The sequence below is a fragment of the Natrix helvetica genome (genome assembly GCF_964273705.1).
Source record: "Natrix helvetica genome assembly, chromosome: 6".
NCBI classification, from domain to species: Eukaryota; Metazoa; Chordata; class Lepidosauria; order Squamata; family Natricidae; genus Natrix; species Natrix helvetica.
Genome location: NC_138553.1, coordinates 43,255,933 through 44,365,361, shown reverse-complemented (window position 1 = coordinate 44,365,361; position 1,109,429 = coordinate 43,255,933). Strand labels below are relative to the sequence as shown.

The window sequence follows — 1,109,429 nt, the reverse complement described above, 5'->3', positions numbered from 1 at the left end:
ATAAGCCAAAGGTGCACAGAATACTATTACCTTCCCACAAAAGTGGTACCAAAGTGGCCTGCTTTCAAACTGCTAGGTGGGCAGGAGCTGAGGCAAGGAATGGGAGCTCACTCCCATCCCTTCAGCACAGCGCTAAAGTCTCATAATTAGCTAAATTTATATAACCTACAAAACATTATAAACTCTAGTAGCTAGGTTTACAAAATGAACAAATCCAAACTAAAAATAACAATAAATTAGGTTCACATATTTTCCTGAACATGGTTTTTCTTTCAGCATTTGTTTTATTCAACACTTGATTAGATTCAAATATGCTAAGCCAAACAGCATATTTAGCTAGAAATTTTTTAGCAACAAAGCAGTGACACCCACATTTGTGAGGCTGAACAGAAATTCTTTTCTTTTTTCTTTCTTTCTTTTCTTTCTTTCTTTCCTATATCCTACAAATTCTCCCCCCCCCCCAGCCACATTTTTAAATAATTATTATCTTTGAATTACATTGATGTTACATCAAAGTACCCTACTTTGGTTATTTTGTTAGTACTTATAGAACGATAGTAAGAAAGCCACTAGACATTTCACAGTAACCCTACCTCTGTGCCAAAAATGTCAAATAAATCATTTCTTTTTTATTGCAGTGATTATCAGATGTCTCTGTTGCTAGAAAATAACCTGCAGAATTGTATTTATATAGCAACAGGAAGAGCAAAATAAGCTGGAAGCGAATAGTCAAGTTGGTAAATATCAGAGTTATAATTCATCATTATTTGCAGGTATTTTTTCATAATAGATTTAAATCAAGAATATTCTGCCTTTTGAAATCATATAAAAATATGTTGAAGAATTTATACATCCATATACAAAATTAGTCCACTTGAAATTAAGATTAATTTTAATAACTATTTCCTTTATTCCCAATAGCTTTTGTGTTTATGTGTCTGTCTGTGCCTTTGATTCAGCTTTGTGATAATTGGTGACTGCTTAGCTTTAACTGGATAACCTGCAGGCTTTTTGGCAAAATTTTGGAAGTGGTACCTAGCTAGCTTAATGCTTAATGTGGGACTAAAATTCGTGGTATCCTGGTTTCTAAATTTAGAACTTTCTTTAACCACTACACCCAACTGCTCTTCCCTTTAGCACACATGTAGGACATATTTTTTTAAAGGCAAGAATAGTGTTACAATATGATTCACTCTGTGGATTGATATTGAAATTCTGTTATTGTCATCTGATGCAATCCTTAGACAGTGATTGAAATTCTGTATAACTAGGCATGTAGGTAGAGGGTATGACTTAAAAGAACTTCCAAAACGTTGGATCGGATAAAGGAAAGGCACACAAGGCTAAAAGGCAACAACAGCTCTTTATTGAAGTACAACAAGTAAGAACAATCCAGCGAAGGTTGAGTCTGACAGCAGTCCTTTTATAGGGAGCTGTCAGACCCTTCGACCAATAGGATTAAACCTCTGTTCCCACCGGAACAGAGGGCCTTGGTGGAAACCACTGTAGTAGATACCAGTATCTAACACCCCTCCCCTCTTGGATGGAACAATTTGACTCGTTATGTAGTCACGCAGGTAGGCGGGCTTTTGGGTAACGCTGCCAGACCTGCGCAGTTCAGTCAGTGGGTGTTCTTTGGACAGGTCGGATGGACCTGTTTGCTCTGCAGCTCCGCTTGGTGGAAGCTCCTGGAACCTTTCACAGGCCGCAGCTAGAGCTTCTAGAGCCGGTTCGCTCGGAGCTCGCTGCGGGCCTGCAACATAACCAGGTAGGTTTCCCAGTACCCTCGGGCTTGAGCTGGCTGTGGAAGGAGTGAGTGTTTGCTCCATTTGGGTAGGGCTTTGGCTAACTCGTGCAGTAGTTACCTCTGGTTGTCTAAGAGTGGAGTTGGAGAGGCGGCCACGGAGTTGGTCAATGTGCCTTTTCCAATTCCAACCGTCCTCGAGCTTTATAAGATAAGAGCGAGGCCCAGTGATGCCTATCACTGTGGCAGGAATCCACAGAGTTCCCCCGGCGTAGTTGTGGGCGTAAACTGAATCCCCTACACTAAAGTTCTGAATCTTGCTTGTGGAGTCAGGGGGCGATGCAGCAGAATAGTTTGGGTGTAGCAGGTCTAAGTAGGACCTTAGCCAGCGGCCCATGAGAAGCTCGGAGGGGCTTCTCCCTGTAGTGGCACTGGGTGTGATGTGCTGAATTAGCAAATAGTGGTCAGCCCGTATTTGCCAATCTCCTGGGCCCGTCCTAATGGGGGCCTCTTTTGCAGATTTCACCATTCTCTCCGCCTGACCATTGGAGGCCGGATGGAATGGCGCGACCAGGGCATGCCTGATTCGCTAGGAAGGTCTCAAATTGCATGGCTGTAGATTGGGGCCCATTGTCAGAGACCAGGATGTCGGGCAGGCACTGCGTGGAGAAAAGTCTCCGTAGTACCTTAATGACCACTTCTGCCATAGTGGAGGTCTTCAGGACTACCTCTAGCCATTTCGAATAGGCGTCCACAACTACGAGAAATGTCTGGCCATGAACTGGGCCAGCAAAGTCAATGTCCACCCTAGACCACGGTGCTCCCACTCCTTAGCGGGCGCCTCTGGGGGAGCTGGTCTGGACTCCTGGCACAGTGTGCAGGTAGCCACCCATTCTTCGATCTCCCTGTCCATGTTAGGCCACCACATGTAACTCCTAGCCAAAGACTTCATCCTGACAATTTCAAGATGACCCACGTGTAAAGCCTCTAATACTGCAATGCACAGTTTGGGTGGAACAACTACCTGGTCCCCCCAACAGTAAGCAGCCATTTACAACACATAACTCATCACGTTTGCTAAAATACATTTTGAAATCAGCCCCAACAGGCCCCTTGAGCCACCCCCTCTACACCCAGCTCAAAATCTGTTTGATGGTGGAGTATTTTGCAGAGTGACGGGCAACATCACTAGACGAGACAGGATCAGTCTCAAGGCAGTCAATGAGGAGGACTGGTGTAGGGTCAGCAAGAAGTTCAGGCAGCGGGCAGTGGCTCAAAGCGTCGGCGTGCCCCAAAGTGGCACCTGGTCGGTGAATGATGCAGTAGGAGTTGGCAGCTAGAAAGATGGTCTATCTGGTCATCCACAGTAATAACGACACTGGGGTAGGTTGGTCCCCAGCCAGCAAACCCAGTAGCGGCTTGTGGTCCGTAATTAGCTCAAAATCATGGCCATATAGGTACTCATGGAACCTCTTTACTCCGGCCACTGCAGCCAAAGCCTCACTGTCCAGCTGGCTGTAGTTCCGCTCGGAACAAGGTCTCGACAAGGTCCTAGAGTAAAAGACTATGGGAGCCTCGGTTCTGTTGGGCATGCGGTGGCTGAGGACAGTGCCGACGTTGAACGGAGAAGCGTCGCAGGTCAGCACCAACGGCAGGGTCTGGCTGTATTGTACTAGAAAAGTGTCTTTTTACCATGGCAAATGCGGCAGGTTCAGTTCTGCCTCAGGACCACTTTGCGTTCTTTGCCAGGAGACGGTATAAGGGCTCAGCAATGGTGGCTTTCTGTTTAAGAAAGACGCTGTAGAAATTAAGGAGCCTGAGGAATGCCTGCAGCTCGGTTTGATTGCGAGGTGTAGGGGCGTCTTGTATTGCTTGAATTTTTTGGGTGGTTGGGTGAATCCCAGAGCCGTCGATTAGGTACCCTAAGAATTCAACCCTTGGTACATTAATTTGGCATTTTTCTTTTTTGAGATGGAGGCCTTTGTCTCTAATTCTAGTCAAAACTATTCGCAAACGTTTGAAAAGTTGCGCCTCATTTGCAGCCGATACCAAGATGTCGTTGAAATAGGGGACAACTCCTGAAATCCCCTGCAAAAGCCATTCCATGGTGCTTTGGAACAGTCCTGGGGCGATACTAACACCGAATTGCAGGTGGTGACATTTGAATGCACCTTTGTGCATCACAATGGTTTGGGCCTCCGCCGTAGCGCCATCTACAGGCAATTGTGTCACTATAGGGGTCTCCCAGCGTGCATGATCAACCAGCTTTAGGATTCCCTAGCCTACGAGCTTGTCAATTTTCCTATCAATTTTGGGGCGGAGAGCAAAAGGTACTCTCCTGGATTTTAGCCTTATGGGGCTATATTGGGGTCCAAATTAAAGGAGATTGGAGTCCCCACATACTTTCCCAGACAGGTGCCGAAGACGTCCTCAAACTCCTTAAAATGGCTTCGTCACCATCATCTTTCAAGGCGTTGATACCGGTCACTTCTAGGCCCAGGGCTTCGAACCAGTCAAGCCCTAGGAGACTCTGCAGGTTGCTGCTGACCATCATCCCTGGGAGTTGGCCACTGAAATGCTTGAATTTCACCCAGAAGGTGTCTTGGCCCACGATGGGGACCCGGTTTCCCTGGTAATTGCGTAGGCAGATGTCAGGGGTGCGTAGATGTTATTTCTTCAGGCTAGCGATATCTGCTTGAGGGTAGACCATGGCATGATGGTCAGTGATGACCTGGTGTCGATCTCCATCTTGCATGGAGAGTCCTCAATGAGGACTGTGACCTTCAGCTTTTTTGGCCGCCTAGTGCGGACTTGGCTGATTGATGTATGGTAGGTGACTCTGCTGTCACCCTCAGAGCGCCGTGGTGGCTTCTGCCAGGCCCCTTGGTTGGGCCTCTGCTGGCGGTTTGGTGTGCTTCTTGGCTTCCAGGTAGTAGTAGGGAATTCGCTCTGGCACACTTTGGCGATGTGCCCCTTTCGCTCGCAGCGCTGGCAGGTTGCATTGCGGAAATGGCAAGCCGATCTGGCATGGTCTCCTCCACAGCTAGCGCAAGGCAGGAGACACGGTTTGAATTTGTGCACCGGCTGGACGCGGCTACTGCGCATGCAGCAGCTGTCATCTTTCTCGCCTTCTGAGCTCTTGGCTCTGCAGCCTCACGATGTACATGTGTACTCCTTTGTGCATTTTGTGGAGTGCTTTGGTGCTGCAGTTTCAGTGGATTTGACGGCCGATTCTGGCGCCCTGGCTTCGTCCAAGACAATCTGCAGAGTAAGTTAGATTTAGCGAGTAACCTCCTCTGTAAGTTAATGTCCCGCACGCTGCAAATTATGCGGTTAAGAATGAGTTCGTCCAGATCTCGGAACTCGCAGTACGCTGCGGCTTTTCATAGCGCTGCAACATACTCGTTGATCAATTCGCCATCCTTCTGGTTTCTAATGCTAAACTTATGCCAGCGAACGTGCTTGGATGGCTTGCAGTGTAGTGTGTCCTCAGCGTCTGCTGGAGCACGGACCAAGCAACCGATTGTAGTGGTGTTCATTCAGAGAGGTCTTTCACCATTTTGAACACTTCCCGGCCACAGTATCTGAAGAACATGTTCTTCTTGCGGCCTTCTGAAAGGCCCATGAGGTCGTTGGCCTCGAGGAAACAGTCAAACCATAGCATATATGAGTCCCAGTGCTCGGTGATTGGGTCATACAGAGTTGGTGGGGCGTACATGGCCATTTTGTGTTCTGAGGGCATTTTGAGTTTGCCGCTCAAAAATGGCTGCTCGAAGCCACGCTGAGCTCCAGGCTGGATGTACTTGCTGGATTGCTATGCTCTTTTTGGTTTGCCTAGTTGCCTTCCAATCCCACCCTAATCGCCATTGTTGGATCGGGTAATGAAAAGGCACACAAGGCTAAAAGGCAACAACAGCTCTTTATTGAAGGACAACAAGTAAGAACAATCCAGCGAAGGCTGAGTCTGATAGCAGCTCTTTTATAGGGAGCTGTCAGACCCTTCGACCAATAGGATTAAACCTCTGTTCCCGCCGGAACAGAGGATCTTGGTGGAAAGCACTGTAGTAGATTCCAGTATCTAACACTAAACATTTATTCAGTAGAGCTGAAGCAGCTATATAATTAAGATACCCCAAAACAAAATAAAAATAGATATAGAATAACAAGGAAAGTTAAAAAAAAGTTATATGAAATAAGATTGCACAGGATGAATAATCCAAAGTAATATCATCTATAATCTTTATATGCCAGAGTCACAACAAGGAAATTTGGTGAGAATGTAGATAATCAACTTGATATTTATCACCCTTCAAGACCACTGTTATGGAGGTCTCATCAAAGGAAATTAAAAATGCAAAAAAGTATGATCTACCTCTGCAAATTATTTCTTTAAGAAAATTAAATATTAAATATAAAACAACTGACCTTTTTTAACTTCAAAACATTCAAGTCAAAAAAAATTCTAAAGGTTTTTCAGCAACCAGGGATAAACAAAACATTATTGGAAAAAGAAAATAGTTTATCCCATTTGGTTTGCTGCGAAACAAACTTTGATACATACCAGTAGATTTTTTGTTGTTGAACCATTTTGGAAGCAAATCTTGAAAAATCATTACCTTTATACTCCATTCCAAAGATCCTACTTATCAAGATACATACAGAATATGATGCTACTTTGTATATCTTTAAAATCTTATCACAATAAGACTACATTTCTGCCCTGAATGGAAATAAAAACCCATGCTACACACAGTTTTGATTTCCAGCTTCTATTCTGGCTGCAGTGACAAGTCTTAATTTATAAATTTCTTTATAAAGACTGTTGTAGATTGTTTTTCTTAGTACTGTAAGGAGTAATTAAAGTAATTATTCCCATGAAGTAAACTTTGTGTATAGATCACTTAACTTTGAATATATACTTGCTTTCAACACTACTGCTTTCTACATCTGTGACACCCTGTTTATGTTGAGCTGGATGATTATTTGTGTGATTCAATCATGCACAGGGTGAAATTTGAATGAAAATAGTAGATAAAATAATTGCTAAGGAAAAGTGCTAGTAAACATCTTCAGTGCATAATTATCACATAAACATCTAATAATAAAATATATATCAAATTTTAACCAAAATGAGTGAATTTTTGGAATTCAGAGTGGTCCTTTTAACGTGGAGTCAAAGATAGCTGCATTACTCCAAAGTTACTGAGCCATGGAAATAACAGGCATATTGGCATAGTTTTGAGCCTGAATAAGAAATAATTATATTCTAATTTTATCAAGTATGTTTCAGCAGAATATTGGTATTTGAAATGACTGCTTGGCATGTTTGCAAAATGTCTCTATACTCATTGGGAGTGAGTGTGAGAAAGAAAAAAACATATATAATGTAACAGAAACTACCAGATTTTTGTTATGAATTATTCAGCTAAACACTTGAGAAATTAGTGTACATGATATTTATAATGAATTTTATGGGGAAACCAAATTCACATTTACTCTTATTAGAATTATTCTGTTAAATTTCCAAACAATCCTTAGACATAGGAAATTGCAAGATGGAAGTTCTTTTCCATTGTCAGAATTATGCAAAATTATTAGATATAAATCTTGCTTTTATCTCCTTGAAAATACATTACTATGGAAGTCAGTACAGATGACAATTCCATTTCTAAATGTTGAGGCTGAAAGATCTTGATAGACCATTGTTATGGATGTAATTCCGCCTGCAGCATTTTTCAGCAGCCACATCCTCTGTGGGGCTTTTGTTCTAAATTTGGAAAAGCTTTTATGGTAGAGAAAGACCAGCATTACTCTACAGATACTGGTACTATTTCTACATTTGATGGCAAGCAATACGGTGGACTAATGGTTCTCTGCATTTAAGAAATTAGATCTTATTCCTTCCTTTTTTTGCTCAAATGTAAATTCATAGTCTGTCTGTACAAGCGCATTCTCTGCTGAATTTGTGTGTGTGCGGATGTGTGAGTTAGTTTCAATCTGTTTTTGTTTATGTGCTCTTCTGCAGTGAATCAATAGTTTACTCTTGATATTCACTAAAGTAAAGCTATGGTGAGAATTTCCTCAAGCTGTTATTTTCTACTTTTGTTTTGTCAGAGCAATAGAAGGGAATTCTTCTTAATATTACAGAAAACTACTTTTTCCAGATATATATTTATTTTGGGTGTCAGCAATTTCAGCAGTTCAATGTTAGTCTTAATTGTTTTAAAAGGTATAAACACCAAGTCAAAGGATGATTGTCTCTTAAAAGAGGGGCCTCAACAATTTCTGGAGAGCAAGAACAAACAGCTTGCCCTGTATTCTCCCTGCAGTTACCCAAATGCAAGCCACCAGTCATAGTTCTTTTCTTTGAAGTGGTAATTTTGCACTTATTCATGTATTATCTTATTTTCTCTAAGCGAATCCTTGCAACTTGGCTATTTTGCAGAGTGAGGAATGGCTCTCCACTGCATGCTCTCTGCTTCTTCTGAATAACAACTGCTTTAAACTTTTCTATAGGACAACAGAGCTTCCTTATTAGCACAATGGTTACAACACTTGCCAAACATGCAGAATGTCCTTGACTCAAAATGCAGCAGGATTTCTTTTTCAATCATTATTTTTCTTTCCCCAAAGTATTGCTTACTCTTTTCCGGTGTATTTTGTTTGGTTTTGTATTGAAGAAGCCTCCTGAGGATATTGTGGATAGCCAAGAAAACAAAAACTAGATCATTGAACAAATCAGCTCAGAGTTCTTACTTGAGGTGCAAATAACCAGGCTCAAATTATCTGTCTTTGGATATATTATATGGAAAGACCCAATCCTCTGGAGAAGGCTCTAATCCTGGGAAAGGTGGGAATAAAGAAAAGAGGATGACCAGCAGCAAGGTAGATGGAATCGGTTACTGTGGTAATAGGCACTGGAAGACCTGAATTCTGATGCTTTAGTATCTTTGGATATTGACCCTTACTGCCTTGCAGGAAATTAGACTAGATAAGTTTAGATTATGTCAGATGCAGGGTGTGTCAAATTGCTAAATTGGCTCTTTGCTGCAGACTCTACACAGGAATCATTTTTCTGCTAGGTCAGACAAATGAAGCTAATCCAATTTCGTTTATCTTGCTGAAAATTTTCCTTCATTCTCAGGATCAACAAGGTGACAAAATAGTATACCTTGACATGAAATCATAGGAATATGACACATTAATTTACACTGCTTGATAGTTGAAGAAATGCAGTACATTCAAAATTGCTGTCAGACTAATGCACAATCAATGCAAACATTCAAATGGCGAGATGAAAAATATCTTTGTCAGCAAATCTGTCAGTAGCATCTGTTCACTGAGCATTCAGAAATGTTCACAAAAGAGCAAAACAAACAATTATGCTCTTTCCTTAATATATTAAAAGCAATATTTTATAATGAAGAGTTTACACTAGTGTCAGAAGCACTGAGGCACTTCAAGGTTGAAAGGATTATCTTGTGACATCACTGTTGTCCTGAGGATGCCCAATTGAGGACTCCTTCGTAGGAGCTGGAGTGAAGGGCAAGAACTCAACCCTGCCCCATGGCAGCTCTCGGGTCTCAAATACAGGCTTGCTAACCTCCAGTGCTTCAGCACCTCAAGCCATTGTGCTCCTATAATGAAGAGTAAGCCATAGTTAACTATTTGGAGAAGTATAATGTTACACTGGTTTCATTCTTAAAGTTTACACTAACTAAGTAGCACTAGGTGGCCACTGGAGTAAGTTCCATGGTTCTCCTCATGATTTTTAATATTTATATACAATGCAAGTAGAAGTCTGAGTTGATACATCAGTGATAAACAGAACGTATATAGTTCTAGCAGTCCTATCAATTACAAGTAGTGTAGAGGCTATGAAAGACTTAAATAGGTGTTACAAAGCAGTTTGGATATGGATGAGAGGGACTAGGCTAAAAAGAATAGTTGAAGTAAATAACTATAAGTAGAATGATCTGCAAACCTGAGTGCAAGTTATTCATAAGGTCTGAGCATGCAGTTGGGTGTGCAGTGTGTGCATAGCAGGAGGTGGTAGTTTCAAGATCTGATTGCAGGAAATACCCTGCTGATGGCTATAGATCATAATTAATATGGAGAGAGGAAATTAACAGTCACAGCATGTGGAGATAGGTTGCAAACTGGGCAAGACCCAAATGTTTCATGCTTAGCTAGGTCAAAATTACCTATTCATTTTCTCCTGTTGGAGAAGTTAAAAGATGTTTTTTCTAATAAGTATATTTTCTGGCTTAGAACATACAGCTCCTGTTTGAAAATGTAAGAAAATATACCTCTGAGCAATTAGGAAATGTAAAGAGTAAATAAATGAACAAACACATACATACAGTACATACATACCAGTGGTGGGTTCCTCCCGGATCGCACCGGATCGCACGCGCTCCCTTTCAGCGCTCCACCTGGCTTGCGCGCTCCCTTTCAGCGCTCCACCTGGCTTGCGCGCTCCCTTTCAGCGCTCCACCTGGCTCTCGCGCTCCCTTCCGGCGCTGAAACCGGAAGTACAGTTTTGCCCGGCCCTGGCGAAGCAACGACGCCTGTCTGCGCTCCACCAGCTCGGCTGGGAACGGAGATGTTTCCTCAGCGGAGCGGAGCGCCTGAAAAGTCGCTCCGCTCCGCTGAGGAAACATCTCCGTTCCCAGCCGAGCTGGTGGAGCGCAGGCAGGCGTCGTTGCTTCGCCAGGGGCGGGGCAAGACTGTACTTCCGGTTTCAGCGCCGGAAGGGAGCGCGAGAGCCAGGTGGAGCGCTGAAAGGGAGCGCGCAAGCCAGGTGGAGCGCTGAAAGGGAGTGCGCAAGCCAGGTGGAGCGCTGAAAGGGAGCGCGCGCGATCCGGTGCGATCCAGCAGGAACCCACCACTGATACATACATACAATAAGTGTACTAATAAGTATATTTTTCTGGGTTAGAACATACAGCTCCTGTTTGAAAATATAAGAAAATATACCTCTAAGCATTTAGGAAACCTGAAGAGTAAATAAATGAACAAACACATACATACTATATGCATGCATACAGTACATACATACGTACATACATACCTCTGATTGTCTACAACAGAGACTCAGGTGGACTTTGGAGGCCCAAATGAGGTAAAAAGTAAGTACATAGCTTGTTGCACATGGAGGCTAATGCTGAGAAAATATGATACCTAATCAGCATCAAGTACATTGAATGTGACTTTCCAGTTCCAATTCAAAGTGCCAGTGTCCTCGTTTAAAGGCTTAAAGGCTTATTGCTTATATTGCTAGAAATCACTTTTCATAAATGAATCTCTCTGAGCCTCATGATTGTTTATGAAAGCTTTACTCACAGTTTTGAATAAAATCTGTCAGGATTTAAACATGAGAGACAGGTTGTCATATGTGAGAATTAAACTGAGAATCAATGATTCCCAAGACAGAGAAGTAAGTTACATAAACAGTCAACAAACCACTCACTCAACTTCAAGGCCATGAAATATAGAACAAAGAGTCTGTTGAAGTATGGCAAAAAAGGAGGGGTGGATTTGAATGGTTGTGGGTATCAGAGGGAATGTGTAACCTCACTCAAATGTAAGACAATCAACTCTTTATCTGGCTTCCTTCTACTGGGCAATGAAGATTCTTACCTTCTGTGCCATGTTGTGTGTCTAAGAAATGTAGCTGAGTTTAAGCCTAGAAGCCAAAACAAGCTGTACCAAATGTCTGGAAATTTCTACCAAGGTTTGCCAAGAAACCATTCCTTGCCTCATCAGAATATGTAAAGTGTTGTTGTGCTGGGCCAAAGGCTTAACTAGCACAGCAATCTGTTCTTAGGATCTATATAGTTTCCTGCTCATGTTCCCAAATAAACTGTAAGACATTTTGCTCTTTATATTGGAGAGTTGGCATTACAAATAGTGGCTATTCATAATTTCATCTTCCATTATTTGATCCTGTACAATGTATCTGTTGTGGCTGTGTTTTATGCCCTGTAAGAGATTGAAAGTGTTTTTAAATACAGTAATGAAGACTGATTGGTAACTGAACCATAGTAGGCCTGTTGTGGCCCAGCAGGAGCCGTTGCCGCTGCCACCAGGCTCCGAGAGTGAGGGTCCCTATGAGTCGGCTCAGGAGGATGTGGAGGACCCTCGACAGGGATCGGAGAGTCTGGTCGGCCACCAGGAGGCACCTGAGGCATGGAGCAGCGGTGAGAGCCAGAGGAGGGGGGCTCCTGATGTCATGCCTTGGAGCAGTGGGGAGGAGTCACGAGACAGTGAGTCAGAGATTAACAGGGAGTTCCTGGACGCCCGTTATCGCCGCGCCCATAGACGCAAGGAGCGTGGGCGTAATTATCGGCGGTAAGAGCTCTCAGCTGTTGATCAGGAGACTCCTCTTCAGGCTATAAAAGGATTGACTGTGGATACGCCCTTTGCAGCAGTCAACAAAGAACTCCTGCAAGAAGTTTTGGTCTGGAAAACGTAGCAAGCTGGATAGCTGCTTTCGGGTCTTGTCATTGTGAGCTTTGTCATGGTGGTTTACTGCCACGGAACGTTCTGTCTGTCTGTGAAATAAACCTTGTTCATTTGTATTGTTCCGGAGCGTGTCCTGTGTGGGCGAAGGAGGAAGGGGAGTCAGAACATAGGCCCATGCCCTGTGTCCTGCTTCTACCTCAGCGCCGAACGGTCTGTGCCCCCACCTACAAACATGCAACCCAGCAGTAGCAGCCGAGCAAGGGAAGGAGAGGGGCTGGAAAATGAAGCAGGCGTGGCGCACCCAGAGCTGCCATATGCAACAGCCACGGATGGTTGCTCAGGAGTGATGCCAGTGAGGAAGGCAGCCAGGGCAGAGGGAGGCATAGCCTGAATGCTGGGCAGGAGCCACAGGAGGAGGAGGATGGAGGCTCTTCTTCTTTGCCACTGCTTGGAGAAGGATCCTCCTGGCGCAAGGAGACTGAGAGAGGGATGTTCAAGGTGGCTTTCCACCCTAACCTAGAGGTGGCCGTGGGTTGCTTTCACCCTCGGGTAACAGCTCTACCTCCCCCCCTTGCCTGAGAAAAATAGAAGAGAGTTTAAGGCTAACTTGGAAAGGTGGTGGGCTGCTTCTTCTGGCTCAGGGAAAGGCAGCTCAGCCGAGCTGGTCTCTCTCTCTCTCTCTCTCTCTTTCCTTGGGTGGATCTGATGGGAGGGCGGGAGGAATGGGCTTCCTTGCCAGGCTTGAGGAGGGGTGGGAGGCAGAGCTGTTGTCCGAGGGTGAGAGCAATCCCTGACCTCCTTTGGGTTAGGTTAGAGAGCCACCATGAGCCTCCCTCTCTCAGTCTCCTTGTGCCGGGAGCATCCTTTTCCAAACAGGGGTGAAGAAGAGCCACTGCCCTCCTCCTCCTGCAGCTCCTGCCCAGCGCTCCCTCTTCTCTCTCCCCTTCACCTCTCCACACTTGTTTACACGTCCCAGAGAGCTCGGGCTACACCTCCCTCTGCCCCAGCCACCTTCCTTGCCAACATCGCACCTGAGCAAACTCTTCCATCCTCGGCTGTTGCAAACGGTGGCTCTGCACCACACCTGCTTCATTCTCTTGAAAGTCGCTTTGCACCTTGTTTGCAAAGCAGCTCTCAAAGAGAACAAAGTGGGTGCTTCTTCACAACAGCTGAGGACCTCTTCTGCTTGGAGCTCCAGGTGGAGGCGGCGGGGTGAGCTCTCAGCACTTTTTCCACTGGTGAAAAAAAATGCTGAGTGGGATCCCCACATACCTTTCGCTCACTGCTTGGAACTTACCGCTGCCAGCCCCCCTGCCGCCGCTTGGAGTTCCAGGCAGCTGATGAAAGGTGAGCGAGGATCCACCTCAGCATTTTTTTCTACCAGTGGAAAAAGTGCTGAGAGCTCACCCTCGCTGCCCCTCCCGCTGCTTGGAGCTTGCCACCCCTTGCCACTGCCCCCCCTCACTCGCCACCTGGAGTTCCAAGAAGCAGGGGGGCTGCAACACTGGTGGCTTCAGGAGATGCTGGCTGGTGGGAAGTGGGGGCTAGTCTGGCGCCAATGCTTACTGTGTGCAGACAGGAGGAGGCAGTTCTGTGGATCCACGTGGTGAGCATCCAAGCTGGCCAGTTCAGGGGTGTAGCCAGGTAGCCATCACTACCGGTTTGGCAACTCACGCCCAATTACCACTACTGATTCGCTCGAACCAGTGTGAACTGGTAGCAACCCACCTCTGATTCTGATCTTATATCTTTGTCATTGTTTAGGGGTTTTTTAATTGCCTTAGCTACCTATTAAGGATATATATGAATGAGGGCTGCATCAATTAGTAGAGTGCAAAAGTGACTGCATATTCATCCATATTTTTATCAAAGATTTTAGGGTGAGATGCATAATATTCCAGTATCCAATAGAGAACATCACAATGTCCTGACACAAAAATGAAACTATACTAAGTTATATATAAAGTTAAAAGTATACAGCAATTTCTCACAGTATTGCTCCAAATTCACTTCTTTTGGCTACCTGCACAAAGTATTTTTTGTTTTATTTCTTTAATTTTGTTACTATTTAAGCACCTATGGTCCACCAGCCATCATTGGTCAACTGCATAACAAGTGGCCGGTGACTCGGTTCTTTGTGTAGTTTTGACCACAGGTGCTGAAAATCAGTTGTGATTTTATCTTGAGGTAAGCAATATTTAAAAATTGCGATACAAATTTCTAATTTACAGTTAAGAAAGAATAAAACATTTCAAATTGCCCTATACCAGTGATGGCGAACCTATGGCACACGTGCCACAGGTGGCATGCAGAGCCATTTGTCAGGGCACGCGAGGCGCTGCCCTGTCAGCTGGCCAGCACGCATGTGCGCGCTGGCCAGCTGAGTTCACCATTTTTAAAAGCCCTTTTTTTGCCCTCCCCAGGCTCCAGAGGCTTTATAGGAGCCTGGGGAGGGCGAAAAGAGCCTTCCCCGCTCCCCCGGAGGCCCTCCGGAGGCTTCAGGGACCGTCTGGAGGCTTCCCTGAAGCCTTCGGAATGCTTAAAACCACCCTCCGAGCAAACTGGAAGTGACTTCCGGTTTGCACGGAGTGCCATTTTGAGCACTCCGAAGGCGTCAGAGAAATCTCCGGACCGTCCCTGAAGCCTTCGGAACGCTTAAAACGACCCTCTGAGCAAACAGGAAGTCACTTCCGGTTTGCTCGGAGGGTCGGTTTGAGCGCTCCGAAGGCGTCAGGGAAGCCTCCGGACGGTCCCTGAAGCCTTCGGAACACTTAAAACGACCCTCCGAGCAAACCGGAAGTGACTTCCAGTTTGCTCGGAGGGTCGTTTTAAGCGTTCCGAAGGCTTCAGGGAAGCCTCCGGACGGTCCCTGAAGCCTCTGGGGGGCCTCTGGGGGGGGAGGCTCTATTTGCCCTCCCCAGGCTCCTATAAAGCCTTTGGAGCCTGGGGAGGGTGAAAAAACCATGTAAAAATGGGGGGGTAGCGCCTGTTGTGCACGCATGCGCACTGGGGGTCGTGCATTGCATTATGGGTGTGGCACACCCGCACACAACCCCCCTGTGCTCCCCTCACTTGTGGCATGCGAGCCAATAAAGGTTCGCCATCGCTGCCCTATACCTTGCCAATTATAGCCTACAGCCCTTTCCTCCTTAAGTACTAACAAAAACTTTAGTAGAAGTTTTCTACTTAGACTTCCTATCATCTCTAAGTACAGTATTGGCTCTTTGCTTGAGTCTGTTGGGAATTGGAGTCTACTGATTTTGTCAAGACCACATTCACTATCCATCTTTTTTGTCTTTCTTATCAACACTGTTACTGGGGTGTAATGTGGCAGGTATCTGTCTGTTTGAAATCTGACGTATCAGAGCACTTTAGCATCTTCATTTTCTGTTACTTTCTCTGTTTTACGGTCCAATGAGTTCTTGCTCTCAAATGGTATTTCATTGCTTTGTCATGCCATTTTTTGTAGTCAGTCTGTTCAGCGTTCTTGAAACAATTAACCAGTTTGTCCACTGTTTCTTCAGTTTCTTTGCAGAAGTGGCACTTGTGTCTATGTGTCTTCTCAGTTCTGCCTTTGTATACATTTGTTCTTAGGGTTTGGTCTTATGCAGTCAGAATTAGCCACTGTCTCTTTCTTCAACTTTCCAGCTCTTAACCATTTCCAGGTCTTGTTATTATCTGCTTTGTCTGCTATTTTAATGTACTGGCCTCATAATACTTTATCTTCCCATATCTCTTTTCTATTCTTCATTTGGTCTTTCTTGCAGGCCAGTGTGGTCTCTTTAGTATTCAGTAGGCCTTCCTAGTCTAATAGTTTTAGTGCATCTTCTTTACTATCCTTCAAATATTCTTCCAATACTCCCTTTTCTACTTCAATTGTCTGGTATACTTACAACATTCCACCACACCTATTTTCCTTGGTAAGTAGAGATTTTCAACATAGCTGCAAGGATAAAGGACATGATTCATTGTCTTTTTTTTCTGATCTTCCTATCCAGGGCTTCCAATCCAGTCCAGTATTCCAGCTGTGTATTTAATGACTGGAATTTCCAGGTGTTAATTGCCTTTATGCATTTCCGCCACTGAGTTCGGACTTTAAAATCTTCACTCTCTTGATGTATTCACTTCTAACCTTTTATCTTGACCGGTATACTTGATGTTGTCAGCTTGAAAGTTGCCCAGGTATTTGTAGTGATTGTCTTCATCCAGACTTTTGATGTTATTACCATAGGGCATTTTGATTCCTTCAGTTTTTCCCCATTTTCCCCTGTTTTCTTTATAGAAGTTTCCATATTTTCAGTATCTTCCTTCATCTCCTGTCTGAACTTTATAAATCTTTCATCCATTTTTCCCCAAAAGCTTCCCATTTATTTTCATCTGTTCAAGTAATATCTGAAGAATATCTGATGTAAATATTTTTCTAGAGGCTGCTTTAGTGCCACACACACCCTTTCTTGGCTTTAGCTTTTTTTTTTTTTTTTTAGTAACTCTCCATAACTTCAAGCCATAGCACACAAAATATCCCCATGGCAATGAAACATTCATTACCATATCTTTTGTTATGTAAAGCCCATCAATTAGGTGCATCTATAACAGTAAACAGCAAGCATTCCCATGAAGGACTGGTCTCTTTAATTGCTTTAGTGCAAATTTAAACCAAAGCATTTTCGTTAAAAGAAAAATGATAAATATAAAAAATAAAAATAAGACCGTCGTATCTATTTTAAAACTTTTTAAAATCTTCTTTCTTAAAAAGATTCTTGAATCTTTAAATCGGTGTTTCTTTTTTGTTTTTTAAATTCTTTGCAAGGAATCTTATCTTTGCTGCAAAGGAAATGTCTCTATCTGTAAATTAATTACTTCCCAAAGTGATTAAAATAGGAAAATGGGAGGCTTAATATCTATACAGGTTAGATCATAGTTAGGAATGTAGATGGTATCTCAGGATCACTGGCAGCTCGACTCCTGAAATGACTGCAAAACTCCTGTTTCGGCAGTTTATCACAAGGCACCACTGTCTGGAGTGCAAGTAGTAGTACTATTACCTTTGATCCAAGAAGATTATACCTGCCTGAATCTGCCTTTCAGCCAGTATTCTCCTTTGGATACATCATCCTGCTAGAATTCCCCATTAAAAGCTCAATTTGCAGGAGTTTTTGCATAAAATTAATGTTTATGATTTTTCTATTATGTGGGTTTATTGTTAAAAATATTGAGATTATAATAATGGACAAAGAAAACACAGAATCTAATATTTCAGTTCACTATATTGTATTGTATTATCTCTACCAGAGAGCATTTTTCTTTCTTTCTGTGATTTAATGCAATACTGTTTAGCTAAATGCTGCCTCATACATTAATTAAGCAATATAAAATCAGATGAGGCTGGATGATTTACAGAAGCATTCCCCTGGAATTTGTTTTTCTGATCCAATTATTAGCATTTCAAAGCTCCCAATTCGCTTTTCGCTCCATAGGAGTTTTCTCTGTATTCTTGGTCACTGTGCACCTGCCTTGTTCATCAGCTGGCAACAGTGGTGATGCTTCCTAAACTAGGAATGGAAAACATGTTTGCTGTTTCAAGAGCTTGTGAACCTGGCTTGCAGCATGTGTATTTGTGATGGCTCATTGAATCTGAGATTAGTATAAATATCATTTTCCAATGCATTGTGGACGTGTTTTTTCATCTTATAACTGAACTTCATCCTAGCCATTCTAATATTTAGGTTGAAGTTTGTTGCAGTAAGATGTTATAAAAAGGCACTACTAACTCAGTGTTATACATGGGGGGGGGGTATGATTTTTACTCAAAAAAGCCTAAATAATTCAATAGAAAGATATTGTGTTGTTGATGGAAACTTGCCTCACTTTTCTATTTTAACATACAGCTGTACAACATACAAAGTGACAGTAGAATACCCCAACCTGGTGCCCTTATACTATATATATTTGTGCTGCAGCTCCCATATTTGCTATTCAGAATGGGCATTGGTTCTTACCTGATATGCTCATTTTCTGGTAGAGACAGAAGCCAGACTGGGTATGCTCCGTCCATTAACCAATTGGACTGAGTCTACACTTATGATGTCATCAGACCCTTGTGGCTCCTCCCCAGTTTCAGATGAAGGAAAACTGTAGACTCAAGTGAGAATTCAAGGAATTCCCTCTCGTGACCCATACCAGGGTGGGGGCTGGCTGCTGTCTCTACTCTACCAGAAAATGAGTGTATCAGGTAAGAACCAATGTCCATTTTCCTGTTATCGTAGAGACAGCAGCCAGACTGGGACGTACCAAAGACTGGGCTGTCCACTAGGGTGGGAAATTGTAAAAAAGGTCCATTAGGGCACAAGCACTTGTTGTAGCACCCTGCGCCCAAAAGCCGCATCAGCTGACATGTACTTGTCCAATTTGTAATGACGTATGAAGACTGTGGGAGATTCCCCGGTGGCCACCCGGCACACTTCTTCTAAGGTGGCTTGAGTGGACCAAGCTGCAGATGTTGCAGCGCTGCATGTAGAGTGAGCTGTAATGTTTGCAGGGACCTGTATGGATTGAAGTTCATAAGACAGTTTAATACAGGCTCTTATCCAGCACCCCAGTCTAGACGATGAAGCCTTGGTACCCAAGAGGCTTGGCAAAAGGAGATGAAGATAGTTTCCGAGTGGCGGAACGAGGCGGTGTGGTTGATGTAGATCTTGAGGGCTTGACGTACGTCAAGAATGTGCCACTTGTGCTCCCTCTCGTGACGGGGAGACAGACAGAAATCAAGTAAGGTCAACTCCTGACCTCGGTGAAAACAGCTATTGATCTTCGGTATGAATGTTGGGTGCAGTCTTAAGACAACTCGGTCTGGATGGAACACACACAAGTCATGCCTGAGGGAAAGAGCAGCCAAATCAGAAATACATCTGGCTGAGGTTACAGCCACCAAAAACAGTGTTTTAAAGGACAACAGTTTCAAAGAAGTGGATCTCATAGGTTCAAAGGGCATGGAAGCCAAACCCTCTAGGACATGAGGCAAGTCCCAAGTTGGATATCTATGTATGGCAGGGGGACGCAGGTTGGACGCTCCACGGAGAAATCTCTGGATCAAGGGATGAGAAGGCAGATGTTTGGATGCCAGGCCATCCAGAACAGAGGCCAGAGCGGCCACCTGTCAGCGTAGCGTGTTAGTGGTAGGTCCCTGATCAAGCCCCCTCTGCAGGAAGTCCAATATCTACGGAATGGATGTCCTAAGTGGGTCAACAATCTGGTTGGAACACCACAGCGCAAAGGTCCACCACGTGGCATTATAAATGCAGTTAGTAGAGCTTCTGCGTGATGCCTGAATGGTAGCAATGACATAGAGGGAGATGTTATCAGCTGTTAAGGCTTGCCACTCAATTGCCATGAGGTTAACTGCAGCCACTGGGGTTCGGGATGACAAACTGACCCTTGGTGTAGAGACAGGAGAAACCGTGGGATGCGCCATGGGGTGGATATTGACAGAGTCACTAGGTCGGCATACAAAGGCCGGCGTGGCCAATTCGGTGCTAGCAGCAACAGTTCTGCCTCCTGCTCCAGCATTTTTTGAATTATCCTCTGAATGAGGGGAAGCGGAGGAAATGCTTACAGGACACCCCTGGGCCACTGGCACCTGAGAGCACCTACTCCTTCTGCGATGGGGTCCATGAACCTCAAGTAATACCTGGGTACCTAGTTGTTGTCTGCCATCACGAACAGGTCTAGGACTGGGAGGCTGAACCGTAGTGTCAGTCGATGGAAGAGGCTCGGATGGATGGTCAACTCCGCCTGATCTATCGTTGTCTGGCTCAGCCAGTCTGCCTGGATATTGGAGACCCCTGAGATGTATTCTGCCCTGAGAGATGACAGGTGAGATTATGCCCACTGGCACAACAGGTTGGATTCCTGCATCAGGGACCAGGAACGAGTTCTCCCCTGTCTGTTTACGTGTGCCTTGGTCGTGGTATTGTCCATGAGGACTAACATGTGATGGGCCTGTGGTGAAAGTGTCTGAGGGCGAGGCGAACCGCCTGCAATTCTAGCCAATTTATACTGTTTTGGCTCTCTTCGAGGGACCACTGACCCTGAGCCACTAGGTCCTGCATGTGTGCCCCCCATCCTGGCAGACTTACGTCTGTCATAAGTGTGAGACGGCATGGCTCTCTGAATAAGGTCCCTTGCAAAATCGCCGGGGACTGCCACCATTTGAGAGTGTAATACCTGTCTGGGAAGGGGGGCCCTGAGGGAAGAACTGCTCCTGTCGGCCTTTTGATGTGGAAGCATGAACCATTGAAGGCTCCTGCTGTGAAATCTGGCCCACGGGACAATCCCGAAGCAGAATACCATCTTGCCCAAGACTTGGGAGAGAAGAAGAAGGGATGCCTTGCATAGACGTAGCACCTTCCTGACAAGCTCTCTCAGACTGAGAATGCGGACGTTGGATAGGAACACCCTCTCCGCCATGGTGTCTATCAAGACCCCGAGGTGGAGAAGGAGAGTACTGGAAACGAGGTGACTCTTTATGAGATTCACCCCGAACCCGTGATTCTGCAAGGTGTGAATGGTGAGGGCGAGATCTCTTTCTGCCTGAACGGGAGACCTGGACAACAAGAGGATGTCATCCAGGTAACAGAGAATCCGAACTGGGGATGACCTGATGTGGGCGGCTAGTGCTGCCAGTACCTTTGTGAATACCCTGGGGGTAGAAGATAGACTGAACGGAAGAGTTCGGTACTGGAAGTGTCTCCCCCCATAAGAGAAGCAGAGATATTTTCGGTGGTCTATGAAGATGGGGATATGAAGGTAAGCTTCGGTCAAGTCTATCGACGTGAGGAAGTCGCCTTTCCTGACCCCCTGGAGGATGGTGTGCAGAGAAGGCATTTTGAACCGCTGATAGACAATGTGACAGTTCAATGTTTTTAGATCTAAAATTGCTCTCCATCCCCTGTAATTCTTCGGTACCACAACAGGCGGCAATAAAAACCCTGCCCTTCCTGATGGGGAGGAACAAGTTGGGTGGCCCGGATCTCCAACAGTGCTGAATGGCCTGTTCCATCAGTGCCCTCTTGCGAGGACACCGAGAGACCGGGCATGGCACAAAGTGTTCCTGGGGGATGGAGAGGAATTCTAGCATGAGACCAAATTTGACAGTTTTGAGTACCCAATTGTCTGTTGTGGTTTCCTCCGAGCAGTGGGCAAAGAACGCAAGGCGGCCTCCAATCGGAAGAGCGTCCAGATAGTCATTTCCTACGTGAAAAATGTTGCCGATCGAAAGGGCGACCTCCTATAGAAGGGAGCAGGCCGATTGTCCTGTTTCTTGTAGATGGATGAAAGGACCTTGCGCTTGTCTTTAGATTCCGTGAGATATGGGTCTTAGGGATTACCAAATAATCGGGTGCCACTGAATGGGGAGGCTGCTAGGCGCCACTTGGTACAGACATCCGCCTGCCATGGCTTGAGCCAAAGCAGACGCCTGGCCGTGACCGAAGTGACCATGGCTTTAGAAGTGAATCTAGCAGCATTAAGGAAAGAATCAGCTGCAAATTTAACCGCTGCCCTGATCTTGTTGAGATCCCTATGTGATCTAGTGTCAATAGGAGCGATGCGCTCCTGAAGTTGTTCAATCCAAACCAAGGCTGCCCTTGAGAAAAAGGAAGTGGCCATAGAAGCCCTCCCAGGCTCCAGCCTGATAGTTTTTTACTAAGGTTTGATCTGATCTTTTCTCCTCTGGCTTGAGAACCTCCTCAGGGGCTCCAGAGACCACAGTAGGTGAAGACATGGCTGCAACCAGTGCATCCACTGGGGGAGTCTTGAAAAACTTGGTGAGGTCTGGTGCAACGTTGTAGAGACGTTTGTCAAGGTTGGTCGGCTGTGGGCCCGTGCCTGGAGACTCCCACTGCTTCTGGATGACGTTCAGGAATATCTTGGGAACAGGGATCACCTCTTTTTCTACCGTGGGTTCAGTGAATGGGGTTTATCCTGTGAAGTAGAAGCTGAAGCAGAAGATGGTAAGTTAGCAGCTTTAATGGCCTTAAGTAGAAGGAACTTGAAACGATCAGTTTTAAATAATCCGGTAAAGGCAGGGGTATCTAGGGTGACCACTCGTCATTAGACAGGTCTGAGTCCCGCAGGTTATCTTGCTCCCCGCCAATTGAGGCCTGAGAAGTAGAGGCAGAGGGATCAGGTTGCTGAGCCGCAGCAGAAGATTTATGCTTATGACCATGTGATGGAGCAGGTTGGGGTTGCTGTTATAGGCCAGCAGCCATGACCTATTTAATGGTTTCAGCAATAATGGTTGCCATATCAGCAGGAGAGGTATACATGGTGTGGGCCCCCCCAGAGCCATGTGTAACCAGGAGGGAAGCCTGTTCAAAGGTACGCTCCCTATTGAGAGGGACATCAAAGAAATTGCCTCTGTTGTCAGGTTCCATCGAAGACGAGGACTCCGAAGACGACAATTCCCCTTCTGAATAGCCAAGAAGGGGTCCAGGCGCATAGGAGGCTGGGGTTTACTCCTGAGGAAGGGGCCTCTTTTGCTTGCCTCTTCCTGCTGCTCTTTGCCCAACGGCCCTGCCTCCTCTAATCCTGCATTCATATCCATAGCTGGATCAGCCATTTCCCCAAACATAAATCAACACCCCAATAAGATAGGCAACTGTCTCACCCGTTTGCTGGCCAGGCGCTCCTGATCCAGTCCACCTGGGGTGATCCCACATTGCTTGGCACTCCAAACGACTGCTGTAGAGTTCGCACCTTTTAAAAAATGGCTGACTTTTTTTCTCTGAGGCTTTTCCGAGCATCAAAATGGCCACCGCTATCTTCGCAGGCTTTTCCAACCCGCAAAATGGCCACCGATACTAAGTGTGGCCAGGCAATCTGCAGAATGGCCACCGGACTCGCCTGGAACTGCTGCGTACAAAACAGCCAGTCACGCGTCCCTCCGAGTGCCCAGAATCAAGGAGCGACACGGGAAAACAGCCATGGAGCCGTAGCTCGTGAGCTGGCCGATCTGATTGCAAGGCAGGCTTCCTGAGCGAACTCATGGCCGCAGGCAATCAGACGGCTGAGGAGAGGCATCCAGATATCAGTTTCGAATTTCCCTCCAATTTGTAAAATACAGGATTATTTAAGGAACCAATTTAAAGGAACAACAAAATGTTTTGGAAAAATTCACCAATTAAAGATATAATTAAATAATTTGGAGGAGAGATCAATTCTCACGGCCAGTCCAGGTTGGACTGAGTCTGAAACTGGGGAGGAGCCACAAGGGCCCGATGACATCATAAGTGTAGACTCAATCCGATTGGTTAATGGACGGAACATACCCAGTCTGGCTGCTGTCTCTACGAAAACAGTAAAATGTGGCGTAGGAATTATGACTGATTATAAATATCTGGTTGGAGAAAGGTAAATTTCAGAGGAAGGAAGGAAGGAAGACATAATCTCAAAGTGCAGAAAAAGGTTTGCCTGGTTCATACACATAGTAAACCAGAATGTGAATTTAACAATCCCTCTAAGGCAGGGGTGGGCAATTAATTTTCCAAAGGCCACAGAAGAAACTGGGATTATTGTGAAGGGCTGCTGCTGTCCTGCCCCCACTGTTGCACAGATGATTTCATAATATTAAAAGACATAAAATGCTAATGCCGTAATACTTTTAAAGTAGCGTCTTTTATCTTTGCTGATAATTACTGTATCTGCTAAGTGCTTTGTTGTTTTATTGATTAACTAGAATTTATTTTCCCAAATTGTCCATAAATTATTATTTGTATTATATGGTACAAATATGTTAAAATGGACCCTGACCTATAGATCAGCAATGGCCAACCGTAGCCCCCAGCCACAGTATCCCTGAACCCACTTTTTTCATCCCTTAAGTCAGTTTTATCGAACTTCATAAAATATGAAACTATAAATCTAGCTAGTCCAATGGTATTGATCTAGGGATTGTAATACTTCAATACAAAGGGATTTTATCCTTTTGATCTTGCTTTATATTCACATTATTGTGCTGCATGCATTCAACTCATAAAACTATTATTTATAATGAAGTGGGGTTTTTTTTTGTTTTTGTTTTAAACAAGGAATCTGGGGCTTTGTTTTCATTCCTCATTTTGTACCAGTGACAATAGGTTCAAGGGCAATTGTTTGTATTTCAAAAGAAATCTGAATGAAATAATAACTATGGGGAGTATTCCTCCTAAGTGCCTGTTTGTGCCAAATATGTCATCACTGCTTGTTCTGAACGGCCTAGATTTACAAAAGTAAAGTAACAAATAAGATGCTACAGGAAAGAGCGCTGTGCATATTCCTCTGATACACTCAGGCAGGGGAAGAAAGAAATGATAAATGATAGTTGATAACAGAAAAAAAAGGTTACTTGCTAAGAATATTTGAAGGTCAATGGAAAATTAATGCAAGGAAATTGCCTTTTTGAATCTTTCTAAAGAAAGGAATACATGGCATGTGAAAATGCTAGATGCTATATCAGAATATTTCAATACTTTTCAGTTTGCTTTAAGGCATTTTATTTATGAAGTCTAGAATCTCTCATCCTGTTAACAGGAGGCATTCGCATTAGTCAGTGTCTTGATCTTAGCTTTGTAGTTAATATAATATTGTTTTTCTGCTTTTAGCAACTGAACAGTGTGAATAAAAGGTACTAACAGGATTGTATTGTTCTGTGTTCCTTTGTAAGAATTTCAACAAAGAATGAATATGGTAGAGAGCTTCCAGATTGAGGAATCTTGCCTCCAATTCAAAAGGCAGGTTATTTATATTTCCTTCTAACAAGTCAATCTGATACAGGAAAAAAAGGTGGAATAAAGGGTGGGAAAATGAGATTACAAATGCAATATACTGCTGTCTCACTAGCTTTGATATTTTTAATTGAAGAAATGGTACTCCCTTGATCACCTTTCATTTTAAATAGAGGATGAATTTTCAGCCTTCCTTCAGGTGTATGGATATAGTGGCTGGGTATTCTGAAAGTTCCAGCCTCATCACATTTGGAGCACCCCAGATGAGGACGAATTTTAAGAAATTTTATAAACAGCCACTTTTAAATTAGATGCAAAGGGGAAATTAATTATAAAATGTGTATTACAAGCTCAAGATCTATTCTTGTCTTTGATCTTTAGATTGTAACCCCTCTGAAGTAATTTTAAGACTATGAAGCCATGTAGTGGTATTTAGAAACGGCTTCTGTACCATTTTCTCTGTTGTTGATTTTTAAAAACTGGGCTTCTGAGTTTGCTGCATGTTTTCTGTTACATTACATATATATTTAAATTCTATTAATTTTTAATTTAAAAAGTAAACATTCTCTTGAATTTACTCGACAATATGATGGAATTAGTTTTTGTTGCTTTCTTTCAGGGTGTTTTTTAAAAACTTCAAAATCTATCTTATATATCAAAATCTATCTTATATAACCATGTAATTTTCTGGTGTTGTCATCTCCAGTATCAATTGAATCTGACTTCTTTAGCTTTTCCAAAAATCAAGACAATTTGACTAGGTGATAGAAGATAGGAATTAATGTCTGGAAGGGCTGTGCATATTCAGGTGGTGTTCAATCTATTTATCTACTAATAGAGTCTCCAAACAAATCTGTTTTCTATCTTATGCAGGGAGGCTATAGATTTGGATTGAACAGAATAACATGGTGTCGCTTGTGTTGCTTAAATAAGCCTGTTTCAGTCTTTCCAAAATGACCTTCTTTTATGAAATTCAGTGATTATGCTAAACAGAAGCAGACTGTTTTTTTATATCTTCATTACATTCCCTCCAGCAGTACTGCATTATCAAAAAATTGTACTTAAAGTTTTACAAGTAAAGTTCAAACACAATGTACTATTATTGATTACAGCTTTTTATTCTATAATTATACAAAACTACTGACCAGTGGTAGAACTTTGAATTTACAAATGTATTTCTAAACAAGTTTTTGAACTCAGCTATATAATTTTGCATGAAATACACAAATTCAGCACGTTCAAAGGAAATAATTTCCTTCATCACACTGCATGCAGCATGATTTGCAAATAGAAAAGTGCAGTAATAATGGTATTTTACATGATAGGCAAAAATAGGAAACTTACAGAAATAGGAGTTTCCTACATACATACACGAGTAAATATTTTCACATTTTTTCATTACATGTATTATATGCATTGGACTAAACACTGGTCCTTAACATACAACAGCCTACTTTTAGTTAAAAAACGTGTAGCAGTATAAAAATCCAAACAGAGTGTTAAAATAAAAAGGGCAAGAGAATTAAAAATGCTAACAAGTTTATTCCAGAAACTAGAAAAAACAACAACAAAGATTTCAAGAAGAGTGGAAGGCTATTCATTTAAATAGCCAAGATTTACATCCATTACACAAGTGGATAATTAATCTGCACAAGGAAATATTAGAACAGGTCTTTTCCATTGAAATATTGTACATATTTTATTTTCATCAATCATTTTGCTCAGAAATCCACTTTGTTAAAACAATAAAATGAAGCTGGTTGTCAGTGGTTCGAATTTTATTATGGCTATTTTTTAGTATCAACAAACAACATTGCAGTTTCAATGTACAATAATATGTTCTCCAATATTGGGTCCTTCATAGTTATCAAAAGAAATAAATGATGTATTTTTCTGTAATTATATATCCTTTTATACTTTCCCCAAATTAATATTGAAAGTAACAGATACCACAACATTGTTGAATAGATATGGTACAACCTTGAAAATATACTTATATATACATACCTCATTGCTATGCGAACCATCAAGGCACTGTTACAAAACTCAAGTATCTGATCACCCACTCTCAAAATATGCCAAAAAATTGAGGTAAGAGAAGAAACACAGTAATCACTTAGTTCACAGTTAGGTGTCATATGCAGTATATATATACTCTGTGTGTGTGTGTGTGTGTGTGTGTGTGTGTGTATATGTATATGTATATATATATGTATGTATGTGTGTATACACACACACACACACACACACATACACACACACACATATATATATATATATATATGCATGCTGGTCTTGTTGTATTCGGGTCTTTTCCCGTGTAAGATTGAGATTGTCTTGGCAACATTGGCGAGTGAGACCTTGCTGAAACGTTGCCAAGACAATCTCAATCTTGCACAGGAAAAGACCCGAATACCACAAGACCAGTATACCTACACCCGTGAAAATCTACAAAAACTAATACATCATGGTGACTAAAACAATTTTAACTCTCATCCCATTTCATTAATGTTGAGTTGGCAAAATCTTCCTGAAGGCACAGGAGGGTAGTGAGCTGTAAAATAATTTGATATATTTTACAGATTAGTTGTCAAAATCAACTTTTTAATGAAAAATGAGTATGTTGTACTCTTAAGTGATAACTAAAAGTTAAAAAGCAGCCCAACATAGGATACAAGAATTATATATTGCAAGAAGTCTACTTGCTATTTTACACAACACATTTCATTGTAGTTATATTGATGATTACATGGTGTATTGAAGGCTTATAGTGCATTTCTTTTAAACAAACATATAAACAAGTTAACACACAATTCTAATTATTTTCTACCTTTAAGTACTAAACATTATAGGGAAACTACTGCCCTTAGATCTCTACAAATTGTCAGGTCACAGCTTCCTTATTAGTATACGGAGAAAAAAAATCTAAATGAAAGAATGTAGAATCGTATTCATAAAATTAAATATCATATAAACAATGTGTTGACTGGGCTCCTAACTAGACATATCATACAAAAAGTAGTTAGGCAACAGATTCCTCAGTTCGCACAAGGAACTTACTTGAAGATGAAACAAAAATGTTTTATCTTTTGAGCTGTGCTTGACACAGGAGTGCTTTAGACTCCATTAATACAAATAATGTAACTGAAAATGCAACTGGTTTGGGAGTTTAGAAGGAATAGAAATGTTTAAAAGAAAGCATCTGAATAATAATTCTGCTATAACTGAAGACCTACCAGCAGACAGAAATATGGTATTTATATTAGGAGACATTGTCAAAACAATGAAAACCAAATAAATTCGACAATCACTGAACATTTATGTACAGATAGGTAGTTGCTCCAAATGCATATAAATAAATGTAAGTCAGAACATATGTATTTACACTTTATTTATGCTATTCCTTTATAAAATCATACACATCAGTAACTCAATTTCAATCAATTTATAAAACATCTGAATTATGGCTGCATTCAACCAATTTACTCCAATGGTAATACATTTCTCATTCTAAACTGAAGCACTTTTAAAACATAATAATTTAAGGCAGGCAACTGTAACTGTTGGCTACAGCTACCTTTTTCATTCTGGTATTATCAGAAGATGCTGGGAAAGTAATTCCCAGGTATTATAAAACTCCATTTTGTATTTCAACATCTTTAAAATAGTTAGGTTTGGGATGGGAGTACTAGAATCCTGAATTGACCAAATGTAAATTATGTACCTCTAATTGAAAATGTTATATTTGCTATAAAATATATAAATCATGTAAGATATATGCTTCTTGCTGTTCTGTAAATTGACTATAAGTCTTCAATAAATATTATGTAAATATAAAAACAGCAGAAAAGCAGGAATAATGTAGCTGTAATTTGATTTCTTTTTAAATTTAATGAAGTCCAATCCAGATTTGCTGAGTTTACTTAGACTCAGTAAAACAGCTCAATATTTTAACATAAAGAAAGTCAAGATAAATGTGCTACATTCTGAGGCATATTTCTTAAACAGAAACTGAGTAGCAGATGAACCTTCCAGAGTTACTCTTGGAACTAGAATGTTGCTACCCAATTTTTTTTTACAGTATAAATATTCAGATGCAGTTATGTTCAAATTGTGTAACCTGAAATGACAAAACCAATGTTAACATATTTTTAAAATACAGATAGGATCTCACAGGTCAATCAATAAGAATTTTATGATTAACTTAAAATAGCTTTCTTTTTTATATTGCCTAAATAGTGCACTTTCTATTCCTCTGCATCTCATTATTAGCATCCCCAAAGTTAAATAAACTGTAACAGTCAGCAAGAGTTTTAATTTGGGAAGGAATCAAAATACTGCTTGGCACAAAAGTGGTTTACTTCTCTGGATAGTTGAAATGTTTTTTCTCTCACTGACTAATACTATTAACAACGATCCATTATTAAAAACTAAGGGGGGAAACCCCCTTTAACTATCCCTGAAAATTGATGCAGTTAATACAATGTTGATGATTAATAGTTCACATGTTCTTAATGACCATGAACAGCTGAGTAGTTTCATTTTGCTGCAATTATTGAATTTTCTGAATTAATATCCCTCGGCATTATTTTCATATTGAAGTAAGGTTGATTAAACTAAGGAAGAAAAGTCTTAGGTCAAAATTTACTTCTTTTGCTAGCATGTCCAATAGGGATTGGATGTAACAAAATAGGCTCTTCAAATTCCAAACTGATATATTCTATATTGATATTTATAATAGTTTATGACACCTTAGAACATGCAAGGCAGTTATCCAGCATTTGGAAGATATGAAGAAGTAGTACTGGCACGTAAGCATTGTCCATGTCATCTGGCTAGGATGGAATAACAAACTATTTCATATGAGCCCAATCTTTTGAGTCAAAGGTCTGAATCTTCTGGGTCCTGTAGATAATATTGCCTCATTTGAAACCAAACCAAGCTTTAAAGATGGTCCCATGAAGACCGTAATAATTCCATTTCATAGATATTCTTCTGTCCAGATAATCTATTTGAATAAGTAATTGATTATAAGTTGCAGGAGAACCATCAGCAAAATGAAGACATAGTGCTTGAATTGAAAGAAGTTATTATCTGGCGTTGGCAAACTTGAAGTCATTCGTGTTCTTAATGCTGTAATATCCCTATTTAAAAAAAATGAATTTAGTTTAATCTACACATTTCCAATTCTTAAGTAAGCATTATAGACCCATCAAAAATTTGAAAAAAATATTCGACAGACAACTATAATTTTATAACAATGATTTCCCAAACAGGGTAATTAATATACTGGAATCTTAAAATTATGACTTTCAAGTTAATTGGACTTTGCAATAATATGGGTCCCAAATGTATCAGCTTCTAAATTAAAATAGTACAAATTATTCTAGCAATATATGCTATGTAATTGATATGGATATATGTAAAGTAAGAAGAGGATGACTGGATAGTGGAAAACTGAAAAAAAGTTGTTGAAGCATTGGTGCTATACATTTCAAAACGATTGTGTGTGGGGGAAAAACCCACACTGGAATGATAGCTTCTTTAGAAAGCTAGGCAGTCTATTCCATCTTTTAATTGTAGCATTTACTACATTTTAAAAACATATTCATGCAATTCTTCTCTCCATATATTCAGCAATTTTTAACACTATATCTGAATTAATTTTTAACCCATGACTTATTTTCCTTCGAATTATTTATGTTTTACTATCGTACATATACTGTACAGTCAGATATTTATTAATTATGACATGAATAGGTGATAGTGCATATCTTGACCCCCATTTCCAAGTGGCTTAAAAGGGTTTGACATATAGAGGATCAAATTTTAAATATGTAATTATATAAATATTAAATATATTAAAGGTAACATAGAAATAAACGTAGCCAATAAATTGCTATGGGATTCCTAAAAATCCACAAATTCATTAAACCCTTACCGATCAGCATCACAATTGTTGAGGGTATAATGAATGGAGATTCACTTCACTTTATCAGAAAATCCAATAAGCATTCTGGAAGTCTTCCTGGTCTGGATTACAGAAATAACCCCCTATACTTCATATCACTACAAGTATAGTCCATTCTGACTTGGCTCCCAGGTCAGAAGCAAATTCAGATTAAAAAATAATAATCTTTTTCCTATTAGATAACATTATAAATTTAAATATCTACATTGTTATTGTTGTTGGTTTTTTCATTAGAGCATGATATAAAAATTTCAAGTACATAAACCATTTTGAAGAGATTAAATATTCCAATTGTCAGAGAAGATACTGAATACTGATTCAGTGTATTATTGAATAAAGACTTGACATACCAATGATTTCTCCTGGGGAATGTATCAAATAAGCCAAGATAGCATAGCAGTAGTGTGATCAAACTCCTGCTCCTTTGTACACATCGTAACATACAAACGAAGAAGAGCTTGTATCAAAAACCCCAATTTTCCTTCCTAATGTAGGCACCACTGCAGTACAGTATTTGATTGTTTAACAAGGATCTTTTTATGTATTAACAGGATTTTAGTGAAGTTTAGATCATAGTGTAGGTCACAGTATTGCAAGATTATGGGTAGTTCTTAGAAGGTTCAGAAGCTATCTTAATGTTGTAATTATGTTTTACGTCTATTGTAAGCGTATTTAAAGAACCAAATTCATACTGTTATTCATTAAGACAGTACAAAGCATTTGGATCTACTTCTGAAGTTAACAAAGCACAATCTTTGGCAGAAAAAGTACTCATTACAAGCTCAGCTTCCAGATGATATCATGTCCCACAAAGTTTCTGAATGCTTTACTGAATCTGAAAGTTCAAAGGTTCAACTCTTAAATTTATATGGCTATTAACTCTTGCTTTAAAAAAAAAGATATATGCATTTAGGAAAATGTGCATCTTTTTCTGTTAATTTCTATTAAAATAATTGGGAATCCTAGAACATCTCACTGTGTCATGAGAAACTTATATAAAGCCATGAAGGACAGAATATGGCAAACAGACAGTTCTAGGTCAGCAAAAGATAAGAAGACTGGCTATTCTTCCTTTATTTATTCAATTATATGCTGACTATATGTTGGGAGAAGCTGCATGGCAAGAAGATGAGAATTGTTTTAAAACTTGAGGAAGAAAAATAAATGACCTGTGTTTTGCTGATAACACTTATTCTGATAGTTGAAAGTGCGAAGGATCTGGAAGCTATAGTAAAGAAAGACAAGGAACATGATGAAAAAATGGGTCTAATGTTAAATAAAATTGTAAAGACATCAGGTATAGCGACCAGTTTTGTAAGTGACGTAAAGATATTGAAGAATAGCTTTTTCCTGTAGCACCAACAGTAAAGGAACAGCAGTCAACAAATATGCTGTAGACTAACACTTTCTAGAGTAGCAGTGAAGGCCTTGGAAAAAGTTGGGATGTATCTTTGCGTACAAAGATCAGAATAATATATGGTATTTGGAAGCAACATTTGAATTTTGAAGAAACAGATAGAAAGAGTATTTTGAAATTTAGTGTTGTAAAATAATTCTGTGAATTCCATGGTTAGCCAAATGAACAAACAAATGGATCATTAAAGAAATCAATCTATAATTCTCACTTGAGGGACAAATGAGCAGGCTTATAATATCATACTTTGGACACCTTATGCAAAGGCCTAGCTATCTTAAGAAGTCTACAATGCTGAGAAAAGTGGAAGAAAAGAGAAGACAACTAGCAGCAACATCAATGGACTCATTTAAGGCATGATCAACTAAAAGGCAAGTTATGTTTCTTTGTGCTCTCTGAACTTGATTATTTTCCTGCAGATGTTTCACTATCTAACCAGGTAACATCTTTAGTGTTATCATCAATTTGGAAGAAAAAGAAATTGACCTCAAAATATGAAAGTAAAATCTCCATAAAGGGTCCTTATTAGATGGTGCAAATACATATGCATGAAATTAAACAAGAAGCAGCATGAAGTATTTGTGATATTATATAGGATTAAGGGAATAGAATACAGATGCTGCAAAGTAAGGACCTTCAAGGAATATAAATATATGAATATATATCAACTGCATTTGGAGGCAAAGATAAAGGTAAAGGTTCCCTTCACACATAAGGGCTAGTCGTTCCTGACTCTTGGGGGTGGTGCTCATCTCCGTTTCAAAGCCGAAGAGCCAGCACTGTCTGAAGATATTTTTGTGGACATGTGGCCGGCATGACTAAATGCCGAAGGCACATGGAATGCTGTTATCTTCCCACCAAAGGTGGTTCCTATTTTTCTACTTGCATTTTTTAATGTGCTTTCAAACTACTAGGTTGGCAGAAGCTGGGACAAGTAACGGGAACTCTCTCCGTTACATGGCGCTAGGGATTTGAACCGGCAAACTGCCAACCTTTCTGATCAACAAGCTCAGCGTCTTAGCCACTGATCCACCGCGTCAAGTGTATCTACCACCTAATCCATCTATGCTAAATCTTCTTTCCCTTCACTCCGCACATTTTGTTTTGCACTATACTGAATAATAAAGGGAAAATCTTGGAAAAGTCTTTGCTTTCACACCAAGATATTAATATTTATGTCCCCATATATTCTTTTATTAAAATGTTACCTTTTTGGCATTGATCTCTGATTTTCAGTAGTTTTGCATTTTGGAACTGAAAGGCATGATAGAAATGTTTTAAGCAGTAACTTAAAAATTATCATGAAAATGTGTATTAGTCATATCTTAAACTGACTAGGAGAACATAACTTCAGCATTATCTCTCACCAGAATTTCTTTAGTTATCTAGACATTTAAAGGGTCAAGGTTTGCTCTAAATCCCAGATCTCTAAATTGGCATCTTTAGATTTTTAGTTAGTTACATTTATATACATTTATGTAAATGTGCACTTAGTTACATTTCCCCCTTAAAGCCCACAAGATTTCCTCCCCCACCTAATTTTATTTCATATAAATAAGGAGGCAGTCATGCAGCAGAGCAACAGTGTCAAGTACAATCTCTGTTTTCAATAATATCTCTGGAGCTGATGTAGAATCCAGAGATGTATGCTTTAAGTATAATATGGTAGATGAGTGTAGCCTAGTGCTTTTTTTGAATGTGTGCCCAAAAGCTCCAACAGAAGTTACGCTGAGGTAGTAGAGAGCATTTTGGGAATTTAGAGAGTGCAGCATGCAGCAACATCAATAGTCCTGTTATGGAATGTGATTTAAAAAAAATACTACAAACATACCTCCGAATATCTTCCTGTGTTAACTTTATAGATTCAATGGCACTTTGCAGTTCAGCAAGATCTACTGTTTTCTTTCGGATTCTTGTGTTATGTTTGAGTTGTGCTTCAGAAGTAATTCAAAATTAGTCAACAGGTAAAATATATAAATCATATAGAAACCAAATTATTTTAGTTTACCAGATATGAACTAAAGCTCTTTTTTTTTCATTTAAAAAATGATTTTACAAGCCAGGACAGAAAATGACATTAAATACTAAATAAATTTAACATGGAAACCCAGTTTAGTATAGCCGTTTAAGGCATTGGGTTAGAAAACTGGAGCCTGAGAGTCTATTTCTGCCTTGGACATGAAACTAGCTGGGTGATTTCAGCCAGTCCATGTCTCTGAGCCCTAGGAAGAACGCAATAGCAAACCACCCCGAAAAATCTTATCATGAAACTTTCAGTGGCTAAACCAGGTAATTGCCAGGAATCAACAATGGTTTGAAGGCACCAAAACAAAAACAGTATATTTAGTTTACAGATAATGAAATTTAGGCATGTTTGTACTTTATTCATCATAGTTTTAGAAAGAAGGGCACAGTAAACCAATGTAGCATTTACCTTCACTTCCTGATGAGTCTGGATTATCAGGCTCTGGTGAGGAGAAGCCAAATTCTTCTTTCTTAGATTTAGCAGACCGTTTTATTTTTGCAACAGTAACCTGTAATACACATTTTTATCAGCTTTATTGCTCAGAAACAAAAAGATAGTTATGCTTAGCAGCCTTCTGCTGGTTGCAAGAAACGAGTGGTTTGTTTACACTATCTTCTTGCAACTCCACTTCAGTTGCCATACTGGAGGACAATAGGTAACATTGAGAGGAATACAATTCCTTGAGACAATAAACATTCTGGCTATTTCAACATAAAGAATTTGATTATCTTCTGGTTCCAGAAAAGCAAATATAGATCCAATTCTATACAGTAAGGATGGGCAGGGCTTGCAAATCATTTTTTTAATTATTCATTTATAAATTATTAATCCATCTTTCATAGTTATAATGAATCCCAAAATAGTATTATTGGTGGCCCTGTTTAATTTTAATAGTGCAGTTTACAACAGAAAATCAGCAACAAAACTTTCCTCTATTTTTAGTTGGAAAAAGGAAACTTTTGGTGGGGAATTATGGTGGGCTGAAAGAGAGCAGCTGAGAACTCTGGCTGGAAGGCAGATGTCATAATCTCCCTGGATCAAAGGGAAATCCTAAAATATCCCATGTGGACTCTAAACCACAGCTCTTTTTTGTGTAAAAATGTATAGATAAAGAAAGTTTTTGCAATTGGCTCAGGATCTGACCAGCTGGGAGTCCTGGGATTCCTTCCACAGTAGCAACTGCAATATAGCCCATGTAGACAAAGTAATAGCCAAAAGCCAACATGGATTTGTCAAAAACAGATCATGCCAGACTAATCTTATTGCATTCTTTGATAATGTGACAAAATTAGTGGACCAGAGGAATGCCGTTGATATAGTTTACTTGGACTTCAGTAAGGCTTTTGATAAGGTAGACCATAACCTACTACTAGATAAAGTAGAAGAATGTGGGTTAGACAGCATCACCACCAGATGGATTGGTAACTGGCTGACCAACCGCACTCAACGTGTAGTTCTCAATGGAACTGCATCTACATGGAGGGAAGTATGCAGTGGAGTACCCCAAGGCTCTGTTTTAGGCCCAGTACTCTTCAACATCTTCATCAATGATTTGGATGAGGGAATAAATGGGGAACTCATCAAATTTGCAGATGATACCAAGCTGGCAGGAATAGCCAACACTCCAGAAGATAGGCTTAAGATACAGAAGGATCTTGACAAACTTGAACATTGGGCACTATCTAATAAAATGAAATTCAATGGTGAAAAGAGTAAGGTTCTACATTTAGGCAACAAAAACGGAATGCACAGGTACAGTATAGGTGATACCTTACTCAGTAGTAGTAACTGTGAAAGGGATCTTGGAGTCCTAGTGGACAACCATTTAAATATGAGCCAGCAGTGTGCAGCAGCTGCCAAAAAAGCCAACACAGTTCTAGGCTGCATCAACAGAGGGATAGAATCAAGATCACGTGAAGTGTTAATACCACTTTATAATGCCTTGGTAAGGCCACACTTGGAATACTGCATTCAGTTCTGGTCGCCACGATGTAAAAAAGATGTGGAGACTCTAGAAAGAGTGCAGAGAAGAGCAACAAAGATGATTAGGGGACTGGAGACTAAAACATATGAAGAACGGTTGCAGGAACTGGGTATGTTTAGCTTAAGAGAAAGAAGGACTAGGGGAGACATGATAGCATTATTCCAATATCTCAGAGGTTGCCACAAAGAAGAGGGAGTCAAACTATTCTCCAAAGCACCTGAGGGTAGAACAAGAAGCAATGGGTGGAAACTAATCAAGGAGAGAAGCAACTTAGAACTGAGGAGAAATTTCCTGACAGTGAGAACAATTAATCAGTGGAACAGCTTGCCTCCAGAAGTTGTGAATGCCCCAACACTGGAAGTCTTTAAGAAGATGTTGGATAGCTATTTGTCTGAAACGGTATAGGGTTTCCTGCCTAGGCAGGGGGTTGGACTAGAAGACCTCCAAGGTCCCTTCCAACTCTACTATTGTATTGTATTATAGACATTAAGTTCTGTCTTCCTCATTTCATAGACATATTGGGAAGTAATTAATCTATAAATAGAGATTTCCTCTGCAGCAAAATTAATATGCATTGCAACATTCTTCTGCTTATTTCTAAAGCTCACAATACTATTGCAGTGATGGTGCAAATGACAGAAGCCTAATAAAGTAGCAAGATATTAACTGCTTCAAATAGAAGATGCCAATACATGAAAATGTGGTTATCCATCCATTAAAGGAACATCAATACCATATTTGTACTCAACCATTAAATATTTAAATATGTGCATACTGAAATATATAGCTCAATTAGTAACATTAGACATACATTCAATAAATACAGAGGTTTCTTTAGATATGGATAGATGAGAGTCATTAAACCTCAACATTTGAGGAAAGGTGAATATCTAAAAAGAATATTTTTTCCAAATTAATTTATATTCTGGGAGGTATTTCTGTTCAAATAACTGGAAAATATTTGCGAGAGGAATCTTTACCTTTACATGAAACAGCAAAAACAGAAAAAATGAACTTTTGATTTGTTATGATTATAAAAATACGCATTAGATAAAAAGTGTTTTTATAACCACAGATTAAGAGATGTGCATATGTGTGATTTGTAATCATATCTATGTTTGCTGCAAAGGAAATCAGATGCTTCTATTTCTTTTGGTACTTTTTGCCTTTTTCCTTTTTTCCCCTCCTTTACCTTGTATTAGTTTTAAATTCTTTAAAAAAATTTTTAACAAAACATTTACATCATATTTTTAGTTGGAAGACACACTAAAAGTCTTGTGCAAGCTATTGAATAAATAGGATTGACAGATTCCCTTCCCCAATATCCCATCAAAATCAGAAAAAAAAGAAGAACCCATGCATGTGATATGGTCCTCCCCATTTCATGGCATTCTCCCATTTTCTTAGCATTGTCACATGCTGTTCAGTATATGCCTTGCATTCTCTCATAAGCGTGAACCGCAGACCCAGATCACCCAAAATTAACACTATCATAAAGGGTGTGCCGTTCAACTTTGTTTTAAAAGCTAAATATGAAATAAGTAAGTCCTATAGGTTTTTGGATAAATCTATGCTGCTTTAGAATACATCTAGTGTCATGTGGTTTTCTTAATCTGTTATATTCAAGATGGACAACTTTTTGATGGAGCTCAGAATGTTATTTAAAGAGAAAAAGGTTATATAAGGAAAAAAACAGGCATAGCTAGGAAAAAATTGTTATATCTAAATCAGGTAAAATTATAATTAACAAATTATTTCTTTGTCATTCCCAGTGCAACTGTCTAAAGTGCGTATAGCATAATACACGTTTTACAAATATAAAGCACAGAGCTCAGAAAAAAAGGTCCATTAAGAAAAACAAATAGGCATAAGCTTTAAAATAACTGCTGCAAGCAGGCCAGAGATTGAACTCCTCATAACAGTATACTTCACTTGTCAGAGAAATGAAGGCAGAATGTGGCTATTTCAAGGGAAATCCCTGTCCCTAGAGAAATCTCAATTTAATAATGTAGTAATAAAAAAGGCAAAGAACATACCATTGGTGTACGATGTCTTACTTTGGTTTGAATAATGCCATCTTTTTCAAACTGTATCATGTCATTCAGTGGATCCCATGGTCTTGTACTATACACAAAAAATGTGTACATACTTTAGATAAAGTGAGATGATTAACGTCACACTCATTACTTTCAGCAAAGCAGTATTTATAGTATTTTAAAAATGTATACCATTAGCATCTTATATAAGTACCCAGCTGTTGCTACATGTTGTTGGTCAGTCTGTAATAAACCTTTCCTCATCCATGACTTGTGAATGAGGCAGTCAACCTTGTTGCATTACTGAAGCATATGCATATGTACATCTTCACAGGGATGCACCAAGCTGGCTTCCATATGTAGCTCAAGCACAAACCCACAGTTGGGGCAAAGATGTAGCTATGTTATTTGAGAAGTTTTGATGTCTTCCAGGGGGTGCTTTTCTGCAAATAACAAGTTGTGAGGTTTGTTTGTGAAGTTGGGCTGTAGGGATCAGAAGAGATTGTTGCTAGAAGCCTTCCTGCCTTAGCTGCCTGAATCTGTAGCAAGATTGCCAGTTACCAACCTCCTTGCTGCAAAGAAATCTCCCTACTTGAACTATTTCAACCTGTGGCACAAGTTATGGTACTTGAGGACATCAATCTCCTTTTCATGCATATGGAATGGAGAGCAGTTCAAGAATTCATAGCCACAAGCCAACTCAGACTAAAGGGTTTCTTTTTTCTTTTTTTTACTTGTCTACTTTGGTCCTTTTCCAATGCAATTTTTATCTTTCTCCTTCCTTCCCACCCACCCCACTCGCCTTTTTTCTTTTTCTTCTTTCCTTTGCCGTTTTGCAAGGAAGTGTGGTTTACCATTGTGGAATAAATTTTGGGGCCTTTTTCTTTTTTCTTTGAGCTGAGAGCCTTTTCAGCAACCTCGTTTTTCTTCTTCTTCTTTCTTTTGTTTTTAACCACATGTTGGCACTACAAAGCGAACAGATTAAGGTAGCAAGAAGCTGAAGACTGGATCCAAGAACAGGGGTCAGGGGTTGCTTTTTTTTTTTTTTTTTTTTGAAGGCTGGTGTTTGAGCTGCTATGGGCAATTCCAGGATTACAATTAATTTACCAATTTACCTTTTGGATTATAAAATCGGATTATAACTCAAACACAACAATGTCAGAATCAAACACCAAGATGAAGAAAATAACATCATATGCATCTGCAACAGCGACATCGCCCGGTCCAGCAACACAGAAAGTAACAAGTATACCAATGCAACAAGATAAAGCTACCTCAGAGCTGAAAAGTATGTTGTAAGCTATACACACGGATCTTAAGGACCTCAAGAAGCAAATAAACCAAGTAGAAGAGAATGTGGGCAAGGTAGAAGATGAATTGAAAGAAGCTAAGGAAATGATGGGGGGAAATGAGCAGAGATTGCAAAAGGTGGAAGAAAGAGCAAAGAGAAAAAAGTGGAGGAGATGGATTATATATTGATAACAATTGATAAAAAGCAAGATGAACCCTCCATATTCTGGGAAATGGGAAGATCCAAATTCTACTTAAGATTCCAGAACACTGAAGAGGAGAAAGGAGACAATTTAGCAGAGAAGATTGCAGAAATCCTCTCAGGGGTCACAGAAAGGAGTAAGGAACACATTTTAGGTGGAATGGATGAGACATTTAGAGTACATACAAGATATGCAATAAGAAATAACTTGCCCAGAGAGATACACGTAAGATTTATTTTAAAAACTCTAAAAAATGAAATACTGCAAGCAACAGGAAGTACTAGAATCAAATACAAGTCTAGAGAGATAGTAGTATTGAAGCAAATTCCAAGGAAGGTTAGAGAAATAAGAAAAGAATACAACTTCCTGACCAAGAGTCTGATTAAGAAAGGGGGGAGTTTTAGATGGCTGGTTCCAGAAGGAATTTTGGTAAATTGGCAAGAATAAAGGCACAGATTATATACACTAGAGAAAGCAGAATTATTTTATGAACAACATATAGTAGCACAGTAAAGAATGTTGGTAAAAGAAGAGGGAAGAACTAAATCTCAGGAAACTAGGGGGAAAGATCAAGAGCAAGGGACAAAGGGACAAAGGAAAGAGGGAGCTGAGAACGATTAGATCAATTAAACTATAAACCAATAATATGGAGGAAGAAATAAAAGTAATCTCAATTAATATAAATGGACTAAACTTGGAAATAAAAAGAAGAACATTCAATAAACTAGAGAAACTGAAATTGGACATTATATACTTATAGGAAGTACATATTAGAAACACAGAAAAATTTTGGAACAGGTAAAACTAGGTAATTTATACACAACTGGCTATCCAAAGTAAAAAGGGAATAGCATTATATATCAGAAAGACAATCCAATCAAATATAATTTTTGAAGATGGGGAGGGGAGAATACTGATGGTGGAGATAACGATGAATCTGAGAAAGATATTATTAGTGGCAATATATACCCCAAATGATAAACAGGAAGATTTTTTGGGGGAAAGTACATAAAAAATAATAGAATATGAATACGAAGATATATGTATACTAGGAGACTTTAATGCAATTGTAAATAATGGAATAGACTATAAATCCACAAAGATGAACAAGAAGCCAAGAAAAACCCTACTCAAAACATTTTTCACAATGACGAAAAAATTAAATTTGCAAGACGTTTGAAGAATAAGACACCCGAAAGAAAGACAATATACCCTCTACTCAAACAGACACTTATCTTGGTCAAGAATAGATATGATGTGGATGTCAACAGAGTTAATACTCAAAACAATCAAAATAGACATAGACATAAGCACATGGGCTGATCATAATCCAATAATAATGACTTGGAAGGGACAGAGGAAAAAGGGGAGATGGACTTTAAACTTAAGAATATTAAATGAAAAAAGTTTCCAGCAATATATAGAAAAGGAACTGACTTATTTCTTCCAGGAAAATAGAAAGGAAGACACATCATTACAGAATGTATAGCACCCTGTAAAGCATATATCAGAGTCCCGCAATGACCTACTTATGGAAAAAGAATAGGCAGAATAGACAAACTCAAAAGAAGTTGTAATTAGAATACAAAAGTTTGGAGATGGAGCTGCAGAGAAACCCACAAAGCAAAAAAGTTAAAAATATGTTGGAAGTGCAAAAACACAAACTGAACCTGATAGAAAATGAAGATTTGGCAAACAAAATAAAATTGGCAAAACAAAACTTTTTTGAAAATGCAAATAAACCAGAACGTTGGCTGGCCTACAAGTTGAAAAAGGAAAGAGAAAAAAAAACTGATAAACCAACTGATAGATGAAGAAGGGAATTTACAACATTCAAATGGAGAAAAGAAAATAATAATTGAGAACTACTATAACAAGCTATATCAACATGAGAGGGTACCAGAAGGGAAAATAAGACAATTCTTAGAGAAAACCAAAATAACTAAGATGCCAGAAAAATTTAAGAAGGCACTAGAAGAAAGAATTAAAATGATGGAGGTAATAGAAGGCATTAAAAGGGAAAAGAAAGGGAAAACACCAGGACCAGATGGATTACCGGCAGAACTGAACCAAACATTACAAGAAGTATTAAGCAATGTAATGTTAGAACTATTTAATGACTTACTAAGGGAAGCAAAGATACCAGAAACATGGATGGAAGCATATATAACACTGATACAAAAGACGACTCAGACCTACAACAAGTAAAGAATTACAGACCTATTTCATTACAAAATGTAAATTATAAAATTTTTGTGTCAATAATGGCAGAAAGAATGAAGAGACTCTTAAACGAATTTATACACACAGACCAAAATGGATTTCTCCCTAAGAGACAGACCAGAGACAATATGCAAATTGTATTAAATACGGTAGAATACTACGAAGCCCACTCAGAGAAGCAAATGGCATTGCTATTTTTGGACGCACAAAAGGCCTTTGATAATGTGAACTGGCAATTTATGATAATGCAATTTCAAATGATGGGATTTGGTGAGGGATTTATAAATATGATCAAAACAATATACAATAACCAATCGGCAAAGGTAATGGTAAATGGTGAGATGACAGGAAAGATAGAGATCACGACGGGAACTAGACAAAGTTGTCCACTATCGCCATTGTTATTTATACTGACACTAGAGATTTTGAACAGAGAAATATGACAAAATAAAGAGGTAAAAGGGATGAGGGTTAAGAAAGAAGAATATAAGCTAGAAACAGGGCCAAAACTAGTTGAAATAATAGAAGAATATGGAGAAGTAGCGGGCTTGAAGATCAATAAAGATAAAACAAAATTTTTGGTGAAAAATCTGACAGAAAAACAGAAAAGAGAGTTGATGGGGAAACTGGATATAGATGTGGTGAAAAAAGTGAAACACTAAAGGAGGATAACTATTATAAGGTGAGAAAACAAATAGAAATAGATTTGGAAAGATGGAAAAACCTACAATTATCATTGATGGGAAGAATAGCAGTAAAGATGAATATACTACCAAGATTGCCATACCTATTCCAAACAATACCAATGAAATTGGAGAAAAAATTCTTTGAAACTATGAACAAAATAGTGGGGAAATATATATGGCAGGGGAAAAAAGCAAGAATTAACATTAAAATGTTGCAAGATGCAAAAATTCGAAGTGGATTTGGATTACCAAATTGGGAATTGTATTATCAAGCAGCGGGATTAGCTTGGATGAAAGAATGGATTCTACTGAGTAATACAAGATTATTGACATTGGAAGGTCAGGATTTGCAACTAGGTTGGCATGCTTTTTTGTGGTATGGTAAAAATAAGGTACATGGCTATTTTCAAAGACATTATGTAAGGAATGGATTGTTAACAATCTGTGCGACCAATCCGCTCGCACAGAGAGGGCCTCCTCCAGGTGCCGTCCACTAGACAGTGTCGGGGGGCGGCGCCTAGGAGTAGAGCCTTCTCTGTGGCGGGCCCAGCCCTGTGGAATGACCTCCCTCCGGATATTAGGAATACCTCTGACCTCCGCTCCTTTCGTATTAAGCTTAAGACCCACCTATTCCAAGTAGCTGGCCTGGCTCAACTTTGATCTAACCATATCGCTCCTGATGGGTTTTTAATTGGGTATTTTAATTATATTTAATTATTTAGGGGTTTTTTAATCACTGTATTCTAATTGTTTTTTATTCATCAGCCGACCTCCTCCTTGTGTATGTCTCGGTATATGTCTCTGTTATATGTTTGTTTTGTCCACATATTTATTTCATATGTTTCATTGTACGCCGCCCCGAGTCCTTCGGGAGAGGGTGCGGCTAAGAAATAAATATTTATTTATTATTTATAACAATATGTGAAATGGAAATACTATTTAGAAATACCAATGTGGCTTTCAACAATGGAAGCATTGACACATCCAAATAAGCTACCAACAGAGGAAAAGGGAGATGTAAAGGGGAGGAAAATATAGCTAGGATAGATTAGCGAAGGTAAGGGAATAAGAAATGATATCAAATTATATTTGCATCTGCAAAAATACCATCCCAAGGAAATATAAACTGAAGCCGGAAAGAGACACCTACAATAATAGAAAAGAAAGGGAGAAAGGAGGAGAACATGAAAGGAAGATGAGGGAAAGAAGGAAGAGGCGAGGCAAGGAGGATGGGAGGGAGAGGAAGAGAAGGAGAGAGTGTAGGAAGGGGAAGAGGAAGAGGAGTGGGAGAAAGGCAAGGGAAGAAGGAAGGGGAAGGAGAGGAAGAAGGAAGAAAGTAGAGAAGGAAGGGAGGGAGAAAAGAAAGGGAAAATGAGGTGGTGTTACAACAGGAAGAAGGGATGGTAAAGCAATCCAAATTATATATTATAACCTATTAAATGAAATAACAAATGTATAAGAATGATAAATATATAGAAGAATAACAATTATGTGAATGTATACTTAAAATGCTATGTAAGAGAATAAAAAATAAAAAAAATTCTGGGGAAAAAAAGAATTCATGCCCACCATGGTGAACATGGACCTGATTCAATTTATCTCTGGCCCAACTCAGTTGAGGTCACACACTGGATCTAGGCAATGGTGACACAATCTGGAATTGGGGAACATTACCATCAATTATGGACAGATTACTCTGTGTTGTCCTTAGAGTTCTCTGTGGCTACACACACTGCAGGGAGACAAGGCTCAATTTACTGTTTTTCTCCGAGATACAGCTTGGAGTTGTTTAGTTGACAGCTTGGAAGGCGTGGTACTTTTTGAGTTTGTTTGCTTGGAAGCATTTCACCAATGCATTGATGATGCTATCAAGTTGGGTAATGAAACCAGCAAGCAAATATCCAAGCAAATTGGATCAGGGAGCACCAAGGATTCCAGAGTTCCAACCTGAACTACTTGGATTCTTTTCAGCTAGAACTGTGGAAATGGAAACCTGCTACACCTACACTGGTAAAATTTCTTGAAGGGGTAACAGCTACTCCTCTCTAAACCACAAATTATACACTTGGTTTATACTATATTAAGAAGGAACATTCTAATCACAATATAGAGCTATAGCTTGGCTTTTTGACTAATGATACAGGTGCAATAAATATTACAGAAATATGTGACGGAAGATATGTATGAGCCAAGTGGTAATGTGTGTGTGTGTAATCAAACACACACTCACACACACACTTGTTATTATTTGCAGAAAAGGGGGAAAAAATCTCTCCTCCTCCAAGACTTACTCTGCATATCTGTAATTCCATTCTCCTGTAAGTGGATCTGGTTCAAATAGTCTGCAGACCCACACTTCATTCAGCGCCTTCCTTTCCTTGGCAGCTTTCCTTTGTGCTTCTTCCAGAATATATTTTTCTTGAGTTGCTTCTGTTTGGTCTTTATGATTTATAGCTCGAGTCACGTGTTGCCAAAGTCTAACCAGTAAGAATAACAGCAGTAAAAAGGTCAGATACCGGGGAGAAGAGCTTTGCTGAAAATTTCTTTTGTTATATCATTAGAATAAAAATCTAATGTAACTATTATATTTCTCCATTAGCATCAGGGTGAAATTTAGCAGGTTCTGGAGAACTGGTAGCAGAAATTTTGAGTAGTTTGGACAACCGGCAAATACCACCTCTGGAGGGCTCCAGAGTGGGGTGGTAATGGAGATTTTGCAGTATCCTTCCCCTGCCTCGCCCACCAAGCCATGCCCACAGAACAGGTAGTAAACAAAATTGAATTTCATCACTGATTAGCATCTTACTTCCTTGGAATTTTTTTCCAGTTAATACTCATCAATACAATCCTAGGGCAGATATACAAAGGTATCAACCAAATTATGCAACCAAATAAACATAAAAAGCCCCAAACTAAAAACAACAAACGAAGAATGCTATAAAAATTAATTAAACTTAAAATAAGGATTCTTTCTTCAAAGGATAAGCTAGGCTATGGCTTCCAAATTTATCCTTTTTGCTTTACTCTTTAACCTGATAAACAGCATCTTAGGAGCCTAGAGGGAATAGAATGGAACACCACCTTTGTTCAAATGACTGTCACAGGAGCCATTTTTATGAGGGCACCCATAAAGTGCTCTCAACTTGCTAAATGTGCCCAGGAAAAGCTTAAAGACCTCTGCATAATCAATCAGAAAAAAAGTTTTAGAATGAACTTACTTCTCTGATTCAAAGTCACCTTGTTCCTCAAACTTCACTGTGTATCTTCTTAATCTGTGCTGCCTGATCTCAGGTGTTGGATTCCAGAATGTCTCTGTAGCATCTGTCTTCTTATCCCTAATAATAACTTCACTGTCCTATAATGTATAATGTCCTATATTAGATTACTTGAGTAGGCAAAGCATTTTTCGAAGTCAGGAAAAACAAGAGTTCCTTCAGAAAGTCACTTTTCACAATTAAAAAGATTTGTACTAGTTTGGCAAAAATACTCAGGGACAGCTGAAAGTCATACTTGATATTCCATTTCCTTACTTTAGCTCCAATCATTTGATTTAAAGTAATGCATTTATTCATTCTCAGTAACGCTTTGTGTTTTAATTACTTTTTTCCAGTGAAATTTGTTTTAATTGCATGTGAATTTCAACACACTTCTTCAAATTTATTGGGCTACAATGAAACATATGAATGTATGCAAAATTACTATACATTAAACATATAGTTTAAGCTTTGTAAAAATTATATTTCAATCAACTGTGTTCTACAAAATATAGCAAGACTTTGCCAGTCTTGGCTGATCTTAGAAAGCTAAACAGAATGAGATCTGATTAGTAATTGGATGGGAGAACACCAAGGAATATCAGGGCTGTATACTTTTTTTAAAAGCTAATGAAAAAAAACATTTTTGTCTTATTGCAAAGACAATTATATAAATTCAGACTGGAATTATCACATTCTGGAGTAATAATTCTGAACTGAAGCATTGTCTAAATAGAAATTTTAAGAAAATCTGTTCCTTAACTGATGTAGTGCAAATAACATAATATAAGGTAACATAAATCAAAGCCCATCAGTCAGCTACTACCTAGCAATTAATACTAATAATAATCAGAATGATTTATCACTTCAAAATGCGACAAATTAAAAATTATTAGTGCTTCACCACATGCTCTTGTTCTGTTCCCATATTAAAATGAATTTTTTTCAGAATCTTCCATGTTCTTCAGAACATCCTTTTTATCGCATCTGCTTGCCCTCACATAGCTAGATTTTCACTCTATTTTCCTGTCTATTTTTTTTTCCAACTGAAATTTGGTTTAGCAAGAATCCAGTTATACAAAAAAAAAAAAGTGTGATGTCAATAATTATTTATTTGCTTTAGTTTTACAATAACAACAACTTTAGCTGGTTTGAAGAATAGAATTATGTATTTCAAGTTAACAGGTCTGCCAATGGCAATTCATGTCAAGTTTCCACTCTCTCCTGGGTTCATATTTAATGTAAACTGCCCAGAGGGCTATGATGAACTATGAGGCGGTATATAAGTGCTATTGCTATTTACTGTTTGTCCAATGTCAATCCATTGTACTCTTATCAGTATTATGTTTCTTTACTTGATATTATATTAGCCTTATTGCAAGGTAAAGTCAAGAAAGCTAGGAAGCATTTCCATTTATTTATCCATATGGCAGATCTATAGTAAATGTGTAAATATGACTTTGGAAGTTTAGTGCTAGTTTGGTCAGATTTCTGATAAAAATATAGCAAAAGATGCATATGTCCTAATCAGTAACAATGTATATCAAACAATTCAGATATAAAAATACTGTATATACCAAAATACAGTGGTATCTCAGTACTCGTCAGTAATTGGTTCCAGGAGGCATGACAGTACTAAAAATGACAAATACCAATGAAACCATATGACTATCGTGTCACCCTTTGTTTTGGCATTGGCAAGAAAGGGTAGGAAGTCACAAGGGAGCTGGCAATGACAAGTTCTAGCTTTGTGCATTGAGTACTAAAAAACAGGTACTGGGACAAAATTTTCATGTCAAAATGCATCAATTGCCAAATTCAATGAGTTTCAAAGCAGAGAAGTACCAAGGTACCACTGTGTACCCAACATTTAGAAAATGAAACAAAACCAAACTTATTTTACTTACCCAATGGCCTTCTAGAGTGGCTAGAACTTCTTTCCCCAGTTTAATTTTTCCCATTATTTGATTAACATTTTCATTGTTCCCCAAAAATGGCTATGAAAACAAAGTGAGATTTTTTTTAAAAAAATGTAGTGTAATAGTCAAGGAACTTAAAATTAATAATTTCCCAACATTCCTTTTATAAAAAGAACAAGGAAACAATTTTAATTATTAGAAGTTCATAAACTACTGCATTGAAGCTCCATGATATTAAAGTAGAAAGAACAACATTTTATTGAATTACTCCTCCCTTCACAGGTATTCCACAAGTTTGTGAGACAATCCAGAGAGGCCATGAAAGGAGGAATTGGTGAAAACATCTTTTCTGGAAATCGTCTGGCAGTTTTCTGGAAATCAGTTCTTTGAATCAGATCAGTGCTATTAGAATGTCCAGGGGTCCTCCAAAGGGAGGTTTTGGACTGAGTACTGCAAACATTGTAAAAAAAAAAAATTGGCAATATTTTTATTGATTTATTTTGTATTGTTTTAATCAATAAAACCTTAGGTTTTTACTAAATACTTCAAAAAGTAATAGTGTTCATATTATACATAGTAACACAAAGCAAAAAGAATTCAAAGAACAAAACTTTTGAACAGTAAGCATCTGTTCATTTTTTATTTTTAAAACCTCTAATGCATCTGAAAAGATTCTACTAACCTTTAGCTTGAATTCAAGGACTGCACTGTATCCAGTTTTCTCACATGTGATGCTAACAGTTCCCCCAAGCTCCAAAGTCATCGTGCCGTATAGAATCCCTATAAGATAAGTTGTTGTTTTTTTATTTTGTTGGAAAGTGTTCTTATGTTAGGTATTTCTTTTCTACAAATAAATGACTATGATATACCAAAATCCCAAACTATTAATTACTATGGAAGAAGACATAATTAATTGCAGGTAACATTACTATATAAAGTTTGTCAACATAGTACCAACTTATCCTTTCTCTTTGAAAATATCTGAAATGGTAATAAAACCAGGACATTCTACTAAAGAAATAAAGATGAAATAAGACATTCACAAAAGTGCCATGATTTGAAAATTTCAAATAATGATTTTTTTTCAGGTAAAGTCCATTAGTAAAACCAATTAATTCAAAAACTTGAAATATGAAATTCCTTTTCAGTAATAAAATTAAATATTCACAGTTCAAAAACCTAGAATTCAAAATTAACAATTCTGCATTTAAAGACAATAGAAAAGTAAAAGTATTTTTCAAATCACATAAGTTAAACAATCACTTAACTCTAATCTGTTTGAGAGGAATAATCTCAGACAATGCAAAAATAGTTCACTCAACTTGTTGAATGTCATTGAGAAGAGAAGTTATGGGAAATACATTTAGCTTTTAGAACTGTATGAACAACATGTAGAAATGAAAAATGTGTTCATTTGCCACTAAAAAAATGTTTTCTAAGCAATACAAATTTATTTTTTATTTAGTAAATTTATATAGCTGCCTCTCTCACATATGTGATTCTTTGGAAACTTTTTGGCACACAGGAGTGGAACCACAGCAAAGTTCCCAGGTTCTTAAAAATGTCCCATGGTCTAGAACAGGGGTGTCAAAGTGGCCGCCAGATGCGTCACACACAGGCCACGCCCACCCATTCTATGAAGGGGAAAAACAACGCAAAACACCACCTGATGCTGCAAATTTGACACCCGTGGTTTAGAAGAACGCCTTGGTGAATGGTAACAAAGATTATTTGTTGATTATTTTGTCCAACTATGGTAGGATCAGAATCTGTTTTATCAGAATGTCGAAAAATATTTTTGGCTTTTTGTCAGAATGATGAAAGCAGTGTTGTATTGCAGTGCAAACTCCATTTCTTTTGGGCATGCATCAACATGGTGCCACATGTAGAAAATAGCTGGAATTTATGTCATGATGCTGAACATCATGTTCATCATCTTCTTTGCCTCCGCTGTGGATACTCCTGGGCCTCCAATTGTGTATGGCTCAAGAAGGACTCCTTAAGTAGTAATCTTATAAATCCCTCTTTAAAGAGAAAGAAATGTTGCCTCTGTGAATTTGCCAAGGTAGTTCTCTGAATCTCCCTCAGGGGTCAAAAGGAGAGCTGTTGATCATATTTGACCAAGCATTCTATCCATATCCTCAGGAATTTTCAACTCAAACCAATCCTTTATATTAACGTATGAGGACACTCAATTTCTAACTGAATCTACAGTTATCCAAGTCACCTCAAACCTGACAGATTTTACCAGCAAACAACTAGTTGAAAGCACCACAGGAGTTTAATATTTTTGCTCTAATTCTGACTAAGGGACAGCTATTAAATTTCTTACAGCTCTAACTGAATAACTGCAGATGCAGTGAGTGAGAAAATGCATGTTTTTTCTGTATATACTGACTCAGTGTGGCTCTATTCTGTACCTTATCAGAGTGAAGACAAATCTTCTGCAAGGAGATTCTAGCAATTTTTCTGCTTCCATAGCCCATACAGCATTTAGGGATAAATTGGGATTGTCACAATCATTTGTAGAATCAACACTAAACCTCTAAAAATCTCTTCAGAAATCCATAATATTTAGTAATTTTTAGCTTACAAGTCGCTGCCCAAATGAACAACAAATAAGTTATTCTTTTGAATGAACTGGTCCTCTACCTCTAAGGAGCTAAGGGGTGATTGTAAATCTAACCTTAACCAGATAGTGTTCAGTCCATACAAAGGAATCAGAATTCTCCCATTTTGCCAGAGCAAAAGGCCAAATCAAATGTGTGATCAACAACATATGCTGACTCTGAAATCAATTTGGATAGCCTAAATTTGCCATTGTCGAAGATTTTGCAGGACACTGAAGTACTCACTAGACAAGTAAAATCCATCCATTATTCTTAACCCAAGATTATATTACCCTCAGTATAGGCCAGATCTGTATTCAGAATTCAGGTAAATGCAATGTAGTTATATCTATTCCTCTCTACTCTGTTCCACAACTGAATACACGGTTGGGAAAATCTGGGCCCATTTTGAGCCTAGAGTTTAATCCAATCAGGTCTATTATACAATCCAGGTCAGCTCTCACATGCATGATTGATGTGTTTGATTTCAACTTTGAAAGGTTAGTGGTGAAAACCATCAGGGATCTGCAGTTAGACCCCTTGCAATTTACCTACAGAGCAAATAGATGACAGTTGATGTTGTTAATATGACTCTGCACAACACCCTACAACATCTTGAATCTCCAAAGACATGTGCAAGGGTCCTCTTTGTAGCCTTCAGCTCAGCATTCAATACCATCATTCCAGATATTCTTCTAACTAAACTAAATCAGCTAGCTGTACCTGATCATACTTGTAAATGGATCATAAGCTTCTTAACATATCGGAAGCAGCAGGTGAAGCTAGGTAAAATCACATCAGATACCTGTACAATTAGCACAGGAGCCCCCCCCAGAGCTGTGTGCTCTCTCCACTTCTCTTCTCTCTATATACCAATGACTGCGTCTCAAAAGATCCCTCTGTTAAAGTACTGAAGTTTGCAGATGATACAACAGTTATTGGTTTCATTCAGGACAACAACGAATCTGCATACAGACAGAAGGTTGAGCAACTAGCCTTGTGATGCAACAGAAACAATATTGAACTAAACACACTCAAAACTGTAGAAATGGTGGTAGACTTTAAGATAAACCCTCCCATACTGCCACCTCTTACAATACTAAACAACACAGTATCAACCATAGAGACCTTCAAGTTTCTAGGTTCCATCATCTCAAGACTTAAAATGGACACCTAACATCAAAAACGTCATAAAAAAGCACAACAAAGAATGTTCTTTCTGCGCCAACTCAGAAAGCTCAAACTGCCCAAGGAGCTGCTGATTCAGTTCTACAGAGGAATTATTGAGTCTGTCATCTGCACCTCTATAACTGTCTGGTTTGGCTCTGCAACCAAACAACACAGAAACAAACTTTAACGGATAATTAGAACTGCAGAAAAAACAATTGCTACCAACCTGCTTTCCATTGAGCACCTGTATACTGCACAACTCAAAAGGAGGACTGTGAAAATATCTACAGACCCCTCACATCCTGGAAATAAATGGTTTATTTATAACGAAAAGGTATAGCACACCTGAACAACTAGACACAAGGACAGTTTCCCCCCTCGAATGCTATCAGTCTGCTAAACAACTAATTCCCACAACATTGTCAAACTATTTACTAAGTTTGTATTACTATTATTCTCATCCTATTACCTATCTCCTCCCACTTATGACTATAATCATGTTGCTTTTATCTTTATAATTTATATTGTTCTCCTTAGCGCTGCTTGGAGAGTCCAAGCATGGGTTAAATTCTGCCTTCTGCCCAAGGACTGAATTGAATTTCTTTGGCCACGCCTTCTGGTACTTGATCTAGTCAGTTTTTCAATTCAGTCTAATGCCCAGTAGACGTAGTCAAAGAAGCTCCAGCAGTTCTTCACAAATAAAGTTGGACTCTCTTTCCTTTCCCGCTCACTTTTTTTTCTTCTTTACTGTTTCTATAATCTATTTTACTGTTAATTGTTGCTTTAAGACAATTTAAATCCCTTTTTGAGTGGTTTTTTCCCCCGAGGCAGGTGGGGAGGTCCTTTTAAAACTTTTTTTCTCTCTCCCTTCGCTCCGTGGCGTTCCGGGTGCGCTCAGACAATGCGGAGCCCAGCAAGTGCAGCCGGATTTCCTGTTTTTATGTGAGGTGATCAGTTTCAGTGGCTCCCTCCTCCCTCTTGCCGCGATCGCTGTAATTAGCCTCAGCGTTGTAGCGGCGGCCATTTTGGGTGTGAAAATTATGCATCCATTTTTCCTGTCGGGTGTTAGCATTGCTGATCACCGCTGCGTCTTCTCCTGTCCGACCCAAATCGGTGAGGCTGCTTTGCGCAAAGCAGATTCAGGTGTCCTGGCTATCACGGTCACCCTCCAGGCTTAGATCTGCCCGGTGCTGAGAGTGTTTTTCTTTCTTGCTCGCGCTTTGAAAGCTCGCACCATTTTTTGCTTGTGCCAACGCCCGATTTCTTGGCAACAGCCACACTTGCAGCTTTTGGTGAGTGACAAGGGCCTGAAGGGTGCAGGCGGGCACTGGTCTTCATTGCTCCACATCCAGACCAGACAAGAATCTTTTATTTCTTTTCACTTATTTTTTGCTTCCTTCTTCCAACATGGATTCCAGGAAGCACAGCCAGGCCCATCCACCAGACAGGCCGGAAGAGGGCAAATGAGACCTTGGGTGCAGAGTTCCAATGCAGGGGCAAGAGGCAGAACAAGGGGTCAAACAAGCTTGACCTTCGGAGGCAAAAGGCACTGGAGAAGCAATTTGCTAAAGCCCAACGACAGGCTGCAACTACTTCCTGCCAGTCTACTCCTCCAAGTTCCCCCTCAAGGCAAGGTCGTCCCGGATCTGTGATCCCCATATCTGAAAGCGAGGATGGGGTCCCAGAATTGTGCCCAGATGATGCCTCAGGCTTCCCTGACTCACCTGGGCCTTCCCTGCAAAGGGTTGGGGATCTATTTGCCTATTTTCCCCTAGACCAGACAGGGCAGATGGAAACATCACTATCGGAGGCCCTTGATTCTCCTGAGGCTCTCCTGTGCCAACATCTCGCGCGGTTGAGGACCAAGGATCCCTGCTCTTGGTGAGATGCAGGTGATCATCGCCAAGGCCATTTCGCAGGCCCAGGGGCTCCAGCAGGAAAGGCGCACATGTCGCCAGCCCAGGTTGGCCCCACAATCTCCCACTGTTCAGGAGGAGGCGTAGGAGCAGCGCCCTCCTCCTCCACATACCTCCATGGCCAGTGAGGGTTTAGTGTCAGTTGGGGATGATCTTGACGATCAGGCTCTGTCCGCAGACAAAGGGCCCACGATTGAGACCCCTTCATTTCAAGGACTCTTTAAACTGACTCTTTTCAAATCCATTTTATCCAAGGCAAAAGCCTCCACCAAGGTGGGGTGTCTGCAGGTCCTGATTCGGCTGCTAAAGTATCCCAGGATCCCAGTGAGGAACTCTTTGATGAGCAAATTCCCATACAGGAAGTCGTCCCTACTCCGCCCTGTTTCGGGGTGTGGTCCAGAGGCAATGGGCTCAGCCAGGCACCTCTGCGACCCCAAGCGGAGCTGACAAGAGGTTGTATACAGTAGATTCAGGCTTGGAGGAGCTCCTCAAACTACCCCAGGTAGACGCCCCAGTGGCCTCTCTCACCCCTTCTTCCATCCTTCCGTCTGACCTCCTGGAGGGACTTAAGGCTGAGGACAAGAGGTCAGAGAAGGCCTGCCAATAAGGCGCATCAGGCCATAGCATGGGCCATCAAGGCTGCCCTTCTTCAACAGATCATCCATCCTCTGGCTTCACAAACTCCAAGCCCCCCCCCCCATGAAGCAAAATTATAGCAGCGGTGGAGTATTCGGCGAACACCACACTCAATGTCCAGAGCCATGGCCTCAAACATGACACTCATCGCTTCCTGTGGCTCTGCCACTGGAACGCGGACATGAGATCGAAATGGAAGTTGGCAGCTTCCCCCTTCAAGGGTGGGAAACTGTTTGGGGATTCCTTGGACCCGGTCCTTATAGAGAACAAGGACAAAAGGAAGGTCCTCCCCTCTATTCTCAAGAAAGGGGATCGCAGGTGATCCAGCAGGCACCAGATCCAGCACCATCAACTTCCTCCTTCCATCGCCCCTATTCCTAGGGCTCCGACTGGCCTCAGTACCGGCAGCCATTTCGAGATAGGAACAGGCAGAACAATTTTTCTAGGAGGCTATTTCGAGGAGGGTCCAATTCCAGACCCTTTCGTTGCAACAAGTGACGGCCAATCGATTCCTCCCATAGGAGAACGGCTGCAGCTGTTTGCCACCCGGTGGGAGTCAATAACAACCAACCAGTGGATTCTGCAGACGGTGAGGAAGGGACTCACCCTAGACTTTCTCTCCCTTCTCCCCCAACGCTTCCTCCCTTGCCTCAACCCCTCTTGCCCGACAAAGAAGGGCCTCATGGAAAGCGAGATTCATCATCTTCTCGACATAAGGGCCATAGAGCAGGTTCCTGTAGATCAGGCGGCCAAGGGGTTCTACTCCATCCTGTTCCTAGTTCACAAGAGCTCGGGGGGTGGGGGTGGAGAGCGATATTGGACTTGAAGCAGCTAAACATACATCTAGCCTACAAGCACTTAAAAATTTTGGGCTACATTAGGCAGGGAGCTCTCCTCACGTCCATAGATCTGAGGGAAGCATACCTGCACGTCCCAATCTGACAGTCACAAAGAAGGTTCCTGAGGTTCTGCTTCGCAGGGCTTCATTATCAGTTCCGATCCCTGCCATATGGCCTGTCATCGGCCCCCAGGACCTTCACCAAGTTGCTGTTGGAAGTAGCAGCGTCTCTTTGATCACACCCCATCAGACTCCTTTGCTACCTCGACGACATCTTGATTCTGTCGTCCTCCCATCAGCAGGCTCTACACAATCTCTCCATCACAATGTGCACCCTTCAGACCTATGGCTTCTCCATCAACCAGGAGAAGAGTCACCTGTCTCCCACCATCAGACTGCTCCATCTGGGGATGGTGATAGACACCCAGTCTTGCCAGGTGTTCCTATCAGAAGATCGCATAAACAGCATCAGCTCGCTAGTTCAGCAAGTCCTAACCTCACATCAAGTGACAGTCATTCTTCTGTCACAATTACTTGGTAAGATGATCTCCTGGCTCAACATAGTACTTTGGGCATGTCTGCACTCAAGAGAACTTCAATGGTTCCTGTTTCCACTACAAAGGGCCAATGCCAGCAACTCCATTGCCAGAGTTCAGATACCATGCAGGGTCCTCCAGTCTCTTTGTTGGTGGCAGTCTCTGGCCATGACGAAGGGCACCCTTTTCAAGAAGCTGACCCGTCTCACCATCATGACAAATGCCAGCCTGTTTGGGTGGAGCGCTCACCAGATAGCTCAAGGCAGATGATCCACGCAGGAGGTCATTTTCCCGGACTTTTGCCCAAAGCAGCCTCATTCAGGAGATCCAAAGCACTCTTCATCTCCTTCCAGCCAGCTTCGATGGGCTGCAAAGTCACCTCTTCAACTATTGGACGCTGGCTTAGAGCTTGTATTACCCTCACCTACACTCACCAGGCCACGCCATCGCCAGGCAGAATAACGGCTCACTCCACGAGAAGCGCAGCTACCACCGCTGCCTGGGTGACCCAAGCTTCAATCGAGGAGATCTGCAGGGTAGCCACTTGGGCCTCACCCTCTCTCTTCATATGCAATTATAAACTAGACAAGTTTGCATCTGGTGATGCAGAGTTTGGGAGACGAGTGTTGCAAAGAGTTCACTCCAGCATGGAGCCCCCAAGCACGTCTCTTTCCCACCCTAGGGACAATTAGCTTGGGTATGTCCCATGCTTGGACTCTCCAAGCAGTGCTCAGGAGAATGATCATTGGCTTGTCTGAATGATCGTTCTCTGGGCGCTGCAGGAGAGTCCAAACCCTCCCTAGGGTCTCCAGCTGTCATGAACAGTTCCTATAGGATGCAAATGACATTGACTATCATCTCGACTGAACCACGCCTTAGTTGAAAAACTGACTAGATCGAGCACCAGAGAGCGTGGCCAAAGAAATTCAATTCAGAAGGCAGAATTTAACCCATGCTTGGAGTCTCCGAAGCGCCCAGAGAACAATCGTTCAGGTAAGCCAACAATCATTTTATTTGTTTCCTAGGATGATTTGATTACTTATTAGTAACCTATGACTATCACTAAGTCTTGTATCTTATGATTCTTGATGAATGTATTTTTTTTCTTTTTATGTACATTGACAGCATATGCACCAAAGACAAATTCCTTGGGTGTCCAATCATACTTGGCCAATAAAGAATTCAATTCAAATTCAAATTATATTCTACTTATTATTTGCTTATCCGGCACTGAAAAGAAAACTTATTTCTTCTGCTTGTTATAATAAACCACTTCGCAAGAACACTTTATCTTTTTTAAGTCACTAATGTTTATCAGGTAGGAAATTGGTCCCAAGTATAATCAGAGGCCTGATTGATAAGTCAAATAGGTATTTAAAAACACTTGATAAAATTAAATACCTTTACAGTGTGCATATGGCATGGTCATTACATAGTCTTCTCCTCTGTTTAGGAACATTAGTCGCCCTTCACCATCCAGAATGGCAGATAATGAATTTCCTGAAATACAAAAATGAAAAACTCAAAAAACTATATCCTAGAAAATGAAGAAACTTGCTAGACTAATTGTCATCCCATCACAAATTATGTAATCACTTAAATTATTAATCAATTAAAAACAGAAATACCCCCTATTTTAGTAGTGAAAAAAAATCAATTGCATTCATCACAAATCTTCATAAATAACTTATTTTTGTATTTCTTGAATATAATGAAAGCTTTTAAGCACTTACCATAAAACTTGGATTTGGCCAAAATATTAACACTAAGGCAAAATCCATCTTTTCGATTGCTTACATAGAAGGCAGATATTGGAGGATGATGAGATACCTATTAAAATAATGTAAGTGACCTACTGTGAAATTAAGTAGAAATAAGCAAAAGACATAAATTCTATAATAATTCAACAAATATTCATTTAGGTCAATGAAACACATGTCTCCAAAATATTGATGAAAGCTACTTTGTTTAAAACACTTTCCTTGTCTGCAGGTAAGTTAGTTGTGATTCTCACATACCTAATTATGCTCTGCATTTCAGGCATTACTTAACTGTTTGCTATGGCCTTCAATTAAATCACCAACTAACATCTGTATTTATTCATGCACTTCAATAAACAAACTGTTTTTCACAGTTTAAACTGAATGTTCAACATAGTTTACAATTTAAAACAAAACAAAGTACAAATACAGAATCAAGTAAATACAAATCCTTAAAACACTATGCCGACTAAACAGAAATATCTACAGATTTTCTGAATGCAAATAAACTGATGCCTAAAAGCAGTTTTCAAATGAGTCTTATATCACAACACATGAAGGCAGAATCTGTCTTAAATATCCTGTATAAATATTGCCTGTGCACATCAGCCCTGATATATACCTAAGATGATAATAGTTTCCTGCTCTTCTCTGTGAGCTAAAAGCTTTTATAGGCTTGTTATTTTGGGGTATCTCGTCTTCTTGTACACAATATTTATACTATTCCCATGCTGGGTCTCCTACTTCTGATTGGTTCCTTTTGCTTTTTTATGATCCTGTACAAATCTGATCCTGCACTTGGAAAAGGTGTGATCATGCTTCTCTGTTTTTACCATCCAGATCTGCATGGCTCCCCTCATATAATATCCAGAAATCTGATGTCTGCTCAAGCAGATCTTGATAACTTTTCTATTATTTTATTTTTGACTCTTCCCCATTGTTGCTTTCTAATATTCATCATGACCTTACTGGGTTTTTTGTTGTTGTTAGGAAACCTTTAATAGCATTGTCATTATTTCTTACAATGTTGAGACAGTGTTTTGTTGCTATCCTTTGTTATTGGCATTGACAGTCTCTGTCTGGCCTTGAGATTATGTTGTATCTTATCTGTACTAAGCCTTGCTCTCATTTTTACCATCTGTGGTTTGAGGTTCTTTCTCCAGTTTTTCATGTACATACTAAAATAGCTACATAGAAATCCACAGACCATTCCAGTCACATGTCCTAATGCCAACTAAATACAAAATCACATCAGAAAGACTCATAAAATAATATTTTGTCAAAACCAAAGGGTATGCTTTTGTTTATATATTAACTGACTGAACAAATTTGAAATGTTACATGCAATACTTAGGTTTCAGTGGTCCTCCTGTCTCTTCATAACTTTCACTTGCCTAAGTAATCTAGAGACTAATTTGGGTGTGGGCAGAATGCATCAAAAACAACAGGATGAACTTTTCAGCTATCTTTGCATGTTACAGATCACTGTGTTTCAAATGGCACTGTCAGCAGATGATATGGGAAAACTCACAAGTGCATTCAAAGAATGCTAAATCTATTCCAGTAGCTATCCATGCATTTACACTGATCTTATACCAGATAACATTCCAAATCTTTTCTAGATTAGCTGAGACGGCTGTGGCTCATTTTCAACTATATAAACATCATCAGCACGGCAAAATCTGCTCATCTTCATTACCATTTGCCCCTATGTGATTATAATAAAACAATTGGTTGAGACAAAGACAGGAGGGGATGTGAGGTCACACTGGTGACTGCTGAAATAATCACAGTGATTGGCAGGCATCTTTCTGTTATTCTGTGTGTAAAACACCAATAGCAGAATAATGAGTTTATGTGGCTAACTAATCCCATGATAAAACAGCACTAGTCTTTGAAAACAAGTATATTCTCTTCTACACATATCCAGTCAGTAATGTTATATACAAGAATATTTTGAACAGAAAGAAGTAAAATCCTTGAAGAGATATCTTTGGACACATCTATGTGGAAAATTATTTTATCTTTCCAGATCATCCTTGTGTACCAAGTTCACTAACTTCTGGAGGCTTTGGTGGCTATCCCAGAAAAGCCATCTTTATGGTCAGAAAATACAGAGAAAAAGTAGCCATGTGTTCAAAAGGTTTTGCTGAGAGTGGGATAAGTACTACTAAGAAATTTCAAGACAGCTTGAGTAAAGAGATTAATTCTTATAGAAAGGAAGAATCCAGTTAAAGAATGCAAATATCTACAAAGAGATAGGAAGGATTCCCTTTCGCCCTATGGGAATATTATTAACTTTTGAAAAAGTATTATATATTTCTGGAATAAGTGGGAGGCAGTGATCTCAACAGTGAGACTAATCAGCCTGAGACGAAGTAACAGAAGGCTCCAGTATATTTTGGGGTGGAGAACCTGGCCACAAAGAAGAGATAACTTAAATCTTAAAGATAGTTGAGGCAGTTATCATGAATCCCTGATTTAAAGGGCAAAATAAAAATAAAAAATCTTGTATACACAAGCAGATACAAGTCAAGTGAAATCAGCCTTCCTCATAAGATCTACTCAGTCCTCCTGATGCAGGGGCAGTCCTCTCCATGGCACTATATATAATATATACTTTTGCTATACTTATTATATACAATATGAGGTATATATAGTGAGGTGTAGGAGGTGTGTGTGAGTGTATAATTCCTACACCCTGTTAGCCCTCTGCATAGCGTGTATATGTAACATTTGGAGCTTAAGGTATAAGGTACAGGAAGGAACAGCATACATGAATGGCACAATCAAGTAGCTGACATTGTGTACAGGAACCTCTGTATAAAATATGAGTTAGATCCTCCTAAGTTCAACAAAAGATTGTGAGGAATAAGAAAGCTAAGATCACATGGGACATCCAGATCCAGACAGATGGGCAGGCAGGCACTGGCCAATGAACCAGACATTGTTGTAGTAGACAAGACCAGAAGGCAGTGGAGGTGACAGATGTAGCAATGCCAACTGGCAGCAACATCAGGAAAGAGTATGAGAAACTGGAGAGGATCTGGAAAGTAAAGGTCAAAGTGGTAGGAGTGGTAGTGGTAGCACGGGGTGGTGGTGGTGGGGGGCTGTGACTCTTAAGCTGGGAGAATGAATCCAATATATCCCAGAATGACATCAGACCTCTTTGTCCAGAAAAATTCAGTACTAGGAACAGCTATGATCCTCCACAGAACCCTCAAACTATCAAGCCTCTGGTAGAGGACCCAAGACACAGACTACCCATATGGGTGATAAGGGATTCTTTAAAAATCTGGTATATATATATGCCATCCCCATGGTGACATGATCAAAATTCAGGCACTTTGCAACCAGCAGGTATTTACAACATTTGCAGCATCCCAGTGTCATGTCATTATCATCTGCAACCCAGCTGGTTTCTGATAAGTAAAGTCAACAGGGAAACCAGATTTGCTTAATGACTGCATGATTTACTTAACAACTGCAGTAATTCTCTTAACAGCCATGGCAAAAAGGTCATAAAATTGGGCATGACTCACTTAACAATTGCTTTACTTAGCAATGGAAATTCTGATCCCAATTGTGATTATAAGTTGAGGACCACCTGTACTTGGAATCAAAGTGAATTCCTTGCCTTTTTTATAATTCTAGTAACGAAAATGCAGCATACCTAAAATAATGGTTATTCTAATCTAATTAATAATTTTAGAGCAGGGCAGGAACAAAGTTTTTTTAAAATCATTATAGTATTATTTCTGAGTTAATGTAATCAACTGTAAATGTTGAAAAATGCTGATATAGATTTTCACATATATTTCACAGATTTTTATTACATTTTTACAGTACCTGTTCAGCAATATAAAAAGTCTTGCTGTTTGTTTTTGGATGAATCCATAAACAACGAAAAGTCTCACCAAGTATAGGATTGTAAGGTTTTTTAAGTCCCTGAAACATAGACAATATTGGTAAATATATAGGAAATCTATTCCAATTCCAAAAAAGTTTAATAAGCAAAAGACGCTTTAATAAGCAAAAACATTTTGAAGACTCTGTAATGAAATGCTTACAATTATTGTAGCTACTTAATGGGAAATTGCCTCTAGAACCCACTGATTTTAAACTGAATGGAAGCATTTTACAAATATGAATAGAAACTAAGGACTAAATAAAGAGTAGCAAATTATTACTTTTGGTTTTTTGTAGAATCCTGATAAGTACCACTTCACAACTTTTTTCATTCGAGTGTAAGCGTTCTCTTCAAGGGCAGCTCTAGAAAAAAAATTACACAGACTTATAATCAAAATATATTAAATTTTATTCACATCAATGTAACAAACCATGTAAGAGTTTCATTTTCAAACACAGTGATAAGAAACGTATACACCATAGAACATAGAACATAAAATAATAGAGTTGGAGTGGACTTTGCAGGTCTGTTAGACAACTCTCTGCTCAAGCAGGAAACTATATCATTTCAGTTAAAACTTATTTGAGAAGGAATAGTATTCTTAATCCCTCTAAAAAGAAGTAACTGTTGGGGGGGGGAGGGGAAGTTTCAAGAATTACTACAATCTATCAAAGACTGTTTAAAGTATGGTTACACATGTGGGAATCCAAACAGTGTGAGAAGCAAAAAACCCCAAAGTACCCTAATAAAATGTACAAATCGGATGGATACTGAAATAACTGTTTCTAACAGATGTAGCTATGATTACTTTAAAAAAACACTTGAAAAGTGGCTGTAATAATAAGAGCTTTGCAAGCTGAATTATGCTTACCTCTCTTTCACTTCATCTCAGTTAATCAGGGATAAGCCTACCTGAGTCCCTTTCAAATAGTTGTTTCCCACTTGGACTTAAGGAATGTTTCAGTCCTCTTTGCTTATACAATGGTTGTTGCCTATATTTCCCCGATTCTCTATAAGCAATGCTGAAATCTAGTCAGCTTGATTCTGAGTTTATTTCTGCAGTCGTACTCTTTGTCTTATTTTGCAGTTTGAGAAATGATATCAAGTGTGGTTGAACTACCCATTTTATAAAAAGTGTGAAGGTTGTGTTCCCACAGAGAAACTCAAAGATGAGTAAGTAGTTCCTAAATAACTGCCTTATAAGAACATTTGACAATGAATGCCTTAAGAAACTACTTTTTGACTGTTACTTGTTTCAGATTCAGGAACTAATGTGTCCATCAGATAGGAACCATTACATCCAAATTAAAATATTTCTAAAACAAACAGTGTGCTGTACTAAAAACATACAATAAAATAAAAGGAAAAAGAAACTGATAAAAATAAAACTGGGTAAGAGAACATTAACTAATTCAAAAGTTATATAACACTATTAAAATATTATAAACTGCTAATATAGAAGCAAAACAATTGCATCTCATTCTGAAACTTGAATGGGAAATGTACTTTCCTCTACAAGAGGGAAAAAGATAAGAGCAACATTTGTGATGTTACTTTTCACAGTCAACCTCATGTGTGTATTGGAGAAGAGACTGCTCTTCACTTAGAAAAACAAGTCAAAGTACTGAAACTAAGGCCATGCCAGATTTTCGTGGTGGGCAAAAATATAAACCCTCCCCCTAAAATAAGCCCTAGTGAAGGGGTGGGTTTAGCAGAACAGGGGGCAGCCCTTCCCTTCCCCGGTCTCCTCAGGGCTTCTTGGCCCCTTAATCGGATCAGTTGGGCCGCTCCGTTCACAAAACAGCTGATTCGCGGGTGCCGCTCAGGCCTCTGCCTACAGCAAATGCCGGTCACTTTTGCAGCCAATCGCTGCTGCAAAAGTATCCGGAGCCCAAGCAACACAACCCAAATGCCTCATGCCCTCCTTGCCTAACGGTGACAGTCACAACTCGCAATTCCGTCCACGGAACAGGAAAAGGCGGCATTAAAATCCATACTCTTGGGACATCGGAAGAAGCCCTGCGAGGAGACACTGCTGCCGAAGTGCAGGAAATCCCCCCCAAACCTACAAATCGTCCTTTCAAAGAGGAGTTTCACCAGGATGAAGGTGACACAAATGCCGCCTTCAGCCACCTCTTCATCCTGGTGAAACTCCTCTTTGAAATGACGATATGCAGGTTGGGGGGGGGAGAGATTTCCTGCACTTCGGCAGCAGCGTCTCCTCGCAGGGCTTCTTCCAATGTCCCAAGAGTATGGATTTTAATGCCTACAGGAGGTAGGAGCTTCTCACCTGCATATTCACATTGAAGGCTTGAAATGGGGTGTTTTTGCAAACGGCTTGAAAATGGGGAGGGAGGTATTCCTGCCTCTCCCCCTGTTCTGAAGGTCAGCACAGACTGAGAACAGGATACGTAAGAGACGAAATTTCCCCTCCCCATTTTCAAGAGGTTTGAAAAACGCCACATTCCAAGCCTTCACATTATCCAGGATTGCAGGATTGAAGGCATGCGGGAGGGAAGATTTTGTCAGTCTGTGACCTTCAGAACAGGGGAAAAGGCAGGAATATCCCCCTCCATATTTTCAAATGGTTTGCAAAAACGTTCCATTTTGAGCCTTCAGCATATTGCAGGATTGAAGGCTCGGAATGAGGCATTTTTGTGAACGGCTTGAAAATGGGGAGGGGAGATTTTCCTTCCTCTTACCCTGTTCTGAAGCTCAGCACATAGGATAAGAGGCAAAATCCCCCCCACCCCTTTTCCTGGCAATCGTTCTTTCCTTGGGATTTCAGCGCAGACGCACATCCCCCAAATGCTCTATCTGAAGCCTTCTCTGTGTCTGTGCAGAGCTCCCAAGGAAAGGATGGTGTGTGGGTGTGTGTGAGAGAGATCCCTAACCACCCTGCCCCCGTAAGGCAGCCACATCCCTCCACTAACCTGCTTTCCTGCTCCATTCTCCACTGCCAAGTGCAGGGCAAGAAAAGTAGTTTGTTAGTTTACTTCCAACTTCGCGAGATCTTTTTTTTTTTTTGCAAGAACTTGGAAGGTATTTTCTGGTGTTTTTTTTACCATAGGCACACAGTCTACTTTTCTTGTCCTGCACATGGAATGGAGAATGGAGCTGGAAAGCAAGTTAGTGAAGGGATGTGCCTGCCTTTGAGGGGGAAGGTGTGTGTGTGTGTGTGTTCGTTCGTTCTTCCAGGAAGAGCCCCCCCCCACGAGGCCAGAGCAGCAGAGTCAGCTGTTCCGCAGCCAGCAAACAGGGCAGGCGAAGTCCAGAATCCAAGGAGAAGTTGGGTCATTGTGGCCGCAGGCAAGCAAATGGTGGGACGGAGAGGGTGGGGCTGGTGGGCTTGCTGCTTCCTGCACCTGAAAAATAATAAGCTCTCCCTCTCTAATAAGCCCAAGGCCATATTTCGTGGGTCAAAAAAATATAAGACCCTATCATATTTTCGGGGAAACACGGTAGATGGGTTGCCAATCGTTCTATTTGAATATCAGAAGCAACATTTTCTTTGAAAAATCAAACATATCAGTGAAATAGAAAAATAGCTGTGTAGGAATGATCCCCCCCGCCTTTAATCTCCTATGGAAATCATCAAATTCTTGCAAAACCCTAAGGTTCCAAGGAACACAGTTTTAAAGTCCCATTTATGGTGTGAGGCATTATTTTATCTAAGAAACCTGAACTAAAAAAAATCAGATCTGCTACTATTATATCACTGAACTCCTCTTGAAAATGATTTTGAAATAATGACATGATGCATCAAGATAGTTCTTACTGCAGCTAAATAAAAACAACTCACTCAGATAAGAAGTCTGCATGATAGTAGTAATCAGAGAGTTTGTCCAAGAAAGAACGTGTTTCCAATATAAATGTAGGTAGTACCACTTTGGAGAGATCCATTCCAGGGCGTACTTGTTTCAACAATGTCCAGATCAAACTCTTGTTCTCTTCTGAAACTATTTCTGTTTGAGAAGCTTCTCCTGCCTTCAAAATGCAAGTAGAATGAAGTAAGAGCATATATTAAAATATATTAATGCGCTTAAATAAATTGCAAAACATTTTTGTTTTGATATATAAACATTTGCCATGCCACTCTAATATGGAATTCATATTTTTCCAATGGTTTGTATTACCCACCCATTTTCTAAACACAGGACTTCAGATGAAAAAGAAGAGATAATATGCAAATCCATGTGACTTTAATATTGAAGAAACAAATAAAGTGGGTCACCATAGAGCACTCTGGCCTTATAGTTGATTGTGGTTAATATGTAGCATGTGAAACAATGCATAGCAAGAAAACATGGGATGTAACAGCCATATCATAACATTTATTATTTATTTCCTGCCTTTATTATTTTGAGAGAGAGAGAGAGAGATAGGTTAGCTTTCATAATATTGAAATAGAAATTCTATATAGATAAAACCAAATTTTGGATGTGATATCAACCCACAGGGTAATATAACAATGATAAAACATCTATTACTATCTCTTTATATTTATTATTTATTATTTAATTCTATCAGCATTACAAGAAGTTCTAAAATGGACATACCACGCGACAATAATGGATAAAAAAACAAAAAGGAAACAAGCCATTTTATGATTCAAATATTGTGAAGTAAAAATATAATTTGTTACCTCCCCCAGTTCTTCACTGTCTTCTTCTACGTAAATTGTTTCCTTTACGTGATCTGGTTCAGGATCAATATATGAATCATCCTGTCTCTCTGATGTATCTGTGTCACTTTCTGCCAAACCATCATTATCTGACTCATCACGATCCTGGTCATTTTCTCTATCTGATTTATCAGAGTACATATCTGAATCTTTAAAATGATGTCTTTCAATTTCACTGTCATTTAACCTATTAAAAAGATATGTGTTAATGTTTTATATAGTAAAGAACAGTACATTTAGTTAATTTGTTACCTTACTGAATTTTTGTTTACTGAAAAATCATTTACTGAACTATTTGTTCAGTAAATATCATTGAATGTCAATGAAATTAAGTATAAGCATTTTCATTCAAATTAATTTTATTGGGAAAATTTAAGCACAATATAATCACTAAGATTTACAATTCAATTGAATGTATTCAATTTAATTACAAGAATCCCTGAACTTAAGTCATATTATTTCCTATTTTCATTTATATCTTTATCACTATTTTAAACAGCATCTTACAGCATTCTATTTAGTTGAACATATAAATATACTAAAGAATGCAAGAACTACTGCCTAAATGCAATCAAATATGATTTCTTTCTTAGAAATTCACCGTTCCTTATTTCACAGAGTGAATCTTTCCAGGATTTAGGAAACCAATCTATACTCAGTTTCAGATGTTAAAAACACATTTACATTTTATCTGAAGTATATACAGGTAATTTACCTAGAGATGCCCCTAGTTTAACAATTAGTGAACAAAATAATTTCTTCCTAAATACAGTAATATTAGTGAACATACAAGTATTTATACAGAAATAACAGGGTATTTAAAGAAACCATTGTGATAATTTCTCTTTTAACTGAATGATACAAGCAGATGAAATGACTGGAAAGTACTTGCATTGTGACACAAAAGTTAACTTAACCAATCATCACTGTCCAGATTGAAATAAAGAGCTGAGAGTGCATGAATATAGGCTAGGTTTGTTTACCTTTGACACTTAATTGCAAAACAATAATGAATCATTTATATACCCTGAGTCATATTTATTCACCTTAATTTCTGAAGTGTTTATTATAGTTTTACTCTACCCTTCATTTTCATTCCAAGTTATCAAAATAAATTAAAAAGAAAAGAAACAAGAAAAAATAACTTTAAGCTAAACAAAAAATGTAATAAACATGAAGCCTGTTAACCTAAGTCAGTACAGGGGATGCTATAAGACAAATTCCTAGAATTATTTTCTGGAATGTATAGGGAACAATTAAATTACTTTACAATGCCTCCAGTTCTAACCATTGCACTACCATGGAAAGATACCATAGCATCAAAAATGGTAGTCTTAGTTTAGATTATAACTGTGCAACATTTTGATGGCCAAGGCTGTATACTATTCATTCATTCATTTTTATGTCCTCTGTTTGCAATATTCTATGCCAATTATTATAGAACTACAATCAGAATCCTAACTAAAAACCTACCATTATTTTTCATTTAATAGGGCTCTTCATATCAAAGACATCAAGCAGCACCATTTTAATAGGGGGCAAGCTGCTGCAGCTGCTACTGAGAATGTCATCGTCCAGGCCCCTGTCCCTTGATTCCTCTGTTTAGGAACCTGTAGTTCTCCCTCTAAGCTGACAAGTAGTTATCAGACAAATGTCAACTAAAGAAGATGGTCCTGAAGGTAGCAAGGATCCAAACTATACAGGCTTTATATACTTTGAGATGGAAGTGAAAACCTAGTGGCCATCAACACAATTCCTTAGCATAGATATTACTCTGCTAAATTGGTTAGCATCAGTCAACATTTAGGGAGCCATATTCCATTTCAGCTGCAGCTTCCAAATTATCTTCAAAGAAAGCCCCTTATAGATTCAATTGCAATTGTCTGTTGAGTTACTGTCTACAAAGCTTTCTTGTCCAACAGATCACAATGGCAGATAAGTTTTGACAGCCACATTACCTGTTATTTTAGCAAGAGCCTAGAGCCCAGCAGAATTTTCTCATATATCACTGGTCTTTCAGGTAATCTATCAAGATCACAGATGGAACATTAATGGTGAATGTGCCATTTTACTAAAAGCCATTATGTTTTGTTGAGATTCAGTCTTTTTGTTCTACCTCATCCAAGTCTCTAGAAAACACACAAAGACTGAAGAAAAATAGGGAAGCAAGCTGAATTCTGGAGTACTCCACACTGAAGTACCAAAGGGTACTATTTCTCCTTCCCCACCTCAAGCCTCATAGATTCTCCAAAAATTACCAGTCTATGCTACTAAATGCAAGTAACCATGCTTTTATTTCCTCTGTATTCCAGAACTTAACTAAGCGTCTAATGTAGATAATCACTTGACTGCAGGGAAACTCCTCAATTTAATCTTAAGGCATCTACCATACCGAGATTAATAGAAGGTGAGTATGAGTGATCTGACTGTGACAAAGGAATGATATTGTCTTCTACTTCAGATCATACATTAATTGCATGGAGGCCAAAAACAGATCTAAGACACTGTCCTTCGTATGTTTCAAATACATGTTGGCTTGGAGTAAGAGCATGTTTGTCAATTCCCAATCTATTCAGACTACACGCCCAAGGAATGGAGATCCTTCAGCATAGAGAATCTGCAGCTTGTTGGAGGTGATAGGTGAGCTACCTCACTAGTACACTGAGTTGGTTCACAGAACCCAACATAAAATACTGCACCTTACTTCTGGCTACCTATGGAACAATTTATTTGGCTATCATCAAATTTTCATACAATATCATTGCCAGGCCTTTTCCTTGATCTTGGTGTTAAGGCTACTTCAAATTCCCCAAGAGCCACATGGATGAATTTCAGATAGAGGACCTTATTCTCATTCAGTCAGCTTTTGGTGCCTATTCTATTCTCTCTTCCATCATGGAAGAAGAGGATATTATTAGATATGTACTTGACACAATGCAAGTGACCGAGTTAGGACTTCCTGGGAAGGATAAAGAAATTAGTATAGCATAAAAAGCTATAGCTATACTACAGAATAAGTATAAAAGTATAGGTTATCAGCATATGATAGAAAATAAAATATTGCTTAGGAATTAGCAGTGGTATAAATTAAATATCTACTTATACTGAAAACCACTACTGTTTTTATTCTTATTTGAGACTCATCAAATATTATTTGGATGAGTCCTAAATAAGGCAAAACTGATCACATATTACCTCTTGTTGGTCAATATAAGTAAAAATATTCCACAGGATTTAAACTGACTAAAAATAATACCCCACCTCCAGCTCTGGACTGGGGGATAGAGAAGTCATATAAACCTCATATATGAGAACATGATTTAATGTAATATCAATATTTCTCTACTATCACAATTTAAGAAAAGGTGCACTAACCATACCATTCTAAAATATGGATTCTATATATTAAGCATAGTAGATAAGAATAGCACAATAGAAAATATTAGGACATAGAAACAGATGAAAAATTACCCTTGGTGTAAGGCTAAAATGCTTTCGTGAATGATTTTTATAACAAAAATCTAATTTGGAAATTGAAGCAAAAAAACAATACACAACCTCTACCCTTAAAAGATAATTCCTATGAATTGTGAAGGGCAAGCTATGGTTTAATAAACAAACAAACATTATGGACTTACGGGAAACTTTCAGTGCTGTGAACGTTGTTTGCACGCAGCAGGCCATAGAATGAAACATGTGTACTATCTGCTAAATTCAGTTCATGTTCTTTACCTTCTCTAATCATTGTACGTTTGAGCAAACTTGAACACTTTAAAGCTAGCTCCAATGCATCCATCCAACATCTACCTAAAGATAAATATGTTTTAGGGTATAATATTCAAAACAGGGAAAGCACAACAGGGGAAATTGCATTTCAAGTATTTGTCAGTTTAATGTGTAACAGAGGTCCCGAACCTGTGTGCCATGGACCACTACAGGGTGGTGGCCTATTTGCAACCAGACTGCATGAATGGCGGGTTGGCGTGCGTGCACACAGCCCCATTTGCGTGAGTGGTAGACATGCATGCCTGCTCCTCACACAACTAAAACTGTGTGAGCACGTATGCAAGCATGCCTGCCCCTCACACAAAACCATCCCCTCTTCCCCCTTGCACCAGGCCGCCAACCTGAAAAGTTTGGGGAACACTGTGATGTAGAATATTGAGCAAAGCTTTTTAATACTAGAAACTATTTTTTGTTTTCTCGAATTATATACAAATTTGAGTTAGACTGAATCCGTAATATAACTCATTCTTAACTCTGCCTGTTTTACAAAAATTAGAGCATAATTGTATATGCACATTAGATTTCACAAGCACAGAAATTTTTCCACTAAGCTAAAAATAAAAAGGAACATATGCAAAAATTGGTGTTGTTTCATTTTTTATTGTTTGTTATTTAAAATATATCTTAAATTAAAATATATTAATATTGAGATTATAGTCAAAGCAAAAAACAGAGATTTGATATATCAATAAAATGATAAATCGGGGGGGGGGGGGGGAGAAACACCAAGGCTATTTACCAGCAAATAATTACTACTGCAGAAAGGCTACAGAAAAGAATCAAGGATCAACTTGCAAGAAAAGCTAAAAGCAACAAAAAGTGCTTTTTCTGACCATGTCAGCAGTAAAATGAAGGAAAATGTGAAGGTGGGCTTACTTCTTGGAGAGCATAAGATGACAGTAATATGTGACAAAGAGAGGACAGAATAACTCCTACTTTGCTTTAGTATTCTTCATAAAATGAACCTAAGCAGAACATGCATCTAACGTCAATGATCCCTCATCAAGTTGGAGAAGTGTCAAGTAACTCTATTCTATACCCTATGCAATTCAAAATATGTACAAATGATTAAAATTGTTAGAAAGTAGAATTATCAAGTTTGCAGACAGCAGAAACATAGGCTGACTGAAATCACTTTGGAACATAGAGCAAAAACCAGGAAACTGAATTTCAACAGAGACAAATGCATGATCCTAGGGAAACATCAAAGCCATGAGTATAGTATTCATGGGGGCCAGGGAGAAGGAATATATGCCAATATATCTGATTGTCTTGATGGATCATGAGTTGCTTATGAACCAATTCTGAAATACATCTTAAAACAACCAAAAAGCAATCCTGGACTGTATTAACTGAAGTATAATAATGTCAAGTGGGGAGAAAATCATACATCTTTTCTATTATGATTGGACAGAATCAACTTTGTTTCTAATTCCAGTTCCACATTTTAGTAAGACTACTAACAAAATGGAGTAAATCAAGATGCTAATAGACTTTGAAGTAAAAATGTAATGAGGAATTGCCGGAAGTGTTGGCTTTAACCTATAGAAGAAAAGACCGGAGGGAGATATATTAGTCTTCAAGTATCTGAAGGGCTATCAGGTAGAAGATGGGTAGAACTGGTCTAAAAGAGGGAAAAGAAACATTGGGTTTAAATGAGAAGGAAGCAGACTTTGGCTGGATATTAGAAAAAGATCCTAATAAGAAGAACTGTTCAATACAGAGGCATACCTCAGAGATATTACCACTGCTGTTCCAGACCACCACAATAATGCCAATATTGCAATAAAGTGAGTCATAAAATTGTTTATGGTTTTCCAGTGCATATAACAGTTATATAATACACTATACTGAAGTCTATTAAGTGTGCTATAATATTATGTCTAAAAATATACATACCTTAATTAAAAAGCTACTTTATTGTAAAAAGTGCTATTCATAAAACGAATCTTCAGTGAGTCATCATTTTTTGCTGGTGGAGGTTCTTTATATATATGGCAGGGTCCGCTTGCCCTTTGTAGATAATATACAGTATATTATCTACAAAGGGCAAGCGGACCCTGTCATAATGCAGGAAAAATGCTAGGAAGAAGTAGTACCAGCAAAGCACAATAAAGTGAAGTGCAATAAAACAAGGTATGGCTATAAAATTGCTTCAGGAAAATAAAACCATATATATCCAATTGCCTAACAATGAGTTGTGCTTATGTGCTATATAATTAGCTTATACTGCAAAACATGGATACAAATACTGATTTGATATGCTACCTTTATCATCCCTCAATCCTAGTAATTTGTTGGAATTTAAAAAATGGTTCATTTGCTTCTCCATTTGAAGTAAAACATATGACTTAAGAAAACTTAAAACAATATTATATATATATATATATATATATATATATATATATATATATATATATATATATATATATATATATTGTTGTAATTGTACTGATAAATAAATAAAGGGAGACTAGGATAGATCTATTTCGAGCTAATTAGCTCTCATCAGCTAGCCATACCCTTACTGGGATTAGAACCCGGGCTGTATATATCTTAGGCAGGAGTCTTAACCACTAAGCCACGGTTTCTCTTCCTTATCAGTTGAGCCATATATATATATATATTTCAAAACTTTAAAATTCCATTCTTAATGGCAACCTCGATTAAAAAATTTAGCATGAAAGACAAAATAAATGCTTACCATCTGATTCTGAAGCTGCTCGAATGATTAAGTAACTACCGGGTAATGGCTGTGTTATAGAGCCAACAGCTTCACCTTTAGGGCCCTTAAAATACAAAACAATATTAATTTGATTGTATTTTAGATCAGCTTGCATTCAATTTATTCATAAATTATCTGCTTTTTAAAAAAATGATTTTACCAGCAAGTAATAGCTAGTGAAGACATAATCTTTCACTGGGTCTTATAAGTGCCCTTTTCCTAGTTCACCAGATGGCAGTACAAACCAACCTTGGATGTTATTCAATGCTAAACGAATTATATTCAGATTAAAAACTGCATAAATGAACCACTTGTAACTGCTGGCTAGACAGGGAAAATAACAAAATATGATAAACTGCAGCATTTATTCTATATTGCTAAAAAAAAACCCAGATATAGTCATCAAGACTTGAGATCAATTTGTGAGTATTTTGTCTTTACTTTCCCATTCACTGCATCCAGAGGTGGTATTCAGCAGGTTCTGACCAGTTCTGGAGAACTGGTAGCAGAAATTTTGAGTAGTCCGGAGAACTGGTAAATACCACCTCTGACTGGCCCCGCCCCCATCTATTCTCTGCCTCCCGAGTCCCAGCTGATCAGGAGGAAATGGGGATTTTGCAGTATCCTTCCCCTGGAGTGGGGAGGGAATGGAAATTTTACAGTATGCTTCCCCTGGAGTGGGGAGAGAATGTAGATTTTACAGTATCCTTTCCCTGCCATGCCCACCAAGCCACGCCCACAGAACCGGTAGTAGAAAAATTTTGAATCCCACCACTGACTGTACCCACAAAAGCAAATGTAAACATTTTAAAAATATCTTCCATCTTAACATAGTGGCTTTAAGAAACTCTACATGGCCCATTCAGTTTTGGATGAAAAATAAGCAAAATATATTAGCAATAATACTTTTAAATAAACAAAGTGATGGAAAGAACCGCAAGAACAACTTCATCTGAATACTTATTTCCCCATACAAATTGAGAAGCAGCTCAACCATAACAGAATTAGCAAAAGTGAATTTGCATTTACAGATACTTGCACCCAAATAAATATGGATGCATAGAAAGGAATCCATAGATGCCAAAGGCAATTCTATTTATTGTCCAATAAGCAGAAAGAGGCGAGTTTGTTTTTAAAAATCAGATACAATGTAATATAAGCAACTTGTCTGATGGAAATTTAATAAAGCAAACAGTTTAGCATTAGAAGTCTTGCACTGTTAAAATCTTATGATTTGCCATAATTGGAATCATAGGTTAATAGAAATAAGAAATGCTAACAACTGTCTGCCTGCCATCCATAGTAAAAAGTCAGATCTTCCTATTCAATCTTCATTAACTTTCCAAAGCAATTGAACGGCTGAAATTTAGAGTTTTAGGCTAATCAGACAACCTTATAAAATAAATATTCTTTTGGACCAATCTATGACAACTGAAAAGCATTTTGAATTCATTAATGATGCAGAGAGTTTTAATGTGACATAATATTTTGTTGGCACGAACTCCATTAAGAATACAAGTTCACTTACCTTAACAGCCCAGATAGACTGTTCCAAAGGATGGAAAAGTTTGAAACAGAATCCATCCTTTTTTGAAGGCCGCTCAATGAGTTCACAAGCATTCAGAAGTACTGTTCCCACCCACTGGCCATTTTTAGGTGTTTTATAAATTAGCAATACTCCTGGTTTCAACACACACCAAAGTTTGGTCCAACTTTTCAATGTACCACGAATCTTCCCAGAAAAAAAAAGTGGGAGAAAGAAAAATATATCTAATTATTATTTCTAGTATTTTTCAATCTCTTACTCCCAGACAAAAACATGATTTTACAAAATTTGTAACAAGTTCAGAATTATAAATTTTTTTTAAATTCTAGTGGAGGAGCAATGCTCATAAAGCTACCCTCAGCTACTACATTATATTAAATACATATAGTAAGTGTAAGTATTTGGGTAACTCAAATGTCTGAAAAGAGGGAAAATTGATACCAGTTCAGGCCAGGCAATCAATAGAAGAGTAAATGTGAATTCTGATTTAATTTCAGGATTACCAGATGTCAAGCAAAAGGAGGACATACTGTATCATCCTTTTTGTCCTCAGTTTTTACATCTAGTCTGGCTTTTAAAATATCTAACTGAGCAGCTTTTCTTTATGGAGCTTCCTAATAAGTGCTAACTGCAAGTTAACAAACTCTTCCTGAAATTAAGAATTAAGTAACAAGTTGAAGGCATTTGCTTCATAATTGGCTGATGACTCACAGCTATGAGGACAGCAGCACATTCCTCTCAATGTGTATTTACCATTGGGTGTCTGTTTACTTATTTGTACTCCCTTCCTCTCCAATGAATGTAAATATAAACATATATGTCCTTCATTTCCCTCCCATTTACTCTGCTTTGCAATTGTCCATGTCTTCCTTTCCTTGTTCAGATATCTGGTAACTCTTGAATGATTGCCCTGAGCAAATCTCTCTCTCTAACTCTAATTCTAAGTACTGCTGTAGAAATAAAATGGTGCCTTGAGTGATCTGAATAAAGAGTGGCGTAGAAATGTAAATGCTTTGTGATTTTAATATATGTAGAAAATTATATTTTGAATAGTAACATCCGTTACATACTGTATGTCATTGACCAGTTACTTAATATTTTTATGATATAAAAAAACATTAATACTAAATAGCTTGGTGTCAGAGTTCCAAGAAACACCCCCAACGAAAGATTATCTGATCCCCATATTCCATTTACAATCTTCTCTTATTTATTCATACCATCTGTCATGTTTGTCCTGACTTGAGCATTTAGAAAATAAAGACCCTTGACTCCATTTTTGAATTTAAAAGTTTACTTCTTTCAAAGTCAAGTGGTTACAGCATAAGCAAAGCTGGATCTGAATATTCCCACACAAAGCCTGCATTTTACCCTTTCCCTGGCCTTCCTGCCTTGGCCAGTCAGTCAGAATCCAATGATATTTGAATTAGATGATTTGGGAATGGCCTTGCGATTTAGCACCTTTTTGGTGGTTTCACATTCCGTTCTCACAGCTCCACTCTTGATTAGCCGGTCTATTTTGGATTGACACTTCTGATTCCTATTACCCTGTCATTCCCCCATCCTAACTCCCCAATATTTTCTCTCCCCCCCTCCCATATTTTATGGCATGATGTCAGCAAAGCAGAGTATGCTGAAGATGGCAGATCTGACAGCATCACTGATTTTTACACAGTGAAAATCATAACATTTTATACCATCACACGTAAAAAAGAAAATGTGCAATAAGGAAACTATTTTTTAAATTTCAGTACATCAGTGATATTTCAGATGCTTGTTATTAAGGAGAATATCTTTCTGTAAATATCATATTTAACATAGGGAGATTATCAACACAATAACTGTAGATTTGCTGTAACTATGGCAACCATGTTAAAGCAAACTAAATCTCTCCCTGGGTTTCTACGTATTGAATATTAAACCTCTGGGATACAATTAATATCTTCCCTGCTAGTAGTAAACAGTAGCAGTTAAATACAATTTTAATTATTTTGTTTTCTTATATATTAAACATTCAGCAATTACAGCTTTTCATTTATCTCAATTTCTCACCTTAAGCCAATCAGCCATAACAATGACTGATGGGTCTGTGATAGTGCTAAGTAATTCTTTTGTAGCTCTTTTCTTTTCTTCCCTGTAATTTTTCTTTTGAACCTGTAAAGAATGAATGAGAAATGAGAAAAGAAAGCAAATAAATGGAAAGAAGTTAGTGAATCCAGTCAATTTGAAATAAAAATAAATGTCCAGGTGAAAATTGTTAAAATACAGAAAAAATCATTTTAAAAAAAGTCTAATGAAAGAACTTCCTAGAAATTCTTTGTCAGGCAATTTCATATAAAAGAATACATGGCTTTAATTTTCAGCTATGTTTATAATTTATCAAGAATACAAAAGTCCATTTACATGGACTCTAAAATATAGTTAATCCAAGGTGAGAAATCTATATGCTTTCAAATTGTTTATATAAACACATAAATTTACCTAGATTACACATTTATCAGGAATCTATAAGCACATACAACTTAAGTATAGTTGAATTTAACAGAATTTGTCTGCAGAACTTCTGTAAGTTTGAGGATCAACCCTTGAATAGCCTCTACCACCAGTTTACTGCTGGTTCCACTTAACTGTGTGCTTATCCCTCTTACTTCCTCTTTTTAATCAGGGGATATCCCTTTGTGAATTATGAAATCTAACCTCAAAGATGATTCTAGCAATTTGATTACAAAAGAAAGCACTCTAAAATATTTCTAAAAATCCTTTCAAATTTAAAGAAGTTCAAAGGAAAACAATAGTCCTCAACTGTATGTATGTGATTGTTCTATACAAAGCAAGAAACTTATAACATTTAAGGATGAATTGTTTTATATTCTTAATACATCATAGTCTATTCATCTGTGGTGTTAATATTATCTATGAGTGAAAATGGAATGTTTTCATAAATTTGGTCCCTTTAAAACTATGGGTTTCTAGGGCTAAATTAGTTAGGGTTTTTTTCTGTCTTAAGAGAGAATGAATAAGATCAACTTTGTTTGTGGCCCTTCTGAGGTGAAAAAGTCGCATCTGATATTACTTCAGACAGCAGATCTCACAAGTTTAATCTAATGAATAAAACTGGTACATATCCTATCTGCAGGCTTATAAATCTATTTCATATACTACCAGGTTTCCATACCCTCACCCTCAAAAATAGGGGATTGAAGTATCACCTGGCTAGCTGCTCTATGCAAGTGACGCAGTAATTCTCTCCAGAACACCTGTAGGTCTTAAAAGAGCCTTATGAACCCTTTTTCAATTTTGTAATAATGACAAACCTTATATTTTTTTTCTGTCTTAACTACCAGAAAACCAGGTTATGGACTTTGCCAAATATAGGATACTATGTTCCTGCTACAATGAAGCTTTTCCAGGCCAATTCACTAGCACAGCTTCTTTACAGACCTGCTCAGACCCCAGCTTCCAGATTTACACCTTTAGAAAGAGTTCAATCCAAATTTATTATAGCAATTCTCCAGATGCCTTAAAGAATTGTGCTTTAAATGCACAACTATACCTGGAGAACAGAATTGATAAAGGTTGGATCTGTATAGCTTCTTTAAATATTTGGCTAAAACTTAATTTCTTTCCTTAAAGCCTTGTACCATTAATCCTCCAAGATAAATTTTCCTTTTCAAGAATTAAGGCTGTTGAGTTCAATCTTGCTAAACTAGATTTTCTCCATTCTCAATTGGACTATAACCAGGCAAAACAAAACCTGAGACAAAGGATAGAGGATATAGTGAGGCAAGCGGACAGAGAATGCTCCACTGTTTCTGACTCCAGATTATATTAGATATACTGTCACCCCTGACAGTTATCTTAGCTAGTTAGAGAGAGTGAATCATCGGAAAGTCTTTTTGCTTGCATGATGTCATATATTCCCCTCAACTGTCTCCGAAGGCAAATATAAAAGATTCTGTCCCAATGATTGTGGAGAGATGGAAACCTCTGGATATGTCCTTCTTCACTGCTCTTTTTATAGAGACATTTGAACAAAATGTATTTTCCCTATAATTAATAGGTATTCCGGGCTGTTCCGATACCATTGATCTTCAGCAGTTGCTTAAAGACGAATGGATTGTAATCACAGTACAGGTAGCTAGATTCTGCACAGCAGCACTAAAGATTCATCAGAACTTGATGAATAATCCATCAAAACCATTTTATATAATTAATAATGCATCATTTTTTTGATATTATCACCTTGTTGTATTTTAGTAACTAATAACTATAGGCGTTCACAATTTAAGGATTAATATTGCATTATAGTTTAGGCCATATTCCTGTTTATGTGCAACTGAGAGATAGGCTGCCTAATTATGATTTTAACATAGATTTTATTTGTTATTATTTTATTCTAACATTTTAAATTACATACTCTTAAATATTTTTAATTCTATTGGCCCTTGACTTAATAAATATTTGATATGATACAGCTTTCTATAATGAAAAAAAAGTGGTTAAAATATGTAGCATAACTTTTATATTCCATAATTATGTGAGAACCAGTTTGGCTTAGTGGTTAAGGCACCAGGCTGGAAAGCAGGAAAACATGAGTTTAAGTCCTGCCTTAGCCATGAAAACCATCTGGGCAACTGGACAAGTCATTTTCTTTCAGCCCAGCTCATCTCACAGGATGGTTGCTGTAAGGCATATAGGAGGAAGAAAGTGTGTTCGATATGCTTGCTGCCTTGAGTTAAAAATAATAAAGGCGAGATACAAACAAACAAATAATATTTGCTGAAGCATCATATTACAGTTTCCAAATCTACCACTAATTGTGTTATGGGCAGATGTAATATGAAGATTTGGGTATTCTAATACTGAAAATAACTCACCTTAAGGGACTCCTTCTTTGTGAGTTTGGTAGTGGGAGACGAAGCAGGGATGTCCTTTTCTGATCCATTATATATCTTAGATTCTGACTGAAAATACAAATTACACAAGAAAATTATGAAAATGCTTTATTTCACCATTAACATAAAATCTTCTATAAATTTATCAAGTTTCGTATTTTTAAAATAAAAGAAGAGATCATGGTGAATTCAATAACTCAATTCCAAAACTTTCAGTTTCCGCTTGATTAATTTTGTGTGAAAAAGGGACACATTTCAGATAAGAAACCCACCATTATTTACTTCAGAGAAGCTAATTACAATTTATTAAAGAAAAATTAGTACTTCTCAACACTGCTTAGCAGTCTGTAGCAAATAACTTTCATATTTGTCTTTGAATAATTGTACAAATGTACCAATAAACCTTCTCTGCTAAAACCTAAACCCAGAGATAATTCAACTTATTATTTAACAAAACTACTTGTGATATGCAGGATACTTAACTTACTGTTGGTTAATGGAATGAAAAATGTTAATTTTCAATACAAGGCAGTGTACAAATAATTCAAAATAAATATAAATATTGATTTCTTTTGTATCCTATATCTGCCTTTTTTTACCATTGAGTGAAGACAAAGACAGATAAATGTGTAGACAAGTAATTGTGTCACATAACTTTTGAAAAAAAATTAAACTCAACTGAATGGAATAATTAAATGCAGCAGTCTAAACCATGTTTAAGATTAAGCTACTACTGAAAGCTTCCATAAATAGTTGCCTTCCCATTACCTTTAACTGAATAGAAGCAGATACTAGTAAAAATGAGAATAAGTAGGAAATCAAGACAAGTAGGAGCAAGTAGTTACCAAAGAAGGAAAAGAAAGAAAGAGTCAGCCCTGGAGGCCATCTTTTTCTTTGGATCTTCAAGGCTGCCACACTTAGTGCTGTGGGAAACTGGGGGGGGGGGGGTGTTGCATGGAGTTGCGGGGATATCTAGCCATAATAATATTTCTTTCTCTGAGAGCCAAGGACATTAGGCCTACACCTGCAGTGGCGTGACTGGGAGGCATCTCCAGCTGGGACAATGCATTGATTGGACCATGTGATGGACATGTGGATGCAGGGGAAGGGACTTGGCCTTTCTGTTGAGTGGGGAAAACCTGGAAGCTTTCAGATTCAGGTTTTCCCAGATGTGCCAATATGACATTTCTAATAAAATGGAACTTTGAGGAATGTCTAGCCTTGTAGTCTTCTTGTGTTGGGGGCGTTACTTGGAACCCTGACATTAAGAATAGGAGGAGAGTCATTTATCCTCACTTCTGCCTTACTATGATTCTAGAAAAATGCATAAGAGTACATGTATTTTTCTAATCATTACTATAAGAATCAGAAATAATACACTGGTACCTTGGTACTTAATTGCTTCAAAAATTGTCGAAGGGTGGACAAGAAGTTGGCCACGCTGGGAAGGTTGCTAACATAGGAAAAGGGACAGATAGGAAGTTCTTCCCAGCCAAAACAAAGTGTTATGTGGCACATCACCATTTTGTTTGCTACTTGTCCTTTTCAGTACTTATCACAGCTCCCGGAACCAATTAGTATCAAGGTCTCACTGTATCAAGGTCCCACTGTAGTACCAAATCTCCCTCCCCCCGGTCTTCCAGCAAATACCCTCTACACATGAAAAGAAATGAAAAAGGGCTAATATTATTGTCTGAATAGGAATATGCTATTTCTCAATTTAATAATTATATTGTCTTTTTCCTTTTAATTCTTTTCCTATTTAAGACACAACACCCCTTCCACTTTTTTCATCATGTTTTCCTCCAACCCTTTCTTTCTCCCTTTATCCAGTACTGTTATTTCTTCCATTTGTTCCATAAACATCTTGTTTACATCTTCTTTGCTCTTTCTACTCAGGAGGGATCTACTGTATATAATGGCATACTTGGTATGCCTTTGTATATGACAGAGAACAGTTTCTTTGTGTAAATGAAAACAGAGAACCCATTGATTTTACAAATGGGAAATCTTTTTAATCAATAAATTCCCACATGATTTCAGTACAACGCAGTGTACTGCCTTAATAAATTATCATATGATTTCAATACAAGGCAGTGTACAAATAATTCAAAATAAATATAAATATTGATTTCTTTTGTATCCTGTATCTGCCTTTTTTTACCATTGAGTGAAGACAAAGACAGATAAATGTGTAGACAAGTAATTGTGTCACATGCTGTAACTAAGGCCATTTTTTCCCCAGAAGGAATCAATACATCTAATTGGTAGGGTAAAGATACATACAGTAATTGTACTTACCTTACTTTTTGACATTGATTGTGAAGAATCATCTTTATTCTGTGAAGCATCATCTTTCCCTCTATCAAAACCTTTAAAAAAACAAATGAGCTTACAAAAATTTCTACACAATAAAATTATAATTACCAAGTATACTTTCTTTAAAGACAAAGCCATTAAATTCTGACTAAGCATATTAGAAATAACATTCAAATACCCCAATGGTAGCATAACAATTTTAAACCTCTAAAATATTGTTTAGCAATAAACACTGTGTGAGTCAACACCTACCCAAAAGGTATTGTTTTTATTTGTTAATATTGCACCTAGTAATGCATCCTACTTTTGTGACAATATAAAAAAATAGAAAACAAACCTTGAAAGACGGGTGAGAGTTCACTGCATCCTCCAAATGAAGCATTCCGGACAAGCTTTCGGCTATCAGTTCGTGGAGGAAGTGAAACCCCAGCACTTAGAGAAAACCTACGCCTCATAGGACCTTCTTCCTTTATGAGTTAGATGCTTTATATAATTATTCTTGTCATTCAAAAGGCTGGTAGTAATGAGAATGTTGCAGAGAAAGCAGTTGCAATCATTAGCAACCCGCAAGTAAGAGAGTCATGTATGTATTTGAAAAAGGAAGATAGTATTTAAGGAAGTTGGTAATAATGTTGAGTTGTTGCCATTTCTCTATCAGTAATATTTCCTATTTTAGTTAGTATGTTCTAATACAAGCTTTACTCTACACTGTTTTGAAGTTACAGAGAATTGGCATGATCAAGTACCTCAACTGACCAAAATAATCTTCCACTCCCTAATCATTCAAATATTTTAAAGCACACCGCAAGCTATGATGGGTATATTACCAACATTGTGAAAGAAAGCGGAGAATTAGTTTCTAAATAAAATGAATTTCTCAATAAAAGAAAGTCTTGTATTTGTAGCACTTCATCTTAATAAAACAAACCAAATAGCAAACCAAAATGTCTAAGAATACTAGATCACAAAAAAGCTTGCTGGAAAAATGTCCATTGCCTCTCAAAATAATATTACACAAATATTAATAATGCACATTGAAATTTATATTTTAGAAAACAAGTGCTTTATTATTAAAATAATTATCATTCAATAATAGAGGACCTTGCTAAACTAATTTCAAATAAAAAGACATGGCTTTTATATGAAGATTTCAGATTGGAATAATTAGCCTGAAGAAAATACAGAATCTTTCAACTTTAGGAGGTTCCCCCCCCCCCATTAAATAGTTTGATATATTTTCAACATGCAGGTAATCACTAAAAGTAAACTATATTATTTGTTCAATAAATACAAATCAACTATATTTAAACAGAAATGTAACAACAGCACTACAGGTAGTCCTTGACTTACAACAGTTTATTTAGTGACCATTCAAAATTACAACGGCACCGAAAAAAGTCACTTACAATCATTTTTCAGTTAAGATCTTTCAGCATCCCCATTACCATGTGATCAAAATTCAGATGCTTAGCAATTGGTTTATATTTATGACCATTGCTATGTCTCAGGGTCATGTGATCACCTTTTGTGACCTTCTGACAAGCAAAGTCAATGAGAAAGTCAGATTCACTTACATAACAACCAGATCACAAATTTATCAACTGCATTAATTCACTTAACTCTGGCGAGAAAGATTCTAAAATGGGGCAAAACACACTTAACAAATGTCTTATTTAACAACAGAATTTTTCCTCCATTATGGTCTTAAGTCAGGGATTACCTGTATATAGGCATAATTTCTTAGTGAAAGTTTAAATATCTGTTAATTTAACTGATTTAGATGCTGATCGTCTACATTGCTTATTTAAGTGGCAAAGATGTATACAGTACTGAAGAATGTTTAAAAATGTAAGAATGCGGGCTGACTAGAAACAACTGAAGCTTTGCCACCTTTTAATATGTGTTGGGTAGTCAATTTTACCGCTTTTCATGCAAAACATGACATTTTCAAGGATCAGCTGAATAAATATCATCTGTATATTACTAAAACTGTCCTGTTTGGGTGCAACCTTTCATTGGCAAAATAGTGTATCATAGAGCCAAGATCCATGACTGCCATTGAATTGAAGCTTGTAAAAGTTATAAAACATTTTATGAAATATGAAATATGAAGAATAAATAAATAAATGATATAAAAATAACCATAAAAGCATTTTATCACATAATGCAAAATGTCATTAAACATTTCTTGTTGTCCCACCTGATGTTATGCTATACAGTTCAACATGGACTATTTTCGATACATCCCTGAATGTCTCCCTAAATTTTTATGCACTTTTGCAACGAAGGCAGCAAATTAAAAGCGTTGCAATTGTTGAAGACATTGAGGAATCTGGTAAGCAAATATTTCAAAAAATGATGCAATACATTGTCTGGAATTTTTAAAAGCTCTGTCTTCCATAACCACTGTTTTTTTCTGCCAGAGATTTTGGACAAAGGCAAATTCTTAATATTCTGAGATTAGATGGTTTAAAACAGGGGCGTCAAACTGGTGGCCCAATGGCTGGATGCGTCACATGCAGGCCATGCCTACCTGAACTCCGCAAAGGGAAAAAAAGTCACGATACGACATGTGACTGTGTGACACCGCGAGTTTGACACCCTTGGTTTAAAAGAATGAACACACACATACACTCACACATTGTCTGTATGCTCAAAATAAAAGTCAGCAAAATTTCTAAAACGTTGTCCAAGATAAAACTGAGCTAGTAGAGTTTTTTTCTAATCAATTATTTCATAATTCAATCAAAATCTTGCTTTTATTTTTTAAACTTTATTAATCACCATAATACATAGTATTACTTCAGTAGTGAAGTTCACAATTAGTATTAAGACTTAGATTTCAATATCACTGCTTTTCTTATATGTTGATATATTCCATTTATTAGAAGTGAACAATTGTTTTAAAACAATAAGGAACATAATTCACATTTTCTGGCATCACGAAAACGTATCATAATTTCAAATTACAAAGGAAGGCCAACCAAATTCAGCCTCTCCCCTTCCGTCCATAACGGCAATATAAAAAGGATACAGGACAGTGCTAAGAATTCCCCATCAAAACCTGCTTTTATTCCTGTTTTACACTTAATTTCTCATATTATTTCTATAAACTGTGGATAGAGCTTACAGCACTATAAACACTAACTGGAGCTATGGTAAATTTCATTTCTTTTGCATGTAACTTTCATACCATGTTCTCAGGGATGGTCTGTAATGGGAAAAAGTACTATCTGAGAAAGTTCACAAATCGCAGCTTTGTCATTATTATGACGACACACATTTATAATACAAAGAGAACCTGTTTTCTAGAATAGGAATCTAAGGGTTGTGCTAGATGTTACAATGGAAACAATGGTTTCCCTAGTAACACTGAAGCAGGGTGGGTGAATAACTTCAGAAAAGAATCTGTGAGTAGTATTGGAGCAGTAACACTTAATATACTCTTTATACCCCTCCATTTCATTCTGATTCTTCTGGCAAACATACTTAAACACACTTTGATAATGTGATCAACCATTCAAAAGGACATGTTCAGCAAATAACAAAATCAGCTATCTACAAAAGGCATTGGTTGAAGGCACAGCACTAGAATAAATTACATACTACCAACCAATAAGTATAAAATTTTTACTTTTGTAAGCAATACTAGTATTTTCTACAATCGCCAAACCAAATCTTTACTATGGTCAGAGACTGCCATATCTGCATTATAGATGATATATCTATAAAGAGTATAAATCTCCATTATCGTAATATTTCTTTAGCATGTTATGTAATAGGACTACATTGTATAATCCTCCTCACTTTACAGTCAGAAATTGTACAGCTTAGACTTCCAGTGATGTGAGGAGAACCAATTTTTTTTCTGAAACAGCTTATGGGCGCTTTTGGCAGTTGGATGAGAGAAGGGAAGTTATCTGAATTGAGCAGTTATTCCTTTGCAATATTTATGGTGTAATGGATTCATTTTTGATATGTAAATAAGGAGTTATTATTTCTGGTAATGCTTAATAGTTTTAATTTTCTTTTTACAATGTTTAACTGTTAAGAGAGAGATAAGGGGAATTTAGACTAAATGGAAAGAGGGATAGTATTCTTATGTTATTAAGTATTCTTGTTTATTTTTGGATTAATGAGAACAGAAGATTTAGAGGTGAGTTTATAGAAAATGGAGTGAAGTGTGGAATGAAGAGGTATTTGGATGTATTTTAAAAGACAGTGATAAACTATTCTCGGTAGGATTTTTTTAACCAGCAACCATGGCAACTTATAAAATCTATATATAACATTCAGAGGGTTCCCTCCTCTCAAAATCTAATCTAGTGTTTCTCTTTTAAAAAATGCTGTCATTGGAAAAGCATAGGAAATGCTTTTCCAAACCGCATTCAATTTTTTTCAGTTATGCAAACCCTGCAAGTTAGAACTGCCTCTGTCCTTTTGGCTTTCCGGAAGGGTATTAAAACTGGCTTTCCCTATTGGCCTGATGTCCTGAGGGAGGGAGGGAGCTCACTACTGGAGGTAGCTGATGGAGTAAGATGACCTCATCACTGTCCATTCATCTCAAAGCTCTCTTAATTTAGGTTTTAATACAGTTTTAATAATATTTTAATCTAGTTTTCATATTTTAATTATTTTTAATTGTTTTATAACTTAAAAGCTGCCCAGAGTCACCTTGTAAGGGAGATGGCTAGCATAGCATAAAAAATTAATAAATAAAAATAAACACACATTTTTGAAGTGTTTCTAAGAGGACATGTACACATGCAGAAGGCCTTCTAGGCACTGTATGTATGTATGTATGTATGTATGTATGTATGTATTTATTTATTTATTTATTTATTTATTTTTTATTTTCAAAACAAACACAACACAAAGAATCCTCCTTCTTTACATACTGTAGAAAGTGTATCAGTTGGTTACAAAAGACTTTCGTGCATCTCTTCCACAGTCATCAACCATAATTCATATTAACTCAAGTATTTTAACTCAGATATATTTATACATATTACCATCATCATATCTCCATTTTCATTTGACTATAATTGTTTAAACGTCCTTCATCATAAAATATACCAAGACTTAAAACATAACCACATACTGGCATTTCATTTGCTATTTCTAATATCCTCCAATAACACTGAATCCTTATGGCCTATTCTGGCTAAACATCCATAATATTTAGTAACAAAAAATTCTAATCCTCCTTTCCAAATCACTGTTTACAATTTACATCCAATTCCCTTATGTTGTACTCATACATATATATATATACGTTGTTATCATTATCCCTCCTTTGTTTGACTGTATCCTTTATCATAACATTTTTCCCTTAATAATCAAAACATAACTAAATTTAACTTAGTTCTTTTTTATTGAGGTACCATTCAATATTCATATCCAATTATTACTTACCATAGCAATACATATGTATACATTATTATCATTATCAATTATTTAACTATATCTATTGTCACTAAATTTCACTAAGTTTAACTACTTTTAGATTATACACTTTCATCTATCAACCTGTGTCTTTCCAGTAACAAAACAATATCATGTCTTCTGCCATTTGTGGTATCAGTCCTCTAATCATTTCCTTAATCAAATTTGTATGGACTCCTCTTTGCAATTCATTGCTTATTAAGTCTCTCATGCAATTTCGATGCCCTTTTTCTGTTTCCTTGATCAGCTTATCTTTAATTGTCAGTGGTGTTATCAATAATGTTGCTAATAAAGTTTCTCTCTTTAAATCCATACATTCTTTTATTTTCTTCTTCTTCTGTATCTTGCCATCTGGAGTAGAGTTCCCCTCCATTTAATTCCTCTTTCCGTATTCCACTCTTTCCATTTCCAGACACAAACCAATCACCATAGATATCAGCAGATTTGGTTTCTTTGTGGTCATTTTTCTCTTCGGTTTTTAGAACTCTAACCTCCATTTTTTCAACTTGATAAACATCTCCAACTTCTTCATCATATTTTACTGTTAGATGCTCTAGATTTTCCAACTTCTTCTCTGTCCTCTTAAATGTATTTGATAATTTCTGAATTTCTAACAATATCTTTTGCAAACTTAGTTTCTTTCTGTTGAGATTGTGCCATTATCTCCAGCTGACAAACACTGCTGCTCTGGCTTGGAAGGTTTTTACAAGATTAAGCATAAATTCTCAATAAGGTCTCATTTTCACTTTTCTCTGGTTAAAGAAATACTTCAAAGGGACATCTGTATGCTTTTCTTCTTATCACTCTCTATAAACAAAACAGTGAGACCTAGAAGTGCCAAGCCAGAATAATCGGTGAGGAAAGTAAAAGTGTTTTGTTTCCAATGCACAAACTTTCAGCTTCCAACTAGCAGTGTTGTCTTTCCCTCTATTGTTGTAATTTTCTTTGTTTCCTTTTGTACCTCTGAATGCACTTAAAGCAGCCAAGCCTTCAGGAAGATGAGGCTGTCTGGACAATTCAATGTTTGGCTTCAGATGGCTTATCAGTTGCAACACCATAAATAAAATGCTTCTCCAAATTATTTGCAGAAACCTGTTAATGTTCAATTATGCCAAAGAATTCCAAATTAACTTGAATTAATTGGATATGATAAACTTAGGAGACAAAATTTCCATTTGGGAAAAAAAAATATTCAGTATTTTGCACATACTGAAACCAAGTTTATGACTTAATGAGACTAACTTCCTTCAGTGTATAACAGACTAATTTGCCCTACAGCAGGCTGTGAGGAGATTTAATACATTTATATTTTCTAATCAGTCAGTTTTATATAATATAACCTTTAGATTGTTCTGTATTGAAATAAGCTGTTTATAAATGATTACCAATGTGGATTCAGACAATATGACAAGTCATATTTAATCATACATAAAAGCGAAGCTTCTGAAGTCTTTCTTGTGTGCATATTGGAGTGGATGAGACAAGGCTGAGTTTAGTAAGGTATGATTTAATTGACATCTAAATTCAACTCTTAGTAATACTTTTTGTTCATTTATTGAATATCCTACTTGCTTAGGAATTATGTATCTTGTGATATCTCCTCAGAAGTAACAAATGGAATGTAATTTTGTAATAACAGTCTTAAAGGTACAACATATCTATTTCCTAGTTCAACCACTATATTTCCACCTCTCCATGAAATACATATATGAAGTACATGGAAGCCCACTGATGACTATCAAAGGCAGCTTAATGAACTGATACAATATATGAAAAAGACCACATATTCAGCATTTTCCCATCTCCTTCATTACACAATTAAAGTAAGACAACTTTAACCCCTTTTTTTTTCAAGTCAGAGAAATACCTGTGCTGATTTCTGGGCAAGATATAAAACTAAGTTACGGTTTATAGAACATAAAACCAATTCTCTTGAACTGGTCAAGTGCTGTAGAGTATTTTATTTGATAGTATATTCAACAAAATGGCTCTTACCCTGGCCTTGGCCTGGACTGAAAGAAAGTTGGTGTAATTCTTTGGTTGGAGTAAGATACTCTTCTTTCCCGTGACGCTGACTCATCTTTCCTGGAGTAGAAGTATGAGATTCATCACTGCTTGTTAGTGCAGCTGTAAAATAAACATAAAAAATGATGAGTTACAACATTTCACTGAATATAGTAGAAATTGTCTCCGCCCTAAGGAGCTTACGTGGTAAAATGCAACACAGAAAAAGGAAGGAAATGAAGGCTAGAAGTAGAAAGGCAAATAATATGTGATTCCCTCAGCTATATATTGTAAAACTCATTTGTAATAAGGCATATTGAGGAAAAAGTTTCACTGTAAAATATCGTTTAAAAATCATAGTTTAAGCAGGATTTGAGAATGTATAATTTACTTAGAAAGGGTGAATAAAGAAGTAGTAAACTGTTAAAATGGTGCTTTAGCTCCATCAAGAAATGTATAAATAGAAAGAAGGGAGAACATACTTTTAGAGTGTTTTGAAAATAAGACATTGATTTATGTTCAACAATGGTAAAAAAGTTACATAGAAATAATATCCATTATTATCCACTCAGAAAGTTTAGAAAGTCGAATGGTTTTAAATATTTAAAGTAGAAAAGTGAGATAATTTTAAATTATTTGATTGAAAAATGTTCAACATAATGGCTACATGCTTTGCTTCTAAATTCAGCTTTCCCTTCCTTTTAAATCATTGTTACAAACGTATGATCAACGGGACATGATATACACTATATTGCCAAAAATATTTGCTCACCCATCCACATAATCAGAATCAGTTGTGAGCGAATACTTTTGGCAATATAGTGTATTTGGACTAAGGAAAGTATGAAAGAGGAGTAACATGGGATAACATGAAGTAATTGTAACATGATTTCTTTTCATATTATAGTGGTAACTTTTCCATGATCAGCAGGTCCATTTTAAATCATTGTAAAAATAGCATTTTAATCTTGCTTCATATCATTATTTTCTGATATCTTTAAAACTGTTTTTTGCTAAAACTAAATTTCTGAAAATTATCAAGCTGTATGTATAGTTGTCATGCATACTCCTTTCTGATCACAAATTCCAAACACAAATTTACTTAAGCAATGTGTTTGAGATTCTAAAATAAAAGATATAGATTATATAGATTTATCAATCCAAAATCTAATTCCCAAACACATATTTATTTTTGATTTTTTTTAGAGGTTAATCTTTTTCTGTCAATGTAATTCATTGATAATTTTTCCTTCTTTTGATATTTTACAGTCACAGTGCCCTCTAGAGATATTGTTTAAAAATGTAAGCTTTCTAAATTCTCAATTACTACATTGGACTCCACAGATGGAAAATCTCACAGCTCTTGAAGCTGTCATGCCTAATAATCCAGGAGCCCTATTTATAACAATGACTAGCAAATTAAATAGTAGAGGGGAAAATGTATTTGCAGACAAAGTAACATGCTATCAGTCTACTTTGCATAGCCTCTCCTCTTTCTTTTCAGTCTCATAATTGCACTGCACTGTCAATGCAAAGTAGTCAAAATAGAGTATTTATACGATTTTGGGAGTCTATGAAACAGATTATTCCAGGGAAATAATGATTAAAGAAAAGGACTAAGCAGTCCACTTTATTCTTCATTCTTACATTCTCCTAAAATTATCTTGACATGTTGCTCTTTGTAGTTCACATTACCAGAAAAATTTTAAGTTTTGAAATGTTAGCATTTGCACAGATCTAAAGTGTATATGATTTATATTTCTTTTTACAAATGGACAAAATGATAAAGTTAAGAGTAATGCACAATGTGATGGTAGGTGAGGCTCTGGAGCGAGTCAATCAGGGAAGTCATCTCTTTTACAAACAGGGAAGTAATCTCTTTTATTACTTAAATAAGTTTAAATAAAGCACCAGCAAATATCTATATACTGTCATATGTATAAAATATGTGGACAATACATGAGATAAAATATTACATTTTAAAACCATAATAAAATCATTATAATATGGTGCCATAGAGTCACAATAGGATAGATGTCATAATTCAATATCTAAAGATATTAACCATCTAACTGCTTCTGGTGTGGCTGCAATAAGATCATACTAGGTGTGATGTCAATCTTTTATTACAAATCGGCTCAGGATTTAAGAGTTATGCTTATAGTTGCATAACAAAGCTGTGTCTGCAGGCACATTTTCTTAAAGTTAATAAAAAAATAACATTTGCTGATTCTTTGGACATGCCATATGTGCTTGAGGAAAGCATATATTTGTCACAATAGGTTTTACAATTATTGTTTTTTAATTACTACTTTTATTATCACTATTTAATCCTACCTTTTATACCACTCAAAGTAGCATACTTAATATTCCTGTCTCTAATTTTATGTATTTTATTCCTTTGTTTCTGAGTTTATTGAATACTCAGAATTTGCTAATAATATGAAATGAAGGTATGGTCCTATGAAAAAAATAGTTCTTTCAATGTTCTTGCAGAAACTATTTACTTACTTGAAGCTCCCTGCCATTCTTTGATCTCACCGTGATGCTGCAACTGAGTACGGAGAATGGCAAACAAAAGTATCCAGGCGAAAATGAAAAGAGAAGGAGGAGGAACACAGCAGATATAACAAAAAGAAAAGAACAAGAAAAATAGAAGGTTAGTTTAAAACTAAAAAAACAACATGCATATCAAATTTGTAGTTTTTTTAAAAACAAAAATACTTAGCTTCAAAATGGAGGAATTAATTTTTTTTTAAAAAAGCAGAAGCAAGTATATTTAGCAATACTACAGTAATTATTAGCTTATTGTTGTAATGGTAAGACAAATACTATTTGGAAATTCATATTTTTCCTAAAGTTCTTAATTTATTCATCATAAGTGTTACCTGTCACAGGACATTAGGAATGAAGCATGGCTATACTTATTTTTAGAAATTTGAAAGAACTTACTTCATCAAGGGATGGATTTAAAAGTACATCCAATATATATTAAAGATGAATGAATTAATGAATATAAGCACTTTGCCTTCAATTTAACAAGTCACTGTTGCTACTTGTATATATTTTAATGTTGCACCTAATTCAGCAAATGAAGATGGAAATATTTTAGACTGAATAATTAAACTGGAAAGACAGAGACCACTAAATGGAAGCAAAACACAAGCCATTAAACACAAATTTTCCAAACATGCAAGCCCTATAATCCTATGTATGGAGAAAGAACGTTGGTCTTACCTGAACGTGTCTTTTCTGGGGGGGGAGAGGGAGTGGTCACGTGTGGGTATTCTCAAAGCCTGATTGGTCCAAAGACTGAGAGTAAACTTCTTAAATACTCCTTCCTTCCATTCCTTCCCAGTGTCCTCGAAGGCGAATAATCCAATTGGAAACAAAAACACACAAAACAACACCCGCCACGGGAAAAACTCCTGGCCCTCCCCTTGGCCCCCCACCATGATTAGGGTGGGTCGTGACCACTCCCTCTTCCCCCCAGAAAAGACACGTTCAGGTAAGACCAACGTTCTTTTTCCAGTGGGGGAGAGGGAGTGGTCACGTGTGGGACATACCCAAGCTCAGTCCCAGGGAGGGGAAAACAAAACAAAACAAGAACTACGTCCAAGGGGAGAATCCGCTACAACCTTCTGCAGGACCCTCTGACCAAACGACACCTCTGCCGAAGCAAACGAGTCCAGCCTGTAATGCTGGATGAAGGCGGTCGGAGACGCCCAAGTCGCTGCCTGACAAATGTCCTCAAAAGGAGCCCTAGTGGTCCATGCTGCCATGGTCGCGGCACTCCTAGTGGAATGGGCTGTTATCCCCGAGGGAACGAGATGACCCGCCGCCCCATAGGCCTCCACGATGGCCTGTCCCCACCTTGGTGGTCTTCCTCGCCTTGTTCAGGAGAACTTTGAACATGGCTGGAGGAAAGAGACCCGAAGAAGAAGGAGGCTCGGGTAGGGTCGCATCCTCGTCTTCCGAGAACCTCATATCCTGGAGATTCTCTTCCCCCATGGCAGAAGCCTCGCTAACCATGGAAAGAGACGATGCCCTATACTGGTGACGGTCCGATCCCCCCTGAGACCTAGCTGAGTGTGAGCTCCTGCCTCATTGGACAATGCCCCTTGAGATGGCTGCAGAAATAAGTCTCTTAATGCCCTCAGGGAGATGTTCTAAATCCTCCATGTCCCTATAAGAATCACCAGAATCCTGAGGTGCCAACCTGTGTGAGGTATAATGTCCCCTAGATGTCGCTTCCAAAGGGTCCACCTGACCCGTCCTAGCCAAACCTGGAGAGACCGAAGGGGAGGGGGAGGGAGACCCCCTTCGCCTGGGGAAGCTGCGGGACCTGGCAGGAGAGACTGAAGGGGAGGAAGGGCTGAATCGAGGATTGCTCAGAAGGTGGCCTGATGGGAGATCTTGACCTGCTGGCAGAATCAGGCCTTGTAGACCAGGCCTGCCTCTCGGCCCTGGCAAAAGTCTTCTCCAGGGCCTTATGCCTCCTGGCCTCCTCCCTGTGCCACCAATGGCCTTACTGGGGGATCCCCGGGTCGAAACCCCTGCCCCCGGTCCTCTTCTCCCCTCATCGGGCCCTCTGCCTGGCCCTGGGGGATCTCCGAGCCCTCCTCCATAGCCCCACTCATGTGTCCTGACGCGTGGAGGCAGAAGAAAACAGGCCACTGTAAGCCCTTTCGGAACCTGGGTTTCAAGACAGGCACTGTTCGCAGGCAGGTTAGGCCGAAAGCCTCGGCCTGGGCCTCTCAAATGGCCCCGCAGGCCGACCAAGCCCGCGTGCACGTGGCGCTAAACAAAATGGCCGCCAGGGCTGCGCAAGGCCAAAAAGAGGCCAAATTCGCGCACTCCGGCTCTCCTGGCCTCTTGCGGAAAGTAAAAAACGGCCTGGTGATTCTGGGGGCCGCGTGGCAGGCCTGCGCGCACTCCCCCCTTCGCGCTGCTCCACCAACGGCAATTTAAAAGCGCAGTGTGCAGCCGCCGCCCGAATCAAGCGGCGGCTTCTCCGGCGGCTTTTAAGTATCTCGTGGTACCGACATTGCCTTTCCTGGCGTCCAGAAGTGACCACCGAGCCTGCAGCTGCCTAGGAGCTGGCACCCCTGCGATCGGGCTAAGGCTCCGCGCCCACGGGGGGAAGGATTGATGCCCCACAGGGCCCTCTCCACCTGCCCCGAGGCAGAAGAACTGTCCCCTGGGCCGCAGCTGCAAATTTAGAATTTAGTATATTTTAAATTGTTCAATTAGCCAAATCCGAAACCAGATTGAATAAAAAGAACAAGTTATTTCCAATTATTTCTTACCTACACTCAATTATTATTATTATTATTATTATTATTATTATTATTATTATTATTATTATTATTATTATTATTATTATTATTATTATTATTCATGCTTCTAGACCGCCCACTCTCCCAAAAAGGGACTCGGGGCGGTGTACAGTCCATGCCAAATATATCAAAATACAATAAAAATTGAATATGTACAGTTGGAATGGAGGAGGTTAAAAATGGAATTAAAAGAACTGTACAAAGCAATATATATAAATATAGGATTTTGAACCCCTAAAACACACACACACAAATTCTCAAGTGATTGGACCAAGAGACTGAGAGGAAACTGGGAAGGAATGGAAGGAAGGAGTATTTAAGAAGTTTACTCTCAGTCTTTGGACCAATCAGGCTTTGAGAATACCCACATGTGACCACTCCCTCTCCCCCACTGGAAAAATAGACACTTTTCAGTTAACACCAACCGCAAAATACAAACCCCCAAAACCCGAAAAGGAATTTCTTTGTGAATTTCCAATATACACTATATGTTGAGTGGGAAGTCAAAGGGTAAAGAAAGAGAAACTGATAACTGAAGGAAAAGATAACCAACCTTGCTAAATTTCAAATAACTTATTTTAAGCACTCTATAAAGAGGAAATAGGATTTGGTAACATGCTTTATAAATCAAAAGAAAATAATCCTCCTTGCAAACAGGGCTACCTGGAAACTGGATAAAATGAGGCAGCTTACCTTACAGTTAATGCTGAGCAGTATGAAGATGTATGTACCACATGACTCAATTTCCACTCCAAACTATCCTATCCTTCAGGTGCCTTAGAGAATATTGTCAGTAGAACTAAGATTCTATTGCTTATATATTCAATTTTAAATGAAAATAGGAGATTGAAATAGAATAAGGAGGACATAGAATTTATAATAGAGATGGATAGCTGGATGGATAGATGAAGTAAAGCCAAGAGGCAAAAACATAGTTATGGAATACAGTGAACCAATAGGCTAAGGTGGTGAACTAAAGTTAGAATACAGGTAGTCCTCGCTTAATGACCAGTCACTTAACAATTGCCATGTTCACTTAACAGCAAAAAAGATTCTTTTGCGTTTTTCTCACAAGGGGAGAAAATCAGCTGGCGAGGTGGGGGGTGAGGGCAGCAAGAGGGACAAGGAGTAGAAATAGGAAACACTGTACTGAATTAATTTTTTTAACAGCTTATGTTTCAATGATGTTGATAACAAGAATAATGTAGAGTTACTACATAACCTGAATTTTCTATACAGAATGTTCAAGTTCTGAATATGTAAGCCTTGTGTTTTTTATTCTGTTCAATGATTTTTGTTACTTGCAGAGCCTTTGCATTTTCAGCTATTAGAGTACAGCAGTTTGCTGAAGTTCCTTTCTCCAGTTTTAAAACAATGCTCACTTTCTTCCAGCTTCCTTATATACAGTCATGTGAAAAAGAAAGAATACCCTCTTTGAATTCTATGGTTTGTTTATGAAGACATAGTAAAAATAATCTGGTCCTTAGCAGTTCTTAAAAAAAGGTAAATACAACTTCAAGCAAACAACATATGATACATTACACCATGTCATCATTTATTTTACGAAAAGAAAGCCAACAGAGAAGCCATTTTTTCACATCTGTATAGTCAGTATACATACGTAAATAATAAATAATCTATAAAACTGCCTTCAAATATTTATTTTAGCCTAATAGGTCTTTTAGTTACAGCTAATTTTATTAACTCCACTGATTATATGAGGTTCCACATAAGAAATGCTCTATTTTATTAGTAAAAGACTCATTTCTATAAGAAAATCTTTACTTCCCATGTTGGTGTCTTGAATAACTTTTCAGACATGATAACACACGATACATCTTTAAACCTTTTCTACATTTGAGATATGACTGTCATCATTTAAGGAAAAGTAAAAAAAAATCTTTTCACTAAACTTTTCCCAACAATTTCCATTCCTAGCCACCTTATAAATCTCCCATAAAAACTATGAGTATTGAAGGAAAGCCATTGTGGATTGCCTTCATATTTAATAGTATATGGTATTAAGAAAGAAACATTATTTATAAATATTGAAGCTGTAAAAAGATTGTTTGATTTATTCAAGGGGATTCCAATTAAAATATACTCAAATTCTAAATAATTTAAGATTTTTAAAAAAGAATTTTGCAAGTTTGAATTCCAAGTACATAGTTTGAAATTTCTTGAGTCAAATTTCAAGTGATACTATTTTTTAGAGACTTTTATCCTCACTGACAAAAGCTATAATTTATCACTATAGTTCACACGCAGATTTAATTTTAGTCTAAACTACTGAAAACACATTCTACACAACACAGTACTGGAAAACAGATCAGGAAATGCTAAGCTTAAGGGAGATAGGTAATTAGAGCATATAACAGTGATCTGATACCAGGTACAATGGATACTAGTATATCTTCTGAGCAAAGTTTAAAAAACAGGATATCCATCTTAAAAATGCAAACTACTGTTCTATAGAGTATTTGAAGGATCCCATTTTCCTGAATGAATATCTGACTTCAGGATCAGCCATAGAGGTCTTATCTATCTATCATTAAAATCTGTTTGGATCTTTAGTGAAATTGTCTCATTGAAATTGTCTCTTATCATGGTAAATAGGTATGATTTAAAGGAAATATTAAAGCTTTCAACTTAATATTTGCTATTCTCATCAACAATTTCCCATCTATTATAGTAAGATGTTAAGTGGAGTGCAAAATGGGGCACTATGGACTCTTGCATTCCTAAACATAGCTTACTAATGGATGAAAAGATGGAGAAAATGCTTAACAAATCTGTAAAACACAAACTAGCTGAGCAGCCCGCTTCCTCCCCCCCCCCCCCCCCAGTCCAGGCACCAAACTGCAAAGATTGAGGATCACTGGCTATTCGGAACTGGGCCACATGAGCGATGGGGCTGGTGCATGTGCTCAAGCTTACACATCTAAACTTGCACAAGACAAGCTGCGCGCATGCACACACGCACATCAGCCCGCTGCTCACACAGCCCAGTTCCCCTCTGTTCCCCAAGCTAGGCCACCAAACCACAAAGGTTGGGGACCACTGACTTAGAGAACATAGGAATAAAATTCAAGATGATCTTAATTGGTTAGAAAAATGATCTTTAAAAATTAGTAAATGTAATTTAACAAAGATGAATGTAAAATTCTTTATAAAAGAATTTTATAAATGCAATTCAGCATTAAAAGTGTTCTATGTCCCTGATGGTCACTACCTGCCAATATGAGTGCTGCCACATTTTGCACAAAATGTAGTCTTCCAGGGGTCTTTAAAAGCAGCTTTATGTAGTAGACACTGCAGTAGTGATGCAAGTACATCACCTACAAGATGATAAAAGCACAACACACTCTTGCAAGTTTATTCTGCTGTATGTAAGGCTACTATTGGCACATTAGCACAAGGCACATTAACTGAAGCTGAGCAAAAGATTTCCTGTTCATGGCCTATACTCAGCCAACAGTAATTATGAATACAGGACAATCTCTTATTTTCAGACTTCCTCTCTTAGTTGTAGTGCCTCCTCTAAGAGACATAACAATGGATCCACCTGAGAATCATAATGGACAAATGGAAAGACCATTTAGAATGGGTTCAACTTCAGTTGGTTTACTCAGTGAACATACTTATAGGCTCCAGATTGATTTGCGAAATAGTGTTGCAATAATTATATTTGGAATTCACAGGGAATTCTTTTACAACCAATAGTTCAGGCTTTGCTAGAAGTTCTCCAAAAGGAATTTTTGGAATCAAGTTGAGTTCATTGCCAAAAATAAATCCAGTACCATTTGAGAAGATCCAGTTAAATACTTCTCCCCTTTACTTGTTGTATAAAATCAACAATTTTATGAGATACATGAATTTGCTTTGAATGGAAGAATCTTAAGACAGCTGTGGAACTATTTTGGACAGCAACATAGAATGCTTATCTAAAAGTAGACCTTGGTTAAAATTAATTATGGAAAGGAATATAGTTTTGTACACATGATATATTTTAGGAAATTCCTTCTGTATGGATGTATTATTTGCTAACTACTTTGTATAAAATTACTCACCGAAGCTCTATCAGAGTCCCCCTCAAATGAAGCAATTTCCATCCTGTGGGCACAGCTTTCCTTTCCATTAAAGTACTTTCATTCTTCAGTCTATCAAAAAAAAAAGAGGGAGGGAATAACTGTGAAGTATTTGATAGAGAAAGTGAAGCTTCTTTGAATGATAATGGTGTAAGAGATCCCACCTAAAAAAGATACAGATGTATAATAAGATTTCCTTCAAAAAGGCAATGATACGACAATGCAAATAACATTTATTTTCTAATTGGGAAGACAATTAATATGCTTTTGTAAAAATTTTCATTGCTAGAGCTTGCTGATTCTGTTGATGGGTCCAATTAGATTAATTAAATGGATTACCTGCATATCACCAAAGTTTATTGTCAAAACTGCAAACAATTCATGCAGGAAGCAGGTGGTTGCCTTTCCATCACCACTACTTAAATTTTCTCTTTTCTGTCTTCCCACACGCACATATACAACCTCCAATTTCCTGCCTACCTCTAAACTATAACAAACATGTTCCAAGGCATTAAGTAGAAAATGCTATTTTAAAGGGCATGTGAGAAAGTTAAAAGGGACTATTGCTTTTGGATGGTGAGGAACTCTAATCCTAATCTCAGAGAGAGATCTTAAAATCCAGTGAGTTTCTGATTTACTTGGCAGCATAAAATCAATCAGGGTGAGTCCCTTTTTCCTGATTTAAATCTTATTACACTTTATCCTAAAAGAAGTAAAAAGAGAAAGGATGATTTTTAAAAAGGTTAAGAGCCCAAGAACTACACATTCCTGGAAGCAATGTATCTCTTTTTATGTTGCAGACCCATTTCTGGGTATTTATGAGTATGTCGCCAATTGGTCAGTTTATTTAAGGCAGTATCCTGTAAAAATTTACTTAGGATTAAGTCCACTTAGCTATAAAGGAATTAATACTGAAACGTAGGATTCAACTGTCTAACTGCAGTGTATATGTGCTTCAAATCCTATAGTAGTGAGATTTCCTCCAGAATAGACATACGTATATCAAAACTGTATTTGCAAAGAGGAAGAGGATGAGTGCTTAAGTGGCCTCAGCAAAGCCGTTATAGTGTGGGGAAAAATCCAATTTAATTTAACTATATGAATCCATTATTTCTGATTCTGATGCATGTAATGTTTATGCATGACATGCTATTAGCATTTCTAAGTAAAAGCTTTCTAAGTGACATCACCAATGATGATTCTGCTGCATAATTTTCAACTTCATAATATTAAACTGTCATCCTCATCCTCCGCATATGCATATTTTAGCTTGTTTTTTGATTAGGCCTAATACATATTTATGTCATTATAACATTTTAAAGATATGGATCATCATTTATAAGCTACTAATTGCAGACAGTACAGCAACAGGTGAAAAAAAGAGAAACGAATTCTAGTGCTATAATTGGGGCATCCATTTCTGTAAAATTTAAATAATTTTAATATATAAATTTATATAAATAAAGTAAGCAAAAGTTTCATTTTATTACCATACTAGTATTCTATTGCTAAGTGTTTTGTCTCTTAAATAGGGGTTCTGGAATTTGTTTAAGGACATGTCGGCTAAATGTTGGAAATGTCATTAGATAACCTGGTTCATATCATCATATGTGGTGATGCCCAAAAGCAAAAATATATTGGACAAAAATACATACATGGTTGAAAAAACTGATAAAGCAACATATAGATTGAAAATCAAAAATATTTTTGTTGGGCATTTTACCTGATAAGTATAACAAGGGGAATATATATTTGATTTTACATGTCTTAACTGCAGCTAGAATTGTATTTGCACAACAATGGAAAAGTAAAGAGATCCCTACAGATGAAAATGTGATTAAAAATACCAGAATGTGCCAAAATGGATACACTAACACTTACAATTAAGGAAAAGAAAGAAAGAAACTGAATACTTTTTGACATGGGACTTATTTTATCAATGGTTAGCTAATAAAAACAGATGTTAGAAACATGTAAATATAAAAAAAGGACTAATGATACAAGGGTGATAGTTGCTTGGTTCTGTGTCCTTTTCTGGATCTTTCATTATCAAATATGTTCAACCAGCTGTTAACCATTCTTTGCTTGCTGCATTTTGAAGTATTTCATCAAATTGAATGGCCATGCGATGATGGAGGCTGGTAGGTGTTTTAGCCAGTATCCATGCAGTTCATCCAGGCCAGGTGGATTTCAGTTCTTGACCTTCTTTGCTGTTTCGCAACCATGTCAGTTGTTATTACAATATTTGCCATTTTGTTTTGTGTTGTTTGTTGTCGAATATCTTTGATCCAGGAGGCAGTTTTGTTGTATTCCACTGGGTTTTTCACAGAGGACACTTTCACAATATTGTTTTATTTGTCCTTCATATCCTTCTATTTTCTTTGCTGTTACTATTACACACTGTTTTAGTTCTTCCATGATTTCCGTTATTGTTTTTCTCTCCAGGTTATATTTTTTGCATAAACTATTTTTCAGCTTTTCATTCTTTAGTTTTCCTTCTTGCAAGTATTTCAAATTGCTGACATCTCCTCGTAGTTTTCTTATTTTATTTTCAAATCCAATTTTCCACTTTGGTGTTTCAGTGGGTTTCTTTTTTGGCATTTTATAACCGAATTCTACAGTTATAATGGTGGCTGTGCTGTACATTAGTTGATTTGTTTCACATAGAGTGCTGGATGGGATGGAAGTTGAAATGTTGTTCATGGCAGTTACCATATTTTTCGGAGTATAAGATGCACCTTAGTTTTTGGGGAGGAAAATGAAAAGAAAAAAAATTATGCCTCTGCCTACCAGCATCCATGGTATTCAGCTGGCTAGCTTCCTGTCAGTGTGTGAGAGTTCATGACTTGGAATACATGGTAACAAGGCCAGCCAATTAATAGGCATAGCAACTAAATCAGCCAATGAGGCCTATTTGGACTCTGAAACAGTATTTGCTGTGTGAGCAACAAGGAGACAGGAAGGAGCCTGGTTTAGCTGAGAGCTGAAAGTGAAACTGCTTGCGCTTTGCTTGTATTTACTGCTACCTTGGAAAACCTGTTTTTGGTATCCTATTGTAAATTATTATTATTTTGAATCCTGCTGAATCAGTTGCTTGTGCATGCTTTCTGAATGTGATTGCTGCTGCAAACTCTGACCAGCAAGGTCAGCATTAGCACTTATTGCAGCCTGATTCAGCACAGCTGATTGGTGGGTGGATCAGACTGCCGGAATACCCCCTATCAGCTGATCCAGGCTGCAGGGATTGCCACAGACCATCTCTGCCTCCATGCCTCATGTTTTTGGCCTCTGGTGAGGGTGGATACATTCAGTGTATAAGACACACCCAAATTTTCACCCTCTTTTTTGGGGGAAAAAGGTGTGTCTTCCGGAAAATACGGTAGATCTTTCACTCATTTCCTATGCACTTCATGAATGGCCAGCAGTCTTTCTGTGTTTTCTTTGAAGTGGTTTTCAATTTTTTCTTTCAGTATTTTCACTAGATCATTTAGCTCTACACTTTTGAGTTGCTGCACAGGAGGAACTTCATCCTGTTTGTTGGTTTCTTCTGCTGGTTGGCCAGTTCAGGTGTTGGAACAATTTCTTGAGCTTGTTCATCATTCCTTGTTGTTTTCTTTTTAGCCAATGTTTCTAAATGTTGCATTTCCACATCTGTAAAAACTTTATTATGGGTGATGAAACATCTTTGATCCATTAATCGTTGTTCAGTTATGTCATTTTTCAGGTGTTTTTCCTTCCACAGTTGCATCATTCTGGCTGTTGGTTCTGCCTGGTTGTTGGTTCTGCCTGGTTGTTGGTTCTGCCTGGTAGTAACATTTGATGATTTTGCAATTTTGTTCAGTTGTTCAGGTTTTGCGCTTTTGTTTCAGTCACTTTGCAATTGCATGCCCTGGTTCCTCAGTAGTAACAAGTGAGTCCTATAGTCCAATTTTCAACAGATGACCAGGAGTCATATCATGTGATGCAGCCCTTATTGACCAGGCAACTACTGATCCGGTGTAGAATTTTGTTGTTTTCTTCTCATTGGTGATCGGTGGTGGCTAAGCTACTACCGATCCAAAGACGGTAATGCCATAACCAAAGGGACATAGCCATCCAAGCCCAGCCATGGCAGTTCAGCTGCCCTTTGGTGACAGGAAGGTAGGGTCAAGTGTGTGTGTGGGGGGGGAGAAAAGCAGCCCAAATGCCCTCTGGTGGTAGTGGTGGTAGTAGTTATTATTATTATAGAACTAATACCAATGTAATGAACACTGTTGTAAACACTTTGATTATTATTTCCTAAAACTATTTGTATGCAGAAAACACATTGTTTAACACACTGTTTAACTGAAAACGGAATTTTTATATGTTATAACATTTAATTTTTTTAAAAAAAAACCTTGTTCTAAATCTAGAACAATGCCTTCATCTTCAGCAATTTAAAATGTGTGGATTTCATGTTGGTTGGAAAATTCTGGGAGTTGAGGTTCATACATCTTAAAGTTGTTGAGGATGAAAAATATTGTTCTGGAATATTAACAGTAAATGCAACAATTATCAGAAGGGAAGTAAGGACACAAAGAAACCAGAAAATCTCCTGCAGTAATCCATCTACCTTGCATATACCGTATTTTTTCGGCGTATAAGACACACCAGAGTATAAGACACACCAAGATTTTGAAGAGGCAATTCTTTTAAAAAAGGTTTTGCACTCTGTAGACCTTCCAAAAACAGGTAGTTTTTCACGAAAATGGGCCTGTTTTCTTTTTTTAAAAAAGGGCATGGATAGCCTTTAGGAGGCTTGTAGAGTGCTCCTGGAGGGGCGGGGGGGGCAAAAACGAGCAAAAAGTGGCCCGTTTTTTGTGAAAAGGGGGCAATTTTTGAAAAAAAAAACCCTGAATGTGCTCCTGTAGGCTGAGAAATTTTTGCAAAAAATGGCCTGTTTTTCGCTCATTTCTGCCCCCCCCCCCGCCCAGGAGCACTCTATAAGCCTCCTAAAGGCTCTGCACTGCCATTTTGGTGAAGAGGGCGGGGTTTCAGGAGGCAAAAAATACTGTATTCAGTGTATGACGCACCCAGATTTTCAGCCTCTTTTTTGTGGGAAAAAGGTGCGTCTTATACTCAGAAAAATATTGGGATTCTTTTCACGCAACATTACAATTAAACTTAGTAAAACATGATTTATAGCTACCCAGATAATTAATTATAAAAAGGAAAAGGAATAAATGAAGCAAGTTTGTTTTTCTGTAATAAGAATATTTATTTCTACCATGTTCTTCCCAACTCTTGTTATATTAATACTAGGAATTATTTCTGTGGTATAACGGAATAAAATAAATGCCTCCATAGCACATAATGCAACAACAAACTTGAGCAAAAAGTGGTTCAGTAACACTTCCTTTGTTAACTTGCTATTTCAATTTTGAGCATCCTGTTTACTGACTTCAAATGTTGACTGCTATCTGCAGCCATAGGAAACTGAAACGTATGACATTCTCTGTATCAAACAATGGTAATACCAAAGAGCATTTAATATACTACACTATCAACATATTTTGCATGAATCATATGTTGATAATATTTAGTACTACAGTACATTTTATTCCAAACTTTCTACAACAATATCCAAAGACATTATCTTACATAATCTGTTTCATCATGGCAATCATGGTGAAAAGACAGATCACAGCAGGAAATCACTGCATGGCAAATGAACAAAAACTTGCTTATGACCATCTGAGTAGATTAAAAACAGACTACAGTAATACATTTCTTAGGAGCAGATCAATAAAGATGCAACTATGCATCTTTTTCATAGGTGGTTCCCTTCCCAACTAAAAGTAACTACTGCAATTACAATTGAGATGTCAGCCTTTTAATCCAATACAGCAGTAAAATGAAGAGAAAATATTTTCTCTTGTCTTTTGAATATCTGGCCATATAAATTTGCTGATATAAAATCACAGCACTAGGTGCTATCTTCTGTTCAAGTCATTTCTGTAAGTTCTCCACTATATCAACTATCGCATAGTTGATATAGTGCTTATATTTCCTACTTCGTGCTTATATTTCCTACTTCTTAACAAAACTAAATTATACTATAAAGGGGCAGATAATTCAAAATGCACACTGTATCCCATTTTGGAGGAAAAACACAAATTAACAAATTATCAGTCATTAAACTAATAATTTATCAGTTTAATGATTGATGAATAAACCACAGCTTTAAACATTTAGTGATTTGTTTAGGTAAAAAATTGCTAATACTGTATTCATTGATTAAATGGGAAAAATCATGTATATAGTTTCCTGAAAAAAAATCACTTTGTGTGGGAGCAAGGATTTATATTACCTCTGTGACATATCTAAAACAAATAATCCTATTTATGAAAGTAGGCATTCCAAATGTTCCATGCAACATTGCAGTGACGTGCGGTGAGGTTTATGACTGGTGAGGCACTGACACAGTGCTGGGTTTCAAATATTTTTAGACTTGTGGACTTCAACTCCCAGAATTCCACAGCCAGGCATGCTCAGTTCCAATTTAAAGCAACAGCATTTGTTTTTCTCCTTTGCTCCTTCTTTCTTTTTCTTTTTCTTCTCCTTCCCCTCCTTCCTCCCTCTCTCCCTTCCTCCCCCTCTCTCAAACACACACACACACACACACACACACACACAAGTTGGATTGGACTATCTCTCCTACCCCTTCCCTCTCTCACTCACTCTCAAACAAACCCCCCCACACACAAAAGTTGGATTGGATATCTTTTCCAGTGGCTTGAAAGCAGCTCCTCTGCCATCCCCCCCCCCCCATTCCCCTGCTGCCTTTCCCAAACACCTCCACCATTGCAAATGCAGCCTGCTGTCTGGGTGGGAAATGCCTGGAACACAATAAAGCCCACCCACCACCTCCTGCTGGCAGGCTGGGGTGAGAGGAGAGGCAGAGAAGCCGGAGGGGAGCCGAGCTGAGCCTTCCAAAAGAAAGAGGCTGGGGGGAAGTGTGTGTACTACAGCATGGCTCTTTGCCTGGCTTCCTGCCTCCTCCTGTGGTCTCCTCAGTGCTCGCTTGTGCTCTCCCTCCCCAAGTGTAGTTTGATTGCAGGTGGAGCCACGTAGCCTTTTCAAACTTGTAATCAGTGAAGCTGGGCTAGATTTTTATATAGTTTTCTCCAGCTGTGTGTGTGTGAGAGAGAAATGAATGGGGGCCTGGGGAGGAAGTCACTACACTTGGGGAGGGAGAGCACCAGTGAGGTTAAGCAGAGTCATCCACGGTGAGGCAGCAACTAGCTCAGCTTTTTCCTTTTACTTTTTTTTTTCATGATGAGAGTGGTGAGGCTATGCCTCACTTGCCTCACCTGACTGCACGTCACTGCAACATTGTATATGGCAGGGGTATCAAACTCAAGCCCAGGGGCTGGATCCGGCCTGCGGGGTGCTTAGATTTGGCCCATGGGGCCGCCTGGAAACAGCAAAGGATTGGCTCGCAGTGCCTCTGCCAGTGAAAACGGAGCTCAGGAGGGTCACATGCGGGTCGTCCTGAGCTCCATTTTCGCTGGCAGAGGGTTGCAGGAGACAGTTGCAGCTCTAAATGGAGCTTAGGAGTCCATTTTCTCTTGTAGAGCACTTGGGCCACCACAGGCGCCCCAACATGAGTGACGTCAAGCTGTCCATGCCCCTATGCCCACCATCCATACTCACTCCGCCCCCACCAAGATCAAACCCAACCCTGATGTGGCCCTCAATGAAATTGAGTTTGACACCCTTGGTGTATGGGCAGCTCTGCTCCATGTGAATTGAATAATAATTGTCTTCATTATGGAGCCTACCTTGCTTATGTAAGCTCTTTTCTTTATCATGAAGACCACTTATCATTTTCCATAGAAATCACTGATATTTTTTAAAAGCAACTCTAGTTATCATTCCTATTTAAGAAAAAGTTATGATTTTTTATAATAGTACAGGAAATATAAATCAATTCTCTGATTGAAAAAATGAACTGGGAAATTACTATGAACAAGCTTAAAGCAAATATTAGAATCATTAACACTTTTTGTTCTAAATAACTTGTTAAATTGTTAAAAATGGTATAGTGGGAATTCATTTATAACACAAAATAAAACTGTTGTAGAATAATTTTTCTGGGAAAAATAGAGATTTGTCAGTCCTCTTGAAATTAGCAAGAAAATTTGGTTTTTTCTTTAATTTACATCAAGTCCTCCCGATTTTGTTTATCTTCTAAAGAAATGGACTATGGGAAATGTGAACTTAGGAAAGGAAAAGTTTTTCTTAAGGGAAAATTTACTAAATTGTATCTTAGATACAACTTTGCAAAATTTGCAAAAATCTGTTTAAAGCAGGAAGAAAAAAGAATCAGAAATCAAAAATTTTATAGACTGCTATCTTATGATACTAAGCATTGTAATCTAAAAAAGAATAAAGTCTTAAAAGGCCAAATACAATTGATAAAATTAATATGAGAAATATGCAAATACATATGATAAATAAATTACAAAATCTATTAAAATCTATCTGCATATGCAGAATTCCCAATTCAAATAGTAATTCTAGAAGCTTGACTACCCAATCAATATTCAGAGACAAGTTGAATATTCTATTAGTGATCATCACATCACAAGTTAAAAGAAGTATCTCTTAATAAATTATATTAGTAGTCACTACATCATGTTAAGAGTAGTATCTTGAGAATTCATATGGATTGATAGATGTTTTACAAGGGAAAAACTGTCCTTTTATAATACGACACATTACTAGTATCAAGAAACTGAGAGGTCAGAAAATATCTATAATTACTACAAACTAGTTGCTAACCAAATCATTTATTGGCTAACAATACCTAATCAGAAAACAACAGTTTCAAGTCCATTTTTTATAACTGTCAGCAGCATAGCAAAATACATCAACTCCCCTAGTAAACAGCTATAGTTTATGCAATCTCATTACAACAGGTTACCATATTGCTTACATTAAACACAAACAATTCTCTAAAATCTGATGTATGACACATACTCTATGCTTGGAACAAATAAACTTAATTTTAAGATTAGTAATGTACATTACAAGTTTTCTGAATATATAGATTCCTCTTTCTTAGAAATCTTGAGATTCTCTTAGAACAAGCCTTTCCTGTGTTTTTAATTTAAAAAATGAACTAAATTATCAGGTATAACAAAATCACAGGACATAGTGACAATCACTTTTCTTAAATTCTGGTTAATGTTGCATAAGGTCTCCAAAGCCCTGTTTTACTGAAAACATGCTCATTCTGTTTTCTAATTTAAAAATTATCATGCAAGCCAATTTAGTGTTGCCAACTACCCACCAGCTAGGTAGTTAGGTAACCCTAACTTAAGTGATAACATTGTAGCAACATATTCAAGGTACTCTGGATCTCTGTTTCTGATTCTGTGCATATGTGATATTAATAACTTTATAATTTTACCGTGTTTCCCCAAAAATAAGACAGGGGCTTATTTTCTTTTGCCCCACGAAATATGGCCTTGGGCTTATTATAGGGGGAGGGCTTATTGTTTTGGGTTGCTGGGCAGCTGCTCTCTTGCGAACTGGCTCCTAAAGAGCCGGGCACAGCCTCAGGGGTGAAGTAGCCATGAGGTGACCACGCTCACAAGCAACTGCCCGGCAACCCCCCTCTCCAGCCGGGAAGAGCACCATTCACTGACCTAGGGGGTATCCCTAAGACGCCAAGGCACGTGGCGCTCTGCCCGCTCCCCAGTTCCCGCGGCTTGGCACATTCAGGATACCCCCTAGGTCAGTGCACGGAGCTGTGCCTGGCTGGAGAGGGGGGTTGCGCAAGTGCCTGTTCCACCCCTGCCACGCTCCGAGCATAACTTCTCCAGCTTCCAAACTCCAAAACTCGGCTGCTGAGTCTTCCAGCAGCGGCCGCTCTATGGTTGTGGGCTGGGTGCCGGACAGAGAGTCTTCCGGACAGAGAGTCTTCCAGCAGCCAACCCACAACCATAGAGCGCACTCCTAGAGCGGCTGCTGCTGGAAGACTCGACAATGATTGAGTGATTCACGAATCTAAGAATAAATAAGAATATTAATAGATTCAGATCTGTTTAGTAAAAGGTTTCTTTGAATATCTAATTTAAATATAAATCTACACATATACATTGCAAAGAAATGAATGTAACAGCATAACTGATTTGACTGTTTTATGAAAGCTAGATAATTAATGAAGGATATGAGGGGAGTACGAAGTTCGGAATATGGGCAGACCATTATTTGGTAATGATAGAGTATGTAGGAAAGAATAAACATTAAAAAATATTTCTGAAAGAATGAATGTCAGAAAAGAAAGTATGAGTCCAGAATGAAAAACATTAATTTGTTTCCCTAGAAGAAATGAGAAAGTTGATTTAAAGAAAGATATGGAAACTTCTTGGAATAAAGTGAAAATATTGCAAAGTACCACACAAAAGTGTGGAGTCATATTTTTAAAAAAGTGTTTGATGGCTCTATGAAGTGAAAAGATGATGTGGGTGAAAAAAAAAGTATTATTTCCGCAAAAGATCAGTATTAAAAATTTGTATATAGAGAAAAACCAGAATCAAAGTTGTTTGAAAGGAGGTTAAAAGGGCTATACAAGGAGCAAAGAAAATGACAGGATTTTGGATGAAACTGAAATGAGAGAATGGCAGATGGACTATTTTATAGAGATTTTGTATGGGAATGATGGTGATATGTTGAAGAATAACCATATTCCTAGCTCAATATTTTTTTATATATATTTTATACATGTGGCCTTAATGTTTTTCAACATTCTCATAGTACTTGAAAACTACATCTTTGCCAGAAAACAGAAAGCTATTATCATTGTTTTCTTATACAGGTAATCCTCAATTTATAATCACTTATTTAGTGATCATTCAAAGTTAGAATAGCACTGAAAAAAGTGACTTACAACCTATGACCATAACAGCATCTCCACAGGCATATTATCAAAATTTGGGCATCTGACAACCAGCATGTATTTTCCATCTGACTTCCAAAAAGCAAAGCCAGTGGAAAAAGCTAGATTCACTTAATGACCATGATTCATTTAACTGCAGTGATTTGCTTAATAATCATAGCAAAAAAGTTGTAAAATTAGGCATGACTCACTTAACAACTGACTTGCTTAGCAACAGAAATTCTGGTCCCAATTGTCCCCAAAGTTGAGAACTACTCGTACAAATGGAAAGCTAACAAGAGTATGAAACATACAGGGGAATTAATTAGTTTGCTCACTGTACTTTGGAAGTTCTCTGGTAAACTCCTCCTTTCATAATTTTTCATTAGCAAATATTGAGAAGTACTGTGCAACTTCATATTCTAGTAAATAAATCATAGTATGTGCCTCCCTCTTACAACTGTTCAATTGTAGAACAACTACAATAAGGGTACTATGCTAAAAGCATTAAGGGAATTAAATACAAATATGTCTTGTGCAATCATTAATACCACAGAAGAAACAAAGAAAATATTGTCAATCGACAGAAAAAAAAATGCAATTCGTTTTAATAGTGTAACTAATTTTCTCTGGAATTTTCTCTTTTTCTCTTTCATTTTTGAAGTTCTATTTAATCAGAAAAATAAAATAAAAATAACAATAGTCTGATTTAACATTGTAAGGACACTCTAGAAAACCAAAGAATAACCAATGTTCAGCATGCTGTTATGAGAAATCCTATAATTCTCAGTGCAAATCCTTAAACAGAAAAATACACACACGCACACACACACATACACACACACACACCTATTTTCCACTAGGCAAGATTATTAACGTAACAAAGCATATGTATTCAATAAGAAAAAAAAGTAATTTTATCTAACTATTGTACAGAAGACATGGCATTTCTAGAATTATTCTATAAATAAAACAGATAATTTACATTCCATTAAAATATATGTAAAACTTCCAGAAATGATTTTAGTTGTATGGACCCTTTTGTACATTTTTAATAATTGGATAGTAAACACAAAACAATGTTTCTAAGAACACTTTTCATATACTGCATAGAACCATGCAGTTTAAAGCCATACATGTGGAAGATGCTAAACATCTGTTAGATTCTGAAACAACTATATGGTCTTTGAAATTACAAAACATAATACAATGGGAGTAATATCCTTTGCTGAATGTATTTATATTGTTATGCAATTATTCCACTTCAGTTAAATCAAATTGTGAAGCAAAAATTGAAATATCTAACATTTGAAATATATAAAAATAAAGCACTTCCAAATATGAGATTTCTTAATCACTTCAGCATGATCTTGTTTATAATCCATTTAACTACAGTTTCTGATCTAAGTTAAGAATGTCTTTCATTTAAAAAAATCACCAGAGATTGCACTTATTCTCAGGGTAAGTGAAAGAGAATTAATAATAAATGGGGGAAATCCAGTGCTTGTGTCTTGCTAACACGGCAAGCTCTAAAGACTGTCACTTCTATTTTTACTTTTTCTCATTCTTGTAAGACTCAATTTCATTTTCTTCTTTCATCTATTACACTTCTCTTTACATTTTTAAATCTGACTATCATTACATGCAGAACTCAAGACTTACAATAAGTCTTTAATATTACTGTATTACAATTTTCTCTAGGGGAGGCGGAATCTGACTAAGTTAGAAATTGTACCATTTGTAATAACCCACACACATAATGTTCAATCGTCATGGCAAAGAACAATTAAGTACAAGTGTATATTGCTCTTCTAGTCCAATATCTAGATCCGTAATAAAGCTATTTCATGTTACATTTGCAGATAATACAATAACGACACTTAGCCTAATGGCTAAATATGGGCCTCTTGGTGGCCTCCTTCAACCCACTCTAGCCAGAGGAGAAAAACAGGGGACATGCAAGATTCAGGGTTTCCTTGTATTCCAAACTAGTAGACAGGATGTGAGCAGATTGCTGCTTCAGAAAAAGAGATAGGAGGCAGCATCTTGACCAAGTCTTCAAGAACTTGACTGTGAGGGGATGTATGATTCCTTGCATGAAGGAGGGCAGAATGCCACCCTCGCCCAAATAGCAGGAACAAAGATGCACTCCTGGTACAGCTTCTGCAAGCCCCAAAATGCTGTTAGGAACTGCAAAATTATCACTTCAAGGCTCACTTAACACTCGGGAACTATGCTCAGATAGAGTCCCTAAGCACAACACTGCCCTCTCTCTTTTCTGATACTAAATTACCACTTCCCCCTATAAATTCCAAAGGGTTTGGTCCCAGTTTCTATTCTAGAATGGTCACTTCCCAGAGATGACAGACCTCTCAGAGGACTAGGATTCTAATTTTAAACTTGATAGCCTCCCCTCCAAACTAACACACATCCTTGTTAATTATTACCGAAAAACACCAAAGCCATTGCTGTTTCCCCCTGTGCACTATATTTTATTAGTATTCTTTTAGTCTGAATTTTATTTAAAGCAATCAAAAAGTGAGCTGGATTTCCCTCCTCTTATTAGAAGGTGACAAGTAAGAATAAACACAAAATCTTTTTTTCTTTGTAAATTCTGAATATCATTTTTATTTTTTGATGGAACTAGATATAATATTCAGGCCGTGCTGTTTCTCTTCAGGGGATAAATGCTGCCACTTTACATGATTACATTCAAGTTTTTAATGTTTTCCAACCACAATCATACTGAACATTGGTCTTGTGGCTAACGAAAAAAACACAGCTAGACAAGTGGTCAAAGTGAAACAACGAAAATGTAGATCTGTTTAACAATCAGTGTTCTTTTAAAAGCCTATTTAATGAATTTATCTTTATTTAATAGTATAGTGTGATACACTTCATCTTTGATTCAGGAGACATTCTTATCATTAAAAGGCTTCATTGTTGCCTTTAAGCTAATGAGCAATTTGAGTTTCAGATCCTTTATTTAGTTTACATTATACCTTCAAATTTTCCTGTGCTTATAAATGCTATAAAAATGTGCTTTAAATTATGGCAAAAATGGAAACAAGCAGCACAAAAACAAAAGCATTTGCTTCTGTGTACATTACTATGCAATCAACAGTTACATGTATTCATAATGATTTACAAATATTGCAATGTATCTTGGAAGAATAAGCTATTTGTAGTGAGGCAGGACTGGGCACTGATTAATAAAAAAGTAGAAGTACTGTAAGTCAAATTATATGACTGACATTTATATCTGGTATTGGCAACAATAGCAACATGGTGTGCTGCTTTTGTGCAATTAATTGCACAATATACCTGCCTGCCTAGTTCACTTACTCAAGGCTCTTGCAGCAAATTAATGTACAGCCATTTCTGAATTATACAGTTTGGTTAAATTGAAATGCCCATTATGGCTTTAAAAGGCAGAAAGCTGATCTCACATCTTTAATAACTAATTAAACACTAGTTTAATAGTCGGGAACGATTAGCACATATGTGCGAGGGGAACCTTTACCTTTACCAAACCCTACCCTTTCTATAGGTATCAAAACACCGGGGCGAAAATGGGGACACCTTTGTTGTCACAACCAAACATTATTCAAAAGAAACCAATCTAAACGAAGGGGAAGGAGAGCTGTGACATGAAAACTCTCGTTCACATCCCAAGCCGTCACAACTTGAATCATCGTCACCATCACAAATATTCTTCGCTTTGATAGCGATCAGAGCCGCCAGAACCAAGAGACGTGCCCAAGGTCATGCAACACGGCACACGCGCCAGGAAGACTACCGCAAAAGCTCCGCTAAGGGACGATTCTACCTCGCCGCCCACGCCCACGCCGCCTCCCCACAAGACCGGGCTGCGACGCAGTTCGGTGGGGCAGTGCAGTTCTCCTTCTGAGTAGCGACACGAGATTGGTGCTACGCTTCCCTCAGTCCCGCCCCCTTACCTCTCTTTCTAGGGGTCCAGAGGCAAGAGGGAGGAGTGATCCACCGGTTCCGGACCCTCCGGCTCCGGAAAGGGGCAGGGCCACAGCGCCCAGATGCTTGATAATAGGGCAAGCTTTTGTAAGTCGGGAGGATCCCGTTCGCGCGTCTCTGGGATGCTTGTTCTTTGTCCCTTGCGGGTGGGAAACCACGCACGCGTCCCCTCGTCTGCCTGGCGCGCACGCAGTTCTTCTCGCCTTCTCTCTCGCTCGCTGCCGTTACTGCTCAGGACGTCGCCGCTTGATTCTCTCATCAACGGCCGCCACAACTCTCCCTCGCCTCCCGCTCGCGGACACCGCGAGTTCAGTGCTGGGAAAGGGTGGGCTTTCGTACCCAACCACGCCCTTCTCGAAAGTCATGTGATTGGGCATCCTAAGCTGAGGTAACAGCTGGGAGGCACCGCCCTCCTGAGCGGAAGGCCTTCCTCGCCTCGCTCAGCTGTAAAGAGCTTAGTCTGTCGGGCGGTTTTGCATTTTTTCCCCTAAGTCATCGGTTATTTTGTTTTTAGATGAACTTAAGTGTTTCAGGAGAGGTTGATTTACAACAATAGTGCAGTGGCACCGCCAAAAAAAAAAAGTCAATAGCAATAGCACTTAGACTGCTTTACAAGTGCTTTAAACCACTTCACAGTGCTTTACAGCCCTCTCTAAGCAGTTTACAGAATCAGCCTATATGCCCCCAACAAAACGTTGCTGAGGTCTTTTTATCATACGGTAATAACGAAACTACCGTCGGACAAGTATGAACTCTGAAACATTGATTAGACAAATAATATTCAATCAATTTTATGTTATTTGAATGTGGAATACGCTAATATACAGTCACGTTTTACCTTGCTGGTGCATATACGGCTGTAGCCTCACCCCAAGACTTTGAAACTCATTTGGAACCTTAAATTATTACAGAAAGTTTATAAAAAGTAGAACATTTAATTAGTTGAAATAAAAGTACCTCAGATTAGCTAATTGCTGACTGTGTTCTATGTCTCTAAATGTACTTCCTGGAAATATCAAGATGCTTGATATTTATTCCTTTGCTGCATTCACTCGTGTTAGCTATAAATCTATTTTTTAACTCTTTTATGTAGCTGAACAACTAAGCTAAAAAGTTTTTTTATATATTTTTTATTTTCAAATATACAAATACAAAAAACTTAGACATAGACTTACATTTATACAATACATCGGAACATCGTGTTCCTGCTTATAGCAGTTTCAAATCGGTACAATTCTCTTTATGCTATTCCCCTTCTAATATGTTTCACTTAAGTTTCACCGTTTTTAACCCTCTTTATTTCATTATCTTTTATTTATCTAATATATTGGCTGAGTACCTCTGATAGTATAAAGAAGCATTATTAAAAGTCCCATGGGGTTTGTTTTTTAGTTTTATAATGGCAGAAGGAACATATATTTCTATTGACATAATGGGATTTTTGGAGATGTGAAATTTTGCATTTTGTATGTTACCTTAATGCTTCTCTGTTTATACCTTTTAAGATAGCTTCAACAGGCTATTGTACAGAAATAAAAAGAGCCTTTTTTAGGCCTTAAAAGAAAAATATGTTGCATCTGAGAAGCCAAGTATCTTCCAATTACTTCTCATGTTAGCGTAATTTTTTTAAAAAATTAGTTTTGTAATATAGTAAAGTCTTTCCAATTAGCATTTTTGTTGCTATAGTTATCTGTTACTGCCATTTTGGACAATAGAACGTGTTTTGTCGTCCTTTTCATTGTAAAAAAGTTGGTCACCTTATTACTGCTAATAATATTTTTAAATTTTCAAGATCAGCAATAATGTATTCAGAAACTGCATTCTAATAGTAGTATGTCAAAATACTTTTACAGTGCTTATTGACCTTGCCCAACAAACCGCAGTTCATGTTTAAATCTGCTAATACAGCTAAGTAAAACTTATACACAAAAGAATTCTACTGAAAAACTAAATATGTAGCAAATATAAGATTCCCTCTCTAAGAAATATGAAAAGATTTGAATCTAATCATCTCATAATCATAATAAATAGCATATCTGCTATTTCCCTTTATTTAAGAAGCTGTTAACCATGGGTTCTTAGAGAATTATCAATTCTGACACAGCATTTGCTGACGCAATTCAATATTTTCCCTTTACTATCTTTCATATATAGAACTGGAAGATGAGATTCCTTGGCTGCCAGAACTATTTTCTACCACTTGTACATGACTATATCATCTATGCTATGGTTTCATTTTTGCTGTGCATTTATGGTAAAATTATATCAGCTATTACCTTGATTTGTATATTTCAGGAAACTGTAGCTGGTATAAATAATATTTTCTTGATAATTAGTTGATTTGTATAACATACTTAACCATAAATAATTTTGTTCACATAAAATGTTAAGCCAGTGATGGCGAACCTATGGCACGCGTGCCACAGGTGGCATGTGGAGCCATTTGTCAGGGTACGCGAGGCACTGCCCTGTCAGCTGGCCAACGCGTATGCGCGCGCTGGCCAGCTGAGTTCACCCTTTTTTAAAACCATTTTTCGCCCTCCCCAGGCTTCAGAGGCTTTATAGGAGCCTAGGGAGGGCGAAAAGAGCCTCCCCCGCACCCCGGAGGCCCTCCGGAGGCTTCAGGGACCATCCGGAGGCTTCCCTGACGCCTTCGGAACACTTAAAACAACCCTCTGAGCAAACCGGAAGTGATTTCCGGTTTGCTCGGAGGGTTGTTTTGAGCGTTCCGAAGGCTTCAGGGAAGCCTCCAGACAGTACCTGAAGCCTCCGGAGGGCATCTGGTGGGGGAGGCTCTTTTCGCCCTCCCCAGGCTCCTATAAAGCATCTGGAGCCTGGGGAGGGCGAAAAAAGCATGTAAAAATGGGGGGTCGCGCCTGTACTGCGTGCATGCACACTGGGGGGGTCGCATATTGCATTATGGGTGTGGCACGCTCGCACACAACCCCCCTGCGCTTCCCCCACTTGTGGCACGCGAGCCAAAAAAGGTTCATCGCTGTGTTAAGCCATCGCAAACCATGTTCTTGGGGGCCGAATTGATTACCCTATTAGCAATCTGTTAGGGGCTCTTATAAGTGAGACATGAATTAGCTTCAGCCAGAACTGTTCCATCTTAATAATTTAATGTATGTTCATGTACATCCGTCCTGCCGCGCCCGGGAGCTGCAGAGGCAGAAATGTCGGCGCTCCCGGATGACGAAGCCACGAAAGAGACTGGGGAACGACGAGAACCTTCCCCCAGTCGCTTTCGTGGCCTCATCATCCGGGAGCGGTGACAACATTTCTGCCTCCGCAGCGCCTGGGCGCGGCCGGGCAGATGTATATTATATTATATTATTATATTATATTATATTATATTAATTATATTATATTAATTATATTAATTATATTAATTATATTGTATTATATTATATTATATTATATTATTATATTATTATTATATTATATTATTATTATATTATATTATAATATATATTTATTATATAATATTATTTCATGAAGAGAGGTGAGGCTCTGCCTCCCTTGCCTCCTCTGACCGCACGTCCCTGCATACATAAGTGTCAGTCTCTAGCTGAAGATTGTGGTAATCTTGCTAAGAAACTTTAAGTGGCCTATTACTAGAAAAAAGATAAAGTAACATTTAGCTGTAATCAACATTGTCTGGACAGAAGTCCAAAGATAAAGCAGAGTTTAGCATGTTAGGAAGCAATGAGAGGTGGAAAGATTAACTAATTAAGTGCACCCCATTACGGATAGTACATTTTACTGTGTATGCTTAGGTAAAAATAGGAATTAATCATATAGTGGCTTTCAGGGGTGGGAATTCAAAAAAATTTACTACTGGTTCTGTGGGCGTGGCTTGGTGGGTGTGGCAGGGGAAAGATACTGTAAAATCTCCATTCTCACCCCACGCCAGGGGAAGGTTACTGCAAAATCCCCATTCCCTCCCGATCAGCTGGGATTCGGGAGGCAGAGAATAGATGGGGGTGGGGCCAGTCAAAGGTGGTATTTACTGGTTCTCCAAAGTACTCAAAATTTCTGCTACCGGTTCTCCAGAACTGGTCAGAACCTGCTGGATACCACCTCTGCTGTTTTTCTTATAAAAGATGCTGATTTTCCTGACTTGGGGCTGTTTGATTTTGAACTTGGGTCCTGAGCGTACTTCTTTGCTTCTGCACAGAAATAACGTGTTAAATTCCACTTGCCTTGCCTTGACTTCTTGCACCAGGTAAAAAACCCATGGGGATATGTCATGGGCCAACATTCTTGTTAGTACAGTATGCGAACTAATCAGTAATGTAGCAAAATAATGTATGGTTTAATTTGATGTGCAAATTCTGTATATTATGCATATACATTTCTCTAGCATGAAAGTTCTGCTTTATTTTGCATTTTTGCTGATGCAGTGGTAATCTTCTAATTATAAATAATATTTACAACCTAAATATTTAAACTACCTAATAATAGAATTGTGCCAAAAGCAATGCATTACAAGCATAGATGCGAACTCACAGAGACAGGTACACACCCAACATCACAAAACAAAATACAAGTTGATGCAAGAACAAATGGAATCCATCAGCCTCCAATTGTAGTTGGAACCAACTACTATTTTGCTCTTGCCCATCTCCAGGCATCTTACCCAAGAAAGCTTTAATCTTATGTGCTTTGCAATCATCATTTTGAAATGGAACACACACAGGGAGAAAAAAAAACCCCTCATATAATGCAACATCTGCATAACACCCACATATGAAACTATAATAAAAAGTATCATTGTTAGGGTGTAGTCATCCATAGAAGGATTAAAGGTTACATTAAAAGTGTGTATGTACACTAAGGTGTGGATGGAAACCACATCAACTCTCTTCCAGTCCTCTGGTAGTTCTCCAGTGCTCCAATACCTTTGAAAGGTATAGTTCAGTGGTTTCAAGGTCACATCCTCCAGCTCCTTCAGAACTCTGAGATGAAATCGAACTGGTCTTGGAGATTTGAACTTTAGAATGGATAGGTGGTGTCTTATCATTTTCTTCCTTATTTTAACTTTTTTTAAAAAACTATTTTATTTTGCTTATTTCGACTCTAGTGTCATCAACATTCCCTTTGTTTTCTAACTGCACTAATTTTTATGTGAAGTGTTTAGTTTGGGGAAGGGTTGTTTCCACTCCTACATAATTCATTTTAAAGTTTTAATAGTAATAATTATTACCACTTTGGTGAAGGATATGTTTATTAGGCCTTGTGACATACAACATATAACAGCAGGCCATCATCTACAGAGACCAAGTTCCCAGAAATCAAATGTACCTCTTGACATCTTCATAGACAATAATTTACTTGGATTTACTTGGATCTTTCCATTTCTGTTCCTTTTCACAGACAAGATGGATGATAACATTACCCATGCCCAGGGGAACTGAGCTTCCTTCCTGGAGCTTAATATTTCATGGTGGAAGGTCGTACAGTTCTTTGCACATATATTAGCCAGAATTATTAAATGAATTTGATAAATCTATGAAATTGTTCAATCAAATTTCTATCCGTTTGTGATAGGCAATACATTTAATGAGCTGATGAGTACAATCAGCACATATTTATTTTGGTTCCTTGTAAGAGTCATCATTTATTACAAGTTTATGTTTCTTTTTTGCTATTCAGTTTTCAAGCAGTGTCTCTTTTGCTATATTAGTTCCTGATTATTACAATTTTATATATATGTTTTCTGAGGTTTTCGCGGGTGTTTGTATGTATGTCTTTGGTTGTTCGGGTTTTCTCCCGCATAGAATTGGAAGTATCTTCACGACGTTTCGATGAAGTCTCATTCAACAAGAAGCAATGGGTGGAAACTAATCAAGGAGAGAAGCAACTTAGAACTGAGGAGAAATTTCCTGACAGTGAGAACAATTAATCAGTGGAACAGCTTGCCTCCAGAAGTTGTGAATGCCCCAACACTGGAAGTCTTTAAGAAGATGTTGGATAGCTATTTGTCTGAAACGGTATAGGGTTTCCTGCCTAGGCAGGGGGTTGGACTAGAAGACCTCCAAGGTCCCTTCCAACTCTACTATTGTATTGTATTGTATTATCATCTTCAGGCTGGTGCTTCCGGCTTGGTGCTTCCGGCTTGGTGCTTCCAGGAGCAATGTGAGATCTCAGCCGGTTCCTCTTTTTAACTGCCAGTGGGGGTTTGTGCTGACTGGGTGGGAGCTTGGCTGCATTCTGATTGGGTGGAGGTGTATTCTGATTGGTAGGGGGCTTGGCTGTGCTCTGATTGGATGGGGGTTTGGCTGTGCTCTGATTGGATGGGGGCGTGTTCTGTTTGGGTGGGGGCCTGGTTGTGCTTGTGTTAGTCTGAGTTGCAGAGGGATTTGAGCTGGTAAGCTGCGTTACTGTTGTTTGGCTTCGCGTTTGTGGTCTGTATATGTAACACTACAGAAATATATATATATTTCTGTAGTGTTACATATACAGAACTTCCGAAAGCTGAAAATAAAATAATCATATTTATTAAGAATTCCACAATGCTGGCAAAGAGAGTGAGAAAAACTAAAGCTTGGATTTGGATGTGAATATATTTGAATTTTAAATTTGAATTAATAGTGGTAAATTGCTTTTCTACGTTGCTAGAACTTTTTGGTTTGGAAAATTTGTTAAAACTGATTTTATACCACAAGGAATCTCCGCAGGTCATTGCAGTCATTAGTGCAATTTGCAAAAGATTGCAACTTGGTGCATACTACTTCAGTCAATATTATGCAGTGTAGAAAGGATTATATAGACTCCGAAGAGAATATTAGAAAAGTCAAAACTGGATGCCTCTGATTTTTATTGAGGGCTTTGGCCATTTGGAAATACTCCTGTTTTGGACATCACCAATACAATTATTAATGGGTAAATATTTGCAATTATCTGGTATTTTGTGAAAGTCATAAGATGATCAAGGAGGTGTTTATAAAAGACTGAAGGAAAAACAAGAAAAGGAAAGTTGTTATAACTGAGGAGATACCATAGAACCATTTTGGTAAAGGTGATAATGTATTTGTTAGACATAGGAGAATATGGAGACTGACCCAAATTATTAAAAAAAAAGCAGTGTCAGATCTTACTTTGTAGAAACGGTTGAAAAAATTTAAGAAAGATGAAAGACCATATGCTGAGTGTAATAACATGCAGAAGGAAGACGTAACTACACTTAGTGATACAATTGTGAAAAGACACAGATCTAGTTTCCTTAAAGATACAACCAATGTGACATCAGGGATGAAATGTTTTTGGAAATCAATACAATGTGGGAATTTTAAAAAGAAAAGAACCTTGAAAAAATATATTATTAGATATATTGCACTCTATTGTATTACTTGTGAAAAGTATAAGAAATAGATAAAAATTAATATGTAAATTTTAGCCTTTTTTTAAACTCTGTTTTTATGCTTTTAGTTATGTTTTTATATTATAATGTTTGTAATCTGTTCAGGGTTACTTAGGAAAGATGGACTATGTAAAATTTTGATAAATAAAATAAAATAAATTACCTATATGTATGTAAATGTGTACCTCTCTACTTCTGATGTAACTTGCAATTATTAGTAGAATCTATCTGTTTATTGGATTTGTTTTGTTTTATGTATTGTGGTAACAAATGTAACAAGGCAAACATAACATAATCCAATAGTTTATGGATGAAGGGGGGAAATGCTTTTATCCTTTTCTAGAAAAGGACACACCATATCTTTATGCAAGACTGCAATCTTGTGAGCTGGGTCAAACATAAATACATTTATAAAAATCTGTTAAGAGATTCATGTTCTCATCTACATCTTTAACATCAGGAAGGTTTATTTTTTGCTATGGTTGAAATGTGCAAAATGCAGTAGTAGTTCTCTCTGTACTGAACACATGCATGTGCACATGCACGCATGCACACACACAACTGATGCAATATTATGCTAATATTATTGCTGCTTTTAGGCAAGTTTAGACTTTCTTTCTGTTCTACATGGGGCTGCACTTAAAAAGACTATTCAGAAACTGTAACTGCTCCAGAATGCAATACCCCACATACTTGCTGCCTTCAAGGGATGGGAGTACATAACAGATTCTGCAGAACCTGAACTAGTTGCCATTAGGTTTCTGGATAGAATTAAGATTCTGATATTGACTTATAAAGCTCTTCATGGATTAATGCCTGGGTATCTGCAGCACCACTTGCTCCAGTCAGAATCACATATCCCTTAGAACTTGCTGATAATAGCACACTTTTGGCAAGTGGTGGGGAGCGCACAAAGTTAAAATGCACTAATTTTCTGCAGTAAAAGTGGTTCTGTCCTTTTTATTCTTCATTTTTAAGATAATTACATTGTTCTTAAAGAACATTAAAGAACATAGTGTTCTTAAAAAAAAACAATGTTAAAAACATTAAGTTCTTAAGGTGTTCTTACTCCTTTTAATCATACTGTGGATCTTTTAATTTTTGTATATTGTATACCCTGTAAACTGCTGAGATTACAATGGGGATTGAACTACATTTAGGTAATTTATTTTATTTAAGTATAGTTTTAAAATAAACTTATACCCAATTGCAATCTAATCAAAATAAAATGTTAGAATTTGGAAAGAAGTCATGTCCTTTGTCAAATAATTTCCAGAAGGCCTGGCATCTACAATTCTTTATATAGCTATTTTCCATGTTCCCTTCCAACCCAGATAGGCTACTATTACTGTCTATGGATGTATTTTCAAAGAGCACAATAGTCCAATTTCCTCCTCAGTGTTGTGGCCGGAATAAATAAGTTTTTGTGAATACTGATTATATCTTTCCATTCTTTTTGTTTATTCAGAAAAATGTTCTGTCAATGGCCTGATGGAATAGCTCCAGGACAGAAAAAACTTATACCCTTTTATGTATGATCCTGAAGAAACAGAAATTGAAGTGGAACTGACAAATTCAGTAAGGGAATCTAAGTTTTTCTGCAATATGCATTCTGTGTAGCTGGAATTAATATTAATTCTGATTCCCCTTTAGTATTTTGGGGTAATTATTTTTATTCATTTAATGTCCCTTCTCTCAGTGATAAAAACAAGCAACCCCATCTTACTTTTACTAGCTTCTTCTGTATTTAGTTCACAGTGAATTCTGATTCTGCATTTTAAAAATAGTAATTACTATATTCAGAATTAGACAAATTGTAACTTATTACTTCCAATGTTTTCTGAATTCTAGTGAAATTATTTCACATGCTCTTCCTTATATTTTCAAAAGGACTTAAAGGTCCCTTCATATGAGTTGAAAAAAACATTATTTCACTGTATTTTGTGAATGTGCTTAGCATCCTATTATCTATCCTCTTACTCAGTACATGTCCAATTTATAAATTAAATATTTTTTTTTCTTTCTGTTCTAGTTTTGCCTGGCTTTATTTTCATTGTCACAACTAAATCTTAGAGCAGAATTCCATGTTCTAATTCTGATAGAAACTGAAGGACAGTACATAAATTTCCAACAAGAGTTCTCTAGTAAAAGATCATAATTGTAATAGTGATAAGTTGAATCTCCTGGCACACACCAGCTTGTCCAACTGGGTAGTTGACAGCTTTTGTACAAAGAATTTCAACCTTGTTTTTAGAAAAATAGAAATAAAATCACCAGAGATATTTCTGCCAATGCCCTGATATAAAATGGGGGGGGGGGGAACCCAGATGTGAACACCCTAAGAACACAATGGATAGCTGTGCAACTGTAAAAAGTTATACCTCAGTAAGATTTCATGAAAGGTTCTGTCTTTTTACAATGAAACCAAATCTAAATAGAAGTTCATTGAAAAAACTATGCTTTAAAATTTTAAATAATTTTTAGCACACAACATTATCTTCTCAATTTAAGATCTCAACAGTAAGTTCACATATCATGCCAAGAGGATGGTTAAGAGGAATGAGCTGGGCTTTATGCTTGGATGCTGTTAGACAGGCTCTTGCTTCTGATGCCAACGAAGATCTCCCCTTATTATAATGTATCCTCAATTTTAAATTAGGATTACTTCCCTGATAGACCACTATTTATCTGCCCACATTTTTTTAATGATCCTCTAATTCAAGATTTCTTCGGGAGAGAAGCAGACAGAATTTGGGGTTGTAAAGAACCTTTTACTTGTACATTGTTACAATAAATCCTTTTCCAAGCTTTTCTTGTATTGTTTTCCTCGTTCATTTGTGTTCATTTTGGTATTTAGATTTTTAGGCGAGTTGAGTACATTAAGATTACATTAATGAGAGAAGTGGGTTTTGAAGTGGAAGAAATTGAAATTAGTAATTTTTTCCAGTGTTCTGTTCCCACTTCCTAGGAGGCAGAAACAGGAGTATCACATCTAACTGCTACTTAGAACATTTCTTCCTGAGTTGTTGTTCTTTTTATCATGTATATTCTCCTCTCCCAGCTAACAATATACATCTATTTTTTTCTCAGAATAACAACCTCATATGAAAGCAGATATTATTGGTTTTTAAGATGCCCCGGTCTCCTGGTTGGCCACTCCCTTGGAAACAACACCTTTTACAATTATGGACTCTATCTAAAGTTTCTGTCTCGCTCGAAAACAACTGCGTCTATTGTATGCTCATCTCTTAGGCTTATTTTCAATATATCTGATAATAGATGCAAAGGTGTTCTTGCAAATATTGAAGCATTTGCTTTTGTAATGTTAAAAATAACAATGTGAACGTTGTTATATCCACACTACCCATGAGTTACAGCTGATTTAAAAATCATTTGTATGACTATATTCCATTTTCAGTTTTAAAATTACTGAAATTTACAACTGCTTTGTAAAAAATTAGAACATGTTATTGGTTCCACTTTTGAAAGTGTCCTTGATATTCTGTAGATAGCTTTGTTTCAGAGGTTAAATCTATCAATAACACATTTTTGTTTATACAATTGGCATAGTCACTAGAGAGAAGTGAGACAATTAGGATTAGCACATGTTTTCATGTGTGCTTGGAAGTTTTACAATATACATTGCACACTTTTATTGATTAAATAATTTGTCCAAGTTGAAGGAATTATTTGAATTTCAAAGATTATTTAACTAATATCACTTTGTTAGGGCTCATGTTATTAAGATGGAGATATACTTTTTTTAAAGAACAGAAATCTTAGTTGTTACATAAAAGGGATGAGATCAACAAAGGCTTCAGGGAGGTATTTGATAATTCCTACTATCTGGTTGTTAAAACAAGCCACTTTTTAGATCTTAATCTCCTCAAATCTGAAAAAAAAAACCAACAAAAAATTGTGGCACTTTATTTGCTAATATAATTTTCTTCTGTACAGGTTTTACGTTACTAAAACTGCTTTCTGGAAAAATAATATTTTGGGGCAGGGAAAGTAATATAAAGAGAGATGAATGGAAGAAGTACTGGAGATGCAAACTTCCTAGAAATAATGACCATTCACAAAACAGTCATTTGGTATAAGACACAGACTGGGTTCTAAGGTTATCTATTTTTTTATGACAAACCATCTGTGTGTTATGAATCAGTCAATTATGACTTGTAACCCTAATCCAATGGGCTCAAAGATGACTGATTCCTAATGAAAGGCATGTAAGATTTTTGCCAAATGTATGGAAGAATAAAAATAAATGAATCAGATTTTGAAATATTTGTAAACAATTTTAAAAAGAGAATAAGTAGTAAAAACAAAAAATCAGAACAGATGACAAAGCTGAATTCTAGTTTCTCATTGTCTTTCTTTCTGATTGATCTCACACAATCCTTAACTGTCTTATTCCCACTTCATTCATTGTTTCTTCTGACATATTTAGTACTCTATCACAGACAAGTGGGCAGCTGCATGCTGTCAGAAATCTCTTGATAAGTTGGACTAGAAACAGGCGTTCAAGAACACAGAACTCTCATAAGCATCTTTATTATACAAAAGGCAGTGAAGCCATTGTGAAAGAATTCCAGTAACCGCAATGTGTCAAATGTAGACACTGTTTATACTATACTGCTAATCTGACAATTAAAAATTAGTTACATAATTTCCTACTATTTTAAGAAAACATGCCAAAATTGTATGACTGCTTAAAAATAGGATTAATACTTTTATTAATTTTATTAATAAAGAGGAGAGAGAACAATACCAATTCCATGATACATGCAGATACCATTACACAGCTATTTTTAACAGAAGTATTATGAGGATAGTTTATCTGAACACCACCTGGGATTGGTTGCTGAGCTGCTGTCCAGATGTCTCACACACAGCTATGCACCGAGGGAATCTCCTCCCACCCCCAGCCTGGTTTCAAATTTATCTTTCTTTTGCCCCTCAAATATTCCCATTCCTATTTTAATAGCTATCTTGCTACAGACAGCCATACAGAGACTGGTTCTCCTTTAAAAATACTGCTCTCCTTTTATTAATAAATAAAATTGATTTCCCACAACCTGTTTGGTTGGAAAGAATAATAAGATAGGGAAAGCACACAGAGCTCAGACACTGGAATTCTTTCCAATCCTTAATAATAGCATTACTGTTAGCCACATAACAAGGAAGCAAAACGAAGCATACAACAGAACAATAACATTCTGTGCTGCTGCTCGGGTGCCTCTCTCACACCTATGAGGCAGGAGTGGATTTTTTGCAGCATCTGGTTAAATGGACTGAATTATTTTACATTTCTCTCTAATAATTAATTGGAGTGAAAACACAGAATGTATCGTCGTCCCCCAAACCACTTTACATTTGGACAATTAGACAACCTTTTATCTGGGATGGTATAAAGAACTCCTGCCTTGGGGAGGGGGGTTAGCCTAAAAGATATCCAAGGTCCCTTCCAACCCTATGATTCTATGAATATTATAACCCTTTCCCATTACAGAACCAGGAAGAGAGATGGAATTTAGAATGGATTAGTTAGAGGCATTTCAAGCTATTTCCCAACACTCTCCTATAGCAATGATGGTGAACCTTTTTCTTATGGTGTGCCAAAATTGTATGCGTGCAATAGCATGTGCCCACAACTTTCCTGAAGCCTGGGAAGGGTGAAAACAGCTTCCTCCGGAAGCCCTCTGGAAGCCGGAAATGGATTGTTTCTGAACTTCCGGTTGGGCCATTGGGGCCGTTTTCCACCCTCCTCAGCCTCTGGAGGTTTTCCTGAAGCCTTGCGTGGGCAAAAATGGCCTCCCCCAGCCCTCCGGATGGGCGAAAAATCAGGTGGCAGAACTGACAGTTGGCATGCCAGCAAATATGGCTCTGCATGCCACCTGTGGCACATGTGCCATAGGTTGACCATCCTGGTCCTATAGGATGCTTTGGGAGATTTTGTTCTAAAATGCTCTTCTTTGTTGTTCCCCACTGGACCTGGCTCATTTTTTAACTTAATCTTTTGTTGTCTTCTCACACTGCAGTACACCAAATATGATCCCATACTGTATCAGAAGACAATCAAAATATACCAAGCTCCCTTTACATCAGGGCTGTCAAACTCCTGGCCTGCAGATCACCCCCATGCCCAGTTTAGTGAAGGGGAAAAAAGTCCCGATATGTCACATGATGCCACCATGACAACGTGAGTTTGACACCCCTGCTTTACATAATTTGTATGCAATTTTATAGTGGGTTGGAGAAGAACTGCAACTATAGGACTATTTCTAACATCTAAAAACAGGAACTTAACCTGCCTTACTTTCTTCCGCAGCATAGTCAGTTATATAACAGTATACCTACAATCTGTCAATACTTGCCCTCCATATGTCCTGGACATATTTATAATTCTGTCTCTAACATCTTTTCCAAGTCGAGGACTCTCTGAGCTACATTCAGGCTTCTCAATTCTCCCCTCCCTTTTGACTATAAATTGGGAGGAGGCATCCTCCATGACCTTGCTTTGATTAGCAGTTCCATTACTAAATCATCAAAGCTTAATATCAGCATTGGGGTAATATATGTGATTTATTACATATTATTGACTAGATTTTAAGAAACCTTCTGAAAATTTGTCATATTGAAAATTAACAAATTATTAATGTTGGAGCAGTGCTTTCCCTAGCCTTACATAAATTATATTCTAAATCCAGATTCCATCCCACCAGCAATGTACAAAAAGAACAAAACAATGTAAAACTAGATTAAAATGTGGAGTCCTAATTCTGCATTCAAGAGGCTTTTGCGCCACACGTTAAGTTAACTTAAGCTTGTTGCTTGTTCATAACAAGTTGTGTGCATCCAGAAAACATAGTTTGTCAAGTATGGTTTATGGCTTCATTTATAATGCAAACCCTATGAATTTTGGCTTTCACAATTCATATTGGGTTATGGGAACACAGCCAGAGTATGACTTTGGGTCGCTTGCATCTGAAGCATCCTAACTCACTTTTTAGCAATACCCATCTCGAATCCGCCAGTCTCCTGCACACTGAGAGGAGTTGGGGAAAACGGCCCGATCTGATAGATAGGGAAGGATAACCCGAGTTCTGCCCGGATGATCATCTATCTCTTTCTTTCTTCCCCAACTTCCTTGCAGTCGATCAGTTGGGATCAAGATAAAAGCATTGATGTGCGCAAATAGGTCGATCCCGTACGCTCCGCAGAAGCGGCCTGGGAATTTTGTGACGGCTGCAAGGGGCTCCGATTTCAGTCGCTCATCCAATCCGCGGCTCGCCTTCCTCCCCCCACCCACTTCCAGCCGGGCTGGCGCTGCCCACCCCAACCCCTCCCCTCCCCTCGCGCACTGAGAGAGAGAGAGAGAGAGAGAGAGAGAGAAAGGAGAGAGGAGAGAGAGAGAGGTCGTGAGGGAGCGCGTTACCCGGCATGCAGCAGGCAATGCGTTCGCACCAAGATGGCGGCGCCTCTAAATGAGTACGAAAAAGAAGCAGGCTGCGTTCCTATTTTGCACTCGGAGGTGAGGCCCTGTGGGTTTTCGGCTGTTTTGCAGCTCCAGTTGAGAAAGAAGGATCCGGTCGAGCGAAGGACGGGGGTGGAGCAGACACTGGTGGCTGCCGTCGCCTTCCTTGACACTCCCTTCTCTGGCGGGGGCGGAGGATGGCCCTGAGGCACAGGAGGAATTGTCAGGGAGAGAGCGAGAGAAGCGGGCGGGATCCCTGCTGGGTTGAGATAAAAGGAAGTGGGTGTAGAAACCGTTGTTCCATGTAGACAGGTTGAGGAGAGGGGTTTTGTTTGTTCCCCTTATAATTCCATGTAGAAGTGAAAGGAAGTTGGTTGAGGTGGCTATTCTAAGCTTGCGTTCCTCCGGAGTTACCTTTTCCTTCAGTGTCCGAAAGTGTGAAAGCACCTCTATTCTCCCAAAGGTGTATATAGGGCACTGTTGATGAGGTTGTGCTGTATTTGTTGTGCTTTTGGAGGCTTTCAGATTCTGAAACACTCATCTTTACTAGCAGTACCTACAGTTATATGCTCTGTATATTGTTTGTTTAGTTTATTGCCTAGAAAAAGACTTCAACTTTTCTGATCGTTCTAGCAGGGACTTACACAATTTACCACATCCTGAGGGTTTCACAGTTTTAATTTCTGTGTCTGAAAAATGCAAAAGTTCTACTTTAAAAAACATCTGATTTCATAGTATTATTGATCTACTTTTTTATAATGTTACACATACAGATGAGCCTGGTGGTGTTATGTCTTGATTCATGTTATTTATAAGTATAATTTAAAGTATATAGCAATAAATATTCTTTGATGGATCTTTATATAGGAATTAGACAAACTTACTTGTTTCTCCAAAATCAGCTACTGGGAAACAGTGACCATTTTATCCAGTATATTTTTGGTTAGATGCAATGAACACCTAATCCTAATGGATGATATTTTACGTTACCTGTATTTGTTACACTAGTTGCCTGCAGATACGCTTCAAATAATAAAAACCTCAGAAAATTATTTTTATTTTTCTTCCAGAAGATCATATGTCATATACACAATTAAAATATCTGCTCTTCAATGGGTCATAAAAGTTAGCCCCATTCCTTCCAATATTGAAACCTATGGCTTGTGCTAACAAAATATTTTAATAGTTTTCACATTAGTATTGAAGAATCATCACTATTAAGTTATTCTGAAACTTGAGTTTAGCTCTCAGAGATTCTTTATGATTCTAGCAGTTGCACATACAATATGGTAAATGTCTGGAAGACTTTTTTGTTGTTCTTTTTAGCCCCCCCTCCCCTGCTATGAAGAAGAACATGCTTCTGCCATTAAAATGATTTTCTGTCACTGTGCCAAATATCAAGGAGTATTTATGGAATATGTATCTATTTCTTCATCAATAGCTTCAGGTTTCATTCAAGACAATTTAAATTTGGAAATCTTATTTTGCAACTTGCAATTTTCTTACCATGAATAAGTCTTTAGGACTTTATGCACTTACTTCTGAGAATGCTTATACAAAATTGTATTGTCCGTCAGTGAATATAGTGCAGTTAAATAGACAATGGACACACTTTAATCATACTATAATGACAATATACACAATAATTTCATAATTATAACAAGTTAAAAAACTGTAAGTTATAGTTTATATTATTAGAATATAGCAGTTCTGCTAAGTAATATACAGGAATTGTGGAATAGAAAAGATTGTCTTGAATACTTAGTTCAGGTGTTGTGAAAATGTGGAGAGATTTGTAGTATGGTAGGAATATTATTTTTTTCCACAAATCAGAAATTTTTAGAATTGTGTCCAATGCCACCCAGATCCAGAAGGAGACAACTCATTTAACATTGAGACATATTGTCCAGCACACATGTCTACATCACATTCATAGTATTCTGCATTCTGTAAGTTTAGTGACATTATGAGTAATTGCTTGTTACAATGAGCCTTCGGGAGTCAATTTCCATATGCTAGAGATGGCTACAGTTGGGAGACCTAATTTACAAAGGGAAGAAAAATAATGTAATTCAATGGGCAGAAGGATTATAAAGAGGCTATAAACCGATCACAAATATTTCTATGAAATTTATGCCTGATTTGGAGTTTATGAATGCTATGCTAGATAACATAAGTTGATAAATTACCACTTATGAACAATCTATTGTTAAAATTTTTATTAATTACTTGGAACTAGATAACTGTTATTTCAATAAGCATGCTAGATGTTACATGTCACACACACACACACATGTTCACGCTCCCACACACACAGTGGTACCTTTGTTCTCATAGTTAATTGGTTCTGGGAAGTGCATTGAGTACCAAAAATGGTGAGTTCCAAATAATTTCCCCCCCTAAGGAATAATGTAGTGAGTCACAAGGCAGCCAACACCAACAAATTCTAGCTTGTGCATTGAGTACCAAACAAACAATGAGTACCAGGACCAAAATTCTGTGTCACAATGTTTTGAGTACAAATTCGATGAGTTTCAAAGCAGTTGAGTACCAACGTACCACTGTATAGTGGTCTGTTTTCATTTTTATATAATTTATATCATGAATATTGATATTTACATTCTGCAGTATGAATTTGTATGGACACGTTGATTCTTCAGGCTAAATATAGTGTTTGGATAAAAGATTGGTCATATAACTATTCACCTTATTGCTGTATAAAAATTGTATAATAATGGCAAATAAGAAAGATTAATACATGAGTTAAAAGTTATACTGAATAAGTTAGTTATGTTAATTAGTTTTCAGTGTCTTAAAACATAAATATTTGTTAATTCAAAAATGTTTGCAGTTAGGCTTTAATAAACATATTTCAACAGTTGTTTATCCCAGTTTCTGCAGTTGTTTTTTTACAATTCTTTCTCTTTAAAAGAAGTAACAGCTGATCTCAAATACAGAATAGTTTGATTTACAAATTATACATATACTCCACTTACTTTGACTCCATTTTACTGGATAGATATTCCTTGACCACAATTGAGCCTGGAATTTGGGTTGTCATTGTAGTAGTTAAGCTAAATGCCCACGGGACCACTTTGTTTAGTGACCACAATCCGAGTTCCCTCATTGTAGTTCTTCAGTTACTGCATGGGGATGCCTCAGAGTGGGAGGCCCAGTACCCATGGTATGTGGAAACCTGCTGCGGGGCAGTAGGCCTACCAATGCATGATACACCACTCCATGTGGGTTCACTTATTTTCTCTTACATTCTGCTGCTAAGAAGCATTACCTGTAGTGTGGAAATTTAGCCAACAAAATGTTTCTGAAAGTAGAAAGAGTTTCCAAACATCATAAAATTGGCACTTGTTTTGTATTTTTGAGGCTCGCTCTTTAAAAAAAATTGTTATTAATTTTTTTTATTTACAAACATGCAAAATACACACACAGAGAATTTAGATGTACACTACATTTACACAGTACATTGGAACTTCCTGTTTCTTCTAATAGGAGTTTCAAATCGGTACAATTTTCCTTATGTTATTTTGAGGCTCTTTTTACATCTGGGCAGAAGGGAATTGCAGCCTGGGCTGGAGAAAAGAAGCTCAAATCTTTGAGATCCCAGCTTTTCTCCAGCTCAGCACTGGAGTTTTCCTCTCCTCTGTGCATAGAATGACTGCACATGGTTGGATTTAGAAACAAAATCAATCTCAAAGGCAGCCATACCACTCTCTAAGGTGATGGCTGAAAAAGTCCATGGTGAAATCCAAGTTGGATTTTAATGTGGAGCACTTGCAGTACTGATTCCAAATGCCCCATGCTTCAATCATCCCATGGTAAAATCCCTCTTGGCTTTCGCCATAAACTTTTCAGCCAGCATCTTTGAGAGCAACAGGGCTGCTTGGTGTAGGTATTCCATCCTGAGTTGGGTAAAATTAATCTGGAAGCAGCCCTTCTGTTCTCAAAGAGGCTGGCTTAAAAAGGTCCTTTCCAAAATGAGTTCCAATGGACCTTTTTCAGTCAGCCCCCAGAAACCAGGCGGCAGTGACTTGCAACCTCCTCTGCCAGTTTCTTCATTGACTTTCTGAGGAAACATAATCATGGGGCACTTGGAAGCCTGTTATAAGTGTGAACATGTTTCCTAGAGTCCAGATCTCAGTCAAGTGACTATTGGGGAGCAGGGAAAGGCTGCAATTGCCATAATGTTGTGCACCAGTTGTATAACCCTTTGTTCAGCATTATAATTATTTTGAGCAGTCACTGAATGAATGGTTGTTAAGCAAGGCCTACCTATAAAGGCTTTTGGAGAGGCTTCTTCCAAAACTGGTTTTTGAGAGAAATATTAGTAACATATTCATTTTGTCATTCTTCCTTCTTTGCTTTTAGGTGCCTGGAAACTTATATATAAGAAAATGTTAAACATCTACCCATAATTTAAGTACAAGACCATAATTATATATATATTTATTCATAGGGGAAATTAATTATTCAGATTTCTGGCAATTTCTTTCCAATCCTGGTTGATTCCAAAAAGCTAAGAAGTGTAAAACCTAGTTTATAATTTGGATCAAGCCAAGAACTGTAGGCCACTTTGCACAGTTTTAAAAAAAACCTTGCAGAAGTCAAGGACGATCTGCTTTTTTATTGCTACTAAAAATCCCTGCATGTAGATGACTTTGAAGTCACCAGGAATTGAACTTAATACAGTGGAGATTACCTTACAGAAATTAAAATCATTTAAGTTAGGATGTGGTTGCCTCCCTAAGAGAAAAGAATTTTTTAGGTTCAGCTGACATCTAATCGTAAACAGTGCAAAAGTAATGATTTTCACAATTCATATTTTCTTTGACCAAACAAGAGCCAGAGTTTTCTGATTGAGATATGAATGTTTCATGGAATGTGACAAAATGACTAGGCAGCTAGTTGGAGATTTAATTGATAATTTAGATTGGTTAATTGCTGGATTTTAGTAAAAAGCCTAAATTGAAAAATGCCTGAAGGCTTCACTGGATTGCATTTGAAACATAGTTTTAGCTTTGAAAAGCTTGATGTTGGCAGGTATAGGTAGTTAGTTTTTGGGTTACCACAGCAATTGGGATTGGAGTTTACACTGCTAAGTGATACAGTCATGCAGTGCAATTTCATGTGACCACATCACTTAGTAATGGCAGACCCTTTCGCCACCTTTAAGTGAGCATCTCAAGTCATTAAATGAGGGGATCACATAACCATGACTTGCAGATTTCCATAAGCAAAGTCTCTTGGGATGCCAACAGGAAGTCTTGGTTGTTTCTCTGGCAGGTGCTATGGAGGGCAGCTGGGCAGTGGGGTATTGCAGCAGCGTGAGAGTGCAACCAGGCAGGGAAGGGGGTGTTGTGGCACTGTGCAGGTGCAATTTAGTGACAGAGGAGCGCTGCACAAGTATGGTCAGGCATATTCTATGAAGTACAGGTGGGATGCTACGAGCAGGTGTGCACTATGGTCTACAACTGTGATGGTGGCACACGGAGCCATCTGTGATGGCACGCGATCCGTTGCCCGAGGTCAGCTGCAGTGTGCATGCCAGCCAGATGATTCTTGGGCTCCAGAGGGCTGGGGGAGGCCATTTTTGCCCGCCCCCTGCCTTCAGGGAAGCCTGGGGAGGGCGAAAAATGGGCCTACCAGAAGTTCAGAAACAGGCCATTTCCAGCTTCCAGAGGGCCTCTGGGGAGCTGTGGGAGGCTGTTTTCGCACTCCCCAGGCTTCAGGAAAGCCTCTCAAGCTTACTGGACCTACCGGAAGTTCAGAAATGGGCCGTTTCTGGCCACCGGGGAGGAGGGGGCTGGGGGAGGTCATTTTTACCCTCCCCAGGCTTCCGGAGCATGGGAGAGTCATGCACACACATGGGAGAGAGGCAACAGGGTCATTTATGCATGCACGGGGGGATGGAATTATGGGTGTGGGCCAGTGGTGGGTTTCAAATTTTTTTGGAACCTACTCTGGGTATGGCCTCCTTTGTGGGTGTGGCTTGCCGGCCATGTGACCTGGTGGGAGTGGCTTGCCGACCATGTGACCGGGTGGGAGTGGCTTGCCGACCATGTGACCGGGTGGGCATGGCTTGGCAGTCATGTGACCGGGTGGGCATGGCTAACTTGGAAAATGTGGTGAAACTCACTTAACGACGCTCTTGCTTAGCACCCAAAATTTTGGGCTCAATTGTGGTCATAAGTTCTCTTTCTTTTTCTTTCTTTCTTTCATCTCTCTCCCACTTTCTTTTTTTCTTTTTCTTTCTCTCTCTCTCTCTCTCTCTCTGGCTCTTTGTCTCTCTCTCCCTCCCCCCCTCTCTGTCTCCCTCTGTCATTTTCTCTGTGTGTCTGTCTGTCTGTCTCTCTCTCTCTCTCTCTCTCTCTGTATCTCTGTCTCTCTCTCCTCCCTCCCCCATCTCTGTCACTCTGTGTCTGTGTGTGTCTGTCTGTCTGTCTGTCTCTCACTCTCTCTGTGTGTGTCTGTCTGTCTCTCCCTCTCTCTCTCCCCCCTCCCTTCCTCTCTCTGTCACTCTGTGTGTGTATGTGTGTCTCTCACTCATTCACTTAATCACTCACTCTGTGTGTCTCTCTGTGTCTCTCTCTCTGTCTGTATCTCCCTCCCTCCCTCTCTCTGTCACTCTGTGTGTGTATGTGGGTGTGTCTGTCTCTCACTCATTCACTTAATCACTCACTCTGTGTGTGTCTCTCTCTCTGTCTGTCTATCTTTCTCTCCCTCCCTCCCTCTGTCTCTCTCTGTGTGTGTGTGTGTCTGTCAGTCTCTCTCTGATTCCCTCCCTCACTCTGTTCCTCTGTCTGTCTGTCTTTCTCACTCACACACACACACACAGTGGTCACCTTGTTGAGTGTTCCAATCACATTTGAAACACTCAACAACTGACCTGCATTTATGGTATTTTGCAGCATTCTGCAGTCATAGGACCAAAATATATGGTTAAAAGTACCTGGTAGCGGCGTTTTTCCTTGGGGGGCTCCTCAGAACATCCCAAGACTTCGGAGGGAAGCTTACAGCCCGGAGCAGGAGCAAAGCCCCTTTTCCAACTGGCCTTTCCTCGCTTGGAGGGCTTCGGAGGGAAGCTTCTGCAGAAGCCCGGGCGAGTGACAAGAAGTTCCCGCCGTTACGAAGTCTCCGATGCTGTAATTTTCTGAGCTGTGCGCGGGAGCTTGTTTTCCATGGCGTGGAGCAGCAGCGAGGCTCTGCGCGGCCGGCGATTCCGGAGGCCATCAGTGGGGGGCAGGGTCCCCCCTCGCGTTACTCGTCTTCCCAGATGGCCCCCGGAATCATCGCCGGCCGCGCAGAGCCTCGCTGCTGCTCCACGCCGTGGAAAACAGGCGCGCGTGTACAGCTCAGAAAATTACAGCCTCCGAGACGTAACGGCGGGAACTTGTTGTCACTCGCTCGGGCTTCTGCAGAAGCTTCCCTCCGAAGCCTTCCGAGGGAGGAAGGGCCAGTTGGGAAAGGGGCTTTGCTCCTGCTCCGGGCTGTAATTGCGCCTATGTTTTCCACGGAGTGGGGCCACGGCCAGAAGACAAGGAACATGACGTAGCGCAGCGGTGGCGGCGGGGAGTCAGCCCCGATGCAAAAACCGCCAAGGGGGCGGGGCAGGAAATTACTTCCGGGTTCATTGGCCAACTGGATCGCGCGATCCGGTGCGATCTGGCAGAAACCCACCACTGGTGTGGGCACATGCGCTATCACACATGCGCAATTTTAGCACTCAAGCCAAAAAAGGTTAGCCATCACTGGTCTACAATATTGCTAGAATCTCGTAATTTGTAATGGCTCCTTGGGAGAAAAAGCAGCAGGAGCAATTTAGATGAGTCACTTGTGACTTTTTCTGCTGGCTTCCCATTCACTTGGTAGAAGCTGGCAGGAAAGATTGCAAATGGTGATAACCTGACTGCAGTGTGCTGCAACTGTCATAAGAGTGAGCTAGTTGAGATCACTTCCGGTTCCTGCAGGAGACGGATGCGCTGTCCACCGCTTGTCTCCTCGGTGGGCTCCATAAGGAGCACAGGGGGCCTTGGAGGGGTCTCCTGCCGCAGGACGGCTCACTGGAACCCCCAGACTCGGCGGCAGCCGGCGGGGGTGCTTTTCAGCCTCGCCCCAGGAGCTGGGGAGCGGAGGGGGGGGCATGGTACAGCTTCGGGCTCTCCACCCTTTCGCCGAATGGGCTCCGGGAGGAAGGAATTAATCCAAGAAAGAGCAGCTGAATGCTGCTGGTGGGGGAGCCATCCTGATCTCCTTAATCGTCGTTAAAGGATAAGCAGCAGACTATTGTAAGTTCGTGTTCAATTTATTTGAAACTGAAGATTAGAGGGGGGTGTTTCTTCTCTTTACCCCCCCCTCGGATTAAGCGGCACTTGAATTAGCTCTCTATATTGGAATGGAGAGAGAATAAACTAACTTGAACTAACTATGTGAGAAAGATTGCTATCACAATTGCAAGAGATGATTGCTGAGCTGTTCTTTTTAAAAAACTTTATGCACTTACAAATGAAGTCTGCCTTTTGAAACTACCTTCGGGGGAAAAAATCCCTCTGGTATTGTTTTATTACCTTCTCTGAGGGAAACCTGGACCTCTCCTGTTACGTGGTCTTCCTGGACTTTGATTATTTGACTTTCCCTTTTCTGATGTGCCTCGGTGCCTTGGAACTGTGAAGGAGAATTAACTTTTCCCGTTTGGATTTGCCTGCCTCCTTGGATCGGCACAGCTGCGCACTCTGCTGATGCCATTTTCTTTGTAAAAGACTTAGACCATCTCTGAACTCAGACAAATGGGGCCTAAGAAACCACCAACGGGCAAGTCATTTTCGGCTCCTGCGTCTGCCACCTCCAGTCCAAGCATGCAGCAAACGAAAATTACTTCATTGCTACAAGAAGAAAAGTCTGGAGAGAGCTCAAAAGAACTATCTGTTACCCAAATGTTTCAAGAAATAATGAGGGGTCAAAATGAAAAAAGAGGTGACAGATCTTAAAGATGAACTCAGAGGTGTTAAACATATTTCAGAAAACAAACAGAGAATTGTGGTGTTGCGGAGGGGGCAGCTGGGCTGGAGGAGGAGGTTAAGGCAGTCCGGAAGGGAAATGTAGACTTGGAAAACTTTATGGCAAAAATAGAATGTGAAAGAATGTCCTTTTTTCTCAGATTCCAGAACCTACCAGAGACAGAAAATGAAGACCTTAAGGATATTATGAGTGCAATTCTAGCAGAATACATTAAGAAAAATAAAGAGCAGTTGTGGTGGGATATGGATCTGGTTTACAGGATTAATTCAGCATATGCTAGAAGTCATAATGTCCCAAGGAAGGTACATGTTAAATTTCTCAGGAAGACCACAAGGGATGAGGTGCTAGGGGCCCAAAGGGAGGGACCACTAAAATATAAAGATGAAGAAATTACCATTCTTAAGCAAATTCTGAAAAAGATAAGAGAAAGAAGGAGGAAGTATTCCTCTTTATCAAAGAAATTATACAATAAAGGAGTTTGGTTTAGATGGTTATTGCTAGAGGGAATGTTGATTTTTGGGGAGGGAAATAGAATTAGAATTAATACAGTGCAGGAGGCTGAAGCCTTCATTAAAAAGCATTTTTCTCTCCTAGAGGACGAACATAGGGAAGGTAGTGAAAAGGGTAGCAAGGTACAAGATATGAAGGAGGGGGGGCTGTGGCTCCATCTGGGGACAGGGAGGAAGGAGCAATATCGAAAAGGCTCAGGTCACAAAAATAAAAGTATTTGAAATATTTGTAATTGTTGATATACTAGAAAGTGACAAAGGAAAAGATGATTGAACACATGATTGATACAATGTAGAATAAGATTCTGTTTTTTGCTTATCTTTTACATGTTTTTAATATTGTAAAAATTGTGAGATTTGGAGGGATTTCTACCACTAGCGTGGGAGCTGCCAAAATTTTCTATCTACCCTCTTACCTTTCCCCAAAAATGTTTAAAAACCAATAAAATTCTTTTTTTTAAAAAAGAGTGAGCTAGTTGACAAATCCCTGAATTATGATCAGTGTCTGTGTGGGTTTTGCAATGGACAGAACTTTGAGGACTGGTCATAACTGTCACATGTTCAGTGCCATCAGTACTTCAAATGTTGCTGAAAGAATGGTCATTAACCGAGGACTCTATATGTATCTGCCTCCTTTAGTATAAACCAATTTTTATTATTTCCAGTGCACTATTGATGTTTGTGATAACTAGATTTTCTGAGAAAACTATAATTTTGGTCTTAGAGCAGTTGATTGTAAAATCTTCCTTCTTACAGAATTGCATTCAGGCCTTCAGACTTTTTCTGAGGTCCACCTATGCAGGTGAAATAATTGCTGCATCATCAGCATAAACAATATTGCCAAATACCTGTCACAGAGTTCAGGAGGATAGAATTCCTTTTTGGTTTAATTCAACTATCATTGAATTCAAATAAGCCCAGGGGAGCTAGAATACCGCTTTTTTGCTCCTTGATAGATTGGAATGTCTGCAAGTAGGTGGCCAGCTCTTTCTAACTTGGATGACTGTATTTTTTTATTTTTTATTTATTTTTATTTTTTGAATAGACACAAACAAACAAGACACAACAAACACCATAAAAACATATTCCATTACAAATTATAAAAAGTGTGTCAGTTAGTTACAAAGAACTTTCGTTCATCCCTTCCACAGACATCATCTATAATCCATATCAAATTATATATTTTACATCAAAAATATTTATATTTTTATAACAAATATTCCAAAATTCAAAGCAAAACCACATAATGGCATTCCATTGTCTATTTTCAATATCATCCAACAATATTCTATCTTTGTGAAATGTTCTAAATAAAAATTAATTATGTTTGATAACAAAGTTTCTAAACGTCTTTTCTTAATCACTGTTTACAATTTATATCCAATTTCAATATTATAGGCTTTCATATATAACTAAGTTTCAAAACTTCCTTTCATGGTCACCATTTAAAATTTATACCAAATTTCCTCTTGTCGAACCAATATATATGTATACATTATATCATTATCAATTATCTATCTAGCTATATCCATGATCAATCCAATTTCAATATTATAGGCTTTCATACATAACTAAGTTTCTGAACTTCCTTTCATGGTCATCATTTAAAAAATTATACCAAATTTTCTCTTGTCAAACCAATACATATGTATACATTATATCATTATCAATTATCCATCTAGCTATATCCATTATCACTTCATTTTTAACATAATGCTCTAATTTTAACTATTTAGCTAGTATTTTGTTAATAGTTTTCATGTCTCAACCTGTGTCTTTCCAGTAGTAGTACAGTCATTTCTTTTGCCTTATGTGGGATTAATCTTCTGGTTATTTCCTTAATCAACTTTGTGTGGACCTCTTCGTACCTTTTTGCTTGTTGCATGTCTTATAAATTCTCGAAACCCTCCATCAGCTCCTTTAATCAGCTTATCTTTGGTTATCAGTAATGCTTTTGTCAAAGTTCCTCTCCTTAAATCCATCAATTCTTCTCTTTTTTCCATAGTGAGGGGGAGGAGTATCCAGACTGGGTCAACATGGTCCTCTCATTGATTGGACTGAGTCAGATAAGCTCTTTGGGCATGCCCACTGGTCACCAGGTACTACCCAGTTATTGACTCAGTCCACTCACTGGACGGTTGACCATTATGGATTTCCAGATTTTTTTTTTACAAAAATCAAAGGAAAAGTTTTGGACCCACGGATTTTGCCTCCCAGTACTGTGCTATAGCCTCTGATCACCAGCAAGGACTGCCACAAGCCCCCTGGGGCGGCACGCTGCCCTGGCCACTGAGTGAGACCAGAGTCACTCAGTGAGGGCCGTTGCCGGGCAAGCAGGAAAAGAGGGCACAAGCCTCCTGGAGGCAAGCCCTGCAGCGGAGGCTATCCAAGTGCAGGAGCGCTCCACCGCTCCCCTCAGGGAGCGCCTGTGCTTCCTCCACATGGCCAGAAGACCGCAGAGGAGCCGAAGAGGGAATCCCTGGCCACAATGGCACCAGAAAGAGGCAGGAGGCTTGGATTCAAGCGGCAAGGGCGCACGGCAGCTCTGGAAAGCCCCAGTGGCTAGGTGAGCACTTTTAAAAGTCGCACCCTTTCTTCCAAGCCGTGTGGCGCCATTTTGAAGCCGGGAGGACCCACGTGGTCCAACATGGCAGCGCCCAGGAGCTCCGAGGAGGAAGGAAACCAGACAGCTGCAAGCCCGGCCAGCAGCCCCACCGGAGGAGCAGAGGAACATTCACCCAGGTCAGTGGCCCTCCCTGAGACTGCCCATAGGAGGGGGGGAGGAAAGGCTAAATCCAAACAGAAGCACCTCTCCCCCAGGGCAGACCCAAAGGAGGGAGGGGTCAGAAGCCTTCCAAGCCTCCTTCCAAATACGAGATGCGAAGGCATAAGACCTTGGAAAGGCTCTGCAAGAAGGCAAGCGGCCACAAGAGCACCCCAGGCATGGGCACAGAGGGGAAGACTCCAGGGACTCCCTCCCCCATTGGAACCATAGAAGGGAATCCAGCCATGCAAGCTAGGATCCCTATAGACACCTCTGGCCTTTGGGGCTCTGCTCAGGGGGGGCAAGCCCCCTCCCTTTCTGCAGTGGGAGCAGCCCTGCCCACAGGACCTCCAGGCCTGGGCATTCCTTCAGCACAGGGAGGCATGGGCCATCCCCCTCCCATAGGGGCACCCAACTTCCAAGAGATGATGATGAGGGCTTTTCAGCAATGCATGGCAGCGGCATTCCAACAGCCACAGCCACAGCTCCCCCCTTCCCCTCCCAGGGCTCCTGACTACCTGGATGTCCAGGAGGAAGACCTTCCCAGCTCCTCAGCCTCATCCGAGGAGGACAGCGACCTGGAAAGTGAGGCAGGAGAGATCAAAGAGAACAAGCTGTCTGATGATGAAGGCATACCGCCTCCCAAGCCTACATTCACCGGGTTGTTCCAACCTTCGCTGTTCAAATCTCTGCTCTTCAAGGCCAAGATAGCAGCCAAGCTTAGCAACAAAGCTACAGAGGTTCCACCTCAACGCCAGGGCTTCTCAGCGGAGAACATTTTTGATGAGCAGGCCATTGAGGCTGACACAATACCTACGCCCAAGGCCTTCCTCGATATGGTCAAGCGCCAGTGGGCATCCCCCACTTCGGGGCCTTCACCTTTATCCACAGACAAGGTCTTCTTAAACGTGGACCAGGAGATGGCACAGACGCTGGCACAACCCTCCATTGACGCTCCGGTCGTGGCCCTGCACACGACTACCAGGGGAACCAGAGGATGCTCTAAAGTTGGAGGACAGGAAGGCGGACCTCACCTTACAGAGGGGTCATCAGGCGGACGCTTGGGCGGTGAAAGCAGCCACCACAGCCTCCTTCATCAACCGATCATCCTTGCTGTGGCTGCAGGAACTACAGCAACGCACCCCCATAACAGATGTCCAATCCCATCAGGACATCAACAAACTGGTGGCGGCCATCCAGTTCTTGTCAGATGCCACCTTAGCTGCAGCCAGGTTTGCTTCCAGGGCGATCGCTTCTTCAGTGGCTTCCCGCAGACTGCTGTGGCTACGACATTGGCAGGCAGACATCCGTCACAAGTGGCGACTGGCATCAGCTCCCTTCACAGGGGACGCCCTCTTCGGACCAGCACTGGAGCCGTTCCTGATCGAGAATAAGGACAAGAGGAAGGTCCTTCCCACCCACCCACCCCGAAGAAGGGCAGCTTCAGGACGGCACCGTACCCCAGACGCTCCTTCTCCTGGGGTCAAGACTCTGGATCCTTCTTTTGGGGTCAGGACTCCTTTAGGGGATCAGAGGCGGGGTACTCAGGGAACAGGCAGTTCTAGGGAGGATTCTCTGCCAGGCAGAGATACCCAGACAAGCAACAGAGAGGCAGGCAGCAGAAGCGGCCCTTTCAAGGGGGCGGAGGAGGCAGAGGGGGGCGCTCCTTCCGCAAAAACTAAGTCTAGGTCCAACTCTCCCCCTACGGGAGGCGCTTGGCGTACTTCGCCGACCGATGGGACCTCTCCTCCTCCGATAAGTGGGTGCAGAACACCATCAGGCATGGCCTTTCGCTAGAGTTTCTTTCCAACCCCCTGAGCTTCTTCTGGATATGTCCAATCTCTAACAACCCGACCTGGAGGCTGCTGATGCAGGAGGCCATCCAACACCTGCTGGAGATTAGGGCCATCCAGCCCGTGCCTCCAGAGCAGCAGGGCCGGGGGCACTACTCCATCCTATTTGTCATTCCCAAGGCCTCGGGGGGCTGGAGAGCGATCCTGGATCTAAAGCGCCTGAACCGCTCTATTCGATACAGGAGGTTCAAAATGCACTCTCTGCACTCTATATTGGAAGGGATTAAGCAGGGGGACTTCTAACATCCATAGACCTCACGGAGGCCTACCTGCACATCCCCATTGCCAGGGAGCATCGTAGATATCTCAGGTTCTGCTACCTGGGGCACCACTTTCAGTACCGGGCCCTGCCCTTTGGGCTGTCTTCGGCATCGAGGGTATTCACTAAGGTCATGGTGGCTCTGGCAGCACGCCTGAGGCAGGTGCTGGTACGCATTCAATGTTACCTAGATGACCTGTTACTACAGTCATCTTCCTTTGAGGGTGCCCTAAGGGACTTAGATATCACCATGGCAGTCCTGAGAGACCACGGGTTCTCGGTGAACATGGCCAAGAGCCACCTCCACCCCTCTACTAACCTGATCCACCTAGGCGCCCTAATAGATACCCAGGCGGGCACGGTCTATCTGTCGCCAGAAAGACAGATAGCCCTCAGGCAGCTAGCCACCTTGGTAGCCAGGGAGCGCAGGGTTTCCTTAGCCATTCTTTCCAAACTGCTGGGTACCATGGTCTCAGCCATCGGCATCGTCCCGTGGGCTCACCTCCATACCAAAATCCTCCAATGGTTCGTTTTGCCTTTCCAGCGGAGGCGCATGAGCTGCTCTCAGTCCAAGGTACTTTTTCCAGGAGAAGTCACCCGATCCCTGTCTTGGTGGAAGTCCCCGGCGATCACAAAGGGCGAGACCTTTTGGACACCAGACCAAGTAACAGTAACTACGGACGCCAGCCTGAGTGGGTGGGGCGCACATCTGTAGGCTCAGATGGCACAAGGACAGTGGTCTCAGGCAGAGGGGACTCACGGCATCAACTGGCTGGAGCTCAGGGCGGTCCGCCTGGCCCTGTTACATTTCCATTGCTCAGTCAGGGGCTGCCACATTTTAGTCCTCACAGACAATATCACAACCAAGGCCCACATAAACAGACAGGGCGGGGGGACCAGATCGAGGGTTCTCATGCAGGAAGCAAGACAGTTGGGGCTGTGGGCGAAAGGAACCTCCAGTCTCTGAGGGCAGAGCACATAGCGGGGGTGGACAACACCAGAGCCGACTGGCTCAGCCGGGCCGAAGTGGACAACGCGGAATGGAGGCTGCAGCCAGCGATCTTTGAAGAGGTGGTGGAGCGCTTCGGACGCCCGGAGGTCGACCTCTTCGCCACTCCTCTCAACCACCAGCTCCTGAGGTTCTTCTCCAGGTACCAGACATAGGGGTCGGAAGGGGCGGACGCTCTCCAGTGCCCCTGGCCCAGGGGTCTACTGTATGCCTTCCCGCCTTTACCCCTGATTCCCAAGGTCATACGGAAGGTCCTGCAGGAGGGGGCAGAAGTGGTTCTGTTGGCCCCTCACTGGCCCCACAGGCCGTGGTTTGCAGATCTCCAGTCTCTGTCAATGGAGAGGTCCTGGAGAATTCCCCAGGAGAAGGTATCCCTCAGCCAGGGGTCTCTGGAGCACCCAGATCCTCAATGGCTCCAGCTGACTGCCTGGCGCTTGAGCGGAGCATCCTGAGGAAAGACCGCTTCTCCCCCAGGGTGATACAAACCATCCAGGCCGCCCGCAGACCCTCCACGGAGCGCATCTACGGCGCCACATGGCATACGTTCTTTTCATGGTGCAGCTCCTGGGGGCACGATCCCATTCAGACCACGGTGCCACAGGTCTTGGAATTTCTCCAGGTGGGCCTGGACAGGGGGCTGGCTCCCAACATGATCAGGAGGTAGGTTTCAGCCATTTCATCAATTCTCCTGTGTGGCAGGAACCAGAGCTTGACTCACCACCCCATGGTCAAGCAATTCCTTAAGGGGGCTTCTAATCTCAAACCGCCCACGGTACACAGGTACCCATCCTGGGATTTACACAGGGTACTGGATGCTCTGACAGGCGCTCCGTTTGAGCCTTTAAGCACTGTTTCCCTTAAGTTCCTGATCCTTAAGGTGGCCTTCCTGGTGGCTATCACCTCCGCCAGAAGGATATCCGAAATGCAAGCGCTGTCCACCAGGGAGGATCTCTGCGTGTTCACCAGGACAGAGTGGTGTTGTGGTTGGATCCGTCCTTCATCCCCTACTTCCATCGAACACAGGAACTGATCTTGCCCAACTTCTGTCCAAACCCTTCTCACCCATTACAGAAGAAGTGGCATACTCTGGACGTAAAAAGGGCTCTGAGAATTTACCTCAGGAGAGCCAGGCCAAGCAGGAAATCCGAAGCCCTGTTTGTTTCCTTCCAGCCGAGGACTCTGGGGAAAAAAGGTGACCTCCACTACCATAGACAGGTGGTTGCGAACCTGTATTGCCACTGCATATCAGGGCCTGTCCACGCCAGGCCGCATCACTGCTCATTCCACGCGGAGCGCAGCCACTTCTACGGCCTGTGCCACGTAGGCTTCCCTGACCAAAATGTGCAGTCACAGGGGCTGCCTACGCCAGGTCGCATCACAGCTCACTCTACACGGAGTGCAGCCACTTCCACGCAGGCTTCCTTGGCCGAAATCTGCAGGGCAGCCACGTGTGCTTTCCCTCACCTTTCGTAAGGAACTATAAACTGGACTCCTTTGCTTCGGCAGAGGCCTCTTTCGGCCACAGGGTGTTGCAAGCGGTCCATAGGGCTGGGACCACACCTGACCAGGCATTAGTTGGGGGGGGGCATGTGCCTCAGGGGTCTCCCTCCCTAGGGATGTGTAGGCTTTGGTACGTCCCAGTCTGGATACTCCTCCCCCTCACTATGGAGAAAGGGCATTGGTACTTACCTGATGCGCCTCTTCTCATAGTGGGGGAGGAGTATTCAGCCCCTCCCTGACAATGTTATGCTGATAAAGTGTTATGTTGATGGTTTATAAGATTATGTTGTTGTTTGAAACAATAAAAGATAATATATGGAATAAGAAGTCTGGAGTGAATGGTGCAACGAGTCGGATAGAGTTCTTCGCCGATAACTGGGTAGTACCTGGTGACCAGTGGGCGTGCCCAAAGAGCTTATCTGACTCAGTCCAATCAATGAGAGGACAAGGTTAACCCAGTCTGGATACTCCTCCCCCACTATGAGAAGAGGCGTATCAGGTAAGTACCAATGCCCTTTTTCGCCTTCTATACCTTGAAATCTCGGGTAGAGCTCCTTTCCATCACTCTTCCCTTTCCATGTTCCATTCTTTCCATTTCCAACCACGCACAGATCACTGTCAATATCCACAGCTATTTGCCTCTTTGTTCATTTTTCCCTTGGGTTTTTGAGACTCTAACCTCCACTTTTTCCATTAGCTGGCTATCTTCAATTTCATCAAATTTTGCTATATTACCATCTATATTTTCCAATTTCTTCTCAATTCTCTCTGATGTTTCTAATAATTTTTGAATTTCAAACAATCTGTTGTAATGTTATGGTTTCTTCTTGGTATTGTGTCATTGTCCAATTTATAAACACTGCCACTCTAGTTGGAAAACAAAGCTTTGTTTTTCACTTCTCTCTCACTGCCAAAGAGACATCCAAAGGGCACCTGCATAACAACCCATCTTATCTCTTTGCAAGCTAAAACCTTTGAAGTGCAAGGTCAAAATGATCAAAGAAAAAAGTGAGAAAAATATTTCCAGAACTCAGCCTCCAACCTCCAAGTGGCAGTGTAACTTCTTTTCCCTCTGATGTTACTGCTCTCTTTATATTCCTTTTGTATCCTTTTTATATTCCAAGCTTAAAAGAAACAAGGCTCTTAAATAGAACAAAATAAAAAGAAAAAAAAACCATCCAAGCCAGTATTGTGAAAATAAAAAAAAAGATTTAATCCATAGGTTAAAAAAAAAGTAGAAGAAGAAAAGCCAATACTTTTACTTTAAAAAGTAGGAAGTGTTTGCAAAAGTTCCATTCATAGGAGACAATTAAAGAAAAGGATAACACACTGTCCAAAATAGCTTAAATTCACCACTTCTTTTCTTTTCTTTTCTTTACAAGTTTGATTTGGTTTTAATCTTTTTTGGGCAGTCTCTTTTGTAAAAATAAAATTTCCTCACCAGATGGACACACTTTCTCTTTCCGCTTTCCTCCAGTTGCGGAGCTGTCCCGACTTCAGCAGCTTGGGGCTGCGCTTCTATCGCCGGCTAGAAGAGATTCTCTTGGATCAATCAGGGACTTTGCGATGTCCCTGAGATCAGCAAGACGTACTCTTCCCTGTGGATGACTATTTTCATACAGAGAAGGAAAGCTTCCACCACCAAAGCTTCCGTTCCCAAAGAAATAGGAATGGTTATTGATCAGATCTAGTGACCTGGTATTTGTTATTTTGTGTTGCTGTCAGGGAAAAAGAATCACAACTGGGGACTTTCTCACTTCAGTCAATTAATTAGTTTATGAGTCTTTGACTAGGGAGCCTGGGGCCCAAGCAGGGGTGCTATGCTGTGTTGTCAGTGGAGTCTAGCAAAAGCAGCTAGTCCTCAACTTATGAGTAGTCACTTAGCAGCTGTTAAAAATTTCATCAGGACCCCCTCCTCCCAAAGCCATTTATGACCTGGTCCCAAAGTTGACATTTACCATTACAGCTGACTTATAGGGATGCTACAGCTGACTATAGAGATATTCCATCTATTTATCCCCCATCCTCCCCACCCCATCTCCATAGGTATTGGGTTTACTTCCCACCCCATCAAGCCCCACACTCTCCTCCTCACTTACTTTTAAAGATTTCTAGAGTTTGGATTACAGAAATGTTGAAGTGTAGATGCTTGAAAAATGGTGGCTATTGGAAAATAATAATTTTATTGAAAATTATAATTAAAAAGAAAAAAATAAGAATATAATAAAAAAGAAAATTCATATATAAAGAAATGGTTTCCCCTGCATCACAATCATTTTGTAATTTACTACCTTCCCTTAAAATGTACCCTTGTCATTCAATCCTAATCAGCGAAAGATCAGCAGATTACTTCTCTATTTTAACCTTGATCAAATAAACCAAATTTATTTTTCTTCCTTTTATATTTAGGAATCTTGATCTAGTCCCTTCTAATGCCACAGAATTTGATTTCTTTTCAATATTTTTTTGGCACTTCTCATAAAATTCTTCAACAAGTCTGCTTTGTAAATCCAATATGAAGTTTTCCAGGTTACTTTTTGGTTTGTTATTTGTATGTCAGTGTAGCATCTTTTTCTGTATCATTCTTGTAGCCTGTCTTTTCAAAATTTACTTTCAGCGCAGTCCCAAACTTTTCTAGTAAAATTTGCTCATCCTCTATAACATATGCATTTTAAACATAATCTGCAGAGGGAAACACTTTTAAAATCAACTTATGGATGAATTGTTCAAAAATATTCTTCAATATGCCCAGTGTTAAAATATTTTGCTCCATCTGTTACTATGAAGTCAAATTTAAGTGTTCATCTCCTTTATTTGTAATCTTCAGTTCCTTCTGGTTGCCTTCTGGCATCCAATGTTCAAAATCTAATCCTGTCATTGTTTTTAAAGATTTCAAAACAAAGCATTTTACCATGGGAAGGATTCTTATAGTCAGTTCTAAAATCTTATTTCAAATCCATCTGGAATCTTACTCTGCTTGCAACTTTCCAAAATCCAAGTTCTGAGCATCCCTTGACTGCTTATTCCAAACTATTATTTAAGTCCTTAAACTTTTATTTAAAACTTTTATTGCTAAGTATTGAAGAAACACACCAGTTGTTTTCAGACTTGTCAATCCAAAAATTGCCTAATAGCTGAAAAGCAGTTCAAAGATAATTTCCGCAAGTGATTAGAAAAGGAAGTATATGATCCTAGTGTCCTTTTGAAGGTGCCAACCTGGGTTTGAGCAAAAAGATGACTATTCCTTTTTCTGCCGTAACTCTAAATTTGCCAGATACCACTGCCTTATAATTTCTTTTCAAAGAGCAACTGTATGGAGCATTTGTTTTTGATCTCAAGTCCTTTCGTTGTGCAAAGAGGAATTAAGAGCCTGCCTACTCCTTGGTTCTTCATTCCACTACAGTCATCAGCTTTTTAAAAACCTTTTCTTTTCTGGAGGGCTGTCAGGGCAACTGAGTTAAATTCTATATAAATAATAAGCTATATATAATAAAATTATTTTTTCTTTTCTTCATCTAAAAATGTGCAATCTAAACCATTGCCTTCTATGGTCTAATAGAGTTCAAACATGAAAAATAGACATTTTATAGTTGATTTAATACATCTTTGATTCTGATAGGTTTTACAGTTGTAAACACGTTGGGGGAATCTCCCTTCTCTATCAGGAATGCACCTGGGATTGAAGTTGTTTATTTGTTAAAAAAAAGTAGCTATTTTAAGCACACTGACTTGAACACATAATTATTCCAAAATATATCCCGGTCAATTACTTGGCAACACAATACTTCTTTGCACGTTAATCAGATATTTCCAACTATCAATATTTAATAGTATGTTAATTTGGGGATGTTGTAACTGTACTGGTTTTTTTGGTTTGAATTCTCTTTTTTCTATAGATTATTTCAATTTGCTTCCATTTTTTACTAACTTGCTACCAAGAGTTTTGTGTCAGTATATCCTTTGGAACTCTTTCCAAAGTTACTATACTATAAATTGGTTACTATATTTTACAGTTCTCATTTTGAAGGATTCATTCATCTGTATTGGCTTTTTAAGCTGGGATTTTCTTGTTAAGTTTTTGAATTTGAAAGCATTCAGAGTGAGTAACTAAAACTGGATTATAAAAGTATTCCCACTTTAAATGAGGTACCGTATTTTTTGGAGGATAAGACGCACCGGAGGATAAGACGCACCAAGGTTTTGAAGAGGCAATTTTTTTAAAAAAGTAGGTAGGTAGATAGAGGGATAGAGAGGGAGAGAAAGAGAGAAAAATACAGTAGGTAGGTAGGGAGAGGAAGAGTGTGTGGGTAGGTAGGTAGGCAAAGGAATAGAGAGAGAAACAGAGATAGAGAAAGAGAAATACAGTAGATAGGTAGGGAGAGAGAGAGAGTAGGTAGGTAGAGGGATAGAGAGAGAGAAATAGAGAGAGAGAGAGAAATACAGTAGATAGGGGAGAGAGAGAGAGTAGGTAGGTACGTAGGTAGATGGGGGGAGAGAGAGAGAAATATAGTAGGTAGGGAGAGAGAGAGAGAGAGAGTGAGAGAGAGAGAGTAGGTGGGTAGGTAGATCTTTCCAGGTGTATTTATCCATGTGCTGGAGGAGGAAATAGCTGACAATCTGCAGCACCTAAGACTTTGTTTCTGCTGGCATAGCACTTGATCAATGTAATTCTCATCAATCAGTTAGAGCTTTCCAAAAGGAAAAAAAAAGTTTTTGCACTCTGCAAACCTCCCCCAAACAGCCAGTTTTTCACGAAAACAAGTCCGGTTTTTTTCAAAAAAGAAAAGAAAAGGCACGAATAGTCTTGGGGGGGCTTGCAGAGTGCTCCTGCGGGGGGTCAAAAATGAGCAAAAAACGGCCTGTTTTTCACCAAAAAAATTGCATGCATAGCCTTATGGAGGCTTATAGAGTGCTGCAGGGAGTGGGGGCAAAAAACAGCCCATTTGTTGCTCATTTCTTCGCTCCCCCGCCCCCAGAAGCTCTCTGAAAGCCTCCATAAGGGTATACATGACCATTTTGGTGAAGGGGGCCGGGCTTTGGGAGGCAAAAAATGCTATATTCGATGTATAAGATGCACCCAGATTTTCAGCCTCTTTTTTGAGGAAAAAGGTGCGTCTTATACTCCGAAAAATACGGTACATTGGGGAAGTTTGTAAATAATGAACAGGTTTACTGAAGAGTTATGCAAAAATTTGGAAATTTGAAAATCTTTGGCCCAGTTTAAAGGAGAATCAACATGATGTAATGGTTACATTGTTGAACTACAAGGAAAGGAGTTCAAACTCTAATCTGCTCTCAACCATGAAAGTTTACAAGGTGACTGAGGTCAGTCATTCTCTCTTAGCCCAATCTACCTTACAGGAATATTGCTTTGAGGAAAAAAAATAAGAAAAGCGGGACCAATCTGTAGGCCCCTTGAATTCTTGACTGAAATGCTGTGTATATGTCTAATAATATTAAGCAAAAGAATTATGTATCTTTTCATCTCTTTTTTATGATCACATTTTAAAGTATTTATTTTAATTGTACATCTATTTGTATACATACATACATACAACAGTGGTTACATCAAAATAAGCTACACTGAAACTAATGTGCAATTTTTGCTGAATTGTTGATGTAAGTGCTTCCTGGCTTTGAGGGAAATCTTGCATTAGCCATACGGAAACCCCAGATTTAGCAGCAGTGTGCTTGAATATCATTTGGGGATTAATAGTGAAAGAGGATTGCTACTCTCATCCAGTTTGTAATCTGTCTAGAAGAAGGGGGTAATCGGTGCCCCACAAACTACATGTAGCCTCGCAGATCTCAATTTATGGCATCTATGGCATCATGAGATTATATAATTTCAGCAGTTTGTTTGTTTTTAAAATAGAAGTCAGAATGGGACCAAGATGCTCTCAGAAAGAAAATGACTTCTATCTCAACTATTTAAATTACCCTCAAATCAGTCCAAAATCATGCATATATGGCCACATTTATGATGTATCATTTCAGGCGGTTTTAGGGAGAGGGAGATCTTAAGGATGGCAATGGGAGCAATGTGTTTATTCCCACTTTTATTAATCTTTTAAAAACAGAGAAAACAAATGGGCTGTTTTTGAGGCCTTCTTTAGTCCTCTAGAAGTCTGGAAACTTGAATTGCAAAAATTGCACATACTTGATCTAGAGATATGAGCTATAGTGGAAAAGAGTACATTGAGCTGAATGGATCAGCAGTCTGATTTAATGGAACTGATACTTTTCTGTTTTAGACATTTTAATATATTTTAAATAGTTTAATAAAACTGCTTCTTTTCAGGAAATCAAATCTCAAGGTCACTATAACCACGGATACAATGAAACTCTTGGGCGCAAAAGCCACATTGATGATTACAGCACATGGGATATTGTCAAAGCCACACAGTAAGTGTACTTTTTAGTCAGCATATAGGTATTTGTTTCATTTGGAAATCAACACTTAAAGTATTAATTTTGTATTATTATGTACCATAATTATGAATGAATGTGACAGAAGCAAAGATTGTTTAGCTCTTTTGACTCTTTGGATCCTAAACAATCTTTGCTACAATAAAAAATTAATATTTTAAGTGTTAATTTCCACATGAAACAAATATATAAATATAGTGCATGACATTGGTGATTCAGTTGTTTTACTTTTTCTCTAATGATTTTGCTTATTAGTTTCTGATTCCTTTTTAATGCTTTGAATAATGATGTTTACTATGAAAGGGAATGATGGGGAAGTTTCACCCTCTAGCTGTTACTATAGGCTACACAATCCCACACTAGTCTGCTGCTGGTCAATTTCAGTAGGCTTCAATTACGGCACTGCTTAGCGCCTAGGACTTTTTGGCAGTCACTCACCAAGCCTCTTCTACCCTTCACTTCCGAAACTGGCAGCAAGCCTTTTCAAGCCATGCTCCTGGTGAACTGTCCTAAGTCTTTTTACTCTAGTTTCCATTAGACATCTTCATAACTGAAGCTTTTGCTTTCTCTCTATCTTATAACTTCCTGGCTTGTAACACAATTCTGCTTTTCCTCAAAGATTTTCAGCTCTCTTAATTCTCTTCTGCTAGCTTGAACTGCAGGAGATTGGGGAGTGGGTGGGGGGAGCTGATTCTCCATTCTCTTTGAGCTCTAAATTCCATTCTTTTATCTTACTTCTGCTAATAGCATAGGCAGGAGGAACTATTTAAAAGGAGCAGACAAAGGGTGTTTCTTCCCCTGTGTTTCACAACTTGTTTTTCCACAGGTGGTATAAACTGAGTCAATGAAATTGCACATGTTGAGAGTTCACTTTTTAAATCAGGATTGCCAAACTCTGTGTTTTCATTCTGAATGTATTAGAAATTTAGAAAATCTTATAAATAATGCATTGATGAAGGGCGGAGAAGGAATAGAGGAAAGTAAGGGTGATGAATAGTTATCTCCATGATTTACAGATAGTCCTCAAGCTGTGACCCTAATGGAGCCTTCCCATTAGGGAAGGATCGTAAGTCAAAACTTTGTAAAATGAATTGGACTCATTTTTATGACATTTTTGAAATATGCTCATTAAGCGAATCAACTGGGTCTCTAAATGATTGAAGATTGGGCTTACTGCTTGCTTTGATTCATTAAATGACCTCTGCCATCTTTAAGTAAACTGAGAGGCTAGGGAATTTGTCAGGTTCCCCAGCTGGAGCCTCCAGAGGGGATGCTGCCGCCTGCCCATCACCTTTTCTGGCAATGCCAGGCGGTCCTTTACTTGTGAACTGCAGCACCTCTAGGTGAGTTCCCAGACTTAAATTGTGAGGGTGGTAAATTTGCAGGGCTCCAGGTCGAGCCTCCCGAAAAAACTGCCCACTCATCAGCTTCTATAAGCAATCTATAGTATTTCATACTAATCCTCAAAGCAAACAAATGCAGTACAATTGACTGCAACGTATCTTTCTGCCAGCAATCTAAACTGTGTGCAAACGAACAGTACAGTTGTTAGGCAGCCGTTTGTACCTCAAGGACTACTTGTAATTATCTAGTTGCCTCACTACAAAAGACTAACACCCACACACATTTTATGAAAATTAGTTATTGCTTCCTTGTCCTCAAGTAAATATTGTATTAACAATGAACAGGCATATGGCAGCTTCATAAAACAAAATGACTTTTGTGATAATTTTGATTACTAGCCTAAACACATTTTTCTTGTAAAAATGCAACTACGGTAGCAATAGCACTTAGACTTATATACTGCTTCATGGTGCTTTACAGCCCTCTCTAAGCAGTTTTACATAGTCAGCATATTGCTCCCAGCAATCTAGATTCTCATTTTATTGACCTTGGAAGGCTGAGTCAACCTTGAGCCGGTGAGGATTGAACCCCTGGCAATCGGCAAAATTAGCCTGCAATACAACATTCTAACCTCTGCACCACCATGGCTCTTAATTCTTAAATCTAATCTTGGTTTACATAATAAAAGTATATAAAGTGTTTACTGATATGTAATATTGATTGTGCAGGGCAGAAACAATAAAATTTCACCTTGGAAGAATAGGAAAATATGTGCATTGTATTTTAAATGTAGAAGGCATTTGGAAAAAGAAAATGAGTCTCCTTTTTTCTGTATTCTGTCCAGTGTTGTTCAAATTCAAATATTAAGTTTGATTAATTCCGAATTACTGACTATTTATACTTTTCTTCAAGGTATGGAATATATGATCGTTGTTGTGAGTTGGTAGAAGCAGGCTATGATGTACGGCAACCTGATAAAGAAAATGTTACGCTTCTCCATTGGGCTGCAATCAATAACAGATTGGATTTAGTGAAGTAAGTGCTACTTTTCTGTCAAAATCAGTTTTTAATTTTCTTAATAGGACTTTAACTCCATATTTCTATCATAGTTAGATTAGGCATAAATAGATTGTGTAGTCATATATATTAAATAGTAATTAATTGATTGACCAATGGCTGTAAGAAAAGTTAGTTAGTTAGTTCATTCATTCATTCATTCAAATGGTGGCTATTCTTTTTTATAGTGTTTTTCCTCTACAGAACTATTTCCTCAATAAATAATTGATCATAGCAATTGATAAAAATATCAATTTATAGTTGTCTATAGATTTTGATAACCATTTTTCAAATACTTATTTTGTAATGCTCAAACTATAGGTTTCTAACAGTTACATTTCTATCATTTTAGATTAATAAACTAAAAAAATAGAGTAGCTGTTCCATTTCCTCACTAATAAATGCTATAATTTCCATTTTCACTTTAGTCATTACTGAAACAATATGTAGTGCCTTGAAAAAGCTTAATTTGTTTCGTTTGAAATCTAAGGAAAGCTATATTTAAAGAACAAATAAAGTTAATTTATGTTCATTAAAATAAATACTTAGTATGGAAAATGAAGCCAAACTGATTAGAGACATTTGTAGATAATTGTGCCTTTGCAGGCTAATGGCATGCATTATTTTTATGAGATATTTGAATTATTTGGTATTGTCATCTTGAGGATTATAGTCATAAAGTTTAAATAAGAATAGAACAGAAAATACAAATATAATATTTAATATATTTATATACACACATTATATACAGTATAAATATAAATATTAACAGTTTTGGAATTCATACATAATTCATAAAACCTTTTCTTATAAAAGTAACCACATTTAAATGTTTTAATATATTTAAAATCTCTCCAGTCCAGTTTACTTGGCATCACTACAAAATTTCAATCTACTGCTTTTAAATACTATAATTGATGTTCTTTTGTCAGCTGACACCACATGCAGTCTGCAGTAGATGAAATGGTATATAAGGGATTGGAGAGAAGCCTGCCAGCTACTGTAACTGCTTATGTAGCAATGAAATGATGAAGACTATTTTTCAACTTTTTAATAGTCAAGGAGTTCATAAAGAAGTAGGATTGCTATGCACGTTGCTTGGAGGAACCTTTTTTGTTTTATGAATCTGTATGGTGCTTTTCATTCTAAGATTGCTAGATAATTTATAATATTAAAATGTAGCAAAAACAACTAAAATGTCAATTGTTTAAAAAAGAAGAGAAACAAAAAGATTTTAAAAGCTTAAAAGTCATTGGCACTGAAAAGGTGACAAATTAGGCAAATGGGTCACCACAAATGAAATTCTTTCCTGGTCATTATCTCCTTTCACAGTAGGATATGATGCAGAGAAGAACATTGGAGATAAAGTCAATTTATGTGGATTATATATATGTACATTACCTTTCAAATGTTTAATTTTTCTTGAGCAGTGATTCTGCAAATTACTGTTTGGCCTCCCCACAGTGAATATGGAGTTTATTTAAACTTATTGGTCCCCCAACTTCAGTGAAGGTCTGCAGTTGAGTTGCTTATCTTAGTCTTTGCTTTTTTAAAAATCTGATAAAAACTAATGGTAACAGCATGAATGAACACACATTTAAAATATTTTTATCAGTTAATTTCTGTATATAGTTATGTAAGTAACAGTTTTACTTTAAAAGTCAGTTTTCTGATTAGTCATTGTTTTTTGAGAACTGTATTCACCATAAATGCACTTTGATTCCCTTAATCTTTTACTATTTAAAAGAAGTATATCATTTACTGATTAATCCAAAAATATAATGAATATAAAATACTATTTTTTTAGGTTTATAAAACGTATCCTGCATTTCTTGATAAAAGTGTTATCACTTTCTGTCTTCCCATTATTAGATTTATACTTATTTTTTGTCTACAGGTACTACATATCAAAAGGTGCTATTGTTGACCAGCTAGGAGGTGACCTGAACTCCACACCACTCCATTGGGCAACTAGGTGGGAAAAATTGGGTGTTTTCTCATAATTTCATTATTAATTAATGTTTATAAAACAGTTTTGCAACACTGTACTGCAAATTAAATCCAGAAAGAAAGAGTTGCTGATTGACATTGAGTGTCTTTATCATCTCTGTCAGACACTGAGGAAGCAGATTTGCAACTTGGACTCACAGCTACTGCTTGCTGGACAGATATAGGCTGTAGATGGGGCAGCATTTGCTCCAGTGTTGTTGGGGTTTTTTGTGGGTGGTGGTATATGGTAAATCAACTGTGCTCCTATCTAGCAGAAAGACATACCTAGAATAATTCATATCAACACCACTCATTTGTACTAGTGCAATGTTTAGTGCAGGGGCTGCTTTTGAAGAACATCTGGAATTCATAGTTGATTGGAAACCTGCCTGTTAGGTTGTAGAGCACACATTGCCAGGAGCATATTTTACTGAACCCCTGCATGAGCTTTCAATAAGGATGGATGCATTTCAAAATGTTGGTTTCCATTTCTAAAGCCCTGCATAGCTTGGCACCGAGCATTCTCTTGAACCATATTCTGCAATTGGAACTGACCTGACTGACTCAGTTGTCCCAGAGAAGATGTATCCCATTTCCATAAAGGGGGGGGGGAGTGATGCACAGAGCTGCTGCTTTTGTAGTAGTACTGGCTTTTTGGACAACATCCTGGTTGACATCTTCAGTGTACAAGTAGTGCTCAACTTATAACCATTCTTTTAGTGACCACTTGAAGGTATAAGAACACTGAAAAAGTGACTTATGAACAGGTTTCACTTGTTCGTTGAAGCATCCCCATAGCCATGTGATCAAAATTCAGGCGCTTTGCAACTTGCATGTATTTATGACAGTTGCATTGTCCCAGGGTCATGTGATCATCATTTGTAACCTTCCCTGCTAGCCATCAAGCAAAGTCAACGGTGGAAGCCAGATTTGTTTAATGATTGCATAATTCACTTAGCTCTAGTGATTCATTTAACTCTGGCAAAAAGGTCATAAAATGGGACAAAACACACTTAACGGCTGCCTGATTAGCAACAGAAATTTTGGACTTTCTTGTAGCTGTAAGTCCTTCTATTTATTTTACACTGAAAGTAGATGCTCCAAAGAATAAGTAGCTGCCAATTGGGTTCTTCTGTTATTGCTGAGTTTGTTTTGGCTTTTGTTTGGGACGTTGACATTTATGTGTTATTTTATGCATATTTACCATGGTTTTTAAAAATTATGTACTGTATATTTAATTATTGTTAGTCTTAGCAAATCACAGTGGATTATCAGTCAGTTCAATGAATCAAGAGTTTGTTATTTGCTGATTAGTGATTTTGAAAGGACTTATCTGTATATTCACTAATACACTAATTTTTGAGAACCAATTTTTCAGAAAACATAGCAAAATATCTAGTATGCTTGCTAAACTGCATGACTGATTAATGTAAAGCCTGAAAAGGTTCTTTGTGCTCATGGAATATTTCCATGTTTTAATTATTGTGTCAAAACTCTTGGTACATAAATCAGATTTCCCTCAAATTTGTGCCACCTAAATGCGTTACATTGTAATTCTTATCATCTAAAAATGTAATGGCTCATATGAAAATGTCAAGGTGCAATTTTTAGTGGCTCTTGTTTTATCAGGAGTGCAGACCAGGTGGCTTTCTGTCTTATCTGTAGATCTAGAGAAATTTAGATTGACAGGACTGAAGAAACTATGGATTTTTCATTATCCCACATATTAAGGACTTGGAATAGCATAAAAATTATTCAGTCAAGTTGTTCATCTGGCTAAATAAAGGTAAAATTATCACTTTCAAAAAATATGACATAAGCAACATTTTTTAAATTGTTACCTAGGATGATTTTGAGAACAAATGGTCTTGTAGATAGATAAATAGATTCGTATTTCTTCTCTAGGTGAAATAATTTACAAATAAAGCAAAAGCTACATTACAAAATTTAATACTGTTTTTATTGTTTTAGACAGGGTCATTTATCAATGGTTGTACAGCTTATGAAATATGGTGCAGATCCATCATTAATTGATGGAGAAGGATGTAGTTGTATTCATTTAGCAGCCCAGTTTGGACATACATCTATTGTTGCTTACCTAATAGCCAAGGGACAGGTATGTGCATTTATTTCATAACTTTAGGAGAGACAATTACATATTCACATGTTTTTTATAATTGCATTTCTGAGATTAACATATGCAGTACTATGCATAACGTCCTGGGTATAACTCTTTGAAGTCAACAGACCTTACCACTGAATAGTTGAATATAGTACTAGTAAATTGTTTTATATTATCTAAATGGACTCAATTGCAAATAGAGAAATTAATTGGTTTAATTGGAGATAATGCTTTGTAGCCTATAGTTATTCACCCTTACAACCCACTACAGGGTCGCTGCAGCACCCTCCCGACACTCTCCCCCATCCTATCTCGCTGGAATCCTGCAAAGCTTGGGCCTCCATCCCACATGGCCATCACATCTCACACTTACCTTCTGAAACTTTCCAGACCTTCCAGGTTGTGGAAGTAGGCAGACCATGTATACTTCGGCTGTGCAGCAACGATCCAAATGTGGCCACTATTTTGTCCCATCCATTTGTGGGCAGGACAAAATGGATGCCAGAATTTGCTGCATTTTGCTATCCTAGAGAAATCTGCACAGTTCTGCAGAACGTTTCTGCAACAGTTGGTAAGACAGTAGAACACAGTAGTTTGTCCCCAGGATGTATGGCAGCGACCCAAATGCAGCCATCTTTTTGTTCCCGCTCACAAATGCACACATTTCACTTAACGATGGCCACAACATGCAACCCTAATGGGCTGGCTCCGTTATAGTCATATCTCGAGGACTACCTGTGTAAATTCAAGTATTCCTCAACTTATAACAGTTCATTTAGTGACTGTTCAAAGTTATAATGGCACTGAAAAATGTTACTTATGGGCATTTTTCACACGACCATTGCAGCGTCCCCACGGTCATGTGATCAAAATTCAGGTGCTTGACAACTGACGCATATTTATGTCAGTTGCACTGTCCCAGGGTCACCTGATTACTGTTTGTGACTTTATGACAAGCAAAGTCAATGGAGAAACCAGATTCACTTTAACAACTGTATTACTAACTTAATAGCTGCAGTGATTCATTTAACAACTGTGGCAAAAAAGGTTGTAAAATGGACCAAAATTCACTTAACAAATGTTTTACTTAGTAACAGAAATTTTGGATTCAATTGTGGTCGTAAGTTGAGGATTACCTGTAATTTCAATTGCAGAAATGACTAACTTAAAACAGTAGATGGTGCTCTTACACCTACAACAAACTGTGATCAAATGCATGCACACAAAAATATAAAACCTTCAGTCAACACCTAAAATGCTTCATAATAGCACAGTATTATACTGTCTTAAGTTTCCTTAAGAGGAGGTATCCGGATGTTTTCCCTTGGTATTTTTCTTTTTATATGTGATTATTTCTTTTTTCACCAGGATGTTGATATGATGGATCAAAATGGAATGACACCTTTAATGTGGGCAGCTTATAGAACACACAGGTAATTTGCTCATTTAAACCTGTGGGCCATTATTTTTAACATTCCAGTAGCATACATACGTCAAATACGTTAAAATTTTGTATTCCTAAATATTATTTGAAAGAAATGGTTTATACCTCTCAGCACTCTTCTACTGTCCATTAAGGTAGTTCAACAAAACTAGCAAACTCAGGGGAAAAAAGCCACTTTAGTTTCCAGAAAAATATTGCCAATAGGGTAACATAACAAAATTTGAAAGCCTGTCAAAGCAGTTCTCGTGCTTAACTTAGCATAATTAAGGTGAATTTTTTTTCTTATACCTGCCCATGCTACCTCTAGTCTCTCTGAGCTGATAAGTATATTTTTCATCATTTTTGTTTTTTCTTGTGCGGACTCTTGGTCTGTTTGATATTCTATCACATTTTTAGAGTAGCAGGATATTTTTTCAAGTTTTCATTGAAACCTGAAAAAGTAATTCTGCTTCAATGAATAGCTGAGAAATACATAAGGATTGACACACTACTTTCAAATTATTTTGAAACTATGCACAGTTCTATTGTTCATAGTATTATAAACTATAAGTATAGTTTATAAGTATCTACTGCATGTCATTCGCATTATTATATTGATAATACTTAGCTCTTGCCCCTTGTTATCCAGTTCCAAGGAAATATTCAATAGCTTGGACATCATTGAACTGTAATGACTAAGCAAGGAAGAGAACATGAAATTAAATCCAGACGACATGATAAATACGAAAATAGACTGTGGGACTGAGGAAATGAAGAATTAATATCACTGAATAGTCCAGATTTGGCAGTATACAGTGATGATCAGACCAATGAAAAACTGCATTTCTCCACTGTAATTGTATTCTAAGGACAGCTAGGAAAACTGACTGCTTGCCCCTGAATCGTGTTTGGAAGACTCTTCACAGATAAAATTCCTGACATTTGATCCAGATTCAACAGCTTTTGGACAGTCTAGTGCACAGGTGTCAAACTTGTGGCGTCACGTTGCCATCATGTGACGTTTCATGATGTTTTTTCCCTTTTCAGAGCTGGGGTGGGCATGGCCTGTGCGTGACTCATCCAGCCCGTGGGCCGCCAGTTTAACACCCCTAGTCTAGTGCCATGACTAGAGTAATATTTTGTAAGATCATTTGAGACTCTTTTGAATTAGTGAAGTCTGAGAAAAAGGATAAAACTCCCAATGATATGAGGTTAGCTTTCATTAAAATGGATCCATGCCCAGCTTGGATCTTTCAAGAAATTCATTGGGGTGTGTATAGCTTGATCCAAGAAGAGATAAATACCTCCTTTGTGAAGGATGCTACATAGTTATTCTCAAAGTGTCCAGTGTGCACGTCTGTTTAAAAATCCATCTCTGACATAGTCTTCTTCAATACAATACAATACAAAAGCAGAGTTGGAAGGGACCTTGGAGGTCTTCTAGTCCAACCCCCTGCCTAGGCAGGAAACCCTATAACGTTTCAGACAAATGGCTATCCAACATAATCTTAAAGACTTCCAGTGTTGGGGTATTCACAACTTCTGGATGCCCAACACTGGAAGTCTTTGACAATTTCCATTCAATTTGTAGTCTCCCCTTATTAGGGAAGTTTGTAAAGAAGATGATAGGACGTCAGTTACAACAAATCGTCAGATGGCCATGATATTTTTCAAGACTGTTTCTGAGGGTTGCGTTCTGCTTTGATAGTTCTGCTTCTTCATGCATGGGTGGTTCCAGTGAACAGAGGCTGTTGTGGTTGCCACTAGTAATAAATCACTCATTTGTATTTTAATTAATTCAGAAATCAACCTGACCCAGTCTAAAAGAATACATACTCTTTCGCCAAGGAAATGAACATTTGTTTTTGTCTTTGTTTATATAATGTTTTTGTTAATTTTCCAGTGTGGATCCTACTCGGTTGCTGCTTACTTTTAATGTTTCAGTGAATTTGGGAGACAAGTATCATAAGAATACAGCATTACACTGGGCAGTTCTAGCAGGAAATACTACAGTGATTAGTCTACTGTTAGAGGCTGGAGCTAATGTTGATGCCCAAAATATCAAGGTAAGTCTGTCCTCATGTAGTAAAAAATTCACATTTTGTTAGTTATTTTTTAATAAGAACAAGATTCAGTTCCAACACATACATTCAGTAAAAACTCTCTTGTACATTACAGATATGTTTGGCTCTTTCCCCATATCCAATGCCTGTTGTTCATTTTGCTTTTCAGCTGTTTAACTCTTCATGGATATTCCCTCCATCCCTTTGTTGTGGTCACAGATTTACTATTTACTTGTTTTTTTTTCTTTGAGTTACCTTGTCTCTTGTATTATACAAACATAGTCCCATATCTTCTAGGACCGCTTTCATCTTCTGTCACTGTCTGCCTTATATTTAATACCATTGCTTTATCTGTGGCATGATTTCCAAACTTATGAAATCAGTGCTAAACAGTATATAAATGTTTCATTAAAATCTCCTTTGACTTAACATTTTCTACTGCCCATTCCTCGAATATTATTTTTTGAAATATTCAGAGATCCTCAATATTTTGGGGGTGGTTAACATATTTGGAATTTTGAGAGCATGTCTTGATATTGTCACAGAATTGCTACCATGATGGGTATGGCCAGTCACAAAACACTTTTTACACAAGGCAAACTAGTGTGGCTGCTTTCCTTTGCCCAGAGATCTCATCTTAACATTTCAGTTTAATTTAGCTGTTTTTTCTGGATAGATGGGTATTCTTTCAAACCAAGCACTGAACTGCAAACAGTAATCATTTCATTCTCTTAAGAATATTTTTTGGAAATACTGTAACTACAAACACACTGTTTGGATCCATGAAAATAAAGTATTCATATATTTATTAAAGAAAAAGCAAAGTGCCCTGTAACATCTTGAAAACTTCTTAATGTTGTTATTAATGTAAACTTTTGTGGAACAATATTTACTTCATTAGATTGTTTTTTCATCAGACCTTGTAACATCATTCTGATTAATCTTTAAGGTCCGTGAAACATTAGTTTTGTTGTTAATTTTGATAATTGAAAAAGCCTAATATAGACATGGATAGATTTATCTAAAAATAGCTTCCATAGTCTGGAACATCTTTGCTTTCTCTTCATTAAATGGCAAGCAGCAGTTGGCCATGAACTATTTACATGCTTTGTTTTTTGAAAACTGCAAAGTAACGAATAGATAGAAAATCCTATAAAGAATTTTGTGGAACTTAAAAAAGAATACTGATACTATAACCTATATTTTCATCAATTGTTTTTAGCGAAGTGAATGTGAGGCACAGAAGCTTGGGATTTAACAAATTAATCTTTACTAAGCACAGTTTTTCTTGTGCTTTTGCTGCAGCAGGCTGACAAATCAAGGTATATAGTTATTTGTTTTATAATTTATGGAAGAGAGAGAAGATAACTCAGAAAGGCCTGCAATGTCTGGACAGTGGCAATTCCAGAGGAAAAAACAGAGTTAATTTTTGTTCAATGTGTATCTATAAAAAGAAAAGGGCATAAAAATATTATTTAGCAATTTGAGCTGAATACTCTCAAATGAGATGTTATAAAAAAATTTGAAAGATATTTTTCAGAGTTTTCAGAAGTATCCCTTCAAAGGCATATTGGATACTTGCTTTCTTTATAGCTGAAAGTTAAATATTTGTCTCCCTTCCAGTCAGTAAAATAAAAGAAATTACGTTTCTGTGTCTTGTGCTGACTCAGGTTGAAAACCCAGAAACACTTTGTGCTTTCTGTGGTTGAAATATTCAAGCACATATTCCAAACTCATATGCATTCCTTATTTTTTTCTGTTTTTTCCTCCCTATTTTCTTTAATTAACCCAGGGAAATGGGGAATGAGTAATGGAAGATGACTTATTACATATTCTACACTGTAATCTGGCATGATGGATGGTTTACTTTCAGCCACCTGTGTTTGTGTTTTAATACTAGGAACTGTCTTTTAGAATGCTGGTTTTGAGCCATGTAAGTATCTTATATAAGAGTGTTAGATGAAAAACTTAGATTCAGATGTGTCCTCTATCATGGAAGTTTACTGGATTCTTTGGCTCAGTCACTGTCAGCCCGGCGTACCCCATAAGTTTAGTTTAGTTTATTGTCATTGCACATCGTACAATGAAATTAAATGCCATCTTCAGTGTACATTATACATAAGAAGTAAAACAAAAGCATGCATCCTTCACTTCCTATACAATTGAATTAAACCCCCTAATATTGCATTAATATTGCACTGTACAGTAGAATTCAATATACTTACTGCTCTGGGGTAGAAGCTGTTTTTCAGCTATTTGTCCTTGTTTTTATTATTCTGTACCAACTGCCAGATGGTAATAGTTCAAAAAGCGTGCCCATGATGAGATATTGTACGTTGCCTTATTGGACCTCCAAAGAATATGGAATAAAATAAATAATGTTTAATTATGTATCTTATTACCCTCAGATCTTATGGTGTTAAAAGAATCTGTTCTTTCACCATTCTAAAGAATCCAGATAATGATGGCCAACTTTAAAGCTCTTCTGAGGTTCTGGTGTAGCAAGTAGGAATTCATTTGGCATCACCAAGAGTGTTTATTTGTGTTAGGGGGAAGGTTGATAATTGAAAATGATCCACTATTCAATATCTATGGGCAAAGCATATAATTTAGAAACATAATATTCTAGATAACCCCTAAACATGTTTCTTCATGCCTTTCTGGTTATTTGGGAGATTAGTCTTCTGGGAATATATCTTCTAGAATTGGAGGTATGTTGTAGTACTGCATATGTTCTGTCTAAATGGACAGGTAGACTTCATTTGAAAGAAAAATGGCACCAAGTTTAGATCTGCTGGTATTTGAAATAATTAGTTTTTTATATTAACTTTTTTAAAGTTAACTTTTGTCTTATCCAATTTAATGAGAGATGTGGGTTTACTGTTTTTATTTTTTAAAAGGAGAAAATGGTTTAGAACAGTTTATCTAATATTGAGAGGGAAATGGATATAAAGGACAGCTTTGAGTCCTATAAAATTAGTATATTATACCTTTCCAGGGTTTTTTTCCCCCAGATTTGAAATTACCCACTTTGAAGCTCTGATCAAAAGATCAATTAGAAATCCTACATGAGGACAGTGAGTGGGAAACTACTGCTATACTCAGGAATACTGCAAGTAGATACATTGTGGTGTATTAAATAAGTAGTAGATTCATCATCTTGGTCAATTCATCTAGACTTATCTGATTCTGATGCAATATCACTTGGTTCAGATACTAGAGCAAGTCACTGACCAGTTGATCATTCCGTAGAGTTACAGGATGATTGAAAGCTATGTTCTTTGTCGGTTTGAAAATAGGAGTAGACTTTTTCTGTCATGCTTTTTGATTGATTATGTGCCATCAGGGCATTTTCGACTTTAATGATCGCATTGATAGATTTTCTTCATTATGATCTGTCTCATATCCACTGAGTCCATCCACCTTGCTGCTGGTTGTCTGTTTTCTTTCCTCCCATCTTTCCCAGCATTAAAGCTTTTTTCTAGGAAGCTAGGTCTTCACATAACTTGGCTGAAGTAAGATAATTTGAGCCTGGTCATTTGTACCTTGAGTGAGAACTCTGCATTGATTTGTTTGCCGATACATTTTTTTGTTTTCTTGGCTGTCTCCAGTATTCTCAGGAGTCTTCTTCAGCACCAGAGTTAAAAAGCATCAATACTCTTCGTATCCTGCTTCTTCAAAGTCCAACTTTCACTTCCATTGGGTTTTACAAGGAATTTCATGGTTTGTATGATTCTGATCTTTGTAGGCAGAGCAACATCAAGAATATCTTTGCCAGGAGAAGGAGGAGCCAACGTTGCGACGATACAACGTGTGGTCTCGACACTCCGAGACCACTGTTGATACTTTTGCCGCTGGACAGTCCATTTGGACCTAAACCGTCCTGCAGAGACGGTGATCAGGAAGACGAAGTCTTGCTGGTCTCAGGGACACCGCAAAGTCCTTGATTGACCCAAGGGAAGCTCTTCAAGCCGGCGGTAAACAGGCAGCCCCAGGCTGTTGGGACGGTTCTGGAAGGAAGGAAGTGAAAAGAGAAAGTGAATCCATCTGGTGAGGTATTTTTTCTATTTTGAGAGACTGCCCAAAGAAACTTTTTTTTAAAGCCAAATTAAATCCTTAAGCAAAAGAATTAAGCGGCGAAATTAACCTATATTGGATTGCTCTGGAAAGCTTTTTTTTTCTTTGTAACTAGACTTTGTGGATTGAAGTGCTCGCAACATTTTTTGTTTCTCCTCTTAAAGTGAACGGATTAATTTTTCTTCTTCTGTTTTTTGTTACTTTATTTTTTGATTTTTGGATTAAAACTTCCTTTTTATTATAACAATTCTTCCTATTACTTGTTATTAAATTTCAATAAAGAACTTTGTTTCCTATAAGCCAGAGATAAATATTAGAAAGTGAAAGGTAGCAACACAGCCACTCGGTCAGAGGCTGGAGTTTTTGAAACAACATATTTCTTCTCTTTTCCTCTTTGATCTTACTGACTTTGTAGCTGAAAGGTTTGCGACTTGTTTACACAAACTGATAAAGAGCCAAGGGCACGAATTGTTTTCGCAGGTGCTCTTTGAGAACTATTTTGGCAGGGGAGAGAAAGGAAAAAAAAAACAGAACCCTTCTCCTTGAAGAGCATAAAAGGACTTGTGTTTAAGTCAATCTAAAATAAAAAAATAAAAGAGGCCTGGAAGGCTAGAGCGGAAGTGGTTATTAGTTTTTCTTTTTCCTCCTTCTTTTTTGGAAACATGGATCAATACTCAGATGAGGAAACGTTAAAATTCCAAAATATCTTGGCTGGAATTCAAAATTTACTGGAAGGATATGGGAGAATTGAGAAGAAGTTGGAAAAAACTAGTGTTCCTCACAGCAAAAGATGAAGGGGTTGGAGCCCCAAAAATTAAAGGAGAGAATGAAGACATAGAAGATAAAGACAAGACAATAGATTATTTTATTAATGGAGCAAATGTGGGTGAAAGTGGAAAGAAGGGAATATGGAAAAGGGAATTCGACGAACTGGAGCTCTACCTCAGATTCCAAGATACAGAAGAAGAAAAAAGAGAAATGATGATGGATTTAAGAAGAGAAGTCTTTTCAGAAGCCCGATCAACAACCAAAGACAAGCTAATTTTAATAGCAGATGAAGGGCAACGAGATTACCTGAGAGATCCTTCAAGCAACAAAGTGCGGAGAGAAGTTTATGAAAACCTTATAAAGGAGATAAAAAGAAGACTGACACCACAATTGGCAAGACAGATAAGACTGCTTTGTTACTGGAAAGATACAGGTTGACAATGAAAGTTGACAATAAAAAAATAATTAATTTTGGTGATCAATAAGTAGGGATTTAGTAATTTTTAGATTGTTTTAGATTGTTATTAAATGTTTATTCATTAACAATTAATTATAATAACAATAATGAAATGATAATGGATACATGTACTGGCAAACTAGTAAATAGTAAATGATTTTTAGCTCACTATAATGACAACAAGGAAATGTCAATGGATATTGTTTAATAATATATATATGCTCTGGTTTCGGCAAAATAAACTTGGATACAAACTCCAAAGAGTGAGTTGGAAAAAAAAAGAAAAAAAGTTTAGAAACTTTATTAATTGACTTTTACTTAGAACATGTCACAAAGGTGTAATGTTATTGGAGGATTTTTGAAATAGCTAATGAACGCCATTATGTGGTTGTGTCTTTAAGTATGAATTATTTGAGGTAAAAGCACGTTCAAATAATTGTAGTCAAATGAGAATTGTACATTGATAGTAAGATATACAAAGATTTTTGATTTAAAGTGTATAATCTAATATGAACTATAAGTAATGACTGTGGAAGAAATGCATAAAAGTTATCTGTAACCAATCGACACGCTTTCTACAAGATGTAATGAAGGATGATTCTTTTTTTGTGTTTTTGTTTAATTAAAATAAAAAAACTTTTTAAAAAATATTTTCCAAGGCGTACATAGTTACTCCATCTAACGCCAGTCTGCAGTGTATTTTTAAGCGCTTGTTCCTTTACTGTTGAAAGTTGATCCTAAAAGGCAAAAGCCATCTACCATATTGTTATTATTAATTCTAAGACTAGTTATTCTACCCGTTGTCATTTGTTTAGTCTTCTTTATATTTATTTATTTATTTTACTTTGCTCCTTAACATTTATCACTAAAGCTTGCAAATTCTTTGTATTTTTCATTACCAGAATAGTGCCATCAGTGTAATGCAGGTTATTGATATTACTCCTTTACCAACTTGGAGCCAATCTGTTTCACTATGTTCTGTTCATGCTGTGGTTTCCTGACCCGTATATAGTTTTCTAATGAGGGCAATGAGGAGTTCTGAGATGCACATATTTTCTAATCATGTTCCATAGCATGATGTGATGGTCACAGTCAAAAGCATTTCTATAACCAACAGTGACTTCTTTTGGATATTCCTTGATTTCTCAATTATTCTACAGTACATGCATCAACTACAATTTCTCATATACCCTGGCCTTTCTAAAGTCAGCTTGAACATCTGGCATCTCTTTTTCCACAAAGGGCTCTAATCTCCTTTGGATGATCCTAAGTATTATTTTGCTTTATCCAAATGATACATTAACTAGAAGGTTCACATATAAATCAAAGGGCACATTTCTTAGTAAGCTATTAATTAGAAATAAAGTAATTCTTGCAAAAGGATATTTATATAGCTTACCAGGTTTTCCATCTTACATTTCTTTCTCATAGTAAAGATCTGAAAGCCACTTGCAAATCAGATGAAATCTTTATTATGATCATAGACCAGCATGGAATGCCATTTGTTTCTTTGCAGAAGGATTGATTGTGTTCACAGTTATTAAACTGCAGGGGTGTCAAAATCACAACGATGCATGGTCATATGATGTATCGCAACTTTTTTCCTCTTTGCTAAATTGGTGGTGGGCCTGGCCAGCACGTGAAGCATCTGGCCTGTAGGCCGCCACTTTGACACCCCTGTTGTACCAGATTAGTCAAATTTCAAGCCTTTTGATTTGATCTTGCATATTCTAGTAATTGCTGCATTTCTATTTCCTGTTAAACAGGTCAGGACTGTTAAAACTAACACTGGCTTTGGTCTATTAATCCTACTTGTTGAGCTAACTGATTTATCATCTGGTTGATTATCATCTATTATCATCATTTGATTCTGTTAAAAAAAGTAGTCTTTAAGTTACAAGTTTTCAAAGTTACATCATTGCTGAAAAAATGGACTTATGACTGACCTTTGAAGTTCTGGCCATCTCAACGTCCCTGTGGTCATTGATTGAGATCGAGGTTTACAGCTCACAATTATGATATTGGAGTCAGCTGTTTCACATGATTGTTAGCAAAGAAGGTTGGAAGTCATTCTAATAAGTCACTCCTGCTGCTTTTTTTCCTCAAAGAGCCCCCTGCTGCCAACCCATATTCTGTCCTCTTTGCCTGGCCATTGCTTTCCACTTAACAGCCATGTGGGTCCTGGGGTTACAATGGCATCCAGGATTGCCATCACTAACTGATGTGGTTATGTGGCTTCACACTTTATGATGATATAGCATATTGATGGCAATCCCAGTCCCAATTGCTATCATAACATGTGGACTACCATATTGAAACAAGGCATTGGTAACTTGCTTGATAGTGGGGGTAACTGTAACCATCATGGTAATCCTCAGCTCATAGGGTAACAACTCTTTGCTCATAGCACTGAGAACAATCAAGCATCTAGACTCAACAGTATATTACAGTATATCAGCTCTAGCCTAGCGTCTCAGACATTAGATACTTAGAGTTGTATTTTCATTGTAGATATCAGTGAAGAATGAGGTCTCATAAAAAGTAATTAATTGTCTACTGCAACACAGAGAGCTTATAGATCTATATCCTCTAAATTATAAACTCTTGCCATTTCAATTTAACAGATATTTACTTGGTCTCTTCGTAGCCTCAAGTAGTTGAGACACATTATATATCTTTCTGGAACCATTGGCTCCAGTCCTGCCAGCCTCAATCATTATGAAAGTCTGATTCCCAGATTATTCCAGTTAATGGAGAAGGGGCTCTGATTGATCAAGATATGGATGTCACTGCTAAATATTATTTCATTTAAAGCTGTATGTTTGCTTTGTGATACTGTGCCTTTTTTTCTTTTTGTAAAGCTACAGGTTTCCATTTTTAGGGAAAGAGCCATAGGGCAAAAGTTATTTATCTTACACTATAGAAAGTGAAAGGAAAACAAGGACTAAAATAATTCATGTTATGGCAGAGATGCCTCTGTGTGAGCATAAGGTAGTTGTTATTGTCTTGTTTATGGTTACCACTAATCTTTCTTTCATTTTCTCAGTTTCTCAGTTCTGAATAATTAATAATTCTATTATAATTGATAATGTTTTACACAACCCAACATTCTTACTACTTATTTTCCTGATATCTGAACATCCTGGCATAAAAATAAGACTGAGTTATAACTTCATATTACAAAATCTTGAATCCATTCTTTCTTTTGTTTTTAAAAACCAAATGTTTGCATATAGGTAGCCAATTCACAGAGACAATTCTTTGGGCAGTCAGATTCAGTCTGTAAATTATTCTTTATTTTACATGAAATTTAAATCAGATTTTCGTCTATGTCTTTGCATGGCAGAGTTTTTCCACCTGAGAAACATAGTACTGTATCTTAGCTTCTGGTCAGAATGCTCAAATATACAAAATCTTTGCTCTTTCCACGTAAGTGATTTTAATTTACCCCCAACTATACCAAGAGACAGTTTGGTCTAGTGTTTAAGGCACCAGACTAGGAAGCAGGAAACCGCGAATTCAAGTCCTGCCTTAGTCATGAAAGCCAGTTGGATGAACTTGGGCCAATCACTCTCTCTCAGTCAGCTCACCACATAAGGTGGTTGTTATGGGAAAAATAGGAGGAGAAAGGTCTGTTGAATATATTCAGCACTTTGAGTTATTTGTAAACATAATAAAGGCAGGATACAAATAAATAAATAGATACTTACTTTTAACTGGATAGGTGAGAAAGATAAATTATTTTAACCCTTCCGTAATGTATTTGTGATTCAGATTAAGAGTTCTGCCTGGAAACTGGGACTTTATGCTTTCTTTTTCCTACTTAACCTGGCTCTATTCACATGCTTCCAAATGCATGGTTCTGATATTAAAACTGAGGTAGAAAAGAAAAACTACAATTCAGACTGTTGCATTTTAGTACATAAAAAAGAGTACTGGTATTTCCTGCTGCTCTAGAAGTTCATAGATTATTTCTGCTTCTTTCTCTAACATTTTCTCTAACTAAAATAAAGTAGCAAGACATTGAACTGTCCTTTCTATATTCTGTACTTTCTAGTAGGCTAGTTAGGAATCATCTACCACATTTGTATAAAACTTCATCCTCCAGTGAACAGATTTTGGGGCTAAGTTGTTGCAGTGTTCTAGTTTGTCTTCAGGGACCAAAGCAATTAAGCAGTCTTAAATTATTATTATATTTGAATGGTCTGAAATTGTATTAGGTAGAACTACAATGAAAAGGTGAACCAGAGGGAGTTTGGCTTTGTCCAACCTGTCATATCCAGATTATATAGGTATTGATTTCCTTGAAGCATGTGATGTTTCAAGGGAGGGGTAAACTCCCAATATCTTGGAAGTTTGCTGAAGTACTTTTTTAAATGAATAGTGGAAATGCAAGGAAACTCTTCCTAAGAACTATAAAATACTGTGAGCTGATTTTTATTTCTGTTGCTGTCTCTCATGATGATTTGTTGACTAAGATTTTGATACCAGTACCCAGAGCTTTTGTGTTCAAATCCTACCAATAGAAATTAACTACCTACTTCGCTGTATATCTAGTTTCTATTGATGCTGGAGTACATATGTGTAATCCTTGCAATTTTTACTTTGTTTCTAAGGATTTATACCTTTTCGGGGTAAATTTCAGTTTCTGGTACCTGTTTCATTTTTTTTTAGGCGGGGGCCAAACGATAGAGGATTCAACCATTTTTCAAGCTTCCATGAATATTTGTTTAGGAGGGAGTTACCTTCAGTAGAAGAGAGGAGGAGTGCAAAACTGGAGCTGAAGGTACCTTCAGTTGGTTGTCCTTTGCCTCCTCTGTTCCATAAGAACCTTTCTTTCTTTAGGTGTAAATGAGGTCTACTGATTTGTCCCAAGTCTCTGACAGAAAATTGTATTGCAGGTTTATTTTAATTTTCTAGGCCTTGGAAGGATTTTTGTATTTCATGATGAATTATATAAAGAGATTGCCACAATCTCAAAACATTTTGTTACATTGTGCAAAATTTATGAGACTTGCAGATTAAAGTGATCAGGACCTATTATGCAGTATCTCAGAAGAAGGATGAAAATTATTCATTATTAATTTTATTTCTTAGATCTGTTATAGCAATGATTTTGAAAGCTAAAACATTTCTTATAGTTTAAGTTTTATACTAATAGTAGCAGGTAGTCTTTAATTTACAAGTGGTCATTTAGGGACTCTTCAAAGCTACAACAGATCCCCCAAAGCTACTTACAACATGTTATGATAGCTGCAAGCCCCATCCTCTGCTGTCATGTGATTGTATTTTGGGTGCTTGACAACTGGCTCACCTTTACAGCAGTTTGCTGTTCTGTGGTCCAATGGCCAGAATTTATAAGTGTTTTTTCATGTTTCCGGCATTTCTAATCTCTGGCAAAAAGCTCCTTGAATAAAATTGATTTGCTTACTGTTTGCGGCATTTATTTAACCACTGCATTCGCTTAATGACTGCCGCAAAAAATGTAAAAAAAAATCAGGTCCAGTCATGTGATGCCTTGATTTACAACTTCAACAAATTACAACCATAATTCTAAACTCAATTAGAGTTGTAAGTCAAGAACTATCTGTAAATAATGAAAAACTCCCAACTGCTCAGTTGTTGGATTAATCTTTATAAAATGCCCATAGAGAGAGAAATCTGTAATTTTTATGCATGAAAAATACATAGAACCTGCTGATAGAATCTAGGTGTGCAAAAGCATATATATGCACTAGCACATATATTTAGTGAAAAATGTGAACATTTGGTGGGAGCAAATTGATGGGTAGAATGTTATTACATCCCTTATAATGATGCTTAAAACATACGTTAATCTCCAATTGGTTTGCAGTCAATCTATTGGAGGTGTCAAACTCAAGGCCCAGGGGCAGGATCCGACCCACGGGTTTCTTAGATCTGGCCCGCAGGGCTGTCCTAGAAACAGCAAAGGGCTCGCCTGTGGTGCCTCTGCCAATAAAAATGGAGCTTGGGAGGACTGCGCACAGTCCTCCCAGGTTCTGTTTTTGGCTGCGACAGTCTCCTGCCTCCCTCTGCCAGCAAAAAGGGAGCCCACGCCCCCCCGAGCTCTGTTTTTACTGGCAGAGGGCAGCAGGAGGCTGTCACAGTTGAAAATGGAGCTCGGGAGCCTGTTTTCACTGGCAGAGCACTCAGACCACCACAGAAGCCCCCGAAACAAGAAACATCAAGCTGGCCACAACCACACTGGCCCCTGAGGTCAAATACAACTCTAATACGGTCCTCAATGAAATCAAGTTTGACACCGCTGATCTAATGTATAGAGTAAACATTTACATGAGATATTGATAATACACAAACGTGTTAGATAAATCCTGTTAGCTGATGAAATTGACTTTTTCTTTGCCTCTGCTGCTTGTTAATATGTGGAAGAGAGCCTCGTGTTCCAGACTAGTGAACTACATAATATAATGACCTGATTTAATATTTATAACACTTTTAAATAATATTTTAAATGAAATTGTTACATATTTTCCACTTTTAATCTAACATTATTTTAAATCTTTTTATATTTTAATAGGGAGAATCACCACTTGATTTAGCAAAGCAAAGAAAAAATGTTTGGATGATAAATCATCTACAGGAGGCAAGGCAAGCAAAAGGTTATGACAATCCATCTTTTCTCAGGAAGCTGAGGGCTGATAAGGTGAGAACTATATTTAAAAATTGATAAACTTTGGTTTTGTTGACATGCAATTTCTTGAGATGATGTCAAGAGGTACTTGAAATCTTGTGCTTTTGCATCTTTTAAATTGACTTTCTAAAAAATAACTTTTCCTACTGGGGAGAAGTGACTGACCATGCCTCATATATTTCACTGAACATAGTTCTTCTTTGATCTTTTAAAATTAAAGTTACTGTGAAATAGAGTGAAAATTATATTTTTGCAGTGCTTCATTAAAAAAAATAGAATAATTAATATTTACTATTTTTTGTAGGAATTTCGTCAGAAGGTGATGCTAGGAACACCATTCCTAGTTATTTGGCTGGTCGGATTTATAGCAGATCTTGATATTGATTCTTGGCTAATCAAAGGACTAATGTATGGTGGTGTTTGGGCTATGGTTCAGTTTCTTTCCAAGTAGGTACCCTCAAAAGTTGATTTGCTTATTATGTAATATCCTGTCAAATACATTAAATGCTAGTTTAATTCTTTCTTTATACATTAATATTAAGCACAGATAATGAAACATGGAAAATATTAAATGTCTCTGTAAGGAAATGTGCTGTTATGTTCTTATATCCTAATGTCATATTTGCTCATCGTCAATGCTACAACTGGCATTCATAATGTAGCTTTCAGTGGGAGTTTTACCAGTTCAATCAATGTATCAATCATTATTCCATCTTGCAGTATGACTATGAAGAAATTAATCAAAAGTGATTCCTTATTCACAATTTTGGTTTGATTGTCTGTTAGCCATAAACGTTGATTTCTCTTTATTAATGAATTAAAACACTTTTCTTGTAGTAGTGAAAATATTTTTTGTAATATATGAAGAACTTCTTTGTTTCCCTGTCCAGTTCTCCAAAGTTGGTGGAGACAGCAGCCATGCATGGGTTAACTCTGTCATTATCCAATAGGACTAAGTGTACAATCGTGACGTCATTGCACCTGAGGTAGCTTCTCCTGCTTTTTAGACTCAGTCGGTCTTGGACTGGCTGTGCTAATTGTTCTCTCTTCCAACTTTAAACAAAATTAATTCGAATTAAATTGGAAAAATCTACTAAATTATATTCTAGTGATCTCCTGCCTTTAATTGGACTTCGAGAAGGCAGGGGTGGAAATGTTACAGGCGGGGCGCGAGCGCTCTCTTCGGCAGCTTCACTGCAGGAGGCAGTCCCACGAAGTAACTCTGTAGCTTCTGCCTCTTGCCAGCTCATCAGCCTACCAGCTCCACTTGCATTGCAGGAGGCTTCAGACCAGTGCCTTCGCCTTTCAGCCACCGCCCTAGGCAACGGCCATTTGAGGCCACTGCCACGCTTGGCCCTAGAACCGCCGCTGCCACTGCACTGCGATCACCATCACTAGCCCCCAACGCTCCGCGGACCTCGCATTTGCCGCCAGCTGCTCTTGCAGGTGTAGGAACGCCGCAGCTGCTTGCCGCCAACATTCGGAGAGGCCTCACTGTCCTGCTTGGCCCCAAGAGGCTCATATTACCTCAGGGGTCATTTTGTTTGGGCAGCAAAACGTGTGGCAGCCATTTGGGGGCATCAACGGTCCGTAAGTATAGGCCATGACTTCTGTTTCTAGCCAGGATCCCCCTGTGCCCTCAGTTTCTCCTATGTCTCCAAGCCCCATAGCAGGCCCATCCGGCACCAGGCCTCTAAGAGAAAGGCAGCCCCAGAGATATCTCCCACCGGGTGCCCTGCCAAGGCTCCAAAATTGATCCCACTCGCAAGACCTCATCTGGGGAAGCTAATAAGATCTCCCCACCAAGGAAGGCCAAGGAGAAATCCAAGCACATGGCGTCCCCTCACCTTTCCCAGTCTCAAAGGGTCTCTGAGACTAGTCCCCCAGCTGAATTGTCATCAGATTCTGAGGAGAAATTGTTACCTGCTGCTTCCCCTGAGGATACTAGGGGCCTGGGGGAGCTAAACCTCAGTGAGGAGGGGTCTGGGGATGATAGGAGTCTTACTCCTGAACTAGACCTCTTGTCTCAAGACTCTGGAAGCCCTCCATTCCTATCTCACCCCTGTACCCCGGATATGGCAACCATTATTTCAGATGCCATTGAACGGGGCATTGCAGCAGGCCTCCAACATAAATCATCTTCCCATTCTACTCCACGTAGGACTTCCTCTGGTTCCAGCAGGCAACACAGAGACAGAGAGAGTTCTGCATCTTCGTCATGCAAGGTTCCTGGCTCGTCTACCCAGCCATCTGTGTTTGGAGAGAAGGAATGTCCTATTAGAGATTTGGATCTGTCAGAAGATGAGGGTCTGCCTCCAAACCCACCTACCTTTGTGAGCTTATTTAAACCTGCTGTTTTTCGCTCTCTCGTCTTTAAGACTAAGAAGATAGTGGGTATCCCGGCTCCCAAGTCATCCCAGGGAGCTGATCCTGACAGGATGGACACCACGGACCCCCTCTTTGCCCAACCCAAGGTAGAGAAGGATGTGATACCCTCACCCAAGCTATTCCTTGATGTGGTCCAGCACCAGTGGGTATCTCCAGGTACAGTCCTTCTTCCAAATACCCTGGACAAATGTCTCTACAATGTGGGACCAGAGCTCTCCAAGGCGTTCAAGATACCTTCTATTGATCTCCCAGTGGTGAGTTTGTCTTCCCCAAATGCGGCTCCTGCTGCCCCTGAGGATGCACTTCGTCCTGAGGACAAAAGGCTCAAGCAAACACTCGTTAAAGGGCATCAAGCTTCGGCATGGGCTTCCGTGCTTCGAACTCGGCCTCATTCTTCAGCAGGGCCGCTCTCCTTTGGTTGAGGCAGCTCCAGGAGAGAATATTCCCCAGGGATTCCAGGGCTCGCAGAGACATCAATAAATTGAAAGCAGCCTTGGAGTATGCAGCAGATGCGGCCCTAGATGCGGCCCACTTTGCATCTAAGTCCATTGCATCCTCAATTACCACGCAACATCTCCTGTGGCTAAAACAATGGCAGGCGGATGCGAGGTCTGCCTCCTCAGCATATTCCACTAATCTGTTATGTGACCCTCAGTTAGAACCTCTGCTAGTCAAATCTAAGGATAAACGGAAAGTCAATCTGCCTCAAAAAAGCTGGATGGGCGGGCTCAGTCATTTTATCGCAAGCCACTCTTTCAAGGACAGGACGGGGTTTATGCAAACTCCCGTCCACAACATCAGGCCGCTCCTAGACAGGGACCCTCCTTCTCAGACAGATCAGGAAGAAGTGGACAACGAGTCCCCCCTAGGAAATCGTTCTGAGGGAACTTCAATTGCCCCTTCAAGAGACAGAAATGACTGCCTAGAGTGTCTGCCCATAGGGGGACATCTAGCGGCCTTGGCAGATCTTTGGGACGACATCACCAATGACGCGTGGGTCAGGTCCACCATCAGATTTGGCCTATCCCTGGACCTGCTCTCCAGTCCCCGGAACCACTTTGTCACATGCCCGGTGTTCAGGGACTCTCTCAAGTGCCACCTAGTGGAGCAGAATATTCAGCACCTGTTCCACATTCAACCTGTGCCTCCAGGCTAGGCAGGACAAGGGTTTTACTCTCATCTCTTTATCGTGACAAAGTCTTCGGGGGCATGGAGAGCGATCCTCGACCTCAGATTTCTCAACTGTTTCATTAGATACAGGAAGTTCAAAGTGCATTCTCTTCTGTCCATCTTGGAGAGTGTTCACAAAAACGACCTCCTCACCTCAGTGGACCTTACAGAGGCTTACCTCCACGTCCCCATCCACAAGAATTACAGATGGTTCCTGCGGTTTATTTACGAAGGCAACCATTTTCAATACAGGGCCCTCCCCTTCGGGCTGTCATCTGCCCAAAGAGTATACACCAAACTGCTAGCAATAGTAGCAGCCCACCTTCGAGCCAGACCCATAAGGATCTTGTGCTATCTAGACGACATATTGTTGCTGTCCAGATCACACAATCAGGCTCTCCAGGACCTCCACACCACTATTCTAGTGCTTCAGGACAGGGCTTCTCTATAAATCGAGACAAAAGTCATCTAGTGCCCACCTCCCATCTTGTACACCTGGGAGCCCTGATAGATTCTGTCCAAGAGAGAGTTTTCCTCTCTCTGGAATGGCAACCCAGCCTCTGGGACCTGGCCAACGCAGTGAAGAGCAAGCAACAGGTTCCATTGATCCAACTTTCTCAGTTACTGGGGAAGATGGTCTCATGTTTCACCATCGTTCCATGGGCACGTCTCCACAGTTGCTGCCTCCAGTGGTTCCTGTTACCATATCAGAAGACCAACAGCAGCTGCTTCTCTGTAAAAGTAAGGACTCCAGAAGTGGTCAAATCGCTGGAGTAGTGGGTGTCCCTGGCCATTGCCCAAGGGTCTCTCTTCAGGGAACCCCAGCGTCTCACTCTCATGACCGACGCCAATCTGAGCGGGTGGGGTTCTCACCTCAACTCTCAGGTGGCCCAGGGTCTGTGATTCCATTCTGACCAAACTCACAGCATAAATTGGCTGGAGTTGAGGGCAATCCATCTCGCCCTCCTTCACTTTCGGTCCTCCATGCGCAATACCCAGGTACTGATTCTCACAGACAATATGACCACGAAGGCGCGTGTCAATTACCAAGGGGGGGCGAAGGCCATCTCCCTCATGGAGTCAGCCTTTCACCTGGGGCTTTGGGCAGAAATCAACCTGTTCTCCCTCCACGCAGAAATATTTCAGGCATATAGAACACGCGGACGGACTGGTTGAGTCGCACACTGATCGACCCAGTGGAATGGAGCCTGAACCATCGCATCTTCACGCAGCTGACCAGAAGGTATGGAGTTCCAGTACTAGACCTCTTTGCCACACAGTCCAACAATCAGCTGTCACATTTACATGACACCAGGGTCAGAAGGGACAGATGCATTCAGTGCCATGGCTCCCCGGGCTCCTATATGCCTTCCCTCCCTTCCCATTGATCCAGAAGGTCATACGCAAGATGTTAGAGGAGGAGGCGGAACTTGCCCACCAATCGCCGCGCCGGCCATGGTTCACGGACTTGGTGAACTTATCAGTGGGCTCATCATGGCGACTTCCCATGTCAAAATCACTTCTCCATCAAGGGTCAATCCCTCACCCTGAACTTCAATGGATGCGGCTAACCACCTGGAGATTCAGCAGGTGACCTTAATAGCTGCAAACCTCTCCAGCAAGGTTATTCGGACAATCCAGGCATCTCGATGTCCCTCCACTAATAGGATTTACAACACCACTTGGCTGACCTTTGTCACCTGGTGCAATCAACGGGACATTATTCCTCTCAGAGCATCCATCACCAACGTCCTAGAATTCTTACAACTTCTCACCAAACATCCCTTTGAACCCTTGAGGTCCATCTCGTTACAGCATCTCACGCTGAAGGTGGCCTTTCTGGTCATCGTCACCTCAGCGACGTATGTTTCGGAATTGGCGGCACTTTCCATCAGGGACGATCTGTGTGTGTTTCACTCAGATAGGGTCATTCTCCAGCTGCACCCCACATTCGTCCCCAAGGTAAACTCGGCTTTCCATAGATCACAAGAATTGATTCTGCCTAATTTTTGCCCCAATCCAACTCACAGACTCGAATGAAAGTGGCATACCCAGGACGTGTGCCGTGCCCTTAGGGTTTATATCAACAGGACTGCTGAATTCTGACAAGGCCCTTTTTGTTTCCTTTCACACGACTAATAAGGCCTCATCTTCAGTCATAGGGCTCTGGATCAGATCCTTCATCGCCAAAGCAAAGCAACTCATCACTTGGCTCCACCATAAAACATAACAGCTCACTCAACACCCAGCAGCTTGGGCAACACAGGCCTCGGTAGAAGAAATCTGCAGGGCAGCCACATAGACTACACCATTTCCATTCATCCGCCACTACAAGCTAGACAAGTATGCATTAGCGGACACAGCCTTTGGAAGACGAGTCCTACAACAAGTCCTTCCCACACAGGACACTTAGGTGTACGCACGGTCCCACCCATGGACAGGCCAAGTTTTGGTATGTTCCATGTATGGCTACTATCTCTACCAACTTTGGAGAATGGGCTTTGTTGCTTACCTGATACGCCCTTTCTCAGGACGGTGGAGACAGCAGCCATCCCCACCCTAATGTTTTGTGTGGACCTAATTCTATATGTGGTCAATAGGAGAGATGAGCATACAATATCAATCACATACAGCACAGCAATCTACTACTCAACTTCGTCAAAAGCGAGAGGAGCTACCTCAGGTGCTATGATGTCACTATTTGTAGACTCAGTCGTATTGGATACTGACAGAGTTAACCCATGCATGGCTGCTGTCTCCACCATCCTGAGAAAGGGTGTATCAGGTAAGCACCAACACCCATTCTCTCTTCTTAGTATTATTCTTTCTCTTACTTTTTCGTTGATCATTTTAGAAAGAGAGAATGTGTGCAATTTTTGAGTGTGCAAATTGACATAACATTTGTAAGCTTTACTGGACAAATGTTTCAAAATTCATCCAGATGGTTGCTGGTGTTGATATATTTGCTGGACAAATTAATCATAACACTGTTAATTCCGAGCATCAGTCATGGTAGATTCTAGTTTTGAAATTGGCTTAATTGATACATCATGTGAAGATCGCAGGCTGAACAGATGCAATTTCTGAATCAATCAGTTGTGAACCTGGCAAGCATTTATCAATTTGTGTGTGTGTGTGTGTGTGTGTGTATACATATATACATATATGTGTTGTATTTGTACTGATAAATAAATAAATAAATAAATGTATACATACATACATACATACATACATACACACACACACACACATATATACATGCTGGTCTTGTTGTATTCGGGTCTTTTCCCGTGATTACACAGATTACACAGGAATCTTACACGGGAAAAGACCCGAATACAACATGACCAGCATACCTACACCCATGAAAATCTATGAAAACATACATACATACAAAACATACATACATACATATATTCATTCATTCCAGGGAAACAATCTTTATTTTAGTCTACATGACCTTTTAAACAGATTCAACTATTTTCCAGCAAGCAAGAATATGGAGCATGTGTCTTCTTGTGCCATATCCGTCATTGTACGTTGGCAATCATGTTGGCGATCCTATTTTTATCAACAGCCGCACAAAAAAGTGCTGCTGAGTTTTGTCCAAACCAATCCCTTAGATTTTGAAGACCTGATGTTCTTCTTCTGCCTGGACCTCATTTGCCTTCAATTTTTCCCTTGAGGATTAAGTGAAGTATGCCGTATTTTTCTGGGTGCCGCATCACATGTCAAAAATATTTGAACTTTTGCTTTTTTAGGTTTTGATAATTTTCCTTGGCTTTGCCAGGCAGCTTATCACCACCTTATTTCTGGTTTTGTCGACCCAGCTTATAAGTAACAGTTGTCTGTAATTCCACATTTCAAATGCTTCTAGACTCTTCAAGTAGCTTTCTGTCAGAGACCAACTTTCTACTCCATAGAGCAGGATAGAAAAGATATATCATCTGACCAGCCTAATTTTCAATCTTAATGTAGCATGTATACTAATCCATTATGTGATATTTCTCTGTCCTACAGATCATTCTTTGATCACTCCATGCATAGTGCTCTGCCTCTTGGAATCTACCTAGCAACAAAATTTTGGATGTATGTGACGTGGTTTTTCTGGTTTTGGAATGATATCCTTTCTCTTGATCTCAGCAATTATGCCAGAAAGACTGTTTAAGTGTGTAGGAGGGAATAGTGCAGATTTTCCTTGATAATACACAACAGAAATAAGAATGGTTTAAAAAAAAACTATAAAATCATTGGTTTAAATTATTCCAGGCACAACACTAGGCAACATTTACCTGGCAAAATGAAATTTGTCCAAAGTGGTTTATAAAATTCTTGGACCTCTCCTTTTAGTATCTTCCTTTTCCTAGATTCCATAGGTTTTCTCCCTTTTTCATTGATTATCACATTTGGTAGAGATTTTTTGGGTAAACTTGAGTAAGAGCTGAAAACAGTAGAGCATTGGCAACCCAATTTTATATGGGAATTTTTTCCAGTTTCCCATCTTCCCTTCTTAGGGAAAGTGATAAAAAGGTGGTGCTTGGCAGGTTCAGAGGGTCCAGATTATCTAGATCAGGAGTCCACAATGCTCGGGTCATGGACTTGTACTGGTGCACAGCCTGTTGGGAACTGGACTGTACAAGTGGCAAGCAAGTGTGTGAAACTTCATTGCATGTGCATGGGAGCTAGGTTATGCACACGAACATCGCCACTGCTGCTGCTGCTCCATGGATCCAGGAAAGTTGGGGACCACTGATCTAGACCTCTTCCAGTCAGGATTCAGGCCTGGTTATGAGACGGTTTCCTGTATCAGGAACACTCTTTGGTATCTACAGTACTGGTAAATTAAATTAATTTAAAAACTTTGCTTTGAAAGACACTGTGATATTTTTAAAATAAAACTTACATTAATTTGAACATATATTTACATTCCTTAATGATTGTACATCTCAGTTTTCTTTTTATCCACCTTCCATTTCTTGCTAATAGTGTTGCACTTTTCTATAATTTTGGAAAGTCCTGGAAATCAGATCCAGGAATGATTAAAGCCACAGAAGAACAAAAGAAAAAGGTAACAAGATTTGTATTTGTTAATAAATAGTGAAATGTAGTTTCTTGATTGTATAGTTCCTTTCTTGATTGAAGGTTCTTTCTTGATTGAATATAGTATAATTTCAGCCTTATATCACAAGTTTGATGTCTTCTCAGTTTCCTCCCATCCCTTGTCTTGGAGATTATGGGCCGAGTTCTTTAACCTTTATCTTTTTGTCTCTAAATGCATTTGTCAGAGAAGCTTTGGTACTTGGTTATTGTCTCTTTCCACATTACAGAAGTCCTTTTATATATAAAGTTAAACAACAGCAATATTAGCAAAGGACACTGAATCAGCTATAATGTTGGCAGAATTGTTATTTAGGGGTTACGTTTCTGGTATTAAATGTATTTTACCTGAATATCTATTCGCTTTCTTGAACATTTTTATAATGCATTGCCATGATTAATAGCAGTGATTGTAGGTTTCCTGTAGGTGATATGTGTTTATTTTTGTTCCTGTCCAGTTTGTCACCTTTTATTTCCTTGTTCTTGTATTTGTTACATTATTCTATTCCTTTTAATGTTGGTTATATGTGAAATTTTCAGAGTTGTTGGGTAGAACACAGAAGTTTAATTATAATAATATTCAATACTAATATAAAAGCTAACAGCAAGTAATAAAAAAAATTGACATTGTTACATTTACAGTTTAAAATCCATAGTGACATCACCCAATATGTTAAAATGAATGGTAAATAACCAATTTTTTTGAGTGTAAAACAACAGTAATGTTGCTCATAATTATGAGACCCACTAAAAAAATTGTGACCTTATGAACCTTAACAATATTGTGTTAATTGAAATTTAAATGTTTAAAAGACTCATAGAATTGCAGACAGTCTTTCTAGTGACTGATACAAAACATATAGAACTGAATAATAACAATCCTTTCATTGGGCTCAATCTAGCAACAAACACAGCTGATTAGAATCAATGTTAACATGCTTTAATAGCTTGGCATCCAAGCAGCAGAAATTACACAATTTGATTTACTTATCTGGTACTCAGATGATCTATATGCTAATATGTCTATTTATAAAAATGTACATAATAGGTATAAAGTCAGTTCTTAAAAGATTTAATATGTTTTTTGTTTTATTTTTCTACAGACAATAGTGGAACTTGCAGAGACAGGAAGCTTGGATCTCAGTATATTCTGCAGTACCTGCTTGGTAATATACTTTTTCCCTAATACATATAGACACAACTTATTTGAATTTAAACAAAACATTTTAATGTTGAATGTTTTAAAAAATGTATACTTTAGGATTGCAAGAGGATATATTCACATAGAATATAAGTCATTTTTTTGTTCATTTAGAATTCAGACATATAAAAACCATAAAGAGCGGTATCAGTATTCTTGTTGATATGAGACTTAAAGTAGGATATCAAGATTCCTCACTGGAGTCTTCATACTGATGAAGCTGCAACATCTGAAAAATAGTTTGGGTGACTCTTGTTAGAAATTTGAATTTAAATATATGTAACATTTTGTAATGAACCATATTAAATTAGCTAGATAAATTCTGGCAGATGGCTCTACCAGAAGTTCAAAGTTTTTCAAGACAAAAAGCTCTATAGAGAAATCCATATGAAACTACAGGATTAGGGTTAGATTTATTTATTTAGCTTTGAATACTTTTCTTAGTCACTAGGATTGGAACTAGGATGAAAAAATAATATAAGCAATATTTAAAAAGAGATTGATTTTTCACCTTTTCTAGATTGTCAGGCTAGAATGGGCAGAATCATGCTTGGTAAAGTGATCTCAGAAATTTCTGTGCCATTCCATATAGGGTTTTATAGATACTAACTAGCATTTCAAATAAAATTTTGTACTGGCTTGTGTAGCCAGTGGAACAGCCTAAGGATATGTGTAATTCTCACATAGCAAGTTTCCCCAGCTAATAAGCTGCTTTCTCAGCACCAGTTCAGAACTAGCACCATTGAATGCCTTGCAGTAATGCATTCAAGCAATAATCTGGGACTGAGACACCATTGCAAGAGCATCCCATTTAAGGTTGGTCCCTCGGGCCATAGCTTCCATTTTTGCAAGAACCATAAGTCAGAAGGATTCTGATCACAAAGCAGCTCTTTCACGGAAACTGTCCCATCGGGAGCAAACACATGGCTATTATTGTTGGATGTTTGATAGCACTCAGTCATGGTTCCCACTTTAACAACAGATGGGGGCTGTGGCCATGAGGATCTTTGTACCATTTCATTTCATGCTCGATTTGTGGCTTTTCCTGGATCTGGAGGATTTCTCAGTCATTCATGCCCTTGCCACCAATTTATTGCACGTGCAATGTGTTGTACATAGGGCTGCCTGCTATATGGTCTAACATGCAGCAGGTGGATAGTTATAGGTGCATCAAGATTTGCCCATGCAGTAATGCTACAATTAGAGCTACACTGGCTACCAGCTAGCTTCTGGGTACATTTCAAGTGCTCTTTGCCACTACCTGGCACAGAACCTTGGTATCACTGAAACTGCCTTCTCCAAGTTGAATTGAACTGCCCAATAAGATTTAGGAGAGAAGACTTGACTTGTTCAGGATTCTATCACTGAGAGATCCCATTTTAGGGATTCCCGATTCAAGTCTTATTGATAGCTCCTATCATTTGAAATAGCTCGTCCTCAAATATCTGAATCATCTTTTTGTTGAAAAGCCAAAGCAAAAACAAAACATGGCTCTTACGAAATGCATACTCTGAATGGTGGCACGTTGAACTCAATGGTTATAATTGTATTTTTGTTTTTAATTTTATGGTATTGCTGCAAACCACTCAGTGTCCCTTGAAATGGAGTAGCATATAAATTGTAATAAATATTCAGTTCAATTCAGTTACTGTTGCAGACTTTCCTGTTACTTTTGTGGATAATTTAACATTTTTAGTCCACCTGTTAAATTATTGGCCTCATTCTACTTCCATATTGTCAATGTAACTACAATACCTTTATGATTACGTATAGCATATTTCATATTGGGTCTCAGATAATGGTTAGACTGCATCATACATTTTCTGTCTTAAGCCTGCTTCTTTCATTTTTCCTTTAGATCAAGGGAACTTTCAGACTATTACAAGGGTTCGTTGATATGTAGATATTCCCTTTCTGCAGCTTATTTTCTCTCCTAATGTTCAGTATGCATAGTCTAAATGTGAACTATTAACCATGAACTATGAATATATTTCTATCAGCAAATACAGATGAAGTTTACAGCTTTATTATAGTTCAGTAAATCATATGCACTATGCTTTTTGTGTGGAGTTTAGTTATGCAGCATATGAGTTTAAGATTAATCTGAACCATCAACTAAAGCAGAAAAAGCACAATCATGATGTATCAGATTTGGATGCTTTTTGAGTGATTGAGTATATAGGACTATTGCAGAAACTCCTACAATTTCTGCAAAATATACTTCTATTTAGGAACTAAAAAGTAAGTATGGCACTGCAGGTGGAAGAATGTTAATCTTGACAGTTTTGAGACACTTTATATAATTTTTAGTTTAAGAAATTAAGGCTTAATTTTGTACTTCCTACAATAATATTTTACTTCATTCGTATGTATGATATAAATTTGTTTTGAGGAAATATGCTCATGCGTAATATTGAAAATATTGAATTTTTTTCCCTTGTAGCTTAACATTTATTATTCATGGGCAATTAGTTGATCTTTAGGTAACAATAAATTTTCTTAAGATTTCATTATTAATTAGTAAAATAGATTATTATTAAAGTTGTCTTTTTTCCACAAGCCTGTCACAACATTGGGCTTCTGTTTTTTACAGCTTAAAGAAAGAACTAGTGAAGAGGGACAGAAGTCCAGTTTATGTTTGTCTATTTCTTATCCAGATATCAGTTTCAAATTATCTTTATTCTTTTAAAGAAACTTTAAAAAGAAACTCTGATTTAAATTAATATTCTCATTATCTTTATCTCTGTCTCATACATAGCTACATAGCGAAATAGGCTTAAAATCTAAAAATCAAATCTACAATTCTTGGTAACCCTGCATATTTAAAACTTCATATATATTTGTGAAGCTTTTCTTATATACTATGCATATTAAAATCTGTCAAACAGATACGGAAGCCAGTGAGATCCAAACATTGTGGTGTATGCAATCGATGTATAGCGAAGTTTGATCATCACTGTCCATGGGTGGGTAACTGTGTAGGTAAGTATTGTTTAGAGCTACTGACCGGTGTGTTTATTTTATCAAATATGCTTTTTATTTTAAACAAACATTGTACTTCAGTTTTTATATACCTAGCAATGCATTTTTAATTCTAGACAAATAAGTGAGCATAGCCAATCTGATGCCTGTGCATTTGGTATATATATATATATAAGTCCAGAATGTTCCATTTCAACTCCAGGTCATGCTAATCTGGCTGTACCAGGTATGATCCAATAATTTTCAAGACTGCTTTCTTTCAACAGAAACCAGGAGTCTAGGAGGACAACCAAGTCCCATACCTGCTTTTTTTGAGAGGAGGAGATAATACAATCCATCCATAGTATAATTATTGGACCTGCAGTGCATGTTCATGGATAAACAACAAGTCCATCCTAGAAACATTCACCTCAAGAAGACTATTGTACCTCCCTACAATAGCTTGATCTATGTTCTCCAGAACATTTTATCCCTGAAATGGAACATTTTGCATATATCTACCATGTAGACTCTGTCAGACTTAATGTGAATAAGCAATAAAATGGATGTGCAGCTATTTTGCACCTATTTCCATTATTGAAATAATGTAGAAAAATATATAAGAAAATATTTATGGGAATGATGTACCACAGACATTTATATACTATTCCAAAAATGTATTTTTAGCTGTTGTAGAAAATCACTTATACATGTAAATCATTCCACTTTTTAAATTATTTCTGTTTATGAGAGTCTTGGAAAACAGTTGTATCATCTTCAGATTACTCAAAAAGTTTGGCAAGCATTTTTGTTCATAATACACTCATTTCCTTAAAAAGTAGTCATGTAATACCGTGTTTCCCCGAAAATACAACCTGTCCTGAAACTAAAACCTTGCGACATTTTTCGCCTGCGCAAAAATATAAGCCCACCCTCGAAAATAAACCTTCTGGACAATCCCCCCCCCTCCGACCAGGCAGAGCACCGCTCGCTGACCTAGCGGTATCCCGAAGGCACCAAGCCACGGGAATGAGGTGGGGGCAAAGGCGCTTGCGTTGCTTGGTGCTTTCGGGGTACCGCTAGGTCAGTCAGCGGCGCTGTGCCCAGCTGAAGAGGGGGAGGGGTTGCTGGGCAGCTGCTCTCTTGCGAGCAGGCTCCCGAAGAGCCGGGCACAGCCTCAGGGTCGAATGGCTGTGTTGCGCTGTCGCAGCAGCAACGCAGCAGCCATGAGGTGACCAAGCTTATGAGCAGCCGCCCGGCAACCCCCCTTTCCAGCCGTGTATAGTGCCGCTGACCAACCTAGCAGTACCCGGAAGGCACCAAGCAACGCGAGCGCCTGTTCGCCGCCCTCCGCCTCCCGCGGCTCGGTGCCTTCGGAATGCCCCTAGGTGAGTGAATGGGGCTCTGCATGGCTGGAGAGGGGAGTTTTGCAGCGGCTTTTCCGCTCCCCGCTCGCGCGAAGGGCATCTACGCTGCTGGCGCCGTCCGCCGCTTGGGGTTTTTTTCAAAGCACGGAGGATGGATGCCGCTCTGGAAGTACGCTCTATGGTTGTACAATCTGCAGCCCACAACCATAGAGGGTACTTCCAGAGCGGCATCCATCCTCCGTGCTTTGAAAAAAAAAACCAAGCGGCGGACGGCGCCAGCAGCGCAGATGCCCTTCGCGCGAGCGGGGAGAGGAAAAGCCGCTGCAAAACTCCCCTCTCCAGCCATGCAGAGCCCCATTCACTCACCTAGGGGCATTCCGAAGGCACCGAGCCGCGGGAGGCGGAGGGCGGCGAACAGGCGCTCGCGTTGATTGGTGCCTTCCGGGTACTGCTAGGTCGGCCAGCGGCACTATACACGGCTGGAAAGGGGGGTTGCCGGGCGGCTGCTCATAAGCTTGGTCACCTCATGGCTGCTGCATTGCTGCTGCGACAGCGCAACACAGCCATTCGACCCTGAGGCTATGCCCGGCTCTTCGGGAACCCAGTCACAAGGGAGCAGCCGCCCGGCAACCCAAAAATAATAAGCCCTCCCCTTTAATAAGCCCAAGGCCATATTTCGTGGGTCAAAAAAATATAAGCCCCTGGCGTATTTTCGGGGAAACACGGTACATGACAGTTGGACAAGATTATGAATAATCCTCAATTTACAGCCATTTGTTTAGTGCCCATTCAAAGTTACAATGCACTGAAAAAAGGGATGTATGACAATTTTTCACACTAATGACTGTTGCAAAATCCCTGTGGTCACATGATCCAAATTCAGATGTTTGACAACTGGTTCATATTTTTGACAGTTGCAATGTCCTGAGGTCACATGATCACTTTTGCATTCTTCTGATGAGTAAAGTTTATGAGAAAGCCAGATTCACTTTACAACCATACTACTAACTTAACAGCTGCAGTGATTCACTTAACAACTATGTCAAAAAGGTCATAAAATGAGACAAATTTTACTTAACAGTCTTGCTTAGCAACAGAAATGTTGGGCTTAATTGTGATTGTAAGTCAAGGACTATCTGTACTTCAGGAATAGTTAGAGGCCACAATTCTTTCTGTTCTAAGTTCAGGGATGCTATAAAAGTAATACATAACTCTACATCGATTTCTCCTTTTCTAGAGAGCAGTTATGATGATGTGCTAGATTAATGTTGCAAAATATTAGAGGGGTAAATTTGAGCCATTAATAAATACAGCCATACCGTATTCTGAATATTAATGTAGATAGAAGCTGATTGTAAAATCTTAAAAGTGTCAATTTTGTAAACTTAGAAATAGTTAACCTCCAGTTTTTATCTGATATGAAAATGAAGTATGAATTTGGTGGAAACTTAAAGTGAAACATTTGAGAAAAACAACAAAATCCACTAATTATCTGCTAAATAGTTAGAGTAGAGTTAGATTTGGGGCAAGAAAAATATAATCTGTAAACAGTATGTTTTCTAAAATACTGGTAACTTAAAATATAATCTTAGGAATCAGCATGTCTCTAACAGTTAGGAAGGATCCATCTGTTCTCCTAGGTGCTGCTTGGAGTGTCCAAGCATGGGTTAACTTCAGCTTGCTGCCCAAGGACTGAGTTCAAAGTTTGTGTAGCCACCCCTCTTGCTCCCCTCAGAGGCTCAGTTTAAAAAACTCAGTTGCCCTAAAAGGATGTATCTTGGGGAGATCCAGTCCTTGTGAACTGAACTCTCCAATTCAGTGCAATGTAGCCTTTGTTATTTTTGTACATAGTTTAGTTAGGTTTCTTTAGCTCTTAATTGTTTCCTCTTAACTGTCAGAAGTGTGGATTGCCTGGCTTGAATTCTTTTTTTTTTTAAACAAAATTTTATTGATTTTTAGGGAATAAAAAGGGAAGGGGTAATGGAAAAGGTTACAAATTTTGGCAGTTGCAGTGTGCGGCAGGTGTTCCCTCCCCCCATACTCATAGTATACATTTAGACAAAATTCAATACAAAATAGCAATATTTAGTCAGCATATAAATTCAGGTAATAATTTCAATCACTTTATATCAAGCAGATTTTCTTGCTCATTTCTGTGATCTGAGTTTTCTTGGTATTGCCCCTTCTCCCCCCGCTGGCAGAGCTCCGGCCCCTCCCATGTCCTGTATGTCTAGTGCAAGATCATCTGGTTTATCTAGGAGTGCTTTATTTTTTTCCATAAAGGCCTGTGCCTCTATGATTGTGTTAATTCTAATTCTTGTATCCTCCCAGAATATTAGCATACCTTCAGGCATCAGCCATCTGAACCACACCCCCTTCTGGTAAAGTTTCTTCGCTAGTTGCGAATAGTTTTTCCTTTTCTCCCTCACTTTCTTGGGGATCTGTTTCAGAATGGTTATTTCCCTATCTTGGTATTTCAGAACTTGCCCCCTTTGTGCACTCAGGATTTCATCTCTTGTGGTCTTTCTAAGAAATTTAATGTGTACCTCCCTGGGTACATTGTGTGTTCTAGCATATGCAGAATTTACTCTATAAACCAGATCTAGTTCCCACCCCATCTGTTGCTTCTCTTTGTGAATGTATTCAGCTAAAATGCTTGTCATAATGTCCCTTATATCTTCATCATCTGTCTCAACCACATTTTGAAATCTAAGGTAAAAGGACATTCTTTCAAATTCTATTTTCATCTGTTGGATCTCAAGCTCTTTGTTCCCCTTTTGCACCCCTTCCATCCCCCCCCCTCATCTCAGCCGTCCCCCCCTCCAAAAGATCCAGTCTCTGTGAGTTTTTACTGGTCTGGTCCTGGTTCTCTTTAAGTTCTTCTTTCATCTCTTTTAATTGCCTTTTTATCTCCTCTTGTCCCTCTAGGATTTGTTGAAACATTTGTTGAAAATCAGTCTCAGTAGTTTTAGGCTGCATCAAAGATGTTATCATTGGTTGTGTACTGGGACTAGATGTTGTAGATGTCGGGGCAGAGGCAGCAAAGCCGGGCTTCCCAGGTGGTGGTGTTTTACGTGACATTTTATGAACAATAAAGAGTTCAGAGTCAATACAGAGAAAGATCAGTCAGAGGGGTAGAACCGCCAAGAGAGTTCAGGAGACTAAAGGTCCAGGCAGAAGGAGATTTTTCTGGTCACACTTTCTGGCAATGGAGTAATAAGTCTTTCACTCCAGGGAATCCAAAAAATCCAAATCAACAAGAGATTTGTCTGAGTAGCACGGAGACAAAGACCGGAAGCCTGAAGTTCTAAAGACAACGGAAGTGTGCCATCTTGCCCTGCCAGCTTCGGGGTTAGGAGGCATAATAAAAAGTTTTCAAAGTTTCCAAAGTTTTCAGATCATCATTTCATTTATAGGGTTACAGTCCGAAATTCACCTTTGCTATGAGCGTGGCGTCATTAGTTGGCTCTCCCCCTGCCTCCTCCCCTAGGGCTGAGAGCGAAAAGAGTTTACAGCCGCCTGTCCGAGGGGGGGGAAATCCCCCTCCCTCCAGCCACGCTTCTCCAAACCAAGTTGAAAGAGAGTTTTAATTAGCTGGCAATTTCTTTACAAGCAGGCAAAGGGAATGGAGAGAAGTTTCCACCGCACCGCAGCCGCGTCCTTCTGATCGCTCATTCTTCCAGCTGCCTCCTCACGAAGACGCCGGAGCGCCTCCCCATCATGCTTCCTGATGCCTAGGGCGATGCGGGGGGGGGCCCTGGCTGCCGCCGACTCAGGGGATCCCTCGCGGTGCCGCCCCTTCGGCAGGAGCATCTAGGGGGCGTCCTGTGCCCCCCAAGGGGTGAGGGGCCCACCAGGAGAGCGCGGGGCGAGCAGAGCCTGCCCGTCGCGATCAGCAGCGGAAACGGAAGTGCCTGGCTTGAATTCTGACGCGCGGAACAGGCTGCCTGGAGTGTGGGTGGCTTCCGCGCTGCCGCAATTGCAGCTACATGGTGGGAGGGCTCCTTAGCGGCTGCTGACTAGCCTCGGGGGCAGGTAGACAGCTAGAAACCCCCTAAAACACTGTCGGAGGACTTTTTGATAGCCGGAGGCTCTCCTGAGCCTTCGAAAAGCCGACAGCTTCCTCGGTGCCGCTCCAGGCATGAGGCGGCCATTTTGGACAGGAAAAAAGTTTGCATGCTTTATTCTGAGCCGTTTCAAGCCGCTGATGCCTGTTCCTTTGAAGATCGCCGCCGGGAGGGGCTCTAATTATTTGGCCTTGCTCCAGGTCTCCAGACAGGCCTCCCCCTCCCTAGGACTTCCAAATGGGTGACTGCAGGGATTTTGGCTATTGCTTGGCCATCCCCTGATATTCAATCTAGCATGGATCTGCGAGCGCCTTGGGCACATTCTGATCGGCGCCATTTTGTCCTTGTCTTTATCTCTTGGGGCATTGACTGTTTCTCAGGACATTTAGCTCCCATTTTCTCTGTCACCTGGGACATTGACTGTTTTCTGAGGCCATTCAGTTCCCATATTCTGTCCTGAAGTCTTGTTTCTTCTGCTCAACAAGCCAGTTCTACCTCAGTGCCTGATACCATGGCTAACACCACGGAGGCCGATTCCAACTCCCAGGTGGGACCGACCACCAGTAAGCGCATCAGGCTCAACCCTGCTACTAAGGGTGAGGGGGCTGGGGGCCCATCCAAGGAGAAGCAGCCCAAGCCCAAGAAGGTGTCCAGGTCTGCAGAGAAGATGGCTGAGAGACGCCAAAGGGTCCCTGAAAAGCAATTCCAAAGAGCTCAATCGGCCCAGAGACCTGTAAGGGATCCCTCTCCACCCATGGAGGAGATTGCAGGCCCTTCCCTTCCCACTCCCCAGCGGGATAGGTCCCCATCCCTGGCAGGGGAAGACGACTTTGGGTTTTCGCCCAATCCCTCTAGAGCATCTCTTGGGTCTCCCTGCACTTCTCTGGCTGAGGAGTCCATTAATGAGGCCTGCTCCATTATGGAGGAGGAATCCTTGCCTCCATCTGGGGCTGGTCCAAACCCACCTAGGGATCAAGAGCCTCAGCTGTCCAGGGAAATGCAGGAGGTAGTTGCTCTTGTGATTTCCCAGGGGATTGTGGATGGCATCCAGCAGTTAGGCATCAAATTGCCCATTTAGACCAATAATCCCAGCAGGGCGCGCGCTGCTGGGCCTAAGAATCCACCGGCCACAGCCTCCTCCCGGGCCCCTTCGGGGGTGAGCGAAGTGTCCGAGGCGGAGGAAGGGGAGCAGGACGCTCCTGATCTCTCAGAGGATGAAAATCCTCTCCCTGATACGCCCACCTTCTCAGGTTTATTCAAGCCCTTTATGTTTAGGGCTATCTTCACCAAGGCCAGGGCTTCCGCCCCCCCCAAATGGGGCTACCAACTCAGACAGACAAGCCTTCCACTGACCAGGGCAATAAGGATACTATTGGGCCCCAGGATCCTGGTGCAGGGCTCTTCAAGGAGGCCACTCCCCTCTCAGGATCTGGTCCCAGCCCTCCAACTGTTCCTGGATGTTATCCAGCGCCAATGGGCCCAACCGGGTTAGATGGCTAGTCCCAGTGGGGTAGATAAGAAGCTGTATACCATGGAGAGTAGCTTTGAGGATCTCTTAAAACTTCCTCAGGTGGATGATCCCATTGTAGCATTAACTTCTAATTCAGTGCTTCCAGCAGGTCTGCTGGAAGGCTTAAAGGCTGAGGACAAGCGGGCAGAAAGGGCCTCTCATAAAACTCACCTGGTCACTGCATGGGCCGTGAGAGCATCTTTTTCTTCTTCTTACTTTAGCAGGGTTCTGGCTCCGCAAACTGCTGTCCATGCTACCGGCGGGGGACACCAGAGCACGCCAGGATGTGAATAAAATCATAGCGGATGTCGAGTACTCTGCCGACACGTCGGTCAATGTCACAAAATTTTCTTCTGGAGCCCTCGCCTCCAATGTCACCTTGCGCCGTCTGCTGTGGCTTTGCCACTGGCAGGCAGACATCAAGGCAAAGTGGAAGCTCGCCTCCGCTCCCTTTAAAGGGAGAAAGCTTTTCGGGGAGGTCTTGGATTCGGTCCTCATTGAATCCAAGGATAAATGTAAGATCCTGCCAGCGGTCACCAAAAAACCAGACTGCAAGGGTCAGTCCTTTTTCCCTAGGCAGCCCTTTCGGAACGCAGATCCCCCCAGCCTCCTCTGGGGAATTCAATCGGTCATACGCCCCCTCTCAGGATCAGGCACAAGACAGGTCATCTTTCAGGGACAAGAATAGGCAACAGGGTAACCGCAAGTCTTTCCGAGTGGGGTATTCCAACCATTCCTTTCAGAAGTCAAAGTGACCATCAACTGTCATCTTCCATTGGCGGACGTCTCCAGCTTTATGCCTTTCAGTGGGAGGAGACTACGACGGACGCTTGGATTCTGAATACAGTCCGTCACGGCTTGACCCTGGACTTCCTCTCGATCCCTCCATGGACCTTTGTCCGTTGCCCCATTCCCAAATCTGTCCACAAGTGCCAGCTAATGCAGGCGGAGATAGGACATTTGCTGGAGATAGCAGCCATCGAGAAGGTTCCCAGGGGTCAGGAGGGCAAGGGATTCTACTTGATCCTCTTCCTGGTCCCAAAGTCCTCAGGGGTGGAGGGTAAGGGCAATACTGGTCCTCAAGAAACTCAACATCCATCTAGTGTACAAGCGCTTCAAGATGCAGTCACTTCAAACCATACTGGGTTGCATCAGTCAGGACGACTTCCTAACTTCCATCGACTTGAAGGAGGCATAACTGCATGTTCCCATCCATCCAGCGCATCGCACGTTCCTGAGGTTCCAGTTTGCCAACCAGCACTATTAATACAAGGCCCTTCCCTTCAGCCTCTCGTCGGCCCCAAGGACATTTACCAAGCTCCTGGACGCCATCACAGCGTATCTCCAATCTCTCCCGGTGCACCTCGAATGCTACCTGGACGACATTCTCATTCACTTGTTGTCCAGGGGGCAGGCCCAGAGAGATCTTGATGTCACCATCCACGTTCTCCATGCCATGGGTTCTCCATCAATCTTGACAAGAGCCACCGGACTCCAGAATTCAGAATCCAGCATCTCGGCACGGTGATCGACTCCAGGAGCTGCAAGGTTTTTCTCACACTGGAGCGAGTGGAGAGCATCAGATCTCTGGTGAGACGCATCCAAACGACCGGGTTAGCGTCCATCGTCTCTCTCTCTCCCAGTTGTTGGGAAAACTAATCTCATGCATCGCAGTGGTTCCTTGGGCATGCACGGGAGCTCCAATGGTTCCTCCTACCGATCCAGAGACGGAAAGCCAGCAACTCCAGGAGAACGGTTCGCCTCCCTCCAAAGGTACTTCGGTCCCTAAAATGGTGGCAGTCGGAGGCCCTGCTAAGGGGATCCTCCTTCAAGGAGCTGGAGCGCCTGGTCATAACAATGGACGCCAGCCTATACAGTTGGGGCGCTTATCTCCAGACTCACGTAATACAGGGCAAATGGTTGCAGGCGGAGCTCGCCCACAACATAAATTGGCTGGAGCTCCGGGCCGCCAGACTTGTTCTGCGTCATTTTCACCATCACATCAGGGGCCACGATGTCCTAATACTTACCAACAACATTGCCAGAAAGGCATATATAAACCACCAGGGCGGCATTCAATCACAAGCCCTGATGACAGAGGCGGAAACACTGGGCCGATGGGTAGAGTGTCACCTGACATCATTGCGGGTGGACCACATCTCGGGGGAGGACAACGTGGCTGTGGACTGGCTGAGCAGGATTATCATCAAGAACTCGGAATGGCGGCTCCATTCATTGCTATTCCGTCAACTGTCACAGAGGTTCGGCCTTCCGAGGATCGACCTGTTCGTCACCCCGGCCAACACGCATCTCCCCCGGTTCTTCACCAGGTTTCAGTGTCCCCGGCGTGGAAGGTATAGACGCTCTACAATGTTGCTGGCCTCCTGGCCTCCTTTATGCATTTCCTCCTCTTCCTTTGATACCCCTGCTGATCAGGAAGATTTTGTCGGAAGGAGTGGAAGTGTTGCTCGTAGCACCATACTGGCTGAGGAGGTCCTGGTTCGCCGACCTAGTCAGCCTTTTGGTGACCAAGCGCTGGCGCATACTTCAGGAGCTGCTCTCCGTCAGCCAAGGGCCATTCAACATCCGGACCCTCAGTGGCTGCAACTAGCCGTTTGGCACTTGAGAGGGACCTCCTGAGGCTAAGCAGATTTTCAGACAAGGTCATCCATACCGTCCAGGCGCCCCGCCACAATCAGAATTTATGAAGCAACTTGATCTGCCTTTTCGACTTGCAATGTTCCCTCTAATTTTTTTTCAATGTGAACAGAAAAGTATAGTGTTTGAGCGGCACATTTTCATGCCTGAGCACCTGAATTTTTTTCACAGATGTCACCTAAGATAACAACGAAATCAGTATTATTTGAAACTCAAAGTTATGTTTCTTCAAGGTACCCGCTTAATTAAAAGTGTTATATAATATCAGTATCACTTAACAACGCTCCTGCTTAGCAACCAAAATGTTGGCTCAGGAACTCTGGCATTTGAGGCACGCAAGTCTTAAAGCTGTCAAGTTACAAGACCCTTGCACCCCTAACACTTTAGGGAAAAAAAACAGGGGTCTTCAAATCTGACAGCTTTAAGACTTGTGGACTTCAACTCCCAGAATTCCTCCTCCAGTCATGTTGGCTCAGGAACTCTGGCATTGAAGTGTGCAAATCTTAAAGCTGTCAAGTTACAAGACCCTTGCACCCCTAACACTTTAGGGGAAAAAAACGCAGGGGTTTTCAAACCTGACAGCTTTAAGACTTGTGGACTTCAACTCCCAGAATTCCTCCTCCAGTCATGTTGCAACGACGTCATCTGCGTGGATCTGCTCCATCTTCGGTTTTTTTCACCGGGGGCAGGGCTGCCGCTGAAGATGCCGACGAGCCCCCGCGGCCACCAGAATAACTGCTGCCACCTCCTTCTCCTCCTCCTCCAACAGCAGCACCACATTTGCTGCCCGGCGCTGCGGCTGAGGTGAAGCCGGCAAAGTTCCCGCTGGCGCCTCCCCCTCCACTCGGAGCACCTGAGCTGGGCTCCACGTTACCCCTGCCCCCTCCTCCTCCTCTCCCGGTGCTTTTGAGAAGCCATGAGGTCTTTTTTTCCCCTGCTCTCACCCCCCCCCCGCCGCCTTCCTACTGGCTCCTGCAGCCTCATGGCTCCTCAAAAGCATGGTGGAGGAGGAGGGGGCAGGGGTGACGCGGGGCTCAGCTCAGGTGCTCCGAGCGGAGCGGGAGGCGCCGTTGCCACGCGCAGGGATGCCGGCTGGAGCTTTGGCAGCTTCACCTCAGCCGCAGTGCCGGGCAGCAAATCCAGCAATGCTGTTAGAGGAGGAGGAGGTGGCAGCAGTTATTCCGGTGGCGGCGGGGGCTTTGGGGCTTCACAACTATCCTCAGTCGTGCTCATCAAGACAAGTCTGGAGAGGTCCTTTTCGGGCGGCCAGTTCTAGCTGCCTGCAAAGAACCTCCCCAGCTTCCGGAGCCTGTGGCAATAGAAATCACTGCGCGGCAGTTGAAAACTGCTGCACGGTGTTTTCTTGCCACGTGCGCGGCCACACAGCCGCACACCTTAGAGGGAACATTGTCGACTTAGTGCCAGTCTCATCACATTGTCGCCACTTCCGCAACTTCTGGATTTTCTCCAGGAGGGCTTGGACAAGGGTCTCGCGCCCAACACTCTCCATTGGCAGACGGCAGCCTTGGCCACCATTCGGTTCACGGACTCATCTCTGCCTCTTGGTAGACATCCTCAGGTTCGTAGTTTCCTCAAGGGGGCTGCCAACCTCACCCCTCCTACAATTCACTGATACCTGACCTGGGATTTGTCCGTCGTCCTACAGACTCTGAACGCAGCTCCATTCGAATCGCTTCGATCCATTGGTTTGCGTCACCTGTCTCTCATAACGGCCTTTCTTATAGCGGTCACCTCAGCCCGGAGGATTTCCGATCTAGCCGCTCTTTCAGTCAGAGAGGACCTTTGCATTGTGCATCCGGACAGGGTCGTTCTCAGACTGGACCCAGCGTTTGTGCCGAAAGTCAACAATGTCTTCCACAAGACACAAGAGGTGATACTCCCTGATTTTTGTCCACGATGCAGATATCCGAGGGAGCAGGGTTGGACACTCCAAGCAGCACCTAGGAGAATGACCATTGGCTTACCTAAATGGTCGTTCTCTAGGTGCTGCGGGAGTGTCCAACCCTGTTCTGGGGTCGCCTGCGGGTGCGTGTGTTACCAACCTTGAGGACATGAAACATTCATGGATTTTCTCCTTTTGGGACTTATTCTTCGTTTTTTAAACTGAGCCTCTGAGGGGAGCAAGAGGGGTGGCTACACAAACTTTGAGCTCAGTCCTTGGGCAGCAAGCTGAAGTTAACCCATGCTTGGACACTCCCGCAGCACCTAGAGAATGACCATTCAGGTAAGCCAACGGTCATTCAGTTTTCCAGGAGAAAATCCTGAGGCTATACAAGACTTGAGAAATAGTCTTTATCAGCAGCTGAAACATCTTGAATGAAGTTCCTGTGTAGGATTATTCTCATAGATAGAGTCAAAATGTAGAGTACAACCCACAATTTTAAAGTTTGCATTCAAATAATTTCCAGTACTTATTTTTGTATTATGTTGTCATCTTAGGAGATAATTAAAAGCCATTGGACAAAACATCTGGCTTTATATTTCATGTTTATGTTCATTAGTATTTTTATTACTTTTAGTACATCCATCTTCATTGGTTCCTTGAGAGACTTGTGATTTATTTTCAAAGTGCACCTGATGAGGTGTATTTTCCAGTTGAAACACAATTATTTTAAATATTATAGCAGAAAAATTAGGCATGCACATTATCTTCGTTGTACTGTTAATGTAGTGTAAAACAATGTTTTATTGCAATACTTTGTTTTTTCCTCAGGAGCAGGCAATCACCGTTATTTCATGGGATATTTATTCTTTTTACTCTTCATGATTTGCTGGATGATTTATGGCTGTATCTCTTGTAAGTTTCGTTTGTTTCACATATGTCTAATTGCCTAGCTTTTTCAATGTATCTGATCTGTGCTCTGCATCAGTTTCGTAAGTTTTTATTCATATTGATTAATCTGTTTTATCTGATTTTTTTTATCGCTAAATACTTTCATTTTGAAACTGTTTTCATACAGTTTACTCTTGGAGCAAAAAAAATATCCATTTAAATGCTGTAAGGAAAATAGTATGAAGCTATTTTGTAAAATTCTGATATATATACATATATATTTATTTCAGACTGGGGAATCCACTGTCACACAAGTTATACAACAGATGGATTTTGGACGTACATTACACAAATTGCCACTTGTTCACCTTGGATGTTCTGGATGTTTATGAACAGTGTGTTTCACTTCATGTGGGTTGCTGTACTACTAATGTGTCAAATGTATCAGGTAAGAAAAAACAACTTACTAGATATATAGAGGAATCTTCTATGGAATATATGCACTGTATCTCAGCATAGAAAATAAGTTAATGCCTGGGGAAATGATAGGCAGACAGATAGACATTCTTTCCTATCTATTTTTCTGTTCAATATAAATTACCAAATTTTAAATGAGTTGATTTCACAAGTTTGGATGACGCCAAATTTGACACTATTTCTGTAGGATGTGGTTAGTTTGGTAGATCAAATAATGAGAGACAAATTATGATTTTCAATCTGTTCTCATGGACCTTTTGTTATAAACTATCCTAAGTGGAAGAGACAAGTAAAAGGCTAAAGAAGACTTAAAGAAGTACATACTGGATGCAACTGTTTTATTTGTGAAAGATAATGCCAGTAAAATTTTGCTCCCAAAATGTCTGAGAACATGAACTGAAACAAGGATCCTAAAACGCAGGTCTGGAATCTGCTCTTGGAAGTATCCCTTTTTTGTAAGAGTCATTAATTTGGTCAAGCTCTGTCTGAGTAATATTTTAGTAGTTGATTTCTGAATTTGGGGGTTTGTTCGTGTGTGTGTGTGTGTGTGTGTGTGTGTGTGTATTGCTGATCCTTGAAAGTTCAGCTGAATGTTTAAAAAAAACCTGGCGTTTTTGTTTGTACGATTTCATTTTAAGTAGTATTTTAATTTATTCTTCTTCTTAATTGCCACTTACATTTAGTAAAAAGCAAAATACAGCTAGATGAAGAGATTTTTTTTAATGAAAAGGGAATAATTTAATGCTAAATAAATGTTATCACAACCCCACAGATATTAGGACTGGACAATGTTTTGCGTGCCATTAAGAGTTGATTTGGGAAATGGGTGAGTTAGTAACTGCCTATAAAAGACTGCCTATTCCTGAAAGGAGACATGGTTGTTTTATGAGTCACTGGTACAGTGGATTGGGTTCACACTAGGTTTGGAAACTCCTTTGTCTAATCAAATGCAAAGTATTATACTGTCTTATTAGTTATCTCTTTTACAAAGGAAAGTATTGACTCAGATGTTGGCTTGGTGTTTAACTTGGTTCAGAATAGCTATTAGGGTACCTATAATACAGTGAAAATATATTTTATGTGTGAAAACATTCTTTTAATATATATAAATGGAAAAGATAGCACATTTTCATTATCATATGTAACTGTATCTTTAAATGAATATTGATTCTGGTTTTTGTTGCTTGATGTTTCTATAATTTCAATGCTTCTAAGTATTAATTGGCTATTTTTATTTTTTTCTAGATTTCTTGTTTAGGTATTACTACAAATGAAAGAATGAATGCCAGACGATATAAGCACTTTAAAGTAACAACAACATCTATTGAAAGTCCATTTAAGTAAGTATAAGCAACATGTGTTTAAATGCATGTTTATTTAAATGTTTATATGATACTTAAGATGAAACAGATTAGATATGACTGACAGTTAACTGGTCAGTTTATGTAGATTTTTTAATTATATTTTTAACTTTTCAGTCAAATGTAATAAATTAGTACTTCAGCAGGTTTATGTGATGATGGTATGGAATTTTACCATGGAAGAAAAAATAGCTGAGTAGTCAAAAAATAGTTCATGGATTAAGTATCCATTTTTACTAGATACTCTTCCATTCAAATTGACAAGCAACTTGTGATTGAATTTCAGCTTGTTAAAAATAAATTTGCTCAAATTATAATCTTAATAATAACAAACTTTGGATCCAACTGGGGTTGTAAATAGAACAGTCGGAATAATTCATTGAAAAGCTTCATTCACTATCACAGCAGGAATGTCTTCTGGATATGCCCTTTCTTGAAGCAGTCTAGCTGCCTTGTAGCATAGCGTACATACAGAGGAATGCTTCATTGTGAATGAAAGAAAACACCTCACTGGTGAGGTGCACTGGTCCAGTATATAATACTAAACTGCCTTTATGTGGCACACAGCAGTTCTAAATTAGTTCTTTATGACCCACGATAGTCCTGTTTTTTTAAATATTCCCTTGAATTCCTCAAACTTTGTCTAGTTTCAGTTCACTGTATCTTGTCCTGAATGCTTTGAAATTCAAATTTTGCCTACAATAAGGTCAAAATAACAGTAACCTGATTCCATAAAAAATTAATAGTCTGATGGATGATCCGAAAAATATTACTTGTAAAATATATTAATTATCACCTATGAATCTACTCAATTTTTCAACTGTTCCTTTCCAATAAAATTCCAGAAAAGATTACATTACATTTGATATTTTTCCTTAATTCTCTTTTCATTCTCCCAGTCTTCATATAGCACTCCATTTTTACTACTACCGGCTATTCTGGGCTTCTTTCTCAGAGCTGCTGTCATTTTTGTAATTTGGGTTTCATCGCTAATGCTAAATGCTTTATTACTGCCTGGATATAGTATCAGTCCTTTTTGAAACCCAGAATAATGGATTATAGTAGCATATTCCCATTATAAGGCTGAGAAAAGGCAGATGTATGTAAGACTTCAAATAAGTTGTTTGAATCTGGTGTTCAATTAATAACTTATAAATGTAGCAGTTCAGCAATAATAAATATTGTCAGTACCAACCAGCACAATAATTACTGTGGAAATCATCCATGTTGTTATCAGGGGTAACTTTGTATTTGTTATTTGCAATATTAAGTACTAGATCTCTTTTTGTTTTTTCTTCTCTTTTTAGCCATGGATGTATAAGAAATATTATAGACTTCTTTGAATTCAGATGCTGCGGTTTATTTCGTCCTGTTATTGTGGATTGGACACGGCAATATACAATAGAATATGACCAAACCTCTGGAACTGGCTACCAGCTGGTTTAACTCCCACTTCCAATCTGTGAGCATATCAAATCTGAGTGGTGCCTGGAAGTTTGTTTCTTTTGAATCCACGTCACTTGAACAGTAGCATGTTATGAATAGAGCTAACAGTGAAAATCTAATGGTACCTTCTTTGCATCTGTTTTATTAACAGACATTTTAAAAAGGACAGAATAAACTGCAAATCCTGACAATGAGGAAGAAGAAGGGAATTTTAACTGTTCTTACTACAGGAATAACTCAGAAAGACATATTCACACAATTATATTTTAGTTTCACAATGAAGCATGAATTGTTAAAAATACAAACAGAATAAAGTCATGCTGTGCTGAAGATTCAATATTTATTTCATAATTTGAACAATTTCATTTGAAGTTAAATTTTATGAAGCTAACAGATCTTGAGATCATTGTATTATATTTACTGCAATGGAATTTTATATAGATTTGCTGTAGTATTATGTGCATTGAAAAATGTACATTAAATACTGTAATGAATTATGTAGTTTTGTTGGGTCTACCATAAATTGTGAAGTTGAGGATGTTCATCACAAAACTCTTACCTAAATGTAATGGTAATTATTATCAGTTGTTAGGGCTGATTTATTTCTGATACAATAAATTACTTATAATAAATCTTATATGAAATTGTATATCCTGGCAGAAAAAATCAAGATAGAGGAAATCAACTTTTCTGCCTAATACAAAACACCACTTAAGTGCATGATGATACTTTCTAAAATTAGACTACAAAATAAAATATGATCTGCAAAAATTGAAGAAAAATGTAATATATGCTGTTAGTACAACTTTGTTTCATAAGTAATGTGAGACATTGTGCATGATATATTCTACTGTCATTAGAGAATTGGTAAATAAAATGTTATATGGGAGCCAAAAAAAATCAAAGGTTAAATTCTTAGTAATTAGGATATGATAGTTATTATATTGGATGCAGTTCCAAGAAATATAGCTAGATTAAAATAATGTTTTAAAAGATAAAATAAATTTAAGCTAAATTTATTTCTTTGTAGCACATGTCAGTTAACAATGATATTACAGGTGTCATGAGTTATATGGTATGTTGGTAAGTAGAAAAATAAATAAACTTAGTTTCAAATTATGAAATTTGAAAGGCAAGGAGTGGTGTAAAGTCACATTCCAGAAGCATTTTTTTTGTTGAATGTGATGCACTGATTTTCAGTTACAGCATTTTTATATATTCCTTGTGAATTTTTCACTGCTTCCTTAAATATTGTTTACAGAGAGACTTGAAATATGTTTAGGTTCTCTTTAAGTGCTGTAGCAGTATAGTGGTTCAAGAATCCTGTGAGGAAGATCTAGGGAAGGGATCTTTAATACAGAAGTAGAGACCAGTGTAAAGAATGTGTATCTGTATATAAATAATTTATCAACTAGTTTTTTGTAAGTGTGTGTGTATGTATATGTGTGTATGTTAGTATATTTAAAAGCTGCTCATTTCATTTTATTCAACAACAAATGTAGGATAATATCTAATGGGCTTTTTAGTAATGATCAATATTGCTATTAATAGGCACTATACCCTGCAACTTCACTGCATGTTTGATGCTTGGCAAAACTAGCATTTCCTGTAATATTGAGATTACAGGTATTAAAGCAATCCAGTGGTATTCCCACCCCTTGCCTTAGAAAGAGGAGCAGTGAAACTGTAAATAGTTGATGTTCAGTATTTGCAAGTATGCTTCCCCCCCCCCCCCTTTCAGGGTGTTTCTTTGATTGCCAGGTGTCCATAGTTTGCAAGTACCAGATATCAAGATTTACAGAAATGCAACCTTAGTATAATTTGGATATTTTAATATTGGGAAACTTCAACTAATCTATAATACACTATGGTTGAGGTTATGAAAATGAAATTATGTGCAGGGAGATAAAAGACCTATGCCAGTTTGAAAGATACATTTTAGAAAAATACTAAGAATATACTATTCTTGCATCATTCCTTCTAACTTTTAATGTTAAAGCTGAAAAGATTAGCCAGCACTTCGTTTCATATTTTAATACCACAATCTTGAGTAGGTTTGAGAAGCCCTATTTATTTTCTCCTTTAATAATCATATTTTCTCCTTTAATAATCATGTTTAGAATCTTAATACCCTTGATTCTGTTTTGGGAAAAATGTATTTTCACATAAACAATTGCTTTTGAAAGGCCTCAGAAGATCAATATATTTGTAGCTCTTCTGCTATATCTAAAAATATATACCATATAGCGTCCTTGTCCAAATAATTGTGTCCCTCATACAATAAAAAGTAAATCTTACTTAAGTGGGGGGAAAGTATAAATTTTGTTTTTGTACTCTGCATAATTGTCAGAGAAAAAGTAGTGGAAGATAAAAGTTCAATATTTGAGGCACCTAGAATTATTCTGTTGCCAGAAATTTTGAAATTCATAGTCTGGGGAAAGAGGGAAATATATAGAATATTTTTTCTGCTTGTTGAATGTATTGCAGCACACTAGAGCACCCTAAAGGTCTCTGTGAACCCAATTAAAAAGATTAGAAATTTGACATTCATTGATATACTAAGGATTAACATGTGACCTAGAAAAATGATACATATATTATGCAGGTTTTAAGTTTTCCAGTGCACAACTTTCCCCCCTGATTTTCTTTTCAACAATTAACATGCATTAAAAGTGCATCACTGTTTTAAATTGAGTATTTTGTTTTTCTAATTTATTTATAACTGTGCCAAGTATTATTTTATTGTTATGACTGATGTATTACATTGTGAACAAAATCTGTAAAAGGTTTAATAAAATAGTTCTCCTTCCATGAAGTTGTCATTTTTGTAAGTTATTAATCAAATAAGCATTTGTCTCCTAGATGCTATTGCTTGTCTTAGCTTTTGCCCTTGCTTTGCTTACTCTTTTTAGTTAGAGATGGAGTCTGATTGAACTCAAATTAAGAGGTACTTGTTTCTCCTCAGTAGTTAGGTTTCTGTCAGCTTGACAAATGGCCTGAGCTCTTTGAATGTTTCCTGATTACCGTATATTTTGGAGTATAAGACACACTTTTTTCCCTCAAAAAAGAGGCTGAAAATCTAGGTGCGTCTTATACACTGAATACAGCATTTTTTGCCTCCCTTCACCAAAATGGCCATGCATAGCTTTTCGAAGGCTTTCAGAGAGCTCCTGGGGGCTGGGAGAGCAGAAATGAGCAAAAAGCGGCCTTTTTTTGCCCCACTCCCCAGCAACACTCTACAAGCTTCCTAAAGGCTATCCATGCCCCTTTTTTGACACAAAATTGGCCCATTTTCTGCTCATTTTTGCCTCCCCCCCCCAGGAGCACTCTACAAGCCTCCTAAGGGCTATTCATGCCTTTTTTGAAAAAAAAATGGGCCCATTTTCGTGAAAAACAGGCCATTTTTGGAAGGTTTGCAGAGTGCAAAAACTTTTTTAAAAAGTTTTCCTCTTCAAAATCTTGTTTTGTCTTATGCTCTGGTGCATCTTATACTCCGAAAAACACAGTAAGTAAAAAGAATGTATTTATTTTGTTAATGTTTTTAGCAAATAGGCAAGAAAGAGAATGAAAAATAATTCAAGTGTTGATGGGCAAGAAAATTATACAGATTATCCTGCAATTCTACCTTTAACTTCTCATCACCTCCCTGGTCTTGAGATTGGAGAAAAAGCAGGAAGCATTTAATAGCAATTAATGTTATTCTATGCATATCTATCAAAAGAGAGAAAACTCTCCCCATACTTGCTTTGGTAAACCCTCATAGATGTCACTCATGACCTTAGCCACAGAGGACTGATAAATAATGCATATGTATGCCTTCACAGGGAAAGCAACTTGCTTATTTTACCTATGCTATTACTATGAATGTACTAAGGAGACTACTGTAATTTATTAATTTATGTGTTTATTTTAAATTTTTAATAAATTTATTAAATTTATTTACCACCCATCTCTTTTCAAATGACTCTGGGTGACTTGCAGCATAATAAACATTAAAATCATCGGATATAAAAGGATGTAAATTTTAATAGTATTTAATTGATAAAAAAAGACAAGATCCCTCAATTTTTCAACACTTGTATTTGCCTTAACTATGAAATGCACCTCATTCTACAGTTAATCTTGAATGTTAACAAATAAATGTTCAAGGTTATTCATTTCCTCAAATGGATTGTGATGTTTGTAGGAAACATTATTTTACAATATTTTACACAATTTGGCCTCTGATTTGAAAATTGATACTTTAGGATCTTGGTGGGAAGGTTTTTGGGCTTGGTTGCCACAGGTCTATTGGGAAATGTTTTACATTATTTAGTTATTGTTTGTGCTATTTTGATTGGTGGGTGCTATTTTGTTCAATGTCTTCTCTCCCTTTGCAATATGTGTATTACAGCTTTTTGCCCTCTCCTACATTGCCTCAAGCTCAGGTATATGCCCTGTATAAACAATTGCAAGGATTTTCCCTTTTTGATTATGATTGTTTTGCTAGCCCCTCTTACGATGCCTTGTCAAACAAATAAAAAAGAGTGAGATGTAGGAATGAGAGGTAAGGTTACGTAAAGACATCTGCAGCAAACTGCCATAATCTCAGTAGCCATTTATCTTTTAGCCTGTGATCTCACCGAGCAGAGACAGGCCGTATCAGGGATTTATGTGAGATTCAACCTTGGCTGGGATAGCCTTCTGGATTCACAAGGGAAAAAAGAGGGAGTAAACCAAAAACAATACTGTTGCTGTCTGTGCTTTGTTCTGCTTGTTGAAACTGTATAAAAGGGCCAAATAAACTCTGCGTAAGGCAGACAGACATTTTGGACACAACCTGCCGTGATGGATTTCTGAAAGCTACATCTGGTGCCGAAACCTGGGACCAAAGAAACCCTTCGGGGGAGCAACAGCCAACATACCTCCCATCTGGAACAGACCCCAAGGCATACCAATCGTCCTACGGGACCCCTCAGAGGTAAACATGGGTTGCAATCTGTCTCACCAGCAGCAAAAACATGTTCAAGAACTTAGATTCTTGTTACAGAAGTCAGGTGTTGCCACACCTGAGGCAGAATTAAGGAAGCTAGTTGAGATAGGAAAACATTTTTGGTACCCCGAAGCGGGAACGCTTAATTTACGTGACTGGGGAAAAATAGGGTGAACTTTACATCTTGAACCCAGAGCCCCAGTAGAGCTCTTACAATTATGGTTTCAGTGCCGTCATGCAGTGGAAACATTTGGCTCTAAAGTTTTGGCAGAACAACAATTGATCACAGAGCCTCCACCTGATTGTGAGCAAATAAAAATTCTTCCCCCAAAATCATCTTTAATTGGTCTTTCAGCTCCTCACAGAGAGGTTAATTCTTCTGCTTCTTCACAGTTAGAGGAACAATTAGCAAAGGGGGGGGGGAGATATATTTTCTGTCTGTCCGCCTAAATTGATTCCACAAAATCATGAAGTAATTGGCTTAAAGGATTGCTTTTCTTCTATCCTTTTTGCCCCGCTTTTTAGGAAAAGTTTGACTGTACTGCGGGTCAGGAAAAGTCCGTCTTCTCTGTGCCTGCCGCTTCCCTCACCTCCTCTTCAGGAAGAGTCTGTGCCGGTTTATGGCAAGTCTCAGCAGCCCTTCTATAATATCAGGCAAAAGGCTACTGAACTGTATCATGATTTTGTTAACAGATTGCAGGGTGCTTTAAGACAAATAGATAATTCTGAGGCTCAGATGGAGTTGTTGAGGTTTTTAGCAAAGGTGAATGCTACTTTTGAATGTTGGAGGGCAATTATTGGGAACGATCCTGATTTGGCAGATATGATAACAAATTTGGAATTTCGAAATCCAGGGAGGGCTATGTTTGAAGCCTCCCGCAGCCCTTTTCGCCAAGGGTCGAAGCTAAAAGCAAAATGTCCAAAGTTATTTCGTTGGTTGATTTATACATTCATGTAGTCCTTTTTTGATTCAGATTTATGTTGCAGAATTGAATCTTCGTAAGCGTTATCCATCGGATTTGCTAAATCATTGTATGGATTATATTTTAATTGGAGTCCAAAGATATAACCTAATTGGCTTTCAGAAATAAAAAAGATTTAAGTGTTTGTGAATTGCAGATTGCTCCAGAAAAAGTACAACTTCATGAAATGTTAATCTTTTTTGTTCCAGTTTTTCTTTGTTTAAATGTAAACGAAAGTATTTTGCTAATTAATTTATGACAATTCTTGAGGACCTTTACTTGGGTTCCTCAGTATTTTTATGTGATTTATTGAATTCCTCTTATTATCACTTATTCACAGAATCCCCAAGAATAACAGTGTTCAGGCTTTGTCATGCCTGACTTGTAGAATTGTCACATAAGGAAAGATTACAGAATTTTACCATTACAGAATGGGAATAATGCTGCTAGGATTTGTATTTTTGCATTTTGTTCTCATCAACCTAAAATAGCAGTGGATAAAGCTAGGTTTGAGTGAATTAGGGTCATGAAGAATTCAAGCAAGAGAAACACTTTATACATTGAAATATAGTTTTAGCCCCAGAGTGAGATTCGGCATTAAGACTGGATGAAAAGAGGCACGGAATTTTGGAACATTTAAATTAAAGTACAAACAAAAAGTGCAATAGCTAGTTTTTAAAATAAATATGAGCCTACTTATGGTTTACCATGACTGAATTTCGACTGGTCATTTAATCATTCCAAAGCTATATATTAGTAAGATAAACAGATGGTAAGTAGCTTAAAAGTCAATCTCGACATACATATAATTGTAGGATATTTCACTTTGCATAACGTATATTGCCCAGTTCAAATTATGCGTTTATTAATTTGGTGTAATGAACAGGTAGGCATCTCAATCCAACGTTCCTGTGTTTGTATGCTGGCAATTATTTTTAATACAATTTAGATATGTAGGTCTTGAATATGAGTTCATTAACTGTTATTACCATCAGTTAAACATCTGAATCTTTTGCTCCTGGTCAAATCCACACTTGTTGCTCTAAGACAGCGATGGCGAACCTTTTTTGGCTCGCGTGCCACAAGGGGGGAAGCGCAGGGGGGTCGTGTGCGGGCGTGCTGCAGCCATAATGCAACACGCGACACCCCCCCAATGCGCATGTGCGCACAGCTCGTGACACCCCCATCACTTCCGGTTTGCTCGGAGGGTCGTTTTGAGCGCTCCGGAGGCATCAGGGAAGCCTCCGGACGGTCCTTGAAGCCTTCGGAACGCTTAAAACCACCCTCCGAGCAAACCGGAAGTGACTTCCGGTTTGATCGGAGGGTTGTTTTAAGCGTTCCGAAGGCTTCAGGGAAGCCTCTGGATGGTCCCTGAAGCCTCCGGAGGGCCTCGGGGGGGGGGAGGCTCTTTTCGCTCTCCCCAGGCTCCTATAAAGCCTCTGGAGCCTGGGGAGGGTGAAAAATGGCTTTTAAAAAGGTGAACTCAGCTGGCCAGCGCTCGCATGCACACTGGCCAGCTGATAGGGTAGTGCCTTGCGTGCCCTGACAAATGGCTCCGCATGCCACCTGTGGCACGTGTGCCATAGGTTCGCCATCACTGCTCTAAGACATTACAAATTAAGACATTACATTAAGACACTGCAAAATAATAGTGTTCCTTAGAAAAAGTAATTGTGAAGATCAGCCAGGCCAGTTTTGAGTAGAATGACACGCCCAGTTAGGGGAGAGAATGCACTATTCTCTGCTCAGTGATGCACCTAAAGTACGATGTAAGTGTTTCACTATTATGAGCCTAATACAAGGGCGACACTACAGACATTTCTTGCATTCTTCTGTTATTCAAAATATATATCAATGATCAACCTGCTGGTCCTGATATATTATGCTGATGATTTAGCACTTACTGCTTAGAGAACTAACTTTGAGAAGGTGGAAGACAAGTTTACTCTGACTCTTAAGAGTATGTCAGAATACTATAATGAGAATGGACTAAAACCTAATGCATCAAAAACTAATGTCTGTGCATTCCATCTCAAAACAGGCAGGCTAGACATAGCCTCTATATTAACTGGGATGGAATGAGTCTGATACATTGTGAGATGCCACGTTACCTTGGCATTACACTGGATCGAACATCAACCTTGAAAAGACATGGTTGCAATTTAAAGCAAAAGATCTCAACCCTTAATAATCTCAGAAAGCTGGCTAGAACTACTTGATGTGCCCACCACATTATCGATGAATGGCTGCCCTTGCATTGGGTTACTTGGAAGAGTACACCCGCCCCATAGATGGTCAGGGCATTTAGTGATACATGGCACATTGTTACTGGATGTCTGCGCCCCACTCCGCTTGGCAAACTAAATATCTTGATGGGAATAGCCATGCCAGGTGTTAGGAGTGTGGCACAAGATGTTAAATAAGAAAAGGTATTACATGATCTGACACATCCATTATTTGGCCAAGTACCCCCTACGAAAGAAATCAAAGTCAAGGAGGAGCTACCATATTTTTCGGAGTATGAGCCGCACCTTTTTACCTCAGAAAAGAGGCTGAAAATCTGGGTGCGTCTTATGCACACAATATAGCAATTTTTGCCTCCCGAAACCCCACCCCCTTCACCAAAATGGCCGTGCATAGTCTCTAGGAAGCTTTTAGAGAGCTCCTGGGGGCTGGGGAGGGCAGAAATGAGCAAAAAACAGCCCGTTTTTTTCTCAATTTCACCCCCCCCCCAGGAGCACTCTATAAGCTTCCTAAAGGCTATCCATGCGCTTTTTTAAATGAAAAATGGGCCGTTTTTTGCTCGTTTTTGCCCCCCCTGCCTTCCCCAGGAGCATTCTGCAAACTCCCTAAAGGCTATTCATGCCTTTAGAGGGGGAAATGAGCCAGTTTTTGAAAAAAACAGGCCATTTTATGGGAGAATTGAAGAGTGCAAAACTTTTTTTTCATTTTCCTCTTCAAAACCTTGCTGCGGCTTATATTCCGGTGCGTCTTATACTCTGAAAAATATGGTATTTAGCTTGCATCAAGGAGATTGTTACTACTCCTCAAATAGAACAATTAAAAAGATGGAACTCCAAGATAAACGACTTCATAATTGGATGGAACCACTTGAGGAATTGCCTGGGAGTTTAGAGGAGTGGATGGTTTGAAAATGTTCAAATAGAACATAGTTTGGCTAGAACTAAAGACCACATGGAAAAATGGGGGTTCTTCCAGAGAACAATATTTACTGCGAATGTGGCATTATTAAAACCATCCATCTTTCACGGCGTCTCCTGGAGCCAAAATGCACACAGAATGACTTGGTCAGAAATATCCCTGCCATCAATGTGGCCTGGTATTGGGCTAGAACTATATACATTTATGTTTTTATTAAAGTTTTTATTATTAAATGTAAGTTAATTCTTTCCCCCTTTCTAGTTCCTGCATTTCCGACATGGGATGAGGAACACTGTAGAGGCTGTGTTTGGTACTTGTGTCAAACATTGCAAGGACTCTATTGACAGGGCAGAAAAGTTAATGAGATAGGAAATGTATATCCTAGTAAATTCAATATCTATCCCAAAAATATTCCTAATTAAATGTGCAAAAATACAGATTTCACTTGATGGTAGCAATGAAATATAGATAAACTTGTAGTTTGTTGCTGCAATTGAGTAATCATTTAGATTTAGACTTGAGCGACCTAGATATAGGATGCCTAATTTGGCTGAATTCAGAAACATCCTGTAAATGACCTATTCCTTGCACACATAAATCCAGATTGTAATGGAATCTCGACTTTGTTTCAATGTTTCCTATTAGATAGGTAATGAAAGTCCAGTTCTTTCTACCTGGTTACTAAGCATCGGCACCAGACTTGATGGCGCCTAATCACTCAATCAGTTAATATGTCAAGGAGTAGAAGTCTAGCTGAGGTTTCCTAACATCAAGGGCAATTTTATTTGTTGTTTTATACCATCAAGTCAAGATCAGCTTGAATCTTAATTTTTAAGATTTTTTTTTTTTAAATGGTGTGAGGGAAATCTCTGCAAGTCAACGTTGACTTCGGGCAACTGTCTGAATAAGTCTCTGCCGTTTTCTTGGCAACATTTTCAGATTTGCTTTGCCCTTATCCTTCTTCTTACATGGTCTCCCAGTTTTTAGCTTAGTGTCTTTAAACATTACACCAAACTATTTTTAAAAGATATTTAACCCTATTATTTGTTGCTAATATGAGACTTTATCCAATGAGATTTTTAAACATTTAGTTTAATTAGTCTCTTCAGAATGCTGGACATTGAATATTAATTAGAATGAATTATAATTCAGAGGATCTTTTCATATCAAAAGTCTTTAAAATTACATACTCAATGCACACAAGTAATTTCTGCTTTATTTTCTGCAACAGAAACTGTTTAATTGGAGGATGCTAGGGACATCATACCTTTTTCCCTGAACTTCTGGAACACAGACATGATGCAGCCCAAACATAGTTGTATTACATTAGCATACTTTTACACCAATTTTCTATGATGCTATAAAATATATGCATGATGTTTCAAATTTATTTTAAAAAGGAACACTTGCAGTTATTTAAGCAATAGAATGTGAATGATTTTTTCCACCAGACATTGCAATGCAAATGAGTGTCTAAATACAAAGCTTTATTGAAATTGATTGACAGGTTATTTAAAAATCTGCTTCAAGACTGGATTACATGCGGTACCTAAGGAAAAGCAGTTGCATAAGCCAAGAGCTGCTTCACAGTAAATGGTAGCATTTTGTGCCTTGGAAAAAGGGAACCCACTCTGTGCCAAATAGCTAATGTGTCACTGAGCATGAACAAGAGCACCAGCGCCTTGACCATAGCCAAATCCTTTGGGGCCAAAGTTCTTTGCATAACAACCTGAAAAGACAAAGAGTAAACTATTAGTTCCTTTCAATTATAAATATAATGTTTTAAAAAATATAATCAGGTTCAGAAAATATTAGTTTACAATGTGCTTTTACACTTGCTGATGTGAACCAATCTCCCTGCACGTGTAACTTGTGGACTTCAGTAAGACATTTGATAAGATAGACCATAACCTACTACTAGATAAAGTAGAAGAATGTGGGTTGGACAGCATCGCCACCAGATGGATTCGTAACTGGCTGACCAACCACACTCAACGTGTGAACTCAATAGAACTGCATCTACATGGAGGGAAGTATGCAGTGGAGTACCCCAAGGCTGTTTTAGGCCCAGTACTTTTCAACATCTTCATGAATGATTTGGATGAGGGAATAAATGGGGAACTCATCAAATTTGCAGATGACCCCAAGCTGGCAGGAATAGCCAACACTCCAGAGGACAGGCTAAAGATACAGAAGGATCTTGACAAACTTGAACATTGGGCACTATCTAATAAAATGAAATTCAATGGTGAAAAGAGTAAGGTTCTACATTTAGGCAAGAAAAACGAAATGCACAGGTACAGTATAGGTCAGTGATGGCGAACCTACGGCATGTGTGGCACAGGTGGCACGCGGAGCCATTTGTCAGGGAACGCAAGGCGCTGCCCTGTTAGCTGGCCAGCGCGCATGCGCGTGCTGGCCAGCTGAGTTCACCCTTTTTTAAAGCTATTTTTCGCCCTCCCCAGGCTCCAGAGGCTTTATAGGAGCTTGGGGAGGGCAAAAAGAGCCTCCCCCCCAGGAGGCCCTCCGGAGGCTTCATGAGCTTCCCTGAAGCCTCCAGAGCATAAAAAACCAGCCCTACGGGCAAACCGGAAATTCAGGAACGGACTTCCGATTTGCTTGGAGGGTCTTTTTGACTGCTCCGGAGGCTTCAGGGAAGCCTCTTGAAGGTCCCCGAAGCCTTCGGAGTGCTTAAAACGACCCTCCAAGCAAACGAAGTGACTTCCAGTTTGCTCGGAGGGTCGTTTTGACTGCTTTGGAGGCTTCAAGGAAGCCTCCTGAAGGTCCCTGAAGCCTCCAGAGGGCTTTCCGGGGGGGTAGGGGAGGCTGTTTTCGCCCTCCCCATGCTCCTATAAAGCCTCTGGAGCCTGGGGAGGGCGAAAAAAGCATGCACAAATGGGGAGGGTCGCTCCTGTAGTGCGCGCATGCGCACTGGGGGGGTCGCACATTGCATTATGGGTGCGGCATGCCTGCACACGACCCCCCTGCGCTCCTCCACTTATGACACGCGAGCCAAAAAAGGTTCGCCATCGCTGGTATAGGTGGTACCTTGCTCAATATTAGTAACTGTGAAAGGATCTTGGAGTCCTAGTGGACAACCATTTAAATATGAGCCAGCAGTATGCAGCAGCTGCCAAAAAGGCCAACACAGTTCTAGGCTACATAAACAGAGGGATAGAATCAAGATCATGTGGAATGTTAACACCACTTTATAATGCCTTGGTAAGGCCACACTTGGAATACTGCATTCAGTTTTGGTCGCCACGATGTAGAAAAGATGTGGAAACTAGAAAGAGTGCAGAGAAGAGCAACAAAGATGATTAGGGGACTGGAGGCTAAAACATATGAATAACGGTTGAAGGAACTGTTTATGTCTAGTTTAATGAAAAGAAGGACTAGGGGAGACATGATAGCAGTGTTTCAGTATCTCAGGGGTTGCCACAAAGAAGAGGGAGTCAAACTATTCTCCAAGGCACCTGACGGTAGAACAAGAAGCAATGGGTGGAAACTAATCAAGGAGAGAAGCAACTTAGAACTGGAGAGAAATTTCCTGACAGAACAATTAATCAGTGGAACAGCTCGCGTCCAGAGGTTGTGAACGCCCCAACACTGGAAGTCTTTTAGAATATGTTGGATAGCCATTTATCTGGAACGGTATAGGGTTTCCTGCCTAGGCAGGGGGTTGGACTAGAAGAGCTCCAAGGTCCCTTCCAACTCTGCTATTTTATTGTATTATATTGTATTTTGCAGATGTTACGCAGAATATACATTATATAGAGATCTCTCACCGTTCAATAAAGCTGTCTCATATGACAATGATTGGAGAATACTTACATTGTCATCTGCTTAAACTAAATCAGTGTGATAAATACATTAAACTAGTGGTAATCCCATCTGTTTAAGATTTAAAATTACATATCTTGCACCAGAACAATTCTAATATTTTACCTTACCTTTGCAATAAATTTCGCCCTCCTTCTCTGTCAGAGTTGTTGATTCAAGGCTTTTACCACACTTGGCACAGCGAAAACAATTTTTGTGCCAAGGCTAAAAAGAAAACAAACTATTTCAGACTTCTGTGTTTCATCATTTTCAGTAGATGCACATAGTCTTTTTCATGAAGAAAATCTATGTGGTCACTAAGAAGACATGATACCAACTTGATGGCACATAATCAATCAATCTAGTCCTCTAGAGATAATTGTTTTTCATGTTATATTACTTCTTTTTAGTAGAAAGCATTTACCATAGATACAAATTCATTTGGGAAAATGAATTAGTTCCCATTCTTAGATGTTCTTTTTTACAAAGTTCACTTTAAAGCAAACAAAATCAATCCAATTCTAACAGGTCAAGGTCATCACTTTCAATTAAATCACCAAGCAAATCCAGAATAGTTTGACAGGGCATTTGCAAACTATTGCATGTCACCTTACCTTTCCAGCTCCTATTACTTTCTCAGCTGCATACACAGAGTCACCACATCTGGAACATTTTTCTGCCCCTCCAAATTTCTGAGCAAATTTTGAAGTATTTGGACTTGTTGTCGGTCGATGAGAAGGTATGCTAGCATGAAAAGAACTGTTGAAATTAGTGTCTTTCTGAATCAGCTATGAACAGGCAGGCTAGACTGAGCTCTCATTAACAGGGTGCAAAATCATTTTATTTCTTCCCCTAAGAGCAACGATAGCTCTACAAAAAACCACGGCAAAAGAAGGGTATATTGTTGAAGTCTAGCTGCCTTTATCGACCCCAGGAGAGCCATAAGTCAACTTCAATTGTGACAAGAGAAAAAAGGATTTTTTAGATCTTGAGCAAAATGGGTGGCAAAGGATATATAACACACTGATCTCTTGACATAGATCCATAAGTCTTTCCTCAATAATGCTTTGGTTATTATTATTACTAAAGTTGTCTGTTTCCTCTGTGATCAGAAAAGGCAAACTAATGCATACTGGTTTAACACAAGAGGAAATCGCTGCAGCCAAAGTTGTCAGCTGGAGAGAAGAACATACAACCATATTCTTCCAGTGGGAAGCCACGATTTATGTTGCATTGAACTGAATTATAAGATTGCTCAATCTAACATTCATATTTAATATGTAACATGATTCAACCAGGGACTAGATAGAAATGTACTTCTTCCTCACAGTGTTTCGTCTGATCATAAAACATTCAATAGTCAATAGCAGGAATTGATCTTAGCAAAAAAGATAATCTTCCTTTTTTTGAGCTTTGCTCTCACAGGATGTAACAATCCATTACATACAAATAAAAAAGAACTAGTAATTTTCTAGAAATGCTGGTCTCTTGAACAGCCTCAGATCATGAACGCTCAAATACAGAACTGGAGTGATCTTTTTATTCCACTTTTATTTAAGGTGGTCTTAATAGTTTGTATTTAATAGGTAATACATCTAATGTCTCAAGATAGACCTAAGGCAAAGAGCTGGCTATTTTCAACATCCAGTTATTTGCTACAGTTCAAACTGCAGCCAGCTAGAGGTAAATAACTGCTGTACCTACTTGTCATGTTTTATGCCAAGCCTTTCTCCTCTGTCCATATTGAGAGTGCCTGCTCCTTGCCCATAGCCATATCCTTTGGGGCCATATTTTTTCCCATAACAAGACTTGCAGTATATTTCTTCCTCATGCATGGCCACAGTTGTGCTATCCAGGTTTTTCCGGCATACCACTAAGGAGGAAATGAGATAATGTTTATTACCCAAAAATAATTTTCAGTAGCTACAGTATGTCTACTGAAAACTGAGGGGGCTAGTTCTTTGAATAACAGTATTAAATTCTGTTCTATCATTATACCCTCTTTGGCTTTTATGATTTGCATTTGCTCAGTGGTCCAAAGTCTTCTTTTCTGATGAGAGCAACTTTTGCATCTCATTTGGAAACCAAGGACCCAGAGCATGGAGGAAGAATGGAGAGGCCAATCAAGCACAGTAATCCCATGGTCATTGAACCAGGTTTTGGTGCTTTTGGTAAAAGTTGCTCTCATCAGAAAAGAGGACTTTAGACCACTGAGCAACAGGACTTTGGACCACTGTGCTTCATTAAGACCAGGTCAACACAACCGTCTACCAGGAGATTTTGGAGCACTTCATGCTTCCTTCCGCAGACGAGCTTTATGGGGATGCTGACTTCAGTTTCCAGCTGCCCACACTGCCAAAAGCACCAAAACCTGGTTCAATGACTGTAGGATTACTGTGCTTGATTGGCCAGCAAACTTGTCTGACCTGAACCCATAGACAATCTATGGGGCATTGCCAAGAGAAAGAGGACAGACATAAGACCAAACAATGCAGAAGAGCGGAAGGCCGCTATTGAAGCATCCTGGTCTTCCGTAACACCCCAGCCACAGGCTGATAGCTTCCATGCCACGCTGCATTGAGGCAGTAATTGCTGCAAAAGGGGCCCAAACCAAGTACTGAGTACATATGCATGCTTATACTTTTAAGAGGTCCGATATTGTTCTATGTACAATCCTTGTTTTATTGATTGCATGTAATATTCTAATTTTCTGAGATGGTGGATTTGGGGTTTTCATGAGCTGTACACCATAATCATCACAATTATGACAAATCACGGCTTGAACTATCTTGTTTTGCACGTAATGAGTCTTATCTCATATATTAATTTCACCTTTTAAGTTGCATTACTGAAATAAATGAACTTTTGCATGATATTCTAATTTTTTGAGTTTCACCTGTATTTACATTAGTGCCAATAAGTCTAATCATGCAAGAGTTTCCAAGGACACGTTACCTTTTGTGTGAAACAACTAAAATATATAGACAGCCAATTTAAATCTATGCCCATACTAGCTTATTACTTATTCCTCTTTCAGATGTATGTTGCTTGTTTAGTTGGCTGGGAAACAAGCAAGTATCTCAGTATTAATGAGCAAATAAAAACAGTTTTTATACAATCACTTACAGTTCTGCATTATACACATTTTATGAAAATTAAGAGTAAAATAGTTCAATTTAGACTTGTTGAATATAGTATTGCTTTGAGTATTTGTTCAAAAATACTCTAGAATTCTAGATTCTATAATAAATATAGTAGTGGACTACAATGGTTGCTCAGTAAATTAAGATTCCTCCACAACTAAGATTATAAAAGCTAAACATTGGCATCATAGTCAAACCAGATGTTACTACAAATGAAGATCCATTCTAAATTTCCAAGCTAAGGGCATGGAAATAAGTGGTGTGAAAGAATTAACACTATGGAATTACATCTGTCTCCGTTTCATTTCCTCAACTATGTTGTTGTTGGCAAAATTTAATGAAGACACATTTCCATTGTGATATCCTCTGTGAAAAATCACTTTTTCCACATTAAAGCTTAGTTGTATCACTGCATTAACTTTTAGAAATGGTTTTGTTTTTTATTTTGGTATCAGTTTTTGTTCAGGTACTTAAATTGGATTCCATGCTTCAGTTTTAATTATTGTAGTTACTGTAATTGTGTACACTATCATTATGTTTCACATTTCCCTAAGACACTATCATGTTTCCAGTTTTGAAATTCAATGGATTTGCCAATTATAAGTTTAACAGAAACTCTTGAGCTCAATTCCATACTCAGAGAAGCTAAAGTTTGTATTCCTTCATCACTGAGTATATTCTGTATATTTTAGAAATGTTTTCCTTCTTGATGTTCAATTTTGTAAAATGTGAAGAAGCAATCCTGAAAGCAGACAATAAAACTTTAAAAGTATCTCAACCCTTGCCACTCATTGCATGGCTTTTACTGTAAGCATTAGTTTTCATGATAGTGGAAACTTGATCAAGCTTCTATTTAAATGTACCTCATAAAAATTCCAAATTCAACATTCAGTTTGATTTTTTCAGTTTGACCTTTTATTTTATCAGTTACAATTAACATTTATCAAATGCTGATGACAGTATAGTACAGTACTGCACTGTACTGTTCATGACATGTCATCAGCCAATTGTTTGAAATAATTAGAAGATATAAAAATTCAGCATCTTAACAATTTGCTAAGCTGAACAATCATATCAACTCTGTCCTTGACAGTCTACAACCTCTGGCAAAGCCTAAGGGAATTTTGTCTCCAATAGGCTAAAATTAGAAAATCGACTACTATAAATCACATAATTAATTTATTTGAAATAAACATTGAATGGAATCAAACTAGTGAATAATTTCTCAAAATGGTATTTAAAATATAGAGTTCTAGAATAGGGTACCGAATGAGAACTGCATCTTGATGGAACAATTATGCATTCTGCTAGTACATTTTTGTCAACAGAATAAAACTGAATTAATAAGCTTTATATTTAAAGTAGTCTACATGGATCAAAGTGACAATCTTGTGTATCATTAGCAGGTATGGTGATAGGGTTATGGCAATGTTAGTCAGAACTAAATGACTGTCTGAAAGCATTCTTTTAACCATACATTTGTTCTGCAAAGTTAAGAGTCTGCATGAATCACACAGGAGATATGGAATACAAACTTCATGGCACAGGACCTAGTTACATGCAGGATCGCATCCTGCCCCACACATCCCTACGACCAATTCGCTCACACAGAGAGGGACTTCTCCGGGTGCCGTCCGCCAAACAGTGTCGGGGGGCGACACCCAGGAGCAGAGCCTTCTCTGTGGTGGGCCCAGCCCTGTGGAATGACCTCCCCCGTGACATCAGGATTACTTCCGATCTCCGCTCCTTCCGTGTACAGCTGAAGACCCACCTCTTTCAATTATCTGGCCTGGCTCAACCGTAATTTTTCTTACTCCTCCTGTCTTTTTAAATTTTAAATTTTAATTTTACATTGGGTTTCTTACAATTGGGGTATTTTAATGGTGATTTTTAACTGTCTATGTAATTTGTTACCTCCTCCGTGCATTTGTGTCTTTGTATATATGTATGTTTATGTGTTTGTACACATGTTTTATGTTCTATATGCTCCATTGTACGCCGCCCCGAGTCCTGTCTGGAAAGGGAGCGGCTAATAAATCCAAATTTATTATTATATTATAAAAAACTTGCAAAATACAATCTTTATCGTTTTACATCCTGATCTTTGTTCTTTGGAGCCCAAGGTGGCAACTGTATAACTCAATGCTAAATTTGGGTTCTTGCTATTTATAATTTGATCCATACTGCTCAAATACCGCTAATTCATTCAAAAAGAGTTTCATAGGTACTTACTACAAAGAAAGCAACATCTGTGGAAGCTTCTCCCATCACACTGGACTTCCTCCGCATGGTATACTATTCTGCCGCAGGCTCCACATTTGTTTCCACCTCCCCAGTTTGGCATTTTGAGTCTGCGGAATAAATGCTAACAATTAACAATAGAATAGAATTAGAAAGAGAAATAGAATATAACTTGATTGTCACTTTAAATGCACACTAATCAGCATACATTAAAATGAAATTTAGTTGCATTCAGCTTTCGAAAGATAACTATTATGCATATTATGCCCCCCCTCCCCAAAAATATGACACTAAGAAACATTACAGTCTAGTTCAAATGTATACTTTGCAAAAAAAAAATCCTATGAATTTGCAAGCCGGATGGCATAGGCAACAAAGCTGTTACAGAATCTAAAAGTCCTGATATAAATACTTTGAAACCTCCTCCCAGAGGTGAGCAACAAACACGCTGTGAAGTGGGTGTGCGGGATCTCTAACAATGCTTCGAGCTTTAAGCACATAGCTTAAAATGTGCTCCCACTAAGGCCTTTTTGCTCGAACCCCCAAGCATTATAATCCATGCTGTAAACTGGCTTAAAGAAGTGCTGACCATACTTCTAACCCTTATTTAGTCTCAGCAACAGAGAAAGTGGGTTCTGTCTACCAAAGACATTGAGGGAGGAGAGAAAGTGATGATCAATGCCTTCTCTGGTTCCAATTAATTACTGGCTGCTGAAGACACACTTGATAGATAGGCAAAGATGAGTCCATGGGAGACTAAAGAGGCTTTAGTCGCATTTGCCCACACTGGTAGCTTGTCAGCGGAAGAGTGTACATTTGTCTCCTATTCATTTGGAAGACTGGCAAACTTTTGTCCAATAATGAGTTCAAATGTTAGGATGAAGGAACAGTGCTGGATGAAGCTTCCAGCTATCCTCCACTCAATTGTTCTTTCAGCACAGAGACTCACCAGTATTACAGGCATCTGGTAAACACATTTACTGTTCTTTCTGCTGCTTAAGTGAAGAATAATAGAATAGTCTGAAAGTGAGTTTCAGTTTATGATTTATTTTTCTTGTAGAAGTTATAGAGGAGCTGCTAAGCAATGGTTGCTTAGATGTAAACATGATTGGAATATGGCTAGGGTTAATAATTAATCCCAAATAAAACATATTCACCCATTTGTTGCATTGCAGCACGTGCATAATTTAGTAGTAACATGCCAGTAGTGCTATATTTTTGAGAATCATAGATAACAGGTTTTTGCATTATGTAATGATAAAAACCTGTGAAAAATGTCCATGTGCCATATACTTCAAGTACTTATACTTTTTCATAACTTCACACTAAAAATGATATAATTATCCTATAGCTTTGTTTTACAGTATTACTCTTCAAAAATTACCATATTTTTTGGAGTATAAGATGCACCTTCCCCCCCTCCAAAAAAGAGGCTGAAAATCTGGGTGCGTCTTATATACTGAATACAGCATTTTTGGCCTACTGAAACCCTGCCCCCTTTGCTCCCCCAGCCCTTAGGAGCATTCTACAAGCCTTCCAAAGCCTCTGCATGCCTTTTTTTTGCAAAAAATGAGTCATTTTATGCTTGTTTTTGCCCCCCCCCAGCTCTGATGAGCACTCTACCAGCCTCCTAAAGTTCTGCATGCCCCCCTTTTTTGCAAAAAACAAGGCGTTACTTATTTTAGCAAGATATCACAATCTCTGTAATTCTTCAGAGTCTAAGAATCTAGATATTTAAAACTTTATAGATTCCTTAATCTGCAGCAGTGTTTCTCAACTTTAGCCACTTGAAGAGGTGTAGACTTCAACTCCGTTGAGGTCCACACCTCTTCAGATGGCCATGGTTGGGAAATACTGATCTACCGTATTCCCTGGATGGCTTTTCAAATGATTCACATTTTCATTTCTGTGACACAGGCAAATACATGTTAGGATTTAGTGTTCCAGTCTGTCTTGGTGTGTTTCGGAAAACTGTTCTTCATGAAGCAATTTAGAAATACGATGACTGCCCCTTAGGATATTTCACTGCAGACCTACCTTTTAAAATTCATATAGTATGACAACTTGAAGAGTTTGACTTTAAATGCAGTTGGCCCTCAAATTTCATGTAATGCATCTCACTGCTTTATTTATATACAAGCTTCACACTTATAGTAATGTGTAGTCTGTTTCAGAGGTGGTATTTAGCAGGTTCTGACCAGTTCTGGAGAACCTGTAGAGGAAATTTTGAGTAGTTCAGAGAACTGGTAAATACCACCTCTGACTGGCCCTGCCCCCATCTATTCTCTGCCTTACGAGTCCCAGCTGATTGGGAAGAAATGGGGATTTTCCTTCCCCTGGAGTGAGGTGGGAATAGAGATTTTACAGTATCCTTCCCCTGCCACACCCACAAAGCTACACTCACAAAGCCATGCCATGCCCACCAAGACACGGCCACAGAACCGGTATTAAAAAAATTTGAATTCCACCACTGGTTTGTTTCCATTTTAGATTTGCCTTTGGTTTAACATCACAAATGACTTGTTAGAGTTTTCTGACTTAAACAGAAAATTATTATCACCAAGAGCTTTAGTCCAAGATGTAAGAGGCAACCATGATGACACATGCTTTAGTCAATGAACTATTATAATGTTGTATCCAGGTTCTGCATTACCATTCACCTAAAAAGTCAAACTCCCAACAGCATTCTGTCAAGCAGCATTTAGTACAATTCTGCATGAAACAAAAGGACAGAAGTGCAAACCCTTTCAGTGGCATACCTAAAATCTTTTAGAAGTATTTTCTTTTATTTTGTCATTGGTGCTGCCTGATTCCAGACAACTCACGGTGTAAAAAACAAGACAAACACAACAAAATAAACGAAAATACAGAAAGGGAAATATAGAAGCAAATCCAGAAAACTTTATCATAGTTGATAAAGATAAACCTAAGATAAAAAATTCTAACGAGGTTCTATTCCCTGTATTCCAAGGCCTGAGAGAACATCAGGGTCTTTTTAGCTTTCTAGTATATCATCATGGTGGGACCTGACTGGATCTCAGGGAGAACCTGATTCCAGAGGACAGGTGCCACTTCAAAAAAAAGTGTGCTTCCTGGGTGCCAAAAGTCATATGAGAGGACCTAGCATGTGCTACTCTGTTGGCTCCTACCAGCGGGGCAGGAATCACAGGAGATAGGCAGTTCTTCAAATGACTAGGCCCTATGCATATAAATTATTATAAGTGATAATCAGCACTTTGTTTTGCCATTAGAAGCATTCTGGCAAGCATCTCACAAATCAGGAATGTTATGTGGGCATGCAGAGTAGGCCCAGCACTGTTCATTCTGCTGTTTTATGGCCCAGTTGAAATTTCCAAATCATTTTCAAGGGCAACCGCCTGTTGTTTTGAATAATAAAATGTGAAGCATATAAATTTAATAAATAAGTAACAGTTGTGCTGTGAGGCAACAAAGTTATCAGTGATTGTCTATATACTCTTCCAATTCAGGGAGGGTTACAACTAGTGCACCGCTTGAAGTTGTGCAATGGCTGTCTTGGTTATTGCCACTCCTTGAACAGGAGTGGTGGTAAGCCAAGGAATACCTCCAGATTGCACATCACTTCTGAATGGGGAAGTGCAACTCACCCAGGAGTGGATAGAAAAATCTCACTTTAGGTGATCCTAAGAACCATAGCCATTGGGTTTTAGTAGAATTGAGCCAAGATCAATTCCTTCCCTTCCAAGCCCACACAGATTCCAGGGACTGAGACATTACTTCAACAACCTAATTTAGTTGTCCTGGAACTAAAAGATACTATTGGTTATCATCAGAATACTGAAATCCCTGCCCTAAGATGACCCAGCAGTTTCATGTGAATGTTGAACAAGAGGAGAAAGCATCAAACCTTGTGGCATTCCATAAAGGAGAGTTATGAGGAGCAAGCTCTTCCCCTCCTCGCCAACACTGACTGAAATCAGCCTTGAAGGAAAAAAAGAGAACCACTGCAATATGGCACCTCCAATTCCCAAACCCTGGAGTCAGTCCAGAAGGATACCAGAATTGCCGGTATCAAAAGCTGCTGAAATATCAAGGATAGATTCACTAACTGTGCTCCAGCACAACAACATGTGGGACCAAGACCACCTCTGTACTGAATCTCAGCCTGGAACTCAGATTAGAATGAATGTAGCTTTCTTCAGAGTTATCTGCAACCACACCATCTGGTCAAAACTGTCTCTAAAAAGTGAAGGCTGGTGACTAGAAGGTAATTGATTGTTGGATCCAAGATTAGTTTTTTGAAAATGAACGTGGAAGGCGCCACTTCTCTCAGAAAGGTTGACACCACCACATACACCCCACTACTTGGTTGCCTTAATGATCTCAGAGGGATTTGGATCCAAGAATCAAGTGACCAAATAGTGCAGGGATTCTTATGTGCTTCTTCAATACTTAATATCATAAATTCATCCCAGATAATACTGGACTAAGCCCATAGCATTTCTGCTAGACATGCTTAGTTGGAGTCCAACATATTACAGATTTGAGCAACTTTAACCAATTAGCCAAAATAGTCTTTGGCTCCTGCCTGTTAGAGAAAGGTTACCCTAAAAATGATTGCTTTTAATCTGACATATACAATCATTTAACATTCTAGCATTTATTCATGTTTTGAAAAAGAAAGTTTCTCCCAGAAGAATAAGATAGCATAAAAAGTATGCCAGATTTATATTATTAATTATGAAAAATGACCAAACTGATTCTGGTCATACTTGTATATTTAATTGTATATTAAATATCTTTCATCTTTAGCCAATGACATTTTCAGTTTTTATAATTATCTTAAGTTTTAAAGTACACAACCTAATAATAATGTAACATGTAGTTTGGCCCTAAATCTCAACGGCTTTTTTAGAAAAGAAAATCAGTGCAAGGCATTTCATAAATTGTAATGAACTATAAAAGTATACATAGCTAATGTACTACATTTCTCTTAATATGGATTTTTATGTTATTCCATCTACTTCAAAAATGACTAGTTTACTAGTTCTATCTTCCTACAAATGTGGTCAGGCCATGTTTTTTTCAAAGTTTGATAAAGTATTTATACAATAAGATGCTTTCATCATGATTGGAAAGCAAGATAAAATGTATTTCCATACTACACAGTTTTATCTTGAATATACTCATCACAGTAAAGGCAAATAGGTTAAAATAAGTTAATAAAATATCTAAAATTAGCTTCTATTATCCAATCATTTCCATGCTATTTAATACCTCCAGCCTAGAAAATTTCCTATAGTCTAATTTGGAGGCTGTAGAACAAGTTCTGTGAATCAGATAAGACGGCTACATAATTTTTGGGATCTACCGCAGGAAAGCAACAACGTTAGTTTTTCATCTTTCCTCATTTTAGCTTTATGGCAAAACCTGTTCTGCGTGTTCAAGGATAAGAATTCAATCTAAAAATAAAATAAAAAATATTCTGATGGAAGAAATTGTAAAACAGAATATAAATTGCCTGTTTGAGACTATTCAAGATTTCCTGAGAAGTTTGTAAATATTGCACTGACAAAATTCAAATGAAACTATTTTGAAATATAGATGACAGCATCAGATTTACAAATCCATCCAACAATGGACAGCATTTTCAGTAAATATTTAATTTTTTTGTTACATTCTCAATGTGTTCTCATTCATTTCCAAGACAAGAATTTCCATTATTGCAATCTTTGAGGACAGGATAGTCAACATCAGCAAGCCAAACACATAGACCAAGAGTGTGAAACTCACGTCACCTCAGTGGTGTCACATGTCGTATCTGGACCTTTTTCCCCTTTGCTAAACTGGGCATGGGTGTAGTCAGCATGTGACACATCTGGGCTGGAGGTTTGACAGCCCTGACATAGACTGTCAATAAATGTGATTAAGCTACATTACATGCATCAATTAGTTTTCTATTAAGATGTTTATCACTCATACTTTTATTAAGGATCATTTAATATAAAATAAAATCTCACAAAAGAAAAATATGGAAATCTCCAGAAGATAGGCTGTATTTTTTTTAAAAAGGACAGCTATCTTGTAATCACTTCCACTTTAAATTAATATTCAATCCCAGTGGGTATCCATTATAAACCAAGAAATCTCAAACATTTCCTTACTAGCACACCACATGCAGTAAAGGAGATAGTGTTTTATTGAGCTTTTAACATGTCTATTCCCAGTGATATAATCCAAAATCTATATTATATGAGCAGTGCACCTTTTAATAGCAGTTTGCTGGCAGACATAAACTTGATGAGCAACAGTTCATGAAAGTAGATGCCTTTTAATAAAATGTGTGGATCTGAAAAGGTGTTTCTAAACTCTCAATTTTTAGCTAGAGGCTATAATTTCACATATAACCTGCTTTCTCATAAGCAAGAGTTTACAGAGATTTCATAAGTGGGATTGTTCTGTCCCACGATTCCAATGAATATGCAGACACAGGCTTGGTTGTCTGCCATGACTAATTACATAGATAAAGCCACCCCTTGGGTAGGAGCTAGAAAGCTATCTTCAAGAACAAAGATTAAACTTACGGAATGATTTCTCAATAGCTAGTACAATGGACTGTTGTTTCCTGAAAAGATTCCCCTCCCGTCGCTCCACCTATAAACTCTTTGGGAGGGGCCACACCCTTAGCCAGCTGTCCTTACTCCCTTCTATGACGTTGTCTCCACAGCTATTCCTTTTCTCTTCTCAGCACATCAGGGACAACCTCTCTCTGTTCCTCCTCACTGCTCCCTGACTCAGATGCCACCTGCTCTGGAGGATGAGTCTTCCTCATCCTCCAGAGCAGTCCCATAATGGTCTGAGCTGTCAGAGTCCACCAACAGCTCAGCCGGCCGCTGCTGGGCCACAACAGGGATCAAGCTAAATTAGAACACAGAATAGCTCAGAGGTCTTTTAGTCCAACCAAGTGATCAAGCAGAAGACCATTCCGGACCAATGGTTGTCCGATCTCTTCTTGAAAGTTTTGTTTTTTTCCATTCCATTAAGCTATATACTCACAATCTTTTCACAAAGTACAAATAATTTCAGGCCAGGATGCAATAGATTCCTTTAAGCAAATTACCACTTCTCAATTAAAAATGATATAACTTTCCCCCAATACATTCAGAAGGGGAACCTAGCACTTGATCTAAAAACCAACCAAAACAAAAGTTCGGCATCCTCTAATCTTGTCGGGCCAGGGAGGACGCTGAGATCCTGCAAGCCTTTCTGGAAGGAAAGATTGCAGCTAAAAGAAGAAGTTAAGCGAAGACATCTGGGTTGAATGAGTTCTTTATTAGTGCAATTAATGAAGGGTGGGAGCTGAAGAGGAGAGTGCAGAAGAAGAAAACAAAGACAATCACCTACTTAAGGGAGGAGACAGGATTTAGAAAGATCAATCCTACACACGAAACCACGAAACTCCCAGAGACACTGATGTACAGAGGTTCTGCAACCACCCCGTACTTGGTTACGAGGGAGCCAGTCTTCCAAGCTGAAGAAGTAATTCATTCCAGCAGACGCTTAAAAAAAGCAACCCCCCGCAAAACCTTCCATTTTGGAATAAGCACCTTTGGAAACGCCCCCGCTAGAGGTGGTTGCGTTTGACGGCCTTTGCAAAGGCGATTCCGTCAATGCCACCGGTCTTAGCCCAGGGAAGCCTCCACGCAGAACCCCTCGGATTGGCCAGGCAGCAACTAATTTCAGGAGCCTCCAAGCAGAGCTAAGGCACAAAAGCGAAGATGATCGAGGCGGTTGAGGAAAGCAAATCGCGAGGAAAGTCTCGGCGTTGTTCCACTTGCTTCTCTTATGTAGCCTCACTTCGCCACTTACCTGCCGGCTGTAGCGAGAGACACCCCACCTCAGCCGCGGCTCTCGAAGAAACGATCCTTGCGCCCCCGCGGTGGCTGTTTATAGGCTTTCGCAAGGAGGCGGAGCAATCGGACGCCTTCTCCAGCCGAGTCCCCGCCTCCTCTTGACCTTCGCCAGCTGCAGTAAAATAATCCGCTCATGCTGTCTTTCGGGGTCGTAGTGGCTTTGGGTTGTCTTTTTTTGTTTGGCTGCGCGCGAGTTTCTGATGTCCCGTCTGGAAGGCCTCGCTACGTGCATTTCATCAGAAGAGTAGGTAATCTTGGAAGTGAATAATCTTAGGATTCAGAGTGAAGTAAACGTGAAATATGAAATCCCTGGCTTGCTAAGTAGAAACATTTCTAGATGTTCTCTCAGCATCCCAATCAGGAATATATTTAATAAAGGGTATTTGGGATATAACTTGTATTTAGTTTTGAACAGTGATGGAATATGGAAATTGCACTAATTATTAGAAAGCAATTATAGGGAAGGGGCATATAAACTTCTTAGTTGTATTTAGCTATGTCCATTGTGACAATCAGGTCCTGAACACAGATAGATCTTCAATTTAACCATTATGAACTTTCTGTCTTTCTTTCATTTATTTTTTGTTCTATGCATAACCTGCCTTGGAGGTGTATATGATATCAACCATTATTTTATTTCCATAGTCCTAAATCAGATTAAAGAAGTAACGATCGGCCACCTACTGAACATCGTTATCAAAACAGCATTACCTGAAGTGTCACTCTGCCTTCATCTATGTACAATATCCCCAGTTAAAAAGTTTCTCATATCCTGGCTTGCTCCATATCAGAACATGCAAAGCCACTGTGGCATATTAACCAAGTTGTATGTCCTGCTACCCCTCACCGACATTGGGAATATCTCAGCCTACGTGAGAACCTGTAAACTGGCATATTGGTTTGCAGAACTGACACCTGAAAACAAAGCTGCTCATTGACTGTTCAACTGGAAGCTTTATACAATCTTGTGGTAGAGGACAAGCTGGATTGGTTCACTTTATACCAGTGGGTCTCAACCTTCCTAATGCCCCGACCCTTTAATACAGTTCCTCATGTTGTGGTGACCCCCAACCATAAAATTATTTTATGTTTTGCATATTTTTTTCAAAAATATGTGTTTTCCGATTGTTTTAGGCGACCCCTGTGAAAGGGTCGTTTGACCCCCAACCCACAGGTTGAGAACCACTGCTTTATACAAATGTTAAGTGTGGCTCTTGACAAGCCCATGTTTATGAGGGCTGGGATGGCCTCCCTATATTTCCTTTTCCTCAAGTAAACTGTTCTAGTTAAATGGGAGTTCAGGGTGGCTTCCCCCTACCCCAATTCTTGGCTTTCAGTTGTATAAAAGATTGTTTTATATTAAGTTATATTAAGTTATAATTAAAACTCAGAACTTTCATCGTGGTCATTGGAAAATGGCAACTATTAACAAGATTATTTTTCTCCCCCCGAGAAAAATTTTGCCTTGTTATTTTACAAGCCTTTTGCTAATTATAATTTAATCTAGTTTTGTGAAACATAAGTCTCTGTCCATACTGGATTAAAGATTTGCAACAAAGAACTGGTTTTATATTCTTCCTTGATCATATATTCAGAAAACTACTTTCCTGTATCAAGGCTGCCTTCTTAATTAGGCTAAAAAACATTAATTCAGTTTGCAATGGGAGTGCCAGCTGAACTTTTGAGGATCAGTGTTTGTAACAGCTGAGTAGTACTTCCAAACACAAGGCCCTCTTTGTTTTGTTTTGTCATTTAGGCATAACTTCCAAATAACACTGTAATAGAAAACCATTGTTTTGATTTGAAGGTAGGCATATTTTCATGAATCATTCAATTGCTTTCTATTTTCCTATTGCAAGTTTGAATTGTAAAGTCCCAAATATGCATAGTATATACACAATTGCATACTTTATAGTTAGCCTGTATAAAATTAATATTAAAAATTAATATTGTATAATCCAAAGGTCCAAAATGAAACTATTCATTAGTAATCCTCAGCTAGGGTCAATAGGAATCAGTGTAAGAACCAAAGCCTTAAAACAAGAAGTTTTAAAAAAAATAAATGTTGGAAATTAGTGAGTAGGGTTCACTTATGAATAAGACTTATAGAAGCTTGTTGATAATAGGAAAGGGTATTACTCTTTAATATAAGTCAGCAGTCTTAAACATGGTACTCTTATACTGAATTAAATTTCTTCCTTTCAAAATTCCTGTCCATCAGAGCTACTTGTCATACATTCTACAGATTGTGAATGAAAATCCTGCATTTGTGCTGGATTGGGGAAGATTGATGTAGACTAGGTTCATGCATCTTGCTGGGTTATAATACTGTTTGTTTGATTTATGAAAGTTATAGATATTGGACTACAACTAGGAAAACTCAGGTTTAGGACAAGAAGCTAGTAATAATGCTTTTGGGACAGTCATTATCTCTAATCCAAACATCTCACAGGGTTTCTAATGGAAAAAATAATAGAGGAAGAAGTGTTAGGTTTACTTTACTTCCAGAGTAAGTGGTGTAAGCAAAAAAAAAAAAAGATACGTGATCCATTGTAGTTTATTCTCGATATAACAATTTCAGTGTAGTTTTAAAGTTCATCAGTTAATGTGATGTTGTGATTGACCTTACAACTTACTTGAAAGTTTTATTGCAGTCTTTGATTAACTTACTGTATATCTAATTACTTAAAAATTGTGCTAAAATTTCTGCTGTGGAAATGTATAATAATAAATTTGAAGAATTTTAAATTGGCATTGGCTCCAGATTGTCTTACAGTTTTGCTTAAATTAATATGGCGCTCCTTATACATATTTAATTTCCTCCATTAACTATTATGTATGATAACAGTGTCTAATGAGTTTAAAGGGATTCTTAATATAACCTTAAAAGTGAGTGATTACATAATGTCTAGTCAGCAAAGTATACAGTCTTATTATGAAAGTGGTTGTTCGTTAGATAGGTGAGCATAGAGGATTTTTTTTTTAAAAAAAAACCTTTAAGCAATAAAACCACAATCAGAAACAAAGATCTTTTTAAAAAAACATGTTTCTTTTACTCGTAGTTATGACTATATGGAGGTGTTAGGCAGATGTATCTAAAGCAAGAAGAACAAAGTACACAGTTTCAATGTTGTCCTAAATGTAATTAGAGAAAATGTGCAATGCAAACCACTGATTGCTGGTGCTTGTTTTCCTGGTCATGAGTATCTCATGCTATATTTTTCTAAGGAAACCTGAGCCAAGATAGACCTTTTTGTTTTTGCCATTTCCATGCTGCTTTAATGGGCTACTCAGATTCTTCTTTTCTAGCTTTCTCAATAATACGATATGAAAGTGCTGTGTTGTTGCAGCCAACTAGAGCTGCAGGTACAAATGAGCAGAAAAGAGATGTGGCTGTTCACTAAATAAACTGACCTAAAGATATAATCAATGGAGAAGGAATAAAAGAAGAGAGAGGCTAGAAACAGAAGGAAACAAACCAACCTTTGCTAGACAATTTTTTTTTAAAGGCCAGGTAGGAAATTTGGGATGAATGTACGAAGAGATTCATCATTCTTAGATAATAATAAACTTTCCTCATATGCCATAATGAAGGCTATCCCAATTGAAGTCCCATCATCTACTGTATACAGCAATCATCCCAAACTAATGTTTATCTCACGCAAGACTTTTTTGCCCTAATACTTAAACCCCTGTGGAACTTTTTAAAATCATTACCCGACATAGGTGATTCAGTTTTTATAGTGTTAGTAATTGCATCATTCTCCTTGCCTCCACTACATTACTGAGAGACAGCAGTTTTGTACCTAGAGGACTACTTGTTAAAACACAGCCCTGGTAATAGTCCCCTCTCCCTGAAGGAGTTGTATAGTAGAAGAATGACAAAGACATGAAGAATTTCTTAAATACGGATGGCAATCTGTTACCAACATTTGCTCACTAATTGTCCCCAGCAATGCCACTTATAAAAAACATGGTTATGTAACACATGCTCATGTAACACAATGAAAGTATCATCAGACAGACAGAACATAGACTACAATTCTCTTCAACTGGAAAAACTATATATAGAAAAGTAAAGCCAAACTCTGCCTGAATTCTGATTTAACTCAGAATTTAAACTGAATCAGAGAGAAAAATAGTGGTGTTACATGCCAGGAAGCCCTGGATTAGTGTTGAAAGAGAACAATTTAAAACATGCAATTCTTTGCCATAGGCTATGCTTATTATCTACCTGTCAATCTACTTGTACTTGCGTGGCCTTTTGCAGAATAAAAGTCCCTGTTCCTGAGAACTTTTAGTCTTGTCTTCTGATAGCTTACAAAGCTAATATAAGTAGTGTTTGCTTAGTAGTAGTAATAGCAACAAACACTTGGATCTTTATCCCCCCCTATAGTGCTTTACGGTATTCTCTGGGCAATTTACAATGTAAGCATATTACTCACAACAATCTGGGTCCTCATTTTACTGATCTCGGAAGGATGAAAGGCTAAATCAAACATTAAGTCCCGTCAGGATTAAACTCCAAACTGGACATACTGGATTTTAACTATTACAGTTAAATGATAATTGGGACCAGGAAATCCACATATATCAAGCGAAATTACACACACACACACACATACACACACAGAGTATAGAAAGTATGCAGGTAGAAAAAATGAGCTTTTTTAAAGAAAAAATCCTTTCTTAACTGCTCTATTAATTTTTAATGTCTTTTAGAACCTTACCACGAATTCTGTAACTGCACAATGATTACAATACTTGTACAACTAGAAGCTTGTTCATTTGAAACCTGCATATTTTAAAATAATTATTTTAAAGTACCAAAGGGATAGTGTGGAAAAGTCCAAAGAAAAGTGTGGTAAATGAAAAAGAGCAGACAGCAAACCAAAGTTTTCCATGCCTTTTTCTGGACAATTCTACTGAAATATGTTCACTTTAATAAGAAATCTATATGGACAGCTGTATAAATAGCAATAGCAGTAGCACTTAGACTTATATACCGCTTCACAGCGCTTTACAGCCCTCCCTAAGTGGTTTACAGAGTCAGCATATTGCCCCCAACAACATGGGTCCTCATTTTACCCACCTCGGAAGGATGGAAGGCTGAGTCAACCTTGAGCCGGAGAGATTCTAATTGTCAAACTCCTGGCAGCTGGCAGTCAACAGAAGTACCCTGCAGTACTGCATTTTAACGAATGCTTCGGGGCTAAAAGAGTGACTTTGTCATTGCTTGATTTGTTTTTGTCCAGTGCTCCACAAAATATACTTAAACAAATAATAGCTTAACAATGATTTCTGAACTAAGCAACACATTGATTAATGCAATTTTGTAAACCAAGGTCCTTGTTTCTTCTCTAGTAACTGTTATTCAGTAGTATGCAGCATTTCCTCTAATTTATTTTTAAATATTCTTCTGACTGTGTGATATTAGAACATAGATTTTGGATTGTGTTTGATTGCATGCTTTCATGAATTGTTCACCCACTGGATCAGTGACATTTCCAAATTAACATGCATAGAGTTCTGATATAACTGGTGCCCTTCAGATATTTGAATTTCAGCTCCAGGAATTCCAGCTAGTATTGTCTTTGACCAGGGGTGTCAAACTGGTGGCCCGCAGGCTGGATGCATCATGTGCAGGCCACGCCCACCCCAGCTCCACAAAGGCAAAAAATATTGTGATACATCATGTGACATCATGTGATGCGATCCAGTTTGACACCTATTTCTTTTAATCATACTGGGAGTATTTAGTCTGATATATTTGAAAGTTCTTAGTTAAGAAGGGCAACATGGTTGCTCAGTGGTTAAGACACTAGACTTGTCTGCTGGAAAGACAGCAGCTCAGGTTCAAGACTCAAGCTCCATATGTCTGTGTGAGCTCCCATCCTCATCCCAGCTCAGTAGTTGAAAAGCATATAAATTCAAGTATATAAATAGGTACCACTTTGGTGGGAAGGTAACAGTACTCCATGACATCATGCTGGCTACATGACCACAGAAACATCTTCAGACAGCGCTGGTTCAATGGCCTTGAAATAGAGATGAGCACCGCTCCTTACAGACAGCAATGACTAGTGGACTAAAACCTGAAGGGGACTCCTAGTTCAGAAAGGCAATGCTTAATTTTTAGTAAGAAGTACCACTAAAACAAGAACTTGATTTCAATAGGACTTATCCTATCAAAGTATGTATTGATAGTGTAGACAAAGTGTCTGAAGCAGATGGGCAGTTAAGAAATATGTAATATAAATATAAATAAATGTGGAATAAGTGGAAACAAGGTTAGCTCTTGAAGAAGAAAATACACGTTTATAAAAAAGGCTGCTTTTGATTTCTGTTGCCTTTCTTTTCATGATTTACATTCTTTTTCCCAATGACTTTATTTCCTGCTCTATCTCAAGTGACCTTTATTTTGTTTGAAAATGCTATTAGTTTTAGGTCTTTTTATGTAGGCATCCATTGCCATCATTTTTTCTCCTCACTGCTTTAGCAAATGTATGTATTCACAAATGCATTGGAAGAATGTTCCCATATATGTTTTTTTTTGCCTCAGCAAATAGATTATGCCTAAAGAATTTTGAACATCGTTTTTGTTTGGATAAGGAATTTCCCTGTCTCGTTGGATAACAAGAAATAAACCTATTCTTGTTGAAGCATGTTGGTAATGAATCTAATAATGAAATCTTACACATATCTACTTTGAAATATATCTACATAGCACACAGAGCTAAAAATGAACAGTATGAATCCAGTAGTGGGGCTTATAAACTACAGTTTATTGCAACAAATCATGGTTCAAATGAACAAAGTTTACTATAGCATAATCAAAGGTTAATTGATATCTAGTAGAATGTATAAATATCATGATACAGTGGAACGTGACTGCTTCAAAATGTGTTGAATTTGGTTCTCAATGCATTTTGATGTGAAAATGTTGTCCCAGTACTCATCCTTTGTTTAGTATTTAATGTACTGCTATAGGAAGAGTGAGACAGCTCTGGGGAATGGACAGGAAGTCAGCCATGCTGGGAAGGCCACTGACATAGGAAAAGGAAAAGATAGAAAGTTATTCCCAGCCATAACAAACGGTTACATGTAAGTCACATGGTTTGTTTGGGACTCATCCTTTTTAGTACCCATTGCACCTCCCAGAATGAATTAACGCTTGAGTATCGTTGTACAACTGTATTGTGAAGGAGATATATGAACATTGGCTCACTACATAGATAACTTATAAATGTCTACTGCAGCTTTTATTCCAAAAATAATTCTTTATTCCATTGATTTCTCACAAAGCCAGTTGTTGCTTTCTTTTTTACTTGACATTCTCTTTTTCTGATACACTAAAAGATTGATAATCAATCTAAATCTCTGGGTTGCATACATTCACTTTAGCAGCATATTATTGATAAAAACCTATGGATTTTTTTTTTAGATACAAGGATTCAATAATCTCTGGACAAGCAAATATATTATGGAAAATATGTATGGAAAGTATTATGGAAGTATTATATGACAGGGAATTGTTATATATCAATATGACTATTATATAATTAAACCTATACAAATTCGCAACATTTTGTCATAAGTACCATAGTCATAAAATAAATCTGGGAAGACATTCTTGATTAAAAGTCCATATTATTGTTGGCAAAAATTGTATGTACTTTTCAGTACTGTTCAAAATATAGAGCAGTTTGGAAAAATAGATAGTTTTCCATAATTTTTTTGGCATCAGTCACAGCTATTTAAAAGTCTCATTTTCTCTTTCTAGTTTATTTAACTTTCTATGGATTTTAGCTTTATTATGATATATAATAGTTCTAGTTATTTTAAAAATAGCCCCTTGCAAAGTCAAAAGCATGTATTTATTGAAGTGAAGTGAAATTTCTTTGTTCTAGTATAGAGCAATAGAACAATATATCTAATTCAAAAGTGTCTACAATTATATTTCTCAGTAAAGGTATTTGGCAACCCAGAATGTGAGTGAACATCCCTTAAAAATACTGAACTTCACATTTATTTGTATGGCCTTGATATATAAGCTATTTAATTGGGTTCTGGGGGATGTTAGGTACAAGATGTTCACTTATCATATATAATAAAGTACCTGCTTTGTTGAGTGTCAGTATTTAATGCTTATAAAGGAGGGACTCTCATTCTTGTGATCGCTTCTCAGAATCAGGGTTTCATTTAAAGTATTTTCAGATATTTTAGCTGCTATTGCTTTAGTATGAAACTTCATAGGTGTTGTTTTTCTATTTCACATGCAATACTTTCATAGTTTTCAAGGAGCGTTAACCCTGAGAAGTAGAACAGATCCTTCCTTCCTTCCTTCCTTCCTTCCTTCCTTCCTTCCTTCCTTCCTTCCTTCCTCTTCTTCAGCAATTCCAACAGTGCCCTTATCACACTTTAAGTAAGTCCATCCACCTTGTAGGTGGTCATCTTCTCATCTCTTCCATTTTTCCCAGCATTAGAGCCTTCTCCAGAGACTTAGGTTTTCACAAAATGTATCTAAAGTAGGATTATCTGAATTTGGCTATTTGTGCCTCAAGTGATTTCATTATTCAATGATCCATTTGTTTGTTTTCTTGGCCATTCATAATATATCAGGAATCTTCCTTAACATTGAAGTTCAAAAATGTCAGTATTCTTCCTATCCTGCTTCCTACCATGGCTTGCCTGATTCTGATCTTTGTAGCTATAGACACATCATGGCGTTTTAATATCTTTTCTCAGATCTTCATGGCTGCTCAACTGTAAGTCTGCAGTGTACTTCTTAATTGCTTGATCCCCTACTGTTGATTAGAGCTACATGATTCTTACTAAAACTACAGCAAACATGTTTTAACAATATTTGTTCAGAGTTTATAATTAATGAAGTCATTTCCTATATGACTCACCTTTTAAACTGTGAATATTTTTTTTGCAAAAGAAGATCCAATTGCATGAGATTACATTGTTATTGCTACAGTGATTATAATAACTAATTATGTTCTTTTGGATTAACATTGGTTTTTTTTATCATTTCTTTTCTCAAACTTAAATGCAAACTTACTGTTGAACTCTTCATTTAAAAAACATCATATAGTTTGCATTGCATTCTAATCTAAATGTTAGTAATAATATATGTAAATACATACATTTGGAGAAATGAAAATAATTTTACAATTATGTTTGAAAACTATATTTTGTGAAATTTACAGGACTAAGCTTTACAGATTCATCCATCTATAGTTTTGTTAAAGAAGACAGACACAGTGGGAAGTTTAACCAATTCTCTACTGTCTATATTCTGCTTTTCTTTCTTTTTTAATAGTTATAGGCATAAAACATTTTGGCAAGGATTGATTAAGTGATAACTATAAAGATCAGTCTTTGATTTATATACAGTGTGTGCATGTATTTTATGCATATATGTATGAATAGTGACTAGAGGGACACAGTGGCTCAGTGGCTAAGTTGCTGAGCTTGTCAATCAGAATGGTCGGCAGTTCTCTGGTTCGAATCCCTAGTGCCACGTAACGGAAGGAACTCCCATTACTTGTCCCAGCTTCTGCCAACCTAGCAGTTCGAAAGCATGTCAAAATGCAAGTAGAAAAATAGGAATAATCTTTGGTGGGAAGGTAACAGCATTCTGTGTGCCTTCGGCATTTAGTCATGCTGGCCACATGACCATAGAGACGTCTTTGACATGCTGGCTCTTTGGCTTTGAAACAGGAATGAGCACTGCCGCTTAGAGTCGGGAATGACTAGCACATATGTGCAAGGGGAACCTTTATCTTTATAAATAGGGACTAAGAAATGAGATGGCAAAATTGTGTGTATGTATGTAGATAGGTAAGATAGGTAGCAGTGGTGGGATACGACCTGTACGCCCAGGTATGGGCATACCGGTCGTATCCCACCACTGCTACCTACCTACCTACCTACCTACCTACCTACCTACCTACCTACATACATACATACATGGCATGGGCATACCGGTACCTGCTGAGAGCACCAGGTACTGTTCCCGTACGGTGCTCCGGAGGGCCCACCTGCCCGCTCTCCTTACTGCTAGTTGAGCTGATCAGGGCTTTCACGTATGTAGCGTATGGCTCCTGCATGACGCTCCGTCAAGTAGCTGAAGTGTTGCGGGCAGTATGTATGCACGCTCGTACTGTATGCGTGCTGTGCGCATTCACGTGGCGGACGCCGGGTTGTGTTGCAGTGTACCGGTTGCAATAGGATCTGGAACCCACCACTGGTATGTAGGTAATTTTGCTATCTCATTCTTAATGTTTATTCTTAATTTCTGCAAGCATGGACTCTTATTTGAAATTAGATAATAGGGCTATACTCTTAGTCATGAGGCATAGTCAAGCTAAAATATGGCCATGATCAGATGCTGTTGCATGCAAACCATCCTGTTTTTATGGATGTTCCATCGGTTTATTCCAAAGCACAAAATGAAAGGCAAACAAGTTCACAGGTTCCAGGGTCAATTATTTTGTAAATTGTTATTCAGGGCTTTTGAGAAGGGATTCAATTTGCACCATAAATGGACACATAACAAATCAATTATCTAATAAGCCATCATACAATAATGTGTTACATAATTGTATCCAATTACTACTGAAATTCATTCTGATTGGCGGCAATTGTTTACAAGTTATTACCATTCATTAATTTTGAATCTTCAATGACAGCTAATCAAGAGTACTTCACAGTACAAGAGTGCAAGCCTATTCTGTATTACATTGCTATCTTTTTTTCACATACATTTATATTTCATGTACCTCAGATCATTGTGTATAAAGGCTGTATTCCAAAATGCTGAAAGTAAATTCATTATTACTTTGATTTGATAAAGCAAATACCCTCTTCTATTTTGCAATGAAAGATTGAATCGTTGGCTTTGAAAGATGTGGGTAGAGTGGAGAAATTATTTTGAAATAACACCTCATCAAATTGTACAATCTTCTATTCATGGCTCTGCACATATGCTCCTCTTGAATAACTCACAGAAGGCATAGCTAAACTTTGTAGTAACATATAATCAGAAATTGTGAAAATATTGTAATTCTTTAGCTGAGACATTTGATGGACCTACACTAACTTAGTGCTCTCCAAAGGTGTTGAAAGTTAACCACGCGACACAGGTCTACTGTAAGGACATTTGGATTTCATTTGGGCTGGAGATGTGTGGCTGGATGGTAGTAAAGGGAAGGAAGGTAGTTAACTACCACTGGGCCACATAGCAAACATACAAACCATCTGCAAGTAAATCTCACAGTCACATGGGAACCACAGTGATGAAGCAAGGAAGACAGCAACATCCAAGTACCACTAAAGAATAAGACAGATCCTGAAGAACCAGCCTAATGAGAAGTGCAAGGTCCATGTCATCAACATGTATGACCTGCCAATCACCAGATACCCTGCCAGTATAGAGAGTCAGTCAAAAGAGGAGATGGAGGCTGCTGTTGTGAAGACCTAGAATTCCTCTCAATGCACAGAGGTTTTCAACCCAAATCTAACACCCGGAGTGTCAGCTCCGGCACGCCAACAGGCCGGGGGGGGGGGGAGAGGAAATGATGCTACATCTCCATCTATTCACTGTCTCTTTTGTCTTCCAGATGCTGTCTCCATGGTAAGGTGGGCGCATGTCAGCTCCGGCACGCTGACAGGCCCGGAGCTGTCATTCAGGGGAGACTGCAGCAGCGGTGATTGCGCACGCGTGCACACACACACACACACACACACACACACACTTCTCCAAGGCCAGCAAGGAAATGGTGGCGTTTCTAAAGCTGACAAGCAGCTGAGAGCCCTAGGACTCCCCCTGTGATTAATGCTTTCATCTGAGTGGGAGGCATACGGAGACTGCTTCTGCTGAATAGCCATTGTCTGCAATATGAGGAGTTTGTAACACATCTCATGGGATCACATGGGGTGGAGCTGCGCACGAGTGGGCAGGGTGGTGGAAAAACATTTAAAAGGTCGTGGGGAGCACAGGCACATAGCCCTAACAAAAATATCATCATGTATCATGATTGTCAGTTTGTGCCAGAAAGTAATAAAAGAATTAACAAACCAAGTTTGAGTTTGAAGTCTTTCCTGCTTCTTTGGAAATGGACATCAGATTGTACTGACTGTACATCAGCTTGAAAAACAGCAGGATGTGTGTGTTCTGATGAGTGTCAAAGCAACTTAATGTATGAAATCTGGAGCATCCAGGAGTACATCATTAAGAGGCACCCGATGATGACCTGCTGAGAGAATGCTTGAGACAACAGCAGACATGGGAGAAAGATCAAGCAAAGGAAATGCCATGGCAAGACAAGACTGCATGAGATGTACCATCAATAGATAGCTCAGGTGGATGACATTGGGAAATCCCACCAGTGTCTGGAAAGAGCTGAACTAGCACCAAAGCACTGATTATAGCAACACAAGGAAGACATTAAGCACCAGATGTATAGAAGTAGGGATCTATCACACTAGACAGAATCTAAGTTGCAGACTATGCAGAGAGACCTCAGAGTCAGTCCAACATAGAGTGTCAAGATATAAAATGCAGGCTGGTACAGCTTGCACTGAATGGGCCAACCAAGTAGTTGGCATTGTGTACAGGAACCTCTGCACGGTGTATGGGCTACCCTCTCCCAGATGGGAGAGTGCAGAAAAGGTCAAGGAGAATAATAGGGCTAAGATCCTGTGGGACTTCCACATTCAGATAGACAGGTAGGTAGGTAGCCAATCAGACTAGTAGGCAAACCTCAGAAGACAGAGGTGGTGATAGATGTAGCAGTGCCAAGTAACAGCAACACCAGGAAGAAGGAATCATAAGAAGCTAGAGAAGTAGTGGGGCCTGAAGGAGGAACTAAAGAAGATGTGGAAAATAAAGGCCAAAGTGGCCTTAATGGTGATAAGAGCACTCAGGCAGTAACTCCTAAACTGGAACAGTGGCTTCAACAGATTCCAAGAACAATATCAGAGTTCTCTGTCCAGAACACAGTGCTAGGAGTCCAAGAGCAGTAATAGGAACAATTAAGACACTGTGTAGAATTCTCAGAGTTTCAGTTGTGTTATATATTATACTTTCTTTATTACAATCTTTGACCAATATGAGAAGATATAAAAAAAAGAAATAAGAGCAGTAGTACTAAAATCTGAATTAAGATCTATATGTTAAAATAAAATAAGGCAATATTCATCTACTTATAAAGTAAAACGTTTGTTAAAACTATTACATAGTACACTAAAAATAAAGAAAATGTTAAAAAAATAATACCAATACATGGATATAGCTTTAATCTACTTGGTAGATCTGATCTTAAATTATTTAAGATGGGATTGAACAAGCATGAAAGAGAACATGATATTGTTGTACCATTTAAGCTTTCCTTAACTTATCTGCCTTTAGTCATTTGACCCCATGTTTTAAAAGATAGTAATATAAATTTAGCAGCCACTTCATTCACTTTGGGCTTTTTATCTAATAGCATATACTGAACACAGAATTCATATGAATGACCAGGGAATTGCTTAACTAAGAGAACAGTAAAGAACTTCTAAGATCAGTATAAAATTGCAATATAACCAAATATGAACAACAATTGAAGGGTCCCTGACCTGTATGAATAGAATCCTTTTTATGTAGGGAATATATTATATTTTTCTTTTGGAACTACTGATGGAAAAATATTAAACCAGAGTAATGATTTTTTTTTATATTTAGCCATTGTTAAGCAAAATATGTTGTTGGCATGAATGAGTCTGTATAAACTGTATGTAAAGCTGAGATCCTTAAAGAAAAAGATGTACATATTTAAAGAGTATATATAGTATATATTAGTACTGAAAATAATCCATGTTCCACTCTATTATTAATTGATTGAAAATTTCATGTAAACGTGTCATGTGAAAATTCTGATCAGATAAGATGTAAATTGTGTACAATGGACATTATTAGAGACCTTCAATAATATGATAATGAATACTTTATAATATAATTATGTTCATGCATTATACTAAAAATTATTTTGTTTCTGCTTGGTTTATATAATTCACTAAATCAAACACTTTACATATGTGAAGTATGGAAATATTTTCTTAGGTAACCACTATGGAACTATGGAACTCCTGATATGGCCTGCATTAAATCACTTTGCTTCCTGATAATCACTACCCAAATGCTGATAGTTCTGGAACTCTACATCTATCAGTCCAAGAATAGTAGTAAACATTTACTATATACTACAGAACTTCCCCAAGCCCTGACTGCAGCCCTTGTTTTTATTGCTGAAGCCACAGTAACAATACTGGATAGGAATTTAATGGATTGAGCAGAAAAAGGATGGGTGAGCATCATGGTTAATAGATTAGCTACTGGGATTAATTTATTTAGAAAAATTAGGTTTGTTGATATACTTCACAGGATACGGACTATTTAATTTGTTCCAATTTGTCAAATTCTAAGCTGATGGCCCTTTCATTACACAGGGCAATCTTTTGTTAGTACTGTGGCTTAAACAGTAAATGCTGGCCTTTAGCATTCACTGTGAGAACAGATTTTCCATACATGGCAGATTTTCCATGTCACAATTATATTCACAATGTCCAACTTTATTAATAGTAGTCTTGTTACCGTAAATTCTGAGGGAGTAAATGATAATTTGCCACAAACTGTAAAGTGGCCCTGATCCAAATACATTGATTCTCAGAAACATATTTTCCATAGATTAGCTGGTAAATTTTAGTCAGAAAACAATATGACTATTAACAGTAATGTCAAATGCCATCTACAGTAACTCATTTCACAGCTTTATTTGTACCAATTTTTATAACTATTTGATGCTTCAGTTCATTCAGTGGTACTTTTAAAGATAAATATGCTCATGACAGGAAGTGAGATCAAAGCAGGGATGAAATTCAGCAGGTTCTGACAGGCTCTAGAGAACCAATAGCACAAATTTTGAGTAGTTTGGAGAACCGGAAAATACCACCTCTGGCTGGCCCCAGAGTGGGGACAGAATGGGGAGTTTGCAGTATCCTTCCCCTGGAGTGGGATGGGAATGGAGATTTAGCAGTTTCCTTTCCCTGCCACACCCACCAATCCACGCCCACAGAAGCGGTAGTAAAAAAAATTGAATTTCACTACTGGATCAAAATACAGAGTCTTAAGTAACATGAACTAAAATTATGTTCACTTCCTTTGATGTTTATGTCATTTCAAAGATGGTGTTCATCATTACAGACATTTACATAAGAAAAGGAAAAAAGTGGGACAATATTTGTTTTTTAAAAAGTGACATTTAAACTTTAATTTTGTAAAACACCCATTGGCTCATCATGTAAGAGATATTTCCGTACCAGATTCCTCAATACTAGGGGTGTCAAACGCACATTGTCATGGCAGCATCACATGATGTATCGCAACTTCCCCCCCTTCGCTAAACTGGGCATGGGCATGACCAGCTTATGACACATCTGGCCTGGGGCCACAAGTTTGACAGCCCTGCTCAATGCCTTTAACGGTGGCGGAGCTTCTTATGAACTTAGCTAATTCTTGAAACTTTAGGGAGATATTCACAGATACAGTATATCTGCCTTGAAAGTACTGTAGCTCATGTTGAACTGCACAGCACAAAGATCAGCAGTTGACCACAGCAAATGTTTTATGACTTTTTAATGTTAAAAATTTAGAAATTATAAATTTCTAAATTTCAGTTCTGTACATGGATCATAGATTTTGGATGCCTTGTATAAATCATTCCATTTGAGGTACTTGGTTGAAAAGATTTCCCCTATGATACACCATTTTTCCAGTTATAGACCCAAGAGCTTAATAATATAGAGATATATAAGAGCACAAATGCTTATATGTATGCAAACCTGCACACTTTTATTCCACTGAGTTCAATGGGACCTATCCCCAAGTGTGCCTGATCAGATGCAGTCATGAGATAAAATTCAATGCCATTTGTGTAAATATACTAATAAAACTACATTTTTATTTTTTCTTCCTGCATCCCTTAAGTGTTATTGCAGAAGAGGTTTCAACTGTGAATTGGCTGGAAAAAACAAAACCTATTTATTTAGTATGTCATAGAAACCATTTTCTTTTATGGAAACTTTCTAATGAGATTCTGCAAAACTGCACCTATTTATCTATAAATATATACTGTACATTCTATAAATCTTTAAACAATGTTTATTTAATGAAAATTTATGATTTTTTAAATGAAGTGTTTTGAGCAGGTTCCTGTTCTGACCCCCCTTCTTCCCTCGCTAACACAGAACACATTCCGGACCAAAACTACTTCAACAGGATTTATTGCACAGACAGACAGACAGATCCTTGGCAGCAATCCACCACGACTAGACACTCAGAACCCTCCGGCACGGAGACACGATAGCAGCTATCCAGCCTGCCAAGCTCACAAGACGGAACTTTCCCAATAGTTCCTACGTTGACTTCTGCAAAGGGCGTATGCACAATCAGTCCTTTTATAGACTGGAGAGGGGTCTACTTATCAGCAGCTGAGAGCAATTACAGCCGGTAACTGCGCACTTGCTCCTTGCGCCTGTGGGCGCGGCGGTAATGAGCATCTAATAACTCCCTGCTGATGTCTGACTCACTGTCCCGTGACTCCTCCCCACTGCTCCAAGGCATGGCATCAGGAGCCCCCTTCCTTTGGCTCTCACCGCTGCTCCATGCCTCAGGCGCCTCCTGGTGGCCGACCAGACTCTCCGATCCCTGCTCAGAGTCAGAACCCTGCCCAGGGTTCTCCACATCCTCCAGAGCCGACTCATAGGGACCCTCACTGTCGGAGTCTGGTGGCAGCTCCAACGACTCCTGCTGGGCCATAACAGGTTTCCATGTAAACAAAGAAACATTTTTAGGAAGTAAAGATGATAGGCACAGGCAGCTTCCTTTTCACCACAGAAAGCAACAAGCAACATTATCACTATCTGGTAGGAGGGAAGACTTAGAAATGACTGTGGGGAACTTAGTGAAAAACTGAGACAAATCCAGCATAGTGGTAGGAAGAGAAAGAGTTTATGTGAATGCAACAGAATAGAATAGGAGGAGGCAGAGACCAGCTTGGGCATGGGAAGAAGTGGCTAAGGGTTACAGAGAGCAGGAGATTGGACATGGGGAAAGAGTAGGGGCCTGTGAACAACTCAAAGTGGAAGAGAATATAAGTGTCTTGGCTGTGTGTCTGTAAGATACTAGGAGACTGAGAGGGTGAGTGGGAGGTCTGTTTCCAGGGGAAAAAAAGAAAACAATTAGTATGAGTGAGTTGAATGTACCAGAAATGAGATGCAGTGAGTTTGGTATTTGATTCTGAATGAGAGCTAAAACTTTATTCAAATATTGTATGAACATTATATCAACTGTAGTTCTGTTATTATATGAGCTGAGGAAATCTTCCTAATGCAGAAGTGGTAATTGGACAAATTTCTTGCATTCTTCACAAAAAAAAGTTAAAAAATTAAATTTTGGAATACTAACTTTATTGTACTATATTCCATGAATTATATTTTCCTAAAGGGATTAGCTGATGTTAACTAGATTTTATTTGTCATTTTGCATAGATTCTCCTTATTGTAATAGAACAGTAATCATGTGACAACTATTACAAATATGAATTGTTGGCTTTTGAAACTCTGAATTTGACAATCATCCAAACTTCCTTGCCTTTGGCCTTTTCTGACCTTCAGTGGGCTCTTTTAAAACAGAGATAACAGAAAGCCACAGGACAGCAGCGGATGTCAAACAAAACGATCAGAGTGGAAAGTCCTTCAGGATCATACACTGAAACTCTGTTTGGGGAAGTATCAATAACAGAAAGCTAGGAAAGATTCTGAACCAGATTCTTTATAAAACGCTGGAGGACTTACATGTCCATCTTGATTAGCAGAGTCTATACTAAGTGCCAGGAAATAGTTATTCAGGATTTCAGGTGGGAAGCTCTCTGAGTTCTGGAGATTATACAAACTGGACTAGAAACCTAATATTATGTCATCTACTATTAGCTTGCTTTTGCTATGCCTCTTCTGCAATAAAATTTAATACATTCATCTGAACATTAATTGCATCCCACCAAAGAAACATAACTCATGAAATTACTAGCTTCTGTTTTTCAACGTCTTTTGATGGTTTTTAATAGATGTATATAAACTATAAGTAGCAGATGAAATTTACTGATTTTCTGCAGTAGAAGATATACATTTTGCCACAGAACAAGCAAATTCTTTATTGTGGTTTCTGTAATTTGGCCTGCATAAATTCTCATGTGGAACATTTGGGAGCTTATACATTTTTGGTGAGAGTTCACCCCTCCCTGTCTACCACATTTGCTTAGGTGTGGTTCATGTTAATCTTCTTAGTCTGTGTTGAGTAGCCTGTTTGTTGATACAGAATGCTCCTTTGATCCCCAAGTTTTCTTGACAAAGTACAGATAAACAAAAAGAGAATGAAAGAGATGAAGAAATGGTTTAATTTCTATGGCCTTGAAGGCTCCATTCCACAAGTGCTAAAGTTGCAAAAAGATGCTTCCACACTCTTGCGGCTTGGAAAAGAGAATATGGTATAGGCCTGTAAGTATTTCTAAGTCTTTACTAAAGAGGCTTTCTATAACCATTTGTCATGACTAAGAGTGAATTCTTGGGATCAGACTTTGAAATGGTCAGGCTACAGCAATTTCAACCTTTGATATTTCTCTCATTCTAGAATAGTGATTCTTAAACTAGGGATAATTATCCCCAAGCAGGTAGTTTGGCTGTATTTTAGGAGTAATGGAACAATTAGTAATTGCTTGTTTGTGAATCGAGGATCCAGTATGGGACTGTGGCTGCTAGATGCTCATGTAGAATAACAATTTGATTTTTTGGTAGGAATGATGACATTATTTGAGACCAAGAAAAGGAGTAATTGTATCAAACAGTTTAAGAATCACTGATCTAGAGTATCTACCGTGTCTCAGAAAAGCATTGTTCATCAGATGGGTTTTTATGCATATTGAAATTAATATCCTCCTATAGAATATTTACTTACTTACTTACTTACTTACTTACTTACTTACTTACTTACTTACTTACTACTCCAAAGTGCAAAACTAGGGAAATCATTGAAAAAGCAATCAAAAACACCAAAATGGTCAACCTACTCCAATCAAGGTAAAAAACAAAAGAAGACTAAGTGTGATTTCTATCCCATCTTGGGAATAAGCACTATACATCATACCTCTTTGTCAGAGCAGCTACCTCAGGTTGTGACCTGCGCTTTTAGTCAAAATTGCCTAAATAGAACCTTCCATTCTCCAACTGACAACTAAGTAAACCAAGGAAATATCTTGAGAGATTCTGGAGCCTCTATAAGAGTAAATTTGGCTGGGCAATTGCCTGAGTCCAATTTTTTTTTATGTTCATTCATCACCAGTGTCTAGACCTGCATTCTCAGAAGATACATCTTCAAATATCAGTAATTGTCTTCCATCAGGTAAGGCACTGAGTACTCAACAATATGCAATGATTACAATGAAGAAGAAATGGAAGTTTTTCAAATAGTCGTCTGTGAATTCATGTAATGTGCCCTGCATTCCTTTTCTTGTTTTGGTTACATTAATTATTGTGGTTTAGGGGTATTCTTGATATTCCCAGAAGCTAAGAGGGTTAGTAGAAACTACCCTTGCTATGTATGACATATAGAGAAGGCAAAAAATCTATTCAGAATCCAAATTCTGAATATGGTTTTGTGTAATTGCACAAGTGACTACTTAATGTCAGATATACAGAATGAACCAACTCTCCTTCAATATGCATGTTATCTAGACTGCTTTTATTTTAACTAAGACTTTCTTCTAGATTGGCTTTCTTCTGGATATCCTGATAACAGGATATTACTGTTCCTTATTTAATTTAATCTCTGTTAAAAGGATGTATTGCTTTGGAGATGGATAGAAGTTGTAGCATAGACCAACTGCTGCAGAATTGTCCTTTAAATTTGTTTGATAATAATATCTCTTTTGATTTGTTTTTTCAAAGCATTATTTTCTGCATTATGATAAAAAAGACACACAAATCTCCTATGATTATATGAAACCAGCCTTTGTATGAAGTTCCGTTAATAATGTTCCTAATGCTATAATTATTTACCTCACAAACTGCTAACATTTCCAAGATATGCTGCTGAAATGAAAAACTTGGATGTTAATTACACACATGGAATATACTAAAATATTCAGTAATGGTAGAATTTTGTATGTTATAGGTAAGATTGCATTTTATATGTACGGAAAGTGATTTGAAGCTTGTACTAAATAAACAATAAGGATTATTGTCTTTATGAACCAAACTTAATGCAAGTTCTTGAAACAAAATTGTTTCTAGGTTTGTGAAATGCACCCTGTTTTAACATATACACATATAAACAACCTTTTTATATAAAGTAACTTTTCTTTGCCTAATTTTGATCCTTTCTACAATATTCTTAATTTTCTAATTAGATTCTCCCACTGCATGTGTAATTAAAGACAAGGCAGATTAAGTTGATTAGCATAAATTACAGCCATTTTACTAATCTGTGAGGGCATATCCCTATAAAGGATAACAGATACATTAAAAAGGCTAATTAGGCCAAAATTGTTTGCTAATGAATCTTAGCATTAAATCCTCTTATGAAGGGACCTTTTTGTATAATAAGTGTGAAGGTGTAATTCATTTTTTTAAAAAAGTGAGCTAGCTATAAATTCTCAGAATTTAAAGGTTATACAAGAAATTTTATCTTGAATTTTTTTACTCTGGGTATAGAAACGTAAAATAGAGAACTCTTTTTAGTTGAAAAGTAAATATGATAAAGGGAAATGGGGAAATGGGTGTTGTTTAAACACTGAGAAGACAAAATTAATGTCAACCTGCATGTTCAATTAACTCTCAGTTAATGGCAAAGAAATGTAGTAGATAGTTTATTTTCTTAGGCTTAAGACCAGTTAAAGTATGCTGGAAAAGTAAAAAGCAGATTAATTCTAAGGAGGACAGAAGTATAGACTGGGTCTTGGACTTCCGGTTCCAGCGGCTGACGGCAACGGGCAGAGACTGCTCGCCCCGCGCATCCCCGGTGGGCTCCCCACCTCTTGGGCACAGGATGCCCCGTAGAGGCGTTCTGCCGGAGGAGCGGCATGGCGGGAGGACCCCTGGATCGGCGGCGGCCGTCGGGGGGCTCCCGCTTCACTCCAGGCACCGAGGAGCATGAAGGGGAGGCGCTCCGGCGTCTTCGCTGGGAGGCTGTACGGAGTGAAAAAAGAAAGTTGAAGGATGCGGCGGCGGAGCGGTGAGGTGTAGACTTCCTTCATTCCTATTACCAACATTAAAATCTGTCAGCTGTGCAAACTTGAGCTTTTGGCTTGATTTGGAGAGGTGCGGCTGGAGGGGAGGGGGATTTCCCCCCCCCTCGGATAAGCGGCTGGAAACAAGTGTGCTCTCAGCCCCAAGGGAAGGAGGAGGGGGAGAGCCAAACCAAAGATGTCACACCCCTGCTAAATGGATTTTCAGATTTAAACTCTTAAGTTTTAAGACAATGAGATCTGGAAGCCCTGGGAACTTTGAACTTTGAAAACTTTATTTGTTGCCTCAATATCCGAAGTTGGCAGGGCAAGATGGCACACTTCCGTTGTCTTCATGAAATGTGAAACTCGACTCCACCTTTTAGCTTCAGGCTTCCGGTCTTTGTCGCCGTGCTACCTGGATAACTCTCTTGTGGATTGTTTTCTTCTGAACCTCCTGGAGTGAAAAACGTTTGCTCTTCTGCCAGGGTGATCAGAAAATTCCCCTGTGCCTGGACTCTCTGCCTCCTGGACTCTCTTAGCTGTTCTACTATCTGACTGATCTTTCTCTATATTGACTGGACTCTTTATTATTAACGATGGCATCTAAAAGACCACCTCCTGGAAAGTCAGGCTTTGCTGCCTCTGCCCCGACATCTGCAACCTCAAGTCCTAGCACACAATCAACATTAACAGCCTTTAAACAACCTAAATCTACGGACTTGGAGTTTCACCAAATGCTTCAACAACTTTTACAGGGACAAGAGGAGATAAAGAAACAACTGAAGGAGATGAAAGACGAAATTAGAGAGAACCAGGAAAAAATTAATAAGAACTCACAGAGACTGGATCTTTTGGAGGGTGGGGCGGTTGAGATGAAGGGGGGGATAGAGGGCGTGCAGAAGGGAAACAAAGAACTTGACACCCAACAAATGAAAATAGAGTTTGAGAGAATGTCTTTTTATCTTAGGTTTCAAAATGTGATGGAAACTGATGATGAAAACATAAGGGACATCATGACAACCATTTTGGCTGAATATATTCAGAAGGAAAAACAACAGATGGGGGGGGAAATAGACCTGGCCTATAGAGTGAACTCAGCGTATGCTAGAACACACAATGTCCCCAGGGAGGTACACATTAAATTTCTTAGGAAAAGCACAAGAGATGAAATCTTGAATGCACAAAGGGGGCAAGCCTTGATATATAAAGATAAGGAGATAACCATTTTGAAACAGATCCCCAAGAAAGTGAGGGAGAAAAGAAAATTTTATTCACAATTGGCGAATAAACTATACCAGAAGGGGGTGTGGTTTCGATGGTTACTGCCTGAAGGTATGCTAATATTCTGGGAGGAGACAAGAGTTAGAATTAATACACCCATAGAGGCACAGGCCTTTATGGAAAAAAATAAACTACTCCTAGAAAAACCAGAAGACGCTTCAGTAGATATACAAGACACGGGAGGGGCCGGAGCACTGCCAACGGGGGGAGATGGGGCGACATCAAGAAAGCTCAGATCACACAAATGAGTAAGAAAATCCACGTGATATAAACTGACCGAAATAACTAATTGAATTTACCACACTGACTATATGCTATTATGTAATATTTGAACTTTATGCAAATGTATACTATGAGTCTGGAGGGGTGTGTGCACCTACCGCATTTCGCGGCTGCCAAAATTTGTAACCTTTCCCATACCTTTTCCCTTGGTAAAATATTAAAAAACCAATAAAACTTTGTTTAAAAAAAAAAAGAAGTATAGACTGGGTCTTGAAGGACAAAGACAGTTCTATAACAAGAAATAGCATAACAATTAAAGCTATGTTTTTTTCTATATTAATGAATGGCTGTGGGTACTAGGCACTGAGAAAGATCTATAGAAAGAAGATAAGTACTTTTGAAGTGTAGAACTCTGGAGAGCCACTAAAAGTACTCTAGAGTGCAAGAAGAACCAATCAATTGTTCTTGAATGAAATAATGGTTGTTTGCTTCCTTAAGGTAATGATCAGCAAACAACAGAAACTCACGTATGTTGGCATATGAGGCAAGTATACGATAAACAAAAACAAAAAACAAAAACCGAAGCAAAACCAAGAAACTGTATGCTTAGCATGGTCTAGGGAAGAAAAGAAACACTAGATAACTGGATGTAGTGGACTACTGGATCTTATTCACTGGATAAGGTAGACAAAACAAGATCAAGGAAAACATACAATGTCTTTGGAAGAACCAATGATTATTGCCTGTAATGGGTCAAGATGACAAACATTTGTCTACATCAGGGGTGTCAAACTCAAGGTCCAGGACTGGATCTGGCCCATGAGGGGCTCTGGAAACAATGAAGTACCAGCTCTTGGTGCCTCTGTCCATGAAAACGGAGCTCCGCTTTTGCTAGCAGAAGGTTGCAGGAGGAAGTTGCAGCTGAAAACTGAACTTGGGATCCCATTTTTGCTGGTAGAGCACTCGGCCAGCAGAGGCACCCCTGACACAAGTGACATTGAGATGGCCATGCCTACCCCGGCCATGCCCCCCTGCCCCCCCAAGGTCAAACACACTGATGTGGCCCTCAATGAAATCAAGTTTGACACCTCTGGTCTACATAGAAGAGATTTGGCTTGATTCAATGGCACCTAAATGAACTAAAGTGATACAGTGTTTCATCTCTATTCATTATGCAGCATTAAAATAGAACTCAACAACCCCTGCTTTTACTTCTTTCCCTATTTCATACAATTCAGGCCATGCTCACATCTAGCATATGAGACCCTACGAACTTGTTTATGTATTCTTAGTTGATGCATCATAAACTTAAAATCTAAAAGTGTGTTGTAATTACAGGAATTCATGTACTACCCATTAGAGAAATAGGCAGTCTTCCTTAAGAATGCCTCTACTCAGATTCTAAATACAATAAGATCATATTTTAAAAGAGCAAGTCAAACATTCTGGGTACCCAAGAGGAACAGTCTGGGACCATTAATACAATTTTGATTTAATGGAAGAATGCCATGGGATAATAGTGACCCAAACCTCTAATGCAGGGGTGTCAAATTCATGGCCTGCGGACCAGATGCACCATGTGCTGGTCACACCCACTCCCAGTTTAGCGAAGAGGAAAAAAGTCACGATATGTCACGTGACAACGTGAGTTTGACACCCCTGCTCTAAAGGAATTCCTCTGATTGTACAAACTATTATGTAAGACTAAATATACAGAAGTCCCTTACAACCTAAAGAAATATCAGCCAGCCCATTTGAAATGTATACTACACAATTTCTCACATTTTAATACAATTCCTAATATCAATAGCAATAGCACTTAGACATATATACCACTCTACAGTGCTTTACAGCCCTCTCTAAGCAGTTTACAGAGTCAGCATATTGCTCCCATCAATTTGGGTCCCCATTTTGCCCACCTCAGAAGGATGGAAAGCTGAGTCAACCTTGAGTCTGGTGTGATTTGAACTGCCAAATTGCAGACAGTTGGCAGGCAGCAGAAGTAGCCTGCAGTACTGTACTCTTTAAAAGAGATTTGTTCTACTTTTCTTCCATTTAAACATTCACGAAGTAGTACTTATACATTCAGTGACGTGCAGTCAGGTGAGGCAAGTGAGGCACAGCCTCACCACTCTCATCATGAAAAAAAAAGTAAAAGGAAAAAGCTGAGCTAGTTGCTGCCTCACCGTGGATGACTCTGCTTAACCTCACTGGTGCTCTCCCTCCCCAAGTGTAGTGACTTCCTCCCCAGGCCCCCATTCATTTCTCTCTCACACACACACAGCTGGATAAAACTATATAAAAATCTAGCCCAGCTTCACTGATTACAAGTTTGAAAAGGCAACGTGTCTCCACCTGCAATCAAACTACACTTGGGGAGGGAGAGCACAAGCGAGCACTGAGGAGACCACAGGAGGAGGCAGGAAGCCAGGCAAAGAGCCATGCTGTAGTACACATACTTCCCCCCAGCCTCTTTCTTTTGGAAGGCTCGGCTCAGCTCCCCTCCGGCTTCTCTGCCTCTCCTCTCACCCCAGCCTGCCAGCAGGAGGTGGTGGGTGGGCTTTATTGTGTTCCAGGCATTTCCCACCCAGACAGCAGGCTGCATTTGCAATGGTGGAGGTGTTTGGGAAAGGCAGCAGGGGAATGGGGGGGGGGGGGATGGCAGAGGAGCTGCTTTCAAGCCACTGGAAAAGATATCCAATCCAACTTTTGTGTGTGTGTGGGTTTGTTTGAGAGTGAGTGAGAGAGGGAAGGGGTAGGAGAGATAGTCCAATCCAACTTCTCTGTGTGTGTGTGTGTGTGTGTTTGAGAGAGGGGGAGGAAGGGAGAGAGGGAGGAAGGAGGGGAAGGAGAAGAAAAAGAAAAAGAAAAAGAAAGAAGGAGCAAAGGAGAAAAACAAATGCTGTCGCTTTAAATTGGAATTGAGCATGCCTGGCTGTGGAATTCTGGGAGTTGAAGTCCACAAGTCTAAAAATATTTGAAACCCAGCACTGTGTCAGTGCCTCACCAGTCATAAACCTCACCGCACGTCACTGTATACATTACAGCTCGCACACTGCTAAACCAAAGTAAGCAACCCACAGTGCTGCCCATGTAGAAAATGGTAAGCAGCACTGGAAATTGTGGTCCAGCAACATCTGGAATATCTTGAGTTCCCACAATAGCAAGGTTCAGAAAACATGTGAAGTAAAACCATCAAATCACATTATGATTTGTTGCAATGTGTGACCCTAATCCTTTTCCGTTGTTGCTTGCAGTTATTTCATTGCTAAATCCAAAGTTACAATTCTGTTTTTGCTCACAAGACAAGGGTTGCCTTGGATGCAGTTTGAATCCTGGTGCCTGGCAGCAGAATGAAGAGAACAAAAACATACTGTAGAAGGAATTTAAAATATATAATTTATGTTCTATTATCTCTGTATAATTATAGTGCAAAGTTATTTATAAGATTAATTTAGTCTGGCTTCAGCTTTTATTTTATATTTGCCATGAATTTGAAGATGTTTTGCAAAATATTCTGGAAAAATCCTTTATCTTAGGCCTTTTTTCATAGTTTATGTGTTTTCAGGACTCTGAAAAAGTATTTCAGTCTACCCTAAACTGAATCATTGCTTTGTTTCCAATGCAATTTTGGAAAACCCTAAAGGATATACTCAGTATGTTCTGAAAATAAAATAAAAAGTGAATTTAAAATTATTTTAATGATATGAATGTACATTCCAATGTTAAAAACAAATGGCCTGTGAATTGAATGAACTAAATGTCAAAACATATATGAAAAGTGGTTCTGCTAAATTTTCTTATATAAGGATTTTCAAATTCATTCCATTTTTATTTAGATTATGTGATATGAGTTCTGGCTCTGTAAGACAGGCTGAGTAAGGTAACAGATCAGTCATCAATTACACATAATTATAAATTAATAAAATTGTACGGCCATATGCCCAATCTGACCGATCATTTGCATGTACCAGTAATCTTCATAGGATGATGACAAATTTGTGTGTGTGTTTGTGTGTGTATGAATATATATGTTAAACATAGTTACATAACTTCATAAAATGATAGATACAAAAAGCAAGTTTTCTAATCACTTCAGACCCTGAAAATGTAGACTCTATTAGCAATGTGTAGGTTAGGATTTAGGTATAGAAAACTGATATATGTAGAAAAACCAAGGCAAGGTCTGTCAATGTAATTCCAGTGCCATTTTGATGCAGTTTACTTCCTGTGTTTAATCTGTGAATAGAGCTTTTGTCTCCTGTGGGCTTGCAAATTATTTTTAATTACAGTGGGAAAACAAAATAGAACCTGCCAACTAGTTATGCTGAAAACTTGTTTTGAAGAACAAGTGTGCTATTTAAAAAGACACTTGAAAACCCAAAGAAATGAGTGACTGGTGCCTGTGTGATTTCACAGATCTAAAGGAACTGAATGACAGGCAAACAGGCTCCTAATTTCAAAAATGTGAATATGTTGTTGGAGCTACAGGAGTACAAGAAGAAATTGAGCCAACAAAAGTACCTCTGTTAAAAGGCTTTCAGACAAAAAAGATAGGTTTTCCTGTTTTCAAGCTGCTAGAAACCTCATATATGATGGTAACAGATTTTTCACTACCTATAATATTTCTGAGTTGTATGAGCATAGACAAAAAGGCTTTCTTTTGTTAATATTATATTTACCCATTACTTCTATATATTTTCGATTTGTGTACATAGGTGAGGGGATAGGTGAAGAAATTTACTGCAGTAAAAACAATCTAAGTTCTTAGCTTACAGTGTATGTATGAAAACTATGTCATTGGCCTTTTCTCTTTTAAAATTTGTACTACAGTCCTTAAAGTGACTTAAGAAAGTGAAGTTTGCAAAATTAGTGTCCCTTAAAAAGATTGCTGCGATTGCAAGCAAGTTGCTAATCCCTTCATCTCCTGGTCCTATTGAGAGCACACTCCCATTTTCTCCCATTTAATCTGGAGAAGTTTCAAAAGATTGGCCTACTCACTAGTTTCATGATCTTTGTCACGGTTTGCAGAGCCATCTTTGGTTTGCCATACCTGCCCTGAAAAGTTGAGGTGGCAAAAACTGTTAATCAGAAATCCTTCTCTTTTCCTTTCTGGTCTCTAAATAGTTTGAAAAAAAAATAGTCTGAAAACAACATGCCTGTAAATTTCAGAAACTGCAATTCTGCATATTAATAAGAGCAGACCAAAGAGCTGGGATAATTTGACTATTTATTTAAAATATAATTTTCAGGATATATGGCATTTCTCTGTTCTTATGACAAATTACATATTATTAATGCAGTTTACCGTGCATTTGAACCATATGTTTCCTTCTTTTCTTTGGCTACCAAATTTATATTTTTAATTTTTAAAATGACCTCTGTTAATAGAATAAACTTTCTTTCTAAGTCTCTTTTATATGTTTGTTTAATTAAAGTGTGAAGTTGTGAGAAACAATAAAGAACATGCTTGATTTTCTTTTAATCCTCTCCATTTGCTTCTAGTTGAGTTAAGTGTTTAACTTGTACCAAATCCATGGTAAAACTAAGGCAAAGAATAATATGCCCCACTTCCTCATTCAATGGTTACAAGCTGACCAGACTGACAATTGCATCATACTTCAATACAGATGATGGGAGGGCAGCTTCCATCATACTTGAATCTATCTTTCATTAGTTTTGAGAATCCTGAATTGGTTGCCTGGAACTCAGAGCTGTCCTTGAAAAGTGGGAACGTGTAACCATTTTGTCAGGGGCTATGTGTGACCTTCAACAGCACATTTCTGCCTTCCAGAGCACAAGTCCACACATCTTACAGTTGCCAAGGTTGAGATACACTGAACTAGAGAATACTGGAGGTCCATACACAAATGATAAGGGTACATTGACCTGCTTTAAAAGAAGGCCATTCTATATTCTTCTGCTAGATTATTTTATAAGGCTGCTCCTTTTGTGTATTTAATATATGCATTTTTTGAGACAGGTTTTGTGGTGATGACTGTTCAGACAATGAACAGGGAGAAAAAGGTCCTTGGGATGTATTTTCCTAAATGATATTGATTTGTTTGTATCTCCAGCCACAGAAAGGTCACTATATTTAACACTGGTAATTATTATAACATCAGTGATTTATGAATGGTTATGACAAAAAAAGCTGATCAGGAAAACTGCCTGCAACAGTAGGAGTGCTTTAAGCAGAGGAAATGTTTGTGACTGACCATGTCAAGAGCTCCTGATGACATCAGGGACTTGTGTTTCTGCAGTAACATTCCTTTCTGTCTTCTGTTTGTTTTGCCTGACAGTAGCAGGAGAAACACCTAAGCTAAAACAACAGTATGAAGACAGCAAAGAAGGGAGGGAGTGGGGAAGCGCATTCAGACTTGCAGGATTGATGTCAGCCCTTCAAGAAGGACCAGATTAGAAAACCAAAGTCATGCATGCTAAGACTACTTTTATGATAAGGTTATAGTAACATAATCTTGCAAAATTGTGTTCTAGTCAGTCTGAAAATAAGTCCTATTAACATTTCCTGAAAATTCATGACTACTCTGTAATTTCCAGACTGAACAAAACAATTCTGAGTCAGTGACAAAAGACAAGACGTAAATGACATATACTGCCCAGCCCCATGTTTCTTTTTGAAGGGATGGCTTTTGGGACTAAAGATTTGTCCACACATCCTCTAAACTGCAACTCAAACATGCCTCAATGACTGTCTTTCTGTTAGATTCGGGCAACGAGAGAACAGACTCCGGACACGTAGTGACTTAACAGCTCTTTATTAGTAGTAGTAGTGATCCAGCTTGCTCTGTGGTCTGAGGGTTCCCCTTTTATAGGGATCGGGTACGCCTCTCGACCAATCAGAGCGATACCTGTTTCCCGCCGTAGCGGCGGACCAGAGAGGAGACTTGCCGCGATATATGTTAATATCTAACACCCCTCCCCTCTTAGATGGAGCATTCCGGTTAGTTACATAGTCTTTCAAATAAGTGGGTGTTTGTCTCACCCGGGTGGAGCGCCGTAGTTCGGGTTGAACGGGAGTGGTTGCAGGATCGGTTTCGCCTGTTCTTTCAGCTTCGCATTCGGGGGTGTGCAGGCTTTCATTGCTTTGGCGTAGTTCTGGTTCGCGATCGATCGCTGGTTCTATCCTGGGCTCAATGGTGTCGTGTTCCTCCGTGTTTGGGCTCTCGGATGGCTGACTTTGTGCTGGCAGATAGTTTTCGTTCTCGGCTCGTAGGTCTGAGTGTGCCAGACGACCCTGTAGTTGATCGATGTGCCTTTTCCAATTCCGTCCATCTTCTAGCTCCAGCAAATATGAACGTGGACCCGTGATGCCAATTACCTTTGCCGGCATCCACAATGTTCCCCCTGCATAGTTGTGGGCGTATACTGAATCCCCTATGCTAAAATTCCGAATTTTGCTTGTAGAGTCTGGGGGCGATGTGGCAGAGTAATTTGGGTGAAGACGGTCCAGGTGAGACCGTAGACGGCGGCCCATGAGTAGTTCAGCGGGGCTCCTACCCGTTGTTGCGCTGGGGGTAATATGCTGAATTAAGAGGTAATGATCAATGCGTGTTTGCCAATCACCTGGACCCATCCTAGCGAGGGCCTCTTTTGCGGACCGCACCATTCTCTCCGCCTGTCCGTTCGATGCCGGATGGCGCAACGAGGGCATGCCGAATTCCCTGACCTGCTAAGTACGTTTCAAATTGCATGGCCGTAAACTGGGGCCCGTTATCGGAGACCAGGAGGTCGGGCAGGCCATGAGTGGCGAAAAGTCGCCGTAGTACCTTAATGACTGCCTCTGCCGTGGTTGAAGTCATTAGGACTACTTCTAGCCATTTGGAGTATGCATCCACAACTATAAGAAAGGTCTGACCTTGGACTGGCCCTGCGAAATCAATGTGTATTCGCGACCAGGGTGCTTTAGGCTTCTCCCATTCTGTGGCTGGTGCTTCAGGGGGTGCTGGTCTAGATTCTTGGCACGGATCACAAGTGGCCACCCATTCCTCTATCTCTTTGTCCATGTTTGGCCACCAAACGTAACTTCTTGCTAACGCCTTCATTCTAACGATCCCCGGATGCCCAACATGTAACGCTTCTAACACATTTCTTCGTAACGCATAAGGAATAACAACTCGATCCCCCCACAATAAACAACCTTGTAACACTGAAAGTTCATCCCGTTTTGCCCAAAACAGTTTGAATTCCGGGCCCACGTTTCCCTTCGGCCAACCCCTCCAAACCCAGGTTTGAACTTGCTTTATTACATTGTCCCTAGAAGAGAATCTGGCAACGTCGCAGGAAGAAACCGGTCCTGAGTCCAAACAGTCAATTAACAGAACCGGTACCTCGGGAGTGGGGTCTGGCAAAAGATCCGGGAGTGGGCAACGGCTGAGTGCATCTGCATGTTCTAGAGTGGAGCCCGGTCGATGTATCAGCTTGTATGAGTACGCAGCCAGGAAAACAGTCCACCTGGTCATGCATGGAGAAAGGGAGACTGGTGTGGGGCGGTTTCCCGCCAAAAGTCCCAACAGCGGTTTATGATCTGTAATTAGTTCGAAATTGCGGCCGTAGAGGTATTTGTGGAAACGTTTAACTCCAGCCACAGCAGCTAACGCTTCCCTGTCCACCTGGCTGTAATTCCTCTCGGCCGACGAAAGAGTCCTGGAGTAGAAGGCGATGGGTGCTTCGTTCCCGTTTGGCATCCTGTGGCTGAGGACTGCGCCGACGCCGAATGGGGATGCATTGCAGGTCAATACCAGTGGTAGCGTCTGGCTGTATTGCACTAGCAGCGAGTCGGTGGTGAGCAGGCGCTTGACTGCGGCAAAGGCTGCTGCTTCGGATTGTCCCCACTTCCATGTTGCGTTCTTTTGGAGTAGTCGATGTAATGGCTCAGCAACGGTCGCCTTCTGTCTCAGAAAAACGCTGTAGAAGTTAAGTAGTCCGAGGAAGGCCTGCAACTCGGTCTGATTTCGTGGTGTGGGGGCGTCCTGGATCACCTTAATTTTCTTTGAAGTGGGGTGTATTCCCTGACCATCGATTCTATATCCCAGGAATTCTACACTAGGCACGTTAATTTGGCATTTCTCTTTTTTGAGGCGGAGACCCTTCTCTCTGATTCTGGCCAAAACAGTTCTGACTCTTTTTAATAGTTGCTCCTCATTTGCAGCGGACACCAAGATGTCGTCGAAATAGGGGACGACTCCCAGTATCCCTTGCAAAAGCCATTCCATGACGCTCTGGAACAGACCTGGGGCAATACTCACACCGAATTGTAGCCGGTTGCATTTGAATGCTCCTCTGTGCGTCACTATAGTTTGGGCCTCCGCTGTGGCGCTATCCACGGGCAATTGCTGGTAAGCTTGTGCCATGTCTAGTTTAGCAAATATCTTTCCTGGCCCCAACGAGTGCAATAAGTGTTGTACTACTGGCACAGGATATGCGCTTTGTTGTAGCGCGACATTAATTGTGCATTTATAGTCCGCGCAGATGCGGACTGACCCGTCTGGTTTAACTGGGGTCACAATGGGAGTTTCCCAGCGCGTGTGATCCACCGGCTCAAGGATTCCTTGCTCTACTAATTTATCGATCTCTTTATCAATTTTTGGGCGGAGTGCAAAAGGCACTCGTCTCGGTTTAAGTCGGATTGGCGCCACTTTTGGGTCTAAATTGAATGAGATAGGTTTACCCACATACTTACCAAGACCGGGGCTGAACACATCCTCGAACTCCTTAAAAATCTGTTCAGCGCTGCTGTTCTCCACGGTATTGATTCCGGTGACTTCTAACCCCAGGGCTTCAAACCAATCTAGTCCTAGAAGGTTCTGTAACGGTGCGCTGGCGATGGTCACGGGCAGCTGGGCTACGATGTCCTTGAAACGAATGTGGAACGTGCCTTGGCCCACGATGGGGACTCGGTTCCCCTGGTAGTCTCGTAGCAGGATGTCTGGTGCACGTAGTTGGCTCTTTTTGAGGCTAGGGATAGCCTGTTTCATGGATGCCCATGAGATGATCGTCAGGGACGATCCTGTGTCAACTTCCAGCTCGCAAGGAGAGCCCTCCAAGAGGACAGTGACTTTCAGCTTTTTAGGCCGCTTGGTGTGGACCTGGCTTATTGTGGTGAGACACGTTCGCAATTCCTCTCTCTGGGTCAACTCTATCTCAGCATCTGTATCCTGAAAATACTCTCGTTGAGCGTCTTGGTAGAACGCTCTCTCGGCTCTTTGTGTATGATCTCTCTGGGAATACGCCCTTTCAGCTCTTTGGGAGTTGTCTCTCTGGGTAAACACTTGTGGATTTCTCTCTGGGCGCCCTTTTTGATTTCGCCAAGCCCCTGGGTTGGGCTTCTGTTGGTGGTATGTAGGCGGCTGCCGTGAGGCAGGGACTTCGCTCCGGCACACTCGTGCGATGTGCCCCAGTTTGTCACAATGTGAACAAACAACGTTCCTGAACCGACAGGTAGACTGGGGGTGGTTTCCTCCGCAGCTTGCGCAGGGTGGCAAACGGAATCCGGATCTCCCCCCAGGCGTCACGTGACTGCTTCGCATCAGGTGACTTTCCTCGAACTCGGGATCCTCGAAGTCTGGATGTGTGTCCTCGTAGTGGACTCTGGTGTGTCTTGGCGCTGGCTGGCTTGTGTTGAACCCGCGTTGTATGGTTTCCGCTGATCTTTCAGCTGATTCTGAAGCTCTTGCCTCGTTGAGTGCAATCTGCAGGCTTAAATTGGTTTTGGCTAACAGCCGTTTCTGTAGGGAAATGTCTCTCAACCCGCATATGAGTCGATCCAGAATTTGCTCATCCAGGTCTCTGAATCCACAATGTGTGGCTGCTTTTCGTAGAGCTGCAACGTACTGGTTGATAGATTCTCCCGCCTTCTGGTTCCTCGTGTTGAATCCTTGGTGACAAACGTGGCGGGAAGGTTTTGGCGCGTAATGGGTTTGCAGCATCTGTTGCAACGCCGTCCATGTTACCGCCTGAATGGGGGTTGGTTCTGAGAGGTCCCTGGCCGTTTCGAAAACTTCTCGGCCGCAGTAGCTCAGGAATATATTTTTCTTTCGAGAGTCCGGTATTCCTGTGTATTCGTTTGCTTCGAGAAAACACTCGAACCTGAGCATGTATTATTCCCAATGATCAGCGATTGGGTCGAATGGAGCTGGAGGAGTGTGCATCGCCATTTTCTCTCGTTTGAATTTGCCGCACTGCGGTGTCCTGAGATGGCTGCCGGAATTTCTGCCAAATTCCTGGGCTGGATTAAATCCGGAGATTCTGAAGTAGCGTTCTTCGTCCTATCTGTCTCTCGATCCCACCTTCGTCGCCAATGTTAGATCAGGGCAACGAGAGAACAGACTGCGGACACGAAGTGACTTAACAGCTCTTTATTAGTAGTAGTAGTGATCCAGCTTGCTCTGTGGCTGGAGGGTTCCCCTTTTATAGGACCCGGGTACGCCTCTCGACCAATCAGAACGATACCTGTTTCCCGCTGTAGCAGCGGACCAGAGAGGAGACTTGCTACGATATATGTTAATATCTAACAGCAGCTGCTTGGATGATTCCTAATTTGCTTGGGAAATCCTGGGCTCAGGCCCTTCCTCAGACTTTGGAGTTTCATGGGTGGTTTGGAAGCAGTTGTCACCTCTCAGCTTAATCTACTCCTTAATGTTTATTTATTTTATTTATTTCTTGGATTTCTAAACCGCCCCCTCTCCCAAAAAGGGACTCGGGGCGGTGTACAGTCAAATGCAGATAAAAATACAATAATATAAAACAGTTAAATACATTTGGATGGAGGAGATAAGGCTGTACAAGAAATAAATATACTATAAAAACCCTAAAAACATCCCCAATTAAAATACCCAAACCCAATTAAGATATATCCCCGGGAGGTAAAACTAAGAGAGTGCCAGGCCAGCTGATTGAAATAGGTGAGTCTTTAATTTTTGACGGAAGGAACGGAGGTCTGTGGTAGTTCGAATATCAGGGGGGAGGTCATTCCAGAGGGTTGGGCCCATCACAGAGAAGGACCTACTCCTAGGTGTCGCCCGCTGGCATTGCCTAGCGGACGGCACCAGAAGGAGTCCCTCCCTGTGTGAGCGGATAGGTCGCAGGGACGTGTGTGGTAGGATGCGATCCTGCAGATAACTAGGTCCTATGCCATGGAGCGCTTTAAAGATGGTAATCAATACCTTGAAACGCACCCGAAAGGCCACAGGTAGCCAGTGCAGCTCGCGCAGGAGAGGTGTTACGTGGGAGTAACGTGTACTCCCCATGATAACCCGCGCGGCTGCGTTCTGAACTAACTGCACTCTCCGGATGCGTCCCAAGGGAAGCCCCATGTAGAGGGCATTGCAGTAGTCCAGGCGAGACGTCACCAGTGCATGAGTGACCGTGAGCAGGGCACTCCGGTACAGTAGGGGGCGCAATTGGCGCACCAGGCAAACCTGGTGGAACGCCCCCCTTGCCACGGCTGCCACATGGTCCTCCATTGACAGCCGGGCATCAAGGAGGACGCCCAAATTGCGCGCCCGCTCCACAGGGGACAGTTGTTCGCCCCCTATGGCCAGCGATGGTGTCAGCTGGCTGAACCGAGGTGCCGGTACCCACAGCCACTCGGTCTTGGAGGGGTTGAGTTTGAGTCTGTTGTCCCCCATCCAGACCCCGACGGCTTCCAAACACCGGGACATCACTTCGACAGCCTCGTTGGGGTGGTTTGGGGTTGAAATGTACAGCTGAGTATCATCAGCGTACAGGTGGTAATCAACCCCAAAACCATGGATGATCTCACCCAGCGGCTTCACATATGCGTTGAACAGGAGAGGCAAGAGGACCGACCCCTGTGGCACTCCACAAGTGAGTGGCCTCAGGGATGACCTCTGCCCCCCTGTCAACACGCATTGCTTCCGGTCGGAGAGGTAGGAGCCGAACCACCGCAAAACGGTGCCTCTGACTCCCATCCCCTCCAACCGGCACAATAGGATACCATGGTCGATGGTATCAAAAGCCGCCGAGAGGTCTAATAGGACCAGGATAGAGGAACAACCCCTATCTCTGGCCCTCCAGAGATCATCAACCAACGCGACCAAGGCTGTCTCTGTGCTGTGCCCGGGTCGGAAGCCGGACTGGCGTGGGTCTAGATAGTCGGATTCATCCAGGTGTCGTGGGAACTGCTGTGCCACCACATTCTCAACAACCTTCGCCAAAAAGGGGAGGTTGGAGACTGGACGGTAATTAGCTAGCTCCATTGGGTCGAGCGAAGGTCTCTTGAGCAAGGGTCTCACCACCGCCTCTTTCAAGGCGGTTGGTAAGTATCCCTCACCCAATGAGGCGTTCACCAGGCCCAGAAGCCAGCCTCGTGTCACCTCCCAGGCTGCCAGTACCAGCCAGGAGGGGCACGGGTCCATTGAACATGTGGTGGGCTGCAGCCGTCCATGCAACCTGTCCAAATCCTCGGGGGCAACAGAGTCAAACTCCTCCCAGAATGGTCTCTCAAGACTCGCTGTTGACGGCTCGTCTGGTCCACTGACGGAGGTCCATCCGCTCCGGATCTGATCAATTTTGTCCTGGAGATATTCCCCAAACTCCTCTGCTCTTCCCTGTAAGGGTGTCTCCCGCGTCCCCTGCGATAAAAGGGAGCGGGTCACCCGAAACAGGGCGGCAGGGCGGTTATCTGCGGACGCAATAAGGGCGGCACAATATCTACGCTTGGCCGCTCTTATTGCCACAAGGTAAGTCCGCAAATAGGCTCTTACCTGTGTTCAGTCAGATTCGGAGCGTGAGGACCTCCACCTGCTCTCTAGACGTCTCCTGTGGCGCTTCATCACCCTTAGCTCCTCAGTGAACCAAGGAGCCCGGGTGGGTCGATGCCGCAGGAGAGGTCGCAAAGGCGCAACCCGGTCCAAGGCCCCAGTCGTCGCCCTATTCCAGGCAGTCACTAGGTCCTCGGAGCGGGAGCGGGACAGGGCTACAGGTATTGGCCCAAGCTCCGTCTGGAATCTGTCCGATTCCATCAGGTGCCTGGGGCGGTACCAGCTTGTAGAGTCTGGTTCTGCCTCCTCGCGGTGGGGGATGTGCTGTAGATTGTGTTAGCATAAAAAAGGTGATCCTGCTGGAAGTGCCTTCTAAGCACATCCTGTGAAGAGAGGTGAATGCCTACAGAAGCCACAATGTGTCTCCAGAAATGAGGGATGATGTACATGCATGTGCATTGCAAACTCAAGCAGGACATAGAACTACCCCCGTTAGGAAAATGCAGAAGGAAGTGTATATTGTTACTTAAGAGTGATTTACATTACGGTATGAGTCCTTTCCTTTCCTTCCAGGTCTTTGATTTTTATCTTCTATATGCTGTTTCTCCTTTCCTTGTTTCCCAATGTCTTCTGCATTGATTCTTTCTATGCCAGTACTCGTGACTCTACCTAAAGCTTGGGCTTGCCTTAGCTGTCCCTGTCCTCCTTACCTTTTGCCCCTTGTTCCAGATCTCTCTCTTGTAGGCGGCCTTTGCCACCACTGGGGGATACTGGGGTCAGACTAATGACTAGCTTATTTCTTTGGACGCTCTCATCCCTTGGGCCATAACTCAGGGAAGGAAGAATGGTCTGAAACTGCTGCTGATCTCTGCTGTCATTGACCCCTCTGTGCGTGGATGGCTTGCTGCCTTGTCAAGCTAAAGCTGAGCCCATTATTTCCATGACCCTGACCTGTCTCTTGTCCCTATCTCTTCCACTACCATTGCACCACCTTTGCTACAAGTAATTCCTGCCATTGCAGCCATCCCTTCCTGTATCTCTTCTAGCCAACCTCTATTTCTGTCAAAGGACCCCTTCTACAGACCTCTGATAGCTTAGGAGTCACTCTGTCACCATCTAAAGACCCTCTTAATGACCTGCATTACATGACCCAGTAGCTGAAAGTCATATCCTCCAGACTACTTGGCATATTTGGGCAGTCTGACATTTCTCAGCCTCTGTCATGACACTGAACTGGCTGCCACAACCTCTCCATGTCTACAAGGCATACAGACATGGCAATTCATTGGGCACAATTTCTTGTCTCCTTTTTTTTACTTTCTGCAGGGGTCTTATGTTGTTGGGACGGAATACTTGCAACACAGCCACACGTTTAAAGCCATTTCATTCCTCCAAATTCCTTCCATAAGAGCAGAATCTGTGCACTTTTCCTCAGTCTTGCATGCACACATTGGGCATTAGCACATTCAGAAATAACTTTGGGATGATTTCTTTGCATTCCTAATTGGCAGGACTGGATGTTTGCAAGATCAGGTAAATCCATATGATTATGAGGCTCAAGGAGCTTAAAGTAAAAGATTGGAACTGTAAAAGCTTGATTATGGTATGTCAAGTTATTAATCAATTAAAAAGATATCAGTATCATGACAACAGTTCCAAGAGGGCTGAAATTTGGCTTACACTGTAAACATTCCATACCATTGTATATTTTTCTTATAATTCACATTCAACATGCTTAGGGGAAAAGTATTATAAAGCCGTAGCTGTTTGGAAGCCTAAATGCATTATCTTATTGCTGTTCCTGATTCAAAACATAATCAACTATTTCTGGAGCTATTTCTTTCAATGGCTTCATGACTATGGACTCTTAAAATATATGTCAGAAAAAAACCCTGAAAATAATTTTGAAAAATTGCATGTTGAATTGTTCACAGCAGCATATTTCTTGTGAAATAGAATGATAAGAAGGAACCACTGGGATCTTTTCTCTTGGCTGGTATGTTCAGAGACACATTAATGCTTATAGGAATATTTTACCATGGTAAACGTAGCATACTCATCATCAGATTGTGTCTACACAGCCAGGCAATGGCTTTCACATTCATTTGTCCCTTGTTCATAATCTAGAAAAAGGCCTGGGTAGAAAATGCTTGGATATCAGACAGCTGTATAAAAATGAAGAGAAGTATAGATAGTCCTCAGATGGCAGCCATTCGTTTAGCAGCTGCTCAAAGTTATAATGACAATAAAAAAGCTGACTTATGACCGGTTCTTACACTTGTGATTGTCACAGCATCCTCATGGTCATGTGATCAAAACTCAGGTGCTTGGCAACCAGCATGCCTTGTCAATGGTTGCAGTATCCAGGAGTCATATGATCGCCATATGTATCCTTCCCAGCAGGCTTCTGACAAGCAAAACCAATGGGGGAAGTTGGATTTGCTTAACGGCTATGTGATTTACGTAATAACTGCAGTGAATTACTTAACATCCATGGCCAGAAAGGTTATAAAATCAGGTGCTACTCACTTAACGATGGCTTTGTTCAGCAGTGGAAATTCTGTCCCAATTATAGTTGTAAGATTTGGATCCCAATCTCCATTGCAGATCGGAGATGAACATGCCTATCTTCATTGCAGAACAATTGAAAATGTTGCCTTTACATTTCTGTTTTTTAAGTGGCTTTTTCTTAATAACTAGTTTTAGCTACAACTTGGAAAACATTTATAGTACTTGGTTAATTTATTATATGTCTGTCCTGTATTAACTCTGAAAGATGAAGGAAACTCTTCAGGATGAAGTGTTTTCCCCAATTCCTTGCAAGAACATGTGAAATAAATTGGTTAAGAGAGAGTGATTGGTGTCGAGTACTATCCACTATCTGTTAAAACACGCTGGCATAAAATGTGCTGCCCTGATTGCTAAGCCCAATTCTGTGACAGTAACAAAGCTGAAGACTGGTACAATCATTAGTGTTTTAATGTTAAACAGGTTACGGGAAAAGATTGGTTGATTCCACTGGCATTGTTTCTTCCTGTATGAAGCATGGAAATTCAACCACCAGCCACTTTCCTTAATGTGGGATGGATAGGGTTAGGAAAGTGTAGGTGTGCACTTGGGATTGCATGTTTGGCAACTTGTTGAAAATGAAGATCACATGACCACAGCAGCAACACAGCAATCGAGCAGTAGCCAGTGACACTGAAGCAGCCTCTACTTACCCAAATTTCATTCCATTGGGAGTCATGGATCCCAGATTTGTAAGTCAGGCCATTTGACCTGTTGGTTCAAAAATCAGTGTTCTCTAATACACCATTTTGCCCAGTTGAAGATCATAACAAGAGTTTTCGTAGCATGAAGATGGTGATGCAAAATTCTCTGTTGTAGAATTGGCAGAAAACCTACAATGAAACCAAGGTTGACACAATCAGGAAGATCCAATAGGCAGACCTCACTGCTTTCCTGATTTCAATTGACCTACTGTTTGAGACAAGCCTAGCATTATGTCAAGAAAGCTAGAGAGGTTATCTCTCTTTGGCAGCCAAAGCCAAAATGGTCATAGAAAGTGGTTTTCATGATATTGAACAGAGGACACGCACCTGCAGCAGGCTATAATTCAACTAGAGCTAAGGAGGTCTCCTGAATAACCATGTCAATAACCTGATCTCCAGTGACATGGATCTCATTTATGTAAAAACTATGTCGAGAAATATATTTCTCTTCATCTGTGGTACAGAGATGAAACAAAAGCCACATCATGGGAAGATAACATTTAAAAACTTTTTTTGTAGGGTACATTTCCTACTTTGGTTTGGTAGCTGAGCTCAGTGGTTTAATCTCAGATGATTCCACCTTTTAGAGCAATAATGGTAGAATGGTACATTAATCATACTGAACATATAAAAGGGAAGCTTATGCCAGAGTGAAAGTAAAGATATGATTTCATCACAGAAACTTCAGACATAAAACCAGCAGGATTTCTTTTAATAAAATTGAGACAAAGCAAAGCGAAAAGTAACAATGTGATTCACAATGAACAGTAGTCAAAACCAAGCAGCAACTATTAGCTTCTCAGTGCAAGTGTGTGTGATTTTTGAAATAACCACATATTGTGCTATAGCATTTATTTATTTTAAAAATGTACTAGCTCATAATCCAGTAGCCTTTTTAACCTGGTAGCATCCTAGGACAAAAATTTGAACCAATTTGGGGAATAGTAAAGTTTAGAAAAAGTGCACAAAAGTCTACAACAGGCAGTCCGGCAGTGGTTTGGGGATGTAGTTTTAAGGTATCTCAGGTATATGTGACAGGAAAGGAGGTGATCACCCGGAAAGAAATCTCAAAATGCAGACAGCACTTTGTCCATGTATTTTTTTTTTAAGCATGCAATTATAAGTCTGTGGTTCGTCACACAAACACTACTGCCATCGTGTGGTGAGTCAAAACAATATCCTTTGTATGGGAATGGTACAACAGAATGGGATTTTTATTTGAGAATAAGACAAAAGAAACTTTTTATTTTTGTTTCCAGTTTCTATAGGCACAACAACAACAAAAAATAGTCTTGATAAACACTAGATTTCAGCTTCATACTGAAAAGTTTTGCCTTACAAAAGTTAATCAATTTAATTAAAACTTTAGGTCAGTGAAAAAAAATTAAAGGAGTGAAACATATTAATTATTAAGAACATTTCTGTCTGTCTCTTTCTGCTTTTTGTCTAAGATTTTAAAGCATTTAAAGACCAACTATAGTTTTTACATTTACCAGAGTTCTTTTACAATGCCTCAAATAAAGACCATGTGTTTAGCTTGAAATACTTGTGTTCAAATTGTACAGTATAGCAAGGAATCCAAGTAATTGTGTGATATGTATTTCATCTAACTACCAAAACACAGTTATTACAATGAACCAGAATGAACTGTGGCCAGGAGGAGGTTTATTTGGTAATTTTTTTATTCACATATACGTATGGAAAAGGAGAGAAAATCAGTACAGAATACTAAGAAAATGAGAAGCATGACTGGGTAGCAGACAATCTTGGTAGTGTTTAAGTTAGGATCTTGGAAAGAAAAGGATACAGAAGGAAAAGGAAAACAAAATGAAAGTACTGGGGAAGTAAGACAATTGCAGGAAGAGATCGTATGAATCCCATATGACAAAGTAGTACAGGGTAGATTATTCTCCCAATAGAACGAGTGGAAAGTATTCCTAAGGAGTGGCTATGGAGATTCTCAGTCATCCAGATCATGATTGTCCCAAAGATGGTTTTTCAAAAAGCAACTAGATTTTGTTTTTTCTTGAAGACATTTTGCTTCTCATCCAAGAAGCTTCTTCAGTTCTTGAAGTAGCTTCTTGGATAAAAAACAAAATGTCTTCAAGGAAAAACAAAGTCCAGTTGCCTTTAGAAAAACCACCTTTGGATATTCCTAAGGAGGAATGATGCAGAAGCTGCATAGAATAAAGTAAAAATAATTATGTTTCAAATTACCACAGAAATCTCAAGGAGTTGTGCTAATGGAAAATATATACAAATGATTGGCGGGGTTATGAAGTGAATAACAATTCGGTAAGTATGTGAGTCTCCAATATGAAAACCATGCTTCTTTTATCTCAGACGTAGAGGTAGAATCTGTTTCATAGTGCTGGTAAAATGACTGTGGTACAATCTGTGATAATTGAGCTTAGTATTTCCAATTGTTAATAACTTCAGTTTCCATTATAATCAAAAGTTATCACTCTCTTTTTGGATGAACTCTCTACAAAATTTCAAAATTTTTCATCAATGTTATAGCAATTAGAAGCCAGCTGGTTTGTCCCTCATGCTATCAATTGTTAGCTGTTAATTCTCATAAATCTTGCAATTGTTGCTTTTTATTTACTATATATTTTTTATATTTATTGTATCGTGTCTTTTTGTTCAGTTTGGTCTTAGAGTGTAAACAAACTTTGTTTGTTGAAATTGTTTTGGATCAGGATCAAAATTTTAGACAAATATAAATAAAAGTGAATGGCTGACAAGAAAATACTGAGAAAGCTATCACAGGCAAAAATCAATGACCTTGGAATAGAATGAAGTTTAAGAACAAAAGGCAACATGTGTGGTAGGATATATGAATGTGGAGACAAAGATGGTTTGCAAGGATAGAAAGCTATGGAGAATATTTTGGTGGAAACTAAATTTAGATGTATTTTTTCTTATTCCTTGTTACAGTAAAATTGCTTACCTCAAAAGGGAATAGCTCAATAGATTTGTCAAGTGGTCTCAGTTGAAAATAATCTCCTTCAATCAGAGCCGAGTAAAGCCATGCTGACCTCCAGCTCTGATACTCCTTCAAAATACTTGAGGGTGGGGTGGAACATTTTAAAGGTTTTGTAGTAGCCAAGTGGCAGCCTTCCTACCTTAAACATTTATGATTGATTTCATCAATCCAGAGGATTAATTAGTAAATTAGTTATTGTAAATGTTTTGAGGACAAAAATGTAAAATGCTTATCTTTGGATATTTCTTCTTAAAGAGAAGAAGCTGACTTGGATTAGAATGACAGCTATTTTATCTTGATTTGTATTATTTTCTGGATTTTATATTGCATTTCATTGTTTCTCTCAGGTGGTTCGGAACTCTTGGGATTAAATCTGTGCACTAGCTCTTTCTTATACTTAGGTAAGAAAAACCAAAAGTACACATACAATATAGACTGGGTGAAACCAGGCTTAATAGTGTGAGAGGGAACTCAGATGGACTTAATGGACAACCAGTTAAATATTAGCTAGCAGTGTGCGGTAGCAGCCAAAAAAGCCAATGCAATCCTAAATTTCATTAGAGACAGATACAATCAAGTGAGGTACTAATACCACTCTATTACTAAGGTCTTACCTTAGTAAGACCACACCTAGAGTACTGCATCCAGTTTTGGTCACCACACCATAAAAAAAAAGATGTTGAGACTCGAGAAAAAGTGCAGAGAAGAGCAACCAAGATGATTAGGGGACTGGAGACTAAAACATATGAAGAACAGTTACAGGAACTGGGCATGGCTAGTCTAGTGAAGATAAAGCAGTTTCCAATATTTGAGGGGCTGCCGCAGAGTGGAAGGGGTCAAGCTATATTCCAAGGCACCCGGAGGCCAGACAAGAAATATGGATGGAAACTGAGATTCAACCTAGAAATAAAGAGTAATTTTCTGACAGTGAGAACAATGAATCAATGGAACAGCTTGCCTTTGCAAGTTGTGGGAGCTTCATCACTGGAGGCTTTCAAAAAGAGATTGGACTTCCATTCGTCAGAAATGGTGTTGAGTTCCTGCTTGGGTGAGGGGTTGGACTGGATGACAAGATCCCTGCCAACTCTGTTAATCTGTTAAAGCAAAGCTGTCTTTTTGTAATCAACCTCCATTCCCAAAATATTAAAACACAACTTCTTAAATGTTTGGCTTTATTTTTATTATATTATAAAGATTAGTCCTATAACTGAAAGTATAAAAATATGCTCCCCCAACAAGAGTGTGTGTTCTTAATAGTCTTATATGCGGAGTGTAGCAAGGAACCTAAGAGAGAAGTAATTTCTGTTCAATGAACGAAATCCATAAGCAGTTGTAAAGTTAATATCAAGATAATAAACTAGCAGTGCAATGTTAGAAACATAAAGCAGCTTTACATTTTAAAACACACACACGGCTTTTAAATACAGGAATAGCACCTTTTACATAAGTTGAGAAATGTAAACGTGGTATGTAGATTCAAGTATATAAGTTATACATACCCTCCCTCCCTCCACATCAAACCCTTGTGTACCAGAACATGGTTTTAAAAGCCCTGAAATCCTGTATGCAATTTAGTTGCTGTGCGCATCCCCTTGAATCAGTCTTAAGCTATGGAGCCCTTTATTTTGAAGCAGTTTTGCCATAGCTTTATGGGAAGTTATTGCAATCATAATCATCTCAGCATCCTATTAAGCAAGAGTCACCACTTCCACTTAAAAGTTAATCTTGCCAACCCTTTTGATAAAAGGAAGCCTCAATGTACATTTCACCTTCCACTATTAACCTAGCTCCTGCTTTTGCTCACGATATTTGAAAATCTTCAACCTCCTTATTAGACCAAACAGATAGGAACTGTAAGACCAGCAGAGATTGTGTGACGGATACACTTAGGAGATAGTTAAACAGTTCAAATGCAGAGGAATTTCCTATCTCCTCCTAGGAAATGATGCCCTTTACTCGTTCAAATGTTCATGGCAGCATTTCACAGGCGTTTAGGCCCCCAGATCATTCTATTTGCAGCCAAGAGTATTGTGAAGCTGGATGTTTTGAATAAATATATTAACTGAAAGAAGCCGTGCCAGTGAAATTATTTCACTTTCAGTTTCCCTATTTAATGAGTTTAACATAACCAACTTGTCCAAGAAGCAGGAAACATGAAGGGATAGTCAATTATGAAACAAATACATCGACTTTTTATTTGAGAGCTTTAACCCACCCTTAGTCTTTCTCTGTACTGAAAGACTCATAAAGAACAGGGGCACTGCATGGTTTATCTGCTAAGAGCAAGTCTATTTTGAGTTGTCTCCTGCTGCAGTAACTGGGAAAAATCATTCCATTGGGCCATACTTGAATGCACACATATGTACCGGGATAAAGGCACATAAACTTGCAATTTCTGTAGTGTAAAGTATTTTTAAAATTAATAAATCTCCCAAAATGATTTTACTGTTGTGAGTTAAGAAATGTAAATCATATCAAATACCTTCCATGTAAGATTCTTACTGATTTAATGTAATAGGAAGTTATTATATTCTCAATTTCAGCTCCACTAAAACTGTTCATCTTTAACGTCCTTTTGGTAACATATTCCATTATTCAAAATTAAACACACTAAAGCCATAATTCCTCCTAAAACTTAATGAAATGGTAGATCAGAAAATGTGTCTGACCTTAAGAAACATACATTGTGAATTCAAAGTCATTCTAGGTTAAAAAAATGCCATTTACTTGATTATAAACTCAAAAGTAACATGATAATTTTTAAAATCCAGTATCTGTGCCATGTAAAGTATTTTAATCTATTAAATTTTTGAATAGTGTAGTAATTACTTTGTGAATATGAATTGCCCTCAAGTGTCAATTTCATAAACCTGCAGACTGCAAATTTCTCCTTCTGTTAATTTAAAAAATGGTACATTGATTAATTTAACTCATATTTAGGCTGCAGGTCTTCCATCTCCTACATATGTTCCTAGTGACCTCAATGGTCACTCATGCCATAAATACTATGCTTAAAGTGTTTCTTAATGAACATTTAGGAGTATTAATTGTGGAAATCATACCGCTATACAATACAGTCACATTAGTCAAAGATAATTCTTTCAGTTCCTTTGGCAGAATTGCAGTTAAGATGAGCTCTGTGTAATGCTGTAAAAGAAGTTGTGGCTCAAGAATTGCAGCTCCCTCCCTGGAAACTAGGGAAGAGCTACAGTTTACTGTAAACATTTTAGAGGCTGGTGATTCTTGAAACAACCTTTTTGCCTCTACAATTTTAGGAAAAAAAGTTTTTTGACAATTACTAAGAACCTGAACATTTTGTGCAGGAAAAAAGCACAAGAAAAACTACAAAGTTCATTAATACAAAAATAAGTTCACAGTTATTTTGGCCTTAAAGTAATTTATGTGAATACATTCGTTCATTACTGTAAATTAGGCTTTTTCTTAACAAGTGCAGGAAAAAGTGTACATCTATCAGTCACATTCAAGCACTCTGCAAGTCTGCTTTGAAGTTACAAATGTAACTTGATTAAACCAGTCTCAGCAGACTATGCAGTTTCTTGCTGCCCTTCCAGCAACCCCCCTCAACACAGGATAAATAGAGCCCTTGTAAAGAGTGCCCCACTATTTAAGTGCTAGCCAGCCCCTCCCCCCTCCAAAGTTTTGGACTTTGGGTCACAGTTAAACTTGTTCATCTCTTTGATACTTTATTTTTTTTTCAACCGTGGAATTAAAATGTTTGTATCTTCATAATTAGAATTATAATCAAAATTGATATTTACACAACTACGGTATCCATGGAGGAGAAAAATAGCAAATGCACAGTGGACAAATGTACCTATGGAACAATATTCAACATATTTTCTCTTTTTAATGCAATAATTGGTTATTTTCTCTGTAATAAGCAGAGACCCTTTTCTTAGCTACCCATATTGCAGTAATGGGCTGCATTAATCAGAGCTTTTGCTGGAGATTTCTAATCTTCTTTGAACAGAACTTGATGTTCTGTTCTGGTTGCCTTCATTTTTCCGCCATATAATAGGATCTTCTAGACTTCCAGGTGTCTTGAATAATGTTTCTTGAGTTGTTGGACGCATATTCTTAGGAGTTAGTGGAGTTGTAGAAGGCTATGCACAAAATGAGACAGTACAATTTAATAGATATTTTATACATCGTCTCATTCCTACTCAATAAAACATATAATATTGTAAGACAAATATTAGCATTGTAAGAAATGCTCAGTCCTATACTAATGAATGAAATGCTGATTTGTTAGATTTGAAACAATTGAACAAAACTCTTACTCGAGAAATTGATTTGAGAGACCATACTCTGGTGGTAGAACATCTTCAAAGACCACTATTTGAAGCTCTTGTGTTAACGATATTAATAAAAACATTTCCATTGGACAACTGCAAAAGGCCACAGTGCTTGGGTCCACCAATATATTATGACATCCTAAGATTCTTGGGAAGAACTAAATCCATATAAAGCCCAACACCACCCAAAGAACTGGCAGCTATGATTTCAGTGTTGTAAATAGATAATGGTAGACAGATAAAAATGCCAAATCCTATCTAAACATGTAGCTGCTTGTGCAATCAACCATAATAATAATGTAAGACTGTCCTCAGCAGTGTGGATATATATGCACTACAGAATGCATGGATCTAAAAAAGAAATATTTCAAATATACACAACTAAGTTCAAGTTTTGGTCTTCATATATGAGTAATCACCTGAATGGAGGCCTTGTAATCAAAAACTTGTTTATAACGTGTTTGTGTTTATTTGGATTTATATGCCGCCCTTCTCCAAAAGGACTCAGGGCGGCGTACAACATTAAAAAACATACATCCCAAAAGTTAAAAAAAAAATTAAACCCATATCCAAAAAAACAAACCAAATTTAAAAGACAATACATTTAAAATAAGTTAAAAATTAACAGGCCAGGCCAGGCCTGTAACGTAACAAAATACTTAGCAATAACCTTATAAACCTTATGTGGTTTGGTTATAATTTTGGAAATAATAGTAGCTAGCTTAAGTAGAATTGATACAATTCTATTCAATCTTCTTGTTAATATTTCCTCCTTGCTTTATAATAAAAATTCCCTTTCTTACCTGTGGTAGATTGAGAAGGGTGACTGGATGTCCCATGCAAATTGATGAGTCTGTTTTAACGGAGTTGCAAGCAGATCCAAGGAGAGGATTCAGATGTACGGCTGAATGAAACTGCTGGTGTGGCTCCAATGTAGGTAACTGTGATGAATTTGGAGTTAGCACAGTAGGGGTCCCAATGAAAACAGGAGTTGTAGAAGTCAAGCCAGGCATACTAAAATTCATGCAAGTGACATTTGGGAAAGAGGCAGAAGATGAAGAATGAAGTTGGCTTGTTCCTGCTGAGGAATAGATTAGAGGGAATGGTGCCAATGCAGTAGATGGAACCATCATACAGGGAACATTAAGTGAAGACAAGCGGCTTGAAGGTAGGCTGACAGGAGCAGGGGCTTGGTTGGTAGGAAACAGGAAATTTAAACCATTTAATCCTAAAATAAAAGAAAGAAAGAAAAAGATACCAAATACAGCAAAATCCTGTCTTCTCAAGGATAAAGACAAAAGAGCAATGACCTGTAAATTTTCGCATTCAACACGTTGAGCTCAAAATACCATTTGAACTTCACTGAATATCACTGGATGTGTTTGAGCCTTCTCAGAAATAACATAGAGCTTCAGGCATGGTTGTACCACAATTAGAACACTCCTGGAAGCGTTACGCTGAAATGTATCAAGACATTAAGTTATATATCTACCATATTATGTATCTATCTGGATTTCTATCATTTTTTAAAAGGGTTGATTGCATTTTATTGAAAATCTCTCTAGGAATTCATGGCTGTTGTGAAAATATATTTTATCTAAATGCCACGTTAACATGCATGCTTTTAGTTTAGCCCTTACCAGCTGCAGGCTGTACGTAGAGATACTGTGGTAAAAAAGACGGTTTGCTATTTTCCTGAGAGGTTTGTTCCTTTTCTTTCAAGTTTTCTTTTACATTTTTATTCCTATGTGATTCTTCATGGTTCTGGGTTTCTGTTACGTCAGTTTCCAGAATTTCAGAAGTCCCTGATTCGAACTGAAGGCCTTTCTGCTGGTCATGGGAGCTGCAGTTATTGTTTGTGTCAGCTGGCTGAATGGTTTTCTAAAAAGAAAAAGAACACAACCAACCTTATCTTGGGACAAACATTATTGTGTGAGACTCTGGCACAAATACTCTGGATCTAGTTGTGAAAGGCTAAACTGCTCCTTTTGGAGTCTTTCTCCTTAGCTTTAAGGAGTAATGGACCAGCAGCAGTTAATTCATAGAACATGCAGAAAGGAATAAGAGCCAATATTCCCTTTCTAAATAAATAACCAGCAAAGACAACCATGTGATATATGAGGGAGATTGAATATACTATTTCATAAATACAACAGCTGTTCTTTTGGATGACTCCATGAATTAGTTTTCTACAGGTTCTGAATTTCTCTCACCTTGGATACTACTAATGAAATGGGACCATCGCTCTGCTCCAGGCTTTGTCTTTTGGCTATAGGTGCCTCTTCAGATGGAGCTGCAGTGGGAGGTACACACTTCTGGGAACTCCGCTTGCGAAAGTTAACTGGAGATTTTGTGGTTTCTAATGAGCAGGGGGAAATATGGCCATCTGTGTCTTCACTTCTTTTTTCTGGCAAATTTTCCCGTGGTTGACTTTCATGAAATTTCCCACACAGCATATAAAGGGATGGAGATGGCAAGTAAACAAAAGGTTGGCTGGGGAGTGCATTGGTTTCCCCAGTCTCAGTTTTGCAAGCTGACACAGCAGAAGATGGTATGTTTTGATTGTTTATTCCATTTGGTAAAGACCGATGTGATGCGTCTGAGTTGGTCTTTTCAGGAAAGCAAGGGAAGACATTAGCACAATAGTCTGAATCTTCTGGAACAGGAAAAACCGAGAAGGAAGAAATGATGCCCAGATTTCTTGCTGCTTCAATACTTCTATTAGAAAGATGAAGGAAAATTGAAATGTGTTTGAATATTAGTCGCTCGGGTTGGTAGTTAGGCTGTTGGTCTAAGCTTTGAACTTGGCAATTTGGTTGCAAACACATTGTACCATTGTCACAATTCAAAACGCACTGACAATGTTTCCTTGAATGGTGATGAAATGTTTGCCACCAAATTGCCAAGCTCGGAGCTCAAACCAACAGCCTAAATGAAAGAAAATAATTAAAGTATTAAGTATTAATTATTACATTAAAGTATTCCCATTCTAACATCATCTTTGTCAAACAGCTTTGGATGCAACCCAAATATCTAGAGGTTTTAGATAAATGAGACTACTTCATTTAGTTTATGATGGGAAGAAGATATGACGAACTGAAAGCGATTCAGATAAGTGGCATTTAAGCAACAGAATTAGTCCTGAAAAAGGCCTCTGGTAAATTGCAGACACAATGTGAATTAATATACCTACTAGTAGAACAAATCAATTCTTTCACACAATGGTTAATCACCCTAATTAAAAATACCCCATTCATGCATTACATCTTTATGTAATTGACATGGTTTCTATATATCATATAGTTAGAAATAAAATATTGTAGGAGTTCATTTCATTCTAAAGAAATTTTATGTTATAATATATAGCTACAGTACTCCAATGCTTCATGAAACACAGACACCTGCCCTTTCCATAGTAAATTATAAAAAAGTTTAAAACAGAATGTTTTTTTTTATATAAAACATCAGATTTGAATTTCTATGTACCTTTTGTTATCTTCCAAATTCTGGCAGCAAACAGATGCTAGGTTTATCATTTTGGAACAGTAATCATCTAAGGAAAATCAAATCAATTAACAATGTATGACTGTAATACAGATTTTTTACATCTATCATCTATCTATCTATCTATCTATCTATCTATCTATCTATCTATCTATCTATCTATCTATCTATCTATCTATCTTATCTATCTATCTACTCTCTCTCTCTCTTAATCTAACCTAATATATGGCCTTTTTTAGATAAACGTGGGGAACACATAGGATTAAGTGGAAAATCAGAGAAAAAACACCTCACAATCTCTTTGGTGAGCTCTGTCACTAAGGATCTAGAATACAACATTATATATATATAATATTCAAGATTTGAATATTATTTGAATATTATATTTCAAGAATATATATATATATATATTCAAGATTTGTGTTTATAATGTATCATTCAAGAATGCAAATATACCCATAAAACACTTCCGCATTTGATCCACCTGACTTTTTGTAATTTAGGGGAAAAAAATTAATTTAAGAAATTTCAGATTCCTGCATCTATTTTATTTTCATGAATATCTCTGGACTCTGAATAGCTGTTTACAAAATACAAATAGTAATTGATCGTTCCATGTTTTATTTGGAAATATGTCCAGTAACTTGAAAAAAGGACAGAGGTAAGCAAAGATAGGATATAGAATTGTAAAAGGAGAGAGCTGTACTATTAATAATATGTTAAGGTAAGATATATCTAATGTTACTCAGGTCAGACATTTTGGAACCAACCAAGTATTTTATGACATGACCATAAAATGCCCTCCCTGAAAATTTCCATTTGTCCATTAGGATTCCAAACTTGCAGATCATTGTTGTAGTCTTTATGTCATTCTTATGTCATTCACTGTCCTTCTTTTGAAATATCAAGATTCAATTTCTAGATAGTTTCTGTCCCTTTTCACAATCACCACTCCATTTCTAGATCAGTATTCATTATTCATTGATCAAATTTGTATGCTGCTATAATCTGCAAATATAGATATATTGTTCCATTAACTGATCCTTTGCTTACAATTTCATTCATTCAAAATCATATGCTAAGACAATTTAAAACGTTAAGCTTAGGTTTACTAAATATCTAGAGAAAAGTATTCATACATTTTACCTCTATTAGGTAACTAGTACATGTGGTTCCTAGGATACTCCAACAGGGTTTGAGACAATCCAAGCAAATTACAAATTACAGCATGAAATGGAAGTTTCAATGGCTTTGTTCATCTCAAATTTGTGAAAAACTTTCACCTATCTATGGTTGTTATACTCCTGAAAATTCATATAATACTACACAATATGCTGTATCTTGATGTGGCTCTTTTACGAAACTATGAAGGAAATATATACTGTAGTATTGCCCTTGAAGTTTCTGTGCTTTGTTGATGCTTAAGGTAGCTTACTGCAGAAACAATATAGTGTATACTTCTTTTCCACCTCCCAAGTTCAGCAGTAGGAAAGGATTGCTGATATTTGTCATGTCATGCTGACTACCAAAGGAATGAACAATCAATATGTGGATCTTTCTGAAGCTATTGCTTTAGCATTCAGAATAAATGTTCCATTCCTATTGCTCAGGCTCATTGTATCCAACTTCAACGGAGATTTTGCATCCTAAGATATGTAAAACACCCAGTTTTCTCTATGGTCTGCACCTTGTGAAGAGGCAGTCATTATCCAAAGTTCTAGACCTGTTTAGATACAAAGCCAGCTGTGTGACCTTGGGTCAGTCACTCTCTCTCAGCCCTAGGAAGGACATGGCAAACTACCACCAAAGTCTTGCCAAGAAAATAACAACTGTACAAACTTGTCGAGGCAGTCGCCAGGGATCAACACTAATTTGAAGGCCCAAATAAATAACATTATAACTAAGAATTAAAACCAATCAATAGTGGGGTTCATTGTGCTCTTTGAACTTGAATGTTTGCTTTCAGATATTTCATTGCCCAGCTAGACAACATCAGATGATTATGTTGCCTAGTTGGGTAATGAGATGTCTGCAAACAAACAACCAAGCTCAGATAGCGCCAAGGTCTCCAAAGCTCAGTCTTGAGCTACAAATATTCTGTTTATTAATTAGTAATCTAATGTTAGTTTATAGACAGAAACTGTGTTACACAAAAGCAAACACACAAACATTTAGCTATTAATCGAAAGCTATTAGAAGAGCTAAAATGCTTGTCCCAATATTTACCTTGTCTCTCTTTTTGTGGGCTGCTTGGTTCAGAACTAACTTTCCTCTTAACCATTTCAGAAGACTGAGGAATGCTAAAAGAAGCATGGCGTGACATTCGGTCTTTTCTATTAGAGCAAGCTTGATGTGGAATACGGGTTGGCCTTTTCACTTCAGTAAGAGTAGCAAAGGTTCGAACTTCCATTTTTATATCATCTAAACAAATACACTCATGTTAAATTGATTACTCAAAGGACAACCTACTTTATTATCTACTAGACCATGAGTCCTATAGCAAAATATATTGTGTTTCCCCAAAAATAACACAGGATCTTATTTTCTTTTGGCCCCTGAAATAAGCACTTGGCCATATTTTCAGGGGGGGGCTCTTATTTTCGAGGTGCAGGTGGCGAGCGTGGTCACCTCATGGCTGCTGCTGTGCTGCAATATTTTTGGGGAGGGCTTATTCCAGGGGAGGGCTTATTTTAGCGCATGCACTCAAAAGCCCAATGGGGCTTATTATCCGGGAAGGTCTTATTTGCAGGGAAACAGAGTAGTTGCTTTATCGCTTGTTCTACTACATTTTCTTCAAGGGAAAAAATGAACTCCCCCACCCCCTTTTAACAGTCTTATCATAATTCATAGTTCTGCTTCCTAACTATTTGCTCATCATATATAATAGTAAAATTACTCCTTGACTTGCTTCAGATATATCATTGACATGTTAGCAACTTGTTTAATAGAAGTATATTTACTGAACAGTGCGTGTACATCATCTCTCCATATCTGTTCTGTCTGTCTCATTTAGAGCTTTCCATGTTAAATATGTTCACAAATTATTCACCCTCATGTAACCTTGGCACATCACATGGACACTAAGCCAATCAAATTAATAGATACTTGGCAAAAACAAAATCACGTTGTTCTATCACCTTATAATGCCAATTGAAATTTTTACAGGTTTCTCTGGATATCATCAATTTTCTTCATAAATCCAATAACTGATGTAAGGCTATATGAGAAATGACTTGGTAATGCAAAAATAGAAAAGTACCATTATCTCCAGCGAATTCCACAGGCCCAATCCATTTGAAGGCTGGCTTACGACCTCTTTCTTCTGTTACATGCACTTTCTTGATCAGCCCAAGACTTGTCAAGACATTAGCAATATCATACAGTCTTCTTACCTTTGCTGAAAGGAAAAGAACTTTAGTTCAAATGTAGTGAACTATATGTCCTCATTTGTTACATATAAATGTAGCAAATTAAAAAAGCTGCCAAGCTAAAATTATGGGGAATTGGCACAAAGTAAAATGTCCTGCAAAGTGTTGAGGGTCATTTGAATGGATAAATAAGTGGATAGAATCTGAAAAAAAATCAATATAGTATATATTAAAGGATTTTATCAGTGAGTAATGGCAGTTGGATGTTTTCGGACTTAACCTCTGCAGGTTTTTTTTTTTTTTAGTTTTATTGACAACAAATTAGAAGCACAGCATTTTACAAGAACGTAAAGCTCGTATTTCAACTAATACTAGTTTTAATTTTTAACATTGATTTTAATCAAGCAAGACTGTACACTGAAATGTGTTAGTATCTTAGTATCTGACAAGAGATGCCATATTTATTTTGTGTGATCTCATTTCAGTAAATATCACAAGACGTTATTGTACATAAAAAAGTTCAAAAGAGGTTTTCTGGCATTTGTACATTATACTTATTTTCAAATTGAAAATGCTCCAAAGATTTTTAAAAATTATATATGTTCTCCAGTTCTGCCAATAAAACCTTTTCTTGCTGATTCAGAACATTCATTCCCCAGAAGTGATTCTTACTTTTAAACTTGCTGTGATCAGCAGTATCCTGGCTTTCTTCTATCAATATTTTTGCTGCTATGTCAAGAGTGACTATCTTGGTCTTGGAGACAAGGAACAACATGACAAATTTCTGGCTCATAATCCTCAACGACTTGTCCTTTCTGCTGTTTGCAGACGCTGTATTATAAACAAAACCCAAGTCTCAACATGTTACAATATTAACAGCCAAGAAAATATTATGAAGACTTGTGGAAGAAAAAAAAAGCGAAAGAAACAAAATCGTTGTTGAAAAGCATGTTTTTAATGAGCAGAAAATAATTGCCTATAACAGATGGATAAGCTACACTTTAACTATCTCCAGGACAGATGAAAGGATTATAAAATGATACCTTGAATGAGTGAAGTTGGAATGTTTATTCATTAGGGAGGTACAATGCTTTGAATCCAAAGCATTGACAAAGCACCTTGTCATTTTCTTGCTAATTCCTCAATTCAAAATATATTTCTCTGGTATGACACAAGTACTGTACATGCCTATGAAAAATCTTCACTTCTTGAATGAGGATCTGAAGGTGTCCATACCTATTTAAAAACCTATTTAAAAACCCCAGTTCTGCTTCAGATCTGAATTGCTGCACTTCCCTATTCTCCATCAATTGTACCAGAACATAGAAGCATGGTTATCAAGTTATGAAGCAATAGCCATATACTGTATGGGTTGCATCTTGAGGACAAAACACAAGACTTGTTTGACATGTGATTGACCACTTGAATCTAAAAAAAAAAGATCATTTGGATCTAACAATTTATGTAAAAATGTAAAATAGAATAATACAGCATGTCTTCTTACATACATTTTTTTTAACATTGCCAGTTCTCTTCTTAACTTACCAGATGGACAATCTGTCTCTGAGAAATCAAGCAACTGTCGATCTTGGAAATCTACAAAGCTTTCTTTTTTGTGTTCTCCAAATCTACACTCAAAGTCAAGTTCTTTCTGCTGGAAAGAAGTCATGAGTTCTTCATATTTTTGAAGCTCTCCTATTTCTTGAAGTTTTTTCAGAGTCTGGCTCAAACTGTGGCGACCATGCCAACAATACTGATTCTTAGCCACTCGGCTAACAAGATCAAGAGATTCCAGGACATTCACTATATCATAAATCCGCCTGCGTTCGACTCCTAGGTGTAGGAAATCAAAGCATAAGACAGAGAATGTAAACAAGAAATTTTAGCAATAAAATGTTTGAGAGGAAAGACAAATGATGGAGTTTTACTTCTAAATGCAGGGATCCCAATTTTTTGTTCTTAGCATTCACTACCTCTATATATAAAAACTAACAGGAATGTTGCAATTTTGATGAGACTGTAATTGCAATAAGTATAATCTTTATTGTCATTGTACTTAAACACAAGATAAAAAATAGGGTAATGTGATAGAAACACTTTAGGAACAATTTGTGGCAGTATAAAATTTTAAAAATACTGTTAAGTATTCCGCACTACTCAACAGAATGTGCAGAAGATGCATCAGAAGACCTATTGATCATAAATTGTCCCCATACCACTAATACCAATTGCAAGAGAAAGCTACGGTAAATTCTAGATTATGCCTTCATATCAGAGTGGCATTTTGATTTCTCCTGCCCAGGAATTTTATAAATTCAGAAGATCTGGCAGTGATGCTATTTATGTCAATAAAGATTTACATCATTAATAAGAAGTGATGGGGAATCAAAAACTGCAGAAGTTAATGTATTTGTGAGGCACATTGTAAGGTAACTATAAATATAAAGGTGCAAAGGCATTAACCTTCCTTAATAATAACCCTGACTGTAACAGAACTTCCTTGTGAGAGGTCATGCACAGGACTGCATTGTAATCAAATGATCAAGATCCATTTTCATTTAAAGATACTCATTTGCAATTGATCTTATAAGAACAATTCTCTATTGTATGTAATGTGGACAATTGGTGATGCATTGGCTGCGTTTAAAATATTATATTCTAATATGCTTGTATGAACAAGGAATTATTGATCCATGAACAACACTCTAGAGCTCAGTCAGATTGCATACTAGCTTCAGCTTATTAAAGGGCTAACAATATCTTAGAAGCAACTCATAATTTCTAAGTTCATATATATATATATATATATATATATATATATATATATATATATATATATATATATATATATATATATATATATATATATATATATATATATATATATATATATATATATATATATATATATATATATATATATATATATATATATATATATATATATATATATATATATATATATATATATATATACGCTTGAAGATGTGCTTTCGGGAATCTGAATTCGTTCCAGTGATAGGAAATTTTTGAACTCTATTTCTCATTCCAACAGCAAAACTGTCTAATGTCCCTTAGTGAAAAGAGTGTGAGCTCTATGAGATTTATTATAAGAGGATTTAAAATGTCTCACAGTCTTGTAAATGCTCGTCTATTATTCTGCAAACACAAATATACGGATATTTGTAAGGTTCAAAAAGAATTATGCAAAATTGAATAATACTGTTAAGAGATAAGAAGAATAGCATTATTACACCCAGCAGTAATGCAACTTTAAATGCTATTATTACAAGTACAGCAATAGTCCTTATTCATGACTCGAGTCTTTGAAACGTTTAAGATGGTTCAGCTTGAAATATATATTGAGATAGGTATTATTGTTGAAGTTCATATTGTGTCAATAAAACTAACTGGAAACCAGTAGTGTATTCATTTTCTGAGACACTTGATAACACTAGTAAAATCTTGTTAAATCTTTTAAAAGAAAACACCCCTAATTTAGATTACACAAAATACAATAGGTTAAAAAAATCATGATAGTTATGTAGAGTTATTATCATTTACTGATGATAATAATTTTTTTCTTTTTCCTGTTTTATTTTTTTCACTTTTTAAAAAAGTACTTTGAATGGGGCTTTTTTTGTATTGATGCATTGTATTCTAATTATTCTTGGGTTTCTGTTTTTTCCCTTTTTGTCATTATTTTATAAGTAATGATAATAACAATAAAAAAGAATTCAACTTGGAACACATTACTTTGAAACTGTGGTATATAAACTTACTATTTATTCTCCAAGCAAAGATTTACATTTGGAATAAAAGCATTCTTTCTCTGTTTCACTATCCGTGAGTTAAACTGAAGATGGTTGCATTGATGTGAGTTTGGGGAACTATAAAAAGTGTAAGTTCAGAGATCTGAAGTTACTTTGCCTTAACAGCAGATCTGGGGGATATAAGTCTTCACTGAAAATAATTTACTGCTCTTATCATATTTCTTCATTCCTCATTATATTTTTCATAATATTCCTACAGAAGAGAAATAACTTTGCTATGCAAAACAACTATTTTAAGGCAATATGCTATACAAAAATGAAACAAAGCATATAATTATATGAGGTCAAAGTTACATCAATAGTCTAGTAATACCAGCTCATCTATAAAGACTTAGTAGCCAATTTTTTGTTTAATGTAGTCTCCCAGGTGTCCTCTTGATGGATATGATTACAACTCACAGCCAGCAAGTGTTTCCTATTCAGTCTTGGGTGGCAATATATTTTGTGGAAAACTACCAACCTATCTTTGCCCTTATCATGGGTGTAGGTCCAAACTAGCTTCATATTCCTGTTCAAATATATTCATTCCTTGTCTTTTGCTAGCATTGTATGAGTAATCACTGTTACCCCTTTCTCTCTTCAGTAAACCAAAGGGAACCCTGGAATAGAAGTAGTCCTTGACTTATAACTACAGTTGCATCATTTCAAATTTATCACCCAACTCAACTTTCACAAGTGACAATTTGTGGAACTGATCATTTGGTTACAATCAAAATATTCTGCAGCACTATTGTAATGATCCCTCCCCCGTCTTAGAATTATACACAGCAAAATAATTTATTTCATGATTTTATTGAGAAAGAATATTCTGAAGACTAAAGTTTGCATCAAGAAATAAGGAGATATGAATTGAGTTGGCTTAAAACATGAACCATATGAAACCCCCCCCCCAAGGAATTTGCAAGCTCTATAACTGATGATAAACAAAGTATGTGATTCACATTTTAAAGTAAATCACTCATTTCACATTTTTAAGGTATTAGGTGGGTTGAAATAGTTTGGTTTTAATGCTTGTCTAAATTAGTAGTGCACTTATTAATTTCAAAGCATACTACAATTCACACTATATAATGCATGATATTATTATGTGTTGATGTGGAAGGGACGCATCGTGGACATAAGAGTGAATACATGCCTGTGAAACTAACACCATGAAACAAACTGATCTGATAGAGACTCTTTCAGCTATGATTTTTCCTAGTGGAATGCGTTTTTGGATCACTTGGCAGCATTACAAAACAATTCAGCAGCACCTTCTGGGAAAGCTAAATAGAACACATGCAAATTACACAGTAGCACAATACACTTAAATAGGGCATATTTACAGCACTACGTCTCATTGTCAATATTAAGTCTATTAGGATAATACAATATATTATCATTTTTGCAATCAACCTTATTTTGCCGGCATACATACCAAGGCTGGAAGCCACTTCATCCAAAGAAATTGTTGTCTTCTCTGCTGATAAAGGGTAACTAGGATAGCGAGCTAAAAATTTTTGGCAGAGAAGTCCTAAGCTTTTCTGTTTTCTGCTGGGTCTTTGCTTTTCACATTCATCTGCAGTTCCATCATCTGCAGTATCACACTACAAACAGAGAGAATGGTTCTTTAGGGCCATCTGTTACATTATGCAAACCCACTCGTTATATATAAGCTGTTTACCAAGCATGGATTATTTTCAGTACTAATATATACTATACATACTCTTTGAATATGTACATCCTTTTCTTTAAGGATCTCAGCTTGACATACAGTTTACAGATGCATTCATGCCAGCAACATATTCGTATTTATGTATATGAATATAAGACACACCTTTTTTCCTCTAAGTATAGAGCAGTGATGGCGAACCTATGGCACGCGTGCCACAAGTGGCACGCGGAGCCATTTGTCAGGGCACGCAAGGCGCTGCCCTGTCAGCTGGCCAGCGCACTTGCCAGCTGAATTCACCTTTTTAAAAGCTATTTTTCGCCTTCCCCAGGCTCCAGAGGCTTTATAGGAGCCTGGGGAGGGCGAAAAGAGCCTCCCCCGCCCCCCGGAGGCTTCAGGGACCGTCCCTGAAGCCTCCGGGGGGTCGGGGTCGGCTCTTTTCGCCCTACCCAGGCTCCTATAAAGCCCCTGGAGCCTGGGGAGGGCGAAAAAAGCATGTAAAAATGGGGGGGGGGGGTCACGCGTTGCATTATTGGTGCAGCACGCCTGCACTCAACTCCCCTGCGCTCCCCCCACTTGTGGCACGCGAGCCAAAAAAGGTTCGCCATCACTGCTATAGAGTATAAGGCACACCTTTTTTCCTCTAAAAAGAGGCTGAAAATCTGGGTGTGTCTTATACACCGAATACAGTATTTTTTGCCTCCCGAAGCCCCGCCCCCTTCACCAAAATGGCCGTGCATACCCTTATGGAGGCTTTCAGAGAGTTCCTGGGGGCTGGGGAGAGCAGAAATGAGAAAAAAATGGGCTGTCCCCTCCCCCCAGCAGCGTTCCTTCATTTGAACCTGAAAAGATACAATACAATAGCAGAGTTGGAAGGGACCTTGGAGGTCTTCTAGTCCAACCCCCTGCCCATTGTTCTAAAAGTGCTTTAGGTCTTTCCTAGGCCTATCTATTGTATTGTCAGGATCATATTTATCTTAGGCTTACAAGATAGTTACTGTATTTTTCGGAGTATAAGACGCACCAAGGTTTTGAAGAGGCAAATTTAAAAAAAAAAGTTTTTGCACTCTGCAGACCTCCCCAAAACGGGCCCGTTAAAAAAAAAAAAAAGGCATGAATAGCCTTTAGGAGACTTGTAGAGTGCTTCTGCGGTACCACAAAAATGAGCAAAATATGGACTGTTTTTTACAAAAATGGGCCCGTTTTTTGTCAAATAAATTGCATACATAATCTTTAGGAGGCTTATAGAGTGCTCCTGGGGGCTGGGGCAAAATTGAGCAAAAAACATCCTGTTTTTTGTTCTTTTCTGCCCTCCCCAGCCCCCAGGAGCACTCTGCAAGGCTCCTAAAAGCTCTGCACGGCCATTTTGGTGAAGGGGGCGGGGTTTCGGGAGGCAAAAAAATGCTGTATTCAGTGTATAAGACGCGCCCAGATTTTCAGCCTCTTTTTTGAGGGAATAAGGTGCGTCTTATACTCCAAAAATATGCTATATGCCCCAGCTTTGAATCTTTAAGTTCAAAAAATATTCAGATGGCAACAGATTGTCATTGTCTTGTAGTTTCTTTAACTCAATCACACACATTTCTGACCCTGTAGTGCTCCCATGAGAGCCCACGAAAAGATGAGAGCCCACAAAGATAAGATTCCTTTAAGCAGCTGTCAAGAGATACATCAAAAACATGTTAGATACCCCTAAAACACACTTTGCTTGTTTCAGATCTGAATACTGCTTGCTAATAATGTAAAATAAATAACTAAACTATACACAACTAAAAAAATAGAATGCAAATGAAGGTTACTGAGATTGTGGATGTTAAACAGCAGCTATTTACACACCTAAAGAGATTTTTATATAATTAAAATAGGTAGCTGTTTAATTGTGACAATTTTCTCTGTGATAGGTGAGTTACCTGTGAGGAATCGGGGAGAGCATCGCTAAATTCATTATTCTCAATTGGTCTGAAGAGTTCTTTTTTCTTTTCCCTGTCCCGCATGTCAGGACTAGCAGCACTAATAAGCATTTTTAGGTTAGCTGTTGGAGTCCATGGATCTGCAAGAGGCCTGTCTGTCAGCTTCACAGGTGTAATTGGGCTTCTCTCAGGAGTACAGGTTTTTTGCTTGGACAAATCAATGGGCTCATTTTTCATGGGAGTCTTTGGGGTCATTCTGGGTCGATCAAATATATTTTCCTGTTAGAAAGAAGGCAGCCAGTTAACATATAAATATATAACAAATCCCGGGTTGTACAACACTTCAGCTTCACACCAAGAATTACTTGCTCAGGACTCAAGACTATTAATGACTCCTAGCCAAGATGACCAGACATTGCTTTAATATCAAGGGTAACATACCTCTCAGAAAGGAGGATACTGTGCTCCTGTTCTTCTCATAGACATCTCAATGTCATCTGGCTGACTTTCATAGGAACAAATGTGAAATAAGACAGTTCTAACCCTATAAGGCCCTTCAAATAGCTTGCCTTGACTTTATAGGAAGGAAAAGAGATTACAATTTGGGGAGGTGATAAGGAACTGGTTCAACTTAGACATCAGAACACTTAAGTCACAAAAACTGAGTATCATGTTTATTCTCAGAACAGCACTTTTAAAATTCTTATTGGGAAGGAAGGAAACTTCAAAGAGCCAAATAGGAGCAAACTACCATTTAGTCTTAGACTTTCTATCTTCTTCAAAAAAAAAAAATACTTCACAGTATGTGTAAGGGCACATCACATACCATATTTTTAAGAGTATAAGACAAACTCCCCCCCCCTAAAAGGGGGTGAAATTTGGGTGCGTCTTATACACCAAATGTAGTCCCCCCCCGCCAGCCCCACCCTTTGGCCTCTGTCTCCCAGCAATTTCCCTCCTTGCAGCAAACAGCCTGTTTCAGTTTCAGCTTAACTTGATTAGCAGAAGCAGCTGATTGTCGATTGGATCAACCTCCGGACCAACAGCTGTTTCAGGCTGCAGGGATTGCCATTGCCTATTGTTGCCTCCACGTGCCCCATTTTCCATTCATTCCGATCCCTGCCACCCAGAACGGGTGGAAAATGGGGTGCAAAGAGGCTGAAAACAAAGTGTGCGGAGGTGGCAATAGGTTATGGCTGGGATGCGAACCTATGGCAAGCGTGCCACAGGTGGCCCACGGAGCCATTTGTCAGGGCACGCAAGGCGTTGCCCTGTCAGCTGGCCAGCTGAGTTCAGCCTTTTTAAAAGACATTTTTCACCCTCCCCAGGCTCCAGAGGCTTTATAGGAGTCTGGGGAGGGCGAAAAGAGTCTCCCCCCCGCCGGAGGCCCTCCGGAGGCTTCAGGAGCTTCCCTGAAGACTATGTAGTGCAAAAAAAATGATCTATGGGCAAACCGGAAGTTCGGGAACAGACTTCCGGTTTGCTCGTAGGGTCATTTTTTGCCCTTCGGAGGCTTCAGGGAACCCTCCTGAAGCCTCTGGAAGGCCTCCGGGAGGGCGGGGGAAGGCTGTTTTCGCCCTCCCTAGGCTCCTATAAATCCTGGGGAGGGCGAAAAAAGCATGGAAAACGGGGGGAGCGCCTCTCATACACGCATGCGCATTGGGGGAAGTCGCATGTTGCATTATGGGTGCAGCATGCCCGTGCACGCCCCCCCGCGTCTCCTCCTTATGGCACGCAAGCCAAAAAAAGGTTCTCCATCGCTGGGCTATGGCAATCCCTGCAGCCTGAAACAGCTGATCGCCAGGAGGCTGATCCAATCTACAATCAGCTGCTTGTGTTAATCAGGCCGTGCTGAAATTCAAACTGAAACATCCTGTTTACTGTAAGGACGCAAATTGCTGGGAGGCAGAGGCAGATTTTTTCCCCCTTGTGCTAATCAGGCTAAACTGAAACGGAAACAGGCTGTTTGCTGCAAGGAGGCAAATTACTGGGAGGCAGAGATAGATTATTTTTCTTGTTTTCCTTCCCAAAAGCTAGGTGCATCTTATACTCCGAAAAATACGGTAACTTTCAGATACAACAGTGGTTTTCTCATCGGAAAACACATATTTTCGAAAAAATACAGAAAACATAAAATATTTTTTTATGAAGAACTGTATTAAAGGGTCGCGGCATTAGGAAGGTTGCACTCACTGAGATACAAAATGACCCACGATTTACAACCAGTTATTAACTCTTTGAAGTTATGACTAATCTAAAAAAGGGAATTTATAACCCAGATTTGAGGTTCCAATGGTTGGGGCCCTTCCACAGATACGTGACTGAACTTTGGATGCTTGGCAACGTGGCCACATTCATGACAATTTGCAGCATCCCATGATGATGTGACCATATTTTGCAATGGTTTGCCAAAAGCCAGCACTTCTGGTTTTCAGCAAAACTGCCCCATAGGAAACAACTGTAGCCATCGACTGTCACAAAAAAGACAGTAAAAAACATGTTATATTATGGTTGTATGAATGATGATCGTATGTTAAGGATTACCTGCATATGAAGGTCTATATTTAATAAACAAGGGACTTATTCAAGCATTGTGTTTGGTCATAAATTGGTTATCAACCAATTTACTGTGATTGAAGTGGTGGGGACCAGAATATTTATAATGAGAGAACAATGATTAGTCTTTCTAAAATTAATGCCTTCATATTTGAATGAACGGTAAAAATTCAATGACTTATTTTTTTATAAGTACTGTTACAGATTTACAGATACAAAAATATGAGTAGATATCAACAACTCATTCTGATGAAACTCTCTGATGCAGTAGAGACTCATCCCTGCTGTATATGGCAATCACATATTGCATTATTTAATATTACTAAATTGTACATTCAGTTTGATCTTAAGGACAGAGATATGTAGAATAATCACTTGATTTGCCACTTCTTCTATCCCTCTTGTAAGAACTTGCTTTTTCTTTAAAGAGTGAAAATCTTTGGGGAGACATGAATTAGAAGTTCCATTTTTTCCATCCATCCTTTTGTGATTCAACTGCTAGCAAGACATCTTAGTTTAGGCTGAGCCTAAGTACTAAATCTTATTTATTAAAAACTCACATTAGTACAAATGGCAGTTGAAATACAATGGATTACACTCAGATTTACATGTATTTGTAGGTACTACTTAAAAGGAGTGGCTTATCCCTCTTCTTGAAATTTAAAACTATTTGTAATTGATATTTTATTACAGACACACAAACACACATACAATTTGATCGTGTTAAATTGCATAACTAAAAGTGTATTTGTAAAATCAAAATAATTACTTTCATCGGTGAAAAACAACTTCAAATATCAAAATAGGAAAAGTTACGCATCCAGGTTTCATTACTACTGAATCAATAAATCAATAAATCCAGAGAGTTTACTGGTTGCCCTCTCCCCTCTTTGGTAAAGCTTTATAGCTCCCGCTGCCTTAAGAAAGTTCAAAACATTCTTAAAAGATCCATCTCATCCTGAGCACCCTTTTTTTGAACTATTATCATCTGGCAGACGGTACAGGATAATAAAAACAAGGACAAATAGACTGAAAAACAGCTTCTATTCCAGGGCAGTAATTATATTGAATTATACTGTATAGTGCAATATTAATGCAATATCGAGTTTTCAATTCAATTTATAGAATGCACGTTTATGTTTTATTTTTAGTTATAATGTACGCTGAAGATGGAATTTAATTTCGTTGTACAAGGTGCAATGACAATAAAGTAAACTAAACTAAATGCAGAACCCTATGCACAATCTTCATGAAAACATTGGTATTTCCAGTTTGATCTGGTTCAAAGAAACTACTAATTAAAAGTCTTGTTTATCAGAACACCAGGAAGCCTTCATATGGGGTTCGTTAACTTTTACATATAAATTGGAATTTCAACTTGATTTTTTCCAAACAAGCCAGAATCAATTCTCAAGTCTTTTATTACACAGCGCTCTTCCACACACAGTTGGTTCCAATACTTTCAAATAAGCAGCACAGCAACAAGAGTTATAGAAACAAGAGGAATGTTGAGCAAGTTTATTGAATTTAAAAATCTTACAACACTGAACATATTATTGATCTTTTAACTTCTCTATGGAAGAATGGTTAATTAAACCGTGAGAATATATTTCAATGTCCCGAATAACTTCAGTCTAAAAACTGATGTACAATTCAATCTTATTGGAAACAATTTCTAGACTACAATTCTATACATGGATTTGTGCCACACCCCAATTTAATCTGACATATAATCTATATATTATTTGGATTATTTTCCAATGTATTATTGTTTATTTATCATTTGTAGCTTTTTCTCCTTATTCATTTAAATTGCAATAAACAGACAAGTCTATTAGAAATTGGGTATGAAATATTTATATTTTAAAGTATCTATTAGCCATTAGATATTTGAGAGTTGCTGGTTATTTGAGATTTGTTGGTTATTCACCCATATTTTATAGCTTACAGATAGTTTTCAACTTATAACCATAACTGTAAGAGAAGAATAGATAGAATGGGAAGGGGGAAGGCAGAGTTAAGCACATCATTAATGTAGAGTCATTACATTGTCAGAAACGGTCTAAGTCCAACCTCATTTAAATTCCATTGATCTTTATCTGGTTTCAATTTAATACTGAAGTTTAGTTGGCTAGATTCTTGTGTATAGGCTTCAGCAATAAATCTTTTGAACAATATCTTAACATATAATTTGTGCCTGACATAATTAGGACCAGAATTTCCATTGCTAAGCAAGGCAGTTAAGTGAGTCATTTTAAGTACCCGATTTAATTTTTTTTTTTTTGCCACAGTTAAATCAGTGTAGTTGTTAAGTGAATCCTGCAGTCATCAAACAAATCCAGCTTCTTCTACTAACGTTGCTTGTCAGAAGTTGACTGGGAAGGTTGCTAATGGCGATCACATGACCACAGGATACCGTAACTGTTTTAAATATACGCTGTTTGCCAAGTGCCGGAATTTTGATCACATGACTGCAAGGTGTTGTGATGGTTGTAAGTGCAAGGATTTATTGTAAGACACTTTTTTTCAGTGCTGCTGTAAGTTGAGGATTACTTCATATTGCTTTCCCTCACTTCCTTACTATAGTTTACATGTTCTTTTAAACATGTATTTGTGTCAGTACTCTTTCCCTTTTTTCTTTAGATATCAAAAATTAAGAATAAAAAACTCAAAATTATCTGCTCTGCTTTGTTTTCTTTCCTTAACTATAACTTTGTTTGTTTGCCAGAAGCACCTCTGTAGATTCATTTTATTAAAATTGCCTCCAAATATTGGTCCACAATGATTCATTTTGCTTGTCCCAAATAATGACAAATTAGTGACTGTATTTTAATAATAATAACAATAATAATAATAATAAATTAAACTTGCATATTGCCTGATTTCCAACAACTCTGGGAAGCTCATTTACAATGAAAGAAATTATAGTAGAACAAATAAAACATAAAAAGCAAAGTTAAAAGATGACCATAGGCTTGGGTGAAGAACCAGATCTTCAAAAAATTCCTGAACAACAGCACAGTGGGGTCTATCTGGACTGGAATGGAGGTGGCTTCATTCCAGAGGTCAGTCACTGTCCTGCCCAGCCAGGACTATTGAATAACCCACAATGGCCTAATTCACATGTTCCACTTTGTCAGGTTAATTATGTGATCTGCTATCAACATTTGGTAGCAAATTATAGTGCTGCATTTTGTATTATTTTAAACAAATTGGGCATAACAAATTTATTTTACTTAACCCATAACCCTTTGACTCCCTCCCAAAGTACTGAATTTTACTTTACTCAACTATATCACTTCCAGACTTCAAGTGGCCTTTGGAACCTCCCCAAAAGTTTTTTTAAAACGCCCTTCCTGGTTGCAATAGTTGTATCATTCCTGCACTAAACCACTAGTTAAGTTTAGTTAACTCAGTAAGCCCAAACCAAACAAAGAATCTTAGCCTGGAGTAAATTATTTCCTAGCTCCCTAATAGAGCAGAGATGGCAAACTGATTAAAAAAAAACATAGAGCTAATGCCAAGCTGAGGTGCATTTTAAGAGAAATGTGCCCAACAGATAAGCAATTGCATGATATATGTGGTGGATTAGGACTATTCTTCCCTATTTTAATGGTAGAGCTAGTTAATAATTTAATATAACAATAATTGTCCACAGAATATTGCTGTAAATCCTTTCTTCTAGCTTTGCTGTTTGTTTGTTTTTTCATTTCTGAATGTATCAATCTCAGTACAATTTGAAACTTTAGAGTACAAGAAAAACAATTTAAAGAAAGCCTTATCACTGCCAGCAGATTTTAAATCAAGAACTTCAGGTTTTGGAATCCAGCTCTGCCTACTTACCTTTTGTGCGCTGTCCCCATCTTCGTTTATGTAATCTATCTTCCCATGTCTCGGGCTAATCAGGTCTTTTAGTGTTAAACAATTCAACTCCATCTGTAAATGTAAAAGTTGCTCAACCTTTCAGCATCTTACATCACTCCCCCCTCCCAATAAATTTCAGGTCCCGTATCCCACCTCCTCCCGCGAAATTATCTGAGCAAAATTTAGGAGAAGGTGCGCTCCTTAAACGCGCAGAATTTATAACAAACCAACCACACAAAGTTTTAACTTTAACAGAAGAGGGCCGAGACTGAGCAGCCCTGGCGAATCTGTCATTGACGTTCAGAGTTACTCAGCCGGGATCGGTTACTTTTGGCGCAAAGAACCTGGACGAGGAATCCCGGCTTTGAAAGGAGCGGGATTCCCAAGGACTCACCTCCCAGATCAAGGCGGGGACAGCCCAGCTCGGCCCCGCGCCCTGAAACGGGAGAAGAACCCCTCTCCCGGCTTAACCTCGTTCCCTGGGGCAGGAAAGGCAATTCCCCGCTCTGCGAGGAGATGGGAAAGATTGGGGGGATCAAGGTAAGAGGACCCCGAAAAAACAACTGCAGAACTTCTCTCTGCAGACCCCCGTCTCTCCTTCCAGCCCCCCCCCCCCCGATTGTAAAGCCTTACATTTCTCGACATTCTTTCTCAAAGGGATCCCTGGGTTTCGGGCTCGGCGTCTCCAGGCTCGCTAAGGTCACCCCTGAGGGGCATCGGAGGTATTCCAATGGAAAGAGGGACCCCGAATCCCACCTGCAGCTTCTACCTCTGCCAGCGACTCGCCTCTACCGGCCGCTTCGTTTCTGCCCTGGAGACTCCACTTAGGCGCTAAAGCTTCTATTCTGGCGCCTTGGAACATATTTTTACAATCCGACCAATCAGGCGTTTACAGTGGGGGCGTCCCTCTAACCTTCCCGCCAATCAGCTTAAAGCTCTGTTGGGAGAATTGGCGCTAGACTCGGCGCGCTCTGTCTGAAGGTCCCGCGTCTTAGTTCTGGCAGCTTAGGCTGTTTCCCCGCCGCCGCTGCCGCCCTCGCCTCCTCCTCCTCCTCCTCCTCCTCCTCCTCCTCTAGGGTACCTGGGAAGCTCGGGGCGTAATTTAACAGTAAGGAGGGCCGCCCAGCTGCTTTGTTCGCCAGGAGCGGGTAGCTCAAGTGTAGCGCTGAAGAATAGGAGACTGGGGGTGGGGGGAATGAAGCGCACAGATAGAATTAAGAAACTTGAAATTCCGGGACGCTGTGGAAGCTGGCGGCGACCCTCTGGTTTCTCCCTCTGCTGCAGTCTGCTATTTTGGCTTAATTTTTGCGCTTCCTTAAAATCGCTTTGGAAAGTTCACAAAAAGCACGCCCGGACACCTCGCGCTTTGCCAGAGACAAATAACCCTAAATAAATGGCTAATCTCCTTTACTGACAAGAGATTCCTAAAAGAAGGGAAATTCATGCATACGTTAGTTTCATGGAATGGTGAAGGAGAGCAATAGCATTTCGATTTATGTACTGCCTCATAGTATATTAAAAATTTACAGCACTTTTTGGGTGGATTGCAATGTCGGCATATTGCCCCAACAATCTGGGTTCTCATGCTGGGCGGGGGTGGGGTGGGGTGGATAACCTTGAAAATACACCCATGGTTTTATTTCTTATTTTCATACTTATGGGATGCTTCACATGCTACCAAGTTACATTGATTGGAAGAAAAAGGCCATGAGTTATAAGACCAATGATCAGGCTATTGCTATTGTGTGGGCAAGTTTCATTGGAAAATACTGATTGTGCTTTCTGGGCACCTGCATATTGCGTGTACTCAAATGACAGAAACTAATTGAACTGCCACAACTGCAGATTAGTTCCCAGTAGTTTTCCAAATGGCCATTCAGTGATTAAGTGACAGATCTGGTTTAGAAACGGTGGGGTAATGGCCTCACTGAAGAATACAGTAATATGTTTGCTAATCATTTGTATAAGGTGGAAAAGAAAGTCTTCAAATAAGTGTGAAGTAATCCCCAAAATTAATTATATGCATATTTTAGGAATGTATACTGCATGAGGTATCCTGATATTACCAAATTGTCAGATAAGGGCCTATTTCTAAAGGTTCTATAGGTCAGCGATGGCAAACCTTTTTTGGCTCGTGTGCCATAAGTGGGGGGAACGCAGGGGGGGCGTGCACGGGTGTGCCGCACCCATAATGCAATGCACGACCTCCCAGTGCGCATGCACACACTACAGACGTGACCCCCCATTTTCTGCATGCTTTTTCCACCCTCCCCAGGCTCCAGAGGCTTTATAGGAGCCTGGGGAGGGCTAAAAGAGCCTCCCTTGTCCCCCCCAGAAGCCCTCCGGAGGCTTCAGAGACCTTCAGGACGCTTCCCTGAAGCTTCCGAAGCAGTCAAAACAAATCTCCGAGCAAACTGGAAGTCCATTCCCGAACTTCCGGTTTGCCCATAGGGCTGGTTTTTTGCGCTCCGGAGGCTTCAGGGAAGCTCATGAAGCCTCCGGAGGGCCTCCGGGGGGGGAGGCTCTTTTCGCCCTCCCCAGGCTTCTATAAAGCCTCTGGAACCTGGGGATGGCGAAAAATGCCTTTAAAAAAGGGTGAAGTCAGCTGACAGGGCAGCGTCTCGCATGCCCTGACAAATGGCTCCATGTGCCACCTGTGGCACGCGTGCAATAGGTTCGCCATCTCTGATATAGATCATCTAAAGATAACGTTTGCTTTCCAACTGTATTGGTAAACCAGACCAGAAACTGTAAGACATAATGCATCATAATGACACAAAGTTGAAGACAATTACACGGTACAATAAATCAAATGTTGAGTCTTATGTTCAGTAACTAAAAGACATTATAAACCTGGACAATGCCAAGCAGATTAACATTTAATGGCACTTCTTACCCACTTACTTAGGCAACATTTGTTTTTCTGCCTATGATGTGTAGTGGATACGAGATGTCTTACAGTCCCTCTTCCCAACTTTCTGTTTCTTAACTCATTTTCAGTCTCTAACACACACACCCTTTATTGGGAATAACTCTGTAACGTAAATCTCAATATAGTTAACTGGTTGAACTGAAATTTGCAATGGTAGAAACAAAATTTAAAAGTAAAGCCTCATTTATGATTTGATTGATTACGTGCCATCAAGTCATTGTTGACTTTTAGCGACCACATAGATTTTCTTCTTCATGTCAGACCTGTAGTCTGGCCCTAATCTGGTCCTTCAGGTCTTCTTTATATATATAATATGTTCTTAATTTTTTAATATAGCAATTCCATCTTCAATTAAACTGTGTGTCATCTGGGTACAAATATCTTTGTAAAATAGTAATCAAGATTTACAGCGATATTCATTACATTAACATCAATTCTATAATATTAAAATAGTAATATTAAACATAATAACCAGTGGTGGGATTCAATTTTTTTTACTAACGGTTCTGTGAGCTTGGCTTGGGCGTGACTTGATGGGCATCGCAGGGGAAGGACACTGCAAAATCCCTATTCCCTCCCCACTCCTGGGGGAAAGATACTTCAAAATCTCCATTCACATCCCACTCCAGGGGAAGGATACTGCAAAATCTCCATTCCCTCCCCACCCCACTAACCTGCTTTTCAGCTCCATTTTCCTGTGCAGGCCAACAAAAGAAGACCCAGCCGATCAGCTGGGACTTGGGAGGCAGCGAATAGATTGGATGCAGGGCCAGCCAGAGGTGGTATTTGCCAGTTCTCCGAACTACTCAAAATTTCCGCTATCGGTTTGCCAGAATGGCTTTTTATTATCTAACCATTGATAAAATAAATCCCATGTCAAGTTTGTTCTTTTTCCTTACTTGCTAGCTTTAGTCCTGGAATGGCGAACCTATGGCACTCGTAGCCTTTTGTCAGGGCACGTGAGGCGCTGCCCTGTCAGCTGGGCAGCGCGCATGCGCTCGCTGGCCAGCTGAGTTTACCCTTTTTTAAAGCCATTTTTCGCCCTCCCCAGGCTCCAGAGGCTTTATAGGAGCCAGGGCAGGGCGAAAAGAGCCTCCCACACCCCCCTGGAAGGCCTCCGGAGGCTTCATGAGCTTCCCTGAAGTCTCCGGAGTGCAAAAAACCGGCCCTATGGGCACCCGTGCACGAGCCCCCTGCACTCCCCCCACTTGGGCACGCAAGCTAAAAAAGGTTCGTCACCGCTGCTTTAGTCTATTCATTTCTGCACCTTCTAATATTTTCCTGATCACATTCTCATCTGTGAGGATCTCTTCACTTTTCCAATTTTGTGCAAATATGATTCTAGCTGCAGTTAATATATGAATAATTAGATATGCATTTCCCTTATTATATTTTTCAGGTAAAATCCCCAACAATAATATTTCCGGTTTTAAGTCAATGTGCTGCTTTATCATTTTTTCCAGCCACGTATGTATTTTTGTCCAATATTTTTTTTGCCTTTGAGCATGTCCATCACATGAAAATATGACCCAGGTTTCAAATGGCACTTTCAGCATTTAGCCGACTTATCTTTAAACATCTTTTGTCAACCTCGCTGGCGCAAAATGCCATCCATAAAACATCTTATACAAATTTTCTTTATATGCAGTTGACATTGTTAATTTATAATTCCTATTCCACAGCTTCTGCCATTTGTCTAACTATTGTGTAACCAAAGTTTTTGCCCATACTATCACTGTCTCCTTCATTTGTTCACTTTCCAATTTAATACCCAATATGTAGCTGTACATATTCTTTATCAATTTTCCTTCTTCCCCTGTTAATATTTTGTGTAATTCTGTTGGTTCTTTATGAAATCCGTATAGTTTAGCATCAGTTCTAGAATGTATTTGCACTTGTGAATACCATGCCATAACAATTCCTTGATCGCTCAATTCTTGTTTAGTTTTGAGTTCCCCCTTTTCATTCAAGATACCTTTGTATCTAACATTATTTTCCGTGTTAATAACATTTGGGTGAATCAGTGCTTCCATTGTTGAAAGCCAAACTGATATCCTCAAATAATGTTGTTCTCTATTTTTCCCCCACACTAACAATAATGCATTCCTTTTTTCCCTTTTTTAAACATAAAAAAGAACATTAAATTTTTTTCATCCATTACATACAGCATGTCGTTTGGTTACAAGCGTTTTTGCATCCATATTTTCAATTACATATACAATCACAGATTTTCCATCTAATATAACTAAATACCTCACTTTCATTGTACAACATTTATTCAGTTATGATTAATATTTCTTTCTTTTCAATAAACCTAATTCTCTTACATTCTTGATTGTCTGCTTAATAACAACATACCTTTATGTAGTCATTATTTCATTCTAAATATTTTTACAGTATAAAAGAATTTACCAAGTGTTTATATTTGTATATCTATCACTATTTTCAACAGGATAACTTTATAGTATGCACTTAGAGTTATACATTATATCACCAATCCTCTATTAAATGTACATAAATTCATTATTATCCTTGTCCTTCATTTTATAACAAAAAAATCTAAATTATTCAATTCATATTTATGTCAGTCTTTCGTTGTATCGTTATTAGTCTATTTAACAACGTTATTGTATTCTTACTTTTCTCCTTCAATTAAAACATTGTATCATTATTAGTCTATTTAACAGCATTGTTGTATTCTCACTTTTCTCCTTCAATTAAAACCTAAATAAAACATTTTTCATTTCCAGGTTTTTTTTCCCAGCCACTGATAAAACAAATCCCATATCTTATAAAATTGTTCGTCTTCTTGTTCTCTAATTTCAAATGTCAATTTGCTCATTTCCGCACACTCCATTATCTTTCGAATAACTTCTTCCTGTTTTGGTATCATTTCATTTTCCCAGTTTTTTGCAAATACAATTCTAGCTGTTGTTAAAACGTTTACAATCAAATATTTTAAGTCTTTGTTATAGATTTCTGGTATGATTCCCAGTAGAAAAATCTCTGGTTTAAGGTCTATGTGTTTGTGTATCATTTTCTCCAACCACATGTGGATTTTAGTCCAGTATCTTTTAGCTTCAATACAAGTCCACCAATAATGCATTCCTAATGTAATCTCTTTGGAAGTAACCATATATTTTATTTTTCCCATACCACAAGAAGGCATGCCAGCCCAACTTCAGGTCTTCTAAAAGTGCATCCATCATGAATGTAAATTGAGTTCATCTACTAGCTGCTTGGTAATCCTTTTCTCTTTTTTTCCATATTTTATTTTTCCCTATTTCCTTTTGTTTGTGCAGGTCTTGCTAATGTAGTTTTCCTGTAGTCAGCAATTTACAGTGTTTGTACAATAAATATAGACTATTTGGGGAGGGAAGAGATGTCTGTTAAAATCAATTGTCTGCTAAATCCAAATTTACATAACTAATATCATTTGCATCATTCCTATAATGACATAATAGATGTTTTTATGCCGTTTGCACCAATGTGATCATGTATGTAATAGTATAATTGACATTTTGATGTTTAATTATGCAGAAGATATAAATTGCTGCAAATGACAAAAATCAATTGAAATCAAATTTACATTCTATTTACATTATGATATAATTGGTACTTTTACATCATTTGCATCAATTTTGTCACTTGTGTAATGATGTAATTGACATTTATGCAAAAGACTCAAATGGAGGCGAATGACATTAAAGATGTCAATTATATAATTACATAAAAAACAAAAATTAACACAAATGCATAAATGATATCAATTATATAATTACATAATAATATAAATAATGTCGATTGTCCAGTCACACCTTGGAAACAACTAACTTATCTATTATTTGTAGGAATACTTGAAACTTCAAATCCATTGATTAAATATGGGCATCATCGCAAGGAAAACAGAAATTTTAAAATGTTTAAAAAAGGAAATGGAAAAAAGAGAAAAATCAGTAAAAAACGATATTGGGAAAACTGCATAATTTTAAATTCCCTTGAATTGAACCTGACCAATAATTGCATCACAATATTTATATAGACAGAAACAGAAACAGTTTCTAATTATTATCTTTATGTCTCTTATTTCCCTCTTTAAAAACTAAGGTCTGAATTTGCTTTGCTGTGTGACGTAGGATACTATATATAGGAGAGACATTTCTGTTTAAATCTAATCAATCTTTTAGATGTTCTGGATATACACTTAAATTTGCCATTGCTGCATATTTTCCAAGTTTGGTTTTCCAATCTGATATTCTTTGCAAAATGTTTCTTTTCCAATGTTGAGCCGAATTTGTCCTTGTGATGCATTAAAATGCAAGATACATTTTAACATTTTAATAAATTGTTATTTATTTGCTTTGGAAATATTCCTAGTAGAAAAAAGCCTGAAGTTTCATTTCATATCATAAAATGTTTCTTTTGTATCATAAGATTTCAAGCATTTTTTTTATTATTGATTGAATTATGTACCATCTCTAAAATATTTTGTACTAGATTTCTTTGAAATTATAGCAAGGACTAAATTTACTGGATTTTTCCATAAGTCTTCCCATTGTTGTATTGTAAATGTTTCTTTACAATTTTGTATTCACTTTATAATGTTCTCTCTGCCATGATTTAACAGCTCCCTCTCTGTTTTTGTGTGTTTATCTGTGTGTGTACTGGTAGGTAACCTTGGCCTCCTTAAAAAAATTTTTTTCTTTCAGATGATTTTTAATTGGAATGTGTACATAAATCAATTTAAGTGATTCTTAAATAATGAATAATGAATGAAAATTTTCAAAGACCTGATCACTTAGATTTCAACCAAACCAAAAAATTATTCCGGTTATATTATATTTGAATCCCAAGTACTGTTAGCTTATTCAAGGTTGCATATTTAAACATCATCAGTATATTTAATATATTCTATTCTATGTTTTGCTTTTTAATGTAGATTTTAGTGGTATAAAAAGGTTTTAATGTTGGGGAAATTCAGGATGATTACAAATAGAAAGCGGCCTATGCTTGAAGAACAATGATTGCACTTCCTTATTTGGAAGATGATGAAGAAGACAACTTATTGTGGAATAAGTTAATGAATTATTCAGTGATCCAAAAGTAAGTTTATGACCAATCCTCTCATTTACCACTTTTGCAGAAAACAGCATAGTTTTTAAAAGAACTTATTTTCATGTCTTCTTTACCATCTTGCAAAGATCTCTATTATTTTTGAGGGACATTTCATCTTTCATGCAATATGGTAGAGGCAGCTTTAATTTGATGGCTTGGGCAGTGGTATTTTCCATCTTCTGATAGCAAACATCCCATGGGGATGATTTAGGATGCCTTAGTGCGGACCTTGCAATGATGCAGACAGGGACACCTAACTCCTCACTTGGAAGGATTATCTCCTTCCTGTTTTTGATGGCTGGTTTCCCGCGCCTGGAACTGGGGGTGAGTGTAGGCCAACCTATCTGCATTTCCTGAAAAAGGTGAAGTTTATGGATGGAGAGAAGAGAGAAGGAGATAATGGACACACTACAGGGAAGTTGAAGGCTAAGCAAAGTGGCTGCTACTCCAGGCTGGCATGGGTAAAACTGGCACGATTGCTATGTTATATAAAGTTCTTCCAAATGACCAAAATCATTAGGAGAGACAGCCATTCATTAGCTCAAAAGAACAGGAATAGCTCTTTGGTTAGCTTTTAGTCACAATGCTTGCTTTTCAATGAGGCATTGATACAAAATAAATGGTGCAAGAAGAAAAGCAGGACTGAAACCATCCATCCCCCTCCATGGGGAAAAGTACCACAGTGAGAAAATGTGTCTCCTGCTCCACATTGCCCGTGTTTCTCTGGGCTGATCATCTATTTTTCTTTTTTCCCACGTTTTCCTTAAAAATAGATTGAAAGAAGAGTAGGGACTGTGGGCGGCATCTCTGGAAAGAATATTGATCTCTTGATCTTCCATATATTTCAAGAAAACATCTATCCAAGACAAAAATATTCCCACAGCAAATGTAATAAAAAAAAATCAAGCCTTATACTTCAACCACTCTGAGAGACCCAAAGAAGGAAACCCTCAATTTCCCCACGTGCTCAGAGGATCAAATGCAACTGTTTTTACTGGCAGAAAATCTGAATAGGAGGGGGGAAAATGCCAGTGAAACCACCAATTGCTGCCCTGTAGGAAAAAGGGTAAGGAAACTCTCAATGTCCTGCCTCATTGCTGAGGTGCAGCAAAGCTCAGCCATGGGTGCAGTGCAATTTATGCCAATGTATTTTTCTGCTAAGGACAGAAAGAAAACATGTAAGTGTGGTGCTTATGACAGCCAGCCAGAAATAGTCTTCCTAAGCCTAATGCTGATTGGGCATTCCTTCAATTCAAGCAGCATCTGTTCAACTTTGAATGTAAGTGCTCTTATTCAAAATCAGCATGCTCTGCTTTGGTGCCAGCCCCAGGTCAAATGGCAATCCTAGGGCACTTCGACTGATGGCACCATCTCACTAGTACAAAGATTTTCCTTTTTAGAGTGATTTGGAAAGAGAGGTGGTATTGGTGCCCCCTAAACATTGGCAACCTAGGTCCATCCCTATTTGTCCTTCCCCTAAAGCAGTGTTTCTCAAACTTGGTGACTTGAAGTCCTGTGGACTTCAACTCCCAGAATCCCCCAGCCAGCATAGCTGGCTGGGGAATTCTGGGAGTTGAAGTCCACAGGACTTAAAGTCACCAAGTTTGAGAAACACTGCCCTAAAGCCATCCCTGTTTTGCTTTCAACAGGTCAGGGCAGCAGATTGTGTTCCTCTCCTCCATTGTAATCTGTAATATCTCTATTTCTCGTGAAGCAGCTGAATTAATCAGATATACAAAATTACCAACCTTAGCCAATCCATTTTTCCATTCTTGACACAGCAGATGGATTGAATGTTCACCCCTGCATTTCTGGCTAGTAACTTTGAGTAAACAATTGATTTCGTTGAGCAATAATTAAACAACTGTGATGTGATAGTAATTAACACAGCTGTGCTACTAAATAAAATATTGCACTTTAGGGTGTTTTTTTTTTGAGCAGCATGTGATTACACTGAATATAAATCTAACATTGAAATAAGGAAATTGTTAGCATGACTAATGAAAAGCATAGAACAGATAAGTTTTTGGTTGGCAAAAACAGTCAGAAAGGGGGATGTTTGTCAGCAAAGCAAGTCAGCACAAGTGTAATATATGTATTACATATTTATTTGTTCATTTAGCTAACTTACGTTGAGATTTGCAAAATTATTTCAAAATATATCCTGAAAGAGGTCCAAAAGAAATAAATATTTCCCTTCCCTCCCCCTCCCCTCCCCTTCTCCCTACCTGTCCTCCAAAAGCTTAAGTCAATATCCATAATACTCGTCTTCTAATTTTCCTAGAGGTAGACTAATTGTGGCTGCCTCAAGTCTAACAATTTAAAAAAAAATTAACTAAAGCATGATGAAAAAGCTTTGAGTCTAATGTGTGCATTCTAAAAATAGTTTAACTAATTAACAGATATAAAGGGTATAAAGCATAGAAGCCAGTTTAGAGTTCTTTTATACCATTTGTCCAAGAGGAAAAAAGTCCCACTATTTATTATAGTTTTCTACTGTATTGTGATTTCCTATCTTTTCTCCACTTGCCCCTTTATAAAATCAAATAAAATATTTTCTAGCATTATATTGTAGACCCCCTGGATGGGGGACAACAGGCTTCAACTGATCCCTGGCGAGACCGAATAGCTTTGGGTACATGGGGCCCTGAGATCTGGGAGTTTGTCATCTTTGACTTTGGAGGGGTGGTACTACCCCAGGTTCATAACTTGGGGTTGGCAGTCACAGCTAGGAGAGCCTTTCCACAACTTTGGGTTGTGTGCCAATTGTGGCCCTTTCTAAATCAGGAATCCCTCCACTCAGTCGCTCAGTCCCTAGTCATCTCATGGTTGGACTATTGTAATGCACTCTACATGGGGCTATCCTTGAAGACCATTCAGAAGCTAGAGCTGGTGCAGAGTGCAGCAGCACGGGCAGTTCTCAAGAGCCTGAAGAATGGCTCCTGTAACATCAGGGCACTGCAAGCTGCATTGGCTGCCAGTGTGCTTTCAGTGCAGTTCAAGCCCTTCAAAAGCATGGGTCCAGGCTACTTGAGGGACTGTCTCATCACAGTGAAGGTAATTGATTGAGTAACAGCAGGTCACCCTTTCCCCCTCTTGCTCCCATCTTTCCTATCCGTAATTATATTTATATTTATATATAATTGTAAACCGCCCAGAATTACCTTGTGGTAAGATGGGAAGCCAACATATTTTATTAAATAAATAAATAAATAAATAAATAAATAAATACATACATACATACATACATACATACATACATACTATAATGGGCAGATGGAATGAAGGGCATAAAGGTTTTAAAGGGAATAAAATCAGCTATCATAAATTAATTCCGTTGTTATTATTCTATCTGCCCTTTTCTAACTAACATTTTCCAAAGTGTATTCTTTAACATTCATGATTTTTGTATTAAAAAATCAAGTTGCATAAATCTTTTTGTATAAAGGTTAATATGTAGGAAACTGGCCAAACCTGCCATTTCCCAGTATTTGCAGGAAACATGGCAAGTCACCTGAGTGCTTAAATGCACAGCAGACTCAATTTTGGAATTAATGAAAATCTCTCATCATTGATGAAAGACAATCTGGGAAACAGCAAGAATTTTACTTTCAGTTTTGCTTCCAACAGTTTTCAACAATGTTGTTTCTATGTCAGTGGATATTAAAGTTAAATGGGGGAGAAGTTGACACATAAATATGTTTCATTTCAAATTTGAAAGAAAATTGTTAACATTTTGGAAAGTTCTGCTAAATCAGTGGAAACTGAGTGAGGCTTAGTAGAATAAAACACGAATTGTTTTAGGTGTTCTATGTTTTATCAAAAGAAAACTTAAAATGATTTATGGTTTTGGTTTTGGAAATCTTGGGAAGTCAGACCCAGCTTATTGAGTTATGGTAATCCAGAAAACTATTACATTGCAAAAAAGAGACACAAAATTTCATTCTTTCCTGCCATCTTGTGGCCACCTTAATTTTTTGCAGCCCAGATATGGTAGCCCTAGCCCTTGCCTGCCTTAACTTAAAGCAACAGTATAGAAATCAGCGGTGGGCTTCACATTTTGTTACCACTGGTTCGCCCCATGCGCCCGCTTTGTGGGTGCATGCACCCCTTCCACACATGCACCCGGCCTCAAAAACATACCTAAATAGGACAGCATAGAGCTGGGGTGGGTGGGCAGGGGTCCACCCATGCTTTCCGCTACCAGTTCGGGCAAACTGATCTGAAGCGGCTGAATACCGCCTCTGACGGAAACATTGCCATATTTTTCGGAGTATAAGACACACTTCTTTTCCTCAAAAAAGAGGCTGAAAATCTGGGTGCGTCTTATACAGTGAATACAGCATTTTTTGCCTCCTGAAGCCCTGCCCCTTCATCAAAATGGCCGTGCATACCCTTATGGAGGATTTCAGAGAGCTCCTGGGGCTGGAGAGGGCAGAAATGGGCAAAAAATGGGCCATTTTCTGCCCCCCAGCCCCCAGCAGCACTCTGTAGGCCTCCATAAGGCTATGCATACAATTTGTTTGACAAAAATGGGCCCATTTTCGCAAAAACCAGGCTGTTTTTTGCTCATTTTTGGCCACCCATCTCCCAGGAACACTCTCTGCAAGCCTCCCCCAAGGCTATTCAGGCTTTTTTTTTGGGGGGGGGGGGGGAAACGGGCCGTTTTTGGGAGGTTTGCAGAGTGCTTTCCCTTTTGGAAAGCTCTTTAACTGATTGGTGAGAATTACATTGATCAAGTGCTGTGCCAGCAGAAACACCTACCTATCTACTGTATTCCTCTCTATCTCTATTTCTCTCTCTATCCCTCTACCTATCTACCTACACTCTCTCTCTCCCTTCCTCCCTACTGTATTTCTCTCTCTCTCTCTCTTTCTCTCTTTCTATCCCTTTAACTACCTACCTACCTAACTACTCTCTCCCTACCTATCTACTGTATTTCTCTCTCTATTTCTCTCTCTCTATTCCTCTACCTCCCTACCTACACACACTCTCTCCCTACCTACCTACTGTATTTCTCTCTCTCTCTCTCTCTCTCTCTCTCTCTCTCTCCCTTTACCCACCTACCTAACTACTTTCTCCCTCCCTATCTACTGTATTTCTCTCTCTATTTCTCTCTCTCTATCCCTCTACCTACCAACCTATCTATTCTCTCTCTCCCTACCTATCTACTGTATTTCTCTATCTCTTTCTATTTCTCTCTCTCTATCCCTCTATCTATCTACCTACACACACACTCTCTCTCCTACCTACCTACCTATTATATTTCTCTCTCTCTATTTCTCTCTCTCTCTCTCTCTACCTACCTACATAACTACACTGTCTCTCTCCCTATCCACCTACTGTATTTCTCTCTATTTCTCTCTCTCTATTTCTCTCTCTCTATCCCTCTACCTACCAACCTACCTGCTCTCTGCCTCTATCCCTACCTATCTACTGTATTTCTCTCTCTATTTCTCTCTCTCTATTCTTCTACCTCCCTACCTACACACACTCTCTCCCTACCTACCTACTGTATTTCTCTCTCTCTCTCTCTCTCTCTCTCTCTCTCTCTCTCCCTTTACCCACCTACCTAACTACTTTCTCCCTCCCTATCTACTGTATTTCTCTCTCTATTTCTCTCTCTCTATCCCTCTACCTACCAACCTATCTATTCTCTCTCTCCCTACCTATCTACTGTATTTCTCTATCTCTTTCTATTTCTCTCTCTCTATCCCTCTATCTATCTACCTACACACACACTCTCTCTCCTACCTACCTACCTATTATATTTCTCTCTCTCTATTTCTCTCTCTCTCTCTCTCTCTCTACCTACCTACATAACTACACTGTCTCTCTCCCTACCCACCTACTGTATTTCTCTCTCTTTCTCTCCCTACCTACCTACTTTTTTTTTAAAATTGCCACTTCAAAACCTTGGTGTATCTTATACTCCGGTGCGTCTTATACTCCAAAAATATGGTAATTGAAATAGGAAGCTAGAGATTACTACTTGGCTAAGACTCAGATTAATTTCCCTTTGCAATGCAGGAGACATCCTGGTAGAAAATACAAATACCAGTCAATCCTTGAATTCATTACTTTAAACATATTTTTTAAAACAAACCTATGATTAACCCTAATTTTGCAGAAAATCAGAAATGTGAACTGTCTCTTTTCAGACCAGTACATAGAAGGTCACTCGCCCTGAGGATTTGCCATACTTTTTTGGGGTGGTCAATAAGAGCTTTGGTGGCAAATTCAGTACCAGCTGAGATGATCTGATTCTGGCTTCTCCGGCGCTTGGTTGCTCTTTGTATGTTGGGCACACAAACTATGGTTCATGGTTATGAAACCACAGTTGTTCAGAGAGGCCAAGGCACTTGCTTTCAAGCATGCTGTTAGTAGTCATGCTTACTTCTGTTGTATGAGTCATCTCCAGCATTGTGTACTATTCACCTGTTCCAGGATCCAGAATCATAGGATATGCTGGATCCTACAAAGCAGTCTTCTCACTCTCAGGTCATCTCACCTGTGCATAGTGAGGGAGAGACAAGAACATGTACCACTTTACAATCTATAGTGGGTATAGTGGATGTGTGAAGGGATTATAAACTGAGAATTCTCCTTGTGTAGAATGCACGTCCTAAATAGCTAGAAAGCAGATAACTAAGAATGAAGACTGAGAAAGCAATAAGTAAGGAGAGTTGCAGGGAAGACAGAGGGCAAGTGTTGAAACTAATCTGCAATCTAAGTCATACTCAGCGAAGACAACTGGACAATGCTGTACATACATATTTCTATAGGTTACAGAAGACGCCATTAATTTCCCCAAACTAGCTGTCAAGCTCAGTTGTGAACTGCTGGAATAGAGAGGATTATTGAGACACAAAATGTTGCACTTAATGGGAAACTTTGGTTATCTATTTGTTTCTGTTAATGATCTTCAAATGCGAAGTATATATTATCCCCATCTCTTCTGCTCAATAAATTTCTGCTAAACTGTGTATGATGGCAGCCTGATCCTCCCTATTCCAGTTGATTGATGCTGCAACTACAGCATATTTGAGTTATGAGTTTGTCTAACAAGAACAAATGTTTTTGTTTTAAGATACAAAAATGGAAATATAGAGGACATTCAGATTCTTTGATCGTCTTGATACTGGATATACAATTATTATTCTCTTTTCAATAACCTTCTTAATCTAACATGCATACTCCCAAAACCCCCACAACCTTTTTCATATCCAATTGCTTTTAAATTTCATGGAAGATGGCAAAAGCATATGGAAAGTCTGTCTGCTATTAATGCTATTAGGAATCATTGCACTAGTGAAATATTTAGAGAAACAATAAAGAAAAAATACGTTCCAGAGTATTTTAATATTAATTAATTATCACAGTCTACAATTCATGTATTGGCATAGCCGTTCTGACCAGCAGCATCTGCAAGTTCTTTTTTTGGGGGGGTCAAAAATAGAAAAGTGTAGTAACCTTGTACCAAAAGCTCCACACCACAATTGCAATTCTTTTCATGTAGAACAGTTTGAGGATTGCGTTGGTGGTGGTGTTTCTTTCACTGTACTCCTGCAGAAGCTGCTGCCTCTAAATTTATGCCTACACTCACACTTTGTATTAATATGTGATTTGTTGATTATTTCACAATGACTGGCTACATACACACTGGTAAACCATAAATTTGCTTACATGCTACAATGGTTGGGTTTGCTCAATCAAAACCAGTTCACACCTTAGGTCTTAGAGTGATATGTGACTGCAGCTTATCTAATTTTGTTTTAATATGTCTTGATTGTATGCTTATTTTGTAGGGCCTGATTGTGTGACTAGATCATATCTTGATACGACCCAAGTGAAAAGGATATCATTTTAAATGATAACCTTTTCACTCAAAGCTGTTTAAATAGAACCTTATGTTTTATAATATATTGCAGTAAGATTTTAATTTAATAGAATAGGTATAGAATGATTATGAAAAAGCTAATAGCTGCGAAGAATTGGCGGCCTGTGAGTTTGATTAAATTCTTTATATCACTGTAATCTTGTTCTGTCCCGTGATTCTAATGAATATGCAGACACAGGCTTGGCTGTCTGCCATGACTAATTACATAGATAAAGCCACCCCTTGGCTAGGAGCCTAGAAAGCTATCTTCAAGATCCAAGATTAAATTTACGGAATGCTTTCTCAATGGCTAGTAAAATGGACTGTTGTTTCCTGCAAATATTCCCTTCCCGTCGCTCTACCTATAAACTCTTTGGGAGGGACCACAACCTTAGCCAGCTGTCCTTACTTCCTTCTATGATGTCTCCACAGCTGTTCCTTTCTCTTCTCAGCTCTACGTACACGCACATCAGGGACAACCTCCCTCTGTTCCTCCTCACTGCTCCCTGATTCAGATGCCACCTGGTGGCCAACCTGCTCTGACTCCAAACATCATCCAGAGTCTTCCTCATCCTCCAGAGCAGTCCCATAATGGTCTGAGCTGTCAGAGTCCACCAACAGCTCAGCTGGCTGCTGCTCGGCCACAACAAATATTAAGATTTTTTTTTTAGTGAGTCTTGTTACAATATTACCAGTGTTGTGATTCATGTATTTTCTGTGTGTGCAAAGAGAGTTGATAATGATATCTTTTCATTAGTCATCCAAGATACAGTTCTAGCCATGTTATAATGTAATACATAGGTATATTATGTTTAATTGGCTGTCCTCTCTTCATCTTTAACAGAACCATAAGCATCTGCTTTCACCAGCTGTGAAGCATTTCTCTCTGTAAGGCTGTTATTGTAAAACTATTTCACACTGAAGGTTATTTGTAGTAAGGTTGGAAAAATTAAAGGTTCATGTCTGGAATTCTGATATAGGATTTAGCCTCTAGGGTGTTAAGGCTACTATTGGAATTGCAGATATAAACTGCATTATTATGCTGCAATTGTGTTTTTTCTAGCCTGAGTGGATGAGCTGTAGAATGTGCAATCCAATATTCTAAGTAGCTTGGGGAATTAGTTTAAAGCTTAAAATTAATCTTTTACAGCTGCTTTGCTAAAGCAGGTGAAAAGTGAAAATAATTATGAAGCTCTGTGACCTCCAATAATTGTGTGAAATCTTCAGAATATAAGCTGACAGAGGTCACTAACATAAATTGCAGTTTTCTAAAAAGAAAAACCTTGCTTCTCGACAAGAAAGCACGGTCTTCTTCTTTTGAAAAAGGAGGTAATGAATTTTGTAGGCTCTTTTCAACCCATGCCTTGAATGAATGGCTCATGAAACAAAATCATGAAATTCATTAAATTCAAAATCATTAAATTCAGTCGGGTCTGCGGGGACACATTTGAAGGCATATTTCAAATTGGTATAGAAAAATCTGAAGTTGGGAGAAGATTTCAATATGAACACAGGAATTAGCGAAAAATGAATATTTTAAAAGTTAAGTGAAACTGTTTACTATATAAATACCTGTAGAAAATTAAGCAAGTGAAAGAATTAATACAGTATACACAAGATTATGAATAATCACTCAGAGCTTTACATAACATTCCAATAGGTATGAATCCAATTCAAAAATAAACTCTATTGGAATATTAATTTAAATTAAGCCGGTAAGAATTTCAAGTATACAGCAATCTCTGCAGGATCTTTCTGGTTTCATTAGAAGGATGAAAGCAGCTATGCAAGTTCCACCCTTTTACTTACAATTAATTTCAATCCACCAGTGAAAGACAATCTTTAATGAGTGCTCAAGAGATTATAGTCGAAAACGACATTCCATCTTTGGTGGCACCGTGATAACTTTTCAAAGTTTTGGAGGAATGGTTTTATCAAAAGAAGAGAACTGGAGAGGAGCCAAATGTTTGGTTTGTTTTGTCCATTTTTTTTCAGGATGAAGTTTTATACAAAATAGGATCTTTAAGTATTGCAGAGGCACAGCAATTTATTTCAAGCTAAAACAAAACAAAATAAATTGGTTTTGTGGCTGTTGGAGTGTCAGGGGGAAGTTTAGAGACCGCAAAATGGATTTTGAATATGGCTTTCAGGTTGTCCATTGTGACCTTTTGTATTATAGGAAACGTTTTTTCAAGTGACCAAGTTAGCAACGGACTAATGTTTTTCTCCCATCCAGCATTTAATGTATGACAATCCTCCTCTTTCCCATGTCACGTTGACAACCCAAAGGACTACTTCCTCCTAGTCACACAATCTCTTCCTCTACTTCACTTGGCAAGAATCCATCTGTAATGTTAATCAAGGCTCTGGGTAGCAGCGAAGGTGGTGGGAGGTACACCTGGTGTTGTGTACACTGGGCACCCAAATTCCTTACTGCATGCATTGAGACAATCAACTATTGGGGCAAAGTACAAATGTTGTGGCTCTTTGAGGATTACCCTGTTAGGATATTGTAAACCATGAGTCCCACACACACATATTATTAAAAGAAATAAAAGCTGTGCAGCACCACTGTTGGCTGAATTGCATGCTTATGCTATCCAATTTCATTACCCTTCTTGTATTGAACCAAATAAAGGGAAAAATGAGAAATCAATTAGTCCTGTTCAGAAAATCTACAGAACTGCCAAATACACATTCAGTAGTATAATAGATGTCCTTAATATAACTCTGTGAATGAAATACGAATCAATAATAAGCAAAATAAATGTTATTGCCTCCAATCAGCTTTTTGATTCCGAGCACTATTCCCCACCATCTCACAGTGACCTAAAGAGAGAAATTTGACTGAAGAGTCATTAACTTCTTATTTTCCTGAATCTTTTAAGGGAAAGCAATTATCTTTTATAACAGAAAGTAGTCTCTTTTATATTTCAATTACTTCTCTTGAACTGTTTGATTGCAAAAATGAGACTTACAGAACAAGTAACAATTTAAATTAATCTTGCTTTCAAGATTACAGATCAATAATTTCAACAATAAAATAAAAAGTAAAGTCACCTCTATATAAGATACAAAGATGATCTTGCTGGAATTTGAATGGTAGTTTTCCACTTGAGGTTTTTTTTTCAACTGTACAAAATTACAGAATGAAATCTGTGTAGTTCTACACTTAGTACCGTGTTTCCCCAAAAATAAGACAGGGTCTTATATTTTTTTGACCCACAAAATATGGCCTTGGGCTTATTAAAGGGGGAGGGCTTATTATTTTTCAGGTGCAGGAGGCAGCAAGCCCACCAGCCCCACCCTCTCCATCCCACCATCTGCTTGCCTGCGGCCACAATGACCCAAGTTCTCCTTGCATCCTGGCCTTTGCCTGCCCTGCTTGCTGGCTGCTGAACAGTTGACTGTGCTGCTCTGGTATCGCGGGGGGGGGGGGGTTTCCTGGCAGAATGAACGAACACACATGCACACACTCCACCTCCAAGGCAGCCACATCCCTTCACTAACTTGCTTTCCAGCTCAATCCTCCGCTCCACGTGCAGGACGAGAAAAGTAGACTGTGTGCCTATGGTAAAAAAAATACCAGAAAATACCTTCCAAGTTCTCGCAAAAAAAAAAAGATCTCACGAAGTTGGAAGTAGTCCCACAAAGTATTTTTCTTGCCCTGCACGTGGCAGTGGAGAATGAAGCAGGAAAGCAGGTTAGTGGAGGGATGTGGCTGCTTTGGGGGGCAGTTAGAGATCTCTTTCTCACACACACCATTGGGAGCACTGCACAGACGCAGAGAAGGCTTCGGATAGAGCATTTGGGGGATTTCAATTCAATTTCAATTTATTTGTGCTTCTAGACCACCCCCTCTCCCAGAAGGGACTCGGGGCGGTGTACAGTCCATAGAGAATATCACAAAAATACAATAAAAGTTAAATATGTACAGTTTGGAGGAGGTTAAAATGCAATTAAAAGAACTGTACAAAGCTAAATAAATATAATTTTTTTAAAATCCCTAAAACAGACACAACAGATTAAAAAACCCTAAGATAACCAGATAATAATACATTTGCCAGGAGGGACAGTTGTAATTATGCCAGGCCTGCTAATCGGAACAGGTGAGTCTTCAATTTTTGCCGGAAGGAGCGGAGGTCAGAAGTGGTTCTAATGTCGGGGGGGAGGTCATTCCAGAGGGTTGGGCCCATCACAGAGAAGGCCCTACTCCTTGGTGTCGCCCGTTGGCATTGCCTAGTGGACGGCACCAGGAGAAGTCCCTCCCTGTGTGAGCGAATTGGCCGCAGGGATGTATGTGGGAGGATGCGATCCCGCAAGTAACTAGGTCCCGTGCCATGGAGCGCTTTAAAGATGGTAATCAGCACCTTGAAACGCACCCGAAAAACCACAGGTAGCCAGTGCAGCTCGCGCAGGAGAGGTGTTACGTGGGAGTACCTCGTACTCCCCATCACAGCCCGCGCGGCTGCGTTCTGAACCAACTGCAGTCTCCGGGCGCGTCCCAAGGGCAGCCCCATGTAGAGAGCGTTGCAGTAATCCAGGCGGGACGTCACCAGCGCATGAGTGACCGTGCGTAGGGCATCCCGGTCCAGTAGGGGGCGCAATTGGCGCACCAGGCGAACCTGGTGGAACGCCCCCCTCACCACGGCTGCCACATGGTCATCCATTGACAGCCGGGCATCAAGGAGGAAGCCCAAATTGCGCGCCCGTTCCACAGGGGGCAATTGTTCGCCCCCTATGGCCAGCGATGGAATCAGCTGGCTGAACCGAGGTGCCGGTAGCCACAGCCACTCGGTCTTGGAGGGGTTGAGTTTAAGTCTGTTGTCCCCCATCCAGACCCCGACGGCTTCCAAGCACCGGGACATCACTTCAACAGCCTCATTGGGGTGGTTTGGGGTTGAAATATACAGCTGAGTATCATCAGCGTAGAGGTGATACTCAACCCCAAAACCACGGATGATCTCACCCAGCGGCTTCACATATGTGTTGAACAGGAGAGGCGAGAGGACCGACCCCTGTGGCACTCCACAAGTGAGTGGCCTCGGGGTCGACCTCTGTCCCCCTGTCAACACACATTGCCTCCGGTCGGAGAGGTAGGAGCCGAACCACCGCAAAACGGTACCTCCGACTCCTATCCCCTCCAACCGGCGCAATAGGATACCATGGTCGATGGTATCAAAAGCCGCCGAGAGGTCTAATAGGACCAGGATAGAGGAACAACCTCTATCTCTGGCCCTCCAGAGATCATCGACCAACGCGACCAAGGCTGTCTCTGTGCTGTGCCCGGGTCGGAAGCCGGACTGGCGTGAGTCTAGATACTCGGATTCGTCAAGGTGTTGTGGAAACTGCTGCGCCACCACATTCTCGACAACCTTCGCTAAAAACGGAAGGTTGGAGACTGGACGATAGTTAGCTAGCTCCATTGGGTCGAGTGCAGGACTCTTAAGTAAGGGTCTCACCACCGCCTCCTTCAAGGCGGCTGGTAAGGATCCCTCACCCAATGAGGCATTCACCAGGCCCAGAAGCCAGCCTCGGGTCACCTCCCAAGATGCCAGTACCAACCAGGAGGGACACGGGTCCATTAAACATGTGGTGGGTCGCAGCCGTCCACGCAACCTATCCAAATCCTCGGGGGCAACAGAATCAAACTCCTCCCAGGATGGTCTCACAAGACTCGCTGTTGGCGGCCCGTCCGGTCCACTGAGGGGGGCCCATCCGCTCCGGATCTGAGCGACTTTATCCTGCAGATATTCCCCAAACTCCTCTGCTCTGCCCTGCAAGGGTGCCCCTTGCGTCCTCTGTGACAAGAGGGAGCGGGTCACCCTAAACAGGGCGGCAGGGCGGTTATCCGCGGACGCAATAAGAGCAGCGCAATGGATGTGTGCATCTGCACTGAGATCCCAAGGAAAGAACGATTGTCAGGAAAAGGGAGGGGATTTTGTCTCTTATTCTCTTCTGAGTCTGTGCTGAGCTTCAGAACTAAGAGGAAGGAAAATCTGCCCTCCCCATTTTCAAGCCATTCGCAAAAATGCCTCATTCTGAGCCTTCATTCCTGCAATCCTGGAATATGCTGAAGTCTCGAAATGGAACGTTTTTGCAAACCGTTTGAAAAGATGGAGGGCGATATTCCTACCTCTTCCCGTTCTGAAGGTCACAGACTGAAAACAGGATAAGAGACAAAATCCTCCCTCCCGCATGCCTTCAATCATGTAATCCTGGATAATGTGAAGGTTTAGAATGGGGCATTTTTCAAACCTCTTGAAAATGGGGTGGGGGGATTTTGTCTCTTATCCTGTTCTGAGTCTGTGCTGACCTTCAGGACAGGGGGAGAGGCAGGAATATCTCCCTCCCCATTTTCAAGCCATTTGCAAAAACGCCCCATTTCGAGCCTTCAATGTGAATATAAGTGAGAAGCGACCTCCTGTAGGCATTAAAATCCATACACTTGGGACATTGGAAGAAGCCCTTCAAGGAGACGCTGCTGCCAAAGTGCAAGAAATCTCCTCTCCCCCCCAACCTGCAGATCGTCCTTTCAAAGAGGAGTTTCACCAGGACGAAGAGGTGGCTGAAGCTTGTGTCACCTTCATCCTGGTGAAACTCCTTTTTGAAAGAATGATCTGCAGGTGTGTGTGTGGGGGACATTTCCTGCACTTCGGCACCAGTGTCTCCTTGCATGGCTTCTTCCAATGTCCCAGGTGTATTGATTTCCATGCCTTCTTTTCCTGTTCCGTGGATGGAATTGTGAGCTGTGACTGTCACTGTTAGGCAAGGGGGGGATGAGGCATTTGGGTTGTGTTGCTTGGCCTCCGGCTTTTTTTGCAGCCGCAATTGGCTCCATAAGGGACTGGCGTTTGCTGGAGGCAGAAGCCTGAGCGGCACCCGCGAATCAGCTGTTTTGTGAATGGAGCGGCCCAGCTGATCTGATTAAGGGGCCAAGAAGCCCTGAGGTGACCGGGGAAGGGAAGGGCTGTCCCCTGTTCTGGCTAAATCCACCCCTTCACTAGGGCTTATTTTCGGGGGAGGGTTTATATTTTTGCCCACCATGAAAATCTGGTATGGCCTTAGTTTCAGGACATGTCGTATTTTCGGGGAAACATAGTATTGAAAAACCTTAGAATCACCTTCAGTATTTCCATATCATCCTGCTAAATAGATGCCTTACTAAGACTCACTCTCCTCCCATTTAATATTTGGTAATACATTCCTCACCATGGCAATCACTCTTTGATGACCAAGGCACACTGTAGCCTTTAGGGCAGTGGTTCCCAACCTTCCTCATGCCGCAACCCTTTAATACAGTTCCTCATGTTGTGGTGACCCCAACCATAAAATTTCTTCTTCCCCTCTCTTTCCTCCCCTCCTCCTCTCTTCTCCTCCCTCTTTCCCTCTCCCCCTACTCTTGATTCCCCTCCTTTACTCCCTCCCCCTCCTTTACTCCCTTTCTTCCTTTCCCTCCTCATCTTTCCTCCTTTCCGTTGTTGCCCTTGCTTATTTATTTTCTCTGATGGGTTTTCTGGGTGGCATTTCAGGAAACCCAACTTTATATTTTCATACATATCATTTTCTCTGTTACATTTTATTTCTAATAATAATTCCACTGGTATCATTTTTTAAATTGTTTACTTGCATTGCATTTTTTCTCTCTCTTCCTTTGTGCATGGCTTATGGTACTTTTAGCAAACAGCTTTTCATTGTGTTAATGGGGCCAATTCGGGCTCCTGAGCTTGGCTCTTGATGACAGGTCTGGTTGTGGATTTAGATATAGTTAAAAATACCTGACAGCAGCATGGAAAACATAGCCGTGTGCACACCCCGCACAATTACAGCCCGGAGCAGGACCTAAGCTCTTTCCTCCCTCGCAGGAACACTTTCCCTCCATTATGAAGTCTCCGAGGCTAATTGTACGGGGTGTGCGCGTGCACCTATGTTTTTTACGACATGGAGCCGCGGTAACGCTCTGTGCAGCCACTCTGGAACCCATCCGTGGGATTTCAAGGAATGCAAGGTGGAGTCTAAACTTTAGAGTTGTACTGGTCTCAGCGACCCCTGTGAAACGGTCGTTCGACCCCAAAAGGGGTCACGACCCACAGGTTGAGAACCACTGCTTTAGGAAAATATTAATGAATTTCCAATTACATGTCTGGATCTAAAATAACCTTCCTACTAATTAAAGCAGTAAAAGTAGGAATCCCACAGAACACTTGAAGAGAAAAGTTGTTATTTATGGCTATATTTCATTGGGCCTCATTGATGGAAATGTATTTCATAATATAATCTCCCTCAAGGATTTTAAGCTTGATTGGCATTACTGTTCATGATGATACTCTGCCTTGAATAAAGCTTCCTTCCCAAAATCATTATATGATCACTATTCAAATTTTAGAAATAAGTTTTCATGTATTGTAAATACATATGAAGTAAATAAGAGGTAGGGAAATTTATGGTCCTATTTCCTAGGCCAGCGATGGTTAACCTTTTCCGGACCAAGTGCCCCAAATACCCCCCCCCACCAATACGTGTACTCCCGAACCACCAAAATGCAATGCACGTGTGCCCCCCGCATGCCCCACACTCCCCGTGCACGTGCACACCCTGTGTATGTGTGTGCCCCCCTCGGTTTTTCTTGAGAAAACAGCCTAGCAGCTGCATCAAGAAATTTGCATTTCAGTAAAAATAAAGCACATTCTAGCGGCAATGTCAAGGTCATCTCCAGGGGGCCCCACAGTGGCCAGATGGAGTGACTTCTACAACCCTCAAAAATCCTTTGTTGGGGAATGTGACTGATGACAAACTTTGGGGGGAGGGGGAACCGGGATCAGAGCCAAGGCGCGAATTAAGTGAGGTCAGAGTTGACTTCCCTTGGATCGTGCCAACATGAAGCTCCTAAGAAATAACTGGATTTCTTCTGAAGCTTGGCTTGAGGCTCATGATTTAATTAGGCCATCGTTTGGAACCCATTGTCACAGAGTTTGACAACCACTTTTGAATGCTTCAAGGCATATGGGAATTTTCTCTAAAGTCACTGGTCTGAAGCAAAAATGGATTTTATTAATCATCCCAAATAAAACAAAACATGAGAAATATTCAATTAGTTTAATGAGAAGTCAGTAATTTTAGTAATTTTGTTGGACATTTCAGCAAAATTGAAGAATTTAAATGTATGTGTTTCTTGAGCTGGGGTTCCTAGTCTATTGCTACATATTATTTATTTGTTTATTCATTCAAATGCATTATAGTTATCACTCTCAACTCCATAATTTTTACTTTTAAATCAGCAAAGATTATTCTTGTCCATATTATATTATAAAATATATATATTTTAAAAAGTTCAAATGCATTTTTACTGCACAGTTGCTTTGTGATAAAGGGCATCAAGGAGAAGCAATTGTTAATGTTTCATTGGATGAGTCTTTGATTCCTGACTTTCTATAACACTTTGCAAGTAGAAAAGGGTTTGCTTATTATAATGGTTCTCTTATCTATCTATGGCACTTTTAGATTTCCCTTAGCATTTATAATTACTTCGTATATGTGAGAAATTTGAAGAACTCTGTATTAACTTCAGTTTGTGTATACTGTCCAAATTGGAACGGGACAACTCACTGCAGTCATTTTGCCATGACTAACTCACTGTGGGACAACTTGCCATGGTATGGTGAATGATCTTGGTATAAAGTAGATTATTTCTTTATTTTGTAGTAGTTATTTCCAAAGTGAATCCCATAGGTTTCTGGGCACTGTCAAAGAAAAGATAAACAACATTACCATAAACAGCAAAAGAAAAGCATAGGTAAAACTCAAGATAAGCATAGTCAGCTTCTTATTATGAAGAAGGCTTGCCAGTTCAGCCCCACCCATCTTTTCTTACTGTTTCTTGCATCATTTCTTTTCTTTTGTGTGTGTATGTATGATTTTGAGTCGGTCTTAACTCCTAGCAACTACACAGTAGTTCCCTTGACAAGATTTTCTGAAATAGTTGACCACTGCCTTCTTTCTGGGGTGGCAATGATTGGCCTAAGATCACCTAGCTGGTTTCATGTATAAGACAGGACTAGAACTCACAGTCTTCTGGTTTTTAACACAGTGCCTTTAACCAATATATCAAACAACTTCTCACTTTCTGTGCTTTTGCAAACAACATGATGGGTATGAATGTGTGTGTACTTTAATTCATCAAATAACAGTAGTTGATCAAAGGAAAACAAAATTAATACACTTTTCTCCCTTAAACATGCGTGTCATTAATGTTTTTATACCGGTGGGAAATTATTTATTTCTTAGGTAGTTCTAAATACAAACATTCTGTAATCTCTGTAATCTTGCATACAGTATAATTCAGAATAAACAGATTGAATGGCAAGACAGATTAAAACAGAGCAGACTAAACAATAGTTCATGTAAAATATAAAACTAACTTTAAGGAGATTCAATAGCTAATTTGTATATGAAGTTCAAACTTTTGGCAGATACAAAAATATGTTGTTTTAAATGTTAAAATGGAGGATTAGATTGAGGTCTGTTTAAATTCAGTTTTGCAACAGACAAAATCCATGGTGGATTTGTTGTCTGATTCATACATTGCACTAAGTTGATTAAGCCATGGTTTTATCACAATTGTTTAGGTTAGCAAAACAACTTCTATCTTTTTGCAATTTACAACAGTTAGCGTCTGACAGCACGCTAAGACACAACATGCCAAACCACACAATCTGCTTGGTTTAGACAATGTATGAACTACAGTCACTGATGCCAAATGTATGAACTACAGTCACTGATGCCAAATTAATAATAATATTTATAAAGACATTAAAAAACATTAAATGAAATTTAGTTTTGATGAGGAAAAAAGCTTTTTTTACATTAAATATGTCTTCACCACATTTCAGGTGCAATAGAAATCCTACCATGTTATTATAGCAGTTCACTTAATGACTGCTCCAAGTTTAATGGCACTGAAAAAAATGACACGATCTCCTACGGTGCTTTAACTTTTACATACAGCATTTTTTACATTTTTTTTCTTGTGCAGTATTGAAATTTTAGCTATCACAGTAATAATAGAATGAAACCTTGGAAAAGTAGTACCTACAACCACAGCTGTGATGCATATATGGCTCCCCAAGGACTCTTGTTTCCTGCAACTGGGACTGGACCAGTTTCCTACATTAGTACATACTGCCACCATCTGACAAATATTATTAACTCAAAGCTACATCAAAAGGTTAGTGGAAGTTGTAGATTAAGAGAAACAGACTTTAATCATCAAACATGTTCAAGAAGATATGACCCACAAAAGCTACATTCATTGACTGCAACCGATCTAACTTAAATTATTGGAATCATGTTTAAAGATTTAAATGGAAAGTTTATCATAATTATAGTTCTACCTTTGCACTACTACTAGAAGAACTCCAAATATAATAGTGTTATAGATTTAAACATTGGTCAAGATGATCTCAGTCTTCAAAATTTTCTGTGAATAGAACTTTCCTTGAGAGAAACCTCAAGTGATCCCTATTAAGTCTTGAAACAAGAGATGGCTACAAGTATCTGGTATCCTTTGGAAAGCTGGATTTCTGAAGAAAGCATTAGAGATAAGCGGATGCAATTCCTGTCGTTATTTCACATGCTTTTAAATTTTTGATTGGGAACTGTCCAGTTAGTTGAAAGATAGGAAACTATATAAATGTTTTGAAAGAATAAATAAATAAAATCTTCCTTCACTGGTACAGGAGTGAGTGGGTGAAGTATATATTAAAAATATTGGGACAGATGGAATGAAAATCTGTGCTGGAATTTTGCTGCTTGCAGGAAATCCTGTAACACTCTGGGTCCCCCAGGAATTTGATGGGAACAGGAACCTGTTAATGCTGTAAATACTTATCCGTCAGATTGTTTATGAGTACAAAACCCCCAAAACTCTTGCATTGCCAGCCTTTTTTCTAGGGAAATTAAACTACATTAACTAGGCTTTTAATATTTAATTTAAATTAGCATTAAGTTGGCCCCTCTTATCTGAGGCCACAAGAAGCTGAAAGCAGCCGTCAAAAGTTTCTCACCAGACATGTCTTGGTTTTGTTGGGTCACAGAAAATAACCTTTTTTGAGTCATGTAAAATACTGACAGTCACTAATGGGAAAATGCAGCCTCTGAAATAGCTAGGTTCCAAGCTTATGTTATAACCACTACAACTGATTACTGTCTTGAAACAGAATGATAGATGTGTTTATTTATTTAATATATGGCAAATAAATGGGCCTTTAGTAGTTCAAATGTTAATATCCAGTCCACCCAGCCATTCAAGGACAGGGTGGTCTAAGTTTAAAAATATCAGACATTGGGCCGATGTAAGCTCTTGATGAACATTTGGACACAATGGATATTTTGTCAAGAAGCATCATAGTTACACTGAGGGCTGGAGACAAGACCCCACTTAAACAATGAGTCCCGGCAGACACCATGTTGGGTACGGAGCCTTTCAGAGTTGACCAATGCTGTTTTGTTTATCCGTTGCCATGTACTTAGAGAGCCAGGAGTTCTACAAAGATTGCCAACTGTCGTTAACTGCCAATTCTTCAATGTAGTCTGGCTGCCAATTGTTGCTAGTTGTTTGGTTCACACTTCCGTGCTTATCCAGGGTGCAACATGAAGAGGCAAACTAGCATCACACCCCGAAATAATAGATAATGAAGTTATAAGAAAGAGTAATGTCTTCTGTACTAATACTCTGGCTGAAAAAGTTGGGCAAGTTAAAATTACTGACCACTGTAGTTTAACAGCCACTCTGTTGAAAGTGTTAACAGTAACTCAATTTAGGGGCAAGCAAGACATTGATCATATAGCTCTGTTCGTTATTTCTAAGAATGGGTGCTATAAACATACACTAATACCAAAACCCACCAGATCATGGCTATAATTTTGGCACTGCTGCCCCTTTATTTCTACCTGTTACTATTACATATTGTATATTGAGAGATAGTTTGGGGTAGTGTATGAGGAGCAGGAATAGATCATGCAACCAGGAGATCATGGGTCCTGCCATAGGCTGGGTCACTTTGGGCCATCCCACCCATTTAGCCCCAGGAAGGAGGCAATGGCAAACCACTTCTGAAAAACCCTGTCAAGACATCAGGGATTTGTCCAGTCAGTGTCCAAGAATCAGGTATGACTGAACAGAAGATCCTTGATCAACTAGACCTCAAGGGCATTTCCTTTGATAATGTCACCAAAGTAGGATATTCATATCTTCAGAACTTTACAAGATGCCAATAAGGATGGCAGTAATTTCTTTTGGTGATTTTAATTCTTTACTAATGGTGCAAGGGTACATTTGGCAGAATAGTATATTTTAGATTAGAAATTATTTCATAACATTACCGCCCCAACTGAGCAGAAACCTCACAGTGAGATTCAGTGACAGAGTGGAGGCACAGTATTATATATTGTATCTCCTGACAATTGGCTTATCAAATGCCAGCTAAACTCCCAAGTTTCATTGTTCTTGCTGATTCAGAACTGTAATATTGTTTAAAACCTTTTCACCATCAAGCATCAAAGTGACATGAACATTATCCTTTCAAGTTGTTGTTTATAGAATCAGGTATGAGGTCACAATCTGTTTAGAGCCATCACATTTTAGTGTGGGGAAAATAGAAGAAGTAGTAAAGCCACAAACAACCATACAAAAGCTAGCTCTTTAAATACTTTAAAAAGTTAAGATATGAGATATCAGAGACTGTATTCTGGTTGCTGTGATTGTATTCAGAAAAGTATAACACTCTGCCTTCTGTTGCCTTTCCCCCCACTTTAGTGCAAGTCTCAATTTTGTCTAGCATAAAAAGTTTGGGAGGATTCTGAGCTTTTGGGGAAGAACTGCTTTGGAAGAAGAAAATTGTAGGCACCTGAGAAACAGGGACATCAATTTGAAAGCTAGTACAAGTAATCCTCAATTTATGACCATAACTGAACCTGGAATTATGGTTGTAGGCTGTGTCAGTCTGGTTAAATGGAAAAGAAAGAAAAGTGAAAGCGCAAGTCCCCCGGCAGAGGCGGCCTCCGCATAGAAGTGAGCCATGGTGGCCCCTCCAAGAGCCGCCATGGAGGACGCTCCTACAGACCCCGGCCTGGCCGAGTTGAGGAGGAGAGGAGGAGGAGGCAGCCACCGCCCCTGACCCGGCTTCCCTCAGCGGTGGCAGCAAGAGGAGGTGGCTGGCGGCCCCTGAGGAGCAAGAGGAGGAGGAGGAAGGAACTGCCCCTGGTGATGCGGACACGAGGCAGCCCCTGCTGGCCACGGCCCCATCCAGAGACACAGTTGCCACTGCAGTTGCCACCTCACGGGGCACACAGCGGCCTCCCCAGCCCTGCTGCACCTCAAGCTGACACCACCGCCACCCCTTTGGAGCCGCCTTGGTGAGGCTGTAGCTGCTCCCTGTGATAGGGGTGGAGAGCGCGCGCAGCTCACTACACCTCCACCTCCTCTGGAGCTCCACTGGGCTGGGCGGGGGGAGGCTGGCTTAAGGGTGGGAGGAGGTGTCCGAGGGATGGGGCAGGTGCCGCCCTGCCACAGACAGCAAAGGCCTGGCAGGAGGGAAGGAGAGAGGGGGGAGGGGGAGGCAAAAAGGCTTCAGCTCCCCTTGGTGAAAATGGCGAAGCTCGTCAGAGGAGGGGCGGAAAGGGGAAAGGGTGCAGCTGCAGCCCAGCTACATATATAAAGGGATCATCGGGATGAAGCTGGAGAGAGGCTGAACTGTTCTGAATATACTATACTCAACGCCCCTGAACTGGTTCTCTCATTTTTTGCTTCTGCGCCTGCCCAGAGCAATTTTTATTGCACTACGCATGCATGTGCACATGATGCGCCCACGAGCAAACTGGCAGTAGTGACTGCCAGAACCCAACCCTGGAACACATCCATCCACAGTAGTCAATATAAACATTGTATGGGCTCTAGTATACTTTTAGATGCCCACCTCCCTTGGCAAAGCCATATTTTCAGAGCCTTATGAGATGTCAGCAGAGTGGGGCCCTTTTTGATCTCCAGCAGGAGGATGGTGTTGCACAGGGGAGAAACCATGACAGAAACATTTTCCACCTGGCCATGACTCTCCTGAGGGGACCTAGAGTATTTAACTGTGAAATGAATTTAGTGAAAATTAAGTGGGCAGGACAAGACACTCAGGTGGTGGCCACAAAAGTATATGAAATGAACACTGGCTGGAAGATCTCCGTGTTCAGCTTTTGAGCAAAGCAAGCAAGCTATGATTGACAGTTCTGTACTAACTCTCAAAGAAATAAGCAAGACTATTCTTGCAGTATCCTGCTGTCTGTATAGATTGGCAAACACTCCAAATTGCCTGACTCAATCTTGAGTGCTTTTAAAAATGAATTAAGAAGGAAGAAAGGAAATCCCTTAATATTTATCTTTAAATCTCTAAAATCTGAGAGAGGATTTCAACTTTCCATTAATAATAAAGGCATATTTTTGTTTGGATAAAATAAGGATTGTTTAGGTACTTCATTGCTAAGCAGCTTGTGCCATCAGTTGACCTGATAAAGGGTCTTACTTGAAATGCGGACAACTGTATTATGTGTGTGCCTATCTATTCCTATCTATCCCTATGCTTAAAAATTGATCAAACTTGTTAAGGCACAGTTTTTTTCTAGTTCAACTTCAACTTTTTTTTAACCAATGCCAAACCATTAAAATGGCTAGCATCTGAAATTCAGAATACTGTTTATTTTTCATAATATGCTTAATAGGAGACTGGCATATACGAATTGCAATAGAAATGTTTCACATTAAGAAACTTTCAGTAAGTTTCTGGCGTGTCATTCTGCCAGATAAATCTCTAGTGAATTTTGTTTTTCACCCACTATCCATATTCTTATTTTTAAATGATCATTATGGCTTATGTCCTGAGGGTGAAAAAAAAGGAAGAAAAACTATTTGGAAGCTTGCAATTCAACTGTTCAATACATAATTTTGCACTGCAGATGCAGTCAACAAACTACGTTGATTACCAATGTTCAAGACTAAAAAAAAATTATAGTCCCACTGTGTGCTAAAGGAATACAGATGCTATGATAAATCCATTAACTGGATCATAAATAATTTCATGATGGTGCATATTTAGTCTGTGCACTTTCCTATTTGCATGAAAATAATGTTATAATAAAAACAATTTTTAGATTTTAGGGTATGCAAGCTAGATAAGAATGGTGGATTGTTTACTGAGCATTTCATCAACCTGATTAATCCTCAGGGAGAATCTTTTGAAACTAAAACAATTTAAGGAGATCACTTCAAAATCAGGTAAGACAACTTACTCCCTAACTGTTTATGACAAGAGAAATGTTTCTCTTGTTGATGAATGTCAAACGATTAGAGAGAAATGTTGCAGTCGCACCTGCCAGTGATCTAGGATAACTGGCAAGAAAGCACTACCAAAATATCATTGAATCACATAGAGAACAATGTTTCTTATGCAACCTGAAGATACTGACTCCAACTCCTGTGTGTGTGTGTGCGTGTGTGTGTATGTATGTAAATAAATCCATTTGAAAGGAGCTAAATATAAATCTTACATATTGTCCAACATTTAAATATCTTCTCCCAAATAATCTAAATCATCTCATTCCCAGTGGAAGCCGTTTCTGAGCTAAGGGACAAAAGATGATAAATCATCTTGACTTTAACAGGAAGTTCAAGCATCAGCATGATTCTGACTGCTTTGAAGAAAGCAGAGAATTAATCTTCCTGTAGCTCTGTATGCAAAGCACCAGCAGAGAAGGATATGCTGAAAAGCTTTGTCTTGACAGACTGTAAATGTGGGGGTCACATAAAGATTTGGAATCTTTGTCTCAAGGGAGCTGTAAGACGGTTCGGGTCTTTCTGGCATTTAGCGATGGCAACAGGCAGAAAACATTACAGAAATGTAAATAGGCATATGAAGGGCCAGCACTAAGGATTAACATGCAAGGGAAAAACAGATAAAAATATACATGCCTAATTCTTGTACATCTTTGGTTCCTTTTTCTCAGAATGCCCACAAGGTTGCACCAGTTAAACAAGTGACTACGTATAAGGTTATTAACAGCATTTTTATACCACTCATGAACAACGTATGACTTAATGATGTATATTAAAAGAAGCATAAAATATTTTTAAAAATGTAATTTTAGGATAAACATGAGTATATCTAAACAATACAAAACAAGCATAACATTCAAAGTAAGTTAAAATAGAATAAAAATAAATGAAAGCAATGGCAACATGCAAAATCTATCAGTCCGGGTAACATGCTTTTAAAACTGAAAAGTCAGAAAAATTACAATAGAACATCTTCATCTGGTGCTGAAGAAATATTTACACAGGATTCAGATTTTTGTTTCTGTACTGTGAACAGTCCAATTGGCATGAGTGTTATACTGTAATATGTCTGAGTTTTTGTTGTGTATTGCAGTGTAACACCTCATACTGCATACTGAGTTCCAATATACAACAAAAACTATCTGAATTTTTCAAGTCTTTTATGGATTGTCTTTTGTTTTCTTATTTTATGCCTTTTTAAAATGCACTTTTAATATAGCAATGCTAATAGAAATACATCACTAAAAATGCTGATATGATGGATTATTTTAGCAATTGTTCAAACCAAGGACCAAACTCTCTTTACTATTTGGTACGGTAATTTGTGAAGATAATTCTAAGAGCTATTTTTCAGAATACTGTTAATTGAACTGACCTTTACAATAGAAATATCATTCTGTTGTTACAAATAGGAATATTCAGTGTATCTAATTCTGAAGTTTGTTGATGCAAACAGAGTAAATTTCAACCAAAGTTAAGGAATCACATAATGTTTCTATTAAATCAATAAATTACCATGAATTCTGCCCATTATTTTCTGTTGTCTTATTCAAAATATTGCAGCTTTTCCCATGTAAGCCGTTCCTATTCTACATCCAGTTTTCAGTTCTAGCTTCCTACTTCTCCTTCTTTGTATGGATCCCTTAAAGCTATTAATGATTTAGGCTCTATGAGCAGATTTATACATAATAATATTTTGGATATTAACCAGTATATCAACCATAATTATCTTCCTATAGTGCCCAAGGAAATTGTCAAGGGCTACTGCCCATCTATCCACCATCTTGGAAATATTAGTCATCATAGCTAAATATCAATTTTATTAATCAAGATACAACTCCCATGCAAGCTATGGAATAATGATGTTATAACCATGAAGCACATAAACTCTCTACAAAATGGAAAGAAATCCAAAACATGAAATAAAATATAAGTGAACCACAATGGATTTGAACATAGTTTATTGGGGCCACATAAGTGTACTATAGTAGAATGCATACAGGAATAACTGCATGGTCTAACTGGATTCTCAATAGGTATGATAGGAAAGAAAGAAAAAAGAAAATGGTAAATGTACATTATGAAGTGCTTACCTGGGAGGGGCAGATAATCACTCATCCCTGTAATCTACCATATGAGCACTTAGAAAGCACTGTGGGTAGTTCCAGGTACAAGGATCTTCCTATACAAAATACTCTGCCCTTTTTAAAAGAATAGAATAGAATTCTTTGTTGGCCAAGTGTGATTGGACACACAAGGGATTTTTTAATCAGGACAACAGTTCCATCTTGACTTTGGGACCCTTCACAAAGTAGAAAGCGGATGTATGACTTCACATGTGAAAAGTATCAGACTCGATATGCCAGTATTAAAAGTTGGTAAATTATTCCTGCCTTGAAAATATAATTGAGAAAGAATATCTAATATTTTTAGGAATTCAAGATATGTATTATACATTTTATGAGAAAAGTGCAGTCAGTGAGGCTTGTGAAGAATTAATTTGTGATTGAAGAGGAGGAGTAAGGGAATAAGAAAGAGATAAAACAAATAGTAATTTTAACTGCAAATCCAAATGAACTTGACCAGGATTTTTACTTTGCAAGGTGAGAAAGGAATGCACCACAGCAGCTCTCTAAGAGAATATTCTGTATCAATCAAGTAAAAGAGTATTGCTACTTCCTTTTCCTTTATTTCTGGTTCTTCTTCACAATATCCATGTTTCTGGCTATTAAAATAGAATCTGGCATGAGCACAGCATTAATGCAATCTATTGAATATAGTTCCAAAGCAAATAGTTTGTTTTACTGCAGTCTGATCCAGTTGCATAAAAGAATTGTCTATAGAATTATAGAACTGGAATTAGAATTAACTGCAAGCTCATTCAATGCAAGACTCCGACATCCCTGACAGATAGTTGTTCAGTCTGTACCTAAATACCTCCAAGACAGGAGTCTTACCATCTCTCTAAGTGATAGGCTCTGTGGTCAAATCACTAGGAAGTTTTCTGTCAGTCAATATCTGTCTTCCTGTAACTTAAATCCATTATTCTACTCTGAACTTTGAGCAGATATCTTAGAGAACAGATCTTGATCTTCTTTTACAAGACATCTTTTAGGCACTGGAAGATAGTATCATGCCCTCAAATTTCACTTTTCAGGGTTAAGCATTCCCTTTTCCATAAATTAGTTCCTGGCATCCCGATCATCATCCTGTGTTTCTTCAAAACTAATGTAGTTTGTCTAAATCATTCTTAAACTATATTGCCCAGAACTGGCCCTAATATCTAGGGTAGAGTTTGACCAAAATAAAATAAACTTATACAATTACTTTCCCATGATTTGGACAAAAACTGAACATTTTCTTTTGGACAACAACTTAACACTGCTAATTAATAGCTGATTAGTAGTCAATTGTTATTCTAATATCTTTTTCACAGTGCTTTTGCCAAACCAACGCCACTTATTCCTTAGTTGTAGGCATGATTTCTGTTTCCTGAGTGAAGAACTTTGCATTTTCCTCTGTAAAATTTCATTTTGCTATCTCCATCCTATTTTTTTAATCTACCAATACCATTTTAAAATTTATTTGTGTCAGCTAGAGCATTAATCATCTTCTTGAATATTGTGTCATCCAAAAATTTCCTCCTCCTCTTTGTCCATATCATGAACAGGAATGTTGAAGAGCACAGGATGAGCCTCCATCACATTCCATTCATTACCTGCCTTCTTTTTGATAAAGAAACATTAATGAGGATTCTTGGCTATTATTCTGAGCCAACTATCTATCTACTTAATTGGTCCATGCTTTACTAGCTTTTCAGTTAGAATGTCATGCAATCCTTTGTGGATACTTTGCTAAAATAATTATGTCTATAGCATTCATACAATTTATCATGGAAGTTATCTAATGAAAACATGAGATAAGGAAGGCCTGGCAAGAACTATCCTTCACAAAACCTTACTTAGTTTTTGTAATAACTCTATATTGCAAGGTGAATACAGATTGATTGCTTTATGATTTGCACAAAAAATTTCCCATGCACTTGTATCAGATTGACTGATGTATAATCCCCTGGATATTCCTTATATCCCTTTAGATAATATTTGTCCTTCTCCAGTTGTCCCACACTTAACCTATGGCCTTGGTAGATCTTTCAAAATAATGGAAATAAATTTGACTGGACCATCTGGTAGTTCTTTTAGTACCTTAAGATGCAATTCATCTAACCCTGATTTTAACTTATTCAAAAGAAATATTTTCTGACTGATCTATTCGTTTTAAGCATCAGTCCTGTCTTTTCATTTTGTTCTTGCAATTACTTGTTAGAATCGTATTCTTATGGGAAAAAATTGAGGCAAAGTTCAAGTCTACTAATTCTTTCTTATATATTAGAATGGTACAGTCTTCAGTGAGAAGCTAGGACCACATTTTACTTCGCTTTCTTTATTTTGAAAATTTCTGAAGAAGCCCTTTATATTGTTTTTATTAATTAGCACCAGATGAAGGATAGTGGATTTTTTTTATTAAAACAAAATTTTATTGGTTTTCAAATATATAGGGAAGGGTAAATTGGCAGCTTTCATACTGCTGGTAGAGATCCCAGCACGATACTCACTTATATAACATTGTACAACAAATTTATAGAAGAAAACAGTAAACCAAATCTTACTCTATATTGTTAGTCTTGTGTTCCTACATGTTTCTCTTTGTCGTTTTCTAATATATCACTAACTGCTATTGTTCTAAATAGTTTTAGGATAGTGGATTCTTTTATTCCTTCTTCCACCTTCTGAAAAAGTTGTGAGCAAACCAAGTAAAAGGTTTTGTAGAATGAGCATCCATGATTAGCATGGATTTTCCCAACAGTTATCAGATCTGTTTTCTTTCATGCCTCTCTGAAAGGCCTTTATAGGTGTAGGAAGTTAAAACCCACCCTTCTGCTAGAAAACTGAAATATCCTGGAAAATATTGAAAAGGCAGAATATTATATTTCCCTGGATCAGAAATGGAGAAACATGTTTTTAGGCAGGAAACAGACTCACTCTTAATAGCTCCCACTTTCAAATGGCACTTACTGGGCCATTAAAATGCTCAAGCCAGTCTATTATACATAACAAAGAGTTTCCCCCCTTCAGTTCCAAGGTGATGGGATTAAGGCATGATAGTATAAGCCCTTTACCCCACTCTCCACATGGCATCTGGAAACTCAAACGTGGACTCAAAGACAGCCTAGAGAGTTGCCCCTGCATGGCCCCATGGGAGTCTGACAACCAATCAGAATACATGTTCTTACACAGGAACAGGAAACAGAGAGGTGGGGCCGAACAGAGAGTATAAAGCCAAGAACTTTCAGCCCTTCTCTCTCTCTCTCTTCTTCTTCTTCACCCAACATTGAAGCATGTGATCACCTTTTTTGTTCTGGACCTCAAGCCTAGAAATAAGTCTCCACTGTTTCCACTAGCATGCATCCAATAGTCTATAGAAATATTATGATGTATGTATGTATTATGGATGTTATTCCAATCTTCCACATACCTTTCCCAAGTTTGTTATCCTTGCACCTTACATTCTGTTATCACAGTGAGATAATTACAGCCATTTACCCTTCCCCTTATCCTTCACCCATTTACTCTTAATTCTATTTATTCTGGATGGTTAGAAGTTACAACTAAGTGTGCTTAAAATAGCAGCTAAAATATTTATGTTTTAATATTTTGTTATTAAGTTCAATTCCATACAGGACTCTACTGAAAATTAAGGAACTTAAAATATAACCTATCCAAAATGTAACTTATACAATTTTATCCACTTAAAGATCTTCCTTTGCAGTGTCTTCTGAAATGAATCAGAGCTTATTATCCATTCATGTCCTTTGATCTACAGAAGACAAATTATCAATAGGACTTTTCCTCAAGGAAGAAAATGAATTGTATGGATAGTTCATTGCATAGTAATGAATAAAGAACTCATTTTGTAAGAATCTCCTAATGATATCTAAAATCCAGAAATTTATATAAATAAATTTACAAATGTTCTATATTAAAGTTAATTTTAAGCTAAAGTTAATTAAGGCAGATTTGAACCTAAGTTTCTAATACAGTGATTCTTAAAGTGTGACTTCAGGATCCCTGGGATATACAATCAATTTTTTTGCTAGATATTAAAGATTCTAAAATGTTACTCCTCTTAATATTTTTATTGGTTAAAAATAGTTTTTCATGAAAAATACTTTACTTATGAAAATATTGAATGTGTTTGATATTGTTGTTTTTACATTTCAATAAATAACACTTCTATGAATAGATCAATTTTAATTATTAATATAGTAAAAGCTGATATATAGAACTTATACAAATGAAAACTTATTTGGAGTTCTACACAATTTCTAAAACTGGAAAGGTGTGGTGGACTCACTGGCTTAAAGAGAGGGGCCCCTTTAGAGGAAAGAGGAAAGAGAGATTTTATGTTGGAGTCAGTTTAGGGGAGAAAATATCTGAGGTCAAACACTTAAATCTATATCTGTCATTTCCAGGGAAGGCAGACAATCTGATAAGATTCTTGTAATATAGCTGGTCAACAATAGAATATCTACCTCAGCCTGTTCACAAATGGTTCTGGTTGCTTGCATCTGAAAGGAGTCAAAAAGGAGGGCAAAATGTTTAAAATCTTTTAAGGCAGTGCCTTAATTACTACACAGCAGTGGCTTATACCTATAGGGAATTGTTCATTAGTATGAATTCCACTTTCTAGTGTTTTAGGAGGATTTTTGGGGGGCATAAATATTAACCTTTTTGTTATTCATTCCAGATGAATGTTATTAGGCACGGAATTCCAATATGTCTACTCTGACAGACTATATCTAAATAGATGTTACTGGTAGTATACTGCCAAGCAAGTTATGTACACAAATGTATTGATCAATGAAGATATGGAATATAAATAAATAAGTTATTTATCATCATACAGTGATTAACACTCAAGTATACATAATTATACTCAAGTTTTTACATTATGTCGATTATTAATGTACTAACTACATCAGTTAGCAGCTAAGATAGATTATTCATGCTTTCTCTAATTTAAATGTCAGTTATTTTAAAATACGTTTAAATTATGCATCATTTACCTCTTTTGAGATTATTATTTATAATATTATTTATTATGATTATTTATTTATTTATGACAGTTATATAGATGCCCAACTCACTCATGGTGATTTTGGGTGACTAGAGGAATAAAACTCAAAGTAGAAAACCCAATACATTCCTATCTCCTAGTGACAATTTTCAAACAAACCACTTGATTGTGCTCCATATCATTGTAGGATCCACAGACCTGCTGGCAAAAATGTCTATTGAGCATCTCTCAGATGAATATCAAGGTTGGGGCCAGTCTTATCTCCATAGGGATGATGTTATACAGGGAGTAAGCTCCCATGGAATAGGCCCTTCTTTGTGGTCCCACTAGATAGACTCCCTTGATGAAGGGAACGTATAACACACCCTGCCTCCCCAATCTGGTGGATGGGGTGATGAGACAGTCCTTTCAGTAACCTAAATTTTGAATAACCATGTCACAGGTGGCACAGGAGACAACTCCAGTACTTAATCAAGTGGAAGGGCTACCCCTGTCAGAGGCATCTTGGTTAAAGAGTAGAAATATCCAGGCTGATTGCCTTATAGAAAGATTCCATGAAAAAATCCAAACAAGCCTGGGGGGAGGACATAGCCTTGAATCCTATACTTGTACTCAATTTTTTTTTGCTCACAGAGATTGCTTTGAAAAGTGAGGGGAGCGGATGTCAACTCTCTGCGTTGACATTCCACGCATACTGTCGGCAGAGCCAGATCTCAGATTACAGTAGCTGGATTGAGATGGGTGTATCTATTGGGTAACATGATTTATGACACAGACTGAGGGGAGGAAAGGAACAGGGGCAAAGTTCAGAAGTAGATAAAGAGAGCAAAGAAATGGCTGCGAATAAATATTGTCTAATGAAGAATGCCTAACGAAGCTGTTAATAAATCACTGGTATTTGTATTAAGACTTTGTCTCACTTATTATGAATCAAGAATGGCATCATTAGGAAACTTTAATTAAAGATGATAACCAGCACCTTGAATTTGACCTGGAAGTGAATTGGCAACCAATGCAATTCCTGCAAATGAAATGACACATGTGCAAAACTAGACTTGCAGAAACCATGTGGGCTGTTTAATTTTGAACCAACTGAAGCTTCCTTTTCAAGGGCAGCCTCATGTAAAATGCATTACAGTAGGTAACTAGGGGCATGGGTGACTGTGACCAGGGCTTGTTTGATAGGAAAGGGTGTAAATGATGCATAACCCATAGTTGTGCCAAAGGTCTCCTAGCCACGACTACCACCTGCTATTTGAATGAAACCCAAGTTTAAGCATCAGGTCTGTCTGGGGTAGTGCAACCCCGTCCAAGACCAAAGATTCTCTATGGGTCAGAAAACTTCAAACCCATAGCCTTGCCAGGGTTCACTTTCAGGCAATCCTACCCAGCACTTAACAGGGGATTAATTAAATTATGGGGGAAATATTAAAACACCATATTCTGTTTCTTGTAGCTGCTGATCAATAGCTTCAAGAATATTCACAGATACAGTGAAAAGACTTTGTCAACTTTTAGAGAATCAGACAGTGATCACCATTTATATTTCAGCAGCATTTGATTTGTAATATAATTAACCTGAAGTGAATGATTTTCATAAATGAATCTTTAGAAGAATAGATACTATCCATAATTAAAAAATAAATTCTAACTTAATTCTAATATTATTTAAGATATACAAAGACCATCTTAAAATGTTGATATGGGAGAAGAAAATTATATCTAAACTAGTGGAAAATGTTTGTTAAAATTTAGCAACATTTTACTGTAAAGTAGCATCCAGAGAAATGAAATATCTTAGAATTATACTAATTTAAGAATTGGTGTCAGGACTTCTGGCTGACATGTGGGGCTATCGGATGTGAAAAATGGGGCTCCGTGAACTTGCACCGAATCCCTTTGTTGGAAGGTCCTATAAGGAGCTAAAGTCACCCTGTAGGGGTGACAAAGAGTGGAGGCATGCCTTGCAGGTCACGGCGAGTGGCAGCTCTCCTGCTTGACCCAGGGCTAATTCCCTCTCATCCGACGATGAAGAGGAGAGGCAGAAACAAAGAATGTATGGAGCAGTGTGGATGAACAGTGCCTGGAACTGGGTGAGATGACTCTTTTTTTTAAACTTAAAACTTACTCTAAAGAAAATAAATTCTGGAAAAGAGACTCTTTGAAAAGTTTGTTTAAGTGGTGAACAATTACAGAGAAAAAAACCACAGACCCCAATGAAAAGATTTTAAGAGGAGAGCTCAAAACCTTTAAAAACATAGAAAGATTGGACCTCTAATTTTTATTGTCAATAAGGCATTTTTAAAATGCTTTGATTATCTGTTTGAATAAACACCAATGGAACCTGTTAGAATCTGTGTAATCATGTAACGATTGAAAGTGAAGCTAAAGGTGCCACCTACTGGTGAATGGAATAGACATTATACTCCTATGGAAATAAACAACACCTGGAGAACTGCTGTTCTATCTACTGCTCTATACCTATCTACTTCATGACTACTGGAGCTCTATTGGTGAGAACAGAAAAAAAACTAAATAAATGACTTTCAAATATCAGGAGTTATGATTGAATTAATAGAGTGGACTTAAGGCAGTGCTTCTCAAATAGTGGGGCGGGCCCCCCAGGGGGGGCACGAGGCTCCGTAAAGGGGGGCTCAGCTCAAATTATTTTATATATTTTTGTTTTGCAGGTTAAAGTTTTTTTTAATATTGTGTTCCTTTAAATCCTGTGCTCCTTTAAATCTTTTCTGCTACAGTTAATAAAGCTATCCTTTGTTGTAAATTGATCCACATTTCTTTCTTTTTTTATTCTCTTATACGTTAATAAGGATACAGTGTTATGCAGAGGTGTACTTATAACAATTTTATAGACAAATGATACTATTTACAGTCGCGCGGGGGGCGCGAAATGTTTTCTTCTTCCTAGGGGGGGGCATGACAGAAAATAATTGAGAAGCACTGACTTAAGGAGACATTTGGAAATCTTCCTGGATTACCTAAAAAGGACTAAATTGACTGTGGGACATAAAGAATTATAATTATAAACTGTATTCCTTGAGGAGCAACATCAGGATTAAGTAAATGGTTTCCAGATTGACTTTCTGAGGTCAAAAACAATGGAGAGTCTGGGGAGGTGATAGACCATTGATAGACTACTGAGCTATATTTGGACTTATCAAAAGAAGACAAGATGTTTCATCAGGGAGAAATAAGTGGGTTGCAAAAAGAAATGGCATCGATGTTTCAAAGCATTTATGACATTATGATAAGGAATCACAGGGAGATAAAGAATTTAATGAATAACATAAATGGGAAGCTAGAAAGTGTTCTGCAAGGGATAATGAATAATGATAAAGAAGCCCAAGAAATAGAGGAGATAATAGAGGGACCAGGAGAAAAGATAGAACAGACAAATCAACAAATAAAACAAGAAGAGAAGAAGGAAAAGTTAATAAAAATATATGAAACAATGCAGGGAAAATACATGCTAAAAGACCAAAAATGATACTGGATAAACAGAAATATATTCTTGAAAAGAAACTAGAGACTTGGGCAGATCTTCTGGAGGTTTGGCAGCAAAAGATAGTAGAGACAGAAGAAATACTTAGATTAAACAGGAAAAATGTAGACAGAGATAAAGAACCAAGGCAGAATTTGGGAGGCAAGTCAAAAAATGAATAAGAATTGAATATTAAAATGGGCAAGAGAACATGGATAGAGGAAATGTTTTGTAACACAAGATTGGCTTTATTAGGAGCTAGAACAGAGGCAAAAACAAGAAATAGGGGGAATTTTATTATACATATTTCTATATAATATATTAAAAGTAATAGCTAGATGTAAAGATTAGATGTTGAAAGATGACACTATGTATGTTTTAATGAAATTGTTATTGTCATTAGAATGGTGGACTAAAATGCTGAACAACTAAATAATGAAGGCGAAGATTTTAACACAAATACATATAATGACATTACAATTTCTAATATGATCTAAGTAACAAATAATATTAATACTATCACCAGTACTTGTATCCAAATCAATGATACCCAGATGCCTCACTGTTCATGTATTGATATTGATGTATATTCAATAACAACAACAACAATAATAAATTGCTGTCAGAAATGATAATCTAAACATTGACACCAAAGTTCCGAGATTACCATCTTGAAATAAGTTCAGTTTTGGTTGCAGAAATGTCAGATAACTAAACTTCCCTCCCTCATAGCGAAATTAATCAGATTTATCTTTTTTTTTTGTTTTTCTCTATAGATAGCAACTGAAATTTACAGCAAATAGGTAGGCTTGATTTTAAAGGTAGGTTGATCTTTATCAGAAGCATAATTCTAATTACTCTGAGAACAAACAAGGCTATCTTGTTATCTCATTGTGAAATGGACTGTCTCTTCAGTATTTAACTCAACACATTATGCTTAACTTTGGCTCTTGCGAAGTTTGTCACCTGGACTTCCATTTGTCTAAGAATAGAGGCAGTATCATTCAGAGAGCTACTGTAGAAGATATTTTTTTTCATCAGCAACAGAACTAAAGTTACTGCATGTAAGTACACATTTGTATAGATCTTAAATATACATCTAGCATTTAGCTTCACATCATATGACAATCCATAACATTTCATTTTGGCTGAAAAAAAATCTGGATAATCTGAATATGGCTACAAAGAAAACTCTATCTCTGTCTAATGTGCCAGTAAAGGAGAATATTTATAGCTCTGGGTTGAAATGAGGGGTCCTTGGTGCTCTCTGTGTTTGATTGTTTTCTTGCAGACATTTTATTATCAAAACTAGATAACATAATCAGTTTGGGTAATGAAACATCTGCAAGAAAATAACCAAGCTCAGAGAATACCAATGACCTCTCTGTCTAATGTTTTATAGCCCAAATATGATTCTATTGGAACAGATATGATATGGATATTAAAGTGTGGTATATGAAAGTAGAAAAATTCTATTAATTTTTGTAGCTCATAGTGCATAGCCAATGACTGCTGGCTGCCAAGCAATTTTAGGGCATCAACCTATTTTATATATTACAGCACTAAATTCAATTAACTATATTAGCTTCGTTTTAGGTTGCTCCCAGCAGTTTCTGTCATCAGAAAGACAAAAACAGCATCCCACTTCAAGCCCTTTTGCATGTGAGTACAAAAGGAATGTGGCTTCTGTGAGTACAGTAACACTGCAATGCTGCTGTCACCTTGCCTCCTCTTGCCCCGCCACAGAAGCCTAGAGACATCCCATGTTATTTGATCCCCCTTCGTCAATTAACATTGTACTGGCAGGATTCAAGCTCTCCTTTAGTCCTATATGTTTTGCGTTGTCACGAGCACCTATGAAAGGAGGAGCTTGTGTGGAAGAGCTGTTATTCACTGTTTTGACAAAATGCCAAGTAAAAACTTTATTTGCAGGAAGCTGTCAGTAAGCATTGGAAATGACGATCACATTGCCGCAGCTGATTGCAGCAGTGTTGAAGCAGTTAGCATCACAACGCTGCTGAAGTGGCTATAACGTCCCTAAATTTCATTCCCATAGCAATAATGCATCCTGGCTTTCTGTAAGTTACCCCATTTGAGATATCTTGGCTGAAAAATATTTGCCCAGTTGAAAGTGACAAACAGGCAAAGAGACATGAGAGTTTTAGTAATATTTATATGGCCACCCATCTATTGGAACGTGACTCTGGGTGGCATGTAACAATCAATAAATGAGTAAAACAAATAAAATAATCATTACCTAACACATATAACTATTATTAAAAGAGTATTAACATGACAAGAACTAAAGCAGGAAAATAGAATAATAGAAGGAGAGGTGTTAATAATAATGGAGCCACCTCATGAATTCACTCATCCCCTGAGGTCTCCAAGCCTGCCGGTATAACTAAATTTTGAAGAAACTTCAAAAACTCAGGAATGATGAGGTTAACCTCATCTTGGAGGGGAGAAGATTCCACAATGTGTATATGTTGTGTACACACACACACACGTATCCAGACATACATACATACATATACATACACACATACACACAGACAGAGAAATAACATATGTCTATGTCACACCCACATATATATGTATATCATCTTTAACTAGAAGGTAGAGCAAATCTCAATGTTTTACCTGTAGAGTGAAATAATCTTATCTGGGGCTGCAGAGTAAAGGCATTTTGGGGATATGTGAAGCACAACTTTTCTGCTACCACTGGTATCTTGATACCCATCTGCCTTTGCCATGACTGTGCACTTGTTTCCTTTTTTGTAGAAAAATGTATTCATAATTGCTGACCAAAGTCATAAAAGAAAATTAGCAATTGATGATGAAAAAAATGCATTCCAAATATAACTGGCTACTAGGTGATGGGGAAAGTGGACAACAGCAACATTGCTTTTCTATTTGTTGCTTGCTTTTCATTCCTAAAAAAATGCCACCGTGGTTCCTATTTGAGAAGACCATTATGTCAGAATCAATTATATCTGTGCGGTGGACCATGTCCCCATCTGAATAAAGAGGAAGTTAATTAAAAAGGTGTGATTACCGAAAAGAGAAAATTATGTTTTGTCAAACAACAGTAAAAAGACTATGTATTTTGTCAAAAAGATGCTTTGCTTATTCCTGTTGCCATATGCCAACATTGTGAGTGTGCATCTGCTGAATATCTCATGAACATGTTTCTATTTCTTTAGGGCAGAAGATTTAAAAGCTTGTACAAATGATATAGTGATGGTTCTGGGGAAATGTTCCAATTTCTTTGACAGTAAAACTTCATGCCCAGACACTGAAATATAGATGATAATCAGTGTCTTGGTGAACCACTCCTGGCCTGAGGTTAAGTGGACCTGAATTGAGGAAGTTGGAGAAAGAGATGTGGCTAATGACCACATCTGATATCTAAGCAATTGTTTGTTCAGTCTGTTTTACGAATGAAAATTGCACATCACATAAAAGTCCAGGTTATAGTAGTGGGGAAACCCTTGAGGGCTGAAGGCAACTTACAAGTCATGCTGGATGCTGGAATCATCCACAATTTTATTCTGTTGTAGCCTGTCTTGACAAAAACCTGTGCCTTAGACAATGTCATCAGTGATTCAATTCTTACTATTCCTGCCTGAATCCAGATGTCATATTACCAGACAAAAAAATTAAACTGCTGTATATTAATGCTGATTGAAGATTCATTTAGAAAAGGAAAGAAGGACGCAAAGAAGCCTTTTTCCAGAATTATTTGTGGCAGAAGCATCCCTCATCTTTATCTCTCAGCATTTCATAGAATATAGATAATATTTTTGTGTTAACTGATTTTAGTAGTCTCACTTTGGTTTTTATGTCTTACCAGCTGTGTATCTGTCAAGAGACTGAAGATGGAAATAAGATTGACACCTGCAGTATAAACACTAATTTGGAACAAGTTTCACTGAACTTCACAAGAACTATTTCTGAAAAGCCTCGCAAAGGATAACTGGTCAAATGTTATTATTCTCTGCATTTTGATCAGGTGGAAATGCTACTTGTGATTCTGCCTGAAACACCATGGAACTTTTGACTTAGGATCTGTTTTAGCGGTAGGAATGTTATACAAGAGAGTCTTCATTTATTTTAACTTAATCTATGTATTGATCCAGGCCGAATGATTAACTGTATAAAATAATTATATAGGCAGTTTTAGAACAGGATGACTTCACCATGAAGCTTGTTTGACAACAATAAACCAATTATAGTCTGCATCAGCTTGATCCTGCTCTTCAGGTTATCATAACATAACAACAACAACAACAACAACATCAAGGCTAGACATGATCGAGTTGCTAAATTAACCCACTGGGCACTATGTAAATAATATGCCCTACTGTTTCCAAAAAGCCATGGGAACATAAGGTGGAAAAAGTTATCAAAAATGAGACCATGAAGATCCTGTGGAATGACCTCCCTCCGGATATTAGGAATACCTCTGACCTCCGCTCCTTCCGTATTAAGCTTAAGACCCACCTATTTCAAGCAGCCGGCCTGGCTCAACTTTGATCTAACCATATCGCTCCTGACGGGTTTTTAACTGGGTATTTTAATTATATTTAATTTCTAGGGGTTTTATATACTGTATTTTAATTGTTTTTATCATCGTCCTCCTCCTTGTGTATGTTACAGTGTATGTCTTTACTATATGTTTGTTTTGTTTACATATTTATTTCGTATGTTTTGTTGTACGCCGCCCCGAGTCCTTCGGGAGAGGGTGCGGCTAAGAAATAAATATATTATTATTATTATTATTATTTTTGAATACAGACGGATTGTCATTTGGAACACAACATGCCAGGGCCGAAGCATAGAGTTTATTGATATCGCTGTACCAGAAGATGCCAGAGTCGAAGAAAAAGAACTGGAAAAAAATCACAAAATATTGCGACCTGGCCATCGAAACTGCACAGCTATGGATGAAACATGTAACAGTGATACCCATTGTCATGGGGGCACTTAGTACTATGTCCAAGAATTTTACAAAACACATAAAGAAATTGCAGCTTTGTGCAATAACACCAGCGGAACTTCAAAAAACTGCGCTACTCAGAACATTGTATATTTTAAGAAAATACTTGGTTGATACGTAGGACTCTTGCAGCAACCTGTGTCAACCATTAGCACCAGTCACTGGTATTTGTAATGCATTTTTGAATGTTCAGTTGGCTGAGATTCATTTTTTAATGAATAAAGTATATATATAATAATAACAATAACAACAACAACAACATTTGACAATGCAATACCTGGTGATGCACGAATTGAAGATAAACAGCAAGAAAAAAAATCACAAAATACCGGGACTTTCAAATTGAGGCTGAGAGACAATGGAAATAGAAATCATGTGTTGGCCCAATTGTAATTGGAGCCCTTGGAGCAATACCTAAAGGGCTACCTCGTTATTTGAAAATTCTAAATTTACTTGACTTGAACATTCTGACTCTACAAAAAAACCACCCTACTTGGAACAACTGATATCCTCCGACGTTATCTTAACATTTCCTAGGTCCTTGGTTAGGACTCGAGCTGTTGAGCTACCAACTAGCCCCAAAGGCTGTGAATTTCACCTTTGATTAACATAATAATAATAATAATAATAATAATAATAATAATAATAATAATAATAATAATAATAATAATAATAATAATAATAATAATAATAAATATTGTTGTTGTTGTTATTATTGTTATTGTTATTGTTATTATTATTATTGAGAGATATGAGGCACGAATCATCCAATACAAACAAAATCAACAATTTCGATCAGACCAACGGCATTTTTATCAAAGTCTTAATGTGAATGGTGACACCAAAAGTGAAAAACCAGAAAAGCAGGCCACAGCTGAATTCTGGAGAGAATTGTGGGGAAATGCAAAGGACTACAATAAGGAAGCAAAGTGGATACATGACTTTGAGGAAAGCATTGGTAATAAACAAATGCAAGTATTAGAAATAACAACTGAGATGGTCAAAAATCGAGTAAAAAAAGTAAAGAATTGGACATCACCTGGAAATGACCAATTACATGGTTTCTGGCTCAAATATCTGACCAGTTTACATGCAATGTTGGCCAGGCAACTGAATGAAATTTTACAAAATGGTCAAATTGATGAATGGTTGACAACTGGAAAAACATACTTGATTCAGAAAGATGCAACTAAAGGAACAATACCTGAAAACTACAGACCAATAACATGCTTGCCAACAACCTTTAAATTACTCACAGGCATTATTGCTGATAACATTATGGATTATTTGGAAACAAACAACATATTGCCAGTAGAGCAAAAAGGCAACAGAAGAAGGAGTAGGGGCACAAAAGATCAGCTCCTAATTGATAAAATGATATTAGAAAATTGTAAGAAAAGAAAAACGAACTTGAATATGGTCTGGATTGATTATAAAAAAGCATTCAACTCATTGCCACATAGTTGGATCATAAAATGCTTAGAAACAACTGGCATTAGTAAAAATATTACATCCTTCACTGAAAAGGCGATGAAACAATGGAGAACTGAGTTGGCAGTAGGGAATGAGAACTACGGAATGGTTAATATCAAGCGAGGAATTTTCCAGGGTGATTCACTTTCACCTCTTCTCTTCATCATCGCGATGATCCCTCTCAGGGGAAAAAACACCCTGGAGAAAATGAGGTCTATGGACCGGGCTGATTCCCTTCAGCATATCATTGATGTGTTAATAAAATAAAATAAAAGTCTTTGAGAAGTATATTCTAATTAATAAACAAACTTTAATACGAAAATAATAAAAGTAAATAAAACAGAAAGTTAACTAAATTGTTACATTTTGATAATGAAAGCTCCGTCTGCCAACTTGGCAGCCGGGCAAAAGAACAAAGGAATAGTTCTGGAATGTGTGAAGCATGCGCAATAAATCACTTTCAGATAACTTTGTTTTATGACCTGCGCAATAAAGCTTTCTTAGTTTAACTCTTGAGTGTCAGTTTCCAGTCAGTTCATATCTAGCAAACTTTTAAACATCATGACACCCCTTCTTTTGCTAGTCTGGGCTGACGTCATCAAATCATCAATTAAGGCTCATCTTCTTTCGCAGATACTCGTGTTGATTTACAGGAAGTGGTTTGTTCAGCATATCTGCAATCTGATCATGTGTAGAAACATATTGCAATTTAACAAAACCTTGCTTAACTAATTGCTTTGTGTTTTGATAACGAATGTCAATGTGTCTGGACCTAGAACCTGTGAAATGTGACTCAGAAATATAAACCACAGATACATTGTCTTCCATCACGGTGATTGGTCGAATCGGATGTGTACAGATATCTGTGATCAAAGCATCAAACCACGTTGGAGAATTACAAGCATCTGAAACACAAGCATATTCAGCTTCAGTAGATGAACATGAAACAAAACTCTGTTTTCTCACTTGCCAGTAAACAGGACAACCATTTAGGAACATCATGTAACCAGAAGTGCTTTTGCGTGACTTCTTGTCACTCGCCCAGTCAGAATCAGAAAAACAAATTAACTGTGGATGATCAGTGTGTGTTGGTTCTAGCAATAACTTCATGTGTTTAGTGTGTTTCAGGTATTTCAACAACTTCTTAATGCATGACCAATGAAATTGTGTTGCCTTACCTACGTGTCATGATAAAAGATTAACACTAAGTGCAATGTCAGGTCTGGTCCAACTACTAATGTATAATAGTGAACCAATGACTGAATGATAAAGTGTTTGGTCCTCGAACTCAGGACTTGGTTCATGTGTTAAGTTGTGAAAATCTGTTTGCATGGGTGTCTTTGTTGTGTTAGCATCTTTCATGTTGCAATGATGTAGAATGTGGTCAATTTTCTCTTCTTGTGAAAGACTAAACCCCTTCTGTGTCTTTTCAATTTGAACACCTAAATAAGTGCTAATGTGTCCTAAAGATTTCAGTGTGAAGTATCTCTGCAAACTTTTGGCAAAAATTTCACTCATTTTCTTATTTGGACCAATATAAACAATATCATCAACATAGACAAGAATTATCTCATATGCATTGTTAGATCTTTTTGTGAACACGCATTCATCAGTTTCGGACTTAATAAAGCCCATTGAATTTAGTTTGTCAGTAAGACATAAATACCACATTAAACCTGACTGTTTCAGACCATAAAGACTTTTGTTCAGGAACCAGGTTTTCCCCTTCTTGCTTTCGGAATCCTGGAGGGCTTCTCACGTAGATCTCTTCATCTAGGTCTGAATGTAGATAAGCTGTGTCCACATCAAATTGGAAAACTTCTAAACCAAGAATAGTTGCAGTGGTTAAAGCAATTTTTACACTTTCAGTTCTGACTGTTGGTGAGTAAGTGTTTGTGTAGTCCTCAGGATAACGTTGAGCGAAACCCTGAGCTACAAGTCTAGCTTTGTATAAAGACTCACCATTTGGTTTCTTCTTGATTCTGTAGACCCATCGAGTGCCAATGACTTTCTTGTTTGCTGGAGGTTTTGCAGGTGTGAATACATTAAGTTTCTTTAAACTGTCCATTTCATCCTGCATTGCATCATACCATTTGTCTTGCTCTGAATCAGGAAGCTGTTTGATTTGTGTGAATGTCTCAGGAGGAAGAGTAACGTTGCAAATCAAAGGTAATGGTGATTTTGTCAGTTGCCATGAATAACGTTGTGGAGGGATTCCTTTTGTGGCCCTCTTGGAACGTCTAGGAGCAACAGACCAGTCTTCTTCTTCTTCATCATCATCATCCTCGTCCTCACGTTCGTCGCTCGCATCAGCATCCGCGGCTTGCGAAGACGGAACATCAGGTTGTGAAGAACTGGTAGAAGGAATGTCTGCCTGCGACTTGTCATCAGGTTGCGTGGCATCTGGAACACCATCTCTAGGAAAATAAACTTCAGGATCATTGGAATGAATCCTGGACCAGTCAATATCTTCCTCAAAATTAGCAGATTGGGAAATGACAATCACATGTTTAGTATCAATGAATTTGAACCATTTTGAGTTATCATCAATACCCATAAATCTCAGTCTCTTTGCTACTGTACCTCCCTTTCTTCTTTGACTTAAGGGAGTGTTCACCATAGCATATGAACCAAAAATGTGGAGGTTCTTGAGATCAGGCTTGTAGCCATACAGCATGTAGAAAGGAGTTTGATTGATTACACTGCTCCAAGTACGGTTGACAATGTAATTTGCATATTTGATTGCTTCACCCCAGTATGTGTTACTGAGATTGGCATCTTCTAGAAGACAACGCATCATGGTTTGTAGAACCCCTTGTCTTCTTTCTACGACTCCGTTATGAGCCGGTGTATATGGAGCAGATGTCTGATGAAGAATTCCATTCTTACGCATCCAGTCCTGGAAACGCTGAGACATGAATTCTGCACCATGGTCACTCTGGATTCTGGCGATGCGAACTTGGTATTGTGTAGAAACAAAAGCTGCAAAGTCTTTAAAGATCTGAAAGGTCTCAGATTTCTCTCTCATAGGATATACAAATCCATATCTAGAATGATTATCTACAATTGTTAGAAAATACTTTCTGCCACCAATTGTTGGTGGGAAAGGATCCACTATGTCAGTGTGTACCAAATCAAAAATGCATGTTGACCGGCGTGTAGCGTGTTTTGGAATTGCAGCCGCCTTGGATTTAGACTTTTTGCAAACCACACAATCCAAAAACACCTTACACCCCTTTAGATCCAAATCTTTTGCGAACTTCGGCATCTTTCTAAGAACACGGAAACTGGCATGTCCCAATTTTCTGTGCCACTTGTGAATACACCTGAAATGCAAAGGTTTACCAGTTAGTGAATTCTCAACATTAACAGTTTCATGAGGACCCTCAGGCTTGCTCTGAGCAACCTGTTTCTGTTTTCTCTGTTTGTTGGCTTTAGGAGCCTTTGGCACAGTAACGTTTTCTCTCTCTGGGCCAACTCTCTCTGGGTCTACGTTGTGCCCTTTTGGAGTTTGCATACTTGCCTGTGCTTGCCCTTTAGGCTTTGGCTTTAAGTAATAAACACCACCAATCAGCATAGTTTCAGCAACAATATCTCCATCTTTAACTAAGTAACTTGCTTTTTCGAGGTGGTGAACCTGGAACTTTAAATCTCTAGACAAGTGACTTTGACTAAGCAAATTACTGGTTGCTGAAGGTATGTAATAAACATCAGGGATGTGTGTATCGAGCTCTTCAATGTAAACAGTTCCTTTTCCCATAACCTTGCAAGTGTGGTTGGTGAAGGAATACAGTTCTCGATACTCGGGCTCTGGTTCGCCCATCTCTGTGAAAAGTTCCCTTCTGTGGGTAACGTGCACAGCTGCTCCACTATCTAAAGTCCACAAAAGACGTCTGTCGAACTTTGGATCAGGTTGTGGAACGTTGGTTATGGCCAGTGTTACAAGTGGAGTTTGTGGATCACGCCTTGGACCACGACGACCTTGTCTTCTGCCTCTACCTCTGCCTCTGGAGTCTGTTCCTCTGGGCTGGTACGTGACGGGAGCTGGAACTCGTTGGGGACAATCCCGGGTGTCATGTCCCATACGGTTGCAGGTGTAGCATTTTGGCATCCTTGGAGCATAGCCTCTTCCTCGGAAGGGACATCTGGCTGGAGCCTTTGACGCTGGGGGTCGTTGCAGATGTGGTGTAGCTAACTTGATAGCTTCCTCTTCCACTAAAAGTCTGCAAACGTGGTTAACTGTGCGTTGAGCAATAGGCACGTAGTTAATCTTTGTAACAGCATCTTTCCATTCATAATTCAATGAGTTAATGATGATGCTAATCATTTGGATATCATCGATTACATGGCCATTTTGTCTCAATTCACTTCTCATTCTTTTCAGTTTGGTCAAATGTCCACCAATTCGTTCACCAGGTTTCAACTTCGAACCATGGAACTCAGACATGAGCAAACATGAAGATTCAATTGAAACGGGCCTGTAGCAATCTTCCAAAATAGCCCAAATTTGTTGGGCAGTTGCATCAGGTGGAAAGATACCCTGGATCTCAATTTCCATTGACATGAGCAAAGTCGTGATTGCTCTTTTTTCCAGGTCTCTCATCGCAGGTGTCCACGGTGGAGGAGGAGGATTAAAAATAATGCAATGTGTGCCTTCTCTTCGAAGCAAGAGCGCAATTTCACTGACCCAGGCTTTATAATTCTCTCCTGACTCCTTTAATTTGGACTCACCAGTCAAGGGAGTGACTGTGAATACCTGTTGAGGAATATGCATCGGAACAATTTGTTGAGCAGGTTGCAAAGCTGGTTGTTGAACCAGGGGATGCTGGAGTTGCACCATTGGCCTTTGCGTGGCAACATCAAATTGACTTCCTTGCATTCGCCTTTGGCTTTGCCTTTTTCCATCTAGGGAGGATTCAGCACCACCAGGGGGTGTTGAAGACTTAACCTTTGGAGGCAAAGCTTTGGCTTCTAAAGGACTCATAGCTAAATCTTTAAAACTTTCATGGAGCTGTTTCATCTTTTGCTCTAATAATTTTTCTCTGCCAGCAGATGGCAGTGCAGCCTCACTTTTTGGCTGCCTCACCTTTCTATACGTGGGCGGAAGTTCAGTTGACTCAAAGGGATCACGTGACCTCGGTGACGTGTACATGTCTCTTTGTTCTGATTCACCTAAGAACTCCTCTTTGGGGTGTGTCTTAGGCTGTTGTTTTAAAGAAAAGATGGCGTCCTCAGACATTTTGGGAGTGGGGGAGCTCCTCCTACTCCTCTTTATTTCGTTAAAGCATTCTCTCGCCTCCCTAGCATATTTTTCAAAACGCTCTAATTGATCAAGATAGCTTTGCATTTCTTCCTCAGCATCTGGGAAGGATTCATAAACCTTGCTTCCTGCGTGGGAGTGTTTTTTCTCTGCCGGCAGTTGCCATTGAGGCCTTTGCCGTTCATCAATTTTTTTCTGATAATGAGGAAGATTTACTGACCTCAGTCCGTAGATCTCGCCTTCTGTAGCTCCTTCCCCCACATCTGGCTCGGTACCTGAAGGAATTTGTTGTTCCTGAAGCACGTTTGAAGGATCTTGCTTCTCTGTGTCTGAGGAAGCCTCCTTGTCAGAAGAAACGGATCCATCTGTGCTTGTTCCATTTTTTTCCTTCTTTTTCTTTTTCTCCGACATTGCTAATTAGCCTTAGTCGGTTATCTTAAGATAGCACGAAGGGAAAAAAGCAGCCGTAAATTATGGCCATCTCAGCTGGTATCATCGACCAACCTCTGCATACCAAGTTGTCAGGGGAAAAAACACCCTGGAGAAAATGAGGTTTATGGACCGGGCTGATTCCCTTCAGCATATCATTGATGTGTTAAGAAAATAAAATAAAAGTCTTTGAGAAGTATATTCTAATTAATAAACAAACTTTAATACGAAAATAATAAAAGTAAATAAAACAGAAAGTTAACTAAATTGTTACATTTTGATAATGAAAGCTCCGTCTGCCAACTTGGCAGCCGGACAAAAGAACAAAGGAATAGTTCTGGAATGTGTGAAGCATGCGCAATAAATCACTTTCAGATAACTTTGTTTTATGACCTGCACAATAAAGCTTTCTTAGTTTAACTCTTGAGTGTCAGTTTCCAGTCAGTTCATGTCTAGCAAACTTTTTAACATCGTGACAATCCCACTATCAGTAATCTTTAAAAAAATGAAATTAGGCTACCAAACAGCCAAAGAAGCTGAAAAAATTTCACATTTATTATATATGGATGATTTGAAACTCTATGGAAAGTCAGAAATAGAAATCCAATCACTGACAAACACAGTCCGAGTATTCAGCACCAATATTTAATGCAGTTTGGCATGGAAAAATGTGCCACTGTATCCATAAAAAGGGCAAAATCACTACATGTGAGGGAATTGAAATGCCCAATGGCCAACTAATTAAATGCAACGAAAATGAAGCCTACAAATACTTAGGCATTTTGCAGTTGGATAACATCAAACATGGACAAGTAAAAATATTGTCAGGAGAGAGTACACCAACAGAGTTAGGAAAATTTTGAAATCTAAATTAAATGGTGGAAATACAATCAAGGCCATAAATACCTGGGCAATACCAGTTATAAGATACACAGCTGGTATAGTTAACTGGACACAAGCTGATTTGGACATTTTGGATCGAAAGACCAGGAAACTAATGACAATGCACTACAGTTTACATCCACGTGGTGACACTGATAGACTATACCTGCCCTGAAAATCAGGTGGCAGAGGACTATTACAAGTGAAGCAAATAGTTGAAGAAGAAAAGCATGCACTAGCTGATTATTTAAAAGAAAGTCAAGAACATCTATTAATCGAAGTAAAGAACAAAAATCTACTGAAGGCCCAACAGACAAAACAAGAATACAGAAAAGATGTGATAAAATCAAGAATGGAGAGTTAGCAGAACAAAGCCTTACATGGTCAATTTCTGGAAAAAATAAAAGATAAAGTGGACAGTGAAAAAACTTGGTTATGGTTAACAACAGGTACATTAAAGAAAGAAACAGAGTCACTAATCCTGGCTGCGCAAGAACAAGCTATCCGAACAAATGCCATTAAGGCCAAAATCGAAAAATCCTCTGATGATGCCAAATGCAGACTCTGCAAAGAAGTTGATGAAACTGTTGACCACATACTCAGCTGCTGTAAAAAAATCACGCCGACTGATTATAAATTGCGGCACAATTCAGTAGCACAAATGATCCACTGGAATTTGTGCAAAAATTATAATATTAAAACAACAACAAACTGGTGGGAACATAAGCATGAAAAAGTCACCGAAAATCAGATGGTCAAGATCCTGTGGGATTTTCGTATACAAACAGACAAAATACTAGCGCATAACACACCAGACATCACACTGGTTGAGAAAAAGAAGGTTACAATCATAGACATCGCAATACCAGGTGATAGCAGGGTCGAGGAGAAGGAACATGAAAAAGTCGCGAAATACCAGGACTTAAAAATTGAAATTCAACAATTATGGCACAAACCAGCAGTGGTAATTCCAGTGGTAATCGGCACACTGGGTGCTATTTCAAAATCACTGGAATTACATTTAAAACAGTTAAAACTTGACAAAATCACCATCAGTCAAATGCAAAAAGCTGCACTGCTTGGATCTGCACATATATTCCGAAAATACATTATGACGTCCTAGGTCCCTGGGTGGGGCCCGACTAGTAATCAATGCCAAATCCGGCGAATCAACTGGCCGCTGTGATACAATCGTATAATAATAATAATAATAATAATAATAATAATAATAATAATAATAATAATAATAATGATAATGATAATGATAATGATAATGATAATGATAATGATAATGATAATGATAATGATAATGATAATGATAATAATAATAATATATCATCATCATCATCATCTCTGAGTCCCTGAAGCACAGAGTATAATGGTGATGTAAATGGTATTTTTTTCCTGCCCCTCTTTAGAGGAATGTATTTTCAGAGAGGGAAGAAACTGAGAACAATACTTTCACTGTAAAAATAGGACATAGATTTTCAGCCAAAAATATATCTTATAATGTGATTGTTCTTTAAGGATGCTTCCGACATCAGTGGCATACTATAAAGAACATACTTTAGTTCCAGATGGAAACATAGCTAAATCCTATAAGAGAGGAAATCTTATTCTGCAGCTTCCAGTATGTAAATACTTGAGACTTGTACAGAATACCTTTTGTAATGGTGAACATCTGCAATGAATATGCCAAACACCATCATTTGGAGCTCTGCCACACAATGAAAAAAGACCCAGAGACCCAGAGGCCTTTGTTTATGGAAGATAGTACTTGTCTCCAGCAAGCCCTCTTACAGGTGTAAAGTGATGCAGAAATTCCACCTTGTCATTACACTATCTTTACCATATCTAACGGTTGTTTCCTTTTAACATATATTTAGACATCTTCCTTCCAATTTCTTTTTCAAAAAAAGGGGAGGGTAGAGAAAGAGATTGTTATGACAACTTTGTTGTTAGTTGTGAAGTCATATCCGACCCATCGCAACCCCATGGACAACATTCCTCCAGGTCTTCCTGTCCTCTGCACATTGCCTGGAATCCATTTAAGCTCACGCCGTCTGCTTCAGTGACTCCATCCAGGAGTGGTATTTACTTACCTTCCCTACCAATTCGCAAATGTGAGCGTGCACACATGTTTGCTTTGCTCGCACGTGCCATCCGCACACATGCACTTTGCCTAAAAGAGGGCCTAAAAGCCATAGAGCCAGGGTGGATGGATGTGTCCACCTATGATTTCCGCTACCAGTTCAGGTGAACTGGTAAGAACTGGCAGAATACCACCTCTGACGTCCCTTTCTTCTTTTGCCCTCAATCTTTCCCAGCATCAGGCTCTTCTCCAGTGAGTGCTTCCTTCTCATTAGGTGGTCAAAGTATTTGAGTTTCATCTTCAGGATCTGGCCTTCTAAAGAGCAGTCAGGGCTGATCTCCTCTAGGACTGACTGGTTTGATCACCTTGTAGTCCAAGGGACTTGCAGGAGTCTGCTTCAACACCATGGTTCAAAGGTGTTCAAAGAACTTCAATTCTTTGGTGCTCAGCTTTCCTTATGGTCCACAGCCATACATTGCAACTGGGCAAACAGTTGACTAGTTGACAGGGTGATGTCTCTGCTTTTTTAGTATGCTGTCTAGATTTGCTATAGCTTTCCTCCCCGGGAGCAAGCGTCTTTTAATTTCTTGGCTGCGGTCCCCAACTGCAGTGATCTTGGAGCCCAGGAAAATAATAATTAGGACAACTACTAAGGACTAAATTTAAGGATTAAACTGCAGCACCTTTTTTGGGGGGGATTTATATGCCGCCCTTCTCCCAAAGGACTCTTTTAAGAGTAAAAACTTTGTATTAAAATCTTTTTCAAATCCCTTATTTTTGGAGAAAAACATTAAAAGGAAACTGGAAAGTAGGGAATGGAAATTGAAAAAGAACAAAGCACCTGGATTATTTATTTGCACTTTTGGTGATGAAAGAAGGACAAAATTTAAATTAAACTTTAGATAGACATTGCACAATCAGACTTTATACTAAGAATCTTTTTTGATCCTTGCATTCCTGCTTTTCTTCAATAAATTCTGTTTTATCTTGTAAGAAAATTCAGTCTGATCAAACTTGACTTTCAACAATCGGAGGTCTATACATTTTCGCAGGTAAATAATATTCTGGAAAAGCTAGTGGGGCTTCACATATTGCCTGTGTTCTTAAACCATCACATATCACTTGGAAGTAGATTGTCAAAACTTGATTAGATTTATTAGCTGCTGTGTAAGTAATGGCAAGAATGTTAAATGAGAGGTTGCTAAGTTACAAATCAAGTAAAATAAAGGCTTGTTACCAGATGTGTATAAATATTCTGCCTTAATTTCAACAAAAGGATGTAATGCAGCCTTAACTGAAGATGCTACCCCATAGTTTAATTTATAATATGGATTTATCCCTTGCTCCCTGCTGGGCCTTACCTCCAGCTATATTTCAGGGAGGCATTACTGCATTCAAATCTTATTACAACGTATCATGTATGAGAGAAATAATGTCTAATACCCAGCACGGGGTTTTTTAATGGTAATACGCTTATCGTACAAGCTCCTCCCAAGACAAGCTGTGCTGGCCTTGAGTATGAGCTCCTGGCAAATACACACAAATCTTAATATCCCGACAAGGAAAACAGCTTCCTCTTTGCAAATCTGTAGGACAGAGATGCCTTCATATGCTCAGATAATGTAGACATTAATCCACTGGCTGTGGGAATGGGATTTGAACTGTGCAAATTCTAGTTCAAAGGAGAAAGCTTTCTTAGTCATGATGTCTTTGTTATTGGTGTTTAACTAATACATGATTTAATAAAAACTACACGGCTCTGATTGGCTTACCAAATGGATTTGGATTCCTTGAAAAATGCAGCTGGCACTATGCAAGCCTGATTGGGAAAAAGGCTCAGCATATTCAGGATTGAAAATCAAGCCGGCTTTTAATATAGGCACCAGTCATCTGCCTTCCATTAGAACGTAGTCTTAAGGGATAGCTAGTGCCACTAGCTTATAATGCAGGGCTATCAGTGTCCACCATAGTTACTGACTTCTTGATGATGATATCAATGCTGAGAATTTTAATTATTCTTAATTGACAATTTTTGCATCGGTCTATGAAATATCTTGACAATACGCAGATCTCAAATGCTATAAAATCACGAATAATTGTAATATGTTAACATAATCTTTATGGTTAGCCAAATTCATGTAAGTGTCTATACAACTTGGAAATCCTTTTTTAAAGGCTAGAAATACCGGCAAAAAGAGGACTTAGGTACAGGTAGTCCTCAATCTACGACCACAATTGAGTCCAAAATTTCTGTTGTTAACTGAGACACTTAAGTGTGTTTTGTCCCACTTTACAGCTTTCTTGCTACAGTTGTTAAAGGAATCCCTGCAATTGTTGAGTTAATAACACAGTTGTTAAGTGAATCTGACTTTGTTTGTCAGGAGGTGCCCAGAGGGGCTCATGTGACCTCAGGATACTGCACCCATCATAAATATGAGTCAATTGCCAAGTGTCTAAATTCTGCTCACGTGACCAGAGGGATGCTGTCCAACAGTCATAAGTGTGAAAAATAATCATGTCACTTTTTTCAGTGCTGTTGTAACTTCAAACAGCAATTAACTCCATTTCAATGTGCCCCATTTGCAAGCAGACGAAGCTTCCAGTCTCCCTCTGGGCAAAATGTGCATGGAGGAGCCAGGCAGAGGCAGAGGCATGGGTTGAGGCAGGCAATCCCAACACGTTGCCCACTCCATCCCACCATCTCTCAGTTTGCCCGTGACTCCTGGGACAGGTGCCTGCTGGGGGCATCGGAATAACCTGCCTCCCCCCTGTGTCTCTGTCTCCACCTGATGCCAGTGCCACCGCACAAGCCTCCCGCAAGCTTCCCATGAGCCAGGCAGCCGTGCAGATCACCTATGTCCCCCCGACTCTGTCTCCACGCTCAGACCTATCTGCACTGTGCCAAGGGACCAGTGGTCTGTGGCTACTGCTGGACACCGTTGGCCCCCATGTGCTCGCTGCGTCTTGTGCTGGCCATTACCATCCCCCGGTCTTATTTATGGGGTACGGCTTATATTAGGCTCACCCCCCAAAATCAGGCTAGGTCTTATTTTCAGGATGTGTCTTATTTTCGTGGAAATACAATACCTATATTTTATTTCAGTCTTTCACTTATACTATGCTGCTATTTATTATTCTATTGCTGTTTAATTTAAAGTTCGTTTGGGAGAAGCCCTCATTTAGGATAGTTTGGACACACATTTCCATTCTAAGGACATCTCAGTTCTAAAATTACACAAGATATACTTTACGGTTTTGGAAGACAGAAAATGTAAAGCAATAATCCATCTTCCCTCAACAGTGGAAAAATCTTTGAAGAGAGTAAGGGATGGTTTGCAGATTGAACAAGCTGTGGTTTGGCAGGCTTAGGAGCCCAAAAATCATACCCTATAATTTTATCAGAAGAAATGCAACAAAACTATTCTGATCCATGAACCACACTCCTTATTATTCTGGAAAAGATGTACAATTAGCTTCATCTCACCTGAGCCTTTGCCCCTTTCCCCCCATGTTGCTTACAGGTGGAAGAAGTACATGTGCCTGGCAAAGCCAGGATTATCCATATCAAGCTTTCAGCATAAAAGCTCATCATCGCATTGTGGTCACAGCCCCAGCCAAGGAAACCTTGTCATGATTCCCATGTCTCCTAAAGCAGAACAAATGCAGTTTGCTTATCCAAATCCAACTGGATCCAATAATCCCAAGCTGTCGTAGAGAAATTGTTGCTGCATGTGATTTTAGGGTTCTAGGCAGAAATCTGTTAGATTGTCCTTAAACCAGCTGCTTGACTCAGCTGCTTGACTCAAGTTGTATCCCGAATGACTTTAAATCTTGTTTTCAATCAAATCAATCAAAACCTTTTCTGGCTTTGGGCCAGAGAAATCTATAATAAAAGTGCATACATCTGTAATTAATAATAAAACTAGAAAGACACAGAGAGTACAATAAAACTTCATAAAAATCAATACAGTAATGATCACACAGATAACAGCACCAATCACCAAAATGTGTACTAATCTTCACTCATAGATAGGATGGGTAGAACAAACTGTGGTCAAAATCTGGCAACTTAGATATTTAAAATTTCAAGGAGCATTTGAATATCATGTTTAAAATACAACACAGGGCACTCACCACTATTAATTATATGTTAAAACACATAGCTAATAATATAATCAATGGTCTCATTTAGGCACCTAAATTCTTCTAGCAATTAAGAATTCTAAATCCTTTTGCAGTTCATAAATCAGTTATTATTTTAGAAAACTTTTTTTCTTATGAAATGTCTGTAACTTTAAAAGCCTCTTCAGACATTTCATTTCTAAGAATATCTTCCAGCAGCTTTCACATATCTCTAGTGCCTCCTTACTGAGTTATTTGCTGGAAGGAAAGGAAAATCCTCTGTAATTTTAATCCTTTTGCTCATGCTTAATAGAGCTATGACGGGCAAGAAAAAGGTTTTGAATTCTATCCCACATATATATACACACCTATATTACATTTCCCCCTTCAAATCAATTCTGTATATAGCCTGGATGTCTAGCTGTAGGCTTAACTGCAGTCTCAGCCTTTTAGTTTATTTGTAGTTACACAATGGTCAGTCAGTTGGTGTTTATATGATTAACGATGAACAACCGTCCTCTTAGCTGTGGAAGCCTATTACACATTTTCTCCTTATACTCCAGTACAGACACTATTTTTATGTGTCTGAAAACTTCCTATAAGTGTTATTTCACTTGAATTTTTCATTTTGATTATAATCAAAACTCAGTGGTGCACCTATTACTGACCTCCAGGGCCTCAGCTCAGCAACTTTACAACCTAGGGGGGCTCCTATATGACTGCCCAGACAATAGCAGCTAATAGAACAATAATAAACACACCTGTTCCTAGACTGACACAAGTTTATTAGCCATTTTATGGAACCAACATTCCCGTGCTTGCTTTGCTTTGAAGCGATACTCACTGTTTCAGAAAGAAATGTGAAAGTACACATTGATGTGGTTGTATTTCAGGGCAGGCACTGAAGCAAAGGTGGGTCTGGCCAAACAGGTAGTAGAAGTGGCAGGAGGCTCCGCCCATCCGCCCAAATGCTTCTGCGCATGCTCAGTGGGCACACTCCAATGTGTGTGAGCACGCATTGGAGCGTACCCAACTGGTAATGAAAAAATTGGCAACCCACCACAACACTGAAGGATACATGCTGAATCCCATGTGCCCTGAATTGTTAACCCAGAATTAAGTATTGAGAAAAACATTTTATACCATACAGTTATGTTTAGTGGCTTAAAACAAGACAGGCTGAGCTAACTGCTTAACTTTTCCCCAAAGAATAAGTATATTCTTAGGCGTAAAGAAGATAATTCAATTGAAAAGACTGTCTTTAGCTCATCTCTTAATTGCTGCCTTTCACATTTTGAAGCAGTGCAGTGAAAAATGGCAATAAGAAAATAGATCCCATAGTGTTGTAATAAGTCTTTCTTTAGGTCCTTCTTTCTTTATACTACACTGTTGTTACAATAGTTTATTAATATTATTGTGGCATAGTGTACTAATTAATACAATGTAGGGACTTTTTCCACCAATCAAGCAATATAATTTGTGTTCTATATTATGATACTATACATGGAATTGTCATCAAGGAAAGCAGTTGGTATTAAAAAAGAAATATGTGGGAATCAATTAACCTATATTTGAATAATCTGTGGGAAGATGGGATTGATAAGCAAAGCCTAGTTCAAATAATTGGATGGAACCAAAAAGATGGAACTGTTGACAAGTAAATTCTTCTTGGATTTGTTGTGGTCCACTGGCAGCCTGCGAAGCTGGCAGCAGAGTTGGACAGTGAGGAGGTTGGGGAGGAACATGGCCCAGTCTTGGAATCTGGGGAAGGCTCAGACGAGGGCTCTGTGTTGGAGGTAGAGAGGGGACCAGGGCCATCGGGTAATTATGTGCTGCCTCCGGAGTCTGACATAAGTGAGGCAGAAGAACAGTGTGAGCCTGTACCAGTGTGTGCTTGTGCAGAGCTGACAGAAGGCAAGAACAGTTAAGACAAAAGGAGCGACTCAGGAGTAAGGCTTGGAGATGATTGCCCCCCCCCCCCAATGACATAAAAGAGGAGCAAATGGACATGAGCCTTTTCAGGAAGCAATTAGCTCATCTAGTCGGTTCAAGCTCTGAGAAGTCCTGTTGATTCTGTGCTCCATTTGGCCTTGCAAAACTAATTGGCAATTAGGTCTCTGGCAGCATTTCAGGGGAGTTAAAGATGGGTGCTTATCAGTGACATGCAGTCAGGGGAGGCAGGGGAGGCAGAGCCTCACCGCTCTCATGAAAAGAAAACAAATGTAAAAGGGAAAAGGCGAGTGCTAAGGTGAGGCTTAAAAAAGCCTCTAAAAAGGGAGGACTGTGACAACTTTGATCTTTGCAAGTATGCAAGCATGTAAGCGTGTGCAGGAGGCTCCTCAGCGCTAGCCTCAGATCAGCGCAAGCCGCTCAGGAAGGAGGGGAATGGGATCAGCTCGCACTGATCTGAGGCTAGTGCTGAGGAGCCTCCTGCACACGCAGTCCTATTCCCCTCCTTCCTGAGTGGCTCACGCTGGGAGGTGGACTGCACACAGAGGAGCTGGCGGCCGGAGCGCCCTAAAGCAGCGCCAGCCAGCATGTTCCACAAGAAGAGCCCCCAGGGCAAGGGCGGCAGTGCTGTGCCCTCCCCCTCCCTGACCACTGCCCAGCAACGCGCCGCTACCAATGCTGCCTTCTCCGTCTGCCTTACGAAAGGAGATAGCCTAACCGAGGCAAATGAGCCTCCTTCATTCACACGTTTCGGAGGGGGACGGGGGGGGGCTTTCTTGCACATCTTCAGAAATCCCCCCCCCATTGCCCGAATGTGTGTGAATGAAGGAGGCTGCAGGGCAGGCTCATTTGCTTCGGCTATCTCCTTTTGTTCTCCACTTGCCTCACGAAACAAGATAGCCTAGCCAAGCAAATGAGTCTGCCCTGCAGCCTCCTTTATTCCTTCCTTCTCTCAGCACCCACCAAAGCGTTTCCAAAGCGTTCTCATATCCCAGATTAGGAGATCCCAGGTGATTGCAGACAGAATGAAGAAGAAGAGAAATAAATTCCCCCTTGCAATCTCTTGGATGTAACTCCAAGCTATTGTCCATGTGACTGGCTTGATTGGCCAGTGGGATGAGTGGATTCCAAAAGGAATCTGTTCATCCATTTAGACCCTGGACAGATAAGATTTATCTAGTCCTACCCCTTCCCAAGGCAGGAGTCCTTCCTTCTCTTTGAGAGCTGTCAGTTGCAGCCTGGCAGACATGAGGGAAATGGTGTGTGTGTGTGTGTGTGTGTGTGTGTGTGTGTGTGAGAGAGAGAGAGAGAGAGAGAATGAAAGAATAAGAAAGAAAGAAAGTTGGAGAGAGTGATAAGAAAGAAGGAAGGAAGGAAGAGAAAGAAAATAAGTTGGGGAGAGAGACACAAGAAGGAAAGAAGGAAGGAAGGAAAGAAAAAAGGAAGGAAGGAAAGAAAGAAGCAAGGAAGGAAGAGAAAGAAAGAAAGAAAGAAGCCCAAAATTTTGGTTGCTAAGCAAGGGTGTTGTTAAGTGAGTTTCACCACATTTTCCACCCCACCCAGTCACATGGCCGGTAAGCCACTCCCACCCGGTCACATGGCTGGTAAGCCACTCCCACTCAGTCACATGGCCAGCAAGCCACTCCCACAAAGCAGGCAACACCTACAGAAGAGGCTCTAAAAAATTTTGAAACCCACCACTGTGTCAATGCCTCACCAGCCATAAACCTCACCGCACATCACTGGTGCTTATCCACATTACCCTGAAAAACTTTGGCAACTCGAGCAGACATCTGTCAGATTCTTTACAGACTGTTTGTGAATCATTGTGGGCTGTGAATGAACATAATTCACAGCTGTTTAAATTTAAAAAAAGGGTTTGGGGGACTAAGTTTGTGATTTATGCTTTTTCAGGAAACCTAGGTCTGAACAGGATTCCAGTTTTTACCAATGTTTATTTAATGTGAAACTGTTCACTTAAGCATTGATCATACATTACATTCATCATGAGGAAAAGGTTATTGAAGGAGTGTCTTACCGTGGCAAGACTTGTGGATTTTCCCCACAAATGGGGAGTAACTGTCTTTGCAACATTGTTTTGACTGCAACTATCTACAGCTGTGGAAGAGAAAACGTGGACTGGACTGGACTAATTTTAAAATTGAACAACAAAATCTGGAAGATCCTAAATTTGCAACTAAATGTGGCATAACCCAAAAATGTTAAAATCTGTTAAAATAGTCAAAATTGCAAAATGGAGATCTGGATGTATGATGAATTATTTGTGATGTTGAAAAGTGCACGTGAAAGGTTAATTAGTAAAGGAAAGCTAGGAAATCAAAGGGAACATACAGAACAAGAAATAGGAGAAGAGGGGATAAAAGAGGACACAAATGAGGTATAGGAAGATAAAGTGGAAAAAAGAAGAATTGAAAATAAAATACAGATAGACAATTTCACTGGGATTTACAGTCACAAAGGAAAAGTAGACGAAGGGGGAGATCTACCCAAAAAGAAACCACAAAATAGTAAGGAAAGGAGGGGAACAGGGAAAACCCTGGGGAAAGATACTACAATAATAAAAGTGAGCACGCTGAAGAAAAGATACAACAACAAAAAAGCAGGGAAAAGAAAAAGAAGTTAGGGGAAAGGGGGAAAAGAATTTAAACTGGGATTTTTGGGAGCCCAAGAGAAAATGGTTAAAAGAGGAAGAAAGGGAAAAAGATTTATATTAGTAGACTAAAGAGAATAGTATTAAGATAGTTATTGTTATGTAACTAATTAAGAAATAAAGAAATGATAGTATATTGTTAATGGTAGAAAAAATTGAAAGAAATGTTCTCTACTCTTAAATTGAATTAGAGAATAAACACTGTTTATAGCAAAATACACCAATGGAGAAAATAAGACATGAAAATTTGGTGTAACTTTGAAGGGGCAATTGAAGATATTGTTTATGTATTAAGAAAAAATAACCATAAAGATGGAAAATAATGGAAGAGAATAATTTGGCTGAAAGTGAAAATAAAACTATAATGTAAAAAAGACAATGTAATTGAGAGGATGTAAAAGAAAAGACTCAGACAACTCTTTGATCCTATAATATGTATAATTTGTATTAAAAAAAATAAAAAACCTTGGGTAAAAAAGACTTGTGCATTTTAACTCCCAGAATTCCCACTTGGCTGGGGAATTCTGGGAGTTGAAGTCCACATGTCATAAAATTGCCAAAGTTCGATATCTCTAGTTAGTTCTCTGCCTCCAGGCCCTACATATGTTTGTCATGAAATAGATTATACTTATGCATAGACGGTACCCAATCTAATACTGTCCCAGGTAGCTCTCAGAATTTTATTCAGCATATCTACAGAATGATTGATTCAGCCACTTTTGAGATAACAAAAACATTGCAACTGTTTGCTTGTCTGTTATATTAGAAGTCTATATTCTGAGATTCCAACCTCTGTTTATTTTGTAAAATGAACATCTGCTGAATTGCTTATTTTCTCATTCCTAAACTCTTACTAATATCCCTTACTAATATTATTTCCCCAATGGATTGTATATTGAGTCTTGTGTTATTTCCCTGCTATTAATTCTGTTTGCCACTACCATACATCATAATCTCAACTGTGGTTATGTAGATATGACATGGGATGGCTATCTTTTCTGCAGGATTATGATTGAGACTCAGAAGGAGTCTGCACTATTGATATATTCAGTGTAGTCACCTCCTGTATGTCTTAAGAGCTGCTTTCATACAAAAAAGATACCGTGACTGTAAAACTGTCAGTAAAAGTGTATTTGGTCAACAGATTTATGTGGAAACTTGCTTTTTATTACAAATCGTCTAAAAGATGAACAGATGACTAAAGAGGAACTCTTATCTTTGATCATTTCTTTAGTAAATATTCTCACTTACCTAGTGTAGTAGTGACTGAAATCTCTTAACATGTGGTCCTTAAGAATCATTTTCTTTTAAGAACTTTCCTATTGCTAATGGCCCTGTTCTATCAATATATGACCTCATCAACGTAGGTGAATGGAGTAGAAAGGAAACATATCTGATCTTCTGTAAATAAATCTGGTTACTAACGAAAATTTCATATTGATTCCTCACTTTCTTCTGTAGATGAAGCTGCTTCTTCAATTTTGCTGTGCATTTCAGGTAATCAATTAAAGTCTCTTTAGAATTCAGTGTTTATATATAAGTTACAAAGTACAACTTCCTTTGCTGTAATGTGTAAATCACTGTACAGATTTCAAAAATGAACCAGATTGTAAATATATGCTTAGCATTATATGCATCTCACAAAGCTATGGAAAGGGGAAGCCACATTTAGATCAATGATCAGCTTTTTTCATTATAAAGAGTATGTACGTGTGGGAAGCGATTTTATATCCCCATGGAATTCTTTTAACAGTTTAGTAAAAACTAAAAATATGTGTTAACACTTTTGGTCAACCTAGCCAGCATAGGTCTCAGTTCTGGGAATTGCATTCCTAACACATCTGCAGGGTTCTTGTTAGGAAGGTTGATCTAAAGCTTGAACAAAATAGCAATCTTGCTGTTAGCATGGCCCTAACCAAAGCATTTTACATTTCAATAGATTCCAGGTTTCATACAAAACTCGCTGCTCCAGAATGAAAACTATCATTGCCATCCTGATGAGCCTGAACTTCTCTTTTGTCTGTATATTGTGAAGTATCAACTATTCCAGACCCAGGCATGGTGATAGAGCTATCTTCTGAAGTTCACTGTTAAAATTAAAATCCTAAATTTTTACTGCTCACTCATATGAAATCGGTCTGCATTGAGAAATAGAGTCATAAGTTAGCCTTTGATAATCAGATGCACAACTGGGACCCATTTTCTCTCCTCTATATAAGAAGGCCATTAATCAGGCAATTGATAAGAGGCTTTCATACATGTTCAAACAGATGTGGAGATACAGATAACCAGAAGAAGGACTTTGTGGCTGTACTCAGTACAAAAATCAATTTGATATCGTTCTTCCATCTTAAGGTAAGGAAGCTTAATTTCCAGTAGGTATTTAACATGCCAAGTTAAAAGCTTTTTTTTCTCGTCTGTTTTTAAGCTCGTTTTTAAAGTGTATCTTGCTTTGTAATTTGAATGTTTATGATATTGATCTACCAACTGTCAGATGTAATGGATTTTAATTCACATAATTTCTAGCATACTGATTAAAAATAATTCCAGAGTAAATATCCAGTTGTGCATACCTTTTTACCTGATGATATTATGGCAGCTGTTTATGGTGGCCTTAGATTCCACAGACTCTAACTTTTGTAAATAGGAATGTTTGCTTCTCCACCAATGTGGCAATACCTCTTAAACCAACAAGAAAGTAATATTGGGCTACAACTAATCATATTAATTTACTGTACTTTTCAGAGTATAAGACACACTTTTCCCCCTCCAAAAGAGGGTGGAAATGTTGGTGCGTCTTATTCCCCCAATACAGCCATTTTTGGCCTCAGGAAACCTCACCCTGCACGTACCATATTTGCCAAAAACAGGCTTGTTTTTTTTGCAAAAACTGGGCATGCAGAGGGTTTGGCAGGCCTCAAAAGTGCTCCTAGGGGCTGGGGAGGGCAAAAACACGATGCGTAGGAGGTAAAAAACAGGCCCGTTTTTTTTTGAAAAACGGGGGCATTTTTACCATTCCCCAGCCTCTGCAGGCCTCCCAAACCCTTGCCACAAATGGGCCCATTTTTGGCCTCCCAAATCCCCCAGGAGTGCCATTTTTGCTGTCTCCAGCCCCCAGGAGCACTTTGCAGGCCTCCCAAACTCTTTGCACATGCCCGTTTTGGGGAAAAACAGGCCTATTTTCATGAAAAATGGGCTCATTTTCACCTCTGAAACCCCCACACATTGCATTTTTGCCCTCCGCAGCCCCCAGCAGCACTCTGTAGGTCTCCCAAACCCTCAGTGTACCCCATTTTTGCGAAACACGGGACACATATAAAGTTTGGGAGGCTTGTAGAGTGCTCCTGGGGGCTGGGGAGGACGAAAACCTTTTTTCTTGTTTACCTCTTCAAAATCTTGGTGTATCTTATACTCTGGTGCGTCTTATAGTCCGAAAAATACGGTACTTTAGCATGAGCAATGACTACCAGTATTATGGACACATCTATGCTTATTATGTTGATTTAGTTACAATTACTTCAATTGCAGAATATCTTTTGAGCTGGACTTTTTGGTTAAACACCAGTTTGGGAGAAAATACATCAGTATGTATTTATTCTCAGAAAGGAAAGTTTTGAATTATGCTTTCCCTTCACTTATTTTTAGAAATATTCAGTAACAATAACAACTGGAATTTGTTGGTGCAGCTTGAGAAGAACAGAGTAATTAGTGTGCAATATTCTGAGAAAATAATGGAAAATGAATTTTTGCCCATTGTTGGGTGAAGAGAATTCAGGGAACTGAGTTTAATAGCTGATTGCAGGTGTGCCGAGTCCACAAACAACATTGCATGCTTATGAGAATTTCCAACAAAACTCAGAAATGTTTATTGGTGTTTACATCCAAGGTTCATCCTATTAGACCTCTCGGCGGCTTTTGATACCATCGACCATGGTATCCTGCTGCGCCGGCTGGAGGGGTTGGGGGTCCGGGGCACCGTTTTGCGGTGGTTCGGCTCCTACCTTTCTGACCGGACGCAGCGTGTGTTGACAGGAGAAGAGAGGTCGACCCTACGCCCCCTTACTTGTGGGGTGCCACAGGGGTCGGTCCTCTCGCCACTCCTGTTCAACACATATATGAAGCCGCTGGGTGAGATCATCCGTGGTTTCGGGGTGGGATACCATCTGTACGCTGATGATACTCAGCTGTACTTTTCCACCCCGAACCACCCCAACGAGGCCATTGAAGTGATGTCCCGGTGTGTGGAAGCCGTACGGATCTGGATGGATGACAACCGACTCAAGCTCAACCCTTCCAAGACGGAGTGGCTGTGGGTACCAGCCCCCCGGTTCAGCCAATTAATTCCATCATTGGCCATTGGGGGCATCCATCTTGCCCCCGTGGAGCGGGCGCGCAATTTGGGCATCCTCCTAGATGCCCGGCTGTCCATGGATGACCATGTGACAGCCGTGGCAAGGGGGGCGTTCCACCAGGTTCGCCTGGTGCGCCAATTGCGCCCCCTACTGGATCGGGATGCCTTGCGCACAGTCACTCATGCGCTGGTGACGTCTCGCTTGGACTACTGTAACGCTCTCTACATGGGGCTTCCCTTGAAATGCACCCGGAGGCTGCAGTTGGTCCAGAACACAGCCGCACGGGTAATTATGGGGAGTACTAGGTACTCCCACGTGACACCGCTCCTGCGCGGGCTGCACTGGCTTCCTGTGGTCTATCGGGTGCGTTTCAAGGTTTTGATAACTATCTTTAAAGGGCTCCATGGCTTAGGACCTAGTTACTTGCGGGATCGTATTCTGCCCCATACATCCCTGCGACCAATTCGCTCGCACAGAGAGGGGCTCCTCCAGGTGCCGTCCGCTAGACAATGTCGTGGGGCGGCGCCTAGGAGTAGAGCCTTCTCTGTGGCGGGCCCAGCCCTGTGGAATGACCTCCCTCCGGATATTAGGAATACCTCTGACCTCCGCTCCTTCCGTATTAAGCTTAAGACCCACCTTTTCCAAGCAGCTGGCCTGGCTCAACTTTGATTTAACCATATCGCTCCTGACGGGTTTTTAACTGGGTATTTTAATTATATTTAATTTCTAGGGGTTTTAAATACAGTATTTTAATTGTTTTTATCAATCGATCTCCTCCTTATGTATGTATGTATGTTTTATTGTACCTTTGTTATATGTTTGTTTTGTTTACATATTTATTTCGAATGTTTCGTTGTACGCCGCCCCGAGTCCTTCGGAGAGGGTGCGGCTAAGAAATAAATAAATAAATAAATAAAAATAAATAAAATAAATCAATCAAATTTTGCCAACAAAAAAGTTTCAAGGTACTTAGTAACTGATGGAGAAAATAACCACTCTATTAGGTATATCTACAATTGGAGATTCTATAGTGTTTTTGCTGTACTAGTTCCCAGAACTGAGGACTAATTCTTAGAAGACATTTTCAAAACTGTCATGTTGCATAGGGAAAGCATATTTTGGAATTGACAGAAAGGGATTTAAATATTTTTTACGATCATGGAATGACAGGAATATAACATTTCCTATATCTTCGTCTAAAGAAGTATAAATGCTGATTTCTAATATTTATAATTGCCAAGCAGTATGTTTTATCTATATTGAAGATGAACCATTCAGTATAGAAGAGACAGAAAAGTTGGCAGCACTAATGCTAGTTACTGGTATTTGTTAATAGTTAATTGCTATTTACGGCATGCCTTCAAATCTGTCATAATAGATATGCGCTATACAGTCATGCAGTCTGAACAGGCGCCAAAGAATGAAAGTAAAGTTCCTATTGAAAATAAGTTCTTATTTATTCATAGGTATATAATACTGGAAAAGTGACTGAATCATATTTGCAATTGAAAACTGCTTTGGATGTCACCCATATTTTTCTCCCTCCCCACTCATAGTGCCAGATGTAAATATACAGGAACAAACTTTGTGCTGACATAGTTTTGAGAAAGCATAAATTTCTGAATACTCTTACATTCATCTCACTTCTTGTCTTGATGAGATATTCCTGAGAATGTCATGGTTTTTTTTAACCATATAGCACTTCCAAAAGTATAGCTTCCTTAAAAATATATCAACTGAGCATAAGTAAAAGCATCAAGAACCTTAGGGTTCAGCTTCACAACAGCTGCTCCATATCATATCAGCCCAACCCTGCTAGGATTTCAGAAGACCATCAAAACCTGGATTTTCTAAGGGATGATGTAAATTTTTGTTACTGTTGATTGTATTGTTAATCTGATTGTTATGCTATGATAAGTATGTTTCTGTATATTTATGTGTGTGTGTATGTATGTTAGTTTTGATTGATTATTGAATTGTTAATCTGATTGTTACAATACATTATGATATGTAATTTCCAGCCAGAGACAACTCTAATAGCTTACATTTCACATATACATACATAGATGATCAGAATTATTTTTGATTGGAATGGTTTTAAGATGCAGCTAATAAATACAGAGTAGAATATAAAATTAATTGATGTTCTGTCAGAAGTCTAGTAAGAATCAGCCGATCTGCAAAATACAGAAACCAGATTTAGTTTTCTGAATCTCTGTGCCTGATTCAGCATACTTCTATTATTTGTTATTAGCTATAGATAATTTGCATCCTGGCTAAAGAAAGTCTATCTGGAATCTGGATGCATCACATCTTCCCATAGCCCATTTGGCTACCAGAGAGATTCAAGCCCTGCAATATCACAGGCTACCAGCACTCTATTGTTAAATTCTAGCATTCCCTCTTTATAATAGAAAGGACAAAGAACAGAAAAGGATATGGTGATTCAACTGTGTATTGTTTAACTAAATAAACATCCCAAGACCTTTTACTGCTTCAGTAAAGGATGAGACAGTTTCCATCCCATTTACAGATGCTGACCAAACCAGCAATGAGTTTTATCTCAACAGAAGAGATAAGGCAGCATTCTCAACCTCTTCTGAATGCAACAGGTTATAGAAGAGTGCAAAACTCTGTTCTGTAGCAAAGGAAAGCTTGTTGCTTCTATTTTCACATTGCCTATAACCAGCCTTGGAATGAAATTATGCCATTGTAATGAACAGCATTTTTAAAATGGCTCTTGTCCATAAACTGTAACATTGAGACAGGACTACTAAGAACAGCATTGAAATTAATAACTTTTGAAAATTTAGATGATGAGAAACCATCCTTGGTGACTGCATTGTTTGCCAAGGAAATTTCAAGCAACAGTAATCTGTTGTTGCTGCATTGTGTTATTTAATATGTGAAAGACATGATGATATCTGAAGGGGGGTGGTACAATGTTCTGTGATTGCTGTGCATTTGGGATAATTGGCTTAGTTCCAATAGCCTATGTTTCTATGTTAATTGTTTTACCTCAGTATGAAACACACAGAGTGAGACATGCCATTGGCTGCTTTAAGTAGCCCATGAGTAAAGAGTGCCAGCTGATCATAACTATTACTTTTCCAACATTGATTTCATTCAGATTACATTTTATCAGGCTCTAACTAAGGGACAGTTTGGTGTAGTAGTTATGACACTGGCAGGGAAACCAGGAGATTGAGTTCTAGTGCCTACTTTAGGCATAGAAGCCAGCTGGTTGACTTGGGACTGGTCACTCCCAGCCTAATCCTAAGTATTTTTTGTGGGGAAAACAGGAGGAGGAAGGAGTATTCTGTACATTGCTGCCTTGAGTTACTTAAATAATAATAAAGGCTGGATAAGAATCTAATAAATAAATCCTGCTTGATGGTTTGAAACATACTATGTCTTTAGTATGAGCAAATGGGTTGTGTTCTGAGGAATGAGAGTAAGGAGCACAGTTGTGAACTAAAAGTCTGTTGCAAAAGACAAAAGTGCTGATAGAGGAAGCCAATTCACCAAGAGCTGTGATTTTTTATCTGCAGTTGCTGTTGCTTTGACTGATATTCCATCTCTGGAGGTTCTGGGAATGAGTCAGTGAGTAAGAAAGGACTAGTAAGGTCAAATCATAATTACTGCAGCTTTGCATAGCAATAATTAATCATTTAGATTTGCAGAAGCAGCAAAATTTCTTCACTCTGTGTGTCCAGTCTGAGACACACATATCATAGTAAGCACGCCCAAAGAAGTTTGCAACATAAATAATTCATTTTCAAAATTGCAATAATTATACGAAGTATTAATAATAATATATCTATGATGCTTCGTTTCTGGGTTGTAAGGCAGAGTGAATAGTATGGTTGGGCAAATTAGATTTAAAGTTAGCCACAGGAGGACTGAATGAAACATAATGTCAGAACAAGAAAACAAAAACTAAGAGAAATAAATGAGGGGATAAGAATGAGGCAGAGGATATAGAGACAGATAGAAAAAAGGACAACAGACTATGCTGAAGTAGAAGAGGATATGGGGCTTCAGCCGGGAAGAGAAACTGGGATGGTAGCGATGTAAATTGATGGTGCTCATGATAGCAGATTGGGTTGATATCCATGCCAGAGAAACATTGGCAGCAGAATTTGTTGACAATGGTGGTGGAGGAAACATGGAGGTAAATATCAGAGGAGGGAGAGTTCTGAAATAGTGACAGACTGGAAGAAGAAACTGGAGGAGTGGGAAGAGGAATTCAGAGAAGTGATGGGAACAGAAAGAAACTTGAGCCAGAGGGAAAATAAAAGATGCAAAAAGAGAGAAGGGAAGGGGCTATTACCTGGACCAAAGGGAGTTGAAAGAACAAAAAAAAAAAGGTTTGAAAGGATCAAAGGGATCCAAAGCTATTGGAGAATTATTATGGGTAACTTCCAGCTTAATATGTCCCTACCGCAATTAGTCCCTGTTTCTGGATCAGAGCAAGTATATGTACCATTCAGTTTACTTATTTATTTATTAGTGGCCTATGTATATAGGAGTACCAAAACAGAGATGGAAAGTAAAATACCAGATGGTTCTACCTCTATTGAGGGAACAATTTGATAAATGGTTTTGTTACAACCAACAAAGGCATTAACTAATAAGACAAACAGGCAGTGTTTATCAGAATTCATGGATAACGTAATTCTCAAACCCAAGGACTTGAAATTAATAGAGGAGTTATATATGTACAATGGAATATGGGTATATGCATATGCACATGTGCACACACAATTGTTAAGAGTCACATCTATTAAAATATAGAATTTTAGATGCAAAGGTAGCATGATTTTTTTAAAAATAGTTTGAAATGCTAAAGAAAGAATGAATTATATCTGCAGAATGATTAGAATATCACATATGATAATTGTTTGCACTATAACAAGCATTTTTTGGATTATTATAGTTTATACTTAGATAGCTTCGAACTCAAGCTCTTTATACAATCATGTACACTAAGTGTACAAAATGGTTAGAACTAGGTTGGTTACATAGTGTGAGATTGACTATAGTTCCAAGTCTTGTGCAAGTCTGCAAAAGTGGATTAATTTGGTAAACCATAGTTCAGTTAATCACAGATTAGTGTGTTTTAGTATTATAGTCTAAGTACTGTAAATCCATAATCACTCCTGCAATAAACTAATCCATTAATGATGAGTGAGAGGATAGCTAAGTCAAATTATATTTAATTGATTACATTTTTCCCTTTACAATTCTTTGCTTAGCCTTAAAGCAACAAGGTGAAAGAAAGTTACAAAGAACTAGTGCATTTAGAAACAGGACAATTTCAGCAATTTCACTGAAATCTTGAGGATCCATATATTATCTTTTTCATACATAGAGAAATAAACCCTAACCCTAACCCTAGCACTGGAAATTATTAATAATTAGTATTAATAATTAATAATGATTAATAATGCATACCTAGGAATTATACTGAACACAGTATCTTCAGTATCATTAAATATTTTGGCTCTGTATTAAGCTTAGAGATAATTTTTTTCAAAATAATTCATACTTTTTTGAGTGGTAAACCTTTGGTATTTAGCATAATCTATTGTCTTTATTTTAACTGAGTTTGTATAAAGACAGGGAAATAAAAAGATAAAGGTGATTAAAATTACATTTACCTTAATAACCAACTCCAGGCAGAAGTTAATATAAATTGATTATTAATGAGCTGTCTTATTTTCTTCTTATTTTATTTCTTGTCTACAAAATTGCACAAAGGTTGGAAATTTGCCAGAAAAGTTTAGATCGTGTCAGTTCATTTTCTGCCATCGTTTATCCTGTGATTATATCAAAGAAATCAATTGTTTTAACTGGAACACATGAAAATAGTTGATAAAAAAATTAAATACCTCCTCCTCCACCAACTGACTGTTTACATTAAAGAGAGCCTAGATTTATTATATTGAAACAGAAAAATAAAATAATCTAGCAACTTTGTTAGGTTTTCTCTGATAGTTGCCATATTATTGTTTGAGAAAAGGGCAAAAAGTGTTGGGAAGTGATTTCATTTAAAATGCAATAATTCTGCCAACAGCTTTGTCATGCAAATTTACTGATTTAATTTTATGAAATAAAGAAATATAATCCACTTGCTTCAATTTATTTGGCAAAGTTATTGGCAATGTTATTTCCAAATACTTCACTGTTTGTATCCTGAATATTATTTATCCTATAGATCAATTTATTTCACACTGTTCCAACTGATTTAGTGAATCTATCTGGATCTTATAGTGAATATGTACAATTTTGACTATCAGAATTAACAATAATATACATAATTTTTGATTTATTCAAATTAATCCTAAAACAGTTTCTCCAAAAATAATATTTTGATTACTGCAGAAATGTGTAGAAATGTGTATCCCTGTGCAGTTCTAGGCTAAGAACTGTGAATATAAGAATTGTGAATATAAGAATATAATAATATTTTGATTACTGCAGAAATGTGTAGAAATGTGTATCCCTGTGCAGTTCTAGGCTAAGAACTGTGAATATAAGAATTGGCTACCAGAATTTTTCTATCAAAATTGTTTCTCATATATTAAGTCCTCATATATTAAGAAATAGAAATCATACAGTTTCATGACCTACTGTATACGGATGATTTTTTGTATCAGTGGTATATCACTGATATAAAAAACTATCTGAATACAGTGGGCCATGAAACTGTAGTTTTTCTATTTCTTAATATATGAGGACCTTCCAAACAATTTTGATAGAGAAACTCTGGTAGCCAATTCTTATATTTGCAATTCTTAGCCTAGAACCGCACAGGGATAGATACAGTAATTTCTGAATAAGTTATTACAAATTATGGGCAACTTGCCAATATTTGAACAACGTTTTATAAATAAATTGTGCTTGTACTTCTACTATTACTGTAACTAATATATGGCAGCTAAATTAGCGCTTCAATCAATATAATGTGTTTATTATCTTAATGACACATTAATAGATCCTACCATGTTATCAACAATTTCAATTTGCAATAATTTCTTAAAGTGACTTTATTTAGATTGACCATATATCTTCCCACCAAGTCCTTCTTCCATGCACAGCCAAAGCAAGGAAAAGCTAAAAATTCATTGTAATCCTTTCTGGCATTGACCTGCAACAAAAGAATGTGAAAAAGCTGGAGCTAGTGAAGAAGCCAATTTGATATAGTGGTTAAAGTGGTGGCCCAGAACCCAGAAGACTCTGAGTCTAGGCCTCCTTTAGGCATGAGAGAGGTTTGTCTCCCCAAGCCCAGATGCAAATGGCAGTTTGTCATCTTGGATGCAGATAAAAGCCCCAAGCGTGGAATTGTGGGTGTGACTTTGTGTGTAACTGTGTGTATGTGTAAACAATTATTCCTTTTCAGCCCATCTTTCAAGGGCAGGGAGATACTTGAGCTAAGGAAGCCTTTGGAGAAAGAGTCGAGGCTGGTGGGAACTTTTTCCTCCCTTAAGCTAGGCCAGCTTTGGAAACCAGAGTAAAATATTTAACTTGCAAATGTTTGTGTGAGATTGTAATATTTTCTTTCACATGCCAGTATAACTCTTACATCAACAGTCCCCAACCTTTATGGCTTGGCAATCTGGCTGTGACAGGAGAGGAGAACTGGTCTGCACGAGCAGCGGGCTGACATGCATGTGTGCACTTGCCCACACAGCCCATGCTCAAGCAGGACTACCTATACTATCCTGCCATTGCTTTGAATCTACTTATCTGAATAAAATAAGTGTGGATTCCTTACTTTTTACTTCATAATCATATACATTCCTAAAGAAAACAGTGAGGCAAACATATGCAAATTCTTGAGAAGGAGTTGGGTCATTTTCAAAAGGCAGCATTGACTAATTTATAGTGAAGAACTATTCCAACTTCTAGGAACTTTCCCTTTTTGTTTATACCTGGTCCAGTTTAATTACCTTAATGGTCAGTAAGTGTGAGACAGATAAATAATCAATTGATTAATCTTAAAAAGGTAAAGGTTCCCCTTGCACATATGTGCTAGTTGTTCCCAACTTTAGGGGGGCAGTGCTCATCTCCATTTCAAAGCTGAAAAGCCAGCACTGTCCGAAGATGTCTCCGTGGTCATGTGGCTAGCATGACTAAATGCCAAAGGTGCACGGAACGCTGTTACCTTCCCACCAAAGTTGGTTCCTATTTTTCTACTTGCATTTTTACATGCTTTCGAACTGCTAGGTTGGCAGAAGTTGGGACAAGGAATGGGAGCTCACCCCGTTATGTGGCACTAGGGATTCGAACTGCCGAACTGTCGCCCTTTCGATCAGCAAGCCAGTGAGCCACCACGTCCCTATTGATTAATCTTATGACCATATAAAAAAATAAAACAAAAATAAAGTACATGATCTACTTCCAGTGTAATATAGATAAAAATGCAATAATAAAATATAAAGCATTCAGATAAATACATAATTTTTACATGATACCCCAATTTATTTGGTGTAATAGGTTCTTAGCTCAACTGCCTTAACAATACTGCTCACTATGTATCAATTAGAACCCAGGAGGAGATAGGACAATCTGCAATTCATATTCCAGGGGATTGCTCTTTCCAGTAGGGATGTTAGGCCTGTGAGGTCTCCCTTGGACGACTCCTCAGATTCTTCCTCAGAGGTCAGCTCAAGGGAAGATTAGCTCATTCCTGGCACATCAGGAACTGGGTTAATTGATGACTCTGAATGGCTGGCCAAGATTTATAGGAGGCTTTGGCTAGGGACAGTTTGCAGGGATGGACAGTTAGTGAAGAGGAGGATGAGGAGCTGCCTTCTGTGGTGGATCTGAGAGCACTCAGGGCAGCGAAAAGATAAGAGCAACAAAGACCTGCCAGATTACTTGGAAGGAGGTCCCACACGTCTTGACATGCTGCACTGGAAAGCTATTTATCGCAGCAGGCGGAGGGAGGCATTGCTGAGAACAATGTGCTGGTTTTCTGACTGTGTGTGTGTGTGTTTCCTGCTTGACTTTATCCCCTGGAGACTCTGCTTCCTGCTTGACTTGTTCCTTGGAGACACTGAACTTCTCCTGCAAAGTGAGCTTTTTTTGTGCCCATTTTAGTTTCACCTTGTGGATTTAAGTTTATTAGGTGGACTTATTTGTTGGAGCAACTTTCTATTGTTTTATGGACTATTGCCCATTGCCTTGTGGAATAACCTGGGCCTGCTTGTCACTGGATTTATTCTGAGGCTGGGTAAAGAGAATTTCTGGGGAACATTAATAAACTCTGTAAACCACATTTCTATCTGTGAGTGAGTGGGGAAGTACAAAATCTAAAAGGGGTGTATAGTTGACAGTTGAACATACAACGAGCAATATCTTCAATAATGTGGGCACCAGATATACACATCCTCGCATGATGTGGCAAGTGGTGGAAGGGAATCCAACCATTCAAATAGTGCTGTAGAATAGCTCCTTGTTGAGAACTCATTAGTGTGACAACTGATACTTCGTTTGAAAAAGAGTATAAAGAAATTCAATAGTGTTCTATTTTATTTCAGCATTGAAATGAAGATAATTGAATAAAAGTACCTATTTAATTCCAGACTGATATTGGCAAATGTGCTAATGACTGTAGCATGATATACCATGATTGTTGACAGATCCCATTTCCCATATCATTCTGTATTACATAATACTGATTTTTTTCTGCAAAGTTTCCCTAAATTGACAATACACTAAACCAAAACCAAATCTGTCAAATGTTGGTTTAGTGCAATAGCAACCTAGTTACTAAAAGAAAGCAAGACAGCCTTTGAAATAAACAGGGTAATATATAAGCAGATATGTATTTCCCCATGAACAGCTATTGTTATTCAGGATTACAGAATTACATATAAAGGAATTACTGGCTTTCTCAGATATTACAGGGCATCAGATTTGATTGTTAGAAGATTTTTATAATTCAGCTAATGATAATTAGTAAAATATTGTGTAGAATGTGGCACTTTATATGTCATGGACTAAACAACAGAATTAATCAAAATGGTGCAACGAACACCAGAATATTGCAATATTTGAGTGATCTTCATCAGTGTGTTAAAGCTTATTGAACTAGTAAAAAAAGAAATGAAGTTGTAGACCAAAAGTGCCTGCAATCCGCTATTTAGATAAACAGAAATGGCATTTTTAGAAAGCTCAAGAAATCTAAAATCACAAAATGACATTTATTGGAAATGAAGACAGTGACATTTTCTGCAACTGCAGAATGCACACTGGGAAGCAAGAAGAACAAATGCCTTTTATATATTCATTAGCTCTGCTCTTATCAGGTATTACTAAAGCTAAAGACTGGGGCAATGATAAAGAGAAAGTAATTCTATTCAAAACATCAGTATTGCAATTTCTGAGTTAATATGTACATATGCCAAAGGTTAAAATGTTCAATATATACCATATAAGAAAAGGTTACATATCTCCTTAATTTGAATGGAAATTATCAAGATAGCAACCATGTGCATCTTAAGATGTTTTACAGTCAGAAGGCGAGCTTTCCCTACATCGGCTTCATGTAAACAGCTATCTTGTTAATAGGTCTGTAATTATATTTTCCCATCTGATAATCTTCTGTACAGGTGGTAGCAAGATTTTAGAGGAGTGAGCTATATGTGCCAGTCAGACTTCCATTTATATAGCTCAGTCCTCTTGCTATAGTAGTTTTGTGACCTTCTTGATACTACAGCAGGTGAGCCAAAGGAATTACGGGCTGCCAATTTCCTCATTCCCCATGACAAACAATTCTTGTTGTTTTGAATGTCCTGTACTATCTGCTGGTGCCAAGTAAAAAAACAGAGCCAGTCTGGCCTAGAAACTGGCAGACTGTGAGTTCTAGTCCTGTCTTATCCATGAATATCAGCTGGGTGACTTTGGGCCATTGGTCTTGCTTAGTCCTACCCACCTCACAGGGTTGTTGTGGGGAAAATAGGAGGAGGAAGGAGTATTTAGTATGTTTGCTGTCTTGAGTTACTCCCAAGGTAATAAAGGCAGGATAACAATAAAAAAAATTCCAAAGCTGTATCATCTATTTGCAATTCTTCTCCAGCTACTACCCTCTCCACTCCACAGAGAAGGCCAGTAGTGGCTACTTGCCAGCCATTTTTCCCCTTTCAGGGTCACCCCGTTCTTCCTAAAGATAACCAGAGAGCTATTTTTTGGGCTTTCTCAAGAACTATGTTATTACTACTCAGAGCACTTCCACAAGGCCACACCTTTCATTCTTCATCTGTGTCAAAGAGTGTGAAGGTGATATGTGATTGTTTTTCCCCCCTGCTAATTTAAAATGCCAAGAATATGGACTGAACAATCACTCTCCCACCCAAAGCTGTTAAGGTTCCTGAGGCTGTAAACTTCTCATCCCATTGGTGTACACAATAGAGAAACAAACAAACAAACAAAATATTCAGATAATGTGTAAACGTACATGCCTGTTTTTGTGCAGAAGACAGGATGAAACTGACAAAATTCCTGTCACTTTCATAACTACTTTGCTTTTGAGAAAGAATAAAGGAACTATGAGCTAGCGTTTTCCTGTAAATGTGGAAGGATATGAAGCTCAAAAGATGGGAGCACATATTCCCTCTAATGGGGAAAATTTGTTTTTCAGTAATTTCTACTACATTGCAGCTGTGTTGGACATGCATCAGCTCAATTTTCAACACAGATAACATCTTAGGAGCACTGAAGTCTGGAACCACTTTGAAATTGACACAGAAACCTTATCTGAAAACTCTCTCACAGGAAATGGAGGCATTGATAGTGTATTCCTATACATGCCTCATTGAACTCATTGGGGCTTACTCTAAATTAGGTGAATATATGATTACAGCCATCATAATCAGAGAAAACAAGGGACATCCTATGATCATACTGACTTCTTGATTTTTTAATAAGCCTCATATCTATTGCACAATCTTTTTTTTGTAAGGGAATGAGCAGTTAAGCTAATACTGTATGCTCAGGAGAAATAAAACTAAAAGAAATATTTGAAATTGAGACTCCATTGCTGACATCCTGAGGGGCAGCTTATTTTCTAAGATGCCAAGAGGCTTTTTCGGATGGTATTTTATGTAGCTATTTTATAGGTAATTTGTATTTACCTATTCTCTCTAGAACACTTGACACCTCAATTTTCTAATAATTTATGAAAATGTGTGAAAAAGGGAAGCATATGTAGTAAGTAGAACTTCCAATTAAGCAGATATATTTTTCCAGAAGATACATTTTTAATAGTTTGGCTTCTAATACTCGGCCAAAGGTCAGGCTTTCTTTTGCCTTATATTCAATTTCCCCCTTTTAATATTTTTTATTTGCTCCAGGGCAGATTTATTAATATCTTACAATAGGCTAGGCTATACAGTTTTCAAATGTCCATGGAGACAAAATAATAATAATAATAAAATGCTATATTTAAGCTTCACAAAGTTCTCCTATTGGCTGGTGTGGGTGAATAGTTATAGATTTTATTAGTATATAATAAAAATTTACAATCCCTGCTATAACTACTACCTATATACTGCTGAGTAACAGCACGATCTTGTATTAGGTTTCTGAGGTTTTTGCTTTTTTCTATATTCTTTAGCTGAACAGCAAATATTGTAAGAGCAAAATTGTAAGACTATTATCTTCATTAATTTCATAGTTATAGGCAAATGAGAACACATGGAAGTTGCCATCCTACAATATTACAGTTGTGTTACACGATGCAGGTTACAAGTAAATACATAATGGTAGTGTTTGAGTAATGTAAACTTGCATATATTATCATTTTGGCATCACCGTGGATGCCGCTGATGATAATGGATGAATGTCATGGACTACAGCAATGAAAATGAAAGGAAATTCCCACAATAAAAATGTTTTAATGTTCCATAAAAGTAGCTCGAGGAGAAATAAAGTTTTAAAAGTTACAACCAAATATGTAGCTACAGACAAAAATGTACAAAAATGTGGAGAGGACTATTGAATTCCTTCTGAAGAATTATATTGGCTAGGGCTTAGAAACATGAGCAAAAAATAGTATAGAAATACCTACAATAAATACATAAAGTAATTGACCCAGCATCTGGCCAGTCAGTTCGAAAGTCCTGGGAAACTGAAAACCATTTCATTCCACTTCAAACTGTTACCTTGCTAATGTATAATACAGTACAAATATGGCGGAAACCATAGTGGATGGAGCTCCCTTCCTCCCACAGAATTCCAAATAAACAAAGTACATTGAAATACAGCTTCCTTATTTGTTACAAAAAGGAAAAATTAACTTGGCATTCTTCAATTTGATGCCCAGATTGTGGAAAGAAGATCTAACTGCTAGGAAGAAGAAAAGCCAGTTTTTACTCTTTGGTTTTTTTCGCTTGTATGGAAAGGATCATTTCATTAGGGCAGTGTTTCCCAACCTTGGCAACTTGAAGATGTCTGGACTTCAACTCCCAGAATTCCCCAGCCAGCATTCGCTGGCTGGGGAATTCTGGGAGTTGAAGTCCAGACATCTTCAAGTTGCCAAGGTTGGGAAACACTGCATTAGGGACTGGCTGAAGAGCTAGTTTGAAGTTTATGGCTTTGTTGCTGTTAATGAATTGTCTGGACTCCTTGATGATGACAGACCTTTAGAGTTATTATGACTGAATCCACCAGAGAACCACACATTTTCCACTTATTATAGTCATGAGAGACTATAAAGGTTTTCTTACCTTTGAATTAATGGGAATAACCATCCACTGTGGCTAATATGTTGAGAGATATGGCTGTACTGCATGCCTTTGTATATGTGTCTTACAGCAACACAGCTATTTTAGGCTTAAACGTTAACTGGATCTCTCTTAGCTTTTGAAGCAACGTTTTTTACAACTGAATCAATCTTGTGGAACCAATCTTTCAAATTATAGGTAGTTGCATACATTAATAGAAAATCTTAAATTTTAAATTTGAATTTAAATTAAAAATAATTGTTATAAGCTTTTGAACAGTAACTCTAACTGGCTTGTGGAGGTCTTGAAAAAAATCTACATAGAACCTTACCAGTTCTTCCATAAAGTGCTTACTTATCTCACTTCTTATTTAATGTGCTCTTTTTGTTTCTTAATATGCAATTGTCTTCCTTTCTGGGGAGGGGGAAGGAAAAATTATGGGCATGGGACAAATGTTTTTGGAAGTTCTCTAATCTGCAGTGTCCTGGATTTTTCTCCTGTATATAAAATTCAGCTGACTTATATAAAAATAGATTAATAGTTTTGACAATAGTTTTGTCTTAACCTGCAGTTAAAAGTTGATAGAGGTTAACAAATGATAAAGGCACAAAGATAAGGAATGACATAAATAAAGCTTTGTTAAAATAATCTCAGCAGGACACTCATAACTGGTGACATAAAGATCTTGTGCGTCTTCCGGTTCCGGCGGCTACGGCGACAGGCAAGCCTTTGCCTGCTCCCGCTCTCCCGGTGGGCTTCCCCCGCTTCTGGGGGGGCACAGGACGCCCCGGAGAGGTGTCCTGCCGAGGGAACGGCTCGCGGAGGGTCCTGGCGTCGGCGGCGGCTGGCGGGGGCTCCTCCGCTTCGTTCTAGGCACCGGGGAGCAGTATCGGAGGGCGCCCGTGTGCGCGCGCCTCGCCCCATGCCGATCGGAGAACGCGCTATTGAACGAAGCAGCGGCAATGTGGTGAGAGGCTGCCCTTCTCCATTCCCTCTATCTTAAATTTATGGACCCTTCAGCATCTTTTTAAGAAAAAAAAGTTAAACTTTCGGACTTTTGCCAGAGGTGCGGCTAGAGGGAGGGGGATTTCCCCCCCTCCCTTGGACAAGCGGCTTGAGAAAATTTTGCTTTCGCCCTCAGGGGAAGGAGGAGGGGGGAGAGCCAACTAATGATGCCTCACCCTTATAAAAGTGACTTTCATCGGACTTAGCTCCAGAATCTATGGGTGAACTGAGAACTTTTTGAATTTTTAAAACTTTATTATGCCTCTGAGCCCAAAGCTGGCAGGGCAAGATGGCACACTTCCGTTGTCTTCATGAACTGTGAAACCTGACTCCACCTCTAAAATTCAGGCTTCCGGTCTTTGTCTCCGAGCCACCCAGAGGAATCTTTTGTGGATTGTTCTTCTTTGAACTCTTTGGGGAAAAAACTTTCATCTACTGCTAGACTGACTAAAGAAATCCCCATCTGTTTGGATCCTCTGCCTTCTGGATTCGCCTGCCTGCTCTACTTCTCCAGCTGCCCAGTCTCTATTTTGACAGACTTCCTTGTTTTAAAAACCATGCCTCCAAAAAGACCACCTCCTGGAAAGCCTGGATTTGCTACTTCTGCCCCAACGTCTGCAACGTCTAGCCCAGCTACACAGTCAAAGATAACAGAACTGATGCAACCCAAGACTACAGAGATAGACTTTCAACAAATGCTTCAACAAATTCTACAGGGCCAGGAGGAAATTAAGAAACAGTTAAGGGAAATGAAAGATGAAATTAAACAGAACCAAGCCCAAATCTTTAAGAACTCACAGAGACTGGACCTTGTGGAGGGTGGGGTGGCGGAGGCGAGGGGGGGGGGTAGAGGCTTTACAGAAGGGGAACAAAGAACTTGACATCCAACAAATGAAAATAGAGTTTGAGAGAATGTCCTTTTATCTTAGATTTCAAAATGTAATAGAAGCAGATGGGGAAAACATAAGGGACATTATGACTAATATTTTAGCTGAATACATACACAAAGATAAACAACAGATGGATTGGGAGATAGACCTAGCTTATAGAGTGAATTCAGCATATGCCAGAACACATAATGTACCCAGAGAGGTTCACATTAAATTTCTTAGGAAAACCACAAGAGATGAAATACTGGGTGTGCAAAGGGGGCAAACATTGACATACTGTGATAGGGAGATAACCATTCTAAAGCAGATTCCCAAAAAAATTAGGGAAAAAAGGAAAAATTATTCGCAATTGGCGAATAAATTATACCAGAAGGGGGTGTGGTTTAGATGGTTGATGCCTGAAGGTATGCTAATATTCTGGGAGGAGACAAGAATCAGAATTAATACACCCATAGAGGCACAGGCCTTTATGGAAAAAAACAAAGCCAACCTAGAAAAAACAGAAGATACTACAACGGTCATACAGGACACGGGAGGGGCCGGAGCTCTGCCAGCGGGGGGTGAAGGGGCAACACCAAGAAAACTCAGATCACAAAAATAAATAAGGAAATCACAATGTTATAAACAGACCGAAAGTAAATATGAATTTATAACTAGACTATATATTATAATTATATAAATTGATTGAAAATTATTTTTTCTAGAATTAAGATGCTGACTTTTTATGATTATGTATTAAGATTTGATATTTTGATGTAACCTAGGAGTTTGGAGGGAGGGGGCGTCTGCCACATTTGCAACTGCCAAAATTTGTAATTCCACCTACCCCTTTTCCACATAAATGTTTTTAAAAAAACCAATAAAACTTTTTGAAAAAAAAAAAAAAAGATCTTGTGCGTATACAGTTACAGATGTTAGTACATGATTATTGAAGTATTATTGCCATCTTTGATGTTTTTTTTTAATTTAAGCTATATTTTAAAGCTGCATTTTGTATCAAAGATATAATCATAGGTAATCCTAGATTCAGAATAAAATAAGAAAAGGGTGAAAAGTCCAAGAATGTTTTAAATTCTTCTAAGTAGCTTTTCTTTCCTATTCTATTATTTTTCCTAGGGGACAAAGAAATAGTCGTCTGAATTCTACATTTTGAAGTCAACGCTGAACCACCCATCTCAATAACTTCCTTTGTTTCCTCTTTGGTGGAAATGGAGTCCTCTTTACTAGCATTCCCTATGGTTAACCAATGAGAAGTTTTAGGTCCTTTGTCAAATATTTAGCTATAATCACCTTATATTACATTTAATAAATTCTCATAATCTACAAGAGAAGTTACACAAATGAAATGGAATAAAGTTAATCTGATAAAACAGAGTCAAAAGTAGAGTTGAGTAGTTCTGCTTTTTTACTTGTTAGCATTTTCTTATCTTCACTAAACAGCTGGTATATTAGGGCTTCATTATGTATATCTGTGGAATCCTCTTTTGTTGTGCTTAGTATCAATTAACAATATAAGCCCATTGTAAGATTTCACTCTTCTAATGTCATCTACATAATTCCACACTACTTCTGGGTGCTCTGATTGTATGACCTCTGCTCCTTCTACCTCTTCCACCTACGCCATCACTTCCCCTGTCTTGCTTCCCCTGTCGATGGACTCAATTGTTGTTACCCACCAGGCTCTCTTCTTTATTTATCCTCCAGTGGAGGATTCCTCATCTGAAGAACAGGAAGTGGAAGATTAAAGTTAAGAGAAATATGCAGGCTCACAAACACCAGGCAGGGAGGAAATCAGATAAAGTGGTGCTATGGAAAATGCAATATTTGAGTCAGATGAACTAGTTGATTATGGATTAATAATGCACAAAGGACTTGAAAATTCAGGCTGTGATGTGCACAGCCCACCAGAGAAAGAGATTTTGTAGGCTCAGATATTCCCCTTGTTAAATAACTAACATCTGAGTCAATGAAGAAAATGCATACATTTCACAATTTGAGATGAGTTTACAGTTTGAGGGTTTATCACACTCAAATACTGGAAGTAATTAATATATTTCATAGGAATACTCTGGACTACAAAAATCTAGTTAAGTCTGATTTACTGTGGCTATCTAATAACTTTCTGAATTTTTGCAACCTAGATATGAACGTTCTTTACTGCTCATTTTCTACTTTTTCTTACCCCTTTCTCATTTTCAATTGAAGAATAACTTGAACAATGAGTGATGTCTTGGCTTTGTCTTGGCACTTATACACCTGTGACAGATTTACAATGATACAAATATTTACTGCTACCTATGGGTCATAAAAAGGATACTGTCTCCCTTTTGTAGAAAGTTAGCACCCAGACCTCTCCTAGAAGAATGAAATATTCTAGGAAATATTTTAAAAGGCAGAATATTATATTTCCCTGGATGAGGAAAGGAGAAACATGTTTTAAAAGACAAAGAGCAGCTCCCTGCCCTCAGTAGATATTTGGTGTCCATGGAGCAGGACTGGGACAGCCTATCTACAAGACAATTAGACCTTCAGCTCCAGGGTGATGGGGTTAAGACATGACTCCTCAGGACATAATAGGATTAGCCCTCTACCTATCTAGCAGCAGGGCTCACTGCATTTCAAAATTTCCTAAGGACATTGCATTACCCAGCAAGATTCAGACAAACTTGATTCAGACAAACATGACTCCATATGCGAGTATGACTACAGCCAATAGAATACATATTATTGTACAGGAACAGGAAGCTCAAGTTCAAAGCCCAAGAGAGGTTATAAATATGGCTGTTTCTCAGCTTCATGTGGTCAGCTACCCAGAACCTCAAACCCATGTGGTCCTGTCCATCAATGAATCATTCTTCCCACCAGTTTCCAGTGTCTTTCTCCCCACTTGGAACTGAAACAGATGGATATTTCTTCCAACACTTTCAAACATGTAAAGCAGAGTTAGCATAGGATCCTTCTTGGACTCACATAATATGGATAGTGGAGGCACTGACTGTGGTACAGACCAGTGACGTGCGGTGAGGTTTATGACTGGTGAGGCACTGACACAGTGCTGGGTTTCAAATATTTTTAGACTTGTGGACTTCAACTCCCAGAATTCCACAGCCAGGCATGCTCAGTTCCAATTTAAAGTGGCAGCATTTGTTTTTCTCCTTTGCTCCTTCTTTCTTTTTCTTTTTCTTCTCCTTCCCCTCCTTCCTCCCTCCTCCCTCTCTCCCTTCCTCCCCCTCTCTCAAACACACACACACACACACACACACACAGACAGAAGTTGGATTGGACTATCTCTCCTACCCCTTCCCTCTCTCACTCACTCTCAAACAACCCCCCCCCCCCACAAAAGTTGGATTGGATATCTTTTCCAGTGGCTTGAAAGCAGCTCCTCTGCCATCCCCCCCATTCCCCTACTGCCTTTCCCAAACACCTCCACCATTGCAAATGCAGCCTGCTGTCTGGGTGGGAAATGCCTGGAACACAATAAAGCCCACCACCACCTCCTGCTGGTAGGCTGGGGTGAGAGGAGAGGCAGAGAAGCCGGAGGGGAGCCGATCCGAGCCTTCCAAAAGAAAGAGGCTGGGGGGAAGTGTGTGTACTACAGCATGGCTCTTTGCCTGGCTTCCTGCCTCCTCCTGTGGTCTCCTCAGTGCTCGCTTGTGCTCTCCCTCCCCAAGTGTAGTTTGATTGCAGGCGGAGCCACGTTGCCTTTTCAAACTTGTAATCAGTGAAGCTGGGCTAGATTTTTATATAGTTTTATCCAGCTGTGTGTGTGTGAGAGAGAAATGAATGGGGGCCTGGGGAGGAAGTCACTACACTTGGGGAGGGAGAGCACCAGTGAGGAGACCACAGGAGGAGGCAAAGAGCCATGCTGTAGCACACACACCGGCCCCACAACGTGGCTCTGCCTGCAATCAAACTACTCTTGGGGAGGGAGAGCATAAGCGAGCCAGGGTCCTTCCCTCCAGCCTTTGCCCAAAGCCCTGCACAGCACCAGGAGGATGAAGTTTGAATTCCTCCCCCTCCCTCCAACCCACACATACCTTTTCCAGCTTTTTTTAACAGTTAAGCAGAGTCATCCACGGTGAGGCAGTAACTAGCTCAGCTTTTTCCTTTTACTTTTTTTTTCATGATGAGAGTGGTGAGGCTGTGCCTCACTTGCCTCACCTGACTGCACGTCACTGGTACAGACGTATGTTTTGAAGTTTAGGCCTCTGTTTCTATCTTGCCCTTGAGACTGTTTTGTTCTTGAGACAATTATTTTCTTTTACTTTCACCAGTTTCTCTCTTCATAAAGAAAAGTTTTGTGACTGGCCATACATACTTGAGTGCCTAACCAGTAAGATTTCAAAAGATTTGAAATTCCAAACATACCTATGACTCCCAAAAGTTGCTTTATTTATTGCCTTGATTTCATTTGTATCCCATTTTTTCTCTAGGAAAAAAGCATATTACTACTTCTCTGTGTCCCCCCCCCCCCAGATATCAACTTTGGGGATACATTAAGCTTAGACTGGCTCAAAAAGAGTGGTCCATGTTTCTAGCTTGTCCTTTATGTTTATTAATTTATGAAAGGGATAACCACTCTGGATAAAGGGAAATCCACCCGTCACTACAAGCACAAGAATGCAGAGGGAAGCAAAATGGCAAAGGATACTACTAATATTATGGGTATATTAAATGTACATGTTGCTTGACTGTTAGCAAGTCTTGGAGATTTACAAATTGCAATATTATATATATTTCCCTGAAAATTTTAAAAAAACTTTTTGGAAATGCCATTATATCAAGTGCTAATAATTCCTGTACAAAGCAGATAAGCTTCTCCTGCCTTTTCTTTCCATGACAAGGGATAGATGTCTCAGTAGCATTTCTATCAATCTATTTAAAATATTATTCAGGAAGTCACTGTGGGACAAATGAAGGTAAATGATGGTGGACAGGTGTATAGGAAGGGATGTACCTGGAAATAACCTCTTTTTAGTTAGTTGATGTGTGTGTGTGTGTGTGTGCGTGCATTGTAGCATGGGCCTAGTTCACAGAACACAATTAATTATATAAAAGATAGTGGCACAATGATGGATAAACATACTAGCTCATGCCAACAACATTCTAATAAAGGAACTACCAAGGAGAAAAACAACATCTCACCGACATTGGCAAGGGAAGCTGGGGAGGATAAGAGCCGAGGTGGCACAGAGGTTAGAATGCAGTACTGCAGGCTACTTCCGCTGACTGCTAGCTGCAGTTCAGCAGTTCAAATCTCACCAGGCTCAAGGTTGACTCAGGCTTCCATCCTTCCGAGATGGGTAAAATGAGGACCCAGATTGTTGGGGGCAATATGCTCTGTAAACCACTTAGAAAGGGCTGTAAAAGCACTATGAAGCAGCATATAAGTCTAAGTGCTATTGCTATTGCTATATAAACAGAGAGCAAACCCCACTCTGTTCTAATACTGAAGAGCTTATCTACTTGGATAATGAAATGTCTGCAAGCAAGAAACCAAGCTCAGAGAGTATGACAATGCTAACTCAGTAGGAGGACAGTTTTATGACAAAATTGTATTTGTCCACTAGTGCAATACTCCCCCTCAACCAATTACGCTATGTAAAACTGAAAATCTGACCAATCAGGATGTAGGATTTGAACATTGCCCACTCAGAAAACAGAGGGGATATTCGGAAAAGCCAGGTGTACCACAGCACTCTCAGCAAGTGTCTGCATAAACACTGCTTAGCTATAGTGACCAAGTTAAGCCCACTTCCATCTGCCTAAGGATGAAGGGACCAATGATATAATGATATCTTTCCAGGATTCTCCTGGTTACAAAGAGTGAAAAAAACCATGCATAATCAGAAGAATTTCAGAAGGACTTTTATCTTCTCAAATAGCAATCTTTGACCTCGTTTGACTCCCTTACGATTGTGATTTTTGATGGTCTATCATTTTATTATATTGCATTGATTAGATTTTATTCTGATTCTGCTTTTGGTGTCTCACCCCCCTCACCCCACCCCCACCCCCTGGAGTGACAGCTGGGTATGTCAGGAGAAATGTAAAAGTAAACTGAATGCAAGAAGAATGGATTATTTAAGTATGTAAGGTAAAACAAAAAGAGATAGGATCAGGAATGAATAGCTAATAAATAGATGTGGATTGAATACAAAAATGAATAACTAGTATAAGTAATATACATTACTGTAAAATGTAGGAAAGAAGAGCACATGTGTTCAGTGGAAAGGGAAAACCGAGACAGTTGCAGCTGTATGAAATAGAAGAGATTCTGAAGGAGAACAAGAGGAAGAGGAGGATGAGAAGTTTAATGAATGAAAGGTATTATCTGAATCCAGTATATGGATGTAAAGGAAACAAGCTTGTTCCAAGGATAGAAAAGTATAGAGAAATAGTTTTGGTGTAGCAAAATTTACATTTATTTTCCTTTACTTTTTTCTTAAAACCATTTTTTCTTACCATTGCTTACTATTTTCTTATACTTTGCATATTGTTACTTAAGCTGGAATGGAATAGTGCAATGGCTTGTGTGCTCAATTCACACTTTGTTTTAAGCTTCTGCTGGCAGATAACATATGAGCAATGAAATATGCAAACTCACCTTTATAATTGCCTGAGTAAAAATGCAAGTATAAATAACTCCTTACATCAAAGAGAACAGTATTTCCCTCTGTAAGCTAAGATTTAAAAAAAACTGAATATCACAAATACCTAACATTCCTGGATTTTTAGAAAAATCAAGAGATTAAACACTAAACTGGTCTGTTTATAAAAATCATCCTGCATTTGTACAAGTCACAGTAAAAGTGCATCTAAAGTGTTTCAAAAAAAACCCCAACCGATAAGGTTATAAATAAGATTTATATGCCTTTAATGCATATATATTTTGTACAGAGGAAGGAAGGAAGGAAGGAAGGAAGGAAGGAAGGAAGGAAGGAAGGAAGGAAGGAAGGAAGGAAGGAAGGGACTTCACATATCTGGATAGAAAATCAAATACCTAATATGGCTTTGTCTCTTATTTAATCCCTCGCTTTCATCATCATCATCATCACCACCACCACCATCTCCATCACCACCATCATCACCACCATCAAATTATGTTTTTTTATAATTTAGGAAGGGATTGATTAATATATATGGAAAGTAATGCTAATCTTGCTTTTATACTTTGTGACATATTCCTAGGCCCTTAGGAAGGATTCAATAGGTGGATAAAACTGCCAAATCCAGTCTAAACATCTACCTGACGAATTATAATAATGATAATAATAATAACAATGTGGACAGGTCTCATCAGAGGAGCCAGATGAAGAGTATCTCTCCCATAAACAATATGGTAAGATATAAGTTACAGAAACAACTTACAGAAACTCATACCAAATCAGTTGTCACCTGGGTCAACAGGAACTGTGCTAGGTGTTGGAGGTCCGGGGGATCTGATGACAAATGGATTGTAAGACTCAGGACTGCTGGCTGAACCAGGATCAGGAAAACTGGAAGAAAAATTGTTCATCTGTCATACATATATAAAGACTGAAATAATAATATATTAAGCTTGTATGTTGCCTGACTCTCAATACTTGGAATGGCTCATTATAATTAAACAAAGAAATTACAACAACATTAATAAAAGATAAAGAAAAAGGATGATAAGCCTGATGGTATGAGGGTTTTCCTCTCTCTTGACAAAGGCCTGAGTAAAGAGCCAGGTGTTTACAACTCTTTCAAACAACCGAGTGGGGGCCACCTGGATATTGGAGAGAGGGAATCTCATCCCAGAGGTCAGGGGCTGCTATAGAGAAAGTGTTGCTTTGGGGTCATGATAGATAACATTTTTTAATTGAAGGAATCCAGAACTCACCAATCCCGCAGGATCAAATTGGTTGGGCAAGTGCTATGGGAGATAGGTGGTTTTCAAGTAACCAGGCCCTATGTCATGTAATAAAGTAAAAATAATCTTTGCTTAGTTTCATGTAAAAATCTAACATCTGAATGTGCTGCACATATGTGTATTCATAATGGGCCTTTTAACCCAATGCCAGATGCACTGAAATGACTTTATAAAGTATTGAAGGATTATAATCTCATTATAAACATTATAACGTTACTGATGCATTTCATAGGTGCTTGCTTTAGTCTGAGAAAAAAACCCTCTATTATAGATATTGCATATTTGGAATTGAATGCAAGCATTGGAATAGTCAAGCTAATTATATGCCAAGTAGAAATCTTTATAAAGATATCAGATTCAACTCATAATTAGGATGGCTCTAACCACAGTATAGGGACTCCAAACCATTATGGTTGCTAACTCACTTCCCTTTTGCTACAGTCATGTATTAGTAAAATACATGATACACTACTCTATTCAGAAATATTTTCATATTTCTCTGTGATGTTCTGCTAGAATATTATATAGTTTCAGATGGTTGATTTCCCCCCAACAATTAAGCAGCTTTTTTTTTTCAGATTGTGTGCTGCAGAGGCAGACTGCTCAACTCCAAAATTAATCATCCTTGTCAATTATCAGTTGCCAGTTCAAATTTCTTCCTCCTTTTTATTCAATACAAAAGTAAAAGGATGCAGAGCAGGTGTGTTTTTTTTCCATTCTGGGACTACAGTTTTAGTTCCCATCCTTCCTAGCAAAATCATTTTCTACTGGTAATTGTGGGAGGCAGAGTAGAATGAAGACAAAAGTTGTTGATCAGAATTTATAATCAAGACAAGATGTATTAGGGGAGAATTAGGCAAAGTCGCTTAGCTAAGATGAATTGCAGTCTTCTTTCACATTCTCCTTGTAGAAAATTAGCAGGAATAACACACTTTTGAGACAGCATCTTCTTTGGTGCAGCATTTCCTTTGTTATATATTTTCTGTTTTCAAACTACATTAAAAAGATAGCTTCTTATCACATACTATATATTTTCACTATTTTTGTTTGCTAGTTCTAGCATATTACTTCATTGTTTACAAAAAGACATTAATTAACAAAATGTTTTCGGGATTGGGAATCTTGAGTGTATACATTTTGCTAGAGATTATTAAACTGTCACTGTAATTCATCAGATAACTTGAGGATAATGTCAGTCAACCATTTCAACAAGCAACTGTTAAACCACATGAAGCCATATGAACCAAACTATTGATGAACCCCAGACAAACTGTGCCTATAGCTTGTGAGAAACAGACACACTGATTTAGATCATGGGACTTAAGAATTTTGTCTTTGTTACCTCTCATTCTGTAAACAAAGAAGAACCAGTCAAGTTATCAATGAACTATGGATTATGCAAAATCCCTGAATTTAACAAGCATCTCTAATAATGTATACTTTCAGAGATCCCTGTTAAGTCAGAACATGCACACAATTGACCTGCAAACCAATCCTTTATTTCTCTAGAGTAAAGCCATTGAGACCTGTTGTTTAAAGTTTTGTGCATGGACAATATTTTAGCACTTGAGGTTAAATAGAGAATTTGCTGGAGGGTTTTTGTTATTCTGCATTGCTGAGAACCAGCCGGGAAGGAATTTAAGCCCTTCTCAGGTTATATGATTAAATTTTTGAGGACAGAAGAAAGAATCTAATCCATATAGACTGTAAACTGATAACTTGCCTCAGAAGGTCTAGGCAGATTGACTGCCCTATTGATTACCAGGTGCTGAGCTTAAGGTGCCCTTGGTTTCTCCGTTAGCCAAAAAAGGAAACCAGTTTTCTACTTTCAGTTTTATTTTTGGTTGAGAGGAAGGAGGACAGAGAGTAGCAGGAAACACCAGCTAAAGGCAATAGCTGCTGTAGCACCCTGGGATGTCCTGGTTGGATGGGAAAAGGAAAGGAAGGAAAAGGGGGGGGGGGGAGAATCGCAACAACTTGGCAAATACACAACAGCAGAAAAAAAAGTGGAATGGCACTGACAATGGTAATTAACATTAATAGAATTAGAATATCTTTCCTATGACAAAAGATTCATAGATTTGTGTAAAGGTAAATATCATTTAATTCAGTGGTAGTTGTTTTTGAGAAATTATGCAAATAATATTATATAAATCTCTCTAAACAGGTGGCAACAAGATTTTAGCACATTAAATTGCTGTGTTGTTGACAGAATTGTAAGACACAGAGCATTTTTTTCCATGCAGTTTTAAAAGTGTAAGGGCTCTGTCCTCTGTCCTCAATTGTATTATAAAATTACAGAGCATTTTAAAATCATGAAAGAAAAAGAAGTCCAGGATTGAACTGATACTCTCTGGAATTCTCCAAGTTTAGTTGTTTACTGGCAGATATTTCATTACCTGACTAGGTAACATAATCAATGCAAGTGGGGTTTTCTCCCTGTTTATATACAATATCTTGCCCTGCCAGTGTTGGTGGGAATGTGGTTTTCTCCTTGATAGTTCCTTAATGAAGATATTGTTTACTGCTTGATTGTATAGTATGTCTGATGTTAATCCCTGTTTATATGGGTGTGGACTTCTGAAGAACATACATTCTGGTCTTTTTGTTTCTTTCTTAGCTTTTTATTGTCTCTTTTGAATGGTATATAAATGTGATTAATCTCTATGTGTCTATTATTGGCTGATTTGAATGCCAACTTTTAGGACTTCCCTATGGTTTTTGAATTTAGCTTGATCTAGGATGCTCACAGTTTTCCTGTTGAAACTAGGTTGTGAGATTAAGAAGTTTTCATTGTGTTCCCTGAGTGCTTCTTGGTATTCATGGATGCGCTTTGTTAGCTTTCTGCCTATTTGTTCCACATAGTGGCTATTACTGTCTTTACATGCATGTTGAAGATGACCCCTGTTTCTTGTTCTTGGACTATTAGGTGTTTTGGTTTAGTTAAGATGTTTTGGAGGGTGTTAATTGATTTGTGTACTATAGCGATGCTGTAATACTGGTAGTTTGTTGATTATTATGAAAATAAAATGGAATGAGCAATCAGGATTAATGTTGACAAAGAAGTGAAGGTGGTAAACAATTTTGTTTTCTTGGATTGAAGAATAGAGAGAAATGGGCAGAGTCCTGAGAATTAGAAAGGCATCAATAAGTTTAGAAGACTTCATGAAAGGCAACATATTTCTATGAAACAACAATCAGAATAGTTAAAACATTGCTGTATCCAGTGCTAACATACAACTGTGAAACCTGGATTTTGAGAAAGGGTGACATAAATTATGGATTTTGGAATGGTTAATAAGAGTACTATAGACTGCAAGACGACTCAATCAGTACCAATGAAATAAAGATTGAGAATTCCCTTGAAGGGAAGTAAACAAAAACTTGTATACCTCTAGTATATGATATAGAAAACAACATTTTTTTTTCAAATTGGAGAGAATTAGAAGGGATTCTCTAGAATCCCTTATCCCATTAGACAATGGAAAATGTAGATAAAATAAAAATGTTCAGTGCAGGAGAACGAGCCAGACGTCGCGATGACACAACGTGCGGTCTCAATAGTCCAAGACCGCCGTTGATTCTTTTACCAGCTGCACGGTCCATATGGACCTAAACCGTCCTGGACAAATGGTAACAGGGAGACAAATCCTTGCTGGTCTCAGGGACACCGCAAAGTCCCTGATTGACCCAAGGGAAGTTCTCCAAGCCGGTGGTAAACAGACAGCCCCCAGGCTGACAAAGTCGGAGACGGCTCCGGAAAGAGGGCAGTGAAAGTGAGTCCAGCTGGTGAGATTTTTTTCGTTGAGAATGATTGCCCAAAGAATTTTTTTTAAAAGATAAATTAGTCCTTTAAGCAAAAGAATAAAGCGGCGAAATTTATCTTTATTGGACTGCCTTAGAAAGTTTTTTTCCCCTCTTCTATGCAACAGCGTTTTGTGGATTGAAGAGATTGGAATGCTTCCTGTTTCTCCTCTTAAGTGAATGAATTGATTTTGTCTCCTAATCTGTGCTACCTTTATTTTTTGGCTGATCTAAAACTTTTTTCACTTTAATAATCCTTCCTCTTACTGATTATTAAATTTTACTAAAGACACTTAGAGATTTTTGTTTTCCTTAAGCTTGATATGAATAAGAGAAAGTTGAATCTGCCATTCGGAAGCCAGAACTTGGTTTTTTTCTCTTTTTGAAACAAAGTATCTTTTGCTCGATTTTCTCTGAGTTTGTTGACATTGTAACTAGAGGGTTTGCAGCTTGTCTGCAGAGACTGATACCGGTTCAAGGACATGAACTGTTTTCTTGCAGGAGACTTTGTGGAATATTTTGGACAAGGGAAGGGAAAGAAAAGATAGAACCCACATTTTTTTTGAAAAAATTAAAAGGATCTTATGCTTAAGCAAATTTAAAACAAAAATATTTTTATACATAAAAGAGATATTGATGGCGAGAGTGGCAGTGGATTTTAAACTTTTTCTTTTCTTCTGGGAAATATGCATTCATATACAGATGAAGAAACCCTAAGCTACCAGGATTTTTTGGATGGAATTCTAAAGATATTGGAAGGATTTGAGAGGTTTGATAAGAAGTTAAATATATTATTGTCTGGCTCAATAAAAAATGAAGGAACTGGATCCTCAAAAATTAAAGAAGAGAGTGAAGATATAGAAGATAAAGACAAGATAACAGATGAACCTAATAATGGAGCACCTATGAGTGAAAGTGGAAAGGAGGGAACATGGAAAAGTGAATCTGATTATTATTATATACTTGATGATGTGGAGCTCAACCCCCCCCCCCTGTCAAGATATGGAATTGATGATGGAATTAAAAAGAGAAACAGCTTTAGAAAGACATCGGATAATTAAAGACATGTCAATTTTAATTCCAGTTCAAGGGCAACAAGACTATATGAGAGATCTTTCAAGCAAAAAAGTGTGGAGAGAAGTTTTTAAAAACTTTATAAAGAAGTTTATAAGAGAATTGACACAACAACTGGCTAAAGAGATAAGACAGTTTTGTTCCTGGAAAGACACAGGCTGATGATGAAGTTTGATAACTCAAAACGTAGTTAACCTTTGGTGATTAATAAGTAGGATTTCTTAGACACTTTTAGAATGTTTTCTTTAAAATGTTTATTTGTTAATTAATAACTCATTATGATAATAATAATGAAGTAATAATCTCAATTAGTAAAAATAATTTGGATATAAACTGTAAATTGCGACCTGGGGAAAAGATTTATCAATTTCATTAATATATTTTTGTTTAGATTTTATTATAAAGATGTAATTTTTCTTGGGCACTTATAAACTTTACTAGCAAACTTTTATTTAGAGTTTATTATAAAGATGTAATTTTTCTTGGGCACTTATAAACTTTACTAGCAAACTTTTATTTAGAGTTTATTATAAAGATGTAATTTTTCTTGGGCACTTATAAACTTTACTAACAAACTTTTGTTTAGACTTTATTATAAAGATGTAATTTTTCTTGGGTCAGAGATGTGATATAAATGACAAAAAAAGTTTTCTGTTTTTTTTCTTTAGATAACTATAATAACAATAAGAAAATGTTAATGGATAATGTTTAATGATTTTTATATGCCTTGGCATTGGTAAAAGCAATTAGATATAAGCCGTTGATAGTGAGTTGGGAAAAAAAAGGGAATATGTTATAAAAGGGTAATTATTGGAGGTTTATAGGAATAGCTAATGAATGCCAGTAGGTGGTTGTGTCTTCAAGTGTAAATGATTCTAGATAAAAGCATATTTTAATAATTATAGCTAAATGAGAATGATGGTACATTGATGGTAAAATACATAAAGATCTTTGATTTTAAAATGTAAATTAAAAATATGGATGTATAGTAACACATGAAATTCATTTGTAACCAATCGACATGCTTTCTACAAGATGTAATGAAGAATGTTTTTTTTGTATTTTTGTTTAATTAAAACAATAAAAAAAATTCTTAAAAAATGTTCAGTGCAATGTTTTTGGAATAACTATGAATTATTGACAGATAAAATGTGAAATATTAGTTATATGTGTCTTTACGTTCACTAAAGTTAGCTTATCTATCTTTATATAGATATTTCAATTCTATCATCCATCTATCTATCTATCTATCTATCTATCTATCTATCTATCATCTATCTATCTATCTATCTATCTATCATCTATCTATCATCTATCTATCTATCAATGAATGAATGAATGAATGAATGAATGAATGAATGAATGAATGAATGAATGAATGAAGAGGGAGAGATTATTGGGGGTTGTTTGGTATAAATATGTACCAATACTATCAGTGTCCAGGAAATAAAAAGGCAAATGATATTGGTGTCTTTTAGAGGTTGCTCACATTACAGGGAGTGCCAGTTCTCTCAAAAGCATGGAGTATATAGTAAAAATCAGAATAAATAAAAATGTATGTTATTATAAATAATAAATATTAAGACTAGGACAGGGAATCCATGGACTGCTATCCTGAAATTGCATTGCAATAAAAACTAAGGGCAATTACATCGTCCAGCATAGTTACTCAGATACAGTAAAGTTCAGGCACAAGGGTAGTATAATTTAGATAATAGATTTTCTTCCTTACTTAAGGATGGGAGGAAAGTATGTTAACAGCCTTTGAGCCTCTTTCTAGTTTTCTATTTCTACCTAGAGATTTAATGATGTGCCATCTTCCTTGCATGATTAAAAGCAGAAAGTATCTGTAATTTGTTCAATGAGATGAAGGGTTAATGGGAGATGTAGTTAGTTTTGCCTTTGGGCAAAATTTACTGTTCTAACTTTTTCTGCTTGTTGAGGATACAGGTTGTATCACTACCAGCTGCAGCAGAGCAGGCAATGTAATGCTTTATGTATTCAAGCTGATCTAAAAGTGATCTGGAATAGACACTTGACACCCATTTAAACTCAGGTTGTGTGCCTGGAGAGGACATTAGATGATCCAGTCAATTACTGTGAATGGCTGTTAAAAGTAAGGAATCTTGTACCACGCCTGAAAACCTTTCCTCTGCTATAACTGCCTAAATGTCACTTGAATTAGATTCAACCTTTTGTCCATCCAACTGTTCTTGATGAAGTAAAGTAGTCTTTGATGTGCCCTGTGATATATGCAGTTTTAGCTATCTTTGGTGGTTGGAGCTGCTATTCTAGAATTGCATATACCTATGCAAGCAAGGCTATATAAACTGGAAATCTGAGATGGGCCACTCAGAATTCAAATGTGGTTTGCTTCTATTCCCTTGTTTGGTTGGTTTTCATTCTGGTAATTGGTAAAGGATAGATACTTAAATGACAGTAAATTTCTGTGGAAGGAGGAGGAGAGGAAAAGGAGGAAGAGAAAGATCTCTACTTTTGACTCAAACCAGGAACTGTAAGAAATGCTGAACATTAAGAAGGTGTGTTCAAATGTGGATATGTACTGTATGTGTATATGTGGAAGATGAGGAGGATGAGGATGGAGAATGATTTTGAGTCCTTGGTTTCTACATTTTTATTTTATCCAGAAAGGTATCTGTCAAAATACAACCTTTTCATTTGTTTATGCGAACTCTGACATCTCCCTTATGCATTATATTCTCCTAGTAATTTGCAGTAGAATATACAAACTGTTCATTACTGAAGTTTTATAAAGAGAGGTATTGCCAGTTTCAGAAGCTAGCAAGCAGATCACACAAGATTAGATTGCTGTTAAGATAGTTCTTAGTTTGCATAACTTTTGTAGTTTTAAAGGAAGTTGACTAAGGATTCTTGAGGATTATCAAAATCCAGGAGTTAAAAAAGCCCTATAAGCCTTTTGAATATATTAAATATATTTTAATATATTTACTTGACTTTGGTGACCCTCTAAAAGACTCTCAGGGACCCCCAAGGCATCCCAGGCCATATCTTGAGAGCTATTTTTGGAGATAAAATCTTGAAATGAATTTTGAAACAATGATCAGTGCATGTTCAGTTTTAGTTTCCAAAGCAGGTCTGCTTATTTACTTGAACCAAAATATAGAATTATTGAATCATAGTATTGGAAGGAACCTTGGAAATGTTCAAGCTCAATTGCTTGCCCTGTGCAAGAATCCTTGCACCATTCTGGACAAATATCTACTAGTCTTTTCTGGTACATTTAAAAGTTTAACTCAGCTCCTTGGAAATAAATCTCACGGAACTGAACTGAAGTGGATTTTCTTCTAAGTAAATATGTACAGAAACCAATTGTGTGAGTGTAATCTTCATGCTTCCTTAGTAGCAAATCTGTGCTGAATCCCACATGAACTATGTAGAATCTGTAAAAAAGGATCAAAAAGATCATTTAGTATATGAACTTAAGTTGATAAAGGTAGTTTATTTATTTTATTTTATTTTATTTATTTAGTTCATCAAACATGTACGAGATAACAGGTATAAGTATAAACATGGACACGAGCACATGAAATGAATACAAATAAATGGGAACAGTAAGACGGGGATGGTAGGCACGCTGGTGCTCTTATGCACACCTCCTTACAGACCTCTTAGGAATGGTGTGAGGTCCACAGTAGACAGTTTAAGGTTGAAACTATGGGGGTTTGAGGAAATAACAACAGAGTCAGGTAGAGCATCCCAGGTGTTGACCTCTCTGTTGCTGAAGTTGTATTTTCTGCAATCGAGTTCGGAGCGGTTTACCCTGAGTTTATATCTATTGTTTGCCCATGTATTATTGTGGTTGAAGCTGAAGTAGTCATTGACAGGTAGGACATTTTAGCAGACAATTATCAATTATCAACTGCAATTAGGACTGGCAACTTTATTCCTAAGCAGTGTGATCATTAAGCATGACATCATGTGACTTGCAATTGTCTGCTGGTTTCTCCATTGACTTTGCTTATCAAAATCCAGCAGTGAAGCTTACATGCGCCCATTGCATGACCATGGGACACTGCAATGGTTCCTACTGTGTACCGGTTGCCAAGCACCTGAATCACAATCGAATAACTACAGGGATGCTGCAATGTCCCAACTTGGTCACAAGTCTTTTTCAGCATCCTCATAACTTCAACCAATTGCTAAACAAATGATTGGTAAGCAAGGACTACCTGTATTTGCATATCATATTTTTATACCTGCCATGAGCTTAGTGTGATCATAATCTTAGAGCTTTGGAACTGATGGAATTGCAAATAACAAGCATAATAAATCACTACTACCATACTCACAGTCCAAAAAACACCCACAGTGAGCCTTGTGCAGGTGATTGCTAGTCTATACAAGATTTCAGATTCAGTATATACCATACAGGAACCATCACATAAAAGTGAGGGTGATACTAAGCTCTTGCATTAGAAGAAAATGTTGATAGACCTGACTCTTATGCCTTTAAACCATTGTATCAAAGAATCCCAGGCAAAATCCTTCCAAAGAGAGTGGCTTGAAGACTCCAGTTCATAAGTATTTGGTACAGCAGCAGGAATGATACACTGAGAAGGGCTGACTTAGTCTTTTTTTCCTCTAAGGATTCCTGTTTTGCATTTCCGTGCTCTAAAGATGGCAGGCAATGCAGAAGGAAATAATCCCTTTATTAGGGTCAGGGAGAGGTTCAGGCAGCGGGCAGCGGCTGAGAGCATCAGTGTGCCCCAAAGTAGAGCCTAGTCGGTGGATGAGATGGTAGGAGTAGGCAGCTAGGAAGATGGTACATCTGGTCATGCGGGGTGATAATGACACTGGGGTAGGTCGGTCCCCTGCCAGTAAACCCAACAACGGCTTGTGGTCTGTAACCAGTTCAAAGTCCTGGCCATATAGGTACTCATGAAACCTCTTTACTCCGACCACTGCAGCCAAAGCCTCATGGTCCAGCTGGCTGTAGTTCCGCTCTGCGGCAGACAAGGTCCTGAAGTAAAATGCAATAGAGGCTTTGGTTCTGCCGGGCATGCGGTGGCTGAGGACGGCACCAATGCTGAACAGGGAAACTTCACAGGTCAGCACCAATGGCAGGGTCTGGCTGTACTGTACCAGGAAGGAATCCGCCGACAGGAGTCATTTTACCACGGCAAATGCGGCTGCCTTGGCTTTGCCCCAGGACCACTTCGCGTTCTTAATCAGGAGATGGTGTAAGGGCTCAGCAACGGTGGCTTTCTGTTTAAGAAAGATGCTGTAGAAATTAAGGAGCCCGAGGAACGCCTGCAGCTCGGTTTGATTGCAAGGTGTGGGGGCGTCCTGAATTGCTTTGATTTTTTGTGTGGTTGGGTGAATCCCAGAGCCATTGATTAGGTACCCTAATAATTCAACCCTTGGCAGATTAATTTGGCATTTCTCTTTTTTGAGATGGAGGCCTTTGTCTCTAATTCGAGCCAAAACTGTTCGTACACGTTTGAAAAGTTGCGCCTCGTTTGCAGCTGATACCAAGATGTCATTGAAATAGGGGATGACTCATGGAATCCCCTGCAAAAGCTGTTCCATGATGCTTTGGAACAGTCCAGGGGCAATAATAACGCTGAATTGTAGGCAGTGACATTTGAATGCACCCCTGTGTGTCACAATGGTTTGGGCCTCCGCCGTAGCGTCATCTACAGGCAATTGTTGGTATGCCTGCGCCATGTCCAATTTAGCGAATATTTTTCCGGGGCCTAATGAATGGAGGAGGTGCTGTACAATGGGTACAGGGTAAGCCAGCATGGCCAACCTATGGCCCATGTGCCACAAATGGCACATGAAGCCATTTGTCAGAGCACGCAAGGCGCTGCCCTGTCAGCTGGTCAGCACGCATGCGTGCGCTGGCCAGCTGAGTTCACCCTTTTAAAGCCACTTTTCGCCCTCCCCAGGCTCCAGGGGCTTTATAGGAACCAGGGGAGGGCGAAAAGAGCCCCCCACCCCCCACCCCCCAGGAGGCCCTTCAGAGGCTTCATGAGCTTCCCTGAAGTCTCCGGAGTGCAAAAAACCAGCCCTATGGGCAAACTGGAAGTTCAGGAATGGACTTCCTGTTTGCTCAGAGGGGCATTTTGAGCGCTCCAAAGGCTTTAGGGAAGCCTCTTGAAGGTCCCTGAAGCCTTCAGAGCGCTTAAAATAACCCTCCGAGCAAACTGGAAGCTTCTGGTTTGCTCGGAGGGTCGCTTTGACTGCTTCGGAGGCCTCAGGGAAGCCTCCTGAAGGTCCCTGAAGCCTCCGGAGGGCTTCCGGGGTGGTAGGGGTGGCTGTTTTCGCCCTCCCCATGCTCCTATAAAGCCTCTGGAGCCTGGGGAGGGTGAAAATAGCATGAAAAAAATGGGGGGGGGGTTTGCGCCTGTAGTGCACGCATGCACACTGGGGGTCATGCATTGCATTATGGGTATGGCATGACTGCACACGATCCCCCTGCACTCCCCCCACTTATGGCACGCGAGCCAAAAAAGGTTCACCATCACTGGGGTAGGCGCTTTGTTGTAGTGCTTTATTTATTGTGCACTTGTAGTCAGCGCAGATGCGGACAGACCCATCAGATTTGACAGGTGTCACTCTAGGGGTCTCCCAGCATGCGTGATCAACCGGCTCGAGGATTCCCTGGCCTACGAGCTTGTCAATTTCCCTGTCAATTTTGGGGCGGAGAGCAAAAGGTACTCTCCTGGGTTTTAGCCTTATTGGGGCTATGTTGGGGTCCAAACTAAAGGAAATTGGAGTCCCCACATACTTACTCAGACCGGTACCGAAGACGTCCTCAAACTCCTTAAAGATGGCTTCAGCGCTGTCGTCTTTCAAGGTGTTGATACTGGTCACCATTAGGCCCAGGGGTTGGAACCAATCTAGCCCTTGGAGGCTCTGCAGGTTGCCGCTAACCACTGTCACTGAGAGTTTCCCACTGAACTGCTTGAACTTCACCTGGAAGGTGCCTTGGCCCACGATGGGGACCCGGTTTACCTGGTAATCACGTAGGCGGATGTCAGGGGTGCGAAGATGCTGCTTCTTTAGGCTAGGGATAGCCTGCTTTAGGGTCGACCATGGTATGATGGTCAGTGATGACCCGGTTGTCGATCTCTATCTCACATGGAGAGTCCTCAATAAGGACTGTGACCTTCAGCTTTTTTGGCCGCCTGGTGCGGACTTGGCCGATTGATGTGTGGTAAGTGACTCAATTGTCACCCTCTGAGCACCATGGTGGCTTCTGCCAGGCCCCTTGGCTGGGCCTCTGTTGGTGGTTTGGTGCGCTTCTAGGCTGCCAGGCAGTGGCAGGGAATTCGCTTCGGCACACCTTGGCGATGTGTCCCTTTCGCTCGCAGTGCTGGCAGGTTGCGTCGCGGAAATTGTAAGCTGATCTGGCATGGTCTCCTCTGCAGCTAGCGCAAGGCGGGAGACATGGTTTGAATTTGCACGCCAGCTGGGCGCGGCTACTGCGCATGCGGCAGCTGTCATCTTCTTTGCCTTCTTTGCTCTTGGGCTGTGCAGCCTCGCGATGTACGCGTGTACTCTTTCGCGCGTCTGGTGGAGCGCTTTGGTGCTGCAGAGTCTCAGATTTGACGGCTGATTCGGATGCCCTGGCTTCGTCCAAGACGATCTATAGAGTGAGGTTAGAGTTAGGAAGTAACCTCCTCTGTAGGTTAATGTCCCGTACGCCACAAATTATGCGGTCCAGAATCAGCTCATCCAGGTCTCGGAATTCGCAGTACACTTGCGGAGTGCTGCAATGTACTTGTTAATTGTCTCACCCTCCTTCTGGTTTCTGATGTTAAATTTGTGCTTGGAAGGCTTGGGCGCGTAGTGGGTCCTTAGCGCCTGCTGAAGCACAGACCAGGCGCCTGAATGTAGCGGTGTCGGCTCAGAGAGGTTTTTTGCCATCTTGAACACTTCCCAGCCTCAGTACCCGAGGAACATGTTCTTCTTGTGGCCTTCAGAAAGGCCCATGAGGTTGTTTGCCTCGAGGAAGCAGTCAAATCATAGCATGTATGAGTCCCAGTGCTCAGTGACTGGGTCATACGGAGTTGGTGGGGCATGCATGGCCATTTTGTGTTCAAAGGGCGTTTTGAGTTTGCCGCTCAAAAACAGCTGCTCAAAGCTGCGCCGAGCTCCGGGCTGGATGTACTTGCTGGATTGCTATGCTCTTTTTGGTTCACCTAGTTGCCTTCCAATCCCACCTTCATCACCAGTGTTAGATTGGGTAATAGATAGGCACACACAGGTTTAATGGTAACAACAGCTCTTTATTAAGTACAACAAGTGAGAACAATCCAGCAAAGGTTGAGTCTGACTGCAGCCCTTTTATAGGGAGCTGACAGACTCTTCGACCAATAGGATTAAACCTCTGTTCCCGCCGGAACAGAGGACCTTGGGGGAAACCACTGTAGTTAGAGAAAGTATCTAACAAAGGTGTTGTTTAGATAATACACATTTTTTAAAAATACTTCAGTGTCATCATGAAATCCATAGCGTTAGGAAAAATATTACTAATTATATCATTTATCCCATTTCTGCATTTCCTCTTCTGCACTCAGTTTGATTGCAGTGGTTATTAAAGATGTTTTTACTTTCCCAGTTGTTTTTATTTCAGGTTTTTTTTGGAAATTATGTTTTTTTATAATTTAGGAAGGGATTGATTAATATATATGGAAAGTAATGCTAATCTTGCTTTTATACTTTGTGACATATTCCTCTAGGATTTGAGCAGAAGGTCACATGGTGAACCACAATGATGTCATTTCAACTGAGTTGACTGTATCTTCTCCACTGGGACAGATTTATTATTTTGTAATTGTAAGGTTTTCTTTGTTTTGCCATTCGACTTACACAAGTGTATATTGCCGATGATGTGTCTGCTCTTTTAAATATCCCAGAAAAGTACTGAAATTTTAAATTCTTACTCACCCAAAATGTTGTATGATACTATATCCATGTAAATAAATTCCTACTTTGCATGAAATATTTGCGGTTTTTAGCTCATAGGAAAGACACATATTGTAAAATCTGCCTAATATTTTCCTATTCAGAACTTTGTACAGTTGATTTACAAATATCTCAGGAGAACCTGGAAATGTGCTTTGCCCTGTTCTGTTAGGTCATTTTTCTTGTTAGGAAGAATAAACTTTAAATCAAAACTGCCTTCTTGTGTATTATCTTTTTATTTTAAAATGTTTTAGAAGTACATTATTCATCTAACAGAAATCTTTATTGTTCATTTAATATTTTATATATAAAAAGGAAAGAATTACTTACTGAAGAATTAATCGCATTACAAATTTTGCCTGGATAAACATGTGAGAGAATGGTAGAAGAAACAAAAGTACTTGTGAAAATAATGCTGTAGACTCCAATGGCTATCATTCATTCATTGGGCAGAAATTAAATAGAAACTTAAATAAGTGATTTTTAAAAATCTGATGATTACAAATATTCAATAATAGCTCAATAACATCATATTTACTATGTTATAGAGATATGTATATCTACATTATTAGTGGAAAAAAAATATGTTCATAAGTAAGGAAGTTATTTATTTTTGACCAAGGCTGCTCTAGATCATTTACCATAGATTAGTTTCCCCTAATGATTTTTAACTATCCTGTTGTCACAATCAGGATAATTAAGGAATGGCTCCTGTGTTACTTAGCTGTGTAAATGCCAGTATTCTAACCTCTACTGGTGATTACATATTTGGTTTCATAATACAAAATATAAGGTATATTTCTATAACAAGAGACTTGTGAAAAATCTTTCCCCTTTAGGGCCAAACTAGAGAAAATATTGTGTTCTTGCATTATCCATACAAGCTTTTTTCCCCTCCAAAATACTTTGCATCAAATTGATCGGCATTCCCCAAGGCAGGAATTGCTGCAAAGGATTGTTAGATTACTATTTTGTTTGGCCATACTAGCTGGAAGATTATGAGAACTGTAGCCAAACATATCTGGAAGGCACCATATTGGGGAAATCTGAGTAAAAGTGATTCATATCATTCCTCTCTCTGCTATTGTTCTGGAGAAAATCAGTCTTTTGAAACTGTTATTTTCATTGTAGGATAACTCACAACCAATATATTTTGCATATACATGTGCAGATAAAACATACTTTTCAGATCTTATGAAACTGCCTACATATTATATTATTTTATTTTGCAGTTTTTATAACTGAATGAGATCAAATGTTCTGGGTAGGTTATAACACCTTAAACATAACAACAACACCCATAAATCATGTTGTAGAGAAAGCAACAGAAACAATCAATTATGGTAGCAAAAAATCAACCCACCTTCAAAATGTCACTAATAAACCTAGCTAGGCTTGAAGATCTTTAAAAAAACCATAAGTGAGGGAATGTTATGCACCTCTGGTGGGAAAGCAATCCAAAATGTGGTGCTACCACAAAGAAAGATATGTCAGGAGGGAAGGAGTCAGCTGTCCATCTTTGCTTTCTTTGAAGCTCACTAGCAACCTTCATAACTGGAGGATTTTGGGAGGGGAAGCAAGCTGGAGATGTGAAAGAATGCTGTTGGAAATTGAGGAGTATGGACACTAACACAAAACCAGAGGTGGCAGACTGAGCCATCTTCCTGCTTTCAAGGATGTCGGTCCTGGGAAAGGAATTGACAGTGGTGCTTGAAGCTCTGGGTTCCCAAAATATTGGAACAAAACCTGATTGGAATAGGGGGGAGGATTTTGGACATTGGGGATTGCTTTCAATATATGATTTTCACACTTTTTCCACCAGAGCTTGCCTTGCTATGCTGTACCTTTTCTCTAACACCTATGGAGTCAAGGTCATTCTTTCCTAGGGAATAAGCTGTGGCCAGTATGATAGAAGGAAGGAAGGGATTCCAGTATGATCTTATTGAACAGGCAGATTCAATTCTGGGAAAGTGACACTTAATGTATATTGTTTTAGTTGGAAATAAAACAAACTAAAACAATGTACTTTAAGTGTCACTTTCCCAGAATTGAATCTGCCTGTTCAATAAAGTCATGCTGGAACACCTTCCTCCCTCCCTCCTTCCCTCCCTATCATTTCAAGAGGTCATATTTGTCATGAAATTTGTAGAATCAGAACTGCAAACATCATTCATAAGACCTCTCACACATGCCTACTTGTGTATATGTTAATTCAACCAGAGCGTCTTCTGAAACCACTGTCTACATGATTAAACAGGTTTTGTCAGATTATTTCTCTATTCATGGTTCATAAGGACACTTAATCAATCTGTTGGCAGTCTTAATTTTGATCTGTTGGCAATCTTATTACAGCTCTAATTATCATAGGAGCTTTTTTTTTTGAAAAAAATGGCTATTTTAGTCTTCAGGTGTCTTTTTTTTCATTCTCATGCTTAGAAAAAATGAATTTCATTCAGTGACCTTGACAAAGGGATAATTTATATCAAACTCAATAATCAAGCCCACAACCATAAACATGCATACTAATTTTAAAAAATTAACCATATGAAAGAAAGACCATCAAGAGTGAAGACATAATAGTTCATCCTTTCCAACTTGTTTTCTTCAGATGTCCATTGGCAATGCTGATTGTGTGAGAATTGAAGTTCTAACACATCTGGAACTAATAGCTTGGGGAAATAATTCCTTCCTATCATGAATGAAGAACCAATAAAAAAGGAACAGAAAAAATAGACCTCTACTCACCCTTCTTTAATCTGGTCCCCTTCAGGATTATAAATCCAATCGCCTTTAGCACTATGATGAGAGTTATCCATTATATCTGGAGAATACCTGATTGGATAAGACTCTTCTGAACCAAAAGTTCTCAGCTCTGTTTTTGAACATTTCATTTTTTCAACTACTTCATCCTCTTCAGCTAACTGCTTTCGAAATATTTCTTCTAGCTTTAATTGCATAACACACTAAGGCATAAACTTTATATAATGAAGCAAACATGGCACAAATGGAACCATCAACTCAGTTTCACGCTACCTTACAAGCACTCAAAAGAGTTTTCACCTTGTATTTCTTTATGCCAGGCTATAAACAACAATGCTCAGCATCCAGCTTAAAAAGGATACCGAACATAGGGTTCACTTCATAGAGAGCATGAAATCTTGGCTCAAAAATGGTGCTGCTTATAGGCTTGTTATTTAATTCTCTCCATGTCTTTTCCATATATGTTCTTTTTACTGCTCTAAAAAATTGATATAGTGATCTCCATGCTAGTAACAGCTTCTACAAACAAGTATGCAAATTCTCAAATATGCAAATTCTGCATAGTATTGTTTTTTCTCCCATAAAAAAGGCTTTCTGTGACTTCCTTATATATTTCCTTTCTCCTGGGACGGTTTTGATGCCATACTTTTTGGCCTTCAAACATTAGCATTGTATTTAAGGAAAAGAAACCCACACAGATTAACAACAGAAATACTTCCTCTTCTTTTCCTGTTTTAATGTACAGTAAATGCAAAAGGCCTTTTGAGTTTTGGCTAAAACAATGGTTCTGTTTACATAATGTGTCAAACTATAGTTTAACAATAGTTTTATGTCTCAGCAGGCTGCATTTCCATCCCACTGTGTAACAATTCACTGGGTTAGGGTTAGCTCACAGTGCCTGAAATGGAATATTAATTGATAAACATATTATCTTCCTAATCTATAGCCTTTTTGAACTGTTTCTTTTCTGAACTTCCCCAGTTGCTGTTACTATTGATTTCATTTTTTTAAAGGTAAGAGTGGGACCCTGGTAAGCACTTCCCCTTTAAATTCCAGTTGTGTGACTAGGAAACAGCTCCTCTTATTGCAAAGCATTGGGCTGGGGCTGCTGGTGTGAGATTGTCCTTTTACTTCCTGGCTCTGGCAGCAAGGAGAAGATCTGATCGCCTGCTGAGTCCTCTGGGGGAGGAAGGCAGGCAGGCAGGCAGGCAGCGTGACTCCATCACTTAGAGCACAACCATCCATCCATCCATCTGAGTCTGGGCTTGTTCTGACTCCTGATCACCGGCTCCTGGGATGTATCCTTCGTGGCCATAGGAGAAAGATAAAGGTGGCTTGTTTCTAATCTTCCTGAAGAGGATTTCCATAGTAACCTGATGAAGTCGTGCAGTTTAGCTGAGGATTTTTCTTAATACTTCTAGGATGATATCTGATAGGTAAGACTCCTGGCTAACCCTTGGACCTTTTACATCTCTGAGTGTTTATAAATATGAATCTCTCTCTTTCTCTCTCTCAATTGCCACTGATGTCTCAAAGTTCTCTTATTAAAAAATAGGCTCATTTTCCATTTGTTTTACCTATATTAAATAAATGATGTAATTTCCTGGAGTCAAACTAGCTTTTAACCCTTTATTATTATCAACATTTTAATTGATGACAGCAGCCAGATTTCTCTCTCTCTCTCTTTCTGTATGTGTGTGTGTGTGTGTGTGCAGTAACGTGCCTCTTTTGAAAGGCTTCTATTCTTTCCTTATTGTCTTCCAAAAGAATAATGTTGGTGAGCATCATTTCATTGCGGTGGCACTGGGTGCTGAGCGTTGTGCTCTGTGGTGGCGGGAGTAGACTGTGGACTAGTGACTTTGGGGACTCCAGAGGCTTTGGCCAAGAGGCTGCATCCTTGGCCCAGGGCAGCCTTTGTAGGTTTGGATGGATAACCGGTGGCCAGGGGCTGCCTGGCAGATGAAAGCATAGCGCTTCCTTACCTTCTTTGTTTGTCCCTTCCTAGATTTTTCTTCCCTCCGCCCCATTTTCCAGTTTTTCTTCTCTCTTCTCCCGCCCCCTGGTTTGTTTGCCGGTTTCTCTTTCCCCTCTTTCTCCTTCTTTTGTTTCGGGGGGAGGGAAGGGTGGAAGAGAGAAGCTCTGGGGAAGGAAAATGCGTGGTGTAGTTCGCCTTAAAACCTGCGATTCTGGCGAACCTCCCTCCACCCCAGCAAAGGCAAACATTCATTCCCAGTCTTTTCTCTCGCTCCCCCTTCCCCCTATTATAAGCTGGCGTGCGGCTGACAGTCGGCACGTTTTTTTTCCGCCACTTTATTGATCTTTTCTCAGGGTTGTGTAGGTGCAAAGCGCGTTATGCCTCCTCTCCCCCCCCCCTCCTCGCCTTGACAGATGAGACAATGTTGTAACGATCAGCGTTTTCTCGGCGAGGTGGATGGCATCTAAATCTCCCCAAAGCGATCGTTTAAAAGGAATTAACGTTTCTTCTTGTAAGACAAGAGGCTGGCAGCGTTAGGGGCGTGTGAGCTGGAGAAGCCGGCGGCTAAGGGTGGCAACGGTGGAGGAGCGGCCAGGCAAGAAGCTGACAGTTTGTGGGTTTGTGTGCATGTTTTTGGGGTGGGGGAAATTTCGCCTGGGTAATAGGGCGAACTGGAACTGGGAGGGGGCGAAAGTAGAAGAAAGCAGCCTGTTGTTAATTGCCTAGGTTACAGTTCCTGCATCCCCTGCGTGAGCTCCTCCGAGTCCTAGCGCCTGCCAAGTTTCTAGGTGGTTACATCAGGTGCCGGTAGAGCCTTCGATCCTACTTTGAGCGAGCGGTCTGATGCTGAGAGGGGCCGGGGGCGTGGTCGTGGGAGAATTTAAAGACTCCCAAGTCGCGGGGCAGCTTAAAAAATAAACAAGCTTATGCTGACTGTAAGAAACGGGGCGGGTAGACACATTCACAAGAGCTGGTGCCATAACATGCAACATACACAGCTGGGTAATCCCCTTTATTTGGGCTAAGGCAAAATGACACCAGAGAAGGGACAAGCTTTTGAGTTCTCCATACTCTTCGTCGGGCAAGGTCCTACCCAGCGCCAGGGACAGGGAAGACGCCGGAGAAATCCAGCGTTAGGCCAAATGTTAGAGCCATGAGATCTGCAGTTCAAATACAGCCTCAAGATGGAGACTGTGGACTGAATGCATTTGTGCAGGGTAGGTGTAACTAGTGTCACGTTTCACTTTTGCTTCAGGAACAAAGAAGATTGTTGACTCCCTCCAGTTCTGCAGATTTCAAAGCCATTAGTTCCCAATCTGGTTCCCCCCCCCCCACTAGCCAAACATAAAGATTTCTGGCCTGACAAAGAATAGGGGTTAAAAAAAGAATAAGTTGTTAGCCTTTGAGATGCTGCAAAGTTCTTATTTGTGAGAGAGGCTGCTAGCGCTCAGTTAAAGGGCTTTCAAATAGAGATAAAAAGTGTTCTAGAATTTATTCATATTTTCCCACAATGACCTTGTACTGCTTTTAACAAAAGGTCAAATTCTTCCCATTATTTAGTTCTATAGAACAGGTCTTCCTTTTCAAGATTTTCAATCAATTTCTTCCTCTCAGGCAATTGTTTATGTACAAAGGTCCTGCCAACTAAAAGTTGTTCTCTCAGAATCAATTAAATATGATGGACCCTTCTGTTTATTTATAAATTATATGAGCCTGATCTGATTCCATGGGAGCACCTTTCCAGTCAAGACTCAGGAGGATGCCGTTTCCTCCTGAATTATTCTTTTGCTCCCCCTGTATCCTCTAGATAAGCTCTTTCAATTCATGAAATGACTTGCAAAAGAACAATTATTAGCCTCAAATTAGTTAACAATGGATGATTTGCCTTTAATTGAAAATGAGTTTCAGTAAATCAGAAGAACTTTTTTTCCTAGGTAAGTGTTCATAAGTTTCAGGCTTCAATATTTAGTTCATGTGTAAAATAATCATTAATTATACTTGTAGCATGTGTAATTTTAAAAGGTCCATTTTATGTTGAGCAACGAGTTTGATTGTTCTGCAAATGAAGACTCTTAGGACATTCATAAGCAAACATATTTCCAGAGTTGGAACATAAACATACATCCCATTTTGTGCATTTCTTTTTTCAGCAAGTGCTGATGACCTTGGCAGAGGGAAGAAATAGCCTTGCAAAAGAATGAGGGATGGACATAAACTGATGGCAGAGCAGAAAAGTTGAAAATGCCCAATTGTGATCCTACAAAGACTGACAAAAAAGAAGTGTTAATATAAAGAGGCCCACATATTGATTCTAAACATATATTATGAAAGGAGAAGTAAGGTTTCTTAGAATTAAATAAATTCATTTGGTTAGAAATGAACTTTCATTAACATTCTTGTCTAAGACTTTTCAATACTTCATCTTAGACAACTACTAATAATTAATATATATTGTTATTAATTACTTGAATGAATACATGTGTCTTAAGAAAACAAAATTGTTGCATAAACAGAAATGTAATGCCTAAAAATGACATTTTAATGATTTTCAAGAAGTCTCCTTGGCAAAGTATTCAAATATGAAGAACATAACAAGTGACAGAATGTTTAATTATAATGAGCCCCATGCTGCAGTGGTTAGAATGCTGTATTATGGACAAACTTTGTCTGTAGTCTGGAGTTTGATAATGATGGGTCTTCAGATTGACTCAGCTTTCCATCCTTCCATCCAGATTGTAGAGATTCTCAGTCATCCAGGTCATGGTTCTTGGATGAAATGTCTTCAAAAGAAAAAACAAGAAAGTTCAGTTGCCTCCTGAAAAAGCATCTTTGGGACAAGGATCCAGATTGTTGGGGGCAATATGCTGACTCTTGAAATACACTATATTGCCCAAGTATTCACTCACCCATCCACATAATCAGAATCAGTTGTGAGCGAATACTTTTGGCAATATAGTGTAGCTCAGAGAGTGCTGTAAAGCACAATTGGATGAGATATAAATCTAAGTGCTATTACTATTGCTACAATAGCTAGCTTCTGATATAGAGGATATAAATTCCATGATCATTTGAGAACAAGGCAAATGAAGAACCTGACTTTCATTCAATTATTATTTTTTGTTAAACTGAAAACCTAGTTCAAAAAGAGTATTGCATTTAAATGACTTCCTATAGGCAAAATGTTATGCGCCTAGTCATTACTGGACATCCTTGTGTGTCTTTCTTATTATCAGCTACTGCATTGTTGAAACAAGACAATGAATTTATATTTTTCTACTGAACTGGCGGCCGTCATATTCTAAAGAAAGTTAAGTTACATGACATCAGAATGATAACATGTGCATCATTTTGTCATCAAATAAATGACTCATTTATGTACTGGCATCATCACTAACAAAAGTACATAAGTATCATACTCAGGTTGTATGCTTATTACAGTGACCCCTTATTATCAAGTCAAAGTTTATTATGGATCACTGATTCAGACTTTAAAAAAGTATGTAATATGGATTACAATGTAATATGCATAATAAAATGACCTCTTACAATGACCACCACTAAGTGATTCAAACTGAATTTGCTTAGCCAACTCTTTCTTGTATATTATAGAATATTATTCATTTATTAATATTATGTTCTTTTTAGGTTGCTCTACTCTGAGGGATGACCTAAAAGGCATGTTTTTACAATATTTAATAAGAATCAAACCATATCATTTTCCCTTTTATAAAAGAAATATGTTTTTTACCAACAAATTACACATTACAATATGACCTCATAAAACAGTTCTGTTTATTCTTCCATTGAATCTATTCTTCAATCTAGAAATTTAAATTTGGGTTTATAATTTCTTTATAGCTGCACATTATTATCTTCTTTGTTACACTACCAACCAAATATAGCTTAATATTTCTCATAGATCAATAAATTCCAAATATTCTGTACATAGTTTGATATTAACTTTGTCTTTAAATCATTATTCTCTTCCCATAAAAAATATAGATATAAAACAATATGAGGTAGCCAAGAAGCTAGTGCAAAGCATGTGTGCTAAAGATTCTTCATATTTATTGTTTTTCCACCATAAAAAATTGAGCGATGGTGAGATGTGTTGTGATGTATGTTAAACACGAACAAGAAATGTATTATTAATGTTATTTTAGACCATAAGACATATGCCTGACATTCTTTAAAACATGACACTCTGATTTATTAAAATAAGATATTCCAACCTTTCATTTCAAAATGCTTGTAAATTATCAATATTTATTGATCTTCCTCTGCTGTTTATGTAATTTAACTAGAGATATAGACTCTACTGAAACCTGTAATATGCCTGATGATTCTAAAACAACAGAAATGGTGACAAGCTGCCAAATAATCAGGTCCCATGTTGATGTAACTTAACATCATAAATGAGAAGTCTGAACCTGTGCCTTTCCACTTGTTGAACTTGTTGGCTGAGCAGGTGGAATTTAGAATCTAGTTTTATTGGGATTGCTAGGCTTAAAAATAGTTGAAAGGTGATTTTTCACTCTTAATGTTCATATATATTTTACTATTTAGCCCATATGTAATTGCATGGGATAATTTTATTTCAAAGTTTCATTAAAAAACGAGGAAGTAAATATTCACAATGGAAGTAATGCTGGGCTTTACCATTGTATGCATCTATGAACAAAAAAAAAAGGATGCTTTGTTGACCCAACCACAAGCGATTTCAAGGGCAATAGAAAGAGAGTCATATGTGATGTTTTCTTGATGGCACTTTACTAATAAAGGTAAGCAATTAAATGCAGCTGTCAAGAGACTCACATACTTACCTGACTTTGGATATTTATAGAGAAGACTATTGGGCTAAGGCAAAGCATATTTAATGCAAGAGATTGTGCAGCATAAATTGTATCTGTATATAGTTTTATCTGTATATAATAATGCAATGGTGTTAGATTCTGAGACAGGCAATATGTTATTGGTTTAATTATTTTAAATCTACCCTTACTCTAAATGTCCCAGGGCAACCTATATCTTCTTCTCACTTTTGCTTAATAATGGTTGCTCTGGGAAATGGATTTAGCTGTGAAATAATGGCTGGGTTTGCACTTTGCCCCTTCACAGTAATGTACTTTCTTTTGTTTTGATTTAATCTGCTGTATGGATCCAGCATCTGTGGTACATAAACCATGGTTTATGGCTTAGTATGTTTGTAAATAAACCAATAAGCTGCACTAAAGGTCTTAGCATCATGTATGAACTCATCCAGAGACCATGATAAAAATACTTAATATGAATAAGAAGCGGGAATTTATGTGATTTAGTCTCAGTTTCATACAGAAAAATCAGGGGAATACGGAAGAAGGGGCAATATTTTCAGAATGAAATTTGAAGGTTTTTTTTCTAAAGATGAAAAATAACCTGACTTCTTAAGCAACCTTTCCGCTTAAAACAATTATAAGACAAATGAGACTTCCTTCACAGTTTGTTAATGCTCTTAAGCAATAGTGCTTTAGTTGATGTCACATAGGACTACCTTTATAACTATATAACGCTGAATGGATAAAATGTTGAGACTTCTAAGTCTTCAATAATAGCACTAACATTTCTGGGAATGCAAAATCTGGATGACCTCTAGCTCATAGCAACAATATATTAAAAAGTCTTTCTGAAGCCATGTAGTGGCTTTCAGGTTTTTGCAGTTTGATATGGTAGTTGTGTCACTGAGCCATTGGATGTACTACTGCATGTGAAATGCATATGTGTGTTTGAACAGCAAGCCTATGTTCATTAAAGTATCAGTGAAGGAGTGCAGTATGATATCAGCATAGCAGTATTGCATGTAACTATATTTAACTGAATATCAGTGATTTTTGTTTGGCTTCGTTTACTATTTATTTAACATCTAACCCACACGTCTCAGCAAGCTAGCTAATAATAATTAACATTATAGAAGAAAAACATGGGGGAAATCATTGACCAAACATGAATATTATGAATATTATTATGAATATTATGAAGCAATTTATTTTAAACTAATCTTGTGTGTGTATGTGTCTATGTTCCAGCATAACTGGAATGCCTTGAGTAATTTCAGCCAAACTTGGTACACAGATGACTTACTCTCTGGAAACAAACACTGTGGGGGTAAGACACTCCCAACTCCCCTTGGGGTATGTGTTCTGTTATGATACAGCCTGTTGTGCCTTCAAATGTCTTCTACTGTACTGCCATAAAATGGCTTCTACTGTACAACACAGTTGAGTTGCCATGGTAATGGCTTTACAGTACTCCACAAGGGGGCTTCCTCTGGTAAGGGGGAAAATCCAACATTAGAAATTACATTTGGTCCGGACATTTTCCCCCTATAAATAAATATCCGGGCAACTCCGGGTAATCAGCACTAGTTAGGTATAAAAGAGATATGTGTTTGGATAGAAATCTGCTTGGGAACTTATATACCCAAAATGTGTATTCTAAAAGTCAATCTTTCCTATTGTGTTGTCTTTTTCACATATATTTTATATCTTTAAAACAGTTTAGAAATAATTTGCAATTGCCCAGATAAAATATGGAAAGCTTATATTGCACCTAAATATATGTAACTTCATGCTTACTGTTGATTTGCAATAAATCAACTGTTTATTTCCTTTTTCTTCACTATCCCAGTAAATATTAGAAATGCTAATGCTTGGTATACCTACATGTACCAAGAAATTGAATGAATCCAATCATTTAACGGCTTCTTTTAGGGTATGTCTAGACAACCCATGGCCCATTGGGTCATTGTTTTAGTTGCATCATTGTTGCAAACCCTCCTTGTGTCCCTTTGTACTTGTTTGTGTACCCACCATGCTGTACTCTTAGATATCATCCTGATCCTTGCTGCACTTCTTGGGGATACCTTTGCATGTGGAAAGTTGGCAGGGAGTGTCAGAAATCACAATCAAATTTAGATTCCCTGCCAGCTTTCTCACTGACTTATGGGAAGCTGTGTAGGAAGTATTGGAAATGACAGTTGCATGATCATGCTAACATGATAGTGTTGCAATGCTGAAGCAGTTCAATTTTTCCAAATTTCAATGGCACAGGTATAATGGGTCCCAGATTTTGGATGCATTCTGTAAGTCCATTTGATTAACATATTAATAAAGTTGGAAGAGACCGTGTAGGTCTTCTAGTCCAACCCCCTGCCCAAGCAGGAGACTCTACTTGAGGTACCTCGGTTCAAAAATTGTTACCTTCTGATGCATTGTTTCACCCAATTGAAGATTACAGGCAGGCAAACAGAAATATGAATTTTAGTAGTATACAGATTTGACATGGATGAATTAAGTTGGGGAATGTCTTTTAGAATAATACAATTTCTAACTTTTCCCCTATATCTATATGAAAGTCTAAAACTCATTCCTTTGTAAAAACAGAACTTTGTAGGAAATATATGAAATTTTTAGTAAGGAGGTCACTTTTTGACCAAAGGAATGCCTACACAGTAGGCCATTTAAATGCTGATATAGTTTTGGTAATGGAACAATGGCTTATGGCTATGTGTAATAACCATCTCCACTTTGCATGTGGGGACATTAACTCCTAATTCTCAGCACCATTTCAGGTAAAAAGTTCTGAAAACTAAAGTCCACACATTTGGTAAGTGTCTAGATTGACAGGGGCTGGAATATATTATTTAATTTATTGGTCTTTTTGTTTAGTTCATCTATTATAATCATATGTGCCCACATTTTCCAAGATAGGTGTGTTAATATATTTGATGTATTCTAAAAAAAAAAAAAATGAAATTCCCTAATCTTTTCACTATCTGCAGGGAATGTTGTAAATAAACCTTAAGAATCTTTTTCTTAAGGTTCTTTCAAGTAAGAGAAGAGTTGATTTTTAAAAATGAAATAAAAAACATATTGGTTACACAGGAAAGTTTATACTGCAGCAACAGTCAAATGCGGAGATTTGGCTATATATCCCCCTGTCCATCCATATGCATATATATTGACTCTCTTCTGCAGTGTCAGTTTTTATAGCTTAGTCCAGGAGACACAAGCTGCTGCCTTGATAACAAGATCGACCGGTATCTCTGTAAACGGATTATCCAAATATTCTCTGGAATAGATTATTCATCAGTTTATTTGTTAGTAGAAATAAACTGAAATATTTTTTAACCTTATTGGAAATTGATATTATTTAGTTTCTGTGAAGGGCCATGAAAAGGTACCATTATTATATTAAAAGTTATTTCTTATCAGATACCATCATGCTGAGGCTGTTGCTGAAAGCATGGAAAAGACTGATTAGTCATTGAACAAATAAATACAGTTCAGTTTAAAATAGAGGAAAGGCATTTTTAATGCGTAAAGTCTGCAGGAGATTAATTTTGCTTATAAGTGAATCATGAGCACAAACCATACTAATCATGAGCAATATTGAGCTATTTCCAGAAGTCTTTAGTTGCAAGAATTCTTAGGTACTCCTATATAAACACACTGGAGGTTTTTTTTAAAAAAAATTGTATGTACCAATAGAAATAAGAGGAGTTCAGAAAGATAAAAGATGGAAAAAGATTCTGAATGTGCAAAAGTTTCCATTGAAAGTCAGGGTAGGTTTTTGTGCAAGGGATATATTAGTCAGAAATAGCATGGCGGGAGGCTGTTTTCAACATTTCTCTTATTTTTCATTACATTATATATTTTAACTAAAGTAACAGGATATTTGCATTATCCTACCCCACTTTATAAATAGTCATCAGGAAACTTTGATGACATTATAATGGTGCTTTTTGCTTTTTATTTTCCTTACGTTTTTGTCACAGTTCTGTTCTTAGTCTACATTGGTGAAGCTCACAAAAATTTATTCCAAAGCACTAAAATTGGTGAGAGATAATGGATTAAAAAAGAACCCTTTTGAAACTGTTACCATTGTATCTCTTTCTGGGAAAGATAAATAATATTAAACGAAAATATTCTGATGGCAAAAGTTATTTCCCGATCAATATTCATACTACTTTTTTCTTCTTTTTACCTGACTATAATACTTCTTATAAATGATTCTGAAATATTTGGCATAGTATTAGATATTCCTCTATTTGATCTTTTATTATGGTTAATGTTCCATTTACCATATAACTGGAATATAGACACTGGACTGAATCTTCCTTTGTGTGTGAAGTGAGGAAGCTATTGTTCCTTTGATACAAAATATTTGTGGGTTACCATCCCCCCTGTAATTTGGTATATCACCATGATTCACGTGAATTCCAGTAATTTGCAAAGCTAACCTGTTTCCCCAAAGACCAAGGAAAAAAGATGATGATGAAACATCATTCAACTACCACTCCACCAAAATTCTACCTAGCAACAAAAGAGAAGAGGACCCTATCCACATTTAAGGAGAGTAATCTATTAGGTTGATGCTACCAAATTTGAACAAGAGTGTTAGGTAATTTTATCAAGTGCATCTTCCAGCCATTTCTAATTATACGGCTGTTGTATTTGGGAACTATGGGGATTTTTCTTCAAGTAGATAGAACATTTACATTTATGTTGCCATACTTGTTCTTCTAAGTTGGCCTCTTAGGCAATGTTGTGGTTCCTCTATCATTACAATTTAAAGTTAATGATGCTGAGATTTTTGTTGAAATGATGAAAATATTGTGACATAGCGCAAGGAATTGCTTTCAGCCCCGAGTTTAAAGCTCTAATCTAGAATTCAGCAGCTTCCCTCAGGTGTATCTTCATTACAAAAACAATACTAAATATAGTCAGATGTTTTTAATGAGGTAATATTAAAACATTACATTTAAAATTACTGCGAGAAAGCATAGAGTACCATAAATAAACATTCTGTTCCTTCTGATTTCACAGGGTGAAACACATTGGCCAGAATAGAAGTGCCAGTTTAAGGATACAACCTCTCCCCACTCATTGTGAAGATAGTCAAACACAAACACAAACACAAACAGAATATTTCTATGATTATATGTAATCTTTACATATGCATCCTTTTCTGGGAAGATATTTCTGCTTGCAACAGCTGCTCACAATTCTGGAAAAAGATCTGTTTTGTTTTAAACATTGCTAACCGGTATTATATAAACACCACCTTGTTCCCTCTGAATTCAAAGCATTGTGCTGCCCTAATGTAGGCATGTGTACATTTATTTTACACTTGAATAAATGGGTAAACCAATGATAAAACAGAGGCTTATCTATCAATGTTATTGTTTGCACAGAAATATTTGGTCCAGACACCAAACTCTGCAAACTATTCTCATCAGTCTGTGCTCCAGGTAAATCTTGTTTCTCATACGGTTGAAAAAGTAGCTGATGTGACAGAATGCATCTTTCTTTTGCTCATTTACAGGGCTGTCTCATTTGTCAATGTAATTGAATTTTACATTGCTAAAATGGATCAGAAAATCTTTCTCTAATTTTCTGTTTTTCTTCTATTTTTGAAAGTTGGTAGAACAACATAGCTTTATTGGAGGTTTCTTTCATCCCAATCCTCTGCTATACCAAGTATTTGGCTATTATTTGGAATATTAAGTGAGAATTGGATCTGTAGCTAGAAAGAAGTGACAGAATTGCCCAAATTCTTATAAGTAAATCTGATTTGTGATTAAAATCTGGTGATAAATTTCAAAATCAAATAACTCTAATTTATAGTTGTGGATTATGCATATTAATTTTGTTGAGAGTGGCGTAATGAATCTTTTTTTTAAATGTACTCCTGCTTTGGTTACCTCCCAGTCCTGAGTATTTTCTTGAAGTAGCATAATTACATTCCTTTTCCTCAGGTGAAGGTTATAGACTTTGGATTTTTTAATTTCAGAAATAATATTTGGATATTATTCAGAAATAATATTTGGATATTATTCAGAAATAATATTTGGATATTATTCAGAAATAATATTTGAATATTATTCAGAAACAATATTTGAATATTATTCAGAAATAATATTTGAACAATATAACAGTTGAAGTTTGTATAACTATAAGCAACAAGAAACACTTCGCTTGTAGTACCAGAATGTGCTAATCAGAAACTAAAATTGGTTGGAGATTTGCCACACTGTTGTGTGTCCAGTCTTTGGAGAGCAAAGAACTCTTACAAATGCATGTCTCTGAAACTGCATATTTTATAAAACAATTTGAATGTCTTTATTTTTTTTCTTATGTAGCATTCCCCAGTCATATTTTCCTTGTGGATGAGGCAAGAACTAAAGCAAACTTTCATCTGAATGTAAATGTAGTATGGTTTAGTTTATAATGGCATACATCCAAATTTTCTACACATATCATTTAAACAATACTCTAGGTATTATTTTCATTAGAACTTTGTTAAGGTTGCATTTATTAAACTTAAGTCAGTTTTGATTAAGGTGATTATAATTTGCTTTCAAAAGGTGTGCTGTGTTAGGGGAGCTATATAAATTATTTTCCATTTATATGAATGAAATTCTCATTATTTCTCACTATTTTTCTATCTCTCTCAATTATTACTCAGTTAAAGACAGGATTTTTTTTAAAAAAAATTGATTTAAGTATTTGATTTTGAGAAATAGCAAGAATCTTAGTTTTTAGCCACAAAACAACTTAAGACAGTCACAGAAGCATAAATAAAGGATTACTCTGCACCAATATATTTATTGTATGTACTGATCCCCCCCATAAATTGGCAATATTGGTGAATTCTGCCTTAATATTATTAGATTTTTGACCATTTCTATCACAATTTTTAAAATTGATGGGCAAGCCTTTCTGAAAATTAATGCTATGCTTTTCAGAATTAAATTAATAGGATTGTCATAGTTGTCGGTGTGATGTTCTTCACTCTGGCTTTATCATTTGCCTTCCTTCATCTTAGTCACTTTGTTCTGCTCTGCTCTCTTTCCCGTACTAGACTTAACCTCATGGTCGAGGTTTGCACATTTTTTTTTATCAAGGTTAGTAACAGCAAATTCTGATTAATGAGAATATCTTGAAAACTAGTCAATAGTTTTCTTCAAAGCAAGGCTTTTTGAGAAAAACAAAGTATCTTCCTATAGATCTACGGTTTGTCTCTCCTAAATTTACTTGTATGTTATTTTGGCCATTCTGATACGCAGCCTCATTGTGAAAAGCATGTATCTATGGCTAAGGATGAATATGTATGGTAAAACTAGGTATTTTGGTGGCTCATCTTACTGATTATTCAATTTAAATCATTTGCTATTTATTCAAAGCCTTTACTGCAAATTCTTCCAACTTCAATGAGTTTATATATGCCTTGTGTTGGCAAAAATCAAAGCTGGAGGATATTTTCATTAACTTTGCAAACTGCGCAATGATTCTTCAGTGTTCTAGTACATAAAAATACGAAGTCAAAGGGAACTTTGTTGACTTCAGTGAACTTTGGCACTCATAAAAACAATGTTTTTCTTCATGTATACTTACGGATGATGACATTTTGCTATGGACACATTTGTAGTGAACCTGAAACAAACAATACACGGAAATAGTTTTTATGTGTTGTTTCAGGAGAACTGCCTGTCCCATGACTTTTCTTTCCCACTTCTAAATAAATGCATGAACGTATTTAAAGTTAAGAAAAGAGTAAGTTTGGAAGACAGTATTTACTTATTTTGTGTTTCTAGTTTGCAAACAAATATAACATTGAAATATATAGTACCTTGCTAATTGCATTGTTAAATAAATGCTTTTATTAAAAGCTTTTCTATTATATTCTATTATAAAGTAATTGAAAATTAATCATTTTCCATGATAAAACTTTAAAAACTCTTTTTGGAGAAATGGGAATATTTTCTTTTTTCCCTCTAAAGTGAAATAAGCATAGTGTAGAATGGATCTGTCTGCCATGAGAAGCTGTGTCATAACAGACCATTCGTTTGATGGTCTATGCTGAATTGATATTGCTGAAGTGTGGTCCTTGCTTGCTTATAACCCAAAGATAATAAGTAAGGGGGGGGAGGGAAATCTGAGGAGAAAGAGCTTGCTAAAACTGCTCATTTCCACCCACTTTGAAATTTGTCTTCTAATGTTAGTGGAGTTACTTTAGGTATATGGAAGTTTGGATTCTTCACTTGATCTACCACATCACTTGTATAATAATTTAATAAAAGGGGTGTGAATATGCAGGCTTCTTTCATACCCTTGGTAGTTGAAAGGGGTACAGTCAGATGTCCTTGAGAGGTGCATCTTACTAAGCACTATTTCTTCATGCAATGCACAAATAAAAAACAGCAATCAATACTGGTATTATACATAAGGTGACCAGATTTTAACATTGGTAAAGCGGGACACCATTGACCGGGGAGGGGGCTCTTGATTAAAAATTTGGTCTATATCCTTGCACCCCTAACCCTTTAGGGAAAAAAACCCCAGGGGTCTTCAAACCTGACAGCTTTAAGACTTGTGGACTTTAACTCCCAGAATTCCTTCTCCAGTCATGTTGCGGTGACATCATCTGTGCGGATCTGCTCCATCTTTGGTTTTTTTCACCGGGGGCAGGGCTGCCGCTGAAGATGCCGATGAGCCCCTGCCGCCACCAGAATAACTGCTGCTGTCTCCTCCTCCTCCTCCTCCTCCAACAGCACCACCACATTTGCTGCCCGGCGCTGCGGCTGAGATGAAGCTGCCAAAGCTCCCCCTGGCGCCTCCATCCGTGGCAGTGGCGGCGGTGGCAGCACCACCCCCTCCGCTCAGAGCACCTGAGCTGGGCGCTGTTTTTCCCCTGTCGCCTCCTTCTCCGCTGTGCTTTTGAGAAGCCATGAGGCGTTTTTTTCCTGCTCCCACCCCCTCCGCCACCTTCCTACTGGCTCCCACGGCCTCATGGCTCCTCAAAAGCACGGCGAAGAAGGAGGGGGCAGGGGTAACACGGGGCCCAGCTCAGGTGCTCCGAGCAGAGGGGGAGGCACCGCTGCCATGGGTAGGGGCGCCAGCAGGAGCTTTGCCAGCTTCACCTCAGCCACAGCACCGGGCAGCAAATGTGGTGGTGCTGTTGGAGGAGGAGGAGGAGGAGACGGCAGCAGTAGTTATTCTAGTGGTGGCGGGGGCTTTTGGGTTCACTTCAGCTGCAGCGCCAGGTGCAAGCGGCTAGGACTGGCTGCCCACAAAGGATCTCCCCAGGCTTGCTTTGCTGAACACGGGGCGACTGACAATAGTTTGAGCGGGCGCGGCTGGCACAAACTATCGTCAGTTGCCTTGCGCTCATCAAAACAAGTCCGGGGAACAGCAACAACAGCCACCTGCAAAGGACCTCCCCAGCTTCTGGAGCCTGTGACAGTAGAAATCACTGTGCGGCAGTTGCAAACTGCTGCACGGTGTTTTCTTGCCACGTGCGTGGCCACGCACGTTACCAAAAGTCGGGACTGTTTTTAAAATGCTGTGGGACGCAGGACAAATTATTAAAAATCAGGACTGTCCCACCAAAAGTGGGATGTCTGGTCACCTTAATTATACACCTTGTTCCATAGTTTAGTCTAAGGCAAGGATGTCAAGCTTAATTGTGTCACATGACATATCATGACATTTTTTGCCTTTGCGAAGCCAGGGGGGGGGCATGGCCTGTGCGTGATGCATCCGGCCTGCGGGCTGCTAGTTTAACAGGCCTGGTCTAAGGTATAAAGTCAACTGCTGTCTTGAGATTAGCAGCGGCTGCATAAAATGAAGCAGTATTCAGAGAGATCTATTTTTGGTAAGATATTGAAGTATAAGACATTGGTCAGTTGTTGAATGACCTTCCCTAAAACCATCTTGTTCTTCCACCAATAGTCCTTACTGTTTCATTCAACCTCTAAGCTTCTAGGATGTCTCACATAAAGTTTACTTATAATATTAAAGAGATGTAGGTTGATGATTGGCAGGATGAATCTTACATCCTTTCTTATGCATGGACACAATGATCAGTAGACCTCAATCCTTAGATATATGGGCAGATTTGTCAAGAGTAATGCCAATATAGGGGCTCAACAGGCTGCAGCGTTTTTAATTAACTCAGGTGTAATAGAATCTGCACCTGCTGCCTTCCCTGACTTCAGTTTGGAAAACAGATCCATAAACTCCTTAGGCTTTACTGTTTGCCAGAAAGGCAGCTCTTCCATATTAATATGTAGCAACCTGATAGGCATTGAATTTTTGTTGTAAGGTTCTTGATAGTGATTTCACCATATTTCTGGCAATATAAAGTTGTTCAGCTGACATAGGCCAGGGAAAGGAATCCTATAGGGATGTGCCAGAAAAGGGATGAATTGTTTGCTTTGACTGACTAAGACAAGTCTATAATACTTTGATATTCCTCCATTTTCTTTTGCCAAATGAATTGCTTGTCCATTTCACTTCTAGTGAAATGGATCTTGTGCTATAATTTTGCTATTATTTACTTTATATAGATTATAGTTAGCTATTAATCTTTTCCTGGCTGCTGTCCAGTCTGTGTCAAAAAATAGTTTTGATGGATGTGCAGGCTGCTTGTAAGTCTTCATTTTATACTGAAGTAGATGTTCCTAAACTTCTATACAAGATTATTGTATATAAGGTTATTGTTGCTGGTTGGTAGCAAAGAGGTCATATGTGTGAAAAATATGTACTAGCTAGTTGTTCTGTAATTAAGTTATCAAGTTGAATGCTCCATTTTACTCAGCAAGATAATGTAGTTGGGAAAACATTACACTTGTACTTTAAATTGGTGAAGGTCCATTTGGGGTAATAATGGTAGAATGAGTGCGAAATGATTGCTATCAACTTGGGAAACTTTAAAATAACCAAGATACAATTCCAGACACAATTACATGGTCTGTAAGGCTACCCTTAGATCCATTCCAATAAGTAAGCTCTGCAGGAGGTTGAATATTTTTATGTAAGCTACCTATACTGTCATGATTCAGACCCAGCATTTTTCTTGACACCTCTGAAATGCACTACAGGCAGTCCTGGCTTAAGAATAACAACTGGACCCAGCAATTCCATTGCTAAGTGATGTGGTTGTTAAAAGAGGCATGGCATGACTGTAACAGACTTATGACCTTACTTACACTTCAATCATTAAGCACATCATCAACAGTTGGGAAGCAAATGTCACGTATCCATAATTTTATTGCTGGCTTCTCCATTGATTCGGCTTGTTAGAAGACAGTTGTGAAGGGTACAAAAGGCAATTATGTGACTGTGTGTTGCTACGATGGTCATAAATTCCGGTGGTTGTGAAACAACCAGTTCAACAACCAGAACAAGAAGTGCCCAAAGTTTAATCATGTGATTATGTGCATGCTGCAACAGAAGTAAATGTGAGGACCAGTTATAAAGTTACTTTTTTAGCACCATTGTAATTTCAAATGGAGTTTTCCATTTTCCATTTCTCCCTTTCTTGTCAGCATCTCTTCCCTTTGTCCCTCATGGTCATTCCCACTTATTCTTACACATATGAGTAAAATATCAGAATGTAAATTCATAGGGATGGTTTATTTGTAGCCATGAAAGTATGAGTATGGTATAAGTCTGTGAAAGCTAGACCATCAGAATGGCTGAATGAATTAAAACAGATGCTTTTGAATGCTGGGGATGATAACTGTTGAAAATACCTTGGACCATGAGAAAAATCAGTATCAGTATGAGACCAGTTTGTTGCATGGAAGCAATAATAATGGGGCCACATCTTGAAATGTGGACACAATGGGAAAGCAAGACTGATTGAAAATGCTTGAGATGATGCTTGGAGAATTGAAGGCAACCGAAAGAGGCTGATAGAAATTGCTAGATACCATTTGCTAGATACCATTGCTAGAGCCCAATTTTGGTCTATAGGTTTATTGCTTTTTTAGATAAGATTATTAACCAGAAGAATTATTAATTATTAACTCTTGTTATACTCAAGCTGCTACTGAAACTACAATACCTATTTCTACCTACTCTAGATTCTATGGACCCCAAAATATGTATGCACTACTAAAATTCTTGTTTGTAATTGGGCAAAAATGATATATCACAGAGCAACAGTTTTTAGATCAACATACCTCAAATGGGCTAATTTACAAAAAGCAACCAAAATCTGGGATTGACCACTCATGTGGAACTGAAATTTGGCAAATTTGTGGCCATTTCAAAACTTCCAGGCCTTCCAACTACATTCCCAGAAATCTGAACGCAGCAAGCAAAGAGGGAAGGAGAGTATCTCTATCTTCTTTCCCATCTTTCTCTGGCCCCTATGCCCAATGGGCTAGTGGCAAGGTCCAACAGGCGAGAGGCCATTGGCTGATTTGGAACTGAGGCCAAAATCTGAAAGCTCTTAATGGTGGTGCTGGTGAGGGAAGCATGAGAGAGCAATTAGGGCCAGCTAGGGGGTACTGGCAGTTGACACATGAGCCTTCTTTCTCCTTGGAAGGAGGCAACTTTTGGTGTTACACCAAAATGGGAAATGGGTGCAGTTTTTCTCATGGCCTGTCTCTCCCTTTGTTCCTCACCCCACCCAACAAACTATAAGGCAATTCATGAAGCGGAGGATGCTTCACTGAGGGTCTTCTGAGGGGTTTTTTGGTGGTGGGGGGAATGGTGCATGCTTATAATAAATGTGAAAAGAAAAAATGACCTAACAGCACAGGTGGTCTAGTCATTTTATATTTATTACAGTGCTTGGAATTTCCAGTAAAGTACTGGAAAAAAAAATTAAATTAGCAGCTTGTCAATAGACTGTGATTTTCTGGTTTCCATCAAACAAATGTCACCATGCAATGTGTCTGCTGGGTGAGCGGGGCTCAGTATTAAGTATTTTGCAATCCTGGTGTTGGTTACTGTTTAAAATAAGCAAAGGTGTGTCTAGAAGAGAATAATTTGTTTCACAACTTACATAGCTCATATCTGCCGGCTTTTACATTTCTCTTTATCTTTCTTTGGGCATTTTAACCAATATTTGGGTTAAACTGTTATCCCTGCAGTATTATTTGGAAGCTTCTTATGTGGGTTGTTTGTTTACCAAAAAGGGGAAGATAAAGAGGCAGTGTTTAAACTGGCAGACCCTTGTTTTGCATTTGTAGCAGTGCTGCCTCTCTTGTTTAGAAGCTATACAATTTTCATTTACAGCATAACACATGCTGCATTCATCAAGAGGATTAGCTGCGTTGTTTGAATTAGGAGGACAGCCTTTCAAAAAATAATACATGTGACTGTGTGAAATGCTTCCAGTCTGTTCTCTCCATTTAAAATCTATTTTCTTGAAGTTAGTATGTTCGTCCAGATCCTCCTCATTTGTGTCCTTCAGAATGCAGTTTCTTAAGAACATTGGATGTAGTTCAAGTTTGCATGCAAGCACCAGTCTTCTTGGCAGGGTTTTCAAATAGTGTAGGATTGAGGCCAGTGAGGCAATAAAAGAATTGCTTTGCTTCAATTGCTTGGACTAAATCTCTCCCCCTCCCTCCAATAATGGTGGCATTTCCCCTCCCCCCCCTCATGGTAATTTTCTGACTAGCAGATTACTTTCATATGTGCCTAGCCATGTTGTTGTTCCAAGAAACAATAGTGATTTTATTTTATTTTTTATTAGATTACTTGTCTTTTACACTCAAATCTGAAAAAAACAAAGTAAAAATATGAATGTGGAGATTTTAAAGATGTCAGGAGTACTTGGATGTCTCTTGCAATTACTGTCTCCAGATTTTGCTGCCAGTTTTGGAAGATGATGTTGGCAAAAAATGGTGAACATGTGTGTGTCTTGAGACTGAGTTGTCATGTTTCCCCCCTAAAACTGAAAGGATATATAACTGACAGTACAATCAATTCTTTTGCTCATATCCTAATTATTTTTTTCCCAATTTTATGGTTTATTGTCCATTAGAAATATTAGCAGTTGCCAAATCCAAAACTCTCGTCAAGTGTTGGGTTAGGGCAGGGCTGGGGAACAATTGCCCTTTTATGGCTTGGGTCCTGAGCCAGAATTCTGGGAGTTGAAGTTCACAAGTCATAAAGGGATCATCATTCCCCAGCCCTGTGTTAGGGCAAAAGCATAGTAATGGCTTATTATTAACAAAAAGACAGCATAGCTATGACACATTATCCAAATATATTGTAGACCTTCTGGGCTGTCTTTCTGTTTTAGGAGTTGGGAACTGTGATTTGATTCTGTCACTCACTATTATTGAAAAGGCTCCAACTGGCTTTTAAGGGTGAATGTATAGGACAAAACTAGAAAGATCATATCTGAATACTGCTTTCTTTCACAGTATTTGCTGTAAGGTTTAATTGAATATGAAACCCTTAATGCAGTAACTCAGGAAATATGTCAAGATTTGAAATATCAGTGTCTGAAAGGTGTGTGTCTTGTAGGGTGCGTGGGTCTTGGTTTTAATGAAACAAATTCTACAAAGTTAAAATGAACCTAGCTGGTTGAGGTAAAAATCTATTAATTAATTCAGATTTTATATAATGTCTTATTTAGGTGAGAACAACAACATTGCAGGATATATGTAAGGTGGAAAAATGGCATAATGTTCTATAAGTATATAAATAAGCCCCCATGACTTTTTGAATAAGAACAATCCTTTAGATTATATCAAGTACAAGCATTGCACACTCCACTGATTCTGCTTGCTTGAGGCTATACTAGATTTCTGGAGCCATTCATAAGCCTGCTTCATTTCCATTTGAGTTTGTTTTGCATCAGTAAAAGTAGATAAAGTTGACTGCTAAGACTTTTTGCTCAATTTGTTTCAGTAGACCTCAGCAAAGTGCTGAGAGTTGATATACAGTATTTATGCACTCCTAATGTTTTGAATTACAAATTCCATAATGTCTCATCAATGCCTTGGTAAATGGGGCTTTGGGAACCTATAGCCAAAAACTTCTGTAGGAACCCAGGTTTGGGTGGTTTCCTTTGAATTCAGGCAGCTTTCTTCAAAATCATTGAAGAAACAAGAGTAATGTTGCCGGATGATTGGTCGGCTGTTTTGTATCATCCTGTGTGGCTGAGGTGCTGGCTTGTGTCCGTTGTTCTTTTGTGTTGTAACGGCCTGGGTGGTGGGTGGGGTTCGTTTGTTGACTAGGCTGGTTTCCAGATGTCTGGTAGGTGGGAGGTATCTGGAAGCCAGCCCTAGTCAGCAAACGAACCCCACCCACCATCCAGGTTGTTACAACACAAAAGAACAACAGACACACAGCCAGCACCTCAGCCACACAGGATGATACAAAACAGCTGACCAATCTATAAACATCAACTCCATCTACCAATCAGGATGCAACTACATAGCCAATCAAGCCACTTACAGCAACAAAGCCAGCACACCACACACCCCCACCAAGATTTATAGAAAGACGACAGCTCCGACCATGCCTTACTTGCCCAAGCACGAAGCCGAAAACACCAGCCTGAAGATGGAGAGTGGGACCTTGCCGAAACGTTGCCAAGACAATCTCAATCTTACACGGGAAAAGACCCGAATACAAGACCAGCATACCTACACCCGTGAAAATCTACGAAAACACATATGTATATGTATATGTATATGTATATGTATATGTATATGTATATGTATATGTATATGTATATGTATATGTATGTTTTTGACTTTTAGTAATAATTTTTACTGATGATGTTAGCTAGTTTGGTAATGAAACATATGCAAGAAAACAGCCAAGCTCAGAGAATACCAAGGACTCATCATTTCAACTCTGATCTACAAATATTCTCCTTTATTAATTTCTGCTATCATACTATAATATATAAACAAAGACTGATGACATCTTATATTAATATATTAACAGGCTTGTGTATAAAAGTAGCATAATTATTGTTTTAGTTAAATACAATGTTTAAAACAAACAAATGTTAATTCCAAAGAAATAATAAAAGCAGGTAATAATTTCAATTATCAGCCTGATGCAAACATGGCTACCAAGGATATAGTGATATAGGAAATTTCATTCCTTATTTTTGTGTTTATAAGCAAATTGAGTAGACCTTTTATTCTTTTTTTATGACTGAGTTAAAGTTATGTTGGGAGTGGATATTTTGATTCTTTTTTCTGGCTACATTTCAAATACATTTACTATTTGCTTATTTATATTCCACATTTGTTATTTTTTAAAAACACACCTTCCTCCTCCTATTTTCCCCACAACAGCAACCCTGTGCAATGGATTGGGTTGACAGAGAGTGAGTGTCCCAAAGGCACCCATTTAACTTTCATGGTTAAAGTGGGAAGAGACCTTGGATGCATTGAAGCTTGTACAAGAAGTACTCTAGTTAAACCAACTGGAAAAAATGAAAACCATATTAAAATGGATTAAAAATAATCTAAGGATTTTGAAGATTAGGGGGCTGGAGGCTAAAACATAATAAGGACTAGGGGACACTTGATAGCACTGTTTCAATATTTGAGAGGCTTCTACAAAGATGAGGGGATCACACTATTTTCCAAAGCCCCAAAAGTCAAGACAAGAAACAATGGCTGGAAACTAATCAAGGAGAGAAGCAACCTAGAGAGGCAACCTAGGATAAATGTCCTAACAGTGACAGCAATTAACCAATGGAATAGCTTGTCTGCCGAAGTTGTGGATGCTGTATCACTGAAAGCTTTCAAAGAGACTGCACAACAATCCTTCTGAAATGATATAGATTCTCCTGCTCAAGCAGGAGGTTGGACTAGAAGACCTCAAAGGTCCTTTCCAAATAAACTATTCTATGTTCTAAAGTAGCATAAGAAGTATGTAATATAATATATTATGATGATTCAGTAGTGGAATGATTAGTATGTTTAAAAAATTAAACCGTTTAGACACTGTTTCTGTGGGTGCCTTAATTCATAGAATATATAGTTCAGACATAAGAGCAGAATAAGACACTAACTAGAGCAGATTCCTGTTTAGACATGCACTGAGCAGTCAAGCCTAGATCTATGGGAAGCTCAGAGGAAACTAAGTGCCCCTGAATTCATGCTGGAGGGATGGTTGTAGAAATATATTGTCTCAGATAAAGAAATAATAGATAAACACAATTAGAAACCACTATAAATGTTTATCTTCCATGAAGTTGTCTATTTATTTTTAATGCTTTCCATGTTGGTCAATATAACTATATTTTGTAATAATGAGTTCAGTCATTTACTATGCTTTGTGAAGCAGTACTTCCTTTGGTTCATGACTAATGTCCTGTTCTACAGTTAAATAGGATGAACTCTGATTTTACCATTATGAGGAAGAAAAATGTCTTCTTTGCATTTTGTCATATCTCCCTTTGCCTTTTCTAAGCTAAAAATCTAACGTTTTATCTTAGGATTCTTGAAGAAATAGTCAGATTTTGATATTTCTAGTATGTTTAAATATGGCACAACACCACCATATCTTTCCTTTCTCTTTCCTATACAATTTTATTCATTGATTTGATTATTTTCTATTTTAAACTCAAATTACTTCACTTAAGTTAACATAATTATAATATAGAACACAAAATGTATAAGGAAATATTAGTATTGAAATTAACAATAAAAGCCTAGTTAAAATGATGTATCTTTGTACCTCTGGACATAACTGGAAGAGAAGCTACATAGAAGTCAACAGCAGATGCATTAAGCCCAGGAAGGCAGGAAAACATTAGAGATTCAGAGCGATTTTCCCAAACTCTCTGGGGTATAAGAGAAAGAGAAGGAAGAGAAGAGAAAGTGCAGCAGATTTTCAAGGTTATTTATTACTATCTATTACTCTAGCCTATTTCAATAAAGTGTAATTCTAATCTTCCTGTGGAGTCAGTTTCCTTACCAGATCTATCACGTAGAACGGACATAAATCTTACACATATTTTTGTATTTTTCTCATCTTCCAGTTTGTATTTTAGGGAGTGACGGGGAGCCAATCTGAGTCTGATTCTAATATTTTCATGTTGCCCTGGTCCTAACACATGCTTTTGTACCTGTTGAAGTATGGTTTCTGCATGGCTTCTCCTAGGTTATCAGCATGGCTTCCTCCAGAGAATACAGTATGCTTCTCCATTTCATCTGATTTCCATTACATCCAATAGATAATTGTTCCCCTTAAAGCTAACCACTTGAATCTCAAATGTAGGAAAGAGTAATCACATATTACTATAAGACTTTATATGTTGTATCTTATATGTCTCTCATCAGTGCATTTGTCTTTAAGGCTCTTTGACTTTTTGACTGGGTCTTATGCTGTACTTTATCTGCCAGGATTGTTTATATTCTTGCCCTATTGGAATGATTCAAATAAGAGATACCCTGGTTTGGTTCACATTAAAGAATTGCTCTGCAGGTTTATACAACTTTCTCACACAGATAGCAACTTGTATGTTTTGCAGTCCCACCAACCCCCCCCCCCATTTTTTCTTTGAAGTACCAACTCTAAGAAGTAACTCAGGTACTAATTGTTAAGGGATTCTACATTGCTTTGACACTTTATATTTATATTGACACTAGAAATAAAAAAGAGACGAGACAGAATATTATCAAATTTGAAACAAAATGTATCAATGATTGGAAATGAACAAAAGGAGTCAGAACAGAACATTTTGAGGATTGTAAAATTGGAACTGGATATCACATAGATAAATATATAAAGGAGGATAAGGCATATGTTAATAAGACCATAGTAGCTATGTACGACAAGTAAAAACTGTATTTGTTGTTATGTTAAAATATGTATGGATGTGGCAAAAGCCAGAAAGGTCACTCTATGTCCAATGTTTTAATGTTTATTCAATAATATATATATTTTAAAGGCAGGTACTTATCAGCCTTATCACAAAAGACTGTGGCAGACTTCTGTTGGACTCTTCACAAAGTGTTTGTGACTTATTATGGGCTGTGAATGAACACAATTCATAGCCGTTGAAATAAAAAGAGGGTTTTGGGGACTGTATTTTTACTGTATCAGGAAGCCTAGGTCAGAACCAACTTAATATGGCATTTTCCTTATTTCCAGTTCCCTTGGAGAACATTTAAGTTTACTTCTACTATTTCGAATTGTTTCAAATATCTATGACTAGTTACTTCAGGCTGGTATGTTTAGGACTTTTGGGATTCTTTTCTTGTTGGTGCTTTCTAAAAACATTTGTAGTCAATACTTTGTGTACGATGCTGGAATAATGTTAGCATTTCATGGTAACAATTGCGTGCATATAGTCTTTCCCAAGCATAATAGTTTTACATTAGGACTTTTGCTAGGGTTTTTTTTGGGGGGGGGGCATATTTAGAAGTTTATTCTGCTCCCATTTAGGGCTGCAATGTTCCAATTATCTGCATTACCAAGGACAACTCTCCACTTCTTTGTGCATTTGTTGTACATGGATTAAGTTGTGCAAACTGGTGGTGCAGTTCCCTAGAGATATCATAGGGACTCGTAAAGAACAATGGTGTTGATCAACATCTGCATGGGAAAGGAACCATCAAAGTTAACTGTATGCATTTTAATGCTTTCATTAAGCTGGCCTCATCTCAATTATAGTCTATAGTTCCAGTAACTGTTTACCTAACTAAATAGATAAATAAAATGTTCTAAAAATACTCCAAAAATAATTAAGGAATTCGTGAGACTCTATATATCATAATATTAAATTATGGTGTGAAGATGGTTTAAGATCCTACTTTCTCATAACTTTATGAGTTTATTGATTCATAAGAAATGATAATTTATTTAAGTTTAAATGAGACTTAATTGTAGTTCTTGTAAAAATTTAGAAGCAAGCACAAATCCTATGCAGATCATAATTTAAATCAAGATGGGCAGTAATAAAATTTATAGATTTTTTTCCTAAAATAATGATGAGGAATAACTTAACAGACAATCCTGTACATATTGAGAAGTAAGTCCTACTGGGCTGAATGGTGTTAAAGACAGCCAAAATCATGGAAAGCAACTTTGTCACTGACTGTAAGTTATATGGTCTAAATGAAGGGCCTGAGTCCATCATGTGTGTGTGTGTGTGTGTGTCCGTCTCGGAAAGTATTGCATAATTGAGGGTGATAAAAGTTTATAGTATATAAAGTACACTATACTTGACAAATGCTGTTAGGCAATTGGAAGTTGTATAGTATAATTGTTGAACTACTGCCCTAGATCATCTTTTACTGTGGAAGCTCAGTGGGGTATTTAGTCCAATGGCTTTCATTCAGCCCAGCCTGTCTCACAAGTTGTTCCTGTGAAGTTAAAATTGGAGAAAATAGAATTAGGTCTATTACTTTGAGCTCTTGGAAGAAACATGGTACATAAATCAAATAGAACTTATTTATTATTATTATTATTATTATTATTATTATTATTATTATTATTATTATTATTATTATTATTATTATTATTATTATTATTATTATTATTATATTAATATTTTTGTTTAGATTTTGTTATAAAGATGTAATCTCTCCTGGGTACTTATAAATTCTAGTAATAAATTTTTGTCTAGATTTATTATAATATAAATATAAATGATTCTAGACAAAAGCACGTTTAAACAAATATAGTTAAATGAGAATGATGGTATATTGATGGTATAAAGATTTTTGATTTAAAATGTACAATTCAATATGAATGAAGTATAAAGAATGATTGTAGTAACGCACGAAATTTATTTGTAACCAATCGACATGCTTTCTGGAAGATGTAATGAAGAATGTTTTTGTGTGTGTTTTTTGTTTAATTAAAACAATAAAAAAGAACTTCTATTATCCAAAAAAATATATCTTATGTATTTCTTCTTTAATAAAATAAAATAGAATGGATGACAGACTACTCTTTTTTTTCTATTTCAATCATGTCAATTGCTCTCTCAGGTAATGATTGCACTGGGCATGATATACTTTATGTCTATTTTAATTCAATCTTTTAGACAAAGAAATATACTGTTTTGTTTTACTTGGAGAAAATTTTGCCCTTTGTTATTCTCTTGAATGATGATGTTTGTTTGGGAATGTAAGGCATACATTTTGTCTTTGTACAGCAAAAATGTCTTTGTATAATAGATACAAGAAATTTAATAGAAGTGAAAGTTATTAAGGTACAATACTTTCCTTTCCAAATTTGTTTCTTTCCAAATATGAGAATGGCTGAAAAATAAACAAACTCATAATTTGTATTTGTTCTTGTAATACCTATAATATGCAGTTCTGATATACGTATAAGGTAATAATGTAAGGTATTTTAATTAGTTTGCATCATGATATCTTTTTGTGCCTTGAAGACAGTGTTGTCTCCTGGACAAATCCCTGCAGTTTATCCTGTAACCTGATGCCTTAACCACTACACAAACTGGCTTTCTAGCGTCATAAGACATTATGTTACATAATCTTGATGAGTGCTTTCATCCTAAGAGGTAACTGTAAAGTGAATTTTAATTATCTGCAACATAGTGTATTGCATAGTGAATGTAGTGTAGAGTCCCCAACATCCATGAAGTCCTTATTAGTATGAGGGTATTGACATTCTTAATCATCCTTCTATACCCAACTTTTTAAAAAAGTAAGCCAATAATTGATCTAGTTACCTTGGATTTGCAAATCAGTATCTTCATGTGAACTTTGAGAATGTGAAGCCCTCAGCACTTTTCTCTTAATGGTATATTTGCATAAATAAATATTTTAGAAATGAGTCTGCAAGACAGCTTTATTGACTCAAATCCCCCAGTGGGACCAGTGCTACTTACCAGCAGACAGGTCTATGGCAACATAGATTTCAGCTGATTATAGTTGCTACCTGCAATACATTTGTCACACAGAACTGATAGAAGAAATTTAAAAGTCTGTTTATTTTGATAATTCTTCACATTTTTCCAAAGTCTCCAAGGAATTGATTGAATTTATAGGAAAAGAAATGACTATAGTTCAGCTTTTAAGGTTAGCACCATCATGCACTTTTCTGCATATTTTTAGACTTGAGACAAAAAAACCTCCTATAATTCAAAATTCAAATACAATTTCATTTTTATTATATTGTTCTAGGAACTCTTTAGACTGAAGAGTAGGTTAAAAATGCTTTAATTACCAATAAACAAATCAATAATTAAATCAACAAACTCTCAAACAAGCAAACAAAATCTCAATAATGTTTCAGAATATAACTTTATTCAATTAATAATAATTACATAGCCAGTATTGTTTGGGTTTCATATCATGTCCTGTTAAATAATCAGCATTCTTTATTAGCAACAACAACTCTGTTGCAAATAATGGCGTCTAATGTCATGTGTAAACATTGTTATTAATATAAATGTGAATTCCCCTCCCAAAAGCAAGTGTGCCCCTTTTACAAGATTCAATTGATAAGTATGGAACTAAGACGGAACTGTGCCTTATTGTATATTTCATCTTCCTTTGGACATTTTATGCAAAAACCTCATTGTCTGGAGAAAGCTGGAAGGGAAAGAGAAGAGGATGACCAGCAGCAAGATAGATAGATGCAGTAACAATGCTGATGGGGCCTGATTGGAAAATCTGAAAGATCTGTCTAGAGAACAGATAGTCATGGAGTCATCTGGTTGCTAAGTGTCAATAGTGATTTGATATTGACTCTAAGCAACTATACAGACACTTTTTAAAATTCTGTTCAATCATGCCTAATTCTTGAAGATGCCCAGGTTTTCTTGGCAAGGCTTGTCATGGTTTCCTGGTTTCTAGTTTGCCTTAATCATTGCACCAAACTGGCCTCTGATGGCACCTATCAATAATCAATATTTTGCAATACAGCAATTTTCCCACAATATTAGGAATTTTAATGTGTGACATTGTGTATACAAGTAAATGACAATAAAGATTATCATAATCCAATCCAATCCTATCCTATCCTATCCTATCCTATCCTATCCTATCCTATCCTATCCTATCCTATCCTATCCTATCCCATCCCATCCCATCCCATCCCATCCCATCCCATCCTATCCTATTCTGTCGTATCCCTTATCTTGACTCTTGTCTCATCTCATCTTATCTGTGATCAAGAAGCCCTCCAGACAATCAATCCTGCCTTGGTCAGTTTGCATATGGATTATTTCACGGTGTTCTACATAAAGCTTCTCTTGAAGAGCACTTGGAAGCTTCAGTTTTTCTGAAATACAGTGGCAGGCATTTAGCATGAGCATGCTAAAGTACGGTTACATAACACTTTTGTTCCATGAGCTGCATTGGTTGCCATTTAGATGCAATTCAAGGTGCTGATTACTATTTATAAATCTCTTCATGGCATATAACCTATCTGAGTGACTGCCCATCTCTGATAATTTCTGTCCATCCTGTTTCAAGTGACAGAGTTGCCAATCAGATGAAGTTGTCATCTGATGGGACCTCAAAAGTGGGCTATCTCTGTTTTTGTGTCTGCCCTCTGGATCAGCAATTTTCAAGAAATTTGTAAAGATCCTACTTGCCTTTATTTGAAATGGCTTTAAAATCATAGCTGTTTTCCAGGGTTTGGCTTGGTGGTAGCGAACCTCTCATAAGGTTTTCTCTGTTGAGTTGAATGATGGGCTCTTCCAAGTGTCTTTTCTGCTTTGTTTATAATTTTGTATTGTTTTTATTGTTGTAAATTGCCCAGATTTTTTATGGAGTTATGTGACTCTATAATTCTTATCAACAGAATAATAATAAAGAAGAAGAAATGTGAACAAATGCCAATACTTGTTTGAATACTCACCTTCTTAATTAGCTGATTCTCTGAAGTGATTCTATTCTTCTCACTTGTCAAATCTCCATGCAATTTTGAGGCTTGTTTTCATGTGCATCTGTTTTAAAGCCTATGAGCCTTTCCATTAGGCTGACCTCATGGGATATACCCATGCATTCCCAGTAGAATTGAACATTCAATTAGGTAGGACAGAGTGCTCAGCTGTATTGCAACTGCCCACTGCAGTGAATTGTCTTCCTTTATTAATTTAGATAGAAGCATGATCCATATTCTTTCAAACTCTCTTATTCTTAAATAACCTTTTAGATATTCAGAACTCTTCATTTCATAGAGTCCAATTATAAAAATGACCTTGCTATAAAAGCCAGATTTGGAAATATGGCCTTCTATAATGATACCTATAAGAGTTATGCTTTAAATTACTGAACATTTGTAGATATAATATAACTTTCCTCCCCTCCATGTAATGATAATAATATATTAACGAACTTGCAATAATAAAACCATTTAGTGTGGCGGTGTTTACGAAGTAGGTTTATAATGATCAAGAAGCACTATAAAAAATAGTCAACAAGAAGTTTATATGTGTGCCAAGTGTATTCATTTCTGAATGAAAAGCTTTTCAAACATACCAATAGATAACCTATTCTTTAACAGTAATGATTGAAGAGATCATTTTATTAAACTTATTCACAATTTTCTTACTGTCAGACTGAAGAATGTGGATAGAAAAATCAATAAATATGCTGACCACTTGGGACCTGCTAATACATAAATTAGTGCATAGTGCTTATGTATGTGAGTACTAAAATCCTGTTTTCTCATCTTTTTCATTATATACACATAAAAAGAATTATGGACAAAAACAATCTCAATAAAATTAATATTTTAATTTAATAATAAATTATATTATATATATTTGTGTTACAACCCCTGGTATGCCCAAATATGGGAGGAAGCTCACTACTCCCTCTTTCTGTCCTTTGGCTCATTACAGAAAACCATCCAGGCAATGTAATGAGCCGAAGGACAGAAAGAGGGAGTAGTGAGCTTCCTCCCATATTTGGGCATACCAGGGGTTGTAACACAAATACATACCTATTTCCCTGGCTCAGCTGATAAGGAGGAGAGCCTGTGGCTTAGTGGCTAAGACTCCTGCCTAATATGTAATACAGCCCAGGTTCAAATCCCAGTAAGGATATGGCTAGCTGATGAGAGCTAAATAGCTTGAAATAGATCTATACTAGTCTCCCTTTATTTATTTATCAGCACAAATACAACACACACACACACACACACACACACACACACACACACACACACATTTGTTTTCATAGATTTCGTAGAGCTCCGGCCACGCTTAAAGCCAAAAACACCAGCCTGAGGATGGCGAGTGAGACCTCGCCGAAACGTTGCCAAGACAATCTCAATCTTACACAGGAAAAGACCCGAATACAACAAGACCAGCATATGTATATATATATATATATATATATATGCTGTGACACAATACATATATATATATATATATATATATATATATATATATATATATATATATATGTGTGTGTGTGTGTGTGTGTGTGTGTGTGTGTGTGTGTGTGTGTGTGTGTGTGTGTGTGTGATTATATATATATATATATATATATATATATATATATATATATATATATATATGTGTGTGTGTGTGTGTGTGTGTGTGTGTGTGTGTGTGTGTTGTATTTGTACTGTATTTGTATAAAAGGCAACATTAAAAATAAAAATATGGTTTTCTGCCTGCATGGTCTTCTGTGATGAAGCCGAAGGACAGAAAGAGGGAGTGTGACCTTCCTCCCATATTTAGGCATACCAGGGGTTGTAACACAAATATATATATATATATATATATATATATATATATATATATATATATATTTGTATGTATGTATGTATGTATGTATGTATGTATGTATGTATGTAATATTATATGTAACATTTCAATAACAAAAATGTCTCAAAAATATTCCCTGAAAATGGCCATTTCATGTGTTGTTTGGAATTCAATTTAATCTTAATAGAATGTTATTGACAAAAAGCTGTATCACTTATTCCTTTCATTTAAAGATGTACTTAAATCTAATATTAACACCTTATAATACTCGACACACAGGCACAGTAAAATAAGACAGTTAACTAAAGCTATCAATTAAATATAAAACAGTAATGGGTTGTTTGATTGTATCAGATTTATTTAAAAAGAATAAAAGGCACAATCAAACCACTATTCTTTTGAATCCTAGTCACAAGCATTCTCACTGTTTTGTAAATGATATATCACTCAGCTTTCTTTAGAAGAATTTATTGCATCTTTTTTGTATTTCTAGCAGAAAATTAAGAGTTCTGTAGCAAAGAATCATGGTGTCAGAGGTTGAAGCTCATCTCCTTCATGTGTTTTTAATGTTCTTGGAAGGGCAAGAAACCACACAATTTGCATTTATAGCAATGCTCTTGGCTGTGGCATTCCACTGAGTACAGCTTTCAGATGGCTGACATTCATCATGGCATTGCTTTCGAATTTCGAAACGACACAGAAGGTAGCCTGAGAACCTTTACAATCGTGCAGTCAAGGTAATAAATCAGAAGCTGTCACATTACTATGGTAACCATCAAGCCTGCTGCATTGCAAGCACTGCAGAAAGCAAGGTACAATTTTCAGCTCCTCAAGTGTTCAGAGTGATTTACTTGTTGACGCTGCACATTGGATGCAATGGGTGTTAATTCCCTCTTGAATCATGAGTTGATAATCCTAACCCCCACTCCCCATTTCATAAGACAATATGGCACAATGACCTCAGGGAGTCATTTAGTTTGGAAAGATTGCATCTTTGTCAGTGAAATGTGCCAAGCGGCATAAATTACTGGGTTTGAAACATTTGGCTTTAAGTTGTTACAAACTTGAGTAGTATTAGGATATAATATAAAATTCCTTTATATATTTTATAAGCTTTATATATTTTATATAAAGTGATAGGTATATCTGTATTTATAACCTTCATGGACATTACATTCACTTCAATTTATCATCCAGTCCAATTCCGCTTTGCAGCTGATGGTGGCATTAATAGGATTCTAGTAGTGTTTCTATGAAGAAATAGATGCTTAGAATATTATTAGTTGTATGCAGTGATGGGTTTCAAATTTTTTTAGAACCTCTTCTATAGGTGTGGCCTGCTTAGTGGGAGTGACTTGCTGGGAAGGAGTGGCTTCCCAGCCATGTGACCGAGTGGGAGTGGCTTGGCAGTCATGTGACTGGGTGGGTGTGGCCAACTTGTAAAATGTGGTGAAACTCACTTAACAACGCTCTTGCTTAGCAACCAAAATGTTGGCTTAGAAACTCTGGCATTTGAAGCACACAAGTCTTAAAGCTGTCAAGTTACAAAACCCTTGCACTCCTAACCCTTTAGAAAAAAAAAACCCTGAGTGGTATTCAAACTTGACAGCTTTAAGACTTGTGGACTTCAACTCCCAGAATTCCTCCTCCAGTCATGTTGGCTCAGGAACTCTGGCATTGAAGTGTGCAAGTCTTAAAGCTGTCAAGTTACAAGACTCTTGCACCCCTAACCCTTTAGAAAAAAAAAACCAGGTATGTTCATACTTGACAGTTTTAAGACTTTAAGGTTTAGATCGGACTCTTAAAGGCGGGCGGGGTGATTGGTGAGCCAGCCAATCAGTGAGCGGTGGGCGGGGCAAGTGTGCGGATGGGTGGGGGGAGGGAGCTGGAACCAGTTCTAAACGGCACTGTAGATTTGTGGAACCTCTTCTATAGAAGAGGTTAGAACTGGCAGGAACCCACCCCTGATTGTATTTATGATTAAAAATAGTTGATAGCTGTTCAAAATTGGATGCTAGAACTGGATAACTAGAAGCATCAGAATCCTAAAATCAATATATGTTCTTGGAATTCTACCTCCCTCTGTTTAAGTCACTTTTGCACTTTAGTTTAAAAAAGAAATGTAAATTAACTTTTGATGAATCAATTGCTAATAAGAAACAACATTGTATAAGTGATCAGTAGGGAAATGAAGTATATTTGAATCAGAGGTGGGTTCCTACCGGTTTGGTCTGGTTCGACCGAACCAGTAGTGGTATGTTGGCCTGGGTCACAGAACTGGCAGTGACCCAGGCTGTCACGCCTCCAAACCAGTTCCCCATTCGTCACAGTCGCCGCCATTATCTTGATTTGAGTTCTGTGCATGCGCAGAACAATTTATATTGAACTGTGCATCCAGCAAAGCGCCACCTTGAGTAATGCTGGCTAGAACCCACCCCTGATTTGAATCTAATATTTAATGACCTGTTCTTACTGAAGGACAGTAGATCTATTAGAGTGGCCCAAAGTGAGAGACATATGGATTCCATGGTTTTCAGCTAGTCTTGGAGGATTCCTTAGCTATCTGTTTAAATGTTACATTAAAAATGTCACTCCTACAATATGAAGTGATAATATGATAGCTTTTTTTTTTGGTCATTTTAAAATCCTGGTTGTTACAGTAAATTCCACTCTTGGATGTAATGAAGGGTAGGCTGAGGTTAGAGCAACATCTTCAGTGCAGACAGTAATAAATTGGAGAGACTGAATGTTGGTTTGAGCTATTTCTTGACCTTTCTACATGTGTAATACAAATAGGAATTTTACTGTATTATTATAACTATATCTCTGCAATCTTGTGCAGTTTTAATCTCAATCAAATTAAAGGAGTGTAAGTGGAAGAAAATAAAATGGCAAAATTATATGCATGAAATTTACAGTATGTTACTAACACTGGCCATTCATCAAATGGTTGTTAATGATTATAGTGTAGACATAATATTGCTGGTAATTTTTTAACATACAGTATAGTGTAATATATACACACACACACACACACACACACACACACATTTGCTGAGGTTTATCAGATATAGACCAGATGATAGGAGACCAGTTTATAGGACTTCTTAGTGGTGGCCCTCACTCTTTAGAATCCCCTTCCCTAGAGAAAGGGATGGCTCCAGCCATCTTCATCCCCCCCCCAACATGTTCAAGCAATACTGTTTGAATGTCTTTTAAGTTTCTCATCTGCGATATATATATGTGAATTTATTTATTGACTTTGTGCCTGCAGTAGAGTCCAATGGGATTAGATATGTAAATACTAGAAACAAACAGACAAACAAACAAACAAACAAACAAACAAACAACTTCTTCTCTTGTACCTAGTTGGCATTATCTTTTAATAGTGTAGATTTGCTTTCTCACTTTTGCTTCACTTCCAATCATCAGTGATAGCATCAACATGTTGGGAGATTTTTGCTGTTTCTAAGGGCAACTTTAACTCCAATTTCTATTTCTTCCAGTCCAGCATTTTCCACAATGTATTCTGCATATAAAATAAATATATAAGGTGAAATGGTGTACAAACATGGGGGCCTCATTTCCCAATTTTGAATTTTTTCCATTTTCCATTTTATTTGTTGTTATCCATCCATGATAACATTTTTCAGTAGCTACAGTAGATAAGGTGGCCTGATACTGCCAAGTTTTAAAGAGTTTTCCACAACTTGTGTAGACAGTGAAAAACCTTATTATAAAGCAAAATAGGGAGATTTTTCCTTATCTATTAGATGTTTGCAATGTGATCTTGGGTGGCTCAATCTCTTCTGAATTGAGCTTGTATGTCTGGGAGTTCTTGTTCTATGTATTGTTGAAGACTTGATTGCAAATCTTGAGGATTATGTTATACATAATGTGTATAAATGTAATGGAATGTTGATTGGATTCCCAGGACATATTATTGGCATATTTAACTTATTTGTTGAATTTGGATTCCTAGGAGAAAGAGAATTAAGACAGCTACTTGTATATAAAATGACAGCAAACCCATTCCTTCTAGCACTGATGCTACCTAGTTTGATAATAAAATGTTGGTGAAAACAAACAAAAAAACAAAAAACAAAAAAACACCAAACCCAAGGTCAGAAAGAATCAATAATAATAATATATTTATTTCTTAGCCGCACCCTCTCCCGAAGGACTCGGGGCGGCGTACAATGAAACATATGAAATAAATATGTGGACAAAACAAACATATAACAGAGACATATACTGAGACACACACAAGGAGGAGGTCGGCTGATAAATAAAAACAATTAAAATACAGTATTTAAAAACCCCTAGATAATTAAATATAATTAAAATACCCAGTTAAAAACCCGTCAGGAGCGATATGGTTAGATCAAAGTTAAGCCAGGCCAGCTGCTTGGAATAGGTGGGTCTTAAGCTTAATACGAAAGGAGCGGAGGTCAGAGGTATTCCTAATATCCGGAGGGAGGTCATTCCACAGGGCTGGGCCCGCCACAGAGAAGGCTCTACTCCTAGGCGCCGCCCCATGACACTGTCTAGTGGACGGCACCTGGAGGAGGCCCTCTCTGTGCGAGCGAATTGGTCGCAGGGATGTATGGGGCAGAATACGATCCCGCAAGTAACTAGGTCCTAAGCCATGGAGCGCTTTAAAGATAGTTATCAAAACCTTGAAACGCACCCGATAGACCACAGGAAGCCAGTGCAGCTCGCGCAGGAACGGTGTCACATGGGAGTACCTAGTACTCCCCATAATTACCCACGCGGCTGCGTTCTGGACCAACTGTAGCCTCCGGGTGCATTTCAAGGGGAGCCCCATGTAGAGAGCATTACAGTAGTCCAAGCGAGACATCACCAGCGCATGAGTGACTGTGCGTAAGGCGTCCCGGTCCAGTAGGGGGCGCAATTGGCGCACCAGGCAAACCTGGTGGAACGCCCCCCTTGCCACGGCTGTCACATGGTCATCCATGGATAGCCGGGCATCCAGGAGGACGCCAAATTGCGCGCCCGCTCCACGGGGGCAAGTTGAATGCCCCCAATGGCCAGTGATGGAATTAATTGGCTGAACCGGGGAGCTGGTACCCACAGCCACTCTGTCTTGGAGGGGTTGAGCTTGAGTCGGTTGTCATCCATCCAGATCCGTACGGCTTCCACACACCGGGACATCACTTCGATGGCCTCATTGGGGTGGTTCGGGGTGGAAAAGTACAGCTGAGTATCATCAGCGTACAGATGGTATCCCACCCCGAAACCACGGATGATCTCACCCAGCGGCTTCATATATGTGTTGAACAGGAGTGGCGAGAGGACCGACCCCTGTGGCACCCCACAAGTAAGGGGGCATAGGGTCGACCTCTCTTCTCCTGCCAACACATGCTGCGTCCGGTCAGAAAGGTAGGAGCCGAACCACCGCAAAACGGTGCCCCGGACCCCCAACCCCTCCAGCCGGCGCAGCAGGATACCATGGTCGATGGTATCAAAAGCCGCTGAGAGGTCTAATAGGACCAGGATAGAGGAACAACCTCTATCTCTGGCCCTCCAGAGATCATCCACCAACGCGACCAAGGCCGTCTCCGTGCTGTGACCGGGGCGGAAGCCGGACTGGCGCGGGTCTAGATAATCATTTTCCTCCAGATGTCGTGGAAACTGATAGGCCACCACACTCTCTACAACCTTCGCCAGAAAGGGAAGGTTGGAGACAGGACGATAATTGGCCAGCTCCAAAGGGTCCAGGGAAGGCTTCTTGAGCAAGGGTCTCACCACCGCCTCTTTCAAGGCGGCCGGGAGAGACCCCTCGCCCAGCGAGGCATTCACTAGGCCCAGGAGCCAGTCTCGTGTAACCTCCCAGGATGCCAGTACAAGCCAGGAGGGGCACGGGTCCAATAAACATGTGGTGGGTCGCAGTCGTCCACGCAATCTGTCCAAATCCTCGATGGCAACCAAGTCAAACTCCTCCCAGATCGATTCCTCAAGACTCGCCATGGGCGTCTCCATTGGATCACTGACAGGAACCCAATCTCTCCGGATTTGAGCGATTTTATCCTGCAGATATTTACCAAATTCCTCTGCCCTGCCCTGTAGGGGGGCCTCCCGCGGCCTCTGAAACAAGAGGGAGCGGGACACCCGAAACAGGGCGGCAGGGCGGTTCTCCGCGGATGCAATGAGAGTGGCACAATATTGGCGTTTGGCCGCTCTCAATGCCACAAGGTACGTCCTTAAATGGGCTCGTGCCTGTGTTCGATCAAATTCGGAGCGAGAGGATCTCCAACGACTCTCTAGACGTCTCTTGCAGCATTTCATCACCCTTAGCTCCTCGGTAAACCAAGGGGCTAGGGTGGATCGTTGCCGCCGGAGAGGCCGCAAAGGCGCCACCCGGTTCAAGGCCCCGGTAGTTGCATTATTCCACGCAACCACCAGGTCCTCTACCCGGGGGCGGGTCAAGGTTACAGGAGGTGGCCCAAGCTCCGTCTGGAACCTATCAGGTTCCATCAGGCGCCTGGGGCGGAACCATCTGGTACTTTCCGGTTCCACCTCCCCGCAGCGGGAGGTAGCACCAGGGAAGTCAAGAGTGAGTGATCTGACCATGACAGGGGAGTGATGGTTAAGTCCCCTCCTCCCAGATCACTCAGCCACTGGCCAAAAACAAGGTCCAGAGTGTGTCCTCCCTCGTGTGTTGGGCCCTGAATCATTCGAGTCAGGTCCATGGCTGGACCCCACAATAAATAATTTGGTAATTTGAGCATTCCCCAGTACTGCCTATTTTTGATACTGATTCTTTCCAGTGTCTTCACCACTACTGTGTTTTCCTTAGCTCCTGGCAAATTTCATATGGCACTTTGACTATATAATCTTGTAATATTTTAAACAATATTGCTGACAGTAATATTTTAGGCCTCCTTCTTTTTCTGGAATGCTTGGCTCTAGTTTAATGAGCAAACCTTAATACATTTAATCCATTTTGGAATTAAAAAAAAAATTTCCATATATTTGTGCCATCGTATCTCAGTAAAATTTTGTAGTCTTTTATTGGGCCCATTGTTGCATAATTTTTCCCCTTGTTTCTTGTCATTTTTGTTGGATTATTATCTTCAATTTCAATTTCTTTGCTTTTTTTTCTGGAAATCATTTACTCTTTCAATAAAATGAACTAGTATTTAGTTAGACAAATGTCCTCTCTTGGTTTCTACCTTGGGAAAGCTCTTTTCAATGTATTAGCAGGCAGCAATTTTATTTACTTTTGCTTTTTTCAATTTGAGATACATTCACATTTCACTTTTAAAGCTATAGACATTTCAGTCCACAGTTTTAATTGAATCAAATGGATCTATTTATTGTATGTTTACCACTTAATTACACTGAATATTGCTGAGGCCATAGTTGTTTGGTCTGATGATTTGTTTTGGTTTTGCTTTAAGTTTTTAAGAAGTTTTAAAAAGGGGACTTTGTGATCTGAGCCACAGTCAGCATTAGGTCTAATTTGACTATTTCATTTTGATTATAGTGTGTATAGTCAATTTCATTTTGGCATTCCCCAACCAATAATGCCGACATGTAGCTTTAATTGAGATCACGGGAGTTCCAACCTTTTGGCTTGCCTGGGTCACACTGAGTGAAGAGGAATTGTCTTGGGTCACATATAAAATATGTAATATAGTTAATGCATATAAATCAAATAATAATGTAAAGGTTTATGATCTTGTGGGGCCACCTTACTAGCTGTCCAGGGCTGCATGTGGTCCATGGCCTTCAGATTAGACAGAACTGATTTAGATTGTTGAAATGAATTGTTAGTAAATATTGAATTTTCTTGGGAGAATGCTATTAGTCTAGCTTCTGCTTCATTTGAGTTTCAGGGCTGTCATTTCTTTTTGTAGGGATCATTCTTAGTCTGATCCCTTGTTTATCATTTCCCACAAGGAAGAGATTGTTGCAGTTTTTTAAGCTATTAGAAATCTTGATTTGCAGCAGTGGAATTTTCTGTATAGAAACGAAATTACTTTAAACTGAGAATGGAAAATAAATGGAGCAATGGAGAAAGGGGAGAAGCTATTTGCACACCTGTAGAGGATGAGTTTTACATGTTATTTGGCAGAAAATTTTAAGCACCAAAGTGATTCAGTTTTAAGTCAGACATATGTATAATTTGTATTTCTCAAGGGATTTATGTGGAACTTTGTGAGCAAGGATCCTGTGGATGAAAGCTGATTTTGGCTAATGATATTATGTAGGAGTTAACTGTTCTGAGAACAGACAGATGGCTTGTGGGTGCATGTGTGTTAGAGTAGTGTTTGTAATGAACTTGTTATGTGAAGGAATGTGAATTCTTCATATAAGCCTTGGCACTCAAAACTTTCCAATGCTGCTTTGCTAATCTTACATTTTAAAGCATCTTTTCTTAAAGGTTCTATGCATTTTGAATGGGTTATGGATTTATGCCATTGAACATCAATATATTTGTATTACCATAGGTTTTTTTTAAAGAAAGCTTTACAGCTCAAATAAGTTGAATATGCCAATAACTAGCTGCCATCTAACATAATGCATGAGAAACATAAAGGATGATTTTTTTTAAGCTATAGAAAGAAGAAGTGTGAACTTAAGTCCAAGTGGATATAAGATGGACACAAAATTGCAACATTAATAGACTGTCAAATATACATGCTTTGTATATTTAATTTTGATATAATTATGTTTTTAACATAATTATGCTTGTAACATATCAATTAAATCATTGAAGTCTTAGTTCTTATATACAAACCTAAGCTCTTAATTGGGAAAAAAATTAAAATTCTAGGTAGTAGTTATCAAAATAATTTATGTGAGCAGAATGCACATTAAGCCTAAATGGTTGAGCTCAATAATAAGACGTGTACAACAGCAAGAGAAAGACAGTGATTTGTGTGATAAAGAGGACCAGGTGTTGATTAGTGTGCTTTCTGAAAGGCAAATAAAAAGACCTATGAAAAATTAAAAGAGAGCTGAAAGAGATATGGTAAATAAAAAATTCAGTAGGATTGGACTCCTAATTATAGGAAGAAAAATAATCTGGTAGGAGGGTCCTTAATGCTCCCTGAGCTTGCTTGTTTTCTTGCAGATGCTTCATTACCCAAATTAAGTAACATCATCAGTGTTCACTGATGATGTTATCTAGTTTGAGTAATGAAACAAATATTCTCCTTTATTAATAATATGGTAGATTGGCAATTGTCTAAAACTTGCCTATTATTCAGTGTACCCTTCCTTGTTGCCATGGTTTATTGCCTCAGGCATTCAACTTATTAGTTGTGAGGGAGATGTAAAATATATATTAAAAAAAATTATCATCATTTCATTTTTGGTCCTGATTGATAATTTCACTGAAATATAGTGGGTGAAATAGCTAAACTACATTTTGGCAATGGTTTGCTCTCTTTCTTGCCCTATTCTAAGCTAAGAAGAATAAGACAAGAACATCCTACTGCTGATGTTACCCAGTCTGGTAATGAAATGTTCAGAAACTATCTTGCTTTGCATGTAATGAGTCTTATCTCATATATTAGTTTCACCTTTTAAGTTGCATTACTGAAATAAATGAACTTTTGCATGATATTCTAATTTTTTGAGTTTCACCTGTAAATTGAAACGAGCTTGGAGATCAAACCACTGCCAAAATCTAAAATCCAAGCTACAAATATTTTCTATTATTTCAGTGTAAACTACATATCTAATTCTGTATGCTATACAAATATTTGGATATTTAGTGCCAATAATTCAAGTCAGTTATTCAATGCTGTTGCGTAGTATGTGATTCCTGAAGATGGTGAGCAAGATCATATGTCCACTGGAAACTGCATATAATTTGTGTTGATTCTTTTGAGGAATTTTGGATTTACAGTGTTTTAATTATGTAACATTACTCTTAAATCAAATCTGGAAATGGAAAAGTGAATAGAGGGTAGAGCAAAGCAATAAAAATAAAATAAAAAATATCTACACAGGCCAAAAATATAGTATTTATTAAAATTAATCTTGTAGCAAGTAAAGTAGTACATATGGAGAAAAGTATTCATAATTTAGTTAAACAGAATGAAGAACGTTTGAATGTTTGACAAATGCGCCTCAGCTCTGATTCAGTTCAATCTGAAGCTTCAAGCTTCAAAGTGAACATAATTTAAGCATATGGTTTGAGATTTCATGACAACACACTTCAGTTCAAGACTTTATTTAAGGAAAATATATATATTCCATAGGGTTTAATGGGAGAAATTCAAAGCTTCTGAAACAGCTTCATTTGGGAGATGAGAATATAGTCAACTTTTTACTAAAGCGTAATCCTGCTGTCTTTAAACTGGATACTTCATGGATTTTACCACAATAGATTTTTGAAATATAGCCCACATCACTTTTTTTAGGGCACAACAGAGTGAGGGAAAGGATAAAATGAACCTTCACATTTTATAATAAATAGTGGAAAGCTTAGAAAGAAGCTTTCCGAACAATGTGATGTCCTATTCTAGTTTATAAAATCTAAACTTTCCAAACCCACCTTTTCAAAACATTAAAAAAAAATCAATTGTAACCTTTTCACTTTTCCCAAATGCTTAGCTGCTTTCAGTAGTTAGATTTTCTGAGGAGGGCTGGCTTACTTACTGAACAACCTTCGTTTCTTGATGGAACTTTTCTGCCTCTGTATTAGGAGGACTGACATAATTTCTGCACAACCTTGTCCCTTCCTGGAAAGGATTCCCTCAACCCTGTCAGAATTTGTTATATCAAAATTGGTAGCTTTCTGGCGCTATTTATGCTACTTAATTAGTAGTGATAACAGAAATAAGTTTGTAAAAATAAACACAATGTCTTAGAAATAGGTATGTTGCAGAGAAAAAGGCAGCGTAGAGCAAATGGAATTTGTTCTGCCTTTCCTTCCTTTATTAAAGGCAGCACATTCTTAAGATTTTTAGAAGACCGATGTCTGTCTTAAAACATACAAATTCATCTCCCATTTAGTTCCAAAATCTGCTCTCACAGTGACAATGTCTTCATTGTCAAAGACTTCAATTTACCGGAGTCCACCAAAATGTAACACAAAAAGGTTTGATCCAAGAGTTTGACCAATTTTGTTGGACTGATAAGTCTTGAGCTCAATGTTGAGAGCTGACCTGAACTTCCAGGTATATTGGCAGGACCAAAACAGAAAGGTAACATTCCACTAGTACCAAGGACCACAATTAAAACTTGCCACATTAAAGAAAATGAGAGTTGAAAAAATGATTGAATTCATTCACCTTTCCTCGAACTGTGAGATGGACAGCAGATAAATGTAATATGTAAGTTATAGAAGCTTTTCACTCTCTGGCCTAAACGCTTTGAGGGGTACCCATTCCATTCTCAGGTCAATGGGAGAATCTATCACACTCCTCAGTCCTCTCATCATGCTTCATATGTTGTTGTTAGTTGCAAAGTCGTGCCTGACCCATCGTGACCCCATGACAATGTTTCTCCAGGCCTTCCTGTCCTCTACCACCCTCTGGAGTCCATTTAAGCTCACGTCTGCTGCTTCAGTGACTCCATCCAGCCAACTCATTCTCTGCCATCCCCTTCTTCTTTTGCCCTCTATTTTTCCCAGCATTCAGCTCTTCTCCAGTGAGTCCTTCTTTCTCATTTGGTGGCCAAAGTATTTGAGTTTCATCCTCAGGTTCTGGCCTTCTAAAGAGCAGTCTGGTTGATCTCCTCTAGGACTGACCAGTTTGATCGCGGTCCAAGGGACTTGCAGAAGTCTTTTCCAGCACCATAGTTCAAAGTCCTCAATTTTTTGGCCCTTAGCCTTTCTTATGGTCCAACTTTCACAGCCATACAATGCAACTGGGAAAACCATAGCCTTAACTATACACACTTTTGTTGGTAGGGTGATGCTTCAGGTTTTTAGTATGCTACCTAGATATGCCATAGCTTTCCTCCCCAGGAGCAAGCATCTTTTAATTTCTTGGCTTCAGTCCCCATCTGTGGTGATCTTGGAGCCCAGGAAGATAAAATCTGTCACTACCTCCATTTATGGAACTAAATGCTCCATATATGGAACTAAATTGCAACAACATACGTTGTACATTGTCAGAAGGAGCAGGTGATGCATCAGATTTTAAATCTGAAGCCTCAATGTCCTTTTATGATCTCAAATCAAACTTAAATAAAATTAATCTTAGACAGGTCTACTTAATTTCATTGAACTGTTTTTTCCCAGTTAAATATGTCATGGATTGCAACTATATGTTGGGTTGCTGGCTGGATCTCTATATTCCAGTCTTTTTATCAAAGTAAAATACTGCTCTTATATTGAAGATATATAAAATTGAATATTCCAGTATATTATTAATCCATTGCTAGTAAATTCCTGGTACTCATTGTAAATTCCTGGTACTCAACATGAAGAATGTTGATGAATATGAAGTAGTTTAAATTTATAGCAAGCTCCGAATAGGGTATGGAGCATTAGTGCTGAAACCTTTAGGCAAAAATGGTAAAGTGTGAATGATAGTTTGTTAATCACTTATGTGATCTGGATTGACACAATAGGATTCTTTTTCAATATATTGTGCAGTCATCTATCACTGGATTGACAGACTTACTGTCACATATGTCAAAATTGTGTTTCTTTTTTAATTTAAACAATTAAATTGTTATTCCATGTACGTAATATAATTCAGGAATGCGATTTAGCAAATGATGATCCATTACAATAAATGGGGCCATTAAAGTGGATGACCAGTTAATGACACTTCTGCTGGATAAGAAATAAATCATGACTAATGTATGACTTAAATAAATATTCTTTTTTGTTCATGAACTCATGCTATTTTTTGTTTGTATAAAAACTTGCATCCTATTCTTTTATTGCTTTTACAATTTTCAGAATAGTTGCTAGCAGAATTAAAGATCAAAGTAAATTAACACTGAACGTCTCCAAAGAAAAAAGCATTTTTATAATAGGTAAAATGAAATATTAGAAAAAATGTACTCTAACATGGACCATCCATGGAGGTTTACAGTCCTCCAGGTCATAGTTGTTCCAAAGGTGCTTTTTCAAGAGGGAACTGGAAGTTATTGTTTTACTTTGAAGACATTTTGCTTCTCACCCAAGAAGCTTTTTCAGCTCTGATTAGATGATGGAGAATGGAAGGATATATACTCTTTGCAGACAGCTGGTTATTTGCATTCTTCTAGAGAATCGTTGAGACCACCTGGAGGCTTATCTGTGTCATCAGGGTCACCTGAGTAGTGCAAATGGGTGTTGAGCCTTCTTGGAACTGTTGAAAGGACCAGAGATAGACAATGTTGTATCCCTCTCCCTCTGTTGAGAGAGAGCTGTTCAATTTTTGACATAGTTGGCCTCTTTGATCCTTCTTTCAAACCAGCAGTACTTTCTGTCCAAAATGTGGACTTCTGTCTTCAAAAGAGTGGCCTTTGTCCTTTAAATGGAGATGGACTTCTGAATCTTGTCATGATAGGTTTGTTCTCCTATGTTGTGCCATATATTTATGAAGTGGTTGTTTTGTTTCCCCAATGTACTGATCTGCACACGGCTCACTGCATTGTACTACATATGACACATTGCTCAGTTTGGTGTTTTATCCTGGGTGCTTTATCCTTGGGGTGGACAAGCTTCTGCCTTAGTGTGTTCTTGGGTTTGAAGTGTGCATGTATATTGTGGTGGCTGAAGATCCTCCTTTTTCTGATCTTGAAAAAGCACCTTTGGGACCTAATACATTTGGAATAAATGCCTTGCTAAATAAGTTCTACCTAGCTAATGGAACAACAGTTTTAAAGGTAACATTGTGTAACTGTTATACACATCTGCTCCCAGTGGTGATTTTTATATTTTTAATTATTTCATTTATTTATTTAAGCACTGATAGCTATATTTATGGACTACCCAATTCACATGCTGCTTTCACCATTCACTTTACTTACATAATTTTCTGAATTGAATTAATCAAATCATTAAATTAAATTTAAAGATTTAAATTGTAAATGCAAGCCTCAGCAAACACTTAATAAATAATAATTAAAATAATCTACATCATATTCGTGTGCAATTCATTCCACGTCTAACAATCTTTGTTCTGCCTATCTATATAACTTACCTACATCCTTGAAAAATTTGAGACACACATTGTAACATCATGTGCTTCATTGTAGTCTTTTTTAAAGGGAAGACAATGGTATTTTTTCCATTGCATAATAGAACTATAATAGAAATATTGCATACTTTTTCCTGGGGATTTGGGCTACTGAGATCATATTAATGCAAGAATCCAAACTATAGCATCCTTATCAAACATTTTTCTAAGCTTTGCCTATGTGTATCCAATGAATGAATACCAGTTTTACCATTGAACTGCTTTTATCTTTAGTTTTTTCTTTTAACATTTGATTGGAATGAAGGCTTGTGAAATTTAAGTTGATTATTCTACAATGTACGTAAGTGATATATGGCAATTTGTGTTTTTCTTCTCAAAGCTAAATATAACTTTACAAAGTATCTTTTCATACAAAATCTTCTCCAGTTTGTCTAATTCTTTCTGTGTGATACTAAATCAGTGTACTTAAAATAGGATTTTAACAATACAGAACAGAATAGCATTATTATTTTAATGAGGTGGCTTATATTTCTGCTGATTAAGCCTGAAATTATGTTTTCAGGACTTTTTTGAAGCCAGAGCACCTATTGACAAAGTGTAATGGTATGTAGAAATGATGTTGGAAATCAGAAGGAAGAGCTGTAACCTAGACAATGTCTGATAAAGGAAGTTTGAGTCTGAAACATGAGGGTTGGTGAAGGAGTCTCAGAAGCAACCCTTCCTAGTACTTGGAATAATAAAAATGAGGGGTGGGTGGGAGGGATACTTAATATAATCAATAAAGATAGAGCTAGCCCTCCTGAGAGTACTTTTTATCTGAACTATCCTGCAAGGGTGATACATACTCAGTTTATGGTCAACTATAATTCAAAGGAATGTTATACTTTCTGTATTAAAGTATTTTCTTTTTTCTTAACTAAAGAATCTTACATTTATTTCTATTAAATTTCATTATGTAATTTTAGATTCCTGTTCTAATCTAATGAGACAATTATGAATTTTACTTCTGCCTTCTAGAGTATTAGCCATTACTTCCAATTCTGTATTATTACTAATTAAGAATTTTTCAAACCTTTGTTCAAAATTCTGGAAAAAAATATTGTGGAGTGATGAACATTATGGTAGTCCCCCCCCCTTTTACCTCCCTCCAATTCAATGAGAAATCGTTTATGAAAGACAGACTTGATTCAAATGTATATTTTACAGTGGAGGAGAGGGAGTGGTCACGTGTGGGTATTCTCAAAGCCTGATTGGTCCAAAGACTGAGAGCAAACTTCTTAAATACTCCTGCCTTCCCTTCTTGCCCAGTTTCTTCTCAGTCTCTTGGTCCAAGCACTGTTTGAGATTGGTTGGTTAGGTAGGAAAGGGTATTTGTTTTGTTTTCCCCCATTTTCTTCTCCTTCCCTTTACAATTGGATTGTTAATTTGGTTCAATTGGTGACTCTTAAAATTAAATAAATTCCAAATTGCAGCTGTGGCCCAAAGGGACTGTTCCTTCTGCCTCGGGCGGTTTGGGGAGGGCTCCATGGGCTTCGGATCTCCGACACAATATAAATTGGTTGGAACTGAAGGCAGTGCGTCTAGCCCTGCAACATTTCCAGACTTCTGTGGAGGGCCGTCATGTATTCTTCCGGACGGACAATGTGGCCACCAAGGCCCACATAAACAGTCGGGGGGGGGACCTATTCCCGGGCTCTCTGGTTGGAGGCTCTCAGACTCGGCGCCTGGACAGAGAGTCACCTGGCATCCCTGGTGTCGGAACACATCTCCGGCCTGGCAAATCACCAGGCAGACTGGTTAAGTCAAGCGACCTTGGACAACGGCGAGTAGCAACTCCATACATCCTTGTTTCAGGGAATCTGCCAGAGGTTTGGCACTCCTCTGATAGATCTGTTCGCCACCCCTGCGAATTCACAGCTGCCACGTTTCTTCACCCGGTTTCTGACCCAGTCGGCAGAGGGCACGGACACCCTCCGGAACAGATGGCCAGCAGGCCTTCTCTATGCCTTCCCCCTCATCCCCCTGATTCCGGGGCCCTCAGGAAGGTGGTAGTGGAGAAGGCACTGGTCATTGTGCTGGCCCCGTATTGGCCCAGGAGACCCTGGTTTGCGGATCTAGTTCAGTTGTCTGCGGCACCACCGTGGAAGATTCCACAGGAGAAGGTGGTCCTGCGGCAGGGAGTCTTACTTCACCCGGAGCCCCAGTGGCTCCATCTAGCCGTCTGGCTCTTGAACGGCGACGCTTAAGGGCAGATAGCCTGTCTTCCGGCATCATACACACCATCGAGGCTTCTAGGCACCCATCAATGACAAGGATCTACAATTCAACCTGGTCAGCCTTCATCAAGTGGTGCACGCCGCTTGGTGTTTCCCCTGAGGGAGCGACTATTCCAAATGTTCTGGAATTTCTGCAGAAAGGTCTGGAAGGGGGTTTGGCTGTAAACACCCTGCGCAGACAGGTGGCGGCTCTGTCTTTGGCCTACCCCCATTCATAGGTTCCCTACATGGGATTTGCCCCTGGTGCTCCGGCATTGATGGGTTCCCCTTTCGAGCCTCTCCGGTCCGTTCATCTGAGATTTTTGTCTCTTACGGTGGTTTTTCTAGTGGCGATTACCTCGGCCTGGCGTATTTCAGAGCTGGGCGCCCTTTTGTCCGAGGATGATCTTTGCCATTTTCACCAGGATAGGGTGGTTCTGCGTCTTGACCCTACCTTTCTTCCGAAGGTGACCACTCCTTTTCACAGGGCGCAGGAGGTCATCCTGCCTGACTTTTGTCCAGCCCTGGGACTGAGCTTGGGTATGTTCCACATGTGACCACTCCCTCTCCTCCACTGGAAAAAGAAAGTTGGTCTTACCTGAACGTGTCTTTTCAGGGGAGGAGAGGGAGTGGTCACCCTGTTGAAGTGGGGTGGGCCCAGGGGAAGGCCGGGTTTCCCCCCCCCCGGGTTTGTGTTTGTAGTTTGTAGTAACCCATGGGTTTGTAGTAACCCATCATTACTACATTAATTCTATTTCCATTCTATTTCCATTAATTCTATTTCCATTTATCTGTCTACCTCCTCCACGTATACGTCTATGTTTATGTGTATGTACTGTCTATATTTGTATTTTATGTGTTTTTATTGTACGCCGCCCCGAGTCCTTCTGGAGAGGGTGCGGCTAACAAATAAAATTTTATTATTATTTATTATTATTATTATTATCCATTTAAAGCAGTTATTTTCATGTGTTCATATTTATACAGGCCATATTCAAGTGGTAGGTTTTCCAATGACTCTATGTTGCTGCCATTACAGTAGTCCAGCTGTGTGTTTTCTGTGTGAGAAATTAATTTTAACTAGGTCTCAAGATGCTTTTTCAAGAGGCAACTAGATTTTCTGGTTTCTCTTTGAAGACATTTCACTTCTCATCCAAAAAGCTTCCTCAGCTCTGAAGAACAGCCATGACCTGGATGACTGAGAATCTCCATAGACAATTATGATTATGGTTTTCAGAAATTCTTCATCTTCAGTATTCTTTTCTTTCAAGACTGGCATGTTAGCATCAATTATTTAACATTTTTTAATGAGCAACGAGTTTGTAATGGATAATGATATCCATTTTAGCTTCAGGTCTATAAGAAATATTATCAATTTATCATGCAGTCTAATAAACAAAGTGCTACATTTTTTTGCTTTTTGTCCAAAATTATGTGTTTGGGTCGCGATGGGTCGGACACAGAGGTGGTATTCAGCCAGTTCTGACAAGTTCTGGAGAACTGGTAGTGGAAATTTTGAGTAGTTTGGAGAACCGGTAAATAGGCTGGCCCCACCCCCACTGCCTCCCAGCTGATCTTCTTTTGTTGATCTGAACAGGAGAATGGAGCTGGAAAGCAGGTTAGTGGGGTAGAGAGGGAATGGGGATTTTGCAGTAACCTTCCCCTGCCACACCCACAAAGTCACACCATGCCCACAAAGCCACACCCACAGAACTGGTAGTACAAAAAAATTGAATCCCACCACTGATTGGACATGACTTCGCAACTAACAACAACAAATCATAAATAAGACGTTTGATCTTCTGTTGTTCTTCCACCTAGGAAACTGAACAAGACAAAACTTGCTAGAAAGCAATTGTAATGCTTGAGGCTCTTTTTGAAACGTTTTTCATTATTTTAGAAAACGGCTATTCAGGGCAGCCCTAGTCATGTTGCCAACAACTGGTGCCTTAAGTGAAAGGCAATCTGGTTTATTTGTTTTTGTTTTCATCTTCATTTTTATTTGTTATCCTTCAAAATTTAGTGTCGCACTTAACTTGGCAATCTAAGAGACCACCTAGTTTGCCTGTAAGAGCAAGCTACTGTATTCTTGTTACAATTTTGCAAACAGAATAAAATTTGGATGCTGCATTACAAAGATTGAAGAAATGCCATAAATGAGGATCAAGAGAGGCATATCTATTGGGAAAGCTTAGTTTGCACTTTTTAGTATTCATGTAAAATTCTATTACAGTTCACTTTAAAAAAAAGATGGCACTGAGTTGGGATGTGTAAAAGATGGGTGCTATTGATTAGTTTTAGTATGTTGTGGAGATTTAGAGATATGAAAACTGGGATTATATAGCAATAGCACTTAGATTTATATACCGCTTCCCAGTGCTTTACAGCCCACTCTAATGCCCTCAACAATCTAGGTCCTCATTTTACCAACCTCGGAAGGATGGAAGGCTGAGTCAACCTTGAGCCGGTAGAGTCAAACTGCTGGCAGCCGGCAATCAGCAGAAGTAGCCTGTATTACTGTATTCTAACCACTGTGTCACCACGGTTCTCATGTGGAGTTCCCTGGAGACTTTTCCCAGCTGGATTGAGATGATTTTCATGTGGTCTGGCTGGCCTGCAATTTAAGCCAGTTTGTTTGGAATGGGATCATGAATGGCATCTGAGGCCCAGTCCTTTACCCTGATTGTGGGCTTGACAACTGGCCATGGGAGATTAGAAAAGGCAATGGCAGTTGGATTGTGGGGCCACCAGCTGTGTGAATCAGCCATTTTGCACAGGAAATACTCCATGTGTTTTTCAACAATCGACGGCATAATAGTGGGAAGGAAGCCAAATCTGGTGCCAGAGGAAATTCATATCAGCTTGCAGAAGGGACTGCACTGTAGGGCAAGGAGAACAAGGAGACAATTCTGCTGGAACACAGATGATGGGTGTTTTTTTCCATCTGGCTATATTGAGGGATTTTTCTGTGCTGGAGACAGAGCTGGAACAGTCTGGTTGTGGTGATAGAGCCCTGGGTTGTCTTCCCTCATCTGACTGGGTAGCCATCTTGCTTTTTCCTGAGAAAGATCTAGCAGGCATTATGAAGAGCCATCTGCATCAACTATTTAATCTGCATTCATTGTGATCCAAGCAAGTTAACTGGATGGATTTAAATTGGAATGGGACTGCTTATGACATGAGAAGATTTGGTGCTGGTACTGACTCTTCTTACCTTTCCTATGGGTAATAGATTACACAACTGGGGCTACAGGAATCTGGTGAGAGAGGATTGACTGTTAGCATGATAAGATTGGTAGATAGGCAAAGAGGTGAGATGACCCTGATTAATTGGAGGTGCTGAATGCAGAATACTGCAGAAGTGCCTCAGGTATTAGGGAGCTCTCATTGGAAGATTGAAGTTGTGTATGTGAGGTGCGGTGTGTGGGCCTTGGCATGGAACCTGATGGACAGGGAAAAGAGAGAACTCTAAAGAGATAAGGGCAGATTGTAATTTTCTGACAGAGATGTGATGGCATATGCGAAGCGAGATATTCATGGGAAAAGGCCACAGGCATATGGGGAGGTGGGGAGACATATCTAACTCCAATATAATTCTATGCAAGGATTTGAATCCCACTTTGAAAATGATTCAGAAGAATTGCTTTGGACGTTGCCAGAAACCAGCACCTCTCATGATATGATGATATTAAAATAGCCTGCCATTTTTCAGGCGTCCGAACAAGCCTGGGGGAAAATATGATTATCCAGACATTAACATCAGTATAACTTGTTGCATAAGAAGTGCCCCATATGTCCCTTGCATTTCTAAAATGGAGTACCTCAAAGTCCCTTTGTGACAGCTGTTGCTCATTCACACTTCTCTTTCCCTCTTTAATTGGAAATGAACAGACAGATTGCACAGTCTACAGGCTAAATTTTGCTCAACAGCTATTTTACAATTTTTGTTTGTCTAGTGAGTGTGTGTTTACATACAGAAACACAAGATTTAAAATTGTCAGGTGTCATTGTTATGGGGAGTAGCTTATGGGTTTATATCAATCTGGACTTTTGTTGCTGTGGTTGTTATGGGCTATCTTCATTATTTAGTACACAGTGCTTTTTATACATGAAGCAATATGCAAAGCAACTTTGCACTTCACTCAAATACTTCTATAGAAATATAACAAAGATTGTGAAATAAAAATTCAAAATGTTAATTTTAATATATTCAAAATCTGTTTTTAAAGTATTGCATGGATCATACAAGTTAGTATGTCTGCCAGCTCACAATAACATAAACTTTCTAATCATCAAATTTCATCAAACCTATCAAAACCAATCTCCTTTCTCCAGGAATGTCCTCCCCACACGCACAATCTTATTTAACTAACCAATCTATTAACTGGACAGAAAATTCTATTTCAAAATATGCTATGATAGTGAATTGTGAAATCTACTGAATCAGTAGACTAAGACTGCATGGAAAGCAAGTATGCTCGTGTAATTATGAGTTCACTAATTTTTAATAAATGACTGTAGCCACGTGTTCAGCATGCCTGCTTGTCCTCTAGCTCTGACCATCAGGAATTCATATTTCTCTCTCTGGATGCATACAAATGCTTTCGCGTTTAACAGGCACCAAATGAAGTGGCAATTTTAACAGGTGTAGCACCTGTATGTGAAAATGTTCAGGTCTGCCTTTCCAAACTGATGAAGAAAGAAAAGACACGGGATTAGAAAGAAAAGTAGAGACATGGTTTATTTTTCAGGATTTCTTGTAATTTATAGGCTGACCTTACCCAAGGGGGGGAACATGGGTCTCTGATGTTCCCTGCCTTCAGTCCAAAATTTAAGATAGCTTTGTGCTAAAATAGGTAGAGGCCTTATATGGTAATGCTTAATTTTTATGCTATTATTACTGTTCCTATTAGAGGCATTTGAAAGGTATCTATTTTACTGAATTCAATGTTTTAGTGAGATGGACTGTGTAGAAATGTAATAGAAACAATAAATATTGTAATACTGCCTTTTTCATTAATTTTCCACTTGTTTTATTCTAGTGTCACTATAAAGTTCATGATGTGTCAAAAAGTGGAACCTATTTTAAAAGTATGAAAACCTTTGAGAAGATTCCTTTGATATCTGACTTCCTCCAAGTAATATTGCCCGCTTATTTAAGATGTTATTGTAGTTGCTGCAGATAATTTGAATAATTTGATCCAGAGAGATGCTTAAACAGTTAGACTAAGACCTAAGAAATCCAATGCAATTTCTACTTTTAACCCTGCTGACTATGTGATCTTCAGCCAATGACCATCTTTCATTGCAGGATTATTGTGGATTAAAATCGCAGAAGAGAACACTACATGTGTTGTATTTTGCACTCCTAGAGAAAAAGTGGAATATAAATTTTATCAATAATGGTAAATGATTGTCCATCTCTGAAGCTGATTATTTACTGATTACAAGCTTATTTAGGTGTATCAAATGTTTCAACTTTCAATGTTCCAATTAAGAGTGTTCAAAAGTTGTGACATGCCTTGGGTATTGTAAAGACATTTTGGTTACGTTAATATAATTTAGATGTGCTTGGTAGATAGCTGCATACATATCATAACTTTTTTTACATTTTGTTTGTTTCCTTATGGTAATGGTTTGCTACTAAAAGAAAGCTATCATTTATTTAGTAAAATACAGATCAGGCAATGGTAGAGTGATGTCTGAACCATCTTTATGAGGCGCAATATCAAAATATTAATGAATAAAGCAGAGTTCCTTTATCTTTATCTCTTTTCCTCTCTTCCTGCTGTCTAGTCCTTCATACTCCCCTCTTAAATGAGAACTGTGGTTGTAATGAGGCTGCAGACTTAGTTATAATTGAACTGTATCAATAGTGTCTATTCAATCTGCAGCAGCGGTAGCAGCAGCATGTGTGTTTGGGTTTTGATTTATTAATCCAGGCTGTTGTGTTTGTTTCTGCATTGAATGCCTCTGCCCCCACCCTTGAAATCTCTCCCCCCCCCAGATTGTAAACTCCTTTACTTTATCTCCTGAAATATAGGAATGAATCACTGATTGTCTGTACCAGGTTGGCGAATAATGTACTTGTCATACTAAGTCATCTGGTGGTGTCTGATTCTTTTCAAGGATTTCCAGATAAAGGGCCTTATTTTTTATGCCACAACAGACGAGGCAATGCACAGAGCAAGACTTATTTAATGCACACAAAGCACATATACTCATCCTTTTCCCTATGAACGTGTAACTTCTTCAGAAATTCTAATTTCCTTAAAAGACCCTGGTTCATTTTTATTCTAATTTTTTATCTATTTACACTTGCCCATTTATGCTTAAATGGAGGCTACTGTGCTGCTGCTGCTGTGATTGTGAGCTATCAAGTGTTGCTTGAGACATCAAAGAGTAACAAAATGTATTGTGGCATATGTTTGGGAAAATGATTGTCTGCACAATTCTAATATTTGTAGGAATAGACATCTCAAATTGTTCACATTGTTTTTCAAATAATTTTCAATAAGATTTCAAATTAGATTTTAAATTCATGTAGAATGCATTGGTGACACTTTAAAGTTGGACTATTGTTTTGTTTTCCCTTTTGCCTGATCTTGATTGCACGTGGACGTTTTGGATGCATTAAGCATTTTTTGTCTTTCTAAGTTAAAAATCTAGTTGAACTGGAACGGATCAGAGGATCAGTTTGTTATATATACTGGCCTCAAACATTTTGCCATGCCAGACATTTGTAAATAAAAATGTCTGCACATGTGCAAAACCTTAAAAAAATGAAAAAAAAATTCAATGAAAATTGTTCTGCGCATGCGCATAACCAAAAAACAAGATGATGGCCCCTTATGAGAATTGGTTTGGGGGTGTGGCAGACAGTGACGTTCGGTGGGGTTTATGGCTGGTGAGGCACTAACACAGTGGTGGGTTTCAAATATTTTTAGACTTGTGGACTTCAACTTCCAGAATTCCACAGCCAGGCATGCTCAGTTCCGATTTAAACCGAAAGCATTTGTTTTTCTCCTTTGCGAAATAAGTTTCCTTTTTTCATTTTCTTTTCTTCTTCCTTCCCCTCTTTCCGCCCTCTCTCCCTTCCTCCCCCCCTCTCTCTCACACACACAGAAGTTGGATTGGACTATCTCTCCTACCCACTTCCCTCTCTCACTCACTCACTCACTCACTCTCAAACAAACAAACAAACACACACACACACACACACACACACAAAAGTTGGATTGGATATCTTTTCCGATGGCTTGAAAGCAGCTCCTCTGCTGCCACCACCCATTCCCCTTCTGCCTTCCCCAAACACTTCCACCATTGCAAATGCAGCCTGCTGTCTGGGTGGGAAATGCCTGGAATGCAATAAAGCCCACCCATTCACTTCCTGCTGGCAGGCTGGGGTGAGAGGAGAGGCAGAGAAGCCGGAGGGGAGCCGATCCGAGCCTTCCAAAAGAAAGAGGCTGGGTGCTACAGCATGGCTCTTTGCCTGGCTTCTGTGGATGACTCTGCTTAACTGTTTAAAAAAGCCTCTAAAAAAGCGCCCTCTACTATGCGGCAGGAGAACTGCGTGCCTCACCTACGTCAGGAATTTTTAGGCTTTTAACCCTTGCTTAACTCTGCTCGAGTGATCATAAAATGCCTAAAGTCAGACTAGGTGAGGCATGCAGTTCTCCTGCCTCATAGTAGAGGGCGCTTTTTAGAGGCTTTTTTTAACAGTTAAGCAGAGTCATCCACAGTGAGGCAGCAACTAGCTCAGCTTTTTCCTTTTACATTTTTCTTTTCTTTTCATGATGACAGCGGTGAGGCTGTGCCTCACTTGCCTCACCTGACTGCACATCACTGGTGGCAGGCCTGGGTCACTGCTGGTTCCAGCGACCCAGGCTGCCAAGTTACTACCGGTTCAGCCAAACCAGTTAGAACTGGTAGGAACCCACCTCTGCTGGCAAGACTTTGGATGATATGTAGACAAGTATTTCTTGTTACGTATCATAGGTCCAAAATGTTGATAATTGATATTTTTTCCTTATAAGCTGGATGATGATAATAAGGTTTATTTCCATAGAGCAGTGATGGCTAACCTTTTTTGGCTGCAAGTGTGAAAGCACATGTGTGTGCGCGCAAAAGCACCTGTGTGTGCACATACACACCCATAATGTAATGTGTGCACCACCTGCGTGCCCCCATGTGCACGTGTGACCCCCACATGCATCCCACCCCCCACATGCACACATGACCCCCCTCCATGCACCCCGTCCCCCACGCATATGTACATGTCACCTTCATGCGCCCCGTCCCTGCATGCCATAGGTTTACCATCACGGCCATAGACTATAAATTTCAGATCAAAATTTCATGAAGTATAACTTTAAACTATGAATATATAATGCTGGATAAAGTTTTATTATTGTTTTTGTTTAAACATGACAATCTGGAAGTGTTGCAAATGTAGTGGTATTCGATAAGTTGTTCATTCCAGAATTTTTAGACAATAAGCAAAATCTTTTATATACTATTGTTCAGTACCTAATAATTTTAAAGACATGATAGATTTGATTATTTATAATTATATTTTCTTCAATTCAGAGATAATTATAGTTCTTTCATACCTAAAATAGCGGGTCTTTTTGAACTTAATAGAAGAATCAGTGTAATACTTATGATATGATTGGTGTAATTACCATTCTTACTTTTGTTAACATAGAGCCAAAGTAGTGCATGCAAGGTGAAGTGAGGAACCAGCACTTCCAACTTTGCTGTACATAGATCAGCTTCATTCATGCCTTCCATCATTCTAGAAAGGGCATGGTGGCCCAAACAAGCAATCTCTTGCATGTTTTCCAACAGTAGATGTTTGCTATAACATATAGTTAGCCAGCACGAAGTTACCAAGTCACAGACCTTCAGTTCCAAGTCTATCAGGAAATGCAAGTGTGACACTTACTTCCAGTTAGAACAGGAAGTGGGATAGGGCTTTGAGGAGAAGACTTACTACTGAAAAAGATAATCTGGAGGGCTGTGAAGACCTGGCTTTTCTCTAAGCATTGGACGAAGATGGGAGTTGAACTATTAAGATGTTCTAGTGCTGGAAGGAAAGGGTATTTTTAATTTTGACTTTGTTTGATGGATTGTTGTGATCTGCCTAGAGTCACTGTAGAGATAAATGGCCATATAAATCATATAAATACATAAATACACACACACACACACACACACACACACACACACACACACACACACACGTAAATAAACCTGGTAGGCAGAATTGGATTCATGGTTAGAAATTGTCTATTTCTTATATAATAGATACCAAGAAGGGTAACCTTCTGGATGCAATCCCTTACTAATCCAAGACCATCTATTTTACAAAATTCTTTTCAAGAATGAGTATCGGTGCATGCTAATTTAAATTCTTTGGAAGAAAAACCTATCCAAAGGTAAACACTCATTTTTATTCTGATATCAACGTATTTATTTCCTTTGGTTAAAATGAGAAGCAAGACATTTTCAAGGGAAAAAATTAGAAAGTCCAGTTACCTGTTGAAGAGCACCTTTGGGATTTGTTGGGCACTGGGTACAAATGAAAATTAGCAGCAAAACACTTTTAGTCTTCTTGAACTTCATGCAGTATGTAGTAAACATCATGTGATTAAATACACATAGTAATTAAAAGTTAGTTTCATGTTTCTCAAGATTACTATGTGATACAGTCATTCTGAAATTATATTTGTGCTTAGTTTGAAGGGGTCTATCATAATCACTAACACTTTTTCAGCAAAATGTTTAAAAAAATTTTCTCCCTGCACTTTTCCTGGCAAAAGTTTTGAATTGGTTTGTCATTGCTTCTGCTTCCTAAGGTTAAGATAAAAACTGACCCCGATGACTAATGAAACTAGAACTTACGGCCCAGTTTTAGACTGAACCACTATATCAAACTGGCTCAAATTAGTCCTTCCTGATGAGGAAGTTCTCAAGATTCATGTGTTGATCATGAACAGAGGTGGGTTGCCGCCGGTTTGGCTGAACCAGTAGTAACGGCAGCAGGAGGCTCTGCCCACCTGCCCATATGCATATGCACAGAAGCGTTGTGCGCATGTGTGAGCATGCACATGAGTGTGCCCGAATTGGTAGTAAAATAATTAGCAACCCACCTCTGCTCATGAATCTTTGAAATAAACAGGATCATAGTTTCCCACGACAAACAAAAGGCACACAGGTTAAATGCTCTCTAACAGCTTTACAAGTTATATTACCAGATAGATTATGTTTATAACTTGTATTATTTTAGATTCATTATTACTTCCAGTCCCATGCATCCATTCTAAACAATGCAGTTGCCAGAAATAAGTGGAATCATCTTTATATAAGAGAGTTGCTTCTACTCCTTCCTTTCGCCTATTTAAGTCAGTTAGCATGTTACTGCAAATGGGATGGGAGAGGATGGCTGTGCTTCCATAATTATAGCAAATACTCTATAAGTAGGAAATCCCTGATTGGATCCCATTTGTTTTCAGTTAAGCTGATCTGGAAAACTTCTTGCCTGAATTAAAGAGGGTGACTTCCAGTGTCTACAATGCTGGTTGCAAGAAACAATGGCTCAACTTATAATGCAGTAGTTTTACATGTTCTTATGTTAGCAGTGTCTTTCATTACCTGGAACATAACAGATAGTCGGTTCATTCTTGTAAATGTGCTCAACAATTGAGCCTGTTACCACAATGCCATTCAATCCTTATCTGTGTTTATTTTACCATTATGAACAACCATAACACATTCTCTTTGTGATAGCCAGATGTGAATTATTGTTGAATGAAAGACTGAATATCTGCTGCTGATTGCCATTTCAAATTGCTTGATTTAGTGACTATAGATATTTTGTCATGTTTTAATATACATGAATATAATTGGTTGCTGCATGATAGTTACTGTACACTGGGATTTTTAAAAGGTCTCTGTAAAGTTATTTTTAATAGTTTTCCTTGTATTCTCTTCCTTTGTCCATGGTTTAAAATGCAAAATACATTTCTTGATCTTTGTAGATAGTAAGTTTGCATCCTGCATAAAAAGTATTAAAATGTGCACTTGAATAATTAGGTGCAGCATCGTAAAGCTCTTGGAAAAGCTTAACAAATAATCTGGATATTTGCCGCTTAAAAGATTGTAATGCATTTTGCCAAAGTGTACCCAGCTTCCTTTAATATCAGTAGAATTTGAATGCTTTAAAATAATTTGCATAAAGCTTGGGGTGCCTTTCAGAATATGTATTTCTTTTACGCATACATTTTAAACAACATTAGTCAGACTTCTGGAATACTTCCCCTAATATGAATTTAAAAACAAACCTGGGCTTCTCCTTTACATTTAAACACCCTGCTTTTCTTAAGTCTCAAAGCAGAGATGAGAATGTTTGAAATTGATAGGCTGGGCTTTGAATTGAGTTTTACTGAATGAATCTGATTCCTCATAAACTCCATTTCATAGGAAAGAAACAATTACCCTTCTTCAGCAACACAAACATCTTATAATGTGGTACTCTGTGTCTGGGCTCACATGCTTTCCATTTTTTGTATCTACATCAACATATCTCTGCAAAGAAAGAAAAAAACTTAAATATTTTCCTAGGTGACTAATGCTAAGAAGATGCTTTTTTTAGTTTCTCAGATCAGGCAATATTGTTGTGTGTGGGGGACTTCTGGGAAAGAAATGGTGGACGGAAGATGCTTCTGTGAAAAGTAGACCATCTCTTTGAAATTCCTCTTCGGTCAAAGGCAGAATTTGAGAGCACCCACACGTGCTCCATACAGTTACTCCTTTTACAGAGACTGCAAGAAAGTGATCTGTTTGGGTATAAAGTTTTGGGAGATGTGGGAATAGCCATCTTGCTTAAATCTTGGTTGGTGGCTTTTAAAGGGACACTAAATCCACTTATTTCTTTTTGTAATCATTTTAGGAAATTGCTAGTTAAGTGCATTTCAGATGTTAGAAACCTTTGAATTAATAAGTATGACAGCACCAACTGAATTTCCTTCAATCCATAACAAATGAAGTTTTAATTATGAATTTAAGATATTAAAATGTTTGTTTAAAATAAACAGCAAAAGGTTAAAAGTTTGATCTTAGAAAGCTGGTAATGGGCTAACAATCCAGGTAAATATGAAATAAGATTTTGGAATTAATTATAAAAAATCTTTTCCATGGAAAATGCTTTTGTTTTGATTGTTTAAAAAACAGAAATAAGATTTTAAAAGGACATTAAAATGAACTAAAGATTACAATGAAAGAAAAAAAATTAAATTTGACTTACAATTATGGAATGAAGAAAATATTTTAACATTGGATTTATTAAAGGCATTTTTGAACAATTGACCCAGAAGTTAATTTTAATAATGTCTTTCTCTATAGATGTATCTTAAGTACGGTATGGTGTGGAATACGAGCAAGCTCTACCTGATAAGATTAGACTAAATTCGGATTATATGGTGGAATATTGCAAGAATGTGGATTCTCAGAAGGGAGGAAAGTCCAGGGAGTAAGAGGCAACTCAGCCCAGATATTATTTGTGAGAGAAAGAAGTTGAAGAGAACCCCTCACTAATAGTTCACTGAGTGATGCTGATAATAAGAGTCCTAAGTCTGGCAAGATTTTGTTTATAGGTGTGAAACAATAAAGAGCTCCGCTTGGAAAAATCACCATCTGTCACTCTTAATACTTTTGGATCTCATAGTTTATTTAATGAAGGTTAAACCAGATAAAGGTAATCCTTGATTTATGACCATAATTTAGCCCAAAATTTATGTTGCTAAGTGAGACATTTGTTAAGTGAGTTCTGACCTATTTTACAATTTTTCATACCAGAGTTAAGTGAATCACTGCAGTTGTTAAGTTAGTAACACAGTTGTTACATGAATCTGACTTCCCTGTTGATTTTGCTTTTCAGAAGGTTGCAAAAGTTGATCACATGACACTATCATCAATATGAGTCAGTTGCCAAGCATCCAATTTTGATCACATGATCTTCGGATGTCACAACAGTCGTAAGTGTGAAACATAAAGTCACTTTTTTCAGTGCTGTTGCAACTTCAAACAGTCACTAAAGAATAGTTGTAAGTTGAGGAATATCTGTATATTTTCTTTTTTTCTTTCTTTTCTCTTTCTCTTTTTCTCTTTCTTTTCTGTACTTTTTATTCTATTTGTTCTTCTATTTTTTCCAGTATTAGCTTATTATTACTGTAATTGTAATCTTTACAAAAATTACTACATACACACTCACACGGAATACTGTGAAAAGGCAATGGAGAGAAAGTAATACCCTTTTGATGGATCCCCTGAGATTGTTTATCTGTTACTATGTTCAGTGTTTTAATGATGATTCAATATACTGGCATATGCCACAATTGTTATTGTGTTTCCATGGGATTTCTGCAAGCCTTGCTAATATCTCTAGCCTTATTTATATAACTGGGTTTTGTTTATCAGATTATACTTGGCCTCAAACTCCACTTTTTACACTATAAAATGTTAGCCTCTAGGCTATTGATATTATACATCATTTGATTTTTGGAACTTTTATTTTTTAAAAAAAAATATTCTTGAAGGAATCTTTAGGGCTATGTTGTTGTCTAGCTTTTACTTTTACATGGTGGACAATCACTTAAATATGACACAGCAGTGTGCTTACACTTTCCAAAAAAGCCAACACAATCGTAGGCTGCATTAGTGAATTAACAGACATAATAATAATAATAATAATAATAATAATAATAATAATAATAATAATAATAATAATAATAATAATAATAATATTTAATATTTAATGCTTCTAGACCGCCCCCTCTCCCGAAAGGGACTCGGGGCGGTGTACAGTTCATACAAAATATAACAAGATACAATAAAATTAAATATGTACAGTTGACAATTGACATGGAGGAGGTTAAAAAGCAGTTAAAAGAACTGTACAAAGCAGATATAAAATAAATTCAAACCCCTAAAAACAAATACAGTAAATTAAAAAACCCCTAAAATAACCAGATATAATACATTTGCCAGGAGGGACAGTTGAATTATGCCAGGCCTGCTAATCGGAACAGGTGGGTCATATAGAATCAAGACCATGCAAAGTGTTAATATCACTTTATAATGCCTTGGTAAAACCACACTGCATCCAGTGTTTATTGGATGCAGTTTTGGTCATCACAATATAATTTGAGTAGTTCAGAGAACTGGTAAATACTACCTCTGACTGGACCCACCCGCATCTATTCTCTGCCTCCGGAGTCCCAGCTGATTGGAAGAAAATGGGGATTTGCAGTAACCTTCTCCTGGAGTGGGGTGGGAATGGAGATTTTACAGTATCCTGCCAGGCCCACTAAGCCACGCCCACTAAGCCATGCCCACAAAACCAGTAATAAAAATTTTTGAATCCCACCACTGGACTAGGGGTGACATAAGTGCAGTATTTCAATATCTAAGGGACAGAAAGAAGAGGAGGTCAACCTATATTCTCCAAAGTCCCTCTAGGCAAGACAAGAAGCAATGGATGGAAATTAATCAAGGAGAGAAGCAACCTTGAACTAAGGAGAAATTTCCTTACAGTTAGAACAATTGATCAGTGGAACAACTTGCCTCCAGAAGTTACAAGTGCTCCAATGGAGGTTTTTAAGAAGAGATTGGACAATCATTTGTCTGACATGGTATAGGGTATCCTACTTGAGCAGGGGATTGGGCTAGAAGTCCTCAAAGGTCCCTTCCAACTCTGTTATTCTGTTAAATCTGCCATTCTGGTAGTCAGGAATAAGCTTGATGCCCCTCCCCAACTGCTGGCATGATTTCTCTTCACATTGGGTAGAATGGGCTGAAGCCACACTGGGCTGATATTTCCTCTTTGCATTGGGTAGAATGGGCTGAAGCCGTACTGGCCCGATGTCTCCTCTTCGCATTGGGTCGAATGGGCTGAAGCCTCACTGGGTTGATATTTCCTCTTCACATTGGGTAGAATGGGCCGAAACGAAGCTGGCCCGATGTTTCTTTTTGTGTTGGATAGACCAGGATGAAGCGATGTGGGCCGGCCCCTTACATTTTCCAGGACAGCCCTATGAGCTGGATCCAACCATATCGTGGGCCAAATCTGGCCCACAGGCCTTATGTTTGACAGCCCTGTGCTAGTCAAATGTTATAAAAATATAGCGTCCTAACTGAAACAGCAGAACAAATCTGGTTACCACCTGTGAGAAAACTGGCCAGTACCCTGTTGCATTGGATCTCCAGCTTGTCTAGTAATAGAAAGCTCCATTAGGCACACACAATTAGCTGGAAAGCTGTGGCAAATTTGCATGTTGTTAATTATGCATAATTAATGCAATTTGCATAACATTTATAAAGACCCTGAATTCGGGTCACAGCTGGTAACATGTTGCCCTTTTCCTGAGGTGACATTTGAGCTATTGAGAGACTGGCTGCAACAGATTTTTGGATGTCTCCTTTTTGAGATTATTGAATATATGTCAATGAACATATATTCTATAACATTTATTTTAATAGGGTTCAACAATTAATTATTTATTTACAAATGTACCTTTAAGTGGATTTTAATCTTCTGCAGCATACTTGGTTAATGTTGGTTATTTGGACACCTTACAGTCTGGCTTTGATAAGGAAACATCTTTGGTTCCTTGGGAGTGATTTTTCTTATATTGGGAGTGAGGTGGTATCTGTTGGACTTCAAATTTAGTATCTATTTGGTGACCTGATGAGTAATGTGGATACATTATTTGATGATGATTCCAATCCTGTTTGGCTAAATATTGTTGGGAGCTGTGGGTAGAGAAGTACTTCTCAATCTTATGGGTATTAGTATACAGATCACATATGGCTGACAATTCTTCTACATGCACACTCATAAATAATATGGACCCTCAAGTTCATATACATCACGCATATCTGGCCACAGGCAAGGCTTTTAACATTTCACAGAAATAAGCTCTAATTTTGTTCCCATTTCTTGTTTATGATCCAGCAATTGTAAAATTGTATTTTTCAGCATAGAAAGAAAATATTATACCAAAGGAAATTTACTAAGTAAATAATACTAAGTATTAAGCCTCTTTACTATTGACAATAAGGATATATCAGTTATCTAAATTAAACTGCAAATTAAGCTCATTAGGAAATGTTTCATGATAAGGTAATAGTGTTTTCATGCTATTATCCTAATGTCAGGGTTAGATTGTGGACAAAAGTGACTTCTATTTTCTAGTCAGGCATTAAATTCCAGAACAATGCCTTACAGTTAATGGATTTAGAACTTAAATAACATTTAAACAAAATAAAATATTGCTGAATTGGAAGAGCTCTAAAACTATTTATACCACAGGCAATATTTAATTAACATTCATCAGTATTCTACAATTGCTAGGAACAGTGAAGCTTTAAGATGCATTATTGAACAGTGCAAAGAAATCTTTGATTCTTGTTGAAAAAAGAGAAGGCTTTTTATATGCTGATTTGTTTGTGCACAAGTTGTACGTGAAGTGCCATCATATTAATAAATACTTTTAAAATGTCATGTCTGGTGGGGTTATGTTTACATGAGAATGCAGAGCATCCAAGCCTTAGGTTTTTAAATTAATAAGATTTAAATTCACTTAATTGTATTGGAAGGTAAGGAGGCTTTTAATTTTTGATTGCTTAAGTGCCATCAAGGTTTTTTTGACTCTTAGTAACAAGATAGATTTTCTTTATGATAGCTGTATCTGATTTAATTAATCAGCATTTCTGACAGGACCCACATAAATTCTTTTAACTGAGTTAATCAATATTGCTGTTGATTGTCCTCTTCTCTTTTTTTCAATTGTTCTAGGTTATTTTCTAGAGAGCTGTTTCTTTGCCTAATGTATCTAATTATGTCACATAACATCATAAATTATTGTGTACATTCATATCATCAGTGAACCTGGTTTTTACAGCAAGAAGTGCTGAATTTTTAAAAACAATTAATAGAATTAAGTTTTATATTTACATGCTTTAGAATGTAATACAAGTCTACCTGATATACATATATTTCTACCTTTTAAATATGGTAAAATTTACTATCACTAAACAAGTTAAGGAGCAAAATCCGAATACAATGCATTAAATATAGTGTGATTTTTCTGCAGATCCTGTTTAGAATGTAGTCATGGAAAGAATATTAAAAAGCTATCAAACCCACTGTGATCCTTACCTAGAATACTTTGCAGAATATAAATTTGAAACCTGTACCCAAATCAGCTGAGGTATGCTGAGTGTGTGTGTGTATACACACACATTATTTCTAATTCTCTCAATGCAAATCAGGCAATTCTCCCCCCCCCCCCTGTAATCTATTACACACTTTTCAAGATACTGTAATGTGTGCCGGAGTCCAGGTTTGCAGGTACTATCGGTATTATAGTAATATAACCCATTATTGATTCCACAAATATATGTAGATCTTGTAAATGCATGTGGGAAGGATGATAGTATGTGCAGCTTGCATCATCCTGGCAGCCATATAACATTATCACAGCACCACTTTTTAAAAATGCTTTTCTGAAAAAAAAAATCCTAACTGCAAAATTTAAATCCCATTATGATTTATGACTTTCATAAATAGGTGAAAAGATGCTTGGTGAGGTTTCCACCTGAAAAGTTAATTTAGATTTAATCATTATTGTGTTACAATCAGTGGTGAGTTGCAGGCAGTACGCCCCGGTACAGGCGTACCGGTGCCTGCCGGGAGCACCGGGTACCATTCCGGTACGGTGCTCCGGAGGGCCCACCTGCCTGCCCATCCTCCTTATTTGTATTTGAGCTCTTCTCAAATACATATGCTGCCTGCACGATGCTCCGCCGAGCAGCTGGAGCCTCGTGGAGGCTCGCGGAGGTGTCGCAAGAGGTAAGGATGCATGCACATGCTGCACATGTTCATGTGCTGGATGCCTGGCCCCGTTGCACTGTAACAGGATCCGGAACCCACCACTGTTACACACATACACAGAAACTTCAATACAGTGAATATTTGCAAGTTACTTATTTCACATACCATAATAACAGACAACCTTGAAAAGTAACTGTCAAACAACATTAGAGCAACAGTAGATAAGAAATTTACATAGAAAATATGAGTATTTTAACATTCAGTTTTTTTCAGGCTCATGTCTGCACAATAAAGGTAATTGCTTCAAAAAGAGACAATGGGCACATTTCCATTTGTGAGGATATTTAGGATATTGCAATCTGTAAAATATAAAGAACATGATTTTCTATCTTAAAGACAAAGGAGAATAGGGGCTCAAGGTCTGGTGACTGCATTCATGCAGTGCTTTTAGCTATAATATGGAAATAGATTGCCATTACTATGCTACTTCTGAGATATTCTTTTGATTTCCTATTTTGTATCAGACCTGGAACTTCCAGGTGGTCCAGAAACCAGGACTGGCTTTGCTTAACTTCTGAGATTGGCTAGCTATGCATAACATGTCATCATGAATATTAACCGCTGCTTATTTCCAACTTTGATCAAGGAATCCGCAGTACATTCTGTAAATGTTTGAGGGCAGAGTGGTTTTTTTTGTTTGAATGCTGCACTTTTTACAGCTGCAATAATTCTTCCAGCAGTACCACTATTTTAAGTCCAAATTGCTGGAACACCTGACGTTTATGTTCTGGGATCACTGTAATTTTGGCCTCCCCAAGTTTGATTCTGCTATGAAAAATACCAGGTTTGATAATAGTTCAAGTTACTGGGAGCTGCATCCCCTTCATTTCAGATTGAAGTCATTCATCTACCCTATGAAAGTATTTTATGTATTTATTTATTCTGTTACGGTAATGATTTAATAGCTGAACAGCTGTAAGGCTGTAATATAGAAATGATGATGCAATGAGAATGAGTCAGCAGGGTTATTTAACGTATCACTTTAAGAGACTGTATATATATGAGTGGTCCTGTTAGGCCGTTCTCTCTCTCTCTCTCTCTATGTGTGTTTCCGTGCTGTAGCTGATGATTGATTGCCTGACTTTGTCTAGTACATGTATGTATATATTCATTGTAGATAAACCACTATTTGAAAGACAAACCTGTTTACTGTATTTTGCTCTTGGAATTTTCAAAATTGTCACATTGTGTGCACTATGACATATTCAATATTTTTTATTTGAGATCAGAGGAATATGAGATTAATAAATAAATAAGTCTAACCTGTAACAATATCTGGGGTTGGAAGTAATCAAAATAATCAGGATTGTTTTCAGAAGCAATCAATTACTATGTCAACTTGCTCAAGAATGGTAAAGTAGGCAGTGAGAATACTTGTAGAAACTCATGGAATCCAAACTTCATTTTTTAAAGAAAAAGGCTTACTTTAAAATAGTTATTCTTGATTCATTGGGAGAAAGACAGGATACAACAATAATAAAATATCTAGCCAATAGAAATACAGTGAAGGTCTCATGTCTTAAGTATGTACAAAATTATAAAGTATCCATCACTATATTTAAATGCTACCTTCCACTTTTAAAGTAATGATGCTCAACCAATAACCAATAACTCAACTAAGAACCAAGAACTGCCTCATTTCCAGATCTCACAATAACATGGCCTTTAACCACTGAAAATATCTCTTCAGAGTAACATGAAGGTATTTTCAAACGAATATGCCAGAAATAAATATGTTCCCTGCCCAGTCCTGAAGCTACTTAATCCGTATTTATTCTTCCTATGTATTTCTTTTTTCTTTGTAAATTTACTCAACAATTTAATAATTTTGGGTTTTTTTTTGTGTCTGCATCTTATTATGTTCAATATGAAAAATAGAACTGGACTCTTTGACTGGTGGATGTGGTTTGGCTATGAAAAGTATCAATGGACCTTTTGTCTAAAGTAAAAGTATCAAAATAACATTATTACCAGCAGTGTAAAATACCAAAATGATAAACAATTCTCTGTCTGTAGGAAAAGAACACATAATTCTCTGATTACATGCCATTGATATGATGTTGACTCATAGCAACCATATAGCTAGATTGTTTCAGAAGGATCTGTCTTCAGCTTTGCCTTTCATTTCTTCCAATGGTGAATATATCACTGCTATAACTGAATCCATCCTTCTTGTTGCTGCTTATCCTTTCCTTTTCTTCTCTTTCCTTTCTACTTACCTCAACATTATGGACTTCTCAAGGAAGGTCTGTCTTCACATAACATACTGAAAATATGATTATTTTCAACCATGATATAATGGCTCCATGTCTGGGTTTACTCGCTGAGTTGATTTGTTGAATAAATCATAAAGGGACTAGTTTGCAACCCAAACCCAAACAAACTACATACATTATGGTTTATTATTGAATCAGACCATACTGATTCTGATCTGCATATTGGCACATTTTTTTAAAAAATAGGGGTGCGTTCAAATGTGTGATCTTGAACTACAACAGTGCTTCTCAATTATTTTCTGTCATGCCCCCCCTAGGAAGAAGAAAACATTTCGTGCCCCCCGCGCGACTGTAAATAGTATCATTTGTCTATAAAATTGTTATAAGTACACCTCTGCATAACACTGTATCCTTATTAACGTATAAGAGAATAAAAAAAGAAAGAAATGTGGATCAATTTACAACAAAGAATAGCTTTATTAACTGTAGCAGAAAAGATTTAAAGGAGCACAGGATTTAAAGGAACACAATATTAAAAAAAACTTTAACCTGCAAAACAAAAATATATAAAATAATTTGAGCTGAGCCCCCCTTTATGGAGCCTCGCGCCCCCCCTGGGGGGCCCGCCCCACTATTTGAGAAGCACTGAACTACAAAGACATTCCTTCATTCAAATTTCATCTATCATGTGAATATCCATGTAATTTATTTTTAAGCAATATGAATTTGATTCATGTATTTTTGTATGCATTTAGATAATTTCTAAATCAATTACTTAGCTTTTCCCAAGAGTTTTAAAATGAGGTAGTTTGTTTGTTTCATTACAGTTATGATATAAACAGTATGTGCATCTGTGTATGTGTGATTTCATGGGTGTATAATATCAATCATTTAGTTATTTCATTTTGCTAATAATGTTGTCTTTTCAACTTTAACCAGCCATTCCTGGCCAAATTATTGCCAGTAAATATCTTTTGGAAAAAAAGAACTGTCTACCAAGATTGAGTTGATTTTCATTGGTGCAACAATGGCAATCATTTAATGGTGTTCTAATGGCTGATTTTAATCCCCCCCCCCATGATAGGAACCGTGACACAAAGAATTTTTACTGTCTTTCAAACAATTCAGGCCTATTAACAGTTCTGTCATTAACAATATCTCTGAAATGAAATTAGCAATAACTTTTTCCAGTTACCAAGAACTTAACCACAAAATTAGTAAACAATTGTTCTTAATGGTTCAAGTTTCCTTGTAATGTTAACACCTACTTCAGATGTACTGTGTGAGAGATAACAATAAATTTTAGTCACACTGAATCACACAGATGTGTGTTCAGATGTTAAGTGATAATCAGAGGTGGTATTCAGCAGTTTCTGACCAGTTCTGGAGTACCGGTAGCAGAAATTTTGAGTAATTCGGAGAACTGGTAAATACTACCTCTGACTGCCCCCCCCCCCGCAATCTATTCTCTGCCTCCCAAATCCCAGCTGATCGAGAGGAAATTGTAATTTTGCAGTAACCTTCCCCTGGAGTGGGGAGGGAGTGGAGATTTTACAGTATCCTTCCCCTGCCATGCCCACCAAGCCACGCCCACCAAACCATGCCAAGCCATGCCCACCAAGCCATGCCCACAGAACCAGTAGCAAAAAAATTTTTTAATCCCACCACTGGTGACAATGTCATGTTCAGGATTCCTGCCTGTTAGGTCAATGTGTTTGAAGCATAATAAGCACAATTCATTTCTATATGGATTATAGTCTGAGACTTTAGGATTATACACAGTCCCTGAAAATCTTGGGTGTAGAGCCCTCCAAAGGTTGCCACTGAATGGGACAAAAAAATGAGAGAAGAACAAAATGGTTAAATATAGAGAAAGTGAGCAGCTCTATTGCTTTTAAATGTAGTTGTATTACATTTAAATTAACTTATATCAGTACCGGATCTGACTATTTTGGGAAGTACATTTCTGAAAATGTACTCTGTTGATAAGGCTTAGCATTGCCACTCAAATGTGAGTATCATCTTTTGTTCCTCAGTAGGCGTCCAGCATATAAGCTCTTTTCATAAAGTACATTAATGAAATTGGTGAGCTTCTTTATCACTCAGCTACAGAAGTGGATTTAGATTCCAAGTAATTTCCTAATGTCCTGCCTAGATCTTCTAATGTTGCAGATGAGCAAAACAAACATTCTCCTCTAGGAGGATTTTCCCTGATCTCTATTTTCTGTACAACTGTGAAATGATTGTTTTGAAGAGGAACAGAAATTGAAGGACAAAGGGTATATCTAATAACAACTATGCAAAGTATTCTCATTCTGCATATATATTGAAACCCAGGATCCAATTCCAGCAGGTTATTACTACGTTTATTTAGAAATCCTTTTTTTTTTTTTTTGGTATTTCATGTTTTTCCCCTTTAAACTTGTTTTTATATCACATTTCATTTTAAAGGAAGTTTCTCATAAAAGATTTCTTCATCTTCTAGGTTGCATGATTGCACCATTACCCTTTATGTTTTGGAGACCATTACAAAAGTACATTAGGAATTGTATTTCCTAGGTGGTATTTCTATTATAGGCTGCAGGAAAAGTCTTGGAAAGAGGTTATGAGAATGACTCAGACAAACAGACTAGTAGCAGCTGTTCATCATAATAATTCTTCCCCACCTTCCCCATTTGGGGAAAGAAAGTAATAAAAATCTGTTCCTCTGCTATCTATAATAATGTCCGGCCTCCTATTCAAAGAAAAGGAACACTATACTGATAAAGTCAAATAATCTGTCAAATGGAACCCCATTAATTGGAAATCCCAACATTTTTTCTCCATAAACATATAAAATACTTGGCTCCCACTTGAATTATTTCCCTGTTCAGTTTTATTTTTGAAAATAAATAGATTCCATGAGGACATTAATCATTTTGGCAAAACATTTTCCAATTGTAGCATAGTATAATATAGAGTAGTATTAAAGAGTCCAGACTCACTGGGTATCATGTGGCATACATGCTTAATAAATTACTATGGTTGGTTGCATAGTTTGCCAGATGTTTAGGCTGGATTAGCAGTTTTATCCATTTATCAAGTTCTTTCCAAAAACCTGAGATAGGCAAATGTTGTTTGATGGTGTTAAAGGCACTGTTGCAGGATGTAAGCTGTTCCAAGTAAAGCTGCCTTTTGCATCTGAGTGAGGGTGATTTGTCTATTTCTAGTTGCATGTCTTTGAATGTTGTGATATTCTCTGGAACATCATCATCTTTTCTGCTGTCTCAAAATATTGCAGCATCCACTATAACCACTTTTTATCTTTCTTAATGACAATTGTTAAGTGTGCTGTGTGATGTGGCAGGTGCTTGTTTATATGAATTTTAAAGTTCTAGAGCACTTTACTTTCTTCATTTTCTAATACTTTGTGATTCCACCAGTTTTTGCTTGCAGGCAAATGGTATTTCTGGCAGAACCTCCAATAAACCATTATTGTTACTTTGTGACGCCATTGTTTGTAGCCAGCCTGTGTGATCTTCTTGCAGGAGCTAAGTAGATGATACACTGTTTTTTAGCTTCTTTGCAGAGATGGCATTTGTTGTCTGTCTGTCTTCTCAATTATCACTTTGTATGCATTTGTTGTTAATGGAACATGCCATATAATACTTTGCCTTGCTATGTCTCATTTTTATTCTTCATTTGGATTTTCTTTTAGGCCAGTTTGGTCTCTAGCCTTCATTGCATACTACCTTCAGTTACAATATATGCGTAATATATAGGTATTTAATGTATACTTCAGTTCTTGGGGCAGGAAAAAGTAAGATTTCCCATAGAACAGAATGTAGCAATGAAATTCTAATCAATTACTTTAAAATGCTTCTTTCCAATCAATATTCTGCTCTGTCATAAGCAGTGTTTTCTTAACTTACATAGATTTATATTATCATGTATTTTTCATTTGAATCGCAAGAGAGGTACAATAGATATTTGAATTAAACTGTCATTATTATAAAGTAGGCAAAGTTCAGACAGTGTTAGCCACTACAAAGTGAATACATTTATTATAAAATACTGCATAATTCATTAAAGCAAATGTATTTTAAATATTCACAGGAGCTTCATTAAATAGATTTGTCTGAATGTTGGTGAAACTAAATTTCATTTGAATTTATAGAATACCCATTTAACGGGTAATTATTTTTCATTTCTCACTCCACAGTTGTGAGGATTAGCTTTTACTATTAGTCATTATCTCTTCCTCCTTCTTTTCCACGCTAAAGCATATTGATCTTTTAATCAGTCCGTGTAAAAATCCAGAAGTGAATGAGCAGCTCTAATTCTAAGCAACGAAGTACTTAATGATATAAAATAACTGTTGTTGCTATTGTTCTAACCATTCAGTTGTGTCCAGGTCTTGGTGACTTTATAGGCAAGAGCTGTTTATGCTACCCTGTCAAGCACAGACTCTTTCACTTGTTGAATATTCATCTTTGTATCAGTTTTGATGTTATCAAACCAGCATGTTCTTTGCTTGCCTTTTCTTGTACCCCTAACTATTCTTAGCATCATTGATTTCTCCAATGAATTTGCACTCATGATATGGTCAAAATTAATCAGACGTAGTCTTGTGATTTAGGCTTCTAACAATGTGTTTGGTTTTATATCATTCAGTAGCTCACCATTGGCTGCTCTGGCTGTCCATGGTGTGTATGGGCAATAATTTACACCAGCACCACAATTCAAAGGCATCTATTCTTGTTCAATCAGCCATTCTTAGTGTCCAACTCTCACACCTATACATCATTAAGGGAAGATTATTGCTCTAACTAGCCTGCTTTTTTCATTTGCATCAACATCTCTGCTTTTCATGTTAACCATTGCAGTGTATCCTAAGGTTATCCTGTGTTTGATTTCAGGAGTAGACATGCTATCGTGAACAATTTTTGATCCAAGGAAGATATATTCTCAAAGTAACTCAATTTCCTCCTTGTTGATTTTAAACATTTTATGTCCATCTGAAGCTATTGTCATTGTTTTTCCTGATGTTAAGACTCAATCTTTTCCCCCCCACTTAAATCCTTGATTATCCAGATCATTTTTTTCCAGGTCTTCTTTATTTTCAGCCAATAGTGTTATGTCATCGACGTACCTCAAATTATTATTTTTTCTCCCCAATCTTCACTCCAACATCAGACAGTTCCAGATCTAATTTCTGCATGATCACTTCAGCATACAGATTGAACAAAAATGGTGATAAAATACAACCCTGTCTAACTCCCTTACTGATCTCGAACCAATCTGTCTTGCCATAGAGTGTTCTTACTCTCTGTTGCTTTCTAATTAATGTACAGTGATCTGATAAGTCTGATCAGGTGGGTTGGGATACCAAGATTATGCAAAACCGCCCATAGCTTTTTGTGTTCTATGCATTCAAATACTTTTCTGTAATTGATAAAACACATACTGTATATATCCTTTTGATATTCATGTGCCTTTTCCATAATCCATCTAATATTGACAATGTGATCTGAAGACCTGTGCCAGCTTGTACATTAGTAACTCTTGACTGATGACATTCTACAGCCTCTTTTTAATGATTGGTCAACCTATCCTCCAAAGCACCTGCAGGACAAGAAGCAATGGATGGAAACTAATCAAGGAGAAAAGCAACCTAGAACTAAAGAGAATTTTCCTGACAGAACAAATATTATACAGAATCTTGCTTTCATGAGAAATCAATGCAATTATGCAATAATTGGAGCAGTCTCTGGCATTGCCTTTCTTTACTAGTGGGATAAAAACAGATCTTTTCCAGCCCTGAAGAAAACGAAGGTAACTACTTTAATTTTAAAGCAAACTAAATAACATAACTAAATAGTTTAGTGATCTAAGAAGAGACAGTTGATCCTGGGGAAGTAAAATCCTTTTTTTATTTAAAAACAATCACATATTGTTAAAATGAGAGACTGCCATGAGTCTGAAAAAATTGGTCCGCACAAAAATAAAGAAGTAACTTTTTTTTAGTGTTAGCTTTGGAAGCACAGTTTCAATTACAGCTTGAAAAATAGGCTCTTCAAAATAACAATATTCTGAATTGAAGTATTGATTATAGATAATGGGAAATCTAAAATACCCATAAAATTCTGAATTAGCAAATTAGCGCAAGCAAGTCAAGTTAGCATTAGCACAAGTCAAAGGCGCTTATGAGTTGTATTTAGCTAAATCATGACTCCTGTTTTCTCCACTGTACCTTACCACAATATGCATTATGTTGGAGAAAACATTAAACTACCTCTGAGCCTTTGATTTCACAAATGATGTACCGAGATGATAAAAGTCTAATGTGTCAGTAAGAGATCTCTGCAATTCAAGCTGTTGATGTTGAAAAAAAAATCTATATCAGCACAATCTCATTTTGCTCCTTGTAGAGCATCTGACAATTAGGCTGGTTCACTAACCTAGGCAATAGTACTCTTTTTCCCTAGAGGCTTTCTGAATGGCACTGTACCAAAAGTTATCCCATACCAAAAGTTATCCCATTATAACGTTTCACTGTTTTGTAATTATTTACATCTGATGTCTTTTTGACTCTGTTTTGACATGAACTATTTAAAAAGTCTTGTCTCATGATATTTCAGTGCTATTCTTTAATTTGGAGAAAACCAGGGGTGGAAGCTTTGGGGATCCAATGAGTGTTATTTTGTCAATTCTTGTTGATAGTGTTTTAAAAAATTCAAATTCTTTCTTTTTTAAAAAGATGCATTATATTCAGTAAATGCAAATGATCATATTTTTCCCTTTTAGTAAAATACCTTTAGAATACCTTCCTGTATTAATTTATCACAAAATACATTAATTGCATATGGAAAGGACAAGTCTATGAGATTTCCCTTTATTGCATATTTGTGCAATCATTACTGTAAGCTTGGATGCAGAGATAAGAACACTGACAGCAAGTCTTGGTATTTAAAATAGATGCTGGAGGTTAATTGGTAGCTAACATCTTGAGAATTGTCATAGCATAATGCTTGCCTGTGCTATATGTAGCTCATGGTTAAAGATTGTTAAAACAGTTCTGATATCTGTGCTGGGTTTTTTTTTTCATGACTTCCTTTGATAGCTCTGACTGCAAGCTCAGCATTCATATTTGCTTTCTACAGTATAGTGCTAGTAGAAGAAAAAATGCTTTACGTTTGGGTATGTTTGAACATGTTTAACAGAAAGCATTCTCAATTTTAAAATATAATAGGTTAGAAATCATACCTTATTTAAATCCTACATACAATCAACATTGGATGATGAGGAAAGAAAATGTACAATGGAATTCTAGCATTGAAAATTTAAGATTCCTCTAAGCAATCTAAAATCCATATTTCCTGGTCTTTGCACAATATCCTAAACTGTGTGCCCTATTAATTTTTAAAGGCATTCATATGGACTTCCTGAAACCAAAACCCAAAACCAAAACAAAGCAATCTCCGAAGCATTTCCCCTTTATTAATAACATTGCTTTCTCTGAGTGAAAATAAGGAGCATATTACAAAGAAAAGACTCTACTTCTGACCACGAGGACTTCCTTAGCTAATAATGCCAATTACTATTTTAAATAGTGATACACGTCAATGGTGGGATTCAAAATCTTTTGCTACCAGTTTGGTGGGCATGGCTAGGTGGGAGGGCATGTGACTGAGTGGGTGTGGCCAACTTGACATCACTCACATCCATGCCCATTCAGTCACAAGACGCACCCCCCACCAAGCCATGCCCACAGGAAAAGATAGGAAATTTTTTAGGATTTCTCCCTCTCTACCACTGCTCTCTCTTCAGCAGTTGCCCCCATTTCCCTCCTAAGTCCAGGCCCTAGCCCCACTTACTCCCCCCCACTGCCTCTTTGGTTGCTTACCTTCCGTGGTGGCTGGTCCAGTCCAGAAGGCAAGATGACCAGAGTTTTTGGCAGCCTGCAGCCAGTTTCCACTGCCGGGAAGTGCAAGACAATAGGATTGCATGCACGAAGAAGATGGTGGTGACGGCAGCTGCTTTTTCACAAACTAGAGTATTTTCAGTGGCCTGTGGTCAGTATGCAAAGAGGTAGTACAAGTGAGTGGCGAATGGGTGGGCGGGGTAAGCAACCGGTGGCAGGGGAACCGATTTGGGGGTGTGGCCAGCCAGCCATCGCTACCAGTTCGCTGAACTGGGCAACATTTTTGGCGAACTGCTGCGAACCGGCTGAATATCACCTCTGATATATGTGTAGTTTCCAGAATAACAACTTATGTGAATCATATACACTGCATTAGCTGTCTGCTTATTTTATCTCTGTGACAATTGATCATTTTCAATATATCAGCAGAATAAGTAACTGTAAAACATAAATAATTCAATCAGCAATAAGAATACTGTTGCACTGTTTATTCATCTACTGTTCAACTATTTTTAGTTCCTTCTTTTTTCAAAGAAGCTATCATCTTTGGAGAAGCAGTAATGTTGGCAATTCCTAATAAAGCAAGTAGGATGATGAGCATCACCATTATTTAAGGAAGACACATCATAACATTGTACTCTTGTCCCTAAATAATGAGTGCTGTCATTCTCTACTACAGGAACAAGGATGAAGTCTCCATTATGTGAACAATAGTTAGAATAAAGTATCTTTAGGAAAATAAGTATAGCACATATTGAAGAAGTTCTAGTACTGAAAACAAGATTTTTGGCTGTATACATGCTATTTAACCAATGCCTCTGCATCATCTTTAAAATTCTCATATATTCAGAACAGCTGTGACCTTGGTAAGATTTGGAATACTTTTGTTAACGGGTGAGAATCAATTACATTGTCCAAATCAATTAAACCAATCTGTCTGGAAATATTGGTTGGTCTTCAAAAAGCTCCATGTAAGAATCTATAATTGCAACTGAATAAAATCAATAGGAAAAGAATTCGCTTTTTAAAAATTCTTTAAATATTTTAAGAATTAAAATATTTAAAAATTAAATATATTAAGTTTTTAAAAAAGAAAGGTATTTTACTTTCACTTAGTATAAATGAAGGTATAAGAAGAATTATTAGGAAAGGGAGAGGGTTTGGTAGATTTAGCTTCCAAATAAGATGTAATTTAGGACTTCTGGCTGACGTCGCGGTGGTATCGGACGTGAGGAGGGGGTCTCCATGCTCCCATGCCGACTTCTCCTTGTTGGAGGGCTCTAAAAGGAGTTAAAGCCACCCTTTAGGGGTGGTGAAGAAAAGAGGGGCATCCTGTAGTTCGGAGAGAACAGCAACTCTCCTGCTGGAGTCAGGGCTTCTTCCTTCTTCCCTGACAAAGAGAAGAGGGAGCCATCATGGCTGCCTCGAATCTGGGATAGCTGAGGCAACAAAGAAATGTGCAGGACTGGTGCAGATGAACAGTGATTGGAGCTGAGTGAGAAGATTCCTTTTTATTTAGACCCTAACTTTAAAGAAAAAAAGAAAGAGAAAAATTCAGGAAAAGAGACTCTTAGAACTATTTTTTGAAGTGGCGAATTACCATAGAGAGAAAAATCCTAGACCCGAAAGTAAGGAACTAAGGGGAGAAAAGTGAAAAGCCTTTTAAAACATAGAAAATCTGGACTTTTAAATTGTGTAGGCATTGTTTTGGAAAGCCATAAAAATGCTGCGCTATCTACTTGAAATTACTTATATAGTCAATTTTGTTCCCATAAACTACTAAATTTGGATTAATTACATCTATAAGACTTGAAACAATGCTGAAACCTAAGCTGAGGTTGTCATCTGCTGGTGAATTGAATATTCCAGATCCCTACAAGTCTTAAAAAAGTCTTTGATGAGAGAAATAACATCCATCTGGAGGACTGTGGTAACACTTACTGTTTTATAACTAGTTACTTTATAATTACTGGAGATCCCATTATGAAAATAAGGGATACTTTTAAGTTAAGCAAATCGATTTTTGACTTGTGGAAGCTTCCTGGGCTATTTAAATGGAATTGATTAACAACTCTGAGATGTAAAGGACTGAACTGTGATTACTGAACTTTCTGAGGAGTAACATTGGACTGGAATATATTACTTTTGGACTTGAGTAAGAGCAGGACGTATTAAATTAAGACAAGATGCTCCACCGGAGAAAAGGAGTGAGATTTCAAGAGAAATAGCATGGATGTTTCAAAGCATTAGGGTTACTATGGAAAAGAATCACAGAGAGATAAAGTACCTAATGCAAGGCATACATGGGAAAATAGAAAATATGCTACAACTGATGATGAATGAAGATCAAAGAGTCCAGGGAAGAGAGGAGATAGCAGAAAGAATTATATGAAAGGATAGAATGGACAAACTAGCAAACAAAACCGAAAGATGGGAAGGAAAAGATGATAAAGATAATAATGACCAATGAAATAAATGAAGGGAAAAACACTTTAAGAGATTTAAAAAAGAGATCAGATAACTGGGAAGATACTTTTGAAAGGGAGATAAGGGTGTGGGTGGATATTCTGGAGACCTGGCAGCTTAGGAAGATAGAGATCAGTGGTGGGTTTCAATTTATTTTACTACTGGTTTGCTTGTGCATGCACGGGGCTTGTGCAATGCTTTGCCCATGCTCAAAAGCTTCTGTGCATGCACAGAAGCATCTGGGCAGGTGGGTGGAGACTCCCACCCACCACCAATACCAATTCACCCAATCCGGGGCCAACTGGCAGAAACCCATGTCTGATAGAGATGGGAGAAATATTCAGTCTGAATTGGCGAAGATACAGATGTTGATAGAGATAAAAATCCAAGACAGGAATATGTGAGGCAAACTAAAAAACGAATAAGAATTGAAGTATTAAATCAGATGAGAGACGATGGATAGAAAGAAATTATTATAGATATTTCTTCTTCTTTTTTTCTAATATAATGGCCTGATTAAAAATTTATAGAGGAAGAAATAAGAATACACACCTTTATATATTAAGATTAGTAACAGCGACCTGATTTAGGGGGAATATTAGCAGATATAATTCTCCCCTCCTTTTTATATAATAGAATATAAATAACAATTTGATGGGAAAGACTAGAGGGTGAAAGATGGTATTACCAGGTACGATGATAACATCATTGGCATTGAAATGAAATACTGAAATATTGAATAATTACCTTAAAATTATGTATATCAGTTCTAGGATTATATAAGTTTGATTAATATAACAATTATTACAATTATCATTATTGATGTTTGTATCAAAATGAATGATATTGATCATGTGTATTGATATTGATGTGTATTTAAAAATAAAAAATATTTAAAATATGTAATTTAAATAGGGCTTTTGAGGAAGATATCAAGGCTTTTTTAATCCTTTAATTTATTCTGTTCTGCCCCATAGGGGCATCAAAACTGGACTGGAAAAACAATTAGCCATGCAATGGTAGCAGAGTTAGAGTATCTCATTGCCCCAATCTAGTGCCCCTGATTTTAATAATATGCACTTAGTTCTATCCCATTTGAACAGAAGTATTTTGAAGTACTGTAATAGAGTCAAAAAGGAATTATTTGTGATGCACACTTTCCTGATTCTCCTTCTAATTCTCATATTCTTTATCCAACTTTCTCTCTCTCCACCCATTCCATGTCAGTGAACAAAAGGGTGTATGTTCTTTCCCATTTATTACATATCTATACAACTAAATGAGACTCTGCAGGAAATATTTTTTCTTCCTATCTGAAACAAGCTTTTTAAAATAGGCAATATTGTATTTCTATTTTTATCTGTATTTTTCCTTTCTGTGTGATTTCACTGAAATACAAGAACTTTAGATGATCTTATAGGTTTCCTTTTATTTGGGAAATTCAAATATTATTAATGTCTCACATCTGTTGTCAAATGTGAAGTTGCTTTGTTTTATATAAAGGTTTTATTTTCTTACATGCTGAAATCGCAGCACAGAAAACATCAGTTTCCTGTAGCCTTAGATATGTATAACAAGTATAGTTTCTAAAACATTGTTCTAGATTAAGAAGACAAATGCCCAGATATTTGAATATAAATTATGTAGTAGTGAAAAAAAAGCAAGGTTTGTGTATATTTAGGGATAACCTTCTCAGTTAAAAAGGATTTTATTCTGATGTCAATAACCTTCCTCTTCTCAAGGAAAACATATTAATTCATAGTCATCAAAGATGTAGCTGACAGGATAGGGCTAACTCTACGTTTCCTAGCTAGAAGGCAAGGCTTAAATAAGAATGAAACTTGCTCCCTTCAGACTGTGATTTTTACCCGAGTGGAAGTGAGTGATGAACTGCCATGTCAGTTTCTGAAGGTCTTGGATTTCCTGTCTCAAAGCCCAATTCTGTACCTGGACATAGACTGGCTCAACACATTCTTTTTAACTAGCATTTGTTTGGCTTTATCCTATTGGTTCAACATTCTATAAAGCTCTTAGCTGTTCTTGTGAAATTAACGTATCTGTTGTAAAAAGTCACCATGGTGAGATGGATGGCAAAACAAATTTAAAAAATAAAATAAAAATAAAGAGAGTAATATTAGTATCTAAGGTGTTTTCTGTATTTTGATCTAAACTTCACACATGGTTAATGGAATTGAAATAAGAAGATACAACTTCATCTGTGTGTGAATATGCAAGAAGGAAAGGAATTCTTTTTAGATCCGAACATCACCATAGCAACAGAGCTTTGGCAATGAGATTTTTAATTATTTTTGTTAGAATAGTACATTAACTGTGATCTTGCAAATTTCTTTGTCAAAGTAAATATTCACACATCAGTATTTATTACACTGACTTATTAATAGAAGATTATATGTCAATTCAAAGCTTGACCTATGTTATTCTGTGTCCATTTTTATTTAGGACTTTACAAATATTTTTTATAATATTTAATATACAATATAATGGAACCAGTGCCTCTGTAGTTATAGATAAATTTTACCTTGTTTTCATATTAACTTATAATGATTAAGAAACACTGATGGTCAAATGCATTCTAACACCCTATTAGTCTGTTGGTGAAGATTTTGCAGTTTTAGATTAGAATCAGAAAAATTCCACAATTTTTAAATTAGAACATTTCTCACTTATTTCCAATGTTTAATAATCTCTCTTTAAAAAGATTATTGAATGTTGTGCTTTTATCTCATTGTGTTCCTTTATAGTTTTAGAAAAACATTATTTGTAGATAATAGTTCCTTGATTATGATATTTTTAGCCATCAGTAGACACTCAGAGATAAACCACATTTACATACCATTCAAAAGAAGCAATAAAAAAGTGAAAAGGAAACAAAAAGACCAGAACGGATCCTATCCAACAATAACCCAGATAAGCAGCAATTATTACAAGATAAACAAAATATGCTGTTCAAGGACCTACCAAGGAGAAAACCCACAACTCCATCAACACTAGTAGGACAAAGCTACTGGGATGGAGGAAAGTAGTACTGATAACAGTGACGTGCGGTGAGGTTTATGGCTGGTGAGGCTGGTGACATCATCAAACCGCGTGGTTGCTCCGATCGCATGGGCACAGCCCGACAGAGAAGTTTCTCTTCTCAGAAATGTCAGAAAGGGATAGGCAGGCTGCCACAGCTCCACTGAGAAGACATTTCTGAGAAGAGAAACTTCTCCTTTCTCCTCCTTTCCCCCCCACTCGCTTCTAGCACTGATGATGTTACCTAGGTATTTGTTGCATCGGGCGAGCCCGGGATCCTTGCAAGGGGAATGGGATCACGTGTGCAGGAGGCTCCTCAGTGCCAGCCTCAGATCAGCGTGAGCCACGGTCCCCTTCCCCTGTACATGTGGTCCCATTCCCCTCCTTCCTGGGCCAACATGAAGGGGACCGTGGCTGCGCTGATCTGAGGCTGGTGCTGAGGAGCCTCCTGCACACGTGGTCCCATTCCCCTTGCAAGGATCCCAGGCTCGCCTGATGCAAAAAATGCCTAGGTAACATCATCAGTGCTAGAAGGGTTAGGGTTAGGGTTAGGGTTAGGTGGTCCCATTCCCCTTGCAAGGATCTGGCGCTGAGGAGCCTCCTGCACACGTGGTCCCATTCCCCTTGCAAGCATCCCGGGCTCGCCCGATGCAAAAAATGGTGAGATCGGCGCACCTGGGGCTGCTGCTGCGATGTCCATGGAGGCTAAATCAAGCCTCACGCCTCTCCCAGCCACTTTCGCGGCTTCCCAGAGTAATTTTTTTTATTTTCATGATGAGAGCAATGATGCCTCCCCTGCCTCCCCTGACTGCATGTCACTGACTGATAATGTTACCTAGTTGGATAATGAAACATCTGCAAACAAATATCCAGGTTCAGAGAGCTCTGAGGTTTTCCATAGTTGGACCCTACATATTGGAATTATTCAGACATTTATATACAACTAGGCACACATGCTCTGCTGAGTCATTGTTTCAGAGATATTTCCTTACCTAACTGGAGACACAGAATCATTGCTGGGTAAAAAAGAAGTGGGAGCGGGAGTGACTTCCAACTTTCTGCTGGTTTCCCCATTGACTTTCCTTGTGGGAAACTGACAGAGAACATTGGAAATCTCCCTCCCTCCCTCCTTTTCTTTCCTCACTTCCTTCTTCACTGCAGGCAGACAAGCAATCAGATATGTGGCTGATGCTGGGGAGAGATGTACAATCCCTGCTAGGGATTGGAAGACAGGCTGGGAAACTGACACAGAACATTGAAAATAATGTGACTGCAGTAGCAGGCCAGCAGCAGATAGACCCAACTGTGAAACTGCCACAATTTCCCCAAACTTCATTCCCTTAGGATTCTGGATTTTGGACTGCTTCTGTAGGTTAGCCCATGTGAGAGACCTTGGTTCAAAAATTATTGCTACGTGATGCATCCTTACACCCAATTAAAGATTATGACAATAATAATTTTAGTAGTATATAGATATGGGATTTGAAAATAGGCCAAATGGGGAGGGAGAAAGAGGATGTGGAAGAAGTATGATGATGAGGAACAGGGAGAATACATGCTGGGTGCAAGATGCACAGTATGAGTTTGAGAGGATGCATGGAGGTATAGCAAGGATTGGGGAGGGATATAAGGCTGTGGTACATTCTGGGTGCATGGAGATTGCATGAATGAATCATGCAGTTTAAGCAGGGAGAGTATATGGGGAGGACACTTACCCCAGTGATTTGCGACTTTTCCGCTGTCTTCCCCAGAAAGTCAGTGGGGAAGCTAGTAGACAAATTGCAAATGGCAATCATGTGATTGCAAGATGCTGCAACCGGTCATAAATGCAAACTGGTTACCAAGCATCCAGATCTCCAGACGTCTTATGAACTCCAGATCTCATATGATTGTGAGGGTGTTGGAGCAGCTGGAATTCCAAGGACAGGTCACAACTACCATTAATTTCATTCAATTCATTCATTCACCTACCCCTCATTAAATTAAAATAATTATCATTTTTTTCACTTTTGAAATATGTGTTTAAAGTATATTTGTACATCACTCATAATTTAATAATTGCAATACATATAGTTTTATTTACTTTTGTATAATTGATGCAATGCAGTTTTTTGTTCTTAATAATTTGCTCATTTGAACTGGAGTTGTTTGTTGCGTTTACAACATATCAGTGATTAACTTATCAGAAAGGCATTGGCAACAGAGTGGTCAATGCCTGGAATGCTCTACCCAACTCCGTTGTTATAGCTTCAAACCCTCATAGCTTCAATCTCAAACTGTCCACCATGGACCTCACCCCATTCTTAAGAGGTCCATAAAGGGGCCGTGCATAAGCCCATCAATGTGCCTACAGTCCCTGTCTTACTGTTTCCATTTATCTGTATTTACTTTCCTTGTTCATGTTTATGTTCATACCTATACTTGTTATCTTGTACATGTTTGGCAAACAAATAATAAATAAATAAATAAACTAGCTACTGTAATACTAAAGTGTGCATGCCACAAGCTTTGCTTCCATCACAGTGTTAGATGTAAGTATGTTAAGGACAGGATTGTACTGAGGCTCATGTTTTATCACTTTCCCCCCTTTGCCCACTCATGAATACCGAAAACTGATTTTATACACTTTTGCGTGCCTGTATACACACATACAGATACGCACACTCTTTTTCTTAGTGGAGCTAATTATTCACCAAGGACTTGTGAACTTCTATGCTAATGAAAGAAAACATAAAAAGGACAAAATGTCTGAATAATAAAGAGCTGCTGTAAGCAAATGTGAATGAGATTTTAAATGGGAACAAGCCTCTGGCTACGGTGTACAACTGAACTAATGAGTGCAGTAGACAGCTGGAAGGAATAATTTGATAGGAAGTTAAGAGTGAAGCACTCAGAAAAACTTAAAATACTCAGGGATCCCAAATTATTGTTAGATCAAGATAGTGAAAATGCGTAACAGATACAATATATTTCAGCAGAAAAGCTTACCTTTAGAAATAAAGTCACAATAGCAAATGACTGTTGTAGGCAAGAACTGATGTACTAATTCAGAAAACAATAGTTACTCGAAAGCAAAGTAGGGGTGAAAATTGTATCACAGTCCAATATGTGGCCTTTGCTAAGTTCCTACGCTGTAGAGGATAGGGTAAAGGTGTTTAAATATAAAAATGGGCAAAAGGATGCTATACTTTCCATCCTGAAAATATTTGCAATTTTTCACTAGCTGAAAAAATTTGCTCTTTTGGGAGAGGAGAAGGTATGTTTGGGACAAAAAATATAGATGGGAAGTTCTGGCATCCTTTAATGTTCATTCGGTATATGATATGGTACTCCTGCCATTTCTTTCTTGTCCCTTTGCTCCTTTTTAAAATGATCTATCCTACTTCAAAGCAGCCATGTCTGACAGGAATGCAATTAAGACAGCAGTCTGAATTCCCTATTAGCACTGACTGAACTAAATTGCAGATTGAATTTCAAGATAAGGTACCTTCAGCAAAGAAGATAATGTCAATATAACTAGACTGCAGTTTTGAAACTGTTAAAGGAATATTTGTGACAGCCAGCTTCCTATGGAAATATATTTAGAAATGTGTAACATTGTCTACTTTTACATTATATTGTTGTAAGAGTTTTCTCAGTGCAAGAATCAATTACACATCGATGACAGCTTATGACAGCTTAGCAGTGTACATTTGAACACTACCCTGTTTTACATACTTAGTTCTAAATTGATAATCGCAACATGAAAACAATTGTTCTGATAATTAGGAACATTTTCTAGCATTCATCTGAAACATATCTTCCTAAAAATCAAAGGTTCTTGACCCTGAAAATGATCAATGAATGTAGTCATCTCACACATTTCTAGTTTATAGTCATCTTGTGATCTTGTTTTCATATGTTGCCACAACTAAGGCCTGGCCTTGGAAATTAAGAATGCGTTGCCTGGTTAGTAATTGCATATGAAACCACTGAGGAATCATTGAGCTGTTGGCTAGAAATTCATAGAAAAGGCAAAGGTACTTTTGAGATAATGCCAACAAAACTCCATGAAAGTGATAAAGAGTCAAGGATGGCTTGAGGATATCTTTAACTTTACCCATTGCTAAGCCATGTCATTCCATTCTGCGTTTACACATTTAATTTCTCTTTCCTAACTGAAAAATCTTACATTTTCTTATGTGCAATTTCATACGGTTATTTATACCCTGATCTTCTATTCTCTGAAAACAATCTTGCTTTTAATTTTTATCTTTCAGTGTGACAACTATTTTACACATTTTTGTATTTTGGTAAAGTGTTCCCTCCAAGTGAAAAATATCAAAATAAAAATATAAAAAATACCGGGTCTTGTGGTACCTGATTTGATAAAGAATGAATGATGAATATTTTTAGATTACATTTTTTGAGCCAGCTATATATTTACTTAATTATTCATAATATCTAGCCCACAGATAGCTAGCTTGCTGATGATAATCTCATGGGTAATTTGTCAGATCCATTGCTGAAATCAATGTGTATTATTTTTATTGCATTCCCATAACCCAACAAACAAGAGATATGTTTATTTTGGCATGGCTTGTTCTTGACAAGTTAATGCAGACATCCAGTAATCATTGCATTGTTTTGAAGCTGCTTACTGATCTATTGATCTCTAATGTTTCCAGGTATTGAAAGTCTGATTAACTTGTAGTTTGTCTGCTCTGCTCTGCTCTCTCCTCCCTTCCTGTCTCCCTCCCTTCCCCTTCTCCTCACTCCCTCTCTCCCCCTCTCCTCTCTCCCTTTCTCTCCTCTCCCGCCTTCCCCCTTTAATACAAACAATACCTTTGTCTGGAGCTTCACCTGTTGTCCAGGATTTCATATGTTGAGCCGGACCTATCAGTAAGTTCATTCAGTACCTAGGAAGTGAATCATTTTAACCTGGAAAAATGAATTCATTCAAAATTAGAATTTACATCTACATAATGATTATGTGAAACTGGACTTGTAATTCTGCCTCTTCCATCTGTTCTTCTTAATCATCTGGTGGTACAATATTCTCTCCCCACCCCTTGTTGCGAAAACTATGTTGAAATGGAAATAGAGTAGCTAAGTTATTTCTTCTTACCTTCTTCCTTTTTTAAAAACGTATCAGAATTTTTATTTTATTTTATTATTCTTAATTTAATTTCATTTAATTATTTTTGTGCCACCCATCTTCTCTATAAGGTGACTCTGGGCGGCTTAAAAATATTAGTCTTTCTTACACAATTTATAGAATTCTAGGTTATCAATGAATGGCAGTTTCATGGGTAAGTGATTAAGGTATAAGGCTAGAGGTATTAGATGACCATGAGTTCTAGCCCTTAGTTAGGCTTGAAGATAGCTGGATGATCTTGAACCAATCATTCTTAGCCTAGGAAGCAGGCAATGACAAATATCTTGTGGTAAACCTTGCCAAAAAATATGGCAGGGAATACTCTGGGCAGTCATTAAAAGCAAACTGACTCAGAGGCACAAAAATATAATAAATATTTCCTTGACCTGTCCCTTTCTAATGGCATTTTATGTCCTCTTTTTATTCTCAGATCTTCACTACTAAGCAGTAACGTTGGCTTCTTTTATCTTTTCCTTTGCCTCTTAATGAAATGGTTTGTAGTTGTGTTTTAAATATGTTCTAGTCATGTTGACTTCTTTATCTCCTTAAATTCTCTTACCAATAAATCCAACTCAATTCTACAATAGTACCATGCCCCTTGCTCATTATATTCCAATCTGGATTTTATCCTGAATCTTGTTAGCCAATATTCATCTTAGCTTTTCACCGACTGGTTTAATATGTTTCTTGTAGTGACTCTTGCTTTTACAGTGCAAAAGGCTTTATCCGAGGTCCTTAGTTCAAACTTTGATTTCCAGTCATTTAAATATTCATTTGAAACTGTCTTTAAAAAGCTTAGAAAACTCTTCTTAAGCATACTCTTTCTAGGTTTTATGAAGTACATGTCTTATAGTTTATCAGCCAGAAAATACAGATCATAGTCACAAAACCAAAACCTCTCATGTACCATATGTACACTATATTGCCAAAAGTATTCACTCACAATTGAGTCTGATTATGTGGATGTGTATATTTTATTTATTTAATTAAATTTATTGGCTCAGTGGTGTGGTGGCTAGAGGTGTAGCTCTTGCCTCATGATCAGGAAGCTGTTATTTCGTTCTTCGGTAGTAGCAGATTTTTTTTTCTCTGGGTGCAGAGAGCAAATACCTGCTATGAACTTCAGGTAGACATCAGGAAGGGCATCCAGCTAGTAAACTCTCAGTTCCTTTGACTCCGCCCTGATGCAAGGAATTACAGGGTTGTTAAAAGAAAAAAGTATTAGCTGCCTAGCTTTAATGCATACAAAATTAGAAAAAACATAAAAACAGGTAAAAGCATCAAAACTTATGGACAGCTGTTATATTCTGCTGTTTGCCTGCAATATTTTTCTCTTCTTTCTTAGCTCTCTTCCATGTTGTGCAAAGATGAGTGAGAACACATCAGATTTTCAGCTTCCTCCCCATAGATTCAGAATCTAAAGTAATATATAATGTGCCTCAGGATGGATAAGCAAGAAGATAAAACTATGAATGGATCCGATGAGTCCAAAATTTATTAATTCTAATCAGTGAACTTTAATGGTAATGTACTTTGATTGCCAAAATAATATGGTTGAGAAAATATTCTGTTTATCATTGCACAGGATACATAATTATTGATCTGGTTAGTCTGCTAAACAGCCTGGGTTCAACATACCAATTGTAAAATTATGTTTCTAACAAGTCTATAGTATATATTTTGCGAGATAAGAACTAAATAAGAAAATTTCATGGTGTGACACTTTTTGTTATCTAATTTTATTTTATTTTTTGGAACAAGCAAACATAATTATCTGTTCTTTGTTTATTTTATAATGGATGTCCCAGCTACCATGTTGGTGTGGCATGTCTCAGATTTCAAAAAGGATTTTTTTTTATTTTCATAAACACTCATAATGAGTTTTATTTTGCTCTCTTATCTCTCTTTGTTTTGCTGTCCACTCTCAACCAGTCTATTGAATTTATACTAGGTCACAAATTCACTCATGTGATACTCAAAACCTGTCACACATGCACATTTTCTTTTGGTCAATTACTTTACTTGCTACAAGATTAATTTTAATAAATACTATATTTTTGGCGTGTGTAGACATTTATTATTTTATTGTTATCGCTTTACTCTACCCTCTATTCACTTTTCCATTTCTAGATTTGATTTAAGAGTAATGTTACATACTTAAAACACTGTAAATCCAAAATTCCTCAAAAGAATCAACACAAATTACATGCAGCTTTCAGTGGATATATGATCTTGCTCACCATCTTCAGGAATCACATACTACACAACAGCATTGAATAACTGACTTGAATTATTGGCACTAAATATCCAAATATTTGTATAGCATACAGAATTAGATATGTAGTTTACATTGAAATAATAGAAAATATTTGTAGCTTGGATTTTAGATTTTGGCAGTGGTTTGATCTCTAAGCTTGTTTCAATTTACAGGTGAAACTCAAAAAATTAGAATATCGTGCAAAAGTTCATTTATTTCTGTAATGCAACTTAAAAGGTGAAACTAATATATGAGATAGACTCATTACATGCAAAGCAAGATAGTTCAAGCCGTGATTTGTCATAATTGCGATGATTATGGCTTACAGCTCATGAAAACCCCAAAGTCACAATCTCAGAAAATTAGAATATTGTGAAAAGGTGCAATATTCTAGGCTTAAAGTGTCCCATTTTAATCAGCTAATTAAGCCATAACATCTGCAAAGGTTCCTGAGCCTTCAAATGGTCTCTCAGTCTGCTTCAGAAGGAATCACAATCATGGGAAAGACTGCTGACCTGACAGTTGTGCAGAAAACCATCATTGACACCCTCCATAAGGAGGGAAAGCCTCAAAAGGTAATTGCAAAAGAAGTCGGATGTTCCCAAAGTGCTGTATCAAAGCACATTAATAGAAAGTTATGTGGAAGGGAAAAGTGTGGAAGAAAAAGGTGCACAAGCAGCAGGGATGACTGCAGCCTGGAGAGGATTGTCTATCTCATATATTAGTTTCACCTTTTAAGTTGCATTACTGAAATAAATGAACTTTTGCACGATATTCTAATTTTTTGAGTTTCACATGTATAAAAATAACAAAATAAGTTTTCCCTGTTGATAGTAGTGATCTTTCAACATTTAAGCTCTCTTGCATTGTCATACAGAACTGGCCCTTGCAGCTCCTGACCTTAAGTTTATGGAATACATATATCCAAGGAACAGCTTTCTGAACAGTTAATAAACATTTAATAATTACTTAGATGTTATCAAAAGTTCTTAACATTCCTTTTGCTTTTTAAAAATGTTGCTCTTAAAATATATTTTAATAAAGAAAAGATTATTAAATATATTTATGTTTGGAACAGCTGAAACTGTGTATGTGTAAAAACAGTATCTAATTTACACCTTTATTTTGCAAGTTTTTTCAAACTCCTACCTAAAATGAGATCTGTCTTGTATATTTTAGAAGAATAGTTGGAGGGATTGTATTTGCAAGATGTTAGTTCAAAATATACTGTTTAATATTCCATAATAAAAACCTTTCGTTTAAGATGACAGCATTAAGTTTATTTCAGTTTCATTAATGCTTCAAAAGGGACACGGTGACTCAGTGGCTAAGATGCTGAGCTTGTTGATCAGAAAGGTCGGCAATTCGGTGGTTCGAATCCCTAGTGCTGCGTAATGACTTGTCCTAGCTTCTGCCAACCTAGCAATTCGAAAGCATGTAAAAATGCAAGTAGAAAAATAGGAACCACCTTTGGTGTAGTGTGTGCACCTTCGGCATGCATTCCATGCACCTTTGGCATTTAGTCATGCCAGTCACATGACCACAGAGACATCTTCGGGCAGTGCTGGCTCTTCAATTTTGAAACAGAGATGAGCAACCCCTTCTAGAGTCGTGAACTACTAGTACATATATGCAAGAACCTTTACCTTTAATGCTTCAAAATGTAGGCAAACTACTAGCACATATATGTGAGGAGAACCTTTACCTTTAATGCTTCAAAATGTAGGCAAACTAGAAACAATCACACAACATGAAGCTTGATGAGCCTTGTTGCTATTATGGTTTAAGAGTTAATACTCCTGCTTTTCCTGTAGTAGTTTTTTTGGTTTTGGCTAGAAAGATTTGTACAGGCAGAAATGAAAGAGTCAGTGTTATCCCATAGAGATGTTCTGGGTAAAATTATGTGCACAGATGAATTCACAGAGAAAGACTTTTCTAGGAACAAAGGAACATTTCTCACCAAATTGTCCAATATCTTCTTTCTTGTACTATGATATGAAAATAATGCTTATAAACAATTTTATTTAAAAGTTATTGGGTCTGCTTCTAGCCTTGTCTGGGATTGAAAGCAAGCAGGATCATGCCTAGTTAGTACTTGAATGAAGGACAAGCAGAGAAGACCAGGACTGTGGGCTAGATTGAGAAGAAGGCAATGGAAAAGTACTTCCATAACGTTGCTAAGAAAACTATATGAGTGTGTCCATGAAACTGCCAATATTCTTTTTATGTTTATTGCATATTGTAGGAAATGATGAGAATTATTGGAGGATATCAGGTTTGTAAAAGAATGTTGAGACACCTCTATTATTTTACCTTGTTCTTGCTCTGTCAGGCTTAACATATCATGAATGAAGGCTAATATCCCAGTATGATCCAATCTGGGTCAGAACTTTCAGACTCATGTTGGAACCCAACCTCAAGAACTTCTGTCTCACCAGACTATGAGACATTATATATAGTAGGGGTGCAGTTTGCTAAAGTTGGGGTATGATGTGAAATATCTTAGGATAGATTTTCATTTTCCTGGAGCAGAATGGATATGTCTGAGTTTATTCTGTTCTGATTGTCATTTTCCACAAAGTTCCTTTCCTAATCAATTTCTCTGGACCTTCTAGAAAAAAAACCAAATCTCATTTTAGTCAGAGTTTTACCTGAATACAAATCATATCCATGAGAGCATTCTGAATGCATTCAAAGGAATACACATAGCTGGGATAAAATCCCTTTCTGCCACACATATTCATACTGAATTTATAGATGGTTGAAAAGAAATATAACACAATATACAGTATATAAGGTCCAGATGACAAAACTTCTGAAAATTATAATGTCTGACTGAGTGTTTGACAGTATTCTCCCCTCTCATCTCATTGCACAAAATAAACTGTGTTTATTTTATTAAAGGACACAATTACATTATTTGTGTTATTAGCAGAAATAGTGCCTTGTCTTATGTGGTGATTTTTCATGACTATTTCCCTGAAACTTTGCAGTGGTTGAGTAATGCGCCAGCCTTGCTAAAGTCCTCTTATAGAGAGAAATCTATCTGGCCACGAAAGTAGAAATCTAGTATTTCTCTCAGTACACTTTGTTGTTTTCTCTATATCTATATAAATAGATTCTCAATATCACTATATTAGTTTTTATTTATACATTCAAGCATTCTTTGTAGATTTGCACTAGTAGAATATTTAAATTAACAAGCAGAGTAGCAGCTTGATAGCCTGATTTCTGAAACCATAGTTTTTTTAAAAAAAAAATTAACATATTTGGCTAGGTTTATTATTAAATCTAAGTCCTAATTTCAAAATCACAAAGCTTAGCTTCATATATCAGCTAAAATAAGATTTTGTTTTCCTATTAGTGTTACTACAAGGGAATATTGCAGGGGGGAAATTGTTTTGTACCAAATGGATTTGTCCCTACTAGTTTAACTGGCCAAATGGATTTGTCTCTACTAGTTTAACTGACTAAGCCTAATCTATTTTTAATCAGATCATTAATGATCCCACTTATTAGTTAATGAAGTTTAAGGGGTGGGAAAGAGACTGAAGTGATTAGACCAAATTCAATTATTTCTGCATGAAAACCAGTATAATGGTATTTCACTCTAAGGATTAAGCATGATATGTAATATATGGAGTAGCTGGAGGAAATATATGCAGTTCATACTAGAATTTGAATTAGGAAAAAGGGGAATTCAATAATAGATGAGAAAAGATATATTTAGCACCCATAGACAGATTTTCCTTTTTAGTGATGTACACAATTAAAATCAATGTACATATTTTTGTACTTTAAAATCAAGTAAGAGTTGTTAGTGTTTCAGAGATAAACTCAATCACATAAAACTTGCTGTGTGTTTTTTCTTTGTTCTTTCATCTGCTGATGTTAATGAGATATTAATAATCTAGTAAGTTTCTCTTGAAAGAGTGACTGAAAATGAATTTAAAAACATGAATTGTACTCCTAAATCTGCTATAATCAAAGTATGCCATTTCTTCTGTTTTAGATATTGTCAGCACTAAATAACTTTACTGGACTTGTCTTATTGTTGCTGATAAATTTAATTATATTATTCATGATTGAGAGACGTGACATACAGATTAGACGTAAAATCTAGAAGTGAACTTTCAACAATGTAATTTTGAAACTCTGAATGAACTTCATAAAAGTAATTTGTTTTTTCTAAAAGAGGACGGGAAAATGATTTTCATAGTAGAAATATACTATGATAGATGGTGGCTCAGTAGTACCACTGAAATATTAGACAATGCAAAACCTGTTAAGTTGAGTGATGTGAGAATTTATTTCCATTTCAATGCCCAATGCCGATCGTCTATTTGTGACATAGTGAAATACATTTTTCACCATTTGATCTTCACCAAATATAATGCTTCTTTTTCAGTAAAAGGCATGCCCTTTGGTTAAGAGTTAGAAGAACTGAAATCCAATACATTTGGTGGACACAATTTCTCATGTCAAATTTATTCTGTAATTCTTTCCTAGGCTGGTAGTAACTGTATTATTTTAGTCTTTAGATTGGCTTTGTAATAAAAGAATTTCACCTTTTTATGTTTAAAACAATAGAAATTGGCCACTGTTTCTTTGTATTTATATAGTCTTTATTGTCATTGTACATCATGTATACAGCGAAATTGGTTTTAGCCTCACTGGTGCAATCCATGACAAAAAATACAAACAACATAAATAGTATAAAGAATAATCCATATGCAAGTAATTAGGAAAAAAGAAAAAGAAAGAAAAAGAAAAACTAGTCATACATTTCCATGTGTGCGTGGAGTGATTGTAGTTGTGTTTAAGAGTCTCACAGCCCAAGGATAGAAACTATTTTTAAACCTATTTGTTCAGCTGGCTATGCGTTGATGTCTTCTGCCTGATGGTAGAAGTACGAAGAGACACTGACCAGGGTGTGAATCATCTCTGAGTATCTTCCTTACTCTGCTAAAGCAGTGAGACCTGGCAATGTCATCCAGTGGTGTTAGAGGGCAACCAAATTGATCATTCTCTGTAGTGCCTTCCTGTCCACAACAGTTAAACCAGTGTACTGAATGTATGTAATGAAGTATGTGAGGACACTTTCTATCATGGACAAATAGAAAGAGATCATCAGCCGTTGTTCCACCTGATTTTTTCACAGGACTCTATGGAAATGAAGTCTCTGTTGGGCCTTGCCAATCACCAGGGACGTGTTGTTTTTTTAGGTGAAATCTTGACTAATAAGCACTCCCGACAATTTAAAAGAGGAAACCCTGTCCACACAGCCCCCCTTGATATACAGTGGGACAGATTCTTCTCTGTGCTTCCGGAAATCTAGCACCATCTTGGCTATTATCTTTTGAATAAACATAGCATAAAAATCTTATACATATTATAAACTTTCAATAACTTAGCTGATGATTTAAATGCAAGAAATAGCAAAATAAAAGACAAATCCAAATGAGTTTGGAAAATACTTATTTTAATATATATTAATCATAGCAAACACACACACACACACACACACACACACACACACACACACATTTTTCTTCATGGGAAAGAAAAAATGGACAACTTCCTCACACATATCAACAGCCTACACCCCAAAATACAATTCACTATGGAAAAAGACGCAAACAACCAACTTCCCTTTCTGGATGTCTTAATCTACAAAAAACCTAATGGTTCCCTAGGACACACCATCTACCAGAAAAAGCCACACACCAACTGCTACTTAAACACACAATCCCATCACCACCCTGCACAGATCAACTCTATAGGCAAGACCCTCATCTCCAGAACTAAACACCTAGCCGACAAAGACCACCTGAAAACTGAATTACACACTCCCACAAACGTATTAATCTCCAACAGATTCCAAAGAAAAACAATTACCAACCTAATCCAAAGAGAGACACCCCCCAAGAACTGAGACACAGAACAGGCCAACGGCATCGCCCTCCTCCCTTACATCAAAGGCCCCACAGATAAAATCAGCAAAATTCTCCACAAGCACAAGATCAAGACAACCTTCAGCAATGACCAAAAAATAGCCAACATCTTAAGAAACCCCAAAGACAAGATCCAGCTAGAAAACCAAGGAGTCTACGAAATACTGTTGCGGCAGACTGTGGCAGGAAACCTCAGTCAGCCTAACATAGGACGCGAGACCACAAGGTAAAAGAGAAACAGGTTTTTAATGATGCATCAGAGTTCAGAGCGTTTAACACTGCAAAGTCTGAACTGTCCTGGGTAGGCCAGGACAGAACTTTAATACCCCTTCAGACGTTTTGGGGGTTCCATAGGCGTGTTTGTCCAAAGGAAAAAGGAAGGTCAAGGGGAGGTACATTCGGTCAAGGGGAGGTACATTTTAGATTCATCATCATCACAACTTTTACAGTAAAATGTTACAAATATGCTCCTTGACATTTAACAAAAACAGAAGTGAATTTGTTGATTACAAGAAAAGAGAAGTTGAAAATACTAACATTATACAGAAAAACAGAAATAACGTGTTAGCCTAGGCGATCTCTACATAAAGGTGATTAAAATGCTAAATGCCACTTCCTTATTTCTTATCTTACAACATCTGTTTTTCTGTGCCCTTCCATAAAGCGTTTCCTAAGCTCTGTGTCACTAAAATGTATAATATCCTATGCCAGCTACAGAAGTCCTTTTAATATGCAGACTTAATCCATGTTTTTATCAAAGAGTTTTATCAAGGAGTCTAGGGGCTCCTATACCCTTCAAATGAGGGGGTTATTTACCTGCTGCCTCAATACCATGCAAAATCTGCCCTGCCACATACATTGGACAAACTAATGGGAGAATAAATGCATGCATCACAGAACACAAGAACGCAGTCAGAAAAAAAAAGAAAAAAACCTCCTCCCCTTTCCACCACCTTAAAGCAACAGGACATGAAATTGATTTTGAAGGAACCAAATTAAACTTCAAAACAGAACACTTCAACAAAAGAATAATTATGGAAGCTATCGAAATAGAGAAACACCCCCACAACATGAATAAATGTGATGATACCTCCCACCTACCAGACATCTGGAAACCAGCCCTAGTCAACAAACGAACCCCACCCACCCCCCAGGTCTTTACAACACAAAAGAAAATACCAGCCTGAAGATGGCGAGTGAGACCTTGCCGAAACATTAAGTTTTGAAGCTGTTTCCAGGTTATGATCTCTGGAATTACAGCAAAGGTAAGCTTTTCCATAGATTACTGGATAGTGTTTACAGCCAATGATTGGTAGAAAAAACCAAAATCCTGAAGAAGAGGAATAGATCTTTTTTTAGAGGCTGTGAGTATGTGTGTGGAATAGGAAATAATTCTTGATTATGAACATAGTATTGCTGGAACATCATCAGCTCAGTCAACAAAATCCACTCATTTGTTTCAGAAACTTTCAATATAGCTTCAAAAATACTTAACTTTAGAGGTAGCCTTCTAGGAGCTTATCTTTTCCCTTATTGTTTGTTTGCCTATACACCAATAATTATTAATTATTAATATATTTTACACTGGATTGTAGAGATAACAAACAATATCCACTCCCCACAACATTAAACCATATATAATACTCTATGAACAAACACCATAACAGTATAAACAAGACTCCACTGAACAGTCCCTAATGCTTGGGGTAAAAGTATTTGTTTTGTTCCTCAGAGAGCTACACACCACAATATTTTCTTCAGCCTGATGGTTATGAATTCTTTCCTCTCTGCTCCCTGCATTTCAATTCCTTTTTGGAATGGAGTGGGAGGAATTTTTTTTCAAATTGATATGCTTTCCTGGTGAACAGTCATGTATTAAGTGTTGTTAATGTAAAATTTTGATCAGCCTTGATATAGAAAGCTTGTTCTGGTAGGGAAAAAAACTTGCTAATGTAAAAACAAGTTTCTCCACCTAACCAACAGCAGAAAACAGTCAATTTTCAGTTGGATCTAACTGTATGTTTAACAGGTGCTGAGGAACACAGATTATTAGCAATGGTGTTATAATGCTATTCCACTATAGAAATAGAATAATATGATGCAATATGACAATTAATATATTGTAATAAATAAATATTATATTGATAAGATATGATTTAATTCTGGAATAATAATTTTTAGTACACAGTATTTTGGACTAGTAATATTTACATATCCTTTTATATTAGGAGTGCACTGCATTAAGTTCCATCAAACCTTTGGATGTGCCCTTGAGAGCCCCTCAACATTTTAATAAGACAGGTCATGGTGCATAATCATATTAACTATTCAGTCTCACTTTAAATGACTTATAACATAAATACAATCCTAATTTTTCTTTCTCCCTCCTTTATAAATCTAGGTGCTCCTCATTTCAATTCTGCATCTCTGAATCCTAAGCCCCATCTATTTTTCAATATAGTAATATATGTCTTCTCCTGTTACGCTTCTTAAAGACAGAAGGGTACTTTTGGATGAAAAGGGTCAGCATCCTGGATACATAATGATTTAGGGGTGTCCAATCTGTGCACCTAAGTCTGCCATCTAGTTCAGTTTGTTGGATTGCATAAATAAAGGCAAGCCAATATTCTGTAAAACTGAAAAACAAATCCTGTAATCCAGCCATGGTGCTATCAATATTCTCCCTTTCTCTAGTTATTGCATATCCTGTTATTCGCATTTAAGGTGGACATTTTAGCTTTAAACATACTTTTATTCCCACATCTACTCTTGCAAGTAAGCAAAACATTACCAGATGGTTCATTGACCTGGCATGAAACACTATCTGAGCTGTAGCAAAGCAATTTGACAGTTACTGTTTCTAAGTCATATACCTCTACTAACTAGTAACTTCCCCATGGTGATTATAATATGAAAGGGATATTTGTGTATAGTCCAGCTATATTGCATTACATAATTTAATTAAAAAATATGGGGCATCTTTACAAAGAGATTATGTTCACTATTGTAATCTAAACGAAAATGTGTTTTGACATTCTGACAATGTATAATAGGTTTGCATCCAGACATACTGAATTTGATAGAAGCATTGCATTATGCCATCAATTGTGTTAACAATATTACAAACAATACAAACAATAATAGCTGCAACTGCAGCTAAAAATGAAAAGCATCATTACTAATAGAAGCCCATTCTGCTCTTGATTGCTTTTCAAGAGAAGATTGATTTAGAAACCATTTGTCAATGTCACAACTATATTTTTTAAATTAATCTTTTTTCATTATTGATCATAACACACCAACAAACTAAATGGTGAACAGTGACAGTTGAATGAAGCAGAAGAAAGGCATAAGATTTTAATAGCAATGCTATAGAAGCATATTGTTGAGTTTTTTAATGACATGTGGGCATACTCTAAGTTTACATCTAGCTAATTAACAATTCACTGGGAGTAATTCTCATCTATCACCATTCTGTACTTTTAGAGGATGATCTAATGTTGGCAGAATTTAGAAAAGCTGGCTGAATCCTTCTCCACCTCTCCTTCCTCTCCAAATGCTTTTCTGAAGGAATTCTCCAGTATGGGATGGACAATGGCAGGAGACCAGACAGTTTCATTGCGCATGGTTTGCTGTAGCCAGTGTTGAAAATCTCTCCAAAGTGCAGTTGGTTGTAAGGGAAGCTGAAAGATGGAGGTGGGGAAGCTTACCCCAACACAGTTTTTCCTTGTATTTGTCTGGTTTCGCTGAGTCTGTAGAATTATTTCAGTGCTATCCCAGGCAAATGTGGAATGGACCACATTTCATAGCATGGCGTGGGTCAAGAAATCAGCATTATTATTCTGTTCAGCTAAGTCTATTCAATGCTTCCTCAGGACTAGTAGGCTGATAAGACCAGCTTTTTGCAGTAATTCAGAAGGATATAATTGAAAAACAAAGGGAACAATCTCTGTCAGAAGGCTTGACCACAGCAATATTCAGAATGGAGTCAATTCCATCTGTAGTTAAAAATAAGTTATGTATTTCTTTTTTGGTCCCTGAATATAACTAACTTGTGTCATCCATTATAGCATTGGGAATCATCACTAGTTTGACTAATAACTTCCATTTTATACTTGGCCTAAAGTATTTTAACTTACCTAGCTAATTTTTTTTACATGGAAATAATAATATGCTAAAATGTATTCTTAGTTTCAAGATGCTGCAAAAAAAAAAAAAGGGGGGGGGGAAACCAAATTAATAGGACTGGTATACATACAAGACTTTTCATGTTTTGATGTCTAGCCCAGGGGTGTCAAACTCAAGGCATGGGGCCCAGATCTGGCCTGCAGGGTGCTTAGATCTGACCCACGGCACCACCCTGGAAATAGTGAAGGACTGGCCTGTGGTGCTTATGCCAGTGAAAATGGTCTCCCAAACTCGGTTTTCAGCTGCCACAACCTCCTGCAATCCTCTGCCAGAAAAACTGAGCTGGGGAGGGCTGCATGTGGCCCTCCCGAGCTCTATTTTCACTGGCAGAGGGTTGCAGGAAACTGTGGTAGCCGAAAATGGAGCTTGGGAGCTTATTTTCTCTGGCAGAGCACTCGGGCCACCACAGGTGCCCCCGACACAAGTGATGTTGAGTTGGCCACACCCACTCCTTCCCCCGAGGTCAAACACAACCCTGATGCGGCCCTCAATGAAATCAAATTTGATACCCCTGGTTTAGCCAGTTGGTTGGTCTCATATTTTATAAGACACACTGCCAAATTACTCCCCTGATTCATGAAACTTCATTCGATCAGTTCATCTCAAGATTTTTTTTTAACAGTTGAGACTCTGAAGCACAACCCCTGGGATGTTCACGTCTCTTGTGTTATTGTTTCAGTTAATTTATTCTATTTTTAATGACATCAAATTGGCAAGGCTCGAGGTTTCTTTTCTCTTTCTATATTGTCATTTGTAGATTTCAGTTAGGTTTCTTGGGAATTTTTTCAGGTTCATTATTAGTCATTAGTTATTCAACATGAGATTTTGGTGCAGTTTATTCAATTAGCTATTTCAAAAGGAAATAATCATAAAATTGTCTCTGGGTTACAAATCAATACCTGGCTTAGATTCATTGTTTATTAGTATTTATTAAACTTATCCACAAAAGATTATGCAATAAAGAGTTGTAACTGCTGCAAAATGGTAACATACCTACCTTTCTGAAAAATATCAAAAGGCAACTACAGTGACAGCAGATTAAAATATAGCTAATGAATTGGGGGAGGGTTGAATTTAAAATTAATGGTGAAAGGCATTTTTCTCTTCTGACAAAAGGACAACAGGGACAGAGTTAGCTTGACCTTTCTTGACACAGTTCCAAAATTGTAGGAAGAACTTTCCTATACTTTCTTTAGACATGCTTATGGTGATGGTAAGAATGAAAAGAGGACTTTAAAAAAAATCTTAAAGTATAAATAGGCTGTCATGGAAGATTGTAATCTTTTAAATAGGCTAGTCACAATTCATGTAGGTTTTATTGAGAATAATTAGTGCTCCTTGAAACAATCTTATAGCCAGTTCTTTAACAAGGGGATTATGTTCCATATAATAGCACTTAGACTTATATCCCACTTCACAGTGCTTTATATCCTCCTCTAAGAGGTTTACAGAGTGAGCATATTGCTTCCAACAATCTGGGTCCTCATTTTACCGACCTCAGAAGGATGGAAGGCTGAGTCAACCTTGAGCTTCTGAAAGTTGAAATGCTGGACTGCTGGCAGCTGGCAGTCAATAAAAATAGCCTGCAATACTGCATTCTAACCATTGTGCCACCATGCAATAATCACCTCATTGATAGTCTGGTTGTAGAATTTTAGTCCAACTGAATGCTTACAGAAAATATCAACCTCTGTTCACTCAAGACTAGTAGTCTAAATAATACATAATAGTGATATGGGATCACTATTTTACTTATTTCTTCAGTGACAGGACCCTTTGATATGTATGCAAAATATTCCTGCCTATTGCCATTTTGATTCAACAGTGTAATAATACATGAAAGAAATTCAGCATAAACTAAATTCTTACTCTTTATGTTGCCTTTTGGTGACCAAGAATATATCTCATTCACTTGAATTATGCTTCTGTTTCTTTCTTTTTTCCTCATCTACTTTTTCCTTTTATTTTACCAACAAATAAGACCAGTTTTTCAGATACATTAACTTAAAAGCTTACATTCCCTGGTCTAAATCTATAACTAAGGACAGAGCCATATTGTTGATCGAAAAAAGTAGAAAACCAGTCATCATTTATTTCCATTGATGTGGTAAGTTAAAGATTTTCAGTGTTCTGCTTTTGAATAAGATACAACTTTTTTAAAAAGTCATATTGATATGTTTGAATATGATTAAGGCTGTTCACTGCTTTCAGTGGGGCAGTCAGAAAAACACTAGGAGAGGTGTTCCAAGGGAAAAAGAATCATTTTATGAGAGAGTTTCATCACAAAGATAATCACAGATGAAGATCTTTATGGTTGGTTATCTTTGACTCTCTCTTTCTCTCTCTCTGGGATAGAACGTTTCCTTACCCTCCAAAAGGATTATTTTTTCAGCTATTATTGACATTTTAAGAAAAAAACCATTATGCAAATAGTGGTAAACTAAATCAAACAATAAAAACCAGAGATAAGGTTTGTGGGGAAAAATGATGTTAGAAGGGACATAGCATGCAGACAAAATGATATCAAGAAGTTTACTTAATGAAAAGGAAATCTGGGATTTTCATACTGGCATTGCTAAGGAGGGCAAGTGTGTGGCGAATGAATGATTATATGGTCAAAAGGTTTGGATTGTATTCAGGAGTAGCACATAGGGATTAGAGGTTAAAAAGATGAGTGCATGCATCACATTATAAAGAATATGATATTAGTACCAAAAAGAGGGAAAAAAGCCGGGCCTCTTGGGCAAGGATTAAAACTGAGAAATAATAATTGAGGTTGAAGAGAATACAAAAAGGACTTTCTGTTGAAAAGGGATAATTTTTTAAAAGATAAAGCAAAAGCAGGATTTAATAAAGTGTATGCTATATAATTTTCTCATAATTCTTGAAAATATCATACAAATGAATAATCCCATTTTGATTTAAGAGTTCCACTCTCATTATGGACAATGCCTCAACGTATGTTCCAGAAAGACTGAGAAGGAAGTCATGGTTGTATTTATGAAATAGATTTGGAGTTATATGCGTAATTCAAGCATTTTGCTTGGAATAAAAATAATAAAACAGTACTGAGTACTGATCATCACACAAAACAAAGAATTTGCTTGCATCGAAAAGATACACATCTTGAGGAGAAAGTTGTTTGAGATCCAGAAAGCATTATTTATTTTAGTTCTGACTTTCAGCAAAAATTCAGAAAATTCGTACCATTCAGTAATTACCTTAATCATCCAGAAGCTTCTTTGCAAAATATAGATTTTATGTTAATATCTTTATATTTTATTATCAAATTATTGCAAATGTTCCCGCCAAAGGTAATTCTACAATTAAAATTAAATCTTTTTCTGTACTGTGATTCAATACTTTGAGATGAATACCACCATCAAAAGGTTATAAACTTATCCTTGATGCCAAATCACCTGAGAAGAGGTGAGCCCTTGATAAAGAAGGTTTTCTCAGTTTTCCCAGGAAAAATATCATGATTATGAAGATAATCCTCCATAGTTCCTTGGAGAAAGTGCAAAAGAAATAATGTATTCATAATATGACTTATTTCCCCTCAGAACTCACTCTCCTCCACTCCAGGGGAAGGTTACTGCAAAATCCCCATTTCCTCCCAGTCAGCTGGGACTCAGGAGGCAGAGAATAGATGGGGGTGGGGCCAGTCAGAGGTGGTATTTACCAGTTCTCCGAACTACTCAAAATTTCTACTACTTGTTTTCCAGAACTGGTCAGAACCTGCTGAATACCACCTCTGATGTACTGTATATGTGTATGTGTATGTGTATGTGCTCATCTGTGTCGTGTGTGTGTGTGTGTGTGTGTGTGTGTTCATTACTTGAAGGGTTCTTGGTGCCCTCTGAGCTTGCTTGTTTTCTTGCAGACGTTTCATTACCCAAACTAGGTAACATCATCAGTGCTAGTAAGGAGTGAGGTTTGTTGTCGGTTTATATTTTTGGTGGCTTGCTGTCAGTATTGGTGGGGATGGTCTTAGAGATTCTTTGGTTGGGCTGTTTACTGTTGGCTCTTTGGTAGTTTCTTGATTGGGGCATTGTTTACTTGATTGTTGGTCTGATGTTAATCTTGGAGTTAATCTACAGTATGCTGATCTTCTGCCAACCTAGCAGTTCAAAAGCATGTAAAAATGCAAGTAGAAAAATAGGAACCACCTTTGGTGAGAAGGTAACAGTGTTCCATGTGCCTTCACCATTTAGTCATGCTGGCCACATGACCATGGAGACGTCTTCGGACACTGCTGGCTCTTCGGCTTTGAAACGGAGATAAGCACCATCCCCTAGAGTTGGGAATGGCTAGCACATATTTGCGAGAGGAACTTTTACCTTTTTTATGCTGATCTGAGCATGGATTGCTACTGGAAAGGTGTTTGGTTCTTTTTGTTCCCTTTTGGGCTCTTTTGCATAGTCTATAGATGTTTCCTTAATTACCAGTTATCATTATGTGTTATATGTAGAGCTTTCTATGATCTAAATCAAAACTATTAAATTAGTTTTGATGCAATTCTGCTGGGTGTGAATGGGTAATATTTTTATGGCTTGTTGAAAAGATGGAATATATTTTGAGTGAGGAAGTACTTGTGGGCTTTTGTTGAAATGAGAGTGAGCTGCAGATTTTTTAAAATGAATCCAAAAACAGTAGGATTGAAATGAAAATACTGTGGTAGCATTTGCCAGCTCGATACAGAAGTGGAGGGTTAATAAATTATATTGCAATAGGTAAAGTAGATTAGAAATAATACAATATTGGCAATATAAAACAATGCAAAAAGTTTCTTTTTAAGCTAAATAATAAATTATTGCAAGCATCACTTTCAATATGCATACTTTTGTATTCATATTATCATTTATTAATTGTGAGAATATAATATTTTAGGGATAGTCATGTTTTAGTTGCATTCTAAATCAAACAAATTCATGACCAATTTGCTCACATAAATGCCATAAGTATCAGTATTCGTATGCTGTAGATAAAGATGAGGCTGAAGTCAGGTTGATATCCACAGGCGAAGTGGGGGAAGAGGTTGAGGGTTAGGAATAAAGCATGTGTATTTTGCCACAATGCAAATATCATCATTATGTACCTTCATCTAAAGCAGGAGTGTCAAACTTGATTTCATTGAAGGCTGCACTAGGGTTGTATTTGACCTCGTGGGGACTGGGGGGGGCATGGTCAGAGTGGGCATGGCCAGCTCGACATCACTCGTGTTGGGGGCTCCTGTGGTGGCCTGAATGCTCTGCCAGCGAAAATGGGCGCCCAAGCTCCATTTTTGGCTGCAATGGCCTCCTGCAACCCTGTGCCAGTGAAAACGAAGCTTGAAAACGGAGCTCCATTTCCACTGGCAGAAGGTTGCAGGAGGCCATTGCAGCCAAAAATGGAGCTTGGGAGCCCGTTTTTGCTGGCAGATACATTGTAGGCCAGTCTTTTGCTGTTTCCAGGGCTGCCCCGTAGGCCAGATCTAAACACCACATGCACTGGATCCAGCCCCTGGTCCTGAGTTTGACACCCTGATCATCTAGACATCTCAATATCTCCTCTTTGCTGTACTACATAAACAAATTACAAAATAATTCTAGTTAAATGATAAAAATGGCATTCTAAATTTGCAAGTTTCATATGCAAGAGGTGTAGTGCCTACCATGTAGAAGAAATACTTTTTGTTGTTCTTGCTGAATCCTTTTTCCCCAGCATTGCTTCGCAGAATAATTGCAGTTAGTAGTAATGAGTGATCAATATTTCTAGCAACAGCACTAAAGACTAATCTTTCAATTATTGATTTTTGGCTCCTTATGATTCTTAGCTGGAATACTATTTTCATCTTCAGCAAATCAAGACTGAAACATTGTTTAACCTTGCTAGAAAACTGTGATCTTAAAAACATATGAGCAACAACCTAGATAAAGGTGTTAGAGAGAACACTTACTGAACAGAAATCAAAGGACAATTTTCATACATAATATAATGTAGAACATAGAGTCCAGTGATACCTGGTGCCCTGCTTTTAAAGTTCTCTATCAAAGCATTGTTGTAATGAATACATGTGGAAAACGAGTGGGTAAAAGTTCTCCCTGATATATGGAAGATATTAGGATAATATCATGGAAAAATTAAGAAAATATTATCTATTATAGGCACTTCATTATTCTGAAAATGTTCTTAGACTAACTGTAAGAGTCTTAAGAAAACCAACATAATTTACTTATTAAGGCATGTATTTATGCATGCATGTATGTTTTTGTTATTTTAGTAAAACCACAATAGGATATTTGGTTACTTCTACTTATTATTTCTTCCTCAACATGAGTGGTTAAGTGGTTTATATTTATTTCATCTGATAAAATGAAGCTACAATTCAAGAACACATAAATTCCCCACCTAATAAGTAACACATCTAAAATGCAACATCAAATGATACAAGTAATAATGCAAGAACCTTGAACAATCAGTCATTATAATAAATATAGCAAATACAATACAATAAATAAAGTTGATTATCCCAAGCTATACATCCTATTACAGGAAGAGGACATACTTTTGGTTTCACTTCCCATTTTAATATGGTGTGCTTCTCAATAAGTTCTAAAATTAAATGTGATTGTATAAAGGAAGTCTCTCAGAAGTTAGATAAATTGTTAATGAATGTCTGCTTTCTTGTGACTTTTTCAGTTAATAATTCTAAGTTGAATTTTTTTGATTATCATCATGTTTAGAAGAAAGGGTTTGTATTAAATTGGAATCCTTCAATGAGCAAAAGGTGATTAAAGATATTTGGGCAACCTTTTCACAATTTTGACATGCAGCTGCTTGACAAAAGGGGCTGATTTTCTGTCTGAATATATTTAAGGAATGTCTTATAGTTTCCTTATTGTTTTTTCCAATAACAATTAACAATTCTCCTTTTTCTTTTTGCACTCCTTGTCATCATTAGAGTAGTTTAGAGCAGAAGGAAAATGTTAACGGTAAGGTTCATAGTCAATACTAGAGGGCCATGTTGATCTCTTAATAGATTTGGATGAACTTTTCTTAATGGGAAACATTTCAGTTGAGCACAAGTTATCATAGAAATAGTTCAGCATTTGAACGTTCTTGAGCAGATACTCAAATACTGAATCTCATAGACTGGATAAACCAAATCTCTACTAGAGTCAGAACTATGGGTGCTGTTCGGAGACTCCCATGGCAAACCTAGTGGAAACCAAATAACCCAAAGGAACAACTTTCTCCGCTTTTGGGTTAGATCAATGCAACAACACATGAAATCAGACTAATTTTCAATTAAGAACCAACATATACTCTATTCCAGCTATAATCTCATTTTCTTTCTCATGCAGTTTTGATGCAAGAAAGAAAGACAACCTCTCTGGAGGGGGGATTTGTACCTTCAAATTTTTGACAAATAATCAGCAGTCCACTTACGCTAATGTGAAACAAATCTTAGAAGCACACTGCATTTTATCTGAGTTCTGGTATTCCTTTTTCTTGGATAAAATTCTGCTAAAAGCTATGACATAATTACTCAAGTACAAAAAAATTATGGTGGGTGTGGACTGATGTATACATTCATAACATTGTAACAAAACTCTTTCTTATTGTTACATTCAATTGAAAGCTATAATTAAGCCTCTAACAATGTATCTATCAGACCTTTCATTCTAGCAGAGATAAGTGGGCCCCATTATCAAAGCAAGAAGGGGAAAATGGGTCTCAAGTCCAAAAAAAGCAGAAAGTGCAAGTGGTTCAGACAGAGACTAATTCACATCATTTTAACAAGGGGAGCAGACACAGCACAATCAGATTTCCAATATTGTGTTTTTATAGCTAGTCCCAACAAAAGTAGCCTTTGCTTTTCTGTTCTGGGATATCAGGTAGGCTAGCAACATATGGTGAGGAAATTGAGTCACAAGCAGGAAGGTGCATTTCCCACAAATTTCCATGAAGAAGTATTTTTCTGTGCAGGAATTTTATAAGACATTAAATGATTCAATATCTTAAACTAGAAATGGAATTATGATCCAATAATGTATTCATCCCTAAAGAGGGAATGAAATATATGCCTTTCCTCATCAAAGTAACTTCGAGAAAAACAACTGTTTTTCTTTAGGGGTTGAATGCCAATTAGTTTTATAAATGGTAGCTGTGCTTTCCCTCCCTACCGCCACTACCCCAATTCTATTGCATTCAGGTTGCTTTATCTTATGCATTTATCACAGTTATTTATTTCATTTTTATTTATTTATATCCTACCTTTAACATTATTTTTATAAATGACTCAAGGTGGTGAACGCACATAGTACTTCCTCCTCCTCTTTTCCCCACAACAGCAATCCTGTGAGGTGATTTGGGCTGAGAGAGTAATTTGCCCAAAGTCACCCAGTTGGCTTTCGTGCCATTGGAATATTGACTGTATTGTATAGTTGACTTCTATTTAAAATTTGATATTGGAATAGATAGATAAATGTACAACATATAATTATGTTGTAACATGGAGTAAATTTAAAACAGTATGGAGATAGATGCATGAATTTATATTCATAGAATCATAGGGCCAGAAGGAGCCTTGGAGGTCTTCCAGTCTAGTCTGCTCAAGGCAGTAGCCTTATACCATCCCAGTGAAATGGTTGTCCAGTCTATTTTTGAAAACCAGATATTAAGAGTATTATGAGAGTAACTCATATTTGTGATGTGTTATTCTGCCCTTTGATCTCAAGGGAATGTTTTTATGGGGAATTATAGCAACTTTCATCCACCTGTACCTTTCAGATTAATAGATAATAATATATAATTTACTAGTTGCAATGTAACCAGTTGCAATGTATGGCTATGAAAGTTGGACCATAAGAAAGGCTGAACGCCAAAGAATTAAGGTCTTTGAACTATGGTGCTGGAGAAGACTCCTGCGAGTCCTTTGGACTGCAAGACAATCAAACTGGTCAGTCCTAGACGAGATCAACCCAGACAGCTCTTTAGAAGGCCAGATCCTGAAGATGAAACTCAAATACTTTGGCCACCTAATGAGAAGGAAGGATTTACTGGAGAAGAGCCTAATGCTGGGAATGATGGAGGGCAAAAGAAGAAGGGGATGGCAGAGAATGAGGTGGCCGGATGGAGTCACCGAAGCAGTGGGAGTGAGCTTAAATGGACTCCAGAGAATGGTAGAGGACAGAAAGGCCCTGGAGGAATGGGGCTCGTGATGGGTCAGACACGACTTCACAACTAACAACAACAACAATTTATTAGAGCAAGTTCACAAGTATGATTAGAACTCTGGATCAATAAAAATAATTTTTGATCAATAAAAACATTTTATTTGTGTGGAACAAGAAAGATAATTCAGTGAGACACTGATAACCTAATTTTACAGCAATTAAATCGGTACAAAATGACTAAGTTTTGGACTATATATGTAATTTTAAGAAAATTTGAACAGAATTTAACAAAAAACAAATTCAACAGAAAATGCTGCTTATACTATATAAAGTTTCATTCCTTTGTTTGAAGCATCATTTTTAAGAAGCATCATTCTATAATTGAGTCATGTGTTCTTTGTATGGAAGATGGGGCTATGCAGCTATGGAAGCTGCCTCTGATTCTCTAAAGATGAAAAGATCAGTATCTCTATATGTCATAATTTAGTAGATTTCTTTCTTTGAAAGTATGCTCTTCACTGAGTTATTGTTCTTAATGGTTGTAACAAGATGAAAAATTCTGTTTCACTGACATTTTATGAAATGCTGTCTCTGTGAAGTAACATAAACTAAAAGTATCTCCATAAATAGAAATGCTCTGTCTAAAAAAACATGTTTTAAAGGTTTCCTTTTGGTGAGATAGGTTCTTATATAAATACATGATTCATTTATTTGTAATGTTAATCCTATGCCAACCATGAAATAAAACTTGCTTTGGCATTATTGATGAATTCACTTTAGAAATCCTTCCTTCCTTCCTTCCTTCCTTCCTTCCTTCCTTCCTTCCTTCCTTCCTTCCTTCCTTCCTTCCTCCCTCCCTCCCTCCCTCCCTCCCCCCCCTCCCCTCCCCCTCCCTCCCTCCCTCTTTCTTTCTTTCTTTCTTTCTTTCTTTCTTTCTTTCTTTCTTTCTTTCTTTTTCTTTTCAGATAATTATAGCCTGTTTCTGAGATCCCACATCTTTGAGAGATCATAAACAAGAAGTTTGTTTTATCCATTGCTTTATTTGGAGCTTATGGCTTGTGATCTATAATTCAATTTATAATTGTGGATGTTTTAATTGGTCTGTCTCTCAACTCAAAATAAAATGTAACATATAATATTTTCAAAATACTACTAAGGAATACCTGACTATTTATTTGAATGGTTGATTTATGTCTTGCCTTTTTTTGCCCCCAGTATCTACCCCAGTGGGGGGAATCACTTAGGTTTACCACTGGTTCACAACTGTAAGCGTGTGCATGCTTGCATTGCGCATGAATGTCTTCTACGCATGCATGTGGCCTTCCATGAATACACATGTGTGGCGTCGAAAACGAGAGTACATGGGACATTTTGGAGCTGTGGCAGGTGAGCGGGTGGGTAGGCCCACCCGCTGTTCGGCACTACCAGTTTGGGTGAACCAGTCCGAACTGGCTCAGTACCACCTCTGGATATACCATAGTACTTCCTTCTTCTGTTTTTGCCCAGAACAATTCTGTGGGAAAGAATGACTGCCATTCAACCATTGTATTGCTAAAAGTGGAATTGAATCTGGGTCTCAAATGCTGGTTGACAATCCTTACCATATAATATACTATTCCACTTTTGATATTATACTTGTGTATTATTCAGTTTCCTTAATAAACGATTATAGTAATTGTAGAGATGTACAATGTTTTATTAATTCTGTAGAAAATGCTTTGGTTACCATTTGATCAGAGACACTGAGTGATCAATCTGATCTCCTAAAGTGATATCAGTACCTCAAAGGAATATGATAGAAGCCAAACAAAGTAAACAGAAATGTTATAATTGCTACAATGATAAAACAACAACAACCATGGGCTACTGAGATACACAGAATGCCATTTATACATCAGTTTACATGCATAATAACACTGAAAATGTTATAATGTCAAATTGCTTTGTTAAACTCTACTCTTATTAAATAAGGATTATACTCTTATTAGGACATAATTAAACAGAAACAAATAATGTTATAACGTATTGAAATAATTTAGGAAGAACATGTAGAGATTATTTCTGAAACACTTTTTTACCCTGTCAACAGTGGCATAACAAAATAATATGTGTGTGTAACTCTGTGTGTGTGTGTGTGTTTTTCTGGTCTACTATCATTTTCTTATATTTGCTGAAAAGAAAGATTCAACTCCATGTGCAAAGCTTGGACCACTTGAAGATTAACTTCTGCCTAAGAGGAGCTACTTAGACAAGTTTCCTGGTTCTATGCCAATTTTTGTAGTATGTTATTTTAAATACATGAATCTCTTCCTTTCAGGCAAATACAATATTTGAATACCAAATAATGCAGCAAGGAAAAAAGTAAGTGATTTGCTGATCAATAGGCTAAGGCAGTCTATAAGGTAGGCAGAATAGATTTGGGATGAAAGAATTAGACTATTATAATTCAACTCATTGAATCTATATGTAAAATTGGTTGGCCTGTTTTTCCAGATCAAGGAAAAAAAGATGTAATTAATTATGAGTTTTAATTTAAAAGAACAAGTAGCAATAGCACTTAGATTTATATACCGCTTTACAGTGTTTTACAGCCATCTCTAAGTGGTTTACAGAGTCAGCATATTGCCCCCAACAATCTGGGTCTTCAGTTTACCAACCTTTGTAGTAGTAGTAGTAGTGGTAGTAGTAGTAGTAATAATAGTAATAGTAATACCCCCCTGCAGAAGTCTTTTCTCAGAGTAACCAACCAATTGCACAAGATGTTCATTAATCTCTAGCTCAGAATCACCCACTGTACTATCAATGTTAACCTCAATTCTTGGCACAATTCTAATAATTTCATATTCATGAGTAACTGTACCCCTAAATTAAATACCTATTCATTTTGGCAGAGATTTTTCAAAACATCTATATTTCTTCTTAAAACCTAAGAGTTTTATGCATGAAGACTAGAACAGTTAATTTGAATAAACAGTTTGTTGTTATTTCACATTGGTAAAGTTATACGTTTACCTTAAAAATCTATTCAACTTTATTTTATATAGTAATTATTATAAGGGAATGGCACTAAGACATATAATTATGACTCTCAGTTGTGAACTTTTAATATAGTATGAAAGGACTAGGTGGATGTATTTGAATCCTTGATACAAGAACTTTTGAATAAAAGTTTAAGGACTTAAATATTCTTTTGGAATAAACACAAAAGGGTGTTTAGAACTTTGTTTTTCGAGAAGTACAATTTTTTGGAAAATGCTTCTGTTTTCAATTCTCTTAAAAACACGATAGGATGACACATTGGTAGTTGAACAGTAAAGGGTACCAAAAGGAACTAAATATTACAGTTAAAAGAGAAGAAAATTTAAGATTTACTGATACAAAATGAAGCAAGCTATTTTAACACTGGACATCCTACCAAAGGATATTTTTGAACAATGGAATAAGTTCATATTGAGAGTGTCTGCCATTATAATATATAAACTGTGTTTAAAAGATGTTATGAAAGAGAAAAAAAAGTTATATCTGAAAAGAAATAAAGTTCTAGGACAGTGATGGCAAACCTTTTCGGCACGGAGTGCCCAAACCGGAACATGTGTGCATGTGCATGCATATCCATGTGCACAGGATGGAGCACCAGAAACCAGAAGACCAGCTGGCCGGCGTGCACATACCTGATTTTTGGGCATTTGGGGCCATTTTGTGGACTGTTTTCAGGTCATTTTTTTGGGCTGTTTTCAGGCCATTTTCAGGCACTCCAGGGCCCGTGGATATAAACGCTGGAAACCAGAGGAACAGCTGGTGATGGCGGATGTGCTCACAGAGAAGGCTCTGCATGCCACCTTTGGCATGTGTGCCATAGGTTCACCATCATGGTTCTAGGACATTGTGTTTTTTCTTATTATTTCTTTCACTTTTTTTGTCAAAGCATTTTTTTACAAGTCCTTATTTTCTCTTTAACAATATATGCATCTCTATTGCTATTATTTTGTTTTAGTCCTTTTTTCTCTTGTATCAATTAACAAGCAATAGAAATAAACAAGTTCTAGTGTATTATTTGAGGGGAATTAAATATCAATATTGCCAAAAGTAAAATGAAGGACTATATAGTTAGTTTATGTGATCAAGTTTAAAATAGATTCTTTCTTATCTCTGGTACCTCTTAATGGACTTTTGCTGATCTGCACTGAAATGATTATGTTTATAGATAAAAGATAAAAGAGTATGGGAAGAAGAGATTATTTACTGTAAGGTAAATTGCCAAACTCAATTTCATTGAGGGCCACATCAGGGTTGTGCTTTACCTCAGAGGCCAGAGATGGGTGTGGCCAGGATGAGTGTGGCCAGCTCAATATCATGTTGGGAGTGCCTGTGGTGGCCTGAGCACTCTGCCAGTGAAAACGCACTCCTGAGCTCTGTTTTCAGCTGCTATGGCCTCCTGCAACCATCTGCCAGCGAAAATGGAGCTCAGGAGGTCTTTTTGTTGTTTGTATTAATTTTTATCTTTAAAATTTAATGTTGCAACACCAGAAATTTATCCAAATGTACAGGATATCTAGTAGATTTGGATAAATTGAACATATACCCCTAAATATAGATATTTCAGAAAAATAAGGGAAAAATTTAAGAATTTCTTTCATTGGATCAGTAAATTAACAGTAGTTAAATATTAACTGACCAGGAAAGTTTTGAACAATCTTTTAATTAAAACATTTTTATTTTTATTTAAATCAGCATATCATTTAAATTGCACCCTTCTGTTAGAAATATACTTTATTTATACTGATAAATTATTCAGTTTTGTTTTATGTTCTGTAATGTTTTTAAATTTTGTTTCCAGTGTTTTGTTGATCACTGAATGTTTGAATAGAATATGATTTTACTTGATACAGTATTTCTATATGCAGATCCAAGGGCAAAGCTTTTTGCAGTCGACAATGTAAAATCGTGTCATCCAACATTTTTGGTATGGCACTCAGTGTGCTGATAATTACTTGGACCACTGTCTGGTATATACCATAATCATTCAGTTTTAATTTTAAGATCTTAATGCTTTGTGTGATCTTCACCAATTCTTTGTCCTCTATTCCATTATTCCCTGGTATTGCCACATCAATTATCCATACTTATTATTATATAAAATCATCTTAATTTTCCATTTATGAATAATTATGGGTTTTTCACTGAAAGGAGAAAAAGTCTTTTCTCCCCAATGGGGCAATGACAATGAGCACCCGCATCTACTTGCTTGATGATATAGTGTACTAAGCTTATCATAAAACTAGTTGAAGAAGTAGTATGCTAGATTTGTGCCTCTTATCTTTGAAGACAAAACAAACACATAGAGAAAATGAACTTTGTGACTTGAGAACCATTAATAAAATGATTGTGCATCATTTTATTTCTTCCTCTATTATGAATTGATTAGGTTAATTGATTGGGTTAAATATGTTAAACATTTTAATCATTGATTTTAAAACATTGCAGAAGATGGCAATGACCAATTACATCCATACTTTTTTCCAGGAGAAAAACTTGTTTGTATCCATATGATCATCTGGAACTGATCTTTAGTCAAGGAAAACGTTCCTTGTTATTTGCATAAAGACTTTGTATTTAGTTGGTGAAAACTACTCTTTCTTCAGCCTCAAATTCGTAGTTCATTATAAATAATGCTGTGAAACTATTCTGAATTCTCTGGAGAGATGTAGAGTAGGATAGAATTTGCACCTTTAGTTCCATAACCATGTTTCTTCCTCTACCATTGTTCATTGAATAGTCTTAACTACAAAATCTTTCTAACTACTGCCTTTCAGTCTTTGTATTGTTGACAAACACAACCCAGACTTTCCTTCTCCCATTTTTACTATACTGATAATAAATGAAGTTGACACATGTCATCATAATATCTGGAAGGCCTGTTCTCTCAGCTTTGTCTATTCATTCTGGCAAAATGGGACTCAGAGTTATGCATCAAGAGGGTTTTTGCCTTAAATTTAAGACATTTTTAGACATTGGTTAAATGCACTGCATCTATTCATTACATTCAAGTTCAGGGTGACTTTAAAATCATGTTTGAGAGAGAGTATTTAAGGACATACTGAAAAAATGTGTACATAATTTTGGCAGGAGGACACAAAGGATGTTCAGTTTTCTTTTTGAAATGTTAGTACCAAAGTATCACAGGAGTGATACCTTTGTCTTGTTTAAGCCTATCATATCTGCAGTATAAAAATCCAGATGACCAGTAGATGCAACAAAGAGATACAGAGGTATAGATTTGTTGACTCTAGTGCTGGTCCAGTTTTTTACAATCATGATCAGGTACATAAGAACATTGAATAACAGAGTTGGAAGGGACATTGGCGGTCATCTATTTTAACCCCCTGCTTAGGCAGGAGATGCTATACCATTTCAGACAAATGACTGCCCAATCTCTTCTTAAATGTTTTCAGTGATTGGGTACCAACAAACTCTGAAGGCACGCAATTCCACTGGTTGATTGTTTTCACTATATATGACCTTGTTTTAGTCTATATATTCAGATGTATTGAAGCATTTAATACTTTCTTTTCAAATTGGTCAGTGGCTAGACTAAAAGTTTTGAAAAATTAAATTTTATAGAACTCCCACCACCCCAGCTATCCTACTACCTAGGGCGGGAACTGGAGCCTCCTGTCTGAGCCCCGAAAATAGCAGTTCAGGTAAGACCAACTGCCATTTTCCGGAGCGAGGGACAGGAGGCTCCAGTGGTTGGAACCCACCAAAGCTAAGTCCCATGGGCAGGGAACTCATGCTGTGCAATAACCTGCTGTAGTACTCTGCGCCCAAATACTGCATCAGCCGATACGAACGCGTCCAACCTGTAATATCGGATAAATGGCGAGGGGGATGCCCATGTAACCAATCTGTAAATGTCGGCTATGGGGCCTGGGAGGCCCAAGCTGCCAAGGTGGCAGCGCTCCTCATCAAGTGTGCCGTGATGCCAACTGGTACCAGCAACCTCTGGGATTCGTATGCTAGGGAGATGGCTAAGCGGATCCACCGGCTAATGGTGGAAGTCACTACCCTCTTACCCAGAGATGAAGGTTGGAAGGATAGGAAGAGTACCTCTGACGTCCGGAAGGAGGCCATCTGCTTCAAGTAAATACGCAGGGCCTGTCGGATGTCCAACCAGTTCCACTGCTGTTCTTGTTCCCTAGCCGGATTAGGGCAGAAATCGGGGAGAACAAGTTCCTGGGAATGGTGGAATATGGAATTCACCTTAGGAAGGAAGGCTGGGTCTAACCTCAACACGACCCTGTTGTTGTGGAACATGCACAAGTCCTCTCTGGAGGAAAGTGCTCCTAGCTCTGATATCCTTCTAGCCGACATGATAGCGACTAGGAATACCACCTTAAGGGTTAGGTGCTTCAAGCTAACTGTTCTCAACGGCTCAAAGGGCTCCTCCATGAGAGCCCATAGAATGGTGGGAAGATTCCACATGGGGAATCTATGCACCACAGGGGGGTGCAGATTGGAAACCCCCCCAAAGGAACCTCTTCACAATGGGTAGTTGGGTGAGAGGGACAGGACCCTCACCCGGGAAGATTGTGGCAAGGGCAGCTAGTTGCCTGCGCACAGTACCACAGGCGAGACCCTTGCCTAGGCCATCCTGGATGAATTCCTGGACTTGGGGGACTGAGGCCCTGGTGGGCTCAACCCATTTTGCCTTGCACCAGGAAATGAAAGCCGCCCATGTAGAGTCATAGATCCCCGAGGTGGAATTTCTGTGAGAGGCCTCTATGGTTCTAATCACCTGCAGAGAAAATTGAGCTCCCCTTAGGCACTCCCGCTTAATCTCCACATGGCTAGTTGCAGCCAGTGTGGTTCTGGGTGGATCAGCTTCCCTTGCTACAGCTCTATTTCCCCCTCCGGAATCCGCCATGGAGGTTGGACTGACAGAATCTTGAGGTCCGCGAACCAGGATCTCTTTGGCCAGTGAGGAGACACCAGGATCAGCTCTGTCTGCTCCCTCACTAGCTTTTGAACTACCCTGGGAAGGAGGGGGAGCCACCACAGGTGGGTCCACGGTGGATAGCTGTAATGCTTGGGAGAAATCTGGCTCAATGTTATAAAAACGTCTGTCGTTACTGCCAGGGTTTGGAAAGGCAGTGGGCTTTTCCCATTGTTTCTTCACAACTTCCAGGAAGAGGTGAGGGGCAGGAATCTCCTCCTTCACCACCAGTTCAGGAAAAACTGGGCCCCGAGGCTTTTTTGCTGCAGGCCCATCAGAAGCGCCCTCTCTGGCCCCCTCCCTAGCTCCATCTATCCCCCCTCCTCTTCTACCTGTGCAGTAGCACGCGCTTTGCATAGAAGAGACTGGAATAAATTTGGGGGAAATAGTCCAGTAAATGCTGGAGGCTCCGGCTTGTCATCCTACTCATCCTCCGACAGGTCAGGATCTCTCTGGGATCTGTCCCCTGCTACTGAACCTTCACTAATCAGGAAAGGAGAGGCAGGGTGGCTCACGGGATTGGATGGAGGCCGAGCCTGGGATGAGCTGGCCCTAGGATTCCCACCTTAGCAATTGCTAAGGACCGAGTAGCCTGTTGCTGCAATCCATGCACAATTCTGGAGGCAATTGCTCTTTCGATGAGATTTTGCAGCCCCCTTGGCAGATTATCTACATCCAGAGAATCCCAGCTGGAATTCTCTGGCTCCTGAGCCACCCCAGCTTGAGAAGATAGTGTTGGCCTGGGTAGGGCCTGATCCTCCCTAGGATACATGTGGGCGCAGGAATCTTCCAAGGCCAAGTCCTGGTGCTCCAGGGAAAGGGAGGAGAAGGAGACCTTTCCCCCAAAAATCTCCCTAGGGAATCTGGGGAACCTGGACAGTGTCCAGGCTGGAACCTGCCCCCCCAATGGAGATCTGGAGCAGGGGGGGAAAGCACTAAGCCTACCCTGTAAGGCCCTCAGCTTTTCAGCCCTGGAAAACATCTTTGAGAGGGCCTTGTGCCTCCTCAGTTCATCCCTCTGGGTGGCACGAGAGGGGCAGGGGTAGGTAGCCTTTAGGCCCTGGCAGAAGCAGTGGGTCGCTGCCTGGTTGAAGGTCTCTCCCCAGGGGAGCATGGGGGAGAAGGAAACCTCGTGGGGGGATAAGAAAAATAAGGAAAAAACTACTCACCTTCCTTGCGCAGCCTCCTGGCTCTCCCTCTCTTCCGCTGCAACAGTTAAAGGGGAAAACAATCTCAGTGAATGCTGCTTTCCCCCTTTCTGGCCTCAATACTGAGAGTGGTGTGTGTGTGGGCTGCCGCCGAGGCTTGCTTCGGCTCGGGTAGCTTCGTGCGCTCTCCTCTGCTCTGCAGCATGCTCACAGTTAAAAAGAACTTCTTCGCGCTTTTCTCAGTGCTCCGTACTCTCCGTGGCTCAAATCCAGCAGCTGAAGCGGCTTTTAAACTTTTAAAAGTTGATTGGGGTGATGGGGGGCCTCTGGGCTGGGAATCCCTACCCTCTAGCCTCCTGATCACAAGAAACCCCAGGGATCGGTGCCACGTGTTTGGCTAAACCGGAAATGGCTGCCGCGACCGCAGCGCTCTCTCTGATCCCTAGGATACAAAGTAACACTCCCTGGTGGTTAGGAAGAAAAACCACATAGAGCTACTTACAGGCTGGAGCAGAGAGCTAGATTCAGAGGCTGCAGAGGCAAGGAGGTTCCAGTAGAGATAGAAATCGTAGGAGAAGTTTAAAATATGACTCGTTATTTGGCCGGACTGAGATGAACTGGAGAAGAAGGGGTGGAGCACAGAGGTGTGTCTTCAGCTTCATCCCAGTCTCGTGGCCAAATGGCCATGTCAATACCATCCACTGGAGCCTCCTGTCCCTCGCTCCGGAAAATATATCTATCCAAAATGGTTTTGCTATCTGCTGTTGTGTAGTAGTTATCGAGAAATGCTAATTTTACACATGACACTTTGATATGTTTGTCATATAAGTCTCAAACAGCTGTAAAATGTCAAAGGGGCTCCAAACTTTGTGTTATTTGTCTCTGCTGTCATTGATTGATCATCCGGATTGGCAATCCGGATATGGTAATCCTAAACAAATGAATGCATATTTTGATATGTCAATGATGGATTATTATGCTCTGTGAAATATATTGAGTGTTGTTATGTTCATAAAATATATTGCTTTAAATCATTTCATTTTAGGGATAATATATGAATGGCATTTATTAATTATAACTGTTGGTTTATTCTGTAATAACAATCCCTCTAAATATGGTCAGCAAGACATAACAATGCAATTCTACCAGTTAATTGAGATGTAAAGCAATATAAAGCTACTGCAAATCAGGCAAGGTTAATAATGAGGGAAATAAAAGTCTACTTGCCTTGAAAGTTAAGTAAATCACATTTGGTAATGAGTTTAGTGGCAATAGGCAAAGTCCTGTTCAGAGGTACATCTAAGTAAAAGCATTTGGACTAATATGATCAGCCTTATCTTGCCTTACCTGATTTTTTAGATATGTTAGTTTTCTGCTTTTTACATTGGACCTCTTTGTGTCATTCACATAAAATAAATTTGTGCCAAAACTATTTTATGTGAATGGGAAAATACATGTCCCCAGCATTCTACATAGTAGGATAATATCTAAAGTGACTGTATATGACTGTGATGGCGAACCTATCTCACACGTGCCACAGGTAGCATGTGGAGCCATATCTGAGGGCATGAGAGGCATTGCCCTATATCAGCGCGTCCCACGTGGCTTTTTCAAACAGCCAAAGAAAGAACAGGAGGGGAGTTCGGCTGTTGGAAAATCCCTGCATGGCTTCTTCAAACAGCTGAACTCCCTTCCTGTTCCTTCTTCGCCTGTTTGAAGAAACCACATGGGACGTGTTCCCTTCTCTTTGATAGCCACCTCATTTACAAATGGGGATGGGGGGAAGAAATCCATGTTTTTCCTCCCTCTGCATGGATTCCCCCCCAATTGGAAATGAGGCGGCTGTCAAAGAGAAGGGAGTAAACGCCATGTGGGCTTCTCCTAATCCTCCACTCTGACAAAGGAAGTGGGTGGGAGGGGCAAGCCTAGTGTGGACAAGTGGGGGGATCCAGTGAGCGGTGACTGGGTGGGCAGGGGGAGCAAGCAAGGGGGCAGGCCATGGTAGGGAGCATTCTGGTATGCGCCCTCTGGAGGAATGGGTATGGGAAGATATGCTAAATTTCACTAATGGGTACAGGCATACAGGTGCATACCAGCTGAAACCCACCCCTGCTCTGGAGCCTGGGGGGGGGGTGAAAAATGGACCTACTGTGCCCACCACAAGCTAGAAAACAGGCCATTTGCAGCTTCTGGAGGGCCTCTGGGGGGCAGGAGAGGCCATATTTGCCCTACCCAGGCTCCAAGAACACCTCTGGAGCCTGGGGAGGGTGAGAAACAGGTCCACATGAAGTCAGGAAACATGCTGTTTCTGGCCCCCGGAGGGCCTGGGGGCCCTCCCCAGGCTCCAAAAAAGCCATGCATGCATGCGGGGAGAGGCGCAATGGGGGGTTTGTGCACATGCGCATGTGGGCACAATGGGGGACATTTAATTATGGATGTGGGCATGCATGCACGCATGACAGCACACGTGTGCACACTTTTGGCACCTGAGGGAAAAAAGGTTCACCATCACTGGTATATGAAATGGCTATATTTGAAGATCTTTCACAGCCATTGAATTGCTGATGATCATATCAATGGTGTTTATAAATCTACTTTTATTTGTAGATCTACTTTTATATGATACTCATGTACACCTTCCCAGCTCAAGCTGTTTCATAAGAATTAAGGTACAAAATCCATCAGTCATGGTATTTCACTTTATCTGATTACACCCAGCTGCTTTTATAATTTACATCAAGAATTCTAGATTGGTACTCTTCTTATGCATATTGATACTGTTCTATTTGAGTGCCATCTTGTCATTTCCTTTTGAGAACTAGTTCATGTTTGAAAAATGTCTCCTGCTTTTATTGCGAGTTTCTTTTCATAGGTTTCCATGCTGAGATTTTTCCAGAGGCTGAATAAATCAAAATACTTTAGAAGAATTTTTTTTTTACTTTTTAGCTTTCATCTTTGATGTATTTCCAATCACACCTCCATACAAATATGCAATCATGTGCATGCAAACACTGACACCTATATACATTCTATAGGGTTAGTTTGCAACAGTTTATTGAATAGACTACATACTCATTAAATAGTCATTTCATAAGTAAAGTGCAGCTGCATTTTGACATTTCTTTAGTTATTATATCTATACCTACCGTGTTTCCCCGAAAATATGACATGTCCTGAAATTAAGGACATGCCACATTTTTCGGGTGGGCAAAAATATAAGCCTCCCTGAAAGTAAGCCCCCTGGACAATCCCTGCACAGCCAGGCAGAGTACCACTTGCTGACCTAGCGGTATCCCGAAGGTGCCAAGCCGCGGGAACGAGGTGGGGAGCAAAGCCGCTTGCGTTGGTTGGCACCTTCGGGATACCACTAGGTCCGTCAGCGGCACTGTGCCCAGCTGGAGAGGGCGGTTGCCGGGCAGCTGCTCTCTTGTGTGCAGGCTCCAGAAGAGCTGGGCACAGCCTCAGGGTCGAAAGGCTCTGTTGCGCTGTCGCAGCAGCAACACAGCAGCCATGAGGTGACCATGCTCATGAGCAGCTGCCTGGCAACCACCCTTTCCAGCCGGGCACAGCACCATTCACTGACCTAGGGGTATCGCCAAGCCACGGGAGCGCTGTTCGCCGCCCTCTGGCTCCCGTGGCTCAGCGCCTTCGGAATGCCCCTAGGTCAGTGAATGGGGCTCTGCATGGCTGGAGAGAGGGGTTGCATGAGTGGCTTTTCCGTTCCCTGCTCGCGTGACTCCCAGGCTCACAATGACCTTGCCTAACTCTCCCTTCAGAGCCAGGGCATCTCCTCTGCTACCACCACCTGCCGCATGGCTTTTTCTGCGGCTTCCAAAGCACAGAGGTAGGATGCTGAGTCTTCTGGCAATTGCCGCTCTGGGATATACTCTATGGTTTTTGAATGGCTGCCGGCAGAGCGTACAACCATAGACCGTACTCCCAGAGCAGCAACTGCCAGAAGACTCAGCATCCTACCTCCATGCTTTGGAAGCCACAGAAAATACCATGCAGCGGGCGGCGGCAGCAGAGGAGATGTCCTGGCTCTGAAGGGAGAGTTAGGCAAGGGCATCTTGAGCCTGGGAATCATGCAAGTGGGGAGCGGAAAAGCCACTCGCGCAACCCCCCTCTCCAGCCATGCAGAGCCCCATTCACTGACCTAGGGGCATTCCGAACGTGCCAAGCCGCGGGAGCCAGAGGGCAGCAAACAGGCGCTCCCATGGCTTGGCGATACTCCTAGGTCAGTGAATGGTGCTGTGCCCGGCTGGAAAGGGGGGTTACCGGGCGGCTGCTCATGAGCGTGGTCACCTCATGGCTGCTGTGTTGCTGCTGCGACAGCACAACACAGCCGTTCGACCCGGAGTCTGTGCCCGGCTCTTCGGGAGCCCACTTGCAAGAGAGCAGCCTCCCAGCAACCCAAAACAATAAGCCCTCCCCTGATAATAAGGCCCAAGCTATATTTTGTGGATCAAAAGAAAATAAGACCCTGTCTTATTTTCGGGGAAACACAGTAAGTACTATATTTCAACATTTTTGCAACATTTATTACTTTCTTTTCATAATTTCTTTGGGGACACTTAAGTCTATAGTATTTGTTTCAATTTTACTCTTCAACATATCATTATAATTCCCATAGCCCTGTCTAAATACTGCTTCTAGAACTCTTTCATTTGAGATTCATGCCAAATTATTTCATTCCTTTTATTTTTAATTCCATCTACTCTGCTAGAGGCTACTTATTAGCCCTCTTCACCCACATACGAAACAAATGTTATATCCATTAAATCACTAAATTTTGGTGGCACTCTGTAACATTATCATTTTCTCTCTGTTCCAAGCAGCTTCCAAATATTCTATTAGTAGATTCATTTGTCTTCTAATATGTTTTCATATAAACTTTTCTTTTTCTGAAATCATTCTACTTTCACACTTCTTGTTATTCTACTTCTCCCTATTTAGTAACAGTATACTAGCTTGCAAAGAAGTATCTAGATTAAAAACCTTAGCTTGCACAGAGTTACCTGAAAAAGTTTGGTGTGATAAAAAAATGTGCCAAATATGGCTACTATAATTGTTACAATTAACATACTGCATCTGGCATGGATATAATTAATATAATATATTGACCTAACACATACCTTTTCTTACAAACAAACTTTATATGAACAAGTCAATTGATTACTACTAATAATATAAAACTGTAAATAATGTTAGAGCAGAAGATTCTGCTCCAAGCATTATCTGTCATTTAGCTTCAGATCACAGCCATTTTTGTGGCTCTTTGATTTAAAGAATGCTCCATTTTAAATCTTACTATATGTTTCCTGCTTCAGACACAATCTAACTTGTGTATTAAATCTATAGGAAATTGTGATGAATAACAGGAATAAAATACTGTTATTGACTAACTGTCTAGTGTACACCATAGATATATTTTCTTTCTCTTCTGCTCAGTGACCAATAAATTAAATGATAGAAGTGGTAAAAGGAAGGGCATACATGTCTGGCAGCTTTTCTCAGATTGAAATAAAATGATAAAAGAGCTGGCCTTGCCTTGCCTGGCATATCTGTCTGTACAAGGAAGCTGCTATTAACTTAAAAATGAGGCAGCAGGAAGAAGATACACAGGGTATTCATTAGAGCTTTTGACAGGCTCAGAATCAGAATCCAGGACAATTTGAGCAAGGGATACAATTCAAATGATGCTCTCTGTGGAAATAACAAATTATAATATTAGTGATAAGTGGCCCTTAAGACAATCAAGACAGTTTCCAGAGTATTTTTTTTTTGTACAGAATGAATGCTAATAGTCTTCTCCTTTTAAAATGGCATCACTGCAGTATCCTCTCCAAAAATGTTTGTCCTAAAAACGATGATGCTGAAATGATCATAGGTGAAATGCTTAATTCTCTTTATTCTGTCATTTTGTTTGGGAGTGAATGAAATATTGCCTGGTTGTTGGGTTTTTGTTTTGTTGCTTAAATAGGAAACTGGAATTATTAAGAAAAAAATGAAAGCTGTAATTTGGCTTGTTACATCTCACTAATATTGCAATAAAGTACACACAATTGTAATCATAAAGTATTCAATTAGAAAATAGTTCCAATTTACTGCAAAGCAATAGTCCAAAGAAAAAGGAATAATGATCATGTTTAAGCATTATTTTGTTACTATACTTCTATAGAAGAAATGCCATATTTTGTTACTATTATCCAATTAAAATATATGAGAATAGCACTAAAACTAAATTTTTAAATTGAATTGTTTTTCATTATTTTATGCAATTTAACAAATCAGATTTCTAATTCATACCCGATAATAATTCCCAGATGCATTGGCTGTTGTTAGTTTTGTTACCTTTTTAATTGTTTTTATTAAATTATTAATTTGATTGAAACTGTTTTGAAGTCCCTTCTCTTTTTTTCTTTATTTCAACTTGGTTTTGTTATGTCTGTCATTTCCTTTGTCTCATGTTGATTTTTTGCTTTAAATTGCTTTAAATGTAAGGAGTCCTTTTGATATGAGACCGGCAAATAAATGGCAAATAAATCTAAGCAATAAATAAAAATAACATATGAACAAACAAATAAATGTTTTTAATATTTTGTAAACCACCCAAAGTCAATGGAGTCAGACAACACAATAACAACAAAATAATTAATTAGGTATGCTGCTATGATAAAATACAACCTTTGTATTTTTATCTATTTGTTACTGTTTTGACTTTTAGGCAAATTAACCATGATAGTGATGACCTAACCCTAACCCACTATCTACACTTAAGTACTATTCTGATGAATGCATGTTGTTCTCTGTCCAATAGCCTCTCCTCCACTCTACTTTTCTGCCAATCAATTTATGTTTGGTATCAGAATTTAACTCATGATAAAAGTGCCATAAACTTTGCAGAGGGGCATGCCTGATGTATGAGGGAATGCTTAATATGCAATACAAATTTAACCTTCTCTACAAATTTAACATTCTGGTGGCTTTATATGTGACTGAGGGAGGACTAGATTTACAAAGCAACACCTTGCCTTGTCTAATTTCAAAAAGATAAGTGTGTCTGGATCAGTTTAATACTTGGATGAGGACACATTGTTATCATGTCTTATGATAATTGCACTTACAAAAGTATTTTTCAAATTGAAATACATAATATAATAAATATAATATAATAGCTATACTATACTATAGTTATAATAACTATGCTATGCTAGGCTATACTATACTACACTACACTATAATCTTAAACTTAAACATGTAATATATAATCTATTCATTATAATTTATGTTTCTTTCTCAATAGGTTCACCAACAAAATTGTAACTTTCAAAAATGGAATTTTGTATAGGAAGAAACAGATAAATTGGAATTAAAGGTGTAAAGATTCACTTCTCTTTGGAGGTGTCTGCTTTTAAGGACGATATGTTGATTCAGAAGATCCAGAGAGAGAATCGTGAAATTTATTTCATCTATTCCGTCCATGGAATTGTAACTTACTTCTTCAAGGCAGCACATTTCCACAAAGTTGTGTGATGGATATAGCAGTGTATCTCTGTGCCTGGAAACCTCACATTGTGGATTAGTCTGCTATCAATTCCATTTCAGGGACAGGATTGGATGTGATGGATTTATCTTCAGATATGAGTAGGCATGGAAGAAATCCATTCAGTCACAAGCTGGAAGATCAGAAGAAGGTAAGGCTATTTTTGATCGTATATTTTTCTTCTATTTCAATATTATTTTACAAAATTTATTATCATTTACAAGATATTCTGCAAATATGCTATTATGCACTATATGATTTTTACTCCACAGCAATTGTTTGTAGAACTAATTTGATTACTACCTGACTTCCAAGGAATCTTGAAATTATTGAGCAAATATGATTGGCAAAACATTTACTCTTCTGCCATTTCTGACTCTGTGCCAAGTGTTTCTGTAATAATGACTGTTATCAACTTTCAGGCTTAGCTTGTTTGAATGTTCAATAACTTTCTGGGAAAATAAATGCTTCCCCATGGCTTCTAATATTGATTTATGAAAATAATATCACCATGTATTAATTAATATTATGTATAGAATGAGCTAATGTTGTTGAATATGCATGTTTTAGAAATTATAATTTATCTGGGATGAATATTAGAGTTATTTATTTAACACAGATTCTTTTAAATTTTTCCTATGAATACATAAGCTGAATAAGAAAATATTTCCATTTCTTTTAAAGATTTCATTTGCAGATGAACAAGCTTGCCTATGCAAGGTTTAAAAGTTCATCTCTCTGAATAGATGATTATTTCTATAATTCTTTCTGCACTGAGATGTCTGATGACAAATTTTAATTGGAACTGATTGAAATGCATGTTCAACCATGTAAATTAAATTAAACGAATTAATGAATAAATAAATAAATAAATCCTACAAATTTCTTGATCAAGAATTCTATCTTATTAAAGTTTCTAGTTGCAAGGAAAGTTTATAAATGCACTTTGATACATTGTGATGGATGTATTTCTATAGAACGTAACTTTCAATTAACATAAACAGTTGTGTACATAACAAAATATAAATGTTACATTTAAATTATCACACCTAGTATATTTTTAATTGTTAACTGTTCAAAATTGAATGTTTGCCAGAAAGTTTATCCAGAAAGTCGCTGCTTATTACGGTACTAGTGATTTGGGTTGAAGTCATGTATTCAAACTACTTACAGTATATTGCATGGAGATCAGTGCATACTTAATCAGTCTACGTGTGAAATAGGCAGCTTGATTATGATTCATTCTCAACTTCTGTCTATCACCTTCTCACTTAATTGCAATGATAAACTGAATGGCCCAAACACAGATTTTTAGGCTTACTTTGTCAATTCACTTTGGAACTCAATGTGATTGCTTTGAATGGAAACAGCTTTCAGAGATCTTTGGCAGAAATCTTTCCAAACTGTTGGCTGACATTCTAATGGCAGAAACTGAATGTAGTTCCTTTTGCAATAGAAATCATTACTTTACCTCTGAATTTTAAAACAATGATAATTTCAAGATAATAAGTATGTATTGATATAAACAGAACATTTTCTTAATAATTTTCCTAAATTATATAAAACAAAAACGTCTGAGAAATTGTAGGTGACAGAATATTAAACACATATGTTGTCCAGTTTAGCCCATTTATTATTAAACAGGGACTCTAGGTTGATCCTATCCTTTCCCCCAACTTCAATGTTATATACTCCAGCAGGAATATGTAAATTGTAGAATTGTGGTTGCTTTTCAAAGATTTTTTAAAAGTTTAGCTTCAGTGTTTCACTATTTTGTTGGCATTGTTTTATTATTGCTTTGTGTTTCCAAGCATTGGATATATGAAAATTTGTTTTATTGTTTTATTGGATTGCTGAAGGCTTTCCATGAGATGGGCAATCATAATAAACAAAAATAAATAAAGTTTAAGAAAGGTATTGTTCAACTGTTGGAATGTGATAAACTACCACCCATTTGTCTCTCTGTGTGTATTCCTATGGATTTTATGGATTTCAGTATTACTATACAGTTTAAATAATCTAGTTTGAATTTGAGTACAAGTTGATAAAACTGGAGTTATTTCTTTTACTGTATAAGATACAACTGATGGTGTATCGTCCTTCCAGACAAGGTGTGTGGTGTGTGTGTGTTTGTTTGTGTGTGTGTGTGTGTGTGTGTGTGTGTGTGTATGTGTTTCTCCAGTGAGATTTATTTGATTTGCTAATATCAATTTGTTTGAAGATAGTGCAATGTCCAAGGGGTTGTATAAATCAATTGAAGAAACACTTGGCCAAGGGCATTCCTTGCCTGGAAAAATGCTACATCTTATTGTAAGCTTGGAGGGCTTCCCAGCTTGTTATTATTTATCTATTTATCTACTGCCTTTCTTATGTTAAAAAAATAACTCAAGGCAGCAAACATGCATAATAATACCCCTTCCTCTTCCTATTTTTCCCACAACAGCAATCCTGTGAGATTGGGCTGAGAGAGAATGACTTGCCCAAGGTCAATTAACTGGTTTTCATGGTTAAAATGGGACTAGATTTCACAGTTTCCTGGTTTCTTTGCATCCATATGCATAAGCAAAGCACTTTGCCTTGTGAAGATAACCTGGGAAAGCTTTTGAAGCAACTGTCTTAAGCTATCTAGGGATGCAGTTGCCTCAGTGCTTCATAGATGATCACTTTGCATGGCCCTTTGAAATGTTTTGCAAAGCCTTAATATTAAGTAGTATTTCAGACTTCAGAGAATATTGCATCCTATGAACAGGGGACAAATAAGGAAAGCTTCCTAGAGTTGTTAAGAAACTGCTACAATCTCTGACAAACTGAAATAGATGAGCAAATGAATTTAGCTAATACAAGATTTTAGCTGTATATGTATTTTTTCTTTTTTTTAAAAGGATTTTATTGGTTTTTAGACATTTGTAGGAAAGGGTAAGTGGATGTACAAAAATTTTTGGCTGCTACATCGTGCTAAAGGTAGAAATCCCTCCAAATCTCATAACTTTTACAGAAAACAAAAACAAAAGATAAAAGATAAACAGAAACAGCATCTTGTTATACATTGTATCAACCATATGTTCAATCATCTCTTTTGCCATTTTCTAATATATCAACAATTACAATAATATTTCAGATACATTTATTTTTGTGACCTGAGTCTTTTCAATATTGCTCCCTCCCCACTGTCCTCTGGCAGAGCCACAGCCCCTCCCTCCTTCATATCTCGTGTGTTGTCACCTTTTTCACTACTTATAATTTCGTCCTCTAGGAGGGCACTATGTTTTTTAATGAAGGCATCTGCCTCCACAACTGTATTAATTCTAATTCTGTTTCCCTCCCAAAAGATCAACATTCCTTCTGGCAATAGCCATCTAAACCAAACTCCTTCGTTGTATAATTTCTTTGATAAGAAAGAATACTTCCTCCTCTTATCTCTTATCTTTTTCGGAATTTGTTTAGGAATGACAATTTCTTTATCTTTGTATTTTAGTGCCCCCCCCCACTTTGGGCTCCTAAAACCTCATCCCTCGTGGTCTTCCTAAGAAATTTAACATATACTTCCCTTGGAACATTATGTGTTCTGGCATATTCTGAATTAATCCTATAAACCAGATCCATATCCCACCGCACCTGTTCTTTATCTCTCTTAATATATTCTACTAAGATTGTACACATAGTATCCTTAAGATCTTTATCTTCTGTCTCTGGTAGGTTCTGGAATCTGAGAAAAAGGGACATTCTTTCAAATTCCATCTTTACCACAACATTTTCCAATTCTCTATTCCCCCTCTGAATTGCCTTAACCTCCTCCCTCAACCCAACTGCCCCTTCCTCCAGCACATCAATTTTTTGTTTATTTTCTGTTGCTTGCAGCTGTACATCTCTGAGCTGATCTTTAAAGTCTGCCACCTCCTTTTTCAATTCACTTTGTCCCTTCATAAGAACCTGGAACATTTGAGTAACAGTTAAGTCCTTTGAACTTTCTCAGTCCCTTCTTGTTGTAAAAATAAAGAAATTTTTGTCTGTTGAGTCGTTGGACTGGACGTAGAAGATGTCGGTGCCGAAGCCACCTTGCCAGGGGGTGGTTTTCTGGGCCCCATTTGTTAAGTTCAGAGATGACTGTAAATCTTATACAAAAAAGATGGCATCTGAGGAATGCGCAGCTGAGAGAGACCATGGAGGCAGACAAGCCCAGAAGTGAAAGTTAATCTTCAATCACAATTCCAAACCAAAAGAAGAAAAACAAATAATCCAAATCCAAATCCAAATCCAGAAAGACCACATAACAGGAGGAGCTCCAAGAGACCTTCGGGGGGTAATATAGTATAAAGCCAGGAGTTCTTCAAATGTAGTTTCAAAAGGCAAATTTCATTTATAAGAGCGAAGGAGAAGAAGGAAGCAGGCCATCTTGGCTCTCCCGTTCACAGGGAACCAGGGAGCAAAACATCCAAAGTTTCCATAAGGTTTTTTCAAGACAACTCAGCAATCACCTCTTGTAATTATGATGTAAATCTTTCTCACATAGTTAATACAAATGGCTAATTCAACTTTTTACTCTCTCCCTCCATTCCGAGAGAGAGACGGTCCGAATGCAGCTTTGCCCGAGGGAGGTGGAACCCCCCCTCCAATCTTGCAACTTCAAATAGATTGAATCCACAACTTAGAAAAAGCTGCTGTTCATCAGTTAAATGATGTTAAAAGAGATCGGAGCAAAACTTCTCACCTCCAGCACTTCTGCTGCGACTTAATTGATTATTTCCTTCCGGAATCCATTCGGCGAAGGCACACAGCTATGCCATGCACCCCCCCCATGCTCCCCTGTTCCTGGGGCGAGGCTGGAAAACCCTCCCCATGGCTGCCGCTGATCCCAGGGGTTCCAGCAAGCCACCTTATGGCAGGTGGTCCCTCCAAGACCCCCTGTGCTCCTAAAAGGAGCCCACCGGGGAGACGAGCAGCGGACAGCATGTCCGTCGCCTTCAGGAACCGGAAGTGATCTCTCAGCTGTATATGTATTTTTTCTAAGCCTCTCTGACTACTGGAAGAAAAACAATGTGTTTTCCCCCTCCCATTATGAGAACAAGAGAAGGCAGCTTTCAGAGAATATTTAAAGATATTAAAACTTTAAGATGCTGTAGAAATCATACAAAACATTTGCCTGTTACAAAGACATATTTCAGAAAATATCTTCCAACTTGAGATGCTATATTGAATACAATTTTGACACACACCTAGTCCATTTCACCACCAAGCACACATGAATCAATGTTTTTATTGGATCCAGCAATGTTTTTTTTAAAGAATTGTTTTATTTTTGAATAAACACAGACAAAACACACACACACACACACACACACACACAAATGCAAAACCATCTTCCATTACAAATTGTAGAAAGTGTGTCGATTGGTTACAAAAACGTCTGTTCATCCCTTCCACAGTCATCACCTACAATTCATATCAAATCATATATTTTAAATCAAATATATTTATATATATATTACTATCATCATACCTCAACCTTCATTTGACTATAATTGTTTTTTACATCCTTTTATATAAAATATTCCAGATTTAAAGCAAAACCACATAATGACATTCCATTAGCTCTTCCCAATATCATCCAGTAACATTACATCTTTATAACATATTCTAAATAAAAAATGATTATATTTAATAACATAGTTTCTAAACCTCCTTTCGTAGTCACCATTTGCAATTTATATCAAATTTCCTCTTATCAAACCAATACACACACACCCACACACACACACACACACACACATATATGCATTATTATCATTATCAATCAATTATTTAACCATTATCACTTCATTTTATACATAATGCTCTAAATTTAACTAAATTTGACTTAATATTTATTATAAGCTTTCATTACATCAACCTGTGTCTTTCCAGTAATAGTGCAGTCTTATGTCTCTTGCCATTTGTGGCATTAGTATTCTGGTTATTTCCTTAGAAAGTTTTGTATGGACTTCTCTTTGCAACTTATTGCTTATTGCATATCTTGTATAAGCTCGAAACCCTCCGCTTCTTCGATCAGCTTATCTTTGGTTATCACTAGTGTTTCTGATAAAATTTATCTCCTTAGTTCCATCAATTCATCTCTCTTTTCTTCTTCTATACTTTGAAATCTGGGGTAGAGCTCCAGTCCATCTATCTCTCCTTTCCATATTTCCCTCTTTCCATTTCCAACCACGCTTAGTTCACTGTCAGTATCAAAAAAATTCTTCTCTCTTTCTTTTTTCCTTCAGTTTTTAGAACTCTGACCTCCACTTTCTTCATTTGATGAACATCCTCAATTTTTCCATCAAATTTTACTGTTCTATGATCTATGTTCTTCAATCTCTTCTCAATTTTCTCTGTTACTTCTAATAATTTTTGAATTTCAAACAATCTTTTGCAATGTTAAGGTTTCTTTTTCATGTTGCACCATTCTTCCAACTTGTAAACACTGCCATTCTGACATTCAAAACTTTTTATTAAATTTAAAGCAAGTTCATTTATAATCTTTCAAGACAAGGCTTTGTTTTCACTCCACTCCAGCTGCCAATAAAGCTCCTGAAGGGCACCTGTATAAACAACCCATGCTCTTCTCACTATCACTCTCTGTAAACAAACTGAGGAACCTTGAAATGCAAAGTCAAATGATCAAAGAGAAAAAAGAAAAGATAATATTTTCAAGTCTTCCAAGCCTCCAGCCTCCAAGTGGCAGTATTACTTCCTTTCTGTTATTACAGCCCTCTTTGTATTCCTTTTATAGCTTCTTTATATTCCAGGCTTAAAGAAAACAAAATTCTTAAATGGAGCAAAAAACCCATCCAATCCAGCATTATAAAAATAAGGAAAAATATTTTAATCCATAGGTATAAAAAAAGGAATATAAAAAGTAGTAGAAGAAAAACTAATCCGTTCAATTTAAAGAATAGGAAACATTTGCAAAAGTTCCATCCATAAAAGAAATTTTTTTGAAAAAGGATAACACACTGTCTAATGTAGCTTAATTTCACCGCTTGTTCTCTTCTGTTTTCAATTTTAATTTAGCTTTAATTTTTTTGGGAGTAGTCTCTTTTATAATAATAAGATTTCCTCACCAGATGGGCACACTTTCTGTTTCCGTTTTCCTCCCATTCTGGAGCTGTCCCAACTTCAGCAGCTTCAATGGCTGCGCTTCTGTCGCCAGCAAAAAGAGATTCTCCTGGATCAATCAGGGACATTGCGGTGTCCCTGAGATCAGCAGGACATGCTCTTCCCTGTCACTGTCTCTTTGGGATGGTTTAGGTCCAAAAGGACCATCCAGCAGCAAAAGTATCAACTATGATCTTGGAGCTCCAAGATTGCACATCGTGTCGTTGCAACATCAGCTCCTCCTTCCTCCCAGCAATGTTTTTATCTTCAAGACAAAAATATCTTTATTCTGCCTCTCTCTCTCCTCCCTCCCCCTCTCTTTTTCTAATAAAAACGTAAATCAATTAGATGCACTGTTCAGAAATTCATTTTCCACATTGCATCTTCATTGTTTGCTAAATAAATAGTTCTTTTGCTATAACAACAATATATTATGTCTCAAGTAAATGAAGTGGCAAAACAAAGCATAACTGTAGCAATATAATTTAGATTTATATGCCACTCCATAGTGTTTTACAGCTGTGTCTGAGCAGTTTACAATGTCAGCATATTGCTCCCAACAATCTGGGTCCTCATGAGTGAAGGTCTGGATTTCTTTGAGATCTACTTGTATTCCTATTGTATAGTCAGCAAATATATAGATATATATTTCTATATTTGGAACTATCCAGTTAATGCAGGATTAATTTATGTGGTATGAGAACTGTTGATACAATTTTCCAGGTAACTGCATCTTTAAAAATCATGCTAATCTTGGAATGTCACAGCATGTCAAAAATTGTTTCAATTGTACTCAAGTCAAGTACAAGATAATTCCAGTTTACTTTTCCTGAAAAGCCCACATTCTTTACTTGAACCCTGTTGAACTGTGGTATGGTTATGGAATATTTCTACCCTTATGTATCATCACCTCTTCCCTTCAGTTCTGAACTTTCAGGACAGTTGCAGAAAGTTATGAAAAATTGGTAGCAGCTGCACATGCTACTGCATCACAATTAATATTTGGATAATCTGCAGGCTTTTCAAAAACTTAACCATTGCCATATTAGAAGGCATAATTTTGTTTGTTGGTGATCAATACATGTATGTATGTATGTTTGCTTGCATGCATGCATGCATACATGCATACATACATACTGTCATGGCTTGTTTCGCAAACCCTGCTCATAGCCAGACAAGAAGCAATGCAGGAGGGATTGGAATGCAAGGGAGGGGATTATGGAATGCAAACACACACACACACACACACACACACACACACACACACAGAGTATACATACATACATACATAGGTCTTGCATTATACATTTGTGAAACAATAATATATTGTAGTCCTTCTCTAGCCTCTGTTTTGTCTCCATAAGATTCGTGGCTTGCTTTTCCAACATTTTTCCTGCTTTCTGAGCTGAAAAGGGAGCTCTTCATTTCACTGATTGAATTCATGCTCCGCAAGAGCAGGACTCATGAGCTTTAAATCAGGGCAAGAGAGTGATGGTTTGACTTTCCAGACACATAGAAGAAAAGAACAGAGAGTACAGAGAATGGAATTGATGTGAAAAGAAAAATAAAACCCAGGAGTTCTCCAGCAAAGATATTAGTTATATGATCAATAACTAACAACTGCTTCATTTTAAGGCCAATGAACCATGGGGCAAATGGTCTATTGAATTGTTGGAGACACTAGCTGTGGAATTAGACTATCATGTACATAAAGGAAACTGCAGTCTCACACTGTCAGTAAGTAATTGCTTGAGATAGTTTCAGTCTAGATATAGTAAAGTTTTTTTTTAACCTAGCTGTTCATGTTGAGGGTGTTTGGCAGACTTCTGATGAGTTGAAGGTCTGCAAAGAGAGTGGGTGGAGATTTACTGTTCAGGAAGCATGAGATGAGGGGGGTGCTAGCCTCTCTCCAAAGCCCCTTATAAGAAATCTTTGTGTGTTTGAAGGGAAGAGAATAATTCTTATTTAATAGAATAATTCATATTCACTCCTATTCAGTGAATTTCTGTTCTGATTATTCCATTCCATTCTGTCTGGAAGAGAATAATTTCCATTCATTGAATTAGCCATTAGAATAATTCATATTCCAATGCAAGTATGCTAATCTGTAAAATTATGAAAAGACATAAAATTGAACCTGGCAATAAATTTACTTTTTTTGTATAAATTGTATACAAAAATAATTTGTATGCAATATACAAAGTAATTGGTATACAAATTATTCAGAAATATCCCATCATCATAGGTGATGGCAAAAAGAATATCCTTAATATCCTCTCACAGCTGAATATTTACTTGAATGTACCTTCAATGGGAGACAAGAGCTTTCTGTTATTCCATTGGAAACCAGTGGATCAAACAGCATCCTGGTAAGCTGGGGCCTCACTGCAGCACAAACTTAAAATTTTGCAAATCTATTGAAGGAAATCTGAATACCCTAAATTTAGTTTATTCTGAATGATGATTATGCTTTTGATTTAGTTTACCTCAGAGTTGAGAATGCTGAGGATACGGTGTTCTTTTTTTATAATTTATTTGCAAGTTATAAAGTGCAATTGTAATTATTTAGATTTAAAATTTATATATTTCCTGATAAAATAAACTAACAAAAATTGTTTCTTTTTTCATAGTAAAGGGCATATATGATCCAAAATGGTCCTGAAAGATACTGCCTTTCAGCAGAACTCTCATTAGAATTAAAAAGCTGTAAGCTGTTATTCCCAGGGGATCATACAGTACTGAAGCTTATTTCACAAAATCTGTAGCACCCCTCATGGTTATCTTTGCCCAACATCACAGATAATATTGCTTTACACTTTGATAGTCAATTTGCTTTGAAGTTTGCAACCAAGGAATGTATTGGTTAAATTTTACTTCATAGATACTATCTATGTAGCTTCAGATTTTTACATGCTAAAAATATAGATGGTTTTGATATAACAGTTGTATTCTGTGTCAGAAGCATATAGTAAAATTGAAGATAGATCACATCATGTGATTCTGTAAATTTTTAAAATACTTTAAATATAAAGTCTTTTAAAATTTGCAAGGATTTTTTTTTCCTGAGTCTTCATTTAGGAACAAAAACATATATATGTTTATGGAATATAGACATTTTCTATGCTATATAAAAGTGTTGGAAAAACATGGCATAGTAAATAGGAGAGAGAATAAGTTGTTTGTAACCTACATGAAACTGTTTTTCAGAAGACTCAAATCAGGGCCTTCTCTAAATATTATAAAAACGGAGAGCCCCTGAACCAGCTGGTCCCCTCTGTTGAAAATGTGATAACCCTCCTTCCCATTCATCCGTATGTAATTGCATATCTTTGTAGAAAGAAATGCTCTGTATGAGCATGAACATCCTTCACTATTGAGCCACTCCCTGGTGACCTTGTAGAGAGTTTTATAGACCTTACTCATGTCTTAGTCTTTGAGCGCTGATGGGAACCTCTTCTCGCTTGTATGATATCTGCATGTGAATGACCAGATTTGTGATTTTGTTTACTATGTTTTCTAGTTGGACTGTATACTTGTGGTGCTTTTATGCTGTGAAGCATCTATAATTTATCGGAGCCAGGGAACATATATAATAATATCATGATATTTTCTCTTTCTCTACAATAGCAAAGTAAACATTTGATCTATTTTCATGTTTATATTAAAATCTATTCATCTATTTTTCAGCAACAAATTAAACTTGAGTCATACAGCATGATTTGCATGATTTTGCTTTCCATTGATTTAACAGTGAAGCCTGAAATTTGACAGATTTTATTAAGTCCTTTTAAAGTTTGGCAGGTATCAGGCTAGAACTGAGGGTCTGAGTTTTGGGCTTGCCTTAGATATGAAGCTAGCTAGTCACTATTTTCAGCCTTGGGAAGCAGGCCATGGCAAATTACTTCTGAAAAACTATGCCAAGAAAACTGCAGGGACTAATTCAGGAAGTCATAGGGAGTAGACAATGATTTGAAGGCATGAAAACAAAAAACAACTCTCTCACATGCATAGTTATTTGATTCACCATAGTAATAATTTCTTACCAAAAAGGAGCTATTAGTAAACTAAAGTAGGTATATTAATATTAGGAATATTAATATTCCTTTGAATTTATTACATCTGGCATAAGAAGAACAATCAACCACTTCTACACATTTGTTGAGATGTATATGAGGCTGCCTGAGAAAAGATAATATATACATAATAACAGAGAGAGCGAAGCTTTTTATGTGTGCTAAGACATTTCTTATTTTTGTTATTGTCTGAAAAAAAGCCTATAACCATGATATTGGCAAAAAATCCCTATGACCCTTTGTTTTTGGGACGTCAGTATCATTCTACAGGTAGTCCTTCATTTACGACCACAATTGAGCTCAAAATTTCTGTTGTTAAATGAGAAGTTTGTTAAGGAGTTTTTGCCCCATTTTATGACTTTTTGTCAGGGTTCTAAGTAACACCCCTCAAATGAAAGAAGACTCCAAGGCTATCGATTCCTCAAAGTTCCATTTTATTAGAGATGTCATATTGGCACATCTGTAAAAACCCGAATCTGAGAGTTTTCTTTCCTCAGTTGTTACTGCCGTTGATAAGTTAGTAGCTTGGTTGTTAAGTGGATCTGGCTTTGCTTCTCAGAAGGTCACAAAAAGTGATCACATAACCTTAGGACAAAGGAATGGTCATAAATATGAATCAGTTGCCAAGCATGCAAATTTTGATCATGTGAGGATGCAGCAATGGTTGTAACTGTGAAAAATGGTCACGTCATTTTTCAGTGCCGTTGTAACTTTGAACAGTCACTAAATGAACTGTTGCAAGTCAAGGACTACTAGTACAACTGTCTAAGTATAAAAATAATTATTGCAGTTTTATGAAATCAGGCGTGTCTATTAGAAGCGCCAATAACCTCAAAATGGTGCAGGCACATAATTTGATTCATTTGCCTGATACTTTTATAATACTTGGTCCTCTTTTTGAGTATGCCCATATGTGAGATCATTGAACTTATGAGATTTTTGTGTTCTCGCAAGTTCTAGTGACACAGCACAAAAACTCTGTGAACTCTCTTGCTAAATTTCAGTAATGTGGCATGAGAACCAGGAGTGGTATTTGTTAGATACTCATACCAACTACAGTGGTTTCCACCAAGGTCCTATGTTCCAGCAGGAACAGAGGTTTAATTCTATTGGTCAAAGGGTCTGACAGCTCCCTATAAAAGGGCTGCTGTCAGACTCAACCTTCGCTGGATTATTCTTACTGTTTGTGTTATAATAAAGAGCCGTTGTTACTGTTAAGCCTGTGTGTGCCTATCCATTACCCAATCTAACACTGGCAACGAAGGTGGGATTGGAAGGCAACTAGGCGAACCGAAAAGAGCATAGCGATCCAGCAAGTACAACCAGCCCGGAGCTCAGCACGGCTTCAAGCAGCCATTTTTGAGCGGCAAATTCAAAATGCCCTCAGAACACAAAATGGCCGTGCATGCCCCACCGACTCCGTATGACCCAGTCATCGAGCATTGGGACTCCTACATGCTATGATTTGACTGTTTCCTCAAGGCAAACAACCTCATGGACTTTTCTGAATGGTGCAAGAAGAACATGTTCCTCGGGTACTGTTGCCGGGAAGTGTTTGAGACAGCGAAAGACCTCTCTGAGCCGACACTGCTCCAATCAGTTGCCTGGTCTGTGCTCCAGCAGACGCTTAGGACTCATTACACACCTAAGCCATCCAAGCACGTTCGCCAGCATGAATTCAATATCAGGAATCAGAAGGATGGCAAGTCGATTAACGAGTCCATTGCTGTGCTCCGTAAGGCCGCAGTGTACTGTGAATTCAGAGACTTAGACGAGCTGATTCTGGACCACATAATATGCGGCATTCGGGACATTAATTTATAGAGGAGGTTGCTCGCAAAGTCAAACCTCACTCTGCAGATTCCCTTGGATGAAGCCAGGGTGTCAGAATCAGCCGTCAAATCGACTGAAACTCTGCAGAGCCAAAGTGTGTTCCACGAAGCGCAGAAAAGCACATGCGTTCATCATGAGCCGCAGAGTTCTGAAGGAGAATAAGATGACAGCTGCCACATGCACAGTAGCCATGCCCAGCCGGCGCGCACATTCAAACAGCATCTCCCGCCATACATGAGCTGTGGAGGAGACCATGCCAGATCAGCTTGCCGTTTCTGCGATCTGCCAGCGCTGCGAGTGAAAGGGGCACATCGCAAAGGTGTGCCAGAGCGAATTCCCTGCCACTGCCTGGCAGCCTAGAGGTGCACCAAGCTGCCAACCGAGGCCCAGCCAAGGGGCCTGGCAGAAGCCACCATGGCGCTCAGAGGGCGACAACAGAGTCACCCACCATACATCAATCGGACAAGTCCGCACCAGGTGGCCAAAAAAGCTGAAGGTCACAGTCCTCATCGAGGACTCTCTGTGTGAGATGGAGATCAACACCGTGTCATCACTGACCATCATACCATGGTCTACTCCGAAACAGGCTATCCCTAGCCTCAAGAAGCAACACATTCACACCCCTGACATCCGCCTACGCGATTACCAGGGAAACCAGGTCTCCATCGTGGGCCAAGGCACATTCCAGGTGAACTTCAAACAGTTCAGTGGGAAACTCCTAGTGACAGTGGTCAGCAGCAACCTGCAGATCCTCCTAGGGCTAGATTGGTTCCAAGCCCTAGGCCTAGAGGTGACCGGTATCAATACCTTGAAAGACGACAGCGCTGAAGCCATTTTTAAGGAGTTCGAGGACGTCTTCGACACCGGTCTGGGTAAGTATGTGGAGACCCCAATTTCATTTAATTTGGATCCCAACATAGCCCCAATAAGGCTAAAACCCAGGAGAGTACCTTTTGCTCTCCACCCCAAAATTGACAGGGAAATTGACAAGCTTGTAGGCCAGGGAATCCTAGAGCCGGTTGATCATGCACGCTGGGAGACCTCTATAGTGACACCTGTCAAATCTGATGGGTCAGTCTGCATCTGCGCAAACTACAAATGCACAATTAATAAAGCCCTACAACAAAGCGCCTACCCTGTACCCATTGTACAGCACCTCCTCCATTCATTAGGCCCAGAATTTTTTTTGCTAAATTGGACATGGTGTAGGCATACCAACAATTGCCTGTAAATGGCACTACGGCAGAGGCCCAAACCATTGTGATGCACAGGGGTGCATTCAAATGTCACGCCTGCAATTCGACGTTAGTATCACCCCTGGACTGTTCCAAAGTGTCATGGAACAGCTTTTGCAGGGGATTCCAGGAGTCACCCCCTATTTCAACAACATCTTGGTATCAGCTGCAAATGAGGCACAGCTTTTAAAACGTATATGAACAGTTTTGGCTCAAATTAAGACAAAGGCCTCCGTCTCAAAGAAGAGAAATGCCAAATTAACGTGCCAAGGGTTGAATTCTTAGGGTACCTAATTGATGGCTCTGGGATTCACCCAAGCACATAAAAAATCAAAGTAATTCAGGACGCCCCCACACCTTGCAATCAAACCGAGCTGTAGGCATTCGTCAGGCTCCTTAATTTCTATAGTGTCTTTCTTAAACAGAAAGCCACTGTTGCTGAGCCCCTACATTGTTTCCTGGCTAATAATGCGAAGTGGTCCTGGGGAAAAGCTGAGGCTGCCACATTTGCCACAGTAAAATGACTCCTGTCGGTGGATTCTTTCCTCCTCCAGTACAGCCAGACCCTGACGTTGGTGCTGACCTGCGACGCTTCACAGTTCGGCATCGGCGCCGTCCTCAGCCACCATATGCCCAACGGAACTGAAGCCCCTATTGCATTTTATCCACCGCAGAGCAGAACTAGAGCCAGATAGACCCTGAGGCTTTGGCTGCTGTGGCAGGAGTAAAAAGGTTCCACGAGTACCTTTATGGATGGGACTTTGAATTGATTACAGACCACAAGCTGTTGTTGGGTTTACTGGGTGAGGACCGTCCTACCCCAGTGTCTCTATCACCCCGCATGACAAGATGGACTATTTTCCTGGCTGCCTACTCCTACCGCCTTATCCCCTGACCTGGCTCCACTTTGGGGCACGCTGACACTCTCAGCCACTGCCCGCTGCCTGAACTTCTCCCTGACCCTACCCCCGAGATGCCAGTCCTCCTCATTGACTGCCTGTTGCCCGTCACTTTGAGAAGGACTCCACCATCAAGCAAATCTTGAACTGGGTTTGGAGGGGGTGGCCCAAGGGGCCTGTTGGGGCTGATTTTAAAATGTATTTTGTTAATGCGATGAATTATTGGTGGTAAATGGCTGTCTACTGTGGGGGGATCGGGTTGTTGTTCCACCCAAACTGTGCATTGCTGTATTAGAGGCTTTACATGTAGGGCATCCTGGAATAGTCAGGATGAAGTCTTTCGCTAGGAGTTACATGTGGTGGCCTAACATGGACAGGGAGATCAAAGAATGGGTGGCTACCTACACACTGTGCCAGGAGTCCATACAAGCTCCCCCAGAGGTGCCCGCTAAGGAGTGGGAGCGACCTCAAGCACCATGGTCTAGGGTGCACATTGACTTTGCTGGCCCAGTTCATGGCCAGACATTCTTAATAATTGTGGACGCCTACTCGAAGTGGTTAGAGGTAGTCCTGATGACCTCTACAATGGCAGAAGCAGTCATCAAGGTACTACGGAGACTTTTCTCCACACACGGCCTGCCCGACATCTTGGTCTCTGAAAACGGGCCCCAATTCATGGCCCTGCAATTTGAGACCTTCCTAGCAGCTCAGGGAATCCGGCAGGCCCTGGTCGTGCCATTCCATTCGGCCACCAATGGTCAGATCTGCAAAAGAGGCCCTCACTAGGATGGGCCCGGGAGATTGGCAAACACGGGTTGACCATTACCTCCTAATTCGACACATCACACCCAGTGCCACCACTGGGAGAAGTCCCTCTGAGCTTCTCATGGGTCGCCGGCTAAGGTCCCACTTAGACCGGCTGCACCCTAATTATTCTGCCTCATCGTCTCCAGACTCCACAAGCGAGATTCAGAATTTTAGTGTAGGGGATTCAGTATATGCCCACAACTATGCCGGGGGAACTCTGCTACAGTGATAGGCATCACTGGCCCTTGCTCTTACCTCCTAGAGTTCGAGGATGGTAGGAACTGGAGAAGGCACATTGACCAACTCCGTGGCCACCTCTCCAACTCCACTCTTAGACAACCAGAGGTAACTCCTGCATGAGTTAGCCAAAGCCCTACCCAAATGGAGCAATCACTCACTCCTTCCACAGTCAGCTCAAGCCTGAGGATACCGGAAACCTTATCTGGTTTTATTGCATGCCCGCAGTGAGCTCCAAGTGAACCGGCTCCAGAAGCTCCAGCCGTGGCCTGTGGAAGGTTCCAGGAGCTTCCACCGAGCAGAGCTCCGGAGCAAACAGATCCGTCCGACCTGTCCAAGATAACCCCTCCTACTGAACTGCGCAGGTCAGGCAGAGCTACAAAAAGCCCACCTACCTGCATGACTATGTTACCAGTAGGATTGTTCCATCCAAGAGGGGAGGGGTGTTAGATACTCATAACAACTACAGTGGTTTCCACCAAAGTCCTCTGTTCCAGCGGGAACAGAGGTTAAATCCTATTGGTCGAAGGGTTTGATAACTCCCTATAAAAGGGCTGCTGTCAGACTCAACCTTCGCTGGATTGTTCTTACTGTTTGTATTATAATAAAGAGCTGTTGTTACCGTTAAGCCTGTGTGTGCCTATCCATTACCCAATCTAACAGTATTCACTTACCTTCCCTACCGCTTTGCAAATGTGAGCATGCACATGCATGCTTCACTCGGACATGTCCTTTCCGCACATGTGCTCAGCCTCCCGTGCATGCACTATGACCCCAAAAAAGTGCCAAAATGGGATGGCATAGAACCGGGCTGGGTGGGCGTGCCAACTGGCGATTTCCACAACCAGTTGAGGTGAACAGGTCCGAACTGGCAGAATATCACCTCTGATGAGAACCCTAGGAAAGCTTGGCAATCTTGTGAGATTTGGGCCATTTAAAATTGTTTTTGAGGTTGTTCTTATTTTGCCAATTCTTTGCACGTAATTATATATCCCTTTCTCCTCATATGTAATACAAACAAAGGGATCTTATTCAGAATGCAGTGAAAGAGGAGGGAGGCTTACTTGCTAACTCCTTAACACAAATTGGATCCTTCTCATGCAGTTCAATTAGATTAACAAAATCTCCCTTTTGTCTGAGCATTGTAGCCATATGGGAAACTGAGGGATTTGGTCTGGGAAGGGCAGAGATAAGTCTCTTTTCATCCTGCTGTGTTTCAAAGGAAAACTAAGTAAGTAGCAGCATGCTTGAAATTAAGAGAACATCTAGTTTTGCCTCAACTTTGTCCCATTTTCCAAATAGTTTTATAGGGACATAAAGACTAATTAAAGTGAGTCTTTGAAAATTACATCAGGCTTGCTGACCCTTTCTTTTCTTAAAAGATATTCGAAATACTTTCCTCTAATTTTAATTTTGGAAATGTATCCAGAGGAACACTTCAATACTTTGGAATTATTATGCTAGCAGAGGGAGCAATGGAAATAGTACTATAGTTTCTTTAATTTTTCAGGTTAGTAGTAATTAATTTTCTTCTCCTGATTGGAATCTTATGTAATATATCCCTGAGGCTGAATTGTACATTAGTACTTTTCTACAATAAGTTGCACATGATGAAATACTTGACTTTTCACTCACCCTTTCACATGGTCATCTGTACATTTAATTTCCCATCTAGGAATGGAAGTTCTGATTAAGAAAGCAAAATGAGCTTTCTGTTTCATGTGGCTGCACTCCAAGGCAAGGTTTGCAGTTCTGTCATCAACTCCAGCAAATGCAGCAAATACCCAATCCTTGACTAGCTTAATATTGCCTTCTGGACTGTATCTTGTACATCCCCTGAATGACAAACATTCTTGGAAAGATGTAGAGAACTATTCTGAGTAAAGGGGATCAATTTCAGGACATCCAAACGTATTCTTTCTACTTCAAGAAAGCTTCCACTGGATACAGCTGCTGGCTTCTACATTGGATTCAATTTACATGCTGTCTTATTCTCCAATAGGTAATGAAACACAGTTTTTGTGAATTCATATATTTTATTGAATGATGGAATATAGTGTATGTACCTCAATAATATTGATGGAAAGCAGCTACTTTTGAGCTGGATTGCTAAAAGAGAGAGAGAGAAGCTTCATCATTTTCCCCAATCTAGTAATTTCTGCTTCAAACCAGTCTTGTTATTAATAATAAGGAAGCAGCGATCTGTTTCCTGTCATCCAGCTGATTAGACAAAAACATGAAACAGGTGACACTTCCAAGGCTTTCTGGCAGGAGAGACAAACATTTGTCAAGTCAGTGCAGATTGTGGGCATGCATTTTACTATGAACTGTTTGGCTTGTAATGTACAGCTGTACCTGGAATTCAGTATCTCCCTTTTTTCAAGAGATTTGAGGAGGTAGCATGTTCAAATGTTCTCAAAGGACCACTGAGGATCTGCACTCAGTTCAGTCTGAATTCAGAACAGATTGAAGATAGATTCACCCTGGTTCCCTCTCAGAGACAATCTTTGTCAGAAAACAAAGTTGAAGAGCATTTTTCCTGCTTTTTCTCCTTAATCTCTCATTTGCTTTGATATTTTGGACATTGGATTCTTTGGAACTGGTGGAATTAGAGGTTGATCTTGCAATGGTTAGTCTCCTGATATGCAATTATCTTAGAGAAAGGTACTGTGGCACATGATTCAGCTCCTTGGCAAACATTTTGCTCTAATACCTATAAATAACTGTTCGGTGGAGTCATTAGGATGTTTGATAAGATTAATTATTTTTATGCTTATTATTTATATCACTTTTCTTTGTTACAGTTGAATTGGGTGTGACCTTGCATAACTAAGACTTGGACTTGGAGGTAGTGATTTGGGCAAATCAATTGAGGCTGATTTTAAAAATTCTTTAGGATTTAAGAATCAGAGGGTGGTGGAGGAACAGTTTCAAAATCTGAAATGTGGGTAATTGATTGAACTGGTTTGCATTTTTTCAGCAGAAATAGACGTGCTAGTTAGCTGAGATTGCTTGCAAGGGTTTTTTTGTCATTAAGTTCAAGGGCAATGGATACCTATTATCAATACTGGCACTATTTGGCTGGTACAAACAGTATGAGATTTCCTGGACATACATTCCTGATGTGGCAATCCATGTGCTGATAATCACAAAATTGTCTTATTGTAATTACTTTATGCAGCATTGCTCTTGAAAATAGTTCAGAAGATATAACTAGCGGGCTTCCAGTTCAGAAGATATAACTACCGGGCTGTTAAGAGCGACGGGCGTGTTTCGCTTGCCCTGCGCGCTCTTGGTGGGCTCCCCTTGATCGGGGGGGGCACAGGGAGCCTTGTAGGGGTGCCCTGCCGAAAGGGGCGGCTAGCTGGGGGTCCCCTGCATCGGTGGCGGCCGCGGGGGGCTTCCTGCATTGCCCTAGGCACCAGGAGGCGAAAGGGGGTGCGCGAGGAGCTTCCATGCTTCCGCGCGCTTTCGCGTCGAGGCTGCTGGACGAACTTAATGATCTGAAGGCTACAGCTGCAATGTGGTGAGATGGGAACGCTACCCGAGTCCCTTATTTGATTTTTAAATGAAGGATTGCCAGCTTTTTAAAGGTTTTCAATCTGTTCTTGGGAAGTGCGATTGGAAGGAGGGGGATTCGCCCCCCCTTGGAAAAGCGGCTTTGGACTGCTCTCTGCCCTCAGAGGAGGAGAGGGGAGAGCTTTAGAATGAAATCACACTCATAGCAAGCAAGCAGATGAACACCCTGCTGCAATTGTGAAAGAGAAGTGATGATCTGACTTTTTTCTGAAAACGTTGAAAATTTTTAGTTTGTTGCCTTCTGATCCCGGTGCTGGCAAGGCAAGATGGCACACTTCCGCTGTCTTTATGCACTTTGAAATTTGACTCCACCCATGGAAATTGCTGGCATTTTGTCTTTGTCTCCGTGACACCCAGAATCATCTCTTGATATACTGTATCCTGGACTTGGAATAATGGATTTTATTGACTGGATTTGAACTATAGAAAAGGTCCCTAGTATTGTTTGGACTGCCTGCCTCGCGATCTCTCTTGGTTATCCCCTTCCATAACTGCCATCTCATCATATTGACACAGACTCCTCTGAGTTTTCTTTATTAAAATGGCACCGAAGAGACCGCCACCTGGGAAACCAGGCTTTGCTGGTTCTGCTCCAACATCTTCAACGTCCAGCCCCAGTGGACAACAGACATTAACATCTCTATTACAACCCAACCCCCCTGAGGAGACCTAACTCAGCAGTTGCTTCAAAAGATTTTAAAGGGGCAGGAGGACTTGAAAAACCAATTGAAAGAAATGAATGAGCAGCTCAGAGAGAACCAAAACCGAACGGCTCAAAATACACAGAGACTGGAAGTTTTGGAGGAGGGAACGGCTGAGGTGAGGGGGGGAGGTGAGGGGGGTCCAGAGAGGAAACCAAGAACTTGAGAACAGATAAAAATGGAATTTGAAAGGATGTCTTTTTTCCTTAGATTTCAAAATGTAACTGAAGCTGATGATGAAGACTTGAGGGAGATTATGACAAAATTATTGGCTGAATATATCAAAAAAGACAGACAGCAGCTGGGATGGGATATTGACCTGGTCTATAGAGTTAATTCAGCCTATGCTAGAAGACACAATGTTCCAAGAGAGGTTCACATTAAATTTCTTAGAAAGACTACAAGAGATGAGATTCTGAGTGCAGAAAGGGGGCAAATGTTAAAATACAAGGATAGAGAGATAGTCATTCTGAAACAAATCCCAAAGAAAGTCAGAGATAAAAGAAAAAAATATTCGCTTTTAGTGAAAAAACTATTTGAAAAAGGGGTTTGGTTCCGTTGGCTTCTGCCAGAAGGTATGCTGATATTCTGGGAGGGCAGTAGAGTTAGAATTAATACAACCACGGAGGCGGAGGCCTTTATGGAAAAAAACAAAGCTCTCCTAGATAAAGCTGATGACACTACACGAGACACACAAGACATGGGAGGTGCCGGAGCCTTGCTGGTGGTGGTGGTGGTGGGGGAAGAGGCAACATTGAGAAAACTTAGATCACAAAAGTGAGTTAGAAAAATAATGCAATTGCTGATACAGGGAATTTTTTCTGTTTGACATAAAATAGATTGAAATTATTGGAAGATATAAGGTAAAGATATGCTGTCAAAATATTGCTAAGTAGTATTATCTAATGTATTAACAGTGAAAGTTATGAGAACCGGGGGGAGTACCATTTCCTGCATAATGTAGCTGTCAAAATTTGTAACCTTACCCAATACCCTTTCTTCCTTAAAATTCTGTAAAACTAATAAAAAAATTTGTTTATATAAAAAAAGAAGATATAACTAGCGCAGGGAGAAGTTGCTAGGTTTGTCCTTGTTGTGTAAGTACTGTATGCCTGTGTTGAATGCCCCATATTGGCTGTCAATTAACTATGATTGGTTTATAAAGCTCTAGCAATTTAGTTCCATTCTTTCTGAAAAACTTCCTCCCCCCTCCCGGCAAGGGTTAAAGCAGTAAATGCAAAGGACAACTTAATTAGTCAGAATTATCTCTGTGTACATTTTTATTTTGCAGGCCTCGTTTATACGGTCTTTCCACCAATAATTAGATGTATCTTAATTAAATTTTAACCTGGGGCTTTCATATGTTTTTGATAATAGAAGTACCGTTTTATATTGTTTACTCTGGTTCAAAGGGCCATTGATTTTTAAGTTTTTATCTGTATTGAACAAAGTTGGAAGTTACTTCTTTCTATAGCCCTCCCCCCCTTTTGTTATACTCCCCAATTTTGCTTTTCCCTATCCCTTCTTTTTTTCTAAGTCTTTTTTCTTTGCTTTACTGTATGTTGTACTGTTTTTTAAATTTAATACAATTTTGAAAAAAAACAATTAGTATCTTTTTCCTTGGGTATTCAGCTGATTCTCTTGCATGTCTACTGCTGCTGATAGTTGTTGCATGTACTTTTTATAACTCATTGTGTATTTTTTTCTACTATGTTAATTACTTTTATTATAAATCATATTGCAAGTATGGTTTGTCAAGTTATATGCCACTGTTCAGCTATAAAAAGTTAAGTATTTGAAACCAGTGTAATTTTACATGTGTTTGACAGTCTACTTAGTATCTTTACTAGGAGATTGACTTATTTTCAATTAATTATGGTTATTCTGAATTCACATGAAATTGTTGCTATTTTGTCCTTGCATCCATGTTGTACTTGAGCTTAATAACGTCCACTTATGCTTGATCTTTTTCAGACAGGCCAATGAAATTACAGTTATGTAAGCTAACCAAAATGATTGAAAGGAAAAATCAAACCTTTTTAAAATTAAAAAATACATGTAGAATTTGCTGTCATGGTTACAAATGCCTTATTACAGACCACTCTCCTTTTAAAGCTGTTATATAAGTAAGTATAAATATAAGTATAATCTTTATTGTCATTGTACTTAAATACAATGGTTTTAACCTCACTGGTGCAAAATTATAACAGAAACGAAAAAAGAAAGAAAAAGAAAAAAAACCTAGCATATGCATGGAGTGATTATGGTTGTATTTAAAAGTCTCACAGCCCAAGGATAGAAACTATCTTTAAACCTGTTTGTTCGGCCGGCTATACTTTGATGTCTTCTGCCTGATGGTAGAACTGCAAAGAGACACTGTCCAGGGTGTGAATCATCTCTGAGTATCTTCCTTACTCTGCTAAAGCAGCGAGATCTGGTGATGTAATCCAGTGGTGTCAGAGGGCAACCAATGATTTCTTGTGCCGAATTGATCACTCTCTGTAGTGCCTTCCTGTCCGAAGCTGTTAAACCAGCATACCATACTATAATACAATATGTGAGGACACTTTCTATGGTGGACCGATAGAAATAGGTCATCAGCCGTTGTTCCACCTAATTTTTTTCCAGGACTCTAAGGAAATGAAGTCTCTGTTGGGCCTTGCCAATCACCAGAGATGTGTTGCTTTTCCAGGTGAGATCTTGACTAATAAGCACTCCCAAGAATTTAAAAGAGGAAACCCTCTCCACACAGCCCCCCTCGATATACAGTGGGGCAGGCTCCTCTCTGTGCTTCCGGAAATCTAGCACCATCTCCTTTGTCTTACTAGTATTTAGATGTAAGTTGTTTCTTGAGCACCATGCGGATACCTTCTGGACTTCTTTCCTGTATGCTGATTTGTCCTCTCCAGTTATGAGACCCAGCACCGTTGTGTCATCTGCAAACATTATTATGATGTTTGATGGATCAGAGGATATGCAGTCATATGTATACAGCGAGTACAAGTAGGGGCTGAGCACACAGCCCTGAAGGGAGTCTGTGCTGAGCTTCAGCATGGAAGATGTAAAGGACCCAACCCTTACTGTTTGTGGATGATCTGTCAGGAAGTCTTTGATCCATTCACAAGTGAGGGGAGGGAAATTCAGGTCAGTCAACTTTTCAATGAGAATCCCTGGTAAGATGGTGTTAAAGGCCGAGCTATAGTCTATAAAAAGCATTCTGACATAATTCCCAGATTTCTCAAGGCAATATGTAAAGCAGTGGTGATGGCATCCCCTGTCGACTGTTGCTTCTATAAGCAAACTGGTGGTGATCAAAATTTGGTGGAAGACAGGACCTGAGGTGTTGTAGGACCAGTCTCTCAATATATTACATATATTTCTCTCCACCCTTACTGTATCACTGTTTTAACTGTAAAAAGAAAATGCAGAAGTACAGAAAATAAAGAAAAGGGTTGTTTAAAAATACAGAAAGATTAAGAAATTCATTTTTCAGGCCTCAAAGCAGGATGATATGAAAGTATCAGAAGAATTTGAGGGAACAAGAAATTGGAAATGTATTTTGTTTCAAGCTCAGTAGCAAAGAGGTGCTGATTAAAGTGGTTAACATTTCAGTAGTGAAACAAAACGAAACTACCCCAGGCTATACATTTAAATGAGCTTTGAAGCTCCACAGTAGCAACACAAAAACTCAACAAATCCTCTCAACATAGTTCTAATAGTAGCACCTATGTTTACAATATAGAACTTCAGCAGCATTAAAAGCATATTTCTGTGTGGAACACAGTACTACATTATATACATAATTACATTTACCTGAAATTCAGCCTAGCTACAGTTGGTTGGTGGATTATAGAAAATCTGGAGTTTTCTCACCAGTGTTACGAACAATTTTACTTGAAATGGTCAAGTATTTGTTTGTTTGTTTCTTTGTTTGTATCCTACTTTTATTATTTTTACAAAGAACTCCAGGCAGCGGACCTAATACTCCTCTCCTCCTATTTTCTCCACAACAACAACCCTGTGAAGTCAGTTGGATCGAGAGGGACTGGCTGGGAGTCACTCAACTGGCTTTTATGGCTAAGGAAGGATTTTGACTCATGGTCTCCTGCTTTTTAGCCTGATTCCTTAACTACTACTAGATCAAACTGGCTCTCTTTTCCCAGTACATTTATTCATAACTTTTGGAACACCCTGAGAGGAAACATTATATTGTTTCCTGATCTTGCTACATGGTGGGAGGGTAAGAGATTCACCGTTTTCAAAACAATTATGGTTCTATTGAGAATTAAATTATGTTAGTGCTGGTGTTTGTAAAAAGGGGGATTGTGTACTTAAAAAGAGGCTGCTATTACTACTTTGCTGGAACATTGGACTTTATACCACATTGCTTATTTTTGGTCATAATTATTAATTACCTTTTTGTTCAGTTCTTTTTTTCACATGGAGATTCACCTGAAAAAAGGAAATCCACTGAGAAAAATAATGGCATAAGTTCAGTGAATAAATGTATGTACCAGTGTGCAAAATTGCAGCTGTAGGTGCCTGACTCAATATGAGTAAGGTGCACCTTAATATGTGTTTTCTTTCTATTTGAGCACGATTTCCCCCTATAAATATGCTACTATAAACCATCAAGTGGTTTTAGATGTCCTGTAATTGGCAAGACAGTTGCATTGAGTGGAAGAATATTTTGAAGAGCATCATTTTCCTAGAGGGAACAAAGATGTTATGCAGATGCAGGTTACCTGTGAGGCAGATTACAAGTGTCTTTATGATATGGACAGCCATCCAACCAGAAATAGATTCTTAGGATCAATAAAAACCAAGGCTATGATGCTAACATGGGAACAGGATCCTGCAGTAAACCTATATGTTTTCTTTGACCCACATTTATGCATAGAGAGTCTTAATAAAAGATTAGAGATATTGATGCCTTTATTAAAGACTTTGCTAGTCTGAATAGGTGCTACTAGATTAAAGAGGAAAGGCAAAGAAAAAGAAGGAAAGACGAGAAGAGGGGAAGGAAGGAAAAGTAAGGAAAGAGGGGAAGGAAAAAAGAGAATGAAGAGGAAAGGGAAGGAAGGAAGGAAGGAAGGAAGGAAGGAAGGATGGAAGGAAGGGAAGGAGATTATAATGAGAGTGAGGGAGAGTCTGAGGGAAGTGGTGCCTTAGCACTTGGCTACCACAGGTGCCCCCCCCAGAGGTGGGTTCCACCTGGTACGCACCACTACAGGCGTACCGGTGCCAGAAATTTGCCGTACTTTTGCATACCCGTTCCACAGCAGCGTGGCTACGCCCCTGTACCGGTACACTCTCCTGCCCTGCCCCCATTTTCAAGGCACTTCTCAAAGAGAAGGAAGCGAGGGTGGGGCTTCTTCAGAGGACCTGGGGCAAGAGCAGTGTTGAAGCCCCCTCTGAAGCAGCTGGAAAAGGTATGCATGGGTTGGAGGGGGGGAGGAATTCAAGCTTCATCCTCCTGGTGCAGTGTGGGGCTTTGGGCAAAGGCTGGAGGGAAGGGCCCTGGCTCGCTCACACTCTCTCCCTCGCTCCCTCCCTCCCTCCCTTGTGTAGTTTGATGCAGCCTGCAGTCAGTGAAGCTGGGCACGCACACACACAGACGTTGGATTGGATATCTCTCCCAATGGCTTGAAAACAGCTCCTCTGCCATCCCCCCATTATCCCACTGCCTTCCCCAAACACCTCCCCCATTGCAAGTAGGCTTCAGTAGGCTTCTGGATGCAATTTGTAGTGGAGTTATTGCCTATAAAGCTGTACATGGCCCAGAATTTGGCTATTTGGTTTGTTTGGTCTAGCAAAGTTAATTCACCAGGCTGAAATCCAGGAGACTCTGAGTTCTAGTCCTGTCTTAGCCATGAAAGCCAGCTGGGTGACTTTGGGTCAGCCTCTCTTCACTGGGTGTTGTCAAAAAAATAAGAGAATGTAGGAGTGTTGGCTAAGAACATCACTTTGAGTTATTTATTAAAATTAACAAAGGCAGGACAAAAATAAATAAATGCAATTTGGAGACTGCCCTTTGTCAATGGTATTTACCCATCCTGAATGCTCTACTAGAGTGACATGCCTTTGATCCCTTTCTTGAAATAATGTGGGATAGGCTCTAGGATGTGTGCCCTTTTCATTGTGACCCATGTCCTCGGCAATATTCCTCCCTCTCTGGACACACAATTGGCCCAAATTTGTTGACTTCTACAAAGACACTACAAACTTGACTACTTCTTCAGAACTTAGCATCATAGTAATTAGAATTCTTGTCTGGAGGAATGTAGTAAATGTAATTTCCTGATGAATTCTCAATAGTTTTTTTACTGATTTTAACTGGAAATTTTAATTTGGATTTTGTATATATTTTGTGATCTATGTTACTGAACATCACAGTGTTCAAATTGGACAACCGTATAGATGTTAGATAAATACATGAACAAAAAATGTGCACTTTTCCTTCTCTGTAGAATACACATAAATCAATTTGAAAGTGAGCAAGAGAGAAAGAGAGTGAGTTACAAATTTTTCTTTTCTCTAATTTCTAAATGAACAGAAAACAATTCATTTGGCATGCTTCTACTTTTGTCTTTCCAACTCTTTTGACTTTCCATTTCTGTAAAAGATTGCCTTAATCAAAATAGAAAGTTAGTGTGCATGGGATGTAATACTTAAACCTTCTGAGTAAATGGACTTAGCTTGATGACTGGGCTAGCTATGTGATTTGTTTACACGAATGTATAATTATAACAGATGACATAGAATGAAAATTTGCAAAAGAAACATTAGATGATTGTGATAGCTTTGAGAACAATTTGTGCTATTCTTATTTACTCTTAACATCCTTTCTTCAATTCATAACCATATACAAAATAAAATTCAAGAGGGATAGTTTGAAGATTAGAATGCTAATTATTATATTTATCTGCAAAGAAGATTATTCTGAATGTAAGAAGTGGCATACATATGACAAAAGCAGTGACACATTGCATCACAAGCTCTGCTCTTTTGTATGCATATACGTTGTGTTGCACTGCAGCTTTTGTTATTCTGAACACCCTTTTACCAGTCTTCCTCCAGGCACCCCTGAATAATTGTCCCAGCAATTTCTTGTAAGAGAGTAGAAACACAGACAGACAGACGTCATTGCTTCTTCCTACATCCTTAGTGAACCTATTATCTTTTGCTATTAAAATTATTTGTGGAAAATAATCTAATTTTTCTTTCAGGTAGACACAAAATTTTACAAGTTAGGAAAAATATTTCATTTCTAGACATGATTTGAAGATAAACTTTAATCTGGAACTGTGTTAGTAACAGATTTGAAAAAAAAAACCCACAGTGTACATATTAAGCAACTAGATATTTTGCAGAATATTTTAAGCATTGTAGTCACTTCTCTTTTCTCTATGACTAAAGGATTCAATTATATAAAATTGACTGCTCACTAAGTGTTCAGTCTGGCATCCAATATTATGTCCAAGTAGAACAGAATTATCTCATTCTATTTTATTCCCGGTAGATGCAACCGTATCTTTGGGAAGGGAATATGACATCACAGAACCCTGATCCAACATCACCACTTTGTGTTCAAATTAGCTCCCCCACCCCATACTTTCATTGTGATGAACAATATGTCTTATATTACTTACGTCATTTGGCAAGATAGGCCTGTCCATTTTATTTTATTCCTTGGAAATGCTCTGCAATCCTGGTTTTAACTATTTTTTACTCCAAGTGTATCATTGGTTCATCTGGGAAAATTATATATATTTTCCTATATTGGGCTATTTTAATAGTCCTGGAAGCATGGGAAACTTTGCTTAGCAGCCCGGTATTCTAGACTTTGGATTTAAATTGTACTCTTTCCAATGAGGAGCTCCACATATTTCTCTCTTGGTGACTAAGTTATTAATCTTCACCCCGGTAAGCATTTTTGAAACATACACATTTTTTGAAGTTTGATAGCATTCCTTCAGTCCTATTGATAACCTTGACAATTATTTATAACTATCATCTTCCAGAACTTGCTCTGCAACTGTTAATATGTCTTTGTCAGAGATGGCAACACATTCTATCTTTTTGGCAGGTGGTCTATAATTCTAGTGCTGTTACCTATTTGCATTTGGACTGACCTTTCTTGTGCACCTTTTCAGCAGTGGGTTGTTGAATTCTGAGCCATTATTCTCCTGACTCAGAGAAGCACATTGAAGGACATCTAATTAATATGCTGAACCACTCCTGAAGAAAAAAAAACCCATAGTACTATCCATTTTAAATACACATAATACCATTGCCATTGTTTAAGCAAATTGAATTTATATGAAAGCTATCCTAAATCTGAAATCAATATGTGCAAATACTTTGCTGCATATTAATACTATTAATCGTCATTACAAATGTCATTTCATTAACCAAATACATAATTTCTGATACTTTTGGAAACCTATCCAATAACATTTTTCTATGTTTAATTCTCTGTGCTCATGTTAATGATTCATTTGGATTTATACAACTCTAATTTTGAATTTGTCACTTGCATTTTTATTTATATATGATTCACTAGGTAAAAGGTCAACATTTATATTTATCACTCACTTCTTTGTTAGATTTATATATTTATGTATTAAATTTCTAGGCTTAATTAACAGCATAAACACCCATAAAGCAGTGACTGCAGGGGAACAAAACCTTTACTCCATATTTTCTGAAGGAAATATACAGCATTTGAGATGCTATAGATGTATTGCCTCAAAACTACCACTCATTTTAATTAAAACAAATGTGTATTTTCATTTTGTCTGAGTAATAATTTTGATAACTTCTTTATAGTTTATAAAATTCTCATATTTTCAGAAGTTTCATTTTTGATCTTACTCATCAGACAAAGTTGATCTCAGCTTTGATTTTCTGCATCCAAAGAAATGAAAATTCCTAAGAGAAAAGCTACTTGCAACATGCAATACCTTCTTGAACTATGTCTTAATTATCTTGTGTTATGGGCTGTTGAATTTGTAAGTTCTTGCATTAATTTCTTTTGATTGTGTGTAAGTTTATAGAGGGAGAATATTGATATAAGGAACTATGTATAAAACAGAAGAATAACTGATCTTGACTTCCGGTTCCGGCGGCTGACGGCAACGGGCAACTCGTTTGCTCGCTCCGGCTCCCCGGTGGGCTTCCCCACTCCTTGGGGGGCACAGGACGCCCCGAAGAGGCGTCCTGCCGGAGGGGCGGCATCGCAGGGGATCCCTGCATCGGCGGCGGCCGGCGGGAGGTCCCCTGCGCGCTCAAGGCACCGGGGAGCAACATCGGAGGGCGTGGAAAGCGTCTTCGCAACAGGCTGATTGGAGAATGAAAAAGCAGAAGGAAGCAGCGGCGGTGTGGTAAGGCGCATACCCCCCTTCACTCCCTTTGTTGATTTGAAGAACTTTTTCAGCATTTTAAAACTTTTACTTTCGGCTAACTTTGGAGGCGCGGCTGGAGGGAGGGGGATTTCCCCCCCCCTCGGACAGGCGGCTTGGAATTTTGCTCTCAGCCCCAGGGGAAGGAGGAGGGGGGAGAGCCAACTAATGATGCCACACCCCTGCCTAAAGTGACTTTCATTGATCTTAACTCCATAATTCACTGATGATCTGAGGACTTTGGGAACTTTGAAAACTTTGTTAAGCCTCTGAGCCCGTAGCTGGCAGGGCAAGATGGCACACTTCCGTTGTCTTCATGAACTGTGAAACCTGACTCCACCTTTAAAAATTCAGGCTTCCGGTCTTTGTCTCCGTGCTACCCAGAAGAATCTCTTGTGGATTGTTACTCTTTGAACTCTCTGGGGTCAAAAATTTTACTCTATTGCCAGGCTGATTAGAGAAATTCTCTCCTGCTTGGACCTTCTGCCTCCTGGACTCATCTGGCTGCTCTGCCGCTCCAGTTGTCCATTTTCTACACTGACTGAACTCTTTACTCTATAAACTATGTCTCCTAAAAGACCACCCCCTGGAAAGCCTGGCTTTGCTACCTCTGCCCCGACATCAGCAACATCCAGTCCTGCCACACAATCAAAGATTACAGACCTGATGCAACCTAAAAGTACAGAGATGGATTTGCAACAAATGCTTCAGCAACTCATACAGGGACAAGAGGAAATTAAGAAACAATTAAGGGAAATGAAAGAAGAAATTAAAGAGAACCAAGCCCAAATTTATAAGAACTCACAGAGACTGGACCTTGTGGAGGGTGGGGTGGCGGAGGTGAGGGGGGGGGGTAGAGGCAGTGCAGAAGGGAAACAAAGAACTTGATACCCAACAAATGAAAACAGAATTTGAGAGAATGTCCTTTTATCTTAGATTTCAAAACGTGATGGAAGCAGATGATGAAAACATAAGGGACATCATGATAAACATTTTGGCTGAATATACACATAAAGAAAAACAACAGATGGCATGGGAGATAGATCTGGTTTATAGAGTGAACTCAGCTTGTGCCAGAACACACAATGTACCCAGGGAGGTACATATTAAGTTTCTTAGAAAAAGCACAAGAGACGAAATTCTGGGTGTACAAAGGGGGCAAGCCCTGACATACCATGATAGGGAGATAACCATCTTGAAGCAGATCCCCAAGAAAATTAGGGAAAAAAGAAAAAATTATTCGCAACTAGCAAATAAATTATACCAGAAGGGGGTGTGGTTTAGATGGTTGATGCCTGAAGGTATGTTGATATTCTGGGAGGAGACAAGAATTAGAATAAACACACCCATAGAGGCACAGGCCTTTATGGAAAAAAACAAAATACACCTAGAAAAAACAGAAGATCCTACAACAGATATGCAGGACACGGGAGGGGCCGGAGCTCTTCCAGCAGGGGGAGAAGGGGCAATACCAAGAAAGCTCAGATCACAAAAATGAGTAAGAAAATCTCGTTGATATAAACTGATCGAAAGTAGTAATGGAATTAACATGTGGATTATATATTACTATGTATTAAACTGATTGAAAGTACCAATAGAATTAACATGCTGATTATATATGACTATGTATTAATGATTTATACTCAGATGTATACTATGAGTTTGGAGGGAGGGGGCGCCTACCACACTTTGCAACTGCCAAAATTTATATACCTTTCCACTACCTTTTTCCTTGTAAATTTTAAAAAAACCAATAAAACTTTGTTTAAAAAAAAAAAAAGAAGAAGAACTGATCTTGACAATTGAAATTATTTTAGGGGCATATTTCTAAAAACAGGCTCCTGTATTCTCAGCAAGCAAAATGAAGTTTATTAAAGACAGAACATTGAATATTTCTCTGTCCATGCAATATTGGTGATGTTGCACTGTCACTTGAAATTTTGGAAAGCTTAGTGGCAGGCTTCTCGAACAAGAATTCTATGCATGTAGTGCTGATTTCTAAAATATATTTAAAATGTATGTAGGTATTTTATTTTGTTTTCCGTTCAGTCTTGTCCAATTCTTGGACACTGCAGTTTTCTTGGCAAGGTCTTTTAGAAGTGGTTGCCATTGCCTCTGTTCTAGGACTGGGAGAAAGTGACTAATCCAGCTGGTTTCATGCCCAAGGCAGGATTAGAATTCCCAGCCTCCCCGTTTCCAGTCTGATGTCTCAATCATTACACAAACTGGCTCTCGTGCATTTTATTGAATATATTGTATATGAAAAGGTATTATGTCTATTAAAATAAGTAATTTTTCAAGAGAAATACATTAATTTAAAAAAATGATTGTTGCAGACAGAACAGTATGTGTTACGTGCTCTGCAACTCTATCTTTGGGCTATTAATCTGAACCTCTTTTAATAAGATTATAAATAAAATGGCAATGTATATGTGTACCATGGTTAATTACAGTGTTGATTTGCTTGAATGGGACAAATTGTAGCATAAGGCGTTCACAAACAAAATGCAATCAGAATCCATTCTTCCACTATTGCTTGGGATCTTTACAGTTTCCCGTCCTGAGTTCTTCCCTAGAACTAATTGGATTCTGGAATATGACATTTTAATGAGCTACACATAAAGTTAGATCACTCTGAAATAGGGTGGCAGGCTAAAATTACCCCTTATAATAGAAAAAAGAGAAGGGTGAGAAGAAATCCAAATTTATTGTAGTGTTGATTTCTGCTGCTCCTGCCATTGGTGCTTCTCCCATTGACTTTAGTTCTATTTTCTATTTCCCCAAATTTCTGTTTTAAAACTGGGTTTGTAGTGGAGCCAGAAAGCCCTTCTTAGAAAAGCTATTCCATAGCAGCAATAGCACAATTACTAAGACTTATTTTGGGTAGCACACTTACTGTACTTACATAGCATATTTCTATATCTTCAGGAATCCAGGGATTTAAACGTGTAAGTGATAACTTGACCATATAAGCCTATATTGAAATCTCTGAAGACCCAGGTATATATTATTGTTTGCAACTCCTTACTTACCTTCCCTGCTTGAAAAATAATATTCATGGACACTATGCAGATTTGGATACAGCCGTTCAGACAATTTTTGCCAAGTCCATTTTCCCCCAGAGAAGGAAGTATGTGGTGATGCACTAGTCAAAACAGGTTTAATATTTTTATAATTCTTATGGATACCTAAGAATATAAAATTATATTTGGTGATTGAAAGAGTGTCCCAGTTATAAGCAATAAACATTAGAAATTGACTGCCATTTTTAGTTAGCATGTCTATTTCTATATCAGTTGCTAAATTTATTTTCCATTATGTCTATGGAGATTCTGAGTCATCCATGTCATGGTTGTCCCAAAGATGCTTTTTCAGAAGGTAACTGAACTTTTTTGTTTTTCTTTGAAGATGTTTCATTTCTCATCCAAGAAGTTTCTTCAGCTCCAACTGGATGGTAGGAAATGGAAGGATTTATATTCTTTGTACACAGCTGGTCATTTGCATTCTTTTAGAGAGTCATTGAGGCCATTTGGAGGTTTATCTATGTCAGGGGTGTCAAATGTGATTTTATTGAGGGCTGCATCAGGATTGTGTTTGACCTCGAGGGGCCAGGGTATGGCCAGCTTGATATCACTTGTATCGGGAGTGTCTGCAGTGTCCAGAGCACTCTACCAGCGAAAATGGGCTCCTGAGCTCTGTTTTCAGCTGGGATGGCCTCCTGCACCCCCCTGCAAGCAAAAATAGAGTTCGGGAAGGCCATGCGCGACCCTCATGAGTTCCATTTTCACTGGCAGAGGCACCATGGGCCAGTTCTTTGCTGTTTCTGGGGCCAGATCTAAGCACCTGATGGGACGTATCCAGCCAGCGGGCCTTGAGTTTAGAACTAAATATAGCACAAGAAAAAGCAAGTTAATGAAGAACATATTTAATAAATTACTTAAGCTGTATTCCTATTGTGATTCCTTTACTTTTTAAATATAATAATCTTAAGTCTAATAACTAAAATAACATGGAACATTATAGAAATGCAATATATAGTCACATTTGCAGTTTTTATATTCTAGCTCTCCACCATTGTGGCATGTGAACTAGTATAGTGTATATTAACAAAAGTGCCAAGAGGATTAGAACAAGCCAGGATCATTTTTGTTGGTATCTTTCTGTGGCTGCAAATCCTGGAAAGATCTCATTTTCCTGTGAATTCGTCACCCTGCATTTTCTGCCAAAAGGCTTTATGTTGATAAGCCTTATTATAACTAATCTCTGGTGTTGGCTGTGATGTTGTTCTGTCTGTGCAAGTAATTTAATGAGACGAAGGCACCCACATGTTAAAATGTTTGTGGTTTATTGAAATTCTGGTACTGAAATTTTTGATACAATGAACTGCTGATGAAGGAAAATTGGACACTAAAAGGTCTTTATCTGCACCACGCAATTTTGTTTGGCCTGCAAAAATGTCTGTTTAGGACTGTGTAGGCCAAGCTATAGGAAGCTAAATTGTAACTCTATAATAGATTTCTTGAATTTTGCATTAGAAAGCTGGGCATCAACACATATTAGTTAGCTTTGTTTATCATGAAAAATATTAGCTGCCTGGGAAGAATTACTGTTTATTGTTTTGCTAATATAACACAATTAAATGATAAAATTGAAATAAAGGAATAGCAATAGCACTTAGAGTTATATACCCCTTCACAGTGCTTTACAGTCCTCTCTAAGCAGTTTACTGAGTAATCATATTGCCCTCAACAAACTGGATTCTCATTTTACTGACCTCAGAAGGATGGAAGGCTGAGTCAACCTTTAGCTGGTCAGGATCGAACTCCTGGTAGTTGGCAGAATTAGCCTGCATAACTGAGATGCATCCAAATTACAAATATTACAAAAGGCCATTCCTGTACAAATCAAAGCTACGTATAAACAATGTGAATTGCCATAGCACAATTATTGTGGGTTTTTTCCCCCAAACAATTTCCTCCTATATCAGTTTTGTAGATTCAGTGATACATGTTCACAACAAAAATATTTTTTTTCTACATTGAAAACCGAAGTGGCTGCTCTGTACATTAATTGCAAAAGCTTGTGTGAAAGATTGCACTGACTTCCTATTGATTGATATAATAAATCACCTGTTTTGCTGCAATATTTTAAGAAAAGATTATATTATTGTTACCTGATGCCACAGTGTTTCTCTTTATTTTCTTCTAGAGTCTAGACAGTAAGTAGTCAAATAAAGTAAGTAGCGGCACTTCTCAGCCACACGAAGCACTGAAGGACTAGGACATTCAATTAGCAATCATGTTGCTTATTGCTGCTTTCTTTTTTGGGGAGCAGGAGTTAAGAGTGGATTTTTAAAAAAATCCAGATGATGTGTTTTGTTTAAGAGATTGAAATGCACAGAAGAAAAAATGCATGAGATGGAATGAGACCTTTATTAAGACAAGACAAGTTGAAAAAACTGAAGATAATCTTTAGATGAAGCAGTACATAATTTTATTTACTGTATAATCACACAATTCTATACTCTATATTTTTAAAAAAACATCTATTCTGTTCTGTTTGTATCAGTATAAGAATGACTAATAGCTGTAGATACTATCTCATAGCTTACCTAAATTCATAATATTTTGTGAAAATCTTCAACACTGTATACAATTTTCTGTACGTGTTGACAAATGTGTCAAGGCCAAGCAGAACTGTAGTTATAATTCCCTTATGAAAGTGGCATTCACTGCTTGGTTAGATGTGGAGGTTTGGAAACAATAGCGGGAAATTTGTGAGAGCTGGCAATGAGTATGAGACTGTCTATTTTGATAAAGTGTCTTGAGACAGAATTGTGAAACAACTGAATTTGCCCTAGGATGGAAACTTCTCTCTCATTTATATTTGCAAATAAAATAAAAATCAGTTCAAATAGAATTAGGAAAAAATGTAGGCATGTTGAAGAAGCATTTTACACTAATTCATGTTACTGGAAGTTTTGAAAAGTCTGCCAAAATTGTTTATTTTTAAAACATATATGATAAATTGATATAGAATTCGTTTAAAATAGGGGAAAATAGTATGTGAAGATAATTATGGGCAGGATAAAAAACATCGTTATCCACAATAATTGGTTTTTTAAAAAGCGAGAATGAAGCATTAATTACTGGAACATTTCAATAAATATATACCAAAAGGACAAGAACATGAATGAACTAGACACTTGCAGAGATAAAAAGCAGCCATATATTTTATCTAAACCCAAGAGCACTGGGATAGAAGAAACACATTGGAACACAAGACCCAGTGGTGGGATTCAACTGGTTTGCACTAGTTCAAGAGAACCATTGGCTAATTTTCTGAGCAATTCTGCAAACTGGCTGTTGGAAGAAACAGCCTTTTGTTTTTCCCACTTTACAGAATTAATCCTGTCATGAAGGCAGGAAGGAGACATTCTGGTGTGCCTCTGTGTGTTGTTCTAGTCTAATCCTTATTTTTATTGCCCTGTTTAAATGTTTTCAGAAACTGCCTCTGTGGTTAAGTCTTGTTACATTGTAACAGCTAATGATTCTTGGCAGTATGCCCAGACTTTCTGTAGCTTGAGCTGCTTCTCTGGAGTTTTTTTCTTTTTTCTTTTATTAGGGACTTGACTTTCTTAAATGGGAAGGGTTGTTTTAAACTTTTTACACTGCTTTACTGGTTCCTGGCACTATCATTTTGGGGTGTACTTCTAAGAGGCAGGTTGCAAGCTTGGCACTCTGTCTGACTTTTTTGTACTGCCTTTCCGGGGGCATGTGATCTTTCTTTAAATCTGGATTATTTCCTTAGGATATCTTGTGAGGTGAGTGAAACTAGCCAATATCTTTAAGTGGTGCAAATGGAACTAAGGATTGCTTCTCCTGGGTGGGAAAGGTGCTTTGTCAGTTCACTGAGCACAGGAATCTCTTGTCTATGGGGAATCTTTAGTCATCCAGGTCATGGTTGTCCCAAAGGTGGTTTTTTCAAGAGGCAACTGGACTTTCTTGGTTTCCAGAAAGTCCAATTTCCTCTTGAAAAAACACTTTTGGATAGAAGTCTCTTGCATTGTTTCGGAGTGGCCAAGGCACATGATTGTTCACTGATAGTAAGATTAAAAAAATTAGGCAGGGGTGTGGATCCTCCGTCCAATTCATTTTAGTTTTCACTCGTGATAATAAGGCTTAGAAATATGGCACCAGGCTTGAAATTTATTTAGACATCTGTGGCATGTACTAATTTTATTGGTATCCTGACAAGCTTGGGAGGGTCACCTATATACTTCAATAATTTATCTTTTTAGCTCAGCACTTTGTAATCCAAGCGTGCCCATCCACTTTCTGTAGAGCTTAAATGAACTCTCTGTTAAAGGGTTTCATTTTATGAGCAAGAGTTGGCTGCTGATAGTTATCATTGCATTTTAACTACTTTAATTCCTCAAGGTGCTCTGGCACCCTGCCTGATTTGTAATTCTGGGTTTCAGGTATTGCTGATGAAAAGGAAGGTATTCAGACAGAATGGTTTAGGTTTCCATGATGGCTGTGTGACTGTCATTGATCTTCAGTGTGTATTCCCCCATTCCTAATCTAATGATTGGTTTTTAGGGCAGCTTTTTGCAAGCAAAGAAGTTTTTTGTGTTTTTGTACAGGTAATCCTTGATTTACAACAGTTAATTTAGTGACCATTCAAAGTTACAATGGCATTGAAAAAAGTGACTTATGACCATTTTTCACACTTACGACTGTTGCAGCATTCCCCATGGTCACATGATCAAAATTCAGATGGTTGACAATTGTCTCAAATTTATGACAGTTGTAGTCTCCCAGGGTCATGTGATCCCCTTTTGCAACTTTCTGACAAGCAAAGACAATGGGGAGGCCAGATTCATTTAACAGCCATGTTACTAATTTACCAACTACAGTGATTCACTTCACAAATGTGTTAAGAAAAGTCATGAAATGGGGTAAAATTTACTTAACAAATTTCTCACTTAGCAACATAAATTTTGGACTGTGGTCGTAAGTCGAGGAGAGGCTGGGTGTGACAAGGAGTGGCTGGGAGGGGAGATGTGAGGCCAGCTGTGGTGAGGTGCTCCTTGATGTGAGTGACATTGAGTTGGTCACGCCACCCATGCCTACCCAGCCGGTCATTAGGGCAGTGAACCGATTGTTATATTATTTGAATCCCACCACTGATCAGACCATCAAGTGAGATCACATGAATAGTTAACTGCAGTCTAAAGCTTCTTTATGGTTTTCCTGAGAATGATGATTGTTAAAATAAAAGGAAGGAAAGAAGGTAGATAGGAAGGAAGAAAGGGAGAAAAGGAGGGAAGGATGGAGGGAAGGAAGGGGACATGGACTTTCTCATTTTTCATAATTTTTCTACCTCCTAGGGTGGCCTTTCCCCATTCAAATATGATACAGATCTTCCTGGCATTCCATGTTCATCTGTCCTTATTGTTCTCAATAGTATAGTATAGCCTTTATTGTCATTGTACACCATGTATACAACAAAATTGGTTTTAGCCTCACGGGTGCAATCTATGACAAAAATTATGAACAACATAAATAGTATAAAGAATAAGCCCCATGTAAGTAATTAGGGGGGGGGGGGAGAAAGAAAAAGAAAAACTAGTCATACGTTTCCACGTCTGTGTGAAGTGATTGTGGTTGTGTTTAAGAGTCTCACAGCCCAAGGATAGAAACTATTTTTAAACCTATTTGTTTGGCTGGCTATGCTTCATTGTTTTCTGCCTGATGGTAGAAGTGTGAAGAGACACTGACCAGGGTGTTAATCATCTCTGAGTATCTTCCTTACTCTGCTAAAGCAGCGAGACCTGATGATGTCATCCAGTGGTATTAGGGGGCAACCAATGGTTACTTGTGCCGAATTGATCACTCTCTGTAGTGCCTTCCTATCTGCAGCAGTTAAACCAGCATACCATACTGTAATGCAGTATGTGAAGACACTTTCATGGACAAATAGAAAGAGATCATGAGCCGTTGTTCCACCTGATTTTTTCGCAGGACTGTAAGGAAATGAAATATCTGTTGGGCCTTGCCAACCACCAGGGACGTGTTGTTTTTCTAAGTGAGATCTTAACTAATAAGCATTCTCAAGAATTTAAAAGTGGAAATCCTCTCCACACATTCCCCTTTGATATACAGTGGGGCAGGTTCCTCTCTGTGCTTCCGGAAATCTAGCACCATCTCCTTTGTCTTACTAGTATTTGGATGTAAGTTGTTTCTTGAGCACCATGCGGATACCTTCTGGACTTCATCCCTGTATACTGATTCGTCCCCTCCAGTTATGAGGCCCAATAATTTTGAATGTCCTGTCTTTGTGTAACTTTGTTCCCTTTGTATTCAGACTGTCTATTCAAACTTTAATTAGCAGAAAAATTGTCTTGAAATATTTGGAGGTAAGTTCATCTTCTAGAAAGGATTAAATGTAGTTAAAAACCATATATTTCTTTCTAATGAGTCAGTTTTTGAAACTAATGGCTTTTTGTGCAGATTGCTCTAGAAACTAAATATTGTTTCCTGTCAGTGCATAAGCAACAAAGAAAGCACAATAATAGCTTCTCCTTGTGCAAATAAATGCCCATCTTTTCTCCTTAAAAAAGTATTGGCATCAGTGATTTCTCTTCTAAAAATGTACAGATAATTAATTTTATGAGGGAGCTGTGGCTTTGATAGATGGCAGTTTTATTTTCAGTTTTTTTCTCCTGTGGAGGGGAAATTTGCCTGGGTGATACAGTTAGGAAGAATTAAGAGTGTTTTATTTATTCAGAAAGAGAAAGAGAGAGAGAGAGAGAGAGAGAGAGACAGAGAGACTAGTAAATCTTAAACAAAAAAGCTGTATGTTTTGAAAAATAGAGGCTGTTAGTAACTTGATATATTTCATGATAGGGCAACATATTTCATTATTTTTGCTCTTAGTGGAAAATGTGGAATAGTTCAAATGCTTCTTGCTTCAAACCTAGAAGTATAAGAAACACAGACACTCAGTTATTACTATTATCATTGGTCACACAGTCTGCCAAAGCTTAGACTGGATTTGATATTTTTATCCATCTATCGAGTCCTTCCCAAGAACCTGAGATATGCAAGTGCTTTTATTTGATGGTGTTAGAGATATTATTACAGGATGGAGGTTATTCCAAGTAAACCTGCATAACTGCAATTGACTTATGGTGATTTTGGCAGTGCCAATGGTGTTCAAAGGGTACTCCAGTCATTTTGGAATTGTACCCAAGGTATCTATTATTACTGGTACTACTTTTGCATTCTCTTTCTAGTCATTTACTTCTATTTGCAGAACTTTATATTTTGCAATTTTCTCCAGTTCTTTCTATTTTTTATATGATATTCCTTATAGGCCACTTTGCTCTCTGCAGTATTCAGTAAGCTTTCATGGTTCAGTGCATTTTCTTCACTATCCTTCAGATATTCTTCTAATGTCCTTTTCTTCTTCTTCAATTGTCTGCTATAGTTGCAATATTCTATGCCCACCTGGAATCTTGGTCACTAAGTGGTTGTTTAGGACAGCTTAAAAAACTTGTAAATCACATTATTTTATTTTGAAAGGAAAAAAAATCTGCTGTAGGCCTCTAATAAGATATGAAGAAAAATGCGCAACCAAGAACTATATAATTTCCTCGCATTTAATTTTTCACACTAATAACACCTATGGAGAAAATACAGTCAGCTTATTCACTTTTCACTTAACTTTGTAAAAGAGATTTTGCAAAAGAAATTTTGCCATGAGTTTCTCTAACACAGAATCCTATACATGCATTTGTTGTGTATAGATAGAGCAGAGCAATAAATGGGATAGAGCTACGTCTAAATGAAAAATGTCACAGCAGATGGCAGCATCTGCCTACCAGTAACTCATCTGAAATAAATAAATTAAAAAAATAAATAAATTCTAGGACTGTAGCCTAGATTGGGGAATTTAAAAAGATCAGAATCAGGCAACGGGATCACTTCATACCACAAGAAAATTATTTAGCGCTGCATTTGATTTGTCTGTTAAATTAAAAACAAATAATTCTCTCTCTTGTTCTTTCTTCTTCCTTCCTGCCCTCTCTCACAGAATTACAGCTTGGTTAAAATCCCTGTATTTCTATTATATTGATAGGGAAATTTTAAAAGGTAGTGATTGACAAATAAAACAGGGAGATGCTATTAAAATAGTTGGTAGTGAGCTCTTGTACCTCAGGAGAATGAAAACTGAGACAAGGGCAAATAGATTTTTTTGGAAAAGAAAAAGAAATAGAATATATAAGATTATTATTATCTGTTGTAGATTCACAAACTGATAAAGGCTGCATAAGAATTTGAGAAGGTGGTTATGTCTTTGCTGACAACTTTTTTTTTAAAAAAGAGCAAATTAAATAGGAACCTGCAGTATTTAATTATAAGAGGACAGAGCTGTAATAGTACAGACTATGCAGTGTGGGAACTGAGGCAGTAACGTTCATTTGTGTGTCAACATGCATCCCAAAGCAAAATGTTATGTGTTTGTGATAGAAAGCCTGAATAATGTGAAAGCTCCCCATTAGGAGAGCGAGTATGCAGAGAAGCGTAATGAGAGTGATATGGAATAACACGCCCCTTTGCCTTCTGCCTCTTCCTGGATTCACTCAGATGTTTTTAAAAGAGTGGAAGAGTGTATGCGTGTGCACAGGTTGTGAGTTTTAAAAATGCCTTATCTGTGCACAGGCTGTGAATTTTAAAAATGTCTGATTGAATCCAGGAAAAGGGAAGAGGCAGAGGGTCTGGAAGTGTACGCGTGTGCACAGGCTGTGAGTTTTAAAAATGTCTGAGTGAATCCAGGAAGAGGGAAAAGGCAGAGGGTCTGGAAGTGTGTGCGTGTGCACAGGCTGTGAGTTTTAAAAATGTCTGAGTGAATCCAGGAAGAGGGAAGAGGGGCTGGAAGAGGGTGTTCCTATAGTATCTTCCAGCCCCTCTGCCTCTTCCCTCTTTCTAGATTCACTCAGATGTTTTTTAAAACCCACAACCTGTGCACATGCACACACTCTTCTAGCAGCCCCACTGCCTCTTCCCTCTTCCCCAACATCCTCCCCCCCCCCCCCGCAGCCACTCACCAGTTCTTTCTTCTTCTGGTTCTTCTTCTGAGAACTTTTCAGCAGCATGGTGCAGATGGGTGGAACGAGTGAAAGAATGAACAAGGGGAGGGAGCGTTCTGGTACGGGGCCTCCTGACCAATGGGTACGGGAAGGCACGCTAAATTTCACCATTCGGTACTGCTGTACCGGTTGAAACCCACCCATGATATAACCTAATACAGACTGGTTAGTTTAAAGAATTTGCTCCAATAAACTGACATTGAACAGTAGTTTTAGATATCGGCGTTTAGTCATGTCGGCCACTTGACCACAGAGATGTCTTCCAACAGCACTTGCTCTTCGGCTTTGAAATGGAGATGAGCACCGCCCCCTAGAGTCAGGAACGACTAGCACATATGTGCAAGGGGAACCTTTACCTTTACATTATTCCATAATAAGAATAAATTGCTTTTATGACATGATTTTCTTTCTTATTCTTCTATTAGTATTGTATTCTTCCATTTAAAAAAAATCATCCTAATGGAATAAGCTATGGAATACCATTATGTTGTGCAGACCAAAACCAAAAATGTTTACATAGAGCAAAACTATGCAGAAAACCATGAAGCTGTAGGACTTTTTCCACTAAATAAAGAAACCATAAAAGAAGAAAGTGGATATTAGAGTAAATATTACCAGTAAAATATTCAACATCAAACCAACCAGGACTAAAATTAACCAGGCTCTGGCAAAAGCTTTCTTTCTCACTTTGAACTTTCATCAGAAGTCAAGCTAACCACTCAGGAAACTCTTGGTAATTAAGATCTCTGTCAAGAAGATCTGCCTTTCAAATAAGTATCGTAATGAGAATTCAAGCGAAGTAACTCCTTATCATCCTGCCAAACTCACTGACACGGTTTCCAACACACAAAAGATAACTGCATATTCAGGAAATCTCATTACAAGTTTGAATTTCAGTAATTTGAATAGTTCACAAAGTGGAGAACACTTTAATATCTTCATGTCTACTTATGCAAAATGGGGTTCAGTATTAGTCAGGTTTTAGTCTGGATATACATGACTCTTCTTATAAATATATGCAATAACTTGGGACTTTCATAGGAGATCCTTTTTTCAGGTTTAGCAGGATGTGGAGTAGAGCAATCATATTTTGGAGCTTCATCTTTTTGTAATGCAGTGTTTATTTTAACATCAAAATGTAGTTTTCCAACATAGAATAAATTAATAATACATTATGAAGAATATATTAGCATGAATTTTTCCCTGGTACAGTTAGGATTGTGCAATCTTCAGATTCAGTTCCAAAATGGTGCTTTAGAGTACATTAGGCAGAAAGATAGCAACTGTCTGGAATTCTTTAAAATATCTGCATCTTTTCCCAGAATCATGAAGTAGCTGTGAGGAGCAATCATATGATCCCAGCTTTTTAATTAATTTTTAATTTTAATGTCTTTGTCTCTTATCTAAATTTTAAATACAGTTTTTATGTTTTAATGTTTTACCTATATAGCGCTCAATTACAAGTAGTCCTTGACTTACGACCACAATTGAGCCCAACATTTCTATTGTTAAGTGAAACATTTGCTAAGTGAATTTTGCCCCATCTTACAACCTTTCTTATCACTCAGTTGTTAAATGAATCTGGCTTCCCCATTGACTTTGCTTGTCAGAAGATTGCAAAAGGTGATCATATGACCTTGGGACACAGCAATGGTCATAAATATGGTATGAACCAGTTGCCAGCGATCTTAATTTTAATCACATGATTATGGGGATGCTACAAAGTTTGTAACTATGAAAAATGGTGATAAGTCCCTTTTTTCAGTGCTGTGGTAACTTTGTATGGTCACTAAATGAACTGTTATAAGCCGAGGACTTCTTGTAGTCTGGGGATAACTTCAAATGTTATTGTTCCCTGCATACCATGCCAAAACTGTTTAGATCATGTCATTCAACAGTTTTTGGAAGTAAATTTTCCAAACTGGAAGCAGACTGGTATGATACAGACATCATTTCGTGCTTCAAGATTGATCACTCTCAGAGCATATCAAACTCTTTTACAGCATTTTCTTCTGGATACTACCCTGCATCATAAATGGCTGATCCAGAGGAATTTTGGAACAATATGTACTGAAATGAAACAGATACTCCAGAACAATATATCTAATTCAACCAATGTTGCATATTGTTACACATAGCACTGGCAACAATTTTTCCATATCCCAGCATATAGATACTTTTGGCTTGGTAATAAGCAAATGTAGGAGATTGTTGAGACTAGTAATTATAAAACTAGGCCATGTTCTATATTAGAGTTGGAGAAAATTATTTGGGCAGAAAGGATTCTTTTTGAAAATTTTGCACAAGGACATTGTTTTGTGTTAAGGCAATGATCAGGTGTCCAGGCAATTGATTTTTGGGGATCCAGAGATAATGAGCTCTCCACTCAATAAAGGGATTTTAAGCTTTATTATTAGGTCAAGCAAAAGAGCTAAAAGCATAACATAAAAACATACACACCAAGCAAGATAATACCCAAATCTCTTACAGGCTGCCAGAAGCACCTTAAAAATAGCAGCACAAATGCCCCAAAGAATGGCCAATTTTTCAACAATATCCATCCCTAGGTCCCATTGTAGAGGTGCCCTTAAACAACACTGAAGGTTATTATCAAAGCCTGGCACCATGGTCCTGCTATGTTCAAGAGTTCTGACTTTGACTGGGTGACATATGATGGGAACTAAAAGTCTAAGGCTTTCACAGCAAGAGAAGCTTTAAAGCTGCATAAAATGTCTTGCCACCTTTTCCTTTGATCAGCAAGTAAGAGTAGAAAACAAGCAGGCTTAGCGCTAAACTTGTAGGCTTTTCTTCATATGAAGGAGAAATAAAAATACATCACTAAACTCTCTTGCATTGCTACTACAAATGCACACTTCAGGTCTCAAAGAAAAAGTTTTCTTCACAAATTGCTAGTTTAAGAATTACAAATGCTAATCAGTGATGGCTTGATATCAAAGTACATATAAGACCATGTTCTCCACCTAGACAATAGACTGCCTATCTTGCCTCAAGCTTTGACTTACCCAGTAGCAGGAGGACTTGTCCTCTTCTTGGCTCTCATGTCTTGTGTCTGGCAGACATAACCTGAAAATCAAATATTGATAGGCATTTTCAGTGCCTTGGTTATTTTGATTATTATTTTATTTTGAACTATTTTCACAAGAGTAGTCATTCAAATGTTTGTGTATCCATCTTTCTTTTCCCTGTCTGTCAACAGACTCAACAATCTAGATTTGAAGTATTTAATTGATTTCCTGATTCCAGCAACTGACTTCAGTTTAACACCTTCAAAGCTATTACTCTATTCTGTAGATGACAAAGCCCATCATATGCTTCTATGATGAAATTTGAAGAATGAATTATCATCAATTTCATATTATCGCTAGCACATGTTCCTGAAAATAAAGATTTGTTGGAAATCAGTCTTTCTGATACTGAAAAAAGTTAAAAGTTAATGTGTCTTGCTTTTCCTTCTATTTGTTGTCCTTTCTTATTATCCATATAACCCTTATCTATTCAAGTACCTGATAATCTTAGAAACCATTACTTTACAGAAAGAGTAGTCGAAGCTTGGAACCATTTTCCAACAGAGATAGTGGGTCAATCATTACTAACTGAGTTTAAACATGCTTGGGATAAGCACATGTCCATCATTCAACAAAAATTAAATGATAAAATAAAAATAAGTAAAAATAATAAATAAATTAAGAAGAAAACAACAAAATGGGCAGACTTGATAGACCACTAGGTCTTTTTCCATCAATTTTCTATGTTTCTAACCATACTCAAAATACTTTAATGGTCACTGTGGTAGGCTAGAGGAAGTGGAAATGGGAATTGCAGGAAATGGAGGTGGGGATTTTTTTTTTGGTTGCAATCTCCATATTATGGAACAGGAACATATTCTCTCAAGGTATCCTCATTGTTGACTCCCTGGGAATTATTAAAAAAAGGGCTATTCTGGAGGGCCTTAGATTAAAAGTTTATAATGGAGGCTGTTGTATTATACTACCATAGACTTCTATTTTATTGCTTTTTACATTTACAATTGAGCAACCCTTTTCTTGTATTTCTAAGCTTTGTTTTATGATGGAAAATTACAGGAACAAGATGGAATTTCCCATGATTAGTTCTGTATATGAAAGGGAAAATACCATTTGCTTAGAGTAGATTACATGTTCAATTATTTTATTCTTCTGGAGTGATAGACCACATCACTGTCGTCATAGCAACTGTTAGTCGGCCTTATTAGCTGCCTTATGTCAATTATGAATGCAGGTTTTGATGCATTAAAAATAAAAACTGAAAGCGGTATGACTTATCATCTAAAATATATTATTGACCAATTAGAGTTTTATATTAAAACTGTGTTTTTTCATTAAAATGCTATGTGAATAAAATACTTCTATCTGTGGTTATGTGTATTCATAGTCTTAAGGCCAAAGGCTGTCAATAAACTGGCTAGCTTGAGGCTCCTAACTGGCACAGAGATAACTTTAGCAAACACGCCGTGAAAGAAAACTTCCTTTCTCTCTGTGACTTTCATGTCATATTTACATATTAAAATTCTATGTTTTCTGTTAAGGTTTGTTTGCTAAGACATCTGTTTGTACTTTGCATACATGCTCTACCCATTCCATCTCACACTGTTTTTCGTATGTTAAATGATGCTAGGTTTATTGATGTTGGCAGATCTTTCTGCTTATAATCTAATTACGAGTTCCAAAGTGCAAATCCTTATTTTTCTTTCCTTCCCTTCCCCAACATTTTACAAGGTAGCTTAATATTACGATTTAGTATGTCATCCTTATAAAGTGGACATACACAAAATTTAATATCAAATAATGCTCATTTTATAATATATGAGGACTTATGAACTTTTGTGTAGAGGACATATGTGTGTGTGTGTGTGTGTGTGTGTGTGTATAATGTGTACACACACACACACACACACACACACGGCCAGGCTCCTTCCTGTCTCCTTGCTCACACAGCAAATACTGTTTCACTTTCCAAACAGCTCTCTGATGCTAAGGAATTCTACTCCCCGTCCCCACCTGAAAAGAAACCTGTACCACACTCTGAAGCTAAGGAGTTCTATTCCCCTTCCTCACCTCAAAAGAAATCTGTTCCAAATGCAAAACACAAGCATAGGAGAGGAGTTTCAGTTTTACTTTCACAGCATCAAGCAGCTTTATTACAGAACAGTTGAGCTAAGCCATACCCAGGCTCCTTCTGGTCTCCTTCTTGCTCACACAGCAAATACTGTTTGAGTTTCCAAACACTCCTCAACTCTCTCACACACTGACAGGACGCTAGCCAGATTAATAGTGATGGATGCTGGTAGGCAGAGGCAGATTTCCCCCCCCCCCTTATTTTCCTCCTCAGTTCAGACGAATCTGTTCCTTCTACTGTTTTTTAATAATAAAATAATAATAAAATTTATTTCTTAGCCGCACCCTCTCCCGAAGGACTCGGGGCGGCGTACAATAAAAAACACATAAAATACAATATGGACAATACACACACAAAATAAACGAATACATGTACGTGGAGGAGGTAGGCAGATGAATAAAGACAATTAAAAACACAATTTAAAATCCCCTAATAAAATTCCAAAAACCACAAAATTAAAAAATCCGTCAGGAGCAGTGTGAACGAACTATGGTTGAGCCAGGCCAGCTACTTGGAATAGGTGGGTCTTGAGCTTTATCCGGAAGGCGCGGAGGTCAGAGGTGGTCCTAATATCCGGGGGAAGGTCATTCCACAGGGCTGGGCCCGCAACAGAGAAGGCTCTGCTCCTAGACGCCGCCCCCCAACATTGTCTGGTGGACGGCAACTGGAGGAGTCCCTCTCTGTGCGAGCGAATTGGTCGCAGGGATGTATGGGGCAGGATACGATCCCGCAAGTAGCTAGGTCCTGAGCCATGGAGCGCTTTAAAGATCGTTATCAAGACCTTGAAACGCACCCGGTAGACCACAGGGAGCCAGTACAGCTCGCGCAGGAAAGGTGTCACATGGGAGTACCTTGTACTCCCCATAATTACCCGCGCGGCCACGTTCTGGACCAACTGTAGTCTCCGAGTGCATTTCAAGGGAAGCCCCATGTAGAGAGCATTACAGTAGTCCAAGCGAGACGTCACCAGCGCATGAGTGACTGTGCGCAAGGCATCCCGGTCCAATAGGGGGCGCAATTGGCACACCAGGCGAACCTGGTGGAACGCCCCCCTTGCCACGGCCGTCACATGGTCATCCATGGACAGCCGAGCATCCAGGAGGACGCCCAAATTGCGCGCCTGCTCCACCGGGGCAAGTTGTACGCCCCCGATGGCCAGAGATGGAATTAACTGGTTGAACCGGGGGGCCAGAACCCACAGCCACTCCGTCTTGGAGGGGTTGAGCTTGAGTCGGTTGTCATCCATCCAGACCCGTACGGCTTCCACACACCGGGACATCACTTCGACGGCCTCGTTGGGGTGGTTCAGGGTGGAGATGTACAGCTGAGTATCATCAGCGTACAGATGGTATCCCACCCCGAAACCACGGATGATCTCACCCAGCGGCTTCATATATGTGTTGAACAGGAGCGGCGAGAGGACCGACCCCTGTGGCACCCCACAGGTAAGGGGGCTTAGAGTCGACCTCTGTTCCCCTGTCAACACACGTTGCATCCGGCCGGAAAGGTAGGAGCCGAACCACCGTAAAACGGTGCCCCCGACCCCCAACCCCTCCAGTCGGTGCAACAAGATACCATGGTCGATGGTATCAAAAGCCGCCGAGAGGTCTAATAGGACCAGGATAGAGGAACAATCCCTATCTCTGGCCCTCCAGAGATCATCCACCAACGCGACCAAGGCCGTCTCTGTGCTGTGCCCAGGGCGAAAGCCAGACTGGCGCGGGTCTAGATAATCATTTTCCTCCAGATGTCGTGGAAACTGATAAGCCACCACACTCTCTACAACCTTCGCCAGAAAGGGAAGGTTGGAGACAGGACGATAATTGGCCAGCTCCGTAGGGTCCAGGGAAGGCTTCTTGAGCAAGGGTCTCACCACCGCCTCTTTCAAGGCGGCTGGAAGAGACCCCTCACCCAGCAAAGCGTTCACTAGGCCCAGGAGCCAGTCACGGGTAACCTCCCAGGATGCCAGTACAAGCCAGGAGGGACACGGGTCCAGTAAACATGTGGTAGGTCGCAGTCGTCCACGCACTCTGTCCAAATCCTCGATGGCAACCAAGTCAAACTACCAGATTGGTCTCTCAAGACTCACCACGGACGCCTCTACAGGGCCACTGAAAGGGACCCAATCCTTCCGGATTTGAGCAATTTTATCCTGCAGATATTTCTCAAATTCCTCTGCCCTACCCTGTAAAGGGGCCTCCCGCGGCCTCTGAAATAGGAGGGAGCGGGACACCCGAAACAGGGCGGCAGGGCGGTTCTCTGCGGATGCAATGAGAGTGGCACAATATTGACGTTTGGCCACTCTCAATGCCACAAGGTACGTCCTTAAATGGGCTCCTACCTGTGTCCGGTCAAATTCGGAGCGGGAGGATCTCCAACGACTCTCTAGGCATCTCTTGCGGCGCTTCATCACCCTTAGCTCCTCGGTAAACCAAGGGGCCAGGGTGGAGCGTTGCCGCCGGAGAGGCCGCAAAGGCGCCACCCGGTTCAAGGCCCCGGTAGTCGCATTGTTCCACGCGACCACCAGGTCCTCTACCCGAGGGCGGGTCAGGGCCGCAGAAGGTGGCCCAAGCTCCATCTGGAACCTCTCTGGTTCCATCAGGCGCCTGGGGCAGAACCATCTAGTGTTTTCCGGTTCCACCTTCCCGCAGCGGGGGGTAGCACCAGGGAAGTCAAGTCGGAGGAGTGAGTGGTTTGACCATGACAGGGGAGTGATGGTTAAGTCCCCTCCTCCCAGATCACTCAACCACTGGCCAGAGACAAAAACAAGGTCCAAGGTGTGACCTCCCTCGTGTGTCGGGCCCTAAATCAATTGAGTCAGGTCCATGGCTGTCATGGAGGCCATGAACTCCCGAACCCCCTCGGATGCTTCTCCCACCGATGGCAGGTTAAAGTCCCCCATCACTAAAAGTTTGGGGGTCTCAACTGCCACCGATGCGATCAGCTCGAGGAGTTTGGACAGGGCCGCTGATGTATAGCGAGGAGCCAGGTATACTATCAGCAGGCCCAACTGTCTCCCAGGGCCCCATTTCACAACAAGGGATTCACATCCGGACATCTGTGGCACAGTGGACTCCCTCGGCTCTAAGTCCTCCCGAATAATCACTGCTACCCCACTGCCCCTTCCCTGGGCCCGGGGCTAGTGAAATGTTCGATAACCTGGAGGGCACATTTCCACGAGGGGTAAGCCTCCCTCGTGGCCCAACCAGGTCTCCGTTATTCCCGCGAGGTCCGGCTCCCCCTCCAAAATTAGATCGTGAATGAGGGGGGCCTTGTTAACGACGGACCTCGCATTGCATAGCACCAGCCTCAGGCCCTGGGTCTGAAGCTCCTGACCACCTAGAACGCGGGGGTTGGTACATGCGACCGGGTGTAACCAGCACCCACGGTCTCCCAACCGACTGCGAGTTTTTAATCTGTCCTCATATCTGCCCCTCCCTACGACCGTTGGAATCAAAAGGCCCTGCACCGGAACGACATCCTCCCCCTCCTCTTCCCTTCCGCTCCCTCTGCTCGTGACCACACCTAGTGACCTGGCTCTGTCCTCGCTCCTGACCTGACCCACCCACCCCCCAACCCCGGAACCCCTATAAAATTTTAAAAAACAATTAACTAAAAAACCCCTAAGTCTCCGCTTCTGGAAAAAACGCAGAAAAAACATTTACAGATGTGATTAGGAAAACAGAAATAAGGGAAGCTGCACACAAGTATCGTCAAACTCATCCCCAAGTCAGTAGACAGACTGTAAAAATATATACATCTAATAACCCCTATGTTAATCAGTCACAAATGAGATCAATGCCTTGGAATAATAAGTATTTGTCTGGTTTTAAATATGTTTTTGAGAAGAAAGATATCATTCTCCACAGCAGAGACAACAGGTTGTTACAAATCAATGAGACACACTGTGCCTATGATACTCTCCAGTACCCTCTGATGTTCTGCCGTGGAGAAGATGGCTATTACATCAATATACCTCAGTGCGACCCGAACACCAAGATTCCTCTCAAGAAAACTGTGTCTGCTGCTGCCTTTTACAACTATAGGATACTAGTTCATGATGGCAAAGAATGCTACATACTGCTGTTCCAGTTCCGTAGCGAAGCACGGGTATCCAACTGATTAGTATACACATACACACACAGGGTCATTTAGAAAATAATTTATTTTGATCATTTTCTGCATGGGAAATCTTAAAAGAGTAATATTGTGAGTTTACAATCCTACCATTGGAGATAAAATGTATGCTGAAAAAATGATGAAAATAATGACTGCACATTTTGGAAAAGTAGAATATAACTGTAGACTTGAATCTATGCAAAATTACAATATTAACAGTTGAATTAAAATGATACCTATATATAATAGTAAGACTATATTGTAAGATTATATTCTATCCTGGCTAATTTATTTTAAAAAATTAAAAAGTAAGGTTTATTGATTAAAAACTGTAATTATAAATAACTAAAGGTTAACGCGCAAATGTAAACTACATGGCCTGGTAAGTTCTGATCAGTTCTCAATGAATTTTGAATGCTGCTGCATGAAACCTAGCAACATAGTAAGAAGTAATTATAGTCAAATAGCAACGCACAGACGTACAATTGACCTTTGTGGCCAGGCAACCAAGAAAATCATGAAAAATAAGAGTATTACAAATGTTTCTGTAAAATCAACAGTGTAATTATGGTTTCAACTCACATGGCATTAGAAAAGCAGAGTTATGCTGAAAAGGAAATTGTCCTCCACCCTGTACCTAACACAGTGACAGAGAAGGTAGTGTAGAATGCAATGAAAGGTCTGCCCATAATTGGAAACTTCTGACAGTGCAACATACATAATAGATGCTACTGTGTAGCTTTGGCTATCAGCAACGGGGTGATTTAGATCCCTGGATAAATCTGTCTGGTGCTCTGCATATGGAATCTGTTAAGAAATATTATTGTTTGCTTTTTATGTAGGGATGAGGGAAGGAAGAATGACATTATTTGTAGAGATTGCTTCCATAAAGATCAATATTTCCAACCTATACTAATGGAGGAACTAGGCCCATTGAGAAGAGGATAATCTTGTTATTAGGCTAGAAATTGAACATGGAGATTCATACTCTGACTTTCACTTTTCTCAGACCTGCTTCTAAATGTAGGTTGGTAGTTTGAGGGCTACAGTTATACAGTGGCTTCCTTCTGGTTAAAACAATCTTCATCCAGTGAAGAAGACACCAAATCGCTAACCTTCCTAGACATCCTGATACTAGAATGGCAAACTGGAAAAAGAAGCGCACCAAAAAACTACCCACACCAATCAAATGGTCCACTACCAAAGCAATAACCCAACCTTCCACAAGAGAAGCTGTGTAAAAACTCTGCAGCACATTGCAGCAACTCTGAACAGCAGAGAAGGAAACATAGCATCTATATATCTTCCAACAAAATGTATATCTATGTAACTTCATTAAAAAGTCCCTGACTACTCAACCCAATATAGCCCAATCAATATAAGCCTTAAAAAGGATAACACTGCCATACATCAAAAACATATTAGAAACTAGCAAAAGACTATTACAACCACATAGAATCAGCTTAGCAAACAAACCAATTAAGCCCTCCAAAACTATCTAAGTAAACGAAAAGACCCAGCAGCCTCAGACGAGAAAAAATAGAAGTCATCTACAACATACAGTGTAATGGCTGTCAACAGTCACTACATAGGACAAAAAGACAGAAGATTGGCAGAATACATCCATACCAACCATCAGTCAGAAGACACGATTAAAACTCTTTAATTTCAGAACATATGGGCAGTGCCTAGGAAAATGTGTTCTTTATAAAATAATGAGAATATCTGTTAGTCCACTATACCATATCCATGATTTTTTGTGAAATGCCTGTGGTAGCACAGAATTTGACACTTATAAATCATTTTGATAACTTCTGATCCCAGAGGAAGGGAAATCAACAATTCAATGCATTATTTAGAGAATTAAAAATACAAAGAAATAGCATATAAAGTGTTGTGTAAATTGATACGCTATATGTTTAGAATAGAATAGAATAGAATAGAATAGAATAGAACAGAATAGAACATAACAGAATGCTTCATTGGCCAGATGTGATTAGACACTCAAGGAATTCTGAACATCATCAGAAGATATGCTATACTGTATATGTTCTGATGATGTTCAGCTGACTATAATGATTCTCAGGATTCCATTCAAACTGAGGGGGAAAATGCGTGCTGAGAGAGAGCACTTTGGATTTAGAAAAAAAGTAAATATTGCAGGAATATACTGAATGGGTCTTCTAACGAGATCAGAGTAATTTTAAAAAACCTTACCTTGAAAGCAATTATTTTGAGAAAAGAATTGTTATTGTGTTTTCCAAAATGGGTCTTATATTTTTATCAAGACTAGGCTAGATTATATATCCTGACTTCTGTAATCTGTTTATATATTTGAAGTAATTTATATATATATATATATATATATATATATATATATATGTATGTATGTATGTATGTATGTATGTATGTATGTATGTATGTATGTATGTATGTATATGTATATGTATATGTATATGTATATGTATATGTATATGTATATGTATATGTATATGTATATGTATATGTATATGTATATGTATATGTATATGTATATGTATATGTATATATATGTGTGTGTGTATGTATGTATGTATGTATGTATGTATGTATGTATGTATGTATGTATGTATGTATGCCTGGTGGTGGGTAGACTTATACAACAGGAGGTCTTTTATCTATAGAGGAAGCCTCAGAAAGAACAGGTGTTATACAGGTAATCTTCACTTTACAATCAGTTGCTGATTGACTGTTTGAAGTGCAACTGTCCCCCCCAAAAGGGACTTATGATCTGGCTCCAATGATTGGGCTTCCTCTACAGTCACATGACTGAATTTCGGGCATTCAGCAACACCGTTGCCTTTATGGCTGGCTATAGCATTCTGTGTTCATGTGGCCACATTTTATGATAGCTTTGCAGAAAAGTGGCACTTCTGGTTTTCAGCAAATCTGTGTCCACAGCCAACCAGCGTTCCCTTAATAACTGCCACAGAAAAGTTATAAAATCAGTTTGGTCACATGACTGAACAGTTTTATGACTGTTACAAATAAGGCCATAACGGGCAGGCTCCATTACAGTTATCTGCCAAGGACTATCTGTAATTTCACCTGCTGTTCAATAGTGGCCACTATTTATTGTTGCTATAAATTGGCAGAGAAGCTCTGACCTGTTTTCGACTAAGGGACCCACAATTATAGCACTGTGCAGTTTGGCTAGATACAAATCATTCCTCCAATACAAAGTGTTCCTCTGCTGGAGTGGTAGCATGTAGTAGCATCATACCTTTCTACATTCCTCCATTTCCTGAGGATTTCTATGCATAGAAGTTATGGTATATGGGATATGTGCTTTTTGCTGTCATGTTAGATAAGTTAATCACTAAGGGTTAGGGTTGCTATTCACTCATTAATAAGAATCACCCAGACTGTGTGGAAGATAATCTCATTGTTTATATGGAACTGTCCTTTTTGATCAGTCACCTGTCATTTCAGCTAACTTGTTTACCTTCCCTAGATGGTACAATATGGCTGGTATATTGGTTTGGAGGAATTGAGAATATTAAGCTTATATGTACTACCAGCAATTCTAGCAATTCCACCATTGCTAGAATTGGAAAAGATGACTTTGGCTGACTTAATAATGAATGAGAATGCATTCCTGTTTCACTTTTGAAGTATGCTATTTCCTGTTGTGCTCCTTTGAGTTTTGTCTCTGAATTTTAAAAAAATTTAAGTCAAGGGTTTACGATTTTTCCAGAACCTGGAATAATTTGGCAGCTGGGATGAAACCTTACTGCTTCAGGTAACTAAAAAATGGTAAAACCCTAGACTTCATGTATACATGCACATACAGAGACAAACACCTTGGAGTCTGTGTTAATGCCTGACAAGTATGCAGATAAGTCTGTGTAGCTTTTTTGTAACCTTTTAAAAAATGTTTTGCAAATGTTCTCTTTCTAGGGCTGAGAAAGAGTGACTGGCCTAAAATGAACCAGCTGGCTTTTCTGCCTAAGGCAGAAACAGAATTCGTATCTCCTCACTCCTATTCCAATGCTTTAATATCAAATCAGGCAGATCAGAAAATTAGCTACAGGAAGACTAGAGCTATATTTTATTAAAATAGGCTACAATAACAGGATCTTGCAAACCTGACTATGCTTTACCTCTCCTTCTTATGCCCAGGGAATGAAGAAAGAACCTCCCTGAGTCACTTCTGAATAGTGTTTTGCTTTTCTTTTCTTTTTTTTCAAAAAGTTTTATTGGTTTTTTTAAAACATTTATAAGGAAAAGGGTAAGTGGGATGGTTACAAATTTTGGCAGTTGCAAGTGTGGCAGACGCCCCCTCCCTCCAAACTCATAGGTTACATCTAAATATCAAACATTAATACATAATCATAAAAAATCAGCATATTAATTCTAGAAAAAATAATTTTCAATCAGTTTATATAGTTATGATATATAGTCTAGATATAATTTCATTATTACTTTCGGTCTGTTTATAACATTGTGGTTTTCTTATTCATTTTTGTGATCTGAGCTTTCTTGGTGTTGCCCCTTCACCCCCCGCTGGCAGAGCTCCGGCCCCTCCCATGTCCTGTGTGACCATTGTGGTATCTTCTGTTTTTTCTAGGTTCGCTTTATTTTTTTCCATAAAGGCCTGTGCCTCTATGGGTGTTTTGATTCTGATTCTTGTCTCCTCCCAGAATATCAGCATACCTTCAGGCATCAACCATCTAAACCACACCCCCTTCTGGTATAGTTTATTCGCCAATTGCGAATAGTTTTTCCTTTTCTCCCTAATTTTTTGGGGAATCTGCTTCAGAATGGTTATCTCCCTGTCATGGTATGTCAGTGTTTGCCCCCTTTGCACACCCAGAATTTCATCTCTTGTGCTTTTCCTAAGGAATTTAATATGAACCTCCCTGGGTACATTGTGTGTTCTGGCATATGCTGAATTCACTCTATAGACCAGATCTATCTCCCATTCCATCTGCTGTTTATCTTTGTGTATGTATTCAGCTAGAATATTAGTCATAATGTCCCTTATGTTTTCCCCATCTGCTTCTATTACATTTTGAAATCTAAGATAAAAGGACATTCTCTCAAACTCTGTTTTCATTTGTTGGATATCAAGTTCTTTGTTCCCCTTCTGTAAAGCCTCTACCCCCCCTTTCGCCTCCGCCACCCCATCCTCCACAAGGTCCAGTCTCTGTGAGTTCTTATAAATTTGAACTTGATTCTCTTTAATTTCATCTTTCATTTCCCTTAGCTGTTTCTTGATTTCCTCCTGGCCCTGTAAAATTTGTTGAAGCATTTGTTGAAGGTCTATCTCTGTAGTCTTAGGTTGCATCAGTTCTGTTATCTTTGACTGTGTGGCTGGACTGGATGTTGCAGATGTTGGAGCAGAAGTGGCAAAGCCAGGTTTTCCAGGAGGTGGTCTTTTTGGAGACATGGTTTATAAAACAAAGAGATCAGTCAGTGTAGAAACTGGGCAGCTGGAGAAGTAGAGCAGGCAGGCGAGTCCAGAAGGCAGAGGATCCAAACAGGTGGGAGTTTCTTTAGTCACTCTAGCAATAGATGAAAGTTTTTTCTCCAAAGAGTTCAGGAAATAACAATCCACAAGAGATTCCTCTGGGTGACTCGGAGACAAAGACTGGAAGCCTGAATTTTAAAGGTGGAGTCAGGTTTCACAGTTCATGAAGACAACGGAAGTGTGCCATCTTGCCCTGCCAGCTTTGGGCTCAGAGGCATAGAAAAAATTTTAAAAGTTCAAAAAGTTCTCAGGTCATCAATAAGTTCTGGATCTATGTCCCATGAAAAGCACTTTTACTGGGGTGAGGCATCGTTAGTTGGCTCTCCCCCCTCCTCCTTCCCCAGGGGGCGAGAGCAGAATTTTAACAAGCCGCTTGTCCAAGGGGGGGGGAATCCCCCTCCCCTCTAGCCGCTCCTCAAAGAGTAAATCCGAAAGGTTAACTTTTTAAAATTACTGAAAAGTCTATCAATTCAAAAGTAAGGGGATGAAGAGAGGAAGCATCTCACCGCACCGCCGCTGCTTCCTTCAGTTTTGCATTCTCCGATCGGCATGGGGCGAGACGCAGGCGCGTCCTCCAAAACTGCTCCCCGGTGCCTGGAGCAAAGCGGAAAAGCCCCCACCAGCCGCCGCCGGTGCCAGAGCCTTCCGCGAGCCGCTCCTTCGGCAGGGCGCCTCTTCGGGGCATCCTGTGCCCCCCCGAAGGCGGGGGAAGCCCACCGAAGAGCGGGAGCGGGCAAAGTCCTTGCCCGTTGCCGTAGCCGCCGGAACCGGAAGTGTGTTTTGCTTTTCAAGACTAAAAGAATGTTTAATTACCTCTTTGCTTAGGTAATGGCTCTAATATATCTCTGTCAAAGTTTGGTCTAGTGGTTAAAGAAACAAACCAGAAAACTGTGAGTTCTAATCACACTTTAGCCATAATAGCTGGCTGGGTGACTTTGAGCCAGTCATTTTGTCTGAGCTCAACTTACTTCACAGAGTTTCTTTTGTTTGGGAAAATAGGAGGAAGCAGGAGTATTGGATAGCGTTGCCACCTTGAGTTATTTACTGTATAAAAATAAAAAAGGTGACACAAAAAATCTTAACCCATCCCTGATCATTTCTCTTATTCCTTACACCTAACCACTAAATCAAACTCGCTTTCATTCATTCATGAGCAGACACATATGCTTGAACACACATAAAATGCACAAATAACAGAGTTGGAATGGACCTTGGAGATCTTTTAGTCCAACTCCCTGCTCAAGTAGGAAACCTTATACCATTTTAGGCAAATGGTTGTCCAATCTCTTCTTAAAAACCTCCAGTATTGGAGGACTCACTTCTGAACAGAAGTCGTTCCACTGATTAATTGTTCTCACTGTCAGTAAATTTGTCCTTAGTCCTAGGTTGGCTCTCTCCATAATTAGTTTTCATCCATTGCTTCTTGTCCTGCCTTTAGGTGCTTTGGAGAATAGGTTGACTATAAATATTGATATATTGATATATTTACGTATACCCTTCATATATAGTTTATGCATGTTTAGAAAGAACTTTTTTATAGGGAGAAAGAATCGGGTAATGGAAAGGCACACACAGGCTAATGGTAACAACAGCTCTTTATTAACTCAGTAGCAACTATGTGCAACCCCGCGAAGGTTGAGTCTGACAGCAGTCCTTTTATAGGGAGCTATCAGACCCTTTGAACAATGAAATTAAACCTCTGTTCCCACCGGAACAGAGGACCTTGGTGGAAACCACTATAGCTGAAGCTAGTATCTAACACCCCTCCCCTCTTAGATGGAGTAATCCTACTGGTTACGTAGTCACGCAGGTAGGCCAGCTTTTTGGTAGCTCTGCCTGACCTGCACAGTTCAGTCGGAGGGTGTTCTTCGGACAGGTTGGATGGACCTGTTTGCTCAGCAGCTCCACTTGGTGGAAGCTCCTGGAAACTTTCACATGCCGCGGCTGGAGCTTCTAGAACCAGTTCGCTTGGAGCTCGCTCCGGGCCTGCAACACAAGAAGCTAAGTATCCCAGTGACTTCAGGTTTGAGTTGGCTGTGGAAGAAGTGACTTTATGCTCCTTTTGGGTAGGGCTTTGGCTAACTCGAGCAGGAGTTATCTCTGGCTGCCTAAGAATGGAATTGGAGAGGAGGCCACTGAGTTGGTCAACGTGCCTTCTCCAATTCCGACCGTCCTCGAGCACTACGAGATAAGAGCGAGACCCGGTAATGCCTATGACTGTGGCAGGAATCTATAGAGTTCCCCTGGCATAGTTGTGGGTGTAAACTGAATCCCCTATGCTAAAGTTCTGAATTTTGCTTGTGGAGTCAGGGGGCGATGTGGCAGAATAGTTTGGGTTAGCCGGTCTAAGTGGGACCTTAGCCGATGACCCATGAGAAGCTCGGAGTGGCTTCTCCCTGTAGTGGCACTTGCCATGATGTGTTGAATTAGCAAATAGTGATTAACCAGTGTTTGCCAATCTCCTGGGCCCATCCTGGATAGGTCCTCTTTTGCAGATCTCACCATTCTCTCCGCCTGACCATTGGAGGCCGGATGGAATGGTGCGACCAGGGCATGTCTGATTCCCTGTGCTGCTAAGAAGGTCTCAAATTGCATGGCCGTGAATTGGGGCCCGTTGTCAGAGACCAGGATGTCAGGCAGGCCGTGTGTGGAGAAAAGTCTCTGTAGTATCTTGATGACCGCTTCTGCCGTAGTGGAGGTCATCAGGACTACCTCTAGCCATTTTGAGTAGGAAATGTCTGGCCATGAACTGGGCCAGCAAAATCAATGTGCACCCTAGACCATGGTGCTTGAGGTCGCTCACACTCCTTAACGGGCGCCTCGGGGGGAGCTGGTCTGGACTCCTGGCACGGTGTTCGATCTCCCTGACCATGTTAGTCCACCACACATAACTCCTGGCCAAAGACTTCATCCTGAGCAATTCACAGTTTGGGTGGAACAATGACCCGGTCCCCCCACAGCAAACAGCCATTAGCAACAGACAATTTGTCACACTTACAATGGTACATTTTGAAATCAGACCCAACAGGCCCCTTGGGCCACCCCCTCCACATCCGGTTCATTTGTTTGATGGTGGAGTCTTTTGCAGAGTGACCTGATGAGACAGAACCAGTCTCTAAGCAGTCAATCAGGATGACTGGTGTCTCGGGGATAGGGTCCACAAGAAGTACTGGCAGCGGGCAGCGACTCAAGGCATCGGCATGCCCCAAAGTGGAGCCAGGTTGGTGGATGAGGTGGTATGAGTAGGCAGCTAAGAAAATGGTGCATCTGGTCATCTGCAGTGATAATGACACAGGACTAGGTCGGTCCCCAGCCAGCAAACCCAGTAGCAGTTTGTGGTCCATAATTAGTTCGAAATCATGGCCATATAGGTACTCATGGAACCTTTTTATTCCGGCCATTTCAACCAAAGCCTCATGGTCCATCTGGCTGTAGTTCTGCTCAGCAGCGGACAAGGTCCTAGAGTAAAAGGCTATGGGAGCCTCAGTTCCGTTGGGCATGCGGTGGCTGAGGATGGCTCTGACATCAAATGGGGAAGCGTCAGAAGTCAACACCGGTGGCAGGATCTGGCTGTACTGCACCAGGAACGTGTCTGCTGACAGAAGTCTTTTTACCACGGCAAATGCGGCAGCCTCGGCTCCGCCCCAGGACCACATCGCATTCTTCGCCAGGAGACGATGTAAGGGCTCAGCAACGGTGGCTTTCTGTTTAAGAAAGTTGCTGTAGAAATTAAGGAGCCTGAGGAATGCCTGCAGCTCAGTTTGATTGCGAGGTGTAGGGGCGTTCTGGATTGCTTGAATTTTTTTAGTGGTCAGGTGAATCTCAGAACCGTCGATTAGGTACCCTAAGAATTCAACCCTTGGCACATTAATTTGGCATTTTTCTTTTTTGAGACGGAGGCCTTTGTTTCTAATTGTGGTCAAAACAGTTCGTAAACATTTGAAAAGTTGCGCCTCATTTTCAGCCAATACCAAGATGTTGTCAAAATAGGGGACGACTCCTGGAATCCCCTGCAAAAGCCATTCCATGATGCTTTGGAACAGTCCAGGGGCGATACTAACTCCAAATTGCAGGTGGTTACATGTGAATGCACCTCTGTGCGTCACAAAGGTTGGGCCTCCACTGTAGCACCATCTACAGGCAATTGTTGGTATGCCTGCACCATGTCCAATTTAGTGAATACTTTGCTGGGGCCTAAAGAATGTAATAAATGCTGTACAATGGGTACAGGGTAAGCGCTTTGTTGTAACGCTTTATTGATTGTGCATTTGTAGTCTGCGCAGATGTGGACAGACCCGTCAGATTTGTCAGGTGTCACTATAGGCATCTCCCAGCGTGGGTGATCAACTGGCTCTAGGATTCCCTGGCCTATGAGCTTGTCAATTTCCAGATCAATTTTTGGGCGGAGAGCGAAAGGTACTTTCCTGGGTTTTAGCCTTATGTGGGCTATGTTGGGATCCAAATGGAAAGACATTGGAGTCCCCACATACTTACCCAGACCAGTGCCAAAGATGTCCTAGAATTCCTTAAAAATTGCTTCAGCGTTCTCGTCTTTCAAGGCGTTGATACCGGTCACTTCTAGGCCCAGGGCTTCGAACCAGTCAAGCCCCAGGAGGCTCTGCAGGTCACCGCTGACCACCGTCACTGGGAGCTGGCCACTGCATTTATTGAATTGCACCCGGAAGGTGCCCTGGCCCACAATGGGGACTCACTTCCCCTGGTAATCGCAAAGGTGGATGTCAGGGGCACGTAGATGCTGCTTCTTCAGGCTAGGGATAGCCCGCTTGAGCGTGGACCATGGCATGATGGTCAGTGATGACCACGTGTTGATCTCCATCTCGCATGGAGAGCCGTCGATGAGGACTGTGAACCTTAGCTTTTTTGGCCACCTAGTGCAGACTTGGCCGATTGAGGTGTGGTAGGTGACTCTGGTGCCGCCCTCTGAGCGCCGTGGTGGCTTCTGCCATGCCCCTTGGTTGGGCCTCTGCTGGCAGTTAGATTGGCTTCTTGGCTGCCTGGTCATCGTTGGGTGCTCACTTCTGCAAACTTTGGTGATGTGCCCCTTTCTCTCGCAGTGCTGGCAGATTGCATTGCGGAAACGGCAAGCGATCGGGCATGGTCTCCTCCATAGCTAGCGCAAGGCGGAAATCATGGTTTGAATTAGTGTGCGGGCTTGGAGCAGCTATTGTGCATGTGGCAGGGGTCATCTTCTTTGCCTTTTGAGCTCTCGGCCTCTGCAGCCTCGCGATGTACGCATGTGTTCTTTCGCACGTCTTGTGGAGTGCTTTGGCACTGCAGGGTTTCTGTTAACTTGATGGGCGATTCTGATGCTGTGGCTTTGTCCAAGGCAATTTGTAGAGTGAGGTTAGATTTGGCAAGTAACCTCCTCTGTAAATTAATGTCCTGCACACCGCATATGATGCGGTCAAGAATAAGCTCGTCAAGGTCTGGTAACTCGCAGTATGCTGCGGCCTTTTGTAGCGTACTCGTTGATTGATTTGCCTTCCTTTTGGTTGCGAATATTAAATTTGTGCCAGCGGGTGTGCTTAGACAGCTTGGGAGCATAGTGAATCCTCAGCGTCTGCTGGAGCATGGACCAAGCGACCGATTGTAGCGGCGTTGGCTCTGATAGGTCTTTGGCAGTTTCGAACACTTCCCGTCCACAGTAACCGAGGAACATGTTCTTCTTGCAGCCATGAGAAAGGCCCATGAGGTCGTTGGCTTCGAGGAAGCAGTCGAAGCTCAGCATATACGAGTCCCAGTGCTTGGTGACTGGATCATATGGAGTCGGTGGGGCGTGCATAGCATTTTGTGATCTTAGGGCGATTTGAGTTTGCTGCTCAAAAATGGCTGCTCGAAGCCACGCTGAGCTCCAGGCTGGATTTACTTGCTGGATTGCTATGCTCTTTTTGTTTCGCCTAGTTGCCTTCCAATCCCATCCTCTTCGCCAGTGTTAGATCGGGTAATGGAAAGGCACACACAGGCTAATGGTAACAACAGCTCTTTATTAACTCAGTAGCAACTATGTACAATCCAGCGAAGGTTAAGTCTGACAGCAACCCTTTTATAGGGAGCTGTCAGACCCTTTGACCAATGAGATTAATCCTTTGTTCCCACTGGAACAGAGGACCTTGATGGAAACCACTATAGCTGAAGCTAGTATCTAACAGCAACTACTTTCCCAGAAGAGAAAAGTGTGAAGACATAGCAGCAGAAGGATTTTCCAATGGCAGAATATGTAGCTGCAGTCACAATGAGTAACTTGTGATCAAAATGTTTTAGGCTTCACGCCGCTTACTTTAAACTTGCTTAGAGTCAAGCTAGCATGATTATAGGACAGGAGCACTTTAAATACACTAAATGTGATATGCCTTCAGTACTAGAGGCATGCAGCTGATTTAAGACCTGTTAATTTTCAAACATGGCTTTGCACTGGGCTAGAACCTATTAATTAAATTCGAATTTGGTACTTCAAAAAGCCACAATATCTTCAGCAAGATATTGAGATGAGAAAATGAGAAAAAGAACCAATTTGAAAAACAATTATTCAAAAGAGATTACTCCTTATCAGATGGGAAACAAAGAAAAGTGAATACAGCCCAATGTAGACCAAAAATGATAATGTTTACAGCAATGAACATATGTGAGGAACAAATAATTCTGTGCAGTATGGTGACAAGAGAAAGATCAATAGAAACGAATTAGGGTAGTATTAAGATATTAGGAATCTGTAGTGATATAAAGATGAAGTAAAGGTGGTATCTAACATTATTCAATAAAGTCTCCTTGTTTAATCAAATGAAGCTTAATATGACAAACTACATATTTAAAAGGAAGAAATAAAATATGAAGAGTAAAGAAATGTTCTGATGTGTAGGTGGTATTTTAATTATATCTTTCAATATCAACTTAGTTATGGGGTTTGTTGTGTGAGGACATCCAGAATTGCAACATTTGGTTGTTACCAGTGACGTGCGGTGACGTTTATGACTGGTGAGGCTGGTGACGTCATCAAACCACGTGGTTGCTCCGATCGCAGGGGCGCAGCCCAAACGGAGAAGTTTCTTCAGCTCCAGCCTCAATCAGCGCAGCCGCGGCCCCCTTCATCTTGCCTCAGGAAGGAGGGGAATGGGACCACGTGTGCAGGGGAAGGGGATTGCGGCTCTGCTAATCTGAGCCTGTGCGCTGAGGAGCCGCCTGCACACGTGGTCCCATTCCCCTTGCAAGGATCCCGGGCTCGCCTGATGTAAAAAATGCCTAGGTACTGTGTTTCCCCGAAAATACAACCTGTCCCGCACTCACTGACCTAGCGTTATCCTGAAAGCGCCAAGTTACAGGAGCCGGGGGTGGGGGGAGCGCTCACGTTGCTTGCCGCCTTCGGTATACCGCTAGGTTGGGGAGTGGCGTTCTGTCCGGCCAGAGGGGAGAGTTGCCGGGCGGCTGCTCTCTTGTGAACTGGCTCCCGAAGAGCCGGGCACAGCCTCAGGGGCGAAGCAGCCATGAGGTAACCATGCTCACGAGCAGCCGCCCGGCAAATCCCCTCTCCAGCCGGGAAAAGCGCCATTCACTGACCTGAGCAGCCGCCCGGCAAATCTCCTCTCCAGCCGGGAAAAGCACCATTCACTGACCTGAGCAGCCGCCCGGCAAATCCCCTCTCCAGCCGGGAAAAGCGCCATTCACCAAGCCCTTGCGCAGTTCTCCCAGGCCACCGCCGCTGGCTGCTGCTGCCTGCCACCGCCCGCCGCTGTCCCGCTCCACTCCGTGCATAACATCCAAACTCCAAAACTTCCAGCATCGGCCGCTCTAGGAGTGCTCTCTATGGGCCGGCTGCCGGACAGAGAGTTTTCCGGATAGAGTCTTCCAGCAGCCGACCCACCATAGAGAGCACTCCTAGAGCGGGCGATGCTGGAAGTTTTGGAGTTTGGAAGTTATGTGCAGAGCGGAGCGGGGCAGCGGTGGGCGGCGGCGGGTGGCGGCGGGCGGCGGCAGCAGCGGCGGTGGGTGGCGGGCGGTGGCGGGCAGCGGCAGGCGGCGGCAACAGCGGCGGTAGCAGCGGCGGTGGCCTGGGAGAGCTGCGCAAGTGCTTGGTGAATGGTGCTTTTCCCGGCTGGAGAGGGGATTTGCGGGGCAGCTGCTCAGGTAAGTGAATGGCGCTTTTCCTGGCTGGAGAGGGGATTTGCCGGGCGGCTGCTTGTGAGCATAGTTACCTCATAGCTGCTTCGCCCCTGAGGCTGTGCCCGGCTCTTCGGGAGCCAGTTCACAAGAGAGCAGCCGCCCGGCAACTCTCCCCTCTGGCCGGACAGAACGGCACTCCCAAACCTAGTGGTATACCGAAGGCGGCAAGCAATGTGAGCGCTCCCCCCACCCCCAGCTCCTGTAACTTGGCGCTTTCAGGATAACGCTAGGTCAGTGAGTGCGGGACAGGTTGTATTTTTGGGGAAACACGGTACCTAGGCATTTTTTGCATCGGGCGAGCCCGGGATCCTTGCAAGGGGAATGGGACCACATGTGCAGGCGGCTCCTCAGCGCACAGCCTCAGATTAGCAGAGCCGCGATCCCCTTCCCCTGCACACGTGGTCCCATTCCCCTCCTTCCTGAGGCAAGATGAAGGGGACCGCGGCTGCGCTGATTGAGGCTGGAGCTGAGGAGCCTCCTGCACACGTCCCATTCCCCTTGCAAGGATCCTGGGCTCGCCCGATGTAAAAAATGGCGAGATCGGCATACTTGGGGCTGCTGCTGAGATGTCCAGGGAGGCTAAACCAAGTCGCGCGCCTCTCCCAGCCACTTTCACGGCTTCCTGGAGTAATTCTTTTTTATTTTCATGATGAGAGTGGTGAGGCTCCGCCTCCCCTGCCTCCAATGACTGCACATCACTGGTTGTTACATTATCCTGTAAAGCCTTATAATAAACTGATTCTTAGACACTGCCAAATTCCAGAAGAAAATTGTTGTACTATTTAATAAAATGAAAACTCAGCAAAATGTATTTCATGTTTTGTTGTCAATGCAACTAAATGTTTCCTCAACTCCTTTATTATTATTATTGTAATCGTTTATAGAACAGCAAAAATATGTTTTATGTCTTGTTTACTATTCCTTCAATTTATTAAACACGTGAATATATTCCATTTGTCTGCAGAATTTCATGAAGAACAATGTTACACAAATGGCATTCTCATAATTCAAAATTCATTGAAAGAAGGGCATTAGGTATCTTTTTGATACCTACCTTTGCCTTGATTAAAAACAATGGCAGGACTTTAAAGTATGATAAATTTAATCAATAATGTCTTTCATTCTGCAAATATTTACTTGCCTCATAGAAAATGGAAAATGTTATTTAACTATTTATTTATCTGTATTCTGCCTTTATCATTTTTACAAATAACACAAGGCAGTGAACCTATCACACACATGTTCCTTCTCCAATTTTCCCACAACAATAAGGGGTAGTGACTTAGGCTAAATATCTTCTGAATTATTTTAAAATAATACTTTGTTAAGAAAATAAGACATTCCATAATATTAGTTTCATAACTGGGAAACCTAATTATATGATAGGTGGTGTATGAGGTTAGTGGTTTAACTGATTAAAAAAAAACAAGAATACTGTCAGGCCTGGAAGCCATCTTTTTATTGGGCCTTCAGGCCTGCCACATTTAACGCTGTGGAAAATGGTAAGGGGGATTATATGACGTATGGGAGCTATATAGTCTACAGCTTGCCATGCACCTGGAATAGTGTGACTGGGAGGCACCTCCAGTTGGGACGGTGCCTGATTGGCCCATGTGATGGATATGTGGGTGCTGGGCAGGGACTTCAACTTTCATTTGGGTGGGGAAAACTTGGGAGCTTTCAGATTCAGGTTTTCCCAGATGTGCCAATATGACATCTCTAATAAAATGGAACTGAACCCAAAATGTTGACCCAAAACAGGGCGGCGCAAAGACTCAGGGAAGATGGAGGTTGACAAATACTTCAAAATACTATTTTTTAAAGCATAGGTAGTCTCTCTCTCTCTTTTCTATCATCTATCATCCATTATTGTTGTATTTTGCAAGTCTCCTGTATCTATAAAACCTATATTTGAACCTAACCATTCAGTTCACTGTGACTTATGGTTTCACTGGGAAGTCATCTGTGTGTATTTGTGCAGCACTTCAGATTCAAGTATATGGGATTGCATATGTAGCACCTGTCTATAACTCTTTAAAACAGCTTTACCTTTTCCTGTGATCATGCACATGCTGTAAAAAATTGCTCTTGTGTGCTTCAAAGCATATTTTTAGAAGCTAATCCAAAGTGCTCTATGGTTCTAATATCCTCATACATTAAGAAAATATTCCATGCATCTCATTAAATGAACTGTAGCTTACAGATGATTACGCCATAATAAATGTGTTAGTCCTTAAGGTGCCATAAAACTCTTGGCTATTATCTCTCTACCTTACTTAATTATATAGTAGACTAGAATGGCTTTCTTCTTGAGATACTAAATTCCTGCTTTCCAAATAATCAGATTTTTTTTCTTCCACAAATATTAATTGTACTCCATTAGATCATAATGAAATAATGTAATCTTATTATTCCAATAATTTTGAAAATTTCCACTGGGTAGCCCCACTTGTCTTTTCGACAAGTGCATTAAATTGGTGGTACTGTAAAGTTTAATATATTATTATGCATCTGATGGATTGTAGTCAAGAAAACCTATGTCATAATAACCAGTTGTTGAGATGCTACTAGACTTTATGATGCTTAGAATTCCGCTGTTGAAAATTTGGAAAAAGTGACCAAACTACTGTTATATCTGTCAAGTACCATGTTTCCCAGGGGAAATAAGACAGGGTCTTATTTTCTTTTGACCCCCAAAATAAGCGCTTGGCCTTATTTTCAGGGAGATCTTATTTTTGAGGTGCAGGAGACAGCGAGCATGGTCACTTCATGGCTGCTGTTGTGTTACAATATTTGGGGAGGATGAGTTATTTTCAGGAGAGGTCTTATTTTAGTGCATGCGCTCAAAAGCCTGATTGGGGTTATTATTCAAGGAGATCTTATTTTCAGGGAAGGGTAGTTTTGAAACTGGATAGCATAAAATAGGTAAATTGTCACTGTTTATTTCACTGTTCTTTTCCAGTTAGGTGATTCTGAAATATTGACATAAATCTAATTTTCTGGTTCCTTTACTATTTGCTACTAGTGCTATGACACTATCCCATCACCACACTTTCTAATTTGGTGAGCCAAACCACTAAATCTCTTTTCCCACTTGTTGTATATAAAGTCCCATATTTCTCATGTGGACCAATGACATTATGAATACCCAATGGTTGTAGAGGAAGAGACATTTAGAGAGCAATTATAGAGATACTAACATCCGTGTGGTGGAATTTTTTGAACCAGGAGGCCAGGTAATAATACTCAATTTATGTTTTTCCCTTACATTGCACAAATATACACCAGCCGTCTGTCAAGTATCAAATGAAGATGTTTCTTCAAAAGCAATATACTGAATTCAAATATTATCTTATTGCTTTAGTTTTTAAATTATAATCTAAATAGCCAAATACATGATACATTTCCAATTAATTCTGATACATTATAATATGATCAAATATGCAATCTGTTGAAGGAAAGTGTTTTCAAATGTATTGGAAATGACTCATTATTAAGCAAAGTGAGTTGCAAATTTCAGTTTCTGGAATGAGTTGTGTAATAATAGTCTTGGATGACTGTCTAGTGAAGGATGTAACCAATCATCTATGTGGAAGTATGAATCAACATTTAGTCATTAGATTTTGTACAGGGACATTGGGGTCCATATTGTTGTTCTCATGTCACAAAATGATTTGTTTGGCCCTGAGGTTTATTTAATCTGTTATGGAATGAGAACATATTTAATTGTCCCCAAATTTAGGACACGGAAATATTTCAGTGAAACATTAAACCAGTTTCTTATTTTTGCTTTTCGCCTAAAATGGGGATATTTTCTCTTTTTCTCTTAAATGAGAAATGTGTGGTAATAATTTTCTAATCAAATCACAACCAACGTAAAAATAATACATTATCTACAATCTTCCTTAAAATGGATGGGAAGTGCAGTAGCTGTATATGAAGGCCCAGTGGGAAATAAAATTATCTTCTACTTGCTATGTCAGCAGTAGGATATTTTATTATATCTTCAGGTTGATACTGCAAGATGAAAGTGCCCATACAAAATCCTGATGTTGCTAAAATATTTGTATTTTTTTAATTGTATTTTAAAACAATATTTTGTAACACTTAATAAGAGCAAGACTTTGCTATCCTTTTTCAATCTATGAATCAATAAACTGAATGCCAAATATAATTTGCTTTTTTCCAGAGATAGTGAAGTGTTTACCATTGTGGTAGCACCAATTAATTACAACATAAATTTCTTAATTTAATTTCTTTTCTCTACTGTGCACCATATGTTAGCCTTTGTGACTAAACTAGAAAATTTGTTTTATATTCCAAAATTTCTGAGTTTTTTTGTTAGCCTTGTGCAATGATGATAAGAAACATTTCTGATGAACAAGCATTAAAATAAGATGAACTTGTAAAGGACCAACATGTTCTACTTGCTTATCCCTGACCTGTCTTATCATTCAGCTCACTGGGCACTCTATATTGCCATGATGGTGAATCTATGGCACGCAGGGCATTGCTCTGTCATTTGTTAGGGCACGTGAGGTGTTGCCCTGTCAGCTCCAGCACACATATGTGTGCTGACCAACTGACTTTGGGCTTCTTTTAAGGCCATTTTTCGCCCTTCGGAGTCGTCAGAAGGCTTCCCTGAAGGCCGAAAAATGGCCCTACGAGCAAACCAAAAGTCATTGTTCCCAACTTCCAGGTTACCGATAGGGCTGTTTTTCCCCCTTCAGAAAGTTCCTGAAGCCTCCAGAGGGCTTCTGAGGGTTGGGGAGGCTACTTTTACCCTCCCCAGGCTCTTAGAAAGCCTCTGGAGCCTGGGGACGGTGAAAAAAACGTGCCAAAAGCGGGGGTGGTGGTCACGCACACATGCACATGTGGGTCGCGTGCATAGCATTATGGGTGTGGGCACGCCTGTGCACGACCCCCCTGTGCTCCCTCTGCGTTTGGCACGCAATCCCAAAAAGGTTAGCCGTCACTGCTATATTGTATTGCCTTGGGTGAATTATGAAACTGTCTATTGGTATACCTGAGAACATTCATGTTAACGCCTGACATTACCCACAGTAAAGAACAATAAAGCCTAACCTTAATCCTGTATGCAGAAAGAGGATCTCTATCAGTGGTTGATAACATGTATGGGTACTTAAGTAGGGACTGCAGTTCAGTCTCCCGATTTTGATCTTCTGGAGGGCCATGTGACTGATGTGCCAATGCTGGAGGGTTAATATATTTTAGCCTGTTTTGGAAGTATTTAAGGATGGCAGTAGGAGCCGAAATCTTTGAGAAGGCATTCCCACCTTTAATTTCAAGTAGAATAAAGGTGTTGATATTTTCTGGTAAATGACAGTTAACTTTTCTTAAAAGCCCTTGTTTTAATGTTAATATCAATTTTACTATATAACTGTAGTAATTAAATTGTATATTTTTGTATAAAACATGACATACTTTTAAAATGAAACATAACCTATTATCTTTAAAATCCTGAGACCCTAAAGATAATTTTGTTGAACTTAGTAAGTTTCTAGTCACTTGATAGATGAGAATATTTGTAGTTCAGTGTTGAACTGTGGGGTCCTTGGTGCTCACTGAGCTTGGTTGTTTACTTTCCAATGTTTCATTACCAAAGTAGTTAGCATCATCAGTGCTAGAAAGAAAATAAAAATAAAAAATGATCACTTCTTGCATGCTTTTTCTTGCTAGCATTTTGGAAAAATGCCAGGGCAACTTGGTGCTACTTACTGCAGTAGCCACAAAGAACACATATCTGTGTGTCAGTGTAGTCTTTGTAGTCTTTCCTGGAAGGATGGTATGTATTCAGTGATTTAGGAACAAGAATAGAAAGAACTGATGGATCTGTAAATGTGATAATCTTTTAACAATGTAGTAAGTAGAGAATACAATGGGAATTAATGTGTTTTAGGGCAAACATGCACACCAGTACAACATCACATGCTGAAATGATGGAAGTGTGAGTCACGATTTTCAACTTGCTAAAGTTCTAATCATATTTATTGGGAACATGCTGATCTCTGAGAAATCATGTATAGATTGGTTATTGGTTTAGTCTGAAATGAAAGAAGCAGTTGTTGCAGGTAAATAACATTGTGTACTGATCTGCACATTATATGTGCATTCAGCATATTGAGCTGAAACTTAGCTGTAATGAATAAATGCTAGCAGCATTTTCCTGGAAAGTGAGAAATAGTATCTTTTTGTGTCAGGTCACATCATGCATAGAGATATGGCAATAAACATTAAAGGCTGCATTTTAAAAATTGTTCTGATTGCCCTGCAGTTCTTCTGTCTGAGGAATGGCAGCCATTTCTACAGATAACACTGCCCTCTTGGGTTTGAGAGTGTAGGAAGTTATCACCCAGCCCTCTCCCAGAAAAAATGAAATATGCTAGGAAATATTGATAAGGCAGAATATTATATTTTCCTGGATGTGAAAAAGGGAGAAACACATTTTAAACACAGAGTAAATTCCTGCAGCTTCCCCGCTTTGTCAATGGGCCATTAAGAAGGCCAAGCTAGTCCACTTTACATAATAAAGAGTTCTCCCCTTCAGCTCCAGGGGGGATGGCAATGAAGGCAGGATAATATTGCCTTTTACTCAACTGACCACATGGCATCTAAACTCAATCAAACCTGAATTCAAAACTCACCCTAGAGGGTTGCCCTTGCACGGGCCCATGGGAGTCTGGCAACCAATCAGAATACATTTCTTACACAGGAACAGGAAACAGATAGGTGGGGCCGAACAGATTATAAAAATCCCTGCAAGCCCTTCTTCAGTCCTTCTCTTCCCTTCTCTTCTTCTCCACCAACATTGAAGCATGTGATCACCTTTTCTGTTCAGGGCTCAAGCCATGTGGTCCTGTCCACCATTAAAACCATCTTTCCAAGCAGCCTCCATGTCTCCAGTGTCTTTTACCCCACTTGGAGCTGAACCCAGAAGGACATTTCTTCCAACAATTGGCGACCCACAGATGGGACTCCAAGCTAGCCTAACAAATGGATATGGCCCAGGTAAGCCTCCCATGCCGGCACAGACCCCATTGAGTCTGTGGGTGGACTTTATCTTGGCCTTAGCCATTTGCATCTAGGCTTTAAAGGGGTTTTGAGTTTGAGCTCAAAGGCTGCCTGGAAAGAAGGTGAGTACCTCTAAATTTTAATTCTCTAAAATTTAATTTTAAAGCATGGGAAATGTGTGTATGCCTGCCTGTGTGTGACTAGTTTGTGTGAAAATGGATGGAAAAGTGAATGGATTTTTTATTTTTTGTTGTTGCTGCTGTTTTTGTCCTGTGAGAGAAAAAAGCTAAAGCCCATAAGAAAGTTAGTGAGAAAAAGGGAGGTACGCATACCCGCTCCGACAGCATCCCTCCTGGGTCACTGTGCGGCTGGTCCTCCGGGTCTCTTTCCCCAAGACTTGAAACTGTAAGAAAAGTCCCTGCGTGAAAGGGCGCGAATTGAGAGAAGGTTCCCGCGGTGAGGAACGCGTCAAAAGTCCCTCCGAAGGGCACCCCCAGAAAAGTCCCTCCGAAGGGCAAACAGAGAAAGTCCCTTCAAAAGGGCGCGAAAGGTCCTCTAAGGACGCGAAAGTAAAGTGGGGAAATACGAAGTGGCAAACCCGGCTAGGACGAAGTGAACCCACATCTAAACGGGATCATGGGAAGCGGTAGCTCGAGGGTAGCCATGGAAACCCCCCTAGGGGAGTTGTTGGGGGCCTGGGACGAAAAGCAAATGCCCGTCCTGGCCGGAATGAAGAAAAAAAGAGCAGATTGTAGAAAATGGGCTTTGCTGAAAGATGATACAGGAAAAACTAATTTGGCTGAAAAGGTACTTAAAAGAAAATGGTGGGGTTTCTTTTTTTCCCCCTCTTGTCTGTCTCTTTCTCTGTCTTCTATATAACCACATGGTTTTTGTTTCTTAAGATTTGTGCCTTCCCCAATTTAACTGAAATTCATGGTGGGAATGATTTTGTTTTTCCCTCTTTGTCTCTGTGTGTGTATGTCTAAGTCTTTGTGCACCCTCAAGGTAATTGTAACTAAGATGTAACTAATTGTAACTAAAAGACAAGAATTTTAAAGTGTTCAAAGAAAGAAAGGAGTAAACTGGCAGAAATTGCCTTCGCTCAGTTTGTTGGGCCTAGAAAACTAACTGAAACTGGGAAGGGTCTTTACTTTGTGTCTGTTTTGGCCAGCAGAAATAGAGTAAAAAAATTTTTTTTCCCTTCCTTCCTTGCCTATACCTTAAAGTAACAACCCAGGAAATGTTTGCAAGAAAAGTTTCATCCTTGCATTTATTGTGTGACTAAATGATTTTACCTGTTCATTTCTTTCCTGGAGCATGTGAATCCATATCCCATTTCTCATCTGTGATATCCCCATAATATCTGTTTATCTGCTGAGTAACTGATGCTTTTATTTTTCAAACTCTGCCTGCAAGCTATCTACCCCCCCGCCCCTCCCTTACCTCTAATCCTCCAACAATGCCTTTTCTGTGGGGGAGGGAACCTTGTTCTCATGTCTTTCAGCCCTAGAAGATTGTACTCTTCAGGTGAGTATAGATTTTTTTTTCTCCTTTTGGGGGGAGGAGGAGAGTGTTGCCTTGTGTGTGCATGTATGAAATGAAGGAAATTCCTACTAAAGGTTTGCCTTCAACCTGAGTAAAAACCCTCTGCACATTTTTCTGACCAACCTACTCTATTAGTCCTAAAGTAAAAACCTGGCCTCCAGAAGGCAGTTTTGATTTAGATTTTGTCAACAAATTTGCTGATTTTCTGGCCACCATCAGATGAATCAAGGGCCCCACCCAGATGCAAATGATGTGTTAATGAAAGTCTCCATACATCTTGGATCTTTAAAAATATGCCAGCATGTGCTGGGAGCGCCAACCTAGAACCCTGGCTGAATGCAAACAATGTGTGGACAAACATCTCTGTACATTGTTTCTATACATCTTGATATTTAAAAATGCCAGCGCGTGCTGGGATATCAAGATAGAATTTGGATCTTTAAAAATTAGCCAGCGTCCGCTGGCAGGTCCAAATTAGAAACGAACACCCCAGGGCAGAGACAGGCATTAACAATCTAGTGCGTGATCATTTCCAGACCTGGAGGGAAGTTGAGATCCTTTAATAATAGAAAATGGAGCTCATTGGCTTATGTACAGCTCCCTGAAGTAATTGTAATAACTGCCTTGCATGAAGAAAGAATGAAATGGGATTTTTGTATGTGAAATTAATGATTGCAGTGCAAATGTGAGTATGTTGATGGTAAAGTTGGTATGAATGTAGTTTGATTCCCTTTCATATAAAGAAGCAGTCAGTTACAAGGTTGTTTAATGGTATGTGTGTGTATGCATGTGTGTTATCATTTCCAAACCTGAAGGGAGGGTGAGATCCTCTAATAAAAGAAAATGAAGCTTGGTGGCTTGTGAAAAAAAAAAGCTTCCTGAAATACCTAGGATTGTTTGGCATGAGCATGCATGAAGGTCTGATTGCAGTATGAATGTGAGTATATGTCCCCCATGCCCCAGGGAGTGATAAGTGAATGGATCCAGAGATCCACGTGATTGCCTGTGTGAATTCCCCCCCCCCTTCCTTCTGGCTCATTCTTTGGAGGGAAGCAGGAAAAGCGGGGAGAATGAGTGTCTGCTCATTTTTACCATGAGTGTGTGTATGAAACGCCCCAGTGATACCTGTGAATGCCTCTGGGCATTCCCCCCCCTCCTTCTTTCCCTCCTTCCTTTTGGGTCATTAAAGGCTGAAATTTTTTCTCCTCACTTTAACCACTTTTTTCCCCCTCTCTTCTGAGAAATTTGGAGTAAATGGGTGATCTGCTCCGCTTACCTTTCACTATTGTGATCTTTCATCTGCATATAAAAATTATGCAGTTACATTTCTTTGCTCTGAATACAATTTTGATTTTTTTTTCTTCTTCTGGAAATTTTTGAGGTTTAAAATGCTTAATTAAACCTATAAAAAGGAATGATTTTGAGATATTTTGCTTACATTTGTAAATGTTTTAACATACTTGATGAGAATTTGCTTCCATCTGAATGGAATTTGATATTTTGGAGTATTGACTCAAAGTACCTTTTTTTTTAAAATTGCAATTTTTAAAAGCTGTTCTTCTTCCCTCCCTCTTTTACACCTGTGCATTTTTAAATGTTTATGAGTCAAGGTGCTCTACCCTATGATATTTTATTTGTTTGTTTGTTTGCAACACAAGTTGTTGTCCCTCTTGGAAATTTACTCATCTTACTGCAAAAGTGTTTCAATCATACAGGCAGTGGGAATGTCATGTTCCATGAAATTTACCTCGCCTGCTTCCTGAAATAATGTCTGGATTTCCACACTTGGACAGAATGGAAACAAAGGACTGCTAGCTCAAACCATAACTCTCCAATTTGCTGCTGGTGATTGCCTCCTGATAAAACCTGACATGAGGAAAAAAACTTAGCCAAGCCTGGGACAGACTGCCAAGACTGACTGACCACTCTTACCAGCAAGCCAAGCCTAGTACCATCCAGCAGACATGAAAGAACCCTGAAGGAGATGAAGAAGTAAAGACCAAAAGACTCTTTTCAATTCCCAGAAGACAGCTGAAAAGATTATGGGGAGGGTGGAATTTGATAAAGTTTTCTTTCTCTGTTTCATTCACAGAAATTTATTATGCTTTCTTCCTTGCCTCATTTATATTGTAATCAGTTTAATGTATTCATGCAAGAATTGTATTTGAGAATGGCTAGCATAGCAAGTTCTGAACACCTTAGATTTCTGGCTGGTGGGAGGGAAATTTTCTCCAAAATATCTGTATTTTCTGTATTTTGAAGCAGACACACACACACACACACACACACACACACAAAAGAGAGAGAGAGAGGGAGAGAGAGAGGCCCCATTCAGAACTAGATTGAAACTATCTCCTTGACCCAACTCCACAAAGCATTTCCTAGGTTGATTTTTGTCTTTGCACAAAAGCCTAAACAGTGATATCTCCCTTTTAATCCCATGGGGGAGGGTCAGTTCCCCTCAGGCAATTCCCCCACTTGAAGAGTAGCAGAAAGGATCTTTAAAACTCAAACCCCGACTGACTCAAAAAAAAAATAATAATGATGATGCTGCCCAGTAAAGCAGGACATGTTGCTCTGATAGGAGTCCCTGGGCTCATTGTGTGTAACTTTTAAAAAATACTAAATAGCTTGTATTGCACACTAGCTAAACTCAATTTGGCCTCACTAAAATAGGAGCCAGGGCAAGTTAAAGAAATCCCTTGGAAATGGGCAGCCTGTACTTCTTTAAAAGGAAGAATCCTTCAATGGCTGTGAAGGTTTTTTTTGGGACTTCTGCTTGCTTGTAACCTGGAAGCTCACAGAAAGTGATATCAAACATCTGAAAATAATTGGCATGGTAAATTGGATATTGTAAATTTCTTTCCAGAAATTGTGCCCTGGTTGCTAAGACCTTCATGGTTGAAAGCTCTCTGGGAGCCACTGAAGGGATCCTTCTGCTGTCTCTTTCAATGCTTTTCCATCAGAAAAATTAAGTTTCCCTGATCTGACCAATTTTATCTTTTGTCAAAAACATGTGCGTTCCACTCACATTTTTTTTGAAAAAAAAAGGAGGGATTGTAGGAAGTTATCACCCAGACCTCTTCCAGAAAAAATGAAATATCCTAGGAAATATTGATAAGGCAGAATATTATATTTTCCTGGATGTGAAAAAGGGAGAAACACATTTTAAACACAGAGTAAATTCCTGCAGCTTCCCGCTTTGTCAATGGGCCATTAAGAAGGCCAAGCTAGTCCACTTTACATAATAAAGAGTTCTCCCCTTCAGCTCCAGGGGGATGGCAATGAAGGCAGGATAATATTGCCTTTTACTCAACTGACCACATGGCATCTAAACTCAATCAAACCTGAATTCAAAACTCACCCTAGAGGGTTGCCCTTGCACGGGCCCATGGGAGTCTGGCAACCAATCAGAATACATTTCTTACACAGGAACAGGAAACAGATAGGTGGGGCCGAACAGATTATAAAAATCCCTGCAAGCCCTTCTTCAGTCCTTCTCTTCCCTTCTCTTCTTCTCCACCAACATTGAAGCATGTGATCACCTTTTCTGTTCAGGGCTCAAGCCATGTGGTCCTGTCCACCATTAAAACCATCTTTCCAAGCAGCCTCCATGTCTCCAGTGTCTTTTTCCCCACTTGGAGCTGAACCCAGAAGGACATTTCTTCCAACAAGAGTATAAAAATTAGGTTAGGACTCAGGATATTTTTTCTCAGTGCCCTTTCAGTAATACAAACACACACAATTTAAGTAGCTCTGCACAATTATTCGGACAAACTGTAGACAAAAATGTGCTTATCTTTGTTCCTGGGATTTTTCATTGTGACTATAAAAATCAGTGATACAGTGGAAATTTTATCTTCCAATTTTAATTAATTAATTGGGCTTTTAAGGAAATTGCTGATGAAGGATCTGTTTCTTAAAATGTTTGAAAAGTCTTACTCACTTCTTTGGACAAGTTGAGACCCTGTGAAAAATTGTTGGCACAATGTGTTAACCCAACTACTATAGCTTGTGAAGAGACTTCTGCTCCTTAGACATGAAAAAGATCTGCTAAAATGAGAGGAGGATCTCTAAATGGAAGAATATATAATTTATCATTCTTTACTGTAATCTTCCACTCTAACTCCTTCTTTGATGGTAAAGATGTCACAACTCATTCTTTTCAAAGAGTAGGCCTATCAGCATTGTTCTGATAAATTCTTCGGAAGGCTGTATTACTATAATGGATATTTATGAAGGTCCCATCAATCCTTTTTGGGCAATTGTACACCTTAGGCACAATAAGCTGCTAAATAAGGGCAGCAGGTTAGAATAACCAATGGAGGTTTGAATCCAATTCATTGGGCACTTGAAACTTTGTACCTCTAAACTATGTGTCAATGGCCAGCTCTGGATGACGCACATTATTTCTTCTCTCTACTGCTGTATAGCTTATTTATTGTTTTTAATCATTGCCTATTTATCTGTATACTTTTTTGAATTTATTTTATTATGACATAATTAAATATCCATTACTTCCAGTTTATTGAAAAGAATTGAAATAGAGATGAATAGGGATGTATGTAATAATGCATGTAGTAGAATGATTTAATTTTCACCATTCTTTGGTGATTTAATTGGTTTGAAATGAATGCAGCTACACTCAATAGGATCATGTGCCCAAAATGTATACTTTAATGGCCTCTATTATGTGTCCAAAACAAGTTGCAAAATGGTGTAGACTTTTCCAGGTTTCAAGTTTACAAAAATAACAGCACCAATCACACATTTTGTCTAATATGCCAAAGCTTTGACTACTTAGCATTTTTCTTTGATGAAATATATCTTAATTTTAAATGAGTTTTTGTGATGCATGTATATGTGGCCATTTGAGGCTAACGAGTTATTTCTATAGTTTAGTTTAATGATAATTACTGTTAAAAGATTTCATAGAAATCTATTATGAATATTCTGTAGCATTCTGAGGAAACATTTAGAGGTTTTGAAGATTTTCTGTTGGCAATCCCCGCCACCCCCCCATTTATATGAATCATTTTCTTTGTATGCTATGTTTGGGAGCTTCTAACTACAACAGGGGTGTCCAAACTTGGCAACTTTAAGTTGAAGTCCACAAGTCTTAAAGTTGCCAAGTTTGGACACCCCTGAACTACAATAAATATATATGATATAAATCCAATAAATATATATTAAAGGTTTTCCCATCTAAAATTCCAAAGGAGTTATTTTTCATATAACTTTCATTTCAAAGAAAGGTACCCTTTAGATTTATAACTTCAACTAAGCAAAAGATATTTTTTCATGAGCAAAATTGAGAGCCAGACATGCAGATGTTTCTGTTCAATAATTCTTTGCACAGAGTTTATAGTCTGCCAGAATAGAAGATGGTAGTTTCATAGGAATGGCTCAGGGCTAGAGGTGATGCCCACAAGATTGATCTTTAAGGTGCAATTCCTTCCTATGTGGATCCCAACATATAAATAACTTCCAAGGACTTATTTACAAGGCAATTAAGAATCAAGCCATTTTTTATTTATATTTATGCCTACAGCAATAGTATAGTTTCACATTTGGAAATGGAATTTCCTAAAGTACAAATGACTTAGGAGATAGCTTTATGATTATTTTTGATCTTTTATTATTTTACTATCATTGTATATCCACATCCCATTAAATGAAGTAAAACATTTATTATATCCTAACACAATTGAATGTTAGAATTCCCAAGAGTCATTGGCTAAATAAATATTTAAGTCCCACTGAAAACAATAGGCCAATTACTCTGACCAATTTATACCCATTGATTTCATTCATATATGTTGGCTTTTCTTTGAATTTGGGCCAATATGTAATTTATAACTTACAATAGATATGTTGGACAACATTAATGTACTGTTATTTATAATGTAGATGAGATATCCGGAGTTGGAGCTCAGAAAAAAGTCTTTGTTCATCAGACAAACTATACTTCCACCTTTGTTGCATCATCATTTTCTAACAAAGATGGTGAGAGATTTTGAGCCATTTGCAGGATTCCACTAGAGGCTATAATTACAATGAACATATGACTGGATCTGTTCCTTTTAAATATTTTTTGTTTAAATAGAGACAAGCAACTTAATTAATCTGTTGGCCAACACTTTGATTCATGATCTGTCTTTGAAAAATGTTTTTATCTGACAATTACCATAATCTCAAGGCCATTCTGCAGGTCTATGGATGGAGTTAGTCTTCCTTCCTCCCTCCCTCCCTCCCTCCCTCTCTCCCTCCAAATACAAGGATAAAATAAAACAATGGCTAAAACTGATTTGGTTCACCCTGCTTATGATAATTCTTCTGTTGAAGGAATGAGAGTGGGAGTGGTTAAGCTATAATGAAGTAACAGTCCTCATCTTTTCTTTTCTTATTTCCCTAAGTAGAAATTTACAACATATATGTATGATATATGATACAGACATATATTGAAGGCAGATTTTAGCAAGAAAAGATAATGTAGTTAATAGCCAGCACTTTGAATCATGTTCAGAAATTACATGTAACCAAAGGAAATGCCATAAAGGATATATTGCTCTATTTTCTATTAGCAAACCAATGGCCTCATTTCTGTTTGTTACAGTTTCTGAATAGTCTTCAAAAGTAGTCCCAAGTACAAAATGATAGAATAGCTATTCTTAGGATTTCTTGCTCTAAGAAAGACTGTGTCTTGGTCATGAGCCATGATTGTGAGAAAGGTCCATCTGCTCTTCCAAGAGGAGCCCCCAATCTGGATGAATCTGATAACATAAACTTTGTCATTCGAAAGAACTCAACACCACCCAGAGCCAATATAAGAACTTCTTAGAAACCTGAAAGTTTATGCACAAAATGCCATTCTATCTTACAAGGATTAAACTTGGATTATTTTGACCCATTTGGTCCCTGACAACTTTAGGTTAACTGATCAAGTTGTTCATTAATCTCCTTTTTGCTTCATTTTAGCAACGTACAGTTGAATATCACCATCATGGTGATTAATTACCATCAAAGCTACTTTACGCAGTCTATTATATATTGTTTCCAAGTTTCAGATAGGTGTTAAATAAAATGCATGATAAAACACAAAAGTAACGTATTAGTTTCAATTCTATATCCTGGGCTGAAACCAGATTAAATGATTGCTGATACTCCACAGGATTCCACTCAAATCACATCAGATTTTATCATATAGTGAATATTCCCTTTCCCCAAGTTATCCTTGCGGTCAAACATCTGTCTTACTTTCTCAGTTCTTGAGATAATGTCCTTGTTCTTTTGACTGAGATGAAGAATAAACATTTTTCCAGAAATGTTCAGAATAATTACAAAAGCTATACGATAACATGTGACATATTTTATTGTTTAAGATTGAATATTGCTACATAGGTTGTATTAATTATTTTATCTACAGCATTTAAATTGTTTTATTACACAGTACCTAATAAGGAATTATTTTTGCTTTGCCTCCAAAACAATTGGATAGGGCATACTATCAAAATGCTCTAATGTGGAAAATACTATGGACTAAAATTCTAGCATCAGAACTATAGATCACAGTACTGATTTGTTTGTAAATGTACTCCTTTGTGCCTAAACTGTAAAAAATAATTCCATATTCAAATTCATGTAACACATGAGTATACATGTACTGCAGGGGTGGGTTCCTGCCAGTTCTAACCTCTTCTATAGAAGAGGTTCCACAAATCTACAGTGTTGTTTAGAACCGGTTCCAACTCCCTCCCCTGTCCGTCCGCACATCATCAAGATGAAGAGCGAGAAGAGGAATTCTGGGAGTTGAAGTCCACAAGTCTTAAAGCTGTCAAGTTTGAACACCCCTGGGTTTTTTTTCTAAACGGTTAGGGGTGCAAGGGTCTTTTTTTTTTTAAAACAAGGTTTTATTGTTTTTTTTTAAAATTTGCAAGGGAAAAGGTAGTGGAAAAAGTATACAAATTTTGGCAGTTGCAAAGTGTGGTAGGCGCCCCCTCCCTCCAAACTCATAGTATACATCTGGGTAAAAGTCATTAATACATAGTCATATATAGTCAGCATATTAATTCTGTTGGTACTTTCAATCAATTTAATACATAGTAGTATATAGTCCACATGTTAATTCCATTGGTACTTTCGATCAGTTTATGTCAAAAAGATTTTCTTATTCATTTTTGTGATCTGAGCTTTCTTGGTATTGCCCCATCTCCCCCCGCCGGCAGAGCTCCGGCCCCTCCCATGTCCTGCATATCTGTTGTAGGATCTTCTGTTTTTTCTAGGTGTGTTTTGTTTTTTTCCATAAAGGCCTGTGCCTCTATGGGTGTGTTGATTCTAATTCTTGTCTCCTCCCAGAATATTAACATACCTTCAGGCATCAACCATCTGAACCACACCCCCTTCTGGTATAATTTATTCGCTAATTGAGAATAATTTTTTCTTTTTTCCCTCACTTTCTTGGGGATCTGCTTCAGAATGGTTATTTCCCTATCATGGTATGTCAGGGCTTGCCCCCTTTGTGCACCCAGAATTTCGTCTCTTGTGCTTTTTCTGAGGAATTTAATATGTACCTCCCTGGGTACGTTGTGTGTTCTAGCATAGGCTGAGTTCACTCTATAAACCAGATCTATCTCCCATTCCATCTGTTGTTTTTCTTTATGGATATATTCGGCCAAAATATTTATCATGATGTCCCTTATGTTTTCATCATCTGCTTCCATCACGTTTTGAAATCTAAGATAAAAGGACATTCTCTCAAATTCTGTTTTCATTTGTTGGGTATCAAGTTCTTTGTTTCCCTTCTGCACCGCTTCCACCCCCTCCCTCATGTCAGCTGCCCCACCCTCCAAAAGGTCCAGTCTCTGTGAGTTCTTATAAATTTGGGCTTGATTCTCTTTAATTTCTTCTTTCATTTCCTTTAATTGTTTCTTAATTTCCTCTTGTCCCTGTAGAAGTTGCTGAAGCATTTGTTGCAAATCCATCTCTGTACTTTTAGGTTGCATCAGGTCTGTTATCTTTGATTGTGTAGCAGGGCTGGAAGTTGCTGATGTCGGGGCAGAGGTAGCAAAGCCAGGCTTTCCAGGAGGTGGTCTTTTAGGAGACATTGTTTATAGAATAAAGAGCTCAGTCAGTATAGAGAATGGACAGTTAGAGCGGCAGAGCAGCCAGATGAGTCCAGGAGGCAGAAGGTCCAGGCAGAAGAGAGTTTCTCTAATCACCCTGGCAGTAGAGCAACGTTTTTCACTCCAGGGAGTTCAAAGAGTAGCAATCCACAAGAGATTTATCTGAGTAGCACGGAGACAAAGACCGGAAGCCTGAATTTTTAAAGGTGGAGTCAGGTTTCACAGTTCATGAAGACAACGGAAGTGTGCCATCTTGCCCTGCCAGCTTCGGGTTTAGAGGCATAACAAAGTTTTCAAAGTTCCCAAAGTTTTCAGATCATCAGTATATTATGGGGTTAAGTTCAAAGAAAGTCACTTTAAGCAAGGCATCATTGGTTGGCTCTCCCCCCTCCTCCTTCCCCTGGGGCTGAGAGCAAAGTTGTTCCAAGCCACCTGTCCGAGGGGGGGGGAAATCCCCCTCCCTCCAGTCACGCCTCCCAAGTTAGCCGAAAGAAAAAGTTTTAAACTGCTGAAAAGTTCTTCAATTCAATAAAGGGATTGGAGGGGGGTATGCGCCTCACCGCACCACCGCTGCTTCCTTCTGCTTGTTCATTCTCCGCATAGCATTCAGCGAAGACGCCCACGCGTCCTCCGATCTGCTCCCCGGTGCCTTGGGCGAAGCGGGGGACCTCCCGCCGGCCGCTGCTGATCCAGGGATCCCCTGCGATGCCGCCCCTCTGGCAGGACGCCTCTGCGGGGCGTCCTGTGCCCCCCAAGGAGTGGGGAAGCCCACTGAGGAGCCAGAGCGAGCAAACACTTGCTCGTCGCTGGTGGCCACCGGAACCGGAAAGCTGGGGTGCAAGGGTCTTGTAACTTGACAGCTTTAAGACTTGGTGCTTCAAATGCCAGAGTTTCTGAGCCAACATTTTGGTTGCTAAGCAAGAGCATTGTTAAGTGAGTTTCACCACATTTTACACATTGGTCATGCCCACCCAGTCACATGGCTGGCAAGCCTCTGCCACTCGGTTACATGGCTGGCAAGCCACTCCCACCCAGTCACATAGCCAGCAAGCCACTCCCACAAAGCAGGGCACACCTACAGAAGAGGTTCTAAAAAAAATTGAAACCCACCACTGATGTATGAATATATAAATGGATATGAATATATATGTTAATATGCATATTATTATTAAAATAATATTTTCAGAAATAATTAATACAAGCGTTATTAGGTATTAGGTATGTTACTGTTATTTATCAAAATAATAAAGGCAGGAAATAAACAAATAATAAACATTTATCAGAAAATAAAGGTGACCGATTACTATTTTAACTGTATGAAATTCTCATTAATGTGCCCATTTGCACTTTCTAAATATATCCAAGAAATAAGTAGGACTGAAAAACCAAAACCAATGCAGAAAATAGCAGATGGCAATATGAACTAAAGCAGTTTGTTAGCTAGATGAACTTAACCGTGAAAACCAGAGCTGGAAGTATATTAAAACATACGAAGTGAAAGAAATATCAAATAGTTTTCATGTATAAATGAGAATGTAAGCAAAATTTCCTTCAGCAACATAACACTGGCTGAATGTTACTTTTAAAATGTTTCAGTTTCAGATACTCTAACCCAGGGATGGTGAACCTTTTTTGGCTTGCGTGCCATAGGTGGGGGGAGTGCAGGGGGTCGTGTGCAGGCGTGCCACACCCATAATGCAATGCGCAACCCCCCAGTGCACATGCATGCACTACAGGCGTGACCCCCCATTTTTGTATGCTTTTTTGCTCTCCCCAGGCTCTAGAGGCTTTATAGGAGCATGGGGAGGGCGAAAACAGCCCCCCCCGAAGCCCTCTGGAGGCTTCAGCGACCTTCAGGAGGCTTCCCTGAAGTCACTCCTGTTTGCTCGGAGGGTCGTTTTAAGCACTCCAAATGCTTCAGGGACCGTCAAGAGGCTTCCCTGAAGCCTTTGGAGTGCTCAAAATGACCCTCCAAGCAAACCGGAAGTCACTTCCAGTTTGCTCGGAGGGTCGTTTTAAGTGCTCCGAAGAGCTCCACATGCACGCTGGCCAGCTGACAGGGCAGCACTTCGCGTGCCTTACAAATGGCTCCGCGTGCCACCTGTGGCATGCGTGCTATAGGTTCGCCATCACTGCTCTAAACCATTTATTGGATTACATATTTTTTGTGTGTAAAATTACTGTGGCTGAAAACCTTTATCCAAGGGTATGGCCAGTGACCCTTGTTAAGTCTCTGTAAAAATAAATAGTATTTCTTTGTTAGTCTACATTAAAGAAATGGTACTTAAGCATTCTTTCTACAGCAGTATTCATAATAATCTAAATATGATTTAGTGCTACATGAATAAGCCAGTGTGTGACCAGGAACAGAATCTGCATTTTCCCCTATGATTGCTGATTGTTGTTTTAAAAACCCCCAGAAATATTCTTAAACAAACTCTAGATAATTTGTTAATTAGTTTATTAAAAACTGTCAATTCTTTGATATATCAAATCAAATTCCTTATTGAATCATTGTTACTTTACTGTATTTCTGCATTCACAAGAAACTGCTGCCAAGTCCTACATTTTGTCAATTGTTGTTATTACCTTAGTGTTTTATTAAAGAGTAGACATATTTGTAGAAACTAGCTAGTTAGAAACTAACCCTAACCCTAACCCTAACTCTAACCCTAACCCTAACCCTAGCCTTAACCTTTTATAGTATGTCTGCTTGCAGATCCACATTTACAAGTGCCTCTTGGTGAACTGGTGATTGGTGGGCCCGATTCCTCTTAAGAGAAACTTGCAAGTCTGAAGGTTGACCTTAATGGGACTGAAAGCATGCAATTTGGAAACAAGATGATTAGAATTCATGGGAGAAAGGCAGTTCTTCTGTGGTTGGGCCCTATACTATGTAGGACCTTCACAAATACAGTATGTGCTGGTCATTCCTGACTCTAGGGGCCAGTGCTCATCTCTGTTTCAAAGCAAAGATCTAGTACTGTCCAAAGACGTCTCCGTGGTCACGTGGTTGGCATGACTAAACGGCAAAGGCATATGGAATGCTGTTATCTTCCCACCAAAGGTGGTCCCTATTTTTCTACATGCATTTTCTACATGCTTTTGAATTGCTAGATTGGCTGAAGCTGGGCCAAGCAATGGGAGCTCATTATGCGGCACTAGGAATTTGAACTGCCGAACTGCCAAACTTTCAATCGACAGCTCAGCATCTTAGCCACTGAGCCGCCACGTTCCTCTGTAAGACTCTATATAACCTGCATGTTGAATTGCACCTGAAAGTTAACTTCAGAGGACTAGATCAGAGGACTATAGGCCTTCTTTGTCAGTATACTTGCCCTCTGGAACAGCATCTGCGTAGAGATCTGTTGTGGTCCAGCAGGAGCCGTTGGAACTGCAAACAGACTCTGACAGTGAGGGGCCCTATGAGTCAGCTCTGGAAGATGTGGAGGACCCTGAACAGGGTTCTGACTCCGAGCAGGGATCAGAGAGTCTGGTTGGCCACCAGGAGTCGCCTGAGGCATGGAGCAGCGGTGAAAGCCAAAGGGAGTGTGTTCCTGATGTCATGCCTTGGAGCAGTGGGGAGGAGACAAGGAAGTTGGTCCTGGACGCCCGGTAATGGAGGGCTGATAGACATAGAGAACAACTACGCAGATACAGAAGATAATTGGACCCAGGTGGTTGTAATTAGGCTCCTCTCAAGATAGTATATAAGGAGAGACTTTGTGAGGAGGCTGGTTGCAGGATTCAACTTAATTACCAACGCTGGAGAAACTCTCATGTCTGTTTCTTATCTTGGAAATCTGGATTGCTGCCAAGGTCTAGTCAGTGTGCTAATTTACTGTGAATAAATCGTCTAGCAGTATTCTTGTCTTGGAGTGCTTTGTTGTACGAAGAGGGGGGTCAGAACAGAGATCCATATTGCTTTTGCCAATGTCAAGAGATCTCTAAAATTAGTTTTCCCCCCTCTGGGCCTTGAGTTTAATGTTGCCTAGCTGATGAGAGCTAAATAGCTTGAAATAGATCTATACTAGTCTCCCTTTATTTATTTATCAGCACAAATACAACACAAACATAGCAAAGGCAACATTAAAAATAAAAATATTGTTTTCTGCCTGGATGGAGCGAAACTTGGCAGTCTTCAGGTTGCCCTGTAACTCTTTTAATTTTCAGGGCCCTTGCTTAGTCCATCCCCCAAAGCTCCTGTTTAGCTGACCTGTTTGCCAATAAAGGCTGGGTGGGGGGTGCTCAGGGCATGCAGAAACATTGCAGCTCTGCGGCCAGAGGATGGGTCTTGTTGGGGTTCCCTGCGTATCCTCCAAATGCACCTCTAGTAAGAACCCAGCCTTTTTCCAGGGGCCAGAAGGGAGCAGCCTATCCTTGCAGCTTCTGGGACCCATGGGACCCCCAAATGTGCCTCTTTTCCCCACTTGGGCTCTTAGAAATTCTTTCTTAGGGAGCACAGAGTCAGGTACTTCAATTACCTGAAGGTCTTTGGCCTGCCTAGCCACCTTCTCCCTTCATGGAAAAGGAGCTTTTTCTCTGTGTGCACAGAGGCTGGGCATTTTTCTGCAAGGAGCATTCTTACACTTCTCATTAAGGGTAGTCCTTGACTTATGGCCACAACTGAGCCAAAATTTCCATTGCTAAGCAAGATTTAAGTGACTTTTGGTCCGTTTTGTGATTTTCCTTGCCACCGTTAAGTGATGTTCAGTAGTAGTAAATAAATAGAGATTGTATCTTATTGAGGCCTTTGAGGCGAGCGGCGGGAGGTGGGGCCAGGCTTGGTGATTGATGTTGAGTTGGCCACGCCCCCAGTCACATGACCACCCAGCCACGCCTACCCAGCCAGTCATTAGGGCAGAGAACTGGTTGTTAAATTATTTGAATCCCACAACTGCATTAGATGCAATCCTAAAATATCCGGAGCACCACTTGAACACTGTCAGCATTGACAAATTCACCATTAGTCAGTTGCAAAAGGTAGCTTTTCTAGGAACAGCTTATATTCTACAATGATACCTTTAATATTATCCCACAACATTTGCCTATCCTGGGTCCTTGGGAATGACTCAGTACAGTAGGTGGATAAAATTGCCAAATGCAATCTAAACATCTGACTAACTGTACAATGAAACACAATAATTAAAAAAAACCAGTTGATTATATTCACACACACACACACACAGTATGTACAACATGATATTAATTGACACATATTGACTCTATTGTAGAAGGATATGGCTTCTTGAAATAGCAAAATCATTGTATGCTTTGGATATTTTTTAAATGTGGGATTTTTGTTTTAAATCTGTGGAAAGCCACAGTCCTGTTGAATTATATGGGTTGGCGAAAGTTTGTTCCTAGGGTTTTGTTTCCTAAGCCATTGTGCAGTTTCTGCCAGCTCCTACCGCAATATGCATATATTCCCCATGCATTTTCTGAGGGTTCAGCACTTTGAAGAGGAAAAAGGCAGGAAAATCCTGCTGTATGAATGACACCCACTCTCAGCTGAAAGGATAAGATATAAGCCTATACATTTTATATCAGTAACAGATACTGCTTTCTCAAAATTCCATTACTTTGTTACACATTATATCAAAGTTTATGATATGGTGATACATCTGCCTTTTAGAATATTGCTTTAAAAAAACATAGTGGTTCTCATGTGAGCAAGCCTCAGTGAATTTTAGAAATGTAGTGGTGTGCCGCATTTGAATTTAGATTCAGTTTTTATGGAGCCAATCTTAAGATTTAGGTATTCTTCTCCCACAGAGACCATTATTGTGACTCTCAAGACTGTTTTGTGAGTACATCCTTAAACAGACTAAAAATTGTATTGTAATCAATTACCTTTTTTTCTTAGTGTTCTGATCATTACTTTTTTAATTTATGGGAAACCCAAAACAAATATATAGATGATTCAAATTTTTGCTTTTTAAAAAAGAAATTTAAAACTATTTTTCCGCTTTTACTGTGATACAATGATTGCATGTGTGTGCACACTATGTCTGCGTATATGGCAATTTCCCAATTCCTAGCTAAACTTTAATTAAACTGTTTGATTTACATCCCATCTGGATACATGTTGGTTAAGTTGCAAAATGAAGGAAACAGCTGGAAGATGTAGGACATTATATTCATTCTATTCTTTGAGGAATTTCATCTATCGTATAATAACCTGGGTTCATAATTTTTATTTTATACATTGTCCTTCAGTTTCCCATATGCCTTAACTTGACTATGGTTTTATGGTTATCAGCATAAAACACATCTGGAAATATTTTATAAATGTGATGGTAATCTTAAAAATGCATTATTTTAGTAAGAGTTAGATTATCCTAATTCATCATTTAATATTTTTGTAACACTCTAGAAAAAGAACCCCTTACTTCCTTAGTTTTCCCTGATTTTTTTTATCAAGGAAAAAAAAATTAAGTATAATTTCATTGGTTGCTGCTACATTAAGAATATTTATATAGGTATACAAATTCAAATACAAGATAAAGTACAAACGTAAGATTTTTAAAAGATCTATATTTTACTCTTATTGCTTAAAATGTTTCATACTTTTATATCAAAAGAAACTTAAAGTAGCTATTATAAACGTTAAATACAATAAAAATCTTCACCAAAGCAGTGGCACAAGATCAAAATCAGCAGTGAACTATTTTAAAGTGTTGTAGGTTAACTTCAGATGCTATATAATCCCATAATCTGTCAAAAGACATGGTTCCAAAATAAATCAGCCAGTCAGTAACACAACACAACACAACACAACACAACACAAAACCTCTTAAAATTGAGGAAAAAGTGATAAATGTATTGTCACCAACTTTGTTTCAGAAGTGTATGTTTAAAGGAAGTCATTCTAGCAGTTTTTAATGGCTGAAATCATGTGGGAAAAGGCTTAAACCCCTTTAGGGATTTTGATTTCATGTTTTAAAGATCACAGTTGGCTAATATAAGGCAGTATTCTGTATTTTCGTCTCTTAACCAAGTCAGCATTCTAGTAGACATATGTAGCTTCTGAACAATCTTACTTTATTACATTGATAAAAAAAGCAATAATAAATAATTGAGGGTATTTCTTTCCATGTGGAATTAACACTATAGTTACTATAGAAGCTACAAGATCCAATACCCTATAATTATTTTCTTAATGTATCAATATGTCTGTTAGACAACAAGATAATCCCTTTGATCGTGATAATTGACTGTATCACATCTTCCTTCAAGTCTAACTATTGATACACAATAAGGAAAGAAGGGAGGGAGGGAAGAAAGGAAGGAAGGATGGAAGGCAAAAGAGACCAAAACATCCAAGAATCATTGAAAACTTTTTAATGGGCATTTGTGATTCCTCCCATTCTCTTTTGTTTAATTTAAGAGACAGAATGCTATTGCTGCATAATGCCAGTACATTTTTATTCTAGTTTAACTTAATGAATAGAGTTGAATAGAGTTACCATTCCATAAAAAAATGAACTTTGGAACAATGAAGTAGTCGCTATGTGAAAGCTCTTAAATTTATGGTGTAAAATAGTAGATTGAATATTAAAATCTCCTTATTCTATTTTAGGGATATGTATTTCAAGTTATATCAGAACTTAATGTACTAATTCACAGATGAGAATTAAGACAGTTTTAAGATCAAATTCAACACTTTAAAGATATGTTATTCAGTTTTTAAAAAAGGAATAACTTATATAATGCCAAGGATAAGCCTAAACAATTTACTTTGATGTATTCTCCATTCTTAGAATAATGTTTATTTTTCAAACTTCACCTAATTATATGCAATTCATATAGATATATATATTTTCGTAGATTTTCACGGGTGTAGGTATGCTTGGTTGTATGGTCTTGTTGTATTCGCGTCTTTTCCCATGTAAGATTGAGATTGTCTTGGCAACGTTTTGGCGAGGTCTCACCCGCTATCTTCAGGCTGGTGTTTTCGGCTTAAAGCATGGTCAGAGCTGCTGTCTTTCTATAAATCTTGGTGTGTGTGTGTGGAGTGCTGGCTTTGTTTCAGTAAGTGGATTGATAGACTGTGGGGTTGTATCATGATTGGTAGATTGGTGCTGATTGGTGCTGGCTGTGTGTCTGTTGTTGTTTTGTGTTGTAACGGTCTGGATGGTGAGTGGGGCTCGTTTGTTGACTAGGGCTGGTTTCCAGATGTCTGATAGGTGGGAGGTATCATCATGTTTATTCATGTTGTGGGTGCCAGCATGGAAGATGATGATTGGAACATGTGATGGATTTGTGGGTGTGGGGAGAGATCATGAACTTTCAACTGGGTGAACCCAGAGGGTGTACTTCCAGAGTTGGAATTTTCCATAGCCGTGCTAACATGCCTGCGGAATAAATTGCACCTTTAAGGATGTTTTGCCTTGGACAATGATTTATTTCTGCATGGTATTTAGAACCCTAACAAAATTCCAACTCTGGAAGTACACCCTCTGGGTTCACCCAGTTGAAAGTTCATGATCTCTCCCCACACCCACAAATCCATCACATGTTCCAATCATCATCTTCCACGCTAGCATGTACACCCATCTTCTTCCGGCCAGGTGTCGAGATGCGGAGACAAAAGATGACCTTGGCTTCTACAAAAGAATGTCAACAATCCATTCTACAATCCTACTCCTTTCTATTCCCCCCTCCCAACTACTACACTAATGAAACAGCATAGAAATTTATAAGAAAGTGTGGCAGGCCAAAGATCCTAAAAAGAATATAACTACAGGCCTGACAGTGGGGGTGTTTCGCTATTTTGATAGCTTCCATAATTATTCTCTTGTGGAAGACACACCATCTACTGGAAAAAATCACACACCAACCGCTACTTAAATGCACAATCCTATCACCACCCTGCACAGATCAACTCTGTAGCCAAGACCCTCAACTCCAGAACCAAACGCCTAGCCGACAAAGACCACCTGAAAACTGAATTATACACTCTTACAAACGTATTAATCTCCAACAGATTCCAAAGAAAAACAATTACCAACCTAATCCAAAGAGAGACTCCCCCCCCCCAAGAACTGAGACACAGGACAGGACAATGGCATCACCCTCCTCCCTTACATCAAAGGCACCACAGATAAAATCAGCAAAATTCTCCACAAACACAATATCAAGACAGCCTCCAACACTGACCAAAAAATAGCCAATATCTTAAGAAACCCTAAAGACAAAATCCAGCTAGAAAACCAAGGGGTCTACCAAATACCATGCAAAATCTGCCCTGCAACATACATAGGACAAATGAACAGGAGAATAAATGTACGCATCGCAGAACATAAGAACACAGTCAGAAAAAAAGAAAAAACTTCTTCCCTTTTCCAGCACCTTAAAGCTACAGGACATGAAATTAATTTTGAAGGAACCAAATTAATCTCCAAAACTCTTCAACAAAAGAATAATTATGGAAGCTATCGAAATAGAGAAACACCCCCACAACATGACTAAACGTGACGATACCTCCTGCCTACCAGACATCTGGAAACCAGCCCTAGTCAACAAACGAGCCCCACCCACCACCCAGGCCGTTACAACACAAAACAACAACGGACACACAGCCAGCACCAATCAGCACCAATCTACCAATCATGATACAACCACACAGCCTATCAATCCACTTACTGAAACAAAGCCAGCATTCCACACACTCCCCCACCAAGATTTATAGAAAGGCAGCAGCTCCGACCACGCTTTAAGCCGAAAACACCAGCTTGAAGATGGCGAGTGAGACCTTGCTGAAACGTTGCCAAGACAATCTCAATCTTATATGGGAAAAGACCTGAATACAACAAGACCAGCATATGTGTGTGTGTGTGTGTGTGTGTGTGTGTGTATTCTCTTTATAGGGGTATTAAACTTATAGTTCCTTTTTCCTTTTTTTATGCTGCAGAATTTAAGTTGTTAGTATATTCATTTTAAAAGTAAGCTAATTCTCTTGGATTAAAATAAAATAAAGAACTTTATTCTTGATTCACAATTATTTTAGATTCAGATTAAAATTTCTTTTATTTCCATACACCCTGATTTAAGTTTAGCAAGAAGTATCTAATTGTTAAAACTATATCTTTTTAACTGATTGGATTTGAATAATCTTTCCCTGCCCTCATCCTTAGTTCAATTTTCCTTTTTCAAAGAATGAGTTTCTCTCTTCTTTGGAAAGTTAACCTTCAGTGATACTGAGTAATTACTTTTACAGCTCACATGCAGTTTGACTTTAAAATTTAATCTGTTGAAATCAGCTTGCATGACAAGTGATTGGGCTTAGCATGTTGCATGAATGATTCAGAGGATCATAATAGCTACCTTAATAATTTCTTATGAATGATTAAGAGTGATTGCATTACTAAATAGAAGTAGTTAATGGGTTTTTAAGAACCAGCATTCCATAGTAAAATTTTTCTAGATCATCAGAGAAAAATTCATAGTCTCTCTGTCTGTCTCTCTCTCTCTCTCTGTCTCTCTCTCTCTCCAGTAATCCCAGAGAGATGGAAAATCTTTTATAGATTTACTAAGTAATAAATAAGTACTAAGTAATAAAATAGTAACACTCTCAATAAAGAATCATTGACCACATTGTGGACCAAAGAGCTGTAACTTTTTTTTTTATTTAGTAGTTTTAGGAAAAATGAGAATTATTATTTGCATCTACTTTATATAACTAAAATTGGCTCATACTGATAAATTCAGACTGGTAAATTCAGACTATGTGAGTCTTCTTGATTTCTCAATACATGGCAAATTATTCTTTTAATTAGATTCAAGGGCTCTGGTTGGGTCAGTGGATGAAATAAAGACCAATAACCTTGAAGTTTAACTTAGAAAAAACAGACTGGCCTTCTAAATGGAGCAATTTGCAAAAGTTGCTCATCAAATGGCACACATGCAACATAGGGTTGTGAATTCCCCAAAGCAACATTTCATAATACAAATGCTCTCAATCCATTGCTCAAAAGGTACAGGTCTAAAGGTTGTATTCTCTTCATCCATAATATATGGCATAAATTCCTTGCATATATTTTACAATCACGATTCTAGTTGGGTAGATATAGCCTGACTTTAATGAGTTTAGTAGCTTATTAAACTTTAAATTAGTCTATTATAATGGGCAATATATGGCAGAGCTTTGGAGGATTGTGCATATATAAAATCTTCAAATGACAGAGCTTAGACTTTTGATCCCAGTATTTATAAATCCATGAATCACCCTTTCCAGATGATGGATCAACCAAGAGCAAACAGCGGCAGTTCTTCCAAAATATATTCTGATGCTTTGGCAGCATATTTGTAGAGTGTAAGTGTGTGATTAATATTATGATGAATCTTTAAAAAGTATATTTTAAAATCATCCCTTTGCAAAATTCAGCTTATGAGATAATTTCTCAGCCAAAATTGTTTTCTGCAAATTTCTTTTACAGTATCTACTTTCTAGTATTGGTAGTTGTTTGTGATTTAAATTCTGCTAGCAAAATTTTGATACCAATCTTAGAATCTTTAGATTTATTCTAAATAAGAAAAGCAGGATTGGAAGGCAGGGCTGGCGTTGTGACGGTACGACGTGCAACCTTGAAGGTCCAAGATCGCCATCGATATCTCTGTTGCTGGACGGTCCTTTTGGACCTAAACCATCCCGTAGAGATGGTGATAAAGAAGGGCACATCCTGCTGATCCCAGGGACATTGCAAAGTCCCTGGTAGATCCAGGAGAAGCCCTTTTTTCCGGTGACAGAAAAGCAGCCATTAAAGCTGCTGAAAGGTGGGACAGCTCCAGAACAGAAGGAAAGTTGGAGAGAAAGTGTGTCGAATTGGTGAGATAATTTTATTATTAGATGAGAGAACACCCTAAAAGATTAAAAGTAAAGTTAAAATTGAAGACAGAAGAGGTCAAGGGGTGAGATTAAGCCTGAGTCAAACTTAGTGTGTTATTTTTCTTTAATCCTTTTATTGATAGAATTTTTACAAACGCTTCTTATTTTTTTAACTGGACTGGGTTTTTTTCTTTTTCTTTTTTAATACTTATTGTTTAAGACTTTCTTTCTTTTTCTGCTTTTAACACCCCATTATATTTTCTTTTTTTAAGAAGTTTTTTCTCTTAAGTTTGGAATATAAAGAGGGAAGTAAAAGTAAAGGAAAAGAAGTAACACTGCCACTTAGAAGCTTGGAGGCTTGAAAACATTGTTTTTCTTTTCTTTCTTTGAGCATTTGATAATCTTGTGCAAAGTAATAGCTGGTGTTACATTTCAAGGACTCTGAGCTTGTTTATTGAAAATAATAGTGAGATGAGCACGGATTGTTTATACAGGTGCTCCTTTGGGATACTGTCAGTAGTTGGACTGGAGTGAAAAGAAAGCTTAGAGTTGAAATAAAGAAGATGGCAGTGAACTTGGAAAGAGAACTGTTAACTTTGTTTGGAACTTAATAAAAGAGCCTTGGATTCTATATAGTGGCAGTGTTTACTATCTGGAGGAAAAGATCAATATAGATGATGTTGCAGTAGGAAAAAGAAAAGGAAGTGACATTGCAGATGATTATGCAAGAAATTCAAAAAATACAAGTAAGAGCGGAGAACATTGAAAAGAGAACAGAGAATCTGTTATTGGGAATCTGCTTGTTTCTTTAGTATCTTAATAATGTGACAGAATAGGACTCAGTGAAACATACTAAGTAGAACAACTGGATAAAAGTATGGAAATAACAATCCATTTTAATTGAATAAAAGCAGAAACACATCATTTAATTTAATTTAATTTCAAGAAAAAAAACTTGCAGACTAATATGTGTTTTTTTAACACATATTACTTGTGAACTTTAAACTGATATTGGTTTTATTATAACCATTGGATCATCAATGTTTACAGAAATGCCAAACAGAAGCAGTTAAAGTTACTATTCATATTGTATTTATTTTCCCAGAGTGCAATTGCCTGATGGATGTGATTGCATTATGGGACATTTAGAAAGTTGTACAGGTAGCCCTTGACTTATGACCACAATTGAGTCCAAAATTTATGTTGCTAAGTGAGACAGTTGCTAAATGAATTGACTCACTGCATGATTGAATTTGGTTTCTCCATTGACTTTGCTTGTCAGAAGGTTGCAGAAAGGGATCACATGGCCCTGGGACACTGCAGCTGTCATAAATATGAGCCAGTGGCCAAGTATCTGAATTTTGATCACATGACAATGGGGATGCTCAACGGTTGTAAATGGGAAAATGGTCATAAGTCACTTTTTTCAGTGCTGTTGTATCTTCTAACAGTCATTAAATGAAAGGTAGTAGGTCAAGGTCTACTTGTATTGGCAAATCCAGCTACCTAGTCTGAAAGTTCTTTGTGTCAAACTGAAGGCAGTTAAGCCTAGGAGGTGTGGCTAAAGACTCTCAAATAACTCAGTCACCGGACGGACAAACAGAAGTTGAACCCATGCTTGGATTCTACAAGCAGCACACAGGAGAACAACAGTTGCTTGGAATGAGGCAGTTATATTTTATTGCAGTGATTTGAACCATATCACAGCATGTATTTTTCATTTTCATTCATTTTAGCTCTATAGCATTTTCTCCAATAAAGTGTAATAAAAACAAACAATTTTAAACAATGAACATTTAGTCCATAATGTAACTCTATAATGGATTTTCTTAAAGGAAAATCATAGATATGCCACAAAGGATTATGAGGGGAGGAGAGATAGATAAAATTTCTAATTATAGATTTAACACCCCTTCCCACACACCACAGACACACATACCACAAAACGCTTTCTAGGTCCTGCATGAGGGCTTTCTCAAAGTCCATTTCAGGAAGGAATGGACAGGATACTTATCATAAATTAAGAGAATCTCTTAGGTAGAAAAACATTCCCCCCCCCGAAACATATTATGGTGCATATACCTAATAAGCCATTCAGATTTTTAAATAGCCGATCAATATTCTTCAGCTCTTCTGAAACAGATGTTAAATCTCAACTTCTTTATAGAAGCTTTTCATCAAAAGCTTCCCATTGAGTAAGCATCCTGTAGCTCTAGTTAGCAGATGCTTTTGCTGTAGTTTTATTTCTAGGTCATGTGAGAGTGTATAAATGAACATCAGGCTGTACTTAAACATTTTGACAAGAACATTCACAGTTGTCAGTGAACTGATATTTGATGCCTGGAGGACTATGACATGTTATATCTTCAAATTTTAATTCACTTTTGTTTCTAACATTAGGAATAAGATAAATATTATTATGGGTTCATGAATACACACAGATTCATAATATGGTCATGAATACATACATACAAATTCACACTTTAAAATCTTTTAGGAGAAAAAAGTATAATTTTAAAAATAAATTAAAATCCATCATATTAATACTAGTGGGTTTTGTTTTTTTTGCGTTACCTGGAAACAATTTTATATTTTAGTATTAACTTTCCACACAAATATGTTTCTAAACTGGGCTTCTTTAAAAAAAAAACTTCTTTCATTCCTCCCCCCCCCCCACTTCATCTGTGAAAAGCAGCAATATTGTTCTTACTTATCATTGTAATGAGTGAACAAAACAACTCAATAATGGCCATGGCCTCAATATAAGCAAACAACAAATGGAATTTTACAGGTCTTTTTTTTTTGCAAGTACTATGCAGACAGTGATATATTTAAGACTACAATTTTATAGTCTTTGATTCAAATATAAATCAATCATGCCATGAAAAACTTTGCAGATATAGATAATATAACTGCTTGATCGAGACAAATCTGGCTACCTGTTTACCCCCTATTAATATTTTGTGGGGGGAGGTTTTCTCTAATAATATAGCGATTGTTCCTTGCCTAGGTTTTCCATAGTGCAAATCATCTGCTTCATTACTAATACACAATGTCCTGAACAAAGGACAATATGGATGTTTATAAATAATGAACAGATTAAGACCCAACTACTTTGGCTTAGTTTCAAGGAATATTTTAAGAAGGCCTGTCAGGTATCCAAAAAGCTGGTAAACTATGATTCTATGAAATTAACTTTATAGAATATCACCCATTCAACATTACACCCTGATCACATGAAAGCATTTTTGCAGGGACTATTAGGCAGCCTGTAAGTTGAATTTAACACTGCCCATAACTAGAATTTCTGTTAGATGTGGTTTAATAGGGAGTGAGCTCTGTCAGAAGAACTGGTAAGCATGCCTGGCTGTGATAATAGTATTTGACTGGAACACTAAGTCTGATTGTTCTTTCATTTCCCCACAATTCCTCATTGCAGCTCACCAGGAGAAACCAAAATGGTGATTAGATACTGCTCAGACCTCTGAAGAGGAGAAGCAAAAGTCAGTGTAACCATTAGCAGCAGATCCTAACTGTCATTTATGGATGTCAAGTGCTCTTAATGTCTGTAATCAAAGGATAATCCAAAAGAATTAAGATTTATGTTAAACTGAGATAAAAGTAATAGCTTTATATTGCATGTATGTAGCTTAGTCTTAGAAAATATATTCTGAGAAAGTATTCTTATTGATATTGAAAGTTTAGAAATAAAAAAAATAGAAAAGATATTGAAAATGTGATCTTTCAAGACTAATAGAGCACATCTATGAACACTATCTACAAGTCAGATGACACAATGAAAACTCCTTAAATTCACAACATACAATAATACAATACAATACAATACAATACAATACAATACAATACAATACAATACAATACAATACAATAGTAGAGTTGGAAGGGACCTTGGAGGTCTTCTAGTCCAACCCCCTGCCTAGGCAGGAAACCCTATACCGTGCATAGACTTAATTGTAGTTTCAGCTGAGAAACCATGAACAACCTAGACTAAGCTGAATCCAAAAATGATAGGAAGATTAGCACTCAGACAAATCAGCAATCTATAGGTGTATAGAGATAAACAACATTTACAAATAATTGAAAAAATATTGAAAAAGCTAAAAATGAAATAAAAAGATCAGAACAATACCTTTTTCAAGGAACTACCAACTTAGACAAACAATCAAGCGGTAAAGAGCAACATAACCAAGGAGAAAACAACAACATCACCAACCCTGACAGGGCAAGCTACTGAATATAAACAGAGAGCAAACTCCACTCTTTTCCAACACTGAAGATATTATTTAGCTTGATAAAGAAATGTCTGTAGGCAAACAACCAAACTCACAGAGCACCAAGGATATCACATCTCTTTGATATATAGATAATGTAGGAATTTATCTTCCTACCCTAACTTTAATTAGAAGTGGCAGATAGCTGTCATAGATTAAAATAAATCATTTTCACTGAATTATACTGTGGGAAGTGAGATGATGTTTCCAATTAGATGATGGCTGGATATATAGCAAATATGCTGATTTTTAGACTGTTTCAAGCTGTTCCTGTAACATAGTTGGAATAGGCATTGCTTAATTTAAATCAAATAACCAAATAGCAGAATTAATTTGAAACAATATTTCAGACATTTCAGCAGTTGAACCATGACTTTTCATAGTTAGGTCCTCAAATTGCATGACAGATGAAGTAATAGGTGGTATTATAAGAAATGCAATTTTAAAAGAAAGGTTCTGAATTTCAATTTTATCAAACATGTGAACTTAATATTTTGTACCACAAGCATCTGAAATACCCTATGCGTGCTTTTGGAATTTTCTGCTTTCATGACACATCTTGTCTTTCTTTGAAATGTTGAAGGCGGAGTTGGATGAATTGAGATTTTCCCCCATGTTGCATCTCCTCCTTTGAAGATCCTGGTATGATAATTGTCTCATTGAGGAATTGTGGGAGATGAAGCAAGTGGCATGTCAACTTAGAACAGCAGTGAAAGAAATGTGACCAATTGTAGTTGCACTGAGACTGGAATCTGTGGTGGAAATAAAAGTGGTGAAGTGTGCTAAATGTGAGAGGCTTATTGCATTTGCACATTTCCATTTGATTTGTGTGAAGTCTTGGAGATTTATCTGGAATTATCTTGAGCCTGCAGAAATCAAGAATGTAGATAGAGTCTTTTGTGGCATGACCCCTATCACCTATATTCTGAATCCATCTGACACCTGGCTTATTTGAGAGGCTGGGTGGAATGTGTGGGTGGATTTGGGAAGTGGTTAATATGTATTTTGAGGATAAAGTTGAATCAATTGCATTGAAGGAGGCAGTAATGTTCCTTTTTGCATGGGCATCTCTTGATTAAGCTATTTTGGACAAACTAAAAAAATTCCAGAGGAAATTGATTTTTTGAACTCTTTTCTGTCAGGATTCATTTGGGTATGAGCAGAAGTGGTGGAGAATCAATTTGAGACATGGATAGGTATCAATAGAAGAGAGAGTATATGTAGCTTAATAGCAGACTTATATACCACTTAATAGTGCTTTACTGCCCTCACTAAGTTTGAACTGTGAAATCCTGGGTACTCTCTGAGCTTGTTTGTTTGTAGAGATTTCATTATCTAATGAGGTAACACCCTCCATGCTAGAAGGGAGTGAGATGTGCTTTCTATTCCTGTACAGTAGCTGCCCTATCAGTGTTGCTGGTTTTCTCCTTGGTAGTTCCTTGGTTGTTATTTACTGCTGGATATGGGATGGAGAAACAAGTGAAAAAATGTATAACAAAATGGTTAAAAAAATCAACTAAAGTGTGCCTAAGGACCAATGGGAAAATATTTGGTTGAAAGTAATGACATTTACATTATGTTCTGGCCTTTAAGATAATTTTTTATAAAATGATTAATTATTGGTATTTGTCATCAGAGAAATTGTCAAGAATGTATAAAGATACTTCAAATCTTTGCTGGAAAAAAGTTTTTTTTATCAGGGCAACCTGGTCTATCCACATATGGGACAGGGCATACTGCTTCCACTTTTGCATTTCAGCCCCAATCCAGGAGCCTTCACTTAGACCAGGGGTGTCCAAACTTGGGAACTTTAAGACTTGTGGACTTCAATTCCCAGAATTCCCCAACCAGTCATGCTGGCTGGGGAGTTCTGGGAGTTGAAGTCCATAAGTCTTAAAGTTCCCAAGTTTGGACACCCCTGACTTAGAGGTTAACACATTTACCTAATATGTAAATCGCCCGTGTTTGAATCCCAGAAGGGTATGGCTAGCTAAATAGCTTGAAATAGATCTATACTAGTTTCCCTTTATTTCTTAGCTAGTAAATATAAATTTAACATAAACACTTTACTGGAAATGTAAACAACATTATCATAACTGGAGGTAATGTTAACAAGCTATTTTTACAAACACACACACTTGTATTTTTTGGATTCAAATTCAAAAGATTTCAAAGGTTAATATACAATTGAAACCATTTGGAGTCTAATTGATAAAAAGATAACCACAGCAAGACTTTTATATGCTAAAAGTGGAAAAGTTCAATAATACCCACAACTAAGAAATGATTGAAGAAGATTGAACTTGCAGAGACAGATAAATTAACTTCTTTGCTTAGAGAAACAACAATATCTGCATTTATGGCTGACTGGAAACCCCTTCTAGACCTTTGGCCTAAAATGGAAAAAATGTACTTCTGATTTGTGGTTTTGATCATTAGAAGAAAAAAACCCAGGATAATAGAAAATAGTGAGCTTTCTTTTACAATCACAGATACATGTTTTTCTAACTGTCGTTTTATTTTCTGCAAAGGATACTGGAAGCTTCTTTTTTGCAATTATTTTTCTTCTTCCTTTCTGTACTTCTGTCTTTTTCTTCTTCTTTTCTATTTTTCTTCTTTTTCTTATTATTCAATTGTCCTAAAAGTGCTTTTTCAATAAGCAATTGGACTTTCTGTTTCCATGACCTGGATGACTGAAAATCTCTATAAATATTATTAAATTGTGTTAGTTTTTATGTTCCATATAGTATACAACTTTTAATTAAAAATATTTAAAAAGGGGGAAGAATAGGGACCCGATATTCTATATGGAAGTCTTTGAATAGATTGTTCCTCACTTTGTTTGTAAGCACTTGCCAGCATGTTACCTACTTCATATCTATACTTCTTTTATAGAGCTACTAGTTTAGTAGATCAGGGAATGACATAAATATAGTATACATGGAACTCAACAAAGCCATAAATCCCTCCCTAATATTCTCTTTCATTGAACAGTTAAATATAAACCAAATTGTACTACTGTTGAATGGCATTACAGTTGATTGAATGACCAAACCTAAAGAGTGTTCATTAACGGATCCATTTCAGCTTGAGTGAAAGTACCGAACTAAATTCTGAGTACTGAGCATTCTATCTTGTTTTTTCCCCAGTCCTGTTCAGTGTTTTTATCAGTGTTTGGGTGGGAAGCTGATAGGGTATCTTCTCAGTGGCTGTGTCTGAAAAGTCTTTCTTCCTGACATAAGGAATGTCCTTAAAGGCTATTTGGATAATGAGAGTAGAAGGCCTGCCATTAATTAATTTTCTGTGGGGGAAAAATCATTGTATTTTATTTTTTCTGTGTAGTATTCTTTATATTCTAGGAAGTAGGCGGTATATAAACAGAATTATTTAATCTATTTTTATAGGATCAGATGATATTTGAATCAATTTTAGTCAGGGTTTTGACTTCTGCTGCTGTAAATATTTTCCTGGCAGAAAGGAGGTTTTTTTAAAAAATGACTGACAAGTGTTACACTGAAGAAAGATGATTTAAATCCTCCCCCCCCCCCTCCAATTTCTTGGGTCACATTTCTATTATTTTAGCTATGTGACACATGCCATCTACTGGTGGTTTTCAGAGTTGTCTGTAGATAAAAAAAGTGTTTTTTAAAAGCTGAACTACTGGATTTGAATGCCTACTGATGCCATGGAGAAGGTGGTATAGAATAACAGTGGAACTGAATTTCTAAAGTACTTTTAGCATTTGAAATGTATCCTGATTTATTTTTATTATGTTGGATTTTTTAAATGATTGTTTCTGCTCTAAAATAAGGGGTGTTACTAATTACATCATTTAGGAAACATCATTAGTAACAAAATAAAGAATCTGAACAATGATATTGAGCCTGTGACAAACATATTTATTTCATAACTTTTTGGATAATGCTAGTATTATATAAAAGTAGCAATGATTAGTCAGGGAGAAAGATTGGCAAATGTAAGTCTTTGTTTAATATAAGTAAGTTTTCTCCTATGGTTATAGTAAGAGCTTTAAAGCAGAATGTTTTATACAATTCTGAACTCCATAGGGTTTCTTACTATAAAATTTAATATATTCCTTACTTTTAAACTAAATAAACATATGTATATATCTAGTCTCTGCATCAAATCCATATATCAGCAGAATACTCACTGATTAACAATGAGAAGCAGGATTTATTTCTGAAAGAAAGCAATATCCTTTGCTACTTATAATATTTTATTAAATTAGATTTAAATTAACTTCTGCCCAATGTTTCATTGCTAAAGCAATCCTTAGCTTTATATAATGTAGTTTACTTTTTGTTTTTCTAGGACACGGGTGTCAAATTTGTGGCCTGCAGGCTGGATTTATCACATGCAGGCTATGCCCATCCCAGCTCCACGAAGGGAAAAAATGCTGTGATATGTCACATGACAGCAACGTGACATGACGAGTTTGACACCTGTGTTCTAGGACATTATGGACAGTTATTGGGTCTGACTCTTAGTAATGCAAATTATTAGGGAAAGGATATGTGTTTTATATTCCATGCTGTTCTTTTAATAGGATTAGAGGATTTAACATAATATAATTGAAATATATGCAAATCCTAGAAAATCGTTTGGCACACAATGCAAAATCAGTTGAAATATTGTCATGAGAAAAGAACACGAAGAGGCTGTGCATACTAAGCTGCACAGACTGTAATACTGTGTTAGATCTAATGTCTCAGTGTCTTGTGGTTTATGAAGCTCTAGTGATATAATACTAAATTCTTAAACCAAGGATTCTTTAAATTTGGATTAAGTAGACAAAATGAACCCATCATACTAAATTATTTTTATGTTTAAGTTCAACCTTTTTTAAAAGTGTTTTCTGCTTATTTTTGAATAACTAGCATCCACATTTCCCATGTTTTACTTCCTTTTAACTATCATTTTGGAAATATATATATTGTTGAATTATTATCTGAATTATTGTTTGACATATCACTATTTCATCAGCTCTTTCGTGCAAAACTTTAGAAATAGCAGGAATTTTCAAAATGCGGACAGCTGAACTTAATTTGTTTTAATGTTATAAACATGAATACAAAGAAAATCATAGGTAACCAAATAAGTAATATTTTGTATTTTTAGTCACTGTTCACCACGGAAAACAATAACAGGGAAGCATCACAACTAAATACTAGGAAAAAATTAAGAATATCGGGATTATTATCAGTGGAATTAATATACTGTAAACCAGCACAACTCATTTGGGAATTTTAGAGTTGTAGTCCATACATCTTAAAATTGCCAAATGTGAAAAATACTATCCTAAGCATTGATCAAGTCTTGTCATATATTTTGCTTGCCAATTATGGACAAAATTTAGCTTTCTGCAGCCAAATACATTGCTCTAAAAAGTTAGATAGCCTTTATGATGCATTCAGTTTGTCAGTTCAGTGAAATTATTGAGATCTATTTGTGAGAAGTTAAGCTTACACAATGCTGTAAAATAGCATTGTGAACTTTTTATACTGATAATTTACATTTGAATGGCATTTCATATAATCAAAGAGAATTTTGACCTGCAAGACCTGTTTTTTTTTTAAAAAAAAATACTTAATTTTGAAAAATTAATGAAAATAGAGAATTAAGTCTTAACATTTTCCAGGAGACAGGGCTGATTTAATCAACCTCATCCTTGGGTACATAGCTGAGTGAAACAAATCTTCTGATTCCATCTGTTAGACATAAAGGCTGTCAGAGAGCCATGACATTTCAAAGGAGTTTAAAGGAAGCAACTGTCTTCTCTTGCCCAGAAATCTCTTAATAATCTGTCTGCCCAGAAATATTCTTACTGTTAAGGTGGCTCCATAAAGACGGGCAAGAAATATAATCTGTTCAATCTAGACAGATGGGAGCAAAGGAAAAATTGATAGTCAGTTTAAGGGCTAGATTTTGGAAGTTTCTTGTATATGCATATTTAAATGAACATATATACATATTTTTTAATGCCAGAAGTGTGAACAAATAAGTTTTAATGAAACTATATAACCTGAAGCAAATATGAGTAGCCCTCACTTAACAACTGACTTGTTTAATAACCATTGAGAATTATACATTGCTGAAAAAGACACTTTATGACCCATCTTTGTACTTACCATCATTGCAGCATTCCTGTGGTCATTTAAACTACATTCAGGTACTTTGCAACAAGTAGCTGTTTATGATATTTGCAGCAGCATCTGCAATCGCATGATTGCCATTTGTGCACTTCATACCTGGCTTCTGGTAAGCAAACTCTTGCAGTGGACCACCTTATTAGCTGCTGCAAGAAGATCACACAGACTGATTGCAAACTATGGCATGACACAGTAGCAACAATGGTGCATTGGAAGATCTGCAAAAAACACCTTTTGCCTACAACCAAGAACTGGCGGGACCATCAAATTGAGAAAAGAATAGAAAATGAAGATGCTAAAGTGTTCTGGGACTTTAAAGCTTAAATAGATGGGCACTGGCTGGATTACACCCCGGATTGTCAATAAGAAAAAACAAAAAAGTCTGGATTGTAAACTTGGCAGCACCCGGAGACAGCGGAACAGAGGAGAAAGAAGAAGAGGTAGTAACAAAATACAAAGACCTGAAAATAGAAGTAGAACAATTGTGGCAAAATAAAGTAAAGGTAGTACCATGATTTTGTTCCAAAACAAACAAAATACCATTTGAACATGATCAGCATTGGCAAAATCCCCATCAGTTAATTGCAAAAGGCAGCTTTACTAGGAACAGCTTACATCCTGTGACAATAATCTGAAGTCTATCAATCATCTATATCTGCTTATCAGGGGTGGGTTCCAGCAGTCACTACTGCTGGTTCACTCGTGTGTGTGCTGCGGGCATGATTGATGCGTGCTGTGTCTGCATGCACAACCGAAAAATAAGATGGCGGTGCCGATGGCGCTGCCGATGGCGCTGCCGATGGCGCTGCCGATGGCGCTGCCCAGGGAACCAGTTCACGGGCGTGGCAGGCCTGGGTTGCTGCTGGTTCCAGCAACCAAGGCATCAAACCACTACCAGTTCGGCCAAATTGGTCCAAACCTATAAGAATCCACCACTGTTGCTTATCCCAGGTTCTTGGGAAGGACCTGCTAGGTTGATAAAAATAATGGAAACAAATACAGTAGAACACAATAATAGTGCATATTAATTTTGAATCAAGAGTCAGGTGATTGTTATGAGGAAATATTTAAAAGCAATATTTCCCCCCCTTTTAACTTCCAATTGGACCATATTTGAATACTATGACATTTATGTGAACATTTTTTATTGAAGTCTGTAGCGCACCTGCATTTATCTGATGCTGATGTGTGTTCTGTGTTGTATAGAACAATATAGCGCTGTCAAACTGGCAGCCTGTGGGCCGGATGCGTCACACCCTGGCTCCGCAAAGGCAAAACCCACCCTGGCTCCGCAAAGGCAAAAAATGTCATGATGCATTATGATACATCACGTGACATGATTACATTTGACACCTGTGATATAGATGAATGGAAAAAAAGGACAACTATTAGATTTGTCTGGTTGGTTAGTTTACATCCTCAATATATGCTGAGTTTGCAATTTTTAGAATGCCAACCTAGGAAAAAAATGTAATCATGTCAATAAAATTTCTTGGTTATAACTCTGATGTGAATAGAAAATTAATCACATTAAAATACAAAATGTAAATATGAATATAATTAATACAGCAACATTACATTAATAAACTGATATTATACTGACACTTTCTTTAGAAGCAGCTAATGTTGGTATGTTGGTATGACCTGACATGCACTCTGCAAATGTTTAACTTCTATGATTTCGATATGACATAGGCACACAATTTTCTGTTTGGTCCACTCTATTACTGAAATAACCCATTAACCATAACTTAAACAACCAATTTGGGTTTCTACAAAAGTCCTAATAAAGGTCAACTTCAATCTTAATATACTGAATGAAGCCACGAGCTCTTATCTGTCCCAATTCAAAATAGCAGATGAACACAGGTTATAAAAGATTCACATATCAGTGCAATTGAAAAGAAACGCCTTAAATAATGGAGAAATAAATTTACAGTAATAATGCCACTTTCGCATATAACTAACTTTTAATAAACACGTGACTAATTTTAATGGCTGAGCTTAATAAAAATATACTTGTTATATGTGACTTTTAATATATTATTAGAATAATTTCTTTCAATAGCATTCAAATTAGATGTACTTTTACTGAGGGATAAAGGAGTCCTTGTGGATTTTACTCTGCTAGTTATTACCAACTATAGGAGGCGGTGCTTATCTCCATTTCAAGGCCATTGAGCCAGTGCTGTCTGAAGACATGTGTGACCAGTATGATGTCATGGAGTGCTATTTTAACCTTCCCACCAAAGTGTTACCTATTTATCTAGTCACATTTGCATGCTTTCAAGCTACTAAGTTGGCAAGAGCTGGGGCAAGGACAGGAGCTCATCCTGTTGCATGGCGCTTGAGTCTCAAAGATGGGCTGCCAGCTTTCTAGCCAACAAGCCCAGTATCTTAATTGCTGAGCCACCTGCTTCCCTACTGTGGGATAAACAGTTCTAAAATTATATTTTATTCCATGACATTGATTATTTTAAATTATTATCATGCTTGATTATTTGTTTAGAGTTTTAGGAGCAGAACTGAAATGATTGCAAATTAAATCCTACATTGCCAACAGACATATGGGCTTATCTTGTCCAAAAATACAAAATCTAGGATTCATTTTCTCTTTGCATTTCCACTCTAAAGAATGGGTGTCGGCTTCCTATAGAACTTGATTTGTTTTTCCAGCAGTTTTGTTTGTCCATGCAGTTTTCTGCATGCCAAGTGTGGTCAATATTTGGTTTCCATAAAAGGCATGTGTTTGCTTTGAGGCTATCTTTTTCCCCTCTCTTGCCAAATCCACAACTGATGCACGATATAACTTTGGCTTTTGTTCTTAATTTAAACTTGGCAGAGTGATTCCTTTTGGTGTAAAACATAAAACAGCCGGCTCATGACACTGAATCTAAGCGGCAATTCTGCTGCTTGTGAAGTGTGTGGTTTACGTTTTATGGAAAGGACTTCTGTGCTTTAGTCAGATTCCAGAGCAGTGGTGAAATGTGCTTGGCTCTACCTGTATCTCTCTGTGAAAATCCATTGCTTCATGGACTAATGTGCAATTAATGGAGAAGGCTCTAAAGAGATTCTTAAGAGATTGTTCCAGTTTATTTTTGAGGCTAAAGTTTCTGAAAACATAACATTTGGATAACACCAAATCTTGAGCCAATATAGTCATCCAAAGGAGAAGCAAAAACTGCAGTACAAAAAAGAGAGGAAGGAAGGAAGGAAGGAAAGAAGAAAAGAGAAAAAAAGAAAGATGAGATGCAATTTCCTTTGCTAATGGTGGCTCCCAATTTATACCAAAGAATCTTAGGAGATAGAATGTGTTCTGAAATTTAGAACTAGAAGCAAACCTTAAAAAGGCAAAGAATTTCCACAGATCTATAAAGCTTTTCTCCTTCTATTTGTAAAACTTACATGTCAGGTGGATGTATTTATACATTTTAAAATCTTCAAAATCCAAAGCTTTCTGGTACAATTGTAGCATGCATTATAACAAACCAAAAGTAAAGTAACAGTCAAAGAGCCAATTGGATGCTCGGGTTAAGTCATCAGGCTAGAAAATCAGAGTCCTAGAGTTCTACTTCTACCATAGTCACAAACCCAATGACCTTGGGCCAGTCACATTCTTTCAGACTTAGGAGGCAATGGCAAACCACTTTGAAAAACCTTGTCAAGAAAGCTGCAAGGACTTATCCAAGCAGTCTCTGAGAATTTTAAACAATTGAATAGTGAAAAAATCCCTCTGGCAGTTAAGGTAAAGAAAGTCAAAGCATTAATAGTAAGTCATAGTTTGGAAAATAAGAGGTCTTTCTTTCTTTCTTTCTTTCTTTCTTTCTTTCTTTCTTTCTTTCTTTCTTTCTTTCTTTCTTTCTTTCTTCCTTCCTTCCTTCCTTCCTTCCTTCCTTCCTTCCTTCCTTCCTTTCTGACAAAAGTGGGGAACTAGTTTTGGAGAGATACCTACTGTTTTGTAATACTTGCCTTACTTTATCTGACCAAAAGAACTAGATTATAGCTTTGAATGGTAGTTTTACATGTTGCAGTGTAGAAGAGTTTGCTCAGGATTTGTCTACTGTTTTTTAAAAAAATAAACCAGTGATGTGCAGTTAGGGGAGGCAGGGGAGGCAGAGCCTCACCGCTCTCATCATGAAAAGAAAAAAAATCCTCCCCTTTTCTCTTTCATCTCTTTCTTGCACGTGCAAGCAAAATACCCCAGGATCACGGTGGCGGGGACAGCAACTCATTCCGCTGCGCTGCGGAGAAGAGCCACAGGAAGGAGGGGAATGTGTGCAGGAGGCAGCCCTTCATGTTGGCTCAGGAAGGAGGGGAATGGGATCATATGTGCAAGAGGCTCCTCAGCGCCAGCCTCAGATCAGTGTGAGCCGCAGTCCCCTTCCCCTGCACACGTGGCCCCATCCCCCTCCTTCCTGAGCCAACATGAAGGGGACCGTGGCTGCACTGATCTGAGGCTGGTGCTGAGGAGCCTCCTGCACACGTGATCCCATTCCCCTCCTTCCTGAGCCAACATGAAGGGCTGCCTCCTGCACACTGGTCCCATTCCCCTCCTTCCTGTGGCTCTTCTCCGCGGCGCAGCGGAAGGAATTGCTTTCCCCACCACCGTGATCCTAGGGTATTTTGCTTGCCCGGCAAAGCACGGGGCGGCAGGGCGGCAGTAGCTTGTGTGGCATGGTCTGGCCACCAGCAAAGCACCTCCCCAGACTTGCCCAGCGAAGCACGTGATGGCAGGGTGGCCCCTTGCTTTGACAGCTGCCTCGTTTCCATTTGGGGTGGGGAAGAAATCCATCTTTTCTGTCCAGAATGCTTGGCTCGCTCCCCCCGCCCGACGCGATCTCCTTTCATTCTCCCTCTGCCTCATTCACTCGTTTGGGCAGCAGAGAACGAAAGGAGATCACATAGCCGAGGACAAAAGAGCCTGCAGCCTCCTTTATTCAAACGTTCAGGCTGGGGGGGGGCTTTCTCGCACACCTTCTTTCTCTGAAGCCGCGTTGTATTCAGCAAGCACCAGGCAGCATGTGCCCTTGGGCTTGTGCAGCAGCCGAAGAACAGGAGGCAAGGATTCGGCTGCTGCACAAGCCCCCGGGAATGCGCTGCCCTCTTCTCTCTGATAGCTGCCTGGTTAAAAAGGGGGAAGCGGCTCCGCTGGTCTGGAGCCCATCCGGAAAGACGAGGAACACAAGGGGGAAGAAGTGGGCAAGAAGCGCAAAGAAGGAGCAGAACGGCCTTAATCATGTCAAGCTGCCCAGAGGGAGAGGGGGGAGAGGCAGAGACAGACAGAGAGAGAGACACACACACAGAGTGAAAAAGTTGTCACAGTCCTCCCTTCATGATGATAATTTGATGACGTCACCAGCCTTATCAGCCATAAACCTCACCGCACGTCACTGAAATAAACCAAACCTAACCGGTTCTCTTTAGCTCTTTTTAGTGCAAATTTAATACTTTTAGTGGTGCAACAACTACACGAGAAAGAACACTTCTAAGGATCCTTCCCATGACATGTTCTATTTTGTTTTTCCCAGTCTCAGGACAACAGAGGGTTTTCATTCTCCCAATATTCTCATCATTTCTCTGTGGTATGCACAACTATTCTCCTTAAGTGCAGATTTAGTTTCACATTGGCTGCAGGTCATAAAATAAATGCAAACCTACTGCATCTAGTCAAGTGACATAGAACATATGTCTTACAGATTATTTAAATGTTAGTAAATCAAAATTAAATGTCATTAGTGTGATCACAGAAGCATTTTACAGCATGGAATCTAATACCAGTGGTGCAATAGCTCTTCCAGATACAGTTCTCCTTCTGATCTAAGGCAGATATTGCTGGCTTACTTATATTTCTTGATAGTCAAAAGCCTATCATCTACTTGCTAATAAAGAATCAATTTTGAGATGGTCTGGCCAGTTGTCTTGGCCACACATCAGATGAAGTCTGTATTAGATACCTGAATGGGGAATTTGAAAAACAATATATGTATGATCTTCAGTTTTTTTCCTGCCACAAAAAGTCTGGACATCATGCTATGCAACAAGACCAAGTTTTCCGTTCAAAACAATAGTTATTATTATGTTAAATTTATAAGATGAAACTTCAGCTACTGAATACAGTATCGTCTTCTTAATTGTGAGAGTATTTTAACATTGGCAAATAATGATGCAATTTAATTTTAATGAGTTTTTTCCCCCAATATGCTGTTTCTTAGTTAAATAATATTCTATTATTTGGATTTAGAATTGATAGAAAAACATGGTTCTCCCCACAACTAGCATAAGCACTTCAGCATAAAATTTGCTTGTACTAGAGCCCAAGGGATTCCCGGGATAATATCTATGACACTGTTACAGACATTGCTATAACCACAGTTTTGTAACCCCTTTAGTATTTGTAACTTAAAACTACCATTGTATAAATTGTACAGAAGTGCTCAGATATATCTTGAAAAGTCAGATGTGATAGTATTAATAGCTAAATGTACTATTGTTGAGCTGAATTGAGGGGAAAGAAAACTTAGCATTCCATATGACTCAGATATGCAGAAGTTAACTGAACTACCAGGTGCCTTTTTTATTCCCATCACTGGGGAAAAATAAATCAGCAAGCTGGTTTTGAGATCCAGAACCAGTTGTGTGGTATCCCAGAGAAGTCCATGAAGAGCAGTGACAGTATTGTCCATTGTCCCCTAACGCTGGCTGCAAAAAAATGACTTCTTCCTTTTGCTTAATGACTTTACAGTATAATAATAGAATTGTAGAATGGAAAAGCCCACACTTCCCCCCTCTCCACTATGGGAAACTATCTAATTTCCATTTAAATATATCCAGGGAAGAGACTCCCTGCACTGTTCTAGATTATTTAGATGACTTTGATTGTCTGGTGGATTTCCCCCCCCCCCCCTTCACACAGTTTCTCTGCAACTTAAATCCATTTTTTGATTAAGGTGTTATCAATAAAAATGAAATAAGATAAATATATTCTGACTTCTGGTAATTGCTTCATTGCTTGTAGCTCAAACTTTGGGGTAAGGGTGCATACAATAGGTCTTGATCTTCTGCATGGCATCATTTTCCGGAGTGAGTTGTAGGATCGTCCAGTGCTGGTATTCTCACCTCCAATTGCCCCTGAGACTGGATTGAAGCTGAAGCCACGCCTCTGTGATCCTCCTTCTGACTCCAGTTTCAATCCAATCTGGCCTGAGATGAGACATATTTATTTGAGTGCCTAAAATATATATTATCTTTCCGGGACCCTCCTCACCTCACCTGCCTTTCCTTTCCTTGCTGCCTTGCCTCCATTTGGTTGCGAGTATTCCTAGTGGTGGCTGTGGTTCACAACCACCGGGGGGGGGGGGTTGCTTTTGGGAGCCTGGGGACTCTGGAAGCTAGGATGCCATTCCGCTGGCCATTTGAGTCAGTGGCCATGTGGTCGCCTTTTGAATTTGATCGTGCCATTTTGGGGGCTCCTGGGCTTGTGATTTCCAGCTCGACAGCCCCATGCCGCTTCCCTGTAGCACCACCTTGCAGCTGTTCGTTAGTATCCCATCCTGCAACAACTCCTAAAATAACAGTCCAGTAAGGACCAACTGTCATTTCAGGTTTTTTTGAAAAGTGCTGTCATATCTCCCTTCAGTAGTCTTTCCTCAAAGCTAAATGTATAGCTATTTACATGTCTTCATATAATAACTTTCCTGCCCCCTAAACCATTTTTATCTCATTATTTGAATCTGTTCTAATTTATTTGAAACTTTCTTAAAGTATAATTTCCAGAACTCAACATAGTTCTTGAAATATGATCTGACCAACACAGAATAAAATAGATTGGTCTGTCTTTTTTGCAACCACATCACACATTGCTGACACATTCAATTTCTAACTAAGGCTCAAAGATTGTATTAAGACAGGTATCATTACCAAGCCAGCTATCATACATCCCACAGCTTTGCTTTTCATTTTCATTAAGTGAAGAATTTTGTATATGTCTTATTAAACTTCTTTCTGTTACTTTCACCTCATTTTTCTGACTTACCAACTTCATTCTGACTTTTATGCTTAGTTGAAGTTAGATATATTTATGTCACCAAATTAAAAATGAAATAGTGTTTGTCTCAAAATGATAAATTCATGCTGAATTCTAGTAATTACTGCATTGTTTGGAGTTTATGGTCTGCTCTAGATTTCTTTCCCCTTTGATAATAAAATAAAATTGACAAGGCAGTAGTTTACTATATCTTCTTATTCCCTCTTTTTAAGAGATGAATAATATATGCTCTTCTTTAGTTACAATATATGGCACTTTGCTGTTTATCCAGGATGCTTAAATATAATCCATAATTCAGTTAGGCTATTAGCTACCGTACTTCTGTCAGTATGATAGGAAACAATATATCTCTTAAGTATATGTAAGAGCTCTATGTACTTGTCCCATTTTTTACTTCTCATATAATTACAATAATAGCTTAGGTACATGCCAAATATGCTGGAAAATGTTAATAATCTTGATAAAACCCCATTTTCTTCTTGTTCTTGAATTTAGATTATTTTAACTCTAATTTAATTTAATTTTTTCGTTTAAAAGTATCCCACCTTTTTTTCTAGCTTCTCTTTAATAACAATGTCAGAACCCTTGCCTTACAAAAACTAGTTTTTCCTCTTTTCTTAAATGCAACACACTCCTTGTATCTACAGCAGAATTTCCAAATAGAGGCAATTCCCTACTTGGAGGAAAATTGGGTACAATAACCAAAACTGAACTTTCATTCAATGAATGAAAAAGAGAGAAGCACTTGTATGAAGAAAAAAAAACCTTTATTTTATTGACATTGGTTCCAGATCATTCCAACAGATATTGAATTGCAATTTTAAAGCTATTAACATATTTCTAGCATGTTCGTATGCAACTGATCAATAAAAAGTTAATTCGGCTAATGTTTTATAAGAGCTATAACAGCTTTGGGCATTCAACTTATATTAAAAATTGAGCAAATGCTTGAATGCTGCAGTTAACGTCTGAGGGCATTATCAGAATCCTGTTTTAGGTGTGTTTGTCAAGAAAGTAAAGCAAGCTTATCTCATACAACTATATTTTTACATTACTGAAAGCTTTCCTTAGTATTATTGCGTATCAAATTTACTGTGAAGGCTGGGAAGGAAAAACATGGCTTTTTATCTGGGCTCAAAAGGGAGTTCTACTTAAGAAAGTTTCAGAAGTTCTTCCAGCTGGGGGGGAAAAAACCTCCAAATGTCCATTGTCAACATAAAATTCTTACTGAATTATTCTAGTTGGTAATGTAACATTTTTGTGTGAGATATTTTATTTCCATGTTTATTTTTTAAAGATTACCATCAATGAGTAATATGTAAATATTGTTAGTAAATATTATTGCTTCTTGTTGTTGATGGTACAATTTGGCTACATCTTACAGGAATTTAATTCCTGTTGTGTATGAATGGGCAAGAGTGTGTAATGTAATATAGTCTATATGTAATGTAAAATGTTTAGTCTAAAATAAAGACAGTGGATCCCTTTGCCAGCCCCCCCCCCCCCCCCAAACTTGTTGCTTCTCTTTTCTAGAATGGGGCTAACCACATTTACAAAATTTATCAAATTAATTAAAATATATGAAGCATTTATGAATACTTGTTATCCTTTTTAATTGCATTTTATTGCTGAAAGTGAAATACTTATTGGATATCTTAATGCAACAATAAAATTATTGAAAGGCTTGTAGTGTTACTGTAGTTTTTATTTATCTTTATTAATTTAAAAACAAGTATATACATCAACATTGCAACAACAATTTATGTGTGTGTGTGTGTGTGTGTAAACAGATTATGTTTACAAAAAGAATAAATCCCAAATTCAGCCAAAGATAATTTTTCTAGTATATACCAACACCTCCCATCTTTACATATCATTCCATAAAAACAATTTTACCTATTTTTCATATCAGAGAACTAAAAATGGAGACTCTTAAGTTTTTCCAAGTATTGTGCTACAGTCAGCTTTTGTGATATCTATGTTTTTATTCTCTTTAATCACTTCTGTCCAGAATCTTTGTAAAATCTCACAGGACCACCATATATGCATATAAGTACCTTTTACTTCAGCAACCCTTCAATATTTATGTGAGTAATTACTGTATGGGGATATGATACCATCTATTAATCACTTAAGTAATTTTCTCTGATCTTTGTTGATATAGATCATAATGTGTCTTCTAAACTATAGCCCATTGGTGTGTCTGAGATATTTTAAGTCTGATTCCCATGTTTCTTTGAGGGAAGTTGATCCCAACCCAGCAATTACTAAGAGAATATTATATATTTTAAATCTTAGACCTTTGGAGGACTTCGAAAGTTGTAACAACAGGTTCTCAAAGGTTAACAATTGCAATGTTAACTTCTTAGATTTTTTTTTGACAAAGGACTCATTTCATTAATTAGTAGGTAATTAAGATTCATACATGTCAGTTTTGCCTTTAAAATACATTATGGAATAATTTGATTATTTATAAAATAATCCTTTCATCTGACAAGTTTTCTGCCTATGCACGTTGCTATAATTATTCTCATGTCTGCAGAAATTTTACAGTAATACACAAACTAGAAATCAGTTTCACAGTGTATTTATGCACCAAGCATTTTTACCTTAATACCAATATTTCCAAGTCTGGTAGTCTTCAAAAATGCATATGATCACACTTGAAGGCAGCAAAGAGATTGAGAATGCAATAATTTCTGTATTAGGATCTATGTTATTCAACAAAGGGTTATTTTTAATATAACCTCCTAACATCAATAATTTCAAATGTATTAAGCTTTGAATAACTTATTACCCAATTAAAGATAATTTAAGCCAAAGTACTCAAATTCTTAGAATAAAATTATAGACAATTTACTTCAGAAAATTTAATATCAAGGCTGTCTAATCTAGATCTTTAGTTCTTTCCATTTAAGTTGTAACTTTATTTTGAAAATACATTGAAATTACAACAGCACACAAATATGTTTAAAGAGCTGCATGGAAATGGTTTTTAAAGGCATTTCGCTCTGAATGAGATGTTAAATTATAATTTTGTATTCTCTGCAATTTATTTTATACGAATCTGCAACGTTTGGATGGAACATTAATGTTAACCAAGAAGAAACTTTTGACAAAGCAGAATTGCAACAAGGAATGTGAAAGCTGAGTCTTAGTAAAGCTTGGTCACAGCCCTTCCAGTAGATTTATATTTTCCTAGGAAACATCCATCCCAAAAAATAGATATTAGGTTTTCATTTTAATTTATGGTTGCTTTGGACTACCATTATTATGAGCTTACTGTTTGATGGATATACGTAATTTGAGAAAGGTTAAAGTTAAATTCCCTGACTCAGTTCAAACAATCAGTAAGAAAGTGAAGATTTTTACTGGCTTTTAGGATTATAGTTGATGTATAAAATACTATTTTGTAGCATCCAGTTTAAGCAGTATTAGATGATAGCAGTCATTATTTGATCCTGTATACTGACTATAGTGCTGGTCTTTTCTGCCAGCTGTTTCTGTTGAAAGTTTATATCCTCCAATTCATGTCTAAAAACCTTATCACAAATAAACTGAGCTGGTATTTTACCTCCTCCAAGAAATGGGAGGGTGCATTCATGAATGGCTTTTCTTCCTGAAAACTGTGCTTTCTTTTTTCAAAGACATATCAAATTAGAACTTTGAGAACAGCTGACCTTCTCTCCCTTTGTGTTGAAAAATCTTGGCTGGGGAGATTTGATTCAGCCTTACTTTATAATGCAACAGTATGTATTACTAAGAAAAAACTAAAATGTGGTTCTTAAAACATGGAATATGTTCATTCACCCTAAGTTTCTTGATACTTCAATTCTAAAAATATATAGATTTTTTGCAGGAATGTTTGAGATTACCTAAAGATAAGGCTTAATTTTTAAATCAATGCTTACTTGCTATACTGCAAAACCTAGGTGTTTTTCCCCCCTTTTAATATGGAATGTTTGAACTCAGAGGTTAAATATAAAGTATACTTTGGCATTTTTTAAAAAGCTACAAAGGTACTCTCAAAGGTGCTTTTTCAAGAGGCAACTGGACTTTCTGGTTTTTCTTTGAAGACACTTATCTTCTCATCCAAGAAGCTTCTTCAGGTCTGAAGAAGCTTCTTGAATGACAAGTGAAATGTCTTCAAAGAAAAACCAAAAAGTCCAATTGCCTCTTGAAAAAGCATCTTTGGAACAACCATGACCTGGATGACTGAGAATCTCTATAGACATCTACAAAAATACGATACTCACTCAATGTATTAATTTTCCTTCAAGACATACTTAATATTTTAGAATACTGAATGACTTCCAAATGTGCTAGGTGCATGGTTTATTATGGCAATTTCATGGAATATCCAAACATTTTTCTAATACATTATCATCAGTTCATGTTTTATCTCCTTTTCATTATTTGCTTTTCTTGAGAGATGTGATCTATATGAACACATAGAACCCATGTGCTGTTGTTGTGAAATATACATTCTGCTATTCTCCTTACATAAGCATTCAAAACATTTTGCAACAACTGAACAAAATACAACTAAATTAAAAATAATATTAAGAATCAATTAAAGATTAAGAGTATGTGTGGTATGTACATTATTCATGAAACCCCCTGCATCATATTTGCCATCTAATATCTTTATCATTTGTTTTTTATTTATTTTATTGTGTTTGATTGTTATGAGCCACCCAAAGTTATTGATAATCAGGTGATACATAGATTTAATAATTTTGTTTTCTTCCTAGCATTTTCCCACACATGCAAGATTTGCTTTGATTGTGACAAGAATTGGCCAACTGGCTTGTCTCCTGAACCTGATATTGTTGGCTGAAAGAGAGTAGCCATGACAATAGTAATCACACTTAGACTTATATACTGCTTCATAGAGCTTTACAGCCCTTTTAAGTGGTTGATAGTTAGCATATTTTCCCCAACAATCTGGATCCTCATTTTACCAATCTCAGAAGGATGGAAGGCTGAGTCAACCTTGAACTGGTTAGGATTGAACTCCTGGCAGTCAGCAAAAATAGCTTGTAATACTGTATTCTAATCATTGCGCCACAACAGCTCTTTGGTGTAACTTGCCCAAAGTCACCTAGCTGTCTTTCATGGCTAAAGTGGAGCTAGAAAAATCTCTGTCTCTAATTCAATCTCTTCATTCTCTTAAATACGGAGATAATAGGAGACAAACATCCTCTTTGAAGAAAATGTACAGCTTGAAAACTTACTTCCCAAGTCCATTATTGAGATTACTATTGAGTTTTAGTAATTGTCAGTGCTACAAAAGGTTTCCATGGAGTGAGTTAGTAAAGAGCAGAAGAACTAGGTGAGATCAGCGTACTGATAGCATCTCACTAAAGATCTGAACAAAGTCACCCAAACTAAACAAAAAGACTAGATTGGTGCTGAACTATAATTCTCTAGCACAGCTGTCCTCAACCTGTGGGTCGTTTGGGGGTCGAACGACCCTTTCACAGGAGTCGCCTAAAACCACCCACCTCCACCAGTGCCGCCCATGCTCAGGAGCACGTCCTGAAGTGGCAGGTGCATGAAGAGCGCCAGGTGGCAAAGCAGCCTCCTCCACCTCTGGGCGCCACCCAGATGCCACCCTGCCCAGTCTCCACGCCAGGGAAAGGCTGAGGCACTTAAGGGGGAGAGAGATGGGTTCTTCTGGGTGGTGGATCAGCCTTGGCTCCAACGGATGTCCGAAGCGAGCATGGTCGGCAGTGCCGCTTCAGCCCAGCCACCTGCACAGGGGCTTGAAGGCACCTGGAGAGCAGGAGACCAGCGGGGCAGTTGGGCCACCCGCTTCAGCCGGCGGGATGGGCTCTCGGGATTCAAGCCACCTTGGGCCTAGATGATGCCTTTGCCACCCCCACCGCTGGTCCAGTCCTGTGGGCTAAACTGAGCTCAGAGGCTTTTTGGCCCCCAGGAAGGGCTGGCAGGAGAGGCCTGAGGGGAGGACAGGCCCTGCCCACCCATTCCTTCCATCCCGAGGAATTCCACTCAGGACGGAAGCACAGTTCGATGTAGCTTAAGCCTCTGTTTAAAATCTCATTTAAAGGGCAACTTCTTAATGTGTGTTAAATAGATTGCTCGCACGAATTAACCGCTACGTGCTCCCACGCCTGGTTGTAATGATTCGAAAGAAAGAAAGAAAGAAAGAAAGAAAGAAAGAAAGAAAGAAAAGGGAGGGAGGGAGGAATGGAAGGAAAGAAAGAAAAAAGATGGAAAGAAAAGGGAGGGAGGGAGGAATGGAAGGAAAGAAAGAAAGAAAGAAAAAGCAAGAAAGAAAAAAGAAAAAAGAAAGAAAGAAAAAGAAAAGAAAAAGAAAAGAAAAAGAAAAGAAAAAGAAAAGAAAAAGAAAAGAAAAGAAAAGAAAAGAAAAAGAAAACTGGGTTGGTGGGGGGAACGGAATGTAAAAAAAGGAAACTTAATAAAGTGAAACTCATGTAAACCACGAACTGCTGCTGAAGGCAGGAAGGGAGGTCATTTTATCCTGGAAAATCCCAGCCTGGCTGATCATCTCCCAAACCAAGATTGGCAGATTAATCACTATGCTTTAATTATGTTCAATTTGTAATAATAAAAATACATCCTGAATATCAGCTATTTGCATTATGATTCATAACAATAGCAAAATTACAGTTACAAAGTAGCAACAAAAATAATTTTATGGTTGGGGGTCACGACAACATGAGGAACTGTATTAAAGGGTCGCAGCATTGGGAAGGTTGAGAACCATTGCTAGTCTAGCACAACAATCTGAGTGCTTCTCAATTGGAATATTGCAAACGTTGCTCTCCCATTCACAACCCTGCTAAATTTGTGCATTTTCTGATTTAAAATTCAGCGTAAAGACACATTGTCTCCTTTGCTTCCTCCATTCTATCTATATGTGAGAAAATTTTGTCTGTGCTTATTGATGTTTCACACAGCTGTGAAATTATTCTGAAATCTCATACCTGAAACCTGTTCTGTGCATAATTTTGTATGCCGAGAAGAGAAACAGATGTATGAAGCAAATTCAAACTTTATAGAAAACCCTGCTAAATGATGGTTCTCCTTTACACATTCATCTACTGTACTTTACCTTCCCTCATCAACTCCGTAAGCAAAAGACATGTTGCAATTCACAGCTACCATTATTTTTAGAAGACACAGAAATAAAGACATTACAATTTATTGATTGAAGGGCCGTGCACACAAGAACACTGGTACAAGGATGATTCAGCCAAAAGACATACAAACCCTGGAATAATTTATACATTTGCAATTCCATGTTTTTTATATGGCTGAGACAGGTGCAACTGTATGAGTGCTGTAACAGGAAATAAACAGAAAAACACAGATAAAGTGTGAAAAAAGGATTAATATTAGAGACAGTCTGAATTTCTACTGTATATTGGAAAGTTTTTTTATTAATACATTTTTATCTGCTTATGAATCGCATGGTGTTTTTCCTAAACTATGATTAAATTGTATTTATTTATTTATTTATTTGGCATAAATACCACTCCAATCATTAACTCTGAACAATTTACGGATCTCTAGACAGTAATAATAGGATTAAAACTAAAATGCAATAATACAAATTGCTTAAGTGTCTACAAAAATTATGTCATGTAAAAATATTCACCCTCTAGAGGGAACTGATTCAACTGAAAACTGGTTGGAACAGTGAGATATTAGTTTCTTTCTAAAAAATAACGGAGGGGCCACATATGATATCTGGAATGATGCTATTACAGAGCAATGGGAAGGTGATAAATACTCCAAGATCCCGCAGATGACATTTCCCAACATTCACGACTTGGAGGGAACTCACTTTTACAAATCTACAAGGAGAGACAGAGAATGGAGTGATTCACCCTTTTTCTGACTTCTTCCAGAAAAATAAAACAAAACAGTATCATTTGGTTTGGATTTAAAAACTGATAGGAACTCATGATTGAATGTGAATCAAATATATGACATAGCTGCACCATAATTCCCAGAAGCCTAATAATGCATTTGCTTTGTGAAACTTATAAAAATATGATTGGTAATGTATACGAATTCTGCAAGTATCCTTGTTTGTTTTTATATAGCCCAGCTGTAAACCTCAAGATTCTATTGTATGAAGACATTTAAACCTTAAGATTCTATTATATGAATCTAAACCTCAAGATTCTATTGTATGAAGATATTTCAGTGGCCTAAGAACATAACAATGTCGCAAGTTGCTTCCCTAGATGTCACATAGTTGGAATGTGCAATAATAGCAATATCAGGGGCTTATTCCACTTTGGTAGTGTAACAACTATCAATAATTTCCCACGGATTCCATTGCAGGGATGTAACAATTTTAATTCATTTGATTCTGATAGTATTAAATACTCATTTGATTAACTAGTCATTGGATTAAGTTAAAAGTATTTTGCTAATGCAAAACTTCTGTAGTTTGGTATTTCAGTGAACAATTATTAACCATTCTGTTTTTTAAGAACATTGTTTTATACACATATTCATAATGTATTCATTTGTCATTCAACAAAAACATGAAATAGCATAGTAAAGTTGAATCATTACCATCTATAATGAATGATCAAGGTAATATAAACAAATTTAAGTCCCAATGAAATTCAAATGGAAAGTTAAGTTGATGAGCAGAGGGCTATTTTGATTAAAATGAGAATATATTACTTTTATTTTAGATCTTATTTATTAACTGCACTAATGAGAAACAATGTATGAAAGGGAATTCTGAACTAGAGGCTATTACAAATTGAGCTTTTTGTACTTTTATGTACTTTTACTTTTTATGGCTATCATTTTTTAAAGAGATATCTCTGTTTACTATATAGTATTTCACCTTAATTTATATGGGCAAGGATGCCTCTTCATTTAAAGTTAAAACAAATCAAAATCATAGCAGAAGTGCTGGAAACAAGATATGTAATTTACCCCCTTTTTTTAAAAAAAGTCCATGCTTTTAATTGCTTTGAAAACAGTAAAACCTTCATATTGTCTATTGACTGCTAATGCTGAATAAATAAGAGAAAAATAGAAAGAATGGAAGCCTTTGCATATCTTTTGTGTTTTGACAATTAATCTTTGCTTGGGTGAGTTTTTAAGATGGGCAAAGCCAAATCATTATCCAGACTTTATCTTTCCTAATATTTTATCCCATCATGGATCTGTTAAAAGTAACTCCCAAACTCATTCTTAACATAGTCCATGACAAGAATCTTTCTGATTTTCTCATTTTAACACTGAATCACATTTTAAAAGTAGTATGCAATCATTAATATAAATCAGTATTATCAGCTGCTTACATAATCTTTAAAAACAAAAATATTTGTCTGAAATAATATTAGACAATGTTGCCTTCATAGCCGCTGTCCAAATGTATCTAATACATGTTTAAATTCAAAGCATTTTTTCTAGCTGGGCAGACAAGAATGTGTAATTATATGCAAATTTTTAAAGCACTCTGTCCAGTATGACTTAAGAAAAACAGATGTTATTCCATCTTGAAAATCAATAAGAAAATTGTTATTAATCTTTAATCATATCAAAGTAGGGATAAATTTGGCTGAAAAGCTAGTTAAAAAGCTAGCTAAAAAGGAAAGCATGTATCAGATGTTCACAGCTTATTCATAACTGTATACTAGATGAATGTGGTTTTTCAGCCCCAAAATGATAACATAACTTATTTGCATGTAATTGTCAGATAATGTAAGAAGCTACTTAATTGATCTAGCTATTTATGAACTGTGTCAAGTTACTTTTGCTTATGAATCTGGAATTCCTTTAACAAACTTTGAAAGGACTCTGAAGAATGGTTAATAGTTAAAAAGAAATTTGTTTTTGAGTTTTTGCTTCCTGAGCCAAGACCTCATAGGTAGACAATCTTTGTAGTATTGTGGTCATAAATTTCCTTGCTAACCAGCTGGAGGTGGCAGCTGATATCAGAAAAATAAAGAAGTCAAAAGAAAAAAGGGGGGTTAATTTTGTGCATCCTTGTTTACACTTCAGGTAGTTAAGAAAGGGAAAGGTCAGTGGATCACAAATACTACAGATCAGGATCTCACAACCTTTTTCAGTTGAGTTTACAAAGGAATAAATCTTCTCAAGCGCCTACTCAACAGCTAACCTACGCCTTTAACTTCTTGGAAAGAAAAAAATATACCAAAGAAAACATCCCTTCTGCATTCTATAAGAACAGAAATTCATACAAAATGTTAAATTCTTTTTTTGTTATGCATTCCATTATTATTCTTTGCTACGCTTTCCCCTTTGGCACATATCTTCTGAACTTGTACTAAAGTCTACTTGTAAAAGTTACTGAATGGTCTGCATATCAATTTTATACTTAAAACTGACAGGATTTATATAGGACTATTTAATGTACCTTGATGTTGGCTCTTATGTGCCTCAGAAGCAATAACTGTGTTGCCAGATATTTCTATTGGCTTTTCCGTTTAAATGCTGTAAAAACATTTGAAAATATTCAAAGGTAAATCTATCGAAACCAGATTAAATTATAGTCTGTGGAATAGCCTGATGAAACTGCTATTTTCTGTTTTTATTTTTAAGAAGTAAGCCTGACAAATAGCATTTCAAATTTTTATTCAGAAGCATGAATTATGTGCTTTGAAATTCAAAGCTTATTTCCTATTACTTTGCAGTGAAACATCCTTTAAGTTTAAAGGGAAAAATCAATGTTTCTCATAAGAAAAGAAAATCTTAGCTGTTCTTTGTCCTTGAAATTCTAGTGCAGAACAAGATCTAACAGTTTATGGGCAGTATTGCAGCAGATGTTATCTAATGTACATGGGCTAATATCCTATAAGTAAACAATAGATGGGTTTCTAACTCTAATCTATGAACAAGGAAATATATAAATAAGTTCCAATAGGAAGCTACACCCAACTAGGCAACACACAGAGCAGTACAAAGCACACATTCCAGTAGAGAAAAGTTCTTTGGGGAGGGTGTCCACCATGAATCTGAAAGTTCAAAAGACTAATGGTTCCGGTGAATGACCCAGATTGGATTCTGCAAGAAAATATGTATTCTGTACCCATATCAAATCACTGTTTGTCTTCACCTGGATCTTGTAAGCAATAAAATTTGAGACAGAGATGGTATGTAACACTACATAACCACAGTAATGCTATCCTATTATGTTTATGTGCAAGAACAATTCTTCTAGTCCATCTCAATAACTTAACACTGTACACCTTCCCCATTTCTCCATCCAGAAGGCCGGTATCCAAAGGAAAACATGACGTCAGCATTGTCGCAAAGGGTAATTGATGAATGCTGTTTTTCAGTAATATAGGACACATTATTTTTCATGGTAAATTATAAAATAAAAAGATCATGGAAGAAAGATTAGAGAAAAGGGTGGTCAAGATTTATATACCTTCTGAGGAAGCTTCAACTGGTTATTACAAATTGGCTAAGGATATTGAAACTACATTCTTAGTACTGAGAAAGATAACTGTGTGATGGATGGCAATTAACATGCATGTCTCCTGAGGGAAAAGAATAAATCAAAGGGAGGAAATTAAAACTGATTATGCATCAGTGAGCCAAAAAGGTCCATTGTCAACAAGCTCCAGGGCAGACATGTGATTAAGTCAGTCTGCACTGTTTCTCAAGAGTTTCTTTGCGTACCAGGGTAATACAGTACTTGGGAACAAATGGCTAAATAAAGCAATGGATAGGAAAAACATGTTTGAACTCCTTTTACAGTCTCATGTTACCTCTCTTAAATGGTCAAAAGCTTATCTTATACAAAAGATGAATGTTATACTTTGAAGGTAATGTCATGCTGCTGCTTCTTTAAAAAAAATCATCTGGATCATTTTGAATGTTGTCATTACAACATTTTATACAAACATTTTACTATAAATTATACTAAAGACAGATAACCTTTATTGTTGCAGATTTATTTGAAATCTTTGAAAAAATGGAAATATAAATATTTCATATATTGATTGATTGATTTTAAATAATTTATATGGGTGCCTATTTTAAGCTACTTTAGGCAGCTCTCAAGAACCATTAAACCAAGGATGGCTTTTGATTGTGCAGCTTATTATTTTATATGAGGAAGGAGTGTAGAATTATTATTATTATCAGAAGTGTATCACAGCGGCCAGTTGTTTCGCCGGATTTGGCATTAATTACTAGTCGGGGCCCCACCCAGGGGCCTAGGACGTCGTAACATATTTTCGTAATATACGTGCAGATCCAAGCAGTGCAGCCTTTTGCATTTGACTGATGGTGATTTTGTCAAGTTTTAACTGTTTTAAATGTAATTCCAGTGCTTTTGGAATAGCACCCAGTGTGCCGATTACCACTGGAATTACCACTGCTGGTTTGTGCCATAATCGTTGGATTTTGATTTTTAAGTCCTGGTATTTTGTGATTTTTTCATATTCCTTCTCGGCTACCCTGCTATCACCTGGTATTGCGATGTCTATGATTGTAACCTTATTTTTCTCAACCAGTGTGATGTCTGGTGTATTATGCGCCAGTATTTTATCCGTTTGTATGCGAAAATCCCACAAGATCTTGACCATCTGACTCTCGATGACTTTTTCAGGCTTATGTTCCCACCAGTTTGTTGCTGTTTTAATATTATAATTTTTGCACAAATTCCAGTGGATCATTTGTGCCACTGAATTGTGCCGCATTTTATAGTCAGTCTGCGTGATTTTTTTACAGCAGCTGATTATGTGGTCAACAGTTTCATCAACTTCTTTGCAGAGTCTGCATTTGGCATCATCAGAGGATTTTTCGATTTTGGCCTTAATGGCATTTGTTCGGATAGCTTGTTCTTGCGCAGCCAGGATTAGTGACTCTGTTTCTTTCTTTAATGTACCTGTTGTTAACCATAACCAAGTTTTTTTACTGTCCACTTTATTTTTTATTTTTTCCAGAAATTGACCATGTAATGCTTTGTTCTGCCAACTCTCCATTCTTGATTTTATCACATCTTTTCTGTATTCTTGTTTCGTCTGTTGGGCCTTCAATAGATTTTTGTTCTTTACTTCGATTAATAGATGTTCTTGACTTTCTTTTAAATAATCAGCCAGTGCATGTTTTTCTTCTTCAACTATTTGCTTCACTTGTAATAATCCTCTGCCACCTGATTTTCGGGGCAGGTATAGTCTATCAGTGTCACCACGTGGATGTAAACTGTAGTGCATTGTCATTAGTTTTCTGGTTTTTCGGTCCAAAATGTCCAAATCAGTTTGTGTCCAGTTAACTATACCAGCTGTGTATCTTATAACTGGTATTGCCCAGGTATTTATGGCCTTGATTGTATTTCCACCATTTAATTTGGATTTCAAAATTTTCCTAACTCTGTTGGTGTACTCTCTCCTGACAATAGTTTTTACTTCTCCATGTTTGATGTTATCCAACTGCAAAATGCCTAAGTATTTGTAGGCTTCATTTTCATTGCATTTAATTAGTTGGCCATGGGCATTTCAATTCCCTCACATGTAGTGATTTTGCCCCTTTTTATGGATACAGTGGAGCATTTTTCCATGCCAAACTGCATTGAAATATCGGTGCTGAATACTCGGACTGTGTTTGTCAGTGATTGGATTTCTATTTCTGACTTTCCATAGAGTTTCAAATCATCCATATATAATAAATGTGAAATTTTTTCAGCTTCTTTGGCTGTTTGGTAGCCTAATTTCATTTTTTTTTAAGATTACTGATAGTGGGATCATTGCGATGATGAAGAGAAGAGGTGAAAGTGAATCACCCTGGAAAATTCCTCGCTTGATATTGACCATTCCGTAGTTCTCATTCCCTACTGCCAACTCAGTTCTCCATTGTTTCATCGCCTTTTCAGTGAAGGATGTAATATTTTTACTAATGCCAGTTGTTTCTAAGCATTTTATGATCCAACTATGTGGCAATGAGTCGAATGCTTTTTTATAATCAATCCAGACCATATTCAAGTTCGTTTTTCTTTTCTTACAATTTTCTAATATCATTTTATCAATTAGGAGCTGATCTTTTGTACCCCTACTCCTTCTTTTGTTGCCTTTTTGCTCTACTGGCAAGATGTTGTTTGTTTCCAAATAATCCATAATGTTATCTGCAATAATGCCTGTGAGTAATTTAAAGGTTGTTGGCAAGCATGTTATTGGTCTGTAGTTTTCAGGTATTGTTCCTTTAGTTGCATCTTTCTGAATCAAGTATGTTTTTCCAGTTGTCAACCATTCATCAATTTGACCATTTTGTAAAATTTCATTCAGTTGCCTGGCCAACATTGCATGTAAACTGGTCAGATATTTGAGCCAGAAACCATGTAATTGGTCCTTTCCAGGTGATGTCCAATTCTTTACTTTTTTTACTCGATTTTTGACCATCTCAGTTGTTATTTCTAATACTTGCATTTGTTTATTACCAATGCTTTCCTCAAAGTCATGTATCCACTTTGCTTCCTTATTGTAGTCTTTTGCATTTTCCCACAATTCTTTCCAGAATTCAACTGTGGCCTGCTTTTCTGGTTTTTGACTTTTGGTGCCACCATTCACATTAAGACTTTGATAAAAACGCCGTTGGTCTGATCGAAATTGCTGATTTTGTTTATATTGGATGATTCGTGCCTCATATCTTTCAATTTTCCTAGCTGTTGCTGTTATCTGCTGTTTTACAATCTCTACAGCTTCATTGATGTTTCTTGTATCCAATCTATACCTTCTGATTAGCTGATCTATAATTTTGTTGTTTTTAAGCCGTTGCTCACGCATGTTCTTCAAGTTGCTAGCATCTGCCCTTAATTTTTTTACTTTTTGTTCTAATCGAATTTTCCACTTTGGCTTATTATTATTATTATTATTATTATTATTATTATTATTATTATTATTATTATTATTATTATTATTATACAATTGTATCACAGCGGCCAGTTGTTTCGCCGGATTTGGCATTGATTACTAGTCGGGCCCCACCCAGGGGCCTAGGACGTCGTAATGTATTTTCGTAATATACGTGCAGATCCAAGCAGTGCAGCTTTTTGCATTTGACTGATGGTGATTTTGTCAAGTTTTAACTGTTTTAAATGTAATTCCAGTGCTTTTGGAATAGCTCCCAGTGTGCCGATTACCACTGGAATTACCACTGCTGGTTTGTGCCATAATCGTTGAATTTCAATTTTTAGGTCCTGGTATTTCACGATTTTTTTCATGTTCCTTCTCGTCGACCTTGCTATCACCTGGTATTGCGATGTCTATGATTGTAACCTTATTTTTCTCAACCAGTGTGATGTCTGGTGTGTTATGCACCAGTATTTTCGTCTTGTTTCGTCTGTTGGGCCTTGAGTAGATTTTTGTTCTTTACTTCGATTAATAGATGTTCTTGACTTTCTTTTAAATAATCAGCCAGTGCATGTTTTTCTTCTTCAACTATTTGCTTCACTTGTAATAATCCTCTGCCACCTGATTTTCGGGGCAGGTATAATCTATCAGTGTCACCGCGTGGATATAAACTGTAGTGCATTGTCATTAGTTTGCTGGTTTTTCGGTCCAAAATGTCCAAATCAGTTTTTGTCCAGTTAACTATACCAGCTGTGTATCTTATAACTGGTATTGCCCAAGTGTTTATGGCCTTGATTGTATTTCTACCATTTAATTTACATTTCAAAATTTTCCTAACTCTGTTGGTGTACTCTCTCCTGACAATAGTTTTTACTTCTCCATGTTTGATGTTATCCAACTGCAGAATGCCTAAGTATTTGTAGGCTTCATTTTCGTTGCATTTAATTAGTTGGCCATTGGGCATTTCAATTCCCTCACATGCAGTGATTTTGCCCCTTTTTATGGATACAGTGGTGCATTTTTCCATGCCAAACTGCATTGAAATATTGGTGCTGAATACTCGGACTGTGTTTGTCAGTGAATTATTATTATTATTATTATTATTATTATTATTATTATTATTATTATTACATTTATTTGCTGCGTATCTCGCCATGGAACTACTCTACAGCAGTATTGGTTAGAATTGATTTTGATTGGAAATGGTAAACAGTTAACCTTGTTTTGAGCCATGTGGATTATTGAATTTAGAGACATTTAAAAAAAATGCCTTTAGGAAAATTGGAATATTATTTGTGTTTCGTTGTCTGAAATATAAGTTAGTGGGTAAGGATCTTGGTTCATGTGGACTTGGGATGACCTAGAATGGTGCATTACATTTTTTTTTATAAAAGTGAAACTTCAATTGCACTATTTATGAATTTTTTGACCACCCTGCAGACATCCTTGCTTTGTCGATGTGTCCTACTCCCTCCCACTTCAACCTCCCTGTTCAATCTCCTTAGCTATGTTTATTGCTAGTAGCTGCTATATTTCATTAGATTGTGTGGAGTAATTTCAATTAGGTAATGAAATGATGGTACTCCAGGGCTGGAAGTTAAGAAGAAGGTGAAAATGTCAATGTGCAGTATTTTTTAAAGATAAAAGCAACAAGTTAATGCTGAGCATTGTTCTAGTTTTTGGTAACAGGTAACATATCAAAGAAGATTAAAAGATTCACTTGATTCTGAGAATATCTGAAAAATCTAATGGATGATTATATATATATATATATATATATATATATATATATATATATATATATATATATATATATATATATATATATATATATATATATATATATATATATATATATATATATATATATATATATATATATATATATATATGTTGTATTAGTACTGATAAATAAATAAAGGGAGACTAGTATAGATCTATTTCGAGCTAATTAGCTCTCATCAGCTAGCCATACCCTTACTGGGATTTGAACCTGTGCTGTTATATATCTCAGGCAGGAGCCTTAGCCACTAAGCCACAGGATCGCCTCCTTATCAGTTGAGCCAGGGAAATAAGTATATATTTGTGTTACAACTCCTGGTATGATGGGGTTGTATGTATATATATATATATACACACACACCACATTTCTAGATAAAATTAGCTCACTGATAATATAATATTTAAAAATTGAAACAGAGAAATAAAATTATTAAAATAAACTTAGTTTTTTTCAAAAAAACGTAAAACTCAACAGTAGAAGAAGTAAACTCATCTAGTGTAGTTCATAACCATCAACTTACGCAAATATAGCATGCCAAAAGCTTGCCTAAATAATAATAATAAAACAAAAAGTTTAAGCTTCCCTAACAGGTGAAAGGAATTGAAGCCATCTGAAAATCCTGGAGAATCATAACAAATTCAGAAGAAAGTGGGATATGAGCCAACACTGCAAATGTGAATTTTTCAAAGACTCAGCATTAAGTAGTGAATTCAGAGTAGATGAAAAAGACATACACAGATATCAATGAAAATGGAAGCACATGTGGACGTTTCTTAGCCAAATAATGTGTCTTTAAGTTTAATCAATTTTAAGGTTTAATAACTTTTGCATAGCTACATTCCTTAGAAAGTCTCCAGATACTTGACCTAGGCAACTGTTCCTTTGTAAACAACAATTGTAATGGTCAGCAATTTTTTAGGTGTGGATTCTGATGCAAAATCACATAATTGCCGCAATACCTCCCCAGATCAAGAAAGTCCTGCAATAGTGTTGAACTCTTAAATATCCTAAACTTTAACATTCTGACCTCTGAAGTTATATTATTATCCAGAATATCGTGAGAATTTGGCCTTCTATTTTGCAATTTCCTGAAAATTCATGTCAGAGCAAAGACTTTTATTTGATATTAGGAGTCCATTACCAAAGGGAAATTATCCCCTTATGGTAATAGTAATATTTCAGATGCTTTGCTGTATATGAGTGCTATTTTGCTAATCTCTCCCTTGGTAAACACAGAAGACTATGCAAGAGAAGCTCAAGACATTTTGGTGAACAACCAGTAGTGTTCCTGTGTGGCCAAATCAAGATGGGTACATCAAATGTGACCTAAGGACATTCGTTACATAAACAAAGATCTTTCCCTGTCAGTAACCTCAATAGTAATAATGAAAATATTGAACCAGGATGACCTTGTCACTTTGCCAAGAGGTAGGCCCAGCCCTGTCCATTAAATGACCTTCCCTTGCAAAAAACATAAAGCAAAATATAATATTAAGTATACACTCATAGGAGCACACATGCTGCATCTGTTAGTACCTCCTTACATTAAACATCTATTTTCATGGGATTCCATATCAATAGTTGTGTGATCTTAAGAACATATGTAACTTCTTTCAGGAAAAGTGGTCAAGTGCACTCTAAGCTCCCTGAACTCTAAATCATCTTCCTTTTTTAATCCAGTTTGTTGCCAAACTACCTATTGTCAGGGTTCAAAATCCAGCCAGCATGGGCTAACAGATGCCTTTAAGTCTAAGCTTTTGGTTTGTTTGTTTGTTTGTTTGTTTGTTTTAAAGTTTGTTTCCCCCCCAGCAATTACTGGACAACATGAATTCAGTTTTCTATGTTTGTATATAGGTAGACACATGATCTAGGCTGCAGGTTGAAAATTGTAAATGGATAAATTACAGTAGATACTAGATGGATGAAAGATCAAAAGGGCTGAAAAGTTATGTGGGCAAATGCCATTTTATATTTTATAAAAAGCAAACAGATAGAAATTGAAGGTCAAACTGTCATGTGGGAGGAATAATGGGTTTTTGAAAGCATCATTATCATGCCTCATAAGTTTAAAGTAAAATGAGAAACTCCTTGAAATTTTTGACAAGTTTCAGAATTTGCCAGCCAGTTATTTAAACCTTTGGAGATTGCTAGTATCTCAGTCCATCTAAAATTAAGAAAAAGAGCCAGTGGTTTAGCCAAAGGATGAAACCTCTGAAACAATTTACATTAAAATCAGTGGAATGCATAAGGTCAGCGCTTTTAAAACCTGGAAACATCTGGTCCATAGCTTGTGGCTCTTTCTTGAGCACAGATGGAAGCCATGGGCAGTCTGGGGTTAGGAATCTTTTAAACTTTGGCTGGCATGTGATTTGCAGCCTTACCTGCAAATACTTTGAGGTCAGCAACCAAACTGGACTACGGCTTTGAAGATGATTCCACAACTGCAAGATGATTCCATAACTCTAGTATAGAATCTGGTGGCCAGGCTACTAGTGGGGCAGGCCTGCTACTGCAGAATTATACCCATCATGATGTTGCTGCACAGGTAGGCTCCTGACACCAATTTTCAATTATAGAGACTAATAAAGTATAGTAGCGGTATTTATCAGGAACAAACTTCTGCCATCTGATCCAAACATCTATAGACATTTTCTCTGAGCTCTGGCAGAGCCTGACCCTGCTAGCTTTGCTAAAAGCCTTGAAGACCTGTCTCTTCCTACAAGCACTGGGGCAGTGTGTAGCTAAAGCTCAAGAAAATTATTTGTACCTGTGAAAAATGTTTTCTTTTGGGAGACATTGAAAATTTTTATATTGCTTTTTCTGTTCCTAATATTGTTGGTAAGCTTCCCAAGCTTATACTACATAAGATGTGTGCCTATATAAATCTTAATTATAAGTAAAATAAAAAAAAAACCACTTCTATCTAATTTTGTACCATGTGATAGTGACCAGTTTGTTTGGAAAGTAGGGAGTAGTATGCATGTTATTGCCCTTTTAAGATTGAATCATCTTAATATTAAGGAACGTTGAATTTTTTTGCACAGGAGAGCAAATTTTTCTTCATTAGAACAACTAAAACAAAAATCTTCAAGGGTTTGTACTCCTTTGCGCTATTTTCCAATTAAGTACTGTACTATCTGATTTCAGCTATAATTCTAAATCTTGTTTTTTTTTCTTTGTGTTTTGACTTAGCACATTAACGGAAACAGTAAAGGAAACAATAATTAGGATTAGGGTCAGTAAACTATAATTGGAAGCCTAAGGGAAGGAATACAAGGTTGGCTTATTCAACCAAGGTTAAATGAAGAATCAACTTATATCTGGTTGCCATTATTGGACTTTTGCTAACAATGATTTATGAAGCATTTGGATTTGGGTTTTTTTTGGTAAAAAGCAAGATGATGTAATTAGAGATGGTGATAAATGATTAACTATTAATAAATTATTTCACTTGTTAAGATGAGGGGGATCTTCTTCCTTCTTTTTCTTCCCCCTCCCCTCATACTTTTTTCTCTTTTGTATTTTTCTGTCTGCATTTTCTGTTGGTTTTTATTTTTTCCATTTCTAATTCTTAATAAAAATATTTTTAAAAATGTAAACCTTAATTGAAACGTATAATTTATAGCTGGTTTATTTATAATTATCTTAAAATAAATGTGATGAGGACATTTGAGTGATTCTTCCCTGACTTAGTACCTCCCTAAGAAATATATGAAAAGCAAGGTAAAATTTGCTAAAAGAAGAATGGGGGAAAATATCTTCAAACCTTTCTGTTGTTCAACAATTATTTGGCTAATATACACACTTTTCATATATTTAGATTGCAGACATATTGTTAATCATGGTTAAAGCAAACCTTGGATTAACATGATGTCCTCAGTAAATTATTTTGAATAGCTGTTTGCATTTGAACAATGGCTCATAAATAATGTATATATAAGTGTAAGAGGCAGAAAATATTATTTTTCATACAAGCAGATATTGTGTGTCTGTATATCTATTTCAGGTATTCCCAATCTTCCCAAAATTAAGATGCAGGGACGTCAATTCCCAGAATTTCCCAGCTAGCTATCGGAAATTCCCCATGCTGGCAGGGTAATTCTGGGAGTCAAAGTCCACACATCTTAAAGTTGCCAAGATTGGGAACCCCTGATCTGTTTGTCTATCAAAATGGACTTGCTTTGAAAGCATATACACTAGACATAGAAGCTAGATGATTCATATTACTATTTATTTTCCAGTTCGCACTTTAAGGTTAGCCAGCATAAGAAATTGCTTTAGCATTCGTTCATTGAATGGCACATTTGTAAGGTGATATCTCTGATCTGAGAAGCTCATTCAGCAAGAATGGAAACGGAAGAAACTAACATGTGCAAGAACCAAAGTTTTCTTCCCCAGCTGTATGCTATTCATGTCCTTCTCATTTATAAGCAATAAAACATATTTTACCGAGAAAACAGCTGACTATTAAGCATACACATGGGAGCCAGACAGAGTAGTTCACGAGATGATTAAGCAGAAATAGTCTTATTTCCTCAGCTTAGCTATTAAACTAAATGTGATTTAAAACCAAACATTTTGACTAAACTTGCACGTGAGTTTTAGGGAGAGGAGTGGAAAGGATAGCATGTTTGTGTGATTTTTGAAAAAATCATAGTTTTTAAAATTTCAATAACTTATCCCTTTGGTTGATTATAACTTATTGTAAATAGAGATGGAGATTGCTTTTTAAAATGTTGCTGATGTATGAGCAAGGCAAACAATGCTTATGATATGGGTGTATGTTTCCTAAGATAATTCAATACAATGTCACTGAATACCTAGCCTCTCTGAAAACATTTTCTCCTACTGGAATATTTCCATTTTGCTTTTTGATCCTTTATGAATCTAAGCTTGCCAGAACTGGCTTGCAAAAGTACAAATGACTTTTATATGGTAGTTGAAAACCCCCCAAACCATGCTTTCCCAAAACACAGATTCTCTACTATAGAGGTATCAGACTCAAGGCCCGCAGGCCAGATGGGCCCTGCAGGGTGCTTAGACCTGGCCCTTGGGCCACCCTGGAAACAGTCAAGGACCAGCCTGCAATGGCTCTGCCAGCAAAAACAGAGCTGGGGGGGGGCTGTAATGCATGGCCCACCCAAGCTCCGTTTTCAGCTGCATTGGCCTTCTGCAACCTTTTGCCAGTGAAAACAGAGTTCGGGAGGGCCATGCACAGAGTGCTCAGGCCACCACAGGTGCGCCTGACACAAGTGATGTTGAGCTTGCCATGCCCACCCTGGTCACACCCACCCAGTCCCCCGAGGTCAAACACAACTTTGATGTGCCCCTCAATGAAATCAAGTTTGACACCCCAGTTCTACTACCATCTAATGGAATCTAGATATTGACAAAGTCATTCTCTTTATATAAAAATAGCTGTTTATTCTCAAAATGATTAAGACAAATTTAAATATTATAACTTAATAGGATATGTGGATACAGGAACCACACCAGGTGGAACTTCATACTTGTACTCTAATATGTTATTGTATCCAAAAACACTAAGCTGATGTGATTTATCATTATTTGGAGGTTGTCTGTAATAAGGAACCAAAGTGGATGTTTAGTACAACTAGAGATGGTCCAAACTTTTAAGAAACAAGTTAGCTGTGTTGAAATGTGTATTGCTGTAATGGCAAAATATTCATCTATAAAAGTGATTTTCATGTCAGTCCATGTATGATTTTTCTCTTAAGTATTGATTTCAAAGTATTTTGTTTACCTGCATGTGTTTGAATGTAGAGATGAATATAGATTAATTTTGTTTACCAAAAATATTTTGGTGCAAACAAGCTTACTGGATATTGTCATCTATTTTTGTTACCCACATTGCCCAAATTTTGTATAAATGGAGCATCATAATAAATAGACTGCAGCTTGCATAACAAACTTCCTTTTCATTTTTGAAGGTCACTTTTCCATGTTTTGAAGCCACTGATTCATAGAGAATAATAGCAAACAACAATTCATCTGCCTTGACATAATTGGACGAAAAAGAATGCTGTAGACACTAATGTTGGGAGTGCTATTACCTAGTTTACTCAACCCTGCAAATAAATCAATAAAATAACTGTATTTGCTTAAATAGGCATTCATACAGGTCAAACTGCAATTGTGTGATTTTCTAGCCTTCAATATTGCTGATATCATTGGTGAGTCTTTCATAAATTTCAACAGCTAACATGAGATGGCAATAATTGCTTGGTTTAAAATAAATGAAGTGGTCAATTTGGACCACATCAAAAGAGATTGTCCTCAGGCATAAAAATGTACAACATTGTTGGTGCTATCATTAAAAATTAAATATGGGACGATGATTGCATAAATATTTGCAACTGAGCCATTCACAGTTTTTCCCTCCTGAGAAAAGGTTGAAATGTCATAGTGCTGCATTTGTGATTCTCTTGTGTTTTATTTATTTTTTCCTTACCAAGGGAAAAAAGCTTATTTAAAAATTTCTTAAGGACAAGGTAGGACAGCTATATAACTTTTCCTTATTAGTTACACTGATGTTTATCTGGAATTATAGTTGATTTCTTTGGTAATTTCACCACTGATTATTTTTTAGTAAGGACTCTTGTTTGGTTTATCATATTGTACTGCTAGAATTTTAAGAACTGGACAAAGAGTAACTGGTTGGGAGCAGTCCAGAATGTGATATAAGAGAAGTGGCTATATTGGGTTCAAGCACTTCAGCAATGGGTTTTCTGCCCGGTTGCTGGGTGGGCACGGCCATGGAGGGCATGGCCATATCAGCCTCCTGAACCATGCGGCAGTGTTTTTGCCTTCCCCAGGCTCTGGAGGCTTTCCTCAAACTTCTGGGAGGGCGCAAACTGCCTCCCTGGGCTCCGGAGGCCCTCTGGAGGCTGGAAACAGACTTGTTTCCTGCCTTCCAGAACTTCCAGGAGGCCCATTTGCCCCCCTCTCTGAGCCTCCGCAGGGGCTCTGCACTTACCTCACATCCATAATGGGCTGGGTGGAGACTCCTGGGAGGGGCAGGGTGGGATGGGATGTGGCAGGTGAGGCCAGCCAGGGGTGGGATTTGGAGGTTCTCCAAACTAGCCATAATGCTAGCTATGGGTTCTCCTGAACCCGGACAAACCCATAGCAACTCACCCCTGGCTGTATAAATGTTTTAAATGAAATTGTGGAATATTTGGTAGAATGGGAAGGATCATGACATCATTATTCTATCTCGCTCTCATTAGTTCTATTTTAATTGCAAATGCGTGCCTGTTATTAGGACTATCATCTTGGCACGGACTTCTGTGGAGCCAAAACCAAATCCCACTTAATGGCATCTGAACTTTACCCCTGTGTCCTCTCCCCTCTGCCTGAAGTCATCAATCACATTCTCCAATAGGAAGTTACGGCAGTGTTCTGGACATGTGCATTCACATCCCAGTTACAGAAATATGAGTCTTTTTACTCTGGCTAAAAGTATGCATGGCATTCTCCCCCCACCTTTCTCAAGTTGATAGTAGTCATGGAAATGCTTTAGACATTGACATCTGGCTCCACTCACTTCCTGAAAGTGACCTGTGTAAAACAAAACAATTTGAGTACAGGTGTATAACTTAGAGATGTGTCCCTCCCCCAGGCTTGCTTGGATTTTCTGCATGGAATTTTGCTATAAGGCGATCAGCCTCGATATTTCTACTTTTCACCCAAGATGCCTCTGATAAGGGGTAGCCCTTCCACTTGATTAAGTATTGGAGTTGTCTCCTGTGCCACCTTGAATCAAGGATACATTGAACTTCATAATGGGTTTGGCCCCCTATGACCATAGGGCCTGGGGGCTCCCGGGGTAGTGGTCTTGGAGTGGATCCAATCACAGGTTTTAAGAGGCTGCTATGGAATGCTGGGTGTATCTTCCCCAACAATCGAGGCAGTTTCAATTTCCTTGAATGGGGTGTTACAACTGCTAGTTCGTACTGTGCATTGGTAAAGGTGCAAAAATCATCATCATCATGTTGGTGAAGAAAGCTGATTTGATTACATTTCCCAAAGGAAGTATATTCTGTTTGGAATTTTGCCAGTCATTCTTTAGTGCATTTATATACTACTGTCTGCCCTGGATGCCATTTTTTTCTTTGGATCTTCAGGGCTGCCACACTTGGAGGATGGGCATGCTGGGGGAACTGGGAGGGGGGTTAGATGGCAATGGGGTGAGTCGTATAGCCATAACAACAACAACATTCTTTCTGGGAGTCAAGGACATCCCACCTGCACCTGGAGAGGCGTGACTGGGAAGCTACTCCAGTTAGGATGGTGACTGATTGGACCATGTGATGGACATGTGGGTGCAGGAGAAGGGACTTGGATATTCCTTTGGCTGGGGAAAATCCGGGAGACTTTAGATTCAGGTTTTCCCAGATGTGCCAATATGACATTTCTAATAAAATGGAACTTGCCTCACAGTCTTACTTGGTTGGGGGTGTTACTTGGAACCCTGACAACTACATTGTTCAACCATACATGGACCAAGATTTTCTCTTGTGATTAAATGTAGAAGGAAATGCTATAGGACTGTTAGAACAATATACTACTTGAATAATCACAGCTTTCCTACTGCTGCTTCCATTGTGCTGAGCTAATATTATGGTGTGAAAACCAATGTTTTCACAGTATCAGCCTGTCATCTACCAATTGAACTGAGAATGATCCCCATCATGATTGGTAAGTAAATAAACATGTAGATAATTTAATTATATTTCTGTCATAAATAGTGTAGTTCCCATTTTTAATACATCTTTTCATATGAGCATACATATTTTCTATATGGGTATATGCTTGTGGGAGTGTTATACATCATCACATGGGCAATATTTTAATGCAATTTATAATTCCTGAGATTATAAAAAGGAAGCATGAGAATGCATTTATATCTAGATAAAATTTTATTGTCTCAATGATTGTGTATGTAGAACCAGGGTTTATATATGGAAAAGCTAAATTTTATTTTTTGAGCTAGCATACTGTATATCTTCCTATTTAGATTCATTATTATATATTGCATATAAGTCAATTCATAATGCCAGTAATCATACTTGTAAATCTCCAAGTGTCAAACTATTAAAGTAAATTGAACTATTCTACATCTGTACTAACTATTAAACTCTCTCTATCCATTTTCTTTTTCAATAAGCTGAAATGATTCCCTTCACCTGTTGTTTTGGATGTAAGCTTGTATGATTTGTCTTACAAACTTTCTGCACTGGAATTTCCATTGACAGTTAGATTTAACTGCTGTTGATAGCAGAGTTGATTGTCTTCAAAGTATTTAACTGCTGTTGCCAAACTTGGCTAAGACTGTATTCATGACTGCAACAGATGTTTCTTTCTTTCTTTCTTTTTGAATATGAATGGAAACCTTATGGAGCAATTTTATGAACTATAGTCCAGAAACAAATGCTAGCATAGTTGTGATTCTGAACTCTTAAACTAACTCACAATAACAAAAATTGATCAGCATGAAATAAGTTTTCTCCAAGTTAATTAAAGATGTATGTATTAGTTTGCCACCTTCCAGATTTTTGGATAATAGCCAGCAGAATTCTTTTCAGACTCAGAACTTTTAATCAGGTAGCTTGTAGTATGGAGGTGTTTAGATGATTTATAATTCATCAAACATTCTTACTTAGGTATTTCTAAAAACAATGGGCCCTTCAGTATTAGTTACTTTGTCAAAGAAAGCTTTGTCTGTATTATGGGTATAAGGAGGCTACAAAATGTCTCATGTTCATGAAGCTTGGTGCCTTTTCAAGATATTCTTGATATGTTAATCTCTGATTATGCATATCATCTTGTGACTGTTGCATAGACTGTATCTCTTAAAAGCATAATTTCATTAAGTTGGACATCATGAAGGTTTTGTAATAAAAGTGCTAACAATTACAAAAAGAATGGGTGTAAAAAATCCAATCAAAGGTGATGCAAACACAAAGCAGCATTTTCCTAAATTCTACTACTAGCTGGCATTTTAATATGTTCTAGTTTGCATGGAGGTGACGAAATTGTGAGATTTAATACAATGCTGACACTGCGTTAAGTTATCTAGATAATCTTACTTCACAAATTTATTGAGAATTTCCCAGTGACAAATGACTCTAAATGTAAATATGGTAAAACAATTGTCAGAGGAAAATATATAAGTGATGTGTTGAAGATAAACCTGATATCTGAGTTTAGCACTTTGTATTCAGAATGTTTATTTTTTTGTACTGCTTTAGCTGCTACAGTTGTATTTTCATACCTATGATTATCTTTAGTTCTATCTATAGGATGCTAAATCACAATAATAAAATACTGAAATATTTTTGTCCAGAGCACATTACAGATAAGGATAATAAATGAAGTTTCCGAAAACTAATCAAATATTGACCAGCTAATCAAATACATAATATGACAACTCTTAAATATATTACTTTAATTTTGTAGGCAAGTAAAACATGCATTAACTAGTCTTTTGTAAAGACCAGAGTCTTCATTATATTGAATCTATTTATTTTTAAACTGTCCATCTTCCTCAAGTCTTAGTGAGATTAGATTATTAAATTCAAACATTCATTTATCATTAATTACTGATCCTGTAACAAAAGAAAAAAAAGTCTTTTGTTTGCATTGGGAAAGTTCACTTCATCCATTCCCCTTCCAAAAGCAGATTAGTTAATTTAAACATTTTAAATAAAGTCCTGATGCAAATGATTGTGTAGTCCTACATAAACATACCACCCAAATTAAAACAGGATTTAGAAAAAAAGTCTCAAAGTAGAAATGTAACAACTGGGCTGTTTTAGCATTTGATTTGTGTGCCTGTGAGTTGGGGGAAAGTACTGATTAAAGCTGTTAGAAGTTTATTGACCCGTGTAATATGATTTGGATTAGATTTTTTTGATTCCCACTTTTCTTAATTTCTGTTTCAAAGCTTTACTCAGTCTTAGTTGAAAGTGTGCATGTTCAGCCTACTGCCTGCATTTTGATCATCTACTTGAACTGATATATCCCAGCTGCTTTGTACTTCTCCGTATTCTAAGCAACCAGATGGCTAGCCAAGCTTCTCATTCTCATTTTGTAGCTATTAGTCCTCACAATGAAAATCTGTTTCCCGCTGATTCCTTTGATGGATTCATCAAGGTGATTATAAAACACTCAATATTCTGTTCTTAAGCCAGTTTCAATACAGCTTGTTGGAATGGCACTTATACCTGCAAAAGACAGTTGTGCAAACTGATTTCTCAATTTGATCTAATTCTCTGGTCAAAGTAGCCAACTTTCCTTTCTCCTAAAACCCAAGGTGTTCCATAATGCGGTGGATAATATTCCACAATAATTCATGGAAGAGCTATATTTTGAATCCACTTTCAACCTACAGCATCACAGCATCACAGCATCAAAGAATTAGGTGGAGCCGTTTAGGCTAAACTAAAAATAAACATTTTTGCCCTTCCTTTTGTTGAAATGGAATAAGCTCATTTTATTTGATGATCCACTCTTTCCTTCTTTTTTTAATCAGTACTCAGATTCTTCTTAATGTATAGCAGATATTCTCTACTTTCTCTACTTTCTTTATCTACAGTACATGTACTGTTACGATTTATATGTTAGTTATGGGAATATTTACCCAGACGTTTTTGTAATTGACTCTTGCTGTGTACATAAATTAAAACTTTGCCTTTTTAAATTTGAGCAATAGTTTCATGGAATTATTCATAAAATTTTGATAATCTACATGGCTATTTAATTTCATTAATCCTCAATTATAAGGCTTAGGACCTAGTTACTTGCGGGATCGTATTCTGCCCCATACATCCCTGCGACCAATCCGCTCGCACAGAGAGGGCCTCCTCCAGGTGCCGTCCACCAGACAGTGTCGAGGGGCGGCGCCTAGGAGTAGAGCCTTCTCTGTGGCGGGCCCAGCCCTGTGGAATGACCTCCCCCCGGATATTAGGAATACCTCTGACCTCCGCTCCTTTCGTGTAAAGCTCAAGACCCACCTTTTTCAAGTTGCTGGCCTGACTCAACTTTGATCCAACTATATCGCTCCTGACGGGTTTTTTATTTGGGGTATTTTAATTGTATTCAATTTATTTAGGGGTTTTTAACATTGTGTTTTTACTTGTTTTTATCTATCAGTTCACCTCCTCCTTGTATATGTCGTATATATGTCTTGGTATATGTTTTGTTATATGTATGTCGATATATTTATTTCCTATGTTTTGTTGTACGCCGCCCCGAGTCCTTCGGGAGAGGGTGCGGCTAAGAAATAAATATTTTTATTATTATTATTATTATTATTATTATTATTATTATTATTATTATTATTATTATTATTATTATTAGGAATTTTCTATTCTCCAAATTACTGAAATCCCCAAAGCATACAACTGCTAAGTGCATACTACATTTCTGGAAAAGATCCCTAATTCTGATCCTTATTTGAGTTCACATAAGTGTGAACAGAGAATATTTGGCAACATTATGTCTTCTGAGACTTTGAGCCCAAATTTTATTTAAGTCAGCCATATGCATTATTTTAATTGTGCACTTGCATAATAATGTCACTGCAAGAATATACAACTTCATTTATATTTATACATTTAGATTTACACTTCTAGAATCCTTATGTTGCATTTGTTGACCAAATAGGGAATATAGTATTGCTTGGTAATATGTAGAATAATTTTAATGTCATTATTATTATAGGCAGTCCTCAACTTTTGACCACAATTGAGCCCAGCATTTCTGTTGCTAAGCAAGGCAGTTGTTAAGTGAATTTTGCCCCATTTTATAACTTTTTGTCATGATTGTTAAGTGAATCACTGTGATTGTTAAGTGAATTAAATAGTGAATTAAGTGAATTGTGTTAGTTGAGTCTGGATTTCCCCATTGACTTTGTTTGTTGGAAGCCAGCTGGGAAGGTTAGGAAGTGGCAATCACATGACCCTGGGACAGAGTCACTGCCATAAATATGTGCCAGTTACCAATTGCCCAAATTTTGATCACATGACCATGGGGATGCTGCAATGGTTGTAAGTGTGAAAAAAGTCATAAGTCATTTTGTCAGTGTCATTATAACTTTCAACAGTCACTAAACAAATGGCTGTAAGTTGAGGACTACCTGTATTATTATTTGTAAATCTTTCTATAGAACATAAATATTTAATAGTTTTAACAATAAGCAATACCAAATTAAACTAGTGTGGATTATAGTTATAGTGTTTATTAGTTTGGATTAAGGCACTCCTCTACATACTAAATACTAAACTATTGATAACTAAATTTGTCATTATTTATACATACATCCAGAATAAGTATAGCATTTTAAAAGGTAATTTGGACAAAATATAACGATGAAGCATTCCTTACCTTAGTGTTATATTTAAATGAATTCATATTAACAGGAGTAGATATCATCAATGCTGGAATTCATTTTCAGTGCTTGCTTGGGTGTATTTAATCTGATTTTATGGGAGAAAGAAGGAATGAATATTGCAATTTATGGATGTCACTAGTGAATTATTGCTGTGAACAGGACAAACAGCTTCATTACTCTGATTATTTCCAGCTAAAAACACATTTAACAGCTGTTTGCTTTGCTCATTGCACTGGCTTTTTTAATATTTCAAAATGACTTTTTTTTAATGTAGGTCGGTCTTTTTTGTAACCAGGAAGAGGTCTGCAATTCTAATGCTGTAGATTCGGCAAGCATCTGAGAATACTTTTCTTACTCTCAGAAAGAAGGAATGAATATTGTAATTTATGGATATCACTAGTGAATTATTGCTGTGAACAGGACAAACAGCTTCAAGAAAAGTTCACACTCCAAAGAAATGGTTAGTCTGACACAGCCACTGACTCAGTCAGCATGGTTTGTGTGGAAGAGCAAGAATAGAGACCAACAAAAAGATTTGCCTCTTTGGAAAAACTATTACCTTATTTTTAAAAGATTCAAAAGATGACTGCAGTTTTTGCTTAAAGCATTTGTTCTGGAACGTGTTGAAGCTAAAGTCTACAAGACTGAGGTCAGAAGCAATTTTCTTCTTGGCAGAAAGCAGAGACATTTATAAAAGCCATGCCTGTGTTTGGTGTTGCTGCAAAGCTAAGGCATGGACCTATAGGGTCACAGCCTGCTGATACTGTCCATACAATCCCAAATTTTGGCACAAGCGGGCCACAGCAGCATTTATCAAAATCTCTGGAGCTTTCCAGGACAGAGAACTCAATGATTTCTTGTCAGATTACGTTAGAGTCAACCTCTGATTTTGGAGAAGTAAAACCACTTCCAGGAAAAGACAAGGATACACAGGACAGCAAGGTTAGTTCTAAACTTTACCTGCAGATTGGAACTCTGGAAAGAATGGCCTAAATATTTATTTTATGTTGGGATGAGCATAAAATTGTGTGCAACAATTCAAACATTGGAATCATTCAGAGAGTAAAGGATCTTTTATTTGATGTACTCTTGCGTTCTATGCAGAGAGTCAAATATGAAGAACTGTGAAAGGACAGTGGTTTAAAAAATAAGAACAGTTGTTGGCTGGTCTTTATACTATATTTTAAGAAACAGTTTGTTCCCATGCTCACCTTGAATTCCCGAGGGATGTTTTCTTGATTTTTTTGTTTTGTTATTTGTGTATTCTTTTGTATACTCTATACTACTACATTTTTGTAGAATTTAAAACTGGGGAAAACTAGGTAAATTCTATAAGATGTGTACTAGTGTGACATTGAATAATTCTAATAACTATGGGTCATAAATGCAATAATTCTTGCTAGTATTGTTTGGATAACTAAAATACTTTCCGTTTGTTCATTATAGATATTAGCTATTGCTTTTGTTTTTCCATCTTTCTTCTTTCTTTTACCTTCTGCTATATGTTTTTAAGACTTAAGCAAAATTCAAAGATGACATTAAATAGATTGAAATTTTCTTACTCTCTCAGAACTCCTATGTTATGCTAGGTACAGAACCAGAAAGATATTTATTTGTATACGCTTAATTTCTCTAGTTTGAGTAAAGGACTTTTCAGAGCTTGATGTTACTTGGCAAGTACGTCAATATTCCTTTATCCAAATATATTTGCCCTTGTTATTTGTATTTATTGTAATTTTTATGAGGATCTCTGAAAAGGTATCCTAGCCCTTCTTTTACTAAATTTACTTAGGAGTGTGAATAATTTTTACAGTTTTTACTTTCATACTCAGAAATGAAACTACCAACATAGTAATCAATTTATAATTTCCTTTGCAATATAGCATTTCTATATATTTTTTTGTTTGTTTTCTGTTCCCCAGAAACTGAGAATCCTCTAGAGATTTGCATTGTTTCTATCCTGGAACAATGTTACACTCAAACAAGACCTTAAAACCTGATTCTTGTCCAAGGTCTTGGGTCAGATTAAGTGGTAGGTCGTTGTGGAATGTGGCATGTGTGAGAAAATCAGACTCTCGTGATATTTATTGTGGTATTTTTTGTCCTATTACTGTTGTTAATTTGTTTTACTTTTTATCATTATGGCATCGTATGGCATTTTACATATGAAAATAGATCTATATATTTTTAAATGTTTTATAGAGGGGTGTCAAATTTAATTTCATTGAAGGCCGCATCAGGGTTGTATTTGATCATGGAGGACCAGGGTAAGTGTGCTTGGGGTGGGCGAGGCCAGCTTGATGTCACTCATGTCGGGGGTGTCTGTGATGATCCGAGATCTTTGCCAGGGTTCCCAAGCTCCGTTTTCAGCTGTAATAGTCGCCTGCAGCCCTCTGCCAGTGAAAACAGAGCTCGGGGGGGAGGGGGTCACTTGCAGGCCCTGTTTTTGGCCATTGACATTTCGGCCATTGACATTGCCATTCTAACCACTACACCATTCTAATGACTACGTCACCATGGTTCAGATGTAATAAACATACTCTTTCTTTATCTTTGATTTAAAAAGCATAACCAGCTAATTTCTTTGCATAGCATGACGATATAGAACAATCAAACTGCATACTAATTATTATATCAAATGGTCCAGGAGATGTGCAAATTCCAATCCTGTCTTCTATTCATTAATATTACCTTAAAACTGGGATGTCAAACTCAATTTCATTGAGGGCCACATCAGGGTTGTGTTTGACCTCGGGGGGCCAAGGTGGGCATGGCTGGGATAGGCATGGCTGGGGTGGGCATGGCCAGCTCAATGTCATTCATGTGAGGGGCACCTTTGGTGGCCAAGTGCTAAGGCAGGACTTTCCTCAGACCCTCCCTCACACTCATTATAACTTCCTTCCTTCCTTCCTTCCTTCCTTCCTTCCTTCCTTCCTTCCTTCCTTCCTTCCTTCCTTTTCTTTGTTTTCCTTCCCTCTTCATTCTTGTTTCTTCTTCCTTCCCCTGTTTCCTTATTTTTCCTTCTTTAAAACGTCAATAGTGAAAACAGGGTTCAGGGGGGCCACATGTGCCCCCCTAAGCTACATTTTTGCTGGCAGAGGCACCACGGGCCGGTCCTTTGCTATGTCCAGGGAGGCCCTGTGGGCCACATCTAAGCTTCCTACAAGCTAGATTGGGCCCTTTGAGTTTCACACCTCTGTCTTAAAAGTATTAAAATGATTAGTTTTTAAATCCTACCTTACTACTATGGATCCTAAAAATTTCTGCCAGATTATCTGGTAGTCACTTAATAGCCATTTGATGCTGATCAAATACAACCCCAACAATGGTAACCCATATACATGTGTTATTACAACAAATAGCTACTGCAAACTTCTAGTATGGATATTCTTTTCTGTGAGACCCAAAGGTGCTTCTTCAAAAGGCAACTGGACTGTCTTCGTTTTTCATTGAAGATATTTTGGTTCTCATCCAGAAAGCTTACCAGAACTGAAGAAGCTTCTTAGATGAGAAGTGAAATGTTTTCAAAGAAAAACAAAGAAAGTCCAGTTGCTTTTTGAAAAAGCACCTTTGGGACAATCATGACTGGATGATTGAGAATCGCCATAGATATCTTTGTGTAAGAATTAAACAGCCCCCAATTATTTATTTATTTATGACCATCTATCTCATATACATGACAAAATGTGGATTTTGGACTATTGCTGCCCAGACCTTGTGTAACTTCTTGTGCCTTTCTTAGGATCAGCAATGATTCAACATACGGCATTCTTAGCTCATGGTGCTATATCTTAAGGAATGTTTCCACACATTCAGTTCAGATAAAAGACCTTGCATTCAAAATGTAATGAATACTTGTCAGAATTTCCAAATGCAAGGAAAATCTGCTTGTCTTTGAACAATTATTGAATATAATTGGAAATGTGGGAACTCTCATTTTTAGGAAAAATGATGACTATATTTGTTATAGATAATGGAAAATATGAGTTAATCATCTGGTTTACATATATGCTTGGCTGCTGCTTTCAAATTCTACTTCAGCATTTTACACAAACTGGGAATGCAGTTCTAGCATCTGCTATGCTTAATTTTTCCTGTCCTATAAGAATGGTGTTATGATTGACATATGAGAAATTCACTTTATAATGTACAATTTGAGATATTCTGATTCCAACATAAATTAGCGTTTTCCACAGTCAATACTGCAAGCCCATCCAGCTGTATACATTTTTTATACCATCCTCCTGATTGTTAAAGATTTTTGGCTTCCAATTTATTTGTAATGCCAAATAATGTCTTAGAAGACAGCTGCAAAAATCAATTCACAACTCCCTAGATACTCCTTTTTTTTTTCTAGCTTATCTGGACTTGGAGGATTTTCAGATTTTGAAACTAGAGAAAATGGCAGTTGGTCTTACCTGAAATGCTATTTTTGGGACTGGGACAGGAGGCTCCAGTAGATGGTATTCACACCCCCAATTGGCCACGAGACTGGGATGAAGCTGAAGCCACGCCTCTGTGCTCCACCCTTTCCTTTCCAGTTTCATCAAAGCGAGCTCCCCCGAGACTTGAAAACAAGGCACAAAGGAGAACTCCCTCCATACCAGCTAGACTGAGTACCTTAGGGTGGGAACTGGAGCCTCCTGTCCCAGCCCCGAAAATAGCAGTTCAGGTAAGACCAACTGCCATTTTCCAGAGCGAGGGACAGGAGGCTCCAGTAGATGGAACCTACCAAAACTAAGTCCCATGGGCGGGAAAAAACTACTGATCTGTAATGACCTGCTGTAGCACCCTATGCCCGAACGCCGCATCAGCCAATGTGAACGCATCCAACCTGTAATGCCAAATAAATGGTGATGGTCAGGCCCACGTTGCCGCTCTGCAAATGTCGTCTATCGGAGCCTGCGAGGACCAAACTGCAGAGGTGGCAGCGCTCCTTGTCGAATGTGCCATGATACCAGCACAGGCAGCTTCTGGGCCTCATATGCCAGGGAAATAGCTAAGCGGATTCACTGGCTAATGGTGAATTTTACCTAGCAATGAGGGTTGGAAAAACAAAAACAGTGCCTCTGACCTCCGGAAGGAGGCCGTCCGCTTCAAATATATGTGCAGGGCCCGCTGGACATCCAACCAGTGCCACTGCTGTTCATGTTCCCTGACTGGATCCAGCCAGAAGTCTGGCAGTACCACCTCCTGGGAATGATGGAAGATGGAATTTACCTTAGGCATAAAAACCGGATCTAACCGCAACACAACTCTGTTGTTGTGGAACATGCATAGATCCTCCCTGGAGGAGAGTGCCCCCAATTCTGACACTCATCTAGCCGACGTGATAGCCACTAAAACACCACCTTAAGGGTTAGGAGTTTCAGGCTAACCGTCCTCAATGGCTCAAAGGATTCAGCCATGAGGGCCCGCAACACAGTAGGGAGCTTCCATGTGGGGAGCTTTGGACCACTGGACGCCACAAGTTGGTGACACCCTTGAGAAACCTCTTCACAATGAGTAATTGGGTAAGGGAAGCAGAGCCCTTGCCTGGGAGAACTGTAGCCAGCGCAGCAAGCTGCCTATGCACGGTGCCGAGGGAAAGCCCCTTATCCAACCCATCCTGAACAAAGTCCAGGACCTGTGGAATGGAAGCCCTGGTGGGCACTACCTGGGCAATCTGACACCAGGCCACAAAGGAGGCCCAGGAGGAGTCATAGATCCTCATAGTGGATTGTCTGTGCGAGGCCTCAATAGTCCTGATCACTCATTGTGACAAATAAGCCTCCCTCAGATGCTCCCTCTCAATCGCCACATGGCTAGTTGTAGCCAGTGTGGCTCTGGGTGAACTAACCTCCCCTGGTGCAGCTCTATCTCCCTCTTTGCCATGGAGGCTGAATCGACAGAGACATGAGATCCACAAACCAAGCCCTCCGTGGCCAATGCGGTGCCACCAGGATCAGCTCTTCCTGTTCCCTGACTAGCTTCTGAACTACCCCGGGAATGAGGGGGAGGGGAGGAAAAGCGTACAACAGCCCGTCTGGCCACCTCGTGTGAAGGGCATTGACCCCCTCTGTTTCCCGAATTGGGAACCGAGAAAAGAACTGGGGAAGCTGAACGCTGACCGGAGTGGCGAAGAGGTCCACCATCAGTCGTCTCAACCTCTGGCAGACACTCTGAAACAGCTCCTGGGAGAGGCTCCATTCTCCAAAGTCCAGCGTCTCTCGACTCTACCCATCGGCCTGATGGTTGTTGACCCCCATGATGTGCTCCACCCAAATCAACCGCAGATGCCTCTCTGCCCAGGTGCCCAGCAACATCGCCTCGGCGTGCAGTGCCTTGGAATGCATGCCGGCCTGCCGATTGATATGTGCCTTTGAATAGAACCCCTGACCCACATGGTCCGTAGGGGCCGGTTTCACTGCAGCTATGTCAAGCAGGTATTTAATTACCTGACGTATCAACCTATACTTTGGGCCAGGGGAAAAGAATGGAATAAATTTGGGGGAATACAAATGAACTCTAACCCCCTGGGAAGATCATCCACAGCCAGGGAATCCCAGCAGGAATTTCCAGAATCCTGAGCTGTTTCAGCCTGGGGGCCCAAAATAGGCTTAGGCAAGGCCAGATCTAACTAAAAACAGTGTACCATCCTATGTATTTTCGGTTTTAAAAATGTGGCTCTCAAAATAAATTTCAATCGTGGTTTTGGCGAGATTTGGCTCAGTTGAAAAAAAAGGTTGCCCACCACTGGCCTAGACATTGGTATTTGAACATAGATCATTTTAACATTAATATTACATTGTGTTTTACTAATGTAGGTGAAATGTTAATATAAATTGCTAGTTCACGTATGTTATGCCAAACACTAAATAAATAAGTGCTTAACTAAACTATTCCAGAATGAGAAACGAGGCATGGCATTTTGTCCAGAGCCCTACAGTTGTTACTGGAAGGTGACTTACAGTAATGAAGCTTCAATAATGGAGCCTGTGTCTGCTCACCAGACAGCACACATTCTACTAGGGACATGAGATTCTCCTTTGGACAATCCATTTTGCAATTCCAGCTATATTATTGATCTACTATAGCCGTGATGGCAAACCTATGGCACGCTATAGGTGGCACATGAAGGTAGCACACGGAGCCATATTTGCTGGCACTCCAGCATCCAGTTGATTTTCGGCCTTTTGGATGGCTGGAGGAGGCTGTTTTCATCCTTTCCAGCCTTCAGGAAAGCCTCCGGAGGGTGGTGGGTGGATGAAAAACAGGTCCAACAGGCCAACCAGAAGTTCATTCCGGTTGTGCTTGTTGGGAGCGTTTTTCACTCTCCCCATGCTTCAGGAAAGCCTCCAGAGGCTGGGGAGGGCGAAAAACAGGCCCAACGGGCCAACCAGAAGTTCATTTTTTGCCTTCCCCAGGTTGGAGGATTTCCTGAAGCCCGGGGAGAGTGAAAAATGCCCCCAACAAGCACAACCGGAAGTTCAAAAACTATCCATTTCCTGCTTCCAAAGGGCCTCCTGGGGGCCAGGGGAGACCGTTTTTGCCTTCCTCGGGCTTGAGAAAGTCCTCCAGAGCCTGGGGAGGGGATCACGTGTGCATGTACGGGGGAGCACACGCGCATGCACAGGTGGGCGGGAAGGATAGAATTGGTGTGTGGGCATGCGTGCGCGTGTGATATCGTGTGCGCGCACAATCTTGGCACACCATAAGAAAAAGGGTTGCCATCACTGTTACTATAGGATCAAGTCATAACCTTCTAGAATGCTTGTTACCAATGAAATAAATTAGGAAAGCCGCATCTCTGAAGTTGACTCTTTATGTGCTGTCTTGCTTATGGCTTTGGATAAGAGACATTATTCTGAGGAGGATTCCTGAATAACATCCCTTCTGATCCCAGATGTGTTTTAGCCCTTTCTGAGCCTTTAGGCAAGAAGGCAGACTGCCTCAGCTCTTGATATGGTTCCTCTGCTTCCTTTTCCTGTGAGAGAAAATGTATGCATGTTAGAAAAACAGAGGGCAGGTGAAGGTGAAGCCAGGCTGCCAAGTTCTTTAAATTCTCAGGCACAGGATTCTCAGGAGTCTCATAAAATGCTTCTGTCAAAGACTAAGCATCCAGGTCAGTCTTAAGAACAGAAACAAAGGCAGATATCCTGTGGACTGATCTATTAGGCACTGGTCCAGCATCTAACAGTTTAGAGAATCTGAAAATTCATTACTTTTTTAAAAAAAAATCCTATTCTATGTACCTCCAGCTCCAGCTTTTTCTCTGAGACTATTTTTTTTAGAAAGGAAAGACACTGAATATTTGTTCTTACAAGAACATTTACTTAATTTATTCATTCAACTGTTTATACATAGCAATTAAGAAATTTTTGGAGAAACGTTGGAGGAGAAAGAGAAGACAAGTCTCAGAGATGGGTTTGGTAATGAGAAAAGGAGAAAGAAAAAGCACAAAAACCACACACACACACACACACACACACAATGTTCCAATTTCCAAGATTCTATGTATTAACCCTTTAACTTCTTACTTATAAAGCAAATAAATAAGACTCGTTGCAAATCTTTTTTGGGGGGAGGAGAGTTTTCCTCTGTTGTTTTGAACATGGAAGAGGGTTTGGGAGTCCCTACAGGACATTTTGTTGTTAGCTGTATTCACAAAAGCTGTCAATGGTCTGGTGGGGGGGACAGAAGAGAAACCACTTTATCAGTTGCTGATAAATAACTAAAATGAGATTCTACATCTAAAAGACTAATTCTGGCATAGAAGGAATTTATGTCAATCAGCAGTATAGACACCAATAAATTTTAAACTACCATACTAATCGGTTAAGCCAATTTACCACACCTTTCCCTGTGCTTTCCTATCTATAGTAGAAAAACCTAAACCTAATACCATTGGCAAACAATGGTATTTCTTCCTTTCAGCAATCTTATATATATTTGAACACATGAACACCTCACTGACTATCATTATTGACAACAGAAAAGTCCAACGCACAGTCCATCCTGATCATATAGATATTATATCCATAATACAAGAAATACAATAGTGCTTTGTTCACATTTCCTTTCTGTAACCCCTTTGCAACAAGTGTTATACAGCATAAAAACTATATCAGGCCCTAGAGTGTATTTAGACTTTCTTTTAAATTAGCACGTGTTTACAAAAGAACATCCTGCTAAGATGTTGCCAGGAAATCCCACTGTTGCTAGAATAAAAGTTCAGCATGGTGATTTATGCCTTACTCACCCTAAATTATATATGAAGCACATAGACCTTTATTACTGGACGAAAGACTTCAACCACACTCTTAGGAAGTTTGTTTTTATGTATGACCATCCGGATTACTAAGATCTGGTGGTTTTACAGATGTCCTATATATCAAACCATAATGCACAACAGGAAAAAAAGAGCTGCCAAAACCTTGGGAGTCCATCACAGCATCATTCAGATCTTGGCAAGGTGCTACAAATATGGAATAAAAATTTGGGATAAGAATATTTGGAGAGAAAAGGATACAAAATGTTCGGGAGACTCCAGTGCCTCCCCTTGAGCTCCTTTTCCATATCAACTGCAGCTGCATTAATTAGATATTTTCAGCTAAGCAATGATTTTGAGCAAGTGTTGAAAAGTAGGCTTTTCTAATAAGAAAACAGACTATTCAGTCAGAAAACAAACATGGAAAAGCAGATTCTAAAGATAGTTAAGTTTACCTTGAAGATTTCAGAAATAGGAATCTGCATTCTCACAATTTCAAATTGTATTGAATGAGGACATCTACACAAATTCTGCTGTAATGAAAGGCCAAATGAATAGTAGTAAATGAAGTGCTATACCTGCAGAAACAATTGTGGGAATTTCCATACTTTCCTGCAAATTCTAATCAAGAACAATTGGCACACACAAAAATTTATTTTGTGCACTTTCATCTGAACGTTCGTTGAACAAACAATTTTCAATTTTCAATGTACAATTTTCATGTTTTCCTATGTGCTTCCTATATATACATTTATTCCTATTTGGGCCATGTTCTGAAAAGTAGTATGAAGGCAAGGTTATTTCAAAACATATTCAGATTTGAGAAACTGGATAACTCTGTAAGAACATAGAATAGAAAAATATGTGCTGGCAAATATCTCCATCCCAAGTCATGTAAACTTTTCATTGCAGCTTCTTCAGAAAGCATAGTTTACCATATCTGACTGCTTTATTTCAAACATTTTTGCTATCAGCTCCACTCAAAGTGGAGTATTATCAATTTTCCCTCTGTACTTTTCTTTCATTGATTATTTATAAGCTATTGTGGCAGTTCTTTTGACTGAAAAACTGGATAAAAGTATTTTAAAAACACATTAAACAATGCACACATACATTTTTTCTTGCTACAGTCCAAACATATTGAAATCAACTGAAACATGAAGTTATACCAAACAAGGTTTATTATAATAATGTACCATTTATTCTATCAGGCAAAGTTTCAGCCTTTGTAATCGCAGCCTATAGGACCTACCTTAACTATTTCACAACAGGTCCCCTTTTATTTACCTTGTGTATTTTCTAAGTGTTATATGCTTGGGTTATGCAGTTCTTTCCAAGAGGCACTAAAAATCTGTTTTTGACATGGGAATCATTATTTGCCTTACCAAGACTAAACAATGTGAAAACGTTGACTAAGAATTTCAATAAGTTATGCAATCTTCCAGCAAATTTCTCATTCCAATAAAAACATGAAATCTCCTTGTAAGCATCAAAGCAAATGTAAAATGCATTTAGGATATAAAATGTACTTATTAGGAACACTGGTAGTAGGAAACCAGAAAAGAAATTCTGTCATCACCAAACATTAGCATCAAATTGAGACAGCCACCAAAACAGGTAGCAATTAATGATTGTACTCAAATTAGTTGATGAAATTTATATGGATGGCCATCTATGTTACTCTGGGTAGCTCATAGAATCAATAGTAAAATATATAAGAAACTGTTGTGGCCCAGCAGGAGCCGTTGGAGTTGCCACCAGACTCCGACAGCGAGGTGTCCTCTGAGTCGGCTCAAGAGGAGGTGGGGGACCCTGGACAGGGTTCCGACGCTGAGCAGGGCGCAGAGAGGCTGGTTGGCCACCAGGGGGTGCCTGAGGCATGGAGCAGTGGTGAAAGCCAAAGGAAGGGGGCTCCTGATGTCATGCCTTGGAGCAGTGGGGAGGAGTCACAGGACAGTGAGTCAGACATCAGCAGTGAGCTATTAGATGCTCGTTACCGACGTGCTTCCCAGCGTAAGGAGCAATTGAGCAATTACCGGAGGTAATGGCTCTCAGCTGCTGATCATTAGACTCCTCTCCAGACTATAAAGGGACTGCTTGTGGACACACCCTTTGCAGGAATCAACTGATCATTGGAGTTGGAGAAGCTCAGATCTGTGTCGTACTTTGGCAGGCTGGATTGCTGCTAAAGGGTTTATCTGGATTGCTGTCAATCTGTTCCCTGGACCTTGGCAGGCAGGAGTGCTGCTAAGGTGATTATCTGGAGCTTGGTAGCTGGATTGCTGCCAAGGGGTGTCGCTGTAGCTGGATTGCTGCCCAGAGTGCTATCTTGACCTTGGCAGGCTGGATTGCTGCCAAGGTGGAACCTGTATGTCAATAAACATCTTTGAAGAGACTTTGTGTCGGAGTGTCTTGGTATACAAGAGGAGGGGGTCAGAACAGATTGATTCCTGCCCCAAACAAAACTCCATTAAGTTGCAATGGAGCACCTACAGGCTGAGACGGCCCAGTTGGCTCAACTGATTGCTTTGCTGGCTGGTCAGGTCTCTCAGCTCCAGGGGCTTGCAAACCCCCTCCAGCCAAGGAGGAAATGTCCAGTGGCTACACCAGACAAGTTTGATGGCAAACAAGCAATGTTTGCAGCGTTCTTGGGCCAATGCCAGCTGTTTATCAGCTTGAGAGCGGAGGACTTTCCCACCGACCGGACGAAGGTGGGATTTATCATCAGCTTGCTCTCAGGCACAGCAGCGAGGTGGGCCACTCCATTGCTCTCCCAACCGAGCCCCCTGCTGGACGATTTTCAGGGTTTTTGTAACCATCTCCGGCTGATGTTTGAAGATCCCATTAAGGGGGAAACAGCCACCAGACTCCTGAAAGAGTTGCACCAAGGGCGTGGTTCTTTGCAGGATTATGTCAGCGAATTCCGGCTGCTTAGTCAGGACTCTGCTTGGAATGAGCCAGCTCTTATGGACACTTTCCAGGATGGCCTATCAGATGGCCTGCAGGACGAGCTTGTGAGGGTGGACAGGCCTCCAACGTTCGACGCGTTGGTTCATTTGTGCCTCCGGATAGACGCCCGGCTGCAGAGGCGGAGGCCTCGCCGCGTGTCCCAGGAGACCAGTAGGGTGCCGGTCCCTCACGAGACTGCAGTTGCACGGGAGGAGCCCATGGAGTTGGGTGCCGCCAAACCCCGCTTGTTGCGCACGGAGATGGACAGACGGCGTGCAGGGGGGTGTGTTTCTACTGTGGGGATTTTGGACACTTGGCTTTGGTTTGCCCCAAAAAGGGTAGGGGGGCTGTGCGGACTGCGGCCTCCCCTCAGCAACGTGTCGGGAAACGGGCGGGACCCAATCTGAGGGAGACTTCGGGTCGGGCACAGGCCGGAACAGAGGCAGAGGGGCCTCCACGACATCTGATTCTTGCAGCGCACATTCTCTTGTCGGGTAGTCCGCAGGGAATTCCAGCCCATGCCTTGGTCGATTCCGGGGCTACCACGAATTTTATGGATGCAGCGTTTGTCATGAAATATCACGTCCCTCTGTGCCCGGTAGACCCTCCGATGCGAGTGGAGACCATTGACGGCCGGGTGCTTCTGTCTGGGCCCATCAAGAACGCCACGCAGCCTTTGTGCCCGATCCTCGGGGAGCATGAGGAGGCCATTCAATTTTACATGGCTTCGGGTCTGCATTTCCCCGTGGTGTTGGGCTTGGCTTGGCTGCGGGCGCACGATCCCCAGATCCACTGGTCGCAGAACCGCATCTCGTTCCCGTCCTTGCAATGCGTGGACCATACCCGTCATGTTTGCGCGGCTCAGGTGCCCAGTTCGGCCGAGATGACAGTGCCGCCGGATTTAGCGGAGTTTGCGGACATGTTTAGCGAGCAGGAGGCGGATCAACTGCCACCGCACCGGCCTTACGACTGTCCCATTGACCTGGTACCTGATGCGAAACTCCCGACGGGCCGCCTATACTCCATGTGCAGCGCAGGATTTCCTCTCTGAGCTTCAGGCGGTTCACCAGATGGTGCGCTGCTACTTGAATCAGGCAAAGGAGGATTACAAGCAGGTGGCGGACAGGTCTCGCCGTGCGGTGCCGGAATTGGCCGTGGGTGATCGCGTGTGGTTGTCCACGCGGCATCTTCCATCCCACCGGCCTACGAGGAAGTTGGACCACCGGTATCTGGGGCCGTTCCCTGTGGAGGCCGTTATCAATCCGGTGGCCTATCGCCTGACCCTCCCACGCTCGATGCGAGTACACCTGGTGTTCCATCGCTCGCTCCTGATCCCTGAGCGGTCGGTTTGTCCTCTCTGACGTCCCTCTTCGCCCCTGCCATCGTCGCCGGAGGTGCACGCACGGCCATCGCACAGAGTGACCCGGATCCGTGACTCGAGATGGCTCAAGGGTCGGTTCCAGTATTTGGTCGACTGGGCGGACGAGGACTCGGACGGGGGGACCTGGACCGATGCGACGGCTGTGCATGCTCCAGCTTTGGTGCAGGCCTATCATGGACGATTTCCCTCCCGACCGCATCCCGAGCGTCAGGCCTGGGGGAAGGGCCCTGCGGTGAGGGATAGTGTTGTGGCCCAGCAGGAGCCGTTGGAGTTGCCACCAGACTCCGACAGCAAGGTGTCCTCTGAGTCGGCTCAAGAGGAGGTGGGGGACCCTGGACAGGGTTCCGACGCTGAGCAGGGCGCAGAGAGGCTGGTTGGCCACCAGGGGGCGCCTGAGGCATGGAGCAGTGGTGAAAGCCAAAGGAAGGGGGCTCCTGATATCATGCCTTGGAGCAGTGGGGAGGAGTCACAGGACAGTGAGTCAGACATCAGCAGTGAGCTATTAGATGCTCGTTACCGACGTGCTTCCCAGCATAAGGAGCAATTGAGCAATTACCGGAGGTAATGGCTCTCAGCTGCTGATCATTAGACTCCTCTCCAGACTATAAAGGGACTGCTTGTGGACACACCCTTTGCAGGAATCAACTGATCATTGGAGTTGGAGAAGCTCAGATCTGTGTCGTACTTTGGCAGGCTGGATTGCTGCTAAAGGGTTTATCTGGATTGCTGTCAATCTGTTCCCTGGACCTTGGCAGGCAGGAGTGCTGCTAAGGTGATTATCTGGAGCTTGGTAGCTGGATTGCTGCCAAGGGGTGTCGCTGTAGCTGGATTGCTGCCCAGAGTGCTATCTTGACCTTGGCAGGCTGGATTGCTGCCAAGGTGGAACCTGTATGTCAATAAACATCTTTGAAGAGACTTTGTGTCGGAGTGTCTTGGTATACAAGAGGAGGGGGTCAGAACAAGAAACAATAAAAACCAATTCCCAAAAATGGTTTTCAGCAACCCTAAACAACATTCTCCAATAATCAAAGAGTTCTAGACTTTCCCTATCCCAATGCTTGGAGAAAGAGCCAGGTTTTTAAGTCCTTCAGGAAGGCTATAAGTTTAAGTGTCTTCTGGATCTCAGTAGAAAGGGGCTCCATAGGGCAGGGACTGTTGTTGAAAAGGTATGGCCATATGTAAAGGAAGGAACCTTCAGCATGCTCACCTTATCTGAATTAGTAGAATAGGCAGGGAGAAACACTCCTGTAAATAACTGGTGCCATACCAGTGCAACTTGAATTGTACATGGAAAGGAACTGGAAGCTACTGCAACTCTAGTAGAGTAGTATCAGACAATCAAAGATCACATGAGGCTATATACGTAAATCTGGATCAGTTGTAATTTTCAGATGGTCTTTCAAGGGCAGCCCCATGTGGAGTGAACTGCACTAATTCAACTAGGAAGTAACCAAGCCATGACTGATTTTGAGCAAGGCCTCCTGGTCCAGAAACAGGCAGAACTGACACATGAAAGTGGCCATGAGGAATGACTGTAATACACATGCTACCCATTCCTGGTGTGACTGATTGACTAATCAGAATGTAATTGATTTTTACATACCCCCTGATGTTCACTGCTAATTGATATTTCCAGGTTACCTATTCAAATTCAGGAGATATCCCCTTATCTATATGCAGTCACATTGGCTTCTGTTTTTTTTTTCTTTGATAGAATTGTCTATGATACTTTTAACATTTCATTTTTAAAGATTTACTCTTCCTTTTGGCTTCTTTTCCTATCAGGTTGTTTTACCATAGATTCTTATTTATCACTGTTTTTACGAAGTTCATTCTTTGGTTACTACGTCTTCACTACTAGAGTTGTTACATATCATTGAACCCATTCACCTTCTGAAGTCCATTATCAGCCTATTATGAGAGGGCCTTCCTCAGTATAGGGTGTCTCCCAACCCACATTTGGAAAATAACATTAAAAAATGCTAACTGGGATTGAATGAAATATAGACTGCTAGTGCTTCATCAGTTGTATTGTCTATTTCCTGCCCTAGTTCATACTAATCTTTAAATCCCTGAATAAACTAGTGATTATCAAAGAATGATTCCTTCTATAGAAACTTATCTAAACATTTTGATCATCTTGAGAGATTCCTCCTGAAGCTGGGGAGGTGGCTACAAGGGAAAGGACCCTATTTACAGATCAGACTGCATGGAGAGCTGTACCTGATACCAACAATTTTCCAGGGCGAGGAACAAGAGGCTCCAGTAGATGGTATTGACATACCCAATTGGCCACGAGACTGGGATGAAGCTGAAGCCACGCCTCTGTGCTCCACCCTTTCCTTTCTAGTTTCATATCAGTCTGGCCAATAAACGAGACCTATTTTATTTAACCGGGGAGCCGGGTGGGCAGTAGCAAATTAGCCGATCACGCCACGTGGGTCGAAAAGAAAAAAGGGAAAGGGGCGCTTAAAGGTTCAAACAGTAGAGCAAACACTTCAGAGGCAACAGTTTTCATGGGGAATTAGAACAGAGAGCCCTGGAGTTTCGCTGCCCACCCGGTCAGACCTCGCTATCCTCGCATGATTGGCTAATTTTCTACTGCCCGGCTCCCCAGTTAGATTTTTGCTGGGAGGGGGCGGGGGGAAGCTCCTTAGCCTCCGTTTCTTTTTCTGCCTCCTCGCTTCTCGTCCCCGCCCGACTTCAGGATCCTCCCTAATCATTGTGGGTCGAAAAGAAAAAAGGGAAAGGGGCGCTTGTTTTGAAGTGCCCGAGAGGAGGGAGGGGAGCGGGTGCCCGGCACACAGAAGAGCCGCATTAAAATGTGTAAAGAGCCACATGTGGCTCGCGAGCCGCGGCTTGCCGACCACTGGTCTAGGCCATCTAACCATTCAAGAAAAACATCGTTTATATTAAATATATATATACTGGACTGATATGTCCTCAGCTTACAGCCAGTCATCATTTGATCTACAGTTTGATGTGGGACCCCACAGTCACACCGAGGGGAGGATACTATGCCCTATTTATACAGAGAGTCCCAGAAGACACCGTGTGAGGTGCAAATCCTATTCATTGCAAATCCATTCCTATTATAATTCAAACCCTGGCACCTTTTCTCTGGGGTCCTTTATATGTCTTTCTATGTGTGGGCGGTCAGTGACCCACTTGGCTTTCCGTTGGGAATCATTGCGCTGATGTTGTGCAAGTTCCAGAGGAGGCTTCCTGGATCTGAGTCTTCCGGCTGATAGGAAGGTCAGCATGTACCTGTAGGAGTGAATTAAGCATGATTAAATCTTTCTGAGGTTAATAAAAACATGAAATAACCTTACAGCTTATGTTGAAATGAAAAGGGTGCATATTCAACTTTTGACCTGTATAACCAAACAAATTCTGTTTGTTTGAATGTTTAAAATATGTTGTAAGAATGTGGCCTTATCTAAGAATTTAAGTGTACTGGCTCTTTATTCCATTGACAACAAGAAGCAAGCAACAATTTCTGGATGGCAGTAATGGACAACTTTTGTGTGTGTCTGTGTGTGCAGGTGCTCTGTTTTCTTGACACATTTGTGGAAATGGTTAGCCTGGACTACCACTGATCAATTAGGTGCCTTTGTGTAAGAAACTTTTTGCTGCCCCAGGCAAAAGAAGATTTAGTGCAGCTCATCTTTCTTCAGTTGAGGAACTGCAGCAATATGCCCACTGGAAAATGTTAGGCATAACTGATAATTTCAGATGGTGCAATAGGTATGGATTCTCTGGACTAATATACCGCACTTGTTTCTGAAGAAGTGAAATCTGACATTAGCAAGCTCATGCAGTTGGTATTTGGAATAGAGAACTGGATTTTAAAATTTGTGCCCTCTCCACGTCATGCACCTTTGTGCACTATTGCACATGTTTGTGGTGGACTTATGGTTTGCCCTTGCCTTCTTCCTGGACCTGAGGGAGTATGACTGGTCAAGGTCGCCCAACTGGCTTCATTCCTCAGACCAGACTAGATTTCATGGTCTTCTGATTTCTACACTGATGCCTTAACCTCTGCACCAAATGGATGTTTTAATCTCCTTTTCACCATCAAGGCAATCTATTTGAATGCTCCACTTTGTTTGGAATAATGAATTTTAGTTTGTGGCAGGCTAAGTGCAGTTGTTTATTGGCTACTTTATGCAGAAGAAGGGACTCAAGAAGGATTTGGACACACACACAAAATATTATATATGTCCACTGGAAATGCCCTGGCAAATGGAACAGAAAAGTGGGGGGGGGTGTCTCAGCACAAGTATCCCATGGAATAATATAGTACCGTGCAATCCAGGCTGACTGCTTTGCATGCTGTTGCTACTGTGGTGGCACAGCAGTTTCCGTGACACCTGGACGAATCTGACTATCTAGACCCACGCCAGTCCGGCTTCCGACCCGGGCACAGCACTGAGACAGCCTTGGTCGCGTTGGTTGATGATCTCTGGAGGGCCAGAGATAGGGGTTGTTCCTCTATCCTGGTCCTATTAGACCTCTCGGCGGCTTTTGATACCATCGACCATGGTATCCTATTGCGCCGGTTGGAGGGGATGGGAGTCGGAGGCACCGTTTTGCGGTGGTTCGGCTCCTACCTCTCCGACCGGAAGCAATGTGTGTTGACAGGGGGGCAGAGGTCGTCCCTGAGGCCACTCACTTGTGGGGTGCCGCAGGGGTCGGTCCTCTCGCCTCTCCTGTTCAACGCATATGTGAAGCCGCTGGGTGAGATCATCCGTGGTTTTGGGATTGAGTACCACCTGTACGCTGATGACACTCAGCTATACATTTCAACCCCAAACCACCCCAACGAGGCTGTCGAAGTGATGTCCCGGTGTTTGGAAGCCGTCGGGGTCTGGATGGGGGACAACAGACTCAGACTCAACCCCTCCAAGACTGAGTGGCTGTGGGTACCGGCACCTCGGTTCAGCCAGCTGACACCATCGCTGGCCATAGGGGGCGAACAACTGTCCCCTGTGGAGCGGGCGCGCAATTTGGGCGTCCTCCTTGATGCCCGGCTGTCAATGGAGGACCATTTGGCAGCCGTGGCAAGCGGGGTGTTCCACCAGGTTCGCCTGGTGCGCCAATTGCGCCCCCTACTGGACCGGAGTGCCCTGCGCACGGTCACTCATGCGCTGGTGACGTCTCGCCTGGACTACTGCAATGCCCTCTACATGGGGCTTCCCTTGGGACGCATCCGGAGACTGCAGCTAGTTCAGAACGCAGCCGCGCGGGTTATCATGGGGAGTACACGTTACTCCCACGTAACACCTCTCCTGCGCGAGCTGCACTGGCTACCTGTGGCCTTTCGGGTGCGTTTCAAGGTATTGATTACCATCTTTAAAGCGCTCCATGGCATAGGACCTAGTTATCTGCAGGATCGCATCCTACCACACACGTCCCTGCGACCTATCCGCTCACACAGGGAGGGACTCCTCCTGGTGCCGTCCGCTAGGCAATGCCAGCGGGCGACACCTAGGAGTAGGTCCTTCTCTGTGATGGGCCCAACCCTCTGGAATGACCTCCCCCCCAACATTCGAACTACCACCGACCTCCGTTCCTTCCATCAAAAATTAAAGACTCACCTATTTCAATCAGCTGGCCTGGCACTCTCTTAGTTTTATCTCCCGGGGATTTATTTTAATTGGGTTTGGGTTTTAATTGGGGATGTTTTTTTAGGGTTTTAGAATATATTTATTTCTTGTACAGCCTATCTCCTCCATCCAAATGTATTTAACTGTTTTATGATTGTATTTTTTATCTGCATTGACTGTACACCGCCCCGAGTCCCTTTTCGGGAGAGGGGGCAGTCTAGAAATCCAAGAAATAAATAAATAATAATAAATAAAATAAATAAACTCTTATTCCATGCTCATGCTAGATTAAACCAGCTTTTAAAAATAAAATGTGCACACGTGCACACATTTGTTAAATGTATATCTACAAGCATTAAAAAAAATGGAAAGCTTTCACCTTAACCCCCAAACAGTCCATGGATGATTTCGTTTATTTCAAAGCTGAGAGTGAAAGCCTTCCATTTCAGTTGACTGGAAAATCAGTGAAATGATGAAAGTATGCTCATAGGTGGGGGGGAGTGGGAGGGGATGGGGGAGAAGCAACAAATGGAAAATGAAGATGCTTGGAAAGAAAAACAATAATTTAAAAAACACAAAATTTTACTGATTATACAGTTGTAACAAAAAGGGAAGATACTAGATAGTAGAACTAGTGGTAAGCATTAACTCTTCTGATAAATAGCCAACGAAGTGCTGAGTTAAGGCTGCAGAAATGACAGTACTTGGTCCAGATAGGAGCTCATGTTGAGCTGACATATGAAGGAAAAGGCTACTTTGGAAATGGAACACTGAGGTGCCCGTGGAGGATGCTTTCAGAGAGAGTCAACGACAACATTGCTCATTTCAACCCTCTGGAAACAGTTGTCAGCTAATTCTGCCAATTGGGTAAGAGATAACATTTGTTTATGGGTAGCTATGCCTTAAGTCAAAGTATAGTTCACACTCTGAATTTGATGAACAAGATGCCTCCTATTCCTAAATCAAATTGTCTATAAATATATTAAATATATGATTACATTTTCTACTACATGAAATATAATGCATAAGTTTGTATAGAGAAATAATTCTGAATTTTTTTTCTGTCAAATAAGGAAACAGTTTGTCAAAAATTGCATGTACTAGTTTGGTTATCATGCAGAGTTAAAAAAAAGGAAACAACAAAAGTGTAGCTGTTAAAACAATGAATATTAAGATTGTTGTTTTTTCTCCTTTCAGCTTTGTGAGTATGTGTTTTTGTTCTGCAAATGCTATATTGCTGTATTTTCCCTCAGTGGCTGGGAGTGCAGTAGACCTTAGCTTCCTGACCACAATATGGTACAATATGCAATTTTGTTTCTGCAGTATATATTTTAATATCTTTATGAATATATAGCAAAGGAAGAAACAATATTGCATTTAACTATATGAACATTCAAAGAAAATGCTGATCACTGAAGCAGTATTCTATGTTGAAAATATTAAATCTGTTTTTAGATCTCATTCACAATGACTTCATATGAACAAATATTAAATCTTTTTATTTTACATTTACAAAAAAACATAGCAGCAATTAAATCCAAATATTTATGAAAGATTTTAAAACACCATTATTCTCCTTTCTAAGAAACAACCATAGAGATTTAAAATGCTTTATCTGTTTCTAATTTGAAATATTTACTTGTCTCGTATAGTCCATGAAAGTGGAGATAAATTAGCCATCTAGCTAAGATACGTAAGGGCATAGTTAGATATAGTTCATGTCCATATTATGGTGTTAATGATATTCTTGTCTAGGAATATTATGATGCACAGTGGGCAAAAATAAATAAAATAAAATAACAATGAACAGTTTATTTTAGTAAGCAGAATCATGAAACGTAGGCCCCTGGTTTAGCTTAGATCATTGGTTAATGGAAACAGTTGCAATTGGTCATGTCCGTGACAACTTCATATAGTTACATTGGCAACAAAGGACAAATAGTTTGTCATTATCTCCTTCTCAGTCTTGCCAGAGTTGTATTAACTGGAAGTCTACCATCCAAGTTCTGAGCCCAGAAAACTCTGCCAGGAGATGCTCCCTCCTGATACAAATAATCTAGCAGGCTAAAAATATTTTTGGTCAGTCATTGAAAGCTTTAAAGAAAGTAGGGCAGAAGTACCACCCTGAAGAAGACAGGTTGCCTTATTGCATGATTAGACAATTAATTTTGTAAAGGGGCCACATGAGAAATTGGGACTGTTATGGAGGACCGCTGCCATCCCGCTCTCCCCTTGACGTCGCCCCAGATGCTGCCAAGGTCTCATCCCTGCCACTGCCCCTCCAATGCCACTGATGCCCTTTGCTGCCACCCAGCCCTCTGCTGCAGATGCTGCTCTTTCTGTGTGTGTCTGTATGCCTGTGTGTCTACGCATGTGTAGTAATATACAGCCATTTAATAATATGCTATAAAAATCTGTGTGTCCTAATTTGTTTTTCTGGACTTTTGAACCTCCTTACCTTTCGACTATATTCTGCACTGAAAGTATTTTTTAAAAACCTTTTAAGATTCTAATCATTTCTCTTCCAAAACAAGATTTATCTACTTTTTCTGCAGCTCTCTTACTATGGATTGTTAAATTTGCTAATCTAACTTAGAACAGAAATGTTGGGATCAAAAGAGACATGTGTACTCCTATATCTGTAATGTTCAGACTGGGGCTTTAGTGATGTTTACAGTTTGAATCAGTTTTAAATCATGGCATTTAAAGTGATTAGGGACACATAAATAAACATTGAAGCTGTAGCTGATTTAAATGGGTTTTCTTTTATTACAATCTTTTTCTTACCTTTAGCTTCAGCACAGGTTAACGTATCATTAATTTAATCTATTAATGGCATGAGGTCAAGTGACAGAAGAACACTGCATGAGAGCATTATCTAATTATTGTCAGCTGCACATCATGCTTGTAAATTCAAGTTGAACGTAGCCATAACTCACCCTCATGTTTGGAACTTGAAAATCCTTGTTCCAAGTATATCATCTCTATGGCAAAAGTGGTTTTATACTACTTGTGCAAATTATTGCCAGAAACAGAAAAACAATGCTGTTGTTATTGGGTGTTTTTCCAAAGGAGCCCTATTCCATAGCACTTCTCATATTGGAGCAGCCAAATTCTCAAACTGAAGAATTGGGTTATTCGAAGTTGAAATATTTATAAAAATTATTCTCAAATGTTTCTGAAGGGCAAACCACAGTTTGAAAACCACCTCCTTTTTCATTCAGTATATGCATACTCATGCCCTGTTACCAAAAACTGTGTCTGTGCCAACTATAGATACTGCTTACTTGGATAAATTGCAAGGCAACGCTAATATGATTATAGCTTCTTTTGGTGCAACTTTGAGATACTTTTCTACAGAGCATGAGGAATAAAGTAACACTGTTTTATCCATTTCATTCTCTCTATTGGAGAACAAAAATGAGTTGGCAAATCTGTCTTTTGTGTTATCAAACAAGACAATAGAACAAAACCTAAGGTGAAAAGATGAAATGTTGTAATTTTTTACTGGTTCTGAAAAACTAACAAAGAAGATTATTTCATCAATCAGGGACAGGAACATTAAGCCATCATGTTTCTTTGTAACTAAAGAAATTGAAAAAGGAATTCCTAAAGCAGCTTCATTTCCAAATACTGTATACATGAGATTCCATACAAAAATGTCCTTAAGATAAATGAAATTCTGTTTGGTTCTGTGAAATATCAGCAGATATTTTATTACCAATGTCTATTTAAGAGGCACTTATGATACCTCTGATGTCTTAGAGTAGAACTGACTGCAATCTCAAAATTCTAAGCTATATTGTGGTTGGGTTAAACCAAACTGTAGTACTAGTTATGTTTCATAAGCATTTTATGAATGTGATTCAATGTATTTACCTGTTTGCATGTTTGCTAGCTCGTTGAGTATCTATGCATGAGGTAGGCAGTTGAATATTGTATGAGGAGGGTGGCCTTTGCAAATTATTGCTAGCAATCATTTGCCATCTCATCTTAAGACCCCAACAAATTTAAAGCAGAACTGTGTTTAAAGAGTATTGTGCTGTCTGAAGGCTTTCCATTATCTAGTTATTACTAAACTATTGTTTTTGCCATTAACAAAAATGCTTGGCTGTAATAATATTAAAGTGCTATCATTTAATGTGGAAGAGGGATGGCTTTCCTAGCAATTCTTTTTGCAAATGACTGGATGTAAAGACACAATATAAATTGAATTTTGTGTTTGTGTTTCTGAGCAGTAGAAATTCATGGTGAAGAGGGAATTGTGGTGTGTGGGGTAGGGGACACCAATTGCATGAGAACAATTTCTCTCTTCCCTTGGTCAGTTAATTGGCTCATAGTGATATATGCATGTTCTCAGCATTTCAAGAGCTGCTAAAGTGATCCTATTGGCATACCACTTTTGAACGGATTGATGAAAGATTCGGGAGCCAACGTGGTTTGGTGTCTTTCAATAATTTTTGGCTGTGGTCCTGTACATATTTTGCTTAGCAGCAAGGAGATTGGATAGCAATTTGGATGGCTTGACAGTAATATTCCCTTTGGAAAATATTTAAACAAACTTCTCTTTTATTATGTTGACATAGAACAAATATGAAAAAATGCAGGATGATTTCTTTGTCTAGTTCTATTGCCAACAATGTTGTTGTTAACAATAAATTTAATATAATTGATTAAAACTTAAACTTAAGTTTTCTAACTGAAGATCTGTATATAGTGATGCCGATGTGTATCTAAATATTGATATGTTTTTTACTGAACCTGCTGGATATATCTGATTTTAATTAGAAAAAAACAACAGTGTTCAGCTCAAGATACACAGTTTTAGTTTGGCCACATTGTTCACCTGGGGTTCCTCCACACCAGAGGTGGGTAACTCCCGGTTTGGCCTGGATCGGGCAAACCGGTAGTGGCGGCAGCGGAAGGCTCCGCCCACCCACCTGCCCACGTGCATGAACGAACCAGTAGTAAAAAAAGATAGAAACCCACTACTACTGCACACAGTATGTGTTGTCATCACAAATACTAGAATTTCTCAACTATTATGGCTATTATTATTGGTTAAATAGTCAGCCAGCGGTTTAGAGTGGATTTGGCATTTTTATCCTTCTGTCAAGTTCTTCCCAGCGATCTGGGATAGGCAAATACTGTTGTTTGATGATTTCAAAGGTTTCATGGCAGGATGTAAGCTAGGTAATCAGATTTCCACATCAGGGAGTTTTTTTAAAACAAATGTAACATGGTATTTTTATCAAATACGGAATGGAAACTTTATAATTACTTGCAGGCCTGATATTTTCTGATGTATTTGTCAGCATTCAGTCAGGGTGGACTTTTTGATGTTAATTTTTGGTGTGAATGATGTATTTGTTATTTGGTTTTGTTTTGGTTTTTGTGCACATGGTTTTTTATTTTTATTATTAGTGTCAGCTGGTTGTTAGTTTGTTTTGCTCCTTTTTTCTTTATTTTGTATTTTAACTTTGCAAATAAAAATATTTTAAAAAACAGGTAAGAGTGTACATATTAAGTAGGTGTGATTTAGGGAAAATGCAAAACCCATGATATATTTTACAAAAATAATTCCCTGTGCTTTTCAAGACTAGCTGCAAGGGGGGAAAAGCTGACCAATGTAGTGGACCATGTAGTGGACCATTCCACAAAGGTCTTTGGTCCTAATATCTTGGATAAATTGGAACTCCTATATACAGTACAGTGGTGACTCTTCAGATCCATTAGGTGTTTTCAAATTTTAAAAAAATATGTTTGGGAGATGGAAAGCTTGCTAAGCTGCAGTTTTGGGATGAGTGTTTTGGGTTAGAGTAAATAGAAGTGAATAATGGAATAACCATTGGTGTTTGTTGCTTAAAAAGTAGAAACTCAATCTACTTGACCTCAGCTCTTGATTATGACCTATCTGTGTAGTTTAGTTGTCAACAATATGGATGTGGCTTCTGACTGCCTTTTTTCGGGATCTTTTTTCTTCTTTCCTGTCTAGAAATCCAAATAGAGTAGTTTATGTAAACAATGTGTGAGACAGAGAAAACTCATGATCTAAATTGTCATAATGATAATCATGTGGCTGACTGAATTTTATACAGCTACTAGTAAATGTTGTTCCATCTACTGAAGTAAAAGAAAATAGTAGATGATAATAAATCAAAAGAAGCCATAGTACTGTATCTTTATTATGGTTTTGTTTTTCTTTAACTATGGCTTTGCTATTTGATGTTTTAGTTGATTCAAGATTATATTTTATTTATTTAATTTTTAAACAAATTTATATAGATGCCCATCTCACAAAACATGATGCTGGGCGGTGAGAGAGAGATATAAAGAAAAATAATCATAAAACACTAAGTAAAATCAGAAAAAAAAACCACTCAAGATAGCAGGAGAGACAACCATAATTTAACATCACACAATTATCTTACAGGGCCCTGAAGGGGTCAAGATAGGGACAAGGGTAATGTCATCTTGGGAGGAATTATGTTTCATATGGCAGGGGCGACAGCAGAAAAGACATGACACCCGGGTTCCACAGATATAACTCCTTAATAGATGGGACCCATCTGCAGCATACTCTTCCTTTTTAACCTGATGGGATAGTAGATGTAACTGGGAAGAGACAGTCTCTCAAATATTCTGATTCTTTATAGTTAAAAACCAGCATCTTAAATTGTACCTGGAAGAAAATTGGAAACCAATGCAGTTTGTAGAACAGAGACATTAAGATGAACATCTTAGGATCACAGTCATCACACATAACTTCTGCACTATCTGATAATTCTGAATAACTCTTCAAAGGCAGCCCCCTGTAGATCACATTACAGTAATCCATTTTAAAGGTGACCAGGGCATGAATAAGGGTGTGAGTAGAGCCTTATGGTCCAGGTAAGGGCACAACTGGCACATGATATGAACTTGCACCAAGACTCTCCTAACCACAATTACCATCTGGTCCTCATCTTAAACAAGTCCAATAGGTGACTATAGATCCAATTAGGATGGAGAAGTTTTGATGCTTTGCCACCACAACATAGGCCTAAATAATGGCTCTCACTCATGTTCTGACATGTTCTTTCTGTGTTGACGCCAGCAACCTGCTCACTGTGACTTCTCCTGTTTCATCTCCCTCAATTCTTCCTCAAACCATGAAGAGCAACAGGATCCATAAGAAGAGAGAGTTCATGTGGGCACAATCTGATATAAAGTCTTGACTACTCTTTTACTCCAGGAAACCAAGAACGCAACTGTACTATATAGCAAATCATCAAGAATAATCCCCAAATCTCACTGAAATCCATTTGGGTGCATTAGTCTATTAATTTAATCATGATTCTGCTATTATATATTATTTTTGTGCCATTTTAGCAACTAAAAGATAATATGTTTAAAGTGTGAGTGTGTGCACACAATTATATGTATGTAATAATTATATGTATTTGTGTTACAACCCCTGGTATGCCCAAATATGGGAGGGAGCTCACTACTCCCCCTTTCTGTCCTTCAGCTCATTATATTATTTATCAGCACAAATACAAAACATTATATATGTGTGTGTGTGTGTGTGTGTGTGTGTGTGTGTGTATGTTATATATATGTTATATATATGTTATACATATCTATCCTATCTATCTATCTATCTATCATCTATCTATCTATCTATCTATCTATCTATCTATCTATCTATCTATCTATCTATCTATTTATCATCTATCTATCTATCTATCTATCTATCTATCTATCTATCTATCATCTATCTATCTATCTATCTATCTATCTATCTATCATCTAATCTGTGGCTGTGCTATTAGTTAATATTGCTGAATAGTTGATGAAGTTCAGTAGATAGTTAATCATTTCTATGTTTTAGTGGATACTTGTAGAGACTGATCTCACAGGTCCTTAAAAGCGAAAATATTTTAAGTGAATTAACAGCTGTTTTGTCAATTTCCTAAGAGGCACCTGTTTTGCCCTCTCACTGTCAGCTCAAGGTGCTTGAGGCAGAAAGTTTAGGAAAGCAATGTGATCATTCCTGGAGAGCATATTGAATTTTCATAAAAATTAGTTACATTTTGTTTTATTTTCTTGAGAAAAAATGTTTTGTGTGTTGTGAGAATAGTAAGGGCTTGTGCGTAAATGGAACTGAGATTCTCCCCAAAGGTAACTGAAATAGTTTCTGCCTCGTTGGATTACTTCAACTTGAAATCTTCCATTAGTGTAATACAGTATGTTGCTACTGGGGGGAAATGCTGGCAAGTGTTCACTTTATTATATCATTACTCTGGTTGACAATATATTTCTGAACGTAATTTAAACCGCTGTTTATGCAATTGTGGTACCTAACAAGTTGAGACAAGGCTGCCTGAAGGACCAAATTTTACATTGAAAACCTGCCCTTTAAAATAGGTTATACCCTTCTTTTTATGTGCCATTGTCTTCAGCAAGGTAGTTTGCACAAACTCAGTTATGTTATCTTAATTAGGGAAGTACTCGCCCTCAAAAGAGAATATTTGTATTTTTCAGGCAACTGAGCACAAGTCTGTTTAAATAAGCCTTTGATTCTTTAGTTTGTTGATTGAGTGGGTTACCCCCAGGCATGCAATGGTATCATCTTTGCTACCAGTTCGGAACTGGGAGCACACGCGAGCAGCACTTCTGTGCGTGAGCAAATCCTTCTGCGCATGCGCAGAGCCTCTCACCGTCGCCACTACCGGTTCAGCTGAACTGGGGCGGACCAGCAGAATACCACCTCTGGTTACCCCTAAGTATGTAGAATTATAAACTATTTTAAAAGATTTGCTAACATTTTATTTTATAATTTTAAATTAACTCATATTTTGAAATTCTATATACTAGAAGATAACATGGGGTTGCTTAATTCTGTCATAAGATCAGGTAGTTTAGGGAAATAACCTTTATGTAACAATGCTAACAATATTTCTAGAGTTGCCTTAATTATTTCGCCCATAATAGTCCATAGATATAGATTTTCATAGATTGTAGTATGTTTGGGCACTCAAAATTTTAAATGAAAATGAATAGTAGAACTCTTATTAGTTTGGCTGAAAATGCTGTGGTTTCATTTCGGAAGATGAGCTTGAATTTGAATTTGAGATGTAAATTTTGGAATTATTGTTAAGATGCACATTTCTGAGAAGGTATGACTAATGTTGCATTATTGCCACTGGTATGCACATCTTTTTCTGGTTTCTCTTTCTATCATACACAAAATAATGCCCAATGAGTTAATTAAAATATGTCTCATTAATAGATTTTTTTCAGAGACTGTTACAGTATTTTTGAATATTTATAGGCCATTTATCAAATAAGTAACGAAATGTTTAGAAGAAAATGAGATAAATTCAAATGTTTAATGCAATTTATATAATAAATTGTCTGTGGTGACTAACTCCTGATACACCTTTTATGTACGGTATGCAAATTCACTTAAGTTAACAAGTGAAGAATATTTGATGTGTCCTTATATCCAGTTCAGTGGTGGCATATAATGGTTAAAAATGTGAAGTGCTTACCAAAAGAAATTAATGATACGTGCCTCATGATGTCAAATACCATGACGTACGTATTTGGATCAGCTATCAGACTATAGGCACAGAATTTGCCTCATTATATCAGCATGCTTATAACATTCTTTTTTACCTAATATTGGTTTGCTGTAGATCTCCTAGTATGATAGATCAGAAAATGTATTTGTTTAAGCCAACAAGGTCTAATCTCTTCCCAGGTCTCTCTAACAATCTTTTCAATGGACTTACTACCAGAAATGTATAGCTGTTATACAGATATTAAAACATTATTGCTTATATATGTATGTGTGTCAGTCTTCTCCTCTCCAAGTCATCTGTCAAATGGAGCAGTCTCCTTAACCTAATACATCACAAGGACATAATAATATTTAAACAAATAATCCCTGCTAGTCCCTTTGAAAAATGACCTGAAGATATATATAACTTTTTCATTTCTTTCTTCTGCTGATGAGTTGGATTCCTGCTATGTATCTGATCCATCTCATCTCTCTCACCCTGTCCCACTTCTTCATTCTTGCACATCTTGATCCTTCCCCAAACAATGTACTGGGTGATTCTCTCTTCGGTGAAGGTTGTTACCTTGCTTTTGGTATGTCAACCAAACACCGCAAATGAGACTCTTTTGCATGTACCAGCTGTTCCTTCTCCCTGTGGCTACAGTAAGTGGAACCCTGGCTAGACAGATTGCAACATGGAGAAAAGCTTCAGAAAGCATTTTCCTTTTTTGCTTCTTCCTCATTAGTCATTAATGCTCTTATTCCAGAGATAGATAAAAGGCTACCCAACCGTGTTTCTTATTTCATAACCTTTTTAGGATACTTTGTCTTGTGAGACTAATCTTTCTTTTTCCTAGCTATGATTCTAGTCTAATCTTCTTCAGCTCCTTTTCTTTCTCACCTGGGTATCTCAATCTTCCCCAGGTCACTTATTTCATATTTCCTTATTCTACCAAGTTCCTGAATATAATTTATTCCTTTTATGCTTTGTGACAGCCATTTTCTTACCTTCTCCAGTCTGTCTAATCTTTTCATCTGCAGCAGCAGTTTATATCCTCTTATTGTCAATCCACTACTTCTGTAGGTGTATATTATATTAAACCTAATCTCTGTAGGTTTGTATCCTCTTCCCATTCTGATTTCTTGGGTGCAGACCCAATCCTTTTGTAATCACATTTTCTTTTCATTTCTTTTCCAGGCATATTCTACCATTTTGCCTCAAATTCTGATTTGATTTGTTATTTATCTGCTCTTGATATAATATACTAGATTGAACTTGTAAAATTCACTGCAGTAATACAACCAGGACTATATCATGAATACTGATAGCTGACTTCATTATCTGTCCTAAACTGATAAAAGAAACATCACCTGTGCTTCAGTGGTAAAGATGGGTCCAAGAGCATTTTTATTTTGTTCTTCATTAAGAGAGCAAAAGTCCTTCCAGACCCAACTCAGTTGGGGAGATGAACCACTCAGGAGCAGAAAATATTGTACAGGTAGACCTTGGCTTACAACAATTCATTGAGTGGCCATTTGAAGTTACCCTTGCATTGGAAAAAGTGCCTTTTACTATTACTATTTTTCACACATAAGACCATTGCAGAATCACCAGGGTCAAATGATAGAAATTCAGGCACTTGGCAATTGATTCATATTTATGATGGTTGTAGTGTCCCGGGGTCACCTTTTGCAGCCTCCTGACAAGAAAGTCAATGAGGGGAGTTCCGGTTCCGGCGGCGGCGGCGACGGGCAGCTCTTTGCCCGCTCCGGCTCCCCGGTGGGCTTCCCCACTCCTTGGGGGGCACAGGACACCCCGCAGAGGGGTCCTGCCGGAGGGGCGGCATCGCGGAGGTCTCCTGCAGCGGCGGCAGCCGGCGGGGGCTCTCTCGCGCGCCCAAGGCACCGGGGAGCAAGCTCGGAGGGCGCATCGCGTTTCCACGCCTCGCGCCTCGCTACAAGCCGACTGGAGAATGCTACAATTGAAGGAAGCAGCTGCGGTGCGGTGAGGTTGCCTCTCTCTTCATCCCTTACTTTGCATGAAGATTTGATTCAGCTTTTAAAACTTTAAAACAACTTTCGGAGCATTTTGGAGGTGCGGCTGGAGGGAGGGGGGTTTTCCCCCCCCCCCTTGGACAAGCGGCAAGAAACAATTTTGCTCTCAGCCCCCGGGGAAGGAGGAGGGGGGAGAGCCAACGAATGAAGCCTCACTTAGGCTGAGATGATTTTCTTTTCAATTTAATTTTACATACTACAATGATTTGAGGACTTTTGGAACTTTTTAAAACTTTGTTACGCCTCTGTGCCCAAAACTGGCAGGGCAAGATGGCACACTTCCGTTGTCTTTATGAACTCTGAAACCTGACTCCACCTTTAAAATTCAGGCTTCCGGTCTTTGTCTCCGTGTCTCCCAGAGGAACCTCTTGTGGATTGGTATTTTTTTAACCTTCTAGGGGAAATTTTCTATCTATTGCCAGACTTATTGGAGAGATTCTCTTCTGCCTGGTTATTCTGCTCCCGGATTCACCTGGCTACCCTTCTTTTCTAATTGCCTACTTCATATTTGGACTGAACTTTTAACGTTATAAAGGATGGCATCTAAAAGACCCCCTCCTGGAAAACCTGGCTTTGCCACTTCTGCTCCAACATCCGCAACATCCAGTCCAGCCACACAGTCAAAGATAACAGAACTGATGCAACATAAGACTACAGAGATGGACTTTCAACAAATGCTTCAACAAATTCTACAGGGCCAGGAGGAAATCAAGAAACAGTTAAGGGAAATGAAAGATGAAATTAAAGAAAATCAAGCCCAAATATATAAGAACTCACAAAGACTGAATCTTGTGGAAGGGGGGGTGGAGGAGGTGAGGGGGGTGGTGGAAGCTGTGCAGAAAGGGAACAAAGATCTTGACATCCAACAGATGAAATTAGAATTTGAGAGAATGTCCTATTATCTTAGATTTCAAAATGTTATAGAAGAAGATGGGGAAAATATAAGGGACATCATGACAAACATTCTGGCTGACTATACACACAAAGAAAAACAACAGATGGGGTGGGATATAGATCTGGTTTATAGAGTGAACTCAGCTTATGCTAGAACACACAATTTACCCAGGGAGGTTCACATTAAATTCCTTAGAAAAACCACAAGAGATGAAATTCTGGGTGTACAAAGGGGGCAAGCATTGACATATCATGATATGGAGATAACCATTCTGAAGCAGATCCCTAAGAAGATTAGAGAAAAAAGAAAAAATTATTCGCAATTAGCGAATAAATTATACCAGAAAGGGGTGTGGTTTAGATGGTTGATGCCTGAAGGTATGCTGATATTCTGGGAGGAGACAAGAATCAGAATTAATTCACCCATAGAGGCGCAGGCCTTTATGGAAAAAAATAAAACACTCCTAGAGAAACCACCAGACACTACAACGGATACGCAGGACACGGGAGGGGCCAGAGCTCTGCCAGTGGAGGGAGATGGGGCAATAGCAAGAAGACTCAGATCACAGAAATAAATATGAAAATCATATTATTATAAATTGACCGAAAGTGAAAATGGAATTATATTTGGATTTTATATTGTAATGTTTAATTTGATTGAATTTAATAATAGAACTAATATGCTGATTATAATCAATTATATACTAATGCATTATATATAAATGTACGCTATGGGTATGGAGGGAGGGGGGCCTCACACACTTTGCAACTGCCAAAATTTGTATACCTGTCCATTTACCCTTTTCCCTATAAATTTTGAAAAACCAATAAAATTTTATTACAAAAAAAAAAAAAAAAAAAAAAAAAAAAAGAAAGTCAATGAGGAACCCAGATTCCCTTAACAACCGTGTTACTAGCTTAACAAGTGATTGCAGTGATTCACTTAATATAACTGTGGCAAGATAGGTTATAAAATGGGGCAAAAATCACTTAACAACTGTCTCATGCAAGGCAGTTGTTAAGTGAGTTGAACCCAATTTTACAATCTTTTTGCTACGGTTGTTAAGTGAATCATGTCATTTTGCAAACTGAGCTTCCCCCATGGACTTTGCTTGTTGGAAACTGACTGTGAAGGTCACAAGTGATGATCACGTGAGGTCAGGACCCTGCAATCATCAAAATAAATCCCGGTTGGCAAGTAGCCAAATTTTGATCACATGACTGTGGGAATGCTGTGATGGTTATAAGTTTGAGGACCAGTCATAAGTCACTTTTGTGATGTGGTAACTTTGAACAGTTGTTAAACTAATCGTTATAAATCGAGGCGTGTCTATGTAGATACCTATTTATGATGTGACTATTATCTGCTTTTTTATCAGAACCAATATGATCCTTATGTGATTTTTAAAAATTAAAATTGCACTCTGTATGGAGAACTAGGCAGGCAGGAACTGAGGCAAGGCAGGTCGTGAAGAATAACAATCTTTATTTCTAACATTTAACAAGGCAAAGTGCAAGGCAACTCCCGAACCGGCACAACCACATTTGCTACCTGACAGCTCTTTATATAGTAGTTGTCAGATGGGCAGACCAATGGCGAGCCTGCATCCTCCTGCCGAAAGGCTGTTGGCAGCCAATCAGAAGCGTTCTGCAGCCGGCAAGTCTTTGGACATCATTGTAGCCTCAAGGACTTCACAAATTGGTCCCTCACCATTTAAAAACACCTCATTCATGAACTAGTTTGAGCTTCAGAGAAGAAAAACGTCTATGCAAAATGTATGTTGATTTTTTTAAAAAACCAACATGACATGCTGGAGTGCAGTTTAATGCATTAATGCATATCTTTGCAATCGCATACATGCTTGGAAGCTGCAAATGTCTTTCTTTTAACTGTGCCTGCATGTAAAGTAAGATAAAGTAGTCAATACAATCCTGTGCCTATGCAGGATTACATAAATTTATAGAGGTGTTGCATGTGAATGAATGTACACAGCAGTTCATCATTTTACATTGGTCTCTATGTTATTATCATACACATGAAAATATTTACATTTTTGCACATCTATTCCTAACTGCAGCTTTTAATTTTGAGTATAAAATTTTTCTTCCTTGAATACTCAGGGAGAAAAAGCATACATGTAAAATGCAAGCTAGACATTTCTTTACTACAGAAAAAAAATCTATGGAATTAATTAAATTTAAGATCACCTTAATATACATAAAAATTGAAACCCTGGGTGTTTTTAATAATTTAACAAAGACTCTAATCCTTCCTGGGAGATGTATGAATGTTTCCACATGTGATTTATATGTTAATCTTACAGAACAGAACTAATAATCTTATTTTATGGTTGATTTTTGTCTTTTATAAACCTGTAATGTGCTTGCACTGCATACACAAAAATTGAAATGAGTGCTTTTATAATTTAACAAAGTTCCTGACATAAACCATGCCTTGCAATTGGTTATGCTGTTTGCCACAGGCATCCATTTAAAATATACTGTTTGTGAATGAGAAGGGGGAGTTGTTTTATGTGTATAACTGACATGAATAGTTCTGCTTCATTAGTTTAGTTGCTTAGAAGTCTTGCAATGTTGTAGTATCAGACCTCCCAAGTTAAGAAACAAAGCACTGTAAGCCATTCTATATGCAATTAAAAGCTGATTACACTATTCATATGGAAACTAACTGTTTACAATGTGATAGGGAACCTATGCAAGCAACCAAAATACTCCATTGTATTGTCCCATCATGTAGCAAGAGGTCTTCAGCTTGATTTAACTTGATAATCCTCCAGCAGGCTTCCCATCCTGCTCAATTTATAGAATTTTGTTCAGTTGGCTTTCCCTTCTAGCAATGCAGTTGTAGCACATTGGGAGAGTACATACCAGGGCTATCCCAGGCTATATTTTGGAATATGTAGAAATCATATTTCCTCCCCTTGATTTAATTATTTCATCCTTTCTTGATCTGATGCAACCAAATTACTACACTCTCATTTGTAGAGAGAAATCTCAAGCAGTATTTTGTCACATTTAACAAAATAGGAAGCTACTAGTTAGCTTTAAATAATAAAAGCAGGTAAGTAATTTCCCTTAGGTGCAAAAAGAGATAGGACTATGTATATGCACATCAGTTGGTTAGTTTTTCCCATACTGTAATTTAGCATTCTATCTATATTGTCCAATGGACTTTATCAGAACATGAATGCAATTTTACTTATGTGAAAAAAGAAAAGTATTTATGCTAGGACAAATAGTTTATTTGTATATAGTTGTGTTGCCAAGTGATATCTTCAAATTTATATCTAGCTATATGCCCAATAAATGCCAAAGTATATCTTACCTTACCTTTGTACCCATACGATTATTTCACTTGGTAATTTTTGATATTTCTTAACATATCTTTTGCCAACCAGTGTTTTTTTTTTTGTATAAATAGTGCCTAGTATGCACCCTGTGTTTATCATGCTTAGTAAAGCTCTACAGAAGACTACCTGTCATAAGAACAAGGTAGCCTATATGGTGTCAGGATAAGTATCATGTTGGCTTATTCTGTGACACATGTTTCTAATAATAGATGCTTTAAATAGATCAATACATGATTTAAAAATAAAAAAGAGTTTGAACATCCTTGTCAGTTCCATTGCATGAAAGTTTCTTTTTGAACTGAACCCCTCCCAGTGTTTTCCTGAAAATAAGACCCACACTGAAAATAAGCCCTAGCCTATTTTTTGGGTGTACCATATATAAGCTCTACTCCAAAAATAAGCCTGGGGAGATGGGTATGGCCAGCACAAGAGGTGGTGAGCACACGAGGGCCAATGGTGTCCGGCATCAGCTTCAGCCTGCCAGCCCCTTGGCACAGCATAGAAAAGTCCGAGGCTGGTGATCCTGATGCCCTGCGTGACTGCCTGGTATGGCAAAGCTGCAGGCAAGTTGAGATATGGTGGGACAGAGTTGGCAGTGCATTGGATTTCCTGCCCTGGCCCCCTAGTGCCACTGCCTCCACCTAGCTCCGCTGTGCAATTTTTACCCAGAGGGAGACTGGAAGCAAAAAATGTTTGGGCACCTATGGAGTGCTTGGGAACAGAGAAAATCACTCTATTACCAAGTGCCCCATAGGCACCCAAAGACTTTTCATCTGGAAAGTGTTTCACCCACTAATCGCTCTGTTTCAACGTGCCCCATTTGCAAGCCGGTGAAGCTTCTAGTCTATACTGGAAGAAAAGTGTGTCTGCCCTGTGAAGCACTGTAAGCTGTTGCGGCCATGGGCAAGGAGATGGTGGGAGGGAGTGGGTGGGCAGCTGCAAAATAAGGTATCCCCCAAAATAAGACCCTAATAGGTCTTTTGGTCCCCCAAAAATTATAATACCTGGTCTTATTTTGGGGAAAACATGGTATATAATTTCAAACATTAAAATGCTTTATCATAATATTATTAAAATAACCATAATAAAAATTGGAATACTTATGAGGATATCAGCTCTTGGTGCTGAGCTGTCATTGTTTTTGAAAGGAAATTGAGGTTAAGAAAAGGATCGTTTAAATAGTCAGCAAATTTATGTCTGTCAATAGAACACTGCTTTGTGATTGTTACTTTGTTCTGAGAAAATACATTCACAGAATAGAAAATGATACATGTAAGATAAATAATGCAGATTTATTTGGACTGGAATAATTTAGGAATCTTTTACCATTGTATAAAATAGCAATAGATATAAAGTATGTATTTTATCAAAGAATTCCAAAAGTTTACTGCCAAAACTGAAAGTTATGAGTGAACTATTTGCTATCCAAACAACACTCCAAACCTTCATTTTACAAATTAATAACCACGTGAAAGATATTGCCACAAAGGCTCCAGAGCTTTAACATGGTTCACATTTAGCATTTGACTTCGATAGTAGACCATAAGCAGTATCCAATGGAATATCTTGAGTGACCTATTATGCAAATCTTATCTCCTTGTCTGATAGCAGACAATTGTTTGATTGAAATCTTATTCACTCTTGCATGCGGTATATTTCTCTTAAGAATCATTTTTTTTTTCAGTAGAACAGCAGCTTCCAGCAGAATATCACTACTTGTATAGCTGTATGAAAATGGTCTTGAAGAAGGTGTTCAATAGTCATCTGATTAACACCAATTTAGTCCTGAGAGGGAGGAGGGAATGAAGGAAGAAACTCAAGATTGCCCTGCCTTGAGTTTCTTAGTATAAGAGTCAGGAGAGAAAAATCTCTGCAAGACTTCTATTATTATACTTTGAAGGAAAAAGTAGAGTTACCCCAGTTCAGTGTGGGGGCTGTTTTCTGATCTAGCCGATGCCAAAAGATCGATATAATTGCATTCAACATATTAAACTTACATTTGCATATATCTATGTAAATTTAGCAAATACCATTTTATTACAAATATATTATTAAATTTGATAAACAAAATAATAAAACTGGATGTTATCTAGTCCAATCTCTTGCAATATTTAATGTAGGATCCACTGTAGCATCTTTGACAGGTGGCCATTCAAATAGTTTTGAAGATCTCTAGTATAGGAAAATGCAGCATAACATATGGTAGTTGTTCCATTTTCTGACAGTCATATACTCTAAAAATGCAAAATTAGTAAAGCCACCTTATTATGGATGCACAAGTCAATAACCTTTGGATATACTGAGAACATTTTGAATTTGTTTGTTTAGCAAATAATCCAGACAGTGTTCAAATATTTCACTCAATGTGTGTATATTATATTCCATTTTCAAAAATATACATAAATATTGTAAAACTGCATAAGTATTATGTACATGGTTCTGACATGATAAGACATCTAGCATCAACTGACACCCTTTCCCCAACTTGGCCTTAAAATGAGTTTTATTGTTCTAATATATGCACAATATATTTGTCTGATAATAAGAATATAAACATAAGTATTAAATTTTGAGATAAGCACAGGTTTTTATGTCTATCAAAAACTATAGCTAAAGTTTTATACCAGAAAGGGGTGTGGTTCAGATGGTTGATGCCTGAAGGTATGCTAATTTTCTGGGAGGACACAAGAGTTAGAATCAACACAACCATCGAGGCTCAGGCCTTTATGGAAAAAAATAAAGCCCTCCTAGACAAATATGATGATACTACACCAGACACACAGGACACGGGAGGTGCCGGAGCTCTGCTGGCGGTGGGAGAAGGGGCAACGTTGAGAAAACTCAGATCACAAAAATGAACAAGAAAATCTGTTTGATGTAAAATGATTGAAATTATTTGAAGATAAAAGTTTATATGCTGACAGAATACCATTGACTTGTAATAATCTAATGTATTAATAAATGAAATGTATGAGTACGGGGGGAGGGACCACCTCCTGCATATTGTAACTGCCAAAATTTGTAACTTATTCCACTACCCCTTTCCTTGTCTATTTTTCTTAAAAATCAATAAAATTTTGTTTTAAAAAAAACTATAGCTAAAGTTGACTCAGTAGCTTGGTTTCATGATTGCAACTTAATTGACTGTAGAATCTGGTGGTTCTTTTGCTTCAGGGCTGAATTCTCAGCAAGCACTAGTTGTGAGGTGGGAAGGGAGCATATCTTGTATATTTGGTTGTTGTTTTTTTTACAGCAAATGGTGTAAGTACCACAATTTCACGGTGGTATAACTAGTTTTAAAAACAAAAAGCCATTTACTGAGCAGTTGCTTAAGGCAAGAATGGACATAGTACATTAAAAAACATCTGTTTTATTCAAGAAGGCAGAATGGTGTGTAGTGAGAATGGGCAACTTTCTTTTACTATATGTGGAAACTGCTTGGTAATTAAATACCCAACAGAAACTTGTGTATAGAAGTGTAGCAGTGTGTAATGTATCTTGAATCTGGACGTCTTTCCATACAAAACAATAGAATAAAAGCAGAGACATTAAAACAATTGCATGTTTTAATTCTGCAAAATGTAAAATGAAGGCAGTCGGAAACAAGACTGAATTTTAAATTTTTCATGTGAAGTATAGGATAGAAAATTGGAACCAACTTCCTGCTTTTAGACACAAAAATATGATTGGTTTATTACTGTAATATAGTAGTATATTAATCCCAGGAACAACTTTGAGTGTTAATCAGAAAAAAAAATAGAAATGTAGATAATTAATAGGAAAGTTTTAATTCTTTCAGATTATTGTCACCTCCTGGTGACTTCAGAAAACCTAGTGCCCTTTGATGATTTGGGCTTCAGTGGTCTTGATTGCCAACCAGCATGGTTGAGGGAAGAACATTTGTGCATTGTAGAAATTGTATCCAGAGAGCTCTGGATTGCCCATCTGCATATTATAATGTCTAACGGGATCATAAAATTACAGGAAGCTCATATTGAAAACATGAAGATTCTTTACAGGTAGTCCTCACTTAACGATGGTAATTAGGGCAGCAACTCTGTTACTAAGTGATAATAGTTGGGGCTTTTGGGTTGCTGTCACTAAGCGAATCCCGCATGGTCATAAAATGCACCATGCAGGATTAGATTGATATTCATGACTTCTTAAACAGTGCTTTGTTTTGTTTTTGGTAGAGATTTATTTATTTATCAACTTTGGGGAAGACAAAAATGTATGCAATTGAAACCAGTCTCTATAATATCTTCAAAATGGTAGACCTTGGACTTCTAAAAGCTTTAGAAGTCTATATGACACATTGCCAACAATAGTTTTTTTTCCACCTCAGTTTATTTAACAAGTTAAAGATTGACTGCATAGTCATTGTTTTAAAAAAAGAAACATTCATCTTCTAACACAATGATCCCAAGTGTAAAATGCCTTTGCTGTATGTCAACTGGAATGAGACTATCAGAAATTGCTTAGTTATTTTTCCAAGGGAATGTTGGATCTTGACTAAAGCCAATCTGTTTTATATATTTTTAAATGACCAGTTAATCACAGCATATCTCTGCTTAAGATCAGTATGACAGCTAGTATTCTTTCCTTCCCCCTTTCTAGCTTTATACTTCTGACACGCAATATCACAGTTAACAGTTGTGTGATGTGTCATTGCCTGAAGAGTCATTATTTATATCCACACAAAATTGGGAATTCTCAGCTATCAGCTTCTTGGTTGTTTTTAGCCACAGATAATGATCTAGCTCCTTCTTGTGGCGCTTTGCTAGACCTGCAAAATAAAAAAAGGTTAATCTGAGTTTTCTAATGTGGTGAACAGAGTGCAAATAAAATAATCCTTCTCCTCTCTGAATAATAGTATAAAATACTTATTTTCTATGCCACTTTCCTCTAATTCCACTGGATTATAATATTCAGGGGCTGAATATTGTGTATTATGAGGATCATAGTTCAATTTATCCGGACATAGCCAATGGATAGAGTTGATCTTTGCAATAGAGAACTCTTGTATTGCAGAGCATGCAGTGGAATAATATATTTTCGTTCTCTCTTTCTCTGTCTCATCCATTGATCGATTGATCAATTGATAGATCGATCCATCCATCCACCCATGCATGCATCCTGTCAGGGAAGTTTTTTTTTAAAAAAGAATTTTATTGGTTTTTAAACATTTATAGGGAAGGGTGAGTGGATATACAAAAACTTTTGGCAGCTACATCATGCTGAAGGTAGAAATCTCTCCAAATCTCACTACTTTTACAGAAAGAAAAACAAAAAATAAAAGATAAGCAAAAACAGTATCTTATTATACATTGTATCAACCATATGTTCAATCATCTCTTTTACCACTTTCTAATATATCAACAATTACAATAATATTTCAAATTTATTTTTGTGACCTGGGTCTTTTCAGTATTGCTCCCTCCCCCTTGTCCCCTGGCGGAGCCGCAGCTCCTCCCTCCCTCATATCTTGTATATTATCACCTTTTTCACTACCTCTTATAGTTTCATCCTCTAGGAGGGAACTGTGTTTTTTCATGAAGGCCTCTGCCTCCACAACTGAATTAATTCTAGTTCTATTTCCCTCCCAGAAAATCAACATTCCTTCTGGCAATAACCATCTAAATCAAATTCCTTTATTATATAATTTCTTTGATAAGGAGGAATACTTCCTCCTCTTTTCTCTCATTTTTTTCGGAATTTGTTTAAGAATGGCAATTTCTTTATCTTTATATTTTAATGGTCCCCCCCTTTGGGCTCCCAAAACCTCATCTCAGGGCAGTTTTTATATTTTTTTAAAAAATAAAGCCTAAATAAGTATGATATTATTTTATACTGTCCTGATTGCTTATTTTTGCCATGCATTTATAAGAGGAAAAGGAGAAAATAACCACATGCAGAATGAGACAAGAATATTTAAAAGGATGTAGAAGATGGGATTTTAGCAGTGCCTGTAAACTATCGAGTATTGGAAAGGCCCCGGGCATGATGCATGTTTGGAGGCCAAGTTACACTCCTAAAAACAACCAATATTTTCTCAATATTTTCATTTTCTTTATCTCCCAGTTTATATTTGCTCATTCTCTTTCATGAATACATGTTTCCCCCTTCCTTCATGTTTCTATGCTACCAATATAATTCATTTGTATCCAATTTGAAAATAAATCAATTTAATATAATTCTTTTTCACCAATGAAAATTTTGCAACAATTATTTTTGTTGGGTAGAGATATCAACACTATGTTTTAATTCCCAAGATAGTTCATGCTATATCATAAATAGTTCATTAGCTTTCACTTAATTATTTTGTACTCAAATGGAATATACTGTAGAATTAAAATCTTCAATTATAAAGACATTGTCCCTCTTGAATATAGTCTGTTAAATAAAATGAAAGACTTTTTATCTAACCCACTTTGCTCCCTTCTTGTGTCTTCTTTCCACTTAGTTCAGGGTCAACCATCAAAAAAAGCTTTGATGCTATGGATTAGTGACAAGTGAAAGAGCCAAACAATTCAACAATTCCTATGAATTGAAATTATTTTAAGCTGCCATAGACCTATGAAGCATTTGATCTTAAATAATTGACTTGAGCTCAGGAATGTTACATTTATTTTTGCCAACAGAATATATTATTTCATATAGTATTCATTCCTAACTATGTATATTTATTCAGACATAAACTCCCTGGTGGGATCCATAGGACTCTAGCCTTCATTTAATTAAATGGATGCTTTTGTTTGATTCCATAAAATATAAATAAGACATCTAGTTGGTGTTTAAAATTAATATGGATATGTAATAAAAATCACAAAACTTATCCTTGAGCTACAAGCTTATTAGAGCTTTCTAATATGGATAACAAGCATCGCAGGACTATACAGTTTCTGCTCACTGACATCACCAATTCTGTAGGGCAAAATCCAATCCTTGATCCTCTATTCTATCTTCCCAATGTTGCTTTCCAAACTTGGAAAATTCCAACACCCACCCACCCCGGGTTCCCTCTAAAAAAAGGAAAGGATCAAACGTTTTTAAGCAAATCCTAAAAGCACGAAATCTTCCAACTATTATTTGTGTGCAGTTAGATAATTTTTTGTTATTTAAATGCTCAAAACATTGGAGGTTGGAATCCATTTTGGGATTTACTGTCTCTAATATCTATCAATATATCCTTCATGGTTGTTTGTAGGACTGGAAGAAAAGCAGTTGTTCCAGGAGTCAGGCCTAAGAAACATGCCCAAATACACCCAAATTGTTTTTCCCCCTTCATGATTTAAACCATGGGTCGACAACCTGGTCCCTACCGCCCACTAGTGGGCGTTTTGGGATTCCAGGTGGGCGGTGGGGATTTTGGAGGTTAAAACCTCCTTTTGAACTAACGTGCGCGAGAATACGTGCGTTTGGGATTTTGGAGGTTAAAACCTCCTTTTGTGTGAGTGGGCAGGCGAGCGCAAGCGCGTGCACAAACACGTGGGAAGAGGAAGGGGTGGAAACTTCTCCGGTCGCGCCTGAGCTGGTGGAGCGCAGGCAAGTGCCGTCCCATCGCCAGGGAAACAGTGAGTGAGGTGAATCGCGTGGTTGCTCAGATCACATGGGCGCAGCCTGAGAAGACATTTCTGAGAAGAGAAACTTCTCCCGTCGGGCTGCGCCCGTGTGATCTGAGCAACCACGCGATTCACCTCACTCACTGTTTCCCTGGCGATGGATGGCGCTTGCCTGCGCTTCACCAGCTCAGGCGCGACCGGAGAAGTTTCCTCAGTGAAGCTCCTGAAAGGGACACAGGCTCAGCCTGCCAGGCTGCCACTGCTCCACTGAAGACATTTCTGAGAAGAGAAACTTCTTCGGTCGCGCCTGAGCTGGTGAAGTGCTAGAAGGGGGTGGGGGGGAAGGAGCAGAAAAGACAAAAAGGAGAATGAAAGGGAGAAAGAGGAGGTGGGGATAGTGGGATCCTTGCTGCTTTCTGAGCTTGGGAGGGAGGGGCAGAAAAGACAAAAAGGAGAATGAAAGGGAGAAAGAGGAGGTGGGGGATAGTGGGATCCTTGCTGCTTTCTGAGCTGGGGGTGGGGGAAGGAGCAGAAAAGACAAAAAGGAGAATGAAAGGGAGAAAGAGGAGGTGGGGGATAGTGGGATCCTTGCTGCTTTCTGAGCTTGGTGGTTTTCTTACAGACATTTCATTTCCAAACTAGGTAACATCATCACTGTTAGAAGGGAGTGGGGTTGTGGGGAAAGGAGGAGGAGGAGAAGTCGAAGGACAAAACTGGTGGGTGGTAAGGAAATTTTTCCATCAAGAAAGATCCATTAGTGGGCGGTAGGTAGAAAAAGGTTGACTATCACTGATTTAAACCAAAGAGAAACATCAACAGTCATTACAGTCTAATTGAGCCGAGAGACCAGTGTTCTAGATCTAACTCAAATTGTATTAAGAGCATCTCCAAGATTATAAATATATATAAATCCATGATTTAACTTTATTGATAACAGAACTTGAACATCATATGTAAAAACATCAGATGTAAGTTTTGGAAAAATGATACAGGGCAACTTAAAACAAGGCCAAATGAATAAACGGTTTCATTTTGTACTTCCTAACTTAAGCAGGGGGAACCATGTCTTATTCGTCATATATTGAATATAATGCTAAGATTTCAGAAAAGGTAAAGCAGAAAGCAGATATGGTGGTCACATTTGACACCTAATCCATAATTAGGTCAAGATTTTGGACAAGTCAATACCTGTGGGACCCAATGTGGAATCCTCTCAAATGTCTCACATCTGTTGTGACATTTGTTTAGTCTTCTCTGTCATTGTCACTTCCCTTTGTTCTTCCATCAGTTCTTTTATTCCCCCCCCCCAAATTTCTTGCTTTCTGTACAGAGTTCAACTTTATTTATTTATTTATTTATTTAAACTTATTAGTCGCCCCCTCTCCCCACAGGGACTCGGGGCGACATACACAAGCAACAGTCAGCACAGTGTCATACAGAGGAGGTAAAAAATAAATAAATAATTACAATACTGAAAAAGGTTAAAACCCCAATAACATTAATAGTTTAAAAACTAAAATTGACAATTAAAAATGACCAAGGGGTGGAAAAGTTGTCGAATTATGCCAGGCCGGCTAGCCGAAACAGGTGGGTCTTCAGTTTACTGCGGAAGGAGCGGAGATCGGTTGTTGTTCTAATGTCTGGGGGGAGGTTGTTCCAAAGGGTAGGGCCCGCCACAGAGAAGGACCTACTCCTGGGCACCGCCCTCTGACAATCTCTAGAGGATGGCACCCGGAGGAGACCCTCTCTGTGTGAGCGAATGGGTCGCAGGGATGTATGGGGCAGGACACGATCCCGCAGGTAACTAGGCCCTATGCCATGGAGCGCTTTGAAGATGGTAACTAACACCTTGAAGCGCACCCGGTAGGCCACAGGAAGCCAGTGCAGCTCGCTCAGGAGCGGTGTTATATGGGAGAACCTCGATCTCCCCATAATTACCTGCGCGGCTGCATTCTGGACCAACTGCAGTCTCCGGGTGCACTTCAAGGGGAGCCCCATGTAGAGAGCATTACAGTAGTCCAGGCGAGACGTCACCAGCGCGTGAGTGACTGTGTGCAGGGCCTCCCAGTCCAAAAGGGATCGCAATTGGCGCACCAGGCGAACCTGGTGGAACGTCCCCCTCGCCACGGTTGCCACATGATCTTCCATAGCCAGCCGGGCATCAAGGAGGATGCCCAAATTGCGTGCCCGTTCCACCGGGGCTAATTGTTCATCCCCGATGGCCAGCGATGGAATGTGCTGGTTGTACCGGGGTGCCGGAAGCCACAGCCACTCTGTCTTGGAGATTTGAGCTTGAGCCTGTTGTCACCCATCCAGACCCGCAATCTCTGTTGTTAAAAAGTAAAAATCATCTATTCCAATGCCATCTAAATGGAATTTTCTTGTTTAAATTTGTTAGAAAAATATATTATTTTCTCTTGTGTAATCTAATTGATATTTCCTTAAGTACAATAACATCATTTTCATTCATCTTCAAACTAGCATTAAATGCTGCTGTAAAATTTGGGTCTCTTCTTTCTTATTTCTATGAGAAATAATATTAGACACATTGAATACATGTGTATTCCCCCATCCCACCAAAAAGGCTGTTCTTTTTCTTGATACAGAAAAAGGCCTTTGACAATCTGGAATGGACTTTTATAGTTGTGGTTTTGAAAAAGATGGGTTTCAATCTAAAATTTCTTTGGAGTATTTATAAAGAACAAAAGCCAAAATACTAGTAAATGGTCCTTCTTGGTATTAGAGTTATTAGCAAGCCAAAGATATCAAGAAAATAAAATTTCAGGAATCAGGCTAGTGAAGCATGAGCATAAACAGAAATTATTTGCTTACGATATGTTAATTAAAATTACACAATATAAAAGCGGTCTAGTCATATACAAAAATATAGTTTCATGTCATGTTGATGAAGAAAAAAGCCAAACGCTGATGCAGAATTTGACAGAAGAAAAAAAGCAATATTTGTATATGAAATAGCAGACTTTAGTATTATTAATAAAGAAAGTTAAATACCTAAGAATTTTCTTGACAAAATAATGAAGGCTTGTTTTAAAAACACTAATTACCAAAGCCAAAAAATATGTATACTACCTTTATTGGAAGGTTACATCAACAGAATCTTAGTAACAGAATCCTGGCAGTCTGAAAGGACTTCCCTGCCCCTCCCTTATGATCTAGGACCCATCCCTTCAGTCAAATCTTTCTTAACCCTCATTCCTGCTTTTCATTCAGATTTCTCTCTTGAGATTTTTTCTTCCTCCTGTGTCTTAACTCTGTTACAAAAACAGATAATGTTTTAGGTCATATTGATGCAGAAATAAATAGCGTTTCCTGGCTATATTGCCAACAGGTCAAATATTTTGCTCTTCTGCAAATTGGATGTTTTAATGTTTCTTTTACTGGTTTTAATGTTTTTATTGGTTTTATTGTTTTAAAATTCTTTAATTTTTTTAATTATAATATATATTCTGAATTGTAAGCCTCCCAGAGTCATTCACTGAGATGGGCGGCTATAGAAATGAAACAAAACAAATGAAACAAAAAAACAAGCATTGAAAATGTAAAAGTTCACCAACTTTTAAGTAGCACTTTATCTCCATATGGCTCATACCTTTTGGAAGGGGCATGACTACCAGACAGTTTCTATTTCTATTTAAATAAACAATTAATAATGCAATAATGAGGATTATACTGAATATTTAGAAAAAATATAACTTTTCTTCTTCTTAATAAGCTGACTTAATTATAACATTCCTATTTCTATTAAAAAGAAAGATGTTAAAGTGTGTTCAGTGGAAAAACAGCAAATGGTTCAGTTTGCAAGTCTTAATTATAGATAACACAAGTATAAAATCTTTTGAGAGTCATATTTCACAGTGGTCTAGTTACCTAATTGCTTTCAGTATGTTCAAGTAAGTAGAACATCACAAAAATAATTGCAGAAACAAGGGGGAATATTGAAATTTTACAGAATTAAAAAAATCTTATGTATCTATTATAATACTTGCCTTTAATTTATAAACTATTATTGAAATATAACTCAGAAACAGGTCAAGATTGCATGATTAAATGCTGCAAAAATTGAATACTCTAACAGAAATGCAACAAAAGAAATTTCAATAGAGGAATAACATTAAATTTACTCTTGAGTGTTATATTCAGAGAAATTGGTACAAGATGTTTTATTGTTGGTAGTTTATTCCAGTTTTGATCTCTAAAACAATTCGTTTTCAAAACAATAGCAACAACAACTATTGTTTCATTTTGTTTAGTATAAGTGGGAATAAACAGATACTCTTTTAAGATTCTGTTATTACATTTTACAACAGTAAAGTAGCATTTCTAAAAATTTTGTGTTGTCTCTTCCTTGACCTGGCCTACCTCAAAAGACTGAATCATTGAGGAAGCTACATACAGTAATTGTAATTCTGATGATTGCAGAATGATCTTTTTCAGGCACCTTTGTGTTGGCTGAAAAGTCTTAAAGGAATCCCTAAATGTATGTAACCAAACAAAATTTAAGTGATGGGAATGCCAATTCACATGGCTTGTTTATAAGTAAATAGTGATTCTCCATTAAATATTGGTCTACGGCATGGGTGTCAAACTAGATTTAATTGAGGGCCACATCAGGGTTGTGATCTTGGTGGAGGGGAGCGATGTGGGCATGGCAAGCTCGACATCACTCATGTCAGGGGTACCTGTTGTGGCCCGAGCACTCTGCCAGAGTAAATTGGCTCCTGAGCTCCATTTTCGGCTGTGATGGCCTCCTGCAACCCTCTGCCAGAGAAAACGGAGCTCTGTTTTCCCTCTGGATAAAGCTATGCAAAAATCAAGCCAAACTTCACTGACTACAGGTTTGAAAAGGCAACGTGGCTCCGCCTGCAATCAAACTAGACTGGGGAGGGAGAGCACGAGTGAGCACAAAGGAAATCACAGGAGTAGGGAAGCCAGACAAAGGGGCATGCTGTAGCACACACACTTTCCCCCAGCCCCGTTCTTTCGGAAGGCTCCGATCGGGTCCCCTCCGGCTTCTCTGCCTCTCCCCTCACCCCAGGCTGCCAGCAGGAAGTGAGTGGGTGGGCTTTATTGCATTCCAGGCATTTCCACCCATTGAAAATGGGGGAGGTGTTTGGGGAAGGCAGCGGGGGAATTGGGGGGGGGTAGCAGAGGAGCTGCTTTCAAGCCATTGGGAGAGATATCCATCCAACTTTCTCTCTCTCTCTCTCTCTCTCTCTCTCTCTCTCTCTCTCTCTCTCTCTCTGTGTGTGTGTGTGTGTGTGTGTGTGTTTGAGAGAGTGAGAGAGGGAAGGGGGTAGGAGAGAGATATCCAATTCAACTTATGTGTGTGTGCATGTGTGTTTGAGAGGGAGGGGGTAGGGGGTAGGAGAGAGATATCCAATCTGTGTGTGTGTGTGTGTGTTTGAGAGAGGGAGAAAGGAGGGAGGGAAGGAGGCAGGGAGGAAGGAAAAAAAGAAAAAAAAAGAAGGAAACTTCTTTTGCAAAGGAGAAAAACAGCTGTTGTCACTTTAAATTGGAACTGAGCATGCCTGGCTATGGAGTTCTGGGAGTTGAAGTCCACAAGTCTTAAGGCATATAACTTTAAAATGAAGTTTTAAATTGAAAAGGTGCTGGGAACAACAATTATGGTTATATTTTTTATGTTTTTGAAGTTTTGGGGTTTGTGCAACATGGGCTTTGTGTTTCTAAAAGGGTTTGGATGATTCTCTGCTTGTGAATGGAGCCAAACTTTCTCTAGGGTCATTATCTCATTATCTCTATCTGGCAGAAATGTGGAATGAGCCTCAGTTAGGTTTCTTTGTTAACAGAAAAAAAGAAAAACAGCACATCAATTTAGGGCTAGAAGGCTACTCCAAGGTCATCTAGTTCAACTCCCTGCTGCATCAGGAAACCTCACATTGTCTGGATTATTTTGGTCCCTCTAACAGAGAGGAAAATTGCCAGAAAGGAGAAGGAGTTTAATAGGACATACAGAGTAAGGCAGAGATAGTCCTTGACTTATGACTACAATTGAGCCTGAATTTTGGTTGCTAAGCAAGAGCGTTGTTAAGTGAGCTTCACCACATTTTACCCAATCTATGACATCTCCTGGTGAGTGACATCAAGTTGGCCACTCCCACCCAATCACATGACTGCCATGCCACTCCCACCCAGTCACATGACTGCCAAGCCACTCCCACCCAGTCACATGACCACCAAGCCACTCCCATCTGGTCACATGATGATCGAGCAACTCTCACAAAACAGGCCACACCTACAGAATTTTTGAAACCCACCACTGATCTGTACTGAAGAATGAGATTATTACACAGATTCAGGAAAATTCACATAAATCCATAGAGATTTTTTTCTTTTAATCTAATTAAAGACGTTCTTTAAAATTGCTATTTCCATGATGGGAGTGAGGAGGCTTCTGGTATATGTTAAATAATTATATTTTTTTACATTCTCTCATATTCCATATTTATGGTGCAAAATTTATATTATTTGAGTTTCAAAGATACTATACTTTTCTTTTATCGTTTTACAGTAGAATTAAAACAGTTTAAAATGATACTGTAGATGTCAAATGTATTGAGAAATTACTTCTTTGCACAAATAATTTTGACATACAGTACGTAACAATGCAAGTCACTAAGCTTTGTGTCTTGCATATTTGGGGGCTTCACAAATGCAGAACATACTCTTATACTGTCATCTTGTTGAGATTATTTTAATAGATAAATTTGGCCATAGACAATGTAAGCAATTTGTGGTCAAAGCTGTTGTTTAATGGAGAATACAGATCAGGAGTAAGAGCTGTCTAAGGAAATGAGCAATGTGATAGTTAGTTACGGAGTTCAGTCAGTGAAATACATGCACAAAGTTCAGCGATGACTCCATCCTGACAGTCGTCAGTGACTAATACTCTGAATATTTTTCTGTAGAAGTGAAATCTAATAGAGTCTTTCTGTTTGTATAAAATGTTTAATATCAAAGTGTAATGGAAATGTGTATGGATGAAGGCACCATGCTTTGCTTCTCAGCAATTTCTGTTCAGGTCCAGTCTCACACAGCAGTTGGCATTCTAACAAATTCATAATAGTTTTACTAAATTCCTGTATTTGCATCATTGTTCCTGTTATTTGCACGCTAGACGTAGGAGTGCACATGAGTTTATTTATGTATTGGCTTGCAAGGAATTTATTTCAAAATAGAATAGTAGAAGAGCTCATTGGAATTCACAAAGCCATGTTCTCACTTTGCTTTGCCCTATTATTTCCTACACTATAACTGGAATCTGAAATATAAAACTGTAACTTAAAAGCATTAGGCAATTATCAGCTGTTGCTACTGATAATTCTGTTTTAAAATAGAAGCCAGAAATGGAAGATACTTATTAAACAACTACCACATCTGGAATGCAAATGACAGGAGCAATGAAAGTCAACAGTGAAATATTTGAAGTATGCATAAGAGGCATGGATGTCTTAAACAAGTGCTTTTTTTCAAACTGCACAAGCTATTATAAGTATTCTACTTTGTATGAATGAATTAGTAAGGCATAGAAATAAGCAACACATTTTATAGTCTTGGACACAGGTTATATGGGTTATAAATTATGAAAGTCACTAGGAACTCCAATTTACTTATTTATTTTTATGTATTCAATTTGTATAGCCACCCATCTCAAACAGGTGATTCTGGATGGCAAACAATCATAAAATCAATTAACACCAATTAAAATCATAATACAGAATGAAAAATTGTTATGTTTGACTCAGGTGACATCAGAAATACAAACCCATGCTTAAATTACTGAGGGCAGATATATTATTATCCTAATCTAAGGACAATCTAATTGTAGCAAATCTTGAGAAATGATTGCAAGTTCAAACATAAAGCTGTGTTTAGTCAAACAGCTATGTTTGCAAACAGCTATGTTTGCAAGCTCAAACATAAAGCTGTACTGCTTAACAACTGGTCTCCTGGCAAGTTATTCAGGGATAGAATCTTATAAAAATAAAAATATCTGGATCCGACAGCCCTCAGTTCTGATTAGCTAGTAATTGATGTCTGTTTGATACACAGTTGGGCTCTGGCACTGTGATTAGTCCTAAATAACTTGTGATTGTGACCACCCAGAATTAGTTAACATGGGTAGCCATATAAATCTTTTACATCAACCAACAAACCAATGAACTAATTAATCACCCAATGAACTTCCATGGCTCAGAATAACCCTGACATTGGGTTTCGGTTCTGCCAGCCCAGCACCTTAAGCATTAATACCATCATTATTTGGGCAATGTATTATTTAATTCAGTGAAGCTCAACAACAGCCTTGTTTTAATTGTTGTTGCTAAGAAAATATGAAGTTAGATTCAAAGACATTGCCCAAGGGAAAGTATAAAAGTTGCTATAAATGTTGTGAGCCATTGTGTGAAATCTTGAGGCAACACTATTGATGGTCTTTCTTTGACTTATGTTCTTTAGTCCAGCCAATTGTTTACTGTATTTCACTTTATTTGAGAACTTTTTGCTACAAGTAGTAAATAAAACAGAAGCCTGTTTTCTGGAAAGGGTAAATGTTAACTCACTGTATGTGTTCATTTGGTTCTGTTTATCTTACATGGAACTAAGGTTTTAGTGAATGCAGCTCATTAGGCAAAGTTTGCAATATTGGTATAGAATTTTGTTGCTTGTTTTGTCCCTTTCACTTACCGTAATTGGATTTTATTCCATGTAAGTTTATACTAAAATACTTTATTTTTTAAGATGACCGAAACCTTGTGTTTTTCTTGAAACAAGGAGGCACACAACCACTCTCATAATTCTTATCTGATAGCAATGTTTCTTTTTTCAACAACTCACTTCTGATTCACTTTATGTCCTTTCCAAACTGTGTTTCTCTTGTTCAAGCTGCCAATGTACTCATCGTTGTTCTGTCTGTATAGTAAGAGTTCTATAACAGAAGCCATTATTTCAACATTGTGACTTTTTTGTATGTGTAATTTTTATAACCCTCCATAGACATTTCAAAACATTGAAATGTTAGGCAAGTAACAAAGCAAATGAAACTCTTACTGGAATAAACAGTTGTGTGATTTCCCCCCCCAAATGCCCTACACAAACATACCTTATCACTTTTGAAATTGCTTCAGAATAGGATATTTTAGAGATTTTCTTATGAAATTTATATCTGTCACAATCCAAACATTCTTTTAGCATCCCACAGTAATTATAAGGAGATTGGGGGGGGGGGGGGAGGACTGAAAGTAAAAGATCCATGATAAAACCTAAAATAAAACAATAAACAAAATCCTGACCTCAGTAATTCAAGATCATAAATCACACATAGACATCCTATCATTCACCCTAGACTCTATGGAGCAACTTTATTTTCAAAAGTTTCCAGATAGCCAAAACTACAAGGGCCAACTTGATTTCTCATGGGAAATTATTCCGTAGCAGTGCCAATGAGTCTCTGTTCCATATCCATTCAACTGCTGGTGACGGGATCATCAGCAGTTTCTCAGTTTCAACAGAACATACAAGCTAGATGTGCTGCTTATAAGTGGAGACCAGAATGCCAAAGTTAGAAATATTGCCCAAGGATCTGCTGATATAGCCTACAGATGAATTATTTGGTCTGTTATTTGTATCTCAACAACTGTCTGATTTGGTATAGCAACCAAACAGGACAGGTATAGACTTTAACAGATAGTTGGGGCTGCATAAAAAAGAATCGCAACCAGCCAGTGGTGGGATACGACTGGTACGCCCCGGTACGGGTGTACCGGTGCCTGCTGGGAGCACCAGGTACTGTTCTGGTATGGTGCTCGGGAGGGCCCACCCGCTTGCCCGCTCTCCTTACCGCTATTTGAGCTGATCGGGGCTTTTGTGCACACTCACAGAGCGTACGACGCCTGCGTGATGCTCTACCGAGCAGCTGGAGCATTGCGGGTGGTAAGTATGCATGCGCACACTGCGCGCATGCTGTGTGCATTCATGTGGTGGATGCCGGGCCCCATTGCAGCATACCGGTTGCAACGGGATCCGGAACCCACCACTGCAACCAGCCTGCCTTCCATTGACAATCTGTATACTACATGAACCAGAAAGAGGGCAGTCACCTCACATTCTGGGCATATCTATTTTAACTTCTCCCCTCAGGATGCCACTATAGAGCATTGCATGCCAAAACAACTAGACACAAAGCTAGTTTTTCCTTCTGTGGTATCATTCTGCTAAACACAATTCTCACAGCAGTCTCATTTCTCATCTTTTCTCATCATCTCAACTTTCCTACTATCTTCTTATGATTTATCAATTGCTGTTTGTAACCTGTAATTATGATTGCAATTATGATTTGTGATCTATGACATTACTTGCTGTTTATATATGTACTGTGAGCTTATGCACTGGAGACAAATCTCTTGTGTGTTCAATCACACTAGGCCAATAAAGAATTATGTTCTGTTCTGTTCTATTCTATTCTTCTTAAAGAGCAAATATCATGGTGGAGGGAGGGAGTTGGTATGGCGATGGCGTTTGCCACCTCCACCGGTCATCACTACTGCCTATCATTGCTGCCACCGTTCGTCATGCCAGGGAATGCTAGAGCCTTTGCTGCTGAGCAGCTGATTGGTGGTTGGATCGACCTCCCAGAATACCCCTGATCAACTGTTCTAGTTGCCTATTGCTGCTGCCACCTATCCCTGCCATCGGCACCTATCACCACTGTCACCATTCGGCAGCGGAGATTGGCATTGATTGGCAGCAGCAGAGAATGGTGGCGGTGATCAGCAGCTAGAACGACTGATCAGCGGTATTCCAGGAGGCCAATCCAACTGCCAATCAGCTGCTCGACAGCAAAGACTCCAGCAGTGGTGACAGGTGGTGGTGGAGACAGGTGGTGGTGGTAAACACTGCCACCGCACTAACCCCCCTCCCCCCCGCCACAATATTCTCTCTATAAGACACACAGACATTTCCACCCACTTTTTGGGAAGGAAAAATTATGTCTTATAGTGCGAAAATACAGTAGTTTGGTTTAAAAATCAAAATAAAGCAAAAAAATATTTATTATTTTTGGCCAATCCATTGATTTATTTTCATTGCTGTTTTCTAGTAACCTAGTAGCTTTCTAGCAGCTTTTTTTCCATGAAAGAGCAAAGTCACCCAAGTTATTGGAAGGTTACAAAAGTCATCTAAACAGCCAAAAATGAAAGTTTAATTAACTGCAATAAATACCCGTTCCTAACATAGTCAGTTTAAACTAATCATACATTTCTGAATGACTAGTTATATTATTGGGATAGACGAGTTTATTATGGCCACAGACAAGAATTGAAAATGAAACACATTAAAAATAAATTCAGTACAAATACACAAAACAGAATGGGAATGCTATAATTGGCAGTGGACTTATTGCTGGGAAGCATTTAATTTTACAGGCAGTATAAAAATTAGGTATGTTCAAGGAAAGTGAATCTTTTTTATTTGATAACAAAATATATTTTATATCAGCCCTCCATGTGGGGAGAATATTGAAGCATTCTCAAGTTAATATTCTTTGGAATTTGGAAATAGTTACATGATGCAAAGGGGGGGTTTGAATGTTCAGAAAAACATTATTGTTGGGATTTGACTTTGACATCTAGATTGAACATTATTTTATTTAAATAGGAAGTTGTACATAGGCCTAAAAACCATATTTGTACATTTCTTATGAATAGTGGAATTTAAATAAGCAGTGTCCACTAGTCTGTATCCGTGGACTCAGAGAATGACAAGCCATTCTCACATTTCTGTCCACCTATCTTTTCAATGATTATAACATGTGTGGGTATTGATGACTTCCTAGTTTATTTGTGGGACAAGAAAGCAATTAATTTAAAGACCTTCTCCTCTCTGAGGGCACCTCTCCAGGTTGCCTTACTGCTAAAGTCTGGCTGGTGTAATCTTATTACAGTTGGCACTAAGTTTAGTTAGCTTTTGGTGTTAGCTAAAGAGCTGCTTGCCAAGACTTTTGGCTGAACTTCTGCTACTGTGTCATTTAGCTTGTTTCTGTCTTGTTGTCATGCTGCTACTATATGTTTTCATGTTTGTAATTTAGTATAGTTTTCATTTTTAAAAGGTTTGATGGATTTATTTGGTTTACTCTAATCTACTTTATTTTTGAGGAATAGTGAACCAAAAATGATGCAGGTGTATAGACTGCTCATTTGCTTCCAGGAAACAAAGGCATTTGCAAAGTCAAGATACTGTATGTAAGGTACTGTACACCTTACATTTGTTTGCATACTCTGTATGGATAAAATGTTTGTTTCCCTAGAAAACGCTGGTACAACTGTTTGCACATGGTTCTTGTGAAAATAAACATAAGAAGCAAAACGAAACAAGTAAAAACGTTTCATGCAGTGTGTTTCCAGTGTAAGTCTCAGATCAGACTGAAAGTGATTTATAACAAGAATTTTCTTGGCAGTCCTGAAGGGGCTTTTTTTCCTGAACACAATGATAGTGATGTTTCATTGTATAATAAAATGAATCATTCAAGGTTAAAATGCAGAAAAATGGCACAGAGGCTGATTTAGAAAAGTAAAAACCATTGAAGCTTTACTTTTTGGTGGTGACTCCTTAATTTGGAATGTGCTTTATAGAGCTCTACTCACATGTAAGCCAACCTAAGTCTTCCTAAATTCATTCTCTCTCTCTCTCTCTCTTCCTGTTTCCCTTCTCTCTACTCTGCAGATATACACTGACTGGGCTAATCATTATCTAGCAAAATCTGGCCACAAACGGCTGATCAAAGATTTGCAACAGGACATTGCAGATGGAGTTCTACTAGCAGAAATCATTCAGATTATTGGTAAGTCCCACGCATTTAGCCATAGCCTGAGCATAACTTCTGGGTTAGGATATAAAATGCAACAGAACTAGAACAGAGTGTTGTGAGAGATGAACATTAGATAGTTGTGATTCAGACTCTTTATTTCTCTCTCTATACTTATTTTCAGAAATAGAGGCAATGCCTCCTAATTTTTTTAAATGTTCAGAAATTTTGATAAGTGTGTGTCTGAATCTATTTGTATGTGGTTCATCCCCTTTATAGCCCAAGGACTGTGTTTCACACACTTGGCAGACTAAAGCGAATGCTTCATTAAGCCATGTGTCTCCAATGTGTGCATTTTATTAACTGGAGCGGTTTATACTTTCTGAGATGACTTGAAACTGTATCTTGATCCCACAAAAACAATTGCGGAAGATTTCATGTCAGCAGTCGTTTGGCAGGGTCTGGAGAATTAGCAGCAACATTCTCTGCACTTCCCCTTTTCATGAGGAAAGGAACTGCCGCTAACAAGAAAGACTGTTATTGTACATTTCAGCGTGCTGAGAGCAAAGTTCAGTATGTGCAAAATATTTGTGTGCCTATTTGCTTTCTCTCATCTTGTCTTGTTGCCTATTCTTAAACATTTTTTTAAAAAAAAACTTCACTGCTTTCTTTTAGCAAATGAAAAAGTTGAAGATATCAATGGTTGTCCTCGAAGCCAATCTCAAATGGTAAGAATAAATGTATGTATGTATGTATGTATGTATGTATGTATGTATGTATGTATGTATGTATGTATATGTCTGTGTGCATGTGTGCGCACTCATTATATATATATTTGTATTACAGTATATTGATAACTGTCACATTTGCATTATACTGAATGTGTACTCCTGGAAAATACATATCAGAAAATTGTTTAGGGAATATCAAGTATTTAAGGAAGAAACATCATTGATACTTACAAATAGATTGTCAGTGTGCTTTTTTCCCTAAACTTCCATGTCTTTCAGATTTACACTGATCATTTCATTCCAGAACTGCCTTTAAAACAGTAAATGGCAGAACCAATTTTAAGTGGAGTCTTTGTGTCTGGACTACTGGTTTGAAATATGGGGTTTGCCAACTTTTAATGAATATAAATAGTCTTTCTACTTGTCCACAATATAGTCCAGTGAAATAGCCTGACTGCAGAGCACTTTTTGAATCGCATGCTATTCCTGCTGGAAGAAATGAACCTAAAGAATGCATTGAAATGCAGTTTATTATCTGAGGAAAATTCATCTACCATCCAGAATGAGTTTCAATTTTTGTAGCATTTTAAAATTACTAACATTTATGACTATAAAATAAATAAAGTTGAATTTTTCCCCCTCACTATGTTCCTTCAGTTAATCTACTTTATATTGTTGCTAGGGGTTTTTGATTGTTATTTTTAAGTTTCTATTGATTAATTTTAAATGCTTAGATATTTCATCTGTTAATTACTAAGAGTTTAGGTAGATATTTGAGAAAGGAGCCGGTTACATTCACTCTCTCACAGGAAGCTGCTAAAATTAACTCTTCACTGCAAGAAGGTGAAGAGTTACTTGCTTGCTAAAGCACACTCAACAATAGATGTTATCTTCTTTAAAAAATTATTTATTCAAGTACTTTCTGCAACCTTGCTTTTTCTATCATTTGTATTGTTTTCAAAGAGTCTTACAAAATAGGTTTTGCTCCCACTGCAACACTGCATTACATCAAAGGTCAATAATATATTGCCAGTAGATGTCATTAGCAACCTTTATTATTATTAAGCCATTTTAAAAATAAAAACAGCTGAACATTGATAAGACTCCAAATCTCATGAGATGTGAAAAGAAAACTCTCTTCACATAATAAGAATAAGGGATTTCAGAATTATTGTGAGACTCCCAAAGATGCTTTTCAAGGGCAACTTGGCTTTCTTGTTTTTCTTTGACATGTTATTGTGAGAGATTTTGGATGGGAGGGAGAAGTAAAATTGCTGTAATTTCAAGTATCATGAAATTTTGAGTCCCTGTCCCATTGCGCAAACATTATACAATACTTCCTGGTATCTGGAAAATGCCAAAGTCTTGCTCTTTTGAAAATGTAAGATGATCTCTGCAAATAAAGAGCTGGTTTAATAGATTGATTAAAATGTAGGGATATGATGGGGAACACCTAGTTTCAAGTCACTTAATAACAATACAATACAATACAATAGCAGAGTTGGAAGGGACCTTGGAGGTCTTCTAGTCCAACCCCCTGCCTAGGCAGGAAACCCTATACCATTTCAGACAAATGGCTATCCAACATCTTCTTAAAGACTTTCAGTGTTGGGGCATTCACAACTTCTGGAGGCAAGCTGTTCCACTGATTAATTGTTCTAACTGTCAGGAAATTTCTCCTCTGTTCTAAGTTGCTTCTCTCCTTGATTAGTTTCCACCCATTGCTTCTTGTTCTACCCTCAGGTGCCTTGGAAAATAGTTTGACTCTCTCTTCTTTGTGGCAACCCCTGAGATATTGGAACAGAGGCTTGCTGGTTACTGTGGACAATCATTCATTGTCAGCCAATGCTGTTGTACATATTTTTGCTATGTACACCATCATACAGTCTTTTTTAAATAAAAAGTCTTAAATGTTATATAATATTGTTGTTCGTGATAAGAAAAAAAATAAGATTTTTAAACCTTCTGCATCAAAAAGGTCCATTTTCTTGTCCACCATGATCCTATTCTTTAAATTTCTTTTCTATAGATGTGGATTACAGTTACTAATGAGTTATGATGCTGCTGGATAACTTTGAATAGATTGTGTATTAAGATAGTAAAATTAAAAAGGAGAAGGGGAATTTCAAGAGAAGATTCCCAAAGGATCTGTCGAAAGTAGATTAATGAACGTCAACATTTTAATGCAGCTAAGGAGAAGAAGAAGAAAGTATTCAGAAAATTTTGGAATCATAGCAGATAAGTCAAGGAAAATTGCCCAATGTCTAGCCACCATAAAATTCTATGTCTGGAAACATTGAAAGAGAACTAACAGAAATGCAGCCAATATTATGATGCCCTTATAAATCTACAATGAGACCACATTTGGAAATAATGTATACAGTTTTAACCATCACACTTGAATATTGTATTCAATATTCTCCAAATTCTACATCAGTATATACATAAATATTGAAGAGTTGAAAAGAACCCTTCCCCCAAAAGGGCAATCAAAACAATTTCAGTGATAGAGTAGCTTATCCACTGGGAAAGACTATAGCAGCAGTAATTCTTAATTACAAAGGGGATATGAGGATACTCAATAGACAGCAGGGAAAGGAAAATATGGATTTTGTCCAGCAGTTCTACTGGCTTTGTTAGCAATATTGGTAATTTTTTTGATACCTTCAGAATCAGAAGTGGCGTTTGTTGAATACTAGCTGCCAAGGAATAACAATGATAAGAGATAATCATCTTTTTATTAAGTCTTCTGAATACCGCTGATTGAGTATTAAGAGATAGATTGTTGGCTGTTCCAGCAGGGTTTTTATGTATCTCTGGCTTTCCAAACGTTGCCGATCTACGTTCCCAGCATCCTTCACATTTTATTTGCTGCTAGCTGAGATCCTAGCGCAGAAATAAGACTTGTTTTATAAATACTTTTCATAGCAAATTAGCTTTAGACACATTTCTTACTTTTTACATCTTTGGATGCTTTACAATAATCCTTTCTTTTCAATTTTAGTATCTTTGAATACAAGAACAGGTTGCTAGGAGGGAACCATGATACCAAAATGGCATATTACTATTAATATTATTGTATTTTTTTTGGCTTAAAATAGAGCAATTAACATTTTTGGAGAAATATTTTGGGATCTGCAAAAACTTAAAAATATAGTGTGACTTTTATGCAGTGACTCTGCTTCTTATTAAAGGAATATCGTCAAAGTTAGTCATCCTTTGTTTTTCAAAGGAAACATTTACCTTCAGAAAAGCCATATCTTCAAAGTTCTGCAGATTAAAGCAGGAAATGGCCAAATTTCAAGCTAACCTTCTAATATTGATGATGCATTTCCCAAGAGGGTTACTTTTTGTTCAACAACAGAATTACAAAAAGATATCCTATACCCACGTGCACACAGAGGTCTGTGTCCATATTGAAATGGTTCTCCGCTGAATGAGAATGGAAAAGCCAACTAATGCTGTTTTTTAATTAATTTGATACTCTGAATTTCCAACCAAATTATAAAATCAAAAATTCAAAATGTAATATCTCAGAAACCTTATTAATACAGTCCAAATCTGCTGTTTTTCCCTTAGTTTTTTCTAGGCAACAGTATCATCCATCATACAAAGCATTTTCAGATGCTGCCTCTTTGACAGTCTTCTCCCATCTGGTATCCTTCAGATATGGTTGAACTAGAAATCCTTATATACCCAGACAGCATTCTTGGTGATAATTGCAAGACATCTGACTTTCCCCACAAGGCTACTCTTTATGGATACAGGATAGATGTAAAAATTGCAGTGCAATCTCTCCTTTAGTTTTACTCCAGATCTCAGCGTGCCCTATACAGGACTTGGGTCATCTAGAAATCCCTTTGTAGTATTGTATGTCAGTTCTTCCATGTTTCAGATGAAATTGTAAACATCATAAGTGTGACCAGAGAATGTACCTTCATTATAAACTTCGACTGACTTCTCTTTCCATCTGTTGCATGTGTTTCTCAATCTGAAAAAGATTACAATCCTAAAGGTGATAGATTCATTTCAGTGCATAGAGTTTGAATTAAAAATTAGTTTCTAGTCTGTATCACTTCTTCTTTTTCCTCCCATTCAGTTCTGTTCTTTTTCTTCATTAAGCTATTACATCCATATATTGTACATCAAAATATGTACAACAGTGTATTTTCACTTAGAAGTTGTCATGGATAAGTAAATTCTTGAGAAGTATTTTTAATAGAAAATTGGAAATTAATAAATTATATATATATAATACCTCTCTCAATTCCATCCTGCAGAGTTGAATGAGGGATGCATTAAATTGATTGGCATTATAGCTATGAGACTTATTGCTAATACTTGTTGTAGGGATTTAGTATCAGTTGTTGGTATTGATATTTAATTCAAAGCATACCCCGTGTTGGAAAAATAGATAAAATAAAATATCAGTTTTTGTTGCTGTTATACATTAAGTAGTATTCAAAGTTCATTGAAGCAGTATATATAAAAAAGATGTAAATACCCTACCAACACCTGTTTGCTGCAGTAATAAGTACATTTTTGTCAACCAGAAGGATTAGAAAAATATGTTAACCCAGAATGGTATATTTAGATTATCTTTTTAAGGGAAAAATGAGAGCATGCTAAAGATACAAGAATGCTGAGAATGCTTCCCACTATTAAAAATAGCATCAATAAAAGCATCTTTTTCACTGTGTATGACTAAGAGAAAGATACAGAACCAACTGGAATCTATAACTGGATGAAATTGTTCAATAAATAAGATGATGCTGAAACAAACATTTATTTCAAACATTTATGTTGTATAAGTGCTAGGAGAAAATATTATTTAGTACAGTTTTTCCCAACCTATGTCTCTCTAAAGATGTTTAAACTCAGTCCCAATATTTTCAGCTGCTGCATTTGATTTCTCTGCTGGTTGGGAAATCTTAAACTTTGTATTCCAATTCATCTAAGGGAAGAAGGACCTATACATATTTATTCCATTTGGGAAAAAAATAAGGTTCTGGAAACTGGCAAATGGCAGCAGTCAACATACAGCAGCAAAAATTCTGTCCAGGTGGAAATCTAAGTATAGTTTCTGCCTCATAAACTGCACAAAATGTTACATTTTTGTAATGTATTCCATAGCATACTGTTTTGTGCAGGGGCAGATCTGAGGTTAATGACACTCTTAGCAAAATAGCCTCTTCCATTCATGAGTTCTGTCAGGTTTACTTGAAAGTAGTTGGATAGCATCTCTCTGAAAACTACCAACTAATTGGATTAGTCACATTTTAATTTATGGATGCCAGGAAAAAGTTCTATTCATGACATTTGAGTCATGTCAACAGATGTAATGGTATGAAGGAATGTCCTTGGGAGACAGGGCAAAGAAATGCAACCAAGAGAATGTTCAGATAAAAGGCAGCTGAGCCTGCAGCCGTAATTTGTGTGGGGCTTCTCCCTAGTTTCTTGGGCTGTAAAATGGAGGGGAGGGAGATACTTTCAGACGTGCAAGAGCATATTAATGTAACCTTAAAATCAAATAGAATTAGCTGTGTTATCTGTTTGGTCAAACTCACAATGCTGACTGTCTAAATACTATAATGCTTCTAAAGGGGCAGATTGGGCAAGGGTCATGATGGGTCTTGCAAATGTCCAAGAATGCTCAATGTTGAAGCCATTTGAAGACATGTTACCCCACCCACTTCCTAGTGTGCAACAATCCAAAGATGTGTGCTACATTCTTTGGAATAATATTTAGTTTAATATAGTATAATTTAAATATTTATCTTTCTCCTAGAGTTGGAGGCAAATAATGAAATGCTTTCCCTCTCTTTCCTTCCTTTCTTCATATGCTAGTATTTTGAACAGGGAAAATTAAAAGAACTTGTCGAAAACTCTGTTGATGTTCTACCATTCATTATAGGTGGTATTTAGCTAGATGCAGCAATAGTATGACTAATTATGAAGTAGCTTCTTATATTCAGTGGGAGAGCCAAGCCATCTCTTAACCTCAGAGAGCTATAAATCTCTCTAAAATGAAAGCCAGTTTATCTGTAGCCACAACTATGTCAAAAACATAAAAGGGAACTTTGTACTTGAGAATTCTATTCACTGTTTTACATAGATGGTTTCAAATATTAGTCAGAATTAAAGTTGGATGATACTATTATATTTCTGCAAACACTTCCTGAAAAAGGAACTCTGCAGTACATTGATTTTCCACTGTTGTAAAGATGTTAAAGAATATTATGCAGAACTAATCAAATCCATTTGTCTGCCTTTAATAGAAGCTGGGAAAAAGAATATTTTTTATTTATAATGGTTAAGGAAGATAGGGCATAGTAACTCCAAGTCCACATAAATTCTGGCAGTTACAAACTTCCACAAATTTTACTGGTTGCAATCACCAAGCTTTAGTTTGACTTAAATCTAAAGAACCCATTGATTGGACAGTTTAAATGCAGGCAACAGCATCTCAGGCTACTGATGGAAGCAGAAAGAAACAGATGCCTAGAATGGGAGATTCAAATAGTGTGGCTCCATAGTTTCCCTTATGGGTCAGGCAGCCAAGCTGGGTTTTTAAGACAAACCCTGTATCCCAAATTATCCCATTAAAGTGCTTGTATCATAAAATAGGCAGAAATATTTTATCATGTTGTAAAATGAATTAAATGATTATGAAACAAAAAGATAATTAGGGTAAGTTCTTCCTCTTGGTTCTTCTCTCAAACTTGGCTCCCAGGATTTCTGCAGTGAGAGCTTCAAACCACACTAATCACCAAGATTGTATTGATACTTTCCAACTTCCTCAAATAACAGCTACAAATTGGTTCCGCCTTCTACCACCATAGTGAGCTGCCAATGCTTCAAGTCACAGCAAAGCACACATGAAGTTCAAAGAAAGCAGTCTCTCTCAGTAGAAAAATGAAGGGCATTTTAACGTAGAAGCCTAATTCCAAATTAAATCCAGATGAGTATAACAAAGAGTATCTCTTCCATCTTTAGCTGTCTCAATCTGAAAAAGCTGTTCAAGATACTTGATACAAGATAGCTATGCAAGAATTGTTACTGCATGGTAGGATAAAACCACATAAAACAGTTAATTCTTGCCTATCAATGTGAGAGTAAAAAGCTCTTTCTTCTAGCCACAGAATTTAAATCCAATGCCACTGCTTTCTGCCTTTTTCATGAATTAACAGACATCTAACTTCACATTTTTCATCCTTGGACTCAGATGACAGTTAATAATTGAAATAATCAATAATCCTGCACTGACAAAAGATGAAAATTATAGGACTGATGCTTTGGAAAGTGAGGTTTAGCACAACCATAATATAAAATGATCTTCATTCCCATAGTATAAATATAGCTGGGTGGCTCTAGTTTCCCTTATAATCCCTTATAAAAGGCCTTTTTAAAATGAACATTGTTTTAAAACTTTCATTCTAAATATTTTCTTTAAGGGTAGGTGGCTTCATTATTTGTTATTTAAGTGTTGTTGTTATTAGTACTATACCACTCTAAAAAAAATTCAAGATAAAAAGTGGCATAAAATAATAATATAATGTTTACTATATAATGATTACCAGGTAACCCTCGACTTTACTGTAATAGAGCCCAGAACTTCCACTAATGGTCATAAGTCGAGGCACTCACATGACTGGACCCAATTTTATGACTCTTTTTGCAATGACCACTGAGCAAATCAATGTATTCCTATGGCTGTTCTTTTGCTGGAGATTTGGCAAAAGACTGAAAACCAGCAAAGAAAGGCATAAAAAGTGATCACAGGTAATCTCTCTAAGGCAGGGCCGTCAAACTCATGGACTATGGACTGGGCAGTCTCTGATCACGCACTGGCCATGCCCATGTCCGGTTTAGTGAAGGGGAAAAAGTTGCAATACATCATGTGACACTACCGGGACACGGTAAGTTTGACACACCTTCTAAGCTGTTGCATTACTCAATGAAACTGCTACTAAGGACTAAGTTAGGAAAATAAATCTCTAGATTGCTTGAGTTAATTTTGCTAAACGAAAAGAATAGAGTAGAATAGAATAGAATAGAATAGAATAGAATAGAATAGAATAGAATAGAATAGAATAGAATAGAATAGAATAGAATAGAATAGAATAGAATAGAATAACAGAATTGGAAGGGACCTTGGAGGTCTTGTAGTCCCTTGATGGCGAACCTATGGTACACGGGCCTTTGGAGCCCGGGAGGATGAAAACTCCCCCCCGCATGGCAGGGGAGGGGGGGTCGCACGCACATGTGCAGGTGGGCGGGGTGCATTGCATTGTGGGTGTGGGCACACTTTCGACAGGTGAGGACCATGTCTGTCATGTCTCCCATAGTCCTTGTTTTCATTAAACTAGACATACTCAGTTCCTGCAACCATTTTTCATATGTTTTAGCCTCCAGCCCCCTAATCATCTTTGTTGCTCTTCTCTGCACTCTTTCTAGAGTCTCAACATCTTTTTTTACATCATGGAGACCAAAACTGAATGCAGTATTCCAAGTGTGGCCTTACCAAGTTATATTATCACATTATAAAGTAGGATTAACACTTCACGGGATAAACAGAATAAAGGCTATTCTTTTCTACTCTATTTTAAGCACTGGCATGTTTTAGAAATATTAATATGCTTAATTTTATGAAAGCAAACATTTTTATTCAAGCAAAAATAGCTGGATTTTTAAAGAATAAACTAATATATGAACCTATGCTCCATTTTTCCATTGCCCTTTGATATTTCTAAAGCTGTACACTATAATTTGACAACATAACAGTGACGTGCGGTGATGTTTATGACTGGTGAGGCACTGACACAGTGCTGAGTTTCAAATATTTTTAGACTTGTGGACTTCAACTCCCAGAATTCCACAGCCAGGCGTGCTCAGTTCCAATTTAAAGCGACAGCATTTGTTTTTCTCCTTTGCTCCTTCTTTCTTTTTCTTTTTCTTCTCCTTCCACTCCTTCCTCCCTCTCTCCCTTCCTCCCCCTCTCTCAAACACACACACACACACACACACACAAGTTGGATTGGACTATCTCTCCTACCCCTTCCCTCTCTCACTCACTCACAAACAAACCCCACACACACACACAAAAGTTGGATTGGATATCTTTTCCAGTGGCTTGAAAGCAGCTCCTCTGCCATCCCCCCCCCCCATTCCCCTGCTGCCTTTCCCAAACACCTCCACCATTGCAAATGCAGCCTGCTGTCTGGGTGGGAAATGCCTGGAACACAATAAAGCCCACCCACCACCTCCTGCTGGCAGGCTGGGGTGAGAGGAGAGGCAGAGAAGCCGGAGGACAGCCAAGCCTTTCAAAAGAAAGAGGCTGGGGGGAAGTGTGTGTACTACAGCATGGCTCTTTGCCTGGCTTCCTGCCTCCTCCTGTGGTCTCCTCAGTGCTCGCTTGTGCTCTCCCTCCCCAAGTGTAGTTTGATTGCAGGTGGAGCCACGTTGCCTTTTCAAACTTGTAATCAGTGAAGCTGGGCTAGATTTTTATATAGTTTTATCCAGCTGTGTGTGTGAGAGAGAAATGAATGGGGGCCTGGGGAGGAAGTAACTACACTTGGGGAGGGAGAGCACCAGTGAGGTTAAGCAGAGTCATCCACGGTGAGGCAGCAACTAGCTCAGCTTTTTCCTTTTACTTTTTTTTTTTCATGATGAGAGTGGTGAGGCTGTGCCTCACTTGCCTCACCTGACTGCACGTCACTGCAACATAATATACTGGTCTTCAGGAGTCAGGCAGACGTGTCAATTTGACTAACAAAATAAATGAATGAGAAGATTCCATTTTCATTTCACAAATGCTTCGCTGAGGATTCCTGGCTAAATTTTTGTTATGTAGAATTTTGAGTGTTGTGTTCTCTGGGAGTTATTATTGGTTCACAAATATTAAATATTTGAGTGTCGGGTGACATGATTTTTTTCTCTAATGCACATGCATAAAAGTGCAAGAACGTCAATATAAACATGCAATCTAATGCATGCACCAGAATCCCTCAGTTTTTGGGTTGGGGATTGCAGAAGATACGCCCCGGTATGGGCATACCAGAGCTGCCCAGAGCACTGGGTACCATTCTGGTACGGTGTACCCGAGGGCCTACCAACCCGCCCGAGCTCCTTACCTGTCCTTTAAAGCCTTTGGCGCTTCTGCGCATGTGCATGGCACATACAGCATCTGCGCGACACTCTGACAAGCAGCTGGAGTGTCATGGAGGCTTGCGGAAGTGTCGCTGGCAGCTATAATGCATGCATGCACTGCGTATGTGTGCATGCGCACTACGTATGTGTGCATGCGCACTGCACGCATCCTTGTGGGCGACGCTGGGCCCGTTCCAACCGTACTGGTTGGAATGGGATCCGGAACCCACCACTGGGAAGGATATAATATCTGCTTTAAATGACATTTCCTTCTGAGTAACTCTGCAGAGCATTACATAAAAGTTTTTTTTATTTTGCACCTGAAAGTTTCTGTATTGATGCTATATTATTGGCAGGGCAATTTTTTTCTTATTTGGATTTTAGACAAATAATATTGATTATCAATGAAATAGTCAATTATATAGCACCAAAAGGATTACAATCATAGACAGTTTCTAAACTCTGGAAGATTTAAGTTCACCATCTTGATAAACTCATCTTGAGACACACACTCTTGCTTTAATAATTACGATCTGCAATTTGGAAATTATTACAAAAGATTAAAAATTGCTTCCGAATTTATCACCTATAATGCATTTGTTAATTATTTCCTTAATTCTGCTTTTCTATAAGATAGTATCTTTGGTTGGAGGAAGCTAGTCATTTTGATTGTAGGAAGAAAAAATAGGTATCAGCAGTGATGGAAATCTTAGAAGATCAATTGTTCTTCCTTTGTTACTTATTAAGAAATTTAGCTACAAAATTGAAAAAGGACTTTACATTTTATCTTTTGGAATCTGATGCTAATTGTTAGTATCACTGCTTCTAGTATCCTTAGAGACACAGGATTTATCTGCATAATTGATTCATCAGATTCATCAGAATTAATTATGCAAATAATTTTATTCAGTTTTTTTACAAACTCCTCTTTAAAAGCCAAGCATAACATCACAATATTTTTCTTTCTTCTATCTCTTCCTCACCCATTGAACTCCTACATTACAATGGCGGTGGTATCTCCTGGCATTCAAAATTACAAAAAGCAATTTAAAAATTAATAATGAAAAAATTCAAAAACTTTCAAAATTATTTCAGAATATTTGATTTCACTCCTACAAATCATTGCAAAAATTATTTTATCATTCATTATAAATTATGCTCAGTGTACCTTTATTAGTTGGTCTGTTAGTAATTATGGAATCCCTAACCATTCATTTTTTGTTTATAGTAACATATCAAAGAAAACCTAAGCATAGAAATGCAAATAAAAGGAAAAAGACAAAGAGGAGTGATGTGAGGCAATGATGGCTTTATTACTCAGTATTAATTATCATATGTGCATTCTATAATTATATTTGGAAGAAGAATAAGTAATGTCTACCAGAGAATGGAGATCAAAGCTACTTTTGGTAATGCCAAAATTAATGATAACAGACATTTTTAAGACAAGCCAGTAGAATTTCAGTTCACAAGTGAATTGTTTAGGTAAGCCTACTAATTGAAAATCATACAGCATTGACTTCCAGCCCTTCATTTCATTTAATGGTTTCCTTTTGTAAAATATTAACACAATGAATTCATTCATCACCTTGAATATTCAAGGGTTTAAGCATATAGAGCAGTGATGGCGAACCTATGGCACATATGGAGCCATTTGTTAGGGCACGCTAGGCATTGCCCTGTCAACTCCAGCACACATGCGTGTGATGGCCAGCTGACTTCAGCCTTCTTTTTCGGCCATTTTTCACTGGACTTCCGGTTTTCATGTTGGGCTGTTTTTGTGCTCCGGAGGCTTCAAGGAAGCCTCCTAAATGCTCTGGAGGGTGAAAAACAGCCTTGCGGACAAACTGGAAGTCACCATTCCCAAACCTCCGGGTTGCTCATATGGCCGTTTTTCATCCTCTAGAGGTTTCAGGGAAGCTTCTGAAGCCTCCGCAGGGCCTCCAGGGGGACGGGGGAGACTGTTTACACCCTCCCCAGGCTCCTAGAAAGCCTATGGAGCATGGGGAGATGATAAAAATGTGCGAAAAGCAGAGGGGAGTGTTGGTCGCATGTGCATGCATGCACGGGGTGGGGTTGTGCGCATAGCATTATGGGTGTGGGCATGCTCACGCATGACCCCCCTGCACTCCTCCTGCGCTCCCCCTGCTTTTGGCACACAATCCAAAAAAGGTTAGTCATCACTGATATAGAGCATATAGACATGGGGGAAAGCCAATGGATTTTTTATATTTTTCTAATGCTTATTACAATATTTGTATTGTTGGAATAAAAAAAATCACTACTTGACATATTGCTTATATCTGACCAAAATATGCTAATATATTTATTAGTTTTATACTCTGTTTTTTTAATGTCATATACACATGGTTGCATATTCAGAATTCATTAGTGTCCCTAATCACCATTCAGATTACCTTCAATAAAATTTCTGTATCACCTTTCTTCACACTATGTATTGGTCTTTTAAAGGTCAAATTTTTACATACAACAATTTAAATAGATAATTCTTTTACTCAAAGATTGTAAGCATCTTGAACTCTCAACAATGCTAATGCATAAAATCATCAATAAGCCTGTCAGAATTTGTATTTATGTATGTATACACGGTATATCTATGTATTTGTATGTGTGCCAGTATAGCAATAGATCTTATATACAGATCTATTGATAATGTTTCTCTTAATGACATTAGGCTCTTATAATAACAGTATAATTTGTAAGATTTTTATTTGCATGGAAAAAACTCTTGTTTTCAATTTTAGCAGCAAACAGCCATATTTTAGTTTCAGATAGTCACTTTAAATAGAGTGCCTGTAGAGATTCTCATATGTTGATACACCAAATGTTATTCACACTATTTTATTGTTGCATTAGCTACAGTATTGCAAAATAAGAATTTCTTGCCATATTTTCATTGCTGACATTTGCATTATGAGTTTTATAGGTTTACCTGGCTAAAATATAACGGAACTTTTGTATGCAACCACACATTTTAAGTCATTTTCATCTGTTTTAAAGTAAAAAATGTTTGGGACTATTGAGATTTGAATTCAAAGAATAGTTGTGAGTTGCCAAAGCAAAAAGAAGGTAATTAAAGCAAATGAAAATTTGTTATAAAATTGCAAATAATATCTTTACAGTTTTTTCTAAAAAAGCTGAGTGGTGATAAAAAGAGGAAAAAAAGACAAAAAGAATATATTGACAATGATTTATTAAATCTTCTAATGGCATTCCCATTTCGTGTGTTCAGATGATGCATCTACTGTACATCATTTCAGTGATGTTTCTTAAATGAACCTTGTTTGTTTGTTTGTTTTATTGGATTTATATGCCGCCCTTCTCCCAAAGGACTCAGGGCAGCGTACAGCATTAAAAAACACATATTACAAAAGTTAAAAGGAAATTAGAAACAATCCAAAAAACAAACCCAATTAATATAACACTAACATTTTAAAAATTAGATAAAATTAACAGGCCAGGCCGGCTTGCTGGAAAAGCCAACTTTTTAGGGTGTGTCGGAAGGACCGGAGGTTGGGGATTATGCGAAGCTCCGGGGACAGCTCATTCCAGAAGGAAGGCGCTCCCACAGAGAAGGCTCTCCCCCTGGGGGTCGCTAGCTGACACTGTCTGACTGACGGCACACTGAGGAGGCCAACTCTGTGGGATCGCACTGGATGGTGGGAGGCTACTGGTGGCAGTAGGTGGTCCTGCAGGTACCCTGGGCCTAAGCCATGGAGCACTTTAAAGGTCATAATTAGTACCTTGAATCGCACCCGGAAAACAACCGGCAACCAGTGCAGGCTGCCTAAAAGAGGTGTAACATGGGAGTACATAGGTACCCCCATGATAACCTGCGTGGCCACATTCTGGACCAGCTGAAGCCTCTGGGTACTCTTCAAGGGCAGCCCCATGTAGAGAGCGTTGCAGTAGTCCAGGCGGGAAAGGACGAGGGCATGAGTGACTGTGCATAGAGCATCCCAATCCAGGAAGGGGTGCAACTGACGTACCAGGCGAACTTGGTAAAAGGCCCCCCTGGTCACGGCCGTCAGGTGTTCTTCTAAACTAAGCCGCATGTCCAGGAGGACTCCCAGATTGCGGGATCTCTCTGAGGGGGCTAAAATTTCTCCCCCTATCATCAGAGATGGAACAAGATGCACAAATCGGGATGACGGAAACCACAGCCACTCAGTCTTGGAGGGATTGAGCCTGAGCCTGTTCTCCCCATCCAGATCTGCACAGCCTCCAGGCATCAGGACATCATGTCGAGGGCATTGTTTGGGTGGTTTGGGGTAGAGATGAAAAGTTGGGTATCAGCATATTGATGATACCGTACCCCAAAACCACGGATGATCTCACCCAGTGGTTTCATATATATGTTGAACAGGAGGGGTGAGAGAACCGACCCCTGGGGCACCCCACAAGTTATGTGCCTCGGGGTCGATCCCTGCCCTCCAGTCAACATGACCTGCGACCGATCCGACAGGTAGGAGGAGAACCACCATAAAACGGTGCCCCTCACTCCCAACCCCCCAAGTCATCGTAGTAGGATACCATGGTCGATGGTATCAAAAGCCCCCGAGAGGTCTAATAGGACCAGGACAGAGGAGCAGCCCCTGTCCCAGGCCCGCCAGAGATCATCAACCAACGCGACCAATGCTGTCTCCGTGCTGTACCCAGGCATGAAACCTGACTGAAATGGATCCAGGTAGACAGCTTCATCCAGGTACTGGGAAAGCTGACGGGCTACCACACTCTCGACAATTTTTGCTACAAAGCGAAGGTTGGAGACTGGACGATAGTTGGCTAAAGAAGCTGGGTCCAGGGAAGGCTTCTTAAGGAGAGGCCTCACCACCGCCTCCTTCAAGGCGGTGGGAAAGAAACCCTCTATCAATGAAGCATTGGTAATCGCCTGGAGCCAGCCTCATGTCACCTCCCGGGAAGCCGAAACTAACCAAGAGGGACACTGGTCCAGCACACAAGTGGCAGCACTGAGTCTCCCCATAATCCTGTCCATGCCCTCGGGGGTCACAGGGTCAAACTCATCCCAGATTGTCTCCGCAAGATTCATCCCCATCGACTCACCCAAATCTACTCAGAGTCCAAGCCTGTCCGGATCTGAGCGATTTTAGCTGATGGAATACAATAGTATTTAAAATGATAATGGAAACTAAGCAACAATTATTTGCTTTAGATCAAAGAATAAGTTCATGTTTAAACTAAGAATTATGTGTAAGGACTAGTAAACCAGTTCTTGTATTATTATATGCTGCTCACAATAAATTCTAAATATAGTTTATTAGAAAAGTTATGAATGCCTTTCACTTGGTATGGTTTTCTGGTTCTAATATCTGCTACTCCCAATCTTCAACAAGATAATGGAAGAAAGGAGTCCTCAGATAAAGGTCCGTGAAGTGTCAGTTCCATTCATTTCAAAAAGAAGATAGCACAAATTGAAACTGGAACTAATTTAAAAAACAACAACTGAAGGCTTGCATTTCTTAAGCTCTCTTGTCAGCTGCCTGAACTGAGTGATCATTTTCCAAGCCCAATTTCCACATACTATTTTCAAATGATTTATTGAGATGAAAAGAATAGGTATAAGAAAATTTCAGCAAATCCACTATTTTCAGGTGAGATTTATCACATTTATGTACATTAACATTAAGCTGTTAGTCCAGAAACAGAAGATTGTGAATTCTAGTCCTATCTTAAGTATGAAGCCAGCTTGGGATCTTCAGTCCTAGGAAGAAGGCAATGGTAAACCACTTCCAAAAAACCTTGCCAAGATAACTGCAGGCTAGACAAGTGTCAGGAGTCAGAAAATGACTTGAAGATACAATAAAATACATTAAGGTGAGACTCTTTTTTTCATAGTCTATCTTTGGTGAATGACAGGTCTATGTCAACAGAGAGATATTTAAAAGCCGCTGTTTACAAATCATTCTCTTAACTTCTATAATATTTTAGGCTGCACTCCAGTTTGAATACTCTACTAATATCTTGGAGAAAATTTCTTTTGATATTTAACTAATGTGTCAAAGAAATATCCAGTTTAGAAAATCTTTGTTGCATCAAAACAACGATGCCCTAAACTACATTGAGGATTTTTAAAAATATTTCTTCAGGTAAATAAAAATATACTTTATAATTTCAATGGCATTGCAGCTTTTAATCTACTCTAAAATACTAGTTTCTTAATTATTTCAAGTAAATACCATTTAGCATGGAAACGACATCCTTTGATCTTTTAAGCAGTAGGACTATTTTGAATTCAGTCTTTGTAGCTCAGAAAAATTAATGCATTTTTAAAAAACTAAAAGCAACATTAAAATATAGACCACTGTGTTTATTTTAAAATGTTAGCTATCATATTATTTACATTTTGTAGGTCTTAAAAAAATAAACTGGGGAGAGGTGTTTTACCTCCTATCTGATAGATGATAGTAGTCCTTTAGACACTGTGTTGACACTATATGAAGAACTACTTTGATAAATGTTTGTTTTTTAACTGCATTAACTGAATGTTTCTTTTCTGCATAAATATAGCTGTCTAGACTCTTGGCACAATCCCTTAGCTCTTACAGAAAGAGCCCATGTATTAAAACCAGATTTGGTGCAGGTTTGGAAATGTTTTCTTTTATATGCTGTATTGGAGAAAATATTTCTAGGTTTTCATTTCACAAAGTTAGTTTTCAATAGCACCATAAAGGAATTCTCAAGTATTTTTCTGTTCTTTGATTTCAATTTCTAAATTGAATTTTCCTAGAGGATCCAGTTGTGGAGCCATGTATAAACGAAGTTGCACTTTCAGTTCATTTTTATTGTTTTATTTTTCAACAAATATTAATAATTATTATAAATACAATTAAAGATGTATCAACATAATAAATAGCAAGTAATAGGAAATATGACATAAATCAGTTTATCCCTCCAAACTTCTAATATCTTCATACAATAAAATATTCAGCTGTCAATTAAATTATATGTAGAAGACAAAGATTTTTTTAAAACGGCAGACTTGATGGAGGACTAGGTCTTTTTCTGCCATCAGTTTTCTATATTTGTATAAGGGGTGGGGTAGAGAAAACTGGAGAAAGGAAGAAATTAAAGTAGATATTAATTGCTGGCAAATTCTGCTTGCTATAGTTGAAAATTTGTTTGCATTGAATATACTGTATGAGATTTTGGCTGGCCCAAAGATGTTGTTCATAAATCTTTCAAATCATCTAGAGAAATGTAATAAAATAATTATTATATTATTCTGCAAGGCTTTATAGAAAATATAGTGGTAAATTGTTAGGCAATGATTCAATTATTCCATTACCACAAAGTAGAATATTTTGGCATAGGGTAGCTTAAATCGGCCCTCAATCAGGGTAAAATGTTAAAGCATAGTAGCATGAAAGCTTTGTGATATTTAGGTACAATTTCATTAAAAAATCCATTTTCCATTTAAGGGTTTTTCCAGTACATTGGCTTCAAATGATGCAGAAATTAAACAGAATTAGGGAAAAAAATGTAATATTTTGCACTCTTAATTCTTGCTTCCAAGAAGTACCCTGCAGTGTTCCATTTACTCCCAAACTAGTATTGTTCAGTTTATGTAGGAGGTTATGAGTGTAAACAGACCATTTAAGACTATTTGTACCAAAGGTTCTCCCTGAATAGACTTGTCTGAAATTACAAATATTGTGACAGCGCTGATGGGTATTTTTGGAAATAGTTCTCTCCTAAATTGCTTAAAAACAAACTTTGATTTTATGTGGAACATTCAGCTTTTAAAACCAGCACAACAGAAAATTGAATGAGTGCAACTTTTCAACTAGGGAGAAATTGTTTTGCACAACTACCTTATGCAGGAAATTCTGATTTTGACCAATTTTGACCAAACTGAAGTCTTGAGAAATGTGTCCTGGAAATTGGTTTGGACTCATGATCATAGACCACATCTAGGTGGTCTCTATTTGGATAATTCTTAATTGTGAGATTCACAAATTAGTTTAACAGACCAGCATATATTTTAGTGTATCAGGTAACAAATACAGGAACATAGTATCATATACCCTTTTCAAAAGCAAAATAACAGATGTGTTCATTGGCAGAATGCAAGACAAATTATCTTCTACTTTAATCTAATAAGATTCTTCTTGTTCATGTAAATAAATGTAAAATCTTCTATTGGGTGGTAAACATAATTTGTGGACTGAATAGATATTTAGAATATAGCAATGAGCTCCTAACTGCTCCTTTGACTCAGCTATGATTTAGTTGAAAGATTCAAAGAGGGCATGATTTGAATTTAGTTTCAGATTGAGATTTAAAGCCAACACAGTTCACTTTGATCGTTCTGATATTTTTCTTAAAGCTATACTTTAAGAAAACCACCCTTCTTTTTGGGCAGAATGGGATGAGAATGATATGGATGATTGATTCCTAAAAAACCCAATACTTTGTGTTCCTGGTGGATACCTTTTTCTGCAATAAACATTTGAAATATTTTCCTGCACATCTTTTAAAGCAAAGAAAGCAATGATAGAATATAGATGTCCATGTGTGGGGACGCAAGGGAAGCAAGTATTTATATGTTCATTATGACATTGCAAAACAAATATAAGATATTTGTGGATGTCATTTAATCCTTTTGACATCCTGGTGGCTAGTTCTGAAGGCCTATGGATGACAAAAGGGTAGCAGATTAGGAAGAACATCTTCAAATTGTCTAGCAAGATTACACAGATCCAATATATCAAATGAAAGACAAAAAGGACAAGGACAAAAAATGGAAAGAGGGACACATAACTAAGACAGAATATCAGCAGATAGCCCAAATCTGCAAAGTTGAAGTTAGGAAAGCAAACAAAGAATGAACAAAGACTAACAATAAAAGTCAAAGATAACAAAAAAAGTTTATTTCAACTTATAAATAACAAGAAAAAATTCAAGGAAACAGGTCCAACAAAAAGAGAAGATGGCAAGAAAGTAACAGGCAACAGAGAGAAAGCAGAACTACTTAGTTCATTCTTTGCATCAGTCTTCATGCAGAAACTATAACACAACTTACCACAAACCTAACCATAAAAGACCGATTAAAATAAACAAGAAATGATTAGAGAACACCTATCTGATCTTGATGAATATAAATCACCAGACCTGATGTATTACATTCCAGAGTTCTGAAGGAGCAGGCAGTTGTTATTTCAGAACCATTGTACCATATCTTTCAAAAATCCTGGAACACCAGAGAATTACCCGAGGCTTTAAAAAGAGCTGATGTGGTTCTCATTTTTCAGACCTTGGAAACTACAGACAAATCAGCTTAATATCAATACCTGACAAGATAATAAAAAAAATAGATCTATTAATATCTAGAAATAAATAAAGTTATAACAAAAAGCCAACAAGAGTTTGTTAAAAACAGATCATACCAAACCAATCTTATTTCATTCTTTGACAAAGTGACTAAATTGGTAGACCAGCAAAATTCTGGGGACCTAGTATACTTAGACTTAACAAGGCATTTGACAAAATAGATCACAATCTATGCCACAGTAAGCTAGAAAAAAGTAAGATAGATAGCATCACCACCAGATAGATTTGTAACTGGCTGACAAAACTGTACTGAAGTAGAACTATATGGAGAGAGGTAAGCAGTGGGATACCACAAGGTTCCGTCTTAGGCCCAGTACTCTTCATAAATGATTTAGATGGACAATTGAAGGGGAACTCATCAAATTTGTAGATGACACAGCTGCAGGAATAGTCAACACTCAAGAAGACAAGCTCAGAATCCAAAAAGATCTTGACAGACTTGAATAATGGGCCCTATCCAACAGCATGGAATTTAATGTGGAGAAAAGCGAGGTTTTACACTTAGGCAGGGAAAATCAGAGGTACACATAGGTGAAAACGTAGGTGAAACTGGGCTCCAAAGAGTAACTATGAGAGGTACCCTGGATTCCTAATGGATGATCACTTAAATATGAGCCAGCAGTATGTAGCGGTAGCCAAAAAAACTAATGCAATCATTGGTTGCATAAACAGAGGCATAGAATAAAAATCATGTGAAGTATTAGTAGTGCTTTATAAATTCTTTTTTTTATAATATTTTTTATTGTTTTTGTCTTTTCATCACATATTACAATCTTTATATCAACAGTTTGTACAATGTTACATCGTCGTATCTGTATATGTTTTCCTCTCTTTACCATTTATTACATCATTATGTCATCTTATCTATACATTTTTATCTTTTACATATTTACCTACTTTTATATACAGTTCTATATTTATTTATGTATATTGTTTTCGGCTTAATTATTTTTCTTATTTTCCATACCATTTATTCCAAATTTCGTAGTATTCTGGTTCTTCTTTGTCCTTTAATTTTAGGGTTAGTTTGTCCATCTCTGCACAATCCAAGGTTTTTTTTATCACTAATTCGTCCGGCGGTATATTATTTTGCTTCCAGCATTGGGCAAAAGCTATTCTAACTGTAGTTAATATATGTGTTAGTAGATATTTAATTTTTTTTGTGTAGTTCCCTTTAATTATTCCTAGTAAGAAGGTTTCGGGTTTATACTTTATTTGTTCCCCCGTAATTTCTTGTGCCCACTTCCAGTTTCTTTTCCAATATTTTTGCGATTCCGGGCAGGTCCACCACATATGGTAGTAGGTCCCTTGTTCTTTTTTACATTTCCAACAGGTCGGTTTCAATGTTGGGTACATTTTTGCCAAATTTTTAGTAAGGCCACACCTGGCATGCTGCATCCAGTTTTGGTCAACACATCACAAAAAAGATGTTGAGACTTTGGAAGAAGTGTAAAGAAGAGTTAATTAAAGGCCTGGAGACTAAAACATATAGAATAGTTGCAGGATTTGAGTTGGGCTAGTCTAGAGAAAAGAAGGACTGGGGTGACATGATAGCAGTATTCCAGCATTTGAGATACTGGAGGAGGGGGTCAATTTATTTTCCAAAGCACCAGAGCACAGGACAAGAAACAATGGATGGAAACTAATCAAGGAGAGAAGCAACCTGGAATTAAGGAGAAATTTCCTAATAGTGAATACAATTAACCAGTAGAACAGCTTTCCATCAGAGGTTGTTGGTGTTTCATCACTAGAGATTTTAAAGAAGAGACTTGATAGTCACTTGTCTGAAATGATATTCTGCTTGAGCAGGTATTGCACTACAAAATATCCAGGTCCCTTCCAGCTCTATTCTGATTGATTGATTGATTGAGCTTTCTTCAATACCTTTAAAAGAATACTTTGCAGAAACAGCTCTTATTTTCCACTTACTTTTCTTAAATGTCAGACAATGATGAATGATCACCAACTCACTTTTATGGGCGTTACAGTCAAGGCATGTTTGTGGAGGACCAGGAGGTCTGTCAGAGGTGACTTGCAATTTTGACTCTCTTGGGATCCCACAATCCTTATTTTGTAGATGTGCAAGTTTAGCCACAGCACATTGATTTGCTCTTAAATTGAGGTTTACTTTTTCAGCTTTTCTTCTTCTTTTTTTGTTTCTTTTGATGGCTAAAGACATGTGTGCTATAAAATAGCACAGAACTGAATTAAATTATATTACTGCCTCTGATCATTATGTGATAACTAGCAAGATAGCTGCTAGTTGGTCTGCGTGGTCCCTTTTAGAAATAATTCTTTAATTAGTACTAGAACTAAAATGTGTCAGGTTTGTTGAAAAGCATTTTTTGTTAAATTGAAGCAAAAGACCATGAGATACAATATCAAAGAGAGGTATTGGCATAGACAAATACTATTTGAAGCTCTGCCACATTTTATTCCTAAACATAGAGGTATGTGATAACTTGCCATATAATCATTGGAAGACTTAAAAGAACTTTTGATCCAAGATGTCTATGGAGATTGTCAGTCATCCAGGTCATGGTTGTCCCAAAGGTGCTTTTTCAAGAGGACACTGGACTTTCTGGCTTTTCTTTGAAGATGTTTCACTTCTCATCCCAGAAGCTTTTTCAGCTCTGGCCAGATGGTGGAGAATGGAAGGATTTATACTCCTGGCAGACAGCTGATCATTTGCATTCTTTTGAGAGTTATTAAAGTACTTTTGATTACTTGCTTTTTCTTTTGAAAATGCAAATGACCAACTATGTGCAATGAGGATAAATCCTTCCATTCCCCACCATCCAACCAGAGCAGAGGTAGGTTCTAGCTGGCGTTACTGCCAGTTCTCTCGTACACGCACTATGCGTACATGTGCAGTTCAATGGAAATTGTTCTGCACATGCACAGAATTCTAAGGAAAGATGGCAGTAGCAACTGGGGAACCAGTTTGGGGGTGTGGCCAGCCTGGGTGGCTGCTGGTTCTGAGACCCAGGCTGACATACCACTACCAGTTCAGCCGAACCGATAGGAACCCACCTCTGAGCTGATGAAGCTTCTTGGATGAGATGTGAAAAATCTTCAAAGAAAAACCAGAAAGTCAGTTTGTCTCTTGAAAAAACACCCTTGGGAGTTGATTCAAGCGTGTATAGGAAACTAACCCTTAAGTGTGTATTTAGAGACTGACTTCTGAACAGTGACGTGCGGTGAGGTTTAGGGCTGGTGAGGCTGGTGATGTCATCAAAATATCATCATGAAGGGAGGACTGCGACAACCTTGATCTTTGCAAGCGTGCAAGCAAAATACCCCAGGATCACGGTGGCGGGGACAGCACCGTCCCCCCCGGTGGCGGGGACAGCAACTCCTTCTGCTGCGCTGCGGAGAAGAGCCACAGGAAGGAGGGGAATGGGACCACGTGTGGAGGAGGCAGCCCTTCATGTTGGCTCAGGAAGGAGGGGAATGGGACCACGTGTGCAGGAGGCTCCTCAGCACCAGCCTCAGATCAGCACAGCCTTGGTCCCCTTCATGTTGGCTCAGGAAGGAGGGGAATGGGACCACGTGTGCAGGGGAAGGGAACTGCGGCTCGCACTGATCTGAGGCTGGCGCTGAGGAGCCTCCTGCACACGTGGTCCCATTCCCCTCCTTCCTGAGCCAACATGAAGGGCTGCCTCCTCCACACTTGGTCCCATTCCCCTCCTTCCTGTGGCTCTTCTCCGCAGCGCAGCGGAAGGAGTTGCTGTCCCCGCCACCGTGATCCTGGGGTATTTTGCTTGCACACGCAAGAAAGAGATGAAAGAGAAAAGGGGAGATTGTTTTTCTTTTCATGATGAGAGCGGTGAGGCTCTGCCTCCCCTGCCTCCCCTGACTGCACGTCACTGCTTCTGAACTGAATTCATCAGTTGTCTTTCCATCAATACAAGAAAAAACAGAAATATTCTGATACAATAAGAACTTGAAAATGGAGAAACTAAATGAAGTGCAAGCAAAGTTAGTCCAGTCACCCAAAATATCTCTAGTTGGTACAGTAGTTAATTAGGCATTAAATACACTGGCTAGCTATTCAATATCATTAGCATTTTCCATATGTGTGAAGTTGTACCATTAAGTATTCTCTGTAGTACCAGAAGGGCCATCAGATTTGCAAATTGTTTGAAAGATTATTAAGTGCTTTAATCTGATAAATTATAAAACTTGTCCAATTTAGTATGGCATTTAAGAATGAAATGAGCTTCAAAGCAGTTTAGACTGTTGACTTAAAATGTATTTATTTTATATCTTTAGAACTTTGAGGCATAGAGGAGAAGTAAAGTTTCCCCAAATTATCCAGCTAATAAACCAACATATCAATAATCAATTGTAACAGGTCATAAATTGAAAATAGCTATTCTGCATTCATTTAATTGGTGGGAAGGGGGCAAATTGATTCACTGAGCATTTAGTTTTATACTTCAGGAATTTTTCCACATGTCTCATCCTTTTGGTTCTATCTCATATTATCTGTCACTCTTCTTTTAAAGGTGTATATTTCTAGATATGTAGAACATTTCCTCAGTAGTGATTGACAGTGTCTTTTAATATCACTCAACTATCCCTGTTCTGAGATAACAGTAATGAGGGGAGATTTTTATATCAGTGCACCAATATTTACCAGTAAGTGACATCGGAAAGTTCTCCAAATCACTACAGCAGTAGAGAAATGGCTCTAGGTTTTTTATGAGTATAACTGGTTCTTAAGTAGTGGAACGGCACTAGATTTTTAAAATTTGCATTTTTCACAAAATGAATATCATATCCACAAAATGATATACATTTGTCTATATTTTAAAGTTATCATCAAGTAGGGCACTAAGTATAACATAAGCAGGCTTTGGGTTTGAGGTCAAGAAGCTAGAAGGCACAATTAGTACAAGACACTCTTGTCCTATAAGTGTCCTGCTTCCTGTCTTTTATCATCTCTCTGCCCAGCACTACCAAAATGCTACCCCCTACCCTGTGACCTTAAGTCCATATTATCAACTCTTATACACAATTGAAATAAGCAAAGAATTATCAACTTCTTTGTAGTCCTGATGACACCATATGAAGAAGATAAGATGGCTCCTATCCTAAGTATAGACTTTGCAGAAGATGCTTGGGGATGATCTTGAGGATTTGATTGAACTTTAATCGTGTCACCTTTTGGAATGAGAAAATGGTTATGGACCTAGACTGAATTATAGCTATGTCTGCATAGGGAATCCAGAGAATCCTTTGGTTTTCAAATAAACCATCCATCCTGGCCTCCTTTGATCTTGGTCTTCAATATTACTAGTCATGGTATTCTTCTGGACAGATCAGAGTTTTGGAAGTGAAATGCATGGTGTTACAATGGTTTCCCTCCTTCTTCCAAGTCATTTCCAATTAGTATTGATGAGTGAAGAAGTCCAGGCTTAGGTCGCTGCCCTATGGGGTATCTTGAATTTCAGATCTCTCCCTGCCATTGTTTAAGATCTTCATGGAGCTGCTGGATGAGATTATCTATTCTTCTGGAGCTCGGTAGCAACTTTATGATGATATACAAGTTATACATCTCAGCTCTAGCAGAACTGAATGAATGTGCATTTGGGGGCCATCTGGATCCAGGGAATTTCCACTATTGGTTCATGTGAGTATAGCATTACTCCATACAGGGTCCAGTTTGGAAGGACTTTTGGATTAATGGATCCTGCTTGAAGAACAAGTGGCAGTCATGGTTGACTACGCAAAGCTATCTTGTGTGCCAATTTTGTTCATTTCTGGATACTTACAGCTGCCACACATTTGTCAATTTTCATCTAGATTACTGCAATGCAGTATATATAAGAATGTCCCTGAAGACTACTTGGAAGCTACAGCTGGTCCAAAATACAAGTAATTCTAAGCATGGCTTAATAGGCTTATGTAATAACTTTTCTATGTGAGCTATACTGGTTACCAGTAAGTTTCTGGGTCAATTCAAGATGGCCTATAAAGACATTATTGGCCAGGGACGGGCAATTCACAAAATTGCCTGCCCATTCCAATAAGATAAGACAAAGAGAACATGGCCTAGGTCCAGTGGTGGGTTTCAAACTTTTTTAGAACCTATTCTGTGGGTGTGGCCTATTTTGTGAGTGTGACCGGGTGGGTATAGCCAACATGACATCACTAATGCACACTCAGTCACCTCCCCCCCCAAGCCATGCCCACGGTGGCAAACATTTTTAGGACTCCAATGAAGAGGGGGGGAACTCCCAAAAATAGACAACTGGAGGATTAAGGGCTGAAATTAGAGAGATCGGAGAAGGCAGGACAGAGAGAAATCCAGGTGAAAGCTATCATAGGCTGGGGAAAGAACTTGGGAGATCGGAGGATGGAGGACAGAGAGAAATCCAGGAGAAAGCTATCACAGGCTGGGGAAAGAACTTTGGGAGATCAGAGGCGGAAGGACAGAGAGGAATCCAGGAGAAAGCTATCACATGCTGGGAAAATAACTTTGGGAGATCGGAAGAGGGAGGACAGAGAGGAATCCAGGAGAAAGCTATCACACACTTGGGAGATCGAAGGAGGGACGACAGAGAGAAATCCAGGAGAAAGCTATCACATGCTGGGAAAAGAACTTGGGAGATCAGAGGAGGGAGGACAGAGAGGAATTCAGAAGAAAGCTATCACATGCTGGGAAATTTTCAGAGAAAGAAAGAAGGCGTGCGAGAAAGCCATTTGAATGAAGGAGGCTGCAGGCTCCTTTGCCCTCGGCTATGCGATCTCCTTTCATTCTCTGCTACCCAAACGAGTGAATGAGGCAGATGGAGAATGAAAAGAGATCGCATTGGGGGTGGGAGTGAGCAAGGGGGGTGGGAGAGCCGAGAGGCAACGTTCCGGTACTGTGCCACTGGACAAACGGGTTCTAAAACGTATGCTGAATTTCACGAACAGGTTCTAGCATACCGGTTAGAACCGGCTGAAACCCACCCCTGCCTAGTTCCCAACACTTAATTAATAGATCCCAGAAGAAGTACTTTTTCTTTTGCTGCACCTACTCTACGGAACAGCATTGTCTCTAAAATTTAGATGGTCTTGATCCTGCCTTCCTTTTGGATGACTGTGAAATGTGGCTTCCCTTCAAAGTAATGGGTTTTGTGATAGTCTGTCTTTTTTAAAAAAATTGTATTGTTTTTACCTCAAATTCCATTTCTATATTGAACAGTGTGTTTTCTAGGTGTCTAAAGTATTAAAATATAAACATCATCATAATCATTATATCATGTACATATAAACATTTATGTGATAATATCAATCATTATTGAAAAGTATACTATCTTTCATTATAATATCAATTATATAACTATCAAAATATTTACTAATCAGTGTTTCTTTCTCATGTAGTCCATACTGCACATAAATCCACTCATCTAACCTCTGTATCTGTCAACTAACCATTTGTAGAAAAGTTCCCATGTTATAAAATATTCCAAATCTTCTTTTTCTTTGATTTTTAGAGTTAACCTATCAATTTCTACACATTCTGGAATTTTTTTGATTATATTATCATCTGTAAGGGTTTCTACATTTTTCATGTATAGTCCGTATTCAATCTGGCTGCTGTTAGAATATGTAAAATTAAATATGTGTTACCTTTATTATAGTTTCCTGGAAGCATGCCCAACAGTAATATCTCAGGTTTCAAGTCTATGTGTTATTTTGTCATAGTTTCCAGCCATATGTGTATTTTCTTCCAGTATTTTTTAGCTTTGAAACAAATCCGCCACAAATGATAATATGAACCTGGTATTTGGTTGCATTTCCAACATTTATCTGCTTTATTTTTATACATATTCACTATTCTTGCAGGTGAATAGTGCCATCTATAAAACATTTTATAGAGATTTTCTTTATACACTGTTGACATTGTGAGATTATAATTTCTATTCCATAATTTCTGCCACCTGCCCAAATCTATTGTATAGCCAAAATTCAAAGCCCAATTGTGACAGTTTGTCCTGATGGTTGCCCTTGGATGGTTGGATGAAATTGCCTCAAAAATAATATGTTTTATTATTTGTAATGGTTGTGGTTGTTTGTTATAGGTCATTTTACTTAACTACATACTCTGATTTGCATGTGAATCAGGTAGCTATGTAAATTGATTAAAATAAATAACATTACCAATTTAAAACAATCCTCAAAAGTTACCATAGAAGTAACTGAATTTACTTACAGGCTCTATGGTGAATTTGAAGAGATCTCTTTCAGGTAAAATTTAAAAATGAGTTTATTTACAAAATCACATTTCATTACACACACATGCACACTTATTTGCTCCGTTGATGTGTTTTCACTGAAGCAGTCAGTCTCCCACAATTTAAGTCTCCCACTATACCACAGTATTCAAGCTTGTATGGAAACTTTCATTGTTGTTTATGTGAGTGTTCAAAATCCAGTTTTCTTGTACGTAGGTGGCTTGGTGATTTGTCAGCATGCCATTCTGGATCAGCCCTTTATGAATTGTTTTTAAGCACCAAAATGGACAATGAAAGCTTTTATAGCAGCTGCCTAATTAGCAATAATCATTCTTGTTAACTTTGCTAAAGAACTGGACTATGTGATGAATGTAAACTATTCATTTTGGGTTTTTTTCCCCCCATGCCTATTTGCAGCAAGCAAGTTCGTCTTGTAAAATAGCCTTTAACTGCTTTGCTATTTCATGTTCATTTTGCAGATTGAGAATGTTGATGTCTGCCTTAGCTTTCTGGCAGCCAGAGGAGTAAATGTCCAGGGTCTTTCTGCTGAAGGTAAGAGAACCACATATAAACCAAGAAAGTAAAATATATCTCAGAAAAGTTCATGAACTCTATTTTCAACTTGCCATCTTGAAAAAAATCTTTATTAAGAATTACCCACTTTCTTTTCTTGGAATCAGTTGTTTCTATATAAGAAAATAAATATAAAAAATAAATATTTCATTTGGAAGTAAAATGAAATACTCAAATTATTGATTTATTCTTGGGTATATTTTGCTCATTTAATCTCTTACCTATATTCCTAAACAGATATACGGTGTAATTTCCAAGTACATTGCCGAACATAGCATGAATATGATACAGTATTGCATTGTGTAAATCACTTAAATTTAGCATGGTCAATAAGCCTATAAATTCACAAGAAATCTCATTTTAAAGTAACAACCTAATGATTTTATTGCCTTCATCGGTTCTGTTAACAATTATGTCCATTCATGTCACACTGTAATCAAATGCTTTAAAACTTTTGTCAGTTTGTTTAAATTTGTTACTCTTTGTGTCATATATTATATTATCCTGGGGCAAATTAGAATTTTTAAAAAATCCTGTTTTTTTAGCTTCATGATTAATATTTAGTTGGTCATGTGGGAAACTATTTTATTAGAATATTCAATTACTATTTTTGAATTATAGTTTCTGTTTTATTTTAAATTAATTATGCTAATTAATAAGATTTCAGAGTTATTCAAATGTTATTGTTCATTTCTTGAGAAACCTGAAATAAATTATTTCTTGATAAAGAAAGAAGTAGCATAAAATATTCTAATTTTTGTTTTGTAAGAATGATAGTCTCAGATTTTATATTCTCAGTAAGAAACCTGATGGAAATATTTTGATACATTACTCAAATATTTTACACAATTTAAAAATACATTATGTATTTCTGTCTTTCAGATGCACAATATCAATATACATTTCCTTTTAAATGTGTAGCATATTGATGTCAGTATCAATAAACATTTCCTATTATCAAGAAAGTAGTAACATAATTTTATATATTTAATGTTTTTTTAATTTCAGTTAAAGATGCATTAGCTTGCATTATTTTTATACCCACATCTGTCATAAGACTTTTTATTAGAGAATTTAAAAAAATTCTCAGTCCCAGATTCAGGGACTGGAAAAAATGCCCTACAGATTTTTATTATTTGATTAAAAAGAAGGTGTGATTAAACATAAGAAACATTTTAACTAGGTATTTTTATTTTTTTCTGAGAAATTAAGATGAAATTCTCAAATATATCAGCTAGTATAATTTCTGAGGAACTAACAATACTTTTTTGATGTAAAAAAACAGATCTGAATAAATAGAAGGAAAAATAATTATTACACCAATATAATAATGAATGAGAATGTAGTGAGTTTTGGTCCTATCATTAGACACAAGGAGGCAGTTGACTCCCACAGTTAATGCTCAAGAGCAGGAATTAACAGTGGGATATTGAGAACATATTTTATGATCTCAAAGCAGTTCTTTATCTCAGAAGCAATTTAGATAACAATCAACTAAAGATAAAGATTTAACTACTTCTCTGGTCATCCTCTGTACCCATAAATGTGTAGGTATTAAGTATGAGATTGGATTTTTACTGGTTCCAACATGAAAACTCCTCTTTGTTGCAAAGTTAAATCTCCTTATCTTGCAATTCTTAAAGTGTGAAGATATTAGTACAGACAAAGGCAATCCGTAACTTGGTCTCCGGTAACTTAAAGCTTCAAAAATCATAAACAGCACTTTGATTTGGGCTTGGAAACACATTTAACCAGTATAACCCAAGACATGAATGGACTGGATATCTTTCTGAATGGTTCTGGATTGTCTACAGAAACAACCCAATATAGAAATGTATGCAATGGTCCAGCAGAATTTAGTATTGTATGTATAGCTGAAGGAAGGCACAATACCACTTTCTTTACAGGATTATGAAATTATCGGCCAACAGCAACAAATGTAAATAATCATCACATTGAAATTATACAAAATTGTTACCTTTTGAGTAGTGATTATGTCCTATAAAATGTGTTTGAATATATTTATGGTAGATAAATTTGTTGTTATTAGCCAGTAAGTACTTTATAAGAGTTCAGTATATGATATAAAATTTATGTCTAATACCCAATATGAAACAAGATATTCCATTATAAAAAGCTCTAAAAATCTTGTCATATTAAATTCAAATATGACAGTTTGTAGAACTGAAACGATGGATAATGTCCATTAGGCACATCTGTGAAGGAAAGCTAATTTCGATATTTTCATTTCCTTCTTTTTGTCTGTGCAGAAATAAGAAATGGAAATTTGAAAGCCATTTTAGGACTGTTTTTCAGTTTGTCTCGTTATAAACAGCAGCAGCACCAACAACAGCAGTACTATCAGTCCTTGGTAGAGCTACAGCAACACATCTCTCATTCTCCGAATCCTCCTGAAAGTGGCCAATCCAAAACTCAGCAAGATATGCAGTCCAGGTAGGTCAGATTATTTCCTTAATGAAATTGTACCTGAGATTGCTTTCTTTATGCAACAAATCTTTTCAAGCTCCACAAAAGAAAAGAAAACTGAAACTGTGACGCTAATGAAGTCTTATGTGGAAGTAAGCCTTTTGTAAATGTTCAGAGAACTGTAATTGCTTAAAACAGTTTATAAACTATTATTCAGATATTTTTTAGGCATTTAACTTTTTTCCCTTTGTTGGCAATGAGATGAAACTGGCGGTTGAAAACTCACTGCTTATACTGAAGCCCGATGATGCGTCATCTAAAGGAAGCTCATTTTAAGGAAATTGATTTCTGAAATTAGTAAAGAAGAGAAGATAATCTTGGGATTTTTTCCTTGAAAGAGATAAATTCTTAATTTTATCATAATTTCTGTTTGCTGAACATAACATAAAAAAGTCTTTTGTTCCTCTGTTTTTAAATTTCTTTTATTTCAAATCTAAAATGATGTGATCATGTTTTTCTCCAGATAGTTTTTTCCTCAAAGGGGTTTGGGTGCTACCACTGTGGATGAATGGTATATGTTGTATGAGTGGTAGGTTCCAAAGCAAAACATTTTTCAAAAAAATCATGAAGCTCCCCACAGTGAATGCAAACCAGCTATTGCTTATCTAAATACAACAATCAGATGGCAGGAATGGAACTGCTATTAAGTATCCTAGCACTTAGTGGATCAGATTTTTAGAAAGAGAAAGATAAACTATAAAATAGAGGAAACTACTGTATAATAAAACAGTGTTTCCTTCATCAAAAACAAATTTCTTGTTTTGTATAATTATACAATTAGAGGTCAAATATATGTATTTTAGCTAATTTATTTTTCTGTTAAGCAATAACACAAGCTATAATCTTTTTAAAATTATGTTTCTTTTGTGTTTTGACATTCAAAATCTTAATGATGACTGAACCTTTTTCTTCAAATTGAAATCATTCAGATAGGAGCTTGGATTAAAAATAAACACATACATTTTCTGTTGACTTTACTTATAATTATTTATATAAAAGATTGTGATATGATTTGAATTGTAATGTGGCAAGCTTGCTGGACTGTGGTGGGATTAAGAGTTTTAGGAACTTTAAGTTCATGGTTCAATGAAGAAAAGAGTGTTGCAAAACTCCTGCACACATCTCTTGCTGGTTTTAAATTCTTAGTGTATCAACCTTCCTTTAAAATGTGTGGAGCTAAAACACATGTCAGAATGATTTCATGAGTAGGAATTGCGTTGCTTTTTAAAACTAACTGAATATATACAGTATTTTTTTTTCATTTGCCATACTATCTTCCTGTTTTCCCCACCTGAAATGAACTATTTCTTCAATATTCTTTAAAACAAAATACTTTTAAACTAATTGTTTTCTTTTCAAAGGACAATTACATATGATCTCTGGTTTGCATGAAGTTTTCTTTTAAAGTTTCAGGTAGATAAATGGGGAGATAAATGGAGAGCAGGAATGTTGGGAAGAGATCAAAAGGACTGTTGAGTGATGAAAACAAAATGGAGGGTGGAACTTTTACATTCACTATATGTTTAAAATGAGTGATGTGCCAATTTTAATTTAATTTAATTTCCTCACATACATTTTGTGACATTTTGTGAATATCAAAAAACATACATTTTTTGATATTCATACAATCTATTTCCCATAATGTTTATGATGGTGTTTCTCAAACTTGACAACCTTAAGCTTTATTACCCAACCTGTGATCTGGTGGGTCACTGTTTCAGAGAGATTTTTTTTTACCTAGACAAAGAAACACAATGACTATGGGATGGCAAAAAAGCAGTGGGAAAAAATTCCACTCTTCTATTGGTTTCCTAGTTGAATTGCCTTGTGGAAAGCTGGTAAGAAGCATTATCAATCAATCAATCAATCAATCAATCAATCAATCAATCAATAAATAAATCCTTCCTTCCATCCATCCATCCATCCATCCATCCATCCAGATCTAGATTTCCCTCCTTCCCTCCCTCTTCCAGGTGGAGAGTGAGTGAGGGGGAGTGTGGGTGAGAAATGGTACCTGGGATGGGTTAGGCTGAGAGAGAGTGTCTGGCCCAGAGTATTTGGCTCATAGTCAGTGATGTGCGGTGAGGTTTATGGCTGGTGAGGCTGGTGATGTCATCAAACCGCATGGTTCCTCCGATCGCACGGGTGCAGCCCGACCGGAGAAGTTTCTCTTCTCAGAAATGTCAGAAAGGGACAGGCAGGATACCACAGCTCCACTGAGAAGACATTTCTGAGAAGAGAAACTTCTCCTTTCTCCTCCTCCCCCCCCCACTCCCTTCTAGCACTGATGATGTTACCTAGGCATTTTTTGCATCGGGGGAGCCCGGGATCCTTGCAAGGGGAATGGGACCATGTGTGCAGGAGGCTCCTCAGCGCACAGCCTCAGATTAGCGCAGCCATGGTCCCCTTCCCCTGCACACGTGGTCCCATTCCCCTCCTTCCTGAGCCAACATGAAGGGGACCACGGCTGCGCTGATCTGAGGCTGGAGCTGAGGAGCCTCCTGCACACATGGTCCTATTCCCCTTGCAAGGATCCCGGGCTCCCCCGATGCAAAAAATGCCTAGGTAACACCATCAGTGCTAGAAGGGAGTTGGGGGGGAGGAGGAGAAAGGAGAAGTTTATCTTCTCAGAAATGTCTTCTCAGTGGAGCTGTGGTAGCCTGCCTGTCCCTTTCTGACATTTCTGAGAAGAGAAACTTCTTCTTTCTCCTCCTCCCCCCCCCCGCCCACTCCCTTCTAGCACTGATGATGTTACCTAGGCACTTTTTGCATTGGGTGAGCCCGGGATCCTTGCAAGGGGAATGGGACCACGTGTACAGGAGGCTCCTCAGCGCACAGCCTCAGATTAGCGCAGCCGCGGTCCCCTTCCCCTGTACACGTGGTCCCATTCCCCTCCTTCCTGAGCCAACATGAAGGGGACCACGGCTGCGCTGATCTGAGGCTGGAGCTAAGGAGCCTCCTGCACACGTGGTCCCATTCCCCTTGCAAGGATCCCGGGCTCACCCGATGCAAAAAATGGCGAGATCGGCGCACTTGGGCCAGCTGCTGAAATGTCCAGGGAGGCTAAACCAAGCCGCACACCTCTTCCAGCCACTTTTGCGGCTTCTTGGAATCATTTTTTTTATTTTCATGATGAGAACGGTGAGGCTCTGCCTCCCCTGCCTCCCCTGACTGCACGTCACTGCTCGTAGTATACCGATGACCTGCTACCCAGGCAGTTCTGGAAATTGAAGTCCACACAGCTTAAAGTTCTCAAGGTTGTCAAACACTGGTTTATTTGAATATTTATTGTACAACCAGCACTTAAACGAATGTATATATTATTGGAGATAGGTTTCGTTAGGATTAAATAAAATATAACAGCCAACACTATATTGCACTTTTTATTTAAAGGTGTAGTGATAAATAAAGATGCTTTATGAGGCTTTAATTATTTTTCTAAATCAGGTAATGCAATGTAATAATTACAACTAATAAGACAAAACATTGCTCATATTCATTCTGACATTAAAAAGTGAGCAAGAATTATTGAATATAAATGCAACTGTGCTTCTGCTTCTGCATGAGGAATTGGAAAATACTTGCTTTTAGTATTGCTTCTAGTTGAGCTCTTGTAAGCATAGCTATGCTTATGCTTCCACCATATATAGAAACAGCCCATGCTTTTCAAAGGACTATGTCTCTGTGATAACTGAAAATATCTTCCTTTTTATGATCCTGGATGTTAAAAGAGAGAAGGTCAATTCATTGTTTCTGTAAAAGTTAAAATCAGCAACTACTCACCCCCAGTGTATCTTTTACTGATATCTGTGATGAAGTTTAATTTTTCATTGCATTAAGAAAGTTGAAGAATAATGAACAACATGCATTCTTAAAATGACAAATGAAGCATTCAATTCAGACATCATCACTTAATACAAGAATCTACCAGATGTGCCAGTACTGACCAAAATGTCTTAAGAATTATAATTCACAAAAGTATGAATAACTAAAGCCTTCCTACTCTTGGAGCTTGAATTTTACCAGCTGAGGGCTTTGCATGACAACAATAATCTTCATTGTGCATGAGCAGACATTCTCAAAATACATCAAGGAGTCAGACAGATTTTTAAATATACCAGATTGATACCCACTGCAATCATGATACGTCCAGCTGTCCATCTCATGATGAGAAAATATTGCATAAAATTAAAAAAAACACAACAATAGCAAGCTTATTTGTAATTGTATTTCTTGACAGCTTCTTTTTCTATCTTATCTGAAGGCTTCTTAGACTATTCCCCTAAGCTGCTGTTCCTTATGGGTTGTATTGTCTCCCACAAATTCCATTACTTCACAGCTATATAATTGTGAAGCTACAGTATATAATTGTTATGTGTATATAAAAAGGATATGTATACTGGCGCAAACATATAGTAAATAAAATGCTTTCATTTAAACAGCTTAACACCTTAATTGCAGAAGATTCATAAAGTAAGACCTCCCACAAATGATTGTTTATCCAAGTAAATGTAAAATACAAATTTGACCACAGAGGTATCATATTTGAAAATTGAAACCACAGTGGTTTGGAATCCTGGCAGTCATAATTCTAAGAGACCTCAAAGACATCAAAATAAGAATCTTAACTAGCCGGCTGCTTTGTTGGCAGGATCAATAATATTCAATCTATGCAACAGAGATAAAAACAGAGATAAATATATAGAGACTGATATATAAATAAAAGCTCTCTTACTATGTGATGACTTTCCAACTACCCACATACTGAAAGAAAAACACACATTTATGGGTTAGACAGAAACTGATTACAGAGTTGTCAGCAAAATCCTAAAATATAGATACACTAACATTTTGACCTGTAGACATAGTGGTAACAACTTGAGATTCATATGGATCTGATTAATTCATTAGTTTAGTATGTATTACTTTAAATATACAGTGCATTTAGTTTGTGGAACTAGAAGTCATTTTTTTCAATGTAGTTGATAGATGAATGCTAAAATCCACTGGATCAGCAGCTTTGTGAAGTTTGTCATGTTAACAGCTAGCAAGTTTAATAAATGAAGTAGTCATGAAATGGAAACAATCTTGAAAATATTATATATGTATTATGCTTTGAGTGCCAAATACTATGTGCTCAGCCATACTAGTAGGGCTAGAGTAATGTCATAAATTAAGTCTACCTTTCATTACTGTGCGAGCAACAGTGGTGGGTGTTATTGTTTTTACAACATTCTTGCTTCAAAAGCAAGCAATTGTTTCACTCTGCCTACATCCCTGGTTTAAGAATTTGAGGGTAGAATGAAAAGTGAGGCCTCCAATGTATAAATTGCCAACAGATGGCAGTACTGATGTGCTAGAAACTCTGTCATGGTATTCATCTTTTTTTCTCCACTTCAATTGGCAAGGACGTTTCTGTGAGAAAAAAAGTTGTCTTGTTATTATTTATGAAATGAAAGCCTATATGACCACTTGTCAATTCACTTTAATCAGCATATTATAATTGAATTTTTAAAAGCTGAAATAGTATTTCCAATTCAAATCCAACATCAGATACAAATTGTGTATGACACTGGCTATGTTGACATAAATAATGTGTGATATTGAGTAAAAAAAAATGTAAAGTTGATGAATGGGCCCTCTGCCTCTCTCCTCCCAATCTTGCCCTGCCAGGTTCTGGCAGGTCTTGGGGTTGCTCCCCACTCACATGTCACCCATTGCACACTTACTTTTTCAAGGCCTCTAAATGCCATGTTAGGGAAGGAGGACAAGCTAATTATCACTGGGCTATGTGGCCGCTTCCTGGAAGTGGCCATCAGTGGTGCACTCACAATTCCTTGCCGAAATGGTGGCTACTTTCAGGAGGCTGCTGTAGGGACCAGGATGAACTGTTTCATGCTGCTTCCCTAATGTGATCTGTGCAGTTTCTGATTTAAAGTTATGATTTTCAGTAACATTCTGCCAATGAATTTGTTTTCTACTTCTCTTTAAGTATTTCTCTTTAAGTTTCAAGGATGTTTAATTATTATAAGGATCTTTATATCAGTCTTTTAATCTTTTCCTTACTTCTACAAATACATCAAACAACAACACATATTAGTACTATTATAAATAAATAGGAATTACAGTACTAGGTTACAGGATGAAATCCTTATTAAATATTATTTTGTTCATTTTCCATCTCCATTTTCTTTGGGACCTGAGAAAACATCTCCAGTCAACACTTCTAGGCTAATCAAGATAGATTAAAATCCTCTGCATTCTAGGTAATTTTCTTATGTTTCCAGTATTTCTAGGGCTGAAATCCTAAATAGACTTAGGAAATTTCACTGAATATTGTAAAACATCCATATAGAGAAAGGGGCAGGCTGAAGTGAGTGTAATAGCTCAAGCTACAACCCCCCATCCTTTAAGGCCATTGTAGGTCTCCTACAAGAGTGACATTGTCGCTCTTTTATTGCAACTCTGATAGAACAAATTATTACTTCTGTATGTAATTCTGAGAAATATGGTTTTCATTGGTTTTTTTTTCTCTGTGGTAATCTTAATAGCTAAACACAAACATTGATGACTAAAATTTACAGGAAAATTTGTTTTATTATCCTACCTACCAGCAATTGGTAACATTATTAGATGATTTCTAGTGTTTATCTGTCATATATTACATGAATGGGATTACAAGGTTGATACTTTTTGAAGAAATAAAACCTGAATTCCATGAACTTAGGCCACTCAACATGAAATCAATTTATTAGATGCTTTAAAAGAAACTATTGTGCCATACCCAAATTAGGGAATTATCTTTATTTAATTTATTCTGTAAGTAGTTATAAATGACATATCATTAACAGTAAATAGAATATTCAAATACTTATAAAACTAGAATTAATGAGGCAACCACTTAAGGAAATTAGGAACATTTTGCTAGCCTCAAGGATATTAAATAAAAAACGTACATTTATTTAGAGTTTAACATTTTAAACAAGCCCTCTATGCTTTAATTATTTAGAAGAAATAATACTAGGTTAGGTATTATATTCAAATGCTCTGTAAAATAAAACAGGCAGCAGTTTAAAATAGTTAAAATTACACACTGCATACTTAATAATATTTAGTCGCAGTATTAAGTGTTTAATGATGAGTTTATGCAGGAATCAAATAAGTCCTTTGCTATGTTTCTCTATTGTTGAAAATCCTGTGTAGATGAAGATAAGGAAATTAGTTTTCCTCTCCATTCATGTACCTTGGCTTTGGCTTTAGAGTAATTAAAGATGAAAAGAGCAATTAGTCCCTATTTTACAACAATGTATAATACCTTTCAACTTCACCCATCTGTAAATTTGCAAAGCATATCTGATAGATACAGATAGATAGACAGACAGGCAGACAGACATGTATATGGGTGGGAGTGGCCAAGACGATGTTGGCCCCAATTCTTTGCCCCAATGGATGATCTACAAAAAGAAGATATAAAAAAGGAAATTTATTATTTTGTGCACTTACTACTTAAATAAGATTAAAATAAGTACACAAAACAATAAAAGAGCTACTTACAGAAGGTAAGTAGCTACTACTTACTACTTGTATTTCAAAGGGAATACAATACATATTTAATTTTACACATGTTAGCAGCTGCTGGAATTGTGTTTGCACAACAGTGGAAAAACAAAGAAATGAAAATGAATAAATATTAGAATGTGCAGGAATGAATAAATTGACAATTAAAATCAAGAAGGCTTTGAATACTTTTTCACGTGGGATTTGTTTTATCAATTGCTAACTAACAGAAACAGCAATTAGAAATCTAAAAGTATGAAAGAAAACACCAATTATGTAAGGAAAGGTCACTAAAATGTATAAGGAAATATTATTAGTACTTGATCATTATTAATGTGTAGATAACTGCGGGACACTACACACCCACACACACAAACTATGACAGTGCCAGGAAAACACCAAAAATCAACAATCTCCCCCCAAAAGACTGCAGATGAAACCAGTTTTCCCCCCTAACCCGAAGGACAGGAAAGACAAAGCCACTGGAATAAAAACCATCAAGGCATTGTGGGAAATTATAAGGGACAGTGCCAGGAAGCTCACAGAACCAGCAACCATCTCACAATTACCTAAACAACCAGGTATCACACAGAAACACACAAAATCTGGCAAAGCTGCCTTGCACCAACCTGGCCTGCCCATAGAAAAGAAGCCACTTTGAGACACATAAACCATGCACCAACCTGTACACTTAAAAGCAACATATTGCATCACAAATAAAACATTTGCAAAAAGGAATAACATTTCTTGTAATAAACACTCTATAAACAATAAATAAATAAAAATTCCCTAAAAATAATTTTAAAAAAAGATATTCTACACATAATAAATTAAAATAAAACCATTAAAATATTCTATACACAATAAATAAAATTTGAGATTGTGGAGATGTAATTCTAAGGCTAGTCATTGTGGAAGGTCCTGGTGAGGAGATCATGATGACCACGAGGCAGGAGGCATATAAATTTAATAAATTTAATAAATGAAGAAATAAATGCCCTGTGGTCTCGATGGCTTGCTTGCAGATATTTTATTGTTTTATTGGTGTGATATACCTAGCTGGGTCATGAAATGTCTGCAAGAAAACCACCAAGCTCAGGGAACACCAAGGACCCCACTGTCATCTCCCTCCCCCCCCACCCCTCTTCCTCCTCTCAATATATCCCACTCTTTCTAGCACTGATGATGCTACTTAGTTTGTTAATGAAATGTCTGTAAGAAAACCACCAAGCTCAAAAAGCAGCAAGGATCCCACTTTCCCCCACCTCCTTTCTCGTTCTCTTTCTCCTTGTTGTTCTTTCTCCCCCCCACTCCCTGGCAAGGCCACAAAAGGTCACCGGACTCGCTTATAGTGCAGGGCCATGGCAGCCCCCCCGCCCCATGCTTAGTTGCAGCTTACTTAACTCCTCGGAGTTGGTAGGCAGCAATAGAGCGCCAAACAGGAAAAAAAGGTAAATGGGTTTAGATAGGGTTCTTAGAGATGGGTGGGGCGATTGGTGAGGTAGCAATCAGTGAGCGGTGGGCGGGGCTAGGATAGTGCAGACGGGTGGGGGGAGCGAGCAATGGAGCAATGGAGTGGCTTCTGGACGGGCAGGGAAAGCGAGCGAGTGAGTGACAGGGGCGGGGCAGGAAATTACTTTCGGGTCCATTGACCAACTGGTCCGCCCGAACCGGTGCGGACCGGCAGAAACCCATCACTGCTACCTATCTACCTACCTACCTACCTACCTACCTACCTACCTACCTACCTATCTATATCTATAATCTATCTGAAGGTAGGAGCTTTTGGAAAAGCCAGTTGCTGGTAAAATTCTCTCTGTGGGCAGGAAGGATGAATCTGGTAGTCGATAGACGAAAGAGTAGTAGTGACAACTTAGAGAACATAGGTTCATGTGCCTACAGGGTACTGCTCATAAGAGAACCTAAAAACTTACAGGATGCTATTCTATCCTAGGAACTGAAATAACATTCATCTTTTAGCTTGCTTGTACTTCTGCATATGGAAGGAAGGCCATTTTAGCTTTTGGCAGTAGAAAATATGAATATGAAAGTATGAAAGAAAAGAAATAGTCTGAGGCAAAGTGAAAATATTTTTCTTTGTCACTCCTCAGGAAGTATGCCTCTTAAGTTATAGAATCCCTTAAATTAAAATCCCAAACAGGTAAGGATTTCTACCAAATCTGATATTAAGGTTCTACAGATATGGAACAACTCAGAATGTGAAAAACAATCAGTCCTAGAGAGAGAAAGTAAGTCTTCAAACTTTTAGTGATGTTAAATATCCTTAGATTATTAAAATGAGTCTTGAGATGAAGCTAAATTAAAATATTAAGATATACCCATACCTTAATTCTTTCTATGTGTAGAAAGAATTATTTATTTATAATATCTTTATTACCTATGAAGCTATAAATATGATTTCATTGAATAGTTGGAAAGGAGATATGATAGATAGATAGATAGATAGATAGATAGATAGATAGATAGATAGATGATAGGTAGATAGATAGATAGATAGATAGATAGATAGATAGATAGATAATTACAAATGATAAAATAACATTTTTGTTTTTACGTTGAGGAAGCTATCTACCTTTTTAGTTTACTAGCCTATGGAATTAGCACTGCATGCTGTTTTAATCTAATTAAGCAATTTATTTAGTGCATTAACCTAGTCTAAAAATAATTTGTAGTGTTTACAATCAATATTTTCTTTCCTTATGGTGTTTATTTCCTGAATTTCAGGTTGAAAATAGATTATTTTATTGCAAAGTAAGCTGTACCTCAGCCACCCTGAACACAGTTATTTTAGTCCCCTTCTCCAATGCATAGCAATCCCCTTGCTGCTTAGCTTTAATTCCCCATGGAAGCATTTTCTGTTCCCAAAAGAATATAGAAAATCATTCCTTACCTCTTAACATTGAAATTAAATGTCAGTTTTTGCTGATGTGAAATATGATCACATGAAAGTGACTGATTTATATATATTGTTTTTCATGGAACAGGTTTTTGTGGTTTGCCTTGTTTTTGATTGAGTTACTGTCAAGTAAATAAGCAAATTAATGTTGAATCAAGCTGTCTTGCCATTCTCTTTCTGCTTTCTGTGTTCTTCACTCGTTTCCTACTGTGGCACTGTTACTTTGGAAAAAATACCAAAGTTTAAATAGTTCTTTAGCCATGTCCTATGAATTTTTTTATGACATTTTCCAAGTTTTTGCCTTTTTGTTTAATGCTAAATATCTAGACTATAGCACTACTTTGTTTGCTATTTGTAATAGAAACAGAATTTGCAAATCCTAGGCATTAAGTCAAAGCAATCTGGATAAAGCTCAGCTCGGCAGAATTTTTCTGCTTTCCACTTCAGTCCTTGCCTGCCTGCCTGCCTGCTCCTTCTGTATATTTCAGCCAAATTTCAATCAACTCTCTAGTGGTTTTTAAAAAAAATTTTAGAAGAGTGAAATTTTCAGCTTGAGGCTTTTTTTTAAACCAGCATTCTGACATAGTGCGATTAAAAAAGAAGTTGAACAAAGAATGAATTATCTATTAATATCACATCCTTGGTTGTTTAATATATCAAACAAAATCATGTCACTTGTCACTTTCATCACTTTTCAATTAGCTTTATAACATTCTTGTCAATGCTAGTCCAGCACCTGTTTTCATCTTTAACTTTCTATCTCACTGTTTACCAGCATGAGATGTGCTTACAATAAATAATGATCAATTCCTTGACTAAGAATATTTCCACAGCAGTAAGAGTTGGATTATTTTGGATGACTGGTTTATTTTATAACAGTATGATCACTTTGGCAGTGGAACCAAGTGCTTAGAAAGGTGGTGAATGTACTCAAAGTTAGTTTGCTCAGTGTGCTACAGTGGAGTTTGGATAGCCTTCTGATGCTTTAAGTTGGATTCCTACACTGAGCACAGAATGGATTTGATAGTCTAAATAGCTTCTTGTGACTCAATTAATGTATTAAATAGTTGGAGAATGATCTGCAGAGTATGATAATGAAGATTCATAGCTACCTGCTGCTGGGCAAAGTCATACTGATTCTTTGCCATTTCTAAAATATGCACAATCTTTAGCCTTAAAATGCTATATATAACATTCTCAATGATCTGAAAAAGTCATGGTCTATTGGTGCTCTTGCATGAGTATCTTTTAAAATATTTTAATCTTCACTTTATATAAACAATAGAGTTCTGCACTGAAGAGTCCTTTGACCATAAAAGCAGGTAGAGAATTCTGCAGTGATTTCAAAAGTGTTTTAAAGCAATTACAATATCTGAGAGGATGTTTCTCTATAAGCTAAAGTAGTACAAAGAACTCATTACATCGTAATTTGTATTTTAGAAACTCTGTCTATTAACATTACATTTGATTCTTTAATTTGCTTTCTAGTCATGTTCTATTCATGTTCTGCATTAACTCATCAGTTGGTGGTAAGTTTGTGCTTTTTATGCATATTCAACAACATTCTTTAATTCAATTTCTCTGTTTCTTCTCATGCAGTCTGACAGCCAGATATACAACTCAGTCTAATCACAGTGGAATTGCAACCAGTCAAAAAAAGCTTTCTAGGTCAGTTAACATCTCTAATTTATTGCTTGCTAGTGATGCTTAATAGAGTCACTGCCCACTGGCATTTTTATTCTCTGACCCACAATAGATACTAAGGTATTTCATTATAATATTTCAGATGTAGGTTTTACAGGATGTTCTGTTGGTTAGTGGAAAACTGGCCATGACTACAGTAAAGAATCTGCAGAAGGATAGTTGTAGTAGAGATATCCTTATGATGCAGCTTAGCAATGTAACATAAATATTTCAAAGGACTTGTTCAGTGTCTATTGGCAATTTAGATTCAAAAGCTCTGAATTCAATTTAAATTGAAGGTTGAATTTGTTTAACCTAAGACACCTTGGTCTTTATGTTCTTCAGAAGTGTTGAATCACTGCAGTATGAGTATTAGCTGGAAATAATAGCTATTTAGACTAGAATCAATTTTCCAGATAAAGAATAAGCTCCTCTCATTGAAAGGTGTCCAAGTGCAAATTGTATAGCTACATGTCTAGGACGCGATAATTTAATTCCATGTACCAAACAAGGTTTAGATTTTGCATCCTAACTGGCTACATCCAAGTGTAGGATTTAGAATTTTAAATTGTACTCTACGCCTTTGGAGGGAAAACAGTTGGGAAAAGGCTTGAAATATATATATAGTTTAGCTGTGCAAGAACCTTGTTTGCAACTGATGGTTGCTTGTTAGTCTCATTTCTAGGCTTGTCTATTCTGTTCACAGTGGTTGGGTTTTCATATTTTCACATTGCATTAATTCAGATAATTGTTTTTTCTTTTACTTTGGTTTGTTGAATAAACTATGTATGTTCAATTTTGCACCTACTACCAAGCCAAAATGGTAGGTTCATACATTATAACCACTAAAAAAATAGATTTAGTTGACTACTAGAGTTCTCATCCAACTCAACAACTCCCCACCCCACCCCATCTATTTTCATTTATCGGCCTAGCCTGAAAGAAGAGAAACTGAATTGTGTACTAGTACTTTATTCTGGAATACTACAAAAGAAGCCAGCCCTGTGTATAATAGAACAGTCTGTGGGCTTGGAAATAGAAATGCACAACTGTCTTCTAAATTTGTTTTCCATTATCATTTTTCACATAAAGGAAGAGTCATTAGAAAAGACTCTGGCCTTGCACTAAAGCACACATTCTACAAGTAAAACAGATTGAGATCCTGAAGTGTCCAAGATGGAATAAGAAATACTCCTTGATTCTAGAATCCCTGTCAATCTGTGTAGATAGGGTACATTGTTGTATATTAAAAGTGTACTTGAATAAAAACAATTTGTGCTTTTCCAGTGCATATCAAAGACACTTAAAAAGGTTTTAATAAAAATGAAGTATTTAGAGGCAAGCATAATTTCTGTGAAAGAGGCTAGAAGCAAAACCTATTTTCAGTGGAAATCGCACATCTCTTAATAGCCTGGATGTCAATGTATAACCCTGTCACTCTGCCAGGTTTTGTGGCTTTCTTACTTAGAATTACTACTTTCAGTTCATTTATTTCCTAAAGGAAGACACCTGGTTCCTCCTTTTGTGTTCAGTCTGGGTTGATTATGTGTATTCCTTGAAAAACAGTTCATTACTGGCTATCAGTTGGGTAGTCTATGATTAAGTCATTCTGTCCGAATTGCTAAGATAACACGAAATGAGCTATACCAGAGTGCAATTGTTGGGCACCTGTGGTCATAGGTTTTCAGTCTCATTTCTTACGGACTCTCTTGTCTCATTCACAATTTGTTCTGTCTGGAAATTAATAGTTGTTGTTTGTCCAACAGTAAATTTATAAGGGTGTTTTGTAAACTCCTAATCAAAAGTATGTTTTTTGTAAATTATTGTTGCTTTAAACTTTGCATTTCCTTAGTTGCTTAAAATGATTCTATGGGTGGAATATCTGTACATGGACTTAATATATTTATTTATTCAATTTATATGTGTGAATATTTTATATTTTATATATTTTATATTTCACATGGATTTTAACATAGTCAAATATAATTAACTTTGCAGTTGGATATTTTTTTCATGGGTTGTAAAATTACTGTATCTAAAAAAAAATAATCTAGAAATGAAACAATCTGCTCTTCTTGTAGCATACACAAAAATAACTCAGGATGATTGTCAGAGCATATTCTCCTGAAAGCTGAACACTGAGACATAAAACTGCAGTTTATAGCATAGTAATCAAATATGAAATGGAAATATTAATAAGCAGTTGCAAATTCAAGACCATTTTTTTATAATGTATAATTTCTACGTAGAAAAATGTCAGGGTTTTCTGAAGCGATATAGTTAAAAGGCAGACACGGTGAAATATTAAAGTATGTTTTTTTCTATTTATGCTGTGTTATCTTTCAGTTATTGCTAATAGTGATAGGGTTTTTTATTTTGTTTTTTAACAAAAAGTATCTGACTTCAATATTACTAAAATTCCATCAATGCTGCAAAATCTCTACATTTACAGGTATGTCTATGGACATAATTTGAAGTTGTCTAAAAAAAAATATTACTAAACCAGGCCATGTTATACATTATACATAGCATAAGTGAGTTTGTAGACAGTGGCATTTTTATTAACTTTACTAACCAGGAAGTTTCAGATGGTGGCAGCAAACACCAACAAATGCAATATTTGACTGGAACTGTGGTGGATGGTTCATTTTAATACAGCAATTTTTATTGCCAGACAAAAGCTTTTCAACCACAGAAATCAATAATCTCATCATCAAATAAAACAGGATAAAGAGCACAGAGTATTATGGTGCCTTAAACCTTACATATTTATTATTTTTCAATGCCACAAGTATCTTTGTTGTTTTTGCCATCGTAGCTACCCTGCTGTCATATCTGTATTTATATAAGAAATGGTTTACACAGTCTATTCCTCAAATTAATGCTCCACTAAGATAGACTTTTATTCTTTTAGAAAAAAAAATGGAAAAAATTGAATGGCATATGAAGCATCCAGGGACTCATTTGTGCACTGTGAATGGAAAATGCAAAGGGTCCTTATGTGTTTGTGATCCTGTACAGCATCTATCCTCCATTTGTGCCTTTTGAGACTGATAACTCCATGGCAGTGGCTAACTAACCTTGAAGCACATGAATGTTTGTTGTTGTTAATGAGGTCTATGAATTTATTTATGAATTCCATGTTACCTTTCACATGTTTGCAACTGCAACACATTTATTTCTGACTGTACTGTTCTAGGCTTCCTGGGCCTTCAAGGGTGCCAGCTGCAGGCAGCAGTACCAAAGTCCAGGGAGCTTCCAATTTAAATCGAAGAAGTCAGAGCTTTAATAGCATTGACAAAAACAAACCTCCACAATATGCAAATGGAAATGAAAAAGGTGAGTGCTTAATAGACATTGTCTTACTGAACCAGAAGTAGATGAATCCACAATTCCTGACATTGCCCTGGCCTTGAACTTTGTAGAACTTTAAATTAGCATACATAAAGCCACCTGGGCTGTTTCAAATACAGTACCCAGAAAACTCATTTTTTGAAATTAGGACCCAGAGTCATCATAAGATGTTGAAGTAATGTCTCAATTCTATCTGAAGAAAACTGCATCATAAGGGCACATGATTTTTATTCTGGTTGTCCGATACCAGTACTGTATATATGAAAATATTCTTCAGAATTAGATATTAGATGTCAAAATTGGATAAGATCATAACAGTTATATGGTATTTTATTCATATATTATTCATTCACATATTCAATATATTTAGGAAAGACATACCTTTTTTAAATTCTAAAAACAGTGTGTATAACATTACATTCAAGATGTTATTCTTGATCTTAACCAAAAGTCAAAAAGTGATTATTCTAAAATATAAAGTAACATCCATAGATTTCAAGGTTATCTTCAATATTTTTGCTGATCAGAAGCAACCTTATCTGAATAAATATAACATGCCCTCAGTTTATGGCAATGGAAAATCAGAGTCAAAACTTGATTGTTTATGAGTCTAAATAAATGCTTCTTGACTTGTCAATCAAGCAACCATTTTTTCGTGAAAATATCCTATTTATCCTATATAAATAAATATATAAAATGATATTTTTTGTGAAAATATCCTGTTTAAAAATGAGAAATATATTGCTATGCTATGCTATGGTATGCTATGCTATGCATGGCATGGCATGGCATAGCATAGCATAGCATAGCATAGCATAGCATAGCGTGTGTGTGTGTGTGTGTGTGTGTATGCAGAAATCAATGGGAAAACATTAGCTGATATGCAAAAACTGATACGTATTACCTTCTGGTAAATTCTATATCTTTCACACAATTACTTATAGAATTATAAATAAAAGCATGCTAATTAATAATCTTAATTTTCAAGTTAAAGGAACATAAATTTTAAACATACATTTTTAAAACAGCACTTACTGTGCTTACCACAAGGTGGGAGTAGATGTCTTCAAATAATAACATTATCTCGGAGAATTCTTCTTGGCTGGAAAATAACTATTATTGTTTCACAATTGTCACTTGCTTGGAAGGTATGCATTTTTGCAGATGGGTTTTCTAATCTCTCTCTCTCTGTCTCTCTCTCTCTCTGTGTATGTATGTATGTATGTATATATGTGTGTGGTACATACATATATATGTGTGGTATTTGTGCTGATAAATAAATAAAGCACAAATACCACACACACACACACACACACACACACACACACACACACACACACACACACACACACACACACACACACACACACACACACACACACACACACACACACACACACACACACACACACACACATATATATATATATATATATATATATATATATATATATATATATATATATAATCAGCACAAATACCACACAAATATAAAAAGGCAACATTAAAAATATGGTTTTCTGCCTGGATGGTCTCCTGCAGTGAGCCAATAGACAGAAAGGGGGAGTAGTGAGTTCCCTCCCATATTTGAGCATACCAGGGGTTGTAACACAAATATATATATATATTTGTCAGTTAATCAGTTAATCAGTTTATAGTTTAAAATGAATCAAGTACAACATAATGATCAGAGGAAAATTAATTTGCACAATTGTCCATAATTGATTACTTATTTGTTTTTGTGTCTTTAACACAATCCTTAAAATAATTATATTATTTGAATATTTTATGTTGTATTTTATATCATTTGTGATGAATGCAGCTTAACCTCATAGCAACAGATTTTTTAAAAGAATATTAGCATTAGGAAAAATCAGTCTCATAATAGCAAGTCTCTCCTATATTGCAGAGATAGATTTGCAGTAGTTTCCCAAACCATTTGCAGGAGGAAAGACTAGCTCTGTTGTGAAATTCAATTATAGCAACAAATAGAGGAATTTTGGATGTGTTTCAATCTAACCTTATTGGGCTTTGAAAAAGTACCCTTGGTACCGAAATCAACCAGAGACTTGATTTGGAATTTTAAAGGATTTTGAATCTTGACCTAGGAATGGAAATTAGTTCTTGAAGCTAGAACTAATTGTCATAAAATATGGTTATGTGAATAATAACACATAAATAAAAATAAATATCAAATATACCATTATAAATTTATTCACAACAAAAAGGGTTTTTATCTAAAAAAAATTTTTACTACTTTTAAATAGCACCAATAGTTAAAGTAATACACAGGTAGTTCTCATTTAGTGGCCACAATTGGAACCAGCAAGTCAGTTATTACATGAAGCAGTCACTACATGAAATTGTGGCTGTTCTTGTGAACTTACTTCCCGTTTCCTTTGCTTTAGAGACCTGCAAAGATCATAAATGCAAGAACTGTATGCAAAGTTATCGTTTTATCATTATTGTAACTGCAAATGGTCACTATACAAACCCTTCACTAAATGACGACTACATGTAGAAGACCAAACAATGTATTAAGTATAATGTGTAGCTCAGTGTCCATTCAGCATTACTTTGTTATATTGAACATGATATATTCGAGTCTCATTTGCCATTTTGTTTGGAAATTGCAGTAATTGAAATCTCACCTATCTGGAGAATGTCAAATTGGAAAAGGCTGCTGGATAGAACTTTCCAAGATCTCAGCTTCTGGTTCAGATAGTGTAAATTGAAATTAAAACTTTCTCAATGCAATCATGTGCTTTTCTATTCTGATCTAAGTCATTGGCACAAATCCTTGTACTGAATATTTGTAACACTTTCCTGGCAAATAATGACCATATACCACATAAATTGAATGTGTGGAGATGTAGAACAAATCAAATTCCATGTAATATCATTATTTCCATTATTTCCTCTTCTGAATAAATGTTAATTTCATTTTTTTTTAAATTATACATGTCAAATGAACATGTTATATATTCATGAGCATTATGTTATTCCTTCTACTACTGGGAATGGAATTGGATTAGCAGTAGAGAACAATATATATTAAAAATACATTAAAAATATACTTTAACAATATATATTAAATTACATTAAAACTGTAAAATATACACACTCCAAGCCCTTCAAACAACACTTATTATGTTGACTAAAATGATTGGTTTTTAAGTAACAAACTAAACCATGCTCATACAGAAACATATTGCTCAATCTTTAAATTTAATTGAGAAATAGTAAATTCAAAATCAGAACTTGACCAAATTGTTTTTAATATGCCTTTTTTTAATGGTAATTGTTTTTGCTGTTATTTTTAGTTCTAGCCATCTCTTGTCAGATTGCTTTAATCATCTTTATATTAAACTGTTTCTGGCTTTGACTGCTGATGCAGCTGGATGGAAAATTTCTACAGTGACCTTTACAACAGTTTCCCAAATTTGGCAACTGATTGTTCATTAAGAGTACTATAGCAACATCAGTGTGTCTGATTTGGTAAACATAGGAGTGCAGGTAGATATGGCTGGCATCAGCAAAAGACCCTCTTGCTTCTCACATCCTATATGAGACGGCAACTTACAATATTAATTCTATAGATTTGTATGAATTTGGCACTAACTATTATGATTTAAGTTATCAAAAGGACCTCTGAAATACTACTATTGTTTCAGTTATTCAGTTATTTACTTGCACGGGCAGGTTTTGTTACTAGCACACTGAGTATACTTGTTTAGTGCAAAACAATTTTGCACTTCTAGTTTTTCTTATCCATGTGGATCATAGAACGAATGGTGTAATTACACGTGTTTATTTTTAAAACACATAATTGCCACTTTACTCTCCATTTATATTAGAAGTCATTCGACAACTCTGTAAATTGTATTTTCTCTCTCTTACCAACTAGAATCACCCAAAGGTCCTCACCCATCTGCAGGTATAAATGGAAATGTACAGCATCCCACCACCACTGGGCAGCAGCTGGTCTCTGCCATCTCCTCTCCAAGTGCCAGCAAGCCTTGGCGCAGCAAATCAATGAATGTGAAACACAGTGCCACCTCTACCATGCTGTCTGTGAAGCAGCAGAGCCCTGCAACCTCACCTACACCACCTGCAGACAGACTTAAACCACCTCTTTCTGAAGCTCCCAAAACACCATCCTCTGGGCAGAAATCTATGTTAGAGAAATTCAAATTGGTTAACACACGGACTGTTTTACGTCCCCCTTTGTCATCATCAAATTCAGGCCCAGCTGACAGTGGAAAAGATGATGAAGCTTTTTTAGAGTGTGGTGAAGTGGATGGCTTCAGTGGTGGGCTCAGTACTGCTGGATCTACCACCAACAGCCCCAAAATATCCCCTAAATTAACTCCTCCGAAAGCTGGAAGCAAAAATATCAGCAATAAAAAGTCTTTGCTGCAGCCAAAGGATAAAGAAGAAAAGAGCAAAGATAAAAATAAAGTTTGCACTGAAAAGGTGATAAAGGATGAAAAGGAACAGATGCCCGAGACACCCGCCAAAAAGACCTCAAAAATTGCAAGCTTGATTCCCAAGGGGAGCAAAGCAACTTCAGCCAAGAAAGAAAGTTTAATTCCTTCATCTAGTGGTATACCAAAACCTGGTTCAAAAGTACCTACATCGAAGCAGAATAGCTCAGTAGTATCTTCAGGAAGTAAAGAGGCAGAAAAACTGAGGAATACAAAAGGAAACCACCCCCCATCTACGGCAAAATCCCAAGGGAATGAGAAAAGCTATGTTCCTTCCAGTCTCTCGGCTTCTGAAGGAAAGGAGGCCAGTACACCATTTTCTTCTCCTTCAATGGTTTCAGCCAGTGGGCAAGTCCCGGGAAGTGGTGTTGTCCAACTTCCTCAGCAGCAACAATACAGCCATCCAAATACAGCTACTGTAGCACCATTTATTTATAGGTAAGTTGGGTTTACTCACACTTTAAATTTTTAAGAAGATATTGGATAACTATTGGTCTGAAGTGGTGTAGGGTTTCCTGCCTAAGCAGGGGTTTGGTTATTCTGTTTTCTGTGTTTCTGATGATCATTCTATCAGTCTTTAATGATATATGACAGATAGACAGATAGATAGCAATGACACTTAGACTTATATACCACTTCATACTGTTTTATACCCCTCTCTAAGCGGTTTACACAGTCAGCATATTGCCCCCAACAATCTGGGTCCTCATTTTACCCACCTTGGAAGGATAGAAGGCTGAGTCAACCTTGAGCCGATTTGAACTGCTGAACTGCAGCTGGCAGTCAACTGAAGTAGCCTGCAGTACTGCATTATAACGCTGTGCCACCTCAGCTCTTTATAATACATACATACATACATACTTGAAATAGTGGGAAAATGTAAAACGGATCAGGTGGAGACATCTTCCTAACCAATTTAATCAGCACAATGGACTTGACATTTGTGTTGCTGGGTTTGTTTTTCCTGCTGGAATATTTATTAAATATGTTTATGAAAAGGCTGTCACTCCCCACCCCCCCCCCATCTCAACAATATTAAGAATAGTGTTGCATTACTTCCAATATCAGATATATTACTTGTACTGATTTCACCTTAATTATTATTTGTGATTTTACAGTAACCAAAAATTACTGTTTGCTAAATTATTTTAGCGTTTTGCCTGCATGTGGACTCCATACAATAGTTAGCCTCATTCTGTAACATCAATAGTGGAATTAAAAATGGCATAGCACTTTCTGGATAAACTTGGAGGATGTGTCTTTTAGCGGGAACCTTCTGTATTATTGAAGGCCAGTGTTGGCTTGATTTACTTTGATTTTGGTTAGAGACTTCCATCAATTTTGCAAATAATAATTCAATAATTGACATTTTCCCCCTAAGATTTGTTTTTGCTGTCATGAGAGAAAGTAACAATAGATCTACGTATGTAGCAAAAAATGGTCATTTCACAGAATAAACAACATATTCAATTTTTAAAAATCTTATAAATATGTATTTACATTTCACATACTTTCTAAAATTGTATATTGTAAAACTCTATTGTAACTGACAATTTAATATAGAATATATTTAATATAGAATATCCATTAAATAGAAAATATATCACTATGGCAATTTGCATCATTTGAAATAATGATATCAATTATGTCATTTTCATGTTACGTTAATGCTGTAAATTGGCCAAATATCAATCAACTATAAGGGACTGATGTTCCTTATTTATTATGGAGTATATTCTAACATCTTTCTGAAAAGAGGAAAAAGCTGTATATAATTAAGGTCTATTTAGGTTCCTGTTCTGTTCTTGTAATGCCGATTAGATGACTACAGTAGAACATCTTGTCAGGAAGACTTCTGACCATGCCCAAATCGGGTTCTGACCAAAAAATGCACATTTTTTTTCATGGCCAATTTTCTCTTTTGCGCCATTTTTTTGTAAGCACCAAATTTCCAAAATTAGGTTCAGGTTATGACCAAATCAGGTTGCGACCAAAGTTATGGAACAAATTATGGTCGTGACCAGATATTCTACTGTATAGGAAATCTGTCAATGGAGTTTCATTGCATTGTATCTTCTGCATTATGTTCTCCAATAAGCCAAAGACAATGAGTTTTAATCTGTAACTATCATGACCAGCATCCATTCAGCCTTAAGAAAACAAATCTTTAAAAAGACCTGGGCATTCTCTAACATCATTTAGATATAATTAAAACTGTATCTAAAGTATTGCATTTGGATTTATGCTTCCCATGTAAGTGTGGAGGAACAGGCCCTATGTCAGGATTTTTATAATTATCTCAGAATTTAAATAAATAGCATATTTGTCGTCAAGAATTAAAATCACAGGCTTTTTTCAAATTAAAGTTGGGTCACAGATTTTGACATAATTAGCAATGGTTTCATTAAGATGAAAAATAGCAGGGAAGACTCATGTTTCCTTTTAGGCTATGAAAAATGTGAGCACTTGCATTCTGCTGTCATTTTTCTTGCCATGAATTTTTCTCCTAAGGAAATGCTCTAGTACTGGGCTTCATTTTTTAATTAGAAGAAACTCAAGAAGTAGATGCATAATTTGAAAAACAATTTCCCTATATTTTTCCAGGTTTTTTTTTTTTTTTTTTTTTTTTGCTAATGCTGGATTTTGAGTTTTTCCCAGGTTATGGCTATTGAAGTTACTTCATCATACCAATTTTATGTCCTATAACTCAATTTTCCATTGTGTGCTAAAATAACATTATGCTATTATAGGTGTTCAAGCTGTGAAAATACTATTCCAGACCCCATGACATTCTTCTAAGGTGTTTCTAGGTTCTAACACTATTTTCACATATAAGGCTGAAAATTACTTTTGAGTTTCTAAACTGTTAATTTATGAAAATTAGTGATCATTGATAATTCATGTATTTGTACTTCAAATAAGCAACCAGGCTGATATAGTTTTACTGACTTAATTATCTGAAAATTCATTTAAGAAGCCACCTGTATTTAAGTATATATGTCAGCTGCTTGCATATGTCAATTAAAGAACTAGAGAGATTATTGATAGTAACCAGAATTCTTGGAATGAATTGTTACTGACTATGTTACGTAGGCATGTGAGTGGTACAAAGTCATTTCATCCCTAGGTGGAAGGCCCACAGTTCTATAAAGTTGCTGCTTTTTCCAGTAAATTGGAAAAAAAAAGTTGGACTTTTCTCCTTTGATATTTTTCCTGTGTTCTAGATTGAATTTGAAATGGAAAGAAATGTCTATTCATTAAAGGACACAGTTTGATTTTATAGATATTTATCTGCTCAGATTTATGCACATAGATCAGATTGGTGTAGCCAATGAAAAAATATATGTGCTATTTAAGTGAAATGTTGCACACTGAACTCAGAAATCAGTTCATATCGCTCAATTGTCAATGCAAGAACTGAAAAGAGGGAAGCGAGCTATGCCGTTTTGACTGATGTTTAATCATCTATTTTTTCTTACATGAATCTACTTTATCTCCTTTCAAGACCCACTATAACTTCTGTGAGATTTGATATATAGTTGACACACAAGCTCTGTAATTCTGAGCTTTCAGCAAGCTGTTCTATCCCTAAAATGGCAAATTAGAGGCACCAACATGCTAGTAAATTTAACAGTTTGTGTCACTTGCAGTCATTGCTGCGAAATTAAAGTGGCAACATGCCAAACTCTGCCCTCAAAGCTCAGCAAAACAGGCTAAATTATTTCCCTAGATATATTTTTGGTTAAAAATATTTATCTCAAATTGTATATGTTGTAAATATGTACAGATTTAACATATAGTAAATGGAAGCACAAATTTTAAAAAACAAGAAAATAATCAAGGAATGCTTTTCTTCCTAAATTCCCCGTCCTAACTTCTTAACTCATCTGTAAGTAGCTGATTTCACTTCCAATTTTCCTAATATTCTTTTGTTATATTATGTAAACTATGTTTTTATAGTTATGTACATTCATGAATGCTAAAAAATACCCACCCAATCTTATCGAAGCTTTAAAATCCCAGAAAGCTGCAACACATGTTAACAACAAGGCTTTTGGAATATGAGAGCAATTGGTAAGATACATTTGTGAGAAAGATTGTTCAAAGAATAATGGATTTTCAGAATAGAAGTATAAAGCCAGGTTCTTGCTCAATCAGTGTAGCATCATTTAGCAATGATAATCTTTACATTATGGAGGTAAATTGGGGACAGACTACAGAAGATGTCCTCAGAATATAATATGTCAAAGTAGTAACCATAGATAAAAGGATCAATGAGAATTTTGATTTGATGGAAAAGAAGTTAAAAAAGAAAATGAGAAAAGTAAAATAGAGGCAATATCTTGGGTTGTGGTATAACCAGAGTTGTGTAGACACTCATAAAAAAATCATGATATATTTTTTTTCTGCCAACTCAAGAAAGTTTGTGGTTAGTCATTCATTGGGAAATAAAGGTGAGTTTTATTGAGTGTTCAGATTTGTAACACTTAATTGGGATGCAACATTATAAAGAATAGACAATAATAACATTTAAAACTTAGATGAGCCTACAAATTGTTAAATGAAGTCATCCTTGCACAACAATATTTACTCATGCTTCAGAAGAGAAAGCAGAGGGGAGGGAAACAGCTTTGAATATATTGTCCCAAATTCGCCCAATTGTGATTTATCCCAATTGCTTAAGCTAATAAGGTATAAATGTACTTGTGCTTTTTTTTAAAAAAAAGCACTGGATTCCTAGTTAAAGACTTACCAGAAAATGACATTTATTCATTTATGACAGGATGTGTGAAACTAATAGTTTGAGGCTGTTAGCCAAGCTCATGCTTAGAGCATGATGCGAACTTTAATGTTACATCTGAACCACAAGTTTTGCTTCAGATACTGCTTGATATAATACAGGCACATGCTAAAACTAAACATGAGAGAAAATATCTGCCTGCATATTTTCTTGGAGGCTTAAAGAATAACTCAAGCATATTACATTCTACAAGCTTCTGTTTATGATTCCATTTTATTTTTTAAAAAAATATTACCATGTATATTGCTCAGAACTATGTTTTCCCATCCTTTGCAGACAGTTTTTGAAAAAGAAAAATAATAGATAGGCAACTTGGAAGTCATAAATATGGCAGAACTGACAGGTTGTTATTTTGCAAAACACATGTTTTTAACAAAGCTTTCCAAGGTGCCCTTTAGTTGGTTGGATGTTATCTTTTTAAATTGGAGACTGTAAATAGTGAAATTTCTTTTTTTGAAAATAAATGGACTTCATGTGAACAGAGGTAACATTTGTTTTGTGAATAAAATGATCAGAAAAGCTAAATTCAAATTATTTGGAATTAATATTATAAATAATGCCCAAGGAGAATGGAGGAAAAGTATTCTTGTTCTCGTAATTTTAACTTGTTCTGGGTTATTGGATAATGGTTTCATGGGGCAGTTGATACAGTTTAGCAGAGTTGTGAATCTGGGATCACAGTATTTATTGTTTAAAGATTTAATTCATACTTTAAATTTTTCGGAGAAAATTATAACCATTATATGGTTTATAATTAGCTATCTAATAAAATTATTCTAGTGACCTTACTAGCATTTTGTTAAAATACACATTTGTGTAATATTATCTAATGGCAATCCTACCGGTTAGTATAATCCTGTATAATAGGTGTGATGAAAATGTGTTCAGTGGTGACAAGCTTCAAAAGCATCTTTCACAAGAAGTGTCTTCTTGAGACATACTAAATTACACTTCCCATCAAACTGCAACTCTTGATTTTTTTCTACCATTGATAGCAGTCTACTAACCAACATATCTTAGTTCTTATTTGCAATATAGGTCTCATTTCACTATGGGTCTTAACTAGCAACATATTGCTGTGTCCTGTTTGTATTATTTTAAGTAATGTAATTCCTATAATCAATCATTTGGAACACATGCATGACTATTTGTGGTTAAGCGGCAATTTGATTTACTTATTTTCGTCTGTCTAATTTCCTATATTGAAATGAAAGATGTTAGAAACATTTTGTCTTTGACACCTTGACTGAATTAATCTAATCAAATACATCTTAGTGGTATATTGTCTCTATTTACACCATATGAATACAATATTCTATCTCATGATTAAGCGTTTAGCACTTTATCTTCTAGATCCTTACAAAGAAGTGCTAATGATATTTCTATTTTTGATTACATATACTGAATTATAAGTCATCACTGTTATGATTTTATAGATGTTACCTTCCATCTCTTTAATTCCAGAACTCATTCGGAAAATGATAGTTCTTCTATCCCATCTTCTGACTCTTGTATCAGTCCTACAAAATTGGATTTGGCATACAGTAAAACTGCCAAGCAATGTCTAGAGGAAATATCTGGTGAGTAATATATAATCATTGCTTAATAGTGATATATTTCTGAATTATTATGGCCATACCTAAATAGAAAAACTACATGGAAATAATAAAATATAAAATGAATACAATGTACTGGTAGTACTCCACTTACAATCACAATTGAGCCCAACATTTATGTTGCTAAGTGAGACATTTGTTAAATGAGTTTTGCTCTGTTTTATGACTTTCATTGCTACAGTTCTTAAGCGAATCATTGCAGGTGTTAAATTAATAACATTGTTACTAAGTGAATCTGGTTTCCCCATTGACTTTGCTTGTCAGAAGGTTGCAAAAGCTGATCACATGATTCTGGGATACTGCAACTGTCATAAACATGGATCTGTTGCCAACCATCTGAGCTTTGATTAAGTGACGTCTTTGACCCCTCTTTCAAACCAGCTGTCTTCTCTGTCCAAAATGTGGACTTTGCTGGTTTGAAAGAGGGGTCAAAGAGGATATTTATGTCAAAATTGAACAGCCCTCTCTCAATAGGGGGGGAAATCTATCTCCAATCCATCTATCTCCAATCCATCTATCTCCAATCCATCTATCTCCAATCTACAACACAGTCCTTTCAACAGTTCCAAAAAGGTTCCACACCCATTTGCATCACTCAGGTGACCCTGATGACACATATAAATCTCCAAGTGACCTTCATGACTCACTAAAAGAATGCAAATGTCCAGCTGTCTGTAAGGAGCATAAATCCTTCCATTCTCCACCATCCTGTCAGAGCTGATGAAGCTTCTTGGATGAGAAGCAAAATGTTGTCAAAGGAAAACCAGAAAATCCAGTTGCCTCTTGAAAAAGTACCTTTGGGACAACAATGACCTGGATGTCTAAGAATCACCATAGGCATTTTTCACAGTTAGATGTTTGAAACATTAATATAATTACTTTTCAACTTTATAGTAATATGTAGGATTAAAAATTCTCATAATTTCCCAAACTGTTTTTTTCCTTTTGCATTTTAGCCCATGTTTCCCTAAAAATGAGATCCAATCTTATTTTTTTTGGGGGGGGGTTCTGAATTAAACACTAGGGCTTATTTTGGGGATGTCTTATTTCTTTTGAGTGCCACTGCCACAAGATGGGAGGGTGAAGCTGCCCCATGCACATTGCACTGGCTTACTTCAGGGCCCCCACACCTAGGCCATCCATGCCCTGACACCTACCTCGCCTCATGGCCATGGCACCAGCGCATCACATGGCATCCTGCTCTGTTGCGACTGTGAGCAAGCAGAAGTGGGCCAGCAGCTATGTGGACTCCTGCTGGATGGGGCTGTCGGAGCTGCCACCATAAGGCAGTTGTTGGGGCATGGATGGCCTAAATGCAGGGGCCCTGAGGTAATCTGGTGTGGGGTGCATGGGGCAGCTCCACCTCACTTCCTCACCTCAAGGCCTCGGCAGCAGCATGTCATTTGGACTCCTGCTACGATGCAGCATTGGTGCTGGAAAAAGAAGTGGGCTGGTGGCCACGTGGGCTCCTGCACATGTTTGCTGGTGCTGCCATGACAAGTTCTTGGGGCATGGATAGCCTGGCTGTGGGGGCCCTCAGGTAAGCTGGTGTGTACACAGGGCAGCTCCACCCCCCACCTCACCTCACCTCATGTTGGCATCACCAGCAACCAGACAGAATGGGCAAGTGGCTGTTCTGCAAGCACTTAAGTAGGGCTTATTTTTGGGGGGAGGTCTTATTTTGAGTGCATGCACAGAAAACACGCTAGAGGTTATTTTTGGGATAAATCTTATTTTTGGGGAAACACAGTACAAATTATCTCCACTTCCTGGGACATTCATGTAGTATATGAAATTCTTAGTGCTCTCTGAGCTTCATGGCTTGCTTGCAGATATTTAACCTCCTAACTCAGAGTTCCCCAATATTTCCAGGTTAGGATTTTAGGAAATGGTTTTGTGGGGGATGCAGATGTGTGTGTGTGAGCACCTGTTGCTTGCATGAGTGGGACTGGGAGCACCTGTGATGCTGGTGCAAGTGCAGCTATGTGTGCACAAATGTGCACTCACATGGCCTGGTTGCAACTGGTAGTGGGCTGCAGCCCACAAATTGGGGACCTCCGGCCTAACTAATCAGATGTGAGATGTTACCTCCATATGTTGCACCTGAAGTTTGGGGAAGTAATAGCATAGTGACACAAGTGAAAACTTTCACCTAAATCAGGCAGATACATTTTCTAGAACTTAGTCTCTAGATTCTTATTTGCACAATTATAAAAAGAATTCTGCAGAAAAAAATATACAGAATTATCAAGAAATGAGAAAGTTCTATATGAACAGAGGCTAAATTATATCTGGCTTTTAGTGTTAAAAAGTCACTACATATGACCACAATAGATTTTAATAATTTGTAGTGTGAAAAACTAGATGTTATTCCTTTTATATTGTACTAGAATTAAGGGAAACTAAACAGTAGATTTCAAGACAGAAATTAGCAAGAGTAGCTATTATTTTCAAGCTGTGTTTGTGAGTTTCCATGGAGATCTGCTTGGCATTGTGTGAATCAGGTTGATAGGCCTTTTAAAATGGATTTAATTTATTTTTTAAAAAAAATCATTTAAATATTTTGTGTCTTCAAGTTAGTAATTTTATTAATATGTCTGCATATACTAGTATGCTAATATGCTAGGATTTCAAGTTATTTCCAGTGGCATGTAAAATATAAGAATGAAATTTGGGAAAAATAGGAATTCAATATGTCTATCATAATTACATTTTGGTGGATCTTTCAACCAAAATAAATGATTCCTAATGCTAAAAGTTCTACCAAATAGAAACATTTTGTCTTGAGTTTACATGTAATCTCTTTATCTACTATAAATGCAAACATATATACAAAAAATTGTGTAATGTGCATATACATGTGTCATAAATGTAAAGTTGACACCCACACTTTTTATTTCAGGAAGCAATTTTTGTTATATGTTCTTCATATGAATTTACATTTTAATCAGATTAAATCTGCAAATTTACCTGGAGGACACGTTGCTAAACACAATGAGTTTTATTTGTTAAGTATCCATGCATAGATTTGGGTACATAGATAAGGGTAGACCTGTAAATGGTTGGCAATCACTTCTTTTCCACCAGTGTTTATATATATATATTCTTCTTATACACCAAATTCTGTTATCACTGAGTTTGTAGTGTCTTAAGCTCAGAAGCAACTGGATTTTCTATAAAGATTGTTCTCCATTGGTAATACAAGAGTGGTCTAAACTAATGTATATCAGTACAATCTGATTCTCCAGTATGATTCTGATTTTTTAAAAATATTTATTTAAAATTGCTGATAACTTCATTAAAATTTGACTGTTCTAATTGGCCACAATTTTTCCACCTATATAGCTAATATAATTTTTATATTTAGTTTAAACAGTCATCAGCCCACCTTCTTAGTTTACAAATATGCAATATGTTCATAGAAATTTGCATTACACACAAAATGTCTAGATATAAAAGTGCTTACAACACTCCTGTGAGTAAATCATTGCCACACTGAAATGTACAGAAGTCATCAGTCTATTAGACTACTGAGAGAGACATATCAGTCTTCTTTCTGTAATGGGTTTTCCATTTCTGCTCCAGTCTATCATAGAAAGCGTAAAAAAGAATAAAGGACATTATAGGAAGCTTATTACTACTTTAGTGATAGTGAGATGCTCAAGGTAAGTAGAAATTGCTGGAGGTAGGAAACAGATGTCTGAATCAGAAGAGACTAGAATGTGAAATATTTGCTAAAATAGGTTGATTTTTACTTGAACAGCAGATTGCAAATATCCACATGTGGTATCTAATGAACATCGTCTTTTGAATAGTTCACTTATGGAGTAGGTGCATTTTATGTATATGAATATTTCATCATTAAGGAATATTTATTATTGTTTACTGTTTGTATGCATGTTGTCATGCTGATTTTGATGTTATCTGCAGGGTTGTTGTTTTTTGTTTCTTGAATAAATTGATGTGCAAAAGCAACAACAAATAAAATGTTTAGCTTTTTGGCATCTTACCATCAGGATAATGGAATTTCTCATGAGATACCATTACTTCTGATGACAGTCACGGTGGATTTAAACATTCCTGCTTTCTTAAAAGGGATGTGCCATAGTGGATGCAATGTTTAAGCGTTCTTATTCCGTTCATTTTATCCCAGGCAGTGAATGCTGTGTTTATAGTGCGCCATGAAAGAGACTTGAATGGTGACTTGCCCTTTTATTGTTTCAACAGTGAAATCTCACTTTAATAGACCACTTCGGGGAACAGGCTATCAGTTATTCCTGTCCATTAAATCCAAAAGTAGATCCTTTGCAGTGATTGAAATCATTTGCTAATTATATCATATTACATATTATGCTAAATCATTTGCATAATTTGATCATTATACACATGATGTAAATAAAATGCATTTTAAAGTTAGCCTATGGAAACAATTTCCTGTGCATCAAAAATATCCATAACTTGGGGGAAGGGGTGAGATACTGATTTTGATTCTTGTCTGTTAAATCAAGTCTATGGATGGAAGCTGTGCCACTTACATGCTCTCTGAGTAGTCTTTAATATTGGACTGATGCTATGCATTTTGTTTTTACTTTATATATTAAACAGTTTCATTATTTTTCTCTCATTATATTACATGGCTTAAACCCATTAAAACATAAAGAAAAGAACGGACTCTTTTGCCTGCTGGTTTGCACGCAATCCACCCATGGTTAATTGACCCTGACTTTTCATGAGCCTAGTATGTGTGTGTATGTCTCTGTGTGTGAGAGAGATGGAGAGGGAGAGGGAGAGCGAGGGAGGGAGAGGGAGAGGGAGGGAGGGGGGAGGGAGGGAGATAGACAGACAAAGTGTGTGTGTGTGTATGTGTGTGTGTGTAGATGTTTGTAATCCAAAGTCAAAAATAATTTCTTCTATACCTTGGATAATGAGCTTTTCTTGTTTTAAAAAGGTTTTGCATTTGTGTTCATTATTGCTTCAGTTCTTTAATTTACTACTGTGCCAGCACCATTGCTCAATGCCTGACTACTATAAATGAGTGTCTATTTAAATATTATTTCTCTTATTTGAGAAAATATGCTACAGTTTTGTGTACTTAGCTATTATTTATTCAACCCAGACGTGTGCATGTGCATGCGTGCAGCACTATTTTAGATTAAAGGCAGTATTCCAATCATATATAAGAAAAGTCTAAGGTTTCTTGAAATGCATTTGCAAATTCTTTTTTAAAGATATTTAGTGGTCAACTTAGGTCATATATTTTCTTCAAAACATGATGTAATTTGTGCTGTAAATTACCCCCAAAATAACAAGTTTTGGTTAATTACACATTCCTATCTTTTATACTTGCCAGATGGAGCCCTAATTGTGCCTTTGTACTGCAGATGGAGAGAATGCTTGATTAGGACCTATAAAATTAATTTTTTAAAAAATATTTGCAATAGTTCATATATCTTGACATAAGCAACATGCTACATTTAGTCATATATTTTATTTAAATTTATTTTATGTGGGTAACAGAACAAAAGTTATAGCCTAAATAGAATAAGATTACTTCTTTGAGCATGCTGTCTGAGTAGCTGCTTCAAATGTTCTAAAATACTCTGCAAGGAGAAATCCAAAACAATTGTCATTTTGGAAGGTATATTGCATTTTATGAATTATGATTGAATGCAATTGATTCCTAGACTAGTTATTTCATCTAAAGTATATAACGTGCATACAAAAATATTATTGAGAATTAATTTATTGGAAAATTCCAAGATCACACATTATTTCTAGTATCTTTAAATCAGAAATTAATTATTAGAGTCAGAACTAATCAAAATGCAAAGCATGGGTTTAGCAAGATTTAAATAATGTTTTAAGGCTGAAGCTAGCAAGATAGAATATTCAGTAGAATAGAGATTTATAATTGTACCTGGTCTGAGATTTGGTAGAAAATTGGTACATACTTCCTATTATAGGCTAGGTATATATATGTACCTTGGGCTAAAACCATTTTTTTTTTGTGAAATTACACAATTTTTCAAGAAGTTAAGGAAAATTCATTCCTATCTCTTTTAGGAACATTTTTATTAGTATTATTTTTGTTCTGGAAGTTTTGTATATCTATAGGTGTGGCTGAGTGTTACAAATGTATTTCAGCTTGTCATATAAGATTTCATTTTAAATCTGTGCTAAAGACTCAAAAGTAATCTTAAATCACATATTCATCCTTTCATATCTTATATCTCATATATCTGTGCAGTTTTTAGCTGCAAGATTAAATTTTGGAGATAACTACATTATCTCTTCTCAAGGTACCTTTATGCACATATATTTTATGCAAATGTGTATAGTTTTTTTCCCCTACCTAAGATTTCTACTTTGGAACTTGGTAGTCAGTTCCATCTGACTGATTTTTTTCAGCAGATTCCAAAAACTTGTTTTTTCTTAACATTTCTAATTATTTTATAATGAATCAGAAATTAAAAGCTTTACTGCATAAAAGGAACAAAATTTCTTTCTCTTTCTAGCATTTTCATATAAATGGATATTGCTTTTTCCTCAAATTCTCTATTATACTATAGGAAGAGACCTTTTCAGTATATTGCAAGATTCAAAAGCTACTTCGACTTTAGCCAGGAAAGGAAGTAAGGAAGGCATTCCAGGGAGCATTAAGTTAATGTTCATCCCATTTAGCTTGTGCTGTATCCTTAAACTCAGGATTTGTAGAATTGCAGAGGGTTGGGTCCTTCTGTTTTAATTTGCCAAGCTGTTTGCTGCCATGGCAGCCAGCAGCATTCACTGCAGTTACAGAGAACAGCCATAGATCTGGGAATGCATATTGAATACTAAAATGCAAGGAAGCTTTAACAGTGCTTTGCTTCCTTGGTTAATTTGGGTCTTATTGAGCTCTGATGTGCTTGGCTGCACTTGCTTTTCTATCAGCCGTCCAAAATAAAGATCTGCATGCAGGAATCAGTCATGATCTGGTGAGGGAGCCTGAGAGAAGACGGTTGTCGGCACTTGCAGTTTACTTTTGGATTTCAGAAAACAGCAGCCACAGAGAAGGATGCAGTCCTATCAATCTGAAGGAGAAAGATGATTGGGTGATAAGAAGGAAACATCACTGGCTTTTATGTTTATTTCTGTGCTGGAATAGATTGTTTAAGCAACTATCTTCTGCTTGAAAGAAATTCCTCTAAAATGATTATAACATTGTAGATTAACAGGACTGGAAAAGACTAGCTTAGTATGAAAAGAATCAAAATGACTGTGCCTGTCTAATCCTTAGTAGCCTGCACTCTGGAATGCTTATGCTGTGCTTTTTTGACACCGGAGGAATGAGGAGCTACAGGGCATGTAAACTGGGCACTGCTGAAAGGTTAGTTCTATTGCTGAAAGATCTTGCCTTCTCTACAGCTAGAAATGTGAAATCTAATTTGTGTTGAGCCTTTGGATAAAACTATGCAACGATCTGCTGAACTTTCAGTGTTCAGAGGCAAGGGTGCAAGAAACAGAGGTGCTCATCTCCAGAAACAGAAATCTCTGACTAATCTTACTCTCCTAAATGAAGCTGAAAAAAGGAGATCTTCATGCAGAGAAAACTGGTTTGGCAGTGCCTCCAAGTCTAGCCAGGTTCATCATCAGTCAGAGCTTGGAAGTAGAGGATTACTTTCTAAAGCACTGTCAAAATCAGCACACTCCCTTTACCATGCCAGCAACAAGTCACCCTGGGAAATGGAAGAACTACCACCTGTTGGACCCAGAGCCCCATGCAAAAGGCTCAGAGGATATCGGGTTGATGAAGCTGTTCAAGGGGAGACAAGCAAGTTGAGTGAAGATGATGTATCCTTTAAGTCAAAAATTACTAGCCAAAACTGGGTGGTGGAAGAGGAAGGTTGTTTACGTGAAGGAGCTGCACAGCTTGATGAGGATGTTATAAGAACAATGCTTGGAGACTTAGAACAAGCACTTTACAATGATTATTTGGGTAAGTTAACTTCTGTTTGACATGATAAAATAGTTACTAAGCAATAATGTATTGCATGGAAGAGACTTGGTTAATAATAATCTTACTATTCTTTTACAATATACTTACAGCACATTTCTGTCTATATAATATGATGAAGCAGGGTGTATCACATTCTTTTTTTTTCCTGTTAGATGCACAGACTTCATTAATTAAAAACTTTTTCGCATTTTGAGGGCATTCCAGCAATGACACACAATTTTCTTCTAAAGATATAGCAATATTAAACTAATCTTGAAGGAGCAAAACAGGAAAAATTTAGCAATTTTCTTCTTAAAATATAGCTATATTAAACTAATCTTGAAGCAGCAAAACAGGAAAAATTTAGCAATTTGATTTCTGTTTGAGCTTGACATATGGGAGTATTTGACAGTCATGCTAGCTTTCCCTTCTACCTCAATTTGGGAAGGATGGTACAAAGATGCCTCCTTGGTTTTTTGCTCTAAATATTAATGCGAATTCTATCTTGTCAAAATCACTGCCAATTCATTCACAACTATTTTTATTCTATATTGATAAGTTTCCATTTAATTAATATCAAATTTTAATTATCAAACTTACTAAAGCTTTTTTTATTTAGGCAATATCATAGTTTACCTTCTAGTCTACTTTCAAAATATTTAATTCAAAAATAATATCTTGTGTAATGTCATTAAAGCAGAATTTTGTGTCTGAAGGCTTTACCTCTGGTCTATATTGATACAAGCAAGTTGCTATGACTTATCAAAAATAAGTGACTAAAGCAGTTCCAGCTGGAAAAAAAAACATCTTCAAGGCATAATGCTGCCATCACCTTGCTTCACTGTGGGTATGATGTACTTTTGATAATGTGCAGGATTGTTTTTGTGCCAAACATACTTTTGGGAATTATGGCCAAAAAGTTCAACATTGGTGTCAGATTTGATGTAGGCTTTTTGCAAAATAATGTAGTCAGGCTTGGATATGTTTCTTTGTAACAAGAGGCTTCCATCTTGCCTACCTCACAGCCCATTCATATGAAGAATATGGGAGATTGTTATCACAATCAGTTCTTTCCAGAAATTCCTTCAGCTCTTTCAATGCTGCTGTAGATCTCTTGATAGCCTCTCCGATTCTTTATCAAATTTGGAGGGACATTCAGTTCTTTGTAATGTCACTGTTGTGTCATATTTCTTCTACTTGTTGATGACTACCTTCACTGTGTTCCATAGTACTGTGCATCCAAAAACCTGGACATTTTTTTGTATTCTTCTCCTGACTGATATGTCAAACAATGAGATCCTGTCAGATCTGCCATTGCATTGCTTCAGCCCTGCTTCACTTCAATGGCATCCTACCATAAAGGGAGGAAGGGAGGAGTATGGGGGATATAGGGGATATAGGGAAGAGCAGAGGTGGGTTGCTAGTTTTTTCACTACTGGTTCAGGCGCACTCCCACGTGTATGCGATGCTTCTGTGCATGCGCAGAAGCATCTGGGTGGGTGGGCAGAGCCTCCTGCCGCCACTACTACCTGTTTGGCTGATCCTGACCAAACCGGGAGCAACCCACTTCTGGGGAGGGGGATGACAGAATGACAGGATGAACTAGAGGTGTCCGGCTGGAACAGAGCCTGGAAGATCCAGGAACACAAGTGTGAGAACAGAATGCAAACACCCACCAAAAGGCACCAAATTTTAAGGCTGTTACCAAAACACCTAGTTTGAATACCATTGGACATTTATAAAAGGAGCAAGCGGGGGAGGCCTTAGCAAAAGGAAAAAAGCACTGGGTTTACATAGCAATATTCATATCTTGCTTTGCTTACGCTGTTACCATCTGTTACCATCTTTAGTAAAAAGATAGATTTCAGTACAAATGAAATAGAGGGTCTTTCTTTCCTAAATCCCCAAGATGGAACAGACCTGACAGATCCCTTTGATCCCTGTAAGCAATTTTCAAACCATGACTTTGGTTGGAAAAAGCAACTGAATAAATGCCAAACAAATCCTACTGAATATTACATGGTCTTGGTCAGATTAACTTTAATTATGGCAGATGTATACTGGCTACTATGTAACATTAGTCTGAATGTGATTGGTTAATTCTGAATGCAGTCATGAAAGGGTGTGTACACATATACAACCATGACAGTGTACATTTTTATTATTTTCTCCCTAAAGATTTATGTTTGTTTTTCAACTGAACTGTGCACCTTATGTACTATATTAAAGGTGAAAAGAATTTTGAAGTGATTTATCTTCTGATATTTTTTACATCTGAAAACCCAGATATTTTATCAGATATGTGTAGACTTTTTATGTGAACTATATGGTATTGCACATTATATTTGCAATTAAGTTAGGATGTACACATGCAACTACTATATCCTTTGGATATAGGGCAAAATACAAACATAAACAAAGCTATTTATTTTGTAGTCATATATAGTCATATAACGTTGAAGTTATCCACATCCATATGATACAAAAGTGTCATTTTAGTAAATATTATATTTATAATAGGTCCGTGCTCTCTAAAAAAAAATTAGATGTTCAGAAAAAAAATGTGCCAGAAAAACCAGATTGGACCTGTTTATTGCTAGTATGTAGGAGAAGGAAACAAATGACATGAGGGCAAATGATTTCCAAGTTCAAATATCCATACATTTTTGCTTTTGAGGATTCATCTTCTATTTGTGCAGGAAGAAGATTCCTTTTAAGAAAATATCAGCAAATGAGATAAATTCCAGGATACAAAGATGCAAGAGTAGAGCATATACAATGCATAATCATTCCTCAGTGTAAATAGATTGCTGTCAGGCATGGAAGACCAGGTTGACAAGTGAAGGTTCAATTAAACTGATTGATTGTTAAAGGACTATGAACAGGAATCTTCTCAACTAACAGTCAGCATCTAGTTAGCACTAATAGAAGTAAATGAAAGATCTTCATCTGGGATACAGACAAATTAGCTAAGGATCAATGGGACTCAAGGATGGATTGGACTTAATTCATCTGTGACTATGGAGGGATTCTAGGATAATCACTCTTTTCACTCCATCCCCAGGTTCTGCTGTTCCTTGTCCTAGAAGTGAAAGCACATGAACACTAATTGTCAATAACTGTTTTAAATAGTAATTATTTATACAAACATATTTTGATTTCAGAGTGGTTATGAAAAAGTCTTCTTTTTGATGTTTCCATTTTCACAGTGTTTTCAAGCAAATCCTAATCCCTATCAATAGCATGTTGTACTATAAGAAACATAATTTTGATCTAAAAAGAGCAAGATTAGGATAAAGATTACCTATGTTAAGGCTACTTAATCACCTACAGAGAGAATTCTGTGGAAATTAGAAACTCCGTTTAAACACCAGCAATTCCACTATATATCCTTTTAATTAGAAAACATGGTGAATCCCCAGTCATAGATACAATTTTTCATGTTGCTAAAACTTGAACAAACTATCTTTAATAAAGATAGACCACATTAGTGTTTCAATTCTATTAATTAGAAGTATTTTATGTGATAGCAGCTGAGGGGATCCAATGACATGCTGATAAGCATGTTAGTTATGTGTGGGCTGAATATAATGGCAATTATGTGAATATATGGCTGGCTCACGGTTTATTCTCAAAGAGCTCCCATCAACTATTTTTCATCAATCTGGAATGAGGACCAAATTCAAGTTCACAGTTATCAATTCCCAAGACAGATTTTCAATATTTCAATATTTTTATTAATAATCAGATAAAAAGGTAAAGGGAATGCTTCTCAATTTTCAAAAGTTACAAAATTGAATAGGATTATCTTATATTGTGGAATAAAAAATAAAATTCAAAGCAATCTTGACAGGTTGGAGAAGTGGATTAAAAGTAACAGAATGAAATTTTAATAGAAGCAGATGCACTAGACTGGGGCACAGTCAAGTGCACAGGTAATAGTATTTGCAATGAAGATATTGCTATAGCAGTTAATTGCAAACTGAGTCAGCATTATAAAGAATGAATTTCCAAATCATAAGAAATATTTTCTCGATTCTATTCTGATTTGGCCACATCTACCTTGACTAATGGATCTATTCTAAGAAGATTCAGTGAAATTACAACACATTTTGAAAAGGACAATGGAGATGATTAGGGCTTTAAAAACTATGCCCTAAGGATGATTGGCCCAGCTTGGTACCAGCATGTTTAGCCTTGAACAAAGACAATGGTGGATAGGATAACCATCTTCAGATAACTGAAAAAAGGTCACATAGAAAACTATCAAGGCATCATTTTCACCCCAAAGCACAGGACACAGAATAATAGATTTTAAATTATTGAAAGATAGATTCCAATAAAACATTAGGGAAAAATAATAATAAGAGCAGTTTGATGGTGAAGCCAGAAGCTTTCTTTCATTGGATGTATTCAGGTGGATGCTAGACAATCATATGTATAGGATGCTTTAATCTGGATTCTTTCACACAACTAGAGGAGTAGACTCAATATTCCTGTCCAAATCTGGGATTCTAAAATAGAAGAAACCAATCTACTCAGACTTTGTGTGAACTGTCCAAGGTTCTGGTTTCATGCTTTCAAATTTCAGATTATGTGATTATCCAGACATGACGGTACCTACTGTTATTACTTCTGATTCAGCTATTTTTTGAAAATAACTTTTGTGTTAAAATGATAGAAAAACCTTATCCTGTGGAATTTTGGGTGTTTGTGATACAGCTCCCAAAATACAGCAATTTAGTGCAATGTTTTGTACCCAAAGCACTGATGTATAGATTATTTAACCCATAGTATTTATTATTTATTACAGACTTTATTCATATAGCACATAAATGCTTCAGGACTTCCCTCCCACCCTTTTTCATATATCCAGAGCAGAATAGGACAATTCACCACAGCCAACTTGGTGCAGTCAATTCATTGTTGCCAATTTGCCATGACCAACTTGACGTGGCCAATTTGTCACAGGCCAACTTCCTGTGACCAACACACTGCAGGGCAATTCAACAATTTTTTTAATTAATTTAATTTAAAATAATTTAAAATATTTTAATTTTTGTCACATTTTATTTTGTCACATTTTATTTTGTCCCTCCTTTTGCATCACTTCTTTAATTATTCTACTCCACCATTTCTTCAATATTATGCAACTTGCAAATGCCATGAATTGTTCTGTAGTGAGTTGACTATGGCAATTTGGCCATGGCGAGTTGGCCACAGTGAGCTGGCTGTGACAAGTTGTCCTAGATCCTATCCAGCACATGGGTCCTCTGAAATCTGCCAAATCTCAATATGTAGAAAGTGTCTATGAACCTGACTTCTGATAACTACATAGACACATCCATGCAGTATTCTTTGGCAACCTTTTTGGAAGGGGTTTTCTCTGTTCTTTTTCTAAGGCTGAAGGAAAGGAAGGGCTCAAAGTAACTCGGGGGGTTTCCATACCTAAGGCAAGATGTCACATTTTCTTCCTTCTAATAAAACACCTTAACCCTCCCCTAAATTGGTTCTTAAATATCTTAAATACTCATACTATTTCTAGTAAAATGTTTTTTTCTTGATCTAGAAAGTGAAAAAATACTATTGTTGTATATAACTGTTTATTGCAATCTGTTACTTTATTAATCTATTAATTACAGGAAAATCTATAATTTTTATAGACACTTTATGCCAATTTCACTACTATAAAATTACAGTTGATTCTCCATTGCATAATCAGAAATAGGTTGGACGCTTTGGACAAATTACTATAGCCAAACATCATTATATTGAGAAACAGAAATAGCATTCCATAATGTAGACTTTTCTTTGCTACATTTCTATATGTTCTTAAACAATATCCTGAAAGTCAACTGACTTTCCTTGTCAACTTTTTTTTATTGAATTAAATTTACTTGGCTTAAAAATGCAACATACAGAAAGCTAGACGTTTAAATTGGTTCATAGTATTTAGAAATACTTCATTACTCCAGCAATAGAGCAAAAAAGCAGAAAAGTATGAGAAGCAGAAGAAATAAGTGAAGGTGCATTCAAGGTTACAGCTCTACCTACAAAACACTGAGGTCACCATATGCATTATTTCATCCTTATCAATACATTACAAACTTAGAGTTTTAATGAAGTTCTACTTTCTACTCAGGCAGCAACAGAGATTCATGAAATAAGGCTTTCTTCTATTTGAAATGATGAGTAGATTAGAGCAGGATATATAAAATATATAATAAAGAAATATGTTGTAATTCAGAAATACATTTATGCTATTGATGCTGGTGGCTGTGATGATACATTTAGGCATTCACTGTAAAATCATCATAATTCTGGAAGGCTTAATGAAAATAAAAGCAGAATGAAACCATGAAGCATAGGCATAGCTTTGTTTATACTGTGATTAGATTGCTGGCTGCTTAGAATACAGTAACAGTTTATTCTGATTTTCGGATAGGAAGAAAACAAGAAAAATAGGAACAACCAGTACTCAAGAAGGAAAGTCTACTTTATCTCTTTCCTGTCCTCATAAGCCATTAGTTTCAATACTATATACAATTCATTTATACATAGATGCGATCTTAATTTGTATTATGTAGTCATTCAAACTCAGGATTACTCTTATTTTTACTCATTTTCATCATGGTTTTGATTATAACATTGATATGTTCTAGTTCATACTGTCTTGCACATATATGGTATGCTTTATGTATTCATATTTCTTGGTTGGTTGGTTGATTGCAGGAGAAGATCCTGAAACAAGAAGAATGAGAACTGTAAAGAATATAGCTGATCTGAGACAGAACTTGGAAGAAACTATGTCCAGTCTTAGAGGAACTCAAATAAGCCACAGGTATTGTTTACTACTGCAGTTGGACACATGGAACAATAAAACAAAAATAGTGAAAAAGTGTATTGTCTAATCAGAATCTTCACAGTTTCAAAATCTGGTCAATTAATGTTCTTAACCTTTCAGTAAATGTTTTGTTTCTTCTTTTTCTTCTCCTTCATTTTGAGGGTCTGGCCTCAAAAATTTAAGAAAACATTAGATAGTAGTACACCAAGCCTCAAGAAATGAGTTTAGATAATTGTTCTTTAAGCAATTTAAAAGTTTGGTTTACAAAGTATCATATGGTTAAAAAAATAAATATCAAAAAGTGAAATTTAATCATTGTACAAAAGTATAGTATTTCAATGCCAATCAATGATTGTGCTGTATCAATGAGGCCATTCTGAATGATATAACATTGCCTGTTACTTGTAATTTGAATCTTGCCACTTGGGTTAAAGTAAACTGTTTTAATAAAATTTAGTCTTGAGACTGTTTAAGAATGGAGAAAGCAGGTCATTCAAAGGAATAGTATTTGTTAATGGTAACGACACAGCTGAGTGACACTAGTTACCATATTCTATTAAGAATATTGTGCTTATCTTTATTTAGAATGTATTTACTGAAACACATGGGAAACATTTCAAACTTAATCTCATTGACATATTGCAATGAAAACATAACTTATATTAATTTTAGCTACTGTTATGTATGAGTGATTCATTACCTTTTACAAGGAAGTCCCTGATTTTTTTTAAACCCTCCCTTTTATTTTACAGTATTTTATCTTTTCCACTGGCATCTTGTCATTGCATGGCATTTGGTGAACATTTAACATTTATTTTCCATTACAATGTTCATTTTATTTTATTTAAATCTTACATATTAACATGTTTTTATATCAAAGCCCACCATTGCTAAAAATATGGAAAATCTGAGAATGGAAATTGGCTTGTTGCAGAAAAATGTCAGCCTTAGAGTGACATCTTTAAAAACAGGTGCTATTTTTCCCCCTAAATCATGTTTATTTAAAAGTAGAACTTTCCTTTGTCTACCTTTCATCCCATATGCATAGAAATATGGACACCGTGGTTCAACAGTTTTTGTTTTGCTTGACAGCACACTGGAAACAACATTTGACAGTACTGTGACAACTGAAGTGAATGGACGAAGCATCCCTGGCTTAACAAGCCGATCTTCTCCAGTGACCTGGAGGCTTGGACAAGCTAGTCCTCGACTCCAGGCAGGTGATGCTCCTTCCCTGGGTGGAGGGTACCCTCGCAGTGGTGCTAGTCGCTTCATCCATACTGACCCTTCTCGATTCATGTACACCACACCTCTTCGTCGTGCAGCCATCTCTCGTCTTGGGAACATCCCCCAAATTGACATGGGTGAAAAAGGAAATAGTGACCTGGACATTTCCTCTGATGTTGATGTTGGAGGGTACATGAGTGATGGGGACATTCTTGGGAAGAGCCTTCGAGCTGATGACATCAACAGTGGGTAAGTTTTTCTTTTTTGTAAAAATGAGATTACAAAGAACTGTGATTTTTTAAAAAAGTAATTCACATTCATAAACAGCAAGTAATGAGGCAAACATCTGAAAAATATGATGAATTTGCTTCTGGCTGAATTAGAACTAAAATAATTTATAATGAAAGTTATTAGCGAAAATAAATTAACAAATTAACTAATCACATATTTTACTGTTTAAAGCTCATTTGAATTCCTAACTGAATTAAATTAGTTGATTTAATTAAATTATAGTTATCTCCAGCCCCTTTTTTTTCTTGTTAGACTTTTTAATGGAGGTATATATACAACATGATTTTCATGTTTAATTTTTCTGATGCAGATAAATATACATGGCTCACTCTTTGTTAGTTTTTAGAAAGGCCTTGTCTTTTTGAAGACTTTTATTATAATGGATTTATAATCTTAAATGATATGGCTTGAGGTTTTATAGCTTATGTCTTGTAAAATTGGTTATCATTTAGATTATACATAAAATTGGAATGATGAATATCCTGAAGATAATAAAAGAAACTTGTCTCGTAAAGAATATGATATACACCTAAAAGAAAGGAACCCACTGCTTCTATGAAATAAGATTCTTTGACAAATTGTTTACCCTTAGAAAATATCTCCTAATGTTCAACCATAATCTGCCTTCCTGATTTTGAAATCCATGATTCCATGGCTGGCTTTTTGGAATGACACAGATTTTTTTGTCTCCACAATGTTTTTCAGACACTTAAAGAATCTGCCATATTCCCCTCTGTGACTTGTTATTATCAAAGTTAAACTTATATAGTATCTTTAATCTATTATATATAATTTAGATACTAATTTCCCAATACTTTTATGATTGCTTTTTCTGAACCTATTCTGATTTGTTTAATTCTGCTGGACATAACACTCAATGTAACATCTGTGAGATGTTATCTTATTTGCTTAATATATTATTAAGCATTACATACATATTATATATGTATAAAGAATAGTTACGATAATGTTAGAGATGTATTGTTACAGGTACCGTGTTTTCTCGAAAATAAGACAGGATCTTATTTTCTTTTGACCCACGAAATATGGCCTTGACCTTATTATGAGGGGGTCTTATTATTTTGGGGATGCAGGAGGCGGCAAGCATGGGACTGCATGTCCTGTTGCCCCTATTGCCTCCCCTCCCTGTTCTTTGCGCCAACCGAGCAGCTGGCCGGCACTGCTCTGATGTGTCCCATCACCGCCCTGCATCGGGTTGGGCTTTCTTTGCGAGGGAGACAATCTGAGGAGCAAGAGATTTAGGAAGCCTGGGCTGGCGTGGGGCAGTTTCTCCAGTGAAGAATTTGATTCATCCCCAAGGGTGAGCATTTTGCCTCCTCTCTGCCCTAGCTTGGAAGCTGCAGAGGAAACCTGCCATGCCCAGGCTAGGGGGTGGGGAGAGAAGAGACAGCAAGAGAAGGCATGTCTCGCTCCACGCCTCTCACTTCTCCTCCACCCTACCTGCCACCCCTCTCGCTAAAGAGACTGTGGGGAAGGGAAGTAGCCTGGATTCTGTTAGCATTGGGGCGAGGTGGGAGGACTTGGGCTGCAAGATATGTGTCCTACCCAAGATTGCAGCTCCATCGTGTTTCTCATTGTTTTGTCCAGGGAAGCACGCTGTAAAAAAAAATCATCTACTTTTTGCTGCCACTTCTCCTCTCCCCCACCTCACTGGGCATGGCAGGCTTCCTCTGCAGCTTCCAAGCCAGGGCAGAGAGATGGCGAAGGGCGAAACGTTCACCCCTGGGGATGAATCAGATGCTTCAATGAAGAAATTTCCCCACGCCAGCCCAGGCTTCCTAAATCTCTTGCTCCCCAGATCGTCCGCCTTGCAAACAAAGCCCAACCCGACACAAACGCCACCTCCAGCCACCTCTTCATCCTAACGAAACTACGTTTTGAAAGGATGATCTGCAAGGGGGGGATTTCCTGCACATTGGCAGTGGCGTCTCCTCACAGGGCTTCTCCCGATATCCCAGGTGCGAAGCAACATCCCATAAAGGAAGGCATGGAAATCCATACAACTGGGGATGTTGGAAGAAGCCTTGTGAGAAGATGCCACTACTGATGTGCAGGAAATCTCCCCCCTCCACCTTCAGATAGTCTTGTGGGCTGGCCAGAGAGGTCTTCAATGAACTTCGCTCTGTCTGTGTCTCTGCAGGCGGCAGCGTCGACAGCATCTCCTCGCAGGGCTCATTCTTCCATCTCTCTGGTCTGATTCTCAAATATTTTCAAGCAAAACACTGCCAAGAGAGGGTAGTATCTCTTCTCCCTTCCTCGCCAAACTTTGCGTGTAGGCATAATGTTTCACAAAGCTCCTTAATCATTGGCTGCTGGTCCCTCGCTTTGTGTTTTTTATACACATACCAACATACCCACCCTTCCTGGTAATGCTGTTTCCCACTCCCAAGATTCCATTTCTAAGGAAAGAAGAGTGCTGGGGCCACACTGGACTTTTCCTCCTGCCCTGACTCCTGTCAGCCTCAACTTTGCTCCTGAAACCCTGTGAGCCATTTCTCTGCTTGAGCTCAGCCAAAGGGGGGGGGGAGCTGAGGGCAAGGGCGAGGTGAAGCTGATTGCTTCCCCTTTGCCTCCTCTCCCAAAAGCAATCTCGGGTGCAGCCACTTTTGTAGCAGGAGACTCAAGCCGGCCTTCTGATGTGTAAGTTTCTGTGGAGATTATCAGTCATCCAGGTCATGGTTAAATCAAAGGTGCTTTTTCAAAAGCCAATTGGACTGCTTTTTTTCTTGAGGAAGAAGACATTTTCCTTCTCACTCAAGAAGCTTCATCAGTTTGGGCAGGATGGTGGGAGGGATCAGTGGTGGGATTCAACCGGTGTAACAACTGGTTTGCTGAGCATGTGCTTCATGCGTGGACAATCCATTTAGAAACAGCTCTAAAACTTACCTACTACTGCAGTCTCGGTGAGTAAAATAGCTGAGATGTGGCAATCAGTCTGCTCTGCCTATCAGCTGGGCTTCAACAAAGGAAATATAGGACAGACTCCCGCAGGTGTGGGTGGTTGGGCCCAGCTGATCGTCAGAGCTACTGGTTTGCCAAAACCGGTCTGAACTGGTAGAATCCCACCTGTGGGAGGGATGAAAGGATTGGTTCTGATAGGAATTGGGGGTGAGGAGGATTTTGAAGGATCATATTTCTTTGCAGTCATCTGGTGATTAGCACTCTCCCTGAGATTTCTTGATGCCACATGGGGGTTTATTGTTGCCCTCAGGGTCATCTATATCAGAGTGCATGGGGTGGGATTTTCTTGAAACTGTTGAAAGGACTGTGTTGTAGACAAGAGATAGGTGGTGTCTTATATGACGGCTGCTCGATGTTAACATAAATGGCCTCTTTTACCCTTCTTTCAAACATTGTGGATAGGGAGGACCATGGGCTTGAAAGAGAGATAAAAGAGAACATTTATGCTAATAGGATAATACTACTGCTGGTGTAGTATTTTTTTCATGACCACTATGGTATTATGGCTCAAATATTTCTATAAATCAGGATAGGGAGAGCAAAATGGATATGACAAAACAGATCAGTGAGCCTTTAATTTGCACATGACCACCAAATCTTTCAGAAGACTAAATAACCATAGTAAAATTAATTAAATTAGTCATGGACTAAATAGCAACATTTATGATTTTTTTTAAAAAAAACTTTCAATAGTGAGGTTGAAGCAAGTTCATAGTTTCTTCACTTGGAATATAATTTTGCCATCTCATAATGCTATAATGTCCTTCTTTATCTTGGAATATAAAATAAAATTCTAAGCAGGTACAATGTACTTTTTTGGTTTCTTTGAACCAAAATTTGTGATAATTCAAATAGGGGCAATCAGCTTCAGAAATCTTTGAACAAGTCTAGGAATCTTCAGAATTTAGCAGAAAGGGTTTCGAGCAATCCCAAAAATTTCACATTAAAAATTCCCTATATAGTCAGGGTTGATTCAAAGCTGAAATCTAAACATTGTAAATCATATTTAGATCCAATTGAGTTATGCAAAACTTGTCTCTAAGAAAACCAGTTGAGAACTGAGTTATATTTGTACTTGTTCATTGATTCCAAGCTCTGTTTTGGCATTTAGTACGTTCAATGTTCATGAAAGGGTTAAACAGCTAGTGAGAGCAAGTACAGGGAAGCTACACCTCCATATCACTGGACTTGCATTGGTTTCTGAAGATCTTAAGCGTTGACACAGGAGGAGATACAAATACATGCACTCAGTTATTGTATGAATTTTCATCTAAATGTGCTTTGAATTCCTTGTGGATATTAACTTTTATTGCACAAATATTTGTAAAGAATGCAACAATTTGACTGTTTGCAAAGTGTGGCTTATGCATGTGCACGCCTTAATCACACTAAGGCTAATGTTTCCAAAAATGTTCAGCCCTTGTATAATCACAGCTCCCTTGTAATTAATTTAAGTAAACCCTGTTGACAAAGATAAGTCTGAAAATAAGCCAGACCTTATTTTTAGAATACTGTAGAAGTTTGAGAAAAGGAAGGCTGCTTTAAGGAACAGTGGGGTGATGCTGTGTTTTTTCGTGTGAAAAATATGAATACTTTTTCAAGCATGCAAAGCCTACTTACTTTCTTCTCAGACTTTGCAGAGGATTTTGAGGTAAAATATACTGAGCGTCTGAGGTAATGAAGCAGCTCTGTGTTAAAGCAACAGGTTTTATTTTCAACAGCAAGCAGAACAAGACAAGCAACTTGCACACTGACAGCTCTTTTATACTTGCAGCTGTCAGCGCGTTAACCAATAGGAACACTTCAATTTCCCCACCTGAACACAACATGTAAATGGACCAATTAGCTAACGCCCTGCCTGATTGACAGGTGAGGGCGGTACACATATGGACATAAAAATTTTGTTGTAGATAAATTCTTATTAAATTAATATGTAAAACTTGCTATTTTCTTCTATAACTGTTTTTACTTTACCCTAAGACTGGTTTGTTCAAATCTAGACAAGTATTTAATTTTAGATTCCACCATTTATCAGGACATGTATCATAAAGTGGAGTAGTAGATGCTATCCCTGTATTCCTAGAGTTCAGGCTAAAGAGGGAGGAAAATCACTGATCTCACTAGCCTGAAGTCTCACAAGTGTCACTCTTGACACTAAAAGCAAAAACATATTGAACGTTTTTTTTTAAAAAAGTGACAGCTTGAAGAAGAAGGTTGATTGCTGAGTTTTGTTGAGTACTTTACTGATAGTAAAGTAAAATGTACTTTGACTAAAAATGTAAAAAAGTATTAACTGGTATATCAAAAAAGAAAATAAATTAGGTTGCCTTTCTTGAATAGAAATGATCGAAATGACAATGCTCTTAGCTAGAATATTTTTAAAGTACTGTTTCCATTTTATATTAAATAAGAAAAAGGCCTAATAAGCACTAAAAATATATGCTTCACCCAAGCATGCCAAACCTTATCTCTTTCATTCCCACTTTAATTACTTTAAACCTTGAGGACAATCATCCAGGAATAATTAAGAATTAATATGAGAGAGTTCTCTGTTTCATATGTGTAGCCTCTCAACTAAAAATGTTGCCCACCTGAGACTAAAGCACCTTGAACTCTTAAATATGATTTTCACCTACTTTTTCTTAATTTATAATTCTATTAAAATGGAAGCTGCAATAGTTTTACCCACCTTCACCAAATGGCAAATATATTACAAAACAGTCTTGTGTCTCAGAAACTGCAGATTTCTGCTAGAATTCATACAAGGCATACAGGCATACAAATATGTTCCTAGCATGTAGGGGTTCCTCTGAAATGTCTAAGAAATGGCACTAAGCAAAAATGAGCTTTTCATTGATCTAGTGTAAGAAAGCAAATGAACAGTAGCTTACTTTAGGCTAGTAAACCAATGTTTGAAATCACAGTTTATTCTTTGTTTACGGATTGCAAATGTATGATATGTAAAATGCACATGGTTTATATCTAATATCCTGGTTTATTCCCAGTTTGCTTTTCAGTAATGTCTAGGTTTTGAACTGTTCACAAATGCAAAAGAAACTAAAAAGATTGAAAAGTAAATAAGACATAGGCTAATAAACCATGGCTATTTTTCCTGAGGTTTAGAATTTTAGAAGGTTATATTGACATCAGATCAGAATCCTAGCTAATGCTACACACTGTATCATTGTGACCACATAATAACAAGCTATGGTAAATTCACTAGTAATATATTATATGTCCTGACCAGAGCAGATACAAAGAGGATAACAAACATACCAGTGGAGCCATAATTCTATCCTCTCCTAACCTTGCAGGATGTATGATAACGTATCCATGTATCCTCTGAAACGCATATCAGTTTTGTGAATAAGGCCATTTTAATCAGGAAGAAATGCAGTATCAAATCATAAATATTTTTCTGGGAAAAGTAACTGGGAAATAAAGAAGAGGGAAGTAAGATAGCTTATAGTAGAAAAATATGTATCCTTTTAGCTGATTATTTTCTGCATGCATCTGGGAGGGAGGGAGAGAGAGAGATAATATGAAGGGAACTCATCAAATTTACAGATGACACTAAGCTTGCACGAATACTCAACACCCCAGAAAACAAGCTTAGGATTCGAAAAGAACTCGACAGACCAACAATGGGCCCTATCCAACAACATGAAATTTAATGTGGAGAAAAGCAAAGTTTTACATCTAAACAGGAAAAACCAAAGATACTAGTACAGATTAGTTGAAACCTGGCTCAAAAACAGTAACTGTAAGAGATACCTTGGAGTCCTCATGGACAAACATGACTTAAACATGACTCAGCGGTGTGTGGCAGCAGCCATAAAAGCTAATAAAATCCTTGGTTGTATAAAAAGAGGCATAGAATAAAAAACATGGGGAGTATTTTTACCGCTTTATAAATCCTTGGTAAGATCACATCTAGAATGCTGCATCCAGTTTTGGTCACCACATTACAAAAATGTTGACACTTTGGAAAAAGTGCCAAGAAGAGCAACTAAAATGATTAAGCACCTCCATACAAAAACATATGATGAATGGTTGCAGGAGTTGAGTATGGCCAGTCAAAATAAAAGAAGGACTAGGAGGAAATGATTGCAGTATTCCAGTATTTGAGGGGCTGCGACAAAGAAGAGGGGGACAACTTAATTTCCAAAGCACCAGAAGGCAAGACAAGGAACAATGGATGGAAACTATTCAAGAAGAGAAGAAATCTTGAATAAGGAGAAACTCCTAACCGTGGGGACAATTAACCAGTGGAACAGCTTGCTTTGAGAAATTGTAGGTACTTCATCACTGGAGGGTTTTAAGAAAAGATTGGGCAACCACCTATTGTATCTGAAATGGTATTAGGGTCTCCTGTTTGAGCAGGGGGTTTGGCTAGGCAATCTCCAAGGCCCCCCCTCCAGCTTTATTCTGAGAGAGAGAGAGAAAGAGAGACATGTGCGCGCACGCGCACACACACACACAGACACAAATAACATACATATTACTGTTAGGTTATGACCCAGGGAAAGTAACTGTGATTAGCATATTTAAATCTATATGGGATCTTTATTATAGTGATCTTATTTTATCATTTGATTTAACAAGGTTCACTCTGATCAAGATTACATATCCTTACAGTATAAACTGCAAGCAACAAAAATATTACCTTTAATTTATATCAATAATAGTTGAGCGGTATAGCATAAAAAACATGTCTACAAGTTGTAGCCTTTCCTACTAATTCATTTTTATATGTATTATTTTTAGTTACATGACCGATGGAGGACTCAATCTATACACAAGAAGCTTGAATCGAATTCCTGACATAGCTGCCTCCCGAGATGTCATTCAAAGAGGAATTCATGATGTGACAGTGGATGCAGACAGGTAAAGCCTTCTTTTTCAACACCAAAGATGTTTGGGAAAGTTATTCAGGGCAATTAATTTTCAGATATGTAAATATTGGGATCAGTAGCTGTAGAATAATAATAGAATAGAATAAATTTAATTTGTTAGCCGCTCCCTCTCCAAAAGGACTCGGGGCGGCGTACAATAAAAACCCATACAAATATACATATACATACAATACATATACACATACATACAAACACATACACGTACATGTACATGGAGGAAGTAACAATCGTTAAATGCATACAATAGTAATAATAGAATTAAAATTAACAATTAAAATACCCTCAGTTAAAATTCCAAATTTAAAAAAGACTGTCAGGAGCAATGGGATAAACTATGGTTGAGCCAGGCCAGCTAATTGGAAGAGGTGGGTCTTGAGCTTTACACAGAAGGAGCGGAGATCGGAGGTAATCCTGATGTCAAGGGGGAGGTCATTCCACAGGGCTGGGCCCATCACAGAGAAGGCTCTGCTCCTAGGCGTCGCCCCCCGACACTGTTTGGTGGACGGCACCTGGAGAAGTCCCTCTCTGTGCGAGCGGATTGGTCGTAGGGATGTATGGGGCAGGATGCAATCCCGCAGGTAACTGTAGGTCGGGGAGCATTAAAAATAATAGCAACAAAACCTAAGTTGGAGCTGGACAGTTATTGAAGAGAATTGTGTATCCTTGAAAGACACAATGACTCCTCCTCCCCCAAATCTCTTGTATCAACATCCACCAGACAGTTGCTATCAGAATGACCTATGATGCTGTGATTTATGAAGTGCTGCAAATAAATTGGCCTGTAGAATACAAAGGCAGAGCAGCTGCCTAGCAATAATGCCAGCATTTAAGAATTTGTTCTTGTAAATCAGATGGTGATTAAAACTAACAAATTTCTGCATAACAGGATTTGTGCTGTAATTTTTATTTGGTATTTTAGACTATTTTCTGCTTTGTGCATATACTGCAGATTATGATGTCCTTGTGCTTGTGGAGTGCAGCCCAATGGCTAGTTTACAGTGAAATTGTAGCCTTCACATTTCAATTCATTTCCCACCTCTTGACAAAGTTCCTATGCCATCTGCTACAGCAGGGAGAATTTGACAGTAATGCCAGCTTCAGCTCAGACTAATCCAAAGAGTTTTTCATCCAACTCACGATCAAAGAAAAATGTCATCAAAATATGAAATATTTTGTAAGGTTCACAGAGGGTGATTCCCATCTGAAATAAGAAAAAATTTTCCTGGCATAATTGCTATTAAGGAATGGAACATCTATCTCCTGGAGCCATGGGTTCTCCATCATGAAGATTTTTAAGAAGAGGTTGATCAGCCATTTGTCTGAGATGATACGAAGACTACTGCCCTCAAGATCCCATCCAGCCAAGGGATCAGTATTTACCATGCACATTTTCTGTTGTTTTTTGAATGGCTCCCTGCCCCCAGATTTTTACAACCCAGTAATAATATTTCTTTACAATATGCTTCTTCTGCACTTATAATTTGGATTTGAGCCTTGTATGGAATAGTTTTTGAACATTGGAAAAGGAAGACTCAGGCATTTCATAGACAAGAAAAAAAATGATTGTGTGCTTTAACAATCAAATAAACTGGCACTAAAATCATAAGATGTTAATTTGCTTTAGCTAAAATCTTCTTTGTACTAAAGCTATTTGTTTTCTGGACCAGTCCATGCAGTTGCCTAAATATATTTGTATTAGATTGCAGAGGAGTTGAGCAAACAGTCACAGAGCTACAGGAGAATACAAGCAAATCTGTTTACTTGTTTTATTCATGAAATTGCTTTATTGTATAAGTTTCAAAGAAAACAGAGCCTCCACGTTTCTAATTTTTATCTCTTTGTACCAATTGGAAAGACTAACATTTTGAGGATTTCCTGGTGCATGTATTTAATTTACAGCTACTATAAAGAAAATTATTTTCTTTTCTCAAATCTAAAATATTGCATTTAGATTGGGCCCAGCACATTTTAGAAAGCAATTGAAAAATCGAAGTGTGTCCATAGAAGAGCAATCAAGACAGAAAGGAACCTAAAAGGACCTCCAGCTACCGTTGTAAATACCAGGTAGCAGTTGGTGGTACTGGGTATGTGTAGCCGTAAGAAAAGAAGACTGCGGGGATATATTATAGTTGTCTGTCTTTAAGCAGTTAAGGTTTTTATTTAATTAAAGTCTCTGTGTGTATGCATTAACCAAGAAATAATTATAATAGGAATAATACATGAGAATATTTATCTCCTTGCATCTGGTGCTCTTTTGATCCCTTATATTTCTAATTTTGCAGATACTAAAATTCTTAAAACCAGTAATAGAGGTATCCTGTTTGCTACCTTGGTTTTTTGCTTCACTCCCATGTACATGGGCTGTAGTACGGGTTTAGGAACTAGACCTTTTTTTTTAGTGTTGGTTACAGCTGGGAAATATAAAAGTGAGAGTCATTTGTATCTCGTTATTACAGGAGGAAAATTTCAGTATGTGCAATGTAGCAGATTGTCCTAAATAGGCACAGTGCTTTAAATACACCTGCAGAGCATGCATTTTCTCTGATTTCACTGCAGCAAATTCTAGGAAGAAAACAGATCTATACATAGACAGCTTTTAATTAGAACAGTAATTTTGCATGAAAATTCAGGCCATGTGCTATGTTAATTTTCATTTCAAATTATATAAAGGTTGCAACTCTATTATCTGTGAAGCGATTTCATTTTATTTATTTTAATCTATAGATATAAGCTCCTAAGCTTTTAACAGTTCTAGTGCTATGCAACACAAAATGCTATTGTTAATATAAGTGATACTTTGGGTAATTTTTTATTTTATTCAGTTTTCTACTCTGGGGAGTATTAACGATGTCTAACATATTTTTATATATATATATATATATATATATATATATATATATATAATTAAAAAACTATTTAAAATGAACAATAACATAGTGTCTACATTAATTTATGAATTTAAAATATGACAAAGGTTGTGTCTTTACAGATTTTCTAAATTAGAGGCCAGATATAACTCTTTGTGTCAAAAAGTTAATTTCTAAATTTCCTGGACATTTTAGTAGCCACTCAGTTAAGTTAAGTAACAGAAATGTGATTCTTTTGGTAATCTTGAACAATTCAGGATTTTAAAGGGAATTACAAACATTTTAAATTTCACCTAATAGGCAAGTGTGGCAAACATAGATTTTCAGAATAATATGATTAGGAAAGTTTACACTGGTTAACATTGTGGGGGCGGCTCTTGTACCGACTGCAGATTCTAATCAGTTTTCAAGGATAATCTATGCATAACATGTTGTGGTAATCTAGAAAGGATGTACAGTAGATAAAAATATAAAATCTGACTCATTTCATGTCATATGAGAAGTAATTATGCAAATTCACTCTTAATCATAAACACCATCTTCAAATCCAGTGACAGCCAAGGACCTAAGTGGGCCCCAGTGTGTGAAACTGCTGGTCCATGAAAAGTACAACCCCATTCAAAAGACTGAATCTCAGACACCAGAACCCTATTTCAATATTACTGTTTGCATGAATTTAATTTCAGCTTGTTTCCCCTACTAAGTTCAGTATCAAACTTTGGAAACATGTAAATGAAGACTCAATCATCCAGGCCAAAAGTATCTAAAACGGTTAGATCATGGCAACTGGATCAAAGTTTGTTAATCTGAGATGTTTTGTTACTCATCCAAGTAACTTCTCAGTCAAAATAAAAAATTAGGCAGAGTCAGAGGGTTGTTGGAATCTACTAAGTCTAGCCACCAACTGCAGGGGTTTCTCCCCAAAATGCATTGCAATATTATACATCATATAATATATCACAGTAAAACAATGTTTTGCTATCAAGCATGGTGCCTTAAGGCAATCAATAGGTGTCAGAAAAAATTTGAAAAGCAGTTCTTGTAATAAAACTATACACTGTAGAGAAAAGCACTTAAAGGGAGCTAAAGATTCTTAATGATTGAGAATAATTCTTTGTTCTTTTTATGATATGGTTTATGAATTGCTTTGAAAAAAATCTTTATTTGTAATACACATGAATAAAAACTTCTGAGAGAATGAGAACCTTCAAACTGATGATAAATTCTAAGTGGCTCCCTCTTACCTATGAGTGAAAGCAGCTATTTCCTTCTTATATTTTAAAAGAAAAAGGAGAATGTAAGGCTGCTTGAATTTGAAGAGGGAGGATGTTTAAATAAAAAAAATGGGTTAAAAGAACTTTTCAGTGAACTAATTAAATGTTGCTGGAACAATAACCCAAAAGGAAGAAACCTGGCAAACTGTAGCTGGCCTCAACGATTCATGTTATCTGGGGTATTTTTGGTATTAAATGACTTAGACATGGTAAGAGTTCATTCATGTGTTGTATATTGTTTGAACATGCTCAATATATCCAGTATCATTCAACTAGGGAAACCCAAGATGCAAATTTATAGTAGTCATATCATGCCTGATCCTACACTGCTTGGAAAGAAAATTCTGATATGAAGCAATGCTGCAAAAGATAACATCAGCAGAACTGAATAAATATTTGAATTAGACAAAGTGATTGACTTGTAGTTCTATAACACTGATCTAAGCAAGACTGCTCACAAATAGTTTCTCATCACTCTAACAAGATGAAGCAAATGTCTCCATGGGAATCTTTATGCACATTGATACCCTAACTTCAAAGTTCCTGTGAAGCAAGAAAAGTTCCTCACAGTAATTACATCCCAACTCATAGATTTTGCTACATCCATAATGTACTAAAATTAGAATAAAATTATTATGGAATGATTAGCTATCAACCTCAAAGTAACATACTAAAGAGTGGGGTTTTTTTGAGGACTAGAGTAACTACTTTTGTTCTTTACTACAAACATAGACTTCAACCACTGTCTATCTTCCTTTTTAAATAAAGCACAACATTAACTACGTTTGTACCAATTATGAGATCAGAGGAAGAGAAATCCAATTATGTCTTTTCCATATCATTCTTACTATGTGTTAAATTTAATTCCACATTCAAAACTGCCACAGTCTAATTCTTGTCCTCTTCTTCTATCACCCTTTTAACATTCATTTTTTATGATATTAGATAGACTCAAACATAACTTCTGAATGCAGCATTCCCAAATATTTTTCAAAGTTAGAACATTTTGCTTCATTCTGTATTAGTGGGACTCTTCTCCTTTATAATTAGCTATAACTGGTTCTATAATTAGTTCTTTCTTGTTTCTTCTAGTGTCTAACTTTCAAAGTTCCTTCTTATGCTTTTTCCCCAATCAACATTTTCCCACAGGAATGTTTCTTATTCTTGGTACCGTACATATATTTTATAGAATTTTAAATAATACATAGGAATGAACCTTGTAATTAATTTCAAAATCCTATTTCAAATCCATGTGGTCTCTTAATCTGTTTACAACTTTACAAAATCAATGTTTTAATCATCTTTTACCTATTTTCCAATTTCCTGTTTTCCAAAGTTGCAACATTGTAACTTTGAATGGGCACTAAAGCAATGGTTGTAAGTCAAGGAATCAAGGACTAGCTATATACCTTATGAATCATTTTGAGTTTATAATACCAACTACTTAATTCAAAATAAGTCTTATAATTGTAATAGATAATCACTTTAATTTTTTTTTGCTTTTGAAACATTTTAATGTACATTATTTCTAAATTTTAACTAGTGAATTATAATTAAGGAATGAGTTAGTTTTGTTGTTGCATAGTGAATATTATTAATATCTTCACACATTAATGTAAAATATGCAATAAAAGTATGATTCAAAAAATAAATATTTTGTGATATGTATCAACTACTGTTCAGGATTATACAGAAACGAGACTAAACATTGTCATGATAACTTGCTGATAAATGCATTTTATCTTAAATTAATTACACAAGCAAATACTTTTTCATATGTAGAAATGATTGCTTCATTTTTTAAAACAACAGCAAAAACATTTGCTTAAAAGTAATATTTGTAATCTTGAGCTAGTACTGCATAATATTCCAAGCATAGATTTTTTAAAGGTTTTTTTTAAAAAAATAGTATGTAATATAAAGTTCATTAGGCAATATAGAACTTTACATAGGTATAGTCAGATATTACTTAATTATTTTGCTCCATTTAGATTTTTCTTACTCTCATGTTACTATCCAGTATTATGCTGGAGGTAATATTTATTTAATAAGTCTAATAATAACTAACAAGGGATTCTTCTCATCCTATTGTTCCATTTCATATGTTAGTATCCAGTCCTTCATTTTATCTTTTGTCTGTTCAAATATCAGTTGTCTGTATGTACAACAATAATTTTTCAAGATGATGTTGAAGTCAGTTGACAAAGCTTATATGTGTCTTTATTGTCTTATCTCTTCACTGCATTGCACTCTTTTCATGTATGAAAACTGGCACTTTGTTTTTCCAAGTTTAGTTTTTATACAAAAAAATTATCATAGTATGTGAAATGAGTAATGAATTTTATATCTTGCATCCTTGCTTGACTATAAAAATGTGGATAGGCAATGAAAAAATATAACTAATGTAGAATCAGTAACAGAATGCCAGATGCCATTTCAAGATACAGCTATTATCTCTGATATCCTCTAATGGATTTTATAGCAAATAGGTGTCTTTTGACAGTATTTTTAAAAACTATAGTGTTCAACTAATTTGATGAATCAAGGAAGATGTTTAACTCTTTTAGTCCTTTAAGTAAACAAGCTAAATGTCTCCTGCAAACTTTCAGTGATAAACCCTGGGGGAAAATGTCAGTAAGAGGAAGGAAAAATAAGGACAGAGGATTATCATACTCACATGATATGAGAACAATGACAACATGATGCCTTCATCCTTTTTTTCACTCTACAATTTCCACTTAGGCATCAGATAGCAGAGGTTCAGAATGCCCTGGGCTCCTGTTGATTTTGTTAAATGCCAGATATGACTATAACAAGTATTTCTTCATTCATGATTTGATGACATATGAGAATATAGATCTGATATATACTGCTAAGATCTGAGTGAGTGATGGAGGGGAACTGTTGCCTAGAAACAATGTGTTTTTAAACTCCACAGTCTCAGTATCCAAATTTGCTTAAAAATCAGCCTTCAGAGCAACTCTTCAAGTGTAACAGGCATAAAGGATAATGAGCATAACTATAACTTGGACAAAAATCCTCCTACATGAGAAGAAGACACAAAGAAGAAGAAAATTTTATCACCTTATACAAGACTTTCTTAAAGTATCACAAATGTTCTCTCTCTCTCTCTCTCTCTCTCTCTCTCTCTCTCTCTCTCTCTCTCTCTCTCTCTCTCTCTCTCAGAGATCTAAATTGTAAAATATCAATCTAGAGGTTTCTGACAGGAAAAGCATTTAATAAGCAATTTATGAAAGTGATTAGAAAATGAATTATGCAAACATAGTGTCCTTTCAAAGGTGCCAACTATGGTTTGAGCAAAGTAGCTATTCCCTCATCTTTAAATCTACTGGAGATCACTATTTTCTTGTGATCTCCTTGTGACAAGGAGCAGCTGTCTGGAGCACTTGCAAGCCAACTTAAATCCTCTCTTGTCCTGAGAGGAAATATCAAGGAATCTCACCAGTTTTTCATTCTGCCATGGTCAGTAGCTCTGCTTTTTGGATATGTCTTAAGTTTACTCCAGAAGTCCCTTCCAATCTGTGTGGCAACTTAAGATATGTGGAGATTTCCTCAACCAAGTTTGAAAAAAAAAAACACCCACTATTCTGCTAAAGGCCAGAAAAAGTTGGCAATTATCTTGCAAATATTCTAATAAGTCAGCAAAGTAGATTTAGCAGCTTGCTCTCTGTATATACCACAGAGCTTTTACACTGACCTAATTTAATATTCTTTCTTAGCAATATTGGAAAATAGATTCAGGAACATCTGCTGAAGTGATGAAAGCAGCCCTTGAGGCACAAGGGCCATTGAACTGCAGGTATATACCTTGCTCTATATTGGATTACTGCAATACACTTTATGTGGTTTTAAATGGTCTGGAAATTTCAGCTGGCACAAATGCATCAACAAGATTTTGACAAGGTAATACATGACAGGAATATAAAATTGCATCTCATACCCCACCCTCCAGAGGTGAAGTAAGAAATAGAGCTACTGCTGATCTGTTTTGGGATTTTATGTTCTACCATATGTTAATAAATAATATTGACTTAAGAGTAAGCAATAAGCTGACCATATTATGTGTAGTCAGGGTAATTTATAAAAGGTTTCTTTAAACTAAGTAGTGAACTAAATAATAAGTGTAAATACCAGGATCTCAGTATTTTGGTAATTCCTTGCTTCAAGCATTATCTTCCTATCCAGGAAGATCTAAGATGGCAATTTTGAAGGACTACCATCTTTGGAGGTCACAAAGGTGGGCATTTGTCCACTGCTGCCCTGTTTCTCATTGGAACTAAAACCTGTTTAGATTTAGGCAGTACATTAAGACTTGGTTGGTTTGGGAAAGCTTTGAAGACTAAAAAAGGTATGGGCAATGAACGGTTTGTAAGATACTAGACACCTTCATTTCTAACTCAGAAGAATGAGATCCATGGATGAAAGAGAACTACCGAAATACTTTCTAGGATAGGAAAGGAAAATTGCTACAGTATTATACTGTATGGCTGACAGAACACCATTCAGGTAAGTGAGGATCTATGGATTTTTACTGCTTTCCTGTTTCCTGCACTGTTCAAGGTCAGTCTTGGTTCTATGTCAGTTTGCAACAAATATATTAAATATGATCACATTACAACATATAGTGATGGGCTGTTAAATTATCTGAATATCTACCCTGTCTGCAGCAGGCTGGCAGAACAAACAATATGGATTTCCCAGCCATCATCCTCTATATCAGTATTTCTCAACCTTGGCAACTTGAAGATATCCGGACTTCAACTCCCAGAATTCCCCAGCCATGCTGGCTGGGGAATTCTGGGAATTGAAGTCCGGACAACTTCAAGTTGCCAAGGTTGAGAAACACTGCTCTGTATGATGACTCTATAAGCATTTGATTAAAAGATTACTGGATAATTTTTGTTTTGTTTTGGGGTTTTTAGAGCTATAAAACTTACCCCAATAAAATTATGGAGTGCCTTAAATTGATGTACACAGATAAAATGTGTGGGTTATTTTAAATTTCTTGTATACAGATTTCAAAATACTTTAGTTTCATAATAAAGTTTCAATTTTTGGAAGCCACAAAATCAAAGGTAAAAGAATTATGAGACTTTCCTTAATAGTCAAAAATAAAAATGCATTTTCACAATATACAAAAGTTAATGAATGGAAAATTTGATCAGATAGTTAAGAATTGTTGAATATTGGCCTAAATTTAAGCAAAGTTAATTGTAAGCATCGAGTTATAAACTTTATAAGTATACTCTTGGATACAAGGAGCATGTTTGTAACTAACAAAAAGCATTTGATAAATAATTTTAACCGAAGCGTTGCCCCTTAGGTGATTATTGCATCATTTCTTGATGGAATTATTTTTTTATGTATGTACAACACATATCTTGATCTAACACTTGAAATGCAGTTAATTATTATGCTGCTTACTCGCTTGCATAAGATAGAAGAAAATCAGTATCAGTTCCTGATTTTTTAAAAAATTAACAAACAAATTATTTTTAGTTATGCTGCCTTTCCAAAAATGCTCTCCTTTTTTTAAAAACTAAAAAGCAAGTGTCTTGAAGCTAAAAATGTCTCAAAATATTATATTTGAATCTGTAGAGTTTAGGAATCGAATTCTAAACCAAATACATTTCAGTTCAAGATATTTTTGGCAGCTATATGAAAAATGGCTTATTTATTTCATTTATATATTAAAATTTCCATTTTTATTAAACTTTTTGAAAAAGCTATGCTAAGAACTAAAATCCTATGGAATGCCATTTGTTGATATGTTGTTTATATTCTTAGTAGAGAATATTTTTTGCTACAAAAATGCTGATTAAATCTGTTCTGTGACCCACAAGTAATACAGAGTTTCCGCCACAGTGGTTTTCATGCTTGAAAATGACAGGTAATGCATTATACTTGAGGTAGAAAGAAAGAAAGTACGAGTCTAGTGGCACTTGTGGCCATTTCTCTATGGAGACAGAATATATATAGAAAATTAATGGCTCTAGGGGAGTTCCAGAATATTCATTGTCTAGTTTTACTTGCACTGCTCATGGCTTCATTTTTATCTTGTCTGTGCTGTGTTGAATGTGGCTAAATAGGCTTAATGCTGTTGTTTATGATTTATTAGCAGACATGCCAAGGACAGTCCTTTATAAAACAAGTGATGGATTGATTGCAGTGGGAGCTGGCAGGCTTTGTCAATTTGTTTGTTATTTTGCACATTTTAAAAACAACAACTACTATGCCATTTTTCTAAAAAAAAAAAAATCCTTTTGGAAGAATTGAAAATGTATCTTAGTAAAAGTAGAAGAAAAGTCTCCTGTCCAGGTCACAAAATGAATTCATCCCAGGTGTTTTCCTTCAAATAAAAAGAAACATGCTTTACTACTGTCTTCTTCCCAAATGTTATTTCAAGCTAATATTTTAGTCTATATTGCAGCTCTGGAAACTGTTGATATTCTTCCATCCAAGTGTAACTTGGTATTTTGTAAAACAGCCATCATTAGGTATATTAACATTGCCTGCTATAAGATGGCTTTACTTTAGAAACATCTTCCAAGTCTGTGGTGGAAGTCACTTTCTGCTGATAGTAAACCTGCCATCTGTTATTTATTCTGCTTAAGAGCTGTAAAAAGCAATAGCATATGCAACCATTAAGATCAGCAATTATCTTCCATTCAGTGATGGGCCAGCCTTAAGGACTTTTGATGGTGGCAGTAAATGATGCTCTGTCAATCTTCTATAAGATAGACTGGAGCAATGTGAAGCATAAGTGCATAAGGACACCACAGTTCCTGAAAGTAAGAAAGGTTGTTTGCATCATTCCAGGTCATTTCTGGTGAGAGAAAAGTAGCTGTGGGAATGTTGGGCTACCAAAAAAAAAAATCCAACCCCAAATAAAGTCAACAATCTCTGTCTTTGCTCATCTTGGATGCTCCTGTTTAGGCAGACACATCATAATCTTTTAGAAGACTTTTAATTTCATTGTGCTCAATTACTTTCTTGTGGTCTGCCATGACCTCTTTTTAATTATAGATTATTTTATCTGTAAACTGCTCAGAGTCATCAAAGAATGAAAGGGCCCTTGAAATTGGATGGAAGGGAAAGAAAGAAGGAACAAAAGATGGTAGCTACATTTGTACAATTCAAGTACTGCCCTTTTTTTAGATGCACTGCAATGCTGCTAACTGTGCTCAGGAATTTGGGGGATGGGGAATAGTATGAATGCCAATTTACAGTCCATAAAGAATGCTAAAACTTATTGTTTCATTTTCAGGAAAAGCTGAAGATTGATTTTTAAATTTGGAAATGACATCCTTCTTTTAGACAATTATTTTATTTCACAGCAAAAGTTTAGGGAAATTTTCATAACAATGCTTGCCATTTGACATGTGCAAAGTACTAGAAATAAATAAGATTCTAAACAGGAAAGTTTAAAGAATCCTGAAATTGATTTCCTTAAAACTGCAGCTGTTCAACATTCCTAAAATAATTGGGTTTTGCCCTGTCAGAGTATTTCTAATGACTATTTCTTAGTGGCATGCAGTTTCTTTTAATACACTATAGAGAGTTCACTCTTCATGGAACAGCTGGGTGGAAGAGCAATAGCCTTTTTTCCTATACAGCAAAATAGATAGATGCACAGAGAGACAAATACTTTATTACAGTTATATACCATCTCAAAAACAAAATAAAAATGCATGACAAGTGAAAACCACAATAAAAGCCAGTAATGATAAAACTGGTGCAACTGATATGACATTTTTTTTACAAATAGTAAAACAAACCTAGCCATGTTAAGAAAAGTTGGTTCACAGCCAAACAGTAATATTGTACAATTAAGTTGCATAGTACAGTGTTTGTTGAAATGTTGAATTATGACTATACAAATCACCTGAAAAGATCACCAGTTCAACTCCATTTATCAAATAACAGCTGGGTACTATCCAGAAGCATGTCTAATCTGCACTATTAAAAATAGTTTTAAAAAGCCCCCCAACCTATTCTAAGCCTGAATTGCCTACATGCAAATGCTACTTCCTTTCAAAACTGTATAATAGACAATTAACTGTTCTAATCAATTGTCTGGAACCTAGTGTAGATGGTTTGTAATGAAGGGAGAGGGAGCAACCTGAAGTTAATATCCAAAACACTGTTGCTATTTCTTTGTAGGACAGCTAACAGTAAGTAGGAAACTAATACAGTTCAGTAAAAGTAGATAGAAATCCATTCCAAATCCATAGCACTACTGGCAGTATTTTTCATATGCATATCACATGCATAACAAACTATTTGAATCTGAGTAAAGTTCCTCAAATAGGCCCTCCATGAAAGATAGGAGAGAATGATGCTGGGAGCAATTAAGAATGGCGGTCAATTGTTTAGGCAAGGATTGCTTCTCCTCTTCTTTCACTCAAGACCATGCTGACAATTTTCCAAAGTGCATTTAAACATTATTTTGATACTTTACCTCCTGGTGTGTGTGTGTGTGTGTTTCTGTTCCATGTATTACTCTTTTTAAAAAATGGTGGTGAAGAGCTAAAAATAAATTTATTATTTCTGATGTTAATTGTCATCAGAATATCATTGATTATTTTCATGTACTGCCAACTTCAGTCAGCTCCAAGTGGTTTACAGCATCATCTAATCTAGTTGATACAGTGACACTCATGTGATATAGGGAGCCTGGTCAAATCAATAGATTCAGTGTAATAGTCCAAACATAAGACTTCAGCGATTACCAATACTATCTTATCCAAGGCCTATGGCTAAACTGTGTAAAAGCACTCCTGACTTAACTATATCTGGGCATTCGGGAGCAAATATGATTTTTACAGATAATTCAGTTATGTACAGGTTGATCATCTGAAAATATGTGTGGTCTGCCAACATGTCTATGGCGTTTCTCATCATCCAGGTCATGGTTGTCCCAAAGGTGCTTTTCCAAAAGGCACTGGACTTTCAGTTACCTTTTGGAAAAACACCTTTGGATGTCTGCCAACAACTTTCTTTTTCTTGTGGATTAGATCAGGGGTGGGGAACTGTGGCTCTTTTGCGACTTGTGGACTTCAACTCCCAGAATTCCTGAGGCAGCTATGTTGGTTCTGGAATTCTGGGAGTTGAAGTCCACAAGTCGCAAAAGAGCCACAGTTCCCCACCCCTGGATTAGATTAAGGTTCTGTGTTTCATTCACTTCATCACTTTTTCTTAATGTATTAGCATTTGATGTATTTCTGTTTTTTTCAATCAATGCTTATCAGATTCTTGTTCTTTATTCTGAGCCAGTTCACCTTTTTAGATAGACTTCAAAAGTATCTCCTTGAGGTGGGTATTGTAGCATCCATCAAGAATTCTAAAGGCAACCATGGCCACATAGTTTTTTCTTGAGAAATTCCAGATTATATCAAATCCTTAATCCCCCATCACAACAAACCACCATAGGCAATGAACAATAAAAACACTGATTATGAAGAAGTCTACCTTGATTATGGATTATTGAAAACTATTCCTCTCAGTTTTGTCAAAAGATCATAGAAAGCAAGATGAAATATGGTATTGAAACACACATGACAAGATACTGAATAGCATTGTGTTAATTTATATTAATTTATATCATGAAAACTGCCTGGAATGCAAAAAGGAGGACTATGGTGGAATGAAAATAATGTGTTACTATTGATATTATTTTCACATTCAGTGTTCTTTCTGAGAAGACCTGAAGTAGAACAGTTTTATATTCTTTGAATCTTATTTGATTTATGTTTATTTCCTTGAATAACCTTAATCCACACCATTTTCTGGAAAAGCCTTGAAATAATCTAAACTTATACTGGAATAAAATATTTAAACCAGAATCCAATGTTGATTTAATGCTGCTTTTATGATATGTATCTTACAAAAATGAGTCCAACAAACTACAAATCAGCCTACTGTGGACATTTATACTAGATCTTGATAAAGATAGAAACTGCATATTTCAGCAAATTATTTACAATCAAAGCATTTGTAGTAATGTGTGGATTGCTAAAGTTTATATTTAGAATATTTAGCAATATTTTTAATGAGTAAACAACCCATGAAATCAATTACATCAGCGAATTTCAGTTCCTGAGGAGAACAGATGAAATATCAATTTCTTTTTTTCTCTGTTGTTTTTATCTCCAACAGTTGGGATGATAGCAGTTCCGTTAGCAGTGGCCTCAGTGATACTTTGGATAACATCAGCACAGATGACCTCAATACTACATCATCGGTCAGTTCTTATTCTAACAGTACTGCTTCTTCAAGAAAGAATATACCTACCCATGTAGGTCTCACCTTCTTAATTTTCTGTCTAGGGTAGGATATTTATTCCAGACAGTCACTTGGATGCTTTGTTACTTTTTCTTAACATACTTGTTCAACACATACATTCTTTACTATAGTGGTTTGGTGTGTGTGTGTGAAGTGATGAGGCATTTGTTTATTTCTTTGGTTTTCTTTGTGTTTTCTTTGTTGGAATTATAATAGTCCTAAGTCTCTTCTGATGTGTTATAGTTATAATTAGAGCTTCTGGTATAGCCATGTCCTAAAACCATGATGAAACAATTAATTGAACCAAAGCAAAGCAACAAAGGGACACCTTCTGTGCATGATTGTTCTATGTGGGGGGAAAAACAGATAACCCATTTCTTGATCAAGGACCTGTGGAGAGTCATAAACACTGCTGGAGTTTAATGACATGATTACATTTTCTATTGATCACAGCACGGTGTTGCCAACAACCCAAGGCAAAGTTCTGTGCTGCATATGGAGGCAAGATTGAGGGTTAAAGATATAGCAAAGTACTTTCTTAGCATATCACACTCTTGGTTATAAAGAGAGTGTGAAATAACAACTAATCTATGAGTAAACACATTTAGTCCCAATCAAATGGCCTGTCAGTTAAGAATCATATTCCTGTCAAGCCACTTATTGCAGTACTGGTAGTTGAAAATCTTTCACAATTTGAATCTGAAACCTGCCTGTTAATTAAATATCTGATCCTCATATTCTTAGGTGTAACGAAGAAAACAATATCAAGAATCAGCATTAATTTTTGTTATGTATTATTAGTTTCCCTCAATGCTAACTGATTGTACTTAGCACCAGCTATAGTGATCAGTATTTTGAGGGCAAGACGTTACATAAATAATGTGTACTCTACACTGCACTGATTGAAATAAAAAAATAATTTCATTCCATGATATTTTATTTTCGGTAGCTGAAGACAGATTCTGAAAAACGTTCAGTAACTGATGGAGAACCTTGGGGAAGCAGTGAAGAACTAAAGAAGCCAGAGGAAGATCTTGAAAGCAATCTTGACAACAGTGGCAAGTGGAGGAGCCATCCTCCTGGATTGCTTGAGGAGGCTGAGAAAGGAGGGCAAAAAACTCCTCTTCCCATTTCTCAGACGGGCTCTTGGAGAAGAGGCATGACTGCACAAGTGGGAGCAACATCATCTAGACACAAAGCTGGAGGAAGTACTATCAAGACACCTGGTAGGAAAGGCATTGAGAGTGTTTCATGTAAAACTAGTAGTTCCCTAAGTTTCCTTAATTGACCTCAGTAGATGGGAAAACTCCATATTTAGGTCCTGGGTATAGAAAACCAGTAATACCGTAATATTAGATTTATTACACAGATAATTTGTATAACTGAAGTGTATCACTTGGATAATAGTTCAGTAGTATTTAGTGGGGAATAACGATGGAGTGTTGTATTGCCATATATACTGAAAGGATGAAACTCTCATTTCATCCTTTCTCGTCAATTATTGGGTCTCCCTCTCCATTCAGGAGTCCTTGTATCTGGCTATTTCCCTATGAATATCTTCAAAAAGAAAGTTTGTTCTGCCTTCAACTTCCCCCCTGGCATATTATTTACTGCCCATTTATACCCTTCACCTTGAGAAAGATGAAGGTGCTTTGCAAACCTTTCAAAACAGGGGTTTTGCAGCATTTGAAAGGTCATATGGGTCTCTGCTCTTATATATACAGTATTATTGAAAAACTGAAATCTACTAGACATGGATTTCTGCAGCAATTGTCCTCTTCTTTAGGAAAAACAGATGATGCCAAAGCTTCTGAAAAAGTAAAAACTCCCCTGAAAGGAGCTTCCATCCAGCGTTCCCCATCAGATGCAGGAAAAAGCAGTGGAGATGAAGGGAAAAAACCTCCTTCTGGAATTGGCCGATCAACAGCCACAGGTTCTTTTGGTTTCAAGAAAACTGGGGTCAGCTCTTCAACAATAATCACTGCAAGTGGAGCAACCATAACAAGTGGCTCGGCAACTTTGGGGAAGATGCCTAAATCAGTAGCCATTGGTGGAAAATCAAATGCAGGGAGAAAGACCAGTCTGGATGGTTCTCAGAATCAAGAAGATGGCGTCTTACATATGAGTTCAAAGACCACTTTGCAGTATCGAAGTTTACCACGTCCTTCAAAATCTAGCACAAGTGGTATTCCTGGCCGAGGTGGACACAGATCTAGCACCAGCAGCATTGACTCTAATGTCAGCAGCAAGTCTGCTGGTGCTGCTGCCACTAACAAACTGAGGGAACCTACAAAGATTAGCTCAGGACGATCTAGTCCTGTAACAATCAACCAAACGGACAAAGAAAAGGAAAAAGTGGCAATATCTGATTCTGAGAGTATATCCTTGTCTGGTTCTCCCAAATCAAGTCCAACTTCAGCTAGTGCGTGTGGAACACCAAGTCTCAGACAGCCAGGTTCAAAATACCCAGATATTGCCTCACCTACATTTAGAAGGTAAAAATGTTTTATGTGAAAATTGTGATTCTTGCCCTCTCTATCTTTCTCAGAAGACATGATATTCCACAGGTATATTATGGAGTTGGGAAGCTTGGAGGATTATGGTACTTCATGCTCCAACAGCAAAATAGATTTACACTTCCAGGAAAAGGCAGAAGATCTCCAAATGGCTTCCATAGTGTAAACTGATACACATCTCTCTATTTCTCCTTGCATTTCTTTCTTCATACAACAAGCCATTTCATCTAATATGCAACACCCGTAGCCCAAAAAATGTAAAATCTCCAGTAAAAATTGAACATGGTAGATATGTACATGTATACATATATACATACATGTGTGTGTATATGTATTTCAAAACCATACAGAGAGCAATCCATTGGGCAACTAACCAACAACAATCCTAACAAAAACTATAATTATCAATTTTACTAACTGTTTAATAGTTGCCTTTGCATTTTCCCAATTGTTTGATAACAAAACTTTTTCCATTATCAAGAAATATGTCTTGCGCACTGTAACCCAATATTTGGGCTCCCATAATGGCCATTAGTCATGGTGGTGGGCATAGTAGTCCAATTCATATGAGATGGTAGAAGCTTCACTGAGCTTTTTATAATTTTTCTCAGTTCCCACTCCCAATATTAGAATTTAGGATTCTCAGTTGGGGGTGGAAGCAGGAGAGATACAAATAATTATTCAGATAGTCAGATTTTTCAATTTGTACCAGAGAGAATAGCAGTGACTATCTTCCTTCTTCCTTCCTTCCTTCCTCCCCACTCCCTCTTTCTTTCTTTCTTTCTTTCTTTCTTTCTTTCTTTCTTTCTTTCTTTCTTTCTTTCTTTCTTTCTTTCTTTCTTTCTTTCTTTCTTTCTTGGTCAAGTGTAATTGGACATACAAGAAATTTGTTTTTGGGGCATATGTTCTCAGTGAACAGAAAGAAAAATAAAATACATTCATTAAGAATCATAAGATACAACACTTAGTGAAAGCCAAAAGTTACTAATAAGCAATCAAATCATACTAGGAAACAAATAAAGCAATATAAATTGTAAAGATACAAGCAACATGGTTATAGTCATAAGTGGGAAGAGATAGGTACTAGGAAGGATGAGAAGAACAATAGTAATGCAATTTTAGTAAATAATTTGACAGTATTGTTGGTTTAGCAGAGCGATGGCCTTCAGGAAAAAGTTGTCCTTGTGTCTAGTTGTTCTAATGTGCAGTGCTCTATGATAGAACCTAGAAACATGAAGGTCTCTACTGTTGATACTGTGTTGTCTAGTATTGCAAGAAGTGGTAGTATAGGAGGGTTTCTCCTAAAATCTACCAACATTTCTACAGTTTGTGTGTAGTTAGTTCAAGATTGTTCTTGTTGCATCACTAAGCTGTTCAACCTCACAAATCACAGATTCACCATTGTCTCAAATGAGACAAATCACTGTTATATAATCTGCAAACTTCAGTATTTTAACAGAGGGATCTTTTGAGATGCAGTCATTGATGTATATAGAGAAGAGAGGTGGAGAGAGCACACAGCCCTGTGGGGCTCCTGTGCTAATTGTACAGGTATCTGAGGTGATTTTGCCTAGCTTCACCTGCTGCTTCCAGTCTGTTAGGAAGCTTATGATCCATTTACAAGTATGATCAGGTACAGCTAGCTGATTTAGTTTAGTTAGAAGAATATCTGGAATGATGGTATTAAATGCTGAGACGAAGTCTACAAAGAGGAGCCTTGCACATGTCTTTGGGGATTCAAGATGTTGTAGGATGCAGTGCAGGGTCATATTAACAGCATCAGCTGTCGATCTATTTGCTCGGTAGGCAAATTGCAAGGGGTCTAACAGCAAATCCATGATGGTTTTCAGGTGGGCATATGCCTATATGTTTCCTCAAGTATTCCTTATAGTATTTCTAAGGAATTTGGTTTACTCTTTTTAAGTTTGCAAGGCTTGTCAAAAAGCAGTTAGAAAGACATTCAGGTACTTTTTTCAATGTTGAGTTTTTAGTTACATCTGTTCACTGTTTCCTTCTGAAATAATTCTGATGTTCAGAAATTAACACAGTGTACAGTGTATTTTTGTCTTAAGGAAAGGTCAAAAAGATGAAGAAAGGATATAATAGTACATTCAAATAAATCATTTTATCAGAACATATACATTGCAAGTTGCTTAATTTCTCTATGCAGGATCATGAGAAATTGCTGAAAAGTAGCTATAAGTATTTGGCTAGCAGCTAATTCTTTGCTGTGAAATATGTTGAAAACCTAGGCAAACTAATTTTATTTTACTTAATTTTGAAGCTACCCATCTCCCTTTCAGAGGAAGAGAAACTATGCCTGTCTCCCAACGTATTATATCTCTGTCAAATTTAAAATGAAATGTTGACTAATAAATAATTTTGGAACTTCCAATTAGGTTGAAAGTTGGTCTGACATCTACAGATAGTTGTAATCAATTTTCCCTTTTTGGAAGCTATGAAATGCTCATGAAAAGTTCAGTGGGCAGAAAAATAAAAAAGAGTGTCTAAATCTCATTATAAACAGCTATTCCCTGTCAGAATGCCTAACGGGACAGGAGAAGACCTGCATCAACATAATTTAATTGGCAAAGTCTACTACAGAATAGTTATCTATTCAAGAAAATATAAGTGGAAGCCTGCTTTTACTTGCCTTTGGATGGCTGATAACTGCCTAGGAATAGTATGGCATTAAGGAGCCCATATGTGGGAAGGTTGTAATTTCATATTTTCATAATAGCTAAGTAGTGGATGAATATTCATTAAAAATAAACATTTCTTTATATTTATGTATTATAAATTACCTTCTAAATATCTTATTAGATACATGATGAAAGACAAATTATACATTTTTACAATATGCCATGCATGCAGTCTCAAAAATGCTCCATAAGAAGCTTTATGTCTAATTATAATTATTGTATCATTCTACTGGATGCCAAAGTCGAAGATATTTGCTGTCACCCAAACCTTTCAATTTCTTTTTTTTTTCTTTTTTTCTGGACATACTGTATATGCCAACTTCCAATGAAAGGGCTAAACTGCATGAAACCACACTTCATTTTCTGAGAAGCCCTATTAATCTAGATCAGGCACACAAAGAAACTGAAGGGTAGCATACTGCTTTCATCCTATTAACTTCTCTTTTAAGAAAACGAATGCATTTTTTAAAAAGTATATATTAATAAGGTAAGGAAAGAGTTTTGTAGAAACCAGGGCAGATGCCTGAGATATCTAATGTTCCTTATCTTTAATCATTCTATTATGTTGCAAATTGTGCAGAAATATGCAGCCCATCTTGATTTGGAGATTTTTGAAACCATAGTATTTACATCAGAAACATTCTCCAAAAAATAAGAATGAAAATTTAAAAATCATATTGGCAATCTCTGGATATTAAAGCCTGACTCAAGTTATCAGGACAAGTTGTTCTATCAAAAACACTCAATAATCTTGAAAGAAAGCTGGGACTACCCTCTTGTGGCCAGTCACCAATACAACATTTTACTTAGGAATTGTTTACCACTGTAGCTTTTATTACAGTATAAATAAATATTACGTATTTGTTTTTCATTACCATTGAATAAACTTTAAAATTTAGAAAAGCCTTCCTGTAGAATTTATAGAAGGATAGATAATTTCAGATCTTTTAGAAATGCAATTTTCTGCAGTTCACAAAAGAAATCTATTTTATTTTGCTGGAGATTGCTGGAGTGGGCTTGGAGAATAAATGTAATGAGATAAATAAAAATGAACTTTCATACATATACATAGATACATATGGAAAGAAACTGAAATTAGCATTTTGCACCTAATTTCAGATTTGAGAAAAATATTGATTTGGTTATGCTATACTAGTTTTTTATTAAAATTTTATTTAAATTTTTTATTAAAATGTCTTCTGATTAAGCTTTTGAAATACTTGTTAAGTTTTGATGAACATTTAATCTTTTAGTCATCCACATAAAGATGAATTGTTGACTTTATTATCTCTGTGAGAAGAACCATATTCTTAAAGTACAAAGTTTGAATGAGTGCTCTTGAATTATTATTTTTTAAATGACATCTAATAATGCATAATCAAAATGGATTTCCTTGTGAGAAATGTAAAAGTAACTTGTGCTGATATTCCAGATATTATGATGTGAAGCTTTGGTTTCTAACATTTAGGTTATTGGTTTGCTTCTAGGTTATTTGGTGCCAAAGCCAGTGGCAAAGCTGCCACTGCACCAAATACAGAAGGCGCAAAATCTACATCTGCCATGCCCAGCCCTAGTACTACATTAGCTCGGCAAGGCAGTCTGGAATCTCCATCTTCAGGTACAGGTAGCATGGGCAGTGCAGGTGGGCAGAGTGGAAGCAGTAGCCCCCTCTTCAATAAGCCCTCGGACTTAAATACAGATGTTGTAGGCCTAAGTCACTCCTTGGCTTCAAGTCCAGCCTCAGCCCATTCTTTCACATCAGGTGGTCTTGTGTGGGCTGCAAATCTGAGTAGTTCTTCTGCTGGTAGTAAGGATACACCAAGTTACCAGTCAATGACTAGCCTTCACACCAGCTCTGAATCTATTGATCTCCCTCTTAGTCATCATGGCTCCCTTTCTGGATTGACCACAAGCACTCAAGATGTTCAGAGCCTGCTCATGAGGACTGGAAGTGTCAGATCTACTCTTTCAGAAAGGTGAGTTAATCATAAAGAGAGATAGATAGATAATCATAACTGAGCTTGCGAGTGGGGGGGGGGGGGAAACCTCTGAAAAACTAAGGATTGAAAAAAATCTTTATTTCATTCAATAGATTCCTTCTACAGAATCTATTAAATTATGATTGTTTGAAATTAAGATACTTGGGAAACATTTAGAACATAGTGATGACATTAATAAAATTAATAATTGCCATGGCTTCAAAACAGTGATTCTTAAGTGTTCCTTCATTTGCTTAGATCATCCTCAAAATTGCAAAAAGAGGATAATGAAGTAGTTTAACCCAGCCAATGTATATTATATGTAACAGTATAATTGTACTTAATAAATTATAGCTCACTTTATATTAGTGTTTGGAATTTGGGCCAAAGCTACAAAATGGTTGTTGTTCTAGGGTAGCATGATATAAGTAATCTCTTTCCTCCTCTCTGAAGATTTATCTAGAAAGTCTCCTTTTAAGATAGTTACACATTGTCCAAAGCTCAAAATTGTTTAACTTTTAACTATGAATAGTGTTAATCTTGTATGTGAAAGTTTTAACTGTAAAACACTTTAATATTTATTTTTATGAAAAGAAGTATATAATAAATTGTATAGAAAGATCAATACGTAAACAATTCAGTTTCATAAAGTTCAACAACCTTCTCTCATTCATGATATATAGAAGTGTTGAATTGCAAATCTCTTGTCATTTCTAACAAGCAGGGTGATTTAGCCTTTTGTGTATAGTTGATTGGAAGAGACCAGCTTGGGAAAGGCTAAATGTAGTATTTAAATGGTTTGTTTGAAAGTAAACATAGTTAAGAATTAATACAGTAGGAGACCTTTTAGATATCTCCTTGTGGTTGTGCTAAGAAGGAATAACTTGTGTCAAGTCTTTGTGAGCCCAAAACAAATTGATGTGCTCTTGGCAAATATGAGATTCACACTAGAGTCATCAGGAAACTATGTACTATGTACTCAGTGCTTCACTTCACAGTATTTCTATGTACTATGTTGCATGAATTTGTTTGTGTGTACATGCATACACCAATGCTTTGTTTCTTCTTGGAATACTTCTGCTTTTCAGACTATTGATTGTATTTGTAGATTTATGCTATAGTTGTCTTCACAAATGTGAAAGAACAATGAAGCAAGCAGCATAAAGTAACACAGATCCACAGCAACAGCTGCATAAGCTGTCCAGTACAGTGTGCAATATTTCTCATAGACATCTTTGAAGACATACTAGGAAAAAAAAACCATTTTCTCTTCTGCTCCAGGCTGGAATACTTTTGTATTCAGCAAATGGATGACAATTATATTGGCCTGAACAGCTTATGCTCATAGAAAACAATTATTTAATTGTATAGGGCGGTGATGGCGAACCTTTTTGTAAAGACCTGCCAAAATTGTGTCTGTGCGTGCTATTGTGCATGGGTGCATGCCCACACCCACAATTCAATGTGCCCCGCCCACCTGCACATGTGTGCGTGACCTCTGCCACAGGTGGAGGGGGGAGTTTTTGCCCTCCCTAGGCTTAAGAGGCTTCCCTGAAGCCTGGGGAGGATGAAAAATGGGCCCAATGGGCCAACCGGAAGTTCGAGAACAAACTTCTGGTTGGCTTGTTTTTCTGTTTTTCCCCCTCCCCAGGCTCCAGAGGCTTTCCTGAAGCCTGGGGAGGGTGAAAACCGCCTCCCCCAGCTCTTCAATTATATTTTTAATAATTGGTCATATTTCTATCACATCCAATCAACAAAAAAGGAATCTTGTTTTAGCTGTATCCCTTTTATGTCCATTTCAGCATCATGAACATAAGATGCACCTTCAAAACTTGGTGGACACAATTAACTGATTTTGACCCATCCTTTTGACTTTGTAAAAGATGTTCCCAATGTAGCAAATTTATTTAATTAAAATTTTATTTCAATCAGCCAGTCCCATTGAGCAGGGCTGTGATCTATCTCCTTTCAGATCTTAAGTAGGTTCTTTCTTGAACTCCTAGATTTTGTTACAGAGAATTGTCCTGGCATCTGCAGGTTTTCCTCTTTCTACAGGTTTTTATGTCATCTAAATGCTTTAGGAATTCTGGATGGGTGATTTCATGTATGTCTTCCTGTGGTGACTGCACTTCTACCTTGCTGATTAATTGGAATCCTGAGCTTGGTATGCTTTTTATTTTCCAAGACAGGCTCTGGACAAGGCCTTAAGTCAATATTAGAAGATATATTTTGGCTAACTTCTGATGTTCTTCTGTGTGAAGATCTGCCATATGTGTTATGCTACATCTTCTTTTAATATAGGGACAATTCTCCATTCCTTCAAAGTTCCTCTCTCTTTCCTATCTTTCCACTGAAAAGTTTAAATAGGATATTAGCATTTATACCTTATGCCAAATATTGGTCAAAGTACAAAGACAAAATACATGTATAGATTATGATTTATATATCCATCCAGGCAATTACTTTTTCCAAACACCTTCTCACATTTTTTATCTGGCCCCTTCTGGGGGGGGGGGGGGTGTTTCCTCCAAATGTCAAGCACAGTCCTTGATCCCTTACATTAGGCCATACAAGAAATTTGTCTCTTGACAGACAGTTATTCAGATTTAATGGTCACATTCATTGCTGTTCAAGTAAAACACAAATATGATTTATTTAGTTATTATTCATATACATTGTGAAGTGTCCACAGCTCAGGACACATATTTTATTACTTCATTTGTCAATTTATCTTTGCATTGTCAAACCAAGTCTGGCACTAAGGATACCACAGTAATCCAACAGATTACTGTTCATTTTTTGATATGGGGACTTTAATTTATTTTCAGATATTCAAGTAGAAGAAAAGCTTTATTTGTGTTTACATGATGACAGATAGTTGTTGTTTTAGCAAAAAAAAAGAGGTAGGTTTTGTATTTCTTATGTTAGGAAATCCAAGAAAGCAGGTATCATAGAGTTAAAACTTATATTTTCCTACGAAATTAGATACTAGGAATGAACCCTTGTTATAGTGTGTTTTGAAAAAAAATACACTGACATTATCTTTTAAATTGTTTTTATAAATTAAAACTGTAAGCTGTTAGAAACAATGTAATGTTAAAACATAAGAAAAAATCTATGGCATTTTTAATAATACAAATCTAGATTATTGTTTTCAGTAAATATTTGTTTTTATTTTCTATAGGAAGTTTAGCTTTTTGAAAAAAATATTTATTGATTTATTCATTAGGTAGAAAATTCATCACAACAAAAATTAAGACCTTTCCATTAGTCTTCAACTTTCAACCTAATTCTTAGTGTTATCTATGGTTTTCAATGTTGGCATTATGTGCTTCATAACTATTATATCAACAAAATATAATGACATATGGAACAATACATGACCATAGTTTAAGCATCAAAACATGAAAGAAGCTAAAATTTCAAATCCTCAGGTGCTAAAAACAGATTTTTCTTTCTTAATTAATGGTCAAGGAAAAAAGTCTTGGGCAGATCTAGAGAGAAAAGAAATCTATACTCAGAAGAACTTAGCTATCCTGAGCTTACATTAAAACTGAGCCCAATTCATTTGTTTAGGCTCTCCTGTCAACATAACTACATTTTCAACTATTTACTATCTTCAAATTTCATAAGAATTGGAGATGGCAAGATATGTTCAGCATTTTATACATTTACGTTTTGTGAATGAACTTGCCTTTTGAAAAGTCCTGACTTAGATATTAAACTATGCTTATGGAAATCACATTAGCACAACAAATTGAAATCAAACAATTATGCCATCTGTATTATCCAAACATTCCTCCCAAAGAATATAAGAATCTGAATTGGATAATAACTAAAGCTAGATATGATTTCAACATTGTAAAAATGTAAGAATAGACCATTGTTACTGAAAAGTGAAGGATAATCTTTGTACAGTATTAACAAACCTCATTTACAGATTTGACATTATCCATTAAAAATAGTTTTTCTAAAATACAGTATCTGCAATTCAAACCTTTTTAGACCTTTTAATTTTGAAGTATTCTGTTTACTGTATGTCTTTAGGGTTTTTCTTTATTTTAACAGCATGCAGCTTGACAGAAATACACTGCCCAAAAAGGGATTAAGGTATATAATATTTTATTCAGCATGACTGCTGTTTCTCTGTTGTTCTGTAACTTCTCTCTATAATACATCATCCTTTTCTTGTTACTGTGTAACCTGTAGTGAACAACAAATATAGTACTTCCATTTATGTTTAGGAATTAGTTTATCAAAAAGTTAAAATATTTTATCTCTTTGACAATAAGAAGAATAAGAATAATTTGTAGGCTGCATCCAGCAATTGTAAAATCTGTATATTTACCTAACAAATTTTCATAGCTGGTTTTTTTTTTTCTCCCAGAATTGCTCAACTGTTTCACAGGAACTTCCAGATAAGTTTCAAATTTTGCTTTAGGTGGTATCTTCTGACAATCTAAGTCAGTAATTGTCAAAGTATGGTCCTCTGACCACCAATCATTTGCAAAACTCCATCAAGTGTTGTTCCACAGCTTTACACATTCACTGGGCAGGTCCTATTTTTGATTTAGGGTCCACCTTCCTAATATGCAACACACTAAAATGCAGTTTGTTTGAAACAATTTAACTGATTCCACAAATTTATCTGAAACAAGAACCCAGAGTTTGCTTCACATGTCATTTTAAAGGTATAACTTCCCACTGCTCATAGTTTTCTGTTCTTTACAGATTGATTCCTTACAACTTGATTTCTTATTCAAATAAAAATATCCATTTACCACACAATTATGCTGGTTATTGAAATCCTACAGTCTTACTTTACTTCTGACTTTAAAGTGACTCTCAGAGAGCAAGCCTGCTTAGTTTCCAAAAATTTTCAATAATAATATTTTCAGGAAAGGATTACAACATTCTTCTGCTGCACATGAAGATATATTTCAATGAATCTCAAGTAGATTTGAGAGTAGAAAAATAGTATCAATCCTTTTTAGTTATCTAAATATACTCACCTCAGCAAACCTTGTCCCCACCCATGGATCAAGTATTATCAAAGTCTAGCAAGGTCTGACTATGACAGCAAGAACAAGCTTTATTTTCAGGCAAATGCAAAGTCTAGTTTTAAAAAAAAGCGCATTGGCAAAATCATAGCACCAGTTTTTAAAATCTTCGTTTTTAACTTTGCAAAATATTTGATTATATATGAAATATAAGCACTATATTGCAGTGTGACTACTTAAAAGGACCTTATGTACTTATCACTGAACACTTTTTAAGCCTTTGTCACAAATGTGGGCAGTTATACTGTTGGAGATACATTTTTGTCCTTGGCAGCAATCCCCCAAAGTCTATGGAAAATTAAGTTTCCCAACGATTGGTTTCAGCAAACACACTTCTTCACAAGAGAATATTTCTTTTTCACCTCTTATCTCTATCTATTTAGTGGTAAAGTGGTATCCCAGGATCACTCTGTGAACAAATAATGCTTTTCCCCCATAAGATGTCCTATCTAGTGTCACTTACAAACCCAAATCATTACTTTTTATAGTGTTGATCTATTCTCGTTGTTTTCAACTTTATCTGTGCATTTTGCTCCTCTAGCTATCATTATGTAAGAACTGACCACTGTTCTCTTTTCACAAATTATTTTTTAAATGTGTCATTATGCTTGAATTCAGATTCTGTTTTTTTGTTTTCTAAAGTTTTTTTTAACATTTTCTGAACAATTTCCTCTGCATGATTTTCTGTAAGACACCAATTATCTCTCTGTTATTGAATTGTCTGTCTTTTTCTTGGGTGATATTTACCTCAAATATTCTATTAAAAATCATCTGAACTGAAAGTGAGACTTGATAACAATGTCTAATCTTTGGGTAAATGTTGCACTTTAGTTGCATACAGCATGTGAATGTTTTTAATTTGTCCATGGTCATCTGTTTCAGGTATACTCCATCTTCTCGCCAGGCTGGTCAAGAGGAGGGGAAAGAATGGCTGCGTTCACATTCTACTGGAGGGCTCCAAGACACTGGAAATCAGTCTCCCCTGGTGTCGCCTACAGTTATGTCTTCCTCTGCAACTGGCAAATATTTCTCTAATTTAGGCAAGAAGGAATAATTTGCATTGTTACTTCATTATATTTTGGTGGAGTCATATCCTCCATTAATTTGCAGAAGTAATTCATATGTGTTTCCAATTAAGTTTTCTCATGTCAGTTACAGATTCTGCTGGGGGTTTTTGAGGAGGGTTTTTTTTTTGGTTTTTTTTTGTTTGTTTTTTTGCAAAATTTTCTCTTTCACCAGTCTGTCTGTCATTTTCCCATAAGTTGAATCTTTCAGAAATGTTTTAGCTATTTATTTCAAAGCAAACGTTGCTGAAAGTGGCTTGGTTTAACAAATTATGTGAAAGATAATAAATTTTGTTTTCTCTAAAGAAACATTAAAAGGAGAAAAAGTCTTCCCCTTAAGAGCCTTGGAAACCGACTTTTCAAATGATAATTCCCTGTGTGTGAGAGAGGAAAGAAAAGAATATTTCAAATCATGGCTAAAAAAGTTCTGTATCACGGAATTATTAATTTAAAAATATAAATACATGTTGGTGTATTAGGTAATTGTAACTGCTGCAACTAAGAAAAAATGGTCAGAGATGTACAACTTTTCCTAGTCCAAGGGGTTTACTTGGAAATGGTACGTTGAAAAAAATAAATTTTATTTTCCTTTACATGTAGTTAACATTATTTATAGGAAGTAATATAATTCCTCATTTAATAATTTACCATTCAATTCTGAAAAAAAAACATTTTGTTAAGAACCTCTGGAATCACATTTAAAAATGTGAAGCCACATTTGTCCCTAAAGCCACAGTGGTTTTAATTGTTTATAAAATATAGCCAATATGTCACTTCATTCAATAGATTTTCCCTAGAAGCTCCCGTTACTTGTCCCAGCTTCTGCCAACCTAGCAGTTCGAAAGCATGTAAAAATACAAATAGAAAAATAAGGATCACCTTTGTTGGGAAGGTAATAGTGTTCCATGCACCTTTGGCATTTAGTCATGCTGGCTACATGACCACAGAGACGTCTTCAGATAGCGCTGGCTCTTCAGCTTTGAAACGGAGATGAGCACCGCCCCCTAGAGTCGGGAATGACTAGCACATATGTGTGAGGGGGAACCTTTACCTTTACATAGCATTTCACTCAAACATATTAATATTTTTGTTTGATATTGCAGTAAGTCCAACAAATTTATCCCAGTTCAAACTTCCTGGACCTAGTATGATGAGATCAAACAGCAACCCTGCACAAGATTCTTCATTTGATCTCTATGATGATTCTCAGTTGTGTGGTAGTGCTACATCCTTAGAGGACAGACCACGTGCAATTAGTCATTCCGGTTCATTCAGAGATAGCATGGAAGAAGGTAAGAGGATGTGAAGCAATGTAGAATGAACAATTACTCAGAGTTTATGCCATAATTGGTGTTTATAGATATATTAGAAGCAAATCATAGATTTTAACTGATTTTTGTTTCCTATCTGCTTGGAATTCACTCTTATTTTTATAATTCAATAGCTTTGGGGAACATAATACTCTTAAGCTTATCAATAATTAGTCACTACATTCTTAAATACAATAAGCCTATTCTGTCTTTCATGAATATTTTCATCATTTTATCACTTTCCTTTGTTAAGTTTCAGCAATTGTACTTTACCTTTTCTGATTCTTCCTCAGACAGTTTTCATAACCACACCTGTTACCAAGTTGCTGAAGACTTTTAATCAAATCAAAATAAAATAAAGTGAAATCAATCTCTATTATCATCATCAATCTGCTGCTCATCAATCTGATTTTCTCATTATGAGTGCTGATTCCTTAAACACACATTGCATGATTATACAAAGCATTGTTTTTGTTTATACTAAGGTGTTCCTTCTGTTTTTCTGTATAGATCTGGCAGCATCCCAGATTTAATAGGCACTTGATTCTGGCACCTGCAGCAATCCAAGCTCTTTTTGTTCTGTGCTTTCAGTAAACTGAATTGTTTAGAGAAACACAGAGATAGCAAAATTTAAAAATCACATCACTTCAATGATCCAAGTGGCCTTGCTTAGTAGAAGCCTAATAGTATGCAAAACATTAGCAATACTCTGGGTCATTTTGTGTTAAAAGAGCAGAATAACTTGCAATAGGGGCAACCCTATGCTCCTATTTTAGCTATCATGGGCCTCAACACTTGCTACTTGCATTGCAAAAAATTCACACCAATGGATGCTTTATTCTCTGAAATAAATAACAGGCACCGGAATTCAGTGTAAATCAAGATTCAGTAAGGTATGAAGGGTTATAGCCCTCCCTGTTCTTCAATATAATAATTCCAATCTTGGCTAAATTCTTAATCCAACAATGTTCTCATCTTGAATTTTTGATTTTACTTTTTTAGTTAAATGTGGCTGCTATGTCTCCTTTTATTCTAAGCTTCACATGCAGTTAAAATTGTTTTCATATGCTGTATTATCAAAGTGATACTTTTAAAACAGAATCCATCTCACTTACAGTGGAAGCTGTCTGCCTAGCAATAACAGCTTTTATGTTCCATGAAATGTAGAGTCCATTCAGCAATTGCCACTTTCTGTATTTGCTGTACCAAAAATTGCTTTACCAAAGGGTGACATTCAGAGCTGTTTTCCTATCAGAACAAAATAAATGATGATGTTGTTTACTGGCAAAACTGCAATGTATTACTAAAATCTCTGTGTACAAGTGTGGTTTTTTTTAAGCAGAGAAAAACTATTGTGTGGAATAAAATATATATTTCTAAACAGGCAGTCTCTGTAATAGTCTTCTCTTTGGAGACAATTGCCTGGATTTAAAAAGAGATGTTCTGTTATTTGACAGGGAATCCCTCCTGTTGCTTTATCAATGTTATTCTAATACCAATTTTGGTGTTTCTCTTTTAGTACATGGATCTTCATTATCACTAGTTTCCAGCACTTCTTCTCTTTATTCCACAGTAAGTCTTTAAACATATATTAAAAATCTTGGATGTTGTGGATGCTGTGTATGGTTTTTAAAATTGGCCTGAAAACACATTAACATCTGAATTGATAACTGCCTTGATATTATATGCACACACAAAAAAGAGGTTCTGATATACCCAGAACCTCTTTTTGTGAAGATGACAGAATTATCAATGACTTGTTTGATTAGAGGAAAGACAATAATATATTAGTGACTAGAAACCCTTTATGAACTTTTTGCTGAAAAAAAGAAAATAATGAACTTCTTATTTATAAGTTTGATTATTAGAAAGCATAGACTATAGACAAAAGATTATTTTGTAGCCTTACAGAGGCTATTATTAGAAAGCATAGACTATAGACAAAAGATTATTTTGTAGCCTTACAGAGAGAGAGAGAGAGGATAAATTAAAATTAAAATTCCATTCCTTTCCTCTCCTCTCCCTTCCCCTCCTGTCCCCTCTCCTTTCATTTTTCTTTATTTGCACCTTTTTACTTATTACTTTATTGTAATCATTTATCATTGATGTTCTTACTTTTTTTCAAAATGTGTATTGCTTAAAAAAATTAATAAACTTTTATACAGCATATGTAATGGGAAACATATTGACGCCTGACAAGCTAAGACACAATAAAAAAATTCTTACTGCTGTTTGAATGTAACACCTTCTTTGTGGTTTCAGAAGCAATATGCCCTTGCTTTCTTGAACTTTTTCTGGAATCTTTTGTTGTTTTCCTTCCTTCCCTTGACAGCAAATTGTTCAAAATTGTTTGCTGCTGCTATCGGATGTGCTGTACCTTTCTGGCTTGTTTTTGTGCACTTTAAAGATTAAGTGGCACAGTAATTGGTCACTCAGTGGATTGCTTTTCTTGTACTGAAAGAGCTTTCCCAATGCAGGAAAACGCAGTGTTGCTTTGACAGCCCAATTTTCAAACTTGGTATAAAGTGATTTATGGCGAGCCAGGTTGTAGGTGTTTTTAATTATTAGTAATACTTTTTCTCTTATGGAGGAAGTTTGTTTTGAGCTTATATGTATCAATCAATATGAAGTTATGACAGCTCATCACTAAAATTTCATTGTATACTTCATTCTTTGAAACTTGAGTATTTCAAGATTAAAAAGAACCACCACCGACTTCCGCTCCTTCCGCCAAAAATTGAAGACACACCTGTTCCGATTGGCTGGCCTGGCATAATCATAACTGCTACCTCCTGGCAAACATATTTCTTAACTGGCATTTTAAGGGAATTGTTTTTTAAATTTAATTTTATGGGATATTTGTAGGGGTTTTAAACTATTTACTCAGCTGTACAGTTCTGTTAAACCTTTTTATCCTTCTTCGTATTTATTTATCTATTTAATAATTTTAATTGCTTAATTTTATAGTTATTTATATGATGTATTTCTGATATGGACTGTACACCGCCCCGAGTCCCTTTCGGGAGAGGGGGCGGTCTATAAGTGCTCAATAAATAAATAAATAAATAAATAAATAAATAAATAAATAAATAAATAAATAAATAAATAAATAAATAAATAAATAAAAGTTTACTACATACTGGAGATTAATTGCTTGGTAATCCCCAATATGAATGTACATTGTTAATGTAAACTGGGATCCAGTCACTGGAAAAGGATGCTTCTTTTTCATGCAAGCCTTCCTTGCATATTAAAGTCACCTGTGTGTTGCCCAATTTTTGAAAAACATGGTTACTGACTCCTTAAGATTACAAACTTGTTAAAAACATATACAGTATAGGTCCATTTGTCTATGAATTTTGAGATCAATATGGATTAAATTACTTTTTCGAAACGCAAGTTCTATTTTTATTGTCTTTCCCCCATATATTCAGGCCATCAAACAAATTCTTCTACATGAGTTTCTCATGTAATGATTTTATAATAAGGCTCTTGGGGTAAGAATGTTTAATGTAGTTGAAGAATCACATTCTAAAAGTTGAATGTCACAATATTTACACAGTAGTTAACATATTTTAGGTGTAGTTTTTTTAAAAAAAGAGTCCTATGCTTATTTCAGAATATTTCTTTTTTCTTTTGTTCAATTGTGTCCAATTCTAAGAATCCCTGTCTGATAATTGATGGTTCTAAGTGCAAAATACCATGCTTGAAATAGCTAGAAGTGGAGGAGGAGCTTCCAGGAGGATGGCGGTCAGCCTCTGAGCTCCGTGTCTTTTCGGGGCTCTTTTTGACCGGGCTGGGTGCTGCTGGTCCTTAGACGAACTGGAGGACCACGAACCTACCCAGGGTCCACCCTGGCGTATTTCAGGACCTTAATGGTCCCCCAGGGTGACCGGACGGCACAGGAGAGTGGAAGAAGCAAATCGGTGCTTTTTGAAAACCAGTAGTGAGCCGGGAAATGGCGGTCGGCGTGCGAGCATGTCGGCTTATTCCGGGAGACTGCGGGCGTCGGCGGCTGCTGGAGCTGGCGTTTTGGCGGTTACGATCAGCTTGGTCGGCGTTTGCGGGCGTTTGCAAGCCACGGTAGCTTCGACAGCCTGAGGTGAGATCAACGACGCCCTGAGCGCCCTGAGCGGCTAGCGACAGGGATACGATGGCGTCCTCACTTGAGAGAAGGCGAAGGGAGGCGGGGGTGGCAGAGGCGGCTTGGAAGATCATCGGGGGCTCCAAACATCAGTCCCCGACCCGCTGGACCGGCTGGGAGCCCCGAGCCTACCAGAAGCCCAGTGGAGGTCTTGGGAGGTCTGAGCTGGGCGTGAGACATTGTAACACTGAAACATGGAAACATTGTAACATCTGAGTCGCCTGAGTTGCTGGAAGGCGCCGGAGGCCGGCAGAAGGTGTGGATTGAATAACTGTAGCCACCTGAAATGTGGATTGAATAACAGAGGCCGCCTGAAATGTGGATTGAATAACTGAGGCCGCCTGAAAGGGCGCTTAGGCGACGCTGGGGCTTGAAAGGCTCACGGGGAGCTGCCGACACCACCTCCCTCCCAGTATGGATGATTAGCTTGTCTCTGTACAAACTTTGAGGACGACTTAACCCCTTACCATCTGGGGCATGAAAGGACTATGGGGAGCTGCTGAGCCCCCCCCCGCCTGCTATGGACTATCTGCTCACTCTCTTACGGTTTTTAAGATCTGCCTAACCCCCTACTATTAAGAACTGTAGATTATAGGCCTCACTTATTTTTAACCACTTCTACCTATTTCTCTACCCATCTCTCTCATCTCTTTCATCTTGTAATCTTGGTTGCCGTTCTGTTATGATTTTTAACGGGCAGAGTTATTTAACACCTTTAGCACCCAGTAACCATCTTTAGCCCGATGTATTTATGTATCTATTATTTACCATTTATTATGTATACGAGGTCTGACCTTATTTTGATGCGGGAGTCCCCCCTCTCGCAGCTATGGCCTCCTGCCCTCTCAAGGGCCCACCTCGAGGACGGGTTCATTAACCCAGAGAGGTGGAGGAAGCGCACACTGAGGGGTTTTTTAATTAATTGTTTTTTAAAAGTTGTAAGGGGTTCCAGGGGTGGGGGGGGGAAGTCAGGAGGGATGGGAGAGCCAGGCACCTAGGTGTGGTCGAGGGGGGAGGGAGCGGAGTGGGGGAGGAGAGGGAAGATAGCATTCCTGTGCAGGGCTCCTTGATACCAACGGTCGTGGGGAGGGGCAGGTGCGAGGACAGATCAAGAGCACGTAGTCGGTTGGGAGACCGGGGTTTTTGGTCATTCCCGGTCGTTCGTACCAACCCCTGCAGACTAGGTGGTCAGGTTCTACAGACCCAAGGCCTGAGACTGATGTTATGCAACGCGAGATCCGTTGTCAATAAGGCCCCCCTCATCCACGATCTAATTTTGGAGGGGGTGCCGGACCTCGCAGGAATAACCGAGACCTGGTTGGGCCACGAGGGTGGTTTACCCCTCGTGGAAATGTGCCCGCCAGGTTATCGAGCATTTCACCAGCCTCGGGCCCAGGGAAGGGGCGGTGGGGTAGCAGTGATTATCCGGGAAGACTTAGAGCCGAGAGAGTTCACTGTGCCACAGACATCCGGGTGTGAGTCCCTTGTCGTGAGATGGGGCCCAGGGAGGCAGTTGGGCCTGCTGATAGTATACCTGGCTCCTCGCTATACGTCAGCGGCCCTGCCTGAACTCCTCGAGCTGATCTCATCGGTGGCGGTTGAGACCCCCAAACTGTTAGTGATGGGGGATTTTAATCTGCCGTCGATGGGAGAAGCGTCTGAGGGGGTTCGGGAGTTCATGGCTTCCATGACAGCCATGGACCTGACCCAGTTAATTCAGGGCCCTACTCACGAGGGAGGCCACACGCTGGACCTTGTCTTTGTCTCTGGCCAATGGACGAGTGATCTGGGAATAGGGGATCTAGCTATTATTCCCCTGTCATGGTCGGATCACTCACTTCTCCGGCTTGACTTCCCTGGTGCTACCCCCCACCGCGAGGAGGCGGAACCGGAAGGCATTAGATGGTTCCGCCCCAAGCGCATGATGGAACCAGATAGGTTCCAGACGGAGCTTGGGCCACCTCCTGTGGATCTGACCCGCCCTCGAGTAGAGGACCTGGTAGACGCATGGAACAGTGCGACTACCGGGGCCCTAGACCGGGTGGCGCCTTTGCGGCCTCTCCTGCGGCGACGAACCACCCTGGCCCCTTGGTTTACTGAGGAACTAAGGGTGATGAAACGCCACAAGAGACGCCTAGAGAGTCGTTGGAGATCCTCCCGTTCCGAATTTGACCGAGCACAGGCACGAGCCTATTTGAGGACGTACCTTGTGGCACTAAGAGCGGCCAAACGTCAATATTGTGCCGCTCTTATTGCGTCCGCAGATAACCGCCCTGCCGCCCTGTTTCGGGTGACTCGCTCCCTCTTGTTTGAGAGACCGCGGGAAGCCCCTTTACAGGGCAGAGCAGAGGAGTTTGGGAAATATCTACAGGACAAAGTCGCTCAAATCCGGATGGGATGGGCCCCTTTCAGTGGTCCAGTAGAGACGCCCGTGGCGAGTCTTGAGGGACCGCTTTGGGAGGAGTTTGACTCGGTTGCCATCGAGGATTTGGACAGGCTGCGTGGACGTCTGCGACCCACCACATGTTTATTGGACCCGTGTCCCTCCTGGCTTGTACTGGCATCCTGGGAGGTTACGCGCGACTGGCTCCTGGGCCTAGTGAACGCCTCGTTGGGTGAGGGATCTCTACCGGCCGCCTTGAAAGAGGCGGTGGTGAGGCCCCTGCTCAAGAAGCCTTCCCTGGACCCAACGGACCTAGCCAATTATCGTCCTGTCTCCAACCTTCCTTTCTTAGCGAAGGTTGTAGAGAATGTGGTGGTACAGCAGTTCCCACGTCACCTGGAGGAAAATGATTATCTAGACCCGCGCCAGTCCGGCTTCCGACCCGGGCACAGCACGGAGACGGCCTTGGTCGCATTGGTTGATGATCTCTGGAGGGCCAGAGATAGGGGTTGTTCCTCTATCCTGGTCCTATTAGATCTCTCGGCGGCGTTCGATACCATCGACCATGGTATCCTGTTGCACCGGCTAGAGGGGCTGGGAGTCAGGGGCACCGTTTTACGGTGGTTTGGCTCCTACCTCTCTGACCGGACGCAACGTGTGTTGGCAGGGGAGCAGAGTTCGACCCGGAGGTCACTCACATGTGGAGTGCCACAGGGGTCGGTGCTCTCGCCTCTCCTGTTCAACACATACATGAAACCGCTGGGCGAGATCATCCGTGGCTTTGGGGTGGGATATCATCTGTATGCTGATGATACTCAGCTATACATTTCCACCCCGAACCACCCCAATGAGGCCGTCGAAATGATGTCCCGGTGTTTGGAGGCCGTACGGGTCTGGATGGATGGCAACCGACTAAAACTCAACCCTTCCAAGACGGAGTGGCTGTGGCTTCCGGCCCCCCGGTTCAACCAGGTGCTTCCATCTCTGGCCATTGGGGGCGTGCAACTAGCCCCCATGGAACAGGTGCGCAATTTGGGCGTCCTCCTAGATGCCCGGCTGTCCATGGATGACCATGTAACAGCCGTGGCTAGGGGGGCGTTCCATCAGGTCCGCCTGATGCGCCAATTGCGCCCCTTATTGGACCGGGATGCCCTACGCACAGTCACCCATGCGCTAGTGACGTCTCGCCTGGACTACTGCAATGCTCTCTACATGGGGCTTCCCTTGAGATGCACTCGGAGACTACAGTTGGTCCAGAACGCGGCCGCGCGGGTGATTATGGGGAGGTCTAGATACTCCCCTGTAACACCTCTCCTGCGCGAGCTGCACTGGCTTCCTGTGGTCTACCGAGTGCGTTTCAAGGTTTTGATTATGATCTTTAAAGCGCTTCATGGCATAGGACCTAGTTACATGCAGGATCGCATCCTGCCCCACACATCCCTACGACCAATTCGCTCACACAGAGAGGGACTTCTCCGGGTGCCGTCCGCCAAACAGTGTTGGGGGGCGACATCCAGGAGCAGAGCCTTCTCTGTGATGGGCCCAGCCCTGTGGAATGACCTCCCCCGTGACATCAGGATTATTTCCGATCTCCGCTCCTTCCGTGTACAGTTGAAGACCCACCTCTTTCAATCATCCGGCCTGGCTCAACCATAATCTTTTCATATTCCTCCTGACTGTCTTTTTTAAATTTTAAATTTTTATTGTATATTGGATTTTTATTTGTTAATGGTTTTAATTTGTCTTAATGTTTTAATCTATTACCTCCTCCGTGCATGTATGTCTTTGTATATATGTATGTTTATATATGTCTTGGTGTACGCCGCCCCGAGTCCTGCCCGGAAAGGGAGCGGCTAATAAATCCAAATTTATTATTATTATTAGATATATATATAGGGTTTAATATTGCATACTAATTCCAATAAACTGTAGAGTCAGTTTCTAAAATTGTTACTGCACCAATGGCACCCATAACTGCACCAATGGCACCCATAACTATAGTTCATCTCCATGATATTTTTTTTAAATAATCTGACCTTAACTTTAACTTTACTTTATTGTCATTGTACATATATACACAGTTTACACATACAACAAAATTCACATAACACCCAGAGACCAGGCCCAACACACATAAAAATCCCCAAACACACTTCCACCCACACAAAAAATTCCCCGCCCCTAAACCACTCAAGCATCAACACAACAGACCAAGTAGTGCTGTCTAATAGCTCACTGATGGTGGCCCTTTAGTTCATTGTTGAGTGCAATTATAGCTCTGGGATAAAAGCTATTCCAAAGACATGCAGTCCCAGTTTTAATTGTTCTTTACCTTCTGCCAGAAGACAACAGTCTAAAAAGATTGTAAGCAGGATGGAAAGAGTCTCTGAGAATGTTATGCAACTTCTTTAAACAGCAAGATGCAAAAATATCATCCAGGGCTGGTAGCTGGAGCTCGGTGATATTCTGGGCAGTTTTAATGATTCTTTGTAGAGCTACTCCCATACCATGCAAGAATGCCATATGTCAGGACACTCTCAATAGTGCTACAATAGTAGGACAGAAGTAGATGCTGAGATAGATTTATCTTCCTTAGCATTCTCAGGACGTACAGCCTCTTCTGTGCCTTCTTCACAAGCATGTTAGCATTCATGGTCCATGAGAGGTTCTCCGAGATATAAATCCTCAGAAGTTTAAAACTACCAACGCTCTCCACCTCCTCGCCATTTATGTACAATGGTAAATGTACATCTCTCTTCCTCCTGAAGTCAATTATAAGTTCTTTAGTTTTTTGGGCGTTAAGTGTAAGATTATTTTCTTCACACCACAATGTCAGGCCTTGTACTTCCTTCCTATAAGCAGACTCATTGTTCTTATTAATGAGTCCCACCACTGGGACTCATCCACAAATTTAATAATTGCATTGGTGTTATTCAAAGGGGTGCAGTCATGTGTGTACAAAGAATAAAGGAAGGGGCTTAGCACACAACCTTCTAATGGCTTACTCATTTCTACTGTAACTAAATCCATCAACCTTCTGCTGGTCATCCTCTTGTTATATTCCAGCATTCTCTGGAGCACTAGATATTCAAACAGTGTGTTTGAAGTAGAATAATTTGAGGCTAGTCATTTGTGTTTAGAATGAAAACTCTAGGTTAATTTGTTTGTTAACTGTCCACAGTATTGTCAAGAATCTTCTCCAATAACAAGGTTTAAAATCATCAATTTACTTCTTATCCTGCTTCTTCAGTTCAACTTTCACTTTTATAAAATGTTTCAGGCAATACCATGGTTTGCAATATTCTGATTTTTTAGGTATAGACATACAGTATCAAGACATCTGAATACAATTTCAAGGGCTTCATAGATACTCTACCAAGTGCTAGTCAAGAGTGTATTTCTTGTTTGACTCCTCCTCTACTATTAGTAGTTGATCCTTAAAAGCAGATACTATCTACCACTTTAATATATTCATTAACAATTTTAGGCTGATTATTGTACCATCATTAATTTAGTCTTAGCTATATATAATTTACCGTTTCCCTGAAAATAAAACTTCCCTGGATAATAAGCCCTTTTGAGCACATTTTTCAAATTTCTTCCTGAAAGTCAAGTCAAATTATATGCCCTCCTCTGAAAATAAGTCCTCCCCAAAAATATTGCAACACAGCAGCAGCCATGAGATGATCATGCATGCCACCTCCTGCATCTCCTGCTAGGAAGACTCAAAAATAATAAGATCTCCCCCAAAATAAGGCCAAGCACTTATTTCGGGGGGGGGGGGGTCCAAAAGAAAATAAGACCCTGTCTTACTTTTGGGGAAATGCGATAGTCTTAGGTATATTTAATTTCAGGGGTCATTTATTACTGTGTTCCTTGGGTCCTTAACCTCGAAGGATGGAAGGCTGAGTCAATCTTGAGCCAGTGAGAATCAAACTGCTGGCAGTTGGCAGAATTAGTCTACAATACTGCATTCTAACCACTGGGCCACTACAGTTCTGAACTTTCAGCTATTAGAGTAATATTATCAGCATAGTGCAGATTATTGTTTCTTCATACAGCTTTAAAACCAAATTCATCTTCTTCCAATCTAGCTTCCCTTAATATTTCATAATATAATGATTGAATATACAGCCTGGTCTCAGTCCTTTGCCATCCTGGAACCAGTCTATTTCAACATATTCTGTCCATATTATGGCTTCCTGATTTATATATAGATTTCTTGTGAGAGCAATGAGATATTCTGACATTCTCATTTTTGAGTGTATATTCTATAACTTGATATGTTTGACTTAATCAAAGGGTCTTCTTTAATTAACGAAGTCCATGTTGACTTGTTTTTGGCATTCTTCCACTTTCTCAGTTATCCCGTGTGCAACAGGATGTCTAAAATCCATTTTTGAATTACTGGGTTCCTGCAATTTCTGTAATTTGTGTCTAATTCTAGAATTTTAGAATTTCTAGAATTCTAGAATTTCAGCAGTGCAGTTTTTTTTACATTTGGAGGTCAAATAAATTGGAGCTTTGCATACCTTAACACAAACTATTATGTATTGAAAGAAACCCTAATATATCATAAATGTATTGAAATTATCAAACCAATTATCATAGACCCTGGACTATTATAGATATGTATTAAAAATAAATAAATAAAAAGAAAATACAAACTTGAAGGAGAACGCAATTTCCCAACCATATTTTACATTGAAATGATTGTCAGTTTTTTTTTCTCAGAAGACTAAGTTCAAATTAATGAAGCAAGTTCACAAGAATTCAAGAACTTCTTAAAACTAATATGCAGAAAATATAAGAACATTACAAAAGAATCCTACAAAGTACTGTACATTGTCTATTTAGAATAATCAATGTGTCAGTTTTGTATTTTATATTGTTTTGCACTTTTTTCTTGCCCCTTTTACATAGGGGTCTACAAGAAATTCTCTTTTAATTGAGAATACAGTTGTCATCTCTTCTTTGATTTGGCAATAGCCAATATATTACCGGGATATTTACCTTGAACAGTGTGAAAAGCTCTTTCATAATAATTGGATAAATTGAAAAGTTCAGAAGCTCACAATCAATACTTATATCATATAATTAATAATAGTATTAATCAACATTATTAAGGAAGTTGTCAGCATATAGCCAACATAGCTATATAGTCTAATCAAATAATACATAAATAAATAAATGTAATAATAGACATATATCATCACATCAGTTTAATCAGTCAAGAACAACCTTTCCGAGATTTCAGTAACTTGACCCTCTCCCATCTCAATTTTCAGCTACTTGGCAAGGCTTTTTCATCATCATTTGGGGAGCTAGCTGTGATAATGGAATTTGAAGTACTCTTTATTAAGGTCATGGCATTATCTTGGTTTTAAAATCTTCAGCAGGATTTGTTCTTGAAGGACATAATCATTGATCAGCAATACCCCTGCTGATCTGGGTAAAACTCGTTAAATTGGGCAGTTCCTAATGAAGAAATAGTGCTCAAATGGAAATATCATACAAAAGATTTAAATTTAAATTGTTCAAAAATATTTATTCTATGATATACAGAATACAGAGTAACATAGTTGGAGGAGACCTTGTATGTTTTCTAGTTCAACTACCTGCTTAGGAAGGTAACCATATACCATTTCAGACAAATGATTGTCCAATATCTTCTTAAAACATCCAGTTTTGGAGTATCCTCACTTCTGGAGGCAAGTCATTCCATTGATTAATTGTTCTAACAGTCAGGACAATTCCCCTTAGTTCTAGATTGCTTTTCTTCTTGATTAGTTTCCATCCATTGCTTCTTGTCCTGCCTTCATGTGCTTTGGAGAATGGGTTGACTTCCTCTTCTTTGTGGCAATCTTTAAGGCATTGGAACACTGTTATCATGTCACTCCTAGTCCTTCTTTTCATTTAACTAGAAATACCAAATTCCAGCAACAGTCCCCTAAGCATCTTTGTTGGTCTTCTCTCTGTATTCTTTCTAGAGTCTCAACATCTTTTTTACATTGCAGAAACCAGAAGGAGGTAGAGGAAGATTTTTTCTTCCAATCTTTCAATGGTACATTTGGTAATAATCAGTCACTGTTATTCAATATATCAGTATATATTTATTCAATATATCATTATCTTTTGGGTAATGTAAACTTTGGTAAAAGCTTTTTTCCCTTTATTCTTCCTTCTGCTTTTATTCATTTACTTTAAATATTATAATTGAAAGTTCATAAAATAAAATGAGTCTTTCGATAGCATCATAACTTAAACAGCACGCAGGAAGGAGCACTTTTCTGCCTGTTCCAGAATTAACTGATCCAGTCTTAACTGTGAGCAGCAGGGATATGCATGGTCTGGATGGGAAAGAATTGGGGGGGGGGGGGCAGCAACCTAATTGCAAGCCATAAAACATTATAGTCCAATTGCAATACTCAGAATAGCTGGAACATTCAACATGGCAACACTTGAAACTGCCCGATTTTGATTCATGCTTCACACTGTTTGTTTTCTACTAGAGATAAAATTCTCAGAATTTAAGTGTTTTGTTTTATAGAAGCATACTCAAAATGGCTTTTGAGGTTAAATGGTTTTTGCACATCGCTACTGTTTGTGATTCTGTATAAATATTCACTAAAGCGCAGGACACAACTTCAGCTGCCATAACTATAGCTTTAAGAATAATACTGTAATGTTTGTAATAGATATTATGTTCCTATTCTCTTAGACATTATTTTGGCTGTCTTTCTAAAAGGAAGCTACCCAACATAATATTAAAACATTTATGTTTATGGTAGCATGGAGGGCTTTAAAAGCATATTATAGTGATATATTCGAACCTTTATTCAGAATAAGTATATTACATTTATTTAGACTTGTTTCCAAGTGAGTATTTATTGAATTGCAGCCAATAATCCAAAACTTTGATAATACTCCAAGTTATTAAAAGACTCAGAAATATTTACAATTTATATTCTTATTCTAATTCTTATCTACAATTATACCTGGGAATTAATTTTAACTAAACCAAAAGTCTAATGCTTTGATATTTTTCTTTTCTTTTGTTGATAATCAATCCAGACATGTGTGTGACTTGAAGAGTGAAAATAGTAAAAGAGAATGTGGCAGAAAAAGGAACCATACACTATTAAAGTTTTGCTAATGTAAACTTTGCACAAACAATTTAGAAAATATTTTAAAATGTTTATAAATAATGACTTTATTGTCCCTCTAGGCTGAAGAAAAGGCACATTCAGAGGTAAATATAAATATACTTACTATTTAATAATCAATAAATTAAAACAGTTGTAGTTGTGTGGCATTTTTTCTTATACTAATCAACCTAGCTTTGAGATTTTCTCCTAAGACATTGTTTTAAGGGTTTCAGCACCTGAGACAAGTGTCTCTAGACAAGTCCTTTTAATTAGTGGCATTCTGATTGTACAGTGGTCTTCTCTATGATACTTCCTCATTATATGTTCATAAAGATCTCAATATTTATCATAACTTTTTCTTGGGTGTCACAGCCTAATAATCATATCAATTTCAAATATATACTGGTGTTTTACAACAACATTGTTTACAACATTGTACTATATTTACAACATTGTACTATATTTTCATGGTACATTTATCTGGATAAGTACAGTAATAAATATATTGCTGCAGCATGATGTACGGTTATCAATAAGGATATTAATGACAGAAATTTAATTATCTTGTCATCTGCCCAGACCAATCACCACTGTATTGAATCTATTTTAAAATGGTAAACTACATCTTAGAGTACTTTTTTAAAAAAGCAAATATTGTAGGTTTGATAAAGAGTAACGGCAGTTTTTGAGGGAATTATTTTGGGATTTCACCAAGTATATACATCATTAAACCTGTTTTTGACAAGTTTAAAAGTAACATTTTGTTTTGGGGTATAATTCAGCATTCACTAACTTCTGGAAAAAATACTTCTGAGTTCTTAAAACATATGTTTACTTATTTATGTATTCAACAGTGAGTTGCATATCATTCATTTTATGAATATCAAAACAATGGGATTTATTTGCATAAACATGGAATGGGCAACAGATTAGATAGCTTTAAAAGAAGTTAAACAATTTTGCAACTGATAAGCTGTCCCAAAGTACAGTTTAGTCATGATAGTTATGGACAGAATGCAAGTATGATTGCATAATAGAATGCAAGATGGGATTCTTTCACTCTGATATCCAGCTTAAGTATGAATAGCAGTTATTGGGGAAGAATGTGAAAATATTGCTGCTCACGTTATTTTCAAGGTGGAAGGAGGATGGCTGTCTATTCCAGGAAGCATTTGGCTGCGTACAGTACTATAGTGGTCTATATTTGGTTGTCTATGATACTGGATGAAAGAAGTTTTTCATCCAATGTAGTCCTTGTATTCTTTAATGAAATATTTATATGCCATTCAAGCACACAACCAGGAACAAAAAGCACAGTGATATTTTTTGTTCTAGATCAGGGCTGTCAAACTGGCGGTCCGTGGGCCAGATGCATCACGCACAGGCCACACTCATCCCAGCTCCGCGAAGGGGGAAAAACATCGCAAAACGTCGCATGATGGCAACATGACGCTGCGAGTTTGACACCCGTGTTCTAGATTATTAAATGGTCTTTATTCAAAGCAAGCGAATAAAATATCATATTTTAGAACTCTTTGTATTTGTTGTCATACCTAGCAAATTCATAAATTACGACGGGAACTGGTTGCATCTCAGGAAAAAGTGGCCACCCTAACATCACAATTGTCAGCAAATGTAAGTTATTTATTATCATAATAATTTTGATATATTTTTATTCTGCATATATATCCACAGTAAATCTGTGAGAAAAATTGCTGTCACTGCCACTTAGGGGAAAAAAGGTTAAAGAAATAATATTCTGAGTTTTAAGTGAGCTATGTGTTACATCACAAACAAATGTCAAGGGAGTTCTTCCAACATGAGTGTACTAATAAATTCTGCTTATAAATCATGACAGTGTATTTAAGTACCAGCTGCGCAAAAGCAGAAGCATCAACAAAACAAAATAAAAAAGGAAGGCAGCATTAAAACACTAAATGCATAAAAATAAATTAAAACTTTTCTACTCTTTTTGTAACGAACAGAACTCCATGTAAAAAAAAATACTTTATAGTTTCAGGTCACTGAAAACCTCTGGGAGCACAATGATTACTGATTGCTTTTATTTAAAATATTTTATAATATTTGAGTTTATGAATAAATATGATTAAGAATAGGAAGCCATGAAGAGGCTGGAAATTGATTATGTGCTATCAAGTCTTAGCAATTACATAGATTTAATCCAAATTGTTTTCTTGGTTAAAATACAACAGTGGTTTACCTCTGCCTTCCCCCATGCAATATGAATTGATGCCTTTGCCATCTAAAGTGATCATCTTCCTTTATTGCTGATGTCCAATGTAGATGCATATCCCTTTAATTGGGTGACTCTTCTGGGAATATCTACTCTTGACATACACTCCCAATAATATTCATTCATTCCTCTCAGAAAGCCTCATACCACACTGAGACAGCATAGCAGGATTTGTAGGAGGAAGAAGGGGAATACTGAAAAACGAAGCTCCAATATGGTATTATTTTACAGAGCTGAGATGGGAAATTGCATTTATTTGTTAAATTTATTTGTTAAATTTATTTGCCACCTATCCTGACATGAGCTAGTGTAGGTGACTCTAAAGTAAAATAATTAGTAAAATAATTTTAAAAAGAAGATCAAAGTAAGGAAATTCATTTCCATATAATCCATGTAATGGGACAATTTTGGAAATCATCCTTATTTATTTAATAATGGTGCCCACTCAAACAATATAACTTTGGGCAACATACAAGAAAAAAAGACAACAAATTAAACATTTTATATTGCAAATCATTCAAACTTGGATTCTACTTAACCTGACTTAAAAGCCTGGGGCAAGAGATAGGTCTTGACTTCTTTTCTAAAGGCCTGTAGAGTTTATATACTGTACAGTATATCATTACAAAAAGAATGCATTTACAGGGGAAATTGTATGTGTGAATCTATCTTTCACTTTGCTAAACCTCTAGCTTTTGCTTTATCTAATGGGGAAAGGCTGAGGAATTTCCTCAAGCAAAATAGAGAAGGCAATAGATAAACTGGACACTCTGCCTGACTTAACCCAATGGGAGAAAAATATGGACTGATTCATCACTCATGGTTGTGGAATGTATGTGCCAGAAATACAGATAAGAAGATAGTAGAGGTAGAAATCAACAGTGACTATAACAGTGCAGCATTATTATTATTTATAGAAATGGTGTGTTTGTTCATAATAGTGAAACAGATACTGCAAGGACCTTTTATTTATTAGAAAATAAGTTCTTTCTTACATTCAAACTGTATTTTTTGTGGATTTTCTCCAAACACTAAATATAGCTAAGAATTTATTCTAAGAAGTGTGATTCTTATGCTACAAATAGTCCTCAACTTACAATCACAATTGAGTCTAAAATTTATGTTGCTAAGTGAGAAATTTCTTAAGTCAGTTTTGCCCCATTTTACAACTTTTCTTACCACATTTGTTAAGTGAATCATGGTTGTAACATGTAAAATGGTTGTTACAATAATACAATAGTAGAGTTGGAAGGGACCTTGGAGGTCTTCTAGTCCAAACCCCTGCCTAGGCAGGAAACCCTATACCGTTTCAGACAAATAGCTATCCAACATCTTCTTAAAGACTTCCAGGGTTGGGGCATTCACAACTTCTGGAGGCAGGCTGTTCCACTGATTAATTGTTCTCACTGTCAGGAAATTTCTCCTCAGTTCTAAGTTGCTTCTCTCCTTGATTAGTTTCCACCCATTGCTTCTTGTTCTACCCTCAGGTGCTTTGGAGAATAGTTTGACTCCCTCTTCTTTGTGGCAACCTCTGAGATATTGGAACAATGCTATCATGTCTCCCCTAGTCCTTCTTTCTCTTAAGCTAAACATACCCAGTTCCTGCAACCGTTCTTCATGTTTTAGTCTCCAGTCCCCTAATCATCTTTGTTGCTCTTCTCTGCACTCTTTCTAGAGTCTCCACATCTTTTTTACATTGTGGCGACCAGAACTGAATGCAGTATTCCAAGTGTGGCCTTACCAAGGCATTATAAAGTGGTATTAACACTTCACGTGATCTTGATTCTATCCCTCTGTTGATGCAGCCTAGAACTGTGTTGGCTTTTTTGGGAAGCAGCTTCTGGCTCATATTTAAATGGTTGTCCACTAGGACTCCAAGATCCCTTTCACAGTTACTACTACTGAGCAAGTAACCTATACTGTACCTGTGCATTCCATTTTTGTTGCCTAAATGTAGAACCTTACTCTTTTCACCATTGAATTTCATTTTATTAGATAGTGCCCAATGTTCAAGTTTGTCAAGATCCTTCTGTATCCTAAGCCTATCTTCTGGAGTGTTGGCTATTCCTGCCAGCTTGGTATCATCTGCAAATTTGATGAGTTCCCCATTTATTCCCTCATCCAAATCATTGATGAAGATGTTGAAGAGTACTGGGCCTAAAACAGAGCCTTGGGGTACTCCACTGCATACTTTCCTCCATGTAGATGCAGTTCCATTGAGAACTACACGTTGAGTGCGGTTGGTCAACCAGTTACGAATCCATCTGGTGGTGATGCTGTCCAACCCACATTCTTCTACTTTATCTAGTAGTAGGTTATGGTCTACCTTATCAAAAGCCTTACTGAAGTCCAAGTAAACTATATCAATGGCATTCTTCTGGTCCACTAATTTTGTCACATTATTAAAGAATGCAACAAGATTAGTCTGGCATGATCTGTTTTTGACAAATACATGTTGGCTTTTGGCTATTACTTTGTTTGCTTCTAGGTGTTCGCAAATTCGTTGCTTGATTATTTTTTCCAGAATCTTTCCTGGTATTGAGGTTAGGCTGATAGGTCTGTAGTTTCCTGGATCTAATTTTTTCCCTTTTTTGAAGATGGGAACCACATCAGCTCTTTTCCAGTCCTCTGATAGTTCCCCGGTGTTCCAGGATCTCTGAAAGATATAATTCAGTGGTTTTGAGATCTCGCCTGCTACTTCCTTCAGAACCCTGGGGTGTAATCCATCCGGTCCTGGTGATTTGAACTCGTCTAGGGTAGACAGGTGCTCACTTACCATTTTCTTCCCTATTTCAGTGAATCTGGTTTCCCCATTGACTTTGCTTGTCAAAAGCTTGCAAAAGGTGATTGATTGCATGAGCCCTGGACACTGCAAGTGTCATAAATGAGTCAGTTGCCAAGCATCTGAATTTTGATCATGTGGTTATGGGGATGTTGCAATGCTCACAAGTGTGAACAATGATCCTAAGTCACTTTTTGCAGTGCTGTTGTAACTTCAAATGGTCACTAAATGAATTGTAAGTCAAGGACTACCTGCAGTTTTATATATTTTTAACCTGGACAAATCACTCCTAAAAGTATCAAGAACGGAGAATTCCTGAGAAACAAAGCTTCAAGTTTCCTCATAACTTTGGTCATTGAGAAATAGGCAGCTGGGTGCAAAACATTTGCTGTTCTCATACACCAGTCTTCATCTTTGTACTCTGCCAGGGAAATAGAAATATTTAATCGAAAGATCCTACATCTTTCAACATTTGCCCCTAGTACAAACCAGATGCCCTGTTTCTGCTACTATGGCTGCCAGAATATTAAATATGCAACTGTAGGCACAGAGAAGATTTCACCATTTTTCCAATATATATTTTCACAAACTATTGTATTCTGATTTATTTATTGTTTTGATGTTACTCTAGGACAGCAGTCCCCAACCTTGGTGGTCTGGCTGGTGGTGGTGGGGGGATCGGGCCATGCAAGAGGTGGACTGGCACACATGTGCACTCATGCAAGTGGCAGGCCATTGCGCATGCTCACCCAGCTTGACTGAAATATAGACATACATGCCAACTCTCCACTTGCACGAGTCGAGCTATGCGCCTGCTAGCCCACCTCTCACATGGTCCTATTCAGAATAGGCCAGTGCCCAGTAGTGGGCCATAGCCCGGGGGTTGAGGCTCCCTGCTCTAGGAGATCTGAGGGAATAGGAAATTGAACCTTCTTGAAACTATTCTGTATAAATGCAGGCAGTCCCAGAACCATTTTTTTTTACATATAAGGAAGATGCTCTCCAAAGCAAATGGGGGAAATTTCCCCTCGCCCCATTCACAATGATTTCCATTGATATTTTCACCATGTTTATTTTAGCTTCAAGGCAACATTGAAATGCATGCAGCTTGTTTAGGAAACCAGATCATTTACTGTGGATCCTCTTTAAATCTTCCATTGAAAATTTTTGGCATTGTTAAAGCAAACAAGCAAAAAATGGTAATGAAGTCTGGCAATCTAGCGTGGAAATGTTTCCATACATTTGATACATAAATATAAAATTAAATTTAAAATATATAGTTTTGAGCAGGTAACGTTGTAATAGAAGAAATTACTGTAAGTAGAAGCAGACCTGTTGAAAATAATGAGATGGCAAAAATGCATTCAAGCTTCATTTCCGGATTTTACTGAATCCTTTTAAATCCTGATTATATTTGAATGTTTCCTCCTTTGTCACAGGCCCATCTTGTAGCTGCATTTGAAAAAAGCTTAGGGAATATGACAGGCCGGTTACAAAGCCTAACAATGACAGCTGAACAAAAGGTATGTTTGAACCAGCAAATGCTGTAATGTGGAGAATCTAACTTAATCCAATGGCACTGACGTATATTAGAGTTTGCATTGATAGAGGAGTACAGCAATAAACAAACAGGTGCATCTTTCTTTCATTATCCATGCTATCAATTTTTTTCAATAAGACTCTATAAGAATCACACTACTCATAATTACAGTTAGCAAGCTGTATCAGAAAGAGGTGGGATGATAAAATCTTTCATTTTCAAGTTTTAATTAAAATATTTGTGACTCTGGATTTAATGTGTATTAAACATTTAACAACAAAAGCTGGTTATAAAACAGCAAAAGTAACTTGGCAACATTATCAGAATACTAAATATCAGTTGACAATGTTTCATGTTTTAGCCTTTCAGTCAATGTTGTCTTGAGGGGGTGGGACAAATAGATTTGCTTGACTTCACTATTGAGTATATTTAACATAATAGTTGACATGTGAATTTAGGATATAATTTTGGTTTATGTTGCATCACATTGGGTGGCTAGTTCTTGACATTGCAGTACTCTAAACAATTTTCCAAGGAACTCACGAAAGATTTTGTCTGGTTTCCAAGATGTTTTTCTAGCCACATAGTATTTTTATAGCTTTCCCTGTTTTCTGCCATTGAAAAAAGAAAGAAAAAAAGAAAAAAGAGCAGTCCCGCTTTAAGTATTTATAGCACGGGCGTAAAACTTGTTGCGTCACATTGCCGTCACGTGACATTTGATGACGTTTTCTCCATTTGTGGACCTGGCACATCCGGCCTGTGGGCCACCAGTTCGACACCTCTGATTTATGGGAATACAAATTTGTTTTAAGAATCAATGAAAAATTAAGTCAATCAAAACTTTACATCCGTGTGTATGTGTATGTAATTTAGAATGCTGCATAAAATTAGCAGTCATTTACAGTGTGAGAAAAAGGGAGAGCAGTGAAACTGGATAGAAAAAGCTACATTTTATGTCATTAGTTTAAAATTGCCCTAAACGAGAGGTTATTCAATGCTAAAAATAAATAAACAAGGTGAGTCTTCCATCTAAAGTGATAACAACTTCATAAGAATGTGTGCTTTATCAAAAAAGAAAAATTATACAACAAAAAAAAAGAAACATTTTTCTTCTTGTGTTCTATCACAATTTACTTGCTAACCTTGCATTCAGAATTCTTGAAAAAAATGAATGGATTCATTTTGGGTACATGGAAAATAAAATGTTTGAAACCTTAAATATTAAAATGAATGAAAAATAAAGTATGGGGATATTCTGGGAGCTGACATCCATATATATTAAAATTGCTGGGGCTGTGTAATAGTGATATCAGTGACAAATGTCTTAACTATAGAATGACATATGTAAATTTAAACAAATGATGTAATTTTCGATTTAAATGAATGGCACTATAAGACTCCCTAAAGGTGGTTTGAATGAAGATTTTGTTATACTGATATTGACTTTGATAAGCTTTTTCTAAATATCCTAATATGATTTGACTAGCAATAAATGTTTTAAAGGATTTAACTTTCAGTATATAAAATGAGAGCTGGAAACTATAATGGAAGAAGCAGGTATAGGTTCAACTATACATTGCACTTACTAAATAATTTCATACTACATTTTCTCCCACGTAATAAATATGTGAAATATCATGCATGTCTTCACAAATGTTTATTTTTTTTCTCTAAAACTTCTTACTTGCAGCAGTTGTACAGATAAATAACTTCCAATTTAAGGACTTTACATTTGATTAGCAGAGATGAGAAGCAAACATGAAACCTAATTTTCTCCTTAGTTTCACTTGCGTTTTTCACGTACACCTTGTTTTCATTCCAATTTGTGTGTTTTTACCCCAGAGGATAAAACCTAATTACTGTGACACATTTTGAGCCTTTCCCTCCTGTTCCCAAAGGAATCAGAACTCATAGAACTGCGGGAAACCATTGAAATGCTGAAAGCTCAGAACTCGGCTGCACAGGCTGCTATTCAAGGAGCTCTGAATGGCCCTGACCACACTCAGAGAGGTACGATATTCTGTCTTACTTTACAGGGCTGTAATGACAGCTCATTACCAGCTTTCTGTTTTTTTCAAAAGAATGGGTTTTGTGCCACATTTGTAGAACCTTCCATATGAACATGAATGTTTGCAATGTTTCCAAATCTTAAAAAGTTCAACTTCGAAAGTTATTTATTTATTTATTATAATTTGTCAAACAGAAACAAAAACAGGAATAATATATAAAAATGCAATGACAGGGACGACAGGCACATTAGTGCACTTATGCACGCTCCCTCTACGGACCTCTTAAGTATGAAGTGAGGTCCACGGAAGTCAATTTGTGACTAAAATTGTGAAAATTTGTAGCTGAGGCAACTGAATCAGGTAGGGCATTCCAGACTTTGACAACTCTATTACAAAAATCGTATTTTTTACACTGAGGTTTAGAAGTTATTGATTTACAAAGAGTTTGCTTCTTCTGAGGAACTACTAAACACTCCTGGGTGACAAATTGCACATTAGGGCTAGAATCACCCATAGAGCTCAAGCCAACAATGTGGAATTGAAGGGCAGTTCTGCATTTTTCAATTTTCTATCCACTTATACTAAATGGGACTGGAGATGGCATAAATGATGCCAACTCAGACTGGCATAAGCAGGATCATGCTGCCTTTAATTACGCATACAGACTTGGACTTGATTGTTCTTTGTACAAGAACAATTTTCATTAATTTTATTCTGCAATCTGTAAGCCATTCCACATGATGTTTCAACAGACATAAGCAGAAGAAGAAAAAGAAGTTTCAAAAGAGAACAGTACTTAAGAAGTCTCCATTAATTTATACGTTCCATTAATTTATACTCTGTTTTTGATTTAGTAAAAACGATCAAGAATAATCAAGAGATGTATTAAATGCTTTATATCGTTTCTTAATAGTCACAATCATAGTCTGGATAAAGGATATAGGAGAGTTTAATATAATATTTGAAACACTAGAAAAGGAGTTACCGTATTTTTCAGAGTATAAGACGCACCTTTTTCCTCAAAAAAGAGGCTGAAAATCTGGGTGCGTCTTATAAACTGAATACAGCATTTTTTGCCTCCTGAATCCCCGCCCCTTCACCAAAATGGCCGTGCATACCCTTATGGAGGCTTTCAGAGAGCTCCTGGGGGCTGGGGAGGGCACAAATGAGCAAGCAATGGGCTGTTTTCCCCCCAGCCCCCCCAGCACTCTATAAGCCTCCATAAGGCTATGTATGCCATTTTTTTGACAAAAAACGGGCCCGTTTTTGTGAAAAATGGACCATTTTTTGCTCATTTTTGGCCCACCTCACCCCCCCCCCCCCAGGAACACTCTGCAAACCTCCCAAGGCTATTCATGCCTTCTTTTTTAAAAAAAACTGGCCCATTTTCACAAAAAACAGGCCATTTTGGGGAGGTTTGCAGAGTTTTCCTTTTGGAAAGCTCTTTAACTGATTGATTACATTGATCAAGTGCTGTGGCAGCAGAAACAAAGTCTTAGGTGCTGCAGATTGTCAGCAATTTCCTTCTCCAGCACATGGATAAATACACTTGGAAACATCTACCTATCTACTCTCTCTCTCTCCCTACCTATCTACTGTATTTATCTCTCTCTCTTTCTCTATCCCTCTATCTACCTACCTACCTACTCTCTCTCTCTCTCTCCCTACCTATCTACTGTATTTTTCTCTCTCTCTATCTCCCTTTATCTACCTATGCACCTACCTCTCTCTCTCTCTCTCCCTCCCTCCCTATCTATTATATTTCTCTCTCTATTTCTATTTCTCTCTCTCTCTATCCTTCTACCTATCTACCAAGCTACCTACTCTCTCTCCCTCTCCCTACCTATCTACTGTATTTCTCTCTCTCTCTCTCTCTCTCTCTCTCTCTCTCTCTCTCTCTCTCTCTCTTTCTCTCTCTCTATCCCTCTACCTACCTATCTACCTACACACACTCTCTCCCCCCTACCTACCTATTAAATTTCTCTCTCTTTCTCTACCTCTCTATCCCTCTATCTACCTACCTACTTTTTAAAAAATTTGCCTCTTCAAAACCTTGGTGCATCTTATACTCCGAAAAATATGGTACATGGGGGGAAAAGTCCACACTATTTCATTTCTCTTTATATTATAGATTTGCGAATAAGGCGACAACATTCATCTGAAAGTGTTGCCAGCATCAATAGTGGTACAAGCCATTCAAGCATGGGTAGCAGTAATGATGCTGATTGTAAAAAAAAGAAAAAGAAAAATTGGGTAAGTATTAAGTAAAATTGACTGCCTGTCCTTTTGTATAATTCTTTATTTCATAAATAATATAATGAATGAACCATGTAAATCACTGTTTTAATGCCCTTGATAAATATAGTTGTTGATACTGATATAATGGTGATATACTAGATAGGTATATATATGTATATTGCATCTTACTCTATTGTTCATGTATCAAGATCACATCATATTGTTGATGAATATGACTACATAATAACAGGCTTCACAAGTTACTATATTTGTTCACTATATACAATATATTAATTATCCAAAGTACTTAATAGGATGATCCATGAAATATGGTAAAAAAGTCAAGATAGCAGCCACAAAGTTGCAATTGAAGTTTGTATTGTTTTAAATGTTTGTCATGCATTAAAAGCAGGCATACTTTTATCACATTCTTGCCGATACTATCTTTCTTTTTGAAACCACATTCTGTAGATATTCTTGGTAGTTTATTGTTCCATGAAAGAAATGTAGTAAATATCTTGAAAAAGTAAAGAAAGATAAAGGTCTTGCACTGAGAGACAAACCTCAAGAACTCGAATTTTACTGACACAAAAGTAGGAAAATACTTTTTATTGTTTAAAATATGTTTATTACACAGGTAATATTTTAAAAATACTGATTCCAACGTCATTCCCTTGATTTGTAATTGCACACTCTTTCATGTTTCTGCAAGGTGAACTCTAGAGGAAGTGAGGTGAATATAAAATCCTGGAAAATTTGGCATGCATCTCAAAGAATTCTATCTTGGCATGATTGCTATTCATTTTGGCATTAGGCTTTTGTACCCTTCTGAAATATTATCCTTTATGTCTCCTTAATGTTTCTCTTCATATTATCTCCAACTTTAAAATCTGGAAAGGGGAAGTGTTGCCAAAATCCATTTCTTTCTTATTAGAAAACATAAAACGGCGAAAATAAATGCTGGATGATGGTTAACCAGCTCTTAGCCTCCCAGTTCTTGAACAGGGATGGAAGAGAAAGTTGATTCAACTTCATACAAACCAATCTCTGCTTTCCAAAGTAACATGCCAACTGGAATGCAATATTTTCCCTCTATTTTGGCCCTTCTCCAAATAGTGCAATGCAGTTCTTCAAACAAAATATCTGCCAAAAGACACACATTAGAGAAAACTGCAAATGAAAAGGTGGATACTAGCAGATATTACAAAAATGCAGGTAATAGTGAAAATCATATACAAACTGTATATCTTAAGAAAAAATATATACAAAATGATATTTTTACCAACAGAAGTTAAAAATTCTGGTGAGGGAAATCTATATATATATATCAAATAAATTGAAGTTCTAGCAAATAAAAGAGACGTATATCCAATTCTATTTTTGAACTGACTCTTATGAAAGAAAATATTCCAAATTTAACTGAAGGTAATAAAAGAACTACTTGGGGACCATATTTTCCCCTTGATTTAAGTAATCTGTTTGCTCATAAGAAGTCTTTGACATAAAAGATATAGTGCTTATTAGAGACCTAGCTTTTGCCATTTCAACTATTGAAATAAATGGCTGTTTGGCTATTCTGAACCTTTCAATAATGGATAAGAGCTTTTAGACAATAAAGGCCATGCTTGCATACATGAACTTGTGTCTTTAAAAGAACTTAAGCAAATGCTTTCTGTTTCCAACCCTTTCAGCTTCTTGTCAGTGAAAAAGCAAATACTGCAGCTTCAAAATGCTTATTTCTAATCAGTGCTACTGTGGAAGTTATGACATCTAATATTTCTGGGACAAAATGGCTCCTCCCTTAAATAAAGCACAATATCATATTGATTGGAATTCAGTCTATTTTATAAGCCAGTGACTGTTTAAAAAAATGTACTTATTTAAGACCGATCATCTTAAAGTGAATGCCAGAAAGCAGGTGTTTCACAACAGGTGTGGGGTTTTAAATCAGTATCTGTTTATCAGTACAGTTCGATTGTGCATATTTCCTATAACACAGTCCTAAGTTAATTTTAAAAAAAACACCCTCCCATGTTTCTAAAGATACTGTGTTGCACATGTTTATGTCCTGCTTTGTCTATACACTTACCTCAGGTACTAGCTAGTTGGCCTCTACAAACTAACCTCCTACAAGAACTCTCTCAAATATGAGGAGAGCTAAATTGTCAAAGATATTGATGTTCCTTTCTTTTCTCCTAGCTAAGGAGTTCATTCAAACAAGCTTTTGGGAAGAAGAAGTCATCAAAACCTCCTTCCTCCCATTCTGACATAGAAGAAGTCACAGATTCATCTCTTCCATCCTCACCTAAATTACCTCATGGCTCTGGAGACTGTGGATCTACTTCAATCAGGCCATCCCAATCAACTTCACTGTATGTTTATTCTTTGAGAAATGTATCTTTGCGAAAGTGTCTTTTTTTATAGGATAGTTTTGGAAAATAAGTCACTATTATTTCTGAAATATGGTCATGAGCTACCAAGAAGCTTAATAATAATTGGAATCAGCAACTATAATTGGAATCAGCAACTCTGTTGCTAAACAACATGGTTGTTGAGCAAAATCACTTAACTGCACCTGACTTACAATGCCACTTCCATGCTGTTGTTAGGTGAATTAGCCATGATTTTTAAGTGAGACATCATATGACTTGCAATTTTACTGCTGGCTTCTGCATTGCCTTTGCTTGTGAGAAACCAGCTAAGAAGCATGCTGATGGCAATCAGATAACTGCAGGATGCTAAAATGGTTATATGTGAGAGGACCGGTCATAAACATACTTTTTTAGTACCATTGCAACTTCAATACCATGTTTCCCCAAAAATAAGACAGGGTCTTATTTTCTTTTGATCCCTGAAATAAGCACTTGGCCTTATTTTTGGGGAGTTCTTATTATTTTTGAGGTGCAGGAGGCAGCGAGCGTGGTCACCACATGGCTGCTGCTGTGTTGCAATATTTTTGGGAGGGCTTGTTTTCGGGGGATGGCTTATTTTAGCGCATGCACTCAAAAGTCTGATTGGGCTTATTATCTGGGGAGGTCTTATTTTCAGGGAAACAGTGTAGTTGCTAAACAGGGCAGTCATTAACCGAAGCTACTTATATTTATCTCATGGAAACAGTATTCTTTAATCCTTCCATTATTATTACATTTCATATTAAGTTGTTGCTTTTTAAAATTAGCTGCCACTTTCCTATGCTTTCCTTTTTTTAAAAAAAATATTCCTTTCTTATCCAAATGTTCAGCTATTTTTATTTGTTTTTTTTTTCTTTTCTGCCTTAAGTAATTTCTAACAGCTTAATTTACTCACATGGCTAAATGTGAAGCTAAAAATCTATAGGAAGAATAACCTGTATATATCTCCCCTCTACATTTTCTATGGAACCTCTTTCCAATAATAAGCAAAAAAAAAAGCCTCTAAACCAATAATTCCCCTTGGTTTTCTCAAACCCAAGCAATGTAAGTCTGCAAAAACACATATAGTATTCATGAATGCACATGAATGTAAATAAAATCCAGTCAATAGGGTAGGAAAGAAGGAGCCACTCCTTGTTTAATAATGAATTGACAAATTAAAATGAATTGTGCAAAAATAATGTGTTTCTCATAATAGCCTGCCAGTTTCTTGAATCACTAGACACAGACCCCCTTTTGTTCAATCCTAGAAACTCTTTGACCATGAATACAATAACTTTGATGATTGCTGCTTATAATGAAACTGGTGTAGCATGGCCCAGCAGCTCTCAAGCTAATAACATTATGACAATATATCCCAGCTACCTTCTGTAACCAGTAAGAGAAAGCAGTTTAAAATGTAAACCCTGGAGCCCTGGCATTTACATAGCTGTGGAACACTGAGGTAGGCTAGATCTGTTGTAATACCCTTCACTCTTGACTGCAATAAATACTTGTACAAGCTGAGCCAAATAGATCAATTCCTGGACAGATAGAAGTTTGTAGAGTTACAGTTACAATCATGCTGACATGAAACATGCCACTTGCCACTGCAAAACATTCTGCTGGTTGTGGATCAAGAAACGCTACCCATGTCAACATATATATTAAACTGCAGTGATGTGTTAAAAGGGACTTTCTTTCTTTCTGGTTCACAATTATGCACCATAATAGTGCAATTGTGATTCCTCATGATACATCTGTTTGCTGAGGTGCAACATTTCAAATTATCAATTGGGCAGAGGCAGATATCAAATATCTGAATGTTTTGACATGCTCAAATAATATTTTTGCGAATCAGCCTATCGGGAAAAATATGCTGTCCTAGCAGTTTCTCTTAAAATGGCAAATTAAATCTCCCTTAAATATATGACATAAAATAGCAATCTTGCATGTAACGACTGCACTCCAAAGCATGCTGACAAAAAAATCACACTGAATACTGTAAAACCTTAAAGTTGTATCTTAAGTCTCATAGATTTTGGTTTTGATCATTGTGGTTTATGTTGTTCCCACATTCAACATGATATTGAAAGGCATAAACAAGAGTTGTTTAAACTGTGGCATAATCTTCATATTTAGTTATCATTCCCTCTTAAAACTTTTATTTTTTCATTCTACTGCATTTTTTATTCTGTTTCTTTCTTGGTTTCTTATCTTCTAAACCATTTCCTTTACTTTCTTTCACTTGCATCTGTCTGTCTAATGCGTGTATATGCAGGTCATCTCTATTCTGGGCTCCAAAGAAAAGGCAAAATGGTCCCGTGATCTACAAGCATAGATCCCGGTAAATTGGCACAAGGGGCTTGGAGTTATTTATCCAAGAAATAGACGGATGTTCTCTATTTTCTCCCTAAAACGTCTTTGCAGGCATGCTTTGAAAATACAGTATATCGATTATATGTTGTAGAAAAAACTAGAACTAAAAGACTATTATGTGAACAATGGTGTGGTTGCTATTGTACATCAGTTTAATAATGAGCAGAAAGGGACATTTTTTTAAGCTCCAAAGGAAAGAATTAAAAATTGAATTTTCAGTTTTAATTCACTATTAAAGTTTAAATGTTCCCGATTTCATCTTACATGGTGTCAGAAACAGAAGCATGATGTCATGCATATGTATTTACTTCTGCCTGTTATGCCAGGCACAAAATATTGAATATTAGCATTTTTGACATTGTTACAGATTAAATTCTACAGTCATAGCATAGACATTTTGAACACCATAAAAAAGAAATCAATTGAAGTCAGTTCACATATACTGATATTTAACATACATAAGTATTGTGTAACCTCATTATATATGAGTTGGACTGAAAGACAAATAATCTGAAAAATCATATCAAAAGAGAAAAACAATAGTTTAATAGTAGTAATGAAGTTTCTAATTGTACTATTTTGGAAATCATTTACTTTTAATGAAAGCAGGGGTACTATTTAATGCAGGAATGATTTGTAAAATGCAGTCCTATTGAATTTGGAATATAAAACATCATTGTTCTTATAAAAGGAAATAAGTACAGTAGAAAAGTTTTAGAAAGAACCTTACAACTTTAACCTAGATACTGTTTCCACTTTCCACTTTTTTTCAATTTAATTGATTCATATTGCTTTGATGAAATTCTCCCTCCTGCCCCTAGGAATCAGCAGCAGAAACCTTTTCTGATTCTTGGATATACTATAATAATACACCGCCATGAGAAGAGAACCTTCCTTTAATTTTCTGCCTCTTTACCTTCTCTTCTTTTTTTAGGATCTGTGAATGCACAGAAGCAGAGGCAGAAATAATTCTGCAGCTAAAAAATGAGCTCAGGGAGAAAGAGCTCAAGCTTACGGATATTCGTCTTGAAGCACTCAGCTCTGCCCATCATCTTGACCAAATTCGGGAAGCTATGAACCGCATGCAGGTCAGTTCTGTGGAACAACTGATTAGGACATTATTTATAGAAAAATAATGCCCTATAGTAATCACCTTGAAGTGAACAGAGCCATGAAATAGGATCGAGGCCAGCAGTCACTATTGGGACTGAAAAATAATTAGATGAAAGACAAATTAGATTGAACCGTTCCTTTCTTTTAAACACCATTATTTTGCATCCCTGTGGTAGTTATTGGCAAAAATTCTCTATAATTGTCAATTCCTTTGCAAAATGTTATAACTTATTCAAAAAGCAGAAGGACTTTTGGGTATTTTAGAAGTATTCTGGTTGCTTCAATCAGAACTACATCAATTTTAACAGAAAATCTTCATAGTTGCTTATTTCAATGGCTCTAACCACTCAATATTATATTTTTGTTCTATGATTGTATTGTTCATCAGATAAGGATAGCCAAATCTGCATATTTCATATTTACTTTACTTCACCTATTAATTTCAAGCATTTAATATGATTGCAATGCTGTGTTCAAAGTGAAAAATTGAAAGAGAGAGTACAATTTAGACCAACCTGAAATCAAGTTCCAAGAATTTGATAGAATGGTTCTTGTACTTGTGGAACTATGAGTCCTTTTGTATTGAAAAGCTGAATTGATGAGATTCAATCTTCTAAACAAAGAAAATAAAACAATTCAGTGCAAGAAAAAGATAGAATGCAGTGCTTAATTTGTTAAATACAGAATAAAAATAAAAAATTCAGAACTAAAAGTTAAAACAATATAGATAGCAGTTAATATGTATCAATATCAATTGAAAGAGGTAATAATAATTTATTAAATTTATATGCTTCCCATCTGAACAACTCTGATCTTTACAATCTCTACACTTGTATGTTATTGAAAATATAGGCAGCAATTTTCAATGTACTGCAGATACATTGAAATATATTTAAGATAGAATGCAAAAAGAAAAGCTAAGAATATTTCTAGGTTAGAAGAGTTCAACTATAGGAATGATTTGAAAGTTCTTATTCTAACCAAAGAGCAAATTAGTTAATATTTACTGAAAGGGTAATTTATCCAAATGTATTTATTCACTTGCCATGTTCACGGTTTTCTTATTCTGAAATTGCCAACAATTGCACGTAAGTAGGTAAATATATAGAAAGATTTCATTATGTACAGACTCACATAAAATATAATTTAGTAAAATTTTTGTATGCAACTGTATTTGTATTAGGTCAGATCTTCTGCTTTCTATATTCTGTGATTACTTAGGGAATCGGTAAATTTTCCTTATGCTGTTTCCAACATTTACTTATAACATTTGTCTAGTTAAGTAATAGTTGTCATTGTCAAAATATCTGAATGACTGCTTGCCAAATTAGAACCTTCATATTTAACTTAGTAGTTTAAAAAAAAGCACTGGGATTAGTTTGATGAGTTAATGAATTTGTCATTGCAGGAGACTTAAAGAAAGAACTGAACCCTTTCTTTCCTTACCATAATATAGAGAGACAGCCTTCATCTGCAATTGATGCTTTCAATGGAAGGAAAGAGATCCTTAATTTGATTTTGGTTTAGTTCTTTAAGTCTATCTTTAATTACATGAAATCTCCCACAAAAACTACTACTTGGATTTATTTCAAAAATATGATAGGCTCAAAGTTCCAGGTGCTATACCAATGAAAACTCTATATTTTTTGCACCTCTGTTAACTGTTTGGTCTTAATGGTTAAATTATTATTATCCATATTATGCCAGAAAGATCAGAAATCTCTACTTAATTATTATTTAATAATTAAATTGTTTATTTAATTGTTTCTTGCTTGTATTTTATATGTTAGAATGAAATTGAGATTTTGAAAGCCGAGAATGATCGTTTGAAGGCTGAGACTGGAAGCACCAGCAAACCTATCAGGCTATGCTCAGAGTCCTCAAGCAGCACATCTTCTTCCTCTTCGCGACAATCTCTAGGTCTCTCTCTGAATAACTTAAACATCACTGATTCAGTTACATCAGGTGAGTAAAAGCTTTGTTCTCTTAACAGATATTCTTGCATCAAGGAACACTTCTCTTTCTCTCTCCTCACACATTACCCCACACTTAACAGACTTCTTGCCAAATATAATTTTATTGTCAAAGTACAGAGAAATGTAATTAAATTTGAAAAGGTGCTCATTATGTAAATGAGGTTTGCAAGTTTGAAAATTAATATAAAATGAAATAACCATGTGTTATATAAAAGAAAATTGAAATACTACATTTTTGTTGTTTCTTTTTATTGTATTGCATACAGTAATAGCAACAGTAGTATTGGCTGGGTGTTTCCTGCTTTCACTTGAGGAAATTTTCTAAGAGAGAAGCTTCTTCCATCAGCAGAATATAGCTCTGTATACAATCTATGCGTATACAATATGTATACAGCAGAATACTATATATAGAAATGGAATAATTAAATATGGATTTATATTTTTTTCTTATGTACATGTGTTATATATGTGTGTCTATACTTATGCATGTATTTTAATTATATAATATATTCATGTTCTTTTTCCATTGTACATATACTAATAATAAGAACCTACCAACAGTTTTTAACTTATTATTTGTGGATAGTTTCTTCTTTTTTAGGGTGGGGGGAAATTGGAGAGTACTTTCTCAGATATTGGGTACCAGCTAGCTTGGGCTTTAAGGATTCAGATATCTCTAAGGGTATATTTGGATTCAAGTCCCCAAAGATAGATAGATAGATGATAGATAGATGATAGATAGATAGATAGATAGATAGATAGATAGATAGATAGATGATAGATAGATAGATAGATAGATAGTTGGATGGATGGATGGATGGATGGATGGATGGATGATAGATAGATAGATGATAAATAGATGATAGATAGATAGATAGATAGATAGATAGATAGATAGATAGATAGATGATAGATAGATAGATAGATAGATAGATAGATAGATAGATAGATAGATAGATAGATAGATGATAGATGATAGATAGATACCCCCAAACTTTAAAATAGGTTTGCATCTACTGTTTTATTTTATTTTTCTAAAATGATGCAAAATGTTTCAAAAACACAAATGTTAAGGATTCAAATATTTGATATCATGAAAAATAGACAACCCAAAATAAGGAAATTACACCAAACATTTTTGCCCTAAAACAAATGGATAACTCTGATTCAAAATAATTTTCAGTCAAGAATATTGTAATCTTTTTGTCATACTTGAAAAATGAACCACTATACTCCTTACCAAACTGAAACTGTATATGACTGTGTATTTTCACTTAATTCACCCTTGCTAAATACTTGAAGATAATTGATGAATTTTATTTGCATTATTGATTTCATTTTGCATATGATTCTCATCTTTCCTCAGGTAGTATTTGTTTAACATAATTTTTCCCTTTGTTCTTGTTTTCTTTTCTGAACCATATGAAAGTACCATTGAAATGATGATTATTTTTGTCTTGGCACTCAATGGAACTCTGCAAATGGATGCAACGTGCTGATTAATATCTTAATACTGTAACCAGTTTGAACAATCAGTCACACAGGGAGATGGTTTGGAATCCATTTATGATCCTCATTAAGTAGATAAGTACTCAGGTAGAATTGGAAATGTTTCTTTTCACATATTACATTCTGACATCCTGAATTGTGATCTGACTCCAAACCATAGAATTCATATATTCAAAATATATATTCATTTTGCTTTTGCCAGCAAACAAAAAAAAATATCAAAGACCATTATAAGGGTAGCCTTTTAAAGAATATATTCACACAAATTTAATGTTATTTTTTAAAAATCATTTATTTATTGTTTGTTTGCTTAGATATTTTACTGGAAGATGTTGCAGATGGAACTCTCCATAAAGAGGGCCAGAATGTTAAGATTATTGTCACAATAAACAAGGGCTACGGTCGATCAAAGGTATTCTGGCTTCCAACTTTTATTGCCAAATGATTATCATAATTATCTTTCTGTAAATGCGACTGTTGCTATAAAGGTTGTTCTGCTCTAATCAGCAGTTTATTCAATTTAGACCACAATAAATAATATTGAAATAATTCATTTTTCTCATGCTGTACTTACATTGGCATCATTTACATTTATTGGCATTTTGGTATAATTATGTGTGATTTATAGAAATGTGGGCATTCATAATTGTATCAGAAGAGCTGTGGTTAGAATGTAGCATTGCAGGCTAATTCTATTGATTGCCAATTGCCAGCAATTCAGCAGTTCAAGTCTCACCAGCTCAAGGTTGATTCAGCATTCCATCCTTCTGAGGTCGGTAAAATAAGGACCCAGATTGTTGGGGTCAATATGCTGACTCTGTAAACTGTTGAGAGAGAACTATAAAGCACTGTGAAGCAGTATATAAGTCTAAGTGTTATTGCTATTGCTAGCAAAAATATTTTAATATAAAATCTGCAACATATTTGGTATATCTGTAACATAAAAATACTATTTTTCTCTGCAGAAAAACACTCAGAGAAGCTTGACAAAATAATTTATCAGTATTGAAGTGACTTCTTTCTTACATCATTTATTTTCTCTCTTTATAGGACCAAAGAATACAGGCATATTTGATAGGTTCTATCAGGGTCAGTGGTAAAACAAAATGGGATGTATTAGACGGTGTAATTAGACGACTCTTTAAGGTAAAATTTTGCAAGTTTAATGCAATGAACATCAATAAGATTTTGTGAGAGATTTGGGGTTACCATATCTTAACTGCAAAAATCCAAATAATTACTAGATGTCAGCAAAAAGACTCAGAAAACTCTACTTATGGGCCAGGTTGGGACCAACCAAATATGTTACTTTCAACCAGTTAATGGGATCGCTTCTTATTATCTATTTGAATAAACAAATATATAACAGGCAAATAAAGGCAAACATATATAAGGAACAGGATATTCCCCACAATCAGTTGAATAAATGGATTTCACATCTTAGACTGATTAGGGTCCATGACATCAGTGTTTGGGGGGGGGGGTCCTTGGTATCTCTGAGCTTGGTTGATATTTCATTACCAAACTAGGAAACATCATCAGTCCTAGAATGGAATGGGGTTTGCTCTTATTTTATATGCTAGTGGTTTGCCCTATCAGTGTTGGTGGGAGTGGCCTTGGTGGTTCCTTGATTTGATTGTTTACTGTTAATTTGTTTGTCTGAGTTGGTAGTTTTTTAATTGGGATGTTATCCAGGGCCATGCTAGAAAATATCTCATTTGAATTACTATAACATGCTGTATATGCGCCTGCCTTTGAAAATTTAACTTCAGTGACCATAGAATACAGCCACATGACTGTGATGGGCAAGACCCTTTTAAGCAGGATTACACTATACTGCTGGTGCTACTTATCACATATAAAACCATATATGGCTTGGTCCCAGATTATCTTTGAACTGTCTGCTCTAAATGAAATGTTTCTATCTTAGGTAGTCCAATCAGGAGTAGTTGCTTTACACTCCCACCTTCTAAAAGTTAGACGGAAAGGAATGACGAAGCAAACTTTTTCCATTGCTGTGCAGTTCTTTAGAAAAAAAACCTGCTTGGAATTTTAAGGACCTTACATTCTGAGCTTTTAAAAGACTGACTTATAAGATAACTTCTAGATCAGGGGTGTCAAACTCGTAGGCAAAGGGCCGGATGCATCACACACTGGCCATGCCCACCCCCATTTTAGCAAAGGGGAAAAAAGTCATGATACATCATGTGACAACAACATGACGCCGCAAGTTTGACACCCCTACTTAGATTAAAATTCATTCCTTTCATAGAACTACCTAAATGCAGCTGGGGTAAATTGAGCTTCATTTGCACATGTGATAAACGTGCCAAAATGCCCCGAACTATTGTTTCCTTCATAAATTGAGAAGATTGAAGTTTCTGGTTTTCTCTAGTTCTTAGTTTTTATGATGATGTTTTTTTAAATACTTGCGTTTTATTATTATAAACTGCCCACAATCTAGGTAGCTGGCAAGATAGAAATAAAAATAATTATAATTATGTCTTATAAAATCCAACAAGAAATACTAGACATTTTTGTATTGTTTTTTGACATTTCCATTTAAGCTTAATGTATATTCTTGATCTGCAAGTTGTGGTAATGAGAATGACATATGAACCAGTAGGTTAATAATTCATTCATTCATACTGCAAACTATTAATGTTTCCATTTGTTGTTGTTTTTAATTATTATTATTTTAGGAATATGTTTTCCGAGTAGACCCAGCTACTAGTCTTGGTTTGAGCTCAGATTGTATAGCTAATTATTGCGTAGGTGATATAATTAGAGCCCATAACCAAGAAGTGCCTGAATTGCTACCTTGTGGATATCTGGTTGGAGATAATAACATAATCACAGTGAATCTTAAAGGTAAAACACACCTTTAATTTATTCCCCTTTTCTTCTGCATACTCTGTAATGTTGTTTTCATAATATGCTGTTCAGAAGAGTAGAAAAAATTATAACTATATGATCAATTGCACTTTTTGTTAGCATAGAAAATCAGGTAAAAATAAAAATAATAATTTAAAATAAATTAATATAATTGTCGGATACCAGCTTGAAGGAGAACATCTTAAGAATAACAGACTGTAAGTATTAAATGACCTGGTACAGGTTAGAATAGTTTAAATATTAAGCAACCTGGTATATCTACCTTGGTATACCGTAGTTGAGATGGCAGCTTTTTAAAACAAGTCTGGAATTGATTATGCTCATTTTCTTCTACATAAGATTTCCACTAATTAGTTTTCCAGTGGTAAATATGATAACTGTAACTTATGTCAGTTTCAGTGTTGGTTCATAAATGCATTATATTTCATCAGTGACTAAATATACACAAACACAGAATGAATTTTAGTCTAAAATTCATTATTACTTAGCTATTCAAATGAAAACAGACATTTCATTTCTAATACTTTTTTGTGAGCTAAGAATCATATTGTAAAGAACAGAATCTTAGAATTTATATACTGATTCAGGAAATTCAAACAAAAATAACATTGACCAGTCAACAGGCAATACGTTGGCGTTAGTGGACTGGATATAGCCACATAATATGAAACCAAGCTGATACATCCTTTACATTTCAAACATAGGCCTTATATCGCCTCAACCACTTCACCACTGATGCTTCCTACTTTAACATCACCTTTTTTGTAGCATCTAGAATTTCTTACTAATGTTAAATTAATTGTGAGAATCCCATATGTACATAGTAATATTTTTATTATTTCTTTTAAATGAAGACAAATATATAAACAAAATAAACAAATGTTGAAGAATGAGGAGTTAGGATTCTGAATCAAGTATTTCAACCATGTAGACAGCGTGGGAGCCTCCAAACGAACTGTCTGATTTACAGAGATATTTCTGATTTGCTAACTCATGCTGTAATCAGTTTGACCTTTTTAAGTGTCTCAGACATTTCAGATATGCCTTGCTGCCTCACCTAGTTTTCACTTCACATTTGCTTTGATTGCAAGTACTTATCTAATTATGTTGCTACATTAATATTCAATGAATTGACTTTTTAAAAAAGTATGAAAAATATTTCTGTAAATGTTTCCATACTTTCTTCAAAACAACATATCCAATAGGATTTTTTCTCTGTTTGACTTCTTGTTTTTTTTGTTTTGTTTTTGTTCTCAGGAGTAGAAGAAAATAGTTTGGATAGCTTTGTGTTTGATACATTAATTCCTAAACCAATTAGTCAACGGTACTTTAATTTACTGATGGAACATCACAGGATTATCCTATCAGGACCTAGTGGCACTGGAAAGACCTTTTTAGCCAACAAGCTTGCTGAATATCTGACAACTAAATCTGGCCAGAAAAAAATGGAAGATGCCATTATTACTTTTACTGTTGATCACAAATCAAGCGAGGTAGGACCTCAGAAAAAGAACCATCAATGTTAGACATATTAAGAATATCATATTTCATTCTTTATATTAGAATTAAATAATAACTGCATTTTTAAATATTTTACTGGATAATAACTGACATTTTACTTACTACTTTCATATATTCATATTTTAATGATTTGCCACAGAATATTTTACTCATTTTGCCACTTTGAACTAATTTTGTCCTTCTTACCTAACGTGTTGTTTCATTAGATAGACCTAATACAAAATAGGGATATGCTGCTCCTGCTTTCTTGAGTATCCTCACTTATGCTTCACAATAAGATGTGATCCAGTTGGTTTATACTTGACTTTTTACACAGTTAGACATAGTACTGTCTGGGTCACATAAGGAATGCATTGTCCTTGTAATCATCATATGTCCCAACTAATCTTGGAAAATACAGAATAATAGAGTTGGAAAGTCTTCTAATCCTTGGAGGTCTTCTAATCCAACCCCCTGCTCAAGCAGGGAACCTTCAGACAAGTGGCTGCCCCTTCTCTTCTTAAAAGCCTCTAGTGATGGAACACCCACAACTTCTGAAGGCAAGCCATTCCACTGGTTGTTTTCACTGTTAGAAAGTTTCTCCTTAGTTCTAGATTGCTCCTCTCCTTGATTAGGTTCCATCAGAGGTGGGTTCCTGCCAGTTCTAACCTCTTCTATAGAAGAGGTTCCACAAATCTACAGTGCTATTTAGAACCGGTTCCAGCTCCCTCCCCCCACCCGTCCGCCCATCATCAAGATGAAGAGCAAGAGGAGGAATTCTGGGAGTTGAAGTCCACAAATCTTAAAGCTGTCAAGTTTGAACACCCCTGGGGGTTTTTTTCTAAAGGGTTAGGGGTGTAAGGTTCTTGTAACTTGACAGCTTTAAGACTTATACACTTCAATGCCAGAGTTCCTGAGCCAACATGACTGGAGGAGGAATTCTGGGAGTTGAAGTCCACAAGTCTTAAAGCTGTCAAGTTTGAACATCCCTGGGTTTTTTTTTCTAAAGGGTTAGGGGTGCAAGGTCTTGTAACTTGACAGCTTTAAGACTTGAGTGCTTCAAATGCCAGAGTTTCTGAGCCAACATTTTGGTTGCTAAGCAAGAGCATTGTTAAGTGAGTTTCACCACAATTTACAAGTTGGCCATGCCCACCGAGTCACATGGCTGGCAAGCCACTCCCACCAGGTCACATGGCCAGCAAGCCACTCCCACAAAGCAGGCCACATGTAAAGAAGAGGTTCTAAAAAAATTTGAAACCCACCACTGGTTTCCATCCATTGTTTCTCGTCTTGCTTTCTGGTGCTTTGGAAAACAAGTTCACCCCCTCTTCTTTGTGGCAACCCCTTAAATATTGGAACACTGCTATCATGTTATCCCCAGTTCCTCTTTTCTCTAGACTAACCATATCCAATTCCTGCAACCATTCTTCATATGTTTTAGTCTCCAGGCCCTTAATCATCTTAGTTGCTCTTTTCTGCACTCCAAAGTCTCAATATCTTTTAAATAATGACTTAACCAAAACTGGATGCAGTATTTCAGATGTGGTCTTACTAAGGTTTTATACAGTGATACTAATGCTTCACATGATCTATCCTCTCTTTATACAACCAAGGATTGCATTAGCTTTTTGGCTGTTGCCACAACCACACTGCTGACTCATATTTAAGTGTTTGTCCTCTAGGACTCCAAGGTCCCTCTCATAGTTACTACTTTTGAGCCAGGTTTCACCTACCCTGTACTTGTATATTTTGTTTTTACCTTACTTTTCTCTACATTAAATTTCATTTTGTTGGCCTAATGTTCAAGTCTATCAAAATCCATTTGGATCCTGATCTTATAAACTGAGGTATTGGCTATTCCTGCCAGATTAGTGAAGTCTGGAGTTTATAACCAACTATTTAACAGTTATATATAGGGTTTTTACAAGGTTCTTTTTTCTTTTACATATTAAAAATTATTTAAAACTAGTGAGATAAATTTTATAGGGATTTGGAGTAAGGTATTGGAGTCGGTTTTATATCTTTTTCACATTGGATTAAGATGTAGCAGTTATCTCCCTGAGAGACTGCAGCGTATTGGATCAGGGTGAATAAACTAAAGGCCATCTATAAGACAGAATTACTTATGATGAGTGAATGAAGAACTTAATAGTTGAGGAGTTACTTTAAAAAGAGTCACATTCTCTTAAAATGTAATTTATCTCACTTGGTAATTTAGGATCCAATTGTAAAATGGTATTGTTAATTCTTCAGAAACCTAAGTCAAATAGACTTAGCAAGTTATCTTCATTTCTATGTGGGGTGATCCTTCAAAAGTATCCAGAAGTTGTAGTTGTTGAAAAATTTAGCAGCTAGGTTGTTAATTATTGCAAGTACTATGCAAGAAGCATATTATGCCTGTATTGAATTTCCTTCCAGTTGCCTACAGTTCCTGATTGACCTTTAAAAGATTAAATTAGATTAGATTAATTAAATTACATTGGATTAGATATTGATTATTTGAGAGCTCCATTCTTCCTCATAGAAGCTTGACTAATTATTCAAATTAGAAAAAAAATGCTTGAAGATCCCTCATATCTATAAACTCACTTAACTGGTATGCCCCAAGCTAGAGAATGTTCTTTCCAAAAGACTGACTCCCTGGTTGTTAGGTATTTAAGGAAAATGATAAAAAACCTTGTTGCAAACTGTCAGTTTTAGTTGAATTTTTATTTTAATGATTCTGACTTTAATTTTGATATTAAGTAATATTGCTTTTCTATTTTGTATATTTAAATGCTATGAGGTGCTTCAAGTAGTGTATAAACAAAAAAGTTTGGGAAGGAAGGAAGGAAGGAGAAAAGAAAGACAAAGATACAAAAAGAGAGAAGAAAGAAAGAAAGAAAGAAAGAAAGAAAGAAAGAAAGAAAAAGAAAGAAAGAAAGAAAGAAAGAAAGAAAGAAAGAAAGAAAGAAAGAAAGAAAACAGATTAGAATTCCTGAAAGAATGGAATAAATATGAATCTTAGGTACATAGGTTCTTCTATCCATTTGGGAAAACCTCATGATCAGGATTTGTGATCACATGAAATAGCCTTCCCGCATTTGAATAAAATCAAATAAAAGCTCCTAAATATTTTATTACATTTGTGAAAGCAGGGAAATCAGATTAGTACGATTCTATTGTATGCATTCAACAATATATTGTAAATACAAGTTTTGGATAAAGAAGATGCTTAGGCAAAACTGCTTTACTTGAGAGTGCCAAAATGATTTCATGACACTTAGTTTTAACAATGATACATAAATGTGAAGTTGGCAATAGAAAATACACCTATCTTATTACATTCTTCTCCTTTTTTTGAAGGATGTTCAACAATATCTTGTTAATTTGGCTGAACAGTGCAATGCTGATAACAGTAGTTCTGACCTTCCTGTGGTAATAATTCTTGACAACCTGCACCATGTTGGTTCTTTGAGTGACATCTTCAATGGTTTCCTTAACTGTAAATATAATAAATGGTAGGTTGATTCTTTAGTCATTGGTTCTATACAGCCTCTCCCAATCTGGCAATCTTCAAAGATATTGAATTGAAGCTTTCAGAATTCCAGGTTCTTATGACCTGTTTGTAAATGCAGGAAGTTGCATTTATACAGTTCATATACAGGGGGCTGCGTTGAAGTTAGGCAGTGGCAGAATCTGAGATGAGTTTATGAATAGACCCAGTGAAGTTTGAGAAATGTTTTGATTTCATATTTTAATGCAGATGAATAGTCTGTTATTATACATTCAATGTATTTTTGCTCCTCCATCCTTCCACTCCTCAAAATTGGCAATGTTTCAAAAGCAGCTTAAACCCAAAACATAAAGCAGAAATAAACATTTTATCATATCAGTTTCAGTCTAGTCTTTATAACACACATATCCCTTTGTGATTTAAAGAAAAAAGGAAAGTGCACGAATCTGTGCATTGAGTTTTCATTAATAGATTCCTATGAACAGATACAAAGTATGTACCTTTTGTTATTCTGTGTGTTATTATATGTAATTTTAGCCAAGAATTACACTAATAAATATATTATGTATTGTATTAATCTGGAAAGTGAAAAGTTTATTAATAAGCAGACTTATTAAAATTCTACTTATTTATACATTTTTACATATAGCCTCATGCTTAAGTAAGAATATTTTATTACAAAATGGCTAAATTGTTTTGAGTAAACATTTCATCTTTCTCAATAAAGTAATAGTTTCATATCATACCTACAGAATCATTGAAATAAACTTTAAAAAATCACCCAGATGAAGAATTTATAGAAAGCTATGCTAATCTTGAAAGAAACAAAAATTAATAAAGTTGAACGGAGAGGCAGTTTGGTCTAGTAGTTAAGGCACTGGACTATAGAAACTAGTCTAAACTAAGATGGAATTCTAGTCCATCTTAGCCAGAAAGCCAGCTGGGTGACATAGGGCCAATCAGTCTCTCTCAGCCCCAAGAGGTTTTAAAAAACCTGGCCAAAAAGCTGAAGGAACTATGCCAGGCAATTGCTGAAGGGGCATGAATGCATGCACGTGCACACACATGCACACACACACGCGCACACACGCACACACACACACACACAAGAGCTTCAATTTAATATCTGACACTTCCTCTAATGGTATGTACACATTGTTCAAGAATACATTTAAGCAAACATTTGAGACCTTGCATAAGTGCATTCAAAAGGGCTTTTCTGAAATACAAATATACATTATTTTATATTAAAACAATGTTAAAATTAGTTTTCTTAAATGTCAGTTTACTTTGGCATTATGATTACTTCATAAGCTGTCCCTTTTATATATTCAGAGAGTAAGAGAATAATGCGTTCTTTTTTCTTTCTTTTGTGGTCATCCTTGCTGATTTTAATGCTGCTTTTATGTTGTTTTGTTAATACTTAGTTCTTATTCAATTTTCCTGAATAGTTTTTTAAACCCATGTTTGTTTGTTTCAAGTCCCTATATTATTGGAACAATGAACCAGGGAGTTTCATCATCACCTAATCTAGAACTGCATCAAAACTTCAGGTAAAGATTATTTCTATTTCATATCTATCATATGACTCAAGTTCAGAACTTTCAGGCTAACATTTTAGTTTTAGTAAGTTCATAACTGTTGCACATTTGGTTATATAAAATCAGAAAGCATATAAAGTTTTTCATTTGTTTTAAATGAGTCAAATGGAATGAAAATATAATATCACCATGTTTAGGATTGCAAAACTGATGTGTCATGTGGCTTTTGCCACAAGATAACAGAAAAAAATAAATATATTAAGTTCTAGTAGCAATTTTCTTCATCATTGACCTCAAGACATACAGTTGAAAAGAAACAATGTATTATTAGCTAGAGATATAAATGTAATCCTATGACAGAACAATAATCTAGCTCAAAATCTATTTACTGATAACAGCTAGCCAAATGCCAAAGGCAAGTTCACAAACAGGACATACAGTCCTTATCCATCTTCAGTGATTAATTTCTAACTTCAGGCACCGAGAGAGATGGTCTGTGAACAAAGAAGAAGGCTACAAGCTATATCTTAAATGCAGTGATCAAATATTTCATTTTTAGCAATTTATGATTGTGGCTATCACATCAGCTCATGGAAACAATACAATACAATACAATATAATATAATACAATACAATAGCAGAGTTGGAAGGGACCTTGGAGGTCTTCTAGTACAACCCCCTGCCTAGGCAGGAAACCCTATACCGTTTCAGACGAATGCTATCCAACATCTTCTTAAAGACTTCCAGTGTTGGAGGTTAACAATAGGCTCTAAAAAACACATTTTTGTTTGGGTCGACTATAAGACTTCATTGGATGATCGCAAACTTTGCATTTGGATTCCATTATTTTATTGTTTTGTGTATAGATGGGTGCTGTGTGCTAATCACACAGAACCTGTTAAAGGGCTGTTATCCAGATATTTAAGAAGGAAACTGATTGAAACAGAGTTGGAGAAGAATACCCGCAATAATGATCTCATCAAAATTATTGACTGGATCCCCAAGATATGGCATCATCTCAACAGCTTCTTAGAAACACACAGTTCTTCTGATATAACCATTGGTAAGACCTTTTATAGTTAAGAATGCAAATTAAGAGTTAAAACTGACCTTTGAAGCTTATCTTATTGTGTAAACATACTGTGATTGTGTTCAGCAAAATAACTAGTAGGCTATCTTATATGCTCAAAGGGGAAAAAAGTTGTGTTTGCAAATATGGTATTGTTGGATATGAATTGGATTTCTGGAATGAAATTTGTACTTTAAAAATCCAAAGCCATTTAATGTCATTAATTTTAGTCTACTTTAGCTGTGAACCTATAGTTTCTTATCCCATTCCACTGTCGAAAGACTTAGTTCCAACCAATGTGAAGAGAAAATTCAGAACAAAACAAGAATATTGTATATTCTTGGAGAACATATTCCATCACAGTTTTTGCTTTTTTAAAAAAATCTGAATGTTCACATTTCTTGATGCCATTAATAATGTACATTCTAATGTGGCATCGGATTGGATCAGCAAGCAGCAGTTATAAGAAGCAGAGAAGGCAGAGAGGTCTAAAACTCTTTCAAATCTCTCAAGAAATCCAAGATCAGCTATTACTGCTTCAAAAGCCCTCTTCTATCACGACAAATCTCTGTTAAGTAATCATGTGAGAAGGTGCCCTAAAAGCAGTGGAAACTCCATCTGCATGGGGTTTTTTGGGGGGGGGAACCCCTCCCTGAAGAAGAGATCAAATAATCTTTCAGATCATTTTATGTTTCAAAAAAAAAAATTTAATTGATTTTTTTTCTATAAACATCCCTAAGTGGCACAATGTGTTTTGGCAGTTGCCACATAACAGCTGGCAGTTGCTACAACGTTGACAAGCAAGGCAGAGATCTGGAGTTTAGTGTATCTAAGAAACAGTCACCTTGTTTACAGATGAAATGTCTTCAGAATTATGTCTGCCATTTAAACAAAAGCCATCTGGAACCAATGAAGTAATTGGTCTTTAGAAATACATTACCTATATTTCTCTGTCTCAGCAATTCACAAAATGCCAGATGTTATAAATGTATTTTTCTACATGTGGCTGAAAAGGATAATGCAAAAAAAAATGTCATTGTGCTGTGTGAAAAAATGGCTGCCATCACTAAAATGCAGTGAATAGCATACAAACAGTATAACTGTTGTATCTATCTGACAATAAAACAACATGAATTAGATGTGCCCTTCCTTGTATGATACCCAATTTCTTTTATATGAAGGAAACATAATGTACAGAGCTAACTGGCAGTGTTCCTAACAATAGTCCTATAGCAAGCAAAACTCAGAGGCAACTTAATCTCTGCCTCTGCTTCTTTGCCCTGGGACGTGTCCTCAAACCTTTTCCTCAGCTCCTACAGGAACTCATAGATGTTCTCCAGCTCAGGAGCTCCTTCATCATAAAGTTGGGTCACTCATTCCGCAGCTTCTATCTCTAGGTTCTCAGTGATGGCAGTAATCATTTCCTGGTTGTTAGTGTAGCCTTCCCCATAGTGATTGGTGTGAGCCCACACCCAGTTCAGGTAGAAGGCCAGCTTGTCTGAGCTCTCATCTGAAGCACAATGGGGAGACAGAACAGATTGGAGGAGGAGGAGGGGGCAGCAGCGGAGCCGGGGAGGGCATCCACTGAGCTTGGACCCATCCTTGGCCTGGTTAGTAAGTCCTGGTGGCACCAGCTGTCACGGTCTTAGGCTCAGCTGAACCAAAAGGAGCAGCAGAGGACTGACCATGCAGATTGTGGTGGTGGTAGACTAGTAGATCAATCCTCTGAGCAGGGAAAAGCAAAGCTGGCAGGCTCAAGACCTCTCTTCCTTGCTCATGTAGGTCTGAGTGCTCAATTCTGCCAAGACTCAGCTGGCTGAGTCTCTCCAGTAATGATAGCAGGGTTTGCCAGTGGTCTGTGGTCTGGTATCTCTAATCTGCAGACCTGCTGAGGTCCAGAAGGCCCGTCAATTTCCACTCAAGGATCACCATCCTCACCTCCCTTGTTGAGATGATTGGGCATTTCCACCCTGGCTCCTGGAACGTGGCCTGGCAGCTGATGTCCTGCTCTGTCTGGTAGAGCTGTTGGGTGGCCGGCCATTTGCCATGGATTTTAGGCCAGGTGCCCACTTGGCATGTGATCTTCACCACCACTTGCTCCACCCATTGAATCTCCAAGAGGGGTACCTGGCTCCTCTGCAAGCTCCGCAGGTACCCCCCCCACACACACACCTTTTCCTCCATCTTCCCTGAGTCTTCCTGCTGCCCAGGTAGACCAGATAAGCAGCCAAGGCTCAGGAGCCCAGATAGTAGCTCCGGTTGGAACTTAGGATTTATGAGAGTTGGTTTCATGTCAGGGTTCCAAGTTATAGTCCCAAAGCAAGCAAAACTCTGAGCATGTGAATTCCTCAAACAATAGCTTTATTGGAAATATCATAATGGCACAGATCTGGTGAAAACCCACTCTGAAGTTCCCATGGTTTTCACCTAATTAAAAGAGAAAGTTTTCCCACAACCCCAAACAATCAGTCACATGGTCCAATCAAGACACTGTCTGGTTGTCTGGTGAGCTCACTCCTCCCTCCACAGTCCAGGTGTAAGACTGTCTTGGTTCCCAAGAGAAAGTTTTTTATTGTGGCTACAAACCCCAGCTATCTCTAATCCCCTCCTCCCTCTTATTTTAGGTCCTCGCCTTTTTCTACCTTGTCCTATTGATGTTGATGGTTCTAGAGTGTGGTTTACTGATCTCTGGAATTATTCTTTGGTGCCATATATAATGGAAGCTGTGAGAGAAGGACTTCAGGTAGGACTCTAACCAAACATCAATCTGAGTCCTTGGGACAGTGAATTTCATTATTGTTTCTAAGAGTTGATTTACAGAAACAATCACCATTTGCCATGAATGGGAAGCTTAATCTAATTTTAAATCTTCATAAAACCTTTGCAACCATGGACATTACTGTGCATATCAATAATTTCCTTGGATCAGAAAAATTCCCATGAAAAGAAATGTAAACATATTCTGGCTATATATTTAATATTCAGTGGGATTCTCACTTGTAGAATTTTGCAATTTGTTAATAGAAATGCCTCTCTTGAATGTTGCTAATCAGTGAGATGGTAAACCAATTTTAGATAACCTTGTTATATATTGTCACGTGAAATATATAAACTGGAAGAGGGGTTAAACAAGTTATAATGGTAAATGTCTATGAAGCTGAGATCAAAAATGTATGTGTCTTAATCATCTCTTGGTACCACTATAACTTACATAAATCCAAAAATCTTTTACCAAATGTTGTTCTTATATACTGAACATTTTATTTGTCAATCATAACTTATTCTGTAGCATGGTGGGGCATTCAGGGTGAATAAATAACTTGGTTCATCACATCCATTCTAAAATGTCTTTTAATAAATAAGTGTAGACATTTTTACTTTTCTTTTGGGATATACGTTTAGATGTATGGTAAACGTGCACCTTGGGAAGACCCCTCAAAGTGGATAGCAGAGACTTGTCCTTGGAGTTCATTGCAACATGATTGGTCATCATTACTTCAGTTAAGACCTGAAGATGTTGGTTATGAAGGTTATGCATCTGCCAAAGAAGGAACCACTTCAAAGCACATTCCACAGATGGAATCAGAAGGAGATCCTTTGGTAAAAAAAAAAAAGAATCCTTATTTCTTTTAAAATATGTTTTATTCAGTGATGTTTTTTAATTCTAACGGTTTATTATATGCACCAGCTAAATATCTGGTTGGTTACATTTATTCCACTTGCTGCTTTGGCTACTCAGTCAAATTGGTACTAGTTTGCAGGTACCCTTATACTACCGTGAAACAAATATTTAATGTATAATCCCCATAGGATTAAATTTAAGATCCTTCTTATCTTTCATTCATTCACTATGTACAATAAATCAATGTATGAATTAGGTTAAGAAGTTATCATCTCAGAATATATGAGCATTTATATGCCAGTCCTAAATTCTGACCCACTCTTAACTTTCCATCACACTTCATACCGAGCAAGAAAGAGAATATTTTCTTGGGATCATAAATATCTGGGCATTCATATACTTTAATGATATCCCTGAGTATGTTTCATTACTTTCACTGACAAAGGTGAATAGCTATGAATGAGAGAGAGGGCTCATATATTAGGAGTGTTAGGAGACACAAGCAAAAAACAAAAGAATATTAGAGATATTTGCACATGAAGTGACAGATTTTTAAAAAAATCATCTAGGAAAATATTCAAAAACAGAAAACCTACAGAATAAAGAGATAGGTTTACAGGTTGAAGCCCTTCCTCCATTAGATCCTAAAAAGGTCCATGCTGCATCAAGCCATAAAAGCATTTTAGGGCCAGCAGGATATATCTGGGATGCCCAGAGGTCTCGACTGGAGGATGAGCTCCTTTCCATGACCTACTATCTAACTCTATCTAATGGTTCAACAGCTTGTAGACAGCTACCTAGCATGAGTAGGAGCTACTAGTTTGACCTTTCATAAATGTCAACAGTATCTTTTAAAAGCTGTTGTGATGCTATTGCTAAACTGAACTTCTAACTTCTAACACTGTTAGGAAGATGTAGAAAATATCTTATTACGTTGTCTATGCCATTCAAAAAGATGCAGTGGCTCAGTGTCTAAGATGCTGAGTTTGTCGCTGGGAGTTCGGCGGTTCGAATCCCTAGCGCCACATGATGGAGTGAGCTCCCATTACTTGTCCCAGCTTCTGCCTATCTAGCAATTCAACAGCATGTAAAAATGCAAGTAGAAAAATAGGGACCACCTTGGTGGGAAGGTAACAGCGTTCCGTGCGCCTTCAGCGTTTAGTCATGCCAGCCACATGACCACGTCTTCAAACAGTGCTGGCTCTTTGGCTTTGAAATGGAGATGAGCACCGCTCCCTAGAGTTGGGAACGACTAGTATATATGTGTGTATGATCTAATAATGCTCTACCATGTCTCCCCATACATTCTTCCCTTCAATCTAAGCTACCGAGTGCCACTTGCTAGTCTTTCCTCATAGGAAATTGCTTAATTTTGACTGAATTTTTCTTCTCTCTCTCCCTACTAAGATGTTTTGAGCAAATCTGTGTACAGGTTTCTCACTCTTCTCCATACATTTTTGCTGCTATCATAAGCAAGACTTCTTCAAGCAGCCATTTTCAACTTAATGAAATGAGACTAAATGCTTACATGACAGTAATAAAGCTACCTTGATTTTTCAAACTTAATTAAATATGAAAAGGTGTAATACCATGATTTATTCTGGTTTTCTTTTTTTAAAAAACGCATATTTTGGATTAGAGAAACTATAGATTTGCACTGTAAAATTAAGTTATTTTAAAATGCCACCAACAAAACCCATTCCCTGAACACCAGTAAGAGGAAAGCTTTATAAATGTCATGTTTAATTATGATAATTTCAGTATCTAAACATCTTAGAAATGGCCAGTGCTCTTGAAGTTAAATAAGATGTGGTTATGTTTCTTCTGGAATCCAGCCTCACAGCAGTAACACAATAATATGGCATTGTTTTGTGAAGGTCAGCTCCTGGACAGCAGATGGTGCTATTGCATTCAGCCATTGACTTTCACCCATTCCATTCAATATGTATGCAAAACAGCTTCTTTTATTCCTCCTATAATGGGGGGGGGGGGGGAAGCCTGTTTGTTTGTTTGTTTCCTTATTCTTGACTAGAAAAATGAATCCTGGTTTAAATCATCCATTCTCCTTTATACTTTGAAGGTCTTACTTGCTGTTTTCCCCCTCCATGTAATTGTTTCTGTGCTTTTTAAGACATAAACTTAATTCAGCAGATACTTTGGTATTATGTCTGCTCATCCTTATGATGTAGAAATAGTATGTTTCTTAAAACACACAAAAAGGCTAACATAGCATGAAGGTCAATACTGGATGGAATCTGGTAGCATCTCTTTTCCTCCATGCAAAATAGCACCAAAAGGTTTGTGAAACATTTAAAAATGTGCACAGTGAGCTTTAAAAGAGCTTAAGGCAGGAATTTCTCATAACAGTGCGAAGAAAGTTAGCACCCACCCCTCTTAGAAGAATGAAATAATCTAGGAAATATTAAACAGATAGAATATTATGTTTCCCTGGATGAGAAAAGGAGAAACATTTTTAAAGACAAAGCAGCTCCCTGCCTCCCCCACTTCAGCTCCAGGGTGATGGGATTAAGACCCTCTCTCTCTCTCTTTCTCTCTCTCTCTCTCTCTCTCTCTCTCTCTCTCTCTCTCTCTCTCCCTCCCTCCCTCCCTCCCTCCCTCCCTCCCTCCCTCTCTCTCTCTCTCTCTCTCTCTCTCTCTCAGCACATATATAACTCTAAGAAAGGACTTTGCACATTTTTGCACATTTTTGTTCAAATAATTTAAAAACAAGAGTAGAAATTAATTACAGTATTGCTTGGCAACTGTGAACAGTAAAATGGACTGGATTATTATTATTCTAAATCATCTTAACTCTTATACTAATAACACACCATACTGTATTTCTTTCTCAGATGAACATGTTATTGAGGCTCAAAGAAGCTGCCACTTACTCAAGTGCCCAGAGCTGTGACAGTGATACTGCCAGCCACCATGATGATATGCTGGACCCTTCACTTGAATCAACACTCTAAAGGGGGCATGACTTTGCTTAGAAGATGCTGATAAACTTACAACACGTGTTAAGGGCTGCTGAGGTGGTGTGTATCTGTGCTGAAATAGCATGTGTGTGCTGTGTCATATATGGAGGCACCTGATTTAAGCAGTAAAGCAAATCAGAAATGAAAGTTGGATTTGTTCAGTTTCAAGTGGAAATAATCTTTAACAGGGAGGCTCTGAAGCAGATTGCACACATTGTAGTCAAACTGGAATCACTTAGAGTCTTTTATTTTCTATCCCTGTCTTGAAAGTTTACAGTGGAAGCATTTTATGTGATACTTCAATATACTGGGAGGTGCTGCATTCATAGTTCTCCTGTTTCTCCTGTTCATCCTGTTCCTCCTCCTCTTCCTCCTCTAACCTCTGTGGTGCCTCACAGCACATATTCCAGATTATATTCTTTCCAAAATGAGGCGGATGCAAAATAAAATAAAAAGAATGAGAGGGCGTATAGACTCAATAAGCACAAAACAGTATTGTGCAATTACCTTATACAAACAATACTGTGATATGCTGGATAAGTGCCAATTTGATACTAAACTGCCATATTTGCAGTGATGTGGTTCACCAAGTTTTCTGTGTGTGTGTGTGTGTGTGTGTGTGTGTGTGTGTGTATTGAAAAAAAGTCACCTGTTTTTATATCCAAATTGTTTTTAACCACAATGGTATTTTTTAAACACCTGCCCACCTCTTAAGGTTGTTGCTGTTGTTGTTAGGCAATTCTGATGCTGACTAAAGGTTCTGCTTAGGACTTTGTTTTGAGTCTTTTGGGAGGGGGAAAAAGAGATCATTTCCTATGGTGCTGTCTCACTGCCTTAAAATCGATTTGTTACACTTGGTTTAATTTGTTTAAACCATTGGTTATTTACACTGTTTCCTTTCTTCATTTTACTAATGAGAGAGCATCAGTGAACACAGTAGCCTTGTGTTTATATATCAAGATTTTTTTTTAATTAGGTGGCTAGAAGGATGAATTATTAATATAGATATAGATATATTATTTTTAATCTTCTGTGAATCAATGACCTACCATCCTAAACCATTCAAATGACCCAGAAGCTACCCCTAGTTAACTATGAATTAAAACAATACAAAAAAAGTCCAACAGTTATTTCTATCCCATTAGGAAAAGAACTTAATTAAGACAGAAACAGAAACGTGTGACATTTTATCCAGCAGAGCTGGGTGTGCACCTGAGTTAGCATGAGCACAAATCGTTCTTGGTTTTCGTCCCTTCTCTTTCTTCCCCCACTTGGAGCATGATATTTTAATTGCAGTTGTTGTACATGAAGAAAGTCAGCATTACAAAAACACTGGCACAGGGCTATTCGCTGTGCAAGACAGAAATGTTTTTACTGTAAGAGGGGAAAGTTGGGGGAGGGTGATTTTGCACAGTTTATTGGGAGGGTATTGTAAATACTGAAAATAAAAAGTGTTGCACAAATGAAAGCAAACAAAACAGTGACAGCAGCAAAAATACAAAAATATGCTTTATTCTATTGATGTGAAGAAATGTTTCATTTATGGAGAATACCCATACATTGTAAACAAAGCAAGAGGGCAATCAGTACTATCTGTTTTTTTTTTAAAGACAGATAAATCAGGTATGTTTGTCCTGTATTTAGAACTGCCATCACAAGTCCTGAGCTATCCTTGCTACAATGAACATTTGCACTCTTTAAACCAATCTAACTGAAGAAAAAAATAGATATTATCTATCCTGGCAGGATACACCAAAAACCCAATCAGAGTAATTGGAGATATTGGTTAAAATTAACATAAAATATCTAAGGGCTATGGCATTCTATAGGCACATACTTCAACCCTTATCTTGAAAGGGCTCATGTGGAGCATGTCTACTCATAACCATAGGGCATGTGCCAATGAAATACTTCCAGGATACACATAGCCAATGGATAACTTCAGGACATGTAAGTGGTGCTACTAACTCCAGCAACAATATATTTTGCAAAACAAATATCAAAGGAATCAATGTAATTTTCCTGCTTGCATCAGCCGCAGGTCACCTGCGTGGTGCTATTGCCCTAATAAGAAAGTCTGATTTTATGCACAAAAAAATGTACTCAGATTGATTTTCAGCAGCAAATATTAGCTGACTGTCTCATACTGTTAAGCAACATGCCACTCTGGAAAATGACTAAAACAAAAGCTGCTCCTTAAGATTGATGTAGTCTAAAACAACATCTAAGCCCAGGAACTCCTGCCATTTTCAATACACATACACACATCCTGTATGTATATACTACATAATACAATTTCCCCTGCAATACATTTCAGTGAATCCACCTAGTTTAAAACTTTAACAAATTTGTTTGTGAAGCATTTGTCTGTATACATTTTATATTTTGTACATTTTTAATGTAACATATTGTGTAAATAGACAGAAACAGTGAGATAAATCATCTGAAAAGTTTTGTAGTCTTTGTAAAGCTCTAATAATAAGTATTTGGTGTCATCAGACTTAACTGGATGATGTATTTTATATTGATTTATTGTTCTTCTAGCTTGTAAACCAGCTTGCATATATTTTTTGCAGGTGTGCACACTGTATCTGTCTAAATTATTACTTTGCCATTAAAGTGGAATTATTTATTGACAACTGAGTCTGCTGTTTTTAAACTCCAGAGGAAATCAGCCTTTCATTCCATTGTTAGGTGTAGACTATGGGAATAGCTTGAGAAAACCATTATAAATATTAGACACATGAGGTTATTGATTGAATTGCTTTCTTACCTTACTATAAGGATATGAGTTGGCCAACTAGGATCCTTATCTGACCCTATTTAATAAATGGATCAGTCAAACAGGTCTATTTATTTGCTCCCATCACATTTAATTTGCATATCAATTATAGTGTTTCAGCCATGGAATGAAAATCATTTGTCTCCTTGCTTAATGGATTCAGAGCACTCAATTTAATGTAGGTTGATAATATATGGTGTTTATATCATGATATATGTTGAAATTAGATTTAGAAAATTGTGGGCTAGGCTGACTGACTATTATGAGAGGAAAAAGCTGAAGATTAACTACAAGCAAGCCACACAGCAGAACCAAGCATACATTGTCAGTTAATATTCGGTATTGCCTGTTCCTTAAATACAGTATTTGGATGTCCCTTTCTAGAAGCCATTAACCTGGAAGGTAAACCTTAATCCAGTTTTAACTCATTGGGTATATTCTAGTGTTTTTCTATTTTAGGGGAGATCAGGAGTTAAATTACTCCTGCAATCAAAATATTCCAGGAAAATAGAATTCCACAGCTTCTGTATTGGAAGGAGTTTTTGGAATGGAATTAGAATGTATTTGTACAACTGGAAATAGTCCAGAATATGTTAAGGGAAATTCCAAGTCTTCCACAGGACTCTCTTGCCACACATCTAAAATTCACATCTGTCAATCTCTATTAGAACACAGTCTATAATACACATTTTTAAAGAACTACCAGGTTCCCAGATAATTAGTTTCTTAAATTTTGCTAATGGCAAATGAAACGTAAATATGTAATATTGTGATATTATATTCCTCTCTATCTAGAGCAGGGGTGTCAAACTCAATTTCATTAAGGGTGGCATCAGGGTTGTGTTTGACCTTGGGGGGTTGGGGTAGGTGTGGTGAGCTTAACGCCACTTGTGTCAGGCACCTGTAGAGGCCTGAGGTCTCTGCCAGTGAAAATGGGCTCCCAAGCTCCATTTTTGGCTGCGACGACCTCCTGCAACCCTCTACCAGCGAGAACAGAGCTCGAAAGGGCCACACGCAGCCCCGGCAGCTCCATTTTCACTGGCAGAGGCATCGCAGTCCGGTCCTTTGCTGTTTCCAGGACATCCCTATGGGCCAGATCTAAGCACCCCATGGGCTGGATACAGCCCCCGGGTCTTGAGTTTGACACCCCTGATCTAGAGGAATTAAATTAAATCATTGAATAAAAGATTTCTCAATGACTTTTGGAATGGAATGCTATCAAAGCAGAGGTGGGTTTCAGATCCCATTCCAACCAGTACGGTTGGAACGGGCCTAGTGGCATCCACATGGACGCCCGCAGCATGCATGCACATGTTGTACATGCCAGCGACGCCTCCACAAGCTTTCACAATGCTCCAGCTGCTTGGCAGAGCGTTGCACAGGCGCTGTACACACCATGGGCTTGCACGGAAGTGCCGAAGGCTTTAAAAGGACAGGTAAGGAGCTTGGGCGGGAGGGTGGGCCCTCTGGAGCACCGTACTGGAACGGTATCTGGTGCTCCTGGCAGGTTCCGGTACGCCCATACCGGGGCATACCACCTGCAACCCACCACTGTATCAAAGGCACAATGTTGCTCCAATGCTCAAGATTCTACCTTTGGTATTCTCAGTTTAAGCAGATATTCTTTTGCAAGTCTTAGATTCACCAGCAGATTTCCAACATTTCCAAACTATGTCCTTAAATTTAAATTCCATAAAAGTCTGGGAAGAGATTTATATGTAGCAAGCACACACACACAAAATAGAATATGGACTGTGACATTCATTCTGTGGCTGAATTGGACAAGAAATTGTTACAAATAACATATAACCTGTCATTTTAACAGCACTTTAAAAAAAAACTGGTTTAAAGCAAGGAACATTGCTCTGTCTGGTATCATCACTGCCAAGATAAAAGTGACATTCTTATCTCTGTCTTTTCCCCAACATTGCTCAGTGACAATAATTGTACAATAAGGAACAGGGAGTTAATCCATTTAGAGACCCTATCCCATTCAATTTGGAATCGGCCATTTTCTGTATCTTGTCTTTTCTTTCAAAATTAAACTACTACCAATATCAATGATTGAAAATATTTCAAATTTTAAATGCATGTCCACATTTTTATTTACATTTATTAGAAGTTTTTCAAAAAGTAAAAATCTAATCAAAATTTTAAAAATGATGGAAGGAAAGACATTCAAGAAATAAAAAGGAGAAGGAAAAAAAACATTTAATTCAATAAATGTTGTGGTTTGTTACCTTATTTTCAACAGATAATTAAAATTTAGTTTTCCTTTCTCCCTGTCAGATATTATCTAAGTTCCTTCTGCCTTTCATTTAATCTACATTTTTATTAACTTTCAAACCTATAAATCTTCATGTCATTTTTCTTCTTTCAGCAAAATGATGCTGTTTTTTCCATGACCAGACAGTTTTGTTTGCCATTTCTGCAAATTATATACACAATTTTTAAAATTTGTTTTGTCTTCTAGTACTCAAGTTTTGTATTAGTTTCAGGGTATATTGTTTCAGTTCTGTTATATTTTATTTGGCTCTCATTTTATTTTGTTTTGAGCTCATCATATTTCTGCTCCACATCATGCAGATCCATTCTTCAGGCATTCACTTTTGGAGTCTGCAAAGGTTGTACTGTTCAAAAACATAACAAGAACTGTATTGCTGTCTAAAATGGACATCTTTCTGATAGGTGTCAAGAAAAGCTGAGGATGCCAGAGTTACTAGTTGAGATGCAAGTACATACAATACAAAAAGCTTATCTCTTGACTTCAGAGGGGTCTTGCAACTGGTAATAAGTTATTCTTTTTCCTGCAGAGTATATAAACGTTGACAAATTAAAATAATATTTAGTGACAATTCATATTGCAGCTCTTAGGTAGAGTGTATGTCCAGTGAAAGATACTTACAAGCAAGCTGAACATATTCTAGCTTTTGATTTCAACACTTCATACATGAAAGCAGATCACAAGCAATTTATGTTACTTTTCAAATAAACATGTTATGGCAAAATTATACCAAATACCCTCAGTTATTTTAGACTTCAACTGCCAAAAATGCCAATCAATTTATGAGAGGTGAAATTTTGTTGTTTGCTAGGAACCCCACACAGAAATCTTATCAACATTAATACTAGCAACAATGAAACTTGGATTTCTACACTCAAAAAATTGGAAAGGCTATGAAATGCATTAATCAGAAACAGGAGAGAAAAATGGAAAGTCTTATATCTGAAATTCAGACCAATGAAAAATAGTGGCTTAACAAGACAGCTCATAGTTTTATTATTGCTATTCTCAGAAAAGTTAAGGAGGTACTCCAATAACTGAACAGCAAATGATCAGTTTTCTGGAAAATGGCAAAATGTAAAGATTTATCAAAAAGGAAAGGAAAAAAAAAACCTAAATTAGCTCAATCACTGACAATTACAAGAAACTGCAATCTATGAAACTGGGGAAAACCCTTGAACTAGATGTGGACATTATGGGGGGGGGGGGGTTTGATGGTGTTATAAAAATGTGATTCTTTTAACCTATATGTTATAGTGTTGACAAGCTCATTATGTCACTACAATTTCAGTACAAGTTGAGGAAGAACTATTAGAGTTAAGGATTTTAATGTGATGTTGAAATGTTTCCAAAAGTTGAAAATTGTCATCTCATAAATTGCTTTGTGAGCCTGTGGCACAGGAAAAAGGCTAATTCTATATAATTAGAAAGTTTCCCTCCTGATTTTGAGGAATGACTCCAGGATGTGAGTCTGTTATTTATTTTTGAAAAGTCTGTGTGTTCTAAAAACAAAAGATAATGCAATATGTTGCTATATAGTTTTAATGATACGCTTTCAAGATTGAATAGGCTTTTCATTATTTGTATCTATATTGTTATTTATGATTTGGATCATTTTTTCTATTAATTTTTCTTAACATACTCAAACACATATATAAGCATACATACATTCATACACATGCACACTATATATATATATAGAGAGAGGGAACAGTATGCTCCCTCCCATATTTGGGACATACCAGGTGCCTTGACAAAACATCTAATATATGTATACATGTATGCAGGTGTATATGTGTGTGTGTATATGTATGTGTGTGTGTGTATGCATGTGTATATATGTATATACATATACAGTATATATTTCACTGTATGATATCTACAAATATGTATTTTTCACTGTTGATATTTTTTAATGGTAAGTTTTTAAAAATGTAATATAGATAAATAAAGGAATGTAATGCTAATGTCTCTTTACAGCTTCTCTGAAATATTACAGTTCAATAGCCAATTGTCCAATTGCATTTGTATAACTGCATATCTACCTTGTTACTTATTTTCCTGTCTCTGTATATTTGTCTGATATTGCACATATTGCAAATTCATCTATAATCTGGATACAGGACAATAAAAGTATTTTTGTACAAAATAAATATGTCATTTTGTTTTGTTCTCAGATTTGCATATTCTGCCAGAATTAAACATAGTTCCTTAGGTGATGGGATAGTTGTCTTAATAACTAAATGTTTTCAGTGTTAAATATTGTTTGAATGTGCTATAGCTAATGAATATATTCTCCTCATGTAAATGTATTTTTGCAAAAAAAGGAATCAGAAAATGGGATCTATCATAGAAAATAAAGTAAGTGAGGAGTAGGCTATGCAAACTATTTATTACTTTGAATTGCTTTGAATTCCTCATTTAATTGTATTTTAAAATGAACACTGACAAATGTTTCTAAATGATATTGTTGCCAAGGATAGGCATACTATACCTGGACTGGGGGGGGGGGGGACCACCATTAGATAGTAGCAAAAATATTAAGAGAACTAGCTTTCTCTTAAGAGAATCCATCTCTTTCTTACAAAATGCATGGGTTGGTCTGATATTGAGTTTGTGTGCTTTTTCATTAGGAGATTGATCTAGAGAGATTGCTATGAAAGGCCCAGTTCCAAAGTCTACCATGAAAGCTTATCAATATTAGCCATAAAAGAAAGAGAGCCATTGCAAAAGCAATTACAAGGAATATTATATGTTCCTTCACTCTGTGTCTTCAAAAGAGCTTTGAAAACTGTTTTGCTTTTTCTTTCCAGCATCTACACTGGAACCTCTTTGAACCCTAACTTTTAAAGGGAGGCAGGAAATGTGACACTTTCATGATTGAGAGCCTTTCGTTAAGATGTGGGCAAGATATGACAATATTGTTAATAAACTTTTGGAACATTAAAACTGTCAAACATTTTAAACAGTTCAATTTATTTTGATAAGAGGTGGCACAGAGTGATTGTTGTTATGGGGTTTGAAAAGGAGATTGAGAGATTATTTGGGAGCATTACAAGTTGTTGATCTTATGCTATAAACTTCACAATGCCAGAACAAAATCAATGAACGCTACCTAACAATACCAGGAAAGTACCAATGCCTCTGTTTCAGCAACATAATCATTTTACTTTCTTACACTTACTCTTTCAGTCATTCAGATCCCACACATAAAAATACTTTTCTTGTCATTGTCTAAAAATTGCAGTCACATTAATTTTGTTGGAGTGATAGGCAAGACTTATCTCTAATTCTCTTTTATAAGAAAGTAGACAGCCTATAAGCTACTGTGTTATTGTTTCAGGGATATTTTCTTACTTGAATAGAGAAGCAAATAGCCTTGGGTGGGGTGGGTGGGTGGGAAATGGTAGAAGCAGGACGGACTTCCAACTTCCTATTAGATTTCCCCTTGGAATTTTCTTGTGGAAAGCTGGTAGGAAGCATCAGAAATCCTTCCTTCCTTCCTTCCTTCCTTCCTTCCTTCCTTCCTTCCTTCCTTCCTTCCTTCCTTCTTACCTACCTACCTACCTACCTACCTACCTACATACATACATATCTATATACAGTGGTGGGTTCCTATTGGTTTGGCCTGGTAATTGCTTGGCGGTGTGGGTCATTGGAACTGGCAGTGACACAGGCCTGCCACACCCCCAAACTGGATCTCCCAGCAGTACACTAGGCGCTCCCATCTTGTTTTTGGCTTCTGCGCATGTACAGAACAGTTTTTTTGTTGTACTGTGCATGCACGCATAGCACGCATCAAGCATGTGCACATGACATGTCCCTGAGCGAACCTGCAATTGCGACTGCTGGAACCCACCACTGCTGCAGACATACATACATACATACATACCAGTGGTGGGTTTCAAAAATTTTTGGAACCTACTCTGTGGGTGTGGCCTCCTTTGTGGGAGTGGCTTGCCAGCCATGTGACCTGGTGGGAGTGGCTTGCCGGCCATGTGACTGGGTGGGAGTGGCTTGCCGGCCATGTGACTGGGTGGGAGTGGCTTGGCAGTCATGTGACCGGATGGGAGTGGCCAAGACAATGTCACTGAATTTTTTGCCCAAATGAATGATCTACAAAAAGAAGATATAAAAAAGGAAATTTATTATTTTGTGCACTTACTACTTAAATAAGATTAAAATAAGTACACAAAACAATACAAGAGCTACTTACAGAAGGTAAGTAGCTTACTACTTACTACTTGTATTTCAAAGGGAATAAATACATATTTAATTTTACACATGTTAACAGCTGTTGGAATTGTGTTTGCACAACAGTGGAAAAAACAAAGATATGAAAATGAATAAATATTAGAATGTGCAAGAATGAATAAATTGACAATTAAAACCAAGAAGGCTTTGAATACTTTTTCACGTGGAATTTGTTTTATCAATTGCTAACTAACAAAAACAGCAATTAGAAATCTAAAAGTATGAAAGAAAACACCAATTATGAAAGGAAAGGTCACTAAAATGTATAAGGAAATATTATTAGCACTTGATCATTATTAATGTGTAGATAACTGCGGGACATTACATACCCACAAACACAAACTATGACAGTGCCAGGAAAACACACACACACACACACACAAACAATTTCCCCCCAAAAGACTGCAGATGAAACCAGTTTTTTTCCCTAACCCTAAGAACAGGAAAGACAAAGCCACTGGAATCAAAACCATCAAGGCATTGTGGGAAATTATAAAGGACAGTGCCAGGAAGCTCACAGAACCAGCAACCACATCACAATTACATAAACAACCAGGTATCACACAGAAACACACAAAATCTGGCAAAGCTGCCTTGCACCAATCTGGCCTGCCCATAGAAAAGAAGCCACCTTGAGACACATACCATACACCAACCTGTACACTTAAAAGCAACATATTGCATCACAAATAAAACATTTGCAAAAAGGAATAACATTTCTTGTAGTAAATATATTTTATAAACAATTAAAACATAAAAATTCCCAAACAATAATTTAAAAAAGATATTCTATAAATAAAAAAAAATCCTTAAAAACCATTGTTAAGTATTCCACCAGCAATAATTTATACTATAACTATTTTAAGGTATTGTACCAACTGTAACCATTATTCCACCAGCAATAATTTATACTGTAACCATTTCAAACTATTCCACACACAATAATTTAAAATGAAACCATTAAAAATATTCCATACTACAATTAAACAATTTAAAACAATTATATGCACAATACATTTTAAAGTATTGAGTATAGAATATTTTAAAATGGTTTATTTTAATTTATTTTGGATAGAATCTTTTTTTAAATAGTCTAAGACAATTTTAAAAAAAGAATCCACACACAATAAATTGAAGTAAACCATTTTAAAATATTCTACACTCAATACTTTTAAGTAAAATTATTTTAAAAAATTCTATGCACAATAAATAAAATATTATTTTAAAATACATTTAAAAAATAAAAGAAAAAAAGCCAGGTTACTTACCAGCAGGCAGAATCAGCAGCTCTCCGATGCGATGGATGGATGCAAAAGGCAGCAGACAGGCAGAGAGGCAGCAGGACAGGTAAGAATGTTTAAGACTGCTTAGGGCTGGAGAGGGGTGGGGGGGGGCTTTTGGCCTAGCCTTTCGTTTCCTGTCCTTAGCGTTTCCTCGGCGAAGCAAGCCTCCCGCCGCCCCCCCTCGTGCTTAGTTGCTTACCTGAGGGAAGCAGCAAGCTCTCAGCGAAGAGAAGGGAGTTTTGAAATGGAGGACGACCCGCTTTTAAACGGGTCGCCTCCAGCCCGCTCACTGATTCGCTGAACTCCAGCCAATCAATGAGCGGCTAGCTGGGCTAGCTAGCTTAGTGCGGACGGGCGGGGGAGCGAGCGAGCTCCGTTGGGATGGCAAGGGGGATAAAGTGACAGGACCGGTGCCGGTTCCCGGTTACTTCCGGGTCCGGTTACTTCCGGGTTCGGTCTTCAACCGGTTCGCGCGATCCGGTGCGAACCGGTAGGAACCCACCACTGATACATACATACATTCTCTTTTGACTAAAAATTAGGCTGTATTTGTTTAGGAATCTATTTTTCATAAGTGCTTGAGGACAAAAAAAAGTGATGTTGCATGTTTTAATTGCAAAATAAGTGGAATCTATTCACCATCACCTATAAAATGACTCGAAGAAATTAGTGTGTTTTATTATTTGAATAAAAAAGCTGTTGAAAGTCTTGACTGGAGACCTATTCAGAATTTGGATTCTTTATGCCACTTTATGTTTAATCTTCATTTTTTTTCTCTCCCTTAGGTTATATAAATATTGTGTTAGGTTATTGTGTGTGTGTGTGTGTGTGTGTGTGTGATGAACACATCTGTATGAGGAACCAAATAATATATGATTATCAAATTTTATATAAATAAGTATAGTTTGTATATATGGGGCCACTTGCAAATAGATATGTTTGTATTTGCAACATACTTCTGCAATCTATGCAAATATCCAGCCAAATATCTGGAAGCTTATTTTTTACAAAGCTCCTTTTGTGATAAATTTTAAATGGAAAGGGAAAAATTGTTTGATTATAAAGTTATAAGATTTGGCCGAAAATAAGAAAAATATGGTACTGTACTTGAATCTCTAGGTGCAGAATCTCTAATACATATTGGAAAAGTAAATATTAGCAGTGATTTTTTTTTTCTTAAAAAGTCAGCCTGGTGTAAAAAATTACCTATTAAAATGATAATTCAAGTTTAGTCATGCTGGACAAATGTCTTCAATCCAAGCTACCATGATTATTTCCCAGCATAAATATTTTGTGATCAATTTCATTTATACAAATCTTCTTCATGATACTTCCACACGGGTTGTGTTTTGTAATATTAAAATTGACCTTCAAAGTGCTCATTTGAATTGCTTTTCTTGATGAACCAAGGCCCACAACTGAATTAATCCATATCTTAAACCTCACTCTTATTTTTCTATATTATCAGCTTGCAAGATATACAAGGTACTAATACTGAAATTTAAAACCTTAGTTTAATATTTTGTATTTCCTTGGTTCAATGACAAAGAAACCAAAAGAGATAAAAAGTTATAAAAACAGAGTGAAAGTAAAGGAATAAAATGCAATAAAAGCAATTGTGCAGTTTTTCACTTAAGAGACTAAATCAAACATGCAAGTACAGAACAGAAGGTAACTCCCTTGTTATCATATTTGAAGAGAGAGGAAGGATTGCAACCAGCCTGCTCTCCATAGAAGGTCTGTACATCGCACGGGTCAGAAGGAGGGCTAACAAGATATCTGCAGATTCCTCTGGACATAAGCAGTTTCAACTCTTCTCCTCAGGACAGCACTATAGGGCAGGGGTGTCCAAACTTGGGAACTTTAAGACTTGTGGACTTCAACTTTGGACACCCCTGCTATAGGGCATTGCATGCCAAAATACAGGTAGTCCTTGAATCACAATTCTTTAGTGAGTTTTCAAAGTTACAATGGCACTGGAAAATGTAACTTGTGACCATCTTTCACACTTATGACCCTTGCAGCATCCCCAGGGTCATGTGATCCAAATTCCTATTGACTCATATTTATAACGGTTACAGTGTCTCGGAGTCATGTGATCCCTTTTTGCGACCCTCTGATAAGCAAATTCAATGGGGAAGTTTGACTAATATAACAACTACAGTGATTCACTTAACAACTGTAGCAAGAAAGGTTGTAAAATGGGGCACTTAAATATTTCACTTAGCAACGGAAATTTTGGGCTCAATTGTGGTCGTAAGTCAAGGATTACCTGTAACTAGACACAGGGACAATTTTTCCCTTGTGCCCTCACTCTGCTGAGCACTTAATTCTCACAGTGCTGCTTAATGTCTATGTCAGGGGTGTCAAACTGGCAGCCTGCGAGCCAGAGGCGTCATGTGCAGGCCACGCCCACCCCAGCTCCATGAAGGGGGAAAACATTGCAATACATTCACGTGATAGCAACGTGATGCTGCGAGTTTGACATCCTTGCAGTGACGTGCGGTGAGGTTTATGGCTGGTGAGGCACTGACACAGTGGTGGGTTTCAAATATTTTTAGACTTGTGGACTTCAACTCCCAGAATTCCACAGCCAAGCATGTTCAGTTCCGATTTAAAATGACAGCATTTGTTTTTCTCCTTTGCGAAATAAATTTCTTTTTTTCATTTTCTTTTTTTCTCCCTTTCCCTCCTTCTTCCCTCTCTCCCTTTCTCCCCCTCTCTCAAACACACACACACACACACACACACACACACACACACACACAAGTTGGATTGGACTATCTCTCCTACCCCCTTCCCTCTCTCACTCACTCACTCTCAAACAAACACACACACACACAAAAGTTGGATTGGATATCTTTTCCAGTGGCTTGAAAGCAACTCCTCTGCCATCCCCCCCATTCCCCTGCTGCCTTCCCCAAACACCTCCACCATTGCAAATGCAGCCTGCTGTCTGGGTGGGAAATGCCTGGAACGCAATAAAGCCCACCCACTCACCTCCTGGTGGAAGGCTGGGGTGAGAGGAGAGGCAGAGAAGCTGGAGGGGAGCCAATCCGAGCCTTCCAAAAGAAAGAGGCTGGGGGAAAGTGTGTGTGCTGCAGCATGGCTCTTTGCCTGGCTTCTACTATGAGGCAGGAGAACTGCATGCCTCACCTACGTCATGAATTTTTAGGCTTTTAACCCTTGCTTAACTCTGGAGTGATCATAAAACACCTAAAGTCAGACTAGATGAGGCATGCACTTCTCCTGCTTCATAGTAGAGGGTGCTTTTTTAGAGGCTTTTTTAAACAGTTAAGCAGAGTTATCCACAGTGAGGCAGCAACTAGCTCAGCTTTTTCCTTTTACATTTTTTTTTCTTTTCATGAGAGTGGTGAGGCTATGCCTCACTTGCCTCACCTGATTGCACGTCACTGCATCCTTGGTCTATGTATATTTATCCATGTAGTGTGGCTGTAACATTATTATTTATCTTCCTTATTACTTTATTTCATCCCTCCATTTATTGATATGATGATGATTCTGTTGCTCTGCATGTACACCGAGTGCTTCTATACCAAAGACAAATTCCTTGTGTGTCTAATCCCACTTGGCCAAATAAAGTTTAATTCAATTCAAGAAATAATATTTGACTGCAAATATGAAACAGAAATAAAACTACAAACATGGCAGAAACAATTTTAGGCTCCACCAAAGTACAGTTTCCAAATGATGGGAAGTGGTCTATTCACCTTATTCTGTTCTCATCAGACAACCACCACAAAACCTGAATCTAATTCCTGGTAACTACACCTTAAAAATTACCTGGCACAGTTTCAAAGAAAGTCTAAGATAATCAGTGGCTATAAAGTTATATGAAGAAATATTAGATGGATATAAGAATGTAGTTAGCCTTGAAAAAAGATTACTGAGGATACAATAACATTCTTCCACTACCTCAAAAGTTGTTATATAGAAGGCAGTTGAGATCTGATCTTATCATTCCAGAATAGAAGAAACAGACACAGTGAATTTCAGTTACAGGATTTTATGATTAATGACTATACCTAATAATACAATTATAATAATAATACTTTATTTACAGTCACAGACCAAAACACGACCACTACAAAAGAGACACAGCAGCCAGTCACCAAAACCCCAACTAAGGGAGGATTCAGCTCTCTCCTCTAATGGTCACAGCTCTCAAGAAAAACCTGGAAACCTGAGAGGTGATGTACGAGGAGACATCCCCAAGGCAATGCACAAACAAATCACAGCCATCAGGACCAGAGGGGACGATTTCAGGAAGAGACAGAAACCTAGATCTGTCCGCGCTGTACATAGGGCAAAATAGAAGGACATGGTCCGCTGTCTCAACCTCGGCTCTGTCACAAGGGCACAGCCGCTTATTAATTGGGAGCCTCTTGTAACGACCATCCAGAAGTGCTGAGGGCAAGACATTGAAGCGAGCTAGGGAAAAAGCTCTTCTGTACTTGGGAATGGTTAGGGTATAAAAATAGGAAGCCATCCTCAATCCATAGTTATTAACTTGGTTGAGAGTCAGGGGGGAAACATACTAACCAGGGGTGGGTTGCTGCTGGTGTTACTGCCAGTTTGCTTTGCTGCTCACTTCACTTGCGCGCACATCTGCTGTGCATTCCTTGCACATGCACAGTTACCTTTAATTTGCTCTCCACATGCGCAGAACATTATAAAATGACAAAAAAAACCATGCCCGTAATGGCATGGGCAACCGGGGAATTGGTTCAGGGGTGTGGCCAGCCTGCCATCCCTACTGGTTCGGCGACCCAGTTGCAATTGCCGCTACCAGTTCACCCAAACCAGTTCGAACCAGTAGCAACCCACCTCTAATACTAACATATGTAGTATGTATGCAGTAAGTATACATACATACTAACAATTAGAATATTTTAAAAGTGGACTTAATTACCCAGGGAGATAACAGGTTCTCGTCTTGACCTTGTCTTGATTTCTATTCCTACACTGAGGTCTGAATAGGCCCTCTCAATTCAATTATTTTAAATTTGACTTATGTTAGTCTCCTCAAAGGCTGACAAAGCTGCTATGGGAATCTTTTAAGGCAAGCTTTTTCTATTGTAATAGCAGTGATGGAAAAGTAACCGAGAGAGATGTCCAGGGACCTAAATGATCCTCTCCACCTTCAAGGTTCTATGATTCATTGGAAATATTTGTTGAAATGTCTGGACATTTAAGGAGCAGAAATCTCGGGGTATGGTACAAGCTTGCTTGTTTTTATTTTCAGCTTGTAAGTAAAGCAGTTAAAACATTAAAACCAATACTTAATCTACTAACCTTAAGTAGGAGCTAACTAATACTTCCAAATTCTATTTTTGAAACCATGTTACAATGTTAAAATAAAAGCTGATAGTTGAAATATTAGGCTTATAATTTTATTGAAACCAGATCACATTTTTTTGAATCTGTTAGTGGGATAATGCGAATTAGTCATTATAATTATTATTTATTGTTTAGGTTCATGGTTGTGAAATAGTTTTTTAGAAGCTTCTATTGATCATTTCCTTTGGAAGTTCTAGATGTAGAACTGTGGTAACACTTCTGTGGTTGATGCTGGTTTAAGAAAAGGTCCATTGGAAATTCAGAAAGTTTATCTTCAAAATAGTATATAAAAGAAGCTAGCTGTATCAACATTGCTAGACAGTTGCTGGGAGTAAATATTGTTCAGATCTGTGGTTTTGATAGTGGACAGGAGAAATAACTTGTACAAGGATAGACATCTGCTGATTTGTCATCCAGAACAGAAGTTGCTACTGGCATAGAATTAAATTCATCTAGGGATATATGATTGGAGTATTGATGGAGAAAGATCAGAATGAAGTATAATAATCACAATAATGAAGAACAAATTTTAAGATGCTTTAACAGGTCAAAAGGAGGAGAAAGAGAGAGAGAGAGAGAGAGAGAGAGAGAGAGAGAGAGAGAGAGAGAGAGAGAGAGGGAGGGAGGGAGGGAGGGAGGGAGGGAGGGAGGAAGGAAGGAAGGAAGGAAGGAAGGAAGGAAGGAAGGAAGGAAGGAAGGAAGGAAGGAAGGAAGGAAATATTTCATCTCAAACTAAGAGGCTACATTACTAGAGCAGATTCAGTTTGCTGTGCAGGCTTGGCTGATTGCCAGAATGTAAATTAGATTATCAATATGCCACAACCAGAGATAAGTAGGCTCAGGCAGTTTCACAGTGAGTAAAGAATAAGCAGTTTTGCAAAAGAAGTATCTTGGGATTAGATGGCACTCGTGATCAAACAGGTCAAACATCAAGCAAGACCACAAAATAAGCAAACAACAAGCCCATAAGAGAAGCAAGACACAACATAACTAGGTCCAAGACATGGCAAAGCAACATTCATGCAGGTCATAGATGAATGGTAGCAGTGATTTATTTGTTATGGAAATGCTTGCCACAACAGAGAAGTAGAATATGATTTATTAAATATTCTCTCTCTCTTTTTTCTCTAGGCAGGCAAGGCAGGATACAGAAGATTCCCTCATACAATTTTATATTCACAACAATGTGTTGCATGGGCAAGATTGATAGCTGCTAGCCCAGATGATGTAGGGAGTTTGTAAGGCTAAGAAAAGACTTGAATCTGGGTCTCCCAATAAAATGCACAATTGGAAACAGGTCAGTGGTGGGTTTCAAAAAATTTTAGAACCTCTTCTGGCCTGCTTTGTGGGAGTGGCTTGCCAGCCATGTGACTGTGTGAGAGTGGCTTGCTGGCCATGTGACTAAGTGGGAGTGGTTTGGCAGTCATGTGACCAGGTGGGAGTGGCCGATGTCACTGAATTCTTTGCCACAATGGATGATCTACAAAAAGAAGATATAAAAAAGGAAATTTATTATTTTGTGCACTTACTACTTAAATAAGATTAAAATAAGTACACAAAACAATAAAAGAGCTACTTACAGAAGGAAGATGACTGTCCTTGCCAGTCTTCAATATCACTGACTCCAATGAATGGCCTGCACAAAGAAGAGACAAAGAAATGAACTCTTCAAGTGCATGCACTGCATTAGGATGAAACAAGCACACAAAACAATAAAGACAGCTGCTTACAGAGGAAGGATGACTGTCTTTGCTGGTCTTCTACATCACTGATCACACTTGCTCCAATGAATGGTCTGCACAAAGAAGAGACACAGCAATGAACTCTTCAATTGCATGCACTGCATTAGGACGAAACAAGCACACAAAATAATAGAAAAGGAAGATGACTATCCTTTTGTGTGTTGAAGTCACCCACTGACCACCTTGCTCCAATGAATGGCCTGCACAAAGAGACACAGAAAGGAAGACTTTAATTGCATGCACTACCACATTAAGGATGAAATCAGCACACAGAGCAATAAAACAGCTACTTACATAGGAAAGATGACTAGCGGTCATACTCTGTTGCCTCTTCATCTTGTTAAATAATACTAATTGCAAAAGAAATAAAACAATATTGGACTTGATTGTGGTTGTAAGTTGAGAAGTACACTACAGGTAACAGAAGGGACCTCTGTTTTCGCTCAACAATGTACAGTCTTTTCAGGAAGGATGCCCCTCAACAAACAGGAAAGATATAGTTTTTCATCTAAGAAGTTAGATCAAGAATGAATGTCATAGGTACATTCAAAGAGCAATGCAGATTTCTTTTTCTGAAATGTATTCCTCAGTTCAAAAAACAGGAATATATGAATTAGGTTCAGTACTTAGGACAGACCAAGTAGCTATTCAAGAGTTAGTGGTGTCATGGTTAGAAGCAATGGTAAAGCGAGGTATGGATTTAAAACCAGAAATATTTTGTTGGGTATTTCAAAAGGAATACAATACATATTTAATTTTACACATGTTAACAGCTGCTGGAATTATGTTTGCACAATGGTGGAAAAACAAAGATATGAAAATGAATAAATATCAGAATGTGCAGGAATGAATAAATTGACAATTAAAATCAAGAAGGCTCCGAATACTTTTTCACGTGGGATTTGTTTTATGAATTGCTTACTAACAGAAACAGAAATTAGAAATCTGAAAGTATGAAAGAAAACACCAATTATGTAAGGAAAGGTCACTAAAATGTATAACGAAATATTATTAGTACTTGATCATTATTAATGGGTAGATAACTGCAGGACATTACACAGACACACACACACACTATGACAGTGCCAGGAAAACACCCAAAAATAACAATTTTCCCCCAAAGGACTCCAGATGAAACCAGATTTTTTCCCTAACCCTAAGGACAGGAAAGACAAAGCTACTGGAATTTATTTATTTATTTATTTATTTCTTAGATTTTTAGACCGCCCCTCTCCCAAAAAGGGACTCGGGGCGGTGTACAGTCAATACAATAAAACCAATCATAATAATTAAATACATTTAAGCTACATTTAAAATACATTTGGAGGGGGAGATAGGCTGTACTAAGAAATAAATACCTAAAAACATCACAATTAAAACCCCAAACCCTAAAATAAAATAAATCCCTGGGAGGTAAAACTAAGAAAGTGCCAGGCCAGCTGATTGAAATAGGTGAGTCTTTAACTTTTGCCGGAAGGAACGGAGGTCGGTGGTAGTTCGAATGTCTGGGGGGAGGTCATTCCAGAGGGTTGGGCCCATCACAGAGAAGGATCTACTCCTAGGTGTCGCCCGCTGGCATTGCCTAGCAGACGGCACCAGGAGGAGCCCCTCCCTGTGTGAGCGGATAGGTCGCAGGGACGTATGTGGTAGGATGCGATCCTGCAGATAACTAGGTCCTCTGCCATGGAGCGCTTTAAAGATGGTGATCAATACCTTGAAACGCACCCGAAAGGCCACAGGTAGCCAGTGCAGCTCGCGCAGGAGAGGTGTTACGTGGGAGTAACGTGTACGTCCCATAATAACCCGCGCGGCTGCGTTCTGAACTAGCTGCAGTCTCCGGATGCGTCCCAAGGGAAGCCCCATGTAGAGGGCATTGCAGTAGTCCAGGCGAGACGTCACCAGCGCATGAGTGACCGTGCGCAGGGCACTCCGGTCCAGTAGGGGGCGCAATTGGCGCACCAGGCGAACCTGGTGGAACGCCCCCCTTGCCACGGCTGCCACATGGTCCTCCATTGACAGCCGGGCATCAAGGAGGACGCCCAAATTGCGCGCCCGCTCCACAGGGGACAGTTGTTCGCCCCCTATGGCCAGCGATGGAGTCAGCTGGCTGAACCGAGGTGCCGGTAACCACAGCCACTCGGTCTTGGAGGGGTTGAGTTTGAGTCTGTTGTCCCCCATCCAGACCCCGACGGCTTCCAAACACCGGGACATCACTTCGACAGCCTCGTTGGGGTGGTTTGGGGTTGAAATATGGGGTTGGAATAAAAACCATAAAGGCATTGTGGGAAATTATAAAGGACAGTGCCAGGAAGCTCACAGAATCAGCAACCACCTCACAATTACCTAAACAACTAGGTATCACACAGAAACAAACAAAATCTGGCTGCCTTGCACCAACCTGGCCTGCCCATAGAAAAGCAGCCACTTTGAGACACATAAACCATGCACCAACCTGCACACTTAAAAGCAACCTATTGCATCACAAAAAAACCATTTGCAAAAAGCAATAACATTTCTTGTAATAAACATATTCAATAAACAATAAAAAAATTCCCTTAAAATATTTTTAAAAATATCCCATAAATAATTTTTTAAAATCCTTTAAAACCGTTTTAAAAACATACTCTATAAACAATAATTTAAAATACTATTCCCTCCCTAAAAGCCATTAAAAAAATCTATAAACAATAAAAAAATAAAATTCCCTAAAAATAAATTTTAAAAAGATATTCTATAAATAATAAAAAAATCCTTTAAAACCATTTTAAAAACATACTCTATAAACAATAATTAAAAATACCATTCCCTTCCTAAAAGCCATTAAAAAGAATTCTATAAACCATTGATGGCGAACCTATGGCACGCTCGCCACAGGTGGCACGCGGAGCCATTTGTCAGGGCACGCGAGGTGCTGCCCTGTCAGCTGGCCAGCGAGCATGCGCGCGCTGGCCAGCTGAGTTCACCATTTTTAAAAGCCATTTTTTCGCCCTCCCCAGGCTCCAGAGGCTTTATAGGAGCCTTGGGAGCGCGAAAAGAGCCTCCCCGCCCCCCCGGAGGCCCTCCGGAGGCTTCAGGGACCGTCTGGAGGCTTCCCTGAAACCTTCGGAATGCTTAAAATGACCCTCCGAGCAAACTGGAGATGACTTCAGGGTCAAGGAAGCCTCCGGATGGTCCCTGAAGCCTCCGGAGGGCCTCCGGGGGGCGGGGGAGGCTCTTTTCGCCCTCCCCAGGCTCCTATAAAGCCTCTGGAACCTGGAGAGGGCGAAAAAAGCATGTAAAAATGGGGGAGTTGTGCCTGTTGTGCACGCATGCGCACTGGGGGGTCGCACATTGCATTATGGGTGCAGCACGCTCGCACATGACCCCCCTGCGCTCCCCCCACTTGTGGCACGCGAGCCAAAAATGGTTCGCCATCGCTGCTATAAACAATAAATAAAATATCCTTTAAAAAAAACATTAAAAGCATAAAGGAAAAAAACCCGGGTCACTTACCAGCAGGCAGAATCAGCAGCTCCCTGATGTGATGTATGCAGGGAGCAGGCAGGCGACGAGGAAGCAGGTAAGCTACCTGGCAGGCTTAGCCAGCCAGGTGAGGCTGGGGACTGGGGGGGTGCAAGAAAGGCCTCAGCTGAGTGCCAAGCAGCCCTACCATCTAGGCGAGCTTGGGGATCTGTTGGAACGAAGGCCACAAGGAATCCCCGGACTCGCAGAGAGCACAGAGCCGTGGCAGGCTGCTCTAGCTGGCTTCCCGCTGCCCCTGCCCTTAGTGTGGCAGGCTTCCTAGGCAAGTCTGGGGAGGTCCTAGGAGGCTGGCCGCGCCGCGCAAGCTACCGCCCACTGTCCCTGTGCTTTGTTGCCTGCCAGGCCTCCTCGGTAAGTCCGGGGACCTTGCAAAGGCGTTGCGAGTTTCCTGAACTTGCCAAAGATGCGGGCCGCAGCGCGTAAGCTCCTGATGCCATCCCCACCCCCGCACCCGTGCTTACTGGCAGCCAGGCCTCCTAGGCAAGTCCGGGGTCCTTGCAAAGGCTTTGCAAGGTTCCTGAACTTGCCAAAGACACCAGCTGCACCTGCCGCTGTCCCCCCACACTTAATGGCAGCCCTGCAGCTCTGTGGCCCTGTGCTATAAGTCAGCCCAGGATCCTTGCAAGGCCACAAAAGGTCACTGGACTCGCTTATAGTGAGCTGGCCTGCCGCCGCTGACCCCCCCCCTGCACTTAGTTGCAGCTTACTTACCTGAGGGAGGCAGGCAGTAATAGCAGCAGAGAAGGCAAGCAACAATGCGAGAGCCAAACAGGAAAAAAAGTAAGTGGGTTTAAATAGGGCTCTTAGAGACGGGTGGGGTGATTGGTGAGCCAGCCAATCAGTGAGCGGCGGTCAGGGAACCATGGTACGGATGGGTGGGGGAGCGAGTGAGCAAGCAAGCAGTGACCGGACCGGCAGGGGAGTGAGGGGGCCAGGGCAGGCTTTCTGGTACTGTCCCACCACATGAACGGGTTCTAAACGACATGGTAAATTTTAGGAACCTCTTCTGCCGAATCGATTACAATTGGGAGCAACCCACCCTTGAAACAGGTGTAACTTTATGCATAAAATCTTTTCTACCACTGAAAAAATACTGATACTTTTTACTTTTTTCTTCAAAAAGTGTGGGGGGTGGTGGAACAAGGAAACTATAGACATAGCTGACATCAATACTTTTCCATTGATTGATTATCTTTTTCAGATTATCTTCTGGAAAAGATAATCAAGCAATGAATCTGCAAACACCTAGAGGCAAACAAAGTCATAACCAGAAGACAACATGGGTGTGTCAAAAACAGATTATACTAAATAAATGTTCTTATGTTCTTTGACAAAATGGGAAAATTATTGGACCAGGGAAATGCTGTGGGTATAATTTACTTGGACTTCAGTAAGGCATTTGATAAAGTAGATAAAGTTGATAAAGCAACCTACTAATTCATATGATAGAAAAATATTGGTAGGACAGCATCACCAACTGGCTGACCAAGCAAATTCAATGTGTAGTACTTAATAGAACTACATCTATATGGAGGATGTATGCAGTGGCTCTGCCTGAGGCCCAATACTCTTCAATATCTTCATCAATGATTTAGATCAGGGGTGTCAAACTTTATTTCATTGAAGACCAGATCAGCATTGTGGTTGTCCTCTGGGGACCAGGGGAAGGGGTATGGCCAGGGTCAGCTGGGCATGGACAGAGCCAGCTTCACATTGCTCAAGTAGGAGATGGCGATGGCAGCCCAACAGGATTGAGGAAGGAATCCAAGGGTCTCTGGTGGGTAGGGCAGTGGGTGGGAGGCTTGTCTCTGTGGGATGAGGTGAGGCAAGGTAGGGGGTGGGTCAGCTGCAGCTGGAAACTTTGTGTGCAGAAAGCTTATTGTTTTTTATGTGTGGAGGGTGAGGGTTTCTGGATGCAGCCATAGCCTGCTGGCCCCTCAGTTGGTGCACACTGCAGCTGCAGAGCCTGCTACTACCACTGGGCTGGCTGTCCAAGCAGCAGGCAGAGACGGGAGGAGGCACGTGATGTAGACAGCTGGATGCGCTTACTCTGTCCCACTGTCTGTTTTGGCTTACCTCCTATGCATGTGTGCCTGCCAGGGTCGGGTGGGCCAGGCCTGTGCATGTGTGCACCTGATGCCTCCTGTGTGTAAGTGCACCTTCCAGGATGGGGTGGGCCGGGCCAAAGCAATGTGGGCTGGCCCCTTCCAGGATGGCCATGCAGGCTGGATTCAGCCACATCATGGGCCAGATCCAGCCCCCTGGACTTGAGTTTGACACCTCTTATTTAGATGATAAAAGGGGAACTCATCAAATTTGCAGATGACACCAAGCTGGCAGGAATAGCCAATACTTCACAAGGTAGGCTTAAGATATAGAAGAATCTTGACAGACTGGAACACTGGGCCCTATCTAAAAAAATGAAATTCAATGATGAGAAAAGTAAAGTTCTATATTCTATAAGAAATACTAAATGCACAAGTAGAGAATAAGTAGTACCTGGCTTCATAGTAGTAACTGCAATAGGAATCTTGGAGGTCTATTGGACAATCACTTAATTATGAGCCAGCAGTGTGCTGCATCTGCCAAAAAAGCCTAGGCCAGTGATGGCGAACCATTTTTAAAAGCCATTTTTTTTGCCCTCCCCAGGCTCCAGAGGCTTTATAGGAGCCTGGGGAGCGCGAAAAGAGCCTCCCCCGCCCCCCCGGAGGCCCTCCGGAGGCTTCAGGGACCGTCTGGAGGCTTCCCTGAAACCTTTGGAATGCTTAAAATGACCCTCCGAGCAAACTGGAGATGACTTCCGGTTTGCTCGGAGGGTCATATTAAGCGTTCCGAAGGCTTCAAGGAAGCCTCCGGACGGTCCCTGAAGCCTCCGGAGGGCCTCCGGGGGGCTCTGGGGGGGCGGGGGAGGCTCTTTTTGCCCTCCCCAGGCTCCTATAAAGCCTCTGGAGCCTGGGAGGGGTGAAAAATCATGTAAAAATGGGGGGGGGGTTGTGCCTGTTGTGCACGCATGCGCACTGGGGGGGTCGCACATTGCATTATGGGTGCAGCACGCCCGCACATGACCCCCCTGCGCTCCCCCCACTTGTGGCACACGAGCCAAAAAAGGTTCGCCATCGCTGGCCTAGGCAGTCATAGATTGGATTAACAGATGGGTAGAATCAAGATCACGTGAAGTGTTAATACCCCTTAATGCAAATGATGGCTTCCAGGCCTTCATAAGACTACACTTGGAATATTGCACCCAGTTTTGGTTTCCGTAATGTAAAAACAATTGTTGAGTCTCTAAAAAGAGTGCAGACAAGAGCAACAAAGATGATTAGGGGATTGGAGGCTAAAACATATAGTTGCAGGAATTGGGCATGACTAGTTTAATTTTTTTAAAAAAGGACTAGCATCACATGATAGCAGTATTCAAATATCTAAGAGACATCAACCTCTTCTCCAACCCACAAAGAAGAGAGATCAGCCTCTTCTCCAAAGCCTGAAGGCAAAACAAAAAACAATGGATGGAAACTAATCAAACAGAGAAGTTAGAACCTAGAACTAAGGAGAAATTTCCTGTCAGTTAGAACAATTGATAAGCGGAATAACTTGCCCCCAGAAATTGTGAATGTTCCAACACTGGAATTTAAAAAAAAATATTAGACAACCATTTGTCTGAAAGGGTATAGGGTTTCCTTCCTGAGAGAGGTTGGATTAGAAGATCTCCAAAGTCCCTTCCAACTCTGTTATTCTGATAAATGCATTTCTCAATTTCTTCTCTGCATCCCATAGAACTGGGACACAACAGGATCAAAGAAAGAGAAAAATCAATTCTGATTTCATTCAGACATGTAAAAAATCTAAATTTTAATACATAAGATAACGTGTCCATATTTTGATGTTATAGCAAACTGTTTAGACAAAGATAAAACCTCAAACATTTAGCTGTAATTCCACACAAGGAATAACCGTGTTTTTCTCTCCTTTTCCTCCTGGAGAAGAATAACTAACAGGATAGATGAGCCTAGGTCTGTGCCTTTCTGCTTGCAAAATGTAGTTTGCTTTGGAGGCAAACTGCCTTGAAATAAGCAGATATGACATATTCTCCTTGCCGCGAGGGGCTATGGAAGATCAGTCATGCAAATATGCTACTGTGAAAAGAGATGGGAGCAAATGTTTCCAGGGAGGGCATCCCCAGACTATTTTAGGTAACAAAAAGAAGACAACTGCAAAAACAGCAAGCCGCCTATTAATCCAGTGGGCTACAGCAATTCTCTAAAACAAAATAGCTTTCTTCCAGTGTACTTCTGCAGGAGGCCGGAAGAAAACTATATAGACAGATATTTTGGTGACTTTTCAGCTATTATTTAGGCACATGCATATTGTTATAAACATGAGCAAATGCAAATCAAAATTTGTCTTTCTCGTGACTCATCTCAACACTTCTGTCATTTTCTTTCAGAAAGAAGAAAAATGGTTAAGGAGTAAAAAAAAACCTTAAACACTACATAATGCCTGCTGTCCAAAGCATCTCTCCAAGCAGACAAATCGGACGAACCACTTAGTAAACATGTACAGGACTGTACTCTGAGTCCCAGATGAATTTCCATCTGAATGAACATAGTTAAAACTGCACTATAGCAAGGATGATTAAAACTATAATTTTTCTCATCTGGAATACAGTTTTCTTCATTTCATAATGCTTGAATACATTATAAATCAAATGTAATGCTACAGGATTATCTCCTCCTGTTTCCAAAATTAAGCAAAAGTCCCTGTGTAAAGTGGCTGCAGTCAAATGTCCTCCAGTGTTAATTCTTCTAAGTAATTGCTATGAAATTAGATGTTAAAACCATCTTTGGCACAATATTTTCTCTACATGGTCAAGTTGAACTTCAATAAGAGCTGCTTCTGATGTCCTCTCTGAACTCTCATTGCATAACTTGGAATTACACAATTCTGTTCTTTCAGCATAATAGAAAATCTGATTGTTTTTCTTCCTCACTATGTATGTGATTGTTTCAGTTACATTTGGGGCTTCACAACATCTATGCATGTTTAGAAACCATTCAAATGCCATAATAATATCACATTTAGAAAACATTTTAAAACATCAATTGTGTATAGGTAGTCCTTGACTTAAAACCACAACTGAGCCCAGAATTTATGTTGCTAAGTGAGAAATCTGTTAAGTGAGTTTTGTCTCATTTTGCCACTTTTCTTACCAAATTTGTTAATTGAATCACTGCGGTTGTTAAATTAGTAACATGGTCATTAAGTGAATCTGTCTTCTCTACTGACTTTGCTTGTCAGAAGGTTACGAAAGATGTTCACATGACCCCAGGACACAGTCATAAATATGAGCCAGTTATTAAGAATTCTAATGTAAATCATGTAACAAAGCTGTATATTGTTTGCATACACAATTTTAGCAAAGTTAATTACATACTTGTTTCAGGAATTTATAAGCACACTTGCTGCTTATGAATGGTTTATATTTCTGAAGCATGAACAAGCATGTAATTAACACTCTCCGATGGCATATATCCTTAAATATTCAAGTTAAAATCTATATATATTATATTGAAAGAAAGTTCGGATAATTTTTTTAAAAGGGGTTGGTAGTTGAGCTTGTTAGTGACAACACAAATCTATATTAGAAAATTAGTTTACAAACATGATTGTTTTAGGAAAAGTTCTGTCTGATGATACCCACAAACATGAAATTCTACTCTGACTAAATTGATTAATATAGAATGTCTACTAATGCTGGTATATTTGAATAATGTTAGGCCTTGGTTTAAATCCTTTTTCAAGGATTGAGAAAGCACATTTCAGAGGCCACATATGTTATTTCATTTGTAAAGCACATAATTTTAAAGTTCTACTTTTTTCCCTACCACAATTTCAGACTTCAAAATTAATTCCTATTTTGTAATTTCAGACTTCATAACTATGTATTAGGGGAAAAATAATTGCAAACCCTTAGTTTAAAAAAAAAACAATACTCTCAGCATGCGTATGTGCATTTTTAGAATTTTTATAAATCATAGCACCATCCTGATTAAGGAAATAAAATGGAGCTTATTTCTGAATGATTTTATGGTTGCTCATACAGTCAACCAGATGTTTAGACTGGACATCTATTGAGTCTTTCCCAAGACCTAGGACAGGCAGATGTTGTTGCTTGATGATGTTAAAGATATAACTACAGGATGTAAGGTGTTCCAAGCAAAGCTGCCTTTTGCAATTGACTGTTGGTAGTAGTAATAATACTTTATTTACAGTCACAGACCAAAACATGATCACTACAAAAGAGACACAGCAGCCAGTCACCAAAAGCTCAACTAAGGGAGGTTACAGCTTTCTCCTCTAATAGTCACAGCTCTCAAGAAAAACCTTGAAACCTGAGAGGTGATGTACGAGGAGACATCCCCAAGGCAATGCACAAACAAATCACAGCCATCAGGTCCAGAAGGGACAATTTCAGGAAGAGACAGTAACCTAGATCTGTCCGCGCTGTACATAGGGCAAAATAGAAGGACATGCTCCGCTGTCTCAACCTCGGCTCTGTCACAAGGGCACAGCCGCTCGTTAATCGGGAGCCTCTTGTAACCACCATCCAGAAGTGCTGAGGGCAAGACATTGAAGCGAGCTAGGGAAAAAGCTCTTCTGTACTTGGGAATGGTTAGGGTATAAAAATAGGAAGCCATCCTCAGTCCATAGTTATTAACTTGGTTGAGAGTCAGGGGGGAGCAAGTTTTATTGGCTCTGGCTCGTAGATATTGTAAATCAATGTCCACAAGCCGTTGGACTATTCTAAATTGGGCATCCTTGAGGTCGTAGTTTCCCGAGGCATCCTCCATGAAACCTAGCAGATGAAGTTTCTTCAGCAGCTCTTTCTCCCAGCGAGAAATATGGAAGTCCGTGAACACCAGGGAGAGGTAGCTGCCAGGAACTGCCAGAAAGAGCACCCGAAACCACCATTTAAAGGTGTTTATCCAGGCCATACATTCCACCGATCGAATGCCCAGTTCCAGGTACATCGGGGCAAAACCAGCGCAAGGCAGAAGACCCAAAAGTTTTCTAAGAAAAGCAGCCTGGGTTCTTTCAATGCAATCCTTGAAGCCCCGTATCCATATGGGAATGCCGTAAAGAGTTTGGGCCAGAGTTTTGGCTTTGTAAATACATAAGGCAGAAGGAATGAACTGACCACCTTGGGTATAAAACAATCTAAAAATCTGCTGGTGACTACAGGAGGCCGAGTTCAGCACCTGGGTTCGATGTCTAGTCCAGGTACCGGTGTTCTGAAATAGAATACCTAGATACTTAAAATGGAAAACCTGCTTAACAGCATTGCCACTGATATCCCAGTTATACAACTTCCGGGCTCTAGTAAACACTAGTACTTTCGATTTATCATAGTTAATAGCCAAATGGTTTTCAGCACAGTAAGACCCAAATTCAGAAAGTAATCTTTTCAGTCCTGGCCTTGACAATGAAAGGAGAACCGCATCATCAGCGTAAAGAAGAAGCGGGATCTTTGTAGTTGTCAGCTTCGGGGCGTGTGACTCAATATGTCCGATGTAACCAGCCAGGTCAGATAAAAATATATTAAACAGAAGAAGAGCCAGAACACATCCCTGCCTTACTCCATTTTTAATCGGGATAGGATTAGACTGGTGGTTATTTTGTTAGTGCTGATTATGTTCAAGTGATGTTTTGGCATTGCACCCAACAGGCCTTTTATTATTGTTATTATGGTTCATCACACAGTCAGTCTGATGTTCAGAGTGGCATTTTTGCCCATCTATTGAATCCTTCCAAGAATCTGAGATAAGGAGATGCAGATATTTGATGGTCTTAAAGGTATTGTTGCAGGATGTAAGCTGTTCCGAGCAAAGTTGTCTTTTGCAATTGACTGATGGTGATTTTTTTCAATGCCAGTGATGTTGAAGTGATGCTCAAGCTGTTTTGCAATTGTACCCAAAGTGTCTATTATTCCACTAAATTTTTGGATACTGCTTCTTGAGTGAGGTCTGTTCATGTGGAAAAAGTGCTCAGCGTTCATGATTTCTTTTGGTAGTAATTAGTGTCTGCTAGAAAAGGTGATCAAACATCTGGAGTGCGATAGCCAGTTTATTCATATAGAGTAACTAAGCATCCCTTTTTAAATTATATTCAGTTACTGGGATTTTGGTAACCTAATTATACTGAACAGAAAGACAATGACAATAAAAATATATACAGAAACAATAAAAGGATGCCTCAGCTGGGGCATAAAATATTTCAAATACATAATTTGCCACATAAGAGAGCAGATGTTAGGATGAAATATTCAAATACATTATCAGAAAAACTGAAAGTTTTCCAATAAAAGACAAATGAAATGATAAAGTAGGTCTTCAATTTCTGTTGCTTTTTTCTTCTTTAATTTTCCTTGATGTAAATATTATACATAAGAAAACTTTGTCTAGTCATTTAGCTTTGTGACTTAGACATAATAAATTTAGGTAATTTATTTTTAACATCTAAAACAGAGGTGGTATTCAGAAGGTTCTGACCAGTTCTGGAGAATTGGTAGCAAACATTTTGAGTAGTTCAGAGAACCAGTAAATGCCACCTCTGACTGCCCCTGCCCCCATCTATTCTCTGCCTCCCGAGTCCCAGCTGATTGGGAGAAAATGGAGATTTTGCAGTAACCTTCCCCTAGAGTGGGGTGGGAATGGAGATTTCACAGTATCCGTCCCCTGGAGTGGGGTGGGAATAGAGGTTTTGCAGTATCCTTCCCCTGTCAAACCCACCAAGCTACGCCCACCAAGCCACACCCACAGAACCAGTAGTAAAAAATTTTGAATCCCACCACTGATCTAAAAGTAGCATCTTTAACTTTGCAATGCTACTGGTTTAATTAAAATGACATTATACTAGTAACTTATATTTGACCATGATTAAAAATCTATCTGATCATAAAAGCAAGGAGGCCAAGTGGAGTCTTTAATTTCCTGAGCCATTCACATTCAATGCTGAGCAGAGTTATCTGGAAAAATGCTACTGAAATCAGTCCAGCTGTTCAATCTGAGCATAAATTGATAGACTTGCATCCATAAAAGCAGAAACTTAGATTAAAGGAAAGAGTATTACAGATTTTTATATTTGAAAGGGATATTAAGTCCCCTTGCTCTTGGAACTAAAATGCTATTATGTCATTTTGGAAAACTGACCATACAACTTTAGAATTTTTAAATGATAAGGTTCCAAGTCAATCAACTTCTTTATCAAGCAATTCATACATATTTTCCCTAATGTTTAATCAAAACCCTCTTTCTTGTAAAAAGGATGTGTTATTCAAACCCTATCTGCCTTAAAATATAGAAGACAGGTTCCCCGTGTATTTATTTCCTTGAGTTTATAATGAATTACTTCCAAAAATAAATCCTTAGCTGGATGACTCACCTTTTGCATAAAAACTCTGAAGGTTTGTTTGATGTTGTTGTGGATAATGGACTTGTGAGCCTGATGGATATTCTCACCCATGATGGAAGGAAAGAGATCATGCAAAAAAAAAAAAAATGTAGCCAGGGTGTAATGAAGTATGCAATTATATCTGGAATTTCATTCTTTTGAAGCTCTTAAAAGTACAGAGAGTTCTAAAAGCAAAATCTGGAAACCAAGTTCCCTTGGCCCAATTTCAGAGTTTGCTTGGCCATTTGCTTCTTTTTTTACAAAATTCTCAAACCACTTTTTTTCCCCTTAGCAATACAATTTTTCCAAGTTTTATTTATTTTTTATTAACGCCCAAGAAGAGGCTAATGATGCTGGAGATGGTCTCAGCTCTGATTGTTTGAGCCCTAGTTCTGAATGGCAGGGTGAGATCCTGCCACTCACCTGAACTTCTTTCCACGCAAGAGCTTGAAAGCATGTTCTATTCAAGTAGATAGATATGTAGCACTTTGGTGGGGAGATGAGCTGGTGCTCTGCTCAGGCAGTCAGATTCCTGATGGCTCTTTTTTTAAATTTTAGCATGATATATTTTAAAGACTCATACACCTAAAGGACCAATAGGTCAATCTATTAAGACCATATAAGCCCTTTGTTTGGAATTGTTTCTGCTACTTCCAAAGTCTGGTGAACCACAACTGAATTGACTGACAGAAACTTAGTGTTCAGAGTTCTTGTCTAGATCCATATCACTTTTTAAACCCTCTTCCCCCCCCCCACCTTTTCCTTGCCTACAAGCAGTGATGCATTCAACATGCTGCTTCTTTTGGTCTCCTTTGCTAAATGATTCTGTAGCACCGTCTGCCAGACCATCTGTTCAAACTACGTTAACAAATCTGAGATCATCTTTGCTTTTTAACTGATCTGTACTTTTTAAAAAACCCAACAAAAAGGTCAATATCTTAGTCAAGTGGTTGCCATGCAATTTCAAATAATGGAGTAAAACATTTCAGAAAGCAGCTAACATTCTATTCCTACTGTTAAGGAAAATTGGATTGTCAATAAATGATTTCCAGGGATATTTTTATTATGCCTATAAAAGAAACATAATAATTTGTTTCATATTTAGAATCACAAACTTCCTATATCAACTTTCTTTATATGATACTTTTCCCAACCCCTTTAACTTTGTTTTTAAATGAATGACTTTTAAATAAATGGGTGGTGTAATAATAAACAGTTTGGACTGAAATGGGGGAGAACTATATTCAAATTCTACTCAGTTGTTGCACTGGTAGAGTTTTTGACATTATAACATTAGAAATGATATTCTACCTTAAGCTCCTAAATCATGGGTGAACAAGCCTTGATTTCCCAGATGTTCTAAAACTTCAACTTCTACTTTCAGCAAATCTGATCATATTCATACTCATACAATACAATACTCATGCTCATATATTCACTCATATCAGTGATGAGGACTGTGTCTGAAAGGTCATAGACATGCTTCACTCAGAGGAAAAGAGCGATAAAAGTATAGCAAATAATTTTTTGAGTAAAGAGAAAAGGCAATGGTGAGTAGGCGACACAGTTAATAAGTAGTCATAAATGGCTTCTTAAAATTCTTCAATAGCCCATAAGATATTCTGCTGCTAGCAGTGGCTGTACCTAAGTTCTGTCTGAATTAGAATTTTCTTCTGTAGTAATCACCATTTTGCTCGCTCTAATCTGCACATTGTAATTTATCGAGGAATTTTTCAAGATAATCTAAAAGAGTCATTATTCCCTTCTTTCCATGTTTTTTGAAATCCACTATTCCGTTTCATACATGGATAATTATAATTCATGGAACATAATAAAATAAATGAAAATACTGATTGCTTTCAAAAAAGCCATGACTGAGAAACATGAAAGCATGTACCGTATTTTTCGCCCTATAAGACACACTTTTTTACTCCAAAAAAGAGGGTGAAAATCTGAGTGCATCTTATAAGCCGAATGTAGCCACCTGGGTCCACTGTTCCCTCTAAGGTGCGCGGCAACAAAACACCGTGCAGCAGTTTCCAACTGCCGCACGGTGTTTTGTACTGTCACAGGCGCCGGAGGCTGGGGAGGTCCTTTGCAGACGGCTAGAACTGGCCGCCCGCAAAGGACTTCCCCGGACTTGTTTTGGTGAGCGCAGGGTGACTGACTCTAGTTCAGCAAAGCAAGCCCAGGGAGGTCCTTTGTGGGCGGCCAATCCTAGCTGCTTGCGCCCGGCGCTGCAGCTAAAATAAACCCTCAAAGCCCCTGCCACTACTGGAATATCTGCTGCTGCCTCCTTCTCCTCTAACAGCACCACATTTGCTGCCCGACGCTGTGGCAGATTTCCTGACATTGAGAAATGAAGCCACCAAAGCTCCCACCAAAGCTCCTGCCCATGGCAGCGGCGGCACATTTGGAGTGAAGCCGCCAAAGCTCCTGCTGGCGCCCCCGCCCATGGCAGCAGCAGCGGTGCGTCCCCCTCCACTCGGAGCATCTGAGCTGGGCAGCGCGTTACCCTGCTGCCCCCTCCTCCTCCTCCGTGCTTTTGAGAAGCCATGAGGTTTTTTTCCCCCTGCTGCCCTCCGCCGCCTTCCTACTGGCTCCCGCCCGTGGCAGCGGTGGCGGCGCCTCCCCCTCTGTTCAGAGCATCTGAGCTGAGCCCCGTTACCCCTGCCACCTCCTCCTCTGCTGTGCTTTTGAGGAGCTATGAGCTGCGGGAGCCAGTAGGAAGGCGGCGGAGGGCAGCAGGGGGGAAAAAAGCCTCATGGCTTCTCAAAAGCACAGCGGAGGAGGAGGGGGCAGCAGGGTAACGCGCTGCCCAGCTCAGATGCTCCGAGTGGAGGGGGATGCGCGAGAAGTGAGAAGTGAAGCCGCCAAACCTCCCGCCAAAGCTCCTGCCCATGGCAGCGGCGGCATATTTGGAGTGAGGCCGCCAAAGCTCCCGCTGGCGCCCCCGCCCATGGCAGCAGCGGCGGCGCGTCTCCCTGCTGCCCCCTCCTCCTCCGCCGTGCTTTTGAGAAGCCATGAGGCTTTTTTCCCCCCTGCTGCCCTCCGCCACCTTCCTACTGGCTCCCGCGGCTCATGGCTCCTCAAAAGCACAGCAGAGGAGGAGGGGGCAGGGGTAACGGGGCTCAGCTCAGATGCTCTGAACAGAGGGGGAGGCGCCGCTGCCGCTGCCACGGGCGGGAGCCAGTAGGAAGGCAGCGGAGGGCAGCAGGGGGGAAAAAGCCTCATGGGGGATACGCCGCCGCCACTGCCATGGGCGGCGGCGCCAGCGGGAGCTTTGGAGGCTTCACTCCAAGTGTGGTGGTGCTGTTGGAGGAGGAAGAGGAGGCAGCTGTTATTCTGGTGGCGGCAAGGGCTCGTCGTTGGCATCTTCAGCAACAGCCCTGCCCCCTGTGAAAAAAACCGAAGATGGAGCAGATCCACGCAGATGACGTCACCGCAACATGACTGGAGGAGGAATTCTGGGAGTTGAAGTCCACAAGTCTTCAAGCTGTCAGGTTTGAAGACCCTGGTTTTTTTTTTAAGGGTTAAGGGTGCAAGGGTCTTGCAACTTGACAGCTTTAAGACTTGCATGCTTCAATGCCAGAGTTCCTGAGCCAACATGACTGGAGGAGGAATTCTGGGAGTTGAAGTCCACAAGTCTTAAAGCTGTCAAGTTTGAAGACCCCTTGGGGTTTTTTCCCCTAAAGGGTTAGGGATGCAAGGATCTTGTAACTTGACAGCTTTAAGACTTGCATGCTTCAATGCCAGAGTTCCTGACCCAACATTTTGGTTACTAAGCAGGAGCGTTGTTAAGTGATACTATATAACACTTTTAATTAAGCGGGTACCTTGAATAAACATAACTTTGAGTTTCAAATAATACTGATTTTGTTTTTGTCTTAGGTGACACCTGTGAAAAAAATTCAGGTGCTGCTCAGGCATAAAAATGTGCCGCTCAAATACTATACTTTTCTGCTCACACTGAAAAAAAATTAGAGGGAACATTGCCTGGGTCATCTAAAAATGGGGGACATAAAATTGTTCTTAAACTGCTGTTAACTTTATCCAGTTGATATAAAATATTTTACTACAGTATTTGGTTCAGAATCTTTTTTTTCTAGATTTTCCTCCTTTAAAATTGGGTGCGTCTTATATTCCGGAGCGTCTTATAGGCCGAAAAATATGGTACTTTTTCAATAATATCTACTAAGGAAGAAAGAAAGTGGCAATTGGAGTATATGAGAAAAAGTCAGGATAATGATGATGATTGTGATGTCACAGCCCCATCCCTAGTTTTACATGTATTACAATTTGTTAAATGTTCATGAAGGGAAGATAGATAACCAACCTTGTTTTAGCACCTGTTGAAGGTGTTAATAGGTATAAAATTAATCAGCTATAAAATATTTAAGCATTTTTAAAAACACGAGATCATTGATGTTTCTAAAAAGAAAAGTCAGTTCTCTATTCCAAATTTCTTTTAAATTACTGATACTTCTTTAATCCTCAGTAAAACTAAATTGTTAATCTTTTTTAAAAATCTTTTTTTAAATATTGACAAAGAAAAAAGAAAAATACATTATTTAAAAAAATGAAAACACATAGAAAGTGCTATTTTTTTAAAAAATGAAAAATACAAAACGTGAAAAGAAAAAAGCATGTAATTTCAGCTGTAAATCACAATTCTATTTGTAGTTATTTAAAACAATGATTAAATTATACATATATAATGCATTTATATATCTTTTTATGTTTTCATTTTATTCAAAGCAAAGTTAAAATACAAAACTCAAAAAAAAAAAAATCCCAAAAGGACAAAAATAAAAAACCCACAAATATTATTTTAGCTTGTCTCATTTTGTGTAATTGAATCCCATATTTCATTATATTTGTACACAAAATCTACAGCAAACCATTCATAAGTGGCAAATGTAATCAGATTCTCAATACATTGAGTGATCCATTGATCCATACAGTATATGGTTAATGGGTTCAGTAGTAATATGGAAAGAATATTCCTTAAATAGATGGTAACCAAATTTTCACGTACAGGCATCAGTTCAAATCTGGATCAGTTAACAGAGTATCCTGCTATTTTACTAAAATTGTCAATACTGTGATAGTAGTATGAGCTTCAGAAATAAAGAAAAGAATGACATCTGCAACTTGTGTTCAGCTGAGCTATGTACTATTCCATGTATCTCCCTCTCTTGTCTACTAGAACAAGCCAGTAGTTCCATGCAGATATTAAAAACCAAGGATGAAAGTGGTAATCATTAACTAGCTCCTGTAAATAGTGGAAAAGAAGGAAAACCCATGCAATTAGCTTTCACTTTGATGTGGGCTATTCATATAGTATCTTAATACATTTTATGAATTGATGAGGCCAAGAAGAGAAATCACCCAGTACTATTCATACCAAACCCTGTCATGGATGTGCCCCTGCCCTCTATAGCTATTCTGGCTTGTCTGTGAGAAAGACTGGACAGCTGGTGTGTGCAATCTCTTCCCTTTGACCTCGAGAGTCTTTCCTGACTCCACAAAGACTCTAAATTATCCAAATGTGGATAGGCACCTTGTGACCTTCCAATAAAATGTTGCTACCAAATATAAGATGCAGGAAATAATTTATACATCGGTGGTTATACATTCTAGTCCATTTCAATTATCCATATAATACGCGCAGACACACAGACACAGGCACACACACACACACACACACACACACACTACACACACATACATACACACACACCAAATAGCTTCTTAAAAAACAGTAGGGCCATTGCAAGAGTATGAAGCATTTATTGCCACAAGATCCACAAAACTTCAAAAACTTTAATGCTATTCTGCTTTACACTAAAGGAAAGAATGTTACAAATTGGTGGAAATGTCAATGAAATTTTTAATGAAGCAGAGTTGTTGGTCAATACTAGAATTTTCTTTCTACTGGTCTTAGATAAACTTATTTTTGAAACAGAAAATAATGTACTAAATGCCATGTCTAGACACAGTGAGCTGTTTTGATTTGTTTCTCCAAATCAATAGGAAACATTGCTCTGCTAAGTGCAACAGAAACAAGAGATATAATTTCCCCTTTCCTAGGAATCTCTCTGAGAAATCAAGCCAAAAATGAAGGTGGATTATTGTTGCCAGTAGTGCAAGTCATGGCAATCAAAATTACAGATTGCCAGTTTCCCTCCAACACACATACTACAAAGCATAAAATACATATTTTTTCCAAGAATTAAATCATTTTGCTGAAACAAATGATGCTAAAAGATTTGAAATTTAGTTGCTTTGAAAACTTCAGAATCCAAAGAATAGAAGCGTGACACTAAAATAGAAGTGTATTTTAGAGGAGAATTATTCATTTTCTCATATAGTTCATATAAAGACAAAATATAAATATTTTTTTTAAAAAAACCTGATTTATTTTAAGGGATAGAGATTGTTTTTGAAGATTCTAAAACAGGATAAAATGTATTAGTTCAGTTACCTATTTACAATATTACATCTGAAATAAAATGAACTGCAGTGCTAGCCAGATTTAAAGGTATGAATTGCTAATGCGCTCAGTTAAAAGTCTGTCTGATGCTACACTGTATGACCTAGGTTTATAGATCGCATCCTAGACCTGTTCACTGCTTAATATTATTTAAAGAGGGATTAGAGAATGCCAACTTACACAGTAGGTGAGCATTTTTCTGGCTCAGGAAAGATGTTAGGGAATTTTAAATCTGTGTTATAAGGATTGAATTGCTACCTTGAACCTTAACCAATAATAAAAGGCAACACTAAAAAATCAAGACCCACATAATTCTTTCTGATTGTGGCGTCTGCTGTAACTCAGAAATATAAGGGGCCATTTGCTTCTCCTTTTTTGTGTGGTCCAATTAAAAAAAGGGTTCCCACTGCTAGTTTTGAACTTTTTATAGCATTACATATAGCATTCAGGAACAGCACATAGGAAGAGTAAAACATAGCTGTAACCTGAACTAAAAACACTCAACTATTGAATTCAGTGGAATGATGCCTTTGTGCCCTGCAGGGAAGTGTGTTCACAGTTAGTAGTTGGCCTCTCATACAATACTGTACAAACTCCATAAAAGTGCAATTCATTTCTAAATTACTACACATACTAAACCAAGGGTGGGCAACTATGGCAACTTTACAACCTGTGGACTTCAACTCCCAGAATTCCTGAGTCAGAATGGGGTACCAGTTGTCCAGCCCTGTACTAAACCAAGCCAATACTCCCTACCTTTCAAATGCCAACACTCTCTGCACAATGTCAACAGCTATTATCCTCTCATTGTCTTTTTGGCATCTACCATCTGGCCCTTATGAATCCAGTCTGTTTTTCCCCATTCTTAACTTTCTAAGTTTTGATTCATTTCCAGTTGATCAACTGGACAACTACTTTATGGGTTAAATTTCTAATTACTCACATTTCACATTATCTAAATTGTCAATTTGTGCTCTGGAATTCTTTGCACCCCATGCTCTTCCCCTCTACCTCTTGTTTATTTTTGATCTGCCACCAGAACTTCCTACTTTGCTGAGTCAAATATCCTTTCATACATCTTCTCTTCTGCCTGGTCACACCTAAAGTTAGGATCTAAATATGTTTCTGAGCTAACTTCTGTCTTAAATCTACCTTTTCTCCCCTCAATCTGTGCTCCTTCCATTACCCAACTTTAAAATATCAGAGCTGGTTAAACTATAACCTGGGTATTAAAAGATCTCCCATCTTCTCTCACAATTTCTACCTCATTTACCTTCTGTCTACAAGAATTCCATTTTCTACATTCTTCAGTTTTTAGTACTTAGCCCCGAAATCTTTACCTTTGCCTTGCAACCACTGGCTTATTATTTTTACAGACTGCATAATGTCTCAACTGATACTTATTTCTACATTATTAAAGATGTATATCTGTTTTATATTTCCTCAAGCAATCTGGTCTTTCTATACTTTGGTTTAGATTCTTACTTATTAAATGTCTGTCTCAGTAGTATCTATACTGCAAAATTACAGGTGTTATTAAGATGATTCTGGCAGCAGTGGCCATTATCCCCATCTTTGTAAATACAGAGATTGCCTAGTTTCTTTTTGTTTCACTTCCTATAAGTACAGGGTCTTATCTCATGTAGGATGGAAGCAAGTGGATTTTGGCTACTGTAATTTTAGCCTTATGGAATTAAACCCATATATGTTTGCCCCCAGCAGTTTGCCAGCAGATCTTTACTATGATTTAATATCTCTTTGCTTTAATATAATACCTAATTTATGTAGGCCATCTTTTTCCCCATTTCATTCACTCAAGCCAGATTTTCAGAAATTGCCTGGACAAGGCCCTGAAATTTTCTTGGATGATTTTTCAGAAATTGTTTCCCATTGTGTCATTTCCAGGGCTGAGAAAAAGTGACTAGCCCAAGGTCACCCATCTGTCTTTATGCTTCAGGTGGGACAAGAACCTATGTTTTTAGCTGGATACCTTAACTACCACACCAATCTGGCTCCCAGGCTTCCTTTGCATTGGCAACAAGTATTTCAATGAAATATAATTTCAACCAACAGTTTTAGCTAATCCTAATCTCATTTTTCTGATTTTTGAAAAACTACCTCACTGGATGGAAAGATAGAATATATTCAGAAGCTTGTAACTATTAAAAAGAACTACTGACACCTTGTTAAAGGTATTGGCTCTGTGAATGTTCTACTTCAAATTTCTACCATCATATTTTTTTTCAGTTGAAGCTAGTGTCTTAACATTAGGATCTTTCCCCTTGGAGCTGAATTTTGCTTTAATTTGTTTTTGCCATAGCAGCTGGTGTAATTTTCTTGAATCTTTTCTGTACTCTTCCAGCTATAATTTGCTCACTCACTGATTGTCACTGAGGAAAGAAATGTGACAATGAAATCCATATATAAGAGCAACCAAAGTGCTACGGTAGAAAAAGTAGTTATTGTTAGCCAAATGTAGCATGTATGCCTTTCATCCCATTAATAAGGTGACCAACTTTTTTACAATGAAAAGGAGGACAAATAAATTGGGAAAAAATATCGTAAATAAAAGAAATATTTTATTCATTGCAACAATAATACACTAAAATATGATATATGCATAATAAAATTTGTAACATTTTATATTGTAATTATGCTTACATGCCTGTTAATTATTATTTAAATGAGTACTTTTCCATTGAATTAATATTTTTTGTCAATGTATCATCTTGTAACAATATATTGGAAATATCTGAACAAGAAATATCCTTCATATTGAATTTTACGGCAAGTGCTGCAGCTACAGTATCAACATTCAATCTCAATCTCAGTCTACTGCATGTGTATGTGCCGTGTCGTGTTTCGGTAAGAAGTAAACAAAGCCACTTGCACGCGACGCTCTCTCTCAAGGTCTCCCATGTGGAGCCCATGCATCTCATAATCGCATCTTATACTGCACTATGCCGAGCCTTGACGAATTGTCATGTCAAATGCAAATATGTCACATAACGCGCAACAGATTAGTCTTCAAATATCGAAAAGGAGGACATGTAGGAGGACACTTTTTGTGGGAGGACAAAACTTACAAAAGAAGGACTGTCCTCCCTAAAGGAGGACGGTTGGTCACCTTACCCATTAAGGAATTGATAAAGTAAGAAAAGATAAAATGATGAGAATGTTGGAAACAGCAGAGCAATGTGATACTTAGGTACCCCGTTGATACCAAACTAATTCTATATTCTGAGCAAGATCTAAATATGTAGTTGAACAGCCTTCTCCAAACTGGTTTTCCAGTTGAATGGCTGGGAATGTTAGAATCTTTAGTACCAATACATCATGTGGACACTAGGTTGAAGGAAACTAGTCTACAAATTTGGGAAGGTTTTTAAAACATTTTTTTTTGTTTATACCTTCTTAGAAATATTTCACTAAAAGATTGCAAAAAGAAAAACAATATTTACTGTTGATGTTGATAAAATGTTCCACTTTCCTTTGGGGAAAAAGAAGAAACATGAAAAAATGGCAGTAGTCCAGTTGTTACAGCATATGCCTTTTATATAAGAAAAATAATAAAAATCACATCCAATTCTTTTCCAATCTGTATCAATCTAATCCAGTTTCCAGTTTCAATAATGTCTGAAAAGATAAGCCCACAATAGTCAATGTCTTTTTCTGGTGCTTCCATTAGATGGTAAATTTAATTTAAAAAGGGAAATTGTATTGGATAGATAAAATGCTGACCTAAGTACAACAACTAATATTATTGCAAAATGTGGACCGGTAGAACATATTACAAGAATACAGATGTCATCTATATTTATTTGAGCCCAGATATCTTAACCCTAGTAGTAGATTCACTTTTGCAATCACAAACATTAGTTTAAAGAAATAAGGAAAATATATAATAAGCTCTGTGCGGATTTCATATCACATCATGGTCTTTTTATGTGCTCATTATTCAGAATATATGAAGACCTGAGGAAATACATTATGGTATATTATCATGGAGAACACAGTTCTTTTGGTTGGTAAAAGTCAACACTGACTTGATGGCAATAATCATTCAAAACATGTAGACTAAATTAATGGATTTTAAAAAATATGTATATCCCATTGTTCAATTGAGGGTTCAAAGTAGTATATATGTAGCACTCCTTTCCCTTATCCTTCCCTTAATTACCCTCCGAAAAGAATCATGTGAAGGAATGGCCTGTATGGCTAAAAGTCATCCAGTGAATTCCATGGACGTTTCAAGTTAAATACTTCTCACTGGCAATACATAAGGCACCAACCTGGTTAAAACAGTCATTTGAATCTGAGTTAGATCTTACATCAGAAACAGTTCTTTCAGTTTATAAATAAAAGAGAATGTTTTTTTTAATGAAAACTATACATGATTTGCATTGGTATATAATGGCCAAGTCTTTTAAAAAAAAGAAAATTCATCTTTATCTTGTCTTCTGAGATTGCAGATTTAATAATAAAGAAAATTATATGCAATATCAGTAGATAGATTATCACTCAAGTATTGGACTTAAAGCATTGAAGAAAAAAACAATTCTAAACTGATAGAAGAAATGTTAATGTTCAACAGAATTGTGAGCAATGTGGACAATTGTTTTTGTTGTTCTACTTATAAGATAATTTTTATCTTACAGCCTTTAACTTTCATCTCCCCACTTTTATTATTGTCATGATTAATTTTAAAGTTTATTAATAGCATAGCAATTACTCTTTTTTTCATTCTTGCCTACTCCCTTCAATCCTCTGAATCTCTTTTGGGGGGGAAAACATATTGCAATGGGAATCTTTGTCCTAGACTCATTGGCTCAGCTAGTTAAATTGTGATTTCAACATTGTACCCATGTACTTTTTTAACATTTTGAGACTTGGAATTGGTTTAATTACAGGCTACATTTAGAATGCATGTAAGTATATGAGGAAAGTGACTTTTTAGTATGGATTTGTGTCTTATTTTTCTGCCTATGTTTATGATGGCATTCCTAGGAAAACAACAGCAAATCACATTGCCTACTTAAGAAAAGATTTTTTTCTGAATTTTTTTCAGGCCTATCAATTTAGCTGTCCGTTAAAGAATATCCAGTACTACAGATTTTGCTAAATTGTCCTTTGAAGATAGCTCCTATTTCATTACATGTCAGAAATAACAGAGACTCCAGGCAACACAGATTTAGCTGACCTATTTCTCAAAACTCAGAACTAGCAGCAATACTATTACTCAGATTCAAAAGAACACTCTTTATTTTTTCTTTTTCCCAAATGAAAGATTGCATTAAAATGGTGGTCTTGGTGTGTGTGTGTGTGTGCGTGCATGCGTGTGTGTGTGTGTGTACACTATGGTGTTCATCAGCCTTGGCTTTATGCTTCCAGAATTGGTAGATTCTGATTTAAAATAGCACAAGCTTATAGCTGTTATTATTTTTCCTTCTTGCAGTGAAAATTGTCGTGGAGTATATAATAGCTAGTACAGTGACGAAGTGACTGCTTGTCAATCAGATAATCCCTGCTGGCATTTCTTCTTGCATAGAATAAGTAGGAATAACAATGCAGAAAATATACTAAAATAGATGTCACAAGGATCCAGGTCTGAATCCTTTTATTAGGACAAAATAGGGTTCACAATGTATTTATGGTCAGCCAAAAGCAATGTTTAGATAATTATTGAAGGCTGACTTTTGGAAAACATGACTTCCCAAAATAAATAGATGTACAGTACGGTTAGCAACAAATATATGAAAATGCCTCTTTGAAGTTCTGGAAAAAACTGAATATTTAAAAAAAAGAGTAAAGGTACATTTGGTGAGTATTTCACCTATCAATCCAAAACTTGTTCCAGATGGGATTTCACATTTTATATAGTGGAAAATGTAGTCACAAACATCCATAAGAGAGATTAGGGGGCAAATAAAGACAACGATACAATGTAACATATATAGTTTCATCAGGCATTGTGACACAAATAGATATTTGTATATGTACTATGTTATGCAGACGTTATTGTAGCTTGTTACATTCTATACATCTTTTGAAAACATTGGGTGCAATTCCAAAGACCATTCAATGTATTATAATCAAATTATAATCTTTAATGTAGTAGAAGAGAAAAAACATCAAATACAAAGTAAATTATCTTGTTCAGCTCAACTAATACTCATGTGAATACTCTGAGTATATAAACAGTACACTTTCAAATTTTATAACATTCTGATGTGATAACAATCTTTTCTAATTCTTTGACCTAAGACAGGACTGTGTGGTTTGAATTTGGATGTTATCCCACGGAGCTTTGAATGTGCTTCCTTGAGTCCATTAAATACATATTAACTGACATCAATTTCAATTAAATTAAATTTAGTTTTCATCCATGACTCCAGATCCACCTACTTTGAGAAATGAAATTAATATTGTTGACAGTCAATTGGATATAAATCCACTGGAATTCAAAAAAGGTTGTGATTTTTTTTTGAAGAAGAAGAAAATATGCTCACAGAAAGGTTGCATACTACAATGGTTTGCTGAAGGGAACTTGATAAAGCAGAGCATATCAACCAGCCATGTATTAACTGAATGCATGTTATCAAAATTAACACTTTAAGAGAAAAAAAATACAAATAAAAGGATTGTGTGATCAGTTGCAGACTGGAACTGTGAGTGTTATGTTGGAAGATATTGCTTCCATGGCAATAGAGCTTACTAAATTTGTAAATTTACTAAATTTGCATGTTTAAGTCACACTAAATATGAGAACTGTAAAACAAGATTAAACCCCAAGAAAGGCAAGAGAAAATAGACTGGATTTAAACTGTAGTGGGGAGTAATGAGATGGCATTGCAGCCCCTTGTCATATTGACAAAGGGCAATGAATTGTTTTAAGTGGTGTCAGAGTAGTGTGTGATAAAGGTAGTTAACTACTCATGCCATGTCATATGACTGGGTCAGTTTTACCAATTACAAGCCAGTCAAAAGAGGGAATCTGATTGAGAATAGATGAGTGTGAATAATCCATTTTTAAATGGTGTGTGTCTAATCTAGTAAATTGTGGTCTCCTTGTCTTCTGAAACTTGTGCTTGTGTTGTATGTAGATTTGATTTTAGTGTGTTATTGGTCTGGCATTTGAGGTAGGATACTATTGTTTTTGTGTGATACTGATTTCATAGTTCTAACAATGCTCAAACTTTCTAATTTTGTTTCTAACTTGTGTCCTGTGTTAGCACTTAATGTAAGCCTTATTTCCAACACAAAATATGTAAGTGTTTAAAAAATAAACATAATTTTAATCACTTTATGTATAGATTCTGTTATATGCTAGAAAGATCTATCAAATTAATAACCATAGCAATAGCACTTAGACTTATATACCACTTCATAGTGCTCTTACAGCCCTCTCTAAGCAGTTTACAGAGTCAGCATATTGCCCCCAACAATCTGGCTCCTCATTTTATCAACCTCAAAAGGATGGAAGGCTGAGTGAACCTTGAGCCAGTCAGGATGAAGCTTCTAGCTACAGGCAGAATTAGCCTGCAGTACTGCACTCTAACCACTGTGCCACCACTGCTGCAGTAGCCTGCTTTCTTCAGCTACATTATTCCTGTCCCATGTAGTAATGAGTGAAAGTGGATATTGTATTTTGAAATGATTTCAAAAAAGGAAAATTCAGTTCTTTTAATATGCTTCCAACTGATTGACAGGTATTTCTCTAAAACTACTTCTGTTTCTGTTTTGGCTAATAAGACCTATTGCTACATCTAGCAAGTAGTGGTGGAAGCAGAATCTCTTTTTAATTTTGTCTGAAATATGGACTAGCATGGCAGCAGTGACGTGCAGTCAGGTGAGGTAAGTGAGGCACAGCCTCACTGCTCTCATCATGAAAAGAAAAAAAAATGTAAAAGGAAAAAGCTGAGCTAGTTGCTGCCTCATCATGGATGACTCTGCTTAACTGTTAAAAAAAGCCTCTAAAAAGCGCACTCTACTATGAGGCAGGAGAACTGCATCTAGTCTGACTTTAGGTGTTTTATGATCACTCGAGCAGAGTTAAGCAAGGGTTAAAAGCCTAAAAATTCCCAATGGTGAGGCACGCAGTTCTCCTGCCTCATAGTAGAGGGTGCTTTATTAGAGGCTTTTTTAAACAGTTAAGCAAAGTCATCCACGGAAGCCAGGCAAAGAGCCATGCTGTAGCACACACACTTTCCCCCAGCCTCTTTCTTTTGGAAGGCTTGGATCGGCTCCCCTCCAGCTTCTCTGCCTCTCCTCTCACTCCAGCCTGCCAGCAGGAGGTGAGTGGGTGGGCTTTATTGCGTTCCAAGCATTTCCCACCCAGACAGCAGGTTGCATTTGCAATGGTGGAGGTGTTTGGGGAAGGCAGCAGGGGAATGGGGTGGTGGTGGCAGAGGAGCTGCTTTCAAGCCACTGGAAAAGATATTCAATCCAACTTTTGTGTGCGTGTTTGTTTGAGAGTGAGTGAGAGAGGGAAGGGGGTAGGAGTGATAGTCCAATCCAACTTGTGTGTGTGTGTGTGTGCGCGCGTGTGCACGTTTGAGAGAGGGGGAGGAAGGGAGAGAGGGAAGAAGGAGGGGAAGGGAGAAGAAAAAGAAAATGAAAAAAGGAAACTTATTTTGCAAAGGAGAAAAACAAATGCTGAGTATGCCTGGCTGTGGAATTCTGGGAGTTGAAGTCCACGAGTCTAAAAATATTTGAAACCCACCACCGTGTCAGTGCCTCACCAGCCATAAACCTCACCGCATGTCACTGCATGGCAGGCAATACAGGAAAGCATATATGAACACATTTATTGTAGTGTCATTATGCATGTCAATCTCTGGGGAACAGCCTACTGAAGATGGCTCCAAAAAGTGGAGCCAATGGTCAGGAAAAATGAAAAGCCAATGAGCAGAGTAACCTTTTCATAATTCCTCTCAGGATAAGTAGAGAAGTTTAAATCCCTGAGAAATACTCCAGAAAAGTTATTGCTCATGAAGTAAAATGAGGTTACCTTATCAAGATTGAGATTGAATTGCAAGTGATGTAAAAATGACATGCTACAAGAATGACACAGAAAAATATGTTTTACTGGACAAACAAAAGAAACTGGCTGATGTCTTTATAATTAGAAAAAGATATAAAAACAAGAAAGACACATGCATAATTTTCTTACATTGGATTTACAAAAGAGGCTTTAAAACTTTGAAGAATTTCATAGAAGGAACAAAGAAAAAAAGAAATGAAGTTTTACAATATTATTTTAACCACCTAAAGATTAAAGGTGTAAAAGTAAAAGGAGTAATTTGCATAGACAACTCAGTATCAGAGATCAGAAACATTTTTATGAACTAAAAGGAAGAAATGCAAAGCTGGCTTATTTGACCATGGTTAAAAATATATATGTTACCTCTGGTAACTTTCAATGGACTGAAATGACAATGCTTTATTCATTTATTTAAAGATAAGAAATGAGATACTGAAAGAAGAGATCAGTGTTTATTTAAAATAAGATAATAAATTAGTATAATAGTATATACTTGTGATAAAGATAGGAAGTTACTTCTTTAAATATTATTTTTCTTTACTATATTCTCATTTTTTATTTTCTATTTCTCTTTCAATTTTCCTTTTTTATTTTCTTCACTTCTACTAGTTTTTTATTCTTCTATTTCTTGATTTGTACTAGTATTTACTGTTGTAATTAGAAATCTTTATTAAAATTACTCTAAAAAGTGACTTCATAATGTAAATCAAATAAGGGCTTCTGTTTACTAGCTTTTATTAGTCATTTTAGGATCCATAGCTGCTGATGTAGTCCTTACAAAAACCATATAATTAAAGTAGAATGACATATCACATGGGCTCTTAGTCTGGAATAAATTCCACTGGTTTACAGACTCAGTCTATAATCAGATGTAATATTCTTAAGCATTTTAATGAACAATGCTGCATATAAAGTTAATTATTTGTGTAAAACTGTCCAGGATGAATATTCAATTTGTCTGTTAAAACATAAATTGCTAGCATATAAAAAGGAAGTACTCATTTGGATTTTATTGAAAATTGTGAAGGGTTTGCTATTTTGTTGTCTGTCATGCGGCTGGATTACTACTGTGTCTCTCTCTTCCGTATAAATAGCAACAAATTTATTCTTGTGGGAGATATCAGAACTGTATTCTATAAATGAATACAGTGATAAATGTAACAAGATTTTAAAGCCTATGATTGAGTCTGGGAAAATACACTTGCTGGTTTAAACTAATCTTACGTTGACAGGTATTTTCTCTCCTTAGATCCAGATTCTAGTTCATGTCATGAAAAATTTAGCATCTGTTCTTGTTTGCGTATTATTCTGAGTTCCTCTTAAGCTGTCACTTTCTGCCCGTAAGCCTTTACATTTTTTCAAAAAAAAAAAAAAACTACGGTAACATTCTTACATAAGTACTTTAAAGACAACCTGGGCCATTCCATTTTTTGTTCCAAGACAAAAATACAAATCTCTCTACAATTAAAGAATACACTGGGTTTTTTTTCTGATTTTTCAACCTTTATTGCATTTGAGAGCTATACTGTATTGTACCGAAGAAGAAGAAAATAAAAGTGGAACAAAGATGGTAACAAATATCCCTCCTTAGTATTCATATTCAACATGAACAGAATTTCCATTGAGTCTATTGAGTGGAGTAACTAATTTAATTCTCAGTCTCAAAAATACATTTGGGTTTTTAAAGGAAGTGTGGCTTTCTCCACTGGGATATTTTTTTTAAAAAAAGAGCTATGTTGTCCATTGATGGATACTATTGCACCAATTGTGCACACCTGATGTAAGCATCTCACATACTTATCTATTGGAACTAAATTTCAATTTATATGGATATAAGAGCACAATCCTGTGTAAATCTACTTGGAGAAAGGCTCCATCAGGTTCTTTACTCCATACTCCTAGGACAATGTGTATCATTTTGTAGCCTAATTTACAATTCTTTTGCCTTCCCAATAACTCCTGTTAAGAAGCATCTTACACTTTGAAATTACCTTCAATCTTTACAAGCATTGATAAGTAAAACAATATGGGCAAAACAAACATTATTGAATAGATAATATACATGTATTTCTGTAGTTATTTCTATGTTTTAATCTGTTGCATTTTAATGTGGACTGTACACCGCCCCGAGTCCCTTTCGGGAGAGGGGGCGGTATATAAACGCTAATAATAAATAAATAGATAATCTGATCTGTCTTCATATTTGAAATTCTAAATGAGCTTTTCATGCAATTGGTTCCTGTAAAATATATTGCAAAGTGAAATTATCACTGGTTGTACCTAGCTGAAAAGTTTACCATTGGAGTCCACTTTAAAATAGGAACTAAATACAGGTTGCATGCTTTCAGTGATATGTTCTCTTGATCTATATCTACTTTCTTCACATTGTTGCAGTGAATTTGCCCAATAAAGAGTACTAAAGACCTGGAAAATGTGCATGCTATTTTGTAATTTCCTCTTAACTGTCCCCCAGTTCCTATGGCCAAATTGTTAGCTTCGCTTTGTTTGTCCCTGTACTGTAATCAAATACTAAATTATAATTCCCAATAAATCTTGATGTTCTCCAAGGACTTCGCGGATATCAATTCTTGCTGGATTCTTGCCTGGCCAATCTTAATACAGTTATTTAATACAGTGAAATAGGGCTAATATTTCTTACTGATAGATATTCCTGCATAATGTTTAAAAACAAGAAACTTTATGCCTTATTTTGGCTTTTCTTTTTGTTTTTCTTTCTTCAGATAAACAGACAAGAGCCAATCTGTCTAATTGGTAGTTTAACTCTTGAATAAATATGGTGTAAAAGAGACACATTGTACATTGACTTTTTGAAAAGTCAATAGCCATGAAATGATTTGAATAGACCTGTTTGAAGGCAGTTTCTAGCAAAATCATCTTCTAACTGAATGGAAAATTTCATGGATTAGGAATTATGATGGATCATAATGGAGATACTTGATGACAGCTATTTTTCTAGCTTGAGTATACATTGCACATGTATGTATATGTATATGTGTATGTGTATGTATGTATATATGTATATATGTGTGTGTGTGTGTATAATATAAATGTGTGTGTATATATGTATGTGTACACACACACACACACACACACACACACAGAGTATTTTTCAGAGTACAAGACGCACCTTTTTTCCTCAAAAAAGAGGCTGAAAATCTGGGTGCATCTTATACACCGAATACAGCATTTTTTGCCTCCTGAAACCCCATCCCTTCGCCAAAATGGCCGTGCATATCATTATGGAGGCTTTCAGAGAGCTCGTGGGGGCTGGGGAGGGCAGAAATGAGCAAAAAACAGGCCGTTTTTTGCCCCCTCCAGCTCCCAGCACTCTATAAGCCTCCATAAGGCTATGCATGCAATTTTTTGGACAAAATGTTTTTTGCTTGTTTTTGCCCCCCACCTCCACAGGAGCACTCTGCAAGCCCCTCCCCCCGAGGTTTGCAGAGTGCAAAAACTTTTTTTTGCCCCTTTCCGAAAGCTGTTTAGCTAGAGTGGTTGATGAGAATTACATTGATCAAGTGCTGTCCCAGCAGCAAAGTTTTAGGTGCTACAGGTTGTCAAGTATTTCCTTCTCTAGCACATGAATAAATACACCTGGAAACATCTACCTACCTACCTACCTACCTACCTACCTACCTACTCTTTCTCTCTCTCTCCCTACCTATCTACTGTATCTCTCTCTCTCTCTCTCTCTCTCTCTCTCTCTCTCTCTCTCTCTCTCTCTCCCTATTTACCTACCTACCTATTCTCTCTTCCCCTACCTATGTTCTGTATTTCTCTCTATCTTTCTCTCTAGATGTATGTATGTCTAAAGAGTTCCTTGCAAGAATGCACTTTCTGATACCCTGAAGAATGTCACGTGCATAACTAGTTTATTAATATATGATCATAGACCTAACATAGCACATACATGATGTCAGGCTTATGCTACAATTATATATTTGCATAATTATACTAGATGCAGATATGTGATTATGGCATCAGCATGATTATATCATTGCACATCCAACAAAAGAAATGCCTGCCATGTGCTCAAGTCTAATAGAGCCCCACTGTTTCTATATCCCCTGAACTAATGCTCCAGTGCACCTGCAGATCTTATGCCCAAATAACAGACACACACAACTTAAATCCAGTCTTTGTTCCAGTTGCATGCTAAATGGTTCCTTTTTTGTTTCCTAAGTCAAAATTAAGTATTTACAATAGCATGGATCCAACTCTTTATCTCAACTGCTCTCCCATTCTGCTTTATCACCATTCTCTTCTTTTGTGTACTGGAAAAGCAAATTCTAACATTCTCATATATTATACCTGACAACTGAGGTTGTTGCCAAGTCAGTGGCATTGACATACTGCCGCACTGTTGCAATACAAAGCCTTCACATTGTAGTACTCACCTATCCCACCTGAATGCTTGTTTTATGGCTCAGGGATCCATCTTGTTGCTGCAGGCATGTGAAAATGGATGAAATGAGTTGTGTTCAAAGTAATCAAATGTATAGCAGATCAATTTCCTCTGAGTGCTTCACCAGCTCTCTCTTTAGCAAAAAATTCCCTTGTAAACAGCAGGAGAAATGCAACTCAATCACGATAGCTGCTTTTCCATTAGTGAAATATCTCTGGCAGCTAGAATAGTAAAGTGTTGCCCTGTCAAATGTACTTCTCTTTAATCAACTGGAAGAGTTGAGAAGAAACAGAAGAATACCAAATGTCCATGTTTCTATTATAGGAGCATTGTTCTGCAGCTTGTACAGATGATCACCTTATTCTTTCAATAGGATAGCTAGAAGGAAAACATCCCCTACAACATGGAGGACTTTTACTGAACTAATGTCATTGATTGTCTTCTGGGCTGGCAGTGATTCAGTGATATCCATAGATATCTATAGAAGAGGTGAAGTGAAAAAAAATTAGACCTTTAAGAAGGGTATCAAGGCTATTAGAGGCTTAACATATTTATTTAGAGGTTAATTTCATTTTTAACATTTATACTGATTGTTAAAATATTCAATAACTCTGAACAGGGGCACAAAATAGAAATGGGCTACATTTGATTTCATTAGCTTGATTATAACCATCCCAGTTCAAACATCTCGATATTGTTCATGAACCATGGACGTTAGTCAAGATTTTTTTTTAAAAAAAGTCTTAAATACTTTTTTTGCATTATTTCCTAGAAATTCCACATACACTAATCTGGTTGACTGAACAAGAATGGGCTTGTTTAAATAAATTTGGCTTACATTGAATGACTATTTTAATTTTATAAATACTTAAAAAGATCTAATGTATTTGAATTCAGTTATATACTTTAATATTTAACTATTACCTATAGGTTTTCCATATCTATTTATTTTTTGCCAATATGGTAATATATTTTGGACAATATGAAATATAGATTTTTTTCCCCCTGTTCAAGTTTTGTAAATGTTTAGAACCAGCGTAATACAATTCTTCTTCTCTTGGTAGTTTTCCCTCAGTACTTTTTATGTGACCTTGTTCAATTCTATTTTGACATGAATAAGTTATTCCCACAGTTTAGCTGATCAATATTAAAAGAAAACATTGGGTAATTTGTCTTTTTAAAATGCCATCCTGACAAATACAGCTCCCTAGGAAATTTTTAGCCCTGCTAAGATTTTTCCACTGGTCTTATTTGCAACGTTCAATCTCAGAAGAGTAATTGCCTACAACTACTTTTAAACAGCTTATCAACCTGCAAATTTTCCATGTTTCATCAATTGGTTTTCGGAGGAAATTAAAATGATATTACACAAAAGATTAGAAGTAGGCATGTATGTAACTGATTTTATTCATTTATTTGTATATCAGATTTGGAGAAAGCCCATTTCACTCACTGCAGCAACTCTGGGCAGCATACAATTAAAACATAAAATTTATATTGTATTGTAGTAGGAGTATTAGGTGTAAACAACCAGATCTACATGTGAAGAGTTCAATTAGATATTTTGTCTCTCCTACCTATTTCACAGGAATCTGTGGCTAGCAGTCTCCATCTGGGCCAGACTAGATACAATCCTGCGCCTACATAATGATTTCAGGCTAATTCCTCACTTGACTGCCTCCTGGATCAGTCAGTCTCTCTCTCTGACAAGAAGGGAGTTAAAACAAGGAATAAAATTAATAAAGTTAAAAAGGCAGTGGGTGGGGCCTTGAATTTAACTTTCACTTAACTAAAGTTGTATATTCCTTTTTGAGTGCCAAGCAAATCAGCAGAGCCAGTCTTCAGACTTCCAAATGTCTTCAGATATTTCCAAAAAGCCAACAAAATGGTAGCTGGCCTTACCTCTGGGAATAGAATGTTCCAAAGGGCAGGAAGGCTCTGTTCCTGGACCTCACCAGTTGAAATTCTTTAATGGAAAGGTTCTGTAACACACCCTTCTGTCCTAATATGGTGGTTCAGTTCAAAATAAAGTACCACTTTATAATGCCTTGGTAAGGCCACACTTGGAATACTGCATTCAGTTTTGGTCGCAACGGTGTACAAAAGATGTGGAGACTCTAGAAAGAGTGCAGAGAAGAGCAACAAAGATGATTAGGAGACTGGAGACTACAACATATGAATAACGGTTGCAGAAACTGGGTATGTCTAGTTTAATGTAAAGAAGGACTAGGGGAGATATGATAGCAGTGTTGCAATATCTCAGGGGTTGCCACAAAGAAGAGGGAGTCAAACTATTCTCCAAGGCACCTGAGTGTAGAACAAGAAGCAATGGGTGGAAACTAATCAAGGAGAGAAGCAACTTAGAACTGAGGAGAAATTTCCTGACAGTTAGAACATTTAATCAGTGGAACAGCTTGCCTCCAGAAGTTGTGAATGCCCCAACACTGGAAGTCTTTAAGAAGATGTTGGATAGCCATTTGTCTGAAATGGTATTAGGTTTCCTGCCTAGGCAGAGGGTTGGACTAGAAGACCTCCAAGGTCCCTTCCAACTCTGCTATTGTATTGTAAAATAATGAAGTGAAGATAGTTCTACCGTAACCTGACTCCATGTGAATTGATGGTGATCTTTTTAAAAAAATTATCTTTCTCTTCATTTATCATTTTCTTCCAAAACAAAGGCTCATTCTCAGCTATCTTATTCTTATCCATTCCCATCTCATATTTTCCTATATGTATGTATTATAACATGGTCTACACGTTCCTGTTTGCAATTAAGTACTTGATAAGCCATAAAAAATGAGTAGTGAGCTATAATTTAAGGTGTAAAGTACTTGATCCAAATCTAATCCAAAGCATTTATTATGAAATGAGGTAATTGCAATGACAGAAGTGATTGATACTTTTAATTCAAGATAGTTTAATCAAGTATTTAGTTTAACTAATCCCAAGAGCTGTTCAAATATTTTGGGATTCCCTGAAGATATTCTCATTTCGTAAACCATTGACAGAAGTGCCAAAAACAACAACAAATGTCTGAAATAGGGCAAAGCTGGAAGAAAGGTGCTTACATGAATTTTGTCCCTCCAAACCAATTTATTCGTTATCTAGTTCTTCACCATTCATCTTTGTAATTAAAGAGAAAAGTACCTGAAAAGCTATGTTAACTTTAACAAGTGGATTCCTTAAAGCCCGGCAGATTCTCTTTTAGGTTTATTATTATTATTATTTGAATTGAAAACCACACCAAAGAAAATGTAGAAAGAAAAAGACTACCTATCATTCGCGAAAGGCATAGCAAACAAGTGAAAGATCTGTTAACTGCCGTGAACAACATTTTAACTACCATCCCATCCAGCACACTATATGAAACCAACCAATTAATGTATAGCGCAGCAGCCATTATAACTGCAGAACTAGATTATAAAATGCCAAAAAAGAAACTCACTGGAACACCAAAGTGGAAAATTCAACTTGAAAATTAAAAAACGACAAAGGGATGTCAGCAATTTGAAGTTCTTAAAAGAAGGAAAACTAAAAAACAAAAAGCTGAAAAATAGTTTACACAAAAAATACAACCTGGGGGAAAAAAACAATAATGGAAATTATGGAAGAACTAAAACAACGTGCAATAGCAACAGCAAGGAAAATTGAAAGATACGAAGGACGAATAAAACAATATTGTGAAAATGTCCAGTTCAGAAGAAACCAACACCTCTTTTACTGGTCCCTTGATGAAAATTGAATCCAAACTAATATTCCCCCATGTAAAGAAAAAACTTTGAACTTTTGGAAAGAACTGTGGGAAAACCCAGTGGAATACAATAATTCTGCCTCTTGGATCAAAAATATTCAACAACAAACAACAAGATGGAAAATATTGTAATAAAAACTGACATGGTGGCAAAACAAGCAAAGAAGGTCAAGAACTGAAGTGCACCTGGTCTGGATGAACTGCATGGATACTGGCTAAAACACCTGACAAGCCTCCATCATCGCATGGCCACTCAATTTGATCAAATGCTTCAAAATACAATAAGCGAAGAATGGTTAACAGCTGGCCGAACATACTTGATAATGAAAGATCCAGAAAAAGGCACAGAACCAAGCAGCTTTCGCCCAATTACTTGTCTGCCAACAACATTCAAAATTTTTACAAGGATACTGGCAAATTCGGAATTCAGTCATCTGATGGAAAACAGTTTGTATCCAGTAGAAGAAAAAGGAAATTATAAAAAATCAAGAGGAACAAAGATCAGCAGCTCATAGACAAAATGGTACTAAAAAATGCAAAACGATGAAAAACAAATTTAAATATGGTGTGGATTGATTACAAGAAGGCATTTGACTCATTACCCCACAGCTGGATTATCACCTGTCTGGAAAACTTTGGAATCAGCAAAAATATCTGTACATTTTTGAAAGCAAATATACAAAAATGGAAAACAGCTCTAACAACAAATGGGGAGAATATTGGTGAAGTCAACATCAGATGAGGAATCTTCCAAGGGGATTCACTTTCACCACTACTGTTCAACATTGCATTAATTCCACTGACAATAATCCTATGAAACACAAAACTGGCATACCGAATTTCAAGCCAACATGGCAAGATAAACCATCTACTATACATGGATGACTTTAAAATGTATGCAAAAAGCCCCACTGAACTTAAATCAATACTCAACACAGTTCAACTGTTCAGCAGTGACATCAAAATGAACTTGGGGCTTGAAAAATGTGCTATATTATCCATGCGGCAAGGAAAAATGGAAAAAATAGAAGGAATAGAACTGGGAAATGGAAATATAGTGAAAGCATTAGCAAAGGATGATGGTTACAAGTACCTAGGTATATTGGAAGCAGATAACATCTTGAATGGAAAAGTCAAAGAGTCAACACAAAAGGAATACATCAGGACAGTCCGCAAAATATTAAAATCAAAGCTGAATGCTGGAAACATAATTAAAGCCATTAATACATGGGCAGTTCCAGTGTTACGCTACTCAGGTGGAATCATCATCTGGACTCTGGCTGAACTGGAAAACTTGGACTGGAAAACACGCAAACATTTGAATATGTACCACACTTTACATCCATGAAGTGACATCGACAGGTTGTACCTGCCAAGAAAAATAGGGGGCAGGGGGCTATTGCAAATCCATCAAACTGTAGAAGAAGAAAAACGAAGTTTGAATGATTATGTGAACCAAAGTTCAGAAAAATTGCTGCAGGCTGTGAAAATGGAGAACAACATAAAAACAACAGAAACAAAGGCAGAATATAAGGAAAAACAGCTGGATGACAGATTAAATAGATGGAAAACCAAAATTTTACATGGATAGCACTTGAAAAACATTGAAGGAAATGTGATGACAACTTGACATGGACATGGCTTAAGAAGGGAACTATCAAGAAGGAAATGGAAAGTTGGCTGCTCAAGAACAAGCACTATAAACTAAAGCCATTAAAGCGAAGATACAAAAATCCACTGACAACCCAAATTGCTGACTTTATTTATTTATTTATTTGCACTTCTAGACCGCCCCCTCTCCCAAAAGGGACTCGGGGCGGTGTACAGTCCACACAGCAAATACATCATCCACAGTAAAATTCATTAAATAGATAAACAGATGAATAAATAAATAAATATACATGGAGAAGGTTAAAAGAATTAAAAGAACTGACTTTGCAATAACAAAGTCGAAACTGTTTCACATTTAATATGTGACTGCAGCAAAATTGCACAAACTGATTACAAAGCTAGACACGACCGAGTTGCTAACTTAATACACTGGTCATTATGTAAAAAATATGATTTACCTGTATCCAGAAAGTCATGGGAACATAAAATGGAAAAAGTTATCGAAAATGAGAAGGTGAAGATCTTGTGGGACTTTCGAATATAAACGGATCATCATCTGGAGCACAACACGCCAGATATCACGGTTGTAGAGGGTCAAAGTGTACAGTTTATTGATATCACTGTTCCAGAATTGAAGAAAAAGAACTAGAAAAAATAATGAAATATCGCAACCTGGCCATCGAAACTACACGGCTATGGATGAAGCATGTAACAGTGATATCCATTGTCATCAGGGCACTTGGCACCATGTCCAAGAATTTTACAAGATACATCAACAAATTACAGCTTCCTGCAATAACACCAGCAGAACTTCAAAAAGCTGCGCTACTCGGAAAATCTTATAATTTAAGAAGATACTTGGTTGATACCTAGGATGCTGGCAGCAAACCGTATCAATCATTAACACCAGTCACTGATATCCGTAATGCATTTTTGAATGTTCAGTTGGTTGAGTTTCATGTTTAATGAATAAAGTATATAATAATCAAGATACTTTAATGAGTAGAAAAAGAGTACTTGAGCCCATAACATTTATCTTATATCAATATAAGGCCTGATGGAACCTGATAGGTTCCAGACGGAGCTTGGGCCACCTCCTGTAACCTTGACCCGCCCCCGGGTAGAGGACCTGGTGGTCGCGTGGAATAATGCGACTACCGGGGCCTTGAACCGGGTGGCGCCTTTGCGGCCTCTCCGGCGGCAACGATCCACCCTGGCCCCTTGGTTTACCAAGGAACTAAGGGTGATGAAATGCCACAAGAGACGTCTAGAGAGTCGTTGGAGATCCTCTCGCTCCGAATTTGATCGAACACAGGCACGAGCCCATTTAAGGACGTACCTTGTGGCTTTGAGAGTGGCCAAACGCCAATATTGTGCCACTCTCATTGCATCCGCGGAGAACCGCCCTGCCGCCCTGTTTCGGGTGTCCCGCTCCCTCTTGTTTCAGAGGCCGCGGGAGGCCCCTCTACAGGGCAGGGCAGAGGAATTTGGTAAATATCTGCAGGATAAAATCGCTCAAATCCGGAGGGATTGGGTCCCTGTCAGTGGTCCAATGGAGACGTCCATGGCGAGTCTTGAGGAATCGATCTGGGAGGAGTTTGACTTGGTTGCCATCGAGGATTTGGACAGAATGCGTGGACGACTGCGACCCATCACATGTTTATTGGACCCGTGCCCCTCCTGGCTTGTACTGGCATCCTGGGAGGTTACACGAGACTGGCTCCTGGGCCTAGTGAATGCTTCGTTGAGCGAGGGGTCTCTCCCGGCCGCCTTGAAAGAGGCGGTGGTGAGACCCTTGCTCAAGAAGCCTTCCCTGCACCCTTTGGAGCTGGCCAATTATCGTCCTGTCTCCAACCTTCCCTTTTTGGCGAAGGTTGTAGAGAGTGTGGTGGCCTACCAGTTTCCACGTCATCTGGAGGAAAATGATTATCTAGACCCGTGCCAGTCCGGCTTCCGCCCCGGTCACAGCACGGAGACGGCCTTGGTCGCGTTGGTGGATGATCTCTGGAGGGCCAGAGATAGAGGTTGTTCCTCTATCCTGGTCCTATTAGACCTCTCGGCGGCTTTTGATACCATCGACCATGGTATCCTGCTGCGCCGGCTGGAGGGGTTGAGGGTCCGGGGCACCATTTTGCGGTGGTTCGGCTCCTACCTTTCTGGCCGGACGCAGCGTGTGTTGGCAGGAGAAGAGAGGTCGACCCTACGCCCCCTTACTTGTGGGGTGCCACAGGGGTCGGTCCTCTCGCCACTCCTGTTCAACACATATATGAAGCCGCTGGGTGAGATCATCCGTGGTTTCGGGGTGGGATACCACCTGTACTCAGCTGTACTTTTCCACCCCGAACCACCCCAACGAGGCCATCGAAGTGATGTCCCGGTGTGTGGAAGCCGTACGGATCTGGATGGATGACAACCGACTCAAGCTCAACCCCTCCAAGACGGAGTGGCTGTGGGTACCAGCTCCCCGGTTCAGCCAATTAACTCCATCATTGGCCATTGGGGGCATTCAACTTGCCCCCGTGGAGCGGGTGTGCAATTTGGGCGTCCTCCTGGATGCCCGGCTGTCCATGGATGACCATGTGACAGCCGTGGCAAGGGGGGCGTTCCACCAGGTTCGCCTGGTGCGCCAATTGCGCCCCCTACTGGACCGGGACGCCTTACGCACAGTCACTCATGCGCTGGTGATGTCTCGCTTAGACTACTGTAACGCTCTCTACATGGGGCTTCCCTTGAAATGCACCCGGAGGCTACAGTTGGTCCAGAACGCAGCCGCGCGGGTAATTATGGGGAGTACTAGGTACTCCCATGTGACACCGTTCCTGCGCGAGCTGCACTGGCTTCCTGTGGTCTATCGGGTGCGTTTCAAGGTTTTGATAACAATCTTTAAAGCGCTCCATGGCTCAGGACCTAGTTACTTGCGGGATCGTATTCTGCCCCATACATCCCTGCGACCAATCCGCTCGCACAGAGAGGGCCTCCTCCAGGTGCCGTCCACTAGACAGTGTCGGGGGGCGGCGCCTAGGAGTAGAGCCTTCTCTGTGGCGGGCCCAGCCCTGTGGAATGACCTCCCTCCGGATATTAGGAATACCTCTGACCTCCGCTCCTTTCGTATTAAGCTTAAGACCCACCTATTCCAAGTAGCTGGCCTGGCTCAACTTTGATCTAACCATATCGCTCCTGACGGGTTTTTAATTGGATATTTTAATTATATTTAATTATTTAGGGGTTTTTTAATCACTGTATTCTAATTGTTTTTTATTCATCAGCCGACCTCCTCCTTGTGTATGTCTCGGTATATGTCTCTGTTATATGTTTGTTTTGTCCACATATTTATTTCATATGTTTCATTGTACGCCGCCCCGAGTCCTTCGGGAGAGGGTGCGGCTAAGAAATAAATATTTATTATTTATTTATAAAGCATGCCTGACATTACAAAGAAATTAAAACAAAGTACTGTGGTTAATTTTCAGGTTTCAGCTGCCATTGTGCAATTTCACTCATTGGACAATGTCATGAATGTATCAGAACAATTTTCATTCGGTCATCTCAGTCTTCAAAGGCATTTCTTTAATACTGCCAGAGTCTGAATCTCAAGGCAAGTAAAGATGGATCATCATACACCTACAAAGCAAACAGTTTTTAATGCTTACTTTATAGGGTGACTGTCAGCTATATTCTTGCAGTCATTGATTACTAAGGTGCTTGGAAATCAAACACTAGTAAGTTGCAAAAGCATAATTTCAGGTAAACACTTTGGTAACAGCAATATGTTTTTGTTAAATGTTTATGATCAACTATACTGAGTTGTCAATGCAAATTATGTAATTAATATAATTCAGCCAGCAGAATGACTCACAGTGAAAGCAAGATTTACTTTCTGCCTTGATCACTGGTAAAATACATAATTCTCGAAGTAATGGAAAAAAGAAAACACAAACACTGGGGGAAAAATGTGTGCATTACAAATGAAGAGTTAAAACTAGCATTATCCCTATCTTCAATTCTTTCCAGGGTAAGCAATGCAGAACAACTCACTTTCCTTGCTGCTAGTAGTGCAGTGGTAGGTTAAGAGTAAGGCAAATCTAAACCAAAGATTTTTAAGTTTAGATTTGAAATTAAAATAATATGTTATTGCAATTGGAATGGTAAAATAAAGTGATGAAGACTTACCGAACTACAGTTTTGATGTCATTATTTTTACAAATACATTTAATTATCTGAATTATTTAATTTAATATATTTAATTTAATTTAATTTAATTATTAATTATTTAATTAATTTAATTTAATTATCTGAGTTACAAACATGATGATGACGATGACGACGACAACAATGATGATTATGATTTTAAGATTATCAATGCAATTAATATTCATGGCTACTAAATCACATTAATGACCTGATGGAGGAAATATTTTTCCAAGCAATTTGCAAACATATTAATTATATCATTTAAAATCAACACAACTGCCGTTTTATTTATAAAATAAATCAAACCAGTGAGATGTTTCATTTTTGTTAGAATGAACTCACCGAAGAGAAGAAAACCACCACCCCCCCAATTCTGCCAATACATTTCCCAAGAGCACTGAATACAGGACATGCCACATGCATCTGGGAAGCCACTAAAGCAATATCTTTCCACAATTATGAGCTTCCAGTCATTATAGCAAGAACTTTGAAAATTTGGCCTTCTTCCGACAACACATTAATTGATCAATCATGGGGTTGGTTGTTCTGCAAATAGAGTTACCGATCAGGAGGGTGGGCAACCTTCCCATCAAAGGTGGTCCCTATTTTTCTACTTGCATTTTTACATGGTTTCGAACTGCTGGGTTGGCAGAAGCTGGGACAAGTAATGGGAGCTCACTCTGTTATGCGGTGCTAGGGATTCGAACTGTGGAACTGCTGACCTTTCTGATTGACAAGTTCAGTGTCTTAGCCACTGAGCCACCATGTCCCTTTTACATATAAATGTAATAATAAACAAGCAAACAAACAAACAAACAAACAAATCCAGTTACCTCTCAAAGACTTAAAATTAATTCAAAATAGACATATAATTATATACAAACTTAAACTAACTAGACTCACGTGGTTGTATATGGCAATTGATTAATCAGTTAATTGATTTTGCTTATCTAGTCCTCCAAGAAAACTTGGCAGAGAAAAAGGACATCTGAAAAAACAAGCATAGCCTTAGCAGTGCAAAAACCATTTCTGGAAAGCTGAGTGATTGCCACAGCCAAGCTGCACAAATTCCTCACAATGACCCAGTTATAGTGGTGTGTCGCCAGGAGTATTGGTAAGATGATTTTATTTGGATAGAGGTTGATTCAGTTAAATGAGTTTTGGAAACAGGGCCATTCTGTTGAGACAGTGTATTTTCCAGCTTCAAGAGAATTATGACATAATTACCATTTATCTTATTTATTGGGTGTCTGGCTGGGGAGGGAATGCATATCATATTGGGAAGAGGGAATGAAGGATGCTGAAGCAATGTTCTTTCCTTTGGGACTGTAGCCTACACAGATTGTCTCAAGGTCAACGTGAATATAAGGCAGCCTTGGAAACCTGGTGTGCCTGTCTGCAACTTAGCTAGGTGGTTGGACTCATTGAACTTCACAATTTTTTTGGATAATTTTAGGATATAATGGCAAAATACCCTCAAAGAAAAAAACACATTAAAATGAGGACTTCATAAAACTTGATTATATTACTGCAGATAGGCATTTAACTCAAATTGCCAGATGACAGAACCCCTGACTTCATGAAGTGTTTAGTGTTTAAAACAAAGAAGCAAAACTAGCAGAATAGGAAATACTAACATTGTATATCAGACTAATACTTCCACTGAACAAGTTTTGGATATTGGCATCTTTTGACAGTGATGATTCTATTTTTTCTAATGCAAACTTTGGACAATGTATTCTTCAAATACTGGAAGTGTGATGCCTGGCTGTGATATGCCTACAGTAAAGCTGAAGAACAGTTGGAATCTACTGAACTTTTAAAAGGGAATTTCTTTCAAGATAGGTTTTGGTTGCCTTAGACAATGAACGGTATTGTCAAAATCATTGAGTGTTATGTTCTTTTAGCCTTAGTAAACTGTTGTGGCCCAGCAGGATCCGGTTGAGCTGCTGATGGACTCGGATAGCGAGGGATCATTTGAGTCTGCCCTGGACGATGTGGAGGACCCTGCGCAGGGTTCAGATTCAGAGCAGGGACCAGAGGGGCTGGTTGGCCACCAGGAGGTGCCTGAGGCATGGAGCAGTGGGGAGGATCAAAGGCAGTTTGTCCCTGATGCTAGATTGAGAAGGGCTGAGAAACGGAAGCAGCAACTATGTAGGCAGACTCACAGAAAATAATTAAGCACAGGTGGCTGGATTGTCCCCTCCCAAGAGAGCTTATAGGTGTGGCATTGGGAGGGGACATTTACAGGAAACAACTGTTCGAATTAGCAGTGAAGAAAGTCTATGTATTCTAGCCGTGTCTGCTCGTTGGGACTATCTGGGTGGTTTTCTTGAAAGTGAGTTGTCTGGGCCTCAGCCAAAGGATTTGTTATCTCAGCAAATTAAATAGTGGCAAATAGCCAAGCCTGTGTTCTGGTTTATTCACAGGCGTGGAGAGGGGGTCAGAACAGTAAACTATAGCTCTTTCTGTCAGATGAAGCACATAATAGAGAACTGAGGAACTTCATTCAAAATCAAGAATTCTGGACTATGGAGTTTCATCTTATTAAATAACATACATCTACATAAAGATTTACATAAACATACATCTCACAAATTTATATAAAGCAATGTTGAGGGTGATTTAGAGTTCTGGAAAGAGCTGCTTCCCATATGCTGATAACAGCCAACTTTATTTTTCTTTATTACTTGCTCTTGAACATTGCCCGAATCTGATAATTGGGGTGAAAAGCTCAACTGAATCAAGACAAGATAGAAATGCTGTTGGTCTGTAGACAATGTTCTGAGTGGGATAATAACTGAATGAAATGCTATATTTTAAATGCTCCCAGTGCTTACTTTTAGATAGTTTGGAAATGAAATTAAACACACTGGTCCTTAATTTTCCACTAGCAGTTTAATCAAGTTTTTACCATTTAAGAAAACTGCCAAAGCCTTTCTAGCTTTACTCTGATTTGAAAATGTTTTCTTTGTCCAAGTTTGTTCTTTTTTTAATTTATTTATGTTACAGCATTGCTACATTCCATGCTGTAATGCATTGAGAAAAGTGCCTAAAATTTTTTAGTGACTAGGATCCAGCTGCTTGAGTACATATCAGTAATTAATGAAATCATATAACATCATTATGAAAATAACAGTCTGACTGGTCAATTGTTTCCTAGCCTCACTTGCAGGATCATCCCAATGTCATTTTTAAATTCTGGCAGAATTTTCCTCTTTTTTCCACAAACTATATTAGCAATTATGCAAATATCAAAGCACAGTGACATAGTAGAGCAAGCCCATATCAGATGTCCAAGAGTCACCTCCAACATTTTACAGTTCCATTGACAGCTAACTCTTTAATTATTTTTTCTGGGGTGTTGAATATACTGACTCAATCGCAAGATCATAAAGAATACATATAATATCATCTTCTAAGACCTTTAGCTATTAGTTTGCTGGTTGGGATTTTTCAACTTTTTATTCCAAAGATCTTGCTAATGAATATAGTTTTTTAAAAAATTATTTAATTGTCTATAAACAATTTGTAGACTAGGATAATTTAAAACTCATTTCAGCATTAATAAATCAGATATTCTAAGTGTTTGCGTGTGTGGTATGTTGCAATAGTTTCTCCTTGTTTTCTTGTATGATATATGTGGTTTTTCTAATTTTACTTTATTTATACAGGTTTAAAGAATATTCAGCTCCCAACAACACTGAAAGCTAGGAATTATTAATTAAAAAGCTACAACAATGAAATAATGGATGTTAGTTAAGGCGCTTAAACCAAATTGTGAAATTAAAAGGAGTAACTACACTGTCATTTGTGTTTTAAAATAATCCAAATTCCCCTTGCAGTAACTCAAGTGGTTTAAAAAATTATTGCTAATTAACTGATTTGCCCATAAAAAGGGAAAGAAAATTCCTGTGAGGTTCAAAATGGGATTATTCCAAATTATAAATTTAGGATGTGATTAACAGTCAACATTATGTATATGCCCCATCGTTTTCCAAACATATAATAATTATTTCTGCAATAAGAGATAGTATTTATTTTGTAATGTTTTATTTTATGAGAGGAACTATAGAATTTGAAAGAGGAGCTGAGTCCCCAATTGTTCCTACAACATTTCTTAAAATTGATCATCTGAAAACAAATGAGAATTTAATTAAAATAAATGTCTAATGATGAAGCTAAAAACTAGAAAAGTTAAAACTGCCATCCTCCTTTGATATCCATAATTTAGATAAAAGGCTATCAGATTTATTTTTATAGGGTTTTTTTCTTAATACAATATTAATTTGCTTAAAATACTATAAAACTATTAATATAGGAATTCCTCTATAGCAGTGCTTCTCAATTATTTTCTGTCATGCCCCCCCTAGGAAGAAGAAAACATTTCGCGCCCCCCCCCCCCGCGCGACTGTAAATAGTATCATTTGTCTATAAAATTGTTATAAATACACCTCTGCATAACATAGCACACCGGTCTTTCCTCATCTCCCACCGTAGTCACATGCTTTCTTTCCTCTTTCCCTCTTACTTGTCTATCCTTCCTTCCACCCTCCCTTCCTCCTTCCCTTCCTTCCTGCCTCCCTTCCAGTTCCCTCCTTCCTCTTTCCCCCTGCCTGCCTTCTTTCCCTCCTGCTTATCTATGCTTTCTTCCTTCCTTGCACCTCCCTCCCTTCTGCCTGCCTGCCTTCTTTCCTCTTTCCCTATCCTCCCTTTCTCCCTCCCTCCTTCCCTGCCTCCCTTCCAGTTCCATTCTTCCCTCCTTCCTTCTGCCTCCTTCCTGCCTGCTTGCCTTCTTTCCTCTTTCCCTATCCTCCTATCCTTCCTTTCTCCCTCCCTCCTTCCCTGCCTCCCTTCCAGTTCCATTCTTCCCTCCTTCCTTCTGCCTCCTTCCTGCCTGCTTGCCTTCTTTCCTCTTTCCCTATCCTCCTATCCTTCCTTTCTCCCTCCCTCCTTCCCTGCCTCCCTTCCAGTTCCATTCTTCCCTCCTTCCTTCTGCCTCCGTCCTGCCTGCTTGCCTTCTTTCCTCTTTCCCTCCGGCGTGTCTGCTTTTCTTTCCTTCCTTCCACCTCCCTTCTGCCCAGTGGCGTAGCGTGGGGGGTGCAGGGGGGGCCGGCCGCACCGGGCGCAACATCTGGGGGGCGCGCGCTCACACTCACAGCTCTGACGTTTCTGCGGCTTGGGGGCGCGGGGGGGAAGCAGCCGGTGTGTGTGTGTCGGGGTGGGCTGGGGGAGCAGCTCCTGCCTGGATGCAGCACCGGCGCCCGGCACGACTCCCTCCTCCCCTTCTTCCCTCCCTCCCTGCCAGCAGCTCCTCCAGCATCCCAGCTGGAAGCAGCAGCACAACAGTCGCCGTTACCAGGGGCGAAGGGGTGGCGGTGGCAAGATAGGGCGACCGCCGCCCCTTTGTCCCTTCCCCAACAGCGGCTGTTGCGCTTCCGCTTCCAGACGGAATGCTGGCGGTGGAGCTGCTGGCGGGGAGGCGAGCTACGCGGTGGCGAAGACGGGCGGTCCCATGCTTCCCTCCCTCCCACCCCCGCCCGAGCAGGCTTCTTGCACAGCTCCAGCCCGCGGCTCCAATGAAAATCCACAGTCCGAAGTGCTGCCACTTCCAGGCGGGATATATTATGCCTCACCCACACCTTCGCCGCCGTTGCACCCAGATGGAAAGGGAGCCTTCGCGCCCCCCTTTAAGGAGCCTCGCGCCCCCCCAGGGGGGCGCGCCCCACTATTTGAGAACCGCTGCTCTATAGCAACATATATCAATATCAAAATAATATTCATTCTTATATCTTTTATATTTTCCTATACACTCAATGTAGTCTTTTTTTTTAACCATCAGTATATATCAACATTAACCTAAAATAAACCATTTAAAATATTTAAAACTATCAATGATAGTTGTAAATCCTTGTGATTTTTCCTCAGGATATGTTTTACAAGACACTTAAAACAATTCAAACAGATAGTAAAATAAATAGATATAATATGTTTTGGTTTTATTTATTTATTTGGTCTATGGCAAAAACATGGACTTATAGTAGTTCAAATGTTAATATCCAGTCCACCCAGCCATTCAAGGACAGAGTGGTCTATGTTGAAAAAAATCAGACATTGGGCTGATGTAAGCTCTTGATGAACATTCGGACACAATGTGATGGATTTTTTATTAGGGAGCACTAGAATTACACTGAGGGGTAGAGACAAGACCCCATTTAAACAATGAGTCCTGGCAGACACCACGTTGTGTATGGATTCTGTTTGGAGTTGACCATGTTGGCGAGGAAGGGCAAAATCTGGCACCTTTTGTGTAGGATCATCTACGTAACTGCCTATATCTGGGCATTCAGCAGTCCATTTGATTTTCTACAGTGTGTTGTTGTCAAAGTTGTTAGACAGCTGTTGAGCAAGTGCCACCTGGATTTAAGCCTGCCAATTGATACATGAGGAAGATCAGCGTGCACAGAAAGAAGTGAGTTTCTCATAATTTTGTTGTAATCTTTCACTAAGGCTTCCTGCCTATGTAGAGCTGGTGACAGTGGCGTAGCGTAGGGGGTGCAGGGGGGGCCGGCCGCACCGGGCGCAACATCTGGGGGGGCGCCCTGACTCGCCCTGCGCCGCCCTTTGCCGGACTGTGGCCGTCTCTTTCCTCCCGAGGAGGAGCTCGAAGGGCAGCGGGAAAAGGCTCGACTGAAGGGAAGCAGGTGCCGCGGGGGTGGGAGGCGCACCGGGGGCTTCGGGAAGGCGCCGGCTTCCCGGGGCGCTCCAGGCGGAGCCGAAAGAGAGCGGCGCTGCGCTGCGCTCCGTCTGCCCGCCGCTGCAACGCCACCGCGTCCTCCCGCTCCGCCTGGAGCTTCCCGGGAAGCCGGCGCCTTCCCGAAGCCCCCGGTGCGCCTCCCACCCCCGCGACACCTGCTTCCCTTCAGTCGAGCCTTTTCCCGCTGCCCTTCGAGCTCCTCCTCGGGAGGAAGGCAGGAGGCCAGCATGGAGAGCCTCACTTGACTGATGCCGACCCAGGGGCAGCTGCAGTCGGGCCGCCCTCGCTTTAGGGGGCGCAAATTACTTGCCTTGCCCCGGGTGCTGACAACCCACGCTACGCCACTGGCTGGTGATGCAATGTGGCTTAAGACAGGGAGCCAGCAATTATGAGTAGATTGTATGCAATCACTATGATCTTCATTGTATCATATAGTCTAGCATCGATCTTGCTAGTATGGCAGTTATTAAGCCAAACAGGAAGGCACAATTCAGCTGTGGACTAGACAAATCCTAATATTGATATTCTGAGAGTAGAGGCTAAGGCTCCCCATCTTGATCCTCTTAGTTTCTGGAGTAAGTTGTTTCTGGTATTGATTTTAGTGAACATGTTCTCTAGGTGTTTCTTATAGGAGAGAGTCTGGTCCAAGGTTACTCTGAGATATCTGGGGTGAAAATCATAAGGGGGCAGCTTGTTATTCAGGTAGGACTTTGGGGTGGCATTACCAATGGAAACAGGTGGTCACCATTTTGCTGACACTGGATATTCCAAATCACAAAAATTTTCTCAGGGACATCAGGTCCTCAGAGACGAGGCGATCCAAAACTTCCAAGTTTTTATCTTGCGTTGTTAGGGCGAGGTCATCTGCATATCCAAATATATATCCTCTTGTAGCTGGCCAGAATTTGCCAAAAGCTTTGACAGTATCATAGAATGAATCCCATCAACAAGTCAACATTACCATAAATTTGTGAGGGCTATACTTGCTTCAGCTAAAATATACACCCCTTGAGGATTCAGAAAAGATTATATTCCGGGATGGAGCAAAGAAACTGGAGACCTCTACCAGGCTTTTCTATAGAGTGGTGACCCAGAGATTGCCAATGGTCTCTTATGCAGCCTGAATGCAGCTTGTCACAATACATGGGAACAACTCACAACCTCATTAAATTTCAGCAAATCCAGAAGGAGAGCCTGGAACCTATGGAGGAAACTGGGAGCTGCCAGGCAACCTGCTTGACATACACCCAGCGTAACTGCTGACCAAGTAGCCATCAAGAAAGCGCTGTCAGCCTTTCGATGGTCAGCTCCCACACAATCTGAATTCACCCACCCTTTCTCCGTGGACGAAATCGACACAGCAATCACCAATCTGAAGCACCAGGGTTTGATGGCACCCACCCTGAATTTCTAATACATTCAGGGAGACTAATAAGGAATTGGCCTGGCAAATTCTTTTCAAATATATGTTTTGGTGAATAATGTTCATAATTATCAAACACTATAAATGTTTATTTATTTCTTTATTATTATTAATACTTTAATTTATAGACCGCGCCCTCTCCCAGAAAGGACTCGGGGCGGTGTACAGTCATATTAAAACAACAATGTGGATACAAAAATATAGATATATATAGGTAGATGGAGGAGGTAGGATATACACTGTACAATAATAGTTAAAATTCGAATTATGAAATTAAAAATTACCCTTAAAAACTACCCCAAAATAAGATGTTTGCCAGGAGGTTAAAAGTGGGACTATAAATCAGCTAGGCCAGCTAATTGGAACAGGTGGGTCTTGAGTTTCTGTCGGAAGGAGCGGAGGTCGGTAGTGGTTCTGATATTGGGGGGGGGGAGGTCATTCCAGAGGGTTGGGCCCATCACAGAGAAGGCTCTACTCCTGGGTGCCGCCCGTTGACACTGCTTAGTGGACGGCACCCGGAGGAGTCCCTCCCTGTGGGAGCGAATTGGTCGCAGGGATGTATGAGGTGAGATGCGATCCAATGCGATATTGGATTTTTAACTCCAAAAATCATGTAGTAATTGTGTTGAGTTATTTTTAAGTCCATTATACACTTGAAGTGTCTGATAAGGCAGGCTTACAAACAGGGGTGAGCTGCTTCCAGCATTACTGGCGGTTCCAGAGATCCAGGCCGCCAAACCACTACCAGTTCGTCCAAACTGGTAGGAACCCACCACTACTTACAATATAAAAAGTAAATGCAAAGATTAAAATTTCTTTGAGGATTGTACAGAACATCTCTATAAATGAAGAAATTACTCCGTTTACAGAAATTTTATAGAAAGAACTGGAAAACCACATTTCAATTGTATTTTATTAATTTATTTGCTTAAATAGTAATCTGTTTGACCAGGCTTTGCTCTATAAGGGCTATCCCACCAAACCTCTTTTCTTGCTATTAAAACAAAAACTTAAAGATGCTTTCCCATTTATTGTTTAAATAATTTGAAATATTTTTATTGTTGGCTTTCACATTTAATGTTTACATTCAACCTTATTTGTGGCTGTTCAGAAATAAAATTTCAGAGATAATCTAGGTCAGGGGTGTCCAAACTTGGCAACTTTAAGACTTGTGGACTTCAACTCCCAGAATTCCCCAGCCAGCTCTGGGGAATTCTGGGGAATTCTGGGGAATTCTGGGAGTTGAAGTCCACAAGTCTTAAAGTTGCCAAGTTTGGACACCCCTGATCTAGGTCCTTTGGCTTCAGCTGTGTAGAAGTTTAAGGAAACAGCAGAAGAGCCATTCTGAATGATGTGCACTTATCTCACATCCCAGTGATATTAACTAAGTTTCCTTTTATGTGCTTGTCAGCCCTAAAGAATAAACATAGGCATATAAGGGCATTTGCAATTTGCCTAATTTGCCTCTTAGAGCTCATAATGAAGATGTTGGTGCACCAGATATATGTATTTTGATTGCTTCTCCCCCATATAATGGCATCATTTTAATGCCATATTCATACTACAATCTGTAGAAAAGGACTGTGACCATCCTTTTGTAAAGTTATAAAATCATAGCATCACATATATGAACATGCTATTATTTAGAAAATTTGGAATATTAAGTGGCCTCCTGTCTCCAAGAGATTGTGGGAAAATTTCTTCTACTAAAATGTAGATACATTTATTTTATCTATAGATGTTATGGAAACATATGAAGACAATTTATTTGTCTATAGATGTTATGGAAATTAAGCTGATGCCAGTTTCTTTTCAGCATTTCATGGATGAAATTCCACAGAAGGCTCCAATTGAGGAAAATATATTCTCCACTCTCTATTATTCCAGTATTCTTCCCACACGCACACTCTATACTGAAAGGTTGGCCCTTAAATGATTGGAAAATGAGAGTCCACAGAAATTACCTGCTTTTGTTCTGTGTTCCATAAACAGAAGGAATTCTTCCATTCATGGGAAACCAATCCTAGGTCCATTCATATTACAGTTAGTCTCAACATTTGCTTAAGAACTGCAAATTCACTTAACAACCACCCCCCCAAAAATGATATAAAATCAGGTCCACGGTGACCTGTTTAATGACAGGCACAAGTTACAACTATAATTGCAGGTTCAATTATAGTCATAAGTCGTGAACTATTTGCATTAACAGAAAGGCAAAGATTATTTTATTTTATTTTTTGCACAAGAAGAACAATGTGTCCTGAGGAAAATTATTTACTTTCCTTCCTCTTCTACTGACTTTTAATAAGAATTATTGACTCGCCGCCACTGTATTCACTGTGGATTTTCTGATGGAGAGGGAAAAAGTGACGTTGCCTCTTGTCAGCGTGAGCTGACAGGAGCAATGTAATGGAACAATGAACAACAAGTTACAGAACTCCAAGGGAACTAGCAGAAATCTGTTCAGCTTCTACCACTGGTCAGAGGTTCAGGGTAAAAGAATCAATTTACCCCACACAACTGGCATTGCTGGACTTTTATATATTTCCTTCAAGTTTTCAGCTGATTGTAGCAGATGGAAGCAATGTAGTGTCACTAATCCTATTACTACTTTAAAGAGGGGAGGGGGCAAAAGACCTAGATAGAATTACTATTACTACTACTTCTACAACTACTATTGGAGTTCTTATAGGAAGAACAATTTTTATATCCATCCCCCCAAAAATAACTCTTTTGAAGAAAGAGAGAAAGAAAGATCACAGGATGGTGGTAAAAAGAAAATGTCTCTTCTTGATTATGTGTAAGAAGTGTACTCAGAAGAGGGAAAGTAGAATCCTGATTGCAATATTTCACATGAAGACTTATTTCCTACACTGACTGTTGATACCAAATGGATGCATCAATTTGCTGCAGGAATTTATTTTGAGATTTTAAAAAATATTGCAATCCTAGTCTAAACTTTATATCATGCAATTTGGATTTTTTATTTTATTGGGTTTTTTTCAATTTCTACAGCCACCCAACTCAACCAAATGACTCTGGTTGGCTTAAGGTAAAGATAAAGGTTCCCCTCACACATATTTGCTAGTCGTTCTCGACTTTAGGGGGCAGTGCTCTTCTCTGTTTCAAATCTGAAGAGCCAGCATTGTCCAAAGACATCTCTTTGGTCATGTGGCCGGCATGACTAAATGCTAATGGTGCAATGGAACACTTTTACCTTCCCACCAAGGTGGTCCCTATTTTTCTACTTGCATTTTTTTTTTTTTGTAATAAAATTTTATTGGTTTTTCAAGATTTATAGGGAAAAGGGTAAATGGACAGGTATACAAATTTTGGCAGTTGCAAAATGTGTGAGGTCCCCTCCCTCCATACCCATAGTATACATTTATATATAATGCATTAGTATATAATTGATTACAATCAGCATATTAGTTCTATTATTAAATTCAATCAAATTAAACATTACAGTATAAAATCCAAATATAATTCCATTTTCACTTTCGGTCAATTTATAATAATATGATTTTCTTATTTATTTCTGTGATCTGAGTCTTCTTGCTATTGCCCCATCTCCCTCCACTGGCAGAGCTCTGGCCCCTCCCGTGTCCTGCGTGTCCGTTGTGGTGTCTGGTGGTTTCTCTAGGAGTGTTTTATTTTTTTCCATAAAGGCCTGCGCCTCTATGGGTGAATTAATTCTAATTCTTGTCTCCTCCCAGAATATCAACATACCTTCAGGCATCAACCATCTAAACCACACCCCTTTCTGGTATAATTTATTCGCTAATTGCGAATAATTTTTTCTTTTTTCTCTAATCTTCTTAGGGATCTGCTTCAGAATGGTTATCTCCATATCATGATATGTCAATGCTTGCCCCCTTTGTACACCCAGAATTTCATCTCTTGTGCTTTTTCTAAGGAATTTAATGTGAACCTCCCTGGGTACATTGTGTGTTCTAGCATAAGCTGAATTCACTCTATAAACCAGGTCTATATCCCACCCCATCTGTTGTTTTTCTTTATGTGTGTAGTCAGCCAGAATGTTTGTCATGATGTCCCTTATATTTTCCCCATCTTCTTCTATAACATTTTGAAATCTAAGATAATAGGACATTCTCTCAAATTCTAATTTCATCTGTTGGATGTCAAGATCTTTGTTCCCTTTCTGCACAGCTTCCACCCCCCCTTCCACAAGATCCAGTCTCTGTGAGTTCTTATAAATTTGGGCTTGATTTTCTTTAATTTCATCTTTCATTTCCCTTAGCTGTTTCTTGATTTCCTCCTGGCCCTGTAAAATTTGTTGAAGCATTTGTTGAAAGTCCATCTCTATAGTCTTAGGTTGCATCAGTTCTGTTATCTTTGACTGTGTGGCTGGACTGGATGTTACAGATGTTGGAGCAGACGTGGCAAAGCCAGGTTTCCCAGGAGGTGGTCTTTTGGATGCCATCCTTTATAACATTAGAAGTTCAGTCCATATATAAGATAAACAGTTAGAAAAGAAGGGTAGCCAGGTGAGGTCCGGGAGCAGAAGAACCAGGCAGAAGAGAATCTCTCTAATAAGTCTGGCAATAGATGAAAGGTTTCCCCTAGAAAGTTCAAAAAATACCAATCCACAAGAGATTCCTCTGGGAGACACGGAGACAAAGACCGGAAGCCTGAATTTTAAAGGTGGAGTCAGGTTTCACAATTCATAAAGACAACGGAAGTGTGCCATCTTGCCCTGCCAGTTTTGGGCACAGAGGCATAACAAAGTTTTTAAAAAGTTCCAAAAGTCCACAAATCACAGTAGAAAGTAAAATTAAGTTGAAAAGAAAATCATCTCAGCCTGGGTGAGGCTTCATTCGTTGGCTCTCCCCCCTCCTCCTTCCCCGGGGGCTGAGAGCAAAATTATTCCTAGCCGCTTGTCCAAGGGGGGGGGGAAACCCCCCTCCCTCCAGCCGCGCCTCCAGAATACTCCGAAAGTTATTTTAAAGTTATTTTATAACTAATTCTTCGTGCAAAATAGGGCATGAAGAGAGAAGCAACCTCACCGCACCGCAGCTGCTTCCTTCAATTGCTTCATTCTCCAGACGGCTTTAGCGAGGCGCGAGGCGCAGAAACGCGAGGCGCCCTCCGAGCTAGCTCCCCGGTGCCTTGGGCGCGCGAGAGACCTCCCGCCGGCCGCCGCCGCTGCAGGAGCTCCCCGCGATGCCGCCCCTCCGGCAGGACCCCTCTGTGGGGTGTCCTGTGCCCCCCAAGGAGTGGGGAAGCCCACCGGAGAGCCGGAGCGGGCAAAGAGCTGCCCGTCGCCGCTGCCGCCGGAACCGGAACTCCTACTTGCATTTTTAATGTGCTTTCGAACTGCTAGGTTGGCAGAAGCTGGGACAAGTAATGGGAGCTCTCTCCATTATGTGGCGCTAGGAATTCGAACCACCAAACTACCAACCTTTCTGATCAACAAGCTTAGTGTCTTAGCCACTGAGCCACCGCGTCCCTCCCTGGGTGGCTTACTATTCTAAAATTATAAAACATTTTTTAAAACCACACACGTTAAAACAATAAAAACAGCCGCAAAATAAATAAGTACAAAAATGAGCCATGATGATTAATCAACTTATTGTTAAACCAAGGAGCAGGGCCCTAAAAACATTTGAAGCCCCAGGCCCCGGGTACATAGCCACTTTTTCATTTCAACATACCATGAAACTATGCCATTGATTTCCAAGTGGAAACATGAATTTTGAATAGTGAACTCTGGGACTCATAGTGTGACAAAGGGTGACAAACGGATCCTGTGGGATGTGGGATGACTAACAGTAATTAGCATTGAAAGTGGATATAAATCCAGCAGAATTCACACATTTATATTTTTTTTTGTTCATTTTGTAATGTCAATTCACACAAATGAAACTTTAGAAACTTCACAGAGTGTGAATTCTACCCTATGTTTGACATATATTAATATCATTTATAAATATATTTTGTACTTAAATAAGAAATATATTTGTATTTCTTTATACATCAAAGAATATATATATTCTTTGATGTATAAATATATGAGTTACATTTCTTTAGAATACATATTCTGGGGGAGGGGGGGAAGCTATAATATTTTAAAATTTATCTCAGGCAATGTAAGCCAGATGGCTTTATATGCTGTTAAGTGGAGCTTAGGGGATCTTTAGCCTCTCTTCTGTTCAAAATTGACCCGACTGTGAACTTGTTGAAATATGTTCCTCTGCTCTGAGCAAAGGTGCTGCCTTCCAGCTTCCCTAACCTTTAAAGAAAGGAATAAGAAAAGCTCCCAGCATTTTAGATTCATTTCAAAAGATTAGGATTATATTTGAATGTGATCATTAAAAGAGGGAAAAAAAAGAGTGGTGGCCTTGTAACAGAAAGAGCACTATAACCAAAGAATCTTTAGAAAATTCTTCCCGTTCCTGGTAAAAGCCATCTTTAAAAGCCAAATTGATTATTACTTGGGGGCACTGGTGGCAGCCAAGTTCATGGTCCTTGGAGGATTTCTTCCCCACTCCGATACATTTTTCTCAATTAAAGCTACTCAGCTATTTTACAATAACCACAATAGGAAAAATAATAACTGGCTTTAGAAAGCTGTCTGGTGTGTGATCACCTTTAAGAAATTCTTCTTTGCAGTCACTTAGCTAGACTTTTAGAGCTGGCCTTTGAAGAATCTGAGATTGACTAAGCCTGTTTTCAAAGAGATGCTGCAGCAAAGCTCTTCTCCCAGTCCAATAACTTTGCTTCCCAATGGGCTATTGCTCAAAAAAGACTCTTACAAAAGGAAAGGACAGCCTTTCTATCCATTAGCTCATACAGTGGCCAAACAAATGCCTAGGCCACGTTTTCTTAATCTTGACTAGTTGAGATGTGTAGACTTCAACTCCCACAATTCTCCAGCCAATGGAAAACCTCCAACAAAACTAGGCGGAGTTGGGGGGGCAATAGAAAGGTCTATTTTTGCAACATAGCCACTTGCATTGAAAAATATTGTGTTCTTATACTGAAACAAACATATAATTATCATGTTTAGAAGCTATGGATCACTTATTCATCTGCCTTTTAAGGCTTTCCAAGTTAGACATCAAGCCAGGCATTCCATGATTTAATGCTGTCCTGTGGGACAAAGGACTTCTGAATGGAATTTTCTGCCACTCGGTTGCACTAGAAAAAAAATTCCTATCCATATTTCATTATTATAAAATCATTGGATGCACTTTCTATTTTCCCTTGGTTAAATCAAATATTGTAACCTTTTATAAGAAAAGCATCTTGAATGCCATTTTATGCACCATTTACAGCTCTTGTCATTTTTGGAAATTGAATGGCAAGTACTATGCACAGCATTAAAAGGTTTCATTCTATTATGGGGTTGTATGAATTATAGCAATGGAAATTTTATGTACAGTTTTCCTTATAATGATCCAGGGTATGGAATTTACTTTTTTCATAAAGTTGTGTGGTAGATTGCTATGATCATTTGGTTGAACAGATTTTTGGCTATTGCATTACTTACTCTGACCAAAAGTGAATCATTTTAAAAGATATGTAAGAGACTCTTGCTATTTACACCCCTCCGTTCTGAGATGTATTTGTTCTTACTTCTGCATCTGATCTCTAACCAATTATTAACATCTAAGAGTACCTCTCTTACTCTTTAAAATAATGTCTATATTTTCTCATGAAGCTTTTTAAAGGGTCACTAAACCAGGTTCAATAGTTTCCTCCACATACAGTACTTCTAAGGAAGTTAATTAGGAGTCATTTTGACTGGGGAAAATGAAGAGTGCCTGTCCCAACACAACAAGGCTCTCTATCTCATTTCATCTTGTTTTCCAAAGATACTATTATTTCAACTGGTAGGTCCTCTGGAAGGGTAGCTTCTCTTTTCCTGTTTCCGTTACTGAAAGCAGTTTTTCATTTTGATTGTTCAGCTTCACATGCCATGATGATATGCTTCACTCCCTGATTTAATACTACCAAGATATTCATATCTATTTTTAAACACACTTTCTGTGGTGACCCATTCATAAGTCTTTATGTGTCTTAGAAAGCTAAAGCAATGATGTCATCACAACCTACATCAATTTCTCAATCTTGGCAAGTAAACTAATACAGCAATACTATCTCCCCCTAACCACAATTATCCAAATATCCATAAAAAAGTATTGCTTTCATTTCCACCTAAAGGATAACTAACAGAGGTGTAAGAGGTCTAAGGGGAAAGCAGCTCAGGTTGCAGCAAAGAACAATGTCTCAAACTTTTTCAACAGCAGCTTTAACAAGGGCTTTTCTTGTTCTATAACAAGAACAAAATTTCTTCCTTTGAGTATTGCTGAATCTAAATGCAAATCTGAGTCTTTCCAAAGCTTAAGTCCTAAATGGCTGGGAAATTAAATGAAACTATGGAAGAGATCATGAGGAAGCTTCCCCCTCATGCTATCTGCCTGGACAGCATAGAATGACAAAAAAGGATTTCCTCTGAATTGGGGCAACCTGGGCGTTACCAGATTCTGAGTTATGGCCAGAGCCCTGCTAGCAATATGTACACGAGAACAACTGAGAGGGAACACAGTAATCTAGATGAGGAATGCAATGCATAATTATTCATATGTTACATCCATGTTGTTACAGGAACTTCAGCAGCCATTTATTAATTACTAAGCAACTTTCTATCCATTCCAACTCTATTATTTATTTCATAGTAAGGCCTTTTAATATAACTTTACAAGCCACTATGAACTGATGATAAAAAACACATAACATAATGTTAACAGATTATTGCTAAGGTGACCAACCGTCCTCCTTTAGGGAGGACAGTCCTTCTTTTGTAAGTTCTGTCCTCCCTTGAAAAGTGTCCTCCTACATGTCCTCCGTTTTGATATTTGAAGGCTAATCTGTTGCGCGTTATGTGACATATTTTATTAAACAGTTTTTAATGGTGTTTTTTTTACTTCATCGCAAGTATATTGAACAGATATTGAATCTTGTGTTGAATTTTTATCTAAAGAAATGCTAGACATTAAAATAGACGACAATTGTCTCTTTGAAGAAATTAGAAGATTGAATATATATTTAAATTCTGAAAAAATAATACAATGGGAAAATCAACATGTTGAAATTGATAAAAGATGGGTGGATATTTTCAGCCATTTCAAAAATGAACATATTCCATGTGAACATTTATTTATACTTGTTCAATTTACGTTGTGCTGCCCTGGAACTAATGCAGCAGTTGAAAGAGTTTTTTTCAATTGCCAATGATTTTTCGACAAGTGAGAAATCGAGATTGAATGTTGATACTCTAGCTGCAGCACTTGCCGTAAAATTCAATATGAAGGATATTTCTTGTTCAGATATTTCCAATATATTGTTAGAAGATGATACATTGACAAAAATATTAATTCAATGGAAAAGTACTCATTTAAATAATAATTAACAGGCATGTAAGCATAATTACAATATAAAATGTTGCAAATGTTTTATTATGCATATATCATATTTTAGTGTATTATTGTTGCAATGAATAAAATATTTCTTTTCTTTACGATATATTTTTTCCAATTTATTTGTCCTCCTTTTCATTGTAAAAAAGTTGGTCACCTTATTATTGCAGGACTCCATTTTATCATAATCTTTTATGCCACAATAAGATTGGAATCATTTATAAATGGTAAAATATAAATAGCAAAATTTCAGCTTTCCTTTTATTCAGGCAGCTGACATAGGCAATAAAATGTTGCTTTTATGAAAAGAAATGCAGGAGTACCCTTTGGACCACCAGAGCAAAGAATGGGAGCAATTTATTTTAAACATAAATGCTGCTTACACACCAAAGCCCATTTTTCAAATACCTTACTTCTAGCAAGGGCTGGTGAACTTAGTACCCTTATTATTATTCTTTATGGGGGAGGAGCATAGGCCATTCCTTGCCTTCCATCCATCCCCTGAGGTAGTCAAGGAATAAAGCTATTATTTACAAAGCTAAGGCTGTGGAGGAAATGCTATATGTAAAGATGGAGTGCCTGTGTATAGTAGAGCATCAAGAGAGAAGATTATGATAATTTCTGTATTATTATTTGGTATGAGTTTCAAAAGACTGGAGCCACAGCTATTTTTAACTAGAATCAGCAAATCACCTTTGCCCTTGTTTACTGTAATTGTGCAAGGAGGCAGAGTATTTCAAGCAAGGAAGTTAAAAGGGGGTGGAGGGGAGAGAGAAAAAGAGAGATGTCAGAAACATGAAAAAGGCAATGCTGCTTTATGCCTTTAGAAGCACAGCTCTGGAGAAATTCTTCCTGTATCAAAGTGGAATATAATATTGCCCTTCTAAAGAAGTAATACCCCAAGGGGAAAGTGTTGTTTCGTGCACAGTTTAGGATGAACACATCATCAGTCTGTGTGTATGTGCCTGCATGAGCAAGAATGTTTGCTTGTTAGCCTGGAGTTTAGCTGCTGGCTTTCTAATTCGTCCCCCAGATGGCAGTGCTGCATTCCAAGATCATCCTTCTCTGCAGGTCTCAAAATGAAAGCCTGACAGCTTCTGGCAAGCATACATGCCGGGTTTCTTCATTTCAGAGAAAATATGGAACAATTCTCATGTAACAAGTCTTGTGTAATCAGGAATAAGGAGCTCATACCAAGGTAGCACGCCATTTACCTCCATTTGTGAGCATGTACCAGATCACATTAATAATAGAGATGCTTTGTTTTTAGTGTGAAGTTTTATTTTGCTTAGAGTATTCACATTTCCTATTTGTAAAAAGCCAATTTATCCCACTCCAGTAATCTCTATCCAGGAGTATGGAAAGCAGTATACTATTATTTTGCATTCTGCCAAGAAGTCTGTAATTGAAGGCATGATTCCAGTTTAGTCCTGAGTAAAGTTTCAAGTACTCTTCTAAAGAAGAATCCATATAATGACCGAAATTGACAGTTTCCTTTGAAAACTGCTTTCTCTTCTATCCCAAATTTGAGGTGTCTGGATTAACCAAGATACTGAAAAAAAGCAGATTCTCCGCCCCCGCTCCCCGCAAGCTGCCATCTCCCCAGCAAGATCAAATACTTCCTACATTTCTTAATAGATGCAATTCTACTGTAGCTTCATTCTACTTTTCTTTAGATGTGTTTGCCTATGATTGTCAAAGTTTCAATACTTGTTAAGACTTATGGAAGATGTCTATGGAAGTTTTTTTTTAAAAAAAAATGAATGATGGAAGATATTGATTACAGATCTGTGTAAATAATCTCTATAATATGCCAAGCGATCTCCAGTCAAGAAGTAAACCAGTGATCATAAATACAACCAACATAATCGTGACAAAGTTCACTGTATTCTATGTATCCTATTCATTGTCTTCTACATGATCTGTTCAATTAATGAAAATCAGAGTTACTTGTATTTGGTGAAAATTACCAATTGAATCTAGCAGCAATGAAAAAAAGCCCATGGATCAACTGTTAAAACAAATAATCTAACTTTGCTTAGATCTTTCATTTTAAGATTACAGAGGAGATGGAAATTCACTTTCTCTCTCTCTCTCCTTACCAAGGACAGAAAAGCACCCAGCAGACTTGAGCTCCTTTTCAAGAAGCTGAGAAGGGTTAAAACTGGTGAGTGTTTGAATGGGAGTAACTAGGAAATTTAAAAAGAAATCTTAAAATAAAGTAACGGGCAAATCAGAAAATCACTTCTAGGGTGCTAGCAAGAAAACACCCAACATCCCTAAACATAGATCGCATTAATAAAAAAAGCAAAAGAATTATTGAATTTCACAGTATGGACAGATAATGAAGAGAGACTGCTATCTGGGTATAATTAATTGCCTTCTTAACCAAATTTGTTATTGTCCCTCTAGGCATATTAATAAAGACAAAGAGAATCTTGAGTGTAAATAACATTCAAAAGAAGTATTTAACTGAATTGTTGAATTGCCTTCTTCTTTTGCCAATCTCACCTGTAAGGGGGAGGAAAAAAGAGGAAGAACTCGGTCATCTACAAGACACAGCTGGTCCCTCCTGGTATCTGATTCCCAGCTGTCAGCAGCTTACCTGAAATGATTATATAGGAAGCCAAGCTTATCAACTCCAGCTTCCTATTTCTGGCAATTATAGCAACATAGATATCTAATCTTCTTTCCTTACAGAATACAGAAGGAAGAAAAAGAAACCACATTTGGTATTTAATGCTACCCACTCCATTTTATAGCATATAAAAAGGACAAAGTAATATTATTTTTATGGGTTCTTTAATGTTTCTGTAGCAAATTGTTGCAAACTGTAAAATGAGTTAAAATATTATTGAAAATAATACCAAAATAAAATATATTTTTTCCTTTAGAAATCATGCCTGTTCCCCATTGAATAACCCAATAACCATATATTTCAACTTGTATATGGGCCCTCTTAGCCAGCAAACCCATTATCTCATACATGGTTATATTAAACTTGAATTGTATATAGTGCCTATTCTGTCTTGCATATTTTGAATAACTGTTTACTAGGAACTGAAAATGGGAACTCAGTATTATAACAGTCTTCTACTCAGAAGATACTATGATTCCTAGAAGATACTCTCAAAGAATTCATTTTAAAAAGAGTCATTGGTAGAATTTGATTAGAACACAATTCTGTTATTTATGTGTGGAATGATTTGCATCCCATATATGTCACTTTCTTTTGGTTAATTTTAATTCTGTTTTGTTTGGCTACTGAATGTTATGATATCTTAGATTCATAAAATTTATGAGTTAATGAGTTGAAATTATACTGGTCAGTCAATTGAACCAGTGGTGAAATTCATTTTTTTTTTTTACTACTGGTTCTATGGGCATCGCTTGGTGGGCATGGCAGGGGAAGGATACTGCAAAATTTCCATTCCCATACCACTGCAGGGGCCAGCCAGAGGTGACAATTGCCGGTTCTCTGAACTACTTAAAATTTCTACTACTGGTTCTCTAAACTACTCAAAATTTCCGCTACCGGTTCTCCAGAACCTGTCAGAACCTACTGGATTTCACCCCTGAACTGAACCCTCTGTTCAACACATGAATCCACAAATTCATTTCAGATAAATGGCCAACAGCTCTTGTTTGAAAACCCCAGTGAAGAGTAGCCCAATACTATTTTAAGATGATACTATTTTCTAGACAGATACAGAAGACCATCAGGGCAGGATAACTGATCAAGGTAGGAAAAAAGGCTGATTTGAGAAAACCAATGGCCTATGTAGTATATTCCACAGATCTGCTCACAGATTGATCTCCTGCTACGTATCTGAAGCCTACAAACAACATGCACATACACAAACATAGCAGGAAGTATGCAGATTTTTTGACTGGTGGAGCTTTAAAAATTTTGTTATTATACTTCCTTATCAATAAGAAAATCATATATGAAGCAGATGGGCAGAGTTTCCAGTTATAGTTCCAAAAATCTAACAGAATAGCAAATGATTCTTTTATGAAGCTATATAAATAATCATTTCAGATTTTTTTACCCATTCTTCTGAGGGGTAAAATGAAGACCCAAATTGTTAGAGGCAATATGCTGACTCTGTAAATTGCTTAGAGGGGGCTATAAAGCACTGTTAAGGGCTATATAAGTCTAAGTGCTATTGCTATTTTAGAAAAAATATCACATCCTTTAAACAAAATCTACATTTTTGTTTCATTTCTACATGCATTGTTTCATTTAAATTAAGAAAAAGACTCCACATGTTACAATTGCTATAAAAGTCACAGTGCTATAGTTAGTTATTGCTATGCGGTTGGATTACAAATACTTCCATATTATTATACGTGGCATAGAATTTTTTAAAAAGTCCTTTATATATTGTTCTATTGGTAAGTATGTTTAAAAAGCTCTTGACCTGCCTCTAAAATTACTATTTATTTAGGTTAATTTTATAAAGCCACCAAATTTCTAATGAAGCTTAAAAGCTAAAAACATGACTTAAGCTATAAAACAGATAAAAGAAGGCAATAGCTTGGGAACAGTTACATCTTAATAAATGGCACAATCATACTCAGGGGACACAATACACTACCTAACCCAGATTTGTGGAAGAGAAGGAACATTTCCTAGGTCCCACATACAGTACTGCTTTAAAAAGTGTACATTGAGATGCCCGCTTTGATCTAAGGGATCATCCCTTGAATGACTTTGTGGCGTCTTGGATTGCATTTGAAAGCTTACTGTTAATGTGCAGCAGAGGTGTTACATGTGTCTACCGAGCCACTCTTAATTGCTTTTATCACCACATTCTGGGCTAGTTGTAGCTTCTGAATGGTCTTCAAGGGCAACCTCATGGACAGTAGAGCACATTGCAATAGCTCATTCTTTAGGTGACAAGTGTAACTGCTTGTGTAACTGGTCCAAAAAGGAGCATATTAGTATAATGGCATTCCTGGGCAAAGCTGCTGTTTGAGCAAGAGTTTAAAGGCCAGGAGAACCCCTCAATTATGTTTCAATACTGCCTAGAGAAATACAACCTCATTCCAATCTAACGGTTGAAAATCCATACTACCCAGAAAAATGAGGAACACATCATCCCTTGGTCTTATCATCTTTCCTCCCCATCCAGACTTCCAAGAAATTCAAACTGACCTTTGATGATTAAACAGAGGCTTCATCAATTGTGTTAAAAAAGTACAAGCACTCTAGAAATTTCATTATCAAGAAGTCATGAATTTTCAGGTACGTAACCCAACTCTTCATTTTACAGTGACAAATAAATAGAAAAAACTAAAATAAATACTTGTTTGTTTTATAGGCACCATGTATCAATATACTGTAAGTAAGCTGCTGAACGTAAAATTGACTTCAATTCACGAATGATATAAAATTTTACAGAGAAGCTTAAAGCAAATTATTCTCTCCATTCATTCATAATCTAAGAATGCCTATTTAGTCCTGTAATTCTGTAGCTGTAAGTTCATGTACTTTCAAAAAATTCTATGTACTTTTCTTGGGGCCTAAGCAATGGGATAATTTTTTTTCCTTGTAGGTATAAGATCATACATGTTTATGCTTTATGCTTTTCTTAATTCCTTGATTTTTATATTGTGGCTGTGGCTGTAGTTATTGTTGTTATTATTTTAGGCACATTGGTGGAAAGAGAATTTTCTTTCTTTTCTCAGTCCAAGAAATCCTTTCCCTGCACAATATTGCCTATACATTTAATTTAACTATCACAAGTTCACACTCACAAGGGTATTCAATTATATCACTGCTTTTAGTCCTCAGAATGTATTTATTTCACATATAGCTGAGTGAATGCTTACCTCTCTGAATATAAAAATATTCAAGGTGGCTTATAATGCTTACCTATATATGATTGGTGGCCTCTCATAGAGCAAAGGAAACCTTAGAAAGATTGACATTTTTCACTTGAAAAAAGGTGAAAATTATCTTTCTTTCTCTTACTGCTTTGCATTTTATTGTACTAATCTATTCATGAAAAACTTCACTTCTCATTATGCAATAACTCTGCCAAAATGGAACAATCACAAAGATGTTAGATTTTTGCATTAGAATGATAAGAATTCCACCATTTTTCAACATTTTAACAATGTCATCTGCTTTGGGGGAAATTATCAGAATTCTGATAAGCTGTAGCATTGTTTCTTTTAATCAAGTAATTGATTAATGTTCTGAACAAATTATTTTTAGAAGCCTTTTATTATCAATGTTTCATATGTACAAGGCATATCCTATTTGCAATGCTTTTAATATCCCCCACTAATAATGTAGCAGCTTCATGATAAAAGACCTACAAAATCCATTCAGCCTCCCCTAATTAACATGGACATCTATCAAATAAAAATTAATAAGCATCTTTTCACCATCTGATACTATTATTAATCCTTTAATTGAATAAAAAGATATGTTGTGTTCAAATTAATGTTGTATATGTGGAGATATATTTCATGTCTATCAAACATTGTATATACATATCTAGTTAGTGTATATAGTGATCATGGTTGAAAGGGAGGAAAGGATTCAGAAAATGCATGGATGTCCATCTCACCTTGGGGGGTGGGGGAAGTGATTTTCATTGCCAACTATAAAATCTCAAGAAAATAGTGTGATTTACAGAGGTGCTGAAAAGTATGACATGAGCACCTATGCAGACTCTAAATCATCTTTTCCCTTTCAAATCCAGATCACTGCTGAGCGATAATATATAGATATATGGCATTCCTGAAACTGTTGTAGAGTGAAATACAGAACAACCTACCAAGTATCCACTGGATTCTCTGTTCATATAGTGCGTTCTCTCTGTCCCTCTCTCCCTCCCCCCCTCTCTCTCCCTCCCTCTCTCTCTCTCTTATAAAAATGGAATTATAAACTTGGGCTATTAGTGTGTTCTGGTGTTAATAGGATAAAAGGTATGCATTTTGTCTAACACTAACCAGTCTCATTAATTCATTCATTAATCCAAGAGACGTTTTACTTTCACATGCCAAAGGCAAGATTGCAATATATAGGGCCAAATTTATTCAGAACCAAAAACAAAATAGGCATTGAATGGTACTGAACTTTATCATTCTGAATCAATAATAATGCAGTGCAGAATATTCCTATTAGAAAATATTGACAAATTGGTCAATAATTCTCATTGGCTGCTAGCTATTCCCAGATAGAAAGAATAATTTTCTTTGCATGGAAGCTAATACATCCAAAACCCAGATATCTCTTTGTAATTATAAAAAGCAATGAGGCATGCTGGGAAACAACTCAAATTTTGCACCAGGAGAAAAACAGAATCGTAGAATCATAAAATCTAAGAATTATATAATTGGAAAGGGCCATTTAGTTCATCAAATCCAACCCCCCACTCAGAGCATGAATACAAATTAAAGCATTCCAAATGGATAGCTCTCTACATGCATATTGTTCAAGTCACCACCTTTCTGGATAATTAATTAATTTCAAGGCCTTTTCTATTGCAATAGGTTAAAACTATCCTAAGAGGCTACACAGCCCAATTTTAGATGTAGAGAAAATATTCACATAAAAGAATAGATATGGAACAATGAACAAGAAGTGGTGGATGGAAGTCTGAAATGGCAAAAGTGTCAACACTATAATTAATATAAAGGATTAAATGGAACAAGCATACATTCTTGCTTGGCCCCTTTGTAATGTTCTATCTTCAGATTGCATAAATTGTTTGCCTTTGTTTCTATTGTTGTAGAAAATAAAAATAACCAGTTTTTATTTACAGAGGGTTTTCTGTCAGTCTTACTGTTGTGGAAGTGCAAAATATGGACACTTATTCATGAGAAATAGTAGTAACATGTCATTTTGATTTAATATCCATAAATTTGTTAATATGATTTGGGGGATTGCCCTTTGGGAAGGGTAATTAAAGATAACGATATAAAGAAAAACTAGGTATTTATTGAACATGAGGCATAGAAAAAAACATTTTATGATGGATTGCCACTTTAAATTTATGGTGCGTATTGATTAGAATTTTCTTGCTCTCTGCTTTTGAACCAATTTTTAATGATGCACTGAAATGACTTATCAATAATATTTAGTGTTGTCAGGGTTCAATGATATGTTTCGCAATTAACAGTTCCTTTTCCTCTTTATCTAAGGTAAGGACAACATTTGTTCCTCTTCAGTCATCTGGCTTTTCTGTATTTCTTAAAGACAATATGTTACAATTTAACCAATTTATCAGTTATTTCCTTCAGTATTTTAGAATGCAATTCATTTCACATTATAGATTTCAACTCATTCGAAATAAAGAACTGCTCCCTGCTCACATTGCTATTAAGTTTTGATCTTGTCCTGTTCTTCATAATTTGATAGTGGAACATTTGTGTTTTGTTGAGGGAGAATGAATCAAAATAAGGATTGAACGTGGCATTCTCCTTTCTTTGTTAACTTTAGAATTTAGCTTTTTTATTAACAGAATTCTTTTGTGTGGATTTTATTTTGAACATATTTAAAAAATATATTTTTCACTGTTCTTCTCTATTCTGAGCTTTTGTTTTCCTGACCATACCTCTATAGTTCTGGACGATCTCTCTGTAACTCTTGCTGGATAGTTAGTTAGTTAGTTAGCTGGATATCTCTTTATTTCTTCTATGTTTACCAAAATTCAGGCCTGTAGACAAAATCAGGCCCCATAAGCAATTCAAATAGATTGTCATCTTCTTTTAAATATTCCTTTATTTATTTTACCCATAGCCTTTGAAAATCCTTAAGTAGGTAACAATATATCCAAAAATATTAATTAATTAATATATTATAATTAGCATATAAAGCTTGACTTTTGGTACACTTTGGTACATCCATTTTTTGATCATGCAAGATCAATGCATCAATAAAAATTGTAATAAGAAGAAGCTGAAGAAACAGTGTGCCACCACATACTACTGCAAGTTCTCACAAACTGACTATAAACAATGGCATTACAAAGTGCATTGGAATAACTGCAAAAAATACCATTTGCCAGCAAGCAAGAATTGGTGGGATTACAAAAATATACAAAGTAATAGAAAATTAAGAAGCTAAAGTACTCTGGGACTTTAGAATTCAAACAGACAAGCACTTGCCACATAATGTCGTTGATTTAACAATTGTCGATAAGAAAGACAAAAAAAAGTCTGGATATTAGATGTGGCATTAGAGTAGCCTCAGATTATTGCACCTGCATGGATGCTAGAAGCTGCCTGATGAATTGAACACAGCATTAATTTCTCTCTGTAGGTTACCTATGATAGTTATGAAGTTTTGCGTTCAGGCTAGATTGGAGATCGCTGAGATCTGTCTCAGGCTCTGCATGCATGAGAAGAAGAAATACAAATGATGAAGGGTTGTCAGATATTATAGAATCATTGCTGAACAATATTTCACACGATTTCAGTGTTTCTGAGAGTGGCTAAAGCAGACTGAAGTGTGTGTGTGTGTGTGTGTGTGTGTGTCTGTGTGTGTGTGTGTGTGTTGAAGTCAATAGACAAGTTCCTGCAGTTTTCTTCATATAATTTCAGAAGTGGATTACCTTTAACTCTTTCCCAGAGTGTCTGGCCAAAAGGCAGGACTAGAACACCCAGCTTTCCAGTTTCTAGTCTTGTCAAATAGCCTTGGCTATTACACCAAACTGGCTCTTTTTAGACTAAGAGATCATCAAGTCTGTTTTAGCCAGAATTTCAGTGACATCTTCACACAGATAGTATGATAGACTACTAAAATGTAGTAGTCTATCATACTACTATATTTTAAAACAGTTTTGTTATTCCCACTGACTGGGGGATTTCTTTGAGGTACCGGTAATTGGAAATAGCAGGCTAGAATGAAAAGCAACCAAATCCCATGCTCTGAATCATCAAGACACTAGATAGATGTCTGAGACTGTAATGCAAAGTAGATGGCTCCAAATAGGTTACATGGCATTGTGGCCATGATTTGTGTCTAGCTGGCGGAATGGAACATTTCTCTTAATTATTGGTCATGTCTGTGGGTCATGTTTCTGTCATGCTGGGTGCTCTCAGAATCTTTCAATATAGTCAGTTCCCTTTATAGCTACTCCAATCCAATATTGCAATCTGAATAAAATGCATCCAATTTTTCCAGAATAGGCATTATTTTCTATCTTTATAATTTGACTTATCTGAATGCAATTCTTTTCTTTAAAAATAATTATCTTGTGCACAGCATTCTAAAGCTATGCTGGATATGAGATATATTTTCAACTTCTTTCTAAATGAGAAGAATCATTTAAACGGTTGCAGCAAAGAAAAAATAAATGCTGTTGCAAATGATAATACTGGATGTAGGTGGAAAAACAGAAATCAGAAAGCTTGATAAAATATATTGATGGATTCATTCTGTAAAAACAAGGAAACATGCCTTGTGAGATGATAAAACAACTACTACCTTGTATGTACAGAAAAAGGACAGAATTTCCTTTGCAACATGTTTCATCAATTAGCCCCCATAGCCTTCCATAGGATCCAAGGGACCACCATAAATATCTTTTACACATTAAGTGAAATACATATTTTTGTATTTTATCTCTTTGGTACACCTTCATAAACATATCTGCACAATTTTTATCCCAATCATTAATAGTTGTTGTTGCTAACCAAAAAAAACCTTAAATATATATGGTATATTACATGAAAGGACATGCCAATGAAATGGAAAAATATACTGGCTTAAAAGGACATTATGCTTTCAATCTTCTAACACATTATAAGACAGTTTGTTTCATCTGGCAAATGGATTTCATTGATTTTCTATTTTAATTTACCCTATATAGTTTTACTGATAGAATGAATAGGGCTATTCTTTTGTTCTCTGCAATCCCCTATCTGAGCAGGACACAAACAAACCTACGAATGCTTTTTAATGCAGGACATACTTTGGAAAAAGTTACATATAAGAGTGAGAGATTACAGATAGTAAGCAAATAATAGTTTGTGTCACAATTATTTGTTTTACAAGTAGACTTATATATTTATTCCATCCTCATGTTTACCATGTTTTGATAATAGGAATTGTAACCAAAACACAAAGATGAATTGGCATGTCACATGAAGCTATATTATAGTTTGATATAGGTATACATTCGGTTAGCCAAATGTGACTTATTCATCATGACTGAGCAAACCATACTTATTATGACACATGAATCCTGCCAATGTCCTGGGCTAATGCCAGCTAGAATTTGAAAATGTCACCAGGAAAATTTCAAATACCTTAACCAGTCAGATTGGTATGTGTTTCGTGATTGCCAGATATTCTATCTCAAAATGTAATTCAAAGCAGTATTTGTGTCTGGAAATTCAGCTATGATTCCTAGAAATAATTTTTAAATGAAAATGAAGGAATGGAACATATTTTTAAACATATGTCTTTAGCACAGAATATTACTAAGATTTGCTTTATTCTTGGAGAATGATCAATATTCTAGAAATACTCTTGCATACTCTTCATTCGACCTGAACCTTATTCTTGTCAGATGCCAACCATTAAAAGTAACAAGCTATTTTACTAGGCTGCCTGCCTATTAAGAAGTATAATTTAGATTTTAGAAAGCCCTGGAGAAGAAGTTCTCTTTATGGATATGTTTCCCAGATCCTCATGCAGAGATGGAGAATCTATACACTCTCTGGGTATAACTAAACTATAATTCCTAGGCAGGAACATCAATTGTGAGGGATACTGGAATTGCAGTTTAGCAATCTTAAAAAACAATGGATGCGATAAAGAAATAACATTGCTATCTGTGTTAATATTTAGGACCCTTTTGCACATTTATTTTATTTTTCCCATTATACCACTTCTTTCTTTCTTTTCCTCTTTGCTTTCAAAATAAGATGGCCCATATTAGTATAGGAAGGGGGATTTTTTCTTCTGCTGTTGTTTACTGTTCTTCTTCCTGATTTCACTGTCATTCATAAACAATCTTTGCTTTGCCTGCCACTTGTAATATTCTAGATGAGGATCGGCAATGTGAAATTTATTTATAAATCTTAAAGCTCCTGTTTTAACTAGAAAATGTTCCCAGATCATAGAACTGACATTTTCAGAACCTCCCATGTAGAAAATTTCCAGATTCTATACAATCTGCTTCAAAGAAGTCTACTTCCATGCCTACAACAAGCAATAAAGGGCAGCAGAGTCTAAGCACAGGCACCCACCTCGCTACTGGAACATCCAATTAAAAACATCCTTCTTAGACAGCTGAGAACAACTTTACTACTTGCATTGGAAGAGCAACAATCAGGAAGACAGTGTCACACAGGGACAAGAATAATCTTTAACAACATTCAGCTATTGAATTCAGTGGGATTAATCTCTTTGTGTCTTGCAGAGAGGATTCTTCAGAGCTAACTGTTGGTACTCAACAGACTAAACATAGTACTTAAAGGTGCAGCATATTTTAAAATACAGTCAATATTTACACCAGCCAACTCTTTGTGCTTCCCTGAACAATGCCCACAGAAGCAGCTGTCACTACAAAAGTATCATTTAGCAGTTTTTCTCATTCCCTTCCTCCGGCTTGATCTTTCTTCCTGGACTGGGTTTATGCTATCTGAGTCCTATCTGTTTCACTGCTTCAAGTCTCAATTTTCCCCTAACAGTTGCTTCAATGAGACTGCTAGCCTCTCTCCCCAATGGCTGAGTTGCCAATCAATACTTCTGACTCCAATGTGTCCCTCAAGCTGCTCTTCTCCTTGTTAGCTGCAGAAAGGGGCATCCCAGTTGAACAAAGGGCTCCAGTGAGAAAATCCTCATGTTTACTTTTTGTTTACTCATAAGTAGGTTTGTGCTCTCCCTGAATTGAATAGTTTGCTTCTTGTTTCATTTGAGTCTTCAGCGTTTTTCCCTTTTCCCTCTCCTAACCAGGACAATAGGCTAAATTTCCTGCAGACTCTCCTTACCCCTCCCTTGTGCATGTGTCTGTTGAATCACATATTTTAACATAGCCAAAACTTGGTTCCATTTCAATTTCTCTACCCACTCCCTTGCCAGAATTTCCTAAAGTTATATTTCCTTATTTCCTAGCTGTCTATGTATTCCTTTCCTTAATCTTTATTTCTTGTTACTTTAGCATCTCCGAGGATCCCATTTTTTCTGTTTCTGCCTTCTTCCAGTTAAAGGGAAAGGTTTTCCCTGTCCAGTCATGTCCGACTCTAGGGTGGGGGTGGGGGTGCTAACCTCTGTTTCTTAGCTGAGGGAGCCAGTGTTTTCCAAATACATTTTCTGCAGTTATGTAGCCAGCATGACTATATTCTAAGGTGCACAGAATGCTGTTATCTTTCCATCAAAGTGATACCCATTTATCTACTTCCATTTGCATACTTTTAAACTGCTAAGTGGGCAGGAGCTGAGTCAAGTAACAGGAGCAAATCCCATCACGCGCCATTGAAATCTTAAACCTGGGCTGTCAATTTTCCAGCTAACAAGTTCAGCGTCTTTAGCCACTGAGCCATTGTGCCTCTTGTTCCAGTTAAGGTGTATATAAACATATTCTAGCACCCAATATCTTATTTTTCCTGGCTGCCTTTACTAACTTGTGCAATCATTTTCTCTACTGTATTATAACTTCTGGCTTTCAGTAGGAATTTGCACTGACATTGAGAAGTATCTTCAATATCTAAGATGATGCTACTATGAAGGGAGTAATATGTAACAGAGCAAGAAAAGGGGGAGATAGCACATCTTCCATATGCTGTTTCTTCAGTTAGTGCTGAGGGCTTCCTGAGAGGTTGTATTTTATTGTAATGTTAGTGTGTGTGTGTGTGTGTGTGTGTGTGTGTAAACAGTACATACATATATACATATCTATTTCTGTTACTTATTTTCCTTTTCCACTTCTGTATGAGTTTCTTCAGATCTTTGCGTCCAGTTCTCAGAATTTGCAAAATCTATATGAAAATGTGGTCCAGAGCCTCCAAAGAGCCTGAGGGTGGAAGCAATGGGTGGAAACTAATCAAGGAGAGAAGTAACTTAGAACTAAGGAGAAATTCCCTGACTGTTAGAACAATTAATCAGTGGAACAACTTGCCTCCAACACTGGAAGTTTCAAAGAAAATTTTGGATAACCATTTGTCTGAAGTGGTGTAGAGTTTCCTGCCTAAGCAGGGGGTTGGACTGGAAGACCTCCAAGGTCCCTTCCAACTCTGTTATTCTATTCTATTTTATTCTTCACTTAATGAATCCTTTATTCTCTATATCTTATTTCTCTGACTCTCTACCTCTACAACCAATACATAAACCAACACTGGTGTAAGTGCAGAGGAGAAAAATGCTTTTTTCTTGCTAGTAGCAGTCCCAAAGGTGAATAGGAAAAATACAATGGGTGGGATGCTGTTGCATCAAGGATTGAAAATTCATACCTGCTATTTTACATCAAAAAAATCTCTTTCTGCAGTTTAATCACCTTAGTTACAGTTAACTATTGTAGTACAATGTAAGATTTTAACGTGGTTTATCCAGAGATCCAGAATATTAGAATTCCTCCCTAAAAAATTCAGTGACATTCTGGTGCAGTCTAAATTTACAAAGGATATTATAGATATTGTATCTACCTATATATGCATGAAACTATTCATGTTTCCCACTTGGTCCATCTTTATCACAATACTATAGAACAGAATATAACAAGACTGTGTTTCAAGGAAGGGTTTTTAGTTCCAAAGACTGCTTATTAACTTATTAGATTGCATCTTTGTTTATCAAACTTTCATTTTTTGAGAGAAACATTTTAAAAATATTACTAAAGCATCCCACCATCACCACTCTCTCCATCTGACAAAATTAAAATCCTTTCAGCAAATTAAACATGTGTACCTGACAAAGAACAGCTTTACAAAATATAATGTGTAATTATACATGACTCATTCCTTTTCTAAAAGACCCATTTCCTTTAAATATCCTGGCAGGCCTTGTTAAAATATAGCTGCTTCACAGATTCATTTTCAGAAACCTATGTATAGCTATTGTTTATAGAACTTGATAAGTAAAATGTATGTACTGTATTTAATATTATGTTATAGATGTCAAATTATTATGAATCTGCATATTAATGAAGTCTACTTTCCTTGTTTTTGGGAAACACAATGTTTAACCTAATAGGATGTTGGAATTATACAATTCCTAGTATTGCTATTTTGACTCCAAGGTGAATTTATGTATATTTGATTCCAAGTAACATACAGCCATTGCTATCTCAGAATTCATATAGGAAGAAGACCACCTCAAACTATTACCATAAAAAAAATCCTTACCGAAATGAAAATGTGGAAGACTAATTACTTGATAAATAATTTCTTGATATCAAGACTCAAATTTTTACCAGCTCATCTAATGCCAGAAAAACCCAAACCCCAAGGACAAAAATAAGAACAAAAGGAACTACAGTCTAAGCCAGCAGTCCCCAACCTTTCCAGCTTGGTGGCACAGCCCAGTGTGTTGTGTGTGTGAGTGGCAGGTGGACTTGTGTGCATAGCTCCATTTGTGCAAGGTGTAGGTGGATGCGTCCTCCTCTCACTCAAATGGAGCTTCATGCATGTGCTTGCGCCCTTGCACAAATGTAGCTGTGTGCACACGAGTGCACTATTAGTGCAAGTAGTAGGTACTTGCCCTTGCGCATGGAGCTTCACTAGCCTGAATGGAGAGTACGCGAGCAGAGGGTGCTTGTTCTCGTGAGTGATGTCCATTTGCATGAATGGAGCTTTGCATGAAGTGTAAGCACCTTCCATTCACACAAGCAGAATTTTGATTGACGCTCACGCAAGTGGAAGTTCATGCACATACTCTTGCTCATCTCTCCTGCAGCCTGGTTTCGAACCTGCAGGTTGGGGACCCCTGGCCCAAGCTGTATTTTGACTAGAATCCTAGTATTTTGACTAGGATGGCATCAAACCCAGCATTAAGCATAAAGCATATGGAGATAATAATTGACTATTTTGGTTTCCTTATGTGAATTGGAAAAAATAGAACAGGACAGAATAACAGAGTTGGAAGGGATCTTGGAGGTCTTCTAGTCCAACCCCCTACTCAAGCAGGAGATCCTACATCATTCCAGATAAGTGGCTCTATAGTCTCTCCTTAAAAGCCTCCAGTGATGGAGCACACACAACTTCTGAAGGCCAGCAGTTCTACTGTTTAATTGTTCTCCCTGTTAGGAAATTTCTTAATTCTAGGTTACTTAATAATTTAATAAGTTAACCAAGTTAAATAATCCACAAGGTTTTAAAAATATGTAAGGAAATTTGCAGAAGAATAATCAACAATGTTTGATTCAACTCACTACTACTAAAAATGACACTAGGAAGTTGGTTCTTCCTAGATAATGATGATTAGCTGAAATTGAATATGATTTGTAAATGTATAGAAAGAAGATAGTTGTCCTTCTCTTTTCACCCACCTTTCCTAGCATAAAAACCTAAATTACAACAAAACTAAAAATCCAACATTTAAATTATATCTAACTCTAACTACATATAGAAAAAATACATACATATACTTTCACTTTCCACTAATACATGTAAGGAAAAGAAAGAAACTGCAGATTGAATTAATATATTCCTTAAGAAATTTTCCACCTCTTGGGTCTTTTATGATTTTTTTGCCCTGCTTTTTTCTCCATGTGTATTATTTTCATGTAGAATAATTTAGTTACAAAATGTTTATTAAGTCGTCTCACTTGGAAAAGCCTTTAAAGTCAACATTCTCAAACTTGTTTGTCCCCAGGCCTTTATCATTTACTGTTTTCCATAAGTTCTGAAAACTTCAGTCAGACACTGAACTTACCTTGGAGCAAGGGTCTTGAACACAGTAGAAGTCTGAATACAAATATGTAAGATTGATTGATTGTGTCTAGAAGCAGAGAAAATCCAACAGTATTATTGTAATCAAAGTAGTGGAAAACCTGAACTTCTTAGCCCAGTTTACAACTCTTCCTGCATTTTTTATCTATAATAAGAGATATCTACTCCTTCTCCATCCCCTTTTGATTTTAACTTCACTAATAGTATTATCTGCAACAGCTTATCATTAAAAGGGAACACTTCTTATTTTAACATTTGCAAACATATTCATCTGGGTCAAGTATGCGAATATATGTAGATCCACTTACAATATAGCACATGGAAGCCTGGTTGTTCAAAGCAATGAACAACCAACTTAATGACAGAAAATGTTGTATAGGCATATATCCACATACATCAAACACAATGTAAATATTTATCTCAGATCTAGTGGTGGGTTCCAGATTCCGTTCCAACCGTACCGGCCACAGCATTACCCGTGTGCAGTGCGCACATGTGTCATACTTGCCTGCGACACTTCCGCAAGCCTCCATTATGCAGGCGCCATATGTGCCATTCGCGTGCGCAGAAGTGCCAAAAGCTTAAAGCACAGGTAAGGAGCTCGGGCAGGCAGGTGGGCACTCTGGAGCACCATACCGGAACGGTACCCGGTGCTCTGGGCAGGATCCGGTACGCTCATACCAGGGCATACCGCCTGCAACCCACCACTGCTCAGATCTGTAATCAATGATATCAACAAAGCATGATCTTAAAGCCATGAAGGTAAGCTTACCAAATTGTACTAAGATGCATGAGCATGTGTTCTTCATCCATGTATGACAGAATGTCTTTGAGACATACACCAGCATCTGGTAAAATATATTCTCAAAACAAGGGATGTGATTAAAGATGTGCATCTCTAAATCACTCCCTAGGAGACTGCCTTAGTATAGATCTACTCAGGAAAGGTGTTATCCGCTAGCCTGAATAAATTAAGGAAAATCCATAACTGCCTTCAATGGGGCTTCTGCCTACTGAATGGATGTAAGAAGCTGTAGTTTTATACCTCAATATGCTATGTGTGGTTTTATTGCCTTGTCTATGGATATTTCTTATCTATATTATGCTTTGCCGCTAAATCTTTGCTTTTCTTGTGCTATGCTTTGGTTAAATAAATGCTTTTCGGTTTTTATCTCATTTGTGTGCTTATTATTATTGGAATCCATGGACCTCTGACCTACATTTTGGTTTGGCAAAGCATAATATATACAGTTCAAAAGTGGAAGACAATTACCCAGATAAATAATGGGTTACACTTCTGGCTTTATGCATCATATCCTGCACTGAACAGGGGATTTGACTTAATGTCATCAATCGCCCTTCCAATTCTTTGTTTTTATTATTCCATGAGCCATAATGCCTTTTTGTTATGGGACATGTACCTCTTAATGGGTAAAAACTTGAAACAAGATAGGCATCCTGTACATCGTCTAGTTTCTTTGCTTCTTTTTACTGTATAAAGGAGTCCTATGTTGATTACATAGAGCATCCTCTACATCTTCCTCATTTCTTTGCTTCTTTTTACTGCATAGTAAGAATCCTGTATAGATGTTGACTACATAGAGAATAGAGACAATCATACTAAATACTATTCTGTGTGTGTTGGGACTGGGTGGGTTGCAGTTAGGTTTACCTAACATGACTGGACAAATGAAGTAGAGATATTCTATGGAATTCAAGATATCCTTAGCACTTTAGCAGAGGATGGTTACTTGGGAATGTGTTCTGCCAAAATGACTTTCTTTCTGATTGGCTGGGATTATGGAGGGACACCAAATGACACAAGGTGAAATAATGTTCTCAGGTCAACCGGGTATAATTCCTGTAGGCACATGTGGCAGTATGTTGTGATGTGGAATCACCATTTTTACTGACGCCCCCCCCCCACTGGTTCTCCCACACATATTAATGTTTAACTGTATTACCTGTAATATATAACAAGCTATTTTGTTAACATTTACTTGGAATTAAATGAATATAATTCATTTACTTGGAATTAAAAATTAAAAGAATGTAAGAAATGCCTTGTTTTCCCAAACCAAGGACACATCATTCTGTGCCAGAAATAGGCTAGCTAGACATATCTGGTTACAAGCATATAGAAAATCTATTTCTTATATATACTATAAGTATAAGTAAGCATAAGTATAATCTTTATTGTCATTGTACTTAAATACAACGACATAGTATACTATATTTCTTATATACCTATTATATTTCTGTAACATAATATATTATATACTCACTTTAAAAATTGATTTAATTATTTGCAGATATACTTTCTGTGGATACAGGGAATAGGGAGAAATAACCTAAATGTGCTCACCTGATAACTACTTCATTGGATATGGATTTCATTCCTGGCTTATAGGCTCCAGTCCTTACTTCTCTGAGTCACTTATTATTGTTAACTATCAAGAAAAAAACAGCAAAGGATATGTCAAAGGCAGTTTAATAAAAGCTCTGTCTTGATTCTCTTTGACAGAATCTTAGAAATGAGATCCAGAGCAGAGCGCTGGGGAAATCTTTCAAACTACCTGAAGTCTCATCTAACACCTCTTTTCCTTGACCCTTTAACTTTCTAACAATATGTGACCACCTAATGATCAACGTGATGGACAAACTGCAGAGAGAGAGAGAGAGAGAGAGAGAACTAAGAACTTGCCATTAATCATTATATGACACTTGAAATTATAACGGCCAAATTGATGCCTGACAGAAATGTAAAAAATTAAGAATATTTTCCTCTTTATATTATTAGAACAGCATTATATAAAATATTGTTTGTCTGTTACCTTGGATGATAAATTACTTAGATGATGATAATTTCAGATGATGCCACTGAAAAGTGAAATGAAATTAGTCAAGAAGGGTGACTGAAATTGACACCACTCGGCTTTATTCTTGCATTATGACTATCCAAGGTACAAAAGAATCTCCTCAACACTAAAGATATTGCGAGGAAGATGTTAATTGGGGGCACTTCTATTATTAAAGTATAGTAATAATAAATTGCTGACTGTGTCACCTGTTAGCAGCTGTTGGTTCACTTGCTAAGTGAGAATGGAAAGGTGTGCTTTATGGATAACTATTCACAGTTCTTTCTCTATTGCTTGAGGGCTGTGAATGGATGTGAAGACAGACTATGGGAAGAATGCAGAAGATGCCAGCACATCCAGTGGGTATCTTGTATAATAAGTGACATGCTAATTTCCTTCCTGCGTAATACATGCTGTGTCCCTGCTAAAATGTATTATCAACTGAATTAAACTGCAACTTACTGCCTGAATTATTAGGGAACAAATAGGTTTCATTGTTTGTTTTAAAAGAAATTGACTTTATTTCTAGAGTAATACTTTCTGAAGTAAGGCACGCTGCCTAGAATGTACATGAGATGTTCTATCCCAAAGGTGCTTTTTCAAAAGACAAGTGGACTTTCATGTTTTTCTTTGAGATGTTTCGCTTCTCATCCAAGAAGCTTCTTCAGCTCTGACTGGATGGTGAGGAATGGAAGGATTTATATTCCTTGCAGTCAGCTAGTTATTTGCATTCTTTTAGAGAGTCATTGAGACCACATGGAAGTTCATCTGTGTCCTCAGGATCACCTGCCTTCTTGGAACTGCTGAAAGGATTGTGTTGTAGACTGGAGGTACATGATGTCATATCCCGCCCCTTCTGTTGGATTTCTTGGATGAGAAGTGAAACACCTTCAAAGAAAAACATGAAAATCCAGTTGCCTCTTAAAAAAGCACCTTGGGACAACCATGACCTGGATGACTGAGAATCTTCATAGACATTAGATGTTCTAATACATGATTTCTCAACGCTCAATGCAGTTCCTTAAAAGTCAAGACAAATTTGCTAAATAATTTAAAGAGTGCCCAAGTTAATTCTTTTTGTAACAGCTCTTTAAATAAGATAAAGTGATTGAAGCAGAATGAATAGTGTCTGACTTTGACCTTTCCTCAATTCCAAGTATTAGGCTTACAATTTGCGTCAAAGCTTATTGTGATTTTCAAGAGAAGTCTTTAAACAGGAAAAGCAAGCTTTCTCTCATCTTTAGTTTCTTGGTCTTATCACAGATAGACATCATAACAATTTCTTTCATTTTGAAAGGAAAACATTGGTTCATTGTTAATTGAAGATGTGATAAATACTGATTATGCTAGTGGGTGTCCTGTAAGGGGGGGAAACAGAATTTTAAGATATAACTTTTAAATGGACTTTTGAGTATCGGAATCTCCAAGCCAATATATTAATATATGTAAAACTTGTTATTTAATATGAATTTATAAATAATCCAGGAAAATGGCTGGCATATAAACTGTGCAAAGAAAAAGAGGGGGGATAATTAAAAGATGCAAAACAATTTCACCAGTATTATTCTAAATTATATAAATAGGAAAACTACCTAATTTAAAGAACAAAATTTATTGAACATTTCAGAACACCAGGAACAATTAGTGAATGGACCAGTAACAATAAGGGAAGTCATAAAAATACAAAGATGTTATAAATATTTTGAAGATGGATTATTACAACAAGTAAGAAAGTGGATTCCATTTTACAGACTGGAAAGATGCCAACATGTCCTAATCCATATATACCAGACATACCCTAATAGCAGGCATACCCCAATCAAGGAACTTTGAAAAAGGGATGGGAGAACCTGGGGGGAGAATGAAAAGAAGGGGTCAGCTAGGATTCCTATGCAGCCACAAATTCAACCCCTCTTCAGTGTCACTGACACTTAGCTAACTCTAAATAGGTACTAATTATTAATTGAGAAAGTTCTTGTGGATAGGCTTTTAGTAGTAAATCAGTTTAATTGAATCTGGTTTTTTTGCACCTGAGAACTATATTACCATCAACACTAGCAGAGCAAGCTACTGTGTATAAATAGGGAGCAAACCCCGCATTCATTTTGCAATGGTGATGTTACCTATTTGGGTGACAAAACATCTGCAAGCAAACAACCAGCCTTCGATAACACCAAGGATTCCACAGTTCAACCCTAAACTAAATATGCCAAACAGCCAAATTGCAATTACAGAACTGCGGGTCATATGGTTCCTGACCGAAATGGTCATAGGCCAAGTAGTGCTTGTATGTTACAACTCAAAAGAAATATTTTATAAAATCATGTAGGACTGGTATGTGATTGCAGAAAAAATTGTCACAATGTATAAAAGTAGTTCAAATTTATGTGGGCAGCCTGAAGGGTTTTATCATGCCTGACGCAGTGTAAAAAAGCCAGCCATGTTCGAATACATATCTGATACAAAGAATTTTAAGGACAAAGATTCAACTAAAATCAGAATTTTTCGTTTTGGGGATTAATGGATACACTAGAAAAGAGACATGGGGAGGAGAGACAATTTTAATATATGATTACTTCTGGGAGACTACTATATTCATAAAAATAGAAAGGCTCTGATGTACCTATATTAAAAGAAGGATTGGTAAAGATAATGGAAATAGCAGAGGTGGCAAAACATATTTGCTTAGAGAAAGATCAACTATTGTTTTTATTAGTGACTTGAAACTCCTTATAGACTTTTTGCTGAAAAAAATATTTTGTGATTTATGAGTTTCACAATTAGAAAGAGTAGCTTATGGAAGAAGGAAAATCTTACAGAATAGAAATGCATTTATAAACCCTTTTAAAAAGATTGGAAGCTACTTCTTTATCATCTTTTCTTCTTTCCCTTTTTTATTTTTACTTTCCTTTAGAAAAGGAAAATAAAAAAGGAAAGAAAAAAAGATTATAAAGAAGTAGCTTCCAATCTTTTTTATAAGCAGTTGCAAATGCATTTATAATATTTCTATTATTTCTGTGATCTTTCTTAATTACTATTAATTATTTTCTTTGTTTCTTTTATGTTATTTGTATTGTTTTTATCTTGTTAAAATTTCATCAATAAAAATTATATTGTAAAAGAGAGAAGCAGGTGTTTTTTGTTTTTGCTTTTTTGCGGTGGTAGCCCTAGACTTTTGAAAAAGCATCCCTGAAATTTTGGCTACCTCCTTCCCTCTTGGTTTCAAGCAATCGTTGAGCATATTGCAGCATTTTCTATTTTTAAATGTTTTTAAGTAATGATATTGCTGCTTATTCTTTTACTTTGATGCCATATTATTATACATTGTTTTATTGGATTTTTAAATTTTCTCTACTAGTATCTTTTGCTTGGGCAAGTTAGAGATGAAATAAATAATTATTTCGTCTCTCTGTGCATGTAATGTTCTTCTATATTTAACTGTTAAGTAAGTATGGAATTAGCCTGTGTTCAGGTTAGGTAGAAGAATTATATTTCTTAAAAGTCCATATTAGTAGAAACTGCACCCCCAAAAAATTTCAAAGAGTCATTTAAATTGAATAAGAAAAACTGAATTGCATTATATAGGATTGTCTAGTTCCTTAAGGATGCAATATTACAATAGCTGAGGAGTATTAGACTATTATTTTAGCTGATATGTCAGAGCTGTGAAGATGTCACTAACCAGTTCTCAAAAATCCCAAACAGTCATATTTTCACTAGGAATGACAACAATAGACTATTGCAATGGAAAACACATATGTTAAATGAAAGCAAATGTTATGATTGCAGAAATGTTTATGAGCTGTAGTCTATTGGTTCTACATGGAGAAAAGAACAGCAATCCATGTGCATTGATACCATTGTGCTTGCTTTTATTTTCAGTGACACAAACATTTTTATTATTTTTATCATGTGCAGTTTCTTTCTAAGTTCTCCGCTGCTTCCTTAAACTCTGTGACATATTTTCTTATTGTAATTGTATTGATTCTCTGGTTCATTTCCCTTTTTCCCTTGGAATATAATGAACTTCTGCTAAATTTACATAGGTCCTTTGATGACTGCATTATCAGTGGTTTTTCAGCAACAGCATTCCAATGCATTTTTCATTAACTGAGATGCCTAGGTAATAATCCTGAAAAGTATTACTGTAGCTTGTATAGTTAATGTGGCACACATCCATTTTTTCACTGCCAATGTGCTGTTCATTCGTTTTTTCACAAAAATAAAATGTCAAGTTGCTTTGATTAAGAGATTCAGCATATATAGAATATTGCAGTGTGATTCAGGCATTAATTTCAAATGCCTTTTCTTTGGAAATATCGTTAGGAAGATACCAATATGATCGTTATTAAGTTTTGTTTAAGATACATAAAGTTCATGAAAGTTAGAGCACTGTCTTGCTACTATGCTATGTGTTAGATACTAGCTTCAGTTATAGTGGTTTCCACCAAGTTTAATCTCATTGGTCGAAGGGTCTGACAGCTCCCTATAAAAGGGCTGCTGTCAGACTCAACCTTCGCTGGACTGTACATACTTGTTCTGTTACAATAAAGAGCTGTTGTTGCCTTTAGCCTTGTGTGCCTTTCCATTACCCAATCTAACACTGGCGACGAGGATGGCATTGGAAGACAACTAGGCAAACCAAAAAGAGCATAGCAATCCAGCAAGTAAATCCAGCCCGGAGCTCAGCGCGGCTTCGAGCAGCCATTTTTGAGTGGCAAACTCAAAACACCCTCAGAACACAAAATGGCCATGCATGTCCCACCGACTCTTTATGACCCAGTGACCGAGCACTGGGACTCGTATATAATGAGATTTGACTGCCTCCTCAAAGCCAACAACCTCATGGGCCTTTCTGAAGGCCGCAAGAATAACATGTTCCTCAGTTACTATGGACGGGAAGTGTTCGAAACTGCCAAAGACCTGTCAGAGCTGATGCCGCTACAATCGGTCGCTTGGTCCGTGCTCCAGCAAATGCTGAGGACTCACCACGCTCCCAAGCCGTCTAAGCAAGACCGCTGGCATGAATTTAATATTCGCAACCAGAAGGAAGGCGAATCAATCAACGAGTATGTTGCAGCACTACGAAAGGCCACAGCGTACCTCAAGTTCCAAGACCTTGACGAGCTTATTCTTGACTTCATCATATGCAGTGTGCGGGACATTAATTTGCAGAGGAGGTTACTTGACAAATCTGACCTCACTCTGCAAATTGCCTTGGACAAAGCCAGGGCATCAGAATCGGCCGTTAAGTCTGCAGAAACCCTGCAGCACCAGGGCACTTCGCAGGATGCGCGGAAGAGCGCACGCTCACTTTACAAGGCTGCAGAGGCCAAGAGCTCAGAAGGCGAAGAAGATGACAGCTGCCGCATGAGCAGTAGCTGCACCAATCAGGCGCACAAATTCAAACCACGTCTCCCACCTTGCACTAGCTGCGGAGGAGACAATGCCAGATCGTTTTGCCGTTTCTGCGATGCTATCTGCCAGCGCTGTCAGCGCTGCCAGTGAAAGGGGCACATTGCCAAGTTTGGCGAAGCAGGCACCCCACGACGACCTGGCAGCCAAGAAGCCAACCTAACCGCCAGCAGAGGCCCAACCAAGGGGCATGGCAGCCACCACCACGGTGCTCAGAGGGCAACACCAGAGTCACCTACCACACCTCAATCGGCCAAATCCACACAAGGCGGTCAAAGAAGTTGAAAGTCACAGTCCTCATCGAGGGCTCTCCATGCGAGATGGCAATCGACACTGGGTCATCATTAACCATCATGCTGTGGTCTACACTAAAGCAGGCTATCCCTATCCTGAAGAAGCAGCATCTATGCACCCTGACATCCGCCTTCGTGATTACCAGTGGAACCGGTCCCCATCGTGGGCCAAGGCACCTTCCGGGTGCAATTCAAGAAATACAGCGGCCAGCTCCCAGTGACGGTGGTCAGCGGCGACCTGCAGACCCTCCTGGGGCTTGACTGGTTCGAAGCCCTGCCAGCATCAATGCCTTGAAAGACGAAAGTGCTGAAGCAATTTTTAAGGAGTTTGAGGACATCTTCGGCACCAGTCTGGAAAGCCACCATCACTGAGCCCTTACATCATCTCCTTGTGAAGAACGTGGTCCTGGGGCAGAGCCGAGGCTGCCGCATTTGCCGGGGTAAAAAGACTTCTGTCAGTGGATACATTCCTGGTGCAGTACAGCCAGACCCTGGCACTGCTGTTGATCTGCGATGCTTCCTCATTTGGCGTCGGAGCTGTCCTCAGCCACCGCATGCCCAATGGAACCGAGGCTCCCATAGCCTTTTACTCTAGGACCTTGTCCGTTGCCGAATGGAACTACAGCCAGCTGGGCCATGAGATTTTGGCTGCAGTGGCGGGAGTAAAAAGGTTCCATGAGTACCTATACGGCCGTGATTTCAAACTAATTATGGACCACAAACTGCTACTAGGCTTGCTGGCTGGGGACCAACCCACTCCTGTGTCATTATCACCGCAGATGACCAGATGGACCATTTTCCTAGCTGCCTACTCCTACCGGCTCATCCGCCGACCTGGCTCCACTTTGGGGCATGCCAATGCTTTGAGTCACTGCCCGCTGCCAGAACTTCTTGCAGACCCTACCCCCGAGACGTCAGTCCTGTTTATTGACTATTTAGAGACTGGTCCTGTCTTGTCAAGTGACATTGCCCACCACTCTGCAAAAGACTCCAACATCAAACAAATTTTGAACTGGGTGTGGAGGGGGTAGCCCAAAGGGCCTGTTGGGTCTGATTTCAAAATGTACCATTATAAGCATGATTAATTGTCTGTTGTTAATGGTTGTTTGCTGTGGAGGGACAGGGTCTTGTTCCACCCAAACTGCACATTGCAGTATTAGAGGCTTTACACATAGGGCATCCTGGAATTGTCAGGATGAAGTCTTTGGCCAGGAGTTACATGTAGTGGCCTAACATGGACAGGGAGATCGAAGAATGGGTGGCTACCTGCACACCATGCCAGGAGTCCAGACCAGCTCCCCCAGAGGTGCCCGCTAAGGAGTGGGAGTGACCTCAAGCACCATGGTCTAGAGTGCACATTGATTTTGCTGGCCCAGTTCATGGCCAGACATTCCTCGTAGTTGTGGATGGCTACTTGAAATGGCTAGAGGTAGTCCTGATGACCTCCACTACGGCAGAAGCGATCATCAAGGTACTACGGAGACTTTTCTCCACACATGGCCTGCTGAACATCCTGGTCTCTGACAATGGGCCCCAATACACGGCCATGCAATTCGAGACCTTCTTAGCAGCTCAGGGGATCAGACATGCCCTGGTCGTGCCATTCCATCTGGCCTCCAATGGTCAGGTGGAGAGAATGGTGAAATCTGCAAAAAAGGCCCTATCCAGGATGGGCCCAGGAGATTGGCAAACACGGGTTGACCACTATTTGCTAATTCAACACATCACGCCAAGTGCCACTACAGGGAGAAGCCCCTCCGAGCTTCTCATGGGTTGCTGGCTAAAGTCCCACTTAGACCGGCTACACCCAAACTATTCTGCCGCTTTGCCCCCTGACTCCACAAGCAAAATTTGGAACTTTAGTGTAGTGGATTCAGTTTACACCTACAACTACGCCGGGGGAACTCTGTGGATTCTTGCCACAGTGATAGGCATCACCGGGCCTCGCTCTTATCTCGTACTGCTCGAGGACGGTCGGAATTGGAGAAGGCACATTGACCAACTCCGTGGCCTCCTCTCCAATTCCACTCTTAGGCAGCCAGAGGTAACTCCTACTTGAGTTAGCCAAAGCCCTACCCAAAAGGAGCCCGAAATCACTCCTTCCACAGCCAACTCAAACCCGAAGTCATTGGGATACTTAGCTTCTTGTGTTGCAGGCCCGTAGCGAGCTCCGAGCGAACCAGCTCTAGAAGCTCCAGCCGCAGCACAGAAAAGAATTATTTAACAATTGGGCTGATTGTGACTTTTCTCTTCTTGCTCTTTTGAAACGAGTTGAGGGCTTTGTTACCCCCCCCTATTTTCCGCTGCCATTGGACTTGTTGCATTAACTGATTGACACTAACAGTGATACTGAAGAAAGGGTGACACCTAGTGGATCAAAAATTTGAATCGTGCGATCTGATGCAAGAAATCTTAACAGTGACATAAGCTGATATATATGCATAGAGAGAAACTTATTACTAGAATTGAATACCTATATAATTGATACAATTGAGAGACATCTATTTGTATAAGTTAACAGCATGATATATAACTCTAGGATATATAACAATTAAGGATCAAAATAGGACAGAATAATACATAGGAATGTGTAGATATTGAAACGTGATATTAAGGAAGGTTAATTAAGGTTAAGGTTAATTATTGCTAAATATTTTGAGATATATAATTATTGATAATATTGATATTGCTGATAAGGTAGAAGTAAAGTAGAACTTATATGCAATTGTGGGCAAGGATAAATAGGGGGATAAGAATGGCAACTTCAGCAAAGTTAGTAAAAAAACCCACACCCAATATGATCTGGGCAACACCCCCCTCCTCAAATCAAAGATCAATTGAGAGCACATTGGGGCTGGAGAAAGTCGGAATGATGGCAGGAACAACGGGACCAGCACCAACAATGTAGAGTATGCAATTGATGCTCCAGATGAAACAAGAGACACTGTTGAAAAACCAAGAAGTGATGGCTACAAATCACAAAGAAACAAGGAGGAATCATGAAGAAATGAAAAATGAAATGGGAGAATTGAAAGGAAATATCAAAACCATGGATGACAAAATTGAAAAGATACAGAACGCCTTAGCAATCAACGAACAGAAAATCCAGAACATTGAAACAAAAATAGAACAAACAGATCAGAAGATGGAAAAAATGGAGCTGGAATATAGACAAATTAATAAAGAATTAGAGTTATCAATAATTCGACTTGAAAATGAAAGAGCTGCATTCTACTTAAGATTCCAAAACATACCGGAAGAGAAGGAGGAAGACCTGAAAGGAAAAATGATCGGAATCTTCACTAAAATTCTACAGAGAAAAGAACAAGATTTGAGAGGGGATATTGATGAAGCTTACCGTGTGCATACCAACTATGCCAGAAGACATAGGCTCCCGAGAGAAGTGCACGTAAGATTTGCCAAAAAACCAACTAGAGATGAAGTATACAAAAACACTAGAGAAGGACGATTACATATCAGGGAAAAGAGTTGATCACGCTCAAACACGCTTCCACGGAGAATTCGTGAACGGCGTAGACAATACCAATTTTTAACAAATCAGTTAAATAAAAACAGAATAATGTATAGATGGTTGGTACCAGAAGGGGTACTGGGAATAGAGGTTTAATCTCATCGGTCAAAGGGTCTGACAGCTCCCTATAAAAGGCCTGCTGTCAGACTCAACCTTCTCTGGATTGTACATACTTGTTCTGTTACAATAAAGAGCTGTTGTTGCCTTTAGCCTTGTGTGCCTTTCCATTACCCAATCTAACACTATGTATAATTTTTCCAATGAAAATGGTACGTCATTAGAAATGGCTTGCTATTGCCATTCCTGATGTCTTGGTGAGCTGGATTTTGTTCTATATAGAAGTGAGTAGAGGTGGGGAAGTGGGTACCCCATGAATACTTCTGACTTCCATTCCAGCAGCTAGCATGCCCAGTGGTTTGTGAGAATTGTAATCCTACCCCCAGAATTGTAATCCTATCCCAGATGTTAGCAGTCTGATTGATAACCCCATTAAACAAACAAGTTGTACCAACAAGTTATTATGTTTTAAAATATATTTTATACTAAGCATTATAAATAACTCGGGCCTAAACATTTTACTTATTGTTGAGATGCTCTGATATTAGCAAATTATTCCATTTCTGCAGAAGAAACCTTTGGTATAATTGTCTGATATATAGATCAGAGTTGCCCAGCCTGGATTAAGTATTTCGCCTTGCAAAGGCATGCTGTTCTACCTGAAGAAACCAAAGTGTTTTATCAAAGGGAGATCTGCCTTGCTCCACCGAATCAGCTTTAGTATATTCAGTATATACTGTATCTGCCAAAGCTACTTTGGGACACCAGTTGGTAATACAGCACTGTGGAGTTTCAAATGCTGGAATGGGCACTTTGCACAATTGTTCACTGAAATCAAGTTTACTGGTAAAGATCTGCTCGGTTCTCATATAGATAACATCATGAAGTACAATCTATCTCTTTGTATTAAGTTTGCCTGTCTCCATTTATATCTTCTTTTAAGCCATCTCAATCATTAGGTGGTTTACAGAGAACCTATCAGTGAGTTGGTGTAACACTTTCATGCATGGTTGAAATTCTAATATTTCTATCATTAAGGAGAAAGTCCAATGAGAAAACTGATTCAATATGGGGTAGTAAAATATGGATAATCATGGACAATTAAGGTCTCTATAAACAAGGAAATAATATAGAAGAGGAAAAGAACTTGTGAAACCCTATTTTTGTACTGTCGGTGGATAACCTAGACCATTTTTATCAACACTGCTAATTTTGTACATTGTTTCGGGAATAGGCTGTATTATTCTCGTGAAAGTTGGACCATAAGAAAGGCTGAGTGCCAAAGAATTGAGTCCTTTCGATTATGGTACTGGAGAAAACTTGTGGGAGTCCGTTGGACTGTAAGATGATCAAACCGGTCAGTCCTAGAGGAGATCAACATTGACTGCTCTTTAGAAGGCAAGATCCTGAAGATGAAACTCAAATATTTTGGCCACCAAATGAGAAGGAAGCACTCACTGAAGAAGAGCCTAATGCTGGGAAAGATTGACAGCAAAACAAGGGGATGAAAAGGAATGAGGTGGCTGGATGGAGTCACAAAAGCAGTAGATGTGAGCTTAAATGGATCCAGTCAATAGTAGAAGACAAGAAGGTCTGGAGGAACATTGTCCATGGGGTCTTGATGGGTTGGACATGAGTTTGCAACTAACAACAACAAATTATTGTGGATCCTAGCATCCTTCTTGAGACTGCATCCATTGGCATTATGATTTTAACTATTTTATTTTTAAAAACAGGGAAGTTAACAAACTACAAAGAGTTGGCCACTAACGTTCTCCTTACAAGACAAGAGTGACAAGTGTGTCTCTGTGCCTATAGAGGATCCATTCTTCAAAAATAATGTATTTATGTGGACCTTTGCCTGATTATCTAGCAAAGACTAAGATGGTTTACCACATCCTGAAGATATGAACTTTGGTCACCAAAGCCTTATTCTACTTAACAGAGTTTTGTAGCTATTCTTGTCCATCACGATGATAAATTTATAAATAAGGAAGCCTCAGGACAGTTATTTATGTGAAGGTTTCCAGCATATATTCTCAAAATTCCAAAGATGATCACCAACCCAAGAAATACGTTCACTTTTCTTCAAAATAGTTATACATTTTGTTTATTTTTACAATTTGTTTAAGATGCATATGTACTTTTACATACATATTTCCAATGATACGACTTTAGTTAAATTTATATCATCAACATTTTAACTTTATTGTGTATCATTTTCCTGTTTTTAAAAAATCAGTCTCTAGCTTTTTAAAGTAGATTTGTATTGTTAGTGAATTCAAACTATTGTTGATTTGTTAATAGCTGTTCTAGTAGCAATTGCTATTTTAGAGCAAATCTGAAAATATTTGCTCTAAAAGCATGAAGATGGATCTGATCGATCATTCTTAATTATGGAAAATGAGTGTTTCACAAAAGTCTTTACCTTCACAGTGTTAAAGTGCCTAAGAAGACAAGGTTAATAAGTATGTATATTCATCTGAGATAAAGCATGTTAGAAAGATTGAAGTATTGTTACGCCTACATCTCTGAAAATAATTTCTAATCTGTCAGTATTTGATGGATTAAAAGGATTTCTAAGAGAGTAGTTATTTTCTCTATTAAGCATGAAACAGAAGTATATAAGAGTATCACCCTTTTCTTCAAGTCACTGTGTAAACAATAACCTTTGACTTGGTTGACTAAGCTCTGAAAATATTTTTGCACTTGCAAAATGAAGGCTCTTTTCTAGAGTTTAGCATGGTAATATCCTAAAAAGTTGCTTTCATGGGGATGAGTGGGTCTGCATGCAATCATCTGTGTCAATGCCATATCGAGTAAGATGTATAGATTTAGGGCTACTGCTTCATATTCTTCTGTAGGAAATGTATGTACTTTTTCAGCCTTGAGTAACTGCTACTGAAGCTGCTTTTGTTTACCTTTTCACTATTTCATTTCATTGGTGAAAAAAGAAGACATGATATGGCTGCATATGGAAACAAATATAGAATCAGCCAGACATTGCTTCCAGAAAAGATGAGGCTGCTTTAATGATTTGAAAAGAAATACTTCATATCAGGGGTGAAATTCAGCAGGTTCTGACAGGTTCTGGAGAACCAGTAGCAGATTTGTTGAGTAGTTCAAAGAACCAGCAAATGCCTCCTCTGGCTGCCCCCAGAGTGGGATGGGAATGGAGATTTTGCAATATCCTTCCCCTGGAGTGGGATGGGAATTGAGGTTTTGCAATATCCTTCCCCTGCCATGCCCACCAAGCCACGCCCACAGAACCGGTAGTAAAAAAAAATGATTTTCACCACTGCTTCATAGGTTGTGCAACTTTGAAGAATATTTTTTTTAAAATCAGCATTGTTAAAATGTTGATGTGAGACACGAAAGGAGCCTCCTCGAAGATTGCATTTTTGAGGCATCTCCTGGGCAACGGTGTTGTCACCTGCAAGTCCTTTCAATCCTTTGGTTAGCTTTGTAGGCACTCCTGACACAAATACCGAGAGAGTATTGTTGATAAATTAAAAATTGTTCAAAATGTTCCACCCAAAAGACCACATATACATATCAAAACCATATTTTTCTTGCCATTCAGAAGTCCCCTTTAAAGGATGGAGGAAAAGACTAGAAGACAGAAGAAAAAGGAGATTCCTCATATAGTTTCCAAGGAAGCACTAAAGGTACGTTTCTGAAATTTGTGTGGTTCTTGCTTTCTTCACCTTGTAGTGCTGCAGGAGCTTGACCTCAATTTCGGAACTATAAGTGGAATCTCCAGTCTCATTTATTGTGAGTTAATTAAAGTGGAGTTTCTCTGAATGATTTGAAATGCTTTTTTTCCTGGTGTCTTGCTACCTGGGCTAAGTTGTCATTTATAATAAGCTGCCAGTTGGTCTGCCTTCCATCTCTCGACAGTTCGCACCTACTCCCTTTCCATTCATTTTCCAGGCTCCCTACAGTCTCTCACAACAAGTCTCAGCGTAAAGCTGCCACCATATTCATAATTCATAATAGACATTCTCCTACCTGTTGGATGGAGACGTTTTTAAAGTACACTTTAAATAGCCAAATATTAAGCCCTGGTAATGCAGGAATGCTTCCATCCTCCTCCTCAAGGATGTTAATCAATGTATCAGCTTCAGTTGAATGAAAAGTGAACATGATTTAACATAACAGATAATGATGGATGTAATTTAGAAAGCAGATTAACTTTTAAAAATTCACTGAAAAGGAGATGGCATGTCCATTACTGAATAGTGAGATCCACCTGATTGTGTGTTAATAATTGGTCTTTACCTTTTGATAAATTTAATTAATAGTTTATGAAATAATGCTACTATATTCTTTGGTTTATATATAGGAATTTATAATGGAAAAGCTGTCACACCCTGAAATATAGCTGTCTCCAACACTTGGCCTTAATCAACAATGTATTAATTAGCAGTATAGAGGCAAAACACCTCAGGGAGACAAATTACTCCTATTCTCCCCTCTTCCACCAGATTTATCCCTTCAAGTCTTTCAGGGTGAATTCTGAATTGTTTTCCTATAAATATTCACCAGGAAACCAATGGCATTTGATATCTGAAATGTATTCTAATAATGAGTATTTAAGATACTGCAGAAAAGGCTAGACTGTAATAGAAATTCACTGGTGGAAAAACCAGCTAGTCTGAGAAAAAAATCATCTTGCAAAAACAGTTTTTAATTGAACATTGACCATTATTTACCTTAGAGTTAGCCACTCTAACATGTTGGCTTTTCTATAACCGAATAGTTGCCTGAAACCCGATGACATAGATATCTTTTGTTTCAGTCTAAACATATACACCCTGTTTTCAGTTTTTAAAATCATCAATTTTCTGACAAATGAAGCTAAGCTCACTGTCATCTGCAATAAAATGAATTCTATAGCCCAAAAGGGTGAGAGAATATTTTAGAGCTTTGCATCTTGACAAATCTAGGTTAGAAGTCAAGATTTGTTCTCTGTGGCCAACTAAAGCTTAATAAGCCCGACATAAGCTAGAGTTTCTGATTTTGATGTCAAGCAGTGCAGAAAAGCAAGTTTTGTGGTTCATTTAGTTACTGTTCTGTCAATATGAGACAAGGAGTAGTGATCAGAAAGCTGCAGAAAGAGCACTGCTTGTTCATATTAAGGGCGGCATTTCAAAGGCAGTCATTGCCTTTAGAAAAGAAAAAAATTCAGTGTTGCTTAGGTATCAAGCTATATCCTGAATAATACAGCAATTTCTACTCTAATGTTCTCACAAAGCAAAGTAACCCAAATTATTATTTTCACCGGGCATCCTTCGGCAGTTATCTACCTTACAAACTCTTGGATTATTTTTTTTAATAACTACTACAACTACTATTACTATTTTGTTATAACACACATACAAAAGTTAATGTAGTACCCCTGTAATTAAAAAAGGGTCAGTGAATAATCAATAATACCTTTCTTTCACTGGGTGAAAGAGAATGAATTTATGAGTAGGCTGCCCTTTCTATGAGGATTGCTAGACGTCGTCAAAAGGTTAAGAACTATTGGACTCACTCACTTAACCTCTACATTGGCAAACCATTCTAATTCTTAAACTTGCTTATCTGCATTTAAGAAAGATCACACAGCCTGGACATGTAACTACATACATAATATTTGACATCAGCTATTCTTCATGAAGCGAGATCTTTATGGCACCACTCTGACTGTGGCTGGTGCTAGTAATGCCATTCAGGATGTCCTTACATTGTAAACATAAATTGTCAAATTGTTGACAGAAACCCTTGAACAGTTTGAGTGGGAGCAGCATCTAGGGGAAAAATAAAAATTAACTAGACCTGACTGAAAATACAGAGACAAAACATTCAGGTCTTGCATGAAAATAATATCCATTCATTGAAAAAAGCATAAGCTGTACCAACAACAGAATTTGTATTACTCTCTTTTCTCCTTTCTTTTTTCTTAATTTATATTTGTTAGTTCCATTTGCATGGGGTAATCTTTTGCAGCATTATCTTAAAATAGGGAGATACAGTCAAAATTGTTCTGCTGAACGCCAGCTTCTTCACTGGTAAACAAAAAAATCAGAACTGATGTAATTTTACAGTGCTGCTTTTTTCTTGTCTTTTCTTTCTTCTAAGAAACTGTCACTAAATTATAATCTTCTTCCAGCAGCTGCTTTGCTTTTTATAAAATTGCAAAGATGGAAATAAAGCTTTCAAACTGAGTGGCATTGCAGCTGTAGCGAGAACAAAGAACTACAGATCTCATAAGTGGGTGACTTCCCTAAAATTGATTGAAGAGAGAGAGGGATCACAAGGACATAAATGCAAAGCAAGCGGAATAGCTTCTGACTCATATGTTGAGCCATCAAACATTCAAATAAGCTGTTTTGAAAGGAGAAAATCAGAAATTCCTCATCTGGTGGGGCAGGGGGTAGGCATGAGGAATTCCTTGCTTTCATGCTTTTGAAATATGTAATGTATCCTTGCCATGTTGCTTCAATTGAGAGAATTCAGTTCTTCCAACCTTGAGTGGGTTAAAATCTTAGTTGCTATATACATTACATAAAAACAAATATTTCAGTGATAATTGGCTAGATAGGAATAAGTGCTTTGCCACTAAGCCCGGTATGGCTACAGCTATTAGAGTTTCTAGTATTTTCAGTAAGTATAGCCAAGTATAGATAAAGAATATCAGATTGGGGAGGGGAGAGAATCCCTCTACTCTGATTGTTTAAGCAAATGCATTGCATATCATCTGGTGCTGCCTTGTTATTGTCATTTCACTTTCATGCCAAGATAGATCTGTAGGGTCTATTCCATGTAAAACCTATTTCAGATTCATTCTAAATTTGTGCAGTTTCTAACTAGTTACAATAAGTGAAAATATCTTTAGAATTTGCTGGTCCAGACTTGGCAAGGTCTGAAATCGAAGAGATTGCAGCTCTGGGTTCTAAAAAAAGGGGCAAGTCTAGAAAATCATTTTCTACACTTCAGATCTCACGAGTTCACCCAAAAATATCTTCTGCTATTAAAAGTATTGGATGCAAACAATGACATTTGTTCACCAAAAAGGTTTGTCAAGCACAATAATCATGAAATCAAATGAAACAAACAGGAAAGATTAATGAGTTTTCTCTAGCAGTTTTTCTTTTCCAACATGGAAATACATTGTATCCATATTAATGTTTCTAAATAATGCTGGAACTATTAGCAATGAAGAGTTGTTGAGAGTTAGGTGGCATACAAGTCTCATAAATTATTAATTAATTAATTTAGTCCAGTATAATAGGCTATAAAAGTAACCTTGAAGAACATGAAAAAGAGCTGAAAACAAAGGCAATGGTCGACAAAAGAAATCTGAATCTGAGAAATAAATGCAATTGGAGAAAGTACCTCAGGCTTGATCCTTCCTCTGTTTGTTTATAGATAAAGGAAGGGAACTGGGAGGCATATTTAGACTTGCAAGGTTAATGTCATCCCTTGGAAGTAGACGAGACTAGCAAAGCAAAGTTATGGATGCCAATACTGCTTTTATTATATGGTTGCAAGAACACAATCTTGAAAGTCTGAATGTGCTCCTCGCTTCCCACACTTTATCTAAAGAAGACCAGGCAGAATCAAGCCTGAAATGTTTTCTCAAATTATATTCCTGCTAGGACTCAAACTTCTTTTGTCAGATTGTGTCCTAATTGTGGCTCTTCTTCCTGTTCCTCCAGATTACTCTTGCAACCTATTATATCAAGCTTGTCTCACTCTTCTTCTATTTTGGCCTTGTGATCATTAATTGACCCTTAATGGAAATTTTCTGAATCACAATTATATCTATAATTGAACCCTCTTATAAAATATCCCCAAAACATGTTATATTCACTTTTCATGTCAAAACTTGCCAAAAACATTCTTATAGATTTCATATTATCCAAAAATTAGAAGAAGATCATGTCACCCAAATCAGAATTATAATACTTCATTCTAACAGCAAACAAATGTCCCACTGTTCATGATTTATTTTTAAAGCCAAAATATTTTTGTTTCAATTCTTAAATGCCTGCATTCTTTTAGTGCCCTTGGACAAGTAAGTAAGACTACTTCTTCCACAGTGAGCAGGGTTAGATGATGTTGAAAAATGATCTGTCAATAGCATGAGCAGGAAGGATTTGAGAAAGCTTTATTGTGGTAGGCAGAATAAAGATTTATGGTAGGCTCAACTTGGATCAGTCAGTATCAAAACTAGCCAAAACAACTGATACTAACTAAACAGAACTGCTTAACAGAATCTATATTAATAAATAAGGATGAATATTGATACTGAACTATAAGTTCTGGTGGTAAAAGTCTGACTAATTCAATCTTTTTGTCTGACACTCTGAAAGCAAAAATCCTGTGGTTTTTCAAACATTTGATATTTAGAGGTGACTTGCTTCCAAACACAGAGTGTCTTCTCAATTAACATAAATAAGACCTTATGATAAAGGTATCATTTGGGAAATGTTTAATGTGAAAGACACTTTTACCTGTTGCAACTGTTGTACAATTGGTCTCAATATACTTGCTACCTCCTGTCAAGTGCGAACATTTAAAGGTCATGGATTGCTAGAAATACTTTCTTCTTATTTCGTATATAAAGTTATAGGGAAATAATATAGATTTATTATAATATACAGTATATGCATATAATATGATACATTCATCTGAATACTGTGATCAATACTGTTCTGTGATGAATCTGTCATAAAAATAAGTTAAAATGTTTGGTTTTTACTCTCATTCTGTAACTTTGGGGGGGGGGGGGATTCCATAATGACATACATAAATCCCTAAATAAAGGAAGCTAGACATTCATAATACTTGAGGCCAAAGCAAATATTAATTATGTTGAATGACATTCCCTCCTCTCCCAGGTAAATTATTTCATTCTGTTAATAAAAATATCCATATACTTACCGTATAAGTTAAAACAAGAAGAACTAAAAAACTAACTTTTCAATGAATACATTCAATATTCTCTTATTTTGTAGAGGCTAAGTGATTTCATATTATTGTTCTACAGGTTGATTATTCAATTCAGAGCTGTTTCTAAATTAGCTTTATTTATTAACCATTTTACATATTATACATAGATAATAGTTAGTTTTTTTCCTCTAAAGGGAAACATCAAAGAATTAAGAACATCTGTAATATTAACAAGCAATATTCTAAAACATAGTAACATAACAAAAATAACAGAACCAAAGTAATGTCCAGAGGATACCAACTATATAATAAAACTCTCAAATTTATTTTAAGAAATAAATCAGCAATTTCAAACAAAAATTCTATTATTTCAGTAACCTAAAAATATCAAAACTACCCTCCTCCAAACAATATAAATATATGAAAGCTAGGAAAATTCAGTTGCATGTAGGTTCCTCTTCCTCATTACAAGTACTCCAATCAACTGAAACTAAGTTATAAAAGTAAATATACTGTATAATAATTGATTCAACTCTTCAGTCCCCCCCAACAAAATCTGGTTTAACTAATCTTCTACATAGCAAACAGGAGGGTCTATATCTTATTTCTGTGAGTAAGTGAAATCATTCAATATCATCAACCTTAACTGATCAACCACCAAGCTAAAGGGTGGGGATGCAGTGTGTAAGAATAGGATGACAGAATGGCTCATCCCTTTACCCCAGCTGCAGTAATTCAGTGTTTCACACTGAAAAGTAACACAAGTCAACAAAATCTTCCCTTCTTTCCAAAAAAATAAAAACTAGGTTAGTGATCAGCCCTGCCTGTCTTATTCTCATGAACATTAAATTGGGAAATTTAATCAAGGTTTGCAAAACAAGCCAATGTGACAGATTCATATAATCCATGAACTGTGCCATAATACTTGGATTAACAATTAATGCCAAACCAGAATAGGTTTGACATAATGTATGATACACAATCTATCTGTTATCTTTATCATGCCCATTGCCTAAACAGTGTTCAGTTAATATTGCTTAATCCTATTCATACATGAAGTTGCCTTTACTTTTATCTACAGTATAAGCTGCTTCAGAGAATGAGGTGCAAAGTTTATTTCACAGACAAAAACCAGGAAAAGCACCAGGCCTGGACAAGATAACTCCTTCTTGCTTAAAAGCTTGTGCTGACCAACCGGTCCCCATCTTCACTCGAATCTTTAACAAAACACTAGAGATGTGCTATGTTCCTTCTTGCTTCAAATGCTCTACTATTATCCCAGTGCCAAAGAAACCTTTAATCAAGGAACTGAATGATTTCAGACCGGTTGTTCTAACATCTGTAGTTATAAAACATCTGAAAGGCTAGTGCTGGCCCACCTGAAAACCATCATGGATTTGCTGTTAGACCCCTTGCAATTTGCCTACCCACCATATAGATCAACAGATGATGCTGTTAATATGATCTGCACTACATTCTACAATATCTTGAATCTCCAAAGACCCTTGCAAAGGTCTTCTTTGAAGACTTCATCTCAGCATTCAATACCATCATTCCAGATATTCTTCTAACTAAACTAAATCAGATAGCAGTACCTGAACACACTTGTAAATGGATCATAAGCTTTCTAACAGACAGGAAGCAGCAGGTGAAGGTAAAATCACATCAGATACCTGTACAATTAGCACAGGAGGCCCCCCCCCCTCAGGGCTGTGTGTTCTCTCCACTTCTCTTATCTCTATATATCAATGACTGCGTCTCAAAAGATCCCTCTATTAAAGTACTGAAGTTTGCAGCTGATACAACAGTGATTGGTCTCATTCAAGACAACAATGAATCTGCATACAGGCGGGAGGTTGAACAATTAGCCTTGTGTTGTAACAAGAACAACCTTGAACTAAATACATTCAAACTGTGCAAATGGTGGTAGATTTTAGGAGAAACCCTCCTATATTACCACCTCTTACAGTACTAGACAACACAGTATCAACAGTAGAGTCCTTCAAGTGTCTAGATTCTATCATATCTGAAAACTTAAAATGGGCACCTAACCTCAAAAGCATCATCAAAAAAGAACAGCAAATAATATTCTTTCTGTTCAAATTGCCCAAAAAGCTGCTGATTCAGTTCTACAGAGGAATTATTGAGTCTGTCATCTGCACCTTTATAACTATCTGGTTTGGCTCTGCAACCAAACAAGACAGACACAGATTTCAACGGATAATTTAGAACTACAGAAAAAACAATTGCTACCAACCTGCCTTCCATTGAGGATCTGTATACTGCACAAGTCAAAAAGAGGCCTGTAAAAATATCTACAGTCCCCTCGCATCCTGAATGTAAATTGTTTCAACTTCTACTCTAAAAATGACGCTATAGGGCTCTGCACACCAGAACAACCAGACACAAGGATAGTTTTTTCCCGAATGCCATCACTCTGCTAAACAACTGATTCCCACAACACTGTCAACTTATTTACTAAGACTGTATTACTATTATTCTCCTCATCCTTCCTAGTACCTATCTCTTCCCACTTATGGCTATAACCATGTTGCTTGTATCATTATAATTTTAATTGTTTTACTGTTTCCTAGTATGATTTGATTGCTTATTAGTATCCTATGACTATCGCTAAGTGTTGTATCTTAGGATTTTTGATGAATATATTTTATTTTTTCTATATGTACACTGAGAGAATATGAACCAGACAAATGCCTTGTGTGTCCAATCACACTTGGCCAATAAAGAATTCTATTCTATTCTTTTCTATTCTATTCTTCATAGACATTAATACCGTAGTTCATAAATGCTATGCATTTTTAAAATTATCTCAATATGCATGTTGACTCAGACATAACTGAACAAGTGCTGAGACTTCAGGTAATAATTTGTGACAGTCCTTATGGTGTTACACTTTTCTATGGAGCAACTTCCCACACTTAATATGAGTCACAAATACATGTGCATGTATGAATCAACCATTTATTTGTAATATCAATAGAGCCGCAGATACATTATAGCATTAAGGAGAAAGCAAGATACCTGGAAGAAAGGCTGAGAAGCAAAAGAACGAATTGTCTATGAATGGATCAAGGCTGTTTGTTTATAATCAGATTAAGCAGAGGGGCTATAATGATTATGAAGACATTTCAGGGGTGAACGGTGAATAAGGTGTTCACATGCCGTACTTTAGTAATGTTGCCATTTGGAGATCATTTAGAAGGCTGTACATAAAATAAATTTGTGAACTATCCAAGAAAGATCAAATCACAAAAAAAGAACAGTGACATAGATACCAGTGGACCTATCCTCCCATTCTTCTATAGATACCCATAAATATACAAGCCTGGTATGCCTTGCTTGCTTGTTTGTTTGTTTGTTTGTATCCCATCTTTCTTACTCTTTATAAATAATTCAAGGCAGCAAGGATGTCAGGGGAAAAAAACACCCTGTTAGAGACCGATGGACCGTGGCTGATTCCCTTCTGCATATCTTTTGAGATATTGAGAAAAATAAGTCTTTAAAAGTATTCTAATTAATAAACAAACTTTAATAATAAAATAAAACAGAAAATAACTAATTGGTTACATTTTGATAATGAAAAGCTTCGTTAGCCAAAGTTGGCTGCCGAACAAAGAAGAGAGGAATTTTGGAATGTGTTACGCGTGCGCAATAAATCACTTTCAGATAAGAACCTTTTTTTGTTTTATGACCTGCGCAATAAAGCTTTCTTAGTTTAACTCTTGAGTGTCAATTCAGGCAGTTCAGGCCTAGCAAACTTTTTAACATCGTGACACCCCTTCTTTTGCTAGTCTGGGCTGACGTCATCAAATCATCAATTAAGGCACATCTTCTTTCGCAGATATTCGTGTTGATTTGCGGCAAGTGGTTTGTTAAGCATGTCTGCAATCTGATCATGTGTAGAAACATATTGCAATTTAACAAAACCTTGCTTAACTAATTGCTTTGTGTTTTGATAACGAATGTCAATGTGTCTGGACCTAGAACCTGTGAAATGTGACTCAGAAATATAAACAACAGATACATTATCTTCCATCACGGTGATTGGTCGAATCGGACGTGTCCAGATATCTGTGATCAAAGCATCAAACCACGTTAGAGAATTACAAGCATCTGAAACACAAGCATATTCAGCTTCAGTAGATGAACATGAAACAAAACTCTGTTTTCTCACTTGCCAGTAAACAGGACAACCATTTAGGAACATCATGTAACCAGAAGTGCTTTTGCGTGACTTCTTGTCGCTCACCCAGTCGGCGTCGGCAAAACAAATCAACTTTGGTTGATCAGTGTGTGTTGGTTCTAGCAATAACTTCATGTGCTTAGTGTGTTTTAGGTATTTCAACAACTTCTTAATGCATGACCAATGAAATTGTGTTGCCTTACCTACGTGTCGTGATAAAAGATTAACACTAAGTGCGATGTCAGGTCTGGTCCAACTACTAATGTATAATAGTGAACCAATGACTGAACGATAGAGTGTTTGATCCTCGAACTCAGGACTTGGTTCATGTGTTAAGTTGTGAAAATCTGTTTGCATGGGTGTCTTTGTTGTGCTAGCATCTTTCATGTTGCAATGATGTAGAATGTGGTCAATTTTCTCCTCTTGTGAAAGACTAAACCCCTTCTGTGTCTTTTCAATTTGAACACCTAAATAAGTGCTAATGTGTCCTAAAGATTTTAGTGTGAAGTATCTCTGCAAACTTTTAGCAAAAATCTCACTCATTTTCTTATTTGGACCAATATAAACAATATCATCAACATAAACAAGAATTATCTCATATGCATTGTTAGATCTTTTTATGAACACGCATTCATCAGTTTCGGACTTAATAAAGCCCATTGAATTTAGTTTGTCAGTAAGACATAAATACCACATTAAACCTGACTGTTTCAGACCATAAAGACTTTTGTTCAGGAACCAGGTATCCCCTTCTTGCTTTCGGAATCCTGGAGGGCTTCTCACGTAGATCTCTTCATCTAGGTCTGCATGTAGATAAGCTGTGTCCACATCAAATTGGAAAACTTCTAAACCAAGAATAGTTGCAGTGGTTAAGGCAATTTTTACACTTTCAGTTCTGACTGTTGGTGAGTAAGTGTTTGTGTAGTCCTCAGGATAACGTTGAGCGAAACCCTGAGCTACCAGTCTGGCTTTGTATAAGGACTCACCATTCGGTTTCTTCTTGATTCTGTAGACCCATCGGGTGCCAATGACTTTCTTGTTTGCTGGAGGTTTTGCAGGTGTGAATACATTAAGTTTCTTCAAACTGTCCATTTCATCCTGCATTGCATCATACCATTTGTCTTGTTCTGAATCAGGAAGCTGTTTGATTTGTGTGAATGTCTCTGGAGGAAGAGTAACGTTGCAAATCAAAGGTACTGGTGTTTTTGTCAGTTGCCATGAATAACGTTGTGGAGGGATTCCTTTTGTGGCCCTCTTGGAGCGTCTAGGAACAACAGACCAGTCTTCTTCTTCTTCTTCATCATCATCCTCGTCCTCACGTTCGTCGCTAGCATCAGCATCCGCGGCTTGAGAAGACGGAACATCAGGTTGTGAAGAACTGGTAGAAGGAATATCTGCCTGCGAATTGTCATCAGGCTGCGTGGCATCTGGAACACCATCTCTAGGAAAATAAACTTCAGGATCATTGGAATGAATCCTGGACCAGTCAATGTCTTCCTCAAAATTAGCAGATTGTGAAATGACAATCACATGTTTAGTATCAATGAATTTGTACCATTTTGAATTATCATCAATACCCATAAATCTCAGTCTCTTTGCTACTGTACCTCCCTTTCTTCTTTGACTTAAGGGAGTGTTCACCATAGCATATGAACCAAAAATGTGGAGGTTCTTGAGATCAGGCTTGTAGCCATACAGCATGTAGAAAGGAGTTTGATTGATTACACTGCTCCAAGTACGGTTGACAATGTAATTTGCATATTTGATTGCTTCACCCCAGTATGCGTTACTGAGATTGGCATCTTCTAGAAGACAACGCATCATGGTTTGTAGAACCCCTTGTCTTCTTTCTACGACTCCGTTATGAGCCGGTGTATATGGAGCAGATGTCTGATGAAGAATTCCATTCTTACGCATCCAGTCCTGGAAACGCTGAGACATGAATTCTGCACCACGGTCACTTTGGATTCTGGCGATGCGAACTTGGTATTGTGTAGAAACAAACGCTGCAAAGTCTTTAAAGATCTGAAAGGTCTCAGATTTCTCTCTCATAGGATATACAAATCCATATCTAGAATGATTATCTACAATTGTTAAAAAATACTTTCTGCCACCAAGTGTTGGTGGGAAAGGACCCACTATGTCAGTGTTTACCAAATCAAAAATGCGTGTTGACCGGCGTGTAGCGTGTTTGGGAATTGCAGCCGCCTTGGATTTAGCCTTTTTGCAAACGGCACAATCCAAAAACACCTTACACCCCTTTAGATCCAAACCTTTTGCGAACTCCGGCATCTTTCTAAGAACACGGAAACTGGCATGCCCCAATCTTCTGTGCCACTTGTGAATACACCTGGAATGCAAAGGTTTACCAGTTAGTGAATTCTCAACATTAACAGTTTCATGAGGACCCTCAGGCTTGCTTTGAGCAATCTGTTTCTGTTTTCTTTGTTTGTTGGCTTTAGGAGCCTTTGGCACAGTAACGCTTTCTCTCTCTGGGACAACTCTCTCTGGGTTTGCGTTGTGCCTTTTTGGAGTTTGCATACTTGCCTGTGCTTGCCCTTTAGGCTTTGGCTTTAAGTAATAAACACCACCAATCAGCATGGTTTCAGCAACAATATCACCATCTTTAACTAAGTAACTTGCTTTTTCGAGGTGGTGAACCTGGAACTTTAACTCTCTAGACAAGTGACTTTGACTAAGCAAATTACTGGTTGCTGAAGGTATGTAATAAACATCAGGGATGTGTGTATCGAGCTCTTCAATGTAAACAGTTCCTTTTCCCATAACCTTGCAAGTGTGGTTGGTGAAGGAATACAGTTCTCGATACTCGGGCTCTGGTTCGCCCATCTCTGTGAAAAGTTCCCTTCTATGGGTAACGTGCACAGCTGCTCCACTATCTAAAGTCCACAAAAGACGTCTGTCGAACTTTGGATCAGGTTGTGGAACGTTGGTTATGGCCAGTGTTGCAAGCGGAGCTTGTGAATCACGCCTTGGACCACGACGACCTTGTCTTCCGCCTCTACCTCTGCCTCTGGAATCTGTTCCTCTGGGCTGGTACGTGGCGGGAGCTGGAACTCGTTGGGGACAATCCCGGGTGTCATGTCCCACACGGTTGCAGGTGTAGCATTTTGGCATCCTTGGAGCGTAGCCTCTTCCTCGGAAGGGACGTCTGGCTGGAGCCTTCGGTGCTGGAGGCCGTTGCAGATGTGGGGTAGCTAACCTGATAGCTTCGTCTTCCACTAAAAGTCTGCAAACGTGGTTAACTGTGCGTTGAGCAATAGGCACGTAGTTAATCTTTGCAACAGCATCTTTCCATTCATAATTCAATGAGTTAATGATGATGCTAATCATTTGGATATCATCGATTACATGGCCATTTTGTCTCAATTCACTTCTCATTCTTTTCAGTTTGGTCAAATGTCCACCAATTCGTTCACCAGGTTTCAACTTCGAACCATGGAACTCAGACATGAGCAAACATGAGGATTCAATTGAAACGGGCCTGTAGCAATCTTCCAAAATAGCCCATATTTCTTGGGCAGTTGCATCAGGTGGAAAGATACCTTGGATCTCAATTTCCATTGACATGAGTAAAGTCGTGATAGCTCTGTTTTCAAGGTTTCTTATTGCAGGTGTCCAGGGTTGACGGGGAGGATCAAAAACCATGGAATATGTGCCTTCTCTTCGAAGCAAGAGCGCAATTTCACTGACCCAGGCTTTATAATTCTCTCCTGACTCCTTTAATTTGGACTCACCAGTCAAGGGGGTGACTGTGAATACCTGCTGAGGAACAATTTGTTGCTCTGGTTGCAAAGCTGGTTGTTGAACCAGGGGATGCTGGGGTTGCATCATTGGCCTTTGCGTGGCAACATCAAATTGGCTTCCTCGAATTTGCCTCTGGCTTTGCCTTTTTCCATCTAGGGAGAATTCCACACCGCCAGGGGGTATTGAAGACTTAACCTTTGGAGACAAAGTTTTGGCTTCTAAAGGACTCATAGACATATCTCTGAAAATCTGGTCCAATTGCTTAATCTTTTGCTGTAATAATTTTTCTCCGCCAGCAGATGGCAGTGCAGCTTCACTTTTTGGCTGCCTCTCCTTTCTATACGTATGCGGAAGTTCAGTCGACTCAAAGGGACCACGTGACCTCGGTGACGTGTACATGTCTCTTTGTTCTAATTGACCAGTGAACTCTGTGGGGTGTGTCTTAGGCTGTTGTTTTGAAGAAGACAAGATGGCGTCCTCAGACATTTTGGGAGTGGGGGAGCTTCTTCTACTTCGCCTTATCTCTTCAAAACACACTCTCGCCTCCCTAGCATATTTTTCCAACAGTTCTATTTGATCTAGATAGCTTTGCATTTCTTGCTCACCATCTGGGGAGATGTTATAAAATCTGCTTTCTGCGTGGGAGGATATTTTCTGTGCCGGCAGTTGCCATTCATCAATCGTTTGATAATCTGCGAGGGTCTGGGAATGGAGTGGCTCTGGCAGAGTGGGAAGTTTTGGCTTGGCCCCCAAAAATTCATAATCTCCTGGAGATATTTTAGAAGGAGGAACCACTGACCTCGTTTCGTGGATGTCGCGTCCTGTAGCTCCTTCTCCCATATTTGGCTCGGCACCTGAAGGAATTTGTTGTTCCTGAAGCACGTTTTGATCTTGCTTCTCTGTGTCCGAGGGAGCCTCCTTGTCAGAGGAAGCTGATCCATCTGTGCTCGCCCCATCTTTCTTTTTCTTTTTTTTTCTTTTTCTCCGACATTGCTAATTAGGCTTAGTCGGTTATCTTTGGATAGCATGAAGGGAAAATACAGCCATAAATTGTAACCATCTCAGCTGGTATCATCAAAAGCCAAAACTCTGCTACCAAGTTGTCAGCCAAACCTCTGCTACCAAGGTGTCAGGGGAAAAAAACACCCTGTTAGAGACCGATGGACCGTGGCTGATTCCCTTCTGCATATCTTTTGAGATATTGAGAAAAATAAGTCTTTAAAAGTATTCTAATTAATAAACAAACTTTAATAATAAAATAAAACAGAAAATAACTAATTGGTTACATTTTGATAATGAAAAGCTTCGTTAGCCAAAGTTGGCTGCCGAACAAAGAAGAGAGGAATTTTGGAATGTGTTACGCGTGCGCAATAAATCACTTTCAGATAAGAACCTTTTTTTGTTTTATGACCTGCGCAATAAAGCTTTCTTAGTTTAACTCTTGAGTGTCAATTCAGGCAGTTCAGGCCTAGCAAACTTTTTAACATCGTGACAAAGGATACCTAATATTTCTTCCTCCTCCTATTTTCCCCATAATAACAACCCTATAAGGTGGACTGATATGAGAGAAAGAGTGAGCGCGACTGGCCCAGTAACTCAAATAGCTTTCATATCTAAGTCAGGAGCAGAACTTACAGTCTTCTGGTTTCTATTAAATTTATACTTAGTCAGCTAACTAAGGTATGTAGGAAGCACACCACAATAGTAATGGGGGATTTTAACTACCCTGACATCAACTGGGAAACAAACTCTGCACCAAGTGGAAGATCAACAGGTTCCTAACAAACCTAGCAGACAACTTTATTTCCCAAAAAATAGAGAAGGGAACAAGGGGATCAGCCATATTGGACTTAATTCTCACTAACAGAGAGGAAATGATAGGAGGTTTTGAAGACACAGGAACCTTGGGGGCAAGTGACCACGCAATATTGGAACTCAACATTATGCAAATACAAGTAGTAGAACAAAGACAAACTAGAGTCTTGGACTTTAAGAGAGCTAATTTCAATAAACTTAGAGAGAGCTTGGGAAGAATTCCATGGATGAGAATCCTCAAGAGGAAAACAACTCAAGAACCTTGGGAAATTTTGAAAAATGAGATTACAAAAGCCCAGTCCAGCACAATATCAATGAAGAAGAAAAATAACAGCTCCCAAAAGAAACCAGCATGGCTGCATAAAGAACTCTCTGACAAATTGAAAGTCAAAAAAAGGTAAGTATAAAAAGTGGAAAGAGTTGGACATAACTAAGGCAGAATATCAGCAAATAGCCCAAGCCTGTAAAAATGAAACGAGGAAAGCTAAGGCTCACAATGAAGAAAGGTTTGCCACAAAATTAAAAAAATAACAAAAAAAGCTTCTTCCAAGACGTTAAAAACAAGAAAAAAGTTAAGGAAACAATTGGTCCATTGCTGGGAGAAAGTGGCAAGAAGATGACAGGTAACAGGGAGAAAGCAGAACTATTTAACTCATTTTTTGCATCTGTCTTTACACAAAGGGATAAAACAGTCCAACCTATCAAAAACAACACCACAAAAATCAGATTAGAAACACAAGTTGAAATAGGGAAGAAAATGGTAAGTGAGCACCTGTCTACCCTAGACAAGTTCAAATCACCAGGATCGGATGGATTACACCCCAGGGTTGTGAAGGAACTAGCAGACGAGATCTCAGAACCACTGAATTATATCTTTCAGAGATCCTGGAGCACCGGCGAACTACCAGAGGACTGGAAAAGAGCTGATGTGGTTCCCATCTTCAAAAAAGGGAAAAAATAGATCCAGGAAACCACAGACCTATCAGCCTGACCTCAATACCAGGAAGATTCTGGAAAAGATAATCAAGCAGCAAACTAGCGAACACCTAGAAGTAAACAAAGTAATAGCCAAAAACCAACATGGGTTTGTCAAAAACAGACCATGCCAGACTAATCTTATTGCATTCTTTGACAAAGTGACAAAATTAGTGGACCAGGTGAATGCCATCAATATAGTTTACTTGGACTTCAGTAAGGTATTTGATAAGGTAGACCATAACCTACTACTAGATAAAGTAGACGAATGTGGTTAGACAGCATCACCACCAGATAGATTCATAACTGGCTGACCAACTGCACTCAACATGTAGTCCTCAATGGAACTGCATCTACATGGAGGGAAGTATGCAGTGGAGTACCCCAAGGCTCTGTTTTAGGCCCAGTACTCTTCATCAATGATTTGGATGAGGGAATAAATGGGGAACTCATCAAATTTGCAGATGACACCAAGCTGACAGGAATAGCCAACACTCCAGAAGATAGGCTTAAAATACAGAAGGATCTTGACAAACCTGAACATTGGGTACTATTTAATAAAATGAAATTCAATGGTGAAAAGAGTAAGGTTCTACATTTAGGCAAGAAACACAAAATGCACAGGTACAGTATAGGTGGTACCTTGCTCAATAGTAGTAACTGTGAGAGGGATCTTGGAGTCCTGGTGGACAACCATTTAAATATGAGCCAGCAGTGTGCAGCAGCTGCCAAAAGTCCACACAGTCCTAGGCTACATAAACAGAGGGATAGAATCAAGATCACGTGAAGTGTTAACACCACTTTATAATGCCTTGGTAAGGTCACACTTGGAATACTGCATTTAGTTTGGGTCGCCACAATGTAAAAAAGGTGTGGAGATTCTAGAAAGAGTGCAGAAAAGAGCAACAAAGATGATTAAAGCATATGAAGAACGGTTGCAGGAACTGGGTATTTCTAGTTTAATGAAAAGAAGGACTAGGCAAGATATGACAGCAGTGTTCCAGTATCTCAGGAGTTGCCACAAAGAAGTGGGAGTCAAACTATTCTCCAAGGCACCTGAGGGCAGAACAAGAAGCAATGGGTGAAAACTAAACAAGGAGAGAAGCAACTTAGAACTGAGGAGAAATTTCCTGACAGTTAGAACAATTAATCAGTGGAACAGCTTGCCTCCAAAAGTTGTGAATGCCCCAACACTGAAAGTCTTTAAGAAGATGTTGGATAGCCATTTGTCTGAAACGGTATAGGGTTTCCTGCCTAGGCAGGGGGTTGGACTAGAAGACCTCCAAGGTCCCTTCTAACTCTGCTATTGTATTGTATTGTATAGTATACAATTGTATCATTAATAGGGAGCATAACATACAGTACAGCCAAAGAACTTATTAAAAAGTTTGGACATCTCACAAAAGGGAGCAAATATTCCATCAGCTCCCCCCTGCAATGCCTCCAGAAAATCAAATATCTAAAAACCAAAGATGAAATTATTGTTCTATTTGATGTCACAACACTCTTTACATCCATAGACCCAGAACTAATGGAAGAAATCATGGCAATACTTCTGACCTAACCAAATACACTAAGATTGAAATCTCCAGAATCATAGACTTCATCAACCTCTGCTTTGCTACCTACTTTTAAGTTAATGGACAAATTTATCAACAAACCAGAGGAATATCCTGGGACCGCCACTCTCAAGACTCATAGCAAAAACTGTAATACAGCATTTAGAAACTATGGCACCCTCACAGACAGCACAAAAATTATGGATCCAGTATGTAGACAAAAAAGGAGCAACTAAAGGAAATACATGAAACAATCAACATCTTCAAAGGAATAAAATTCACAAAGGGGGAAAAAAATAATAGTTTATTCTTGGAAATTCTCATCAGAAGGACTGATGGTAAATTAGCAACATAAATGTATTAAAAAACAATCCAACCTTCCACACAAAAGCTGTTTATTGCATTATTCAGCTGCACTCAGATCCCGTGCAGCAACCCAGAGCACCAGAAACAGGAAACAGATCATCTTTACAACATCTTCCAAAAAAATGAATATACGTGCAACTTTCTTTTTTTAAAAAAATTACTAACCCCTTAACCCATTTCAGCACTACCAACACAAGCTATGAAAACTATAACACTGCCCTACATCAGAATCATCTTAAAAGTAACCAACAAACTATTACAACCACATGGCATCCCCACATAAACCAACAAAAGCCTGCAAAACCTCTTTTGGAGACCAATTGTCCAAGAAGAACAAAAAAACCAGTCATCTACAACATACCGTGTAAGGACTTTAACAACTACTATGCAGGTGCAACAGGCAGAATATTACAGCACATTCATAAATACCAACTAGCAGTTAAAAGACATAAATAAAACTTTTTAATATCATAACACATGAACAGATTCAACTTGGAAGGTGTGGGCATCCTAGACCAAGGTAAATGCAAAAATGCTAGGAAATTCCTGGAAGCTTGGCACTCAGAAAAATCAGACATCAGTATACATATAGAGTTAATTCACATTTACCCACCATTGAAGAGATAATAAAAAAGCTAAGAAGGAAACAAAAAAAATCCTAGTACATATCCTCTCCAGCAGCCAGCATCCTGATAAGCAGAGATTAACACCAGACAATCAAAGAAAAAACAATACCCTAACCAAGGAACTACCAAGGAGAAAAACACATGCCCACCAATATGGGTAGGGCAAACTCCAGTAGTCTTTTACTTACATTTAACAACATTTCTAAGTGAGAGCCATATACTAAATACTGCCAAAAACATAGCGTCATAAAGTGACAAATAAAATAAAACATGCATACAGAAGAGGCATAATACTAGAAAGAATGAACCTGTGACACTATATATATATATATTTAAATCTTCTATTTCAGGAAACAGCACTGATTCAAGCTTCTAGAAAAAGTTTTTAAATGTAGGTAGACCCTTTTCGGTTTGCAAATGCTGCAGAGATTAGCGTATCATGAATGCCCAGCTATAGAAATGGCTTTAAAGAGAATATTTATGAGCCTCATCGCATAGGATCAAGACTGTGCTGGAATTTGTCACCAATGACAGAAGGTATATGTGAGCGGGATTGAAGAGAGCAGCATCAGACAGCTTAAATTCATCATTCCATATCTCAGTTTCCAGAAGTTAAGAGGCAGCATGATCTCTGTGAAGCGTGATCATGCCCCAAAGTGCCTAGTACAAACCTGAGAATAAGAGAAAAACAGCATGGTTTTGTGGAACTTGGCCCTTATTTTTCTGTAATGGTTGCTAACTTTAATGCATTGCAAAGTTCAGTTCATTGACATCTTCTCTCTCCAGAAGAACATTTTCATGGCTGATCTTTTCCCTGTAAAGACTAAGCAGTCACCATTAACATCCATAAAGGGTGTTTTTAAACACTCACTGAGCCAAAGGGATCATTGTGGGAAGCAGGGGAGAAGGAATTCTGATAGGAAGAACGGTTAATTCTTTTCTCTCTATCCCCATAACACCCCCTGGAAAAATATATCCTCTTTTTCATGGCAGCAGATGTACATCAGCTATCTCCTACTTGCCATACTGGTATTTTGCCTCCAGTATACTTGTACAAATTCCTTTTCCTCCAGCAATTTTGGCAAAATTATTCAGAGTCCAATTTGCAGAAGCTTCTATAATGTCAGCCACTTTTAGCTGAGGCAGGGATTGGCTCTCCCCGCCCCCCGCCACAAATCCAGATGATAGTTTTACAGCTCCTTCAATCTCTCCCTCCTGTTCACTGCCCAATCCTGTATGAAATTGCCAAATCTCATTCTTTTTGGCTAATTTAAACCTGATATAAACATGAAAAAATAAGCAGTTTTTTGCGTCTTTTATGGAAAGACATATTATAATTAAATCCGTACATTACATTAGAAAAATAGAAAATCATTGCAACCTATCTCTGCAATCTCAGAGATGGCTGTCTCTGATTTAAAATTATGATTTTGATGAGTGGTATTTGAAATCAACATCTGCCTATTCTCCCTGCCTATTCTCAGTCATTCTATAGATCAGTGCTTCTGAACTTCGGCATCTTTAAGATCTATTGACTTCAACTCCTAGAATTCCCTAGCCGGCATGGGTGGCTTGGAAATTCTGAGAGTTGAAGTCCAAACATCTTAAAGCTACTAAGATTAAGAAACATTGACCTATAGATATTAACATTTTATAATACCCACATTAAATTGGATATCCTCAAATGAAATGCTTTTGTACATAAAATGTGCACATGTAAACTTTCTCTTTATATGAGTAAAAATGCATTCCAAGCAGTTACAGAAAGGTATATTCCAGTTTCTGTATTGATTAAATGGGCCTTATGACTGGCCCTGAGTTCCAGACTCCAGAGCTTGCATAACAAAGCAGGAAATACAATTGTTTCTCTTGCCTTTTTCTCACCCTTTCCAATTTCTAGCACTCATAAAAGAAAACACACGTTTATACATTTCTTCTCTGTAATAATCAAAGAATGCTGTGAAATATAATAACATCTTTGTTCCAACACTTGTTCTTTTTTCAAAAGCTAAAACCATGCAACACCCTGTCATTAGAACTAGAATCATGAGAAGCTTTAAACAGAATGAAAAGGTAAGGTTGAAGAGTTTTTATTTAACTTTTTTAATAAAATAAAAACAAACGCCACAATGTGTCTTGAGTTATTGTATTTCTGCTTCTGGAATAAACATATATTTTTTTCTCTTTTGTCAGAAAGAAGTGTTTGTTTTTAATCAAACTTGGGGAATAAAAGAAGGTTTGACTGTAAGGACTCAGTAGTTTTTTCCTTATATTCTTCAGCCAAAAAACTAGAAGCTTGTTACTTACATTATATAAACCGTGGGATTTTATTACTTGAAAAATTTATCCTTAGAAGATAACTGTAGAAATTCTATAAATCCATCCAGCCAAGTTGGTAACAATTATTTGATAGGAAAAGTAGCCATAAATATTTTCCAATACTCCATGGGCTTTTAATGTAGGGAAGAAAGAATACTAATCAATAAAAATCCTTTTTATTATTTTAAACTGTTAATTACTTTGTTAAAAAGTAATGAAAAATGTGAGCCAGTTCTATGATATGGCCAACTTTCACTATATTGTTCATAAAACAGACACATTTTGATTGCATTCAAGATTGAGTTATAAACTCTTGTATTCTGTTTCATTTGCACTTGATTTGTTGAATTCTAGTCAGTGACCATAAGAAAATACTGAAATGAACATGTAGTTCTAGAATATACAGTATAATAAAATATTATATGCTGTTTGTGAAATCAGAACTGTTATGTTAGAATTAGAATTCTACATAGCTGTAGAATGGTTAAAGAATTTATCCTCTGGTTCAGGTTGCACAGCAAGACTGTTTGTTTTGGATAACTCCAGGGACCACAGAGTTCTGAGCCAGATTAGGAGACAGCTGCTCTGGCTCAGGCTATACAGAAAAATTGGCAGTGAAGAGGTGGAAGAGGAGGGACAGAAGCTGGTGAAATTATAGAAGGTCTCAACTTCAAAAGCTGAGTTGACAGCAGCAACATCAAGAGTTGGGTGCAAAGTGAAATATGAAAACTGAGTTGGATATTGATGACAGTTCAAGGTAAACTGTCAGGAGCTAAACAGAAAGCAAAAAAAGAAAAAGAAAGATGATTTGTATAGTGAAGAAGTACGGAAGAATATAACTCAAGAAAACTCTTGGAACAATACAGTAGGATAGGATTCCAGCAAGCTGTCCCGGGGCAAAATACCCAGAAAAGCCAAGATCAGGCTTTGGTAACATGCTAACTGCTTTGAAATCCAGTAGATTGTGCTGTCATTATTTTGACTGTAAAGAATATGGAGTTAGCAGTAATTAGTGTCTAGCAGGCACCTATAATTGAAGATAGCAAGGAAGGTTGCTCAGGGAGACAGATTGTTGGTGTCTACAGGCCCAATGGGGGAAGATTAGGTGATATAAGTGACTCCAGAAAGCTACAAAAAACCCGAATTCCTTCAAGACCTACAGTATGAGTTCAACAGGAAGCTGCTTAGGAAGAATTAAATGAATGACTTAAAACATCATAAGTAATGTTTCCCTAAGTAAGAAATGGAAAGAATTAGGGAACATTTGCTTGAAACAATGTGTCTAGGATTTCAAATAATTTTGTTGAGGGTAGGTGATATGGCCTTTTCACAAATCTGCTCTTCTGGGTCTCAAGTTCCTCATCAATCTTGACTCTAGAAAAATTGAGGATGATGACATTGGTTCTAGGAAAACCACTGCCTAAGGCTAAGATCACCACTGTAGAAGTGAGGTTGTTGAATACCTATATTTTTAGTTCAGCAATATGAGAGCAAGAGAAAGAAAGGGAGGGAGGAAGGAAGAGAGAAAGGGATACACACGGAACTCTTAACTACTCCATTAATAATTCTAGATGTTGCACTCTACCTGGAAATCAGTTCTGTGACTGAGGTGTCATCCTAAACTCTTAACTTTTGCTAAATAGGTGGTGTAGGCTAAACCAAGAAGAGCTTTGTCCGGTGGAAGTATCAGTTGTGGTATATTTGAAGCAGAAGGCTCTGGGAACAGTGACTCATACACTTGTCTTTACCTGGCCCAGTTGCTACACTGTACTCTATTTCAGTAGATTTGCATTGTGTCCTTTATTGTGTCCTGTATTTGAAGAATACTTGGAAATGCCCATTGGTCAAAAACACAATGACTTCTATATTGGCAAAGCAGAATTGCTGTAATCATATAATACATACGCTATGGTTGATGTAAAAGGTTTCTGGGTGTAGGCCAAGTATGATTTTAACTTATAATGCCCTACATGTCTTGACATTAGGTCTAACAAGCCTTCTTCCTTCATCTGAATCTTCTAGTGCAAAACTACACCAAAACCTGAAGGTAGTTCCCCTGAGTTTGGGAGATAAAGAATATGACACAAGCAATCTTTTTCAATTTCAACTCCAACACTTTACAATGGCCATCCTGATGTTCAGATGACAACCTCATTGCCAGCCTTCTCAAAGTTGTTGTTCCAGAGTGGATTTGGATTTTTTGTTCTAGAGTGGATTGGAATAGGGAGACTGCTCACTATTCTGCTTAGGTGACTTGTTTGCTTATTTATATTACAGGTAGTCCTTGACTTACAACAGTTCATCTAGTGACTATTCAGTTGCAATAGCACTGAAATAAGTGACATGACCATTTTTCACATTTATGACTATTGCACCATCCCCACGGTCATATGATCAAAATTCAGATCAACTGGCAACTGACTCATATTTATGACGATTGCAGTGTCCCAGGATCATGTGATTTCCTTTTGCAACCTTCTGATAAGCAAAGTCAATGGGGAAACCAGATTCACTTAACAACCATGTTATTAATTCAACAACTGCAGTGATTCACTTTTTAAAAAATGTGGCAAGAAAAGTCATAAAATGGGGCAAAACTCACTTAACGAATTTCTCACTTAACAAAATAAATTTTGGGCTCAATTGTGGTCATACGTTGAGGGCTACTTGTACTTACATCTCATTTCATTATTTTATATTGATGTTATTTGTCTTTATTTTACAGGCTTTGTATTATACAACACAGGGAAGTCATTTGAGATCCCATAATATAAAAACACAATATAAAAATATGTCCATTTTAAAAATGTATGCAAATGTATAAATGTATAAACTTGATAACCAAGGCAATTTTTCCCTCCAACCAACAAATCAGTTTCTGTTTTATTGCAAAATAGCTAAATGCCTACAAAATATATTGAAAACACAGTATGAAGGAAATTAATTTACTCTTTCCCTTCCCCTTATTGTTTGAATTAGAGGTAAAAAAAAATTTTTTATTATAACGGAAAGAGCTGCTATGCAAACTTCTATTGGTCCACTGTAGGAAGCACTTATTGGCCATATCCTTTGGTGATTGGTCTTTGCCTACCTTCAGTATTCTAAATTTGGAGTTAAGAAGATTGCATAGCCAATTCATATGGAATGGAGAATGTAAACAAGGAGGAATGCCCATGGACCTCATACTGAATGAATTGTTTTAAAAGCTCCCTTTTTGTGATGATATATGTTAATGGGGAAAATACCTTTTGATTGTATAAAATAACAAATTTTAAAATTATAACAAATAAAATGAATATTTGTTACTTTAAAATATTTGCAATTATATTAAGAAAATAAGCAGCAAAGTACAGATCTACCTGCATCACTGATTCTAGGATTTTCAGAGGTCTATTTATTTATTTATTTTATTTTATTTAGTTTGTTAAACATCTACGAGATAACAGGTATAAGTATAAACATGGACATGAGCACATGAAATGAATACAATTAAATGGGGCAGTACGACGGGTATGGTAGGTATGCTGGTGCGCTTATGCACGCCCCTACTGATCTCTTAGGAATAGTGTGAGGTCCATGGTAGACAGTTTAAGGTTGAAGTTATGAGGGTTTTCAGGAAGTAACAACAGAGGCAGGTAGAGCATTCCACGCATTGACCCCTCTGTTGCTGAAGTTGTATTTTCTGCAATTGAGTTTGGAGTGGTTTACCCTGAGTTTGTATCTATTGTTTGCCCATGTATTATTGCGGAAGCTGAAGTAGTCATTGACAGGTAGGACAGGATTGTAGAACAATCCTGGAAGCTCAGGATATGTAGGGCCTTTGTGTCTCTGAAATGATGGGAAGAAAAAGATTGTGCCTCATCTGGCTTAAAATAATTCCTTCAAATTGGTTTCAATGGGATGTCATTCATTAAAACAGAAAAAAAGATTAAGGAGAGGTAAAAAAAATCAAACACTGTCTTTTGCCTCTTTAGATTTCCCACAAACTCCAACACTCTGTCCTTGCAGATATGATTGCTCTCTTCATTTCACATCTAATTTGCTTTACAAAGCAGGAATGTAGTCCCATTAGCTACATTATTTAGTTCTCTTTCATACAAGATCATTTCACACATATGTAACAGTTTTTTTTTATAGTCTCCGCCAGGAAAAAAAAATTATAAGCATTCAGAATAATTTTTTAGTAAAGTAGTTGCTATAATGATTAAGAGATAAATCATCCTTTTTAAAAAGAAAGAAAGAAATGTTCCAAGCCTTATTAAGTGAGCAATTGCTCAAGGATCATCTGGCTCAAATCCTGTTCTCTGGAAATAAACCGCATATCCCAAATCTTCCAGGGAATAAGTGTTTTTCAGGCCACTTAAACGTGTGCATGTCTCAAAGAATTAACATTCAGCCCAGTAATTTGCTGTTCACTTGCAGTGAATAGCAATTTCCCCAGCAAAGCCAAATGTCAGACTGTATCGACACCCACATATAGTGTTCTCTCACTCCTACTTTTTCCCTGAAATAGGAGACGAAAAAGAAAGAAAGAAACAGGGCTATGATTATTATCGCAGTGTGAGTAGTAGGGATGAGAAATGAGCACATGCTAGGTGCTTAGCCTCTAAAAACTGGTTTGCAAAGATGGATTAAGTAGCAGCTCATAATTTGTATGGTACTCAGTTGATATATTTCTGTTGTATGCTCAGTTCAAAAAAGACAGCATCAAATATACTAGGAAAGCACAGATATAGGCTGTTAAAGGTAAAGGTAACAGTTCCCCTCACACATATGTACTAATCATTTCCGACTCTAGGGGACGGTGCTCATCTCCATTTCAAAGCCGAAAAGCCAGCACTGTCTGGAGATGTCTTCGTTGTCATGTGGCCGGCATGACTAAATGCCGAAGGCCCATGGAATGCTGTTACCTTCTCACCAAAGTGGTCCCTATTCCTCTATTTGCATTTTTTTACTGCTAGATTAGCAGAAGCTGGGACAAGTAATGGGAGCTCACTCTGTTACGCTGCACTAGGGATTCGAACCGCCAAACTGCCTACCTTTCTGATTGACAAGCTCAGTGCCTTAGCTACTGAGCCACTGCATCCCACATAGGTTGTTTGATTATCCAAAATTAGTTAAAATCTTCTCTTTAGAAAGACTGTAGCAAAATGTTTATCTTGATGCTTTGGAGAAGCTTGAAACAGTTTTGTTTTTAATTGTGTCTCTTCTCCAAACTAAAAAAAAAAAAAAACCTTCAACATTTCCATAATAAACTGAGGTAATTAAAGTGATCAACGTGTTTAGCGCCTCAGTGAAATATTTAAATTCTTCCAGGGTTAATCATTAGGTACTAATGCACTCAAAAAGGTATAATGAATGACGTTTGTTTGTAATTTAAAAGGCTTCAAATCGTTCTATCTCCATGGATCAGGAAAGAAAATTCCTGCAGAGAAGTCAAAGCTTTTTGAAATGCTGTGTAGAAATCAGTAACAACTTTGAAAATACATTTAGTAGGAAGAAGAACCATTTTAAGTATCTGCTTGATTTGGATATCACCTTGATACTAAAGAGCAATCGGAGTTATGCACAAATTGACTACAAATTTTAATTTCAAATTTCTGCCCTCTTTACCAGCATCTGGATTTTTTAAAATTCTGATTATTATTGTAATTCCATCTTTTCCATTTCTGAACATGCATTAGACTTAAGTAAAATGCATGTGGACACAACTAGCAATTATGCTGCAGAAGCAGCATTTAGAAGTTATATTCTCTGTACTCTAATTAATCAGCTAGCCACAGATAGCAAATATCTTATTTTCTTCTACAATTCTATAATAATGAAAAAATGGGATATTTCCTAACATTTTTAAGTAATCCGTTCTAACATTAAATGTTGTCTATTTTCAATCATGATTTTTTTGGGGGGGGAAGGCAGGTTCTTAATGCAAAGGGATTTAGAAGTAGTTTATTAATTCTAGCAGTAAACTTTTACCTTGGTTTGTTTAATTCAGAAGAAATAACAAACTGCAATTAATAATACTATTTTAAAAAAAAACAATGGAAGATTCTTATTTCTTCTATGCAAAAGATTAAGAGGAAACTTCTTCCTGATAAATTGCATGGTTCTGAAGAAACATAAATTTCTTGTTGCAATTGCCTGACTCCTGTAGGACCATGGTGGAGCATTTCAAGTCACTGTTAACATTTAGATGGCTGTTTTCCTCATCCACCCATCCAGAGGTGTCCTCCATTTGACAATCTCTGGTATTTCTTTAAAAGATTGGAAAATTGCTTTGGTGCTTTTTTGTGAGTCAAAATGACAGTTCCAATTATCTTAGCAGCAGTACACAGAGTCTGATCTCTTCCTCAGTCCCCTTCCCTTCTCAGCCCCCTTCTCAATGTTCTCTTTACATAGCAGTAGCTGTTGTATTTCCAAAGACAAAATGGAGATTCTTTTTCTGTCACTTGCCATATTGTGCTTATACTTCCAAGGACAGCTGGTACTTGAACTGCTGCCATAGTAGCACTTTAGACCCCAAAATGGGGAAGAAAAAGAAAGATATCTCATTTATTGTCATAACAACAAAAGTCACCACCAACAGCAACAACAGATTGGATATAAAGGCTGAATGACCAGGTTTTGCATTTCTAATATACTTGTTTGAATTGTAATACGTAGGGAGAAATCACAAGATAAAATATACATTAAAATTCTTTCAGAAAGTATCTCTATTTTTAAAGTATCAAGTATCCTAAGATAGTATTATGTGGTCTTGCAAGAATTTGGAATTGATTGGCTGATCTGAAATTTGCTGCACTGACAACTGGCAGTGTTAACTGGAAGTATCTCTATAGATTCAAACTATAGCTTATATCTATATTATCAGCCTCTATATAGGCATTATATATTCTTTTTTACCTGAAAAAAGAGCTTCAGTCTAGCTTCAGTTATGAAGGTGTCTGTCTCATCTGTCTATGGGTAAGTGCTATACATATCATATCTTTGCACAAATGACACGATAGATGCATTATTACATCATTTGTGTTATGATGCAATGGATGCAAATTACTTTATTTCTGTCAATTGTATGTGGTTGTCATGACATCATTATGATTTTTACTTAAATCTTCTGTGATCTTTATTGCTCAGACATGGAATACTGTCTATTCCTCTGCATATCTTAGTGCTTCTGATGGGTGCATCCATAAGGTTGTTTCTTTTACAAAGTATTCTTTAAAAGTTTTCAGTAGCTGAACTTTATGTTTTTTTCTACAACCATATCTCATTTTAAATATTACAGAACTCCCTGTCTGATTTCAGCTATGCAAAACTTCCCAGTATATAATATCCTCAAGCCTGCTGTTGTTATTGAAAGAGATAAAGGACAAGGATGCTTTCTATCTGGCCAGAACAAAGAGTGGTGATAATAGTGATAACAAAAACCACAGAGTGGCTCTTAAATTTAATGGCTGGTTTATTAAAACTGGGGGCTTCCTAAGAGACAAGGAAGTAGAGTGCATCACAACAAGTAAGCCTGATATCCTATTAGAGGATAGCACAGTCTTCTATATAAATGTTGAGCTAATAATGAGTACCATAGAAGCTGAAAAATGCTCATACATTTCTGAGGAAATGGGGTGTTGATTAGCTAGCATTCTGATGGCTTGATAATGACTTTAGGATTGGATCCCCTTTTTCATGGCAAATTGCAGCATTATAATCTCAATAGCTGGCTCTAATAATGCTGTTTTTGTTGCACTAGGACAGTAAATGCATGGTTTAATTTAAGCAGATCTTGGGTTTCCAGTAAAAAAAAATCAGGAATCCTTTCTGCATAAATGACTCATCCTCTAAACATAATCTTTACCGATTATGCTTAGCATCCCTGCCTACCCAGGCACCAACCATAGATAGAAATTGAAGAAATGGATAAGGAAAAAAATGGCTAAACTGCAGGGTGTTGCATGAAGGAAGCATTGGAGCAAGGACACCTCTCCTCAGGCAGGGCTGTGGGGTTTTTTGTTTTGCTCCCTGATCATTGACTGTACACATCTGCAAGCTAAAAATGCACATGTAACCAAGCTGAGACTGACATTTCCCTGCGTTGTTGCAGAGGGAGAGTTTATCATCATTGAACTGTAATACATTCTCTACCCTTGCTGGCAAATTTATTGGCTAATAATCATAGAGGAAGCAGGAAGAATTCATTATCTGATTTCAAAGCGAGCTTCAGCTGAAAAGACGGGATTTCTTCTTTCTGACCTATTTTAGAGTTCAGATTCTAGGATGAGATTTTTGTAAGCAATAAAACATTTTAATAATAAAACACTACATCTAATCTGCTAATTTTCTGACTTAAATGGGGATGATTGAAATTATTTGATATTTTAACAAAATCATGGTATGCTATTCCTGGAAATGATTCATGATTTTTTTTTTCTGCATAAATATAACCTTCCCCTAGAGGGAGGGATAGAGGAAGGAAAAGAAGGAAGGAAAAATTTGGGTTCACTGATATAACTGTGCTACATTTTTTTTAAAAAATGAAATATCCCTAGACGTTGGTTTCATAGGAGAATCCTTGTAAACTACAATATTTCTCCTAGAGGCAAGATTTATTTCAATGAAAAATAATTTGCGATGCAGTAAAATTTCTTGCATAGTCCAAACGTCATATGAGGCTCTTCCCTCATAAGGAGAGGCTAGAGCACCAATGTTTTTCTTACAGAAATAAGAAAGGAAAGTGAACTAGGCAACAGGAGCAGAGATCTTCATTGTGCAAGGAACTATTAAACTGCAAACAAGGATGAATAAAAAGAGTAAGTGCTTCTTCTGCTGTGCTGATTGTGGAGTGGAATAAACCTAACCAGCAGTGTGAATGTAAATGCGGAGGTGGCTGTTGTGAGCAGTGCTCAGGATCAGAAGAAGACTACCAAATCTCAGATTAAAATTGTGACTCCTGATGGAAATGCAGAATTCCAGAGACTCTATTAGAAGGGAGTGCGAATCACTCCTGATCCAATTTAAATTACTGAGTCAGTGTAGGATATCAACTAGAAACGTTCTGATCATTTGAATTGGAGAAAGGATCTACCCAGTTCAGGTGATCTAATCAAATGGGCCTGATTTAATTTGGAGATCTGTTTCAATGTACTAGTTTGTCCAATAGCATCTTTTTTTTTTTAATCAGCATAAAGATGACCTACATGATTCAGTGAATCAAACCAACTTTGGTTGAATTGACTTGATTTCTAATCAAAACTTCCAAATGAAGTTTTAGCTAGTGTTTCTGTTAGCCTTGCAAAGTAGTCTAGACCAGTGGTCGGCAAGCCGCGGCTCGCGAGCCACATGCGGCTCTTTACACACTTTAATGCGGCTCTTCTGTGTGCCGGGCGCCCGCTCCCCTCCCTCCTCTTGGGCGGCCACCCCAAAAGTCAGGACTCTGCAGCTAGCCTCTGTAATTGCGCCGCTGCTCCACGCCGTGGAAAACATAGGCGCAATTACAGCCCGGAGCAGGAGCAAAGCCCCTTTCCCAACTGGCCCTTCCTCCCTCAGAACGCTTCAGAGGGAAGCTTCTGCAAAAGCCCGGGTGAGTGACAACAAGTTCCCGCCGTTACGAAGTCTCCGAGGCTGTAATTTTCTGAGCTGTGCGTGCGCGCCTGTTTTCCACGGCGTGGAGCAGCGGCGAGCGATGATTCCGGAGGCCATCAGTGGGGGGGCAGGGTCCCCCCTCGCATTCCTCATCTTCCCGGATGGCCCCCAGAATCATCGCTCGCCGCGCAGAATCTCGCCGCTGCTCTACGCCGTGGAAAACAGGCGCGCGCACACAGCTCAGAAAATTACAGCCTCTGAGACTTCGTAACGAACTTGTTGTCACTCGCCCGGGCTTTTGCAGAAGCTTCCCTCCGAAACGTTCCGAGGGAGGAAGGGCCAGTTGGGAAAGGGGCTTTGCTCCTGCTCCGGGCTGTAAGCTTCCCTCCAAAGTCTTGGGATGTTCTGAGGAGCCCCCCAAGGCAAAACGCTGTCAGACTCTGTCAGTCTCTCTCTGATTCTCTCTCTCACTCCCTCTCTCTGTTCCTCTCTCTGTCTGTCTGTCTGTCTCACTCTCTCTCACACACACACACACTGTGGTCACCTTGTTGAGTATTCCAATCACATTTGAAACACACAACAACTGGCCTGCATTTATGGTATTTTGCAGCATTCTGCAGTCATAGGACAGAGGGAGAGACAGAGACAGACACACACATACACACACACAGAGTGAGAGACAGACAGACACACACACACACAGAGTTACAGAGATGGGGAAAGGAGGAGAGAGAGACAGAGATACAGAGAGAGAGAGAGAGACAGATAGACACCCAGAGAAAATGACAGAGGGAGACAGAGAGGGAGGGAGGGAGAGAGAGACAAAGAGCCAGAGAGAGAGAGAGAGAGAAAGAAAAAGAAAAAAAGAAAGAAAGTGGGAGAGAGAGATGAAATTAAAAACAACAACATACAAACCTGACTTACTCAAACTATCCAAGGAAATGCAAGGCCAATGTTCACATTAGTGGTTGTGACTTTTGTCAGTCATTGTCAGGATGTAATTTTCTCTACATTGTAAGGCAAATTTTACGGAATTTAACGTTAGCGATAAATAATATCGTTCTAAAGTTTTTGTTTTATTAGTTGTGTTATTTGTATCCTCCCGACCTATGTGGATACTTGCATGCAGAATATTCTCAATAAAAACTTATTGAAACTAAAAACAGTGTACCATCCTAGGTATTTTCGGTTTTAAAAATGTGGCTCTCAAAATAAATTTCAATCGTGGTTTTGGCGAGATTTGGCTCAGTTGAAAAAAAAGGTTGCCCACCACTGGGCTAGACAAAAAGCACAACCAGGAATAGTAGACCTATCATTATGATAAGATTATATTAACAAAATATGTACCCTCTTCAAGTTGACAAGCGTGGTGGTTCTCGTGGATAGGATGTGGGTTGGAGGTTAGCAAGCTCGTGTTTGAGACCCAAGTACTATGATAGGGCAGGGTAAGCTCTTGATCTTCCCTCCAGCTCCTGCCAGGGACATGAAAGCATTCCCCAGCAGGTTGTCCCTGGGCAATAGTGATGTTACCTGCTAATCCTAGAAACACCTTGGTGCTTCTGACATGAATGTAAAAAGAAAATCTCCCAGAGACTAATAAGGGGAGTCTCTTCTGAGATGCTGTTACCAGTCCTTCTCCAGACTCAGATTCTTTTATCACCCCATTGTCTAGGCTGCAGCTCTTCCTCCTGTCTCCCAAGATTCTCACATACCATTATTATTTCAATGAAGCAATATTGGCCTAATACATTTTTCTGACTGAGGCAAAGATATTAGGTACGTTTTTAGCCAATTTCCATATATGTTTACATTTGTAGAAGCCGAAGGCGCTTGCTCTTAATATATACAGTAGTTTCAATACTAACAATGAATTATACTGCTATCCTCAAAACCTATGACTCAGGACAAGAATAACAAAATCTCACAAGACTTCAGGTAAGAGAACCAAGCTCTCATGAGACTAGGATGGCAATACTGAAATCTCATCATATTTGGCAATCTTGCCCGAATGTGGATATATTTTAAAATTATTTATTTTACATCTGCAGAAATAAAATGAAAACCAATTTTAGTGTATAAATTAAACCCATCAGGCTAGGAACTGAGAAACTGAATTCTAGTTTTGCTTTGCACATAAAGCCATTTGGGGAAGTGAAATGCTCTCAGCCTCAGGAAACAGGCAATGTCAAACCAGTTCTGAAAATGTTGCCAGGAAAACTGCAGGAACTTGTTTAGGCAGGGAAGAGGAGGAGGAGAAGGAGGAGGAGAAGGAAAAAGAAATTGATGTATGAAATAGTGTATATCTTTGCATACAAATCTGCAGTATAGCAAAAAGTAAAACTATCTAAATCCAGGCAATACAATACATTAAGAAATCTTAGATAGGACCAAAGCTTTTGTTGAGCATCTGAAAATAGCTGTTATTGGAATTCTAAACAGAAGCCATTTGTGCCTTGGGAGAATCCTCTCAGAGCCAAAGGATTTCAATAGCAATCAAGGACCCAGATACATCCTTGGCACTAAAGATCCCAGAGAAATAGGATGCTTGTTATGTACCTTGGTTTCTAGACTACACTGCCTAAACATTTTTATGATATTGTCATCCCAAATATCTGTAGGGTGCCAAGTTGATTGAAGCTGGGTGGTTGATTGCTCCATTGCATTAAAAGAACCACAAGGTGAGATAGAAGTGGTTTTCACAAGTGCTTGCTTTAATTAAAAGACAAATAGATATAGGAAAGAAATTTGTTACCTGTAAAATATTTTGCAATCCTCTGCTATTCAGTTGCCTTTCCTGCTGCGTTGGGTTAGAATTTCAATGAATGTGTTTTCTTTCCTTTTCCTGAAAATATTGTACTACTTGCTTTTAACTTAAGGGACAAAAATTCTTCAGGCCACCCATCACTAACCTTGTGCAGCATAACACCACCGCAGCATATGAAATGATTATTCCAGAATCCAAAATATTAATAAATATGACATCTTGTTATCGTGGATGGACCATTCAGCATATATTATTTTGTGAAGAGAATTTATCTGTAGCACTTCTGCCAAGGTAAAGCCCCCAAGCATCAGCTTGTAATTAAAAATCAGAGTATGGATATGGTTTTTTAATCCTGATTAGAAGATGCTTTAAATAATTACAAAAGTAATTCAGCCAATTTTAATGATTCACACATTGCTAGGGAGCAGCTAATCCTGATTTGCAATGTGACATATTCACACACACATTATCTCTGCTAATGAAAAGTTTGGAAACTTTGCAGTGCAAATGGAAAATTAAAAATACCTTCTGATATAGATGTATTAGAAATTTTCATTTAATGCTACTGCAAAACTGTTGCATTTTAAGGATATTCATCAGTGTCCATCAGAATCTTTTAGACCTGGGTAGTTTATAAACATTATGAAATAACAACCAGTTTCTTTCAAAATAAGGCTAATTTAATTGTTAATGTGTCTGACTTAAGGCTTTAACTAGTTGAAATACTCAGTATTTTTTAATATGGTAGAGTGCGACATTATTTTCACAAAAACTTTTAAACCGAGACTTTTATAAGTATTTGAAAATAGAAAATAATCATAGTCAGAAGGATAAGAAATCTTTCCTAGGAATTAGATTGAAGCAATAATCACCATTTTACTTTGGCTTTTAATATCATCAAACATTACCATGCTGGAATGCTTGATAGATATGACATTGCAGACACAATAAGGAAACAAATTAAATCTAATCCTTTCACTTGTCTATGGAATGGTTTATCTAGGGGAAAAAGCCATTATTCCTATCTCAATTTCAAGCAGCATTTACATGTTTAAAAATAGTTGGTGATTCCAAGTCATCACTTAGAGCCATGGTTATGCAGTGGAACTTAGAATACAGTTTTGCAGGCTAACTCTGTCTAGTGCCAGAAGTTTGATCCTGTTGGGCTGATGGGCACAAGGTTGACTCAGCTTTCCATCCTTCGGACATTCTTAAAATGAAGACCCAGATTCTTGAGGGCAATATGCTGACTCTGTAAACTGCTTAGAGAGGGCTGAAAAGCACTATGAAGCGGTATATAAGTCAAAGTGCTATTGCTATTATATTGCAGTTGTTATGTTTTCTTGAGGAGAATTCCATGCTACCATGGTAAAGATACTGGTGCAAAGATGAATAATGACAATTTGTCTGTGACCGTGACATAAAGGTAGATTTTGCAAGGGTCAGAAAAACAGTTATTAAAACAATATCCATATTGACTAGGACATGAAAATGAAATCCATTTTGTTACGCAAGTATTTACAATTTATAGTCAATTACTCTATGTATAAAGCATAGAACTTTATAGGATAAATAAATCAGGATTTCTTATCAAAATGAGTAACCTCTCTCCTAAGAAAATTTCATCAATTGTGGTTCCCCCCCCTCTCCCATGTGCCCATTCTGAAAGTTCTGCGAAACCTCATTTTGGCTGCTCTTTCTTAGGAATCTTTAGACACATACACAATCATCATTTTCTTCTTTTAGAAAATCTTTAATTACTAAGTGGATTTCTAATCCAATATGTAATTACCTGTCTTCCATTTGTGATTTACTGCAGAAGTGAGCTTTGAACCATTAAGTCAAAAAAAGATAAACATAGAACTCATTCATCTACTGTTAGGTAAAATATATATTTAATGGTTTGAAATGTCAGTATCAAAACACATTTTATTCAATGATTAAAGATGATTTTTTTAAAAAAACATTCATCCTACCAATCAAGGTTACTCTATAGAATGCGAAAGACTACAATTATTTAGTATAGCATTCTCCATGCTCTTCATAGAGGTTTTTGCAACAAATTGTCTCTCTCTGTGTATTTAAATACAGATTTACAAAATCTTATCCATTAAAATATTATTTACTTTCATTACACAATCACATGAAACATTGCTGTGCAATTGTCCTGATTAGTCTTTTGTTTGTTTTATCTTAAATTGTAATCTTGCAAGAAGTTTGTGAAGTTTCCAAAAGATGACCTAATTAATTTACGAGCCTCGAGACAAATTTCAAAAGAAATCCATTCATTTATTAGGATCAACATTTTGGCATGTTCTTCTGTGGAGCCAAAACTGATTTTTGCTTAATGGCATCTGAACTTTACCCCTGTATCTCCTCCCTTCTGTCTGTGTCATAAATCACATCCACCACAAGGTGCTGCGGCAGGCTATGAACTTGTAGAAATATGAGACCTGACTCTGGCCAAAGGTATGCATGGCATTCTTCTCCCTCTTCTCTCTTTTTCTATGTCAACTTGATAATAGTCATGGAAATGCTTTACAAGTTGATAGAGTTCATGATATGAACCATAATTTGCACCAAACTTTGTTTCTGATGACTACTGATATGTAGAGTTTTCCATCTTTGCTTTCTTTGTTAGAGGCCAGTTTGATTTCACTTTTGTCCATCTAGTAAAGCAACTTTTAGATTTGTGACTACAAACATTTATTTTTCTTGCCAGAACTCTGTTAGTCTGTATCTTTTATCTTGCTTGCTTTATTTTTCAGGTCTTCAATAATTACTTCCAATTTCTTTTCCTTTTTGCCATAAAATTATTCAGCTTCTGCATATTTGGCATGTGTAGTTGGATCATGGAGTTGATATATTGCTTGCTTGCCTGTGTTTCAAATTGAGATCATTCTATTATTTGAGGAAAGTTGTATGTGAACATCAACTTTAATGCCAACTTTGTTGGTATTATCAACTTTGTTAATAATTATGGTTTCATTTATTTTTTTGTCCACAACAGGAAATATGTTACTATTCTGATGTGAAGTGACCCATTGCAATCCATTTCAATTTTCTGATTTCCAGAATGTCAGTGTTCTGTCTTGACATTTCTTCTTTAACAATATGAAGCTTGCCATGGTTCATGGTTCAGAAATTCCACATACCTGCGGGACAATATCTTTGCAGCATCAAACTTTCATTTTATCTCTGGACATATCAATAAATGGACAACTTTTCAGCTTTAATTCATTTAATTAATGACTATTCATACTTGTCCACTGCTCTATCCCAGGAGCTTGTCAAGTACTTTCTGTCATGGGGTAGGGAGGAGTGGAGCTCAGTATTTGGTTTCTTGTTGACATTTTCCAGTTTTTTTATAAAAAGCGGAGAGTTAAAAGTAGACACTACAAAGGGTAGTTGTCCTATGCCAGCAATTGCAATGGAAGGGAAGATTTAAATAAAAGTTCCAATAGCAACTATGAATTTCACCAAGGTATAGGAATATGACAGTTTGGGAAAAAGAAACAATTGTTTTAAAAGGCAAGGTTCAAAGTTTTATGTAGACAAATCCAATATCCAGGAATTTGAAATGACTATAGCCTTGTCCCATTTTATGGAAGTCAATTTTAAATTTGGAAAGATGTATGCTCCTTAAAGCTCTAATATGTTGTTTATGAGAAGTAATTCAGTATTCATGGCCCTTCTAAGTAGCTATGCTATCATTTTGTTTCCAAAAGGAATGATCAGGTGCAACTTTACATTTAAAGAGATAACTTGCATTATAAGTATATATCCCAAATCTATCTATGTAAAGTCATCTTTTTTTTAAAAAAAAAAAAGAATTGATTTATACTTTAGGGCATCATATAAGAGGAACATATGATATGAATAGGAACATAATAATTCATAATTAAAATGTTTTATTGCTGCAGTGTCTTGTGAAACTATATGCTCTGTTTGAGCAGAAAAGCATGTCTTTAAAAAGCAGCATTAATGAAAAATATAAAGTTACACATCAGTCTCTGAAAATTAATGAAATGTTAATTTCATGACTTGGAGGGAAGGGGAACCACTTTGGGGGGTTTTAACTTCAACAGGATTCATACACTCATTTTTGCAAAAATAAACATAGAAACAAAAGGGATTTGTTTGTCTACCGGATACCAATTCACAGTGTACCTGAACTGTAGGCTTTATACAAATAAAGGTGCAGGAATAAATATTCCTGCCTATAAAACAGGGACAATTGTGGTAATTGTACTAGTTACTGTGATGAGGAATCAAAATAAATATGTACCAATCTGACTCCAGCTTATGACATTTCTTTGTCGACAGCAAGAATCCTGTACCGAAATGAACTCTAAAAACTATCATGAATAGTGATTGCTAGCTTTCCTATGCCTACATACAATACTATAAACAACAGTTACATCCAATAGAACTATGGACTTTGAAGATCTAGGAAGAACCTCATGAACCTGATCTCTCAGATGCATTTCTCACATTTTTCCTAGCTATGGAAAAGCATTGGAATGGATAAGAGCACTGCAAGTGAGTAACTGGCTACAGTAGTAATGTCAAAAAGAAAAACTTTTTGACTGGGATCCTTTCTCTGAATTATTTGCTGCCATGTCATGGGTGAAATGTACAAGAAATTGGAGAGTACGCTTTGCTGAATAATTGTAAAAATGCTAAGGAGTTTTAAATGGATTCTTGTGTGAGATTGCAAATAAAAATTGTAACCCTAAGATTGTCTATTCTAAAGAGGTGTATGTTCTTGATATTAGAGGCCTAAGTAGTCTCTATTTATGAGTGTCTACTAAAGTATCAAGTGGTTCCAGAGCAGTGTTGTTTGTCCATGAGAATGAATACAATCAGGGACAGCTTTTCAAGCAGCTGCACTGAGTTTTCTGGACAACACAATTACCTTAACACTTCAAGGAATATATGGTGTGAAGCACCCCTTTCAAATACTTTCCACAGTTCTAACTGTTAGTAATACATTACCATCTACATACTGTTTACTGACATTTTCCCCTATTAGATAGCTATTATTAAAGTTACAGAACCCAATAGCTATTTATTGTATAAAACTTTAAATATGTAATGGGAATTTCACATTTTAATACCTAAATGGGCATCATGTACTTTGGCATTGACTCTTTAAAATAAAAGTTCTACTTGAATTGTAAATATTATATTTGGTGAAAATAGTTGAGCATGATTTTTTAAAAATTCTCTTATGTTTTATCAGAATCTTAACAATTACCACAACCATATCTAAAGCCTAAAAAACCTGTTCTCTCAGCTGAGAAAATGTTAATTTGGGGGTATGTGTGACAGGAAATCATTCCTACATCTGGATTTATGGTAGCAGAATCATGACTAATTTAGTATCAATTCAACATTACGAAAATACAGGTGCAGGCCTTCTACCATTCATGAAGTATAAATAACTAACATATAAATACATATTCACACAATTTATCACAACTTAGCAGTGCTTTGCTGGCACAGATTATTCTTTCTGGAAGCATAGAACAAACTGTGTGAAAGAAGTCATTTTGTGTATTGTTTGATCAGCAACATTAAGATGTGTGAAGATGATGTGCAGTTTGCTGGCTGGAGAATTCTGGGAGTTGAAGTTCACACCTCGTAATGTTGCCAAGGCTGAGAAACACTGGATTTGATGAAAACCAATCAAGAGAAGTTCCAAGAAAAGTTATCTTCTTGTAAATACCCACATCCAAAATTACTGTCTGAGAAGAATGAACACTGATATGAGGAAGAGAACTGGATGCCTCTGTGTATTCAGTAGTGATGATATCTGAATACAATAGAGCATGGAACAATAGTTTTTCAGGCAACAGAAAATGGCAATTAAAATCACAATTAAAACTTCCTTTATCTTTTTTAGCAAGCTTGATGAAAATTATGGCTCTCCCCCCTCTTCCAGGATATTACAATAATTTTGATGCATTTTTTCTCCAGGATATTCCAATGAACTTGCCTCCTTCCTGAGCCTTTCATTTTCATTGTTGTGTAAAGATATTGCCAATATTTCAGAAATGATTTTGGCTTGCTATTTTGACTTACCACTGAGCTGCCTTCATGACAGATGGTGTTCAGTTATGCAGAAGACACAGGAGAAAGTAACTGAAGGCATGTGATTCCATTGTCTGCCGTGTTGCAGTCCAGCATTAATGCTAACGCTTTCATTAAATGGTCTGTGCCTCAATATCAACTCAGCTATCAAGCAGAATGTGTCATCCAAAAGCATAAATTAGTGTTAACCATATATTTAATGCGCTGTGGATCTAAGCTGCTGCATTCAGGATCATTATATGCTCAGTATATAGAACACCAGCAAGTCAGATGCAGCAAATGTCACAAATGACATAATATGAACTACTATGTGTCATAGGATTTGTATGTTTTAAAAGACAGTATTTGTAACAAATGAAAGTCATATGTCTAAGAAATAAATTTTGAGTATATAATTTATATTGAGTATATAATTTAACCCCAAAACATACGTAGATTATGATAAATATTTATTTTTAACAAAAATGACTGGATGAAGATACTATCCATTCCATACCCAAGCTGTGCCTCAAAAAGCAATAACATAACAAGCAACCTCAGCCATGGGCCATCCAACTTTCAAATATCATCCCTCGATATGGAGTCTCCATCCAATTCCCAGTCCAATTAAATGTAAAGAACAAGGGAGTTTTTAAACAAAAGTTATTGATGTGGCTAGTCAAGAAGATTGTCATGGATGCCATTCTGCTAAGCTACATATCACAAGTTGACAGCCTGACATCAGTAATGGGGGAGGAAGCAGTGGGAGTAGGGATGCAGGGAGGAATTGAAACCAAGCTGTCCCATCCCATGGGAAGCACCAGCCATCTCAAGGTCGCACTAAAAGAATGTGGAGCCAGCAAGCAGGCAAAGACAGGAACTGTTTCCCAAACAATTTGTCAACACATGATTGGACGTTGCTTGATAACCAGAGAGTTGGCCAGGAACAAGGGAAAGTTAACTGAATCTTTTGTCACAAAAATCTCTGATGCAGCTTTGCCTCTTCTGTAACCACATTAGCTTGAGTAAAGTATACTTTTGGACCAGGAGTCTTTCTTTTCTAATTGACCAAGCTGAGATGGTTGATATTGATATTGCAGTACTTAAATGTGTCAAAGTCTCTTAAATGGCTGGATCAACACAAATCAGCTTCCCAGTTAGAAAAATATTTAACAACTTACATGCTGTGACATCTCAGAATAACTTTTCCAGAGCTTGTTTCAAACAACTGGACTCCATGGTAAGACATTGGAGGTTTCATGGGGTCCCAACTGAAGAAAAATGTGCCTTTGTGGAACACCTGCCATTCAAGATACTGGACAGATTCTTACAAACAAATTGTACTCTCTAGAAAGTATTCTCTGCTTATTTAGACCTTTATTTGAAAACTAAAAAATATTGGGGCACCTACGAGAACTAACTTGCATATCATCAATAAGACTGTACTCTTCATTTCAAAGGCCATCTCAAAGAGGTTGGGAATACATTGATCAGATTGGAGTTAACTTTATAATAGAAGTTTGGTTTTCTTTTTAGCTATTTTCATTTTTATCAGTTTTATATATTTGATACAGTTAATCAACTTAATTTATAAAGTTTTCTTGTTCTGTTTTTCCTTATACTATTTTATCTAACTTTTTATCTTATCTGTTATATTTTATATTTTGTTTCACCATAGCTATTTTATCTCACTTCAGTGTATCTTATTTTATCCCATTTTATTGTATTTTACTGTGGTTGATGCTGATATTTGATATGGTCAATTGACTGATCAATAAAGTATATCATATTGTATTGTATCAAAAGATGGATACATTGCTATTCAATATTTAATGACCTTTTCCTAAAGTTGGGGTAGAACCCGTGGTGGGCCTTGGATCCTGTTCCAACCGGTATAGTTGGAACGGACCTGGCAGCATCCACATGGACGCGCACAGTGCACACACACAAATGCAGTGTACACATATGTCTTAGTGCCTCCGTGAGCCCCCACGAGCCTCCAGCTGCTCAGCGGAGCACCGCGCAGGGCTGTACATGCCATGCACGTGCGCAGAAGCGCCAAAGACTTAAAAGACTGGTAAGGAGCTTGGGCGGGCGGGTGGGCCCTCCAGAGCACAGGAACGGTATCCGGTGCTCCGAGCAGGCTCCGGTACACCCATACCGGGGCGAACCACCTGCAACCCACCACTGGGTAGAACTTTACTGAAAATACATAAATTAAATTATAACCCTTTGCTTGTGGACCTTATGATAATGCCATAATATGTACATATAGTATATAACCAGGAATAATAGACTTCATTCAAAATGTACTAAATAAGTTAATGCTAAAAGATCCAGTTTTCATAACCTATTGTGCAATTTTGAAAGGAATATTGAGCAAGAACATGTGCTTGCTGAAACTGGAAAATCCCATTCTAATACAAATACACTGACTTCAGTCACCTAACCAGTTTGCAATAAATATTTTAAGACTTAGCAGAAGGAGGAGCCGAAGTCATGACTAGACGATGTGCGATCACAATGCTCTGAGATCGCAGTTGATACTTTTGCTGCTGCATGGTCCAAATGGACCTAAACCATCCCGCAGAGATGGTGAATAGGAAGAATATGTCTTGCTGGTCTCAGAGACATTGCAAAGTCCCTGATTGATCCAAGAGAAGTTCTTCAAGCCGGTGACAAAAAAATCCAGCCATTTGGCTGATGAAGTCGGGGCGGCTCCAAAACAGAAGGATATGGAAAGAGAAAGTGTTTCCAGCTGGTGAGGAATTTTTACCGTTTTAAAAGTGACTGCCTTAAAATTTATTTAAATTGGAGAACAGAAGAAATAAGTGCCAGAATTAAATTTGGAATGGTTTTGGACAGCGGGTTATCTTACTTTTTAAATGCTATCTTCATGGATGGAATTTATGCAAGCCTTTTAAATGAATGGATTAAGTTTTCTTCTATTTTTTTTTCTTTTACTATTCTTTGTAACCTATGGATTAAAACTCTCCTCTTTCATTACTGTGGGATTTTTTCTAATTCATTTAAGAATCGGACTTTTTAAAAAACTTGAAATACAAAAAAAATACAAAAAGAAACAAAGAATTGCAACAATAACACTGCTACTCGGAGGCTGGAGGTTTGTGTATTGGAAACGAAACACTTTTATTTTTTTTCACTGATTATCCTGGCTTGGCACTTCAAGGTCTCACTGCTTGTTTATAGAGAGTGATAAGAAGAAAAGCACACAGATGTTCCTTTGAAGTATATTTTTAACCAGAGAAAGGTGAAAATGAAATGTTATTGTGAATCTATGCTTAATCCTGCTAAAACCTTCTAAGATAGAGCAGCAGTGTTTGTTAGCTGCAGATAATGGCACAATTTCAACAGCAGAAAGAAGTTTTAAGTCTGCAAAAGATATTCTCAGAAATGCAGAAATTATCAGATACACGTGAGAGGATAGAGAAGAAGTTGGAAGACTTGGTGCATCTAACAGCAAAATATGATGAAGAAGTTGAAGATGTTTATCAAATGGAAAAAGTGACGGTTAAAATCCTAAAAATCGAAGAGGAAAATAAATATAAAGAAATTAAAATTGCTGATATTTATGGTGATTGGTTTGTCTCTGAAAAGGGAAAGAGTGGAATACTGAAACAGGGATTAAATGGAGGGGAAATCTACCCAGATTGCAAGATACAGAAGAAGTGAAAACATAAGAATTTATCGATTTAAAGAGAGAATTTTTTTTAGCAATATCATTGATAATACTACCGACAACCAAAGATAAGCTTATTAAGGAAACAGAAGAAGGCATCGAAATTAGATGAGAGATTTTGTAAGCAAAGAGTTGCTAAGAGGAGTCCATACAAAGTTGATTAAGGAGATGATTAGAGGATTGACACCACAAATGGCAGAAGATATGAGACTGTTTTGCTACTGGAAAGATACAGGTTGATAGATGGAAGAGTATAATTTAAAACTAGTTAAACTTAGTTAAATTTAGTGACAATAGATATAGTTCAATAAATAATTGATAATGATAACAATGTATACAATGTGCAGTGTTATGATAAGTAATAATTGGATATGAATATTGAATGGTACCCATGAAAGGAAGATTGGAAATCTTTTTGGATTATATATAAAGGTTAATAAAAAATAATTAAGTTAGATTCAGTTAAGTCTTGATTATTAGGGGGCAGGAAAATGTTATAATACAGAATATAGTCAAATAAAGGAGGGATAATGATAACAACATGTGTGTGTGTGTGTGTGTGTGTGTATGCATATGTATATGTATATGTATATGTATATGTATATGTACGGGTACAAAATAAGGAATTGGGATGTAATTTGTAAACAGTGATTTGGAAAGAAGGATTAGAAAACTTTGTTATTAAATATTATGGATGTTTAGCTAGAATAGGACATAAAGATTCAGTGTTATTGGAGGATTTTAGAAACAGTAAATGAAATGCCAGTATGTGGTTATGTATTAAATCTTGGTATATTTTATGATGAAAGACGTTTAAACAATTATAGTCAAATGAAAATGGAGGTATGATGATGGTAATATATATAAATATCTGAGATAAAATACTTGAGTTAATATGAATTATGTTTGTTGACTGTGGAAGAGATGCACGTAAGCCTTTTTGTAACCAACTGATACACTTTCTACAGTATGTAAAGAAGGATGTGTTGTGTTTATTTTGAAAATTAAAAATTAAAAAAAAACTTTTATAAAAAAAAATTTAAGACTTAGCTAAAGTGCTGACACTAAGGAGAATCAGTGGCTGCCCTCATTTTGGCTGTGTTTTGATGGCAATATTAGTTCTGTTTCTATCACATTTGAAAACACAGACAACTGCTAGTTCATGAAAAGAGGAAGTATATACATTTCACAAAGACTTATTCCCCTAAATTGCATCCAATTGTGTTACTTTTTTTAGTTCCTTGCAATTTAGTCCAAAATCTACATTAGGAAACAAAGCCTGAAGAAAACACAGCTCTATTTCTAAATATTGAAAGAAGAAACAGAAGGGAATACAGAAAATATCTGCAACCATTATGGAATATATGGTAATTTTAGCAATCTGTCAATTATATTTTGATATATTTTCATTTTAGGCCCTCTATGGCCTTAAATGTTCTCTAAAAGCAGTCTGATATTTAATGCAGTTATGAAGTATTTTATGAGAAACCCTGCTGCACTGCCTCTAAAAAATGACAAAAGGTAATTCAATAGATATGGTACAAATTCTGCTTTCATAATAGCATGTTCCTGCAATGTCAGTGAAAGACAAAAATGAGTAAGATGTCACATAAAGGGGGAAATTCTGTAAAATTAAACCATATGAACCCAGGGTTTTGTCAGAGCAACCTGTTAATATAAAAATACTTGTGGCTTGCACATAGGCAATGGTTAAGATTAAAAAGAAAATTGTGCACAACAATTTCTTTTTTTAAAAAAAGAATTTTATTGGTTTTTAAACATTTATGGGAAAAGGTAAAGGGGTGCATAGAAAATTTTGGCAGCTTCCACGCTAGTGGTAGAAATCCCTCTAAATCTCACAATTTTTACAATATTAAAAACAAGATATAAATGATAAGCAAAAAACAGAATCTTACTCTACATTGTATCAACCATGTGTTCAATCATTTTTCCTTTGTCACTTTCTAGTATATCAACAATTACAAATATTTCAAATACTTTTATTTTTGTGACCTGAGCCTTTTCAATATTGCTCCTTCCTCCCTGTCCTCAGGTGGAGCCACAGCCCCCCCCCCCCTCCTTCATATCTTGTACCTTGCTACCCTTTTCACTACTTTCCCTGTGTTCGTCTCCTAGGAGAGAGAAATGTTTTTTAATGAAGGCTTCAGCCTGCTGCACTGTATTAATTCTAATCCTATTTCCCTCCCAAAAGATCAACATTCCCTCTGGCAATAACCATCTAAACCAAACTCCTTTATTGTATAATTTCTTTGATAAAGAGGAATACTTCCTCCTTCTTTCTCTTATCTTTTTCAGAATCTGCTTAAGAATGGTGATTTCTTCATCTTTATATTTTAGTGGTCCCTGCCTTTGGGCCCCAAGCACCTCATCCCTTGTGGTCCTCCTAAGAAATTTAACATGTACCTCCCTTGGAACATTATGACTTCTAGCATATAATGAATTAATCCTATAAACCAGGTCCATATCCCACCACAACTGTTCTTTGTCTCTCTTAATATATTCTGCTAAGATTGTACTCAAAATATCCTTAAGATCTTCATTTTCCGTCTCTGGTAGGTTCTGGAATCTGAGAAAAAAAGGATATTCTTTCAAATTCTATTTTTGCCATGACGTTTTCCAATTCTACATTTCCCTTCTGGACTGCTTTAACCTCCTCCCCTAGCCCAGCCGTCCCCTCCTCCAACACCATAATTCTCTGTTTGTTTTCTAAAATATGATGTTAAACACCTCTGAGTTCATCTTTAATATCTGTCACCTCTTTTTTCAACTCATTTTGACCTGTCATAATTTCTTGAAACATTTGGGTAACAGATAGCTTTTTGGGGCTCTCTTCAGACCCTTCTTGTTGTAACAATGAGGTAATTTTCGTTTGCTGCATGCTTGGACTGGAGGTGGCAGATGGAGGAGCTGAAAATGACTTGCCCATTGGTGGTTTCTTAGGCCCCATTTGTCTAAGTTCAGAAATGTATATAAGTCTTTTACAAAGAAAATGGTGTCGGCGGATTGCGCAGCTGTGCCGGTCCAAGGAGGCAGGCAAATCCGAAAGCGAAGAGTTAATTCTCCTTCACCGTTCCAAGACACCAAGGCACAGCAGAAAGGGGAAAATCAAATAATCAAATTCCAGGTAGACCATGTAACAGGAGAGGTCCCGGTCTCCCTCAGAGATGGTAATAAAACAATACCAGAGGTTTTTTTTTATTTTTTCGAAGGTAGTTTCAAAAGGCAGACTTCATTTGTAAGTGCAAAAACAAAGACGGAAGGGAGCCATCTTAGCTCCTCCTTTCACAGGGAGAAGAATGGAGGTTTCCATAAGGTTTTTTTTTTTAAAAAAAAGACAGCTGAGCAATCATCTCTTGCAATTGTGATAGCGATCTTTCTCACATAGTTAGTTCAAGTGACGAGTCAGCCTTTGTTCTCTCTCATTTCCAATAGAGAGAGAGAGAGTTCAAATGCTTAATCCAAGGGGGGGGGGTAAGGAGAAGAAACACCCCCCTCTAATCTTCAGTTTCAAATAAATTGAACATGAATTTACAGTAGTCTGCTGCTTATCCTTTAATAACAATTAAGGAGATCAGGGTGGCTCCCCCACCACCAGCATTTAGCCGCTCTTCCTAGGATAACCTCCTTCCTCCTGGAGCCCATTCGACGAAAGGGCGGACAGCCCGAAGCTGTCCCAAACCCCCCTCCGCTCCCTGGCTCCTAGGCGAGGCTGAAAACATCCCCGCCGGCTGCTGCAGATTCCGGGGGCTTTCAGCAAGCTGCCCTTCAGCAGGGGACCCCTCCAAGGCCCCCTATGCTCCTTACGGAGCCAACCGAGGAGACGAGCAGCGGACAGCACGTCCGTCGCCAGTAGGGACCGGAAGTGATCTCCGTGCAGAACAATTTCTGAGAAACAGATGTTTAAAGTTCCCTGGCGCATATGAAAACACTTGTGTGGCCAGTAATATTTGTCCTCACTTTTTCTCAGAGCAGAAAGATATAGGATTGGATGTACATCCCATCCCCTTCCTAGAGTGCCATCATTTTTACTGTGCACAAGATACAACAGCAGTAAGATAAAATTTGTGTTGTGTATGTTGCCTCAACTTTAAGACTTTAAAACAAATCTTAAAATTGCCAAGTTTGAAGACCTTTGGTTTAGGATATTTGAAAATAATTATATTGGTAGAATTCAGCCACCAATCTCTTCACAGTGCTGATAGCTCTGTTTAATGTACTCTGAAGATGCCACTCAGAATATTTTCCTGTTTTTATCACTTGCTCAGAAATTAAATATTTTTTCCATAAAGCACCAGAAGAAGAAAATGTTAACTTGCTAGATTTGTTTTAAAATTCTAAATATACACAGTTTTTGAGCATACAGCTGTCTCCTGCAGTTTTAGAAAACTTGCTATTGTAAATAAAAACTGTGCCAATCCTCCTTTCTTTTACAGGGGGGAAGTATGATCTATTTTTTATCTCAGAAAAACAAAACCAAATATACAATTCTGATCAACTGGTCTTGTTTTCCTCTATTTCCTGTTGAGCACAATTGAATATTAGCTCACCTGGCCTTAAGAGCAACTACCTATTTTCATCAATATGACTGTCTGTCATCAGCATGACAATGAAAACAGAATAGCAGGGTCTGTTTAGTCAAGCTCTCAAAGCTGAAGCTTCCTTGGATATATTGCCATCAGAGAAACAACACATTGATCTATGTCTTTTCCAGGTGTTCTTCTTTCTTGTTGTCTTTCCTCAGCTGAGAGTACTAGGGGCTCTTCCAATTAAAGTTACAATCACTAGTCTTTGAGCATGGGCTGTCGCTGGTACAAATTCTTATTTTCACACTGTAATGGAAATCTGTCTGGTCCTTGCTTGTTAAGGAAGAGATAAGTTAAGGAAATAAATTGGTATATTTTGCTGGCCTTGTTTCTGTCCCACCAAGTGTTACATCAATCACTCTGTTTAATATGGGATGGAATGAGTTTAGATTAGCTACCCTATAAGCTTATCCAAAGAGCAGGTGTCAGGCTCTAAGAAGAGGTGATATGCTGAGTGAAGTAGGAGAGATGTCTCCCAGTGCTCGTGCTTGACATAGTTTCTTCCTTGTACCTATAACCTATCAATCACACTATTTCTGAAAAAGTGCCAAATTAACATTCAAAGAATGCTTAGCCAACAGGTAACATACAGAGGGACAAGCTGAAGTGAGAGGCTGCAACTGTTAACAAGGAAGTTCCTTTGGGTTTTAAGGGAAAGACAGCTTTGGCAATGATTGAACAAGGAGTCCACAGTCAGCAATATCCAGAAGGAGCTGGTGGAAACCCACAAACAGCAAACAATTCTGAGTGGCCCCATGCACAACAGCAACAATCATCACTATGACACCTAGTGCTGCCACAGTCTTAATGATGAAACAGTTCTCACTAGTGCTGACATAAGTAACCATAACATATTGCACTAAATGTTATGGAAATTGCATCTGTATGGAAATTGCATTGATCCTGGGAGTTTTTAAATAGTAAGGACAACACTTAGGGCATGTAATTAAAAACTACTATGGTTAGTCTCTCAGTCAACCAGATGTTTTGGCTGTATTTGGCACTTTGTTCATCAATTGCACCTTTCCCAATCACCAGGGTCAGGGAATGACTGTTGTTTGTTGGTGTTAAAAGTGTCGTGGCAGGTTGTAAGTTACTCCAAGTAAAACGGCATTCTGCAATTGACTGATGGTGATATTTTTCAGTGCCAATGTGTTCAAGTGGTGTTTTAGTTGTTTTGGGATTGCCTAATATGCCTATTACAATTGGTACTACCTTTGCTTTCTTTTGCCACGGCCATATTACTTCGATGCATAGTCTTTATATTTTGTAATTTTCTTTAGTTGTTTTTTTTCTGCCATCTCCAGGTATTGCAACGTCCATTATCCAGACTTTTTTGTCTTTCTTATTAACAATGGTTAAGTCTCAAATACGTGGCAGATGCTTGTCTGTTTGAATTCTAAAGTCCCAAAACTCAAAAGTTTTAGTTTTTTTCATTTTCTATTACTTTGTCTGTTTTGTAGTTTACAAGTTCTTACTTGCAGGCAAATTGTATTTCTTGCAGATATTCCATTGTATCATTGTTGCAACTTTATATGTCAAACTACATATGTTGTTTGTACTTAGTCTATATCCTCGTCTTGCAACTAATTAAGTTGTTGACCGTAGCTTCAGTTTCTTTGTAGAGATGATATTTGCTGTCTATTGCTGGCCTCTCAATTCTGGCTTTGTGTATACCATATTTGTTCTTAGGGCCTGGCTTTGTGCAGCCATAATTAGCTCCTCTGTCTCTTTCTTCAACTTTCCTGCTCTTAGCTATTGCCAGGTCTTATTATCTTTTTTTTTTTTTTGCTTGGTAGGGGTCTTTTAATGTACTGGCCAGATAATATTTTGCTTTGTAATGTCTTTTCTGTTTTTCATTTAGTCTTTATTATTGGCCAGTTTGACTTCTACAGTATATCTTCAGACTTTCATTGTGAACTAATTTCAAGGCATCTTCTTTACTGACAAGTATTTTTCTAATGCCCTTCTTATCTTCTTCAACTATCTTGTGTAGTGGCTATATTCCACCCCCATCTGTGCTCCTTGGTAATAGAGCCTGTCAACATTACTGTATGGATGAAGGGCATGATTCATTGTCATTATTTTTATGGCTTGCCTATCTGGGGCTTCTAGTTCAGCTTGGGTAGCGCACACTATTCTATTTACATATGTAATGACGTGAATTGCCCAGGTGTTGATTGCCTTGATAGTATTTCTGCCGCTGAGTTTGGAGTTTAATATCTTTTTTTTCATTTTTCATTCTTCTTCACTACTAACCTCCTTCTTGACTTCAGTGTGCTTGATGTTGTCAGCCTGGAAGATGCTACCATCAAAATGGATAACCAAGTTGAAATATTGAATGACACAAGCATAAGAGCAAATTCTAAATTTAATACTCTTGACTTGTATTAAAAAGAATAATTGTTTCAAAAGTTTAATAGATACATATGTCAATTAATCTCATACCCAGGCGACTTCAAATTAAAATACGGTGGATGTCCTCAAACACCAGGGCTTTGGAACTGCATACATAACCTCAAAGCTTTCTTCTGGTTTTTGTTCACATGCAAGTTACATCCTAGATTTTTGTAGCTTTCAGCAAACTTTTCAACTTACAGACAACAAGACATTTTCCTTACAGATATTTTTATTCTTGGTATCTCTTTTCTGGCTGCCTAGATCCATTCTTTGCTAACATCTCTGATTTTCAGCTCTCCAGCTGACCTCATTTTTTCACAGTTCCTTTCTTCCCCTCGTCGAAATGTGCCCACCAGGCTACCGAGCATTTCACCAGCCCCGGGCCCAGGGAAGGGGCGGTGGGGTGGCAGCAATTATTCGGGAGGACTTAGAGCCGAGGGAGTCTACTGTGCCACAGACGTCCGGATGTGAATCCCTTGTTGTGAAATGGGGGCCTGGGAGACAGTTGGGCCTGCTGATAGTATACCTGGCTCCTCGCTATACATCAGCGGCCCTGCCCGAACTCCTCGAGCTGATCGCATCGGTGGCGGTTGAGACCCCCAAACTTTTAGTGATGGGGGATTTTAACCTGCCATCGATGGGAGAAGCATCAGAGGGGGTTCGGGAGTTCATGGCTTCCATGACAGCCATGGACCTGACTCAAATGATTCAGGGCCCGACACACGAGGGAGGACACACTCTGGACCTTGTTTTTGTCTCTGGCCAGTGGCTGAGTGATCTGGGAGGAGGGGACTTAACTATCACTCCCCTGTCATGGTCAGATCACTCACTCCTCCGTCTTGACTTCCCTGGTGCTACCTCCCGCTGCGGGGAGGCGGAACCGGAAAGTTCCAGATGGTTCCGCCCCAGGCGCCTGATGGAACCTGATAGGTTCCAGACGGAGCTTGGGCCACCTCCTGTAACCTTGACCCGCCCCCGGGTAGAGGACCTGGTAGTTGCGTGGAATAATGCAACTACCGGGGCCTTGAACCGGGTGGCGCCTTTGCGGCCTCTCCGGCGGCAACGATCCACCCTAGCCCCTTGGTTTACCGAGGAGCTAAGGGTGATGAAGTGCCGCAAGAGATGTCTAGAGAGTCGTTGGAGATCCTCTCGCTCCGAATTTGATCGAACACAGGCACGAGCCCATTTAAGGACGTACCTTGTGGCATTGAGAGTGGCCAAACGCCAATATTGTGCCACTCTCATTGCATCCGCGGAGAACCGCCCTGCCGCCCTGTTTCTGGTGTCCCGCTCCCTCTTGTTTCAGAGGCCACGGGAGGCCCCCCTACAGGGCAGGGCAGAGGAATTTGGTAAATATCTGCAGGATAAAATCGCTCAAATCCGGAAGGATTGGGTTCCTGTCAGTGATCCAATGGAGACGTCCATGGCGAGTCTTGAGGTATCGATCTGGGAGGAGTTTGACTTGGTTGCCATCGAGGATTTGGACAGATTGCGTGGACGACTGCGACCCACCACATGTTTATTGGACCCGTGCCCCTCCTGGCTTGTACTGGCATCCTGGGAGGTTACACGAGACTGGCTCCTGGGCCTAGTGAATGCTTCGCTGAGCGAGGGGTCTCTCCCGGCCGCCTTGAAAGAGGCGGTGGTGAGACCCTTGCTCAAGAAGCCTTCCCTGGACCCTTTGGAGCTGGCCAATTATCGTCCTGTCTCCAACCTTCCCTTTTTGGTGAAGGTTGTAGAGAGTGTGGTGGCCTACCAGTTTCCATGACATCTGGAGGAAAATGATTATCTAGACCCGCGCCAGTCCGGCTTCCGCCCCGGTCACAGCATGGAGACGGCCTTGGTCGCGTTGGTGGATGATCTCTGGAGGGCCAGAGACAGAGGTTGTTCCTCTATCCTGGTCCTATTAGACCTCTCGGCGGCTTTTGATACCATCGACCATGGTATCCTGCTGCACCGGCTGGAGGGGCTGGGGGTCCGGGGCACCGTTTTGCGGTGGTTCGGCTCCTACCTTTCTGACCGGACGCAGCGTGTGTTGGCAGGAGAAGAGAGGTCGACCCTACGCCCCCTTACTTGTGGGGTGCCACAGGGGTCGGTCCTCTCGCCACTCCTCTTCAACACATATATGAAGCCGCTGGGTGAGATCATCCGTGGTTTCGGGGTGGGATACCATCTGTACGCTGATGATACTCAGCTGTACTTTTCCACCCCGAACCACCCCAACGAGGCCATCGAAGTGATGTCCCAGTGTGTGGAAGCCGTACGGATCTGGATGGATGACAACCGACTCAAGCTCAACCCCTCCAAGACGGAGTGGCTGTGGGTACCAGCTCCCCGGTTCAGCCAATTAATTCCATCATTGGCCATTGGGGGCATTCAACTTGCCCCCGTGGAGCGGGCGTGCAATTTGGGCGTCCTCCTGGATGCCCGGCTGTCCATGGATGACCATGTGACAGCCGTGGCAAGGGGGGCGTTCCACCAGGTTCGCCTGGTGCGTCAATTGCGCCCCCTACTGGATCGGGACGCCTTACGCACAGTCACTCATGCGCTGGTGACGTCTCGCTTGGACTACTGTAACGCTCTCTACATGGGGCTTCCCTTGAAATGCACCCGGAGGCTACAGTTGGTCCAGAACGCAGCCGCGTGGGTAATTATGGGGAGTACTAGGTACTCCCATGTAACACCGTTCCTGCGCGAGCTGCACTGGCTTCCTGTGGTCTATCGGGTGCGTTTCAAGGTTTTGATAATAATCTTTAAAGCGCTCCATGGCTCAGGACCTAGTTACTTGCGGGATCGTATTCTGCCCCATACATCCCTGCGACCAATCCGCTCGCACAGAGAGGGCCTCCTCCAGGTGCCGTCCACAAGACAGTGTCGGGGGGCGGCGCTAGGAGTAGAGCCTTCTCTGTGGCGGGCCCAGCCCTGTGGAATGACCTCCCTCCGGATATTAGGAATACCTCTGACCTCCGCTCCTTTCGTATTAAGCTTAAGACCCACCTATTCCAAGCAGCTGGCCTGGCTCAACTTTGATCTAACCATATCGCTCCTGACGGGCTTTTACTGGGTATTTTAATAATATTTAATTATCTAGGGGTTTTTAAATATTGTATTTTAATTGTTTTATTTATCAGCCGACCTCCTCCTTGTGTATGTCTCGGTATATGTCTCTGTTATATGTTTGTTTTGTCCATATTTATTTCATATGTTTCATTGTACGCCGCCCCGAGTCCTTCGGGAGAGGGTGCGGCTAAGAAATAAATATTTATTATTATTTATTATTTACAATATTATGACTTTTCAGTCCTATAAATGTTCCCATTCATTTTCCATTCAGTTTAAATGCTTACAATGCTTGTAATGATGTAATGCAATTTACAGGAAAAATCAATGCATATATATGACTATAGAGTACAGTAATAATGATCAATAAATAACTGTGTTCACGGGTGTTTGCATAAATCTCAACGGTATACCTTTTGGTTCATTGAGGCCACCCTGGGCTTCTGCAAAATATCAAGAGCTACATTCCTGAAGCAGGCAGGAGCAAGATTCAGTCAGGCCTTGCCTCTTTTTTCTTTTTTTTCCCACTTAAGTCCATAAATTCTTGTAACTATTAAAAAGGGCTGACAGCGGGGGAGGGCACACATTCAGTTTGGGGCAATTAAAACACCAACTAAAGGGGAAGGGAAAGCAATAACAAAAAGGGGATCAAACTATTGTGATGCAAAATCCACTCCATGTATAACTCAGTGACGTGCAGTCAGGTGAGGCAAGTGAGGCACAGCCTCACCACTCTCATCATGAAAAAAAAAAGTAAAAGGAAAAAGCTGAGCTATTTGCTGCCTCACCGTGGATGACTCTGCTTAACCTCACCGGTGCTCTCCCTCCCCAAGTGTAGTGACTTCCTCCCCAGGCCCCCATTCATTTCTCTCACACACACAGCTGGATAAAACTATATAAAAATCTAGCCCAGCTTCACTGATTACAGTGAACCACTGATTACAGTGAACCACTTGAAAAGACAAGTGGTTCCACCTGCAATCAAACTACACTTGGGGAGGGAGAGCACAAGCGAGCACTGAGGAGACCACAGGGGAGGCAGAAAGCCAGGCAAAGAGCCATGCTGTAGTACACACACTTCCCCCCAGCCTCTTTCTTTTGGAAGGCTCGGCTCAGCTCCCCTCCGGCTTCTCTGCCTCTCCTCTCACCCCAGCCTGCCAGCAGGAGGTGGTGGGTGGACTTTATTGTGTTCCAGGCATTTCCCACCCAGACAGCAGGCTGCATTTGCAATGGTGGAGGTGTTTGGGAAAGGCAGCAGGGGAATGGAGGGGGGGGAGGCAGAGGAGCTGCTTTCAAGCCACTGGAAAAGATAGCCAATCCAACTTTTGTGTGGGGGGGGGGTTGTTTGAGAGTGAGTGAGAGAGGGAAGGGGTAGGAGAGATAGTCCAATCCAACTTCTGTGTGTGTGTGTGTGTGTGTGTGTGTGTGTGTGTGTGTGTTTGAGAGAGGGGGAGGAAGGGAGAGAGGGAGGAAGGAGGGGAAGGAGAAGAAAAAGAAAAAGAAAGAAGGAGCAAAGGAGAAAAACAAATGCTGTCACTTTAAATTGGAACTGAGCATGCCTGGCTGTGGAATTCTGGGAGTTGAAGTCCACAAGTCTAAAAATATTTGAAACTCAGCACTGTGTCAGTGCCTCACCAGTCATAAACCTCACCGCACGTCACTGGTATAACTGTATATGAACTTGAAGTCACAATGTAAATCTGAAAGAGCGGAGCATCCAGTGTGATGTCACAAGACACATTTTATCATGTTGGTGTCACTGAGATTAAGTACAACATCCTATGGTTAACAGGTCTTATAAAGCTCCCTTTAATAGAAGCACATGTTAGAATTATTTTTGTATATTTCTCTAAACATATCATAGTAAAGAATGTACTGTGTGTTTAACAATGTTGTATTGTTTTATGGCTGTCACGCTAGTAGTGACATGATTGGCTTTAAAATTTAACAAATACATATAAATTAATAAATGTCTGTTTTCTTTTATCTTTGGGGTTTAATTACATGTTGGAAGCCTAATTCAGCACTATTTAGATATAGTAACCAAATGAAATTAACTGAGCACCATGCATTGAGATTTATATTGCTGCACAAAGCTAATTTTTACCTTTAATACTGTCTGAAGAATGAGTACTAGATTATTTGGGAAAATATATAGCATATGGAAGAAAAGGAATATTTAATATCTTCATTTCCCTCATAGATCAATTGAAACATAGAATTGATGTGGTCTTTTTGAGGAGAAAATGTGGTGAAATGGTTCTTTGTAGTATTAATTATTCCTATCTGGATCAGCAAGAAAGAAAATTGCTGTCAGAATTTGGTAAGTCTTGGAACCTGTTCTGATTCCTCCATGATTCTTGCTTTTGCAGTTCACAATTGGATGTGCGCTCTTGTCATACGCTTTTCCAGTTCATCACAGAAGTGACTGACCAGCTAGTGTTGATCTTCATTTTATCTCATTAGTTGTATCCTCTTTTATCTTTTAGTGATATTCCTTCTCCCATTCTGCTGTGTTTCTCTTTCTTTTGAGTTCCAATAGTGCAGAATATTTTATGTATCTCCTGCTTCTGTTTATCATTCTCATCCACTGTGTTTTTTCTTCTGGTTGACTGTCTTCTATCTGCACAGTCACTACCTCTGTCCATTCTTATTGTAATGCTTTCTTTATGGAATTGATAAATCCTTATCTTTTTGCAACAACTGAAGTATGACTATTTGCCACTCCAGGTTCTTTTTTTGTTCATAGAAGTCTGCTCTAATCTTACATTTTCTATACATATAGCCCAGGTTGTTTTCTGGTAGAAAGACTTATGCCTTACAAGTGTTGGTCATAATTGGACAAAGGTAAAATTGTATTCCTGTTCATGTTAATATTTGCTTTATAGAGAACCACAAGTAGAAAGGCTTTTATTTATTATAATTCTTTGGGCAGGTTTCTACATTAGCTACATGTAGGCTAACAAGAAAAATGTTAGGTTCTTCCCTTAAAATTACCTGCTGAATTTCCCAGATAAATTCCTGTGAGCTTCTCCCAGTTCACTCACTGAGTCCCACATAATTTATTTATCATATTTAGAAACTCACAGAGGGATTCTCTGTTAAGAAGTAGTAACAGATTTTGATCCTTCCCCATGTGACATTCTCACCCACTCTTCTTTTCTCAAGTATAAAGATACACAATTCCATGGTAAGATTTGGTTTATCTTTCTCTGATCATTCCTGTTATCCTTCTCTACAGTACTCTATTTCACTTTTTCTGAATTCTTATCAAAGAACTGCCCAAAACTAGATACAGAACTTGTTAGATTGGGTAATGGATAGGCACACACAGGCTTAACGGTAACAACAGCTCTTTATTATAACTCAACAAGTAAGAACAATCCAGTGAAGGTTGAGTCTGACAGCAGCCCTTTTATAGGGAGCTGTCAGACCCTTTGACCAATAGGAACAAATCTCTGTTCCCGCTGGAACAGAGGACCTTGGTGGAAACCATTGTAGTTGGTATGAGTATCTAACAGAACTCAATGTGGGAACTGGCTACTGTAGAAAACAGCAGTACTATATGTTCCCATGATTTGGAAATTGTGCTTCTGTTATGTCATTTAAAACTATATTTGGCTTTATAGTAGCCATGCCATACTGCAGACTTATGTTAGCTTTCTTGCCTTCGATTCCAGGATCCTTTATTATATATACCATTGTTAAGCTATTGTTTGTTTGCTTTTATTTTTACTTTATGTGTATACCTTTTTTATTTATTCAATTATAAATTGGGAAAATGATTATAGTGTGCAAATCATGAATAGACAGAAAAAAACTTTTCTCTCAGTTTTGGAGCCAGGAGTCATCCAGTGACACAGATTGGAAGAAGATTTAAAACAGGAAACAAGAGCATATCTTCTCATAGCCCATAATTAATTTGTGGAATTCATCATCACAAACCATAATGATGACACTAAGTTGGATATTTGTAAAAGGGAACTGGATAAAATCTTGGAGGGCAGGCCTAACAAAAGCTGTTGGTCCTGAAGTTTCAGTGTTATCTCTGCATTATGTAGCATGTGTCCAAATATTGGAAGAGTAACTGTCCATCTCACACATGTGAGGTAGCTGGCTGATACATTAAAAGCAAAATGCTTGAATAATATGAGCCTTGTCCTAATCCAGTGGGACTGTTATTTTCTAAGGTAGACATTGTCTACTCTGTTATCATTGAACAATCTTATATTTGATTTTCCTTAAAACAAGAGCATCAGCATTACATTATTTTGTCCCACAAATTCTCACTATTTTCACTTTGGCTTTTAAATGTTCTCTGTTCCTTCAAGTCAGGTATAGTCGATCCTCTTGTGCCTTTTATTACTATTTGAAGGATATAATTTTCAGCAAGACAGATCAGTAATTTTCTGGAAGATCCATGCTTCAAAGAGTTTGTCTCCTAACAGATGTCAGGAAAGTTTAAGTTCCCATCACTGTTACTTTATGCCTCTTTGAAAGATCTGCAGTTTGTGTTTGGAAAACATAATCCTCCCCCCCCCCCCCGCCTTGGCTGCAAATGTTAGTGGATAATAACAATTTTTATCCTTTCACTTGTTTAAATCCAAATGCTTTTAACAATAGTACCAAGTTTGTGCTTTTACAATTTTGTGCAGATACACATATTTTAAACATATAATGCAACTAGTCTTCCCTTTCTGTTGCTTCTGTCACTTTGCAACACATTGTGTCATTTGGTTTCTATATTCCAGTTCTGAAAATCACCTTTCTCCTATGAAATCGTTTTTGCTTTCCTGAAATAAGAGTTCAAACATATTTTGAGCATTAATATATAAATAACGAAGGCAGTGACCTTTATGAAACATCATTCCTCCTGATTTTTATTGACTGTTTTAATAATGTAGTCTCCAATTCTTGCAATATGTCAGTATTGCCTTATTTTGGAATTTGAACTTATCATTATATATATTTTTTCTGCACAAAAGAAGCAGAACAGAGGATAGTGCATCATAATTATATTTAGACTTAAATTGCTTTATAAATATCTTTAACTCTTCCTGTATAAAAATCATGCTATCAAATGCTATTATTTAATGACTGGGATTAAGCAGAATATTGATATATGTACTTATATGTTACTTAGAAAATGTTAGCCTGAACTAATGAACGTTTTGCTTTTAAATTGCTTCTTCATAGATTTTAATCACTCCCTTGGAAACTGTAGTATGAAAAATATTCATTTAGTAAGATGAAGAATTTCTTTAAGATATATACAAGCATACATATAACATAACCGGGTCACTTAGATGAGATGAGCAGTATAGAATTATGATAAAAAAATAAAATCAATCAATAAATAATTCAGGTAAATAATTCAGGAACAATTTTTGTCCATTACTAAGAATAGACTTTATGAAATCCACCATTGGAGCATATTTAATCTATGTTGTTATGATTACAACAGACATGGGATATATTCAAAGCTATGAGCCAATATTTAATAACCGAAGCAGTTTGTAACATACTTGAAACATATAAAAGAAAATGTAATAACTTAAAATTTAAAAGGGTTTTTAAAAGTCTTTATTACTGAAGAATGACAGTTCCAATTCTATAAGACTATAAAAATGGTACTTAGACACTTCTCCTTGATGCTTACTATGAATGTTTTATTTTTGTAGAATTTCCCCATAGTAGGGGTAGCAATTCCCAGAAAGGTATAGTGTTAAGTTATGAGACTTGTTCTCTTTTCCTTTCCCATCCTAATCTCTTTTAAGCATTGTTAGATTGTAACAATTCTGGAAATTTAAATATGAAAGGTTTGCTGATCATGTGAGGGTACCATGATTCGCTGCTTTAAGTGATGATAATCAAATGATAATCCTTGAAGTGGTGTCTCAGTTCAGAGTTTTTATCAGCCAAACAACTTTAGCCTCTCTCTGAATAGTGAGATGGGCAGTATATAAATTTAATAAATAAATAGAATTTATTGTATTAATTGTATTTCAAGTAATGCTTTGATATACGGTGATGTATAGAGTGCTTGCTGTTTATCCTACTTAGTGGCTATATCTGTTAACTGTCTAGGAGGTTCTTAGCTACCAGTACCATTCCTAAACTTTTCTTCATTAAAGAGAAAAGGAAAAGAGAAGACTCTATCTTCTGAGAAGAGCCTCGAGGGTGCAGTGGTTACTTGTGCTGACTGCCGACTGCTGCAATTTGGCAGTTCAAATCTCACCAGGCTCAAGGTTGACTCCGCATTCCATTCTTCCAAGGTTGGTAAAATGGGGACCCCGATTGTTGGGGGCAATATGCTGACTCTGTAAACCGCTTAGAGAGGGCTGGAAAGCACTGGAAAGCGGTATATAAGTCTAAATGCTATTGCTATCTTTTTGTTAACATATATGGCAGCAATAAACAAAACAAAAGCACCATAGAGGAGAAGAAGAATCCTTTAAAATGAGGATTTCAGGGGAAATCTCAGGAAAGGTATACATTCTAACTCACAGTGGCCAAAGAGATGCGGTACAAAAAATTGGTACCTGGGAGTCATCCACTCAAACTCAAAATTTAGAACTGTTGACTTGAATAGTTCCATTTAAAGCAAAATACAGGCTGTCACAAATTCAGCTGATGGTTACCATGGTAAATCAAAGTACATAGCGCAACCCAATCAGGGAATTGTTATGTGAAATACATTCATATATTTCTTCTTCTTCATTGTCTCAAATATTTCTCTTGAAAATTAAGGAACATAGAACAATAAGTTTCATAGGTTTCAAATGCAAGCTCAGCGACAGATGATGCTAGGCTATATTGCTACTGTAGTAACTGATATTACTGATGTTATGAATTGCATACAACCAACAATTTCATATCTATTCTCCAATCTATTATTTAGCCCATCCTTTGAAAGCAATGGTCTAGAAGCATACCATACGATTTGAGGAAAATAGGTCTTACATCTCTTATCCATGCAACTTACCTGCTTCATAATATTTTATCAGGGCCAGTCATGCTGTTAGATAATGATGGGTGTCATGAAAGGGTAGCGCATAACATGTGGTTAGTTATCTCATGCAATGTCGTAATTTTTTTTCTGCCAGAGTGGTACTTGTGGATTTTCTGTCTTAGGAATCAAAATAACTCAGTTATGGTTATTATGTATAATGACTCTGGGAAGAGAGAGGCTATTTTCTGTTCCACCTCAAACAGCAGCATGTCTTCCACTGCCCTAATCTCTGCCTTGTGCCCTGAATTGTTAATTACTGGCAATTGAATAGAAAATAATTCCCTGTAGGTAATGTCAGGCATGCTTTTCATGGCTACATCTTATTTATTTGTATTAATCTAATTGTCTTTCAAAAAACACCAGGGTGGAATCTTCAGAATTACTTTCCAGATTATATTTGCATAGCAAGATTCTTAAGTGTATGGAAGTAAATATTGTATTAATATTGTAAGTTATTTATAGATTGGATTTTATCAAAATTGATCTGATAAACAGGGAATCAATGGTTTACATATACTCCAAGGACTATATCTTTTTTTGTGTACAGTAAGATACCGTGAAGAGAAGGAATGGCAGAACCTTGGGATGGAGTGAAAAGGAAGATCAGCCTAGCATCCTTACATCATCACAAGTGAACCAAGTCCAACTTCCCTTTTCGTTATTGTTTCTCCCTTTCTGCCAGCATCACTCTAGGCACCTCTTTATTCACTTTATTTCTGAAGCTTCTCAGTAAACTAAGAGCCCTTTGTAGCCACAGGTATAATTTATTTACTCTAAAACAGGAAGGAAACAATGTTTCTAAATCAGGATTTTGCTAAAATGCAACATAGGCTGCAGTGCATAGCAAATCCTAATAATGGATGGATGACAGGTTAGTGGATAATAAAGTATATAAGTAACCCTCTTCATACTGTGGATATACATCAAGAGAAGTTTGGCTGAATACAGAATTATTTCCTTATCCCTTGTGTGGACACACAAATGGTCTGATTCACTGTCTAAGCAGTAAGATGAAGTAATTTAAAATGCAGCTGCTCTTAATGTCTGTGACAGATGGATATAAACAGAAAACTATGGATACTCTCCACTGTCATTTCAGTGCTATTATATGTACCAATATACATAAACTGAATGATAAATGATGAGACAAGTCCCTTGTCTATGTAAAGTTCATCCAAGTACATTGTGGAGACCTTTTCTTAGCTTCTGAACATGATCACAAGGGGTCATCTTTCAGCATAGACAAAGATAGATTTTATATTCATTGCCACATTTGTACCTCTCACTGGGCTATCTAGAATAAGAAATGAGCACTTTTAAATGTTTAAAATGAATCTGGCATCCTTTATGGTTTCACTATGGATTTGTTCCAGTAGTCAAATCAGTTTAACCATACAGCCAGAATTATGCTTGATACTAAGCTGGCAGATAAAAACAAGGATCTGCGTTCACTTTACACTTACTATTTTCAAATGGATATACTTATTCATGTGAAAATGACCAAAGAAAAACTAATTATTTTAAAACATACTATACTGTCCTTCATGAAAAGAATCTGAAGTTTAGACTGATGCAATCCCAGGAAACAATTCGCCATAGTATTTTGAAAAGATGTATTCTATTGTCGACATCCATAAAGGCTTAATTTATAGAGATGGAATTTTTGCATGAGTCTACTGTGACATTGCTAAACTCTCATCAAAGTCATTAGTTTCCCACAAGAGTACATGCTTCACAGCATGCAGAGAAGCACCTTTATGGAATGGAGAGGTGAAAAATATTTAATAGGAATTCTTGGGAACTAGCAGAAGATGAGATAGCAGGGGATGAGAGCTCTAGGCTAGAGAGAGGCTGATACTTATCAGAGTAACGAAGTCTTGAGTTGGAGATGTAGAAAGAATAAAGAAAAAGAAAAATGAGAAAATAATAAGAAAAAAATTAGAAGTCATGGAAAGTATTTCAAGAAGACATTTCAATGAAAAGGAGGGTGAAGCTGTTAGCTGAGGAAGGGAGAGTCTACTGATGGGATAAGTTTAGATAGGTGATGGATAAAAGAAAAACTGCAATCAACAATCCAGCAGACTAAAGATCTGAGAAATTTGAGGCAAAGGTAATCTGGGAAAGAATAAGACTGCAAGGGATGATAGTCATTTTCCCTAATAATTAAAGGGGTAGCAATTGCCAGAACAAAGAAGGAGAACTTGAAAGCAGCTTTGAGGAATGTTTGGAGGGGTCAAGATGAGAAAATATATGTCAAAGAGAGATTCTCACCTTTGTTCAAAGAAAATTCCCACAGAGAATATGTCACCTCCTCAAGATGTCATTTTTGGACCTCTCCTTGATGGAGAATTATAGGCCAGTTTCTAATCTCCCCTTTCTGGGGAAGGTTGTAAGAAAGATAGTTTGATGAAAATCTCAGAGGGACATGGATTATATGGAACTGGTTTTGTCTGTCCTCAAACTAGGGTACAGTACAAAGAAAGATTTTCTGTTATGGTCAGACTTGCAGACCTTTGACAGAAGGTCTGGGGTGGTGCACGCATCCATCCTAGTTCTCTTTGATCTCTCAATGGCTTTTGATATTGTTGATCATAGTATCCACCTGAGCCAGTTGCAGGGGATAAGAGCAGGAAGCACTATGCTCTAATACTCCTTCCTCAGTAGTCAGGTCGAGTTAGAGTTTATGGGTGAGAGAGATTGCATCTGAGCATCTCATAAATGGGGTGTCTCAGGGCTCAATGCTGCCTCATCTCTCATTCAATATCTACATGAAACTACTGGGCGAGATGTCTGGCAGTTTGGGATGCAATGTCATCAGTATACTGATGATGCCAGTTCTACGTCTCAACCCTAAGTAGCACAGATGAAACTATTCAAAGTATTGTTTGGAGGCTGTTGAGGTCTGGATGGGGAAGAACAGACTTCAGCTTGATCTCATAAAACTAAGTGACCGTGGCTGTTTGGATCCCCTAGGTCATGGTTGTCACCATCCTTGGTCTTCGCTGGGGCTGCATTCTCCCAGTCCAGAAAAGTGCACAATTTTGGGATCTTTCTAGATTCACAGCTGCTGCTGGAAGCGCAATGACAACATCACCCAGAGAAGGCCTTTGCATAGGTCTTGTGTGCCAGTTGCACCCTGTTCTTCAGTTGGAAGGCACATCAGAAGGTCACTCATGATCTAGTTACCTCACACTTGGATAATTGCAATGCATTTACAGAGACTGCTTTTGATGACCACTCAAAGCTACTGTTGGTTCAAAACGCAAGGGTGTGAACACTAAATGGCACTCCTCTATGTGCTGTGTGATCATGCTATGCAAGCTGCATTGGTTGCTAGTTGACTTTCAAGTGCAACACAAGGAGCTAGTTATAAACTACACAATCCTGTATAGAACAGGGACTGGATAACTGAGGGACTGCTTATCTCCCATCATTTCTGCTCACCTAGTGCATTCCAGCAGAGTGGGTGTGCTTCAGATCTTCTCTGTTAAATATTGCTATCTTGTGTGACATAAGAAGTATGCCTCCACCTTTAGGACAGCTTCCTCCCACAGGTAAGGGTGGTATCTTATACCTTAGGGTTGTGATATTTGTGATTGCTTAATTGTCCCATTTTTGTTTTGTGGGTTTGATTAGCATTATATTTTAGTCATGACTGCCTGTTTGTTTAATCTTTCTCTCTGTTGTTATGGTTTTTTTTTTAGTTTTGTGTGCCACCAAGGTCCATTGGAATTGGATAGCTATTAAATTTAAGTAAATAAATGCAGAAGAACAGTAAAGATTGAGAGAGAGTAATGGCATCACACCAAAGGAAATGGACATCTGCTACAGTCATTCAGAGCAACCAACTTCAAATGCTTAAAGGAAGAAGCAAATGCTTAAGGAAGATAAATGCTTAGAGGAAGAAGCAAACAAGTCTGAGGAAAGAAGAAGGAGGGAAGAGAAAGTGGGAGGACAAAGAGAACTAACAATAAAAGCTAAGAGTTAGTTGTAAAAGAATAAAAGGTGGAAAAAAGTATTCATTGAAATAAATAATCATGAAGGAGTAAGAAAAGGAAATGAAATAAATTTGAAGTTTGGGTGAAGAAAGCTGTTGTTGAATATAGAGAAAGATTCAAAGTTAAATCCTGATATCTAACTAAAAGTAACTAAGTTAAAATAAGACAGAAAATAACAAAGCCTTAGAAAAGTGTCGGAGTGTAGGAGCAAGGTTATAGCACACAGGTAGGAAATCATGTGAACATTAAAATATTATGTATATACTTTTTAAAACAAAAGCTGATATGTTTGCAATGGATTCTTTGTTATGCTCCATTTTTGCCCATAACTTGTCTATCACAATTTTTGAAAGGCTTGACATTATGCATGAAGTGCTTTCCCTGCTCATATACCTAATTTTAAAAATAATGCAAAATAGAATAAATAATTGTTGAATACCCGGAAAATAAAATATTTTGGCTCAAGCTTAAAGTGTGAAAGAAAGACAAAAGTGTAACTCTTTGTTAACCCTTTTTGTCCTGAGTATGTGCTTGATTATCTGTTGGTGTGTGCATTTCCTTTTACTCCTCTGGGCACTGCCAGATGGTCAGCCTTTCCACTACTTGACATTTCTTCCACAATTAAATGCAGTGGGGCTAACTTGCTTCATTGAAATATATTAGAATTTCAGTATCTATGAGAATAGGCATATTTAATTGTTTGTGTTTCTATAGAACTCAGAAAACCTACAGCTTAGTTTGAGAACCCTTACAGCATCAGTGCTTGGATATAACACATGCCTCCTCCCACCCACTCAGTTTTGTACCAAAACAAATATCTTTTCTCTTTCATTAAAAAAGTGTTTATGTGGTTGCTTTAGTGGCACGAGTCCTCTCTTTATGTTTGTGCAAGAGTAATTCTATCTTATTACTCCTTTTTAGCCATGCCTTTGCCCTACAGGTGGGAGAAAAATGGTCTGACACAGAAAATGATATCAACTAGCAAAATAATTTTGCCCCTGGAGTAGAATTCACTTCAATGAAATGATATTTCCTTGTTTAGTATTAAGTCAAGTATGCACCAGGGAAATACCAGAATGGTAATACAATACAATAATATAATAGTAGAGTTGGAAGGGACCTTGGAGGTCTTCTAGTCCAACCCCCTGCCTAGGCAGGAAACCCTATACCATTCCAGACAAATGGCTATCCAACATCTTCTTAAAGACTTCCAGTGTTGGGGCATTCACAACTTCTGGAGGTAAGCACCAGATCATGGTATCATGTGACAGGGAAGAGCTTTCTTTAATAATTATTGGAATTGCAAACCAGTTTAGAGAAGCTTGTTATCTATGATGCTGATCCCGCCTTTTTCTATATTTTGCTATGTCTCGCCAGTCTTCCATTACTGTTATTGGCTTCTGGTTTTAAATTTTTCCGTTATTGGCAAACATTTTGATCTCAAAAGTAAGTAATAGTATGTATGTATGTGATATAGATAGATGTAACTGTTTGAAAAGGATAGATTTTGAGAGCCAAATATTATTTGCTGTATGTTTCATTTGAAGATTGTACTTCCATAAATAACCAGCTGGGCCGAGCCTCTCCTGTCTTGAGACCACAAAGCAAGCAAAAGATTAAAACTCTTTTCACAACATCGTGTTAAGTCATCATGGGAGTCTATGTATGTCAGTTAGTGTGTCAGGCCTGCAGTTATATCCCTTTTAGGATCTTTGGCCTGCCACACTCTCTATTATTTCATTATGCTGTTTCATTAGTGTAGTAATTGGGAGGGGGAATAGAAAGAAATAGAATTGTGGAATGTGTTGTTGTCATTCCTTTCTAGAAGCCCAAGGTCATCTTTTGTCTCCACACCTCTGCATCTGACCGGAACTAGATAGGTGGAATGCCAGCATGGCAGAGGAAGATTGGACCATGTGATGGATTTGTGAGTGTGGGGATAAGATCATGAACTTTCAACTGGGTGGGAACCCAAGAAGCTTTTAGATTTGGGATTCCACAGTTTGTGCCAACATATCTGTCTTACTAAATTGGAACTTTAAGGATAGCTCTGCCTTGGACTCTGATTTAATTCTGCATGATATTTAGAATGCTGACATAGTGATTTGTTTAAGAGAAATCTATATGAAATATTCTATGTAGGTTAGCCCTAATCCTCAGACAAAGCAATAAACATTATAAAAGCAGAAAAGGAATTTAGCAGATCAAACAATACTATGCTCATAGAATAGCCTTTAGTTTCATTTTGTTTTTACTATTTAACTATTTGGCAGCAGTCAAGAAATACACGATAGACTGGTAGAGTAGACATGAAGGCCTTGGAAAGATTGATGAAGTGTCTCTATCTGTATAAATCAGAATAATACAAGGAATTGTACTCCCTGTGTCACTCTATGGAGGTAAAAATTGGACTGAAGAAACAGGATAGAAAAAATATTGATGCTTTTGAGTTTGGGCATTGGAGAATATCGTGTATAGTCAAGAAAGTAAACAGATCATCAAAGAGATCACCCCAGATTTCTCATTTGAGAAATGAATAACCAATCTCAAATTTTAATACTTTGGACAGTTTTTGCAAAAACCTACCTCTCTGGACAGGCTCTAATGCTAGAAAGAGAAGCAGCAGCAGCAATCTGGATGCATTGGCAATGGTGACTGAAAGGCCTGAAGGACCAGGTTATGGACTGATTGTTATGGAGAATACTATATGGTTGTTAAAAGTTGATACCAACTTGATAGCATGTAGTCAATCAGTCAAATTAGCTCATTGTGTAAATAACATTATCTCAGGATGCAGCTGAAAAAATACGATTAGCAGTCTGAGTTTTGAAACCAAAGTGCATGGGATGAAATAAATATGCCAAAATTACATAGTTGGGTTCTTAAGAAAGAAAGGAACATTATTTAATTCAGACCTTTGATTCAACTCATTTATGGCTACAGTTATTGGACACGAATTGCAGAAATCCAAATGATCACTAAATAGCAACAACAGATTAATATAATTTAATCACCCTTTGGCTAGATTTTTGCAAACTATAGTGTTATTTACTGTTTCTTTTGTCAGTCTAGTACAGTGTAACTCAATCGTGGCAACTTTAAGATATCTGGCTTCAATTCTCAGAATTCCCCAGCCAGGAATCAAAAAGATGCCAACGTTGAAAAGCACCGGTGAAGTGTCTCCCAGGTGTGTTCGGATTTCAGCTCCTGTGCTTAGTTAGGAATGTCTAACTCTAACACAATGAAGGCATCCTTTAGACTCCGAGTTTAGAAAGAGGTCAGTCTGGCAGGGATTTCTGATTTCTGAAGATTTTTCCCCAGAGATTCTGAGGTTTTATTTTGGTTTTTAATGGAGGTTTTAAGAACATAAGTTGGACTTTCCTTCCTGCAAATCATGTTATATATCCTCCAATTGTGGGGCTTCATGGTGTAAAAAGAGGAGTGAAAATGGGGAACTAGAAAAGACAGTGATAGGAATAAACAGAGAATATCAGAATGTCCTTGTCAGATATAATTTGTCACAATTTCTTTGGAAACACACAATTATATGTTTATTCCAAAATACAAGGTAAAACAAAGATACAAGGTTAATAAAATTAATCTTTATAAAGGTGTTTGATGTTTTCAAAAAATAGGCAAGTATACTTACCATAAATAATAAAACTCACAGTCATTGTTTGTTTCTAGGAAGGGTAGATCTGAAACCTGGCATGTGCACCAATCTCGTGTGTATTAGAAGGATCCAAAATTTCATCTCATCCAGTTTATATTACTGCCAATGTACTTTTAATTATGATTTCATCAGGGTCAATTAGCAAGGTTTGGGATCACATGAGGCATATATTTGATATGCAAAACAAAATCATCTGCATAATTGATGTCTCCTTGCAGCTGATTCTGTATGTGCAGATAGTCAGGGGTATAACTAGCTACACCAGCTGTTCCTTGTGATAGTCAGGAGTGTAGGTACCCTATATTAAGCTACACTAGCTATCTCTTGCTACCGTACTGGCTTCCTGCTGTTTGATAACTATGAGGTGACTCCAGTAATTGGCAGCACTGGTTCTGGTAGCTCTTCCTGCTAGAAAACTAGCAGACAAACAAATGTCTTAAATTGGCAGTTTGTTGATTTAGTAAACTATGAAGTAATTTCACAGTTTTATAGTTTAATACCATAGTAACTAGGTGACACAAAAAATATAAAGAATCAAATATCTAATAGGATTATATTTTTATTTCCTCCAGAATTTTATATTTATTTAAATAAAACAGGCTATCCAGGAGTTCTATTTCCCAGACCATTTGACATATTTATAGAAGGCATGACTGCTGCAAGCACATTAATTATGCAGTTAGCCATGGTTGTTTGCAACTCATTGTGCAGGCAAAGCTAAGATTGTTTCCATTTAAGCTTGATTAAAATATAATGGTCATTTCATTTCATTTTCATTTTATTATGGCTACAAGATCAGCATTAAATATAATGGTCTTGGTCTGTTCTGCTATGGCTGATCAAGCCAACCCCTTTCCCCTCTTCATGCCTTCTTTCCTTCCTGTCCTGCTTTTCTATAATACATTTGGAGGAACTAGTTCAAGGATTTAGTAAACTGTTCTGACCCCCTCCTCTTGTATACCAAGACACTCCGACACAAAGTCTCTTCCAGATGTTTATTGACATACAGGTTCCACCTTGGCAGCAATCCAGCCTGCCAAGGTCAAGATAGCACTCTGGGCAGCAATCCAGCTACAGTGACACCCCTTGGCAGCAATCCAGCTACCAAGCTCCAGATAATCACCTTAGCAGCACTCCTGCCTGCCAAAGTCCAGAGAACAGAGCAATCCAGGTAAACCCTTTGGCAGCAATCCAGCCTGCCAAAGTACGACACAGATCTGAGCTTCTCCAACTCCAATGATCAGTTGATTCCTGCAAAGGGTGTGTCCACAAGCAGTCCCTTTATAGTCTGGAGAGGAGTCTAATTATCAGCAGCTGAGAGCCATTACCTCCTGTAATTGCTCAATTGCTCCTTACACCGGGTAGCACGTCGGTAACGAGCATCTAATAGCTCACTGCTGATGCCTGACTCACTGTCCTGTGACTCCTCCCCACTGCTCCAAGGCATGACATCAGGAGCCCCCTTCCTTTGGCTTTCACCACTGCTCCATGCCTCAGGCGCCCCCTGGTGGCCAACCAGCCTCTCTGCGCCCTGCTCAGCGTCAGAACCCTGTCCAGAGTCCCCCACCTCCTCTTGAGCCGACTCAGAGGGACCCTCGCTGTCGGAGTCTGGTGGCAACTCCAACGGCTCCTGCTGGGCCACAACAGTAAACTAGTTTTAATTTATATATGAATGGGAAAAGTTTCAGCTGCAGACTAGGAATAACTATATTTTCCTTTACTTTTAAAAGCCAAGATTGGAAGAATGATTAAAGCCTTTCTCAACTAGAGTTCCATGAGAGATTCCTCAGGGTTCTGCTCCCATGTCTTCATCTTTGAAGCAAATCAGTTATGTTCAAACATATTGTATACAGTCCATAAATAAATATATACAGATGCGTTACTGATGTCTGTAGTGATGGCTTAAAAAACTAATGCTTAAAAAACTCCACAAATATTTAAGGAAGCCCACAAAAAAATGGAGGAGGGAAGATATAGACATATTTGTACTTAGTCTGAGAAACCATGATCATTCCAAAATTATACTTTTTAAACAAGTCATTGTGTCTGAAATGTTCTCATACAAAACGGTATTAATTTTCTAAAATAGTTTGCAAACATTTGGACTGGAAATCTAATTGTATAACTTTCTGTATATTTCTATATTATATCAAATATAAGCTAAAAGATAATTCTATTAAAATGGTTTTAATCAAGCATTTTAATCTGTACATCAATAATGGATATGTGTATGTTTATTTATTTATTTTTAAACAAAGTTTTATTGGTTTTTTTTAACATTTTACAAGGGAAAAAGGTAAGGGAAAGGTTATAAATTTTGGCAGTTGCGATGTGCGGTAGGTGTCCCCTCCCTCCATACTCATAGTATACATTTACACAAAGTTCATTACTAAGTAGTAACATATAGTCAGCATATAAATTCCGTTAGTAATTTCGATCAGTTTATATCATGTGGATTTTCTTACTCATTTTTGTGATCTGAGCTTTCTTGGTATTGCCCCATCTCCCCCCGCCGACAGAGCTCCGGCCCCTCCCGTGTCCTGTATGTCTGTTGAAAGATCATCTGGTTTTTCTAGGAGTGCTTTGTTTTTTTCCATAAAGGCCTGCGCCTCTGTGGGTGTATTAATTCTAACTCTTGTCTCCTCCCAGAATATTAGCATACCTTCAGGCATCAACCATCTGAACCACACCCCCTTCTGGTATAATTTATTCGCTAATTGCGAATAATTTTTTCTTTTTTCCCCTCACTTTCTTGGGGATCTGTTTCAGAATGGTTATCTCCCTATCTTGGTATGTCAAGGCTTGCCCCTTTTGTGCACTCAGAATTTCATCTCTTGTACTTTTTCTGAGAAATTTAATGTGTACCTCCCTGGGTACATTGTGTGTTCTAGCGTAGGCTGAGTTCACTCTATAAACCAGGTCTATTTCCCACCCCATCTGTTGTTTCTCTTTCTGGATGTATTCAGCCAAAATACTTGTCATGATGTCCCTTATATTTTCATCATCTGCCTCCATCACGTTTTGGAATCTAAGATAAAAAGACATTCTCTCAAACTCTATTTTCATCTGTTGGGTGTCAAGTTCTTTGTTTCCCTTCTGCACCCCTTCCATCCCCTCCCTCATCTCAGCCGTCCCACCCTCCAAAAGATCCAGTCTCTGTGAGTTCTTATTAATTTGGGCCTGGTTCTCTTTAATTTCTTCTTTCATCTCCTTCAGTTGTTTCTTTATTTCCTCTTGTCCCTGTAGAAGTTGCTGGAACATTTGTGAAAACTCCGTCTCTGTGGTTTTAGGTTGCATCAAAGCTGTTATCGTTGATTGTGTACCAGGACTGGAGGTTGCAGATGTCGGGGCAGAGGCAGCAAAACCAGGCTTTCCAGGAGGTGGTCTTTTGGGTGACATTGTTTATGAAGTAAAGAGTTCAGTCAGTGTAGAGAATGATCAGTCAGAGAGGCAGAACAGCCAGGAGAGTCCAGGAGACAGAGGGTCCAGGCAGAAGATAATTATTTTTCCCTAATCACCCTGGCAATAGAGCAAAGTTTTTCACTCCAGGGAGTTCAAAGGAAAGCAATCAACAAGAGATTTGTCTGAGTAGCACGGAGACAAAGACTGGAAGCCTGAAGTTTTAAAGGTGGAGTCAGGTTTCACAGTTCATAAAGACAACGGAAGTGTGCCATCTTGCCCTGCCAGCTTCGGGTTTAGAGGCAAAAAACAAACTTTTCAAAGTTCAAAGTTCCTAAAGTTTCCAGATCATCATTAAGTTATGGGATTAAATCTGAAAATTCACTTAGTAAGGGTGTGACATCATTGGTTGTCTCTCCCCCTCCTCCTTCCCCTGGGGCTGAGAGCAGAATTGTTTCCAGCCGCCTGTCCGAGGGGGGGGAAATCCCCCTCCCTCCAGCCGCGCCTCTCCAGATCAAGCCGAAAGGAAAAAAACTTAAACTGCTGACAGTTTCTTCAATTTGGTAAAGGGAATGGAGGGAAGTTTACGCCTCACTGCACCGCAGCCACATCCTTCTGCTCTCTTTTTCTCCGCACAGCCTCACAGCGAAGACGCCGGAGCGTCTCCCCATCGTGTTCCCCAGTGCCTGGAGTGATGCGGGGGGCCCTCCGCCGGCCGCCACCGATCCAGGGATCCCCCACGGTGCCGCCTCTCCGGCAGGAGCCTCTACAGGGCATCCTGTGCCCCCCAAGAAGAGCGGGGCGAGCAAGACTTGCCCGTCGCCATCAGCCGCCGGAACCGGAAGTCAGATATGTATATATTTATTAATGGACTTCATACAATACATTTTAACACAGTTGACTTGTTTCTAAAAAGAAGACAGGGGAGAGTTCTGTATTATAAACTGTTAGATTGGGTAATGGATAGGCACACACAGGCTTAACAGCAACAAGAGCTCTTTATTAAGTACATCAAGTGAGAACAATCCAGCGAAGGTTGAGTCTTTTATAAGCAGCCCTTTTATAGGGAGCTGTCAGACCCTTCGACCAATAGGATTAAATCTCTGTTCCTCTGGAACAGAGGACCTTGGTGGAAACCACTGTAGTTAGAACAAGTATCTAACACCCCTCCCCTCTTGGATGGAACAATCCTACTTGTTACGTAGTCACGCAGGTAGGTGGGCTTTTGGGTAGCTCTGCCTGACCTGCACAGTTCAGTAGGAGGGGTTTCCTTGGACAGGTTGGACAGACCTGTTTCCTCCGCAGCTCCGCTTGGTGGAAGCTCCTGGAACCTTTCACAGGCCACAGCTGGAGCTTCTAGAGTTCGCTCGGAGCTCGCTGCAGGCCTGTAACATAACCAGATAAGTTTCCCGGTATCCTCAGGCTTGAGCTGGCCGTGGAAAGAGCGAGTGTTTGCTTTGTTTGGGTAGCACTTTGGTTAACTCATGCAGGAGTTACCACTGGTTGTCTAAGAGTGGAGTTGGAGAGGCGGCCACGGAGTTGGTCAATATGCCTTCTCCAATTCCCACCGTCCTCGAGCTCTAGGAGGTAAGAGTGAGGGTCGGTGATGTCTATCACTGTGGCAGGAATCCACTGAGTTCCCCCGGCATAGTTGTGGGCATATACCGAAACCCCTAAAAGTCCGAATCTTGCTTGTGGAGTCTGGGAGCAATGAGGCAGAATAATTGGGGTGTAGCTGGTCTAAGCGGGACCTTAGCCGGCAACCCATGAGAAGCTCGGAGGGGTTTCTCCTTGTAGTGGCACTGGGTGTGATGTGCTGAATTAGCAAATAGTGGTCAACCCGTGTTTGCCAATCTCCCAGGCCCATCCTAGAGAGGGCCTCTTTTGCAAATCCCACCATTCTCTCTACCTGACCATTGGAGGCCAGATGGAATGGTGTGACCAGGGCATGCCTGATTCCCTGAGCTGCTAGGAAGGTCTCAAATTGCATGGACATGAATTGGGGCCCATTGTCAGAAACTGTGTGTGGAGAAAAGTCTCTGTAGCACCTTGATGACCACTTCTGCCATAGTGGAGGTCATCAGGACTACCTCTCACCATTTTGAGTAGGCGTTCACAATTACGAGAAATGTCTGGCTGTGAACTGGGCCAGCAAAGTCAATGTGCACACTAGACCATGGTGCTTGAGGTCACTCCCACTCCTTAGCGGGCACCTCTGGGGTAGCTGGTCTGGACTCCTGACACGGTGTGCAGGTAGCCACCCATTCTTCGATCTCCCTATCCATGTTAGGCCACCACACGTAACTCCTAGCCAAAGACTTCATCCTGACAATTTCAGGATTCCCTACGTGTAAAGCTTCTAAAACAGCAATGCACTGTTTGGGTGGAACAACAACCCGGTCCCCCCACAGTAAACAATCATTTACAACTGATAACTCATCGCATTTGGTGAAATACATTTTAAAATCAGCCCCAACTGGCCCCTTGGACCACCCCCTCCACACCCAGTTCAAAATTTGTTTGATGGTGGAGTCCTTTGAAGAGTGATGGGCAATGTCACTGGACGAGAAAGGCCCAGTCTCAAGGCAGTCAATGAAACGGACTGGCATCTTGGGGGTAGGGTCAGCGAGAAGTTCAGGCAGCAGGCAGCAGCTTAGAGCGTCAGCATGCCCCAAAGTGGAGCCTGGTCAGTGGATGAGATGGTAGGAGTAGGCAGCTAGGAAAATGGTCCATCTGGTCATGCGGGGTGATAATGACACTGGGGTAGATCGGTCCCCAGCCAGTAAGCCCAACAACGGCTTGTGGTCCGTAACCAGTTCGAAGTCCTGCCATATAAATACTCATGGAATCTCTTTACTCCAGTCACTGCAGCCAAAGCCTCATGATCCAGCTGGCTGTAGTTCCGCTCTGTGGCAGACAAGGTCCTGGAGTAAAATGCAATAGGGGCTTCGGTTCCATTGGGCATGTGGTGGTTGAGACGGCGCCAATGCCAAACAGAGAAGTGTCGCAGGTCAGCACCAACGACAGGGTCTGGCTGTATTGTACCAGACAGGAGTCGTTTTACCGCGGCAAATGTGGCAGCCTCGGCTCTGTCCCAGGACCACTTCGCATTCTTAGCCAGGAGATGGTGTAAGGACTCAGCAAGGGTGGCTTTCTGTTTAAGAAAGACGCTATAGAAATTAAGGAGCCTGACGAACGCCTGCAGCTTGGTTTGATTGCGAGGTGTCCTGAATTAGTTTGATTTTTTGTGTGGTTGAGTGAATCCCAGAGCCGTCGATTAGGTACCCTAAGAATTAAACCCTTGACACGTTAATTTGGCATTTCTCTTTTTTGAGACGGAGGCCCTTGTCTCTAATTCGAGCCAAAAGTGTTCGTACACATTTGAAAAGCTGTGCCTCATTTGCAGCCAATACCAAGATGTCATCGAAATAAGAGACGACTCCTGGAATCACCTGCAAATCCGTTCCATGACAGTTTATAACAGTCCAGAATTGAAACTAATGCCGAATTGCAGGCGGTAACATTTGAATGCACCCCTGTGCGTCACAATGGTTTGGGCCTCCACTGTAGCGCCATCTACAGGCAATTGTTGATATGCCTCAGCCATGTCCAATTTTGCAAAAAAATTTCTGGGGCCTAATGAATGAAGGAGGTGCTGTACAATGGGTACAGGGTAGGCGCTTTGTTGTAGTGCTTTATTTATTGTGCACTTGTAGTCCGTGCAGATGTGGACAGACCCATCAGATTTGACAGATGTCACTATAGGGGTCTTCCAGCATGCATGATCAACCGGCTCTAGGATTCCCTGGCCTCTGAGTTTGTCAATTTCCCTATCAATTTTGGGGCGGAGAGCAAAAGGTACTCTCCTGGGTTTTAGCCTTATTGGGGCTATGTTGTGGTCCAAACTAAAGGAAATTGGAGTCCCCACATACTTACCCAGACTGATGCCAAAGACGTCCTCGAACTCCTTAAAGATGGCTTCAGTGCCGTCGTGTTTCAAAGCGTTGATACCGGTCACCTCTAGGCCCAGGTCTTGGAACCAATCTAGCCCTAGGATGCTCTGCAGGTTGCCACTGACCACTGTCACTGTGAATTTTCCGCTGAATTGTTTGAAGTTCACCTGGAAGGTGCCTGGGCCTACGATGGGGACCTGGTTCCCCTGGTAATCGCGTAGGCGGATGTCAGGGGTGGGGTACAAAGATGCTGCTTCTTTAGGCTAGGGATAGCCTACTTTAGGGTAGACCATGGCATGATGTTCAGTGATGATCCGGTGTCGATCTTCATCTCACATGGAGAGTACTTGATGAGGACTGTGACCTTCAGCTATTTTGGCCAACTGGTGCGGACTTGGCCAATTGACGTGTGGTAGGTGACTCTATTGTCGCCCTCTGAGCACTGTGGTGGCTTCTTCCAGGCCCCTTGGTTGGGCCTTTAGGCAGTTTGGTGTACTTCTAGGCTATCAGGTAGTGACAGGGAATTCACTCCGGCACACCTTGGCGATGTGCCCCTTTCGCTCGCAGTGCTGGCAGGTTGTGTCGCAGAAATGGCAAGCAGATCTGGCATGGTCTCCTCCACAGCTAGCGCAAAGCAAGAGACAGAGTTTGAATTTGCATGCTGGCTGGGCATGGTTACTGCGCATGCAGCAGCTGTCATCTTCCTTGTCCTCTGAGCTCTCGGGCTCTGCAGCCTTGCGATGTATGTGTGTACTCTTTCGCGTGTCTTGTGGAGCACTTTGGCACTGCAGAGTCTCAGTATATTTGACGGCTGATTCGGATGCCCTGGCCTCGTCCAATGCGATCTGCAGAGTGAGGTTAGATTTAGCGAGTAACCTCCTCTGTAGGTTAATGTCCTGCACGCTGCAAATTGCGGTCCAATATCAGCTCGTCCAGATCTCGGAATTCGCAGTATGTTGCGGCCTTGCGAAGTGCCGCAATGTACTCATTAATCAACTCGCCCTCTTTCTGGTTCCTGATGTTAAACTCATGCCGGCGAACATGCATGGACAGCTTGGGGGCATAATGGGTCCTCAATGTTTGCTGGAACATGGACCAGGTGACTGATTGCAGTGGTGTCAGCTCAGAGAGGTCTTTCACCATCTCGATCACTTCCCAGCCACAGTATCCAAGGAACATGTACTTCTTGCAGCCTTCAGAAATGTCCATGAGGTCGTTTGCCTCGAGGAAGTAGTCAAATCATAGCATATATGAGTCCCAGTGCTCAGTGACTGGGTCATATGGAGTCGGGGGGGCGTGCATGGCCATTTTGTGTTCAGAGGGCGTTTTGAGTTTGCCATTCAAAATGGCTGCTCGAAGCCGTGCTGAGCTCCAGGCTGGATGTACTTGCTGGATTGCTACACTTTTTTGGTTCGCCTACTTGCCTTTCAATCCCACCCTCATCACCAGTGTTAGATTGGGTAATGGATAGGCACACACAGGCTTAACGGTAACAACAGCTCTTTATTAAGTACAACAAGTGAGAACAATCCAGTGAAGGTTGAGTCTGACAGCAGCCCTTTTATAGGGAGCTGTCAGACCCTTCAACCAATAGGATTAAACCTCTGTTCCCACCGGAACAGAGAACCTTGGTGGAAACCACTGTAGTTAGAACAAGTATCTAACATAAGCATTCAGTTATAATGATACTCTGAGATTAAAAATAACTCATAGATAAGTATTAATGTTCCTGATAGATATGTATTTTATTAGGAGTGTGGGAATTACATTACATACACCCAAACTCACACACAGAAAGTAGGAAAGATCTGTTATATAGTAACAGATTTGATTGAAATTGAAATTCCTGCATTTGAAATTCTATTACACCAACCAATTTTCTCACGTACAGCTGATACCAAAACTATGATATTGAAAAAGCTTCAAATAGGTATATGGTGGAGAATGAGAGCTGCTAAGTGTCTGAAGAACCCTTAGTGTACCACATATATCCATCATTTCAAGAGCTAGTCTAGAGAGATTTCATCCTATTGCAAAAACATGGGTTAAAAAGGGGGGATGAACAAGGAAATACTGCTTTTTCCTGTGATTGACTTGCAATTTGGTGCCAGGAAAACCTTTAGAGATGTTACATTTCTTCATTACCTAAATGCCCAACACTAATGTGTAAATTATACATTTCAGGCAGTGGGAGAGAATACCTATAAATTTAACTTTCCTCTTTATTTTAAATACGTTTTAATTTCAGATATTCTCTCTCTAGTTTTTTTAACCAAATGCCAAAAGATGTGTAAATGACAGAGAAAACTTCTACATGTAAATATAAAAGTAACCCATAGTGTGAAATTTTATTCATATTGAGCAGCTCAGAATATAACTATGATGCTTTTGTATATCTCTCTTCCACATTTATCTAAATACTGTCAGGTTTCAAAACAGGTTACATTAACTCTGCATTTGTGTTGGGCACACAGAATGGAGCTGAAGCTTGCTCAGCTATATCATTTTTATGGGTTTGGCAGCTGGAAAGGATTTAGTTGCTAATATGTCTGCTTTGTTTTCTCAAATGGGTAAAATAAATGGAAAAAGACAACTGACTCAAATGTAGTAAAGGCAGTAAGAGGCAGGAGTTGGATTAAAATAAATGAGAATGACTGAAGGAAAATGGAAGGATCCAAAACATGAATGTCTTACTTTGCATCAAAGGAATTAAACCTGACAATTTAGAATTCATTGACATTACTGTAAAAGTATCCCATTTTTAAAAGAATATTTTCAAGAAAGTGAGGGGTTTTAATAAAGTTAAAAGAGAAAATAATTTCAAACTTGTTGTTAGTTGCGAAGTCGTGTCCAACCTATTGTGACCCCATGGACAATGTTCCTCCAGGCCTTCCTGTCCTCTACCATCTTCTGGAGTCCATTTAAGCTGACACTTAATGCTTCGGTGATTCCATCCAGCCTCATCCGGGCTCATTCTTCTGTCCCCTTCTTCTTTTGCCCTCCATTGTTCCCAGCATTAGGCTCTTCTCCAGTGAGTCCTTCCTTCTCATTAGGTGGCCAAAGGATTTGAGTTTCATCTTCAGAATCTGGCTTTCTAAAGAGCAATCAGTGTTGATCTCCTCTAGAATTGACCAGTTTGATTCCCTTGGAGTCCAAGGGACTCACATGAGTCCATAGTTCAAAGGTCTCAATTCTTTGGTGCTCAGCCTTCCTTATGGTCCAACTTTCACAGCCATATATTGCAACTGGGAAAACTATAACCTTGACTATACACACTTTTGTTGGCAGGGTGGTGTCTCTGCTTTTTAGTATGCTGTCTAGATTTGCCACAGTTTTCCTACCCAGGAGCAAATGTCTTTTAAATTCTTGGCTGCAGCTCCCATCTGCAGGGATCTCAGAACTCAGGAAAATAAAATCTGTGACTACCTCTATTTCTTCCCCATCTATTTGCCAGGAATTGAGAGGGGTGGATGCCGTGATCTTAGTTTTCTTAATGTTGAGAATTTCAAACTAAGACACTTTAAAATTGATATAGCAAAGGTATCAATGCAAGCATGAATTTGGTTAATGGTCTAGCAAAAAGACAACTCATGTCTTTATAAGCTAAGAAATTCAAACTGAGAAACTTCTGGTATGAAAAAAAATCTTTGGTGGTCCTCAATCTTATGTTTTGAGTTTTTATATTTATTAAATGCTTATCATTACTGATCATCTGTCACTTTTTTATATGTATAGATTATGATTTTATGTTTATGTTTGAAGTATTTAGGACACCAATGGTCTACAAATCAGTAAACTTTGCTAAATACAGCAAGCATTACTTTTAAGTATGATTTTATTTTTAGTCTATTAAAATATCAAACATTATTAGGAAGTATCTTTCATAAACCAGTGTGTTGTGATTATATTTCCACCCTGAAGTTTCATTTTTCCTGAAGAGAGAGGAAGGAAGGAAGGAAGGAAGGAAGGAAGGAAGGAAGGAAGGAAGGGAGGGAGGGAGGGAGGGAGGGAGGGAGGGAGGAAACGGTACAGGAATTAAAAGAAAGATTCATACTGAAATAATACATCTGTTTAGTTTAGGGCTTAACTGTACCAAAGGAAGGGAAGAAATGCATATAATTTGTACTTCAATATGAATTTATGTAATCCTACATTTTTTAACCAAATCATGTGCTAAAATTATGTTGAATGAAGATGGTCATGGTGAAGATGTTGTTGTTATTATTATTACTATTATGATTCCCTTCTCTATGCCCATAGGCATTCATGATGGCCACTTAGAATTGTCTGTACTTAATTGCTTATATTCATAAAAGTCATATACCAAAATGTTATATTATACAAATTGTTTGCAAAAACTGGAGAATGCAGATTATGAACAAAAATGCATGACTGTGGATAAATGTGTAACAGTATGTATCATTTTAGAACAAACTTCAATAGCTCAGAGTTGACAAATTCATAAAAATGAGAAACTGAGAAAAAACTAAGTTGCAGATTCACAAATAGGAAACTAAAACTGACACATTCATCCATCCTAGTTGCACAGCCTCATGGCATAACAAAATGAACTGACAGGTTTGAAAGCTGAGTTTGAACGGTTAAGATGGAAGCGACTCTTCCCGGATAAAATCAGAGAAGACAACACAGCCTTACTAAGGATTGATGTAAGATATATAACTTATAGAGAAAAACCCAACCTTGTTTTATGTTTATCTAGTTATGTAGTATTTAACTGATCAAAGTTATGTTAGTGTAGCAAAGATGTGGGGTGTTTTTTGTGGTATATGTAGTTTATAACTGTGTGGTGGCTCAGGAGTTAAAGACACTGAGCTTGTTAGGACAGCCCAGAATTAAGACTCGAGTGGTGTGCATTAGGTTGAGTTCCCATTCCTTGCCTCAGCTCCGGCCCACCTAGCATTTTGAAAGTATGCAAATGAGAGTAGATAAGTAGGTACCACTTTGATGGGAAGATAACAGCATCCTGTCCACCTCAGCATATAAACATGCTAGCCACCCTGACCATGGAAGCACCTTCAGACAACACTGGCCCTCTAGAATCGGGCATGACTGCATAGGTAAAACCTTTATCTTTATATATATTTTATGTAAAGTCTTATTAAAAGAGTTTTGTACAAACAAATTTTCCCCCTTTTCACCCCCCCTCCACACAATATAAATCTCATACAAATGCTATACCCCCCCAACCCCCCCCCGCAAAAATTCACATTCAAATATTATACCAAACACTTTACCCCCTCCCCTCCCCCCATCTTAAAATAGATTACTCATAACCCCTCTCCTCCCAACAAAAACTATATAAATTACTCTTAAATTAATAATAACACATTGATCATTTTCTAAGCTAATTTAACATCTATAACTCTTAATATAAATTTCTCCTAGCCTAACAATGTTTCATTAGTCCCATCTTCTAATTTATTCATACATATATATTGCCCCACCCTCCACCCTAACCCTCCCCCACCTCCCACACAAACCCACCCCCCTGACTTCCGCTGTATACCATTCTAACAATTCCAAACATCCCATATACTATTTACTCTGATCATCTATCGGTCTAAACATTCTTACCTAAAGGCTAGATAATAACTCCTAGTCTGGTATTTATTCTGTATATAATCAATCCATTTTGCCCATTCCTGTGTGTAATCCTCCTGTTTCTGAGCTTTTAAGAAAGCTGAAATTTTTGCCATTTCAGCGAACCCCGCCACCTTCTGAATCCATTGATCAATTGTCGGCAAAAAATCTTTTTTCCAATGTTGCGCAATCAACAACCTAGCTGCTGTAACCATATACAAGGCCAATTTTGTTTCCCCTTTGGTAAAATCCTTAACTATACCCAATAAAAACATTTGTGGAGTGAATTGTATTCTTTTCTTAAATACATTCTGCATAACCCACCATATTTTTATCCAAAAAGCTTTAACCTTGTTACAAGTCCACCATACATGAAAAAAGGTAGCATCTAGACACCCGCATCTCCAACATTTTGGTTGAACATTTGGGTACATGCATGATAATTTTTAGGATCTAAATACCATCTGTAAAACATTTTATAAAAATTCTCCCTTAAATTCTGTGACTGTGTAAATTTAACATTCTGAACCCATATTTTTTCCCACGTTTCCAACATAACCACTTCACCAAAATTCTGAGCCCATTTAATCATACAATCCTTAACCAAGTTAAAATACCTAAGCCATCTATAACTTTTATCTTAGTTGTTTTTTTAAAACCATGGACTGAGATATTAATAACTATAAAAGGATAAAGATTTCAGTGGATAAAGTTTTAAATGATAGTGAGAAAATTGCTTAAAAACCTTTTACCTGACATACATATTATAGAATCTGAAGGGATGAAAGATATAACAAGTTGAGATTACCAAAATGGGAATACAAAAGCCAAATCAACAAAAGATCTGGACATGTTAGTTTCTGATTAAGTATCCAAAGTTTTTCCCAGTTAGCCAATTCCACATTATAACCGAAATTTTTCACCCAGGTGACCATAGTTACTTTGACATGTTCCTCCTCTAGCTTATATTCCAACAAAAATCTATACAACACTTTGATCAGCCTGTTTTCTGTCTGTATCAAAAGTTTATCTAATGTTGTGTAATCTTTGGCAATACCTTCCTTCTTCCTATCCTGTGCAAACCTTGATTGTATCTGTAAATAAGACCACCATTCTGCTTATACCCCTTGTGATGTCAATTCTAATCTAGTTTTGATCTCCCCCTGTCTGTTCAATAACTCTTATATGTAACTATGTTTTCCATATTAATTAAATTTGGGTGTATGTATGCTTCCATCGTAGATAGCCAAATGGGTATTTTAGTATAGTGGCCGTGTTTAATTTTATTCCATAATAATAACAGGGACGGTCTGATGTAATGTCTACTGAAATATTTGTGTGCAGATCTTTTTCATACCAAAGGAAGGCATGCCATCCTACGTGGAGGTCATGACCTTCCAATTTAAGTAATCTTTTATTTCTCAACATTATCCATTCTCTTAGCCATGTTAGAGTGGCCGCAGTATAATAAAGTTCCCAATCTGGTACGCCAAATCCTCCTTTTTCCTTAGTATCTTGCATGGCCTTGAGTTTTATTCTTGGTTTTCTTCCCTGCCAAATAAATTTCGAAACTAGTTGATTCAAATCCTTAAAAACACCTTTTTCTAATTTAATGGGAATATTCTGAAATAGGAAAAGAAATTTTGGTAATACATTCATTTTTATGACTGCAATCCTACCCATCAGGGACAGTTGTAGGTTTTCCCACCTTTCTAAGTCTTTCTTAGTTTTATTGATCAAATTAATATAGTTATCTTCTTTGATGGTCACACACCTCGCAGGTAAATGTATACCAAGATATTTGACTTTTTTGACAGTTTGGATACCCAATTTCTTTGTTAACTCTCTTTCGCTTTTGATGTCATATTTTTAACCAGCATTTTAGTCTTTGTCATATTTATCCTTAATCCCGCTATTTTCCCATACTCTGTCAATTCCTCAGTAAGTTTCATACCAAACTTTATAGGATCCTCTAACACAAACACTAGATCGTCCGCAAAAGCCTGTAACTTAAATTGTTCCTTTTTGATTTCTAGTCCCTTTATCTGAAAAGGAGTAGATACAGAGATAGGAGGAAAGAGAGGAGCTGTCAAAAGGATTTTGTTGTTCCCGTTGTTTTTTAACAACCAGTTCTTTACCCTAATTACTGGTTATGTAACAGAGGTGGAATTCAGCAGGTTGTGATCAGTTCTGGAGAACCAGTAATGGAAATTTTGAGTAGTTCAGAGAACCAGTAAATACCACCTCTGACTGGCCCTGCCCCATCTATTCTCTGCCTCCCAAGTCCCAGCTGATTGGAGGGAACGGGGATTTTGCAGTAACCTTCCCCTGGAGTGGGGAGGGAATGGAGATTTTACAGTATCCTTCTCCTGCCATGCCCACCAAGCTACACCACACCATGCCCACCAAGCCATGCCCACATAACCAGTAGTAAAAAAAAGCAGTGGAATCCCACCACTGCTTGGTAGGCTTGGTTGGAGGTCATGTGACTGGGTGGGAGTGAGTGACGTCAATTTGGCCATGCCCACCCAGGTTTTGTGGCTCCCAGTGTTTTCTCTTCTGTGGAAAACAGGTCCAAATGGCTCTTTGGGTGTTTAAGGTTGCAGACCCCTGTTCTAGACCATCACCTTCCTGTATTCATCTCACCACTATAGTATCTGTCCCTCCTTATTATGTCCAGAATTTAAAAGTTCAATGGTGTTTCTAGCACATGCTGAATAAAGTGGGAACAGAGTACTAATCTTAGTTCTTGAGAACAATTAATTATCAATTCAATATGGAGATATCAATCATCATTCATGTTAAAGTTCAACAAAAGTCTTCAGACTAAAGACAAATTTTGGTCACAAATTTTAAAAGAAATGAAGAACAGTTGGCCAAGTAAAGAAATAAGCATTGTAGATAAGAATGTGAAAAATAAGCAACACAGACAAGGATATATCAGGATACTAAGTCACAGATATGGAAGACTATATAGAGTGCAGAAAGCATTTGGCTATTCATTAGAGTAGACAGAAAACTAGGACAGAGATTTAATTAGGGTATCATATGATCAGAGTGACAGGAGAGATGAATTATTTTGGCAGCAGAATGCTGAACAAAAGTAATCATATTAGTGAGCATAGTAACATGAGATAAAAATCAAATGTGAGGGATCTAAAACATTATATAACCAATAGAAAATAGAAATAATTCAGCAGAGATATGGCAAAACACAAATATATGTGGTTGTGCAAATTTGTTAAAAGATGAACTTAGGGGAGACAGCTTTTATTTAATTCTATAGACAACTTTTTCTCTACAAAGCTCAATATTAGCAAACACTTCATTTGGTATTCATACCAATAGTCATGTGAGTAAGAATAAGATTAAAGAAAGTAGCATGCCCAAAGTAATGCCTTGAATTATACAATCAAATGGGGATTTTTAACTAGGTCTCTATAGTTCTAAGCCTAACAGAAAAATGGACACTAATGTTGGAGGAACAGAAGGTATGGGTATCTAAAAGTGCACATGATGTTGTGAGAAAGTAAAAATCATAAAAGTGAATTGAGAATTGATATCCAAATTCATAGATTGAAAAGGACTACAAAACATTTACAGTATTCCTTTATTGGGGCACCAAAGCATGTCCCTGTTTTTTGAAAAAAAACAGCCATGCAAATATCTGTCTGCTACTTCGTGATCTGAAAAAAAAGAAGAGACAGTGTTTAGTCCCAAGATGATGATGATGATGTCATTCCACTTAGAAAATTCTCTATATATTTTGAATAGGATGATGCTATTAAATAAAATATTTATTCTATTATTATTCTATTTTTCAATTTGGTAATGGATAAGAGGGCAGATCTCATGCGTATCGCCAATACCAAGACTTGGATGGATGAGGAGGAAGATTTTCTTGGAGAAAAGACCATTAAATTATCAGGTGTTGCATTAGTCACAGAGTAGAGCAGATGGAGCAGAAGCTTTCATCTGACCAAAGATACTGTTCAACAGATAGCTGAATGTAAGATTGGGCGTAAGGGACAAATAACAAGTACTACTATTGCAGCAGGCCCCATGGTGCACAGCTTCATTTTTATGTGAGCTGCATGCTTTGTGTTTGCTTTGTATTGATGTTTTGGTTCTGGGGAACTTCAATTTACCTTCCCTAAGTCCTTCATGAGCAATTGGCCACCATGACAATCAAAGGTTTGCACTAGGTGATCACAAGTCAGACTCTGGTTAGATTTTTATTTTATTTTATCTGAGAGTACCTAAGACATGATCTGAGATAGGGAGCAATTCTATCAGTTCCTTATAGTTATGCACTGAGGGCCTAGGCTGACCCATGAAACACTGCTATTAGGAGAGCTACAATATCTGCCAGTTAGCTACTTGGTACAGTTCAAGCTAGCGATTGTCACTTTTAAAGCCTTGCATGGCTCAGAGTCTGGTTATCACCATTACCAGATTCTTTAATTTGAATTTTATGTTTAGGAAGATCTGGGACAGATATTATTTTGATCACAATCAAGAATGCCAACTTTGAAAAGAACGTTCCGGTCCCCGAAGGTGACGGACGTGGGCGTCCGCAGCTCGTCTTTTCAGTGGGCTCCCCTTGGGAGCACAGGGTGCCTTGGAGGGGTTCCCTGCCGCAGGGTGGCTTGTTGGGACCCCCTGGATCGGCGGTAGCCACGGGGGGGGGGTTTCCAGCTTTGCCCCAGGAGCCGGGAAGCGTGGGGGGTGCGCGGCGGCGCTGTCATGTCGCCGCGCATCTTCGCCAAGCGGAGCCTGGAAGGAAACAATCCATTGAAAGCTACAGCTGAAGTGCAGTGAGGTGGGGAGTCTCCCCAAATCTCTTGCAAATTTATCCAATTGACGAACTGCAGTCCTTTTAAAACTTTGTTTCAATCTCTGGAAAAGTTAAGATTGGAGGCGGATGGGTTTCCACCCCCCTTGGAAAATCGGCACTCGCAATATATATCTCTCTCGGAGGAGAGAGAGAGAGTTAAAAACTGACTTTCACTTCCCTTAAGCAATGGGAGAATGACTTTTTACTACAATTGCGAGAAAAAGGATGGCTGAGCTGATTTTTCTTTAAACTATTTATGGGAACTTTTGACTTGTTTTCTGACCTCCTGTGAAGGCTGAGCAAGATGGCCAACTTCCTCCTTCTTCTTTGTCTTCACGAATGAGATTCCTTTCTTAGAAGATTTTCTGGCTTTGAACTATTTTCCACCCTAGAGACCTCCAGGAGCCTCTTCTACTATGCACTTCCCCTGGATCTGGAATATTTGATTCAATTACTTGGCTTAGAGCTGCACTGGAAGATTAACATTCCCTTCTGGGTTTGCCTGCCTTGTGATCTCTCCCGGTTGTGCTTTTCCACAGATGCCATTTCTTTGCACAGACTTATAATTATCTCTCAGCTTCATGATGGGCCCTAAAAAATTACCGCCTGGCAAGGCATCTTCGGCCCCGACATCCTCCACGTCCGGTCCGATTACTCAACAGACACAATTGGTGGCATTTTTACAACCTAAAGCTCCTGAAGAGAGTTCAAAGGATTTATCTGTTCATCAAATGCTTCAAACTCTTTTAAAGGGACAGGACGAATTGAAAAAACAACTGACAGACTTAAATGATCAGCTCAGAGAAACACAACAACAAGCCACACAAAATAAACAGAGAATAGGTGTACTGGAGGAGGGCGCGGTTGGGATGAGAGAGGAGGTCAAGACAATTCAGAAGGGGAATATAGAATTTGAAAACTATATGATAAAGATGGAATTTGAAAGGATGTCCTTTTTTCCTTAGATTTCAAAATTTTCCAGAAACCGAGAATGAAGATCTTAAGGAGATTATGACCACAATTTTAGCAGAATACATCAAAAGAGATAAATAGCAGCTCTGGTGGGATATTGACCTGATATACAGGATCAACTCAGCATACACTAGAACACACAATGTTCCAAGGGAAGTCCATGTTAAATTTCTTAGAAAGACCACAAGAGATGAGGTCCTAGGTGTTCAAAGGGTGGGACCACTAAAATATAAAGACAAAGAAATAACCATTCTTAAACAGATTCCAAAGAAAGTAAGAGATAAGAGGAAGAAATATTCCTCTTTAGCAAAGAAATTATATAATAAAGGAGTCTGGTTCAGGTGCTTATTGCCAGAAGGTATGCTGATTTTCTGGGAGGGCAGCAGAATTAGAATTAATACAGTTGTGGAAGCGGAGGCTTTGATTAAAAAACATAATGCCCTCCTAGACGAAACAGGGGATAGTACACAAGATATGAAGGAGGGAGGGGCCGAGGCTCTGCCAGAAGACAGGGGGGAAGATCCAACACTGAGAAGACTCAGGTCACAAAAATGAATTGAAACATTATTGCAATTGTTGTTATAATGCAATTTTTGGAAGTGATACAAAAAAATGATTGAATATACTGATGATTTAATGTAAAACCAAAACTGCCAATGTTTATTCAAATGTTGATGTTTTTTTTTTTATTTCTCTTTTTAAAAGTTGCGAGATTTGGGGGGATTACCTGCCCCCGCATGATATAGCTGTCAAAAAATTTTATACCCTTTCTTTTACCCTTTTTCCTTTAAAAAATTTGTAAAAACCAATAAACAATTTAAAAAAAAAGAATGCCAACTTCAAGGATGCAAGTTCAAGTGATGCCCTCCCTCCTTTGGAAAAATTGATATTTATTCTACTTCTTCCTTACTAAATTTCCAAGAGACATAAAAACATGACTTTCAGAAAGGCATTTAAGGAGGTTACGCCTAAATAGTGGCACATTGCATTCACTGGTCACAATAAAGGCATTTGAGGAGAGGTGCATCATGCTACAAATGACACATTGTATTCATTGATCATAACAATATTAATTGATTTCTATTTTGAATTTTTCTCATGATGATACAGGGATCGGCTTCAAAAATTTCAGCAGAGTTTTCTGCCCAGTTGCTGGGTGGGCATGGCCATGGTGAGTGTGGCCTAGTTGGCCTCCTGAACCATGGTGGGGGGCATTTTTGCCTTCCCCAGGCTCTGGAGCCTTTCCTCAAGCCTCTGGGAGGGCAAAACCTGCCTCCTCTGGGCTCTGGAGGCCCTCCAGAGGTCCTCTGGAGGTCAGAAATGCCCCCCTCCCAAAGCCTCCGCACAGGCCTTACACTTACCTTGCATCCAAAATGGGTCATGGGGAGACTCCTGGGAGAGGTGGGGTAGGGTGGGTGGGGCCAGCCAGGGGTGGGATTCAGAGATTCTCTGAACCGGCCATAACATTAACTCCGGGTTCTTCCGAATCCAGGCAAACCCAACTAACATTCATAGTTTAAGTAGTAGAACTTCACTCCACACATTATGGGAAAAATTCTTACCTTATGCTACATCATGTTGATACAATTTTCCTTTACTTGCTCACCTGCCATGCCTACAATTAGCAATGACTACGGAAATATGTAACATTCAGACACTCTTTCTTCCAATCATCCATTTTGGTTTTAAATAAAAAATGGTCATTAAACAAGATCTCTGGATGCTTTAATAAGACTGCTAGAATTCTCTCTGATGCCCCCTCAAAGACAGATCCAGTGATTAATTAATTTCTGATTAGATTATGTAATGTCTTTGAGATAGTTGAGATAAAAGATTTTTTTTCTTTATCAAATGACTAAACTATTACATGAGCATTCTCATGCAGAATTTATTTCTTATATTCAGTGTACAAGCAAAGCTTAGGAAAGAAAATTGGCATTACAAATCATGGAAAGAATTACTTTCTCTTTCGGAGCTGTTACTGATACAGCTCTCTTTATACAGCTGCTATTTAAATGTACGATATATTCTCCATTACTATTTATTTATTCATTCATTTATTTGGCTGGAAATTGTTACAGGTTTTCATAAACTTATGAAAATATTATTAGCTCAGACAGAGGAGTCTTTATAGTGCACACAAATCAGAATCTATAGATTCAAAGGTTTGCAAGGACATAATATCATATCAAATCAAACCTTTATTACAGTCATAGACCAGCATACATAATATTGTATGAAGTCGGAAAGACCTCAGGTATGACTTCTTTCACACTTTCACACTTCTTAAATATTGAGTTCTATTCTGTTCCAGAAACCTTTTCCCCAACTCATATATCATCATCAAACACCCTTCAAACTAACTTTGACTTTGGATTTTTTTTAATCTGAAGATACAGTTGTGGATTTACTTATTTAAGATACTTTCAATAGCAAGTTCTGAAGGAATGGCTATCTCTCATCATTTGGAATCTACATGAAGGTTTAGGACATAGCAAATGATACTGTTGCCATGGTAACTATCTATCACCCTGACATTCTATCTCAAGATTTGAAATATGTTTAAACGTGCCCCCCACAACCCTCCTTGTATATCCACCGAAGTCATCTGTAACATTCACTGCGTGTGAATTTGTGACTTATGACCTGATTCCTCAAATCCTATTTGACATTTTTTTTACTGAGTAGGCTGCAATAGCTGACAACTATCCACAAGCTAACCATATTGACAGACATAAAGATAATTTTATAAACGTCAAACTGTCTGCCAGGAGGGTTTGCCAAATTGCCAGATGCCAGTTGGAATGTGTATGCTGATGCTTTGCTTTTGAGTCCTTTAATTGCCTTTTTAGAACAGGAAGATATGGCAACACGCTTTACTTCCGTTGTTAGCTGTGGTGTTCTATGTTCTAGAAACATAAAAAGAGAATTTATCTACCTCGCATCCATTATAGTCAAACTTACATTTTTAGTCAATTGCTTTGTTCTAGTGTTATCTGTCAATCTCCTATATTCTTTTTTGATATGTTCATGGCAACAGCTAGTGGCTGATAAATATTTAAATGGATGGATTCATCTATAATGATTTGACATTTGTTGAGCAGCCATTGCAACTCACATAATTGAGAAACAACTATCTTATTCTATTGCAAAGAAGGGAGAGTTATTCAAGATCACTTAGTGTGTTAAATATTGTATAGAAGAAAGCATTACTACTGTGGTCCTCCAAAAATGGGAGGTCCTATAAATTTCTTTGAAAATGGGATTCCCAAAACTTCTTATTGTCCTCATGGAAAACCTATACAGAGGATAGGAAGCCACAGTCAAAATGAGATGTGACAAAACAGATAGGCTTTGGTAGGCAAAGGTGATTGTATGCTCTCTTATTTTTTCAACCTACAGGTACATGCTGAATATACAGGTGAAACTCAAAAAAATTAGAATATCATGCAAAAGTTCATTTATTTTAGTAATGCAATTTAAAAGGTGAAACTAATATATGAGATAGACTCATTACATGCAAAGCAAGATAGTTCAAGCCGTGATTTGTCATAATTGTGATGATTATGGCTTACAGCTCATGAAAACCCCAAATCCACCATCTCAGAAAATTAGAATATTACATGCAATCAATAAAACAAGGATTGTACATAGAACAATATTGGACTTCTGAAAAGTATAAGCATGCATATGTACTCAGTACTTGGTTTGGGCTCCTTTTACAGCAATTACTGCCTCAATGCAGCATGGCATGGAAGCTATCAGCCTGTGGCACTGCTGAGGTGTTATGGAAGACCAGGATGCTTCAATAGAGGCCTTCAGCTCTTCTGCATTGTTCCGTCTCATGTCTATCATCTTTCTCTTGGCAATGCCCTATAGATTCTCTATGGGGTTCAGGTCAGGCAAGTTTACTGGCCAATCAAGCACAGTAATCCCACGGTCATTGAACCAGGTTTTGGTGCTTTTGGCAGTGTGGGCAGGTGCCAAGTCCTGCTGGAAAATGAAGTCAGTACCCCCATAAAGCTCGTCTGCGGAAGGAAGCATGAAGTGCTCTAAAATCTCCTGGTAGACGGCTGCATTGATCCTGGACTTAATGAAACACAGTGGACCAACATCAGCAGATGACATGGTTCCCCCAATCAACACAGACTGTGGAAACCACACTGGACTTCAAGCAGCTTGCAATGTGTGCCTCTCTATTCTTCCTCCATACTCCTGGTCCTTGGTTTCCAAATGAGATGCAAAAGTTGCTCTCATCAGAAAAGAGGACTTTGGACCACTGAGCAACAGACCAGGTCTGTTTTTCTTTAGCCCAGGTAAGACGCTTCTGATGTTGTTTGTTGTTCAGGAGCGGCTTGACAAGAGGATTACGACATTTGAAGCCCATGTCCAGGATCCATCTGTGTGTGGTGGCTCTTGATGCACTGACTCCAGCCTCAGTCCACTCCTTGTGAAAGTCCCCAACACTTTTGAATGGCCTTTTCCTGACAATCCTCTCCAGGCTGCGGTCATCCCTGCTGCTTGTGCACCTTTTTCTTCCATACTTTTCCCTTCCACATAACTTCCTATTAATGTGCTTTGATACAGCACTTTGGGAACACCTGACTTCTTTTGCAATTGCCTTTTGAAGCTTTTCCTCCTTATGGAGGGTGTCAATGATGGTTTTCTGCACAACTGTCAGGTCAACAGTGTTTCCCATGATTGTGATTCCTTCTGAACCAGACTGAGAGACCATTTGAAGGCTCAGGAACCCTTTGCAGGTATTATGGCTTAATTAGCTGATTAGAGTGGGACACTTTAAGCCTAGAATATTGCACCGTTTCACAATATTCTAATTTTCTGAGATTATGGATTTGGGGTTTTCATGAGCTGTAAGCCATAATCATCACAATTATGACAAATCATAGCTTGAACTATCTTGCTTTGCATCTAATGAGACTATCTCATATATTAGTTTCACCTTTTATGTTGCATTACTGAAATAAATGAACTTTTGCACGATATTCTAATTTTTCTAGTTTCATCTGTATGACAATGCCCAGCAAACAATAATACCTGCTTCAAGCAAGTTAAATATATACTCAGAAAATTAAGATGTAAATATTCCAGTTGATGAATATAGACTAAAAAAAAATTTTTTTTTTTTGCAAATAGTACCCATAATGGAAGAACAGAGAAGTAAATCTGCTGGCTTATACCAAAAGACTACTCTGTCCAACTTTGTATATCCACAGTGATAAAGTGATAAACAGATTTGAAGTCTCTCTCTCTCTCCCAAAGTTCATATCTCTATATCTATATATTTGTATATCTCTATTTCTCTATATCTCTATCATCGATATCGATATCATTGATATCTGTATCTCTCTCTGTGTATATATGTGTTTACAGATAGATAGATAGATAGATAGATAGATAGATAGATAGATAGATAGATAGATAGATAGATAGATGATAGATGGATGATAGATAGATGATAGATAGATAGATAGATGATAGATAGATAGATAGATAGATAGATAGATAGATAGATAGATAGATAGATAGATAGATAGATAGATAGATATACCGATACCGATACATATCAGTACACAGGCACAGACACACACACACACACTCACCCACCAAAAACTTGGCAAACGCTATTCTAGCTGTCGTCAGCAGATGTGTTAATATGTACTTAATTTTCTTTGTATATTTCCCTTTGATTATTCCCAGCAGAAAGAGTTTGGGTTTGTATTTTATTTGTTCTCCTGTAATTTCTTGCACCCATTTCCAAATTTTTGTCCAATATTTTTGAGTTTCTGGGCAAGTCCACATTATGTGATAGAAAGTCCCTTGTATTTTTTTACACCTCCAGCAGGTCGGATTCATGTTGGGGTACATTTTAGCCAATCTCGTTGGTGGTAAATGCCAATGATAAAACATTTTATACATATTTTCTTTGAGTGCTATTGATCGTGTTAGTTTATAATTTGTGTTCCAAATTCTTTCCCAATCCACTAAATCTATATTGGCCCACGCTATCATGCAACCTTTAACTTTTTCTTCTTCTAAAGTTAGTTCTAATAAATATTTGTAAATTTTCATTATGAATTTATTTTCTGGGCCAATTAAAATTTTATCTATTTGTTGTAATTCTGTGTATATTCCATATTCTTTTACATCTTTTTTGTATCTCGATTGTAGTTGAAGGTATGGCCACCAGTCCATATTTATATTTTGCTCCTTTAATTCCTGATTTGTTTTCAAATTTCCTTGGATGTCTAAAATTTCACTATATCTAACCATTTTCGATAGATCTGGTGTATTGGGATGTGTCATGGCTTCCATAGTGGAAAGCCATGTTGGTATTTTCATGTAGTATTTTTCTCTAATTTTATTCCAGACCTGTATCAGTGCATCTCTAATATAGTGTCTGTGAAAGTATTTTTGCTTCTTTTTACGCTTTTCCCATAGGAAAAAGTGCCATCCCATTTGCAAATCATGGCCCTCTAATGTTAATATTCTTTTATTTTTTTAAATTTATCCAATCCCTAATCCATGTTAATGCTGCTGCTTTGTAATAAATCTCCCAGTCAGGAAGTCCCATACCACCTCTGCTTTTGTCATACTGTAGAGCTTTCAACTTTATCCTGGCTTTCTTCCCTTGCCATATAAATTTTAATATAATCTTGTTCAATTCAATGAAAAAAAATCTAATTTTATGGAGATTGTTTGAAATAAGTATAATAGTCTCGATAATACATTCATTTTTATCACTGCTATTTTCCCTAATAATGCTAGTTGTAGTTTCCCCCATAATTCTAGATCTTTTTTTATTTGTTGCACTAATTTTGTATAATTATTTTCTTTTGTAGTTGAGCACTTTGCAGTTAGCCATATTCCAAGATATTTAACTTTCTTTGTCACTTGCAGTCCTATTATTCTTTCTAATTCTTTATTTTGTTCTTCCTTCAAATTTTTAGTTATCATTTAGTCTTTTCTCTATTAATCTTTAACCCCATCTCCATTTTTTTATTAATTTTTTTTATTTCTTGAATATACACAAACAAACAAGACACAACAAACACCATAAAAACATATTCTATTACAAATTATAAAAAGTGTGCCAATTGGTTACAAAGAACTTTCGTGCATCCCTTCCACAGTCATCACCTATAATCCATATCAAATTATATATTTTACATCAAATATATTTAGATATATTACTATCATCATACCTCATCCTTCATATGACTATAGTTGTTTTAACATCCCTTTATAACAAATATTCCAAAATTCAAAGCAAAACCACATAATGGCATTCCATTGTCTATTTTCAATATCATCCAACAACATTCTATCTTTGTGAAACATTCTAAATAAAAATTAATTATGTTTGATAACAAAGTTTCTAAACCTCCTTTCTTAATCACTGTTTACAATTTATAGCCAATTTCAATATTATAGGCTTTCATACATAACTAAGTTTCAAAACTTCCTTTCATGGTCACCATTTAAAATTTATACCAAATCTCCTCTTGTCAAACCAATATATATGTATACATTATATCATTATCAATTATTTCTCTAACTATATCCATGATCAATCCAATTTCAATATTATAGGCTTTCATACATAACAAAATTTCTAAACTTTCTTTCATGGTCACCATTTAAAAATTTATACCAAATTTTCTCTTGTCAAACCAATACATATGTATACATTATATCATTATCAATTATCTATCTAGCTATATCCATTATCACTTCATTTTTAACACAATACTCTAATTTTAACTATTTAGCTAGTATTTTGTTAATAGTTTTCATGTCTCAACCTGTGTATTTCCAGTAGTAGTACAGTCTTATTTATTTTGAACCTTCCTGAAGCTAGGATTGGAGCTGCTGGAGAGAAGGAGGGGGTGAGTCACAAGACAAAGACACTGAGGTGGGGGCCCTTAAACTCCATATCATTTGAACCTTCCTGAAGCTAGGATTGGAGCTGCTGGAGAGAAGGGGGGGTGAGTCACAGAGACAAAGACACTGAGGTGGGGGCCCGCGCGCCTAGCGGCGTGTGAATCATATATCTATAAACCAAAATAGCAATAATACATTCTGGATTAGTGTGTTTGAGATTGTGATTTTATTTATTTCAAAATGACTGGCTTAGTTCAATGTAATAGCTGTTTTGCACCTGTCTTTCACAGTACTCTTTTCAAATTTGGATACTGTCCCCTTTGTAAACAAATTACGAGTCTACATAGGCAGATTACCTATCTAGAATCTGTAATCTGTGCTCTCCAAGCAGAAACTAGGTGTCTACGTCAGCCATTCCACTCTATGGTGAAGCCACACTATCAGCCCCCTCTACCACAAAGATCTTGCAGGAGAAGAGCTGTCTGGACAACTGTGGGATCTGGCAGGTTGAGAGCTGTGAACCATAAACCCAAAGCTTTTGCTGTGACCCAGCAAAACAGATATAGTGCCCTTGCTGACCTTAATGGGGACACTAAAGAGATAGGTCAAGGCAGTTGTGATAATGATGACTCAAATAAGCAGGGGATCGTGGTCCAAAACGAAGAACTTTCTTCGGAAAGGCGAAAAGGGGAACCAGGTATCACACATCAGTCGCAGAAGAAGATCAAGGTATGTAAAAAGAGAAGTCACCTTCTGGTTGGTGATTCAATCGTAAGAGATGTTAATTTAGGAGAGGATACGGAGGTTTTAAAAGAGGTCAGGTGTCTGCCAGGTGCTACTGTCAGCAGAGACAAGAGGCGTATTCTTAAGATAGTCAAGAATGCAAGTAAGGACTGTGACGTTGATGCTATTATACATCTTGGCACTAATGATCTATCCCAGAAAGATGTACTTTCTGTGCAGAATGATTTCCAGAACTTGGGGTATGAACTTAATAGTATAGGTTGTAGGCTTATCTTTTCAGAGGTTTTACCTGTATATAAGGAACAAAAAGGGAAGGGCCAGCGTGTAGCAGAGTTTAATGTTTGGCTAAAGGAGTGGTGTAAAAGGGAAGGCTTTGGTTTTATTAGTCATGATGCCTGTAGCTGGTCCAATGAAAAACTGTACAAAAGAGATGGGTTGCACCCATCCAAGAAAGGAACTGAGTTACTTGGCATTAAATTCACAGATTTTCTTGATAAACATTTAAACTGAAGAGCGGGGACAGAGAATTAATAGATACAGAACATCTCTGTCCCCAGCAAACTAAAATTCATAGGGTTATAAATGCATGTAACATAGATGTGTGTGTGGGTAAGATTATCACTCCTGCTGTCAAGCAAAACCAAGCATGTAATAGTGATTGTCATACCATGTGCATGAATCACACAAGTGGCAAGAAAATAGGGGCAGTCAGGCATAATACAGGTTATGTAGACAGTAAACACAAGGTCAATCAAAATGGACTCAAATGTCTATATACCAATGCACAGAGTATGAGGAATAAACAGGGAGAATTAGAAATTCAAGTAAAAGAGGGCAGATATGATATTATTGCCATTACAGAAACTTGGTGGGATGAAACTGACAAATGGAACATACAGCTAGAAGGATTTAAATTATTTAAAAGAAATAGACCAAATAAAAGAGGAGGTGGAGTTGCACTATATATAAGAAATAACTACGTCTCTACAGAAATAGAGCACAACAATAATGAGAACTATCTTGAATGCATTTGGGTCAATATTAAAGGTTGTGGGGGAAATGACATTGCCATAGGTCTATACTACAGGCCACCCAACCAAGCAGAGGAAGAAGATGAACTTTTTGTTAGTCAGCTAACTAAGGTATGTAGGAAGCACACCACAATAGTAATGGGAGATTTTAACTACCCTGACATCAACTGGGAAACAAACTCTGCACCAAGTGGAAGATCCAACAGGTTCCTAACAAACCTAGCAGACAACTTTGTTTTCCAAAAAGTAGAGAACGAAACAAGGGGATCAGCCATACTGGACTTAATTCTCACTAACAGAGAGGAAATGATAGAAGGTGTTGAAGCCATAGGAACCCTGGGGGCAAGTGACCATGCAATATTGGAATTCAACATTATCCAAACACAAGTAGTAGAACAAAGTCAAACTAGAGTCTTGGACTTTAAGAAAGCTAATTTCAATAAACTTAGAGAAAGCTTGGGAAAAAATCCATGGATGAGAATCCTCGAGGGGAAAACAACTCAAGAAGCTTGGGAAATATTGAAAAATGAGATTAGAAAAGCCCAGTCTAACACAATACCAATGAAGAAGAAAAACAACAGCTCCCAAAAGAAACCAGCATGGCTGCATAAACAACTATCTGACAAACTGAAAGACAAAAAAAGTAAGTATAAAAAGTGGAAGGAGGGGGACATAACTAAGGCAGAATATCAGCAAATAGCCCGAGCCTGTAAAGATGAAGTGAGGACAGCTAAGGCTCACAATGAAGAAAGGCTTGCCACAAAAGTAAAAATTAACAAAAAAAGCTTCTTCCAACATGTTAAAAACAAGAAAAAAGTTAAGGAAACAATTGGTCCATTGCTAGGAGAAAGTGGCAAGAAGGTGACAAGCAACAGGGAGAAAGCAGAACTATTTAACTCATGTTTTGCATCTGTCTTTACACAAAGGGATAAAACAGTCCAACCTATCAAAAGCAGCACCACAAAATTAGGAACACAAATTGAAATAGGGAAGAAAATGGTAAGTGAGCACCTGTCTACCCTAGACGAGTACAAATCACCAGGACCGGATGGATTACACCCCAGAGTTCTGAAGGAACTAGCAGACGAGATCTCAGAACCACTGAATTATATCTTTCAGAGATCCTGGAACACCGGGGAACTACCAGAGGACTGGAAAAGAGCTGATGTGGTTCCCATCTTCAAAAAAGGGAAAAAATTAGATCCAGGAAACTACAGACCTATCAGCCTAACTTCAATACCAGGAAAGATTCTGGAAAAAATAATCAAGCAACGAATTTGCGAACACCTAGAAGCAAACAAAGTAATAGCCAAAAGCCAACATGGATTTGTCAAAAACAGATCATGCCAGACTAATCTTATTGCATTCTTTGATAATGTGACAAAATTAGTGGACCAGAGGAATGCCGTTGATATAGTTTACTTGGACTTCAGTAAGGCTTTTGATAAGGTAGACCATAACCTACTACTAGATAAAGTAGAAGAATGTGGGTTAGACAGCATCACCACCAGATGGATTGGTAACTGGCTGACCAACCACACTCAACGTGTAGTTCTCAATGGAACTGCATCTACATGGAGGGAAGTATGCAGTGGAGTACCCCAAGGCTCTGTTTTAGGCCCAGTACTCTTCAACATCTTCATCAATGATTTGGATGAGGGAATAAATGGGGAACTCATCAAATTTGCAGACGATACCAAGCTGGCAGGAATAGCCAACACTCCAGAAGATAGGCTTAAGATACAGAAGGATCTTGACAAACTTGAACATTGGGCACTATCTAATAAAATGAAATTCAATGGTGAAAAGAGTAAGGTTCTACATTTAGGCAACAAAAACGGAATGCACAGGTACAGTATAGGTGATACCTTACTCAGTAGTAGTAACTGTGAAAGGGATCTTGGAGTCCTAGTGGACAACCATTCAAATATGAGCCAGCAGTGTGCAGCAGCTGCCAAAAAAGCCAACACAGTTCTAGGCTGCATCAACAGAGGGATAGAATCAAGATCACGTGAAGTGTTAATACCACTTTATAATGCCTTGGTAAGGCCACACTTGGAATACTGCATTCAGTTCTGGTCGCCACGATGTAAAAAAGATGTGGAGACTCTAGAAAGAGTGCAGAGAAGAGCAACAAAGATGATTAGGGGACTGGAGACTAAAACATATGAAGAACGGTTGCAGGAACTGGGTATGTTTAGTTTAAGAGAAAGAAGGACTAGGGGAGACATGATAGCATTATTCCAATATCTCAGAGGTTGCCACAAAGAAGAGGGAGTCAAACTATTCTCCAAGGCACCTGAGTGTAGAACAAGAAGCAATGGGTGGAAACTAATCAAGGAGAGAAGCAACTTAGAACTGAGGAGAAATTTCCTGACAGTGAGAACAATTAATCAGTGGAACAGCTTGCCTCCAGAAGTTGTGAATGCCCCAACACTGGAAGTCTTTAAGAAGTTGTTGGATAGCTATTTGTCTGAAACGGTATAGGGTTTCCTGCCTAGGCAGGGGGTTGGACTAGAAGACCTCCAAGGTCCCTTCCAACTCTACTATTGTATTGTATTGTATTTTGCCTTATGTGGGATTAATCTTCTGGTTATTTCCTTAATCAACTTTGTGTGGACTACTCTTTGCACCTTGTTGCTTGTTGCATGTCTTATAAATTCTCGAAACCCTCCATCAGCTTCTTTAATCACCTTATTTTTGGTTATCAGTAGTGCTTTTGTCAAAGTTCCTCTCCTTAAATCCATCAATTCTTCTCTTTTTTCTCCTTCTATACCTTGAAATCTTGGGTAGAGCTCCTTTCCATCTCTCTTCCCTTTCCATGTTCCATTCTTTCCATTTCCAACCATGCACAAATCACTGTCAATATCCACTGTTATCTTGCCTCTTTATTCATTTTTCCCTTGGGTTTTTGAGACTCTAACCTCCACTGTTTCCATTAGCTGACTATCTTCAATTTCATCAAATTTTGCTGTATTACCATCTATATTTTCCAATTTCTTCTCAATTCTCTCTGTTGTTTCTAATAATTTTTGAATTTCAAACATAATCTGCTGTAATGTTATGGTTTCTTCTTGGTATTGTGTCATTGTCCAATTTATAAACACTGCCACTCTAGTTGGAGAACAAAGCTTTGTTTTTCACTTCTCTCTCGCTTCCAAAGAGACATCCAAATGACACCTGCATAAACAACCCCTCTTATCTCTTTGCAAGCTAAAACCTTTGAAGTGCAAGGTCAAAATGATCAAAGAAAAGAGAGAGGAAAATATTTCCAGAACTCAGCCTCCAACCTCCAACTGGCAGTGTAACATCTTTTCCCTCTGATGTTACTGCTATCTTTATATTCCTTTTATATCCTCTTTATATTCCAAGCTTAAAAGAAACAAGGCTCTTAAATAGAACAAAATAAAAAGAAAAAAACCCATCCAAGCCAGTATTGTGAAAATAAAAATAAAGATTTAATCCATAGGTTTAAAAAAGTAGTAGAAGAAAAGCCAATACTTTCACTTTAAAAACTAGGAAGTGTTTGCAAAACTTCCATCCCTAGAAGACAATTTTAAAAAAGGATAACGCACTGTCCAAAATAGCTTAAATTCACCACTTATTTTCTTTTCTTTTCTTTACAAGTTTGATTTTTGGGCAGTCTCTTTTGTAAAAATAAAATTTCCTCACCAGTTGGACACACTTTTTCTTATTGTTCAAATTTTTATTGGTTTTAAAAAAAAATTCAAGGAAAAAGGGTTATAGGGTTATAAAACATTTTGACAGCTACATTGTGCGGGGGGAGAAGCCCCCCCAGGTCTTGCAACTTTTCCAAACAATGATAGAAAAATATCAATATTTACCTAAGTATTAGCAGTTTTAAATTTAACACAAAATCATCAGTATGTTTCAATCATTTGTTTTGTATCACTTCCATAAAAGTACATTGTAGCAACAATTACAATAGTGTTCCAAATCACTTTTGTGATCTGAGTCTTCTAGCTGTTGCATCCTCTCTCCCATCCACCGGCTGAACCTTAGACCCTCCCTCCTTTGTTTCTTGTGTAACATCCCCCATTTCACCTAAAAGAGCACTGTGTTTTTTAGCGAAAGCCTCTGCTTCCACTGGTGTGTGAATTCTAATTCTGCTGCCCTCCCAAAAAATCAGCATGCCTTCTGGAAATAGCCATCTAAACCAGACCCCGTTATTATATATATATATTTGCTAAGAAGGAATATTTCCTTCTATTATCTCTTACTTTCTTTGGGATCTGTTTAAGAATGGCTATTTCTTTATCTTTATATTTTAGTGGTCCTCCCCTTTGAGCTCCTAGAACCTCATCTCTTGTAGTTTTTCTAAGATATTTGATATGAACTTCCCTTGGAACATTGTGTGTTCTTGCATAGGCTGAGTTAACCCTATAGATCAAATCAATGTCCCACCAAAGCTATTGTTTATCTCTATTAATATATTCTGCTAGTATTGTGGTCATGATCTCCTTGAGATCTTCATTCTCAACTTCTGGCAAATTTTGGAACCTAAGAAAAAAAGACATCCTTTCAAATTCCATTTTTAACATCTGATTCCCAAATTCTGGATTTCCCCCTGGATTGTTTTCATCTCATCTCTAATCCCAACCGCCCCCTCCTCCAGCACACCAATCCTCTGTTCATTCCATGTGGTTTGCTGCTTCATCTCTCTGAGCTGTTCATTTAAATCCTGCAGTTGTTTTTTGATTTCGTCCTGTCCCTTTAAGATGTTTTGGAGCATCTGTTGAGTAGACAGGTCTTTTGCACTCTCTTCAGAGGCTTTAGGTTGTAGAAAAGATCCCATTTGTAACTGGTGTGCAGGGCTGGACATGGAAGATGTTGGGGCCGACGAGGCCTTACCAGGTGGCAATTTCTTTGGATCCATCATGAGTCTCAGAGATAATTGTTACAAAGAGATGGCGTCTGTGGGAGAGCACAGCCGGCAGGGATCACCAAACAAGCAGGTCCAAAGGAGAACAAGTCCTCTAGCAGAAAAATTAAGGCAGATAGGTGGGTCAAAATATTCGAAATCCAGGGGAGTAACATGTTTGAAGAGGCTCCTGGAAGTCTCTGGGGTGGAAGTTAGTTGAAAGCCATAAAGTTTTCCAAGGGATGAGTCTCATTCATAAAGACAAAGAAGAAAGAGGAAGTTGGCCATCTTGGCTCAGCCAGTATAGGTGATCAGGAAACAACAAAGTCAAAATTTCCATAAGTAGTTTAAAAAAGAATCAGTTCAACCATCCTTTCTCTCACAGTTGTAGCCAAAAAAAAAAGATTTTTTCCCATTATTTAAGGAAAGTGAAAGTGGTTTTCAAACTTTCTCTCTCCCCCATGAAAGGGAGAGATTTTTCAAGCGCCGCTTTTCTGAGGGGGGTGGAACTTTCCCTCCCCCAATCTAAACTCCTCCAGAAGTTGAAACAAGCAAGGCAGAAAAACTGCGAAACAGTCAGGAATGTAAAAGTAGTAAAAGACCTGGGGAGACCCCTCGGCTCACCGCGCTTCAGCTGCTGCATTCAAATTAGTCATTTCCTTCCTGGCTGCACTCGGCGAAGCACGCGTTGGGATTCCACGTGCTCCCTGCGCTCCACGGCTTCTGGGGCAAGGCTGGAGACCCCCCCCATGGCCGCCGCCATTCCAGGGGGTCCCAGCGAGCCGCCCCTATGGCAGGGCACCACTCCAAGGCACCCTGTGCTCCCCTAGGATCCAGGGGAGCCCACCGAGGCAGTGAGAAGGCAGACGCACGCATCTGTCGCCTTCGACTGCCGGAAATCATCTCGGACACACTTCTCTTTCCACTTTCCTCCGGTTGCGGAGCTGTCCCGACTTCAGCAGCTTGGGGCTGCACTTCTATCGCCGGCTAGAAGAGATTATCTTGGATCAATCAGTGACTTTGCGATGTCCCTGAGATCAGCAACTCTTCCCTGTCAACGTCTCTTCGGGATGGTTTAGGTCCAGATGGACCACCCAGCAGTGAAAGTATCAGCTGCGATCTTGGAGTTCTGAGATCGCACGTCCGTATCGTCGTGCCATCAGCTCCTTTCTCTACATCTCCATATTTTTCTAATTCTCGCATTAAACTGTTTCCTGTTTCTAGCAGATCTTCTATAATGAATACCAAATCATCTGCAAAGGCCTGAATTTTATACTCCTCTCTTTTAATTTTAGTTCCTCTTATCTCTGAATTTTGTCTATTTCTTATTAGCAGAGTTTCAGGATAAATACCAGAGATGATAGTGGGCAACCCTGCCTTATTCCTTTCATTATTTTAAAGGTCTCTGTACTTTCCCCATTTAATAATATATTTGTCCTTTGGGTAGAGTATATTGTTTCTATTAATCTTTCAAATTGGTCCCCTAATTTCACATTCTTAATTTGCTGCATCATGAATTCAAAATTTAAATTGTCAAATGCCTTCTGTGCATCCAGAAAAACAAGTGCCACTTGTTTCTCTGGATGCGCCTCATAGTACTCTAAGATATTTGCTACTATTCTGGTATTGTATTGTTGGAAGAAATCCATTTTGGTCTGGATGTATATAGTCATTTAATAGTTTTTTCAGTCTCTCCGCTATTATTGTTGTGAATATTTTATAGTCGGCATTTAACAATGAGATTGGCCTATAGTTTTGAATCTGTTTTTTATCTGCACCTACTTTAAATATTAATGTACTATGTGCTTCCCTCCATGATACAACAACAACAAGGGTTTTATCAATTCGTTCAATTCATCTATTATTTTATACCATTCTTCTGGAAATCCATCTGGGACTGGCGTTTTATTATTTTTCTGTTTTTGGATCACCTGTTTCAATTCTAGTTTCATTATTTTTTTGACAACATTTCTTTCATGTCTTCTGTTATTGACGGTGTTTCTTCTCCATTCAGATATTCTTTTATTTGTTTTTCATCTGCTTGTTCCCCTTTATACAGATTCTCAAAGTACTTGTATGCAATCTATTTCTTCACTTCCATTGTATGTTGTAATTCACCAGTTTCGTCTTGAAGTTGATATATTAATCTTTTTTCTCTCTCTTTTCTCAATCTGTATGAAAACCACCTACCAGGTTTATTTGCTTGCTCAAAGAAGTTTTGTTTTGTTAGTTTTAGGCCCTTTACCATTTCTTCCTGGTCTGATATATTTAATTCATGTTTTGTTAACATCCAATCCTTTCTAATTTTATCATTCTGTGGTTTATTTTGTAATTCTATTTCTAAATTTTTAATTTCCTCCTCTAATATCTTCTGTTGTGCCCATTTCTCTTTGTTTCTTTTTGCTGAATATGCTATAATAATTCCGCGGGTATAAGCTTTCACGGTGTCCCATAGATTTTATATAGATGTCTGTTCTTTTATGTTTTCCTTAAGGAATAACTCCAATTCGTTTCTACATTTTTGAATAAATTCTTTTTCTTTTAATATTTGCAAATTTAACATCCATCTTTGTCTAATCTTTTTTTTCGTTCTCAAATTATTTTAATGGGGCTGTGATCTGCCCATGTATTTGGTAATATTTCAATTGTATGTATTTCTGCCCCAATTTCGCCATTCATCCATGCCATTTCAATCCGTGACCAGGATTGATGTGGATTGGAGTAAAAGGTTAATTGTTTTTTTTTCTGGTTCCATTTTTCTCCAAATATCTATTAAATTTAGCTCCTCCATCATCTCAAAGCAAGTTGTTGGTAATACTTTTTTTATTTTTTGTTTTTTTGTCACTTACATAATCTTTTTTACTGTGGACTATGGCATTATAATCTCCTATTATACAAATATTTCTCCATCCAATTTCTCTAATTTCTTTGTGTAGTTTTTTTATAAAAGTCTTTCTGATTTTCATTTGGGGCATACATTGCTACCAGTAGTACTGATTTTTGGTTTATCCCTATCTCTATCACTAATATTCTTCCCTTTGGGTCTGCATAAATTAAATTTGTCTTTAGCCCATCTTTAACATATATCGCTATCCCTTTTCTCTTTTCTTCTGCTAATGCTGCATATAGTTTTCCTAATTTAGGACATTCCAGGTATTTTATATCTTGTTTTTTAATGTGTGTTTCCTGTAAGCATATTATATCTCCCTTTTGTTTTGTTAATTGCCCAGATAAGCTTTCTTTTTGTTGGTGAATTTAAACCATTAATATTTACTAACAACAATTGAATTTCTTCTTCCATCCTCCTAATTCTCTGCCTGTCTTTATTTTTTATTAACTAGCTTCTTTTTTGGCTCCTTGTTTTTGGTCTCACTTCTTCCTCTTTCTCTGTTGCTTTTTCTCCTCCCTACTACTTTCTCCTTGTTCTCCTTCCATTGTTCTCTGTTGTTGTTCTTCCTGGCTTCTATATTCCAACTCCTCCTTACTACTCTGTTTCTCTTCCGGGCTCACTAATTGCTCATATAAATCTTGTGCCTTCTCCAGATTGTCAACTTTAATCCTTTTCTGCTGCCAAGTTACCAGCATCCCTTCAGGTACCAACCACCTAAATAGTATATCTTGTTTAATCAGTTGTGTTGCCAGAAATCGATAGTCTCTCCATTGCGCCCTCACTCTTCATGGAATTTGTTTCAGGGTTTGTATCTCTTTCCCTTTGTACACCATCGTCTCGTCTCTTGTTATTCTATAAATTATATCTCTCACTTTTTTCCTCGTGAATCTAATGTGTACTTACTTCTCTAGGCAATCGGTGTCTTCTGGCATAATTAGTGCTTACCCTGTATATATCATCCAATTCATTTAGGATCTCATGCTTGTCTCTTTGTAACATCTCTGCTATTAATTCTGACATTATCATTTGTAAATCTTCCTCTTTTGTCTCTGTTACATTCTCAAATTGGAGATAAAATGCTGCACGATCCATTTCCAGGTGGATGAGGGAGTATTCTAAGTTTTTGGTTGATGTTTTCATCTGGTGTTCAACTAAGTCTAGTTTATTCTCCATTTGGTCTGTTCTTTTTTCTACCACTTTTATTAATGGTTCATTTTTTTCCAGTGTTTGTTGTATTATTCCCATTTCATGATCTAATTTCTGTATGTCATTTTTAACTTCATTTTTC

The 1,109,429-nt window shown here is 38.2% G+C and overlaps 5 protein-coding genes across 10 annotated transcripts; 2 read left to right on the top strand and 3 right to left on the bottom strand.

Moving 5' to 3' along the window:
* Positions 1–26,069: 26,069 nt before the first annotated feature.
* OSBPL8 (oxysterol binding protein like 8) lies at positions 26,070–113,420 on the bottom strand. 2 transcript variants are annotated; one of them, XM_081957186.1, is made up of 25 exons: positions 113,053–113,420; positions 98,167–98,256; positions 91,269–91,311; positions 88,749–88,880; positions 81,291–81,361; positions 78,972–79,058; positions 76,147–76,248; positions 74,077–74,280; positions 72,528–72,612; positions 69,676–69,844; positions 65,999–66,224; positions 65,156–65,340; positions 61,634–61,715; positions 61,293–61,391; positions 57,417–57,513; positions 57,085–57,183; positions 48,661–48,758; positions 47,967–48,056; positions 46,024–46,160; positions 45,097–45,282; positions 38,404–38,491; positions 34,792–34,891; positions 34,189–34,291; positions 33,567–33,611; positions 30,028–30,118 (listed from the first exon to the last, which is right to left on the bottom strand). In XM_081957186.1, exons 2-24 carry the CDS (start codon positions 98,206–98,208, stop codon positions 33,590–33,592), a joined length of 2,547 nt encoding a protein of 848 aa, XP_081813312.1. In that variant the 5' UTR covers positions 98,209–98,256; positions 113,053–113,420; the 3' UTR covers positions 30,028–30,118; positions 33,567–33,589. The 2 variants fall into 2 exon arrangements, with proteins under 2 accessions (XP_081813311.1, XP_081813312.1); XM_081957185.1 differs by lacking the exon at positions 33,567–33,611 and having other exon boundaries at positions 26,070–30,116.
* A 14,433-nt stretch (positions 113,421–127,853) lies between these two features.
* ZDHHC17 (zDHHC palmitoyltransferase 17) lies at positions 127,854–204,559 on the top strand. The gene is made up of 17 exons (XM_081958590.1): positions 127,854–127,983; positions 151,152–151,255; positions 153,536–153,658; positions 155,577–155,654; positions 157,640–157,784; positions 159,159–159,223; positions 161,117–161,279; positions 173,138–173,263; positions 173,556–173,698; positions 180,830–180,932; positions 181,755–181,877; positions 183,010–183,072; positions 185,996–186,089; positions 198,405–198,488; positions 198,755–198,912; positions 200,187–200,281; positions 201,610–204,559. Exons 1-17 carry the CDS (start codon positions 127,921–127,923, stop codon positions 201,746–201,748), a joined length of 1,869 nt encoding a protein of 622 aa, XP_081814716.1. The 5' UTR covers positions 127,854–127,920; the 3' UTR covers positions 201,749–204,559.
* Positions 204,560–212,310: 7,751 nt separating this feature from the next.
* CSRP2 (cysteine and glycine rich protein 2) lies at positions 212,311–228,033 on the bottom strand. 4 transcript variants are annotated; one of them, XM_081958586.1, is made up of 6 exons: positions 227,899–228,033; positions 220,042–220,160; positions 216,371–216,539; positions 215,281–215,425; positions 214,798–214,891; positions 212,311–212,573 (listed from the first exon to the last, which is right to left on the bottom strand). In XM_081958586.1, the coding sequence occupies exons 2-6, from the start codon at positions 220,151–220,153 to the stop codon at positions 212,497–212,499; spliced, it is 597 nt and encodes a 198-aa protein (XP_081814712.1). In that variant the 5' UTR covers positions 220,154–220,160; positions 227,899–228,033; the 3' UTR covers positions 212,311–212,496. The 4 variants fall into 4 exon arrangements, with proteins under 4 accessions (XP_081814712.1, XP_081814715.1, XP_081814714.1 ...); XM_081958589.1 differs by having other exon boundaries at positions 215,281–215,410; positions 227,899–228,032; XM_081958588.1 differs by having other exon boundaries at positions 220,042–220,174; positions 227,899–228,008.
* Positions 228,034–271,957: 43,924 nt separating this feature from the next.
* Positions 271,958–296,580, bottom strand: E2F7 (E2F transcription factor 7). Of its 2 annotated transcripts, XM_081958324.1 has the most exons (13): positions 296,416–296,580; positions 295,762–295,854; positions 289,363–289,641; positions 287,219–287,387; positions 283,514–283,801; positions 282,641–282,799; positions 281,860–281,997; positions 280,827–281,021; positions 278,583–278,649; positions 277,310–277,814; positions 276,737–276,977; positions 275,900–276,324; positions 271,958–274,904 (listed from the first exon to the last, which is right to left on the bottom strand). In XM_081958324.1, exons 1-13 carry the CDS (start codon positions 296,425–296,427, stop codon positions 274,728–274,730), a joined length of 2,748 nt encoding a protein of 915 aa, XP_081814450.1. In that variant the 5' UTR covers positions 296,428–296,580; the 3' UTR covers positions 271,958–274,727. The 2 variants fall into 2 exon arrangements, with proteins under 2 accessions (XP_081814450.1, XP_081814451.1); XM_081958325.1 differs by lacking the exon at positions 295,762–295,854.
* A 111,711-nt stretch (positions 296,581–408,291) lies between these two features.
* Positions 408,292–896,298, top strand: NAV3 (neuron navigator 3). The gene is made up of 40 exons (XM_081956875.1): positions 408,292–408,509; positions 532,616–533,006; positions 731,348–731,465; positions 732,105–732,157; positions 760,392–760,464; positions 762,756–762,939; positions 775,046–775,114; positions 778,329–778,468; positions 782,391–783,408; positions 789,236–789,351; positions 804,095–804,203; positions 805,299–805,682; positions 813,474–813,593; positions 827,943–828,081; positions 829,018–829,294; positions 829,855–830,563; positions 834,774–835,262; positions 839,334–839,375; positions 841,208–841,365; positions 842,493–842,681; positions 844,219–844,271; positions 856,455–856,478; positions 857,932–858,009; positions 862,850–862,933; positions 864,849–864,960; positions 867,091–867,212; positions 867,910–867,930; positions 869,397–869,569; positions 872,901–873,054; positions 874,870–875,044; positions 876,879–876,976; positions 877,615–877,710; positions 879,267–879,435; positions 880,717–880,952; positions 884,305–884,459; positions 885,937–886,008; positions 886,863–887,059; positions 889,690–889,808; positions 890,468–890,665; positions 893,540–896,298. Exons 2-40 carry the CDS (start codon positions 532,935–532,937, stop codon positions 893,657–893,659), a joined length of 6,915 nt encoding a protein of 2,304 aa, XP_081813001.1. The 5' UTR covers positions 408,292–408,509; positions 532,616–532,934; the 3' UTR covers positions 893,660–896,298.
* Positions 896,299–1,109,429: the final 213,131 nt, after the last annotated feature.

Coding starts and splice junctions, on each gene's coding strand:
- E2F7 (XM_081958324.1), bottom strand. Junction 283,802..287,218: donor TGAAGTGGCTTCCAGCCTTG/GTATGTATGCCG, acceptor TCCTACACCTAG/GAGTCGAACGCAGGCGGATT. Junction 274,905..275,899: donor CCCTTCTCAATCTACCACAG/GTAAGAAAGGGA, acceptor TTTTGTGCATAG/CCTTCTACAACTCCACTAAC.
- OSBPL8 (XM_081957185.1), bottom strand. CDS start 98,208: ATGGAAATTGCTTCATTTGAGGGGGACTCTGATAGAGCTTCG. Junction 81,362..88,748: donor CAGTCCAGGCCAAGGCCAGG/GTAAGAGCCATT, acceptor GTTTTTTTAAAG/GTTTTGATAGAGGGAAAGAT. Junction 61,716..65,155: donor CATGCAGACTTCTTATCTGA/GTGAGTTGTTTT, acceptor TTTTTTTTCTAG/AGCTGCCCTTGAAGAGAACG.
- NAV3 (XM_081956875.1), top strand. CDS start 532,935: ATGGATTTATCTTCAGATATGAGTAGGCATGGAAGAAATCCATTCAGT. Junction 731,466..732,104: donor AGAAATCATTCAGATTATTG/GTAAGTCCCACG, acceptor GCTTTCTTTTAG/CAAATGAAAAAGTTGAAGAT. Junction 805,683..813,473: donor GCTGATGACATCAACAGTGG/GTAAGTTTTTCT, acceptor TATTATTTTTAG/TTACATGACCGATGGAGGAC.
- ZDHHC17 (XM_081958590.1), top strand. CDS start 127,921: ATGGCGGCGCCTCTAAATGAGTACGAAAAAGAAGCAGGCTGCGTTCCT. Junction 157,785..159,158: donor ACCTAATAGCCAAGGGACAG/GTATGTGCATTT, acceptor TTTTTTCACCAG/GATGTTGATATGATGGATCA. Junction 186,090..198,404: donor ATGGGTGGGTAACTGTGTAG/GTAAGTATTGTT, acceptor TTTTTTCCTCAG/GAGCAGGCAATCACCGTTAT.
- CSRP2 (XM_081958586.1), bottom strand. CDS start 220,153: ATGCCAAACTGGGGAGGTGGAAACAAATGTGGAGCCTGCGGCAGAATA. Junction 216,540..220,041: donor CAGATGTTGCTTTCTTTGTA/GTAAGTACCTAT, acceptor TTTCCTCCTTAG/TGGTATGCCGGAAAAACCTG. Junction 215,426..216,370: donor CTTGGCATAAAACATGACAA/GTAGGTACAGCA, acceptor TAATTTCAACAG/TTCTTTTCATGCTAGCATAC.